Source organism: Lissotriton vulgaris, chromosome 5 (assembly GCF_964263255.1).
Source record: "Lissotriton vulgaris chromosome 5, aLisVul1.2, whole genome shotgun sequence".
In the NCBI taxonomy this organism is placed as follows: Eukaryota; Metazoa; Chordata; class Amphibia; order Caudata; family Salamandridae; genus Lissotriton; species Lissotriton vulgaris.
Window position 1 is genome coordinate 1,414,174,918 of NC_141693.1, and position 1,153,433 is coordinate 1,415,328,350.

General features: G+C 43.4%; 1 protein-coding gene and 1 pseudogene across 1 annotated transcript; both read left to right on the forward strand.

Moving 5' to 3' along the window:
• Positions 1–15,880: 15,880 nt before the first annotated feature.
• Positions 15,881–966,337, forward strand: KCND3 (potassium voltage-gated channel subfamily D member 3). The gene is made up of 8 exons (XM_086920365.1): positions 15,881–16,167; positions 18,100–19,278; positions 690,782–690,944; positions 862,461–862,562; positions 902,803–902,895; positions 918,251–918,307; positions 924,275–924,522; positions 962,910–966,337. The coding sequence occupies exons 2-8, from the start codon at positions 18,173–18,175 to the stop codon at positions 963,106–963,108; spliced, it is 1,968 nt and encodes a 655-aa protein (XP_086776491.1). The 5' UTR covers positions 15,881–16,167; positions 18,100–18,172; the 3' UTR covers positions 963,109–966,337.
• LOC147712670 (large ribosomal subunit protein eL31 pseudogene) lies at positions 215,524–215,893 on the forward strand (annotated as a pseudogene).
• Positions 966,338–1,153,433: the final 187,096 nt, after the last annotated feature.

Consider the following 1,153,433-nt stretch of genomic DNA (forward strand, 5'->3'; position numbering starts at 1 on the left):
TAGACCCAACATTCAGTACTGTTCATTACCAGTTGATGGTGATGCAATAACTGAATAAATGAATTATTTAAGTATTCGGTCCTCCTAATTTGTTCATGTTCTAGGAGTGTATGAAACTGATGTGGGGAGGCAGTAGTAGGAAAAGACAAGGAAATAGAAGTTGGAACAGGTGCATAGTGTAACCAACCCAACTTACACAAGCCAATAAAATACATGAACATATTAAAATACACAAGGTTATGCCACACGAACTAACCAATAATCTCTTATATTTACTTTTCATTTCTACATTCTTATCATTGCTTTCCACTTTAATATCCATTCTCTTAAGTGTTGCTCATGGCAATCTTCCTAGATCACTTAGCTGTGATTGTTAGCCGTCCTATGACACTGCAAGTCCTGCAGACCTACTGTCACTACTCAGGTCACAGCTTAAGACTCCTACCGTGACCCTGCAACTTGATGGATAGTGGAAAAAAGAAATGTCTCTCAAAAAGTGTAATCAGAAAAAGGAAAAAGAAAGATCAATTGTTTTTTGTTAATCTGGATCTTAAATTGTACCAAGTCTTATTAGGGATCATTTGCTCTTGAAACAAAGTCTCTGGATTTATTGTGTTCAATCGCAGATGTGATGCTACAGATTCTTGCAACACGTCATCGTCTTCTTTCTCAGAGTTCGTTCGATCCAGGCGTGCACTACTGAATGGTACAAATCGAGGGACCCTTTTGCCTTCACTATCACTCATATCCTTACGAACCCACTGATCAAAAGGTAGAGGCAAAGGTACCCCCTTACAATGCACGCCATGGACCCAGTTCTTCTCCCCGGATGACCTTTACTGCTGTACGTGTTGCTAACAAGGCTTGCCGAGGCGGGCCCCAACGAGGTTCCAGATTCTTTTTCCGCTGGAAATTCTTCAAACAGACCCAGGCACCGGGTTGGATGGAAATGTCCTGGATCTGCAGAGGCCTCCGGCAAAGCGTTTTGAACCTGTTGATGAAGAACACGTAATTTAGTGGTGAGGTCATGTAAGTAGTCAATCAACAGTGGGTATGGGATGTCAGAATACTTTTTAGGTCGAGGGACTCCCCCAGACGTTGGCTGGGCGCCCAAAAACGACCTCATATGGGCTGAGTCCTAAACGAGAATGTACAGTAGTTCTCGTGGATAAAAGTGCCAAAGGCAAAGTGTCAGGCCAAGCAAGACCCATGCTGGCCTGAATCTTTGCCAATTTAAGCTTCAGAGTGCCATTATAGCACTCTACCAAACCTGCTGACTGAGGGTGGTTTGCCGCATGGAATTTCTGCCTAATACCAAGACCCGCACACACTTTCTGCATAATTTGGCCTACAAATTCACTCCCATTGTCACTCCAGACAATGCACGGCAAACCAAACCTCGAGAAAAACTCCTTCAAAAGGACTTTGGCAGTAGACAAAGCAATATTGTCCTTTAGGGGGTAGGCCTGTATACATTTGGAAAAGGCGCACACCACCACCAGAACATACTTTAAATTGTTACAGCGGTCCATATGAATGTAATCGATTTGTATTACCTCAAAAGGGTACGTAGGGGGAGCAAAATGACCTGCTGGAGTTGGAGTTCCCTTTCCTGGATTATGCATTAAACAAACGATGCAATGCTTCACCACATTGCATTGCACATTGTACATTGCACAATGCTACTCATTTCCGATTGGATGGCTCATAGCCAACTCAAGTTGAATCCGTCCAAAACGGAACTTGTTCTGGTGGGCGGCCCTACCAACCCTTGGGACGACAACTTTTGTCCCCCTTCCCTTGGCTCCCCCCCTCGCCCGGTCAGCACTGTGAAAAGCCTAGGAGTGATCATCTCTGAGGATCTATCTATGAAACCTCAGATCTCAGAAGTAACATCATCCTGCTTTTTCCAGCTGCGCAGGATCCGCAAGATCTGTAGATTTCTAACCAGAGAGGCACTCATTCTAGCTATATTGGCTCTGGTCATCTCCAGGGTTGACTTCGCTAACATTTTGTATGCGGGGATCCCTGCCTATCAACTTCAAAAACTCCAGCTAATTCAGAACCAGGCGGCCCGCCTGGTGTTTCACCAACCCAAACACCAGCATGTTTCCCCCCTCCTGAGGAGCCTTCATTGGCTCCCGGTGGCCAAACGGTGCTCCTTCAAACTCGGATGCACCTTATTCAAATCCCTTCACAATCTCGCCCCCGAGTTTATCTCCTCTAAACTCAAGCGATACCTCCCACCTCGCAATCTTCGATCCTCTGCTGACAATCTCTTATGCATTCCTTTGAACCGCCGCAAAAAACACGGCGGCCTTTGTTTTTCTTTTTTAGGCCCCACCTTCTGGAATTCTCTCCCTTCTTCATTTCGCCACTGTCCCACCTACGAGCTATTCCGAAAAACCTTGAAAACCTACCTCTTTAAGTCGGCCTTTGAGTAACACGTCCTGCCCCGGTTTGTCATGTCTGTTATGAGCGCCAAGAAACCGTCTCGGTGTACATGCGCGGTACAAATTTTTTAACATAACATTAACATAACATTCTCCGCACATTTAGGAATTCCTTCATTCTGCCATACTGGAGTCAGAAGTTTACATATCCCTTTTTCACTAATGTGGGCTGGACCATGCGCCATAGTAACTACAGGTAGTATGTAGGCGTCTGATAACAGCCAACGCTGATGTTCTGACAATTCCATCCAACACCCTGTCGCGTCCAACATTCCCATACTTTCTTTCCACTTACTCAATTCCTTCTCAGTAGCCTCTTCTTGAATCGTTCTCACACTTTCTATTGTGTCCTCACACATTCCTCCCTCTCTGACCCATCTTGCAGGGCCCGCAACACACATGCGACTCGTAGCACCTCTCGCCGTTTCTTTCGCTACCTCATCTGCAAAAGCATTCCCGCGACCTACATCATCAGTGATTCTCTTATGTGCACTACACTTGACTATTGCTATTTGCATAGACAAAGCAAGTGACTAGAGAAGATCAGTTACCAACTGACCATGCTGTATCTTAGTCCCATGTGAAGTAAAGAATCCTCTTTCCTTTCACAAACGACCAAAGCTATGAGCCACGCCAAAGGCGTGTTGGCTATCAGTGTAAACATTCACTCTCTTTCCCTTAGCCAACACACACGCTCTCGTCAGGGCAATTAATTCAGCTGCTTGGGCTGAATTCTGTGGAATGAGTGCTGTCTCCACTACCGTATACAAGGTGGTAACAGCATAGGCTGCAGTCGTCTTGCCATTTGGAAGTTTGAAACAAGACCCATCCACCCATAGGATCCCATCCGGGTCCACAAGTGGTGTGTCTTTTAAGTCAATTCTGCCTTTCGTTTCCTCCTCTGTTTGGAGAAAACAATCATGCTGTTCTTGAGTGTCTTTCTCTTTTGGAATGGGCAACAATGTTGCTGGATTCAAAGTATTACACCACTTGATGTGTATATGGCTAGCCAAGAGTGTCAGCTCATATCCAGACAAGCGAGCACTCGTAAGGTGTTGTGTTTTCGTTCTGTTCAAAAGAGCATTCACTGCATGTGGTACCATAACAACAAGAGTGTTATCTAGTACCAATCCAGCAGATTGGCGAATAGAGAACACTGCTGCTGCTGTAGCTCTGCGACAACTAGGCAATGCCTTGGCTACTGGATCCAACGTAGCCGAAAAATAGGCACATGGAAGTTGTTTGTCTCCAAATTGTTGTGTTAAAACTGACAATGCACAACCTTCCCTTTCGTGAACGTAAAGTGTGAAAGGCTTACTGTAATCTGGAGTACCTAACACAGGAGCAGAACACAAGGCAGTACGTAAGTCAGAAAAACTCTTCTGACATTCATCAGTCCAGGGAAGAGGTTGGGGTGTATCTTTCAGCGTAAGTGCCAGCAGAGGTTTAGCTAACAAAGAAAAATTCAGAATCATCTGACTACAATAGGAGGTAATGCCCAGGAAGCCACGCACCTCTCTTTGTGTGGATGGTAGAGATATTTGCGCGATTGCTTGAATTCTTTCTGGGGTCAATCGTCTTCCCTCCTTTGACAAAAGATGACCTAAATAGGTAACCTCTTAGCGACAATATTGCAACTTAGAGGGTGACACCTTGTGATGCAGGTCAGACAAATGACGCAATAATGAAACAGTCACATTCTTACGAACATCCTCTGAATAAGCAGCATCCAACAAATCGTCCACATACTGAATAAGAGTGGTACCTGGGTGCAAAGTGAAAGCATTGAGCTGAGATTTCAAAGCCTGACTGTAAATGGAGGGACTCTCACAATAACCTTGAGGTGCACGTTTGAATCGGAAACTTCGGCCTCCGAGAGAGAAGCCAAAAATATCCCAACTTTCCTCAGCAATAGGAATACTAAAGAAAGCATTTTTGAGATCAATAACCGAGAACCATGCCGCCGAAGCGGGTATCATAGTAAGCAAGGCAGTGATATCTGGGACAACAGGAAACTGGGGGACAACAATCTTGTTGACCTCCCGAAGATCAATCACAAAACGATATACAGGAGGCTGAGAAGGATCAGTGCGTGTAAGGACAGGTAGAACAGGACTGTTACAAACATTGCCTCTCGTTTCTTCAACCACAGCCTTCTGAACCAGATCATATATAATAGCCAACAAAGCACGTTCACCATCATTGGAAATCTTATACTGAGGAATGCGTGGTAATTTAACATTAGGCTTAATAGTAACCACGTAAGGCGGAATCTGGAGCAGACCAACATCATTTGGACCTTGTAGCCCAAAGCGTAGCAGGGAGAGACTGCAATTCAGGTGGAAGTTTGTCTTTCGATAAATACATAGGAGAAACCAGTTTCTCACCTAGGGTAAGATGCACACCAGAGGGGGAACAAATAATACAACGTTGCATGAAGACGCTTCAACAAGTCCAAAGCCAACAAGTTCTCTCCGCAACCAGTTGTTAAAATAAGAGGAGCTTCCAGATCGTAAGGACCAATCGAAAGAGGCAAAGGACAAGAAACCGGGTTAGTAACTGGGGCGCCAGAAAATCCTACAGAAACGTTAGTTAAGCCAGACAAAGGTGCCTCAGGGAGTTTGGAGTGAATGATAGAACCTCTCATTGCACCAGTATCCAAATGAAATGGCTCTGCAACACCCAATGCAACAACTTCAACATAAGGCCCATTCTGATCCACTGGAACTGATATGACTGCCTTACTTGGTCCATGGCTGTCCTAACTAGAATGAAAATCCTGAACCTGACCCTCAACACAATAATCGTCATTGTAATATTGCTCAGACTGAGTATTCTGCTGATCAAAATAATTCAAAGAATTCTGAGGGGGAAAGGAACGCTGTCCTTGAGGCAATGCACCTCGCCCTCTACCTCTAGGTGCTGATTGAAAACCACCACGGCCTCGCGGCCCTGGGAATCCACCATTCCGCTGCAATAAAACCGGACAACTATTCTTAAAATGACCTTCCTCTTTACAATAGGCACATTGATTAAGACCAAGCAAAGGTCGCGAAACAAAAGGTTCACGTTTCTGTAACAACCTCTTAAGCTGGGGAGGCTGTTGAAACTGGCACTGGGCAGAACGAGGGGGATAAGCCTGTTGCAAAAGAACTTTTGTTTTTAATTCCTTAGTCTTCTTCCCGATCTTATCTTTCTCTTCTTTTTCCCTATTCTCATAATACTGAGCAGTAGCTAATATCTGTGCAGAAGAAGAAACAGCCCACGAGCTTTCTGAGTCTTTGAACTTATGCGATAATTCTGGAAGTAAATTAAATACACATTTATCCACAAATAGTCGCTGTCCACCTTCAGTACTCATGTCTTGACCACTGTGGTCGATAAACGTCTCCTCAAAACGAGTAGAGAAATCAGAAACACTCTCATCTTTCTTCTGCTTACACGCAGCCAACCTATCCCAGTTAACACGTAAGGCAGGCATCATCGTCTTCATTAAAGCAATGATTCTACCAGGCAGTTGCATAATCAAATCATCTGGTTTAGCACCACCCACTTATGCTGCATCTGCTGCACTTATGGCGGCCCAATTACCACCTAAAGCTTGGTCGTGGTCTTCCCTACAAATCCTAGCCCACAACGCTTGTGGAACCACATTCCCCATCAGCATATCAATATCGGCCAGATTCATGATACACGCATCAACAGTCTGGGACAGCTCTTTATAATACCCAGCAGGATTTTTACGAGGGTCCGGTAGAGACTGTTCGAGCGCCAAAACTTCAGATCGTTTCCAGGGGACATGTACCCATATAAGCTGGAAATGAGCAGGGACACCCGGAACAGCGCCTGCTTGTGGAACCGCCTTCCTCCATACTGGAGGAACTTCCCTCATAGGATAATGTTTCATTTTCTGTCTAACTGCAGGATCAGGTTCAAGAATAGTCTGAAAAGAATATAAAGACCTGAAAGTGTCAAGTGTCCTTACAGCGTCCTCAACTTCGGAACCCACAATAAGTCCTTTGTCAAACTTATCCTGTATATCTAACAGACCCTGAGGAGTCTAATCCAACTCCATATCCTCCCATCCTTTGACAAGAGTGTCACACATGACATTAAAAACATATTTTTGCGTGGGCGCATTCCAATGGAGGAAGGTCCTCAGAATATCAGGTACACTATACTGTGGACCACTCATGATCCATTTGTGAGCAAGAGAGTCCAATGCAACTCGTTCGTCAGAATCTGGGATTTGACTACGGGATTGCCTTCGAGAAAAAGCAGGAGTCCTATTAAAAGGCCCAAAGAGGGGAGAGAAAAGACCAGAAACAGTATCAACCAACCGATTGCGAGTTGGGGAAGAAGCAGACGATAAAACTGGAGACACTGTATTAAGCAAAGGAAGAGAAGGACTACCCGTGACAAGAGGAACCAAAGATGAAGGAGACTGAGGTACAGAAGTTCGTGGCAAAGGAGGTGCAGGTTGCAATGCAGGAAGGGGCAATTGTGGAAGAGCTGGCTGAACAACAGGTTGCTGGTCAGGTGGCAACAATAAGGGTGCATTAGCACCTGGTACATAAGGCGGAGGTAATCTCAACAAATGGGACATTAAGGGATCTTCGTCAAGATCCTTACTCTGTGGGGAAGTAGGCAACACAGGGTAGCATCTATCTATTGCCATACGATGTTGTCTGTTTGAGACCTCAATCGCTCGATAAGTCTTATTGTCCTTGAACTCCTGGGCAGCCTGTATGATTGTCATATCTTTCGCTTTTCTATCTCTTTTTGCCAGCTTAATTTCTCTCTGTTTGGCTTCCTTACGTCAAAGGCGGAAAGAGTCAAACATTGCCGGCCGGGCTTTTCTTTTGAAAAAAATTGCTTCCAAATTGTCTAATATATCGGGCTCAAAGCTAGCATTTTGTGCCCACTGCAAAACGCCATCTTTCTTCGTGTATCGGATCCATGCCTCATTAAAGGCAATGGGGCCAACACCATGTTTAGAATAGAGCTCATAAGTGGGAGTTCCAACCGGAGGAATCGGACATGAGTCCTCGAGCTGGGAATTCCTAATACAACCAAAACAACAAAACTTCCTAAATTTGCTAAGACCTGGCATCCTTAAATCACTGGTCCGTTTGCCAACTTCAAGGGGGTTAAAGCAAAGAACACAGCACAAATGTACTCACCCCTTGGCTTTGGCTATTGCAATGGTCGAATAACAAAACCAAAAACAAAACAAAGAAGTGGGCGCTACCCACGAATACTTAACTAAGTGGTCTTCTCATGCCAACAGAGGTCTGTCTAACGTTTCGCGATACCAGTCATCACCAGAGGGTCCAAGGCAGGGCAGCAGTCAGGGCAGCAGTCATCAGCAGCTGTCGGAAAGGAGTAGCCGTGCTAAAAAAGACCTTCGGTCCACTTCGACATACAGGGGTCACTTGACGTGGCTCGCGAATCCTCCAGAATTTTCTTGCGAGAATTCTCACGACCCTCGGGCTGAACCGCTACCTCTGAAGCAACCCCACATTGGGCGCCAGTTGGAGAACCGGGCCTTATGGGCCTGGTGGCGCAGGGCATGCCTTAAATCCCTGAGTTCACCTGCCTTGTCGAACAGAGACACAAGACACTCTGTTGGGCGTAGAAAACCAGGTTTATTAGCTGCAGCTAAGCACAGTTGTCCTAGAAGTATACATACAAAGTGTAGATTTTAAGGAGACTGCCACTTCAGTCCGTGGCGCACAATCTCTTATAGTACACATATTTACGACATATACTCCCAACACATACAAAGCAAGCCAATAGGAAAAGTTGGAAAACAAGCTATCAGGTGTCCCAAATACACCCCTTTCTCAACCCCCTGTGTGTTACCCCTCCCAACAAATTAATCAGTGCTAGTACCAACAATCTAATTTGCAGGTGGCAGGACGTATTTGTGTGCCTCAAAGGATAGTTGTATAACAAGAGAATACAAGGAGAGAATAGCGAAGGCCAGTCAGATAAGATAATGTAAGGAAAGAATAGGAGAAGCCAAATAGTCAGTCGAGACAGGGATCAATCAACCCAGAGATCAATCAACCCAGACATGGATTAACGAACTCAGCCAGACCCTGACATCGGTTTCGTAAACAAAGGCAGGGAGTTACTCTTTAACAGAAGGGACACGTACCAGCTGAGAAAAGCAAAAACACTCCGTTCGCCATGCTGCCTGAGTGAGGGCAACACAAAATGGCGACGAGACACAAAATAGCGGCTAAATACGGGACGATGTCAGAAACCAACGAACCTCACCTCCTCATCTCATGTTTGTAATATATCTGACACTCTTGTTGAGAATAGCCCCGGGATGTTCTTATACCCCTGGGGCAAATGACAAAAATTCGGCTGAGTGCCTAGGGCAGAATATGCAGTCAAATATCTGCTGTCTTGAGCTATATTTTGGCAGAAGAATCCATTCTAGATACCTAATGTCCTTTTGTATTTCTTCCGCACAATGGTATTCATTAATGCAGCACTATGTGCATTTTGAACTGCAGATGTTCGTGTGCATGTGTTTAAATGTCGGTAATCTAAAACTAGACGATATGCATTGTCAAGTTTCAATACAGGAAACAAAGGATTGTTCATCGGGGAGGAGCAAGTCTCAATTACACCTTGGTATTCAAGTTGGTCAAAGATTTCTTTGACCTGTCTTTCTGCATCATTTTTAGTAGGATACTGTCTCTGTGGATTTGGAGTACATTTTAATGGGATTTCATGGTTGGTGGACTCCACTTCCCACCCTACATGGTTGCGGTATAATGCCGAAGCTAGCGCTAGAGCCCACTCCAGCACGTATGAATGTTTGTAAAGATTCTGGAATGAGGTCGGAGAAAGCAGGCAAAATTACGCTTTCCACTTTTGGCCAATCAATCACTGCGACGATGTTCAGCGGGATGAACATCGCCGCAGTGACTTATCATCCCAGGTTACCTCGCTTCAGTCGTATCCGACTGCTTCGCATGACTCTACTTCGTATCCATACCTTTGTTGACTACCATACCCTCCTTATAACTGTACCATCACCGGTATTCCGATTACGCACTGCGCCACTTACGGCCCTGATGAGTCACAGGCACTGCCCTGTTGATGAAACATGTGTCGGCTGGCGTTTGTAAAAACCAAAAAAAAGACTTACATAAAGCACAATACACTGGCTTTACCTCATTACCGGTGTCAATAGTATTTGTCTCGAACAACTGTACTACCATAATTGTTTAATTATACGTGTGCCCAGTACCTGTTGTACATTTTTATGGTGTCAAGGCATCCCATGCCCATCCACCATTTAGAGGCTTTAGGGTTTTCCTCTACACAGGCAGCACCGTCCAACGCATTTTTAAATTTGTCCATCACCACATACTATAAACGCACTGTGTGAGCTCCCCTATCCTGTATACCCAAAACCCATAGCTGACCGCACATGTCAAATTTTTAAGCCAGCTACTTTCTTCTTTTTGAGTTGAGGTTTAGATTTAGGTTATTCTTCCTGTGTGATAATAGAATTTGAAGTACTATGTGTTTCCCTTTTTGTCTTTGGTCGATCTTCAGTCTTTAGTTCTTATCACCCTTCCCTTGCTAAGTTTTTTGATGAACCCTGAAAGGAACGAAAAGAACGTGTATCAGTGTCCTGATACCGGTCAGATTTCCTAATGTTATCACGATTCCTAAGGTTATACCTCCTTTCAGAGGACTCCCATTCGGGAGACCCACCCCTTGATCTTCAATTCTTTTCTGTATTGTTCTTTTTAAAGTTTATGTTCTCCCATTTCTTTTTAGAAGAAGCCGGTGCATGCTTAGAGTTGCCCTTGTCTGGACTATCTGCCATTTGTGGCTTTCCTAGTTTGGCTCACAAACTAAGTCTACCTAATACGGCATAGGTTTCTTTGATAATTTTTTGGTAATTGTCACTCTTTATTTATAGGAGCTACTTACCCTTGTATGTGGTGTCTAGCCACTGCTGCTGCCTCCCCGTTTATGTTGCTCAGCATGATTGCAGAGACTTGGGCAACATTATCTATCAGTTTCCTCCCCAAGTCCAGGGCAGGTCCTGCCCTGTACTCATTCTCTATCTGTTTCAATACCTCTGGAATGACCGCTATGGAAGGGGTACTGTGTAGTCTGATGTAAACTGCAGCAAAGATTGTTCCCCATGTGGTACAATCTTCAATTGAAGAAACCATCCCCATTGGCAAACAAATGGTTAGCATTCTATGTGTTTCCTGTGGACCCGTATGGGGAAATACTGCTTCTGTCTGTGCAATTTTTTGTGCTATCCAGAATGGAATTTGCTCCCATTTTGAAGGTATTGTCCCTATTTCTGATATCAGTGTCTGTTGGTTAACTGTCGGTGTGATCTGATGTAGACCGACTGGAGCATTTCTCACAGGTTGGACTGTTATTGTTCGCATGACAAACTGAACAATGTGTCTGAATGGTCTGACTATGTCTTTGTATATTGTACAGACTTCATCTATTGGTAATGTATCTATTTCGGGATATGGAGTGTATGTGGCTAAGACCGGCCAGATCACTCCTTCTATGCTGAGTGGACAGAGTCTCACGACAAATGTTGTGTATGGAAGGGTACCTTTAAACTAGTTTCTGTGTTGCGGATAAGTTAAGGGGACTTCAATGTCTTTGTATGGAATGCATTCATCTGGTGGTTCAACCGCAATGTATGTGTGGAACAATTTAATCTGTGGATCTGCAGGTGGGAACTGAACCTAAGAATAGAATACCTCTGATCCGAACAGCTTGTGTGCCTCAATCATGAAAGTAACAGTAGCAGCCCCCACCTCCTCCCCCCAAGCCTTGAGACCCTCACGGGTATGTAGTGCACTTAACAAATGACTGATTGACTGACCTATTGTGAGTATACTGTGTTCTATCAATTGAATAGTTACTGCATTTCTACAGTTCTCTGTAATGTTGAGGGTGTTAGCAAGCTCTTCTTTTCCATTCCCTGCACCACTGCTCATGGCCTCAGTCATTTTCAAATGGAGAAGAACAAATGTTTTTAGAAATGTTAGAGTTTCTGCACAATGTGGGAACTTTCTACTCTTTCAAGCTTGTTAAACCTTCAGCCAATACACAGAGTATATCTGCTAGGTTGAGGCAGGTTTCCCTTCCCACCTCAGACATCTCTGAAAAAGTATGAGTAGGGTTTTCTGAGAAAGCATGACTAAAGTACTCAGATTTTCACCGTTAATATAAGAACCAAACCAATACTGGACGCCATGTCAAGTAGTTCCTAGGAATCCCCAGGACCAGTGCGCTTTGGATGACCTAAACTGAGGGCTTGGTGTCCCAACCTCTTCCGGACACCCTCAGAGGATATGTCAGTCATTAGACCAGCTAACTCTACAGTGCCACTACCACCCCCTGTATCTTACAGTGGTGTAGATAGTTTTTGGCAACCACTGAACAAGACAACCCTGATTCCTCAGGGATCGTGGAAAACAGTAAGGTACTTTTCGCTCAGTCATTCATGCTTGCTTAATTTCAGAAATTGCACAGGATGACGATTAGGATGTTTCAATAAGTATGTATTGGTCCAGCATCAGTCTTGTGTAAAACATATTTGCTGCGACAATCAGGAGACATAAGCATACAAAAGAGATTGCAAGTACCAATATAGTAAATAGTAGACACATTTTTACCATAGTGCTAATAAGATTAACATAAGCAGTTCAGATAAAAACAGTAGCACTTGCATATTCCTAAAATGTATGCTCTAAGTAATTTGCCTAAATGTACCTAGCCTAGATCTGTATGCGTAGCATGTATATGCGTATATGTATGTATAAGAAAAGGTAGCAACCCCACTGGTCAAGAGACAGGGTACCACAAATAATTGTAAAAAGAAGGCACTCTTGGACCTACAATACTAGTCAACCATGAATCAAACAGACACCACTATATAAATCAAACACACATATGCATACACATCCGGAAATAATGGTAATAAAAATACCTTAAAGGTGAACATCAGAAAGACAGCTGTATATTACAAAAAGATTTTTTTTAAACTATAAAATAAAAACACATATTGGGTTTATTACAGTGTACTCAAAATGACATTGAAACATTAAAAACAATCAAATACATGTATTCAAATATAAAAGCTACCAGGAGAGACACGACAAATGTGAAAAAATAAATTCATCTTAGTTGGTTCTTTCCAACAGGAATCAAATCATAGACACCATCAGTATTTTAGAACATGATCTTTGATAGACATGAGGTAGTTTCTGGAAGTAACCAGGAAGGAAATTGGCGTTGATGCGTTTCGTTGGTAATAAATTGTTAAGATGCCACCTTCTTCAAGACATAAATACTTGTCTCTCTCCAAATCGATTTAAAATTTGATAAACCACTGATCGTGTATGAAGGAGAATATAGTCACTCCTTCCAATACTTTAAAATAAAACGAGGTCCATCAGATCCACTGTTATTTTACAATGCTGATCAATATGAATCCTCTAGTGATTCATTGATGGGATTATCAAGAGGGACTAAGGACTAATATATAGTGTCCGTTCTATATTTTCAGGAATAGTACACAGGGTTGCCCACCTGCAACAAAGTTAAAGTCCGTAATGGCGGGTCACGTCACGTCGTCTGTTCGCGTCTCCTCCACCTGTTGGAAAGAGCCGATTTAGATTAATTTATTTTTTCACGATTGTCATGTCTCTCCTGGTAGCTTTATATGTGAATACATGTAATGGATTGTTTTTAATGTTTCAATGTCATGTATACTATATAAGAAAACCAATTTGTATTTTTAATGTATAGTTTTTTTTAAATCTTTTTGTAATATTCTGCTGTCTTTCTGGGGTTCACCTTTAAGATATTTTTGTTACCATTATTTCTGGATGTGTATGCATATGTGTGTTTGAATTATATAGTTGTGTCTGTTTGATTCATGGTTGACTAGTATTGTAGGTCCAAGAGAGCCTTCTTTATACACTTATGCGTATATGTAGTCTGGCAAACTCCTAAGGAAAAACGATCCCCCTCACCTGATGGTTGAAAATGAAGGACCCCATCTCTGCTTCGAGGATGCCACCCCGCAAGAGATGTCAGACTGCTGTGTGGCGAAGATTTAGCATGCAGTACCATGTCAGCATGGAAGGAATTATCCTCTAATTTGCAAGCGGAAAATAAGGGTCTTATATTCTAGAGTGGTCACTCCAGGGTTTCTTATAGAATCTATATGTCTTGAAAACAATCATAAATGTTTTCCAATCATATATGTTTTCCAAACAAATGCCATCATGCTCAACGGGCTGTTGGCAAAGGATGAAAAAAGTGGTAACCCTTATACAGAATAATTATGCCGTGCCTGAGGACATGTTTATGTACGTCAGGTACAGGTAATATGATAGGATACTATGTGCCTGGTGTCGAAGAGAGAGGAAGCTACTAGGTAAAAGGACACCTGTTCAGATTTGTTATTGTTGTATGGATGGGACAATGCATGTAAAATGGGGTATGCATGACAAGACTATCCTAAAGGACATGACAATAGCTCCCCTCCCAAAGCTCCCTTTGTGTCTATATCTGTACCTGTCCTCCTCCATCTGCCCATATGCTACACCTCATTGTGCTTCTCCTATCACACTGCCCGCTGCACTTTTTCTGTTTATCTCTGTCCTTCTCATTTTTCTGCCCGTCTTCTGCCTTACATTGTGACTATTAATTCTCAATGATCCACAGGCCTTTCTGTATCTCTTTCTCTCTCCTCCAAATGCTCATCTTCTGCCTATTGATACCTCATCTTGGTGCCACATCCACAGATCACATTCGCATATAAACCAATCCCTCTCCTGTTCTACCTGCCCTTTGCTACGTGTCCTCCCCAATACCCCCTCCCAGCCCACCATCACCTCTCCCCTGCTTTCTCTGCCCTTCTTCCAACTCGCTGCTCCCATCACACCCTAATGTGCCCTCATATCCCACCCCCTCGCCTCTACCTGCTCAGTTCACGTTAGCTCCCGTGGAGCAGAGAGTACCTGCTGCGCCTCCGCTGATCTCGATCGGGCTTCACACCAGAGACACGGCACAAAGGCAGGGGCTAAAAATAGCCTGGCCGTGCGTCCTCGAGGTCAGCGGAGGCTGAAGGGAGTCGGCGTTGCTCCCGGTCTCCGCGCAGCCCTGTCACGTGCCCCGCTGAACCCGAGTCTAAACTAAGGCTTGATCCCGTGTGCCCCCACCTGCTGCGCTGGAGGGTCGAGAAGCGGGAGGTGCGCTGTTTGGGGGAGGGCGCCACCTGTCTTCGCTCCGGGATCAATGCTCTTGCTGAAATGAAAGGGAACCCTGTCGATGGCAGGTGCGGGAGGGGCCGATGTTAGCCGAGTCCCATTCCCTCCCCCCCCCCCTCTTTTCCAGGGGTTGCCCAAACTCCCCTGTCGCCCCTCGACACCCACCCAGAGTCGTCTGTGATCTAAAAATAGGACGCCTTTAAAGCTCCCTGGACGCATGGATGCTGTAATTGCAGAGGGTGGTGACAGAGATAGCTATCTCCATATCGGTATCCTAGGGCGGATATGGCGGGCACGTGACCAAATCAACAGGTTGGTACCTGTGTATTAAAAAGAGCTCAATGGTGGGTGAGATGAGACGCGCGCGGCCAAACAAGAAGTGATGATGCGTGTAGCATCCGTGAGTGACAGCCTGGTGGCAGCAGGTGCGGGGCTGACCGCCAGCTCTCGTTTCCCGCTCCCCGACCCTCCCCGCTCCTCGCCCACCCGAGTCCCCAAACACGAACCGAACAAGATGGTGCTTATTTGAAACATGCCCTTTATGTCGCTGTGTTTGGCGCAGCGCAGCCCCGACGTAAGGCTCTGTGTCCGCTTTATGTGTGCGCCCCCTCCCAAGAATTTTTTTTAAAAAAAATACAGCGTGAGAACCGTGCGTTTAGGATAAAAGGTGCGGTGGAGGGTAATGACTGCGAAAGATGAGGAAGAAAATGTTAGCGCTGTGAGGTGCTTGGAACAGAATGGCACATTTTCTAAAACAAAGATGAAAATGTGAGAGGCTGGTAGTCCTGCGTGCCCCCCTCATCACACCACCAAACTTTGAAGTTCTCGCACCCCGTGTCAAGTGATGGGCTCCCATTAGCATGCAGTGTCAGCCTTGCTATGTATTTAACGACTGCATTTGCCGGAGTCTCCGCGAGCCGCACGCTGTCTCTCTCGCGCGCGCTCTCTCCCCCCTCTCCCTGGACTCCCTCTCTCTCTCTCTCCCCTTGCTCCTGTTTTACAGCATGCCTCGCTGGGACTGGAACTGAGGCGCGCAGGAAAGATCCTCCCTGCCCAGCCCTTCCCTGCAAGCACCACCAGGAGAGACGCGCCAGCAGCACCCCTCCTCCCGCACCCATCCCTCCGAACCACAACCCCACAGCAACTGGGTACCAATGTTCAGCAGAAGAACAGACATCCAGCCTCTGGATTCTATGAGACAACCCCACCAGCCATAGACACCCACCCACTCCATCACCCAGCAAGAGGAGAACCAGCGGAAAACGGCGCAGCCATCCATCTTTTGCCTTTCCTGTGTTTTTTTTTGTGTGTGGGTTTTCTGGTTACTTGAACCATAAAGAGAGGCACGCGCTGAGTGTCGTCGTTGTCCCCGGGCCCCATTTTGGTGTTCTGCTCCATGTGTTTCACTTTTAGAGGTAAGGGGCTGCTGCTGGTGGGCTCGGGAATGATCGGATGTGGATGTGTGCGAGAGTGTCTGCGAAGTTTCTACGTGTTTATGAGGAGCCTGTTGCTGGAATTTATTCCCTTTGCGTGAGACCTTTTCCGACCTTCTCGGCGTTTAGTTTAGGGAGCGACGGCACTTCAATTAAGCGAATATCAAGCAGGTAAACCGCCCTCCCCTCTTGCATGTTTGGTGGTGAGCGGAGTGGGGGGGTTGGGGGGCGAGGGAGGGTGGGTGGTGCCTTTTGATAGAATACATTCTAAAAGGATCGCACCCAGACAATTACAACTCGATTTTCTGAGTCGATCCTTAGATGGACCTCCATTATTAACCCTGAACACACAGACCCTGTTGTAAAATAAATCACTTTCCTTTCACCGTTTCAGTTTGAGCGATTTATGCTCCGAGGTTGAATAAGCTATAAAGAAGGAGGGAGGCGTGTGTGACTGTGTGCGCGGCAACAACACCGACATCGGCTGCAAAAGTTGCTGCCTTAGGCGTGCGCTTGGACCACAACCTGTTCTTTAAAGAGACAACACAGCTGGATTCTCACATTGCTCATAATATAGCGCGTTTCTACTGAAACACGCCAAAGGATTTTATTTCATCGACATGTCAAAATAAAAGCGTTGGATGTGTCATTTAACATGCAGACATACAATGAGCGTTTGTGAGCGAGCTTGCGCGCGTGTGTGTGCTTATGGATTACAAGGGGACTCCATCTGCAGGTGACCTCTTTCTGCCTCGGTCAGTGTGTGTCTGTTTACCTAGATATGAGTCGCTAGTTCTACCACTCTATCCATACATATAACCACCCAGCAACTTACTCATCAGTCTCCATCCATACATCCACCCTTCCATCAAAGAACACCCCTTGCCCAGCATATCTCTCTCTCTCTCTCTCTCTCTCTCTCTCTCTCGCTCGCTCGCTCTCTGTCTCTGTTTCTATCTACCTCTCTGTCGATCTATTCACTGGTTATATGTCAAACCCTAGGGTGTGTTTTTCGCCACTACATGATGAGATTTCATCTTCGACGTTCAGTATGTGTACTGAGTAGAAGCAAAATGTTAATTGCCACTTGTTAAAACTTGCTTTACAAGCCACCACTCTGTAGAAGAGTTTGGGGAAAATACTCCGAACCACTTCACATCTCTTACTCGCACTGCACGTAAACTTAAAGGCTGTCTTACAACAGCTTGTGGTCCTCGAATATTAGTACTTTGGGAAAACGCCTGTGGATTGATGCCTGCTGCTGAAGTTTTAGACAATTAAAGGATTTACATTTCATTAGCACATCTCAGTGTTTTGACAACTGCCCACGGTGTCATCATTATCTGTTGATAACAATATCAACGTTCACCAACACCACAGCTGGTGTGCGAGTGTGTTTTTTTTTAACAAAAAGTTAATTTCGCTTGCATTTATTTCAAGAGGGTGTATCCTATTTTTCCCCATTCTCCACCGAATTACGCCAGGTTACGTTTTGAAGGAGGTGGAAGTGATAATACACGTTCTCCCAGTGATGTCCTAACCTTATTGTACATCATTTATCCCTTCATGTCTACAAATAAAAGAGAAGACAATTACTACACTTGTTGACTTATTGACCCATCAGTAAATTATATTCCTGCCTGTATTAGACGATATGTATTTTAAGTAGCATTAAATAATTTGCATTATGCATTCTTTGCAAAACCCTATGACCTTCGAGGCGATTTATGCCATGCTTTGTGATTCCTGTGATTGCCTGTGATGATTGATTGTTTGCAGGTATTTGTTGGGACATAAAGCATACGGTTTAACATTAGCTGAATTGCTCTTGAAATTGCATTTGTCAAACTGATAGGTGAAGCACATTGTAATTATACTTGTCCTCATTGAAGTTTTCATTATTTCTTTAAATAGATGAACCTGATCTGAAGTCAAACTGGTTTTAAAGGAAGCAGAGCTTTTTCCTGGACCGACACCTAGAGCCAGCATGGCAGCAGGTGTAGCAGCATGGCTGCCCTTTGCCAGGGCAGCTGCTATTGGGTGGATGCCCGTGGCCAACTGCCCTATGCCTCTGGCACCAGGTGAAAAAAATAAAAGACAGGACGAGCTAATTGTCCTTAACGTCAGTGGAAGACGCTTCCAGACGTGGAGGACTACCCTGGAGCGGTACCCCGACACGCTCTTGGGAAGTACAGAGAAGGACTTCTTCTTCAATGAGGAAACCCAGGAATACTTTTTCGACAGAGACCCAGAAGTATTTAGGAGCATCTTAAATTTCTACCGAAGTGGCAAGTTGCACTACCCGAGATACGAGTGCATCTCTGCTTATGACGATGAGCTGGCCTTCTATGGGATCCTACCAGAAATCATTGGTGATTGCTGCTATGAAGAGTACAAGGACAGGAAGCGAGAAAATGCAGAGAGACTGCAGGATGATGAGGAGAATGAGAAGAACAAAGAAGCCATGCCCTCACTCAATATCCGCCAGACAATGTGGAGAGCCTTTGAAAACCCCCATACAAGCACTTTGGCCTTAGTCTTCTACTATGTGACTGGTTTCTTTATTGCAGTGTCTGTCATTACTAACGTTGTGGAAACTGTTCCCTGTGGCTTAGTGCCTGGAAACAAGGAGCTGCCATGTGGTGAGCGGTATTCAGTAGCCTTCTTCTGCCTGGACACCGCCTGTGTGATGATATTCACAGTTGAATATCTACTAAGATTCTTTGCGGCCCCAAGTCGCTATAGGTTCATGCGAAGCGTGATGAGCATCATCGATGTGGTGGCCATCATGCCCTACTACATAGGCTTGGTGATGACCAACAATGAGGACGTGAGTGGGGCTTTTGTGACTCTACGGGTCTTCAGGGTCTTCAGGATTTTCAAGTTTTCACGTCACTCCCAAGGTTTGCGGATCCTTGGCTACACCCTCAAAAGCTGCGCTTCTGAACTTGGCTTTCTTCTCTTCTCACTCACAATGGCAATCATTATCTTTGCTACGGTGATGTTTTATGCAGAGAAAGGGTCATCCGCCAGCAAGTTCACTAGCATTCCAGCCTCCTTTTGGTATACCATAGTTACTATGACAACTCTTGGGTAAGTGTGGCCTTTCTTTTTTCCCTACTGAGTGCCGGCATGGTATATTTTTATGGATGTTGGAATATTTCTATAAATCTTTTGATCATGTGTTTCTCAGTTGAAAAGCAGCCGCTCATATCTGGAGACTTACAGTGATTAGGCCAAATTACATTATTACATCTCCACACTGCAGAGCTGCACTGAGACATTCATGTTCATATGAAAGCATACCTTACCTGAGGCGGCAACTTGAAAAAGAAAGACAGAAATTCAGCTGTGGTGTGCTATTGGCTCAGTGTTTTTTTACAAGGGTAGTGGGAAAGCTGGCAGGCAGTGAGTGGTAGGAATAAGGTGGTGAATTGGCCTTTTGAGGCAAAGGAGAAGCAGGAATAAGAAGTTGAAGTGGAAGACAATCAATACTTCCCATCCAACTGCAATAGTTATAAGGCAAGAGTTATAACGTATGCCGTCTAAAGGTGCAACACTCTGTTGTGTCAACCATATGCAAGGGAGTATCCTGTAGGAACATTTCTCCTGATCACTCCAGCCAGAAGTGACAAGGATGTTAAGAGCTTTGTCTCAAATTAAGGCGCAATAATTCAAAACACAGTCTAGCAGCATTAATCATTATTATTAATATTTCAGAAAAGCAGAGCACAGCATCTACCTTCATATTAGTAGAAGAGAGCAATCCACTAACAAAAATAAGTGTTAATAGCATAATGATTTTTACTCCAAGCAGTAAGGAGATTATCAGACAGTTGTTATTGGAAGTAACTTGAATTTGCAAAAAAATAGCGAATATCACTCAGCATGTATGAATATTTACAACATCTACCATTCATTGTTGAGGACAAACTAAATGTTGGGATTGTAAAGTACCACTAATTTAAGATCAAAGCAGTGTCCAGCAATTCATTAGCTGATTTATTTTCTCACAGTGAGAAGCAAGTCTCACATGCAACCGTGTAACTGATCAAAGTGAATCCTGCTAAAGAAGGCTTATCATAGTGCACCCCTGATTGGCTATTGGATATCTCATGGCCAGTAATGATGAATGTATTTATTTATGTTACTGTATTATATTGTGGCTTCATGTAGTTTGGATCCAGCCCGATACATCACCTGAGCCCTCTGCAGGAAATTGGGTGGACGACGGAAATACGAGGACTGCAGAAAATCAGTTACTAGGGGCAATATCAATAGTTTGAATTCAGTTTGGGTTATATATTTACAAACCATATAATGATGTTAGCAAACCCTGATATCAGGTGTACTCCAGTGCACCTACCTTAAACAAGGACACCCTGAGGGTACAACTGCTGAACTTACAGAATGGGTATCTTCCAATAGCAATCGCACACACAATACCATTTCATCCTCTCATTAACCACTTTCAATCATGGCGGCCAAGATGGGGCTTTCCATGCTTAAAGTTGGGTCAGTGATTTTTTTAAAAAATATTTCAGGGAAATATGAAGATACAAAGAAGTTGTTTTAATCAGGGGCAATATGAGTGAGTAACTACAGAGATCAGTTTACTGAGGAGAAATTATTTTTGTGTAAAATGTGGAGACTCAAGCACATGAAAACAGTAGCAAATAAAGTGTCCCTAGGTGTCTTCGGTCTGCCTATAGTGTCGTCGTGCAGTGCCTCCTTCTCGCTGTTGTTTCACTACTCCCTGAACTGAAAGTACTTTCTGTACGGTTCTGCCATCTTTGAATTCAATTACTTTTTGTCCCCTTTCTCTTCTACTAGGATGCCACCTGCTGAGTTTTATGTTGACCGTTCATGCTCAGCAAAATGTAACTTTTTACGCATATTAGCAAATCACAAAGCAACCTCAGCTCATAGCTTTAGTCAATGTGGAGTTATTGTCAAGCAGTAACTGTTAGATGTCTACATAAAACACATGCTCTACATTTTTTCTGAATTGTAAATATGCAGTGGGCTATGATCCTACAATATAATCACAGGGTGCTCGGTGCATAATAACAAAAGGTGAGACCGGGGGTAAGTTGTTTGTAAATGTAACCAGAACGAAGAGGCGGTGTCAGGCTGTACTGAATTTACCAGTGGTTATGAATCTTCCCAGCGTACATTCTCCACACAGGCGGTGCTGCATCTTTGGTTTGGAGTGAGTGGTCCTCAGGATCCAAACCAATATGGTGGGCACCTGGAAAATGAGTTCACTCTGAGTTTTTAACTTCTTTCCAAGTGAAAACACCGTCCCAAGATGTCAGCTTTCTGTTAAAAGACACACTGATATGATTTGTTCCTCGTATTTATACTATTTGCTACTTTACATCTGCTTAAAACAACCGGAGTTCTGGGTCTGGTAAAACAGGAAGAAAGGTTGTTTTTCCCCACTTTGAATGATCAAAGTGTCTCTGGGTTTGGCTTCGTTTGCGTTTGATCCCCTCTATTATGTTGCCTGCCATTGGCCACTTCATGCCCCTCCCCAATTTGCATGGGCGAATTGAATGATTTGATTTAACGATTTCACTGTTTGTCTTCTCCTACAACTACCTTGGTGTGGTCAGTTCAATTATACACTTGCACAAGTCACACTTGTATGTCGGCAAAGCTATGCAATCCTCTGATATAGCTTTCACCCTATTTTGCGCATGCACATCAGCAAATTGTTTTGGGTCCATCATTGGTAGACCTCAGCGACACATTGTTCATCATCTTTACATAGTTACCCTTGCCTTTGACTTGAGGCACAGGGCTTTGCAAAGTGAATACGACCGGACTCACACTGTGGTTGTGGCTTGCCCTAACAAAAAGGCCTGCCGTTCAAGGGGAGTGTAGTAGTGATTGAGTATTGAGGTGAGTTTCTTATAGGGTCATGCATGCATTGTGACACATTAATCAGGGTCGGGTCTGTAGGATAATAGCTGCTTATATTTCATATTAACAATCTGAGACGCCACTTTACTTGTGTGGATTGTGTGTGCCAGGGTGGATGCTTTATTATAACTACCTGTAAAGCTAATTACCTGTATCTGTACCAGTTCATATTGTAAACCGTAACACCATGATTCTACACTCAGCTGATCAATGTATTTTGTACGTTAAGCTTGGAAAAGCTTTTTTTGTGAGATTGGGTTTTTCGAGTGAAAACAGTGGATCTCTGGAACTCACTACCTTCATCCTTGCAGCAGCTTGAACTCTACCCCCTCTTCTGGATTAAGTGTAAACCCCACTCTTCTCATCATGTCTGAATCAGGGAGAGGGTATAGGAGGATGCATCCATCGTGGTACTTACATGTGGTATGTAGACCACTGGCATTTGTTTGGACACCTAGGCCTGTATTACTGAAAGGGCACACTTTGCCTGTTTGCCACACAGTGCACCTTTAAGCAAGTGCGCCGGGTGGAGACAGGGAAAGCGAAACCTATTATGAAGAATGTACTGCCCTCAGGGCAGCCACGAGCTTGTGCTGCCCTGGGAGCAACACATTCAAAAGAAATACGAAATAGCTGTTTAAAAGCTCTATGTGTTTCTTTGTGCAGGGGGCAACCCACCTGCACTTTCAAAAAGGGATTAAAGATCCTCTTTCAGGCGGGCGCAGTGAGTGACTGCACCCGCCTGGAGGGAGATACATGGGTGGTCTTTGGAACACCCTTCTATCCCTCAAGATGGCTGTCCTCAGGGAGCAACCTGACAGTGTGCCACCTTTTTGTAGTGCACTTTCAGTGCACCTCCTAAGGGCATGTTTTCCTCTGCGCATCGTCGATAATACAGCACGGTGCAGAGGTAAAGTGATTCCCTCATTTGCATGTGCCCCACCACATTCAAATGAGGGAACACCCTCTCTCGATAGTGCTAGTGCTGCATGTAAACCTGTGCTATTTGTACTACAGAAGGGGCCACAAAAGCATCTGCGACCCCTTCTGTAATACCAAAGTGCCCCGGGGGCATGCAAAATGGGCACAAATGCATGTTGCGTAATACAGCCCCTAGTATGCCCCAGTGCTTGTTGGCTGTGGTTAGGGTCTAGTGAGAAGAAAAGGAGACTGTGACTCTGGGTATGTGTGTGATGCACAGGTCTTTTCTCTTGTATCCAGTGCACATTCCTGTTTATGGAGAATGGATGGAGTATTATTGACAAAGGAGGGGCAGTGGTCTCTCTTTTGGTGATCATGGGAGTGTGTGGAAGGAATTTCTAGAGTCAGCAATGGAAAGATTGCAGCATATGTTTATTTTGCTATCTGAGTAACAAGGAACGTTTCTGCATCATCAAGGAAGTTCCCAACTCCATAGCCACTGAACACCCTCATCCCCTTGCAGGAGCTCTGCAACATCCTTGCAGACTTCTTCCACACAAATATCGCCACCATCTACGAGTACTTCGGCCCGCAACTCTCAATGACCAAACCCAGCAAACTGTTCAACAACCACGACCCTCACGAAAGCTCACTAAACACATGGGAGCCTCTATCTGTTAACGCAACTGCGTCCATCATTGGTTCCATCCACTCAGGAGCCTCCAGACATCCCTTTCTCCACCACATGTTCAATCTAGTAAAAACACCATCAGCAAGTAGCTCACCACTATCATCAATGCATTCTTCTCATCCTCATCTGCCTCCATCCCTGAAGGTTGAAAGCATGTAAAAATCAAACCACTCATCAAAAAACCCACTGCAGACCCCAGAGATCTCAAAAACTATTAGTCAATCTCCCTACTACCTTTCAAAACCAAGGTACTGGGGAAAGCAATAATCCTTCAACGAACTGCCCACCTTCAGAAGAACAACCTACTAGACTTTTCCCAATCCGGGTTCCGCTCAAACCGCAGCACTGGGAGCTCCCTGATCGCAACCACAGATGACATCAGGACCCTCCTAGACAGGGGAGAGATCACCGCCCTGATCCTCCTTGAGCTCTCTGCAGCATTTAACACTATGTCCCCCACACTCTCCTGCACAGGCTTCACCAAATGGGCATTCAAGGGAAATCACTCAAATGGGCCTCTTCCTTCCTCTGTGGTTGAACCTAAAGTATCTGCCTCCGACTCTTCACCTCTGGACCTAAAACATCTTCTGCAGCATCCCACAAGGACCCTCTCTAAGCCCTACCCTCTTCAACACCTCCATGGCACCTCTGGCTACCCTAGTCAGATCCCATGTCATGAACATAATCTCCTAGGTGGATGACACTTAGTCATCATCTCATTTTCCTCAGACCCAACTAACACCAAATCCAACATCCACTGGTGCAAGACCAGCGTTGCAAGCTGGATGCACAGTAGGTGCCTCAAACTCAACTCCGACAAAACTGAAATACTCATCATCTGAAGAAATAATTCCCTGTGGGATGACTCCTGGTGGCCTACGGAGCTCGGCCCAGCACCTGCTCCCACAGAGCACACAAGAAAGCTCAGAATAATACTCAACAGCAAACTCTCAATGAGGAAGCAGAGAATCGCTGTCTCATCATCCTGCTTTCTCACCCTAAGCCTGCTCCGAAATATCTTCAAATGGCTCCCCTTCAACATCAGATGCATCACCACCCAGGCCCTCATCACCAGCCACCTGGACTATGGTAACTCCCTCTACATGGGAATCACCAGTCAAATTCTTAACAGACTTTAAACCAGAACGCAGCAGCCAGGCTCACCCTCGACCTCCCGCGGAGGACCCACATCTCCCCACACCTCAAAGCCCTACACTGGCTCCCCATCACCAAATGCTGCCAGTTCAATCTGTTCATCCACGCCTACAAAGCTCTTCATAACAAGGGTCCAGCCTACCTTAACCAAAGAGTAAACTTCCAACATCCCACCTGGAAACTGTGATCCCTGTCCCACATCCCCCTTATCCACAGAAGCAGGAGCGGTGGCCGTGCCTTCTCACAACTGGCAGTCAAGTCCTGGAACAACCTCACCCTGCATCTCCTCAAATCACCCACCCTGCAAGAGTTTAAAAAAGACCTGAAAACCTTGCTTTTTGACTAATTCAGCACAGCAGCAGCACTCCCCCTCCTACATGTTGATACACTCAGGGGTGATAAGCAGCTCTTTAAAAATCCTATTTGATTGATATGAGTGTAACATGGGGCTCAGTCCCACTAATACTTGCATGTACAAGCTCACGTAGATTCACAAAACAGGAAAGGAAAAATAAGTGTTGAAGACTGGAAGCTGTTCATAAAAGGGATTTTTAAAGGTACATATCATTAGAGATAACATATAAGGGTGAGTGGGAGAAATGGAATATCCACGAAACAAAGGGTGAGCGAGCAGGAAGATGAGTAATTACTAATAATGTACATTATAAAGGAATTTCCAATTCTTGCCTTTGAGAACCTGGTGGCTCTTATCTGTTCTCCAGACCTTACAGTGATCCATAGGGGCCCTGAACAATGGGGTCCAGGAGTCTCTTCTGCCAATGCATTTCTTTCCTCTCAAAGGGAGTACAATCAGGTGGTGCTCCTTTCTGGTGGGGAGATAACTTTTATTAAAGTAAGTGGCTTAGCCTCTCTCCTTTGTGTAATATACTGTTCTCTCACAGCGTAGCAACACTAAACATCAGCAGGCCCAGAACCCTTTCCATCTTCTATACGAAAAGTCCATGGTTCCTGGTTCCCCGAGTTTCCTGAAAGTAACTCCTTTGGGTGTTCTGCCATGCTACTTAAAATTGATACTAGACCGTTACATCCCCTGCAAGTTCTTTCCTTCCTGGAAAGGAATGGTAATTTGGTGGGTTTGGTTGAACTCTCCTTGTCACCACCAAGTATAGAAAAACTATTTCAGGTCTGGTGTACATTTCAGAAAGCATGGTTTTGGTCAAAGTCAGGCTGTTCCCATAAATCCCAACCACTTCGACAAAGTTCAAAGAAAGATGAGTATTCAGTGGCACATTTGAGACAGTTCCAACAACCTCAGATCCACTATCGAGTGCCAACATATCTGGTTCCTAAGAACCTTTTGTGGCTTCCTCTGTAAATCTGAATTAATACGTTCAGCCTAGGGTAGCCTCTTTTTCCTTGGCCAATCAATCATTCAGGTGCTTCCTCTGGGCACTATTTTTCTCTTCAGATATTTCTTGGCTAAGCTACAGGAGACATTCCCATGAGGCAGTTGCACATTCTGGTAACCTCACACATTGTTATCTGAAGAACATTCCTGGCCATGCTGCTGTAAGCTTTCCATCCATCTTTGTGTGAGAGGCTGTTGATGTTGCTCCTTCTGAATGTCCTTTCTACCACACTTTTATCTGCAGAAATATCTAGCAGCTCTAGATCAGTGATCTGTGAGTCAGATAAATCCTTCTGCAGCTTCAAATGTTTCTTCACCCCAAGAGGTCTAATACACCTTCTTGTACATCAACCTTTTCTTCTTCACACCATCCAGTTCGGAGAGTTCTTATATTTGAATGATTTACATCCTTAGATTCAACGCACCTATAGCATAGGTATTGGTTAAATAACACAAATACAAGAAAAATATATCATCCATATCGCAATAGGATCACGGAGTTATTAAAATTAATGCATAATCTTTAATACTCCGGACAGCTAACACGTGTTTTCCCTCTTCTGGCGTGCAGGCCTAAGGCTTCTTCAAGGCTCTTGAATCAATGGGCCAGGTAACTCATTGTGAGTTCAGTCAGTATCTGTAATCATCTGTAGATCTCTTTGTTGTGAGGTCCTGGTAACGGATCTGATATTTAAGAAGATTAAATAAAAAATGCTATGTGGGGGATACACCCCACCATATGTTAGCGAGAAGGGGACGCCTGTGTCCTTGCTCATGAGGTCTTAATTTATTGCCTTGTTGCCGGTGGGGGTTGTTATTTCCCCCCTGTCTAGCCAGAATGAGCATTCAGAGAAACCAGACAAGATATACTAAGTGATAAATTGTAATGCTTCGGGGTGTGGGCATTCCCTGAAGTCAATGTACGGACATTCTTAAGTCTGGTCTGTTCGGAGAGTTCTGACTGCCACAGCCACTCATCCTGCTTCTTGGCACTAACCTCTTGCCTGGCAGCTCAGGCCTGCTTACCTAGTCAACACATCTTCTAGCAACAACTTCAGAAAAGTATTCCTCTATGAGTGCAATATTAGTCATATTTTTACTGGCTCCTGTTATATAAGCAGGTGAAGCCTGTTAAAATAATGAATAACACAATCCACGATCTGGTCATTTTCTGGGGCCCCCGCCAGTTTTATAGTGCTTGCAAGGGAGGACGCTATAGTCCACATATTGTCAGAGTTCACATCACAACCGTAGCCTATGTTTCAGAGATTCTGCGTTCTCCGCAGTCTCCAGCAAACTTTGAGTCCCAGTTCTTGCCTGTCTGGTCTGCAGTGTTTTGCAATGATAAACGATGCTATTTAGGATTATAAAATGTATTCGCTGTTACATTCGTCTTCCCTTAATTCTAGTTTCCAAGCAGCTGAGCGAAAACAGTAGCGCTGGTGGTTTGAATACGGGCTGCCGAGGATCGCTCGAAAATGTTTTCAAAACCATTAATCCCTCGCATACACTTTTACAAGAATAGTAATTTTTGGTAAGCAAATAAACCCCCCCCGCCCCCTCCAAAAAAACCCATAAAAACCCAATAAAAAAACTCTTGGCCCATCTAGCTTCCCAGAATCACTGAAATGGCAGGTCGATGAGACTTAGCCCAGACTGCTGAGGATCTGGCAAAAGGATTTTTAGAAAAACTCAACCCTATCACCCAAAGTTAACTCGTATTCCCATCCTTCAACAATTGCAATTTTGTGGTTGACAATAGACACCAATCCTACAGTTAAAGAGCAAATGTGCATTTTAACTTGTAAAGCAACCTACACGTACAACGACGCTAGTTTAGTGTAATATTCCCTAAGAGTAAACCTGCTCCTGAGATGTATTCCTCAGAAGAGGTGGAGTAAATATAACCAAGGTGGATTATGATGGTATCAGACCCAATATTAGCGAGCATTTAGGGAGATGGATATTCCCAATACGAACAATTATATTCTACATAAGAAAAAAGAAAATATTTACCAATGCATTTGCACTTGGTCGTGAATGTTTTCGAGACCAGATTGAAATTTCAGCTGTTTCTAATTAAAGAACACAGAAGGCATTGGGCCACATGCTCACAGTAATCAAACCAATGCTGACTTTGCTGTTAACATCAGTAGAAAATACTTAATCTATGATAGTGCTGCCCTGAAGCCATAGAAGAGAGGCGGGAGCTCTTAAAAACAATTTTCTTAATAAAAGGAATCATGACGTGCAAAGAGGACTGAGCTATTGTTTGAATTTTGAACATGTTTCAGAGATATCTTCATACCTGCCAACTTGAAGAACAACTCAATGTGGTGAGGGGGCGTGGTCTCCTGGTGAGAAGCACCTAAGAGGTACTTTTGAACCCCACCCCGCCCAAGCCCCCCCTCGCTCCCCCTCAAAAAAACGTACAGAGGCAGGTGCCGATGTCCTGGGGTTTTTTCTTCCTCCCTAATGGGTGTCAGCAGTTAAAAGACTCGGAAAATGAGCTGGAAAACCTCAATTCACAGTTGTTTCAGGTCGTTTTCCCTGCCACAGTTAGATATCGACTCCTCACTGGGTGGTCGTGTGATGGGAGCCAATATCGTGTGTCCCACTTTGGCACCGTGTGAGTTGACAGGCATGTATCTTGCTTTGTAACATTTTTCAATTTATAAAATTGATGGTGATTGATTGATCTTAGAAATTTTTAACCAATTTGTACAATGTTTTCTTTTACAGTGCCCTCTCTGAAGCTTTTACAAGGGGTTATGTTTTGTAACAATTGAAAAATATTATTTTTCAGCAGTTGAAAAAAATATTGTAATACCTCTTCTAACCATGGTGTTGATCCTTTAACCTTCGCTCGCTGGAGAAGGGGAGTTACTTCAGCCTGTTGCAAGAGTAAAACACCAACCCTCTCCACTGCTGAAAAAGGTTTGGGTTGAGATTGTGAATTTCCACAAAAATCTATGTGGGAATTCACAAACTACAAATCTACAAGTCATAGTGCCCCTTAATCCACCCACACCCGACCTTTTCCATGGGGTTTACTACTGTGTAATTCTAGGCACTTTAATCAGATAATTATACAGTAGTAAAATCATTTACTTTTGTCGGGAATCGTTCTTATGAATTACTGACAATCAGAGAATTATGATCATGCACTTACTATTTTTCTTCTTAATGGAATAATTAATATGATGAAGTATATTTTACAGAGAATCTACTGTAAAATTAATCACTAATGATATAACTGTTAAAAGCAGACATACTATGAAAAATGGAGTTGTGTACCTCTGGTTAGCTGGCTTGTTCCTGGAAGGTATTGGCATGCTGTACATTACCTTACCGTCCAACTTACTGAGCATTCTGAATGGTACTTATCGTTTAAGTTCGTATTTACTTCAATTCAGCATATTATATCAGAATACTAAATCAAATGATAGTTTGGTGAGTATATTGGAAACTAAGGGCCAGATGAACGACCATTTGATTTTGGCCACCCAATTTGCGACAAATCACGAGGTGCAAAATCAAATGTACAACAGTGTATTTAACACTGTTTGCGATTCCCAATGGGGTCGCAAATTGCAAGGCTTGTTAATATTAATGAGCCTCTACCAATTTGCGAGTCTATTGGGAATGACAGGCCCTCCCAGGGATGGTGGCCTGCTGGGCTCTGCAGACAACCATGTCTGGGACTGCTTTTAAGTAAAGCAGTATTTTTTTTTTTTAAATGCAGCATGTATTCCTTAAAAGAAAATGGGATGCATTTTTTTTTTAAATGAAACATTTTCGTTTTATTTTTCAAGGGCAGGCAGTGGTCCCTGGGACCACTACCTGCCCTTAAAAATAATTTTGCATGCATTTGCAAAGGGGAAGGGTTCTCCTGGGGACCCTTTCCCATTTGCGAATGCACTACCACCTACTTCAAATAGGTGGTAATTGCGATTTTTTTGCGACTGCAGTCGCAAAACATTGGTACATGGGTTTGAGACTCGCTATTTGAAAGGGAATTCCCCTTCCAAATAGCAAGTCGCAAAACCTATTTAGCGAGTCGCAAATAAATTGTGACTCGGTAAATAGGCTTTGTACATGGCCCATGTTGTTTTTGCATGCGCAAACAGCTTTGCAAACCTGTTTGCGCATGCAAAAACGGGTCGTACATCTGGCCCAAGGAGATTTCTACCACCTCTTTTGTTTTTTGGAGAAGTGGCATTTAAATTTCTCCTTCGATTCTCATAAGATTTTATTTCATATGACTTTGTTTAAAATAGTTTTCTGGTGCTCAAGTAACGTGTTGGGTGCCAGTGGACCTCCTCTTTCAGAGGCAATCACCAGAAACAATTGTGTTACTGCTTTAAGAGATAGAGCCAAACATCATGCAACAAAACACCAATAATTATCATGTTTATATAAAACTCAAGAAATCAATATCACGTAAGGTGGTAGGGAAAAATAGCAATGCTTCCCTCAACATAGATTATAGAATACCAAAATTAATATTTTTCTAAAGAATTGTCTTTTTCAGACGTTGCTGCACAAATGTAAACATTTAAATGTTCAGTTTTATCATGAGTTCAATGTGCATCAATTTCAGTGAAATGTAAATTGACATAATATTTTGTGTGTATAAGGTTTCTGTTCACGTTTTTGGGGGGACCTGGATTTCCTTTTTAAGCCACCTGTGATCTTCCAATCTCAAGAACAAATTAAGGAAACAGTTAGTTTTTTTTCAATGTAATGCAACAAGCAAAGTTGCTGCACTGTGATGCGCAGGGGAGGGGTGGAGCCATACTACTAAATTATGGAACTGTTACTGTCTTCCATAACTTTGGCACAAAAACAGACTTCCTGCATGTTTGCAGCACACATGCAATTTGTGAAATGTTAGGAGAAATAAACACATATGTCCTTGTCAGCACCTGCCTCAATGAAGCATTATTTTTTGGCACAAAGCCCTGCCTGCCTTTTTTAGTAGATACGTCTTTGTGTTAAACAACATGGGTGGAAGCAAGGAAACCTCCACATACCACCCATAGGATGCCCCATTGATGCAAAGTAAAACAAAGTACCGCAAAGCACTACTTGCATTACTCTTACGGATACTTTCAAGCACAAAGAAGGTTCGTGCTGGGAAGTTACAACTTTATCTACTCTTTGTGCAAGTTTGTATCACTTTCTGTGACTTTGCACCAGCGCAAAATGTTGATACATCTGCACCTAAGTGCCACAAAATTACTGTGGTACTTAACTGCAGCCATGAGGCATTAAGAATGAAAGTGTCAGAATAGCTATCATAGTGCAGATGGGGAATTGGCACTGGGGCACGAAGGTTTAAGGGGCCCACTGCACCCCAACGAATGCTGCATTTTACTACCCAACCAGGCAAAGAGGGAGGACTATTTTTCCTTCTGTGTTTTAGGGCCCAGGGCACCATGAATGCACCACTGGGAAGCGTTGCTAGGGAGCTCAGCTTTTATTGAGTTTCAACCTTTATGGCATACTGGCTTACTTCAATAATTTACATAGCTGTTTGCTGCAGGCAGCAGCGATAAAAGAGTAGCATGCACAGCGTTAACTTCAGTGCCTTGCCATAAAACTACAATCGAACACTCACTGGCATCCTATTCATCTGTGCGTAAGGTTCCCTGTCCCCTGCTTTTGGTGTGACCTTAATTTTCAGCCAAAGCCTGCTGAACTGTTTTCATTTCTAAACACTTCCCCGTGCATAATATGCATGACTAAGCTGACAACAGTGCTGTTAAATTATTTAAAAGTATAATTCGGGCACTGTCAGACAGTCATACAGTTTAAATAAGTGTCACTTGTAATTTATGGATTTCTTGTGAGGGAGAGGAAAGCATGCTTGCTGATGGAATTCGTTCACGGGTGGAAATAATGGAATTACGCTCCTTTTTGAGGTGCATTCCATCCTTGTAGCTTCAGTTCTTTTCAAGGGATGTGCCGGTGGAATCCTGAGTGATCATTATCATATGTCCTGACTCCTTGGTCTTCAGTTTCCTTGAAACGTCTGTGGTGAATTCATTAATGTATATCTCCTAATGATTAAAATCAAAACATTCTGGATGCCATCACAATCTCTTCTGAAATTCTCTTTCTTTTACTACGGCTGAAAGAATCATCTATACCTAACTGCACATCTCTATTCACTTAAACGTTGCAAGAAAAATATATTGTTTTCATTCAATAATTACTTTCCTTAAACCCTTTCATTCGCATGTACTACAAGGAAAATTGATAATTTCAAAAGAAAGTCTGTGATTCCGGAGTCTTCCAGTTTGACCTATTGAAAGAAAGTTGGACTATTCAAAATATATGCAAATGCCTCGACACTCAGAGGTATGGAGAACAATAAGCAGTGGCCAGATAGCAGCAAAACAGTAGTTAGATACTTAAATCCACTATACTATATGATACAATTTATATAGCATATTGTTGACCTACAGTGAGTGCTGTGTGGAACCTGTTGGGCTAGTGTCCCTTATGCCTGTGAGGCATGATTGGGAGTGTGTACGTTTCTAGCATGACCAATAAGGGTAATGGTGCGTAGTTTGAGTTAGGATAATTAGTGCTCTAACCATGGCGCTGTGAACTTTGTGCTGCACCTAGGGGTGTCAGTGAAGCAGGCAAATGTACGTTTAAAAAGACACACATGTTGAAACCCGTCCTAGTTTGCTTGATCGAAAGAGTACTTTTTTTATAGCATGTCCTGTTTTGGAAGTGTAATGTATAGCGTGTGAGTACCAGAGAAGTGCCCAAGTAAAGCCATTGCACTTGGCACCACACTTAAAAGTCTTCACTTGTTTTTACCTTGCCTACTATGCTTTGCTGGTAGTGTAAATGCGTTTTTTAAATGTAAATGTAATGATAAAATATTTGTGTAAACAATATTTAGTACATGACATTCATGGAAGATGACATTTCTGTAGACACTATTCTGACATACATCCCTCAATAGGAGGAAAAGCTATTGTCCTGCCTCAGAGCTTCAGATTTCATAGAAGAGCTGTAGAACAGAAAAGGGTATGAGGGGGAGTAAGGAGTGTATGGATTTGTAAAGAGGTAAAGACATGCTGGGTGATATAGCATCAGGTGCGAACCAGTAGCGGTCGGTGGTGGGAGTGCTTCTGGGCGGTAACGTGGGGAGGGGGAAGGGCAGGGTGGGGCTAGTAAACTACAGGACATGGACAAATACAGGTACGTAAACATAAAAATAAATAAAACGAATTTTGTTGCGCACATTGCATCGCCAAATGCAATGCAATGCTCGCAACGAAATTCGTTTTATTTATTTTAATGTTTACTTACCTGTATTTATCCATATTCTGTAGTTTACTACCCCCCACCCTGCCCCTCCCCCTCCCCACGTCAATGCCCGACAGCACTCCCACCACCGACCGCTACTGGTGTAAAGATAGTTGAAATAAAGTTACGTGTATATAGTAAATCTACTCTGGACGTCATAAATATCAAAGTAGCAGTAAGTTTTAGTTCTTGTGCTTGAGACACTGCCAACAATGTTGGGATATCTTATGTACTACTAAAGTTCCTTTTGCAGGCATACGTGGTTGCCAGAGGAATGCACTAGTCATGCTGTCGTGGGACCTAAGCATACCAGTGGTACAGTGGAATGCAATGTGTGTAGTTTTATGATTGTTATAAATTAAAATTAATTTTTATCTGAGTTCTTGTGAGGTAATTTGGATTTTGGCTTAATGGTAGTGCCTGTATTGTAGGGAAATTGTGGTGAGATGTGAGGTCGTAAGTAAATAGGGCACAAATAGGTATTTCCATCTCTTGAAAACACCAGGTGGGTAGGAAGGTGCCTAATTCTTGCTGGATGAGAGCTTGGTGCCTGCATCTGAAAGGAGACCCCAATAGTGCAGGATTTTCTGAATGTGAGTATGATCAGGATAAGGGCTAGAGTAGACCCAGGGAGTTTTTTGGGTGGTGGTGCTCACCGATCAGCTAGTCATCATCAGTGACTCAATGTGCAACGCAGAGTAACTTGATGTAGATACCCTGGACAATTGGGAGCTATAGAAGAGCTTGAAGCAGCACTAGCATTATGAATATGCTGTACACTGCATAGCACAAATAATGAGGGACCTTATATATATTCTAGATGAATAACGTAGACATTGTAAACTATGTCCGAAGGACTCTACAGTTTGAGGATTATCTGTGTGTCATTAACATAGTTGAAGCATGATCAAGGATTCAGTGATGGCTGGGAGAGGGTGGAAGTAGATATTGAAGGGAAGAGTCTGATGGTGGAACCCTGACAGACACTTGTAAAGGGGCAAGGTAAGGACAGGAATGAAGGAAGGGAGATAATTTGAAATTCATTAATAATTTATGATAAGTTCTGGTCAAGTGCAGTGCTTTCTAGTCTGAGGTTCAGGCTCTGAAGTTAAATCGGATGTTTTATTGTATCAAAGCCTAAAGAAATGTCTAGGAGGACCGGAACCACGTCTGTCTGTTGACAGATGGTTTAAGTTTGCTTAGAGGATAACTAAAAAAACGATTTGCGGCCATTGTGCAATCTGTTGTTTTCTCAACACAAATCACTCCTTTTTGGCCCATCTTCCTTTACCCGCCAATGGGTTCTTCAATTACTCTTTGGATTTACATGCTAACTTATTCCCAAGTTGATTTTCGTAGATCAGGATGACAACGTGCTGAAACTGCTGATTTTGTTGGCGCGGTGCAAGTCACATATGAAGCCCAACAAGGCCAAAGCCAGTCTGGCGTTGCTTGTGTTGCTGTTCAGAGGGAAACTGAGCCAGCAATCCAGTATGGGTCACAGCTGATTTCCATATGGTTGCTCAATGTGTCGAAGCTCACAGACACTCTAAAAACAATGGGTTGTGACATAGACTAGAGTAATTGCTGCAGGTCGAAATGAATACAAACTATCATCCATCCTATTTTGAGTGTCCCGGTGCAAATCAAATTAGTAAACTACTATACCTGCCTTTGATACCCAAATATAGAGTGATATGTTTGTCAAATATGTAGGTTCTGGGAAATTGCTTAGTATTTATATTTGAGGTTCCTATTTTTTTTATTACTTCCAAAGTGTAGCTGTGAGCCTGGGTAAAAGACATGCCTTTGAAAGTCTGTCTGCTCCTAATTCATTAACTCATTGAGTCACTTTGCAAGCTTCAGTACACCAGTGTGTGTACTATGCTTTTAAAACTCTTCAGTTTGTACCTGTGCCCCATGGTCTGCGTTTTTCAGTGGATCTATGCCTGATATAGCATATTTTTTTCACAAGACCTTTTAACCCCCCTCTCAGTACATTGAGCTGCACAGTACAGATTATCTTGGAGTCTCCTAATGCCCGTGACAACTACCGTATGAAAGAAGGTTCTTGCACAGTGTCACAATCTTAGCTAAAGTTAAATTGAGGCGCACAAAGACCACAGTAACTTAACAGAGGATACAGAGGGATTTAGCAAACCTCACTCCGCATGGCTCGGCTAGCAGAGTTCTTCCATCCATCTCATCTCCCATTCCGTGTTTTGAAATATAACCAATAGTGTAACTCGTGCACAACTGCTTGAGACTACATTTGATATTACTTAAATCCCACGAGAACTGCCCAACGTAATGTTTGCTTTTTCCAACCTGTGCCAGAATTTACTGTGCAACAAATTTGCATTCATTTTCTAGGATCTTAGCTAGATTGGAATGAGTATAACTGTTCGCCCTTTCTTTCCATCCTAGTGACGTTAATGACAGAGTATCTATCAGGAAACTCTTGCAAGCCATACAATGGAAAATAATCATTTTGAACGTTTCTCTTGAATATCTCTCAAAGTTTGATAAACCCAGATGTTTGCAGAAAACCTGTGAAGAAAAAACTGCAGCTTGTGCTTCACAATATCATGGAAACTAGTTCTATTGTAGTAAAACATCTGTGCACACTGAATGGAAATGAACAAAGTTTCCACGAACCGATAATGTATCCACTAAACTACATAGCAAGTTCCTTAAGTCTTAATAGAACAATTAATCTTGGCCCTCTAATGATTGGTTTTCAACCTCATGAAACGCTAAGTAAAGACCATTCTTTAAATTTGCCTGAATAAAACATAAGGCTACAACATCTTTTCAGAGTTGATTTTGGTTTGGGCCCAAAATAGAAAGGTAATGCCCAAACAACAAAGGAGTGCCTGCTATTGGCAGTGTTAGAACGCTTAATCAATAATTGGAATTCTCTTTGTCAATAGTGTAGGCTTTGCCTATTCATCAATTTGCAGGTCACATTCAGTAACAGGAACCTTACCTCGCACGGTTTGTATTTGTATTCACAAGCTAAAGAGCAGGATAGTTCATCTTACAACAGTGAGTTTAAAGAACATTATTTAGGGATGATTCGAAGTCCATAAGATTCACCCATTCACATAGGAAATTCCAACGAAATAAACCCTGGATACTTAGCAGAATCATGATTTCTGGAAGCAGATGCACTTAATCAAATGGTAAGCGTTAAAAATAGTAGGCAACACATGCTTTGAGGGTTGTTTTTTATACAAAGTAAGCACTCATACATGTTGGATTACCGAAAAAGAGCCCCTTGCCAAAACAAATGTGGGTAAAATCATTGCAATGCAATCTACCGGCACAGCGCCACTGTGCCTCTCTTAAAGAGAAAGGCGCACGATTGGAAAAGAAAAGAAATGTTGCACCTTTCCAGGCCTCTGTTCTGCATTCAAAATCTGACTTCTAATGCAAGCACAAACCTAAAGCTAGTTTCCATTGGTTTTGTGACTCCAACTCATGAGGGATAAAGTACTATATATTGAGCATATATATATATACTATATATTGAGTAGGACTTTGTAAAACCTTGCCATTGACCTTCAGTTTGGTTAAATATCCCCTTGGGCATTTCTAGCCCACAAATGTTCACTTAACCTGTGTTTTTTCATTTCTGAAAACTACAACACACAAAAACATCTCTCGTACTGTTCCTGACATGGGTTCTGTTTGTAATGTTGTCATTTGCTTTCTAAATGCGGGAGCTCCACATTGGAATATCAGCTGTATTCTAGATGTACACAAGCCTGTTATGCATTTGACCAAGGACTCGGCTTTTCAGTGAAGTGTCCTCCATTTGTAAACAAAACGTGATTAGAAGTAAGTCAACATTTTAGGTTCTGCTGATTGTTGGAAGATTGCCCGATGCAGCAAGGCAACTACATGCCATACAGCTGTCTACAAGTGCAGTGAAACAGCTGTTACTGTCTTTTAGGAACTTTTATCTAGTGGTGTACACTCAAGACTGAATGCCAGACAATGTCACTGACCATGTAATGAATGATGTAATATGTGACATCATCAGCAGTGGATTGCGGGTGCGCGATATATAGTTAGTGCAACTAACTATATATGGAATGTCAATGGTTTTGTGTGAGTAAAATAAGGTTTTGTAAATGCTAATTCCTAACTATATATGGTCTATAACCCATGGTTTTTTCAGTGAATATATATATATATATATATATATATATATATATATATATATATATATATATATATATATATATATATATATATACACATACATATAAATATTTTATGTATATATATGTGTATGTATGTATATATATATTATATTATATATATATATATATATATATATTTTTTTTTAATATATATATTATTTTTATATATATCACAGCTCAAGTTGCCCCTATCGCAGAGACTCACTCAAGCACTGACCACCATGGTGAAAACGCTCCATCGGGTAGACAGCTGATGCAACCTGACGCGTTTCGAAGCCGAGTGCTTCTTTTTCAAAGGTTCCCCTTCGTGTGATGCTTGAGACACACCCTCTTTTCAGTTAATATATGCCCTCTGATGGGCAGTGATTTCTGGATCATGTAGCGTGCCTCCGTCGTTCAGCCCTGAATAGGTACATTGCGAAGTGTTCATTTCAATGCCCTGATTAGACTTCTGTCCTCCGGTGCGCTTAATATCCAAAGTCAGTGCCCCACGTGAGGTGAAGTGGATCCAAACTTCGTGGCGCCGACTTTAGGGGGCTGGTGCAGTCTCTCGCGGCAAGGGCGGCCGCGTGTTAAATCAAAGCTCAAGTTGCCCCTAGGGCAGAGACTCACTCGAGCACTGACCACCATGGTGAAAACGTTCCATCGGGCAGACAGCTGATGCAACCTGACCCGTTTCGAAGCTTTGATATATATATATATATATATATATATATATATATATATATATATATATATATATATATATATATATATATATATATATATATATATATATATATAATAGTAAATCTACTATGTCGGTCAACCCTTGGACGTCATAAATGTCAAAGTAGCAGTAAGTTATAGTTCTTGAGCTTGAGACACTGCCAACAATGTTGGGATATCTTATGTGCTACTAAAGTTCCCTTTGCAGGCACACGTGGTTGCCAGAGGAATGCACCAGTCATTCTGTCGTGGGACCTAAACATACCATGTCGAAGCAGGTCAACGCCGTCTCCTCCCCCTGCTACAACACCCTCCCATGCTCTGCAGGATCTACCAGTGGATCCCCACCGAAACAAGAAGAACGGTGACACAGGCCGTCATCAGCAGCAGGTTGGATTACGGCTACGCACTCTACACAGGAATCTCGGCCAAACACCTGCGACGACTGCAAGGCATCCAAAACGCCTCCGCCCAACTGATCCTCAACGTCCCTCACCGCAGCCACATCATCCCCCACCTGAGAGACCTACACTGGCTCCCCGTCGACAAGAGGATCACTTTCAAGATACTCACCCACACACACAAAGCACTCTACAACACCGTACCAGCCTACCTCAACAGTAGACTCAGCTTCTACACCCCCACCCGCCCGCTCCGCCCGCCTCTCCCTCGCCGCTACCCCCCGCTTCCAATGAACGACCTACAATTATTGATTGATTGATTTATTGATGCAAGTGGTACAGTGGAATGCAACGTGTGTAGCTTTATGAGTAATAAAACATCACAAGGAGTTGGAGCTGCCACAAGTATTCTTCCCAATGTGCCCACACTTCCGGCAAGTGATACCAAAACGGTATTGACAGTTCTAAATCTTTTGTCGGTTGCTGCACCAGTGAATGATCTTGCATCTACACAGGATGAGATAAGAGCAGCATCCATTTCCCAAATAGGAGCTAACATCAGCCCCTTTAAACCGGCGTCAAAATTCAATCCTACCATGCCCAGAGACTCTATAGATGTCTTCCAGGACGTGGTAGTGGAAGACTTGAAGCATCTGCATCATCGGATCAAACATAAAAAGCGGTACAAAAGCAAACAGGAAACTGATTATCATTCGTTGGTTAAAAGACTGGGGAATGATCACAAAATCATTGTAACCACTGCTGACAAGGGGGGCAATGTGGTTATTTGGCCCCAGGATGCCTACATCGAGGAAGCCAAAAGACAGCTAAGTGACAATGCATGCTACTCCATTACTAATATGAGACACTTTGAAGCCTCTAAGGATGTACTAAAGAAACTGTTATTCAAGTACAAAAGGGAGGGCATGATTTCCTTGCAGGAATTTGAATTCCTCCATGTTTAAATTCCTGTTTTGCCTAAACTTTATTTACTCCCAAAGATCCACAAGTTGACAAGACCGGTACCTGGCCGACCGATTATTTCGGCAATTGCGGGTGTGGCAGAGCATGTCACAGAATACATAGACTATTTCCTGCAAGACCTAGTCCAGGACCTACCTACATATGTGAGAGACACAGGTGATTTTCTTGCCAAGATACAAAATACCACGTGGAATAATGGAATGCTCATGATTACTTTGGACATTGAATCGCTCTACACGAGCATAGAGCACAGGTCTGGCTTGAAGGCATTGGACTTCTTTCTTGGCAAAAGGCCCATGAACTGTTACCAACACAACAAAGAATTAATTGAGCTAACGTCTTGGTGTCTTAATAACAATTTCTTTTTATTTGGGAGTGATTTGTATTTGCAGAAGCGTGGAGTTGCCATGGGGGCCTGTTTCTCTCCCAGCTACGCGTGTTTACACGTGGGCTGGTGGGAGGAGCAGGTCCTCAGGCAGCAACACGCTAAAGTTTTTTCTGATCATGTTTTGCTTTGGCTTCGTTATATTGATGACGTTTTTTTGTTATGGCAGGGGGATCATGACAGTGCAGAAATGTTTATTAATTCCATCAATGTCAACAATGAAAATCTAAAATTCACGAGCTCTATCAGTGACTGTGAGGCTGACTTTTTAGATGTGAGAGTCTTTATTCACAATGGCCAGCTAGCCACTAAACTACACCGGAAAAGCACTGCTGGCAACAGCATCCTTCATGCCAGCAGTGCGCATCCACGGCATGTGGTTGACAATATCCCTTTGGGCGAGCTCCTAAGAATTAAGAGAATCTGCAGCACAGAGTCTGATCTTAAAATCTGTACTGATGAAGCACTGGACAGGTTTCGGGAAAGAGGTTATCGCGAATCAGTGTTAAAAACAGCAGTGGAAAAAACCAAATGTAGATCCTGTGCCTCTTTAATGGAGACAAAAAACACTGGTGAGCTATCGAAAACAATGGATGACAACACCACGTCTCCTAGGTTCATAACCTCTTACAGTAGACAGGCCAGACAAATAAAATCCATCGTAACCAAGAGATGGCCAGTCCTTAAAACTGATCCAGTACTTAAACCCCAACTTGCAGAAGTGCCTGTTGTTACCTTTAGGAAGGGCCCCTCACTCAGGTCACACATCTGCCATGACTTTCCAGAACTCAGGAAGACACAGGAATGGATGAAATCCAGATCAGGTTTTAAACGCTGCACCTCCTGCAGGGCCTGTAAATTTGGTAAAAGTACACGGCAGTATTATACGCCGTTCAGTCCTGACCCAATTCAGATCATGGGTCAATACAATTGCAAAACTGAATTCGCTATCTATGTTCTAACTTGCACATGCGCATTGAGATATGTCGGAAGTACACGACAGCCGGTGCATGTTAGAATTCTTCAGCACTTACGAGCCATCGTAAATAATGACCCAGCTTACCCGGTGGCCAGGCACTTCAAGGCTGTTCACAATAATAATTTGGAGTGCCTGTCCTATTACGTTATCTCTGCAATAGAAAAACCAAGAAGGGGCGGAGATAGAGTTAAGATGCTCAGAAGAATGGAATCGCATTTTATTCTTGAGCTGGATAGCAGATCCCCCAATGGACTTAATAATACGGAGGATCTACATGTGTTTTTGTAATTAAGTCTTGTACTGGCCCGTCCACAAAATTGCTTTGGCAACAGAGTCTCGGTGGGCTGCCGCCCATCCCCATATGATTAATTTTAAAATCTCCTTGTTGGGTTTATGCACTTAATAATGATTCACGGTGGTTTAAAATTATATTATGTTTGTTTATTATTTTTTTGGGGTAACACTAGTTCTTTGAGGACATAGACAATAGGCATTTTTTGTTTTTCCTTAAGATACATTACTAAATCGGATATGCGACATCAGTAGTTCGTGGTTATCTATACTACATAGTCCTTGCCCTATAAATATGCTGCTATGAGTCATATGTTTACAAACAGCGTTGATTTGCACATAATATGAATAGATGCATTATGAGATGTTTACAATACTGCGTACTTTGCACAAACAACTGTTATTCATTTTTATTGCGTCTATATAGATATGGATTTTAAATTATGCACTATGCACTTTATTGCGCATTTTTGCACTGCAATATCAATTTATATGCTGGGGCATTGACTGTCAATATTTGGTATAATGCAATATAGGCATTTTATGCATTGATTTCTTTTTCACTACCTTTCATGAACTACACTTTTTAACAATGTCGCACTATTTTTGGATTTTAACCATGAATTGTACCCCATTTCCGATATTTAATCTTGTAAATGTTTGGAAAACAGACAACAATATGAAGTATTGGTAGTTTGTCCTCTCTTTCAATAATCATGTGGTACTAAGCAAAAAAACGAGAGAAAAAAATGCATTTTCACTGTGAAGCACAGGGTATTTAAATGTGGCCATTTCCAACACTGACTGTCTGTGAGCAAGGGCGGATGCCCGAAACGCATCAGATTGTTTGGTTCAGCTCTTAAATAAACTTGTGCCTGCAACAAGCTGCATTGGATCTGCGTGATTTCCTGGGTCGCTGCGGTTGGAGCCTGGGAGGTTGCATTTGTTGAATATATATATATATATATATATATATATATATATATATATATATATATATATATATATATATATATATATATATATATATATAAGTGTTTTGTCCGCTGCATGCCAACGATAGCTCCACAGTACGGACACGGACCCAAGTAGGTGCTTTCAGAGTTTCTTTATTTTCCCCTTGCCATTATGCGTTTCGGCTAGTCTGAGCCTTGATCACATGACATGGTTAGGTGAGTTTGTGCAGTATTTAAAGTGCCAAGTACATGCAATCAATGTGTCACGTGATAACTTCCAAATAGATATAAAAGACATGTAATGTTTGTAAGTATCAATTTAAAAATGACATGTGCAATTTTTCACAGTGTATTTGTAAACATTTCATAATAAAATTGATATATATATGTTAAATACTAGAACTCAGTTTTTGCTTTCGTTTTCACTATTGACAATTTATGGTTTAATCCGAGATAACAAATATTCTGCACAGTCAACTGCTATGATTTTGCCTCCATGATTGCTATAGTGCTAGAGGTTGAAAAAAGTGCTTAAAGTAAAAGTGCAACGTGCAAAAAGATTAATAACTACGTGTTGTCCCTAACTGATTCCGTTCTGTTTTTTTAAAGACATGTTGTATAGATAAGCTACTTGATCAGGACTCCTCTGTATTTGGGATTGCTTTATAGGCATGTTCATGACTTTATCCACTGGGAATCCCCTAAGGCAGTGGTTCCCAAACTGTGCGCCGCTGCACCCCGGTGCGCCGTAATGAGGTGCCAGGGGCGCCGCGCACAGTCTAGGGTGACCAACAGTCCGTAAATTACACGGACTGTCCGTACACCTTCTATCTGTAATTTTGGCCATCACAGGGAGCAGCACTGCTCCCCTGTGAGAGGCCTCACCCCCGCTGATGAAGTCGCCTCCCACTCCTCCTAGAGCACAAGAGCAGCCCCTCCTGCCCATTGTCATTCAGTATGGCACTGATTGCCACATACAGAATGACAATGGGGCAGTCTGTGGTGTTAAAGCATGTGGCGGCCTCCTCCTGCCTCAGTGTACAGAAGGGCATTCTGTTACATAAAAAGTAAAACGCCCAAGCTGCAACGTAAGAGAAGACTTCATTTAAAGAAGCCTGTAAAACAAGTTAAAAAGAACGGGTTATCGTTCTTTCTCTGGCTCGTCATTTTAGAACTGAAGTATTTTCAATATTATATTCAACAAAGCCATGGTTGCTGCTTTTTTATTTTAAGGAACTAGAAACCATTGACAAAGCCAATAGTCGTGTATTGTTGTTGGTGTAATGATACTTGCTGTATTATATATCTGGATGCAATGACAGAAATAACGTAATACCAGTTGGGCGCAACACTATGCTAAGAACAGATTTTTAGCCTAGGTGTTTTAAACTACGCTCTTAATTACATCCAACAGCCCCTTTGAAGAGACCCCCCAGTTTTTTTACACCACTTAAAGCCCTGGAAACAAACCCATGTAACAGTAACCTCACATCCTGGCACATGTGTGACTCATGACTTCTATGTTTTCAGTCTGCCTATGTGCAGGGGTATAGTGAACCCTCCACCACCCCACCCCTTGCTGTAGTTCGTCCTAGATAGGCGTCTCTTGCCTGCAACTCTGCAGACAAAGGCTCAGCTCATAATGTCAAAAGGTGGGTGAGTAAATAAGTGAAGGAATGTCTGAATGGCTGGATGGATTACTGAAATGATGAATAGATGAATGAAAGGGGGGAATGAATAGATAATGAAAGAAAGGATGGATGGATGAGTGAATGAGTGGAAGTATGAATGAGAGAAAAGGTAAATAGATGGATGTATGGGTGGAAGGGTGGATGGATGGGTAAAAGGGTGGATGGGTGTGTGAAAGGATGGATGGATGAGTGAAAGGGCATCTGATGGGCGAGTAAATTGGTGGATGGGTGTGAAAGGATGGATGGATGGATGGATGAATGAAAGGGTAGATGATGGGTAAGTGAATGGGTGGGTGAATGAGTTGATAAGTGAAATGGTGAATGGATGGGTGAGTGAAAGGTTGGATGTAAGGATTGATGAGTGAGTGAAAGGAGGTAGATGGACAAAAGGATGGATAAGTGAGTGAAGTGAAAGATGAGATTAATAATTCAAGCTTTCCAACCATTATAATACCTTCATTGTGTCCCAATTACTTTAAAGAAGACAACAGGAAGTACATACCCCCCACCCACCCACTGGTAAAAAAATGGTGGGGAGCCACAGCCGACTGCCGATTAGGTCAAGGGAGCCACAGGTCAAAAAAGTTTGGGAACCAGTGCCCTAAGGTGAGAGGTTGGTTCTGGGTTTTGATTTTACCATAAATGGAGTAATGGATAATTTGGTTTGAAAGTCTATAATTTGTAAATGTTTTTGAGATACAGCATTTTTTTGGGTTTGTGAACACAAAGTGTCCACGGTTACCATTTATTTCAATGAATGGCTAGCCCACTTGGGCAGAATTGTTGGTTTTACGAGACAGTCCGTTCTGAACAGAGATATAGAGAGGTTGTTCCACTCGCGGTCTTGTTTAATTTTGCCATTCAGGAGAAAAAATAATAATGAAACTGACATTTTTATTGATTTTGAATTATTGACAAGAATGCAACTTTCATGTTTCTTCTATGTTCATTATCACGTGCACGTCTGTAACAATGTGATGTTCCTTTAAAAAAAGAATGGCTACAATGTTACCTCACCCGTGAAAAAGAAGTGAGGAAACTTTGAAATGCATTGGGTGTTTCTTGTGCCAAATAAATCACGCTGAGCACTAAATTGTGGCCATGGCTCTGGTTTTGCTTTCCCAGACAAGAAGAAGTGTTTACCAGGAGTGGAGTGTATATGTCTATGTATAAGAATTTTTTTTAATATATATATATATATATATATATATATATATATATATATATATATATATATATACATATTACCTACTGGCGGTCGCCAGTAGGTAGTTATAGTAAGGACCTAGTTTCCATTGGAAATCCGCAACATTCTATTGGGAATAACTTTGGCGCCGGTTGATGAATCTCCGCAAATTTCTCAAAGAAGATGGCCCGCTAGGCTCCGCTCCTTCCCTGAAAGTCTCGGGAAGATTCGTCAAGAGGGGGCCGAGAAAAAAGGGGATCCCAAAACATGTTTTCCCCATGTTAATTTCCATAGGACGTTTAGACACGGCTACAGCCCGAACCGCTGAACGGAATTACACCAAATTTGGGAAAATGGTAGGGTCTGGTACGCAGATCACGCTTTTGTTTTAAATGGTGTAAATCCCTCCAGTAGTTGCTGAGAAAATTAAAGTTGAAATCAATTATATATCTATAAGCGCGCACCATGCGCACACAGTGCGCGCACCTTGCCGTGTACGAGCTTCATGCTGATTGGCTGCCACTGTCTGTCAACACTCTAAAACAGAAATTGTTGGCAGCCATCTTGTGCCTCGGTAGACTGAGGCACAGGAAAGCAGAAAAACAAACGTATAGAACTCAAAAAGGGGGCAGGGTAGAAGCACCCTGACCCCGTAGGCCTGCTCAGGGGGTCCCACAGGGACCCCAAGGCAAAAAAAAAATTGTTTTGCCTTGGGGGTCACTTACCTCCCTTTTATCATCCTCAAATCCCCTTCCCTCACCATCTTTCCATTTCTTTTACCTTCACTCCCCTTACCCTACTCTATGCATCTCTCTTTGTCCCTTACTCTCCTTACATATGTCCATCCTCACTCCCCTTCTGTCACTCCTCCTCCTTTACTTTCTTTTCCATACTGCTGTTCCCATAATTTTTAATTTCCCTTAACTCACTACCCTACCTTTAGACACCTTGGGGCAGATTTACAAGCCCCTTACACCTGTTTTGCGCCGCCGTTGCGTCACTTTTGTGACGCAGCGGCGGTGCAAAAGATGCGCCATGGTGTGGGCTATTTACAACGTGACCCATTTGGTTCCGTCATGGCCCAGCCCGTTCTTCAGAATGTCAGCGCAGGCGCAAAATCAGCGCCGCGCAGGCGTGCCGGGCGGGCCATTACGGAACTGCTTCGTCACCAGCGCAGCCCACCCAAGGGCTATGACGGAGCGGTTCCGTCATAAGCGTGGGAGGGGTTAAAGGATTGTTGAACATCAAACAGCCGACGTCCATCGTATATCAAGATAGATGAAACCATGCACACATTCGACCACAATTGTACAACACACGGTAAAGTTAGGAATTAGCATTTAAAAAACCTTTGAAATGCACTGAAAAAAACATAGGTTCAACACATGTTATAGTTAGGAATTAGCATTTAAAAATCCTTGCAAATTCACTGAAAAAACCGTAGGTTTTACACACGTTATAGTTAGGAAGTAGCATTTACAAAACCTTTGAAATTCACTGAAAAAACCGTAGGCTTCACACATGTTATAGTTAGTTGGACATTTCACTCATATAAAACCATTGAAATTCCCCCGTTATAGTTAGTTCAGCTAACTATAACTCGCGCGCTCGTAATGCACTGCTGATGACGTCACATATTACATCACTCATGACATGGTCAGTGACATCACTCATGACATCACTGATGACATCTCAAGAGACATCACTCATGACATCACTGATGACATCATCCTTGTGGAAGAGTGGCAGACCTTCTCTCACCCTAATATAACCTTTATTACACACATTCAAAAATAAAAAAATTAAAATTTCAATACAATAGACATACCAATGCCACTTACAACACACCTATTTAGTAATTCCAAGATCTATACACAAATCCACTCATTTATCAACAGACATATACAGTCACTCATACATGTACTCACTCATCATATGTACTCATACACTGATACATCGTGATCATCCTGTTACACACCGACACTCATCCATAGAGTTACTCACACATAACTCATATGTACTAGTTTAAAACATATGTACTTACTCACAAATACACTATTAAGACAGTCATTCATTCACTAACACACCCATATATACACTCATCCACCCATACAGAAAAAAAACTAATAATAACCTATGTAGCTGCTCACCACACACACTCATCCACCCGTACAGTCCTGCACATATGCTGCCTTCAACACATACAAGCAGAAACTCACTCATTCATGCATCTATGCACTACGTAAGACCTCCCAACGAAGCATACAGACACTCAGACACTCCTACTGATAATCAAACAAACAATAACCTATACAGACACTCATGTATCACTCATATAGCTACTCACCAACACATGCAGCCACTTATACAGAAAGTGAGAGACTGATACAGAAATGCATATATTTAAACAGTACTCACTAACCCATTTATTCATTAAGATACACTTAACCAGTCAGTTATACAATCTATTTTTCACCAAAAAAGCAGCCATTTAGACACGTATATACCCATTTCTTCTTCCATCAACCTTCAGATATACATATATAAAACATATTTAATTTTCAGAAAAACACCCATTCACTGGATGATTTCATCAGTGATGTCATCAGTGATGTCATTTGAGATGTCATCTGTGATGTCATGAGTGATGTCACTGACCATGTCATGATTGATGTAATATGTGACGTCATCAGCAGTGCATTGCGGGCGCGCGAGTTATAGTTAGCTGAAATAACTATAACGGGGGAATTTCAATGGTTTTATATGAGTGAAATGTCCAGCTAACTATAACATGTGTGAAGCCTACAGTTTTTTCAGTGAATTTCAAAGGTTTTGTAAATTCTACTTCCTAACTATAACGTGTGTAAAACCTACGGTTTTTTCAGTGAATATTGCGGGATTGGGGGCCCCCGGTAAAGTGAAGTTTGTTTGGTGTCATTAAACGGAGGGGGCTTGATCCACTCAAAAAAAGCGCCAGCATGAAGTCAAGTTATTTGGCTGCTTTATGTTTGAGAAAGGGAGAGGAGAGTGATTTATCATCATTTTTCTACAACATCGCATGGCGAATAATTATTTTAAGAGGTGCGGATGTACCGGCAGTGTGCCATTACAGAATATTTTACCAGCAAGCATTCAAAAATATGTTGGACATTGGCTGTGGAAATGCTATTTGGCAGAATTGCGTAATGTGCCATGTATTGCAGTGCATTTGAAGTACTGATGCATGCTAGTGTTTGTGGTTCAAGGAGCAAACCACATGACCACTTGGACTACACAATACAATTGCACTGACCTGTGAGCAAGGCTAGAAGTAGAAACACGTTAAGAATTAAAGAGTACATTTCTCTCTGCATTTCATGACGAATAAAGTCAACTTGTCAGCAAGTCGATGTTGGGCTCTTTCCTTTTTGGTAGCAGAATTGCAATTTCCAGGATCTCCATTCCTGGCCCAAGAGCCCGCCCTGCAGGATTGCGGCCCCCGGTAAAGTGGAGTTTGTTTGGTGTCATATACATATTTGGTGTCACATAAATATAATTTGGAAGGAATGTCTCTACCAATCTAAAAGAGACTCTCTGTTTTTGAAAGTGGACAGTGCATTCAAACGAGCAAAGGCATCAGAGGAAATCACGGAGTGCCAAAATGCATAATGCCGTTCGTTTTACTGAAATAAAAGAAGGTTGGAATCCAGCCTACCTGTGTGGGCTCCCGTTTTTCCTGCAGGGGAAGATCGTTGGTCTGGTGTTGTGTGCGCTGCCACTCGCACTCGAGCACCCATCCTCAAGAGTTCGGCGGACTGTGGTAAATGGTGGTGTGTCTCAAGGTGCTTGAGAAACGCCAAACCACCGCACCTTGCAGTGAAATGCCAGGCCAGTAAGTACTGGGTAATGACTGCATCGCAATGCCTTTGTTTACTTAAGCGGGGGTATTCCGGTACGCTGCAAGCATTGTTGTTTGGATGAAGGTCAGGAAATCCAGCTCTCCTTCACTACAAGATCCATAATCCCAAGGGAAGCTGCCGTCACCGTCCACTGGGGCAAGGACTTCCAGGTGTGATACTGTCTCGAGTGGACTCTGGGCAGCGAGTCCAGAAAACCCTCCCTTTAAATTTGGAAGGAATGTCTCTACCAATCTAAGATAGATGCTCAGTTTTTGAAAGTGGACAGTGCATTCAAACGAGCAAAGGCATCAGAGGAAGCACGCTGTGCCGAAATACATAATGCCGTTCGTTTTACTGAAATAAAAGAAGGTTGGAATCCAGTTTACCCCTGTGGGCTCCTGTTTTTCCTGCAGGGGAAGATCGTTATGAAGAAAAAAATCCAACTCCCACAGAAACTCCATGGAAGAATGGCATGGACTCGAGGTGTTTTAAGATCCAGCATTATTTTATTCTGCCAGGTCGCCCTCAATCCCAAAGGTAAGAAGAGACGCGTTTCGGCTTTCAGGAAGCCTTTGTCAATCTGGTTTGGCGCCACAATACATGCAAAATAAATAGCCCTTCCCTTAAAACCATTGAGTAAACATAGTAAGCATACTCTCCTGTATGCGAACTGCGAATGACCCAGAATGCTACAAAACATCGTTTTCTACAGCTAAAACCTGCCTGTTAGGTAAAATATAAACAGATTAAATGCATTGCATAATACAAATATAAGTTTAGCTGGAAATATCGTGTAGCAAACATTTTAGGTAACAAAATATACATGCAAATTATATAAGCATCCGTCACATTGAGAAACTGGCTTTTAACATTTGCACTACCAAACTCTTCATCCTGTGTTGCCAATTTTACAAAATTATATCAAATGTATTTTTAAAATTAATGCGTCCAGCTGTCACTGGTTAGAGTGAACTTGGAGATTGTCAAAGTCCCTGTTTTAGCTCACCCGAGCTGATGACACATCCGCCACAGTGTGACCTTTTGCAAAATATATCATATTCCTGCCATGCTACTGATAACAAATATATATATATATATATCACAAACAGATTATTTCTATTGTTGACCAAAAACCATGTTTATTAACTTTTCACAAATTTGTTCAATGGCACAAACTAAGTCAGCTTGTGGAAAGGATGCTCAATATTTACGTATAGATGTCAAATATATTTGTAAAGGCAAACACATAAATCCTAAAATGAAAGTCAGTAGTAGCCTTCAGACTTTGTTCTGAATACTTTGGAAATTTATTAAGATTAGTTTACAATTTGAAAGCAAAGTTTTAGAGAGCACCTTGGGTACAATTTGGACTACCAAGTGGAAGAATATTGGTTCTACCAGTACCATAAGGTTGCCCACTTTCTTTTGCTTTATTAGTGTTTTGAAGTAGCAAGCCTGCAGTAAAGGTATCATGCACATTTATTTAAAAATCCCTAACTTTTAAAAACTCATCTTTTTAAGAACAACCTTCTTCAAATTTTGTATAATATTATTAAGTATAAAGCTTCGTGAACATTTTTAGGTTTAATGTTATCCTCATATAATAGCTGGGTAGAAGTCCTAAAAATGTGGTCCTAGCAATTCTTTACAAAATGGTGATGACCCAGTACAAAATGTGTAATAGAGACAGCACATTTACTGCTCCCAAAATACCACTATTCTTACATCTGAAGTCATGATTCCTGATTTGAGACTGTAGGTCCTTAAAAATATTTCCATTGTTTATCCTGGGTACATTTTGTGAAATGTATTTTGTTCATAACTATTGAAATGTCAATAACGCTTTATTTACTTTTTACATATCAGTAACATTATGAAAACATAAGATCCTATATTCAATAAACGTGAACTTCCAGCATTAGCTGGTGATTTAGACACCTAAGTTGGTATCTTCTTCGAGAACTGGATTTTTTTCCACCTATGCACTGCTTCCTGTAAAGTAATTTCCTTTTCATGTCTATCTCCTTGAAGATATAACTAAGGGACAGACAAACAAATATTTCGTGGAAAAATGGTTGTCTAAAATTGCAACAAGTATTGCAAAAGATTTTTAAGAATCATACTATCTGAAATGTAGTGGTTCTCAATCTGACCTATATATTAGGGAGGGAGGTCACAATTTGCGACTAATGCCTGTACTATGGCTTGCACAACCAGAAGACCACCACATAAGTGATTTCTTTAAAATAAAGCAAATATTTTCAGATTGCATCCTGTTTTACTTAAATGAAGTATGGCATCGTTAATAAAAGTTTTTTAAAGAATTTGTTTAGGAGGAAGCAGTGCCTCCTTTTAACCTCTTCAGCACGGCACGAATTTTCACGCTGTGTTGAACGTTCTAAGAAACGAACGTGGCCGTGACGGAACGGTTCCGTCATAAGCACAGCCCAACCGGCGCTCATGACGGCACCGCTCCATCATGAGCACCAAAGAGGTTAAACAAACATATGTTTACATTTAGAAATGGGAATAGGTTACCACTTCCTTTGAGGTTTCTGGAAAATATAATTGCTTTGTGATCTGATTTTGGTTGCAAGCACTTATACATTAGATTCTGTATTTGAAAGAGATACCTACAAAAAAGCTTCCAGCTAATCAGTATGGATTCTGAATCCCATGTTAGGAGTGGTAAAAGCTTTTCCGACTCCTTAAAGAGGATTAGTAGATAAGAAAAGGCATGTTAATGGTTGCAAATTCCAATTTGGAGCATTTGCAACTGTTAAAATGCTTAGTACATCTGGTCCTAAATCACTTCTCTATAGTTAGAGCCTAATGCTATGCATGCCACTTTAAAACAGATCCATAGACTCTAACCAAATGAGTAGGAGGAGTGAAACACCACAGTTTAAAACAAATATCTTACTCCGTTCTGTTGTGATAGTGTACAAAATCATTTACATATTGCTAAAGATATATAAATATGCAACCAGTGATAGAAAATTTATTTGAGTGTTCACAAATAAGCCTCACCGTATACAGACATACAGATGTTGGGCATTTGAGCTCCCTTGAAGTAAATGACAGTTTCTCCCAGTAGAACATTACTTGAGCATTGGTGATTATTTATTCATTAATTGGAATTGTGTTACCAGACAGGAGTTATATTTACTAAGATTTTGTGTGTGGGTGTGTGTGTCACAAAAGTGACACAAATCAATGCAAAATCTTATTTCGCAAATTTGTAAAGTGGCATTCCATGGGTGGGGCATGGGTGTTCCTAAGCCCCTACTAAAAAAGTAGACAGGGTTTTGCATCAAAAATAATGCTCATTTCAAATAGGCGCTATCAAGGAGAAAGGCATTATTTCTCCTTTCTTTTCCGACTTTGTATGTGTGCAGTAGATAGCAGCACACATCCAAAGTGGGAAAAGTTTTAAAGGTAATCTAAGCATTGTATTTTGTACTTGAAGAGTACCCTCTACAGTGCAAATGCGTGTGCATGGGAGAGTACCATATCTGTGTAAATATTAACACTATGCAAAGAAGAGTGATAGGGGTTACGGCAAGAGTATTATCAATGTGACTTTCACTGATTTTTGTTTCCAAAGGGAGAAATAATTATAGGGGTTTTTGACCTTTTCAAATTACATGAGTAAGTATAAGAATAGACGATGTAACTTAGACATTCCATTTACCCAATGAAAATAAGTAATGAGAAAATGTTCAGGCCATATGACCACATATTGATGCAGGCAGTGGGAAAGCCAATATGTCGGGTTTTGTCAAGGTAATGCAATGATATTTTATTTTTATTTGGAATCCAATGCCACAAAAATACAATTTCAAAAGATATCTGCCACCACTTAAATAGAAAAAGTAGAAAATGCATCAAAATCCTTTTTAGTTTCAAGGCATATGAAAATATTACTCATATTGGTGCAAAGAAAAGATACTATTGGATTTGAAATAATATAAACTGAAGACATTTGGCCTTATTTATAGATGGCGAATATGAGACATCAGCCAAAAAGGGGTTGATGGTCCTATTTGCTTCATCACTCAAAGAAGAAACTTTCAGCTTTTTTCTGCTTCAAGGTGCTCCATATCCAAAACAGCCTTGTGATACGTTCACTCCCAAGCAGTAAATAACGTATACGTTTTTTGGAAGTTGTCAATGAACAATATGTGCATGAGTTCCCTGTGCATTATAGAAATACCCTGATTAGGTCTGGATATTTATTTTTGTTGACTTGTTTTTTTAGCAAAAGGGTATATTTATGCCTTCCTTCCTTCTACTAATGCAATTTATGTTAGCCTATTTGCAAAGGTCTCTGATAGTAGGTTCCCCATACAAATTGGATATTGCATATATTAAGGATTTAATATTCTTATCCTCATACTGTGTACCTTTACAATATGTGACGTCATCAAGATACACAGATGGTAAGAGCGGCAGTCACCACTGAGCAGTTATTTTAGGAGCTAGTTACCATAGGAAGAGCATTTTTGGTTTGCTAATAACTTCACGAAGAAGCGTCACACAATCTTCCACCTCAGCTCCTTCCTGGTAAGTTTCAGGGTGATCTGTTAAGCTGTGGTCCAGAAAAAATACAGGGTGAGTGGATTCCCCAAAAAAATTTCCCCATGCAGTTTTCAATAGGGAAATTGAACAGCGATATAGTCAAAATGGTTTTATGGAATTATACCAAATTTAGCAGAAGTGATTTGGTGTAAATGCTTCCAGTAATATGTGAGAAATTAAGGTTCAAAGACTTTGTATACCTGGCCAGTTGGGTTTGAGGGAGACTTGTGAGAGTCCTGTGAACATGCAGCATCAAATAAAAGAGGGATCTGATTAGCTGAGAGGGCTTTTTATCCCTGTTGGCCACCTCGTTCCCTCTAAGCAAAAGGCCCTCTTGCACTTTTGCGGGAGCTCATGCTCTGATTGGCTTGGCACCACATGAAGAGAAATGTTATGCCCACCATTTCAGGAACAGGGACTCTGTCCCTGTCATAAAAACATTTTTAAAGACATTTTAAGGGGGCATGGTAGGGGTAGCCTGTCCCCCTGGTCCTTATGGTGACTCTGAGATTAAATTTTTTAATGCAACATTTTAAACATAAAAAAACACTAAAATTCAACACATTTATTTCAAGTAACTATAACTTGCGCCCTCGCAACACACTCCTTATGACCTTACATATTACAGCACTCTTGACAGGTCCTGTAACACCATTGATATTATTATTGATGACAACTAAAGTGATATCACTTTCGACAACAAGGTGCATGGCAAGAATGTGAGTTATAGTTACTTGAAAAAACTATAACTGTTGAATTTAAGTGTTTTTTTGTTGAAATCATTACATTTGATCTCATATTTTCAGTTTAACCTTTGTTTTTTAAGTGAATTTCAGTGGTTTTTGTTAATGCAAAGTAAGAAATCCTTACCATACATAACTATAACGTCACTTTATCCTTTAATTATTTTCAGTGAATATTTACATTGTGTGTGTGTGTTTTTTAATTTATATATATACACTTACCTTCATTATATTCTGGTAGTTGATATTCTGGGTACAATTATTATGTAGTATGATATTTGAAACTCAATTCTTTGGCAGTATACCACACTCTTCATGAGGAACACTTTCTGATTTTCCAGCAGCATGTGAATCTCCTTCAAAATCAAAACTATCTTGGGAAGCATGAAACCAGCATGTGGCACAACCTAGTTGTGGCTGTTGTTCCTCATTTCATTGGGACTATATCACAAAAAGCAGGAATCGTCTTCTTTTGTGATATATAAATAAATTTTCAACACCAAACAGCCCCACTGACCCCAGGTCTAATTCTTCTGCTCACTTTCACACACCTGGAGCACCTACATTTAAATAAGCCTCAGCCTGCTAAGATTTAACCTCAGGTATTGTGCTCTGCCCCGGAGTCTTTTTTCATGAAGAAAGAAAAATTAGAGATAGCAGAAGAGAGTTACCAAAATAGTGTGTGGTCTGTGCCTGGAATTCTCTGATGGGAGGCGCAACCACTAGTGTTAATAAAATAAGATGCTTGAAACACGTCGATGCCTCTAACGTATACACACTAGATCACTAAGGGTATCTGCAAGGGTCTAAAAATGTATAGAGTGTTGTACCTTCACAGATAATTCAACAGTTACTGGTGATTAAAACATCTTTGGATATCTATTGTCTACTCCTTGTACGTAATAAATTCTTTATTATAAAAGGTTTGTGTTTGTGACGTTTATGCTCTAATGATACAGTATGATTATGTGAAGTGTGTTTGTTTGGTTCATTCTATTTTCACCAAAGAGGATATTTTCTGGTGACTTTGGTTCATTTTGTTTGTGTACAAAAGAGGAAGGAATTAGGCGGAGGAGACATATCCACGTGGACACAGAAAGGAGAGGGAGCAATTCGGAGTACTCATTTATTTCACCTCTATGACTCTGTTTCTCTTTTGATTTTCACTGACCTTCTCTTTGATTACTTCTCATGTAACTGAAATAGAGGGCAATAACTCATTCTGTTGTTTACAGGAATTGTTAGTACACGTCTATTCTCTGTAATAATTTATGATATATTCAGAGACTGCTAGGCCATAGTCTATTCTCTGGAAAAAATGATTATTTGGTCAGAGACTGCTAGACTTGTATCTATCTTTTATCTTCTATAACATATCTAATTTTAATGTATCATCGGCTAGAAATTTTATGATATATCTTCTTTTTTTTAAAAAAAAATTGTTCATCTATGATCACTATTTTGGCACTTTTTCATATCAATCCTGCTTTTGATAATTCTCTTCCTATGTATTGTGTTTTTTATTAACTGTGTGCTTAAGTCTAATATGACGCTGTAAATTTAATTGTTTTTTATTATATGTATGTTTGTCTGCTTTTATGAGTAATACTCGAAATAAAGCACTTTGAAATGAAATGAAATGTAACTGAAATACAGAATAACAAATCGCCTTTTAATATATTTCTGCAACATCTCACTCTAATATTTCTCTTTGCTGTCTTTTGCCCTCAGACTTTTTCTCATAGCAGAATAACGTGTTTAAAATCAGCAGTGCCTCTTCGCATCTGTTACTGTATTCCTATTTCTGTATCTCTTTCACTCTTGTGCTTTCATTTTAGTCTCCTTTTTTCCCACTGCCTGTTTTTCTCCTCTGCAACACGTTTCCATTGATGAGCTCTCTCTCTCTTGCGCTTCTCTCTCTCTCTTTTTCCTCTCAATCGCTTGCCATTGTACTCACTTGCACACTCCAACCCCCCACCTTCCCACCATATCCCCATCTCAGCCTTTCGTCCTGTGCACGATCTGCTGCTCGTCTTTTGTCTTTCACAAGCTCTCTCTTTCTAGCTCACCCTATCTTTTCTTCCTTTCTCTCTTAACTTCTCACTTCCCGTCACGTTCTTTCTATTCTCTGCTCGTTTGATTTCTTCCCGTTTTCTCAGTTGCACATCATCTTTCTCTCTCCCTCTTATTTTATATTGCTCTCTGCCTTGCTCTTTCTGTATCACTTCTTCTCCCTCCCTTTTGCTCAAGACACAGCTCCAATTAAACACAGAAAAGTCCCAAATGCTAATGTCGTGTAGTCTGTTTCAGCAGATTCCAAATGTACAAACGAAGCAGGATCAGAGTTGGGGAGTATAATGGAATATTAAATAACTGATGATGCCAACATGTTGACAGATGGACTGGCATACACTTAACTTGGACTGAACGCATTTCTCAATTGCGATGCAAAGCACAAACGGAGCCCTGTCAGATGTTATTTCCAAGATGAATGGGAATAGGCGATCATCTCTTATTGTGACTTGTATTTCAGCACTTGATGGAAAGGGAGAGCAGCTGCAGATGCAGCAATCGTATTAGGGGCCAAGTTGCAAGAGTAGCTATTCGCAAATCCTTGTCTTGGAGATAGATTTGCAGATCTTTGTAAAGAGCACGGCGAAGTTCTTGCATAAGCAAACGAGAACGCCTAAATGAGGCAAAGGGTGCAAACAATGAGATACAGTGGACATGAGATCAGAGGCAGATAAAGACTGTGGAGGGAGTAGAAAGCAAAATCTCGGCAGGTGAGTATAATTCCAAAGCAAAATATCCAGCTAGTGTCAATAACAGTGCATCATCATCAACATCTTGATTTGTAGTGCAGCATAAATCACACTAAAGAGAGATTTTCAAACATTTTTCGCTGGGTTAGTATTAGAAATGGGGGTCTCAAGTTGGCAGTGGCCTGTACCTTGTACAAGTAGGGACCCTTCTGTTTCATCAGGATAAGGGGATTACACAGCTAAAGTAACCCCTGCTCATCCCCTCTTTAGCTTGGAACGAGCAGTCAGGCCTATCCCAGAGACAATGTGTAAAGTAGATACACATACATAAACACACAGTAACTGCAAATGGACACCACAATAGTTTAGAAAAATAACCAATCTTTATCTAAACTAAACAAGACCAAAAATGCCCAAAATTCAACATACACAAGCAAGATATCCCTTTAAAAAGGTTTAAAATAGTTCATATAAAACTATGGATGCGTCACTTTTAGCACAAAGTACCTGGGATGCATCAAAATCACAAGACAAAAACAGGAGATCGGGAGGTGTGGTGAGGCACCGGAAAGCTAAGGGATGTGTACACACCGGGAAGGTGGTGTGTCAGTTCTTTGCTTCCAGGGGAGTTGATGCACTGGTTCCTTACTGCTGTGCAGTGGAGGTGATGCGTCGGTTCCTTACTGTGAGAGGAGATGATTGGCCAGTTTCTTACTGCGTGGGAAGGTGATACATTGTTTTCCTGGACACGCCGCCTCGATTCCTTATTGAAGCCCAACATCGATGTAGACTTGGTGCACAGGTGTGAATTGTGGAAAATGTGGACGTGCTGGAAGTGATGCAGCGATGGCGAAACAGGTGCTGCATCGATTGCTCCAACTGCGAGCAGGTGATGGGTCCATTTCTACAGCTGCACAGAAGGGTCTGCAATGGAGTCAGAGCGGGTGGCTCGCATGTCAGAGACATGGTGCTTGGAACATGCGCTGCAGCTGTTCTTCCAGGTACGAACTGGTGCTGTGACGATCTATTCAGCCACAGCAATGTATTGGTTTTTCAACCGCACATCAAGCCTGCAGCAGGAAAAATGGCACTGAAGGTGCGATGCATGGATTTTCAGTTCTTGAACCAGCAAAACCACCTCCAAGGGCCCAGAACTGGAATTGGCGCCACTTGGAAGGTCAGAACTCCCAACAGAGGAGTTCTGGGGCTGCAGATGAAGTCTGTGATGGCCCTGATACTTCTTAACAGGAGGCAAGGACACACATGCCCTTGGTGAATCTTCTCAAGCAGGATACCAAAGCAAAGGTCCAATCGTTAGTCTCTCTTGGCCTTTTAAGTTGGCATTCTTCTAAGAATTGTCTTTGTAGGGCACAAGTTCTTGTCCTGCATGGTCTTGGCTTCAGACTCTCCAGAGGGTGGAGGCAGCATTGTAAGAGGCCAGGCACAACATGATTCAGGTGTAGGTGACAACTTCTCCTACCACTCTAGCTAAGGAAGGCCCAACAGGCTGGTGATGGGCCATCAGGATATGCAGGGCATACCTCAACTCCCTTTGTGCAACTGTCTTGAGTGAAGGCACAAACAGGCTCCTGTCAGTCTAAACCAGATGTTGATTCCACAGGCAGACAGAGGCACAGGATGGTTAAACTTGAAAAGTCCCACTTTCTAAAAGTGGCATATTCAAACACACAATTTAAAAACCTCTAAAAGATGTTGTTTTCAAATTCTGAGCTCAGATAGCTCAAACTCCAAATCTCTAGCTTTTGCCAATTGAAAGTTACACTTGTTAAATGTTACAAGGCACTTCCAATGATAGCCTTTAGAGAGCTAGTCCTTGTAATACTGAGAAATGAAATAGGCAGTATTTCACTAACAAGACATGTAAAACACACTGGTACATGTCCTATCTTTCACATACACTGCACCTTACTCATGGGGGTACCGTAAGCCTACAGTAGGGGTGCCTTACATGTAGTAAAAGATAAGGTTAGGGCCTGGCAAGTGGGTGCACTTGCCAGGTCAACATGGCAGCTTAAAACCGCACAGACACTACAGTGACAGGTCTGAGACCAGTTTATGTACTCATGGGGGTGGCACAACCAGTGCTGCAGGCCCACTAGTAGCATTTGATTTACAGGCCTTGGGCACACCAGGTACACTTTACTGTAGGCGTACCAGTAAATAAAATATGCCAATCAAGAATAACCGATAAAAATGATAATTTGCACAGAGAGCATATGCACTTCAGTACTGATCAGCAGTGGTAAAATGTTCAGAGTCCTAAAGCCAACAAAAACCGATCAGATAAATAGTAAGCAAAAAGCAAATGTTTGAGGATAAACCTGCAAAAATCAGCCAGGTGCAACTAATAAGCACAAAATGTTTTTTTTATCAATTTACTTTCCAACGCAAAACTTCTTTTTCATTGGAAAGTACTCTACAAGTAAATCAAAGCAGTGTGAAGCATTACATTGTGTTACTTAGAGCCAATGGGGCATTACATGAGGGATACATGGGCATTCCTATGCAACCACCCATGCCTTTTGACGCAAAATCCTATCTACAAACAATTGTAGAAAGGGTTTAGCACCACAAGTTAACACCATCTGGAAGGAGGCATTAAGAGAAGAAATTATTTCATTTCGCCTTTCTTTTCCTACTTTGTATGCGCACTGCACTTTGCAGCACACATACAAAGTGGAACAAGTGTTTGAACTTGTCTAAGCAAAGTATTTTGTACAGAAAGAGTTTCCTTCCTGTACAAAACCTATGCTAGACTCAGGAACAGCAGCTGAAATAAATCCTGGGACCAGAGAGAGGGGAGGAGAGAGCCATATCACTTTAGAAATGGCACTCTCCTGATCCCTCCCAGTCACGCAACGCAGCATTTTTGCCTGCTGTAATACGTTGCATGGCTTCTTTGAAAATCTGCCCCATAAAGTGCACTTCAGGAGCTCTTTTTAAACATAAGTTGCACTTGGGGGTGAGAAATGTAATCTGTTGGAGGAAATCTACGATCCTGATTTATAACATTACAATCTGCACTCATTCATGCTGCTGATGGAATTTGTGCTTCAGAAAGTCTTTAACTGTAGAGGGATTTCTGCAGCACGAAATTTAACAGCAGGGCAAGGTCATGGGGTTTTCAGAAGTGGAGCATTTGTCATCCTCCACAATACAATGCTTTTGAGTCCCTTTCTCTGCACCCCAAGATAGCATAAGCAAACTCTTTTAATTGTTGGAAGGATTGAGTAAGAAAGATGTTCTCAACAGAGAAAAATATTTTCACTCACTCTTTTTTAGATGTGGTTTGTCAGTGTTAACTCTGCCATGAAGCTTCAGTGAAATATATTTATTATCCCCTCTACCACTAGTGAATTTCTGTTTCTTTTTCCAAGAAATAGCCAATTGGTCTTTGTTTAGAAGTATCCAGGGCCAGCTTTAGCGCAGGTGGTCGTGCCTTGTTCAACATCATTTTTGGGCGCCCTCCGACCTCCTCCTCAGATTCTCTCACTACTACCCAGCAAAAGTGCCCTCAATCGGAAGAACGGCCGGGGGGGAAAAGGTTTAATATGGTGGCGGTGTCTATTAGACACCGCCAGCCATATTATGATGAGCCAAAACAGCTCATCATAATATGGCTGGCGGTGTCTAATAGACACCGCCACCATATTAAACCTTTTTGCTGAGAGCACAGCCCACCACAATGCTAAAAATACAGTATGCGCGCGCCACAGTGGCGGGTGCATCCTAATACCCCCCACGGGACACATGACCGATAGGATGGCGGGCGGACTAAGTCTGCCCGTCATCCTAATGACCCCCTTTGTGTGGGTGCAACACACACACACGATATCCTAACTATTGCAAAAAGAGTCTCAAACAAAGGCCATTATGCACCCCATTTTCCAAATGTTGCATTAGTACTGCAGCCGCTTAGGCTACTGTAATTTCAAATATGCCTACTCATCTTCATCTTACGTTGTATGTACTTGCGTTTTTTGCAGATATATTCCATTAAGATGGTAGATATCTTTCTTGACCATTAAGTAGTGTCTCTAGGTGATAAAAAGTGTCTCTATCAGACAAATAAATTATCTACATTTCATCAACTTTGTCTAATTTAATTGTTGAGTACACCCACCAGGATGCAACCCTGAAAACCTTTAATCTAAATAAAATCTTTGCAGCATTTGCATTAATCCCCCCTCTTACCCGTTTTTGGTGGACTGGTTCTGATTTTTGACTACAAGCAATGCTTTAAATTTCATATGAGTTTTATAATACCAATGGTTCCTGAACTAAATACGTTGTAACCTTTAAGCAAATGACCAAGCATGATCATTTTTGTTCAAAGATTCTATCTTTAAATAAAATTGCATGTTTGATATAATTTTCAGCAGAAACGGAGGAAAACAAAATAATTGGAAAACAGGATGGGTAATTGCAAATCATCCATTTTAAAGATTGCATTTAAGCTGCATAATCATATCCTCTACTGACTTGGATTTCGTCTGCTTAACCTGCACCAAAAACATATTTTCTCATTAAGATCTGTGCCACCTTGAAAACATATGCTTGTCAATGAAAGGTGTGAGAAATGCCAGCAAGGGGTGGGCATGAGTTTTGTCATACGCTTATTCTGAGCTGAGTCACCTTGTCTGTGATTGGATTTTCATCATGCGCACAGGATAGTTAATTTATGATGTGTATCAGTGACAGTAGATTCTGATTTCTTCGATGAATGATTTGCATCTGTACTTTCATATGGCCAAAAGTGAGTAACATCATGGGTGTTGAAATCAACAGGATTACATATATATGTGGTGCACAGGACAATCCTTAAAACCAAATGTAAGGAATGCCACTAGAATCTTAAGGTAGGAAAAACGAAATGAGGTATGGAAAACAGTTTTATGGCAAACCATAGATAGCAACCACAATTCGGGGACTTTGCTTACCTGAGCCAATAAGGATGTTTAAATACCATGAATCTTAGTCTACAAATAGGTTATTTTGGTAGAGAAGGGACAGAGACAGTTCTAGAGATGAACACATTTCTATGAGATTGCAAGGTCGTCAGTGTTCAGTGGATGGAAGAAGTAAAGATGTGTGGCAGGAAATGGCTCTTGAAACTAATTGATAAATCTCTAACTATTTGATGTTCATCAAAAAACGCACTCAGGTTAATTTTGTTATTTCTCATGGGAATAGATTATAGTTCAGTGAGACTCCATGTATTGTTGTAATTAGCTTTTCCATGCTAACTTGATTTTATATTTTGTTTTATTACCTGTTTGATTAATCTACCCCTTTTAAAAATAAAAAATAAACCATTAAAATGCACCTTGCTCATTACATCGATGTACCATAAACAGTATGAAATACTTAATGAATATATTAAAGTTAATCAGGTCACACACACACTGTCCAAAATATTTCTTCCAGTGCCTTTAAATAAGTTTATAAATTCAAAATGCTGTAATTAACTTCAAAGCAGTCTTGTATAGTATATATGTTCTCGGATAAGTTTAAAAATGCAGTGCTAGCACCCTTTATCAGGATCAAAACTACAATGTGGAAATATGGTGGCTGATCCATTGATCTGCACTTGTAGCATTTCAGAGTTATACACTTTCTTCAAATGCGTAAGTGTTTAAACACTAGTATTTTCAGCCATCTTCTTCATTCACCTTAAAGCGAGTAAGGTGAGGCTATCATTGAGAAAATAATCTTGATAATCTCAGACTTTTGGTGTTTAGCAGAGCCACGGTCATAAACAAATTGTGTATTGCTTTTGGCAAATGTTGTTATTTAATATGAAATTTGCTGATGTAGAATATTTAATATGAAATTTGCTGATGTAGAAGTTATTTTTCACATACTCTAATCTGCCGGTTATCCTATGATATTACGTCCAGTAGGATCAAATCATTTGCAAAAACAAGCACAGAAATGTGATTGAGCCCTGATTTGCGAAAAAAAAGTCTTCTAGTACTAATATAATTTGCCATGTCGCTTATATAGAATGCCAAACACCTGGGTGCGCAGATACGACAACCATATATTATATCACAGCTACTGTGCTTTGTTTCTGTTATGTCCTCCCTGTTTAACATGTGTTTGCAAGTCCACATATTCAAATGCATTTGTTACAGTAGAAATATAAGAGAATCAGATAGATCTACACACTCCATATTTTAAGTCAAAAGTGGTGTAAAATTCAACAAAAACCCAATGTTGTGGCATCATCCCTAAGCTACGGACTCGCTTTGCATTCATTTTGCTACACTGAGTTACACTTACTTTGCTACTGAAAATACTATCAGTAGTCTACACATGGCTTTGAGTAACTCAATCTATTTAGGAAAATTATCATTTACACATCTTCCAACTTTTGATGCTGGGCACACAATGGCCAGTAAGGTGTAATTTGTGGGCTAGCACAATGAGCAGAGTATGCCAAAGTGACATGATTTTGACTGTCCTTGGCGCTGGAAATTAATGCCCTGTGACTGTCCCACATATTTTAATAGTGTTATTTGACCAGATAGAGAACTTTGGCATTCATCTGCTAGTTTTATCAATGAGGCTATGATTTCTGGTAAGGGAAGTGCTCTGTACTGTCACTTGCCTTAAGCATTGTTCTTTGCTGAGTCCATATGGATTCTCTAGATGTTTAGTCAATACTCTACATCTATAATTATTGAAGATGGACTACATATGTGGCCTTCAACCCCCATCTAGAAGAGTGCATTAGTCTTATGTATAATAATTGCGACTCATCAACCTCTAATACCCCATTTTATGTTTACTTTTTCTTAGATTCAATTAGGTTTATTTGACTAATTTAGGTTTACCAGCATATTCCAAGTGCAGAGACGCTTAAATGAGCAACTCTCATCTCCAAGAACACAGGAAGCTCATCATTAAGCATGAGTGAGTCTAGTTTAAATGTCCTTTTCAGGCAGTTGTATATCAGACCACTATTAGCGTTAGAGAAACCCAAAATTGAAAAAATCTCAACCACTCAGATAGTGCAGGATATCCTACTTGAAGGTGGACCAGGTATTGCTGGATATGGCAGTCTCATTCTGCTCTCAGCGTACATTATCGCTGGACACAGAAGGCTCATCCTGCTGTCAGCCCACTTTTTAGGGCCTGGTAATCTACCTACCCTCAAAAGTAAATCTTGTTTTCTGTGACCAGCATCCATTGTTCATCTTACATTCAGTATTTATATAGCAATAAGTTCATCTTTGGGAACCTTAATGATAACTGTAGGGGAGTTTGCTTTTTCAATGCTTACCCCTGCTAAGGACTGCAAACACTGTCATTCATTAAATACAAAGACCTTTTTGTAACCTTTGGACTTAGTTTGCACAGGAGGCGGTAAGTGTATCCACCAAAAGCTGATACTGAAATCTAAGGCAGTGAGAAGACTCTGGGCAGCCGCTCATAGCCAAGCAGTTCGAACCAGGCTACATCCTTTTGTTTTATGGGATCAATGTATATTCCAATGCTCAGCAAAGCACTAAAGATTTAGATTTCCAGTTTGTGCAGACCCTTAGGTTGGTGTCCCCTGAGAACATCCCAAAGTAAACCAATGTGCAGGAGCGGCTCGTACTGGGGAAAAAGGGGGAGGATGCCAGGGAGCGGTGGAAATGGGGGACAACAGAGATAAAAAACATTTTTTACAAAAGAGACGAGGAGGGGGAAAACATGGGACAACGAAGACAAAAAAATAAAAAATAAAACTTACATGCTGCCCTCTAGCATTGCATCGTGTTCTTCCGCTCCTCTCCGCCGCCGCAGGCAGGCACAGGCTCCCAGCCTGCGACTAATCCTGAAGGTGCTCTCACAAGAGAGCAGCTTCAGGATTGGCCTGAACACCGAAGATGTGCGCACCAACAGAGACTGGGAGTCTGTGCCTGCTCTCTTGAGTACCAGCAATGCAAATGCAGTTTGGGTTGGAGAGGGGTCACTGCGCATGTGGTTTTTGGCTGGCCTGAGACCGTTGGCCAAAAACCACATGCGCTGTGTGGGTAGCACTCACTACCCCCATCCATCTATCCGGCCCTGCCCCAAGCCCCAAGCCCCGGCACAAGCTAAATAAAACAAACATAAAGCAGGTTTTTAACCCGTTTTATTTTCGTTTTATTTTTCCATTTTGCAAAGAGCTGGCAGTGGCCGACGCTCCACCTTAGCAGAAGAGCCGCCGTTGCCAGTGTGAACTTCGGGGACAATGGAAGAAATTTTTGAATGGGACAGTTTATATTAATTCCTAGCTGTTAACATGCGTTCTTACATTGTACATTTGAGTGCATTTGTTCTGTGCTCTGTTATTACGTCTTGCACAGCCTCAAGAGGGTCTTATCTCTCTGGCATGTGGAATTCGTACAAAGAATGAAATTGATTGTTTCCTACTTGAAGGCCTTCTAGAACTTTATTAATAAGGAAAAGACTATTTAATAACTTTCTATGACTCACGTAAATTGCAAGAACAAGTAAAACATTTCTTATACAGCAATATTTAGAAAAGTACTTACATCCTCAAATACCAGTTGAACAGTTACCATTTTCGATTGGATTCAGTTGTTGACATCTTCTGTGTGAAATGTAGCTCGATTTCACTTGTCTCTCACAGTATCTGTCTGTTGGCTGTGACTGGATTTTTTTATATAACCAGCAAAATTGACATAGCTTATTCGGCTGGACAAATGCAATGGCATGTACTACCACGATAATCAGCAATTAGATCAAGTCAAAATCATTCTTAAATGGTCACTTCAAACATCCAATGAGAAACCCTGCTTTTGTGAACTTCATTAAATGCAACAACCTGGGCTCTAAGATTTATGTCAATGCCCTCTCATCCTCTTCTCCATTCCATGAGCTCTCCATTTCCAGTCAATGTAGTCACCGCTCACCAGTACCATTTTCCCTAGTAATTCTGAAGTCCGTCCACTGTTTCATTTGTTTTAATGCTACATCTGCTTTAAGGAATATTATATCTGGTGGTGTCCAGCAAGCCAATGCAAACACTTGTTTTTAAGCTCAAACTGTGATTCCCTCTGACCCTCTTTCGCTTCAGGTACTCCTGCAAGTACAACAACGTATGGAGTTGATGCTGGGATAAGGTTTATTGTTGGCAGGTCGGCCCCTACCCCACCCCCCTGATCCTGATGCCCAGCTTTGGTCATAAGGTTAGTCAAAGTACCCATGGTTGATAGTACCCGCTCCACTTGCTTAGATCCAATGTCTGGGCTATTGGTTGCCAAAGCCAAAGTAGCAGGGACCTCCTCACAGGATACTTTAAGCCTGTCCATGGTCTCTGCGATGCCTGGAAATATTAGGCCTGTGGGTTATTTCCGCTCACTGTATCTGGTCCAGCGATTACAAGGGATTTCCCTTCCATGTTGGCACACAGGTGGACCAGTTTGTCAAGTCGAGCTAATACAGGGGCAAGCTCATGTCTCACAATGTTTCTGATCTGCCCTCGCAGAGGCTCCATGAAGGAGGCCACCCATGGTGGGAGGGAACTGTCCTCTTGCGAACTTTGAACAATGTCCAAATCCTGGTGGGTTGTGGCCCCCGTATTAACAGATGTTCGGTCATTGGATTTTTTTCCCTTTTACTCCCGCCCTAGTAGACTGTTTTTATTGTTCTTAACTGTGCCCTTGGATGTAGTCCCTATTTCGATATCTGGTGCTTGTATAGAAGGCACAGGAGTTATTTCCAGATCGCTAATAGCTGTGGGTGTGGCTGGATCTGTCATGGCACACTAGAGGTCAGGGGTCATTAACAGCTGTCGTTCTGTTAAATCTATCTCCATGGCCACTGCCCCTATGGCCCTCTGGAGCATCCTGTCAATGGAGGTTTGCCGCAGAGGTGGGGGTATGAGCTGGGGCGGCGTTTGATGGTTTACGTTAGTGGTATGCTTCCCCATTGTTTTGGGAATTAATGTGCAAATTCCGTAGGCACCCCGGTTCTCGATTTTACCTCGACAACCATACAGTGGTAAAATGCACTGGATTGTGGGAGGAGTTTTCAGAAGGGGGAATAGGTACTGTTATAACTATCAATTGGTTAAAAGCTGTCCAGAATACAGAAAAATGTCACTTATGGGTCGTCTTGACGTCGTCCTCTCAGTGATTGTTGGTAGCCTGGCCCCAAAGCACTAGGTTGTTGCTAGGTGGTATGTGGAAGCTGTGTGAATGGCGCTGTGCAAGGGAGGAGTACGTCCCGGATAACAAGGCCAAGAGGGGGGCCTAGCCCAGTCTCCTCCGGTCTATGAAGGGTGCAGATGGGTGCACCTCCTGGCTCTTTGAGGTAACGTTGGTGGGGTGGTGGCCACTTTGCGGGCTGGGACTTGTGGTCCTGGTTCCCCCGTAACAGTTGGGCACAAGTGGCGGCAACAAGAAACAGCTCCCACACTGTTGGAGCCCTGGGTGCTTCTAAAACGCCTCCTGGCACTTCGCGGAAATGTTGGCAGCATGGCAGCCGCTTTGCGGGAATGGACTTGTGGTCTTGGTCCCCCCGCAACAGTTAGGGCACAAGTGGTGGCAACAAGAAATGGCTTCCCTTTTCATTATTTGCATTCAAAGTAACAATTAAAGTATTTTCCATCTATCTACTCCAAATATCTTTGGAGAAGACCATTTAACTTAAACAAGTCAAAACAATTCGCCTTGTTAGTGCTCGTTTCCAATTTGTGAATTAACAGTTGGCTTCCACCTTGTAAGCAGACTGAAGAAGGTATTTATTTATTTATTAACTGGTAATGAATAATGCGTAGCTGTACCAGCATTGCAACTTCATGCAACTGTGAGTCAATGTGAATGTGAGTTTTATATCTTACCATGCCCCTTCCCCCACTGTGCTCTTGCTAGTTAAATGGTCTAAGGGGCTTGTTTAATCTACATAAAACAAGCAGAACCATAAATAAGCCAGAGAGAGTAAACATAGAAAATAAAAAGTATACAAAAAGGGACGCTGGTTAAAGAAAAAAGTGCCTTTGAATCTAATTTTCTGATCAAATGTTTGAAATCGGAAAATGTCCCGCGTAACACATTTGTGTACTTCGAATATTAAAAAGTGAATAACTGCTGGTTTCATAGGCTAGGCTGGTGAAGCAAAAACGCTTCCACTGATTTCCAGTAAATAGTACTTCCTTGCTACTTTGCGTGAGCACAGCTCATTGGCTTCGTGATGCTAGCCAGAGGCGATGCCAGCGCACACAGGCGCAGCCACGCACGCGCTCGCATTAGCAGCTTGCCTGCCCTGTCTTGCTGTGCTGAGACGCGCGAGGCCCTAGAGTTGATTCCGCGTGACTGGGTCACCAGCTCCCTTTTTGCAGCAACCCGTCGTCTTCAGAAAATGTGTTTAAATTCTCCGTGCGTTTCCTTAATTCAATTCCCGGGTTTTGCTGCACATGAACAACATAGTTTGTCCAGCCGGGCGGACGTCAGCGCTGTAACTAACTTTTGCAGATTTGGATTTCACTTTCATCAGGTGCGAGGCGGGCTGTGGCTGAAGCTGATCTGTGGTTCAATCTTGCCACCGCAGGCAGACCACCATTAAGGAAGCCGGCCTCCAAGGCCCTGCGGTCAATAGCCGCTCTGAAATTTTCCATCGACTGTTAGGACGTCAGATTGTTGTGGTCCTTCTGCATTTTACAGGGTAGGATGGTGACTGAGAAAAAGCATATATATTTTATATTACAGCCAATACGTTGGCTCTCTAGGCAATGTCCGAGATTATTGCTTGTAGTGTATGAAACATGATACAAGAGAAGCATATTACAATGTTGCAACATCTGTGAACACAGCTAGGATCGAAACTAAACTTTCAATAGCACTGACCTTAGATGAGCTCTCTAAAATGTGCAAATGAAGACACTTCGCCCAAAATGTCTACTATCACTCTTAGTGCGTATATTGCTGTCCATTATGCAATGCTGAACGAGAGAGAGTCCAGGGCTCAAGACCAGGGCGCTAACATTCTGAGGGGCGCGAGGTTATGCCAACAACAGTGCCCTTCCCATCTTGTTCCACCCTTGTTCCTGTCCCTGCCTGTTCGGTTCTGCCTGAATTGCCAGTTTAAAGTGGTTTTAGCCCTTAATTATCATACGGGGGCGATGTTTTTAACACCCTTTTAGGAAGGGGGTTTGACCTTCCTTCACCCTGAGCCCTGCTGCACACATTAACGAAACCATCATCTGTGTGAGGCAGCCAGCCTATCGTGACTTAGTTGAGCTCGGGGAAGTCTGGGATATTTGTGCTGCTCATTCAGGTACTGACCAGTGACACAAAAGGGACCCTCTCCTGCCTCATTTAGTTCACTACCATCAGCAAGGGCGCCACATTTCGATCTGCCCACACCACTATCTCAGCAAAGGCCAGTTCTGTGAGAGGCCAAGGATATTCAAACCTGGGGGCTGTTTTCGGATTTCCAAGCAGGGCCTGTATTACATAAAGTGCCACAAGGGCGCAACAGGCGTGTGAGCCCACTTCCTGCACCCCAGGTTCACAGATAGCCCCTGCACACTGCAGCATCTGCTCAATTCTAAGAGGGTGATCCCTCTCAAGCAAGGGGTCAGGGCCCAGAATTACTCAGGGAAACACTTTGCTGCTGAGTCTCAGGCACATAATGGACGCACCAGAAAGATGTGGTGTGCAGTCACTGCATCCCCTAGGGTGAACCCTGCAAGGGGAGAAGAGGATTCCATGGACCCCACTGGCATCCCTTTGCTGGTGGATCCTTTCATTCACTGCACCCACCTGCAGGGGAGTTTTTTTCTCCCTTTGAAGTGCAGGCAGGATTTCACCTAACAGTCATTCCATCTTTCACTGATGCAACGCCCCCAGGGCAGCTGCGAGTTCGTATCTGCCCTAGGGGCAGTGCATTGATAGTAATGTGGCGGACTGTCCTGTTCTAAACCTAGGAAAGGTGTGGTGCTGCACAGACCGAGGCAGTGCACCCATTCCTTAATGGAGCCCCAGGGGTTCTCTATCCAGGTGGAGACAAATATGCATCCAAAGGCACCTTTATATTAAGGAGTATGAGAGTCATAAATTATCTACGACGAGGTTTACATTCGGGTTGTACAAAACGGACATTACACAAACATAGCCTTGTACACATTCCTATTATCAGGAGTCACAATTTAGTTTGTTGTGCTTATGCTGGGACTTGGTTTGAGCAGATAATATGTTGCAGGGAGATTGAAACTGAATGTGTGCGGTGGTCTGATGCGCTGGTCTGCGATCTTTCACCCTGTTATTTTAGAAAATGTGTGGAGAACATTTTGAGCTGGTATCTCACGTGCCTTATGAATTCAAGGCCATAGTAGTGTTGTGAAAAACTGTGCAATCATCTGTATCTGTCTAAAATTTCACAGAAATTTTGCAAAAGTGGAAGTTTCACAAATACTCTGGCACATGGCTTGATGGTTTGTCGTATGAAATATTCTCATGCATGCACACGTCTCACAAAACAGCCATAAGAGAGATGGGCAGGAAATGTCTCCCATCAAGAACCAATCTCTAGCAAATGCGGAATATAAACAATGTAAAACCGCTCTGATTTCAGATTACAAACACAGGGGCATATTACCAACAACTAGCGATAATTATCGCTATGTTGGTTTAGAGGCGATATTTTTATCGCCGAGCTGCGGCGATTTTTATCGCTTAGGAACCTTGCTATTATCAAGATTTATCTCCTAAGCGATAAAAATCGGCCGAAATGCATGACTATCGCTGAAAAGTCAGCGATATTCAAGCATTAGCGAGCGAATGCTCTTAGCCATGTTATCCACCTACCATTGGATAACATGGCTAAGAACTGCTCAGGGGCAGGTGTTAGCTTTTGGAGATATTCGCGCTTAGCGCGAATATCTCCAAAAGTTGGTAATAGGAGATAGCGATGTTAGCGACTGTTTCCAGTCGCTAACTTCTTGGCACGCCCACTTTGCATATCATTAGTGATAAATATCACTGACATGCAAAGCAGGGCCCAGGATGGTCGCTATCTCCTACTAGCTGTCGCTAACTGGTGTTAGCGACAGCTAGGTAATAGGGAGATAATTTTATCTCTGCTTTCTTGGCTTTTAAAGCCAAGAAAGCACAGATAACCCCCCTTGATAATATGCCCCACAGTGACATTTTGCACATGCTTAGAGAAACCTCATTTAATTTTCACACTGTTGCCACCAAATGAAATATTTACAATATCCATAATTCTGGTGAGAATCACTCACTACTATATAGGATCTTTGAGCAGAAGGGGGAAAGAAGGCCTGGAGCCCATGATGTGACATGAGTTGAATAGGAGTGTTTTCACAGACTCCACCTTTAATGTAACTCCTCCAAGTCTGCCAATCACAGACTGGCGGGATCCTCAGTTTCAATGGTCACTCAGGCAAGAGCACAGTATTCAGGGTTGCTCCAGCATGTTTCTCCTGTGGCCTTTAAAGGGCCACCTCCTGTTCCCATCCGTTCTCTACTAAACCATGACCAGCGGCGGGTCTCGGAGGGTGTGGTGCGCACTCCGCGGTGCATCAAACCCCCCTCCCCCCAGCCGTCACCTGCCTTGCACCCAATGCGACAGATCAACCAGTAGCAGGGCATTTTCTCTCTTTCTGAAACGAGGACTAGTGTCCACAAAAATAATGGGTTCTCCGGGCGTCAATGCTGCAACAAAGCATCCGAGCGCGGTTTAAATTGAAATGGACTCCTAGACTTACACACTCTTTCTGGCAGCTTCTCCGTGAAGAAATAAACGCCTGACCGCAGCCTTCTTGCCGTCATAAAATGTCTTATTTAAGATTGCGTAAGGCGCGGTTTAAGTAAATGGAGGCTTGAAGCTTCCCAGAGGTGCTTTTATCTCAGTGGAGTGCTCGGAGGCTTCAGAGGCAGAGGGCATGCACTCTGCAGCTGCAGACGGGGCCTTGGAATGAACCGCTAATGTGTGGGCTCTCAGACACAGCCGGCTCTGGGCAGCGCCTTCTTCAGCATGGATAAACAGAAAGGTTATTTGGAAAAAAAAGGCCACATTTTATTGTTAGAGCAAAAATACCTCAGCATTGACATAAACAGTGGTATGCTATTCAAGGAGTGCAATGCTCTTGCTGACAAAATGGTGTGCATTTGAAGTAAAATCAAATAAGATCCATTTAATTAGACTCTGTGTCTACATTTTAGTAAGCATGCCCAATTTTGGCACAAAAAGTAATGAGGTAGCACGCGATTTTACCAAGGTCACACTGCTTGGTCTACAAAGGCAGCCAGGATCACAACCAGTGCTTAATTTATAAATAAATAGGTTTCAAGGTCCTCGTCAGGATGCCACCGCACCTTGCACTACCCATTGCTCCTACCAGCACTGCCAAGGTCAACACTAACACAAGCACTACCCATCATACACATAAGTGTGACATTTTAGACTATTTCAGACCCCAAAGCTATAAGAACGACTTGGTAGGCAGGTATTCGTAATTTTTCCATGTAGATTGAATTAATAAACAAACGTTGTGCTGACCTCTAAATTAGACACCATGCGGCAGACTGTTATAAGTGCCGGTGTTGACTATTAAATGACGGTGTTGAGTACCAGAAACCACCGGCTCAAGTTAAGCACTGATCACAACCATATTTTCGTAGTGCCAAAGCCAGATATAATATCACTACACCACTTCTTCTACTGTTTTAGAGATAGGAACTAGTTTAGTACCCTCTGTTTTACAAATTACGGGGCATATTAGCAAGGCATGCATTTGAAATTATCGCCGCTTTTGCAACCGTTTTCCGCCGAAAAGCGGTGATAATTTCATCGCCCTATCAGCATAGACACGCTATCGCGCGTTCTGCTGATTTTGCGCCCTTGTCAACAACGCCCAGCTTTGCATCTCTAATGAGATGCAAAGTGGGCGTTCCAGGGCAAAATAATAGGAGAAATGTCGCTTAGCGACATTTCTCCTATTATCAAGCTGCTCGCTAATAAGCAGAGCGTTAGGAAAAGTAGTGCTAACCACAGTTAACGCTACTTTCCTAACGCCTGCTTGTGACCTGTACTTAGCCATGTAATCCAATCGGAGGTGGATTACATGGCTAAGATTGTCCTGCCCTATCAGCAAGGTTATCGCCATTTACAATGGAATATCGCTGGAAAACCCGCGATATTGCATTGAAAACAGCGATAATTCCCACTATCGCTGGGATTTTTATCTCCATGGCGTTCTGCGTTGTTAATACAACGCTAACATGGAGATTATCGCCAGCGATAGCGGGCAATAGAATTCCTCACGCTAGCAGCGGTCAGCGATAATTATCGCTGCCGCTTGCTAATATGCCCCATCATTCCTTTTACAAGGCAGAGAGCAGAACTACCTTAGAAAATATCAACAAATATGCTTGTGCTTAGGAGCTTATAACAATATTCATTTAAAACCCAATTACATTGAATACTGCTTCTTCATCTTCTGGTTATTATTGTTGTTTTTATTAATCTTATTATTGTTAGTTATCTTTGCATAACCTGTTTTAAATGGGACTACAAACCACACTACTGCACTGTAAATAACAGATGGTACCGTTAGCTTAGAAAACTGTACTCAAGTAAAACCGCTATAGGTTGCTGACTCATGCCCACTTGTTGCTGGTAATTATAATATCTATATTTTCACTACTTTGCAGTTATTTTCAGACAATAAAATGTGCTATTATTATTTATTGTTGCCTATTACTTCTAGTAATATGTGTAACAAGTTTGAATGGAAGGCTGATTTTGATTCGTCAGCAACCAGAATAAAAGCTCGGCCTAGAACAAAAAACAAAACAATGCAAACGTTGATTTCACTCTATTAAGAAGATGATAAAAATAGTCTTTTTAAGTTCAAATTCAATTTACAACAGAAACCGATATTGTTTTGAGAGTCTCTATTGTCAGGCGTCATTGAAAAAAGAGCGCAGATTGAAAGATTTGCTCTTTTCCTGGTTAATCTTCAAATAGAGACTGTCTTCCAGACTTAATAAATATTCTGCCAATATAGGAGACATCTGTGCGAGAGGCTGAGGAGTAATCAGCAGTTTTACTTGCTCACGTTGGCAACTTTGTCAGGATTCTGAATACTTTGGAGGTTATAAAGTTAGAGGGATGGCATTACCTCCGCGTCCCTCCCACGCTTCCATTACTTACAATATGAGGCATCCCTGCCTCACCAGACACCCATACCACATGATCTATCACGCAGGGCTATAAGTAGCCCCCCCCCCTCAAACCTACTGTTATTTCTTATCTCACATGTTGAGATGCAAGTAACACGCGCTGGCTGTTTGCGGTTCTGCGGTCTTCTTTGGATTTCTTCATGGATTCTTCGTGGAAGGTCCTCTCCCTTGTTGTTTTCTGCCTGCGTGGCTTGGCGGGGCCAGCCTGGGCGGCGATGTGCCTTCCCTCGCCGTGTCTGGAGTAGCGGTGCGCTCTTGGTGGTGGAGGGGGTGGGTCCTGCTGACGGATTCATCTGCCCTGTGTGGCTGGGGTGTCTTTCCGGGTTGGAGGCCAGAAAGGGAAGCAAAAGCAGTGCGGTCGACTGGAATCCTCGCCTGGCTGTTTCTGCTCCTCATTACAGTGAGGGCCTCCTGTGAGGCCGTTTTTTCTTCTTTCATGTGTGTTTGTTGATTTGATTGTGTTTTTCATCCACTTTACCTCATTTCTGATTCGGTTTCTGGGGTTCCCTCCCTGTTTTTTGTACCTGTTGGTTGGTCCCTGGTGTTCAGCTGTTCCCTATTTTAAACATCCCTCAGCTGTGCTTTTGGGTGTTGCTTCATTATGACGACGCGTGCTTCCAAACGCAAACATGTATTGTCCTCCTCCTCTGAAGATGATGAACCAATTCCAGCTCGCCGGACTAGGTCCAAGGGTCCAAGGGATTCTGCTGCCCTGCTGTCAGCTTCTGAGGTCCTGGACATGATTGAGGCTGCTGTGGCTCGCGCTCTAGAGGCCAGGGTCCTTGCTAAGCACAAGTCTTCTCGTTCGGCGGTGGATCCAGTGGACTCTCCCTCTGAGGACTCTTCTTCTTCGGGAGCTGCCAAGCCTTCTACCTCTTCCGGGAAGTTTGTTCGTGGGGAGGAGGTTCCTGCGATTCTCGAGTATATTAGGGAAAATGTGGGGTTTTCGCCTTTTTCGGCTCCTGAGGGGTTGGATGACATATTTCCGCAGAATGTTAAGCCCCCGTTCTCGCTATGCCCTTTCATGGACGTATGAAGGACTTGATTTTGGGGTCGGTTCCTCGTTTCTTGCAGAAGCTGTACTCCTTGGAGGAGAGGAAGGTCTCTCTTCCTCACTGTCAAAGTGGATTCCATGTTGGCCACCCTGATTGGTCGTACGGCGATTACTCCAGAGGATTGTTTTCCAGTTAATGCTACTGATAAAAAGGTGGATGGGGCGCTGAAGAAGGCATTCTCAGCTGGTAACTTATCAATGAGTGCTGGCCTTTATTCTGCTTATGCGGCACAGTCGTTGTTGTATGACTTTGGGAAGCTTGCCACGGCTATTCAAGATGAGTTGGACTGCTCCTGCTTGCTTATCCACATGGAGCAGCAGGCCAAGCTCTTGGCTGACGTCTCATCGGATGTGCTTCGTTCTTCTCCCGTGGCTTCTGGTTCCTTGGTCCTGGCTCGGAGGAACCTGTGGATGCATGACTGGAAGGCGGATTCTTCTGCGAAGGCCTCTCTCCTTAAGAACCCCTTTGACAGCAAGATGCTTTTTGGTGAGCAGCTGGATAGTATGATCATGAATGCATTCAAAGACTGTAAGCACGCTCTGCCTTACAAAGGCAAGTCATCAGCTTCTCACTCACGCCGCTTCTGGAATCCGGCTCCTTCCTCAGTGTCTTCTTTCCAGTCTTCCTGGCAGTCCTCAAGGGCCTTTTCGGACTGTTGGCATAAGTTCCAACACAAGAAGGCGGCTGCCGTGGCTGGTCCCAAGGGTTCGTCGGATGCCTTCAAGTGGAAGTCCTGACAACGACGGCGTGGCGACCTCGAGACCTGTGGGTGAGAGGCTGTTGTTTTTTCTGGAGGCTTGGAGACTGAATGTGAAGGATCGCTGGCCGTTGAGTGTTCTCACGAGAGGTTATCCTATCGATTTTGTGGCTATTCCACCCAGCTGGGGCACCATCCGTACTCCTGTCCCTAGGTCCCCGGCGAGGCGGAAGGCTCTTCTGGAGGGGGTTCAGGATCTACTGGCGAGGATGGCAATCATATCGGTCCCCCTGGCACAACAGGGTCATGGTTGTTATTACATTTTGTTTCTGGCCCAGAAGGTGTCAGGGGGGTTCCAGCTGGTTCTGGACCTCAAGAGGGTGAATAGTTGGGTTCGGACCACCATTCACTTCAAAATGGTGACTTTGCAGTCCATCATTCCATTGGTGGTGGTCCAGGACTTCATGACTTCTATCGATCTGCTGGATGCCTATCTTCATGTTCCAGTGGCATGGGAGCATCAGAAGTTTTTACGTTTTGCGATTGGTGATTCCCACTTCCAGTTTGCGGTTTTGCCATTCAGGCTGAAGTCCGCTCCTCGGGTCTTCACCAAGCTTGTGTCTCCATTGGTGGCCTTGGTCCACGCCCAGGGGATATTTCTCCATCCTTACCTTGACGATTGGTTGTTTCATGCTCCCTCGTTCCAGTTGACTCTCAGTCACACAGAGGTGGTTCTGGCCATTTTGAGGGGGCACAGCTTTCTTATCAATATGGGGAAGTCATTCCTTGTTCCGTCCCAAGATCGTCTCTTCATTGGGGCTCGGTTTCAGATGGATTTAGGGGTGGTCCCTCTGCCCGAGGCTCGGGTGGACAAGATTCCGTCTCACATCCTGTCTCTTCTGTCCGGTCTGGTTCAGGTGGTGGCTTGTTGGCTCAAGGTGCAGGGGGACATGGCAGCCACAGTCTTTCTGGTTCCGTGGGCCCGGTTTCATTTGCACACTCTGATGGCTCATGTTCTGGCACATTGGTCTCCCCATTGCCCCACCCTCTCTTCTCCGATTCCGGTGTCCCCTCAGATCAGGAAGGCTCTGGGGGTTCAGGGTTGTTCCACCAGGTCCATGGCAGCGTCTTGTGCGGAGGTCCAAAGGGCTTCCATATCTGAGATTTGCTGGGCTGCCACCTGGGCTCCACCATTGATCTTTGCCTCTCATTACAGAATTAGCCGTGAGGTTGCCCGTTCTGATGTTTTTGGGTACAAGGTTATTTCCTCTATGGTTACTGAATAGTGGGATTTCCTTGTTGTCTGTGTTTTATTAATGAACCTGTTTTGTGCATACCTTCTTTAGTTGCCCTGATTGGCTTTGTACATCTCATATTGTAAAAAATGGAAGCAAGGGAGGGACGAGGAGGTAATGCCTTAATTACTTACTGGTAATTGCATTACTCTGAGTCCTACTCCCTCGCTTCCATTACTTACATCCCTCCCTGGTAGTCCAGGCCAACCTTTTGGTATGGTTTCAGTCTATGTGGTATTACTGGAGGTTTGAGGGGGGTAGGGGTTACTTATAGCCCCGCGTGATAAATCACGTGGTATGGGTGTCTGGTGAGGCAGGGATGCCTCATATTGAAAGTAATGGAATGCGAGGCAGTAGGACTCAGAGTAATGCAATTAGTGGTAAGTAATTGAGGCATTACGCTCATTGCAATTAGAAAGGTTTTGAACATTGGCACATTCATTAAATACACACAGAGAAATGGGGTCCAAATCATGAAAAAGTAGACATATTCTCCTGTACACTTACTATATTTGCAGGTCCCGAACAGCTGCAACTATTGCGGCTTTCCAGGAGTGCTCATGTGCTTAAGTGTTTATATATAAACATAACAGATGCGAGAGATGCCTGTTTCTTCCCTCATTTGTTTCATCCCTCCTCCTTCCGTCATTCCTCCCTTTCGTCTTTACTTCACACATACTCTTTTCTTTTTCCATTCATTCTGTCCTTCTTGCTTCCTTCCTCTTTCTTTCTTTAATACTTTCTCTTTTTGATTTTTTTTCTTTCAGCCTTCTCTCGCAATTTCCTCTTCTTTTTAAACCAGTATGTTTTTTGAGATTCGTATTCCATGTTGAGGACCTTTCTGGCTAACACACAAATGACCCTTGCTTTCTTAGTATTCCCCCTCAATCACTCTTTTCTTTCCCCTCCTCTGTTTTTTTGTTCCTGTTTCTAGACATTGATCTATAACAGGCCCATGGCTGAATGTGTTATTAGGCGATACACTCTACTTCATTTCTCTAAGGCATTATAGTGTTTAATATATGATTGGTCAAGCAATGATTGTCCTTCACTCGCACCCTTGTTTCTAAAGTATTTTCTTATTCATTCAGAGGAATGAAAAAAAGTTCTTGCGAGGTGACAAATAGATTCCGTACAGGAATGTTACTCACATTCCTGTGAGAGTACATGTATGTGTATGATATTCTATAAAGTAATGAATATCAAATTTAGAGATCCGCACAGTTCTGGGACCAGTCATCCATCCATATACTTCTCCGTTTCATTTTGATTCACTATGTTACGCTGTTTTATGTTATACTATGCTTTGTTATAATATGCTGCACATAGCGTTAGGAGAACCAGTCTGGGGAAACCGGTCAATAAAGATCCCCTGCTGTGAGCCTGCTCACCCTTTACCTCCACGGAATACCAGTCTGATCAACTCTTACACTTCTTATGTATTATGATGCTTTTTCCTGGCATGGCCATATGATGTTTTGAGGACAATGGTGTCAAAGATTCTTCCCGGGCCCCTCCCAGCTGTACCTAGGGGTGAGCAGGTTATTCAGTCACCATTAGACTATCAGTGAGCTCAGGTGCGGCTCTCATTTCTTGGGGCTGTATGTATAGGTGTGTTACCGTGTTGTGCTCTGTGAAGTTTGGTGCCTAAAGGCAGTTTAGAAAGGTCAATAGCTAGTGAGAATAGGGGTTGACAGCCAGGTGAATGAGTTTTAAATGTCGTGCTGCAAAATATCATAGCGAGAATAGAAAAACGATGGGGCATATTATCAAGGGGGTTTATCTCCACTTTTTTGGCTTTCAAAGCCAAGAAAGCGGAGATAAAATTATCTCCCTATTACCTAGCTGTCGCTAACACCAGTTAGCGACAGCTAGTAGGAGATAGCGACCATCTTGGGCCCCGCTTTGCATGTCAGTGATATTTATCACTAATGACTTGCAAAGTGGGACGTGCCAAGATGTTAGCGACTGGAAACAGCCGCTAACATCGCTATCTCCTATTACCAACTTTTGGAGATATTCGCGCTAAGCTAATATCTCCAAAAGCTAACACCTGCCCTGAGCAGTTCTTAGCCATGTTATCCAATGGGAGGTGGATAACATGGCTAAGAGCATTAGCTCGCTAATGCATGAATATCGCTGACTTTTCAGCGATATTCATGCATTTCCGCCGATTTTTATCGCTTAGGAGATAAACCTTGATAATAGCAAGGCTCCTAAGCGATAAAAATCGCCGCAGCTCAGCGATAAAAATATCGCCGCTAAACCAACATAGCAATAATTATCGCTAGTTGTTGGTAATATGCCCCGATATTTCTTTACTATAGACTAGTAGTCAGTATTCTGGTTATGATATTGTTGTAGCACAAGATTTTTGCACTCAGTTTTCTGACATACAACGTGAATGTGTGTGCAGGCATTCAGTCCCTGCTATGAATTTCATGAAGGCATTAAGCATGCATTAGGCTTGTAAAATCTCATGATTCAAAAGTATTAAAAGCTAAACTAGGTAACTCATCTCTGATTATATATTTGAGCTTCGAGGCTGAAGTATGATTGGACTGTAATTTTCATGATTGTCATATTGACCACCCTTAGATGAAATTCAAAATCTCTTTATCTGATTGAGGTTTGGTTGTGCATCGCAGGCTCGGCGCTGTTTGACCCTTAGGCCACAAAACAAGGCGCCTACTGCACTTATATCTGTTTTGCAAATAGCTTCAGGAGCTACCTCATTACTAAGCATTGATGGGCACTCATCCTGGTCATCAAGGTCCAGGACACCCTACACTTGAGCCTCACTTTGGTGGAATAATCACACAAATACAGCAATTTACAGACCCAGCTCTTGGGAAATCCTAGTCTTACATGCATACTTGCTCAGAAAGCCTGTCATTTGTGTGTCACTCTGTTGGAATAATAAAACAAATAAAACTAATACCTCCATTACAACTCACTCTAAAGTCCATGTGACACTCTCTCGCTCTCTCACACACACACACACACACACACACACACACACATACACACCCCCACACGCAAAGGCGCATTCCTTATTACCCATCAATTGTAATAAAAAAATAAAAATAAAAAACATCAACTGATCGTGCCTTTTGCTGTTGCCAATGCAGACCAATTGGCTTTGGCAGTGCATTTTGCCGATAATGTTCAGCATCAGAAAAAAAGAAAAAAGTGCAATGAAGCATATGCGTGCATGCACCATCACGAAAGTGCAAACATGCCTCATGACACTACAGGAGCCCCAGTGTCACTATTAATGCACATGCATGTATATTGAAGTTGGCAATTTTGTATTCTTCTTTGGTTTAATATACCATTCAAGATGGCAGATAGACACCTTGGAGCATTAAGTGAAAACAAATGTACAAATGTGGCAGAGCATTAGAAATGAGCCGCTCAGCAGCAAATTGCAGGGAACGGCCCTTCAATCACAAAAAAACAAAAAAATAATAGAGTGAGATATGGAAACATGAAGGGGAGAGCAATGGTGGAGTGAGCCAGGGATTCTGAGGAGTGATGTAAAAGTTCTTTAGCGCCAAAAGCAGTGAGAGTGAGCAACATAGAAGTTAGGTGGGCATTGCAAAAATAAAAAAAGATAAAAGCGAGTGAGATTGAGAGGATGGGAGGGTGAGGAACAAATGAGCCATGGAGTGAGACCAACACAGGAGCATGGTGAGGATTTAAGTGGGGAAGCTGCGCAACATGGGAAGAGCAAGAAAACACATATAGATGCATGGAGTGCAACCTGAAAAGGAAATTAGTAGTTCCCTGAACGTAAGTGATGGAAGAACACACTCTATTCTGTCACAAAGATAACAAAAAAGCTATGGTTCAGGGAAATGACAAACAAAAGAGGTAAATGAAAGCCATCCAACAAGAAACAAGGAAAGGGACAAGAAAGACAGCCAAAAGTAAGAAAAGGCTTGAACCATCGCCCACCGTATACTGTCCATAATAGGTCTTTGGAAATAGGTAGATATGAGCTATCAGTAGGATAGTGGAGTGGTGTGGCTCACTAGTTAGAGGCGGCAGACCCGTAAGCAAAGAACGGCCCGGGACCAGGGTTCAATTCCTGAAGCGGCAGGGTCGTGGACCAGGGTCAAACGGACTCGATAATTCTCACCTCGGTGCCTACTCTAACCAGGGAACACACTCAGCAACTCTGGGCATTAAGCTTGCCTCATCTCTACAACCGCCCCCCCACAGATGCCGGGGATGCCTGGTTTCACCTTGGAGATACCCAGAAAGGGACCATCTCACAGGGAAAACCAGGACGGGTTCCCCAGCGGTCTTCAGCGCCAGGATACTCCTTGGAGTCACAGTGTGCTTTACAAGTACACCCACATTTACATTTACATTTAGGTGAGATCTAAAATGCTAACTTCAAACTTTTTCCTTATGATTGTGTTGCATTTGTTTCAATAATCTTGAATACATCTTTCACGAGAGCTTCTTCCCAAAATAAATATTTCAAAGAGTTACTTTTATAGAGATATCTGCTTTGCAAACTCCTAAACTCATGGTCATTGACTTACTCTGGATCAGTTCCTTCCCAATCGTGCCTCCTTCCTAAAAATTCCCGAAACATTAATTTTAGCTCTACGTGAAATCACAAACATTATACGAATGGTTGGGAAACTTATGCACAGTTGCATGGAAATAACTTGACATGCACTTTGGGGTACCTCAAGTGAAAATGTAATGAAGATCAAGCCTCGTGTTGGAAAGGCAATTGAGATGCCAGCAAGGCCACTGGTTCAACGAGAAGCTCCCTTTTGCCAAACATATTTGCTTGCACCTTTCACCACAAAAACACAGCAGCAGAAAAATGTGAGGAGATTTTCGCAGGAGTATTTTCTGCCATATTGTGTTATTTGCATAACAAAATGGCATCAATACACAAATCATAAACGCTTATTGGGTAAATTCATTTTCACCAGCATAGGTACTACAAACAAGCAAGCTCTGAAATGATATATGCTTGTTAACATAGTAAGGTTTTGTATTCAATTAACTCAGTGGGGCCGAATCTCAAAGGCAAGCAAGGGTACTTACACAAAGGAATTCTATAGTACTCTTTTACATACTCTTATATGCCTTTTTGAATTGCCCCAACATTTCTAAAATTTAATTATTCGTGTCATATTTATGTACATTTAAAACAAATGGAAATAATGATGCTCTACTTGCAGATTTATGAATAGGGACGTAAGGTCTAATTTGCAAAATATGTTTGAGTACTTAAAAGAGTTCTTCTGGAGTAATACTTCCAGTACTCATAAATGCTTTTGTCAAACAGCCCCTATGCATCCAAATGAATCCGATGCCACTTCATAAGCACAATAAATGACCTGGCAGTAAGTGGCAGTAAGTAAGCAGAGGCCATGATTTCTCTATCTGGCATGAGACACCAAATCATGCATCAAGTCACAAGAAGGAATCATGTGATAAGCATGACCTGGTAAAAAGGAATTAAGTAGTAATCAAGTACGATGTGCCAAGCGGTTTGGTGTGGCAAACAAGTGCAATGTAACAAATGTGGGTGATCCTACTAGAAAGAACTGTACAATGAATGAGCATGACACAACAAGCAAGCATGATTTAGCAAATCTGCATGGCGTAACAAGTAAGCATGGAATAACTAACATGCATGATGAAACAACCAAGCAAGAACTCAAAAATGGTTATGACGCGACCGGCAAGCATCATCTAGGAAAATCGCATGGTTACTAACTAGCAAAACAAGCAAGCATGCAATTACTAATGGGCATGATGTTAAGAGAAATTAGACATGATGTAAAGTATGTTTTTGCAAATAGTGTCAATAAACCAGTAAGAATGATGTACCACTTAACATGAAATATGAAGTAATTCAAGTCAATAATCAATATTTCGCTTTGAACCTCATCATTCCGTTTTGTCTCCTTACTACGAATATTGTATCATACATCCGAGGGGTACTGCAACCAATGCCCATAAACAGCACAGATAAGCTTGTCCTCTGAAGGAATGCTCACTAAAAGTGACGTTTACCATAATTTATGTCAGTTGAACTGTATAACATGTCCATCTTAAACACATGTTGCAATACCTGTAAAATGGTTCGTAAGCATAAGGTTGCTTATTAATTGTCAATGTATCACCTTGAGAAGCCAGGTATGGATCCCGAGGAACTTAATTATTACTTTCCTAATGCACGTCTGCCATTTCAGGAAAAAACATCAACAACACTCATGGCTTCAAGTTCCTGCGATGTCAAACACTCTGACATCTCCCAACAGTACCAGGCTAACTTCATGGAATATGGGAGTAGAGAATTAATGACTATCGAATTGTTTAAGATCATTTATCCTTTCATGGGTAACTGTAACTCCTTCCTTACAATCCTATCTGACTTCCTCAGAGCTTTATGGATATCATCAGCCGTCAAGTCTTAATCGACACCCGCATACTCTGCATGGGCTTCCCTTGCAATGCCCTGTTCTGGTTTGAGTTCTCAATCACGCAAAAGGTATCAGAGAAACGCATGCACATAGTATAACCACTTAAAATTATTCAGGGTAGCATTTCAATCCATCGTCTTTTGTCCACTGTCCCTCTCTAGACAAAGGTCCTCCTTACGCAATCAGTACTGTCCCTGCTCCCCATGGGAACAGTCCATCCCAAGCTGCCAGACAGGGTTTCCTCCAGAGGGGAACACAAGCAACCCCAGACAAGTTTTGGCCTTGTTGAGCTTCATCAGAAAGGTATAGCTTGGATCCTATTTCACAGATTGCAAGAGACCCCCTTCTGGGCATACCCTTGGCCACTCTGGGTATTACATCAATCACACAAAACAGAATCATGCAACAGGTTTGAGTGATTGCCATTAGTTGGATTTGTTGCAAGCATTCCTCCCATCACCTTTGGTATGTTTGATTTAATGCCCTAGGTAGCCAAGGGTATGCCCAACCATGGGCCTTTTACTCACTGTGCTACTGGAACCAAGCTACACCCGAACTAAAAGCCCATATCAGGGCAGAACTGTTCTTGGTTTGGTTGTGTTCCAGTTCATGGAGTGCCTGGTCTGACAGTTCAGGCTGGACTGTTCCTATTGGAGCAGGGTCAACACTGATTTGCATATGGCTGGGTCCAAACTGAAGCGGCATGTTGGACAAAAGAACAAAGGGTTGGAATGATATCCTGAGGAATTTCCAGTAGCATTATTGCAAGAATTCGTTCCATCACCTTTTGCGTGTTTGATGTAACACCATAGGTGGCCAAGGTTATTCTCAGACATGGATCTCCTGCTCATGGTGCCCTAAGGTTCTGCAGAATGAAGAACCCCAATTAGGGTGAATGAAACTGGTCTTGGGTTGCTGGCGTTCTGGTTCCGGGAGGATCTGCCCTGGCAGTTTGGGCTGCACTTTCCTATTGAAGCAGGGACAAGACTGGTTTGCACGTGACTAGGCGGCATAATGGGCAAAAGTATAGTGGGTTATAATTCTACCTGAGCAATTGCCATTGGTTGGCATTATTGCATGTATTCCTCCCTTTACATTTTATGTATCTGATTTGAGTTGCACCTGAATAGCCAGATGGTTCTGCTGGGATCCTTCAGGTTTGAGACCTTCCTCATGACATACATTATTACCCAGGAGTCTGCCCTCTTGCCATTCACACTGCCCAATACGAACATCAATATTCACCGGTATACTAATGATTCACAGCTCTAAATGAATATTCCATCTGAATAAAACATTGACTGGCTGAATAAATGACTTGAAAATGTTCACTCATGGATGCCAAAGGCTCATCTCAAACTGAATTTACCAATATGGTGTTCGTCTTTATGGAAAAGACCTATAAGAAATATCAGGATTAGGAATGGTTTGCTAAAATAGATCTGGACAATGTCAAATCCATGGACTTCTACAATGATTTCAAAATCTAAGTTTCAGAATGCATGTTGCACACAAGACAGCCTTCCATCAACAATCCTTAATCCCAACAGTGAATTCATTTCTACCACAGTCACACAGGCATTGTCAGCTGTCCGTTGCATGTGTCAGTGGGTTCAATCTAATCAAACCTAAAGAGCATTCTTCATGTGGGTCCCTGCCTCATCAAATTGATAGACAGGATAACTCCAACTATCAGAGAATGTCACTGGCTCTATCTGCCCACTTGTATTACATTTAAGACCTTTATCCTCACTGAGTACGTTAATGATGTACACCAATGTATCTGATCACCCAAATGAAACGGTCCAAAAGGCTTCATGAGACTACCAACATCTGCATCACTAAACTGGAATCCAGTAAGGAAAAGAGAGCAGGCAATATCTTCACAGGCATGATCCAGTGGTGCAACTATCCATCTCAGTCAAAATCCACCGTACACTACCACTTCTCCAAGTCAGAGGAAAGCTTAGTACCATACTCTGCAAGCAAACCATTAGTGAACTGTAACCCTCCTATTCTGGGACGCATCCTATGAGACCCTTTGCTCCCTAGACCCTCTGAATCCGTGTACCCTTCCCAGTGGCAATCTAGCCTAACATCATTTACTCTCTTTTGAAATCCTACCCACATCTGGTGCACCTGTGTATCCCTTGCACCTTTTGCTTTTCCCACGTTCATTTGATAATTATATTCCCCCAAAGTATACATTGTTCCAGTACATACTAGCTAGATGTGTGGTATACATATCCACACACACAAACATGATAAGCAACTGCAACTGTAGAATGCACATTGGAAAGGCCTTTATAGGTGAGACCACTAATTCATCTACTAGCCTGATTGCCATTACTATTATGAACCCTAAAGTGGATGTTGACTATGAAGAATATGATTGGTCTATTAGTTCAATCTACACAACTCAGAGAGAAACACTGATGGCTGGTAAACAGAAAACTAACTGTGAGATCCCAATCAAGAACTAGAACTTAATTTTTCAATATCTAATTATATCACAAGTGAGAAAAGTTTACTGATGATTGATTTCAACCAGAATTAGTTACAGATTTACTTTCAATGATGTGAATTATTTGCATTTTGAGAATCTCTTTTATTTTTAAGAAAGCAATGCCAAAGACTAGTGAAAAAGTGCCATTGTCGTTACAGTGTGAAGCCGCTTTGCTCTTCAAAAATGTATATTGGTCTCAAGGAAGGACTTGAAACAATAAAGGGAAGGGTGTTCATAAGCCTGCAGAGCAGTCAGTATGTGCTAAGTGAAGGTAAAACACTCCAAGCCGTATCCCGAACACAGTGTGTGCTAATTCAAGGGCTATGTTGGTTCCTGCCACAGTGTTGAGTTGACTGCTGTATTAAAAAGTTGAAATGCTTGACAAGTGCTCTTTTACCACCTTAGATAGTGGTAAATGGCTGATTGTCATATTTGAAATAAATGACAACACATATCACAATCACGCATAAAGCAATATAACATCATAATTAAAACCTAGCCGGGCACAACATAGCAAAACAGTAAAAAACAGACTGTAACATAACAACCATAGAACAACACAACAACATCACATTGGTACAAAAAGTTATTCAGCATCACTTCAAAAAAAAACAACGAAAATTCTCAAACATTATTGCCTCCAGATACTTGCTTTTGTAATAAATGGTAAAAGTTGTTTTACCAACCACTGTCTTAACTTACCACTGAGTGCATTAAATAACGCCAGTCAAACATGTTTTGTAATATAGCCCCCTCAATATAAAAGTTGTTTTGGGAAAATAAGATGCTGTCTTCCCACCATATGCCTCTATAGAAACATATTGCCATATGTGAAACTTCAATTATGCTGGTGTAATTGGGCAAAATTCCCATTGAGAGAATTTCCCAAAGTTACGCCTTTCCACCTGTCACACAGCTACATCATCACTCAATGTAGAAATATAGTGCAAGAGTGGGGGAACAATGCGAACAACGAGAACATAAGCCGCTGAAGTTTGAGGCTATTTTTTTAGAGCAAAAAGCGTGTTTTGCCCCCCCTCATTCACCCCCCCCCCCAAAAAAAATATAGTTATTTGTTTAGTCATGGAGTGCAAACTCATATCTCATAGTTGTCATTATGAATCGTTAACTGTAATTCCAGGTTATTTCATTTTTTCGGGAAATAATCATTTTAAAAAAGAAAGCTGATATTAATTTGACAGCACTGTTCCTTTTTTTCAAGATATGACCTTTTTTAAATACATCTTTTTCAAATACATCTTTTTTTCAAATACATTTTTTTCATTTCAGGTTTATAATTACAGTTCTCTGTATTTTTTGATAACCTTTATAGGAAAGTGTTGCAACAGAAATTGCAAATGAGCAATTAGTAAACGTTTGCAAATTGTTTCGTGAATCTGTGAATCTATTTCTACCCTATGAAGTGCATGTATTGTTAGGATTTCAAACAAACCACGGCGCCTGTGCGAGTGTGAGCAGCACGCCCACACTATGGTGTGAGGCACGAGGCGATGATGGCGGTAGCTGCAGCTGTTAAGAATCAGTAATGGGAGGGGAGGATTGGTCCTGGAGGGTGAAGGAAGGAATAAAGAGGAGACGCTGCCTCTCTGCTGCCGTTGGGACTGGGAGTACTTGTCCCAGAGGTGCGAGATAATTGTTACACTTTACGTCATTATGATGCGCCACCAAGCTCCCTGAGATGTAGAGTATATACTGTAAGGCAGGGGTCTTCAAAGTGTGGGGCGCGACCCACAGGGGGGCCACGGAGTGATTGAAAGGGGGTCGCGCATTCCCGATCACACTTCTTCCCCAGGCCCATCTGACTACAGGGATTCAGCCCCCCCACCTCCCCCATAGTGTGTCTCAGCTCCAGCTGCTGTGAGCTGCGCTGGGCTGTGTCTGCAGTCTTATCTCCAGCACAGACCGGCATCCCTGAGTTTTTCACAGGTCGTTAACGGTCATTTGCATATTTACATAGCTTTTGAAAACTGGTCCCTGAGGCTTAGTTTTTTTTTTATAGTTCCAGTACCCCCTGGGCCCCAACTCAGCCTTTCCCTTACATTTGTATTTTACATTTACTGCAATAGTGTGAGAATGTATTTCATGAAAAGAAATAATAAAAAGTAGAGTTGCCAGAAGAAAAAAATACCAGCCATTTCTCTTGTAACACACTGTTTGCTACCTCTCACATTTTGTTTGCTTTATATACTTGCACAAGTGCCACCATTGCCTACGTAACGTTTGTTCTTGTGTTTGAGTGTGCCATTTATTGCAGTATTATACCTCTACTTTTACTTTGTACGCTTTTGTAACCTGCACACATATCACTTTTTTCTCCTGTAATGTACCGTTTGCTACCTCTTGAATTTTGGTTGCTCGCTATTGTCACTTTTGCCTCATGTAACTTAACCTCATGCGCGATAGCGGAATTCCGCTCGCACGCTGAGATTTTCTAAAACGCATGTTACGTGACGAGCTGGGCTCGTCATCAGCGTGCGAGGAGGCTACGCCATGACGAGCCCAGCTCGTCATCAGCGTGGAAGGGGTTAACGTTTGCTTTTGTACTTTGTTCACTTGTAATTTTCTCCGCATGTAACATTACTGTTCCTATTGTGAAGCACTCTGACACCTTCGGGTAAAGTCCGCGCTATATAAAAACGCATAAATAAATACATTCGTAATGTGACTTTTCGGTCTCTGTTCCCTTTATCAGTCATGGATCATTGAGGCAGCCCTAGAACACAATTAAAAGTGCTTTCTATTTATATTTGCTGTTCCAAGTATGCACAGATGAGTGCTGAAATATACAGCTTTACGTGACTGCTTATTTTTGTACCGTCTGGGACATCAAAATATTGAGCAGGCAACCCTAAGCATAGGACTGGAAGTAGGTTGCAAGATCAGAATATTTATTTCCTCCACCCTCGATCCCTGATTAATGTCATAATAGCAATAGTTTAACCTATATCTTAAACCCTACGCCGCGGTCAATAATATGTTGAGTTACTTCAAGTGTCTGGAAATGCACCCTGCATTCAGAGAACTCACTCCTCATTCTAGCACTTCACTTTCATGCTCACCCTGCATTCACAGTGATCACAATGCACTCACACTGATCACCATGCACTCACATCATTCACCCTCTCACCCTGCACTCACAGTGATCACTCTGCAATCACAATGCACTTGCAATGTTCTCCCTGTACCTCAACCTACAGTCACGCTACTCATCTGCACTCATCCTGCACTCATGTGACACCTCATTCACCTGCCCCCTCACTGCTCAATTTGCAACTCGCTCAAACAAGCCCATCATTAACCATGCATTCTTTCATCCCACTCTGCAGTTATATCCACACTCAAATTCATATGGCCACCTCACTCACCCTGCAGTCACTCCTCTTTCCCTACTCTCATACTGTTGCATCGCTCACCGTGCACTCACATGGGCACTCTTCTCATCCACGGAGGGCTGGGTTTAAGGGACCCCTGCTGCTCCCGGACAGGGCCAGGTGAGCTTCTAATGTAGCAGCACGTATTCCTGCGGAGTGGAAGGCCCATCACAAAGGTTGACTAGACATCTTTCTGATGTTAATTGCTGTATTTTGGTTGTAAACTGGTACTGTTTTATAGTGAGCAAAAAAATGTCAAAATAATGAAGCAATTCTATCCCAAAATAACGTGGCATCACATAACATTTACATTTTCCTCTCACACAATTAGGTCAAGCCTTCCGTGTAATTTGGTCCTCACCTGCCTCGTAATTCCAGAAGCCCTGCCTACAGGTTTAGAAATGTTTGTCAGGAGTGGGTCCTTATTACTGAAAATGTTGACAGGGGGGTCTCGGCACCCAAAAGTTTGAAGCCCTCTGCTCTAAGGTGACCATAACTAGGCTCATGTCCTGATCATTAGTGACAGCCTTTTGCTGCCGGAACTGGTGTGTGAAAGCACCCCAGGTTTTACACGCGCCTTAATCTAAGTGCAGAGGCCGCCAGCTGTGTTATACGGCTTTGCCTTTCCCTCCATATATCCAGACTATCCTTATAAATGCCCCCATGTTTATATTTTACCTATGGAGCGAAAAATTTGACGTAGGGGGATTTCCACCTGGAAAAAGAGAGTTTTAAAGCATTCAGGCAACTGAGTTAGCTTGTATGTACAAATGAGGGCAGCTACTTTTTAGAACCAGGGGATTATTAAGCACAATCAATCTATTAATGTCTTCTTGGGTTGACAATTACCCTATGGATGTCAATGACAACTAGGATGCTGGAATCGAAAGCTGCACAATGGCTGTGTATGGGTGTGTAAAGGCACAGTACACTGGCAGTGGTGTTGCACCTGTTCTGGTGTAGGTTGTTTTAATGTTAACATGTGCTGTGACATTCACGACAATACATCACTTCTGCAAGTGGCCACGCGGTTATAGTTCAATGGATTTAATAAGTGGCTTGCATTGTGAATTTGAGTAAATACATGCCCAGAACACCGGGTTTAGACCGAGGAGGCAGCAATGTATCTGTATCAGTTTAGCCATATCCCTCAGGACAAAAGCTGCAAGCAAAATAAATAGGCTGTGCATAAGCTGGGACTACTGTGTCACCGAACTGTACTCTGATGAGGCAAGGTTTGCAGCAGTGGATTGAACAGACACCTTGTTAAATCCAAGGAGTGCCGGCACGAAGACGCGCTGCAGGTTCCAGAAATGTCAACGGATCTGACAAAGAGAGTTGACACACATTCTCGAAATCAGAGCTGGCCAAGCGAGCATGTTAAAATTAGATCCCAAAAAATAAGCAAGTAACTTTTTTTCTTTCTGTTTTTTTTAACGTGAGCACAGCTGCTGCCATGCGGTATTTTTCTCTCTGCATCTTTATTTCTATTTGTGTTAGTTTTATTGCATCTTCATTAATATTTTAGGCCGCATAGCATGGTCGTCCCTGTTGGACATGAGTGTGAGGTATGGCAGCGTAAAGGAGTCCCAATCCTCAGTGCCAGCTCAGTGACTGTCAATGAGATTCCACCTGAACTTTAAGAAAGCCAGGGGCTTATTTACAAGTCATTTACGCCGCTGCCACGTCACTTTTTCCCATGGCGAAAGTGACTCACAAGCGCTGGAAGGGGCTTGTAAATAAGTCCCAAGGTGTGCTATTCCACCCATGATGCAGACGCTAAGTCAGTTCTATCTGGTATGTGAGATGTAAGGGGTAGTGGAAATTGCAATTTGTTTGCTAACATAATGCGCATTATTTTCATGAAAATTATACATATAACCATTTGTCTGGTCATCTTCTTCAAACCCGAAGGCAGAGGGGTACCTCGGACACTTGCATTAGCATTAAATGCCTCCTAGCTGCGGGACCCATTGGGTTCGCAATTCTTGCAAAACATTTTCTGCTTCGCCCAATCTCTTGCGGATAAAAATTACACAATGGCATTCCCCTGGAAGAAAAAAAAATAATTTAAATACATGAAACTCAACAATGGGGAAATAAGAACAATTTTGCTTACCCAAAAGAAACATAATCCTGTCCTATTGCGATTTGAGCGGACCCACTGTGGCACAACTCCCATCCTAATTGAAACACCGGGCATGGCATGTGGTTACTAATTCTTGCTAATGTAGGGCAATTTATGGTATGAAAGTGTCAACCATGGCAAAACTCTGTCCCTTGCACATTGATGGTTATTCTTGGAAAATTCAGATCTTTCATGGTATGATGAAGATCACTCTTGGTATACTGCAGGCCCGGCCACAAGAGTGATAATTCTTGCCATACTGGAAATTTCCATAGCATATAATGGTTATACGTTTGCATGTAAGGTAAATTCTATCCCTGTTTAGCAGAGGATACGCTTGAATACTGTATGAAAATGATAAATTTATATTCGGACACTACATATGTATCACTAAAAGTGAAAAAAGTGGTATTTCAGAACTTTTTTTAATGAAAATGGTAATCTTTGTTTCTAAGAGAAATAAATGATGCATTTTACTATTTCCAAAATGAAAAGTGTGTGTTAATCAATCCTTTCAATTTTATTTGAAATACCATAGAGTAAAAAGCATTGTTAAAAAGAATAATACAATACTTAAAACAATGTGCTAACACTGTCTCTCAATAAAGACATACAACCATTTTCTTAATAAGGGCCTGCCAACCAAGTTCCTAAATTACTTTTTTAATATATTGAAATGTCTACTTATGTTTCAGGAAACTAGCAGACGAGATTAGGTGAACACTACCGGATTTATATAGAATACATTTTGAAAAACTCTAAGGTGTGCTTCACCCTCAGTATGCACTTGATGATCAGCATGCAGTTTAACCACTTAATCATGGGAGTTGCATAGGCTGGGAAAAAACGCAAAAAATGAGTTTCATCCTGAACATATATAACAATATTTTGATGCTGGTGACCAATTGCGTGCCAGATTATTGAAGGCGTAATCCTGAAAGTCACTTTATGGTACAGAACTTTATCCAGTGTACATTCAATTTCATTTAGTAAATATTCATACTTTGGGCCTGGGTTTCTAGTCCTAAATTCCCTTGCTAGTCTCCCATTTGAAGAGTTTACACCTTTGTTAACAAGGGAAGATGTAGTGGTATCCACAGGAATGCCTCAACGTACCCTGGCATCCTTTCCCCCATGAAGAATCTTCTGCATATAACATAAGTATTTGTAAAGCACACGTTCACATCTGGGGGCTGAGTAACAGATTTTTATTGTTACCCAACGGTACTCATTTTATCGACCTCAGAAGGATGAAAGGCTGAGTGGACCCGCTGGGATCTGAACCTGTGACCATGAGGTCAAACATCAGCCCCTGCAGTGGACACATTAGTCAACTGAGCCACCAGACCAGGCAGACAAAATGTAGGAGAAAATGATCTGTTATATCAAAATGGACCATAAGAGATTTCTGGGTATATAATCAAAGGTGCATTAGAGATCGACAAATAATAAATACAATGGCTGTTTCCTTATTAAACATATTTAGATAATGAAAGAAACAATCTAAAAGCTTGATATGTTGTGCTATATTTTACTAAAACCAGCCTGACAATGGGAGAGAATCTTTCAGCCCCTACCCAAATTTCAAATTTTGAAAGCAGGGAACAACAAATATCTTTCGAATGCTGGCTAGACGGGTAATAGGGTGATATTTTGTTGTTTATATTTGTCACCCTTCTTGCACAACTGAACTATTTTGGCTGCCAACCATGATACAAGAAGAGGTGCACAATTAAAGATCGCATTGCTCATGCAATGATATAACAGCCCAACAATATGGGATCATATTTGTACAGATCAACCTGGACGTATTACAGGGCTAGGAGACAAATTCTGGAAGGAGTACGGTGTAGAAAAAATGATAAACCAGATAGACTCTGTAATATGGCATTCAGGACTCATGCTGCTATGAGGTTTGTCTTCCATAATAACATGCCAGGATGACCTTTGGTCCCTGGCTCTTGCTACTGTAATCAACTCCTGTCATCTAGCTTTGACCTACTTTATCATTTTTGGGGGATACTATAGATTTATAACAAAATCATGATGCTTTAATTTATTTCAGCAGATGAGACCTTTTTAATGGCTAAAACCAAATCAGATGTTGCAATTCTGCATTTTTGATTAAACCAGTGACCAGTTGGGTGGCAAGGTCATCTCTTAGCTAATTCTAAGCACTCAACTATGGCATTACGCATATGTGAGATTTGGTTGGTCTGTAGCCCATTAAAGTCTCCGAACCTAACAATTTATGAAAATGATTGTTTATCATTGGGATAATGCAGCTCGATACTTCCTCCTCCCACTTCAATCTCCTAGGGTTGTTTGTTACCAGATGATAAATATATATGCTGACCTATTGCTTGATTCCCCACAGTTACAAAGGTCTTCTAAAGGTAGTATTATCTCCTTCGACGCTCATGACGAGCTCAACTCGTCATGGTGTACACCTCCATACACTCATGATGAGCTGAGCTCGTCATGAACAATGGGAATCCAGAATAGTCAGCACAGGAGGAAAATAACACTAGCATCGATGGTGTTAAGGAACTATGATCGCTTTTATGGTGAGGCTCAACCTTCATGCTTAATATTTTGCCCCATGCATGATATCCATACATATGAAATTACACGTATTTGAAACCCATTCTAAAACATAGAGTGCCTTGGTCAGATATGAATTGTTTTTTGTTTATTCCTAATATAGTTCTTAGAAACGTAAAGTCTAATATCAATGACATCAAACAGGATGAGGGTTCTTCCTTCCGTTGCACTCTATCATAAACATTTAATAACATAATCTGGATGCCAGATCAAAACGTTAGCAGTAGTAGCTGAATATCAGAGTTGTTTGGATCAATTATCTTGCAGGTCAAGGAAATGTGTATCGATGTAGAACATCACCTAAAAATCTACCTTTTGCTGGTTTCATTGCTGGAGTGTTAATAGAAGTAAAATATGTTCTATGAAGAGAGGTCATAACCCATGATTCTCAAAATATACAGATTCATTGGCCTTCAATGAATTTCCACCATCTAGGGTCCTCTAGTTTCTGAACTAAACCAGCAACATTAAAAGACAATAACTTCAAAGGAACTGTTCCACGCATTTTATGTTTACGTAACATGGGGCAGGCTTTTCAGAGTCAGAATACAGGCTGTTACCTGAGCTATTGCTTAGAACAATTCGGAGTGTTTCAAAGGAGGGATTGCAGCAAACATTGACTTTCTAGTTGGCATCTGCTGTACTTGGAGAGAAGGCAGGCAGGGATCCCTTTATGTTCAGTGGACCCCCTGCTGTTGAGGCTCCATTGAAAGCAGTAGAGTGTTGATGAGCAGGTGCCATTTTGATGCACCCTCTCAGCAAAGAATGTTTGTTTTTCAAGAGTGAACTGTCAAAGTGGGAGTTTATTCTTGGAAAACCAAAAAAAAAAAAAAAACAATAACCCAGATGCACAGGGAAATGTCTCCCTGTGTAAATAGCTAATAGGAGATTTGCTTGTCCTGGACCACCAAGTATTGCATGGAAGTCCTGGGAAGGGAAATTTAGTGATGGTCATTCTGCCCTAACTTGGAGTGTGTGACTGTCACTTTGAACTGTTGACCACGTGGTAGACGGGTCATCAGCTCAGAGCTTTCCATCATCCGACCCAGAAGTCTTCACTGTTGAAAAATCAGTGCTTCTTCTGACTCTAAATTTGTCCAGCGTTACATTTAAATTTTGCCCTTGTAATCGACATAATTTTGGGAATTTCACATTACATTTGTTATATGAAACTCCCAAAATTACTCCACAGAGCGTTATTACACATTGTTTAAGGCAGAATGTTACCACAAGAGCTTAGGAATAACGGGAAAGGCCAGAATGCAAGCAGCTGATGGTTGAACCACTTGATTTTCTTGCTATTCTTTTTACAGTAAAATGCGCCCTTGCTTCAAAAATTGACGCAAGGATGTATTTTGCGCTAACATATAGCGCTAAATGATGGATTTTAATTACATGTTATTTTGTGTAATTTTCACATAATTGCACAAAAGCAAATTATGTACATTTCACTCATCCCTACTCTAAATCCTGCGTGGTAACTGAGAGTTTTGTTGTGTGGGAGTGTCAGTGATTTGCAGCAGTCCTCGTTCTACGTCAAACTTTAAATAATCACCTTTGTATCTAGTAGGAATAGCTGGAAACAGGTGTTTGCATGCAGGTCACATAGGTAAGAGAAGATTCCAATAGATGCACACTGGTGTTAATAGTCAGGCACAGACAAATACAGAGTAGTGCTGACAAACAGGTACATGTATTACAGATAGATACAACTAAGTAAAGGTAGGTGTTAGTATGCTGGTGTAAGTAAAGATGTATTGGAAAGTACAATTGGTATAGTACTAGAATATCAAGTCTTAAATGTGGTGCTGCAAAATACCATTATCAGCAGAGTATTGACGACAAAATAGCATGAAGGTGGATATATATAAGTAACTAAGAATTTTCATGAAGTTTCATTGACGTGGAGTCACGAAGTAAATCTGTACTTACCTACATGTAATTATCTTCACAATATATTTGTAGTTGATTTTCTAGCTTCAGTATTTCTTTAAGCACAGTAAAATGTGGTAGTTATTCTGACATGCAGTCGGTAGTTGCAAATAAAGAAAGGAAGCAGTGTGTGCATAGGTACATCTCCAGAGCCTACCTATGCAACTGCTTTTGAGAAATGGGATTCTTGTTTGCTTTACCACACACCTTAAATGTTGACTTGGGGTCGGCTGTCCGACCCATGCATAAGATTTTAGGTGAACATGCTTTCCTGAGGATCACAGAGCATCAGATATGTTCTTTTGCAGTGGCACATGTGTTCACCACCGGTGAATCTAGTTTTTGCTTCAATGCCCACAGTCTTTTATAGACATATATCTCGAAAAGAACACAAGGCACTTATGTTATACTGTCACTCCATGGCTGCTCTCTTACTAAGTAGACAGCTGTCTTCATCACAATTCTTTTGCCTTTATGTTCCGCACAGTATCTCCCTGGTGTCACGAGCAGCACGCTCTGTCAACAGTAGTGCAGGCTCCCTCTTGCAGCTTTCCCTGAAGAAGGCCGCCACTCTGGCGACTCTTCAGTAAGCACTCCCCGCTGACGCGCACAGTGACACCTGGAGCATCCATCATCGGTAAAGGCTGTCACCATGCAGACACAATCACTCCTGGAACCTTGCCACTGCGAGTTGGCTGTAGTCAGACAATTTCATGTAAAATGAGGCTTTAATAGCATCCTTGGCAGCTTCCCATCAGTGGGACTTTACACTAAATTCATTGGTGACACCTGGCACATGATGAGGCTATCATTTTAAAGACACCTATTCTTGGAATTCTCTTTTTTGCACTCAAGTAGAGTAAAACAATCTTTCCCATTTCTACGTGGGGATATATTTCAGGGTGGCCATTAGAGACACTGTGCTTGTGGCTTACTGTCTTACTGTGCCAAAGCAATTTTTCAGTCTTTCCCTCCACTCACAAATTTAGGCGAGAAGGGCCCACTCACACTCATTCTCCTGGTTTCTACTCTCAGATCAAACGTAGTCCTAAGTAACTGTAATAACAGAACACTGTCACATACTGTTGTGTATTTTGCAACATTTTAAGGTTTGTGTGGGATATTTTTTCAAGTAAGTCAAGTCAAGTCAAGTCAAGTCATAAATTTGTATAGTGCGCTACTCACCCAGAGGGTCTCAAGGCGCTTAAGGGAAGAGGGGTTCGCTACTGATCGAACAGCCAGGTCTTGAGTTGTTTTCTGAAGGAGAGGTGGTTCTGGGTAAGACGGAGGTGGGTGGGGAGGGAGTTCCAGGTCTTGGCCGCCAAGTAGGAGAAGGATCTTCCTCCCATGGTGGCTCTTCGGATGCGTGGAATCGTGGTGAGGGCTTGGTTGGACGATCGTAGTTGGCGGGTGGGGGTGCAAAAGGTCAGGCGAGTGTTGAGGTATCTGGGTCCTAGGTCGTGAAGGGCCTTGTGTGCGTGGGTGAGGAGACGGAACGTGATTCTCTTGTTGACAGGGAGCCAGTGCAGGTCTCTCAGGTGACCAGATATGTGGTTGTGGCGAGGTATGTCTAGGAGGAGTCTGGCGGAAGCGTTCTGAATGCGTTGAAGTCTATTCTGTAATTTGGCTGTGGTTCCGGCGTAGAGGGTGTTTCCGTAGTCCAGACGGCTTGTGACAAGTGCTTGGGTGACCGTCTTCCTTTTTCGGTGGGGATCCAATGGAAGATCTTTCAGAGCATGCGTAGGATGTTGAAACATGATGATGAGACGGCATTGACTTGTCTGTGTTTATGTGGCTAAAACAAAGTGGAAAGTGAACTTTTTCACAGAAGTGGAAATGAATGGTTACTGATCTAGGGTTACCTGCTAATTACATGACACTAACTCACAATAAATTCTATCCCTTGTCTTGATATTTGATTATTATTGTTTACGATTATATTAGGCTACTTGGGTAATTTGATTGAATAAAGACATCAAGCCCCAACAAGGGATATTTTGTTCAATGAAACCCACAACTATGTGATGGTGACCCGGTGATATGGAGCTAGTTGATATCATATACTAACTCTTCTAGAGTTATTACTTCCCAAAGGCTTTCCTAAAGAGCCTTGGTTGTACCTCTCTTCCAAAAGGGAGCATGTCATAAGAAATAATAATATGCTTTTTTACATAGCGCTTCATGTCGCACTGCTACCATTTCTAAGACCTGTGAGTAATAGGTGTGACTACTGTTGCAGCAGAAGCCAATATACTTATGAACCTAACCTTTACACTCCTACTGGACACATATGGGTAGGAATTTTACTCAGCTTCAATACTTCACCTCAGAGGCAATGGTCCTTCAATGGACCTTTCTCTGTCGTAGGGACGGGTGAGAAATCAGGATATCCAACTGTCAACTACCCAATGAGGGCCATTAATTGGTAGCCAACTCACAAATTGGTGAACAGGTTCAAGTATATTATTCTCAAAACCATACTGTCAAGATAAAGTATTGAAATTGGTAGACCCAGCCTCCTAAAGATGTTTAGTCTAACAAGAATCATGCAAACTAAGAGCTCTGATATCGCTACACAGAACAAGAGCAAAAGACCCTGATGTTCTGAAAATAACCTATCACAATCTCTGTTATTCATTTAAAATCAGCACAGTTTTTTCAAAAAGATCATCAGACTTAATTAGAGTCAGACAAATTAAGATAATTTGGGCATTGTATTAAAGATCCAAAATCAATGCATATAAGTAACATTTTAAGAAGATAAGTCATAAATCTAACAGTTCGAAATATAATGCCACACATCTAATTAAAATAATCTATCCCTAAATAAAAGAATCCATAATAAGGATGAATTTTGGAAACAAAATATTTTCAACCACCAACAAAGCAAGAGGCTGGTTCTCAAAGGTAATCTTAGCATGGGTAAGGGTATCAAGTTAAAGTCCACTAGGGGAAAAGTCCATGGGAATGGGCAAGGGGAATGGAGCATAAATCATGAAAGCCCAAGTCTGGTTTCTCACCAAACTGCTCCAAATCATCAAACAGGCAAGTTCATCAGCAAGGGCAAAAAGCAAGTGGCATAAAAGTAAGTCCGGCAGGCAGGTTGGAGGCAAAGAAAATGAAAGGGTGGTCGTCTGAGCATAGGCATAAGCTCTTCCCTCCTCCTCCTGAAAAACGCAGTTTTATACTTCATATTTGTCATTATGACATCAATGGTCGGTCCAAAATGGGCTCATAGTCATGTCATCCTCCTTCCGTCTTTCAGGTACAAATTGATACTTCAGAATATTTTTCTAGGCTCTTCATGAGAAACAACTGTCTATTCCATTCTCACAGATTAGTCGACAATGAGCTTATTTACTTTGCTGCTCTCCATGAATATAGTAGAAGGTTTACTTTCCCACCACTCATACACAAAGGGGTATAATAAAGATCTCTGTTGTCTAAAAGAATGTCACATGTACATGAACAAATAAAGCAAAATGCAAGTAATGTATTAAAGACCAACGTACAAGTCTATGAACTAATGCAGCCTAAAGAGAAAATCAATTTATATGCACTGTTGAGTTAGCATCTATTATTTAGGGAAATAAACTCCTAATTAAGTTTAACCATAATGAATAAATCACACATATCATATACAAGCATTTTGAAATGTCAGTGATGGTTACATAGAAATGGCATCTCTAATTGTGTCCTACTACCACAAAAATATTTCTAAAGATCCTTAAAATAAAATCACCTTTGTATGCAAATGTTCCTTGTAGTGTTAACCACTTATACTGAAAGTCTCAGACATTAATACATTTCGTTTAGGAATTGCAACAATTTCGAGTTTGAAGCTGGAATGAAAGTGGGGACATTGAGGTTTTAAGCTAATTCCTGATTTCAGTGCTTTAAAAAACATATTCTGTGAATTTAAATAGAGTGCATTTTTGGGCCATTTGCATGACTTGCACTAGAACTAAGTTACGGGAGGACGGAGCAGCTAAAATCTCTGTTTACACTATTAGTCGCATTCTGGCCATTTTTACTAGTTCAGGACAGCTAGAGAAACTGTTTTGGTTTACTGCGCACTTTAGCTTGCTGGTGGCAATATGCACTTAAAGCAGCACATGGTGCACACGTGCATCGAGGGGCGCCAACGTGTCAAAGGCAAGCCCGTTTACGCCCATCAGCGTCCCTGAAGCATCCAGCACCAGCCACTATGCTCAGGACGCCCAAGATGATAAACCTCAGTTGAGTTATAGTCCTGAACAACTGGTCAGTTTAGCCCCCACACTTAATTGTTCAACCATGGTCCTAGATCCCACTGTTCTGACTATTCTTGTGCACAGTGTGGTTTAATGTTAATCTCACAGACTGGTGTAAAAACATATGTTGTCTCCCAAGATTGAGACTAGTAGGTTCTCAGGATTCTCTGCTGCCTTAATTAATGCTTGGTCACTGCCAAAACATGCCGATAACATCTGTGATTTAATATGTGATTCTGTGCCGGAAGTTCTGTTTGTGACTGAAACATGGTTATCTGAATTTTCATGCCCTGATATTACCTCGGCAATTCTTAGGGACTATATGCTACTTAAACAGATCATCTGAGTGGGAGAAGAGGGAGGGATCGCCATGAATTCTTCAGACAATTTTCAGTGTGTCCCAATACGATAGTGGATCTGGAAGGGACTGAAGCACTTGGCTTTTGCCTCACCCTTTAACCATATCAACCCTTGGCTGGAACCCTTGTTTAAAGATCATCCAGGGCCAGCAAGTCCTTTCCTTACTTCCTTGTGTAATGCTCTGATACATCTGGCCTGGTGGTATTCTCATTTCATCCATTTTGTGGACTTTAACCTCCATATGGATAATATTGAAGAGAAGGAGGTGGTCTCCTTATATGAGAGCATCTCCACTTTGGCATTGTTTCAATATGTGTTAAATCCCATGCACCAAGCTTTTCATGTCGGATTTTTTGTAATAAAACATTGGAAGTGAAAGCTTCCCTTTGTTAGTTTGGGCTGAGAACCATTTGATTAAATTTAGGTGGTCATCAGAAGGAAAGACGCAATTTCAGGTAGGATCTACATCTCTTATGTCGTGGGATTTTCAGAAAATTCTGTCACTGGCCTTTATCATTGCATTGGAGGAGAGAATGCTTTCTCTCTTTGGTGATGTGGTTAAAGATTCCAACCTTTTTGTCTGTTGGATTGGCTCCACTACCTATGAGTTGGCACCTGAACTGCTGCGGTTCTCATGCCGACTTAAGCCTTCATGTCCCTGGTACACTGCCCTTAAAGAAGTCAAGAGGGGATTTAAACATCTTTAAAGACAGTGGAAATGATCTTATAATCCGACAGCTAAAGGCAGCTATAAGGATGCATTACAAACATATTACAAAGAGATCCAAACTGCAATAAAGCCTACTTGGAAGGAAGAATTGCAAGGACTGGTAACAAGTCACAGGAAATTTTCCAAATTTGTAAAAACCTTTATGTTCCGGATGCTAATTTTGGGCACCAGGAACCCTCTGGGGCTTGGTGTGAACAACTGGTTCATTACATTCAGACTAAGGGCCTCATTAGGATCGCGGACGGACGCAGGAGGGAACCTCCGCATGGCATGCGGAGTTCCCTCCTGTGCAATTAGGATGTGACCACCACCCTGGCGGTCACATCCTCTATTTTTAACATTGCTGCGGGTGCGGCTTCAAGCTGCACCCGCGGCAATGTTAAAAATGCAGGTGTTGCATTTGTATGCAGAAAGAGGCAGGCACCACGCGGTGCCTGCCGCTTTCCGCATACAAATGCAGGGGGGTACCATAGGTACCCCCATGTGCACCCCCACCCCCCCTTCACCTAGGGGGCCCGCAACAGGCCCCCGCAGTGAAGTTACACATGCTTTTCCACGGCGGAAAAGCCGCCGCGGAAAAGCATGTTTCACATCCCATCCTAATCTGCCTGACGGTGTCTGAGAAACACCGTCACCAGATTAGAGCTTTTCCGCCGCGGTTGTAAGCCAACCGCGGCGGAAAAGCTGCGGACGGAAACCAGGACCCACCAGCCATCCTAATGTGGCGGTGGGTCTTTGGTGGGTCCGCAGTGGATTTTCCGCATCCTCCGGGCTGGCGGTGGCTTCCGCCGGCCCAGAGGATGCGGAAAATCTGCAATCCTAATGACCCCCTAAGATTGTGGATATCCAGGCCAGTCTCCTTCCTGCTATGCAGATGGATGACTCTATGGGAGGGCAATATGCAGCCTTATCCAATGCAGAATTCTTCTATAATGCTTGATTGGTTTGATCCCATCACCTTGGAAGGATCTCTTTCAGTGATCTGCAGACTAAAGTCTGGATCTCGGTCCGACCTTTGCCCAAGGGTCTGCTGGCTTTAGGGGCAGACATCTTTAATCCGGTGACCAATAAACATTTGAATGCTTTTCTGTCATCAGCAATAGTGCCTCCCACTTGGAAGAATGCAAAAATCCTGCCACTGCTGAAAAACCCCAGAATTACCCTGGCGAACCATCCAATTGCAGAACTTTTTCTTTGCTTCTAGCCCTCTTGAAAGCCCTACAGAAGCATGTTAACTAACAGCTCTCCCAGTTCTCCGAAAGGAACAAGTTATTACATCCAAGCCAATCTGAATTTCGCCCCAGTTTCAGTGCAGAACCTGCGCGAGTGGAAGTGGTAGGTTATACCATTGGTCCTTTAGATGTCGACAGTAGGGCACTGCTGATTATGTCAGATCTCTCTGCAGGCTTTGACACGGTACCCAATATCACACTCTTGGCCCATCTTCATGATATTGGAATTATGGGGTCTGCATGGGACTGGTTGCCCTCGTTCCTTGACAGAAGAAGTCAAGCGGTCTGGTGTCCTCCTTATTTGTCTGGGTTGCGTGATTTGCAAGTGGGAGTGCCTCAGGGCTCGGCTTTGAGTCCTACACTATTTAAAATTTATCTTGCTTCACTTGCTCGTTTGGCAGAGGCCCTGGGAGCAAAAATAATTTCTTACGCTGATGACACCCAGCTACTATTTTCTTGAGGCAGGGATGAAGTATTCCCTAGCAAAATAATTAGAACCTGTCTTAAAGCAGTTTTCCAGTGGCTGACACTTCACCAGCTCAAATGTAATGCCAACAAGATACTCCTTTTTGATGTAATGGCACATGAGCCTTTGCAGTCATTTTGGATTGTGGACACTGCACCTCCTCTATGCTAGACCAGCTGGGCTATGAATCTAGGCATTAAGTTTGATGGTGGGGTTTTATTTTTGCCTCAGGTTAATACAGTGGTCGGGAACTGTTTTGGCCTGTTGCGTATTTTAAGAAAGTTTTAGTATTTTCTCTCTTTCTTGGCTCGGGAACAGGTAGTACAGGCCTTAGATACAGTGAGGTTTGATTACGATAATGCTCTGTATCTATGCCTGACTTACTATTTAACTAGCAAACAGCAGGCAGTTCAAAACGCATCAGGTCATACTCCTCTAGGCCTACCACTGAGAACACATGTATCCTCACATCTAAGGGAGTTGCACTGGCTCCCTATTTGGAAAAGGACCATTTTGAAGACCTGGCTATTGGTATTTCGGGCCCTTCATCAGGCTGGTGGGGGTACCTCAGAGCTAGGATCTGTTTCTATGCTCCATCCAAGTGCATTCGCTCAGAACATGTTTATCTGGGTGGAACAAACTCCCTTTGGAGTTAGAGAAAATTTTAGCCACCTCCCAGTTTTGGAAGAAATTGAAGACATGGCTTTTTAATCAGGCTTAATGGTTGGGTCTCTCATCTGTCAACACATGAGGTGCAAGTTGCCAGGACACGCCTGGGAGTAACAGAGCTCTTTACAAATGCTGTTTACATTCTGTTACATTACATTACGACATTCTGCAATAAAATCAATAGTTTTTCATAACATTTGTTAACAATATAAGATAATCAGTTACTCAAACATCATTCACTATTTGTTTAATCCTACTGTTTCTACCAAGTCAAGTGCACTTTTATGGTGCATGTACATCAACTTTTCTCCATTTCTCTGTCATTTTTCTAGATATGTGCAAAATGCACATTTATGTTTTCATTGTCAAGGCAGGTTTTATGTGTCATCCAAGGCAAGGTCAGCTTTTGCGCTGCATCTCTACTATCCTTACTTAGTCATACTCAGATTAACCACTTTTGCAGAATGGAAAGCTGAATAGGCCTACTTGACCTTGAGATTTGCTGAGCAGAAGATGTCTTAGCAGGGCACCTTCAACTCACAAAGGCACCTGAAGAATGCCGTTCCATTCTCTCAGGCCACTCTCTGAAACAGATTGCATTTCTTGTTTTTGCCTTTGCAGGGGGTTCTTGAATTTCCCCTCTTTTGGAATAGCTCATTGTACTTTTTTGGGACAAATATATTGATTATATTTCCAGTCATGGGTGTGCTTTCACAAACATAATCATATGAATCAAATCAAAGGATCCACACCAGCAACATAGTTACTTCCACAAGGGTGCCATATCTTGTAGTTAGTGATTAATTTGAGCCTGTGGTTTCCGATGCTCAGCACCGGCACTTATTTTTCAGGGCCGGGTCTACAGGTTTTTTTCTCGAGTTGGTGGTGGTCCCGTGCTGAAAATAAAATGGCAATTATAACTGGCTGGATGAATCACTTGCTATATTATGGCAGTATTTTACTACCTAAAAAGGAGGGGGAAGGACTACTTTCCATGACTGAATAAGGTAGATATAGAGCGTTTCATCTAAAGTGTGGGATAGCTCAGAGAGTTAAGGTTTGGCAGCACACCTTCTAGCAAGTCTGAATCGACTAAACGTAGACAATAACAAGTGCAGTTTCTGGTTATATCATTTGAGACACCGTATAGTGCAAAAATCACTGGGGCACTGCTAGTAAGTATACATCGACCAGCACAGAAAAAAACAGGAATTCAGAAGCGGCGGGCTTCTGAAGAAAATATGGGCCCGGCACATATTCTTTTACAAATTAGGCACTAGTTGTACTCATTCTTTTGGAAGTACTAACGTGCAGCATTATTTTGGAGAACCTGTAGCTTATTTAGTGGCTGTACTAGAAACACTTGATAGATTGCACGCACAGCATCACAGTACTCCAAAGCCCTGTGAATAAAGTCCACCTGCCATGGTTTCCATGAATCACGAGGCTTGCCTGTCTACGAGCGATTCCTTCTCCCATCGCAGTACATCGCTGGGGTATGTCTGGATTCTACAACATCTCAACTTCCTGTGTAGAACATGATATTACGAACTCGAGTATTTTCTGCCACGGGAGGGATCTATATGTAGTAAAAGTGGCCTCAGTGGTCTTGTCTTAACATACAATGGAAGAAGAGTGAGGTGGTCCGTTTCTGAAGCCCTTCCATTTTAGTAACAGCAGAATTTTGAAAGGTGCAGAACTGGTGAAACCTCACAGCCGGAGCTCAGCCTGCTGCTGTGCTGAATGACCTTCCAGCAATGAATACACTGACCATGATGTGGGTACCACTGACTCCCACCGCAGTGGAATAGACAGTTCGCTATTAAGGAAAGATAGGCAGCTGCCTCGAAGAGAGGTGCCAGATTGCCTTTAACATCATTAAATGTCACCACATAACCAGCGACGAGTAGTCTCAAAGTGGCACGCTGCCTTGGGAAGCACAGACCTGCACCTAGGTTTGTGTCACCACTTCGCCTGCTCTCAGACAACACTTGTCCTTGACAGGGACAGACTGGGAACCAAAAGCAGCCCTGGCAAAAATGCAACTCTGCCACACTTCATTGCTCACTCCCTCTCATCTCTTCATAAATTCTCTGTCCTCTCCTTCTTTCCCTCTTCTCCCTGGTGTCTCTCTCCTCCCTGAAGTCCTCACCGTGCCTGCTGTAGTTAATAATAAGGAGCAGTAAAAAACCGGCCTAGCACCAGGACCTGCATGTGCCTTAAAACACCGCCCTCCCGCTCCAGTGGAAATGCCCAGGGAATAAATGGACAGTCTGGCCATGGGTCATTGTAGAGCTCTCTAATATGAATACTTCCTATAGAAAAGAAAGTGAAAACCAAAATGCAAATACATTTCAAATAAACTCCACCTAAAAATGCAGATTGATAAGTAGCAGGAGTAGCTATGAGGAAATTAAAATGCAAAACATGAGTTATTTCTGATTGCAATATCTACTCTAAGCAAAAATAGACATGCGTTTTCCACACTTTATTGCTATGTTACAATTGTAGCCTCAGGTATAACATGATTTAACTGTTTTTAACCTATATTCTCAATTGCCTCACATATTAAAAAATAATTTAATTCATAACATTTACATTTAAAGCAGTCCTTGTGTATATTATGTTTTAATATGAAGCAATGTTGTTCTCATGTTGTCTATGAATGCTTGAAAAATAATTGTTTAGGTCAATGTTTGATTCCCCCCCTCAGCTAGATATTCAGCGTAGATGGATGTGATTACTCTGAAGCTGACTTTTTAGATTTAATTTTACTTGAATAAATATGTTTACTTGTACATTTGGGATACAGGTATCTTGAAATGATAATTTTCACTACAAAGAGTATCAACTTTACAAGCAATACAATATATGAGAGCGATTACAATAAAGTTAAGTAACTAATGTCTTATTAAACAATGAATTATGTAGAACGAATGAGAAAAAGTAATATGAAAAAGCAAACGAGGTGGATAGGCAGGCCACGGTATTTTATTTGCGATTTTTTTTTTTATTATTGAAACGCAAAATGAGTATGTCTAACAATGTCTGCTACTATTGTAATCATGTTTTTTTTCAGTTTCCAGTAGTAATAAACTCGTTAAATGTACGCTATAGCAATAAAGCCTCAAAAATACGACTTTTATTCCCTTAATGCTTATTAGGTGCTTTGCTGTCCATTACACATTTATGGGTCTTCTGGTAAATCATGCCTAGAGAGCATACCCCAAAGTTAGGGAACATTTTATAAAGGGTGTGCAACATGCACATATTCTCAATGCCACTTCCAGCAATGGCTCTGGTGTAATGCCTCGAGGATTGCAGAGCCTTATGAGTAAGGAACAGTATGATCCAGAATAAGAACGGCTACATGCAGCTAAACCGTACTTGGGATGAGAAGGTCCTAAAAAACCTGGCAATCATGGTAGGGAGTGGTACCAAACTCCTATCACTGTAGCATCCTCTGTTAGCATTGCAGTACTCCATTCAATGGTATTTAGACAGTGTTAGAAATGGGGTCTCTAGTTGGCAGTGGTTTGCACCCTGTCTAAGTAGGAACCCTTACTCTAGTCACGGTAGGTGAATCACACAGCTAAGACACAGCTAAGACAACCTCAGCTCACCCCCTTGGTAGCTTGGCACGAGCAGTCAGGCTTCAGAGGCAATGTTTAAAGCTTGTGTACATGCACACACAGTAACTCAGGGAGAACACCACAAAATAAGTCCACACCATGTTAGAAAAATAGCCAAGATATGTCTCAGTCAAACAAGACCAAAATGACACAAATCCAACATACATAAGTAAATATATCACTGTTTCAATGGTTAAATGAGGTTAGTCCATAGAAATCTATGAATGTGTCACTTTTTGCACCAAGTACATTGGATGTGTCAAAATACAAAGACAAAACAGGTGCAGAGGAGGTGAGGCACCAGAAAAGCAAAGCGATGCTTTGGCTCCTTACTCCCAGGAGAGGTCTATTGGTTCCTTACTGCCAGGAGAGGTGGTGATGCTTCAGTTCTTTACTGTCAGGGGAGGTGATGCATTGGTTCCTTACTCAAAGAGGATTTGATGCGCTAAACTCCAGACTCACAGCCTTGGCTCGATGATGAAATCAGCGACTATGTGTCTAAAATCCAGATGTGCTGTGTTGATTACACAGTGATGAAACAGGAGCTGCCTTGGAGTTGGAGCCATACATCACGGGCTTTGGTGATGCGGTGCTTGAAACTCATGCTGTGGTGGTTCTTCTGATGAGCTGTGATGGTAGCTGGGGCCTGTGGTGAAAGCTGTGGTTGATATGTTGATTGGGATACCAAACTCCAGTGTTGGCAGCAGCAATTTATCGAAGCTTGTAGCGATGTATCAATAAAAATAAAATGCTGGGAGTCAATACGTGGATCTCCACTTCTAATGGCCCAATGGCTGGATTTGGCACATTTGCAAGTCAGGACTCCCAGCAGAAGAGCCCACGCACTGATAGGTGAATTCTTTGATGGCCATGAAACTTCTTAACAGGAGGGAAGCACACACAAGTCCTTAGAGACCCTTCAAAGCAGGATACAGAAAGCAAAGTCCAGTCCTTTCCCTCCTAGGACAGAAGCAGCATGCCAGCACAACAAAGCAACAGGCAGAGTAGCAGTCCCCTCTGCCATATTCAGATCTTCTTCCTGGCAGAATGTCCTTTAGTCCAGAAGTGTTCTAATCTGAGAGTATCAGAAGTCCAATACGTACACTTCTTTCTGCTTTTGAAGTGGAAGAAATTCAAAGGAAAGTCTTTGTAGTGCACAAGACACTGCTTTTTCCTCACTTGGCATAAGATTCACTACAGTTTTGCTTGAGAACAGGCGCAACACTATCCAGGTATCAGTGACAACTCCTTCCACCACTCTTGCAAGGCACTCCCCAGCTCCCTTTATGTGACTATCTAGAGTGAATTCACAGGAGTTCAACTGTCATCCTAACCCAAATGCGGATTCTACAAACAGGTGGAGGCAAAGAATGGTTGAGCAAGAGAATGCTCACTTTGCTTGTTTCCTTCCCAGTGAAAGAATTGGCTTGGTAGTTTGGTCTGCCCTGTTCCCATGATGCACTGGGCCAGGGACAGACTAATTTGCATATAGCCAGGTTCTGAGCTGGGATGGTGCAGTGAGCTAAAAAACGGTGTTGGATCAAGCCCTGATCTCTTGACTGGGTGAGAGTATTCTGCTAAATTCAAACTCTGTCCATCACCACCCCCTGTTGTTTAATTATTTTGTCCACCATAAGCGTGGAAGGGTATACTCAGACTAGAGTCCCTTGCTCATTGCACCATCAGGATTCAAGCAAGCCGGGCCGAAGACGGCTGTATTGCCAGAAACCGGTCCCCGGAAGCTTGTTTCCTTCCCAGTGAAAGAATTGGCTTGGTAGTTTGGTCTGCCCTGTTCCCATGATGCACTGGGCCAGGGGCAGACTAATTTGCATATAGCCAGGTTCTGAGCTGGGATGGTGCAGTGAGCTAAAAAACGGTGTTGGATCAAGCCTTGATCTCTTGACTGGGTGAGAGTATTCTGCTTAATTCGGAAACTCTGTCCATCACCACCCTCTGTTGTTTAATTATTTTGTCCACCATAAGCGTGGAAGGGTATACACAGACGTGAGTCCCTTGCTCATTGCACCATCAGGATTCAAGCAACCCGGGCCGGAGACGGCTGTAATGCCAGAAACCGGTCCCCGGAAGCTTGTTTCCTTCCCAGTGAAAGAATTGGCTTGGTAGTTTGGTCTGCCCTGTTCCCATGATGCACTGGGCCAGGGACAGACTAATTTGCATATAGCCAGGTTCTGAGCTGGGATGGTGCAGTGAGCTAAAAAACGGTGTTGGATCAAGCCCTGATCTCTTGACTGGGTGAGAGTATTCTGCTTAATTCAGAAACTCTGTCCATCACCACCCCCTGTTGTTTAATCACTTTCTAAAAGTGGTATTTTCAAACACACAATTTAAAAACCAACTTCACCAAAAGATGTATTATTAAATTGTGAGTTCAGAGACTTCAAATCTCTATCTACACTCAATGGGAAATCACACTTAGAAGATATTTCAAGGCAATCCTATGTTACCCTATGGGAGAGATGGTCCTTGCAATAGTGAAAAACATAATTAGCAGTAGTTCTCTATTAGAACATGTAAAACACAACAGTAAATGTTCTACCTTTTAACTACACTGCACCCTGCTCATGGAGCTGCCGTGAGTCTACCTTAGGGGTGCCTTCCATGTAATAAAGGGGGAGGCTTGGGCCTGAGAAGTGGGTGCCCATGCCAGGTCGAAATAGCAGTTCAAAAATGCACACACAGACACTGCAATGGCAGGTTTGAGACATATTGTCAGGGCTGCACAAGTGGGTAGCACAATCAGTGCTGCAGGCCCACTAGTATCATTTGATTTACATGCCCTGGGCATACATGGTTAACTTTACTAGGGACTTACTAGTAAATAAAATGTGCCAACCATGGATAAACCAGTCATCAATATAATGTACACAGGGGGCACTTGCACGTTAGCACTGGTCAGTAGTGGAAAAGTACACAAAGTCCTAAAACCAGAAAAAACTAAATACAGCACACAGTTAAAAACAGGAGGTCGGAAGCAAAAAGACAGGAAATGGCGCCAATAGATGCCAGGTCTAACAGACAGAATGTCTAAAAAACAGAAATATCGTGGACCAAAATATTATGTCAAGAATATCGAGTTCACAAATATCTGACACTATTCCATGCAGTTTCTTCTGTGTCTCATAGATCTAGCTGTCTCTTATGGAGTCTTCCTTATGCAGTTACACCTGTTTTTGTGATGTTACCCAGTGGCTTTTCATTAGGTTTGGTTTTGTCACTCCCTTACATCTATCATACTCCATTCGCCCCATGTGATTTCTCGCTTTGTCATCCCTAGTTTCTTCCCCATTGGTTTACTTTGTGGCTCACATATGTATCTCCGTAGATCTTCGTCCGGGAAGGTTATTTCCTTAGGAGTCAATATATAGGAGTTTGATTCTCCTATACTTTAAATACCTGTTGGTCAACTTTGTCCTAGCCCTCCCAATTATCCTGGTCATCATTGCCTGTTCCTATAATTTTTTCTTGTCTTGGCTCTCCTTCTCACTCTGGTCCTAGTCCTCCTGGCCCTAGACAGAGTGGTTCTGGCTTTCACTCTCCTAGTGGTGGGTAGTGATTGTCCTCTCCCTCCTTGCCTCCTCCTCTTCTTCATCCACAGCATCCTTTGATAAATGAGGTGGTCTTCTCTGCTGCATTGGAAGCTACACAAAGCTCCCAGCATCAGCTTGTATAAAAACGAAACTGTCTAACTCATATTCTGAATCTGTCTATCTCTAGCTTTGCTTTGAGAATTGAAACCACACTTCCAAAGTAAGATTTCCATACACTGGCAGTAAATGAAACAACAGTTTGATTGCAATACCATATGGCTGTCCCACAAAATCTTACAAATGCTACCCAGTTCTACTTGTGACTCGAACAGACATGATTTAGCTCTTAAAATCAGCAGGCAATTCACAGATGAAGAACCTGCTTTTTATGCCATTCATTACCAAGACTAACTTTACAACTAACTAAGGGGTCTATTAGGAGGGCGGGAAGATCGCCACTGCCCTACTGGCGGTGGCGATTCGCCCGCCAAAACACCCCGCCGAACGACCTTTTATCGCCGCCACATTAGCATGGCGGGGGTAGCACGGCGGACGGAAAGACCGTCTGCCACTTTTCCACCGGTAGGCAATCACATGGTGGCGGTGCCGTGCAGGCACCGCAATCCATAATATGATGTGGCATTTTCAATGCCTTTCCATGGCGGAGACTCAGCCGTGGAAAAGCATGCAGAGTTTTCTTTGGGAGCCCGTTGTGGACCCCCATCGGGGTGGGGGGCAGCACTTAGGGGTACCCTTGGTACTCCACAACATTGGCATACACAAGGTGGCAGGCACCGCGCGGTGCCTGTCACGTTGTGCATGCCAATGCACAATATGTATATATTGCATTGTGGCGGGTGCTGCTTACAACACCGCCCTCCACAATGTAATATATGCTGGATGCCACCACCATCGTGGTGGTGGCATCCCAATTGGTGGTGAGGGACCGCCGCACCACTGGCGGCCGGTCCCAGCACCGCTACGGTAGCAGGCGGACTCCATCCTAATAGACCACTTAGTGCCTCAACCCGAGCATGCAGCCTTCAAGTGTGTACTGCAGACTGTGCCATTCAGCTCTGCATATCAATCACAGACTAATGCATGTGTTTTTATTAATTCCCTTTACCTCCTTTTCTTTAGCTCTCTGACTCTAACTCCCTCTTCAGTTTTCCTCTCAGCATTGACAATGGTAGTGCCCTGAAGATGCCCTCTGAAATCTTGTATAGGAAGGAATGAAATAAGGTACGAGTAATCCCTGTTGGATAGCATCCACAATACTTATTTTAAATTATGCTCAACAATAGCTTAGTACCCAGCAACTATACACTAGTCTGTGGCGTTTACAATGTGCCTTTGTACTACAGACCTGCAAAGACTCGAACTTATCTTAAAATTGTTTAAGGCATTGTTGATTGAGCAGTTCTGTCAACCCCTTTTAAGTACAAACAAGAGAGGAGAAAAGCTCCCTGCCCATTCTTTGCAGAAATGAGACATGACTAAGGGTAATTAAGTGTTATTTGGAAGTCCTTGCTGAAAGAAATGATAGCCTTTATGCAGATCAGCATATTTTTAGAGCTGCTAATGAGAGGATTTGTGTAAGTGCCTGTGAGTCACTGAAGAAAATGAGAGGTCTATAGAGTTCTATTGATAAGCGGGAATACATGGTGTATGCAAAACTTGGCTCAACATTATCCCCACTCCTAGAGAGGCCGTATTTCTTACGATTTCAACAACCTTTTATATGTCGCTAATGAGTCCAACAAAGCACTATGCCTAGTATAATTACTTGCGGTGAACATTTAGCAAATCATTAGTGTGGACAAAGGAATCCTTGCTTTTGCCTCTTATGATTGATATTAAGTGAGAGAATGAATGAAGGATGGCCATTTATTTCACAAATACGCACAGCTTTTGGCTTAGCTGTGGCGCATAGCAAAAGTGTCATGCTGTATCACCAACAGTGCTAGTGCTGTTCTGCAGCCTTCTATCTGTAGCTGTATTCAGATCACTGACACAATATCATGGTAAACAATATGGTTGACAAAAATATTGTGTCAAAAATGAAATTTACCACAATTTCGCTCTCATATACTTATAAATGTAAGTATAAAATATCATTAAAAAATATCATTGACACTTATACCAATCAAAAAGAGACAAAAAGATTGTTTTTTAATATAAAGTTTAAGTTGTAACTTTTAAATATTTTAAAATATAAATTTAAGATAACGTAAATTAAATATACTTCACTAATCTTTAATACTATATAGAAACATATACTCATATAAACATACAAACACATGTAAATGTATATATATATGTATAAATAAATATATATATATATATAGTAACAATAATAAACACATTGTTTTACATTATATACTTTGTAAATATTTGTAATGTATTATTAATATGAAAATACATATAGTAATAAAAGTAAAATATTAATAACATTATTATAATGCTAAATAGTTTTTTTTAATTAATTATGCTACACTGTATGTATATGTTTGTGTATATATGTGTGTGTGTATATATGTATGTATATATATATATAACGAGGAAACTACTATATATATATATATATATATATATATATATATATATATATATATATATATATATGTGTATGTATATACAAAAAAGAAGGAGAGAACTCTGGGTAGTTCCCAAGTTTAGGTGGAAGGTAGCTCCTGTATAGAGCACCCTCAACACCTGCAACACTCTAAATTTGCTCACCTCAAATGTCTGCTTTTCTATCAAAGTTTTTAAGCATAGGATTAGCACAGTGCTATCCACGCCGAGATAGAAATGGACAAAGTCTTTTACCATTTGTACAACAAAGTCTTTAAGCATAGGATTAGCACAGTGCTATCCACGCCGAACTGTAAAATGACAAAAGCCATTTACCACTCCAGGCACAATATTACAGCTTTGGATTGGTAAAATACCATCCAAGCCAACCTGAAATGAATAAAAGCAACCCCTGACATGTATTTCGCTGTCAAACCATGGAAAAATAAACAATTGAATGAGAACAAATATAGTAATTAATGTAAACAATAAAATAGTTAAAACTGAAAATTACAGAAGACAAATTTACCACAAATATTATACACATTAGAATATATTTAAAAGTAAAATAGAAAAAAATAAAATAAATAATGCAAGAAAATCTATTTAACCAATAGAATTAAAATGTTTGGAGTCTACTAATATTGTAGATACTATTCACACTCTTGTTTATTCAACAACAGCAAGAGTGTTGAACTTCAGAGGGTTTAGATTTACTATTCCTACACCAGTCACAGCACTTATATTATTGATACTATTCCCACTCTTTTTTATTCAACAATAGGGAATGTGTTGAACTTCAGAGGTGTTATATACACTATTCCTACTCCAGTCAGTGCAACAGGAGAGAAATCGCTGGACTTCAGGTGGGTGAAATTTACTATTCCCACTCCAATCTGTGGAACAGTAGGGAAAGTGTTAGGGCAACATTAGGATGGCGGGCGGACTTTGTCCTCCCACCATCCTCATGGTAAAAGGGACCGCCCGCCATAAGGGCGGGGGTCCCGTGGGGACAATCAGGATGCGCCTGCTACAGTGCCGGGCGCATCCCGTATTTTTAACATTGCGATGGGCGGTGCCCGCCGCAATGCTAAAAACATATGTTGGCTTTTCAAAGCACAATGTGACAGGCACCGCGCAGTGCCTGCCACGTTGTTCTTTGAAAGGCAGGGGGGTACCCACCATGTGCACCCTCCATCCCCCCCCCGGAGTCCATGGGGGCCCGCAACAGGGCCACCAAGCAGACTCAGCATGCCTTTCCGTGGCGGCAATGCCGCCATGGAAAGGCATTCACAAAGGCACTTTCTAATATGGCTAGCAGTGTCTGAAAGACACCACCACCATATTGAACCCTTTTCCGCCCGACATGTCAACCGGGCGGAAAAGCGGCGGACGGTCTTTCCGTCCGCCGCGGACCCCCCAGCCAAAATAATATGGCGGGGGTCTTTTCTACAGGGATGGGGGGCAGATTGCCCGCGCCGGGCCGGCTCGGGCAATCCGCCTACCATCCTAATGGGGCCTTTAGACTTCGGAGGGATGATGTTTACTATTCCCACTCCAAAAAACAGAACTGTAGAGAAAGTGTTGATCCTCAGTGGGGTTAAATTTGCCATTCTCACTACAAACAGGGCAACAGTAGTGAAAGCATTGGTTTTCGGATGGGGCAAAATATATTACTCCCACTCCAGTCTATGGAACAGTAGGGAGAGCATTGGATTTTACAGCAATGAAATGTACCCTTCCCACTCCAGTCAGTGCAACAGTAGGGAAAGTGTTGGACTTTGGAGGGGTACAATTTACTATTCCAACTCCAGTCAGTGCAACAGTAGTGAAAGTGTTATACTGTGGAGGAGTAAGATTTACTATTCTCACTCCAGTCTCTGCAACAATAAGGAAAGCATTGGATTTTGGAGGGGCGAAATTTAATTTTCCCATTCGAAAGAGTGCAACAGAAGAGAAATTGTTGAACTGCAAAGAGGTTAATTTTACTATTCCTACTGCAGTCTAAGTAAAAGTAGGGAGAATAATTCACATCAAACACATTACATAGGTTGGGAACAACATAAATGTAGAAAAATTATTAAACTCTTAAAAGAAAGATATTAATTACCATAAACATATATGTATGTATGTATTAAAATGGTAAAAACAATAAATTTACATAATTCGTATTCAATAAAAAAATTATCAATCAATGAATACGTCTTATTTCATCATTAATTAATTAACTTTCCACCCTGTAAACTAGAAAACTGGCAGCCCACATCTCAAATATAAATAATAAAATAACTATTCCATAATTTATATATTTACAATAAATAAATAATGAATTACCAAATAATAATTAATAGTTAATACATTATTTCTTCATTAACTTTCATCATATAGCCCTACAAACGTAGCATCCCGCAACTAAAATACAAGTAAAATAAATCAGTATTCCATATTATACATAATAAAAAAATCAATTAAATAATAAATTAGCAATTGTTAAATGATTATTACTGAATTTACCTCCCACCCTACACCTATCCAAACCTAGATACCTGCAACTAAGATAAAAGCAAAATGAACACGTTTTGATAACTTACATAATTAAAAAATGTTTAAATAACTAATTAACAATACATTTGCAATTAATTTATACTTAATTAACTTCTCACCCTATACCGCTACTAACCAAACAGCCTACAAATAATATATAATGGAATAGGTGATTATTACATAAATTCCATAACAAATATTATTCGTATTTAATTAAAAGTTATTAAATAATTTCTTATTGATTATTACCTGATTAACTTCCCGACCTACCCGCCTACAAACTCAGCAACCTGCTACTGCACTATAAATAACTTAAAAAAATTAATACAAAATTCAAAATCAATTAAAATTGCCAACTATATTTTAAACACAAAAACATTTTTATGAACAATAGTAACTTTTAAAATTAATATATTAACTAAAACATATTAAAATAATTCAAACGATTTTCATAATGACTATGTTAGTGAAAACGAAATAAAAAAGCAATATTATTTACAACTATTTTACTTACCTCAAAAAACGATATTCTTATCAATTATATTTGTCAAGTCAAGTCAAGTCAGAGAATTTATATAGCGCGCTACATACCCAGAGGGTCTCAAGGCGCTTGAGGAGGGGTGGGGAATTACTTGTCGAATATCCATGTTTTAAGTTGCTTTCTGAATGCTAGGTGGTTCTGGGTAATGCAAAGGTAAGTGGGAAGTGAGTTCCAGGTTTTAGCTGCCAGGTAGGAGAAGGATCTACCTCCCATGGTGGTTTTGTTGATGCGAGGTACAGTGGCAGGGGCTTGGTTGGATGATCGTAGCTGGCGGGAGGGGGTGTAGAAGGACAGTCGTGTGTTGAGGCATTCTGGTCCGATTTCGTAGAGTGCTTTGTGTGCGTGGGTTAGGAGCCGGAAAGTGATCCTCTTAGAGTGGTTGTAGAGCATCGTTTGATATGAGTGTTGTTGGGCCTTATGTATGGGTGATATCCAATTGTAAAGGCACAGAGAAGTTATATTATTATAGAAAATTGTGCTTTTAATAATTTTCTGTGGTTTGGCAACAATTCTTTTATTTATTTAGAGCTATAAGCATACTGAGGAGATTTTCAAACCTTGGGCGCACATATGAACAGATCTGGAGGGCTTCAGAAGTAGTATCGATATATCGACCAATGTTTATGCAGCCACCTTAGCTTTGTGGTGTCACACAGTGATTTGGGTGGTGATGCAAAATTTTGTGGGATAATAACATCTGAATTTCTAATCCCATTCCTCTGCATATTTAAATTTCAAGATGTTTTCATCAGCTGTGTTTTTAGTAAGATGAAATAGTCCAAGACTTGGAGGTTGGCATGATATTGGTTTAGAACGATGGGTCTTGAGAGTAGAATGTGATTGTGCTCAGATCTTCTTTATCATTTTATTTCAAGGAAACCATGTTAACACAAACATCTGGAAATGAAAGTCACACCACATCTGTAAACACAATACCCAATGTTAAATTACTGCAAAATTGATAGGGGTTAACTTGAACTTCAAATTTAATACTTCAGAAGTATAATCCAGATCTGTGAATCTATAGAAAAAGATGTATTCTTGGTATTTCCAATTAAAAGAAAATGTTGTTAACAAGCAGAAATCTCTCAGATTTTCCAGAGGCCTACTCACATGAGCATCAGTGCCTCAAGTACAAAACAATCTCAATAATTTATCAAAAATGCCTCCCTATATGTATGGGCTGGTGGACAGACTCTGTTTACTGTGCCGAAGAGGAGCACATGTAGCAAAAGTCATGCCAATTTAACATGAAGGGAATTATATTAAGACTAAAATTAAGCCACACTGTCCATTTAATGGATTTACGTTAGCACATTTTCTGAATGATTCAGTTGGCCTGGAGTTTAAAAGATTCAGTAAAGTGTTACATTTCTAGTATTTTATAGATGTTTATTCTAGAAGCAGATGTTTGTAAATATAGTAGTATTTGTATAGCGCACCGAATCGACCCCCGAAGGGGTATCTCAGGCGCTTGTACGCATACCACTGTGGAACCCTTCCTGGCTTTTCCCTGTGAAGTGCCCACTCCTGGGCACCCCCAAGGTGAAGCCAGGCATCCTAGCGTTTTTGGGGCCATTGTGGAGATTAAGCAAGCTATTGCCCAGAGTTGCAGAGTGGGACCCATGATTAGAATAGGCACCGAGGCGAGAATGATCAGGTCCGCGGAAATTAAGCCCAAGACCCGCCAAGGCAGGAATTGAACCCTGGTCACGGGCTAGACCTCTGCATCAGGGTCTGCCGCTCTAACCTTTGAGCCACACTTACCCAGTTCAGCCAATAGCCTACTTAATTCTAAATTACGTACTAGTATATTAACTAGCCTTTTATAACATACGGAAATGGTTTTGGTTTTCCACATTTTAGAGGCCTCTGTAGTTGCCATCTCATACTAGGCTACCCAAAAAATACTGTTTTTATTCATCACAAAATCTGGCCTAGAAGCAGAGAAATGAAATCAAGCATCTTAATCATTCTTGATGATATGTTCCACCCTTGTACACCTATCAGAAATACTACCATGAGTGAATGATGACAGTCATAGTAAAACAGCTCTTTCTTTACCAAGAACTTCCTTTAATGCTACTTATATTCAGCATTTCTTGCGGACATTTTGTTGAAAAAAGAGGGGCATAGTAACAGGGGATTTATCTCCACTTTTTTGGCTTTAAAAGCCAAAGAAGCGGAGATAAAAATATCGCCCTATCAACAACAGGGTCCTAACATGCAAAATCGCATGTTAGAACCCTTTTTCACTATGCTTCCTTTTGCATCTCTAATGAGATGCAAAGTGGGCGTTCCAGTGCAAAATAATAGGAGAAATTTAGCTAAGCGACATTTCTCCTATTATCAAGCTTCACTCTAACCCTGTTGGAGACAAAAACAGCAGCGCTAACCACGGTTAACGCTGCTTTTTTACGTCTGCTAATTTTCAGACTTAGTCATGTAATCCAATAGGAGGTGGATTACATAGCTAAGTCCACCATGGGCTATCAACAAGGATATCCTTATCCTTGTAGTTTTATCGCTGCATTACTAGCGATAACCTCCCAAAATGCCGCTATCGCTGGATTTTTTATCGCCCAGGCGGTTAGCGTTGCTAATAACTCGATAACCAGGCGATATTATTCAGCGATAGTGGGCGTTAAAAAATTTACGCTATGCGCCCTTAGCGTTAATTTTCCGTCCCTTGTTAATATGCCCAAGAGTTCGTAATATTACGCCCTACAAAGCATGAATATGTACACAAACGTTATTCTTTTTTCCGAGTAGAGATTCCCTTTTTTGGGTGAAATTACTTCACATAGAAATGCTGGCTTCGTATCACCCATCTTCCTCCAGCAGTTAAATGGACACTTGTTAAAATCCCTTTGTGCAGAATTTGCCGCTGAAAGTGAATGCTTCACAGGTGATCTGCGCTACGTTTCTGTAAAAAACAGAGGGGCATATTATCAAGAAATGGTGTTAACATTATCGCCGCTTTGGTGGCAGAAAATTGTCGCTAAAGCGGCGATAATGGGCTTTGTAATACGCCCTTGTGAATTCCCATAAAAGCCCATGTTCTGGTGTGAACATGGGCTTCTAGGGAATTCTCTACGGCATATTATCAAGCCCATTATCGCAGCTTTACAAGCAAACCGAAAAGGTGGTAAAGGAGGAATAAATATCTAAATACTTCAATATTAGGGGACTAATAATTCTCCTATACTGGTGGCACTTGTCCACTAGTCAGCTATTTTCAAAGTACAAATACCATCACGACTATGTGAAGACGTGATTACATATTTTATTTGTTCTAATCACACTGGATCATTCTCCAATTTTCTATAGGTAGCAAATTTACATTATACACAAATATACATACATCTGTACACAAATATATACAACAAAGAAAAACAAAATACACCAAATTTATACAAAAAAGCACGTAATCAAAAACAATTCCTTCTTCACCCAACAAGAAATTATTAAAGCAACAGCTAAGTGTCCTCCTATTGGTTCTAGGAGGTACACTCCGGTTAGAAAAATGAATATACAGAACCCAAATATAAAGAATGTGTCAATGCAGGTAATACCCATAAGATTTCAAAGTTAGATCAGACTCCTCTTTATGGAAAGTGTTGGCACGGTCGCGTTTCGACCTTCACACAAATCTGGCCTCCTCAGGACAGGGTGATAAAGAACCTAAAAAGATACATACAACAAAATGTATACCTTCTTGAAACAATCTGTCATATTCTCTGTGCCCCCAATCTACCAGAATCCATCTCCGTCACCAACCAAGAACAAGCAAGGTGAATCAGACATAAAAATGTAAAATGACCATGTGCATAAAAGAAATAAAGTAATAACAGACTGATAGAAAAATCACAAGCCCACCACCTCATCATTGTTACAGACTTAGGGGGGGCAAGAATTCACCCCTCTTAGATCTGTATTATCGCTGCTTTAGTGGCAGTTTTCTACCGCTAAAGCGACAATAGTGTTAACGCCGTGCTTGATAATATCCCAGAGAGTACACTTTGGTTCATTCTGGACTTCTTTTGTGATTTGTCGCTCTGCAAATAAACTGTGCTGAAGGAGCCTTCCTACGAGAGGTGCTGGATAGCTGAATTCACTTTTTTTGTGAATTAAGTACTCATTGGCGAAATAGCTTTCACTTTCACTTTACACAGATTCAAATATAAGAGGGTCTGTTTCAACCTTTTATTCTTCCCAGATAGATAAAGTGCCTATCAAATTTCTCAGTAATACTGGAACCTGTTTCTCACTCACAAAGTTGTGTTATGAAGAGCCATACAACGAACACATTTGAAATGTTAAGGTGTAGCAAACATTTTGATCTTCCAAGTAGAAGGAATAGGAAAGAGTGTTTTTGGATAATTCAGTGCTTTGAAACTGAAATTGCATCTCGTGAGGGCACATCTGAATTCTAGATAAAGAAATAGAAGACCAGCAGCCGCACAAAGTGGTTCAATTCTTTTTTCAAGTAAGTACACGCATTAATGAACTAAGCAGATTACTTTATATCAATTCTCATTGTTTCATTGGTCTATCTTTAGGAAGACTTACATTGGGCATGAAAGTAGAATGTCTGCTTTGTCAGCATTGCCAAAATGATTAACTCATTCCGCCTTCTGGCGACGTTCTGGCAAATCAATTAAGACATTTTGTATGGCTCAACACATATCTTTCAGCGGTTGTGATTCAATTGAAGTAGATTTTCCATTACTAAGGACACCATATGACGTTTAAAACCACATTAAAGAGACATTGAAGTAGAGTTAGCTATTGAATTACTCATTTAAACCCATTCCTTTGTATAGAATAAGGAGTGTTTCATTTGTGCCTGTGCTTTCCGGTGCTCAGTACCGGCTCATAATTGCCAGCACCAGTGCTTATGACTGTCTGCCACTTGGTAGTGGTGTCTGCCAATTTAGGTAAGAACACAACAACTTCTGTTTATTATTTCACTTTAATTTTCCAAATATTAGTATTTGCTTCTTAAGCCTTTCTTACAGTTTTAGGGGCCTGTAATAGTATGAATTGTCACACTTTTAAGCGTGTGATCATTAGTAGTGTGTTGGTGCTGTCATTTGCAGTCCTGCAAGGGGCGACGGATGGTGCAAGCTCAAGTGTCCTCCTGTCAAGTGCCCTTGCACTAGGTTTTTGACAAACTAAGCACTGAATAAGGTGTATATATAAGATGGGACATGCTAATGGTCCCTGGAGCACTTGATACAGTAGACCATGTCCTTCTCTGGGCTTTCTGGCAGAAGTGGCAAATGGCCGGCTGGCACCTAGTTTTGTAATGTTCTACTGTTATTTTCCCTCTGCCTATATATTTGCCTCTCTTCCAATATGCAGACCTCACTGTGTGGTGTGCACCAAGGCTTTGCATTAGCCAAGTCCTCTTCAATTTTCAATAAGACAGAACACTCACCAAACTCTGGTGTCCTGTTCTGTCAGGTTGAATTCTTTAGGTCTTCTCATAGCTATTCACTAGCTAATGTTAGGACGGCAGACTTGTGTAAGGAAGCACCTCTCATCTCCTGTTTCCGTTTGTGCTATTCCTTAAAAGATTTCAGCTGGCAGTTTGTCAGGCGGGCCATTATCTCATGTTTTTCTCTCCAGTCCAGGGGGAATGCCTCCTTAATTTGCCCTTATTTACCCTTTTTGGACACACTCCTAATTTCAATTATCTCACAACCAGTAGGATGTCAACAAAGAACTAAATTCTAATTGGTTTATTTAGGCCAAATTTCCCGCAGGATTAAATGTTTTAGAAAGATCACTGACACCGTTTTTGAAATCCGAATTAGGAGTAAATATGTATTTATTATAGTGAAACAGGGTGGTTACCGTCGTCTTACTTGCAATTGGAGCTGCTTTCTGAGCTATATGGCATTCTTTCTAGCTGTGAGACTAGATTGTCTATTTCTTAGTTCTAAAATGGGTACATCAGAGTATTTCTGTGTTGTGAAACAGTGTGTTAAAGGTCAACATATGGACCTTTCATTCCTCCAGCCTCTGATCCTGAAGTCAATTCAGGCCAGCCCCACAGTAGTAGGGAGTGCGTTTGAAATACAAATTCACACCATTTTAACTGGCCTCAGTGTGGTGTCACCTGTTTAGCAGGCCTTAGTCCACAGCACAGTCCAAAATCAATATTCCAAAATGAATCAACAGGGGGAAGTGGGAACACCAAGCTGGAGGATTTGCTCTTCACAATGTGCAATATATTTGACTAAGCACTATTTTATTGGAATGCTTTGAAAGTTTATGGTAAATTTATCAACCATTGGCAAGGCCAGTAGGTCTTGCATATGCAAAAGCTATTGGCTTTGCCAATGTGTTATAACCATGTTGTATAGCAACATGGCTGCTGTTTAGTATGCTAGTGTTGTAGAGTGGAGTGGCATAGAGTGGAGTGACATAGAGTAGGGTGGTGTAGAGTGGAGTTGTGAAGAGTGGGTTACAGTTGCGAAGAGCGGATTGTCGTGGAGTGCTGTGGAATAGCGTGTGGTGGAGTAGAGTGGAGGGGCGTTGAGTGGGACTAAGTGTCATAAAGTACAGTGTCATAGAGTGGAGTGTTGTGGAGTAGTATAGATTGGAGTACAGTTTTGGCATAGAGTTGAGTGGTATAGTGAGGAGCAGAGCCATAGAGTGGAGTTATGTGACCTAGAGTGAAGTGGTGTATAGTGGCATAGAGTGGAGTAGAGAGTCATAGATTGGAGTGGAGGAGATTGTTGTAGAGTGTCAGAATGGAGTGGAGTAGAGTGCTGCGGCGTAGGGTGGAATAGAGTGGAGTAAAGTAGTATCATAGAGTGTAGGGGCATAGAGTGGAGTAAAGGGTCGTAGAGGGGAATGTCGTGGAGTGGCGTATAGTGGAGTAAAGTGACACGGAGTGTCATAGAGTGGAGTAGCATTGAGTTTTGTAGAGTGGAGTTTAGTGGCCTTGTGTGAAGTGGCATATAGCGTCATAGAGTGGAGTGTGGTGGAGTGGAGTGTTGTGTCATGGAGTAGCATGTCATAGAGTGCAGTGGCTTAGAGTGGAGGGCACAGAGTGGAGTAGAGTATTGTAGAGTGGAGTGGTGTAGAGTGGTTTGGTGTATTGTGGAGTATGCATGGTGTGGTAGCACTACACTTTTACAGAAAACACGTTGAAATTGTTGAAATGATAATTACATTTGCATATACAGTTTTACTGATAAAACTAACAGGGCACAAACTATAGTGTGTGGAATTGGCATCGCCTAGATACCAAGTGGTTTTGATTGTATTCAAATTTTTGTTTCCACCACATTTCCAAATTACAAAAAAAGTGCTTCATTGTGCTTAGAGAATTCTGATACATTCAGAAATATTTACAAAGTTAATTTACAGACATTTAAATTTTGTTGTGTGCTGGAAAAAACCTTTTCTTTTCCAGTACCGTACAAGTTTGTCAGATAAATCCTGTCACTTTGAAGTTAGAGAAAGAAAAGAAAACAACAAGCTCCCTCAGAAGACAGAGCCTGACATTTGACCTCTGTGTTTGATCGCACAGCAAATGTGACAAGATAAGAACACAATTTAAAAGCCTGTTTACAGAAAGCAAGGATTCAGAAGAATACAAGGAGCAATTGTGAACAAGATTTGCTCCACAGGAGTAACAAATACATGCTGGACAGCCTAAAACAAATATAGGCAGCAAATACAAAGCCAGAAAGTGTGAGTTATAAACTGCAAAGTCAATGGTAAACTATAGGTGGAGTGCATTACCAGAAAAGCCTTCAGAAGGCCCACAAGACATTTTTTCACAACCATACAGCTGCCGTGTCTGGTAGGCTTTGACCTAAAAGAGCACCTTCATGCTTTAATATCAAAACCTTAATATAGATTCTTCTAGAATTTAAGGAGGAACAATCTCAAAGTGGGTATTTTTTTTCTCCAATTCAGACAGTTGAAATGGCTTCACGTACAGCGCGACTGGTAAAAACCCTGGCAGTCATAGCTGTGGCAGATGGTGCAGAGAGGCCCATATGTAACTGATGAGTGAGATGCCTGTTATTAAGGCATCCTAGAGTGGATGGGCTCTGACACAGCAATAGGTTCATAATTAAAAGAAGCAAAGCCATGCACAACTGACGTCAAATAAAAAACAACATGTACACAATTTATAAAATGGAATCACTCTCTCTCTGATTGAGTTCTGTGGTTGGATGTGTTCCAACCCAAAACAGGATTATCAGCATTTAGCCAGAGAGATCGATGTTCCTTGTGCATCTGTCACATCTGACTGCAGGACAACAGCCATATTTGAAAGACAGCTTTGATTGTAAAAATTAAGGTATTAATGAACTCCTTTTTCAATGTGCATTTGGTATTATGCCTTGCAAAAGACTTGTTTGCAAAATCTATAAAATGTTTGGGGTTGGGCGTTTTATATGGTGCAAACTAGACTCAAGGGTGTCAGAGCGCTTTACATGTGTACCAGTTGTGTTACAGACAGGCACATTCATTTTTGTTAGGCACGGAGAGATTACGTGATTTGTCCAGAATCACAGGATATTGAGCATCCCTGTCGAGACTCGAACCCGGTTCCCCAGCTTCAAAGTTCACCGCCCTAGTCATCATGCCACATTCTCTACCCAACATTGACTGTTTAGGTAATGTAATTTTTGGTTTAAGGAACAGTGTTCAAATAAAGTTGTCATTTCTCCAAGAAAGTATCACAAAGTCTGACATGAGAGTTGTCTTTTTTATTTACTCAAGGAAGAGGTATATGTTTGGGGGTATCCAAAACATAATCTTAGCTGAGATGTTTTTGAAGTGGCCTAGTAAAGCATTTTGTAGTTTAGTTGTACAAATGGCAAAATTACTTCTGATGTGGGTTTTACAAGTGATTTATCAAAAGATAGGGAGAGAGAAGACCACCACTTCCTTTCAATGTGTCTTTTATTTGAAAACAGGACCCTGTTAATCAAAGGATTATGTGTACGTCATACACTCCCAGTTTTTATATAACTTGTGTCCTTGTCTGGGTGACCCGCAGGCGTCACAGGCTGATCAGCCATGGTCGGTAGTGGGAGTATCTGCCGGGCGGTGACGTGGGGAGGGGGAGGGGCAGGGTGGGTGGTAATAAACTATGGATTGCAGAGGTTTACAGGTAAGCAAACATATAAATAAATAAAACGAATTTCATTGTGTGCCCTACATCCCCAAATGCGATGCAGTGCACACAACTAAATTTGTGTTATTTATTTATATGTTTACTTACCTGTAAACCTCCGTAATCCATACTTTACTACCCCCCACCCTGCCCCCCCCTCCCTACGTCACCGCTCGGCATGTACTCCCACTACCGACCGCGGCTGAGGCTGATCAGCCCAGTGTTGTTTGGGTGTCCCGGTGGTGCCCTGATATCCGCAAGACCAATGGCAAATGTCTCCTGAAACCTCTGTGAGACCTTTAAACCAAAACAAATGAACACCACATTCTTGAATCTCATACATTAACATATATTTTTAACTATTTGTGGGATTAATTCATGACAGCCCATACTTTTCAAAAATTATAGAAAGCACTCTAAACCCTAAACCCACAATTTCTTCAAAAAATGAACAATAGTTAATACTCCTGTCTCCGCTGACCACCATGTTAAGGTCAGGCAACTGAGGCATGAGGCTTTCAGGGCAAAAGTTTGAAGGTTAGAAGTCATTCAATGTAATGATGGCCCCCACAAACCACCACTCCTGCCTGCCTTCCAGGTCGTGACATTTGTGGCATTCTATGGATGACGGCACCTCCGAGCAGATGGGCCCCCATGGAAGGCTTGCATGGGGTCAGAGCTGCTACGACTGACATATTAGGGGTTTCCAGGCCCCCCCTGCGCCTCTCCTCACAGTGGAGCAATGCCTGGGGCTGCAGCATTGTCAGGTGTGTGCCCCATCGGTGTGTAATAGGGCCTCCCTTCGATCAGGATGGGGGGCCCACCCCTCAATCATTACACTGCCATGTTGTCTTTTGGGCCAGTTCTCAATCAGTTGCCATTCAGCCCCATTACTCAACCCCAGTGTGCTGCCAACATTACCAGCACTACCTGATTCCTTTTCAGGTTCAGATAAGGCCATTAGCTATGTTAATGCCTTCACTTTTAGTCATCTAGCAGCAGAGCCATCATGGATTACGACCACTTGGCCATTTTGGCTGGCCACGCTCCCCTATGCCCTAGTATTAAACACCAGCCTCATAGACAGTAAGGACTACTTTGGGGTGAGGTATCAATATTTAAATAGAAGGATTAGACTGTCAAAAAGGTTTATTTTGACACATCGAATTTCAGTTTTTGAACTTCCACATTCAGACTACCATGGTAGGCATATAGCCATATTTAAACTGTTGCTGTATTGGATTGAACAGTAGATGCTGCAGTTCACTAGTAACAGTTAACGTACAGGCCCTGGGTACAACTTTGTACCATATACTAGGGACTTATAACTATGTTAACTGTACCAGTCAGAAGTATTACCAAATTTGACTTGTTTTAGGGGTTGGAGCATATGTACTGGGGCCTGGTTAGCTGAGTCCCATTGCACAGAGGAAAAATCTGTAGTATCAAAAAAAATGGGAAAAGAGGCATTTTCCTACATAACTCATTCAGAAAGTAGGATATTCAAAGGTTGAAACATCCCTACTTGAAAACATAAAGCGAAATTTCCCTGCTATGTTTCCCTACCTTCATCCACATACTTAGAGCCTGAAGTACCATTAGCACAGGGAATTGATTCCTCTATTCCTCCTTGCTCAATAAAGGAATCCTATCAACTTCAATTACATTTGCTCTGAAATTGAGAGATGTACAATACAAAAGACGGCTTGGTTTCTCCTCGAAAAGTCCTAGCAACGTTACTATCGTCATGAAACGGCATCATTTAATTTCTTTGTATTACCTCGTTTTCAGGATCAGCACATTCTAACTGTCCTCTAGCCATACTTTCATGGAAGTATAGTTGCATGTTTTCGCCATAGGTTAAACATGAAAATCACTTAAAAACTTGAAAGATGAGTGAGGGCAAACATCTTTCTTTAAAAATGTGAAGCAAAATGTCCCCGTTTGATGATAAATTAAGTTTTCCTTCTCTCCGAATTATTTGAAAGATAGAAAAAGAACTATTGCTCACCAATATAGATCATTTTAAAATGCCACGATTGGCTAATCTCACAGTAACAGCTGCCTGGGAGAACGTAACATATTTAATCACTTGCACTAATTGAAATGAAATGCAAATAACTCTTTGAGATTGGAAGAATGTCTCTCTCCTCCGATTCAGATAGAGCACACGAACATGCCACACCAGTTTCTCACAATGGGTCTGCAGCATCTGCAAGAATTTCATAAATCCTCAGTTTTAGCAGTTCTGCTCAGCTCCTGAGATTGTAGAAAGGCTGCAGCCTACAGCACTAACAAGCTCCCATAGTGCATTGTCACTCCGAAGACTCTTCAGTTAGCCATCAGGGTGAAATATCCACAAATGCCACCAGCACCCTCTCTCGGCATGTGCGCTAATAATCCTACCCCCACTGCCTGTCTTTTGTCCTGTAGCCCTAGGGTCTGAACGGTGTGGACATGGGGACAAGGAAACAGCCACTGGTCTCATTCACAGCATTAGAAACCAGACAACTGAACATCAGGACCATCCTCATTCACCATGATGCTGGCCAATAGTCAAGAGTCTTGAGAAGGTCTTACAGACATAGAAGCTCACTCCTACCATCATATCATAGCCCATATCTTAGCCCCTCCTGTACTGCAATCAATATCTTGCCTTACTACACTCTCTTCCTTCCTGCTTCATTGCATTTTTTGCATTATTGCATTATCTGCATCAAATAGTTCAAACACATTCTACAAGGAGTCACAGGCTACATACTATACCTGTAGTTTTTCTACAGGTACAATCCAGTGTTATTCGTCACTCTACTGTGGGCTTCTCATCATTCATACCCTCTGCACTTTTCCATAAGCCTTCACCCTCTGGGTAAAAAACTCTACATTTCAGGGCTCAAAATTTTATATCACTTTTTTTGCCCTTTATTTTTGTGTCTACCAAAACCCTCTGTCTCAGCTTACAATAGACAAAGCACCTTCTCTCTACGTTTTACAAATGCTAATAAAAGTTTTTGAATTTAAAAAGGCAAAAAGGCATAGAAGCCTTGCGTGGGAGTGCCTGATGGCATGAAGGTGCTTGAGTGTGCTGCTCTATCTTTGTTTCTTCTGACTTTATTCTGGAGTTACAGTAAAGACTTTCCGGTAGCTGAGGTTCCACTAACTGTCAATCTTGCATTATGCATGCAGTGAAGCCCGGGGCCATGGGGTTGGCACAAGAAAACTGTGAAAGTCGATGGTAAAAAGATAAATTCTTGTAACTCCTTAAACATTGCTGGAGATTGCCATACTCAATCCACTGACAGTCCTGAGTCCTGAGTTCTGCGAATGACTCTTAGAATGTTCAGCAGCAGAATGTTTATTAGAACACAGGTCAGAACCACAGGAAATGGGATACATGCCATGGGTGACAAGGCTAGCCGCAGGCTATAACAGATCTCATTGTCAATCCAACCACTTCAATAACACTTACCAATATGTTTACTGTCCTCTTGTTGGGTGAAAGTGAGAGAGGCGATCCTCCGAAGTGCTTGACCAAAATGAAAATATAGATGAACATGAGAAAACCTGGCCTAGAAAACCTCTATCGTCCCTCTGGGATATCACCACACAAACTTATGTCTAAAACTTCCAAGTTCTAATAAGCTTGTGAAATCTATTTAACACGGTTCCACAAAACTGGATTAAAAATTCAGATCAGAATTAAAGGCATTTCAGGCTCGACACAATCGTGGCATTCCCATGTTATCGAAGTTCTTGTTATGCAGTATCTATATTAAGATAAATCCTGACCTGCTTTACCTCTTTGGCTGACTCCAGTGAAATTCGTTCACTACTTGCTGCCTAGAAGCCATATCTATAGTAGAGAGCACTCATTGATATTTTGTGGCATTCTGAGTATGTTCTGGCATTCTGAATTTGTTCCCTATCTTTGACCATAGAAATGCTTTCATCGCCCCTTTGGGTTCCCAGTTGTTTCTACAGGGACACTTTTCTTAGTGCACCTTAATCAGACTACATTTTCAGAGGCAAGGGAAACCCAAAGGTTCTAAGGGACTAGGGGGCACATGCATCATTGAAAATTGCATTCGCAAAGGGTGCAAATCGCAAAATTCGCCCGTTTGCAAATGCAATTCCATCATTTGGGATCCATCATATTTTTTGTACTTTTCGCAATTTAAGAAATGGCAAAATTGCGATTACTTAACCCCTTCAGTGCTAATGACAAGGGTAACTCGTCATGGAGTTTCCATTGATTTCAATGGAAATTACATTGATATGCAGGCACCACCCTTAGCATCCAAGTGGTTAAATTGCAATTGCAGTTAAGGAATCTCAAAATTAGATTCCTTAAATGCAATCCATCAAACTAAAAAAATAGCGATTTCGCTATTAGGGGGAGCAAATTACCATGAAGTTTACCTTCATGGTAATTTGCAAAAACTTTGAAAAATGCGCTAAAGTGCATTTTTCAAAGTTCCATTTTACACACACACATGCCCTTGAGGCATGTGTGTGTGCAAGATGTACTTATAGGCAGATTTCAGGGGTGCAACAGGGTGTCCTTTTGACACCCTGGCACCCTTGAAATTGCATTCTCAATTTGCGATTCTCTGATTGAGAATCGCAAATTGAGAATGTCTTCCCATTCATTCCTATGGGCCTCTAGGCCCATAGGAATGAATGGGGAGGTATTCCTTAATTACGATTCGCAATTTGCGAGTCGCAAATAAGGAATTTTAAGAAATCGCTATTTTTTTAGCGATTTCTTCATGCATAGCCTTTTGCAATTCTTTATTAACGAATCCTTATTTTTCGCTAATAAGGAATCGCAAATGGCATTGTTGATGGATGTGGGCATAAGGGTGTAAACATTTCTAAAGGAACAAGGTCCCTTACTTGCGAAGTAACAAAAGCATTGATACATAGAGATACAATGAGGTCTATGTTACGTGTCCAACTGGAAAATCAAACACATTTATTAAATTAAAATACCAAACCATTGGAGTGGGAAACCAAACAAGAGAGGAGTTAAAAACGTCTAACCTCAGACATTTTTCATGCGACTACAATGAAAACATAATGGCCATGTCACATATAATGGTAATGAAAATGGAAAAATGCAGCCGACATGGGAAGAAAAGAAGGCTGAGAGGAAATAAAATTAAATTTAATTTTATTTCCTCTCTCCCTTGTTGCATTTCTATGTCCCCCGCCTTTTTTCATTTTTTCTTTCTCTTCCCTAGCAAGCATTTTGTTTCAGGCATATTTGCTTGTGTCCTGATGATAATCCCTGCAACTAATTAAGAGAACGAAACGTCATCAACCACAGTACCATGACTCAAATTGTTGCAATTATTTAATTGTTCATGTGAGCATAGGTACTTGCCAATGTATGTGAGATGACCGTTATGTTTTCTTTGCAGTCATATAGAAATTGTCTGAGCTTAGAAGTGTTTTACTTCTCTCTTGTTTGTTTTCCTACTCCACTAGTTTGTTATTTTAATTTAATAAATGTATATGTTTTTCCATTTGGACATCTAACATAAACCTCATTGTATCTCTATGTGTTAATGTTTTTGTTACTTCACAAGTTAGGGACCTGTGTTCCTTTAGAAACCTTTCATTTAATTTTTATTTTATTTTTATCGATAAACTTTATTTATCGTTTTGCAATAAAATCAAAACAACAGTACACCATACAGTGCGTTATCTTCCTTGTTCTGACTTGGGTTACAGCCGTTCCTTTAGAAACCTTAACCAGATAACAGTATTTTTCCAGATCAGAGTACAAATGTCAACCTACTCTTCTCACCTAGAACTGGCAGGGCAAGAAGAATGAGGACTGTCAAACCAATCAAACAAACATAAAGGACATCTATAACTTCTCCAAGGTGACTGAACCAAGCCCCGCAGCAGGGTCTCGCTGGCCTGCCACAAAGGCACAGTTAACATCACATCCAGCACTTTTATTTGACACATTCTGCCTCCCTTGCAATGCATACCACGTTGTAAAGGATGACGAGTGGATCAAGATGTTATTATTCCATCTCGTCCAGCTTAGCAAACTGCCAGCTGCGGTTCGACGGATGCACAACGAGCTGCTGGTGATGCGCATAAGTACTCCTCATCCTTAAAAAGGACAATCGGCAATGATGGGGAATGGTTTGGAGACCACAGACCGTAGCCAAATAAATACCTATTGTGAGGACCAGCTCAAGGATTGCAGATGCAAATGAGAAACTTGTTGCGGTGTCTGGCCCGAGGCAATCAAACGCTTTTCATTCTGGAGCAAGCTCGGGAAACAAAGATTGCACATTTCGTAATGAAACAGACCCGAGGCAGCGCCTTGTTCCAATGTCACTTTCTGATGGTGTGTATTGTTCCTTAACAATGCGATTCCTGGAAATCGTGGCGCGGCGTGATATGAAATTATGGTCTGCGCGTGGACGTGAATGTGTACATTAACTGACGGCCGCTCTGTTTTCATTGTGTCTGCTTGGTGTGCTGCGACTTGACACATAGTGCCTTAAAGCGAGGACAGAGCGGAAGACAAGGAGCGGTCTGCTAGGACAGAGCGGCAAGCAAGGGCAGCGCGGCAGCCAGGGCGGAAGGCAGTCGATCGGCTAAATGGCTTGAGGTTTAACACTCTTGCTTAGTCAATACAGCACTTGGGCCGGGTCTACGGCTGGGCATTTTAGTAGCTGACAGTCCCAGCAAGACAGCATTCATAGGCTGCGTGGGCCGCGAGACGTGTAAACTGCACTGTCACCGCACGCTGCGTGAGATAAACTGCTCTGTGAAGTGAGCTTTTAGCCTGGTGCTGTTTGCCGGTTGCAGACATCTGACGGTTTTCTGTGAGACAAGTTGTCACCATGGTCCTTTGCGTCTTTAGAAGCGTGCCAGAGCTTTCGTCCCCCACTCTCTTTCTTCCTCCCTTGCCCCCTAGAAGGACGCCATTGCAGCATCTGCTTCTTATGTGGCCCGCACATCTGTACTTTAACCGGTCCTGCGTTTGCAGCACAGTAAAACAAAATAATTCAATGTCATGCCCCTTGTCTGCCATGTCAGGCTGTCTATAAAAAGGGCACGACAAGAGCGCTTTAATCGGAAAATCTCCTTTTATGGCATATTTGAGTCAGAGGTGTATGCTCCCTGTGAGCTCTAAGGGGCAGATTTATGAGGCCCTTGCGCCACGTTTACGCCGCTGTTGCGTCACGCAAGGCGGCGTAAACGTGGCGCATCCCTACGAACGATTTACAACGTGACGCATCTAGGCAGATGCGTCACGTTGTAAAGCCCTGCGCCGCTTGTGGGCGTTCCGGCGCAGGGTGGGCGTTCCGGGGCAGGTGCGCCTCACAAAAGTGGCTGAGTGAAATCTATGAGATTTCACTCAGTCACTTTTAAGCCAATGCTGCGTCAAAAGCCTGCGCCTGCTTGAAGCAGGCGTAGGTCTTGACGCAGCATTGTTAAAATGGGGCACCCCCGAGCCTTGCTGGAGCTGCGTCGCGCTTGCGACGCAACTCCAGCAATGCGCCACATTTCCGGCACAGATGCGTCACGCATCTGTGCCGTTTTTGCACCATGGTGCGCCGCATTATAAATGCGGCGCACCATGGCTGGCGGAGCTGTGGCGCACTGTGGCGCATGTTAACTGGCGCATCCCTGGGGATGCGCCAGTTAACATAAATCTGCCCCTAAATGTTTCCAATGTCGTACTCTGGAATGAATTCGTGTTGTATACCTCCCTCTTTTAGACCTGACATCATCTCCTGATCTGAAAATGTGTTAGAGTGGCACTTATCTCTTGTTGAACTCAGAAATGAGACATCCTGGCAGGAGTTTGGAAATGTCTAGGTTTAAGAGCATCAAGTCGTGAACTGGATGAAGCAAATGCTTTCCACTGATATTCAGAACCATGTTTGTGGGGTTGCTACAGCCACCTTCGGCTATCTATTGCAGAGAGGGTTGTACGCAATACTATATAGCGTGGGATTTGGGTCAGCCCCTTCCTCATGATAAATGTCCTTCTAGGCAATCTCAGCTCGCTGCTCTTTATTGGATGCCTGTCCTCCTTATTCTTATATTCGCTCCCCTGGAGCATTTATTGTTTACCCTTGCTTTTGATTTGTTGAGTTGTTTCCTTCTACTCTGGACATCATGAAACTATGTTTTGCCCCTTTGGTACCCCATAGGAGTGCATGTCCTGTTCCTTCCTCTGACTCTTTCCTTCCAGCCTCTACTGCCTCTCTCCCATCCCCAAAGGTCTCTCCATACATAAGGCTGAAGATATGTGTCAGGCCTCCTTGGCATTCCAGGAGCCGAATTGTGGCTTTGGTAATGCCCTCAATGTTGACACATAGTACTGTCCTGTGCATCTTGGTGATTTCCTTCCTTGAGCTTTCTCCTCATGCCACAACCCCTCCTTCCACCTCTCCCCTTCTCCAATGCTTTCCACCCTATTAGCTTTGCCAATGCTTTCCAAAAGTGCTAGCATTGGTAATGCCAAAAGTGATGACCTCATATCTTGGCTTCAAATTACAGAAAACAGTATTTTCATACTTTCAAGAAGACTGAGGTTATGTGGCACAACATGATGATGCAACTCAGTGGCCATCTTGAAAGAATGAAAACAATATATTCTCGGCTTTCAAGATAGACAGTATATTGCTGGAGACAGTGTGACAACACTACTATTGGTACCCATACTACACGTCCTACTACTAGCAGTAGTACACCAGTACTATTTCTTACACTACTACTACTTGTAATATGCTGAGAACTATTAGTATGGCTACTATAAATATTATTGCTATATTTTTAACACAGGTCTTACTACTAGCAAATTATTTGGTATTATTACTACTTCTAATGTCACAAGTAGTGTTGAAGCGGTTACCAGTACAACCACAGCATGTACTGCAAATAGCACTGTCTTGTGGTAGTGGCAACTTATGGAATTACAAACACTACTACGCCACTAAGATGCCTAGTTCCAGTACTACATATGTTACTATTTTCATTACTGCGTTTTATTACCATTAATTACATATCCTCTTTCAGATAACTTTGTTACACTATATTTATGAGAATGTGACTTTTTGAGTAAATAACAAGAAGCATATGGTACTTTTTAAAATTAACTTGATGTAAAGTTAATTAGTTTGAACTCAATGATTTGACCAAATATCAATCAAGTATGAGTTTTCTTTACTAGAATTGTCTCAGATACTGATCAAAATGTACAGTCAAAGGTATTGTGATCAAGTATTACTAAATTCTTTTCAAAAGTTAAATTCTGTAAATTGTTGCACGTTCACTTTGATATTTTTCCTTGATACTTTAAAACTACTGCCACTTGCTTTATTCAAACATCAACCTGTTTAATGCCACCAAGAGGCTGCTGTGCAATGGGAATTTACGAGGGGTACAAGCCTCATTCTTCGCTACCCATGCCAAATGATCTAATTATATTAACTCATACATTTTTAATGTGACAGCACCTCATGACCATTATGCATATTTATATTGATGATGTATGTGAAATTGTATATAAAATAGTAAATTATTATTGTAATTTTAGCAAAATAGTTGTTTATGAGGCATGAATGTATGCCATGTAAAGCGCTCATTTCTCCAAAGCCAGCTCTTACATAGATAAGCCTATCTGGTTTCAGAGACAGCCCACAATAAGGAGTTTTCCTGCTCAGAAACAGACCAACGTTCATATTTTCCACTAAAAGAAGAGGGAGAGAGAGAAATAGAGAGAAAGAGAGACAGAGAGAGAATGGGAGAAAGAGAGAGAGAACTTGACTTCTGACGATATGAATCTAAAAGAAGAGTTCATAGTGTCTAGAAGAATCTCGCCCAGGCATCAGTCAACAAGAATACACTAGTATATTGTGACATACCCACTTGACTGCTATGAGTAGTTAGGCGTTGACAACAAATACATTTTGTTAAAGTCCCAGTAATCAATATTCAAGCTTCAATCATAATTATTTTTTTAAAACACTAGCTAGAGCCTTATGAACTTCTAATAAAGTGATCCAATATTATTGGGCATTTTTTGGTTCCACTGTCAAAGCAACCACTGAGAGATGTGATTAAGGTCCATAAATGCCCTAATGGGAGAATGGACCTAGTCAAGCCTTTAGGTGCTTACACTAGACTGGTGAATTTCATCTGGTTCTTCATAGCCTTTAGGTAGCCCTAAGTATTTGGGATTTGGGCTGCATTGATATTGGTGATCTGAAAGGAACATCCAACAGTTCCTACTGACTTGCCTGTTATGGCTAATCTCTGAATGTGAGCAATGTATGACTTTGGTGACATTGTTTAGGTGACCATACCACTCTGTCAGAGCTGTTTAGAGCCAGACCTTTAGAGACTTCCTGAATTAGAAAAGGGATTTATGGAACAGAAATACTGGCGAAGGTTGTTTGAAAGTCAGGCAGCTTAAACAGGGAAAGCTCTGTTTCCGGGTCGCACTCTTCTAAATTGTGGTTAGCAGAGTGAATTGGTGTCAGCCGTGCACAGCAGGCGTCTGGGAATGTATCTCTGAAATGTGTACTCAAGGTACAGAGGTGTGGTACCATGAATGACTTTATGAACCAGACAGAGAGATTTGAATGAAATTATTTTTGACACCGGGAGCCAGAGTAAGGAGTCAAGAGCCTTAGAAAGAGAGGCATGATGAAACAGAGACAGTACAAGTCTAGCGGCAGCCAATTGAATATGGTAAAGCCTTTTGGCTATGAAGTCTAATCCTCCCACAACAAATCTATTTCCATAGTCCAGCCTGCTCAAAATGGAGGCCTGGACAACTACACAATGCATGTGAGTTGGAAGGAGAAGGAGGATTCTTCTGTATTCTCTTCAAAATACAGATCTTTGACAGTTGTGTCACCTAACTGGAAAGAGTGAGCGCCTGCTCGAAAAGGAACCATAGGTTCCTGATTGAAGGGGCTGGTATGGACATGGCTTTTTTACTACCATTAGTTCCTGCCCTTACACCTACAGGAAGTTGACAGTAAATAATGCCTGTAGAGTAGCGGAGCCAGGTGGCTATAGCATTCATGCAGGTCTGAAAAGCTTCAATTGGGACGAGTGCAGATTGATCCATTCAATCAATCATTCAGTGAATTGTAAAGTGCGCTACTCACCAATGAGGGTCTCAAGGCGCTGAGGGGGGGTCAGCTGCTCCGTTCAGTTGAAGAGCCAGGTCTTGAGGGTCTTCCATTTAGTTGATCCATTTAGATGATCAACTGTGTGCCATCTGCATAATTCATCAGGTTGATCCCATGATCAGGGATCATTTGAGCCAGTGGTTTAAAATACTCATTTAAAAGTGTAGGGTACAATGAAATCCCCTAAGAAACTCCCTGATGGATTGATGTGAACTTAAGAGCAAAAAGAAGGAAGATGAATTGCTACTACAATGCAAGTAGGACATCCACGACCTGAGCACAGTACTTCTGATGCCGACCTCTGCCAATCTGTTGATAAGTATTCTGTGTGCGACCATACTGATGGAGGCAGAAGATCCAATAACACAAGGGCCACAAAGTGGCCTTTGTCTGTCGCTATATGAATGTTACTCAGAACTAAGACAGGTGCAGATTCGGTGCTATGGCCAGGGCATTCACCTGAATGAATGCCATCCAATTCAGGATTTTGCACCAAGAAATCAGAGAGGCCCCTGTTCACAAACTTTTCCATCATTTTTATCGCAAATGACAAAAACAAGATAGTTTGAAAATTGATGAGGTTTGAGGGATCAACTGTGAGTTGGTTTTTTTTGTAATAAAGGGACCACCGTTGCTTTTTTTGGCCATACTAGGTAGTGTACCTGTGAATAATGAGCAATTGCAGATGGCTTGCATTGGCTTTACCAGTGAGGATGCCATTTATTTCCAGACCATCTTCTGTAAAGGATCAAGGGGAGATTAAGAGGAAAAGAACTTGACTAACTTTAACAAACTATCTGAGTCCATCTGTTCGAAATCAGTTAGTTGAGGAAAGTCACTACATCCTCCAGTGAGTTCGCCGGGAGTTATATCTTCTCCCTCAAAAGATGTGTCAGGTGCCAGAGTAGACAAGGAATGAGGCACTATGTTTTATCTAGGTGGGCTTAGACTACTTATGATACTTATTATTTTATTATCAAAGATGGAGCCAATGTTGTTGCACAAAGATGGAGTGTATTGAAGTGTATGTGGGACACAGATGGTATTTGCTAAGGAGCTTGCAATAGAGTCAACAGTCTTATCTGGAAATGGGGCATGTGAAATGTCCTTGCCATGGTAATCTAACTTTGAAGTACTAATACTTTTTAAATATATTTTCTGTGCTAATTGAAGTTTGAGCTTGAGATCAGATGAGTAGTTTAAGCACCCATTTTGCCACGCCTTTTGCAATCGAGCTTTGCAGCTCTCAGAGATTTTTTGTACCAAAGGAGTGGATGGCTAAAGAAGTGGACGAAGTGTCCTTTCAGGTAAGACAGTGTCTAAGACTGACTTTACCCACTTGTTGTAGGTGCTGTAATTAGTTAGTAAGGACTGACTATGTAAACGCTGTTGGTCACTTGCCAGCATGTTGTAAAAATTCATATGGTTTAGTTTAGACCAGGAGAGCACAAATCAAATTGAAAAAGTATAGACTCCAGTCAGAGATAAATGTACCAAGGTAAATGTAAGAAAAGGATCAGAAAATGCTTTGACCAAGCCTGTTACTTACATTCACCAACACTTCAGAGTCCACGACGTGTGAAAATGAAGTCTATTGTGACCATCTATATGTTTGCGTTGTGACACCAATTGCCTAAGACCGATTGCGGTCTTAGAGCTAAGCATGATTGCGGCTGAGACATTAGCCAATGTTTGGCCGAAACATTGAAGTCACCTTAAAGGATGAACATTCTTAAGGTGCATTAGAAACGAATTTGTCTAACCAGAATTCAAATAACACGCTGCCCTGGTGTCGTTCTTTTATAGAGCCAGCACTGTGTAATCAATCGTGAAAGTACAATCATTTTCTAAAAAAAGTACAATATTTTATTTCAAAGATTTTGAAAGTTCTCTACATTTTTTGCTGTGGGTCTAACGTTTTCAGTTATCAAACAGTAATCATCAGTATGAAAGCCACCTGAAAAAATAACATGTATTAGATCCATGTTGCTTCTTAATGGCACTCGGATTCCCTTAGATGAAACCTAGGTACAAAAACCAAGTGTTGCATAAACTTGAAGTAGCTCAAAGTTTTCTTTTGGTAACCCCATTCAATATTGTTGTGACATACCTGTGTTAGAAACATTTCTGAATTGGTTGGTATATTTCTGATAGCTCTGACCTCACCAGGTGCCCCTTCACCGTGTTCTGCTTACCCCACTGCGGTCAAAAAAACACTAATCAGAAACTGTGCATACAAGCCTTATCTCTAGCATAGACATGTTCTTCCTTTGGGCTCCTTCCTTTAACCCCTCCCCTGCTGATGACGGAACCGCTCCGTCATCAGCCGCGGTGGCGCTGTGCTGATGGCGGAACTGTTCCGTCATGGCCCGCCCGACGCGCATGCGCAGCACGAATTCCGCGCCTGCGCTGGGCGTTCTATTGAGCGGGCGGGGCCATGACGGAACCGCTCCGTCATAAACACAGCGCAACCTACGCTGGTGACGGAGCGGTTCCGTCAGCAGCATGCGCCCGCCGCTCTTCCGCCCGCCCCCTTAGCACTGCAGCGGAATAGCCGTCGCATTGAAGGGGTTAATTGAGAAAGAATATTGGAAGTACTAAAATATGCAAACACTAGTGCATTCAGAAATACAACAGGTCTGCATTTCCATATGGGAAATTGTAATTTATGAGTGCATTTTCTACCATCTTTTTTCCTTCATGGAGAAAAGTATTTCCCCATAATAAACCTTTCTTCTTGTGTATAATCTTTTTCTGTTCGCTCCCTCCCCTTTACTGTACTTAAATTGGATGCACTTCTGTTATTAAGAGGAGTAACTGTTTTCCCATTCTCAGAGTGAAATGCTACCCTCTAAAGCGTGTGTGGATACCCACAAGGTTGTAGATGTTTACCGACCTCGGCTGGTGTCCCAACTCTGAAACACAATCCTCTGTGCTGAAGAGCTTTAATCACATTTAAAACTGCACCGCAGTGGTATGTTTTAAAATGTGAGAAAATCAAGTTACATGTGCCAATCTATAGCATGTCAATAACACAGTAGAAGTTGTACTCTTCAGCACTATCAAATGTGCAAATAGTTTCTGAATTGGGCCTATTGCTTTGAAGTGCTCCTGGTCTTCCATTGTTCATATCACCTATTTCTGCAACCGTATTTCACCCATGTGTTTAGCAGTGATTTATTATATGTATGTGTGCTCATTTGTATACAATAATCTTTTTTTTTTTTTTTTTTTTAATATTTATTAAATTTTCAAAGACATTTTTCCAAGTATTCCAACGTATGTTTACAGCACATTCCATTTCCTCTGGTGGTTCTATATACATTTATATATACATTCCATTACTTTAAAACATAAAAGAAAAACAGAGTAAATATTCATCCAACACTCAGATGTAAACTCCATGCTACCCAACCCCAAACTATATTCAGAACAACTAAAAAGGGAAGGGAAACAGACAGCTGCAATGATTAATTATATACCACACTTTCTTATACTATACAAGGTTTATCCTGCTATTTTTCCACCTCGTGATAGGTTGCCATATTGTATCGCCTAATGCTTTAGCCCTTCTGCCTTTCCTGGCGTATATTGCTTTTTCTAGATTGTATATAGTGAGAAGGCTGGCTATCCAATCTGAAAATAGTGGGGGAGCCTTATTCAGCCAATTCCTTGCTATGCAGATACGAAAAACTGCAATTGAAACAAAAATAAACTCTACTGGCATAGCTTCTGCCGTGTCGACCACCCCTAAAATAATTAGTTTATCTCCGAGTTTAATCTTAATCCTCAGTGTTTTATCAAAAAATTCTTCAATGGCCATTTTCAAAGTAAACAATTGTGGACATTGCGAAAACATGTGTACAATATCTGCCCCATTCGCGTTACATCGAGGGCATGTTATTCCCGTCGTCCCACCCCACTGGGCGATCCTAGCCGGGGTATGATAAAGTGAGAACACTGTTTTGAAATGCTGTGATTGAAGGGTTGCCGAGCATAACACTGTTCTACCCAAATCCAATGACTCCTGAAAAGTTTCTGAGCCTGACCCCAATTTTTCCATCCATTTCTGCGAATATTTCGCCCTTTCATCTGATTTGTTTTCTTCCAATTCAGCATATAATTGTCTTATCGTACATTTATTAGTTGTTCCTATATATTCCATAAATTTGCATTGTCCCATCCCTGCTGTGCCACCTTGCTTTTGTGTTAAAAAGCTCCTGGTTTGAAGATATTTAAAAAAACTATTTTGCTCTAAACCAAATTTCGTTTTGAGCAACCCAAACTGTATCATATTACCCTGACTATCCAGTAGGTTCCCTATCTTCACTATGCCTTTATTGTACCAATCATACATAGTGGCATCCTTAAAGATCTCCCTCGGCAAAGAACAGTTTGTATATAATCTTGTATAGTTGTTAAATCTACCTAAACCAAATTTTTTGGCCACTCCTTTCCACACCCTATATGCCGCTTCCAAGGTCTTAAATCTCGTGTGTTTAAAATACGTGAAGTCAGTTGTATTTAAGAACCCATTCTCCGCCTCCTCACCCAAAAGTGTCGTATAAACATTGGCTAATCCTACGTCAGTTCCCGCTAAATGTTCTGAGCCTCCCCCACCTAATAACACCCTGCTATACTGTAATACTGCTGCCCAATAATAGAGCCTGAAATCCGGTGCTCCCCAACCCCCTTTTTCCCTATCTACAGTTAAGTGCCTATAGGCTCTCCTTGTTTTCCCTTTAATCCAGATAAATTTATTCAGAATCGCTTCCAACTTGTTAAACCATATAGTATCAAAAAACAAAGGTATGGATCTAAATAAATACAAAACTTTGGGGAATGTTACCATTTTGATAACGTTAATTCGGCCCATTAATGTCAGGTGTAGATTATTCATTCTTTCTGTATTTGTTTTAATTTTTTCCAATAGCGGGCTCATATTGATTTCTACTAACCTATCTAAATCAGCTGTGATCTTCACCCCTAAGTATGTAACTTCGGGTGCTGTTCTTATATCCTGATAGTTTACCCAATTGTTATGTATTATTTGAGTTTTACCTTTGTTTAGTGAATAACCTGCAAACATACCGAAGTGTGCGGCCTCTTGTTCAATTTCTATAATAGCCGACCCTGGATCTGGTGTAACAACTGCCACGTCATCTGCGTATGCAAGCGTCTTATACTCATGTCCATAAAATCCAATCGGGAGAATGTTTAGGTTTCCCTCTAATCTTCTCAGAAGGGGGTCTAGATATAAGGTGAATAGTAATGGTGAGGCCGGGCAGCCCTGTCTTGTACCTCGCTTTATGCGTATGCCCTCCGTGTACCCTCTGTTTATCCTCACCTTAGCTGTTGGGTTTAAATATAACGCTTTTATGGCCTTTATATAGCCTGTACCTATCCCAAACCATTCCAGAACTTTCCACAGATAGCTCCAGGAGACCCTGTCAAAGGCCTTCTCTGCGTCCAAAAAAATAGCCGAGGCAGGATCTCCTGCAGCACCCGCAGCGTCCAAAATGGTAACCATCCTCCTTGTGTGTTCCGTGGTCCCTTTACCCGGAATGAAGCCGTGCTGCGTTGTATATACCAGCCCCTCAATTACCCTGCTAAGCCTATGTGAAAGGGCCTTAGAGTATATTTTTGCATCCGCATTCATGAGCGTAATTGGCCTATATGAGCCAGGATCCAGGTGCGATTTATTCTTTTTCAGAATAACTATAATACTTGCTCCGGCCCATGATTGTGGTATATTTTCCCCCATCTGTGCATGCCTTAGAATTTCTAACATATCAATCCCCAAAGTGTCCCAGAAAACCCTATAAAATTCTGCCGGAATTTGGTCGGGCCCTGCGGCCTTCCCTGAGGGGAGTTTCATTACGGCATTATGTATTTCACCCAGTGTTAATGGTAGCTCCATAGCCTCTTTATCCTCCAAGATCAATTCTTTGTGAGGGATTCCTGCCAAGTAGTCCTCTATCACCTCATCCCCAATTCTCAGGTCTTGATCATATAGTTCTGAGTAGAATTCCCTAAACACCTCCCTCACATCTTCCACCTTAGTTACCACATTCCCCCCTTTATTCTTAATTTCTCTGATTTCCCGGGCTGCCAGGTCTTGTCTAGTACGGACTGCTAGCAAATGTCCAACCCTCTCATTAAATTCATAACATTTTTCCTTTTTTGCTAAATAATTGCTCGCTGCTTTGTTAGCCAATCTTTCACCAGTCTCTGCCTTTTTCAGCTCTGTTTCTAATAAGATCTGCTCGAGGGGTTCTTGACTCCTGACCGCCTGAATAAGTTGTTGTTCTAACTTCATTAAGTCTTGTAGCCTACTAGTCAAATCCAGTTTCTCTTTCTTACTCCTATGTAGAGTATAAGCCAGTGTTTCCCCCCTTACCCCTGCCTTAAATGCGTCCCAAACCATACCTGTAACTGCCGTACCTCTATTTACCTCCCAGAATTGTCTAATCCATACCTTCATTCTGCTGACATAATCAGGTTCCTTAAGTAGCCTCCTTTCGAATGTCCAGTTATATTCTTTGTGACATGCGTTACAATTCTGGGAGATAGACAGCACCAATGGATTATGGTCTGAGAAGACCCGAGGTAACATTTCTATTTTCACTTCTGGTAATAAGGGACTAGAAACTAAGAAATAATCCAGTCTTGCTATACTTTTGTTGGGAGCAGAGTAGAAAGTGCTACCTGTCCCCGCAGGATTATATGCCGACCAAACATCTACCAGTGCGTTGTTATTCATTAAATTAGCAATAGCCCTTCTTGTTCTTTTCTTACGGTATCCCAACATCCCCCCTCCCGTCATACCCAACCCTGACAAACCATTAATATTAAAATCTCCACAAAAGATTACTGGTTCTGGCCATAATGCCAATTCAATGTCTAAGAGATCAAATAAGTCAGGTTCGTCTTCATTAGAGCCATAAACAGTAACAATTGTATATCTGCCTCCAGTTGTTATTTCTCCCTCTACCATTACCCATCTACCTTCAGCGTCTTCCTTCTTTCTCTTTACTAGCACAAATCCTTTTTTTGCAAAAATAGCGACTCCCTTTGACTTAACATCTTGCTGTGTATGTGCTAAAACTTCATACCCTAACTGATCCATAAGATATTTATCTTTTCCTCTCACGTGTGTCTCCTGAAGACAGATAACATCCAGTTTTAATAATCTGCACATGGCCGCTACCTTCTGCCTTTTCCCGCCATCATTCAAACCACAAATATTAATGGTAGCAAGTCTTATTGCCATCTGATTTTAAAATAACGCCCACAATCACTTTCCTCTAAATTTTTTATTGCCACCTGTTTGTGCCTGCGTATCTTCTTACTTTGTGCTGTATATACCCTTAGTTCCTCACCACCACCTTCCCAACCCCCCCTCCCTCAACCCCCCCTTTCCCCCACTCCCCTTGCTAACCCCCCCCCCCTGTTACAGGCAAATAGGTCAATCTTGACCTATGTGTGGCTGCTCTCTACTGTAGTGTCGCCTCCTTCTCCCACCCAAGTTACTCGTATTAACATAGTCCATACTCTTAGTATCTTCATATGCACCCTATGCTGGTTCCGATTCCTTACTCTTCCTGCCTTTCTGATTCTCTGTAATCTCTGCGAGGTATTCGCCTGCCTTTACTTCCGAAAAGAACATTCTGGTGCGTCCCCCTGTGATAACTTTTAGCTTAGATGGATACATCAGATATGCTTCAGAACCCTGGCGTTGGAACGGAGTGATAAGCTGCCTGAGTTTCCACCTCCTTTCCACCGTCGTATGACAAAAGTCAGGCCTAGTAAAAAAGGTAATTCCTTCAACTGACTTTTTCCTATCTGGTCTTGCAGACTCCATAATTTCCTGCCTGGCCAAGAAATTACCAAAAAAAAACAACATTGCCCTAGGTAGACCATTCTGATTAGTGCCTCTTCCTCCCTTCTGCATTAGTGGGAATCTATGCGCTCTCTGTACTTCAAGTTCCCACTGCCACTGCGCCTCTGGGTATGCGTCTTTTAGTAATTTAATGATAAACCCCCTTGGGTCCTTCCCTTCCAGTCCTTCCTCTAGGCCCAGAAAGCGTAGGTTGTTCCGTCTTTGGCGATTTTCGAAATCTTCCAGCTTCCACTGTAAGTCCTCGATCACTTTTCCTTGCTCTGTTCTTACATTCTGCCAGTCCGTGACTTCATCCTCCAGTCTTCCAGTTCTCTCTTCAACTTGTTCCACCCTGCCTTCCACCTCCACATATTTCCTATTCATTTTCCTGATGCTCGCTTGTATTTTCTTGGTGTCTTGTCTCGCTCTTCTACTTTCTAAGCGAGCCTCTAGGTGCATTTGTTTGAGCATGGAAAACATTCCATCCAAAGTCGCTTGAGGTGGAATATCAGATACGTCTTGAGAAGCATTTAAGGGGTAATTCTCAGGTGCGTCCCCCAAGTCTTGTTCCTGATACATTTTGGCGGTGCTACCATAATCCCATAGCAGCTTCCTATTTGTACTTGACGCTGCTCTGTCTAAATCTCTTTCTCGCCTTATCATAGTTCTTCTTCTTTTCTTTTGTGTTTCCTTACTTCTATGCTCACTAGAAAGAGATTCTTCTGACTCAGTTCCTGATGAGAGATCTGTGGTAATGCCCTCCTCCTCTGACCCCAACAGAGAAGAGTCTGAGCCCTCAGTCACTGAGTAGAATTTTTCCACCTCCGGGGAACGTATTCTCCTTCCTTTAGCCCCCTTTGTTGTGCGGCTCTCTAGGCTTTTCATACTTCCCCAATTAGACTGTGCCATGTTATTTTTATCCGCAGGTGTGAGTGCCACATTTACTTCCATTAGTGCTTCAAGCATTAGGGCATTATTATTATTCACCGGAACAGCCAACTCCTCCAGCTGCCCCTTGCTAGGCTTACCGATACTGCTCGTTGTCGTTGTCTCCGTATCAGCATCCCCGCCTCTGTTCATGTCCTCGCCAGCCTTCGCAGCAGTCTCCTCGCTCTGCGCGGCTCCCGCTTGAGGCGTACACGTCTGCAGCCCCGGTTGCCTAGCAACCGCCGTACTTGCGTCCTCGCGGTCGGCGAGAACGGCTTCCGCGTTTACCTTCGTGGTCGGCTCTGAGATGCATCCAGTAACCACGATTGTAGGCTGGCTTCTCCCCGCAAATGCCTCCGTAATGGTGGACTGCCGCAGATCTCTACTGGAGACAGGTACAGTGTTCGTATGTTTTGGCGCTCCGCCGTCCGATTGCGAGCGCCTCTGTTGTTGTGTCTGTCCTTTGGCTCCAGGAGCTCCGGCTTGTGTTTCTTGTAATGTCGCTTTGGAGTCGGCCTTAGAATCGACCTTTTCCTTTTCTTTGATAGATTTCTCTCCTTTCTTAACTTGCATCTTTTGAGCAGTATTGCTTGGAACAGTAGCTGCTGTGGCTCGCTTGTTCAACGTGGCTTTTGGGATCGCGCCAGTACGTTGCGACATCCTCAAACCTGTAGTGATACCATAAACCAGCACTTTCCTTAAAAGTTCACCGTAATAGAGTCTCAGGGTTGTAATCACCTTCCGCAATATCTTGATACCAGTAGATTCTTTAGTGCCTTCTTTACTGCAGGAAACTCCTCGGAAATTCAGCATATTTTGCTCTTACATCCAGCCTCGTAGTCCATGGGTCCAGGAGAAGGAGTAGGTGCGACTGCTCTCTACAGCAGCATAGCGGCCATCTTGCCACCCCTGTCACGTTCTATTGAGCGGGCGGGGCCATGACGGAACCGCTCCGTCATAAACACAGCGCAACCTACGCTGGTGACGGAGCGGTTCCGTCAGCAGCATGCGCCCGCCGCTCTTCCGCCTGCCCCCTTAGCACTGCAGCGGAATAGCCGTCGCAGTGAAGGGGTTAATTAAGAAAGAATATTGGAAGTACTAAAATATGCAAACACTAGTGCATTCAGAAATACAACAGGTCTGCATTTCCATATGGGAAATTGTAATTTATGAGTGCATTTTCTACCATCTTTTTTCCTTCATGGAGAAAAGTATTTCCCCATAATAAACCTTTCTTCTTGTGTATAATCTTTTTCTGTTCGCTCCCTCCCCTTTACTGTACTTAAATTGGATGCACTTCTGTTATTAAGAGGAGTAACTGTTTTCCCATTCTCAGAGTGAAATGCTACCCTCTAAAGCGTGTGTGGATACCCACAAGGTTGTAGATGTTTACCGACCTCGGCTGGTGTCCCAACTCTGAAACACAATCCTCTGTGCTGAAGAGCTTTAATCACATTTAAAACTGCACCGCAGTGGTATGTTTTAAAATGTGAGAAAATCAAGTTACATGTGCCAATCTATAGCATGTCAATAACACAGTAGAAGTTGTACTCTTCAGCACTATCAAATGTGCAAATAGTTTCTGAATTGGGCCTATTGCTTTGAAGTGCTCCTGGTCTTCCATTGTTCATATCACCTATTTCTGCAACCGTATTTCACCCATGTGTTTAGCAGTGATTTATTATATGTATGTGTGCTCATTTGTATACAATAATCTTTAAACGGGCAATTTAGTTATTGGTGTCAAAATAGATTCTACAATCCGACCAGAACCAGCAAAGGAACCGATTCTTACGCTATTACAGATGTCTTATGATACTTTTTCACTCGTTCATCCCCCTCTGTGTCATTCAAGAAAACCAGAGAAAGCACGCCCTGAAACATCAAAGAAGGCATCAGACTTACTCTCCCATGACAGGACAAGAGCAGCACCAGCATCCTTTCTTTTGATTGGTTCGCTGTAAAATGCATGAGCACGGCCGGAAAATCGGATTCTGTGGCCCCTGGTCCATGGCTCAGAGCACGGAAATACAATTATTTTGCTTAAGATGTTTCTAAAACCACCGACTGAAATGCGCCATGAATTAATTCAAGAGGTGTCGATGTTCAATTGGAAAGTGTTTTTAAATCTGCCTGTTATTATTTCGCCTGGCGACTTTTCAAGGGTGTCTCGCGCCTATTTAGTATTCTGGGGAGGGAGCGGCGCAAGGAACGAAAGATCTATTTACGCCGTGGACAGAGTCCAGCCCGGCGTTTTGAAGCCATCACTCCGCCTAATCATCGTTCAATGTATTTCTTTTTTTTCTGCGGACCTGTCACTGGGTGATAAAATAAAGGATGATGACGGCCATTCTAAAGCAATTACAGGCGCGATGCGTAATGGCAGAGCCGGTGAACACAAACACAAGGCCCCGAGGCGCTTTCTGAGGAAAGGGGAGCGCGGGTTCTACTGAAGAATAAACAGCCTGAAAAATGGGAAGTCGCACGCGGCAGCCCCAATCCATAAACTCGAGTCAAAGCAGCATAAATCGCCAGGCGCTGCCGCCGGAAAAAATGTAATGTATAACAAATACACTAACACTTACCATATACAGCGGGGGGAGGTGGGCAGGGCGGAACTGACAGGGCTACTGAGGGGCGCGTTTGGTTTTCAACCTATTTCGTGTTCAATTCCCGGGTGTTTCTTTTGGGTAGCGTGATGAGAACCAGCAAAAGAAAGGAAACGTGAAGAAAGACAAAGGACTTAAAAACCTATGCAGTGCTGCAAACGTTCTTATAGTTTGCACAAAAGCGACGAACATAAGGACAGCGAACCGGGTGGTCTGCGTGTTTCTTTACATGGATAACGATGTATATGGTGATGCTCTGGGGCTATTACAGTTGGAGTCCACCTTTACTGATTATAATAATATCCTGATGGCCCGACGCCCTGGGTCAAGGTTAGTTGTAACTTGATTTTTTTCTGTCGTTCAGTTCAGTTGCGTACCTTGGGTACCAAAATAAAAGAAAGAAACACCGTTCATGGACTTGGCTCGTTTGTCGATTATTTTGCGAAATATCATAGTTCAAAAATGTTGATTTTCTTAATGTGTTCACAATTGTTTGTCCCTTATGCAATTCGCAACGTGAATACATTGGAAGTTTGGACAAATTTTTATACTTTTATTCCTGAAAAATCTGGACCTTCATGAGGCATTCTTAAAATGGTGCCGAGATAAGTGATATACGGAGTCATTTGACACAAGTTTCCAACAAGGTTTTTCTCTCTGAGAAAAAAGTTGAATTCGCTCATTATCACTGTCTCTAGACAAAGACCAAATTTGTGGACAAAAACATTAAAGTAGTAGATAAAAATGCTACAGTATCTAAACTTTGCCGAGAAAACAACCTCAAGGCAACAGATGTGAAAGCAGAATGGGCTTCCAATAGTGACCTAATAGGGACCACTTGGTTCATAAAAGCGGCAAGACAAACTCTCAGTAATCTCCTTATTTAAAAGATGAGAAATAAAAATGAAGATAAGGGCACTATCATGGTTACAATTTCATTAAATGTGATTTATTGAAACAAAGAGTGCAAACAAAGAAAAATGCATGAGAACACATGAACACTGCACACAGGCAGCCTCTGAAATGGGGTGGTGGGCAGGAGAAGGGTGGCAGATGAAAAAAAAAACCTTACCTTATCTGCTGCCCCAGCTGCCGCCGCACACCTCTCCTAACGCTGCACCCTCTCCTCCGTCCACTGGCAGCACAAGAAGCACCCAGGCTACCGGCATCTCCTAGCCAATCACAACGCTGCCGGGCAGCGTTGTGATTGGACTGAGCTGCCTGTTTGGCCGCTCAGGCAGTGCCTGGGGAGGCTGGGCATGTTTTCCATTTGGCTGTGCAATGTAACCCAATGGAGTACATGCCAAGTGCTCATGATGGTTTGGCTGACCTTAGAGGGCCGGTCAAGCCATTGTGAGCATGTAGGGAAAGAGTGCAAACCACTCATGCTTCCTGTGCGGCAAGTCAGTCCCACCCTGCCCTACCTGGCTGGAGCAAAGAAAAATAAAATGCTAACGTGCCACGGTGGATAAACTATCTAGAGATGGGCATGCTACAGGGCCACCAGATAGCCACCACTTGATTCTAACAAGGGGTAATGATGCTCACAGTACTAGCATTCCTAAGGCACTTACGGGTAACCAAGGGCAAGGCAATAGCTTGAGTACTTTATCCTGGAACTTGGCGGAACTTAAAAATAAATTACTTTGCCCAGACTGGGAGCTCTTTATGGATAGGCAGGATATATGTATGTTCCAGGAAACCTGGGCCATGGAAGACTTCCAGAGGTTGGGCTTTGCAACTTTCAATATCTTAGCCACTTCAAGAGGTAGGAGCAGACCCTCAGGGGGCCTGTCTATCTGGGTGAGATCACATTTGGGCTGCAGAGCCTTATCAACTTCCAACCTCCTCGAGTGACATCTAGTGTGTCTTGCTTACCTTCCCTGCAAAGATAACAATTGACCTTATTAATGTCTACTCCCAACCTGTTCCTACCTGTCAAGAATCTGTCACCATAGACCAACTGGGTCTTTTTATGCCTACTATTAAACCTGCTACATGGTTGATCATGGGGGTGATTTCAATTGCTAATTTGAATCCCTAACTGACTCAATAAACACCTTCCCTAGTGAGGAAGATCTACAATGGCTAATCCCAGACCCAAAAATCCAACCTATTAAAGCTTGGTCCCCGCTGGCATTACAGCTCAAGTACACTCACTAAGGGCATGCAATGGCAGAACAAAATCAGATATGCCAGGGCAGTTAACGTTTAATAGAGAAGGCCAAGCTTCTTTGCTGGACTATATTCTGGTGGAAACCAGACTATGGCAAATAGTTAGTGATTTCTATGTCATCATAAGGCAGGATAGTGATCATAATGCCCTGATTTTGGTTCGGAAGTCACTGAATTTGGGTTCCACCAACTCCCAATTTACTTCTATACCTGTGAATAGTGAGTTAAGGTTAACAAACAATAAAAGGAAAGTTAGGTGGGAGAAATTCCAATAGTCACCCCACAAACTGGCAACAGTTTACCAACTAGCAATTCCATTTATGGTAAAAATGTGGGAGGTAACATCTGTAGAGGGTTCAACACTGGATGCTGGGAAAGTTGCCATAATTCATCAAGAGTTATCATCCAAATTGGCAGACATATTCTTCCCAATAGTACGCTCCAAGCCAAATATTCAGCTCAAATGTGCTTGGTTCAACTCTAAATGCAGTAAAGCCAAGCAGGCCTTATTGGACGCTGTGAAGGCAAAGGATAAGCCACGTATAAAACTAACCCGGGTGTTGTACAAAGAGAACACTCAGCAGGAGAGGAAAAATTGGGAATTGGATAGATGGGACAATCTTAAACTCACACTATCAATCAAGGGCATGAAGTCCTTCTGGGCCATTGTGAGCTCGGGAGACATCCAAGGGAAACCAGCAATTAAGCAAAAGATTTCCTTACTCTTTACAACAGTCATGAAAATGTAACTGAAACTCCTGTACCATGAAAAGTAACCACCGAGTCTTCTCAGGGGGTGGTGGAGGAGATCACTCTTTTTGAAGTGGCGAATGCAATAAATAAGCTCCATAGTAACAAAGCTCAAGGCTTAGATAAATTACTAGGGGACTTATTTCGGGAGGAACCAACAATCTGGGGACCATATCTGTGGACCCTATTTAACGCCATCTTAAATGGCATGGATCCCCCGATACGTGGCGTTGGGCAGAAATTGTCCCAACCTACATAAAAGGTTGCCCCCTTCTTCCCACTAACTATAGGCCGATCAGTTTGATCGATATTTCCCAAAAACTCTTTGCACGGGTTCTTCTTGATCGCCTCCAGGTATGGATGGAAGAAGAAGAGATACTGAGCCCTTACCAAGCCAGCTTCAGGAAAAACACCTCAACCATCGACCACTTAGACTCCAACTTCTTTTCCGGAAAATGGTGGCAATAGAGGGTGGGAGCCTCTATTTAATATTCATGGACCTAAAGTCGGCCTTTGATCTTGTACCCAGAGAGAAACTCTGGGATATACTAAGAGATTTGGGGATTCCATCTTACCTCCTTAACATTCCAGTGAGGCTCCATGCAGAAAACTTTGCACAAGTGAAATTTGGAAAGCACAGCAAACTTACCCCCGCTTTCCTGTCAACAAGGGGATAAGTCATGGTTGCGTGTTAGCGCCAACCCTATTCTGCCTTTGTGTTAATGGTCTCATTGAGCAACTTACAAAAGTCAAGGACAATGATGCCCCTAGGCTAGCATCGGGCAAGGTCCCAGCGCTGATGTTTGCTGATGACACCCTCCTCCTTTTAAAAACACCTATGGGAATTCAGCGCAGATGGCTAAGGCCAGCCTTAAGCTAGCACAAACAGTGTGAGGGCTTATGAAACAATACATATCTTCATCATTCAAACCAGTGGGGCCAATAGTGGAAATCTATAAAACTCAAGTGCAGGGGGCTACACTGTATGGGGCAGAACTGTGGGGGCATCGCCCCAGTACTAGTCTGAACAAAGTGGAGAATAACTTCATGAGGCAGCTATTAGGTCTTCCCCTTAGCACACCTCTCACTCCTCTGCACTTGGATTTGGGTATTAGGCCAATTATTGAAGAGATAGCCCTTAGACCTTTGACTTTTTGGCGCTGCCTCTGGGCGTCTGGCCACCTACCGATTTGAGCTCAAAGAGCTCTTGAGCATCCCAGGTATCATTAAAATACTCTGGTTTAACTACATTAGAGATCTTGGTATACAACTGGGGAAAGTGGACCTATTGAGATCACCTGAGGAGTCATAGCCCCTAATCCCACGGTTGAAATTGTTAAGGTCCTATAAAACTCATAGGCTCTCTGTCATTCAAGAAAATCCCCTTCGTGGTCGATTAACAGCAGAGTTTTTATTGATAAAAGATGAATACAAACTGGAACTTTTCCTGGACGACATCCAACCAACCTTGGCTAGGAAATTGTACATGCAGCTTAGATTAGGGACTTTGCCTCTCCATGCCAATACGAGCAAATGGTCCAAAACTCAAATTGGTGGATGCCCCACCTGCAATTATAAGGAAGAAACTGAGCTGCACGTCCTTTTCTTTTGTCCTGCATATGCGTTAACTTGCTGGCATTGTCTCATTCAACTCAGCAAGAATTTGGGCTTTGTGCAATGCATTGAGGCATATAGAGACTTAAAATACGAGTCCAGCGCACCAATTGTCTTCGCCGTTTCCCGTTTCTTAAACTCTATATTGCACGTGCGGAGGACTTTTCTAACCTACCGACTTTTTAGTAATGTTTTAGTCTATTCTTTCCACTTCTTTTTCCATTCATTTAATTGCTTTTAAGTATTTATCATAACCTTTCATAAAATGACTGTAAAGCATTGCAAATTAGCATAAGGACTTGGCCCTTAGATAATCTAATCTTGTATTTTACCACGGGCATTGGGGTCTTCTGAAAGGAAGCTGGTCAGATTACATTCTCTTGGTTGTGTACTATTTATGAAGAAATTGTGCATAACTTACTGTGCTTTTTGATATGCGCTTTCATGGTCTTTGTGACCGAAATAAAGTTGATTGAATTGGAAAATGATGATAACTTCTTGTTATTATAATTGTATTCTGCCTTTGCACTGCTTAAGGAGCATTGGGGCAACGCTTCTTCGCTTTAGCAGAGGATCCGCCACTGAGTCTGCACACGTGGAACATGTATGCTCATAAGCGAATGAAAAATAAGTCAAAATAAGTCAAAATCTCAGGTGCTGATGCAGTGCACTTACAAATGCATTAGCAAACAGCGAGAACAATGGTCCTAGACTTCAAACACTAGGTGAATCGGTGAGGACTATAATAAGCATGATCGTCAGAAGTCTGCATAAGGTTAATTTTCAACCATGTTCATATTTAAAATGAAACAAACTCCTCTTCTTTCATAATCCTTGGCACTTAAAAAAAATGGCTACACGTTTACAGATGTGGCTTCTGCAGTAGTAAATTGAATGTCTGCTTCACAGGCCCATTTATTGTTATTTTATGTTATTTAAACACATTAACTGCTCCTCTAGGTCATATAGACCCATGGCAGGGAGTTGTCAGAACAATGAGAGAAGCACTGCATAATTTCAGTCTGCTGCATTATGAAGCTCCTGTCAAGATGAGCATGACTGCAAGATATTAGTGTCCCTACGCTCATCAGTGCTGCACTGATGCACTAGAACGCAACCATTGTCACAAACCAGACCAAGCAGGTATGCTGCCTGTGTGACCACGCAGAGACTTTTACAGTTCATGGATTGTGAAGAACACTAAGTGAAACCAACTGCCACCCCCGTCTTTGGGTCTTGGTAGTGGCACACACAAGAATATTTGCCAGCCAGGGACTGCAATACCAGTAGTTAACTGGTGTCACTAACTTCATCACTCGTTGGGGCAATGACTGTCATTCGTGTGGAAGTACTGTTTTGGATGGACCTTTTGTTCATACTAAGGTACATGCTGAAATACGCATCCCCTGTGCCGCCCTGCTGTCAGGTATGTTCTTCAGAAGAATATAAATTCACAAAATAATTAAACTTTGCATATATTTTGACCACAAATGCCCCTTTTGCTGTGGTGGTGTCCCTATAGACGGACACTGGATCAGGGTCTTCTGATACCCAAACCCATGTGCTATGCGCTTATCGGCTCCGCATAAAGTTACTCTGGTGTGTAACGGTTGAGATGTTATGATAATGATTCATAATTGTACTTAGCTTATGACTTGTGGACTGGTCCTCTGGCTGGTGTCTTCAAGTGGATTTTATCATGTTAAGATTCATTTAGTTGCGACTTTACTCTCCAAAGTGGTGCTTTTTACTTGAACTGAAGAACTGTGGGGTAAACAACCTTTACAACGCGGTCAAAACACCGCAGTGCCATCATAACGCAGATTTTAAAACGCAAGTCGTTACCGGGACTTGCACTGGAGGGCGCTCTAGACTAAGGAATAGTAGATTTACTATTCCAACACCTTCCCTACTGTACATAGGCTGGATTTGGAATAGTAAATTATACTATTCCTAAGTCCAGCACCCTACAGCGCAAGTCGTGGTAACGACTTGCATTGTAAAAGCTGCGTTGTGATGCGTTGTGAAGCTGCGTTGTTTGATCGCGTGGTACCATCATACATCCCACCCTGGTGATCAACCAGATCCTATCTCTGTCACAACAAAAACATTCATGAAAACAAAAGGGCTTGATAAGAGTTACCAACTTAGATGTACACCACTGACCCTAGGGAGGGTTCTCCCCTGCCTCGCTGGGAGGTGCCCCACACACACCTTTCTCAAGCAGGTTCTGGAAGAGATTAGTGATATTGTTATTCAGGCATTGGGTTCAAACGGATGTTCCAATGATGATGGATGAGCTTGCACCAATGTTCTGACTGAAGATTAGGCAAAGACATATTGTTGCTGTAGAATGCAGCTCATGGACAGGTATTTTTCAATAATTAATGACAATCATCAATGAAATAAATATTGTTGTTGATAACCGCTGGTCATCGCATAGGCGTGCCTCATATTACCATTGATTTTCCTTAAGTTGTTATTTCTCCTGGTCAGCATTTACCGAGGTGTCAAAAAGGGGAGGGTGGTTATGAAATACAACCATATTTCAAGGTGTAGAGGTTACTGGATGTTTCTAGCAGGGTAGATGATCTCCAAGTAGAGAAAAAGTGAAATATGGTAATGGCCATTTGGACATCTTCCTAATGTAGGTATATGACATTCATGTCAATAATAGTGAATCAGTCCCTTTGACTTTATCATGGATCTGTGCAGGCCATTTAACAGTGCCATGTTAAACTATTCTCTTTAATTTTCACCAATATGTTGAGTAACTTTTTTGATCAGCTCTTTTGCTTTTTCTTGTTCTGTGTTTCTTCTGATGTTCATCAATTGTGTATCGACAAAGATGATTATGTGCCATTGACGAAATATTTTCTATGTATATTTTTGGAAAGCACTGAAATAATTTCATTTGCTCCTTCTAATAATGACTGTAAAATAGTCAGCACGATTTGGGTATGATAACCGAGATAATTTTGCTCCTTTTTTTTTTACAGTAAAAGTATTTTGAATTCTTTATATTTTTAAAAACGTACATTTCCTTTCAAGAGTGAGTTGTCATTCTGGGCAAAACTGAGATATTTTCTGTGATGTGCCAAATGTACTGGGTGGTGCTGGATTGGGGCCAATATAGAAGAACTTACTATTGATGACATTGGGGCCTATTCACATATAATTGGTACAAGTAAAAATGGACGGTGCTCTCTCGCAGCTTTACGGACAGGGAGTTGGATCTTTTGGGGCCAATTCACAAAGGCATGTAAGAATACGTAAAATTGTACTCTTGTAGTTCTGTTTTCTGTACTCTAAATCCTTTGTGAATATTGAAGATACTATCACACATTCTGACTTACTGTCATTGATCTACTGTCATTAATAAATTATTGTGTTGACTGGGGTAGTATGTTGCTGTTGAAAATGAATTGCTCCTGGTAGTTGCTCCAATATTGTCACTGATTTGTGATCTTAATTAATGGTATATGGGCATTGATTTCTGATCATCATGAAATATTGTCATCAACAAATGTGTTACACCCCTGCTACATCCCTAGAGAACATTTCCGACCCCCCACCTTTATGATATCTAATACTAATGGCTTGGTAGGGAGCAACGTAATGAATTGTGATGAAAGGAAGATTGGGAGCTGTAGGGGACAATATGCATGTAATGTCATACGTATGCAATGGTTACACTCCAGATATTTTAATGATGTCGAAGGTGACATTGTCAGCCAGTGATATCATTGGTCAAAATGCTCTTATGAAGATTTGCATATAAACATAGTCTACTTGTGTTAGTTGTGTTACGGTCATGGCCTAAAGAGACATCTTAGGGTGCAGGGGAGGCAGAGCTACAGGGCATATCTTGAGCGCATGGGGATTTCAGATTTGATGATCAGACAGTTAAGAGTTCTAATGATAAACCTATACGGGAATATCTTCAGGGTTATTTATGTGCTATATGGATTCATCATGTTTTGTTTTCGTCACTATTAGGTCACGAATTGTATTTTCTTCTTTAACAAATGTCTAAAGTTTAGATTGATGTTTTGTTGTACATATAACAAATTGCATACTTTGGGGCTCTTGAGAGGCCCAGGAATTTGTGTGTAAGACAGAATATTAATTAACAAGAATTGGTCATAGAAATGTATATATCTGTTCTATGGGAGGATACAATTAGAAAGTATGATCATTTACCCGTTAAGGTAGATTTAGCAGTTAAAAATTCTACAATTTATAAGGGTAAAAACCAAATCATTGTAGTAAACTGTGTATTTTGTATTGATTTGCACGTGGTGAACATGAAAACACCTCCTGCTCAAGTCATTAATTCCTCAGTATGGGTTCACATGTGTACATTGATACCGAGCATACTTAAAGCAGTGTGGCTGGAGGATTATAGGTGGTAATAGACCCACCGGTGCCTGGATTTCCATAGTTCATCCTCACCTTACATATTACATCAAGAATAGTCCTCAATGAGAACTCTAGAGGATACAGGAGCTGACCCTCACATAGGATATGGGTCTTTGGGCCATCATTCCAAATTCAGCTATATTGAATTGCGCCCGGTGAGTGGGGAGGCAGAGCTTGCTTCAGTTCACCCTCAGTTCTCGAGGATCGCTTTCACATTTGCACAATGCATAGAAGTGCAGTGAGAGCTGTCTTTGCCTCCGCAGTGAACATGTCCGGCATGCTTCAGGCCGACCGCGCAGTGTTAGCGATGCTCCGCAACCACCATTGAAGGGATACAGCACACATGCAGTAGTTAGAGCAATCCTACCTTTCCAACGAGCATTTGTTAGGGCGTTGCAATGTGCCCAGTGCAATTAGATGGCAGAGCTTTGCTTCCATATGTGTGTGCTCTTCTGCAATCGGCTGCTATATTGGGTTGATCCCTAAATATACATCTGTTTGGATTTTTTAAATGTATATCAATCTGAATTCTTCAGCACGCCCAGTAGTGCATGGAGATACAAAATTGCATTCTCATTTCTAGCGAGAGAAGAATGTCTTGGCAGGACAGAGTGGAAGCTAGCTGGTTTTTTCCCCATGTTGGATACAGCACGAAGACTCGGTGTGCTGAAAGCCTGTAATCCGTTCGTCTTGCCTTCTGCAGGCATTGTTGTCTGTTCCTTTGTTATCTTGTATGCTGCCTGTTTGCTGCCGGAGCGTTACTTCGCTGCTTTCAGTTTCTAATTTCTTCTAATTACGATCAGCTCTGCCTAACTTGACAGTTTCCAATGACATGATCTCGAGTTTAGCACCCCCTTGCCCCTCCTCGTCCTTGCCTTGGGAATGGCGCAATGATTTTACAAAGCTATTATTTAAACGACCCTGCAGGGGGGAAGCGGTATGTGGGGTGGGGAGAGGGCACACTGAAGGCTGCACAGTGAATGTACAAGAGAGTATGCTTCTTATTAACAAGCACGCAAATCGAATCAATAGGGCAGAGCTATTTATAGTGCCACGCTAAGAGGAACTTAATTATAATTAGAAGGAGATGTGTACTACCTCCCTTGGGGGTCAGGTGGCCTCTCAATTGTTGAGATGGCTTGAAGGTATAGTAATTATAGAAAAACATCAATATGCATTGTGCATATATTTATGTTACTAATCTTCTGTGTACTAGAAGTTTAGCTTAAAGACCCTATATATATCATGCTTACATTATCTTTAATAAATAGTCTATATAAAATTAAAATAGGAATCTCTTTCCGGGCCATACTTTCTAAGTCAACCTCTGTCTATATGGAAGCACAAGGGCCCAAATTAAGACTGCCTTTGGCTTAAAGGCCGTGCCAGGGTAAGACTCCACACCTTTTTCAGGTGCAACCCCAGTGCCCAAACCAGAAACAGTGTTAGTGATAGGCTGAGAGAAGATGAGCCTTGCAAACTTGAGTCTGCATGTTCACGAGGGTCGGTGATATGCTGCAGATATCTGCCAATATTTGTGACCACAGTTACAAATATGGGAAGGGGTGGTACTTGCTCTTAGCAGGCACTTAGCATTCGGAAGAGGAAGCAGTGCAAACACTTACCGGCAAACGTCAGCTTCTGGGGAGGAGATTGCAACCTCCCAGGACCACTGACCAATCCCTTAAAACGGACCTTAAAAGGTCCAACTTAAAGTGAAGGCACAGGAAACTACCTCTATGCTGGTCTATCCTACACTAGTGTCACCTTTTTCTGAATAAGGCGACCAAACGTGAATCACTGTGCCCACCTCTTTACCCATAATGATGGCGCGCCTGATTGATCCGCATGCTAGCGTGGCATGCTGCAAAGTAAGTTTCTGTCTTGCTCTGTGTCTAGTGCGCTTTGCACACGTTGACCCTGTGCAGCACTCAGATGGCCTTTCAGCAAGGTTTGCGCTATACAAATGCCACATACATTATAGGCATACATGCAGCCACGGCCCGAGGAGGGAGTTTTGTCGGGGCGGAGAGGCGGGGCGGGGGAGGGGTAGGGTCGGGGGGGTGCTAAAAACTGGAGTATGGATAATTAAAGGTAAGTAAACAATTTAGTTAATAAAACGAATTTCGTAGCGCGCCCTGCCCTTCCCCCGCCCCTCCGCTCCGCCCCACCGAAACTCCCTTCACGGGCCGTGGCTGCATACATGTGGTCAAAGAACTTCTACATAAAGAGGCCAATTACAACATAGCGAAACATGATTTATGTAGTGTACAATGTACGCTTGCACATGCTACACGATTTTCCAGGTTGCCACAGTTACGTGAGATTATTACAAAAAGAATCCATGACATGATATAGAAATGATTATGTATGGTTTTCGAGCACAATGATGATTTCCACCCTTTTTGCAAACCATACATATGCCTAATAAATAAACTCAATGTTTTGTTTATGTTAAAACAAATTAATTCGCCCTCATTAAATAACCTAAATAGAGAACTGTATTATGTTCTTTTTATGCAAACATGCACGTTATTAGTTTCATTAGATGGCTGCTCTCGGATAAACTGTAAAAAATGTTTTCGCTTTTTGGAAAGTATGAGTCTTGATCTGTGAACAAGAAGGAAATATAATGCAGATAGATATATGGCACCCCCTATTTATGAGATGTTTTATGAATATACGTTTTTGGCCTTATTTTGTGGCGCATTTTGTCTTTTTACTCTAAATGGTAAAAAGGTCATGCTTCTGATTCAGATCAGATTACTCATGCAAGCAGTATTCATCTTCAGTCTTTCCAAACGAAAAAGTGCTTTGAAATTGATATTATACATTGACAAATTAGTCAGAAAATTAAAAATAGTCCTATATCCTTTCCATAATGTAATTTATTAATGCTACGGTATACATGGTCATTGGTATTTGGAAAAAAGAATATCAGATACTCCTTCAAATTATATTTAAGATTAAAAAATTAATGACTTATTATTATCAGTACGTATTGGGCAATTTAATACAACTAATTAATAATATGTCTTCCTTAAGGTGAGTTCCACAGATTCACGAGATTCAGCTAGATACTTTATTTATTTATTTATTTGTAGAGTTTTCTATAGCGCGAACTTGAACCGATTAGGGTATCAGAGCGCTTTACATAGCACCAGTTCCGTTACATGTTATCACAGCAGTTTACATAGAATCAGTTACGTTACACATTTCAGGAACTTGAACCGATTAGGTTATCAAAGCGCTTTACATAGCACCAGTTCCGTTACATGTTATCAAAGCACTTTACATAGAATCAATTACGTTACACATTTCAGGAGCACGTTTCTTTTTGTTCTAGTGAGTAGAGTTATCTCTTCACACGGGGGAAGGGATACACCTGGCTATATTCCAACAGTCACACAGGCGACTAGTCGTTACAGCTATAACTCTAAACACAGGGAGGGGATACACATGGATACAATCTAAGAATCACATAGGATACTAGTCATTAGAGTTATCTTCTATCTACACAGGAGGGATATGACTGGAAACACTCTAAGGGTCACATAGGGGTGGTAGAGAGTACAAAGGTCCACTGCAAACACTAGTGATAAGAGTCAACTACATACACATAGGAAGGGATATGACTGGTTAAACTCTAGGAGACGCATAGGGGTGGTATATGGTGTAAGGACTTCAGCGCATACTAAAGCTTAGCATTATTGCAATCGGTCAAAGGGCTACTGCATACACTAGTGATTAGAGTTATCTCTATATACATAGGGAGGGGATATGACTGGATAAGCTCTAAGAGTCACATAGGAATGGTATATGGTGCGAGGTCTAAAGCAAATACCATTAATTAGAGTTATTACAATAAGTCAAAGAGCAGAGCTCCATAAGTGTGGATGCAGTCACAGCACAAAGGGAGGGTGGGAACTGTCCGAAAACAGCAGCAGAGTGTAGGTCAGGACAGAACAAAAGTCCAGAAGTCCAGGAGAGAAGGTGGGAGCCCAGGTGGGAGATGAAGCAAAGGGAAGAAACATTTGAGGATCATCCACGGGGAAAAGGGTTAAGGATGAGGGAGTGGGAGGAGGGCTAGAGTCCAGAGAAACTGTCCGACAACAGCAGCAGGGTGTCAGTCAGGACAGAACAGAAGACAAGAAGTCCAGGAGAGAAGGTGGAAGCCCAGGTGGGAGATGAAGTTGGAGGCCAGCCGCAGGTGCGTCGCCATCTTGGAGAGCCTGCGGTCATCCGGCTCGGTGGGCGTGAGAGTGCGCAAGGTGGTGGAGGTGTTGGTGCGGTCCCGCGATTGGCCATGGGGCGCTGCCCAGGCATGTTAAGAGCAGGCCCCGCGTGGCGGCTATCTTCACTCTGCGGTCACTGGCGGCCGCCATCTTAGGTCCAGGCGAGTTGCAAGGAGGGTGGTGCGAGGGGGAGCCGCCGCAGCACTAGGGGCCAGTTGTGCACCCCCTGCCCAGATATGTTAGCGGGAGGCTCCGCTGGGAATCAGCGAGCAGCCAGCGACCCTCCCTCCCGGGTTGTTGTCGTCGGGTGGGCACCTCACCATAAGGCACTGCAAATGTCCGGTAGATCGTAGAGGTAGATGCAGGCGAGGGTCACTGCCAGGGATCCTTGAAGAGGGCTCACCCCCGCAGGTATGAGACACAGAGAGAGTTTGCGGGGTCGCCTATGGGAGAGGCAGTAAGCGCTGGGGCCAGATGGTCAAGCAGAGGCGCCGACCGATAGTTGCAAGTCACACCCGGCCGCCATTTTAAGGTCAGGCAGGCGTGGGAAGGCAGATTGTAACCGGGGCCGCCCCCGGTGTCTTGCCGCTACAGAAGCCCCCGGAGACTATCCTCAACTAGAGGCAGCCCCTGCGTCCCTCAGATTTCGCCCGTCAAGCGTACCTCCCACAGAGAGTTGAGGTCATCGGCGCTCTCATCAGGGCTCCGGCCGCCATTTTGCCCGCGGCTGTCTTCTCCTCACGTCTCCTCACAGATCCAGCCGCTACAGCGGCACCAGGGGCGATCGGAGCAGCCCCGCCGGTGCCCTGCACCTTCCGCTTCCTATGGATGCCGAAAACAGCCCCCGGGCCACTGGGGAACCGCCAAACCAAGCTCCCGAGCAGCGCCGGAGCTGGGAGCCGAGATGGATCACGACCGCCCGGCTCGGCTTCGCCTACATCTGGCCTGATTGATCTTTTGATAACTAAGTCTTGCCTGATAAATGTTAGTTATCCTTCTAATGTGTACATGATCTCCATTCGTACAGCGTTTGCCTGAGGGTCTTCTGGCCATTTTGGGATTCAGCCCCACCTGGAGGAGGCACTCTGACCTCTGCAATGATGTCATGGTGCAGGATCAGAAAACATGGCCCAGCTGTACTCCCTGATGCTTCCAGATAGTCTTGCCCCTTTCCTGGCATTGCACTCCTGAGGCGAGAAGGCAATGCCCTATCTCTATCCCCTTTAAGTGCTTCTTGATAGCAGGAAGGCCCTATTTCCTGAGCCAGAAGAATGTTTGTCACCCTGTTCATGTCGAGCAATAAGAATATCAGGTGCTTCAACACCTTGGCAGAGGCTTTAAGCACTATATAAATGTAATACAATATGTGCTGGGGCACTAGGGTTTTTCTGACTTTCATGGGAAGAAATGTATGCAGCAGAGGAACCTCTTCTGGTAACTCAAACTGCAGGCTACATGCGTGCATTATTAAAAGTAGAGCATCAAACCTCTCTTGGTATGTTCCTGAGCAGAGATGGTGCAGAGCACACTCACTCAAACTTAATGACCTTTAGAAAAAGTGCATTAAGTACATATTTTTCCAAATTCTAAATCAGTGGGTGCACAGTTGTTGGAAGGTGGATTACAAGTAGGGGTAAGTTAGCACCTTCCACTAATAATAAGGCCACCAAACCAATATGAGGTCCAAACAAGGTTTCAATAAGTTTTTCCCTTGCTCAACCCTTGATAGCTAGCAATCAACAGGCAGGCATAGGAGACAGGTGTGTAAATCATTTAAAAACACCAATACATTCAATAAGTATGAAACAATACACAATACAAATCCAACACCAAATTATAAAAAAAGGAAATATTGGTATGTTTAAAATGACACCAAAATGACAATATTCCAATGTAGGGAACCGAGAATATGAATGTTTCAAGAATCAACACTTTCCAGTACTCAAAAAACAAAATGCTGAATTGGGACATCTAGTTGTACTTGTCCAGACAAAGTCAAAGTTTGAGGCTGGCTATGATGGAGCCCTGGTCGGATACACTAAGTGAGAGTCCTCGTCAAAATCTTACCTTCACACTTTTCTGGAAGGTTTTTTTCCGGCTGGGTTTGCTGTGGGTTTGGTGGCTTGGTTCAGTGGGATCTCCCAGTCAACTCCTGGAAGTCTTGAGGTTTCAGCGGGATGAGCCTGAAATCCAGGCCGGGTCGTGGTTGGATGTAGATGACTTCACTTTCGAAGTTGGGTCGGTCACATAATGGAGCTATTTCCAAAAGTTGCTCCAAACGACTGGAACGTCTTCCTGAAGTTCCTCTTGCCGGTTCAAAATATCCAAAACACAAATGCAAGGTTCCAGAGTCTCTCAGTTGCTCATCCGAAGTTGGGACTTCAGTTCCCGCAATGCACCTGGCCAAATCCTTCAAAGTCGAGCTGAAGACAGTCAGCTGGATTCTTCTTGCTAGAGATGTTGCAGGTTGAGCTCTTTTAACCTGTTGCTTTCAGGTAGTCCACTCTTTCTCTATTTGGAACAAGGCACAGTCCTTAGGGCTTTAATTCATTAGTGTGCAGCAGGCAATGCCATTCTGATTGGAGTCCTCTTGGTGCAGACCAGGGTTCCAGCAGGGCAGTCCTTCTTGTAGATTAATGCAGAAGATCAAAGTTGCTTTGCAGCTCTCACGTATTTATCCAATATGCTGGGGTGATAAGTAAGGGGGCACTCATATCCAATGGGGTGCAGGGTGCCACCCAAAAGCATGACAACTTCCTCCAAAGTGCTGCATATTCTTGTTCCACAAAGCGCTGTGCTTTAAAACTCAAACCAGAGAATCATTTTCCATGGAGTAAAGACCTGGCTAAGCCAACCAACTAGTGTGGCTTATTTCCCTTACTAGTCCTTCCAGACCATTTGCAAAATTCATCACTAGGGGTCCCATATGGCCGGGGATATGCATTCTTACTGTCCTGCTCTCTTTGAAGCTCGGTTTGATTACCCAACCCCCTTCTTGACTGGTTCTCTGCAGCTGCAGATCTTCCCCCACCAAATAACCTTTGTCCCTATGCAGGCCACTTATCACCTCATCAAAGCAGTTTGGCTGTGCCTGGCAAGTAAGCCAATCAGGAGAGGCTGCTAAAAGGCTGGATTTTGGCTCACAGTAAAAAGAAAACTTCATAACTTCTTTTCTGTACTAGTCAGGACAAATTCCACAGTGGCAAGCTATTCGATTTATCATGAAAAATCTTTTAAGTCCCTGAAATATTTGTTTAGCTCACTCCTATCAAAAGTTATGCTTTATTAAAGTAGTCCCATGTTAGCCTATGAGCTAAAAGGCTTCAATGGGGACAATGAAATTGGTTGTTTTTCCCTCACCAGGGTATATAAAACATCTTCTAAAATGTACCTGCTTATTTTTGATGGGCACCCTATTCTGGGGGCACCTAGGATATACCTTAGGGGTGATATATATGTAATAATAAGGTAGTTTAATACTTTGGAAGTACCTTTAAATCAAAAATCGATTTTGCATGCAAATTCAATTTAAAAACAGCTTTCAAAGCAGAAATGACTTTTAAAATGACATGAGGCAACACATCAGTGCATACTTAAGTGCATGAACCTGCTGCACCTCTAAGCCTACATGCCCTACGATATACTAGGGCCTTACAGGTAGGTTATCATTGCCAATTGTAATTACACCTAATTTCCATATCCCTTTTTAATCAGAGCACTGTCCAGGACCTTGGTAGCATAGCTCAGGGCACAGTCGGAGTCAGTTACCACCTGTATCAATCATAAAATGGGGGGTGATCAGGGCAAAAAGGATGACTTTCTCACAACAGTGCATACATTAGTAGTGTTTGTTTGCTGCAAAGGGAATCTGGATTAAACAAAATCTCCTTATATAACAATATAAAACGTAGATTACAGAATATGCCCCTTTTAATAAGGATGGACTTTGCACCTTCTTCTGCATTTCTCCTCCTCTGCCCAGAGGTCTAGTTTCCTCATTAGATCTCATTTTGTCAAGTTCATTATTTTAGAAAGACACAATACAGCAAACAGAACATTTCCAGATGAAAAATGTATTTGCATTTTTACTCTACAAGTATAATTGTTTGGGTGACCAGAAGAAATAAGAAAAATGTATGCATTAATAAATGTAACTCATTGAGATATTGTAGGATTTCAGGTCCCTCACCAGCGCCCTGTATGAAAGATTTACAACCTGGAATCCCGGCACAATTAAAAGGCTAGTCACATATAGTGGCATAACAATAGCCCCAAAAGCCTCCACGATGTGAGGGGAACTCCATGCACTTTTCAACGGTCCCCCTGCAAGTTTTGTTACACCACTGAGCACATAAATGAGCTTGCACCCACACCTTTGCTATTCATATGAAATTATCTAGGTTTTCAGGATAGGTTTTAGTGAATGGAAGAGGTTTTTGAAAATATAAAATGACTCTGCTTGTCAAAGTTTGCGACAGGAAGGTTGCTCGCAGCTTCAGCAGTTGCATTAACCGACTGAGCTATTAAGCCAGCTTTAGCTGATATGGAGGCATGTTGACTGTGATTGTGCAGCTGCCCTGAGCACTAAATCTCTAGCATTGTAGCACTTCCAGTTCTGTGGCATCAGTGTTCTGTTCTCTTTGCTCGGTGCTATACAGCAGAAATATGCATTGTGCGATTACAGCTTGGATCAGCCTGAACAGAAAGAGAAATCAAGTTAACACCTCCGAGGATTACTGCCTCTTCCCAGAAGTCTTACTTTGTAGTTCAATGCATCTCATATTAACAGCATGTGATGGACGGATGGTAGCTCATCGAGCTTAGTCTTTCACGGAGTCTGTAAGCACAGTGTGGCAGAGCAGCACCAGCATGCACACTGGTTGTCTAGGGGGAAGCTATGCTGGCAAAGGTTGGTTAGATGTAACCACTTATAGAGAAGATGTAGATCACGGATCCATACCTGCGTTTGTCCCTATACTTCAATTACAACTGTGCGTCTCACTAGTAGGGTTCCTATCAGTCAGTTTATTTATTTATTTATTTATATAGCGCCTGAATCAACCCCCTTAAGGGTATCTCTGCGCTTCGGACAGGCAACAAGAAAAGCTAAGAGCTAGAACATAATCAGAAACAGAAAAGGATGGCCTTATGGTGCTTTCTTAATTGAAGATAGTTGGGGCATTGTCTCAAGTGTATGGGGAGCTGCTTCCAGTAAAGAGGGCCAAGGTGGGAGAGTGCCTTCCCACCCAGCCTGGCTTTCCTAACTCGGGGGACCACAAGAAGAGCTATAGAGCCAGAGCAGAGGGACATATGTGTGGGGTAAATTTCTCGGCAAGATAGGTGGGCCTAGATTGTATTTAGCTTTGTGAACAGGACAGCAAACTTTAAACTTAGCCTGCTCACGTACTGGAAGCCAGTGAAGCTGACAAAGAAGAGGGCGGGAAGCAGTCCAAAGGGGGGCATTAAGGACAAGTCGCACCACGGTGTTCTGGACCACCTGCAATCTACAGAATGGGGACTCATTGGCTGAGACCAAGAGGCCATTGCAGTAGTCCAGACGGCTCAGTATGAGTGCCTGCGTCAGAATCTTCAGAGTTGAGTCAGGAAGCAAGGGAAAGACTTGTCGCACTAAGCCCAGTATATGAAAGCAGGAGCCAGCTGTCTGAGCAGCATGCTCCTTAAAAGTGAGAGCCTGGTCCAGGTAAATGCCGAGGTTCTTAACAAGGGTCTTAGGGGCAGGGGGACCACTGAGTTCCACCGGCCACCATTCGGGAGTCCACAATAGAGGAGCATCTCCAAAGAGCAAAGTCTCGGTCTTCCCAACACCCTGAACTGAACGTAGTTTTGAGGAGTGCAGCTATCAAACTCAAATTCTTAAAAATACAGAAAAGAAAACAGAGTCTAACCTCCTGTGAAGTTTCAAGTGTATCCGGAAGCCTGGCATTCTGCCCAGAGATGAGTTCATTGATTTAGTGGTGCTGTAGCGCACACTGTGAATTAAAAACAGACCCGCCAGGATGCCCAGTGGTGGTGCCACTCAATGAATCTGGGACGGTGTGGAGTAGTACAGGTGGCACCACTGGAAGTGAGCCAAACGTTTTGCTGGTCTGGATGTGGATGGTAGCACTGTCACTCTAATGAACTGCTGCCAAGATGGACTTATCAGGGCATCAGTTCAGTAGAGTGACAGCTCTTCAGCAGCACAGCAGTCCTTATTCCTGGTAGAGTATCCCCACCCTGTGTGATTTAACATGTGCTTGTAAATATCGTCCCTGTCCACACAACACTTTGTGTGTTAGGGGCGTGACATGGGTATTGATATGGATGATCCCATGCAACAACCATGTCCACTGAAGCATTTCCAGATTTACGAGAAATCGAAAAAATGGAAATGTGTCAGAATGCTACCTCACCCTAGTGGTGGCGTAGTGAGGTTCAACAAGGAGCAATGATTTAATTTCTCGTAGTTTTTTCCTCTTTCACTGCGTGCTGCATTCTACAGCAAACATTGGAAGAGGAAATCACCCTAATTGATTGTTTTTGTGCAGGCAGGTGCCCCTTCCTCCACAAAAGCAATCTCCCCATGATACAGGCATCTTTGCACCATGGTGCAAGGGTGCCTGCGCCGGCGCATGGCTGCAGTTTGTGTGCTAGCGCTGGGGGAAGCACAGTGTTGTGACATACTGTTGTAAATATGTTGCATCCCTCTGCTTCGCAACTTATGCAGTACAGCAAAATGACTTGCTGCATCGAGCTGGGTTAGATTCTTACAGATCTGCCCCCGATTTGGTATTTGGAAGAGACGCCTACAACACGCCCCTTCCAGATACCGAATCAGAATCGCATTTTAGGAGTTGGAAAAACATTACTGACTAGTAAAATAGGTTCAGTAGATAAGAAAAAACATTTTAGAGGTCGCAAACACCGAATTAGAGTTTTTTTTGTTAAACATCTGGTCTGCTATTGTGTTATTGTCCTGACTTTAAAAGTTTAGTACTTTTTAACCCAAAGCACCTCTTGGAAGTGCCTGCTTTCTGTGCCATAGCTATCAGGGGTTGTTCAAACTGTGTTTTGAACAACTCAGATTGTATTTTTAAGATGGGAGGGGTCACTGCAGCACCGTGGGCCTCTTTTTATCAGGAGAATACTGTAGCATGATACAGTATTATAGTTTACTTTGCTTTTTGTTTGTGCAGTTACATTCCCACCCTCACAATTTGAAATCAGAATAGAGTCACAATAATTGATCTTATTTGTGACGGAATTCTTAACTGAGCAAGACAATTTAAAAACTCTGAAGTGATAACTCTTCCCACTACATCCTTCTGGTAACCCTCTTCTGTGCATAGTATCTAGCACTTAAGTGTTAGGGCTTAAAATGCAATCCCCCTTTAAACACATTCAAACAGAGATGTTCAGAGTAAGATCAAATCCTCTTTCCATGGAAAGAAATGACATGCTTAATTAGGCAGCAGCCGGGCCTTCTAAATGAACAGCAAAATGAGATCTCACAGTGCCTGAAGAGGATGACGAGAATCACCGACAGGATTTATAAACAAAGAATTGACTGAAGAAAACGCAGTTATGGGCCGTGCATGTTACAGCTAAAAAGAGGTCTATTGTACTCTACTTCAAGGATGTAAGGAAAGTCAACACATTTATGAATATCAAAAAACTCCAAGGCATGCTTGAACGAAACCGTTAGAAACGATTCTTTTAGAAATTTTTAAAGCTCTGCATGAAGTTTGCCAAAGCAGCAAAAGTCAACTCTTTTTGATTTTAATCAGAGTTTTGGGAATAGGTGCCACTCTCCTAAATTCATGTCTTCACACTTCTCCCATTTCGCTACCCTGTATCTATTTAACAATTGCCATTATGCCTGGCTCAGGTGTACAATGACGCATAGTGAATTTTTAAAATTATGCAGTTTTCCAGCAATAACTAAAAGTTTGGTACACCATATCAGTGGCCGCCATTTTCTTTTATGATAATATAATAATGTGAATAATTTATATAGTGTGTACAATAAACTGAATGCGGTCCAGTCAGTCAATAATCTTTATTCGGTTTTTGTTTGCAAAGCTATAAAAGTTACACAAATGCGATACATAAAGACAGAAAATTATTAACATAATAACTGAATGCGGTCTTGGCACTCAAAATAAGTAGTCAGGAGCAGATTAGTCTTAATTGAGCTAAGGACAATGGAAAGTCGAGAAGGCTCCGCCAAAAATCTAACCCCGAACTGAATATCAAAGTAGACATAGCCCTTTGAAGCAGAGCCCAAACCCCGAGCTATGTCACTGTATGTGTGCATCTAGCCGTATTTGTATATCGCATGCTAGGCCAGGATCAATAGAGTGCCGAACAAAGCGTGAAGCCAAAGGAAACGGTCAAAGGTTACTTACATAGAGGCAGGTACCAAGAGTGTCCCTGGTGTGAGAGGAGATCATGTTTCTGAAAGAGGAAAACGTCAAACAACCGACTCTTCACTTTCTTTCTGAACTGGTTTGGCCAGGGCTTAATTTGAGCCGGAGCTTGCCGGTGCTTAGCACCGGCACATAATTATGAGGGCCGGGTCTAAAATCACGCACGCTGCATTATTAAGTGCACCTGCTGTCCTGCCGCCAGTAATGGATTTATGAGTCATGCATTGCGTGGCACTGGCACACACAGAGAGCGTGTGCTGTGCAACTGCTGTGGTGCTGTATGTGCTGTGCTGCTGCCTGTCACTTAGTTTAAGTTACCCACGTGTTGTACTGGACTGTTGTTGATCACTCGATGCATGCAGTAAATTGTAAACACTTACTGCGTAGGTGGCGTGAGTGACGTGCTGACACTGACTCTGATTGGATTCTCAATTCCCTCCTCCTCACTCTCTTCAAGACTTCCGGCCACGGATCAGGCCCAGTGGGCGGGACACTGCACACTGTGTAGTAGTTGTTGTTGGTCTACATCTGCGGGGGTTGGGGCTGTGCGCGGCAGAGGCAGCGACGCGTGCGCAGATAAGGCTATTGAATGCACGCACATTTTCGCTGCCTGCCCCAGCATACCCGCACCTCTCCTCACCAGCCACCGAGTAACCAACGCACGCCGCCTTTCAAAGTAGCAGGTGTCGGGAGCTGGACGACAGTGACTGAGGTTGGCTTTGGCTACTGCTGCAGTGCATAGCTCTGGACTGCTCAGCAGGTGAGGGCGAGCGAGGCAGGGCCTGGCAGGTCGCAGGCGCCGTGGTGATTACTGGTCAGGTTTTTTAAAATTATTATCTTGATTGGTCTACCACTCTACCGGCGTCTGGTTATAATGGCCTCCTGGGGTAGGAGGCCGGCACATGCGGCCGTATAATCATAATTGAATTGAAATAAATCAAGCTGCGCAGGTGAGGCAGGGCAGGGCAGGGCAGGCCGCAGGCGCAGGATTACTGTTTTTAAAAAAAATCATAATTGTTGATTGGGGACTAGTTTGATCATGATGGCCTGGGATAGGCGGCGTAGGCCGGCGGCCAAATCATGAATTAAGAAATAAAGCAGCGCTGGTGAGGCTTACTAGTTTACTTTTTTATGTTGATGTATGATCCATCCACAGTTCAACCCTTCAATCAGAGGGCGCCGGCCTAGGGACAACAACGTAGAAGTTACACACTGCAAGACTGCATCCCAGGAGTGAGGTCCTCTGACTACTCATACTCCTGTAATGTCCCATGTAAGCGGAATCCTTTTCCACCTCGTCCTGAGTGCGTGCGGGTTGTGTGCCTTGCATGTCAAGTGTGAAGCTGGGCTGCGTGATCAACACAATGATGGGTGTGTGCCTGAGAAACACAAAACAACCACATCAAGCACCATGTTTTTAGCCGTCTTTTCTTACTCGGCAAGCTCCTAGCCTTAAAAAGTCCCCATTGGTTGTGGCTTCCAAGCCTAAATGTGGTAGGCGTACTCAGTGTTTGAGGAGCCTAGAGGGGGCGAAGCCCAGGCGCTGAGGGACAGACTGATTCTCCTGTCAACTGATCTGCACATGCAGAAAAAGAATGGCTATTGTAATCTGTACAAGCCTTGCAAGACGCCCTGGAACTGAATGAAACAGGGGCACGAGGCATGTAAAATATCATATGTTTGGGACCACACTGCATGTTCAACTTCGGTTCCTCAGTGTGTGCAAACCAGTCTGAATTCAGCTTTCATGGAAAGTTTATTGGGTAAAATGCAGTTTCTAAGCTAAACAAAGCTTCTGTTTGTTTTTTCTTTCCTAACGATCATTATAAAGTGAAAGGGCCAGTAGAAGGGGTCTTGTTCCACAAGAAGGGTCGCCAACTTTCTCTGAAAGATTCTGTGGTTTTTTTCATGTTTTGTGATCCCCGTGGGCCCGGAGCTAGTACCCCACATTCCTCCGGCTTTCCCTCCATATTTAACAGTGATCTCTTCTCTTCCAAATCAAAGCCTTAAAAACGCCGCTTTTACAGATCCCCCTCAGTTTTGTTTATTGGCCTCAACTTAAAGCCCCTGGTCCAATTGCTAAACTACTGGAACTGTTTGGGAATGAGACAGCCTAAGAGGAGGAGAAGATGGACTGCATGTCACGTGGGCTAACATATTCCAAACGAACAACTGCACAAACAGATATTTGATTTTGGTAAATCTTTATTGAAACAAGTTTTAATGCTTTCACAAATTACTATTGGGGAGCGGCTATGATCAAAGGACACAGAGAGCCCATAGATATAAGAAGACACTGTTATCTAGAAGCGAAGGCTAATTACACTCCAATCTTGCACTCTCAATCTTTGATTGCCACTGGAGGAAGTGGGCGACGCCGGGGAAGTGGGTGTGGCCTCTTAACAAAATGTGAGCACCTGCACTTCATATTTTACAAATTAAGCACTGGGTTTGGCCACCGGGTTAGTTTTTGGTGAATGTATTTATTTATTTATTCTATTTATTCAAAGGAGTTTTATATAGTACTTTACATGAGGTTAACGTTACAAAAATAAAAAACAGAGTTACATAATGACATCAGTTACTAGAGCATAGCATAACACATAAACAAGCCCATGGAGCATAAAAGGTAATGGGGGAGAATCAGGAGGCTGGAAAGTAGATCAGGTCTGGCAGACCGGCAATGGCAGATAGTACTTAAGAGACAATAAACCTGTTGGCGTCAAGTAAACACAAACATCCAGTACAGGACTCCATCACTGCGTTGGATCACCTAGGATATGGAGCGGGTCCGAGGGTGGTGGCAAAAGGTTGTTTGCAGTGACTATGCATGATGAGAGGGGAGAAGGCCTCCCAAGGGGGATTGACTTGAGGCAAAGGTCAGTCAGGCAACGCAGGGATCAGACCAGCGGCACGCATCAATCAGAGAGTCGGTCAAGGCAGCCAACATGGAGGACCCAGGTCACGGACAGCGATAACATCATTATAAGATGGCGGGATTGCAGATAAACAAAAATCCAATCCAAAAGCCACAAGGAAACCAACTCCATGGAGCAGGACTGGATGTGGGAGGCAGCCACATGATCAATGAGGGAGGAAGGCTGGAGATCGCCGATCTCAATCGGGTCATCACAAAAAAGCACTGGGGGCTACAGGGGCACAGTGTCTTCATTTAGCATGCTGTAATATCAGGGAAAGTCAGCTTGGGCGCCCAGGCTGCAGCCCGGGAAGAGGGAGGCAGCAGCGGGGTCAGGAGGGCATGCTCCCTCAGACTCAACAAGTGAAACAAGCTCGGGGGCACAGGGCAACAGAGTTACGGCTTTGTCTTTGCTGCATTTTTTGGGGAAACAACTTATGCATCCCAGCCGCCATACCGGAAGGTGAAGTTGGAGGTCAAGCAACCGTGGTCAAGCCCAGAAGGCAGGTAACAGCCGGAGGGGTGATCCCCAGCCCATCTCCTCTATAGCTTCCTAGGCAGATCCACAGGGCATCGGCCGAGTTGAATTGGCTCCGCTATCGGCAGATTTTCAGTGTTCGTCAGAAGGCGAGGGAGGAAGGAGACGTAGCGGAGAGACAAGAAACTATGAGCATGTCCGGAGGGTAGGTGACGGCTGAGGGAATAATCCACAGCCAATCTCCTCTGCAGCTACCTAGGCAGCTTAACCGGGTATCGGCCATGTTGCTAAGGCTCCGCTGACGTTAGAATTTTGAGATTCCTCAAAAGTTGCTGAAGCAGGCTACGAATTTGATCGCTGGAATTGGAGAATCAAAGGACCGCAGTCCATAGATCCCCAGGGATGTAGAAGGTCCAAGGAGGGGGTAGATTCCAGGGGATTAGAGCCAAAAAAGGCAATCCCTAGCCAGAGAGCTCCCTGTTGGAGCTCCTCACCTGTTGGCCATCTTTGAAGGAGGCATTGAATGCACAGGTGAATCCAAATGCTTCTTTATGGCTAACAAAATGGAGCGCTGGGACTTCATCATAGGCCTGTTTCATGATGTGGTGCCCAGGGAGGGGACACCTTGCCTCTTTAAATGGTAAAAACTCGGCAATATCTGCCTGAATGGACCAGGGTTGTATATTCCAATGCATACTGATATTAGAATGTATTAGTTCACCCTGGATCAGGCTGTATACCTTCATTAGGAGAGTAGCAAAAACTAGTGAAAGCAATGGAATGGAATGTGGTCCAGTGTATTTGGAATGGTATACATGAATTCAAATATTTTCATTCATCACATTTTCCTTTTTCTATGTCCATTGTTCCATGCAATATGTGATTCAATATCAAATCAAGAAAATTTCTTTAGGAGGTATCAGTTGAAGGCAATTGTGAGAAAGCCTTTAAACTGTTCACAGTTTAAAGGCTAGGTGACTAGGCAGTGATGGCAGACTCAAAGCCATGTTTTCACATTGTCACTATAGTGGTGGCATAACGAGTGCTGCATTGCACTAGTGACATTTATGACATTTACATTACTAGCCATGGATACACTCTGTACCTTCTACTGGGGATTTATAGGTTAGCACAAAATGCCAAGTTAATCATTGTTGCTTTATTGCTAACAAAAAAATAACATTTTTGAAAGATTACCCAATGACTTTGATGCATGAAACCGGAAAAGTGCAATGCACAACAACCAGAAATGAAACGTTTGTTTCAAACACTGAGGAAAGCGGCAAGGCCTACCCACGACAAAGTTAAATTGCACATAGATTAACTAATGTTAATCAACATATATGATTAATTCAGTTTACTATATCTAAATAAGTATAAAACATGTAGAATAATCTACGAAATAATGTGTAAACAATGAATAAACTATATATTAATCATGTGCTAGGTTAATGCAGGTTACAGATTAACACGTCATTACGCACAAATAAACGATGTTGACTCTGCATCACCATACCTGCAGTATGATAACATTGCCTACATTGCAAACATTGCAGAATGATAAACACTACTGCTGATCTCATGATTGAACATAAATATTGAAATATTTTAAACTAGCCAGTCAGTCAATCAAAAAGCTTTATTGTGGGTTAAAAGCCATAAAAGCAGAGAATACATAAATAAAAAAAATTACAGTTTGGCCAACAGTACGCAACATAGAAAAGTGCATGAATAAACAGAAAAGCTAAAACAATATATAAAAGCATTAAAAAGTTAAAACTAGTGGTTGAATATAAAACAGGCCATAGCTGGGTTAAGTTACATTTCTCAAGTAAATTCATGGAGGTATAAAATCAATTAAGGCGAGTTGGGTTTTAATTTTAGCTCCTCTAGTACACCACATCGACAACAGGTATCTGGAGGTCGCAAACACAGTCAGAGCAGAAGAGTCATATTTCAACAATCTAAACACCTCTCTGAAATCCCTGAAGCCCCTGGACTTACATATCTGTAGGTTCCATTTGGCTCTAGCCTTGGAGTACAAAGGGCAGAAGAGCAGAACGTGCAGATCAGTCTCTTCAGCCTGTTCGCACCCCGGGCATAAGCTTGGTACAAGCCATTTTAAACTAGCATTATCACATACTAACAGCTCCTTGTTCTTCTGATCCTCTATGCTGTACTAAGCTGTCAGTCATTTTATTTCGTGGTGATCATCATAAAGAGTTTCCTGGAAGAAGTGGAGATGATCTGAGAGAACTTGCTCCTAAATCAGATCTATAATGCTTTACATTTTCAAATCAAATTGAATCGATTTATTGGTCTACTTTTCTTTAAATCACATCTTGTGCTGTGATCACTTGAAAAGATACTACGTGGGGCGGGCTGTGGACTGTTACAGAATACTAAACACTACCATAATCATAGAAGAAAAGGACAATAGCATTTCTGTCTGCGTCCCTGGCAAGAATCGACTGGGATTCACGCATGAGGCAAAATAGAAACAAAATGTATATGGAAGGAAGTAGGAGAGGAGAGAAAGGCAGTTTTCATGTTTACGGTTTCCTTTCAGAATGTATCAGAACACTCAAGTCAATAGAGAACATTCCAGAATTAGAATGCGGCCTCTGTTTCATGGGGACCATGGTTTGCTTTTTTCATTTTACTTGAAATTAGTTTCAAATATTGTCCATGAGCCGCGAGGGAGCGAAAAGTACATACTGTGTAATAGGATAAAACCATTTTAGAGTAAATTCCCAAAGGTGGGCACTTAAGTGAATAGCTCTTAAAGGGGCAGAGTACATAAAAGGCACCAAAGAAATGCAGCGAATCTCTGTGGACGTGGTTGACTGCTGCCTCATTTATGCATTTATTTTATGAAAGAAGCATTGTAAAAACATCACTGCTGTCTGAGTTTGTTCCAATTTCTTTAGCTTAAAAGAAAAGCAAATTACTGGCGCAGATTGTGGCTGAGATGAGTTATCGCACACTGTGTGAGTCCTGGAAGCGCACCTTTCAAGGTAACATGGATGGAAAGTAATAGTGTAAAGTAGGAATATTAAAAGTATAGACTGTGTTTACTATAAGGGATGCCTTGAATAAACAACCACAAGCAGTCAGGGTACTGTGAAAAAGAAAGCTCTTAACTGATGCATGTTGTTTTATTAGAGGTACGTCACAATTATATATTGTAGGCTCCAGAAAAAGGCAGCACCAATAAAGTTGACTTGACCTGACTTGACTTACCTGATGTAGGTTAGCAGAATGGGTGGGTAGAATGAGTCGGGGGATTTTAATCTAGAAAGGAGAATGTGAGTCGATACTCTAGGAAGTGTTGAGCTTGCTGGGAGAGTTTGCAAGATGGTCGTTCCCAAACAGATGAGTATCATGGACTGGAAATCACTTTAGTCACGGATACTGCCTACTGCACCCAAAATAGACACATACCAAGAAGTTGTATACCACACCCCTATACTGTTCACTTCAATCTAAAAGATTTAGGGGACTCTACAAAAAAGTTTGATGTATATTGTTACTCATCTGTGGAGGAGCATTTGCACTAAACAAAAACATTCTGATTAGATACCCTTGTTTGCATCTCTTGGTGATCCTAAGACACCCACAATGCATCTTGGAAGCAGCATTCACACTATCTAATTGGTGCAGCACAGTTCACAGTTTAAAGTAACAGCAAGCCTGATGGGGATAAGTGGGTCCATATGTTTGCACGCATGGTTGCCATTGAGTGCACAAATAAGGGGATGAAAAATGAACTTTGTGGCACGCGGGCCCAAGAACATAAAGACAAAAGCTCATATGATCAAAGGGGTTAAGAGTGTGCAAGAACCCAACTTCACATACCTGGGGTCAACTTTGGTGTCATTTGAAATTGGCAGCATCTTCTGAAGGTAAGAAGATGACAGTTTGAGAAGTGTAACCACATAGTTTTTCTGTTCTCTTCTAAGTTAGGATCCAGCCCATTAGACCCCATGATGAGTATTTATAAAGAAATGTGTATTTCAGTAGAAACTCATGGTGCAGGTATTTGGGGGAATTACTGATGTTACCTCTTTACAGACAGAGAAATAATTATTTCCAAAAAGGTTACTTGCAGTTCCCACTGCCTACTCATCATTTATTTGCCATTTGAACTTGGCGTATCTCACTTAGAGGATTTTGTAAAGCTACATCCACTGTTGATTTTTATTTATATTGTCATGAGACCAGTTTAACCATTTTGAAAGCCCTCATTGTCTGATCCACGACGAGGCGCCAAGGGGTCTCTATATGTTACAGAGGAACTCATCAAACTAGGCAACCCAGAACTCTTCATTAACCCCAATTGGATTATTTCATCTACAAAATAATTTACCAAGAATCTCTTTCTCACCCTTAATAATACTTAAAGAGAACACTCCAAATTCATGAAGAAGTCCGTCAGAGACTATCATTCACTACATGGAGCCCTACTTGAGTTAAATCCCCGCTGCTCAGCCTAGGTTTTATCTCACACTGGTTTGTTTAAACACACAGCACACTAACTGGTAGATTATCCCAAAGATACTTACGGACGCGAGATCTTACACCTTGCCAATTTGATTAAATGTCTACTCAGTCTATGCTGCGTATTTCTTTAAACTATTTGACAGAGAGAGGATCCGTCTGAATCTGTCTGCTTTGTAGTATACATTTATCCAGGCTGCAGAAAAATTGAAAAACTGATGTGACATAAAATGTATATTGGCTTCTTGCTCATGTTTTAAGTGTGTATGTATTGTATGTTGATGTATGTATGTTAATATTTTATGGCTCTCAGCCGATTAAAGAATTATTTGACCTGACCTGAACTTTGCAGATTCTTGCATATCCTGTCTTGTATTTATTTTCTGAAGGCAGATTTTACACGAAAATATGAATAATCCCTACCAAAAAGCCTCTATCCCAAATAATAAATGCAATGGGATTCACCCTTAGTACATGCAAATCAGTCAATCAAATTTATCAATTTCCAGAGATCAAAGACTGGCTCAGCCTTGCTGCAAGTAATAATTCTGAGCTGCATGTTTTTGGCATGCCATCACACATGAGCTTGACATTCATACCCTAATCACAGACAAAACACTTTACATCATCCTGATCACAGAAAATGTTGAACCCTCACTCCTGTCACTTGCACATTCAGTTCCCTCAAAATATGACATTCTCCTACACTAACAGTCAATCGGCGAGGAGGAGGAGGAGGAGGAATATCCATTGCCCAGGAACAACTGTTGTATCACCAAACTGACTTCCCCATTAACAACGCCTATGAATCCCTGGGCATACCCTTCCAAAGTCCAGCAAAACATGCATTAAAGATACGAATGCACAGTATCTCCCATAGCCCTGCTCAAACCTTCGCTGAAGATTTATAAACTTTCTCAACTGGACCCATCCTCACACTTAACTTCCATCTGGTCTCTTGCAACATTAACTTCTGCTTTTGAGAAAAATCAATGTCTTCAACAAACTATTTCATAGACATCAGTGAGTACCTTATACTTTAATATGAAAAATCTCTACAAAAACACACATCAAAGGCCACTGCTTGGGCATAGTGGTATAACACACTCTAAATGTGTCAGTCCTTATTATTTCCCATGTCATTTTCTCTTACAACCACACCATTTCCTTCAAGAACTTTCTCCCCAGTGCCATGTGTAACATTAGGTAAAAACAGTATACTGGTCCATCTTCCTGTCAACAATAAAACATAAATAATACACCTTTTCAAATAGGACGGGGTTGGGCGCACACTGCCTCACACTCCAGCACCCAGTTTGCCCCGATGCATCATGATAAATGCAGTGCTTGATAACACATTCTTTGTGTCAGACTTTAGTTTTTCACCCTTGTTGGTGCAGCCAGTGCTGTGTATCTCTAGACACGTATTTCAGGATAATTGTCCTTCTTCAGTAGAGAGCAACACTTTTTGGGGGGTGCTGGAGATGCTGCCCAAAGTCTTCTCAGGTCCAGTACCACTCGCTGGGCGCAGGTGCATCAACCAGAGCTCGTCAGCTCGTTACCTCAAGGGAGCCTTTTCAAATAGGAGGGGGGTGGGCGCACACTGCCTCACACTCCAGCACTCAGTTTGCCCCGATGCAGCATGATAAATGCAGTGCATGATAACACGTTCTTCGGTGTCAGGCTTTAGTTTTTCACCCTTGTTGGTGCAGCCAGTGCAGTGTATCTCTAGACACGTGTTTCAGGATAATTGTCCTTCTACAGTAGAGAGCAACACTTTTTTTGGGGGGTGCTGGAGATGCTGCCCAAAGTCTTCTCAGGTCTCAGTACCACTCGCTGGGCGCAGGTGCATCAACCAGAACTCGTCAGTTTGTTAGCTCCAGGGAGCCTTTTCAAATAGGAGGGGGGTGGACGCACAATGCCTCACACTCCAGCACTCAGTTTGCACCGATGCATCATGATAAAGGCAATGCATGATAACACAATCTTTGGTGTCAGGCTTCAGTTTTTCACCCTTGTTGGTGCAGCTAGCGCTCTGTATCTCGATACATGTGTTTCAGGATAATTGTCCTTCTTCAGTAGAGAGCAACACTTTTTTTGGGGGGTGCTGGAGATGCTGCACAAAGTCTTCTCAGGTCTCAGTACCACTCGCTGGGCGCAGGTGCATCAACCAGAGCTCGTCAGCTCATTAGCTCAAGGGAGCCTTTTCAAATAGGAGGGGGGTGGGCGCACACTGCCTCACACTCCAGCACTCAGTTTGCCCCGATGCATCATGATAAATGCAGTGCATGATAACACATTCTTCGGTGTCAGGCTTTAGTTTTTCACCCTTGTAGGTGCAGCCAGTGCTGTGTATCTCTAGACACATGTTGCATTTACCAGGATGCAAAGGGGCGAACTGTGCTGGGACTATGAGGCAGTGTGCTCCCAACCCCCATTCTGTATAAACAATAAAACTTCTGGTCCCAGCTAGCTGAAAAACACATTTTGGAATACATTAAAACCCCCTAATTACCCTCTAGAATCTCTGCACATAGCAATTGTTAGTTTTGTGGACCTTACCAAGAAAACACACAATCTCTGGTTCACAGACTCTCTGGAACAACTTGAAAACGTTTGCCCTTTTGTAAATCCTCCTAACTAATCCTAAAATGTGATAGGTCTACCTTCCACAAGGTTATTTCTCATTGAAAGACCACTTCATAGAACTGTTATGAAGAAATTAACTGTCCATATGAAGTCTTCAGAGTGGTCTAAATATTACCAAACCCTCTACATAACAACACTGAAAATCCCAATTTAAATTTTACTTAACTCCTCCCTGAGCCTTTTATTTTTTTTTGAAAAACGCAAAATGATCAAATGCAACACAAGTCTACACTTACCCATGCCACTGATCTTGATGCCACAAAGTTCATAGAAATGCTACCTGAGACTATTAGTTTTAACGAAGTGCTGGAAATGAACATTTCCAAACCTCTTCAATGTCTCATTCAAAGCAAGGACTCATGAGAACCCTACCCAGCCAATATCACCAAGAAACACATTGAAACAACCCAAAATTTGAATTATTTATACAAAAATGCTTGGAATCCGAAGAAGTCCCACCTCTTCCAAAACACCCCATGGTCACTTACCTCAAAAAAGGCAGTCTCTAACCACTACCACACGATTACAGGGACCCGTTGTATTTCTGGATTTCTGGCTAACAATTATTACCTCTTAGCTCTAAGCCCACTAAGAAACCAACAATATGTTTGACTCCAACCAAACAGGCTTCCTCCCCAAAAGGTGACATATTACGCGGCATATTATCAAGCAAGGCGTTAAAATTACCGCAGTTTTAGCGGCAGAAAACTGCTGCTAAAGTGGCGATAGTGGGCTTTATAATATGCCCTGGAGAATTCCAATAGAACCCCATGTTCACACCAGAACATGGATTTCTATTGGAATTCACAAGGTCATATCATCAAGCCCATTATCGCCACTTTAGCAGCAGTTTTCTGAGAGGATATCCCAGAGAATGTGAAATAGGGATCACTTTGACTTGTGAGCAGAATTGACTGGCTTTAATCTTTTACAAGTCACTAAAATGGTCAAATCCCTTGGACAAGCTCAATAACAAAAATTCAAGTCATATTCGGAGAAAGTCCATATCATCCTTGCTAAGTGAGCTGCAGGATCCTTCAAGCATTCCCGGTTACTTTTGCAATTCAAAATATTCGAAAGACCTCTCATGGCCTCCTAAATTGTGCAACCAACTATGATACACCCAAGTGGGCATTGCAAAAATTGCCTTGTGATTCATGGGAGACGAAGCTCAATTCACAATGCAGTACAATCCGTTGAATTGGGGTGAAACTAAATGTGCCCCTTCGAACTTTCTTAAGAGATACTTCCAAATTAAATCTATTTCAGTAAAAACTTGGAGATAGGTGCAGTGGTCAAGTCCACTTTTCACCAACTAAAACTGCTCAAAAATCTTTACATTTCACCCTTTTCTGAGCACCTCCCTTCTGCAGTATTAGACCTAGTAAATTCACATTTAAATTATACCCCTGCCTTCTACCATGAGTTACCACCTTATCTAACTAAGACCAGGGGCATAGCTTGGTCGGTAGGATTGGAGGAGTGTGAAGCTCAGATTTCCCAACAGTCAAGCAGGGCATGAGGGGGTGTAAGAGGTAGTGCATATTTTTAGACACAATATTTTTCAAAATAGCCAACAGTCTTTAAGACCTTCAAAACAGACGAGAAAGCTAGTGTGTGTTTTTTTGTCTATGAGTGTATCAAAAACCCAGGTGAAATATGGCAGGCATCACACCTCACCCGACTGAAAGTATTTGTACCCAACTATTTACAGCAAAATACATTTTTGTGGATGGGTGTAACACCCCGAACACCCCCTAACACCCACTCCCACCCAAAGCCAAGCCACTGATTAACATACAAAATGCTTCAGCATGCTTTATTTTATGGGTGGGTAAAGCCCAAAACTCTACCCCTTCCAGGGAACCATCCAATGCCTTCAAAAATACTCTTTCTTATCTTTAAATCTAGACGGCTCAGTACCAACATGCCCAAAGAATAAAATCAATCAACCATCCTAAACGTCCTCATAGTACCTTAAACAACTTTCAAGACACAAAGATGTAGGCCTTTCTCAGTAGCTGCCTCTCAGCTATAGAAAAACGTACTATAGCACATACACAACCCTGATAACCACTGTGCGTGTGGAAATAACAGATGAGAACCTACCTATTCTAAATCAGAGACTCCCTGTTTGTACCCACATAATTCTCTTCTGTAGATGCTCTCTTGCAAGTGCCTAGAAGCAATTTAGCCATGCAGTGCATATTATAAATTAAATGTATAAAAATAAATACCCCTACGTGAGCTGATCAAGCTAATCAGCTATGTCCAGGATGATATTCAGGAAAGTGGAGGGGGGTATAATGAAGACAATGAAGTCAAAGACTGTTCTACAATTTCCATGTAACATCAATAATACAAGGTTGTTAGAAATACCAAAATGGGAATCAAACCATACACAAAAACACACCTCACAATGGCTGACCTAAGGTTAAGCCCAACAATCCCAATCTGCAAAGATTAAGAGTCCTGTGCATCCACTTCCGGGGCCCGACGCTGTTGAGCTTCACTGGAAACCAGAAAAAAGCCATTTCGTAGAAGATGGAAAGTGCACCATGAATGTAGTCAAAAACCATATGAATGAGTCCATCAAACTTCTTTATTGGTTATAGCAGTAAAAAATGGGCATCACCCAACGTGTTTCGTTCCTATGTAGGAACTTCATCAGAGCTGAAACAATCACACAAGACATAACATAATTAATAACACACAATACTCGGAAATACATGACATACATGCACTAAATAAATTATATAACCCAAAATACTCAAACAAATTACAAAATACACACATAGAGAATGACGCACATTACCCAATTATAATAACACATAATGACATCATACAACAGCCCACATATATATTAAAAATAACACACAAATGTAATACATATGTATACATATAAAATCTAAATACAAAAACCCAGATGTGTAAACCTGGTATATAAACATTAGTATTAGCTTACATCTCATAGTGTATTCTCAGTTGAATCAATGAATGGGAAGGCATATTCTAAATGATTACATAAACATCCAATGCTTATCCATATATATGGCTCATCTGATACCCAGAGAATTCAATAAGAAAAGGGGGTAAGGAGAAACGAAAAAGAAGAAAAACAAGGATGAGAAGAAAAGGGGAAAAACAGAAACGAGGAGAATAGAACACAAAAAAAGTTCAGAATACTAATCGCAAAACTGTCCCTCACATCTCACCTTCAAATATCAAGTGGATTGTCCAACACTTTATTTTATATAGGAGAGATCAAGTAGCGACTCTGGAAAGTGCCCCCACATTAAGGGTAAAAAATAAATCAGATCCAGCCTTATAGTCTGCAAAGATAACCATCCATTAGCCAATGTGAAAAGGCAAGTGAAAAGTCAGAAGTAGAATGCTGCCATATCCTGTATATCCTATCACAGCACCTCATATAAATTGCTATTGGCAACCGAGTCCATGTACAGTTTTGCGATTAGTATTCTGAACTTTTTTGTGTGCTATTCTCCTCATTTCTGTTTTTCCCATTTTCCTCTCTTCCTTGTTTCTCTCCTTTTTCGTTTCTCCTTATCCCCATTTCTTATTGAATTCTTTGGGTATAAGATGAGCCATACATATGGAGAAGCATTGGGTGTTTCTATAAACATTTAGAATATGCCTTCCCATTTGTTGATTCAACTGAGAATACGCTAAGAGATGCTAGTACTAATGTTTATATACCAGGTTTACACATCTGGGTTTTTGTATTTAGATTTTATATGTATACATATGTATAATATTTGTGTGTTATTTTTTAAATATATGTGGGCCGTCTTATGATGTTATTAGGGGTTATTATAATTGGGTAATGCGCGTCATTCTCTATGTGTGTATTTTGTAATTTGAGTATTGTGGGTTATATAATTTGTTTAATACATATATGCTATTTTTTTCGAGTATTGTGTGTAATTACTTATGTTATGTCTTGTGTGATTGTTTCATCCCTGATGAAGTTCCTTAATAGGAACAAAACATGTTGGCTGATGCCCATTTTTTACTGCTATCACCAATAAAGAAATTTGATGGACTCATTCATGTGGTTTTTTACTCCATTCCTGGTGCACCTTCCATCTTCTACGAATTGGGACTCAAACCATGTTTGGTAGCAAGGCTTAGCAACTGTTGTCCTAATGTTGCTGCTTGCCACCAAAATGTTAGAGCCTAGCTAACTATTCATCTTTTTAAAGTATGCCTTTAGCTAGTGTTAGTTTTGAAGCTCCATGATTCTGACTGTTAGCAATCACAGTTCATGGACATACTGTGGCATAAAATGATCACACACTATTTTTCAAACTAAACATAATGGAACATCTTTGAAGTGAAATGTTAGGTGATGTCCTTTCTATCCAAAAACACGAGTTAAAGGCACGCATTGTCACTTCAAAGTCTAGACCAATTTAATGAAATGGTTCTAGTATTATTTGTAAATCTAGTTATGTTTTCTCGACAGCACATACGTGTGTACATTTTTTTGTTTTGTTTTAATAAAGGTGTCAAAACGAATGACATTCAAATAGTAGTTTTACTATTTATCGTGGTTATACATTTTAATCTTTCTTAAGTTGTGATAACCCAATGTAATGATTAAAATGGAACAAAACACTTTTATTTAATGTTCCGCTTTTTTTCTGATTATAACAGCAATAAATATACTCCTCGGTGATTTGGTCAAATAATGCCATCCTCTGGTTTTATTACAGATTTGCGCTAATATGACTATTCCCTGAGGCTTCCAGCAGGAATTAGTTTTTACTGCTTCAGTATTAAAGCAGTCAGAGTCATGGTAAAGAAACTCCGTGCGGAAGCAGAACAATGTGTCCCTGTGTTTGAACGCAGTGTACCAGTGTGGTACTGCTCCTCTATGGCAAAAGTTCTGGTCCAGGGTACCAGAAGTAAATATATTGAACTTATTTAGAGACTCTTAGTAACTTGACCAAAGAAAGTCAAACTTTGCTCTAGGTTCGTTTTATTTACCTTTTCCTGCCGTATTTGGAATCATATTTTATTTTTGACACACTTTTAATTCTTCAAACGTAAGTCAGACATTTACACCTGTGGGTTTTCACCTTTTTTGGAATTCATAGAGGATTCTATGAATGCTACTGAGAAGCCGTGGCAGTCCGAGTTTCATAGAAGTAGTTTGCTAGTTATTCTGTGAATGCCAAGCCCCTTCTTTGTTCAGGGTTTTCCAATGTATAAATCTAGCAGGCATATGCTATGGCATTTTAAAGCATACCTTTCACTCAAAGGAAAATATTGTCACCATGAATAAGGCATTTCTCCTAAATTCAACCTATTTTGGGGGTGTTTCCAACCCATTCCTACCTTTGATACACATTTACTTCTTGCCTTGAGAGGATAATCTCCGACTACACCCATGGAAGGAATTTACCTGGCAAAGGTTTGTGAATAACTACAGGTGTGTCTTTGAGGCCATTCACCCACTTTCCCTGGTCTTCAACTTCTGTAACTTCATCGCTGTACGCCTGTTAGCAGATTTCTTCTCACTTACTATAGCAGCATGGTGGTGTAAAAACATTTTTTAATAAACCACTTTGTTAGTCGTAAAGTCACGTTTCGTAAACAGAAAACAAGAATTTACATACATAAAAGTATGCATTCCTGTTTTGGGTATAGAAAATGGACATTTCTATCTCATGCAGTAGGTATACATTAATGCTTTGGGAATAAAAAACTGAAATTCACTCTCATACAGTAAGTCTAAATTCGTGCTTTCTCAATAGAAAATGGGAATTTACCCTCATGAAATAATCCAATTTGGGAGCCTCTGTGAATAGGCACAATAGACACTAAAGTAACAACAACTATAATATAGCCCTATAGCCTGCTGTAGTGGGCTGTACTGGCTAAAAAAGGCCTACTCCTGTGTTAAAGGCCCGAGCCGAAGGCGAGGGACTTTAACAAGAGACGGGACTTTAATAGCCGTTATAGCCCTGCTACAAAGGGCTATAAGGCTATTAGAACATTCTGCCACTAGCGGGCAGAATGTTCTAACAAATTAAATAAAGGCTTCTCGAAGCTCGAGGGGATTTAAATCCCCTCGAACTCCGAGAGGCCCCTCGAACTCCGAGAGGCCTTTGTAAAACATTGGAATGTTGAAGAAGGGGGCACTCCATTGACTTCAGTGGATCTCCCAACATTCCAATGTTCTAATTAAATATGATAAAATGTCTTCTAATCTGATTCAAATACTGACTTTGATTGAAAATGATCATTTATTTACTCAGGCGATTGAGAAAGTCTAAGAAGCAGATTAAATATGATTCAGAGCATGTGCACAAATAACTACTGTGTAGGCTTGATGTTCTCAGAGTTATCCTGTGCAAACTTTCTTTTTCTGATACTTATTTTTATTCCACTAGAAAAATTGCATACAGTGCTTAAAAAAAGTTTTTCAGTAACCCACGTTAGGTAATATTAAACCATGTGACCTTTTTTGGTATTATATAGGTTCTGGCTAAGGCTGGAAATAAATGTTTACTTTGAATGCATATTTAAGGTTAATAAAATATGATAATTGCACAATATTCCTAATACTTAGTAGTCACGCACAAGGTTACAAAAAAGGATAGGAATATAAACTCTGCATCAATACCTTGAGTATGCATATGTATATTACACCATGTGAAATTTACTACTGGGGAGTATACACAGAATGTCTAAAATAGTAAGCTACGCCCAAGCATAGAAGTAACTTGAGATAATTGCTTGGGCAGCATAACATGGGTACGGAATGTTATCTCTTGATAATGTTCTCCAGAACATTCATTGATGCTCTATTGGGGTGTATTGTAACTTAGCAAACAAGATCTAATTCAATGCATTTCTCACCATTAAGTCCAGGAACTAAACATTTTGCTTAGTTGGCAACCAGCCAACGTATTGCTAATGGACGAGGAACATTCAAACCAAAGAATTCAAGCTATTAATCTTAAAGTGATCGCAGATCTCCTTTATGATTATTGATCTCTCTCACTTGTGCATATATGTATGTATATATAAAGACATTAATGGGTAAGAAATTGTCTCTAGATGCCACTGAGCTGACCAGCAAGACTCATACTCAAAGGGTAGTACAAAAACTTGAGATTGTTAACAGGGATAGTCTAATATGTGTCAAATATAATTGACAGCGAAAATAGATATTGTAAAAAAGGAACGTAATCTTTACTGTACAAATGGATGCATTGCATCAGGTTGCTCTACGTCTTAGTGAAAGAAATTGGAGTATTAGATGAGGGGTTGAGAGCCCTTCTGAAATAATAATCACAATATTTCTCACTAAATTAACCTGTGCCTAACCCGCTGATAGCTGGTGATGTGTAAAGTATTTCTACAGTATTCAAACAGTAATAAAGTGAAAATACAACACCAGAAAAATCATCCAAAAACAACTAAGAGTAAATGTAAATTAAAAAAATAACACCAAAATAACTAAAATCCAATAAGTAGACCTGGAGATATGAATTTGAAAAGCTTAAATAAAAAATAGCACCATAAAGCAAAAAGCTCACACTACAATTATCTGGTCGCGCCAGATCGGGTCAATGTCAAAAGGTATGGCTGACTGCGATGGGTTGCCGAGTGAATATAGTGACTAGGTTTGTTCCAGTGGAAAGTTTGACTTCTGACTTAGAAACCTTTATGGAGAAAAAGCAGTCATTGGTGGGGCAAGCTGCAAGTTTGGTCTCAAGTGGGGCTTGACGATGGTGGGTAGCTGAAGAGCAGTGTCCCAATACTGTCTTCGATGAACGTGGGAAAGCTCTGAAATGGTAAAGTTTGAAGTTCTTGTCCAGGAAGGCCTTGACATTGGGTGGATGCTGCTTGGCCTTGCTTCTAATGAAGCCTTCTACGTAGGGACTTAGAACCTTTTCTGAAAGTCAGATCCCCTTCATTTGTCCAGGCAGAAAGTTGGCAAAACAAAAAACACAGAAGGAGTACACTGTAACACCGGTCGGGGCATGGTGCACCATTCTAGGGTTAGGACCTACTCCAACGAGGACTGTCAGCAGGTCCAAGGCATGTTCAGCTGGTACTGTTCAGCTGGAAAGTTGCAGGAAAAGGGCCTCAGGAAACTTATGATGCCTCTGTAACTCAAATACAAGGTCAGCCAACTGACCTTTGGAGACAGGTTCTTCATACACCAGGGAATTCCTTCCAATTTTTCACAAGTCTAAGAGTGTTCTGAGGAGGATACTGGCAATGCTACATGTGTGCCCAATGTCAGCCTGTGAGTGGGGGATCCTCCAGGCCACAATGGTGTGAAAGGTCCCATGGGTGACCCTACCCACTTTTTCAGCACTTCCTATGTGATTTACTGTTATATATCCCACAGTACCCCTTACCAAAATCCAACATGGCAGAACCTTTCAAGCTTTGGTTAGGGCTTCCTGTGCTCACTCCAAGGAGTGGCTATGAAAATGGATAAGCATTCATTGTGGTCACTCTAAAGCAGTTATGGGATAATATCCCCCTCCAATGGGTTTGAGCAAAGCTGATTAGCGAGTGAAAAGGGAGGCAGGCCTATGTGTGAGCCACTTCTGCCATTGACATGGTAGGCATCCTTCTAAACTCAGGGGAGGGCTGGGCTTGGCCCCCAGGCCATCCTGCTCAATAAAGAAAAGCCCCTCTACACACCCAAGCCATTTGTCTAGCACTGTCTAGGATCATTGCACATCTCACCGCAGCGGTGCATCAGGTGTCAGGTGACCTTGGACACTGCCAGAAAGGCCCATTTTGGCTCACGCAGGAAAATGACAATTTTCCAACAAAAAACATTTTCGAAATAGTAATTTAAAATCTGACGAACATTAAGTTTGATTTTAAATTAGTATTAAAATGAGCCTTAAATCATTTTTCTAGATACTTCCAATTTGAAGTTAAGCTTAATATATTTTTACAAAATAAACCAGTGATTTCCTATGGGAGAGTGAGCCTTGCCAGAGTGAAAAACTGGAGTTTTTCAATGCCAGGGCACGTAAATTTATAATTATACAGGCCCTACTTTTTAAAAACCATGCACCCTGCCCAATGGCATTCAGGGCCTACCTTAAGGGTCATGTTTAGCCCTGGCAAAAGGTTTATTTTGCCTGGTGGAATGGCAGTTTAAAACTGCTCTCTCAGGCTGCATATACATGCATGGAGACAAGTTTTAGAGTGCTACTTTAGTTGGTGGCACACTGACTGCTGCAGCCAACTGATGGCGCCATATATCAGAAACCTATAAGTAAATTAAATGTGCCAGTCAGTTATGTGCCAAATTTACCCGATTTAAGAGGGAGAGCACGATCACGTTACCACTGGTTAGCAGGAGCCAAGTGTGCAGAGTCCTATAGCAAAAAATAGGTTCAGGTAAAAAATTCACAAATCTCGGGGCATACCAGGCAAACAATGGTCAGTTCCAACACATAGCTTCTCAACTCCTCTTTTGATGAGTAACATATTTTGACATCAGAATCTGCATGATCAGAGGATACAAGCGACATGTAACTTGGACACTTCTAATATCTTTTTAGCTGCTCAGGTAATGACCATCTATAGACCTGCCGGAGGGACCAATTACAAAATCATTTATGAGCATAGACAGTAGGATTACAGGACTACTCTTTTACATACTTTTACATGCAATAGTGAATCAGCCCCAAAACGTTCAACTCCCTATAAGTAAAGAGCAAAGAGGGAGCAGTTTTTCTATTTGTACTAACTGCATATCAATATTGCCTAATGTATTCCCATTTTAGATGTTAAGAGACGCAAAAAGCACATAATGCTATGTAAAAGTGATAAGAGTGTTACTTTATATACTCCAAGATACCTTCGTGAGTAGCCCCTAATATGTTTTCTCAGTTTAATTTTTATTGTAAATAACTCATGCTTTGCTCTGGTACTGATTTCAACTTTTAATGTAAAAAATGCGGGGGCCCAAATTTTAGGCTGCTTAATTCTAGTGCTACTAAATACTAAGACTATCTTTTCGTGATTCCATCTCATACCTCTCTTTTCAACTACCACACACCCACTGTCTCCTTATCTCACTCTTGGAGGTTCATTTTCATCCCTGTTTTCACCTGTGTCACTGTTTTCCTATTGGTTGCTGCCTCTGCCTGTTTTGCTTTCTTTCTTTTCCCTCTCTTGCTCAGGGTCAAAGTCTGATGATTAAAAATAATCCTGGGCCCAAAAAGGAGTGCTGATGCCACTGCCTGCAACTACTGCCATAAATTAAGCACTGCCCTTGACAACAGAAGTTCAACAAGACTCTTGCGTATTTTCATGAGGACTATAGTGTTTGAAATTTTCTTTTTGTTTTATACAGAGTTTTATATAGCGCAAACTTGACCCGAATCAGGTATCAGAGCGCCCTTCATAGCACCAGTTGGATTACATGTGGACACATTCATTTTTTGTTAGGCACAGGAAGATTAAGTGATTTGCCCAGAATCACAGGGTGTTCAGTGTCATTGCCAAGACTTGAACCCAGTTCCCCAGGTTTGAGGTGAACCGTCCTAGCCATTAGGCTAACTCCTCTCCCCAACTCCTCTCCCCTAAGTGATTAAATGATAGTTATTGCCCTTGTCATCAGTAATGTAAAAAGAAGTGAGTTTTTCTGTTAGGTGTGTATGTTCAAAGCATTCTTTAAGAGTGAAGTATGTGTCTCTTTGTGTAATAAAGTGATGAGTAGGGATCGAGTAGATGTGACGAACTACAGACTACGCATGCTATAGAGGATTTGGTGTGAGATCTCTGCAGTAGAAAGCCAGCACAATAAATGTTGATTCCCTTTGTACATTTAAAATCATGAACTCGGAGAGTTTATCCAGATGAAAAAGATGTTGGCTTCCATCCAGAGGGCATTGATGTTGCCTCACTTGTCTTTTCCATTGTTTACTGAATCTAGTTACCAAGATCATTGGTGCAGGCTTTTCCGGTTATGATCCTTAAGAGGTGAAAAGAAGTCCTGATTTCAGAATATCAAACCAGGACATCCTGGGATCAATTTGTCTACAATGATTTTAAATGCATGCATATTCTTCTCATGAGTATTTGATTGTTGTCTTTTGGCCCTGATGCTGTAGTACTGGACACCCTTATACTGTGCATGCATTGATCCATTGGCGACACGCAGTGACTGCTCCACGCTGTTCCCCAAGAGAAGAGTTTGTTTGCGAGCCTGAAGCATAAGTGCGTTCCCTGGCCGTACCTATTTTAAGGGACAGAAAAAGATTGATTTTAGCCATAGTGGTATGTGAATGCACCTATTGTAAAACAGAAGGTTTTGGGTGTTTACTCAAAGAATATCTTGAACAACTATTGATTGATCTGTCAACCAGTTGAACTGTTAAATGAAGCTACTCTGAAAGTCCATGGCTCCAGATTCCATGTCTTAGTAGTTTCCCTGATCCAGAGAAAAGTTGTACTAATTCAACAACATCTTAATTTATTTGCCACAAACACTGATGTAATTTCAAGTTACAAATCACTGCTATTGCTAGACAATACCAGCATTCCATGACTTGTCAGGAACTATAATCTTGCAAAGTATAATTCTTGCCCCAAATGACAAAAATGCAAGATAGAAATATCTCTCAATTGAGTTTCATTTAAAAAAAATGTATTTTGTTTAACAAAACCAGAGAATTAAATACTTCTGATGAACACTAAAACACATATGTTACAGATGGCAGCTGCGCTCTTTCTTCAGAATGTTATTTACATTTATTCCAGTTTTCTAAAAGAGCTGCTTTTGCAGTGCTGAATGGATGTGAGCATTACATCAGACTAAATACCGAGCTAGCAGGGCTGTTGTACATAACACGGCGAACAAACAATCTCTGAGCCTTCCTCAATTATACCAAGGGTTGTGGTGTTTATGAAAGGTGCTAGCCCCATGAACCCGACATGATGGCTGGCAAATGTCAGAGGGAAGCGCTTACTTCACCCTGGTTGTGGGATCAGTATGGTGTGCAAGGAACATAACACTGCAAATTGTACCTTAAAGTTCCACCAATATATTTCTGTATACCCGCACTGCAAATGCATCATGCCATTCAAGCAAATTACATTAACCCCTGCACAATCTAAGTTAGTCCTCTGAAACAGCATGGATTTTTCCCTTGACTTAGCTTTTGTCTTTACATTTACGTGTGTATCTCTTGTTGGTTAATGCACGAACTGCTGAAGCAGCAAACGAATTAGTAAAATCAAACATATGTAAGAGACAGGACCTACCAAGGAACCTTCTAGAACGTTGTTAAGTAGCAACTTTATAGGTCTGGCAAAATTATTTTCTTGAGTAGAACAGAAACAGAGCTACCTTTTGGCTATTGACATTTGATGGACACCGAAGAGATGAATTATTTGTACACTTAATGCCACTGGGATGAATCTTTCTAGAGCACCCCTATAATACTCTTCGTGTTTCTTTTGTTTTTCAGATTATTTAACCCCTTCCAGGCTCATGACGAGCTGGGCTCGTCATGGTGTAGCCTCCTCAAACACTGATGACGAGCCCAGCTCGTCATGAACAATGGACTTTTGAAAATTACAGCACAGCAGCAAAATATCGCTAGCAGCGATGGTGTTAACCGATATTGAGCCCTCCTAGCTGATAATTGATCATGACGTCTGTGTACCGACATGCGGTCTGAATGGTTAATTTTCACAGGGTCGAGCTTATTAGATTACATTTTCTACTACAAACTTTCAAGCCACCTCTTCACTTGGCTTTGTTTGTGCCTAACATTAATTTGTTTCCACAATGGCTTGCCAGGACTTTGCTGTGTCCACTTACCTTTCGCGACAGTTTCTAGTTTTCCAGAACACAATTGTTAATTTTGAAACACCATACAGCTACTGGAATGCAGGAGTCATTTAGTTGTGTAGTATTTCCCCATTGATATGTTTGTGACAGGCTGCCAATGACTTATGGCTAAAGGATTACCAGCCACATGCAATATGAGTATCACAAGTCACCAGAGAGTGTCAGTACCAAACATGAAAAGGAGATTGTGAGGTCACTGAACTGAACTGTACTAGCATTGTTTTTTTTAAATAGAAAGGTAGGGTTTGCATGCCAACGTCAAAATAGAGCTGTACATTTAGGGCTTATATACAAGCCCCTTGCACTGCCGATGCGTCACTTTTTCCCATGTTAAAAGTGACGCACGGGGCTTGTAAATAAGGCCCTTGGTTATTAATTACTGAATTGACTATTGGTGGTCTACTGAGGAAGGTAATTTTCACAATATTTTCTGGCATTATGGTGCAAAAAAGGTGCACATAATATTTTTTACAGTGGAATAGTGATGTCATTGTTACATTACGTGTGAGTAGCGAGGTCGTAACTAAACTACAATAAGGAAATTAGATGTAGGCCTTTATACATTCAATGCAGGGTTCCTGAGTGTGATCATGTAATGTGTTATAGTGTGATCCTTAATGATTGGTGACCGTTGGATAGCATGTTACAGAGGACCCGCCACATTATATCACTCATAGAAACGTCTTGCGCACTTAAAAAGGGAAATCAATGGTAATGCAACAAGCTCTCCTGTTTGACTCCACAGATTTATTACAATGTAATTTGTGCACTTTATATTAACAGGTTGCATTGGTTGTGTTTCCTTTGTGTTTTGAACACTGGTGCCCATCACTACCACTGTAGTAAGCCAACCATTGCCAATCTGTTTTCCTCAGTTATCTAGCTGCTTAACCCCTTCGCCCCAGGGGTAATTCCCCTGCTGTGCTGGGGGAAAGGGGGGCGCGCGCAGCACCCCGGTGCTCATGACGAACTCGGCTCGTCATTTAGCACAGTGGCGCTGTGCTCATGACGAGCTGAGCTCGTCATGACCACACCCGTTTTTGTGGAACGTTAAGCACAGTAGGGGAATTATCCCCGCGTGTGAGCGCCACGGCGGTCATGACGAGCTCAGTTCGTCATGAGCTTGGGAGGGGTTATGACATTTTTTACATACCCGATTGTACATTACACATTCCATAGTTTTGGCTGTATTCCAGGACCATTGGTAGTTTATGTATATTGTCTGTGTTTGCAACAACCTGTAGTGACTGGCAGTTGTTGCCCGTGCAGAAAACCCCCAGGAATCCCGCTTGACCTACATACAACGTCGAGAAGCTACTTACTTTGCATTGACCGGCGTTCTCTGGAGATGTACCTCAGGAGGGACTGGTGATAATGCGTTTCATTATGTACAATATGGTTAACCAACAGGTTTATGATTCACATAAAGGCACAAAATACAAGGGCAGGGAACAATGCATATTTTCTGCGCCCAGCAAGAGGTACTCTGCGGCATATATATTTTTTCTTTTTTACGAGTCGCCCTGAAGGCTCAATTTCTCATTCACTGTGTTTGTCATAATTAACTGAGGACCTGGGGAGAACTAAAAAATCATCAGTGCATCCGGCCATTCCCGAAACGGTTTGTCATCTAGATGGATCAGTATGAATCTATTGGCATAATCTCACTCTGAGCTAATAAATGATGCATATGAGAATGAAATGGTTTCCTCCGAGCTTGTGGGTTCTAATGGCATTTTCCCTCACAATCTATTTTTGATAAGCTGGAGGGTAAAGAAAACGGACAGCTATATTTCTTCTTTGTTTCGTAAGCAGCTTTTCTTGTTTTGTTCGTGCACGTTTAAGTTCCTTCAGTGAATTTTTATTATCACTCGAAGCAAGCCGGCGGGATCGGTGAAACATAGCGCACCCTCTGGTACTTTTCCCTACCGTTCGCTCGGCTTTTTAATTAAAGGGACATTTTGTAACAGAAACATTCTGATATGAAATGAATGGTGCTGTGGCGCGGCTTCCAGCTGATTCCTGTAAGCCCATTACTTCTGTGAGACTTCGCAATGAATACTGCTCCGCTTCTGAGAGTCATTTTGTAATGCGCCATTTATTAAGCTCGGTGGCGGCTGCGTAGAAGGGCGCTCGTGCAGTCCAGTCACACCCCGGCAATGATGACAGTGGTGCGCGCGGGAACAGCTGCAGCGCAGGCACCGGCGGAACCAGCTGTGAGCCGCATAGGCAAAGGGCAAACAGGCATGGCACCTCTCTTATCACGCACAGCGCTTCTTCCTGACTCCTCTGGATGATACATTTGCATAAGTATGAATACATGAAGGAAATCTTGGTTTTTAAAATATTCGTTTTAACGTCCTTTAGACCAACATGATAACTGTACATTATTAATTGTAATTTGTAATTTGTAACTGAGTTTTGTATCACGCCAACTCACCGACAGGTCTCAAAGCGCTTCTGACAAAGTACAGCGACAAGAGGACGAAGTGAAGATAAAGATGTTGACTTAACTACGGAGATGTAAATGCATCCTTGAAGAGTAAAGTTTTCAGGGTTTTCCTAAACCGGAGAAGGTTGGCCTCTCTACGGAACACCTCCGGTAGCTTGTTCCAGATGGTGGGTGCCTAAACTGAAAAAGCTCTGCCTCCTTTTGTTGCCAGTTTGAAACGTGGGCAGGATTAATGACACTTAAAATTAGGATTATTTTACATGGCGAAGAGGAACATGTTTTTGTGTGGAAATTAAGATAGGGCTGAAAAAGAACTATGCCAAAGTGAATCTATTCCGACCACACTACACACTCTTCGCAGCCAGGCTTCTTCACCGGGGCACGTGGTTAGACTGGTCATTTTCCCGAGATGGTCCACCTGGGCCCCCTAGAGGCTGGCCGCAGCTCCCGTAGACAGCGTCCATTCCACCAGGGTCACAAAAACGGAAAGTTACAAGTAGTTCAGCTCTTCGCAGTCTTTAGAAGAATCACCTCTGCCTGTCCTCCTAGTGTTTTGTTTCTCTTTGCTGTAGCTGCTTTTACCTGCACAAGTGTAAAAGCAACTACGATTTTGAAGATTTAGATGTTTTTAAGGGCCAGCAAAGAGAAGGCAGAGGCAGGAACTAAGGAAAGCATGGCAGCCATGCAAGACAGGCCATCCCCTTATTTTAAAAAATACATTATTTGGAGAGGGAGTTGAGGCAAGGCCAGGTCTTTGGGAGACACCCTGCACCTCGTGTTCATAGTTCTTGACTTTGGGACAGGACTTCTTTTCTGCATAAATGTTAATGAGGGCAGGAGTGACAGCATTTGCCAGGGCTTCTTCCTGTTTCCAGTCCAGCCCTTTCGGAGCACATGAATTCACTTCGTACTCAAATGTAGGAATCTTGGAGAATCTCAAAAATATAAAGCTTCACCTTTCCTCGAATACTAGCAATTCTGACAAGTTGTGAAATTAGAAGCGTAGAATCTAGGTCATGAATAATGGTTCAGTCAGAAAGCAAACACAAAACTAGACTGATAAGAGAATGGGCAACAGTTGTCTATTGCAGGCTTTTCCTGTATTATGGCATAGTGCTTGATGAGTGCTGATCCTTCAATATTTTATCCAAGTGGATACCCTGCATTTTACCACTCCAAGGCATTTCATTGCAATGCGAAAATGTGCGTGGTATAGGCAAAATCTTACCACACACGACCAGAAGAGATGGGCAGCTCTCTTTCAGATTTCACTTTCACTCCCTAAAATATTTGGTTAGCTCATCCCATTTATGTGCCACACACAGCTCTGGAATAAGTGTTTTTTTCAACAATTCAACCTGCATTGATTCATAGTCAACTTAAGTTGCACATTATTTGCCACCATGTAGTGTAGAGGGTTTATTTATTTATTTGTTTACTGTTTTTATATAGTGCAACACTAATCCCCCGAGGGATATTGCGGCACTTAGAAAGCTCCCTATCTTTTCAACTGTGAAGACTGACAGGAATTTAAGAATGAACTCTTAAGAATAACCCAACCTTTGAAAATACATTTTTTTTGTTTTTTCCTAACCCATTGCTGGTTCTGGGTCAGGCAAAGGTAGAAGAGTATTCCAATGGGCCGCTGGCAGATCAGAAAAATAACAGCCAGATGTTTTAACTATTTTTATCCATTTTGCCTTGGCGTGCACCAGGTTACGTGATCTCAGTTTGCAGGCCAAAATTTCAATTTCCACTTCGCTTTGAAAATGTTTAGGCCCCGTATTATATAGTGACCTGTGTGTATGGCAAAGGAGCTTGAAGCTGGCTCTTTTCCTTACTGGCAGCCATTGTAGGGTTGCCAGACAGGCTGAAGTGAGCTATATCTGGGCATATTACAGATCAGCTTGGCAGCCATGTTCTGGATTACCACTGAATAATCCGAGCACTCAAATAATATAAAATATTCATCAATGTCCAAACAAGGTAGATGAGTAGTAAATCCACTTTAATCCATGAATGAGTGAATGGGTAGACAATCCCAGGAGATCTTCACATCAGGTGTCGATTTGCATACAAACAACAGAATTGCTTCCAACAATAATACAATTGTATATCCATCATGGGAAAATCAGCCAACATGTGTTTTGTCATTAGACAAGTAGTACAATGACTTTATCAGGGCTAAAAATTCAATAAATGAAAATAATCAATCCCACCTACACAAAAAAACAAATTGTACTAAAGAAAATTGGATAGAAGCCATCACACCCCCAAAGTGTCATAGATCCGAAAAAGTAAGTGATCAGTCTAAAGATATATATATATGTCGATATATATATATGTGTATTCCTGTAAGAAATTCATGCGTTGACAGAATACCCACCCAAGGGAAAAAGTGCACTACATAACAGTGATGAGCAACAAAACAGAAAAGTGAAAATGAGAGAAGAGCACATGAAATGAAAGCGTGCCACATTCCGTTGTATAAAAAGGGGTGGCACCACCGGTGCCAGATCCAAAAACAATGTGTTACAGCAAACAAATGATGGACGGAATGCTGACAATGCAAACATTCTCCCACAGTCAAAAGATCTGGGTTACATCCATCGTTCTTTTGCCCACTACGCCACCCCAGTTCCGACCCAGCCATATGCAAATCAGTCTTGACCCTGTGCTTCATGGGTACAGTCCAGACTAAACTGCTAGGCCAGGTCCTCCTTGGACAGGAAACAAGCATCCTGGGACTGGTTTCAGGGTATGTCACCCTTCTTCAGCCAGGCTAGCTTGAATCCAGTGGCACAGTGAGAAAGGACCCACGTCTGGGCATACCTATCCCACTTAGGGCAAAAAGTGTTACAGCAAACAAATGACGGGCGGAAAGCTGACAATGCAAATATTCTCCCCCAGTCAAGAGATCTGAGTTGAATCCATTGCATTTTTGCCCACTACGCCACCCCAGTTTGGACCCAGCCATATGCAAATCAGTCTTGACCCTGTGCCTCATGGGAACAGTCCAGACTGAACTCCCAGGCCAGGTCCTCCTTGGACTGAAAACAAGCATCCTGGGACCGGTGGTGAGCAAAAGAATGATGTATTTAACCCAGATCCTTGTGACTGGAGGGGAATGCTTGCATTGTCCAACATTCTGTCCATCAATAGTTTCTTTTGCATATATCGCCTTAAGTAGGAAGGGTATACCCAGAGGTGGGTCCCCTGTTCACTACACCACTGGATTCAAGCTAGCCTGGCTGATGAAGTGTGATGCCCTGAAACCGGTCCCAGGATGCTTGTTTCCAGTCCATGGAGGACCTGGCTTGGCAGTTCGGGCTGGACTGTTCCACAAATAACAGGGTCAAGACTGATTTGCATATCGCTGGATCCAAACCGGGGTGGTGTGGTGAGCAAACAAATGATGGATTTAACCCAGATCTATCTGACTGGAGGTGAATGCTTGCATTGTCCAGCATTCCGTCCATCAATTGTTTCTTTTGCATATGATCCAAAAACAAGGCAGTGCGTATACTTGCAAATATCTGTACTGAATAGCGACAAGCATCAAATAGATGAGAATTATTAATCCGGCTGGTTTCTGATCAACCAACTATGTGAGACAGTGTCAAAAGCCATTGACAGTTCAAATAGGATCAGAGCCGTGGCTTTGCTCTGATCAACCACTGACCTGAAAAAAGCCAAAAGGGTAGTCTCCGTGTTATTTCGTGCTCAAAAGCTCTTTTGAGAGGAATCAAGCAGATTGTTACTTTCTAAAAAGTTAGTTAGCTCTCCATTCACTAATTTTTCCAGTATCGTGGACGTGAATGGAGGCAAAGATATAAGACAGCAGTTGGCAAGCAGGGAAACATCCATTCCTGGCTTCTTGGCCAAATATAATAAAAACAGACCCTCTTCCGTCCATCTCTAGATGTCCTTTAGTTAAGATGTAAAGAAACATTCTTCCCCTGATTGTATCATAAAAAACACATTTGAGGGGGAAGTGGTGAAAATCCTTCTTCCAGCCGCAGGTGCAATTGGCTGATGAGACCTGGTTTCGTTTCTTTGAGAGACTCCTAATGGGAAAGCACTGTTTCTTGCCAAGGAAAATGACCCTCTGGGATTTGGTCAAAACATAAGGTATGACTGTACATATTGCGATGCATCAAAACTGTGAGACGGGCCCTCTGGTTTGAAGTTGTCTAGGCTGGAACATCTTTCCATGAGTTGATGTTTGATGAAATGATTCTTTGTAGTCGTGTTAATGCTTCTTGAGGGTGTGTAACTCAGACTTGGATTGCTGAGATCTAGAATGAGACTGAGTAGTAGGCCTTCTCTATCCCATGAGAGAGAACTTCTGGTTTAGTATGAAACGAGAAGTGTTCCTTTCAGGCTTTGCGAGCAAGATAATAATTTACAGTTGACTTACAATGTTTTAGCTCATTCTTCACGGAAGGCATTTGGTATCTGTCCAGGATGGGGCAGTATCTGATGTAGGATTCCAGGTCCACAAATGAGAAGCCAATAGGATACATTAACATGGACTTCCAAAATGTCCCTTTGTGGGGCGTCTTGGCTGTGCTACAAAAAAGGAGGGAGTGACCCCAATTCCCAAGAGAGGGGGTACCACAGGTAAATCAAACACAAAACTCTCTTGGATGGAAAGTTTGGTATTCCCTACAATAATCCTTATTTATCTATAGAATACTACCACAATCATGCACACTCACTTATAGACCCCCAGACCCCGCTAGTCAAGCACAACATATACGAAATGTGGCAAAGAAATACATAAAAAGGTTCTTTATTATAAATTCAATGTCTGTATAAAATTCATGAAATAAAACACTTCCAATACAGTAGCGATTAAATTAAAAACAAAACACTATAATCATAAAGGCTACGAGAGACCAGAACTTTCCAGTGTAAACGATTAATCACATCAATAATAGGTTGTTTCCTATGGAATTCATATTACTATTTGCGAGGGTGTCCACAGCCCACTATATTATATTGGACCCCCACACATTCCTTGGATACAACCAATTTATGTAGACAAAGGCGTGGATGCGTTTCAGTGATGTTATTCTTATTAAAACCACCTTCTTCAAGACAACATGTACTTTACAGTCTCTCGTGTACAGTTTCCTATAGACACAAAGATATAAATAACAGAGTAAACAACAGCATATTAAAAGTGCTACTAATCTATACAATATATGACCTCATCACACTGAAAAGAACAACTTCCCACCCATGTATTTCAATGGTGACAATCCATAGTACCACAGTTCATATCACAACAGGTTCCTTTAACATATATATCCCCCCCTGAGTAATACGCAATCAGTTCCCACAATGATATGTACAATCATAGATCTATTCCCTGACTACAGTGTCACCACACTATGTTGTTTTTGTAATTGGCCACCAGGGTCTAGAAACTTGCGTACATCCACTCCAGATCCATATATACCGAGCTAACAACTAGCCTACACACCTACAATCACATTGTTATTCGAGGTGTCTTATAACCCATCTAGAATGCTCACAGGATGGACTGACGTAGTAGTGTCCTCCACTCAGTATGGGCGGGGCTCCCTTGGGCTCCAAACGCCAATTTTATGCGTTCCCACTTCAAAAGTACAGCAAGGTTACATCGCACTCTAAGGTCCATTTTCTGTTTATTAAAAAAACATTTCAGCCCCATTTGTTGTAAATAACCTACATGTGCAATAATTCAGCACTCCTGTTTTAAGCTATTTCAATTTTCTCCACCGTTTTGTTCCTATGTTGCAGTCCTATAGGGTTAAACACGAATCTGCCTCCCACTCACAGACAGTGACGATAAACACACCAATGAACTCACCGTAGTGTGTATCAGAGTGTGCACTTTGTGTGAGAATTTGTGCTAATTTTGTTGGACCGGTTAAAATCGATGTGGTCCCAAGGCGTCCCCACAGGAAGTCGCACCTATGGGTAGGCAACATAATGATTAATGTATTCGCTCCCCATGTCGCTAGATTAAAGGTGCCCATCCCTTTATGGGCACTCTAACTACTCCTAGGATTTTGGTCCAAATAGATGACGGCAACGTTGGTTCTGCATTCAATAAAATGCACAAACCCACAATACATTCAGGCTCCACCCCTCTAGATAGTCACCCAATCCTTCGGTGTTTATGGCGTCTTAAAACTCTCCCTCCATCGCAGAACCGAATGGTCGATAAAGAAACAAGCTTAGGTTGTGCCATGGGGTCGTGCCCCTTATCCGGATATTGGGGGTCTTTTAAACACTCATGGGCATATGATAAAAGGACACGCTAATTAAGTGGCGTCCGACGATCTTACTGAGTGGAGCTTTCCCTAATGTGACAGACGGCTCCCACCCTCTCTACAACCCTCTATCTCGACGGGCCCCAGGTCTCGCACTGCTGACATCAACCATATTGTTTACCTGGCGCTGGGGTTGTAAATGTTGTGCTTGACTAGCGGGGTCTGGGGGTCCATAAGTGAGTGTGCATGATTGTGGTAGTGTGCTACTATCATTGCCACACAGTTCCACACTGTAGGCTAATTAGCTACCAGCCTTTGCTTGTACAATTCCATCAATGTAGCATGAAAACGGATTTTATATGAGCAAGCAAATCTAAGTAGAGAGTTTAGTGAGGTTTCAGATTACTGCTTACTTATTTTGGTGTGTGTATCCCGTATTACGTTGTCTGGTTGGGTCAAGTAAGAGACCTTTATGATAACATTTGATCTCTATCCTGTAATCTAGTTCATGACACAGACTGGATCATGGTTGATCCCAAGGTTCTCCTTTCATCCCAGTGTTTATCTTTTGTTGAGCTTAAGTCTAAGAGCGCTGCATTTCCGTGCTCATTCTCCTTTAAATGATCACATTAACAATTATCTCGCCACCACTAGCGTGGAAACAGGAGTCACTGTTTCTTAATCTTGTTCAGTCACAAATCTGTCTACACTAGAAAATTGTCAATGTGTATTTGCCTCCTGCTTAATTTTAGTGACTTTCTCCTCCAGCTTCTGTAGTTAAGCCTTCTGGCAGCACTTCTTCCTGTTTGCATTACACATCCCTTTCACTTAAGATTCTGTTTAGACAGAACAAGTGATTACTGCATACGAATCGAGTAAGGATTTCACCCTCACCAGGAAAGGGGACATAGTATGACTCAAAGCAAACAGAAAAATTGCATCCCTTGCCCCTTGATAATAGTACCCCAAAATATCATGTCTTGCACAATATCAACAATGATGAAATTCCAGGTTCCACCTGGAAATCAATAGTAAACTACTACAGCTGAGGGCCCCTTCATTAAGAAACTCTTCTAGTATGTGTGTTCACAGCTTGAAACCTTTCCATAAATGTGTGTGAAGTAATTAACAGGTTTGTTCCTACATTGACTAAATGAACCCAAGCCGGGCCACATCTCCCAGTACTATAATGTTTTCTAGCACCCGTACTCCTTGCATGATACAGCATAGGTACTGTTCCGAGAGTTGCATTAATTACATAGCAGTACTGTCACTACACCCCATACCGTGAACCTGCCTCTGTCCGATAACTCTTAACATCCTTGGCTAAACCTTACTGAACACCCCCTCCTAGTTCTCAATGATCCTGCATGAGCAATCATGTCCCAAATACGTGTATTCCAAATAAACATCTAACAACACCACACTCATTTCAAAATAACAGTATACCAGGGCAACGTACTATAACAGGACACACATATTAGACTGCATGCTCCCTGTTTACCCCCAAATCGCAAAGACACCTTCAAGAATGTGAAATTATTCACAACTGAAACAGCTACATCAATACATTTAACAATTTACTCTCTCTAGACTATATCATAAAAGTAATCTTCCTTCCAATTATAATAGGTTGGATTAATACATAAATAACCCAAATATTTATGATTAGCACTAGAAACTAACACTGGCCCCACATAGTAGTGTGCTATAGCAAGGTGCTTCAACCTCTCGCATAGGGTAGTAAGTGCTATGTATACCCACAATACAATAACATACAATAGATGCATCATTAGCTTAATGCATCTCAACATTAGAGCTTGTCCTGTAGGTACTTGACTAGAAATTAATGGGATAGGCGAGTGGCTTTCACTTTTGAATATGAAACAAAGAGGAGGAAGAAAAATACAGTACAATTGATATATTTATTTTTGTACAAACATCAATCAAAAGTGATTTTCCTCTGATACATGAAACATTTTTACTTATATAATAAACTAACTTGCTTATATAGTGTTTTATTCCATACATTTGAAGTGTCTGAACTTTACACATAACAAGTATGACCCTCACTGATTGTAATACTACTGATGAAAGACTGAGTTGGCCTCACCGACATTCTAACCTGGAGATCCCTGAACATTTCAGAGGTGATTGTTCGACTCACTGAACCCTCATTCATATGTTTATGAGGTCAATACTACAACCCACCTTAAAACCGATTTTTTTGCATACCAATTGGAAAGAGTTTAAGCTTCTGTCAGGTAAAGTGACCCTGCCTCGTACAAGAGAATGTGATGAGAGACCCCAGATTCGCCACTATCTCTCAATTATTAACTGACCCGGAGATTAAATGGGCCCCTTAAAAGTGTTGGGGGGTCCTGAAGGGTTTCGGGGCTGAAGATACTTCTGTTACAACTCTGTGCGTGTGCTGTAAGAATGGAAAGTCCTTACCCATGTTTCTCTCCCCCCCAAAAATCTAGCTTTCGGGAAGATGCTGAAAACACACAAGGATGTCCCTGGGGAGAAGTTGAAAACGCTGCCAGACTTCCTGGGGATTGGGTCTGTTAGCTTGAAGGACGTGCTGCGTGAGGAACCTTCTTTCCCAGCAAGCTCACTGAAGCCGGAGAAGCTGCACATGGCGCTGTGCGCTTGAGAAGGACTTGGGTTGTGTTTCCCCTCTGAGAGTCATCGCATTGACACCGAGACCGAGCGCCTGCTCACTTGACTAAGTACTTTTGACACTGGATGAGTAGCCATTGATTCCAACAGATTCCACTGTATCTATTCGGCACCCTGTTTAATTACAATGTGCATGGTGGCCATAATCGAGTGCTTCTTTGTAGTTAGAAAGAAGCCAGGATCCAGAGATAGGAAGGTGCTTCTATTACTAAATTTCGTCCCTTGCTCGATTGCGTGGACTAGGCTTCACGGAGGCCTGTGGTTCATCGAGGTGACCCCTGCATTGGCTTGATGTGGAGGTGCTTGCCATGGTGCCCTCCTGACTCCAAGCCGGGCCGGCGCATTTTAATTGCAGCAGGAGTACCTCAAACATGAGATGCGGAGACAACAGTTATCCATGTGTGCCGCGTGCCTGAGAGCAGATCCTGAAACCAGGCTGTGATGCTGTGACTAGAAAAGTGTGAAAAGTCACACTGCACATTTTATTCTTGCACAGCCGCAGCTCGAGGCGCAGGAGCTGAAGTGATTTGCCGGAGTGGCAGGGCTAAGAGAGGTTTCCAGAACCCAGGTTCAGCCGCCAGGCTACGTCACCCCTTCCCTCTACATGAGGGACGTTTTAAACAGACACTGGGCCCTTTTAATTGTATAAAGCCCCCACACGCTCTGTGCCTAGCAAAAACGACACAGAAAGATGGCGGGACTCGCATGAGTGAATAAAAAAAAACACATCCAACTTGAATGTATTTAGCTAGAATTCTTTTAGTTTGTGATGTGCTGCGTCAAAAGCGGCATTCTCTTAGGCCGCATCCAGATGTCTGCTTCCGTGTAATAAGAAAAAAATGGGCTCTTATTTTTTCCCAATATGCCTGCGCTGATTACACGTTAAAGGCATATGGTGAGTTTTTTTCTTCAATGTTACCGGAGGCGTAGAAAAACAGTGCTATAAATATCTCTGTTACAGAATGATTTCTGATTAGTAACTCCGAGGGGTGGCTCTGCGCCGTACCTGAGTTATTCTATGATCTACATTAACATAACAGGTGCTGGATTTATAACAGCAACATACATGAGATAACATAAGAGCAACCGGTTTGGGCTTCCTGTCAATCTGATTAACCTTATAACGCAGTGACATATCAGCTCTTCTGGAAAATGAACGTTCACAGCAGATAACGGCTTCAAGAGATGATATTCCCCATGGCTTGAAACGCAAACGTGGCCGTTTAAAGGCAGCGCGCTTCGCCTGGTGTGCACATGGCACAATGCGCCATTAACACCCGCCCCCGCGCTTTGCATTATTCGATCCTTCGGGCCAGAACCATTTTTTTAGTTGCAGTTTTATAGCGATTGGACTGGAGCCACGTGGGCGGCAGAAAGCTCTCTATAAGAACAGTTAAATGAGTAAGCTCTTCAGGTTCATGACTTTGGATTTATTGATGATAGGCTTCTTTTGTTGGCAGTTTACAATTAATCTCGATAAACTGCAGTGTTCTGATCTCTTAAGTAAACGTAGCCTCGAAACAATGGGATGACAGCGTCCAGACAGACCTGCCCAGCATCACCCCCTGCACGAGCTGTCGAAAGCAGGGCAATCCAGGACAACTCCACATGTGTGGCGACCCAGGCTGTTCACATACATTCTATGCACAGTGAACACGTATAGCCGCCTTTAATGGCCCCAGGTAAGAAAAGTATGGAAGCAGGACCTGGTGGTGTGTGTCCCTCAACATCAGCTTCAGTGTGAGCCCCCAAATTTCCAACGCACAGGAGATGGGAATCTTGTGGAGCCACTAACGTCCCTAAGAGCAGCCTAGGATTTTGTAAAGTATAAAGAATAAGTTTGCTTTTAAATATCAGAAAGTGGCTTCCTGCATTATATTGAAATCTATGAGAAGGATCTTGGTGTTTGAAGGATCACTACATCAAGCCAAACTTTGAATAACACTTACTTGGCTTCCTAAGCAATTTTTATGCATTGGCTGGACCTGTAAGAAGAAGTTGCATGGTTGGAATCAGAATTTGGACTGACATTGTATTGAGTTAATTTAAATGTAGATTTTTTTTGACTTCCTAAGAACTCTCTTTTTACATATATTTGTTCATTTGAATTGATGTTTTTTGAGCAGTAGAACCATTAGAAGGTTGAGTGCGATTGTGTTTATGCTACAGAAATTATGCCTGTGCGGCTGAGTAGAGCCATTACTGCTCTTGTTGGATGCATGTGGGCCAGGATAGTCCAGCCACTTATGATGGGCATTTGCCCTATTGATGTACGAGGCACTGTTCTATGTATGGGAGTCTAAGGCCCTCACACTAGATGCTCAGGTGACCATGTTTGGAATCTGGCTCCCAGTAATTACTGACACTGTGTGGTACAGTAATTGCTGAGTATGGGATGCCCTCCCACTTCGGGAGGTTGACTCTCGAAGTAAAGGCTAGTTGTCGTAGCCATGGTCCATCACACAAAACTACACAGACTCCATTACTTTGGGATAACTCTCAATCTCCTATTATGCACCTGCTCTCTCAACTTTAACAGCTCACACAGCTGTAATACAGTCACAGGTATTGTGTCAAAGAGAGTGCATGTCGGTATATTTCTACCATTCCATCAAAGGGTGCGTGTCACTGATTGGATCCTAAATTACAAGAGACGGTATGACTTACGCTCTTCCCCACTGCCGTTTATTTAGCTGATGAAGAGATGTGTACAGGTATTTTTCCAGATGTTATTTGGATGAAGATTTCCACTGTATTAAATGAATTGCCGCGGGGGTGGTTTCAGTCTTTTAACTAAAATAAGGGATACATAGAAAATGTATTCTCCCATCAAGAGTAGCAAGTGTTTTTTTCTATGTACACGGTCATGTCATATGGATGGATGTACATGGAAAGTTAATAGTAGGGTTCTTCTGGGCGTGCACACATGACACTTTAATCAAGTGTTTTGAGGTGTGTGTTTTGTGTTAATTTGTATAGAGCTGATTTGGCCAAAAGGCATGGTTCATGGGAGCGCTGTGGATATTGCAATTACAGAATATAATAATTATTGGTAAGGGGAGTCAACACACTAATGGGTTTGTCTACAGACCCCGTAAAGGTGAGAGGGTCAGGACACCGTATCTAGTATGAAAAGCATGACATCGGTCCATTGAGAATAAAGTGAGTAAGCTGTCAATTAGTGAATTCACAGCAGGGGTTACGGAGTACCACGTGACTAGAAAGGCAAAAACACATGTGCAAGCTGTAAATGCCCTTCTTCAGAATTGAAGCTTGCATACGCCGCACCGTGCTAGGAAGCATTACCGAAGGCAGCTTACACCAGTAGGCTTTATGACTTATTCTTCTATTCTCTTTTTTTAATGTGAAACATTCTGCTCATACACAAAATTAAATATCTATAATGTGTATCAGAACCTTTAGGATCATATTCTATTTTAAAGGATAAATGCCAACAGAAATCATTTCTGCAAAGACTATACGAAAACTGAAACAATGACATCCAATCTACTTTCAATTTTGCATGATTTCCAGTGGTGTGAGTGTATAGTGGATGCCGAATTTATAGTATGCAGGAATACTTTTGTAAGTGAAAGATTTATCTAATGTTCCTTTTCGTCTGTTTACATTGGTTTTCAATATATTTGACTGCTGATGTGTTTCTGCTCCGCAATGATTATTTGAACAGTTACTGATGCGGAATACCATACAGCAAACATATGCCTTCTGTGTCAATAACATCTCTGAAAACAAAGGACAAAGATCAATTTCAACCATCTTTTCACATGGCCCTACTCTCACTTTGACATTTCTTCAAGTAAGAGAAGCATGGCAAGAACCACCCATTAATTACCGTTTTCTTGGGATTTTGGTTTGCAACATCTGTTGGGTTACAATTGTTTCCCTTGTTGTTTCATGGTTATTTGAAATGTAAGTAGACCTATGAGAACCTCTTCACCATAGGACGGTGGTTCTATGTCCTCCCTGCACGTCATAGCATGATTACTGAAAAGCTGTCCCTCAGTATAGACAGATGAAGTTTAGTGGGCTAATGCAGGGTGTGTAGCTGTTGCCTTAGATACAGTGGCATACTTTAACTGGCATTGTGGCACTTATGTACTTCATACACTTTTCCTATAACTTGACTAAAGCTTAAGAGCAGACATTTTCTGGGGGTGCATGGTTAAGTTTGCACTGCATACGCCCCATACATATTGAAACATAGACAACCATCAATTGTGTAGCACATCCTGGTGGTACTGCTTAATTCATGCCGTTGGTTGCAAGTGCCAGGCACTGGCACTCATTTTTCTGGACCGGAATTAGCCATTATCATTGGACTTTGACCCAGAGCAAAAGGCAAAAAGAGACAAAGGAAAAGAAGAGAAAGAAAGGAAAACAGTGACAAAAGGGTAAAGCAAAGATGAAAAAGAACCCAAAAGTGTGTGATAAATAGGAAGGAAGTGTAGGCCGGTGTAAGAAAGAGGCATGAGATGAATTCAAGATGAAGCCATCTTGGTATTTGGCAGCCCTGGCTTTTAGCAGTTCATCAGTGTTGGCAGAGAGTGTCTATAAAAACTTTGGGCCCCTGTATGTTTTTTTTTAAAAATTAAACACTGACTGGTGCTGTAGAGCTACCACAAGTTTGAGGTCCTGCACTTCGCTGTTCATTGACTGGCCTACCTATTATTAACCATTCCAATTACTTTTCAATCTAGGCAAAACTATAGTGGCTTTCTCTCTTCTTCTTTCTTATAAAGAATATGGGCCCGATGTAGGTCGCCAATTACCGGTCCGTAACGGCCGATTTCGGCCGTTACCGACCGGTATTTGGGATTTGACATGTAGGTAGGCTTAATTTACAAAATCAGTATATTTACTGATTCGGTAAATTTACCGATTCTGTAAAATACTGAATCGGTAAATTTACCGAATCGGTAAATACAGATGTAGATGGCACTGAAAACAGTGCCACTGGCCATTACCGATTCGTTATTTACCAAGTAATACTATTACATGGTAAATAACGAATTCCAGTGTACATGCAATCTGTGCATGTACACCTGTGCCATGTGGCACACAGACATGCCCTAAGGGCATGTCTGTGTGTCACATGGCACACAAGGCAAAATCAGGGGTGCAACAGGGTGTCAAAGTGACACCCTGTCACCCTTGCAAAATCGGTAATTTTACCGAATCGGTATTTACCGATTCGGTAATTGACATTGATTCCTCTGGGCTGTGCGATTACCCAATCGGTAAATACCGATTCGGTAATTACCGAATCATACAGATTCAGTAAAAATTACCGAATTTTTACCTACATCTGATTTACCGAATCTAGAATACCGAATCGGTAAAATTCGGTATTCTAGAGTCGGTAAATCAGATTTACCTACGGATCTATGACAGAATATCGACTACAAAAATATCGACCTACAAGAATATCGAGTCAACAATATCGAGGGCAAAAATATCGACATCCTATCTACAACATGGTAAGTACAAAAATATCGAAAAAATAATATCGTTGTAAAAAATATCGATGTTAAAAATATCGATTTTTTTTAAAATATATATAAATGTAAAAGTAAGTATATAACACTAATAAATAAAATAAACATATTTAAAAGTATCTAATAATGTTTAAAATTAATAAATAAAAATATATACAGTAAAGATATAATATATATGTACTAAACAATAAGTATTAATAATTAATTTACTAAAAATACCCCTTTACCCAAAAACTGAAAACTGACCCTGAACCCTAAAAATACCCCTTTACCCAAGAACTGAAAACTGACCCTGAACCCTAAAAATACCCCTTTACCCAAGAACTGAAAACTGACCCTGAACCCTAAAAATACCCCTTTACCCAAAAACTGAAAACTGACCCTGAACCCTAAAAATACCCCTTTACCCATGAACTGAAAACTGACCCTGAACCCTAAAAATACCCCTTTCCCCATGAACTGAAAACTGACCCTGAACCCTAAAAATACCCCTTTACCCATGAACTGAAAACTGACCCTGAACCCTAAAAATACCCCTTTACCCAAAAACTGAAAACTGACCCTGAACCCTAAAAATACCCCTTTACCCATGAACTGAAAACTGACCCTGAACGCTAAAAATACCCCTTTACCCATGAACTGAAAACTGACCCTGAACACTAAAAATACCCATTTACCCATGAACTGAAAACTGACCCTGAACCCTAAAAATACCCCTTTACCCAAAAACAGAAAACTGACCCTGAACCCTAAAAATACCCCTTTACCCATGAACTGAAAACTGACCCTGAACACTAAAAATACCCCTTTACCCATGAACTGAAAACTGACCCTGAACCCTAAAAATACCCCTTTACCCAAAAACTGAAAACTGACCCTGAACCCTAAAAATACCCCTTTACCCATGAACTGAAAACTGACCCTGAACACTAAAAATACCCCTTTACCCATGAACTGAAAACTGACCCTGAACCCTAAAAATACCCCTTTACCCAAAAACTGAAAACTGACCCTGAACCCTAAAAACACCCCTTTACCCAAAAACTGAAAACTGCCCCTAAACACTCAAAATACCCCTTTACCCAAAAACCCAAAAATGACCCTGAACCCTAAAAATACTCCTTAACCCAAAATTACATAATATTATTTAATTAGCAATTAATAATTAATTAACAATAACAATAAAGTAAATATATTAGCACATAAGCTGTAATTAATATAATTTAATAATTATTATCATTTTTCCCCAATTAATTAATTAACAGTAACTAAAAATTATATATAAATAAATTACTCTAATAATGTAATTAACTAACTAATATTATTTAATTACCAATTAATTACTAATTTAAAATATGTACCAAATTATATTAATTAATTAACTAATTAATATTAATTATTTGCCAATTAATTAGTTATAAATATTTAAAAACATATATTAATTAATTAATTATTATTAAATTACTCCCCACCCTATTCCCCTATAAACCCACATCCCGCTACAGAAAATATATATCAATTAATCAATTAATTATTTCCCAATTAATCAATATTAATTAGCAAATAATTATAATTAATTAATTAATCCTACTAATTATTAATCAACTTACCATAATTAAATTACTTCCCACCCTATTCCCCTATAAACCCACAACCCGCTCCGGTACTAAAACATCAAATTTACTTATAAATTTCTATATTATTATAGAAAATGTATACACATATAATAGTAATTATTTTAAATACTTAAATTAAACATATAACACATACATAATAAAAAACTATAAAATAATACAAATATCGATATTAGTGTCATCGAAATTATTAACATCGATATATATGCTATCGATATTACTAACTTCGATATTACTTACATCGATATTAAGTATTTCGATATTACTTACCTTGGGTCGATATTCTGTCCTACGATATTCTTGCCTTCGATATTATGCTCCTTCGATATTACAGACTCGATATTATGGTAAGTCGATATTTACAACTCGATATTTTGACTGTCTACCTTTACCTACATCTGGGCCTATATGCCTTGCCTTTGTAATAGGAGTGTGCCAGATTCAATGCATCCTTGCATCCATTTTAGACATTATGATGCATTGCATGCAAAAAATATAGCATAAAAAAGCCAGCCACTTGCGTTTTGGTCGTTTACATTTTTCTAGTGTGCTTGGGCTAAATTTTTGCCACAAACTGCGTGTAATTGCACAATGTGACACTATAGCATCATTTTGTCATATTTGTATAACATGCATAACGTCAAAATAGTAAAATTACAAAAGATTTCGCCGGCGTTACAGAAATTTCGCCTGTGCCTAGTTTTAGGACTAGCAGTGTCCACATTTAACAGCATACTTTGAAAACTTGTTGAAAGTTGCAAATGAAATGACACTTGTACGTAACAAAGAAGCCCGGGGTGAATGAAACAACCCAGCAAGGCTTCCCGGGTCATTTCATTAACTCTTGAGAGGTATTAATGTGAAAGGGATGCGTCGTATTTCTCACAGCCTCGCTGCCGTTTGTGCTTTTGAACTTGGAACCAGAGCCCTTCGCATTCAACATAAAATAAACATATTGTGGAAAATATGCAAATGAAGTGAGAGAAAACTGCTCAGTTAAAAAATAAACAAGCTGCTCGAGATGAAATGAGCAGGAAAGGTTGTGCCACTGTTTTACTTCCGACTAAATGTGTATTCAGCTTTTCGAACATTCTGCCGGCTACGGAATGTAATGATACCTATGTAATTATATTTTTATGATTGCTCTTAAACCTATATGCTTTTCTCTGTGATAATGGACTCTGCGAAGCAGAATTTTAATGTCTGTGAACCTGGAGAATGATTTGCTTGGGGCTAATTGTCTCTCTGCCAGCCTGTTCGCGGCCAGATTTCTCACAGGTCTCTGCTTCAGGGATGTAATGCAGCGTCCTGCGGGGCAGGGGCCCCCCAACCATTCAAGGGGTTGTTATTCAGCCTAAAGCCAATTAATATCTATGAGATATAGAAGACTGGAGGGGCCCTCGTCGCATTCTGCAGGTCTAGCCTTATGCCACTGCTTTGGGGTGCGAAGCAAGGTACCGAATTTGTGAGTACAAAATATGTCGCTACAATTCTGGAAGGTGGCATTTGAAAGAGGGGGAATAAAATGTGGCCAAACATTCATAGCGCACCCACTCAAAGTAGGGGAGTTTTTTTTTTCACAAAATGAAAGAGGTCTGCTCTCTACTACTCCTCCTGTGAGTAAGAGCACCATCCACAGCGAATAAGGCAGTTGCCCCTCCGGGCGGCTCTCTGGCTCCCCACGCAACCTTTGTTTCGCGATATGTAGACAATTGTCCTCCTAGTGGTGTTCCAAGCCTTTTTATTTGTTCATTTCTTCTTTCTGTTAGTGTACATAATCAGTCTTGTGCAAGTTTCATATTTCCTCGCGAGTGCAAGTTGACACTTAAATTAATGTTCCATTTTCTCCTGTGTTCATTGTCAAATCGTTTGCCTTGTAACTTTGAAATTAGGTGAATGTCGACAATCTTTTGTTTCTCGGACTAACGTACAAGGGGTAGTACCGATTTTAGCTTGAAAACCACAAAGGGGAAAGCTTAATGAAGTTGGGATTTCATTGTATTATTTGTGGCATTTAGTGGCGGTTAGCTCATGAAAACTGCAGCAGTTTCTCGCTTATCCCCTTCTATCATTGAGTTGTACAAGGGCCAAATGTTATAGTGCCTAAAGTGGGTTTGTGAGCTCCTTTGCCCTGATCCAACCAGGAGCAGAGTTGGACGCCTCAATCAGCCTGGGCTGGACGTCTAATGAAGGATGCTTGTGGACAATGCTTAATTTGAGCTGGTGGCTTCTTGTGGTCGGCACAGCACTTCATTGTTGGCACTGGCACTTAATTGTTGACACCAGCACTTAATTGTTGACACCGGCACCTATGACAACTGCCACATGGTGGCGCTTTTTGTATAATTTAGAGATCAACAGAACAGAAATTGTTTATTAATTCAGTATGCATTAAAAACAATTTATACCTGCTGCTCCAGCTATTTTACAGCTTTGGGAACCTGGAATAGTCTGAATTATCACACTCGTAGCAGTGTGCTGGTTAGTAGCTGTGTAGATACTGTCATTGGCAAAGCTGGCAGTGACAATGGGTGTTGAAAGCTGCTGAGGCCTCTTGAACTGAGCCCCGGCACTTATTTTTTTACAAATTATGCACTGCTTGTGGAAATCCCTTGGCGGCCTTGCACACTACGAGCATTAGCAGTGCGTTGGTGTAACAAGAGGTCAGTATGAGGAATGGGTGAAAAATTCTGCTCCGTCGGAGGAGTTCCTGGAGTTTTGGCCACTCCACATTCCACATTACGCTTTTATCTCTGAGTTCCGGCAAACCTCTGCCAGGTGGCCGAGTTTTTTCTCATGCACGGCTCACCAACAGTAAGCTGGCAAGTGAGAATTAGAATATTGGTGTCCCCTAGCATGATCTTTGGGTGCAAGGAGGGCACCTGGCAAGATTTTCTCAACACGGACGGGCGCGAGCGCTCGGTCCCATTCGCAGTGAGGATGCTGCTGCTTAAGTAGAAACTCCATCATTGACTCTGCTTCGATATGGTTCCTGCTAAGAAAGGGGGTGGGAAGAAGAAAGGCAGCTCTGCCATCAAAGAGGTGGCTACCAGGGAATACACCACAAACGAATCCATGAAGTTGGCTTCAAATGGCGTGCGCCTCGTGCTCTGAAAGCAATTCGTAAATTTGCAGTTAAGGAAATGTGAACTTCAGATGTGCGGTGCATAGACACCAGGCTAAACAAAGCAGTTTGGGCTAAAGGAATCAGGAATGTTCCATGCCGCATACGTGTGCGCCTATCAGGAAACGCAGTGAGGATGAAGATTCACCCAATAAGCAATGCACATTTGACATTTATGTACCGGTCACCACATTTAAAGGTCCTCAGACAGTCAACGTTGATGAAAACTAAAGTTATCCTGTGTTGAAATAAAATATCAGAGTAGAAACTCTACTCAAGAGGCAGCAAAGAAGGAGCACCCTCTGGCACACTGCGTGGTGCAGTTCGCGATGACTTTGTGGTGTGGAACAAGCTCCTGCCAGTAAAAAATCAGCATGAGCAGTGCAACATGCTGATTTCCACCCATTCGTGAAACTACGTGTATTCTCGCAGCATTTTCATGTAACTCAGCAAAATTCCATGGAGTGCATCTTTGCGAGTCCCACCCACCCCTAGTCAGTGTGTGTTTAATAAGTAAACAGGAGCGGCAGCGCCAAAAGTGATGTGAGTACGTTTTTTTTTATCTTTAATGATGCTAGTGAGACAGTATGTGAACAACCCTAATGAGGAGGTCCCAAAACAGCAGGAAAGTGGCCCAAAGCCTTTATTGCAGCCAGAGACACAGAGGTAAAAGCAAGTCAACCCCCTGCATGCAGCACAATGCAAAGCACTGACAATGCTCAATAGAGCACAGACACAGCGCTGTCTTAAGGGGGAACCTAAATTCATGCCTCCCCACAAGCAGATTGTGGAGGGAGCACTAGGTTTCCCATACCTCTAGAAATACATAGGGGCAGATTTATGTTAACTGGCGCATCCCGAGGGATGCGCCAGTTAACATGCGCCACAGTGCGCTACAGCTGCGCCACCCATGGTGCGCCGCATTTATAATGCGGCGCACCATGGTGCAAAAACGGCACAGATGCGTGACGCATCTGTGCCGGAAATGTGTCGCATTGCTGCAGCTCCAGCAAGGCTCGGGGGTGCCCCATTTTAACAATGCTGCATCAAGACCTACGCCTGCTTCAAGCAGGCGCAGGCTTTTGACGCAGCATTGGCTTAAAAGTGACTGAGTGAAATCTCATAGATTTCACTCAGCCACTTTTACAAGGCGCACCTGCCCCGGAACGCCCACCCTGCGCCGGAAAGCCCACAAGCAGCGCAGGGCTTTACAACGTGACGCATCTGCCTAGATGCGTCACGTTGTAAATCGTTCGTAGGGATGCGCCACTTTTACGCCGCCTTGCGTGACGCAACAGCGGCGTAAACGTGGCGCAAGGGCCTCATAAATCTGCCCCATAGAGCTTAGGCCCAAAGGGAGCTTGCCCTACGCCCCTGGCCTAGACACAGGATGCACATAAACATCTGCTCTCCAGTTTCAGTGCCTTCCAAGTACTTATTTGGCTATTTCTCATATCAACCTAATTGATGAGAACATGTAGATATTGCTGTTGGCATAACATTTCAGAGAGGGAAAATAATTCAAATGCACTCGTTGTTTTCCTGTTTACCTCAAGGCAAACACAGAGAAAAATGCATCTGTCTTGCCAAAGTAGTGTAAACCAGCTGTAATGGCTGCATAATCCAGCATTTCCGTTTGATAACATGAGTAGGTTGTGTGTTTGTGTAGCGATAGTGGAAATAAACGGTACAGTTTCGCCTTGGTGCGCATGTCTACTTTCTGGGGGCGTTGCAGACATGAAAGCATTTTACTCAAGGAAAATAACAACACTGATGGAAACTAATAAGCATGCACACCAGGCCCTTCGGGAAATGCGTTCGATAAACGTGTTTAATGTTTGTCAGAGCTTATTTGTGTCCAGACTGAAGGTCACAGGGGCGAATTGAGACAGGGCCTACTCCTCCTTTTATCCTTCTGAGCTAAATAAACTAGGCACCATCTACTGAAGTAAGAATAATACCTGTTACAATGCTGTTTTGCATGCGCTTTTCAAATAAAAAAGCAAATACTTTGTGTGCAGTGAAGGTGTAACTCAATATTAATGTGAAAATTATCCTACAAAAAATCAATAACTATTGTAGCACTTATTTATTATTTTGTTTATATATTTCATTGATTTATAAAGTGTATGCAGTGGCGTAGCTGGGGGGAATGGTGGGGGTGGACTGCCCCATGCGGCACACATTTTGGCGACTCTAACCTGCAGCAGACGCGGCCGCAAGAATCGGCAGCACCCCTCAAACCCCGCCCCCCACTATTCCCTGCTACCATCGTGGCAGCATAATCGCCAGTCCCCCGCTCTTCGATCAGGCTGCCACGGGCAGCAAACGCAGGGGCTGCCACGAGCGGGTTAAGGCCTAGCTATGCCACTGAGTGTATGGCTAAATATCAAGACCTTCTGCTCTATATTCAGATCCCTATTTAATTCGGAAAGTTTGAAAGAGGCACAGAGTGCCCTAGCTCTGAACCAATGAAATGATGAAGAGAGTAGTCAACTGTTCCCTATCCAATATGGAGACAAATAGCCCAAGAAGATGGAGGCATGCTTTTATACACTGATGATTTGGTAGAACAAATATGAAACAGTGGATTGGCTGAAAGGAATATCTTACATTGTCTGCTTAGGAGCGAAAGACTGTGGCCCACCCACGTAAGATAACACAACCCTAGCCAAAGACTGTGCACTTTAGAAAGGTACATGCATCTCATCTGCAGCTATTCAAAGTTGTTTACTCCTCACTGCAATCCAGTCCATGCTGCTAGGATCATGTCACAGGTGGATGCCTTTTCACAAGCTTATTGCAACGAAGGAGCAAACATTGAAATCCCCCTGTGTTGGCCTTCACGTCTTCCATAGCACAAGGCCAAAGGGTGTCTTGGGGACAGTTCCTCACCACAAGTAAAGCTGAGCCTGGACCCTCCATAAGAACCCTATGCCCTTTAATCTAAGAAAAAACACACAATGTACTATAGAAGAACAGAACCTACAATAACAACATCTCTACCATTAAATGTGTTTTTCCTGAAGGTGTGGTACATCCAGATGCAGCTTCTCGCCAGAACAGGTTACATTCTTATGCAATTAAAATTGCCTTCTATAGTCAAGTATTAATACTTTATAGGATGGCGCACGGCAATGCAAACAACTTACTGGCAATTCTTATTTTGGACATTTGTACGACATTAAGATAAGGGTTCAAAATTGGGTCATTCATTAAAAAAAAAAAAAAAACAGAATTAGAGCAACAAAAGTTTGCCCATATTCTGGGTCTCACTTGATGTTACACCTGATTTAAAAGAAGAACCCGTTTCCATTGGGTAGCCGTGTATGTGGACACTTGTGGTGTAACTCCCTAGCTGTAAAATATGGCTGGTTGAGCACATGAGGTGTACGCCCCTTTCCACTATGATGATAGAAATACCCTTGTATTTAAGACACTACCTCAGTAAAATGCCATTGTCTCTTGCCAATAGTTCTGGAGTCTGCATAACCAGTACCCACATCTCTCAGATACGATTATAGAACCTGAAGAAATCGCCCATCAACTCTGACGGCCTCTCCGCTTAGGCGGAGGAGCATCACCCGATTGCCTTGAACCAGTGTAAGAAAGGAAAAATATAATGCCGTAATGTTATGATCATTTTATTTTGTTCCTCTGCAGCAGCTTTATGTGAAGGGGCGGGTCTGCTCAGCTCGCAGGGCAGGAGAGGAGTGGTAGCACCCTTCTAAGTGCGCAGTGACTGTTTGGCCAGCCCACGCGGGCCAACCAAATAGTCATTGCACACTTTGCATGTTCCCCATGCAGGGTGCATTACAGCTTGTATGAAGAACATGCCCAGGCCCCCAGTCTCTGGCTGAACGCTGAACCACAGTGCTTAGATCAATCACAACGCTGCATTGCAGCGTTGTGATTGGTCAGGGGAGCTTGGGTGCTTAGTGATGTGATTGGTCAGGGGAGCCTGGCTGCCTGCTTCCTGTTCTGAGGAAAGACGACAGAGAGACGCGCCGGTTAGGTACATTTTTAAAAAAACATGTATTATCCGAATACCCCCTCCCCCCCCTCCCACACTTACCGGGGGTGCCGGCCGCCAGCGACGGCTCGTGGAGGGAGTTACGGTGGGGCAGGAGGGCGGGGAGGGGAAGGGGCAGGGCGGAGGTTGCTAAAAACCGGCATATGGATAATTGCAGGTAAGTAAACAATTTAATTAATAAAACGAATTTCGTAGCTCGCACTGCATTGCATTTTGCGATGCAAGGCGCACTACGAAATTCGTTTTATTAATTACATTGTTTACTTACCTGCAATTATCCATATGCCGGTTTTTAGCAACCTCCGCCCTGCCCCTCCCCCTCCCCGCCCTCCTGCCCCACCGTAACTCCCTCCACGAGCCGTCGCTGCCGGCCGCTACTGGAAGTTCAGATTGTACCATTAAGTTAGGGTGATAGATTAAGGTTTCAGGGCTTATGTCAAATGAACTGCAAAATGTTGATTACAAAAGGGCACCAGTATGGCGTTTACTTAAATGTAAAAAAAATGGTCGGTTTCAAATTTTTGAATTCTGCTCACTTCATGTCTGATTTATGCCGCTCTAGGACCAGAGACAGTTGTGCTGCGTAAGGTCTATTTTCACCACATCAGTACAAACCCGAGCTTTGCAAGTTCACGTCAGTGCAATGTTGACAAAACCGTTTATCTTTCTGACATAGATAAAATTAATGTGAATTGAAAACTGGAAATGCAATGTGTACTTGGCTTGTAAAGTGAATTTGCATGGTATTATATAAAACAACGTGCGTCGGCCATAGCCAATCGAAATAAAATGCTACTAGGGGTTTTATGCTATAACTATCTGGCTGAGAGCTCTGTGGATGTATGGAAACACAAAATGTTTTATTTTTTTAAACCAAATGTTCACTGTGAAAAGAAAAAGCGTGCTCCTAAATTTTACGAGTCGCACAAAACAATATCACTTTAGCCTTCAGCCATCAGCAGCCGCTTCCTTTGATGGGTGGAATACCGTAACATGAGATAAACATTAGAATCCCTTAAATTAAATCTTGCTGAAAGAAACTGTTCCGTTTCATATGACTTTCTTTCCTACATCTATTTGTGAGACATCTTTCCATTTTCAAGAAGAAATGAGAAAATTGAAACGGCTGCAATAACGTAGACGTCAAATCTTGAACTCATGATCTCGAGATAGGTTAACAGAAATGTGTGGTGCAGTTTGAACAGATGTTTCCCAACCACTCAGTGCTTTCTCCTCCAACCAATCAATCCTTTTATTGAAATATTGGTAGGATCGTTGAAGAAAGTCTAAGCAGGGGCTGTAAAATTCTGACGCAAACTACAATCCCAGTGCTACTCCGAAATTAAAACAATTGCAGCACTTTCATTGTGTACTCAGGAGCATATGTAAATTCATACAATATTCGAGCTATGCAGGCGTTTACTTTACTCATTAAAGATTTACTCTGGTGCAAAGTCATGCAAAGTATCACAAGGGTATTTACTTTCTAGCGCCTACAAATATTTTGTGCTGGAAAGGTTCCCTTTTCTCAGGGTAGCTAGTACTTTGGGCTGTTTTGCGTTACGTTGTATCACTTTGTGTCAAAAAGTAATGCGCTAACTTGGAAGGATTAAGGAAAACGCACCTAGTTATTGAGGCTACACCCAATCTACTAGGATAGCAAGACTGGGCTTTCCATACAAATAACACCTTTTTAAACAGGTGGTAAATTTGAATGTGGCAAATTTGTAAAATTTACTTTGCATAATTATGCAAAATTTCAGAATAACGGTGTAAAACTATGCATAATTATGTAAAATTATAATCCATCATTTTGCACTACAGTTTGGTACACAATCTGTGCTATTTTTTCATGTGAGGGCGCATTTCACACTAAATATTAGTGCAAAAAAACCAACTGCTGTGGACAACAGCTGCTCACATTCTTGTTGTTCGCATTGTTCCCATGCTATAATTTGCCGTGAATGGATGGCATATTTACTCTACACGGCATAATGGTGTAATTATGGAGAATTTTACACAACAAGCGTAACACAAAACCCCCTAAATTACACCAGCGTATACATGTATGCATGCATTGGTATGTGTATAGTACAAACCTAGCTATAAAGCAAAGGAGAGCTGTATATTGCATAACAGGTTAGAGGATCATCTATGAAATCATGTACATCAAGCGGGAATTATAAATATACTTTTTTGCACATGTTTTTTTAGACACATTAATTGGTTTGCCCAGAAACACAGGGTGCTGAGACAAGTGAGTAGGCCGGGATTCCAATCTGGGTCCCCAGGTTCCTAAGGAGACAACTATGATTGCTAGGCCACATCTTCTCCCTTAAAGTTTTGGCCTTGTCTAATGCAGGCAAGTCGCACATTGTATGTGTTCTACTGAGAACAGCACGCATCTAACGTGTGGCAAGCATCAAAGCATGCCTATGCATAGGAATTTATACTGGAAGGATATGCTTCCAGTACAAATCTTATGCTAGGCAGGCACATTCACTTCTGCATCTTCGTGCAGGCAGCTATTTTTTAATGCGTGAAGGTAATGGTTAGTAGCAGCACATCATTTTAATAAATGTGACTCTACACTGCTTTCTCCCCCTTACGCAACGCAGAGCAGCAACTTTGGTTTCTGTGCCTCGTTGCACCAAGAGAATTATACATATGTGCCTATGTATTGCTATAACAATGGAATGGCCGCCTCATGTAATATTAGTCTATCTCTTCAGATGCAAGCAGTCCTACAGAATACAGAGGCTGATTCAAAGTAGGTTTAGCTGCAAATGAGAGGCATTTTCAAGTGGGGTTAACCTATTTTCCACTATGCATACAGTGAGATAAGTACCTTTCGTGGATAGTTGCTGGGTGGCCCTGTTCTCAGTGAGGCACCTAAATCAATAAGACCACATCAAAAGTGTTTGAATATGTAAGATATGACTTGCAGCCAGATAGTTTAAAGGCTGACTGACCATAAGATCTCTCTCAATATAATAATGCATACCTCAATTGTACTTTTATTTTAGCAAATTCTGAAAAATGAAAGTCTGCATCATGCATGCTTCAAATGTTGCTTAGTCTGGTCATGACCAACTCAGGCTTGTCATCTCGTCTCACATGCACCAACGTCAACTGAACTTGATTTATCAAATTTATCAAATTCAGAAGAATGAAAACATGGTTTATCCTGCCCTGCAGATTTCACACAAAGATCTGTCAGCTTCCATATCTTACTGAGATGTCCTACTGCACGGAGGAAACCCCTATATAAAAATGCATTTGCATAAACAAAGCGGCAGGCACCGCCCGGTGCTTGCCGCTTTGTTTATGCAAATGAAGGGGGGTACCACAGGTTCCCCCCCCGTGTGCAACCCCCACCCCTCCTTCACACTGGGGGCCCACAGGGGGCCCCCAGAGTGAAGACCGTATGCCTTTCCGTGACGGCATTGCTGCCACGGAAAGGCATTAGAAAAAGGCATCCTAATATGGCAGGCGGTGTCTGACAGACACCACCATCATAGAAACCCTTTTCCACTCTGGTCGCCTTGCGACCGGGGCGGAAAAGTGGCGGACGGTCTTTCCGTCCGCCGCGGTCCCCCCGCCATTCTAATATGGCGGGGGGGAATTCTGGAGAGGATGTCGGGCGTATTGCCCCCACCAGGCTGGCGGTGGCTCCTAATGGGCCCCTGAGTTTTTCCATCACCCCACCTTTTTCCTCCCGCAGCTTTGTTCTCACTTTTAAGGTATCTTTTGAGTGTTCTTTTACTAATTCACTTATCGTTACAACATGCATCAGCGGCAATCCACACATCGATCAATGCATATTTATTGAAAAGCTCACTTACTTGGGAATCCAGGGGCATGCATTAGATCAGAGCTGGTTTATCTGAAAAGACCGAACAGCAGAGGTAATATTGCAGAGGTGATATAAGACCATCCTTCAGAAGGATTGATAATTGGTATTGCTGTACTGCCATCTTCCTACTTCCTTTGATAAGGTTATTCACAGTTTTGTCTTCAAATGTCTTAACCTTACAGACCACACACAACACATTCACATTATTTTCAGATATGAATAAAAAGAGATTATTGCCATGTTTTCAGGTGATAGTCATGAGCGAGTGGTGTAAATGGGAGACGTTACTTTGTACTAAAGCAGGTATTAAGATGGTGGAAGCTTCAGTGCAACGTAACCTGAAAACCATCTGGTCCTCTAATGAATAGAGTGTGGCCTTGCTGTCATTTGCAAAAGTAAGGAATCAGGGAGTAAATCAGTCCATGCTACATGGATTTCAAATGTGGTGCAGCTAATTCCACCTCGGTGTCCTCCAGAAATTTTTGAATTTCTGTTTCTTGCTCAGAGAGTAAAGGAATAGATAAAAATTGAGTGTCCATCTTGAGCTTAAACAAACCTTTACACGCCTGTAATTTTCAGACAGCGGGCTGTCTTTGGCATAATGTGTGTTCCATCTGCTTTAGGAGAAATTGTTGAAGTGAGTGCACTGCGGTGCTGTAGAATGTCTTTAACAAAAAAAGAGTCTCTACTCTGAAATCTGAACCTCCCCACACCTTCCCATACTTTGCCTTGAGAATATTGATATACTATGGACATTGCCGCTGATTAACCTCTGTATGGCTTAGGTTTGCCAGAGCTAGAGGCCTGTTAGTTGAGTCATACAGTTTATCTTAAAACGGAGGCTGGCTGCCACTGGGAGCAAATTAAGTGACTAATGACAACATGAGGCAGGATCACATCTAAGTAGACCAAGGACCGCACTAACGTCTGCACTCCGACCTCATTGTAGCTGGCGTATCAGCAATAACGAAGTCCAGCCTATAGGTAATTACAGTAGTCCACATGACAATTTGTAATGGGTCCTACCAATAACGTTCTATTATAAAAGAGAGACAGATAGAGCAGATGTTATTCAGTGGCAGAAAAAGACTACTATGGACGGACTTGTTTTGTGAAGCCAAGGATGTATTTGATCTTCTAAAATAAAGTGCAAGAGCTGTAATGGAGTCAGATTAATGTATGGCAAGGAACTATCTGCATTAGATGTTGCATGTACCCTGGACTCTTGAGAATGCTCACTGACAGGACATGAATGAATATTAGACAATACTAGAGACATCAGTGACCATTGAGGCCCTCCACTCTTCAAGTTACTCATGTTAGAAAAAAGGCCCTAGTCTAGCTTGTTAAGTGCAGCAGATGGCCATTAGGGGGCCTTTGAGATGAAGCTTCATGCTCTTAAGACAGTGCTATAATCCACCATGTCAAAGCTGCGACAGATACAACAAAACCAGGATTGTGTGCCTTTGACCATTAACAAAATAATAGTTTGCTGCAGTCAATAAAACGGTTGCTCTTCTTAATATCTCATAATACGAGATCAGTAGTCTTATGAAAAACACAGCAGAGGTGGTGCCATCACTTCCTCCTTCTGCATAGCGACATACCATAAAGTCCTTTCTCTCCACTGAATGTGCAGCACCGCAGAGGTCACTGTGTGGCTCTGTGTTTCACAGCTAAGAGAGACATGACGACTGTCAGGCTCCAGTACAATACGCAAAGCGTGCAAAGAGAATGGTCATTTGAATGCAAGTGCAGGGCCTATGGTCTCATCCCTGAACCTCTGCACCCTTTTCCCCCTGACTCAATTATCTTTTCTCTTTTCATCTCTACTCTTGTACTGCCCTTTGAAAAAAAATGAGCCCGCAAACCGCCCTCCCCGAGTGTCAATTCAGCGTTCTGCTGCCTACTAAAAAAATACAAACTCTTCTGCCCTTTTCTAACATTCTTTACAGACAAATCCCTTCAAAGAGTTCTAGTCTCTGGTGAACAACCTCCTGTCCTTCGAGATCTCAATTTTGCCAAGAGCACCCTGTCTCAGTCTTCTATTTTCTCTCAGCATGTGGCTTCACTTCTAGACACCAGGCAAGTCGGTTCTCCACAAGATCCCAAATGCAAACGCCTTACGTTTGGGGGCTCTCTGTTCCAAACAGCCAAAGGGTCTAATTTAGACTATTTAAATGGGTTACTCTGTTGCTAAAGTCTTTTTACAAGTGCCATTGGACATAATGCACTTGTGATAAGGCAGCCCAGATATCCGCCATATTTAGGACAGAGTAACTCCTCAACCAATCTAAATCAGGCCCTGAAATATTTGCTCTCCCAGCTGCACGCTTATAACCCATCCTTTTTCTTAACCTCACTGCGCCCAATTAATAGCTTCCCACCTGGAGGTTCCGAGGGTTTGTCTTTCTCTCACTCCATTTCCTATTTCTAAAACACCGTCCCCAACCTGGTGCTCCCTCAAGAAAAGTAACCCGCCTTCCTCGCGGCCTCTCAAAGCAGCTCTTCGGCACACTCCCCACTTCGCTACCCTTGTATGTGAGCAAACAGGGGGGCGCACCTTCTGCTGTTGTACATCATTGATACCTCACCCAGCCTCTTCCTCGCCTGCCAGTTTCTTTTACCACCATCAGCCAATTCCTTAGATGGCCCCTGTTTCACCATGAACAGAGATTCCACGCCCTGCATCTCGTGCCGGAATATTTCACATGTGCGCGTGTTCTTGTGGACTCTGCTCTCGCGCCATTAGCTCCTTCCTGGGAGCTTCTCACCTGCAGCCATGATGCCAGCCCGGTCTCATCTTTGAAACTTGTGAAGTTCGCCCTTCTCCAATGATTACCAGTAATCTCTCTGAGCAGTTCGATCGATTTGACAGTCGCAATCTTTAGAGCTAGGCTTGCAGCGTGCCTGGCGATGACCCACCTCCAACGCCCCAGGGGAAATTACCAAGGTCAGATTAAAATTCCCTCCCCGAGTTGGGAGGCGCGGCGTTTCTCCGGCCCGCTGCCGGGTACTAGAGGCTATCCGGCGATTGTTCCACTCGAGTCAATCTTCGACGTGTGCTGGGGAGATAATGGAGCCGGGTTGGCCTGAGCTGCCACTCTTGTTTGATGATGTCCATTCAATGTACTTATCTCCCCTCATCACCAGCAGACGTGGACGGATGGTTCATCGCCCAGTGTTCCCTGCGCCTAGAGTTTATTTTACAAATACAACATTCAAGTTCATAAAGGTGTTCATTATATTTATATATGTGTATCCTTGTAGGTATTATGGTTTATACCATATCCAATAAAGCCTCACAAGACTGCTTTTAAGATGTAAAAAAACCAATCAGGAAAGTAGCACAAATTAAAGCAAGATCTGAGGTGAAATTGATTCAGAATTTTGATACTTCCATAGCTTTCGGGATCACGTTGGACTCTGGGATATGTAAAGCGCCAGCATGGACGTCCTTTAGGGCTCGCTAGGGGTCGATGCTGTGAATCCTGCCATTCCCCTTGTGACCCCTGGCACTGCCTTTGCGACCCCTAGCAGGAGCAGTGTTAAAATCAGTGGCAGTAACAGAAGCAGACGGTCCATATGGACGTTGGTGGGGACTTCACTCACCTCGTTTTTTGTAAAAATGTTATTATACTAATACCGAGTAATATGACATAATTCCCAAACAGCTCCTACCCCCACGTATTCACTCTAAATCTAGACCACTTACTCTCTTTACCACGCATGTGCCTTTATCACTTTTACAACGGAAATTGTTGTAAAGGCATGCGTGATAAAGGAATATGCAGCCATGGTCCATGTAGGTAACAGCGGTGGGGCCGAGTTAGGGGGGATTTCGAGGGACGATGCAGAGGGAAAATTAATTATTTATTTAATTTTCCCTCTGCATTGTCCCTCGAAATCTCCCCTTACTGCAACCCACCCCTATTACCTGCACGGACCGCGGCTGGGAATATGCGTGATAAAGTCGCATACGTGGTAAAGGCAAGCGTGGTAACGCTTGCATTCTAACAGCCCCCATGTTTGGACTGCGTTGTTAATGACAATTACCAAATCACATATAGGTGGAATGGATGCAACCACTGTGAAACAAAATGCATTAGGAACTTTACCCATTGTACATAGGATATTGAAAGTTGAAGGTAGAAAGAAATACCCAATTTTTATTAATACAAACATTAATGTCAACTGATATATTGACTTTCATTTCCTTTTGTGCTTGTGCTCATCTAAGCTCTGAACATTCAGGTAGAATGTAATCCATAACATGTCCTCTGATCTGCATAACGAATGTGACAGGGGACATAAGATTTCTGGGAACAGGTCTGTGTTTCTTCTGCCCTATGACTTCATTCCAAGCGATTTCATTATGGATTAGGAACTGCACTTTGAAGTGGGACTCACAAAGTCAATACTGAAAAGACTTTTGAACCAAGAACGCTTGCAGTTGTACAATGTGAACACATTTGTTTTTCAAAAGAAATGTTACTCTGAAATAAACATGTAAATATTATTAGGTGCAAAACATGTGTGTGTTTGTGCATACGTTTATTTACATATATATGAATACGAGTGGAAATAATTGTTATTTCAGCAGCTACAGGATATATTGCTCGTGCCTACAGCCCAAGTCACTGAATTGATTTGCATCAAACTTGGCATGAAAGTGTACTTTTCAAGGTTAGGTATACATCCGTGCACTAGTTTTTATGATATAACCATTTTAAAAAGTTGCCAAGTAGGTTTTAGTGGCTTGGTTCTTCTGTATATCTACACTGTTCAAAATCGCAAATCCTGTCAGTCGCATTTTGTGATTAGCTGGAGCATGGCTATAGGAATTTTTTCAGCCATCTTGAAAATTGTGAATTGACTTCCATTCATGGCTTTTGCACTGAAGAAAAAAAATCCACAGCCCCGGGGAGCCACTTTCAGATATGTTGGCCCCAGCAGAGTTCGAAGGTGTACCCAGAAGTGTAGAAAACTCAAGTCTCGCATCAGGAAAAAAAACATAGAAACTGGCACACCAGTCAAAGATCAAAAAGCAATTGCGATCCAGCAAGTCACCATTTTAGGTGATGGATTCAACAGCCATTTTGTCAATGATTTACAAATCAATTGCTGCGACTTTCGCTTGATGGAAAAACATTTCCACAGATATGAGGAGACACTATAAAGTGTTTAAGATTTAGGCACGGAGGGATGCGGAAAACAAAATACATTCAGCAGCAGGTTAAGGGAAGGCACTTTCATGCCCACTTTTATTTGCGAGTCAATATTGCGGGCTTAATCCATTTTACAAGTCAGAATTGTTTTTGACTTTTGCATTGGGGTTACTAGATACCAAAAATCCCTTTTCAGGTCGCAAACCCAATCATTTTGTGAATTACAGAGTTTGTGACCGCAAAATGGCTTAGTATATCTGGCCTAAAATGATGTTCTCCTATATGACTGCATTTACAAGGTAAAATTGTTAGTAATGACTGTGCCTGCTAAGTTTAACTTGAATGGGAAACTTAGTTTCCCACTGAGCTCTTGGATATCCCTAGACGTGTCTTTTACTTGGAAGGGCCATGACTTGTCCTTCACAAAAGTCAAACCGTTCCCATCCTAGATGAATGATGCACATTCATGGGAATCTAATTCAGTGCCACAGGAAAGTAAAATATCTTCCTGGGCCTTGCATTTAGAAATATGTTAAAGGACTCCCAGGTCACAAGTCAGCATCAAAAACACCTGGAGAATATCATTGTATTGGGATAAAACTATTTTGCCAAACTATAATAGTTGTTCAAGTAGTAGCCCTTCCTACCAGAAAGCACTTTAGATATAAGTTAAGGTCATGGTAAGAACTTATGATTTGCATTGCTGTGCACTTAGAACTGTACACACTACAAACTAGATGACAAGGAGTTAGATATGAGTGGGCTAGACTATTGTTTCCCCAATTGCTCTGCATTAACAATTGTACACCGCTATGTATATATCGCTAAAAAAAATCAGTCATTGTAATGAGTTACTTTTGTAAATTAGCTATCCTTATTAGAGAATTGAACCTCTATCTCCTGCACTGTAGACATGAATTCTGACCATGACACTAACCTCAATCAGCATCTCCACCACAGTTCAACCATTCCTACTTGCAGCCCCACTGGCGTTTAGTTTGGCCCATCTGCATGAACACCACTCCCTGTGGAATGAGTGACTCTAGGAAGGAGTTTATCTCATATGTCTCCTTCCTGTAGGACTAACAGGCAATGGCCAATCTATGCCCCTGACAATTATTTGTTATCATTTAATGCTTTTGAAGACCAAAGCAAATACATAGCAAATCCTTGCCACCTGGTAAGAAAGGCATGTGCTTAATATGCCCCCCACCCCTTTAGAAACGTGTCTTCTCCAATAACTGTTTTATTTATCTTCAGATTTAGCAATTCTAAGATTTATTCTTCCTAAACCCAATGCTGTACTCAGGAGGTTAACAGATTCCGTCAGCGTTTTGCAAAGTTATGGATTTAGCAAATGCAAAGAGAGCCTATAAGTGCACATCTTAACATGTTATTTAATTATGTGCAAAATAATAGTGCAAAATTAAACCTAGTTTATTAGTGTATAGATACACATTTCTTTTAATATCATTATCTGACCCTGTGACTGTACATGTGCCTTCCACATACATCAGAGTTGAAGAGCTGCCCTCTTTACTGTTCTAAGTAGAGGGTTTGGACAACTGCAGGAGGTTGAATGCAGGTCACCCACAGGGGACTGGGTGAAGGGCCTGGCTATAGGACGGGTAATGCAGCCACACTACCAGTGCGCATGTCAAAAGGTAGTGCACAGTACGGGGAGGTTGTGGCCACATGAGGGTTGGGCACAGATTGCCATTGGAATTGGCTATATGGTTAACTTCAAATATGATTTTTTTAAAAACAGAAATCCATTAAAAACAATGGTTATGGTGAAGTTATTGTTAGATGTGGTAATAAGATCTTAACATATATATTTAAAAAAAGAAATTCACTACAAAAAGTAAGGGTTATGTGATGTTGTAGATATGTGTTGAAATTAGATAAAAACTATCATTTAAAAAAAGAAAACACACTGACTTTTGCCAGTTATAGTTTAGTGAACTAACTATAACTTGCACCCCTGTCATGACAAGGTAAATTAAATCAGTAACCAGAATTTATTTTGAAAGTTTTTGATTTTGCCTTCGCTGCATCACACCTGCAAGGCCAGTAAGGTGTAATTGGTATACCTTTGCTTTTAAAAATGTACCTTTTCAAACCAGAGCAAAATTTTGACCAGCCACAGTACAGTTTCAGAATAGAACTGTCACAAGGGTATTTTTACCACTTGACCATATTGGTTTGTTATCAAAGTAATAAGGGCATACAGATTAGCAGACGTGTTTGTATGTCATTGCATCCTATACATCATTTGTTGCAGATCATTGGCGCACATGTTAGTTGTGTATCTCCCGTCTACAAAACCTTGTCCTCACGACAGTCCATTGAAGGGTGTTTCAAATAAATGTCAAGTTGCATAAATGTGTGCATCAGCCGCCTGACCTTCCACCATCTCCCTGAGCATTGACACGTCTGTCAGCAACCAGCAAGAAACAGCCAAGAAGCTATTTCAGAGCATGCCAGCAGCGAAGAGTAGATCTACGCATCCTCAAAGACTGACCTTGGCATCTGGCTGTTGCAGCCTGGTGGCACATTGCTCAATCTAGCTCAAGGCACGGGTTCCTCCAGTGATGCTCATGACAGAGAAGCAAGAAAGAGAAAATAGGAAGCACTGCCTGTGATATGAGGGGCCTCTTGGGGTCAAGTGGCATTATATATGTAGGAACACTACTGTAATGACTGTAAAACATTTTCATTTGGCTTATTCTATCACAATTTCAGTCTTCTGTTATGCATTTTATCTCACTGACATACAACTGGAGGTTTGATCCAACAAAAATGTGGCACAAGTGTATACAGAAACAAAGTACATAAGAGTACAATTATAGGAGTATATAAAAGTACAATACCTAACATTCCTTTGTGAAAATATACAGTCGACTTTATGGTTAATAAAACGATCTATGCCTTCTCAAAAGACAGTTAGGTAGGTGCTTAGATTTCACATCATTATTGTTGCACTTGGCCCTTTTTGCAGGGTCATCCCTAAACTTTTTTCCTTTCTCCTAGCATTTTTTTTGACATGGTGTTGGTGGTTTTAGGACTCTAGGCACTTTGGCACTGCTGTCCAGTGTAAAGTGAGCGTGAGCGTGCTCACTGTGTTAAAAATGGTAAAGATTGGTCTACACCTGTTTGGCCAATTTAATTTACCTGTCAGTCACTTATAAAGTGGTATCTCATACCTAGGGCTGGTAAATTAAATGCTACTGGTGGGATTGCAGTGCTGATTGTGCCACCCTACAAAGTAGCCTTTCAAACCTATCTCAGGCCTCTGGCATTGCATGGCCTGTGCTCACAGTGTTACTACCGCTATGACGTGAAACCTAAAGTGTGTGCCATGTCTATGACCCCCCTTTTACTACATGTCAGTCACACCTAAGGTAGGCCCTAGCTAGCCCTATGGGCTGGGTGCATTGTAGGTAAAAGATTGGGCATGTACCATAAGTGTGTGGCATGTACAGGTAGTAACAAACAGCCATCTTTGGTTTCTCACTACTGAGGAGGTGCCCTCCCATAGGAATGCATTGAGTATTCCCTGATAAGTGTTTCAGTGGTAATTCCTGATATGAGAGGAGCAGCATGGTCAAGTTTGGTATGTTTGGAATAGTGATAATAAATGCTACGCAAGGGTGTGCGCAGATTTACTATAACTACATTAGAAATGCCACTTTTAGAAGTTGGCATTTCTGTATGCTATGTGTCTGCCAGCCTGATGTGAATTGCATGTATGGCTTTTGAGTGACAGGGGCTGGTGAGGTGTATGTAGCTCCAGGAGGGGCAGGGTGAGTCAGCACTAGGCTGAATGGGAAATCTGCATTTGGAGTAGTGGGAGGAGTAGTCCCTGGGCCCTGAAAAGGTCTGTGCCTAGCCTCTACAATGCTGGCTCCGCCCCACCCGTGTGTCTGATGACGAGCCCCCACCTGACAAAGGGGAAGAGGAGCCTTGTAAACAAAGTGCTCTAATTCCCCCTGAATCAGTTGCATCTGGTTCCCCCAAAGCCCTGTGCTGCAGACAAAGAGAAAATATGTATGAATATTGGGGCTGTGAACCCATGGAAATGTTGTGCTGTTACTGTACTTGCTGGAGGCTTGCTGCTGTTGGGGCCCAGGTGGATCGCCATGAGGGCTTGCCTCTCTGCTGGAGGGCCCTGTGTGCTAGTCTACCTGGGCCCAGCTATGCCCCTTAAACCCTGATGGACTTTGTGCCCTGTGAGCGCTATATTTTAATTTTCCAAGAGAGAGGAGCGCTGGATTTTTTAAACTAAGAGGAAAATAACTTTAAATATTTTTCAAGCAATTCCTAACCAAAGATATAAAACTAGAATGATATATCCACATAGGCCTGTTAATGGAAAATGTAACCTTACCTTCACAGTGAAAATAGCTTTTATGTGATTTCACTGTAAGGGCCTACTATTCTCAATATGTAGTATGCCACATTTTTTATATTAACTGCCTAACCTTGTGTGCGCACAAGACACACTTTAAGTATGACCTACCTACGGTATAAAAATAGGCCTTTTTGTGTGGCAAAGTTACTTTTCCCACCAAGTGTCACTGCACTGCTATTCAGGTTTAATCCAGCAAGAGCACAATGGTGTGCCTAGAACCTATTATTTTTAGTCATATGTGTGTTGTGTAAATACACGCTGCCACTTAATTTGCATGCCTTTTAAGCATTTCTTGCGCCTTTCTTAAAAGAAAGTTAAATAATCCAATTACATAAATCTAATTGACTGTATGTGTTTTAGGGGGGAAAGTCATAGTCTAGTAACACCAAACAGGATAAAGAGGGGATCCAAGACAAAAAGCATGTCATTTCATATAAAATCGACTTAGTGGATATCAATTGAATTGTTCATGTTATGGCATTGTTTAAAAAAAATTTAAGTTGTCAAAGCAGTGAATATTGAATAAAACATACCAAGAAGGTGAATTTCTTTGTCCAATCATTTTTATTTGTTAACTGTATTATTCAGGTCCTGAATAAAATTCTGGCACTTTATAGCATCCATTTTTAATATCAATTCCTAATGTGTAAGGAGTGAAATAGCACTTGTGTTAATATCTGTAAGATCAAAGTAGACTGATAATTTCCTATCTCTGATGCCCAGTAGTGGTACAACTTGGCCCAGGGCAGTGTGCAATCATACTCCGGAAGTCATTAAGGGTGAAGATAAAGTATGCAACAAAGTTTGCTGAAAACAACAGATGTTGGAGGAAAATAACCCCTTTTATTCAATAAGCTAATGCCAGAAATGAATGGAACCGAGCTCTCAGGCAGGTACTCATGCAAATGCTGATCCGCCACCATCCTTGGTCATCCAGAGACCTGAGAGAGAGTGGAATTGCAATTTATGGTCCTCCATCTTCCATCTCTCTCACAGGTCTCTGCAGAATCTGAGAGATCTGTGAGATGCCTACTAACATCTCATGTGTCAGCATTGAACTATGTAGGCCCTCACTGATAGAAATCTCTTAGTCGTGCTGAGAAGCTCTCTATTAGAGTGGCAGCAGCTCTCTTCTCTGCAATGGAGAGCAGAGAGTATGATGATAGCAGCAATGTGCAGAGGATGGCGGGTAAGGGCAGTGGAATGCCAGATATTTTTGGAGTATTTTAAAGGGGAGATATTACAAATGAGGTGGTTGTTAAATGGTGGTAGGGTGCCAGATGTATTTTGTGTATAAGGGGGACTGCAGGGCATTATCAATTAACAAGGCACTGGGAGAGTGGGGCAAGGCACCGGAATAATATTCATTTTAAAGTAGAGTAATGTGGCGGGAAGGCCATTTTGTGTGTGGATTTTCCATGGCAACTCCTACCCTGCAAAGCTGATCCCATGCACAGTTGATCCAAATGATGAGCTGTGCAGGTGAAGGAACAATACATAACAAAAAACGTTTGGTGGGTAGCTGTCAATAACATGAAGTTGTCCATCCCGAGTTTCCAAATGACATCATAGACAACTTAAGTTCTGAAGTTTGAGGTCACTTGAAACCTCTACATGGGGAAGAGCCCCGTTATTGAAAGTTACATAGCTGTAATTGTATATGTGAGGGGAGCAAAGACAGGCTGTATATATTATTCGCATTTAACACATCGACATATCATGCTCATATCACACATACACGCACAACCCCTTTAAGCCACCAGTAGGTGGAGGTGAAAACACTGAAGATAGAATACCATCTTAAAGAAGCACCACAACCCGTTCTAAATTTAAAAGAGGCACACACTTTTACTTAAGGGACAGCCTCAGTGTATAGTGCACCTTTTAACCCCAACCTCCACACTGATGGTCATGGAAATATTAGCACTCTATTGAGACCACTAGTGTCCTTCCACACGTATTTTAGCATGATCAAAAAGATGTGTTACTATGACTACAAGTTATATGTGAGCTGAGCCTAGCAAGAGTCCAGAGTAATGAGTTAAAATATATCAAGCTGCAAAAGCATTGCAGCAAGGCACTTGACAACAAAAATATTGAGAAGGTTAGAAAATACACATAACTCAAGGCTTACTACAGTTAGCTTTACAGATGTGTGCCATTGATGATGTATATCTATGTATCTTCTAAGTCTGTAGATGTGAATTTAAGAATAGTCATATATATTAATATATACATATTTGCCTCCATTATTTTTGGTTACTCAGTATTCTGGCTACTATCTTTTTGGTGGGCAATATTTTTGTCCTGGATCGATGTACTGAAACACAACAAAAAGCATTAGCAGCATTACCTGTGAGACTGAGAATGAGCAAACTCCAAAGGTCTTCAAAGTCCCACTTTCAGCTTCCTAAAAGGGTGAAAATGAAGACCACAGTGCATAACCCTGAGGGTTCATGTGTGGCACGAAAATGGTATTAGAGCTTTAATTCAATGAATGACTGGTGACTCCGTTTTACTGAGGTCCCATGTGTGGTGTAAAACTATCTGATGCGCAGTGCGATCTTTTTCCATCAAGATCAAATGGCTATGAGGAAGAGCACAATCCAATGGGCAAAGGGTGATTATGAGTGAAGGGAAATACTAGCCATGACTATGGTAATGAGAAGGGATAGAACCCGCAACCCAGAACTCAGCTGATTTCTCACTGTGCTATGCATTTAAGGAGGAACAATTAACATCACTAATTCAAGTTTGCGACCCTAATAATTTCCTCTAGGCTCCTGCACTATCCATGCTGTCATGCAGCCATTCAAGGGAGCCATTCCTGTGTTGACCAAATAATGCAAAACATAATATTTACAACAATGTTAGCAGGAACCTCTTAAAAGTAATTTGCATTTACTGTCATTTTCCCATTAAAGAGTCAGGACTTAAAGCATGGATTTAAATAATCTTGTAGGCACCAAGGATAACTTCAATCACAATACAAACCAAAATACCATACCAAAATGAATAGTCACAGCAGTCATAACACCTTTACTTCAACAGCCTAACATTCAGTTCCCTTGGGCATAATGAGAAAGAGTGAAAGAAGTGTCAAGAAAAATTAAAAATTAAGAATAGAACAGATATAGGCCACCGGATGAGGCACTGACAGGAACATATTCATCTTCAACTGAAGAGTGCTTTTCACTAACTCGAGTGGAAGTTCCCATTTGTGTTGTTCTTGTTCCTGCCACACCTTATCTCCCTATGTTCGCCTGTCATTCCTGAATCACTTTAGAGAGGTCTTGGACAGGTGTTTCCTGAGAAGAACACGTTGGCTGATCAATTCAGGGCCAGAAAGAGCCTTATGTGGGGTCAGGCAGCACTACTGACAAGGAAGGTTGGGCTTTGGGGTAAATGATGTCTTAACTGGCAGTAATGTCAGGAGACACCGGAAGTACTGGGGAGCCCATCCTGACTCTGTTTACCCCTTCCCTATCAATCGCAAATATGTATGTGTATGTATGTGTGTGTTCTTATATAGCGCTCAACTTACCCTTGGGCATCTCGGCGCTTGCATTGGGAACCCGTCCTGGCTTTTCCCTGTGAGATAACCCATACTGGGCATCCCCAAGGTGAAAGCCAGGCATCCCGCCACGGGGGGCCATAGTGGAGATTAAGCAAGATATTGCCCAGAGTTGCAGAGTGTGAACCCACGATTCGAGTAGGCACCGAAGTGAGAATTATCGAGTCTGTGGACACTTGGGCTCAGACCCTGCCGCGTCGGGAATTGAACCCTGGTCCCGGGTCTGACCTCTGCTTCAGGGTCTGCCTCCTCTAACCAGTGAGCCACACTTCTCCAATACTTCATCTTTACTTCCATGTCCAACCCCTTCCCTTCCCACCCCCACAATTTTTCAGTAGTGCAGCAAATGTGCCATGGGCTCTTACGCATGCAAGGAAAATGGGTCCCTTAGCCACTGCTTTGGTGGTAAAACACATGTGTTTGGAGTCCAGTGGGTGTCCCACAATCCTGGGCCCGGTGACACTGCACCTGCTACTTTATTGATAAGTACGGCCCTTCCTTTATTGAATGACATAGACTTCCTAAAGAGCACTTTCTAACAGGAGAAACTTTTACAGTCAGTTTATAACAAACGCAGAATTTGTGTCGATTGAGTAGACACTGAAGCGCTAAACTCTATAACCCTTCATGACTCAGGAGGGTATTGTGAGCTGGCTCATGCTATGACTTGGACAAATGGAGTAATCCTACCTTAAATTCCTCCTCTTCGGTTTTCGGACTTTCTTTTTTTAAGAAATTATTTTCTTCTGCTTGCAAACCTCTATGGAAAGAAAATAAGCAAAGGTCAGCCGTCAGGTTTCACTGGCCTTGTCTGAAGGGCGCTTAGAGAATAAACATCTGGCGGCAGGAAACGCTGAGCTCACGTCAGACCCTGAAACAGAGGCACCGAGATATGGAAACCCTGCAGTGCTCACGTGCTTCCACCGAGGCCTTTGTCGCGAGGCCTGCTGCCACAAAGGCCTCTCTTGCAAGCACCGCAGGCCCTGCTATTGGGGAACCAGCAGCATATCGACGATCTAATATAATTTATTTGCTGGTTGGGAAGGATCAGGGTGAGCGCAGTACAAGCTCTGATGTCTATTGAGATTACGTTAACCATATGAATGAATGTGCAAGTAATGGGGCCTGCTATGAAACCTGGCAGCAAGCTCAGAAGTGCTGGCGCTGCGACAACGGGCGCTGAAAGCTCACAGGTGCAGCCAGGCGTGTGTCCAATTGTGTCAGGTGCACCATCTCGAGCCTTTTGGGATTCGGAATCCTACAAGATTCTGCAAACAAGGCCCGCAGCTGACATTTGGTACAGTGGGCCTGCCTCCCAGAGCAGGCCCTCTGACTGCAGCAAAGAGCGGCTGGGTAGAGCGTTGTGTTTCTTAAGGAAAATTCAAAGTTTTTGTTAGAAGGCTTCTCCCTTATGAAATACAGGCAGAGACAGCCATTTACTGGAGCTGTTTATATGAAGGAATGAATGAATGAATTCATTATTTATTTGTGTGGTTACTGAAAACCATTAGAAAAATACAGTTTATATAATGACAGTATAAAATCTAAAAATGTAAAAGAGCAAGTGCATATATGACACAATGTTAAAATTCTCTTTTGCTTTGTAAGGTAAAAACAATCAAGTGGTGATCAGTCTTTTATATTAATTCAGTCTGTTTTGAGAAAGGGGCAGAACGCAGCCCCAGCAGTGCCTGCCTGGCAGCCTAGGGCGAGGTGCCCATCAGTTTTATGCGAGTGAAGTGAGCAAATTTGCCAAAGTTGGCCATGCGCTTCACTGTGTCCAACGCGTAGAGGCGAAGGATTGCCTCCTGTGCCGTGCAAGTGCCCATTTGGAGAAGGATTGGTCTGAGGTAGATTCTGCGGACTAGACGCAGGGCCGGGCAGCAGAGTAAAATATGGCCCAAAGACTCATGTTTGTAATTGCAAAGGCCGCACTCCGTAATGGCTGACCTTACTTTCCCGGGTGGATATAGATCTTTAAGAGGGAGGGGATGTGGTCTTGCAGCTAGAATTCTATTTAGGGCTTGTCTCCCCACAGCCTACGTAAGATGAAGTTTGAGGCTGGGCAGTGTGTGGGGGAGATCTTGGTTCTCTTGCTACCAAGGATTCCATATCCAAAGTGCGAGACCATTGTCGTACTTGGATTTTAATTGTTTTTTTAATAGGGGAATATTTGATTATGCTTGGGTCCCAATTCTCTGTTGCAAGTTGCAGAAGATCTTTAGCAGAGGTGATACAAGCGGACCAAGGATTGCCAGGTTGTTGAAAGATGCACTTTATGACGGCTTTCATTGAGTTCTCCGGTGCCGCCATTGTTTGATAGAAGTATTTACTCAGAGTTGCCATCTCTTCCAGTTTTTGTTGGGTGAGGTTAAACTCTAGACGAATTAAGTTGTTCCTGGTTCAGGCTGGTAGGCAAAATAGCTTTTTATAAGCTCTACAGTGTATTTTCTCTAGATCATTCCCAAATTTCCCTGGAAAGGACTGTTGGGCATAATTGATGGATGGTAGTAGTTTCGCCCTCAGTACTCTTTGAATGGCCGTTGTTGTTGGGCTATCTAGGGTGGCGTATAATTTGCAGAGAGCGGAGATGACCCTTTCCCTTTCTCCTGCAGGTTGTGAAGGTGGACCCGCGGGCGGCCCGTTTCGCTAAGCCATGCCCCTAGATAGTTATAATGTTGTACGCAGTCCAGAGTCAGTAGGCCCAGCCTCTGCTTAGCCCCTTTTTTTGGGGTACTGGCCAAAAACCACAATTTAAAATTTGGTTGGGTTGGCAACCAACTTATTTTTAGCATTGTAGACTGCGAGGACGGTGAGTGCTTTTTGTAGTCCAATTTTGGTATGATCCAGAAGAACCAGGTCGTCAGCGAATTGCATCAGTTGGATCTTTGTGTGCCCGATCCTGGGTGTAGCTAAAGTGGCTCCATGCAGGGCTTGACCCATGTTGGCTGTATATAAATTGAAAGGCATCGGGCTAGGACGCAGCCCGATTTTAGCCCCCGATCCGTGGCGATTTTCTCTGTGGCAAACTCGCTTGAGAGTTTGACTCTTACCCAGGTTTGTGAATACAGTGATCTGAATGCTTGTAGTAAAGACGGACTGATGTTCCAGCGTGCCAATTTCTGCCAGAGGATGGTACGATCTACCCCGTTGAAGGCTGCTGAATAGTCAATAAAGCAGGCAAAAAGTGGCAGGGTTCGATGGGCCACAGCTTGTTGGGATAGATGTGACAGGGCAATGATGTTGTCCACAGTGGAGCCCCCTGGTCTGAACCCGGTCTGAAAGAAGGGCAAGAGGCATTCGTTGTCAACTCCGTCTGCTAGTTCCGCTAGGAGTGATTGCTTGTAGAAGCCTTGCCCTCAATATCCAACAGGGCAATCATGCGATAGTTCTTCTGGTAGGTGTTAGGCCCTTTTTTAAATATTGGGTGCAGCAGTGATCCCCTCCTGGAGCTGTTTATATGCCCCCTACAAGCGTAGCATAAGAAGGGAACCATGGACGCTAGTGCAAGTGAGGGAATGCGCCTTCTTATTCCTAGTGTGGGGGTAAAATACAACCATTACTTGGCGACACTCACATCCTTTGGCCCTGGTGCCAGAGCCCCAGGTGCAATATTGATAGCTATTAATGTAAATCCTTCCATATTAATGCCCCTCCCCCATCACCAACACTTCCTGTAGGTCTCTGACAGGCAAAACGAAAAATCCATGATGGAGGCTCTTGGATCCTGTTAAAGGTCAGTGATATATAAGAAAGTCGCAAGTAATAAACCTTTTCTCCGGCGTAATATTTTGTATGTCAGAAAAAAGTCACATTGCAGCCATTGTATTAATTGTAGACGATTCACCATAGAAAGTAAAAATGAACTGTATGCATGTAAATATGTGCTATATTTGTGGGTAATGGACAATAAGACAAAAGATGAACTCTCAGCAATATGTTGGGAGTGTGACAGCCTTCACCAAGGACAAGAAACTAATGTTTGTCCTACATTCACATTATTAATCTTCGTAAAATTCGCACAGGTTTGGGAATGCCCTTCCTACGTGTACTTTTCTATATGGCGGCATTCCCTGTGTGGTTGAGCTGAGGAATGGAATACTGAAAGTGATTGATGCAATGGAAGGTTGGTGTGAGTTGAGAGGAAACCAGGAAATAGAGTCAGTTGGAGGGAGGACGGAGCCCTGAGAGGACCCACCTGCTACTGCTGTAACCTAATGACCCAATATGATAGAAAGAACTTACCTGAGTGGCTCCAGACTCTTAGGTGAAAACCCTGCCTTCCAGCCCCAACACTACGCTTATCTGATCACCTAACTTAAATTTGAGTAGACACGGATTAAGTTGTGCAGATAATTCGGTAGCTCACGTCAAAATATTGGCAAATACAAATTATACTTTCAGAGATTAATGGTAAAGTCAAATTAGTTTGAACGTTGATTATTTCTTCTATCTTTATGCATAATAAATGTGTGACTATTATACAGGACACAATTATAGTTTTAGCAAAATGTGTGTAAGAAACTACAATTGACTAACTTACTTAGATATGCGTGCATAATATTCATGTATAATGCATGACTCACAGGGCTATACACATGACAACTCATTGACATGACCCGTTCCAGTGGTTCTCACGTTCCACATTACCTGAAGAAAGGTGGTCTAAAGTCCCAGGGAGCATCAGGAAGAGGGCTTCAGAGCTCTGTGGTGCGTGTGTAACCCACGGAGCTATCTCGGCCGTTTTTGAGAAGAAATGACATAAAGTGAAACATGATGTAAGGGACCTGGCAGCGCATGCCCCATCCCGATCGTTCTGATGGGTTTTCGGCATCAGCTGCCGTATCACTCAGCCCCTTTCAGTCGATCTCTTTACAGTCTGCATCGATCACTGCTTCTTCGCTGCTCCCACCTGCGTGATTGATGGCACAATGGATAACTTTGCTGCGAGCTGAATTTAGCTACAATTGGCTTGCGCGAATTGGGTGATTGCCTGCGCTAATCTAATCAGCATGCAAAATGAAATGGCAGAGGGGCCTCCGGGTTTTACTGGCTACGAACAAAGAACTAACATTTGATCCTATCTACCTGGAAAGCCATTAACTTTATTTCCACGGTCTGTGAGATATCCCAGACGCTTTTGTCCATCTCTGGCGCTCCCTTTCTGGTTTGTTCGATCGCTGAGATGCTCGCCTGAGTTCTGAAAGATGTGCTCAATAGCTTCTGTGGACCCCCCTACAGAGAGCACACACTGTCTACAGAAGGACGAACAATCAATATGGAACCTGCCGTAAAGGAGTTCTGAGGCGGGGATACCTGTGGTGTGTTACTGGCAAAATAAAGCAAAGTGCGAAGAGAACAATTTTCCTTCAAGACCGCTGTACATAGAGGGGGTCACCTTCACGGCCCCTGCTCTTGAAAACATTGTGCAGAAGTGAGATAAAGGTGCTTTCAGATGCGACCGTGCTCTAACCAGACCCACTGAAAATGTACGTTTATCAAATACAACTCTAATTTCACTCGAGAGACTATTCCCTTAGCACGCACTCTTTATGCACTGCCACATTCGATTCTCCCTCTCTTAATCATTCCCACCAGCTGTACTCCAAACCTCTCATACATTCTTCTCCAGTGTCCCTCATCTTCAGTTCTCCTGCTCTCCATTCTAGATCTCAAACTCTGCATATTTTACTGCTACTGTCTCCCTTACACCCCACAGGCCCACCAAGAGTTCTCAAGTGCTCCTGTCTCCTCCCTTCTCTCTCTAAAATGACAACGATGCCCTCCCTAGTTTTCTTCTTATGTGTTTGACATTTTCACTTTTACCTTCACCCCCTTCTACATCACATTCTCTCTTCCTCTCTCTTATGCTTTAGAGTGCTTAGAAGCATGGTACAGATGGCATAGTGCATTATGTGAAACACAAGAAAAATAAATAGTGTGAGGACTTTGACCCCAAATTAGAGTTTTGCAGACAATGTTCTCCATTGCAATAGTGATGGAGTGCCTCCCTGCCAAACCCTTGGCCTGCACATCTCATTTAGAGATGGGCAAAGCTTAGGCTTTCCATTGACAGGGCCCCTTAGGGCTGCCTCAATGGAAAGCTTCCTTTGCCAGCCCGAGTGGGGGTCGTCAGAGGAAGAACATTGCACTATCTGCCCTGTCTATGGTGGACAGTGTAATGTATTTTTCTTCCTGTCCTCGCTACCAGGAAAATGCTGGTAGTGAGCGGCAGATACAAAAATAATGACCCCTACATCATGGGATACCAATGACAGGGTGTAGGGGCATTCGCTTTCTTTTGGTGTTTCTTACTGAAAAAAAAAATCTTAAATGTTTGGTGGATTGCGATTAAATCCGATGGCAGCCGTCCACTAAACTTTTTGTACACTGAAAAGATCCGCCATGATGGTGGTTCCTTTATGTGTACAGAGATGACCTTTGAGCTGTGGTCATCTCTAAATCTGACTGGTGGTAGTCCGTCAGGATGGCAGAGAGTGTGTTCTCTGCCACCTGAATGGATAGGGCACTGTTGGACTTGGTCCTTTTTGCAGGGTCACCCCTGAACGTTTTGCCTTCCTCCTAGCCTTTTTTCTGATATGGTGTTGGTGGTTCTAGGATTCTGGGAACTTTAGTACTGCTGTCCAGTGTAAAGAGTGTGTGCTCTCTGTAGTAAACATGGTAAGATTGGTCTACACCTGTTTGGCATATTTAATTTACCTGTCAGTCCCTTGTAAAGTGGTATCTCAGATGCCCATGGCCAGTAAATTAAATGCTACTGGTGGGCTTGCAGCGCTGATTGCACAACCCACCAAAGTAGCCTTTCAAACCTGTCTCAGGCCTCTGCCATTGCAGGGCCTGTGCGCGCAGTGTTACTGCCGCTGTGACGTGGCACCTAAAGTGTGTGCCACGCCTGTGACCCCCTTTTGCTGCATGTCAGTCACCCCTAAGGTAGGCCCAGCTAGCCCTATGGGCAGGGTGCATTGTAGGTAAAAGGTAGGACATGTACCTTAAGTGTGTGACATGTCCGGGTAGTGACAATCAGCCATTTTTGGTTTCTCACTGCAGTGAGGCTGCCCTCTCATAGGAATGCATTGCGGATTCCCAGATAAGTGTTTTAGTGGTGATTCCTGATATGAGAGGAGCAGGGTGGTCAAGTTTGGTATGTTTGGAATAGTAATAATACATGCTGCGCAATGGTGTGCGCAGATTTATTATCACTATTTTAATAATGCCACTTTTAGAAGTAGGCATTTCTGTGAGCTATGTGTCTGCCTACCTGATGTATATTGCATGTCTGGCTCTGGAGTGACAGGGGCTGGTGGGGTGTATGTGGCTCCAGGGAAGGCAGGGTGAGTCAGCGCTAGCCTTAATAGGGGGTCTGCATTTGGAGTAGTGGGAGTAGTCCCTGACCCTGAATAGGTCTGTGCCTGCCTGGGTGAATGCTGACTCCGCCCCCTGTGGTGGTCCGATGACCGAGCCCCCACCTGATGAAGAGGAAGAGGAGCCCTGTAAACAGAGTGCTCCAATAATCCCCAGAACCAGTTGAGACTGGCTCCCCCAAACCCGGTGCCAGGGCAGACTAAGAAAAATGTGGTGTAGATATACTGGGGCTGTGACACCATGTTTCGGTGCTTCTTGTGCTTAGGGAATACTTGCTGCTGCTGGGCCCCAGGAGGAACCACCACGAGGGGCTACCTCCCTGCTGGAGGGCCTTGTGACCTGACCTGCCTGTGCCCTGCCTTTGTGCTTTAGGACTTTGAAGGCAAGAGGAGAGGACTGCTCCTGTGTTTTGGTAAACCTTTGGTGCCCAACTTGCCTTTTAAGCCTCTTGGCTCCTAGCGCCTCGTGAGCGCTTCAAGGATCTGGCTGAAGGCACAGAGGAGGATGAGAGGGGCGTTAAACCGGCAGTGATGGGCTGCAAAGTACCAGGAGGGAATCCCGGCATGGGGATTCTCCCCTGCTGCGGGAAGGAGGCGGGAGCCCACCCTGCATTTGGGTCCTCTTACAGCGGGAGCCCACCCCGCATTTTTGGTGCTCCTGTCAGCGGGTTCCCACCCGGCAATTACGTGTATTTACAGACGGGAGCCTACCCCGCTTTTTTGGGCCAGAGAGGAGGCGCACGGCTGACAAGGAAGACAGGCAAAGATTGCCTGGTTGTGGGCAGGGCTTAGAAGCCCAAAAGTGGAAGGAGACTTCACTCCATGATCAATAAGGCTGTTAAGCAAGGAGGAAGCAGCCAGACTGGAGGCAGGGCTCCCGTAGCCACGAGGAGAGCCCCGCGGTTCGGCATTTGGAGAGGGAATTTCGTGGGCTCCCTAAGGGAGTGCATCCATTCTCAGGCCCGGCCCGTGCAGGGCATTATACCGGGGCGGTGACGTCAGGCGGGGTGGGGGGTTTTAAAATGCGGGATATGGACCATTACAGGTAAGTAACGAAAAAAAAAAAAAAACGAATTTCGTTGCCTACGCTGCAACACATTTGGCGATGCAGCGCGGGCAACGAAATTCGTTTTTTTCATTTTTTTTTCGTTACTTACCTGTAATGGTCCATATCCCGCATTTTAAAACCCCCCACCCTGCCCCTCCCCGTCTGACGTCACCGCCCCGGTATAACGCCCTGCACGGGCTAGGCCTGTCCATTCTGCCTGCTCGCACCAGCCACGGGAGGGCTGTACATCATGGGAAGGAGACGACTGCCAGCTGGTTCAGGTACGAGCCAGCGGCTGTGGTGCCCCAAGGAACACAAGTGTACCAGACCGGGTTAGGCAGGCTGGTCCGACTGGGGGGAACCATCTCTTTTGGCAGCAGTCTATCCCAACGTGGACTTGAGGAGAACGCTGCTTCTTGGTTTAGCAGCAGCACCGCACAATCGCGGACAGTTGCCTGTTCAGGCATTCTGGGCGAAGGTTAGACCAGGCTGAGACCTCAATGGAGGCCCCCGACGGTTGGACCTACCACTTCCAAACTCCTATGTGGGACACGTAGACTCTGTTATTGTCTGCTGATGATGACCCCTGGATATTTAAGTGTTTACCGTGGTGCACTATTGCTAATACCTTTGCTTAAAATTGTCTTGGCCTGATGAGTTTATGCCAAGGGTGGTACGTGCCAGTAAGTACTGGTTGGTCTTGCAGATTGTGAGTCCTGGGAGTGGCAGGTTGCACATGTGTTGTGCACTGATGGAACTAGGCTGTGGATAAGGGTTACATACTGTGTGCCCCTTTTAATGGTTTCTGTGGTGCGCTGGTGCTAATGCAATGATTTATACCTAATGATTTTTCCTTAGACTTGCCCGCTCAGAGTGGGTGTGGTTGGGGAACTGTTGCTAATGATTTACAATTTGGTTATCCTGGATGTGATGCCTAATGTATCGATGCCTAATGTGATAATGCGCAGTGATGGTGCATAGGTATCCAGATGTAAGGGCATAAGATGTTACATGGTGCCAAGTTGTGTTGTTGATGCCTAAATGTGGTTTTATAATATGGTACACACCTAATGTGATGGATGCATAATGTGTTTATGCTAGTTGTGCCTTCACCAGTAGTTACTGGTTGTTTTATCCCTTACTACTGATCCTAATGGTTCTGACAGTGGCCCGATTGGGCCTGTTATGTATATAATCCCCTTTTAATATTGCCTAGTGCCAGTTGGCACAGTGCATATGTGTGATTATTATTCTAATGTTTTTTGGATAATAAAAAGGCTTTTTTATATAATCTTGTGTGGAGTTTCTTTTGTGGTCGCCTAGTGTGTTGCTGCTGTGTGTGTTGCCCAAAAGATTTACATATTGCCTCTGAGATAAGCCTGACTGCTCGTGCCAAGCTACCAAGGGGGTGAGCAGGGGTTATCTTCGGTGTGTAACTCCCTTGCCATGAATATAGTGGTGGTTTCTGCCTCGCTTAGGTGCTTGCCCTAGCCAACCAGAAATCCCATTTCTAACAGACACCATCTGTCAAAATCTAAATCAGTTTCTTTGTTTCCATGCCTTTATAGAATATAGGAATATAAATAAAAATAACAGAGTGTTTACATGGTAATGAAACTCTCAGGTCACTCATCTTTGCTATACCAGATTATATTATTACTGAACTCGATGAAAATCTTTTGATTCATCTCATAGGGAAGAAAGCAAGATTTAGCCCACAAGGTTTTGGATGTGTGACTGACAGAACACCCACTGGTTCCTGGAATGGATGTAGTGAACCCACCGAGCTATCGTTCCAACCTAACAAAATCACCTCATTTTTCAAATACAATTCAAACATTTTCATCTTTTGAATTTTGGGTAATGTATTTCATATGAAAACGCATTTTCTTTGAAGTGTACTAATGTTACTAATTGTCCAGATGTAGTTGCATTGTGGAATTAATCCCAGCTGGATCAGCCCCTTAGTGACTAATCAGTTCACTCTGTTTTGCATTTGTTTGTCTTCCTGTTTCATCGCCTTGCACTCAATGACCAGGTCAGTGCTCGCATGGCAATGTACAATTAACCTAATATGCACAGAAATCACAGGCCCTGCTCTCAGTGACTCATGCTGAACAGATGGCACAACGAATCGAAAGACAGGTTTATCTCATCATGGCTACCGTTGAAAGTCTAAGGCAGGATTTCTTTAACCAGGAGAGAAATTTAGAAGCAGCTCATGCACCTATGCCTCTGCTGCAAACACCACATGTCTCATTTAACAAGACTCACAGCTGATGTTTTAAAAGGGTTACGCTTTTGCTAAGTTTAGGGTTGAATGTTTCAGCCCAGAGCTTTCAATATTGCCAAAAGCAACAGACAATGGTTTACCAGCTCAGTTTGAATGAAGTGCGATATATTGGCTGTGGCGTTGTGTAAAACGGTGCCCCCCTGCAGAATGTGAAGAGGAGCCCTTGAGTCTCCCTCATCACATAAATATTAATTTGCCTTGGGTGGAATCGGGCCCCTTGGAAGGTCTTTGGGGCCCCTGATTGGTTAGGGCCGCCTTGTGCCACAGGGGCTGCAGGGGCCTGTGTTATGCCCTTGTAAATGGCTTAAAATTAAAAACTCTGGAACTTATTTACAGGCCCTTGCTCCACTTTTGTGTCATTTTTAACATGGGAAAAGTGATGTACGGGCGGCGCAAGGAGCTGGTAAATCTGCCCCTCTGTAAGTACCTGCAGTCTAGAAACAACCCGCTACTTGACCTAGAACTCCTGAAGGAACTAGTTAACATTCACGTTTCAGTAACCCTGTTTGCCTCGTACCTAGTTGAGTTGTAGGCTCCTGGCTAGGTGATGCCTTTTTCCAGACTGCATGAATATTTTCTGTGTATTTGGGGTCTTTAGCTTGGTTATACATATCTGTTTCCGACTCCATCTATGGGCTGGGGCATTGTTTTTGAGATTGCAATAGTTAGGTCAGATCACCTGATTTGATGTCATTAGGACTAAAGGGAATCTTTTATAACTCTTGAAAAAATGACACCATGGGCACCCATGGACATTTGTATGCAGCGCCCACGTCACAGGTCTCATTCCGGGGGGACAGGGGGAGTGGGGTGTGAAGCGGCGGCGCAGAAGGAAATTCCAGCTTCAGATATTTCAACTGTGCTCTATTGTGCCAGAAGGGTTTTTCCACTTTGTCTTACATATGAGAATGCACCAGCAATTCGAATTGTTAAATACGCAACAAACAATTGGCCACTGAAGCCAAAATTAAGCAACACAAAGCAAACAGAATCAACAGAAACCAAGAATCGAAATCGATTGGAGCTTCCTGCAGGACGATTCAACCTGTTCTGAGGCTGATTATTAATTCATGTATATATTAATTTTACATAATTACATTACCTAGAATTAAAGTGTTGTGTTACATCATCATAATTACTGCTATTATTTTAATTAGTACTAGTAGTAGTACGAATTTTAGCATACTTAATTATTGATAATATAATCATAAACATTACTTTGGTGATTGTTAATCTGCTACTATTATCAGCAGCCATTTTGTTATTGGTTTTACATGTATTAATAGCAGTAGGAATAATAATATTAATTATAATAATAGTAATGCAATTAACTTTATCCCTCCCACATTCTCCTTCTCGCCTTCTTCCCTTCATGGACACATTTTGCTACATGTCTCATCTCTAATTCCACCGGTAGTTCGATTCAGTATATCCATATCGCTTTTGGGCATTTACTCTTTGTGTATTGCTCAGTCAGTCACTCACAAAACTGACTGACTATTGCTCATTACAATATATATGTTAATGCTTCCTCTCTCCTTCCATTGTTAGGCTCCACCTTGTACAGTTACATTCATCCCAGTTAGCGGTCCATCATTCCGTCACTGTCCCTGGTAACACAGTGATGATTACGCATCATAGCGCATGCACACCTTGTGGCTCCATGGAGGGGAGGCCCTACTTAATCACGGGGTCGTTGGCCCACACGTTATTCCCAAAATACAGATGAGTAATTTTACTGCAGTGTGACCATTCTATCATGCATCCACCCGGCTGCTCTCTAAGGTAGGCTAAAATACAAATTGCAATATCTCAATTCATTTGGTACTATGTGACTGACATCTGGCAACCTCAATGCTTAATTTGAGCCTGTTGTTTCTGGTGCTCCTTACCAGCACTTAATTGTCAACACTGGCACTTGACAGTCTGCCACAAGGTGGCACTGTCTGGCTAATTTAGAAATGACCACAACAACAGTTAATTAATAATTAACAAACATGACTATTATGTGCCACACAAGCCATTCTTACAGCTTTGAGAACCTGAAATAGTCTGCATTGTCACGCTTGTAGGAGTGAGATGATAAGTAGTTGTGATGTTACTGTCATTGGCAGCGCTAAGAGGGAAAATGCGAGGTGCAAGCTGCAGCGGCCTCCTGACGAGAGCCCTAGCATTTATTCCTTTTTTCAAATTAAGCACTGGATAACCTATTATACTATTCCAGCTCAGGTGCCCAACCCCATCACAGTGAGATTGACGAGCCGCGGGCTCCAGAGCTGCATCCGCGGCTCTCCCCTGCCGGCAATGAACTTGGTCCAACAGTGAGGTTCCTTACCGCAATCCTGGTGGCGGAATTCCTGGTGCCCAGGCTGGGCTGCTAGCGGGGTCTTTTTGTCCCGCTGCAGAGGTGAAAAAGCAGATAATTCCCTGCCTGCGCCGAGTGCGGAGCCTCCAAGATGCCGGCTAGGTTCTGAGACGGCGCCCTACGCCGAGATCGGAGGTGGCAGGCTTGAGCTGAGTGTGCGAGCTGCCAGGAGGGAGTGAGGCGTACATACCTGTGGTGGAATGCAGTAGGAGCGGCAGTTCTGGGGACGAGGTTAACGGGCGCGATCTCCTAGACATTGTGCGCCGTGTTGCACCAAGAAAATGGCGCATGTGGGCCGTGGTGACGGACCCTGATGGCAGCAGAGGTGCCCGACAGACCAGGGAAGTGTGGTGACTGGACACCAGACGATCGGGAACCCGGTATGTGTGGACCATGTGAGGAGCACTGGAGAGTGCACTCCATAGCCTGAATTACAGCGCTGAGAGTTGAGAAAGCACTGGGCCAACCCCACAGCGTAGGAAATTCTGAGCAGCAACTCTGCGGGGTGAAAAGTGGCTGCCAGACTGGGAGTGCGTGCCTGCTAAAATACACCGAGCGCTGGATAGGAGGACCACGGCAGATGAGGAGCACGGCGCAGACACAGGGCTGTACTGGGGCACCTGTGACTGGCTAGTAGGGACATATCATTACACCCCTGAGCCCCACTGTTGCAGGAAAGCGTGGGTGGGAACACAGAGATCATTCATTAAGCAGAGGGCTGGTCCAGAGAGCGTGGAAAAGTGGAGGCAATCCCGCTGCCTGTGCCGCGGCCCTGAATCATCCCCTGGGTGTGTAAAGCAAGCACAGGGAGGCTGATGAGACGACAGGCAGAGCGACTATCAACCCTACAGTAAGTCTTAGTTTCCCAGTAACTCCAGGATGGGTGCTGCCAATTGATCTGTGACGATGCCCCCGGAATGAAACCATGAACATTATGCATAGCATGGAGCCGGATCAACATGGCCCATGCCCGGTGGAACTTTGATGGCACTTTCAATGGACCTTAACGAAGCCCCCTGGGTGAATACCAAAACTGTTTGCACTTACTTCGGTGCACGAGCAACCTTGGCCGATTCCCGGTGGAGCTGGCATATGCAGCTGTAGAGGAGTCTGGCCCTGGTTTCACACCCTCGGCCGTCACCTACCCAGCCGGTCATCTGACATTGTTTTCCTCGTTTCCCCTTGGTGTTTCCCTCCCTTCCCCTCCCTCCGTGATTCTTTGATTTAATTGATGGAACTATGTAACCTGTAACTCTGGGCGGATACCAAAACTGTTTGTTCTTACCTCGGTGTACGAGCAACCTTGGCGAATGCCCGGTGGAGCTGTCATATGCAGCTATAGAGGAGTCTGTCCTCGGTTTCACCCCCTCGGACGTCACCTACCCAGCTAGTAATCTGACACTGTTTTCCTCGTTTCCCCTTGGTGTTTCCCTCCCTCCCTCCATGATTCTTTGATTTGATGATGCAACTATGTAACCTGTAACTCTGGGTGGATACCAAAACTATTTGTACTTACCTCAGGGCACGAGCAACCTTGGCCGATGCCCGGTGGAGCTGTCATATGCAGCTATAGAGGAGTCTGTCCTAGGTCTCACCCCTTCGGCAGTCACCTACCCAGCCGGTCATCTGACACTGTTTTCCTCGTTTCCCCATTGTGTTTTCTTCCCTCCCCCTCACCTCCCTCTGTGATTTTTTGATTTAATTGATGTAACTATGTAACCTGTAACTCACTGATCCTCATGTAAAGCGCTCTGATACCTCTGGGTCTAGCCAGCACTATCTAAAACTTTTTCACAAAAAAAAATTCAATTACGAGGTTTTGTACCATATCTATTCACCTGCATGGGCCGTAGTTACCTTCAAGTAAGGACACTGTAGGTATAACGTAGGAGTATTACCTGCATGACTCAACTACTATTCAGATCATCTCATTAATCACTATTGTTTCTTCCAGATGTCCCATAAATCTTCTTGTCCTGATGAGACCCATGAACCACATTGAGAGTGGAAACATCGTCAACATATAAACAAACAAATAAAGAAATTGGATATTGGCCAAATAGTTTATTATCAAACTTGTTGTTGTTTTTATAAAAACACACATGTAAGCACATTTTACTTTCACTTGATTTGTTACACAGTGGTTTGTGGTTTTCTTTGTCCCTGGGACACACTGCACATTTTGATGTAAAGAGTTTGTCAGTGTGATACAATAAGATGATGTCTTGAATATAAGCCGTTGATAATGTATGGTGTTCTAGATACTTATTTACATGTTGTGCATTAATTGCGTACAGTCAAGAGTGACTGAATAATGACGAATGAACTGAATGATACCAATGAGAACCATTGTGACTAAGTAATTGTCAATAGCCCAGGTTCCCATATGGTTACGGGCTGCTCTTGTTTCTCAGTGCTAGTATAATGAACGTGGGCACAAAGGTAACTAACCAGTCAGTGCAACTCCTGAAGGCAGTCTCTGGAGAGGAGAAAGGGGGTCCTATGGACCCCTCCAGACATCCCCTTGAAGGAGGTTGCAGTCACTCCCTGCACCCAGCTGCCAGGGGCCCTCTCCCTTTCTTTGAAGTGCAGGCAGCATGTCACCTGCACTGTGAAACATGGAGCAGCTTTGAAGCAGTGTCCTGAGGGCAGCGTGAATTTGCGGCTGCCCTGGGGGCAGCGCATTCTTTCGAATAGGGCGCACTGTCCCTGTTTGCACCCGGAACACCTTTTGAAAGGTGCGCCATGGCTCAAACAGGGAAAGTGTGCCATGTATATAATACAGCTCCAGGCAGACAAGCGGTACATATACCATATTAATAACTGGCATATTGCGAGCTAAAATATCTGGACTACCAAGACCAGTTACGAAAATTTCAATTTTTTATGTGTGGACAAGGGCATTTTTTTTCCCCTTAAAACTGTTTTCCGTGGTCAGTACAGACTTAAGCACATAGCTCACAAATTTGTCTGGCATTTAAAATTAGCCTGGAAGCATCTGTTGATACCACCAATTCATTATTTATATAGTTGTTCCCAAAAATCTCAAATTTAAAGATAGGCTGTGATTGTCTATTTTACATTTCAACATATGAGGACTAGCGAACTCTGTCAAATAGTTCAAATACAAGAAAATTGAAATGGATAGCAGGTATAGATGCCTCCCCAGCTATCAGTACCTTTATAGCCCTGCTTTCATCCACTTGTGTTCAGCTAGACGAGACCACCAAACTATGAGGCTCTTCTAGTGTGAAAACTTTGCTACTGGCGTGATGCCAGGCTTTGAAGTGGATTTAGCTTAAGTGGCTGGCAACGAGTTGGTTAGGTAAAAGAGCTCTTACCCTTGGAGGAATCCTTCAGCGATGCTTGACTATTCGTACAATAGCCTTGGAGTTCTTTTTATTAGTGCTACAATTAGCTCTCCCAGAGTCCAGTGGAAATGATGAACACACATTCTCTTACTTGCAGAATCCTCTAACTAAGCTTTAAAAGTAAGGCACCAGCGAGCAATGGGTGGCGTTGAGTGAAGTATTCCTGCGTCCAAGGAAAAGTACTTTAAATAATTAAGCCCTTATGCAAACAGGAGGCAATTGGTTTCAGCTGTTTAAGTACAGTAAGGAGGACTTTTGAAGTTAAGACAGTAGAAATCAACTGATCCACCAAATGCCAATATATATTTTAAAAATAACAAAAGTTTAATAATGCAAGCTTTGACTAATTTCCAGCAAAATAGAAATTTATTTAACTGCTTTCATGGTAAAAATGTTTTTCGCATTTAGTTTCCTCTGCATTGGCCCTGATCACGAAGTTGCCATTAATCTCCCTTTTGGAGCAAACACAAGTCTTTGGAAAAATAGTTACAACAATTTTTTAAGCCTGGTCATGATCATCAAGAATGACCACAAAAGTGAAACTAAAAATATCTACCTATAACACCAACTAAAGAGACAAATTTGATGTGCCCCCTAATTTATTGTCATGAATGGTCTATGAACCTTCCTGATTCTACTATAGAATATCAAGTAGTAGTATCAGATTATCGTAGACAATATACCCACAGACAAACTATAGAGAGGCAAGTGCATATAGAGGAAGTATAGATTTACTATTCTTAACGCCACAGCTATGCATCTTAAAAGTATGCATATTGTCTTGGTACACATTAATAGAGTTAGGTATAGAAAATCTCTATTTACTACCTTTCCGTATTTCGGCCTTGATATTCTGATGACGATATTGGATGGCATTCAGGTTGCTATCTCGATATTCCGGGGACACACGCCTTATCTTACCGCTTCATAATTATTTAAGAGTCAATAAGGGTGTACTCGTCATCTAAAAAGTGAACTCAGCTTATTAAATATTGGCTAAATTAAGTCGACTGCACTGCCGTGACTAATTCCCTTCTAAATTAAATCAAAGGGCTAGATAGTAGAAATGCTAGACTAAGTACATACAAATATTATTAATACTAAAAAGGAAGCAACGTTTTGAGATATAGTATCGCAGTGTGAAGTGTGCTGAATTCTTCCCTGGGCTGCTACTACTGCGAGTAAGCTTTTTCAAAAATGTTTTTCACTATTACTGCTTGGATCATTTCAATAAAATTGAAACATTGACATCTGAGATATTTCATAAAGGCTGGAAGATGAAGATGGAGTAGTTCAAGTACTATCATAACATGCCATCCTGCTTCAGTTCACTGAAAAATATTTATTTTTCATCAAATTTGTTTTCTCTCACATTCTTCTTACGCTGTTATCATACCAAACAATTGCACTATATCTACGTTTGAATGTATACATTCAGGAACTGTGACACGGATTTGAAAACTTTACAACATTGCTCGTTAGATAGCTGGTCTTGAAAAATGTGCCCAATCTCTTTAGTCTGCTCACAGATATGTCAAGGAGAGGAGACAAGCACAGTAAGTATTGATGTGTTGGGGAATACGACGCTGTTTGTAGACCTGTCTTGTTCACTTGGCTTCTAATTATATGACAAACCAGACCGTCCTACATAAAGTAATTGACACATGCTGGAAATGGATCACCGGGGACCCACCGTACGCCACTTTGGAGCAATCATTATTTACCGCGCACTGAACACGAAAAATGACAAGCGCCTGGGCTGCCGCGCATCTGAATTACAGCCACACTACAGGTTTTTCTTATCATTTCCACCCACTTTCTAAAAGGCGACTGCTAAAGAAGAGTGCTTGAGGTTCCCCAGTAACGAAGAGGAAATTCAACATTCCCACTTATTAATTAAGCTGTAGGATCCACGTAATAGTATCGGCCATTGGTAGAGTGGAATCTGAAAATGTAAGCTGTGTGTGCCAGATGCTACAGACTGCTGAGATCTGTACCACCCCATAGAGGCCAGAAGATCAAACTGAGGAAAACCCATTTTTTCATCCCTCTGAAGTTGAAAGTGAGTATTGTTAGAAATGAGGTTTCTGGTTGGCTAGGGTGTGCACTTAAGCCAGGCAGAACCCACCACTATAGTAAGGGCAAAGGAGTTGCACACCCAAGATAACCCCTGCTCACCCCCTTGATAGCTTGGCAGAGCAGTGAGGCTTCTCCCAGAGGCAATATGTAAAGCGTTTGCGCAACACACACACACACACCAGTGACACTCTAGGCACACCACAACAGAGACTCCACATAAAACATTCTTTGTATTGTTCATAAAACACATTAGACCACAATCCCATAAATTACTGCGCAACTAGGCACTTGTCATTACGTCACATAGTTCGTAAATCATTTTTGCTTATAGGGTAATTGTCATCGAAGTGTAGGTAGTGTACATAATTAAATATTTGTGAATTTCACACGTTCTCACAAATCATGCAAACTTTATGCCTCAAACCATCACTGTACATAAGTAAAGTACCTCCGGCCCCAATCCCTTTGTTCTCCTTTTCTTGGTTCCCAGAGTAATACAGTGTGAAAACCTCAAAGAACAAACTCCCAGGGAAGTTGACTTTCCTAACGGGGGTTCCCTGCACTCTCCAGGCAGCCCGGGCTGCTAGGAAACGCTTCACTGGTTTCCATGGAGCAGGCAAGGGGCACACATCCCCAGGGGCAGGGCGGTTTAGACGCTGGGGAAGAACGCTTCATGAATCCCCACCTCCTGATTTCCAGCTCGGTGGGACTCAGCCTGGAGCACACTGTGAAGGCGCCCGGTCACTGCCAGGAGTGATTGGGGTGCCTCCTGGGCCTTCTAGAAAGGAAAAGAGAAGGTGCTGCCGGCCCATACCTGCGTCAGCCTTACTACGGGGCTGGAAGCAAGGCGGAAGGAGTGGGACTCCTCATGTAACACCACACCCTTGACTGGCTGGGCACAGAGCGAAGTCACCATTGACTCCACTTCAGTTCGGGGACTCTTCTGGGCATCGGCGATGATGCGGCATCCTCGCTGGCTTCTGGAGGTGTGGCTGAGCAATGCTGGGAACTCCAGTCAGCCATGCTGGTTGCCCAGCAATGCTGCAGACTCCATCTTGCTGGTCTCACTGACGAGCGGCCATGCGGAGATGGACAGTTGCTTCCCGATCTTGGGCTCTGCACACCACAGGGTGGTGGGCTCAAGTCAGAATTCCTCAGCAAGGTTACCGCTCCATTGATGTTTCAAGGAGCATGCTGCACCAAGGCTCTTGTAAAATAGAGCACCCATGCCAGAGCTTTCCCAAAGCAAAGGGAAGGCACACCGAAGGAATACAGCACACACCCAACCGTACATTTTATAAGTACTGCAAGGCAGGATACTAAGCCCTGGGAGATCACTGGGGCACACAGGCAGGTAGCAGGCAACTGGCCAGCAAACAAGGTCCATGCAGGGGAACAAGAGGCAGATCTCCCAGCAGGTCAGCGCAGCCAGGCAAAGTTCCAGTGGCAGTTTCTCCTGGCAGCATAAAGCTTCTCCTCTGGCGCGATGCAGTCTCTAGAGCCAGCAGTGTCTGGTTACCGGTCCAAACAGTGTCTTAGCTTTGTGGGTCACAGCCGCTGTACTTATAGTTAGAATGTCTTTGTTCTTGGGGCACTTCAAACACTGTGCACAACACCCTCATTCACATCCCAGACCCTGGCTCCAGACACATCACAAGGGGGTGAAGACAGCATTGTAGAAGGCAGGCACAGCCCTATTCAGGTGCAGGTGCAACTCCTCCCACCAATCCAAATGCTGACGAGGCCTATTCAGGTGCAAGGGAAACTACTCCTGCTACTCTAAATTCAGCCAAGGTCTATTCAGCCTAGCGCTGAGTCACCCAGGAAAGGTAGGACACACCTCAACCCCCTTGTGACTGTCTAGAGTGAATGCACATCCCCTCTCTCCTGTTAGTCAAAACCAGATGGGGAATACACATCCAGGCAAGGCACAGAGACACATAAGCACACAGAAATGGCCACTTCTAAAAGTGTCATTTCTAAAATAATTATGACAAATCGGCTTTCACCAATAAGCAGGATTTCTCACTACTATTCCAAACATACCGAACATGGCCATGCTACCCCTCTCATAGCAGAAATTACGACTGAAGCACATATCAGGGAATCCTCAATGCAAACCTATGAGAGGGCAGCCTCACAGAAGTGAGAAATCAAATAGGCTGCTTGTTACTACCAGGTCATGACACACAGTTAAGGCACATATCCTACCTTTTACTTACACAGCACTCTGCCCATAGGGCTAGCTAGGGCCTACCTTAGGGGTGAATTATGTACTAAAAGGGGAGTTTCAGATGTGGCAACCACTTTACATGCGACGTCACTGCGAAAGTAAACTACGTGCGCAGGCCCTCAAGCAGCAGAGGCCTAAAACAGGTTTGAAAAGCTACTTCGGTAAGCAGTGCTGAAGGCCCATTAGTAGCATTTAATTTATATGGCCTGGGTATATGGGATACCACTGTACAAGGGACTTACAGGTATTAAAATATGCCAAACAGGTGTAGACCAATCTTACCAAGTTTACAAGAGAGAGCACATGCACTTTAGCACTAATCGTCAGTGGTAAAGTGCCCAGAGTATTAAAACCAACAAAAGCATGTCAGAAAGAATACAAAAGTAAGGCATAAAGTTCTGGGATTACCCTGCAAAAAGGGCCAACTTCAACAGTACCCTTCTTTTGCATAATAGTGACACCAGGGTGTGTTACAGGAGTTCTCTGTTTGAGCAACAGGCATTTGGGCACCCTCCCACCCCAGGGCCCTTTGGCATTAAAGAACAGCTAGCCGGTGCCCGTGTGAACCATTTTGTAATAATAATCAGGAGAAATTCCTCTTTTGCTTCGGAGTTTGGACCCATGCAAATGTTTGAACTCTTTTGACAATGTGCCTGTGCTGCATTACCAAAGTAGGGACAACTGGAACTCATGAGGTTCTTTAAGTTTGAAACATAAAAACTGGAACTCCGGCACTGCACGCCCCAAGAATTAATTTGTGTTGAGATACAGAGGTCTCAATATTTTCACAAGCTATCCAAACTTGACATAGATTCTGGGAACCAGCATTTTACCCTGTATCCGCTTACAAGACACTTGTTAGTGCCTAAGGCTCACCTATTGCCATTTGCTCACCTAATGCCAATATAGGTGTGCAAAAACATGATTTATAAGTGTTAATGCATGTTCAGTTAATTAAAACTCCCAAATGGACTTAATTTCATGTGATTTGGCACCAGTATGGAGTTATATTATAAAGGAGTAAACGTTTGCCTGTGTGGAGAAAAGTGTCCTAGGGTAAAAATAGCATGCAAAGGTGATGAACACCTGCAAAGATGGGAGTTTATGGGTAATCACAGACGTTTTCACCCACGTCTCCCACGGGGTACGATCAAAGGTTTTCTCCTTTAAAGGCAGAAGAAAATCCTCTCCAATTTAGGAATGGGAGAAACTTTTCCTCGAAATTAATTAGGTTATTTTGCATTGGTTATCTCTGCACGTTAAGATAGGTTTTCGAATGAAGGAAAAAAGATAGCATTACATCTGTATAAAAGTAAACCATGTGCATCAAGCCTTTGTAAATTTGCCTGCATGCAAATACTCCTACATTGCTGAGACTGGTGCAGCTTCCCAGTATTACTTCTGAAATTCTTATGGAATTCCTCAAAATAAACATAAAGCGTGGAGGAAGCCATCAGCAGGAGTTGTACATTTTTTTAGTGAATTGGTGCCTTGGTGAGCATAGTCACAGGCGCATTTACTTTCACTCACCAGCAGCAGCAGGTATATGGCTGACACCTGAAACTAGTTAGACACATCAAGGAGCTAAAAGCTTGCAGCTGTCATCTTTGTGAAAACTGCGGGTCACAGGTTAGAATCCCAGAAGAGCACACACCTCCTCTTAAGGTAACAAAATAACTAATATTGATTTGCCTAACAGGAACCACTTTATTTTTTCTACTCCATTAAATGACAAAAGTGTAAGTGCAAGCGCTAAGTTAAAAAATAGCTAATACTAGGGGGAAATAAGTTTTAGTCAATGGCAAATGCATAATATCACATAGACTTCTGATTAACGTCATAGGGATGGTAAGATTTCACATGTATGCACCTTTCAGCTTTCAGGGTGTGGGAAATGTGTATTTTCTTTCTGAAATTAAGCAAAATATCAGGACAATTACATGAAAGTATGCAGAACATATGTGAAATGCACTTTGGGGTATCTATGGAAAAATGATTACAATGCCACATCTTCTATGGGGATATTTTTTCTGATCCTGTAAGACATATTCTACTGGAACTGATTCAACACAGTCCAAGGAAGTAAAAAAAAACGTGAAAAATTACTCCCTGAGACAATTTTTTACATTTTGCATAATTTGTGTTACATTAAATTGAACTATACAAGCATAACTGAAAAATTCACATGGGTTTACTTTCACCAAGAGCTGTAAATTTTTAAGAAATGTAAACTATTTTTGGAATTCAGCAACAGATTCAGCACATGTGGTGGCCATGCATGGCTCCTCCTGCAGAAGCAAGAGTCGATTTCAAATTGTCCACACACTGTAATTAGCTGCTGTTCCGTCATCAACAGGCTGCTCACGACAAGCCTTCCAAACGAGAGCACGTGGTTCTCAGTAATCAAAAAAACAATAATCATTTTCTGACCAGTCTAAGTCGTCACATCCGTTATGTTTGCTGCATCCTAGTTGATAGAACATGTGTCTGGGGGTAACCGATGACAAGCAGCCCAGGTTCCCTTTTCTTGAGTCGTCATGGAAACTGCACCTTTTTTCCCTCGGGTGGGGTCTAGGCCAACTACCGAGTACACGGGTAGTATTTTTACAGTGCAACCGACTCTGGTAATTATGTTTTTTTCCTGCTTGTTGTTTTAAGGATTATTTATGTAGTTTGATTCACCGGAATGGGAGCATTGGGATCAATAAAGCAAATGCGCAATCCGCAGCAGGTGGAAGGAAACTACACATGAAAGGAGCTAGTTATGTTCGCGTGGTTAAAAATAGCCCCAGGTCACTTGTGGGTACTTTTCAAAGGCCCACTTAATACTAGTACTCTTGTTTTCAACTTTGGACTAAAGAAGGTATTGTGGTAGCTGGTCTGATTTATTAACATTAAGAGCTCACGCTGTTCCCATAAAGGTAGCTTTCAGTGCAGTGTGCCTTTCTATTGTATGCATGCTTCCGACTGCCTTCCCGAGGAAAGCAGTTCTCCCTCTCAAAAGTCCAATACAAATTTGTCCGTTTCTTATCTTTTTCTTTTTAATACTGCATTTGTGTTTCAGTTTAGGCTACTCCTGACTAGATGCTTTTCTTCACCCTTCAAATCACCCAGAATGTAAACATGATTAAAAAGAGCTTGGATATTGATGCAATGTATGCTAGCTAAAGCACTTGTTGAATTGGTGTACTAAAGACACACATGGATCAAAAATGGTTTCCAAACTCCATTTTTCTTATCAATATGAAAAAAGGAGGCGTTATTCTTCACAAAGTCCCCCTGGCCTTCATACGGTACAGAAACATTGAAGCATACAAAGTTCCAGTCTATCATTCTGTCCTTTATATCAGCCCAGTTGTCAACATCCTCACTGCCTCGCTAATGTCAAATTCCTAAACTCAGACCGCTCCACTTTTGAAGACACCACCTTGTACTCGAACAGTTTACATAATTACAAGGCCAGTTTTGCAACTGATCGGGTCAAAGTGCTGGAATGAGCAGTTTTCGACCAGTTTTCTCAATTAGAGATTCTCACCCCCTGTCCAATGTGTAAGGTACCTCGGTGTCAGGTTTGATGCAGGCCTAACTCTCCAAAAACAGATTTACTGCATTGTCTGCTCATGTATGGACCATTTACTCACACTAAACCTCACATTTTTACTTGTTTACCTTTTCACATAAAGTCCAAAGTTTAAACTCATTTATTGCAGCTAGTTTGAACTATTTGCAGTCTTATTTATTTCAAATCCCATGACAAGGTTTTTAAAAAGTTGCAGTTGGTTCAAAACGCAACAGCAAGATTGGCCTGAACCTGAGAAGAACCGATTCAATTTCTCCAGTGTTTATACTCCTCCACTAGCTTCTGATCAAACATAGAATTTAGTTTAAATCTGCTTGTTTTGTCCATAAGGCCGTATTTAGCCTGCAACAAAGTCTTATACATCGGAAATGGGTGCGCTATATACCCAGGAGGGACCTTAGATTCTCGAAGGAATCTCTTGTGATGGTACCAAAGTTTCAATGTTCCTCTCACTGTGGCAGCTGGAACGCCATGCCATAAACGGTTTACTCCCAGGATTCTCTGATACCATTACATCTACTCTGTACTCCTTACTAGAATACTGAATCTTATCTTGTTACAAAGTAACAGCAACTCTATGTTGTTTTGACCGGTCTTGACTACTGTTTGTGGTAAATAAATAGTTAAAGGCTAATTCCGGTGTCACTTTGACTGGAATGAATCTGTACGCTGGCAATCATATTGTTTCTGCATGCTCTACTGACAATGAAAACAGAGTAGATACTACATGTCTTAATTATTCATACTTGCTTAATCCCCTTATGAATAGTAACAGCAAAATATTAACTCATCACATTTAGTATTTAATTGGGGAATTGTGATCTGGTAGCCCACTTGCTAAGTTTGGAATTAAGAAGCCCGAGTTCTAAACACAGCTCCCTCTCTTGAACAAACCTGGGCGAATCTTGGCAAATCAAGTCATTTCCAAATGTCAGTCTCCCTCACTGCCAAATTAGGAAGGGGTAAAAAACCTATACAGAAGTGACATTTGTATTATGAAAATATAATTCTGTTCTGCCCAGAGTGTAGTCTCCTTTTTTATTCTCTCAATGTAACGTGTTCTCTAAATCTATAAATAAAGGGGTATTAATATATGAGGAATATTAATCCATTTATAATGTGATATTATTCGACAAACAACCACGTTTAGTCCAGATTCTAAATTCACACCACTGATTATGCCAAAACGTCTGGATTTTATTCATTGCAATTTGAGAAAAATGAAACCAAATGAAATAAATCCATAAAATCTCCTTTTTCTATCCAATCATCCTTTACTAAACACTTTAATGAAGATTTAAATGAGAAACACTTCAGTTGTTAGTGGTTCAATTCATTGGGGATTTGAAGCACAGGGATAAGTCAAAGCCTGCTCCACTAACGAGATAAATTAATGGAAGTGCGTATTATGCTAGAAAAAAGGATTAAAGGAAAGTGTTTTTCAAAGTCTTTGTATTGTGTGCCAAACTTTTATTGGACAAGCAACATCATTTTACCAAGCCAGTTATTTGAGTGGCTTTTGACTCAGCATTGCCATCTGCCACTACTGGTCTCGTCATGGTCTCCTGGCCTGCGGTACATCTCATAACAATCACCATTGCTTATAAGGTTATTCTCAAGTAGCTTTAGACTGGGCACTGCCTGTTAGCATTCTGATGGTAGATGTAGATTCAAAGCCAACTAGTAATTTCTGGGGAAATTAATGTGCTTCAAAAAAAAGATTTAAAGTGACATAACTCAAAATAAATTCATCAAACAAGATGCTGACAAAGAAAAACACATACACAACACACAAATAAACTCACCCTCATTGCTCCAGGCCCTTCCTCATCCACCTCTCCCGCAACACCATGCTGCTGCAGTAAAGTAGCTATGCAGTTTGAATCTGTAGGGTCGGGCTTGCATGTAGGGCAATGTAGTAGAGTCCAGGGGACCAGTCTGAAAGGTCAGTATGTAGACTGGTTGTTTGGCTCCTTGTGGGCCTGTTTTATGGTCTGGAGGGCTGATTTGTTCTGGTATTACCACAAATGTTTATATAATCAAAAGAGAGTAGACCAAACTGGATACTATGCCAAAGTCTCTCGGGGGTTGTCCCAGAAACCCTGAAACACTAGTTGCTTCCAGCGGAATGTATCACCTTCGCTCCTGCAGTTCTTTCAGGTGGCATCATTATCGGGTTCCACACCAAAGTATTCGCTTCCCCAGGTGAGTGATGCCTAAAACTGAAAATGGCTTTCCTCTCCTTCTGTGTTTATTTCCCTAGGTGCAGTTCATTAAACCTGCAATTGCGATTTATTCTGAAAAACGAAGGGATGTAAGTGAATTTACTTACCTGAATTCCCAAAAAACAGGGATCTGACCACCTAAGGTCCTGGTGAAGGCTACCAACTTCCAGAGGCGATTCTTGTCCGAACCCTGTTGACCACCCAACTTGACACCAACAATAAGTGGAGAAGTGTGGCTCAATGGTTAGAGAAGGTAGACCATGAAGCTGAGTCAGACCTGGGACCAGGGTTCAATTCCCGACGCGGCAGGGTCTCGAAGCCCAAAATATCCACGGACTCGATAATTCTCGCTTCGGTGCCTGCTCGAATCACAGGTTCACACACTGCAACTCTGGGCAATAGCTTGCTTAATCCCCACTATGGCCCCGCGCAGCGGGATCCCAGGCTTTCACCTTGGGGGTGCCCAATACGGGTTATCTCACAGGGAAAAACCAGGACAGGTTCCCAAAGCAAGCGCTTAGAGACCGTTGGTGATAATGCGCTATATAAATTACAATAAGTAATTCGTCCCACACACTGCTTTTAACCTTACCTCTATTCCTTTGTATCTGTATTAAAACTGTCTTATTTGAGAATAGGAGATAATTTTATGTAATTTCACATATTCTACCAGAATTTCTAACCAGACACTCTCCATCAAGTTGGATGCATCACTGACCTGGTGAAGTGAGTACCTATGTGTAGAGCTAGATGAAGATGCCTACAAAAGAAATGCACCAGTAGAGATGATACATTCCGCTGGAGGCAAATAGGGGTTTTGGGTTGCTGGAACAACTCCCCCGAGAGACTCTGGCATAGTATCCAATTTGGTACACTCTCTTTTGATTATATAAGTACTCTCTGAGAGCGGAGTGGACCCTCTCTTGCTACTATCTCCGCATTTTGATTAATGAAGGAATTTCCCCAAATATACCCTGCAACAAGCACAAATGCACGTGGTCACCCATATCTTGCAAAGCACATTTGCAGTGTGTCTTTGCATGTTCAGAACTGCCCTGGTTTGAAAATGTAGACTATTTTTTTAGATATCTGATTTGCTAACAGGAGCCAATTTTATTTTGGTACCAAGCCAATTTTCTGTCGTAGTCTGATCCTGTGGATTTCATATCACACTCTAGTTTCTAGAAGGCAGAATATAGTGGCAGGCATGGAGAGGTGGAGTGGATGAGGCAGTAATAGAGCAGCATTGAATTGTCTCTCTTCTTCCTCTCTAGTCATTGGAGGTAAGAGAAATCATGGACACCCACAGGGACAAGTACCGGCAGCTAATAGATGTAGAGAAAATCTTACACCAAAGGAGCAAGTCTGTGCACTGTCCCTCATACTGTCAATTGCCAGCTTGTGATTATTGCAAATCTGAGGAGGAAGAAGGTCACAAAAAACTGCCCATCATATCTGTCAAAACTGACCTATCTGGCAATGACCAACTTGCTGTGTTCCTTGTAACTAGAAGAGTTTTTGCTGAAAAGTTGCTCAATCCCAGTTATGGAGCTAAAGACAAAAATAACTTTTGTTTATGTACAGGGGAATAGCACATATTTTGCATCTATTGGTGCTGCAAGTAATAGGTGTTGCCTTTATTCAACTCACATCACTGCCTAAAAAATACAAATAAAACGACCCATGCAAAACAGATTTTTAACCAAAAGGACAATTAATAGCAATATAATATTGCTCTATGCACTATAAAATCAATGATTTACTCACCCACATTGGCCGTAAATTCACATTTTGAGGACCACATTGACTTTTCCTGTTATGGTTTGTGTGAGGGATGCTTGAATTTGAAATTCTAGAAATGGAATTGACAAAATTGACAGAATTGACACAAGGAACGTTTGCAAGCGAGGGTCTGTGGTTTCATTTTGTCAACAGAAGTTTTATGAGAAACCACACCTCAATATTTGAATTCTGGATCTTATCTGTATGCAGCAAAGGCTTCACAGCGCAGGGCAGAGAGATGACGCAAAAGACAGCCTGCAACCTTTTTGTCACAAGAATTTAATTTTCCGGATAAAAAATATGCCTAAAGACAGACACTGTTTGTATAACACTCCAATTTACCTGGCAAAAAAACTCGAGCTATCAGTTATGAATCGGTCCATAAGAAGTTCTAACTCTCTACTGATGCAACCACAGCAGTCCAAAAAGAAGAGAGCTTATAACCAGTCCTCCTCTGGTCTTGTCCCGAGAGTATGGAACGCACTTCCTCCTGAAATCAGATCAAACACTTCGACCTCCTCACATTCACAATGAACACCTGTACTTTAGCTTCTCTGTACAGGGCTCTGATACCCTGACAGGTCAGAGTTTGTGCTATATAAAATTTCTCAAAAAAATGATCGGTGACTCCTCCCCCTTTCCTCTTGTGCTTTTAACACCATTAATGTCGAAGCTGATGACAATGTTTTCAGATAGGAATGAAACTTGCACCCTACCCTTCTTGACTGCACAGCCTTGTAATCCAGTTCTTGCTTTTTGCTAGTTCGTAGACCTATCACCTGCTCTGTTGATAATTTGATTTTGTTTATCCAATACCTTTTAGATTGTCAAAATTCATATGCAGTGCGCACATTTATTGTTGACAGCTGTAAGTTCCCCATATCTAGTAATCTTTGACCTTCACTTTTAAAAAGCCCTTGAAGGCTTGGTCCTACAGGCATTGAATAGTGCAATATATGTAGCCTCTTTAATCAGCAGTGCAAAAGACTAGACTGTACACTGACAGTCCAACCAGCAAACACAGGCTGTCAGAATTAGGTTTATTAATTCTGCAGGGGAGTAACCTAACACCTCAATAAACCCAATCTGGCGAGGTCAAACACAACTCTGTGAGAATCTATGCTCATTCCCTGATAGCTAGTGCACAAGCAGCAGCAGTGATCGAAGTGGGGGAAAAAAAGTAGGGGAACTGTGGGCGGAGAATCAGAGGGTGGGAATAACCTGTGGATTTGATCAGTGGGCGGAGTCAGAGGTGTGGCAGAAAGAGCAAAATATTCCGATTTTTAGTATTTTTTTTCCCATTTCACATTTACAGCTTATTGTGTTATTTAATTTAACCAATGGATACACATGTTTATTTAAAGTGGAATATGAGGTATTGACATTAAATACATTCACAAAGTGGGATTAGTTTCCAATTATAGAATGTCCCAAATATCCTTAAAAGTGGAATTGCAAGCCATTTGTCTCCCAGCCATGGAGTTTCTGTCATCAGCACTACTCCTAGCTTTTTCCACATGAACAGTTCAAACATGAATGGCAAAATATCCTAGTTTTCAAATGTTTTCCACATAATTATGGCTCTGACATATTTGCCACATAATAAATCTGCTGCATAATCTGACGATTTTAAATAATGAATTGTTTATAGCTCAAACGGATCAAAAGTTACAAAAAAAATGTGACTTGTGCTGCTGTGAAGTGGAGAGCCCTTTGCAAAGGTTGACTGGTCACCTTTCCCACTGCTGCAGTTGTATGTTCCTCTAGTACTAATAAGGAAACATCTTTGCAGAGACTGTTAGCATGTCTAAAAATGTCGAAATAAAAAAGTATCAGAAAATTTACAGCACCACTAATACCAGTTTAGGGTGTCAGAGCACTTCACATCACACATATTATACAGAGACAATCAATCATACGTGTGTAAATCAATGTATAGGAAATGTTACATGAGGAAAAGGACTACAAGGTGTAGGTGTTCACATGACAAGCATACTAGTAGGCAGCATAGTTCAATAGAGATTGGTCTGGAGAAACACAAACTCAGAATTTAAAACGTAATACCATGGTTGGGGTTTCTCATTAAAAATCAGAATTGAATTCTATCCAAATGAACCCTGTTTGCAACATTAGGATAACCAAAGACTGGGGAAAAACCATAACACTCTAATTTATACCTTGCAGTTTGCATGCTGCTGTTACATGACAGTTAATAGCTCACTGTTCTAGGTTAGGATTATAATGTATTAACTGCAAGTAACAATAGGGTCTCTCTGACAAAATCAGTAACCCACTGACCTATTTACATGATGTGCAATTTGTGATCTGCATGGTACACGTTCTTAGCAGAAGGCACATTAACCCTCTGCTCTTCCTTTCCATGAGTCAAAACTTCCACTAGACAAAACTCCATCTCTCTCTACTAATAACATTAATCACTGGAGTTATCATGACATTGTTATTGTTGCAAAAAATTGTTGGAGGCCAGGAAGGAGGCAGCAAGTGCATTTAAAAACATATTATACTTGCAAACACGATGCCCCCACCTGAAGTCAGCAGCTGGTGCAGTCAAACTGCCCTAGAGCCACCCTGCTCAAGGGTCCTGTGACCTCAGTGACAGAGTCACTGTCACTGTTGGCGTGCTGCTTCATAGGCCTGTCCGCAAGACTGGAGGTGAACTTCAGAATGAATTGTGGCGAACAGACTTCCAAGGTTAACCCACATTTGCCACCGATAGGGTCCACCTACTGGTGCGAAGACACCAGGACTTTTAGGATCTTGGGAGGACTTCTAAGGTCTAGTATGGGAATGTGCTTCCTCAGGGGAAGTGGTCTGGTGGACTGGTCATGAAGGCTGAACCAGGTTCCCCAGTTCCAAATTCAGCAAGTCTGACCGTGGTGCAACATCCTCTCCCCCACTGAACACCATACTGACCCTCTGAGAGAAACTTGCACTGCACTGACCCGCTATAAACACCTGGATGTGACCCAATTCAAATTATGCACTAGACAAGAGCAATATGCTGCCTAAAAAAAATAACAACATCCTAGAAAAAGCAAACACTCATTGGGAATGCAAGATTAAGTAAAGCATGTGAAATGTACGCAGGAACAACATGGTTACCTTTTTCCTTTTACACTCATTATTCAGAAATTAGTGAGTGCCTGAAAAGTTAAGGCCATGACTACAGGGCCAGAAGGGACCAGTTTCAATGCCCCTTACTTATATCCTTACAAAACGTAGGCAATATGGTTTAAAAAGACCACATTCATAAATGCACAGCCGCTGTACACATTTTGTTTTCCAATTCACCCATCAAGCGGGTATTTCAGTACTTCCAGGATTAGTGCACTTACCCACCCAGGGAAAAAAATGCTGTTGTAAGAGACGAGAAAACAAAAGTAGCGCTTAACTGGCAAACACTGTAAAGGGGCGCTAATGTGTTTAGGTGTGAATAAATTAATCTTGCCACCTTGCAACCACTGTTTTGCTTTAGTTAGTTAGTTATTTTTCCTATTTTCAATGTTTTATTTCTCTCCACCCCGTGGCTGCAGTTAGAAATTGAAAAATTTCAGAAAAATACATCATTTCCAGTTAAGGAGATTTTCTTTTTTGGATCCATTTCACAGGGGAGCAAATAAATGCAAGAGAGGAGAGAGCCTTTTCTTCAAGTCTCGGTTTTCACTAAATGAGGAGCGAGACCAGCCCCCCTCTGCCCCCCCCCACTCCTCCTTCTCCCCCCACCTGTGTGTATCAGCCTGAGCTGAGACAGCTTCCCGGGCTGCGTCTGTCTTATTGCATCCGCCCCCGAGTACTTCACAGGTCTTTAAAAGACCATTCAAGTTTTAATGTGGCTTTGTTGTGTTTTCGCCCCTTCTTGAGCCCCTGCATCTTCACACAGCCAATTGGTGGAAGAATTAACCGCCCCCTCCCCCCTGAAATGTTCATTAGCCTTCCAAAATCTGGCTCTAGTTGCGCCTCTGAGCGAGACAGAAAGAGAGGGTAGAGGGGGAACAAAGAGGGTGGGGGCAACTGCCAGCTGCGGGAGAACTGGACAATTTCTTGTCTTCTACGGGCATGAAGGAAAAGACAGAGTCCTTTTCCTTCTCTGCCCCTGCCGCCCCTCACCGAAAGCCAAGCATTAACTATCGGCCTTGGCATTTATGCAGTCCGGGACTCATGTTGAAAAGCAGGAAGTATGGGAACGGAATCTATAAAATTCAAGAAGTAGGGGCACGCCGTGCCCTGCCGATCCCGCCCACTTCGACCACTGAGCAGCAGGCAATTCCGAAAGAAGTGCATACTATGTCCAAGCAGTAGCGATAATTTTAAGGTAAAGCACACAACACAATGAGCTTCCCGAACCAATTTAGAATAAAAAATAAAGTTCTAATGAGCAAAAAGAGACCAAGGTCTGCAAAATATGTTAAGGGTAACTGGAGATGTGATTTTTTTTTAAATGTCAGGGAAAAAAACACCAAGAAAAAGTAAAATGCCAATCAGAAGTCACTGTTCACAGTTGACTGGGACTTAGGTGCAATTTCAGGTTGACCGTGATGGAGCTGAGTTCAGATACACCATGCTCGTTGTCCACATCAAGGTTTTTACCTTCTGACTTAGCCTCTAGAATGGAAGTCTACATTTTCCATATAGGAAAGGTCCACTGGTGCAGCCAGTAAGGGTCCCTCAAAGGCAAAAGAATAATTTGCTGAGCTACCATCGGAGCAGCTTGTTTTGGTGCCAAAAGCTCAGAGTAGGACAAACCTCTTCTTTGTGGCTACTGCAGGTGCTTTGTTGGTGGTATAGATTTGCCATCTCACACTGGTTCAAGATTTTACCTTTTTTATCTAAAAAGTCTTATTTAGAGATTACTGGCCGGGATACCTCATCAAAAATTTGATTTCACCATTGAATCAGATTGTAAAACTCAAGCAGGAAATACTTTTGAAGCTTTTTTCTAGCCTTTTTTATGCAGAGTTAGGGAATTATGATTTTTATCCCTTCTAATCTTATTTAGGGAAAACGTAAGCAAGGCTTATACACTGCAACAGATTATCTCCTTTATTGCACTGGGAGAGTGCCTAAGCCCCAATATGTGAGTGCCCTGTTTTTGTATACTAGCACACTGCCCCCTAGGCTTAAAAAAAACACTTTAGGGTTGATCTATGAAAATATAAAAATAGGTTTTTCCTAGATGGCAGAAGCATGTTTGCATGTGATGTATCATACCAATGTATTAAAACTGCTGCCCACCTTAGCACTGAGCTTCTCGAGACAGACATGTTTTTTTCACTTCAGCATACACATGATATTTAAATTACTATATCTTGGGGCGCTTTAGGTACCATTTGCCACAGAGAAATATGGAAGTTAAAGTGACAAAATAGAGGGTTATACACGTTTTAGAGGAGAGGCATGGACAGCTTTCTACTGTTTAATAGGGATAAAACCTACAAAGGCCTAAAGCCAGCTTAACAAATGGTCCAGAAAAAGGTTCAACATCTGGAGGGTCTGTGCAGAAAAGGTGGATTTTCTACACACACTCATATTACATGTCTGCCAATATATAGTTAGAGTGATGCCATGCTTACCCTCAAGCATTACCCCATAACACACAGCATAAAGCTATGTATCATAAATAATCAAGACATCCTCTAACCATCCGCAGACCTGTGAATAAAGTGTCCTTCATGCTTGGTTGAACATGGCATCATTTTATGATGTCTTCAAACACACAATATAGCTCGTTCCTGAATACTGTAATCACTACTGGAGGATTGCTGATAAAAGAACTCAGTTTATTATAAGTACACGGAGGGGGTTATTCTGGTTAGATATAGAAAACGTATGGACAAGTCCATAACCCGACATCATATATACTCCAAGATTTAGATGCCGTTCCAGGAAGATTCAGCATTACCACAAGCCAAATAATGTCCAGTGCACAAGTATAACTCAAAACCTCAAAATCTCTCCGAAACTTTCAATAACAGTTCAAATTCCATTCCCCACCCTCAGTACTTCCCTCCTCATTAAAAAAAAAAACGCAATCAAGCTACCAGGCTCCTTCGCACCTTGCTGCCTTGTCCAACACATTGTCCCCACTGCAGATGTGGCCTTAGCTCCATCCAGCTTTCATCCACATCAGTAAACATGTTCTTCTCATCATCAATATGGTTTCCATCACCCAACTCAAGCTCCCTTTTGTTATAAGAGGTTGTTTCTTTTGGGGACAATACCTCATGCTATAGACTCCCTGTTGATTGGCACAGGCTTCCTTCTGGCTAGCGGACGTTTCCTAATGGTGGTCTCGGTGTACCAATCGTGGTGTGTGCAAGCATCCACCAGTTAGTCTTTCTTACAAGTGTAAAGAAGTAACCTCCATCTCACCCTACAAGTGATATGTCTTTGAAGCTGTTACAGACTATTGCAAAAGATGCATGCCCGGCTCGCCTGGTGCTGGTGCCCTCACACCAAAGCCTCTGACTGCAGAGCATCCAGGCATCCAGCATCTTTAAAGCACCACAGTGCAGCAGCATCGCACACTCTAACAGGGCATGAGATTACGCTTGTATATTTGAGAGTGAAATCGAGGATGACAATGGTATGAAAAGATCTTGTTGCTCTTTGATAATCTAAACATCATTATAGCAATTCAATTCAATTCAGTATTTAGGACGTCATCGCTTTTATTGCTGCTCTAGGTTGAAATAAAGGTCATTTGTTCGAAGTACATGCATTTCTGGCCTTGTCCTTATGCGCATACGCCTGCACCGCTGGATGCCGTTGATGCTGTTTGCTGCAGGTAGTCATGGTGATGTGCTTTTTAGCATGATGTGAGGACGCGTCTGAGCCAATGAGCGGCGGATGCAAATAAGTCTTTTCGAGCAGATGTCTGTCAAGCAAGTATGTCAGCGGTGAGAGTGATTGTGTCCCCTCGCCGTGGCTGCCCAGGGGAGGACCCTGTCAGGTCTATATTTAGCCATTGGAGTGCAGTGCGTTTGGGCTGTTAATGGGATCTGCTTGTCATTTCTTCCTCTGTAGAGATCAGATAGGGAAAGATGGAAAAATGACACTTGATGTGACATGGGCTTGCTTCTAATCGAGTATATAAGCCTCTATGCAAATAGTCTTATAGTAGAAGCAGGTAAGACACCGAGATGGAGACATTTAAATAAGACAGAAAAAAACGAGAGAATGACAGAGAGAGCTCATGTGTGTAAAAGAATGAAAAGCAATTCTAACATGCCGATTAACCACATGTGTAAAATATAAACACAAGACGGAAGAAAAATAAAGAGTAAAGATGTTAACCTGTTTGAGGTCAAATATAAAAATGGTTAAAATCCAAACTATTTTGCATGTCAAAAAGCATACTTTGCCATAGTTGTTCCAGGCATTCAAAAGCACTACTTTGTGTGTGGATGCCCACCGTCTCAAAGGGCAGATTGCTGTCACTCACAGTGAAATTAACCAATAGCTGAAGTGGACTGACCGAATGCCCCTAAATGAATGCCGTAGTTGGCGGATGAATAATACCAATGTCACTATAACAGGCCACCAATGGATGTAGAGGCCAGGCTGAAAGCTCATATAAGTATATTATAGATAGAATTTTAGTAAAATGAAAAGGTCATGGCTAACACCAGTCCTAAAAATATTCTGACGCACTGCGGTGCTCACCTTTATTGGTCCAGTAATGTGAAATTTCCTCTGTGGGTCTACCATGTGCACTAGAGAGGGAAAAAAGTGGCTCAGTGAAATAGACTACACGTACCCACAATAAGAACCAAGAAAATAAAGATTAGCCTATGATACATTGAAATCATATGCATATGGCTCCTCTTGTGTTTACGCAGGAAAGTTGAACGTCTGTGTATGCTAAGCATCCTTCTCTATCCCTTAGTGGTTCAGCAAACTATAATGGAAGTTGAAGACAGTTCACTCACCCACTGGTAAAAGGCAAGCAGAGTGCCATTTCCTAATCCAGGAATAGTGTTGATGTGTGAAAAAAGTTCTGGAATATATTGTTTTGATGAACCAGTACCTGCCAGTATTTCTGACTGTTGGATATGGCTTGTGGGGCCAGGCACAGCTATGCAAAACCTCTTTTTCAAAATCTTACAGCAATGGTTATTTACCAAAATCATGAGCACCACAAGTGTAGTTTGGGAAAATTTAGCAGGAAGAGCAGAAATTGCTTCTGGTACAATATTAGACCTATGATATGCTTATATTTATGACCAATGGGGACATTTTCCCACGGCGGGCACATAATTTTAATTATTTGTTTAAGTTACTGAACGTTCATTAATGCAAAATAAAGAAAATAAAGGACTTTACGTTAATAATGGTGAAGTACGCCATACTGTAATGCCTTGCAATATCCTCCGCTAAACACCACAGTGGCTCTCTTAGGCTGCAGTTGATGCAGGTGGCATGAGGAAGGGAGATCGGAGGAGCTGAGGACCTGAAGAAAGAACTGGCCATGGATTTATCTCAGCGTGACGGCCCACGACGGATTCTCGTGAGAATCTGTTGTGGGCCGTCACGCTGAGATAAATCCTTGAAACACGTGTGTATTAGCAGCTTATCAAGGACTGCACATACGTCGCTTCACGTCTAGAATACCTTGGATACTAATATTTACCCTACAGGATAATCTGTTATGCGATTTGTGTGAACAACCTGACGATCCTCGACGTTCTTGATACTTATTCCCACCTTGGAATATCTGCACTAGTATATGTACCATTACATTGGCCAGTTCTTTCTTCAACTTGACTGCACAACGGTAAGAAAAATCATCTAGTATAATTGCCCTGACGAAGCTCCCATGACAAAAAACTCTGGTCCTGTTGATTTACTTCGAGCTTGGTGCTGCCTCCACTCTTCTTTAAATCTTCTGTCTGGAATTCCAGTGGGACCGAACCACAGCAGGTCCTGGAGGTCAACAGCACAATAAGACTGAACATTCTAAGGGACTTTGGAAATTTGAGGTGCTTGCTGGTTGATACGCTGTGGAACATTTTCTTGGAGCTGAGGACCTGCAGGCAGAGGAGGGAAGGGTAATGGTGAGATACGCAGGAAGCGTTGGGTGTCCTAGAGGAGGGTGACTTGCAAGGAGGGATAAGTGTGCCAGGTAGGGTGATTGCAACTGTAGGCAGTATGGGTGAGAGTGAGTTTGTCAGTGATTATGGTCCCGAACTGTGCCCTCCAGATGCCAGGTTACCTAGCACCTTCTTCTGAGGCAGCTGTATCTATAGTGCAGGTGTCGCTGTTGTGCTACTGATAGCGGACTTCAGCATTTTCGCCCCTGTAGTATTCTCATTAGTTTGTGATTACTGCATTTTATTGTAGAATGTTATGCACATGCTTAGAATGTTATTGTTCTATCTGGGGCGAACATTCCATGTGTGGGGAGTTGGGAGTAAGAGGATGTTCTTTGTGGATGTACAAGCTGTCTGTTCCCATTAAACCATATCTTCTTCATGAACCTGGTTTACTAAATTACTTCAGCCCTGTTTCAAAATATAAAGGAAAACTCAAAAGATGCTAAAGCAACTTGGGATCTACATATGCAAATGAAGGGCCCAGCATCTCCTCTTGGGCAACGTCCAACACCGTAGAGTGCTTTCACCAAGGTACGATTGTAGCTCATCATAATTATTTGATTCCCTTAACAAAAAGATATATCACAGAAGAAATGTTGAAAATAATGGGTTCTATAATGAGCTTCAGCCCATGAAAAGAACAAGAGGCCCTGATTGGCATTGAAAGAGGTCATACCTACCTGCCATCAGAACGTTCAACCATGACCATGGAGGCATGACCATCCACGGATTTAAAAAAAACATATTTTCAGTAATACAACTATGAACCATTTAATCCAACAAACTAGCTTCGTGGCCTAACAAAGGAACTTACAACACCACATGATATACTACAGCAAGACAGTGACAACGTTTATGCACCAACTTGATGGTCTTTTCTTCAGTAAAAATGTGCTTCATTCTGGGTCACTCTCACTCAGGCAGCCCTTCACCTTCCCTTCAGTTCTTCAGCTGCCAATCTGCATAGCCTGAATGGGCTTGCATAAGAGAACAACAGCACCAAGATGACAAACACCCTGCAAATCACTCTGCAATTCATCAGCCCCACACTTGGGTGTTATAAATGCAGGTCAAGATCATGCCTACCACAATGAGTCAGTGTATCCTTAACATCAGAATCTATTTCCCAGAAACAAAGCATGCCATGGAATCCGAGCTTCTGAACAAATCACTACTAATTGAGAAGTCCAGACAAAATATAGACAATCTCTTTCCTTCCTTGAATAGCAATTGTTCTTGAAAATGTGGTTATCTTACAATACTCCGTCTATTCGGAAACAATCGCTTCAAATGGATTACTTCTCAATCTAATGATAGGGGAGAAATGCTCAACCTATAGGGTAGGTGGTGGGAATGTGCCTTAATCTTTCTTGATTATCAACAGCCATTTACATGATGAACTAATGGTGTTCTTTTTTAATGACTGAGAACCTCTTGCAGAATCAAGGTCGTGGTTTTCTAATTGTTCTGGTCACTCTTACTAGAACACAGACCAAAGGCAAAACAGTTATTTTCTTCTCAGAAGCCTCTAAAGTAAGCTTTTGCACGCCCAGTGGGTCTTTTTGCAAAACCATTGTGCACATGATACAACTCTTCTGTAATACCAAATTGTTGCAGAGACACAAAAAGTAGGTGCCAACCGTTGTCCCAAAGTGTGATTTTGTGTAATCCAGACCCAGGTTACACCCTTTGACTCTGAGCTGTAATTATTCCTGCAATGAAATAACCAGGTGTTGAAGAATCCTACCAGGTCATATTAATCTCTAACAAATTCCTTTTGTCCTCGAACTGCTGCTTTCATGACCCAACTACTGCAGAGGAGTCGATGAATCGTCATGCCAATACATTGAGCAAGCTCCAAAAAGCACAAAAAGTTGCTACCCACCTCCTCCTTGGCTTAAGAAGATCTTAAAATATCTTACATTTATATATTCCTTTCTATGAATGACTGGTCAAGCAGAGGGTTAGATTAATATTCTGATGCCTTAAATTGAAGGACAGATCAGGAATCCATCCTATTACATTTCCAAATTGCTTCATCCACGTCACCAAATGAGGTAATCTTCTCATTACCGTCAAAGGCTCATGGCTTTGACATGTAGGCATTCTCTTGGAACAATATAGGCACTGCCTTTGATTTACCCTATGTATATAATCATATCCTTCTTCACATTGAATTCAACATCAGACCACCTCTGTAATGCTTGAAAATCTGCCTCTACTGCCAGGTAAATGAAGCAGAACATGGTTTTACTTCTTTGTCTCCCTCCACTCATTCTTTCACTGCTTTGAAGCAACTGAACAATTAAAAAAAAATGAAATGACTCACAATAATATGACAACCTAGACCTTCTGTTTTTTTGTTTAATCAGTAAGAAGTGGAAGAGTTGGTGAACCAGAAAATACATCACGCTTTTTGGTTTTAACTAGAAATCACCACGTCTTTCAATTGTTGGTTGTGATGGCAATCAACGTTGCGCATATGGACGCATTGCTGCAGTCCTTACCCCCTTTTTCTCCCAAATCGGTCTGCTATTGTTGCAAGGACACATTGGCAGGGAATGGTAGGAGATGTCTCAGCTTACACTTTCAAGTATGTTTGCATGTGGGTAGACTACTGGAACAAACTAAACTGTCAAAGTCACTATCCACCCCTCCAACAGGTAAGCCTTACCCCATGACAAGCAGCAGCAGGGGGAGGGGGGAGCAGGCGAAAGGGCTTCAGACCCCTACTGGTAATTTGCTTTGGCAAGCAGAAACATTCAGGGTGGCAAGAATCAGGAGCCACTGCCACACTTGGCAGTCTGTGTTGACTACCCCCAGTCCCACTCCTCAAAAACAACACATGAGGAGGGGGAATTAGGACTGTTTCCTAATGTATGGGTAGTTGCCAAAATAATTTCTGCTCGGTAGAACTGAAGCTGAAGGTTTAAAACATAACTTCGACTTGCAGAATAAAAGTGGCACACAATATATGACTTAAAGCTTAAACATATAGTCATGAATTTTCAAGTGTAGCAATTTTTAGGTTTTACATAATCTACTGCTCATGGAAATAGCGAGCACACCGTTAATGAAATGGTGTTCTTGTTTCAATTGAAAAAAAAATCATCAAATACTGGTGAAAAGCATATTGAAAAGTGGCGTCGAATTTGTGTAACTTTTTCTCAAAAAGCCTGTGAATTTCCTATCACACTCAAATAACTTTCATATTAATATGTGTTAAAATGTCCAAATGCCTTAATGATGTAAGGCCATTTAACGTGTGATGTAAATTTCCTTCAAACATACTATATGTCACATCATCTGTGCCTAATCGCAATATATACCAAACCATTGTATTTTCCTTTCCTTATAATTTGCTCTTCCCTCATTCACAATGTATCCCTTTGTAACATACTGTTGCTCTCTATTGCCGCACAGTTGCAGTGGCCATGGCTATAAATCGTAAGGTCCACCCGAATCATTGCATCACACATAATGAAGTCCTCTCTATGATAATATTAGATATTTTCACTGATATGTTTTCTTTTGGAGAAAGGATTCTGATGATGGCCCTTATGTTTTTTTAATTGTATCAGGATGAATGACGCTGTAAAGCATATTTGAACTGAAAAATGTGTTAAATGGACTTTCACCCTATTAGATGTGTGGCCCATCTGCTGTTCCTGCTCTGGGTTCGGTCCGCCTCCTCCTCCCCTGCAGGATGACTCACTCGGTGGACAGGCAAGTTCTCATGCATTATTCTCCTGATGATCAATGGCAGCGGGGACTTTACAGCCTCCAATGCCCTCTCACAGTGCCTCGTCTAACGGATGGCCTGTTTTAGCGCCTAAACGCTGCTACAGGTGAAGCATGTGCGCGCGCGTTGCCACGAGACCAATCATGCCGTAATGCGCGGAGATGCATCATTAACCGGCGGTGCGGACTGGGGGGTCTACATCTTCATTTGTGTTCCATGGACATCCCGGAGTTTGCCCTTCTGTAAGGGCATTTGGCCGTTGTCAGAGGCCGGCAAGTGTGACAAAGCTCTGCGGCAGTGCGGGACCGTGGGCCTCGGCCCCTGCGCGCGTCGTGGTACCGTGAGTAATGGCCCTCCCATGGTGTGTGGCGTCCCAGCTTTCCCGCGCATGGAAAGGGAAGAAAGATCGCTTTATGATGCAGGCAGCGTTATGGATGAAGTCTTCTGCGAGATGCGGGGCTGCCATTAATAAATCTCTGGCTCGTGGCATTTAGAACCGCTCGGAATGGTCATTAAAGTCAAGCGCAGCCCACATGTTATCATTAGACGCGTTTCTAGCTCCCACTCTCGCCTCCCACTCCCACGCGCCTTGATGGCATCAGAACCACGGACTTGTGCATTAAATGAGAGATTCGGTATAAGAGCCCCGAGCGCGGCTTGCTTAACCCTTTAGCAAAGGGTAAAAAAAAAAAAAAACATAATCACGCAGCACTTTAAGTGAATGTCAGAGTCTCGAAGAGGCTGTAGGTCGGATCCTCTCACGGCTGTTGACATTTCATCACTGGGCCTGACACCTCCCAAACTATCACCGAAGGGCTCTGTGCTGCACACGGCCACACTAGGCCCCTCTGCTGCGCATTCAGGCACCTGACCCCACGCGTGGGCCACAGTGCAAATGGGTGAATGAATGCTTGCTTGTCTGTTTGCCTGCCCCATATTACACAGCAGGTGCTCAGGCTAAACGGACGCGAACGGGATGTGTTATATGTGCCACACTGGAAAGGTTGCTCCCTGACACACAGAGCATAAAGTACGTCAATGAGGGTTTCAGGTGCATTGGCAGAAAGCCAAATGGATCAAAGGCTCTTCCAGGACGCCCCACACCACGCATGGGATCATGTATTGTTCCCTCCACGTTCTGCCTCATAGGGGTCGTTTGTGCCAATCAAAAGGAAGGGCATGGCCCTCCTCTGCACGCGCTGACAGAGTTACACTCTATCCAATATTAGCACTTCAGGCCTCTATGCTCCAGACTGCGTCACTGCATCCAGCTGCCACTGGACCAGAAAACTACTAGGTTTGCTCTGCATTTGCTCCTGCAGTTAACATCGTTGTCAAAAAGGTCATTAAAGATGGATGTCACCTTCTCCTGGAAGCTGAACTTCCAAGAAAATAACTGTTGGTGTGTGCTGCATATTCAGTGACTGGTCACTATATCGACACCACAATATCAATGCTGAGCACTGCTGAACATTCAGTTCCTGAGCGACATGGGGATTTGATATATACTGTGTCCACTAAATATCACCTATCATGAGTTCAAGCTCAGAAACGGGGCATAACATGTGGGGTTCAGTGTCTTCCACAGCAAGTTCCTCTCGGTCCCATAATTACTGGGAATTTTCCTCCAGTTAATTGACCTGGGAAAGCTAGTGGGGTGCATTGTTTTTCACGCCTTATCAGAAGCTGTAAGCTCTGAATTACTTCGAATTCCCAAATGTGTGCAAACAGGGGTCCAAGCAGGGCTTGGAATTTTATGGCTCATTTTTGAACTGGGTCATACTGTAAATATTATATGCTAAACACGTTGTTCCATACATTATTTTAAAAGTTGTGTTATTGAAATGTGAAAAGTAAATGTCTTTTCAAAAGTAGTTCCTAAATCTATGAGTACTTATTCTTGATCCTGATCAGGACTGATCATAATCCACCATATTTTTGTGATAAATTCCATTGTGTGTTTAAAATGTAATTGGCGCATGAATGAGTAGTGAATCTTACACAGCACAGCATTGTGAAATGAACTACCTGAAGGAAATGGAGCTGATGCAGTAAGAACTGGTGACATTTGAATATAGTGTGGCGTAATAGTTTGGTATGAGTGGGTGGTGGCGAGCGAGCATAGTCAGCGTGCCCAACCGGCATAATGAGAGTCCGAGGGAGGGGGCTCTCCCCCAAGAAGACTTTGAAAAAGAGAGGGCAAATGGTACATTTTCAAGCATATTTGAGCAAAGCAAGGAGGTTAATAAAGCAATTGTGAAAATGAAATCTGTCATGGACAAGTCATCAAACACCTACCATATACTATTATAATCTGGGAAGTATTACAAGATCTTAAATATATTTCCGTTCTAGTGAGTGTGAGAGGGGATGTAGGAGCTGGATTACCCTGCACTTCCATAGCGGGGACTGCCAGTTCAGACAGACTTTGGTAGTTAATGACATTTCAGCGATGGACAACTTTTAAATGGTTGTGGTAGACATAGTGACTGTGGGTGAAAAACACTCGTATAAATCAACTAACACTATGAAGCAGTGTTACAGAAACTACAAAGGTTCAAAAAGAGAAAAAACAGGGCAACTCAATTTGCACAAATCTTGATGATTGTGCAAACAGAATATAAATGAAATTGGCTCCTACTTACAACACAGAAAAACATTGTTCACGCAAAAACATAGAGGAAACTGATTCTGAAACACAATTGCCACACCCTTCTCTAGTAATAAATTGAGTGAGTAACAGAGATGTTAGCAAAGAAACTGTAACCCACAATAACTCTTTTTATCAACAACATTTTGCACTCTTTTCAACTGCTCATTCAAGAAAAAGAAAAATAATTGTCTTTTTTTCCTTTTTAAAAGTGAACAATATTTTACCTCTGTTCCTTATTTTATAAGCACAGAAAACCTAGAGTTGAATCAGTTTGTGGCATGCTTTCCAGGGTGCAAGTATATATTGCAATATTCTGTGTGACAATGATCCAAAAATCAAACACACTACAGACATACATAATAACAAAAGCTGTGCATATGAAATGGACCAGGTCAGATTGGTAAGGTGGGCCCTTTGGCAGTGGGCGATGGGCTGGTATCTGAGTTGCTGTTGTCAGGTGCTTTTTGGGCAGAATGGTGGCCGATGTGGGCTGTGTCTGTGCTGTTCAGATGCCACCAGAGAGTTTAAGTGCCATGATACTATGACAGTTATGTGTCATATGAATGCAAGATAACATAATATGGTGTAATTTTAATACATTCAATAATTTAGGTTAATATTTCCTAGCTTACTGCTAGTCTGTTGACTTCGTAAAGATGAAAGGGGGAGTCACCACTTAAATGCTTCAAGTTTGTGATTTTAAAGGGACACGCTAAATGCTCGACCAATTTACCCAATGGGATAAAAATGCAAAATGCAGTCCAAGGACACTGAAAAGCAACACAGTAAACCGAAGAAATTAGTTTAGAACATGCTTGTATAAGCTGTTCCGCTGCTGCAGGACACAACTCAGTACCACTTTATATATTCTGGTGATGCACAATAGAAAATATGGATACAATGTGCACAATGCTGTGTTCATTTGATCTGTTTTGAGAAGATAAACGTCTGGGACAGCTCTACCAGATTTAGAGCTCATTTTCTACACATCTCACTGCAGCAGGAGACTTAACCCCGTGAGCTGCAGAAAGGATCATTATATCGGGTACTACAGTTGTCTGTATCCACTGCATGCCTGCAGCTGCTTATAGGTCACCTGGGAGGACCCTAAAGAGTGTTCAGCATGGATGTCTGTAATCCAGGGAAACAAATGAGTTGCTCCCCCATCTCTCTAAGGTGGATTTGATGGAGAACATATCCTTGCTACCTTTAATGAGTGCACTCCTTTGGTCCAGCGTAGAATGCAGGTCTATCTCTAACTCCACTTCACGGAGCACATAGGGCGAAAAGAAAGGACTTCTATGGTAAATCACACACAGCACTTAATCTATTCCCGCATAGACCGTATTGTAATTCAACACCCTTTCAGCTGAGTCCTCACCATGGGGTAGCCATGGGGTCAATGCTCTTCAGTATAAAGCACTTTACAATATCATGCACCTTCTTTCTGTCAAGGTCCACAGGAAGAGTTCTTGGGGTGCTTTATATCTCGGGATATGACACTGGGCAACAACAACACACGTGGAAGCTGCATATACCAGCTGCTGAATGCAAAGTTAAGTTGGTTTACCTTCAGAACTGACTGAAAGTGTCTGAAACGACTGGGGAAGAGGAGGCAGCGTTGACATTGATCTGAGATAAATTTAAGCCATGTTATCCAAGGCAGAGGGCATTCCCAACTTTGGGACCAACCTGGCAGAGTCATTTCTGGTTCTTGGACTCACAGGAGAATGGCTACATTAACACAGTTATATCCTATGTAACACAAGTGCCCCTTTCAAATACATATTTCAGAATTGAGGAGAATTCTAGTGCTCCACAGAACCTCTTTGCATTCATTGTGCTCATAATAAAGGCCCCTTATTCTGTTGGATGCCTAGTTGTGAGAGGTATTCTCAATAATCTTTTGAAGATCTGAGATCAGCGTCACAAGGCACATGCCTCCTTCTTTGTGTAGCTGTAAATATGTGAAACAGACATTCTTTTCCACGAATCCCAAGTAGTTATTGATGAGGCTATTGTCAGAAGGCCTGAGATTGATTCAAAGGCCATACTTCCCCCCAGATGACACAAAGTTATAACACTCCCCATCCATTCCCTAGTCTCAGTACTGTCCTACTCCGAAACCTCATGACTTTGCCTTCAGGCATGCTCAGAGCACAGAAGTTGTAACCTCACTCCAGCCCCGGTCCCACCCCTGCGACCCTTAAGCCAAACTAGACACTGATCCCTTGCTGTTTATGTTAGGAAACAACAAGAGTGCAGAGCAAGGATTGGCTCAGCCAGGCGCTGCCAGCACTCCTCAGGAGCATTGGGGGCTGTGGCAGCTATCCCCCAGGCTCCTACATTGCAGAGGTAAGCAAGGGTTTAAGTGAGCATGACGGGCTGGACAGATCAAGGCACCTGTCCAACCAACATGCACACTTCACCCAAAGGAGGCCCGGCAGCTATACAAGCAGACTGGCAGGCTTCACTCCCCCACGCGCTCAGTCACTCCCAACTTTTCCCGGGCCATGCCATGCACTTCAGCTAACAGAAAATGGCATCTAAAGAGAGTAACAAAGTAAACATGATTTATGGGGCTTGTCGCCTGGGAACCACAAAACAAACGGGGGCAATGCCCACATGACCCTATAAAGAAACCACCACAGCGCTGATGCGCTCGGTTTTTTCCCTGATGGACCCTCATTCAATACTCTTATTAGCAGTTTGACAGCAAACCAAGTGGTCGAATGGGCATGGAGGTATTAACTACCCCCTCATTAGTAAGGGCATGTACTATGCACAATGGTGGGTAGTGTAGGCACCTGCCCCATTTTGAGACAATCCTTCATGTTTTAGAATTATTCTCCCATGCCAAGAGACCATCCAAAAACATTCCTACAGCACGGGTTTGCTTAAGTCTAAAAGGACCAGATGCTTCCTACATTTAAAGGATTACCACTGCCTGCATAAAATATTTCAATTCAGAGTCATTATATGTAATTTTATCCTATCTATATGTACTAAAACCTTGCATGAATCTGGTGCCCCAGGACTAGATTAGATACTCCTGCTCTAGACGAAATGCAATTTGGACCACCAAAAAACACCTGCTCACAAAAACCTATCAAATTGTCAATTAATATAAATTAGAGGATTAAAAATTACGTTTAAGGATTATCGTGTTTTTACACTACATATCGAGATATATTTCCTAAGGAGGCCTGAACCTCAAATATGAGTTGCACTTGCAAAAATCAAAAAAGCACCACAGAGCACTCGAATCCCTCAAATATATTCACCTGGAGGTGTGTTGCTAATAAAATGAGCTCTGGTAGAACCTGTCTGGCTTAACAATAGCGCATCCCATGTCCACCAAGGGATGTCTTTCTTCCATGGCTCGATGCTGCAGATCAAATTACAACAGCTACTGACTTCTACAGGTGAACAGAGTATAGAGACTTTGGGGCATATTTACTATAAAATGTCAGAGCATAGCGCTGCGACAAATTTGGCAGTGCTGCGCGCCGGCATTTTCAAAATGCATGGATGTGTCACATTTACTACAATACGGCTCACCCTTGTCTTTTTCTCTAGCACTGGTGCTAAAACGAGCTGCATTGCACCAATGCAGACACCCTTCCACCTTAGTCCAAGAGTGCCTGTGTTGCAGGGGATGTTTGTATATGTGCAGGTCTTTTCCTGCACATGAACAATCCATAATGGCTATTTGTTTCATCTATGTGTGCTGCATTCTGCACACATAGATGTTTATGCACACATAGATGTTTCCTGCACATAACAATCATCGATGGCGTTTTGCTCTTTCTATAGAAAGCGCAGGAACAAGGAGAGATAAAAGCAATTCCCCTCGTGCACCATTCTAACACCTGCTATTGCATGGTGTTAGATTTTGGTGCTGCACAAATTTACACCTCCTTGTAAATCTGGGACAGCGTCAAAAAGCATTGAGTGTTATGGTGGTATTCCCTTACAATGTAAAACACCCCGCCATTTTTGAAGGTGAAACTGACAGAATTATTTAAACTTTTGCTGCTGCGCACATTTCCTCCCTTAAATGTTGCACTGCCGTAAGTTTTCTGGAATGATTGCCTAAAACCTTTTGAATTGTTGCTCTATGGCTAGTAACTCGCCCGTATCAAACAGATGCGTGTCTATGCCTTTCACATGCAACTCTGAAGAATATTGTACGGAGTCCTGCCTTTCCTAGATTCAGTAGCAAAGACCAGAGAAAAGTGTCTGCCGAAACCTTATACATTTATTAAACTTTTAAGCTTCAAATCAAGTTTCTGGTAGTCAGTGGTTCCCAAAAATATTTTTTTCATAATTAGTTTCCCCATCTTGGTGTTCGATTATTTCAGAGCATCGACCTGCAGGCACAGATAAGTGATACCTGGACACAATCTCTCCAACGATAAAACCAGCTAAGTAGAAAATCATGTTAGTTTCAACAAGGTCTCTATATCGACCACTATTCTCACCATAAAATAAACGAGGTTTCTGCTTTCCCGTGCATCAGCACTAAGAATCTAATCCCATAAACACTTTCAACTGACAGGATGGTCCCAAATTCAAGGATTGCTATGTACTTTAACTTTATTGAGCTCAGAGCTGGTCAGCATTGCTCGTCATTTCCCTTCACCTGATTTATAAGCAAGAGGGCACAAGTAGACATAAGTAAGCACCTAATGTTGTTATCCTGCCCAATGGAAAAAAATGTATATATTACTTACCAGTGATCTTCATTACCCCGCCAAAAAAGACTCTGAGTGTGTAGCATGTTCTTTGAACAAGTCAGTGTGCCTCATTGAGTATGGACTATGACGGCAGGAAAGGGTTTAGGGGTAACGCTGCTAGAATATCCCTTTGCCAGCATTATCTTCCTTTAGTCCCTCTTCCATTCTCTTGTCTATTATATGACTGAGGGCCTTTACTAGTACTTACAAACTGCATTGTGAGCAGCCTGATTTGCTATGCAATTGTTACCATTCCAATGTAAATGTTTTTGTACTTGTATAGCGCACAGCTACCCAACAAGGGTCTCCCGGCGCTTGTACTCATACCGCTGAGGAACCCTTCCTGGCTTTCCTTGTGAAGTGTCCACTCCTGGACACCCCCATGGTGAAACCAGGCATCCCCAGCACTGTTGGGGGCCGTTGTGGAGATTAAGCAAGCTATTGCCCAGAGTTGCAGCGTGGGGCCCATGATTAGAATAGGCACTGAGGCGAGAATATCAGGTCAGAGGAATTTATGAGCCCGCGACCCGTCGAGGCAGGAATCGAACCCTGGTCCCGGGCCTGAGCTCTGCATCAAGGTCTGCCGCTCTAACCATTTGAGCCACACTTCTCCACATTCCAATGATAGTACTAAAAAAGATTTCAAAACAGTGAAATGGTGTGAGCTCCACTGAAGGTTGTGGAGCGTTAGGTGTTCAAAGATGACTGGTTTATATGCCCTTTGCCACACCTCTGAGGGAATATTGAGATTGTCTAAACCAATGATAGTTTATAACCTCGCCCCTATTTCACTGCTTTCTGGGTACGGTGTCAAGGTCATGAAGGAGCAATGAGACATGCACATTTACATGTACTGGGTGATATGGAAAGCAAGCTGATAATAGTCTAATGGTCCACTTTCTATTGGAAGTGAACAGTTGTTAAAGTGCCTCTAATCATTATGTGCTCCTACGATCAGCTTTGGCCCGTTATTACACAGGGTGAGCAATTACGAGGAGGTAAGCTACTCTTCAAAGGCTGTTAACATGTGTTAACTCAACAGCAGTATAAACCTTTCTTTAAGACCATATAGTTATTGTATATCCTCACACTACTTAACAGCCTGCACATATGGCTCAGGCTAACATTTCAGAGGCTTGAATTCTAACATTTATATGGCAGATATTACTCCGACCCTTAACAAACTGCTGTATAATAATACCTACTGTCAGAGATAATGTCTTTGAGAATGAATAAGTGTCTAACATGACCCTCTTCCCCGTCCTTACCTCGGTTTATGTATTTAAGCTTTCCATTTAAATAGGATTACTCGCTACTGATTTGTCGGTCTTCCGAACAGGTCTACTCTGGAACAGGCTATGATGCTATGTTAATGCAAACTTTAAATAGAATACTAATTTGTTTAAAAAATGCTAACAGTATTTAATTAATATGTCAAATAGTTATTCTAGCTACAACAATGGCTATGGATTAATCTGCTAAACTTGAAAAGCGAAATAAATAACTTACCCTTTTTGGGTTGTAAAACACATACATTTAATGGTTTTTCCAAAATTGATTTTCTTAGACAAAACATTTAGGATAGCCTGCTCTAGGTATTGTTTTTGTTTACACTTGTATCTTATCTTTCAGAGACATTTCTTCCTTTTCACGGGTGTATTTTTCCCGGTGTTTCTTTCGGCTACCTAAACTATTATTGCAAGTTGACGGTGAAGGTTAAATGATTATATTCAGCTCTATGCTCAGACACAATAGTTGTGGAAAATGTTTCTGTAAGAACTGAAAATCACAAACAGCAGAGTGCGGATTCCTCAGTGAGTGGAAAGAGGGTAACAAACGCATGTTTGAGAGAACCAATTCAACAACATTCTTTCAGAGGTAACCTTCTTGTCGGGGAGTTTGAAGTTTTAATTGGAATGGAAGCGTGGCATTGTTTGTATAAGTGTTCTCTCGAAGAGAACTGTGGGGCATATTATCAAGGGGGTTTATCTCCGCTTTTTTTGGCTATAAAAGCCAAGAAAGCGGAGATAAAATTATCTCCCTATTACCTAGCTGTCGCTAACACCAGTTAGCGACAGCTAGTAGGAGATAGCGACCATCTTGGGCCTCACTTTGCATGTCAGTGATATTTATCACTAATGACATGCAAAGTGGGCGTGCCAAGGTGTTAGCGAATATCTCCAAAAGCTAACACCTGTCCTGAGCAGTTCTTAGCCATGTTATCCAATGGGAGGTGGATAACATGGCTAAGAGCATTAGCTCGGTAATGCATGAATATCGCTGACTTTTCAGCGATATTCATGCATTGCGGCCGATTTTTATCGCATTTGCGATAAACCTTGGTAATACCAAGGTTTATCTGCGATAAAAATCGCCGCAGCTCAGCGTTAAATTTTTGTCTCTAACCAAGCAATAGCGATAATTATCGCTATTGCTTGGTAATATGCCCCTAGATGCGTGATGACCTTAGAGGGCACAAAAACGGCTCACCGATTGAATTTGATGTAGAATGTAAGCTGTTCAGAGGACTAACATTATGTGGCTAGTCAATTTCCCTAGGGTTTATCTATGTCTCTTGCTCTTCTCAGATCCGAGAAACCATACATTTATTCCTAGCAGTCATGGACTCAATTTACTCGCTCCTAGCCGATGTATATGTTTTTAGGTAAAGCAGTGTTACTGTCATTGTGTTCTGACTTCACTGGCCATATGGAAGTGAGGAGACATTCACTGCAACGTAGGGATTTATTAATCCACTGCATTTAATTAATTGTTGTACACAAATTTCATTGACCCATTGTTGTTTGGCCATTTCATGTGTCTTACACACACAACAACATGTTCTACTTCATTAATGCTTACAGTGTTACTGGTACAAATGGTACAAGGCAGACCTGATGAAACTGAAGAGAAAGTACAGAAAATTACATGCCCAGTCATAGCGATCAACTGAAGAGGTCAACCTAGACCGAAGTAAAATTCATAGCCACTTCGAAGTAAATCGCAGATTAGGACTTGCAAGGAGGCTACGGAGCATTTGCAGTTTTTTTTACAATCTGATGTCTGTCAAACCATTGTGGAATTTCTAATCACAACAATTAAACAAAGGAAGAGGGTGGGGAATTGAATTGTTTTTATTTACGTATGGTTAATTTTTATTCATTTATTGCATCAAGGTATATGTACCCTACGAAAGAACAAACTTCAATGATTACCTATGCATGAACTAGGCCAATTGATTTTATATTGATTCTTAACCAATTTTTTATATGAAATGTTTTAATGATTTTATTCCTGGCTGTGCCTATGTTTTATGCACCTATTGTCTCTTAAGGTGTAATACAAAACCGAATAGAGATTCTTTGAACTCATAGCACGGAAAATTACCTAGATTGGGTTAAGTCAATTTATGATGAACCACGGGCCGTGATCAGCTATGGAGGTTTAGATTCTGATAATTTCAAGATTGCAAGAGGTACAAGACAGGGATGCCCCCTCTCCCCATTATTATTTGCTTTATCTTTAGAACCTTTTTTAAATGCTTTAAATGACCTAATCAGTATAATACCAGCTCAACATGGGGATATAACTCTCAAATTAACCGCCTTCGCGGATGATATCGCAATATATACATCGGATGTTTGTAAAGCTATGCCCGCAATTATAGAAGAAGCACATAATTATGGGAAAATCTCTGGGTATAAATTAAATGTTAACAAAACCCAAATTATACTCAATTACACTCCGGCTACACGTACTTACAAAACCTGCAAAGAAGCCGTATACCTAGGTATCAAGCTTACTGCTAAAGTGGGGAAAATTGTGGAAATAAACTATGGGTCATTCCTTAAAGAAACAGCTGCGAGTTTTAAAAAATGGCATAAAATACCTCTGAGTTTACTAGGGAGATTAAATCTGATTAAGATGAAAATTTTACCCAAGTTGCTTTACTTGTGTAGAGCTATACCGTTACAGCCAAATAAGCTTTTTTTTAGAAAGTTGGATGGCATCTGTAGTAGCTTTATCTGGGGGTATAAAAAGGCACGAAGGGCGATAAAATTTTTGACATTACCAATCTCTAAAGGGGGACTTACCTTTCCGGATTTTAATCTTTACTTTTTAGCTACTTTTCTTTTACGCATTAGGAGCTTATTAAAAAATACTCCCTCTTTATTTTTTCATCAATACATGCTGGGGGCTGATGCCAATCAATTCCTGTTACGGGTCCATGATCCAAACTACTTTAAAAGAGTAAAATTCAAGACTGCTAAACATGCTATAAGAATCTGGGACAAAATTCTGCACATTAGTAATAGTTCATTTTACAACGCTGAACTTAGATTATGGTACAATCCTGGCCTTCCGGGTATATTTTCGGACGGTTTGGGTAATCGGTGGATAAGACAGGAGATAAACACACTAGGAGACCTTTATGGTACTAATGGTTTGATGGATTTCGAGAATTTAAAAATTACAAACGGGCTTAAGGATGATATGCACTTTAAATATAGACAACTGAGAGATTTTTTCTGTAATAAATTGAAAATAACGGAAGTCAAACAATCTGATATTCTTGAGGGTATTTACTCCGAAAAAACTAAATCATTAATCAAATTGGGATATCAATGGCTCATCAAGGATAAGGGAGAAAATACAACTCCAATCGCAGCCAAATGGTCCCGTAGATTGAATCAAAACATAAATTCAGTACAGATCGGAAGTGCTCTAACCCATCTAAGTGATATAGTTCATTCTTCTAATCTGAAAATGCAACTATATAGGACAATCACGGAATTGTATTATACGCCACAAAGAATTTCCAGCTGGGCACAAGGTAACTCTTTGTCAGATAAATCTAGGTGTGTTAAATGCAATACTGCTGCGGCTGGAATTGAACATATGTTATTCTCTTGTCCTGCACTTTCCAATTTCTGGAATCACATATCTTACTATCTTCAATTTAATCAAATAAATTCACCGGATCTTACAGTACAAATGGTTTTACTAGATATCCAAGATAGGAACTGTCCCAATAAGGATCTTTTAACGATTTTGCTAGCATGTGCTAGATTAATAATAGCTAGGGTCTGGATATCTAAAGAACCCCCTAAGGTTGCGGGTTGGCTATCATTGGTTTACGAAATTAGAATTATGGAGTTTTCTTTAGCTAAACTTAGAGGTCCAAAAGCTCTTCTGAGAAAAGAAAAGATATGGAAGCACTTCTTTGAAGGCCAAGAAATGTGATTAGGCCTAGTCTGGTCTTTCTGTTTTAGTAGTTTATTACTTTAACAGTAGAGCTAATATGAAGTTTGGTTTACAGCTTATTTTATATTGTTTCCATTCCTCAATTTTATTTGTTGGTTATATCAATTGTATTTGTATGTTAAGTATGGAATTGAACTGTAATGAATTTTGTCACTTCTTGCAAACAATAAAAATGTTTAAAAAAAAAAAAAAAAGAACTCATAGCACGGAAAACTACAAAGTCATCAATTAGGTGGAAAATCACGCTATTCAAAAAACACCAATGAGGCCTCCAGCGACCTGTGTGAAACTTTAACATATTCTTCGAAATGTCTAGGCATGTAGGCCCTCAGCAAACCCCTGACATGATACAGAAGCTTTAAAGCAAGCTACATGTTTAACAAAATAGGCAAAACCATTACAAAAAAACACAAAATGTCACCCTATCCTCCTTACCACCACCCATGCTGCAGATAACACCCACGTCATTCCAGCCAGTATATAATTCAGAAGTTGCCAAACTATTTCTCACAATCAAAGCCTCTGTTATATAGCTCAGATAGTGCCCAGCTTTTTTAATCAAGGAGGCGCACTTGGCCTGGGATAACATTTGAATTATGCTGGTGTGACTTGCATAATTTTGAAAATTTCATGTTATGTTTATTGCACAAAACTCCCAAAATTCTGCAACATCACAAATATTGCTGCGTTTGTGAAGAGCATAGCACAGGAATGTAAATGACCACAATGTGAGCAACTGTAGTTCATGATACTTGTGTTTTCAGTCTATTTCGTTTTGCAAAAGCAAATCATGTGAATTTTGCACCAATTCTAAGGGCAACAAAACTAGTAAATGCTTTTATGTGTCTTCATGCACAAAGAAGGCGTTCATTGAAATATATCATCCTCAGCCGCATCCTTAAGAATGAAATGAAATGAAATTTGATTTGTAGAGCGCATGGCTGCCCGAAAGCGTCCCAGCGCTTGCTTAGGGAACCCGTCCTGGTATACCCCTGCGAGATAACCCATTACTGGGCATCCCCAAGGTGAAAGCCAGGCATCCCACTGCGAGGGGCCGTTGTGGAGATTAAGCAAGCTATTGCCCAGAGTTACAGAGTGGGACTCCATGATTGGAATAGGCACCGAGGCGAGAATTGTCAGGTCCGGGGAAATTTGAGCCCAAGACCTGCCGAGGCGGGGAATTGAACCCTGGTCCGGGCCAGACCTCTGCATCAGGGTCTGCCGCTCCAACCACTTGAGCCACACTTCTCCACAGAAGTACTAGCCAGTTGCACACCTATCTCAAACCTCTTGCCCCTCTTGGACAGTGATACTCAAAGAATGGCCTCCTGACCTATACATGCGGCCCCCAGGGAAGCAGCAGCACTGGGCTGTTGCTTCCTTCACTAACATGATTTTTTGTTTTAATATACAGCAAACACTTATTTAAAGGTTAATTGCATTTAGGGGAAGGAAGTAACTAGGCCCTTAACTTTAGGAACACCTTCATTTTTAACAACAGCAAACGTGAAAAAATACGATAGTCTCTTCAAAATTCAAAAACTGTAATTCATTCACCTGTAGAACCATTTGACTTTAGTAAATCGAATGATAGCTGTGCATTCAGAAGATTGATGTTTTTCAAACATGAATTTAGAAACGTTCATGTTCCCCACTCCCATCCTGGCAACAATGCAATTAGTGATTACATCCAAGTACAGGAGATGGTTTTGAACAGCATGCATCCTGAGGTTGTGTATTTTGAGTTCCTCTTATGTTTGTTAGTGAAAAAAGGAGGTAACTTGAAATAAAAGAATTGCCCAGGGCCACACAATTTTGTCAAGTGGTGAAGCCGGGATCTATCCCAGGCTTTCTGGTTTCACATTGAGGAATTGAGTTCAGCTACTAAATATACATGCTTTGCTTGCCCTACACTGACTTTACCCCCCCCCCCCCCCCCACTGGCACCAGTGCGGCCCTCGGTCACACCAAAGACCAAACTTGGCAGCCCCCGGGAAAATGTTTGTGAGTACCCATGCTCTAGGATTATACTGAAAGATGATGGGACAATGTCTAAATTATGTGGAATTACATCACTAGAATGATTAAAGCTAAAGCTGTTTTGGGGATTTCTCTTGTGGCACTAGATATATTAGGACATTCTCCTTGCCTATTATCAACAAACATAGAACTATCTGAATGTCAGTCATATGTGGTACTCGACAAGGCAAACACCTTGAGCTACAACTGTTCAAATCCTATATGTGCCAGTTAGAGTAAGTATTCATGAGTATGAAACATAAAACGTCTGATGGACTTTGAAAATACACAGGTTTATTTCTGTCTGGAAAAAGAATTAATTAATTGAGCCAGATCAGAGTTCTTGTCAACAGGTACCAGGAATTGAGAGCTTCCTTTTAAATTGCTAAAAATATTAGGACATGTTTTAAGCTCAGAACAGAAACTCACAATCTGGCTTCATGAATAGAAACCTACCTAACTATTTAATAATGATGGTGTCAAGAGAAAACACCAAATTATAGCTGTAATAAACTTCTACTCACAGCAAACCATTGCATAGAACTAACCAGAGTACTGTTTATGTTGTGTTTGGATTATTACAACACATTGCAGAGTCTCCCACAAAAATCCTAAACAGGCCACAATGCGTTCAAAAGCAGATTGCCATATAATATACCTGCATATCTAAATCCAAAACCTCATTAACCAATCTACAAATATCCTCTTTTGGCTTCCAGTGAAAACAAGGACCAACTTCAAAATCCTGTGGACCATGCAGAAAGCCTCCTGGAAGAAAAGTCCATGATACCTCCCTCCAATATCCGGTGTCTTACTGAGATTGTAGGTTCTACCCTAAACAATTAAATAAATGGACAAGGCATAAGGACAGATCTCTAAGAATGCATGATGTGAAACTCCAGAAAAGTTTCACTTCATGACCAAGAGCAGAATACCTCTGTCTCTGAAGTGAAGAAACAATTTGAAAAGTCAATTTAATATACTGGAAGCAGCTTAACTCAATGCCCCAGATGACAAAACAGTCCCTCCACCCATCTAGGAATAATGTTATATAGGGTCAACACGGATTCAAATAACTGCAAGCATGCATACTAGTAGGCTAAACACAAAAAGGGTAAGCAAAATAATCATTTTGATAGGCAGGGTAATATAGTATCTGTAACCAGAACACAGGATCACATGTATTCTACACTGAGCAGCATTCAACAAACACAAGAGCAAACAGGGCAATCTGATTATCTCCTAGTCCTTCAATATGTAGTCTAACTATAAGCATAGGTACATTTAATTTTTTTTACATATACTCCAGCATCAACTAGCACATAATTGTGAATATTAGGATCTGGTCAGCCAATCAGGATATTTCCTTATCAGGCATTAATTATCCATATAGGCCCAGGCAGCATGTATTCCAGGATTACAGATTTCTTTTTCTCAGGCTGGTCAGCTTCTGGACCCCCATCTTCTCCAAGTGCACTGATTTATCTCCTCCCAGCCCCTCTCCCAATTTTCTAACAATATTATTGATTTAGGGTCAGACCATTGGCAATTGCGACTCGCAAATTGCGCCACATTGCGAATTGCAATTTGTGAGTCGCCATTGCCAATGTACAACAGTGTCTGAGACACTGTTTGCGATTCCCAATGCGGTTGCAAATTGCATGCCTCATGTATATTGATGAGGCTGTTGCAATTTGCGACCCCATTGGGAATGGCTGGCAATCCCAGTGATGGTGGCCTGCTGGGGTCAGCAGACTTCCATGTCTGAGGCTGCATTTAAATAAAGCAGTTTTTTTTACATGCAGCCCGTTTCCATAAAGGAAAACTGGATGCATTTAAAAAAACAATTTTTTTACGCTTTTGTTTCATTTTTAAAGGGCAGGTAGTGGTCCCTAGGACGGTACCATGTTTAAATATTGATTTCAAAAATATAGATGAAAAAAATATTGATGTAAAAATATCAATTACAAAAATATCGACTCCCTATATTTAAACAGGTAAGTACAATAATAGCGACTCAAAAATATTGATGTAAAAATATTGACTTTAAAAAATAACATAAATTAAATGTATTAAATAATATTAATATTATTAATAAAATTAATTCAATGTAATATATATTTTAACTAATTATAACAAATAATCTTAATTTAATAAATGTAAACACAAAAAATGTACATATATTTACTTAAATATATTTTATTACCTATTTAATTTATCAACGTTTTTAATGATATAAAAATAAAATAAACACATATATAAATAATTTAAAACAAAATAAAATATTCTATATTTAATTAACACATTAAACTATTTAAAAAAAATATACATACATTTAATAAGAAAATGAAAACATTAGTAGTTAAAACGTTGGATAGCGAGGGGGTAAAAATTACTATTACCACTCCAGTGAGTGCAACAGTAGGGAAAGTACTGGGTAGCGTAGGGGTATAAATTACTATTCCCACTCCAATGAGTGCAACAGTTGGGAAAGCGCTGGATAGCGGAGGGGTAAAATTGACTATTCCCACTCCAGTGATTGCAACAGTTAGGAAAGCGCTGGATAGCGTAGGGGTAGAAATTACTATTCCCACTCCAATGAGTGCAACAGTAGGGAAAGCGCTGGAGAGCGGAGGGGTAACATGTACTATTCCCACTCACGTGAGTGCAACAGTAGGGAAAGCGCTGGAGAGCGTAGGGGTCAAAATTACTATTCCCACTCCAAATGAGTACAACAGTAGGGGAAGCTCTGGATAGCGGAGGGGTAAAATGTACTATTCCCACTCCAGTGAGTGCAACAGTAGGGAAAGCGCTGGATAGCAGAGGGATAACATTTACTAATACAACTCCATTGAGTGCAACAATAGGGAAAGCGTTGGATAGCTTAGAGGTAAAAATTACTATTCCCACTCCCGTGAGTGCAATAATAGGGAAAGCGCTGGATAGCGGAGGGGTAGATATTACTATTCCCACTCCAGTGAGTGCAACAGTAGGGAAAGCGCAGGATAGAGGAGTGATACAAATTACTAGTCCCACTCCAGTGATTGCAACAGTAGGGAAAGCGCTGGATCACAAAACAATAAAAAACAAAACCATCAACATTTTGATTAAATTTAATTTCCAATATTAACATAATTAATATATACATTTGAATATATTATTATTAACAAAGATAATAAAAAATTAATAATTACAAATTATTTAACACTATAATATCCACAAAACACACCTAAAATTAATTACACAATTAAATGTAATAATCACTAATTAATTAATATAAATTAATGTATTATTATTTATTAATTAAACAATAAAAAAATTATTACTTACCACCTTTCACAACATTTACACTTATAAACACCACAACACACACCTAAAATGAATTACACAATTGCAATTAATGACTAATTAATTGATGGTAATTCGTTTAAAAATATTTAATAATTAATCAATTGAAATTTAATTACTTACCTCCCTTCACACCATTTACACATATAAGCACCACAACATACACCTAAAATTAATTAAACAATTACATTTAATAATCACTAATTAATTAATAATTGACTAATTGAAATTCATTACCAATTAATTATTATACTATTATTAATTAATCACTTAACACAATAATTATTCAATACATTTTATATAATTAAATTACTTCCCACCCTATTCCCCTATAAACCCACAACCCGCTACGGAACTAAAACGCAGAATTAAACTTAAAATAAATTAATAACTAGTAAAACTCTGAAACCTATAATAAAATGACAAACAATTCTCATTAAAAACACAAAAATACACATTATTAATAAATCGATATTTTTGGAAACTATATTTTTGGAAACGATATTTATTACAAAGACATTTTTGTAATCTATATTACTTATCTGTCAGTCAATATTCTTGTCAACTATATTTTTGTGTCTATATCTCTTCCCCACAATATTTTTGCGGCGATATTTAGGTCCCAGGATATTTCTCCATCGATATTCCTGCTCTGCACCCCCTGGGACCACTGCCTGCTCTGAAAAAATGTTTGTGCACCCATTCACAAAGTGGGTTAATGCTTGGGCCACAGGTGTTTTGCATGTGTAAACGGGTCTAAAACCCATTCTTGCATGCAAAAATCCATCGTACATCTGGCCCTTATTCTTTTATAGGTGTAGTTGCTTTTATTGTTTCCCCTCACTGTGAGGTGGACCAGTTTCTTCAGTGATCTATATGCATAAAGTCACTGGCCATACTGAGGGTAGTCATGACTTTAGCATGGGACCAGCAAGGTTTTCTTTTGGAGCCCGCAGCATTTTCCACACTTTTACTCCTTTATAAGTAAAGAAGTCACTGTCTTCGGTGAACGTCAAAATTGACAATCACATGCAAATCATGGAGAAAGCAGTTGCGGCTGGCATGGCTTGCGGGTGGGGGCGGGGGTGTCATGTGGGGAGGCGGGGGTCATGCGGGGAGGTTTAATTTATTAATAAATCTTTTTTTTTTAAACATACCTTTCCTCCGGCAAAGGTCCCACGTTTTCTTTGCTCCTGCTTCTGCTCTCCTGCCTCTAGCAGGAACAGGAAGCAGGCAGTCGTCCTCCCCTCTCCTAAGCCAATTACAATGCTGCAATGGTGATTTCTGGGGCCGCTGCCCACCCAGGCGCTTACGGGGAGGTCATGTTCTCCATGCAGACTGCATTGCAGGCTGCATGGAGAAAAAGGGCAGAGTGCGCATGACTGGTTTGGGTGGCCACAGAGGGCCGACCAAACAGTCATTGCGCCCTCAGGAGTGGGCACACCACTCCTACCCTGCTCGCATAGCAGCCCGCCCACCCACCCATAACTAAACATAAAGTGGTAATAACAAGAAGTTATTACCATTTTATATTTCTGCTTATCGCACTGTGAGAAAGCAGTGGGGTGAAGCTCCTGCGCCCTAGTGGAGGAGCCGGTCCTGGGAAAAAGACTTTGAGCAGACTCTTCTTTCTTCACGAAAAAAAGGCTGGGTATTAGTTGGTATCTGCTCAAGAGGAGAGTAGTCTCTGATAGTAATATACTACCAACATAGTAGTGACCCTAAAGTGGCTGAAGTAACACTGCCAATATATTTAAAACACCTGCAATACATAAATTTCATTGGGTGGAGCATTTAAGGAACTATACAGACACTATTCCTCAAGCACTTAGATTCAATTCACTCTGAATCTGTTAAATTAAATGTGCCTAATCTGATCTAAACAGTTTTATAATAAGTTAGGAACTTGACTAGCTTGTTTCTAACGATTGCATGACATTAAATGCTTCCAAACACATGAATTTACATTCAACACAGACATTTTCAAGTTTAAACCAGATGAAACCCCTCTTATCTTGCATGGGTCTACATGTAACATACAAGCCAAGGTAAAACAAAACACTATGATGCCACCACAATAGAATCTCGTCAACCAAGTAATAAGGCAGCTTCGTTCAATCAGTGGTTCTGGAAATTATTCAGATAATTCAACCAATCCGAACATAAAAACCTTGGTCGCCAACCTTTGACAACCGTTGAACTCGACTTCCATGCAGGGCCGGACTAGGAACAGAAACCGGCCCTGGCAAACTGCTCAGCTGACCCCCCCCCTGGGGTGAGGGGGAGTGCAGCTGAGCAGTTTGCGAGCACCGGTTTTGGACGATTTTGTTACAGGGGGCCCATATTGCCGACCCCCAGTAACAAAATTGGCTCCCCAGGGGCCCAAAACCAGCCCCTGCCCTAGCGGCCTACCAGGGAAACACCTGCTGCGCGCTATGACCAGTCCGGCCCTGCTTCCATGGTTTGGTTCCAAAAAACTATCTACCACCAATATATTTACATGGTAAGTATGTATAGGTAAGTATAAGTTAGGTATACCTAACTCCACATACAGGGACTTTGAAAATATATATATATAATTTCAAGGTACATAGATATGGAGTTAAGAATAGTAAACTATGCCTATCAATATATACTTACCTTCATGATATTTTGGCTTTCAATATTTTTGGTAAGACTTTCTTGTAGGAGGTTTTTCTTCTTGTCAGAATTATGACAAAAAACCACTTCCACACCAGTCCTTACATAAAAGTGTCAGAATATATAGGACACATCTCCTAAACATCAAAAAGTCATTTTAATAATGCCCTCTTCATTCCCCAACTAAGATCACCAAGGCAGTATGTTTTTAAGATCTTCACCATTAGGAGCAAAATACACATGGCAGCACCTCCAACTATTACGTTTCAGAAACCCTCAAATAACAAGAGACTGCAAAATTCCTACAATAAAGAAAAAAACGGTGAAAGAGCCTCACATTCTCAGTATAACACAGTAGATCATCATACCTAAAACCAACGAGAAGTAAAGAATGTGCAAACCATAAAAAAAAGATTTTTCAAATACCTGCATCACCAAATGCCGTGTAGTGTTACTTACCCCCCGAGTTGAGAAATCTCGCCGGTATGTTGATTTTCCGCGCTCACACTCGCCAACTTGATGTTGGCGATTGCGAACAAGGAAAAATCTCGCCGAGAGGTTGATCTTCCTCGCTTGCGGTCGCCAACTTGACGTTGAAGAACGATAGTGAGGAAAGAAACTCCGCTCTGCAACGCGAAGCACAGTTTTTCAGAACTCCGCAATCTCCGCGTAACACGGTGTGCAGAAAACTCTGCAAACTCCGCGAGCAGAACGGACTTCACCGCCCAGGGTTACTCAGAAGGCTATTGATTGGTGAGTGACCGAATGCACAAGGATTATAGAAGAATTAAAATGTTCTACATAATGCCAAAGAATTAAAAATAAATACATTTGACAAAGAGAATGCTTTGCACAAGGCTGAGTCAGAAAACATGTATTAACACATACAAGGGGCTATTTAGACACTGTCACAGATTGCTGGTGATCCCAACGAGGAACATCTAGTGATGGTCACCACAACCTAAATAGGGCAGAACAAGTGCTTTATATCCTGAAGGTCTTTGCAGGACAGGCTGTCAGGTCCAACATTTCAAATAACAGAGAGAGCTGAGGCTCTGCCACAGGAAATGCTACAGTGCCCCCGCCCACCTCGTATGGGGCGGACAGCCATGTTTTGTAAGGTGGGAGCGTGGCTGATTTACAGCGATTCTTTTATTCCATCAATCTTCAAATGAATCCTTTAGTGATTTGCACCAGCTCTGGTCTTAAACCAATACCTGATTGCTCAGTGAGAATGTTGTGGCATGAAAGGTTATGCACTGTTGCACACAGCCGGGGCTGGACAGGCCTTTAATTCCACCTGGCATATCCCCGGTGGGCAGGAGCTCTTGGAAGCTGGCTTTGAAAGCCCAGGGAGAGAGAGAAGAGAAGTAACAAGGGAGAGGGGGAGACAGAGAGAAAGCAATCACATTGGGAAAAGAGAGAAAGAAGAGAATAAGAGAGAGAATGGATGGATGGAAGGAAAGAAAGAGAATGCTCAAGGCGTTTGAGCATTTTTACCTGGACTTCTTTTGGGTCCTCGGTCAGGCCCTACGCACAGCACAGATCAAAATTATACCCTTCTTTCAGAGCCCTCAAACAATGACAAAAGTGTGTGCACTACTCTCCACAGCCCATTGTCTCTCACTAGCTCAATTCATTTTTATCAACATCTATGATCCCAGAGGAATAATTGGATCTGTTAAAGTAAAAGTGCAGAATGTTGTAATCGGACAGGTTGTCATAAGTTCTAATATAGTGCTGAATAAAACCCTGGATGTAATATGGAAATATTTCACAGAGATCTGAACATTGTGTCAGAAAACGCTCAGAAGGAAGGCTTTAGTATATTGCATTTCTGCAGCCTGGCCCCTGGGATGTGGTAATAAGCGGCAATGTACAGAGTGAGCTTCAGAGACGATTTGTGATGCCATATGTCATGCGGCTGCAGGTAATAGGCTTACACCCGCCTCTCAAAATGAAATACGAAAGTACCTGATCATATTGTCGAGGGTGGAGGGAGTTCATGGGAGACAGAGATGAAATCTGGTTCTCCTCTCTCGATGAGGCAGCCTATGGTTAGACTGCATTCTATATGGTGGTGCAAGAAAAAATGATGTCTGTTACTGTGCTCTAGATTATCTCTTGACACAATATGCAGACCCATACAAAATGAATGTATGGGGAACTATAAATCTAATAGAATAAAGGCATTTTACTTTTCTAAAGGAGAGGTTGCCAGACGTTTCAGTCTGGCTGCTGTCACACTCTTCTGTCCTATTGGTCATGGTACTTTTCTACAGGGGCCTCGACTGCTGCCCTGGCTTGTCAAGCCTCATCTGGAGCCTAGCCCAATCTGGAAAGGGGATTGCCTATTTTGGATTGGGTTAGCATCAGGGGATTTGACTTTCTGCCAAAATAATCGGAGATACAAGCACTGGCAAAGCCAGTTCTTTTTTTCCCTTTAAAGATTTTCACTAGCATTTAGGGTTTCAAATGTTTATTTCTGATGCTAGACAGAATCAACCGAAAAATGGCTGGCCCCAGAGTAATGGTGTATTAGTGGCTCCTTCCAAAGCTTTGTTTGGGGGGTGAGTACTTGGCACAGAGACCTGCATGCCTGTCAACTTGAAGAACAATCTCACAGTGTGATGAAGGGGTTGGGACTTGAAGGGGGTAGAGACTTGTGCCGAGAAGTACGTAGGAGGCACTTTTGAACCCCACCCGCCCCAACCCCCCTCCTCCCAAAGAACAACCGAAAATAAGGCTTGATGATGCTGGTGCCGATGTCCGGGGGTGTTTTCTCATCCCTTAATGGACGTTGGCTCTTCAAAGCCTCTGTACAGCTTGAAAGACACTATTTACAGTGGTTTCCAGGCCTTTTTCCCTGCTACCGTGTTATATTGGCTCCTCACCAGAGACGTGTGATGGGAGCTAATAATGTGCGACGTCACGCGGTGGCACCATGTGAGTGGGCAGGCATGGACCTGCCCCAATGGCCCCACCATCTCATAAAAGTAACGAACTCAAGGTGCCGCCCTTTCCACAGACCTGGTCCTTTGTGCATCAGTTCCTCTTAACCTCTTGCGTGCTTATGACGTAACCACGCCGTCATGAGTCACGAGCAGCGTGGGCTCATGACGGCGTGGTTCCGTCATGCGGCTGCCGTTCCGCCCAGGCAGCCTTAATTCCCCGCCTGAGCGGGCGAATTAATGAGTGGGTGTTGTGTTGCTTACTTCTGTACTGCTCCTTTAACCACACACATTCCTTCCTATGTCATGCTGAATGTAGAACCTTGCATATGTCATTTTGATTTATTCAACAGGTGGGGGAGAAATTATTACCATCAGATATCCACCCTGAAGGTTATTTAGGAGACCCTATTTCCATTTTGGGTTTTCGTTGGTTTGTTTTCAGGTTCAAAGACAGGGAATGTAGAGGGAAATTGTACATTTCAAAGAAAGGACCACCTGTTTTAGGGTGGTTCGACCAAAAACAACTCCACATTATATTGGATCCTAATAGTAAAGAACAAGTCTTAGTAGTTGATGACTGTTCTATTGTTACAGATAGCATTTTAAAGAAATTTCCAAAGGTTTTTAGTAAAACTTTGGGGAATTTAGTTGGTTTTGAACATAAAATCATACTAAAGGATGACGCTTGTCCAAAAGTGCACAAGTGTAGAAATGTGCCCATCTTAGTGAGAGATGAAGTCAGTAAAGAACTGGATAAACTTGTGTCTACTGACATCATAGAACCTATTGAGGCGAGTGAATGGGTTTCGCCAATTGTCGTCGCAAGACGGAGCAACGGCAAAATCAGGTTGTGTGTAGACCTAAGGTATTTAAACAACAACATTGTGGTTGATAAATTCCCACTTCCCAAAATCAATGAGATGGTCTCTAGTGTTGGTAATGCCCAGTGGTTCTCCACCATAGATCTGTCATCTGCATACCACCAGATCTCTCTGTGCCCCGATTCAATGAAGTTTACGTCTTTTGTGACGCCCTTCGGGTGCTTTCGTTACAAACGCATGCCGTTTGGCTTAGCCTCAGCGGCTGCTGTTTTTCAACGGCTTATGTACCAATTATTCAAGGGAGAAAAAGGTGTCAGATATTTCCAAGACGATATTCTGGTCTTTGGAGACGATGAGAATGAGCATTTATCGAGACTACATAAAGTTTTGAATATTCTTGAGAGCAAGGGTCTTACAGTTGAACATTCCAAATGTAAATTTGCTCAGAAAAGTGTAACTTATTTGGGACATATCATTGACGCTGAAGGGGTTAAACCCAAACCCTCTTTGGTTTCTGCAATCTCTGAGGCTCCTATTCCTGCAAGTAAAGATGACATCAAATCGTTCTTAGGAATGGCTGAGTTTTGCTCAAAATATGTTCCTAATTTTGCGAGTGTCTCATACAACATTCGGCAACTTTTAAAAAAGGGTGTGAAGTTCGAATGGTCAAAGTCCTGTGATGAAGATTTCTTGAATATTAAGAATGCTATTGCCCAGACCACTGCCTTGCACAGTTTTGATCCATCTTTTGAGAATGTAATTACCACAGATGCAAGTAACAAGGGTTTGGGAGCGGTTTTGGTGCAGATTGATGAGAAAGGGAAGGAAAATATAATAGCCTATGCCTCTAGATCCCTTTCTCCTTGTGAAGAGAAGTACCCTATAATAGAAAGGGAGGCCTTAGCTTGTGCCTGGGCACTTGATCATTTCAAGTCTTTTGTATGGGGCAAAATGTGTTTGTTACGAAGTGACCACAAACCATTAGTAAAGATTTTGACTACCGAAGGAGTTATCAACGCTTCTGCTCGCCTGGCTAGGATTTCTATGAGGTTACAGAATTTCATATACAAAATTATTTACGTACCAGGTAAAAGCAACGTTCTTGCCGATTTTCTGTCAAGAATGCCCGTAATGTTAGAGGAAGTTGATAATAATGAGTGGAATGAATTACAAATAGCATATGTTCATGATGAAGGACTTTCAGCCTTTAGCAAGGAAGAGTGGAACAAGGACTATCTCGCTGATGAATGCTTACAGAAAGTTATCTCTTTCACCATTGAGGGTTGGCCAGATAAAAAAGATGTTCTTGATGATAATTTAAAGCCCTTTTGGGAGATTAGGTCCGAACTCTCTGTTTCTCATGACACCTTATTAAGGGGTGAAAGAATCATTCCTCCTGGTGGGTTACGGGAAGGAATCATTGAACTTTGCCATGAAGGTCACCCTGGAATTGTTAGATCCAAATCCTTAGTAAAGAATTTATTCTGGTGGCCGGGTTGTGATTCTCATATAGAAAAAATTGTTAGAGACTGTACCATTTGTGCTTCTGCTGACAAAACCTTGCGTACCTGCCGTCCTCCTATGTTGGAGTGTTCTCCTCCAGAATCTACTTGGGAATCGGTTTCCGTAGACATCATGGGTCCTGTTCAGGATCAGGATGGTTCTCAGAGGTATTTAATTGTGATCATTGATTTGTTTTCTAAATGGCCTGTGGTCAAAGTTGTAGAAAGAGCAGATACTGATTCCGTTTTAGGTTTTCTGGATGAAACCTTTGTCACTGAAGGTATTCCTTCTTGCAATTTAAGTAGAGTTGCCAGATGCAATCCTGGTTCTTCTTTTAAGGTTGATGTTCCCAGTCGAGTGTGGAAAGCTGAAGATTTGGAGGTTGATGACTCTAGTGGTGATTTGGATTCTTCCCATGGTTCTGGAGTTGTGAGTTGCCCAAATTCGTCTGAAGTCCCAGATCATAGTTTGGTTGTCACTGGAAGCAATAACTCAGATTCTCCTAGCGGTTTTTCTGAGGAGTCAGTTGTCACTCCTAGGGAGGATTGTTTGATTTCTGGTGAGGATTCTTCTCTCCGCCATTCCTCAAGGAAGAGGGTGGTTCCTTCGTGGCTTAAAGATTATATCACTAGTAACAGTTAAAGATCATATCAAACAGTTAAAGATCATATCACACACCTTGTTAGTGTTTTCTGTAGTCGTTTTTATTCATTATATGTTTCCTTTCTTTTCTTTTCTTTTTTGTTCTTTTTATTATAGATAGGGGGATGTGTTGTGTTGCTTACTTCTGTACTGCTCCTTTAACCACACACATTCCTTCCTATGTCATGCTGAATGTAGAACCTTGCATATGTCATTTTGATGTGCATTCTTTGTAAGAGTCAGTTATCCATTGATGCTGATCTATGCTGGATTAATTGTACTGTGCTCTTCGAATAAACAAGCTTCTACCTTAACCATCCTTGGATTCACCTTCATTTCAGTGGGCGAGGCTGTGACGTAACCAAGCCGTCATGAGCACACGTCGCTCGTGACTCATAACGGCGTGGTTCCATCATGAGCACCTTCGCGCCACGCTTAGCCAGTCCCCCCCCCCCCCAACCCCCGCGCCGTGGCAAAATTCGCGCCACGGCGAAGGCGTTAAACAATAAGATTAATTTCCGAATTGGCAGGTCTGTCGTTTACTCGGAGAAACTCCAGGTTAACTGAAAGCGCTTTAGGAAGTTCAGTTCCATAGAAGCAGGCCAGGCACAAAGCCGTGCCGCGCCATAGCTCACATCTACATGATACGACCCCAGGGGTACCTGGAGCAAGTGAGCTAAGCAACGGCACAACAGTGGCATACCGAGTTTAATTTGTGCGCCTTTCAGCCAAGTTTCACAGTTATTCGCACACCTAGGACTACCGCAACAGGCCGCTGAACGCCATGCATGCCCAGGCCCTTTCCCCAGCATCTGTCATCGCGCTATCACGAAAAGCCGCATCCAACAGAGAATATTCCTGACAATACACCAGCAGGGTTCGCAAAAAATGAGACGATCTAATGAAACGGACCTGCAGGTACGTGTTCGCCTCCTGCGCAGGCCTCAGACGTGTCATTCAATTACCCGGCATCTCTTTGGCAGAGGCCTCACAGAGCTCCTCGTGCTCGGCAGCTGGAGGCCGCGAGGCAGGAAGTCAACACCGCTACTCCCAGGGAAAGATAAAAGGCTTTGTTTTGTTCGTCCTAGCACCAGGCGCGCGCCCTGAGCGGCAAGGGCAGGAACACCTGGTATTTACTCGCGCGCCCGTGCCTCCATCGAATAATCTTTTATTTTAGCATCCTGCCCTTCCTCCGGGTGAGCTTTAGATTACATTCACACATTTATGCTACATCCACCGGGGCGTCATTATGCGTTCTAGGTTAGCGCCACGAGACAAGATCGGTAAATGTGCCTTGTCTGCGCTTCAGCACCTTCTAGAACTTTAATGATGCCTGCAGCAGCGCCTGTCTTCCCGCCGTAATTGTGCCTTCTTATTCAACCCCTCTAGTCTGGTGCAAGTATGTCAACGTCGACATAAGATCTCATTGCGTTTGTTGGAAGATAATCAAGAGAACGGCTATTTATATCTCGGTTCACACCCGCTCAGTCGTGCTGAATTCTTTTATATCCTGGCAGAGAGCTGCTTCAGTCAGAATGCCTGGAACAGAGCTTATAATGAACACACAAACACGAAGAAGGACTATTACACTCGTTGTGCATAAGGAGGAACGGTGCGGCCAGTGGTTTTAAATAGCTGGGATAGATTGTGTAAATGGCAACCGTGCAAATACATTGTGCACTGATGCCGGGCTATTTGCACGGATGGACCAGTGTAAAAACAAGTGTTGCATCTGTTGGTCAGGGCAAAAAAAATGCATTTTAAGCAAGTAAGTTTGTGCAAATGCAGAACCAATTTGTCTGCTGCAGATGCAGTTTAAGTGCTCAGGTACGGAGGGCCCAATTCACAAAGGTAAAGTTAAGCCAACAGTCTAACTTAGACCAAAAGTCTAATTTTACTGGTTTCAGTATTCACAAAGGTAAGTTACTACTAGTAACTTTACTGTTAGTAGTAGCTTAACAACTAGTAAGTGTACCTGTAGTAAACTTACTAGTAGTAATTTACCTTTGTGAATACCAAAAAGTAGTCAAGTTAGACTTCTGGTCTAAGTTAAACTTTTGTTCTAACTTTACTTTTGTGAATCGGGCCTTGAGTCATCACATGTTTTGCAAATTCTCCTGCAAAGGTGTTAATTCATACCCACTTTGCCCTTTATGTACTTTCATTTTCATCAATTATTTTTGTTCTTTCTATTTTTGCCCGTATTTCCTTTTTCTGTCACCATATTCATTCTCCATTTAATCTGCACCCAATGAAAACAGGAAAAGGAATAAAGGAAGACAGAAAATTGACTAAAGATACGAGAAATAATGAATGCCTCAAGGGATATTCATATGCGAAACAATAATAAATACAGTTTAGAATGTGCACAACAATACCACTTCAGCCTTTGCTAATGGTTGAGTGAAGGCGGTGTGCGCTCATCATGCTTCACTACTAGAGTTCGGTCTATCCACATAATTGTTCAAATTGCATCTGATGTGTGCATTAACCTGTTGCTGGTAGACTCCATTGTCAGGGGTTACCATGGCATCACCATACTAAGTGACAGAACGGCAGCATGAATCAAATCAACTTTCACTCTCAACAGAGATCTTGTGAAAAAAGTTGCCCCAACCATAGCGCTAAAACGCATAGTGCAAAATCCTCCATAATGCGTTAAAGAGTGGTTGTTTCGGATGAGAAGAACACATTCTCTCATTGGCATCAATGCTAACCCAAACCTATTAAAATGACTCAGAGAAGCGCAGATTAATTGTCCCACAAATAATATTAATAATTGTGCAGACTGAAAACACTATTTAAATAACGTAAAATGCACTAGAGATCACCACTCACCAGAAAACCCACAATGGAGGTTGTGATGCACTGGTAAAGACAGCAAGTACCACACATGGCCAGGAAAGACAGTAGGAAAAGGCTGTTGTTTGAGAACTCTCAGCAGGGAATAAACTAAAAGTACAGGCTAAGCCAGTACATTATCCTGAGGCTCTTAGATTGATGTGCACCTTCCTTTGAAGCAACTACAGGTAGGTCACATGAGTAAACCTTTTGAGCACCCTTATCTTGTCATGCAGTGCTCAGAGAGTCTCCTACACTTCACTGGACAGAACCTCAGTGGCATCTTTCAAAGCAGTCAAGCCTCAGGCATGTTGGACAGTTTTTCCTGTGTGGCCTTCTGAGAGCTACTGTCCTGAAGGGGCTTGCTTTTGTTCCTCAGCATATCAACCATACATGTATGGCATAAGTTCAGAGTTGCATTTACATGCTCTGCTTTGGCATTTGAGGGTTCGGGTCAAGGTTCACAGATATATCCTGGAGGTCTGTGTACGGTTGCTAGAGCATCTTTCAATAAAAAACCTCCATGATTGTAACAATTTATTATTTTTCATCAAACCTCTGGATCTCATTCGCCTTATCTTGTGTGACCATAACACACTGGAACTTTGAAGCAGGACCTCTGGATATTGCAGTCATGCCAGTATGTTTGGAAATGGTCATGGACAGAAGGTCACATTTATGCATGTGGTAATGAAGGCTCCTACTTGCAGTGCTTCTCTGTATTTGGCTTTTCTTCAAGGTCTGTGGTGTCCTGGCCCTGCAGTCCACACACCATCTCTGAGGCAATCATACTAGCCATCTGCTCTTTTCTGGCCGTGAGCTGTTCCCAACCCTCCTGTCCACTTCCTTTTGCCAGGGCTGCCTGTCGGTTGTGCACCTGCTTTGCTTTAGTGCATCACTTCATGTTGGGTCATGTCATGCAAGTGCTGCTTCAGTTCTTCCACAGCTCTCCTTGCCTCCTCAAGCATTTCAATACTTTACCCTCCTTAGAAAGTTTTTGTTCAGGGTAGCTTTTTTGCAGCAATAAGTCTTGAGGACACAACATATTTTTCCTGATGTTTTTCTTTCTTACTGATGAGAACCTCTACCCCCTGTCATGAATTACACCTTTTCTCTCATCAGTATTCTGAAGTTGCTGGCATGCTCCTGTATTGGTCTCCAACTCCTGCCTGTTTGAATCAGACATTTTTAGAGATTCCTAGCCAATTTCCACTTTCCAATACCTTTCAAGTGCATTTCAATAAATTTCCATATTTTTCTGGCAGATAGCGTGGCTGCAGAGTGCTACGTACCAATTACATGACACCAACTGCTGCACAATTTTCTTAGCTTCTGCGCAGCTATCATTACCACATGACTCAAATTAAATTTGGCACATACAGAAAATTCGCTTCACATAATGTAATATGAGTGGTCTTGCACCAAGCAATGTGTTGCAGAAACTTCCATATCTTTGGGCCCAGGTTTTCCTATACTGTTGATGTAACCATTCTTCTCAAGTGTCCAACACAAGCTGAAGAACACAAACCTATTAAAATGGGAGTTTGCGCTGTATATGCTGATATGTTCCAGCCTCCTTGGCATACACATTTTCTATGGAAATTACTCACACGATTTTTCTTTTTTTTAAAGGTGTTGCTCGATATCAATTTACTTTGAAAAAACAAAAGACAAGGTTTTTGGCAAAACAGGAACAGTTGTGTTAATTAAACACTTCAGCTGGGAGCACAGTTACAGAGACAGGGCTGAGGACTGTCTCAAAGCACAGCCAATCTGAGCGACGTTTTATACAGGTTTTGGGTATCGTAAAAATACTTCCTGAGAACCTTGTTAGTTGAAAGAATGTGGGCCTTGTCTGTGGAGTCGTAAATAAGGCCCCTGATAACAAAATCAGGTGGGCCTCGATCTTGCATGGACACAATGTGGGCCAGTGGGTAACATGTCCAAATGTCTGGCATGAAGGGCATGTGATCACTGCGTGTACGGTGTGTGCTGTGTCCTGATTGGCTATTTGTTCCAACCTTCATGTGGCATCTGTCTTTATGATGTTTTGGGAATGCGTACACCCCTCCACTCATTTGCGCTTTATTGGGGCCAATCTCTCTGGATCAGTGCGATATCACTGCGCTTATCAGGGGAACGATCTGATTTTCCTGTTTTCACGTTTGTCTGCCAACTACATGCCACCCCACCTGTGATGTGTTTTTGGTTGTTAGAGGGTTTATATAGCGCGAACAAGACCATTTCAGGTATCAGAGCGCATTACAATGAAGAAAGATGAACAAAAGAACACTGTATGATATCATTGTGTTCTGCTATACAAACATCCGTTATGAGGGCTAGATACATTGTTCATGTGAATTTACTCATGAGTAGAGACTTTACTTCTTTCTTGAAAGAGACAGTAGAAGGATTCAGTCTGGTTTCTGGGGGCAGTGCATGCCAGATCCTTGGATCGATTCCAGAGACAGCCCGGGTGTAGGTTTTCTATCTGGCAAACCATTGTGGTTTCAGAAGAAGAGTGCTGGAACATTCTGAGGATCTGTTACCACATAAGTGCACCAGTTTCTGGACCAGGCAACTTGGGGTATTGTGATGAAGGGCTTTGTGAGTCATGCATGCGATTTTTAGTTGAATTCTTGCTTCGAATGGTAGCCAATTAAGGGTTTTAAGGTCGGGGGAAATGTTGCAGTTTCTTTTAGAATCCATAATGAGTCTGGCCGCTGAATTGAGTGAAGTTCTTAGAGGGGCCGTTGTAGATCTAGGAGGTCTGCAGAAAGTTGGTCTCCTGTAGACTGGTCTGGGGATTACTAGTGCTTGTAATGCCAATTTGAAGTAATTTACGGGAAGGAAGGATTTTAATTTTCTCAAAATGTTCCTCTGTATGTTTGCTCCTTCAGTTGCACTGACATGTTTCTGCATGTTTAGATTCCTGTCAAGTGTTAAACCCAGCAATTTTGCTGAGTCAATAATATGAGGTTGGCTGTTAAATGTTGAATCCATTCTACTATGATGGCTGTTTGGTTGGGTGGAGCGATTATGAGGAATTCAGTCTTGAGGGTGTTAGTTTCAAGTGGTTTTCCGCCAGCCAAATCTATGTTTTCAGACCTATGTCGCAGAGCCTGCCCGACCCTGTAGTTCAGAGTCAGGGTTGACGGCGACTTAATAATGGGCATATTTGTTAACAGTGATGCAATTTCGCTTGTGTATACGAGTGTATCGTTATAAACATTGGCATCGATTTTATCAATATTAACATTTCCCCTCTACTTGAATTTTCAACGACATTATCTAAACCATACTTCATGACAGTCACAATTATTAGGGACATGTTGTTCTTCGATTTTTACTATTAATAATTTCCTAGTTACTTGTATTCTACCTAGTTTGAGGACTGTGTTTTATAGCAGGAAGACCCCAATCGTAGGACAGATCTTCTCCAGGAATGACCATGGTCGGGGTGTGTATGGTGATAAGGGAGCAGAGTCCATGCCATCAGGGGATCAGCTGAGAGTAGGCAAACTCTCCACACTGCCATTAGGTATCCATCGGCGTTGAGGTGCCCATTGCATGTCTGTAATGTGTAGTACTGTCAGGGCTGGACTGGGAACCAAAACTGGCCCTGGCAAAGTGCTCGGCCGCCGGGGTTGGGGGTGCCGCCGAGCTCTTTGCCAGGGCCGATTTTGTTACTGAGTGAGCAATGAAAAACGGAAAAATATCATTATATTAATTTAACGTTATTATAATTTTATTTAAATGTACTGGCTCTCTTGTTTGGGGGGTGGGCGAGCTGTTTAGAGGCTGGGGAGGAGTGGTGGCCTTCTTCTAAGTGTGCATGAATGTTTGGCCGGCTCTCTGGTGCCGGCCAAATATTCATGCACACTTTGCAAGTTCCACACTAGGGTTCATTACAGCCTGGGTGGAGAACATTCTGTCTCTGAGCATTGAACCATGGTGCTTGGACCAATCACAACCCTGAATTCCATTGTTGTGATTGACTCGGAAAGCCTGGGTTCTTGCTGCTTCCACAGAAGCCAGGAAGAGGATGAGAGGATGGAGGAAAGGTGGCGACCGGGCGCATCCAGGTAAGTGGTTGTAAAAAAAATGTTTTAATTCTCTCCCTTCATATGCTCTCTCCCTCTCCCCCAATCCCACGCCCGTTCGGTAGCAGCTGCTACTAGATGAAAGGCAGAGAAGCTCTACAATTTCTTCTGAGTCGCCCATCTTCACTATCTTTCTGGCCAGATTTCTGCCTGTATGTGGATGTGGTATGTCATACACCAAAACAGTTATCTCCAATTTGAGCATTTTATTGGTCCATTTATAAAAGATTTTGGTGGATCCAGTGGCAGTGTTTTTAAACCGAGGATTATGTACATTCAGCTAAAGAGTGTAGGGGGTCCTAAGAGTTGAAAAGCAGACCCTAAAACCCCTCGTCGAGGGTTGAGGACCACACCAGCTATGAGATCCAATTAGCAGTGAGAGTGTTTTTGTTTTCTCAAGTGATTAACGAAAAGCTTAGAAACCATTTGTAACTGGTCAACTGTGTTGTTTCACAGGATTTTCAGAGCATGCACAGTGTTTCTTGTAAGAGGTTGACATGTCCTGGAAAGGGCCACTAGTAAGGGTGAATATTTGGATATATTGTTGAGAGGTGGTGTTGAGTCAGGTGTTGCATGTACAATGTTTTGTTTAGAAAATGATCAACAGAATGCAAGGAAGGCCCATTCAATGTCGGAATTTGTACGGCGCTGTTCGGCAATAAAACAACATGTGCTTCTTTAGGCTGCATGGATTCCCAAGAGCGATATTCCACTCTGTTATCCTTTTGATGGGATTCATAAAGAGTGAATAAGGGAGGGACATAATGCATTATTAATTACTTTACCGAGAACTACCCACAGTAATTTACACAAAAGCAGCCTGAGGGGCTTAAATGCCAGGTTGTGAATAATCAGCACGAACAGTGCAGAAATACATCCAACCCTATCTCAAAACCCAAAGAAGAATTTTGTAAACACTTCTGACTCCAAAGCAGAAACATGAATCAGTAATGTCATCGTGATGAATCAGTAGTGTCATTGCGATTTGCACACAGGGGGCGTACAAATCCTCATCGCTGAAGGAGACATTTTATAGCAACACCAGAGTAAATATAAGTTGGAGAAACACATGGCTTCCAAATGTGATAGGCACAGGCTGCATGACATATAGGACTGCTGATTCTTCTGCACAGAAACCCTGGTTCACAGTAAATTTAGCCGCCGTTGAATAAGATTTTGAATGTTTTATAATAGAATTGTGATAACCTTAAGAATATATACGTGCTCTGATCATCTACATATCTTTATTTATTTCTCTATTCATTATGTGTTTATTGATTTTGTTGCTTTAAAAGGTGCCAATGTTCTTCTTCTAATAACTTTGGAGGATTGTGATTACAGATGGCTAAGGGAAAAATGCATTTACAGTACATTAGATATAATAACAAGTCATTATATAATTCAATGCGGTGTGCGTGGGCATCATGCACAACATTCTTTAATCGCTATCCAAGTACTCGGTTTAAGGAGTTTCTTCAACTGGAGGTAGTTAACTTCAGCTCTAAGCTGGTGGGCTACCCAAATCAGAGATGTGTGTTCAGCACACCCAAAAATCGTCCTCTGTGCCGCATCGAACATGGGCGAGGCAGCCCAACAGAGGTTAAATAGTCCTACAAGGCTGTCATACAATGGTGATGCAGTCAAGCCTAGGCGATACAACATAAATGGGTGATACAGTCTAATAAAGGTGGAACAGTGCAGCAGCCCAACATGGGTGATGCTCTGCAGCATTGGACATGCAGTTCAAGAGGAGTCAAGGAATCTAATTCAGTCTTTTCTTTCTCCTGCATAGCAAAGTGTTTCATATTGCTTGGAGAGTTGCATTCTGACTAGAAACAATAAGCATTATTTTATGCTTTATTTTATTAATTGTTTTATTTAGGAGTGTGAAAACGGTGTAATTTTGTTTGAGACGTTTCGAGAAATTCCTTGATACCTTGCCAGTATCTGATGTGACATTTCTATAGGAACATGCACATTGAGTAAAAGTCATTGGATATAACAGCTTAGCCAGTCTTTCATAGGTAAAAGCTATGGATATTTTCACTAATTTCACCTAAGATGCAGTTCTGGTATTTTGCCAATTTCACCCTCTTAATTAAAATGAAATTGAGGGCCTAGTTTTCTTATTGAAAGGATTGTGCCTGCAGGCTGTTTCAAAAAAGTTGGTCATGTGGAATCCTCACATGATCTACCATTGATAAATTCTTGTGAACTTTCTGATGTTTAGGGAATATCATTTCAGATGCAGTCCAAAGGACCGTCAGGAAAAATGCATTTGCCAGGCTTCCATGATTTTCAGGAGGGCTGTTGTCGAGATGAATGAAGAGAAGAAGCACGTTTCAGAATAAAGAGCATTGAATGCATCGTTTTCTGCCCGCAAGATGATCACATCTTATAGGGTGAATGTAGAGTCTGCTTTGGGTCGTTAACCAGTGGGGTCGAGTTGGTTTGCATGGTGTCATCATGTTCTGTAGGTATAAATGTGCCTGACCACAGAAGGTTTGGTGCAGTATACATGTTGTCTTGATTTTAGTCTACTCCTAGGTCAGCTGCTAGTTGAGTGACATCTGTGAGGGGGGATATGGCCAGGGCACTTTAGGATAAGATTGCAATAGACAGGATCGTTTTGAACACTTTGTAGCTCATTGTCAACTTGTCCATTAGAGTATGATAACCTAGTTTGTAGTCTCCAGTCCTATAGATGACCTCTGTATGAATGAGGACAGTGAGGAACAGATGTAACAGGTTTATGGGCAGGAAGACATTTTTGGTGAAGTTCTTCAAGACTGAGACCAGTAAAACCTTTGCTTCTGTGATACACAAGTTTTGAAAAGGAGATAGAGAAGAGCTCACTAACAGTCACCAATCAAATTGAGATGGTTTGATATCCCAAATGTCTGAATGGATCTAGATCATGGAGAGCATTAGGACTAGCCAAGTCTGATGTGTAAAGTTTTGATGCAAATAGTGCACTTTTCCTTTTCCAAGGCAAAGTGCACTAATTTGTAGGGGTGCTCTATACATATATGACCTAGTGACAAACAAGAGGTCATTCATGGTTCCTGTTGTCTCTGTAGTGTATGCAGCCAAGCTTTTACCTATGTACTATTTTTTGTTGTTGTTGCTAATTCAGTCATTGTTTTCCAGATGGCTTCACAGAGTTATTGTAGCTGTGCCTTTAGACTACATCCGATTCCTTTTAGGTTCTCAAGAGCGAGACATATACCCATGTCTGACTCTTTATGTCACTATCTAAATCAAGAAATGCAGGGCTCTTGGCCAAGCCTCTCTCTAATCCTATCCCTATTTTTGGATTTTCAAATTAATCAAAATTGAAAATTTCAAGAAATGTATGGTAAAAATGTATTGCAAAAACAACAGTTGAGGGACAGAATGCAGAACAATAAAATGTATTATTATATAGAAATTTAAGTCAAACATAGTTATTTTCCTCTATACATTGTAAAAGGTATTTGAAAACGATAACGCAGAGTCAAAACACAAAAGTCCCATTAATAAGTGACCGATGCATAATAGTTTTTTGCCCCTCTATTGATCTTGGATGCAAAAATGTGTGGAAAAATAGTGGAACCCACTTTATAGTATCTGGAATATTTAGACAGCAAAGACCGCAGATGGAATCTATAACTAGTGGATGTTCTGCAGTAGCAGGCTTAGAGTTGGGAACATGTTCCTGGCCAAGCCAGAAAATAGCAAATTGATATCTGGTAAATACCCACAAAATCAGAACTTTGTGGATAATCACTGACTTTCCCAGTGATTTTTGATACCTACTCTATGCCCTTAACGTCAGGGCCATAAATGGCTGGCAAAGTGTTAAAAGTGAGTGTGAATAGAACACAATACCCTTCTTTTTTATGATTGGTGTAGAGGAATATATTTCTCCACCTGCTAAATATTTTACAAGTGAGGAAAAAAGACAGAGAATGTTCAGTTTTTTAACTCTTGATTCAAAATCTTGAATTTTCTGCCCATAAAAAATCTGCCATTTCAGGTTCAGGAATTTGCATGCGGAACTACTTTAGCAGGAGAGACAACATGCCTACAATGGAAGTGCATTTGGACGTGCTGTAATATGGAAACAATGTTAATGTTCTCTGTGAGATTCTGGCTAAATTGTAGCCCAAAGAAATTGAGTGTAATTATGAAGCAAAAAGTATAGGTGTTGCATGGTTTAATTTACCCAACAGTCCTGCTCAACGACATTTGTTGTGTTATTTGCTGATATCAACATGTTAATGAACACAGGTTGGTTTGTTACCTTCGGTAATTTTCAGTGTGGACAGTGCTTGCATCTGTTTTTAAGGTATTTCAAGGGTGCATTGTACGTTTTTAGTTGTTGCTTAGGAACTTTTGCCGGGTTTAACACTTGGGCTTCCATCACCAAATATAAAATGCGACATTGTATCAATTTCATGCAATAATTCCAATTTTGCTAAATTTAGGAATTGCCCCATAATCTAAATGAGACCTCGAGTTTGAAACCAATGGGATTTCATCCTGTAACAGTCATATTCTCCTGTTGAGACGCAGTGTGCCCCTCATTTTTAGATTGCAAATGTGCTCACATTAAAGTAACTCCCAAAAAAGTCATAGCTAATTTCCAAATGGAGATTTATGTAATAATGAAAAACATTGTGACGTTTCTGAAATTCAGACAAGCAGGACCCCAGGTCTAGCACCCCACCAATGTCCTTTTGTCATTGGGAATGTTGTCATTGCTAATGTTAGCTCTAGCTTCCTGTCGCTCTAAAAGTGCAGATTCTCGGGGTAAAGCGGCGTGGCACAAGCAGCAACCAAGAGTCCCAATCAACATCTAATTGCAGGCAAAAAAAAACTGACATAAAAGATTTGATTTCCCCGTTATTTCACATTTTCACTGTGTTGAACGCATCCCCCTGTGGTATTTAAGTCAACTTTGATATATCTTGCCATGCTTTTTACTGCTTTCTGGAGCATGTCACAGCCGGTCTCCTACCAAGTGTCTGCAGAGCTGCCTAATAAAACTCTATAATGAATGCGCTGAGAGGAGAGAAGCTTTCCCAGGATCCTGATGGAGGACACCTTTCACCTCTCATCCACGTAGAAAGCGATGCTCTCCAACTCTCCCTGATTGAGATCTGTTAATATTGCCTTGGAACACTGCACCCAACTCCTTGCGGACGTGACCGCCATTTTAATAGGCGCATGCACGAGGGAAGTGGGAACAGCACCACACTCTTCCCAGATTTATTTTTCTATTAGCGTCTTTGCATCTCTGAAACATTCACAGCATCTCATCCCTTAGAGCTCTCTGAATGTCTAATATAATCCCGGATTTTTGCTTTAATTATCACCCCTTACAGTTACCTCTGCTTCTTTCTAATCACATTTAATTATAGCAATTAAAACAACAAAACACTTTTTGAAAATGAGCTCAGACTTCATTAGACTTGAGCCTTACAGTTATATGATGAGACAAACAATGTCATGAAACATGGCACATCAATTCTGGATGGAGCAAGCGTGTCTGGTAACTACAGGGCGCGACCACGAGATATATATAGCCTCCCCTTCTGGGAATATCATTTACCATTGGGCAATTTACTTATCTGTGTTACATTTCGGGTGGGAATCTGAGTATATTAATTTTCTATCTGTGAAAAAGGGAGATTGCACATCTCCCTTGTGACCTAATTGTACATTTTAATTCTAATGTTCACTCTGTCCTGATGTTCAACCTAGATTCAGCCGAATCCTTGCTTCAATCTTATCGGAACCACTTACTATGCAAATGAGCTGCTTTGGCGTTCAGTATATCTAAATTTATTTTATGCTGGTAACCTGCAAATCCAGTTTGAATCTGGTTATCCTGGACCTGCATTGGACACTCATGTCTTATTATGTGCACAATATGTATTGAATTGTTTCAGATACTGATAGCATGTGTTATTATTACCAAGTTCATCACATTTATTACTTCGACCTTGATAGGATGAGATTCCTATTAATGCAATGTAGGTGGCACTTGAAACAGTGCACATCAGCCATAATGAATCGCTATTTACCACAAACTCCAAGTTGGTGGTAAATAGCAATTTCCTTTCAAAAACACTGTGTTGCTTTTTGAAGTGTGTCATGTTGCACACATCCATTCCCTTAGGGCATGCATGTATGCCACATGTGAACACATGTGCATTTCAAGGGTGCAACAGGGTGTCCTTTGGACACCCTGGCACCATTGAAATACCTGCCGGTATTACAGATATTACCTGTATTATCCGGTATTCCAAGCCCATAGGAATGAATGGGTAGTTATGCGTTATTACAGAATCTCAATTACCGATTCAGTAATAACAAATATTAAGAATTCGGTATTTTTTACCGAATTCTTACCTACATCTGAAATACAGATTCCTAAATACCGAATCGGTAAAATTAGGTATTTAGGAATCGGTATTTCCCAGTTACCTACATCGAGCCCTTAATCCCTGAAACTATCTTACCAGCCATAGGCTTCAAACTCGTACGAAGCAATGGTTGTTGACCACCAGCTCTATTCTGACATTCTGAGGCACAGTGGCAGACCATAGCTGTTAAAAATCAGAAATAAGGAGAGAGCAGTCTTCTTTCACTGTACATAGGGGATTGCACACTACTTAATTCAGCAATCGCCCACTCACTGTTATGCTCTATATCCGCTATATTAGCATCATCTTCTGTTAAACGCATCGCTGCTACGGTTATTTATGCGCTGTGCGGCTGTTTTCGATTAACCGCGTTACATGACGAGCTCAGCTTGTCATCCGCACACGTCACCCGTGGCTGATGACGAGCTGAACTCGTCATCAGCATCGAAGGGGTTAAGGATAACTCTGTCTATTGCCTCTATGGAAACAACCCCAATCATATTGCTACTCCCATTTAAGAGGAACATTTGGACTGAATACCTGTTATGTAATTTTTGAACCAATGTGTGACCTGTAGTCAAGGCAGAGAAGTAGAAGGAGGGCACGGACATCAAGCCACAAAAATGTCGGGGGTAGCAGTGGTGAGATTATGTATGCTTTCAATACCGAAGAGACCACAATTGCTCCCCATGAGTCATCCTTAGTCTCTCTTCTGCCTTTACTGTAGGACTAGGGTACGGGCATCACATAGAAATAAAGAACGTAAACAAGGTGCTTTGTCCATCCTGCTGCTTGTATGACCCATACGTTTTTCTGGTGTATTAGGGGAAGTGCTAAAGGTACCAAAGTTAAGGCGGGGTACCACTACTCACGTAGAACCAACTGAAGGTAATGAGGGACCCAACTAAATTCGATCGAAGGGCTCTCTTCCAGATGCCTGTAATAACATTTCAAATTCATATGTACATGATGTATATTATACCAAAACCTTAATATAATACGACATTAAACACATTAAATATATATCAGAAAACATGAAAAACAACACCTGAATTAGCACCATTGGGGGAAGACAAAGCATTCTTTGATTGCTGGCTACTTGTCTGTCTATATCTGAAGGTGAACACCTGTTGAAAAGTAAGCAGACTAATCAGAACTGCAGTAGATGTGAATCTGGTATTGAACCGGATAGATCCTAGGAAAATAAATAACCAAAGGGAGTTAGTGTCAGTACTACCTAGAACCTCCTGACTTACTGAAAAAATGTGGAGCCTTGATGCATCGTACATAGGCAGCTACAGGCACAGTTCACAAATGTTAGGGCACAAGAATCCGTAAACCTATCAGTTTGACCTCAGTAGTCGAGAAACAAATGGATTCACGTTCCGATGAAAGGTGTGCTATATGACATCTAAAACTAGGTGGGTTAGAATGATTGAAATTACGTCAAGATGAAAGTCTAAACATACATCAGGAGGATGAATAAAAATAAGATATGGTGTGTATGCCCATGACCAAATTCAAAGTAATGAATGCCTTATTAAATTCCACTTTTTAGGTCTTGTCTAAGCCATTGCGTGAGCAATACCTGGCAAGATATTAAGTAGGGGCTTTAAAAAATGCTCCCATAGGTTTTTTCCAGGCGGATTGCCTACAGTGCATGTGTGCGGGCGCGTGCACATCGCACACCATTTGTCAGCCTGTGAGCCTCTCTCCGCACTCATGCTGGTTTACACATCAAAGGAATCCACTACCCCGCCCCCCTCCATGCAATGCCAGAGTTTGTTGTTTATAGACAACACTCCAGCTGCTTTTGACCCGAGGCAACGCCGAGAGTTGAACCCAGTTCCAGGGTGAGCAGCTCTACCGTAGGCATGCATTCATTGTGTTAACCCACTAGCCCCTGACCTGCTTGCCGCCATGTTTTTTTTAACCCACCACGTCCTTTTCTGTGCTCTGTTTTACTTCAGCCATGTCCAACGAACTCACTCGTGTACCTGAAGGTACTGGAGTGTTTTACATGAGCACCATGTACATTATACTGACACTTAGACACACTGCGCACTCACACATTGTGCACTCACACACTGTGCACTCACACACTGTGCCCTCACACTACTTTAGGCCACACACACTGCACACTCACACACTGTGCCCTCACACTACTTTAGGCCACACACACTGCGCACTCACACACTGCACACTCACACACTGTGCACTCACACTACTTTAGGCCAGACACACTGAGCTCACACACTACTTTAGGCCACACACACTGTGCCCTCACACTACTTTAGGTCACACACACTGTGCCCTCACACTACTTTAGGCCACACACACTGTGCCTTCACACTACTTTAGGCCACAAACACTGCGCCATCACACTACTGTAGGCCACACACACTGCACACTCACACACTGTGCCCTCACACTACTTTAGGCCACACACACTGCGCCCTCACACTACTTTAGGCCACACACACACTGCGCTCTCACACTACTTTAGGCCAGACACACTGAACCCACAAACTACTTTAGGCCACACACACTGCGCCCTCACACTACTTTAGTCCACATACACTGCGCCCTCAAACTACTTTAGGCCACACACACTGCGCCCTCACACTACTTTTGGCCACACACACTGCGACCCACACTACTTTAGGCCACACACTGCACCCTCACACTACTTTAGGCCAGACACACTGCACCCTCACACACTGTGCCCTCACACACGGCACCCTCACACACTCTGCACTCTCACACACTCTGAGCCCTCACGCACTCTGCACCCTCACACACTCTGCACCCTCACACACGCTGTACCCTCACACACAATTACACTCCACACAATACCAGTCAGTGCCACATAATTATATGCTACATAATTAAACTGCGCTCAACGCAACATACAATCCAAATACCACTCAATGCCTCATAATTACACACCACATAATAACACTCTACTGAATGCAACACACACGTCACACAATACCACTCAGTGCCACATAATTATATGCTACATAATTACAATGCAACATACACTCCAAACAATACCACTCAGTGCCACATAATTACACACCACACAATTACACTCTACTGAATACAACATACACTCCTCATAATACCACCCAGTGCCACATAATTACACGCCACATAATTACACTGCGCTCAATGCAACATACACTCCAAATACCACTCAGTGCCACATAATTATACACCACATATTTACACTGCATACAATGCAACATATACTCCATATACCACTAAGTGCCATATAGTTACATGCCACATAATTGCACTGCACTTCATGCAACATACACTCCAAATACCACTCAGTGCCACAGTTACACGCCACATAATTACACTGCACTCAATGCAACATACACTCCATATACCACTCAGTGCCATACAGTTACATGCCACATAATTGCACTGCACTTCATACAACATACACTCCAAATACCACTCAGTGCCACAGTTACACGCCACATAATTACACTGCACTCAATGCAACATACACTCCAAATACCAATCAGTGCCACATAATTACACGCCACATAATTACACTGCACTCAATGCAACATTCACTCCAAATACCACTCAGCGCCACATAGTTACACGCCCGAGAATAACATTGCACTCAATGCAACATACACTCCAAATACCACTCAATGCCACATAATTACACACCACATAATTACACTGCACTCAATGCAACATACACTCCAAATACCACTCAGTGCCACATAATTACAAGCTACACAATTACACTCTACTGAATATAACATACACTCCACACAATTCCACTCAGTGCCACATAATTATTTGCTACATAATTACACAGCACTCAATGCAACATACAATCCAAATACCACTCAGTGTCACATAATTACACACCACATAATTACACTGCGCTCGATGCAACATACACTACAAATACCACTCAGTGCCACATAATTACACGCCACATAATTACACTGCACTCAATGCAACATACACTCCAAATACCACTCAGTGCCACATAGTTATATGCAACATAATTACACTGCACTCAATGCAACATACACTCCAAATACCACTCAGTGCCACATAATTACACGCCACATAATTACACTCTACTGAATGCAACACACTCTCCACACATTATCACTCAGTGCCACATAATTGTATGCTACATAATTACACTGCACTCAATGCAACATACACTCCAAACAATACCACTCAGTGCCACATAATTACACGCCAAACAATTCCTCTCTACTGAATAGAACATACACTCCTCATAATACCACTCAGTGCCACATAATTACACGCATCATAATTACACTCTACTCAATGCAACACACTCTCCACACATTATCACTCAGTGCCACATAATTGTATACTACATATTTACACTGCGCTCAACGCAACATACACTCCAAATACCACTCAGTGCCACATAATTACACACCACATAATTACACTCTACTGGATGCAACACACACTTCACACAATACCACTCAGTGCCACATTATTATATGCTACATAATTACAATGCAACATACACTCCAAACAATACCATTTAGTGCCACATAATTACACGCCACACAATTAAACTCTACTGAATACAACATACACTCCTCAAAATACCACTCAGTGCCACATAATTATATGCTACATAATTACACTGCGCTCAACGCAACATACACTCCAAATACCACTGAGTGCCACATAATTATATGCTACATATTTACACTGCCTCAGCGCAACATACACTCCAAATACCATTCAGTGCCACATAATTACACGCCATATAATTATCTATCTATCTATCTAACTATCTATCTATCTATCTATCTACCTATCTATCTATCTATCACCCTCACTCTATCTATCTAACGCCCTCACTCTATCTATCTATCTATCTATCGCCCTCCCTCTATCTATCTATCTATCACCCTCACTCTATCTATCTATCAATCGCACTCACTCTATCTATCTATTGCATCACCACATCATCACTCAGCACCACCACAGCATCACTCAGGGGCACCACAACATCACTATGCGCTACCACAGCATCACTGAATACCACAGCATCACTCTTCGCCACCACAACATCACTCAGCGACACCATAGCATCAATCTGTGCAACCATTCAACAACAACTGGTTCAAATATGTTCTCTCAATGTTTCAAGCTTTATTACAAATGTCACAAAAAGATGTTAATATTTCACTTCTGTTCTTGGATTTTCGTCACAATAAAATACACTGAACATAATCTTCACAAAAGTTGTTTACAAAAGTTTAAGCTATTGCCATTATAAATTACAATAACTTTTATTTAAGTATTAATTATTTTTAAAAATTAAAAGCCATTGTTATTTGTAATATCAATACATCTAAGTCACGTAAATACAACACTTTATTATTCTAATATATCTCTGCAGCTCTGGTATCCAACTTTTTCCCCTTCAGGTTTTCGCCTAGTTTAGCGCTTTTGTTAAATATTCAGTTCAGTTCAGTTCAAAAACTTTATTGCGGCTAGGTATAGCCATGAAAGCACAATCATATTCAACAAATATCGATACAGATCGAGTTTGAGATAAACAATTCATGATATACAAAGGCATTTGGGCATGATAAAAAATGACAGTCAATAAAATCGTCATTATGGGACTAAATGGTTGTAAAATACAGTTATAAAAATATAAACTACAATTCAGTTAATTAAGAATTTAGAAACAATAAAAACTTTAAAAGGAAGTATAATGGCTGTCTATTTCACTTAAGTCCCAGAGCTTCCAGCTCGGTATCCCTCCTCAGCCCCTCCATGTAGGGACTCCAACTATATATCCAATTAATCAGTTTAGAAGGACTTGGAGCGCTTTTTAATAGCTTTGCTGTTCCATTTATAACACATTTCTACGAATTAACCACATAGAAAACAGGAACTTAGATACAGAGACCACACATACCGGGTCGGTATTCGATTTTAAGATCCTAAAAAAGTCAAGGTAGTTCCTGACGCCCAAGTTCCTACATAACTGAATAATCCATTTACGCCTGGGATATTTGTATGCATCACAGAGAAGCGTAACATGGATTAAAGTTTCTTCCTCAGTCTGACACCCAGGGTTGTTAAATATTACAAATAGGAGTTGTCTGCAGTGCATCCACATAGATTCAATGCCTTCAGACAGTGGCTTCCAATCATATTTACCGTCTTATTGAAGCTGTAATTAAACATCATGGAGAAGCATCGGCGGCACCACAAGGCAGGAGGTAACGGCAAAACGTTTCCTGATAAAGGTAAAAAAAACAGACAAAAAAAACAACCGTCTAGATATGTTTGTCATTCAGACGCGACTCCAGAACATCAGTTACGACATGTAAGGGCAGTGATCTGAATAAGTATGAGATATTCTGAGATGCACATGCAGCGGATTATGTCTGAGAGTTTCTTTCCAAAGCCCTGACCTCTGCACTCCAGGCTGGAGTCCATTTTTCTCTTCTTTGCCTGGGCAAGGACGCTCGTCAGCCATAATTCAAGGATTCCGTGTGTCTGGCTGGTTGGCAGCATTACAAGCACATTTCATGAAAAGCCTGTTAGTGGACAGGAAGAGGCAATGATAGGATGCAAGGTCACCGGACCCAATCAACACTCAGAAAACGTTTAATACCAATGAGCTATGTGTCAGCTGCGGTAAACAATGAAAATCAGCCTTTGCAGGGCCTGCTTCAAGGATGTCCCGTTGCTGTTTCCCTTCGCAAACTTGTGCTGAGCAAAGCGTAGAGGAAACCAGCATTTTCAGATGAAACTATTTATTATTTAATTATAAACTGCTTCTCTGGTGTTCCTCCTGTGAGTGATGCTTAACCTATCCTCAGCAAAAGCGTCCCCCCTGCACGCATAAAAAAACCCTCTCTCTGACAGCGTAGAGTGTGATAGAAAGGGCACTCTGTGATACTACACTACTGTAAGGCCACATCCAACTGCAGATAGCTCGGATACATGAGAGGCAAAGGATAGATATGAACACTGGGTTGCTTCAGTGGGCACCATGGAGTGGCAGTGGGGCATAGTGCTTGCTCTATGGCACCACAGCCTCAGCTCTTGGGGAAACAGAGTGTACAACTATACACTACAATTAACAGGTAGAAGTGAACCAAGGAACCATAACAGCTACAAAAGGGGGCAAATCTGGCAGATGCAAGTGCGAAAAAAAAACTTAAAATACAAAACAATGGCCAAGCAGAAGACCAACTGAAGCACCCAAAACTATCAGCAAACAGAGAGACTACAATAAAAGTGATACAAGAATGAGACTGAAAGGAACATGGGACAACTCAGGGGTGTGAGTGGGAAAATAGGAGACATGTATGAATTGAAAGGTGCTAACTAAAAGCTAGTTACAGTGCCACTGAAATTATGTTGCAATGGAGTGCTAGGAGTGATAGGGTTCACTAAATTATGTGGCAAGGATGGCGAAATTATGCAGCAATTATGCAAAATCCCTTTTTGTTAAAAGGAATCTCTGCTGAGCTGTATGATGCATTTCATATTTATTATGTATATGTCCCACAAAGAGGAACTTTGACATTCAAAACATAAGGCCTGGGTTAGAGTTTGGTGGATGGGTGTCTGCCGAATTACAAGTGCCATCATATATAATGGAAATGTGATATGATCCACAGGTTTATCGTCATGTTTGTGACGAGTAACCCATCCGGCAAACTCTAAATCAGGCACTTAGCAACTAAAAAAAAGTCTGAATGCCCAGTTAACTATAACTGATGAATTTCAGTGTTCTTTTAGAGTTTAATATATTACGTTTTTAATTATATTTTCACCTAACTATAACATCATTTTAACCTTTGTTTATTGTGTTTCCAGGGAATATACACATAGACACACACATATATATATATATATATATATATATATATATATATATATATATATATATATATATATATATATATATATATATATATATATATATATATATATATATATATATATATATATATATATATATATATATATATATATATATATATATATATATATATATATATATATATTACCTACTGGCGGTCGCCAGTAGGTATATATAGTTAGGATTTTTTCTCTATGGGATTTTTGAAAATTCTATGTCTAATAACTTTGGCGTTTGTGGACGGAATTGGCTGAAATTTTCAGGAAAATGGAACATTTTGTTTCCAAGCAGCCCCTGACAATTTGGGGGGGTTTCATCAAGGGGGGGCCGAGAAAAAAGGGGGGTCCCAAAATGCGTTTTTCCCATGTTAATTTCCATAGGGCGGTTGGCCTCACTTTTAGCTCGAACGGCTGAATGGATTTGCACGAAACTTGGCAAAATTGTAGGGACTGTTAGCCTGATGTGCCTTTGCTAGGTCTCAATATATGTGCTCCAGTGGATTTTGAGTAATTTAGGTTCAAAAAAAGATATATATCTGGGCGGAGCCTAACCACACATCTGATCTGATTGGCTGTCAGCACTTCATCCAAGAAGTGTTGGCAGCCATCTTGGGACCAATATACATGATAGCACCTCATTAAAAAGCAGTGTAGTTAATAGAGGGTTTTAAGACTTTAGTTACATTATAAATCATTTGTTGATGGTACCATACTCGTTTTAGGAATTGTGGTGGGTTCTAAGGTGATTTTACCATGTGAAAAAACCTTCTGCTGTGATATCATGAATATTGTTTGAAAGAAAACTAATATCTCATGATTTTCCCACAGTGGTTTGGAAGGGGATCTATAAGCTAAACTGAAAGCATATTTTCTGTAAATTCACATTATCTTTCTCAGTCATGTGAAAATGAAGTCTGACATTCTCAGTAAAACATGTACATCCAACAAGGACAGAGACTGTCAGTTGATTCCTTTGTGTTCTACTGCAGGCTCCTAGAGTGTTCTAAAGAACAACTAGAGCGCTAACAGTCCTACTTATTACAAAGGTATGGCACACCTGAAGCCATCTTGATTGGAATAAAGTGGTAACTCTTAAAACATTTAATTTAAAAAGAAACAACATGAGGGGGTATATTTTGCCATAGAAAGTATGATTAGTGCTGCAGAATGAAAAATTAGGGCACATTTTGAGTGACTTCTCAAATCCTTTTCTATTTCATTAAAACATTCTGACATGCAGTCTCCCAAAATGGCCACCAGAGACAAAAGAGCCCAAATGTAGCCCAAATATCACCCAGATGTAGCCCAAGTATAGCCCAATGACAGAATGTCCCAGAGTGTTCTAAAGAACAACTAGAGCGCTAACAGTCCTACTTATTACAAAGGTATGGCACACCTGAAGCCATCTTGATAGGAATAAAGTGGTAACTCTTAAAACATTTAATTTAAAAAGAAACAACATGAGGGGGTATATTTTGCCATAGAAAGTATGATTAGTGCTGCAGAATGAAAAATTCGGGCACATTTTGAGTGACTTCTCAAATCCTTTTCTATTTCATTAAAACATTCTGACATGCAGTCTCCCAAAATGGCCACCAGAGACAAAAGAGCCCAAATGTAGCCCAAATATCACCCAGATGTAGCCCAAGTATAGCCCAATGACAGAATGTCCCAGAGTGTTCTAAAGAACAACTAGAGCGCTAACAGTCCTACTTATTACAAAGGTATAGCACACCTGGAGCCATCGTGATGGGAATAAAGTGGTAACTCTTAAAACATTTAATTTAAAAAGGAACAAAATGAGGGGGTATATTATGCAATAGAAGGTATTATTAGTGCTGCAGAAAGAAAAATTAGGGCACATTTTGAGTGACTTTTCAAATCCTCTTCTATTTCATTAAAAAATTCTGACATGCAGTCTCCCAAAATGGCCACCAGAGACAAAAGAGCCCAAATGTAGCCCAAATATCACCCAGATGTAGCCCAAGTATAGCCCAATGACAGAATGTCCCAGAGTGTTCTAAAGAACAACTAGAGCGCTAACAGTCCTACTTATTACAAAGGTATGGCACACCTGAAGCCATCTTGATTGGAATAAAGTGGTAACTCTTAAAACATTTAATTTAAAAAGGAACAAAATGAGGGGGTATATTTTGCCATATGAATTATGATTAGTGCTGCAGAAAGAAAAATTAGGGCACATTTTGAGTGACTTCTCAAACCCTCTTCAATTTCATTAAAAAATTCTGACATACAGTCTCCCAAGATGGCCACCAGAGACAAAAGAGCCTAAATGTAGCCCAAATATCACCCAGATGTACCCCAAGTATAGCCCAATGACAGAATGTCCCAGAGTGTTCTAAAGAACAACTAGAGCGCTAACAGTCTTACTTATGACAAAAGTATGGCACACCTGAAGCCATCTTGATTGGAATGAAGTGGTAAGTCTGAAAACACTCAATTTAAAAAGGAACAACATGAGGGGGTTAATTTTGACATAGAAAGTATGATTAGTGCTTCAGAAAGAAAAATTAGGGATCATTTTGAGTGACTTCTCAAATCCTCTTCTATTTCATTAAAAAAATTCTGACATGCAGACTGAAACATGCACTTTGAATACCAGCAGCAGACGTCCCTGGTGAGCAGTAGCTTTACTACAGTGATCTAATGTGCAACTAGAGTGCTAACATTCAGAATTCATGGCAAATGTGTGACACATCTGAATGCCTTCTTGATGGAACCAAAGTAAACAAGCATTGAAAATGCAATAGATCTCGCCCTCGTTTAAGTTAAAGCCATTCTGTTTGTAATGAGGTGGCTTTTTAGCTTTGCTTTTATTAGTGTTTTTTCAACTTTCATGTAAATAACATGTTTCTGTATGCATATAAGTATATGTATGCATGCATTTATGTTTGTATTTATATAGATATACAGATGATATATGTTTATATATGTATGTATATATATATACTGAAAAACAAAACAGATGTGTGGAGGGTCAAGGGGAATGTTTTAAGACCTGTCTGCTCACTCCCCTACATCAAATTACTAAACATACAAAGGAGCAGACCAGGTCTAAGGGGGTGTGTACTAGCAGCAGTGACCGTGTGGCACTATAGTGAATGCGTGAAAACATGTTGTTTAAAAACCAAAGACCTTGTGTGTCAGAAAGCTAATACAATTCCCATCAGACCACCCATGTGGTGGAGTTCACGTCATGTGGGAATTGCTAGTCTTCCCTTCCTATGTCCGACCATATAGTGCCGGTACGGGAATGGATATCAAGAGTATATTCATAATGTGCACCCTCAGGGGATGTGGATGAAAAAGTGCAGTGCTCAAATAATAAAAATGGATAAAAATGAACTACCCCGACTTCAGAGGACATTTTAAATAGAAGTCCGGGTGTCAAGATTAAAACCACGCCAAATAGTAAGACTCACTTATGGCGCTGTGCAGTATGGTCTGTAATGTGGTCAACATGTTTCAGCCTTATGGGCATTTAACCCGGCTTTCTTCAGGACCTATTGATAAAAGTTTAGCTACTGCAACATACTACTGAGTATTTGTGTGAAGAAAATCACGATCTCAAAAATGTGCTACAAAGGTTACATTTATGCCAGGAACTCATATACTTAAGTGTCCACTGGAGGGAGAAAGACATAACTTCTTCCTGTCAAGAAATGAAAATCAAAAGGACATTGTGTCAAAAAACAAAACAAATTACACACACACGCACCGACGTGCACACACAGACACAGTGCTACCACACTTGCAAGAATAGTTTGTATTCTGCATTATAAAAAGCATACTAGCTTGATCACACAGAGGCATTTCCTCACAGTGATACTCACCCAGCTTTGTGTGGGTGATGACCTCACCTCACCCGGCGACCGCTCGGGAGTATGAGGCCCCGCTCTATAGTGTAGAAAATAAGAGGTACAGTAAGCACACTACTTTACCGTCCCTAAGCCAATTGCTCTACACTTGAACCCAACAGACGTATGATAGTAGCCCAACTGTCATACCAAACACCGACAACCACAAGGAATCCCCAGTGACACATAGGGATAGCACATCTATCGATATTAATCTTATATCAGGGCACTGTCCTAACGCTACTAAGTGTCACCAGGTACATATTTACAAGACAATTTTAAGAAAAGACTGTCCTTAATATGCATAAATTATGAACAAATAGGGGTCGGCTAGGGACCTATTTAAGGCCACAGCCCTTTGAGATTGGTAGGGGATATTATAATGCATCCCTGAGCAGCTACTTAGGCCACTCATGATCATTTACATCTTGACTAAAAGGCAATCTCTAAAGCCAAACTTTCCATCCCAACCCATATTTTGTAGGGGAAAGGGGCCATATTAACCCCATATGGTCTAGCTGAATAAGTGGAAAACGGCTTAGCCAGGCTATCAAGCAGAACCTAACTGCGAAGTGGTAAATGTACTACGCTGCTCACCTGTCCGTCGGTGCCTCGGGAATGAAACGAGCGGAAGTGGAGGCAAGTTGTACTACCGCCCTCCCTCCTTAAATAGACCACCTTCATTGGATAATGAGTCGCCCTTAATGTGAAGACTAGCCTCTAAGCAGAAACGTAACCCACACACGGGAGAAACTGCTAGTCGGAAGCGCATGCGTAGAGATTGGCAGACACAATTCTCTGGCGCATGCGCATACAACCTCTTATCGGAAAACCCGGAAATAACTCTCGCCGAACATGTCACGCAGAGAGAGAAATACCATAGTAAATCCTGCCGGTTTAAATAGAGTATGGATAGAACGGAAACAATGCTGGGCAGAATCGCCACTACACGTACGAGTACAAACCCTTTAGGGAGACATTGCTCCTCTGAACTCGAACCCGGCGGAAATTACCATACCGGGCTCGACAGTTTTGAGCATCGCCACTTGAAAGGAGATTAATCATGAGCTTAGGAGGTCTGATTGTGAACACATATTCCCTCGACAGTGTACAATGTAGGAGGTAATAATCCTCCATTATAAACATGTGATAAGGGGGATAGTGCGGTCCTGTCTCATATTTACTCATACTACTTGCATGAATGTGGCGTCAGGTTAAGTCTCAAGGGATTTTTTATACAGTGGGACCATCGTTAGAGAGTACTACATCGGCTCGCTATTTAAACAGAGGGAAGGGACAAGGGTGGAGCCTGGAGCAGAAAGAGGTATATATACCATTGTAGGTCACTGTATGGTGATAAAGTGACAAGACCCCATGCCAAATAATTGCACCATGATGGAAATGGTTTTTGTCATCCTAGGGTGTCAGTGGAGGCAGACAGAAGGACAACAGACACATTTAAGTTGGGTGAGCTAAGGTGCAAACTGAGCTGCGTTTGCAACCTAATCGAGTAGACCCGCAACCAGAAGTTGCACTAAATACTGAAAAACAAAACAGATGTGTGGAGGGTCAAGGGGAATGTTTTAAGACCTGTCTGCTCACTCCCCTACATCAAATTACTAAACATACAAAGGAGCAGACCAGGTCTAAGGGGGTGTGTACTAGCAGCAGTGACCGTGTGGCACTATAGTGAATGCGTGAAAACATGTTGTTTAAAAACCAAAGACCTTGTGTGTCAGAAAGCTAATACAATTCCCATCAGACCACCCATGTATATATATTCACTGAAAAAACCATAGGCTATAGACCATATATAGTTAGGAATTAGCATTTACAAAACCTTGAAAATTCACTGAAAAAACCATAGGTTATAGACCATATATAGTTAGGAATTAGCATTTACAAAACCTTGAAAATTCACTGAAAAAACCATAGGTTATAGACCATATATAGTTAGGAATTCGCATTTACAAAACCTTATTTTACTCACACAAAACCATTGAAATTCCATATATAGTTAGTTGCACTAACTATTTATCGCGCACCCGCAATCCACTGCTGATGATGTCACATATTACATCATTCATGACATGGTCAGTGACATCACTGATGACATCACTGATGACATCTCAAATGACATCACTGATGACATCACTGATGACAACATCCAGTGACTGTATGTTTCTGTAAAGTTAAAATATGTCTTACATATTGAAGAATGAGTGGATGTATAAGTGTCTGGATGAAGGATTTAGTAGGTGCATGACTGACTGTATGAGTGAGTGATTAAATGTGTCTCACTGAGTGCATGGGTTAGTGACTAAACTGTCTTAATTTGTGCATCATTATGTCTGTTGTTCTGTAAACTGTTGCATGTGTTGATAAGTAGCTATATGAGTAACTATATGGGTTATTGATTGGTTGCCCAAGTATTTGTATGGGAGACTGAGTGTGTGTGTGGGTGGCTGGGAGGTGTATGACTCTGTGCATAGATGTGTGAGCAGTTGATTCACTAGATGTATAGTTTCAAAAGTGCATGTGGAAACAGCTGTATGGGCGGTTGACTGTGTGCATGAGTGTATTGGTGAGTGAATGGATATCTCAGTGCTACATGTCAAAGTAAGTACATATGTAAAACACAGTACATGTGAGAGTTGACATACATAAATAACTGTGCATAAGAGCCAGTGAATGTGTGAGTGGCTGTATGGATCATTGTGAACTTGTATCAGGGATTGTATAAGAGAGTAAATATGTGTTAGTATATGTTTGAATAATTAAAGTTTGTATAACTGTATAGTTGAGGAAATGGAGGTGTGATTGATTCTTTGCATGACTGACTAGGTGTGTGAGTAACTCCATGGATGAGTGACAGTCTCTGAGTGTCTGTTTACACTGATTGTATCTAAGGTTATATTAGAGTCTGAAGAGGTTCATCGTATTATCACATGAATGATATCATCAGTGATGTGATCAGTAATGTCAAATGAGATGTCATCAGTGATGTCATCAGTGATGTCATTTGAGATGTCATCAGTGATGTCATTTGAGATGTCATCAGTGATGTCATCAGTGATGTCACTGACCATGTCATGAATGATGTAATATGTGACATCATCAGCAGTGGATTGCGGGTGCGCGATATATAGTTAGTGCAACTAACTATATATGGAATTTCAATGGTTTTGTGTGAGTAAAATAAGGTTTTGTAAATGCGAATTCCTAACTATATATGGTCTATAACCTATGGTTTTTTCAGTGAATATATATATATATAGATACAGCTCTGAATTCTTCAAACAGAAGAGACAACACTCACGAGGGAGGAAAATAACCCGGTTTTAATTACACAAGTAACATTGAATGAATCTATTCATGATGCACTCCATCAAGCAATGAGATAAGCTCATTCTGAGTTTTATATGCACTGTATTTTGGATGATATTGTTAATGCTTTGTGAGAACGTGTGGAAAATGGGCTAATTCAGAGCCAGATATTAAATGAGTGCAGTTATGGAAATGAAATGTTTAGAAATGGCTTATACAAAGCACAAATATGAAATGTGGTTATTTTATATCACAAACTTGAAATAACATTTATCCCTAATGAAACACGCATATCAATGAATCTTTACGTGCGATGCACCACGTGATCTAATTACCATGAATAGATCCATCCAATGTTACAGAATATGGGGAAGTTATCTGTTCCAAGATGGCGCTGCAATTATGTAATATATATGTGTGTGTATGTACATTACACACTGGCAGTCGTTACTGGGCAGTTATAGTTAGGAGGTGTTCCCATAGGAAATGCATTTTTTTGTATTGCTAATAACTTTAGGCCCGTTTGACGAATCTCCCCAAACCTTTCCAAAAAAGTGCTACTTTTTGACAAGTTTACGCATGGAAAGCTTTGAGGTGATCCATGAAGTGGAGGGCAAGAAAAAATGGGGGTTTCCAAAATGCTTTTTCCCCATTCATTTTTCCATAGGATTTTGAAAAACTCCTACAGCCCAAACTGCTGAATGGATTTACACCAAATTTGACAGAAACCTGGCTGTCCACACCTCAACCTGGAAGTGGTGGAAGCCATCTTCGCACTTGGAACTTAGTCTCAAGTCCTAAGAAAAATGAAGAAACAAGCATTGGCATAGCCAACAGGTCTCGCCTTTGGGACCTTATAATTGTTTAGTTATGCAGGACAAATTTAAACAAGCCTAGACTTTTGGCTTTGTTAATGGTTGATAGTGGCATAAGACAAATAAGTAACAAGAATGACTTTGTTGTATATAATATTGAAAATGCTTCAGGTCTAAAATGATGAGACTGTGAAATAACTGTAACAAGTCTCTTTGAAGTTGCATCAAAGGCAGTGAAGGGTGGTAGTGCTACAAATTACGATTTTTTCACTTTGAGAGAAATGGCAAAAATTGAGAGATCGATAGGAACCCGTCTCAGCACCTGCATTTTAGAATTGCCGGTGGACCCAGCCCACTTAAAGCTCTGACCTTCCCTAATCCAAATTAAGAGAAGCTCCTTGTTAGAAATACGGACATTGGCATCATATAAGACTAATCTCTCCTATCAAGACGAAACCTATCAAACACATTCTTGCATTTTAAAATGTGATTATCAATAAGACCAAATATGCATATACATGATAGTATGCTATAGTATTCCAGTTTATTGTAAATGTTAATTGACTCCACAGAGTAATTTTCACTTGGTGAGGAATAATGTTTCTCATAGTCCACACTCTACTAATATTGTATTCTACATTTTTTTTATTTGAAGGGCGTTTGATACAAATTATGTTCACACGGACCTTGCACACTACCTGTTAAAGTGATTGCATACCGTTTGTCACATGCTTGTAACCACAATAGCTTCCACCCAGCAGTGGCTGGAGAATCTGTGGGCTGGGCGAATATATGACACTAGGTTTGTTCATGAATCTGAGTGAGAACATTGCAGTGCAAAAACAGATGCCTGTGCTTTAAAATGAGAATGGGGCACTTGAAATTAAAGATAAATGCTAATTACAGTAAAGTCGCTTTAATCGAAATCCTAGCCGCTGAGTCTGTGTTCAGCAGAGGGAGCTCGTTATCCACGCAGGGAGCGAAAGATACGACTCTCTTAATAATTGTTGGGGCCAGTTCAGGTTTTTAGAAAAAATAAAAACAAGGGGAGCAGGAGGTGAGCTCGGGAGTGGTGCGTACCTGTGAGCGCATTCTGCTCATTTTCAAGCACTGCACTCATGCTTGTGGAGCACCCCTGTTCGCTCCCGCAAGGTGGATGCCGCCACAAGCACGAGTGTGTGCTTGAAAATGAGCAGAGCGACGGCTAAAGGCCCTTCTATGCAGCGCATTCGCGCTGAGTAGGCGAGACCTAAAAAAGACATAAGAGGCCAGGATGCAAATACCCAGACACCCTAGGCCTTGTGGTTGGGTCCCAGGGGGGCCACTCCTGGGGCAAACATTTTTTTGCAGTGAAATCGCAGCAACATAAAATAAAAAGCATGGTCACCTGTGCTTCTTTTTTAAACCCCCTCCCTAGGGTGAGCCAGGCTCCTTTCTGGTGAATTTCAGTGGTTTAATGGTTTAAAATCTTATGTTGCTAATTAACATATCACCTAAATATAATGTTACTTTAACCTTTGGTTACATATATAGGTTGTCAGAGCTGACGTTGTGCCCCAAATGCTTTGCCTTCACCCATTCTGTTTTGCTGAATGTGTTTCTGTTGGCTTAAGGTCTCTCTACAATTTACCACTGCTAACCAGTGCTAAAGTGATTATGCGCTCTCCTCCAAACATGGTCAAATTGGGCAACACCTAATGGGCACATTTAATTTACTTGTAATTACTTAGTAAATTGCACTACCTATACCCAGGGCCTGTAAATGAAATACTACCAGTAGGCCTAGGACAGGTATTTCCCCGCACAAAGGTTGGCACCAGGTATACAAAATGGACCTCCAGAGCCACACATTAGAACACTCCTTGACCTGTGAAAGTTGCAGAAGAATTGCCCTGCTTCCTGTCCACTGCCCTTCTGCTTAAAGAACTGCCTTGTTGTCTGAGAAGGAAGACTGTGTCTGCTTGCCTTCATTCCAGGCTACCATGAGTGAATCCAAAGGTCAGTTGACTTAACTCCTGTGTGTGCTACAGAGGCCTCCCTACATCTCCCCGTCTGATCAGCTGCAATTGGACCAGCATGGATCTGCAACTGGATCTGTTTGAACCCTGCTGGTCTCTGCTTGAGTGATGCCTCCCTAGGTCCTGTATACTTAGCTGGCATCAAAGTGTACTTCTCTGCAAGAAAAGGTGAAAATCCTGAAGTTGAGTTTCCTATTGCCTACCAATTGGACACTCCATGAGATCGTGTGCAGCTGTACTTTTAAAAAAAAGTGTTTTTGGCCAGTTAACTCCCCCAAAATATCACCAGAACCCATTGCTGACAGTACTGGACCATATGGCTCATACATAGATATATATTTGTGGCTTATGACTGGCCCCCTTATTTTTGATGACAAGCAGAAGCCGCTGTGCTGTGTTGTGTTGTCAACTCCCGCTCCGAAACCTACAAGGGTCTGCGAGACAGGAGACTGGGAGGCACAGGACCAGCGAAACTGAGAGCAAGTGACATCGGGGGTGACAGGCTAGTGCTGTCTATCCTCACTCATGCTGCAGATGGCCAGAGTTAGGCTGGCATAGCTTGTGCAGCGGAGAGGTACGCTTCACCTCCCTTACTCTCTGACACTCCATACTGCTGTACCACTGTACAGCACTGCATTGAGTTTTGAGCCTGGTAACTGAAACAAATGAGCCTACCAGCGGTGTGGTGATTTGCACTGGAGCCCAAGCCACACAATCAGCATAGCCATCATAACCAGCATAATCAGCAAGCAGCACTCAGCCAGATAGCCCCAATTACCCTCCACATGTATGTTTTATGTGTGTTGTTCATGGAGCCGCATCAGCCGCTGACCTCCCGCTGAGCTGTGCTGCTGCCATCCACATTCTTGAAGCCCAGAATAGCTCCACAAGCTGCCAATGAGACAGGCGGTGCGTGAAATTAGGACTCCGGGCTCTTTAGCAGGTGACAGGCTAGTGCTGCGGTTCCTCTCACATGGGCGGAGGTTGTTGGCATTAGGCCAGGTGGCTTGCATTGCAGAGAAGTCTGGTTCAAACCCCACACACCCACGTCCTGCACCGCACCACCCTGGGTCTTAAGCCCTAGAGCTGTGGCAGAATGAGGCAACCAAGCCAGCAGAGTGGTGCTCCAACAGGGGGTCTAGCTATTTAGAAAGTACTACAATCGGCATAATCGGCAGCCTAGAGTTCAGATAACCTGCGTTGAGGTCTGTTGAATGCAGAGAGATGAAGACGGAGAGGCGCAGTGGAGTGTGATACACAAGGGGAGGAGCTGCGTTGAGCCGGGCAAGATGGAATGGAGAATGGTGAGTGTGTAGAGGACCGAATAACACTGCCTGTGGACTGTAGGACCATAAAACCATAGCTACACACCACCTTTTCCACAGTGCCCCGCATTCCCCCGCAGTACCATGGCCATTGCTGTTATTAGCATATTTGCCGCCACCACCAAAAAGTCACTGGGGGTATCGAGGGCTGGTTGGTGCTGTGGCATTTTTTATTGCAATTCCTGACCCAAAAGTAATTTAGCTGGTGATTTCCTCCAGGTGCCTGCGTTTGGGCCTTCAGGATCATCAGCAGGATCGCCAGGGTCCACATTAGAGCCAGCTAGTCGAACCTCTGATCACACTAGTCCCCTCAAATTACTAAAAACCATAATGCAAAGGAAACCCGGGTGTCATCTGTACACCTGAAATCCTATACCACTGTGAAGTTGGTGTTCTGAAAGGGCGTGAGGGGCACAGTGGTGAAGGATAAGGGCCCGGGAGTGGTTTCCAGTGTAGTTTGTGAGGATGAGGTGGGTGCTTGCCCTGTTCTTTCTGAGCTGACTATTCCACATTTCCCTATGTTTATTTACCAGAATATTTGGGGAGTAACTTCATTAACTTCATTAACACATGCCACTAATGAGTGCGTTTTACCATTAGTGGCTGAAGATACGGAGATGGAAATAGACATGCCTATGGAAAATGTCGTGGTTCAAACTTCAATAAATATTGCTGAAAAGTTCTTGTCTCTATCCCCGGGGCCGGTACCTCGGTCGACAAATCTTGCCCTTTAAGCAATGCAGATCCATCTCCTGGTCATCTTTCCCTTAAAATGACCCCTCATATCCCCTATAGGCCACAGATTGCAGACTGCAGCCTTGAACCTGGGGATTTGAAGGATTATACTATGCTGGACATTGCCATACTGATGGGAAAAAACAAGGTATTGGATGCCAACTTGAAAATGCCAGTTGCCAGGGAGTCTACACTGAGACTGTCATTGGATCTTCATGATATTCACACCAGTTGCCCCTGTATGCCAACTCTGGACAGTAGCACCCCCTCTAGTGTGTCCCGTGTGCATTTATTAGATTTGTGAAACCTGGAGGAGTCAGAGGCGTCGCTAAATAAAGGGGTACATGGTTTTTTGCAAATATTAAATGTAGTGGATAACAGACTGGGGAAATCTTGAGATACTTTACGTTTTAGAGCTGATTCTCTCGTCAGTTTCATCTTTGTTGGAGAAAACCACTATCAATTCTGATCATATACTGGATGTCCTTTCACCAATTTTAATCGAAGTTCAGAAACTCAATTACGTCAGTCCACGTATAAGTAGGATAGAAAATGGCATTGAAGTGAAATCTCTGGCATGCCAGACGTGCATAGGGGTGTCTGAGTTGGGGATCCAGGCTGAGGTTCCGGAAGACAGGGTAGTCTCTTTCATTCCATCGCTTAGAGGTAGTCCTACGGTATGCTCCGCCCAAAAAAAACAATGGACAGGGGATATTTTGTACGTCAATCCTGGGGGTAGCACAAATGTAACTGCACCTATGAATCCAATACAAGTGTACCCTGTTTTTAAAAAAGGAAACACTAACATGTCAGGCACCACTGAATTATCAACTGACCCACTCCTCGTTAAATGGCCCATGGATAGTTTAGATGCTGTTCCCCCTGGGGAGGGTGCCCCTCCCACAGAAAGTAATGGATTAAACGGTTAGAGGGAAAAGAAGAATAGGATTCGGTAATACCAAGTCTAAAGCCCAAAACATTGAGGTTTCCTAAGGTGTTTGAGGAGCAAGACACTTCAAACTTGCTACAAAGTAGGAATGATCCTAGGCCTCCCGTCTCTGACAACAGCTGAAATTTGGTGCGTTCAGATATAAATCCCCGCTCCGACTACTATGGTAGTTGACCCTTCATGGTAGGGATTAGGGGAGTTGGAAGGGCAGGAAGATAGAGGGATACCTAAGTTTAATGAGGAGGGAGCAGGAAATACATGGGAGAATTTTATAGTATATATCGACCAGGATGTAACGCACCGAGGAATTAGGGAAGACCATGATTCAGTGAGCTTTACTGCACAAACTCATGTTGCTGTGCCAGATTTAGGTTAGGCTGCAGAAAACGTCCCCCCCATCCTTCCTGGCTGGGGTACTCTCTCAGCAGAGATTGATCCCGTCCAAGGGAAGATCCCGGAAGACCGTCCTGACCTTGCTTCTCGTACAAGGTAGATGTCAGTGTTGGTGTCTGATCTAAGGTTAAGAGATAATATATGTGCAGGACATAGTTTTGGGCAAGCATATAAAATTCTGGTCTTTGCTTCCCTGTTTGAAACAGAATCAGCTCTATTCAACAGAAGTTCTCTGCTGCAGTTGCTATCAGAAAAAGAGGACTTGAGATTAGTAACAAGCAAAGATGATGAGCTGGTTTACTTCGATTTTAGTAGTGGTCCTCCAAACACTAGAGTTACATTTAGTTCAGGGACAATCGCAATGCTAGTTCTGGCTTATGCTGATTATTTTAGGAAAAGAGTGATCAATGTCTTTCCATATATGGACCCTTTTGTGGCACGCTCAAATCTCATAGGAAAGACTGCCAGGAGCTAGGTAGAACGTTTTCCAATATAAGGGGTGTCATTAATCCAAAAGATATTAAAATATTGATGGGTAGCTCCTCAGGAAAAAGAGAGATTAACATTATAGGACCTGCGGTTCAAAGGGCCATCAAACATAGAGGGGTTGAAGAGATGGCCCAGGGGAGTTGGGTAGCTGGCTCGCTGAATGGCTTAAATGAAAACACAAAACTCCCCATGCTGCGGAGGTAGCCCACTGGGAGAGTGAATTTTAATATTGATGGTGGGTGATTTTAATGCTAAAATTGTGAACTGCTCCTCTATGGCCTTTTCTAACCTTGAGTTGGAAGACGTATGGTCCTTTCCGGAATCTTCATTGCCTGGCCATATTAGATCAGATATGTGGATCTTATCTTTTTTGCATAATGTGATAATGTGTGATTTTGTGATATTGAATGGCAGATTCCCAGACAATTCTCCTGCCTATTTTACCTTTCATGGTCCACACAGGCACTCACTGATTGATTATATGGTGGTATCCCATCACCTTTTTGGTGCATTTACACAATTTAAGGTTCTTCCAACAAACATGAGTGGTCACAGAGTTCAGTCAGTGGATGTCAACATAGAACTTGAACTGCTGGAACCTTGGAATCGAAGGGATAATGGCATTTTATATCAGAGAATTAATGGGCGACTTTTTAGTCTAATAAAAATCTTCCATGTCTCAGGAGGATTGTTGAAAATGCGAGCCTTAGCCCTAGTCAGGAAAATCCCATATCCAGGTTCGAGAACATACTGGCCCTAACTAGATCTTGTGGAAGGAAAAAGCAAGTTGGCAGCACTATTCCCTTAGAGGCCGAATCATGGGAGGTAAAAAAAAATTCTTAATAAAGGAACAATTTAAGCAGTCTTCAATGTCCAGACAAAGGGAAATTAATAGATTAAATCAGGCAAGAAAAAAAAACTGGCAATGGAGCACAGAGGGGTGGAAGATGTGAACTGAATAAAATTAAGAGGGGTTGCACAGTCCGGCAACACACGTAAATATTGGGCTTTAATAGCCACATTTTGTGATGGCAGAACTAAGGCAAAAGCCATTTTAATATCTGATGTAGAATGGACCATATACATTTCTCAGTTATATGCATTAAATCCCTCAGCTGGGTCGAATCCAGATGTTGCCTTTGATTCCTCGGCGGGAGCGATCATGGCCCCCCTCATGTAATGAAATAGAGGTTTTCATTAAAGGGGCAAGGTTTTCAGGTGCAATGAGCCCTGATGACTTAGAAATTTCTATACTCAAACAGGACGGCGCAGCATGGGCACAATTACTGTGTCCGGTATTTTCTTATGCTATGCACATGGGACTATTCCGTTATCCTGGAAGGGAAGCGTTGTTGTCCCATTATACAACAAGCATTGGCATAGCCAATAGGTCTCGCCTTTGGAACCTTATGTGTTTAGCCATGCAACAGTTGATGTTGCACTGAGGATATTGTGCTGCGTAATTAAATACTTATAAGGTCCCAAAGGCGAGACCTATTGGCAATGCTTGTTTGTGTATCTTTCTGCAAGAGTATATGCATGCACATATTTCTTTGTAGAAATTAGAACTTAATAATCCTTCAACATATTGTCACAATAGTGACGTGAATCAATAGAAAACACAACGTAATGGAAAACACTGTACCTTTGGCAGACTAAAGCTTTCGAACAGGATGTATTTTTTTTTTAATCCATAAATCAGCAATTAAAACCACATTTGTCACCAAAGTAAATACATCAATGTCAAACAAAGACACACTGATCTCAATTATAAGCTACATGTTGCACCTTCAGTCCACCCAAAGGACTAATCAATGCCCCATCACCAAAACGTAATGGAAATACAAATGGTATAATGTAACCATGCTCAAAATGCCATGGCCTTCATGCACAGGCCACCCAAGCAGTGGCAGATTTTTAAAAACACTTGATAAACGCTGATCAGGAATGACCCAAAACCTACTCTCATGTTACACTTTTGATTGTAATTTTTGGAGAAAAGACAACGAGGCCAAAGCTAACACTGTCTACCTTAAAAAACGTGGCTGTCCTGGATAGAGAAGAGTTTTCTGGTCAAGGTGCGGAAAGTTTGCTGAGATATTAAGCACGATCAATGCACTAGCTTAAGCCTGGTCTCTGACTGTAAATGTCTCTTTTGTAATATTCCTGAGTATGTTTACAGTCCATCAAGGAAGGAGGAAACCAGATTGAGTCAGTCAGGGGTGTTTCATTCAAGGTGTGGACATTCACTAGATAAACCTGCAGGAGATGGTCGGACTCAAGATGGACCAGGGAGGAAACCTGGATTCCAAAGCAAAGGCGGATTCATTAATGCACACCTCAGCACTGCTTTTACAACTTTTATGGACAAAGCGCGAATGTGTTTGTTGTTTATTTATTTATCTGTGTTTGTACTTATTTATTTAATATAGCGCCCTTAAGGCCCTAGACGTGAGCATCGGAGAGCTTTACCTGCTCTAGTTAAGAGTTTTTTACCTACCTACTAGGGGTGGAATTCCGGGTGGGTGAGTGCTCTGTATGTTAGCCCCCCACCCTTCCCGCTTGCTCCGTAGCATGTACCACTCTGTGACCCCACAGGGTCTCTGATCGCTTCTATGGTGCAGGGGACAAAAGCGCAAGTGTGCACCTCGAGGCACAAAGATGAGTATGCACTTTATTGCGCTATCAAAACCCCAGGTGTCTGAGTTGTTCCGGCATGTTTAGACTGCCCCGGGCTACGCAAACATGTTTAGAACAGCAACGTGTGCTGTCTGCAGTTGTAAATGTTGAAATTACAGAGGTCTCTCTTTAGGACAGGTTTTGGTGCCAAAAGTATTTGGGTAAAAACCATGGGGCATATTATCAAGGGGGTTTATCTCAGCTTTTTTGGCTTTAAAAGCCAAGAAAGCGGAGATAAAATTATCCCCCTATTACCTAGCTGTCGCTAACACCAGTTAGCGACAGCTAGTAGGAGATAGCGACCATCTTGGGCCCCACTTTGCATGTCAGTGATATTTATCACAAATGACATGCAAAGTGGGCGTGCCAAGATGTTAGCGACTGGAAACAGTTGCTAACATCGCTATCTCCTATTACCAACTTTTGGAGATATTCGCCCTAAGCGCGAATATCTCCAAAAGCTAACACCTGCCTCTGAGCAGTTCTTAGCCATGTTATCCAATGGGAGGTGGATAATATGGCTAAGAGCATTTGCTCGGGAATGCATGAATATCGCTGACTTTACAGCGATATTCATGCATTTCGGCCGATTTTTATCGCTTAGGAGATAAACCTTGATAATAGCAAGGCTCCTAAGCGATAAAAATCGCCGCAGCTCGGCGATAAAAATATCGCCGCTAAACCAACATAGCGATAATTATCGCTAGTTGTTGGTAATATGCCCCCATGTTTGATGCACTATACGTAGCGTTTCATATTTACAAGCTAAATGTAAAGTACCAAAATTACTGCGGCGTAGTGTGAATTTTTAACTCACTGTGTTGACTTAACTATGCCTCACGCGTGCTAATTACGTGTCTTCTGGTATGTTTTAAATTCATATGACATGCGCTCGATGCAAAATTAGTATGACCGCTCTTCAAAACTTCCCGAAGTTGCCAGTACTTCTGTCACGTGCCAGTCTTGTTTTTATTTGTTACTTTTACTATCCACGCATGCTCGAATTATGCTTCTCGTGGAGTAGAAGTGTCGCACCTAGACACACTTTAAACTCTCACATTTTCAATTTAAAATATATTTACATTTCAAAGCGGGTAGTGAGGCAGATCCACAGAACGTTTCTTGGGGGAAACATTGCCAATATTCGGTTAATAACGTGCCACTTTTTTAATTCAGTGAGAAACTATTTATCACTTTGTATTTTATGAGTAAAATCCTAATATAGTGTGCCCCGTTTCCACGAATAAGTGCATTCATAGTCAAATCTAAAATTTCACGAAAGTTCTATGTCCAGACCCAAAGACTGAAATGTGCTCCGAAATGATTCCTTTAAATACTATACGGAGACTCTTTAAGTTGTTAAAATGTCCTCGACGGTTGTTTTTTTAGGTCTCAGCCTTCAAGCAGAGTGTACAGATGACACTAGTTGAATGTGAAAAAGATCTCACATACTTTGTCCCGTGTGTTTGAATACTTAGCAAACTCTAGCGTTGTTTAGTGCGACTAGAAGCATTGGCGTAGCCATTGTCTCATGGGCCCATGTGCATGGAAGGAAATGCCCTCCTGTCTGAACTGTGAAATGCACTAATGATCATGGTACAGCTGCCCCTCGGGCTTCTAATCCCGGTGCCACCGAACCTACTGCACCAAATGGAAGCTAAGCCACTGAATTGAATGCCATCGATTATGTTCAGTGGGCAAAGTATGCATACCGTGATAATAGCAATCGAATCAAGATGTAGGTGTTCACAAGTACAAAAAGACCACAATATCTGTTTCGATGTGGCCACAATGTGTGAGTATTCACTAGTACAACGAGACCACAGGGTGTGATTGTTCAATTGTACAGCAAGCCTACACGTGCCAGTGTTTACTAGTGTAAGAAGGCCATGAAGTGTATTCACAAGTACTACAAGGCCACAAAGTGTGTTCACGAGTACAAGGCCATTAGGAGGATTGACCCTCACGTGTGAGTGTTTACGAGTACAACTAGGCCACACTGGTCAGGAGGAGCAAAGTGTGCGAGGTCACTAACACGAGGAGGCTTCACAGAGTCTGTTCATAAGAAGTGTTCATGGTTGGAGAGTTTACTTGCACCACGCCTGAGGTTGTCAGTGCTCACAAGCACAGCAAGACACACAAAGTTGCATGGAGATGGGTGTACTGGTGTTGAGTCGACCTTGCAGGCATGACCTAATGCCCGGCCGCTTGTGCCCACAGGACATCTGCCGCCCAGTGGCACCCCAACGATAAAGTCAGTCAGTTCGTGACCTGGTATTGACGCAGCACAAAATCACAATTCACATTCATCCCAGGGAGGAATGCAAAGCCACCCTTAAAAAGTACACGAGATATCCGCCTTTGAATGTAGAAAGAGGCTTTTAGGCCCGTGTCCAGGGCGTCTTGTCTCCTACCACGTCTTAAGCAGCCAGGGGCTTATAGAGATGTGCTCTAGTTTGGGGTCCTATTTTAGTAGAGATGAAAGCAATGTGGGAGAAGAAGCGGTTTCCTGGTCTAAGCCATCACATAATAAAATGGCGTGCCTATAGGGACGCATGTGTTTGTAGCCCGCCCCTGCTGCTCAGTCCCTACACATATTGTACCCGTAGTTGTTTCCGGGGGCGCTGACACATTCCGGTGTGCTGTGTGGTCTCGGGGCAGTCATCAATCACCCTCAACCGAGCTGTCAGCGGAGGGAGGCGGCTCCTAGGGGGCCGAGCCCCGCAGCTGGGGCGGGAGAGGGGGGTCATCTTCATTAATTAGAGAATGCCCCCGGGGGCTGCACGTGCGCGCGCACCTCCCCTAAGGCGCCCAGAGCCGAGGCTCTGGTGTGCAGTGTCCAGGGTCCTCCTTCACCCCCCCCCCAAAAAGAAATATTTAAAGTCACACAACGCACTTAAGAAGCTTCTTGGCGCTCATAATAATTGTGTTTTTGTGCCAGTAAAGCGTATATGCATATAGCACACGTCACCGTCTGAATGGGTTTTTGCTGCATTGGTTACAAGTTTTAGTACGACAAAACGGGTCACGTTTTGTTCACTTCGGAAGGGCAGCGATAATAGAGTACAGCAGATTACAAATGGGCGGTAACTGCAGCGCTTTCGAGTTGTTGTGTGGCCTCGAGGCACTGAACACAGCAGGTGTTATTGTCATCTATTTCAAAACTGCTCTTGTGTTCTGCTTCCCAACAAATAAATGCTCTCTTGGCTCTTTGGGATTTGTCCTGTAACTGTCCATTGGACATGAATATTGGGCAGCCAGTGCGCAACCCACTGAGGTGCCTTCCGAGCTAAGAGGCTTCAGAAAAGTAGCCAGTGCAAATGGTACGGGGTGGGGGGTGCGTGTGTGTGTAAATACAATTTATTTATATAGTACTGTACATATTCTGCTTCCAGTGACTTTTAGCAAAGGTGCCTGTTGCTGCCTAGTTTCCACAGTTGCGAATGCACAGCATGCAAATAAAGCATTACATTATATTTTGTTGACTTTTAGCGGAAACTGCAATCCCAGAAAATTCAATTGAACGGAAAACATTATTAAAAGGAAGCGACCCGCAGGTGATTTATGAGGGAAAGACTGGTTGTTCTCTGTCTATATTTCGCCTTTCCCGGCGCACGGTGTCTAATGTACTATAATCTCAGGGTAAAGTGTAGAAAGGTGATGTTTGTTCATCGTTTGTGTTTTCTTCCCCGAAAGCCCCTCTGTGTGTGGTTGTTAGAGGTGTTTGTTTATCATTTAAGCCGTACGTCCACGCCGAGCTTCCCGGTGTGGAAAATGCAACCATATTCCCATCGATGCCCAGGCTGCTGGCGCAAACCGCCTCTTAGTTCCCATGTTGAGTAATTACCAAAATAAAGAGACGGGCGCTGGAGGCAGGAATCACGAACAGAGTTTATTACTCATGAGGAGAGCCAGTCATTTCGGACACGAAACACAGTGTCTTTCGGGAGGTGCTCTGACAAGTGAGCTTGAGACTCGTGCTTTTATACCTTTACAAAACAGTTGGTGATACAATCAGAACGGTATGACGCACAAGAAGGTCATCCCTATAATCCTCGTGGTGATCCTACTCCACATATGCTCACAATGGGGACCTTTAGACCTGCTGATAAGTGGGGAGGGCAATCACGCAGCTGAGTGCTTTGGTAGGATGTACGCCTGATCATGGCCCAGGGGGGTGGGGTGGCTAGGCATACAATAAGGGCAGTAAATGGTATCTCCTGGCATAGGCGATGGCCTCGGACATGTGTGGTCAGCCGGGCTTGGGGGAAGGGGGTTATCAAAGGAGGGGTATTCATGTCTGCGTGGACAATCGAGCGCGGAGGGAAGGCTTGTCAACAGAGGGACATTCATGGAAGGGAAGGAGGTGCTGGTCAGGCGCGGCCGTGACCCTCAAGGACAGGGCTTTGCGTAAGAAGAGGGTTTATGACTTGTTCATGCGAGGAGAAGGGGGGGGACAGGGTGCGTGCAGGACCAGAGCCGCGCAGAGAGGGAGAGAGAGAGAGAGAGATCTCATGACCTGTACATGGGAGAACAGGGGCAGCCAGATACAACTGGGGGGGGGGGGGGCTATGTCAGCTGAGGCGAAGGATGCTTCTTCGAGAGGGAAATGGAGAAGGCCTGGGTCAAGCAGGAGGGTTACCTTTCACATCAGGGTCGCGCAAAGGGAAAGGGTGTCGAGGTCTATACATGGGAGAGGGGGTGCAAGATACGCGCAGGAGGGAGGCTAGGGATTCCAAAGGGTAAAAAGGCCATGGTGCCTAGAATGGCTGTACATATGTATAGGGGTACGGGTTTTTACTGGCAGGGTGATATAGTCAATAATTTACAGTATCCATGGTGCTCACAAGGAGGGGAGTGGGAGAAGAAGGGAAATGACTGCTGTCTATGTACATCGATTTTTGTCAGATTTCACAGTCGCCCCTTTTTACATAGCAGCAATCATTTTTACAGTTTATGACATTCTATGCAGGCAAGCATCGGTGACGAATTAGCACTTTGTCGATACTAACATGTGGCGTATAATCATAGACAGCTAAGGTGAAGGGAAGAATGCAGTACATACGGAATTACATTTTCGGTGTGTTCCTGACAGTTAAACGCATTACATAGCACAAATCTTTCTGACTTGAAAATGTGACCAATGAACAGTTTGACCAGATAGTTGAGAGCGGAATTCAGCTCACTACACAAGATCTCTTCGTCCCAGTGTCTTTTTATCAGCGAGCCATCACTGGTAGGCTCTAATCCGAGTATTTTCGTTGGCGCTGTTGAGCACCGGCGGTGGAGCTATAGGTCCAGCTCAGTTCCATCCTTACGCGTCGCAGGGTGCGGTCAGTCCTCTGCTGTTAGACCACAGTCCTGTTCCCTAAACAGTCCGTTTGGCGGCGCCTTATGCTCGGCACCTATAGTTCTGTTGCAACACCCTCTTCCCACATAATTGCAGCTCTTTCCTTTGGCAAAAAGTCACGTGGGAAGGTGGGTGGCTGTCGTTCAAACAGTCAATGGGAGCGAAGTTGGGTCAGAGTTCCTGGGACACACAAAAGGGACCAAGAGACCAAGGGAGCAAAGGATAACAGGCAGGCAGGCCCATCAATCGGGCCCAGAGTAGGGGGACGGAGACTCCAGGCACACGTGGGTTAGCAGACGGAGGGCTCCAGGGTGGCCCGTCATTTTTCATTTTCCACGTTGAAAGTGCTGTCTCGTCCGTATCTTGTTGCTCTGCAGCTCCACCTTTGGTCGAGGTCACACGTGTCCCAGGATCTGTAGTCAGGCTGTACGTCACATCCGACCCATCTCCTTCGGTGATCGTGCATCTTTGAATGAGTACAAGACAGTGTTTTAGAGAAATGGCAGAAGAAGATATCTACGCATGTGAATTCCTCCCTCAATTTTTTTTTTTTTTTCATTTGAGTTCTTATGGTCATCGGTCACAGTCAGAGGTCTATTACCAAGCAGTGCATGTGTCAGCATTCCTACTGAGTTTATGGCAGGTATATTCATCAGCTCATTTATGATTCGAGCAAGGACAAGATAATATTTCCATCAACTGTGCATTACATCATTTTCAACATCAGCGCAGCATTTCCCTTCGGAACTGGCTAGCATTTTCAGACAGGGTGGGGGGGGGGTGCTATCGTCGAGTGTCGGACAAAACAAGATTTCCTCAAGGGTCAGCGGCTACCCATGGTCATTATGTTAATACCGGGGACAACAGGAGTGGTTCTATCAAAGAAAAATGGGGCGGGGATGCTTCGGGCGCTTGCGCTTGGGTGCAAAGGGGGCGGGGCAATCTTGGTATTGGGTGTCAATCTAGGCGTTTTTGGCGTTTGTGTCTGAAAAACAGACATAGGGTGCCATTGACATACAGTTCCCCTAGAAACGGCCTGATTTGGGGAACTTTAGTCGTCTTACCTGTCCTTTCCTTCTTAGCCAATTCAAGTACATTCATTTTGCAGAAAGGAGAGGCAGTAACATGGCAAGATACAGTCATTTTAGTTGCGGTCAATTTCGCTGAACACTTTCGCGTTCAAAATACGTATCAAATCGGACTGGTGCCGGTGGAGCACAATTTTACCAGAAAGACAGAGAGAAAATAGGGAGACTTTCAAAGAGAGTGAGAGTCGTCCGCAATCTAAACGAGCCATTCGGTACACGTATGACATGTAAGGAGGGAGAGAGAGGGAGAGAGAGAGAGAGAGAGATAGAAAAAGGGGGTGGAGAGAGAGAGAGACGTGTACAAAAATAGGTCATTTAGCGTGCTCACATCACAGAACGGCAAAAGGTCAGGTGACCTATAGATACAGACAGGGCGGGGGGGGGGACATAAATACGTACGTTACATACATACAAACCCAGACAGGGAAGACGGCACATATATCACACATATACAAGACATTCACAACAAGACATAAAACAATTGTTAGTCTACAAGATCTGTTTATACATATATATATATATTTTTATATCCTACGTACCTCTACTATCCTATTTGTCTACGTACTTAGCTCTTCCTGCCCTTCCCCCTTTTTCCCTTTTTCCTTCTCGCTTGCTGTACCTGCGAGCGTCCCTAATTACCAATACTCACACCTCGGTTGGTCGACCAGAAATTAACCTGGTTGTGCTAGTTACCCGTGGTCGGATCTTAAACCATTTTTCAGTTCCTTCCTTTGGTGGAAAGTTCTCCAGGCTGAGGCAACGGCAAATATTGATCGGGAGAGCAGTCGGACAGCTTGGCTATATCTACAAGAGTGTGAGAAAGGGGGTAGTGCATTTGGAACATCAGTAATATTTCTAACTTTCTAGACGGGTGGTGCCGTGGCAACCCTTACCCGTACAATTTTCTTTGTCCTTTCCCTACCTAGTCGAAACGTCTAGTTATATTATTTAATACGTCATTTCCAGTCATTTTTCGTCAATCAGTACCTGTCCAGTTTCTGCGTCAGTCTATCCTCTCAGTCGCTATGTCCTAAGGAGGAACAGTCATGTAAAGTCTACGTCTTTTCTTTTAAAAACCTATCATTATAACGACCACACACATATTCCCTCTTTTCCTGTTTTCGTCGGTGATCCGACCATCGCTCTTCCACACCTCAGCCGACGTTCTGACGTGACCTGCAGAAGGGTGGGGAAAAGAAGGGGTGGGGGTGGCAGCATTCAAAGTACATCAGCATGTAGTAGTCCGAAAATATTTTTACTCACCACATACTCGACCCATCTTCACGTACTGCCTTTCTTTACCATCTCGGCGTTTAAGCCCAGATTGACCAGTAATGTCAGGTAGATAATCATTGACGATCTGCCTACCTACCTGAGTTACTCGATCGTAACCCTCTTTATCGGGTGCAAGGGTGACGGTCAGGTGGCATTTCCGCGGAGTCTTTTTAAGGGTGTCTAAAACACTTTTCTGGGCTGCCTGCAATACATAATGTAGCTACTAAATATCTGATCCCTTCTGATCTACATCCTTCATCATACTTATTCTTCTCTGCAATAGTAAGGCATCCAAAACTCATTAATGCAACTGCTACAGCCATGCGTTCTTTTTCAAAATATTTTTTTTTTAATAAACGAAATTGGTGACAGTTCATTGCATAAAGTGCAGCAGTGCAAATAAAACCGTATTAAAAGTTCCTTACAGAGCAAGCATGATGCATGTCAAGAATTCATCTTCAATTAATTCAGTTACACCAGTTCATTTTCCAACTCATAATCAGTACCCACCCTAAGTCAATTCATTGTCTAATCACATGCTCAATATCCTTCATATCTACTTTCATTTATCCAAAAATATATATATATCTCGAGGTAAAAGAACTGCGTGGTCATGGTGCAATAAAGTTCATTATATATAAAAAAAACGTCTCATTTGGTGTCGGCGCCATTTTGGGTGGGGTCAGGCAAATTCCAGCATAGTCAGAGTGTCTCTAGTCCTGCATAGTTGGCGCAGGGCCTTCCATTGGGAATTCAAAAAGTTTGTGCTATAAGGTTAACAGTCTAACAATATGGACCATGAGTCAAAGAGTGGGAAGGGCGGCAACAATTTTCCTACCGGGTCATCCTGGTGTTCCTCCGGAACTGAACAAGTCTGTGCCGTGGCTGCATTTTAGCCATTTCCAATCCGAGGCTGGTGCCGGCAGGAGGTGCACCGATGTCGTGGCTCCCAGTGAAGGGGGGGGCGGGGGCACCCATGCAGGGGGTCGGGGGCCCCCCGGCTCTTATAGAATCTTCAAGGTCGAGGAGAGGCGATATGGAACGTGTGCCCGTCCTGGGCAGAGGACCGCTTTATGATGTTGACCCTCTTTAAGTAAGAGCATTGGGGTGTCGCTGGAAGCCTCCACCTGGAGGGAGGTGGGGGAGGGTCGTTCGCGCCGCCTCCCCCTTCCAGCGACCCCGCGCCGTTCCTCGGCTCCGTCGTCTTCAATACCGGCCATGCCAGCCATTGATGATGGGGGGGGGGGGTCGGTGGCTGCGGCAAGACATCCCCCCCCTTTTCTCGTCGACATGTGGCGGGACTACCTGGAACTGTCCAGGAATTTGACATATGGCGGGACTACTTGCAAGCGCCGCCATTCTCGCTTTTGGCCTCGGCCTTCTTCGTGGGTCGGACCAGGCGAGAGACAGAAGGGGGGGGGTGGTCGGTGGCTGAGGCAAGACAGCCCCCCCCCCGTGGCCTGCAGGGCAGCGGAAGAGGAGAGAAGGAGAGGACTTTGCCATTCTTTTGGACCGCCTGCCCAACATTGTCTCCTCCCGATCGTGGTCAGGCGAGCCCCTCGTGCCTCGAGGCCTCGCCTTCCGGATGGGCGTAACCGCGGACCTGTTGCACTTCGGGAGCTTCCGGAATGGGGGTAGGTACCTATTGGTTACATTATTTCTACTTCATGTGACCGTTATTTGGGCGGGGCAGGCAAAAGAGAGAACAGGCAGTGAAGCCTAGCTACCTCGTGGCTCCTTTTGCTGCAAAAATTTTTCGCCATTTTATATTTCTTATTACGAACTATTTCTAATGTTTCTTATTTTTAGTGAAATCAAAAAGCTCATCAGGGGGTTACTGACTTAGCCTGGTTCCTTTTTCTATTTTTCTTTCTCTTCCTTAGCGTGTTTCGAGCTAAAGCTTTCTGTTAGTAGGGAGCGGTGATCACTTCATATTTTTATGTGTCCTTTTCATTAGGGGGTACCTCTGGACGGACCAGACGAGTTCCCTCCAATAAATGGTCCGGGGTGGAACGAGATTATCGATCAAAAAGGGGAACATATATTCCTTCATTAGGGTATCATCCTGGACAGACCGAGCGATGTACTTCCATTTACTAGGGTAGCCTCCTGGACGGACCAGTCGGTCTATTTCTACTAAATGGCCCATGAGTAGAGAGCATATGTCCTCCATAAGAGTAGTCTCCTGGGCGGACCATGCGAGCTACCCCACAATCACCAACCAGTGGGGAGTGGGTAGGACTGACGAATTCACAAAGGGGCATAACCTACCCTTTTCTACTTGCAAAGACTAAACAGAATATTTCCATTTCATGTTGTTTGCAAACAGAAAATACCTCAAACGAAGCAATGCCTGGAACAACAATGTCCAGGTTTTCAATCAATCAGTGGGGAGAAAAACAGGCATGACGGATTACAACGGGGACAAAGGTCTGCATTACCTGCCCTTCGCTATCCACAAAGGGAACAGAATATTCCTATTCGTCTCTGTTTGTGGACAGGGAAGATCTCAAAGAACAACCATCGACCATCAACCGACTTCAAACAATTCTCAAAGAACAACATCGATTATTAATCGACTTCAACAATTCTTTAAAGAACAACAATCGGTTATCAATCGACTTCAAACAATTCAGTGGGGAGAAAGGTAGGTATGACGAGTTACAATGGGGACAAAAAGTCCGCATTACCTACCCTTCTCTATCTGCAAAGAGGGACGACGTTCCTATTCGCCGCTGTTTGCAAACAGAGAATGTCTCGTTCTCAAAAGAGAACCAATATGTCAAGTAGCCTTCAAAGCTAAATGAACCAATACCAACAATGCCAGTATACAAATACTGGTTTTCAATACAAACAATCAATCAATCAGGTGGATAGAGCCACCCTACCAATCAGATGTAAAAACACCCTACTTAATCCTACCCGGACCGGACCATACGGACAGTTCTTCGACTCCCTCCTCCAGCGCCCGATCGTTCTCTTATTCCATGTAGCATTCCTGTGGGATTCCAGTCAGGACAATAGGTCACTTGAAGAGAGGTCCGTTCAGAATTGGTGAAGTTCTGTCGATCGGCAGCCGGGCTAGGGCCCTCTCAAGGCAGGCATACCCCGATCATTTAGAAGTTCACTTCTTCGCCTGGATCTCTCTTACCGAACCCTATGTCACTGATGGACCCCGCGTTGGGGCGCCAATTGTGGAAAATGCAACCATATTCCCATCGATGCCCAGGCTGCTGGCGCAAACCGCCTCTTAGTTCCCATGTTGAGTAATTACCAAAATAAAGAGACGGGCGCTGGAGGCAGGAATCACGAACAGAGTTTATTACTCATGAGGAGAGCCAGTCATTTCGGACACGAAACACAGTGTCTTTCGGGAGGTGCTCTGACAAGTGAGCTTGAGACTCGTGCTTTTATACCTTTACAAAACAGTTGGTGATACAATCAGAACGGTATGACGCACAAGAAGGTCATCCCTATAATCCTCGTGGTGATCCTACTCCACATATGCTCACAATGGGGACCTTTAGACCTGCTGATAAGTGGGGAGGGCAATCACGCAGCTGAGTGCTTTGGTAGGATGTACGCCTGATCATGGCCCAGGGGGGTGGGGTGGCTAGGCATACAATAAGGGCAGTAAATGGTATCTCCTGGCATAGGCGATGGCCTCGGACATGTGTGGTCAGCCGGGCTTGGGGGAAGGGGGTTATCAAAGGAGGGGTATTCATGTCTGCGTGGACAATCGAGCGCGGAGGGAAGGCTTGTCAACAGAGGGACATTCATGGAAGGGAAGGAGGTGCTGGTCAGGCGCGGCCGTGACCCTCAAGGACAGGGCTTTGCGTAAGAAGAGGGTTTATGACTTGTTCATGCGAGGAGAAGGGGGGGGACAGGGTGCGTGCAGGACCAGAGCCGCGCAGAGAGGGAGAGAGAGAGAGAGAGATCTCATGACCTGTACATGGGAGAACAGGGGCAGCCAGATACAACTGGGGGGGGGGGGGCTATGTCAGCTGAGGCGAAGGATGCTTCTTCGAGAGGGAAATGGAGAAGGCCTGGGTCAAGCAGGAGGGTTACCTTTCACATCAGGGTCGCGCAAAGGGAAAGGGTGTCGAGGTCTATACATGGGAGAGGGGGTGCAAGATACGCGCAGGAGGGAGGCTAGGGATTCCAAAGGGTAAAAAGGCCATGGTGCCTAGAATGGCTGTACATATGTATAGGGGTACGGGTTTTTACTGGCAGGGTGATATAGTCAATAATTTACAGTATCCATGGTGCTCACAAGGAGGGGAGTGGGAGAAGAAGGGAAATGACTGCTGTCTATGTACATCGATTTTTGTCAGATTTCACACCGGGACTCTCCATTCACACCTGACCTCCTGCATATTTTTTTTATATATATATATATCATGAAATCCTCTGTTTATAATTGTGTGCTGACAGGAGAAGCGCTCCCTCTGCCCGGCACCGAGAACACTAAATATTTATAGCTTCTCTCTGGAATCCATTCACTAATAGTAAAGAAAACAAGAAAAGTGCTAGCCTGGCAGCAGGGGGATGGATTCACTCGCGGTAGCGATAATTGTGACCAGATAGGCCGTGCGCTCCCGCGAGTGGATCTCCTGACGTGCACGGGTTGCCATTGAAGGCAATGGCAACCCGTGCACGTGCTTGGCTGAAAAGCCTAAGTGCTCGGAAAAGGTTGTTTTTCTTTGCAGCGCATGCGCTGCGAAGGCTCGACCTAAAAAGGGACCAAAAGAGTTCCCTGCTTGCTTTAGGCAAATCGCACTATTGGATGCAAACAGAAAACTGTTTGCCAAGAGCATACTCCTCCAACTTCAAGACTGGGCTTTCGAAAACGGTTTTGTCCCTGCAGAGCAAGCCGGGTTCCGCAAACATAGTGGGACCCTAGACAATATTACTGCTCTACAAAGTTTAATTGAAAAATATCCAATGAGCAAGGGTATGTCGTTATATGCAGCCTTTATAGATTTATATGGCCGCTATGGGGATTCCTGTACACCTGCTCAGATTAATAATCATATTGCACTCCTCCACTTGGACTTAGATCCTGATGGGAGGAACCCGGGGCCTGTCAAGTAAAATAGAGACCCACAACGGGCTAAAGCAAAGGTGCCTTCTGGCTCCTCTCCTCTTTTCTCTTTACATTAATGATTTGCCTAGTAGGGTATGGCTTTACAAAGGGGACCCCCAAAAACTAGGAACAATAAAGCTGAGCTGCCTGCTTTATGCGGAAGATGCCATCCTGTTAGACCTAACCCCAATTGGACAACAAAGGCGACTTACCGAGTTAGCATTTTATTCAGATGATTACTTCTTAAAAATAAATGTTTCAAAAAGTAATATTATGGTTCTTAGATATTGGGGATGTCAAGTCAGGAAAAATATGCACTGGTTCTTGGGGAAAGACAAACTTGCTGTGGTGAAGTTATAACCATATTTAGGGTAAATTTCCACAAGCAAGTGCTCCAGTAGCAATCACATTGACCAATGCAGAGGTAAGGCAGTCTCTCAGGCTTCTGCAATTGGTAGACTCTATAAACATTGTGGGAAAAAAACACTCTGCACATGTTCTATCAGTTTATAAAATTAAAATCCCTCCTGCGTTGAGTTACGCTGGTAGTAGTAGATGAACAGAAGTGGGATCATTTTGAGAAAGTAGAGGGACGTATTTGGCGCCAAATGTATAATCTGAAACACGCAGCCCCCATAGCGACAATTTGGCTCAAATTCAGGCTACTTTCCACTTATGTGTTCCCTATGGCTGCGTGCTTACAGTGGAGCAATGCACTACTGTACAGTGTTGAGAACCCGTTATGGGTAGCAATGCCAGAGGAAATGTTTTACACTCTGAAGGGAAAAAGTGTTCTCTTTAGGCATTATGAGAAAGCTGTAAATTTGTTTGATTTTGATAATAGCAGTACAGGCGTTCTTCCTAAACAAGTTTTGAAAACTAGAATAAAAAAAAAACGATTCATGACGTCTCTCGTAAAAGACATAGGGCCTTATTTATGAAGGCCTTGCGCCACCGGTGCGTCACTTTTTCCCATGTTAAAAGTGACGCACCGGCAGCGCAAGGCCTTCATAAATAAGGCCCATACTGCATTGTGTGCAGCGCATACCAATAATGACATCATAGCGGGGAGTAGTATTCACAAACAGCCCCAATCCTTTGTTATATACAATTGCTCACATGGAGTAAGCAGAAAAATCTTGTTACTGAATTCGGTTCCCTTGCGAATATTGACAGGAGCTTGGGAGGGTCTGCCTAGGCAGGAAAGACTATCACTTATGTGGTACCTGTGTACAGGACCTAAATCAAGTTATTTTTGTCTGTCCTCTACTACAACCTTCACAACGTCGATATCTAAAAGCCTTTTTTTCCTAAAGTTTAACATTGCCACAGCTGAGGAGGCCCGAAACTGTCAACGGCCCCCGCCCCTCCCCCGTAACTAGTTTGCTACAAAAAATGTTGCTTTTTCAAACAATTTTCAGATAGATTTTATCGAAGGATTATGTTTGCCCATTTAGTTGCAGTAGGCCCTCTGAGCAAAATCAAATGACTTTTATAAGTATTAGGTTGCTTTTATCAGAAGGTTGTAATTGTTCGAGAGTTAATGGTATGATATGTTTTATACTGACTACGTCACGGTTGCACTTTAAAGGGTTTTTTTAATTGGTGCTACAGTTGCGCGCATACACTTTCATCTCTTTGTATGCAGCCAGCTACGAATACCGTCATGTACAATTGAATATCTATTAGCCAGGAAAATTGTATCCAACAGGCCTTGTGCATGTAAACACAATAATAATCAGAAATTATTTTACGGATTTTGATATTTGTTACCATGCTTGAGCATTTGCACTTTTTTGTTATCCTTTATACTGCTAGTTACTGTGTACTGTGTACCAAAATACAGAATTTTTTAACCCCTTTGTATTTTAATCCGTAATCCTTGTTGAATACAATGTATTATTATAAATATATTTTCAACATCGTAGTAAATGCAGAGTCGAAGTTGTCTAAGAAACTAATGATATAAACTCTCTTTGCCCTGCCCATGTTAGCTTTGTATTCGAAAGGTCTCTGAAATTGATTATGCGCTCATATCGCACCTCTTTGCAATTAACATGCAACTATGAATTTTGTATTATTTTATGAAATCTGAATCCCTGATGTGTTGTAATTTTATTAGCTTGTTTTAAGTGTTGATTGATCTGGTACATTGGAGTTGTCTGTTTATGTTTTTATGTGGAACTCTTTGGAGCTCCAAATCATAATGAATACAAAATTTAATCGAATTGATGACAAGTGTCTTCACCCTACTGCCACAAACCTTTGTCTTTAAGATGGAAGTGAGGGTCCTCCTGAGATTTTAAATTTGTATGAAAAGAGGGTTGGTCATGCCGATGGAGTTGGATCCTGATATTTAACGGCGGCAGGTGTTTGGCATCTTGTCACTCTGGAGATGTCGGGTTTGATGCCGGCACGGATATGGAATGCTGCTTGTTTCTGCAGCCCTCAGTTTTGATGACAGTGGAGATTTTTCATTCTGACAGTGTTTGGTTCCCTCACTTTTAATGACAGCGGGATCCGGAATCCGGCTAGCACCTGCAAGCCTCGCTTTCAAACCCAGGTGGGAATTGGCATCCTTTCAATGTCTGCAGCCCTCAGGTTGGATGACAGCGCAGGCCTGACCTGCTGCCAGGTACTGGCACCTGAAGATTTGATGGAAGCCGTAGTCTTACCAGCTGCCAAAGTCTGCAGCGATTCTTTTTTTAATATGAGAGGAGGTCTGTCTGGCCGACCAGTCTGGGTCCCTGGATTTTAATAAAGATGCTGCTGTGCCCTGAAGTCCTGTGTTTTATTGTCAGTGGGCTATCCTGCTGCCAACATCAGGAGCCCTTGGGAGGCGCTAGTGAATGGTGCCTTCCTGGCAAGGAGGCCCTCTCTGCTTTCCCTACTCCACCGTGTCTGCAAAGGTGTTTTACCCCGCTGCTGGCTCGCGTGCCTTCGATGACGGAGCAGCAGGTGCGCCCCCTAAAGATACGTCAAGCGCGTGCAGCGTTGAAGCTGCTTACTAGATAGTGCCACAGGGGGGGTGGCATTTACCGCGACATGCTAACAAGTAATGAGTGCCCCCTCCCTCCATGACTGTTTATGTTTCCAGTCACATTCATCCCAGTTATAAATAGCTCTTTTATTATTTATGCGGCCTGTGTTACATAATCGCCTTGATGGGGGAGACGGTGGGAGATAGAGGACTGATGGGCTGAAAGCACAGCAGTCTGCCGAAAACTGGCTACATTTGCGGCAGTGGAGCTGAGTTCTTCTTAATTAAATCCCCCCTGACTCTGCTTCCGCACGTGCTGCTGCTGCGGAATGAGACACGAACACAGGGTAATTGTAGCTGTGGCTTGGTTTGTGCAGCTACTATTTGAGGTTTTCTGAAACAGGCTGTCTCTGCGCTTTGAGCAGGATGCTGGTAGTCATTGTTATTCCAGGCCTGTGATGTGCAGGCTCACATCAGTGAGGAGAGGAGGCCTGGCGTCCAGAGCTGCTGTGACTTCGGAACTGGAAAAGCAGGTTCGAGTCCCGCCCTCGCCTCACTTTCCTATGTTTCAAGGCAAAATAAAAGATACCCTTGTGTAATGTAACCTGGCGTCCTCGTGTAAAGCGTTGTAATGACGTTGGCCTGAGTTCGCCTCATTTAAAACTACAAATCTCCATTGAAGTGTGAATAGCTTCTTTTCCCGCCGCTTCCTTTCCGGTCACTTTTGTTGGCCACTTTTTTTTGTGAGATCTCAGACAAAAATAGATGTTGTGTTCATTAAAGTAAAAAAAAATCCTACAAATCGCTGGTCATTAATTTACCCTTGGACAGGGTCTAGCTCTGGATTATGCTGTAATCGAATGTCCCTTACTTATCCATGCCCTGAAAGAACTTCAATAGAGATTAATGGAAGGAGGGAGGGCAGAGTCTGTCTTCAGAAGAGAGAGAATGGGGCGTCTCTGATTCTATAAATTCTTATAAAAACTGTGGTCTGGGCGGGCCTCTCTCTCTCAGGCCAGAAGAGAGGATTGGGTGGTTGGTGGGAGCAAGGTGGTGAAACTAATTCTTACTTTGAGAAGACTTTCAAAAATGCTTCCATAAACTTCTGCCTCCACTCACTCCTACCATGACTGGTTTTTGACTCCAGGCGCAGCTCAGTCTGGACTCCACTGCAGTTACATCAGGACGCGGATTCCACTCACCAGCCTCCACTGCTTCCGGACATGACTCTGCGCAGTACTCTGATTCTTGCTCCTAGAATCTCGTACAGTGGTGGCCTAACTCCATGGACTCCACAATCCTATCTTTGCTCTTCCTCCTTCAATTACTAAGGACACAACTCATGTTAGGGTCGTAACTCCAGTCATGCGACTACTCCCTGCTTATCTATTGTTGACTCAATGTCTCTAGATTCCTACCTATGTTTACACCTGCCTGATGGCTGCAGTGACCCCCACTCCATTTACTTCTCACTTTCCTGAATCAACTGGCTCATGATCCATCAGTTGATATCCACATTACGACTGACTGTTTCTAAGGCACCATCCTCAAAAAACACATCTTGTGTAAATTGTGGTCCATCTGTCCTTGTTCCTCACATGTCTACTTCACTTGTAGGCACACCCTATGTCAAGCCTTCCTAAGGTGCCTTCCCTCCCTACACTTCTTTGAATTCACACTTCAAAATGTGTACAGCCGCGGCCGGCAGTGGGAGTTCCTGCAGGGAGGGGACGTGGGGAGGGGGAGGGGCAGGGTGGGCTGTAGTAATGTATGGATTCGAAGCTTCTCAGGTAAGTAAACATTTAAATAAATAAAACGAATTTCGTTGTGCGCACTGCATCCCCAAATGCAATGCAGTGCGCGCAACGAAATCCATTTATTTATTTAAATGTTTACTTACCTGTAAAACTCTGTAATCCATACATTACAACCCCCCACCCTGCCCCTCCCCACGTCACCGCCCTGCAGGTACTCCCACTGCCGGCCGTGGCTGAATGTGTATGGCAAGTAATTAAGCTGATTGCTGGTCCCTTACTCAAGATGTGTGGGCTCTGCGTGGTCAAGACGTTTTATCGTGTTTATTTCCACGTGGCTTAATGCAGTCCATTCGCCTCATGATCATCCATTATTCACAATCACGCCCTGCTATTGGTTCATAGACTTTTTCTAGTATCTGAAAGATAGGTTTAGCAGAACTATTCTGAGCCCTCTTATTGAAGTTGATTTTGCATCCAAGCACCTTCCTCACAAAGTATGACTCCTGAGGAAAGACATAAGGATGAAGCATTTGAGTGGAAAGATCTGAATCTTCTCTGTTAAGGAGGAGGTATTCCTGCTTAAATGAGCTAAAACACCTGAGAGCAGATCTACTAATTTTCCGTCCAGCAAAGCAATCAACTTTACTGTGCTGCAGTACCCTAGAGGGAAAATGCAGTGCAATCAGGTCCATAAAGAGCGGCCTGTTGCTGTTGGCATCTCCTGTGCTGGCACTATAACAGGCTGCTTTGCATGAAACACAGCCTTGCACATGGTATTGTGCCCAGTCGAGCACAGGATGTGTACTCGAATCATACCCTTACAATGAAAATTTCTATTTCTAGACAATGTTAAAAGAATCCTGTGCACTGGGTGAATGCTGCGCGCTTTGCCACACATGTTGCACGCGCGTTTTTTTGAGAAATAAAACCATTTTGTGAAATTGGAAGGTTAGGTCAGTGATGAGGAGAGAGGACAGCTGGTAGAGCCTCTTAATAGGAAGAGCAGCACATTACCTACAGGCCAAAATTCTTAATTTCTCTGGAAACTGCAGCAGCTACTTACAAAAATCTAAACTGACTTACAGGTTTAGGCTTTCAGTTATCTGAGTGGGTATACAATAGGGTGTCAGGGATTTTGAAAATGTGCAAGAGAGGTCATAACGTAACATAGTGTGGATCTGTGCCATTGCCTTTTTCCTGGATGCCACACTCAGTAGTCACGTTCACGGATTTCCTGTCTAGAGCAGGGTTCTCCAAAGTCAGTCCTGGAGGGCCGGATCCATGCCTGATTTTTCAGATAATTACATGTATCTAAATGGGGCTATGCTAAAAATCTGTCATGGATCCAACCCTCCCGGACCGACTTTGGAGAGCCCTGCTCTAGACAGGAAAGCATGCCAGACCCCTATGGAAGCCATTTTGGTATGCGAGACTAACAGTGCTAAATCCCCATTAGACACATATGTCCAGATAGCAGCAGCAACAACAGTTTTCAATTCTGTATCAAAATAAATGATGGGACTGTAGTACATTTCAAGCATGAGACCCACAAATAACGGAGGGAGATTTTCTTACAACTCTCTGTCCGTCTTATGACCCTTTTCTTCATAGAAGAGTAAGTAATATGTACATATATAAAATGGTGGTTAGCCAAAAAATATAGTGTCTAAAACTCTTCGAATCACTCAGGTCAGAACTATTAGGGGGTTTCCAAGCTAGAGACAATGTAGGAGCCACGGCAGGTAGGGGCAGCTGAACAAAGAAACATTTCACAAATTGTGCACCAACTATTGCAACCTGTCTCTAAATTTGCAAGGAGACCTATGTCTACTAATAGTTTACTTTAAAGGATCACCAGTTGGTAGTGCTCACATGGACCTACCTAATGAATATTAATTAGGCAGGTTGCTATTTGCTATCACCTTCAATAGGCTAACGATACAGGGATGGTGGCCTGCAAGGAACATCAAACAACCATAAAGTGTTTGCCTTCCCAAACAGGAAACATGTTGCAAATCTCCTTTTCACCTCCTTTGAGGACTCAGGGCAAAACACAGACGCATCTCAGTGCTTTTCACAATTAGGAGGGGGCATCCTTTTTATGTCCCCCTTATTTGAGACCCAGAATGAGTAGCAAAAGCCAGAGAGTAGCAAGAAGAGGCGGGGCAGTCCGCCCCTGGCAGCACAAGTTCTGGGGGCGGCAGCCTCCCCCCTGCTCTTACCTACGGCCGTGAGGGGCTGCAGTCGCTGGAATCACCAGCATCCCCCGCTCTCAAATGGGGCGGTTGGGTGGCACACTAAGGGACTGCCACAGGCAGCAGAACAGCTAGCTATGCCACAGGCAAAACCCCTTTTGAACATCAGAAAGAATTTTCCAAATTACAGAAGGTGTTTGATAAACACTAATATCTCATATCGCTTTTGCAACCGCTATGATTTTGTAAGTGTGTACATCGCCAGTTTTGCAACTGCACAATACTTTAATACATCTGTCCATAGAGGAGACCTGCGGGTATTGTGCAGTTCCAATGTGCAAATACGTATGATAAATAGTGAGCTACTAACTTGAAGTTTAGAACTTTGTGTACACCTGAACAGCAGGTCACCCATTCAAATCTGAACAGGGCTAATTGTTTCTTTTTTAGATTTATAAAAAGTTCACTGTTGTGTATACTTACCATAGTAAACCATGGTTATTACAGTGTATCTGAACCAGGCACAACATAAAAATGTCAATTATAGAAACCTATAACGTTAGCCCTACTCTCTCTGACCTGCTTACACTTCTGGTTAACAATCAGGGGTAGCTTTTGGGCAGTGCTACTGCTGCAGCTGCACCTGGCGCTGGGGTCGCTCAGGGAGGCCACTGTATATAGAAATATCTTATGGGTTTTAAAGCAACTGTTGCAGAGTTTCTTGCATTCCCAGCCATTTTCAGGCAACAATAAAAATGTCAAGATAACTTTAATGAATAATTTTCCTGGTGGAGAGAGATCGGCTGCTGCAAAGAATGTGTACCATGCCGATCACAGAACTGTATTTTATATGGGTAGCTCAGTGGGTTACTGCTTTTGTCACAGCAATCCTTTTGTTTGTATATTATAACCCTAATATAGCACACTGACCTACAAACTCTCATCAAAGAGCTGCATGGAAATTGCATGGTAGAGGTTTAGAACTATGGGTCTGATTCACAAAGGTAAAGTGAGACAAAAGTCTAACTTTATGACGTTCGGTATTCACAAAGGGCATTTACTACTCGTAAATGCCCTTTGTGAATACCTAAAGTTGTAAAGTTAGACTTTCGGTATTCACAAAAGGCACTTACGAGTAGTAAATGTCCTTTGTGAATACCGAAAGTCATAAAGTTAGACTTTCGTCTAACTTTACCTTTGTGAATCGGGCCCTGTGTTTTTTCTCCAATGTTTCAATATCCTAATGTTGCTAAAAAGGATTCATTTGTGAGAGAGGGTGATGAAGAGACGAGCTGTGCTGTTGGAGTGTAGAGGGAATATGTGGAGAAGAAGGTCATTGTGGGCAGGGGCACCAAAGGTTTATCCCACTGGGCGCCACCAGCACTAAAGCAGACCCCTTCAACAATTCAAACTCAGGGACATATTTACAAGAACTGACACATCGGCATCAATGTGTCAGATTTCTTGCGCCTGCAACAAATACCTTAACGACGCCATGGATGCGCTATATTTACAATGCAGTGCTCCATGGTAAAGGATTCACAGATGCATCAGAAATTCGTACGCTTCTTTTAGGCTAAAGTGACGCATTGCTGGAGTTGGTCATAAGACTGACGCAACTCCAGCAATGCGTCAGAACACAGAGGCGAGTCCCATGTTAAAAGCCCTTCGTTAATCCTTGCCCCTGGTATGAGAAGGCGTAGGGATTTTGATTCAGTCAAGTCGTAGGGTGATGCAGTGAAAAGTTGTAAATTTCACTGCATAAGTTCCACGTGTCTCTTAACGTGGGAACGCCTACCCTGCGTCCATTATACTTGGTGCAGGTAAAATGTAACGCAGTTATCTCCAAACTGACGGAACACTGATTGCGCTGCCGCTGCGTTAAAAAAAAGGACTCTGCGGCGGCGTTAGCTCCTTGTAAATATGCCCTCAGGTTGCTGTTATCGTCTGTGTTTTCAGTGCTCAGAAGCAGCTGGAAGGCATTGTGTTAACGTCGCACTACAAAGACACTCTGCTACGACAATAATACTAGTACTTATAATAACACTAACAATGCTAATAATAACTCCTTTTCCATAAAGCACTTCATACAGTGTGCCACGTCTAAGCACGGTAAGCGACAGGTGTTCTTTGTAATAATAGATGATGATGATGTTTTATTATGAGTACTCTGGTGAATAGCATTCTTATTAGGGTTATTATGATTAGTCCCTAATGATACCAGAACAAGGAATCATGTCTGCTATTCTTTTCTGTGACCTTGCAATGTTCTATTGACTCTAGAGTTCGATTGGAAAGGCACCATGTTTTTTCATTCTTTGGGGCAGATTTATGTTAACTGGCGCATCCCCAGGGATGCGCCAGTTAACATGCGCCACAGTGCGCCACAGCTCCGCCAGCCATGGTGCGCCGCATTTATAATGCGGCGCACCATGGTGCTAAAACGGCACAGATGCGTGACGCATCTGTGCCAGGAATGTGGCGCATTGCTGGAGTTGCGTCGCAAGTGCGACGCAACTCCAGCAAGGCTCGGGGGTGCCCCATTTTAACAATGCTGCGTCAAGACCTACGCCTGCTTCAAGCAGGCGCAGGCTTTTGACGCAGCATTGGCTTAAAAGTGACTGAGTGAAATCTCATAGATTTCACTCAGCCACTTTTGCGAGGCGCACCTGCCCCGGAACGCCCACCCTGCGCCGGAACGCCCACAAGCGGCGCAGGGCTTTACAACGTGACGCATCTGCCTAGATGCGTCACGTTGTAAATCGTTCGTAGGGATGCGCCACGTTTACGCCGCCTTGCGTGACGCAACGGCGGCGTAAACGTGGCGCAAGGGCCTCATAAATCTACCCCATGGTGTCTACAGAATCTCCAGCTAACGAGGCTTTTTTTATACAGGTTGTTAATATCTATTAAGGATTATTAGCATTCGTGTGTATGCCGCTGCACGTGCGTGTGCGCATGCCTCCGATGGTTCCAAGCCCCTCTGTGCCTGGTGCCAGCGCCTCTGAACCGTGATCAGAAAATCCATCAGAGCAGGGCCACAAATGCAAAGAGACTCCCAGAAGAGTACCCTCGCCCTTCAGAGCTCGATGAGAAATGATTTCCAGGTCAGCAAACAAAAGGTGGTGTCCAAAAGCGCCTTATTTATCCTTCGCCTCCAAGAAATATATGTAAGCCCAGCTTTTATCCCAGAACTCTGTTCTGCGGCTAAACCCATTATTCTTCATAAGTAAAGTGATTTTTCTTGCCTCGGGGGGAATCGGAAATAAGAGCACATAGTCCGCGAGCGAGATGGGATTTAGAGCATGGCGACAGGTCGCCAACATGACTCCCGGTGACCTGCTTGCACGGTAATCTTTCCTCTTCGGATTTGATGGGAGATTATCTGTCATATGTCATAAAATGCCCTTCTGTCGCTTTATGCTAATGCGCCCTGTGCACAGATCACACAGATAAGTTTCCATGACAATCTTTCATTTGTGATCTCTGCTATTTAACAGCTCGTGGGCCCTGAAATGCTGAAATGTGCTAAAATGGAGGCAACGCGCACGAGCTCTGCGCTCTCGTTGTCATTCCGAAGATGTCTCTGGGAGCGCGCGCCGCCCCCCATGTCTTCCCGCATGCTGTTTACCTTAAAGAAAGAGTGCGGATCAATGCTCTAATTATAAAAGGTGGAAGCCTATTGCCAAGGGAGAGCCCCCCCCTTTCGACTCACTGCTAAGTGTACACTGCTCGCGCAAGAAAGCATTGTCCACACCTTCTTTTAGGAGCAAGAAAGGCCACTTTTATTTTAGGACAGGTGCATCATAAAACATCATAAACACATTCATTATTTATTTATTATTTGCATATTTCAACTCTACAGTGAGCCTACTAAACCTAAATCCCAAAACCCCGAACAAACTCCTGCCTACTACCCCTAGCCTACCCAACGCTACCCTTCAGGATGGCCAACCCGCTCCAGGCTGCCCACCCCCACTAACAAAACCCGCCTACAAAAGAACAAAAGCACCCATCCTAACAGTGGCAGAACCTACCTAAACTAAACAGTGCCTAGAGCACCGCAAAATAAAGAACCCAGAAATAAATAAGGAAAGAAAGAAAAAGAGGGAGGGTGGGTGGGGCAAAAACAACCTCCCTTCGCCTCCCGCCACGCAGTTAGTAAAACCCGCCCGACTTCCCCTTTTAAACCCTCTGCTAATCAGCCACTCCACCTGGTCATGCTCCTCGCGCGAACCTGCCCAGGGAGAGACCGGCTCGTGCCTGGCTCTCCCTGGGTCCCCCCTCGCGCAAGAAAGCATTGTCCACACCTTCTTTTAGGAGCAAGAAAGGCCACTTTTATTTTAGGACAGGTGCATCATAAAACATCATAAACACATTCATTATTTATTTATTATTTGCATATTTCAACTCTACAGTGAGCCTACTAAACCTAAATCCCAAAACCCCGAACAAACTCCTGCCTACTACCCCTAGCCTACCCAACGCTACCCTTCAGGATGGCCAACCCGCTCCAGGCTGCCCACCCCCACTAACAAAACCCGCCACCCAGGAAAACCTTTAGCGTTTTCCTGCCCCACCTAAAGGAAAGGAAGGAGCACACCACAATTGTACCTGAAGAACCTTGCTAATCAAGTCCCTGAGTTCAAGGAGGTAAAAAGAGAGGCCCAAAGCTGAGAGATGCACACCGTCCTCACAAAATAAATGATGTTCAGATACTGTCAAATGATAATGGTCCAAACTGTAGATACCCCAATGTTGACAAAATGGGCGCATTGTCCTGTTCACTTTCCTTCTAGCCTTTTCCAGGGCAGAATGATTCCGCGCCCCACGCCATTGCAAACGAGGCACAAACTCAGTCCATATAAGCATGGTGCTCACCCATGTGGTCCTGATGATTTCCAGATCCTGCTTCATCAATTTTAACAAGGTCAACCCCGAGAGGGAAACCAAGTCATTCTCTCCCAAATGTAGCACCAGGAGATCCGGAGGGCCCCCCAAACACTGTGAGACCAAAGCAGCCAAGGCGGGGAAAAGCCCGCCCCAGCGCATTCCCCCTGTTCCATGCCAGGAGACTTCGTGTGTCATACTGTTCAGACCAAGTGATCTCCCACAGAGCTGTCTGGCAGCGGCTAAAGCTGCCCGTTTAACAAAAGAGTGCCCCAGTATCCACACCCTTCTTTTGCATCCGGCGGCTGATGGCCAAGGACCTAGGAGAGAAAGAAATGTTAGACAAGCCAAAATGCACTATTTCCTCACATACTTCTCACAGCACTTGGAACGCCAACGACCAATGCGCCGGATCTGGGACCAGTCCCACCCCAACCTAGCGGCCTCTGTTGCCGCGCCAATTCGGAAAGAATGAGTACCAAATTGAACAGGATCCTTCCCCAAACGCAACAAAACCTTGCGTAGCACAGCCAACAATTGAGATGGCACTATGGGACTACCATCCGTATGACAAAATATGGACCCCTGGAGAAAATGCGGAGAGGACACAAACACCTCCCATTCCCCAACCGGGCAACATGCAGAGACCCCACTCCTACCAAGGAACACCCACTTACCCCTCCCCATCTGGTCGGTTTTAGATGCCCGCAGCCACAGCCGCACTCTGTCGCTTTCCAACACTACCTCATCGCTGGTCATACCTACCCTGCCCCGCAGCCCTAACAACTCTGATGCCCTAAATGCCCCAAAGAACAACCAAACAAAACACAAACGAAATTTGGCACTTTCTAGGGCATCATAACAACACACCTCCAATTCCGGCAACAGCAACTGGAGCAACTCAAAAGTCACAGGCTGCCGGAGCCGCTGACCACCAGTCCGGAGCCTGGCCAAACCTTTCAGCACTTTACGAACCAACACCCCCCCAACCGGATCCCTCCCCCAGCAAAGCTGCCCATAGAAAGAAACCCCAGCCAATTTGCCAGAAATGGTAGTGGGCGATAGGCCTTTGTCCGACAAATGTAAAACAAACTGCAATATGCATTGTTCATCAGACCAACCAGCCCTGGACGGCCCCATCGAATCCGTACCAAACTGCAGAAACTCATTCCAGGCTTTCACATAACCCCGCCGGGTGGATTCAGCCACTGAATTTTCAACCAAGTGGTGAACCCTTAATCCCCCAGGTCCCATACGTACTGTGGGATCGGTGTTGGTTCCAGGTCCGCCCCAGGAGCTAACTTGCGAAACTCGGACCACTGAAAGCGAGACAAAGAGTCAGCGATGCAATTAGAAATACCAGGAACATGCCGTGCTTTAAAGACAATATTTAATTGCAGACACCTTAGCATGAAGGCGCGCAGGAGCCGCAAAACCCTCAAATCGCGAGCCTTTTGGTGATTGACAAGGTGTACTACTGCCAAATTGTCCACATGAAACAGGACTGAGCGATTCTGAAACTCAACCCCCCATAAGTGCAAAGCAACCAGCAGCGGGAAGAGCTCCAGAAACGCTATGCTGCGACCTTGATCCTTCCAGTGCGCCGGCCAGCCGGCCGCGCACCAACGACCCTCCCAGAAAATTCCGAAGCCGTGAGCCCCCGACGCATCAGTGAACAACTGTACTTGCCACACCATGTCCTCATCCGCAAAAAACAAGGACACGCCGTTAAACTCCTGTAGAAAACGAAGCCAGACAGTCAAATCGGCACGCACAGCGGTGGTAATGCGCACCCTGTGATGGGGAAGGCTTGCTCCGGACATGGACAGACCCAGACGTCTGCAGAACGTCCTGCCCGCCCGAACAACCCGGCAAGCGAAATTGAGGTAACCCAACAACTTCTGAACCATTTTCAAAGCCACTTTCCGCTCCCCCAACACCAGATGTATGAAAGCAGACATTTCCTTCACTTTGGCCACAGGCAATCTCGCCACCATAGACAGCGTATCAATTTCAATCCCCAAGAAAGTCAGGGACGTACAGGGACCCTCCGTCTTATCCTGCGCCAATGGAACACCCAATTCCTCCGCTAGAGCCTGAAAGATGTTCAAAGCCGACTGACACTGCCCAGAGCGACCTTCCCCAATGAAAAGAAAATCATCAAGGTAATGACAGACCAATACGTGGCCACTAACAAAAGTGAATCGCCACTGCAAGAAGGTACTGAAAGTTTCAAAAAGGGAGCATGATACTGAACAGCCCATGGGCAACACCCGATCCACGTAGAAGCTACCATCAAAATGCATTCCCAACAGACTGAAATCCCAAGGATGAATGGGCAATAGCCTGAAAGCCGACTGAATGTCGCTCTTTGCCAGCAAAGCCCCAACACCTGCCGTGCGCACGAGCCGTAAGGCATCGTCCACAGAAGCATAAGTGACAGTTGAGTCAGCTGGATCAATAAAGTCATTAATTGATGAACCCTCGGGCCAGGACAGGTGATGTATAAGACGAAACTCCCCTTCCGCCTTCTTGGGCACCACGCCCAGGGGTGATACAATCAAGTTAGGCAGAGGACAATTCACAAAAGGACCAGCAATCCTACCAGACGCCAGCTCAGCATCCAGTTTCTTCCGCACAACATGGGGACTCTCCTTCGCAGACTTCAAATTGTCCGACCACCTGCCCACCCTGGGTCCCTGATACCCAATCCGAAACCCAATTTTGAAACCCCAAGACAAAATCTTAGCGGCCTCAAAATCTGGATAATCCACCAGCCAGAGATCAAGGACCTCTTGCCTAATAGGAGTAGGAGCCCTTGTAAGCAGACTGTTGGTGCTGTCCCCTACCCCCTGAACCTCTTCCCTGATCACCCAATCGCTGGCCGGGAAAACACTGGGTGAGGGCATGCTTCCCTCCACACTGCGAACACTCGTGTTTGTACCTGCAAGCAGGTCTGTTACAGGAACCCCTGTTAAAATGCCAGCATGTGCCAGAGACGGCTGATTGACCTCTGCCCCAAACCCCCGCTCCAGACTGAGCGGGGCGAGCCGAAAAGGGGCGATAATACACGGGCTGCCCGCTAGCTGTGTGGGCCGTAGCAGGCGGGTTTGCCGATGCCATCCATTGTAACCATAATTCGGAATCAACCTCACCCCACGAACGCTCAGGGAAAGCGCTCATGCGCGCCCTGAATTCGTCATCGTAGGACAACCAAGCAAAGCCGCCAAAAGAACTGTGAGCCTTGCGGATGACATCTGCATATTTAAACATGTCTATTGCTTTTTCAGGATGACGTTGACAATAAACGCTGGCATAAATAAGAAAGGCCGATGTCCAGTTCTCTATGGACCTCGGAACACGAGGCCTCCGAGCCAATTCTAATTCCTCCTCCTTCGACCCTTCTTTTGCCTGGACATCCCTATGTAGCAGTCGAAAAACATCCACAAATTCCCCAGACCATATCCGATTCTTTGTTTTTTCAGACAAATGGGACCCCAGGGGCATCCCAACCCCTGAATAAGGCAACTTTTTTGGACGGATACTATCCTCCGTGACCCTTGTGGCAACCACCCCACCATCCCCCGCTGTAGAAACTTCTTTTGCAACTTGCACATTAGAAACATTCGAAAATACAGGCCGCTCAAGCCCCCGTGCCAGAGCGACTCGCTCAACCACAACCCCACCATCCCCTGTCTTAGAAAACTCTTGTGCAACTTGCACATTAGAAACATTCGAAAATACAGGCCGCTCAAGCCTCGGTGCCAGAGCGACTCGCTCAACCACAACCCCATCACCCGTGCCAATAGATCTTGTACTTTTATCCGGGAGACTCTCCCTGGGTTGCCACACAGACCACCACCCATCCTTACCTTGCGGCAGTTGCTCCGCCTGCGGTTGAACAGCCACTCTATCCCTTGGATGAGATCCAGACCGCACTGCCCCTCGTACTGCTGCATAGTCCGCACTAGACGCCTGCAAAACACGAGAAACAGTGTGTTGCCCAAACCCACCCCCCTGGGCCCGTGCTGCCAAAAGCCCAACCTCTTTGTCTCTCAATTCCCCCTCTTCCAACTCATCATCATGAAAACTCCCACCGAAAGCTTCATCAGAAAATTCCACTTGAGCACTACCACTGGGCATAGCCCCATCACCAATACCCCCATCATAACATTGCCAGTCGAAGTTTTGAAAGCTATGTGCACTTAAAGCTGTAGAAGAGCCGTCCGCTCCAGACAGCCCCCCTGTAAGCCCACCACTGGAAACAGCCGTGTGGACAGTTCCCGGGCCCGTAGAAACAGCCAAGAGCCGCCCAGCCGATGGCGCAGATCGAAAACTGCGGCCGCTCGAGCCAGACAAAGAAACAGCCCCTAAAACATTGCCCCCCACCTCTAAAACGCAATCACCCCCCGACGCCAGGGCAGTGCCACCCACCGACCCATCCTCAGGTCCACCCAGAAAACCACCCGGACGACCCCTGGGGGCCGGGCACAGTGACTGGCCAAGGACTGGGGGCGCTCCCTTGCGTAGCAAACCTTTGCCACCCGTGGGCAGGGAGGCGTGGGAGGGGGGCTGGGAGCCAAGAGCACCAGTTGGGGCCACCGTGGCCGGAGGGGGCAGCAATGCATGCGCAGTCCCCAGCATAACCCCAGCAGGTGACGGGGGCAGGGCCTCCGGGTGATGGGGCGACGGAAGCGGGGCGCTAGTGCGCTGGGCGACTGCGTCAACCAGGGGGGGGGGGCCAACATCAGGGGGGGGGGGGACAGGAACAGGCCTGGGCAATGCCGGGGAGAGCAGATAACACTGCCCGTTGAGCCATAGGCATGGGGGAACCCCATCTGCCAAAGGCGATACCAGGATGGGAGAGTAAGGGGGCACCGCAGCGGGTAGAGGGGCGTGCAGGCGTCCTTGCATCTCCAGGCTGCGCCCACGCTTGGGCTTGGGGCCCCCTTTCGACCTCCCCGACTTCCCCAGTGACAATCCGCCTGTGCCCGGGGCCAGCCGGCCCACGGAACGCCCCCGCCTCCCCCCGGGCGCCCCTCGTGCACCAGCATCTGAAAACGGTAAAGCACATACCTGCTGGAGGGCGCCCGGGTCGCACGGCGGGGGTTCTGCAGTAACGGCGGGCAAAAGCAGCCCAGGCCCGTCTCCCGGCATGGCAGCCTCGCCGTCCTCCTCGTCCTCCGGGCCCGTCGATAGGCACGCCTCCACGGCCCTGGCGACGCCCACCGAGGCCTTGCGAGGGGGGCGGGCCATGCCGACCCAAGCTTCCGCCGGGACACCCGGCATCAACAGGTCCTCGCGCCCTGCCGCACAAAGGATTTGTACGGCCCTCCTAACATCTGCAGCTTCCTCCATGGCCCAAGACAAAAGAGGGATCACGAGCGCAAAAACAACCTCCCTTCGCCTCCCGCCACGCAGTTAGTAAAACCCGCCCGACTTCCCCTTTTAAACCCTCTGCTAATCAGCCACTCCACCTGGTCATGCTCCTCGCGCGAACCTGCCCAGGGAGAGACCGGCTCGTGCCTGGCTCTCCCTGGGTCCCCCCTTGTCCCCCTTCAGCCTCGGTGCAGTGTGCGTATCCTACACCAGGGTCATTTACAGAAGTGCAGCCTCGAGATTCAAAGCAAAGCCTGAGAGTTTTGTGCACGGAGAAAAACATGGTGTTCTCAAGACAGTATTAAAATATTATATTCTGTACTCAGCTCTTTTTAGCCAGCAAAAACGCAAATGTTAATTTTGCCTCGGTGGTGTATTTTCACCAGGGAGGTGGTGTGGGCTAAATGTCTGTTTGAATTTAAGATCAAAAAGTTCAGGTCACAGCAGACCCTCCCATACTTAATTTGTAAAAAAAACAAGCATTAGAAATGCAATAGGTCTCGCAGCATTAGAGTTAGTGCTTTTAGAATTGTTTATGGGTTTTTTTGTAAATCTTTAGCATGAGGTTGAGGGTGAGTGAGGGTGAGGGGTTGAGGGTGAGTGAGGGTGAGGCTGAGGGTGAGTGAGGGTGAGTGTGAGTGAGGGTGGGTGAGTGTGGGTGAGGGTGAGGGATTGAGGGTGAGGGGTTGAGGGTGAGTGAGGGTGAGGGGTTGAGGGTGAGGGAGGGTGAGGGGTTGAGGGTGAGGGGTTGAGGGTGAGTGGGGATGAGTGAGGGTGAGGGGTTGAGGGTGAGTGAGGGTGAAGGTGAGTGAGGGTGAGGGTGAGTGAGGGTGGGTGAGTGAGGGTGAGTGTGGTTGAGTGTGGGTGAGTGAGGGTGAGGGATTGAGGGTGAGGGGTTGAGGGTGGGTGAGGGGTTGAGGGTGAGTGAGGGGTTGAGGGTGAGGGTGAGGGGTTGAGGGTGAGTGGGGGTGAGTGAGGGTGAGGGGTTGAGGGTGAGTGAGGGTGAGGGGTTGAGGGTGAGTGAGGGTGAGGGGTTGAGGGTGAGTGAGGATGAGGGGTTGAGGGTGAGTGAGGGTGAGGGGTTGAGGGTGAATGAGGGTGAGGGAGGGTGAGGGGTTGAGGGTGAGTGGGGGTGAGTGAGGGTGAGGGGTTGAAGGTGAGTAAGGGTGAAGGTGAGTGAGGGTGAAGGTGAGTGTGGGTGGGTGTGGGTGAGTGTGGGTGAGTGTGGGTGGGTGTGGGTGGGTGTGGGTGTGGGTGAGTGTGGGTGGGTGTGGGTGAGTGAGGGTGAGGGATTGAGGGTGAGGGATTGAGGGTGAGGGATTGAGGGTGAGGGATTGAGGGTGAGGGTTTGAGGGTGAGGGATTAAGGGTAAGGGATTGAGGGTGAGGGATTGAGGGTGGGTGAGGGGTTGAGGGTGAGTGAGGGTGAGTGAGGGTGAGGGGTTGAGGGTGAGGGGGTAGGTATTTTGGGATGCGAGGTGACACCGCCACGAGACCTTGTCATAAATGCATAAAAACATATCCCTATAAAAAGAAAACAAAACACGAGATAAACAACATCCCTTAAGGAAAGTTACGTGCTGTGAGCCGCGGGGAGGGCTGTCGGAAACACCTACGGAACTGACATTTTAGAAACGCGTGGGCTGCAGGAAGGTCCCCCGGCACCTTGCAGAACAGAGCCTGCTTGTGATTGTGAACAGTGTGTGGTCGAATCTGCCCTCCAGCGGAAGGAACGCATCACATTGTAAATGCACGCAGCAGGGGGCGTCATGATTACCAGAGTGGGCACAAGTTGGTTGTGGGGGTCGAGTGCGGGGGGATGGCGGTTGGGCGGTACGGATAGAGGACTGGCATTTCTCATAGGGCTGCAGTGGGTCGGAAGGAAATGGAGGGGGGGGGTGCTGGCCCAGTGGTTAGTGGAGTTGGGAGTGTGCCGTGGGACGGTGGGGGCTTGCAGTGGGTGTTTGGCGCCCCCTGGGTGGGGGAAGGATGGGTTTGGACCGGCAAAGCGGGCCCTAGTGTGCTAATTGCTGCGGTGTTGACGGTGCAAGTAATACCTGGAAAGACAGCCCCTGCTGCTCCCCTCCGGTGCGAGAAAGGCTGAGCAGACGGTCTGTATCCCAACTTGAAAGAAAGCGAGCCCCAGTCTGCGTTCCCGCCCAAAGTCATTGAACACGAGGAGAGTGGGAGGGTGTAAAGGACTTTACAGGAGACGCCGGAAAGTTGCCTGGAGGCTGCGGCTGCCCTTGATTCTAAGTCACTCACATGCGCTTGCACCACCCTGTTGTCCTTATGCTCTCCGCATGCCAGTCAGCCCAAATGCCACCAGTCATGCGCTCCACCATTTCTTCATCATGCTGGCTGGAGAGGAACGTTAGAGCTGTAGGTTGACTTGTGCCCGATCGGCTGGCAAATTTCGGACCACGGGAGATTTTGACGGCGCCTGCCTTTTGTCAAGGGCAGTTGAGTTTGGGGGGGGGGGTTATTGGTGTCCTTTGGGTTAATCTAGTTGCGGGGGCAGGAGACCAGTCTCCCGCCAGCGATACTTTGTAGGCCGGGTTCAAAACTGGTGTGGCAGAGGGGCGTGTCTTGGGGATTTCTCGGCAGGCGGTGTGCAGAGCATGAAGCATCGCAAGTTATGCCAGGATCGGAGCCCGCGGGGTGCCAGGTGGCTGTGCTCTGGGGTGGGGGGGGGGGGGGGGGATACGGGCTTCGTTCCCGACCGTGCAGGCATGGCATGTATGAGGCCCGTCCCCCACACCCGAGCAGGGCTTCGTCATAAACAAACGTGCAACTTTAGCCCACGCAGCTTGTTTGTTTTACGTTCACACAAATGCAAAGCATGACTTTGTCCTAAAAATTAATAAGAGATATAATCGCAAACCAAATTTCTAGCCAATTGCATAATGTCTTGTGATTTTGAACAATATTCACAAAATTTTATGAGAAAATCCTGTGATTCGACTGCTGGGAGGCAAGTTCTATTTCGACTATCCATTCCATAAAGTGTGACAGTCCATCTGGGCCATTTAATGCCATATTTCTCCCAAGCGAACGTACCTGAATCGAGATGAAGATTGTCACCACTTCTGCCACCAACATGAAGTCAGACTCCCCAAGAAACAGGAAGAAGAAAGTAGTCGCAAACGTGATTCTGATGATCCATTAGAAAAGGCTTGTAGTAGGAGCAATGAGGGGGAGGAGAAATGCGCTGGGGTCAGGCGGGGGAGGGCGGGTTTGGAATGACGAGCTCGCGAGGCGGTGTTGGCGGGGAGGGGGCGGAGCGGGGGAGAGGGTGTGGATACTTTGTAGGCCGGGTTCAAAACTGGTGTGGCAGAGGGGCGTGTCTTGGGGATTTCTCGGCAGGCGGTGTGCAGAGCATGAAGCATCGCAAGTTATGCCAGGATCGGAGCCCGCGGGGTGCCAGGTGGCTGTGCTCTGGGGTGGGGTGGGGTGGGGGGGGGGGGATACGGGCTTCGTTCCCGACCGTGCAGGCATGGCATGTATGAGGCCCGTCCCCCACACCCGAGCAGGGCTTCGTCATAAACAAACGTGCAACTTTAGCCCACGCAGCTTGTTTGTTTTACGTTCACACAAATGCAAAGCATGACTTTGTCCTAAAAATTAATAAGAGATATAATCGCAAACCAAATTTCTAGCCAATTGCATAATGTCTTGTGATTTTGAACAATATTCACAAAATTTTATGAGAAAATTCTGTGATTCGACTGCTGGGAGGCAAGTTCTATTTCGACTATCCATTCCATAAAGTGTGACAGTCCATCTGGGCCATTTAATGCCATATTTCTCCCAAGCGAACGTACCTGAATCGAGATGAAGATTGTCACCACTTCTGCCACCAACATGAAGTCAGACTCCCCAAGAAACAGGAAGAAGAAAGTAGTCGCAAACGTGATTCTGATGATCCATTAGAAAAGGCTTGTAGTAGGAGCAATGAGGGGGAGGAGAAATGCGCTGGGGTCAGGCGGGGGAGGGCGGGTTTGGAATGACGAGCTCGCGAGGCGGTGTTGGCGGGGAGGGGGCGGAGCGGGAGAGAGGGTGTGTGTGAAACGAGACGGAGGGGAGAGAGGGGAGGGGGAGGAGAAATGCGGCAGGCAGGCAGGGGAGGAGAGGAGGGGGGAGGAGAAATGCGACACGGCGGGAAGGGGAGGGGGCGGAACGGGGGCGGAGAGGGGAGAGAGAGAGTAGGCAAGGGTAAACAAACACGGACGTGCACGCGCCCGTGACTTTTAAGGTCAATGCGCATGCGCATAAGCTTAATGCGCATGCGCATTGACCTTAAAAGTCACGGGCACTGCAAGGAATCGCCACGATTCCTTGCAGTTAGATAAAGAGTGGATGAGCCCCTATAGTCTCGCTTGCTCGATGCGCATGCGCATCGACAGGCGAGACCTAAAAAGTGAGTGTCAGGGCCCTTCTCAGCAGCCACTGCACCTAGCACCAACCTGCCCCTGCCAGATCTGCCAATGACAGTATTACAACCACTACTAACCATCGCATGCCTACAAATGTGACATTTCAGAATATTCCAGGCCACCCAAAGCTATAAGGATGGCGTGGCCAACAGGTATTATTCCGTTTTAATGAACATTGAGGTATTAAAAACAGTTATTGTGCTCATCTCAAAATTAGACAGACAGTGCCACCATGTGGTTGACTATCATTAGTACTATTGTTGGGAAGTAAGTGCCGTTGCAAACACTGGACACCACTGGTTCAAATTAGGTAAGCACTGCTTGGTGCACAGCTTCTTCTGCTTGAGTGAGTGAGTGCTCTCACTTACAAAACACACTTTTTTGCAAATAACCTCTTGTTTTTTGTTTGTAGGCTGTATTTTGGAATAACCAAGTGGTGCATTCTTGGGATTTTTGCTGTTTCTAAATGCCACACACACACAGAGAGAGAGAGACAGAGAGAGAGCGAGAGAGAGAGAGACGTCAGAGTATATACATCACATAAATGTAAATACATTTGAGTGAAAGAGTTATGACAAGGCAACAGATTTATTATAATATTTTCTTCTGCTTCAGTTTGATACAAAAGCTGATCACAGCTAGCACTGTGTGCATCGTATTACTATATAATTACTAAATCATCCATAATCTGTTACCCCTCGCAGCCCAACACTGTTCAACATCTACAAGGCACCGCTCGGAAACATCGGCAGACTGCATGACCTCAACATCATCTCCTACGCCGACGGCGCCCAGCTGATTCTCGGCCTCACCAAGGACCACCACATTGCCAAAACCAACCTCCACGTAGGAATGAAAGCCCTCGCCGAGTGAATGAAGAACAGCCGACTGAAGCTAAACTCGGACAAGATGGAAGTCCTCATCCTCGGATCCACCTCCTTGGCCTGGGACAAATCCTGGTAGCCAACCACACTGGGAACAGCTCCAAAACCCACCGACCACGCATGCACCCTAGGGTTCATCCTCGACTCCACCCTCTCCATGACTAAGTAGGTCAACGCAGTCTCATCCGCCTGCTTCAACACCCTTCGCATTCTCCGCAAGCTCTACATGTGGATCCCCACCGAAACTAGACGAACAGTCACCCAGGCCCTCATCAGCAGCAGGCTGGATTACGGAAACGCCCTCTAAGCAGGAGCTTCGGCCAAACTCTTGAAACGACTACAATGCATCCAGAACGCCTCTGCATGGCTGATCCTCGACATCCCTCGCCACAGCCATATCACACCCCACCTATGAGACCTGCACTGGCTCCGCGTCAACAAGAGGATCACCTTCAAGCTCCTCACTCATGCACACAAGGCACTCCACAACACCGGACTAGCGTATCTCAACAGACGATTCAGCTTCTACACCTCCCAACCACCAGCTCCGCCGACTTCGCACTCGCCACAGTCCCCCACATCCAAAGAGCAACCCCCTTTGGCAGATCGTTCTGCCACTTCGCTGCCAAGACCAGGAACACCCTCCCCCTCCCCTCCCCCTATGGCAAATCCAGGACCTGCTGACCTTCAGAAGACTCCTCAGACCTGGCTATTCGAGCAGTGGCATTCCCCCCCCCCCAACGCCTTGGGTAAGTAGCGCGCTTTACAAACGTGTTGATTGATTGATTTATTGAGAGGTTTCCCTTTGGATTTTTGACTCATACCAGTCTTTCGGCCTTGGTGGAAGGAGGCATCAGTTGCTGAGATTTGATGATTGCCATTCTGTGATGATGACATCTCAGTCCCCATCGCATCACCCGTCCACAAACCTCTGGAACCACCACTTGACTTGTAAGTAGAATAAGAGTTGGCCTGCTGTGATCTGACATTCATAGAAGGAGAGTAAAGCACTCACACACTATGACTGAGGCAGATCCACTAGATGCCCCATCGTTGCAGCACTCTGAAAGAGTTAATTAGGACCACTCCCTCAGAGTTGATTAGGTTCTGGGATTCCCTCCTCCTGGGGCAAGCAATGGTAGGGAGGTTGTCCCCGCCAACATTTAGGTGGCAGCTAACTCTGCAGCCCTCCACCTTACCATGCTTGTGCGAATGAGAGTTACTGCTAAGGTGAAATGAGTAAGACTAGTGGGTTTTGTTCAGTTCACCACTCTTTTACATGTTAATACAAAGAATCCTTCTTCACTTAACAAGGATCTTCCACTAATAAAGCTCAGTAGACTGAGTTTCAGTTTACATCTCACAATTCATAGACATAAACCATTGCATTACAGCCTCTGCTGTTCATCCATCTAAGAATGAGGACTGAGAGAATCAAAATCGTGCTTCATTTGTCAACTATGGTCCCTGTGCAGCTGCCTTTCTCCCTTTGCCACGTTGGTTGATCCCTTGTTAATTAATTGCCTCACTTCTCAGTTCTGCTGCTTGTCACCAATGCAAGTGCTTTGAAATGGACTGTTTTAAAGTTCTTATTAGAAACAGTGCTTGAGGTAAATATTAAGCATTTGAATTACATAAATTAATAGAGACTGTATGGAATAGCATGATATTTTAGCATCACAAACTAAAGATCTCTGTTGAGTGTTCTAAAAATGGCAGTGTTATTCTTAAGTCCAGTCTACCACATAGCTTTCTGGTTGCGAAAGACATATCGCAAGCTTACAAAGAACAAGCAGGGGCTTGGAGCCTACCCATTGATTACCATTGGTCACCTTTCCTGTCATTTTCATTTGTCTGCTTCTTATTTGAGTTCCTGCTTGACAATCTTGTGTTTGTAACTCCCATGAAACATAGCTCTTTTGCCACCTCTTTTGTTTGGCTGGCTTCCACTGCTTATTTTGTCACTGCTTATTTTTTCAACACTACCTTGAAAAATTTTTTGGTTAGGCATTTGGTATGCACAAGAGTGTATTTGTTTCCCAGCATTATCCCTCATGTACTTCTTTCCACCAGTACTCTGTGTTGCTCTGTGTCACCTGTATGCTTCTCTACCAGTAATGCTGCACAGTATGGCTAAAAAGCAATGACAAAGCCAAAATATCTCAAAGGTGACTACTGTTGGTTTTGCCATGGCTTGTTGTATTGTAGTGTTTATAGAGCGCACTGTGACCAGATTGGCATCCTGGTGCTAAGATTGCTGAAGTCATGGTAAGAAGCAGGAGAAAGAGGATAAGGAAGGGGGACGGGTGCTGTCATCTTGTTCAATGCTATTTTGGGAAAAGCCAGGTTTTAAAGACTTTCCTAAACTTAAACCACTCCTTCTGAGATCTTAGTTGAGGCGGTAACTTGTTGCATACCTGAGCAGCCTTGATAGAGAAAGCTCGCCTTCTTGACGCACCCTACTGAATCTATTTTCTTGAAAAAGATTAGCTGTAGCTGAACGTAGCGACCTTCCTGGAGAGTATTTCCTCAGTCTGGTCTGCAGAAGCTTCGGGCCTTATTCTGGAGTTCTTTGAATACAATGCAAAGTGATTTAAAGAGGATCCTCAGTTCAAAGGGTAATCAGTGAAGATCCCTAGGACCACTGGAAGCAGAAGAATTCTGCGGTTCATTTAGCGTCAGTTTGGCTGTTTCAACCTGCACTCTTCCAATTTCTTAATCAGATGATTAGGAGCACCCAAAAGAAGGGAATTACAGTAGTCCAGCTTGTTCTAGGCAGTATTATCATGATCAGTAGAATTCCTCACATTAAAAGATGAAGTATGCAGGATCACAACTCCTACCAAACTACCTGCCTATGTTCAGTAGGACGGTATTTGTTGAGTTTTCCACATTGCAATGGACTCTTATTTCCCTGCACTTTCAACTGGATGGCATCATTATGCTGATCCACTGCCCAAGATTCATCATTTTGTCCTTCCCCTGTAACACTTGCATTTGCATCTGGCTCTTAAACTGTGGCCCAAGATATTATTTTTAGCATGATTGATTGTTTTAAATAACAACATGGTGAATATTTGTCAGGATTAGAAATATGGAGATGTGTTTATTAGCTATTGAACTTACATATGCTGGACATACACACAACGATTCAGAAAAGGGGGTGGTGATGGACAGAGTATCTGAATTAAACAGAACACTCATACCCAGTCAACAGATCAGGGCTTGATCCATCACCGTTTTTTAGCTCACTGCACCATCCCAGCTCAGAACCTGGCTACATGCAAATTAGTCTGTCCCTGGCCCAGTGCATCATGGGAACAGGGCAGACCAGACTACTAAGCCAATTCTTATACTGGTAAGGAAACAAGCTTCCGGGGACCGGTTTCTGGCATTTCAGCCGTCTTCGGCCCGGCTTGCTTGAATCCTGATGGTGCAATGAGCAAGGGACTCACATGTGAGTATACCCTTCCACGCTTATGGTGGACAAAACGATTCAGAAAAGGGGGTGGTGATGGACAGAGTATCTGAATTAAACAGAACACTCATACCCAGTCAACAGATCAGGTCTTGATCCATCACCGTTTTTTAGCTCACTGCACCATCCCAGCTCAGAACCTGGCTACATGCAAATTAGTCTGTCGCTGGCCCAGTGCATCATGGGAACAGGGCAGACCAGACTACCAAGCCAATTCTTATACTGGGAAGGAAACAAGCTTCCGGGGACCGGTTTCTGGCATTTCAGCCGTCTTTGGCCCGGCTTGCTTGAATCCTGATGGTGCAATGAGCAAGGGACTCACATCTGAGTATACCCTTCCACGCTTATGGTGGACAAAACGATTCAGAAAAGGGGGTGGTGATGGACAGAGTATCTGAATTAAACAGAACACTCATACCCAGTCAACAGATCAGGGCTTGATCCATCACCGTTTTTTAGCTCACTGCACCATCCCAGCTCAGAACCTGGCTACATGCAAATTAGTCTGTTCATCACCACCCCCTTTTCTGAATCGTTTTTGGCCACTATAGGTGTGGCAGGGTATACTCAGACATGAGTCCCTTGCTCACTGCACCATCAGGATTCAAGAAAGCCGGGCCGACGACGGCTGAAATGCCAGAAACCGGTCCCCGGTAGCTTGTCTCCTTTCCGGTGAAGAATTGGCTTGGTAGTTTAGTCTGCCCTGTTCCCATGATGCACTGGGCCAGGGACAGACTGATTTGCATATAGCCAGGTTCTGAGCTGGGATGGTGCAGTGAGCTAAATAACGGTGATGGATCAAGCCCTGATCTTTGGACTGGGTAAGAGTGGTCTGTTTAATTCAGACACTCTGTTCATCACCACCCCCTTTTCTGAATCGGACATACACACAAGCACAAACAGAAAATTCCTCACATGCACACACATATTCTCTCTCTCTCTCTTTTCTCTCTCTCTCTCTCTCTCTCTCTCTCTCTCTCTCTCTCTCTCTCTCCCTCTCCCTCTCCCTCTCCCTCTCCCTCTGCCTCTCCCTCTTCCTCTCCCTCCCCCCCTCCTTCCCCCCCCCCCCTCCCACTGCTGCTCCCCCACTGCTCCTTCAATTAAGGTTACCCATATTCCATAATAGATTCTATTTGCTGTACTTGCACTGCTCCCGCAAATCAAGATAATGATACTTACTTATTGTTAGCTTCCAATTGCAAATTTCTTCACATATGCAGAATGTTAAAAAATGTCTATTTATACTTTACTGATCAGCTAATAATATTTAATTTAATGACGAGTCGGGGATCACCTAAATAGGCATTGTGGACTTAGGAGTCAGTGGACCACATGTTAAGAACCACTGTATTATACTTTTTGTTTAAGCTTATTCTGTGGGTTACATGTCTCCCAGCATGTGCTCAGAACCCACTATTGGTGTTCGAGTGTTCTATAACATTAATACAACTCAACACAGCACATAACACAAATTTGAGCTCTTAAATAACAACATGGTGAATATTTGTCAGGATTAGAAATATGGAGATGTGTTTATTAGCTATTGAACTTACATATGCTGGACATACACACAATGATTCAGAAAAGGGGGTGGTGATGGACAGAGTATCTGAATTAAACAGAACACTCATACCCAGTCAACAGATCAGGGCTTGATCCATCACCGTTTTTTAGCTCACTGCACCATCCCAGCTCAGAACCTGGCTACATGCAAATTAGTCTGTCCCTGGCCCAGTGCATCATGGGAACAGGGCAGACCAGACTACTAAGCCAATTCTTATACTGGTAAGGAAACAAGCTTCCGGGGACCGGTTTCTGGCATTTCAGCCGTCTTCGGCCCGGCTTGCTTGAATCCTGATGGTGCAATGAGCAAGGGACTCACATCTGAGTATACCCTTCCACGCTTATGGTGGACAAAACGATTCAGAAAAGGGGGTGGTGATGGACAGAGTATCTGAATTAAACAGAACACTCATACCCAGTCAACAGATCAGGTCTTGATCCATCACCGTTTTTTAGCTCACTGCACCATCCCAGCTCAGAACCTGGCTACATGCAAATTAGTCTGTCGCTGGCCCAGTGCATCATGGGAACAGGGCAGACCAGACTACCAAGCCAATTCTTATACTGGGAAGGAAACAAGCTTCCGGGGACCGGTTTCTGGCATTTCAGCCGTCTTTGGCCCGGCTTGCTTGAATCCTGATGGTGCAATGAGCAAGGGACTCACATCTGAGTATACCCTTCCACGCTTATGGTGGACAAAACGATTCAGAAAAGGGGGTGGTGATGGACAGAGTATCTGAATTAAACAGAACACTCATACCCAGTCAACAGATCAGGGCTTGATCCATCACCGTTTTTTAGCTCACTGCACCATCCCAGTTCAGAACCTGGCTACATGCAAATTAGTCTGTTCATCACCACCCCCTTTTCTGAATCGTTTTTGGCCACTATAGGTGTGGCAGGGTATACTCAGACATGAGTCCCTTGCTCACTGCACCATCAGGATTCAAGCAAGCCGGGCCGACGACGGCTGAAATGCCAGAAACCGGTCCCCGGTAGCTTGTCTCCTTTCTGGTGAAGAATTGGCTTGGTAGTTTAGTCTGCCCTGTTCCCATGATGCACTGGGCCAGGGACAGACTGATTTGCATATAGCCAGGTTCTGAGCTGGGATGGTGCAGTGAGCTAAATAACGGTGATGGATCAAGCCCTGATCTTTGGACTGGGTAAGAGTGGTATGTTTAATTCAGACACTCTGTTCATCACCACCCCCTTTTCTGAATCGTTTTTGGCCACTATAAGTGTGGCAGGGTATACTCAGACATGAGTCCCTTGCTCACTGCACCATCAGGATTCAAGCAAGCCGGGCCGACGACGGCTGAAATGCCAGAAACCGGTCCCCGGTAGCTTGTCTCCTTTCTGGTGAAGAATTGGCTTGGTAGTTTAGTCTGCCCTGTTCCCATGATGCACTGGGCCAGGGACAGACTGATTTGCATATAGCCAGGTTCTGAGCTGGGATGGTGCAGTGAGCTAAATAACGGTGATGGATCAAGCCCTGATCTTTGGACTGGGTAAGAGTGGTCTGTTTAATTCAGACACTCTGTTCATCACCACCCCCTTTTCTGAATCGGACATACACACAAGCACAAACAGAAAATTCCTCACATGCACACACATATTCTCTCTCTCTCTCTTTTTCTCTCTCTCTCTCTCTCTCTCTCTCTCTCTCCCTCTCCCTCTCCCTCTCCCTCTCCCTCTGCCTCTCCCTCTTCCTCTCCCTCCCTCCCTCCTTCCCTCCCCCCCCTCCCACTGCTGCTCCCCCACTGCTCCTTCAATTAAGGTTACCCATATTCCATAATAGATTCTATTTGCTGTACTTGCACTGCTCCCGCAAATCAAGATAATGATACTTACTTATTGTTAGCTTCCAATTGCAAATTTCTTCACATATACAGAATGTTAAAAAATGTCTATTTATACTTTACTGATCAGCTAATAATATTTAATTTAATGACGAGTCGGGGACCACCTAAATAGGCATTGTGGACTTAGGAGTCAGTGGACCACATGTTAAGAACCACTGTATTATACTTTTTGTTTAAGCTTATTCTGTGGGTTACATGTCTCCCAGCATGTGCTCAGAACCCACTATTGGTGTTCGAGTGTTCTATAACATTAATACAACTCAACACAGCACATAACACAAATTTGAGCTCTCAAAAAACGCCTCAAACCTACTTCAGAAAGTGATGTTAATTTTTGGAATCCTACTGACGGCTAATATTGATGCGGCATACTAAGATAAAAAGCATTTGATTGTTTTTGTTTTCGGTGGATAATCCCTTTGATTATGACCAGTCATTAATTTATGGTGTGATATTGGGTAAAGTTCTTATTTGAGCCAAACCCTGGGTGGCATAAGACGTTTTACAAGTAATGGAGCTTTAAAGTAAGTTTGCCAAGGTTTCCGGCACTATGCACAATAGCAGCTCATTGTTGTGTCATGTTTCTTTAAAGTAGAATTGTTTCCTCGTGCTGCGCGCGAGATGTATATATTTGTCATATGTTTTCTATCAATTGAGCATTCTCAGCTTCAGTTGTTCTCCCTGGACAAACTGTATAATTCTATACAGCTGTTCGGAGAGAAGGACTGAAGAGTGGCAGCTCCGTCGTGTTTCTTGAATCCAGAATAAATACCTTGAATTCATATCATTTCCTGGATTCATTCTTAACAAATTGGCGACGATGTCTTCGACGGAGTGAACCCATGATTTTTTTATGGATTTGGATTATTTATTTTTTCACAAATTCGAAAATTATCGGATTCTATTTCCTTGGCACTCAAACTTTACCTCGTAAAGCAGTGATGGACTTCTGGTGAGACAAAATGATTATTCATTCAGAAGTATAAGAGAAAGGATTTATTTTACCTTTGGCATCTTTTAAGGCGTGTTGCGAACCTTAAGCCTCGAGCGGACTGCTTGCTGATGCGTATGTGTTCCTGCGCACTAGCTGCCCGTCACGGCTGACGTGTGTTGGAGGTCACGTACGCTAGCGAGGTCACGCATGGGTTCATTTTACGTGCCGCCAATTTTGAGGAAGTGTTTTCTACTTTGGATGTCAATTAACGAGTGTCATTATTTTGAATTTACCGATCAGCCTAATTTCGTTTTATTTACGAAAAGACTTGACAGTAAGCCTTTCTTCAGCCTCATTTAATTTCATTTAAGGTATACCTTACCGATCAGTTTAATTTCGTTTTATCTATGAAAAGATCTTGCAGTAAGCCTTTCTTCAACCTCGTTTCATTTCATTTAAGGTACAGTTTAAGTCTATTTACAATCATTTTTATCTGTTTGTGACTTTATACCTTTCTTGACTTTCATTTTATTTTGCATACAACATGGCTTCTCAACAAAACTTTACAATATTACCTACACAGCCTTTCTGGTCTTCAGGTTCAGAACCATCTACTAAATGGTTAGAATGGAAAAATTATTTTTAAAATGTTATAAAAGCTATTGACTTAGATAAGAAGATGCCTGCAGAAAGGAAGAAAACTCTTTTATTATATTCTCTTGGTCCTGCTGGTTTAAAAGCTCATGAACACATGCAAAAGAGCACCACTAGTGGAGATGTTGATGAATTTCTTGCCGTGTTAAAAGATTTTGACAATCATTTTGCCCCTAAAGTGTGCATCGGAATCACACTATATAAATGTTTTCATAGAAAGCAAGAGGCAAATGAAACTGTAGATGAGTATGTTTCCACTTTGAGACTTATTGCAGAGGATTGCAAATTTGATCACTTAGAGGATCAATTCATAAGAGACCAAGTTGTTATGCATGCCAGTGATTCATCTATTCAAGACCGTTTATTGATTAATGGTGATTCTGAATTGAAAGATATTTTAGCGCTTGTAAGGAAGGAGGAACTCTCTAGTCGCAGTGCGAAAGCATTAAAGAAAGATGGTAAAGTTGATGAAAGGAACAAAGCCACTGTTAGTAAGATAAAACAAAAATCTGTGGAAAAGAACAAAAAGACTTATACTAAATCTTCTAAATTTGATTCATCAAAGAAAAATGAGAATTTGAAGTGTTTTCGTTGTGGAAGTAGTACACATCTAGCAACTAACAAACTTTGTCCTGCTTTAAAGCAAAAATGTTCGAATTGTAATTTGATTGGACATTTTTCTAAAGTATGTTATAGGAAAAAATCTTTAAAAGTGAAATGTGTGGATGATGAGAATGAAACAGGCTCTGAAGATGATGATAATGCTGTTAAAACAAATTCTTTTCACACTGTTCTAGATGATGGAACCTCTAATATTAATAACAAGGAAACATTTATTTTACTTAATATTGTTGACAAAAGGAATAACAAAAAGAAACCCTTATGTTTGTTATCTCTAGGTGGTGTCAATATTCAAATCTATGCGGATTCAAGGTCCTCATACAGTATTGTGAATGAAGAAGTTTGGAATGATAAGTTTGTTGAAAAATTAGGGAATGAGTTATTACCTCCTGATATCCGACCAGAAGGTTTTTCAGGAGAAAAGATCGATATGGTAAGTTTTAGGTCTCTCCTATTTAGGTTTAAGGGAAGAGAAGCATTTGGGAAGTTATATGTTTCAAGGAAAGGTCCATCAGTTTTAGGATAGATGGATCAGGGCAACCTTAGAATAATTCTGAATCCCAATAGTGAAGATCCTGTGATGCTTGTTGATGATAACACTGATTTTTGCAAATACATTTTAAACTCATACCCCAAAGTCTTCAGTAAGGAAATTGGAAAGTTAAATGATTGTAAACATCTAATAGTGTTAAAACCAGATGCCTGTCCAAAAATCCATAAAGTAAGGAATATTCCTATTGTGTTGAGGAAAGAAGTAGATTGTGAACTAGAGAAACTTGTGAATGCTGATATTATTGAACCAATTGAGTCGTCACAATGAATTTCTCCCATTGCCGTTGCACGCTGTAGCAATGGCAAATTAAGGTTATGTATTGACTTAAAACATCTTGATAATAACATTGTGGTTGATAAATTTCCTTTACCGAAAATCACAGAAATGTTAAGTTTGATTAAGGACGCTAATTGTTTTTCAACTATAGATTTGTCAGCCGCATACCATCAGATTCCACTCACTGATGAGAGCAAACCTTTAACAGCTTTCATTACACCGTCAGGTTGTTTTTAGTATAAGCGTTTACCGTTTGGACTTGCATCTGCGGCTGCGATTTTTCAAAGACTGATGCATCAACTTTTTAAGAAGTTTGATAATGTAAGATGCTTTCAATATGACATCCTTATTTTTGGAAAAGATAAACAAATACATGATGCAATTTTAAAAGAAGTCTTAGAAATCCTAGAACAGAAGGGTTTAACAGTCGAACACACTAAATGTAAGTTTTCTGTAAGTTCTATTACTTATCTGGGACACTTCATCAGTGGCGAAGGAATTTCAACTAAACCTTCCCTTGTTGATTCTGTATTAAATGCACCACATCCAAAAAACAAAGATGAAGTAAGATCATTCGTTGGTCTAGTTGAATTCTACTCGAAGTTTGTTAAAAAAATTTCGAGTAAAATTTTTAACATTCGCCAGTTACTAAAGAACAAATCTAAATTTTTATGGTCTGCAGAATGCGTTAGTGAGTTTGAGAATATCAAATGTGAAATTGCTAAAGCACCAGCTTTGAGTGCAAGTGCGTTTGATCCTGACCTTGACAATGTGATAACGGTTGATGCCAGCAACAAGGGGTTAGGAGGTGTATTTTCACAAGTAGATCATGATGGTAGATAATCTATTGTAGCTTATGCTTCACGTTCTTTGTCATCTACAGAGGAAAAGTTCTGTGTGATTGAGAAAGAGTCTTTAGCTTGCGTTTGGTCTCTTGAGCATTTTAGAGCTTATGTTTGGGGAAAACCATGCCCCTAGAACTGATCATAAACCCTTGGTAAGGTTGTTAACTACAGAAGGTATTTTCAATGCTTCCCCAAGGATTGCGAGGATGTCTTTGAGGCTACAGGATTATATATACAAGGAGGTCTATGTTCCTGGAAAGGAAAATGTTGTAGCTGATTTTCTGTCACGTATGCCGGTTACTTTGTCTGAATGGGAAAACATTCAGGTAGCTTTAGTGCATGATCAGGGTCTATCCAGCATTGGGAAGAGTGAGTGGGCGTTGTCATGCAAAAAGGATAAGGTTCTTATAGAATTGTCTTCTTTCATCAGTAAAGGTTGGCCTCTTAAGTGTAATTTGTCAGATGATTTTAAGCATTTGTGGGAAGTGCGAAATGAACTCTCTACGTTAAATGGTAATGTCATGCGTAATGATAAGGTCATTCCCCCCACCAATCTTCGAGAAGTTATTGTTAAAATGTGTCATGAAGGTCACGGTGGAATAGGTAAAACTAAACAGAGAGTGAAACAATGGTATTGGTGGCCTGGTATGGATTTATTTATTGAAAGAATCATCAGAAATTGTGTTTGGTGTGCAAATTCTGACAAGAGCCTGGTGACTCTGAGACCTCCTATGGCTGAACCAATTGCTCCAAAATCTCCTTGGCACACAGTTGCTATTGATATAATGGGACCAATTGGTTCTCAAAATAAGTATGTTTTGGCTGTGATTGATCTTTTTTCCCGGTGGGCCATTTTAAAAATTGTGGAGAAGGTGAGTTCTGAAGTTGTCATTAAGTTTTTGGACTGCATGTTTTCAAGCGAAGCATTACCGGCTTTACTAATCAGTGATAATGGTGTACAGTTTATGTCAAGAGTTGCGACGGATTATTTTGACAAGGTTGGTTTAAGACACTGTACCACATCTCTTTACAACCCAAGTGGCAATGGCATGATTGAGCGTTTTAATAGAGTTTTGAAAAATGCCATACAATCTGCTGTTGCAAATAATTGTGATTGGGAATTGCAATTGTTTAAAACAGTTTGGACGTATAGGACTTCACCTCATGATGTGTTAGGTACCTCTCCGTTTGAAGTTATGAGAAGAAGAGCTGTTCAAACTAAATGCAATCCTGATGGATGGCAAACAATGTAAAGCCCATCACCCCGTTGGAAGAGTTGATAGATAGGATTAAGGATAAACATTTAAAAAATAAAGATGTGTATGATTTGAAACATAATGTCAAATTTTGTGATGTTAGTGTGGGGTCCTGGGTTAAGGTTAAAAAACCTTGGAAAGTCAAAAAAGGAGAAAGCCAGTTCTCTGAGCCTTTGAAAATTGAAATTTCTTTCAGGAATGCGGTATTGTTGAGTGATGGAAAGGTGTGGAATTTAAAGCGCATTGCAGTTCTTAAAAGTGATATTCAGTTGTATAATAAGAATGGAAATTCAGGTTTGTCAAGGAAAATGTCTCACCAATTCATCATTGATGATGATCTTATCAAAAATGATAACACAAGTGTATCTTCTCCTGGATGTTCAAGTTTTCATGATGAGAGCAACATGGGTAATACTGGAACATCTGGAACATCTGGTGTATCCAATAGTGCATCCAATAGTGCAGATTTAGAAATGAATTTAGAAGTGTCTGATACTAGGTTATCGAACACTAATGTTGATCCTGATTCTGTTGTTAATTCTGATGTCACTTTGGATACCAACTTTCCACAAAGTTATGATACTCCTTTGAATCGTTCTGTGCGCACTCGCACTAAACCTTTTTGGTTAAAAGATTTTGTTTGTGATGAAATGTCTAATTAATATTTGTTTATACTGCATTAAGAGGAAGATGTGTTGTGTCATGTTCCTTTAAAATAGAATTGTTTCCTTGTGCTGCGAACGAGATATATATATTTGTCATATGTTTTCTTTCAATTGATCATTCTCAGCTTCAGTTGTTCTCCCTGGACAAACTGTATAATTCTATACAGCTGTTCGGAGAGAAGGACTGAAGAGAGACAGCTCCGTCGTGTTTCTTGAATCCTGAATAAAATACCTTGAATTCATCTCATTTTCTGGATTCATTCTTAACACTCATCATTTCACATAGCAATTAATGGAAAAGTCACCGAAATCTGCATTGAGGTCTTATGCTTGCCTTCCAGACCTGCACTGATTTTACGGCAAATACAATCTTCGCACTATTAGATATTCTTATTCCTTTATTTGTTTATTTATTTATGTATGTATGTATGTCTGTATTTTGGATTTGGTATAACACTGACACTTTGCCCAGGTCGCTTCATAGACCTATATAGAAGATGCTACATTGCGCAGGAACAAAATGTATGCACATATTCTTTACGCCAGCTTTGAGTTGTATTTTGCTTGCAAGCCAGGTGTCCAAGGCATGCCCAGACTGACGTCAACAATGAAGTAGATTGCGGTGAAGTGAAAGGGTGAAGCGCAGTGAACAGGTGGAGAGTCTCAAAAAGGGGTGGGCATGGAATGGGCCAGAAAGCACCAGAGGCGCTTGCGCTGGCAAGCAGCAGAATCAATACAGCTGGGCAAATATTGTGTTTCTGCAGCTCGCCGCCTGCTGCAGTCTTAATATCAGAGCGTTGAGTTTCCACTAGAGAGTGCAAGCGTGATGTGGGAGCAATTACCTATGCCTTTTTATTTAACTTTTTATAATTATGTTTATTAAATTTTGCCTGCACAACATAAGTGGGGCTCGAGGGAGACACAAACATTTATGTATACATTGTTAAAAAAAGGCACTTTAAATTAAGAAAACATGGATTCGCTGGTGCGATTCGCCAGTCGTAATGTAAAAATTGAAGGTACTGTGCATGATAAGAGTGTCTCTCTCTTATCTTAAGTTAACTCTTTGTCTTCTCTCCCAAGTGCACATTTTTGTGCCTGACGTTCAAATGCAATACTTTCATTATTTCAGGAGAATAAAAAGTACAAAAAATGTAGACTTGGTTTATGTAAGGATAGCAAGAACTGTTTTCTGGGTGGGTTATATTCTTTATAAAGCATATTCAAAAGTATCAGACTTGTTGGATATTAAATTGAATAAACCCATCAGACTAGAGAAAAAGCAGTTCTTTATTCTGTCCTGTTTTGCTAAAAATCGCTAGTGTTATGCATGCTAGAGCCAGCCTTATTTTAATGTCACCTTGGATTTGGAATTGTCTTATGACAACATTCACCGGATGGACAATTTAAAGCTAACGAAAAGAGCAAACATTGTGCAATCCTTTTTAGTCTTTCAACATGGTGTGAGATTATTGCAGCTATATTCGATCTGAATTGAAAACAATTTAGCAAGAAATCAGATACAATACCATATTTGTGAGAAAACCAGCCAATGCTTGATTGCCATTTATTTTTTGCAAAATCAAACTTTTTCTCGCTCAGTCTTCTAAAGTTCATTGGTATCACCATTGTTTTATGCTGCACGTCATTTGTCCCAAAAGCTCCCTTCTATGATTTAAATAATACCTTCTACCACAATATATAGAAGGTACATACATTTATAGTGCTAGTAGTAGATAGTTCATTAATCCCCGTTGGGTGAAAGGCTGAGGGAACCTTGAAAAGATCTCAGCCTGTAGGTTTTCTCTACATAGCTGCTAAGAGCATTGGAAAGAGTGAATACTTTGAACTCTTGGTACAGGAATTGCCCTAGTGGCTGCCCTGGATGACCTCACTTTGTGCTGTATATTGGAGGTGACACAGTTCTGATATTATTAAATCCTACCACAGCTATTGATATGGTTTGAGTATCCAGTACTGACCTAAAAGCTCCACCGCATTGGCGTTCATGACAGAGGCTTCGGTGGCGTGTTCCCTTTCAGTCAGAATGTACACAAGGAGCGGCATTGCCACCTTACTTTTGTGACTTAAGAAAGTTTATTGTGGAATTCCTCCACTGTTATTTAATATCAATAATTCTCCTTTCGTATCTCTCATAAAAAGCTTTGTGCAAACAGTACACTAATACACAGAATATATTATTGTGTTCCCTCCTCCGATAGCTTTCAGAAATTGTATTAACAGCGGCTAATTGGACGGACACTAACACCCTGAAGTTAAACTGCGACAGACACTAACACCCTGAAGTTAAACAGCGACAAAACAAAGGTTTTTGCATTAGATGGTGCTCCTTCAGAATGGAACTTTGCCTAGTTTTATGGTGCTCTTCTTCTGGTTGTTTTTGTGCTTAATTTAGGCATGATTTTTGATAGAGACCTAATCTGTGTTCACCCACATAAATACAATCGCCTGTTTCCTTCTTAACAAGATGTTGAGAAAAGTCTTCCTCTTTTCAGACTTTGCTGGCAAAAGACTTGTGAAACAAGCTGTTTCTTAAACCAGGATTATGGCAATATCATACATTATGATTTGCTAAAGTATCTTGTAAATAGAATGCACATCACCTACAGCTCAGCAGCCTCCCTTTGGCTAGGCCTATGCAAAATTAGCACCTATCTCAACAACTGCTAAAAATGCATTGGCTTCCTGTGGCTAAAAGATCTTTGCTCACAACACTTCGAATAGTTCACTAAGCAGTATATTTTTTGTACCACTCTATCTTCATGAAAGATTTAAAAATACTCCCCTTATGTTGTGCTCATTCACTCAAGACTTGTTAGTTATCTCCAGAACCGAGAAAGCATTTTTAGGTGAAAGGGTGTTGGAAATTTGGTTAATGGTTTAGTGGGGTGAAACCCTATTCAAGCAGCAACCACAATCTCTGTCAGGGTGAAACACAAGCAAACCCCAAATTAACCTGTGCTTAACACTCTGGTAGCACAAAGCAGCTAGTCTTAACTTAGAGGAAGTGTGATCAGTATGTGTGCAGTACTTCAAACTGTAATAAAAAGAAAACACAACACAAGAAAAATCCCATAGCAATTTAGAAAGAAAGATTAAAACTTAACAACCAGTAGCACTGGAGAAATACAATTTTAAAATTGTAAGTACTAATAGTGGCTAGAAGCACAAAGCGTCAACTGTGGTTATCTGGTCGCGCCAGACCAGGATAAAGTCACTAGTTCAGGCTGATCATGATGCAGATTTGGTCAGATACAGGGAACATGTTAGGCCCGCTGAACAATGTACCTTAAATCCTGGTTCCAAAGCATTGCGAGATCCTGTCATTGAGGATGCAGTTGACGGGAGGCTTATGATGCGAAGTCCTGCATTGAAGATGCGTTGTGCAGCAGTGGTTCTGCAGCGTAGCTGCAATGAGTTATGCTGCATAATTTCTGCCCACAGGACTACAGCTGAACTGTCAGAGCGCCTTTAATCCCACTTGCAAATGTCCAGGACTGGGGTAGCACCACTCGGGGGGGAGGAGACTCACAGCAGACTGAGTCCAGGTGTAGGATTCAAGATGGTTTTAGCTTTTTCTGTCTCTGGGGCTCTGATTAGGTGGCCAGCTGAAATGAAGATTATTCAAAGGAATTAAAGAAGATCCTTTATTCACTCGAAGAGCACAGTACATGTAATCCAGCAAGATCAACATCAAGGAGTAACTGATCCTTACAAAGGATGCACATCAACATGACATGTATAACATTCTACATTCAGTAATGACATAACTTAGAATGAGTATGATTAAAGGAACAGTGCAATAAGTAAGAACACAACACATCCCCCTTTCTAATAATAAAATAAAAATGAAAGAAAAAGAAAACTACATACATTAAGTGGATCGAAACTTTTCCAATAAAATACAAAATAAAAGAAAAAACTACTACCTATAGTTTGTGATAAAACCCTTAACTATTGTTAGTGATATAATCTTTAAGCCACACAGGAACCACCCTCTTCCTTGAGCAATGGCGGAGAGTAGGATCCTCACCAGTAACCAAACAATCTTCCATAGGAGTGACAACCGAATCCTCCGAGATGTTGCTTGCGTGGGTTCGTATCCCATCCTCGTCGCCAGTGAAATGAAGATGATTCAAAGGAATTAAAGAATATCCTTTATTCACTCGAAGAACACAGTACATGTAATCCAGCAAGATCAACATCAAGGAGTAACTGATCCTTACAAAGGATGCACATCAACATGACATGTATACCATTCTACATTCAGTAATGACATAACTTAGAATGAGTATGATTAAAGGAACAGTGCAATAAGTAAGAACACAACACCAGCCAACTAGTCCTTGGAGTCACTCTTGTGGTCCCGGGTTAAACATGCAGGTCCAGTCCTTTCACACAGGCAGAAGGGAAGCAGGGCAAAAGAGTAGCAGGGCAGAAGAGTAGCAGTCCTTCCTGCAGCAGAGCATAGTAGTCCTTCAGAGTCTCCATAGGGCCGAGGTACACTGAAGAGGTGGAGTTGTTGGTCCTTTATTTATACCTGGTGCCCATTTTTAAGTAGAACATGGTTGTGGAAGTTCCCCCCCAATAGGTGTTTGGAATTGCCTGCCTCCCTTCCTCGGCCCCAGCTTGTCTGGTGTCACAATAGACTAGAATCAAAGCCTTTGTGAGAGTGCTGAGGCATATTCTTTGTGATGTATAAGTGTGGTAGGTGACAACTCCGCCCACTCATCAATTCAAAGATGGCCCATATTGCCAACACCTAAGCTTCTTTGTCTCACTGTCTGGGAGCATACAACTAACTGCCAGCTACAACTAGTCATGTGACCCAGGAAACAGGGTTTATGCACCAAATGATTGGGACAAGAAAATGCCAACTTACTACAGGTAGCATCTTCAGAATAGTAACTTGAAATCCGACTTTACCATTAAAGAAGGGTTTACATTATAATTCTTTAGACACCAAAACTCAACATTCCTACCTGCTCCCAATTGAAAGTTATCACTTATTAAATGTAACCCAATGTTTTCCTATTGGAGAGGTAGGCCTTGCAGTGGTGGAGAACAAATGTAGGAGGTTTTCACTACTAGGACATGTAAAAGGTATACATACATATCTATACTTTTAAATACACTTCATCCTGCCATATGGGCTGTTTATGGCCTACACTAGGGGTGATTTATATGTATTAAAAAGAAAGGTTTTAGCCCTGGTAAAGGGTTTATTTTCAGGTTGAAATGGCAGTTAAAAAAGCTGCATACACAGGTTGCAATGGCAAGCTTGACATATGTTTAAAAAACAATTTAATTGGATGGCACAATCAGTGCTGAAGGCCCACTAGTAGCATTCAATTTACAGGCCCAGTGTACATGTTTACTTTTCTAGGGACGTACAAGTGAATTAAGTGTGTTAATTGGGCATAGGCCAATTTCACTTTTAAAGGAGAGAGCACATGCACTTTAGCACTGATTAGCAAGGGTAAATTGCACAGAGTCCCAAGGCCAACAAAAATTAGATCAGTAAATAATGGAGGAGAAAGGCAAAAGGTTCTGGGGGAAGACCACCTAACACTGACAGGTCTAACAAAGGGCTTTCTACATCCTTGAAAGATGCAAACTATTCAACCCCACCTGTTTATCTTCTATTTTTTGTTCTACTTGGTGCATCGTTTGATTTCCTGCACCAGGAAACAGTTGAATACACTGCTTCAGAATTGTAACAATCAAAAAAGCTCTTTGCTCACTGAGCTATCTTGCCTAGATTTTAGGAATTATGCAGAAGTCACATATGCTGGATAGAAAAACCACCCAATGAATGAGTGGACCAGGTTCTGCTGACCCAGTTTTAAAATATGAGGAGACCATCTGTTTGACTACAAACCATTTTTCATTTCATACCTGCTTGGATCTATTGGCTATAGTTTCCAGGTGTAAAACTAGGATTTGGTAAGAAATGCTGAAGGCATCGCCAAGCACCTGGATTGAACTGAACACATCATATAGAGGTGAATATCATTTTGTGGGGAAACAGTGTAATCTTGGGGACCAAATCTATGTATGTATATATTTATCTATGTATATAGGCATGTTTTGATACTTGCATAGCTCATACCTAGCCAAAAAGCAGCAGAGTTCTATGCATGATCATAGGCAAAATATACAGTCAACAAGTGAGTAGACGGGTAGTTGGGTTTTGTGAGTGGACGGGAACAATTACTAAATTGTAGTGTCATGATACAGCTACCACATTTCAGAAACATCTCATTACATAGAGAGTGCCTGCACATAGAGCGTGTAAACAGGGCATGCCAGGTGTGCAGTGCCCAGAAGATATGGCCGTAGATCACACCCCGTGTTCCTTATGCCCTTTTATTCTTTGTTACTGTGAATGGAAGACAAAGAGTGAGGCCAAGGATAATACTTTCTGCATACTGGAGGGCATGTCTACAGCCTAAAGCCTATCTGCCCAGTGCCCTGGCATAGCAGTCTCAAGGGATTGCTGCTTGTAATGGACAATAAATGAGGGTAGTCCATTCTTTGGAAATTCAATGTTGTATTTATTTAAGTAGTATCCAGATGAGAGCCCCACCAGGAGCAGTCTGTGCTCTGCTCAGCCCATTCAGTAACTGATTCAATCATACCAACATTCTAACATTCTACATTCTAAACTTCACACGTCCTGGCTGAGCAGCATACTACACTGGTCTATACACTTCTGCTGCCCACCTGACATTAATGCTGGCCATGCTGTCTACTCTTTAGACCTTGTTTGCTCTGCACACTAGTAAAGAACTGCGCCATGATGCTACATAGAGTATTTCAGAGCATGTTGTCTATGTTCGGCGGCTATGACCTGCTGGTAGTGTACAAAAGGACATAGGAGACTGGATATGGCCTTAGGCCTTAAAATGTATCTGTTACGTTCGGATGGCAAGACTGGATCCTCGTGTTCCTTTAATTCATTTGCTATGAATCAATCGAGCAAATAATTAAAATTCTGTTCTGTTGAGTCTCACTCAGCATGTAATTGACTAAGGATGTCTCTTGGCGGTATCTACCTCCCCACACCTGTTTTGCAGCTATAAAGTAACCCCTTATGGCGGTAAAAATTACAGTCCAGGAGGGAGTTAATTGCCCGCTGCAGAGCCTTTTCGCTCGATTCTCAGGGATGCCTGGAAGTGGGTAAGCTATACTTTTCAGGAATTCTATTCATGCTGACCTGGTAACGGCGTTTCTGAAAAGCTCTCAAAATGACCCAAATCCTGAAATAAACCTAGACTAGTCTATTTATATTTCATGAAGTGTGTATGCCTAACCTACTTACTCGTCTTTTTAATTATTTGTGGCTGTCTCAGAATAATATTAATCTCACCAAATACCAAAGGTTCCTTCATAAAAGAAGACAAGTGTGATAGCTGTGACATATCTTTTATTAACCGAGAATTATTAGTTACTGGTTATAAAATACTGCATTTAGCTCGAAGTCCTTGGCATTTACTTATGCCATACATGTGGCAGAGGCGCACTGAATAATAACGCCCCATTTATCATTAGATTAGAGTCAGTAATTATATATATAGATAAATATACATGTGTGTATATATATATATATATATATATATATATATATATATATATATATATATATATATATATACATATATATATATATATATATATATATATATATATATATATATATTATATATATATATATATATATATATATATATATATATATATATATATATATATTACCTACTGGCGGTCGCCAGTAGGTATATATAGTTAGGATTTTTTCTCTATGGGATTTTTGAAAATTCTATGTCTAATAACTTTGGCGTTTGTGGACGGAATTGGCTGAAATATATATATAGCTGCAATAGCTACATTACACCTACTACTCAAAAAAGGTATGTAACCTGTATGCACCCTGACATGCCCGACCAAGCAGTCTAAAAGGTGCCAGTAAATATCATGAGGCCACTGGGTGTTCTTGTACCCCTGTGACAGGGAGGCGAAACTAGCCATGTGGTGCCTAGAGGTGCAGAACTAGCTTTTCACTGACCACCACTGAACCTTAGGTTCTAATTAATGAGTGATATAAGTAAACAGTTCAATAAATGGCCTTTTTATCGAAAATGGTGCTCTTTTGGGGGCAACGTGTCCGATCCAGATGAAGACCCTGATGACTTGTACACTGCTAGTGATTTTCAGACAAGGCTATTGATCAAAGAAATCCATATGACCTTATTTTTTGACTACTTGCCATAGCCAATGATTGCTCCTTTAGGGGCACTACATCAGGGCTCCTCCCACCACCTGAAATGCACCCAATGGAATGCCGTCATCCTGGTAGTGGTATGCCATCCTCAATGCCACCATGGTCAATTTGCTTGGGTTAGGACTATTTTATCTTTCCACTTTGGAAATTCTTTGACATGCTCGACAGCTTTATAGACTTCATTGAATAGTCCATCTGTGAGCTCCATAGTTAGACTTGAGCTTCAAAGTGTCAAAATGTGGATATTTTTGTGAGCTTCACAACAGATTATGAATTAAGGTTGCCGGATTTGGCTAGCCCATTGATAAACACCTCTCTATTGCAGTACAAACGAGGTCAGTGGACAAAAAGACTGTGCAGACCTCAAAAAGCACTAAAGCACCATTTATTGGCACGTGCCAAGAGGAGACAGGTTTTCACGGACCGAAATTCACCCTAACCAGGCATCTATTTGGTAGATTGCTTGAAATAGCTTGCATTATGCCAGTCTAGTTGTTGGGATGTGGATGACTGACCAACACACAAGAACATTTCAATGTGGACCGAAAGAGCACTTGCTTCCAAAGCGTGAAAATGTACGCTCTTTTATCATTCCTTCTATTGTGATATTAATTCCTTCGTGTCATCTAGTTATAGAAAACTAGCAGCTAAAGGCTTAATCTCCATGTAGACGTGCTACCCTTCCAGAAACATTCAGCATCTGGAGAAACGGTTGATCATGACTCGCACCTTTTCTACAAAGCAAATGCCAGTGGTTAAAGAAATTGCAAGCATTTCTCCCATCACCTTTTGTGCATTTTATATACCAGCACAAGTGATAAAGGGATTCCCAGATGGTTGTCCCGTGCTCACTGTGCCACTGGAACTACGCTATACATGGCTGAGGACCCCTTATCAGGGTAAAACCAGTCCTAGGTTGCTTGTTTTCTGGTTCATGGAGGACCTGGCCAGGCAGTTCAGGATGGACTATTCCCATGAGGAGCAGGGTCTAGGCTGATTTGCATATAACGGTGTCCAAACTGAGGAGGCATGGTGACTAGAAGAACAATGGGATGGGATGCTACCCAGAGCGAATGCCAGTGGTTAGACAAATTGCCAGCATTCCTCTCATCACCTTCTATGTGATTTATGTACCTTTTCTACATTTACATTTACAAAGTCCATGAGAAAACGAGTGCCTCATGTTGGTTGCCGGTTGCCACCAGCAACACCTTCTAGAAACTTGCTTTTTTTCATTCCTTCTCCACATGAAACCTTTTCTCTACACAGTTAAAGTAAGCAAATATGACTCAGAAGGAGCCGTGCCAGAAAAGACTGTTGGTGGTCTCACCTATCAATGAAGAACTTCAAAAACAAATTTCTCCTGCATTGGGCATTAAAGCTCCACAAATATCTCTACCTTAATTTTGAGAAGCTATAAGGACTAGTTATGAATTAGGAGCCAACATGCGCATTTTCTCCTAAGACAAGGTGCAATTATTACCTAGTTTGGTTTTACTCATCTTATATATCACTCAGAAAGCAGATAGCCGGTGGTGTTGAGTGGTGTGACCTGCAAGTCCCTGGGCTTGCCATGATTGGTATGTTATGGGCCAGTAATTCCTTTCCCTACAGACAGAAATCTAAGTCTCAGCTCTTCAACATGTGGGCCATGCAGAAGGTTGTGTATTGGGTCCTACTGAAAATAGGTGAACAGTGCCAAGAAGTGGGTTGGTCCACCACACATGTTGTTTAAGTGCCTACACTCTGCATGAATCTGGAGGTCAATTGCACAATGGTTATGGACACAATCCTGTCATTATATGATGTTCTTTCCATCACGTTCTGGCCATGCAAATGGTCCATCTGCCAGTAGGCGAACAGCACCAAGTAATAGGTCCTTCCACCGCATGTGCCTACACTCCGCATGACTCTGAGGCCCAAGTGCATAGCAGTTACAGACACAAACTCTTCCTTTGCATGAAGGCTGCTGTATGTCACATTGATGTATGTTTTCTGTCACTTACATCGCTTTGAAGTGGCAGAAGTGTGGTTCGAAGTGCTATATAAACAATTAGCTATTATTCATTTATGCACACAAGAATTCTCTATGCTAATGACCTCTTTCCACAATTCTCCTGCGCACAAATGTCCTTGACAAAGAAAATAAAAATCATGCAGAAATGCTCAATAAAGATCTTCTTCACGAGGATGCAAAGCTGAACCATGGGACATGGAACCTTTATTTTCTACTTTAACGTAAATCAAATTCCTGTGGCATACGCTGCTACTGCGAGGAGAAAGACCTGTCTGCTTCGCGGCTGCTTTTGCAAAAGCCTAAACGTCTGCCGTATTTTATTTTCCTATTACATTTGAAGAGGCCTGCATGCAATTAAAAAAAGACAAACCACGCTCGCCACTAGGTTTGTATGCACAAAGCACGCCAAAAGGTAGGCAGACCGAGACAGATCACTTGGCAGTTCCACTTCCGCAACCTTAAATGTATCTTGGCACCAAAATAGCATCAAAGACCTACAGTAAATAGAACCTAGTACCAAAAATAGCTCTCTAATCACATAAAAAGTCAGTAGATATATATCTCAGCCAAATAATATGATTAATGTGCCGGCTCCTTGAAGAGGGGAGGCTGGAGAATTCAAGGCTAGAGAGGCAGATTTCTCAAGGTGACATGATTCTGCAAGAAAAGCTCTGACACCTTGTAAACGCTAACTGGCAGTGTCAGCTTGTGAGAATTGGCTGCAAGGTGATTTTATTCCCTCCATTTTTAAAGACACCTTGGATGCTTGTGCTGAGTTTGCGGAATCTATTTCCTGGATGTCTAAATAGAATTATATGTTTCGTGCTCCCCTCGGCTAGTTGTTTTACTTGTAGGGAAAACCGAATAGTTCAATATTCCAATACCCGTTTGGTTTGTAATCGAAAAAAAAATCCTCAATTTTTTGTCTGTATAACCATTGGGATTTATTAGAGGGCCAGTGGTGGCTGGTGTTTGCTAAAAGTGGCGAGGCCAAAAGTAACAACCCAAGTGGAACATGCGAACGAGCACACAGAGAGAGCAGGAAATTAAAGAAGAGGGTGAGGTGGGGTGTGCAGAGTGGGTAATGGTGTTCACAGCATACATATCTATAAAACTCCATAGGAAGTTAAACAACACGTGCATTTTACAGCCAAAACATTGCTTAGACCTAACCCCCAATTTGTCTTTGTCCAACATGCCCTACTAACCCCAAGTCAAGCCCAGAGCTACACAAACAAGCACACAGTGTATTTCCTACATGTAAAGCCTACCCTGCACGTTCAAATAAGGTGATCAGATCTCCATTCAAAGAGAAGATGCTGTAAGGAAGATTATCTGTAAGTAATAGATTAATTTACAGCTGTAATGTAAATGTATAAATGCAAACACCTTTCTGCATTAGGCATAAGATGTAAACTGTCACCCTCAGCATCTCCACATTTACCTGAGAAAACTTTTTCTCCAAAAGAGTGATGCCGCCCCTCAAGGAAGCTTCATTCTCTCACTGTGCTAACTTCTTTCAGACAAGCGAGCACACGGGACCTGCCCACAAGTAACAACTCCTGGGGCAACAAATGATCGATGCAATGCTGAATGAACAAAATATTCAACCCCAATGAAGAGATCTGGGTTTAATCCATCACTCTTTTGCTCACTACGCCACTACAGTTTGGACCCAGCCGTATGCAAATCAGTCTTGACCCTGCTCCTCATGGGAACAGACCAGCTCAAACTGCCAAGCTAGGTCCTTCCTGGACCAGAAACAAGAATCATGGAACGGCTTTGGGGGTAACACTCCTCATCAGTCAGGCTAGCTTGAATCCAGTGGCACAGCGAGCAAGGGGTAGTGCTGCAATATCGGTCCCCTGTACCAAAAGCAGCAGCAGTGTTTCCCACCACCACGCTTCTCCCCTCCCCACCCCCCCCCCCCCAAAGGCTGGTCAGAATTAATTGCCAGGGCCGGTTTGCATTCCCAGTCCATCCCTGTCAGACACACTAGTGGGAAAAGCATGATGGAAGTGTGGGATAAATGCAATGAAAGGAAAGAAAGACTGAAGAGAGGTATGGATGGTGGATGAGAGGTGCCTGGTTTGGAGGAACCATGGAGAGAAGTATGGGATGACGGGAGGACAGATGGAAAGAAGTATGAATGGTGCTCATCACACTTTGCATTTGCATAGTTGCACAAAAGTACTGGTTGTGCTGAAATTTCTATCCCTTCAATTTAAATCTTTATTCACCTATACGTTATCCCCATGGTTTACCAATCTGTATTACATCCCCTTAACACGAACATAGATGTAAGACATGAAATTCACCTTAAAAACACAATACTAAGAAATACCAAAGTTCAACCCGGCATCAAACCAGCAAACAAAAACATTAATAATGAATACTAGATGAATATCGTATCTGCCTTTTGTCTGTTGTTGTATTTCTGCATATTGGCCGTAACACATTTCTTAGATCACAACCTCTCTTTTGAAACTATTTCCCTACAATTTAATATCTAATCTCGTCTACACTGTCTGTTCTCCATCAAACATTGGCATGAACTCATATACCCTTCACTAGTGATCACACCATAATCCTCTTGATTTAACCTACTACATCATTCATCCATGCATTCACTCATCAGCCAGTCTGTCATCAACCCCTTCTTCCAGCTGAGCATCCATACATCTCTGCACACTCCAGACATCTGATTTCATCCCAAAAACAGAGCGTTGGTCCTCAGGACCCGTGTATCTGTTTGATGCTTCTGTTTACAGGAGCCTAGAAAACATGGCTTTATAGCACTTTAGATCAGTGTACTCCTATTACTGAACATTTAAATTTCAATTTTATACCAGAACTGGCGCATTGGACCTCAGCCCTGTAAGTATGGTTAATGCTTGTGCTTACAAGAACCCAGACATGTATGTTTTTCATAACATCCTATATATTTTTGTATGGGTATATTACTGAATATTTAATTTTTACCTGCAAAATCAGAGATCAGGACCTCTATGCCAGTGTGTATGTCTCAGAATTTATTTTTTTGTAGCACCTCATGGGGGTTGAAGTGCTGCTGCTTCCTCAATATCTTCAATATCTCCTCCGTGTTATACCGGATGTGGTGCCGTTCTTCCTCCATGCCTGGACGTAGCTCCATTTTATTCATTTTTAAAGTGAACTGAATGTTTGATTCTTCAAAAGAGTTCATTATTCCCCCTCATGTACTGCCTTTGAATGTGAGGCCACGAGGTGAGTTAAAAAGGAAGCTCGTGATCACAACCAATGCTTGCCTTACTACTAAGCTGTTTATAAAGGTAAACTGCATGAGAGCCACTCTAGGATTGGTTGGAGCTGGGGCATCCAGCGCCCCAATGGAGACTAGGTGGGAGCGCTACCTTCCCCTAGGCTTCCTAACACAACGCAGGTTCAAGGGGCTGAAATGTGTGCATGTCAGGCAGAACACAGTAAGAGATCAGTCCAACCCAACATGGGCACCTGCCTTTTTCCCAAGCCAGCAGCCTGCCAATCAGATAGACTATCCCTTGCCCAAACAGAACCACTGTAGATTAGGTAGTTTACAAAATAAATAAATAAAAAAGGGACATAAACAGTACAGCATGTGGCAGCTCAGAAGAGGCAGTTAGGAGACGCTCTTACACTCCTTAGGAGCAACCGCCCCTGTAGAAGGTATTCAATTAAAAAAGGCTAATGCAATAAAATATGTAAAAATAAATAGCGTACCAAGTACTATGAATAACAAAGAAAAAATAGTCCCCCTTGGGAATCTATAACATAAAAGCAGTTTCCAGGGCTAATAGTGTGACACTGTGACATTATCTGGTTCCCTGGTGCATTTTAAAAGTGTATTATAGAATTTGCATGCTCAGTACACTTTAGTAAGAGAGTGAGAGAGACAGAGAGAGAGAGAGAGAGAGAGAGAGAGAGAGAGAGAGACAGACAGACAGACAGACAGACAGACAGAAAGAGACGTGAACAGAGAGGAAGTGTCTGTGTGTGCGTGCATTCACATATAAAAGTCTTCCGAAGACCAACAAACCAAAAGGAACACTGAAATTTACCAGTTATACATAACTGAACCATGTATAATTTGCAGTGCTATGATGTACTGTATATGACATCACATATTAGCTCTCCGAAGATATCTGAAATCTGTAGCTGTGCAAGTTATACTTAGGTCAGTTACATTTAACTGGTGAATTTCAGTGTTTTTTTTAAGTTATGTTTTTTTTACTATTAGGAGACCTATGCATAACTTCTCTTTAACCTTTGTGTTTTTTTCAGTGAATTTCTAAGGTTTTGTTTTAAATATAAATTAAAATCATAATACCATACTTATGTATAACAGAAAGCTGTATGCTGTCCTTGTGTAGTTGACTTACTGTACCATATTAAAAATAATTTGTCAGCACCAATCTCATTCAAGTGGATGTGTAATATAAGTCACAAGAGACTGGATGTAATTTCGATTCTACAACCATGTTTGAGAAAAAGTAGGAATAAAAGAAACTATTACCAAAATTTAGCTCCAGTGTGCAATATCAACTCTCAAAATAATGCCCAAGTGGACAGTATCTTCATACAGTAAATCTCATCCAGATAAACTATTTTCTCTAATCACTGTATTTGCACATGTGAAGTAGCACATGAAAAGTCAGTATGACACAGGAAAATAAAAAAGCCAACTGATCAAAAAATCTAACAAATCAAAAGAAATTGAACAATCAATCAATATGTTTTGCCCAAGAGAGCCAACTCTATCTTTTTTAAATAAATGACTATTCCTCGTAGGCACATCATACACTTGTGATTTAAGGTGATGTGTAAATATAACATCTTTAAAACTCATCTACGCAATAAGACTCTTCGTATAGATCATGATATGGAATAAAGGTGCATAAGAGTTACATTTTTTTAAATATAATAGGGTATCAATGAAGTCACCAGATATAAATCAGCACAGCAGAGACACATTATGCAAAAAAGATGATTTTAGATTTTGGATGTGAGACACACACAATATCCCGTCAACTGCCAAATTGCTAAATATCACATAATTTGATCTAAAAATGTATTCCCATTTCATCATGGTCATTTAGGTGTCCAATTTAATAACATACCAAGGTTAAACTCTGTGTAATCTAATTTCTCTAACTCCACCCAGCAGGTGAAAATGTACTTTAAATATACCAAAGAATTTCAGCTGTTCTCGATTTCCAATGTGTTTTCCATTGAAATGCCTCATCACAGGGTAACTTTGAGTGTTTTTGTAATGGCTGTTCAATGTTTTAAAATGTGTTTTTTGACTGGGAAGATGGTACAAACCACATATTTCAAATGATAGGCTCATTCAAGCATGTATACCACAAAGGGGCACATTTAATTTACATATAAGTCCCTTGTAAGGTGAGACTATATATATAAGTTAAATGCTACTAGTGGACCTGAAGCACTTAGCGTGCCACTTACTTAAGCTGCCTTTTAAAACATGTCTCAGGCCTGCAATTGCAGCCTCTTTGTGTGCAGTTTTAAACTGCCACTTCAACCTAACTTAATAAACCCTTTCTCAGGTCTAATCCTTCTTTCTAATACATATAAGTCACTCCTACGGTAGGCCCTAAACATCCCACTGGGCAGACTGGCATACATTTGAAAAGTTGTACATGTACTTTTAACTTTTACATGTCCGGGTAGTGAAAACTCAAATTAATGTTTCACTACTGCAAGGTTTGTCTCTCCCATTGGATCACATTGGGTTACCTTATTACATTTAATAAGTGATAACTTTCAATTGAAGGCAGGTAGTATTGTTAAGTTTGATCTCTAAAGAATAGCAATTTGAATAACTCTTTAACATTAACACCTTGGCTGCTAAGGGGTTTTCCCGTTCTGTGCTGATATTCCTTGAATACTATAGAATCATGACAAGGTCAACTCGTCATAAGCACAGGGCAGGTAAAACCCATGACGAGTTGACCTTGTCATGAGCACTGAAGGGGTTAAAGTTGTATTTTAAAACAACATTTGTAAAATGCCACTTTTTGAGAGTTGGCATTTTCTTGTCCAATCATTTGGTGCATACAGCCTGTATCCTGGGTCACATGACTAGGTGTAGCTGGAAGTTGGTCTTTGTGTATTACATTGAGACAAATGGAAATAGGTGTTGGCAGATTTGGCCATCTATAACTTGATGAGGGGGGAGCTTACACCTACCACAACTGCACATCACAAAGGTTTTGCCAGAGCACACTCACAAAGAGTTTCAACACTAGTCTTTTGTGCTCCAGACAAGCTAGGGCCAGACAGGGAGGAAGGAAGGAAATTCCAAAATCTCTCGGGCTAGAACCTTCTAGATACTTCTCCTACTTCAAATCTGGCACCAAGGATAAATAGTGGACCCTCAGACCCATCTCTTCAGTACAAATCTTCCCCTGAGGAAGATTCAGAAGGACAGCTGTGCTGCTCTGCAGCAAGAAGGACTGCTAATCTGCTGCCCCATTCCCCTGCTACCCTGATGCCTGATTGAAAAGGACTAAACCTGCATCTTACATACATACACTTACATCTTGCTCCCAGGACCACCAAGGGTTAGTTGACTGGCCTGATCAGAGTCTCAGAGACAGAAAAGGCTCCAACCACAATGAACCTTGCACCTAGACTCTGATGTGATTCTTGTCCCCCAAGTGCTGCAACCCCAGTCCTGGACACTTGGACTTGGACTAGAAGGTGGCCTGCCAGCCCAGCTGTGGTATTTTATTCAGAACAGATGCAGCGTGATGCCTCTTCTTGCTGCTACACATTGGAACCGCCACTTAACGACGAATCCCGAATGCAGGACCCTGCAGCTCTTCAGAACTGCTGCTGCATGATGCCTCCTTGATGTATGACCTCACATCACAGTCCAGCAACTCCCCAGAATCTCTGCTACAGGACGCATTCTTTGTTGCAGGATTGAGCATTGCAGCTCGCAGGTAAAATGAAAAGCCACAGACTGAATCAACCTCAATGTGGGATCTTGCAGCGTACCGCAACCAGGATTTAAGGTACTTTGTACAGCAGGCCTAACTTGGCCTCTGTATGTGGCCTGTGTTCCTTGGTCCTCTGCAATATGCCTGAACATATGACTTTGTCCCTGTCCAGCGTGGCCAGATGTCCACAGTTGGCACTTTGTGCTTTTAAGCACTATTTTTATTTAAATCTTTAAAACTGCATATCTTCTTGTCTACTAAATGGTTATTAGTCAATTTGGTGCCAAATAATGTATTGCATTTTTATGCTATTATTCTAAATTGGGGTGGGATTTTTCTTGTGTAGTGTTTTCACTATATTACTGTTTTTGTCCTGCTTACATACTTTTCACATTGCCTCGAAGCTAAGCCTGACTGCTTTTGTGGCAAGCAAATGGAGGGTTAACAACAGGTTAATGTGTGTTTTTTTTGTGTTTCACTCTAATAGGATGTGTGGTTGCTGGTTGAGTGGGATTTCAGCCTCCTCAACCAGTAACCCAATTCCCTACAAGGTTCACTAAGTAGAAACATACACTGTGTAACAATTTGACTCTCACGTATTTACAGATAGGCCTAGGGAACGAGTGCTGGGAGTTCAAATAACGTGTCTATTTCTATACCAGAGAACATGTGTGACTATTGACAAAAAGTGTGGCATTGAAATGGAGTTATCTTACTCACCCCTTAAAATGTGACATTTATGATGTCTTTTTTAATATTAAAGTTCAATTGCAGCATAATGTGGTGCATAGCCCTTACAAAATAAGTAGTGCGTACAAGCGCAACTGGTGTTTTCTTGTTGCAACGTTTTCTGGATATTTGATAATTCTTCTATTGTGCTCAGCAGAATAGCAGGCAATCTTTTTGCTTATTAATGAACTCAAAGAAAACAGTCACATTTGGAAGCAAAGAGATGCCTTGTTAGGGCTAATAAGGTAAAAAGTTATTATTTGTGATGAATGCAGTACTGTTGCCTGCTGAATATTTGTATTGTAACATAGCTCGAGAACAAAGTGTAAGCAAATGTTTACAAAACCTAATTCTTGAATTTTCCTCAATACATTGATTATTCAAATAATTGCAAGCAAAACTGTGTATGATGATCAGGGCTCATATTGCTGCGTGATTGTGGGAGTGCAATGCTCCTGCAAGCCATCCAGAGGATGTCACGGCTAATGTTCCCAGACAAAGGGATGGATATCATTACTTTTGTGAGTAACATGAGATGTGGCCGATGAGTGCACGGGTTAAGTCTGGTGTGAGTAACAGGGCGTGCAGGTGATTGATTGGTTTTGTGCCTCAAGGAAAGAACCATAGTAAGATAGATGTGAAAATATTTTTGAATGAAAAGTACATGGTTTGAGGATCTGCTGACCCTGTCAGAACTGTGGGACAGAGTTCGCACTATACCGTACGGGGGCCGATAGCAAGATATGAATAGCCCTCGACATTTTCAATCTAGGAGGGGTGCCCCTGGAAATGTGCCATGACTCTCTGGGGGCCAAGGTAAGACAGGACAGCACTGGGCTATCATGGGCGACCATGGGTCTACTTTCTGTGGTCCTCTCACTCCAAGAATTAACCTTCTCCTGTCAGGTTTTCTATCTCCTGCCTGCAATGGTTGTACAAAACTAATTGCCCTACAAAAACATCTTAGCCCGAATGCCAAACACCACAATATCATGAATGTATGTATATATAGGTAAATATAGATGTAATGTTGCAACTCTACCTCTGTGTGCCTTGAAGCTAAATGTATTTGTAAGGGACACGTGTGGAGTTAACAACAGTAAATCAATAAATTCATATGTATGATATGTATACACATATATATGTATATATATAAATGTATATACAGATATATATATATATACAGGTATATATTTAACTTCACAGCATTGTGGTAGTCAATATTCTTTCTACAATATTTTTTTAGGATGATATTTATAATACAATATTCTGGTTGGATACACACTTGATAGGGTCTAGCATTGTGCTGCCAAGTTGTTTTTTGCTCATCGAATCTATCTTCTGTTTTTCAAGATTTGGGGATAGATGTAGGTAATTTCTATTTACCGATTCCTAAATACCGAATTTTACCGAATCCGTATTTAAGAATCGCTAAATAGAATGTAGGTTAAAAAATCGGTATATTTTACCGATTCGGTAATATTTATTCTTAGCGATTCAGTATTTACCGAATCGGTAATAAGGAATACCTTCCCTATTTATTCATATGGGCCTGGAGGCCCATAGGAATGAATGGGAAGCCATTCGCTATTACCGATTCGGTAAATACCGAATCGGTAATAGGTGGAGCATATTCAAGGGTGGCAATGTGTCACATTGACACCCCGTTGAACCCCTAAATTGTGCATGTATGCACATGTGTTGCACATACATGCCCTAAGGGCATGTATGTTTGCCACATGGCACTTTTAAAAAAGCACAAAATTGCTTTTTTAAAGGTATTCGTTATTTACCACCAACTTGTAGTTAGTGGTAAATAACGAATCCTTAAACCAAAAATGCACTCACTTGAGTGCTCCCTACATAGGATTTAAGGATTCGGTAATTTACCAATTCCTTAAATTAAGGAATCAGTAAATTACCGAATCCTTAAATCCAGCCTCCTACATCGCAAAGGGCTAAATACCGGTCGGTAACAGGAAATTTACCGATTTTCAGCCGTTACCGACCGGTATTTGCCCACCTACATCTAGCCATTAGTGTCAGCGCCTTTAAATACCAATCAGTTTCTTAGCAGCACTGCCTTCTTGTAGGTCGTACATCATCTGACATTCCTGAAAGGGCGCTAAACTTCGATGTTCATTCGTTCGGTGTCTCTTGTACCAAGCTTGAATCCTGTAAACAGGCACGGGCCGTGCCGGGCGTTACACTGGGGCGGTGACGTCAGGCAGGGGAGGGTCAGGGTGGGGGGATGTAAAATATGGGATAAGGACCATTAGAGGTAAGTATCGAAAAAAAAAAAACGAATTTCGTTGCCCACTCTGCATCGCCAAATGTGATGCAGAGTGGGCAACGAAACTCGTTTTTTTTTCTTCGATACTTACCTCTAATGGTCCTTATCCCGTATTTTACATCCCCCCACCCTGACCCTCCCCTGCCTGACGTCACCGCCCCAGTGTAACGCCCGGCACGGCCCGTGCCTGCCTGTAAAATGTATCTCTCTTCTGCAGTCCCCAGAGATGCTTACAGGTTAAATGAGCTGTATACACATACATATATTCCATATATATCCTTTCAACAAAACATACCATTACAAATGCAAAAGAGAAACATTGACCTGTCCCCACCATTGTTTTCAGTCTTAGTGTGATGGCTGTACTACTCGAAGAGTATGCTAAATGAATATAGTCACTCACTTCATTCCCTCATCTGACTGTATTCTTGTGCAGAATGCTTATTGCTTTGCAATGAGCATGTGCCCTGCTGCTTCGGTTGAGGTGATACTTTCTGTGTAAGGAACATTTTTTCCTGACATTGATCATCACCGCCTCTAGGCTACCAAAGAGTTGAGGACTTAAATGCAGCTTTAAAAAAGACGTGTGATTTCCGCATGGCTGCTTGCAAATAAATTAAATGCTGTTTATTTTGTATTTTTAGGTTGCCGCTGTAGCACTATTCGCATTGTCATTATCTATGGTTACCTGGCAACCCAGAGGAGAACTGGGAAAATAAGGGAGACTGTTTTAAATATAATGATATCTCCAAACTATTTGAATGCAATTTACTCAGATGTGATGATGCTGCTGGTTTCTAATAAACGTTTAAGAATCTGAAATAAGCCAGGTTGGAAGTTTGTGTATCATTGTTCAACACGAGAACATTACACCGAGCTCAGGTGATTAGCAGGGGCTTCAATTGCCAAGCAAGAGGCTCCTTTCCCAGAACAGGTCTCCGCCAAGTATCTGTCATACTGATGAAGTGGGGCGAAGCAACTTAAAGCCACATGGTTTTAAGGTGTCCAGCCTCAAGCATGTTCTATTTCTATGAACAAATAGGCAACAAAAATCCTCAACTGTATCAAACGGTCGCTCATTAAAAACACCATATCTTTTTGCAAAACGTACTCTTTTGCTTGTTTTCGTTTTATCCTTGCAGCCTTGTAAGTAACACCTGTGCAAGATGGCTGACATTGAAACAGAAGAGCCGCCATCTTCTCTTTAATTGGTAGCATGGGCCATTTGCAGGGAAATGCCATGAAATAATCCTCATCCAATGGGCTAGTCTGCCTGACTACCTGTCACTATAATTGTTGTGCTGGGAGACCCCCTTCACAGAGCATGATCTGGCCGAAGTATTCGTATGAATATTTTTAGGTCTAAACTCTGCAATACAGTTATTTCTAGTGCAGCTCACAAGGCAGACATGGTGCGATTAACCATCAATAACCTGGACATTCCTTTACCTAGTGCTATGCCCGCAGCCCCACACCAACACTGAACACCATACGACTGACCCTGTTCATCCTCGCAATCATCTACATCATCACCACATGAATGATGACAAGCTCATCATCGCTCTAGGACAGCAGCTGGCCATCTATGGCTGTGAAAGCAAAACCAGAAGCCTTAGACATGAGAATGAAATCTTCAGAAATCTAAAACACCTTGCGAGCCAGCCTTCACAACCCGTGCCCCTTCACACCTTCATTCCTCCATATATCGGACTATAAGATCTCTCTGGAATTCAGAAGTTAGCTCAAATGATCAAACCCCACTTCTTCCACGAACTTTTCTTGTTTCCCTTCAACCCACATCCTTCCTTTCCTTGCCCTGAAGCTCACTCTACAAAGTTAATTGTGCTTCTATCTTTTTGATATAATAACTTCATGCCCGATGCCGTTTCTCTGTATCTAATCACTCAGTCAGTACCCTACACCCTTCTGCCGTTGACCTGTCCTGCTTATTCTTCACTCCACTACATTCATAGCTAGGCTTCTTGTGTAAAAACTAAAATCAGATTCACAAGTGCCAGGGTTCAAGCCATAGACTTGATGTGTAGAAGTAGGGTTGGGGCAATGACTTAAAATCTGTATTCTTGCCACTGGTATATGCTACAACGTTCTATGTCACTCCATTCTTTCCCCTCGCAAATCTTGACCTGCTGATGTTATGCTAATTATGCTGGATTTATTTGTGGCCCTCATTTGATGGACATTTTGGGACACAACCCATTAGTACATAGGTCACATTGCAAAATGACAGTAAGGTCATGAAAAGTTAGTACACAATTTGCATCCACTATTGATGACCTGCCTGAACACACAACCTAAGATTCCCCGTGGTACTAGACCTTATGTAAGAGAAGTCTGTGCTACTTGGGCATATCTTCTAGTACACGTTTTACACAGGACCATGTCAATGGCCATGGTTCAGGTGTAAGGTATAAGCACACATTTATAGAGTGATGTGTACATGAATTTTCTCTCTATAAATTGTTCTGTACATGCCTAATGCAAGTACTACACATACATGTGTGAAATAGAGAGTCCAGGAACGGTTGACATTACTTCTCCAGACGCGGCCGGTTCAGGTAAGAGTAGTGGGGCGGGGCTGGGCGGCGGTGCGAGGGGGGAGGAAGGAGTCGACAGACAACGAAATCGGGAAAATAAAATAAAAAAATAATAAAACCACCTACCTTGCGTTTGGCGAGTCGGTGATCGCAAGGCAAGTGGTTTTATTTATTTTTTATTTTTTATTTTCCCTATTCCATCATATGTCAACTTCCCCTCATGCCACACCCCTACCCGCCTCCCTGTTCTTACTTGAACCGGCCTCGCCTGGCTTCTACTGAGTTCACACGCATCTATGTGTCGAACTCTCGTGCAATGCATGTGGCGCTAGCAGACAGCTGTTTCATTTGTTTACATATCTTGTGAGGGGGCGGGAGGGATCTCTCTACACCTGCTTCAGTACTTCAAGGCACAACAGTGCAGCTGCTGCTCACAAAGTACGCTCCAAAAACAGCTGCTTCCATGTGATAAATTTAGCAGAAGAAGGTGTTCGAGGCACTAAAAGCAGACGCACTTTATAGCGACTCATTTTGAAAGCACTGACAGTGTTTTCGGTGAGGCAATGTTCGTGTATTCATAATTTATGGTTGCCTGGTTGCAAGGCTACCTGCAGGGCACACATTAAGAGAATTAAAACAAAACACAGGAATTGAGTTAAAGAAGGCTTTGTGGAAAGATATACGTTGTGAAGCAGCAGCAGGTGACGATGTAAATAATAAACGCAATAATAACGGTAATAATAATAATAATAGTAGCAATAATAACAGTAATGTTACATTTATCATGTGCGTAGTTGTACATTATACAGATGTTCAGTAAATATGCTGAAGTTTCCAGTGGGTGAAGTCAATCACTACTGTAGCATTTTGCACAAACTGCGTGTTCAGTTTCAAAATGAGCACCACGAAGACTAGCTTAGCAAAGAACTTTATTCGAGGGGGGCTGAATGATGTAGATATAATGCCGTGCATGCCCTGGGGTGCGGCGAGCAGGCCCTGGTGATAGAGCGCGCAGGTCACCCGACTATATTTTTACCATACTCACCTGTACCCATATACAATAAACATATAATTTAATCAGGTAACTTTTGCTTTACTACCAGATATTTTTCCCTACTAGGTCCTGTACCATTAACTTACCAACCCTTGTTGCTGGTACCTGTAAACCTATTGGACCAGGGAGTTAGTTTGAAAATAGGCAGCGAAAATGAACATTGCACTCATATAATAACCACAGACTCGGGAACTTTTTAACTCTTTATCTAAGTTTCTTAAATGGTCATGATCCAAAGATTAAACACCAAAAGTCTTTCAATGATGAAGATCAGAATCAAAATGTAACTATGCAAAAGATGTATTAGACTAATTTCAATCATTTAGCAATAGGGTGGGTAAAGAAAATGAACATGAAATACGATCAAAATGTTTAGGCATTTAACAAAAGGGAGGGTACAAAGGGAACATATCAAACTTTAATAGTAGGAAGGGTAAGGAGAAGGAGCATGATATGCAAACATGCAGCAATTAAAACATGTAGCGATTAGGAAAGGGTAAGAGAGGGAACAAATCAATGACGAAACCACACATAGATTTTATATTTACCTAGAATGGTATGAAGAACTAACCCTGGCCACGGGTCAGTTTAAAGGATAGAACCCCAAAAGTTGCAGTCACCAGTAGGCTAGCAGGTGCAGATCAGAATCTAGACAGGTAAAGCCAAATTGGATCAGGACAGGACCACCAAAGGTTAAGACCGGCACCCGCAGTTAAGTTGCAATGCCTGCGCTACTCCCTCTCTGCAGCTAACAGCCAGACCCCCGATTGGGCTATCGATTTCCCCGACAAAGTGCTTCGCCAGCACTTCAGCTTGCAAACCCCGATCTGGGTTTCGAACCTTCTGACAGAGGGCTCCGCCAGCACCTCTGCTCACAATCACCTATTGAGTGCGTTGGGTCAGTGACCGGTCAGCTATTCAGTCACGTCAGACAAATTAACTAGCTAAGCCTACCCTAGTTATACTATTTTCCAGGTCAGTGTACCACCCCCCAATGGTGCAAGCGTAAGGGTCCCAAATTTTGATTGGACAAGGAATGAGGAGAGGTCATCACACCATACCAGAATGACACTTTTCTTTTGAATATTCTATTAACGTTCCCGCCCATCAATTTTTATTTTCCCATGTATATTTTATTCCACCCGACAATGAATGTTCGAATATTTGTTACATTTTAGTTCATATTAGAATTCTCTTTCCTTCGTAAACTTCAGGAGGTGAGGTTGCCAGGTGCATCTTGGTCAAGACTGTCCATGGCACTCATTCAATGGCATAACTCCATTGATTTTAGACTCTGGTGCGCAGGCTCAAAGGTTTCAATATGGAGTTTAGCGACAGGCATCAGGCCCATATTGGTTCACATGTAAGAATAGAAAAAGGAACAGTTTGAGAACACAGAATAGAAGAATGCACTGTATACCACTTATCTCTACTCTATTGCCATTAATTTATATTTACATATTGCGTTAATGTTAAGCAGAACAAACAGCTTAGCAAAAGCAGCAGTGCAAGCTTCATGCATGCTGTAACACAGATCAGACATTTTAATTCTAGTGCGCAAAAGTGAAAGTTTCCCTCCAAAGCAAAGAGTACGTCATGTCACGTGAGTGTGATATTTTATATCATCACTGGGTCAATGCTCCTGTGCTTGCTACACACTATCTGACATTACAATATCACAAAATAGACCTCCCACTGCGGGACACATGCCTGCACCTTCCATTGGTGGGTCCCCAAAATTGTGGAGGACACTGAAAGATTGCTACTCTCGTGTCCTGCTCTCTTATGCTGTGCCCGTGATCCACTAAGGGCTTGAGGGGGGTGGAGAGTTATGATTCTCCACTAGCATCATCAGAGCCCAAATGGCTGGGTGACTGGGTGCCCTAGAACAGATCCTTATTACAAGGCTTCTGGCTTTAATGGTGCCCTCTTCCCATTACAAGGCCGAGGTAACCATCTACGCCATGCCCTGCATTCATCAGAGCTGTAAGGCTACAGGAATGGCGGGATCGTGAAAAGCCCTGATGAGTTACACCTCCTTCACGGTGTGACGAAACACGTGTCGGCTGGCTACTATTTTACTGTACTGTCCACTACATGACTTATAAAAAACTTTATTCACACGAATCTTGACATTCTACGTTCTTTTTTGAAGCAATCACTCTCTATGAGTAGAAACCTCAGTCCACATACTCGGACTATTTACCACACGTGCGTGTGCACAGGATCTGTTCTCCTTCCAGTTGGTCCAGGCCTCCCTAGACCTATCCAGGGGTAATTTTCCTGAAGGGTTTGTGTTCCCCTGTCCTGCTTTGCAATGCATGCCTACTGCACACCGTTCTCAGCCACATTATCATACTGCTCAGAGCGCCACTACTTCCTACTCTCCCAACACAAACCCATTCTCCAACCAAAACGCATTTAATATTGGACCATCCAGGGTAGCATCTGCTGAGCATCCTAGTTACAACTGCTTAGTAATGTCTCAGTTGTATACCCATAGATATTTAGTCCTTCCATCTTATGCCATCCATCGACATATGTGTGATATATCCATCGACGTTTAATGGCATGTTCCTGGTGAGCATTCTTAAAGTCATGTAGCTCCAAGCCTAGTGTCCATGTCCCATCACCCCACACCCTCCGGGACCAAGCCACTTGCTAGTTGTAAATTAGTGCCCTGTCTTTTAGATTCCACATATGGCCGATATGGGCCCCAAATGTCCTCGGGGCGCGACAAATTCGGCATGATGCTGGCATAAACCTCGCAATTTATGTTACAGTATGCCAAGCTATGTAGTAATCCCTGCAGAGTAGGAACCTTCCTGGTGCCTCACACTAATGCTATTTCTCTTTTGGCCAATAATAGACACAGGGACGCAAACCTTCTGACTTTCTTGTGAAAATTCAGAGTATATCCTAACAACACCACTTATGGCATGGGGATTAGGGTAGATTAATCATGTTACCCAGTACAAAGAGTGTTTGTTCCCAATAGGTCTGCAATCTAGGACAGCACCATGTTAGGTGCGCAAAATCTGCATGAGGGGCGCTGCATTTCTGGCAGGTATGAGGTCTGGAGGGGTCTAACCGGTGTGTTTTGGCCAGAGTGCAATAAACGCTGTGCAAAAAACTTGAAATGTAGCAGCCTGTGTCTGCTGTTGAGTGAGACTTCCCATGTTACCACGCCGCATTTGGCCCATTGCTCATCGGTAATGTCTCGACCCCGGTCCTCTTCCCATTCCTTGCGTACCTTATCATCGCTTACCTGACGGAGCCTGAGCACTCTTTGTATAGTTTCGAGATAAGGTGTGCACCTGTCTCTCCCTCAATCATCGATGTTAGTGGAGCGAAAGAGTTGGGCTCAATAGGGTAGGAGGGTAGAGTGGCTCTCAGAACTAAACGAATTCGCCCCAATATGAAATTGTTCATGAAAGGGACGATCTGGAATCAGGCGTCTTTTGTCACTGAGAAGACATGTCCATCCGGATAAAGGTCTCCCACCTTAGCGATGTCGAACTTGGCTAAGGTTAGTTGTACTAACATTTCTCCTGTAATTGTCAAGCAGGGGGGATTAGGGAGGGGCAGGGCAGGTGAATAAAATGTAGAGGCACCAGAAAGCAGCAACAGCTTATTCCACGCCCAACTAGTAGTTGATACTGTCTGTACATCCTTTGGTTCTCTGGGGACCCCCTTCGGCAGCAACAAGGCCAGCTTCTCGTGCAGTAAAAAGTCTGCCTCGGGCACAGATACGGAATCCGGGCATTGGGATGGAAAATTCCATAGAAACTTTTTATAGTCTGGCTCAACTAAGCAACTGTCACCAGACAACTATTTGAGCATCACTAGAGATGGGCTGTGGCTCTGCCCACATATTGGGAGCCAGGAGAACGTTTTGATTGGGCAGAAGTTATGTGCTTCCGCACATAAAGTGCCCACTCGCCACGTAGCTGTGATTATTTGAAAATTTGTAAAGCTGCTCGAGCTAGAACTGTCAGGGGCACACCCAACACTGGAATGCTATTGAAACTTCTTAGAAAACAAGATAAATTATGTTGGTTTTCTGTGGCAGCAGCACAGGTGGGAGGAAAGTAGTCCTTAACCTACTGGCTGCCAGTGTACCTTTCACCAGACTTTTTAACCTTCTCCTCCAGTTCTCTGCTTACACACAAATGCATATCTATTCCCAACCTATTTTCTTGTAATGCTTCTCATTATCATACAACATACCTTTAAAGCCAGACTTTTTGTCATTGCCAATGACTGTCTGTTGTGGAATCAAAACCTTGTCACTAGCTTTTTCACCACAAGTAGCCCTACAATAAAATGTGCATTCTCCTATCACGGAGCTTCCAAAAGATTGTATACATTTGGTATACATTATTATAGATTCTTTTCCAAAATAAAAGGCCCATGTGCACATGTGTAAACTGTATTTCTTGTCTTCCATGGCCATTACCAATATGCACAAACAGGCACACGTTATTTGCTTACAAAATTGTACTCTAGTTGGTAGAGGTATGCTTCCTTTTCAAGCAGGAACCACAATCTTGGTCAGAGTAAGACACCAAACACCCTAATGGTCCTGTGCACACCCTCTAGTAGCTTGGCACAGAGCAGTCAGGCTTAACTTAAGTTGTGCAGCACTTCAAACAGTAACACAGAAAAAAACACCGCAAATAGACTCCACCAGCTTAGAAAAAAGAACTTAGTTTTGTAAATGTTTTAACTAAAACAAGTATATGAATATGCTGTATGAAGTGGGATGGCGGCACGCCTTCTGTAAACGTTCAACAAGGTCAACTTAAATACGATTATCTTAGGGTGCCAAGGAAAGAGTCCCTCCCAGCCAGTGGGGGCTCCGAATTTCAACAAAAGAACTGGGGGAGTGCAGGAGCCACCTGCACTGCTTCCTATGGCACTCCGCGTAGAGAAAGAAACTTCTTCAGTGGAAATTCAATGCTTGTAAGCAAAGTCGAAAAAAGGAAGATACACTGTTCACTGATGATCCATTTCAGGTGTATTTATTTTGAGGGTCACATATTAAATCATAGTGACTGCATCGAAGAAATGTATACACAATTCAAAGTTCAAAAGAATCTAATTGCATTGGTGATGTCATTTCGGGACGTGGCCCTTCATCAGGGGAAAATTTGCAATCTGAAAGTAAGAGTATAGCGTATCAGGGAGGGAAGCCGCCTCCAAAATCTAAGTACATCAGCAAGGGTGAAGCCAATCTAGAAATGTGCTGGGGTAGATATCAAAACCAGTGAATCAAGATTAAAACAAATACAGGTATGGAAAACAGCATGCAGAGAGGTGCATGTCAACCATAGAGTTGCTGAAAGACCATCGGAAAAAGTAAAAATCGTGATGAACGACGGAGTTTAAATGCGGTTAGAAATCCCAATGGTGGAGTGAACACGGAGTACATGCATGTTGAATCAGAGAAGAGAAAAATCATAATAAGAGAAGCGATAGAATAAAGCTGAAGGTCCCAGGAAGTTTAGCGGTGAACGAGACAGAGTGTATACCGGTCGAAAATGTTTACTTAACTGGCAGGTTACGAAGACAAAACAACGAGCGTATATCACCCGTGTTACAAAAGGTAAAAGAAACAGAGTGTTCAGAGCTTACCGGATGATGTGCGGGCAAGGCTCGTAACGTATCAGTCAAGTGAATGAAAGTTCCGTGAGTGAACACGGAAGTGGATAGAAATTGACTACAATTGTAGAAATAAACAATGGACACAAGAAAAAGAACGATTAACGGGAACGGAAAACTTAAATAAAGGTGACAGTGGGGTGAAGCTGTAATCAGGAAAACATACATTAAAGACAGACGCATGCAGGAGGGCATCTTAGGTGAATAAATCACTAGGTTGTGTTAAACAAGCTAGGTGAAATCGAACTATAAACAAAAATCGTGAGCGTAAGAAAGATGGGAAATGAAGACTTAAAGAAAAGGTCATGTGATGGTCCAAAATAGTAAATGAAAAAAATGCAAAACGAATGCGCGAAAAATGGTCATTAGAGGTAAAACATAGATAGATCAAGAGATGAAAAAGTGTGGGTAGAGAGGAAATGAAGGGAAACAAGATCATAGGGCACAAGGTGACACGATGTACAATGAAGTAAGGTATCAAGGATGAAAAGATAAGAAAGTGACGTGCAAGAATGTAAAGCATCTAGGATGATAAAATAAAAAGTGAAGTACAAGGGCAAAAGACTGTAGGTGAAACAGGAGTGTGTGGAATGTAAAAGGGATAGAGAGTGCAAAGTAAACAATAGAACAAAGGTTCATGAAGGTCAAAGGTAATTGTCAGCAAGTAAGACAGCAGCTGGATTAAAGAAAACAACTATATTCAATCCTGTCATTGAGGCCTTTAGGCTGGCAGGCATCAAGTCTCTTTATCCAGACCGTTTCTCTTTGTAGGAGTCTTTTTTTGTTATCCGTGCCTGGTCTCAACGGTATAATCTCCAAAACAAGGAACCGCAGTTGACTCACATTGTGGTGGTGTGCGGTAAAGTGAGCCGCTCCCTGATACGCTATACTCTTACTTTCAAATTGCGAATTGACCCCTGATGAAGGGCCACGTCCCGAAATGTATAGGGACATCACCAATGCAATTGGATTCTTTTGAACTTTGAATTGTGTATACATTTCTTCGATGCAGTCACTATGATTTAATAAGTGACCCTCAAAATAAATACACCTGAAATGGATCATCAATGAACAGTGTATCTTCCTTTTTTTGACTTTGCTTACAAGCATTGAATTTCCACTGAAGAAGTTTCTTTCTCTACTCGGAGTGCCATAGGAAGCAGTGCAGGTGGCTCCTGCACTCCCCCAGTTCTTTTAACTAAAACAAGACCATTACCAAACTAAGTAGAACTTTAGATCTAAATTATTAAAGAATAACTCTTAAAATAGCACTTGCAAGCAATACGAGCCAATTTGGGATATCTTGTTGTACCGGATCGGGGCAAGTCAAAAGTTCAGGCTGACCGCAATGGAGCGTGGACCGGATACAGGGACCCAGCCAAGCAATGTGTCATTATTCCCAAAGGCAGTGGTTCCCAAACTTTTGACTCCTGAGGACTCCCATTGAGTCACCACTGGAAGCCAGGGACCCCCAAGACATCTGTATGATTTAAATTTCAAACATTAAAACAGTAATTTAAAAGAAATAAACGCAGGTGTGCACACAAAACAAAGGATTTTAGTATTTTATATTGAAAGAATCAGCAAAAAAAGAAAAACTTTATTGGGAAGCTTGGTGCGGCATCTCCATGTCTAACTTTTAAATGGTTGGTTTTATTTCGCAGTATGAGGCTCCAGTTCCTGCTAGAATGGAAACCCAAAGCAGTCCTGGCAAACATTTTCAGACAGTCCCCATACGGTGTGCACCAAGGACCTCATTTATGAAAAGTGTTGCATCGCTGCTTGAAAACAGTGATGCATCGCTTTTCATTACGCCCTCCTTACTACACCAATGATGCTTCATATTTACAGCCTGAAGCATCAAGTCGCAAAAAATTACAGATACATCAGTATTGCTGACGTATCTATATGCGCAAATATGACGCTTTGCTGGAGTGTCTCACAAAAGTGATGCAACTCCATCAATGTGTCATTTCACATGGGCAAGTCCCATTTCAAATGTGCCTGTGTCAGTCTTACGCATGCTGTGAGGCAGGCGTAAGATATTGATTCATTTACATCTTAGAAGTGAAGCAGTGAAATCTCAAAGATTTCCGTGCGTCACTTCTACGAGGCTTACTTGTGTCAGAACACCCACCCTGCATACATTATACCTGACGCAGGTATAATATGGCGCAGGGGTTTACAAAGTGATGCATCTACCTAGATGCATCACTTTCTAAATAGGACGCAACATGGCGCAACATGCGTCACAAAAAGTGACGCATCGGCGGCAGAAAAGTGACGCAAGGGATCATAAATAAGCCCCCAAATGCAGTGAATGAGCCTAACCACTACAAAGGGGGCTTTGGGAGGCTCTCCCCCCCAAGATAATGTAGGAAACAATAGTGCATTCTACAACACATTTATCATTATATATTGACTTGTATTAGCTTTAAAAGAATAGTATATGATGACCTTACTATCCACCAGGATACAACAATCTTTGTTGGGTTTCCTCAATGATTCCTTTATTATCAACCTCCACAGTGCCTCTCATCTCTGTCCAATGTATTTCATTTGTTTCATTTATAGCATCTCTCACACCATTATAGGATGTCAGAGCACTTTACAATACACACATATACGTGTAGATTTACAAGCCACTTGCGCAACCAGTGCGTCACAAAAAGTGGCGCTCTGGCGGTGCATTTTAGTGCCCATTATTTACAAGGACAGGAAAAGCCACTGTGCATGACTTTTCCTGTTCTTGTAAATACAGCCCCTTTGCATGCAGCACTTTGCGTGAAAGTTGCGAAACCATACACATTTCCAGATTTACGAGAAATCGCAAATCTGGAAATGCGTCTGAATGCTAAGCCTCTCCAGGGGAGGCATAGGGAGGCGCAATGAGGAGAAGTGTATTCATTTCTCCTCATTTTTTTCCTCATTCTATGTATGCATGCATAGAAAGATGAAATCCCCTCTGGTGATTGTTTATGTGCAGAAAGGGAAACCTTTACTGCACATAAACAATCTCCCCACAACGCAGGCATCCTTGCACTATGGTGCAAGGGTGCCTGTGCCAGTGCATGGTAGCAGTTTGTCCACCAGCGCAGGGGGAGCACAGAGATGCAACATGCTGTAAATAGGTTGCATGCCTGTGCTTTGAAAGTGACTAAGCGGTCGATTATGATGGCAGACGGACCTGCGTCTGTCCGCAGGGGCAGCGGCGTTCCCTCCATTGCAATTAGGATGTGACCGCGATATTCAAACACAAAAAGATGGTGGATGGAATGCTTAACATTCTCATTCGGTATGCAATGGTTACCACGCATTTTTTACAACGCGGTACCGTTAGCACGCTACTTTTACCACGCAGGTCACTACAACGAAATGCGCTGGGGGGCGCTCCAGCATAGTAAATACTTTAATTTACTATCCAACTCCTTTCCCTAGAGTCCACGGGGACTGGAGTTGGAATAGTAAATTAAATAATTTACTATCCAGTGCCCCTCCACGCAAGTCGTTGTAACGACTTGCGTGGTAAAAGTAGCATGGTAACGGTACGCGTTGTAAAAGTACGCGTGGTACCGTCATACATCCTTCTCATTCACTCCCAGTCAAAGATCTGGCTGGAGTATTCCAAGGGTCAAGACTGATGTACATATGGCTGGGTCCAAACTGGGGTGCCATGGCGAGCAAAAAACAATGGATTTAACCCTGGTCCGTGACTGGGGGTGAATGTTTGACAATGTTCAGCATTCCGCCTACATGTCCCTGCCCTGTGGGATATACAAGACCTACCTTGGGGGGACATATGTACAAAAAGGGAAGGTTTGAGCTGGGCAAAAGATTTGTTTTGACAAGTTGACATGGCAGTTTAAACTGAAACCACAGGGTCTGCAGTGGCAGATCTGAGACATGGTTAAAGGGCTATTAAAGTGGCTGTCACAATCAGTGCGGCAAACCCACTAGTAGGGTTTAACATGCAGGCCCTCGATATAAAGGGCACCACTTTACTAGGGACTTAGAAGTTCCTAATATGCCATTTGGGGATGAAGCAATACTACCATGTTTAGCGGAGAAAGCACAAGGTCTTTAGCACTGGTTCACAGTGGTAAAGTGCATGGAGTCGTAAAGCCTGCAAAAGCGAGGTCAGAAAAGAGGAGTAGGGAGGCAAAAGGTTGGAGGAAAGCTATCAGCTCTAACACATGCTGCAAAGAAAAATAGAAATTAGATATAAAAGCAAAATATAGCGGCATAGTAAAAATAAATTTGGAGCACTTAGGGCACAAATTTACATAAACGATGTGTCACCTATTGTATTTTATTTTTTGATAATTTACACAATAGATTTGAAGAAGGCCAAATGTCTATTAATTTAACTGAAATTATACTGTAACATTGACTGCAATTTATTTGCCGGTATCTACAACAAATGGAAATTAAAATATTTGTAAAATCTTCCCCAGTTTTAATTCCATTATGAAACGAATTTCACTTATTTTAAACAGCCCAGATATTAGGAAAACCCATCCACAATATTAACTGTTTCCAATTCTGACAGAGGCACTTCCTACAGATCATTTATTCTTGCTAGAGGAGGACACCCACATATAGCCCAGTGGAAAGGGCAACTGCTCATACTGTAAAAAAAATGCTCATATAACAGTGGCTCATTGGACGAAGGTACTACACGCGGGGCGGTAGCCAGAGTGAGGATGGGACCCCTTGTCTCGCACCAATACCCGGTGGAGAGAGGTACTCGACAGGGCTGCTCCCTGTCGCCCCTTTTATTTGCCCAGGCTATTGAGCCTTTAGCGGCAGCAGCCCGCACAGGCGAGTACTTTCAGGGAATAGATAGCAGAAGGGGGCACCAATTCATCTCCCTATATGCGGATGACCTGTTGCTATTCTTGGAAGACGGAGCAGAGGCCCTGAAAGGGGCGGAACACTTACTGGAACGATTCGGGGCACTTTCGGGACTGAAGGTTAACTGGCTGAAAACCTGCTTGTTCCCCCTGCGGCGGACCTCAGTACAGCCGGACCTTCATCTGGGGCTTCGATGGGAACCAAGCTGTTTGCATTACTTAGGAGTATATATTTACCACAGACCATCGGACGTGCTGGGGGGCAATATAGGCAGATGCATGCGCGCGTTGAAAGGGTGCATGACCTTCTGGGCCACGCTGCCATTGGCAGTCACGGGACGTATCTCGCTGCTGAAAATGGTGGCCCTGCCGCGCCTACTCTATTTCTTTCGCACCCTACCGGTTTGGATACCTAGAGCCCTGTTCACGCAACTGAAGTCCCTGATGACCTCCTTCATATGGGGGGCGAGCAGACGTAGGATCGCCCTAGCGACCCTCTCCCGTCCGAAGGACGAGGGTGGGTTAGCGGCACCCAACTTTGAACTCTACTACTTAGCAGCGCAACTACAGATCTTTACGCAGGAGGTAGCGAGAGTATATCGCGGGCCGGAAGATGAGAGGAATAGGGGCACCCCGCGCCACCTTTTAGCTTATATAGCTCTACAGCAGAGGATAGCACGAGGAGATATGACGCCTGAGGAATGAACGTTTAAGCTTTGTTGGGAACACTCTCGGCGCCGAGCGGGAGTGTCCCACCCGTACGCCCCGGAGATTCCCCTGGGCATGTTGACAGCCCTGCCTCACGGAGGGGATTGGTCCCAGCTACAGGACTGGGAGGAAGCAGGAATGCAAGTGGTGGGAGACCTCTAGAGGACGGGGCACTGGTACCGTTTCAGGACTTACAAGCAGAGTATGAGCTACCCAGGGGAGGCTACTTACTACACGCCGCGGTGACTACAGCCATCCAGGCTCACTGAAGGGAGGGGCTTATAGAGCCAACGACAACTATGGCCTGTCAATACACCATGATGGCAGCCAGAACCTATAAGGCGGTGACCTGCTTGTACTCGAGGATGCTCCGGGAGAACTTGCCTCCGCTGGCGCAGCTGAAGGCTAAGTGGGAAGCAGACCTGGATAGAGAGATACCGGACACGGTTTGGGCAGGGTTGGTGCGGAGGGCCAGGAATAGCACAAGGAATGCGCGTTTTCAACAAATTCATTTTTATGTGTTGCACAGAGCATATTTGACTCCGGGGAAAATCAAGAAATACTTCGGGCGGATACTGCAGCATCTCCGAGATGTACTTCTGAGGGAGCGGAACTGGCACACATGCTATGGTCTTGTCCTGCTCTCCAGGAATACTGGCGGGAGGTGGGAGATACTTTGACGGAGGTGACCGAGAGAATGATCCAATATGACATGGCAGTTTGCTTGCTACACTGGTTCCCCCACACGCCTAACAATAAAACAACGAGCAAATTCATTTACATGGGCTTACTGGTGGCTAAGCGGGAAATTACGAGAAACTGGAAGGCGAGAGTGGGTCCCACACACAAGAGATGGACCGCAGAATTCTTGAAACGGGCCGTGTGTGATAGTACGCACAGATACCAGATGGCTCGCCGTACACCAACGGAAAAGGCACTGGACACGGCGACAGCCTGGGAGGTGATGGTTCAAGCCTTGAGAGATAGCGGGCAGCAGGAGGAGGAGGCGGGCCTGGACGACACAGAGGTAGACCCTAGCGCAGACCCAGGGACATCGCAACACTAGACCACTCCTGAACACGGCTACTATTAGCACCCATAGGTGGGAAGAAGTACATAATCCGAGGTGGGAGGTGGATCCGGAGGGAGAGGGGAGGAGAGGGAGTTGGCGGGACTTTGGGAGGGGGGTGTTGATGGGGTAGTTCTTCAGAAAAGCAGACAGGATCATACTTCAGGAGAGAGGGTCACACAGACCACACAGGAGTAAACAAAGGACATTCTCCTATGTATCGCCGCCCGACCTCCGGGTTGTGGGCCGAAAAGCTGTGTACAGAAACTGAAGAGAAACGAACGAAAAGAGCAATGATCGAAGTGACCCAATGTAACTCATGTGTCAATGTAAATCTGCAATAAAAATTATGTTTAAAAAAAAAAAACAGTGGCTCATTGTGCTTGCTTACAACCTTAAAATGATCGCTTGAGCTCTTTGAATTGTTTGATACTGTAGAGTTTTATTGGCAAATCCTGATAAAAATTATTTTATTCATTTAAATATGGTCTTCAATCAGTTCATTTCTATAAGGAAGATGTTATGTTATGTTATGTTATGTTATATTTGTATTTGTATAGCGCACGGCTACTCAAAAAGAGTGTCCCGGCGCTTTAAATAAGGAGACCTACAGTAAAATAACACAACACAGTAATAAAAAACAAGGTGAAATGCAGAAAGAAAACAGAGAGAACAGCAGAACAGCCTAAAGGGTAAACAGCCAGGTTTTGAGGCCTTTCCTAAATGCAAGTAGGCTGGTGGCTCCCCGGAGTGTTAGCGGCAAGATGTTTCACAACTGTGGCGCCAGCAGTCCGAAGGAGCGGCCTCCAATACGGCTCTCTTCACTCGCGGCACAGACGCCAGGAACAGAGAAAGATGAGTTGAAAAGCCAAATCACTCCTCATACATTAGTCATTGATTGCTGCCATTACTTTTACTGTCTATCTTTAAACATATTTCAGTTAATGAATTTCTTTGCAATCCCAACGCACTTACAGGCACCCACCAGTTTTAGAAACTGGTGTCTACTTAGCTCCTTGCCAAGTGACCCTGGGTAGCATTCTACAAACGGAGTAGTTGGTTAGTCAAATGTGGTGCTCTAAATTAAAATTCCATTTTTAGATGTGCTCTAGCATGGGCATTGTTCACAAGTATTAAGGCAAACTTTTGTGCCCCCTTTAATGTGAGATGAGGGATGATTCTTAGCCATTATCAAAGAAATGGACCTTGCCTCTCCTAAAATCAATCTCCGGATGGGATCCCTGTGGAAACTGCCAACAATATGGCATTACACATTCTGGGACTGAGTCTCAAAAGGAGTGATGAGTCGCAAAATCAGTAATCTACTCCCATAGGCTTATATCTAGATTTCTTAATATATTGGGAATCCAGAATTCCGGGACTACGGCTAGCAATCTAATACAGTAGTAAATTTCGAGGTCTAGCTCCGTCTCACACAATTTGTTCATACCAAAGTTAAACCTGGTGGACAGACTTAAGTCCGTCCGCCATCGTAATGAGCTCCTAAGTTCTCCCTTTCTTGCAGGCCTCTTTTGGCAAATAATCTTATACATACTAATCTAATGTTTGTTGCAAAAATCTGTCAACTCTAAAAGCATCATTTTGATCCTGGTACCCACACCATGTATTTCGCTGCACTGGCTTAGGATTGTCCACCCTATTTACAGATCGCCACTTCTCCAAGGATATCTGTGCTGTGAGGGGAGCCACTGCCACAGCAGCTAACTTCACAGCACTAAAGGGTGGCTGAGCCAGTACCAACTTTAGAGCAAATGCTCACTAACAAAAACTCCAAAAGTATGAGTTTGTTTTCCGTAAACAGAGAACAAATGGCACTAATTCTCAGGGGGTTTCTCCCTATGTGTTGTGGTCATTCTTACATTTCTGTGCCCATGCATCGCATGACAGACACAGAGAATCAGTGACAATCAAACTGCCTTCAAGAGGATGACCTGGCACCCTTTTACGGTTAAACTTTAAAGTCATAGGTTTACTGTGGCAAAGCCAAAGGAGGTTTCTGTGGTGTAAATCTTGCACTTCTTCCAACTAGAAATTGAGCAAAGGAACCATGAGTTTAACAGGGTGAAAGCTCTACCAAACTTAGGCAGGACTCCCATTCCACTAAACTTCAAGTAATTAAGACTCTACATCATTAGACATTTATTCATTCTTAAATAACTATGGGCCAGATGTTCATGCAACTGGTCTCAAAATACTGGTCGCAATTTGTAACCAGTATTTTTCTGACCAGTGTGGTAATTTGTGAACTGACCTATGTAGCTATAGGTAGGTTTGCAAATCAGTAGTTCGCAGTGGGTCATAATTCAACCTACCTTATGAATATTGAGGAGGTAGGTCTCAAATTACAACCCACTATGAATCACAGCCATCACAGTGATGGTGGCCTGCTTGAGTCAGTTGACCACCATGTCTGTGATTGCTTTTTAATGCAACTTTAAAGAACACAGGACAATATTTTGAAGAAAAAGTCCCTTAGTTTTTTTGTTTGTTTAAGTAGACCTGTGAACCACTGCTTTGACTATTTTTTCCACATTCACAAAGGGAAGAGGCTCCCCTTTACCATTTGCAAATGGGTTATCAGTACATCATTGTAGTTTGTAAAGTATTAATGTTTTGCGAGTTGCAAAACATTAATACATACTATTTTGATATGGTATTTGGAAGGAATGCCCTAAATATGCCCCTTCAAAATACCAAATCAGTATTTGGTTGCAAACCCAAATTGCAATTCAGTAACGTGCTGCGGAATCTCAGTTTGGGTTTTATACATACCAAAATACTTTTTTGCAGTCGCAAACAGGTCGATTCCATGAAGTAGCCTGTTTGCAAACACAAAATCAATAAAAAGCTTAGACCAGCTGACCATGTGTACTTCTACTAGAAAACTTGGAGTGGACAAATCGCTTATTTTTTTCATGCGTAAGAACTATAGATATTACGATTACTATGTGAGAAGGGATGGATTTTAAGATTCCCATTTTCCACATCTTGCATACATTCACCTTATTACGCTCCATTGTTGTTAAACATTTCTGCTCAAGCCAACGGCCCCTTAAGATAAAGCAAAGTGATCCCTGTAAGCATACGGAGAACTAGAATTATGCAATCTACTCTCAGTTCCAAAATTGGACTTAAATTATGAAAATTATTCTTGGGCCTTCTCCTGCCTTATCTCAAAGATTTATATCAGAAATGCCCAGAGTCAAAAGCAATAAGGCCCAGCCTTGGAGAAGGATACAGTTTATAGGTTTTAGAGGGAACAAGTAAGTTATAAATTATATTTACAATGTCCCAGACAATGCAGATTCAACAGAGATTGCATCTAAGGCATATTGCCTTTATGTGTGTATTTTAAAATTTAAATATCCAGTTCCTGTTTGCCAGGAGATAGACTAGGGAAAGATTTAGATAAAATTGTATATTAAATATTTATGAAGAGAGTAACACATCTTTCAGCACTTTCCGTGCTCATTTAACAATGTTCATTTATTTTTCTCTTTCACTTTTTTCTTCAACTAAAATAGAAAGCAAAATGAAGATTTCCCAGAAATGATTTCACAAAGCTCAAACTGCCACATTTCCCTCACCTGTTTCTCCTTTAATTCGACAGTTTCACTCCTATTTAATCGAAAGGGGAATGTTTGCATTCCATTTTCTAGTTTATTGCATACAAAATACTTTCATGTACACATTTCAGGGTACGTATCAGTAGATTGAGGAGGCAAGTGAGTGGTGCAAGTGGTCCTTAGAATGGCTCAGCTAAAGGGAGGATAACACAAAATCTGCATGTCATGGAACAGAGCTATTGGCCACCTTGGTGACTCACTATTTCAAAAGATTACAACGTCAAACATACAGGACTATTAACTTGTAAGAAAGCTCCACTAAATTTGTAATTTAGTGTCTTCATAAATAAAATAAATAAAACAGGCATCTACAAAGAACCCTAAACTCACTCCTGTTATTTTATGACTTAAGCAACAAGCCTACCTCGGAGAAAATATGTGAATTAGGAAACAGCATCAAGCAACATTACAGTAAAAAAATCGCAAAGCAACTCCAAGAATGTTGGTATCAGGTAAACAGATAAAACTATATGAATGTGTGAACTTTAAAAGTCAAAAAGTGCAACGAAACAACAAATCTCAAATGTATTGCATAGGTACAGGAGACCTGGCCTTAGCATTTCCTGTCTGACCATGATGGCCTATGGGATTGGTAAACAGCGGAGTTTCAAGTATTAACAAAGATACCTTCTCATTTAGTCACATTCATGGAAGTCATAATCCACCAGTGATGATAGTTGACATCCTAAATTCACAGTGTACAATATGCCAAAAGGAAAAATGATGTGCATAAAAAGGTTCTGCAGTAATAATTGCAATTGTATTTATATAGCGCTTATGACCCCTGACGAGGCTTCATAGCAATTTATAGAGAGTAGCACCCATCTCCGGAATCCAAAAAGTATTAGTTGGAGATAAGTATAGGGAAATGTGAGTTAATTTAAGCAGTGGACATACACATCTGTTAGTTGGATTGAATAGGCTAAGGGAAGGATAGAAGTGGGAAGAGTCTAGAAAGTTTTTGGGGGAAATTATAGCAGTAAAAGGAGGGTTTGAATGTGTAAAAGGAGAGACGGAGGAGGAATGAGTCTCTAGACAGAGATTAGTAAAATGAGATTTAGGATAAGTCAAAGGAAGCATACATTAGGGAAGAATTTAGAAAGGATTGTTTGGGAGATCATATTAGTAAAATTAGGCTTTTGGTGAGCCAAGGAGGAATATAGAAGAGAAGAGTCTATAAAGGGTTAACTTGAACATCATAGTAGTAGAATGGGGTTTGGGATGAGTCAAATAGTGGAGGTAGGGGATATATTGAGAGGTCCAGGGTGAGTCATAGAGTAGTGCATTAGCATAGTAAAGTAATAAATATATGGATACATAACTACTTAGAAAGAGAATATATGTATAAGGAAGATGATATATATCCAGATTTAAATTTATATTCTAAAAATTCAGACTTTCAAATTATGCTGTACTTGAATCTAATCAATTTGTGTCCTCTTATTTATATTTGTTATTCATTTATATTATTTTAATGATACATTTTCCTCAATATTTCAATAATGAAGCACATCTTACATATTGTGATAGATAAAAACAGAGATCCATAAGCATCAAATCAAATAACTTATTTGAAAACTATACAATAACCTATATACATGTTAAGCATAGAACAATATATAAATGTTTAACCATAAGTAAAATATATATTTTTTAAGCAGAACTAAAGAATATCTCTATATTTTAAAACTGTAGTTATTATACATATTTGTACAAAGAACTACAAACATCTAGATTCAAACATATAATCAAATTATAATATAAATGTTTAAATACACAGGGATATGCAGTACATTAGAGTTTGAGTATGGTGGTTATGTAGAAAAGAGGTAATTCTTTAGTAGTCTTCTGAAGATAAGAGAGTTATCCATGGACATTTTGTTTGGGGTAAAGAATTCCATAGTTTGGCTGCCTGAACAGCAAAAGATGTACAAAGTATGTTTTTTTCATGTATGGATGGATTTTGAGGTGAGGTGCCAATCTGGAGTGGAGTTTGCTTTGTTGAATGTATTTGGCAATTTTATGCCTAATGAAAGGTGGTCATGTTCTATGTGCTGCTTTGTGGGTTATACAAAGCAGCTTGAAGGTGGGTCTTCTGGAAAACCGGTAACCAAAGTTGAGCACTCAAGGCAGGGGAGATGTGGGCTTGTGGCTTTACATGTAGGAGTAGTCTGGCAACAGTGTTCTGAATTTGTTCTAGTCTTTTCATAGTTGATAAAGATGATCTGTGGTAGAGGCCATTGGAGTAATCGAGTTCAGACAGTACTTGTGGGGAAAGATGTGTTGCAGAGTTTTCATAGTAATGAAGCTTGATCTTGCTAATTTTTCCACTTGAACATTCATTGATAACTTGTAGTCCATAGTAATAGCAAAGTTTCTTATTTTCTCAGATACTTCTGTAGGTGGTCTTAGATTTTCAGGCCAGGCGAAGAGTGGGTCATAATTTTTCCAATTGCCACATGTAAGCATTTAAGTTTTGGAAGTATTTGACTTGAGATGCCTCCATGTCATCCACTGATCAACATCCCTTCGGATGTTTGAGTTTCCAATGTAATTGGGACCTTTTTCAGTTTAAGGAGGATTTTTGTGTCATCTGCATAGTTATAGCATGTGGGAAGAAATTCATTCATCATAATAAAGGATATGCTTAAAGAATAGAGCAATCAATTGAATGTCTAACCAAAATACAAAAACTGTTTTAAATTACAAGAACAAACTAAGAAATCTAGCACTAAAAATCAGAAGAATCACAGATCTGTAATACTTGAGACAAACATAAACTGTAAACCCTACAAAAAACTGGGCCCTGTTGATTAACAACTCTTCCTTACACCAACGGTCAATGGGTTGTTAAAAATACCTAACCAAATATGTGTGCAGATGATCAAAGGCCAATGGTAACACGGACCAATAAATTTCCTCTCAGGACCTCTAACTTTCCACACATGCTGCATTTACGCAGAATTCACACAAAGAATCAACAGAAAATACATTAAAAGGCCAAAAAGAGGAAAGAATACATAATAAGACAGTTGTTAGACTGAATAAGTGCCCATTTAATTTACCTAATATATTTTGCCTACAATGCTCCATATGCAAGAAGTGCAAGCCATGCACCAAAAATGGCATAGAAGAGCATTGCTGAAATATACACAAACTAAGACCAGGCAAACCACGGTCAGAATTTTAATCCAAATTTCATGAACATGATCGCACTTTTCATTTCTTCGTAATCAACCATGTAAAACATATTAATAAACTCTCAATGTGTGGTAGTCAAAAAACATTGTTCTGGAAAAATGAAAAAAATGGATCATGCTTTTTGTAAAATGTGAAACATAGCCTGAACCCACATGCTGTAATGCTGTATTGGCTAATCTGAAGTTACTTGAACACAACAGTAAAATGCTAGACTTGGGAGACATTTTCATAATGCTGTTGTAATATAAAAAAATCTGATCGCCATCTCTGAAGCAGGGGTGACCTGGCAACTGCCATTGCAATATATAATAGTTTAACCACCTTCAGAGACGGCGATCAGATCTTATACCAACAAAAGGCGAGTTGGTTCGGAAATGAAGCAGGTTAAAAAATGTGAGCGACTGTATTTACTGCGAATTGGGCAGATCAAGAAGTTTGAGAATATCTGTGTGGCCTATTTTGATTACATTTTCAAACAAGAGCTTATATTTAGGAGGTACTCCCATTATGCTGGAATCTCATTCACTGTTGCATCTCTTGATATAATTCCACACCTTCTTTGACTTGATTGCACTATAGACACCTATTTTGTAGCACTTTATTGCACTATAAACACTTTAGTTTCTATTCATAAGTCCTTGAAGTTGCTTTTATAGGATGGAATATTATCTACGGCACACATGTTGATATCTCTGCATATTTTAATATACCTAATGCATAATCGATATTTTAGCTTGTTTCTAAATAGGTAATCAACGTTGTATTGGATCTTAAAATACTATTCGTAGTATTACTTAAGGTTACATTTATAAGATTCACTTGCATGTATATTTTAATGAATTATGGGAACGTTTGCTATCATCTTCTTAATGACGATATGACACTGTATCTGGTCTCTAATGATCTTTTTTAGTCCTAGGTCATCTTGACTTAGGTCCTGCATTAGACTTTGTATATGGTGTTGGACAACTTTATTATTTCACAATTTGAATGAATCTTATGGATGAATTTATAAAACTTTCTCGCTGGATTTCAATTAAAAAAAATGTTGATGTAATATAGCAAGGTTTCTGAATATTTGCATTACTTTTCTTACATGAAATTCCCAACATTACATTATTATGCTACATTGTGTTTTTACGTGCGATTTACTGTAAATCATTTGTGATAAAAATGTATCACAAAAACCTATGAACAACAGGACACCAGCGGCTAAACCTAATTTTTACACTAAGTTTTGAATGCAAAATGCATCACTGTGTCCAAAATTGGGAGGAGTATGCATTTCACCCTAAAATACAGTGTCAAATTGCAGTTTTTCAATTCTTATAATTACAAGTAATTTTTCAAAATGTTGCAGAATTATGCAAAGGCTAATTATACACATTTTACACACCCCTACAAAACACCTTACTACTAATTCCCCTGAAAACTAGCCTCTTTCAAAGAAAATCAATAGAAAGTGACACCTAGGGCCAGATGTAGGAGCCCAAATACCGGTCGGTAACGGCCGATTTCGGCCGTTACCGACCAGTATTTGGGTTTTGTAATGTAGGGGTAAATTTACTGATTCGGTAAAATACCGAATCGGTAAATATACCGATTCTGTAATTCAATATGTAGGTGGCACAGTTTACAGTGCCACAGGCCCTTAGAAATTCGTTATTTACCACCCAATACTATTGGGTGGTATACCATCAAACTGAAAGCATGCAGTTACTAGAAACACTGTGCAAAAATCTCCTGTACACGTGCAAACTTTATTAATGTACTAAAGAATCTATTCTGTCTCAGGCCACATACATTTTATTAAAAATAATCTGCAATACCTTTTGGACACTACACCTAAAACACCCTATTAGTAAACATTGTGGAAAAGAACTTCTGCAAACATGCATACTATACAATTGTACTAAGGAATTCAGTGTGTTTTAGGCCACTGCCCAAACTTGCTGAGAAACTAACTGGCAGCAGGTTTTGACAGTTTGTACGGGCAAAAGATAAACATCTAAATTGTGCACAGTGAGGGTCCTTATTTGTATAAGGAAGACAGCTATCTCATGTAATTTTGAAAACACTGTAATCTAATAACTATGCAAGATAACACAGTTAATAATAGGAACAATGTAGAAATTGCATCCTGACATTAATTGTAGTGCTGTTATAGAAATCTTAAAATAAGAATCTATTATACATACTATCTTACAAAATGGGTTTTCCTTAAGCTTTTTCTTTAAAAAATAATCTACCTGTTCACAAGCCGTGCTGACATTATGTATGTAGGGCCAGGTAAAGAATGGTTGTCTAATTTTAGAACAGCTGTGATTGAGTAAAAAATGTGTTGCACATTTAAAGGACAAGTACACTCAAAGTACATCCATCAAGTTCCCTTCCCTTCCATTTACCTCGCTAGTATGGCACTGTGATCCCACATTTCACGGCACGGGTACACTCCGAATAGAGTAACCAGGTGCTCTGCAAATTCCTTTATTAGTATAATGAAGATTTGAATGTGTTTGATGAATGTTACCCTATCAAATTTATGAGGACTTTCCCCTACTCTTAAATGGAGAACTTGACTCTTCTTGCCACAGACCAGTCTTTGGCATAACTATGTCATCAGGAATCCTATGCTCGAAAGAACTTTGACATATGTTATTACACTATAGGAATGAAGACTCCACCCACCTTCCAATATGGTGACCTTGATTCTTCTTGCTACAGATGATATTTTGATGGACATAGATCATTATTAATTATATGTCTGAACCATGACCATCACCTTTTACACCTATTGCCTCCTGTAAAGCATCTGATGCGAGTCAATGCCAGGATGCAGCCACCTGAACGGTCAATCTGCTTATCATCACACAATTTTGGGTAATAACCCACCCATGTTTTCCTCTGAAAAAATATCCAATCTTTTTAATTTTGCCTACATTTCTATGTATGTGATCCTTCAGGGCAACATAACTATTAGGACGAACACAGGCAGCATTATCATTTAGCTCACACAAATTGAATTAGTTATTGCTTTATCACTCAACATTTTCTGTTTATGTCTTCCAGCTGCTTTTGATATTAAATTAAACCTGGCTCACTATTTCTTTGTCTAACAGCCTCACTTTTGGTAGCATCCCCATAAGGTAACATAATTCCCCGTTTGCTTTAATTTCATTAAGGACAGAATATAAAGATACTGATACTGTAGCAATGCAACATTTGCCATGTTCAAGCTGGGGCAGGGGCCAGGGGGTCTGAAGGTGGGGGTCTCTCTGAAGTTGGATTTGGCATCTAGCTTAATCTGGATGTTGAGGTGTTCCATTATCGGTGTTGTGTCATCATCCGAGGCAGTGCTTTAGAGGGAGTCCTTGTGGATGACGGTGATGCCTAAGTCGGGTTTGTGGGTGTGGTCACAGTGCATCATCTTGTATCGGGGCGGAGTACCGGTGGCAGTGTATGGTGCCGATGAGGGGGTGAGCCAATTTTCTGTGATGAAAATCACATCAGGAGCGAGAGTGGTTATTGTGTCCCAGAGTTCCATGGTGTTCTTGCAGAGGTATCAGGTGTTAAGCAACATGCAGTGGAATTGTGGTCTCCGGTCGGGTGTCGCCACAGGTAAAGCGAAAGTGGTGGCAGGAGAAGGGTCCTTCTGTGGAGCGAGGCAGGCGATGCTGCAGTTGGCTATCCGGGTTCTAGAGTCGAGGGTATGGATCTCTTCTTGATCCAGACATGTGTGTTGAGTAGTGTTCAACCAAACAGATAACACTATGAGCGAACCAAGTAATATTAGTACTTGAAGACTATGTTCTATATGCAGTTCATTGCTCCAGCAGAGAGGCTCATATGTAAATACTCCTGCTGAGACCAAGATGGAGAGAAGTGATAACTCAAAGTTGACATCAACTTTCAATATTCTTATCTTGAGATAATGTAGTGGATAACACGCAATCCCTGTAAGTGGGGCGCGGTAGTACAGTCACTGTTCCAGTTAAATGTCATAGAATATACTAAGCAGGGTTTGTTTGGAGAGACTTCAAATCAATTCAAGCAGCTCAACAGTTTCCAATTCTAGCTCTTTGGAGTTAGTGAATGGTATATTTAGCTGCTTAAATTTGAAACTTGCTTTAACAACGGAAATTAACAACAACAAAAAAAAAAGAATGGATGGATGGATGGAAACAGGTACGAACACCAAGCCAACCTCAATCAACTGGTGAGGGGCATTGCAAGTTCCAGCTGTAGAATTTAAAACGGTATGTGCATGTGTCCCCATGAAAGTGTAGCTATAGGCAGATGCTATTTTTGTGATTACCCCTGTTTTTTCTGGACTGACCCTGCTGTTTTGTTTTTTACTCTGGCACTGGAACATTGCTGATAAGTTCACAGTGCATGTGTTCAGACCTGTAAAAATAGGCTAAACCCTAACTGGCATATTTAACTTAGGCATGAACAGTAAAATGTCATCTGTGGACTGGGCACTTATTGTTCCATCTACTAGTGTGACAAAAGAAACATGGCTTCAGGCCTACCATTATAATCTGACTGCTGCAGTGCAAAGCCTGCAGTGCATTATATCAAAATAACCCTTTTTTACAGGTTAAAACCTCCGTTTTAAATGTTACTAATTCATCCCTGTGTAGGGTTCATAGCATACAACTTCGGTGTATGGTATTTAAAAGTGGGACATGCAGAAACCTAATGCTACAATGTCCCTACAATGATGAAACTATAAAAGCTACTTTCACTGTGGCAGGCTTAGCTGTCCTATATGGAAAACAGAGTACACTAATAAAATGGGACCAGCTAAAAAAAGAACTAAGCCACTATCTTACAAGTTCTTTAAAAAAATCATTGGTGAATCATTGGTGAATTCAAATTTATAATACTTATTAAATAGAAGTAACCTTTTGAAATGTACATTTCCTCTGCCTGAGATAGTCTGAATGAGGTGTGAATATCTTACCAGGAGCTACACAATAGATTCACCTGAATGGGTACAGATGATTTCTCTGTGCTTAGCAAATATGCTAGGTGGGGGGCTGTGGAAATCCTTTTGACACCACAGTGTCAACTCGTGCCTGAAGGTCTCCTTTGGGCTACATGTAACAATTTGGTGCACCTGAAAGGGAGAGAAATGGATGCCATGACTACCCTAGCTCTCCCACTTGATTTTGAATACCCTTGTGTATCCCCTGTCTGTGTGCTGTAAGACCTTTCCTTTGTCCTACTAGACTTCTGTCTTTTAGTTTTTTGTGGGTACAGGGCCAGCTTCAAAATGAACTTTAGTGTTAGATGTGGGAGGACTGTGGGGATTACAATTGGGCATTACTCTACACACCAACAGCCCTCCTATTCCATATTTAGAATGGCGGAAGACTTTTTTGAACGTTGGAAATGCCCTTACACAGGCGGGTTGGGCTTGCTTGTAGTGAGGCAAACAGGAACTGCTGAAGAAGAGGTAAGAATTATCTTGAGAACTTTTATCCTATTGGTTAGGGAGTGTCCAAGAGTTATCCCCACCCACTTGCTAGTGCCAGGCATAAATGTGGCACCCCAAAGCGCCCCATCAGAATGATTTCTGGCCTGTAGAAGAGCAGCAGAGGCCAGCACCTGATGTTTGTGGAAAATAAGGAGCCCTGAAAGACATGACCTGCTTTCTCTTGGACCCAGGGAAGCAAAGTGGACTCCAAGGGTGGCTGACCTTCTTTGTGGCTACAAGGACACACAAATCTGCAAGAGGCTTTTTCCCTAAAATTCTGAGATGACCAGTGTCAACTGGAATTAGCTGGTGGCCCATGCATTGCATCCTGAGAGTCTCTGCATGCCTTGCTGAGGTCCTGCAGGACTCTGAAGAACACTTCTACAGTTGCACGGTCATCAAGAAAGAGTTTGGAAACTTTTGAAAACATTTTTTCTAGAGCTAAATGGATTCGCTCAGCGGTTCCACAGTAAATAAAAATGTAAATCCAGTATTTGTAAAGCGCACAGCTACCCGGAAGCATCCCGGCGCCAGGGAACGCCACCTCACTGCTTTCTGAGCAGTGCAAAAGGGAAAAATAAAATGATAATAACACTATGTCATTATCATTTTATGTTTCAGTCCTGAGTCTGAGCCAGTGTAGGGCGGGGCAGGGCTGGGCTGTCGTGAGGAGCAGGGAGGAGGAGTGCTGGGCACCATGAGTGTGCATGACGATTTGGCCAGCTGTCTTATGACGGCCAAACCATCATGCGCACTTAGCATTGTACAACACAGCCAAGTGGAAGAACAGTCTCCCAGACACTGTCTGAGCAGCAAAACAGGCCACTCAGACCAATCACTATGCTGCTGTCATGTTGGTAATACTATGACCCAGAAAAGGGGGTGTTGATGAACAGAGTGTCTGAATTAAGCAGACCACTCTTACCCAGTCCAAAGATCAGGGCTTGATCCATCACCGTCTTTTAGCTCACTGCACCATCCCAGTTCAGAACCTGGCTACATGCAAATTAGTCTGATCCTGTCCCAGTGCATGATGGGAACAGGGCAAACCAAACTACCAAGCCAATTCTTATACTGGGAAGGAAACAAGCTTCCGGGGACCGGTTTCTGGCATTTCAGCCGTCGTCGGCCCGGCTTGCTTGAATCCTGATGGTGCAATGAGCAAGGGACTCACATCTGAGTATACCCTTCCACGCTTATGGCGGACAAAATGATTCAGAAAAGGGTGTGGTGATGAACAGAGTGTCTGAATTAAGCAGACCACTCTTACCCAGTCCAAAGATCAGGGCTTGATCCATCACCGTTTTTTAGCTCACTGCACCATCCCAGTTCAGAACCTGGTAATACTATGGCCAGCATGACAGCAGAGTTGTGATTGATTTAGGGGAGTCTGGGAGCCTGTGTGCTGCCAGGAGTCAAAAGAGGATGGAGAAGAGGCGGCAGGCGGCACACAAGTCATATTTCCTTATTTTTCAAGGTTGCCCACCCTGCCCCCGCTGCCCTACCACTTCTGTATTGGAGCAGCCGCCACTGCGATTGAGTCCTATTGGCACTGTGCACTTTTTTGGATTGATATTTTTCCATAATGTAGCTTTAAAAATGAATATCTGCAGTTGCTCTAATTGGAGCCTTGTCATTTAGGTGTCATTTTGTTAATTAAATGTACCTCTATTTTTGTAAACTGGAGTAGGATTTTTATTGAGTTTTGTTTTTGAAGTTTTAACTGTTTTGTTTTTCTTAATGATTTGCATGGTTTTTTTTAAGTTGAACCTGTCTGCTCTCTGTCATAGCTGCTAAAGTTTAAGGTTAGGTTTAAATTAATTAAATCTTTTTGATTGGACCTAACAAGATAGAGACTTTATTAATTGTGGTGGATGCAAATCCAGCCCAACTTATGAACCATTTTCTCACAGTGGATTTTTGAATAAAACACAATCATTTTGCCATTTACAATTTCCATTTCTATTGCTTCTCCTTTCCAAAGTGACTGCCTTCACATGTATAATTATAATATTGGCATGCGTTAGTCATCTTTAAACCCCTTCCCCGATTCAACCCCAAAACCGAATTGGACAGATAGCATCACGAAATTGTATTCTTAGTAATTCGCCTTCATTCACTTGTCCCAAAGTAAATATTTGGTTAAAAAAGAAATCAAATAAGGGCATTGAGTCATAATATACTTTCAATCGATGTATAACAGATACATGTTGATTTATGAAAAACAAGACATTTTCAAACCCACCTACAAAATGATATATATTCTTGAGAATCCATTGAATTGTAATATTTTCAACCAGACTGTCAATCTAGAAATAAATGATAGAATTACACTTTTAACAAGCATTTGCAATGCAATAAGTCTCGCAAGTACACGATTTTGAGCTATTGCAAATAGCAATGCCTTTTATTTATATTTTGGTTTTTAAAAACATAAATAAAAAGCACTGCTATTTACAATACCAATAGCTGAAATTTACATAAATGCGAGACCTATTGCATTGCAAATGCTTGTTTTCTTAGACAACACTTTGGTACAACAAGGCTTTATCGCGCTGTACCACGGATTTAACCCCTTTTGCTCAGGATCTGCTAAATTATGCCCAATGAGCAAGCCAAACTGGGAGGGCACGCTCTGCAAGGCATGAGAGTGAGGGCTAACAGGTTGGTTGATTAACTGGACCCTGCGTTGTGGGACTCATGTTATTTACTGCTGAAATAAGCAATGGTTGCTTTAAATTTAAACATTCCTTGGAACTTACTATGTTAGAATATGAGGTAATATCTACTTGGCGAGAAAAAAGAGGTTGCAAAAATGGCTCAGGTAAGGGAGGTAACCGTTGTTAGTGCAACTGGTTCAGTGGCACCTGGGCCCAAATGTTTGACTCCCAATCAGCAAGGTTTCTTTTTATCCAACTGGGAGGGGGGAGGCGGGGCGGGGGGGGTTGCAAGCGTGCATTTTCTTTGCTGCAAATAGGGCCATTGACACTTATTCTAAGCTTACGGCGCTAATAACATTTAGACAAAAATACAATGAGTGACGGTGAATGAAAGAACATATTTGTCGGTGATTAGCGTGTTTGACTAACTCTAATCCATGGCATTAGCACAGGTGCACACAGGCCCTAGGCCCAGCTAATAATAGTGCACCACCAAAGCAGAAATGTTGGCAGGCTGTACCCGAGCATGCCTTTGGCCCCGGGAAGCCTCTGGTACACATGCCAGAGCTGCTGAGCTGGCTTCTACTTTTAACAAGAGTTGAGCCCGGTATCAGTAGCAGATAAGTCAGGCTGTGGGTGAGGCCACTTACACGCTGGGCCTATGCCACTTTACTGGTAAACTTAAACACGCCGCAAATGTGCTGCGTTTCCTTAAATGCCAGGGACCCAGAGCCTTCCAATCTGTTTTGTTACCAGCGGGGCGGGGACCACGGGGCCGTTGTTAAACACCTCATCACTCCTACTTGTAGGGAATGGCTTTTAGTTGAGATCACTGACCTTGCTTTTATGAGATAAATCTCCATGAGCACTAATCATCACATAACCTGACAAAATATAAAATAAGAGAACAGGTATTTGTAAAGCACATGTTTAACCAAAGTTTAGCTCTAAATACCCAGCACTATATAAATCCTCCAAATAAATATATATCAAATGGTATTTCTACCCAACCCAATGGGGTCATGTTATCAACCTCGGAAGGATGAAAGGTGAGTGGGTCTTCCAGGATTCAAACCTGTGGGCATGGGGCCAAACATGAGTCCCTGCAGTGGATACATAAGTCCACAATGGCACAAACCAGACTGGGGGGGGGGGGTGTTGTGAGTGTTGTGAGTGAGGGAGGGTGTAGGGCAGACCAGGGAATAGAAATGCTCAGTTTATGCTCAGAGGGTGGGGGAGGGGCTCACAATGCAAAGCAGGAGTGGGAAAGCAAAAACAGCTTCAAGGAAATGCAGCGCCTTGCAACAGAAAGGCGGCATGGCTTCAAAAAGTTTGTTTACCCACGCTTCTGGTGTGCACCCTTGTTAGAAATAAAGACCTGAATGCGTTTTGGGTAAAATAAAATGTTTTTTTTTAAAAAGCAGGCGAGATGTTACAGATAAAACATGTGTGTATTCGGTAAAAACAAATAAAATGTTTCAGCTATGCGATGACCCCTCGCGTCATGCCGCTCCTTTTGCTGTATAACATAACGCATGCCTGCCGGTTTAAAAAAACAAGCAAACATTGCTCGGCGTACTGGATGGTAGGTTTCACTTACCAACAACAGGGGCTTGCATGGCCGTTACTTCTCCGTAGTGGCAGCCTTCCAACTGAACGGCTCTATGCAGGTGTATGAATAAGTGGAAATAGTGTTTAGCGGGAGGCCCAGCCGAGGAAGCCTGCAGTGACATAGACAGTACGCTCCCCTCCCAGCACGGACTCCCCACCAGGAACGGACGGGGTGTGTTGTGAAAAGCAGCTTTTATAGTATGCTGAGAGCAGGAGCACCTCATTTACCCATTCCTTTTTTCAGCTAAAGGCTAAAACATATGCTTGTGTCATGTGTGAAAAGCTACGCACTGTCCAAGATAGCTGGAAAACAAAGCGCTGTATAAAGGTTGACAATCTCCATTAGACACGCCGTGAGCGTGCACAATGGCTGTCTGGGGAAGTGCACATCAGAACACGCCGTGAGCGTGCGCATCTGATGTCCGGGCGCACATCGGCTGGCGGGCAAGTGCACACCAACTGTCCCCTTTCCGACGCAAAACCCAGAAAAATAGGTCTTGCCAAGGCGTGCAGCGCATGAACTGCATAGCTAGGCGAGACCAAAAAATGACCGTTTATAAAGCTAACATTAGGAAAGAATTGCCTCTAGGTATTGAAAAGATAAGTAACAATATTACATAGCTTAAATTAAAGGCTCTTGATTTTATATCGACCGTAGAATGTTGACAGACTGATTGGCTTATGCAAAGATAAAATCCTTTTACTTGCAGGGCCTTGCTTAGACTTTTGCTTCATTACACTTTCTTCATTTCTGTCTCATAAGACCCCTGCGATGCCAGGTTTCCGTTTTCACATCAATATTCTGCATCCATAAAGGTATTTTAGGTACATGGAAATATCACAAAATGTAAAGTTGAGTGCTAATACATTTAAATTTAAAGTGTCACATTATACATGGAGATATATGCTTTAGGTGCGTAGAAATGTTCAAGTGTAAAGGTGCGCGCTACTAAATTTAAATTTAGAGTGCTGTACTGTTTCCATTTTTCATGTCACAATTTGTCTAATCGATGTTGACACGTCTTCAGGCACGAGCACAGCTACATCTGTTAACGATGCTGTTCAGATGTACACCTGTCTCACTCGTATTTACGTGTTAAATGCATCCTCTGCGCCATGCTCCGTCAGAAATGAGTGCCTCTCTTCTGGATAAGTGAGACCTCGTTCTTATCTCCCTGCAGAGGCCTCTGTGTCTTATTTTCTGCGTCTGTGCAGTGCAGCACGTCTCATAATCGGACTCCCTTTTGCCGCATTGGAAGCAGAGATTCTTCAATGTCGAGTTGAATCCTTACACAGCACAACGAGAGCCTCTGTGGGTGAAATTGTTTCATTCTACAGGGAATGCGCTATGACAGGAACATGTTTTCCCTGTAGGATTACATAAGCCTCTTTTCTTTAACTTTCATGAATAAAAAAAGCTTGTCAGAAGTGGCAAATCTCATCAGTGTAAGTGTACATTTACCGAAATTGAATTCCATGTGTTCTTCGATTCTTTCTAAAAGTAATAGTTGAAAAGAAGTTCCTATTTGCAAATGCATTCCTCTTTTCAGAGTTCGGCAAAGCTGGCTTCAAGAGATGGAATGCTCAATTCGCAGGCACCTGCTCTGGGAGCCCTGCAGGACTGGGAACCAAAACTAGCCCTGGCACAAGAGCTCAAAACCGGCCCCTCGCCTTCATTCTTCGCGCTCTATTTTCTCTCCATCCATCCATCCATCCATCCATCCATCCATCCATCCATCCATTCTCTGTTCTATGTCCATCCTTCTCTCGTTCCCCTCTCAGATCACTCGCTCACTCTCCATCCCTCTCTCTGTCCTGAAGCTCCCTGGGCCTGCTGCAGTTAATCCTGGGAGCTGAAGAAAGAGACAATAGGAAGAGCCCTGGACTTTCCTGACCGGCCCCCACTGGCTCCAGCCCACCAGAGAAATGGCTGATTGAGCAAAAGAACAGCCCAGCCCTGTCTAGGAGATGGGGATGACCTCTTATTGGAAGAATTGCGGCCACTAGAAAGAATGATGGCCTTATTGGAAGAGGAGTGTTCGGATGACAATAGATTTGCACTGATAGGAGAGTAACTGCTTCACTCAGAACATAACTGACGTGCACATTAATCGCTGGTCGCTTGGCACAGGTAATATACTAGTACCAGCCTCATTCATCCTTAGCACAGGTGAGACTGTAAATGCTTTACCTGTAGGCAATCCAGGAGATGGGTCAAGACAGAAGGACAGAGTCAATTCCAGAAGATGGAGCCCTAGCATGAAAAGGCATTCCTCCCTTTTAGAAGAGGTTGATCCAAGGCCGGTAAACCAGGTGGAGAGAAGTGCTTCTTGGATTTGTCATAGACGCAAGAACCTGGATACGGTGCAAGAGAAAACCATTAAAAGGCACACAGCATTCTAACACAGTCCTCCGCCACCCTCAACACAACTCTCTCCTCCTTGGCCAATCCTAAAGATAAATACCTGGGACCCTGCCAGCCTTCCCATGGCAATACCTTTTCCCAATGACGGCTCCTCCGCTAAGGCAGAGGAGCGTCGCCTTACTGCTTTGAAGCAGTGCAGCAGAAAAAATGAAATGACAATAACATAAGTTATTATAATTGTATTTTTAATATTCCAGTTGCTGCCAGGTTAGGGCGGGGTGGGGCTGGGCTTGCTGCATCACAGGAATGAGTAGCTCATGTGGCACCTAATTTGCACATTACTGTTTGACTGGCCGTCTCAGGCCGGCCAAACTGTCATGCACTCTTTTCATGTTCTCCATCTAGGCTGTATTACAGTCTGGGTGGATAACATGCCCAGGCTCCCACTCCCTCTCTGAGCACTGAACCACAGCACTCCGACTAATCACGATGCTGCTATCGGTAGCGTTGTGATTGGCTGGGGGAGTCTGGAACCCTGGGAGCTTCCTGGTCCTGCGAGGATAGGAGACCTCTGGCGACCAGAATGCACGTTTTCTTTTTTATTTATTTTCTAATGACCTCACCTTCCCCCGCCCTCGTCCCCTACCAGCCGCCACTAACTTTTCCTCCCCAAAGACAAAGAAACACTTTGTCTTGAACATCCCCCCAATCTGTCCTCAGCAATACTCTCCCAAAATCCTCCTTTGCAATAAAAAAAATTTATCAGGCATCATGGCACCCTACCTAACCACCCCCTGTACCCTCCTGTCTAAGTCCCACTTCAATCTAAGAGTGAGAGAGAGATGTTACCATGCTGATGGTTGCTCTTTGAGAGCTCAGCCAGTGCATCAGTTTTTACCCTGCTGACAGCTGGTTGTTGATGACACAAGAGTGCCGCCTTCTAGTCTTGGCCTCCATTGGGTTTGGGAAGACCAGTGCATCAGATGGGAACCCTATGTTACACTAGTCTAATGTCAAAGCAGTAAAAAAATACCACTAATTTTTTCACTGCTTTGACATCAGGGTACTGAAGAACTGGACTTTGAAGCCAGTGTTCAAGGTAACCATCTATTATTTGGGTGAATTTATGTCCCAAAATGGAATCTAACTTATTGTAAAAAAAATAGAAAATTTGAAAATCAACATACTTATTGCATTAGCAATAGTATGGCGCTATACAAGTACTCTTCAATTCAATTCAATTCAATTCAATTCAATTAGCGAGTTTGGAAATTTTTTATCACTCTTTGAAGTGTACTGAATCAAATAAAGCAAAGAAGAGATCAATCTTGACAAGTTGTCTCCCTGTGCTTCATCCCTCTGTAAAATTAATAATAATAATGATAATGGTATGTATGCATGTATGTATATGGTATTTCTAAAGCGTGAACCAAGCCAAAAGGTCAAAGACAAGCCAAAAGTTAATGAGTCTTTGAAGAGGAAGCTGGGCTGTGGACAGGTAATGCATTGTGATGTAGAGTTTTTAAATAGATTACTTGGCATTTGGTGAGAACTGACAGATGGTTACCATTAATGTGACCTTTGCATTGAAGATAGACTGCTTTTTCTATGCTCTTGGCAATGAATGGTAGGTGAGTGATGAGCCGGTAGTTGGTGAGGTCAACAGGGTTCTTGGAAGTTTATTTAGGAGTTCTAGGATCTGGTTTGTCTTGAGAATTTATTGGGATGATGCCTTGAGTGAGGAAGGAATTACCAACTTAAGCAACAATATTAATAATAATATGAGGGGTTGCAGAATATGACCTGCTATTAATTAGCCTTCTAGCACCTGTACCCATGCCACAGCTGTCAACTGTGCCTCGGCAACCTTTCATTGACACTCACATTCCACCAGTGAGCCAGGGATGCGTATGGTAACTAGTCACAGTCAGGAGGCAGGTCACGTATTCATGTTCGAAGTCATGAGAAATAGGACCTGGGCATCTGGAATCAGCTGCAGACAAACTCACATTTACGACTCTCAGCCTGGCACCGAACAGCGGTGGAAATTGGACGAACTGCGCCCCGCTCTCTGACACCATTTTAGCAGCTTACCCAACTATGACAATAGATAGAATCCCTTTTGTAATGAATCTCAAGGCGCCAGAGCTACCTTTTACGCACTGCTTCGGCTCTCTCGCCTCCTGACTTTACATTCTGAAAGACTTTTTTCCTCCTAGAGGCTTTGTTTGTAGCAGAACGGAGATTAGAGGGCTTGCATTATTAAATGGAGCTCCAGTGGCGTCCTAAGCTGCTGTGAGGTTGTGATAATGGCTCATGCGTGAAGCTATCTCATCATTAGCGGCGCAGAAGGCCTGCTTTGCACCGCTTAGGCACTTCAGCACCTAGCGCTTTTGGTACCGTAACACAGACATTGGCCAATTATTTGCAGTGAAAAAGCGCTCTGGGCACAGGTGCAAAAATCTACAATAATTGGAACCCCGAGAGGTTGCTAGGATATATCGTTCTTGTGACGGCAGCGAAAATATTAAAGCAGCCATCGTGTCTATAGGAACTTTTAAAGGACTTGCCCTGCTTGTTCAATAGATTCTTACTACCTTTTGGGTCAAGTTATTGTTCCTCTTGGCACTAGCCTGTAAACTTGCCCTATCCTCTAAATGAATAATAAATTTCTATTGATATCAAATGTGTGCCACTCTTATTTCCGCCACTCGAACAAAATTGTATAGTGTTATTTCCTCAAGTACTGTATGTGTATTTTACCATGTGTTTGTGGAAGCTAGTTCAATGGTTTAGAGCACCCAAGGCACACATCTATGTGCAAAGTCCTTACAATAAGTCTGAATCCAAGGTAAATTATATGAGCATGCTTGTGTTTGACAAGAATGTCACCTGTTTTCAAGAATCTGTGAATAGTCCTGCCTCGCGCATGCTGGCTGGTGAGGGTCTAGGCACTCGCAGTGCACGTTTATAATTGTTTTTCTGCTGTCCTCCTCTTAATAAGTGTTGGGTTTCCACTGATCCCCTCCCCCCATTTCCTCCTCTCTATTTTTGTACCATTACATGTAGCACTGCTCGCCAAGTATGGTCTTCCTATGCCTACCTGGTTGTATACTGGTACTTGTGTGTTGTACGTTGATAAACTTTCAATAAATAAAAGTTAGAAAAAACAAAAGAATCCATAAATGCACCACCTTCATTCTGGTACTTCAATCTTCAAGGGCAGGGTTCTCCAAAGTCGGTCCTGGAGGGCCGGATCCATGCAAGAGTTTTAGCATATCTCCATTTAGATAAATGTAGTTATCTTAAAATCTGGCATGGATCTGGCCCTAAAGGACCGACACTGGAGAACCGTGTTCAAAAGGATAGAGGTCAATAAACATTTATGGGAGGGGCTTAGAAGACAGGGCTTCGATAACTACGAGATGAGCATTCACCCCTTAATAAAGAGCAGAACATTATGTCCATTGCACAGGGTCTGGTGGCAACACCATCTTCATGGGTCTTGCAGGTAGTAATGTATTATGAGGGCAATTGTGAGTGTGACAATCTTCCACAGACATATGCTGCTGTGAGACGTCATTTAAGGACCACAATCACTTTTACGTGAGAGTATATGGGAGAGGGCCCCCGTCTTGCTATCTGTTGGGTTGGTGAAAGGTGTGTGCAGAGCTGCCATGGTGACACAAGTGAAGTGGCCGAATGAGGACTCCAATGATGCTCATGTCACGTAATTGATATATCTGTTGCTAGCGGACCCTAAACCTTTCTCACAGCTGTCCACAGAAGAATAGGGGGCTGACCAGGTGGAGGCGTGGAGCTGGCGCACATTAAGTCCCCCCCCTCCCGTAAATGTGCTTTGGAAACCCAAGGGTTTTAAAGCCCACTGCAAACGATGCTCCGAGTCTGTGTACATTCTGGTGGGCAGCGTCCACAAGGACATTTATGTTCAGCATTAAGTGATCTGTATGTGATCAATGCAATGAGGCTGCTTAAAAGCACCGTTATTACTAGAGTGAGGGAAATCATATTATGTTAAGTAATGCTGGTTCTGAAGGCTGCTTCCAGCTGTGGGTGTCTTGGCGCTACAGTTATTAAAAACAGAATTATTGCTCAGCAGTGATTTGATTTGTCACAGGTACAGCTGATGCTTCCGGTCTTTTCAGGAACCCGTATCAGAAAAGATGTTTCTGATTTTCGAGACACGCGAGTTCCAAAGAGTCTGAGCTGAGACCGAGAAGCCTCGACCACCATCTCAGACCTTACTAAATCTCGGAACTCATTAATAATATGTGAGGAAAAATGAAGGGCTTTTGAAGGCGCATGTTACTAACTGGGTAGCAATACATCTGAGAGCTGAGCCGGAGGAATAGTGAACGAGACAGAGTGTCTTGAAGATTGAACAAGCCCAAACAGGAAGCCGATGTAAGACTTTAAGTATTAGAAGAGTGTGACAGTAATGAGGGGGGAGGGGCGGCTACCATTGCTCGTGCAGGTTAATTTCTTTTTGCAATGGCGTGTCATGCTAAACAACAGTATGCCATGTTGTAGCATGCTAACAAGCATCCTCTGTCTTCAGGGCACATTTGATTAATTTGACAAGACTCTGAGGATGGGGCTACACCCCGTGCTGTATCTTTACATATAACTGGGATTATAGCAAGGCGCCCGTCATCAGACGTACAACCTCCTTGTAGTGATCTGCTGATCACTGTTCTAGTTGTTGCCAGCACCAGCCACTCCCTGAGGGCTGGGTAACACTCACCCCACACCCATCCAGCACAGGAGTCACTGGTCAGGTGACCCTGGCAATAAAAGGGGCCCGACACACGTGCCCTGGAACAGTTCTACCATCTCACTAACTGTGTCCGTGTCCAGTCATTGCAGCGTGCATGAGGGGCTAGGGCCCTGCACTAAACATTACATTGGCGACAAGTGGGACTTGCCCGCGTGTGCAGCTGCTGTTTTGAAGGTGGTTGAAGGGGAATCTGTGCTGCCTGAGTCGAGGGCACTCCCTGCAGCTGGTGACAAACTCATCGGAAGACCTGTGGGGGTTGTGAAGAACTCCGGGGTGAAGAAGGTGATCGGTAGCCCGCGGCTCAGGCCCGGACTGGCCATAGCGGGCACCGGGCAATCCCCCGGTGCGCCACGTGGGTGGGGGCCGGTTTTGGGCCCTTGGGGGCTGATTTTGTTACAGGGCCGTTTTTGTAGCATAGTTGTACTAGGGGTAGAACAAGACCAGGGAGGCATGTGTGGAGTGCACGCCACAGAGAGGCCTGGGTAGTGAAGACAAGCAAGAAGAGGGGACCAGACTGCGTCGAGAAGGAAAGAAAGAGAAGAAGGAAATTGTGTGGCATGGTGCCACGGTGATGAAGAAAGCTCAAGCAGAAGAGTAGAGAGGAGTGTGTGACATGAAAACTAGCACACCAAAAGGCAAAAGTGACACGTGCCAGCCTCAGGGACGCCAGTGGCAACGTGTCCCAAAAAGAGAGATGGATCCACAGACGCTCTTCTGCAGGTCCCAGGAGGACGAAGATCTCAGATGAAATGACAGGAGCCAACAACTACCCTTCGGGTGGAGCTAAGGACACAAAGGTGGGACTATTAGCGCTTCCTCCACACATCCCGGTGGTTGTGTTGGAGAGACAAGTCGAAAAAGCACCTGTCCCGTGGAAACCTGGCAAGGAGGGCCTCCGGAACACCCAGTGAGAGGGAAATACCTGTGAGAGGGGCATATTAGTGAGAGGGATGGCTTACAACTACTCCACAATTTAAAAAGAGAAGCAATGCTGCTGGTAGGGAGAAACACGACAACCAGGACTGCTTGGTGGGAAGGAGCATCCATCTGATCCGCCTTCACTCTACCTATTTTATTCACCACAAGAGCAATAGCAAGGAAGACTGTAAGAACCACTTTCATGCAAAGAGTCGAGTAGAGACTGGACCCGCCGAGAACCCTGAACTGTGCCAAAGTGAACTGGTGGTCCTAGCAGCTGTTATATCATTGTCTTTTTGTTGCAAGCAGCTGAAGAGACTCATTGGAAGTTCCTGTTATTGTATTTTATGTTGTTTATTCTCTCCCACAGGTGCAGACTGGATTGATTGCTGTTTGAATAAAGTTTGGGAGGGATGTAGTGATCTGCTGATCACTGTTCTAGTTGCTGGCAGCACCAGCCACTCCCTGAGGGCTGGCTTGCACTCACCTCACACCCATCCAGCACAGGCATTACTGGTCAGGTGTCCCTGGCAATAAAAGGGGCCGGGCGCACATGCCCTGGGCCAGTTCTACCATCTAACTAACTGTGTCCTGCACTAAACATTACACTCCTAAGAGGCAGACATTGTGACAGGAAAAGGACTCGCACTCACTTAGAAAGGTCTGCACACCGTGTGCATTGGTGGGAGCCGACTCCTGAGCTGCACACTATGCAGTTGCCAGTATGGCATTCCCCGTGGATCTGTTTTGTCTCCCTCATGTTTCAAAGCACCTCCCAGCATCTCCCGGCCCATATTGTGTGGCTATGGCCATTTCACAGTGTCTTTCCCATTTCACAGGAAGAATGTGATGACACAGTCTGCGGCCATGCATTCCGCGCAGCGGAAGGATGTCAGCTGGCTTACAAAAGGCAAGGTTGAGCCCTTCCTGAGAAATCATGTGAAATGCATTTTAGGCACCCCGGTGTGTTACTTTCACAACAGAATGATCAAATGCGAGCATATATAAAACTTTAGACAGCGCCAAGAAAATAAAGTGAGTGGTTCCAGCTGACAGCTCAGTTCAAGTAACTCCAGCTGTTAAGGTATAAAGGTTTAGAAACACTGCAGTAATTAAATGCCACATGCTCGATTACAAAATGGCGGCTACATCTAGACCCCTGCATGCACTTCAGTAATGTCAAGATGCAGGCAACTGGTACTTAGGATGATGGTAGCTGTACCTCCGAATGTGGTTAACCCACTAACTGCTCTTTTGGATGCAGTTAGGGTCCTTAAATTACACCTTACCAGGCCTTAGAATGCAGTAAACTTGGTCGCGCGATTTAGGAAACTGTTCATGTGAATAATGGCACACGACCTATCAATGCAGGTAAGTGATAAATCAAGTGCAGGTACTGATATGAAGGTGTGAATCGCTGCTTCATTAGTTATAAGTGTAGTTTCTTCTCTTCCGTATACAGGTTATTGATTCTCAGTATGCAGATAACTGTTTCTTAGAATACCGGGAAAGGGGCCTCAGAACGTAATGAACTGCCCACAGAATTCAGGTTAGTTTTCCTGAAGATGAAGTAGAGAAAGTACTAGGTCGCTAGGATGAAAGTGTGCGTCCTACAAATTACCGGTGGGATGAAGGGCTGGATGAAAGACAGACAGATGTATTAATGAATGTATGGATGAGAAGATGTATGGTTGAATAGGTGGTCCATTTACCAACAAGCCAGTGTATCACACTATTCATCCATTCTGCTGCTTATGTATCTTCACACCCATTTAACATGAATAATTTAATCCATCAATCTCTTTGTCTATCTGCCTATCTTGCTTTCCTTTGGCCATACACCTTTCCTTTCATACACTCATTAATATACCTAGCGCCTTGAGACCCTCTGGGTGAGTAGTGCGCTATATAAATGCTTTGATTGATTGATTGATTGATACCTGTCTTTCTGCCATCCAACTATCCAATGTAATCTGAAGGACAATTACATTCACCCTAGCGACCTAAGCTGAGGCAGTGACCTTAAATCTGAGTGCAAGGTACCAACATCCTGCCTTTCAATCCAAGGTTGGCTTTTACAAAATGCTACTTCAAAGTCTACCATGAGATAACAGTTTAAATGTTGTCATTTTGGAAGCATATTTACAACAAGGGGTGGTGAGGGACAGAGTCTCTGAATTAAGCAGAAAGCTCTCACCCAGTCAAGAGATCAGGGCTAGATCCAACACCGTTTTTTAGCTCACTGCACCATCCCAGTTTCAGAACCTGGCTGTATGAAAATTAGTCTGTTCCTGTCCCAGTGCATGATGGGAACAGGGCAAACCAAACTACAAAAGCCAATTCTTACACTGGGAAGGAAACAAGCTCCCGGGGACCGGTTTCTGGCATTACAGCCGTCTTCGGCCCGGTTTGCTTGAATCCTGATGGTGCAATGAGCAAGGGTCTCACATCTGAGAATACCCTTCCACGCTTAGGGTGGACAAAAATATTTACAACAAGGGGTGGTGAGGGACAGAGTCTCTGAATTAAGCAGAAAGCTCTCACCCAGTCAAGAGATCAGGGCTAGATCCAACACCGTTTTTTAGCTCACTGCACCATCCCAGTTTCAGAACCTGGCTGTATGCAAATTAGTCTGTTCCTGTCCCAGTGCATGATGGGAACAGGGCAAACCAAACTACAAAAGCCAATTCTTACACTGGGAAGGAAACAAGCTCCCGGGGACCGGTTTCTGGCATTACAGCCGTCTTCGGCCCGGTTTGCTTGAATCCTGATGGTGCAATGAGCAAGGGTCTCACATCTGAGAATACCCTTCCACGCTTAGGGTGGACAAAAATATTTACAACAAGGGGTGGTGAGGGTAGCTTGTCTCCTTTCTGGTGAAGAATTGGCTTGGTAGTTTAGTCTGCCCTGTTCCCATGATGCACTGGGCCAGGGACAGACTGATTTGCATATAGCCAGGTTCTGAGCTGGGATGGGGCAGTGAGATAAATAACGGTGATGGATCAAGCCCTGATCTTTGGACTGGGTAAGAGTGGTCTGCTCAATTCAGACACTCTGTTCATCACCACCCCCTTTTGTAAATCGATTTTGGAAGCATAGTAAGTCTATATTTACCATGCCTCGCTTTTACAAATAAGGCACCCTGGCCTTATGCACTGAAAGGAACTACTTGCAGGGACTAAGTTAACCCTACGTTTCAGCATGCCAAAAGTAGTTTCCCTTGAAAAATGGAAAGTGCTGGCTGCAGCTTTTGGGGCTGCAGTGGTTGAGACCTCAATAGTTAGGTGTCTTTTAGCCTTGCTATTATACACATAATTGTGGTATAAGGGCACATTGCATCCCAAAATTGGAATCGATTTTTCCCCCGCTGGTTCTTTTGCACTATATTGCTGTTTGTTACTAAAGAGTATAATATGCCAATTGTTATTGAATTGATATCTACTAGCATGTTTAATGAATGGAACACATGAGCTCTGCAGCATTTAGCATCCTGTCATGCAGAGAATCAAAAAGATCTGCACATCGAGGTAGAAAAATAATGGGTTGATCACGCAAAAAGATACACATTCCTATGGGCGCCAATTAACAAGAGATGGAGAATTTGTGAAGTAGGAATCCTTACCAGCTTAATCTTAACACATCACAGTGCAACTCTGCTTAACACCTGGTAGCTATAGAACAAGTCGCAGGCAATTTCCCAGAGAAATGCACATTAAGATCAAGCAGTATCAAACAATGAAACAAAAGAAAAAAAACAGCGCAATACAATTCCTAATCCAATTTAGAAAAATAGAGAAACATTCCATGAAGAAAACAAAACCATCTAAAGGATACCAGGGATATGATTTTTCATAGGTTTAAGGCAAAACGCCATTAAAACAAATACCAGTTTGTGGTTGTCCAGGTCCTAGTCATGATTTCAGGTTGACTGTGATGGAGCAGAGGTCGAATACATCAAATGGGTCATCCAATTCAAAATGTTATCTCTGATTTAGTCTGCTTTTTCGAATTCTAAATCCATTCTTCTTTTAGATCTTTGCTCATCTTCTTTTGCAGAAGCGCACATTTGCTTTTCTGCATACATTTTCAGAAAAAAGTAGAAACAAAGCACATTTTCTAAAGACAATATTTGTTTCAATAACCCTTGAGTCAAAATTAAGAAACAGCCTTTTCCATTTTTATTTGCGGGTTTCTAACACGCTAGAATCAACTCCTGGAGGAGTATCTCTGCGCCATAGACCACTGGGGAACCCATCTTGGCTTTCCCTGTGAGATGGTCCCTACTGGGTATCTCCACAGTGAAACCAGGCATCCCCAGCATATGTGGGGGGCCGTTGTGGAGATGAGGCAAGCTAATGCCCAGAGTTGCAGAGTGTGATTCCTGGTTAGAGAAGGCACCGAGGTGAGAATTATGGAATCCGCTGACCCTGGTCCACACCCCTGCCGCGTAGGGAATTGAACCCTGGTCCCGGGCCGTCCTTTGCTCCCGGGTCTGCCGCCTCTAACCAGTGAGCCACACCACTCCACATTCAAGTAGTTGAACTAATAAATGACTACTATGCCGCATGGTAAAAGTTTCCTTCAAAGGTGTTTAAAGAATATTTCCTCTTTTTTTCCTTCAGTTAAGTCCTGAATATTGAAGCAATGTTGTGCAAGACCTTTTAAATAAATATCCTCCCATGCCAATAGATCAAACATATAGCCAATGTTAAAATAAGAACAGCACCCGAAACTCCCCTTGAACAGTTCTATAATATATCTAAGGTTGTATGCAGTTCACCATACAGTTCTTTAATCCCACATTTTTCTTCCATTTCAGAGGTTGTGGTAGGAGCCAACAAAAGGTATAACAGAGAGAAATTAACCATCTTCTTAAAAAAAAAGACTGCTACATTATCTACATATAGAGATTCACATGAACAACTACTGTAGGGTATTGATCCCAGTATGGCGGTACCTGGTTTTGTCCATTCTTTTTACAGATATATCAAGATCGGGGCATAAAACAGAAGCTTCAGTCCTCAGTATTAATTGGACAAAGGCTAATGGAAAGTAAAATGTTGTAGGATAGATGGCACCCTTACACAGACCCTGCCAAAATGGGTAAAACAAAAGTTCCATGTTATGAATTTAATTTTTCATAAAATGTTTGCAATTTGGCAAATGAGGTGACCAGTTGATACTGCAAAAAACAAATTGCTGTATGCCCATTTTCTGGTGCATTGAAATGAATTATGTGAGTTTCTGTGCGTGACTGCATGTGACTATTTATTTTATTATGCATTTGATCTACATTTAGCTAATGCTGGCTGAGCCTTAAAATATCAAAATAAGTACAATATGCAACTGGTGTTAAAATGCTCCCGGCAAGCAATTTAATTGCAAACAATTTAATTGCAGAAAAAAGTAATCAAATATCAAGATATACGCAGAGATCTTTGTTTCCAAACAAAGCAGTCTTCAGTAGAGCATGCTGACGACTTATGGTAATATTTGCATTGAAAGATGATTGCCATCTTTAGAGTAGTGCACGCCTTAATTGCCTGCTTTTGCAAAGTTCGCTGGGTCAAGAACGTGCTGCATGGGATTGGATTTGAGCATGAAGGGATACATCCTAATCACTTTGTGCTTTCAAGACAACATCCTACAGCTTTTTAATGTGATCTGCACCTTGAATTCAAATTATCCGCATGATTGCGAAAAGCAATCCGGACCAAAAGAGATCCTATTGAAAACACCAAATTGGTTACAAACAGGCTATGCAAATATCTCAGCTTTTATTTTTACAAATGTTTGCATTTTTCCTGCATGTTCTTTGAATAATGCCACCATCTCTTCAGATTGTTTGTTGCATCCCCTAGTCCATCTCTTTCAAAACTGCATTGTGATCAGGGTTGGATGGGGACAGAAAAAGGCCCGGCACCAAAATAAAAAGTATACCCAATTAGTGAATTAGATAGCTTCAAAAGTGTCCTATTTTTTAGATTGGGGCAGTTTTCAACTTGTAAAGATACACTGAATACATGTTTTGTGAGGTATGGGAGGCTGCATGTATTTGTGCTTTCCACAGGCAATGTTTTATTTTAATATCATGGAACTCAACAGTAAAAACCGGCCCAGCAGAGAGTAAAACAGGCCCATAAATAGCAAAAAACAGCCCATATACTGATCTGTCAGACCAGCCCATCGATCAATATCTGATTGTCCTATAGGCCAGTACGAACCTGGCTGTGACAAAAACTTAATGACAAGTGTCAATAAGGTTTGTAAGTTTGCGAGAGACAAAAACTCCTACAACAAAAGAGAAAGTAAACTCGAAATGTTTATTTAGCCACAGAGCTGAGGCACAATGTATTCCTTCACCCTCCTCATTCCCTCTGTTGTGAAAGTTGAGTGTACTGAGTGTAGGTAGCAAGTAGGAGTGACTCTAGGTTGGTTTGGAGACTTTATGAGATATGGTCCTGCTAACTGGTAACATACCCACTCCCTTTGAATTATGCATATTTTGAATCCATAGAACATATATTATCTGTCTTCTAGGGAAAAGCCACAACTTGTATGGGGAACATGCCAGAAAGTCAAGGGAAACTAGTGGTGCATCATGCAGAATCTGGGTTCTGCCCATCTTCTGCAGCATATTCATTTTCAACTGACTCTTTTGAGCACTTTGACAACCAAATAGCAAACTACAGTTTAATTTGAGGTCACTCACAATGCTGTGAGAGGATGGAGGCAAGTGAATGAATGGAGCAAACCAAAGTCAAATAAGAGTAGCAGCCTGTATCATTCTTTGGATTGAGTACACAGATGGACCTTGAAAGATTGTAGAAAACCTGAAGGCTACATTGCGAAAGGAGAAAAATATATAGCTATGTAAGGAAAAACATATTGGCGGTATTGTAACTGCTCATTAGGATCAGAGCAGTGAGGAGAGTACATTCCTAACTTTCTTTATTTCATATTTCTTTCATTCTGAATCAGCACTCGTTTTTGTTAAAGTTATGTCACATAACTATTTAGTTTAGATGAGTATGCATTATTTATACTTTCCCCATCAAGACAACCACATTATCTATAGTTCAAACAACTAAAAAGCAGCCAGGATGTCCTAACTTTTCCAAAAGCAAAGGTAAGACTCCACCTGCCCATGGCAGGTCTACTTGGTGACTGGCTGTTGACATGATTTCCAGCTATGGCCATCTACCAGCTTTCCACAATACAAAGTTGTCAACGTTTTAAAAAACATGCACAATTGTGAGACAAACTGCTTAGCTACTTTGCACTCTCTTAATCAATAAACAAATAATCAATGTTTTCTTTAAATCATGTAACTTTTGATTTCCTAATATATAATTTACTTCTAACAATTTAGGGATGAATCACAAATTTTTCAGTCACACAGTTTGAGGTGCAATTACCGTTATAAATGTGTAAATGTAATATTGAGGCAAAACCGTGCACATCTGAGGAGTGCACCTTGTAGTTGGGACAGCAGTGCACGGTGTAGTTGGGACATGAATCCAGAATCTAATCCATAGGGTCTAATCATGACATAATTTATTAGGTGGAAGACTACTTCATTTACTCAGATAAGACTTTTTGAATTATCCCCCAGATGTTTTCTAAGTTTTTGTCACCTGCCTCCATTGTAAAAGCCTCTGCTTTCATATGCCAATCGCCAATTCTTCAGATTGCACCTTTGAGACCCCCTGACTTTATCCTGCCAAAGGGTGTCTTTAAGTGTGTCCTACTCTTCTGCCATTAGTCCTTTAGGAAAGCATGCAGTTCAAACAGAGGGATGCTCAGCTAGAAGCCACCATCTTGAATCACAGCAGAAGAAATTGCTACTGACCTAACAAAAACACTATTGCAGTACTTGAGACCATATGTAAAAAGAAATTGTCAATGCTATTCTCCTCAAACTATTTGACACCAGGGACACATGCATAATAATTACTGATGCTAGTCAATATGGATTAGGTGCTGTGTTACTACAGAAAAGAAATGGAAGAGGGGAGGTAGTAGCATTTGCCCGCCGTGGTCTCAAAGGTGCTGAGTCATCATACTCTGTGATGGAGCGTGAAGCATGAAGCATTGGCATGTTGGTGGGGAGTCAATCATTTTCGCCGATATGTGTGGGGTACAGAGTTTGTAATCAGAGTTGATCACAATTCTTTAATCAACATGTTCACCACAAAAGGTGCTGGTAGAGCTATACTCAGAATTGCTTCAGATAGCAAGAATACTGTTACACAATGGAGTATTTTCAGGGCATCAGAAATGTGATGGCGGACTACTTATCTGTGAAATCCCATGAAGTAAATCTGAGAATTTTCGATGAGGATGTTGTTGTAATAAGTAAGGTGTCCAGTGCCACTCAAAGTGCCATATCTGAAGCTGATTAGAAGCATTAAGTCATGACAGCACTTTAACCACAGTCATGAGATATATGTATGAAGACTGACCTAATGGTAAAAGACAAGATGAACAAGTGGATGCATTTAGGAAGATTGAATCTTGCCTGTGATGGGTAGTGTGTTGAGAAGAACTGATGTACTAGTTGTGCAGGGTGCTCTTAGACCTAGGATTTTGGATTAGGGCACTTAGGCATGAGGGCTATGAAGAGGAGTGTAAGAGATTCATATAGGTGACCTGGTATGGCTAGACAGATTAAGCAACATGTGAGAGCTTGCAAGCCCTGCTTCGCCAGTGATAAGACACAAGTGACTGTACCTTCTTATCTTGTTGCTGTGCCGGTGCCTGAGGTTGCATGGTCGAAGCTGGCTATGGACATAATAGGTCCAGTTAGTGTGGACCATGGTCATGTTAAATATGGTATTGTAGCTGTAGATTATTTTTCTAGATGGATTGAGGTTGCATTCATGAATAGCATTACTTCTGCTGTGGTGTAAGAGGTCTTGAAGAAATTATTTCAATGAGAAGGTGTTCCGGATGAATTGATTACAGATAATGTTCCCCAATTTGTGTCATGTGAGTGAGACTTTCCTTCCAGATTTTGGTGTTAAGCATATTACCACTTCATATTACCCCTAAGGAGTAAGGGTTTGATTGAGCACTGCAACAGAATGATTAAGGAGAATATACAATTGTCTGTGGCTAGTGGTTTGGATTGAGAAAAAAACTTTGTTTGGGCATATCGCACTACACCCAATTCAGATACTAAGGTTTCAGGATATTGTTGAGGGCTTACACGGAAAATATCTACACACAAATCAATCCAATCAAGCTGTTTTTAGTTTCTTTTAATGGAGACAACATAGCATGCATGACGCGTTTCGCCTTCCATTAGACTTATTCATATGCAGCATTTACAAGGGATGGGTTTGTTTGCTTCTAATATAACATCTCTCTAAACATTGAAGAGGGACTAGTGCCCAACAGTTCAAATTTAAGGTGACAGCAAGGTTTTCATAGTTCTTTCTTCAAGGCGCAGTGTCAGTGAGTACTCAATGTTTACTTTTAGAATAGTTAACTTTTAGGATAGTTCCATTGGAATTAGTAGTATTCCATCATACCTGTGTCCCGACACTGTTCAGATTTTCTACTGTGTCAATCGAACCACAGTGCCCAGAATGCACCCTTGCTGCTTCTCTTCGTGAGTACTGGCCTCCAATGTTGTTCTTGGCCGAATTATTTCCTTGAATCAACCCGCAGCCTTATACCAAATGCCTTTATAAGGAAAAGTTCCATGTGTGGCTATTATTCCCCGGCAGCGGCATATTGCAAAGATAATCCCGCTACCATCCGTATTTCGTTTGCTTTACAATTCGTCTTCCAAGAGAACACACTCCTCAGCATGACGAGCTCGGAGATAATCTCCTTCGCCAATTCTGGCTGCGTCCGTTTCGCCTTCCATCAGGCTTATTCATATGCAGCATTTACAAGGGATGGGTTCGTTTGCTTCTAATATAACGTATCTCTAAACATTGAAGAGGGACTAGTGCCCAACAGTTCAAATTTAAGGTGACAGCAAGGTTTTCATAGTTCTTTCTTCAAGGCGCAGTGTCAGTGAGTACTCAATGTTTACTTTTAGAATAGATCACTTTTAGGATAGTTCCATTGGAATTAGTAGTATTCCATCATTTTTTTTTTTTTTTTAACATCGTTTTTATTGCAGTACCAAATCATTGTGTATACATTACAGCGATAGATATTTTGTCAATGCAGTGTTGTGATATAAATTTGTCTGAGTGACACCTTTACACAGCCTGTATGTCCACATCCAGAAGGCCGGGTGGCGACGGTGATATATCCATCTTCTGCATTTTCTTCCAATTCACGTTGGCTGGGACATTAGGATAACGTGGTCCGCTTTTAAATTTTCACCCTGCCCCCTCCCCCTAACAACAACCCCCCTGAACTCCCAAGAACACCCCTCCCCGTGGCTGCGCTATAGTGGAGTACTAGAGAATGTAAGTTCCGGTGGGTGCGAGGAGGAATGTAACATTCGCTAAGAGTGTGTTCCCGGTGTGCTAGTGGGTTCATCCATGTCAGTGTCTGTGCTTTCGCCCTCCTCCTCTCCAGTGCCATCTCGGAGTGCCTGCACTAGTGTCTCCCACGCTGTCGCCCTTTCTAATGCCTTCTCGTCTGCAGCCCGTCTAGCTAGTTGATATCGCAAGATGCTTTCGCTCGCCGCCCACTTTAGACATTCATTGTACCATCGCTTGTATGTGGGCCCCCTCTTGTATTTCCAATTCCTAGTGATTTCCCTCTTTGCTAATATCAACCTCATATCTATAAACTTACTTGTCGTCTTATTTTTGGGCGTGTGAGGAAACCAGTGCAGCACTCCCACCGCTTTGGTATATTGCAACTCCCTGTCTGTAGCGTTGTTCAGTGCCTCTCCGATCTCTCGCCAATAATCCCTCAGTTGGGGCAATCCCATAACATGTGACCCAGATCCGCCTCCATCGTATTGCATCTAGGGCAGGTCGCCTGTTCTCCTCCAAAGTATTGCTTCAATTTCCCCGGTGTAAGGTACGCCCTATGAAGAATGTAAAAGTGTATAAGTTGGAATCTGGCGTTTCTCGTGCTCTTCCTCGCCCTCCGCAGCAGCTGACCCCAAGTGGTGTCGGGGATCTCCATTTGGAGGTCCAGTTCCCATTTAGCTTTCAGGGCAGTGAGTGGCTGCAGGGTTTCTCGCAGCATTCGGGAATATAGGCAGGTCACCGCCTTAAAAGTTCCTGCCGCCATCATCGTATATTGGCAGGCCATAGAAGTGGTAGGTTCCTGCAGCCCCTCGCCCCAATGCTCCTGCATGGCTCCGATCACTGCCGCGTGCAACAGATAATCCCCCCTGGGTAAGTCGAACCGGTCTTGCAGAGTCTGGAACGGAAGCAATACCCCGTCCTCATAGAGGTCACCTAACATCTGTAGGCCTGCATCCTCCCAACCCTGCAGTCTCGACCAATCCCCGCCATGAGGTAGGGCCGTGATCATTCCCAGCGGAATCTACATTCGCCGAATTCCCACTCTTCGACGCGCACGGTTCCAGCAAAATCTAAATGTCTGCTCCTCTACAGACAAGTCTCTGACGAGAAGCCTTTGGTGAAGGGTAATGTACGCGAGCACATGGCGTGGGGTACCCTCGTCTCTACCTTGCTCTGGGCCTCGGTAGACCCTCGCAATCTCCTGGGTAAAGGATTGCAGCTGTGCCGCCAAATAATAGCACTCAAAATCTAGTAGTATTCCATCATACCTGTGTCCCGACACTGTTCAGATTTTCTACTGTGTCAATCGAACCACAGTGCCCAGAATGCACCCTTGCTGCTTCTCTTCGTGAGTACTGGCCTCCAATGTTGTTCTTGGCCGAATTATTTCCTTGAATCAGCCCGCAGCCTTATACCAAATGCCTTTATAAGGAAAAGTTCCATGTGTGGCTAGTATTCCCCGGCAGCGGCATATTTCAAAGATAATCCCGCTACCATCAGTATTTCGTTTGTTTTACAATTCGTCTTCCAAGAGAACACACTCCTCAGCATGACGGGCTCGGAGATAATCTCCTTCGCCAACACACACACACAAAACACTATAATCTTGCAGCTTGCAAGATTGGATTAGTGAGAACAACATCCTCTCCCACCTGCAAGCAGGGTTACGTGCCAAAACATCCACCATCGACCAATTACTACGGCTCCAGGTACTATACTGGAAGCATGTGGTCTTGGAAGGGGGTAGTCTCTACCTGACATTTGTGGACCTCAAATCCGCATTTGACATGGTGGACAGGAACCAACTGTGGAGTATATTAACAACAATGGGGATTCCACCCTACCTATGTCATCAATTTAAAAGACTCCACGAAGGAACCTATGCAAAGGTACGTTATGGCAAATATGGCCAGCTGACGAGAGCTTTTCCTATTGAGAAGGGAGTTAGGCAGGGATGCGTACTTGCCCCTACTCTATTTTCCCTTTTTTTAAATGGCCTTGTCGACGACCTAAATAGTGTACATAACATTGACGCCCCTAACCTAGCTGGTGGCAAATTCCCTGCACTTATGTTTGCGGATGACACTCTGCTGCTCTCAAAAACACCTATGGGGATGCAGCGGGTGTTAGACCAATTCACCAAATTCTGTAGGAACAGGAATTTGGTGATTAACATAGACAAAACAAAGTATATGGTGTTCAATGCCAATGCAACAAATTGTCCACGCCCGTTAATGGATGGACGACCCTTGGAAAGGGTAAATAATTTCACTTACTTAGGTCTGACCTTAAATGATAAAATGAGTTGGGTAACCCAAATGACTAAGGCTAATTTAACCCTTTCTCAGTCTACGGGTGGGATTCTCAAGGTGCAGAAGTCTTGTGTCCATAAAGTAGTCAGTGTTCCACTGGAAATATATAAAGTCCAAACCAGATCATCCACCCTTTACGGGGCTGAACTCTGGGGCCATTGTCCAGCAAGTGAGATTAGTATAACAGAGAATAATTTTATTAGACATCTGCTCTCCTTACCAAAAAACACTCCTCTAGTTCCTTTAAGGTTGGATTTAAATTTGAGGCCCATTGCAGAAGCTATTGCCTCTCGCCCGCTCCTTTATTGGCGCAGATTGTGGAGCGTCCCGGAGCTCGAATGCTATAGAGAAGAATTGAAGATTGTGATGGCACGCCCGAGTGTAGGGAGGATAAAGTGGTTATCCTTTATAAGGGGGCAGGCGTCTAGGATTGGCATGGAGAACCTCTGGTCCAACCCGGAGGACACATGCAAATCTATCTCAAAGAAAACCCTGGCAGAGTCTATAAAATATTACAACCTAGAAGAGGTCCTTCGATCAGCCAGGTCTTCTAGTCTCACTGACAGCTTTTTGGATTTCAAAAATGTCTACAGCTTTGAGAAGGAATTAGACATTATAGAACCTGTCTTAGCAAAAAAACTGTATCTACAGTTTAGATATGGCACACTACCCCTCCACTCTTATACTGATAAATGGAAAGTGGGTCCAGTTCGTCCTTGCCCAGGTTGCAATGATCCAAATGAATCCCTAATCCACGTGATCTTGTTTTGTCCTGCTTATTCTGTTAGCAGGAAAAAATGGATTATACAGCTATGTGTGAACTTAGGAGTCAGGAACCACGTAGAGTTTTTTAGAATTTTAAAAACTGATACTAATGCACTAATAGTTACTGCCATTGCTAAATTCTTGTTTTCAATGTGGTTAATTAGACGGAGATTGATTCGGTAGTACCAAGCTACTCTAATTCAGTAATACTAGGCTTTCACTGTGTTCTGAATATTTAATCAATGTATTTTCTTGCCTTAGTGTTTCTTTTCATCACTCTACAACCCACATGCTAACTGTTTTTATTGCAAAAATTCAAAATGAGTTGTAACTGTGTACTATTTTAAACATTGTAAATGTATTTTTCTACTTTGATGTACTTTTATGGTTCTTAAACAAGCCGAAATAAAGTTAAATTGATGATGATGATATATATATATATATATATATATATATATATATATATATATATATATATAGTGTTTTGTGTGTGTGTGTATATATATATATATATACACACACAAAACACTCCCAAGTAATACGTACATTAAAAATGAAAAAAATGTGTTTGTGCCGCATGCCTCCAAATAGACATCTCAGTGGAAACACAGCCTCTGGTGCTGATGCTTTGCAGAGTTGAACAGCCAACCACAGTTTGTTAAACTGTAAAGGGGAATAGCATGTAGCATTGCAAAACACACCTGAGGCTCGGAAAGTAATTATGGGCTGCTAAGTCAGAGAAGGAATAAGTGAGATCTAGCTAACAGCCCTCTTTAATAGGTGATAGCTTTCTCCATTGGAGCTAATACTACTGAAGTTATTTATATTAGCATGTTCTGTGAAATATGTGCAAATATTAAGCTTACCTCTTGAGTCTCCACAGCTTAGTTCTTGTAAAAACGAAACAATCTAAAATATATCTTCTTTATTCTGAATGCCCCAGAGCAATGTACTTCAGTCACTGAATTCCAAGAATTCTACCTCGATTTCACTGACTTATGGGAATAAACCTGCAAATTCATGCGGATATTCAGAATATGAAGAACAACCAACCACTGAAGATCCAGAACCAATAAAAATGTGTGAGAGTAAATTGAGCATGTAAATTACGCACATGTGTAAGTTACGTTTGTGAATCGCCAAGAAGTTTGTTGTTATGGGTGTTAATGCCTATCGTTCCCCTATGCACACATCACAAATCAGATTGCATCCATGCACCAAAATCTGGCGTGATCACACAAATGGAAAACAAATGTTCAACAATAGACAAAACTAGTATTAAAAAAAAAACATTAGCAAAAACTGTATAGAATTATAAATAGTGAAATAAAGGATATAGAGACAAAGGTCTAAGCAGCGTTAGTAAGAACAGAGCCACATTAACTGACAGAGTCTCAGTCACCTGGTATCAACAAAGACATAGATTGGCTAAACTACCACCAATGTAGAAAGACAATGTGTATTACAGCAAAAAAAGCCAATAAAGACTATATATACAAAAAATGAGCCTGCTTGCCAATAAAGACTGTATACACAGAAAAAAATGAGGCAGCTTTTAACTGTTCTGAAAGTATATTAGGCCTTAATTCTTAGATAAATCCATTGCACCTTTGCACCATTAGGACAAAAGAAAAAAAAACTAAAAGCAGTGCTTAATGTGAGCCTGTGGTTTCCGGTGCTCGGCACCAGCATTTAATTTTCAGCAATGACTAATGACAGTCCTCCACATGCAGGGTCTGTCTGACTGTTTGAGATGAGCACAACAACAATATTAATATTTCAATATGCATGCAAAATTAATAGCACTTGCTGCCCACACCCTTCCTATAGCTTTGAGAGGCCTGGAATAGTCTGAATGGATACACTTGTAAGAGTGAGATGGTTAGCAGCTGTGCTGGTATTGTCATTGCCAGCGCTGGCATGCGCGGTAGGTGGTGTAATGTGCAGTGGCCTTCCTTTTTTTTTTTTTTTTTTTTACAAATTAAGTACAAATTAAGGAGAGGATGTGGTGTACAGTCAGAGCTTACGACTTCTGAACTAGGGCACCAGGTTTAAGTCTCGGCGCTGGCTTAACATCCTGTGAATCTGGGCAAATCACTTAATCTCCTGGAATATGATCTGGTGTAATGTAACTGCCGCTCGAGTAGGGTGCTCCACTGCCTTTAGAATGAGACTGTACTATATCAAACTGTAAAAAGGATGAAAAATGAAAAGACTACTCCAGTGCTTAATTCATGTACTTTACAAAGTATATGCCTTTATTCTAAGCTACTGTCCAATAAATCTAGCTAAGGAGAGGGCAACACTTCTTACTGTGTGAATATGGAAAGCCACATGACATATCAGGTGGGAAACCGGGTCTAAATAAGGAATGGGAATGACGTGAACAGCGGCATCCCAAAACCATAAGGGGTCAACCTCGGTACATTAAGAGCAGCATCAGAAGGCGGAAGCTCTTGACAACGGCAAGAGGCAGTTCCCAGCTCCAGCAGCTCCCCATTGGCTGATTGGTGAATCTCTGTAGCCTCACTTCCTATTGGGAGAAATGTAATTACCTGCCAATTATTTCTAGCTACAACTCTTTAGCAGTGGATTAGCTGCGTTTAATGTTTTAAATGGAATCTAATTGGCTGTACAAAATCGGCTTCCGGTATTACATGCGATTATCCTAATTTTTTCGTTGTATCATGGAGTCCCTCTGGCAGCTGTTACAGTACAACGCTCTCTTAAACAACTAGTTTACTTCTGCCAGGGAAATTGCTTGAAAATGTGTTGGCTTTCCTATACTCCCTTTAAGCTCTCGCTTTACGTTCGTGAATTGTTTCTACGCAAGTACAAGGTGAGTCACATCCAAGATGTACCTGTTCAAGTTAATCTGGGGGTACACTGCCGTATGTTTGGTGCGTACATAACTAAGGTAGTGCAGCTGTACTTCTACCAGTCAAATGTAAAAATTTGACTTATATTACACGTCTAGGCTGGAGTCCCAGAATTCATGTTTAGTACAATAATTATACCGCAAACCGGAGGTCTGACAGGCATTCAGGATTGCATTATGCCAGGTTTGGAATCGGCCTGAAAGTGCCAATCAAAGCAAGGTTGTTGAACATGACGACTTTTAGAGCAACACCTTACCCAACACAGTGGCGGCCCCGCTGTTAAGGAAGGGTGCTTTACTTCTGCTTGCTGCTAATTTAAAACAAAAAAATAATGTAACCTCCCACCGACTGTACATGATTCTCATAAGAAATATAACCTTAATAAAGGCGCCAGAGAGGAGGCTTTTGATTAGACTGTGCAGTTGTGTCTATAGTGACAAATACCACGACTTCAGTGGTTAATATAACGCCGCAAAGCACACACTCAAAATTGAACTGTCTTCAGGAGCTGTCACCTGCGGCTCCTTTTCACCATCTCAAAGGCAGTCATGGTATCAATCTCGCGAGAATGAGAGGACCATAGACGCATTAGTATTGCACCCTCCACCCTCTCATCATGCGCAGATCTCAGCAGTGGATGCATTGAGCGACCATGGCAACTAGCCCTTGAACTGGACATTATCGCAACTGTGGTGTTGTATTCAGGGAGGACCAGCCACCATTGCAGTGATACATTCTAACTCATTCGTAGCCTCTGCGGCCTCTCCTGGTTGGTGTGAATGAACGATTTGTAGCACGCGAGGTCCGATCTGAAAGGTTGCATGTAAAAAAGAAGATGTAGGCAGGTCCAGTTCCACATTCCTTTATTCCCTATTTTTTGAGAAAGTAGTACAAGCACAGCGGCACCGAACACGCCTCCACCTCCAACCCTCCTCCTTCAGCAACTGCCTTCCCAAGAACATCAACCTTCTAGTATCCCATGCATTCCACATCCTACACACGTGCACACACAACACGTGCTACCATACACTCTCATACCACGAGACTTGCACACCTCCACCTCTCACAGAAGAGGAGACCAGTAGAAGCTCAGCTCCATCTTCTAGTTAATTTTTTTCTTCATAAAGGGGCATAGTAGTGGCCTCATTCAGAGACCATCAGGCAGCACACCCGCTTGCCAGGCTGGTAGAGGGTCTAGTCTCCAGCGAGGGCATAAGCCTGCCTGTCACATAAGTGATTGACCCACCCCCACCAAGCTAGGATGACTTTAGCATAAGTGCATCTGCTGGGGCATCAGATGCACTTTCAGCAAAGCGGAAAGCCGGGATATCTGCCATGTTGCTGTGGCCAATGCATCATTCTCTTCCAAAAACCTACTAAAACATATGGTCCCTTATACTCAGGGAGTTTCCTCTCTGCATATTGGAGTTCTGGACTTTTTGGTTCCGTCCAGAGGTGTCAGGGAACAACACCCGAAGACCCCGGAGTTCCACCTGTCTTGGTGCACAAATAAACAGAAACACGGGCTTCTCGATGGTGGCGTCAAAGACCAAAGGTTTATTACTGCAGGGACACAGAAGTCACAGAAACTACGCATGGGCAGTGTCTAGGAGCCTGTTCGATTTGTACAAAGAGGGTTGCTCCTTATATACTGTTAATTGGGCTTCGGGCAAATTCTTCACATGTTACTACACTCCCAAACCTTTGTGTCCTAAACAATAAATATTTGGTATTGTACAGGAATCGTCGGCAATATCTGATGATACAACATTACGAATAAGAGGTTCCCACCTTTCCATCATAATCTCATGTCAACTTTTCATTCAGGACCCGGACCGCCTCATCGTAAATTTCGTTACCTCCCCCTAATAAAGGCCCAGGAGCAAAGGAGCAGAGCCAGGTGCAGAAGATAGAAAAGCAGGATAAGAGATGTTTGTGGGTTGTAAATGGGCAAGGCTACCAGCTTCGGCCGCCTAATCGTGATCAAGCCAACGGACACGAGAACCAGTATAGCAGGACTGGCCTCGGGCAGAGGAGGCAGCCTTTGTCGAGTCATGCAGCTACAGCGTGATCTGGTCTAAGGTGCACGTGTCATTAGAGAGGTGAATCTCCGGCTAAGGCTACGTGTCCTTAATCGAAATGAAGTGATCAGAGGTTATTGCGTATGTGAGGGCAAGAAACACAAAATGGCTGCCATGATCTAAGATGGATGCCATGGGTAGATCAGAAATGTGTTTGTTACAGGAGTACTCTTGCTCGTAGCGTAGTGAAAACACCAGGATATGCTAAATGGATCATTTGCGGTTCGCTGATACCAATATTATGTATTTCCGACAATATTGAAAACACGGGTTCAAATCGTCACGGAACCTCAGACCCTCCTTTTGCCCTTACATAGGCAATTACTCAGTCTATGTCAGAGTCTAATTCTATGCTCATCAGGTCAGTGACATGTTGTTGTATCATCATCCTTTCTCGCGCCTTTTCTCCAAACGCCGGTGGTTTCCTAAAACAAGTTGCAGCACAGAGACTACACAGAGCTGGACCACACTGGATAATCAGGCAACATGAGAATAGGAATACTAAGATGACACCAATGACCATCAGAACCTTCCATCCCCACACTGAGATCAGAGTCCAAAACCACTCCATGAAGGACCAATTTCCCTTGTCTACGTGTATAGAGTCGGAAATCTTGTGTAGCTTAGAGATCGCCTCATAGACTGTTGGAGCATTATTGGGAATAAAGACACAGCAGCTCGATTGGATCATTCTGCATACCCCACCTCGATCTGCAAGTATTACGTCTAGAACCATACGGTTCTGCAACGTCATGAGTCTATCCCCCTGAAGCTCAGCTGTCAAGTTGCTAAGGGCACCAGCAGTTTCGGTAATAGTAGATTCAACTACCCGTGTTAGCTGACGTATGTTTCTACTATTGGCCATAGGCCCCCAGAACGGAAGGAAGCCTTTGAAGAAGTCTCCAGCTTCCTGACCAGCAGTATCTTCCTTGCTGAAGACACCTCTTGCTACTCTGGTCTTGTGATAATCAGATGAAGCAGTGTACGTTGGAGGCAACAATCGAGCAATATAACATGAACCTGAAAAGTCAGCAGGCAACCATGTATACGCTCTATCTTGACAGATGAAGTAGGTACCCCTAGCAGTAAGGAAAGCAGGGGAAGAGTTAGACGGAAACACGTAAGTCTCTACGCACTCACTCCTCCCTAGCTGAGCTCTCGGATTTCTCCCATTACCTTGCAAACAGACCTGACCTCGGTGAGGTACGACCCAGACTGGAGTTGAGCTTTTACGCTTGCTTTCTCCCAAACTAAGGCGATACTCTGAAGAATTCCAACTCAAATATACTCGCAATTCGTCTCTAGGGTAAGATGGAGTATTATTGACGTCTTTGATCATGTCAATAATTCCCTGGACTAAAGCTTTGTTGGCAGAGTTATATTTAGTGGAGCGTGGTGGACGTGGAGGATAGGTTTCAAGGGCATAAGCAAAGATGGTTTGAAGGGCCTGAAATGATCCATTATAGCTAAAAGGCAAAACCAGGTAGGGGATGCCTTTATCCATAGTGTGGGGTATCAAGCCACACACCCAGCAGTCTGTAGTGTTAACTACCAGTTGGTGTTGGTGCAAGAGCTGTACAAAAGTGTTATTGATAAATTCTGAGCGTCGAGCTTGCTCATGTTCAGGAAATGAGTGAAAAGAGTGTATAGAAGAGACAGTAGAAGTTGCAGGATCAAGGGGAGGTACTGTAGTTACTGGCATAAAAATCAAACTCATACCAAAGACGATTCCACCCACCAACGTTATCAAAACAATCAAAAATGTAATGGCACATTGTATCAAAAAGCATTTGCTGTGAAGAATTCTGTAAAGTCTGTTTCTGCGAACATAAATCATATTTTCTCGTTGCAGCGCAGGAAGCTCCATCTTCTACAATCCGCTCGCGACCACTGATGATGTGTACGTAGATGAAAATGCCTCTATCAGCCCTGGGAGTTCCCAGAACCAACAGAAAGATCGACCTTGTGTCAGACCCCCGCAGATTCAACTAGGTACACAGCCACGACCCTACGGCTACCCAGACGGCAAGGCAATTTTTAAAAACAATAAAGCAATAGCAAACTTCCTGGCTGAAGGCAAAAGTTCAAAATTTCAAAATATCCCAATAGGCAGTTTCCTGCTTTATTTGTCCATATTACGAGGTCGTAAGTTGTATCTGAGTTTTGCCGGAACTGTTTGATCGGCAAATAACGTATCACTAGTAGCTGTTGAAATGTTCAGGTTCGCAGATGACAGAGTTTTTTCTGATGCAGAGGACAAATGTTCAGAGTTCAAAGGAGTCTTTTCAGGAGGAGAGTCAGAGTTCGAAGTGTCAGTTACCAATTCGGCATCGCTGAAAGGGATAAACTTGGGCGTTTGCTCGCATTCAGAGGCACCAATTCCCTTCTTCACCCAGTCGTCGTAAGGAAGTGGCAAAGGTACACGTTTGACATGAGTTGCGTGTATCCAGTGCTTACGTCCAGCCACACGAACGGCAGTTCTTGTTGCAAGCAGCACTTGGAAAGGTCTGACAAACTTGGGCTGAAGGTTCTTTGTCCTCGCGAAATTTCGGACCACAACGTGGTCACCGGGTTTCAGCTGATGCCCTGGACTCTCCGGAGGCTTTGGTAAAGCATCGAAAACCTGTTGGTGAATAAGACTCAATTTAGCAGTCAAGTCGTAAAGGTAATCGATCAACATGGGATATTCTAGAGAACAAAACTCCTTTGGCCTAGGCACTCCCCAAACATTTGCCGGACGGCCAAAAACAATTTCATAAGGACTAAGCCCTACTCTAGAATGCACAGTTGCTCTTGTTGATAACAAAGCCAAGGGTAGTGCGTCTGGCCAGGATAAACCTGTGGATGCCTGTATTTTAGCTATTTTTAGTTTGAGGGTGCCATTGTAACCCTCAACTAAACCAGCAGACTGAGGATGGTTTGCACTGTGAAATTTCTGTTTAATGCCCAAACCGGCACACACACTCTGCATAACTTTCCCTATAAACTCACTTCCATTATCTGACCATACAATCCGTGGCATTCCATACCTAGGGAAATATTCTTTGAGAAGAATTTTGGCAGTTGATAGGGCAGTATTGTCCTTTAGTGGATATGCTCCGATCCATCTGGAAAAAGCACAAACTACCACCAGGACGTATTTTAGATTATTACAGCGATCCATGTGTATGAAATCTAGCTGAATCACTTCAAAGGGGCAGGAAGGAGGAGCGAAGTGACCAGCAGGAGTTGGGGTTCCCTTGCCAGGATTATGCATCAGGCATACCATACAATTTTTCACCACTCTCTCTGCACATTTACTGATCCCATCATTCTTCCAGACCGGAGCCAACATCTTACAGATTCCTTTAGAACTTATATGCGCTACTCCATGCGCCATTGTCACCACTGCAAGCACATACGCATCAGGCAACATCCACCGCTGTTGTTCTGACAAATCAATCCAACACCCACTCGAATCCAACTTACCCGTACTTTCTTTCCATGCACGTTTTTCCTCCTCAGTTGCCTCTTTCTGAATCTCTTTCACACTTTCCACTGTATCCTCACACATCCCAGACTCAGAAATCCATCTTGCAGACGTAGCAACATACATTCTACTCATCATATCTCTAGCTGTCTGTTTAGCGGTTTCATCAGCAAAAGCATTCCCACGACCAACATCATCCGTGATTGCTTTATGAGCACTGCACTTTACAATCGCAACTTCAGTCGGCAAGGTTAGAGATTCCAACAAGTCGTTAACTAGCTGACCATGTTGAATCTTAGTCCCATGGGACGTAATGAAACCTCTTTCTTTCCACAAACGGCCAAAACTATGGGCCACGCCAAATGCGTACTGACTATCTGTAAACACATTCACTCTCTTTCCCTTAGCTAAAACACACGCTCCTGTTAGAGCTATTAATTCTGCAGCTTGGGCAGAATTCTGACTCACTCTTGCAGTCTCCACAATCGTACTCAAAGTCGTTACTGCATAGGCAGCAGTCACATCACCATTCTCCAATTTAAAACATGACCCATCAACATACAACGTGCCATCTGGATCTGACAATGGGGTGTCTTTTAAATCAATACGTCCTTTTGTCTCTTCCTCAGTTCTAAAACAGCAATCATGGGGCTCGGAATCACTCGACTCTTGATTAGCCGGCAACAATGTTGCTGGATTCAATACATTGCATCTTTTAATCTGAATATGACTTGCTAGCAGTGTCAGCTCGTAGCCAGATAATCTCGCACTGGTAAGGTGTTGCGTCTTGGTTCGATTCATGAGTGTATCCACAGCATGAGGAACCATGACCACTAGCATATTGTTCTTCACCAAACCAGCAGATTGTCGAATGGAAGCCGCAGCTGCCGCTGTAGCTCTCAAACAACTAGGTAACGCTCTAGCTACCGGATCTAATGTTGATGAAAAATACGCACAAGGGCGTTGTTTATCACCAAATTTCTGTGTCAGAACACTCAACGCGCAACCTTCTCTCTCGTGAACATAGAGCGTGAATGGCTTGCTGTAATCAGGTGTGCCCAATACAGGAGCTGAACACAATGCTTTTCGTAACTCAGAAAAACTCTCCTGACATTCATCAGACCATGGCACTGGACTCGGAACATTTTTCCCAGTCAAAGCTACCAACGGTTTTGCTAAAAGAGAAAAATTTGGGATCCACTGCCTACAGTAAGAGGTAATACCTAAAAAGGCACGCACTTCTCTCTGCGTGCGGGGAACACTCATTTGCGTAATTGCTTTTATTCTCTCTGGGGTCAACTTCCTTCCCTCCTTTGACAAGAGATGACCTAGGTAGGTCACTTCTTGGCAGCAGTATTGCATTTTCGAAGGTGACACCTTGTGATTCAATTTGGACAAATGATGCAATAACGAAATCGTAGCTGCTTTGCAAGTTTCCTTGTCATCGGCAGCCACTAGAAGATCATCTACATACTGTACTAGAGCAGAACCTTGAGGAAGTACAAAAGAATCTAATTGACTTTTTAATGCCTGACTGTAAATGGATGGGCTCTCACAATAGCCTTGTGGAGCGCGTTTAAATCTGAAGCTTCGGCCTCCTAGACAGAAGCCGAAAATATCTCTGCTTTCCTTGGCTATCGGAATGCTGAAAAAGGCATTTTTCAAGTCGATGACTGAAAACCATGTGGCTGTAGCAGGAATTAATGTTAACAAGGCAGTAATATCTGGAACTACAGGAAACTGCGGAACCACAATCTTATTAACTTCTCTGAGATCAATAACAAACCTATATACTGGAGGTTTTGTCGGGTCAGTACTAAGCATGAGCGAATTTTGCGGATCTCGCGTTCGCGAATTTTGCGGATTTGCGGATTCGCAATCCGCAAAATCCGCGAATTCCCGCGAATTTGCGGATTTTTTTTTTTTTTGTGTTCGCCCGTGTTTCTGCCAGTTCGCGAGGGTTTTGTACACTTTCGCAAATTGCGAACTTACCTGTCGGGTCGCAAGTTTCGCGAACTTGTTGTTTCTACGTGTCCAGCCTTTTTGGGACACTCTTCTTCATCACTGCCACTCTCTGTCACCACTGCCACTCTCTGACTACTCATGCCACCCTCTGGCCCACCCATGCCACCCTCTGTTTCATCACCACACCCTCTGGTTGTCCAGTGTACATTATTTTCGGCAAAGCAAAGCACACCTTCCCTGCCTCAAGTGACCTGAATTAATTTGGGGCTGATTCATGTGTCACAGAATATTTTTTTAGCTGGCACCTGCTTCCTTAGTGCGCCCTGATTAGTGATCTTTTGCACTTGCTAAGTGCTTTCATTGTTGCAAAATTAGTTACAACACCTGCCCTGCCCCAACTGACAATAATGAATTAGGGGCTGATTAATGGATTTTAACTTCCAGCCTGGCTCCTGCTTGTCTCCCTTAGCTGTAATTCAGGACCTTTGTGGCATATGTGTAACTATTCTGAGGTTCAGAGCAGGGTCACATACTAGTTTCAACTGGCAACTGAACTCTGGAGGGGCCCCTCAGGAAGCACTCCAGGAAATGGCTACTAATGATGAGCCTGAACTTTTGAACCTGGTAAGTAGTTACTTTCAGTTTTGCTAAGATCGTATTTCTGCAATTTTGCACTTATTCGCGGGGCGCGAACTCACGCGAACAGTGCGAGCAGTGCGAGCAAAATCCGCTGCTCGCGGATTTGCGGATTTTGCGGGAAATTCGCAAATCTCGCGGATTGCGGATTTCCCGAAAATCCGCAAAATCCGCGAGCGGAACGGATTTTCCGCCCACGCCTAGTCAGTACGTTTCAAAATCGGTAATACAGGACTGTTACAGACATTTCCTTGAGTTTCTTCAACCACACCTTTCTTAATCAAATCTTGTACAATCAGTAAAAGTGCACGTTCACCTTCATTAGATATTTTGTATTGAGGAATTCGTGGAAATTTGACATTTGCTTTCAAAGTGACTACATATGGTGGTATTTCTAAAAGGCCTACATCGTTAGGACCAGTCGCCCAAAGAGTATCAGGGAGTGAACGCAGCTCTGGCGGGAGTGCATCCATTGACAAATACATCGGAGAGGTGATTCTTTTACCCAATGTAAGCTGTACTCCTTCCGGAGAACAGTACAATGTCGCATATAGTCGTTTTAATAAGTCTAAACCAAGTAGATTCTCATTACAACCTGTCGTCAAAATCAGGGGTGCTTTCATTTGACATGGTCCAACAGAAATAGACAAAGGACTAGATATGGGGTTGTAAACAGGGGCGCCTGAAAAACCTACAGAAACATTTGTTGAGCCGGACAAAGGTGCGCCAGGGAGTTTCGCATGAATGATAGAACTTTTTGCTGCACCAGTATCCAACAGAAACGGTTCGACTACACCTGATGTTGCTACTGCGACATAAGGCCCACTCTGATCCACTGGAACTGATACTACTCCCTCTCTCTGTCCATGGCTGTCCTAGTACCCATTTTGCTGAAATCCCTCATCATTTTCACAATAGTCTTCAACATGATACTGTTGAGATCTATTTTGCTGAGCAGACTGTCCATTTTGTTGATCAAAGTGATTAGAAGGGCGATCATTTGTCTGTGGAGGCATAGCACCTCGTCCTCGACCTCTAGAATTCTGCACAAAACCACCACGACCCCTCTGAGCTGCTGCTGCATTATTTTGCGCTAGGACTGGACATTCATTTTTATAGTGACCCTCTTTCTTACAGTACGCACACTGGTTCCACTGATATTGAGGTCTCGGTGAAGTATAATCTGTCCTTTGATATGACCCTTGTTGCGTATTAGTCTGATTCATGCGAGGCGGATACGCCTGTTGCAAAAGAACTTTAGTCTTTAAGTCTTTCGTTTTCTTATCTGATTTCTCTTTCTCTTCTTTATCCCTATTTTCATAATACTGTGCAGTTGCAAGTATTTGCGCAGTTGTAGAAACAGCCCACGCACTCTCGGAATCTTTTAATTTATTGCATAGCTCAGGTAACAAATTATGTACGAATTTATCGACAAATAATCTCTGTCCTCCTTCTGTGCTCATATCTTGACCACTATGATCTACAAAAGTCTCTTCGAACCTCGTGAAAAAGTCGGAGACACTTTCGTCTTTCTTTTGCCTGCATGCGGACAACTTGTCCCAGTTAACGCGCAATGCTGGCATCAGAGTCTTCATTAAGTCTATTATCCTACCTGGAAGATTAGCAATTAGAGGTTCAGGTTTGGAACCACCTACTTGCTGACCATCCGCTGCAATGATAGCTGCCCAATCACCACCTAGGGCAACTGGATGATTCTCTTTACGTATCTTAGCCCAAATTGGTTGCGGAACCACATTGCCAAATAACATGTCAATGTCCGCTAGATTCATCACACAAGCCTCAACTGTTTGTGCTAACTCCTTATAGTATCCAGCAGGATTCTTTCGCGGGTCTGGCAAGGCCTGCTTTACTGCTAACACTTCGGCTCGCTTCCACGGAATGTGTATCCACACTCTCTGGAACTGCGCTGGAGCGGCTACAATACCATTGACAGCATCAGCTTGTACAGCGTCGCGCCAAATTGGAGGAACCTCCCTCATTGGATATTGGCGAGTCTGCTTCGTACTACCTTTCTCTAAATCCCTCGGTGAACGAAGTGATGGATCATTTCTATAACTTAAAATCAGTTCCATCGCTTCTTTTATATTTTGACCTACTATCATTCCTGCAGCAAACTCTTTCTGAACCTTAATTAAGTCTTCTAAATTCGATTCAGAGTCATCTTCTTCTAATTCCTCACGTAAAAGGGAACACATCTCGTCAAAAACATATCGTTGCGTTGGTTCATTCCATTGCATAAATGTATCTAGTACATCTCTCGTGCTATATCTTCTACTCTTCGAAATCCATCTGAGAGCCGTGGAATCTAATATTCCCCGTTCCTCAGTACTTGGAAGCTGACTACGTCTTTGTACAGAGTCAGAAGTAGGAGTATTAATTAAAGTTTTATAGAGGGGAGACAGAATGCTAGAGACAGAATCAGTGATTCTTCGATGAACAGAGAGCGGAGTCAACATACTGGCAGATGCAGAGAACACAGTAGCAGTTGGAATAGATAGCGGGACGGTAGGAGTATCGAGGAAGATAGCTTGTGGAACAGTAGGTGTAAGAGACACAGGTATAGGTAAAGAAGTCGGCAACCCAGGAAGAGGAGGTGCCGTAGGAACATTCACATTGACCACAGGAGGTACAGGAGCTTGATTCTGAGGGGCAGGAGCAGGGATACCAGGTTGTCCAGCAACCGGTAATTGAACATTCGGTACAGGTGGAGCCGTAGCACCTTGTGCATACGGTGGAGGTGACCGTAACAAATAAGACAACAGAGGATCGTTTTCGGGGTCCTCTAGTATCTTAGTTGTTTTCGATGGCAAGGCAGGATAGCACTTGTCAATCGCTAAATTATGCTCTCTAATGGCCACCTCTATGGCCTTCTCAGACTCGTTAACTTGCAGCTGTTTAGCCGCTTGTTCTAAAGTCAACTCTTCTTGCTCTTTCTGTTCTTTCTTCAACCTTTTAATCTCTCTCTGTTTAGATTCTTTTCGCCAGTAACGGAAAGAATCAAACATTGCCGGCCGGGCTTTCTTCCTAAACAATTTCGCTTCTAAATTATCAAGGATTTCGGGTTCAAAACTAACATGCAGTGGCCAACTAAGGACACCGTCCTTTTCCGTGTAGCGGACCCACACCTCATTATAAGATATAGGGCCCACACCATGCTTACAATAAAGATCATACAAGGGAGTCCCAATCGGAGGAACCAGACATGAGTCCTCCAATCGTGAATCACTGTTGCAACCAAAACAAGACAACATACAATTTCTCCGACTTACCATTTTGCAATCCGGAACACAGAACGAACAAACAAGAAACAAATATGTGCACCTGAACCAAGAACTTAGGCCTACCAAAAGGGAACTGATGTATCGATACCCAAACTAAACCAAATAGATTATCGTAACCAGAACAACCAGTGATAATCTTACGAAACCAAACCAAACCAAGAACCAAAAAGGATTTTAACAACCCTTACGAAGTAACTAGCTAGCAACCACTAAATACTTAACTGAGGCACTGAAGACGTCACCAAAGAGAAACCCGTCACGTTTCGCCGTACTAAGGACTGCACCTCGGGTCCAAGACAGGGCGACGGTCAAGGCAACGGCCCACTGCAGCCGTCTTGAACGGGAACCCTCGTGGAAGAGAACGTCGGGCCACTTTTGCGATATGCCGGGATCGATGAAGTGGGGCGCCTCCCTCAGGAATCTTCACACGAAGCTTCTCGAACTCTTCAGGCTTTTGGACCGGTACCGAATGACGTCGCCCCACGTTGGGCGCCAATTGGAGTTCTGGACTTTTTGGTTCCGTCCAGAGGTGTCAGGGAACAACACCCGAAGACCCCGGAGTTCCACCTGTCTTGGTGCACAAATAAACAGAAACACGGGCTTCTCGATGGTGGCGTCAAAGACCAAAGGTTTATTACTGCAGGGACACAGAAGTCACAGAAACTACGCATGGGCAGTGTCTAGGAGCCTGTTCGATTTGTACAAAGAGGGTTGCTCCTTATATACTGTTAATTGGGCTTCGGGCAAATTCTTCACATGTTACTACACTCCCAAACCTTTGTGTCCTAAACAATAAATATTTGGTATTGTACAGGAATCGTCGGCAATATCTGATGATACAACATTACGAATAAGAGGTTCCCACCTTTCCATCATAATCTCATGTCAACTTTTCATTCAGGACCCGGACCGCCTCATCGTAAATTTCGTTACCTCCCCCTAATAAAGGCCCAGGAGCAAAGGAGCAGAGCCAGGTGCAGAAGATAGAAAAGCAGGATAAGAGATGTTTGTGGGTTGTAAATGGGCAAGGCTACCAGCTTCGGCCGCCTAATCGTGATCAAGCCAACGGACACGAGAACCAGTATAGCAGGACTGGCCTCGGGCAGAGGAGGCAGCCTTTGTCGAGTCATGCAGCTACAGCGTGATCTGGTCTAAGGTGCACGTGTCATTAGAGAGGTGAATCTCCGGCTAAGGCTACGTGTCCTTAATCGAAATGAAGTGATCAGAGGTTATTGCGTATGTGAGGGCAAGAAACACAAAATGGCTGCCATGATATAAGATGGATGCCATGGGTAGATCAGAAATGTGTTTGTTACAGGAGTACTCTTGCTCGTAGCGTAGTGAAAACACCAGGATATGCTAAATGGATCATTTGCGGTTCGCTGATACCAATATTATGTATTTCCGACAATATTGAAAACACGGGTTCAAATCGTCACGGAACCTCAATGTCAAAAGACCTACTGCACTTATCCTACTGGGACTGACATGCTTTGCTAGTGCCACTGGGCTGTTCGTAGCCTGGTGCTTCCCACACTTGTACATGAGGTCGCAGAACATGGGCTGGGTGGGTGGCAGCCCTGCTAATTTATAATGTTGCTCCTGCTTTGCCGTGCCATAAATACGCAACAATCAGTTGAAATGCTTAGGGGAAAACTAAAACACAAATTCGAAGTAAAATACGCCCTTCCTGAGCCTTCCTGAGAAGTGGGAAGGTCTAGGAATCTCTTGCTGATCTCCCCCAGCTTCCGTCCATCTGACCTTCACCCTCCCCAACCTTCTTTGATTCTAAGCTGAACGGATTTTCTTATATAAGACTTTTTGATGTATTCCAAGTAATGAGGGGTTCTTGAGGCACAACGAAGAAGCCAGAGGCCAAATAAATGAATTAATGAAAGGTCTTAATCTGCTCACTGTGGGGTGAAGCACTCAAGTCTCCAGCAGGCCACATTACCTCTACTCTGTTCTACATGTAGCTCGAAAAATATATGGGGGCTGAGATGCGCCATTATCAATTTGCTTTTATTGCCCTCTCTTCTTACAGACTCTGGTCTTCTCAACCTTATTCACGTGAATAATCATACTGCAGTCTTCACAATTTGATTATGCACCTGTCATTTCAGTCTGGTGCCATTTTGTACTGTTACTGTCATTGTAACTAGGTCATTTGCATTAGTCTGTTTAAGCTTCAGTGGCATGGCAGCTCATTGTGGCACTAAAGAAAATATACTATTTCTAAAACGATTACATTTTAAAATGAAATAAGTACAAACGCCCTGTGCTGTGTTGGACCGTCATATGGTATGTACAGTATGGCTCATATTTCCAATGCTTGCGTGCTGGCACTGCCTTGTGATTCTGATCCATACAGCCACTAATTGAATGTATGCAGTTCTATAAGCTAAACTAGCCTCTTCACAGTACTTGCGAAATACCAGTCTTGAAGACGGAAAGTGCGTTAGGGTGTTGGAGTTGAGCTAGCAGGAGACAAGGAAAGATGGGCACTAGGTCACAGAAGTGGGAGAACAATGTAGTCCTGTTAACTGTTAACACACATGCATTTCTTACACAGAGATTTGCCAGGTTTTTTTTCAGTTGCAGAGAGTTTGGGGAAGTCTGTGAAACGCGTGCTGCAACAATTTGCTTCCAGAAAAATGAAGGACTTCCTCCCTGTCTAAGGGGTTTGGGGTCTGAAGTCTTAATTTGAGCAATAGTAGCTGCTGAGTTGGCAGTAGTTGACTGTGTGATGGAAGTACAAAGGGTCATGTTTCAAGGCGCTTTAATGCATTAACCATATAACGTTGTAGTCATTGGGCCCTGAGGAAGGTGCACACTGGGGTGAACTGTTTTCTTTTTCTTGCACCAAAGATGATTACTGCAGCAAGGTTTTTTTAGTAACTTCAATGTACTTATTAACCTTTTGTGCGTTTCTGAGTGAAGCACATTACAATCGTCCATTACAGCGGCAGTGATTGCGCTAGTAGAATGCTTTGGGAGAGTCTGAGATGAGCAGAGATGTATGTTCCCTGGTGTGGAACAATTCCTTGTGTTATGATATTGGCTCCTTGAGGTGCAAAGGAAAGGCTGGTATAAAATATGTCTACTAAATTCCTGCTTTTGTGAACTGTCAGTGCTGGAGATCAGAGGGATTTCAGCAAGTAGGATTGTTGATGTTGACCTTCTTTACCACCATCTTGAAGAATGTTAGTCTTTGCAATGTTAAATGTAAAACTGTTTGCCTTCATCCGTGCTCAAATGTGTTTTAGGCATGCTGCGGTCAGTGGTGCATGGAGAACTTTCTTTGAGCTTGACCATTCTGTGAGCAAAGTCGTTTTGTTGTAGCTCTGTTCTTTTGGCCATATACAGACAGCGTTAAAATCTGTAGTTCAACGATTGAAACTTCCTTCATCAATATCTTTTTAAAATGTATTAGGGGATGTAGTCCATGCTAGGGAAGTATATTACCTAATTAAATATGTGACTGTAATTAGCTTGACTGTGACAGCCCACTACAACCACTACTATGTTTTTATACTTCACTTTGCTTCTGAAGTGTGCTTAGCTAAAACACTCAATATATAAGCTCATTTGGAAATTTTAATTGTCACTGATGTACACGATGAAATCCAAAGAATTGATAGGTATGCACTACTGGGTGGGTACTAATTAGAGAAACTGTTTTCATTGGAACTATATTGCTGAATAATCAATAAATAGTAAAGAAAATAAGCAGAAGGGTTTAAATAGGTGGACAGAGAGGAAATTTTAAGGCAAGAAGGTGGCTGTGGTTTTAGATATGCCCTGCTCCGAGGGATTTCTCTTCTACCTCCCATCCATTAATTCTTTGATGCACCTTTTTTGTCCTTACAAGAGAAAGAAAAAGGCGGGGGTCGGAGTAACCACCAGTAAGCCACTATGAGTCTAAGGCAAACAGAACAGTCCATCTTGAATTTCTAGGTCATGTCTTTTCTACTTGGAACAGAAGCTATCCCACCTGCCTATCTTTCTTTTAGGGGATCATCTGTCTGAATGTAAAATCACTTGGTTTTTATCCCTATAAAAAGTTACTGCAGACATCTGCACCTTTTAACGTGTATACAAACACAATTGCTTCATTTCAAAAGCTTTAATACTCAGAGGAACATACGAGGAACAAAAAGATATTTCATCCTCCTTCCTGTAAGTTTGGGGCTCTGCTTATGTGATATGAATGAGAAAAGACTGGGGTACCAGGCCTCCATTCCAGTCAATTGCTGCCCATGAATGCCAACCATTAACCCATCTGTAAATATAACTGTGGGTCCTGAACACTAGTTGGTTGTCTATTTTCTCCTTCTGTATGAAGATCACCATTATCTACGTCTCTGACAGGCTGACCACTACACAGAAGCTGTTCTTTAACACCCTAAACCACCAAGACAGAAATATGCATTAGTGGCCGTGTTATATACTAGGATCTGTGATAATCTAGTGAAACTGAGCCTTGCCAAACTTGCCACATGACGATGAGGGGAATGATGTACCATTTTTGGGCACATGGACCCAATATTCTGTTGCTATACAGAAGGACTCAACAAGATATAATACTTACATCGCTTGAATGAGTTATGAACAAAATATACTCAATATAAAAACTGGAGCCCTGCAGAAATCAGAGAAAGGACGAAACGCGATGGCGATGACATTGCTTACTCAAAAGCGTTTCTTTTAAAGGTGAAAACAATGAATAAAGAACATTGGAATTGAAATATTGCTGCTCGATGTAATGATTTATTGTCGGGTATTATTCACGTTTGATATGCTTATAGTGCAAATCTTTGTTGAATCTATTTCGGGCTCCCAGTAATTTGGATATACTGTTTACAATTTTGTGTGTGCTGGACCACTAGTGGCTTATATAAACTTCAAAATATGTCCAGAGGCTTGAGCAGACCCTGGATCCACAATCAAATTAGATTAGAAACATTGAAACTTTGAACAAAATAGACTCTTGGCAGTTCCTTCTCTGATTCCACAGTATCAATATAGAATGTCCTCCCTTCTAACTCACATACTCAACTTACTCTGTTATTCCCCTTGAAGAACCCTAAGACCTTCCATCTGCATCTCCTCATCTAAGGATAAACTCGTTTGCTGTGCTCTATAATGGGCAGTGCATATGTTCAGTTTCGGCCCCCTCAATTTCCTCTTCTCTGTTGTCACACCTTCTGTTCATCTATATTCCTTCTCCACCCATTCATCACCCTCTATCCCTACTGCATGATACTGTTAATTTGAATTAATTGATAAAGACAGAATATTCACCTTCATCAGGGATACTCTGCGTAAAGCAGTGCGTGTTACCTTTTGTGGAGGCACTACAGAAAAGCAATAGATAAATAAACGAAAATATGCATGAAGAGCATTCTGAAGGTCTGGGCTTTGAGACTCGTCTCTGGGGCTACCAAACAAAAAATAAATAAATATGCACAACATTCTAGAGAGAAAGATGTCTAAAGAGCAATGCCTTGGAGGCCCAAGCACATGGGGTTATGTCAGAGTTACCTCATGAGTAAAGGGCAGGGTACCCCAAAATCCACTTTTAATCGTAGAGAATTAAATGGTAACATTTTATCTTTCATTGTGTTGTTCATGAAAGCTCCAATGCTGTATTTTTATTCACTTATTGAGCGGTGTTACGAGTAGTATTTTATTTAGTGCAGCGACCAGAATCACTAAACAACGGGCTATTCAAATTATTGGCCCTGGATTAGGGAATAAAATGCAGACTCATGAATTATGAGTCTTTTTCCTCATGTCTTTCCCTATTCCGGGCCAAATAACTGGGCCTTGATTGCGACCATTAACCACCTTCTTTGAATAGGTGGTAAATGGCAGTAAGTGCAATGCTATGGGTGGGAGGCGTGGGCAGGGTGATGGCAGCATGCAGAGCCAGGCAGGGCACTGTCCAGGGGATCTACGGGGCATATTACCAAGCAGGGCGATAGGCAATTATCGACGGTTTAGCAGCCGTTTTCGGACGCTAAGCGGCGATAATTCTATTGCTCTATTAGCAAGCTGTCGCTCACAGCAGTTAGCGACAGCTTTAGGCGATAGCGAGCGGTTTGGGGCCCGCTTTGCATGTCAGCGATATTTATCGCTAATGACATGCAAAGTGGGCATACCCAATCTGTTAGCGACTGAAAGCAGTCGCTAACGTCGCTATCGCCTATTAGCAAGGCAGGCGTAGCAATGGGAATATTCCTGCTATCGCCATAAACCAACGCCTGCTCAGACCAGTTCTTAGCCATGTTATCAAATGGGAGGTGGATAACATGGCTAAGAGCATTTTGTCGCTAATTCGTGAATATTGCTGTATTCTCAGCGATATTCACGCATTTTGCCTGATTTTTATTGCTTTTGAGATAAACCTTGCTAATAGCAAGTTATCTCCGCAATAATTTCCGGCGAAGCTTAGCGATAAAAAATTCGTTGCTAAACCTAGTTAGTGACAAATATAGCTAATTGATGGTAATATGCCCCTACCTTCTTCCACTGTAGTGGAGGAGTAGGGTGCAGGCAGGGCTCTTTGAGCCCCTGCTACAGCCTCTGCCAGAATTCATTATGTCACATGTTTTCAAGTGCAGAATTATCAGGTGTAAAAACACCAGGCCACTTGTAGTTGCACAGAACAGCATACGCCCAGGGATCACAAGGCTCTTCATATGTTGCTGCACTAAGGTTAGGCTGTGGTTTACAATTCTTGACATTACAGAAATCAGGATGCAGGAAACCTTAAAAAACTCTTTTAAGCCCTGGTGGATTGGCTGGTATAGGTCACACTTTAATATGCAAAAATATTGTTTGACATAGTTATGTTGTCCTAAATGTCGTTAGCAGACATCATTCCATTCCTGTAGATGTTCTAACTCCGCTAGGTTGATATTTTTGTAGATGATATATGCAGCGTGATACTTTTTGCAAACTAAGGGGCGTATTATCAAGAACATCGATAAAATTATCGCCGCTTTAGCGGCAGGAAACTGCCTCTAAAACAGCGATAATGGGCTTGATAACAGGCCCGGCCCGTGCAGGGCGTTATACCGGGGCAGTGACGTCAGGCGGGGAGGGGCAGGGTGGGGGGTTTGAAAATGTGGGATATGGACCATTACAGGTAAGTAACGGAAAAAATAAATAAAACGAATTTCGGTGCCTACGCTGCATCACATTTGGCGATGCAGAGCAGGCAACGAAATTCGTTTTATTCATTTTTTTCGTTACTTACCTGTAATGGTCCACATCCCGCATTTTCAAACCCCCCACCCTGCCCCTCCCCCGCCTGACATCACCGCCCCGGTATAATGCCCTGCACGGGCCGGGCCTGCTTGATAATATGCCCTTGTGAATTCCAATAGTAACCCAGGTTCTAGAGTTAACCTGGGCTGCTATGGGAACTCACAAGGGCATATTATCAAGCCCATTTTCGCCGCTTTAGCAGCAGTTTCCTGCTGCTAAAGCGGCGATCATTTTATCGCAGTTCTTGATAATATGCCCCTATATTCTGACAATAATGTTCTGGTTCCACACAGGACCATATCAAGGTCAAATTTAATTGACACTTTCTCCTTTAACCTTTTGTGAACCTGTAATGGTCCACATCCCGCATTTTCAAACCCCTCACCCTGCCCCTCCCCCGCCTGACGTCACCGCCCCGGTATAATGCCCTGCACGGGCCAGGCCTGCTTGATAATATGCCCTTGTGAATTCCAATAGCAACCCAGGTTCTAGAGTTAACCTGGGCTGCTATGGGAACTCACAAGGGCATATTATCAAGCCCATTATCGCCGCTTTAGCAGCAGTTTCCTGCCGCTAAAGCGGCGATCATTTTATTGCAGTTCTTGATAATATGCCCCTATATTCTGACAATAATGTTCTGGTTCCACACAGGACCATATCAAGGTCAAATTTAATTGACAATTTCTCCTTTGGCCTTTCGTGAAACAGAATTTGAGATAAAGCTTAAAATAAAAAATTTCCAAAAGTAAACAAATATAAATATACAGGCTCATTGAAATTCATGGTGGTGTTAATGGCAACAAACTGTTAGTTAACTGTAAAGAGCTACCTGGCGGAAATCAGGCACATATAGGTTAGGTTAAAGAATAGTGGAAAGTTATGGTGAATTTGAAGATAACAAGTAGCTGGCATACTATAAAAGGTGAGGACAGCAAAAAAAAGCTAGACTAGAGTGACTGAGCTGCATAATCATACCTTGCTATTAGTGTTTACAGGCTAGTTAGACCTAACTTGATTTAATAGAGTTAAACAGCTTGCAGTAATTTGGTTTATCTGGCTAAAGGACACATGCAGTGCTGAGGTTTCAAGTATTTTTCAAAGTTTTGATGCCTTCAGGATAAAAAAGAAAAATAGAGAGTGTGTAATAGTTAAATCAGGCCTATTAGAGCTGGCCTAATAATCGTTCACTGGTTCAAATATCATACAAATTGGTAGCTACAATCTCAATTTGTTCCAGCCAAATACAGGGCATTAGATAGAGAATAAATGGATAAAGTTTTGTCAAAGTTTTGCTACCACTGATTCACCATACTTTGTTCAAGAAGCATTCTTGCATAAGATAACTTCCACTGATTTCTCAGACATGAGCTAGATCATTGCTAGTTTGGTATTTTGGAGCTCTCTGCAGGTCAATCTGTGTTCATGCTAACATGGTGGAATCATTTGTATACAAGAGCATTGGGATACTTCTGTTGTTTATTCTTTAAACATTTGAGGCGGCTGCAAATAGTTAGTTGTACATGTAATTTGTGTAAGGATTAAACATGGTAGGAACCAAAATGCTCTATAATGGGCAGTGCATATGTTCAGTTTCGGCCTTCTCAATTTTCTCTTCTCTGTTGTCACAACTTCTGTTCATCTATGTTCCTCCTCCACCCATTCATCACCCTCTATCCCTCCTGCATGTGACTGTTATTTTGAATTAATTGGTAAAAACAGTGCTTGTTACCTTTTGAGGAGGCACTACGGAAAACCAGTAGATAAATAAACGAAAGTATGCATGAAGAGCATTCTGAAGGTCCGGGCTTTGAGACTCGTCTATGGGGCTACCAAACAAAAAATACATCGATATGCACAACATTCTAGAGAGAAACATATCTAAAGAGCAATGCCTTGGAGGCCCAAACATATGGGGTTATGTCAGAGTTACCTCATGAGTTAGCTTGAATCCTCTACTTGTGGTGAACCTCTCATTCTTGTAGCCCTTAGGTCCATCCTGGCTTGCACTTTTGGATGTCCTTAGAGACCTGCTAATGTTCCTAAGAAGCACAATAGAAGACCACTATTTACCAGGCCAAATGTTTGGGTGAAATTTAGAAAGTGGCAAATCGGGGCATCTGTCTTTTGATGGAAAATTCATGAATTATATGTTAGAGTTTAAAGATCTTGTCTGTGATCGAAAGACCACCCTGTATGTGGTTTGAGGTGATATTTTTTCAACCATATTATTAATATGTTCTAGGATAATTTTTTGAAAATATTCTAATAAGGCTGACTAGTATTTGAGAAATTGGTTCAGATGTTTTATCTTTTTATAGCATGATAAAATCTGGTTTGTTTTCCACAACTCCAAAAACCATACCTTAGTGGCAAAGTATGTAGAAGCCTTGGATAAGAGAGACGACCACCACTCACTAAAGTTTATAAAACAGACAGGTGGAATCATGTTTGTTAGGAGCTTTGATTGCTTTTAGCCCTCGTTATTTCTCCAGTTATTTTTTCATGTGTAAACAAATCAATTAGACTGTCAATATTCGGTTCCAAAGGCCTTGGGTGTTCGATTTCTAGACTGTTATTATAAACGATTCTATGGAAATGCACTCACTTAACTCTGCTGGTCCTTAGTATATTGTGAGTACTGGTATTTTGGAAGTTGTATGTTTCATTTACCACTAGGACCCAAAAAGACTTATCGTTCTTGGCCTCTGCTGCCATGATGAGAAGGTACAACTGCTGCCTTTCAAGTTAATTTTCCTTAGTTCTTTCATACCTCTGTCTTACATTTTTGACATTTGAAGCTTCATTTTGCCTAAAGGGCAGATGGAGTTTCGATTTCTCATGTTTTAACTCCTCATGGACTTAGGAGTACTTGATTTTCTGCTGTTTAGGTCAAAGCCTACAAGACAGCACAGCTGTCTGGTTTGATAAAGACATCTTGGGGACATTCAGAAAGCTTTCCTGGGAATGCATTCTGCCCGCTGCTTATCTTTGGCTTTGTGGTTTCTAACTCACATTTTATAGCTTTCTATTTGCTGGCTTTATTTATTTTAGGCTGTCCGGGGTGAGTTTTTTTCGCTCCCAATGAGCAAAGCCTTTTCACACCAACTCCCCTTGTATTCTTCTAGGAATGCTCCTTTCTGCAAACAGCTAGATTGCTCACAGGTGTGAGACTTTCCTCTTTAAAAACGGCACGAGCGTGAGTGTAAAACATCAAGAATTCTTGCCATGAGGAAGTGAAGTGAGGTTATGCTGCTGGTTGCGGCGCAGAGAAGGTACATTTGTAAGAAGGGTGGCTTGTAGCTCAGTGGGAATCGTATAGCTGGGAGGGAGTTGAGATATGCTGTACATATTGAGCAAAATGCCGATTGACACTTCGGGATAGGGGAGGGTTTGAGCACCGAGAGAGAGTTATGGGTAGTGCAAATATTTGATGATTTTAGTTTAGTATGGTTGAGGGTAGAGTCAAAGTTATCAGTTCGTGTTATGAATAATGGTCGAGCAGCTAGCTTAATTGTTTCTTTATTTTATTTTCAGTTAAACCCCATGCGAAGAATTTTTATAATTCGAAATGCATCGGGAGCACGTTGATGTCATTCAAAACACTGTTGAAACATGTTTGTCCTCACAAGCCTCCGTAAAAGCTTAGAATGCCAACGTTTGGTATTTGAAAATGATGAATAAATAATTCAAAGTACAAACATGCTGTCTCCGCAGTGATGTAATCAACGAAGATGCATGAGTTAAGATTTTGGATTAATATGGATAACCAGGCAACAATGATGTGACTATGGAGGAAGAGTTTTACAAAGGAATGATTTCCCCAATTGCAATGCGACAGTCGGGTGCAGGAGAGATGTGCCCTATCAGATTCCTTTCTGCAAACAGACATGTAAATGTTGTTCTTATCTTGTCACATTTGTTGTGCATTCAATGACCGTGGTCAAATGTCAGGCTCTGTCTTCTGAGAGAGCTTGGTTTCTTTCTCTGACTTCAAAGTGAGAGCATTTATGTAACAATCTTTCTGGATACTGGGGGTAGCAATGGGTTTTTTCCAGCACACAACAACATTTAAGTGAACTGTGCAAGTATTTCAGAATGATCAAAACTAGCAACACAAATGAAGTACATTTTTTTTTATTTTCTGCGGTGAGTTGGAAACAAATAATTTAATGTGATCAAAACAAATCATTACACTAGGTGATACCATTTCAACATAATATAGTTTGTGCACTGTATAGTTTTATTAGTAAAATGTATGTCTGTGCAAATGTAATGGTCCATTTTAATTGAAAATGTGCTGTCTGTAATAGCAGTGTGCTACCTCACCATGCATACTCCAGTCTATGCCATTTCACTCTACTCTGCCCCACTCCACTTTACACCACTCCATGCCACAGCAGTATGTGCTACTGCACTCTACTCCACTCTTCAACAGTCCACTCTACACCACTTCACTCTAAGCCGCTCTATACTACTACTGTGTACCACTCTACTCTTCGTCGATGCACTCTACACCACTCTACTCTACACCTCTGCACTCATCACTACCGCACACTATACCACTCTTTCTGGGCCACTCCAATCTACTCTCCACATCTTCACTCTATGCCACTCTACTCTACACCACTCTACAACACTGCATTCTATGCCACTGCACTCTATGTCAATATACTCTATGCCAATGCACTTTACTCTGTAACACTTAACTGAACACCCCTGAACTCTATGTCAATCTACTCTATGCCCCACTAATCTACTGTGCACCACTGCACTTTATGTTACTGCCCTCGGAACCACTTCACTCTACGTAATTACACTCTATTTTACATCACAGCACTCTTCCCTGCACCATTCCACTCTACGCCACTTCACTCTACTCTGAAACAATCTACTCATACATCACCCCACTCCACTCTGGATCACTCTACTCTATGCCACTGCACTCTACGCGTCTGCTCTAAACCACTGCACTCTACGAAAATGCACTCTACATCGCTGTACTCTATGTGACTTCACTCTATGCCACTACACTTTACTCTGCACCACTGTACTCTACACCACTGCTCTCTATGCCACTCTACACCACTGCACTCTCTGACCATCTACTGTGCACTACTATCATAGAGATGCAAATGCACTCAATGCCACTGTTCTCTGCATAACTGCACTCTATGCCACTAAACTCAACATCACTCCATTGTACACCACTGCACTCTCTGCCACTCTTCTCTATACCACTTTACTTTACGCCACTGCACTCTATGCCTCTTCACTCTATGCCACTCTACTCCGCACCACTCTACTCTGCACCACTGCACTCTATTATGCACCACTCTACACCACTGCCATATGTACCACTCTACTCTACTCTGGACCACTCCACTTTACACAAGGACAGACTAGGAACCTAAAGCAGCCTTGGCAATTTTGCCGGGCCAGCTCCCTGGTGGGTGGCGGGAATGTGAGTCACTGCTACTTTTGTTACTGGGCACTGGTATTGCAGCACCACTGCAAAACCAGCCCCCCACCCTTCCAAAACAGGCCCCCACCCTTCCAGCCCCCCGGGGAAACTCCTGTTGCTCTCTATGGCCAGTCCAGCCCCGACTCTGCACCACTGCACTCTATGTCACTGTGCTCTACTATACAACACTCTAATAAATGGCACTGCATTCTAAGATGCTGGATTGTACACAGCTGAATTATATACCACTGAACTCTACGCCACTGCACTCTGTGCCACTATACTCTGCAAAACCATATGCCAATGCACTTTACACCAAGGCACAATACTCTATGCCACTTCACTGTACTCCACTTTGTATGACTCCACTCTATGCAAATAGCGCTGGCATAGGCAAGACCTATCACTATGCCAACGCTCATTTTATATAAATTGTTTGCAAAAGATTTTCGCATGATAGCTACGCTGGTTGCCAAGCACTGATATGATGAAGCAAATTAAAGTTTTCTGCTTCCACTTGTAAGTTGGGTGGGGAAACCAACAGGTTTAGACTTGGCCCCAGCATTTTAAGAAGAGTCCTGAGTGAATGCTCAGGTTTTAGCAGCTCTAGAAAAGCTGGGACAGTTAAAGATATGTTATCATTCAAAAGACATGAATCTACAGAATGTAGCTGGATGCTAACACAAGCTTTTGCAATGAGTTGTACTTCTCTAATATAAGTGCAATTTCCCTCTTTCTTACCTAGTAACAGAGCCCCATGTGATCTTTGAAAAACAAATTGGCTTCTCCATAGTGTCACACCTGAGGCAAAAACTAAGCTTGCTATCATGGCAAATCTTAGGATGAAATCTTGGCTGAGTCAGTCTTTCCAACAGGACAAGGTGAGATCCGAGGATTTGAGAGTAAATGTTACTGGTTGTAAAACAGCTCTTCTGCTTTAAAACAGCAATGAGAATCATCACCTAAGGTCTCATCCTCTTTTAGTAACCTAAGTGAAGGTTGAAACACAGAATAAGGCCTTCGAGATGCAAATATCCAGACTTATGGAGGACACAAACACTGACTTGTCCAAAGTTTAGATCATTTCTTGGCTTAAACCAAGTTTCTGTAAACCATACAGTGAAAAGGCTGCTGTACTGCTTAAACTCTTAGTAGAGGAAGACAGTGAAGAATTTAACCCTGTCCACAATGCCAAAGAAAGGACAAGAACTGACTCTAATTATGTTTCTCTTATAAGTAATGAAAAAGGCCAAACTGTACAAAGTAAATCAAGATCTTTAAAGCAAAGGAGTAATGAGTGAGTCTTCACATAGCAGAGGAATCACTTCTAGGGAATATAAAGTGCACTGTGAAAAATTAATAGACTTTGGTTACCAGAAACTGAAATCATTCGGTTATCCTTAGACTAGCCATGATGTTGGTAAGGCAAAGTTTCACCACTAGAGTCAACCATCCTGGACCAGTTCTACTGTGAAAGGATGCAGATGGTTGACAGTATATTTAAAATCTTCCTGCAGCCGCAAACTTGCTTCACCCAACAGCTCCCATATATCACATGTTCAATAGATATTGTAGTGTGGAGTATATAGATGGGTAACAAGGGTTTAAGGATATCTCCCTACTTCATCACCTAAGACTTTAGAGATCAATTTCATATATGAATCCACCCTGCTCTACAGTATGTACGAGAACGTCATAACCAAAATATGCCGGACTAAAATATCATGCATTAAATATCCTTTACAAAATGTCACCCCTTTGGCATTAATATTAAACAATCTACACCCAATGGGACAATATTTTTGTAAGCAAAATTTAGAACATGGTATTTCAGCTAGAAGATATTTTTTGTTATTTTGACATGCTGCTCTGCCGACCTCAAGGCAGAAGTATTGCTAATGACAACTCAGAAAGAATTTGACTGTTAACAGCGGCAGCTCCTATCGCGGAGGAATGTTCCCCCCCCAAACAGCACTTGCTAAAAATTAAACTATAATAAATCTGTTTTAAAACCTTTTTTATTATCGGTTTATTTTTCTTGTGCCAAGTCTTGGGGGTGGGGCTAGGGTGGCGACATGCTGGAGGGAGAGTGGTGGGCACTGCCTTCTCTGCGCATGTGGGTTTGGCTTGCCTTCTGAGCTGCATTGCAAGGTTTGGCGAGAGCAGGCACTGACTCCCAGTCTTTACTGGAGTGAAAATCATTGGCGCTGAAGCCAATCCTGAAGCTTCTCTCAAGCTCCTGTCATTCATCAGAGCAGCTTCAGGATTGGCCCCGCAGCAGGCTGGAAACTTGTGCCAGGCGCGCAACACCCATAGGGCTTCACCCCCCCCCGTCATGTGTCTCAGCCCGAGCTGCTGTGGGCTCGGCTGAGCAGTGTCTGGAGTCTTATCTCCAGTATGCCCTCGTTTTTCACAGGTCTTTTAAGGCCATTTGCATATATACATACCTTTGTAAACTGGTAAACGAGGCTTGTTATGTTATGTTATCAAAAGCTTATAAAGCGCACGGTCACCGAAGGTTTCATGGCGCTGGTCCTGTGTAATTGTGTTGCGTCCTGGCTGTTAATAGGCTTGCTCAAACAACCAAGTTTTCAAGGCCCTTCTAAAGCCCAGAAGGTTATTACAGCTTCTGATTGTCAGTGGAGAGAGAGTTTGGGGGCAAGGTAGGAGAACCTGCAGCCTCCCTGCCTCTTGAGTTTGACGGCTGGGGTGGACAGTAGGTGTAAATGGGCAGAATGTAGGTTACGCCTAGGGACATGCTTTGTGACCATGCATTGATGAACTTAGGGCTCTTACAATGCAGCGCTTTGAAGGCAAGACAGCCCAATTTAAATGCTGCCCATTGCGCCACAGGCAGCCAGTGGAGTTTTTGCAGACAAGGCCTGGCCGATTGCCATCTCGGCTGTTTGTAGATTAGTCTAGCCGCCTGATTCTGGACTATTTTAAGGCTGTTAAGCAGAAACTGTGGCAGGCCAGTGTAGAGCGCGTTTGAGTCAAGGCGTGAAAGAACCAATGCTAACACCGCCTGTACAAGGGCTGGGTTATGTTATGTTATATGTTAAATAGGTATTTATTACGCGAGCAACTACTCTTGAGTATCCTGGCGCGGAGCAAAACCACATAGAAATCGAGAGAAGCAGCATTTTAGTAAGCTTGATTGAATAAGTGGGTTTTAAGGAGCTTTTTGAAGCAGCTAAGGTCTCTGGTATCCCTGAGTGTGAATGGAAGGGAATTCCAAAGGGTAGCCGCTTTAACCGAGAACGATTGACCGCCCAACCTAGTTCGCCGGAAGCGGGTAATTACCAGCCGACGTTGGGAAGCCGACCTGAGGTATCGACTGGGGACATGAAAAGCCACTCTCCTCTTGAGATAAGCGGGGCCAATATCATGTAAGGCTCTATGAGTGAGAACCAGAGCCTTAAATTGAACTCTTTGGGCCACCGGCAGCCAGTGGAGTGTGGCCGTTTGCGATCTTATGCTGATGCATCTGGGAATGCCCAGCCGAAGTCTTGCGGCCGCATTCTGGATGAGTTGCAACTTGTTTAACAGAAAGGAGGGGGAGCCCAAATAAAGAGCGTTAGCATAGTCCAGGCGGGACAATATGAGGGCTCTGGCGACCGTCTCTTTGGCCGGCTGGGGCAATAAAGGGAAGAATCTGCCCAGAGATTTAAGGGTCTCAAAGCAAACACCGGTCAGTCTTTTAATGTGCTCTGAGAACCTTAAATCCTCATTGAACCAGATGCCCAGATTCTTGGCTGGGCCACCTTCAGAGAGGGGACGGAGGAAATCAGGAGGCCACACTAATTCAGTAAATTGGTTTAGAAATTGTCCATATAGTATGATCTCCGATTTTCCCTCATTACATTTAAGTTTGGCATGGGCCAGCCAGGTAAATACGGCCGCCAGGCACTTTTGTGCCGCAACCGTTTCCACTTTCGAGTTACCCCAGGTAAACAGGAGCTGGGTGTCGTCGACGTAGGCCATAATTTTTGCACCCAGCTCCTCGGCCAGGTAGATCAGCGGGGTCATATAAATGTTGAAAAGAAGTGGGCTCAATGTTGAGCTCTGTGGGACCCCTGTCTGAACTGACCTGGCCGAGGAGGAGTACGGGGGCATCCAGACTTGCTGGGAACGGGAGTCCAGAAAAGACTCCAGCCATGACCACACAGCCCCAGTGAGGCCGATAGAGGTGAGGCGGGCCAGGAGGAGTTGATGAGGGACCGTATCAAAGGCGGCAGAGAGGTCCAATAAAATTAGCGCCGCTCTGCCACCCTTGTCCATACACTCCCTACTGGCTTCCACCACCTCCACCAAGGCTGTCTCCGTGCTAAAGGAGGCCCTAAAACCAGACTGGGCTGGGTGAAGGGCCCCGGACTCTTCCACAAAGGCGTTCAACTGCCGAAAAACAACCTTTTCGCAGACTTTAGCCAGTGCCGGAAGCAGGGAGATGGGGCGGTAGTTGGCTGCAATAAGGGGGTCCGCTGACGGCTTCTTCAGGAGAGGCAGAAGTTTAGCTTGCTTCCACTGCCTAGGCACCACTGCTGATTGCAGTGACCAATTGACCATAGCTGTAACTTTAGACCCGACACAATCTGCTACTCCTGCCAAAACTCTTGCCGGGCAGGGGTCTGAAGGGGAGCCGGATTTGAGAGATTTCAGCAGAGCAAGGTGGGTCAGCAGGTGGGCGATCTTCCTGATTTTTCGCAATTGGAAGAGACTAGCAGACCCCACTGACCGCACTTGTCTTCTAAGTGATAGATCTGCATTTATAATGACCCCTAAACTTTTCACTGAGAGGGAAGGGGTAGGGGGGGCCAAATTCACTTGGCCAGAAGTGCGGGCCCCAGCAGACATTGCTTTTCCCGGGCAACACAAGTTCCATCTTGCCCGGGTTAAGCTTCAGATGATTAAGGTCCATCCATTGCTGGATATGGAGCATAGTGGTTTTAAATTCTGCTACGGAATTAGGGGAGTCTAGAGAAAAAAAACAGCTGGAGGTTGTCGGCATAGTTAAAGATGGTCACCTTTCTGTCCTTCAATGAATGATCAGTGGCCTGAGGTAGAGATTGAACAACAAAGGGGAGAGGTAGGAACCCTGTGGAACCCCGCAAGGCAGTAAAAGTACCAAGGTGTACTGCTTGGGTTCTACCTGTGAGAAAGGACTTGATCCAGTTGTAAGCAGGACCTTGTATGCCTGCTTGTTCGACACGGTTCAGTAGGGGGTTTTGGTCGACCATGTCGAACACGGCCGACAGGTCCAGGAGCACCAGCGCCTGGGAAGCCCCCATGTCAACCTTAGCTCTCAGCGTATCCATTACCGCAAGAATTACAGATTCCATTGAGTGCGCAGGCTGGAAGCCAGCTTGATTCGGCTCCAGGTATTCTGATTGTTCTATAAAGTTGAAAGGCACCTGGCCACATGGGTCTCCATAATCTTAGCCAAAAAAGGGAGAAGGAAAATAGGGCGATAATTCGGGGGGTTCGCAGGGTCGGCTCCAGGTTTTTTAGCAGTGGGACAACTGTAGCATTTATGAAGGTGCTAGGTACCTTCCCTTTACTGAGAGGCTCATTCAGGAAAGGGAGAATACTATGAGGCAGTGCAGAAAAAATGTCCCTGAGGACCGGAGGTGGACAGCAGTCACTGGGAGACCCGGATTTGACACGGGTCAAGAGGTCTAGTAACCTATTGGGAGATATAGCTGACAGATGATTCAGGGAAAATGGGTTTCTGGAGATGTCATCCAAAGGTTCACTGTTGACATTAGGTGGAATACACCACCTTGATGACGGCGATTTTGTCCAGAAAAAAGTTGTTTAGAGAATTACACCTTTCTAGGGTGGCGGCTAACTGGATAGGTAATATTCTCTCCTAGCTGCTCAGGTCGTTCACAATTTGAAAGATTTCCTTAGATTTATTATGAGCATTCAGTATTCTTGTAGAAAAATAGGCTGCTTTGGCTGTCAATACAGTTTTGTTTATAATCATTGCGAGCAAGCAGGTACTTCTGTCTATCTACACTTGAGTAGTGAAGCCTCCATTTCCTTTCAGATTGACGGAGCTTAAGTTTTAGGTCCTTTAGTTCACTGGTGAACCATTTGTGGGCGTCGGAGTATCTGGCACGGGAAAATTTGGTAAGAGGGACGTATGTGTCACTGGCCGACAGCAACCAGTCTGCAATGTCCTTTTCCATGACATTAATATTTGAGTTAAATATAGGTGTAAAGCTGGCTAAGGTGTTAATAAAACCAGTTTTATCAAGGGTTCGCCAATTTCTTGTCGTGCCTCCCACCTCTCTGGGGATCTTAGTCCTGCTGCTAAAAATAACCGTGAATTCAATCAGGTGGTGGTCAGACCATATGCAGAGAGAGATAGAAGGTACTGACAGAGTAAGGTTATGGGACCAAATTTGGTCCAGGGTATGTCCTTTCATATGAGTGGGAGAGGATAAGTGCTGGGACGAGTTTAGATTGGAGAGTACTTCGGAGAGTTCGGACGCCTGTGGGCCTCCAAGGGCGTCATTAAACTAGTAGTTCAAGTCACTGATAAGTAAAATCCTAGCATGGTTCATGACGAGGTTGGCCATTTGTTCGCTTAGGGTGAGTGGAAAGGAGGGCATGGGCTGGGGAGGACGGTAAATAAGCACCAGTGCGAAAGACCCAGTCAGTGCCTAGTGTGATGACCAGATTCTCAGCCTCTTGCAGTTTGAGGGAGGTCAGAGTGGCAAACTTATGGTTTTTGTGTATAATGGCCACAACCCCACTGCCCATCTTCCCTGAGGATCGATTGACAGTCAGGATATAGTAATCCGAGGGGAGAGCCGCTAGAATATCTGGCGTAGCATCCTGTGTAAGCCAGGTTTCGGTAATCAGCAGAACATCAGGTTTTTCTGAAGTTAACAACAAGAAGATGTCCAGCTGATGCTTGACCAGGGAGCGAGTGTTAAGGTAGAGAACGCAGAGTGGTCGCATTGTTTGAGGTGGGGCCAATGATGGAAGGAAGGGGGGATGGAGAAGGTAGAGTAGAGTAGCCCCCCTGCTCTTGCAAGATTCCATTGGCCAAGATGCAGTTATAGGTGATAGGATCCAAAGGAACTTGCTGTTGTGCTAGCGCTCTTAGTGCCTTAGGGGAATAGAAGGTAAATTGGCCATAGTTCGTGGCCCCTAGGCCCGATCGGGTATGGACAGGCGCAAACGGGAGCGCCGGCGGCGCCCGCTGCGCGCGTCCGCTGAGCTTCCGCCTAGTGATGGACATTCATGCCTGGCCCCGCCTTCAAGCTCCACCTCCTGCCGGCCGATTGGGTGAGGCCTAAGGTGGGGAGCTGGACGATTGACAGTGGTGCGGCAGAGGGAGCGAGAATTCAATTTTTTAAAAAGTCAACGTGATTCGGGTAAGTGCAAACAGATAATTTTTACAGCATTACAATTTTTAAAACGAAATCGCTAATAGGCCAGGTCCGCACAGCAATAGTACAGCAATTGCCCGCTTCCCGCGCTGAGGCTGCTATTGAGTGCCTGCCCCACCTCCAAGCTCCGCCTCCTGTCAGCCGATTGGGTGAGGCCTAAGGTGTGGAGCTGGACGATTGACTGGGGTGCGGCAGAGGGAGCGAGAATTCAATTTTAAAAGTCAATGCAATTCGGGTGAGTGCAAACAGATCATTTTCACAGCATTACAATTTTTAAAACAAAAGCGCTAACAGGCCAGGTCCGCGCGGCAGTAGTACAGCAATTGACCGCTTCCCGTGCTGAGGCTGCTTTTGAGTGCCTGGCCCCGCCTCCAAGCTCTGCCTCCTGCCGGCCGATTGGGTGAGGCCTAAGGTGGGGAGCTGGACGATTGACAGGGGTGCGGCAGAGGGAGCGAGAATTCAATTTTAAAAGTCAACTCGTTTCGGGTGAGTGCAAACAGATAATTTTCACAGCATTACAATTTTTAAAACAAAAGCGCTAACCGGCCAGGTCCGCGCGGCAATAGTACAGCATTTGCCCGCTTCTCGCGCTGAGACTGCTTTTGAGTGCCTGGCCTCACCTCCAAGCTCCGCCTCGTGCTGGTCGATTGGGTGAGGCCTAAGGTGGGGAGCTGCACGATTGACAGGGGTACGGCAGAGGGAGAGAGAATTCAATTTTTAAAAGTCAACGCGATTCGGGTGAGTGCAAACAGATAATTTTCACAGCATTACAATTTTTAAAACAAAAGCTCTAACAGGCCAGGTCCGCGGGGCAATAGTACAGCAATTGCCCGCTTCCCGCGCTGAGGCTGCTTTTGAGTACCTGGCCCCGCCTCCAAGCTTCACCTCCTGCCGGCCGATTGGGTGAGGCCTAAGTTGGGGAGCTGGACGATTGACAGGGGTGCGACAGAGGGAGCGAGAATTACATTTTTAAAAGTCAACTCAATTCGGGTGAGTGCAAACAGATAATTTTCACAGCATTACAATTTTTAAAACAAAAGCACTAACAGGCCAGGTCCGCGCGGCAATAGTAATAGGCTTCGTTTTTTTCTGGTTCCAGTACCCACCCCCTGGGCCCCCACTCTGCCTATTCCTTACGATGTATTTGACATTTACTGCTGTAGTTTGAGAATGCATTTCATGAAAAGGAATGTAAAGTAGGGTAAAGTAAGAAAAATACCAACCATGTGTTGTTTAAAGAGCCTGCAAAGACCTCGTCTTAACACTTAATAGGGTTATAAATATGTATTCATTTGTAGTGATTTTTCTGTCTTTGTTCCCTTTATTTATCAGTCATGGATCATTCAGGCAGCTCTACAACACAATTTAAATGCTTTCAATTTATATTTTTTGTTCGGAGTATGCACAGAAAAGTGCTGAAAATACAGCTTTAGGTGCCTGCTTATGTTTGTACTGTCTGGGACATCAAATGAATGGGCTGACAACCCCAATCATAAAACTGAAAGTTTTTTGCAGGATCAACACATTATTTATTTCCTCCACCCTGAATCTCTGATTAATGCCATAATAGCAATAGTGTAACTTATATGTGACACCCTACACCGCCATCAATAACAAGCTGAGTTACTTCAAGTGTCTGGGAATGCACCCTGCATTCGGTCAAAACACTCCTCATTCTCGCCCTTCACTTTAACACTCACGCTGCACTCACAGCAATCACAATGCACTCACACTGATCACCATGCACTCACACCATTCCCCCGCTCACCCTGCACTCACAGTGATCACCCTGCTATCACAATGGACTGCAATGTTCACCCTGTACCTCACCCAGCAGTCAAACGAGCACACTACTCACCCTGTGCTCAAGTGATACTTCACTCACCTGACCACCTCACTGCTCAATCAGCAATCTCACTCAAACAAGCCCATCACTAACCATGCATTAATTTGTCCCACTCTGCACTTACATCCCCACCCAAATTCATATGGTCACCTCACTCACCCTGCAGTCACCCCTCTTACCCTGCTCTCACACTGTCACATCTCTCACTGTGCACTCACATGGGCACTCCTGCCACCCACACAGCGTAGAGGGTTAATGTGCCTGCTACAAAGAACACGTACCATGCAGATCACAGAACTGAGTGTGAGTAAACTACGAGTAGCGCTATAAAAAATTAAATGTTTGTCAGAAAGGGGCTATGGAGAGATGAGGTGCATTGTTGGCGAGTGTTACTGAGAGAATTCATGGAGAAGGGAGAAAATGGGGAGGAGTACCAAGAAAACTGTTCCACCGTGTGCGACCAGCGCTAGGGCCAGCTCAGGCTGGGTGTGTTAGCCACCCCACCCAACTCCCCGCCCCCGAAGTTTTGGTCTAGTTCTGCGCCTGCCATGTGCCTACCTGCAGCAGAGAGGAGAGGAGTAGAAATGCGCGATGCGAGGCTGGAGGGTGTCAGGTACGTTTTTTATTATTTGTTTCTGTTTGTCTCTGTTGTCCCTATTGCAGGTCTAGTTGTCAACCATTCCACAACATTCCCCTAGTCCCCCACCTCCCCGATCCACTCCCCACCCCACCTCTTTTCAAGCAGCTCTTGGCTGTTATCACCTTGTAAAATAGAGGTCTCTGTAGGATCGGGCACTGGTCAAATAATACAAATGTAAAAAAAAATGAAACGAGCAATCATGAGAAGCATTGAAATCTAAACCATGCCTCTCTATGATATCTATCGGTTAAGCGGCAGTGCGCTGCGACGGTGCGCGTGCCTATCATTTCAAACTCGAGGCCTGCGGAGGAGGCGAGCGCGCGCAGCCGCCGTCTCCACGTGAAGGGCCCACAGCAGCGAACTGACAAAAGAACATCAAGGCATTAACCGGCTCTTTTTGTGCTCATCGTCGCTCACTGGCGATGCCTTGTGCGGGTTCTGCACGATTAGACAATGCACTTAGCCTATGCTGATCGCACTTCAGATAGAGGCTGCTTGCCGCCTTTTTCACGTAAATGATGATGTGCTGGAAACCGTGGAAAACGGCAAGTTGTGGTGGCTTCTGTAATGTTATAGCCGGTCCCCAACTGTGAGAGGCCTGACATGTCTAGACAGCACTGGAGCGGGATCAATAAAGCCCAGACCCCTTCGGTGGCCTACCTGTGCTCGGAATAAACAAACAGACGGCGTGCCCTGACATTTCAGATGTACTGGCTGGCTCCCCGGACCGGCCAGGGACCCCGCACAAAAAGGAGCGGAGCACGCTGGATTGGAATTGACAGGGCAATCTCCGACTCACTTGTTTGGATGTGATCCGGTTTACAGAAGCGGGCTCGGTGGAATGCTGATCTCGAATTTGGAGGATGAATGAGCTAAAAAAACAGAACAGAAATGCATGGAGTTCATTTCCTTCACATGACTCCCGTTTGTGTATTATGCATTTCTTGTTGTTATACATTGATTTGTGATCTGATCTCTTTTGCTGACACTGTTTACCCATATCACTAGTCCTGTGGTTCCTATACGATTGGCAAGAGACTCAGTGGAGGGTGTGATGGGGTCCAAGGCGTTAAGCCCGTTCTAACCAAGGGCTTGTTTTTTGTTTCAAGAATCTCCAGGTGTGCCCCTTGTCTGGTCTGCAGGTAACAAGACAAAATGAATTGCCTAAATGTAAAATTAAAACTCGTAAGGTATTTATTTGCAAATGTGGGTCTAGTCTGAAGGCTAGTGACTTACATTTTGCAAATGAATTGCTTGCTTTTAAGACAGGTGCTTTGCAGTTAATCGTGTTCATTGTTTATTAGTCCGTGCTGGGCCCAGGGATGGTCATGATCTGGCGGGGGGAGAAGAGAGTGCCTCGTAGGCCACACTGCTGTAACACCGCGAGGAGAGAACCTCAGGAGCGGAGTCAGCCAAATATGCTCTCGTTTAAGTTATAACAATCCATCAGGATGGTCTGTGCTGCATTGTGCCTGGGTCCGGCTGGACTGGGGCAAGCTATTTCACTTTGGTTTTTCTAGTGGTGTGGAGGTATATTGTAGCTTGAGTAGGGCCAGGAAGTTGGGGTGCAATTGTAGTGGCTGAGGTGGGCCAAGGGTGTGGCTGTCATGTGGGTGGTGGTAGGTGCGACTCAGCAGGGCTATGGGGTCTAGAAGGTTTTGTCTTAGGTGGAGGCGGGATGTGAGTGTTGGTAGGTAGTTAGTGAGTTGGGGCAGAGTTGTAGGGGAGCCAGGTAGTGAATTAAGTGGGTACAGAGGTGAAGCGGGCAGGTGGCTAGTGGAGGGTTAGGTAGCCATATGTGTTGGCAGAGGGGGGTAGTGACTGAGAAAGGGCCAAGTGGATTTTTACTGAGTTGAGGCAGGGTGTGGTGGGCAGGATGGTGGGTGAAGGTGAGAAGCGGTTAAGGTGAGAGCAGGCATAGGAGTCAGCTGAGTAGTGAAAAGGATGCAGAAGAGATGTGGATGGGTGGATAAACACTGGGTTGGGACCAGTGGAGTGGGGGCAGGTGGGTAGTTGTTGACATTCCACTCCCTGTCACTTTCTAAGCCCCTGCCTCTTTACTAGTCCCTGTCACAATCCTAATCCCCCAAAACTCCCAAACCCATCGCAATCACATCCTTGTTACTTTCCCAGTCCCTGTCACCCTTGCGCTCTTGCCACCCTCCGTATTCCTGTTACACTCTCCATTCCCATCACCCTCCCTGTGGCTTGCTCCCAATAGGCTGTCAGCGTCCCCATCCCTGTCACTCACTCCAGATCTGTCACCTTCCCCTTCCATGTCACCCTCCCTGTCACTGGCACACTTCCCTCCCTGACACCCTCCTCATCCCTGTCACCCTGAAGCTACAGTCCTTCCGATCACTGTGACCCTCTCGATCTCCCTCACCCTTCCTGTCCCTGTTAACCTCCCCATCCATATCACCATCCCATTTTACACTGACAATCGTTGTGGCTTTACCAGTCCCTCTCACTCATACTTGAAAAGATATACAGCGATAACTGACCATGGTGCCCCTCAAAGCACATTTTACCACATCTGGACAAAAACCTTCCTCCGTTATGCAACTAATTTTTAGGTCGAGTCTGGGCAGAGCATGCTCTGTGAGGCATGCTGTATTCGGTATATGGTCTACCGGGGACTTTGGACACACCCACCATTTTTGGTTGGTTAGTTGGGCTGCTTTTTAACATTCCTTTTCCCTGGTTGGTTAATATTGCACATCTGTCCCGCATTTCGGTGCTTGGCTAACATCACCAAGTGAATCTTTTGGTTGTCCAACTCTGGCCATCTCTTGACTCCTCCTCGCACACCTTCCCACCCCTCCGTCTCGCACAAAGGCAGTGTCCTTCCATTTTGTTATCGGGAGGGGGAACATTTAGGCCCTTTTCTACAGGCCACAGGTCTGCTGAAGAACTCCATCAAATCCTGGAGGTAAGATCAAGATTAAACAAGCATTTGCAATGCAATAGGTTTTGCATTACTGAAAGTTTGACCTATTGGCGTTGCAACTAATAATGCAACACCAGTAGCTCAAACTTTCAGTAATGCAAGGCCTATTGCATTGCACATGCTAATTCCTCTTGAATTCTTCAGGCTCCAAGTTAACAGACCATTAAGCAGCTTCAAGAAGTGATGAAGGACAGACTACATTTCTAGTGTAAGAATTCATGCCACAAGTCAACAGCTCATATTTCAAACATTAAAAGAGGTAAAATTTTGATCATAACTTATTTAACATTACTACTTACAGAATGCATTAAATGATAAAACTATGAACTCCACTGACAAATAAACATTGGACGGCTAGCATGGTAGAAATTATATTACAGAGTTGGAGTAAAAAATTACAGATGTAAAAAAGATGCTTCCCAGGTGTAGGTATTGTAGGAATTGATGTCTCTTTATGTTTTGAGTGCCTCTCTCATGGGGAAAGTCATTCGTTGTTATCATTTATGTCCTTGTGACCAGCCAATTACTGTCATGTAATGCTTTACTCAGTGAGGAGTGACAGTTGGGCTCTTGTGGTTTGATGTCACATTTTGTCTGACTAAAGATGCATAAGAACCAAGATGAAATCTGCAGGGTGATTATTACAGGTAGCAATACTTCATTGCAAACAAAGTAATGCCACTTCCTTGTTCACTAGCGTCCTGACAATCAGACTTGTCTTGTTCCAGCCACATGCAGTAAGTATTTCTCATCCTTTCATGGGGATAGGGGCAGTCTCCTTGCTCCGGCAGTGCTCCAACAGCATCTCCTCGGTCCTCAGGCCTCCTTGGATACAAAGCCTGCCTCCTCTTGGTTGTAGCAGCAGTTTTGGGTCACAAGCAATGAGCCAGACTTCTGGCCGCAGCACTTCGAGCGGCACTTCCTGACAAATAGGGTCACTCCAACGATTCTCACTGTCCGCTCATGCTGGTCTCAGGTTGCCTCATCCATGGCCCCTCCTAGCACATGGGGTTGCAGCAGCTTCCCACACAAGGGCAATGGCATGATCGACGCAACACAGTTTCTTCGCCCACGGCTGCCCTGCCTAGGATGCGAGATTAACAATTTACACAATGCTGCACACGAGCAGTGGGCCCATTGATGTGTCGTTGTTCTTGGTGTACAGCAGCCCCTCCTGGTATACAGGATCCTCAATCTTCACAACACGGGACAAAGGCAACAGCCAAATCAATGCAGCACTGTCCTTGGTGCATGGCGGCCTCTCCTGGCGTACCAGGCCATCAAACTTCACAACCCGGCACACAGGCAATGGCCCAATCAGAAAGGCGTAGCTCCTCACACCTCGCCCAGGAGCCCCACTAGTCTGAACTCCTCTATAAGAATGAAACTTCCAGCATCAAGAACGTCTTGAAAACTGTAGCGAAGTAGTATTAGTAGTAGTGATGTATGTAATAAAGTACTTTTCCCCTTTTTAATACGAAAAAGCACTAACTGAAAAATAATTGGTTAAAAATTGTATGTTGTGTTACTGAGTGGTTAGTCTCTAGCCAATAGCGTCCTCTTTGCCCTCCATCCCGAGGAATCTTTGGACTACTTTGCTACCTAGAGTCATGTTTTATGTAAGAGCATTTAATTCCCAGTTTGGGGCTCCACAGTATGGGGCCCGAGACACCAATGACAAAAGTTCCCAGCTATTACAAATGAGACCCTGTATCCCTGTCTGCTCATGGGACCCTCCAACCTGGATCCTAAAAATAATGCTTTATCAGCATATATAATCCCAACAATGTATCATTCCCGCAATAAATCAAAGAGAAGCTTAAGAGCACACAAGTGAAGATTAATCAATGGTCTTGCCACAGAAGCCCAGGAAGCAGCAAACCATGGAAACTTGAAAGAACTCTACAACATAACAAGAAAACTCTCTGGTAGATAGAGCAAGCCAGAAGGGCCAGTTAAAGAAAAAGCTGGGAAGAAAATCATGGGTAACAAAGGCCAACAATGAAGATGGGTGTAGCACTATGGAGAACTAATGAACCAACCCATGCTGCAGTCTCCACCACACATGCTGCCAGCTGACAAGGACTTGTCATTCAACTGCAGCAGACCCACCAAGTAGTCGGACATTGAAATGTCAGTAGACAGGCTCTATCCCATGTTTGGAAAGATCTGGGAAGAGGAAAAGTTGCAGTCAGACTGAAAGGAGGGATATTTCATCAAAATCCCCAATAAAGGTGACCTGAGTAACCGCGCAAAACCACAGAGGAATAACTTTTATATCATTCCCAGGCAAAGTATTCAACAGAGTCATCCTGAACAGAATGAAGAAACAAGTTGATGCTAGGTTACGAGATCAGCAAGATGGCTTCCACAAAGATAGATCCAGTGCAGACCAGACTGCAACAATGAGCATCATCATTAAGCAGTCAATGGAATTTAACTCTGCCACAATCTCAACTTCGTCAACTATGAGAAGGCATTCAACAGCATGGACAGACAGAGACCCTTTGGAAACTCCTCCACCACTATGGCGTGCCAGATAAACTCATAAGAATCATCAGAAACTCATATGAAGGAATGACCTGCAAAATAGCCCATGGAGGACAACTTATGGAAGTCTTGCAAATGAGAACCAGAGAGCGCCAGAGATTTTTGCTCTCGCTTTTTCTCTTCCTGCTGGCCATAGATTGGATGAAGATATAAACAGCAAGGAGAAGAAACAGGATCCAGTGAACACCTTGGACTGAGCTCGATGACCTGGGCTTTGCAGACAACCTAGCCCTACTCTCCCATAGCCATCTGAAGATGCAAGAGAAGACCGGCAAGGTGGCACCCACATCAGCACAACTTGGCCTCAACATTCACAGGGGAAAAACCAAGAACCTGAAGGCTAACATGGGCAGCACAACTGTAGTCACTCTTACAGATGATGCATTGGAAGAGGCTGAGGCCTTCACCTACCTCAACAGTGCCATAGGCAAGCAGGATGGCACAGGCCCCAAGTCAAGGCAAGAATCGGCAAAGCAAGTGCTGCCTTTATTCAGCTAAAGAAGATCTGAAGTTCAACGGACCCAACACTTCAAACCTAGATCAGATGTTTTAACACCAAAGTAAAATCGGTCCTTCTGTATGGAGCAGACACTTGGAGGACTACAGTGACCACAACCAACAAAATACAGACCTTCATCAATACCCGACTGAGAAAAATCCTCCAAATCTGCTGGCCAAGCACCACCAGCAACAACCCTACCCTATGGCAGCAGACTTTACAACTTCCAGCTCATGAAGAAATCCTGAAAAGACGCTGGGGCTCGATAAGACCTCATCAAACTTCACCAGGCAACTCTCAAGTGAAAAGGAAAGCAAAAGAGGAAGGCTAAGAAACACCTGGTGCCGAGGCTGACTGCAAAGAGATGGGTTACACCTGGAGTCAGATTGAAAGAAAAGTCCAGGACAGAGGTGGCTGGAAAGTCCTTGTTGATGCCCTATTTCCCAGGAGGGATAGTAGGCGAAATAAGTAAGTAAGCATGTTTCATGTTAAAAACATTTTGTAATATGCATGACACTACTTTTCCACCCACGCCTACAACCTTTCAACTATAGTACTCCTCTTTAAGCTTACATTAGAGGGATCTAACATGAGGTCATTCAAGTGGCGTATGTGCAATGAGTTTGTCATTTCTACTACAAGGAATCTCTGTCAGACGTGGGCTTGTTGCATAAACTTGCGAACGTTTAAGGGCCAGTGGCTTGCAATGTTTGAACTATGACTGGATATTGAAAGCTCATCGCTTAACAAGTACTATTACATGCAATCAAATTCTGACCTCTGGAACAGGCCTGGATACAACTCTTCATCACTCTAGGTAACTATTCACTGTTACAGGATATGCTGGACCAGATGCATGGCAATATGGAGGATTTATTTTTCCTAGGTTGTAAATCTGAACATTTTACAATGATTAAATCGACATAAACGCTGGTGTGCTGCTCAAGAAGAAGGATACAATTGATTATAAAAATTGGAATACAGTCCAATTCGCCTAACAAATTATAAACCACCAATCACAGACAAATCCATGGAAACCAGATGCAGCAGAGCTCCGCATGCGGTTCTTCATAAAAGCATACCATACTCAGCTGCGGGGATGGTACAATGCATATCTGAAGTTGTTGCTAATCCTTTTGAAAATAGTTCAATGCTGACAGAAATAGGTGGGCTAGTGCACACACGCTGGGTAATTGGTCGAGCTCCTTTGCACGTTGATCCTTACAGACACCATTTTTTCACGAATATCTACAGGCATGAAATTTTGCTAGAATGTATTCCTGCTCACGTTCAAGCATCTCAAGCAAACTGACACGAGGAAGAAAAAAAATTGGCAATAAAGCTATGTTTGTTTTTTTTGCTTTTTTATGAAGTCCCAGTTCAACACCTGTGTGCTCTCTGCTGTCTGCTGATATGCATGCATTCAATTCCCCAAGCAGAGACTGTGCATTTCCAGTTCTAAGTGCCAGCCGGTAGGCAAAGTCACCGTAGTTGACGAGGAAGGCGGTTGCCACCCAGGGGACTGTGGAAACTAAGTGCGGGAACATTTATTAAATCTTCATCCCTCTGCACTTCTTCCTTGTCTATTGCCACCAACCAGGGTGCCTTGGAGAGCTGTAAGCCTCTGGGAACATCCCTCGTTGCACCAAAGCAATTATTGCTGGATACACTGTGCAGCCCACTAGACCGAATGTCACCCAGGCACCGTTTATTATGGCTAAATTGCCTCGTAAATAACAGCAATCAAGTGTGTTTCACTGAAGCAATAGAAACACCTCTCCAGGTAAAAGGAATGCAGTCATACCAACGTCTCAGGGGGCTTAATTTGCTTATTACATTTTATGACAAATGCAAATCATAGGTGGGAGGAATATTTCAGCTCAAATAGTCTATCTGAGAATTGTTTAGGATTCCTGATTAAAAATATATGCATGCATTATTGCCTGGGAATCCAGAAGGGGTAATTGATTGCTCTGCAAGGACATCATCAAGAAGGTACACTTTAAACCGTTGCATTAAGTAAAAACAATATATATATTAATACATGCAACTAATGTTTGGGTATAATAAAATCAAGTGGAATACAAGGAAGATTTCAGTGGTGCAGGATTGAGCTTTTGACCAGTCCATCGTCTTGGAACCACAAAATACCCACAACTGATAATGGGGTTTTGTCAAAAGGCGGCAACACAGGAAGACTTTAGTACCTTCATTGGGGGAACCTCCCCTTAGAGGAATACTATTTCCTCTAAACACTGTTTGTTCATGGGCTTAAACCAATCTGAAACACCTACATTTGTCCGTATTTACTTACTCTAATGCTCTGCATCCTCCTTTTGTCTTCCTTTTTTATAGTTCTGCTCCCTGTCCTTGGATAGTTGGGTGAAGCAAAGAGGAGCCTTTTTCTTACCTGCTCCGTGCACCTTAAGACTGGTCGGGTTTATTGCCCCTTCATTCTGAGGCAGAGGGTACAGACATATGAGGAACATATGGGTGTGAGTGTAAAATGTTTAAGGAGGTCTCCAGACCATGCATGAATTTGAACATCGACATCCTTGAGTAAAGGTGTCTGCTGGTAAGGATGTGAGATGCGCATGAGCTGGCGACCAGTTTCAGTGGATGACTCAGTGAGAGCAAATCTGGTCTTAGAGAGACTCCATGAACATAAGAAACACTTTTACTAAGAGTTACAGGCACAGACACCCTTAAGTCCAAGAAGAGAGTCCAGAAGATAAGTGATGTCATACATCATTCCGAATTGTGTATCGAAAAGTCCCAGAATTGAAAGAAGATACTTTGAGGTGCTAATTCAGAGCAACTGGAAATTCAGAGGCAGCGGTAGCATGAAAAAAAAAAACTTACAGTGACTTATCAGCCACCACCATCACTTACCTAAAGATCCATTAATTGTCCAAAACTTTGCTTTTCTACAGGGGTAGTTCAGAGATTCGGGCAAGGACAATTTATTAATGGAACTTCACAGCCCGGACAATCAAACTTATCAATACGAATTGATCTTCAAAATATAATTTTAGCAGGCCAGTATATGGATGTAAAACAAGGATTTTAGAAAAATCATTCAGCAAATTAATCTAAGAATAATAATTATCCCAGGTAAAAGCACCTATTATACAGTACCCATGTGCAGGATTTATGAGTGCAGAATCTAACGAAATATCCAGATACTGAGGTAAATGAAGTACACCTGAGACAGAAGAGGCATGCTTCTAAGCTTTGTAATATATTCTTAATTAGTGTACCGATTGGCCATCCCGTAGAAAGGTAAGATAGCGGTGTATACTGACATTGGTTCCTGTAATGAAAGCCAGACCTTGAGCAAAATGACCTATGATTATTGGGCTTGCAATGCGTGGCTGTAAGGAGTAAAGACCGCACAATAGTGTGTGTGTGTGTGTGTGTATGTATGTATACATGTATGTATGTTATATGTATGTATCTATGTACTTTAAAACTAAAAGAAAACTTAACAGAGCCAACTTGGAAATTGCAATGCTAGGCGATGGAGTAATGCAATTGTAATCTTTGTGGAGTATTATGGTTCGGAAAACAAACCTGCCCCATCAGAGAGTTCTTTCTGAGTCAAGGTATTCTGTACTGAGGCGTATTATTCCTTGACACCCTACTTGGAGTAGCAAACAATATGTCCGATAACTCTGGACGACATTGTTCAATGTCACAGCACTCTCGGGTGCATTATTCCCTTCTACTGTATTCTGAGTAGCTTTATTAAATGCAGCAGTTCTCTGAAATGCATTATTCTATGTCATCTACTGTGCAATGCCCTGGCATCCTGAATGACGTTGTTAAGTGTAACATTGTTCTTGGGTAGACACAGCATTCCAAGGTGCACTGTTGTATGCTGAGTGGCATTGTTAACACGACAGATAAGTCTAAGCAGCATTGTTCAGTGACACAGCATTCTGAGGTGTATATCCTAAGCCACAGTATCCAGAGTGGGACTGTTCAGTGCCCCGTCATTCACAGTGACCTTGTTTAATGCCATAGTGCTCTGAGGTGCCTTGATCAATGTCACGGTATTCTTAGAGACAATTGTTAAATGTCACTTTATTCTGAGTGGCAATGCTAAAAAAAGCAGTCTCTTCTTCCCTCATTTCCAAATGATAAATTATTAGATATTGTATTGCCAATTGCATTTCAGAACATTACTCTTAACTGGAAATCCTCGGCTAAATTATGATATAAGATTTGGTGGGACTCTGTTTGTTCACATCATAAATTGGGCACTATGCATATGTGGTCTTTCTCTCATAATGCCCAAAGGTTATGGCTGCCTCTCGTGTTTCTTAGACAGGTTGGTACTAGTGTCTTACATAATGCTCCTACATTGTCTGAAATTTTTAATCTAAGTAATTATATTATTCTCTGTCCTTTTTGATTTGTAAGGAATGTTATAGTATTTCGATATATGCTGTAGTTATATTTGCTTATATTGGATATAGTCGAAAACATACATTTTCTTGTCATTATATTTATACTCGGGAACTCTCTTTGTTCTTCCCTCCCTTCCCCCTTCTTCTCTCCCTCCCTTCTTCTTCCCTTCCCAAAATCTACAAAGACTTTAGTATCTTATATGAGATATACTGTTGGTACCTGTGTGCTATTTTACCATTCACATTCATGTACTACTATATATTACTATACTAAATAAAGTATTCTGAACACAAAGACACAGTAAGCAAAAGTGCATTGCTCATTATTGCGGTATTCTTAGGCCTTCGTTACGAGTGGTCTCTTAATTCTAATAGGGGAGTTAGGAGGAGTTACAGGCCTCATCAGAATTATGAAAGCAGTGGTTCAGCAGATCTATTTATTTTTAAATGGAAAGTTCATATGCTGAAAGCAGCCAAATTCCATGTATACATATTTGGGGAGGGGTTATTACCAGGGGAATAATACCCCCAATTACTGATTCCTCTGTGTTTCCTCATTTCTAAGGGGACCCTCAGAGTCCAAATTGTAATAGATCGAATTTTCCATACCCCTGGAGTTAATATTATCCCTTGTGCTGGTAACTGCAGAGAAGCCATTGCTCGATCGCAATGTATTTTTAGAAGCATCTCTAAGAGTCTCTTCAGTCAAAGTGTTGCTGTTCAGTACTACAGTATTCTGGGCTACGTTTTTCTATTCTGAATATCACAGTTTTCGAAATTGCATTATTTGCTGTCTGTAGTCTGAAGAGCAGCATCCTATAGTCTTCCAAACGGGGGATTACTTAATGTCACCTTATTCTGAGTGGCTTAATTCAATGGTTTCTTGAAAAGAGAGTAATGATTCCATGACATGGAATTCTGGGGTATTATTCCATAGCACAGAATTTGAGTAACATATTTGTTATGCTGTGATATTTTATTTATTTATTTATTTATTGAAGTTTTGTATAGCGCTAGCTGGACCCGAGGGTATCAGAGCGCTTCACAGCAAATAGAGAGATGCAACCAGGACAATAAGCATGGAAAACAAGAATCAGAAACGATAGGAGGGAAATATAGCCTGTACACCAACAGAACAACAACAATAATAACGCAGTAAGAGACGGAGTTCGGGGGCGAATCAGTTAGTTCTGAATTCCGCAAAGGCTATCAGATTTCTGCTGTTGGGAGATGGGCTTCTCGCTAAGCACCGGAGCGTTCAAGGAAGAGGGCTTTGAGTAGCGTTTTGAATTGTGGGAAGGAGGCGGTCGTTCTGATATGTGGGGGGATGGAGTTCCAAATCCTGGGAGCGTTCCCCGCAAAAGATTTGTTTGAGGTCTTGCGTTTCTGTGATTTCAGCGGGATGAGCAGGAGTGTGTTGGAGCTTCTGAGGTTCCTGGATTGACCAGCCCTTTTGAGTTTAGAGGCCAGGTATTCTGGTTTGCCTGTATGCAAGGCTTTATGTGTGAGGCAAGCTGTGCGGAAGTTGGCTCGTTGGTCAATCGGGAGCCATTTCAGTTCTTTGAGTGCCGGTGAGATGTGGTCAAATTTCTTTGTTCCTGTGATCATTCTTGCGGCAGCGTTGAGGGTGGAGTTGAGGGGTCCCAGGTGTGACTTGGCTGTTCCAGTCAGTACAGCAATGCCATAGTCAATTCTTGAGAGCACAAGTGCCTGGGTGGCATGTTTCAGATCTTTGGGTGGGAGGAAGGGTTTAATTTTGTAGAGAAGTTTCAAGTTCAAGAACGCGCTTTTGGCGGTATTGGAGATGTGCTTCTTCATGTCCAGTTTGGGGTCGAGAGTGATTCCTAGTGATTTTGCTGAGTCTGTTGGAGTAAGAGAGACATTGAGGGCATTTAAGGCTTTGAGCCATTCCACTATTTGTGGGTTTTCATCTTTGTTCGAAATTAGGAGGACTTCCGTTTTCTCTTCGTTCAGTTTGAGGTGGTTGGCTGAGAGCCAGTGTTGAACCTCCATGAGTGTAGCATTAAGTCTGTGAATGTCAGCGATCGAAGTGGTTTCCAAGTAGAGTTGAGTGTCATCCGCGTACAGGTGGAAGGGGATGTTAGAGTTCCTTAGGAGAGAGGTGAGGGGTTCCATGTAGATGTTGAAAAGTTGTGGGGAGAGTACTGATCCTTGGGGAACACCTCTGTTGATGGGGAGGGGGTCTGACTCGAAACTATTGATCTTTATTCTTTGAGAGCGGTTGTTAAGAAAGGAGGCGAACCATTTTAGGACTGTGTTTTCGATGCCCGCTCTTTCTCGGAGGACATTAAGTAGGAGGGAGTGATCAACTGTGTCAAACGCAGCCGAGAGGTCAAGGAGAATGAGGAGGCTACATTGGTTGGAGTCAAGTGACATGTGCAAGTCATCAAGGACATTTAGGATAGCGGTTTCCGTACTGCAGCCCTTTCTGAACCCGGATTGGAGAGGATCCAGTAGGTTAGAATTCTCTAAGTGTTGGTTTAACTGTGAAAGCACACATCTTTCCAGAATTTTGGCTAGGAATGGAAGATTCGAGACCGGTCTGAAGTTGTTCATGTCTGTGAGATCAAGGCCGGGTTTTTTGAGCAGAGGAGTGACTTGTCCTAGTTTAAGGCAGTCAGGGATGAGGCCCTCGCTTAAGGAGCTATTGATGATCTTGCCCCAGATTGGGGCTAGGGTGAGCTTCAAGTCCTTGGTCAGTCTTGAGGGAAGTAGATCGAGAGAGTGAGAGGAGGGTTTCGCTGCGTCGATAAGATTGCTTATCATTTCCACCTCGACCGGCTGGAAAGAAGACCAGCGGGAAGGTGAGGTTACTGGGGGGTTGTGGATGATTGCAGTGCTCTGGATGAAGGAGCGATCGATTTTGGCGATTTTTTCATTGAAGAAGCTTGCGAAGTTGTCGCATTGGGTTTTGGAGGCAGCTAAGTTGGCTGCCTTGGGAATGGAGGTTTGGTTTCTAATGATGTCGAAGAGTTCCTTGGGGCGGTTTCTCGCATTGTCTAATGCAGAACTGAAGAAGGAAGCCTTCTTACTTTTGATGTGAGTATGGTAGATTTTGCGGGCTGCCTTGAGTTGGTCCCGATGCATGGCGGAGGGGTTGTTTGTCCAAGTTCTTTCCACGGATCTAAGGTGTCTTCTTTCCTCATTAATGTCAGTAGAGAACCATGCTCTGGAGGGGATGCTTCTGGATTTTTTTAGTTTCAGAGGTGCCAGCTGATCTAGGACGAGCTCTAGATTGGAATGGTAGAGCGAGGTGAGTTCCGAGGTAGAGAGGGGCTCCGACGTGTTCGGGAGGAGAGTGCTGAGTCCTTCCTCCAGCTTGTCTCGGGGAACTCTGGAGGTGTTCCTGACCCATTTGGGGGGGGCTTGAGTGGGTGGGAGTGACACAGCCGGCTGGGTGATATGAAGTAAAATTATGTGGTGGTCTGACCAGTCCACCGGGATGATGTGGTCAATCGTGACTGCAGTTTTGTTCGCAATGATGGCATCCAGGGTCGCTCCTCTGTAGTGTGTTTCTTCTGAACAATGTTGGACCAAGTCGTTGTCTTGTAGAAGGGTGTTGAGAGATTGAATCAGCGGGTTTTTGTGGTTGTTCCATCTAAGGTTGAGGTCGCCCATAATTAGATTGTCGTCGCCATTAAGTGCGGATTGGGTGATCAGATCCGATAACTGGGCTTTAAATTTGTTGGAATTGCCTGGGGGGTGGTAGAGGAGGTGGCACTGACGAGAGCTATGACCGTGAGATTTGATGTTAACCGACAGGCATTCGAAGGAGCTGTGCAGGTAGGAGGGAGCTTCAGAGACTGCGAGGTTGCTTTTGTAGATGATCGCTATGCCGCCACCTTTGTGAATGGGCCTGTCTTTGCGGATAATTGAGAAGCCGGGAGGCACCAGCATATCCAGAATGGGGTGGGATAGGGAGTTTAGCCACGTTTCAGTTATGAAGGCTACATCCAGGTCATGGGAGAGGATGGATTCAGCTATTTCCGTTGCATGTTTGACTGCGGACCGGCTATTGATAAGCATGCAATTCAAGTGGGGGGGGTCTTCTTTAGCTTTCAAATTGTCAGGGTTGGCTCTGGGAATGGGGGACAGATAGAGTGGGGGTCTGACGGTTCTACGGGTGGGCAGGTCCCTACCTACTCCGGTGATGACTTGGATCGAGGAGGAGAGGGTCGAATTCACGGGTGGGGCCAGGGCAGGCTGGTTCGGGGGGAGTTCGTATGAAGTGACGAGTGCGCTCACTTCAAGAGTGGAGAGAGAGGTTAAGTTTCTGCTGGGAATGACTGCTCGCGGCTTCGTCTGGACTTTCGTGAGAGGAGGCAGGGCACAAGGGAGAGTATGAGCCTGGACGGTACGGGGATAGTCATTCCTGGGGGGAGGCGGGGGGATGTGGAGTGGGGCGGAGGGGGAGGGGGGTAGCTGGAGATTCCCGAGGGCAGAAAGGGTTTCCTTCAGTCCTAGTATCAGGGTCGAGATCTGTGCTTCAACAAGGTCGAGGCGGTGCGATATCTCGAGTGCGGGGGGGAGAGGAGGATCAGTGGAACTGGGTCCTGGGTGTGAGGGGCTTATGGGCGAGTTTCCACTGGGAAGAATAAAAGGACGGGAGGTGGCAGGATCTGGATTAGGGTTAGGTTGTGAGAGGGCTGTTAAGGGTGTGGTGTTGCGGTCCCTTCGAGGGAGGGAGATATCTTCAGTGGAGGGGGAAGTGAGAGCTAGAGGAGAGAGGGATGGCGGGTTAGGTGGTTGAGTGATGGGGTTGTCAGGTCTATAAATCAATTGTGGGAGGGTTAAAGGGTGGGGTGGATTGCTGGCCAAAAGGGGGTGCGTGTTCACTTCGTTAGAGGGTACAATGTGAACACGAGGGGTGGGGATTGGCGGGGGTGGATTGAGCGCTGGTGTTAATGAGGGGTCTGGGATCACTGAGGGGTGGAGGCAGAGAGCGGGCGGTGCTTCTGGAGCTAGGGAATGGTCTAGGATCACGAGGGGGGGGAGGCTGGGAGTTAGTGGAACTTTGTGGGCTAGGGAGTAGGGGGGTTGGGGTCCTTTGGGGATGAGATTGGGCGCAATGGGGGGGGGCGGGGCTAGGGAGAAAGGGGGAGCTGGGTCTGGTGAGGACGAGAGATTGACAGGTTGGAGGGATAGGGACGGGAGGGGACGCTGGGGCGGGTCAATGAGGGCGTAGGACTGAGAGTAGGGGGAGTTACGGGGGCTAGGGAGGGGTGAGTTGGGGGTCCCTAGGGGGAGCGAGGGGGGCTGAGTGGGGGGAGGTTGGGTGAGGCGGGCGGGGGGCGGGAGTTGTGAGTTATGGGGGGCTAGGGCTGTCGGTATCAGCTGGGTGGTGGAGGGAGTAGGTAGTGTAGTGGAAGGACGCTGGGGAGGCGAGTTCTGGAGAATGAGAGTTTGAGCGGAGCCGGAAGGTTGGGTGGGGGGAGTTTTGAGTGGGTAATGGGTGGTAGCCATCCTAAGAGTGGGGAAGAGAGAGTCAAAGAACTCTAGGTTCTCCTCTTTCGCCTGGATTAGAATGGTGCCGTTCTTATAAATGGTGATGGAGATGTCTCCTGACAGGGATAGATGATTCAGGGGGGCGATTGTTAGTTTGCGGTTGTGATCAGTGAAGGTGGTTTTGGAGACGGGGAGGGATGAATTAAAGATGGTGGCCCATACGTCAGGTCTGTTGGTGTGGAAAATGAAGTCCATTTTCTTCTGACCTCTAGTTGTGCAGTGGTAAATGTCCACAATTAGCGTTTCGGGGTGTTGCCTTATTATGTTCTGTTTGAAGCGTTTTTTAGATTTGAAAGAGAGGGTTTGTGGGAACGATATAGCGAAGGTGTTCGGTCCTTGGGGGGAAAGGAGGTTAGAGGAGGGGCCGAGATGAGTGACCGAGTGTGTGGCTGGGGGCATCTTGGCTGGGCGGGGGGGAGAGGCTCAGCGGGAGTGAGGTGGAGGACAGAGGGGTGGAGGGTTAATTGGGGTGGTGCAGAGAGTGTAACGTGCTATGAGCTGGGGGGAGGTGTATCAGGGGGACACGAGGGTGGTGGTGGGGGGGGGGGGGAGTATCGGCGAGATAGGTAGAATGCGCCGAGGATCAAGGGTGGACATAGGGTCAGCAGAAGGTAGCTTTGGGAGAGCGGAGGACAGGAGGACGCAGGGCGGGCTGAGGCTAGAGAGAAATGGATGTGGCGAGGAGTAACTGTCGGGGACAGGGAGACTAAGGGCAGGGGAGGTTCCGAGGCCCTGTTCGGGTATTATGGACGAGTTCGGAGTAGGCTTAGACCGGCAGATAAGGCCGAGTTTAGAGCTTGGGGAAGCTCTGTGTGAGCTCTTAGCTCACCAGGGCTAAAGTTAATAAATCGGGAGAGCAGGAAGACTCAAAGTCCATAAGGGCAAGAAAGGGCAAGGCAGGTTCACATACCAGGGTCCAGATAGGCATGAAACGGGCAGATCAGCCCCGATTTCGCAGTTGGTCGATGACCTGAGTGGCGGCCAAATTAGGGACAGGCAGCCAGGGCTAAAGTAGAGAAGTCTGCAGTGCAGGGAGAGTAAGAGTCCATGAGGGCCAGAAGGGGAGGGCAGGTTCACATGTTCTGGTCAGATTTTCTGGCGAATCCCAAGTAGGGAGAGAAAGAGCAGGTCCGGTCCAGATTAAAGCTGGAAGATGTCCTGTGTGGTGGCCATATTAGGGACAGTGCAGATCAGGACCGATTTCCTTGCTGGTCGATGTCTTGAGTGGCGGCCATATTGGGGATAGGCAGCCAAGGCTGATGTCGAGAAATCTGCAGACCTGTTCAAATGATTCAGGCGAGTCCCAAATAGGCAGAGAAGGAGCAGATCCGGTCCAATTTCAAACTGGAAGGTGACCTGTGTGGCAGGGCCGATCAGGATCTATTTCATAGCTGGTCGATGTCCTGAGTGGCGGCCATATTGGGGACAGGCAGCCAAGGCTAATGTCGAGAAATCTGCAGTGTCGAGAAATCTGCAGTGTCAATAGGCATGGAGACTAAGAGTCCGTGAGGGCAGGTTCACATGTCCTAATCCAGTGTTACTGGAGGGTTCCGAATAGGGATGGAACGAGCATAACCGGTCCGGTTTTTAAACTGGGAAGATGTCCTGCGTGGCGGCCATCTTAGGGACAGGGAGCCCTTCGTGATATTAAGCGGCAGGTATAAGTGTGGAGGGGTGCCCCCGTGGGAAGGCACCAGTGAGCCCTGTTTGCGGCGGTAGTCTGGTGGAGCGGTGGCCCTTATTTCCAAAATGTTTTGGGCTCACCTGTGACATTGTTGGTTAGGGCTTGTAGGCGGTCGGCCATCTTGGGGACAGGCAGCCCTGTCGGTCGAGAGCGTCGGTACCGGAGTGAGGTCCTCCACCCGGAGCGGGGCCTTCCGCTTCACACTGAGGTCGATCTGCATATGAAGAGATGAGGAGAGGGCGGCCCTTGTCTGCGGGCCGATCCGTGCATGGAATGGAATGGCACTGCTCTCGGTGGTCCTGGTTCGCCGACCCGCCTACCGATGGAGCGGTCAGTAGAGAGTCTCACCCTCAGACCCGGTGAGTGAGGGGAGGGGGCACTCCCTGCAGCGGGAGTATTACAGCGGGTGAGTGAGCGGGCGTAGCGCCGGAGCTGGCTGCGGTGGTCACAGGCGTGGAGGGGTCCTTCTTCTCGACGGTCCTTTTCGGTGGTCCAGCTTCCCTTTCTGACGGCTTTTTGAGAACCCGGTGGGGGCCGGCTTCCGTGAGAAGGGGGGGGTTACTGTGGGGTCGCTCCGGTCGGGGATTTACACAGAAGTGATCCCTTGACCCGGAGCTCGTCCCATTCACTCCTCCTTGCGTACATCCAGTACGTTAGGTTATCTTCTGCATCGGTTCCTATTCAGCTATTTGAACAACACAGCCGCATGTCTGCTTAACTTTATACCTATTGCCAAAGAATGACTTCATGCACAATGATTTCCCAATAAATTATAAGCTAGGCGCTATTTCTACCAAGACTTCGGATGGCATCAAACAGTGTTGGAAATCTAGTGGTTCTACCGCAAACAACATGTTACAGAGTAGAATATATTTCTTGATGAAGAATGGACATATTTACTGCTGAAGAGGAATACAAAATAAGGAATAGTGAGACATTTTGACCTCTTGATGAGGTTTTTTTTAATGTTGCGTAAAAAATAACTTCAATTGAATATCTGCCAGCACACAAGTATAGAACACCAATGTTACGCTAGTTGTTTGCATAAACAATAATAATTTACAAAAAAACCTGCGCTTTGCTCTTTACAAATTGTAGTATCACCTGCAAAATCCTATATAAATTTAAAGGAGTCTTGAAGTATTGCTACATGAAATTATTAGCTTCTCTTTATAACTTGTACAAGGCGTTTCAATTAATTTGATACACAATACTTTGAAAACGTACTTCACAGTGTGTGTTGTGGTATTTGTTAGGACGTTCACACTAGACAAAGCATGCACTATTTGAGGCAAGATATATTGTTAGCTTACAGTGGGCTTAGAGTCTGTCCATTGCTTACAATTGGTTGACTTCAACGTCACTCTCATTTGCTTGTTTCTTCTTTGTAAGCTTGTGTGGGCTTTCCTTCCTCTTCTTGTTTTGTGCCTCCCCCAAGAGCATGTACGCATTACTTGCGTCCTTCGACTGCTGATTTTTCTGGAGCTCCTATTTACTTCTTGTTTGAGCACTCTATGAGTATCTTTGTTTTCCAGATGTCTCCTTAGTTTGCTTCTCTTCCTCCTTCTGCACACCCTGTTGTGCTACCTCTTTTGCCAATGTGCTTCTCCTTCACCCACTCCCATTGTTCTCTTGTGCATTTGTTTCCCTCTCACCATCCTCCTTTGCTTGTTTCCTCCCCACTCCCTCCCTGCATCCACTGTGATGATTCCCATCACTGCGCCCCACTTGTTCCTTCACTCCCACCATTCTTCCGCTTCCCTCACCCCCATCCTTGATGATCCCACTGCTGCCCTCCATTTTGATTCTGCCCCCCACCAGCGGCCTCCATTTTGCTTCTGCCCCCCAACCCTGCGCTCCATGCTGCTGCCACTCGTTCTCATTTCTCCCTTGATACTTGGCTCCCAGAGAATGACCTGTATGAAGTTTAGATCACTGTCCAATAATAATAATAATAGGATAATCATGTAGCTCTACTTCTAGAGGCGTGCAGTAGCTTCAAGAGCCTAGGAAAAATAATCAGAGTGTGGGGTGACACAATGGTTGAGGTCAGGCCCTCGGTTTTCTTTCGCTGAAGTGTACAACTCCTACCTCTAAAGGGTATCACTATCTGTGCTTCTGCCATCTCAGAGATGCTGCACAGTCTGTCTCACGGAGGAGCAAATTGTTTGCTTCATGTCTCTTTGCTGCAAGTTTTAAATTTGACTCCAAGGACCTTACAGTTTTTAACTTTCCGTAGGCAAAAGCCTATTGTGAACCTCATTGGCATAAGTGGGATGAAAAGGTAAGGGCAGCATCTGAAACGAGTGTGGTCTAACCAATGAAGCGTGTAGCTTAAAACATGATAACTGCACTCTTGTGCTTTAGCATCATCTCTGAACAGCATTGAGGTGCCTCTTTGTGAATTTACTACTATTGCATTCAAACAAATCGCATAACAAACATTAGCCTAAAACACGCCAGAACTATTGGCCTTATGAGTGCTTGTTAGCAGTTTGATATAAATGAGTAACAACAATGATTTTGTTGCAAATAATTTGAATTGGTAATTACAAATGGCACATATGTGACCATCATTCAGGCCAAGAATTGGAAGAACATGTAAACACAGTCATGGCCCACTGACTCATTCTACCTAGAGCTTCAGCTCCAGAGCTCTCTATTGTACCCTTTTATGAACACCCACCAACAACCAGAACTCACCTGGATGCCTCAATGCTACTCAGACCACATTTACCACACAAGAACTGGAAAGTCTTATAAGTCAGCCTTTTAGAGCTGAGATCTCTTGGTTTTGACAATGCTTTTTAAAGTCAATTACTATTGCAACACAAATTGCACTAGAGCAACACGTTTACAAATCTTAACACTTTCAAAGTATTTACTTACATAAAATATGCAATGTACATACACAAATATATTGCTAAAATCATTGGAAAAAGCCCCAGTGGTGAGACCTATTGAGTTGACAATGTGTGTGCTTACATGTGCCTCCACCCATGCAAGGGCTTGACCAATTTTGATTTCATGGGCACTCATTTAATATGAAATTCATTACTAGGCTTATGATTCTCTAAACTACCGCAACATTGTTATATAGTCTTGAAAATGGCAAATTTCTCAATGTATTTGAATGTGTTTCCCAAATGTAAATTATTGCACTGAACATTTGTGTGGGAGGAACACAGCAGCTACGTGTATATGAACTATGATAAGCCAGTGAACCATATTGCTTAAAACGTGCCTGGGTTTTTGGAATACAGTCATTTTAGTTTCTCTTTCAAAAATATTCATAAAGCATAAAACTATCCCAGAGGAAGAAGGAGACATCGCAGCTGCATCAAATCCAAACACAGTATGAATAAGTTAAAGAGCAAGGGAGTGAAAGTGAAATCTAAAAATAAACACGTATTTGGAAGAGGAAAAACAAGGACAGAAAATGCCACTAAAAAGGCATCATAAAAAGAAACATTAACATGCACACTAAGAAGCCAATTGCAAAGGGAATTCTTGGCAAAAGAAATTGATATTCAAGGGCTTCTTCAGGGTAAGTGCATAAATGTATGTTCAACAAAATGGAGTTCTATTGCTATGAAACAGCTGTGAAGAGCTAACAATCAGAAAATGTGGTTGTTTTCAATCTTGGAATGACCTGGCCTTTTATAATAGCAGTCTATGTAACCTGTAACCATTGACTATCCTTCAGTTTGACTACTAGCCATTAAGGCTTCCTACTAAAGGATAGGTGGCTTTAAAGTTCCAAAGTAAAACTTGAATTGAATCTGAAATTAAGGACCCGCCATTGCAACTGTAACAAACGGGTGGCAATATGATCAGATCAAATCATAAGAATATCCTCGAACAAAGACTACGCATCAGAGGCTAAATCTGAAGCGACAGTTTGGAAATCATGCCTAACTATAACCAGAAGTTAATCAGGTGAATGGTATCAAGAAAAGTTTTACATTACATAGGGTGGACATTTTAAATGTATATGTCCTTTCAATAATGTGTGAGGAAAGTGCAGAGAGGAATCTAAAATGAAACCTAATCAAACAATATCTAGAAATATACAGAATGTTGATAATATAGGGAAAGCGTGAACAACTATGCTTGAGGAGAAACTACAAATGGTGAGAAAAGATAAACTGTTGTGATAATATTAATATAGATTTAGTACCAGACTTTCAGTGTCACGGACACCGATCATCGGGTGCTGGACGCGATGACACCTGAAGGTACAAATGAGAGTGGTCTGTGTACTCCTAGATAGAGATGTCCTAACCCTGCATACGAATCGTCAGTAGACTGAGTTGTAGTAAAAACATGTAAACCAGATTCAGCTCCAGAGGCACTCTAATGTGTAAACCAGGTAAATTGTGAGCACCCAGTGAGAAAAGAAAAAAAGTCACTACATCACGGTGGTGATCACCACACGTGCGCTCTGCCTTGGAGTGCCTTCTAGTCGCCTGCATCAAACATCTCCCACAGATCCAGAGGATGGAGCATGGAGACTCCTCCATCCAGGTGACATATCAATAAGAAAATAACAATCTTATTCTCAATGTTTTGGAACATCTTTGTTAGATTTGAGGTAAACATAGATATGTGTTACTTTTTATGTAACTCAATGTTTGGATTATGCCCAGTTACCTCACATAGGGGGGGATTAGGATGGGGGTGGATCGAATCCACCCGCCATCCCAACTCGATTTACCCCGCCATATTATACTGGTGGGGGATATTGTGGTGGACACAAAGTGCTTCCGCCCCTTTTCCGCCGGACGGCCATCATTCCGATGGTCAGCCGGGCGGACTAGGGCCTTAATATGGTGGCGGTGCCTAGCAGGCACCGCCATCCATATTAGGATATGTGTTTTCAAAGGCCTTTCCATGGCGGCCATACTACCATGGACAGGCTAGCGAGGAATAGCTTTGGGGGCCTGTTGGAAGCCCCCCGGGCGGTGGGGTTGTGGGGGGCTGCACTTAGGGGGGTACCTGCCACGGTGTGCATGGCAATGCACAACTTGCCATTTTGGCATTGCGGAGGGTGCTGCTTCCGCTGCACCCGCCGCAATGTCAAGGTTGCGGAATGCAACCGCCAGGGTGGAGGTTGCATACTAATCAGTGGTGTGGGACTGCAGCATGTCTGGCGGCCAGTCCCAGTTAAGGTTTAGTCAGATTGGCTTTCGATTGGCATTGCTTCAGTTGTCTTTTAGTAAATGTTGACAATGTTGTGCTATGATTTGCTATGGTATCCAGCTGTATTTTATTTTATACTATTTGGATAGCAATCAGACTGGGTCCTACTAAGCAGTTGTTAACCAGTTAAAAAAATACCTTGCCTCAGATCAAGATTCACTAAGCCATTTGCAGGCTAAAATGTACATGTATATTCTGCTAACTATGGCTGGTTTACATCTACTCAATTTCCAGCAAATTAAACATAGCAGGCATATTAGCATTTACTCTGGTGAATGATGGATATACATCACAACTGGGCACATATATGCAGGAATAAATCACCTAGAAAGGTTGAGAAGTCAGCCGAACCAGGCATGAGTGGTCTCTTGAATGTGAACGCACACAAATGTATGAGCTTGTGAGAATTTACAGAATCCCGCCAACCCACCTGTTCCTGATTGTGTGTCATTACAACACATACACATCAGGAAACACTACTACACATTTATATAATTATTTAGCACCTTTGTTTGACTGAATACTTTGTTTGACTGAATACTTACAAATACTTAACTGCAAACTAATGACTCCTGAAGTACAGCCTTGGATGTAATGTGGTACATCACCATTACCAACCTGCAAACCATCAGATATTTCTTTTAGAGGTGGAAGGGAAGGTCTTTCTTAATCAGAGGAAAATAATGTGCAATTCAAACTTGTAGTATGTATACTGATATATATTTTGAAAAAATATCAATGTCCAGAAATGTGTAGTTTCAGAATATCGAGGAGGAAATAACAAGGTCACAGAATTTCGTGACCAGACTATTGAGGCCCAAACTATTGATAGGTAAGTATTTAAACACTTTTTATGCCTAACGCCACATATACATGCTATGATATTGAATATATATATATGTGTTAATCCACTGAAAATAAACAAAGGTTACTGGGATGGTATAATTAAGTTCACACTTTACACACACAAAACCATACAAATTGAGTGGTTATAGTTACACATATATTAAGAAACTGTAACTCGTACCCTAAAGTTACTTTACACCATGAGTTATAGTTTCTTCCGATAATTATAACGTAAAGCATAACTATAACTGTTGAATTTGTATGGTTTTGTGATCGTAAAATGTGAACCTAACTATAATGTTCCAAAGCCTTGATTTTATCAGTGAATTGTTATGGTTTTGGAACGTAAAGTAATACATAATTACTGTACACTAATCCAGCCATCGCCTCCCAGTGCTTGTGGCTAAACACTGTGGGGGGGTGGCATCAGAGACATCCTTGCGGCCAATCCCTCCCCGTATGCAGCCAACCCCATGCTGTGCATGGCCTTTAGCAGTACATGACAGCTGTTTGGTATGTGAGTGGGTGTTCTTTTTTCACTGTGTTTCAAATCCACTGATTCCCTGTGAAGTTACACTGGGTGCAGGGCTGAGCACTGTGTTGGATCCATAGATCCTCTCATAGGCCCAAAAAAGCATTTTGGGCAATTTTTTTCTGTACTATGGGCCCTGGATACCTCTATCCTGGCCCCTTCTGTTATTTTTCATTTTTCTTCCCCAGCCACCCCCAGGCCGACCAAGAAACTACATGGGGCCCACAACGTTGCAAGCAGGGCCTTGCTTTTCACTCCAGATCCACGGATCCCCCACAAGACTATCCGCAAAGGAAAGTGGGACGACATTGGAAGTAAGCCACAATCTCCTGGCCCATATGTAAAACCAACACCCAAAATATTCAAATGCCCTGCGCTTCCCATTAGGATGGGATGCTTTAGTCCGTAGGGAGGCAGAAAGTCTGTTGAAGTTTTAGGGGTGAGGGTGGGGCCTGATGTTAGGATGGGAAAGACCCACCACACTATTTTATTTTAAATATATATTGCTGCTATACAGTGGGAGTTCTTCCCCCTGAGGGCAGATTAGGGGCAATTATCCCCATCGGCCCCCCTGGTGGGGGGGAGGGGGGGCAGAAAGGCTGTTGCTCCATTTACTTGGAGTGGAGGCATGGTCATATTACTTTTGGACAGCCCCCACAGCTATATATTTTTCTTTAAATCCCTGGCATCTAGTGGGCTCTCTTCTACATCAGAGGGGCATATCGGGAGAAATTACCTCATCCGCCTTCCCAGGGGGAGCACACAGCCTATCTCTCTTATTGGGTTGGGTGAAGGCTATGCCCATGGGGGGCAGCTTCCACCTCTATTTTAAAAATAATAATAATACATTCCCTGGTCTCTAGTGGCCTGGGGCAGATTGGGAGTAATCATCCCCATCTGCCCTCCAAGGGAGGCAAAAAGACTGTCATAATAGTTTTTAGAGGTGGTGACATGGCCATGCCCATCTATAATGGTCAGCCCCCACCCCTATAGTTATTTACAAATAAAACCTGATGTTTAGTGGGCTTCCTGCCCCGCAGGGGGCAGAAAGGCAGATCTGCGCTTTGGGTTGGGGAGCACAAGCCCTTGCCCAAGGATCCCTGGTGGTAGTGGTTGGATTTGGGAATTGCTCTCCTATGGCGATCCTCAATCGGGGATCCACTGTGTAGAGAAATATTAGCATGGGAACGTTCTCCTCTTTTTAGCAACACCTCTCCAACCCCAATTAGTGCTCAGGGACTCATATATGCATCCAGAACACTGATGTAGTGTAGTGTAGTGCTCTTTTTTCTTTCACTTTAGTGTAATGATGTCAGCGTGGCTTGCATGCTAATCATCATTACTGAAAAGAGAAAAGAAAAAAAAGACTCTGACTGCTTGGGAAGCTCTTCCAGAGCAACCAGAGTATAAAAAAATGTAAAGGACTCCCACCAGAGGGGCCTTTGGGTGCCTCCCCAGTGTCGGCCAATGGACGACAAATGCACTAGGGATGCACGGCAGGTGTCGGTCATTGGCCGACACCCGCACTTAACAGGATGAAAGGGTCTTTGTTTGTTTTTGAAAACAGACGTTTCTAAATATGTTGGAGAAGCCAAGTTTGGAGGTATGAAAGGAAAAGTTGGTTTGCATAGTTTGTTAAATGGACAACAATTGGCAATACAGTGCTTTATTGGAATATTTGATATCGAATGAAAAGATGAAAGACAATCCATGACCTCTAAGGAATTGCCTTGTTGACTTGTCTCCAAGTCTTTTCAAACATAGCAGCATATAAACTACACCATTTCCACTTTTCTCTCTGATACATGTTTATAGAAGACAAAATGTGTGTTTGGAAATATACACATTAAAGAGGAAAATGTCTCCTTCATGTCAATTTCTAGTCTTTCTCCAGTTATGTAGCCTGGGTCATTGCCACCACGGTGTATAATAGTATAGTGAGAATGGTCATATGCACTAACAGAGGAAAGAAGAGGGAGAAGCTGATTCCATCTGAAACCTCATTCCCCAATTCATGTAATGTCTTCTCCTTTCAAACTTAAATTTGCTTTCTTGTCATGCTCTCGGGTCCAAAAAATAGACCTGTGCCCGACAAACCAAACAAGAACCGTCTTACACCAGCTTTGGTGAGCAGCCATTTCTGGTCAGATGGGAATAAATCAATACACAAATAGATAAGAAATATGATACAGAACCAACTTTAACAAGAAAAACCTTTGAATTTTCAAAGTTATAGTTATAACTTAGTTTAATATCTTCTGCCCTGCACAATAATGACTATAACTAGGCACTCTACCGTGCATAATTGATGTCATATGAAAGGTTATAAGCAGTGCATGGAGAAGGCATTAGTTATAGTTAATGATGTGTGGCTACTGATTTGATAACACTGTGCTCGGAGCTGTGCGATTTATAGTATTTAAGGAAGGGGCAGAGGATATAAATCTAAGTTATAACTACATCTTTGAAATCTCAAGGTTTTGTGGCCTCCCTGTGTGCACTTACCTCCTTGATACTTTGGTCCTCAATATTCTGGTCATGATATTGTGTGACCTCCATATTGCCTCCTTGATGCACATCTTTCCTGGTGTACTACTGGGCATATTTCTGCATTGCCAAAAGTAATTCATCTGGATCCACTTAAAGGCTTACTATGGTGAGTGCAGGTATCCCACTTTTCTTGTGAATCTGGCCCAATATATTTTTAGAAGATGGTTCAGTAGGTTTTTAACTCCTTCAGCGCGGCGCAAATTCTCACGCTGTGCTGAAAGTTCTAATGAGCCAACGGGCTCATGACGGAACGGTTCCGTCATGAGCATCGAAGGGGTTAAAGATCACTCAAATATGGCAGTCCTTTCCCATTTTTCTTTAGGCACATGTAAAAGTTGTGCATCTGAAAACTGAAATACCTAATTCCATCATTTTACTGGCTTAAAAATTCACAACGCAAAAAGTATAAACTTGCCTTGTAAATTCTCTCTGAGGGTTCTGTGGAAATACCACAGTAAGGAAGCATGTCTGAGGGCTTTCTCTCCTCATGCAATATTTCTGTGAAGAAGTGCTAGCAAAGGAATTAAAGAGAGACAAGCAATACTTAAATATTAATCATACAGCCATTAGGGAACGAATCAAAGGCATTTTGCTGTGTTTAGAAATCGCTTTATGTCTATGTAGATTGGACTGAGGAATCAGACAACACGACCACTTCAGATAGTGTTTAGTTTTTTTCAAGGCAGTCTGTAATACTAATAATAGCTTTCAATGTTTCCTACATCATCCTTCGGTAAAATTACATGTTACATTTCCACTTGTGTATGGTATTCCACGTATCACTCTGGGAGTGATGATGAGCAGAGCTGCCCTGCAAGAGTTCATATCTGCAAACTTATGGTTGTGGCTTCTCTTAGTCCTGAAATAGGGGCCATAAGAAAGACAGAAAAAAGGATGAAATTATGGAATGCTCATCTACTCTAAACATTGCCTGCATTAGACAAGAAAGAATATAAAATGAACGCATGATTAGACCTTCCTTCCACCAGGTTGAAGGACCTCTAAATATGGAAAACGTAATTTGCCTTACATCCTATTTATTCCAAAAAATCGATTTCAAAATATACACAATCCAAATACAAAATAAAAAAGTAAGCAAACTATGTTTCAAACCTAAACTTTGTTTGTGACTAAAGGCTTTATTTAGGTCTTGGAGGATGGGTTACTTTGTCACAACGGTGCTGGATATCCTGTCCGCTGAAATATAAATTCCATTATATCCTAAGGGATTTATTATTTCCGCGGACGGGATATCCGTCATCTTTGTGACGGACTAACCCGTCTGCCAAGATCTAAATCAGGTCCTAAGTTCCTACCATCTTCTTGACATGAATGTGATCTTCAGCAAACCTCTCGTGTCTCCTGGTTAACTGTCGGAAGGTTATAGATAAGAAGCGAGGTCTGCACTCAGAAAATGTATTATACATGTAACTCACCCCCCAAACCACTCCCTGAGCCTGTGCAACCCAACTTCTATTGCTAACTTACCAGACCGGCCAGTACCCTGCGATGCAAGAACTAGTCTGTCGGTAAATATCTATACTGCATGTGCATGCTGGTGGTCCAGTGGGAGAATCACAAACATGTTTCCATGGAAACAATAAACCATGTCTGGGGTGCAATGGAGTTGCACATCGGTCGCTTTATTCTTATTGCCAGTGTAAGTCGCTGTTTCTGTAGCTCATGTGCAAACCCCTTTATGTTTCCCCTTTCATTTTGCCGTGAGTCTCTCTTGAAAAGGCCTACAGTGTTTACTCAATGCCTTTAGAAATGGCTGCAGCGATCTCATTGGTTGGCCTTGAAATGTCCTGATGAACTGCTCCCCAGTGGAATAGTTGTTCCTCGACATTCCCGCGTCCATACTGACCTACTTTCAGTTTTTAACCCGCGTGGCGAGAGCCCGGGAAAATGCAGGCATATAAACAAACACATAATACTTGTCTGGAGCCAACTTTCTCGATTAGCACGAGTCAGAAAGAAGTAATGCAATGTTGTTGTGATTAACAGTTATATCTAAGCGATTTACATCAGTTTCAACGATGTCTCCCTGTCAACAGCTTTAATCCCAATGAAAATATGTCGACGTGATCATCGTGAATCCAAGTTTTAATGTCCCTGTGTCATCAGCTCTAATCCGAGTATCAATTTCTGTGTCCGCAGATGTAATCCCGGTGAGAACGCCTCTGTGTAATCAGTTTTCATCGAAGCGACGATTCCCCTCTTTGATCAGCGTTAAGCCCAAGGACAGCATCTCTGTGTTGCCAGCAATAATCTAACATGTAATGTGTGTGTGTGACCAGCATTAAACCCACTCACAATTTCCTCGAATAATATCTTGTGTGACCAGCCAAGTGAATTAAGACTATTTTGAAGAAATACCTTTATAAATCCATGATGTGGCCAAGCTGTCTTTGGACCAGGATGATCCTCAGTAAGATTGCTCTGTGAGGTCAGCATTCATCCAGCCTCACTTACCTCCAATGGCCAGCATTCTCCCTGAGGGCAATCCTCAGCATCAACAGTATGAATGCAAGGCACAATTGTCCTGTGTGATCAGTGTCTTCCCTATATTGATGGAGCTAGTTCCCAAAACATGTACAAGCCCATGTAGTAGTACTACCGGGGTGCTCTTCGCATACTCCTACATGCTTTTGAGACTTCCCCCTGAAGCATCCAGATGCCCATTAGTAAAAGCACGAAGAGTGCACTTTTTCTATTTACACTAATCATGTATGAAAATTCCTTGATTATTACCATTCTATTCCCAATATAGAGGTTTTGCGGACCAATCCACAAGGGCATATCAAACTAAGATTACTACAGGAGTACTTTATAATGTGCTCAAAATTGCCTTTGTGACTATGAAAAATTGTCGTCAAGTACTTTCTTTACAATCAGCATTAAGGCCAGCACACATGCCTCTGTGTAATCAGCAGTCCCCCGCTGAATTCGCCGTTAGGATCAACATTACCACATCAATAAATTCCCACTAAAATTATCATTAGTTCTATTGAAAAGTTCTCTGCATGTTCACCATGAATCCCAAAGTCTAAAATCTTCGTCGTTCTGCTTTGGATCCGGATGATGTGATGGATACCAACTGGATAGCAAGCACTGGCAAAGCCAATAGGTCTTGCCTTGTTGACCTATTTCTTTGGCAATGTCATTCTGCAGGCACATGCAGGAATATTGATGTATGCCTGCAGGCATCACTAGGTTTGCACAAGCCTCAGGCGTCATTTTCTTTTTTTTATTTACCGATCCAAGATGGTGGATCTACTTAGATTGTTAAATGAAGTAAAATTATATTTTATTTGCACATCGTGATTTCTGGGTAGCAAAGCTGCACAGCAGCAAATAACAGCTGTCAGACCATCCCCAAAAATGTGAATTAAAAAAATTATTTCATTGATTGCGAGGGAAGGAGAAGCAATGGAGAGGTGGATGAGGGGGCGTTGGGGGTGAAGCAACTGCTAGTAGTTGAGCATGGAGATAACTGAGGCAAGTGAAAGCAGCTATTGGAATGCAGAGCAGTCTGGTGGCAAATGACAGCTGCCCGGTCATCCAAAAAGAAAAATGAAAACATGAGTTTCAAGTACTGTGGTGGGTTGGTGAGCAGCGGTAGAGCAGGTTAGGAGCGGTGGGCATGGGTGGAGGGGAAGCAAAGGGTTGGTATTTGGGAGGAGGGAGCAGCGCATGAGAGCCAGCAAGAAAACGCATGCACTGTCATGTAATGCTTAACGAGAAATAAAAAAGTGGCTCACTAAGTATGAGCAGTGGCAGAATTCTTGCCATACCGTTGGACTACAGGTCTCAAGCAGCATCAGGGCAGGAGGAGGAGCCCTGCAACGTCGACATAAAAGATTATTCACAGACAGTCAGGTGTCTGGAGGATACTGTGCTTTTACTTATGCAAAAGGATCATTGGCAAAACCACAGATGAGAGTGGAACACTGAGGGAGGGCTCTTCCCAGGAAATGTGAGCGCGCAAACAAAGGCAAACCAGCCATCAGGATTCTACCATTCCAACTGGATCTCTACATGGTAGATATCTTCAAGCATACACCTGGGAACACAAGCAAAGACCCCCACTAGGCCCTGATTATGAGTGTAAGTGTATAGGTGATGCTTTGCACTTGGCCAAATGCCATTAAATCCTTTATGTTAGTGCCCAGTGTTGCATTGTGCACAGAATCAGCACACACACACACTCATACACATGCGTGCAATTGGCCCAGGATACCACAATATGGTGAAGTAAGGAAGGCAGGATTAGAGTAGAGATTTCTATCCTAAATTTGTAGAAAGCCACAGTATTGGCTTGGCAACATTAATGGATATTTCTTTTGGAGGCGGACATCTGGCAGGAAAACGACCTGCCGGAGAAGCCAATTATAGTGCCCTGGAATTCAGGATTTGGCTTATTAAGTAAATGCTCCAGATTCATAGACATTGCGCTTTAACTTTGTCTCAGATGAATATCCTCAAAATCTATTGTCTTTAGACAGACATGTTCATTTCGTGGCATGCTTTCGAGGTATCTGGAGGGAGACTATATATAGCACTTGCAGGGTGATCGTTTTAAATGGTGAGATTGGTATGTTGATTGTGCAGCTGGGATGAAATAGTAGAAACGTATGAAGTGCAAATGTTCTTTGATTCATAAAAAGCACAAATTCTAAATAACACACATCCTCTATTACGAGAGCAATGGTTGTATCCATCCTTCACATTTTCCTTCAATGTGCCATCAAAGATTACTGCCTCAAGCATGAAATCTTATTCAATGTGAGAGGCATGACTTCACCTGTAGCTTGCATATGAAATATCAATCCATACATTATAAATCATTCTCATAAGGTGAGCTGAAAAAAATCCTTTGGCAGTGCATGCTTTGAAATGAATCAACCTCTGCGTGGGGTGAGCTTTGCCTGGTTTTGGTTATCTTAGAGTTAGCTCAATTAAAGCTAATATCAGCAGAGAATCTTTTTGTACGACTATTATAAAGCTCTTTGTATGTTTAAATGTTTCATTTCAATATTAACAAAAGGTGGATTGTTTATTAGTCATGAAGTGCTCTGAAGCGAGGGGAAGGTTTCATTTTTTCCTAAATTCTAAAGAGGCCTGTCACGGGAGAATGTCAGGCAAAACCGAGCAGTACTGGTTTAATATTAGCCTCAGAATACAGAAGATACGGATTTATTTCACAGCAAGCGTAGAATATTACACACAATGTTTATGTTGCAATCTGACATTTATAATACGCAACCGAATGATTTCATAGTGAGTATAGCTACTAGAGTTTATACAACACTATTAAAATATTTGTGAGAAATATTAATTTATTGTTAATTTGAAAGGTGCTGGATGCGCCTGTAGTAGCCGAGTTAGAGTGCCACAGTTTCCGAGGAAACAAATATATCTTAAGGGTGAAAGTGACCAGCAGACAGGAAAGGTCTTGAGTCAGCAGGAAAGAAAGTTTATCTAAATTGTAACAATGTCTCTTGAGGAAGCTGGGTTCAATCAGCAGGCCTGCCTTTCATTATGGTGTGATAACATAATGACATTTAAAAAAATGATTCCACAGTATGCTACTCTTCTTCTCTTTACCCTCTTCCTTAGATTCTTTCTGTCTATTACCACTACCCTTAAGGCTCTTTTCCAAAAGCATACATATTTGTATCTGTTGAAAGCGGTGTCGTCATCATTACAGTTGAGTCAGTTGAACAACAGCACACCTTTACAGTGGTGTTAAAGACTGCACTGAGCAGAGCCAATTAGTCCCAGGACAGCACAATCATGCCACAATAGCATCTGGAGGATTTGAACTCAGCCTTGGAATTGCCGGTATGATATGCATTAAATATCATAAAACTCATGAAGGATTTGCCACCCACAAAAAATATGAAATACATCCCTGCGAGCCATCAATTACCTCACTTGGACAATTGTGAGCAGTGTGTGCATGTGCGTGCGTGCACATGTGTGTGTGCTCCAGTGAAGAAAAGTATAAGTAGGAAATGGAAGATATTGGGAGATATGAAGGTCAAACTGTCATAGAGGAAAAGACTACTTTATTTATGTGTGTGTGACCACAAGCTTGCTATTGTTTTGCAAAAGTTATTATAATGATGGGTGTCATTAAGTGTTTATTACAAATATGAGAAATGAACGGCAGAGAACATCAGTTTAGTAAAGCAAAAATATAAAATGGTATAAGGCAGATGTTAATGACAGTATTCAAGAGGGAACAACGTCAATAAACAGATGCTGGCAATGTAATGCCTTTGATTCATCTATTGACGTTGGTCAACATTTTGACCCTTGGTAATTTCATTCTGTGGGGTCTTCATCAGGGCAAAAAGAAAACAATTCAGTGGATTATAACCAATGAGTAATCACGGATTATTGAAAATTACACTTCCAGACAAAGTGAAGGGCTGGGGTAACCATTATTATTATTTATTTTTTTTAAGTTTGAAAAGCTTTATTGAGTTGAAGAAAACAATGTAAAACATCAGTACAATAGCACAAATAAAGAGCAATAGGAATTAAAATAATTGTGGAGAATAATGTGCCAATAAACAAGAAAGGCCCCAAAAGGGGAAAACGCTATACAAAGAAAAAATGCTTTTATAACTTTTCATTTTTGGGGTAACCATTATTGATTTTGTCAAGAAACAGTTCAAGTTAAATCATGCAACCAATTGATTTGCACAATTTAGCAGGAAACGAGGATTCAGAATGCATAAGCCGCATGCCAGAGTTTGACACAAAATCCTTAGCCACTGGAAAATGGAGCTGAATTTGACAGTCATAACGTTTACATGAACACAAGACACTGAATAGTGACAACTGAGAGTCTGTGGGAAGTTATAGAACATAAATGAACCATGGCATCCCTCTTGCATGTTCCAGTAATATTAAGTAATAAAGCTCCAACTTCATCTACATTTCTCAAGATATTGAATCACCCTGAGCTGTCCCCTCATGAGGAAAGCGCAAATTGCTTACCGGTAATTGCATTACGGCAAGTCCTACTGCCTCACTTTAATTTATCACCACTGAGTGAGGCCCTGTTGCCTCCCCAGACACCAATACCAAGAAACCTCTTTGAAATAAAAGCCCACCCCCTGCGTCTCCTCCTATTAGATCAAAAGCTCAGACCCAAAACAGCTCAGTTGCTTCGATCCACGAGAGCCTGTGATTTAAAGCAAGGGAACAGGGCTTGCAGTAATTCAATTATCGGTAAGTAATTGGCGATTACCCTTACACCCTTCCCTCGCTTGAAATCATTACTAGTGAGAGCTAGAAAGCAATGAACACAGGATAACTGAAGATGAATGCTCAAACACAGGAGGGCTCTTATTGAAATAAAATTGTACATAAAGTCTATTACTTCATAAAGTACTGTGTATCCCAGTACAGCACAAAGTGTGTTTAATCGAAAATTCTATAGTGCCTGATGAAGGTCGAGGGGCAAAGACCCTGTAGTTGCCCTACAAATTTCAGTGATTGTGGTCTCCTGTAACTTTGCCATAGTAGAAAACATACTTCATGTAGATCTTTCCTATGTCACAAAGGTGGAATCTGATCAGGTACTCCATAGGTCAATGAAATTAGGGGCCTGATCTGTCGACTTAAAGGGGAAATTGCTGGTTTTTCTCCCTTTGTGTCTGGCCCGAAGTTGACAAATGTGACTCAGCTTTCCTAAAAAAGTGGCACTCTCTGTAAATAGTCTAGCAGAGTTCTAATCACAGAATGTATCTTTCGCTCCTTATCCAAGGAGGGCTATGGACAGAACTCTAGAAGAATTATTTATTGTTCCCTATGAAATGAGGAGTTCATCTTTTGGAACAAAGGAAGGGACTCTCGAGAGACTCTGCAAAAAGTGCATTAAAACAATAATGCTCCTAACACACTAACATTCTTGCAGAAGTAATCAATATGATGAAAAAAGTTTTAAGAGGGAGTATCTTTAAATCCACCTTCTCTAAAGGCTCAAAGAGATGATTAATTCTTGTTTCAAAAACGAAAATCAAATCCCATGAGGGAAAATATCTGGGCGGGGACAGACAGATATTTTCTAGACTCTTAAGTAACCTATGGAACAATTCATAACCATCTAGCAGGTTCTTCCAAGAACTTTGAAATGTTATAATTGCTGCCCATTGGTACCTACTCTCAGCCTCATCTAACACCCATTCTGTGAAAACGACATGATTTGAATTCAGCTCACAATAAGAGATTTTTCTTAGCACACCAATGACTATGTCTATTATAAGACCTAAGGCTGGAGTGCCTTCTGTAAGCCTGAAGGATGACAACTAGATCATCTGCAAGACCATGCTCCCCCAGCCCCCTCCTCTCAACCTCTAGGATTTCTGTTTGATAGTCCCCAAAAATTCCTGTCTTGACACAGGGAAGAGTAAGGGGGAAGGGACTGTTGGTAGTCTCCTCTTTTCCCAAACCTTCCGAGTTGTCAACAAGGGGAACCATTTGATACAAAGCCATACTGGTGCTATCATGGTCACCTGAACCTACTCCTTCCTCATTCATTCTCACTAGAAACGCTTGGATTACTGGAAAATTGGCATATACGAAGTACTTGCGTGTCAGAACATCTATTTCTCAGGCCTGTTGTTCCCTCGCCCTTGAAAAATGCCATAACCTTGGCAATCATTGAGAAAGCAAATAGGCAAACGACTGGTCGACCCCACCGATGTACCAGGAGTTTGGAGAAGTCCAGAGATGAGGGAATCTATTTGCTTACGTTTTCCACCATCACATCGCAAACTCCCTGTATAGGAATTGCTGAAAGTGAGATTAGCGATTGTTGAGCCCAATGAAATTTTTGTGTGTGCAATTTTGGCAAGTGGAGGGGATTCTCGTTCCCCACTGCTTATTGATATATGCTGTGGCTGTTATGTTGTCTGTCCAGACAAGGAGGATATGCCTCTGATCTGAAGATCAAATGACAGCAGGGCCTATCTCATAGCCTGGAGTTCTCTCCAGTTTAAGGATCTTTGAGCATCTTTCAGAGACCAAAACTGCTGTATCTGTTGGTCCTCCAGCAAAGGCCTCCCAACTTCACAGACTGGCATCCTTTGTGATTATCATCAATGAGAGGAGAGACAGATATACAGCCCTCAGAAGGTAAGAAGGATTCATCCACCAACCCAAGTCCTTCCTCGCCTGTTGAGTTAGGTTTTCCTCATTGACATGTCTTGTGAACTTGGAGACCAATTTGGTCGAATCCATGTGATTATGTTGTGCAGCTGGAACCTCACCCATGGATCAAGAAAAATTGGTGCTACTGAATCTCATTAAACCCTTAGCCTGGATGACACTAATGGTGTCTTTTCTGATAGCAGGTCGCTGAAATGAACCTCAATCTGATGAACTTACTTTTCTGGCAAAGTAAAATTCACAGTCAGTGTGGAATCTTGCCCCTTTAAAGGAAAGATCTTAAGAAGCAACTAGATTGTTTTTCTCTCAAATTAGAAGGAACTAGTGCTCCTGGAGCCCAGAGAGAAATCTATGGGGCATAGTCTCAAGGAGCTATCACCGAGTTAACAGCACTTTATTGCAGCCAAAGTTGTGATAAATTCATCACCCCATTCACAAGCTGGTGCTAACAGCCCATAACACCAGTTTACCTGCGATTGCAGCTGAAAAAAACATTCTTGGCTATACTCAAGACCAATCAATCAGTCACAACCATTTCTCAAACCTGAAGATACTTCGAAATCTTTTCCACAACTGTTCTGACTCAGATACTCCCTAGTTGTCAAGACTTCTCCTTTGCTGAGCCTATCTCCTATTTTGGAGAGTATCTTTGTGGCTAATGCTTCTTTCTCTGGAATGATGGGGATTTTGATTCCTTTAGAAAAGATTTTTAGGAAAAGACCTAAAAATTTCTGTGAACCTGGATTTCCTTTGTACTGCAAAGGCATACTTGCCATCTTTATACGCTTTAGCTATCATCGCATGCAACTGCTTTCCAAATAGCATGTAACTCTCAAACAAGACCTTTAATTGGGACATATTCTCCATTCCCTCATCGTAAGGCTCCTTTTTGGCAAAATCGGTGCACCAGGTGCAATAGTTGTTGATCTAATAATATCAGATGGAATGCCCAAGATGCCCTGCAGTTGTATCATAGCTAGCAATTCAGAACATTCATGGCCCTCCTGAATGGTTATTGTCAATTTACTAAAGTATTTTACCTTTGATTTGTCCGTATATGTAAAAAAAGTACCAGCCTTTAAAGCAAAATTTCCTGCAGAAAATGTTTTTTTTTTAAGTCCTCATTTTACCATTGGCTAGTGCAAATAAATACTTACAACCCCATTCCGTCCTGGACGCCCAGGGCGGAGGTTCTTGCTTTCGCCTGGAGCCGACCCGGCCTGCCCCTTTGTTCCGAGGCATGGTGTAATCATAGGGCCTTTTTTGGGGGGGGGGGCTTTAGACCATCCTCATTTCTCTTCCCCATTCTATCAGAGGTTCCCTAACCGTGCTATTTACAGTATGTGTAATATCAGATTCTAAACATGCAATTCTCAGTGCTCCTCAAAGCCAGTTTTCATATAAAGGAGGACTAGCATCCTTCCATAACTTACAGATCTCTATACGGGCAATGAGAATAAGGCTAAAGAATGAAGCCACTTGTGTCCCCCTTAACCCGCTAATATGATCAGTGTCCAATTACCGCCGATGTTCTCCTTCTCAGCGGAAAACCAGGAACAAAGTTGGATATATTTAAACCTGGCGAAGGAGTCCCCAATCTTTGATCTCAGAACCTCCCAAGGGAGAACCCCCTCTGGTGTTACTAGATCTGACCATATTGTTATCCCTGCTCTCCTAATGGGAAGGGGCAAACTATCCGTAAGGCATAATGGCAGGCCTGAAGACTCCCAAATTGGAGCAAAGTCGGAGTAGTATTTTATGCCCCAACTTCCTTTGGCTCTGTTCCATATTGAAAGAGCGAGTTTTAATACCTTGAGGTGTACCTTTTTGTAGTACTTTGGTGCGCTGAATTTATACAGGAAGCCAGGCCCGCCCCCTTCTTGATCAACCATTATGTTCAAGATCTGCCCCCAGTTGGAATCATCGGGGCTAGTGAGGAGGCTTCGGATATTTTTTAGCTGAAAGGAGAATGCGTACCAAAGAACATCCGGAAACGCAAATCCCCCCTTTAATAGTTTCCTCTTTAGCTTTTCAGGATAACCTGGAATTGTATTTGCCCAGATAAAGTTGCCTATTTTCCCCTGAATTTTTCACCGGAATTTTATCAGGAAAAGACAGAGGTATCATATTAAACAAGTATGTTAATTTAGGCAAAATTACCATCTTGACCAAGTTGACACGGCCATATATTGTCAGAGGGAGGTTCTGCCATCTCGAAAACAGATGATCAATATCCTTAGCTACCTTCTTAATGTTAGTCTGCGCTATAGTATTGAGATCTGATGTGATGATAATGCCCAAATACCTAAACTGGCTGCTTCGGACTCCTTCCCAGTTATCCACCACCAGCACATTATTTCGGTTTTTGAGTTATTGATCAAATAACCAGAATACAGGCCGAAATCGGTCATTACCTCCTCTACTCTAGGGAACACTTCGGCCGGATTGCTGGTATAAACCAGCAAATCATCAGCGTATAGAGCCAACTTACAGCTGTAGTTCTTGACTCTAAAGGGTGTAATAGTGGAGAAGTGTGGCTCAGGGGTTAGAGGCGGCAGACCCGGAAGCTGAGATCGGCCCTGGACCATGGTTCAATTCCCCGCCTCGGCGGGTCTTGGGCTAAATAATTCCACGGACTCGATAATTCTCGCTCTGGTGCCTTCTCAACTCACGGGTTCACACTCTGCGACTCTGGCCAATAGCTTGCTTAATCTCCACAACGGCCCCTCGCGGCGGGATGCATGGCTTTCACCTTGTGGATACCCTGCTGGGGTTATCTCACAGGGGAATACCAGGACGGGTTCCCTAAGCCAGCGCCGGGAAACCCACTGCGGGTAGCTGTGCGCTATATAAGCTCAAAAAATTTACATTTTAATCAAGTCATTAATCCGCAAGGCCTGAGCCAGAGGCTCGATATAGTGGTCGAGTAGGAGGGGCGAAATGGGGCACCCCTGCCTAGTTCCCCTCTTTATGGGAATGTTTTAAAAAAAACTAGATTTCACCTTCTTATTGGAAGGATCTTAAGGAGAACAATCCTCTGTGATAATTGAGGTTCACCCAATCAGTGGGTCCAAGATCTCATTCAACGTTCTTCCCCTTCAACATGGTAAGCTTCTGTAGGAATATTGGAACTGCTCACTTATTCAATTGTATCCATTACTCCATGAGGTATAGCCATGGGAGATGGTTTGACATACTGTGGGAATAAGTTATGCTCCCATCACCAGACCTGAAAGGAGGGAACCCCAAAGTGTATCTGACGTGAGTGAGGATTCCCCGCATATTGGCCCCCAACATATTTGCCAGTTGATGTTGCTGGTATTTTTGCATCTCCCAAAGAATGGTCCTGGTCATAAACTGCATCCATAGACCCTTTCATCTTATTTGCCTTATCCTTAGCTTCTCTGCCAGAGCCTTTACCACTGCTGCCTCAATCATCACCTAGAACTCAATAGAAGTCATGAGAGGTGGCAAGCTGCTTGGGGGTGACACTCTGTCCTTCAACCTGGAAAATCAAGCAGGAAAAGGACCTTCCTCATCTGAGGAAGACAAGAGGACACGCTCTCTCTTAGGCATTCTCTTACCCTCAATCTTACCCTCCATTGCGACTATAACCAAGAGAAGCCACATCTCTCTCTTAAATTTGTAAGAGGAGACTGCACACACCACCAGTGATAAGGCAGTGACAATCATTTACCCCATAAACTCAGCAAAAATGCTCAGCAATGTAGATTAGGCATCCAAATCTTATAAATATAAGTAGCACCACCCAGCCACTTGAAAATAGGGAGCCCTGTTCTTTCATTATTGCTGTAGTACGATGGCTGTTGCCCTCTCACCTAGGAAGCACAGCTCCATCCACTCAAGAGCTGACCAGACTCTACCCCAGACCCCACTGCTCTGTCGTTGGCTACTCGCCACCAACAGATACCTGCACAGCCCTAAAACTACCTGACAATTATGCTCTCCATCATGCCAGGGAAGGTGCATCCACGCATTGATGTTAAATACCAAATATTCAAATGATAATACCTCTTGCACCAATGAGGCTCCACCACCACCGTCCATTGGTAAGTCCTTAGAGACAATTTTATTTTTGAAAAAACAGAAGAGTCGCGCCTGGCCGGGGTCTTTGATTTCAAAGACATTTCATGTTATTGGTGCCTGTGGAGCCAATAGGGACTGGTAATGAATTTAGACATAAGAAGGATGAATGGGTAATAAGATCACAAACAACTGAAATATTTCTAATCTAAACCATTGAACCAGTATCATACTTCCATGAGTTCTCAAGCACGTAATGTATCATGCCATACAAAAGCTAAGAATCAGTCCCAGGATTAGTCAATGAAGTTATCACTAACTGAGTGGATAAATTATAAACTGTGAAATCGTGCATAATTGAACCTTGGCATTGCTCACCTGCAGAACAGTTTTCAATAAATGGAAAGCTATTAATTAAATGCAAAGCTAAGCTCCATTTGGCATACTGAAGTACCAGATGTGCTCTCCTGTTTTAGAGAGTTTAAACAAGTATTTATTGACATTGATCTTCAGTGCATTTTAAAACTCAGGCTCTAACAAAGAAATTCAGGACTAACCCTGCAAAGCTGGTAGATTTTATAGAATGGATATAAAAACTCATTTATTCCTGATGAAGGCATAGTTAAAGTGATTATTGTTTATATATCATTCAACCATACACCTGTAACAATTCCAATTCAAAAGTAAAAAAAGATTTTTATTATTAAGATTTGTAATGCGCAGCGAATCATCCCCGAGGGGATCTCTCTGTGCCTTTGGCTGCACAGTGCGGGAGCTTATGACATCTTGCAATTAGAACAACCAGGTTTTCAGCTGCTTTTTGTGGGGAAACAACACTTACAACGCAACTTTTACAACGCACTACCTTTACAACGAAACTTTTACACCGCAACATCCATTACAACGCATGCCATTACAACGCAACCATTACATCGCATGTCACTACAACGCATACCACTACAACGCATACCTTTACAATGCAGTCATTACAACGCATACCATTACAACGCATACCACACTATCCAACACTTACCCTACTGTTGCACCCCCTGGAGTTAGAATAGTGGTGTTTTGTACCCCTACACTATCCAATACTTACCCTACTGTTGCACCCCCTGGAGTTAGAATAGTAATTTTAACCCCTACACTATCCAACACTTACCCTACTGTTGCACCCCCTGGAGTTAGAATAGTAATTTTTACCCCCACACTATCCAATACTTACCATACATGCAATGTAATGGTATGCATTGTAAATGTAGTATGCGTTGTAGTGGAATGCGTTGTAAAGGTAGTTTTAAAGTTTCTTTGTAATGGCATGCGTTGTAATGGATTGCATTGTAATGGATGTTGCAGTGTAAAAAATGCGTTGTAAAGGTATGCGTTGTAAATGTATGCGTTGTAACGACATACATCCCTTTTTGTGTAATGACTGCATTACATGATGCATGACATTGATTGTAACAAGTCTTACTATTGGATTGTCCATGAACTTACCTTATCTAATCAACACATGAGACACAAATTGCCCTGTCTGCTTTTACCATTAAACTGGAGGTGGTTACACCACTGTTCTTGGGTATGAATATGGTTAGGACTCATCTTAAGGAGGTGGTGAGGACAGTCATGAAATTAGCTTCTCTTCCTATCTTTCATAGGAGACTTCATTACCTTTAATTGGCACTCATCACATTATCCATTAGAGGGGTGAAAGTGCAACCTCAGATTCCTTTGGAAGTGTGAGGGTTTTTAACGCAGTTTTCAATATATTAATCAGTAGAGACAGTGAGGCATTGACCTCATGTTGAATGAGCAGAATCGACTGGAGCATTATGGGGGTTCAGGAATCACAGAGGCCACGATATGGAAGGCCATCAGATGGTGCATAAAAGTGGTGGAGAAGAAGCATTTCCCACATGCTAGATAATGTCTAACACAGTGACAAGAGGCAACGTGAAGATATTGAGTTACTAGATAAACGGGGAAGGGTAAAACCCTTCACAAGCAGCAGTCACAATCCTTTGCAGAATGAAGTCACAAGCAAACCCCAAATTAACCTAACCTCAATCCTCTGGTAGCTTGGCACTGAACAGTCAACCTAAACTTACAGGCAATGTGTAAAGTATATATGAGGCACTGCAAAAGGCAATAAAGTGAAAACACCACACAAAAAGGATTCCACAGCAGATTCGAAAAATTAAGTAGATATTAAAAAATAAAACAAGACCAAATGACAAAAATATAATCAGTGGAACTGGAGATATGCAGGTTTCAATATTTCAGTGAAAATAGTGCCAAAAAGCACAAAGCGTCAATGTGGAGAAAGTCACAAGTTCAGGCCGAATCTGATGAAGCGCAGATCTGCTTCGGGATCAAGTTAGGCTTGAATAAAGTACCTTAAACCCAAGTTGTGAAGCATTGCAAGATCCTGCGTTGTGGATACATCAATCAGCGGAGGTGTTGCGTTGGTTCTGAAGAGTTGGGGAGCCAAGATTAGCGGTCCTCCATTGTGGTCACCAAGGACCCCATAGATGAGGGCTTACAATGCAAAGTCCAGCATTATGGATGTGGTGTGCAGTTGAGGTGATGCGTCGGTTCCAAAGACCTGGCTGTGATACAAGAACCTGCGTCATCAGCGAGGCTGCAGTTGATGAGACATTTGCGATGCCAGGGCCTGTGTCAGTGAAGCTTATCACAGCAGAGGTTCTGATGCGGGCTTCACTGTTGATGAGGAGTCCTTGCGCTGGGAGAATCCTCCAAGTGGCAATGCATTCGTTCTGCTCAATGTAGCTCTACACTGCAGAGGAGATGTGTTGGTTCTGATGGATCCACAGATGGGGCAGCACAGCACCTTCAGGCCCACTTCCAAGGGTCCCGGACTGGGGTGGTATCACTTGGTAGGGTAGAACTCACAGTTGCAGAGTCTAGGTGCTGGTCTATATGAGAGAAGTTATTGGAGTTACTCTGGTGGTCCTGGGTTCAGGTTGCAAGTCCAGTCCTTCTAACCCAGCAAGAGGGCAGCAGGTAAGCACAGCAGGAAGCCATCCTTCAGGGAAACAGTCCAGCAGAGTGTCAGTCCTTTCAGCAGCACAGCAGTCCTTCTTCCTGGCAGATGCTTTCACAGGTTCAGAAGTGTACTGAAGAAATGGTGTCTGAGGTCCAATGCTTACACTCAGGTCTGTCTTTGAAATAGGAGAAGCTTCTAGAGGTTTCCTTTTAAGTGCACATGTGTTTTGCATTCCAGGTCCTGGGTTCATACTAACTAAATGGGGTGTGCAGCCCTTTGTGTGGTGGCAGGGCTAAAGTAATTCAAGTGTATGTAGGGCTGTGCCCAGGTCTCCCTACCATCCTACCAGTAATGGCCAATCCAGGCACACCTGAGCTCTCTATTGAGTTTAGTTGTCTAGGAGGAATACAGAGAACATAAACAAAAATTATCGACTACACCCAGTCATGTAACCCAGAGACAGGCTGCACGCACCAAATTACTGAGGCAGTAAAATGCCAACTTTCTAAAAGTTTGTTACCCCAAGTGAGAAGGGTATGTTCAGACATAGGTCTTGTGCTTTCCATGCCACTGGAGTCAAGCTATCCTTGCTGATGAGGGGTGAAACCCTGAAACCGGTCCCAGGATGCTTGTTTCTGGTCAAGGGATGGCCTGGACTGTTCCCATGGGGAGCAGGGTCAAGACTGATTTGCATATGGCTAAGTTTAAACTGGAATGGCATGGGGAGCAAAAAAACTATGGATTTCAGCCCAGATCTCGGTACTAGAGTGAATGTTTGACATTGTTCTACGTTCTGTCCATCAATTGTTCTTTTTGCATTGTGCATTCAACTTTCTAAAAGTGGCATTTCTAAAATTGTGATTTAAAATCTATCTGCACCATAAGAGAGGATGTTTCATTGCAATTCCAATGACATCAAACATTAACTTTTTACCTGTTCCCATTTGGAAGTTACAGCTTATTATATGTAATAAGGTTACTCTAATGATATCCTGTGGGAAAGGTTGGCCTTGCAGTAGTGAAAAATCAAAACCTATAACTGCATATTCAACTTTTTAAATACATTGCACACTGCCTCCTGTGCTCTCCAGGGCATACCCTAGGGGTGACTTTCATGTATTAAAAAGGAAGGTTTGGGATTGGCGAAAATGTTTCTTTTGCAAGTTCGAAATGACAGTTTAAAACTACAAGCACAGGCCCTGGGTACATGTAGTACTGATTTATAAGTAAATTAAAGTCAATGTTATAATGTTTTGAGAAATGAGCACATGCACTTTATCACTCGCATCCTAAGGCTAGGAAAAAGCGAGATCAACAAAAATGGAGGAGGGAGGCAAAACGTATGGGGGAAGACCACCCTAAGTCTGTCAGGTCTAACACAAAGCATTACACAAGTGATCAGTGTTTATTTTGTGCAGAGTATTTATCGTTTACATGGCCGACATATCATATTATGCAGTGGGATCATCGTTTACATGGACTACATATCATATTATGCTGTGTATGCATCATTTACACGACCTACATATCATATTATTAGTCAGGGCATTTCATGCTAATTGTAGTGGCTGCCCATAAATGCTCACATAAGTGTAATTTGATGAGGAAATGTGAATATGTTGATGAGGCAATGAGTTAATTTACTGTTACTCTTGAAAACACTCACCTTTTGAAAAGGATGTCCTGTGTGGCGAATGTAAGATTTATGAGCCATTACATCCTACAACTTAAGTTCTCTGCCTTCTGGCACTTTTTGCAGTAGGCGATGGCAGCCATTGCCCTCAAATAGTTTCCTGAAAACATTAAGCTATTTCATATGTCAGAGCAAGAAATGGACTTGCACAATTGAGAAAATAAATTCCAATTCTCCCGGACAGCCCAGGATGTGTCCTTGGCACTAGTTACTAAAAGTAGCTGCACGCTCTGACGTAGGCCTCCGCTCCTCTCTATTTATGCGGAGCAGCACCTGGAGCTATGATTGATAATGCTACATGTTGAAGGTGACTGCTCCACACAGCAATTCTGAATGTCGTAGCGGACAGAACAATCTGATGCCTTATATTCATTCTCCCTACCGCTGGACCTGTCTGTGACAACACTACTGAGGCAGGCTAGATTCACTTCCGTAAAGCTACATCAGAATTATTGTACTTAGCCTCTTGGCACAGTGCTCTGCTGCCTTTTGACTAGGTTTGTGCAATAGAAATGCCATCCACAGACATGCATAGTTAGCAGCCTACTAGTGAACAGCGCCTTGAGACCATTACGGCTGAGTATTCGTGCTTTAGAAGCCACCTATTTGATTGATTGACTCTGGTGGCGAATCATGTTAGAGTGATCCAGTAGAAAAAATGGATCTACATTTTTATTGCATTATTGATGAGCGAAAAAACATTGACCTACTCAGTTCACTACAAGTTGCAAGAAATGTATTTTATCATTGATGATAGGAAGGTGCAGTGAGATCCCAATTCGGCTTCGATTTATTCTGCCCCACCCTTATTGCATCAAGAGGGCTTGCACTGCTTGCAAAATATGAGAACATGAGTCACTGAATGAGGACTTCACAGAGGGAGCTGCAGGCCCTTCAGACTGGGCAGCCAGCAAGGAGAGGCTTAGATTTGATAACAGCAAATTTGTATTACATTTGTTGTTCGAAACCCAATGTCTACAAAAAGAAAATATTCGCGAATTATGACTAATTTATGAAAATAAATATATGTTTAGATTTGCTGCTTTGATAAAAATGCTTTTGACGCTGGGTCTAGTAAGAGTCATTGGGGTCGGTTGGGCACACACTCAGAGTGAAAGCCTCTCTCCTGTGCCAGACCCTAATAGGACTGCTTAATACTTGGGGGGAAAAGTGCTGAATGTGATTTTATAATCAAGTTTAGAATATTAAGGTATGCCGTGTAGTAGTTACCTATCGCAAGAAAGGAATGATGAATGTTGATGAAAATGCATCTGGACAAAGTGCAACGGGCATTCCTGCGGTTCTGGTAAACAGGAGAACCAAGCTGCTGAGGTGAGCAGGGAAAAAAAGCATCAGGGACCTTCATTGCGCATATCGGTTACAAAGTGCCTGCAAGTGCCACGACCATCTGTGCAGGTGGACCATTGTTCGCCTACCTTTTTGTGTTAGTTGCAGTTCTTGATGGATGTATGATGGTACCACGCGTGCTATTACCACGCGTACCGTTACAACGCATGTTTTACAACGCAAGTCGTTACCACGACTTGCGCTGTAGGGTGCGGACTTAGGAATAGTTTAATTTACTATTCCAACACCAGTCCCCGTGGATAGTAGTGAAGGTGTTGGAATAGTAAATTAACTATTCCTTGTCCTTGAGCGCCCTCCAGCGCAAGTTGTGGTAACGACTTGCGTTGCAAGAGACGCGCCGTAATAGTAGCGTGGGGTAACATCCGCGTTGTAAAGGATGATCCCCGTTCTTGACGCTCCTGATCATGTGAGCCAACTGGCATTGTTCCTCGGGAGCACCCTTTAGTGTGTCTTAAAGCAGGGATGTCCCTCATGGGCCTCTTACCTCTCACACTCAAAGGGGCATCTCTCATTGAACCACTCTGCACTGGCTGGTGGTAGTGCTCCTAAGTTTAGGATAAACAGTACCTGCAGTCACAGTATGATGCCTACACATACAAAGTATGTCTAATGGCCCCTTTGTGTTTTTGTGTGCCATAAGAATTCCACACAGTGAACTGTGTGCACGTGGTAGGGAGTTTGCAACCAGTAGTGATGCAGCTGGCTGAAAGGCTCATCACAAGCACATCTTTACTTGTGTAAGTGGTGTTTCTAAGGTGGGGTCAGTCCCATCCCAACTACTTCTTCTGTTTTGTAGCTGCAGGGACTCTCTTTGGATGGAACACACAAGGTGTAAGGTCTCGTCAGAGTCCCTTACAAAGTGGGACACTCTACTCCAACCATGATTGGTTGTATTTTTTCCTCTTAGAGGAGAAGAAGTTGGAAAGCACTGCTTACACTCTAATGGCCAGCTCTGCTGCTACTGCTGGCTAAGCCTGTAAAAAAGCCCCAGGCAGTCCATGAGGTCTAAAAACACTGATCCGTGGCCAGAACCCTCTCTACCCCATACTACAGATTAGTGGAAGGTAGGCTCCAGAATGTAATACATAAGCGTAGGTGAGCTGAGTGGTGACTCTATCTGGTGAGCATATTGCCTCTCTGCACCAACGTTATTGGTTTGTTTTTCATTGAAAAGTTCCTGATCTGTTACCAAAATCCCTTTAAGATGAGCCAAAACTCCCACCAGACAAAAACTTTCTTGCAGGAACACTAATTACCAAAGTTAATATCTTGACATTTTTATTGTTGTCTGAAGACTGCTGGACACACAAGGAGCTCCGAAGTGCATGCTTTTAATCCACATTCTTTTTAAATACAGCAACCCAGGACTCAACCCACCTCCCATAAGCCACCTCCCCACCCTCACCGAGGTGAGCGCCAGGTGTGGTTGCGGCAGTCACACTGCCCTAAAGCCGGGCATGTGTGTAGTTAATAGTGAATGAATTGCACGTTTTGACCATAACCATGGGTCGCGCCCCTCTCTGTCACCCGTTGAGCATGAACATTTGTCCTTCGGGGAGTGTTGAGCTGGTGGCCCATTGATTCCCTCTTGATCACTCAGGTCAGTGGATGCCCCAAAGGGAATGATTCGACTGCATCCTATGGCAGGGGTCACACTTATCTTCCTGGACCGTCACTCCATTTGCCAACCTAGAAGACACCTCTCCTTCCAAGTGACCCTTTATCTCTCTTTCTTCCAGCGTGCTTTCTGCTTGCAACAGCAGGGTCGTGAACAGTAAGCCTTACGGACCTGAAAGAAAGTGACTCAGCTCCGGCAGGAGCATTGCAATCCATTTTGCAGGGCTTTGCTTCTGATCGGGTATCAATTGTCAAAAACACACGTTTGTGAGGATTTATTGAATCCAGTGCTGAAAAACCGAATCATGTAACATTCCTAGCCCCGCCTCTGTGGAATGTGATGAGGTGCCTCCGATTCTCCCGTATCTCGCAATTATTAATTGCCCCAAGGCTTAAAATGCCCCCATGAAGTGAGGGTTGGGGCTCCCCTGCGCCAGGAGGCTGCAGGCACATGTGTAACACCCTGATTAAATCATTCCATTGTCACAATAATTGCATCACAATTATGTTGTGTTCCTGGTATGCCTTAATTTCAGGAGGGCTCCAGGGTTTGTGATCATGTGATATTTTTTTTTATCTCAAATGCTGTATAGTTAAGGTGTCTGGTATATCACTTCACTGTGCTACATTAACGCTTTGTGTTCTATATATTGTGTTTTGTTTGCTTTGTGCAACCTATCCATATTTCTATTGTAAATACATAGGGGCAGCTTTATGAAGGACTTGTGCCGCCGGTGCGTCACTTTTTCCCATGTTAAAAAAGACGCACCGGTGGCGCAAGGCCTTCATAAATCTGCCCCATAAATTTTGGAATCCATTCAAGAATTGTGTATTTATAAAACCTAAGTACCCTAGCTGGACATTCCCATTGTTGTTCCAACTGTACTTGGGAGGACAGCTTTGTCTCACAGACCGAGTACCCAGTGTACCAATTAGTAGGAAACATCGGCGTTTTCACGTTTGTAGTGCAAGTATTGGGTGATAAGCTTGGTTTTACATAAAGAAAAGCAATTACGTTTCTAACTATGCGGCCACACCATTTAGAGTCATTTCGAAGAGTAAAGAAAATGTTTTTGAAAGAATTTCTCATATGGAACACTACTGGAACAATGAACGAAAAGAAGAAAACTTATTAAGCGCAGTGTTCACCCTAGGGCATTCTAGCGCTCAATAAACAAACTGAGTACAGGTCATAGACAACAACCATCCAGCAACATCCTTTGTTGGTAGTAACATACAAGGAAGGTCTTCAGAACCTTCCGAAAGCCTTGCATATGGCTTTGATCTAAAGGGAACGTTTTTTCTTCCCCGGTGTCCTAGATATGAAGGTGCTGTACCACCCACCTTTCTTAAGTCAGGATACAGCAGACAGCTTTGAGTAGGATCTCTGTGGGATACATAGTGGTTGGTTCTGATTGCTGGAGGAGTTGTTTTGCTTTCCCAGAATACCCTAAACATCAGACAACAGTTGTAAACAGAATTCTTTGTCAAATAGCAAACCAATGCAGTGCTGTTCTTGCTTGAGAAAAAAGGCTTGAATTTCCGTAGTTCTAACCACCACATTTTTAATCCGCTGCAAACCTCTCTAGCGTGAAATTGTAATGAAAACCTTTTATATTTTATGTTTGCACAGAATCCCTTTTCGAAGGCATTTCTCAAAATGTATGAGATACATGATGACTTTCATTCCAAAGGTTGTGCTTCTGTTAATATTTAATTCAAGTTTGCAGTTATTTTAACAATTCTAACTTCTGCAGATACTGGTAAACTCTCTGAATGTACATGTATCTGTTTCCCTTTAAATTATAGGCGGTTACCAGCCTCAGAAGGTGGCCTAGACTCAAGGTCTCAATACGTTATTATGCTTGCACTCCTCGCACTCATAAATCCTTTCATCCACCTAGTAACACGTTCTTGCATTCACTCATCTACCCATTTACAATTAAACATGCATGCAAACTCAATAAGCATGAGCAAGATAAAGAAGAAAAGTAGAAACAAGAAAACATGCATTGCGTAACACGGCCGGTATGACTGACAATGTAAAATAGTACTATACATAGTGTATTAATATTTTGAAATTCCATCATGGCCACCACATTTAGAAGCAATTTTGGACTGCAGGACAGGGACAAAGTCACAAGGTCAGGCCAACCACAATGGAGCGGGTAGAGTACATTCAGGCCCACTTCCAAGGGTCCAGGAATGGAGTGGCTCCACTTGGCAGGATAGGACTCAAATATGGGAGAATTCAGGTGCTTGGTTCAAGGTTGTTGGAGCCGTCTGTCCCTGAGGCTCTATTTAGGAGGTCGGCCAACTAGCACTTGAAGTCACTTTGGGTTCCTGGGTTCCATGGTTGCAGGTCCAGTCCTTCTGATTCAGGCAAGAAGGCAGCAGTCAACAGGGCAGCAGTTCCTTCACAGTGGCAGTCCATTCAGTAGCACAGCAGTCCATCTTCCTGTCAGAGTATCTACAGGTCCAGAAGTGTTCTGAAGAGCTGGTGTCTGGAATCCAATATTTATACCTGGGCCTTCCTTTGAAGTGGGAGTAGCTTGTAGAGGTTTCCATTTGAAGTCCATAGGCATCTTCCCTTCCCTTTCTCTGTCTCCAGACTAACAACAGGGGTTATGAAGCTCTTTGTGTGGAGGCAGGACACAGCCTTTTCAAGTATAAGTAGGGTTGAACTCAGCTCAGTCCTCCCATCCTGCTAGTGATGGTCCATCTAGTCACACCTAAGCTCTCGTTTGTGTGAGGCTGTCTGAGAGGAACACACAAAGTACAACTGTCAGCTACACCTAGTCATGTGACTCAGAGATGGGCTGCAGGCTGCAGGTACTAATGGCTATGGCAGGTTAATGCTAACCTTCTAAAAGCGGCATTTTCAAAAATGTTATTTTAAAAATCTGACTTCATCATGAGGGAGTATTTTTTATTGCAGCTTTAAAGACACCAAAGATGAACTGGTTACCTGCCCCTATTTGGAAATTATCACTTATTAAATGCAATAAGGTAACTCCATTGCTATCCTATGGGGGAGGTAAGCTTTGCAGTAGTGAAGAATGAATTTAAGAGATTTTCACTACGAGGGACATGTAAAACTAAAAAGTACATGGCCCATGTTTTAAATACACTGCACTCTGCCCTTTGGCGTGTCCAGGGCCTACTCTAGGGGTGACTTAGATGTATTGAAAAGGATGATTTTGGCCTAGAAAAAAGATTTACTTTGCCAGGTTGAAATGGCAGTTTAAAACTGCACACACACAAGCTTCAATGGCAGGCCTGAGACATGTGTAAAGGGCTACTCCAGTAGGCGGCACAAGCAGTGCTGCATGCCCACTAGTAGTATTTCATTGACAGGACCTGAGCACAAGTAGTACCACTTTACTAAGCACTTACAAATTAAATATGCTAATTGGATAGAAGCCAATTCTTCCATGTTTTAAGGAGAAAGCACAAGCATGTTAGCAATGGTTAGCAGTTGTAAAAGTGTGCAGAGTCCTAAGGACAACAAAATTAATTCAGACAAAAATAGGAGGAGGAAGGCAAAAAGTCTGAGGATGATTCTGCGGACTAGCCCATGTCCAACATCTGATCATCCAGGTTAATGGTGGGGCAGGCCTAAACCCATGTTTGGCATTGTCACTTTAGGAGAGGCACAATTAGTGCTGCAGTCCACTGGTGACATTTAACTTACAGGCCCTGGTGACACTTTGCACCATATAGTAGTGACTTTTAGGTAAGTTTGATATGCCAATTAGGTGTATAGCAATTCGACATTCTTTTAAAGGTCAGAGCACATACACTGGGCACTAGACAGCAGTATCCCATAGTCCAAAGAGCCCAAAAACCAGAAGAAAAATATAGCAACCAAATGGGGGTGACACTGCTCAATCAAATGATTGTATTGTATTGTAATTGCATTTATATAGCTCTTACTACCCCTGAGGAGGCATCAAAGTGATTTTTGGCGAATAGCATGTAACTCCGGAACCCATAAAGGATTAGTGGTGAATCAGTATAGTGAAATATGAAAGTAAATTGAGTGGTGGATATGTTGGTCAGTTATTTGGATCGAGAAGGATAGCGGAGGGATAGAAGAGGGAACAAGTTTGTATTTATATAGCGCTTGCTACCCCTGATGAGGTATTGAAGTGCTTTTTCGGTGAGTAGCACACTACTCCGGAACCCAGAAAGGATTTGTGGTAAATTAGTATAGTGAAATATGAAATTAATTTGCGTGGTGGACCTGTTAGTCTGTTATTTGGATTTTAAATGATAGTGGAGGTAAATTATGGAGCTCATAGCAGTAGGGGGAGGATTGTGATGAGTAAAAGGGAAGTGGAAGGGGAAAAGTCAGAGGGAAGGGATTAGAAAGGGTTATTTTGGAGATCATAGTATGTACACTTGTTTTTAAATATGTGGGCATCTTTCTCAAAAGTGCTTCTGAAAGTTCTTTTTTTGTTGATCACATAAGGTCTGTTGAATTTGGCTTGGGACCATGGTTTAGTGTGATTTAGCAAGTCAAATTTAAATATAATACCATGAATGACCCAATTACCATTGGTTTTCATACTGGATGTTTGTGATCACAAATATTCCGATATAGGTTGAATCTATGTGTTCACCTGTACTAGAATTCATTTAATCAGCTTCTATGGCCATTTGCCCCAAAGTTCTAGTACAAAGTATTTTTGTTACCTGTTTTATTAGTACCTTACACCCAAGTGGTAACTCCTTGTGTCCAATGGAAAAAGTGCATGTTAACACATGCAAATTAGATGCAAAATGCATGCTCATGTTGCTATTTTTTTTTAACTGTATTTATTATTCGAGGGCATGTAAATCAGGGGCCATATTATCAAGAACAGCGATAACATTATCGCCGCTTTAATGGCAGGAAACTGCCGCTAAAGTGGCGATAAGGGGCTTGATAATATGCCCTTGTGAATTTCCATAGAAGGCCAGCGTTCCAGTAGAACCTGGGCTTCTTTGGGAATTCATAAGGGCATATTATCAAGCCCCTTATCGCCGCTTTAGCGGCACAGTGATAATGTTATCGCCGTTCAAAATAGTATGGCCCCAGATACTTTCAGCAAACGCTCGTTGCTTGTTGTTTCCGCTTGCCATAAACATCTGTGTCCATATGATCCAGTATGCATTTCTTAAATGATCCAATAGTCCTATCACCAGAACTCTAGTCAAGTCCATATGCAGCACGTGTAACAGTACAATGTTCATTTTATTGTTCATATCACTACTTTACTGCAATTGGTGAGGCAGCTGAGTGGATTTTGGGCCATATTATCAAGGACGGGCAATACATTATCGCCGCTTTTATCGGCAGGAAACTGCCGATAAAGCGGTGATAATGGGCTTGATAATATGCTCTATGGAATTCCAATCGAAGCCCATGTTAGATGTGAAGACATCTAACATGAGCTTCGATTGGAATTCAGTAGAGCATATTATCAAGCCCATTATTTCCGATTTATCTGCAGTTTCCTGCCGATAAAAGCGGCGATAATGTATCGCCCATCCTTCATAATATGCCCCTGGGTCCTTTCTCTTCCCTAGCGCAAAGAAGCTGTTTAGTTAAGGAACACTATTTAGGAGCTTAAAACATAAATCGTAACATAAACAGTTGAGATTGTCCCTTATTTCCGATGCACTTGAAGTGTGTATCATCACAACCAAAGCCGCAATTCCTAACACAGCGCTGCTTTCTGTCTTCATGACGCTGCATCACAGGATGCTCAGATGTGTGCGCGAAGCGACATCGAATAGTCCTTTCTGCAGAGAGGACGGATGCGGTGAAAGGCAGAGGGGCCAATTTCCTCAAAGTGCCTGACCCTCCTCCCAGTGGAGAGCGTGTGGACCCGCTGCTGGTTCGACAAGAGAGGGGGAATCCATTTCAGGATCTGCCGCCTCCTTTGAGGGTCATCACCAATTCATTTGTTTCCATCCAAGCATCTGTATTACATTACACGGCGGTGGGCACCGCAGCCGCACAGGAGGCTCTGGCATTACAGGGACACAGGGCTCTTAGATGTGCACAGTTCCCTCTTCATTTGCTGGGAAAAAGTGGAATTCCTGTGGTGACCTGTATTTGTTGACATCCAGAGAAACTGAAAATGCTGCCTTGTGATAGTTTTGCTGTACAAGAAAAGCTGAACTGTATTTACATGCACGTGAGGTTTTCTGCAAGAGTAAGGCGCTGTAAAGTGTGAATAAAGACTGATTCTGACAGTAAGAGCTGTCTCTTGTTCAGTCTATCCCTTTAATCTGAGGGAGCATGACCTATGTTGATGTAATTCTGACTCCCAGTAACAGCAGTAAAATGACATTCAGTGATAGATCACAGTCACCTTTAAACAATGGTTATAAAGTGATGCTGCAGAATATTAATATTGTGAGAAAGAAGGGGTTTGGCCCAAAAAGGGGGAGGGCAGGTAGGGCCTACTAACAAGAAAACTGAATATTTACCTGAACCTCCAATTATTCGGTTATAGTGGCAGTTGGATCCTTGTACACTTAGAGTATTGTAAATATTTACCCTCTCAGTTTAGGAGTTTTTTTGTGTTGCTTAATATATTCAAATGTGAATTGAATCTATATATTGCAACTGTTTCTTGACTGATTAATTGACTGATTAATTGTCACCATATTTTTGTATCTTTCATTTATGTAAATGTATTTTTGACACATTCATGTGGAGTTTCAATGTATTGTTGTATTTTTTAGTAATAGTGAGATTGTCTGTTAAGTAGATTATGTGTCCTTTTTTGTGACTAAATTTGACCATGAAAAATAATTAAAAGTAAACATGCAAAATTGATTGCCAAGATAAACGCATTAAATTTCGTTTATTGTTCTGTATTAGTAACATAACCGAATAATTGGAGGTTCAGGTAAATATTCAGTTTTCTTGCAGAATATTAATAGACACAAAAAGCAGGTACTAAAATCATACAATGTTAAAATGTTGGTGAATCCACGGGGTGTTGCAAACAAAGCCTCTGGGTGTTAAAAGCAGCAGCATAAGGCGGCAACTACTGCCCTTCTTCACCTTTTAGTGCTGCCATAAAATAACTAAACGTATGTTATACTTTTGGCCCAGTAATGATCCATGAATTGCTTGCAAAGATGTATTTTCACATAAATTCTCATGATCGATTGGTGATTGGCCAGCTCAACATTTAGTCAATTACTGATATGCCTTAAAAATCAGCAGGGTTCCAACTTGAGAAAGTTAACAGGGGAAGCAGCAGGACAGGACACAGCCACGGATTCCGCCCCCAGGGCTATGCAGATTAGCTTTCTCTTACTGATTGATTTACTGTTACTGACGGGTGACTAATAAAGCTTAGCAGCCTGCACATTTACACTTTAGCACAATCTAGCTTAAATAATGCACGCATCCAGTCTGCAATGCATGGTTAACGTGTACGCTCGTATTCGTTATGACAAATATTGATTGCTTTCACAGTTTAGAGAGGATCAATAATTCACACACTTAGGGAAGAAGCAGTGGATGATATTAAAGTACATCTGCTGAAATATTGCATTTGCCCACCCAGTAGAAGTGGTTTTTAATTTCTGTACAGCTCTTTAGAGCGCTGATGCCAGTACTAAGTTAAGAGTGCCTCTATTTTCAGAAATTCTTTTTAGGGAGAGGGAGGGACAGGGGACCAAGTGAGTTGGATATATTTTTTTTTAAGCCAATGAAGCAGAAAGGCAGTGCACCACTATTTTTCATCTATTATAAACCCTATTAGAAGTTGGGTTTCTCATAGGCAGAGGTATGCACCCTGTCCAAGTACAAACCACAATCCTAGTCAGGGCAAGAAGAATGCACAACATAATGGGTAAAGTATTTGAGCAACAGTTCAAAAGTAACACAGTGAAATCACCACAAAAAGACTCCACACTAGTTTAGAAAAAGAGATTAGGATTTTATGAAAAAAACAAGACCAAAATGACAAAATCCTAATAAGTAGAGTCAAGATATACATTTTTAATGATTAAAAGTGAAAAATAACGCTTAGAAGCAATAATCGCCTAATGGAATTATCTGGTCATGCTGGACTGGGGCAAAGTCAAGAGTTCAGGCCGACCGCGATGGAGTGCGGGCCAGATACAGCAGCCACACAAGGCCAACTGACAAAAGTACCCTGATCCTGGTCGCAGCAGCGAGATGCTGGGTGCACCTGAGTGATGGGTCAGTGTTGATCCCGCAGTCGAGGTGATGCAGCAATTTTCTCCATGCAACAATGACGATGCACTGGCTCAGACGATGAAGCCCCATTTCTGAGATGCCTTGGTTCCGAAGCTGATTCACCGGGTTTCTCCATGAAGTCGAGGAGATGCCTTAGTCGTCTCTCTGCAGTAGCGGTAATGCAGTTGTGTCGATGCATCGATTCCGATGGTGATGTACTGGTTCCAAGTGCGATTTATCTGTTCTGTTCCCACAACAGCAGTGATGCGACAATTCTGCTCATGCAGCAGAGGATGCCTCGATTTGGCTGGAGCAAGCACCTGGATCCACTTACAATGGACCAGGCACAGGAGCCGGGTTAAGACTATGATATCCCTGAGTTTTAAACAGGAGGCAAGTCAGCATGTCCTGGGAGAGCACTCTAGGTTCAGATCAAAGAGTTCAGTTCTTCCTCAGCAGGGCGGAGAGTAGCATGCAGCAGGGAAGCACAACAGAAAAGAAAGCAGTTCTTCCAGCGCAGCAGTCGAACAGAGTGGCAGTCTTTGTAGCAAGACATCATTCCTTCCTCCTGGCAGAGTCCATTAGTGGTTCAAAGGACCAGCAGTGTCGGATTTGGTGGGGCCAGAGACACAGTACTTATACCCAGTAGCTCTTTTGAAGTGGTGGTGATTTCAAAGAGGGCCTTTGAAAAGTGTAGAAGTCCTACCTCCCAGCTCTGGCTTGAGACTCACTGCAGGGGGTATGAAGCCCCCTGTGTGTGTGGACAGGACACAGCCTATTCAAGTGTATGTGTCAGATCCTCGCTCCCATCCTGCCCAGGATGGCCCATCTGGATGTGGCTGGCCACTCAGTTGCACCTAACCTTCCTTTGTGTGTGGCTGTCTAGAGGGAAAGCACAGAGGGCCATATGTATCAAAATGTCATTTTGCGATTCTCAAATAGCGATTTTTTGTGAATCGCTATTTGAGAATCGCAAAATGCTATGTATGTAGGATTTGCAATAAATTTTGCGAATCCTACATATTCCTTAATTGCGAATCTCATATTGCGATTCGCACTTAAGGAATACCTCCCCATTCATTCCTATGGGCCAAGAGGTCCATAGGAATGAAAGGGAAGACATTCTCAATTTGCGAATAGCAATTTGCGAATCGCAAATTGAGAATGCTATTTCAAGGGTGCCGGGGTGTCCAAAGGACACCCTGTTGCACCCCTGAAATAAGCATGTGTGCACATGTGGCGCACATACATGCCCTACAGGCATGTTTGTGCTTCACATAGCACTTTGAAAAACACAAAAAAGTGATTTTTTTTTTAAAAATCGCAAATTACCACTAACTTGAAGTTGGTGATAATTTGCGATTCCTTAAGGCGAAATTGCACTTTTTTGGTGCTTTTTACATTGCATTTAAGGAGTCGCAAAATTTGCAATTCCTTAAATGCAATTGCAAAATAAGGAATCGCAAATTTTGCCATTCCTTATTTTGCACGCAGATTTGCTACATACATACCATTTAGCAAAAATGCGTTTGCAAACATTTCGGCGTTTGCGAACGCATTTGTGCTTGATACATATGGCCCTAAGTCCAACTGTCACCCACCCCAATCATGTATTGGTAACAGGCTGCTGGCACACAGAGCTAAGAGCAGAGAAATTCCATTCTTCTAAAAGTGGCATTTCTAAAATAGTGATGATAAATTTAGCTTTGCTAGCAAAGTGGATTTATCATTACCATTCCAATGATATGAACCATGACAGAGCTGCTCCTACATAATCAGAAATTACAGCTTACAAGTGTAATAAGGAAGTGCCAATGTTAATCTATGAGAGTCTCACAGTTGTGAAAAACGAATGTGGGTGTTGTAAACTTCCAGGACATGTCAAACTTAACTGTACATGTCCTACCTTTAAATTTCACAGCAACTGCCGTATAGGCTACCTAGAGCCTACCTTAGGGGTGACTTATATGCAATAAAAGGGGGGTTTAATTCTTGGCAAGAAGTTTTAAATGTTAAATGCTGAGTCGACACAGCAGTAAAACTGCACACATAGACTCTGCAGTGGCAGGCCTGAGACATGTTTAAAACACTATGGCTGCTAAGGCAATTCCCCTCCTGTGCTGGAAATTGCTATTTGGCTTTATTCATGACGAGCTCAGCTCGTCATGAGCATGGAAGGGGTTAAAATTGTTACTTATGTGGGTGGCGCAATCAGTGCTGCTGGCCCACTAGTAGAATTTAACTACAAGCCCAGGGCACATGTAGTGTACTTTACCAAGGACTTATAGATAAATCAAATATGCCAGTAGTGGATAAGTCAATCCAATCACGTTTTGGGGGAGAAGCACATGCCCTTTAGCACAGGTTGGCAATGGTAAAGTGCTCATAGTCTTAAGGCTTTTAAAAAGACATCGGCAAAAAGGTGAAGTAAGCAGGCAAAATGTTTGGGAAATACAACCCTAAGGCTGCCAGGTCTAACAAGCCTCATAATCTCAGTTTGCAATAAGGTCAGGCGAGGACAAATTGAATGATGCTAATTCAGGGGAGATTCGAATTTGTTTTAATCAGAACTATATTTGGGTAATTGAGCTCCATTTTCTGAGGGAAGATAGAGATGAAGATATTTTGCAACTTTTTAAATCCATGGTGAGGAGAACAGCCTTTCGCATAAAACAGTGCTGCTTTTTTATTAAATAAATATTGAAATCTATGTGTTGATGGTTAGGCCCCCACCGGCGGGCAGCGTGTTGTTTCTTGTAACCCTTCTGATTGGGACGTGTGCTCTGAACAGCATAGAGAGAAGCACACACATGGCAGTAGATACATTTTCACCTTCGAGTGCCCTCTTGTGCCACCAGTCTTACATCCCCGCTGGTATCTTACCACCATATCCTGCAGTGCAAACCAAATACTACTCCCGCGACAAATCGCTGACTACCAGCTATCTGATATATGAAATAATATCTTTGTATCATAAAGCCAGAGCTTAAGAGGAGATGTAACTCCAAGCGGATGACAGGTTATGGACAAAAAGGTTATGGATTCAGAGCACCTGTCCTCAGATAAGACCAGGCCCGTCCAATCTGCTTCCACATCTGACCTTAAAATTTCCATTTCCATCAGCCTGGCTAATTCTACTTTCCAAATACTTGAAAACAAAACCATTTTTTTCTGCAGCTTTCACCCCCCAGTCACTGTACCTGACGACACAAACAACCTATTCACACCACTGCCACCCCACAGTCTTCGTCGTACAGAGAATGCTTCTTTTACTCATTTCAACTCTACTACTAATATACAACTCACTCTAAGATTATTTTGTCCCGTTTTAATAGGTGTTGCAGCTGGTCTTAAAACAGTTTAATACCTTTATCTGAAATTCTACCTTTCTTGGAAAATTTTTTTTTTTTTATTCTGGAGGTTTTACATAGTGAGTACAACTCACGTTACAGTTGTATGTAAAATGAGATAGGTTTTCCTTCACACATTTTTTATGATTTTATTATGAAACAACCGTGCACTTTACTAGGTGTGCAAGTAGTTTTAGAAAACTAATGGGGCTGCTGGATAAAACTTTGCAAAAAGATTTTCCCTTGTAAGGTACCTCACAAGAAGCTTTTCTAAAAAAAAGTAAACATCTCCTGCAAATAAGGTTGAGTACATTCGACTACAGAAAATATGCCAAAGTCGCAAAACACAAAGTCAGCAGAGTAAAACCTCACCCACCCCCAGGTTATTTAGGTAGGGCAGTTAAGCACAACCGGGGCTCGAGTCGGGGTACCACACGGGTGGACAGAGTCCCTCCACTTATTTTACCGGGGGGACACCGTCCCCCCTGCCAAACAGCTGGACTTCACTCTTTGGCCTCTCTGGAAAGAGGAGATTGGCACCTTTCGTCGCGTCACTTCCTGTCGTGACATCACTTCCGGTGATAGCGTCCCCCCACTTATTTTTTTATGACTTGTGCCCTGAGCACAACACTCCTTGTATGCTGGGGATCCCAGAGCACGTGAACACTTCTTGAGGATGAGGAAACTTTACATTTCCATAATTCTCTTGCTTAACTATTCACATTGTACAGCTCCCTTAATATTGGCACTCAGTATCACTTCTGAAAGGATGCCTTGTGCTTTCTCTGCTACAAAAGTGTCAAATATTGGATACTTCACAAATTCATCGTTCTTTTCCTCTGATTGACTATAACATTATGGTTAGAGTAGGAGTTTTATTTCGAGTCCCATCCATATTTCAATGTGTCCCCCATCTGTCTGAACATTATGAATCATAACGTGGCAGATAAGATGCATCGGTAAGGTTGATCAATCAAGGCAGCAGAGCTATATGTGAATTACAGCCTGCGATAGCGACTCTGATGTGTGATTATTGCTTTGGGTTTAACTGGCGAAGTTTCAGCAGCTCAAGTTTCATGCAGTCATTCAGAGGGAGGGAAAAAAGAAAGAAGGGTAAAACAGAGCATTTCCCATTTTGGCAATCGGCTCTCTGCTTCAGCAAAAACCTCTAAACTAAATTATACCGAATTTGGTATGAAAATAGAACTTTTTTTAGAACAGTGCATTGGCTTGATTTGGAGAAAATAAGTTCAATAGGTTAAATTAAAGAAATATCATGTAGTTAGCCTGAGTATAATTTGAGAATCTGGATGGGATTTTTTTCTTCTCCCTTTGCAATTTCAGTTTGGAAGACTCAAAAATGCTGTGGCCATCTTTACAGGACGTGGGGCATGGTAACTGTGTTCCGAAATGGTTTGCAGCTGCAAATCAGCTCACAACCTATCCAGCCTTTGTTCTGTGAATTGCAGATTCCCTTTCATCACCCCTCCTACTTGTAATTCGTAGAAGGTCGCCACACTCCTTTTAGGGTGTCAGACAGACTTTTCTGGCTCGTAAAAAGCCTGTTGTAAACAGTAGAGAATTGTTTTTAGTGGTCACAAACCACGTGACTTTCCTAGCTGCAGGCTTTTGACCACAAAGTACCTCTGGCCATCAGGCACCAGATGCCTTGAAATCTAGGCTAACCTTTTTCTCCATCATTCTCTGCGAATCTTACTGAAACTCCATACTGATGTCGACAGTTGTGCATCTCTAAGAATTTCCTTTATATTAGAAACATTTAATTTGAGAGAAGATACCAAACAATAAAGACGTTTGGGAAGGTTAGTTGTCAGAAACTCAGAGAATCTATTTTATTTTGGCATTATCAAGCTACCGTATCTCCAGAACTAAAATACACCTGCATTCACCACGTTTTACTTGTACTTATAAGTGGAGGTCCTTGCTGCTGCAGATAATTTTTCTAATAATGTGTATTGTCAAAGACTTCTATTTCCATTCATTTGTTGGCACAATCCTGATCATAAAGATCTTTTTAACCATTCAAATCTTTCATTTGGTGGATTTTTTTTATTTCTATCTCCTATTATGTGTGCATATAATGTATATAACTATGTAGAATATACATTACTTTGTGCATTCTATTCACTGTACTCTGTCATGTTCCTACAAACCCCAGCTCCAAACAATGGGACAGATTCACAAAAGCACCTCTGAATACTGGGATTCCACAGGAGTACTCTTTTACGTCCTCTTACATGCTTTTTTGAACCTGCTGAAAACATCCAACACTCTATTAGTGCAAGAAGGGCATACATAGACTTCTCAATGTTTATAATTTTATATGACTATGACTCGGATATTTCTATTTTATTCCCGTTTTAGATATCTTGAAGCTGATTCATAAAGGCATGTGAGGATACAAGAGTACTCTTTTAAATACTATGACGTGCCTTTGTATATCGACCTGACTATGAGCAAGTCTTGGACCCCACGCACAGTGCCACAGATGCACCTTGTCGTGGCCATCTTACAATGCCGGCCTTTGCACAGATATAAATAATAGCTGATTTTGGTCATTTGCAGAGTACCAGCTGTCATCCTCGCCACACCACTCTGTCATCATTACACGTTCCTATTGGACAACACGGAGTAGGCGGCCCTTCTGGTAGAGTACATGAGTAATGACTGTTAGCAGTAGGTGTTTGTAGCAGTGGAATGGAGGTGATTGGGTGGATGGTCTAGTAGCACTTCAACAGCCATTGTAGACATAGCTACTCTTTGAGTCTCCCATAGTACAACCATCTCGTAATCCCGCACAGGGAAATACATATGCTACCAGGTTGGGGTTTTCCTTGGCACACTTTTCTGTTCGGAATGAGGCAGAACGTGGATTTCAGGGTGTCCCGTGATGTCACTTTTGCGAGCAATTTCCCTATTCACAAATTTGTCAGTTTTCTTCCTGGTAAAGTATGAAGATTATCTATTGTTCTTGCTGTGTCCTGAGGCGGAAAGCCGGGGCTGTTGTGCTATATTTTAAAATGTGAAACTCGCGTTTACTTCATTTTTGTGCTTTTAAAATCACTCGCACTCTCCCCTGGGCACTGTAGAGCGGCACTTGGCACGGGCAGCAGACCCCAGCGCTACCACGCTGCCTCGACCCCCTCCTATGCCCCCAACGATCTCGGCACCGCGTGGACGGTGACCACGCCCACTTTAGGCCACGCCCCCTTCAAGCACCAGCTATAAACGCTGAATATAAGCGACTGGCACTTAGTTCTTGCTGTGTCCTGAGGCGGAAAGCCGGGACTGTTGTGCTATATTTTAAAATTTGAAACTCGCGTTTATTTGATTTTTGTGCTTTTAAAATCACTCGCACTCTCACCTGGGCACTGTAGAGCGGCACTTGGCACGGGCAGCAGACCCCAGCGCTACCACGCTGCCTCGACCCCCTCCTACGCCCCCAACGATCTCGGCACCGCGTGGACGGTGACCACGCCCACTTTAGGCCACGCCCCCTTTTGGGCTTCACCCACTTTAGGCCACGCCACTTGGGCTACGCCCACCCCAGCAAAACGCCATTAAAATGTGTCTGGCCAGGAAGCGCAGCGGACGAGCGCAGCGGGAGCGCCGTTTGCGCGCCGAAGGCGCGCCTAAGGCAAGCCCGTCTGCGCCCGTCCGCGCTCGCACAGGCTCAGGGCCAGAACTTATGCCGGGGTCAGCTTCCAATAGGGTGAGTTACTCCCGCAGGGCCCTCCTAAGTCTCAGACCCACCACCAACACAATGTGTAATTATGTTCATGACTTAGACGGATCTTTCACTAGTTGTGCACTCTGTCACCCAGTCCATCTTCAACTTACCGACCCTCCTATTTCACACCCTGGCCTAAAACTAGCTGAACTGAATTGCAGGTCGCTCCCCATGCATGCTCTGCTCATCAATCACCTGCTTGTGGACCACGACCTAGACATCTTGTTCCTTACGGAAACGTGGCTCACCACTCACTCGGACTCGGATGTGGTTTTAGCCCTACCCCCGGGCTTCCTCATACAGTCCCAATTACGCCCCTCTGGCAGAGGAGGCGGATTAGCCATCCTTCACCGGGATCATTTCTCTTGCAGAATTAGCGATGCCGACATCTCAGACTCTGAAAGTTGCCACTTTACCATCCAGCTGGCCCCGACAACATCGCTGGCTGGCCTTCTAGTTTATCGGCCCCCGGCCATTTTGGTCCCTTCGCTAGCGCCCTTCTAGTATCAATATCATCACTGGCCCATTCAACGTCTAATTTCACTGTACTAGGAGACCTTAATATCCATTTCGATGACCCCCTGGACACAGGGGCCGCCGACTTGATCCTCGACTTGGCTGCCTATGGTCTCCAACTGACCAACTCTGGAGCCACCCATATCAAGGGTCACCTACTAGACCCAGTCTTTACTAACGTCCACACCCTCCAGGCCAAAACGTCCCTCCCCCTCCCTTGGACGGACCATTTCCTGGTCCCTCTCTTTTTGCCAGGAGAATGTAGGAAGCCACACAAGCCCGTCACCTACATCCAGGACAGGGCATGGTCCAGGCTCTCTACAGAGGACTGGGCCAGAGCCTTGGACTCTACGACCCCGTCCCCCTCTGAGGACCCTGTCACTGCGGACAGAAATTTCAGGGAGTGGATCTCCACTTCCCTCGACTCTATCCTCCCCATAAAAACTTGTGAGGATAAAAACGGAAAGACAGGATCAGCCCCATGGTTTTGCCCGGAACTCAGAACCCTCCGCAAGGAATGCAAAAAAGCAGAGCGACTGTGGAGAAAGGACTGGCTCCACTCCAGTAAGGACGCCTAACGTAGGACGGTGAGAAACTATAAATCCACCCTGAAACTCGCTAAAGCCTCATACTACGATGCAAGAATAAAAAATGCCACCAATTCGGCGAGAGAGTCTTACCTCATCGCTAAAGAGCTTCTGAAAATACCGCTACCCCCCTCCCCCAACAGGTCCCCCCCGGGCAGGAGTGATGAACTTGCAACTTACTTCGACTCCAAAATCTCCCGCATCTTAGCCTCACTCCCACCCCCCAGTCTGCCAAACCACAGGAACAATTAATCTGTATGTGAGACCCCTCGCTTTTTTGGCAGAACAAGCTGGTCTCACAATTTACTCTTATGCTGATGACACTCATGTCATCTACTCACTTTCTACCAATAAAAATCTTCCTACTTCCTCCCTACAGTCCGGACTGAAACAGATATCTGACTGGATGCTCAGGCACAAATTAAAATTAAACGGGGACAAAACCGAACTGCTCTTGTTTGGTCCAGACACCTCACTCTGGGGCCCACAACATTGGCCTCCGGAGATGGGTCCTCTACCTACCCCACTGTGACAGCCCGCAATCTTGGGGTCCTCCTTGATAATCAACTATCTTTCAAGCAACACGTTGTGAAAGTCTCCGCCACCTGTACCCCCATCATCAGGTGGCTGAGGAAAATCACGTGGATGCTACCTGCTGACACCCTAAGGACTGTAGTCCAGGCTCTTGTCACCTCACGCCTGGACTATGGGAACATTCTACTCCTGGGTGCATGTAAGGAGGTTACCAGGAAGTATCAGGTGGTACAGAATATGGCAGTTCGCCTTATATGTAACCTGCCTGTCAGAGCCTCGGCCGCTTCTCATATGCGCAAACTGCATTGGTTGCAAATTGAGAGCGGAGTCAAATTCAAAGCACTCTGTTTAATGCACCGGATCAAGACTAGTAAAGCCCCGAACTATCTATCCTCTTTGGTGCAGCAATATGTTCCCCCCCTCACACTTAGGTCTTCCACTCAGAACAGGTTTAGGATACCGAGTGTTAACAGAGCTAAAATGGGAGGGCGCTCGTTCTCCCTGTTAGCACCTTCCTTATGGAATTCCTTACCCCAATTCTTGCGTTCTGAAATGTGTTACTTGACATTCCGTAAAGGAATTAAGACCTGGCTTTTTAATACTTAATCTCTGTTTCGATGTTCCTTTCACCCTGCTTACCTTTTTGTTTGCGTTAGCGCCGGGAAACCTCCGGGTAGCTGCGCGCTTAACAAATGTAATTATAATATAATAATATTAATGATGCGCCTCCCACCCGCACAGGAAACACCCCACACCCACAGCTGACTGCGTTTAGGGCGGTTTCCCTGGACGAAGAGGGAAAGACTCTGGCCAAGATGAAAAGCGGCTCCCCTTGTGACCCCGCTCCCATGAGATTCCTTAAAACAGTTGCTCCTGCTATCGTGCCCCCTATCACGGAGATGATTAACATCTCGCTGTCCCAAGGCTCTGTCCCTCCGAGCTGGAAGGGGGCAGTAGTTAAAGCTCTTCTTAAAAAACCCCAACTGGACCCCGCCGACCTGGCAAACTACAGGCCGATCTCGCTCCTCCCGGGTATTAGCAAAATGGCCGAAAAACTGGTCAACGTCCAACTGTCCCAGTTTCTCGAATCCAACAACCTACTGCGTCGGTCCCAAACTGGGTTCCGTCCTGGCCACGGCACAGACACTGCCCTCCTCGCAGTCATCGAGGAGGCAAGGTGCATTTTGGATTCAGGGGGGTCAGTGGCAGTGATCCTCCTGGACCTTAGTGCAGCCTTTGACAGGGTGAACCACCGTGTCCTGCTCCACCGGCTGGCCAGGGCAGGACTAGGGGGCACGATGCTGGCCTGGATAGAATCTTTTCTGTCGGGCCGCACGTTCCAAGTCTGGGACGGCAACTCCCGCTCAGCATCACTCCCTCTGTCTAGCGGGGTCCCCCAGGGGTCTTTGCTAAGTCCCACCTTGTTTAACGCTTACATGGCCCCTCTGGAGGACGTAGTTGCCCCATTCGGTATCAAGATTGTGAGCTACGCGGACGACACGCAACTGGTCGTCTCGCTCTCACACCTTGACCACTGCCCAGACAATCTGTTGAACTGCCTCCAGGAAATCCACCTCTGGATGTGTGAGTCATCCCTTAAGCTCAACGGATCTAAAACCGAAGTCATGCTGATCGGCAAGAAATGGTCAGCAATTCCCCCATCGGTCTGGCCCTATGTTTTTGGCGAGGTGCCCGCCCCGAAGGAAGTCAAGACTTTGGGGGTCTGGCTCGAACCCGATCTGTCCATGAAGACCCAGGCAGCCAAAACAGCAGGAACCTGCTTCGGTCTCATGCGATCTATCCGCAAGATCCTTCCGCTGCTCCCTCCCCTATCTAGGAAACTCCTGGTTCAAGGCCTGATCCTTACGCGACTGGACTATAGTAACGCCGTCTATCTAGGAGCCCCCGAAACCACTCTGGCAAAACTTCAGCGCACCCAAAATGCGGCTGCCCGGATGCTGATGAGTCTTCCCCCTAGAACCTCTGCCAGACCAGCGCTCAAGGCCTTACACTGGCTTCCAGTGCGACAGAGGATAGAGTTTAAGGCTATGTGCACCGCCCATAAACTCCTCAAAGGTCTAGGCCCCCCGATCCTGAGAGACATGGTCACCCCGTATAAGGCACCGAGACTCCTGCGCTCGGACAATGAGCGGCTGGCCAATGTCCCAAGATTCAGGAGGGCTCGCACTGGTGGTCGACGCTTCTCAGTAAAAGCGTCCTCAGGCTGGAACTCGCTCCCTCGCTGCTTGCGGCTGGAACCCTGCCACCTACGCTTCTGCAAACAGCTGAAAACTCTCCTCTTCCCTAAATAGAACCTCCCTTCCACTTTTGGTCATCGCAAGTTCTTACAGCGCGGGGATGCCTCCGGGTCACCAGGCGCTCTACAAATCGTTAAATAAATAAATTATTTTTTCACAAATTGACATCCCGACTTTAAGTGAGATTACAAGGGATCGGAGTTACAAGACATCGTAAAATAGGCCTGCTAGTTGCTGTGTTGCACATTCCACTCCATGAATGTGCTATATTATGCCAGGCTACCGGAGAATGGAGCTTTTCTAACCCCAGTTCGCAGTGTTTTTTTTTTTTAAAACAATGCCAAGTACTGCCTAGCAATCATTGTAACAGTCAATGTCCTTTCTCTGAGATTTAATGACTTGAATCACTGTTTTCTGTGATTTTCTCAGCAGCATGCATTTTAATTGCATGCTGAATAAACTGACTTAATCGTGATATATTGGAGGAGATGGCAATTTCACACTTTTTATGTCTGGGTCACTTTGAAACTAAAACGTGTCTTTCTGAGCTTTAGAACATGGTGGGGAAAGGAAGACTAAAGCACAAACATGCACTTGCGCGTGGGCGCACACGTTCACAGGCACCCTATCAGATTGTACGAAATACTACAATTACCTCCTCTGTTTTTTCCAAGGGCTTAATGCAAATCTTACCCTTGATTTCACAATATGGAATAACGCTGTCACCTAACAATTCATGCAGAGAGAAGGCATTAACCACTACCCAGAGCCTCATGTATGCAGCTCTGCTTTACAACGCGACGCGGGTGCGACTGGTGCTGTACTCCCACTGTCTGGCTGCCTTTGTGATGTTCATGTCAGGAGGAGTGCGGATTGGTTTGGGATCCGCGAGGTTCTATTAAAGGGATTTCCTTCAAAGTTCGCGCCTTTCTTCTCTAGAGATTATTGTAAGAAAATTAACTTGTTTTGTATGCAGAGCTTCAGACTGCACGCAGATTGTTCTTAGGTCCAGCGAATGATGAGTGTTAGTATTAGACAAGTTACTGGTTCTCATTTATGAAGCTTAATGGTTCTCATTTATGGCGCTTGGAAGGATGAAAGTCAGCCTTGCTGGGTGTGAACACCTTAATGGTAGATAAGCATGGGCGGAAAATCTGTTACGCTCGCGGATTTTGCGGATTTTCGGTAAATTCGCGATCCGCGAACGCTCGCGAATTTACCGAAAATCCGCAAATTCGCACGCAGCAGATTTTTTTTTCTTGGTGATACAATTTTGCGGCGTGCGGTGTAAGTTCGCAATTGCGAACTTGTAGGTGCGGCGGGCAGCAACAATCTCGCACTCGCGAAATTACAAAATTTGCAATTCTGCACAAGAAATCCACTAGCAAGCAGCATAGACCTTCTGAAAATGATGATTTTTATCAGAATAACTCCTCAGGTTGACATTTGCCTGCCCTTTTTTGGATTTGAGGCCTTTTGACTTTCTTTGGATCACTTTTGGATTAGAAATAAACTTTCACAAGTAAGTTTTTTTGGGGGAATTACATTTGCTGTTCTGCAGAAAAACGAGTTTTGCTAAACTGAAAGCACTCAGCAGCAGGTGCAAAAGTTCAAATTCATCATTAGTAACCATTCCCTGTAGTGCTTCCTGACTGGGGCCCCTCCAGAGTTCAGTTGCTAGTTGCAACAATTGTATGACCCTGCTCTGACCCTCCCAGCTGGATCATAGAATAGCTACAAGGAGGCCACAAAGGTCCTGGAAAAAAAATTGCACTGCAACAGAAAGCAAATTACAGATAAGGAAGCAGGTGCCAGACTGGAATTTTAAAACAGTGACACATTAATAAATCAACCCCAAATTAATTCATGTCAGTTGAAGCAGGGCAGGTGTGCTTGCTTTTCCCCCCCATAATCTACAGTGATGATGATGAACCAGAGGGTGGCATTGATGTACCAAAGGGTGGCATGGGTGAAACAGAGGGTGGCAGTGTTGAAACAGAGGGTGCTGTGAATCTGTGATGATGAACCAGACGTAGAAACAACATAGTCGCGACCGTTGCGTGCCGACAAGTAAGTTCGCAATCGCGAACTGGTACAAAATCCTCGCGAACTGGCAGAAATCCTTGCGAACACTATAAAAACAAAAAAATCCGCAAATTTGCGAGAATTCGCGGATTGCGAGTTCGCAAATACGCAAATTCGCGAATGCCAGATTTGCAAAATTCGCCCATGCTTAATGGCAGACGTTCAGGTCAAAAAGTCATCATGCTAGCTAATATAGCCATACAAATTATCAGGATTCTTCCCGCTCCTGTCCTTGGAGACTGGAAATTGATTTGAATTTTGTTTAGGTTTAATAGCTTGTAAATAGCAAGGGGGGCTGGCGCTGTGGGAGAAACAGATCAAAATGTTAATTTAGCTGATAAAGATGTAGGCTTTCAAGTGCTAGAAAGTATGAAGGTAACTGGTGAATCCTAGATGGGGTGAACAGAATTCAAAGCTCCTATACAAGATTTGCTGTACCTAGAGATGGAAGTGTGACTGGCACAACTGGAGGGAGGAGGTCTAGACGGCATGTTGTAATTGACGAGAAGGATCATGTAGGGGTAAAGTTTAGGGCATTAATGATGCATTTTTAGAAATGTGATCCACACCGTTAGCTAAAGCCAGCGTTCAGGCGAACAGCTGCAGGTTGAATGCAATACAGGCTTTCCAAAGTGCAGGCTGCAGGATTGGATTGACATAGAGAGCATTGAATAGTGAGAGCATGAGAATCTAAACTGAATATATTTGAGACTTTGCAGAAAGTGTCAGCAAGATCTTTTTGATAATCTTCGTCAAAGAGAAGCAAGGTAATACGACAGCCTGTTAATAGGAAAAGGGAAGGAGATTAAGGGTTGAAAATGCCTCCTAGATTACAAGCCAATTCAGCAGTGATACGGATCATAAATCATCCCGGTACCAAGCTTAAGTCCTGCCAGTGGGGATCTCACGGATCAGCACCTCCATCTGATTACAATTGAAGCACAGTGTATTTGCATTTATCCCGTTAGCAACTGCCCACATGTAGACCATAAAGAGGGTTTGCCAGAGGTTAGTGTTTCCTCTAAGCAATGAATAGGGGTCTGATCTTAACTTTCACTCATGGTATCTCGTCCATCAGAGTGGCAGAGAAAATTACCCCTGCAGCCTGATGGACTAAAGTCTGTCAAATGTAGAGATGAGCACTGGACACCTGCCTTCTCGCTACCTTGAAAGAAATTGGAAGTCTACCAAACTTGTAACTTTTTTTGTTTTTCAAAAACAAACTCCCAAAGCTGTAGCTTCTTTATAAAAACAACAAAAAAACAAACGACTCCCGCACCCTGGAATTTTCCTCCAAGGGTGTGGGGGTCATTATTTCTTCTTTCCATCACCACCAAGGTTTTCTGGCAGTGTGGGACACAAAAAATGGACATCACATCATCCACCGCCAATGGCGTAGGTGGTCTAATCGCCTTCCACCGACAGCCCAATGATACATTGGGCTGTCGGAGGAAGATTTCTGTCATTAGAGTTAATGGGGTATCCATCAACAGAAAGGTTAAGGTCCACCTGTCTCCAATTGAGGCAGGCAGTTTGAGAATTTGGTGGACAGTGTACTCTGTCGCGTTTGCAAGGGAGTACTATGCCAGTCACACTCAGGCTCTATGCTGTTTGTCATTTGCGTAAGCGTAAAGCGTAAAAACAAAGGTTGAACAACTGAATGAGGGTGGCAAGAAGGGAGACTTAAAAAACTGTACTGGGTGGGACTGAGGGATGAGCTCCGTGGAACTCTACGTACTAATAATTTGATGGGCAAGGTGACTGGCAGTGATCTGTTAAAAAGGAGTAAAACCATTGAAGGAGACAGTCCTTATTAACAAGTTGGGCAAGGTAGTGTATTATCATAGTGTGAGGCAGCGTAGTGAAATTTGCAGAGTCAAATAAGTTTGGCATCAGTCTCGGACTGGCCATAGTGGGCACCGGGCAATACCTCGGTGCGCCGCACGGGTGGAGGCTGTTTTTGGGACCCTGGGGGCCGTTTTTGTTACAGGGCCGTTTTTGCAAAATCGGCCCTGTACCAAAATCGGACGAAAACCGGCCCTGGCAAAGAGCTCGGTGGCACCTCCAACCGCCCCCCACCCCTCCCCAGTGGGGAAGGGGGGCCGACCGAGCACTTTGCTAGGGCCGGTTGTGGTTCCCAGTCCGGCCCTGTGTGGCATCACCAACCTTATCAAGAATGTGGGAAATTGAGATAATTTATAGACCAGAAGGATATGCTAAAAATACAAGAAGATTTGGGGACAATTGTGGAGTCATTTTCAAAACATACTACGACATGTCACATTACAAAGTGTGAAATGATTGTAATCAAACGCAATATACAAACTCTATTAACTGGAGGCACTGTTTTATCAATGTAAGCAGCTGTTGAGTTGTACTTAAATTTAATGACATAAATGTAAGTAAGGTCTACAAAATGTCCTTTGACAAAGTGGTGGAACCTTAGAGACTTGTTTGATACAGGAATGAGTGGTAAGTAGAGTGCATGAGAGATGCATTGAGTCAGTGGTGTAAAGAAACTTGAGGGGGTCCCCATGCAAGGTACATGGAGGGGTCTCCATTTCAGATTCAATCAGGAGTTCTTGGGCCTGGGAACTGTGCTGAGTGGACCCCTTCTGCTCGGAAGCCCTCTGCCCCACAGGGGCTGATGGGGCCTGTGTTACGCCACTGCATTAATTAGGATTAAGAATGAGAGGGGAGCTAGGGCAGTTGGAGGCATGGGGGAGTTGCAGGGTGATAACGCAGGGTTAGAAATAAAGGAGTAGGCAAATAGAAATTGGAGAGAAGGTTAATGGGTCGGTGATATGAGGAAATCTCTACTGAACTGAGAGATAGCAAGGGTAAAACAGGCTGGCTCCCGTGCCCTCAGCTTGGCTGGAGCGTGGACAGACAATGAGGGGTCAGTCTTAGACTTTTCTTTGACATGTCAGTTGTGCAACAACTGTGTGTCAGCACCAACATGACCCTGCAATAGGCCGAGAACAATATGACAATAATGGGCCTATTTGGTGATCAGAACTGATCTCTTGGGCAGTACAGCATGAAAGAAAGTGGCCAGTAGCTGAAACGCTGCAGCTAGCTAAATGAAGATAGAAAGGGATCCCAACGTACTCCTTCCTGCCATGCAACTACTGGGAAATCAAATGAAAGGCAAATCAAATTATAGAATTAAAAACAGAAAATTACAAAATAATATAATAAAGGATCAACGAAATGGTTTGTGACGCTAGAATAATCAATTAAAATAAGAAACAATGACTGTTGAATTTCTGGGCTTCCCAAAAGTAAAAGGAAATGAAAAGATGGTGTTAGAAATGAGGGTCTCTAGTTGGCAATGTTTTCCAACTTTGTCCAAATAGGAACCCTTTCTTCTTGTCAAGGTAATGGAGTTATGCCTTTAGACAATCCCTGCTCACCTGCTTGGTAGTCTGGCACCAGCAGGCAGGCTTGTCTCAGAGGCAGTGTGTGAAGCATTTGTGTACAATTACAGTAACACAGTGAAAATACTACAAATGGACACCACACCAGTTTAGAAAAATAGGAAATGTTTATCTAAACAAAACAAGACCAAAACGGCCTAAATCCACCATACATATATCAAGATATCATCAAAAAATGGTTATTCTCAAAAATAAGGCTTTTAGCAACAAAAAGCTCCACCTGGGGCTATTATGAAGTTGTTAGAGATGAAAAATTATAAAGTAAAGCGCCAACTGCAAAGTGTGCAGTGTCGGGCCTGGAGTCAATCAGACCCGAAAGAACAGTATCTTGGCAAATGATTAAAACAAATATGATGGATGGCGTCGGTAAGGTGATGCTTCATTGGCACCCAGCGGCGTCGGTTCCTTACGACCCCAGGGATGGTGAAGCATTGGTTCCTTACTGCAAAGTGGGGGAGGTGAGGCGTTGGTTCCTTACTGTTGTCGGGGAGGTAACATTGTGGCAGCAGCGAGGAGTCAGTTCCTTGTGCAGTGTCGATGGATTCGGGAAGTCACCCATGTCAGGTATCAGCTCCGCGATGATGAGCAACGCATTGGTGTGGTCAGGGCTGCGGTGCGAGCTGGGGTAGTGCATCATGAGCGTTACGGGCCGTGCACTTGACTCTGGTACAGGCAGCAGCCTCGGTGATGGCGTCAGAGGTGATAGGGTGCAGTGTCAGCAGGCGTCAGGGCTGCAGTACAAGTTGGGATGGTTCGTCTTGTGCTTCATGAGTGGTGCCTACAGCTTTGTTGCAGGTTGCGGCATCGCTCAACGGCATTGGTGTCACTTTTTTCCTCTGTGGCAGCTGCAACAGCAGTTTCAGGTGCTGGAGAACAGAGGACAGAGGAAGTGAAGTATTTGTGTCCCTGAGACCTAAGAGCAGGAGGCAAGCTCTATACCAACCCCTTGGAGATCTTCAAGTAGGATACACAGCACACTTCCGTCTTTGTCCTCTCCTTGGATGAAGCAGCTACTGTAGGCCAGCCAGCAAAGCATTCACACAGCAAGGGGGGTAATACTCTTCCTTACAGCTTCTCCCGCTCTTCTCTTTAGCAGAGGTTCCTCTTGAGTCCAGAAGTATTCTAAAGTTCTGAGGTCTGGGCCCAAATACTTGTACCACATTTTCCTCTGTTCTCTTGTGGCAAAAAGTCTCTCAGCTCAGTCCAAACTAGTTCTGTCCTCTCTGGTGGTGCTTCTTGGCAGGAGATAGAGACAGCATTGTGCATAGGAGAAAGGGTCTATTCAGGTGCAAGGGAAATTCCTCCCACTACTCTAAGTGCAGCCCAGGTCTATTAAGCTCAGCTCTGAGTCATCCAGGGAAGGAAGGACACACCTCAACCCCCCAGTGGCTGTCTACAGTGAATGTACATCCCCAGCCCCTGTCATTCCAAAGCCAGACAGTCAATGCAAAAACCCAGTGCAGACACATTTCTAAAAGTGGTATTTTCAAACACCCAATTCAAAAACTAGCTTCACTAAAAGATGTGTTATTAAATTCTGAGTTTAGAGAGCCTAAACTCCATGCCTTTATCTTTTCCCAATGGAAAATTATACTTGTAGGATGTTAAAAATTTACTCCCATGTTACTCAACGGGATGGATCCCTTTCAATAGTGAAAAACTACATACACAGCGTTTCACTATCAGGACATGTCACACATCTAGTTTTTTTTGTAAAAGTAAATACCCAGGCAGGCTAGAAGTACAAGAGCTGGCTGAATATGGAAACAATATTCAAATACATAAAAAGTAATAAAAATGATTACTGCAATGGACTGAAATGATATCAAAAAAGATACTCTTTAATATAGATATAAAAGATAAATGTATACATAAAATTAATAAATTACACAATAGACATATTATATCATGAAGTTCATGTGACTGTTCTCAGAATATATAAAAGACTTCACAAAGTATAAAAAAGATTCTTTTTCTTCAATAATATTCTCTGATTGTAGAGAATGTGGCTGTGTGTCGTGTGTCAACGCGTTTCGACAAAGTCATTTGTCTTCATCATGACAAAAATGGATGTTCAGCCAATTTTTCTAGACAGAAAAATACAATGATGACATTTAAATAAATTTAAGATCACAGTGCATTGCTCTCATAAACTGTAAAATTAGTCTTAAATCAATCAAGTTTCTCAGCCAGGCTAATGTAGTGATACAAAACACATTTAAGAAAAGTAGTTGGAAAAAACATACATATTTCATCTTTCACAATTATTACAGACAGGACTCTATCCTTAGCATTTAAATTACAGACATGTGTCATAACTTCATAGAAGTTGGTGTATCATTCATAAAATCTAATATTCTAAGACGGTCACCCTAACTATTACTAAGAGCTTTTTAGACCCAGACCTATTTCATTATTCCCTATGTATTTTATCTAGCATTTCATTTGATTTAATCTGAACATAAAGGGAGGTCTATATTGAATTATGTTCAGTTTATGTTACTCAATCAAGTTACATAATGACAGGTTCAGGATATAGATGGTAAGGGGCAGGCTGTTGGTGGGGGAGACGCATCTATTTATCCAGGGAATTAAAAGGGATGCAAATCAATATTTCAAAGTTCCTGTAACGTTAATAACTCACTGAGTTCATAAAGATCAAAAACTGATATTTGATAGGAAAACAGACAAAAGCATGCTTTTTGCACTTTATAAGGCTATTCCCTTTTTAATAACTCTTCTTACCTAAAATGATTAATAACCAGAAGGATACAAAGTAGTTGTAGGGAGTAAGGCACCTTTCCTTTTTCAAGGCCGGAATCGGTATGTGATAACTATACAAAAGGAAGCAACATATTGGTATTTAAGTTCCTATTGCAATTCACCTAGGGTGCACATGATTCTTTCTCTTTTAGTTTATTGATTATGTCAGATACCAGTCTCACCTGTTTAATCAGTGTTCACTGCCCCCATCTTACTACCACCTATCACTACTCTTCGTCATCTCTTTTGGAGCAGGGGAGGGAAATCTCAAGCGTTCAGGTCCATTTCCGTCGTCATATAACGATTGGTAAACAAAGGTGTTTATGGCTAAAATAAAATCATGATCGTAAGTTAGTGTGGTCTGGAGATGACACTCTACTGGTCTACAGATCTCGGTTAAATTATTAGTGTTTACGCTTGTCTCTTACATTTGTCGTTTATCCAAACAGGCGTGATCATGAACAGCTGCTGATGGTTGTTTAGGCGAGACGCGGCAATGGAAGCCGTTGCGTGTTTTAAAATTGCTCGTATTCCTCGGGGGCTGTTGTTGTGCAACTCTGATGTTTGTTTGGTTCAGAGTACGGCCCCTAAAAACAAAGAGGGATACCAAAAGGGGAACCAGAATTAGCGGGTCTCAGACGGACTTAAAAGATAACTAAAAACAGCTAAAAGTTAACGGGTTACAAACGGGTTTAATAGAAAACGGAGGAGAGCTCAATAGAAAACTCCATACTATGGAATGCAGAATGCGGAGTTACGTTTAAACTAATAAGGAGTTTTCGCTTAGTCTGCGGAGTTCTTACCTTAGCTACGGTTCTGCGGCGCCTCGACCTCCCTCGACTGCTCGTTTCGGCAAGAATGATTAACTATAGTGCAACTGGCGGCACTCTTTTATTTTCTTAATAGGTTCCGCCCCTCTCATATTTTCTAAGTTTGTACCACCCATTTTTAAAGCGATACTTTGTCTATGAATGACATGACTCTGGACCCTAGGGAAGGATTGCTGTATACGTAACAACGAGTGGGACATCAAGCTCACTGATTAGGGGTTTGGACGGCAGAAGACACAGAGATAGCCTTCTACCATAGAGCCACTCGTAAATGGCATTTTAGCATAAAGCTATTAGTTCATCCACCAAAATCCTGCTTATTATTGTTGAAGTTATGATGGTATTATATTATCGCATTCTCCCACGGTAATTCATGATTCAATCCATGATTGAAGGTCCCGAGGGTAAAGATCCAAAAGACCTCTCTCTTTTTACGAATTTTATCTCCACCTTGATTCTTTTGCAACTGTATTCTTTCTAAAATACGCCATTTCAGTTCTTCCGGTTTGTGATTGTATTCTAGAAAGTGGTTTACCAAAGGTGCAGTGGTTTTCCTAGTTTTGATGGCTGATCTATGCTCCGTTAATCTGGTTTTTATCGTACGGGAAGTCTCGCCCACGTATCCAAGATTACAAGGGCAAACAAGTAAATACACAACGTTCACACATCTAGTACATATCCTACCTTTCACATATACAGCATCCTGCCCATGGGATCCATTGGGCCTACCCTAGGGGTGACTCACATGTACGAAAAGGGAAGTTTAGGGCCTGGCAAGTGGGTGCACTTGCCAGGCCCACATGCCCTCGCCTCATCAGACTACATCCTCCTAGGGAACCTGAACTTTCACCTGGAGAACAACAATGACAACAACACCACCACCCTGCTCACCAACCTCGCCAACCTCGGACTCAAGCAACTGGTGAACACCCCCATACACTACGCCGGCCACACGCTCGATCCCATCTTCTCTGCCAACAGCCACGTTGCCTTCAGCCACTCCACAGGACTAAACTGGACCGACCACAGCTGCATCCACTTCACCTTTAAGAAGACCACATCCCACCACCGCCCGCAACAGATCCCTCGTAGATGCTGGAGCAAAGTCACCGCAGACCAGCTAACCACATCACTGAGCCAGAACCCACCTATCACCACCACTGACACCAACGACGCAGCCCGCAACCTCTCACAGTGGATCATCAACTGCGCTGACATCCTTGCACCACTGAAAAACCCTCCAGGCAAGCTATGCAACAGGAAAACAACGTGGTTCACTGACGACCTCAAAGAATCAAAGAAATCCTGCTGAACCCTTGAGAAAACATGGCGCCGCGAACAAACGACAGAAACCATGACAGCCCTCAAGAACGCCACCCACAAACACCACCAGCTGATACGCACCACCAAAAAAGACAACGTTCAAAGAACGGCTGGGCAACAACACACACAACAGCAATGAATCTTCAGCATTGTAAAAGAGCTCTCCAATCCCAACGCCAACAGCAACGACATCACACCATCGCAAGACCTCTGCAACTCCCTTGCCACTTTCTTTCACCGCAAGAACGCCGATATCCACAACAGCTTTGATGCCCAGACTCCGCCCCCAGCCACCTAACCAACGCCCCCTACAACCACCCTCAGCGCATGGACTCCCATCAGCACCGAAGACACCGCCCATGCTATGAACACCATCCACTCCGGCTCTCCTTCCGACCCATGCCCTCACCACATCTTCAACAAAACAAACACTATCATCGCTCCCCACCTACGGAACGTCATAAACAACTCCCTCGCATCCGCCACCTTCCCAGAGACCTGGAAGCACGCAGACATCATTGCCCTACTGAAGAAACCCACAGCGGACCCTAAAGACCTCAAAAACTTCCTCCCCATCTCTCTTCTTCCCTTCCCGGCGAAAGTGATCGAGGAGATCGTCAATAAACAGCTGACCGAATTCCTTGAGGCCAATGGATCCCTCGACCCATCCCAGTCCAGATTTTGAGCCAACCACAGCACCGAGACCGCAATCATCGCAGCCACCGACGATATCAGGACCCTACTCGACAATGGGGAAACCACCGCCCTCATCCTCCTAGACCTCTCAGCCGCCTTTGATACAGTCTGCCATCGTACCCTAATAACCCGCCTCCACAACGTCGAGATCCAAGGTAAAGCCCTGGACTGGATAACCTTGTTCCTTTCCAACAGAACCCAGAGAGTCCGCCTCCCTCCTTCCACTTCACGGCCACGAGATCATCTGCGGCATACCCCAAGGCTCATCGCTCAGCCCAACCCTCTTCAATATCTACATGAGCCCCCTCGCCACCATTGCACGCAAACACAACCTCAACATCATCTCATACGCCGACGACACCCAGCTGATACTCTCCTTCACCAAAGACCCTGCCACCGCCAAACTCAACCTCCAGGAAGGAATGAAAACCGTCGCTGAATGGATGAAACTCAGCTGTCTGAAACTGAACTCAGACAAGAAGCAGGTCCTCATCCTCGGACCATCCCCATCCACCTGGGACAACTCCTGGTGGCCCACAGAACTGGGCACGATGACCAAGCAAGTCAACGCCATCTCATCTTCATGCTTCAACACCCTGCGCACGCTCCGTAAGATCTTCCGAGCGGTCCCTACCGGAACTAGAAAGACAGTCACCCCGGCCCTCGTCACCAGCCAAATAGAATACGGGAACGCCCTATACGCAGGAACCACAGGCAAACTTCAGAAAAGACTCCAACGCATACAGAACGCATCCGAACGACTTATCCTGGACATACCCCTCCACAGCCACATATCAGCCACCTGAGAGACTTGCACTGGCTCCCAGTCAACAAAAGGATCATGTTCAGGCTCCTCACCCACGCACACAAAGCGATCCACGACATAGGCCCTGAATACCTCAACAACCGCCTCACGTTCTACACACCAACACGCAAACTCTGCTCCACCAGCCTCGCCCTCGTCACCTTCCACAGATCCGCAGAACCACAGCCGGAGGAAGATCATTCTCCTACCTGGCAGCCAAAACGTGGAACTCCCTCCCTACCCACCTACGACTGACCCAGGACCACCTCACATTCAGGAAACACCTCAAGACCTGGCTCTTCGAGCAGTAGCAGCACTCTCCCCCCCCACCCCCCCGTGCCTTGAGACCTCCACGGGTGAGTAGCGCGCTCTACAAGTGTATTGATTGATTGGTTGGTAGACATGGCAGTAAAAACTGCATGCAGACACTCTAGTGGCAGGCTGCCTGTGTTGGTGGCACAATCAGTGCTGCAGGCCCTCTGGCAACATTTGATTTGCAGGCACTGGGCACACGCAGCACACTGTATTAGGGTCAGAGCAATAAATCAAATAAGCCAATCATGGAAACCCCAATCCATAAACACAATTTACATGAAGAGCATATGTACTTTAGCAGTGGATAGCAGTGCCCTAAAATCAATGGAAACAAAGTCAACAACAGAAGGCCACAAAGCTAGAAGTCTGGGGGTGAAAATGCGGAAAAAGTCAGGTCTAACAGATGATGATATAAAGATTTAGGAATAGATTTACACACCTGTCACACAGTTCAGTGCAGCAAATCAACTTGCTGAGCTGGACTGCATGACTGGTAAAGGGCACAAATGTGCTGTATTTAAGGCAGTAGGGTGCATTCCTGACTTTTCCAATGTGCTGGCCCTCTATATTTTAAAATATTGATAAACATAGGTTTGGCAAAAAGCTGTGTTGTCGAAGCAGACCTAAAACCATGTGGCCTCATTTATGAGGCTGTGCGTCACTTTTACGCCGCCGGTGCATCACTTTTTGTGACTCACCAGTGGCGTCAAAAATTAGCCTTGTTGCGCCATATTTACAAAGTGACGCATCCAGGTAGATGCGTCACTTTATAAACCCCGGCGCCACATTATACCTGCGCCAGGTATAATGTATGCAAGGGGGTGCGTATTGATGCAAGGAAGGGTTGTAGAAGTGACGCAGTGAAATGTATGAGATTTCACTGCGTCACTTTTAATGCACCATTGCGTCAAAATCTTGCGCCTGCCTCACAGCAGGCATAAGACTGACACAGGCCCTTTCACATGGGGCTTGCCCCATGTGAAAGGACGCATTGCTGGAGTTGCGTCACTTTTGTGACACACTCCAGCAATGCGTCACTTTTGCGCTTACAGATACAGCAGAAATACTGACGTATCTGTAACTCCTTGCGACATGATGCGTCATACATTAAATATGACGCATCAGAAATGTCGCAAGGAGTGCGCACTGAGAAGTCACGCATCGCTGCTTTCATGCAGCGATGCGTCATTTCTCATAAATGAGACCCATGGTCTAGATGTTAATCACGGGGCAGAAGCGGGAGACCTGGCGACCTAAAGTCAGAGAACTGATTGATTTAAATACAGAATGTATGAGGAGGTTTAGGGCCAGCCAATGAATGTATGGTACTTATACAATTCATAACCGCACATGGGATTCTAAAGTCGCAGTATTTTGTTGAAGGAATGTCTCTTGGCCGAATTAAAAGTATTTTTGTCATGGCTGTGCTTGGGCCTTGCATCCTGCTGTTGTGATTAGTTGTGATTTAAGAGTAACTGACTGGTACACAAGTGGAGCTCTTCAGATTTTGGTTGGCACATAGCCCAGGTGCCTGTGCTTGACAGGAACAGCAGGATCAGGCTTTAACTAATAACATCAAGACAGAGTGATCAATCATGAGACGGTAGTTCTATTTTTTCGAATGAAGCAAAATTCTTTCTTGCAAAGGTAAATAGTTCTTCTCATCTTGACATTTTTCAGTTTTGACTTTTGCATTTTTTTCTTGGAAAGACATTTGAAGATAGTAATTTAAGCATGCTTCTTTTCCTCTCATGTCTGGAATCAGAAAGTTTATCAACATGGATATATTGCTTCATGGTCAGGATCTGATATTCTTTTCTTCCAATATTATTTTCTTGCTTAAGATGTTTATAAGGCTTAATTGTGCTATGCGAGGTTGTGATCACATCGCGTACATTTTTTTAATTCACTATCATCACTACAGGCACATCAACCACATATTTCGCTGCAGTAAGCTGCTTCTTCAGGCTAAAGAGAAGATACAAGTAATTATTATCCAAGAGATTTCACAGGCCTCCCTTGGATATCCCAACTGCTTCACGCACAACCAATATATTTCTCACTGTTACCCTTTAGCGGATGCAGGTTTCCCGTTTAAATCACTCAAACCGTCCTCACAATTCGTAATGGAAAGATATCCTCAGGTGTCCATAATACCAGGAATCAATCATAATCTTGGTGAGGTAATTGTTCCAATCCTCAGTCCATCCAAGCCTCTTTTTTCTTTTATTGATAAAATGTCACATCTCTCTACAGCACAGAGCGCCTCTACAGGGATACTGGTCCTCTCCTCACACGCCATGATTACTGCTACTTTTCTCTCCAAGAATGGGCCTGTCTCCTGTCCATTAAAATAACACAGCCTGGGGCGCATCAACTGCAACGGTCTCTGTGTAGACTGCAAGCCGCAAGTTCGAATCTCTGCAGGGCCAGTTTAGACTTTTAATCTTGGTGAAGTCAATACAAAATGCACTATTGAGTTATATAACAGTAAGACCTACCAACCAAATACAGAGAGCTAGTAACTGTGTCAGGTATATACATAGATAGTAGTTCTTGTTTAATAAATCATTTAACTAGAACTCGTTGCATCTGTTTTCTTCGTCTAGACACAATTACGCCTGCAGGTATTGTACGCATGAGTACTGAGTGGACATCATATCTGTGGTGATTCACTTTCTCCAGTTTGACTCTTAGACACACTTACAAGTTTCACCTTTCCAGCCTTATATGGGCTCTCTGATGCTCAAGGGGGCTGGAGAGAAATGTCCAGTTTGAGGCCCACCACATTGTCAGCAGGGATTTTCTGGGCTAATCTTGAAGCACTGCAACACTGTGACTGTTCCTCAACTCCTACACGGGTGAGGTCTGCTTTACATTGAAGGCTGTAGGTGGGGAACTGGGATTTGGAAATAGGACGAATCTACAGTTTCCCTGGAAGTAACAAGTGTGGTACTGTCAGGGGCCAAAGGTGCGTTGACTTTGACACAGAACACAACATCAAAGAGAACACAATTATCAATACTCACAAGGGCCCATTTGGGAAAATCAGTGCTGATCTGCAAAATGTTTTCTAAGCAAAATGGGCTAATGGGCCTCGTTGTAAGTGCTGTGAAATCCCTATTTGAGAGCAAGCGGGACTTTTTCCACATACAGCAGGTTTCTCTTCAAAGTTTGCAATGAATAACCCAATAAAACCATTGTGGGTAAAAAAAAACGTAACAATCCGAGTTCTGCACCTCCAAATGGGGTAAACGTGTAATATTGCGGCATTATCCCGCATCCAAAGGAGTGGAGCTCAGCATGGTGGAGAAATAATTGTCACCAAGTTAATGGTATTCATCAGATGTTTTTTCACCACCCCCAAATTCTAAGGCCATTGGAATGAAGATCAATGAATCTAATATAAACCCAATGCCAACAACATTATTAAGATTTCCTACAAAGAATAACCAACACATAAGTAGAAATATTTTAATTTCGTAAGGATTAGAGAAATAATGCGAAGATACAGTGAAACAATGTAGGAGACATAATAATATAAAACAATAAATAGTGAGAGACAAAGGCTACTCAAAACTCTAATGATATCAAGAATAATATATCTCAAACAGCTGTGAAAAATAGAAATATTATGCATTTAACAGCATCAAAAATATTGGAGAAGGAAGGGTGGGAAAAAAAGGAAAACTAGCTAGGAGAGGGAAAAAGTTCATCAGCCATGCAGTCTTATATAAATAATATATAATAAACTGTAGACATACTATAAAACAGTAAAGTAATACTTAATGTAATAATAAGCATTACAAATAAAGTCAGAGGGGACAAGTAATAATAATTTAGGGCAGTTTTCGTAATTCAGACGATGTTAGAACTTGATTGCCAACAAGTGAACTAGAATTTGATTTTTAAAAAAAAATTATTAACTGGAATCCACAATATATCCCTCTTAATACCACACCTCCAGGAGTGTGATGAAACAGCATGTGCAATGTTCCAGTTGGATGTTATGTTGTGAAAGTCGACAGCCAATAGTAAATCAATCTGTTGTTTAGGTTTTACATGCAACATGGTGGTGCACAAGACAAGAACATTACCTGTTTTCTGTGAAACATTTCTCACTAAAACAATTTGACAGTGTTAAAAAACGGTTATGTGTGCCATACATTTTCTCAAAGGACACGATTCTCCCACAGTTATGGCAAAACGGAAACCTCGGGGTAACAAAGTTTTCTAGAGAAATGTTCACATCTCTAATAACTGCACAGTGATAGCACAAGGCCCTGTTTTATCAGGTATGCCCTCCCAGGCCTGTTAATCCCGAAAATAAGTGTTCGTATCTGCCAGTGGAGCTTTAATACACAGGCAAAGCTGACAGTTGCATTGGGCTCACACCTTTCAGGGCTCCCCTATTAAATTAAGACGAGATTAGGAGAGGGAAGCGAATTATGGCTAAAATGATGAAATTATAATCAGTGTTTATGCTTTAAAACTATGCCCACCTCAAGCACTATCTGGTCCCACTTTAGCTGAAGCCTGAAATCAGAGTTCAGCAGCAAGATGTGTGACTAACAGCTGTTCCTATTTTTACAGCATCTAAAACACAGGTTCACCATGATTCACCCATAACTAACATTTTGCTCTGTGCACCTATGAAAACTGAATTCTCAAACTTTGCTAACTTGTGATATTGTCTTGTGGTGTCTGTTGTTTGCACTTATGTTTTCTGCTCTGAAACAGACACCCAGTGACTAGTGTTCTGATGCTACCAGACCATCCTTTACAATACAAGGGTTTGACCTCTCTTCCTAAGCATGACCTCAGCACAAAAGATTGAAATGTCAGTGCACCTGTATATTATGTAAAAAGAGATGCACAGATGTTATCATGGAGACCTTTAGAGGGTAAATGTTATGTAAATGAGCAGGAAACGGCGTGGGTCAAAGCAAGAACATAAGGAAAAATAAGAAGGTCTTTTGATGGTGTTTATATTGAGCCAGTGGTTGCACGTGGGACGACAGGCCACTCATTTTTGGGGACCACCACTTATTTTCCGTCAACAACTTGATCCAGCGCAAAAGAGCAAAGAACACAAAAAGAAGAAAGAAATAGAAGGAAAATACAGAAATACAAAGAGGTAGTGAGAAAGCAGGAATGAAAAAGAAAATGAAGAATGAGATAAAGAGGCTGGGGGCTAGATGGTGGTGGATTAAAGAGTCATGAATTGGAATCAAAACTACACGGCCTTGATGTTTAGCAAAACAACCTTCAATACTACTGGCTGCAAAGTTCTAAACAAACATTTTGGCCTAGCCACCTATTTTTTTGCAAATTAAGCACTGCCTTTTGATGGAGATAATAAAAATAATGCTATCTGATTGAACTGTCTGTCTGAGTCATATCATAAGGGGAAAGGGTGCCAAAAATGGAAATGCAAACAATCACTGTAACCAAAATGCTGCGACCAAAATAAATTAGGCCACAAGTATAATTTCTATATGTTTATGAAGAAGTTCCAGAAAATGAAAGCAATCGCAAATAACAAAAATAGCACCACTGGCAGATGAGAATACTTTGGTTGGTCCTCAGATCAAGGACAACCCATTAACTACTCTCAAACTAAAAGCCAACCTCCAGCAAAGAATGAACGTACACCATAATTAGGGAGGTGACAAGAACTATGCTTGCATCAAATCCCTTGCCCCTCACAAGATATTCCTTTCCAATCTCCCATGTCACTCAGCCCCCTAACATTCATCACTAATATTTCCTTAAATTGAATTGTATCTTTCACATTTTTGGCACATCCCACCCCCTGTCTTTATTAGTTACTTTTCATTTCAAATTGTCTTGCTTTTAGCTTCTTTACAGGGAAAGAGAAAATAAACTTGACTCCCTTACATGCAATTCGTATTGTTGTTTGAAAAAAAAGAGCTTAATTCACAAACCTTTTACACCTGAAAGTTTGGTTAATACCCCCCAAAAAAGAAAAATGACGAATGCCAAATTACTGTTGCTATTCTAGAAGTACTTTTTACGCTTGTATTAGAATTTAAAGATGCAAAGGTTTCTGTGTGAAAAAATTTCCTTCTGTCAGAGATGCCCTAGAAGATTGTGAACATCCACAAACATACATATTTTTAGATATTCACAAACTCCTAACCAAGCAATCTCTGGTCTGGCATACTGTCAAACATTTACTCCTGACAATCAATCAATCAGAGTACTTGTAAAGCGCGCTACTTACCCGTGAGGGTCTCAAGGCGCTGAGGGGAGGGGGTGCCGCTACTGCTCGAAGAGCCAGGTCTTGAGGAGTCTTCTGAAGGCGAGTAGGTCTTGGGTCTGCCGTAGGTGGGTAGGGAGGGTGTTCCAGGTCTTGGCGGCGAGGTCGGAGAAGGATCTGCCGCCGGAGGTTGTTCGTTGGATGTGGGGGACAGTGGCGAGGGCGATGCTGGCGGAGCGGAGATGGTGGGTTGGGGTGTAGAAGCTGAGTCTGCTGTTTAGGTCAGACAATGACAAGAGCTGAGTCTGCTGTTCAGGTCAGACAATGACAAGAGTAAATCCTATTTCAGGGATGGAATAGAAAGGGACAATCTGCAATGTTGTTGCTTTTTTTCCCCTGCAAAAAATACATGTGTCATAAGAGGAACATTTTTCCAGGCTTGAGTCTAGAATTTTTTGTGAATTTTTGAATTTTATAAATCTGCACCCGTTTGAGGTTCCAAAGTGATCCAAGCAGATTTCCAACTTGTTCTAGTTTGGTAAATTGGTCTGTTGAGTGGTTATCAATTGGACTAAAACTAAGTGTTTATATATTTGGTATCCATGTTAGAAATGGGTGACAACCCTGCTCACAATCACAAGCAGGCAGGCTTATCTCAGAGGCAATGTGTAAAGCATTTGGGTTCACATATAGTAACACATTAAAAACACCACAAATGGACACCAAACCAGTTTAGAAATATAGATAATCTTTATCTAAACACAAACAAGACCAAACAACATAAATCCGACATACAATAATGAAAATATGCACTTTGCAAGAATAACTTTAAAAAGGCAGTTCCTTGAAGTCAGTAGCTCCCGCCAGAGCTACTGCAGTGCTGAAAACAACCAAATGCAACAGTTTCAGTTGACTGCATCAGTGTGGACAGGTGCCGGTGTCAGAAGAATCGAAAAAGTACCTTTGGTTCAAGTTCCAGCCAACCGTGTCAGTGCGGGCTGGTTGTGGCAACCGTAGTGGTAGCGGTGTGAAGTGGAGTGGTGCAGTGCCCTCAGGTGGCTTTGCAGGCATCGGCTCTGTGACAGACATCCAGCGGCATCAGTGAGTCCGGGGTGGTGGTGCAAATTGAGGCTGTGCTTATTACGGTGCTAACAGGTCACAGTGCAGGCGGCGGTGCCAGTCGATGGGAGCTGGTGTTGTTGTGCCCAGACTGCGGTGTGGACCAGGGCAGTGCGTCGTGTGACTTACGAGCGGTGCCTCCAAACCATGGTGCAGGCAGTGTCAGCAATGTCAGCTTGCAACTGTATCATCAGTGAGACCAGGGTGGTGGAGTGAACCGAGGCGTCACGGAGTGCAGTGCCCACAGGTCGCGGTAAAAGCAGCAGCTCAGTGGTGATGGTTGTTGGCGAGACCAGGGTAGCAGTGCGAGGGATACAAGATCTGCAGACCTTTAGGAAAGCAATAAAAACACACCTCTTCTGTTAAACTAACTTCCTCCCTTCCTACCTCCCTGACCATATCATCTGTCCTCTCTTCATACAGCAAGCGCCGGGACGCCCCTTGGCTGGAGCAGCCGTGCGCTATACAAGCACATATAACATTAACATTAACATTAAGTGCAGCGGAGCCCTTTGCGGTGTCTTCAGATCATTAAGCCGGCAGCAGTGTCGGTGATGGCGTCAGGATGCAGTTTTCCTCTGTGGCAACTGGAACCCAGGTCCCAGAGGTGGTACCACGAGGAAGGTGAACTCTTTGCTGTTCCTGAGACTTCATGAACAAGGGGCAAGCTCTACTTCAAATCCTTGGAGATACTCAGTAGAAACGTTACACAGAGTTCAGTCCAGTCCTTTCTCAGCCCGCTGTAGAAGCAGCTACTGCAGGCCAACATAGTAAAGCGCACAGCAAAGTGGTAGTCACTCCTTACAGCTTCCCCGGCTCCTCTTCTCGGCAGGTTCCTTGATAAAAGCAAGTTCTAATGTTCTGGGGTCTGGGTCCCAATATTTATACCACAGTTTTCCTTTTTTCTTTTGTGGCAAAGTCTCTCAGCTTAGTCTAAACCAGTTCTGCCTCTCTGTTCCAGCTATCTGGCAGGCAGTGGAGACAGCATTGTGCACAGCAGAACAGGGCCTATGCAGGCACTAGGAAAACTCCTCACATTACTCTAAATGCAACCCAGGTCTATTCAGCCTAGCTCTGAGTCATCCGGGAAAGGCAGGACACACCTCAACCCCCCTCCCCCAATGGCTGTCTATAGTGAATGCACATCCTCAGGTCCTGTCACTCCAAAATCAGACAGTCAATACACAACACAGCAGAGGCACACCGGATGGCTAAGCAAGAAAATGCCCACCTTCTAAAAGTGGAATTTTCAAACACATAATTTAAAAGCCATCTTTACTAAAAGGTGTGTCATTCAATTCTGAGTTCAGAGTACTTAAACTCCATCTTTCTATCTTGTCCCAATGGAATGTTATAAAGTTACTCCCTTGTTTAGCCTGTGGAACAGATAGCCTTTCATTAGTGAAAAACTAAATTGGCAGTATTTCACTATCAGGACATGTCACGCACACCATTACATGTCCTACCTTCCACATACACTTCACCTTGCCCATGGGGGGCCCTTGGGCCTACCTGGGGGTGCCTTACATGTAAGGAAAGGAAAGGTTAGGGCCTGTCAAGTGGGAGCACTTGCCACTAAGACACGATAGTTTAAAACTGCACACAGACATTGCAGTGGCAAGTCTGAGTCACCTTTAAAATGATACTTGGTTTATTGGCACAACCAGTGCTGCAGGCCCAGTAGTAGCATTTGATTTACCAGCCCTGGGCACATGTAGTGCACTGTTCTTGGGACTCAGTAGTAAATCAAATAGGCAATTATGTAAACACCAATCCATAAACACTATTTACATGGAGAGCATATGCACTTTAGCACTGAGTGAGTAGCAGTGGTAAACCAACAAAAATCTGGTTGAAAACAAGAGGCCAAAAAAGTAAAAAGTCTGGGTGTGAACCCGCTAAAAAAGCCAAGTCTAACAATCTGCAAATATGAACTTGTCTTAGCTACTTAAATTTGTATTACTTTTAGAAAGGAAAGGGCTGTCACCCTGCTTTCGCTTAAAAACGGAGCATTGTGTACATCTAAAAATATGAGTCAAACAGCAAGAACGTGGATTTTCATGGCTAGGCTGTATTTCAGATTCTATCTACAATCCCCGCTGTTTCATTAATCGTCAACGTTTCTAACGAGTTGGCTAAAGCAGTTATTAGGACTCTGCCATATGGATATTTTAGAATATGTTTCTTAGGCACATACGTCCTTTGAATATACAATTTAATGCTGGAAGCAAAGGCAGTCTGTGTCCAATCATTTGCTGAAATATGATGGAATGTGTGTCTCTCACTGCATTAGCCTCAAACTTGAAATGTTCCAGGGCTCTGGCAAGCTCTGATTGACAGATCGGATAAAAAAGACGCCAGTGCCCCGGAAACAAGTAGTTCCTCGTTTCCTTTTGGAGTTGTTGCCCGCTGACTAAGTTGGCACGTGGAATGCAAATTAACTTTAAATGATTTTCTCTGTGAGAGCAAAGGCATTTGCATAGGAAGTGCCATGTGTTCTGTTTATCAATTGGCTGATTTTTGTCGACAATTCAGCCCAGAGCAGTGGCGCATACACTGTGCTCTGTCTGGATTGATTCATTGACCAGGCACCCACAGGTGCGACAGCCTGCTTCCTCATTTCATGAAAAAGGTCCGTAAACAAGCTGTTCCGGGTCACTGGTTGAGGGAATGCCCGAAATAGACTTCTCAAGCAGTCACATGAATTCATTTACAGGGACGTTCTCCCATTCATGTCCCATCAAGCCACTTCATGTAAAAGACTTGAGTCGTGCTCCTGATCTATCGTTTTTTTTTACAGTATGACCACACCCCATTATGTGTTTCATGGCTTTTAATTATTATAGTAAATCTATCATTCACTTTACAGCCATCACATTTTAGTATTGCCTGTCACGCTTCATGGTTACTTGCTTTATTTTTGCTTTATTCTTTATATTTATTATTAAGAACAGAGAAAAACTATTTTTTGTTGTTGCAGAAGTATCTCAAACGTATTACACTGTCCATATAAATGGATTTCAGTTGAAACCAGATTACAGAAGCCAGCACATGATGGGGCATGTGGTAGGAACAGGACTAGACAACACACTGTAAGTTTGCATTTGTATATGTACGTGTCATGGAGAAGTTTTCCCCAATAACAAGGATTTACATAGCATTGCAAATATTTTGCTCCTACATTAACTATCCCTTCCCCAGCTAAGCTCCCTGAGATAATAGTGGTCCTGCCGCACCCTCCAACATTCCAGGCCCATCTCTGCTCAGCTGTCATGAGATGTGCTTTACTTTCTTACCATCAGTCTTTTCTGTCCTCCCCTTCCCAGCCAGCTGTGCTCCACTGTTTCACTCTGAATCTCTTCCAGTGGTCTACCTTAGGAGCCAGTCACGTCTCCTCTGGTCTTCAATGATTATGTCTAATTACTTACTAATATTATTCAGGCCTGTGGGATGACTTCTTATAACTACATATATGACACTCAATGCATTCTGAGAATTGAAGGTCAATAGCAATCTCTTCTCACTTCTCCCACTGCCTGATGGACAATGCGTAACGGATGGAAGAGAATTACATTACACTATATGTATCTTCTTCAATGCGAGAGCGGCATCATACTGCTTTCATTGTGATAGTCTTCGCTTCCACTACCTGGCGTATATTTTTATTATTAATATCAAGGCACAAGGTGTATTTATACTTCCTGTTAGCTATGATTATCTTTCTTTTCCCTGTACACCCATACTGCGCCTACCGTCTTTGTGGGCTTCCTCTGCGGATCTGCTCTTGGCTCTCGTCATGATAGCTATAGAAAAGGTACTACGACCTAGTTCACATTTTGACAATTAGGCATTTCAACAGGACATCTACTCATAACTTGTTTTCATTACACATGCTTTTGATGGGCAAGGAATGTATTAATCAGGAACATGATGATCCAGTGAATGAGTAGGTCAATGAATGAGAACACGGAAAGCATGCATGTAGATATCAAAGAATCAAAGACAATTTGTGCACACAGTTTAATCCTCTGACATTGTAACATGTAAAAGAAGATGTATAATGAATGTTTGGCAGGATACACGTGCAACACAATTTTCTTGTTTGTAAATTACCATTGCTGCATACTTCCTGATGATGTTGCCTACTTTTTTGGGTGTGTCTTGACCAATTTGCTGACGTGCACAAACATATGTTGTTGTGCTCTTCAAACTTCTGTGATATTTCCTGCAAATGATGCAACAGAGATTTACCTTTCATATTTTACTTCAGAGAAGTTTCCGGTCATCACAATATTGCAAAAGTGTGTTTGCCAATTTTTATGCATGCAGGATACAGAGTGGTTTTGCCTTTGCTTCTCAAATGTCACGTTGTTGGCATATTCTGGCCTGCCTTGAATTCTTGGCTTGGTCCAATGTATGTCTTCTAAATCACCTGAGTATCATTTGTGGGCTCCTCTAGACTGTTTATATTTGTAGTGCTTGTCTGCTTGTTGAACTGTTTGGTCTTCTTCATCTTTGGATTTTATGACCCAACCTTACGGTTTATTGGAAATCTGCAGACTAGTGGTCCCAAAAGTCACTGAAATTGAACTGAATGCACATTTTCTCAGAAGAGAAGATGTATCCATATTCCTTATCCCGTTGTGTCAAATACATTTAGGGAAACATAAAACTAAATGCTAAGTTAGTCCTTTATTCATAAGAAAATTACATCATTGGAAACCGGTTCAATGCTTCTATACATTCAGGTTACCTATTGAGCATATTACCTAATGGCAATGCCTTTCATACACCATTGGCCCTGGAGGCCAGAGCTTGAGCCATTAATCAACCCTTAGAATATTGACGGAAAATAAATAATTACCTTACCACTGCTAATGTTGCTGTCTAAATAGTGTGTAAATAAGAACACCAACATCAAGACAACAATTAGGGAATATTTATTGTGACTTTGAGTTGTTCTCTTGCTTTAGGACTTCTAACCAGCAGTGTTATCCAACAGTGGTCTTTGCAGCACTGGTTCTCTGGCGGGTCTTCATAATTTCTCTTTCTTCTAAAATGGTGCATGGTGTGGTGTTGCTCTGAAGGGATTGTAGGCAATGCACATGGAACAATATCCACGTTCTATGCACACAAGACCATATTCATTCATATTCTCTCTGCATAGTAGGCAGCTCCTGGATGCACATTTAAAGATCTACCCTTACTCCCAGAAATCTTTATTGCTTTACTAAGAATGATAGAAATCTTTCCTTCCATGTCTCTGATTAATCAAAAGTACAGCCACAAGGATGGCAATATCCTGACTGAGGCTTCAGGCGGTACAGTTCATCACAAGGTTATGCCTTTGTATACATTTGGGTTGTGGGGGGACCCGGTGAGGCTGTCTGGATGGAGTTGTATTCTGCTCCAGCGTCTTATGTTTTAATAAGAGTCCATGATAGACATTTCCCGCTCATTAGATGCCATCTTCTTGTCATCTTGGTTCTGGGGAGGAAGAGGGTGGAGATCCTAAGGTCAATAATATTTCACCTCAGATTACAATTAACAACACACATGTGGTGCTGGTACAGTTCTATATCATAAACCAATTTAGTTGTAGGTGTTGGAGCCTTTTCATTAAACAGGATCACCTGCTGGGAAAAACTGTCTAAAGATAACTTTTAATTGGGATGACAGGCATGTCTTTGAGAAGACACTGCACCCAAGTTCAGGAGATGCAGGACTATAAGTAGAAGGAATTGAAGGGAGCTCATTACAGCAAGATAAAGAACTAACCACTGCCCACTGAGTTCAGGGGTCATCCTGATCAAAGCACGTGGACACAACCTGCCCCATTGTAGCTGCAAATGCCAACAAATGACCTTAACTTCAGCTGCCAGAGCTATAACCTAAATTGCAATAGAGGATTTATAGGCTGTCATTTCGTAGTGGAGAGTGGTTGTTTTTAGTCCTGGGTTGATGTTTTGGCCTTTCAAGGAAGATGTTTACCATTATCTAGAACATAAAGAGCAAATTCTGAAGGTAATTGCTTTAGCTGGTTGATTAAAGGAAAAAATGGATATGTGCACTGAACAAACATTACTCAATGATGACCTTTTCGTCAACCTAGCTTCAATGGTTGTATGAGGGTGATTCTAAATCATCGAATACCCATGTACCCACCTGTTATCTGTTGTCTGGATTAATACACCAATTGTTATATTTGTGAACATTTCCAGAGTGCAAGTAAACCTAGGCCTTCCTTCTGCTATGCATCAAGTGTTGAGTAGGGAGCAACAGGAGGCCCCAACTGTTCTTCCTCATCCAGATCCTTAGTCCTACTTGGGGGCAAGAAATGCTTGGCTGTACTTTTTATTTAGTTGTGTTTCTTTTCTGTGGCTCAAATAGCACCAAAGAAAACTCCTTCTGCCACTTTAGTGTGACTGTATGGAATACATCTGCCCCCAAAGTTTATTGTGAGGTAACATCAAACGTGCATGTGGGACGCAGACACCTTGAAAGGAGTGATAATATGGGAGTCTGGCAGGGAGGTGGGGTTAGTCTTCAGATCTGATGTGCCTAATGGCAGAGCATATTTTTTTTAACTTTTGACTGTCCTTTGATGACTTATCTGAAGAAAGCTGATTTGTAAAAAACTGGTATTTTATAAGCTCTCTTAGCGAATGGTCCAGTACATCCCAACATAGGACGACATGCACCCTTTAGGAACTGCTTCAATTTTTGAGCCACTTGAACTTTGACAAATTGCACATATTTTTATATGATGTGAATTTCTCTGTGGGTTCATCCTGAGGTTCTCCCTCTATGAGTAGCCTCTAACCTTGCCTAAGACATTCTTAGAGTTTTTATATTTTTCATTCAGTGAAACTGAAAATTGGGGTAGTATTTTTTGTATTCTTTATGTTTGGCCACTTGGTTTTCCACTCTGCTTAATTTGTTATTGAGTTTTGGAAGAGGCTTGTTTGGGTTATATGGTAGTCATCTGCCACGTCTTGGGCTTGCATTCAGACCCATTCATTACTCTGCCACACTGAATGGTATTACTTTGTGTCAAAATATGTGATGCTTTAAGGAAGTGTAGCTTGCTCGCCTGCTCGGAACTGAACAGGGGCAGCCTATACAAGGCGGATCCCTAAGCAAATGGCTAGACCGTTAAGTCTCTGTGTAACCTCATCCCTGTGCAAAGTTGATCATCTGACAATGACGTACAAGGCTCTCTTATCCATGGCAATGAAGGAAATTGTTTGTACTCTATTACAGAAACATTGAATCCTTCAGACCTATTACTAGTATTGTGTGCTATGCTCATCCACATCACCGCATTCCCAGTGAGAAGATTAGATGGTACAAGGTGGGTTATGTGGAGTTGTGTCTTAATGGCAAGTCAAGACGGTGAATCCACAATCTCTCTGAGGCTGGTAAAAAAGGGTGTCAGAGAGCGAGATATAGGATAACCTAAAAGTTAAGCATTAAGATACATTCTCCTTTGTCATGTGCTTTTGAGATAGCCAATGCTGTTGTTGCTTGTAGAGGCCTTTGTTGCTATGTGCTTTTTACAGACTAGCACATTTTGAAATATTGTGCGACTTGGAATGCACTGCCAGAACAGTATGTGAGAATACCTCGCGTCGTATTCTATAGGTTTTACTTTTTTTTGTTTAAAGAAACATGTGAGTAGACAGTGGAATTATATCTATAGTGACCCAACTAAGATGTGCTATCCATTGCTCCGGAAGACAACATAATTGTGAAATCATGTGAAAAATCTCAAGGGCCTTGAAAAACGAATGACTTCCGGGTGAGGATTATCTAATCCGCACGAGATAAGCATGACCAGGGTAGTTGCGGATAGTCCTAGTTCTTGCTTGATGTCCATAGTGTGTAAAGCATCTAAAAAAGCCCAGGCTCAACCTCAAGTCTATATTCTGCCCACCTGCAGTCAAGAAGGCTGTGAACATTAACATTATATTGCTGTTCTAGTAAGTCTTTCTCTACACATCGAGAGACACCAAGATCGTCCTTCTGCCTGATTATATGCAGGGACACTGAACTTATGTGGCGATAGCAGTTCCAAACTTGAGCCTCTGTCGGCTGGTGATTGGCATCTGCCCTCATTTTCCACCTTTAGACTTATGTGTTTCTTGAAAATAAGATCTGGCTTTAGCCATTGCAAACACTGGCTAAATTAACTACTCATTCTCTTCACTCTAATTACTCTAATAATTAATAAAAGACACAGATGGAGCTTAAAAAATGCCCAATTTTATTTCAGTTATTAGTAGTGCCTGTTTGCCATTGGCATGTCAATTATTGTTTGCAACAATAGTCTGACGAAGCACCTATGGTGCATCTATTTAATGAACTTTGGATCTTCTTGAGTGAGAAACATTTATTCGTTAAAATTGGCAAATTATGTAGGACTTATTACACTATGTGGAAACGGGAAACGTTACATTTTTGCATAAAAGTTTACGGTCAAGAATCAACATTTTTTAATGGCTCCTCCTAACAAGATTATGCTCAGCTCTTTACATCCAGATTACTCCTCCCAGTCCTCATAACTCTATTAACCGATGAAGTAGTGCCAGTGTCCTATCGACTGTTAAACTCAGCACAAAGACATAGCCCAGGAGGCAAGTAGCTGCATTCTACAGCACAAGTAAAACTTTAAGAAATACAGAATACTCTGTTCACATTTTCAGAAAACAAAGACGGGAAATTAATCATATGTCGCACATAAAATTAAGATGATACATTCGGAAAATTAGCACTGGACGTCAAACACCCCAGCACCCACTGATGTCTGGCATTATAATAATCATTTGGAGCAAGATATTAATGGATAGGTGTTGAAATGGAACTTCGGAGAGAGATCTGAAAGCACCTTTTGGAGTTGGGGTGGCTGTTGTTGTGACTTGGGACAGGAGAAATACCTCAAACACACAAAAGGTGATGGGAGAAATGTTTGTAATTGATCTAACCACTGGCCATCACTCAGGGTAGCATTCCAACCCATTGTTCTTTACCAACTGTGCCACCTTTGTTTGACTCTGCAATTCAGTCCTGGCCCTGCTCCAACAGGAACAGTCCAGCCTGAACTGCCAGACCTATTCCTCACTGAACTGGAACACAGGCAGCCCAAGACTGGGTTCACCCTGATTGGGGCTCTTCAGGTGGGTGTACGGTGGTCACAGTGGCACAGTGAGCATGGGATTCATGTGTGGGCACAACCATGCCATGCTTGAGCAGTACATCAGACACTCAAAATGTGATGGAAGGAATGCTTGTAATTTGTCTAACGACTGGCAATGGCCTAGGGTAGCGCTCCAACCACACATTCTTTTGCTCACCAGTAAAGTGTTGTATTTTCTTTTGATTTGCATATGGCTGCATCAAAAGAAAATGCAACACTTTACTGTAAGTTTTCTGCAAAGACGTCACATGTATTTGGGAAACAAACTTCAAAACATTTGTGCAGGCATCACTGAACTACAAAATATTATGTTAAGCACAGGAATCTATTTGTTCAAAAGAGAGCAGACAATTTCTTCCCCTACACTGTCCTTTGAGGGTGTTGTAAAATCTCTGTGATGTATCCAACATAAAAATTGATATTTTGCAAATATGCATTTTGTCATTTTTAGGTTGAGTCTTATAGGCGGCGCATCTGCTGTCTGTTGCAAGACGTAATCTGGCTTGGAGTCCGCCCTTTGATTACTATTCATTGACTTTCCTGTTCCACTCATTTGCATGCTTCTTATTCATGTCCCTGGTTGTTAATCTTGTTTTTGTCCCTCCCATGGATCACAGCCTTTTTATCATCTTTTGTCTTTGGCTGCCATCTCTGTTTAATCGCTACTTTACCCTTTTGTGTTAGGCACTCCATGATAGTACGTTTGTTTCCAACTGTCTGTCTGATGTGCTTTTCTCCCCCTGCAACTCAACTTTGTTCTTCTGATCATCCCCTCCATGTTGTGCTCACCCGTGGAATTCTCCCCATTGCTTCCCTTATGCCTTCTGTGTTACTTCCCCCCACCCAGCACTCTGTGTTGCTTTCTTCCCACCTAAACTTTTCTTCTGCCCCACCCACCCTGTGTTGCTCTCTGCCAAACCCTGTGTAGCTTCTGCTTTCCCACCCAAACTCCACAATGTTGCCTCCATGTCCTGTGTTGCTTCGACATCCCTCTACTCTCTCCTATGCTGCTTCCGAATTCTGTGTTGCTTCAGTCCCTTCGTTGCTTCTGCCCCCATTGCTTCTGCTCCAGCCACCCAGATAAAAAAAACAAAAAGTACTTTTGGATGTTATATTTTCTTGTTATTTACCAATTAAACTCGGATTGGAAACTAAAATGTAAAAATTCACCAACGGCGTTTTAAGGTGTGTGTATGCTTGTCTTGCGTGCCTACAAAATAATGTGGTCCGCTGAGTTAATAAAAAGTTTTGTGTTAAAAAATGTTTTTAACCATGCGACACAGCATCAGGGATCCAATGCAATGTGGTTCTACACCACTGGAAAAGCCAATAGTTCCCAAATCAAGACATTGGTTTTGTCAGTGCTTGTTGGAGCTTGTGGTTGTTAATGTCTCAGGCTCCAGTTTTCAGTACACCACGTTTAAAAATAAAACATTCAGTGGTCCATCATTTCGGGCGAAATGTAGTGGTGAAAGCATGTGTGATGTCACTTCCGTTTGTAGGATATTGTTCAAATTACCCCACTGATGCAGATAATAAAATATCTTAGGTTTTGTAGTCTCCTGGCCTTCTACTTCCGATTGCTATCACGCATTTACATCTATTTTTGATAAACGTAAACGGCTCTTGGCTCTTTTATTACTTTTGCTTTCTGACGAAGCTCCAGGTAGTGGTAAACTGTTGATATTGAGATCTGTCTTCATTTTCCCACCTAGCATCACTCACGTCGCACCTCCGGCCGTTGTTAAGACTGCAATCCACAGCTGTAATGTCTGCAATCCAAGGGGCAGATTCGCAGACGGTTCCCCTTGGGGCTTCATAAGACAGATCTGTTAATGATGAGCACTGTTTAAATGCTAGCCCTGACAATTATTCATCAGTGGCTAAAGAAAGGAAAACTTGCTTCAAATCATCTTCTGCATATTTAAACATCAGCACTTTCCATATCAATCGTGCACTGCTGTTGAATAATCATTTTTACATGATTAATTATTAATCAATCTGGATCCATCTTATTCCATCCTCTGAGAAACGTGTCGGTGTTTTTAATTAAAGATTAGCCATGGACCTCGAAATATGTGAGCTAATCATGACATTAAATCACGTAAAACCTTCTTTATGTTACTCCGGGATTTACAAGGTGTTGTGAGAACTGATGTTTAACATTACTGAGGGAGAGCTCGGTGTATGGTCTTCTATTATGGATGATAATCCGGCTCCTAAGGCACAGGAAGCCTGGCCTTCATCAGGTCTTCGATTAGCCAATGATGAACGCCTGCGCGGTTTAATTTTCGGTGTAACTTCGAATATCAATAAGCCCAAAACTAAAGATAAGAGTCTCGTTCTGGATCGCAAGCAAAACGGAAAATGAAGTTCGAACTTTCTGCGGGCCCAGCTTTATGCTACTTTGCTGAATATGGAGTAAGTGCAAATAACGCTCACTCCTGCATTTTGTGCACGCAACTCACTTTAGTGCATAGAAAATGCACACATAAGGGTATGCTGAAACCTTTTCAGCATTGCTCCCCATCGCATTCAAAATCACCCCTAATAATGTTATTCTAGCAGCTTGATTTCACTCCTGTTACAACCCATGCGCGTAAACTGGGGGTTTAACACGCGGGAAAGTTTGGGCCATTTTACAGTAACTTTAGATGGAGCAGAACAACAGGGCTATTCGATTTGCACGATCCTGCACGTGTGTGATAATCAGTGGAGCTAAAGTATGTGCACGGGATAAAAAAGGCACTAATCATTTCAAGCTGTTTCTTTTCTCTTTACATATTATGAAGTTGGAAAACTGAATTTCCTGCACTTTTCAACGTGAAAGGTTCGGTTATGTTAGAGGCAAGAGCGGTCTGTTCAATGTATTATCCAAAAAGCAAAAATATTGCGAAGTTGGTGGTTCTCAGTGCACCCACAGCCAGACACTGTCAGACTGCCAGACTGCAGGCTAAGAAGTGTAATAAGCAATAAACAAGACAACAGACCTTTTCATGTATGCACCCAGGATCTCAGAGCCGGATTGGGAATGCACACCAGCCCTGGTAATTCCATCGGCCCAGCTGTGATGGGTAGGGGGCAAGCTGGTGGGAAACACTGCTGCTGCTTTTGGTCAGGGGACCTAAATTGAAGCGCTGCTGCAAAACTGACCCCGTGTACCAAAAATGGCCCTCACCGGGCCAAAACCAGCCCCCACCCTTCCGACCGACCAGGAAAATGCCCATTGCCGGGTACCACCAATAAATGTAAATGTAAATTGATACTTGTATAGCGCACTACTCACCCACAAGGGTCTCAAGGCGCTTGTACGAATACCGCTGTGGAACCCATCCTGGCTTTCCCTGTGAGGCGTCCACTCCTGGGCACCCCCAAGGTGGAGGCCAGGCATCCTTAGCGTTGTGTGGGCCGTTGCGGAGATTAAGCGAGCTATTGCCCAGAGTTGGACTCCATGATTGGAATAGGCACAGAGGTGAGAATTATCAGGTCCGTGGAATTTTGAGCCCAAGACCCGCCGAGGTGGGGAATTGAACCCTGGTCCCTGGCTAGACCTCTGCATCAGGGTCTGCCGCTCTAATCATTGAGCCACACTTCTCCAATCTGGCCTTGTAGGGTCTGGAAAAACAATGCAGCATCAATCAGGACTGCCCCAATGCTGCTTCAGTGTAGGAAACAGTTGAAGACTAATTTCTTAAAAGAACACCACATCACAGAGCATTACCCATTCACAAGTCAGATTCCGCTGCCATTTCTTGCCTTTGACCATGATCCATTCTCTGCTACGTTTTTGATAGGTTTGTGCTATAAAAATACTATAAACATACATACATACTACTCTGATTTTATGCAAAAAAAGGCTTATCCATAGACTATAAATTCTCATACCAATGAACTTTATTCAGAAACAATACATGTGCAACATATTTAACTAAGCATTGCTATTAAGCTCTCTCTCCACCAAGGGAATCAGTGTCCTGTACATAGAACAAAGTGCAGTTATGTCCTTCAAGAATGAATTGAACAAGAATGCAATGTATGTTTTCAATATCTGCTTCTGCCCCACTCTGAAATATGCATGAAACAAAGACTGCTTGGTGCATATGGATTTTCTGTGTTTTTTTGCTCAAGTAGAAACTAATTTGAAAATAGCCCTCCTGTTGATAGGTGGTGTTTAAGAGAAGTGGCCTGGAATTTCGTCCAGGCTGGTTCCAAATGTATAAAATAATGGCCTATAAGAATGTAAACATGTATACTTTGTACGAAGAGAGGCATAAGAGTGTATAAGCACTAAACTAGAGGTGAGTATTTTTCAGAGACAGGTTACTTGCAGAACTGCACGGGACAGGACTGAAATGTAAAGAGGGTTGTGGTCGAGAGAAGAAAGTGTCAATTCACCGATTGATTGTGTGACCAGTGGGGGTGACACAAGAGAATCCTTGCGGTGGCAGATATATTCCATAAGAATCTCATTTTTTATGCTGCATAACATACTGGTCAACACTCCCAACATGTATCTATCATGATTATTACTTGAAGAAAAACTGAATCACAATTTGCATTACTTCCTTGTGCCCAAGGGGATCACACTTGGAGGAGTTCTCTGACCAAGATCAGCAGTGGGAAGGGTACTTTGTGAACTCTGTACAGCACAGGATAAACATCGATACACACACTGGTTTATTGAGACTATAGAGTATGGGTCAGAGATCTGGATTGGTTGGACGTTGATTGGTTTTGCCAAAAGAGATATGGTCCCTTCTTCTAGTAGTGGGGCTTCATGTAAGGCCATGACTTTCGCATGCAAGGGAATGTGCATGGAATGATATGCCTCAGATCTAGAGTATGGTGTTCGTGTCTGCAAGGAGGGTCATTAACCACTCGTGCTTCATCACTGCATGCGTCGAGGAAGCGAAGGAACTATCAGCATGATGTACTGTTCCCAATCGCAAACCAGGAATGTACAATTTAAACACAGATTGGTTTGAAATGAGAAAACAATCTGCCATGCGACCTATGTAACTAGTGGGTTGCATCAAACATTGTACATTCGCATTGGGTTGCAAAATAAACGGACATATGAATATTAATTAGCAAGTCACGACATGCAAACCCATATGATAGGCTGTGAATACAATAAAGTAGGCATGTAAAGCACAACAGAACGCCATCTTTGCAACCTCTTCCTAAATGTGTTTTTTCAAAATAGTAAAAATAGCCCTGGTTTATCAGCGGGAAAGAGGCTGTTTTGAAAAACAAATGCCTCTGGTATGGGAAGACACTGGGGTGGGCAGTTATCTTTTAGAATTTAGGACAGGGGAGGGCCTCCTTCACAGAGGTGGCAGCGGGATCAAGGCTCCAAGCAATGCTGGCCGGGTTCAGAGATCCATTTGTTAGATCCAGGTTCATCTGTGATGTCATAAGCATACATCAGAATTGAGGCTGGAGCCTGCTTCTGGAGGTACACTTAGATGTATAACACCACTTCTACACATACAAACAAAATTTTACAATTATTTAAAATTGCATGTTGATAAACAATACACCACCATCTTACATTGTTGCATGTTTCCTTCGCACAATAACCATTAATATGATCATTAAATGCTGAAAAATACGATAGAAAACAAGAGAGAGATATGTTGCTGCATGGAATAATATCCACCGTAAATTTAAGGAGTTGAATGACAAGATTTTCAAATGCATATGACAATCCGGTCTGCATTCTACTTCACAGACCCCACAAACTAGTGACACGTTGGAGCAACGTTAAAATCTTTTTCGACATGTGCCTTACAGGGCTTGCAAATGCATTTGACCTTGGCAGGATCAAACCTGAGGCATTCGCTTGACAATAACAAAGCTGCTGGTACTTCAGATAACCGAGTCACCACTTGGGACCGGGCAAATGTGTCACATTATGAGTCTCAATATTTGTGTGCGGTTTTGCATGGCTTCCTTGACACTTGAAGTATGCATGTGCCAGATGTTGCTTAGATTTTAAGTGGTGATTGTGTCTTGCCCAGAGACAGATAAACACAAATAATAATGCAATTAAGAAGTCCTCTGTACAGGGAATATCCACATCTAATTGTTATCTCATTACGGATGTACCTGGCTTGATGACCTAGAAATTCTAAATGGCTGCATGGGCTGCAGCGGGATTTCAATGCAGGGTTGTCAGGTGCGCACACGTCTTGCTGTTGCTGCCTTGAGGACAGTGACTGAAATACTAATTAATCTTTCAGTATTTTTTGTCATTCATTTATTTGCCTTAGAGTATTCGTTTTCCTCATGCTTGCTTATCATAAGGGTGAGGACAGGGAATAAAGAGGGCTCTCTTATGGGTGCGCGAGGTCCTACCCTGTCCGTGAGACAAAAAACAAAATGGAGGTCAGACTATGGGACTGGTTCCAGATGCAGTTGTTTACACTTGTGACCTATGCCATGTGTAAGGTGCACCTACACGCATGACTGGGTGTTCTGTTTCATTGCCTACCGACTATTGTGTAATGTATGCATGGTGCATTGCAAACACTTAAATTGACGGTATGTATGTGCATCAGAGGCAAATGCCTTTTTTCTTAACCCAATGCTACAATGGTCATGCATATAGTTTGGAAAATATACAACGGTCTCCTCATTTATAAAAAAAAAACATTTTTATTGTTTTATCACATAACAACATATTATCGGTTGCTATCAACATTCCGAGCAGCCACGTTAGAGATATCAGATACCACCCCCTTTTGTCTCCCTCCCCTCCTCCCTTCCCCCACGCCCCCCCCACCTAATGATTAATGTTATTGTCTTCATGTTGACACAGAGGTCCATTAGGTTCCATTTTGTTTATCAGCGTCATAAACTGGGGCCAAGTACCCTTCCCAGGAAATTGAGATCACCTGGCCTGCCCGTGCCTTTCCCTCAGATATTGTTTTGTTACCCCTCCATTGCTTGCCCTTTCTATGACACTATCCCCATATACCATTTTTTGCTCTGATTCTGAGATTTTCCTTCTTGTTACCCAATTTTATAGGCACAGGCAAAGAGTGCTCCCCAAGTTCTGGGAAATTTCTCTCTTCACTATTATGTATCTCAAGTTAATCAGTAATTTTTATAAGTTGTCGCTTCCTATTACGTCCATATCCTCAGCTGTGCATGGTGGGGCATTCAGAGCAATAGGTACTCCTGTGGCATCTTTTAGGCTGCATGTCACTCTGTTCCAAAAATGGGCGGAGCTTTGGCTACTCCCACAATGTATGGAGGAACGTACCCCGCTGTCCACAGCATTGGAGGCGTGGATCATCTTGTGTTCTACCGATTTTATATAGGAGTGTTTGGCGTTAGTAAATTATATGTAGGAGTTTTTGCTTTATTAGTGTAAAACTTCCTTTCAGTGCCACTTCCAGAGGGAACTGCAGACCCTCCCTCCAGTCGTCATCCTCTATTTCTCCCATGTGTCTTTGTCAACTGGGGTAAGTCTCCCTGTGTGCTCCTCATTAGTATGGCATTGGTGAGAGATATGGCTTTTGACGTCATGTGTCCATCTAGGAGCCGGCTTTCCAGGGAGAATCTTCCTTCATTTCCTCCCCTCTTGGGATTCTAGAGTGTAAAGCATGTAGTAATTGTAAGCATTTGAATATCTGTGTTACATTAATGGTATAATCCATTGTTTAGTGTGCAAATGGTACCAAGCCACTTGCATCCCACATATCATCTAGCATGGAGAGACCAATCATATTCCATTGTTTAAAACCTGGTAGTTCCGTCACAAGGAAAAGTCTTGAGCCTAGCTATGAAGGAATTCTAGGAATTACTCTCTTCTCCCAACCTATTTCTCTATTTAATTCATGCCATATGGATGCAACTGTTACAGTGGATGATGGGACATCAGCTGTCTGCTTCCCTCCACATAATACATGTATGTAACCCTTTGGCCCCATTTTCTCTTAATCCATATGTAGTGCTGTGTCTTCTAGTCCGCATATACCCACTAGTTCACTACCTGGACATGTGCTGCCTCATAGTATTTGTGCATATGCGGTAGTGCTATAGAGCCTTTTTTATATGGATCCTGGAGAGTAGATAGAGAGATCAATGATGTTCTATTTAGCCATACTAGGGTCCATTTGTAGTCTGAAAAACGTGTTGGAAATTGTGTAGCGGTTGTTTTATAGATGGTAGGTGAATCTAGGGAGGTGCTATCACTTTAAAGATTGCCACCCTGCCAAGGATAGAAAGCAGTAGGATTATTAAGTGTTTTTTTTCCTTCTCCAGTCTCTGAAGGAGTAGGGCCTAATTATCCTCATAAGTTGTTCATTCATCCTTAGATACCCATAGTACCAGGTATTTTAAGTGGTGCGTAACCACTTTCAGAGGGAAAGATAAAGGTCTCCTCGCTGTCCAGTTCCCTCTCAGGAAGATTATGGATTTCTTTCAGTTTATTCCCAAGCCTGAGAAGTTAACATAGATTGTAAAAATGTCTCTAAGTTTCACTAGGGATGCATCTGATTCTGAAATATGCGGTAGAATATCATTACATACAATGATATACGGTCTTCCCAGGAGTCACCCCAATACCAACCCCACAGATATCCTCATCCACTCAGCTAGGACCTCTCTTGCCAGGCAAAGAGCATTGGTGATGGGGGCACCCTTGAATTATGCCTTGCTGTATGGGATTCTATTCACTTAAAGCAGAGTTCTGGAGTGCGTATAAAGAAACCAGGTCCATTTTAGAAATTTGGATCCTAATCCAATGTTCTCCTTAATGGTAAACAGGAAGGGCCATTCTATCAAGTTGAGTGCTTTATTCACGTCCAGGGATGTGATGACCTGGGGTAGCCTGCGTTTGGACACTGTTGTAATGTTATTGCAGCGGCATCACAAGTTCAGTTTGGTAGAATGCGGAGTATGAATCCATTCTTGTCCGGGTGCACTGGTTCAGGGATCATGTCCTGTAATCTATTTGATAATACTGTAGCTAAAACTTTAGTGTCCGCATTAAGTAGGAAAATTGGTCTGTAGGAATCCCACCTGTCTGGGGTATTACCCACTTTACGGATAAGTGTAATTGTCATAGCGCATAGATCTCTGGGGAGTTCTGCCTCCTTTAATGCCTTCATATACAGTTTGTATAATAGGGTTGCAACCTTATTCCCCATTCTCTTGAAAAATTCAACTGATAGCCCAATCAGGCCTGGTGTTTACCCAAACTGGAGCTATGTGAGGGTTTTGTTAGGGCTCCTTCTACATCTAGGGCTCTGGAATTTTCCAGTCGTCTGCGAAAATAGTGCAGTAGGTCCTGCTCTGGTGTTATCATGTGGGGTTCCTAAAAGTCCTACATATATTTAATCATTACATTTGCTATTCCCTCACTGCCTGTGACATTTGAGCCATCTGGTGCCATGATGTTAATAAGATAGTGCCCGTCTCTGTTTCTGTTACTAAGCCAAGCCAGGAGTTTCCTGACCTTGTTTCCAACTTCGTACAATCATTTCTCTATGACTACATGAGCCAATCTTTCTTCATCTGTCTCCAGGATTTGGTATTCCTCTGTCTTGAGTTGCAATCATAGCCATGCAGTGTCTGATGGCTATTGAATGTTATCTGTCACAAGTTCAATAAGTTCCTTTTCTAATTCTAGGCAGTGGTGGGATCTCTCTCTTTTTTCACCCGCTTCACCTGCTATTATCATCTCCATATGGTGGCCTGAGAGAGCTTACGCTGAATTCTCTGTAAAATAGTGCTCCGTCATTTTGCTTAGATGTTAAATGTCTTTTTCATTCATTTCTCCCCATGCTGCCATTCTCTATTACAGTTTCACAGTGGCTTCACTGTTTCTATGGGGGCTCTTAGTAGTGAGAGGTCAGAAATGCTAGCACAGGCGCAGTGTGCAAATCAGTCCCCACTCCCTTTGTTGTGTGTCTCTCCAGGTCCCCTCCGAGAGCTGCCAATGGTCCTCTGGGGACCGGGTAATCCAACTCCCCATGGGGTCAAGAAGGGCAGTTCAGCCCCATTGTCCAGGACTCTCTCTCCACAGTACTCTGGGCACGAGCACCCCCATTGTCTTCGCATTCCTTTGTTGTACTCTGAGTGCGGGGAGGTGGATCCCACACTCCCAATATTGTAGGTGGCCCAGTATGCATCTTTCTATGGTGCCCAGGCCCCCTTAGTGGTCTTTATTGTCTGTGGTGAAGCTGTGTTGTTCAGGTATGGAGTAGCCCCCCATCTAGTCTTAGGACAGGGAAGACAAGCAGGGTCTCGGAGTGCTGTTAAGATATGTTGGCATGGTGGGGGTGTTCTGCTGATGTTCGCTTCTCTTCGGGGAGCGCCAGCCTTTTCCATGTGTTCCAAGTGCCGCATAGAGCCCCAGGCCTTCCCATGTCCTCCCTGCCTTAGGCCTCAGGTCACACACCATAGTGAGGTCTGTGCCTGTCCTCACTCTCTGGCGCTGTTCCTGCTTTCCCATTTGGGGTAGGCCCTACTTTGACAACCTTTCCTCCTTCCTGGCCTTTCGACCCACCGGAGTCCTCATCACCCCTCCAGTTCTGCAGGTAGTGGGTCGGTTGCTCATACAGCCACCTCATGCCCCTATTGATGCATCCAGATGGCAGGAGTGTCTCTATGGCCCGCGCAAACCCAAACCCCACAACTTTCTTCCCCCGGTGGTCACTCCTACGGGCAACAGACCTTCCGTATGCTGGGTCAGATCCTCAATGATGGGGGTGCGGGGGTGATTTTGTTCTTGTGGGCCGCAGCATCAGCCCCTGTTTCCTCATTTCTTGCACTACCTATTTTAATAACTTTAAATGTTTCTACTGTTCATGGACAGTGAGACTTGTGCAGATTGGTAGACTTCCCTAAAACGACTGCACCACCTATGAGGCCAGGTGCCCAAGTAAGTACTATAAAAAGTTACCTCTTTGTGGATGTCCACTCAATTTGCAGTGGATGCCTGTGGAAACACCCTAGCAATGCCTACTTTTGTGCAGCTCTGTGGATTTTACATGGAAGTAGTGTATGGATTAGCGTCATGGTGTACACACAACCAAAATACACAGTGTAATCATACATTATCTATGTCAAAAGTCCATTTTCAGATATGTCATACCATAAACAATGTTCTGTGAGTCGACTACTATATTGTTTTACCTGAAGCTCGTAATACTGCGATTCAAAACAACACAGATAATTTTGGGAAAATCTGGGGTCCTCCTCCATTTGGATTCCGTGAATCATAATTCCAAAGTTGTATGTTACCCTACACGAGCATTCGCTCCTGCTCATTGGTCAGTAAAAGGCCTAAACAGCTATTGGCACTACTCCAGACTAAACACGTGACGTTAGTTCCTAAACGTCACTCTAGCATGTGGATGTTCCACAGCAATAGTTTCTCTTTCCATGTAGCCCATAGGGAGTGCAAATAGATGAAAACCAGAACGACTTAATGAAAAAAAACCTTGCAGCATAATTCAGATTTTCAGTTCTGAGGTGAAAGTTTGATTTGCTTCAGTGGGCTACCAGAAGCAGTTTAATCAATCAATCAATCAATCACGTCATTTGTATAGCGCACTACTCACTCAGGAGGGTCTCAAGGTGCTGGGGGAGGGGAAAGTTACTGCTCGAACAGCCAGGTCTTGAGCTGCTTCCTGAAGGCGAGATGGTCTTTGGTTCGCCGAAGGGTGTGTCTATTGTTAAAAAGTAGGCACCCATTTTATAGACCTAAAATTAAAAAGTTTAAAAAGTCAACGCTTAGAAAGGTGAGTGTTTGGATGTAGTCACATAAAAAAATGGAAATTGTGCATGTAGAGAACGCACATGTGAAATTAATACAAGCTAACTCAGAAAGATAGAGAAGGATGCTGTACTTCTGCAGTATATAATGCAGCATTCGCTCCTTATATGCCGGCAGTAAATGAGATGCACAACATTAAACATATCCCCAAGATCACACTACCATATGAATGAGGAAAGATATTAACCAATCGCATACTGACATTCAATCTAGTGGCAACAACAGCACTTCCTGCAATGCTTATGTACAGGTGTGTTAGACTGTTGACTTGCACTGTAGGCCAACTTTTTATGCCATAAGATTAGAAGTTAAGACCTAAAGTTCTTTACTTTGGCATTTGCATGGTCTTTCAGGTAGGTAGGCCATAGAGGATTAAGCATTGGATGCATAGAGAAAAAATATATGCAATTCCTTCTTCCTTCCAGTAAGCGCCTTTGTTTCCTTTTTTGGCATAATCTTTTTTTAACTTCACAGATTTATAAGGTGTGTTTATATCTTTCTCAGTCTTCACATTTGTTATGATTAACACTCCTTGCATGTACAAATCTCACTGGTAACAGGATTGAAGCATCGCACATATCAGGCCTACTGATATGAAATGAAGACATAGAATGCAGTACAGATATACTTATGTGTTTGATAGAAAAAGATCCTCAGTCAAAAGTAAATTTGCTCATCAAGTAACCCAGCTCAAAGGTGGGTACTTGTGTGGGATCCTTTTCGCCAAAGTTCTACTAAAAGATAGTGCTGTTTTATCCATTTTCCATAGATTTACATTGGTTTTCATTGCACCCGATTTTAATGGTTGCTCGCAATAAAATTGATTGGCATGGCTAAACTCAATTTTCCCAACCTTCACTTTATCATAGTTCAGCAACTATTTAGAGGTTAAAAGGTAATACATTTTCATGGTTCATTTGGAAGAAATGGTATTCTCCTAAATAATTTGTGTGTGCTATCTACTTTGCCACGAAGCATCTCATTAGGTTTCCCTGTTAATGGTTCACTAAGTAGATGTACTACATTCTCATTCCCAGGAAGAAAAAAATATAATTTAAAGTCTTGGATATACTTTCTTTCTTACTTAATAACGTTAATATCAGCAGATGAGAAGATCTCTTATGTTGCTGCACCCGGTTACTTTGCATTGTTCGACAGGATTACCAGCCACACGACCAATCCAAACTGTAAATTATGTCAATATAAGCAAGAATCAATCGCCTACATATTCTGCACACGTCCAGCTTTGTTAGAGCAAATAAGAACATTACTCAGGCCACCACTTTTGCAACTGCAAATCCAGGCCTGCAGACAAGCAGTCGATGCCTGGCTGAGTAGAGCCTCAATATCTCCAGCTTGCCGGAGTACGAAATTCTTAAATCAGGTGAAGAAGTCACCAGGCGAGTTACACCCAAAGGACTCATACATAATGTTCCCGCAGCAGAATCAATGAATCAGCCAAACAACAGAGACTATGATTCAGTGAAACCAGTCTATTGTCAGGCACTCTATTGCAGTTGTGATTTTACGTTTTGTTCGTTACTTGTTTTATTTCATACAACGGTAATTTAAGCAATTCGATTTCTCTACCGATCTGTAATATTTTTAAATGAACCCTACCAGTAACAGTGAATACTGGGTGGAGTGTGACCACTCCACAATTTTTGTAATGGTTTTTATTAACTATACAATACTCTTAACTAACTAACTAACTAACAAGCCTCACTGCAATGTGATATCAAATATTATCCAAAGCATGTTTGCTTGTTGATAATTGTCACTTATTCTCCAGAACATTTAATCTCTAAACTTTATCAGCACTCTGATGTCATTCTTCTGCACAATAAAAGCCTCTCTATGCACCTCCAACTTTCCTACCTAAAAAACCTGGCCTGTTAGTTGACGCCGGGTCGGAAATATCACCGGCTATACTGACCGTTACCCCATTTGTACTTACAGCTCTGAAGAGTCACGGGCTCCTTGCCCGCTTGACGAAACACGTGTCGGCTGGTCATTTGCTTTTGAAGTTACCTTTCAACAAAGGAAGGTCAAATACCATACTTTGAAGAACAAAACCACTTTCTATTGTGTCCCCTTTGTTTCATTTACTACCTATTGTGTTCTGTTGATTAAGCATGATACATGTATACACCTCGCTTAACGTGTGCACAGGATTCTTGTCATAGCGTATTTATAATGTCAGCTTATAGACATGAGCCACACATTATGAGAATAATAGGATCCACATTCTAATACATTAATACAATAACAGTGAATATGAGCAGTAAATAAGTTACACACACACAAGTATAAAAACAAAATACAGACAAGCAATTGTCAGAACTATAAAAAACCTATCCGGAATGCATGTCATAAGAGCGTATCAGTGTTTGAAATTATAGGACTACGATAACATAAACAAATTCAAGGGTGATTCCCTGCTCTTCAGCAAAAAGGCCCTTATTTACATTCCTCGCTCAGCAGGATTACAAGTTTCAAAATAGAAAACTCTGTAGCCAAGGACATTCAGCGGGACATCAATGGCTTCAACTAAAGCGCTTTGTTAAAAAAAAATTCGGACTGGTTAAAATTCATCTTCTATTTGTAGGTCAACAGAACTAAAAAGTAGCAAAACGACATTAAAATAATAATAAACATACATACAACACTTCTGGGGCTCGGGCATTCTGCTATCTAAATGTAAGAGGCTACTGGTTTAAACATAGAATTAATATTAGTTCTTAGACAAAACTTCAGGACGGCAACACATTGTCAAATATCATACTTTTAAAAAAAGGAGGCACAGAAATTCCCTCCTTGCAGGGAAGAAAAGTAGCAGAGTAACATAAAATGAATGAGGGTCTCATCTCCATCCTGTGAGCAGGAGCAAGAGCAGTTGCTCTAGACTTTGACCAATTCTCTTTGAAGGTCTTTATGGAAAGACACCCCAGCCTAAATTTTATAGAAAGGGCTTGTTTTACTGGTGGAAATAATTGGTCCATATCGTCCTCAAAACGAAAAATGGATTTAATTTCCCTCAGTTCAAGTAGTAAGTTACCATGGGACTTTTTCTGTTGACCATATCCAATAATTTTCTTTTATCATATCTGAAATTGATGGCCCCATAGACTCAGGGTTAATCCAATTCCTGGCAGCCAATGCTGGAAAGGGTTTTGGCAATGTGTTTGAACAATGGTAGCTTATGAGAATCCTACTTTCACAAAGTTCACGAATTGGCATGAGGTAAGATAGTAAGTTCGGTTTGGACCATAAGAAGTGGAATACGGATAGATGGTGATTCTGCAGCCCGATTGTGATAGACCTAATTCAATTAGCTCTAGTGCAATCCAGAGTACGTGCATGTGCTCCAGGGTTCGTGCATGTCCTCCAGGGGACGTGCATGTGCTCTAGGGTTAGTGTATGTGCTTCAGGGTTCATTCTTGTGCTCCAGGGTTCATGCATGTCCTACAGGGTTCGTTCATTGGCTCCAGGGTCCGTGCATGTGCTTCAGGGTTCGTGCTTGTCCTCCTGGGTTCGTGCTAGTCCTCCAGGGTACGTGCATGTGCTCTAGGGTTTGTGTATGTGCTTTAGGGTTCATTCTTGTGCTCCAGGGTTCATGCATGTCCTACAGGGTTCGTTCATTGGCTCCAGGGTCCGTGCATGTGCTTCAGGGTTCGTGCTTGTCCTCCGGGGTTCGTGCTTGTCCTCCGGGGTTTGTGCATGTGCTCTAGGGTTTGTGTATGTGCTCTAGGGTTCATTCTTGTGCTCCAGGGTTCATGCATGTCCTCCAGGGTTTATTCATTAGCTCCAGGGTTTGTGCATGTGCCAGGGTTCGTGCTTGTCCTCCCGTGCTTGTCCTCCAGAGCTCGTGCATGTGCTCATGGGTTCGTGCATGTGCTTCAGGGTTTCATGCTTGTCCTCCGGGGTAAGTGCATGTCCTCCGGGGTTCATGCATGTCCTCCGGGGTTCGTGCATGTGCTCTAGGATTTGTGTATGTGCTCTAGAGTTCATTCTTGTGCTCCAGGGTTCATCCATGTCCTACAGGGTTCGTTCATTGGCTCCAGGGTTCGTGCATGTGCTTCAGGGTTCGTACTTGTCCTCCTGGGTTCGTGCTAGTCCTTCAGGGCTCATGCATGTGCTCATGGGTTCGTGGATGTGCTTCAGGGTTCGTGCTTGTCCTGCGGGGTTCGTGTTTGTCCTTCAGGGTTTGTGCATGTCCTCCAGGGTTCGTGCATGTGCTCTAGGGTTTGTGAATTTGCTCTACGGTTCATTCTTGTGCTCCAGGGTTCCTGCATGTCCTACAGGGTTCGTTCATTGGCTCCAGGGTTCGTGCATGTGTTTCAGGGTTCGTACTTGTCCTCCTGGGTTCGTGCTAGTCCTTCAGGGCTCGTGCATGTGCTCATGGGTTCGTGGATGTGCTTCAGGGTTCGTGCTTGTCCTGCGGGGTTCGTGTTTGTCCTTCAGGGTTTGTGCATGTCCTCCACGGTTCGTGCATGTGCTCTAGGGTTTGTGTATTTGCGCTACGGTTCATTCTTGTGCTCCAGGGTTCATGCATGTCCTACAGGGTTTGTTCATTGGCTCCAGGGTTCGTGCATGTGCTTCAGGGTTCGTACTTGTCCTCCTGGGTTCGTGCTAGTCCTTCAGGGCTCGTGCATGTGCTCATGGGTTCGTGGATGTGCTCCAGGGTTCGTGCTTGTCCTGCGGGGTTCGTGTTTGTCCTTCATGGTTTGTGCATGTCCTCCAGGGTTCGTGCATGTGCTCTAGGGTTTGTGTATTTGCTCTAAGGTTCATTCTTGTGCTCCAGGGTTCATGCATGTCCTACAGGGTTCGTTCATTGGCTCCAGGGTTCGTGCATGTGCTTCAGGGTTCGTACTTGTCCTCCTGGGTTCGTGCATGTGCTCTAGGGTTCGTGCATGTGCTCAGGCATTTGTGCATGTGCTCTAAGGTTTATGCATGTTCTCCAGGGTTCATGCATGTGCTCCAATGTTCGTGCATGTGCTTCAGGGTTCGTGCTAGTCCTCCAAGGTTCGTGCATGTGCTCTAGGGTTCATGCATGTGCTCTAGGGTTCATGCATGTGCTCAGGCATTCGTGCATGTGCTCCAGGGTTCAGCAACAAACATTGTGTATGTATTAAGTGTTAAGGTTTTACGTCATTTCAGTTTCTTCTGACTTGCAGCATTAATGGCTTATGTGAGCTAACACAGCCTGTATTGAGGCCATTGGAGACCAAATACTCGATTGATTCCAAGACCTTAAGTTGCAGGAGGCAGGGCAAGATGATTCTACACAGCTGTAAATCTCCCTACAATTATAGCAACCATACAATCTGTAAAAGTGTCGCTTTCCTTGTGCATACAACATAAAGGAGTGAATACAATGTGCACACTTAGGCGTCGGCATTGTCATCATTAATTCAATATGTAACATTTATCTCTACAAAATGCTGTACTTATGAGATGCTAAATTCCTTGGGTATATGGGTGCTGGCAGTGGTCAGAATATATTAGACTTCTGCCTTACGCTATAGATCTGACAGCCTTCAGCTTGACTTCAGTGGCGGCCAGCACAGGTAAGCAAAGTGAGGCGGGCACGGTGCAACAGGGGAGGCAGCTGACAGACAACGATATAGGTGTTGTTTATGTATTTAATTATACCGATTCTGTTGCCTGTTGACTTCCCTCTGCTCCCACCCCACCTCGCCTTCGCCAAGCCCCACCACCCCACTGTGTTTACCTGTGTCACCGCCGCTGATAGACTTACTCGTCTTGTCCTGCTGGAGCATGGTGTCCTTTGTTGGTTTATTCATGACTGAAAGCAAGACCGCCTTAAGAACTTGTGTACAGGTTGCATTTAGCCATAGCATAGTGCACTGTAAGGTACTCCTTATTAGGAGCTCTAGAGAGGACTGGAGCAACTGCCCTCATTGTACAAAGTCTGTCTGGCCTACAGAGCAATGGGGAAATGTTGGTGCATCGATTAGGCTGCAGGGAGTCACTAAAGAGTACATTTTCAATATATGGTTATTCTACATATTGTGCTGCTGAATGGTTGTTAAGTACTCATACCTGGGTGTGTGGGGATACATTCCTGACTTGACATAAAATCTTATTTTAACAATACGCCTGCCAGTCCCAGTGCTTATTCTGTAAACAAAAAAGTACCAGTTCCCAAAGCTCTACTCAGAATCTTGTGGCTGGTTCAATTAAATGCCAGTGCTCCGAATACCAAGGCTTTGTAGTTTTCAATTCACCCCACGCCTCTTCAATCCACTCCCAAAACCCGCCCCCTTTTATCTTACTGTCCAGGTTTCTGCTTCCTTCCTTTGTGATGTTTGTTCCCACATTTTCTTCCACTGTCTTTCCACTTTGCGTGATTTTCCTTTCTTGCTATAGGAAAATGTCTGAAGCGGTGCTGCTCCCCAAAAATAAGTGCTGTTGCCCCGACCAGCAACTGCAGGTTCAAATCAAGCACTACAATAGGGCTACCACAACCGGTATGGGTCGGTCACATGATCGCTCATAGTTCCTGACTCTTATACAACCCCATTCTTCTACTTGTATGTTGAGTCCACTGGCGTAGCAATGGCACCCACAGCCCCCGCAATGCTTGGGGGCCCCCAAGCTCCATGCAGGGCCGGACTGACTACCGGGTGTTTTGGAATGCTGCCGAGCTGGGGGCTGATTTCACTGCGGTGGGGGCTGATTTCTTTGATGGAGACCTGCGTTTCCTTTGAAATAAACAAAGCAAAACGAATTTCGTTCAGCACACGCAGGTCCCCATCAACGAAATCAGCCCCCAGCTCAGCAGCATTCCAAAAGGCTCCATGGGGCCCACCCGGCACTATCATGGACGGCAGGCTCCTGGTCTGAAAGCTAATTACTGGTTCTAGGGGCAGGGCCCCCTCTATGCACTTTGCAGGGGGGGCCTCAAGATTTGTTACGTCACTGATTGAGTCCGCATACGAGATGAACCCGCTGCACAGTCAGGCCTATCTAATGTGCCGATACCTACTGTGAAACCACGCAGCCACTTCCTGTCCTCTGCCCAATTTGTAAGGCTCTTAAGATGCAAATCAGCATGACGAAGCCACGCAGTTAACAGGGAAATGTAATTTGTGATCCAAAGCAAGTAATCAAAGCAGCTTCCAGGTGCAGTGCCCGAGCATCTGCAGTCTCGAATATTAGACACCCTTTCATCAGCATTTTTGTCTCCTGTTAGTGCGCTCCTTTCCAAAGTCAAATTAAATGCTCGTCGCCAAATAATAATCTGATGAATAGAACCACAGACACAGAACCTTTGGAAATGCTAATTTCTTCAGCTCCTCCGCCCCATCTTTTTTTGCAGAAAAGCGGAGTCCTGGAAACCATTCAAGTGCAGGATATTCCCAAAATATTTTCTAATACGAAGTACTGCTTTTTAAAAAAAAAAAAGAGCCTGTGTGCTTTCTGGCAGAATTCTGTAGACACAGAACAAGTTTCATGGACCATGTTTACTAAGGTCACTCAGGATCCTCCGTCAGGAAAATCTGAATTTCTGTAATGGTGCTGGAGATGCATCTGATGGAACAACAGAAGGTTCAGCATAGTGATCAAGCGAGGGAACGGGCAATGCAGATCACCCCTGTTGAACAGCCTGAAAGATCAATCTGCGAATACAAAAGGGGCTTCAATCAATCAGGGGGTTAAACTGCTCTACTCACCTGTGAGGGTCTCAAGGCGCTGGGGGGAGAGGGGTGCAGCTCCTTTTAAAGCCAAAGAGCCAGATCTTGAGGATCTTACTGAAGGTGTGCATCTGATGTTGAGTGGGAGCTCGTTCCTTTTTGCTGCGATGTAGGAGAAGGCTCTTCCACCCTCTCTGGTTCTGCGGATACGCAGGATTTCTGCTAGGGTGAGGTCGGCGGAGCAGAGGTTTCTTTTGGGTATGTGGAAGGAGACTTTTTGTTGAGGTATTTGGGTCTGCTGTTGTGGAGGGATTTGTAGTCATGGGTGAGTAGCTTGAAGGCTACTCTCTTCTCGATGGGGAGCCAGTGGAGGTCTTGCAGGTGTAGGTGTAGGGGTGATGTGCTCATGTCGTGGGATGCCGAGGATGAGTCTGGCCATGGTGTTCTGGTTGGTATGGAGTTTTCGTAGCAGGAATTTGTTGATTCCAGTGTAGAGGTCTTTTCTGTAGTCCAGTCTGCTTGTTATGAGTGTGTGGGTGATGGTCTTTCTGGATTTGGGGGGATCCTCTCAAATGTCTTGCGGAGGATGCGGAGGGTGTGGAGGCAGGTGGAGGCAACTGCATAGATCTGTCAGGTCATGGTGAGGGAGGAGTTGAGTAGGATGCTGAGGTTTTGGGTGTGGTCAATGGGGTGGGTGGGTTGCAGAGGGCAGAGGGCCACCAGGCGTTGTCCAAAGCTGAGGGGGTGGGTCCATGGACTAGGAATTCAGTCTTCTCCGGGTTGAGTTTCTGACAGCTGCTGCTCATCCGCCCTGCAATGTCTTTCATTCCTTCTTAGAAGCTGAGTCTGGTGGTTTCAGGGTCTTTCATGAGGAAGAGGATGAGCTGGGTGTTGTTGGCGTAGGATACAATGCTGAGTCCATGCTGTCTGACAATGGCGGCAAGGGGGCCATGTAGATGTTGAAGAGTGTGGGACTGAGCGATGATCCTTGGGGCTACTCCTCAGTTGATCTCTGTGGGTTCGGAGAGGAAGGGTGAGAGTCTGATTCTTTGGGTTCCGCCGGGGAAGAAGGAGCAGAGCCATTCAAGGGCAGTTCCCTGCATTCCGGCATCGTGGAGTCTGGCTGCGAGAGTGCGGTGGGAGACGGTGTCAAAGGCTGCAGATAGTTCGAGTAGGATGAGGACTGCGGTGTGGCCTTGATCGAGAAACATGCAGATGTCGTCTGTGGTGGCGAGGAGGGCAGTCTCGGTGCTGTAGTTGCTGCAGAATCCAGATTGGGAGGGGTCGAGGATGGGCTTCTCTTCGATGAAGTTTGTCAGCTGGGCGTTGACGATCTTATTGGTGACTTAGGCTGCGAAGGGAAGGAGAGAGATGGGTCGGTAGTTTGTTAGGTCTGCCTGGTCTGCAGAGGGTTCCTTGAGGAGGGGCTTGACTTCTACGCATTTCCAGTCATCAGGGAAAGTGCCCGATTCGAAGGAGGCGTTGATGGTGCATCATAGCTTGGGTGCTTTAGCGGAGGGCAGAGGTCCGTGGGAGCTCCTGAGTGCTAACTCTTCATGGTAATGGTGGTATCTTTGGTGGTGACTGGGGCCCAGGAGATGATGGTGGGCCGGCTGTCGTTGCTGGAGGGAAGGGTGGTTGCTGGGATCAGCTTGCTGAAGTTGTCTTGATTTTCAGGTGGAAGTAGGAGTGGAGCTTGTTGCAGAGGTCCTGGGAGGGAGTGTTGTCGGTGGCTTCTCTGGGGGGTTTGGTGAAATGCTGGATGATGTTAAAGAGTTCCTTTTAGTTGCTGGAGTTGATGAGGATTTTATTCCTGATGAAGGTCTTCTTTATGGATCTCATGCGTTGTTGGTATTCTGTCATGGCGTTCTTGTAGGTCTTCCATGGTTTCGCTGTTTCTCCATAATTTTTTGAGACATCTGCAGAGGCGTATGGCTTCTTGGAGGTCAGTGTTGAACCAGGTGGCCTTCAGGGGGCATTCTCTGTCGGTGGTGCGGAGGGGTGCGAGCTTGTCTGCGCAGATGGTGAATCAGCGTGTATTTCCTTGGCTCCAGAGTTGGTGTTGGTCGAGGCGGGGGGTCGTGGATGAGGGTGAAGTTGAGGTGCTCCTCTGTGACCTTGCTCCAGTTCCTTCGCGGAGGGCAAGAAGTGGATTTTAGAGCGGTGGCTGTGTTGAAAAAGAAGTGTATGCAGTGGTGGTCTGTCCTTGGGGGCTGCATGGTGTGACTTTAGCAGATGTTGTTACCACCAGTGAAGATCGGGTCGAGGGTGTGTCCTGTCTTGTGGGTAGGGGTGGTGACAAGCTGCTTCAGTCTGATGTTGGTGAGGTTATCCAGGAGGGCTGTTGAGTTGGGGTCTCTGAGGTTGTCGAGGTGGAAGTTCAGGTCTCTGATGAGTATGTAGTCCATGGAGGTGATGGTGTGAGGTGCGATGAGGTCAGCAATGGTAGTGGTGAATGAAGCGCAGGGTCCGGGGGTCTGTAGGCAATGATGCCGCAAAGTGTGGTTCTAGGCATGGTCTGGATCTGGAAGTGAAGGTGTTCGGTGGTGGTGGATAAGTCGCTCATGGAGGAGGTGGAGAGTCCGAGGGGGCTCTTTTGTACGATGGCCACTCCTCCTCCTGGGCGATTGGGGTGGTCCTTCCTCTGGATCTTGTAGCCGTCGGGAATGGCGATTGCGATGTCGGGGGCAGAATAGGCGTTAGTCCAGGTTTCCATGAAGAAGGCGACGTCAGGTGAGAGGGTATCGAGGAGGTCCGAGACCTCTACGGCATGTCTGAGCAGGGAGCACACGTTGAGGAGGATGCACTTCAGGGCTTCGGTGGTGTTGGCGTCCAGCATGGAGGTGGCAGCTGTGGTGGTGTGGAGGGTTGTGAAGGTTTGGCAGCAGTGAGGGCAGGAGAACTGGCCTTGGGTTGTGTTTTGCATCGACAGCTGGCAGTTGTTGTTCCTTCCAGGGTTGAGTGTGAGTCATAGCCGTGGGGAGCTGGAGAACCAAGGTCCCTGGCACTGGTTGCGGTCAGGTTGCAGACGGGCACAGATGGGCTTGCCTTTGGCATGACTTTTGCGCGCCAGCGGCACAGCCTCCATTAAACAGGGGAAGGGGAAAGGGGGAAGGAAGTGCAGCCGGGAGTAGGAAACTAGCACGGGGGAGGGGCTGCGGTGCAGCACCGGCAAAAGCAGGCTTGAGCAGGAACTCAAAACAGAGAGACAGATGCAGAAAGTAAATGAGGGGGCAGAATAAACTTTAAATAAAAAACTGAGAATAGAGCACAAGGACTGAAAAGATAGACACAGAGCAACGTGAGCTGTGCAGAGAGGTGAAGGGGCAGCGGCTGTGGCACTACCAGCAGAGCTGCAAGGGCGGAGAGCTATGTCTCTGGCCAGGAGGTCAAAGGTCTTGCTCAGACGTCCACGCAGCAGTCGCCATTTAATAGGGGAAGGGGGAGGGAAGTGCAGTTGGAAGGCAGGAGCAGGAAACACGCAGGGGGGAGGGGATGCAGAGGCAGCAGAGGCAAACATTGGCATGGAGGGCACGAATAGGAAAAGGACAGAGAAACAGAGGCTTAAAGTAAATAAGGGGGCAAAGTAAAATTTAAAAGACTGAGAATAGAGCACAAGGACACAAAAGACAGAAACGGAGCAGCTTGAGGGGTGCAGAGAGGTGAAGGGGCAGGGGCAGTGGCACTACCAGCGGAGCTGCAAGGGCAGAGAGCTAGGTCTTTGACCAGGAGGTCAGAGGTCTTTTAGTTCTGACCATGAGAGCTTAGAGCACAATCAGGTCTTTTATCATGTGTATTCATGTGATAAAGTGACATACAATTCATCTACAGAGATCTGCATAGTCAGTGGTTATCCTGAAAATCCTGAATGCCTTATTTGACATTAGGTGAGGTAATCATCATGGAATGGAGGAACAGTATAAGCTTGAGACATGAATGGTAGGCAGGGTTAGTAGATGGGAGCGGAACTTTGACCGAGCTCAAGCTAAAGAATTAACTCATCTAATCATCTTGAGGAATAGATTTAAAGGAAGCACAACACATATGAGTTATGTGCAGGCCTATTGAGGTGTTCTTTTGAAAAAGTTAATTTAGCCAGTTACTGCATAAGTTCAATGAGACTTAGCCCCAGGGGAGACCTAAGCCTTTATGTTTAAGGTCTGCTAGCAACCTACATACTAGCAGTCGTAAGAGCAAATTAGCATATTGAGAGCTCTACAAAATGTGGCATTCTTTTGTAATCAAGTAGGCGTTGCCATACGCCAGGCAAATGTGCTTTATTATATTCATGGAGCACAAAAATGAGTAGGCTGATGACTCAGATATATGGGACTTCTTTAGGACTCAGGCATGAAGCGCAGAGTTGGATATGGCTGAGAATGCTCTGCAATTACCCGGAAGCATTAATCTGAAGGATAAACACAGAACTTTCATATACTATCTGAATGGAGTAATGGCATGTAGATATAATGTATAATTAGCAAGCAAGAAACATTCAAGATACGGCCAATAAAATTCAGTTTGATCAGTTCATATATCATTGTCAAAGAGCAAAATGCACAGGTCAGAAATGCAGGGAGATGTTTTGTACGCCTGTCCCAGAAATGTCATGTAATAAATACTATACTCAGCAGAAAATGCTAGTGGTGTTAATATTCTATATTATTATATTTGACATTAAAACCATGCAAATGGGTAAACAAGCACAGCAGATTAATGAAAAGAGAGGGTTCTCATTTATGTACTCTGAAAATACTATGGGTTATTGCAGATTTTGGGGGACAAGATGCATATGCCCATTATGCAAGCCAGGGGCGACCTGGCGCTAGCAACTAACGAGTCAAAGTTAATTACTGTACCAAACCAATCAATCAAGCAACCTACTGATGCAGAATACTCCTCAGAATATCTGCCTATACTACACACCATTGACAAGTGCGATGCCATCAACCACTTCTTCAATGAAAAAAACCCAGAAGATACAACAATACATCAACAGCCCAACCCTGGTTCTGCTAAAACAGCCAGTCCTCTGCACTCAATCCCATAATGGTCACCCAATCCCCTGTAAGACCTTGCTGACATTCTCAACTCTATCAAAGCCAGCGCCTACGAAGATAATGTCGTACTCTCAGCCTTCATCAAAGCCGTCTCTGGAAAAACAGATACCTCTTTTTGCAGCACTCAAAGCAGGACTGGCAATCACCAATAGCCTTCAGCTGTGGGCTACAAGTGAAACACGTCGCAGTTGCTCTCCCAGTGCATTTTGGTCAATTTGGTTCATCTTTTGCTGGTGATTGGTGAGTCCTGTTTTGAGGGCTGCCAACGAAGGTTTTTTCAACCTGGAGACACTCTCTCACTCTGTTGATTATTAATCCTGCTTTAAAACATGCTCTATCATTGAGAATGTTGCTTTGTAAATCATAGATGACACCCTCCCGACCAAAGAAAAAGATGAACTCAGCCTCCTGATAGTCTTGAATCTCACAGCTGCCTTCTACACCTTTGACCACGTAAGCTCATCCGCACACCAAATTCTTGAACATGATTCCTTGAACACTCCTTCACACCCTGAAGCCTTGAATGAGATTCAATGGAAATGGCATTCATTGTTCCCCTCCTACCTTTCCGATTAACACTAGCACCATCGGGTCCCAGAAGACCCTGATCACCTGTGGAATTCCCCCATGTTCCATCTGGTCCCCCTTTATCTTCGCCCTCTATATGAGGACTGGCACATCAGCCTACCTGGCCAACACATCCATAATTTATTGTGGTGTTCGGTACATCTATGATCAAGATATCAATGGACAGGAGATGAAGAAATGCAAAAAAGGCAAAAGGACTTCTTAAATCTATGCACCAAGGGTCTACTACTATAATCATTGTATCCATCAGGAATGCTCCTGTCTTGCTCCAGTTTAGGAAAAAGATGAAGACTCACCTCTTGAACGAACATTACCTCAAGATATGACAAACCAGCTACCCCTCCTGTCACACACTGACTATGTCTTTGCTTTGATACTTAAGAGTGTTCACTGCCTTATGGCTAGGTTGATGCTATATAAATACCACATACATATAAACAGTAAATAACAGATTATAATTGCTAATGTAAGGGTCTCCATTTATTCACATTGAAAGGATATATAAGGCCATGTCAGTATCATGCAGATATCAAGAGTGAATGTTTAGCTTGCTAATTGTTCTTACTATATGGCCTTGTTTGATGTCCTGACAATTGACAGTTTTGTCATGAGATACCGCTTTGTCTGTTAGCTAAAATAATGTAGTGATGTATTTGTCTTAATAGAGTGATGCTGTCCTTTACTCTGCAAAACTACCCTACAGCACTAGCTCTAGGATCTCTTCGCTATGCCTGCTGGTTGGATACAAAATCTACTTAAAGAGCATGCCGTGTTAGAGTCTGTTGAGTCGCAATGCATTTCTCTGCAACATGACAGGTCCTAATGTAATAATGTGAAATGTCAAGCAATAAAAGATCTGCCATCAGCGGGTCTTAATGCATTCTGATTTCAGGGAACTGAGAGTTGAGTTGGATTGGAGGACAGAATATCCATTTGGAGATTTTTTACTATTTGTTTGCGGCGGCCTACCTCATTCAAAGCACTCTGATGCTGTCTTACAGCTACATGAGTGTAACAAGTCGAAATGTTCTGAGACAAGAGAAAGCAAGGTTTTTGATTGTTCTACAGTGTAAGCAGGTATTGTCCTAAAAGTACCTTTTCTAGTCATGGTCTATCTCACAGACTCTGCAGGGAGCTGTAAACATGGGGTTTACTTCCCCCCTGCCTTCCTGTATTCTCATTTTGCCAATGCTTTTGCGTAGCTGCTGATCCATAGTGTCATACGGAACATACGGATAAGGATATCCCCTCATTGCCCTAATGCCCAGGCAGTCCAACACAAATGTGCCCTGCACTCAAATTCATAGCTGTGACCTTGAAGACATGGGCAACGAATGGTACTACCAAAGTGGTTACTACCCCCTTACTTTTCCAGGAAAAGAGTGTCTTCCCTATCTCCCTCAACTCCCCCGTGGCTAATGATATACAGAGGGAAAGAGCTTGCCACAGAACCAGTTGATCAATTCAAATTTCCTCCTCACTATGAACACAATTAATTGGCACTTGATAATCGTTGCAGGTAATTACGATGGTCTCCTGCAGCCTCACATTAAATATTTATCATTTTTTTAAATATGGAAATGTGTAGATTGTTTTGCCTCTTTGTTAATGCATAAGTATGTTTTCATTGCGCACTTAATACTTGATGCTGTTACCCTGTTCACAAAAGTTTCCATTTATTTTGCAAATAAGGGAAAAAGCAATATAGCAAGACAGTAATTCGACCAGCTTGACACAGTTTTCCCAAGTGAAAAAGTAAGTATCATAAACAAGGATTCTTGATTCAAGTGACAAAAAACTAGCACCTAGATAACACCCCATCCTCCCTTCTTTGAGATGCATATTTTTTATACTGCTTGCACTTTGAACTGAATGAAATTTTAGTGTTCTCATTTTTGGCGAATGAAGGAACGTGGAAATTGAGTAATTTGCCCAATGTGACTGAATTTGGTCAAGTAGAGAATTACAAATTAGAACTCTAGTCTGATATGTCTACGGTCAACATTGTAACCTCTGCTTTGACTTGTCATGAATGGTTTCTGGGAAGTAAATCCATCTACCATCGAAGAGGTGTGGCGCAGCGGCCAGGGCGACTGACGCTGGGGATCACGGTTCAATCCCCGGCTCCGGTGGCAGGGGTCTGCACAGCACCATGTGACTCTGGGCAATAGCGCGCTTAATCTTCCTGACGGCCCCCAGTGCCTTGACACCTTCGGGTAATTGTTTGCGCTTTACAAATACTGGACACTTACATTTACCATGTGTGATTCCCTTGTAATATCTTTCATGGGACAGCTGGTGCTTTGCCCTTTCAAGTAGCAGCAGCTGGCTAAATAGCTGTATGCTGTTTAAAGGGAAAGAGATTTGTATTCCCAAATTGCCAAAACTGACACTCTGGAAAGGGAGGAAGCCCACTACAGTACAGTCGTCACATCACACATAAAACGTATTTTCATTGTTTGTGATTAGTGCACCTTTAAAAAGGTGCGCCCAGCATAAACAATGAAAATGCAGCTTAATTTGAAGGAATGTGCAGCGCAAGAGCAGCTGTGAATTCACGCTCCCCCCCAAAAAGCGCATCCTCAGCAGATCTTCTCATGCAACAGGGCAAAATAAAAAGAGCAAGATAGGGAGGAAGATCTTTCATGCAACTGGTTCCCAAAATCTGGAATTCACTGCCCAGAGATGTACGCATGTTAACCAACAAACTAGCTTTCAGGAAGAGACTTAAAACATTGCTTTTTCCCTAAACCCCAACTTGGCGCTCTTGCTAAATTTACCGCTGTCATGTTTCTCTTAGCGCTGGGTAGCCTACTGGCAGCTACACGCTCTATAAATCCATAAACATAAACATAAACATTCTGGTGAAAAATGGATAGGCTGCTCTTTTGAAGGGGATTAGAGATCATCGTGCGGACTGGTGCAGTCAGTAATTGCACCCGCCAGCAAGGGGTTGTCTGGGGGTTCATGGGACCCCCTTCCCATCTGCCAAAGGGCTGCCATCAGGGGGGCACTGTCAGCGCTCCTCCAGAGGGCTTCTTTTCCTCTTTGCCCACGTCTGAAATACGGCATAGGCACAGAGGCAAAGTGAGTAACTCATTTGCATGGGTCATGCCCCCCATTCAAATGAGGGAATACCCCTTAGAAAATAGAACTGGCACTTCATGTGCACCAGTGCTATTGGTATTACAGAAAGCGTCTGCAGCTCCATCTGTAATACCAAAGTATCCAGAGAGCACACAAATGAGCACATATTCCCGTTGCGCCCTCGGGGCAATTGATGTAATACAGCCCTCAATCTGCAAAGTAAGAGTAAAGGGTATTTTTTCCATATACTTCAAATTATTTATTAACTAGCAGCCCGTCCCAGCGTTGCCTGGGGGCAATGAGGCTTCAGGGCCAACCGCCCACCCAGGCCCCCGCCCGCCCTGACATTGTCCGTGCATGCCCATGCACGGACACGGACCAGGCCCCCCTCCCGCCCGACTCACTCCTGCTCCGACATTCGCCTCCCCCTGCACACGGGCCAGGACCCCCTCTCGCCCCGACTCCCTCCCGCCCGACTCACTCCCGCTCCGACATTCGCCTCCCCCTGCATCACACAGTCTCGCACTGAGAGGTTAACTTTCACTTTCCTTACCTGTGCCGCCGCTCCTCACTGCACAGCCGCTCGTCACTGCCCCGCCGCTCCTCCTTCGTCGTTATCACGCACGTCGCATCACGGTCATCACGCACGTCGCGTCGCGGCCAGTGCTAGGTCCCGGCCGGCGCTACTTTCAGGGCACTACTTTGTTTTCAAACTTAATTTGTTTAATTTACTTTTTTTTTAAATTTATATAGTCTATGTCCATCTACACACCCTGACATTTTCATAGATGTATCGGGTGTGTAGATTGGCGCTGTGGTTCCCGAGTTTACCTGGCCAAAAGGTGCAAGTTCTCTCTTTATAATAGTAGTATAGATAAAAGCTTAAGTCTGTAACTTTTGATGCAAAAGTGGTATCAAAACCAAACTTGCAACATATAGCTAATCTTGGGTTTAAAGACGAGTGTGCGCATTAAAGGTTTGCCTTTAAGGTAGTTATGAAATATGTACTACAGAAACCTATCCCCGGGTCTGAACAAATACACAAACTAAAGAGAATCTGAAAGAACAAAATCTACCTCACTATCACAGAGAAACTTATTAATGTCCTGAGAGCGTTTGGAAGTCCTAATCACAAGGACGGATTCCCATCAGTCACCAATGGTGCTCTGCTTTGTCATCATCTGGGTCTCCGTCTGGTGTCACTGTAGTGACCCTGAGGGCTACACCCCTCTGAAGGAAAGGTGACTTGTGGAAATTAAAATTAAGACCTGTTGATTATGTCCCTATTACGAGTAACTAATTGACCTGCAGACGTGAACAACTGCTAAGTGTGATAGGAAAAAGTGCAGTGCGGAAAAAAATTCAAAAAAGTGAGTTAAAATTGGGCAATGAGAGAAAAGACCATTTATTGGCATCTCTCAGTGCTCAAATCTAAAAACAGTGCAAAAAGACAGCTTTCAACAAATAACTGTCATGATGATTAACCAGGTCGACATGTTTCAGCAAATGATGAAAAAATGTGTCCTCTGCCTTCTTTAGGACCTCAACAATATTGCTACTGCAATGTGAAAAAGTATGATAATGCAATAAAGTGGAATATACAGGTTGGAATCAATACAACCATACCACCTGAAATCCTAGGTATACACCAAATCCTCTGCAAATGACATGATGCAAATGGCCACCGTCAAGCATGGGGATCAAACCTCACCTCACCTGGCTGCGGCTCAGGGAGAGGAAGCACTGCTCTGTCCGTTGGTACTCCAGTCGGTCATCTGAACCGACTAGAAGGGTGATACGGTTGTATTGAGCATTAGACAGCTGAGAAAGAGATTTAGATTTTTTAAATTTCGAGTACGTGGAGACTTTGGTATTTTTTGTGCCAGAAAGTATATTCTCAAGAAAAGGAGAAAATCACCTTGCTGAACAGCTGGGAATGGCAAGACGAGAAACTTTATTAGGATTAGTAGGGCTGATAGTGTACTGGTATACTCCTTAACCTCTTCCATGCTCATGACAGCCCCCGACTGTCATGAGTCACGGTGGGCGGGTTCGCATGACTGCCGGGGGCAGTCCGAGCCATGCCCAGAATTGGAATGTCCCAGCACAACTGCGAAATTCGCACCGCAACGAAGCAGTTAAAAGCCTTGTCTTGACCCACATCAAGGGGATTTCTCTGGATCTCATTGAGATATACTTCCTTGCCTAATAGGTATGAGTATTTGGGGGGCATGCTTTCAGCTATTTTTTGAACTTCTTTTTCTAGCATTTTGCTCCAATGATGGTGGTGCCAGTCGCCAGATCACAAACAAGGTTAAAGTGTGGAGAGTGGGTCAAGGCTGTGCAAATAAACTTTACTTTTCCCTTTGGAAGTTCTCTCGTGAGGCTGAAGATGCAGAAAGTCCTGAACCAAAGGAAGGTCTAGTGGACCAGCTTTTTTTGACAGTTCTCTTGCATGCCTCTGTGAACTTCTGTCCTGTAGCTGGAGAGCACAGACAATACTGAGACAAAGGAAACTATTGCCTCTCTGATAAAAGTTAGGTGGACCATCTGGAGCTGGACATTTCTTATGGATATGAAGCAGTGCTTAATTTGTTGAAGAATAAGTGCTGGTGCCCAAATCTCTGCCCAGAAGCCAGCATCCGGTCCTGTTGCACAGAATATCAAGGCTGCATAGTCTGGAATCAACCTTATGCCTCTCTGGCTGACTTCCAGGCACCCCCTGCCCCTTTATCTCACTCTTACAGGTTCTTGCTTTCTCTTTGTAACAGGTTTTCCATCTTCCAACTTCTCCGTCAGGAGATGTTGGATGAGGAAAAAATAAGTCCAAAATGAGTTTTTGTGGCCCCTACCAGCAAACACTGACTCAATTTAATCACTGCTGAAGGCAGAGGCAAGGGAACCTCCTATAAATGACCACATTGAACAGGAGACTGAGGAGACAGTTGAGATATTTTGGTGATTTCTTCGTGTTAGCAATACTACAGGTTGTCTACACATAGTTTGTTCTCTATTCAAATTCTGGGCTGATTTGCCAAAACTGCATTAATAAGAGATATTAATGTCAACCTAAGGTACGAAGTTTTCCAAACTTGATTCTTTTTGGAAGAAACATTGGGCTATTGTGGAACTGCTTACTCGACGTCATCTCAAGCTGTGGAATCCTTTGTAGCTACAGTCTTCAGACTTGCCCCTCTTAAGATTTGTAACCTCTGGAAAGGTTTGTAAGTCTGAAGGCAAACGTTTTCAGGAGGACCAATCACTACCTTCTATCCAACAGCATTCATCTGTAAGTTGACCACACATGATGCCTAGACTCAGGTTAACAGCCTGGAGGACATTTTATCATTTTTCACATGTCCAATAGGATAGCATTCAGCCTTTTATTTCAAAGCCTATCCGTCATTGTCTAACATGATTTGGACCATTATGTTTCTTGTTTGTAAACTCAATTGTTGCTTGGCTTGCTGCTGTATATCTACCACGTACATTTATTCTTAACTATTAAAATGAGCCAAATTGATAAAAGAATATTTTTATGGAGTCGATGGCCTTATGGAAATACAGTTACAGCTCACATCATGACTCTGAGGGGCATATTACCAAGCAATAGCGATAATTATCGATATTGCTTGGTTAGAGACAAAAATTTACCGCTGAGCTGCGGCGATTTTTACCGCAAATAAACCTTGGTATTACCAAGGCTTATCGCAAATGCGATAAAAATCGTCGCAATGCATGAATATCGCTGAAAAGTCAGCGATGTTCATGCAATACCGAGCTAATGCTCTTAGCCATGTTATCCACCTCCCATTGGATAACATGGCTAAGATCTGCTCAGGGCAGGTGTTAGCTTTTGGAGATATTCGCGCTTAGCGTGAATATCTCCAAAAGTTGGTAATAGGAGATAGCGATGTTAGCGACTGTTTTCAGTCGCTAACATCTTGGCATGCCCACTTTGCATGTCATTAGTGATAAATATCACTGACATGCAAAGTGGGGCCCAAGATGGTCGCTATCTCCTACTAGCTGTCGCTAACTGGTGTTAGCGACAGCTAGGCTTTCTTGGCTTTTAAACCCCCTTGCTAATATGCCCCTGAATTTTCTTTCCCATAGCGTTACATTAAGATTCTCCACATAATGCATCAACGGGAACTCATTCACTGTTTAGCCATGGAACACTTTACTTAACAGCTAGCCAGTATACCTTATGCAGCACATTAGTGACTTCAGATGCCAATAAGTATTACAACTTTGTCTGATGTGCGTCCACGCATTGTCAAGCAATTTAAATTCCCAGAAGCAATTGAGTTCCAAATCCACTTCATAAGGCAGTGTATTATGATTCAAAACCGTTGGCAATGAGGTGTTTATGTATTCATCGCATTAAATCAGATTGCTTTCATGAAGACATCCCAGGTATGTAAATTTCTGCTCAGATTTTTTATGAAGAGATTTCTTTGGTGTGTTCATCATTTACAATTACTTTGGGTTTCATCTCATTTGCATGATATTTTGCAAAGATTAGCCAAGGAAGATAAATTATATCTTTTGTATCTCTAGCATCTGCATCCTTAATTACTAGTCAAATAAATTCGGCCCACTCAATTTCCCATTCTATATTATGTCACAGTCCAGCAGTTCGCATAAATTTGGTTAAAGTCGTAGCAGAAAGTAGGGATAGTTCCTAGCTTGCTTCTCGTCATTCATTTCTAGACTCCATATGATTTTATAGCCATTGAACCAGGTTGAATAAAAGCATTACAATTAAAGTAAATTAATTTGAGAAATATCTGATGAAACTAATGATGCATTGTTGTGGTAGGATGGGACAGCTCTCAGAGGTAGCACTCTAAATGCCAGATAAACTAATACATTGGCCTCAAACGTTAGTCACAATTTGCAACCAATATTCTTTCAACCAGTATGGAATTTTACAAACCGACCTACATACTTTTAGGTCAATTTATAAAACTCTGCGGGCGATCAGATCTAGCTATGTCAATGACTTAATCAAAAAGAATTTCCTAGCTGAGTTCAGGGAAGAATACATTTTGTTGGCATACAAAAACACTCCCGGTGTTAGGTTTTCAGAGCAGCATGATAATCTAGTTTACTGGTGTCAGTCGTAGCTTTACGTCTGATGCGCTCAAATTGTTTGCACCGTTTTTTTAGGGAAAGGAGCTCAGTGTGGAATCATTCCGCCAAAGATTTGACTCTGCTTTTTCTACAGTCTTTTAGCGGGCCACCCTTTCCAGAGTACGGATGATCCTAATTTTCCAGTAGCAGGTTGGTAGATTTGCTGTCCTTCCCCAATGTAAGGTTGTCGGTCCATAAGGCTTTAGTTAAAGCCTCCATAGAGACCTTGGCCTATTTCCTATTCTTATAGGTACCACAGGTCTTAAGAATAGTAGAAGGGCTCGCCAGATCTACTTGGAAGGGGATCAAATAAGGATCAGATCATTGGATGGGGTTAGGTATTCCCACGGACAGAGCTTGTGAGTTGGCAAACACTTGGTCTACCAGGTGGCCAAAAATATACGTCGGTTAGTCAAAGGGGAAATCCCTGGAGTCAACTAGTCTACTAATCACTATAGGCCTTTCTTGTTGTAAAAGGAAAGGTCACAGTATGCCATGGGTATTCGGACAAACATAAAAATAGGTTTCCACAAAGAAATAGTCTTGTTTACAATCTAGATTTATTAAAATTACATTTAAATAAACAATAAAAATAAGATAAATTCATACAATTCTTCCGAAACGATCGAGTGAAGGAACGAGGCAGAAGCCAACAAACAGCGCTAACCCGAACACATCCAGTTCAGGAGTAGACCAACGACTATATATGCCCGTTCTAAGTACGTTTTAAAAACATTTGAGATATACGACAAGTGGGCAATCGCCTGATAAACAAAAAACCAAGGAACCCCATCAAAAGGAGCTCCCTTTACAGGAGAGAGTTTTTTTTAATTAACAGAAGGCTCCAAGAACTACATCTGTAGTACCAATAAGTGATACTTCAAATAGACCCCATCTAGGAACGTTTCCTACACGGTCCCGAGGATACGGTGTATCCATCCGTTCCCCGAAACCCCAGAAATAAGAAGTCCTGAGGAAGGTGCCACGATATTAAGTGTTAAGCACCGAAACGCGTCGACGCACTGTTTGGTCTAAGAATCCAGTTAGGGCCGGGTAAAACTTTAGATGGGTATCAAATCTTTCCACTAAAGCTTTAGAGTAACCAAATTGTCCACGGCCATTGGATCTAGTGAAATACAGTGGCAGAGATATCAAGTGGGCCACTTATACATGAGGGGTTTGTTGTGATTACGTTTAGTCTGTTGTTTATTGTGAACATATTTTGATTGTTTTTCCATCTATCGTGTACCGTAATATTGTGTTTGTGTAATACTGTTGAATAATCATTTTTATCCCTCCAAGATACTTAATCTTGGATTTTAATTGTTTCGGAAGAATTGTATGAATTTATCTTATTTTTATTGTTTATTTAAATGTAATTTTAATAAATCTAGATTGTAAACAAGACTATTTCTTTGTGGAAACCTATTTTTATGTTTGTCCGAATACCCATGGCATACTGTGACCTTTCCTTTTACAACAAGAAAGGCCTATAGTGATTAGTAGACTAGTTGACTCCAGGGATTTCCCCTTTGACTAACTGTCTTCCTACCCTGTTCCCTGGTGAAAGTGGGGTACCCTCTCTTTTTTGAAACCAAAAATATACGTCGGCCTGTTGACCCTCTGTGATAATTGGCAGATGTCCAGGTCATTAATAGTAGAAGTTGCCAAACAACAATTGGCATCCTCGAAGTGATTGTTAAGATCAACTAGGGCCACAAAGTTGTTGTACCGTAGTGCATAGGAGGGAAGACAATCCACGGATGTGGACGCAAAAATAGACATAGGACTTGGAGTTCAATAAATAAGAAAAACAGTCATAGAGGTAGTACCAGAAAACGTTTGAGTAAAGAGGGAGGCTTCACACTCCTTTAGCTGTGTATCTGAAAGCATACCTCTAATGTACTGTTTGAAAATGATCTCAATCTCTCCACCCTTAAGGGGGGTAGCAATCCTTCCTTACTATTGCATAGCCATCCGGGATGGCACTGAGGATGTTCAGGCTCACGCTATCTGAGAGCCAGGTTTGTTGTAGCATTATGGTTGTAGTGACATGATCGGGTCAATAGTTTGTCCCAGGGAGTGGTGAAGATTTGCGCTTTGTCTTTCATTACTAAGGAACAAAATGCAGACCATCACACTCATTTCTTCTTGATAAAATATAAGAGAGGATTGGGAGAATGACCACCCACAACCACCACCCACAACCACAACCGCCATAGGAACCTACTGTACAAAGTTATTTATGGCCCCAGGGGATATACACAGAGAACAAATTTGGTAACGCGTTGTCCTTTACCATCTTTCTGATATAGGTTGCATCACACAAGAAGCACCCCGAAAAATAGAATGAGGGTCAACGGTTTCTAGTTTGTAATTAGGTCCACATGGTAAATAAGGTGATACAGGTATGTGTCTCCTGATAACGCTGTGTACTACACATAAGTTATACTAGATTTAAAAAAAACATATGTGAAGTACAGTTTTCTAAAGAAGTTGCAATAAGTGATACAAGAAAAAAGAAAAGTGTTCAAAATATAGCTTACGAAATATTCCTGAGGAAGTGACATTTTAGCTGTGAAACATGTATTGACTGTACCCTGTGAGAATCAGCTATACCCAGGAACGGATTGGTGTCAGTACAACGCGGTTTTTTACAACGCATTCCGTTACATCGGAATTTTTACAACGCAGGATCCATTACATCGGATGCCATTACAACGCATGGCATTACATAGCAGATGCTATTACAACGCATGGCATTACATCGTAAGTATAGGTAAGTATACCTTTTAAAAAAAAATGTAATTAAGTTAATTTAATTAATTTAATTTAATTAATTTAATTAAAATACATTTCAAAATAGTAATTAATTTAATTTAATAAAATAAAATCTATTTATTTAATGTAATTTTAATAAAAATTGTAATTAATTTCATTTAATTAATATAATGAAATTAATGTAATGTAAATATTTTTAAAATTGTAATTAAATTAAATTAATTAAAATAATGTATTTAATTTAATTAATTTAATTAAAACATGTAATTAATGTAATATAATTAACTTAATTTAATAAATATATTTTAATTAATTTATAAATGGTAAATATAATTTAATTAGCCCTAAACACAAACCTACCCCTGAACCCTAAAACACCCCTGTACCCCAAAACCCAAACCCTGCCCAAAAACCTAAAAACACCCCTGTACCCCAAAACCCAAACCCTGCCCTAAAACCTAAAAACACCCCTGTACCCCAAAACCCAAACCCTGCCCTAAAACCTAAAAATACCCTTGTACCCCAAAACCCAAACCCTGCCCAAAAACCTAAAAACACCCCTGTACCCCAAAACCCAAACCCTGCCCTAAAACCTAAAAACACCCCTGTACCCCAAAACCCAAACCCTGCCCTAAAACCTAAAAACACCCCTGTACCCCAAAACCCAAACCCTGCCCAAAAACCTAAAAACACCCCTGTACCCCAAAACCCAAACCCTGCCCTAAAACCTAAAACACCCCTGTACCCCAAAACCCAAACCCTGCCCTAAAACCTAAAAACACCCCTGTACCCCAAAACCCAAACCCTGCCCTAAAACCTAAAAACACCCCTGTACCCCAAAACCCAAACCCTGCCCTAAAACCTAAAAACACCCCTGTACCCCAAAACCCAAACCCTGCCCTAAAACCTAAAAACACCCCTGTACCCCAAAACCCAAACCCTGCCCTAAAACCTAAAAATACCCCTGTACCCCAAAACCCAAACCCTGCCCTAAAACCTAAAAATACCCCTGTACCCCAAAACCCAAACCCTGCCCTAAAACCTAAAAACACCCCTGTACCCCAAAACCCAAACCCTGCCCTAAAACCTAAAAACACCCCTGTACTCCAAAACCCAAACCCTGCCCTAAAACCTAAAAACACCCCTGTACCCCACAACCCAAACCCTGCCCTAAAACCTAAAAACACCCCTGTACCCCAAAACCCAAACCCTGCCCTAAAACCTAAAAACACCCCTGTACCCCAAAACCCAAACCCTACCCTAAAACCTAAAAATATCCAAACACCCCAAAACATATACCTCAGTACCCCAAAACATATACTCCTATACTCATACTTATTAAAAAAATTACTTACATTAATATATTTAATTTATAATATTAAAAAACATAAATAAATATATGTATTTATAATTAATAATAATTAAATTAATTATATAATATTAAATAAAATAAAAAAATGATATACTTACCAATACTTACGATGTAATGGTATGCGTTGTAATAGCATCTGCTATGTAATATCCTGCGTTGTAATGGCATCCGATGTAATGGAACCAGCGTTGTAAAAGCTGCGTTGTAACAGCATTCCGATGTAAAAGTTGCGTTGCAACAGTAACATACCCCAGGAACATTTATCAGTAACATCTATCAAGTAATTTGGAGAGTGATTGATATGTAGGAGTCACCATTTTGATGAATGATCTTTAAGAGAATCGTTTTTACTTGTGTCTTATAAAAGAGGTATTTTTGATTAAAAATGAATGAATATTAGATTTTATGGTTTCAGAATGTTTATGTAATGGCCCTAGTTTCCTGCTAAAACCCATTACATGTTGTTAAGAGTATGCCAGAAGAGTTACTGGCTTAGTTGGTTGAGCAGCAGAGAGCCTTTACTTTCAGTTAATCCTCTTTTGTGTCTGTGTGAGATGTATTGATATATTTTGTGGCACTGATGATGACCCAAACACTGGATTGTGTGAAGACGATCAAGTTAGGAGTTGACATCTTGAGTTGTTTTTATTTTTCATGTGGGGGTTGTTAGCCTAAACCTGTCATATTTACATTGGAAAAGTGTTAGAAATGGGGTTTCTGGTTGGGTAGGGTATGCACCTAAGCCAGACAGAACCCACCACTCTAGTCAGGGCAAGGGAGTTACACACTGAAGATAACCTCTGCTCGCCCCCTTGGTAGCTTGGCAAAGCAGTCAGGCTTATCGCAGAGGCCTTGTGTAAAACGTTTGTGCAACACACACACACACACATACACACAGCAGTGAAACACTAGGCATGCCACAAAAGAGATTCTACAAAAGGTTACATAACAATATCCTGTGTATTATTAAAAAAACACATTAGATTACAATCACAAGTATTACTGTGCCACTAGGCAGTTCTCATGACTTCACATGGATTACATTACATAAATCACTCGGACATTCGGACCACTGTCATAGACATCACAGGGGTTTGATAAACCACTTGACCAATTGGGTCACTGTCACAATGATCACAATTAATGCGACAAGTAACTACTGGTAGGATTACACTTAGCGTAAAGCATTATGCATAACTTCATCAACAGTGCACCATAGTAAACACTTGTAGCGTGCACATATTAGAAAAAGAACATCCCTCACTGTACAGGGGGTGCAAAATCCTGTCAATGTAACTTCCAAAACATAATCACACCTATGAATTGCCAGATGACCACAAACCATATGTTAAGACAACAGTAAGAGCGACATCCCCTCGTAGGCTTCTGGGCTACATGCCCGCCTATTGCAGTAATGTGCTCCAGACCAAGGCTTCCAACAACCCCCTTGAACCCAGTTGAGGAGCGGGGGCCTCCATCGAGGTTTCCCCATGGCTACTAAAAACATACCAACCAATGCCCCCAGGTAGGTGTATCAGAAAGGGGTGAGTGGCAGACCACCTCCCTCTGTGGGGTGACTTCACAGGGTCCCTCGAGTGTGGCCAGTGTCACCCTATTTGACAAGGCAGCTACCCTTTACCACACTTGGCAGCTGTCCTACTTGGCAAGTTGAGTTATGCCAGCTCTGCTTCTCACCTCGCCTCTTACTAGTCCTGCTGCCATAAACAGACTGCCCCACCCTCCGGGTGAGTCAGACTCTTCCTGGACACCTGTGGGGTCAACCAGCCCAGCCACTGCGATTTTCGCGGCTGAGCTCCTCCGGCTGCCGGGACGGTTCTGGACCTGGAGCTCTCAGTGGGCTCTTGCCATTGCCATGATACAGGTGGATTCTGGCCCAGCCAACCTCGAGCCTGAGCTCCGCTACTTCCTACTCCGATGCAGGGCGTCCCTTGCAGGGGAGGCAGGGCTGGCTTCTCCTACGGCTCCCCTGTTGCTACGGCAACAAGCTGGAGGGGGGGAACGTGTTCACAGGTACTCAGCATGCGTTTTTCCCTCCACCACAGAGAAAAGTAAAACTGTGCCCTTCCAGTGCATCTTGGCATTCAGCCACCAGCATTGCACGTCAGTACAGAGCTCTCTGCATGATCATGGCTCGCATGAGGCGCAACAAGGCGCTTCGTGACTGAATGCCCTCAGGCAATCAACGCCCCATGCTCCAACTATGCTACGTTCATACCCCCCAGACGCTGGACAGCACTTCACTATGCGCTCTGCAACAACAGATTGGGCAAAACATCTCGCTCACCACACACTGTGTCAAAATCACAAAGGGCAAGCCACAAAGCCCTGGGACGTCACTGGGGCAGAGAACAGGGCACAGGCAGGCCAGCACGCAGGCCCCTTAGCAGAGGGCAGTAACTTAGTCCAAAACGGCAGTTCCTCCTGGCGTTCATCAGTCCTCTGGCAGTACAAACCTATGAGATGGCAGCCTCACAGAAGTGAGAAACCAAATAGGCTGTTTGTCACTACCAGGACATGCCACCAAGTTAAGGCACATGTTGTATCTTTTACCTACACCGCACCCTGTCCAAAGGGCTAGCTAGGGCCTACCTTAGGGTGACTGATATGTAGTAAAAGGGGAGTTGCAGATGTGGCAACCACTTTATATGTTATATCACAGTGGCAGAAAACTGTGCACGCAGGCCCTGCAGTGGCAGAGTCCTGAGGCAGTTTGAAAGGCTACATAGGTGGGTGTCGCAAGCAGCGCTGCATGCTTTACAGGCAATGGGTACATGGGATACCACTATACAAGGGACATATACGTAAATTAAATATGCCAAACAGGTGTAGACCAATCTTACCAAGTTTACAAGAAAGAGCATGTGCACTTTAGCACTGATCAGCAGTGATAAAGTGTCCAGAGTCATAAAACCACCAACAAAAGGTCATAAAAAATTCAGGAGGAAGGCAACATTTCTGGGATGACCCTGCTAAAAGGGCCAAGTCCAAAAACAAGTAAACCGCATATTGATCGTGGAAGCATTTTCCATGATTATTGACCAATTATCAGGCCACTCTTACGACATTTAAGGTGACTTACCGCGAAGTCTTTGCATGCCATAAAGGAGGTCTGTGGGGTCTTATGGTTGTACAAATAGCTCATTGCGTGTAGTAAAAGAAAATTGGGTAGTCTTAATGTACAACTAATGCACTGCTCCCACTCGACTATAAGAATCTTATTCTTAACAATACTTCAGTAACTGAGAATGCCTTATATAGGGGACTAGCTGTGCAATACATACTCTGCAACCAACAAGAATAGTCAAGAAGGTTCGATACTTGACATCCCTCTGTAGATTGGTGTTTGATATCCTGACAGTGATCCACACTTCCCAAAGCAGAGTGTTTCCATTGCAAAATAGCTCAAAACACACACACTATTTGTTTTATTAAAGGGGAAATTAGTTTATAAGCCAATAAACCTTCTTCCTTTCCCAAACCTCACATTCTTCCCCTGGTTCACAAATGTTGATGCAATGTAGAAGTGGTGCTTGTTTCTGATCTGGAATGTTGATGCCATATTGTAGTATTGTTTGTTTCTTATCTTGAGTGTAAATGCCACGTAGAGATGACGCTTATATCTTATTTGGAATAGTGATGTCATATTCATGAGTGTTTGTTTTAGATTTGCATTGCTGATGCCATGAAGCAGTAGTATTTATTTCTTTTTTGAAATGGTGATGTTACATAGTGGTGGCAGTTATCTCTTATTTTGAATGCCAATGGCATATTACAAGTGTGTTTGCTTCTGATTTGGAATGCTGATGCAGTATAGTGGGAGTGCTTGTTTCTGGTTTGGAATGTTCATGCTGTATATTGGGTGCGTTTGTTTCTGGTTTGAAATGTTGATGCCGTATAGAAGGAGTGTTTGTTTCTGATATGGAATGTTGATGCTGTATGGTGAGAGTATTAGTTTCTGATTTGGAATAGCGATGCCGAATAGTGAGAGTGTTTATTTCTGATTTGGAATGGCAATGGCAAATTGCGGTAGTGCTTGTTTGTTATTTGGAATGCTGATGCTGTATACCCCGAGTGTTTGTTTCAGATTTGAAATGGCAATATCAAATGATGGCATTGTTTGTTTCTTACTTGAAATGTTGATCCCATAAAGCAGTAGTGTTTATTTCTTAGTTGGAATGGTTGATGTTACGTAGAATTGGCAGTTGTATCTTATTGTGAATATCTATGACATATTGCAGTAGTGTTTGTTTTGAATGTTGATGCAATATATCGCTAGTGTTTGTTCTAATTTTGGAATGTTGATGCCGTATAGCGAGAGTGTTTCTTTCTGATATGGAATGTTGATGCGTATAGTAGGAGCGTGTGTTTCTTATATGGAATGTTTATGCTGTATAGTGAATGTTTGCTTCTCATTTGGAATATCGATGCAGTATATGGGGAGTGTTTGTTTCTGATTTAGAACGGCAGTGTCATATTGCGGTAGTGGTTGCTTCTTATTTGTAATGTCGATGCTGTATAGCCGGAGTGTTTCGGATTTGGAACGGTGATACCATATTGCGGTAGTATTTGTTTCTCATTTGGAAGAGCCCACCTCGATGAGCTCTGCTGCCTGTGTCTTGGGACTGTGAATAGAGGTACAGTTGTCTGGCATGTCATTTTTGCTCCCCCGGGAGGAACACGTCCCACCTCGAGGTTGAAAGACGATGAGCTGTCTGAACAGATCTATCTCCGGCACTCTCGGGCGTGTAAAAGTGCACTCTGAAACGTGCCGCGGTGCTTCCCGTGCCTTTGCTCTGCCCTTTGGCGGGCTCCAGGTACACACTTCTGCTTTTTGTGCCAGTCGAAGAGCGGAGATTCAGAAGGTCAAAGACGACAAGAGTCAATTTCTTTGAAGACGCTGGGGTTTTTATCACCAAAGAACGACGGCTTCCTGACCTAATTTCCTTGACTCGCGGCTCCTCTTTCCAGTGCATCCCATGGACTGATTAGTCACCCAAAGTCAGGCCATCTGTCTTAAGTCCCACAGGCTGGGGCTCGAATCCAGCCAGGGGAGCCTCGAAGGAACCCGTGCCTCCGCGAGACGCAACCTACTTCCTCCACCTATTTCTGAATATTTGTTAAGCAAGCCTGGAGTAAAGGTGGGAGGGGGTCGCCTGTTGAAACTGCTGGCGACAGAGCTGAGAAAAACACTGCGTGCCGCAAGAATGCATTCAGATGGCAGCTTTCTGTAACAGGTTTTACATAAGCTATTTCTAGAAATGATAACTGCAGAGCTATTTCTTTCCCATTGCTGTTATCACTCCCGCAAAGATGAAATCTGGGTTGTTGATGATGCTGACAGCGGGCTCTAATTAAAGCACAAGCCTCACCTGCTGTAACTGAATTGTTGGTATGACATATGTACAACACGTTACCATAGTAAATATAATGGAAACTGTTTTAATTTCTAGGCTACCAATTATCTGAGAACCGTGATGTAACACGTCGGAGGCCTGCTTTTTGATTTCACTGTGGTAGGGGAAGGTTGATCCACTACTGTGTGGCTGAATAACACTAGAATGAACTGGGGCCACATCATCAGCCTGTCCACACTTGGCTCAAGCACCTCTGTTTGCACACACTTAGCAGAGTTCAGTGATTATCAGTTTGTACACATGATTTCTGCTGTAACCAGTCCAGCCACCAAGTTTGCCCCACTTTGATGGAACCACCTGGGGCTGTATTCTACTTATTGCACATTTTCCCTGTTTGCACCACGACGCACCTTTTAAAAGGTGTGCTGGGTGAGAAACTGTTTGCACCACGAAGCACCTTTCAAAGGGCACGCTGGATGAGAACAAGAAAAGTGTGCCATATTATGCAGAATGTGCTGCCCCCAAGGCAGCTGTGAACACACCCCCAGGGTAGCGCATTCAAGTGAAATACAGAGCGACAGTTGAGAAGCTTCTCCATCTTTCACAGTGCAGGCGCATGCTGCCTGCACTTTCAAGATTGGAGAGACATCCCCATGCAGGCAGGTGCACTGAGTGACTTCACCCACCTGCAGGGGGTGTCTGAGGGGGTCCAGAGGGCCCAACAGACATCCCCTTACAGGTGGGTGAAGGCGGGTGGGGGCCTTTAAAAGTCACGATGTATACTACAGCCGCTGATCTCCAAGATGCATGCAAACTGATGAAGTAGATACTGACCTACATCATTAACTATGCAGGGTCAAGCTGTGTTTCTATCACTGAACGTTCATATAGCATCATTGGGTAGCAAATCGGATTAGCATTGACCAATACCGAATCAGCGTGTGCAGACCTCATCTCACCCGAGCACCAAGGTCGAAAGAAACATTCATACATCTGATCAAACACTTACATCACTGGTTAGTCTTGTAGTAATTTAAAAGTATCACTTAGCTTAGATTAAAGGCAACAATCATTTTTAGGATTACAACCTTGCTTATTTTGAAGCCCAAGTCGAGTTCTTGGAGGAAACCTTCAAGGATGTATTAAACTTGGATTACATTTAAATTGGTGATTTGTTGCGAGGTAGAAGAAGAGCATCCCACACAGACAGATTTGAGCTTCACTAGGCCACATATGGTCTGTCACTTTCCCCCTGCTGTAAAAAGTGGTTGGTCTTAGCCAACAGGCAAAATACTGCCTTGTCGTCCTTTTAATGCTCCTCCCTATTAATAAGTGGCAAATTTGGCTACAACGGAGCCTTAAAGGGTGCTGTTTGACCCTAAAAAGCAGGCCGCCAGCATCCATTGCAAATATAATACTGTTGCACTGGCGCCCTGCACATCCTGAAACCACAGCAATGGTGTAACCTTGGTGAAGTCCCATAGGAGATGCAAAAGAAGGATACAAAGAGCAGACACATTTAAATAACGAGGTTGGTGGGAGCATTGTTTATTTTAACTATGGTACACGTGTAGGTATTTGTTTTCTTGCTCATTCCTTTGATTTATTGTGCAGGATCTACAATCTAGTATACAATAGCTAAAAAAAATACATTCATACATACATGCATGCATGTATACATACATACATGCATGTATACATACATACATACATGTATACATGCATACATGCATGTGACATACATACGGTTGGACTTGGCACTTTTTGCAGGGTCATCCCTGAACTTTTTGCCTTCCTCCTAGCCTTTTTTCTGACATGGTGTTGGTGGTTTTAGGACTCTGGGCACTGCTCTTAAGTGTAAAGTGTGTATGCTCTCTGTGATAAATATGGTAATATTGGTCTACACCTGTTTGGCATATTTAATTTACCTGCCAGTTCCTTGTAAAGTGGTATCTTAGATACCCAGGGCCTGTAAATTAAATGCTACTGGTGGGCTTGCAGTGCTGAGTGCACCACCCACCAAAGTAGCCTTTCAAACCTGTCTCAGGCCCTTGCCATTGCAGGGCTTGTCCTCGCAGTGTTACAGTCGCTGTGACGTGGCACCTAAAGTGTGTGCCATGTCTATGACCCCTCTTTTACTGCATGTCTGTCACCCCTAAGGTAGGTTCTAGCTAGCCCCATGGGCAGGGTGCATTGTAGGTAAAAGGTAGGACATGCACCTTAAATTTGTGACTTGTTCTGGTAGTGACAAACAGCCATTTTGGTTTCTCACTGCTGTGAGGCTGCCCTCCCATAGAACTGCATTGGGGATTTCATGATAAATGTTTCAGTGGTAATTCCTGATATGAGAGGAGCAGCTTGGTCAACTTTAGTACATTTGGAATAGTGATAATAAATGCTACGCAATGGTGTGCGCAGATTTACTATAACTATTTTAGAAATGCCTTTTCTAGAAGTTGGCATTTCTGTGTGCTATGTGTCTGCCTGCCTGATGTGGATTGCATGTCTGGCTTTGGAGTGACAGGGGCTGGTGAGGTGTGTGTGTGGCTCCAAGGAGGGCAGGGTGAGTCAGCGCTAGGCTGAATAGGGCGTCAGCATTTGGAGTAGTGGGAGGAGTAGTCCCCTGACCCTGAATAGGTCTGTGCCTGCCTATGTGAATGCTGGCTCCACCCCCCTGTGGTGTGTCTGATGAACAGGCTCCACCTGACAAAGGGGAAGAGGAGCCTTGTCAACAAAGTGCTCCAAAATCCCCCAGAACAAGTTCAGGCTGGTTCCCCCAAGCCCTATGCCAGGGCAGACAAAGCAAATGCTGGTATGAATATTGGGGCTGTAACCCCGTGGTTGTTCTGCTTTTCTTGTGCTTATTTGGGTACTTGCTGTTGCTGGGCCCCAGGAGGAACCGCCATGAGGGACTGCCTACCTGCTGGAGGGCCCAGTGTTCTGGCCTGCCTGGGTCCAGCTGTGTCCCATGAACCTTGAGGACTCTACCGCCTTGAGAGTGCTTTACTCTTTATTGCCTGAAGAAGAGGAGCACCTGGCCTCTGAAGCACTGGGCTGTAGAGGCCTCCAAAGGGAACCATGGCGTGGGGATTCCCCTGCACAACTCAGGGATGGAGCTGGAGCCCACCAAGCACTTTGGGCTCTTTATTGAAGGTTGGAGCCAACCCCGCACTTGGGTTGCGTAAGCGGGAGCCCAACCAGCATTTGTGCAGAGAAGCAGGAGCCTATCCCGCATTGGATACTTGTAAAACCAGAGCAGGAGCCTACCCCTCCAGTTCGGGTCCACTGATGTGTGCCTCTAAATGGGCTCGCGTGGATTCACTGCCTCAACTCAGGCCGGAAGACAGGCTACTTGCCTAGTTGGGGGTGGAGCTCAGCCCCGCGTGCTGTCCAGGACATCTGCAGCTGACAGGAAGTCAGCGCAGGCCAGAGCGGGGCTCCTGTGAGCTGGAGGGAACCCTGCAGATGTGGTGAAGAGTCGTGGTGGCGGGGAAAGCCGGCGTGCAGCCTGGGATGTCCGGAGCCTCGCGGGCTCCATGTCAAAGTCCCGAGCCCTAGGATAGGGCCCAGGTGAAGTCAGGAGGATCGCTGGAGACCGGAGGAGTCCCCGAGCCGCCCCGGTAAGTGGGGCTTCCCTTTTGCACACTGCTTTGGTGCCGATCGAGGGAACAGGAAGGAGCCCAGTGAACGGGGCTCTAGAGGTCCCTGAGTGCCAGTGTATCTTCTCAGCTGCACAGCCATCGCGGGCAGCTGCAACAGTTGGGCAAAGTAATTTTAGCAGTCCCGGAGTGAGGCTTCCACGGCATGGTGGTGCCAGTGCCATTTTCCTATGGGGGCCATTTTTTTAGTTGAGGAAGGGGTGAGTTCCAAACCACACCCCAGCGCATCTGGGCACTGTGTTTTCACTGCCAAGTCAGCCAGGGGGCCATTCGAGAGCCTCATTATGAGCCCTGACATTCTGGAAAGAGGGTATTTTGAGTCCCATTAAAAGGCCAATTGGTCTAGGGATCATTTTTATGGTGATAACTAATATGTATGTGGCATACTGTGTTTTATGCTAATGTGACATAAGGCTGAGATTATTATTGCGCCAGTAGATACTGATGGTGGTGTACAAATGCTACTAGTGCAGTTTTTGCATAATGTGTTAAGGCCTAATGTGATGCAGCCATAATATGTTTATGTTGCAGCTGATAATGTTAAATACAGTATTTTCCAGTAGTCACTGGTTGTGTTTATATGTGCTACTAGTGCTTTCTAAAGGTTCTGACAGTGGTCTAATTGCCCTGGCTTGTGTATATAAACCTCTGTAAATATTGCCTAATGCCAGTTGGCACAGTGTATATCGTGTGATAATGATTCTAATGTGTTTCGGATAATACAAAAGCTATTTTTATATAACCTTGTGTGGATTTCTTTTGTGGTGTGCCTAGTGTGTTGCTGCTGTATGTGTGTGTTTTGCGCAAACGCTTTACACATTGCCTCTGGGATAAGCCTGACTGCTGGTGTCAAGCTACCAATGGGGTGAGCACAGGTTATCTTCAGTATCTAACTCCCTTGCCCTGACTAGAGTGGTGTTTTCTGCCTGGCTTTGGCGCATGCCCCAGCCAACCAGAAATCCTATTGCTAATACATACATACATACATACATACATACATGCATGCATACATGCATACATATATAGCAGGCACCAGTGCCAATCCGAGTCCCTCCCTAGGTGATTTGGGGCTTTGCAGAAACAGCAATGATATGTTACTGATTTCAGTAAACTGTGGCATTCATTCACTTGCATTTTCCTCTGATCCGTCCCTAGTAGAGTGTGGGTTGTAGCTAAAATTTGTTTTTGGTTTGCTTACTTACCTCTTTATTTACTCCTTGGCGTGTATGCCTTGTTATACATCCCGCGAGTGGTGGCATCACAGGGGAATTGCTCATGATTGCAGAAGCCATAACAGCAGCGCCAGGCACATCCAAGGATCGGATGCCCATCAACGTTCCTTTTCACTGAAAAGAGCGTTGTCTGGAAAGGCCGATACGCCCTTGTGAAGTCATTCAATCCAAAATAGTAAAATATGCCCTTTTTACCAAAATGACAGCCTTCTAGCAGTTGGGAAGGCGTGCTGCAGCTGAGGTCAATCAGCCTCCTGCAGAGATTAATTAACAGACAGGGCATGAAGGAAGGAACTGTGCAGCCTGACTAATGGCAGTACGTGCTCACTGGCAGTGCTCGAAGAATGTGCAGTGTGGATGAGTGGGGGTCGGATGCGGGCAGGAAACTAGAACTGTTTGTAGCAATAGCTGCATTATAAAGGAAGGGCCAGATTCACAAAGTTATGTGCTCATCCAAGAAACGTTATGATGTATAAATACTACAAGTTTTTATTTCAAATTCACACTCATACATAACTGGATTTATTCGCATTACAATTCAAACTGTGTGATTTAATTTCAGTGTGAGGAAACCTCCTCAAAACCAGGGACAGGAACAACTACAAAAGATGTAGGGTTGTGGATTTTTCCAATTGTTGTTGGGTTGTTCCACTCCAAGAAACCCAGAGACCAGCCATCAATGTAGTTCTGTCAGGGATTTGAGCCTATATATTTTTCAGGGTGGGAACCTGCAAGAAGGTCGAGAATTTAGTCTAATATAGGGTCGGTCTTGTAGGTGTCGAATTCAGATGTTCTCTGCACATCATACCTACGGTCTTTTGACTCCCCTGTGATTCCCCTACAGGTTACAACTAAAGTGCTAGAAGATATGTGACAGCGAAAGAAATTTAATTACAATCAGAATACATTTTTGCTAGTGCCAAAATACAAGAGAGTAGACCTTCAAGTCTTTAACCAGTTAAATACCCTGTTTCAAAAATAAAAAGTACCTTTTCATCAGCAATGGAAAAAGCTTGCTATGAGTAATGCTCTGGCCCTATCTTATCTATTGAAATAACCTGTTCTATTCTTGTCAACGCCAGTGCTTAATTCACAACAAGTAGGATCCGTGGCAGATGCATCGTGAAGAATTGGTCATACCTTCAGTGTTGGTTGCCTTAGGAGTTGGAAGTTTGTGCAATGCATGGCTCATTGAAACCCGGCCTGTCCTTCCTTTCCGAACATGCCCAGCTTGTCAGGGGCACTACGGCTTCACATGAGGTTGATGTCAGTGTCATAGTTCTTCAATTGTGCATTGGACATTATTTCATTAGACAAATGCATGCTGCATAGTTTCCCGTGGTAATCTTCCTGGAGTTACACATATGCAAAGGGTGGATATTGTTACCAGTCTAACAAATTCAATTCCCCATTATTCGGCAACCATTCCACTGGCGATCGGTCACCAGAAGCATCTGATTTAGATGCTCAACATGGCACTCGAAGAATTGCTAGGATCTAGGATTAACACCAATGGTCCTCCAGCAAAAGGTCAGAACAGAAAGCCCACATGAATCTGTCAATCGGACTCCCAGCTCTGGCTGGAGATCCGTTGTTTCCTCAAATCTCAACTTGGAGGTTCGTCCACTTCAGTAATGTAGAAACTCCTGACTCACATCCAGCTCAATTCCATGCACACTGAGGTATCACTGTCCATACAGTGGCACTACCAACACAAGGACAACTCATGGGTTTATGTATGGAAAGAGTTCTCTATTTGACAGTAACGTCTTTGCAAAAGTGGCTTCTGTGATTCCACTGCAGTATGGCCGGGCCGCTCTGAGTTACACCCAAATTCTCCACATTGGAACACTCCACCCATCTAGAGAGACCATCTCCCTCCAGGTCCTTACAGACAGTATTTCCAGTCCTGGACTTTTGTGTGATCAACAAATACTTTTTGGGTGTTGCTGTCTTCCTTTTCTTCCATTGTCCTAACTAGAAAACTGCGGTTTGTATGTGAACCTTTCAGCACTAGAGGTGGTGACCTTGAGTGACGTGGTCAGCCTCACTCATGTACCTCTGTAACTAAGTCTACAAGTCCACTGCGACAGAACGGAGCACAACCAAACTTAAGATGCACCACATTCAACTTTTTCCAGTCATGACGCCATCAGCCCATATACCACGCATGTGCGCAGGCTGCAGCCTGCGCCTTCTCTCCAACACGGCATTAGCACTGCGGTGCCACACAGGTGAAAGCTGCGTGCGATACCCATACGAGAAACATAACACTAGAGATTGCCCCTCCCAGCTTATTTATGGTAGGAAAGAAATCCAGTGCTTGTAAAAAGCGCCGCCATTGCAATAAAGAGAGGACGTAACTGTTTGCGCGGTTCCCTACTACTCATTCTTTCCATTTGAGTGTCTGCAATTTTAAAGCTCAGATCGCATTTTGTTTACCCTATGTTTTTTTGTATAAAATATGACCTTCCTGCCGGCTGCTATATGTTCTGGTGTGGAATCCCTCACCCTCACCCTCACATTGAGAAGAGAGAAACAAAGACAGGAACAAGCAAATGATGGCTGTAGACGTTGAATGCCTGGTCTGAGGTCACACAGCTCAGACAAGTGGGAAAACAAATATGTTTTCACGCAAGAGAATCCCGGCATGAAATGGGCTCTGTCCTTTAATGACATGGTTGATTTGGTGCCCAAGTTTTTCATCTGACGGGCGCGCGCTGACAGCTCTGTCTGTCATGCGATGTGGCCTCGCGCACATCAAGGTCTTCAAAAAACGAATCTTCTCTCTTTTTTCACAAATCACCGCCGCGGTTTTTGTGACCTTTAATGTGCATCAGCCGAGATGTCGAAAATACTGAAAATATCCCGAGATAGGTGGGTGTGCTAGCCTCACCCCTCATTGGTGGGTACCAGAAATATTTTATATTCTTTCTTCTATCCAAAATCACTGTCTTGCGTCTGTTCATTCATCTTTTTTTCCGTGTTGATGCTTAGTTTACCATTTCCATTTTTTCCTAAATATATGAAAAGCTATGACAAATGGAGTCACCTCTTCTTTTCTCCTCGATTGTGTATGACATGTTTTGAGAAATTTCTGCTGTGTTCATACCCTGACTATGTTGGTTTGAATTCATTTTGTAAAAAAACAGCATCACGGTGGTCTGCAGGCCACACAATTACACAATTTGGTAAAGTGGGGTAGCCAGGATTAGTCCCAGGTACTCTGGTTTCACACTGTGCATTTAGCAAATGGATGTATATGCTTCACTTCCTCTACACCCACCTTACCGGCTCCGTCCCCCAGCATCCCCGTCTTCGACCGCCACCCTGCTGGCATTAATGCGGCCCTCTGTTACATCACAGACAAATTCCAATGACCTATTTTGAGGAGCATAAACATGTGAAAAGGGGGGGCTCATGGCCCCCCGCCCGCATGGCGGCGCGGCGCGGCGACCGCCTCCTCCTTCGTGCCTCTAGGCGGTGGGGTGTGCCTTCGGGCACGCCCCACCACCGATTGGTCGGCGCCCTCCCGGACCCGGATGTCATAGTAGGACTTCTGGGTCAGGGGGGCGGGCCGCAAGAGGGGCTGGGCGGGGGGCGTAGCCACCCCCCCCGCCGGGCCCCTTGGGGATAAAGAAGCAGGGAGCGCCCGGGAGACCCTCTTGTTCCCTGGACGCTCCCCCACAGCGTGTCGTGCCCCGCGCTCGGGGCTTCTTGTTTTCCCACCCACCATCCCTGGAACTAAAAGGTTGATGCTTGACTAGTCTGATTTAGGTGTAATTTGCTATGTTATTGTTACCGTGTTTTCCATGCGTAAGTGAACTTTATTTGGATTGTATGTTTTGCTGATGATGCTTTCTTTAGGAATTTTTCCCCCCTTTTAGTGAACTGTGCTGAAGTATGTTTTGATGTCCAATTGTGTTTAGGCCTTTTCTCCCTTTGTAGCGATACGTTGATGAGTGACATAATTTAGCCAGTGTAGTTGTCCATTAGAATTTTTTCCCATAGGTCGTCGTATTTATTAGGTATGGGGCATGCGGTAAGGTCATGACCGGTGAGCAGCTATTTTTAAGGTCTGAGGGGGCGGGCATCATCCCATGGAGGTTCCCGCCCAGGGGGAGGGGCCATTGGCCCCTCCTAGAACTTCAGGGGCAAGGTAACTGGTGCTTCAAAGGGGCGCGGGTTGGAGTAGTCACGCTTTCCTTAGGCTGGTAGCCACCCCGCGCGCGTATACTCATGATGTCACAAGATGGCGCAGAGTAAGGGCCCTCCTTTAGTGGGTAAATGGAGTTCACGGCGTGGACCGGGTAATTACCAGGCCCGGCTGCGCATGCGCACATCTCTAGGTAAGGCGCAGCTAGTAGGACCTGACACCGGTTAGCGACCTTGCCATATGGCCAGAAATGTAGTATACAAAAATCTAGATGAGGATGTTAGATTCGGTTAGGAAACAATCTGTATTAGAGTTTCTGTTAAGGTTAGTCTCTCAAACTTGTTGACAATATCTTATCTAATGTCCTGCTGATTTTTGTATCACTTGTTTACCATGCAATTAAAAATTTGTTATTTTTATATCTTAATAAATACGGCCGGCGGGTCTTGCGACCCCCCGCCTTCCAAAGATAACCATGTTTCATGTTCATGTGTCTGGGGGTTGGTGTGGGCAGTTGGAGAGGGGGCGGCAGCCAGTCGCTGACCATGTTATTCTCACCACAAACCATGTATGGTGCCACTGGCATAACGAAACTTGATGGGGCCCCCCTGCAAGGTACATGGAACGTCCCCTTATGGACTCACTAAGGAACTTTCCAGGCAGAGTACTGGGCTGAGGGGACCCCCTAGAACTTGGGGCTCCCGCACCACGGGTGCTGCAGGGGCCTGTGTTATGCCACTGCCTGGTGCTACCTGCTCTGGTTCTGTTCCTGCTGCTATACTGCAGGTCCTTCCTCTTGAGTCTCCAAAGCTTCACTTGACCAAGTAAACATCTGTGTAACATTCAACAGCCTGGATGATTCCAGGCATGTTACATTTCCATCATACCAGTCTGATCCTACTACTTTGCATCATGTTAGAAGCATGTTGTGTGTTCACTATAACAGGACTCCTCTAGGAAGCTTCCATCCTCGACACTCTTGGTGCCTCATGGGTTGACTCTCTGTACTCCCAGGGTTCCCATACTGTGCAGAGCTGTGAATCCATCTGTTCAAGAGACTTCAAACCATAGGACAATCCTATTCATGCAGTGCCCAGAACATATAGTGCTTTCTCTCACCGGGGCAGAATAGTGTCCACACTCTATGTTTCACGTCAGATAGACTTTAAAAAAAAACCTCTTTGAGACGAATTGTGCAGAGGGTTTGGGTATAACACCCAACTGGTGCTCTCAACCCTCCTAAGAGTGTCAGTGATATGTACTCACTTAATCTTCTTTATCCTAAATTCATCCTATTGCAGCCACTTTTCATTAGCCCTTTAAACCCTTTCTTGCCACTAAGTGTCACCTCTCCTGTCTTCATACCCAAGCCTTTTCTGACCTGGTAATGGGGTTAATTTATTCACCAGTTTCTACTTGCTGCTTGTGACGCGCGTACAACGGACAGTCACCTTGGGGTCCGAGCAGAGGATAAAGGTAAAACAAACTGGTACCTGAGGCCTATTTTGACATGAAAGTTCCTATCCCATTAACTCCCCACCTCTACCCACAATGCCTTGTTTTCTTGCAGAACTTGTGAGTAACGGCGAGCACATAGATGTGTCATAACTTCTTTGTCTTGGTATTTCATGTCTCAATATAACTTTACACGTCAGTTAATCTAGGTGGTACAGCAAACAGGGATGGCAGCTTTTTCTTATCTTTCGCACTCTTTTCTACTTGCTGATAGGGCTTATATCTGTCATTTCTGTGGTTATGGTCTGTATCCGGCCCAGGAAGTCTTTGTCTTATATCAAAAGACCACTCCTTATCTACCAACTACTCCTACAGGTGTATATTTCCACCCCTGTATCTCATCTCCCTTACTTTTTAACGAGGGTGCCACCGACGTGGATCACTCAAATTGACTATACACTACGTCTGCTTTGTTAGAGATGGAAGCAAAGAGTTAATTCACCTTTTTCGTTATACCACAGCTTGTCCGTTCATGAGGCTGCTAACTAGCACAGAAAGTGACAATAAGGATTATTTTTCTATTTTATTGCAATGTATTAAACCTAATTAAAAAATGCTTATTCTAGACACTTTTTTCAACTTTACAGATAAAATAAATGAATAAATATTGCAGCATCCTCCAATGAAGCTCTGCTGCCTCTATGGGAGGGAATGATCATCACACTGAAAAGAGCCCCTGTATAGGGTCTGTGGTCATGCTGTGGCACATTGGGCCTTCATGTGGCTCGCACGGTCAATAAAGACATCAATTCTCTAAAATGTGAGACCAGATGAAGTGACAACGGACGCTCTGAACGCTCCTGCACCCAGGAATCTGCAGGGTATGACATCAATGTGACACTAAAATCACTGGAAATGACGTCATATGACCAGTGACACTGATGTTATCTTTTGGAGTGATTTTGAAAGGCAAAGAAGTGTTTTTGCAATTTTTCATTGCAGTGGTTTAGATCCTTCAGACAGAAAGGATGATATGTGTACATAGAGCCCTATTTACGAACGTGGGTACGCAGTCTGTGGAAAGGTTAGATAATTCAGGGACATCGCCTCTCAGGGAAAATAAATGATAATAACAATATTATTATCATTTGACTTTTCATTATTGGCTCTGTAAAGGTGGTGACAGCAGCGTTGTGATTGGTTAGGGCAATCTGGGAGCCTGGGTGCTTCCCGCTTCCTCGACCGAAGAGGACGTAGGAGAGGCGGCCGCCAGGAAGGTAAGTGTAACTTTCTTTCTTTTTTCCCTCTTTTTTTTCTTCTGTTTTTTTACCTCCCTTCCTGCCCCACCACTACTGCCCGGCCGCTACTGGGAGTACCATGTATTTCTTAAAGTGCTCTCTGTAGTGTTTTACATTGTCGTTAACCTCACTCAGTGAGACTGTGTTGTACTCACTGTGACAGGCTGAGAACATTTGGTCCATTGACTAGGAAGTGTAAACAAAGCTACAGTAGCAGGACTGAGGGCAACAGGTTTCTGAGCACCACTGACCACCGATGACCCTTGACCCATGAGGATACATTGTCCAAATAAACTTGTATCATTAAAATGAAAAGGCCTTACTGTGTTAGCACTTTAAACCTATTGGAGGTTGCATCTGATGGCGCAATGTACTGAAATGTTGTGTATTTTGTGCTGCTCATGATTTCACATGTTCCACATCGCCTATATAAGACTGAGTACTTTCACAGGAATAGCTCTTGCTGTACATTGTGTTTCTCATGTGTGATCTCTCGTTCATGCTGCGTTTACTTCAGTTATTAAAAATGATGAAGCCATCACTGCTCAGCATGGCTACCTTTGCAGATTGCAGTCTGCACAAGGAAATAACTTGGGTAGTGCAGGAGTACCTGAGGCTCCGGCACACCAGTGGCAAATAGCTGCTCCTCTCCACAGACACTGGCGGGAAGCCAGGCCTCACCATTGTGCAAGCGGTAAAGCAAGTGCCAACAGACAGTCTAGTTTCCCATCAAATATTCACGTGTCATCTGCACACTAGGCAAAGTTCTACAAGCAGGTGCTCATCTCACCGAGAAGAGGCCCCTGCTGAAAATGAAGGGGTGCATGCTGCGCGCTTAGGCTCAGTCACTGTGGTTGCTTTCCAACACTCCATGAAATCGTGAATAGTTCCAGGCAGAAACTGTTGAGAAATGCTAGCCTGCTGTTTATCGAAACCTCAGCGTGCTGAGCGTCAGAATCCAAACATCCCAAAAGTTCATTGAGTTTAGTGAGCTCCAAAAATGCACGAAAATGCGGGCAGTTAAGGGTTAAGCCAACTAGCTGCCCGTGCTTGTATATGCTAACCCTTTCCAGAAGTCAGTTAGGATAGTCTGTTTTTTGTCCTCTCCCCGTGTACATCTATGCCACTAAACAGTAAATTATGCGCACAACGCCATAAAAGACTGACTCAGACATTTCAGTGCTGGAAAATGAGCACTGTTAGTGCTTCAGGACTTCTAGACGAGACTGGCCGCATCACAGAGCTGAAATTGTTTCAACAGATTAGTGTCATTTGAGGACAAAATATAGCTTAAATGTTGAGGGCCCCGATTTATCAGGAGCTCCCGTGCTCTCTCCGGGGAGCATGCTGCTCAGCAGTACATAAGGGGGCTTGATAGATACCCAGCAGTAGAGTTATCGTGTGAACCACACATGTATTGAGCAATACATAGCTGAGCCAATTCTTGCCATCAATGGCAAAATGTATATACATACAGCAGAGATGAATTATAAAAGTTCACTGCGCATGTCTCCTCTCTCCATTCTGAGGGTGCAGGCAGCATATTATGGCTAGATTATTGAGGGGGTGATTGTCAGAAAGTGGGTAGTTAATTTTGCTGGGGAGGGCCCCTACTAGCTAAATAAACACAATCTAGTTAGACTAAAACGCAATTCTTAAAGGAACTCTACATAACCTCTGGAAGGAATGGAATAAGAAGCACACAATTCCCAATGGAAACGCTTGTTAATTGCACTAGCCATGATTTCAGGTTCACTGCAACGGACTGCAGAGTCGAATACTCAAAGCGGGCTGTCCCGGTCAAAGTGGCCACCCTGGGTCTTGGACCACTGTTGGGAGGTTTAAGTCTTCCATTGGGCCAAAGTGTTAGGTTTTCGATCTTGAAATGCACCAGGAGCACAAGGGTGGTCGCTGTATTCAGGCAAGGCTGCAGAAGACTGGCTACATTTACTTGGAAGGCAACAGAACTAGATTTCATGCTGCAAAAAGCTCAGAGCAAGGCAAAACTAGTTTTCTTGTCTGTCAAGGGTTGCCCTGCATGGGGAGGTCTTAGCACTTTGTCAAGATCCCCCAGAGGTGAAAAAAATAACAAAGTTCCACTTTTCTTTAACTGTTGACAAAGTTCTCTTGGGTTACTCCTGCAACCCACAGGTTCTCAGTGCAGGATACTAGGCACAATGTCTATCTCCCACCAGGGCTCCTGTAGGGTCTGGGCATCTGTCAACTGGTCGCTCTTGGAGTCGGGCTCCCTTCATTTTTTGTTTCCCTGAAGCAGGCTAACAGGAAGTCCACTAGTTGACCCTTGGAGACCATTCTAATACCTTAGTGCTTGCAGAAATCAGGAGACCTTTAGTCTTTTTCGTCCAACAGGGACCTTTTTCTACTGAGGTTTTTTCCAAGATACAGGAGTGCTTTGAGGAGGTGGTGGTGAGTTGCCAGTCTTATCCTGTGAACTTAACAGTAGTTTTCATTCACTCAATCCTGACTACTTCCTGGTATTAGCCAGCTTCATTACCTCATCGTCCCTCCCTCGCTTCCCTTCCTTACACAATGAGGCATCCCTGCCTCACCAGACACCCATACCCACATGAGTTATCACGTGAGGACTATAAATAGTCCTCAGCCCCCACACACCTCCTGTTTTTTTCTTGTCTCACCATTATGAGACGCGCGTCCCACGCGCTGGCCGTTTTGCGGGGCTGCGGTCATTCTTTGCTTTCTGCCTGCTGGGTCTGGCGGTGCCGGCCTGGAGTACGCGAGTCTTCCTCACTGCGTTGCAGGTGTAGCGGTGCACTCTTCGGCTGCTGGGCGGACAGGGTCCGGGTGACGGAGTCACCGGCCCTGAGTGGCTGGGGCTGTAGTTCCAGTTCAGGAGGCCGGAATGGGAGACGGCGGCTGTCGGGTGTGCAGGTGATCCTCAGCTGGCTGTTTCTGATGCTCCATTACAGTAGGGGCCTCGTAAGGGGTCGTTTTTATTTCTTTTTTGTTATTTGCTGATTGGTTTTTCGTTTTCTTGCTCTTTCATTGGTTACCTCCTGGTCTTCTATATCTAATGGTCGGTTTCTGGGCTACTCCTTATTTAAGGCTTGTTGCTGCTGTGCTTCTCTGACCATTTTCATTATGGCTAAGCGAACTTCCAAGCGCTTACGTGTTTTGTCCTCCTCTTCTGAGGATGAGATGCCTACCCCGGCTCGTCGGACCAGATCCCATGATCCGCAGGAATCCTCAGCCCTCCTGTCTGCTTCTGAGGTGCAGGCCATGATTGAGGCTGCTGTGGCTCGTGCTCTGGAAAGCAGGGTTCGTGCGACGCGCAGGTCTTCTCGTGCTGAGGTGGGTCCGGTGGACTCTCCCTCTGAGGACTCTTCCTCTTCGGACACTGCCAAGCCTTCTACCTCTTCGGGGAAGTTTGTACATAGGGATGAGGTGCCTGCAATTCGCCAACACATTAGGGAGAACTTGGAGTTTTCTCCTTTTTCTGCTCCCGTGAGGTCAGATGACATCTTTCCACAATATGTTAAGCCTCCGGTGCTCGCCATGCCCTTTCATGGACGCATCAAGGACTTGATTTTGGGGGAGTGGCGGGACCTGGAGCGCTCCTCAGTTCCTCGCTTTTTGCAGAAACTTTATTCCCTGGAGGAGGGGGAGGTCTCTCTTCCTCACTCTGTCAAGGTGGATGCCATGTTGGCGACTCTGATTGTTCGTACGTCTATCAATCCAGAAGATTGTTCTCCGACTGATGCCACAGATAAGAAGGTGGATGGTGCGCTGAAGAAGGCCTTTTCCGCGGGGAATTTGTCTTTGCGATCAGGCGTTTACTCTGCGTATGCGGCGCAATCCTTGGTGTCTGACTTTGGGAAGCGGGCCACGGCTATTTAGGAGGAGACGGACTGCTCTGGCTTGCTTGTCCACATGGAGCAGCAGGCTAAACTCTTAGCTGACGTCTCTTCGGATGTGCTTCGGTCTTCGGCCTTGGCCTCTGGCTCCTTGGTTTTGGCTCATAGGAATTTGTGGATGCGTGACTGGAAAGCTGATTCTTCAGAGAAGTCCCCACTCATTAAGATCCCCTTTGATGGCAAGATGCTTTTTGGTGACCAGCTGGATAGTAGTATGATCACTAAGTCTTTCAAGGGTCGTAAGCATGCACTGCCTTACAAGAGCAAGGCGTCTGCCTCTGGTTCTCGCCGTTTCTGGAATCCGGTTCCATCCTCCTCTTCGTCATTTCAGTCTACCCGGCAGTCCTCTAAAAACTTTTCTGCTCGTCAGCGCCAGTTCCAGCCCAAGAAGTCTTCTACCTTGGCTGGTCCCAAGACTCCGGCGGATGCCTTCAAGAGGAAGTCCTGACGTCGTCTGTGTTTCAGCCGCAAGTCCTGTGGGCGGGAGGCTGTTGTCTTTCCTGGATGCTTGGCGGCTGGATGTAAGGGATCTCTGGGCATTATCAGGAGAGGTTATCTTATCGACTTTGTCACCATTCCACCCAGCTGGGGCACCATCCTTACTCCTATCACCAGGTCTCCGGCCAGGAGGGAGGCTCTTCTGGAGGGTGTTCAGGATCTTCTGTAAAAGAAGACGATCGTTCCGGTCCCTCTGGCACAGCGGGGGCAGGGATGTTATTCCATTTTGTTTCTGGTCCAGAAGGTGACAGGGGGATTCCGGCCGGTTCTGGACCTAAAAAGGGTGAATGATTGGGTTTGGACCGTTTACTTCAAAATGGTGACCTTGCAGTCCATCACCCGTTGGTGGGGTCCGGGACTTCATGACATCTATCGATTTACAGGATGCCCACCTTCACGTTCCAGTGGCTCAGACTCATCAGCAGTTTCTTCGTTTTGCGGTTGGCAACTTTCACTTCCAGTTAGCGGTTTTGCCATTCGGGCTGAAGTCCGCTCCTCGGGTCTTCACCAAGCTTTTGGCTCCATTGATGGCCCTGGTCCACTGTCGAGGGATATTTCTTCATCTTTTTCTGGACGATTGGTTAATTCATGCTCCCTCTTTCCAGTTGGCTCTCAATCACACAGAGGTGGATCTGGCCGTTTTGAGGGAGCACAGCTTTCTTGTCAATCTGGGAAAGTCGTTCCTTGTTCTGTCCCAAGATCGTCTCTTCATTGGGGCTCGGTTTCGGACAGATTTAGGGCTGGTCACTCTGCCCGAGGCTCGGGTGGCCAAGATTCATTCTCACAACCTGTATCTTCTGTCCGAACCGGTGCAGGTGGCAGCTCGTTGGCTCCATGTTCAGGGGGATATGGCGGCCACGTTTTTTCTGGTTCCATGGGCCAGATTTCACTTACACACACTGATGGCTCATGTTCTGGTGCGTTGGCCTCCCCATTGCCTTCCCCTCTCTTCTCCGATCCCGGTTTCCCCTCAGATCGCGACGGCTCTGGGTTGGTGGCTGGTTCGGGGTCATCAGGTAGGCCTAAGTAGAGTCCATTCCCATAGTCCAAACTTCCTATGATCAGGGCTTGGATCACTTGTTCTCTAGCCATAAAGGACAGAAGATACAAAAACATTTGCAACATATTTAGTATGTCAAAGCAAGTGCCCACCATTGAAATGACTTGGGTGCAAAACAACAGTTGTCCATCAAATCTAATGCTTAAGATTTTCACCAAAGAGTAAGCAGGGGAGACATCAGTTGGCCAGAAAGACAGCCAAGATATCTATGCTTCCTGACCAAAGAAGAGGAGCTTGGTCTTCCCACCATTGCATTTGAGTTAATTTAAAGAGAGACACTGAAATAATGAACAGAGGCAATTTCGGATTTTCTCACCAGGAAAGGCCTCATTGTTCTTCCAGGAGAACAGCAGTTGGGTGTCATTAGCACATGACACGATTTTAGACCCTAGTGATTCTGCTAGGATTTCCAAGGGGGTAGGATGCACATTGAATAGTGTAGAGCTCAAAGCCGAGCTCTATGGCACTCCACACCCTCAATTTACGAGAGTCGTCAGAGAAAGGAGAAAGGATGCTAGCCAATTCCAGGCCTTCCCTCTAATTCCCACCGAACTGAGATGGGCCAGTTGGATGTGGTGAGAACATCAAAAACGGCCAATAAATCTAGCATAACCATCAGTGCCACATCACCTACATCAAAACTAAGTCTGATGAAATCGACTACCTCCAGCAATGCTGTCTCATTACTGCAGTTGGGATGAAACCCAGATTGCCTAGTATGTAGCAGGTTGTTGGTTTCTAAGTAAGAAGATAGCTGTTGATTTACATGTTTTTCCAGAACTTTCAAGAGAGCTGGAAGTAGAGATTGTTCTGTAATTGGTAGGATCAGTGGGGTCGGCCTGTAATTTCTTTTAGAAGTGGTACCATTTTCACCTGCTTCCATTTTTTGTGCAAAGTGGCTGATAAGAGAGAGGTGTGGAACAGCTGATTTACAAGTGGGTCGATAGCGGCTGCACCCAGGGGATAGTGTAAAGGATCTGAGGGAGAGCCTGATTTAAGGCACCTCAATGCTGAAAGTGAGTCTTCTATGGAAATTGGAGAAAGGGACTTTAGAAACATAAAAACAACAGAAGCCCCTGCTCTAGGATAAAAGTAATCAGCACACAATGGTTTCTGTTTGGTGTATCAGTAGTGACTAAAGCACATAAACCATGTTATAGAGTCAATACGATGTGCCCAGAAAGAAATTTCAAATGAAGTAGAATTCTTCTTAGTGCAAACACTTTATTGTTCCTCTTGTTGTGGCCAACACGTGTTTCATCGCAGGGAAACAGACTGCGAATCTTCAGGGCCTTTTGCAAAAAAAGACGGGATTCAAGTGTTGTGGCCAAACGCCCAGAAGGGCGAGAGTATGGAGATAGCGCTTTGGGCGCGTGGTTTAGTTTATACCTTATTAGGTTCATAAGGGGGCCATAACCGGGAGGAGAATTGGATTAAAGCTGTTACGCTAAGACACGGCGCCGGGAACTACAAGAGGGAGAACGAGCTCAACCAGGTGCACCCGCCTGATTTTCGTGTCTTAGCGTAACAGCTTTAATCCAATTCTCCTCCCGGTTATGGCCCCCTTATGAACCTAATAAGGTATAAACTAAACCACGCGCCCAAAGCGCTATCTCCATACTCTCGCCCTTCTGGGCGTTTGGCCACAACACTTGAATCCCGTCTTTTTTTGCAAAAGGCCCTGAAGATTCGCAGTCTGTTTCCCTGCGATGAAACACGTGTTGGCCACAACAAGAGGAACAATAAAGTGTTTGCACTAAGAAGAATTCTACTTCATTTGAAATTTCTTTCTGGGCACATCGTATTGACTCTATAACATGGTTTATGTGCTTTAGTCACTACTGATACACCAAACAGAAACCATTGTGTGCTGATTACTTTTATCCTAGAGCAGGGGCTTCTGTTGTTTTTGTGCATTTTGTGTGGATTTCTGATCCACCTTTGAGCGGTTACGAGGGATTACCGCCCGCCCCATTGCCTGGAAAATAATACCCTACTTCACCACAATACCATACGGTTACTCGGCTGTGCGCCTTCTTTAATCTGGAATACCTTAAACCCTCTTAGCAGATCTACGACTTTAGAAACATGGCTTCATCTTTAGTGAGGGGGGGCTAATTGAGCTAGCTCTGTACTGTTCACTCCCAATTTCTCCCTTGGATCTACCATGTCCATGCCATAACCCAAGGCAGCCTTTATCTCCAGGTGGGGGTAGGCTGGCCTGTATAGCACCTATTTTCTCATGAAAGAAAAGGGCAAATTGTTCACACCATTCCTGGAAGGGTAGTTTATGGCTTATGCAGGCTTTGGGGAAGGTGAACGATGTAACAATTTAAAAAAATTCCTTGGAATGATTTCCAGCATTTAAAATTTTGCCTCATAGTAGAATGTTTTGCTAATTTAATTTTTATAGGATATTTTCTTAATGCTGCCTTGTACTCCGCTTTTGATGTAGGGCAGTAAGTCAGCCTCCATTGTCTCTCCCTATGTTTACATTCCAGTTTGATTGTTTTGAGAGAGTGATTATACCATGGGTAGGAAGGCTTAGTCTGCCACCGCTGTTTCCATCTTTCTGGGGCTGGAGCTGGAAAGGATGACTCAATCCAACTATCAATAAGATTAACATCCTGGTCGACTTTGCCGGAGAGAGAGCGATTTCCTACTTCCAGCCTACTGCAGAGGGCTTCAGATTGGACTTTACGGAAGGCTCTTACCATATACGATTTTGGACTTTATTGGAAGGTGAACTTTTTAGCCTAGCCTATCTGAATCTGAGCATGTAGTGATCTGACCAGATCAAAAGGATAGCAGTGTCAACTTCTAGAGTAAAAGAGGTAAAGATTTGGTCTAAAGTGTGACCAGTAAGATGAGTGGGAGCAAAGATCGACAGGGACAGGCCCATAATGGCCAGATTCTCTTGAAACACTGAACTTTCTCTCACATTCCCACACTCCATGTGCATATTAAAGTCTCCCAACAGGATGCAATGAGCATATCTAAGAGGTAGGGGGCAAGAGAATCACATACTGAAGATATGAACCCTCCTGTGGGTCCTGGGGGCCTATCAAGTAGTGCCCCGATACAGATTTATTAGGGGGGAGTGAGAGACTGAAACCTGTAACTTCTGCTCCCTCCTTATCAATTGAGGGTAAGGGGACAAGGGTGTAACAATCCTTGTGAATAATCGCAAGCCCTTCCCCTCTACACTTGTCTCGGTCCTTCCTAAAATTTTAAAAACCTTTGGGGTCTGCCGTCCAGATGTCAGGGCCAGAGGAATCTGTGAGCCAAGTGTCTGTAATAACTACAGCATCAAGGTCTTCCTCTTAAAGTAAGTTGTGGACATTATCTGCATGTTTTGAGAGGTACCATGAATTGATCAGAGCTGCTACAATGGTAGAGAGCAGCCCTGGTTGTTTTGCATTATACTGGTCCCTGCAATTGGTGTGGAAACCACATGAGGTACATTTAATCTCTGTTGGATCTAGGGAATTAGGCCTAAGGGTATACAAGTGTCAGTTGGGGTCAAATACCAAAGTTGAGAGGGTCTGTAAGAGGGAAGTGGAATACCATTAAAGATGGCAGCTGCATAGTGGCTAGGGCTGGACGCTGACGGGACATTGACGGGACATTGACGGGTGCAGACTTGCCTTTGGTGTGCCTTTAGCGCACCTCTGGAAAACCCACAGCAAGCATCCACACTGCATCCCTGTTTAAGTACATCAGGGAAATTATGGAAGCTAGAGCACGCACTCACTCAAAATGGCCGCTCTAGCTGTGCCTCCAAGAGTAAAAATGGCTGCTGTGCATGGGCACCCTAAAACATACAGCGCTGCAAGATTTTAGCTGCTCTCTCTTCCATCTGTGCCAGAGATTGGAGACAATCCACTAACATAGGTCAGATTCAAAAGCAGTTTGTGATATAACACATTATATATCTCAGAAACAATTAAAATTCATGTTAAAAACAAGCCATGCATGAATCACATAGCCCTCAGTTTATCTTAGCTGCAGTCACGTCCGCGCTGCGTCTCTGTTTTTATACGTCAGGGAAATGAGAAAACTACAGCGCAAACTCACCCAAAATCCCCACTCTAGATGTCCCTCTAAGAGTAAAAATGGCCACAGTGCATGGGTACACCAAAAACATACAGCACTGCAAGATTTTAGCTGCTCCCTCCTCCCGCTGTGCCAGAGATTGGAGAAAATTGACTAACACAGGTCAGATTCAGATTCAAAAGCAGTTTTTGATACAACACATTATATATCCCAGTGAATAATTAAAATCCAAGTTAATAGAAAGCAGTACATGAATCACATAGCCCTCAGTTTATCCTTGCTATCCTTAGATTGACACCACTGGGACAAAATGCATTAAAATTTAGAAGGGGGCCATGTAGCCCTCGTCCTTTAGTCTAAAAAGGCCCCGGGGCCCCAACCCCTGGGGCCACAGCATAAATTAAAGGGAGGAGGACCATGCAGCTCCACCCCCTGTTCCTTTGTAAGCCACGGGAAACCCATCCCTTAGGGCTGAAATTAACTTTAAAGGGAGGGGGAACCAAAGTCCCCTCCCTGAGCCTCTTAAGGCCCAGGGGACCCCATCCCCCGGACCGGCTCAGTTCATGTGTCTGGGGAGCCGACTCCTGGGGCACAGTAGTTTCCCAGCCCACACTGATGCTGGCAGGGAAGCATGTGTTTGGTCCAGTCTGGCTGGAGTGTTTTCAAATCTCCCACCAAATGGGAGTAAACATGCCTTCCCTGCCTGCAGCAGCACGTAAAGGGTAGGCAAGTCTGCTCCCAGCCAGCAGGAGATTTAAAAAGGCTCCAACCGGCTGGGATCAAACTTTTGTTCTGTTTCCTTGCCTACACTCCTGTAGGCAGGGAAACAGAACACATATTTCTTCTGCCCGTAGATAGCTGCTCCATCCGGTCAGTACCCATGCCAGCTCTCGCACCAAGCGGGGAGCTGGCTAGGATTGTGGGGGCCCTGGGACGCCCTATGCCGCCCCCAACATTTTGCTTGGTGGGTGCCTCGGGTGGGCACTGAGATATCCACTTATAATAAAGAGAGGACCCAAGGGTTAGGGTCCCCGGGGATGCAATACGCCTGGGGTGGGAGGCCGCATGGGAACCCTCCCTTTAAGCTAAATTTCAGCCCTAAATAATGGTGTCCCAGGGGTCTCAATAGGCTCAGAGAGAGGGGTGACATGCCCTCTAACCAAAATATATATATGTTTTGGGTTGGCAGTCAGCTGGGGGGTTGGTCAAACAGCATTTGTCAGCTCACAGAGAAATTGAGCCAATTTGCCTTCCTACAAAGCTTGAATGAAGGGAGTGGGCATGAATAAAGACTGTATACAAGATAAAAAAGCATTAGTCGGATTATGTAGCCTAAGCAGTATAAGCAGTGGTCTGTATATAAGGAATGATTTATTTTTATACTTGTATATTTTATTTACCAAGCACCTGCTTTCCAATAGGCTTCAGGGCCCTGTGACACAAGCATTCCTCACTTTAAAGTAAGAAACTCTTCATAGTATTTCAGGACAGTTCTTAAACGAGGAGTTGGTGCTCCCTGTTACAGTGTGGATGGATAACTATGCCCGTAAATATCAAAGGCTTTCATCTTATTTTCTGCTATATTTCTCTTCTGGGCTGGCAATGCCAGGCTTCCAGGGAATTTATTGAACCCAGCTGTTAAAAAGGTTTGCCTGCCAGGAGGAGGGCAGCATTGTTTATTATTGCTTTGTATATGATGTTGAAAACATTGTAAATGATGGATGGGAGTCAGTGAAGGTCTTTCAGATTAGGTTAAATGCTGCCAACATGTTCACCATTATAAGTATTGGCTTGTAAATACCAGCATGCTGTGCAAAATCCTGAGACTGGCTGAAGCTATCACAAATGACATGGGGCCTTGGCAGCTATGCTGAGTGTAGGAAAGTGGAGTATTATGTGTGGGGGTTAGACTTCACCATGTAATGCTATCACAATACCCCAAATATGATCCTTGGATTCACACTAATAAATCCATAGCTCAGTACTGGTAGTGTGGTAAAGTGCAGTTAGGCTTTATTAGAGAAACATGTCTAAAGCATTTCAGAGTAACAACATGGATAATAAGTAATTGACACGACTTGAGAGAAATTCAACACCAATTTATAAAAGTGGAGTGTATTTTTATCTTACTTTAGACACCAAAATTAATGGAATAACATACATATAACCAGAGTTACAGATTTGTGAAGCAATATTAAATCAGTGCAAAATAATAAGAGAGAGAAAGCAACATTAGATCAATAAGAAAAACCACTAGTGGTCGAGTTACATGGAACCCTTACAGGGTGAAGGTCATGTGGGCCCTTGGACCAGAACACTACAATCAGATCTTTTAACCCAGTCTGTGGAGTCTGGGTGCAGTGTTGTCCTGGCTGTCCGTGGTACTGAACAGGAGCTGTGGGGATGCTGGTTTTACTGCTTACACTGTGCTGCAAGAAACATAATGCAAAAACACATTAGATACACAGCTGCTGATGTTGGATGGAGGTTGCATGGTGTTCCCTGTCGATGCAGCCTTGACTCGGGGGTTAATTGCTGGATTAGTGACCAACAATCCTTGGCAGCAGTAAGCACAGCAAAAAGTACTGGCACTTCAATGGACCTTGGGGAGTGAGATAGTGGCCTTAAAACTTTGTGGTAAGCAAGATTACATGCCCTCAATGCATTAAGCTACCTGGATTTGGGGAATCCCACCGTGAGAGCCCAATGGCCAGTGATTCCTCAGGTCCAGAGAGTGTGTTTACCTGCAGTTTGCAGGGGATTAGTGCCACTAGCCCAGGGGGATCTGAGGGTGCATCTGGCTTCCATAAGGATCCTGCTTTCAAGGAGTGACGAGTTTTAGCCAAGGATGAGGCTCATTCACTCAGTTCCAAATCTGTTGCCACAGGGACAAAATATCCCTCTTTTGCTTGGTGCTGTGGGCAAAGTCCTATGTTCGGCAACACACCTGTCTTTGTGGTATTTCCTTGATGTGAGAACTACAGATTAGGGGTTCTGGTGTCGAGAAGTCCCTTTCATCATAAATGTAGGGGTGCTAGGGGTGTGGGAGCTAGTAGGCAATGGGCAGCTAGTACCTGCAGCTAGTCCACCCCTGAGGTGACACATCTGGGGGTGTAGGTCACCTGTATTACCCAGAACCCTTTATTCTGCCATTCCTAAAGATGGCAGAAATTAAACTATGGTGTAGAGCAGGTTGCTCTCCCTGGAGGAGTGGTGTGGCTAGCCTTCTGGGGATGTACATCTCCCTGCAAAGATAATTTCCCATCTCACCAGGTGCAAATGTGCCTGAGGCAGGTAGAGGGTGGTTTCCTCCCCTGACAGTCAGCCCTGATGAAGCTCACCACCTTGATTTGTCACTCGACTAGACTGCTTGGGAGGGGGAAGGTGGCCCAAGCCTTTGTTCATGGCCCCTGGGAGGGATCACACTGCCTGGCAGCAGGTCAGAATTCTGTCATGGTAGCAGCAGGTGTGAGAAATGTGGGCTTGCCAGCCAGAGCACAGAGAAGCTGGGGCAACCAGTTGGGCAAACTCTAAGGTAACCACCTGGGTGCAGGCCACATCACTCAGGGCACTTGATTCATGTCAGAGGTAAAAAGTCACATTGTTTTATACCAAACATGACATATTTTGGTGGTAAGATAATGGAGCTGCCAACCTCGAGAGTTCTCAGGCAGCAACCCATGTAATCCTCCGGCCCGCTCAGACTTATTGTAGTTTCCCCTGGGGAATGCAACTTTAGGGCTGCACTTGAATGTCCTCACCTTTAATATACTAAACCCTGCCTCTTGGGCTGAGGAGGCATACCTTCGGAGTTCCTGACATATATTAAAGACAGAATTGAAAAAGAGAGCCTAGGCGAGGCGATAAACAATACAAGTGTGGGCAGGAAAACCTTGTACATAAATAATATAGTGAATACCAAATGGAGAAACATGCAATGATACTGATATTGTCAAAGTAATTTATTAAATATATTTTTTTCTTTCTTTAAGACACATTCATTTTCAATAAATATGAACAGTTTTGTGAAAAATATTACATTTGTCAAAGAAATATCCACAAATATACACCAAATATTGTTCCTGTTGTCACAGAATTTCAGTGAATACAAATGTTATACATCAATCCTAGATTTCTTCTAGTGGTTTTTTGTTATCCGTAATGATTAAACAATCATTTCCGATGTAATATACATATATATCTCATAAGTGCAAACAAAATCAACAAGTATTGCATTTAACCAATCATTACCTGATGGTAATAATATCATCTTAGCTTTTCAGTTTTCTGTAGATTCTGTTTGAGTAACTTTAGATATATATCCATCCGCTCCTCTGGGCGTATGATACACTTCCATTTATATATCTCTATAGGATAAGGTTTCTTAGGGCCATATGTAGGTGGCCCAATACCGGTCAGTAACTGTGAAATTCATTAAATTTCACCGTTACCGACCGGTATTTAGGCATTTGAGATGTAGGGAGGATTGGGTATTAAGGAATCGGTAAATACCGATTCCTTATGGCCTTGCATTTAAGGAATCGGTGATACCGATTCCTTAAATGCAATGTAGGCAGCACTTAAAACAGTGCACCTCAGCCTTAACGAACCGCTATTTACCACCAACTCCAAGTTGGTGGTAAATAGCGATTTCCTTTCAAAAAGCACTTTTTTGCATTTTCAAATGTGCAATGTCGCACATATCCATGCCCTTAGGGCATGCATGTGTGCCACATGTGCACACATGCAAATTTCAGGGGTGCAACAGGGTGTCATTTGAACACCCTGGCACCCTTGAAATACCTCCTGGTATTACTGATTCGGTAATACCGAATCGGTAATACAAAATGTCTTCACATTCATTCCTATGGGCCTCCAAGCTCATAGGAATGAATGGGTAGGTATTCATTATTACCGAATCTCAATTACCGATTTGGTAATAACGAATATTAAGAATTTGGTATTTTTTACTGAATTCTTACCTACATCTGGAATACCGATTCCTAAATACCGAATCAGTGAAATTTGGTATTTAGGAATCGGTATTTCCAAGTTACCTACATCTAGCCCTCAGTGTGATGACATCCCTAGTATTACAACAAGAGTCTGCTATTTCAGAGGAACCATCATTAGATTGGTATTTTATCTTTAATTCTATGCTCTTCAGCATGTCACTTCCATCTCAGATTTATTGTCTTTAGAGCTTTTTTAACGTGCACAATCTTCACCTGCACTTGGGTGTATATTACTCTCCTATATCGTGCAGGTAGTCTGTTCTTTATCACATGCAAGTTTGTGTGGCCCACAACACATGGATTACTGTTGTATTAATGGGTTTTATCGAACTATATATAGAATATCAATCATGTTTAGGTAGTGGGCATCAAAATCTAGGTCTTTTGGTGCTTTTTATTTTTTCAATGTATACTGTGACGGAACCCTGACGAAGTCTTTGTCGAAGCACGCATAGTGCCAACATACCGCCAGTTGTTATATTGTATCATGTCATTTTGAATGTATATTATATCGGAAACGGTGTCTAATCTTTGTGTATAACAACAAACCACTAGAAGAAATCTAGGATTGATGTATAACATTTGTATTCACTGAAATTCTGTGACAATAGGAACAATATTTGGTGTATATTTCTGGATTTTTTTTGATACATGTAATGTTTTTCAGAAAACTTTATATTTATTAAAATTTAATGTGTCTTGAAGAAATAAAGAAATATATTTAATAAATAAATTTCACAATATCAGTATCATTGCATGTTTCTCCATTTGGTATTCACTATATTACTTATGTACCAGGGCCTAGATGTATCAAGCCTTTTGCGATTCGTTAAGGCCGAAATTCGCAGAATTTCGGCCTTAAAGAATCGCAAACGGACATTTAGCATCTTTTGGGATGTATCAGAAATTAGCAAAATAAGGAATCGCAAAAAATTGCGATTCCTTATTTTGCTTATGCATTTAAGGAATCGCAATTTTGCGATTCCTTAAATTGCATGTATGAAACTTTTTAAAATTGCGAAATCGGGTTAAGGAATCGCAAATTAACACCAATTTGAGGTTCGTGTTAATTTGCGAAATCCTTTTAAAAAACAAAATATGACTATTTTGAAGGTGGCATGTGACACACATACATGCCCATAGGGCATGTATGTGTGCCATATGCACACACATGTAAGTTTCAGGGGTGCAGCAGGGTGTCCATGAGACACCCCTGCACCCTTGAAATAATTCTCAAATTGCGATTAGCAAATTGTGAATTCGCAATTTGAGAATTACTGCACAATCATTCCTATGGGCCTCCTGGCCCATAGGAATGCATGGGGAATTATTCCTTATTTGCGAATTTGCAAAATGCGAATTCGCAAATAAAGATAAATAAGGAATCGCAAAAAAAATGCAATTTTTTACATACATTCCATTTTGCGAATTCTAAATAGCGATTCGCAAAAAAACGCTATTTAAGATTCGCAAAATGGAATCTTGATACATCTAGGCCCAGATTTTCCTGCCCACACTTGTATTGTTTATCGCTTCGCCTAGGCTCTCTTTTTGAATTGTGATTTTCCTTGTTATTGGTTATTGGTTATTGTATTTTGTTTACAGGGGCCTGTTGTTTTCCAAAGTCATATATTAAAGACAGTGCATTTGACTGTGTTACAAATGATGAGGACACGGTCAAGTTCGAGCAGTGTGCACTGCTCCTGCAGTCTGCAATGACAGGCCAGCTGTTAGTAGTTTATGTGGGTCACCTAGGGGGACACAAACCAAAATGCAGTCTTGGGGACCCCTTTACCTCCTATGCCCTGGGTATCCCTGGTACCATCAATTAATCAATTATTCAGGGGGTTTAAAGCATTCTACTCACCCGTGAGGGTCACCATAATCCAAAGACTTACAAGGGGGTCAGTCTTTGCCAATTTGGGATTACCAAGTCAAATATAACAGTTTTGGGAGAGAGCACAGGCACTGGGGTCCGGGTATCAGACTCCAGCGCACTATCAGAGTCATAACCACCAGCATTTGGAGCAGAAAGTGGGGGAGTTGACCATACAAAGGGGCACTTTCCTATACTGAGGACTCTGTTATATGTATTTCTGTATGTTCTGTACATTTAACTCTGTGTATTATTTTCATGAACAAAGGTGAAAGATACATTTGTTACAGCAACAAAGGTGAAAGATACATTTGTTACAGCATTTTTAGATTTCAGTCACATAATCAGATTGTGCATATACAATATATGCTATCGTTGCACATAATACCATTGGTGTCTGTTTAAATAAGGTTGTTGTAACCATGGAATCTACCCACAAGTAATTCATAACCCCCAACCAAATTACTCAAGTGCATTTGAAAGAATGGCTGAAAATGACACATTTATCTATAGCCTCTATTGTACCTCCCATCTGTTTTGTGCATCTTACTGTGCCCCATACTAGACACAGAAATATGCCCAATTAATGCTTAAAGCTCAGTGCTTCGCTGATCCTCCTCACAAAGTGCACACCAGTGGCCGTATGACATGAGTGGCCCAGGTGCTGATTGGGTGTATGAGCCCATTTTCTGCGCTCTTGGGGTGTTTGTAGTAACAGAAGGAGCCACGTGTGCGTACAGGACCTTTTCAGTAAAAATCATTCATGCAAGAGTACATATACCACAGCTCACATGATCCTAAAGGGCGTAGCCTTACTAGCATGGGGAAACAGTCCCAGGTAACCCATAAACCCTAAAGAGACCAGGGCAATAAACTGTATCAAACAATAATGTCTCAAGGGTATCCTTTCAATTGGCAATTATGCATATATGTGTAATGACACAATTATTTAAATACGATTTAATCTCAACACGGAGAAGAAACCAGGGAAACAATTTTTATAAGTGCCGACTGTATTTCATATAGAAGACATGTTGGACATATTGACTTCATATGTTCAAGCACATGGGTCAGTAGGGCTGCGTTACATTCAATGGCATGTAACCAACAGAATACTGTGCACAAGTGCTCATGAAGTGTAGTGACGGCGCAAGTAACACATGCCGTGGTATAAACAGTGAGAGAGATGGGCCTGACTTCTGCCAGCACTTCTCGATTTGTTCAAGACAGTTTGACAGACCCAGAGACTGCCCGCTGTCTTTACTTTCAAATGCCCTTCAAGTTGAAGCTCTTCAGTAATCTTCAGCGTCCCAAGTTCTGCGTGGACTGTACATTTGCCTGGATTATTCACGGCTACCATTAAACTGCCATTGAACTAATGTAACCTGGTCCTGATGATGGCCTAAGACTTTTTGCAGGCCGAAACCCCGTTGACTCCCACAGTGGAACTCTAGGCGCCCATACCCACGGATACCCTATATATATAATTCAATTGCTCTTGTTAATTATTGTTACAGTATCCTGAACATGTAAATCGTGGTTTTATCTCACTTGCTGTGATGTCCATCTCTCACACTATTTATACCACGTCATGTGTCAGTTGCGCAGTCACTACACTTCACGAGCACTTGTGCACAGTATTTTGTTGGTTACATGCCATTGAATGTAACACAGTGCTACTGATCCATGTCCTTGAACATATGAAGTTAATATGTTTAACATGTCTACTATATGAAATCCAGTCTGCATTTATAAAAATCGTTTCTCTGGTTTCTTCTCCGAGTTGTGAATAAATCGTGTTTAAATAATTGTGTCATTACACATATATGCATAATTGCCGCTTGAAATGATACCCTTGAGACACTGTTGTTTGCTAAATTATTAAGCAAAGAGGCAGTAAGGAGGCATTCTGAAGGTGCACCACATAGAGGTGACGCACAGTCGGTGTGGCCCTCTGAAAGGAATAAAAAGTGTCCCATTGGTCTCGCCAAAATCATGCTGCAGTTGCAGTCACTCGCTGCACCAGCTTACAGTGGTATCTCTAACCCCTTTACTGCATACTGCCTGTACTTTGAAAGACAGAGCATTGCCCTCAAGGCAGCCATAACTTCACAGCTGCCCTGGGTCCAGCGCATGATCTGTAAAAGATGCACTATCCCTGTTCGCACACAGTGCACCTAGTTCATGGTTCGCAACGTCGCTAAGAGGGAGAATGCGCCCTTTGCATACTGTGCTCCACTGATGCAGACCTGCATTAGTGTCTCATCACCCCATGTTTCCCTGAGGCTCATTGTCCTGGGCTGTCCTGCTGTTCACCAAGGATGCACATAAACATAAGCTCTACTGTATTGGAATCATGCTCTACTTAAGAACTTCACCATGTGAATTCTGCTGCATAGATTTTATTTATGGCTGTGTGTGCGTAGTGATGCCTGTTTGGTTGTTGGTCATCATATATTGGTGGCTATATGCCTTTTATAGTTTGTACTAATGATTTTCTATAGGTGCTGTCACGCATGCATGCTTTATGTGTGTGCCTGTGTGTGTGTGTGCTTACAGGTTGTGATCTTCATCTGTGTACATGCACTATGCCATTGCTATGTCACTGCATGTTTCAATATTAAGTATGATAACTGGAAGATAAAGTGTAATTGTGTGCTGAATTTTAAGTCAATTTCAATGAGTGTTTGTGTTTAAGAGCTATGACACACACACATCTTCAGACTGTACCCCAACTCAAAAGAGATGATGTTTTTGAGTGTATCCGTTAATCTATCTCCACTTACACCTTTGACCCTATGAGCTGCTCGATGCCTCGAACTATTTGGATTTGGATTACTATTCCCACCCTCTGCCTGTATTCAACTCTCCCGTCCCTCCACTCTCTACCTCCTTCCTCCCTATTCTCCTTTCCCTTCCCTTTTCACCACCCTCTCCTCTCATTCTCCTGAGTTCTCCCCCAGTAACGTCCCGAGGTGGGAGTGCTCCAGGCGGTGATGTGGGGCGGGGGAGGGGCAGGTGGGGGGTAGTAAAGTACAGAATACGGCTGAATAGAGGTAAGTAAACATATAAATAAATAAAACGATTTTTTTTTGTCTGTGCTGCATCGCCAAATGCGATGCAGCGCTCGCAACTACATTTGTTTTATTTATTTATATGTTTGGCCGTATTCCGTACTGTACTACCCCCCACCCTGAGGGGGTTAGTAAAGTCAGAGGTCATAGAGAGAAGACAGACACTTTCCAGGGTACCCCCTCTCTGCCTTTGAAGATTGCACAAGACGCCCACTCCAACCTACTAAGCCATTTCCACATGACTTTGCCATTCTTAGGCCCCGCAAAAGAATATGCGACTTAGCCCGTTTTCCCACCCACCCCACAGGAGATTAGATTTACATTTAGGTGGCAATAATACGTAATGAGGATGTGGTATAACAGCTAGACCTGCCGACTTTGGAGCTGGGGAACCAGGTTTGAGTCTCAGTTGTGGCTCAACATCCTCTGTTTCTGGGTAAATCACTTAGGACCTGATTATGACTTTGGTAGGGCGGCGCCGGGTCTGCACCACCAAAGCCGTGGTCAGACTGCCTGGCAGATTAGGAGTTTCCCTATTTATTTGCATTAAATCACCAAGTTGAACGAAAGCCATATGTTTACTACCTGGTTGCTGACATAATAGTAAGCACTAGAAACGCCGTATGTGCATTTCATCTCAAGACCTGATCAGCAACAGGCCCGGACTGGCCGTTGCGGGCACCGGGCAATCCCCCAGTGCGATGCAAGGGTGGGGCCGGTTTTGTGCCCCTGGGGGCCGTTTTTGTTACAGGGCCATTTTTGCAGCGTTTCTGCAAAAACGGCCCTGTAACAAAATCGGCTGAAAACCGGCCCTGGCAATGAGCGCGGTCGCACCCCCAACCCCCCCCCCCCCCCCCCCCCCAGGGGCAGGGGGGCCGGCCGAGCACTTTGCCAGGGCCGGTTTTGGTTCTCATTACAGCAAAGATTAATTTATTCTACTTTTCTGAAAATGTAAGCAATTCGATTGCATACATTTATTCTGCTTAGCTTGTTTTATTACGGATTTTAAAATCCACTCAGAAGAAAATAGATTTTTTGGTAACTGGGCATTAACTAACATTTCAATATGTAATGCACTATACTTGCAGACACCCCAAAAATGTGCTTAATCAAGAAATCTTATAAAATGGTGGCTTCTTTTTGGGGATCCAGTAAAATAACGTTTCTGACTACTAAATGTAATGTTTTCCTCCACTTTATGAATTCGTGATTTCGCAGCTTCGGTCCTTAATTGCTTGGCTCAGCTCTGCCTGAGGTTCAAAGGGGGAAATGCAATTTTACTTCTTATCTTTGCTGCACCTGGAATGACGCGGAGAGGCAATTAATTGTGCTTTAAAGATAGACTCGAGACCTAAAATTAAGATAAAAAGTGTAATTATTTCTGAACCATAATGCAAATTAATTAGTCGCCATTATTAAAGTGTAAATTCAGAGCCTGCGGTCGAAGCCGCAGGACATCGTTTTAGATCACCAGCAGGAATAATCAAGTTAGGAAGCAAACATAGCTATGATTTGTAGAGCAGGCAAATCTATTCCTTCCTTGGTGCTGCTCTGGAAAATGCGAAAACTACAGGGTTTGTAATGACATTAATTTCTCTCTATATTAACGAGCACTATTAGCCTGGAAAGTGATTCATCCATTGCAGAGCTCTATTTTTGGCGTTGTTATTTAAGAGTGGAGACCGAGTCTTAAGAGGATTATGAATCAAGTCTGGAGGTCACCAGACTCGCTAATGTCCATTGTCTTCACTGGCAAAATGTCCCTAAGATCATGGATGAGGTGGAATTGAAAGTGATGCCATAAACCCTTTGCCTATCTGATGATATCAAAGGAAGTGACAGAAAATATCCTTTGCCCTCCTCCTCTGCACGATACGCCCTTGCATGAGTTATTTTTGACTAATATTGAAATGAGACTACAGCTAGCTAAAAAAACAGTGCTCATGGTACAAACCACTAGATACTATAACAGGCAAAGGTATTCTTACTTAAGGTCTGTCATACAGAGCTCACACGTTCACTTTTGCAATGCATATAACTCGCCCAGTCTCATTCTTATCAGAGACTATGACTTGTAGTCCTGTTTATAGATGGAATAAACCACCCCTGTTGTATATTATAAGGTTATTGCAAGTCACGGAGGAGCTGGTCTTGGAGATCATGGAACTCTGAGATGATTAATAGCATGTTTATAATATACAACTGGAGGTACTTTATTGCTTATAATACATGGTCACACAACACTCTTCCTACTAATATCTTAAATTGTTTGGGTCTTGCTACTTCATATGAAAGAGATAGTATGGTTGCAGAAATGAAGAATAAAATGGTCTCAGTGATGTTAAATTAAGCACATGAAGAAACAGTTAGTAATTTATTGTAAAAATGCATTAGAGTCAGTGTAATATAATTTAATCAGATTAATAAGGCTGTAGTTCAGTATGAGGAGCAACATTCAGAGACAATCCTTCATTCCTGTAATAAAATATGTGCAAAACAAATGCAACATGTTTCCATAAATCACCCCTTTCTGTTGATCACTGTTCTTTTCAGATAACAGATCAAAAATCGAAAACTAACACAAAGCACGCAAAAGAATAAACTATCCATAGGAGAACAAGAGAATAATCTGGGCGGTGCAAGTCCCATCCATCATTTTTGTCAAAAAACTAAAAAGCCAGTTCCTCTTTTGGTAACTTAATCTACAGCTTCAATGATGATCCATAAATTGCCTTTCACCTTGGCAACTGGCTTTGACAGCAAGCATTATGACTTCACAACTCAACTGTAACAAGTTATTTTGGATGAGCAACAGCATTATTCTACTAGTACAAGTGACCAGAAATATCATAACTTGACTTGAATTTAGGGGCATAATATTTATTTATCAAGCACAGGCGATAAAATTATCGCCACTTTATCGGCAGGAAACTGCTGCTAAATCGGCAATAATGGGCTTGATAATATTTCCTTTAAAATTCCATAGCAGCCCAGGTTCTGGTGTTAACCTGGGCTGCATATCTCATGCCTCGTCTCTTTCTCTTCATCACCCTCTTATCACTCTCACCTGCACATACTTCCCTGCATCTCCTTCACTTCACCACCAGGACACACTGCATTTTCTCTAACCTTCACCCTGACAATATTTTGACAACTGTTTACCTCCTTCAAACGCTGCCACATATAATCATGATCCCCAGACAATTGCCCTGTGTGCTCTGCAGAGAGTCCAGGGATTGGATGAGCACGTGTTCCATATCACTTTATTTCCTCCTGATAGGCACCGTGAGAAATTTGTCCTGGTTTGAGAACTGAACAGCTCTCCTCCGTGGCCCACTCACAAACTGAACTCTCACAGCTAGATAGGAGCATAACACGCACTATACATGAGTAAAATGTTACATGAAAACACTGCAGAAACACATCCTCTTGGAAAAAGCAAATACTTAAGTTTAACTAAAACGTCAAATGTAAAAGGAATAACACGGCTGCTCTCAAGCTGAGAGTGGTGTCTGTCTTTACTGGCTGCAGCTTTCTCTAGTGGTGGGGTGCAGGGAAGTGGTGCAAGGGGTCACCCTGATCATTTACAGGTGGGACACCGACAAAAATCCCATTCATTAACGACCCCCCCCTCATCCCACACCACCACCACAAACCTACCCAGGGACGCCTCTACCAACCAATGCAGAAATTAAATGATTCTGCCCTTTTGCACATTCTGAACAAAAATGTGCCCATCTTGATGAAGTCAGCTAAGGGATCCCTGGTAAGATATGTGTGCAAATAAAGTATGGATACTCTGCTGGTCCACTTTCCGATGTATTTAAAAAGAGCTACTTTTGAAAACATTAAACCTGTTGAATTGTTGAAGTGTTTCAAAGTCAGGCCTTTGGCAAAACAGGATAAAGAAAGATTTATTATTGTATTAATAGCAGTTTTACTTGCATGCTACATTGGCTAAGCCTTTCAGAAAGCCTAGATTATGGACACTATCTTTTTAATACATTCATTCTAATTTTAGTAGAAGTACGAAGCTTGGAGAAGGACGCAGATGGGGACATTTACAATGCATGCGTGTGAGTGGGCGAGAGGTTGGAGGCTGGTTCCGACGACTCAGCGCCCGAATACTGCCGGGCAGGAATAGCTTTTAATTGTCCTTTACCCTAGTTCTGTGCCTTTTTTTTTTCAACCAGTGGACATTTAACAGCTGTTAACTCTTCCAAAGAGGGCATTACCACCTAATTAACCGCTTCAAAATAGGTCACATTACAAAGCATGTGTTGTGCTGTTATTTAGAACAAAAACATTAAATGCGTGTATGGTTGCTCTTTCATTCTTCTAACCCACCCGAAGGGCAAGGTCTGCTTGTCAACAGTGCGCGCAAAGGCCTTCGGGGTGTGCCCTGCACTCCAAGAGCGTCACTGTCCAACGCAAATAGATTGTGACAGTCGAGACGCTCAACTTTGGTCTTTTTTTAGCATTAGCAGGACAGCCAAGGGAGAACTCTGGAAAATACTGGTAAAGACCGAAGATGCAAACCCCTTGGGGAAGGATGCTGAGGAAAATTATAGAGCTTTATCTCACTTTTAAGGAAAAAGTGATTGTAAATGATTTAACCCTTAGCTGCAGCCCTTATGAAATATGAACACATGTTACCTCACAAATCAAAGACAACACTCTTTGAAGACAACAGATAAAGATGAGCCCTGCTTCTTGATCTTACTGTACCTCCTCCTGATCTTACTGTACCTCCTCCTGATCTTACTGTACCTCCTCCTGATCTTACTGTACCTCCTCCTGATATTACTGTACCGCTCAGCTGGCAACAACTCTACCCTCATCCACACCCTGCAGTATCGAATGGAATTCACTCTAAACCCTCTCTACAGTTTCTCATCCTATTTATCCAGACACCAGTTCATGCAAATGGGGACCTCCAGGTCCCAGAAGACCCCAACTCATATGCAGAATTCCACAGGGTTCAATTTGGTACCCTGTTATCTTTAACGACTAAATGAAGACCATTCACCAATACCAACATAAAAATCCCCAATCTGAAAAAGGCACAGGACTATATTGGGATTCTCCTCTGTTCCCAACATCTAGTGCTTCAAACACTGCTTGAACCTCATCCCCTACCTGAAGCTTAACCATGTTAGACCTGAATGTGTGAAATTTGTCAAGAACAATAAGCAACAACTAAATAAAACCTATATTAAAGTGAAGCAATGCCACCCAGAAAGTGACTACTGAGCATCTGTTTAGCCCTTCATACGCTCACATTTGGATGATGGTAATGACCTTATTCATGGCCTCTTATTCAACACTGGGCCCTCTTAAGGAGACCCTACATGCCACAGTACACCACATTAGGGACATGAGGAAATAAGACCACATTAACACCACCCACATAGAATTCTATTGTTTCTCCTTGCTGGTCTGACTATCATAAACCACCTCCATCAGTCATGATAGACACTGTCAAGAATCCAGACATTTTTGCTTACCAATTATAGATTTCAGGTTATTCTGATTTGCTCACCGAAAGCAAAACTAGCTTAAAAACCTCAGAAAGCATTATACTAACACACAAAAGTCCAGGACTGAGAACAGTGTCCGTAATGACCTGGATTGAGGTGGCAACCCTGGTAAAATGTCTGCAGCAAGCCAATTCGAGAACAACTACAATTAAAAAAATAAAGAACTAAAATGTCAGAATTTTTTTTAAGTAGAAACTGAAAAATGTAATAAAAACTAAATAAAACTAAAAACAACCAGGTTAGGGATTCACAGGGTAAGCAGAAAGGAAGTTAGTGTGATAGACTGGCACCTTGCATTAAGTCTGACACATGTGCCACATGTTGAAGGTGTATTTATGGTCCACCTTCATTAACGTAGGTATAACATATGTGATTTTTGTTTTCTTTTTACAAATATTTAGGTATGAAATGCTCCAGGCCCCATGCATTGTCTCTGTTATATAATAGGATCATTCATTCCTCTAGGTGCTCTCCATATTTGAGTCAGTGATAAAAGAGAGCTTTAGCCAAAATAAATAAAAAATGTGTAGCTCAGTAAATCCTAGAACACCATTGTTGTGCAAATATTGTTTATAACCCATGTTCCATTTCTGGAGGAGAGGGCAGCCCTATCTTTATATGTTATAGAAAGAGAGCATAATATTATCAAATCTTGGCAGAGTTTAAGGACTAAGTCACTCGCTGACCACCATCAACTATGGCATTGGCTATGAGACTAGAGAGGTGACCCAAGGCAAAACAATGACGAGCAGGATGCCGTCAGGGCCAGTTCACATGTTTTGAATGTCTCTAGGGGTGTGAACATCGGTCCTCGATGAAGTACCCACATTGTAGAAGGGCTCCAATTCCAATTCTCACAGATAAACTGGTTTAAGGCCTATCAACATTACCATGGAGGCTTACCTGCAGGTGTGGTGGTGGTGGTGGTAGTAGCAATAGGTGTCACACTAGAACCTAGTGACATGGCATAAACGAGTGGGATAGTGTGATGAGGCTGGGAGGATGGAGAGCATCTTAAAATATTCAGGCAGAGCATGCATTGTAAAAAGAAAATTAGCATGTCATTGACAAGAGAGCGTAAAACAGTCTACAGGAATTTCCCACACGCCACACTCCTATTTTTACTACTGTGTGATGAAGTTTCTGTTCTGTGGGTGAGGCTAGTGTAACTAAAAGTGTCCCTACACTATAAGCAAGAACTGCTTAGTAGCAAATGAGTTCCTTTTTGCCATCCAACTCTACCCACCTCCAACCATTTTAGTCCATTCCACTTCAAAAGCAATAGAGTCTAGTATCCTTTCTAGTATCCTTTCTCACACCATCTTTGATTGTCCCACAAACCAACAGAGGCACGTGACAGCAGGGATTTCACTGACAAGTATCCTAGGATGCATCTTCCCTCATTTCCTTTGGATCCCTTTTGAATTTGAATTGGACAGGTCGCTGGGTTAGATAGATTAGCTAAGTGATGTAAAGAAGTGAGAAGGCATGGGATCATTCCTGTCACAAGAATGAATGGCTCATTAATTCACTTAAATTAGCTGAGATTCAATATTCCATAAATCTTAAGTACAAAAAAAGCAAAATGGACATCAGCCAGCAGGTTTATTCTTTTCAGACCAGAATACATTCTTGAGTTGATTGTGATACTAGCGGTTGGCACAGTTTCTGAGTTCCAATTTAAGAAATGTATGTTTCTCCCGAGACATTGGTCCGGCAGCATGGAAGACAGGTGCATCTTCAAACTGCATTCAAGTCACTTTACATAGTGGGTATTGATATCCTGATCCATAATTTTGCAAGTGGTTTTGCAATGAGCGGGTTACCTTGCACTCTAGTTATTATTATTTTTTTCCAGATTCTGCCTGAGGCTGAATCATAAACCCTTGCCATGATACACTAAAATTCCGGAAAGTGTTCAATAGATAGCTTCTGTAAACTCGTCCATAACCCTTTAATCGAGTCTCTTAAGTTCTGAATAAACTTTTTACGTGCATAGAAACTGACATTGAATCAACAGATCCACTCCATGTGCAACCAGGAACCCGCCTATGAATGAAAAATAACACTCTCTTCCTTAGACCGAATCTGGCGACACACTCTTAGACCCCTCTGCTGTATGCCCATAAAATAGCAGGAGAGATCTCAGGGTGATTTTTCTGGAACCAGGAGCATTACAGCCACTCTGCATTTTCATATAGACAATAATAGCAGGAATTAGCATGAAGTATCACACTGCCAGTCGACGGTCCGACGGGCCTATAGGGCAATCTGGCAGTGCCCAATGGGCCGGTCTCCCTGATCAAGGTATGGAGTGGTTTTTGGGCTGTTTGTAAGCCTGTTTCATGGGCAAGTGGGCTGGTTTTAACTGTTGATTTCTATCATATTATGGCAAATATTGCCTGCAGCAAGCACAAATGCATGCAGTCTCCCATACCTTGAACACCCCTTCGCTGCTGATGACGAGCTGAGCTCGTCATCAGCCACGGTGGTCGTGTGCTGATGACGAGCTGAGCTCGTCATGTAACGCAGATTTTTGTAAATTGCCGCACAGCGGAAAAATTACCGCCGCAGCAATGTGGTTAAACAGCGTTATATGTTTACAACTGCCATGTTTAGCAAATGTGCACAACATTTTTAGCTATCTGATTCTATAATAGGGGTCACTACCCTTAGCGCCACCTACCCCTTGAGACCCTTATGGGTGAGTAGTCACGCTCAACAAACGCCTGATTGGGCCACCTGTGGCCTGGCCTATTTTCTGTCCAACCCCAATCTACAGTACCGCTCAGCTACCACTGTATTTGCTTGTAAATTCCACCATGTGCAGCTGTGCCACGCCCTTAATATGTCAAGACCTCTTCAAGATTATCAATGTATCAAACCTAATCCAGGGTTTAAAATTAAAGGCTCCTATGTCACAGCATCTGTGTGCCAATACCTTGTAGATAATGCTCCAATGCTCTTTTGTCCTGAGAGATTCTGTATTTGTGCAACAGGGGGCTCAACCTCTTCTCAGTCACCTGCAAACATGTACTTCATTCTTCAGCATTGACTTTCTGACAGAATTCCAGGAGGCTATGTGCGCTGGTACCTAATTTATCTATTTTTAGGTTTCCAATGTGAACATCGCCACATTTCGCAGAGATCTGACCTACAGAATGAAATAGCAGTTTATTGAGAGGGGAGCAGGCAACACCTTACAAGGGATCAGTGGGTGGACCTTTAATGACCTGTACAGGGTTTTAAACAGATTGTTCCAAAAGGCTTATGTCAAAGACAGTTTGCCAATTTACAGTTGTCAAAAATATAGGGGAGCTCAGAACCCATAAATCCCTGATCTAGCTCTCACAGTATATTGGGAGAACGTGACAAGCGCCTCTTTCCAGTCATTTTTTTGTCAAACCGTAGGGCACTTCAATAATGGAAAAAAGGGTGTGCGAAATGTACATTTCACCTGCAAAGGGTTGTGAAATTCTTACAAAAACTTTTTTGCAGAAGAACTTTTCTGCAATTTTTTAGAGAATTCACCAACAAAAAATGGGGTATAGACCACTTTCTTCTGCAAAGCTTATGTTTGCTATATTGTTCTCCTTTTTGAACAAGCTTGGAAAGTTTTATTTTAAAAATGCAAACTTTGCAGATGAAAAGTCTTGCAACTTTATAAACACAAACATTAATGAACAATTGTGTAATTGAACTGCCCCACCACCTACTTCTGCCCCCATGTTGTGTCGTATCACCACTCTAAATCCCTCTGTCCTCACAATTCTTGATATTTATGACCTTCTCCAGTACCTCTAAATCTTCACCATTTGTCCCCAACTCTTCTTCAAGTTCAAACTTTTATCTGTGAATGCTAGAATTTGGCAGTAGATACAGATGAAAATGAATAAAGGAAATTAATGAGGGGGCGGGGAGTTGAGAACAGTGACTGCATAGTGGCAACATTAAATGCAGACCAGCAGCTGTATTGTTCATCTGCTGCTTTAGAAGGCAGATTTATGCTCATGTCAAGTCCCAGCTATTGATGGCTGAAGAGTTTCTTGATTGGCAGTGATTTTTACTTGAAACTGGTACTTTGGGGAAATGATGAGGCCATTTCTTCATTTTGTGGTGGGTGAGAGTCTCAAGGTAATTGATTTTTGCATCTGGAGAGTCATCTGCCCGCTAATTTGCGAAGTAAATGTGTTTCAGACTTGTAGCTTGTAGAGAAGCTTTTAGCCGTTTTTGTAGGTAGTGCTGTTATTAGACTAATTTTGGAATTCATTTGATGTTGAAGTGTAAAGTGATCACAAAATAAAAGAACAGTGGTTGTACTGCTGCCTAGGAAACCTGCAAATATTTTATTGCACAGATATGGTGCAGTACTTACTTTGCAAAACTAAACCTTACTAATATACAGGCAGCTCAGTTTCTTTGCAATAAAAATGGTAGCCAGACAGCCTGCCTGTGAAGTTTGGCCTGGTTGCAGTGTTTGCCTTATACTGAAATGTGATTGTGTGCCCACTAGGTTGCTTTTATTTGTGCTGGTATGAGGTTTGTAAGTAAAAATGTGCAGCTTACAGAGGTCAAACAAGCTCCTGTGCACTTTTGTCATACTGCAGTGCTACTGTCACAAGTAGAAATCCACAAAGCGTATCAGTCCTTGCCTAATTATGGGAATAAATGCACAAAGTGTGGGCCCTTCTCACCCGGCCTATTGATTACAGCATCATTCCTGAAGTGACGGAGGCCCGCTGCCTTCACCTCAGAAGTCGTCCAATTCACTACTGCCGGCTGCCTTCACCTCAGAGCCCACCCTTATTTATTATTGCCCGCTGTCTTCACCTCATAAGTCCCTCCATTGGCTACCACCCTCTGTCTTCACCTCAGAAGTCCCCCCTATTTTCTTCTGCCCGCTTCCTTCACCTCAGAAGTCCCTCGTATTCACTACTGCCCGCTGCCCTTGCCTCAGAAGTCCCCCTATTTAATACTGTCCGCTACATTCACCTCAGAAGTCCCCCCTATGTACTACTGCCATTGCTTTGCCCTCAGAAGTCCCTCGTATTCACTACTCCCCTCTGCCTTCTCCTCAGAAGCCCCCCTATTTACTACTAGCATACAGAAGGTACGTTCCAGTCTAACTGCACCACTATGGTGATAATATCCATTGTGGTGAAGCACAAATGGCAGCGACCCCCTTCAAAGTCTTTATTTCGTCTACAGCAGTTCGAGGTCCTTGCTATGCCAATGATCCTGGGGCAGGGTGCAGGTGTGCGGCTAGTTCTCAATTTGTCTTATGGAGAAAACAGACGAAAATACACATTTAGAGGCTGGTGAAATCCTTCGTCCTTGAGGTAAGCAAGTACGATGTCTAGCATGATGAATTGGGGTACTTACTTCCTATTATCATCAAGAGGATGAAAGATAATTGATCCTTGAAAGTCCACCAATCTCCCAAAAAATGATTTATGGATTTGTCAAGTTTTGACCGAACAGGGAAAGAGTAATGGCGTCATTCAGCGCCCCCTTTCAAGGATGTATCTTAGAGTCCTGCATCTAAACTCTACCTACTCAGATCTAAGAATACACTCACTCCGGATTCAGAGTTAATGAAATGCTCCGTGATCTGCAAACATGGCTTTTATGGAACGGAAGGATCACACATTCCAGATTTAGAAGCAAGTAGTTAGCTGTGCATCCGAAATTTACTAACAGCAACACTTATTTAGCAGTCAACAGAAACCCACCAGGTCCAATCACTAACTGACCAGCTGCAGGCGGGTGCAATGACGCAGTGGGTGCTGGAGGGTGAAGACATTGCTCATGACTTAAGAGCACAATGTCAGGCATCACCTTATAAGCTGCTGGCACCACACAAGGGCATGGTTACAGCGAAGGTCCAGAGAGGCCACAGATTCTGCCACATGTTTCTTTCAGTGTCACCTCATTCCGTCCTCTCACGCCTAACACCAGAAAAGGCAGCTTATGCTGCTTAGATAATAGTTAAGGATGACAAAAAACACAGAATATCATAATATGTTAAGATTAATTCCATTAATACATGCTAAATGGAGGAAGATGACATTGGAGGAGAGGGGAACCGTGATGGTCATGAGGGAATAGCATGACCAGTCTTGTGTGTCAGGGCAGTGACCTGCCTGTTGTTTTCAGGCTCACCCTGGCATATACATGGTCTGGTGTACAGCAGTCATCACTCTGCTACTGCTAGAGACTGGAGACGGGAGCAGGACTCAGACCCTTGTTCAAAACTGGCAATATGCAAAGTGTTATCTGCAGGGCCGGGCTGGCTACAGGGCGTTTCAAGGGGTGGCGGAGTGAGGGCCAGTTTCACTGCCATGGCAGCCGGGTTTGTTGCTAGAGTCGCTGGACACGTTCCCCACTTGTAAAATGTAATGTAAATGTAAATTGATACTTGTATAGTGCACTACTCACCCACAAGGGTCTCAAGGGGCTTGTACGAATATTGCTGTGGAACCCATCCTGGCTTTCCCTGTGAGGCGTCCACTCCTGGGCACCCCCAAGGTGGAGGCCAGGCATCCTTAGTGTTGTGGGGACCGTTGTGGAGATTAAGTGCCAGATGTAGGAGCCCTAATACCGGTCGGTAACGGCCGAATTCGGCCGTTACCGACCGGTATTAGGGTTTCCAGATGTAGGGGGCCTATATTTTACCGATTCTGTAAAGTTACCAAATCGGTAAATTTACAGAATCGGTAAAATACCGAATCGGTATATTTACCACTTTGGAAAAACCACATGTAGGTGTCACTCCTAAGAGTGCCACAGGCCCTTAAAAATCGTATTTTACCACCCAATCCTATTGGGTGGTAAAATACCGAAATCAGGTGTGCATGCACATCTGTGCATGCACACCTGTGCAATGTGACACACAGACATGCCCTTAGGGCACACAAGTCCGGAATTGGGGTGCTAGAGGGTGTCAAAGTGACACCCCCTGCACCCTTGCAGGATTCGGTATTTACCGATTCTGTAAATATCGAATCTGTATTTCCCATTGATTCCTATGGGCTTCAAGGCCCATAGGAATCAATGGGAAATACAGATTCGGTATTTACAGAATCGGTAAATACCGACACTTACAGAATCGGTAATTTTTTACCTACATCTGCCTCCTTCCAATTTACTGACTCTTAAATACCAAATCGGTATGAGTCGGTATATCGGATTTACCTACATCTGGCCCTAAGCAAGCTATTGCCCAGAGTTGCACTCCATGATTGGAATAGGCACCGAGGAGAGAATGATCAGGTCGGTGGAATTTTTGAGCCCAAGATCCACTGAGGCAGGGAATTGAACCCTGGTCCCAGGCAAGACCTCTGCATCAGGGTCTGCCGCTCTAACCATTGTGCCACACTTCTCCACTGCAGCACTGAGATTTAACAATGCATAAATAAATGGTTTTAAAGTGTATTTAAAGCATATTTTAAAACCCTTTGTTTGTGCATGGTTTATTTAGAAGCGCTGCAAGCAGAAACATGGTCGTCAGGACCCGAACCCAGCACTCACGCAAAACCCGGACACCTGTTTTAACGGTGGACCACGTGGGCAACAACACGGCATGGAGGCTCTGCGCAAAGGGGCAAATACACACCCAGACTACTCGCACTGTGTTAGATTGCCGCCCCCCTGTCAAAATCCCCAGAAGGGGCAGGATATGCATGGCAGCTTACTACAACAACACAATGGCAACAGGGCAGCGGGAAAAGAGAGCGCCCAGTGGGCGGGAGAGGTATATGTACCTCGCCACCGCTCACTCCTGTTTGAAGTGGCGTGGGCATGCGGACCCTTAGGCAGTCGCAAACACTCGGTGGCTGCCTTGTGTGCCATCATGTGCCCCCCTCTTAGGAGGGTCCCCTTCGTAGACCCGGGGCAGACCGCAGAGTGTTATCTGAAGGGCCGGGATGGCTACAGGGCGTTTCAGGGGGTGGTGGAGCTGGGGCCAGTTTCACTGCCATGGCAGCAGGGTTTGTTGCTGGAGCCACTGGACACGTTTCCCACTTGCAGCGCTGTGAATAAACAATGCATAAATAATTTGTTTTAAAGCATATTTTAAAAAGCTTTGTTTGTGCACGGTTTATTTAGAAGCGCTGCAAGCAGAAACATGGTCAGCAGGACCGAGCAACAAAAACTGCAGGTGAAACCACCCCTTCCTGTCCGCCCACCGAAACACCTGGTACCCAGTAGGCTGGATATCCATATTAATGTGTGTTAAAGGTTGTATATTTTACTCCCTTGTTAATTCCTATATTAGTGGACCATCCGTCAATACTCTCATCTGCTGAAGTTGTTTGCACTGCTTTGCACTTGTGGCAATGTGCCCAAAAAATTACTGTCAACAAAAAAAGGAATAATGACATGCAAAACTATACACAGGCATAGTACATAAATGAAAATGTGCAAATGTAATATATATTTAATATTACAATGATATTGAGCAGTACTATCAGAACAAGCAACATACTTAGAAATTAAATTGTTACTATTTAGAGTTAATGTCTTGATTACTTACCAGTAATCTTAATTACTTTGATTAACCTTCCTTCTCCCGGAACTTATTTTAATGATGTAGTCGGGATATGACATTTCAATCCTACCTCCTCCCACACCTTACTTTGAAGAGTGTGTACTAAAGCTAAAGAGGTTGCAACCTAACATATAATTGCTACCCTAATTAATGCCTTCATATATGTATTTAATTAGAAAGAAATCACAGAAGAATAAATGATGTTTTAAAGTTTCAATTAGAACTTAAATATCAAAGCTCAAACATTTTTGAATCATTAATTTGTAATGGAAGTGTTTCAGAAAAGTTGAAGTGACCGCCCAGGACGCCGCATGACAAATGAATAGAGGGTCCTCCTGCTTCCTCCTAAGAAACTGGCATTCTGTGAGTTGAGCATTCTTGAATAGTTTCTGGCAAAGAAGCTCCTTGGGATTGATAAGCCTGAGAGATAAAAGCTTGGATCCACCAGCTTAGGAAGGAAGTAGACGCAGTTTAAAAGGAACAGGGATGACCAAAAAATCACAAACCCTGAATTCAGCTGACTGAGAGAGAAAGAGTTTCACTGCCCTGGTGACATCCAGAAGATGTATTTTTTTTACTTAGCTTAGAAAGGAGTGGGAACAGTAGAAAGAGAAATCTCGTGGTCTGTATAAAAAGAGAAGATCATCTTTGTTGAAAATCTACTCTCAAATGAAGAACCACACTGTCTGAGAAGAAATGCAGATGGAGAGATTTTAAAAAGAATGATCCCAAATCCCGCAATGTGTGTGCTATAAGAATGGCCACTAGACACACATTTTAAGATTCAAAATTTTAGACAACCTGAAGTTTTTCAAAGGGTGGATGCTGTAAATCCTTGAGGACCAAAAATAAATCCCAAGAATGTACAACTGATAAAAGCAGGGGGCACAGAACTGAAAAATCTACTAAAGGTCAATTCTCCAATTGTTCCATAATACAGAAACCCATGTCCAGAGGTATGAAATTGAAGAACCCACCTAGGTTCACAAGTATAGGGATCCAGATATTTGCCTTAACATCAGGAGTAAAAAGACTTCAATATAGGCCATATTATCGTCTATTAGAATGACAAAATATTTCTGGAATGTTGCTGCAAGAACATTAAGAGCCCCTTTCCAGCTTCTAGATAGATAGATGGAGATTTTGATGCAGGAGAGGACTCTGAAGTAGACATTGGTCATAGGGAATAGGAGAAACAAGTTCTTTCAGGCCCATAATGAACCACTAAGATTCAGAAATCCAGAGATATTGGAGGGATGGCATACATGTGAAGGGAAGCCCAAGGAAAGGTCAATGCATTCACTCTCCAGGCATCCAACTCTGGAAACAGGGAGAGATAACAGGGAATTTCAGTGATGCTGTGGCTTGTAAAGAGATCCACCTCTGGAGTAACAAACCTTCTGCAAATTGTTTGAAAAATTGGACAAGATAAGTTGAAATTGTAAGACAGAGGTGATATGTAAGTTAGTGATCCTCTTCACATTGGGACTTCCCTGAATATTGGAGGGAGTCAGGGCTAAATATTGTTCCTTCTAAGGGGTGATTTGGATAGCTCAATGAGCTAGAAAAGCCACACATGTTAATGGCTCTTTATGTAAAACTTGGCCACTGAGAGGACTGTCTGAATCAGAATTGCCTTTTCTAATGTCAGCAGAGAAAATCAGAGAAGCATGTTCCGAACTGCTACTAGCTCTCCAATTGAAGACGTGTCCTGGGTCTAAGCAAGGCCACTTCCCAAGAGTTGAAAAGGACCAACCCCAAGGTTGTACCCACCCTACCTTGGTGAATCTGTTGCAATTTCTACAGGTTAAGAAAGGAACAGAGGAACTTCTCTTTTGAGATTTGCAAGACTTAGTTTAACTACAGTTGAAAACTCTGGGCCTCATTTAATGTTTGTTGAACAGCTGATCCTCCACTAGGGCAACAGAGGAAATCATTGTCCATCAAATTTAGAAATGTCCGCTTGCCCAGTGGATATTTCCATTACAGAATAATGAGGTAACCCAATCATCGTCACCAGACCTGGGTACAATGAGGAAATGGAAAAAATGGTCCTTGACTGCTTAAAGGAGTATTGAATAACAATCTATCTAGTGTGTGTTGCAATCACAGGCAACACTAGTAATTAATATAATTAATACCATATAAAAAGACAAATACGTAGCACCAGGATTAGATTGCCCTAGTCCGTCCTGAAGAAGACTTGCAGCAGAGGTTTAAGACACCCTTTATGCACCAGTCAAGTTGAAACGTTGATGTTCTCCACCCACACGAGGCCTGTACCGCATTCCTCCCCATCTTCTGAAGTTGCATTGATGCATTAAAAACTGTATAGTATGATATAAACATATTCGCAAGGACATGTTTCTCTATCATGGTCTTTCTTACCAGTTTGTTTTTGTAATTATTGAAATAGTGTGTATTCTTCAAACAGTGACTTCTACTTATACCTATCCCTATCCATCACGAGCACACCCATCCCTCAATTTCCCCTTCATGCAACCTTGTATCTTTTCAAATGCATATATTGTTGTTTATTTCAAGTATATGAAATAAATATACTATTACTGAATTACGTTTGGCGCAATTCTTTGTTTTACATTCACTGTATGCTCTAAAAACTCTTATCTTGCCTCTTTGGAACGTAGTTGTCTTTCTAAATGCTACTAATTACTGGTGTTGATTGTGATTGCACAACACACTAGATAGATTGTTATTCAATTCTCCTTTAAGCAGTCAGGTACTATTTTTTTCAGTGGATATTACCAGCATTGCAGGAACCACCATCATGGTAGTTCCTGCCAATGTGCTGTAAGTTTGCACTATGGCTTTATCAAAATGACAGAGCCCTATGTCAAATTTAGAAGTTTCTTATTTTCAAAATGAGAATCCCAAAGTGGGCTTTCCTTTTTGCGGATAAAAAAACCACAATGGCAACCTTACCATGGGATTTTGCTACCATGGTGAGGGATCATTGAGTACTTTTCAGTGCTCAATGCCAACATTGCCATGGGATTTTGCTGCCATGGCGAGGTGGTCATTGAGTGCTTTTCAGTGCTCCTAACCACTAGGTTTCTTCTAGCAATGAGCAATGACGGGCACTGAGAAATGGCTGTATGTCCATCCATCTAAATCAGGTGGGTGAACATACAGCTAATTCTCTGAAGGTACTTATTCCCTCAGTCCATCAGAGAACTTTGACCATGGCGGAGACAGAGTGGTTAGCACAAATCTAAATTGGCTGGCAAACCATAATGTTAGCAAGGATGGAGCTCTGTCACTGCTGCCATGGAGTTCCCTCTCTGCCAACATATAAGTCGGACCCTCGTAGTGATTAAAGGAGATACTGGAATAGCAACGTCGAGGAGAAGGAAGACAATACAGGACCAAATATCTGACCAAATTAGCTCTGATGCTGTTGTGCCCAGGGAACCATTAATAAGCAGGATGCCTACAAGAAGGAAGAAACAAAATAGAAACTAAGGATCTGACCCATGTATGGAAAGACTATAAATTAGAACCTGTCAATTGTGGTGCTTACCATATCTCCCAGTAGTAAAAGCCAATCCCTGGCTGGAGCACTGCACTAGGCTAAAAGACTGGATAGCCAAAGTCCCCACTTTGTCATTCTCATCCGTGAAAGATGAACACATCTCTCTGATGACTACACCCTATTTAGGATGAAATTCAGATCTTTCAGATCGACTGAAATGAGACTTCCTTGTGTTGATTAGAAATCTGTCATACTAGGAGCAGACAAATCCTGGTTTGTGTCTTAAGAGGCTCTACTGTAGGAGATGCAGAATGAATTAGTCACTCGTCGAGTGTATCATTTCCCCAGAATTAGAGAGCACTCCTTGCTCATTTTTGCAACTTTAGACGCATATACAGCCTAGTTTTGGAAAATTGAAAAGTAAAGGAAACTAGTTGGACAAGGGACCATTTTATTCCTTGGATCCAGAGATGTCAGCAGTGAGCTGTAACCTATGATGTTGTTTGACATGTTGTCGCTAATGTAATGTGTGAGGTTATGAGCTGTCCATTGCAGTGTATAGCTTGTCCTTCGTAGAGCTTACAATAACTTTACAAATGTCAGGGTTTTTTTAGATTTTGTGTCGCAACCTCACTTCAAGTTTGTTTTATGATTAGATATGTTTGTAAAGAGTCCATCCATACTTTGCATGTAATTATTACTCCACACATCTCATTACGACTGCCCTCATGTGGCGTGTTAATTCTGTGTCGCCGCAATTAAAATCATAGGAACCCTCAGCTGAGTGATGAGGAATTATCAAATTTGCTTGGTAATTGCTGGATCAGTGCTGCACCCGTGTTGGTGCATGCAACTCTTACACCTCATATTAGGGATTCTTTGCAAAGTAAATGTTATCTTAACTTTAGTTTAGCTTAGCAGCTGTATATGCAGGTTGCAAACCGCTATGTAATACATATGGCAGCCTCAGGTTTCAATAAAGATTAAAAAAATAATAATACAGTGGCCTTCGTTGTTTTTAAAGGATGTGCGATATCCCTTCCTGCGATGTTATGAGTATCACAGGGCATGTGATGTCTCTTTTGCAATCCATAATGTTTAGGTGGAATAATTCCAGTGGGTTGTATTTGTCAAGACATTGATAACAGATAGTTTTGAATTGAGTAGTTGTTAACTTCCAAGTAATGTGAATTGTGAGTCTTCAGTCATAAAGTATCAGAAAACAGAGATAATACATTGTTGGGAAGACATTGTAGGAGAGAAAATGATGTGATTTGGAAAGCAGAGTTACAAAGAAAAACTGTTAAAAGGAGGAGGAAAGTTTTACATACAAATAAAGAAGAGGCAATTACAAAAGGGGAATCACATTACATATGATCACCACTAATGTTTACGTTTAAAGGATCATTTTGCCATAAAAAGAAAAGCATGGCGGCTTTCTGTCTTATTAAACCAGCTTTAGCAATTTGTAGTTTGTGGGTCTTTTAAATGTGTAACAAGACAATTGATGATTAAAATATCTGTTTAGTACATATCTGCCGCAGAATAACACACTTCATATTCTTCTGCTATTAGATATGGTGACATGGTGCCGAAGACAATCGCAGGGAAAATATTTGGTTCCATTTGTTCGCTAAGTGGAGTGTTGGTCATCGCCCTGCCTGTGCCAGTTATTGTCTCCAACTTCAGCCGAATTTATCATCAAAATCAAAGGGCCGATAAACGAAGAGCACAAAAGGTAAAATTCTTAGTTTCAGTGTCCAAAATATTTTTTTCATTGTTTAAAATAATGTATTCCTGTTGGATTTTTACATAATGTGAACATAGAAACACAGTGACCCATCTCGTCGCAACATGCCAACAAGTGTTCTCTCAATGTATTCTGGTCTCGATAATTAATTATAGGCTGTCTTTTTCTTCGTCATATTTCCAGATAAGAATATTAGTTTTTCTAAAGAGATCACATGTGATGTTGATGTGATGAACTCTACACCAATTTTAAATGTGCACATCTGAAGAAAGCTCATAATGAACAACGTATCAAAATAGAAAATTAGAAATATGAAAATAGTCATTATTTTACGCGGACACACTTTACATTTCCAACAAGAACACTTATATTGGGAGCTCGCAGTGAACTCGTTTGTTTGAAAAAGTAAAAACCATATTTTGTAATGTTTCTTCCATTCTCTCAATTCTTGCAAGACACTTGTGAGACATGTTTGACACAGATAATTGTAAGATTTTACTTGACTATCCATTAATATGTTCCAGTCCCCTCGTCAGAACGCACCAATATTTAAAGCTTCATATTGATATAAAAAGCCCACCTACCACAGCAGGTATTGCTTTTCTTGGACTGTTGGTCATATGCTTATATACTACTTATTTAAGGGATTTATTTTGGACTCACACACAGATTGTTTGATCTTCCACTGGTCATTCATGACTATTTGGAAATTTCCAATCCTCTTAATCTTTCAATTGTTGCCCCAACAGGTACCTTGTTAGGATATAAAATCAGGTGTATATCATCTAGTCACAAACTCGCATTTGAAACTAAGCTTGCAAGATAGCTTATCTCTCAGTTTTCTAGCTGCGCAATATTTTGATTCCAAGCCAAGGCTAATCCTAAAGTATATGAAACTATTTACTGTGATTTGTATTTGTCACTCATACTCAACCTGCTTTTCAAAGCAGAAAAGAGCACCTTGTTAAGTGATTAAATGGGAAATAATAATAAATCTATGTGATGCACTTTATAGAGCCTGCCAGCCCATTGAGAAAGGCCTGATAAACAAAACTGATAGATGCCTCGCAGGTAAAAAGGAAGATGAGAATAATTCAATGCTCCCATTTGCCTGACTACATTTGACAGAGACCTTGCAAAGTCACCGGTAGTATCATAGCCTACAATATTGCACTATCTCTGTGCCTTCTCCATCTTTTTAGGTCTCTCCTGGACAGCATATGTGCGGTCGCTTGCAAGACATTTTGTAAGCTTAAAGCAGCTTAGAGCTTGCCCAATGCTTACCATTGGTTGGCTTCATCATCACTCTCATTTCCTTGCCTCCTTCCTCGCATGCCGGTTTCACTTCCTCTTTGTGTGTTTCTCCAACCCCTGGAGCATGGTTCAAGTACTGCTTCCTTTCAGAATCCAGGGTCCTTCCACTGTTCATGCGCTTTCTGAGGTACATTTTTTTTAGTTGTACCACTCCAGTAGACTGCATGTGTTTGCAGGCCATCTCTTCCGATCCTCTTCCTTCTGCATTTTTGGATGCACCTTAACATCTGTCCTCCTCTTGTGTTGCTTGTACCACCCCTATATTTTTACTTGCACTACACCCCTACATTCTTTCTTGCCCTGCTCCCTCCCACCAGGAAAAACAGCATTGCAAACTCAGAACGACACACATATGTGAGATCTTTTGGATTTGACAATGTGTATTTTTAGCCACGTTGTTCAACAGAGCAGCAGCTGTTCAGCATGGCTAAAAATAAAGCAAAGAACCAGATGTACAATCATTAGAAATACCAATTTCCTATTTGGGATTATCTCTGAATTGTAAATAGGAAATCAGACAGTAATCCTAATGTATGAATGTTTGTATTCCCCAATAGCGATTCCTAGTAGGTCGCAAAATGACCTCCCTAGTGAATATTTATGAGGAAGGTCACAATTTGCGAGCCATTAGGAATCGCCTCCATCACAGGGATTGGGACGTACTGGGGTCAGCAGACCACCATGTCTGTGATTGCTTTTTAATAAAGCAACCATTTGTAGTTTTTTAAATGTAGCCATTTTCCTTAAAGGAAAATGGGATATGTTTAAAAAAAGAATGTGAAACAATAAAACTTCATTTTGTAAGGGCAGGCAGTGATCCTTTGGACCCCTGCCTGCTCATAAAAAATATTTTCTAACATTCTCAAAGGGAAAAAAAGTCCTGATGGCACTCCTTCGCATTTGCGAATGGGTTACCACCAATTCTAACTGGCGGTAAAATATTACTGTTTTGTGACTGGAATTTTGTACCCAAACAGTAATACATACCATACCAATTTGGTATTAGGAAGGGACACCCTAAACATGCCCCTTCCAAATACAGAAGTGCAAATGCAAATAGCAATTTGCTAACAAGTTCCGAATTTCATTTAGCCTTTTGTGCATTTGAAAAAACATTTCACCCAGCATTGATTGAGTGCGTCAGAGCACTTTTTCTTTTTTTTTTTACTTTCAGTCATGCAGTACTGCAGCTGGCTTGCTGTACAACATGGTTAAAAAAATATTGACAGAGTTAATAGATCTCGCATAAGCGAGACCTATTGGCTTTGCCAATCCATGTTTAAAAGTATTCCTGTCTCTTCAGGAATGATTTTCAAATAGTGCTCCGGTGCCTCCCCCTTTAAAATTACCAGGTGCATCTCTAGGGTTAGAGATTGGATTTCCAGCCACAATTCATTTGAGAAATTTGAGGCACGATGGTTGAGTAGGTGCTTTGCATACAGAAATTAGTAACATAACTGAATGTGTTATTGCAACATACTGATTTCTATAGACATTAAGTGGTAATAAGCATTACTACATAGAGTATAATCTGTGTCACTACGGATTCAATATGTAACACGTGTCCATTTACATTTTTGGGAATTGTTTCAGGAACATATATTAAAAAAATATGTTTTAGTCTAAAGCTAAGTGTTCTGGTCATTATGCATAATTTCTGTTCAATATTCTTTATAATGACAATGTCAGAAATTATCTGATGATCTGTTTCAATTTACGAATTATAAAACTGTGTCTCTTTGTTTCTTTATTTCTGAAAAATGCAAAACCGTCTTAAAACAGGAATGGCCAGCTCTGTTCAGAAATCTTGCAATGTAGTCCTCAAAGCTCAGTAGTCCGGGAAATCCAAGGCTAAGTGTAGAGCTGGGGGATATTTTTAGATATGGTGATATTTTCTACCTTACAATTTTCCTTGGATCAATGACCTGGTGACAGAACAGCTATTAACCACTGGGTCATGTTCGGATAGACTCTGTTGCCTGTAATTTTTAGTGTGGCATGGACCATGTAATTATTAGGAGAAGAAATGCTGTACAGTGCATCCCCAAGTATCCAAGTTTCACAAGAGGATTATTTCTTTTTAAAGCGAAGCCACTGTCGAGATATTTGATCGTTCATGACTTTACTCACACACACACACTTACACACCATACACTGACACACACAATGACATAGATGAAAAAGGTTCAACATGATATTCATTGCCATTATTGAGGAAGGGGATGTGGCTTACAATGGTCGCAGCCTTGAGTGAGTTAATATGCCCTCCATTCCCTCAACATTGGTAATTCATAGCATATAACACTCTGTGGATCGGTATGTACGGTTTTCACCATGCTATCTGGTTCTTGTGCAATATAGTAAACAAATTGGTCCTGGACATAATTCATTTAACAACGAAAAATCGTTTTTAAATATGAATATAAGATTGTGAAATAAATTGCAAATTTATATTGCTTAGAAAATTCTGTATTGAAATTTATTTTGGGTATTACCAATAAGACTGAATACGCATTTGGCTCTTTTTGTTTTTTCTCTTCTTTTGTAGTTTTTCAGGATTAAGTCCCATGAAATAACTCAGATTTAAAATGAGTATTACAATGAAATGTTTTAAATGAATTATGTCCAGGACCACTTTGTTTACTAGATTATCGAATACCCAGGTCCTTTGACTTTTTCTGGGTTATACCCCATTTTCTTAATGGATCTGGTTCTTCTGCAGCAGTTATAATCAAAGATATGTGACTTTATCCAGAGCTAATGACGTTAAGTATGTGCATATATATCTTCACAATAGCCAAGGTTTTGTGTGCATGGTCCCAATTGTTTTCTTCTGTCATTTGATTTTAGAACATTATCTGCGAAACGTCATAAGTGTTGTAATTAGTAAGCTCATAAGCAAGTTATACTTAGCGCAACAAACTATAACTAACACGTTTCTATGTATTTTGTTTTGTTTTTTTAAACATTGGATTTTACTTTATTTCAACAACTAAATATAAGGTCATTTTAATCCTTTTTTTCTTTCAGTGAATGTCTGTGCTTTTTTTAATGTAAGGAAAATTCTTATTACCATACCTATCTATAATGTCACTTTAACCATTTCTTTTTTCCATTGGAATTTTGGGGGGATTGATCATATTTTTTACCAACTTCCACACTCCACATGGTCATGGTCTTATGCAACAGGAAGTTGGCCGCAGGGCATGGCCACTCGCCAGGCCCTTTATGCAAATCTGGCATGGGCAGCCACCCTTCTCCCTCTCCACTTGGCTTTTGGGAAATCAATGTATTGGGAGCCCTCCTTTTTCTTAGCCCTCGCTTGATGGATCAGCTCAAAACTTTAAGGAAGGAGCTGAGGTGGGGGAACATTTTTTAGCAAAAGCCTCATGTAGATTCCTCAAATGGCCCTAAAGTTAGTAGCAAAACAACAAGACACTGATCTAACTATAGCTACACAGTGCAACCACCTATGTGTAACATCTGTTTGTTAGAAAGTGGATTATTGCCGACCTCAAATAACACTATCCCATCTGGATGAATCCCAAAAGCTACTAAGTCAACCTGAGCTCAGCCCCCCTAATAGTGTTGGCACCGAGCAAGCAGGTTTAACTTTGTACAATGTTTAAAGCATTTATACAGTTTCAAAGTAGTAATAAAGACGGTTAGAAATTGGGTTTCTGGTTGGCAGAGGTATACATTGTCCAAGCTGGAAACACAGTTCTAGTCAGGGTGAGTCACAACATACCCTAAATTATCCTGTGCTCCCCCTCTGGTAGCTTTGCACAGAGCAGCTAGGCTTGACTTAAGAGGCAATGTGTAAAGTATGTGTGCACCATCAAACAATAACACTGTGAAAACACCTCAAAAAGACTCCATACCAGGTTAAAAAAATAGATTATAATATTATAAATAAAAGAAGACCAAAATGACAAAATATTCATCACGTAGAATTAAAGAATTTTTGAAGAATAAATGCAAAATAGTGCTTGGAAGCAATCAGTGCTTAAATAGGATATCTGGTTGAACTGGAACGGGGCAAAATCAAAAATTCAGGCCAACTGGGGTGGAGCACAGTTCATATACAGGGACCCACTTTAGCCAGCTGAACCAAAGTGCATTGATTCGGGCTTGCTTCGCTGTCGAAGGAGAGACGAGGTGCAGCCGATGCGATGTGTCGGTGTCAAAGCCACACAGTAAGCGAGAAGTGTTGAGATTCCCCACGCAATGGTGGCGATGTGTGAGGTGCTGGTTCCAAAAGTGATGCACGGCTACTGCTCTCACAGCAGGCATTGCGTCAATTTCAAAGCCAAGGAGCTGGTTCAGAGTGTGATGCGCTGACTCCATTTCCCTGCTTCGACAATGATGCTCCAGAGCCAATCCAACCAAAGGTGAAGATGAGCCAGTTTTGATGAGGCCACATGGGTTCTGGTTAAGCCACACTTCCAAAGGTCCACAACTCAGTGGCACCACATGGTAGGGCAGACTCACAGCTTGTAGAGTCCAGATGCAGGTAGAAGTCTTTGATGTCACTGAGACTTAGAACAGGAGACAATCCAGCAAGCCCTTGGAGTCACTCAGGGTTCATGTGAAGTCATGGTGTCAGAGGATGAGTACTTATACCCAGTTGTTTCTTTGAAGTGGGGAGACTTCAAATAAAGCTTTGAGGAGCACAGAGGTCCTCCCTTCCTGCCCTGGCTCCAGACTCACAACAAGGAGGTATGCAGCACTTTGTTCGGGATCAGGGCGCAGCCTTTTCAGGTGTAAGTGTCAGCCCCTCCCTCCCATCCTGCCCAGCATGGCCCATCAGGATGTAGATGGCTCATCAGTCACACCTAAACTCCCTTTGTGTGTAGCTGTCAAAAGGGAATGCACAGAGCCCAGCTGTCACCCACCCCAGATGTGCATTCAGAGACAGGCAGCTGGTACAGAATAGCTAAAGTAAGTACATGACAACTTTCTAAAAGCGGCATTTACTAAACTATAACTTAAAATACAGCTTCACCATCAGTTGTGATTTAAAATAATGAGTTCAGTGACACCAAACTTGAAAAGTCTATTTCTTCACAATTATTAATTACACTTAAAAGATATATCAAGGTAATCCCAATGTTATCCTATGGGAGAAATAGGCCTTGCAGTAGTGAAAAACAAAATTGTGAATTTTTCACTACCAAGACATGTAAAACCTAAACATGAATATCCTGACTTTTAAATACAGTGCACCCTGCCCTGTGGGACATACATGGCCTACCTTAGGGGTGGCTTATATGTACAAAAAGGGAAGATATAGGTTGGCAAGAGGTTTATCCTGTCAGGCTGAAGTGGCAGTGATAAACTGCACATTCAGGCTCTACAATGACAGGCCAAGCCATAGTTAGAGGGCTAGTTAAGTAGGTGGCACAAGGAGTGCTGCAGGCACACTAGTAGTATTTAATGTATAGTCCTTGGGCACATGTACTGCACTTTACAATGGACATATAGGTAAATTAAATATGCAAATTGGGGTTTAGCTAATATTCCCATGTTTAGCTGAGAGCACACACATTTTAGCACTGGTCAGCAGTGGTAAAGTGCCCAGAGTCCTAAAACCAGCAAAAATAAGGTGAGAAAATTGAGGGAGGCATGTGAAACGTTGGGGGAAGACCACCCTAAGGCTGTCAAGTCTAAAAAAGACAAAATTCCAAACAACAACAAAAAAACTGAATTAGAAAGACAGAATAACATTTGATAAACCAACTGACACCAAAGTGACAAAAACATTCAATAAGGGGAGTTGGTGATTGGAATATTTTAATATTTTAAGTAAAAAATAGCATCAAGAACTACTATGTGCCAATGATAGTCTATGGAAGTGGTTGACCTGTGTGCGATTTCAGGCTGGCCACTTGACTACACTAAGGGAGTTTGTCCCAGTCAAAGATTTTACCTTGAAATCGGACACCTTTGCCCCAATGTCCCCCAACTCCCCTCTCTTCTGGATTTCTAGAGAGGTCTAGGTAACTTATAATGATCCCAGGACCACAGGAACAGCATTAAAGGGCCAGGAGGTATTTCAGCAGAGGCCACCAGCAAAGTCCAGTCCAGATCCAGTTGTTACTGGTCACTTGAGGAGCAATACCTTTTGCAGCTTGTTGTGTCCCAGTAACCACACAGGATGTCAGCAAGCTGACCTTACTGCTGACCCTAAGAGTCTACTTATTTGTCCTTTGTGAGAAAGGGAATGGGTCCGTCCTTTAGGGCTCCTATTAGGTCACAGACAGCAGGCCCATTTCTTTTCTGATCTTCTGCAGGGCCATAATGTGTTCTGCGAAAGGTTCCTTGGAGTACCACATTGATGTTCGGCATGGGTATAATGTTCCCGGGGGCAACCCTTCCCAATTTTCCAGCAATTCTGGTTGGCCCTACTTCAAACAATCCAACATTGCCCCTCACACCACTACAGTGTAAATAGACATTTTGTGAATACAAAGCATGGACGTATATTAATAACACAGGATAATTGAGTGCCATCCAATAGCTTAGGTACGTAGATAGCTTTGTGAATCAGCCTCATTATTAGCTTTGATTTGTATTTGTTTTATATCCGATAAAATGACTCTTAAGCACTTTTACTGTCTCTGTTTTTCTGTTTCTGAGCATGCTTCTGCCTTCCCTCTACATTTCCCTAGTAACAACTGTTAGAAAATAGTTTAATAATTTGGGAGGACATAGCCCCTACCAACTCAATAAACACTTCCTAATTAGGTCAAAGCACAGTTCTAAAAGAATCTCAACTCAGGCCCATCGTAGCTATGGCAAAAGCAGTAGGCATTCTCCATAAAAGTCTGTGTTACTTTCAAGCAGCACCTACAATTTAGTAGATAATGTAAAGAACACCTTCTGTATACTTCAGTATGATGCCCTAAGTGTGATGGGTATGTCTCGATGTGGAGCCCATGATCACTTTGCCACTGGAGCTAATTTACACCCAAATTATGGACCCCAACCAGGGAAAACCTGGGCCTGAGTTGTTTGTGTTCCCCTTCAGAGAGGACCGAGCATGGCAGTTCAGGCTGAACTATTTCTGTTGGAATAGGATCAAGGCTGATTTGCATATGGCTGGGTATAATCTGAGGTGCCATTGTGGGTGACAAAATGATGGACTGGGAGGCAGTCCTAAGTAATTATCAGTGACTGATGTTAATTAAAGCATGTTACGTATGACTTTTTTTTCGGATACTTCAGTGTGATGCCCTAGGTGTAACAGTTATGCCCAGATGTAGGTCTGGTGCTCACTTTGCCACTGAAACCGAGCTGCACTCGACCCAGGTCTTGGATTGCTTGTGTTCTGGTTAAGCGAAGACCTGGCTTGGGAATTTGGGCTGAACTGTTTCTATTGGCGCAAGATCAATGCTGATTTACATATATATGAGTCGAATCTAAGGTGTCATTGTGGGCAAAAATAACAATGACCGGGATGTGGCACGAGCAATTACCAGTAGCTATGATTAATTCAAGCATCCTGCCATCACATTTTTGTATACTAAAGTAAAGAACACAGCACAATAAAATGCTCTAACCAATTAAGATAAATAGAGAACCGTAATGAGGAAAATGACATCAAAATACTAAAAACATGTTAAAAGGAACCCTAATTATGATTTTTGAAAGTTCTAAGGCAAAGAGCGTCTAGAAAAAGTAAAGCCCCTGGAAAATTTCAGTTGACTGAGACCTAGGTGTAATTTCAGGTGGACCACATTAAAGTGGAGGCCTGATACACCAAGTGGGTCATACTGGTCATAAATATTTTCTCTGAAATCAAGATCTTCCAGTGTGGTATGGTCCAAGGCCATGGCCAACAAACATACCTCAAAGTCTGATATGTCATCACTGAGCTTATGCTCAAGCTGCTGGTTTTTAGCTCTGAAATCTCCAAATTGGTCAAAGCTGGATTTCCTGGACAACCAGGGTGCTTCATTGGTCAGATAGATTTGCCCCTTCACCCTGGTGCAAGGTTTTACCTTTGGACACTGTCCCTTTTTCAGAAGTCAAAATTCTCAAGAGAGAAAACACTAAAAGCTGTAGCTGGATGGTTCTCCACTAGGCTGGATACCCCTACCATATGGCCACATTTAACCTGTTTTCAGTGCAGCAAAATGCTCCAAGCAGGATCAACCAGGTGTTCCTGCCTGCCAAGGGTTTGCCTTTCTTGGGCAAGCCTCAACACCTTCACCTAGACCTCTAAGGGTGGAAACATGACTAACTCCCACTTTCTCCAACTGTTGAAAAGTTCCTTCTGGTCAGTCCAGCAGCCTAGCTCCCAGATGATGCTTCTAAGCAATAGATTGCTCTCCATCCAGTTCTCTTGTAGGGTCCATTCCTCTGTGGTTTGCAGGACCCTCTTCAAAACAGAAGTCAGAAGTCCTGCATTTTGTCCCTGAGTCAACAGCTTGACTCTTGGAGAGCAGTGTTAGTACTTTGGTGAGACGTTTTCCTCCAAGTATTGACATCTATTGAATGTGTGTAGCCTTAAAGTAAAAAGAGACACCATTTTATGGTTGATTTAATATTAGACAGTATATCGGTCTTTCTTACCCATACTTATTTTTCTAATCCAAATATTAAGCTTGAGTAATTGTCTTAAAATAAGATGTTTAAAAAAACGTCTCAAATTTGATAAGGGGGCAGCCAATAGAGTGAATGTAATCACAAGGTCGGGTCAATGTGTCAATGTGTTTAATATTAAGATATTTGTGACAGCATGGTGCACTCAATGTGAAGAACATGCACCATTCCAACCGCTGGTTTGACATGCTGAAGATACATTGAAGATCCACTGGACCCTTCTCTTACCTCACAAACCTCTTCAAGCCTCCTCTGAGTAGAGTTGTATATGGCAGCCTTAGAGTTTTAGTAATTGAGGTCCCTTTTGGAGGTGTATGACTGCCAACACAGGGATTGAAAGCTTCAGTCTGATATGTTCCTATAGATTTGCCTGAATCTGCATTTACTGAAAATGAGCACTCAACACCAAGATTTTGGAGAATTTTGCATTTTATAAAAGATCCTTGTGACGAATATGTTAATAATACCTTTTTTAAGTATCACTTCATACCGATTCTCATATCATTTCTAAGCACTCTAAAACAGACTACTTTCTGTCACCAATTTAATGGTACTCAATCAGCCCTGAAATGATTGACAAGTGCCATGGCCTTCTCAGGGTATAAACTCCCAGCCTGCAGAAGAAAGATGGCATCACGGAGCATTATCTCACTGGGTCTTCTTTGATAAACCTACTAGAGATAAATTGCCTGTAAGCCACCAACATGTGACAAAATACCATTTATTCACTCAAATACGTGTGAGTGCGTGCTTGCTTGCGTGCATGCGTGTGTAAATAAAATACTCTGTACTCATAGTGTTGGTGAACACTGATTGAGCCAAGCATACGCTATCTGTGTGAGGACCGTGGTACTACAGTGACCGAGCCCCATACTATGTTCAAGTATTTTAGAGTGAGTGTTTATATAAAGCAAAAAGAGAAACAAATACGTTACGCCTCTGTACAGCATAACCCAGTAGCGTGGGACATGTGGATGTAGAGCAGTTAATATTCACTTCATTTCATTAAAGAGACGATCCTTGGATGTTTACGTGTGTTAGGTTGTGTGTATTCAAGGAGAGATGTAGAGAGACTCAGCTCGCTGCCATTAACTTGTCTGCCACATCTTGGCTGTCCTCTCTTGAGCCATTCCTCTTCATTTCGATACATTTGTAGGAGTTGATAAGGTGTACCACTCTCCCGGTAAGTAGCCCTCCCATTCCAGCTCACATGTCATTTCAAATTCATATTTATTTATTCACCGAAATGAGCCTCTGCGGATCAACTGAAAGGACTGTGCTGCAGTTTCTTAACTGAAAATCTTATGGGGGTGAAATACTTACTAGAACAGTCACAATTACCTGGAGTGGACAGCGGCTAGGCAAAGCCTACTTAGTAATGTGTAAAGAGAAATGATGTAACAGGGAAGCAAATCATCCCAAGAAGGACATCAAAGAGTTATATTCTTCTACGGACTAAGAGCAGCAGAACGGAACAACACAAATTGAAACACTCATCCAGTCGACAGCAGCCGGCAGAGGGCATCTCATGAAGGCAACTGACTGTCCTGGAAACTTTCATCCAGGAGTTTGAAGGAACCAAGTAACAAAAGAGGCATGGGATGTACAGCTTTTAACCAAAGTAAACAACTACATAATGCTAGCTTGGCGCTATGGCTTAACCCCTTAAGTGCTGCGTCGGTGCATTGGCCGACGGCAGCACTACCTCCCCAGTGCTGCGCACGACCATTGGACGTCCATTCAGCACTAGTTCCAATGGACAGCGCAGCACTGGGGAGGGATGTTTACTAGCATCTAAACACCAGACTAACACTAGACCTGTCTTGACATTTTTAGGTAAAAAAAAATACGGTGCATTTTGTTTGCGCTTTTCTAAAAATTCGAGAGCCATAAAGCGTTTTTTCTCAATGTACCGGGAGCAGTGCTAATAGCCTAAAAAAATCTGGTGATCCACAGTGGAGCCTGGTCACCAAATGTATGCATTCAGAGTTTCAGCTAAACTTGAAGCACATTAGGCTCCACAAATAGGGTAGAGAGTATTTTAGTATCAAAGCAATCAAAGCATGAAAGTTAGTTAAAGGTTAATGGTTTACAGAAAGAAAATGCAGATTGGTATCAATTAATGATCAAAATGTATATGCTACAATTAAAATGTAAATTAGTTGAATCAAATCTTATGAAACGTAGGACTAACCAATTTGTGGTCACCTCAAAAGAGAAAAGAAAAATCTGTCCTTTCACTCTAAAAAACAACTAGTCTGCCCTGCTTTAATCTGCTCTGCCATGCTCTCAAATCTGAACCGAAGACACAGAAAGGCTAACTTTTTACACACCTATAAGCAGTTTTCGTATGACTGTTCAATCAGATTAGAGCAAAATGACACAATTACATACTCATTAAGGGGCATATTTATCAAAAAATCATGCAGTGCAGCAAACCACCTTCCTGCATTGCCTGATAGGGAAAGGGCAGGACTGAGCCGTTACTAGTATACAGTGCAGTCCTGTCTTTTCACAAAGTTCTGCCTAGCTCCAATGCCGGCACCCTTGCACCATGGTGCAAGGGTGCCGGCATTGCCACAACTAGCCCAAGCACTCTAGGAAGGATATAACTCTCTCAGCAGAGTTCAGGGAAGCTGGAGGTGAAGTCCTTTTGTTCCTGTGACTTCTTAACAGGGAGCCAGGTCTTCTTCAGGCCCTTGGAGATTCCTTCAAGCAAGGGGACACAGCAAAAAGCAAAGTCCTTCCCCTCTCCTTGGCAGCAAAGCAACTGCAGGTCAGTACAGTAAATCAACAGGAAAGTCATCCTTCTTCAGTCTTCCAGCTTTCTCCTTGGCAGAGGTTCCTTCTTGATTCCAGGATGACCTACTTTTCTGTAGTCAGGAGTCCTTTGTTCCGTTTGTGCAGGAGGGCTGGTCTGAACCAGTTCTGGGTGTTCCTTGAGCACTTTGTTTTCCAGGCTTCTCCTTTCCTTTCAGAGAGAGGAGCAGGGTCGTCAGCCACCCAGAAGGTGGAGGAGCCAGCATTGTGGAAGGAAGGCACAGCCCTATTCAGGCCCAGGTGCTATTCCCTCCACCACTCAAGATGCAGATGCAGTCATTCAGCCTAGGGCTGACTCAGCCAGCCTCATGGGGGCTCCCCAGCCCCTGTCACTCTCAAACCAGACAGTCAATTCACAAACAGGCCAAGGCACACAGAAAGGTCAGACAAGAGAACAGCAACTTTCTAAAAGTGCTGTTCTCAAACACAGGATTTAAAAAACACCTTTCCTAAAAGATGTGTTATTAAATTCTGAGTTCAGGGATACCAGACTTTTATGTCCTACCTTGCTCCTATGGGAAGCTATGCTGGTACCCGCTGTAGCCAGTATTCCTCATGATAGCCTATGGGCAAGGTAGCCTTACAATAGTGAAAAACAAAAAATGTCTGCCATTCACTACCAGAACATGTCACCTGTACTAGTACATGTTCTACATTTCACATTCACTGCACCCTGCCCATGGGGTACCTTGGGCCTTCGGGTAGCGCAATCAGTGCTTCAGGCCCACTAGTAGCAGTTGTATCACCATCCCTGGCACACTCAGTGCACTTTACTAGGGACTTCTTGGTAATACAAATATGCCAATCATAGATAACCAATTACAATAACAATTTACACAGGGAGCACTTGCACTTTGACACTGATCAGCAGTGGCAAAGTGCCCAAAGCATCTAAACCATCAAAAAACGAAATCCAGTACAGAGTCAAAAATACAGGAGGCAGAGGCAAAAAGACAGGGGAAACCACACCAAAGATGCCAGGTCTAACAAGAGCACTCTGACCTAGGGAGTTTTTTTCCCTTGGGTCTACTCACTCCCTCAGGAGTCAGACTCCTGTAAGAACAAGGTCTCTGATTAGCTGCCAGTAACATGAGAAAAATGTTGCTGGCAACCATTATCAAACTCTGAGACTTAGTCCCCTGTCCTGAAGTTATAAAAAAAAGGGAAACCCTGCCTCACCCAAGGCCCAATTGGGCGAACCAGAGACCTGGGGCTAAAATTTATTAAAAAACTGCAATTTTTTCCATGATCTTGTGGGCCTTTGCAGTACTGGAAAAAAATAGCAGCCCAGGGCTCCCACCCTGTCATTGCAAACTGCTTTGCTATTTGGAAGAGAGAGCAGGGAAACCAGCTCTCTCTTCCAAATAGCAAAGCAGATTGCCTTTCAACAGGGGGACCAGCATGTTAGCTGCTCCCCATGCAGAAAAACAATGCCAGCCCCCCCACTGCCCCCATCGGAGAGGGCCAGCCCTGAGTGATGGGGTCCCTGGGGCTATTAGTGGCCCGGGAGGGAGGGTGGCCCACCTCTACAAAAAAAAAAGATGCCCGGGGGATGGGGTCCCAGGGCCATAAGTGGCCACAGGAGGGGGCAATGCAGCCCCCCTCCGAAAAAATAATTATTTTAAAAAAAGGGCCATGCCCCAGGGAATGGGGTACCTGGGGCAAATTATGGCCTCTGGAGGGGGGCCACACAGCCCCACCCCGATTTCTACAGTTAAAAAAAAAATTGGGGCCAGGCCCTGGGGATGGAATCCCCAGGGCCAATAAATTAGAAAAAGAAGTGGGGCTATACAGCCCCCCTACTTAATTTTTTTTTTTAGATGGGATCACGCTGGATTCCACACCCCCTCCTTGCACCACTCTGCAAACGCAACCCCTGGCACATTTGCAGATGGGGAACGAATTCCCCTTGAATACTGGGGTCCCTGGGGGCCAACTAGCCCACCAGGAACCTCCAATATGCGCCAGGGGGCTGCGTTGCTGAGAGGTGTTCTGAGGCCACGTGCTTTTTACACCTCTCTGCAACACGGCTCTGTGGTGCTTACTGGAGGTACCTGGTGGGCTAGTTGGCCCCTAAGGGACCTCAGGATTCAAGGGGACTTAATCCCCCAGCTTAAAACGCGCCACGGGGCGTGCTTGCACAGTGGTAAAGATAGGGGGCGGGCCTGAGGTGATATCTCCACCCTGTGGCACGTTTTAAGTTGGGGAATTAATTCCTCTTCAATCCTGAGGTCCCCTGGCAGCCAACTAGCCCACCAGGTACCTCCAGTAAGCGCCACGGAGCTGTGTTGCAGAGTGTTGTAAAAAGGGGCGCAGCCTCTGAACACCTCTCTTCCTCTTCAATCATGAGGGTCCCTGGGGGCCAACTAGCCCACCAGGCACTTCCAGTATGCGCCAGGGAGAAGCATTGCAGAGAGGTGTTCAGAGGCCATGCCCCTTTTTACACCTATCTGCAGTGTAGCTCTGTGGCGCTTACTGGAGGTACCTAGGTGGCTAGTTGGAACCTAGGGACCCTCAGGATTCAAGGGGACTTAAGCTACCAACTTAAAATGGACACAGGGCGCGTTTACAAAGGGGCGAAGGGAGGGAACAGGGCCTGAGGTAACGTGTGCAAACACTCCCTGTGGCATGTTTAAGTTGGGGACATAATTCCCTTCAATCATGAGGGCCCCTGGGGGCTAACTAGCCCACCAAGTGCTTCCAGTAAGCGCCACTGCGCTGCATTGCAGAGAGGTGGCCCAGGCCGTGCCTCTTTTTACACCTCTCTGCAACACAGATCTGTGGCGCTTATTGAGGTACTCAGTGGGCTAGTTTGACACTAAGGACCTTCCGGATTCAAGGGGACTTAGGGGCATATGACCAAGGAATATCGATATTTATCGCAAAATGCGCTTAGCTGGATATGTTAGCGGAGAAAACATGCTATTAGCAACGTTTTTCTTCATTGTGCTAAAATATCCAGCGATAGCTGCAAAATGCGTGAATATCGCTGAGAATACAGCGATATTCACGCATTAGCGACGAAATGCTCTTAACCATGTTATCCACCTCCCATTGGATAACATGGCTAAGAACTGGTCTGGGCAGGTGTTAGTATTTGGAGATATTCGCGCTTAGTGTGGATTTTAGGAACTTTAAAATATTCCTCTAAAATCAGCCGAACTGCGAATTCCGATTTACTCGCCTGTTATCAGGAGAGAAACCTGTGCTGCATCTTTTAGCCCATCACTGACCCTGAAAAGTAATTGTAACCGTACTTACAAGTAACTTGTATTTCCTTCCATAGAAATCCATTGTCTGGTTTCACCAGAAAAGTTTCTCTCTATTTTCACAAACCACAAATATTCCTTAAAAATTGCCTGTATGACTTATACGCATTCTTTCATCTGTTTACAGGAGATGCAACAGTGTTGGATCCAGGATCCACCACTGATTAAGAAAAAGTAACGATAACACTTCTTACCTGCTAAGTGAATTTCCTCCCGTAGGATAACATTGGTGATTCTATGTGAAAAAGTTTCCAAGTGTCAACTTTTAAAATACAATAATATTCCTTAAAAATCACTACTGTAACCAAAACGCTTTTACTCAACTGTTTACAGGAGATGTCCCAGGAGTGAATCCTGGATCCAGTCCTGTGGTTAGAAAAGTAATTCATAAAGTAACTAATTGCATTTAACTAGAAATTCACATTGAGCTCAATGTTGCATAGTGTTTGAAATTGTGTTGCCCATTGCAACAACTGTAACTACTGTACTTAAAAGTCTATTGCCTCTTTGCAAAGCAATTTAACTAAAGTAATTCATTCTGAGAAAGTATATTTTGTAATGTAATGTATAATGCAATTATAATGTTATTTAAAAAATGAAATATCTCAAATTAAATAGTTTATAAAAATGTAGTAAATCAGTATAAAAAATAAATATAACAATTAATACATTTAAAAATTGTCATTTACAAGACCTTTGAAATTCACTGAAAAACCATAGGTTTCAGACATGTAATAGTTAGGAAATAGCATTTAAAAAACCTTTGAAATTCACTGAAAAAAACATAGGTTTCAGACATGTTATAGTTAGAATTTAGCATTTAAAAAACCTTAGAAATTCACTGAAAAAAACATAGGTTTTAGGGGTGTTATAGTTAGCTGGACATTTCACTCGTACAAAACCATTGAAATTCCTCCGTTATAGTTAGTTGTACTTACTATAACTCGTGCGCCCGCAATCCACTGCTGATGATGTCACATATTACATCATTCATGGCATGGTTAGTGACATCACTGATGACATCACTAATGACATCTCAAATGATATCACTGATGACATCACTGACTTGGCCATTTGGCAAGTATGCCATCAGTAAATGTTGGGTGTGATTTGGGAGTAGCCAGTTATTTACCATGCCATTGGCAGTTTCTGTTCTGTGGCATTCCCAATAAGACACAAGTCTTTATTCCAGACCACTCTCTTAGATTGAAGACCCAAATTAGGGAAATGTCCAGTGTGATCTTACCTAACCTAAGAGTACTTGAATTGAATTTCTAGAATTCATTCTGTCTAAGATTCATGATGAAATCAATTTAAAGAATATAGGTGGTAGGAATACCTGGTTGTTCCTCACCAGTGTCTGGAAGAGACATCCTCATAGCTATGAGCGTAGGAGAAGCATTCATTGGTTGAAGGTGTACAGCACAATGATTCTAAATACCTGCCTATTGTATAGATGCATCACTTGAACAGCTCCCTAATAGCTACTTCTTATTGAGAAGGAAGTTTCTGCCTTTAGCATTGGGGTTTCCAGGGTATTACAATTTGCAAAATCACCTAGCGGAGGACCTCGAGCATTTGAGGAAGAGGTGTGGTGCAATGGCCAGGGCCACTGACTCCAGGACACGGGGACTCACGGTTCGATCACCGACGGCAGGTTAGTCCAGCACCATGTGACTCTGGGCAATAGCTTGCTTATTCTTCCCGATGGCCCCCAGTGCCAGGACACCCTGCCCCAGGTAGCTGTGCGCATTACAAATGCTGCTATTATGGCATTATTTGGCCGTATGAGAGTACTATAGTTTTAAATAGTTTACAAAAACGTAGAAGTGCAGGGCTTTACTTGTCACCGATTGACTTCGCCAAAATAGGAATCCGTGATGAAGCTGGACCAACGAGTGTTCTCTGAGCCGAGCAGCATTCCGATGCACTTATCTTATACAGATCATTAGAGGTGTACCACAGCCTATAAAGTGAATTTGACATTAATATGCACATTGCCAATCAGCCTTTTGTGTCCAATTTTTATACTCATGAATAAGCATCAGTTCAAGACTGATATGTATTAAGGGTGATGTACCCCCTCTGACTCCAAGGGAAGGATGCATCCCTTTCCTCTTGATGAGGTACAGCTTTTTCCTTCATAGTCGGTTCCTGACCACTCATTTCATGCAATGAACCATCCTAAAATCCATCAAGCTATGACTGTCGGCCTACGGATTGCACTTTACCTATATAATTTGTATTACTCTCACGGTGGATAACGTGTCTCATCAGTGTGCTCAAAGAAGTATTCATTCTTGGGTCCATGGTTAATCGAAACACCGGACCATGCATGAGCCTAATGAAATATGGTGTCCATGCAGCATCCGTGACATAGCGGCTGTATAATGCTGCACATTTCAAATGTTAATGCATTGGAGCGATTGACCTGTGAGCTTGATGTATTGCTTAATTATCCCTGCTTGCAAAGCATCCCTTGCAATACAGCTATAAGTGCCAAGACACATCTGTGTGCTACATTAACCCTGACTAGGATTATTACATTATAATATGTAGACAATTTTCTCATACCTAGTTCTCATTATATTCTAAGTTAGCTAATTTCTCCTTAATCATGAGTTAGCATTATACTCTACAGCAGATATGCTGTGCCCTCTCCATGCGTTTAACAAGCAGGGAACTGTATGTGGCGCCCAGCAGTCGAAAACCTGCATGACCCATGCCACTGTCAGTAGGATTTACATTGGCGCATATAATTGACTTTTATTTGGAGGTCTATGCTTTCCGAGAAGTTATTCTAAACCACTTATATTTACAACAAAACATTTAAAAAGTTGCAAATCCTTGAAGAGCTGCATCTAAGTAGTTGACCTTGTCTTTTGGACAAAGGCTGCTCTACTACAGTAAAATGAACATAACTTGGGTGCCGGCTTTGGGAGTACCTCAGTCTAATGCCACTTCATGCCTAGCCTAACCCTGTTTATGATCCCACTTCTCCCAAGAAGCTACTCCCCTCCTTTCACTTGCTCTCATGTCTATAGTACAACATATTTCTGAGAAGTGCTGTTGCAGTAGAAAGCAGTGTCCCATCAATGAGGGTAGGTGACCCCCTGCACATGCTCCTGAAAGCCAGACTGCCCCAATCACATTGAGATTCTTTACAAAAATGTCGAAGAGGGCTTGACTCAATGCTTTCCTCCTGTGAAATATGTATTGATAACGTAGGCCTGAATACCAGGACCATATACACATTCTCTGCAGTAAGCGTTGGTCTAAATGACTTCGTTTTTTTCTCTCTGCAAAAAAGGTGAAGTTTTAAACTTTATGTTTGCTGTAACCAGGTATGTCTCAGTTGTGGGGTCGGTAATGATGTTTTGGTGCATTTTAATCTGCCCTAGTGAACTGTTTTACCCGTGGCTGAAAGTTGCAGCATCAGGGAGGTGCAGAGAAAGGGAATTATGGTAGGCAGCGTTATTACCATCGCCATGGTGAAATACTTTACTCCTGTCATGGCAAGAGTACTCCGCCCACCGTATTTCGAGATGTCCACTGCCCCTGTGGACATCTCTTCCATTTTCAGGGATCACAGTCATGGCGGCTCCTGGAAAAGCAATGTAAATTTGAAAGGCGGTCACATCCACATGACAGAGCCGTCCATCACACATACAGCTTTATTTTTATTACGAAAAACCCAAAGTGGTATTTTCTTTTTTTCACTTAAAAAAATGTCCCGTCCCCCCCCACCACCATATGAGGTCTCTCCTTAGGCGAGGGGGCATTGAGCACTTTTCAATGCCCTTTACCTCCAGGTTTTTCCAGGAGGTGACAGGCATTGAAAATCAGGTGCAAGTCCACCCAACTAGAGTCGAAGGGCAAACACATAGCCAAACCTCTGATGGCCCTTACTTTTTCAAGACATCATTTGGGTTTGACCACAGCAGAGACGGAGTAGACTTCAGTGTCGCCAAATTTATAGTCCACCCGAAGTTGACTGGGAGGGAAGTCCATCGCTGTTAAAATGGAGTTCCCTCTTTTCCAATGTATAGATTAGACATGAAAAGTTTAATAGATCATCTGACTGCAAAAGCCAATGACTCGACTGCATATATGAAGCTTATAGAAAGACCGCGGTCGGATAGAGGACATGGGGCTGATTTCAGAACAATGGTCTCTTCAGATCCTTCATCTGCTCAAGCAGCAGACGCGTTCCCTATGGAAGAATATGTGATTTGCTTCGACAGAGAAATAATGCTTCTATGGAGTATGCAAGCCCCTGAAGTACTGAAATAGTTCATGCGCTTCTCTTCACCACTCTCAATAAATTTGCTAAATTGTGTCATTTAATGAATTATTTGGCTCATGGATTAGCACCCCTACGCACACACCTCTGTGAACAAGTATTCCCACACCTGATTTACAGTTGACAGTGACAAAAGGTGGAAGCATTATTCCCCTTCCATGGTTCAATTATTTGTTAAATACTTGGCACGGGGGATGGATCTATAGCCGCGCCTGATATTAAGAGAAGTGGCTCCGTTTGGTCAAGACAAAGTGCACGCTCCCTTTTGGATCCAGGTAATTGATTACTGCTCTTTCTAAGCTTGTCATGATGATGCACTGCATGTCATTTTTCCCAATTTGCATTTCTTATTTGCCACAAATTGGTTAAGTATCAGCATTAGTGCCGTTGAGGAAGGTGGGAATTTGACTAATCGCTTTGGACGCATGCTTGGAATATTAAGAATAGGGGGAGCAGGAAACAGGTAAATAAAGACATCTCACAACTCTCCTCAGCTCTCCTAGTAGGATCCGTTCTGCTTAGATCGCTTACCCCAGCTCTCTGTCACTGTCAGCTCCAGATGATAAGCGTTAGGGGCATAAATTAGAGAAGCATTAATAGGGAATCACTCAGTGATAATAAAGTCTCCCCTGGGCCATGCCAGGATCGGATTCTGAAATGAGGTATTTTTGTGCTTAGAAATCCTAAGCCGAGTTCTCAGCTCTCAACATTTTTATTCATCATGCATTCTTGGAAAATCCTTTTTGGTTCAGATAATAAATGAAGGACATGCATTGAAAAAACTAGTTTGCTATGAATGCTTATTAAAAATTGCTTCTTTCACCATGTCAGTCCAGACAGCATCTAGTGATTTTGGGCCAATTGTGTTGTACGAGGTCTCATTGTCACATTCAGCTCAAAGCTGAACCATGGGTATGGTGGCCTATCCATTGACCTTACATCCTTGGGATATCACAACACGACTTTAGTGTATTTAGAAAAGAATCAAAGATGATCAGAGTGGAGTAGAAAAATGGATCACATGAGCTCTTAAGAATGCAATGAATGAATGGAATGGGCCCTTTGTGCGTGTGCCAAAATTAAAATAGAAATCTACAATGTGAAGTTAATGAATGGTATAGCAAATGTAATTTTTTATATTGCTTTGTTGAAGCTTTTAAACCACCACGTGCCTCTTTAAATGTAATTTAGAGTGCTAATGATGCTTCTGCAGACCTTTGGTTGATTGAGGGTACACTTTCAGTATTCTTTGGTAACTGTCCACAGAAGTGTGCAATTAATCGAAAGTGTTCTTAAATAGTTATTTTTAGGCATTCTTGAAAAGGTAGCAGGTTGGCAGGCTTGGGTTCCATAAAATCCACAACCTTGTTTCCTGGATGCCTCTTTGTTAAGTCTATCTGAAGACTCACTGAGAGATAAGGATTAGAGTTGCTCATCTCAGGATTCTTTTGGGCAAATATTGGTTATCGAGTGCCCACAGATCTTCTAGGCCTCTGTCCCCATAACGATAGTGAATGGCGCAAAGTAATTTAAACTTTATCCAGCATCAAAGAGGGGCCGGCTCAGTGCTTTTAAAGTTGGTGTAGTGTTGCTGTGCTGCCGCAGGTTTAGAGAAATTCTGGGCGCTTGATTCTGGAGTCTTTGGAACATGTCAATAAGTTTCTTAGGAAGCTCATTAAAAACCTGTTACAAAGATCTAAGCAGGTAATCATATGGATTCCCCTAGATCCACTGAGTGGTCAGCTGGAATGAAAGAATTATGCCGAGCAGAGAGATATTCAGATTCATGCCCAGCATTTGGCATGAGCGAGCTGGGCCTATGCCTAGGGCGCCAATCTTCGGGGCACAGGGCTGTTACTGTCATGCAAACATCCAGTGGCTCCAGTGATTTTGGTTTAAGTGCTTTGAATTGCTTTTCAATATGGTTTTTAACACCCCATCAGACCTTTCTCTTGTACTGCTCTCCCACCCCCTGCTGCCACACACTAACTCCACCCCCAAAAAACAACTTTGCCTCACTGGGGCAGACCTGAGCTGAGCGTGATTCAGGTGAGTTGGGGGTGGTGCGGAGTTGTTTGTGTCCAGAGACCAGTCACTGCATTGATGTTATCAGTTGAGAGCTGACCTCTGAATACTAAAGGACTTCCTGCAGTCTCCTCTTATTCAACAACAGTGGCGAAAGTGCCAAATTTGTTTCTGCCTGGGGCGCTATGTTATGAAAGGCTGGTACTGTCCCAAGTGATGCTCTTATCCAACTCATTAACTTGAGAAATAAAGCAAAGTTCCAGTACTTGTGATTGGTCAGAATCTCTAGTAATCAACAATTTACAACTAAACTGTATCTGATATTTCAGGCAACACAGACTGGCCTATGATATACATTTCTTTTACTGCTTTAACTCTCGTCAGTTTCTGAAACTTTTACCATTTTATTACCATAATTTTCCCATATTAAATAGCTTGTGGCTACAGAGAATATGGCCACAAACGGATCATGTGTTATCAGGTTTTATATGAAACACTATATCGACTTATTATTGAAGAGGTGACTAAGTAATACAGCCGTACAAGTAGATTGTTGAAATACCTGGCTCTTGTAACATTCCTGGTTGAATATACATACTTTTGGTTTAAATTGACGAAGACATTTGCCATATGGAACTACCATCCACCTTACACAAATGTCACAACAAGCGTAACAATAAATAAATATATGCGATGCAGACATAAGGTTTAAAGAAAACAAACAGATTAATATTAAGACCAAAGCACATGAAATGTGTATCTCGTACAACTTTTCATTACAAAAGTCTACACAAGTACCTCCAGCGTGAAAGTTACACTTAAAATTAGTTGTGAGGTACAGTTTTCCAAAATGGCTACTTGCACTGCCATATCTCACAAAATGTTTCCAGCAACAAGGCCTAGGTCAGAATCAGTTTTAGTAGCAACTGAATACTAGGTATATTTTTAAATGGAGAAAATCACAGTCAGATGTTTATAATGCAAGCTCATCTTCATCAACATTATGTTTATCACTGTATATACCCAGAGGAGTATTTTTCCCCACTATTCTGTGCCTTTATGTGACACGTTTAAATTTATCACACATTAAGCATTGGAAAATATATAATAATGCGTTAGAAATGCAATAAGGTAAGCATTAGGTAACGCTTTCAGTTATTAATTAAGCCATAGAACCTTGGTTGGAATGACAGTCTGATAATTTTTTGTTAGAGCAGGCTTCAAAGTAACTTTTTTGTGTAATTGCAAGATTTGCATTACACTGCGGCGAGAGGAGCAGCCCACTGTGCACAGTTCAAATCGTCTGGTTAATTGCGTTTTCGAATATCTCTGTGTTCCAATAGTGAAGAAAAAAGTAGTGTGTGGAAATATAATGGGTCAAAAATCAAGGCAAAGAGAAATGCATTTCTTATTTAGAAAGGATTTTACTCTGAACATAAATTGATATAAGCTCTTCCACAATAAACCACAGAAGCTAGCTTGAGGATCAATTATGAGAATTGTAATCCGTGCCAGAGGATTCTGTCTGTGCAAAAATGCACAAGCTGCACAACTGCAGATATAAAGCCTTCTTCAAATACTCAGTTATGATTGAAGTGCTGTTAGTGGATTTTCTAAGTAACCACTCTTATTGGCCAGCAAGAGTATAAAACACATGCTAGTTCCCTCACATTTGAAAATGGGGCAGTCCACACCATCTTCGCAGATTTGCTTGCGGTCAGCACCCTGTCGTTGCTTTTTCACCTCCTTTTAGTGCTGGTAATTTGGTGACCTTGTGGTGGCAATCAGCTTGTACTAACAAGATCCAGCACCATGCTGATGTTGAGTTCCAAAGGGTACCACTGATGGGATATGTTGGAAATGGCCCTGTTTGCAAGGTTATCGCCAAACCTTTTGCTTCTTCCTCCCTTGTTTTTCCTGACCGGTGGTTTTTGGAAATAGGTCTCTGAGCACTTTACCACTGCTGATCAGTGCTAAAGTGCATATGATCTCTGTGTAAATTGTTATTGTAATTGGTTATCCATGATTGGCATATTTTTCTCACCAAGAAGTCCCTAGTAAAGTGCACTGAGTGTGCCAGGGCTGGTGATACAAATGCTACTAGTGGGCCTGCAGCACTGATTGTGCCACCCACATGAGTAGCCCTAAAATTGTGTCTCAGGCCTGCCACCGCAGTGCCTGAGTGCAGTCTGTGAACTGCCTTGTCCACCTGGTCAGTGTCCCCACTGACCAGGCCTAACCCTTCCCTTTCTGTATACATTGGACACCCCTATGGAAGGCCCAATGTACTCCCCTGGGCATGGTGCAGTGTATGTGAAAGGTAGAGCATGTACTAGTGTGGGTGTATGCTCTGGTGGTGAATTACAGACATTTTTGTTTTCTACTATTGTAAGGCTATCTTGCCCATAGGCTATAATGGGGAATGCTATGTACAGTGGTTACCTGCATTTCTTCCCATAGGAGCAAGATAGGACATAGAAGTCTGGTATCCCTGAACTCAGAATGTAATAACACATCTTTTAGGAAAGGTGGTTTTTAAATCATGTGTTTGACCTTTCTGTGTGCCTTGGCCTGTTTGGGTATTGACTGTCTGGTTTGACCGGTGCGATCCTGCCCCGCAGCAGACCTGTGATTACTGAATTATTAGGTTCATACATTGCCTCTAACGAGCAGCTCCTGGTTTAATCGATTACGGGACTCCTCCGCCAGGTTTTGCAGATATGACCACTGTGTCGGATCCTACCCTTGTTCCCGATCTTGGGCTAATTCTCGCCCACTGGTAGTAACGCAATCTGCATAATCTGCTGGACACCACGCTGTTCCGGCCATCTCCCGGATCTCTGTATTGTGCCTTCACTCCGGGCATAGAACCACCACTTGGGAGAAACGCCTGACATCAGACGCCTTGGACCCACTTCATGCCACCTGTGCATATGTGCAGGCTTACAATTCAGGCAATACATTGTCAGTCCGGATGATGATCCTTCATTTTTAATGGGATCGAAACGCTGTCGACAGTTGATGTAGTTATACACTAGTTCTCCATTGTGTGACTCAATTGAGTTGTACTACATGAGCACAGCTAGATTGATTTTGCTACCTCATTAGCGTCTCACTAGTTTTCTAAATTTGCCTGAGAAATACCTTATCCCTGTAAATATTGTTTTGTCATTTTTTGCTGTTGTGTGCACTGGATGCAGGATTGCGTCCCACTGTAAATTTGTGTGCTATGAAATCCCTTTTTATATTGTATATTGATTAATAAACAGGGTCTGGCTGGACACCTTTATCATTATAGCGCAGATTGTGGCCTATAATCATTCTAAGTCCTCACTTCTTTTGCGCATGTTCTTAATGGATGCTGTAGCCGTTGTGTAGAAGTATATCTAGGATGTGCAAGGATATCAGGGTGAGTAGGTCAGCAAAGTTTTGATAGTTGATGTGGCACCTGTGATGTCTGGAACATGGAGGAGTCCTGAGTGTGCCTTATACAGCATGAGATCGAGTGTATGTTTGGTAGTTTGAGGGTATGTAGTGGTTAATGGGATGTGTATACGGTTTGATTGATGTGTTGTGATGATGCTATGTGGGTGTCTGCGTGCTCTAAAGCTGGGTTTTACTGTCAAATTTGGCAGAATTGCTTATTAGGTGAGCCACAAAATCAGCTTTTTCCATGTAGAATGCAGTGGAGCAGAAATTCTGGTTGAAGGCCCTGTTTGGTCTAACAATTCCAAACAGTACATGCATTTGTCTGTGTTTCTTCAATTAGTTGGAAAAGCCCAGGTGCAATAAAGCTCAGAGGCATAGATTGAAGTAGGCAAAAGGCAGGGAGGGCTGTTACTTCCTGTACCTATGGATGCTGGAACTGTGATAATGTCACTTCCTGTGGTGATGAATGCTGGGACGCTCATCTGTATAGCTTCTTCGTTTTATATTCTGATATTAAAATTAAGTCTTAAAAAAAAGGATGAATCTATATTTGCGAGCAACACAAACAGCACAATTGATCTTCAAATAGAGCAATAAAAAAATGGTAACAGTAATTTGTCATCTGATAGTAGGATATCGACTATGTTTCAATATGATGGTTTCTGAAACAGTGAAAAGCGGCTTTAGGAATTTTTCACTGTCAGGACATGTAAAACTTAAGTACAGATGTCCTAATTTTTAAATGCCATGTAGCCTGCCCTATAGTGAAAAGGAAGTGTTCGATCTGGCGAAAGCTTTATTTCGCTAGGTCAAAATGGTAGTTTTGAACAGCAGTACAGGCTACATGTGTTGCAGTGCTACTTTAGTGAGTGGTACAATTGGTGCTGAAGCCCAGTAGAAGCATTTAATTTACAGGCCCTTGGTATACTTAGTACTGTATATAGGGACTTATAAGTACATTAAATGTACTAAGTGCAGGTAGGCCAATCTTGTGATGTTTAAGAGAGAGATCACTTTACTACTGGTTTAATATGGATAAAGTGCACAGGGTCCTACCAGCCAAAAGAAACAGGTTCAGCAAAGGAAGGCAAAAATGTGGAGTGGCCCACCAGAGATGCCCAGGTCTAACACACATAATATTATTTATTTTATAAATGCTTCATTGAGTAATTGTCAGTGAGCATGTGTATTTTGGGTATTTTTCACAATGTTTGGAGTTATAGAGCCAATGTACTAATATTAATAATGAAGGTGCAGGTTTACTCAATAAGTGAGACACTGAGATCTTGGTATGTAGTAGAAAGATGGCCCTCCAAGCCTTTCTGACTCTCTGGGTGGATCAAAAGATGTGCTTAGAATTGTGAACCGAAAAATAGTATAACACAATTAATGAAACTGAAATACGTATTTTAGTAATACCTTCAATACATGAATGTATGAACAATAAAAGTGGTTAGCAAGTACATTAAATAAAGTAAAAAAATAACATGATGAAAATACAGTTGCAACATTGAGCATCCAGGTTATACATAATATATACTGATTTCAGTCACTAACTGACTAAAAATCGTGCGGTCATAAATTAAGGCTTATATAGAGGATGTAAATTCTCACACAAATGTTCTCTGAAATCATGATAGTGTACCCTATGTAAGTAAAAACATAATCTTACAACAGCACACTTAAGTGTGTCAGTTTAGAGAATTCAGACTTTACAGACCAGGAAAATGTGAGTATCTCTGAAATTCAGGAATATAACCTGTTAGATCCTTGTAAAACAGATTTATCTTGGGCTGTTGTTCACCGTGAATCTGGAGCTACATTGTTACAGAGGGAACAGAAGGTGTCCTGGTACATGTGGCCAATCATGTTTGAGGCCACAGGGACAGTCATACACACAAGGAGTATGCTTTCTTTATGCTATGTAGATTCAAACACTTCACAAACCAACTACATTTTTGACCTCTGCACAGCAAGGATCAGAGGATCTGCAAGTGTGGGCCAGGGACAATTCTTCTGGCCCCATGTTCATACCATGCAGGGTAAAGAGGGTGATAGCATGAAAGATAGGGTTGGTATTTGCACTGCAAAAACTTCAATCGCAGCTATGTCCACTGGGATGGACCTTTACCATGAACTAAGGCTAAAATTATAAATATAGCAATATATAAATGACAGTAAAGCAGAGTTTGTCCCACAAGAATGCCAACGAAGATTAATTTTGAAAACCATTAGGGTTATTAACTAATTAGTTAAGTTATCATTTCAAATTCAATCAGTTAATCATAGATCAGTAGTCACCTGAATAGAGCATGTATAAATATAACCCAGGCAATTCATTTCGGCAAATGCAAGTACATGTTATTGAAAAAAACATATGGAAAGTGAGATGAAATTCAGTTTTCATGAAGGGGAACTCCCTAAAGCTAAGCTAAGGTTATGGGTATATTTGAAACTCTTGAAGTGGCTGTTACCAGAAAATGGAGCACTGAAAGTAGAATCAAATGAAGGTTGCAACCAAGAAAAGGAGAAAACTACTTACACTAGAAAGTCTATGAGCATAACTATAAGAATCTTTGGGAAGAAAGAGAGAGAAAGGGAACATTAGCCTGCAATTCTGAAAAACTAAACTCATTTTCACACAGTTAAAACATGAAATTAAGTCTAAGAGATATATTCCATAGGTTCTCATCAAGTAAACACCAGTCAAAAATCATTGTTCCTGCTGTACTTGGCACTGAGTTCCTTCTCACGGATAATACATTGCCAGATTCTTCCATCATCTCAGCCTTTACAATATTTCGCAAAGGAGTATCCACTTCTTCTGTCTCTTGTGCAGGTGATGAGAATCCTTTTCAACCATTTCATTGCAACAAACATGACCTTCCCACAACAAACAGAAATGAGTTTTTAATGAAAACACAGTGACTCTAGTATGTGAAACAGAAATAAAGTTATGTTCACTAAACAAAAATACAATGTTGACCTTAAAATGGAGTTGGACACCTGGGCCCACTCATTTTAGTTTTAAGATGTATACATCCCAACTATAGCTAAATCAAAACATATACATCACTTGATTCACTAAAAGTGTAAAATAACGTGTGCACACATATAAGTAATAGTTGAGTATGTTACACTTTATCATATTATTAAACACAAATAATGACTTGCATCGCCAAGGGGAAGTCCACAAAGATGACCTTATAGCAAATGCAAATGTTAATGCTGGGCAGGGGTGTGCTTAGTAAACAGACTTTCCTGTGTTCACCTGCATTTTTAGAGGTGCTTTATTTGTGTATAACCCTTCTCACAGCACCAATGAAGACAAGTGATGTATTATTGGCATTTTATATATGTATATTTTGAATTCCTGAGCGGAGGTAACTCAGCAGAAGTAACAGAGTAACCAAGAAGCATGGAATCGATTAGCATCGTATAGCATTGCATCAAGCCTCTGCCTAGCCTTTAAGACACTTGCAGTATGATGCACCAAATATGTCCACCCAGGACTCTTTCAGGGGAGATCTATCCGGAGAATGCATTGCAGGTATGCTTATACTCAAAGTTCTTAGCTGAAGGGTAGCAGGTGACTGCCAAGCAGTGTTGATGTATTTTTAAATTTTCACATTTCAAACAACAGTTTGGAGGCTGAGTTTGACTCTTCAAATGAATCTTCTGAGAAAAGCATCCCTTTATAGCTTGCATGCAAGAATAGGCTTGTATTCAAGCATCTCAATTTCAAAAACCTGAAATCATTTCATAGGTCTCCACTTGCAAGCCTGCAGTATCTTCAAAACCAGCTGCATCATTTACAAAGCAATCATGACCAGCACCACATCCTATGTTACAGAGAAATTTACCATTTGTGGTCACACCCGCAGCAAGGACACCATCAGACTTCAGACTAACAAGTGTAAAAAATGAAAAAAAAACAAGTCAACAGGCCTTTTCTATCTGTGCACTCAGGATCTGAAAAAACATCCCCTTATGCATCAGGAAAGCCACAACGCTGCTGCGATATAGAGAACAGCTGAAGACTCACCTTGTTTAAGAACATTACATTGAAATGCATTTATCATCCACAACCGAGTTTCCTCTCCTATTGCTCATTGACTTTAACCTTGTCTTTGACCATGCACAGCTCTCCGCTCCCTTTTGGGTGGGTTTTTGCTATAGTCATACTCTATACATGCATATAAAGGGGCATAGCATAGAGATGCTGACCCTGTACGCAGAAGGAAGCATATTATTCCACTCTGTCATTTGAAAGGGACAATTTTCACATATACGTGTAGCAGCTGAAGTAATATGATTGCAACTGCAATACATGGACCAAGGACAACAGGACTGTCCTCTGCCATAATTTTCGAATCTCTAAGGAATTTCCTGCCTATTTAAGTACATCCCGCCACATTAGTAGCAAAGAATAAGTTAAGAATAAACATAGTACCATGGAAGCTCACAGGCAGACATTGTAATCCTTAAGGAAGGGCATGAGATGCCATTCTATTAGAATCGATCAAAGGAAATTAACTTTACAAACGTGCCCCTATAAACAGTGACAGGACAGACTACAGAGCAGCCGCCGTCGGTAGTAGGAGTTCCTGCAGGGCGGTGACGTGGGGAGGGGGAGGGGCAGGGTGGGGGGTAATAATATATGGATTACGGAGTTTAACAGGTAAGTAAACATATAAATAAATAAAACAAATTTTGTTGCGTGCACTGCATCACCAAATGCGAAGCAGTGTGCGCAACAAAATTAGTTTTATATATCTTTTGTTTACTTACCTGTTAAACTCCGTAATCCATACATTACTACCCCCCACCCTGCCCCTCCCCCTCCCCACGTCACTGCCCTGCAGGAACTCCTACTACTGACCGCAGCTGCTACAGAGTCACTAAACTTATTCACAATGCGAAATAATAAGTTACATTTGTGATTGATTCATTTGTAAAGGTAATTCTGTCCCACTGACATCCCGCTAAACAGGCGTGTGGGAGTGCTGTTTTTAACACTTTATTTATCTTCTGTAAAAAGCTGCATGCATTTTTTTTAAATGTACTTTTTAGGTTTATTCACTTATGTGTATATGCACCTACATACCAGCTGGACCAGCACATCACTCCAAACTATCAAGAACATAACATAAAACACCTATTATATCTGACATTTCTCTGTTGTCAGTAGCTTCATTGTGTCTACTGAAAATCAAGTGTCATTTAATGGAGATGGATAGTGGAGTACATCCAAACTATAATAACAATAAAACGCTTATTCGTGTCTGTGTATCTTTACCCCACGAGTGACGCTACCCATAGGATGCTCCAATAGTACCCCACATCCTCTACGGACATCCAGGTCCCTCAACTCCACATTACCATTGACCCATTTTCTTGACTCATTTATTTAGAAATGCTCTTGCTTGGAACTTTATGTGAAGATTTGGGAAGAAAACAGCACCACATATACATAACCACAGTAGTAGTCAATGGTCGCAGTCGACTAGGATTTAGGCACGATTTGAGTCTGACAGAGATGGGGCCAGGGTCGGATACACCCAGTAGAGTGGTCCCACTGAAGACTGGAAGTAGATATGTTCAAAAAGATTTTAAGTCCCAATCCAAAAAGGGACCTTTCTCCTGATGGTACACTGCTGAAATTGCAGCTTCCCCCATGGAAAAGAGAGTCAGATGTGTGACGCTGGTTGGTCCTGCTAAAGCTCTGGAACTTTTGAGATTTTGTCTGGCACTCTACTTCTTTGGACTTGAAGATGCCAAATAGAGCTGACAATCTCTGCTTCCATTCATTATTAGGGTTATCCTTGATTTTCTGGCTTCAGGATAAGAAGGTGGAAACCAATTTGTGACCATGACAGAGAGAAGAGACCTCATAAAAATATGGAAGCATTTTAGAGAGAGCAAGAGCACTTTATGGTTTAAGAATGTGTTAGCCATTTTGAAATTAGTGTTTTTGATTGTTTTTACAATAATGCAAAGAGACAGTGCAGCAAAATAAGGTAGGCATAGGGGAGAAAGGAGGTTGAGTAAATTCTACAATCACTGGTTAGCGCACAGTATAAAATGAGCAACTCACCACCACTTCTTTAGAACAGGACCTAGGAAGACTACATTCAAAGAAGGCAGGCGAGAAGAAAGAGAACGTATTCAATGTTTAATGTGCTTCTGGTGTCTTTCTTTTCATCTGGCTTTTGTTTGTTGAAGCATTTGATTTTTCAAGGGATTTTTTTGCGATAAGAAATGCAATTTATTACCTCCATTTCTTCTTTTCTTCCTTTTCCTCGTCTTGTCCAGTTTTCCCCTCCCCATTTTCTGATTCTCTGTCTGCCAGTCTTCCTATTTTTTTATTTGTCTTTAATTGTGTCTTTTTTATGTTTCCTTTCTTTCTTTGTTCCCTTTTCTCGTTCTTCACCTCTTTCTTTCGTTTTCCTTACTTCTTTATTTCTCTCTCTAGCCATTTTATGTGTCCTTTCAGCATATAAACCAGCTGTATGTACCCATAGACTTTGGTATATTGAATATACAACTGATATTATAGGCACTGAACTCATACTCTTACATAGTACCTTTCCATCTCCTTATAAAAGCAAGAAATTTCAGACCAGTAGTTACTGCCTTTACAAGAGTGACATATTAGTAGTAAGCATAGCTGGTTCCAGTACTAAAAAACAGCAATTTGTTTATTGAAACATATAATAAAATACTAGAAGTTTTAGGCAGTGTTGTCACTAGGGTGGTGCGGGGGATGCGGACCGCACGGGGTGACACATCACTTGGGGTGACACCAATCACGCACCGGGTGATTGGGCTCACACCAGGTGATCGTGGTCAGTGGGGCAACGCGTCTGTGGCTCACTGACGCTGCAAGCCCGGGCAAAGCTAAGGGGATGGGTGGGTGTCCCTGCGGCACAGTCCAGAGTTGACTGACAGCTTGCTGGCAGGCAGGCCCAGGGAAGCGCAGCAGCGAATAGTGCGCATGTTCCGTTTTCTGGGCTGAGACAGAGGGTTGCTTCATGCAGCAACCCCTGGTCTCCTGTGGGCAGGTAGCAGTATCCCTGCTCTAGCCAATCACAACGCTGCCATTGCAGCGTTGTGATTGGTGCAGGGGAGGGAGGGAGGCTGCTTGAAGCCTGCTTCACAAAAACGCAGCAGCCCAGGACCGCTCAAGAGGGTTTAGGCAGCGCGGAGCGGTACCAGGCGGTAAGTGAAGTTTTTTTTTATTACAACAAGTGAGGGGGTGACACCTTTACCCGCACTGGGTGACACCAACCCTAGTGACGCCACTGGTTTTAGGCCTTGTTTAAATTCCATCTATGTACATTAAGAGAGGTGTTTTAATGGAAAAATCACCTGTAGTAACAGAGTAGCCATAGTACGGCAGACCGGTAATTATTTATTGTATTCCCATAGCTAAATTTCAAAATGAGGAAAAATTTACAAAAATAACTTTACTAATATCCCACACATAGTTGTCTCCTAGTTCATGGGCACCTTTTACGAGTTTTGATATTCAGGAATTCCATAATTTACAATGCAGTCCCGGGTAGAAAATCAAAAGTGACTAGTTAGCACAACTTTTATTGTGGATATCTAATGACTAAGGCTTGGTCTATCTAACTTCAGTGGTCTTTTCCATCATGAAAGTGTTTAAGATTGAAAGAAAATTGAATATAAAACTCAGTTTACCGAATTCAGCCAATGTCAGATGAGTACTATAAGATGGGAACCTGGATCGTAGTTTTCTAGCGCTATTCATATGTGCATGGTCTCTAATAAGGAGCAACAAATCAGTAGTTAGCATATTATTGTTACTCTTTCAAGTCGAAACCGGCTTGCTTCGTTAGTATTTGTGTTGGGTTTTCAACTGTTTCCAGGAGTAGCAGAAGTTGCCAAACAACAGCCCTCTTAATGGAAGGCAGTTGGTGGGTAGCCCTAACCTACCCCTAGCCCTTGCAAGTGGTAAAAAGATAACGTAACGCACAGAGTTCAGTCCAGCTGGAATATTATACATGAAAAAGGTTTTATTTAAATTACATTTTGTTAAAAGTCGAATCCCCGAATACATTACAAATTTACAATGGGTCTTCAACCTCAATTTACCACTCCTTCAAAGACTGCATATTTTTTTATAGAATGTGTTTTAGTGCAGTTTGTCTTTAAGTATATAAAGTTTCATTTGAAAATAAAATTCACAATTAATGCATTTCTCCTTAACCCTGAGGTATGCAGGTTACTTTCCTTTGGAGGGGCACAACCTATTGTGCCTTAGCTCCTGTAGACAAGCCTGTAATACAGCTATATCCCTCATATCTCTTTTAAATGTGTGGAAAACAAGGCCTATGGCATAGAGCCACCATGTTTTGCAATGGACCAGAAGCAACTATTGAAGTTATATTTCAAAATAAATATGGTAACTTAGCATATGATTGTGATTGGAACCATGGGAAAATGTTTTTATCAGTAAAATTGTTTAGACCACATTCTCATTCATACCCTAAATTTTACAAGTTAGTCATTCATGTTCATGTTTCTCCTTGCTTTTCCCTCATTTGACTGCTTTTTCTTGATTTAATACCCTGTTTGTTTAGTGTGTCTCCTTGCTTTTCCCCTGTTTTACTACTTTCTATAGCTTTTTCACTTGTTTTTCGAGTGCCTTCTCCTTCCTTTCCACTCATTTTCATTGCTTGTTCCATGTTTTTCCCACTTTTTTGAGTACCTTCCTTGCTTTTTCCTCATTTATATTGGTTTCTCCCTGTTTCCCTCATTGACTGCTCCTGCCTGCTGCCTTTTTGCCTCTCTGTAGTCTGCAGCTCGACCCCATTGAGAAAGCCCCAGGTCAGCTCTCTCTGTGCTACTGCATCGCTCTTGCTCCTGTCTTGTTCTTGCTTTTCCCAATGTTTTTGGGTGCCTTCTCCTTGCTTACCCCTCATTTTCACTGCCTTCTCCTTGCCTTTTCCCCAATTTTTGATGTGCCATCTCCATGCTTTCCTTTCATTTACATTACTTTCTGAGTGTTTCCCCCCGTTTTTTAAGTGTCTTTTCTTTGCTTTCAAAATATATCATTTAGCAACTCCAGGGCTGTGAGACCCTTAAGGATGATATGGAATGCCTTATAAATCCTTGATTGATTGATTGGTTGATTGATTGATTGATTGAAAGGATTACCTGGACAGAGCACAGACAGGGTGAAATGACAGCCTGCCACAGGGAAGCAATAGACGCATCCTAGTTGGATGACCGATCAAACTGATACAAAAGGTGATGGGGCTAACTGTGGCGAGACTTGAGCTTTGGCACTTGAAAGCACTTCAAGAGTAGAGCGTTAACAGTACCTTTAAAACTCCTTCATTAAAATGTCTAAAGCCGCCAAGTACAACAACATCCCTCTCCTTTTTCGGAGTATGTTACAGTGTATGCAGGCAGTAGGATTCTGTGCCATGAAGGAAATCCTGCAGTCAGGCACTAAACTTGTACTTCTGTGTCAGCCAAGATGACTGTCCCCCAGGCCATGTGTCTGGTGACCACACTGATGCACTGGTAAATTCCACATGAAAGCACATAGAAGCCATGATAAGGGCAAGGAAGCGTTCTCTCACAGTGGAAATCCTGGTCCTAGACCTCACTGTTTCTATCATACATCCAATTATCAATGCAGATTGTCCCACTCCCACTTCACCTGGATTGCTGTACGTGGTCAGAGAGAGATGCCCTATTTGCAAAGTGCACATTCGACCATGGATTCAGTACTGGTTGTCACATGGGGCTTAATCTGTTACTCAAGGATGAGTTCCAGGTACGCCCTAACAGACAGCATAGTTATTGGAGCTATATTGTTCCCATTGGTGCAGGGCCAGGATTGTGGGTACATCTGTGTTGGAATCTATTGTCATACTGTTTACCTCGTTCTGCTTACAACTACTGTTGCAGCCTATTGTTTCTACTATGATGATGGCTGTGGTTTGAGCTTTTGTGTCTACTTATCGGCTCCTTAATTGTTGCTTTCGTTTCAGCTGTGGTAAAAGCTAATGCTGTTGGTGCTGCTGAATTTTCAGCTGTGAACACTACTGTGTTCTCTGTGGTGGTTTCATCTGTGGTTGTCCATCCCATAATGGTAGTTGATGGTGCTGATGTCCATCTGTAGCCACTACCATGGTACCTACTGAGGTTGTGGCTGCGTTCACTGCCCTGATATCTGTTGCAGTTGCAGCTGTGGTCGCGGTTGTCATTACAGCTGTGGTTGCTGCTGTGAACGCAACTATTGGTTCAGCCAAAGGTGTTTTTAGCAAGATCTAAAAAAGAGTGCCTCTCTCCCAAGGCAACCTTAAACACAAAATGATCAGTTCCCAAAATAAGGCGATCAACATGGCCCCTTTGGATTTTTTGTCAATCTTGTTTGGTATGACTTGGGCTCTGTCAGACAGTTCCCTGTCTGTATCAATATCTAACAGAGTGCACCTCTCCCCATGCATAGTTGTCTGACTGCATAAATAAACCTGGATATGCTTGTGCACTAGAAAAACGCCACATCTTATGGTCGACATTCGTAATCAACCAATGACTATGGACCGACCAATATCTGAATGATATTTACAACATTCAGTGACTCAAGTGGGCTGACATGTCGCCCCATGAGATCATATAGGCTTTAGCTGGTTATCTGCATTCAAGCCTAAGATATATTAGATCACTATCCGTTTTACTTAAGTGGGCATGCACACTGGTCCTTGTATTGAGGATCATTTTCATGCCGCTTTCAGTCATCTTTACAGAGCTCCAAGAATTCACCCTCTATCAAGCATGTAGACTAACTCTGAAGCGATGAGTGGAGCCTTAATTGCTGAACATGGGCTGCTGTATTTACACCTCAAATAACATCTGGCTGCGGGATTTAGAGAGTCCTGGAAGAGTAATGATATTTCCAATTTTAATTAAAATACCAGGATAGCTTTAAAATCAATCAGTGCATATTTAGTTTACATAGAAATAGTTGCTCGCATATGTTGTTTACCAAATTGTAATCCACCAGTGATCAACACTGCTTAACTATCATCTCAGAAAAACCATAATGCTTGGAATATTATTATTCTAAGAAATGTTCTGATTACATATTTCATGTAAGATTAACAATAACGCACCTAGTCATTATTTTATTTCAGATTTGCATAATTGCAATATTTTGTCCCAGGTATTAGTTGATGCTAAGCGGCCCACTTGTGGTGAAGGATGTTAAAGTCAAAACAAATATTATTTGTGAGCAGCTCTCGAAATCCATTCCTAATTCCCAGAACTAATTCTAACATTGGTTAAAGGGACAAAACCAACAATCCACACAATAGCAGAGAATTGCTGAAACTGAAGCACGTCTAGTTCCTGCATGATTTTGAACATAAAATGTGACCTATCTGGAGCAAACCTATGATGTTACAACGCATACATTTACAACCCATGCACTTACAGCGCAGTTTTTACATCGCAACATCCACTTTAACGCATTTCATTACATCGCATGACACTACATCGCATTTTAAAAAACTACCTTTACAACGCATTCCATTACATTGCCTACTACCTTTACAACGCACACTATTACAACGCATACCTTTATATTACATTTAAGGTATGTATTGGATAGTATAGGGATAAAAATTACTATTTTAACTCCAGGGGGTGCAACAGTGGGGTAAGTGTTGGCTACCATTGGGGTTAAAAATTTGTATTCTAACTCTAATGGTATACGTTGTAATGGTACGCGTTGTAATGCCTGCGTTGTAGTGACATGCGATGTAGTGTCAAGCATTGTAATGGTATGCGTTGTAATGCCTGCGTTGTAGTGTCATGCATTGTAAAGGATGTTGCGATGTAATGCCTGGGTTGTAAGTGTAGTGCGATGTAATTGTTGCGTTGTAAAGGTTGTTTCCCATCTGGAGCAGGGTGAAATAAGGCATGACATTTCCGCTAGATATAAGGGGAGGGGTCAGCTGTGCTAGGAAGTTCTGCAGGTAATGAATCTCTCCAAGAAACAAAGTGTAACTGTTTGAAGACTGGAGAAGAAAGCAACATATATGGAGAAAGCATGCAGTGCCTGGAATGGAAATCTAGAAGTGCAGGTACTCCTTGTCCTTGACCACCTGTTTGCTGCTGAGAAATGCTGATATTCTCCCATTAAAAGAATTGGAGCAGTGCTGAGAAATGCTGGCTCCTCCGCTAAGGCAGAGGAGTGTTTCCACACTGCTCTGTGAGCAGTAGTTAAAGGAAATATAAAATTATAATACCCAGTGTTATTATCATTTTCGTTTTCCGTTTCCTGGTGCGGGCAGGCTGGACTGCCAGAGCAGCGGCCAGGAGTAGGAGTAGTTGCTCTACTCTAAAGTGTGTATAACTTATGGCCTGCCAAACCATCATTGCATGTTCTGCACCCAGGCTGCAGGCCAAGTTTAGCATGTAAACCATTATGTTTATAAAATATTATATTTGATTTAAATTAAAGAAGCCATGCCCAGGTAATAGTTAAAGTAGTTTCTCTAAAATGTTTTATTACAGCATGGTTCCATTTCGCATGTTTTCCACACAGTACTGCAATTTGTACTGTAAATAATTGACCTCACCTTTAAGTGTTCCCTCAAAATAGGTTGAAGACATTTAGATTGAATCTCCCACAGGCTCTCAGTTACAATATGAAAATGTGATGCATCTCCCAGCGATTGGTTACTGCGTGTATAATACCATGATAAACGTTCTTGATAAATGGTCTTTCCCTGTCTTTCAAACAACTAACGCCCAAAGGTAAAATATTTGCTATAACTCATAAAGCCTCTCCCTAACCTGCTATATTTCAGATCTGTCAGTTATCTTTTCGGATATATGTCCTCTTTCCTTATTAGAGGCATTGCATATGAGAACACTGTCTATATGTCAATATCAATGCTAGTTTTCCTTCAAATATCACAAACCTATAGTCTGTGGTTCTTTCTAATGACCTACAGTTAGATATAGAAGATACCTTGATATCTGGAAGAGGTGTGGGCACATGGGATATGCTGAAATTTTAACACTCCAACATTTTACCTCAAACAGAGTGCCCACATTCACTGGATCAGAGATGATGTTGAACCACAGTTTCATGATTCAATGTGTCCCCGCATTAAGACTCCTCCCAAAATAAAAAAAACAGGTACATACATTAAAATTAGGTGATAGTGAGTCAATTCGATAAAGGCTTTCAATGAAAGTTATATAGGGAATGCAAAAATCTGAAATTAACATACAGCATTCCTAGTAGAACAAGAAAGTTTTCTGGCTAACCCTATAATCAAGGGGTTGTATATATTCTTTTTGCACATGAAATTACCCAATCTGCAGACTCACTGAAGTGTGAGCAAATCTAGCATTTCATGAGCATATCAGAGCACATGAAAAATAAACATATTTGTCTGAACACTCGAGCGCTATATGACTACATGAATTATTATTTTGCACCCTCACCGTTAATGTCACCCAGAAATTTTAGAACAAGACTAGGTACATAAACAATGTGTTAAATGAATGAATAGACAGAGTGAATCAGTGGGAATTCTTCCAATCGGCAACTACAGTACCTTCAATAATTCATTGTTTTTTAAATAATTCTATTAAGAGAACTAAATAAACGTTTAAGGGGTCTATTTTAATTGACCCCAGTCTCTATAAAATTTATGCTACAACTCAATTACTGCATCACATTATTTATTGTTTAAGTGCTAAAATTAGTTTAACTGTTATCTATGGCTCTGGGAGAAACATACTAGTGTGATAATCTACATTAGAATCCAGCAACTAACTGCTATGACATACCAACAGTTGTTAACAATAGCTGCTACCCATTGTTGCTACATCATAAAGGAATGCCAGGCTGCTGTGGCTGGGCTCCCTGAGAGCCTTGCAGATCATCTCTGAAAAGCAGAGAGCATGGCCTCTGTAGGAAAGGCAAGGGAAGGCACAGAGAATATGAAGTTAGGTGTCAGGAGATCATATATTTTCTTTTTACATTTGGGACATGGAGGATAGGCTATGTTATGTATGACTCCTCATTAGTCCCCTAAATCTGCAAAACAGTTGAAAGTAGCAGCAGATCATTTTGTGGCCATATGTAACATAAAACTATTGGTGAATACATGTGAGTGACCGGGATGCTTTTGACCTCTATTTTGGGGGCCGTACATAACATAAAATTATAGATGGCTCTTATTGTCTGTTTAATTTCAACCAGAACTTCTTGGTAAAAAAAACAACCGCATAATTCATCTGTTGCCCGTCTACAATTCTCTATTATTTTAAAAAAATCCAAATCTGGTATTCACTGCTATGACATAGCACCAGTTGATAACACTCGTTGACCACTGTTACTATGTTGTAAAGTTCTTTTTTACAAGCTGACAGTGCTCTCTAAGAGCCTGTCAGCGCAGTGCTGCTTGTCTGCTTTGACTGAAAACAAAAAGCACAGCTGCAGGAGAGGAAAAGAAGGCAAGGAAATAGGTGGGGGTTGGTTAAGAATGACTGGTAAGGTATTGTTTTCACATTTGTAACAGGGAAGAGAGGCCATATTATGCATGGATTCCCTATTACTCCTTTGCCTCAGCGTAGCAGTTATACACAGTGGCAGATAATTTTGAGGGCTATACATAACATAAAATTATAGATGAGATCCGTGATTTACAGGGATGCTTTTCACCTTGGATCTGGGTGGCATCATAGAGAACTCGAGCTATTTGATGTTACTCAGTTCCCCATCGCAAAAAAACATCCCAATAACTCAGAGTTACTCATCAATATTTATATATGTACTATAGCTGATTCTAATGGTAGGACTTTTCAATTTGGGAAATATTTTGGAGAACTTCTTTATGTCTTACTCCTTAAAACAACTGACTCCAGCTTGCTTTGAAGCACTCCTCCACATAAAAGTAGCTCGCCTAGATAGCAAATGAATGCATAGTTGGATAATTGGGGACTCTAGTTTGGATCTTGTCAGAAATGGGGGTCTCTTGTTGGCAAAGGTAGGTACCTTAGTCCAAATATGGACCCTTGCTTCTAGTCAGGGTAAGGGGGATACACTTCTAAAAAAACACTGCTCGCCCCCTTGGAAGCTTGGTACAAGCATACAGGCTTATCTCAGAGGCAGTGTATAAAGCATTTGTGAACACATACAGTAATACATTGAAACACTACAAATGGACAGCACACCAGTTTAGAAAAATAAGTAATCTTTATCTAAACCAAGCAAGACCAAAACATAAAAAGAATCCACAATACAGTAATAAAAATATGACTTTCAAATGGTGGAAATAATTCAGTTCAAAGCAAATTGCATATGCAACACTTTTCACACCTAGGGGCCGATTAGGATTGCGGTGAATCCACATCCTCCGGGCCGGCGGAAGCCACCGACGGACCGGAGAATGCCCCGCCAGATTAGGATGGCAGGGGGGTCGGGAAGATCGTCCGCAGCTTTTCCGCCGAGGTCCCTTGGCGGAAAAGCTCTAATATGGTGGCGGTGTCTGTCAGACACCGCCAGCCATATTAGGATTAGCCTTGGGACATGCCTTTCCGCTGCGGCAATGCCGCCATGAAAAGGAATACGGTCTTTTCTTTGGGGACCCGTTGCGGGCCCCCCGGGGGAAGAGGGGGGTGTGGGTGCACATGGGGGGTACCTATGGTACCCCCCTGCATTTGCTTGCACATAGAGGCGGGCTCCGCGCGGTGCCTGCCGCTTTGTGCATGCAAATACACTGCACGCAGTTTTAACATTGCGGCGGGTGCTGCTTTAAGCAGCACCCACCGCAATGTTAAAAATACAGGATGTGACCGCCAGGGTGGCGGTCACATCCTAATTCGCACGGAGGGACCACCGCTTCCCCTGCGGACGGTCCCTCCAACTCTGGGGTGGCGGACAGACGCAGGTCCGTCCGCCATCATAATGACCCCCAAAGTACCTTGGATGCGTCGCGCACACAAACAAAAAGGGCAGCAGGGAAGGTGATGCATCGGTTCCTTACACTCAGGGATGGTGATGTGTTGGTTCCTTGCTCCGGGGTAGGTGATGCATCGGTTACTTACTGCTGTGCACGGAGGTGGTGCTTCAGTTCCTTATGGGAGATGAGGTGATGAGTCGGTTTCTTACTGCGTGGGGAGGTGATGCGTCGGTTTCTTACTGCGTCCCCCAATGATGTGACAGACTTTGCTCATCGATGCGATGTGACGATCCGGGACGATGTGTTGGTTCTTTCAGCGGCACAGCAGGGCTTACGTCGGAATCGGTGCAGTGATCTCGGACTTCGGAGATCGATGCACTCGATGCAGCGCTGCAACAATTTCTTCAGTGATGCTTCAGAAACAGGTGCAGATGCGTCATGATTCTCATTGTTGCATTGCTTTTCCAGCTCCCACGAGCCAGAACAACCTCCAGAGGCCCAGAACAGCTACAGGCACCTATTGGCAGGTCAGAACTCCCATCGAGGAAGTTTAGGGGAGCTGGGGGTGAAGTATTTTTGTCCCTGAGACTTCAGAACAGGAGGCAACCTCAGTTTCAAGCCTTTGGAGATCTTCCCGTAGCAAGGGACACAGCAAACAGCAAAGTCCTTTTCCCTTTCCTTGGCAGAAAATAGCCACTGCAGGCCAACCCCGGACAGCAAACAGAACAGGGTCAGTATTCCTCCTCAGTTTCTCCAGCTCTTCTCCTTAGTAAAGGTTCCTCTTGAATTCCCAGAAGTGATCTAAAAGGCTGGGGTATGGGCCCCTCTTTTTATACAGTACATCTCTTTGTTCTTTCCTCGCTCAGGGCTCTGAACCGAGTCCAAACCAGTTCTGGGGGGCACTTTGCAAGTACACAACAACCTACATTGTCAGTGTGAGCCATGGCACCAAACACACCAGAGGGGGGTGGATCATCATTGTGGAAGGCAGGCACGGCCCTATTAAGGTGGAGGTGCTACTCCTGCCACCACTTCAAATGCAGACCAGGCCTATTCAGCCTAGCGCTGACTCATCCAGACTCTCTGGTGCCACTGCACATCCCCTGCCCCTGTAACTCCACATCCTAGCAGAAGCACACTGGATGGCTAAGCAAGAAAATACCTACTTTCTACAAGTGGTATTTTCAAACACATAATGTAATAACCACACCCACTAAAAGATGAATTTTAACATTCTTAGTTCAGGCATACTAAACGTTATTTTCCTATCTGGTTCCTAGGGGGAGTTATGCTTATAAGATGTTATAAGGAAACTCCCCATTCTATCCTCAGGGAACAGATAGTCTTACAATAGTGAAAAACTAAATTGGCTGTATTTCACTATCAGGACATGCCACACACATCAGGGCATGTCCTACCTTTCACATACACTGCACCCTGCCCACAGGAGTAGCTTGGGTCTACCTTAGGAATGACTAACATGTAAGAAAAGGGAAGGTTATGGCCTTGGCAAGTGTGTGCACTTGCCAAGTTGACATTTCAGTACCAGACTGCACATAGGCTCTGCAATTGCAGGCCTGAGTTACATTTAAATGCTGCTTATGTGGATGGCAAAATCAGTGCTACAAGCCCACTAGCAGCATTTGATTTACAGGCCCTGGGCACACACAGTGCACTCTACTAGGGACTGACTACTAGTAAATCAAATCAGACAATTTACAGGGAAAGCATATGCACTTTAGCATTGATCAGCAGTGGTAAAGTGATAAAGTGCCCAGAGTCATAAAACCAACAAAAACAGATCAGAAATAGAAGGCCACAAAGCAAAGCATCTTGGGAAAACCCGCTGTAAAAGCCAGGTCTAACAGACCTCTACTTGAAAAGAGGTAATAGCCGAGCTATTCAATTATAAATGGCAGATCCCCAGCCAGGTCAGCTCTCCCACTCATAGCCTGGAGATTGTGCAATGTTCTTCAAGGCTCTGATGGTGGCATATATGGTCAGCCAGGTGTTTTAGCAGGTGTGAATGAGTTTGCACCCTAGCCCAGAAGAAGGAACTGTAGCATTATTTTACCCATATTGCTTGGAACACGTTTACCGATACCTCCTATCATAAATACTTAAATGGTTATTCAAAATTCTGATTTCATCTTTTCAATAATTTTCATAATGGTCACTAACATAAAAACTGCTGATAATGATTTATGTGAGTAGTTGTAGAATTATAAATGTGGAATATTCTGCTGCAGGGCTCTTGGCTGGTAATGCAGCATCTATGCTACTTTAGAAATGTTTACAATGGTGAATTTAGCCGTATTGTTAACAGACCGAAAAACTGCACTTATGTTACTAACTAGGGTGGGGCTGTATATTACTGATAGTTTGCAATACGCTGACAATCTAATACATAATTAGGCAAGACTAACAGTAGTGGGGCTTCATTGGATTTAACTTATCCTAGCACATGTAGCTGAAACTTGTTTAGAATGTTTAACACCACAGTACACTTCCAAAATCCACATGTCCAATATGAAACAAGTATTGGCAAAGCCAATTGGTCTCACCTTTGCTATCCAGCATCAATCTATTGGCATTGACATTTTTTGGTATTCCACAGATGGCCATCAGCATATGCACATGTGCAGCAGCTATCTGTGGAAAACGGAAAAAGGAATTTGGCACAGCCAATATGTCAATAACAGTTAGCAAAGGAAAGACCTATTGGCTTTGCCAATGCTTGTTTAATTTACTGATCTAAAATGGCCATTGGGTATGTTGTAAGGGTAAAGAGAAATTGCCTCTGGAGCATCATGGTGTAGTCAAAAGCACAAGCACGCACACTGCAGTCATCTTGGAACAGCAAAAAAGGATTTGTTCACAATCCCAAAATGATTGCCACATGCATGCACATGCCTATATCATGAACTCCGGGATGCATTTCACTATTTTTGTATTTATCATTACAGCACAGGGACAAAAATTTTAGAAGGGCAAATAAAAATATCTACATGAGCACTTACAAAAATAAGCAAGTGGCTCTGTTGTGGCCTCAGCATCAACAAATTCTAACATTGAATGGAGAAAATAGCAAAAGCTACAGGGAAGTCCAGCCCACTGGTGTTGCACCCATTGAGGATAGGCAGGCATGTTGGTATGGGTCCCTAGATGGTTCTCCAGGCAAAATGATTGTAGAAAGTTTCTAAGCACCCACTTTTAGAGATATGGTTACGAGGAGTACACTTTCATGCCGCCAAGGGCTCCAGGACCTCAGGAACAGGACTGGGGGTCAAGGTTCACTCCAGGGAAGTCACCAGCAGAGTCCAGGTAAAATGGTCATCTGGGCTTTGTAGGAAAGTGGGCTTCTTGCAGGTTTTTTGTCCTCTGTTAAGGCAGTAAGCCAACTAACCCTTGGAGTCCTCCTCTTTGTCCTGGGTACAAATGGGAGCAGGTTCAGCCCTTATGATTCTTCTCACAGGTCTCAACAGTAGCTGGATTTCTTTTTCAGTCTTCCACAAATCCAGCAGTGTTCTGAAGAGGGTGACCAGAGGTGCCAGTTTTATACCTGGTTTTAGCATGTGTGTGTCTGACCCCTCCCTAACTAAAAGGAAAAAAGTTCCCAGAAGTAACTCTACCCACCTTTGCAGCAGGTCATGTGTGCCCTACTGCAAACAATACCACTGTGTCCCTCTCTACCTAACTCCAACATGGCAGAACCTTGTGCAGAGTGTCTGTGTCCACCTTAGAGGTGTCACCAGAGAAATGAGCAAATCCAACCCCGTGTTCACTAACAACTGGTTCTGGGGACATCTCCTCTCCCACTGGGGTTGGTACCTGGCTGGCTAGAAAGGCGAAGGGAGGCAGGCCCAGGTATGAGCTACATCTGCCAGTGACAGGATAGGCATCCTTTGAAGATATACTGGGAGCTGCGCACAGCCACCGGGCCATCCTGTCAAGAGAAGGTCAACTTCTCCTCCACACTCAAGACCTTTTTCTCAACTCTGGGTGCCTATTCACACCTCGTCAAGAAGCTATTCAGCTCCTGGATGACAGTTGGAAGCTCAGGCAAAAGGGCTTATAGAGGCTTTAGGCAGGTTAAAGATGACTTTTTAAAAGTGCATGTTGTAAAATATTTTTTTGAAATCTGACTGTATTGGATTTGGAATACATCTTTGTGTTTGTTTCTTTAGTGGTGCTTCCATCCCCCTCAACCAATAACCCAATTTCTTACAATCAGTATCAGGGAGAACCATCAAAGTCACAATATTAACTTGTGCCTAACACTCTGTTAGCCTGGCAAAAAAAAAGTCAGGCTTAACTTAGATGCAATGTGTAAAGGATTTTTGCAGCCTACAAACCATAATAAAGTGAAAACACAACACAAGAAAAATCCCAAACCAATTTAGAAAACTAGAGTAAAATTAAATACATTATTTGATACTAAAACAACCTAAACCCAACCACTAGAACCGGAGATATGCAAATTAAAACAATTAAGGTAAGTATAGCACCAAAAAATACAAAGTACCACTCACAGTCATCTGGTGGCACTAAAATGGGGGAAAAGCCACAGGTGCAGGCCAGCTGGGATGGAGTGCGGTTCGGATATAGGGACGATGCTAGTCAGGGACCAGGTTAGTCTGGGTGAGAAGTTACCTTCAAAGTATGTTTGCATTTAAAAAGTCTGCAAGGAGAAGACTGAGCGTTTCACACGGGTGTTGCTGTATCGCAAACAGCTGGCCCGTCATCGCGGATGGTCGTTGAAGTATCTTTGGATTGGTGGCTGTCACTAGTGTTGTTGCTGTAGTGCAAACTGTAGATTTTGCTTGGCTGGTCATCGGTGGAGGTCACTATCAGTGTGAAGGGAAGGTCTTACCAGAAGTTTGCATTACCTGGTCATCATAGAAGGCAGAGTCATGAACGGATCCATTCGCAGTCATGAGGAGCCCAAACATCAGGATTTCACCTTTTCTTTAAGAGGAGTACACTCTGATACCAGCCAAGGGTCTAAGGAGGCATTTCCTGTGAATTAGGATTCACTCCAGCAGAGGCCCGCAGGGCTCAGGCAGGTCCAGTTGCAGGTCCAGGTAGGTTCAAGCGCAGCGGGTCAGCTGGACAGTTGCCAGAAGGCCGTTGAAGCTTATTGTGTCCCTGTAGCTCACACTGGATGCCAGAAACTGACGCTTGGGTTCACTCTGGTTAGCCTGGGATAAAGGCAAACAGGTCCAGGCTTCCTTATCAGACAGCAAGGCACTCCTTCAAACATCAGGGCAGGCCTCTGAAAGTAGTGCAATCTTTCTTCTGTAACTTCGACAGGTCCAGGGTTGGTCTGAAGAGTGACTCTGGAGGTCCAATAATACCTGGTGCCAGCTCTGGAAAGGTCTTCCCCTGTGAGGGCTCCAAACAGCAGAGTAGGTATGGTGACAGATTCCTTTGTGTGTGCATAAGGCAAACCCCTATGAAATGTGTGAGTGGGGATAGGTATAGCCTCTCCCAGTCTTCCTGTCAAGATGGCCCATCCTCTCCACATCCTCTTTGTGTTACTGTCTGAAAGCAATGCACAGACTCCAGCAGACCATTTACAGTCGTGTGACCCAGGACAATGGCAGAAGTCACTAATGGTTGGGACAAGAAAATAACAACTTTCTAAAAGTGGCATTTGCAGAATTGTGACTTACAATCTGACTTTACCATTAAAGAGAATTTTAAATTACTATTCATTTGAGCGTAAACAACATATCTCTTCTGCTCTCAATCCAAAGTTATCACTTATTAAATGTAATAAGGTAACCCATTATAAGTCAACAGGAGATGTAGGCCTTACAACAGTGAAATACTACTTTAGGAATTTTTCACTGCTAAGATATGTGAAACATAAAAACACGTCTGAATTTTTAAATACAATGCACCATGCCCGGTGAGCCGTTAGGGCCTACCTTAAAGGTTACTTATAAGTATTAAAAAATAAGGTTCAACTCTGGCAAGAGGTTTTTTTTTGCTAGGTTGAAAAGACAGTTTGCAGCAGGCTTGCGGGTAGCATTTAATCTAGAGGCCCTGGGTGCATGTAGTGCCATTTACTAGGGATTTACAAGTAAATTAAATGTGCCATTTGATGTGGTCCAATTTTACTATGTTTGAAGGGGGAGAAAGAAAAGGCCCTTTAGCACTGGTTAGAGGTGGTGAAGTGCACAGATTACTAATGCCTTGTAAAACAAAGTCAGCAAAACAGGAAGAGTGAAGGGAAATTATCTGAGGGAATACCACTCCAAGGATGTCAGTTTTAACAATATGTTAAAAAGTCCAAGATAGACATTTTTATCTAGTTCCTAAGGCAGAGATAACTTTATTTAATGTAAATATTAACTCCCAGTGCTTTCCTATGGAACAGCTAATTGTGCTACAATGCAAATAGATTTTAAGGCATTGTCACCACAAAAACATATTTAACATTTAGCTTTATGTGTTCTGCTTACATATCAAGCACCCTGCCTTATGACCACCCAAAGATTGCCTAGGGGTGACGTATTAATATTTAAAATGAGGGTGTACGCCGGTCAAATGTGGTTATTTTGACATGTCGAATTCAAACCTGCACAGCCAAGTTACCGGTGGCAGGTCTGCAGTCATTTTTTGCCGCCCGCCCGCAGAGGAAAATGAAAAATAAAATGATAATAAACCCCGAGTCTTTGGGGGCGGGACCATCATGATGAGTGCTGCAAGGAGGACAAGGCGGAAGAGTGGTAGGCATTGCCGTCAGTGTGCATGTTGGTTTGGCCGCCCGTTATAGGGTGATCTAACTGGCATCTCTCCAAGCAAGCTGCATTACTGGTTGGAGAACAACAGCAGGCACATGCTCCCAGCTCCCGATGGAGTGAAAAACCAGCCCATTCTGCCCAATCCTGATATGTTGCTCTCATGGGTATTACTTCTATAAGGACAGCACCTGGATTGGCCGTAGGGGAGCATCAGCCTCTGACCAGAGGGGAAGAAGAGCGGCGAGCAGCAGGTACATTCTTTTGGTTTATTTGTTTTGCTACTACCCCTCCCCCCCACACCTCCACACTGACCCACTACTTGTTCCCAACACAAGTTGCTACTGGGAGTATAGCCATATTTTACGGGTCAGAACACGTGCACGGGGGCCTGGTTAGCACAGTCCCCGTGCATATTGCACCAGTCAAGCATCAGTCCAAAAACAATGGAGGGGATCATGTAAAAGAAGCATTTTCTTACACCATATATATTTCGAGTTAATGCAGAGCAACACAGTAATCAAACAAGTCTACATGTGTGCACGGCTACTATCTTGGTTAGCTCTATCACGGTAGGGAAATGGAAAAAAGAGCTTCATGGAACACTATTGAGTGCTGAGCATTAAGTTTAGTGACACTTAAAGAAGAGACCAATAATGGTGCCCTGAACACACTGTCTTGTGGCAAATTCTCACTTTACCGTGACCTTGATAATCAGTAGTGAATACAGAAACACCTAATGCACATGTGCTTAGCAAATTTTCTTGCCTGCCTCACCTCTGCTAGAGGAAGTAGTCTGCAGTGCAGAAATGATAAGTGGGGACACATATATATTAATTCTGGCTTGATGGCTCAGTGAGTTCAATACATACCAGCGACATCTGCTGTGACATCATAAGGTCATAAGTTTGAATCCAGGCAAGACCAACTTAGGCTTCCATCTTTCCGAGGTCTGGGCATTTAGTGCCTTTAAATTAGTCATAGTAACCCCTGTTGTTTACAGGAGTCAAAGATGGCTCCCCTGCTCTTTAAAGAACGTTCACTGTACCAATACAGTAGGTAAAGAACCTGCAGATGTGTCCATATGTTGCTTTTTATCACACAAAATCGTTCAATCAAAGCAAGGATAGTGTAGTAATGAGAAATATTGACTTTCTTGTAACTTTAATGAATGCAGGACGTGTCATATGAACTCGCTGTACTCTTATGTCTTTGCTTGAAACTTCCCAGACAGTGGGGATAGTTAAGTAAGTAAATAACGATCATCACTGAACTTGCGTTGTCTCAGTCGTCTATTTGATCATGGGTACTTGGAAGCCAACAAAGACAACCACGAGGCAGTGACAGGCCCTGCCTAATTGCACCATTTACCATATGCGGTTCCCTTCATTGTATATTAATTTCCGGATAATGAATCATTAAGTCCTCTTAATAGTCGCGTGATGGCCCTTTGAGGATGGCGCTGCATCTGCCTCGCAATAAAAGATGTAGTTACTTCATCGTCCCTAAGTGGACTTGGATGGGACCACTCTACCAACACCACTGGGACTTCTCAGCTACGCGGCACCTCGAGCACTGCACCTTTTTCTAATACATTGGAGTGAAGAGAAGCAACAAACTAGCAAAGACTCTTTGTAACCCAAGTTATGAATTTAAAAGTTTATAATATTCATATATGGTGCTAAGAAAAGAATTAATGAGCACATTTCAGAGAAAAGGCAAATTCTTGTGTCCACAAAAAAAAACCTTTTAATATAGTGAATGGGCGAATGAAATACTTTCTGACGTGCAAATTAAATGTGTTCATCTTCAAGGAGAAAAGCCTCGGAACTAATTCATTCTGTATTCACAGATGTGTAGGTCTTCCCAGAGTATAAGGTAGAGACACGCACTGGAGAGAGAAGGTCTGTAAAGTACAAATGTAACGTTCCTGGCATAAAACATGTCCACTGCTCATCAGAACAGTCCAGTGAACTAAAGGGAGACGTTTATGTGAAAAGATTGTGGAGAGTTGACCATCATAGTTGGTCTGTACAGGGTCTTAGTCCTTCCTTCCAGGCTACCAGAGATGTGCTTCACAGTCTACTGTCACACTCGGGGATATTCTTCAGCTCCTGCGTAGCCTTGGTTTTTGCATGACAATTTCTACAAAGTTAATCACCTTGCCCAATTCTCACTGTCTAATAAGGAAATTAGATTTAGGGACTAATGTGGCCATTGTGCCCCAAACGCACCAATCAGGAACTTGCCTTTATTTCTGGTCAGTGGGATGGGTAGGTAGCAAAGGCCAGGAAATATCTTTAGGGGGTTATTTAGAGTTTGAAGATGCAGGATTTACATTATAAATAGATTGGACGGGACAACCCGCAGGTATCAGCGAAACCTTAAATAACTCACTAAATTTATCCAAAATCTCATATCCCATCCATTCCATCCTGATTTAGGAAATTGTGAAGTGACTTAGCTGAACTACAATTAAACTGAATTCTCTCAACCTGTATTTCAGTTGCAGCTCACAACTATGGTAAAGAGGGTATGAAAGGAGAGATAAGTTGGGTCGGCTCAGCAGGCATCTATTCCCATAACATTCACACAATATCTACACAAAAGTTCAACAACCTAAACTATTCCTTCAAGGAGGTATTAAAATATTAACATTTTGCGACTGGAATTCAGTTGCAAAACATTACCACATGCAACTGCGATTCTATATGTGGAAGGGACACCCTAAACATGCCACAAATACGGAAATGTAAAACTCAATTGTGATTTATTAACAAGTTACTGAATAGTAGTTTGCCTACTGTTCATTACAACACAAATTTTTGCAGTTCAAAATGCTAGATTCTGAGAATTTGGTTGTTTGCAACTTCCTAAAAAGTTATGTACATGTGGCCCGTATAACCTTGTGCCTAAAAAAATGAATGTGACCGTGCGTAATATAGCTGATGCTTTAAGCAAAGCACTCCAAAACCCCTTAGAGTCTAGTTCACGTTATATAAAAATGTTTAAATAAATATTCCATCACTAATCCCGGAATGTACAGTAAGAACTCGCGGAGTTACATGAAAACTCTGGGCGATTCCGCGGAGTTCAGCGAACGGACGCACAGAGGCATGTTGTCCTGCTTCTGCTGTATTTTAGCACAGGAGCTCCTTCCATGCTGAATAATCAGTGCAAAAGGCACCATGCAATGTGCCAGAAGGCTCTGCTTCTCAAGTTGATTTTGCTGCCACTGGAGTGGATTTTCTACTTGAGTGGTAGCTTTCAGATCATGAGCGGACACAACCGCCCACGTTGCAAAAATCTCACTGGGTGCCCAAAAATCGCAGTAGGGGAGACAAATATTGCTCATTCTCGTCAACTTATCATTGGTGAGCTGTACTCCTAAAAATATCTGTCACGCGGTGGATGGCGGAATTTGGGCAGAACTCCATGGGGCATATTACCAAGGGACTTATCGCCGCTTTAGCTGGAATTTTTCCCGCTAAAGCGGCGATAATTTTATCGCCCTGTTACCTAGCTGTCGCTAACACCAGTTAGCGACAGCTAGTAGGAGATAGCGATCATCTTGGGGCCCACTTTGCATGAAAGCGATATTTATCGCTAATGACATGCAAAGTGGGCGTGCCAAGATGTTAGCGACTGGAAACAGTCGCTAACATCGCTATCTCCTATTACCTACTTTTGGAAATATTTGCGCTAAGCGCGATTATCTCCAAAAGCTAACGCCTGCCCAGAGCATTTCTTAGCCATGTTATCCAATGGTAGGTGAATAACATGGCTAAGAACATTAGCTCGATAATGCATGAATATCGGTGACTTTTCAGCGATATTCATGCATTTCGGCCGATTTTTATCGCTTTTGTGATAAACCTTGATAATAGCAAGGTTTATCGGCGATAAAAATTGGCGGAGCTCGACGATAATAATATTGCCGCTAAGCCAACATAGCGATAATTATCGCTGGTTGTTGGTAATATGCCCCCATGTTTCGCCAACTCCGCCGGCAAAGCACTTTTTGACGGGCGATGTGTTCACTGGTGAAAGGAAGTCATCCGAATGCAAAGTTTCCTCGCTTTTGTTTTATTGTGAGCTTCTGCAAGCTGTCGGAGACCAGGCATAGTGTTAGTTTGCTTGAGTCAAAAACTTCAGTAGCCACAGGGCTTAGTGTGAATTTTCAAACTTAGCAGCTCTTTTGGTTATGATAAGAATCCTGCCTCTTTTTGATTTCGTATCTTGTTAGATGCTGGTTTAAACTCATTTCATATCGTGTTTTGTGTCAAATGAGCCATGACATTTTATAATTGTTTTTGCTGAGTCTGATCTTGAAGGACTCTCAAAAGACGCATGGTGACTGTCAAGATACAGAGCAAAGAGACGAGATCTGCGGTATTTCTTAAGAAGCCGCAGAAACAGTCCAGTGCCACTTACATGATCGATTCATTCATACCCCATTGCACAGGATCAGTGCTGAGCCATATAGGTAACAGTATAGAGGAATTTCGACAATAGGCACTGTTTACCAGGACCTGTAGGCTGCACTTTCATCTATTTCTTACATTGGATACGGTTACTGGCATATATAATAAATTAAGTGTTTACTCTCTAGCCTACCTAACTTGGCCTTTCCCAATGTAGCTGACCAGCAGGATTAAAATAATTTTCTGTCATGTTTACTTCATAATAATTTTACACACAATTTAGTGTAAGAGGTTCCCAGGGAATGTAGATAGTGTATGCTGTGTATACATAAAATGTAAGGGTGAAGAAATGGACCCTGACAGCACACTATTTTATCATAATAAGTAAGTCCAGTGGACTTTTTAATATTTGGTCTTAAAGAAATGCGGCGAGCCATTTCGAGTCCTGATGATGTGTACGAGTCCCTACCGGGTCACTCTTCCTATGTTACAGAGTAGCCTATTAGGATGAGGACCAGAGAAGCTCTTACCTGCTCGACGCTGCCACGCCGCCACCGCCAGGAGTCATTTCTGGGGCAAAACAGACACCAGGAACAGAGCCGCCACCGCCGAGAGTCAGCAAACACCAAGACTACACGCGCCCGATTCCCGGCAGGCAACGCGGCGGCGCGCTCACCAACGACGCGAGGGCGCCAGGAGGCGCACAAAAGCGACTCTGATACCCGCTGCGCGGGACGCCCGGGGCGAAGCCCGGGCAAAGGGCGGGCCCTCTACGGCCCTCATCGGCAGGAGGAGGCAGCGGCAGGGCCCCACCCCCTGGACCATCAGAGACGCGTCTATAAGTAAGACTTTGTTGCTGTATTGTTTGCGAACTGTGTGATATTGAAATGGCGACAAAAAAGAAACCTGCTGCGCTGCCCGCAAATACTATGGATAATTATGTTGTGCAAACAGTAAAGAAAATAAATGAACAAAGGAGGGAATCACTTGGGCTAAGCCAGTCACCAGATTTACGCAGGTTAAGCCCTACTATACCCCTGTCAGCTGAGGACAGCCCCTTCGTGCTGGTGGAAAACAGGGTCTCACCAAATGTATCACCTAGGATTGAGACTGATAGCCAGCCACTGATTACGTTAGCATCTCCCGTCACTCTGGATGTAGACTCTGATAACGTTACTGATTCAGACCCAGAAACTGTATCTGGTCCTGTGGAGGATGATCTACCACTAACTGAGCTTACACCACGGCCGGTGCGCGCCTGCGTGAAGAACCAACGGAAACAGGGCGGCCAAAGGCCAAGAGTGAAAAGGAAAAGAACATTATCCCCAGGCCCCTCTAGAGCTCCACAAAAGGCTGTAGGGGAAGGGATTATAAGAAACAAAGGAGATGATGAAATGTTTACTAAACTGCTTGAGGTTGTAGAGGGTAAACTTTTTGAAATTGTAAAACCTCTGATCTCCAAAATAGATAAATTACAGGCAGAAGTAAAACGACTTGGAGGTGTGCAAACAAAGTTGACGGAGGAAATAGGTAGTCTTAATACTCTACTAACAATAAGAGATACTACCGCAAGGGTTAATCAAGCCGGGGAAGGGCCATCTGGTGTGCCGACTAATGTAGTGCATATGCCGGCCCCGAAAGTTAATCACAATATTGCAACTACAGTAGAGTGTCCATTGATAGAAAACTTACCCCAAGCACAAGTCCACGGAACAGACCCCCTGCAGTTTATTGAGGAAGCCTCACCTGTCGTTCTGGTGTTAGCTAATGTACCCCTGCTGGATGACGGTATTACCGAGTCATCCAGCTCTTTGTGTAGTAAGGCCCTACACTGGCTCTCTGGTAATATGAGGTTAGCGCCTGGCGGGACACAGCAACTGGCGCATGATATCAAATCAGCTAAACGTGTTCCCTGGATAGGGAATCGCCCCAAAAGATTTAAAGGGGACTGTGTGGTGGTAACGTTTGCCCACCCCGACGTACTTCCTAATGTCCTAACACATATTCTCCCACCTCAGCGTAGAAGAGGTACGGTGGTACCCCTAACATTAAAATTCTTCTATGGGGAACAGCAAAATGTAACTCTACCGAAAACACCAGCACTAGGTTGGGATAACCACTTGAATATGCATAATCGCTGGGCATCCCCCCTAGTACCAAGCACGCTATTACACAATAGATATGATGCCTTGTCTGGTCTTAATAATTGCGATTGACAAGAGGTCAGACATGAGCTTGCTGAAGTGGGTGCAGGATTTGATTTACATCAGTCCCCAAGTACTACTGGTAGTATACAGCCTAAGTATATGGGTCCATCTTGCAATACCTTAGAGGGGGCATCAACATCTCGCCTTATTGCCAGTTGGAATATCGCAGGACTAGCCTCTAAACTAGAAGTATTGGGGTGGTTAGAACTTATTAGAACATTTGATATCATATGTTTACAAGAGACCTGGTGTCTAAATTTTAAGGGCCTTGATGGTTTTGTAGCATACGAGTTACCAGCAACGGCTACTACCTCAGGGAGGGCTAAAGGTGGTTTGCTAATTCTGACCTCTGTGAAAATGCGAATAAGGGTGAAGGAGCATATCACTGTGGGCAATAATTCCCAACTGCTGTGGCTAGCTGATGAGGCAGACAAAAACATTCTGTTGATTAATATGTATAATAATGTTTTTGATGCCAGCAGATACACGGTCATTTTAGAATTAGACATCGCAATCAAACAATTGATGAAAGCTTCCAATACAGTTTTTGAGTTCATATATGTTGGAGATTTTAACATTTCTGTTTGTCCTCTCTCTAACCATAAGTTGTGTGGTACTTTGAACCGTGTTGGAGAGCCAGCTACGCATTTCCAACACAATACATATGGAGAAACTTTGAACTCCTTCCTATTAGACTATGATTTGGAGATCCTAGAGATTGAGCAGGACGGGAAGGGTGATAGTTTGCCAACTTTTGTGGGGAGAGGGGCAAACACTGTAATTGATTTTATTTGCATGTCTTCCGAATTAGCTCATTTTAGCTCTGATGTCAAGGTTGTTGATTACTTGGTTAGTGACCATAATTGTCTTGTTATCGAAACTAGGTTTTGGAAAGTTTGTACAATCCCAGATAGTAGCCCTATTATAAACATTGAGGTACATAGGCCGAATGGATTTAGGATAAGGTGGGCAGGGGATAGAGCAGAAGCAACTTCTAATTGCATTATCTCATGCTGCCTACCTGATATTACATCAATTATTGATGAGAAACCAAACCTGGAGGCCTGTATCCTTCACTTTATGAAAATCAATGTTTTTATTAGTGGTAAGTTTACTAGGTTGGCTGGAAATTTTAATAACAAAGCAAGGGGATGGTTTAATAATGCCTGTACTGTGGCATTGAAGTCACTGAAAAACGCACTATCCATTAAACCTAGAGACAAAACAGTTGTAGCTAAGCTTAGATCCGACTATAATTTGGCTCTTAAGCAAAGGAAAGTTGAATTACGTGAGGAAGCTTGGGAGCGACTGGATCTAGCGGCTGCATCGAACAATTGTACTCTTTTTTGGGCAGTAGTAAATAGCCCCCTTTTAAAAGATGATAAACTTCCCGTGTTAACCTCAAACGTGGGTAAGGAATCATGGGTACAGCACTTTTCTGGTATTTTTAACTCTAATATGGTAACGTTGCCGATAAGTTGCTCTTGGCCAGTACTTAATCTAGATATCACCTTGCAGGAGGTCCTAAGTAGTATCAGGGCTAGTAAGGGTGGTAAGGCCCAGGGACCCGATGGTGTCCCAGTCGATATGTACAAATTTGCACCTGAGACTTGGGGACCAGTACTAGTCAAAGTTTTTAATGCTGCTGTTCGCTATACCTTTCCGTGCACCTGGTCTGAATCCATAATAGTTCCGATTCATAAGAAAGGGGACCGAGGAAATGTTAAAAACTACCGGCCAATCTCATTGCTGGATTCGTCCGTCAAGATTATGAGCCGTGTACTCCTCGTCCGATTAGAAGAGTGGGCAGAGTCTAATCAGATAATGACAGACTGTCAATATGGGTTCAGGAAAGGTAGAGGCTGCATTGAACAATGCTTAAACCTGGAACTCCTGATAGGGAAATACACCCGAGCTAAAAATGGTTCGCTCTACCTCTGTTTCGCTGACCTGAGCAGCGCTTTTGACCTGGTGGATCACGCAATATTATGGACTACCTTGCTAGAAATGGGAGCACCTAGGGAAATTATATACTTTCTGGCCCGTTTATACGAGAGGCTTAGCTCGAGCGTCCGTTATGGGCCTTCGGGCGAATGCACAGACAAATTTAGGGTCAGGAGAGGTATTAGACAAGGGTGTGTTTTGGCACCCTTGCTTTTCACTCTGTTTATTAATGAAATAGACTCGATCTTAAAGAAGGCACCAGCGGACGCCCCTAGAGTAAACACAAGTACCATCCCCGTGTTACTCTATGCGGACGACGCTGTGTTGTTCTCTAGGACCCCTCGGGGCCTACAGCTTTTGATGGATAAATTTTTGGCCTTTACTGAAAAGAGAAAGCTGGTCATTAATAAGAGTAAGACCTAAGTGATGGAGTGTGGAGCTAGTAAAGTCAAAACTAAAAAGCCCTATAGGTATCTCATCGATGGCCAAGAGGTGCTGTGCGTGGAAAATTTTTGCTACCTGGGGGTGAACTTTTCCAAAAATGGCCGCTGGGACATCGAGCACAAGGTGGTGCGCGACAAAATGACCAGGAGTGCCAATGGAATATTTGCTTTTGCAAGTAAATTAGGTAGTAGAAGACCTAAAGCAATGCTTAAGATTTTTGAAGCTAGGTGTCTCTCTGCTGCCCTCTACGGAGCAGGGGTATGGGGGGTTTCCAGGGCAGAATCTTTACAGGTAGAAGAGAATACATTTCTGAAAAAATTATTGTGTCTCCCGACTTCTACTGCTAATAGTTTGGTCCATAAAGAATTAGGACTATGTCATCTAAATGATCTATTATTATTGAGACCTTTGATGTTGTGGCGCTCGGTCTGGATGAAAGACGAAACCTCATTTAATAGGGTCATCATTGAGGATTGTCTTCGTCTTGACTATTTTCTCAGAATCCCATGGATTAAATATATAATTGAATCCTTCTCTAATGTGTTCGGGTTTGACGTTACATCAGATCACTGTTCTGCTTCGGATCTCTCTAAAGAGAGTCTGAAATCAATTTTCCTAAATCATTGTGCAGAAAGACGGGCCACGGATGATCTCAAACTTTCCACCTGTGTACGTTACAACCATTTGAATGAAATCGTGGGCCTACATCCTTACCTTATTCAGGTAACTAAAGGGCAACACCGGTTTGTTCTCACCAGGTTGAGGATGGGTACGGTCCACCTATTGGTTGCATTCCCCGAGATTAAAACCCGCCCCACAGGTCCTTGTCGGTGCGACAACATTTCAGAACAAAGCACAGAGCACTTTCTACTTACTTGTAACTTGTATAGCGAATGTCGTAAATTCTTTTTAAAACCTTTATTTATTAAATTTGGAGCTAGAACTGTTAAAGCGGCAATGAAATTACTTTTTAACTTGCATCATCCTGACATCTGTTTTTATACGGCCAGTTTTCTACTTAGGGCCATCAGCTATAGGAAAAGCATGATTTTTTAAAAAATATATATAAACCTTTTATAGAACATCTTTTTATTCAAAATCTTTTAAAGTGCGTTACCTGATTTATTATATGTACCATACTGTATTTTCTTTCTTAGTGGATTGCGATTGTCTCGTATATTTTAACATGTTTTCTTGTATGTATGTACTTTTATGGACATGATTTACATGTTTCCGAATAAAGTTTATTGAATTGAAATTGGATGAGTCTCATCTTTGTCAATGATGAATGTTGTTGCAACTTGAGTGGTAGCTGCTTCAGAACCGCAATCTGGTCTGAAGCCTGATTGGTAAGTACCTAGCAGGTTATTAGTGCTGATATAATTATTGGGTGCTGATACATTTCCCAGTCATTTTGCTCAAAATGCAAGGTCAAAGGTGCGAAAATATAGCCAAAAGTCTGAGGGACAAGCTTTCGATTGTTAGTATGTTTTAGAAGTATGTATGACAAAAAACAAAAACACCTTCTGTACACTCTGGTTTGGAAAGTTAACAAAGAAAATATATTCAGACAAGACAAAGCATAAACTAGCAGAACACTAAGGAACTCCCTAGAAGTTCCCCAGTTATCCTGAGTCGGGCACAAATCACAGTTTGTGTCCAGATTATCAATACAAGTAATAGTACCTGGAGAAATGTGACTGGAGAAAAAACTGGAAGGTTCCAAACTCTGCATTGTTATTCTCCACTACAACTTGCTGATCTGAGAAATGTATAAAGGTATAAATGCAGGAAGCTTACCCAAAACTAAAATGTCAGCACAGGATATTGCACTAGGAAAGTATCTGTCTAGTGAAAATCTTTTCTGCCTGAATCGCAGAATTGAGACTGATCGGCCGGCAAGGCAAACGTTTAAGATTGGTTTGCAATTCTGCCCAATTGACTACATCTTTATGTATGCCTCGAATTTTAAAAACATTAAGTGATTTTTAATAATAGAAGGCAATGAAAGTGCCCATGATCTTTTAAAAATTTGAATTATTTAAGGGGGAAAGGGCCTTACGAGAAATGATCATTCCTCTACAAGTGATTTATCTAAAGCGCCTCTCTAAAAGAATGACAGATGAATTTATGGAAAAACTGGCTGAGCTGCAGCAGAACTTAATAGTGGAAAGTGTAACGGTCATGAATAAGAGTATAATTAATCAAGTGGTACAGTGCCTAAGGATCAACGTAAAAAGAACTTTGACCAACTTTAAAACAAATGTGGACAACCATAAAAAAGAAAGGAATAGTTCAGTGAGGAGTGTCTGAATTTAAAGAGGTCAATAAGGAAAGGGGAGGAAAACCTCAAAGCAAAGTATGACTATGTAAGTTATTGTAACCTGTTAACATTATGAAAAATGTATACAGCTCTTATCCGAAATCCAAAAAGGAAATTTAAGGATAAATGCTGGAGTAATTTGCTAGAGGCTATAGAAACAAAGATTGTAAGAAAGTTTTGAAAGCAAATCCAGAAAGATTCAGGTAAAACCCGGTGTGCAATGAAATATGTGGTGGAGGAAGCTGCTTGGGAAGAATACTTGAGAAAAATGAATGGCGAAAGGAAAGAGCCATTCGACAGAACTAAAACCCACTGGGCAGACGTAGAGGATGATATCCGTGCACGCTTCACAGTAGAGAATATAAGAAGAACTATAGGCACCCTGAACATTAGCCTTCTAGTGGGCCCAGACAACCTCCCAGCTATATTATTAAAGACGCAACTAGGATGGTGGGCAAAACTTTTATCACGATTATTCTCTTTCATACTTGACACAGGACAAATCACGGAAAGTTGTAGAGGGGCAATAATAAGACCTATTCATAATGGAGGCGATATAAGGTTCCCCAAACACTATAGGTTGATTAACCTTCTGGATGTGGGTGAACAAGTCTTTGCAAAACTTATTCTTGAAATACTGAAGGATTGGGTCGAACTCAAAGCAATAGTCCCCCCAGAACAAGGTGACTTTAAAGAGGGTCACTCTACAATTGACCATTGCTTTGCTCTTTGGTCCATTTCAAGGAAGTCGGTCAAGCAGAGAGGAAGATTGTTCTGCTGTTTCATAGACTTCCGTGCTGCCTTTGATTTGGTGGACCGGGATCGCTTATGGGAAACAATGATAAATTATGATATCCCAAAGGAAATCCTGGGCATAATACAGGAGTTAAACAAACATAATTGGGCCCAAGTTATTATTGATACAGAGGGGTCACTGATGCAAAAAATAGAAATGAATAATGAATTAGGTAGGGGTGTGTGTTAGCCCCATTGCTATTCTCTATATTTGTCTCTGACCTCCCAAAGACACTGGTGGGGGCAAAAGACGCTAGCCCTAGAATGGATGGTAAACAGATATCATGCCTTTTGTATGCAGATGACCTTGTAATTTGAGACCAGACGGAGATGGGTTTACAGAGGAAGTTGGATATATTCAGGGATTATTGTAGCTATAAAAAGCTAACTGTAAATATAGAAAAAACGAAAGTGGTGTACTTTGGTAAAAAGCTAATAAATTCAGTTGGCATCTGGGAACCACTAAATTAGAAACAGCTACTGGGTATAAATACTTATGAATTTGGTTTGAAAGGTCCCTGAACTGGCATACCCATCTGGAGGCCCTAAAAGCGAAGGCATTCCCTTCAGCAAGTGGCCTAAAACAATTTAACCAGGTCTATGGGGAGACGTCACATAGACCAGTTCTGAAAACTTTTGTGGTCATGATACTGCCGCAACTGCAACATGGAGCTGAACTACTCTGCATCAGTGGAAAAAATGGGTGGTGAATGTATTAAGACCTTAATATCTCTGCCAGGCTCCTCCATGGTGCAGGCCATCAGGCTTGAGGTGAGTCTGACCTCATGGACTATACCGGCACAGATGGCTCTCATACGATTTTGGAAAAAACTGGGTATGGGAGGGGAACAGGAAATCTCCCATTGGTGTAAAAATGATATCCAGTATAGTGAACTAAAATGGGCCGAAGGAGTCAAAGTTTATCTGACATCTGTTTGTAGGGACATGAAAGTGAGCCTGTGTCATGAGCCCTGCAAATTGAAGTCTTTAAGGGGGAGTTGAGATCTATAAGACGAGAACTATCCTGGGAAAGGGATTGTAAGTATCTGGGATGGAAAAAAATCAGTTAAACGCATGCTAAATTCATGGCAGAAGAGAGCCTGGTTCCGTTGCCTTGATATCTTACCAAATCGCTTGCTACAGTGTGAAGTAATAGGAGCTGGAATTGGCGTTATTCCTTACTATGCAAATGGGAAACTAAAAACAGAAATGGTCTAATCTGCTGGAATTGCATAAGTGAGTTACACACAAAATGTGATATACAGCTCATATTAGTGGATTGCTTAAAGGTGTTGCCTTTGTGGAAAATGATTTTACGTCCACTATTTTTTAAATATGGAATAGTAAGCCGAACACAGGCTGTAGAGTTTCTTACTGATATGTACCATTTGGACACTCCAATTGCTGATGGGAGGTTTCTGACTGCAGTTAAAAAGCTATGCACAGATGAATTAAACAGATAAGGTGTTCTGATGAAAAGTTTTTTAGCATTTACAGTATGATATGAAATGTAATATATATATTTGGAAGTTTAACTGTCATTGGTAGTACTTTGGTGTCAAATGAGAAATTCTAGAGGTGCCAACCTTATACAATAAAGTGAAATAGCATTTAGTATACAATGTGATTGGTTAGGAAGTTAAGAATGATTAGACTAGAGTACTGCACTTTTAAAATTAGAATCTGTAGAGATTTTATAATTATTGAAGTATGAAGAGGTATCTAATATTATGGGGTTTTACATATTTTAACTGAATGGCTGGTGTAAGAATTTTGGTGCTGGAATTTTAAATATTGTAATAATTATTATTTAATGTTTAGGTAGGGTTACTCTATGTGTTTTAAGTTGCTTAAAGACCATCGGTCTAAATAAACATACTTTTTGACTTTGAACTGAGAATAGGAAAGTAATATCCCACCTAGGACAACACCGTAGCTATATTATTAGCAGCACTCATAGTGGGGGCCTTAAAGGGTTAAAGCTAGATTTAACTATGTCTCGGTGCCAATGAGAGTAAGCTTCGGCATCATTTAAAGTTCTCTAGAAAGTTCAACTACTGCACTTCTTGCAGTCCCTGAGGAATACTGAAATCTATCATTAAACCCGTCTGATCTCTCAACTTCTCTCATTTACTGTTTAATGACAAGCTGATGCCTCATGATACAATAAGTCGAATAGGAGCTTATCACGATTCGGCGTCTAAGGTCATGTGATCTCACTTCCTGCTTTGTCATCACTTATATAATGTGGTATATATTTATTTTACTACACTTGTGATATTGATGAAATTAACCGAAGTACATAGTTTCAAAGTGTTATGGCTATGTGACTGAGATGCCAACCATGTCCTCCTAGGTTAACTTAGTTCAAGTTTCTTTTTTGTGATCTAGTGGTTGGTGTGCTTGTGTAGGCATTGCAAATATACCTCTTTGCTGCTTCTTTCATCCACTCTGTATTCCTTTGAAACCTAAGCGATGCCTTTGATGGTTTTATTACCTGTTTGTTCTTTGTTATCACCCGCTGCAGCGTAATGCTTTAATAAAAATGCATGAAAATAAGCCTGCAATGAACGGCCATTTGGGTTAAAGGTCATATGTTGAGATGTCCTTACAGATCAGTACGGGTTACAGGATGTGTGATGTCATTTCTCGTGTCTTCTTTTATCCTTTTCGTGGCAAGGCACTTGTATTTGCGTGTCACTTTTGTAGGAAAAACTTTAGTTTAGATGTGTAATGTACGTTTTGAAAATGTTTAAAGGGAAGGGCGCATACACAAATCGCACTGTTACCTACTGATCAAAACTAGATTTTGCCTCTCTGATAATCTCATATTTTCGTTGTCCTCTCTGTGTGTGCTGTGTGCTGTGTGCTGTGTGCTGTGTGCTGGCTGGATCTGAGCTCACTCAAAGTTCTACTCTAAACCCACGGGTTTGAAACTCTTCTCCTTCTTGTAAAATCTTTTCGGGCTTTGATATCTGAAAATAGTTGGAAGCAGTGCTCCCAATCAAACGTTAATTAATTCTTGCATAGTTTACTTCCATGGCAGGCATGCCACCGCTCCGCATGGGTGAAAGGTGGGTGCAGATGGCTCATTATGCATCACAGTGGTAAGATCAGGGATGGCGGTGTTTGCCAGGCGTTCTTAGAAGATTGAAAGACAGAACAAAGACAGAAACAACTTCATCAAAGGGCGGCAAAGTCCAGGCAACACGGCGGATATTTGTGAAAAGGGAACTCACGCTGCGTCAATTCAAAAACCCACCCTCGTGTCTACCAATTAATGTCTCATGTTTGTCTGGGCTCTCAATAAAACAAAAAAAGCCCCCCCATTAATAGCAGCTCCAGCTGTTTCTGTCTCTCGCATGCCCAGTGACTATCAATCAGAAGAATGAAGATAATGATGGAGGGCGTGGTCTTCCATTTTGTTCTCTGTGTCCTGCCACGCGCATAGTGTGGCTAAACCTCGTTCTGAACCCGTGGAAAATGTCAGTCATTCCTTGCGTTGTAGAGCTGCACGCGGCTTCCGCAATTAGGAGTTCTGTTAATGGTGTGATGAACCCTTACGCAGTATCATTTGTCCTACCCAGACACTGCAACAAAACCCTTTGATGGAGATGATGAAGATCCGAGCCCCCCACTGCTTGATGGGTCAATAAAATAAGTAGTGGGTGCCCAAAAATTCATAGTTGCGTGCCCTAGTGCAGCCAAAGTCAGGGTTACCCGATACCAAGACTGTCTCGTTTTGATTCCGCCTCATCCTACTTTTCTCAGCGACCCTACACTTTGCATGTTCTTTTTCATCTCAAATCTTCTCTTTGCCACTGTTTTCCTACCATTGCCTTTCGCCATGTTCTGTCGTTTACTCTTTTGTTTTAGGCCAACTCTGATGAGGAATAAAGTCTTGATCCCAAAAATGAGTGCAGATGCTCATACCTACGGCCTCTGGCACAAAATAAGCGCTAAATGGAACCCTAGGGAAAACATGTTTGCCCAATGCCTAAAGACCGGTAGGTCCAAGGAAAAAATAAGTAGAACTAGTATCTTTAGCCAGGTTCTATTAGATGCACCCCAGGGCTTCATTTGTAAAATAAATAAGTGAGGTGGGTCCATACTTTTTCCGAGGAGGCCACCGCCTGTGCTACTTAATATCAAGGTTGCCTAATATCATAATGTCTCTTGCTTCCACCACTCCACACTTTATATCTCTTTTACTTACTCTAGCACATTCTTACACATCTCTACTTTCTCCTTTTTGTCACTTTTCTCCTTCTTTCTCCACGTTCTGCCTCTCTATCTCTCTCTCTCTCACTCGCACTGGATCATAGTTGAATGATGAAAAAAAGTATTGGTCCCAAAAATGAGTGAATGAGAGTTGGTGCCCCACACCACAAAAACACATGCCCCAATTAAGCACTGGTCCACCACACGCTAGAGAGCAGTACTATTCTCATGTTTGGCTTTGAACCCAACTACAGAGCGGAGGATCCAACGTATTGACCCCTTCATTGTTCACTTTGGCAACATTAATCCACTACGTTTGTTGTTACCCCTAGTCCACACAGAGATCTACCACCCTTTTAAACAAGTGAACCTTGTCACTGAAAGAAATATACTGTCTACGGACACACACTTACAACAGAACAGATGCACCCAATTAGAAAAATGTGTTTTACTTGGCTTACTAATGGTGCAAGCAACATTATTTACTCTGGAGTCCTGTAGACAGTAAGCAGTAGGTAATCCTCTTTAGCAACTTATGGCTATTGTGGACATCTTTGCAATATCTATAATTTTTTTTTTTATTGCAACATCAGATAGTGAAGTCAAAGGTTAGGTGATATTGTACATATTGATAGTGTTAGAAATTGGGTCTCTAGTTGGCAGAGATATGCACCCTGTCCAAGTAAGGACCACCACTCCAGTCAGGGTAAATCAGACACACCCTAAATTAAGCAGTGCTCACCAACTTGTAGATTGGCACAGAGCAGTCATGCTTAACTTAAGAGGCAATGCGTAAAGTAAAGTATTTGTGCCACACTTAAAACAGTAAAACAGTAAAAACACCACCAGGTTAGACGAATATAACTTAATTTAATGAATAAAACAAGACCCGAATTACAAAATCCCAATAAGTAGAACAGGAGTTATGAATTTAAGAATAATATCTTGAATTAAAGTGCTTAGAGTCATAAAGCACCAGTCATAAAGAGTCATAAAGCACCAACTGGGGCTATATCATTGCGCCGGACTGCGTCAAGTATGAAAAGTGCAATGGAGCACAGGTCAGATACAGAAGCCATGTGTGCACGCTGAAAATGGTATCTTTCTTGAGGATGCATTAATGTCGAGGAGGAGTAGCAGCGTCAGATCAAAGGCATGAAGTTGGGTCCCACTTCATCGTCAAACCCCTTGCATTGAAGACACTGCATCGTCATTGAGCCTCACAATCGGGTCCTGTGTTGTCGAACCCCCTACGATGAAGGTGTTCCATCGTTATCGAGCTGCGCTATTGACGCTGAGCTGCACAAAGCAGATAATGCATGGATTTCTTCAGAAAACAGCTGCAAAACCACTGTTGAAGGCCTCGGACTTGATTGACACCTCTTGGAAGAGCAGGACTCACAGTTGGCAGAGACCAGCAGCTGAAGCAGAGTTGAAAGAAGTCTTTGATGTCCCTGAGACTTTAGAAAAGTCAAGCCTGCAAGCCCTTGGATTCACTTAGATATTCAAGGCCATTACTTCTCACTGCCAGGTACGAGAGTAGCAGGTAGCAGGGCGGACACAGCAGAGCAAGAGCCAAGCAAATCCAGCAGTCCAGCAGAGTGTTAGTCCTTTCAGTGGCACAGCAGTCATTCTTCCCGACAGGTTGTCCTCAGGTCCAGAGTGTACCGAGTTAGTGGTGTCAGGGGTCCAGTACGTTTACCCAGTTGTGCCTTTGAAGTGAGAGGAGACTTCAAGGAGAGGCCTTTGAACTCGAAAAGGTCCCCGCCCTTCCTGTTCTGCATCCAGACTTAACAAAGCTGGTAAGCAGCTCTTTGTGGGGACAGGCCCAGCCCTATTAAGATGCAAGTGCAAGCTCTTTTCCTCAGCTACCTCAGGAAGGCCCACAGGTCTGATAATGGACCATCAGGAGGTGAATGTAACACCTCAACTCCCTTTGTGTGTGAATTTCTAGAGGGAATGCAAAAAGTCCAGCTGTCAACCACATGTATTCAGAGACAAGCAGAGGCACTGAATGGTTAAAGTAAGAAAATGCCAACTTTCTAAAAGTGTATTGTATGTTCAGACTTACAATTTAAAATCTGACATCACAATAAGTTGTGATTTTAAATTGTGAGTCCAGAGACACCAAATTCAAAATTTAAATCTTGCCCAAATTGCAAATTACACTTATAAAATTGAATAGAGTAATCCCAATATTAACCTATGGGCAAGATAGGCCTTGCAGTAGCGGAAAACGAATTTAAAAGTTTTGGAGTTGTGAAAAACAAATTTGAGTTTTTCACTCCCTGGACATGTGAAAATCAAAAGTGCATGTCTATATTTTTTATACACTGCACCCTGCTCTTGGAGCTGTCTAGGGCCTACCTTATGGGTGAATTATTTGTATTAAAAAGGAAGGTTTGGGCCTGGCAAGTGGTTTATCTTGACAGGTTTACATGGCAGTTTAAAACTGCACCCGCAGGTTGTGCAATGGCAGGCCTGAGACATGTTTACAGGGCTACTGAAGTCGGTGGCACAACCAGTGTTCCAGGCCCACTTGTAGAAATACATTTTCAGGCCCTAGGCACATGTAGTGCACTGTACTAGGGACTTATAAGTAAATTAAATGTGCCAGTTATGGATAAACCACTCTTACCATGTTCTAGGGACAGAGCAGCTGCCCTTTAGTACTGGTCAGCAGTGGTTAAGAGTCCAGAATCATAAAGCGAGCAAAAATGAGATCAGCAAAACAGGAGGCCAGAAAACAATAAAGTCAAGGGAAACCACGCCAAGGATGTCAGGTATAACAGTTGGCAGTAAGGTTCAAAGGTCAAGTGCCTCCCCTTGAATTATCTCAAGAGATATATGTTATATATATAGATTCTCTGTTCTTATTAAGTGCATAGTAACCATTAGAAAAATATCAGGGTTATCATCCACCTCCCTTGTATAAAAAGTTTAAAATTCAAAACAAAAAGCCATAATAGCAGCATATATTTAAGTGATTGTTCAAACAAAAGTAAACTTTTCTGTGTTTGTCCACAATTAAGAGGATTAATTATCATATATCACCTTCCATCCTGGATTTAACCCCTACTTCAGCAATTTCATTAAACATTACAAATGTATTTTCTGGCCACAGACACAACTGACCGGAACCCATATTAGTGCATTATTGAATTGATTGTGGTACATTTTTAATTTGTATAGTGAATAATGATATATTTTTTGATTTATTAAGAACTACGTTGAATAACAAAGGATCCAGTTCCGTCTTGGAGTATTGGATAGCTTTCTATAGTGGTGAAGACTGTCCAAAGATTTCTTAGTGCTGAAACACTGTTAAGTCTACAGACCACTACACTCTATTTTGTGAAAATGTATATGCATGTTCTCTGTTTACTTCCTTCACAAAATTATTTTCTGCTTTTCGGCCTGCCTTCCTGGGATAACACTCGCCTTTCTCTCACGGTTGCCACATCTTAAGATAGTGTTTTTGCTCATCTGTTTTACTACATTAAACTCAGACATTTAATGAACTTTAAAATGGAAACTAATTTAGATACTTAGGGCTAGATGTAGGTAAATTGGATTTACCAATTCATAAATGCCGAATTTTACCGATTCGGTATTTATGAATCGGTAAATCCAATGAAGGTAAAAATTCGGTAAAAAATACTGAATCGGTAGGATTCGGTATATACTGAATCGGTATTTACCGAATCGGTTTTTGCCATCGATTCCTATGGGCCTGTAGGCCCATAAGAATGAATGTCAATTACCAAATCGGTAATTACCGATTCGGTAAATACCGAAAAATTCAAGGGTGGCAGGGTGTCACTTTGACACCCTGTTGCATCCCTGATTAGGGCTTGTGAGCCATTTGGCACTAAGGGCATGTATGTGTGCCACATGGCACAGGTGTACATGCACAGATTTGCATATACACAGGTATTCGTTATTTACCACCAACTAATAGTTGGTGGTAAATAACGAATCCTTAAAGCCCTGTGGCACTGTTTACAGTGCCACCTACATATGAAAATGCAGATTCTGTAATTTTACCGAATCAGTAATTTACCGATTCAGTAAAATTACTGAATCTGCATTTTAATATGCCCCTACATCTCCGTATCCAAATACTGGTCGGTAACAGCCAAAAATCGGTATTTTCAGCCGTTACCGACCGGTATTTGGATACCTACATCTGGCCCCTAGTGTATGGAACCCACTGTTAATTCAAGCCCTTTCTTTCCTGTCTGAAATTCTTAAGCATGGTTTTCTAAACAGTAGGAGGGTATTCACAAGAAAGTTGGGGAGACAGGAGTTAGCCTTCTTGGCTTAACAACCCTCTCCGCCAATTCAGAAACGCAAGGCTGCACAAGGATATGGTGCAGCCTTGCGTTTCCCCCTGCATTGGCGCTAAGGTTAACAACTTAGTTCCAATGCAGCCACCCTTGCACCATAGTGCAAAGGCGTCTGTGTGCAGGGGAGGTTTGTTTATGTGTAGTAGGGTGTCCCTTCCTGCACATAAACAATCCTAAATGTAATTCTCTCACTTTCATGTGTGCTGCCTTATGCAGTACACATGAAAGTGACAGAATGGCATTTAAGAAAATGTTTGTTTATGTACAGGAAGGGACACCTTCCTGTAAATAGACAAACCATGGCAATTTGCATTTTCCATGTGCGCTGCACAAAGCAGCACACAAACAAAAATGAGGAGAAATAAAGCATTTCTCCTCGTTGCACCTGTTTAAAAGCAGGATTTTCATGGTCTTAATTTTGGCGCTGGCTCCTATTTATGCTGCCCTTGTGAATAGGGGCAAGCATCAAAATCAACCGATGTTGCAGTGGAACGCCCACCGCAACACCCATTACCCTCCCCTTTCACGCTACATACAGCATGAAAGGGTACTTATTCCTGTTAAGTGACTTAACACTGCCTTGTGAATAAGGCGAGGCCCGTATCGCCATCACAACGTCACTGAAAGTGGCGTTGTGGTTGCGATAGGGGCTTGTGAAAATCCCTCTAGGATTGTTAACCATTAATGAAATAAGATTCAACGGAGTCGCCAATAGTTATAACAGTGGGCGTACAGATTAAACACTTTAGCAACTCTCTCCTTTCGGGAACATCTTCTGTGTATACTTAGCTAGCACCTTGTGATAATACCTTGAAGCAACACTTGTAGAAAGTCTGTGATCCCGAGTTGAGCTAGCTAATATGTGATTCTCAGTTTACCATAGACCAAATTCTGCTCCCACAAGCAACATACATTTGTACTGTGAATTCTGTTTGAATACTGGGGAATTGTAGTTGGTCAAGAAGATTTTATATTTAAAAAAATAGGTGGTTATTGAGTCGCTGAAGGCATTTCTCTAGCCTCTGGATCTAGGCAGTGGATAGACAAATCAACTAACAAGTGTGTTTGTATGTAGTCTCTGTGGTAATTACATTTATTTAGTGTACATTGTAATGCAGTTGTCTCAACAATCCTATTATGAGCTAGAAAACACTTAAGGAAAGTCAACACTGTTCAACGTGGTGAGCCGGATTGCAACAAATTGAAAGAATAATCGCAAAAAATGTAGTTTTTACCTATTGACATTTTTTCATAGCAGTGCTAAGACATATGCATGTGACAGCACAGCTTGGCACATTCAAAGGTATTATAAAGTGTAGTGTCTCATCATAGCCAGAAGGAAAGCTCAGTAGGTTGACAGTATGAGGCGAGGACAGATATATGGGAGGTCCGTACTTATTCTTTGCCTTAGGTTTTGGCATTGAAGGTGGTGCAGTATTGCCATTATTTGCATCAAACCTTTCACCTTTTCTGGTGGGGAGGTGCTGGCAGCAAATTGTTGGGCAGCTTACTTTTCTTCATCCACAGTGCGTGCTTTGTGGATGTGTTTTTAACCTACAGGTCCTAGGTTAGAGTCCCTGCTTGCACTTTTTCCAGTAATTAGTAAATACAAGGAATAGCATTGAGTTGAGTAATAATAACACTCAGAAGCATCCTCTGTGGAATGTTGAGATTGTACTATCCAATTGGAAGGATGAACAAGTCAGGCATTGGCTACTTCTAAATATCTGCATTGTTGCGTCAATGAACAAGTGGAGCAGGGGTTGGAATCAAAAGTGGAGATTTTAAGATTGTGTTTGCATGCCGTGGCTGGCTAAGACTGCAATGATGGTTAGTATTGGTGTTATTGCTCACCTCCTGACAGGAAATAACAGCTGTTAATTGCCCTTTCTACTCAGTATGCGGCCTTGCCTTGAGCTGTAGCCCAAAATAGCATGGTGGTAAATTGATATAGCCTTAGAGCCAGCCGTAGCGGGCTCTACCAGTAAATGAAAGCCCGCTCCAGCGTTAAAGGGCCGAGCTGAAGGCGAGGGCCTTTAACAAGTGAGCTGGCCTTTAATGGCCTGTTCCACCCACTTTGGAGAACACGAAGGCTAATAGAACATTCCGCCCCTAAAGGGCATAATGTTCTGATTTCTGAAACAAAGGCCTCATAGAGCCTGAGGGGGTTGAAATCCCCTCAGGCTTCACTGGGCCTTTGTTAAACATTGGAATGTTGATGTTTCGGGTTTCCACCAGCCATTAGAAGCCCAGAACACTCTATAGTTTTCAATGGAGCGCTCAACATTGCAATGTTCTAATATATGTTAAGACCTTCTGCATTGCCAGTACTAATCAGTGCACAGGTCTTTGGACTGAAAAGAGGGGGTATTTAATAATGCTGCTCAGAAATCAGTCTATCAGGTGATAATCTTTTCAACAGAAATGTTATACTTTTTAAACTGCAGAAGCAGGTCTGGCTAGCTTGTCCGCTCACTGAACTTTGTAATCAAGGAAGCCTTTCAGAATGATCAATAAATATACAAATAATCACCATAAAGTTCCAATATATCTTAAATCATATTCATAACATATTCAGTGTGGGTATCAAGAAAATCTGTCTAATTTGTAATACTTTTTGGTGGGTGACCAAGTACAGCCACGGAGGAGACAAGTGGTGACAGTGATGGCACATTCCTGTGCTCATTATTGAAATTATAATTGGTCAGAAATCCTAGTTATTGCCCTTTACAATGTGGTGAATTGTATAAAAAAATATATGAACTGTCACCTTAAGGTCCATGATAAGGCGCTTTGGGTCGGGTCAGTCAGTGTGGAGCTGAACATTTATGACTATTTCATTGGCATTTCTTCTAAACGTTAATCAATAAGTTACTGCATCTAAAATATTTGCCACAAGATAAACATGTTTTTGATTGATTTCTAAAGTACAGATTGATACCTTTTGAAAAGCATCCGCTGAATGTAAGAAGTTTTCAATTTCTATTTACTGGTCATGTTGTCCCACACAGTGTGGGAGGGAGCTACCTTACTATAACTGGAACGACGTACATATACATTACATACAGATATTTGCATTATGCTATTAAACCACTATGATTGCAATCTGTTGTTATAAATAAACCTCTTCAGTAAATGCATTAACCCACTGAGATTTATCCATTGAAATGCTATCTCTTATCAGGATACACTACACACAGACCTCAGCCCTAGGTGCCTTTACCAAATGAGTTTCCTGACTTTAAGTTGAATATGTTAGACTCTTTAACATGGTTCTCGTGCGTCAGTTTTTGAACCAATGAACTACCTCAGATGGACTGCTGTCACTGAACTGACTAAACTGCAGATTACAGAGCTTCCTCCAGGCTGCGCTGCCGCCTGAATATTGCTGCATGTAATCAGTAGAGCAGCCAGCAGTAGAAAGATTTTCCGCCATTGTTAAACTTCGAGAGGCTGTGGGCATTGGTACCCCCTATCATCTCACCTGTCTGCAACATATGGGCTCATTCACGTGCCCAGGCAACCAAGGAAGCCTGTAGGCTTTTTAAATGCATAGACAAGCCTAGTAGTGCAGTTTCAGAAATTCCCCATCACTGCATAAGGCATCACTGACTCTGCACCCATCCGTGTCTGACATGGAGTGCACTAAGTTAAGGGCACGTCAGATACAACAATATAGCGCCTCTGGTGATTTGACGATAATCACAGTGTTTAATATGTTCACGCCTCATTGGCGCAGGAGGTGTGATGGAGGGCGACGCGTGAACTGATTCCATTGCTTTATCTGTTCGTCCTCCAGGCTCGCAGTGCTGGACAGCCCCCCTGCCCTTATGCCTCAGGTAGGAGGACAATGCCTGGGTAAACCTGGGTTGTTTCCCCTCAAAACCTGTGGGAATTGCTTCTACAAATAAAAACGTCCTGGCAACACCAATACAATAGTACTGCTCACTTTGACCTCTGCCAATACATGCTTCATCATAATATGCCAAAAGCCCATTGAGGGCAAATAACGTACATTGTTAATACCAAGGCTTGAGTTGGGGTACCATGCGGGTGGACAGCATCCCCCCACTTATTTTACCAGGAGCTCGATTATTGGAGCAAATGGAGCCACACATTCACTCTTTGGCCTCTCTGGGGCGAGATCGGAGCTCATTCAGAACGCTGCTCACGCGCTGGCTTCTCTGATGCAATCGCATCTAAGGGGTGAGCGAGGCAAGGCAATGAGTGTGATTGCACGCCACCTTTCGTGGCGTGACTTCCTGTCGCAACGTCAACGTTCCCCCACTGTGTGGCAGATTTATGATGCCCTTGTGCCTCTTTGCACCGCAATTGCGTCACTTTATTTGACGCAACGGCGGCGCAAACAATGCGCCCTATTTACAACGTGACACATCTAGGAGATGTGTCACGTTGTAAAGCCCTGCGCCATAAGGAGGCGTTCCTGCGCAGGGGGGGGCGTTCCTGCACAGGAACGCCTCCTGAAAGTGGCTGAGTGAAATCTATGAGATTTCACTCAGTCACTTTCAGGCCAATGCTGCGTCAAAACCCTGCGCCTGCTTGAAGCAGGCGTAGGTCTTGACGCAGCATTGTGAAGATGGGGCACCCCCGAGCCTTGCTGGAGCTGCGACCCGCTTGCGACGGAACTCCAGCAAGGCGCCACCTTTCCGGCACAGATGCGTCACGCATCTATGCCGTTTTTGTACCATGGTGCGCCGCATTGTTCATGCGGCGCACCATGGGTGGCGGAGCTGTGGCGCACTGTGGCGCACGCTAACTGGCGCATCCCTGGGGATGCGCCACTTAACATAAATCTGCCCCTTTGTTTGTTAGGACTTGTGCCCTGGTTAATACCCAACTCTGTGGCCAATAATCCTGTCCCATTTTGAAATGATGCAGACTGTGGCGTGAACGGCACTGTGTGTCTTTATTACTATTGACGCGGAATTACCTCGTGTGACACCCAACAGGTGCGCAGTGCATACGACGTCACTTGAATGTGGCGCACTTTGATCTAGGAGCGTAACGTCGCTTATTTGTGACGATATATCGAAAGGCTCGCGACAAAGCTGATCCAAAAGGCACAGACTAAAAATAGGTTGGCTCATGCTCCCTGGCAGAGCAGAGCGCGCGTTTGCGGAGTTGGGTGTCAGTTTTACCGCTGCATGGATATAATTAAGGAGGTCTCCAGTGGTCTGCGTAAAACATCATGGAGCGAAAATGAAGACATAATTCTACACAATGCAGACAGAAAACAGGTTATTGCTATTTTGCTTTAGTGCCGAAGCTCAGAATTAATTCGGTACAAGTCACAGCTATTCCACACGGTGTATGTAACAATGTCGAGATCCTTAGACAAAAAGGGAGCGAAATTAGTAACCATGACAACCCTGGAGCTTTCTGCTGACAAATTATACAGTTGCAGACACCGAGGGGAATGCCAGTTTTATACATGGATTTTGGCAATTGCAATGAATTATTGTGATTTACTTTCGTGCTTTTTAACGGAGAGCTTCATGGTGGGTGTATATTTCTCATTATTAGCAGCGTTACTGGTTATACCCTGGAGAATTGTATTTTTGCAACAATTGACAGTGTGCTGAATCAAAGATTAGTCACATTCCATTGCAACTCTTACACAATCGGGTTTGGGTTAGCTACGTCATCCCACCTCTAATGGCCATTTCTTGTGCACATATGGCAGTGCCCCAGGGGTGGCATTTATGGTCTTGAGCACAAGGGCAGAGTTGCCTCCTTTAACTGACTGGTACAGGTTTTGAAGTAGCCTGAGGGTAGCATAAAAATTATACAGATCCCAATGATACAGCATAATTTAGCATAATGAGCAAATTGGCTTTCTTTTACAATGTACTTATTTTTTATTAAGGATTTTAAGCCAAGAGAGAAATGTTCACATGCATTCCACGTAGCCATGCTTAGAGTGGTCAGCGAATGCTAAAATATCTGATTGTTGTTTGTAATGACATCCATATTGATCCTCTGTTCTCTTCATTTCGTTTTCTCTGGGGGTCTTGTGCTGTGACCTATCCATTGCCTGTGATCTGCTAAACACACTCAACCATGTGTGCTCTCGTTAAAAGGAAATACATATTTCTTTAATAAATCCTATACCTGTCTCTCTGGTAAGGCATCTGTCTGTCAAGAGATTGGGAGTAGGGTTGAATTATTTATGTTTCCCATCTACTCCATATATATAGCATGGGGTTTTAGAATAAATAATCCCCTTACCACTCCTCTGCACGAAATAGTCCTACAGTCCTAAATGGCATTGACTCTTAAAATGCAACTTTTCATGAAAAAGTCATGCCTAAAACAAATTTGGAGCATATAGGTCTGAAAACAACAGTGGCGTCAAGAATCCTCATGGAATAACCTGTGTAGTACAGGGAGGAGATTGGAACCTGGTCCCATCCCAATACTATACAAATGTGACCATCCAGACACACACAATAACGACAGGGGCGGTATTGCATGAACTGATGGGAACTTATATCAAATTGGATATTTGGCAACCACTGTACCCGACAGAGTGAAAATACACCTTTCTTTCCTGCCTCCGCAGCACATCCTCAGCATTGACTACTTCATGATTCAGGGTCACCAACTATCGGGCACAGCATTCTGCATAAGGTGGACACTGGGTTAATTGACCACTCGCCAGTATAATTCGACCTCGGCCTAGGTTATGTCCCACCCATACCTGCACAATGGCAAATGCGTGCATATGCTGCATATAGACACTCCCTTGATAAAGTGACCCTTTGGTCCCACATTAAAATATATGAAGAGTACAATGAGCTTCACCTGCTGTGGATGGCATGCAAGGCCACTAGGAGAGGGCTTATAATGAGGGACTGTGCATTAGCAAAAGAAAATTCTCAATTCGACAAAAGAAACTAAAGCAACCTGTCAGGGACATGACTGCACAGTATGACTTTGATCCTACTCCTGAATTGCTTGGCATGCTTGTGGCATATTGTTGGAATATTGATAGGTGGTACACAGAGCCTTGGCCTATCTTTTCGAATAAAAGCATTTTCCTCCCAGGACAAGCTGATCATTGACAGGCATCCCATATCTTTATGAAGCGGACCACAGTTTAGACAAACCTGAGAGCTGGAAATACTGGTAATTAATACACTGTCTCATAGTGGCTTAAGAATGCTGCCCACTGCGTTACAAGAGTCTCATTTGGTACTTTACCTCAATGTCTGATGCCTCCAATGTGGGGTAGTATCTGGGTTGTATGAAGCCCTCATCACCAACCTGTTCTCCAAATCCACTCTTTGTGTGCCTAGGTTACATTGAAAGATAATGTTAAAAAATGATTTCCTCTTGGAAGAATGGGCTTATCTCCCGATGGACCATGATAATTAGTTAGTGAATCCAAACATAAATTCCTCTACGTTTTAAATGATTGCTACTTTTCTCCTCAGAGACTGCATAGGAAGGTTTCTTGACCATCCAAATGTTTGGACATATATTCAAGAGAACTTTGACCAATCACATATCCCATGGGACTGTACCACCATGCAACCATACTGGAGAGCGGTGTGGGCCAAACTATCTGATGTTAGTGCCATCACCATCCCCCAGTCTGTGCAATTGGCCATCTTGCATACTGTGTCTGACCTAATCGGTCTAACCAGCCATATCTACAGGGGAGTAGCAGCGGCCCTAACGGCGGCCAAGAATTACATACTTTTGCATTGGTGCCACCACCCAGTAACCACTTGACGAACAGCTAACTGAGCTCAACTTTGGGCCCTTACAAAAATACCAAGACCTTGACAGATGCCAATACTTTGTTCATTTGATCGAGGTAGAAGATTGCCCCACCACATGGAGACATTGTCATGTGGATGGATACACAGTTAAATACAGCACATTCCTTCCTTTGCTCTGCATATGACACATGCTCTGTATGTACTGGGCAGAAACACCCTATTGGCAACCTAGGCTTGTCCCTGGACTTCTAAACAAACAGGGGCAGATTTACAAGCCCCTTGAGTCACTTTTGTGCCGTCGTTGCATCACTTTTTTGACGTATCGTCGGCGTAAACATTGCGGCCCAGTGACAACGTGACGCATCTAGGGAGATGCGTCACGTTGTAAAGTCCTACGTGACATTATACCTGTGTCAGTTATAATGTATGCAGGGTAAGAGTTCCCATGCAGGAAAGCCTTGTAAAAGTGATGCAGTGAAATCTACAAGATTTCACTGCGTGACTTTTAGGACACCACTGCGTCAAAACTTTATGCCTGCTGGAAGCAGGCGTAAGAAGTGACACAGTGTATGGGGAATAGGCCACAACACGAATTGCTGGAGTTGCGTCATGCTTTCGACACGACTCCAGCACTGCGTGACTTTTCCGTCAACAGATGCGTCCAAAATTCAGACGCATCTGTCAATCTTTGTGCCGTGGTATTGTAAATACGGCACATCCATGGGGATGCAAGGGTTTTGCATGGTGGCGCGGGGAAAGTGAAGCGTCACTTTCTTGTAAATCAGGCCCCATAGTTGGGGAAGAGAGGTTGGGCATCCGCATGGTTGAAGTATAATACTGCGGTGAGCACTAAGATACAATGTTCATTTTGTTTCTGTATGTTACATGGGACCACCCATCTCACCATCTGGCGAATGACACATTTTGTAATCCACTATTGGCCAAATAGTGGCGCTCTTGCAATTTATGATAAATGTTCAACATGGTGGTTGATAATATATTGTACTCTGGCTGTTCCCATCCATTTTTTGATCACTATGAGCTCATCAAATACTCGTTCCTCACCCCAACATCAGTTTACCAGGTGTACTCTTTCCTTTCCAGTGCCCTGAAGTGAGTTGTGGGCCGACCAGTTGTTCTTCCCATTCTTTTTTACTACCCGAGAGGATACTGCATTAAATTGTGTCCTCCAATTGAAGGCTTCTTTTGGGTATTTTATCAGCGGATCTGTACTGTTTATTGGTTGACCATGATAATTCTTCCTTGAAATGACTCAGGCATTATTTTTACAGTTTTGGAATATGAAAGTCATGTGCCTAAGCTCACATTAAAATCACTCCAAACGGTAGACACAGTTCTTCCATGCATTCCCATCTGTAACTTTTGGAGGTGGGCCTGCCAAATTTTGCTTCAAAGGACAGGTCTGGCAATGTCAAGGGGTGGGAGGAACATTTGCAACGAGATTTCCCCTAAGGCGAAAAGTGCCATTGTTAGGGTTGAGACCAAAAACCGAGGGGTGCACGCCAAGAAGTGCTTTCTCGCCAATTAAATGTAGTAACTACCATTGTAAGGAACCCTTGAACCCACACTTTCTGTGTTGCCGGTTTCTGATACATGAATAGAGGTGTATGGGGATCTACAGAGATAAGGTGGGGTTCATAGGTTGCGTGTGGTAAACTAGTATCTCTTGCTGTGGGCGGCCTCGCTCTTTGCTGCACAAAGCTATCCCTTAGGGGACCTTCATTTGAGTTCATAGGTGGCACTGCAGGGTACACTTTAACACAGTGTTGGAGCTGAAACATAGAAGGAATCTTTAAGGAACCCTGGCACATTTGTTTGGACACATAGGTGTTTTTGTGGGGAAGCCTTTAACTCTCACTTGGATGGTCTAGTTCTGTAAAGATAGAAGGTGCCTTTTTGATCCCAGTGATACCAATTAGTACAGGAAGTGCCATGCACAATTAAATGAACTGCCTGGCTTCACCTTTGCAATCACTTCAGTCTCTGAAAATAGGTGCCAAAAGTTCAATGAATATGCTCCCATGGTGTCTGGTCTGCAACATGTCTGTCCTAAGAAAATGTGATGTAACAGACGGGGATTATACATTCCTGGGGGGGGCAATTGTCTCAAATACAGATAGATCCCCAACAACTGAGATCATATATTGAAAGGGACAGAATTTACCAACATTGTTTTTTTTTCTTCATTCCAGGGTGTGGTTCTACCAAGGCTTAGTTATATAGTGGCTGAGCCACTCAAACAACGCAGGGATTCAAAATGGCCGATGCTCAGAACCCGGGGGCATGTTACCAAGCAATAGCGATAATTATCGCTATTGCTTGGTTAGAGACAAAAATTTATCGCCGACCTGTGGCGATTTTTATCGCAGATAAACCTTGGTATTACCAAGGTTTATCGCAAATGCGATAAAAATCGGCCGCAATGCATGAATATCGCTGAAAAGTCAGAGATATTCATGCATTACTGAGCTAATGCTCTTAGCCATGTTATCCACCTCCCATTGGATAACATGGCTAAGAACTGCTCAGGGCAGGTGTTAGCTTTTGGAGATATTCGCGCTTAGCGTGAATATCTCCAAAAGTTGGTAATAGGAGATAGCGATGTTAGCGACTATTTCCAGTCGCTAACATCTTGGCACGCCCACTTTGCATGTCATTAGTGATACATTTCTCTGACATGCAAAGTGGGGCCCAAGATGGTCGCTCTCTCCTACTAGCTGTCCCTAACTGGTGTTAGCGACAGCTAGGTAACAGGGAGATAATTTTATCTCTGCTTTCTTGGCTTTTAAAGCCAAAAAAGCGGAGATAAACCCCCTTGATAATATGCCCCCGATTCTTAAAAACACTTTTTATGCCACATGAACAGACGCATTCAGGTAGAAGCTTTCTGACACTGCGACTGGATGCGAGGCTCCTACTCTACACACGTCCAGTCTGGAAAATAATTATATAAAAAGTGAATCCATATAGATTGAGTAGCCAGAACCACTCAGCGTCACTTTCTAGCTCTCGCGTCCAAACTGCCCAGAATGCCCTTGTTATACAATAAAAGTCATCTCTCACAGCACCCATTAACTCGCAGGATATAAGCTGCCAGAAGTGATTCGGCTCCCCTATTTGAGATGAAGCTTTAAGGAAACAGGGCCATTTTCTCTGCCACGGCGCTCAGGATTTACAGGCGCTGCCCCTGCGGAACTCTTACCTCTCCTCTGCCAGGCGAGCCTCCAACTTCTAAACTTCCCCCATTTGACTTTGCATTCTGCACGTTCCACTGTAAACACCATTTTATTCAGAGCCGAGAGTGATTAACTGGCACAGTGTATGTGATATGACTATCTGTCCCTTTAATAGAGCTAAAGGACAGATTGAATTAAAGGAAGGACACCTAGGAAAAAAATGAAATCTTTCATCTCCGGAAAGTAATGAAGAAAGAGACCCTCGATTAGATACAAATGTCACTAGAGCTGTGTCTAGTGCATTTTATATGAAACGATGAGATCCACGCATTTTATTTTAGACACACAGAACAAACTCGCCTCTCAAACAACGACCCAATGGGGTCCTGGGGGGGGGGGGGGGGGGGGCGACCGAAGGGAGGCCTTCCCCACCCGGGGAAATTTGGGGCCGGGGAAAGGGGGGGGGAAGGGGGTGGAGATGACGCCGCCCGGGGACAGGGTTAGGTTTGGTAGCTTTTGGGCTGGGGGGCGGGGCTTGGATGGGCTTCCTTTGGGCTGGGCTGTGGTTTCCGCCCGGCCTCGCAGCAGAGACACCATTTTAAGTGAGGTGTCTCGGCCGCCGGGCGGGGGGTGGGGTTGGACAATTTTTTCGAGGACAAGGTGTTACTTAAACAGGTTTAAGGAGAAGACAGATTAACGTCCTGCCAAGTTTCAACAAAGAAGGCTCGAGCAACCGAAGGGAGGCCTTCCCCACCCGGGGGAATTTGGGGCCGGGGAAAGGGGGGGGAAGGGGGTGGAGATGACGCCGCCCGGGGACAGGGTTAGGTTTGGTAGCTTTTGGGCTGGGGGGCGGGGCTTGGATGGGCTTCCTTTGGGCTGGGCTGTGGTTTCCGCCCGGCCTCGCGGCAGAGACACCATTTTAAGTGAGGTGTCTCGGCCGCCGGGCGGGGGGTGGGGTTGGACAATTTTTTCGAGGACAAGGTGTTACTTAAACAGGTTTAAGGAGAAGACAGATTAACGTCCTGCCAAGTTTCAACAAAGAAGGCTCGAGCAGTGTTATTTCTGGAATGGTCTTCGCGATGGGTGTGTACGATGGGACATTGCAGGCTTTGCGAAAGGGACATTCCAGGCCTGAGGGAGAATTTCACGGCGCGGGACACGTCGCGGCCTGCACGATTGTGTGTGTGAGATGGGACATTGCAGGCCTTGAGATGGGACATTGCAGGCCTCACATGGGACAGTTCAAGTTTGAAACGAGGATTTCCCGGCGCCGGACACGTCGCTGGACGTAGGGAGAGCTCGGGAGAGCAGCATGCGGCGCCACGCGACCGAGCGGATGGGCCTGTTCTGGTTAGTGCGGGCGGTCAGGCTCCCACGTGGGACTAGGTGAGTCCCTTCTGCCCCTACCCGAAGGGTCCTTACGGCCGCCGGGGTGCTACTTTGGGGCAGGGGGGGAATAAAGAACCTTCCGTGTGATTGTTTGCGGTTTGCAAATGTGGATTATGGTTATTTAGATATTGTTGCGGTTCAAAACTGTGGTTTATTGTCTTCAGATACTTGTGATGATGTTCTTATTGGGGGGTGTACATGTTTGGGAGTGTACGCTGGGGGTATGGACTTTTTAGTGGTGTTAGGGGGAGGAATGGGCGTTACGGTGCCGGTGGCGTTCGCAGTGCGATGTGTTGCCGGTTGGAGGGGCCTGCCTGCTCCTCACAATTGGGGAGCGGTGGTTCGTTGCCTCAGCGGCTCCCGGAGCGGGAACATGGATCGGCGGGGGCGCGGGGGAGGCTTCCATCCCTGACAGTGGGTGGGGGAGGGTTGCGGGCAGGTGCGTTACTACGACGCGGGTGCGTATTAGGGCTGCGCATGGGGAGCACGTGGGTTGCAGGGCATGCAGGGCAGTGCCGCCGGGCTGTCAGCCCGCCCTGTGGGTGCAGGGGTTTGACGGCCATTTGCAGAGGCGGAAGAGCGGCGCTACGCTGACACGGGCGCAGTTCGCGCCTTTCCTCACGGGCACGGCCTGGCGTGCGCCACGGTCCGTCAGGAGTGCCCGCGATCATGGCGGTGCAGCGCCTGTGAGGCGGTTGAGGCGTAGGTTACATGTCTTCTCCGCATATTGATGCCTAAATTAGATTGCTAGAGCATTCTGTTACTGATGAGAGTTAGAAACACTGATATTGTTTCCCTGCTTGACATTTGTGAGGTGCGTTACCACCAAAACCCTTTATCAACTTAAAGGAAACATCTAACAACTGTGTGGTACTACAGCAAGAGAGCAAGTGTCACAACATACGTATCACAGCGATCTCACGAATTTGAGCAAATAAAGGACCAAGTCGATGCCTCGCCTCAGAATTAAAGGAAATGTGCACATAGCTGATTCTGAATAGGCAAAATAATTTCTGACGGCTTCTTACATGCTTTGTTCGCGTGGCTAGAACACGTGAGTCTTTACTATTATTGTCGCACAAATCGACGATAACTTTGAGACGACTGGGATTTTAACACATTTTAACAAATCTACAGAGTGTTAGCGAGTACCAAACTAGGAGGTAGGGATAGGTCAGGGAGTCTGCGTATTACGTGGAGTGGTCTAAAGTAGTGTTTTCAGGGCAGTTGTCACCTGTTGAAGGCAGCTTTGAAATTGTTGGAAGGCTTGCACCGTCTTGGCATTGATTAAAAGAAAGCAGTGAGGAAGCCCATGCAATGTGTCACGGACAGATAGAGTGACCGGCAGCTGAATTGTGTACACGGTCTGTGGTTATCGGCCCTGCATCCCTTTGTAGTTGTCGTCGGTTGCAGTTTGCGTGAGTTCCACACACTGGTGGATTTTGCTCAGCTCCCAGGGTTGAATTGAGAGCGTTCCATAGTTTATATACCGACGGTACTGCTGCCTGCTCTTTGCCCCTTTTGTCCTGGCTGTCTGAGTCGTTACGTGCTGCCACCCAGAACATCCGGGGGAGTACTTAGCAATAGGGAGAAACAGTTTCTCAGATACCTCGGACCCCTACTTCATACAGCCATGCATATGATGCAATGGCCCTCTGTTTAATACAGTACTCCACCGGAAGCTAATGCTCTGCTTTTACTGTGGGTTTCGGTACGTCCGTCTTCAGGGCTTAGTTAGTGATAGGAACAGGACATGTATCGGAAATTCTGTTTTGCATTCCTTTGAATAGGGAATATCAGGTAATCGCAGTCTTCGTGCTTTCCTACAATTGCAAACACAAAGCCTTTCGTACATGTTGGAAGGCTAATTTTAATTTGCAAATAGGCGCAATTACTGGTCACAGCATTTGGGAATGCCAAGTTGTTTGATACATGTGGAGCAAGGTGACGGTGCCCGCACATTTGCTCAGATGCCAGCGACTGCCACTATCAGTGTCAGGGGGTCGAATAGCAAGGCTGCATAGTTCTGATTTCACTTCATCCCTCTGTCATACACTACCGGACACGCCTTGCACCTTTAACTTTACTCCTCCAGGTTCTTTTCATACCTGCATTACTTCCTGGGCACTGTTTTACAGTTTTTCTCCTCCTCCCTGTCCCCCTTTTGTGTTTTGAGTTCGGCTTAGTGCAGCGCACAAGCGCCGCATGGAAAAGGACCTTGTGGAATTGGTCTGTACTTTTTCAAAAACTTGTGTGAAATATGAAGGTACTTTGAGTGGTGGATAGGTTGGGGAGTTATTTGGATTGGGGGGGACAGCGGTAGATAGTAGCGGGACGAAAGGTTTGCATTTACGTAGCGCAAGTGCAGTCGGTTAGCACGGGTGCCATCAAAGAGCTCATTGAAAGGCAACTCTTGGTAAAGTTGGTGCTACACGGTTTTCTAGAGAGCTAGGCGGAGTTGCGCTTTGAGCCTCCGTGTCAGTCAAATGTATTAAATCTGGGCCCAGGTTCTTGGTCTGGCATTTTGTGTTCGAATCCCAAGCTCTAAATACAGTATACATACTTTTCTTTCAAGTTACATAATGCTACTCTTTTCTATGCAAAGGGGCATTGCGGAGTACCACGCTGATATCTTCTGTAGGACCATTTTATTAGTAGGAACGATGGAGGCAAGTGCATAAAATTTGTGAAGTGACAATTTTCACAGTTGAAGTCCTAGAGTGAACAACCTTACGAAAGATCTGCACATGCACTTGGGAATACGGCACACAACATTAACGTTTCAATGGGCTGCGGGCATTTCAAGTCACGCGTGGGTAGGAGGTACGGACTTCCAATTTATTGGTAGGAGACAAGGAGGCAAGCTCTTAAAATTTATGAAAGTGACAATTTTCGCAGTTGAAGTCATGGTGTGCAACACCTTACAAGATATCTGCAATTGCACTTGTGAATACGGCAAACAAACATAACGTTTCGAGGGGCCGCGGGCGTTTCAAGTCGCGCGGGGGTGAGAGGTACGTTCTTTGCAGTGGGCTTTTTCCTGGCGGACAGGCTCTGGGGGTGACGCTCTGTGTGGAGGACTTCTTTCTGGGCGCCAGAGAGGAAGCACGGTCCCATGTCGGTGTGAGCATTCTCCGTAGTGAGCTCGACTCCATGGTCAGGGAACATGCCCGCCGGAGGACAGGGGCGCAACGCGCGGCGGGGTCTGACGCCGAACGGTGCCGCTGCCATGTCGGGGGCTGCGGGGTATGGTAGGTGACGGGGGGGGGGGTTGGGGGCACTGCGGCAGGGGTTTCTTCCTGGCGGACGGGCGCCGGTTTGGGACACGCATCCGGAGGGCTTCTCTCTGGTGGGACGGCCGGCTTCGGCGGACTGCCTGCAGGCGCTGGGCGGCTTTTCAGGCCTGGTGTTGACAGGGGGGGCCCTGGGTGCCAGAGAGGGGGCACGGCCCCGTTTTAGTGCGGCACACCTGTTGGGAGCTCGGTTCCGCGGCCAGGAAGCACGCCCCAGTGAGGTGACATCGACTGAGGGCATGGCCCTATACAGTTAGTGACGGAGGGCATGGCCCTATGCATGGGTGACGGAGGGCATGGCCCTATGCGTTGGCGACGGAGGGCATGGCCCTATACATTGGTGACGGAGGGCATGGCCCTATACATTGGTGACGGAGGGCATGGCCCTATACATTGGTGTCGGAGGGCATGGCCCTATACCTTGGTGACGGAGGGTATGGCCCTGTACGTCGGTGACGGAGGGCATGGCACTATACGTTGGTGACGGAGGGCATGGCCCTATACCTGGTGACGGAGGGCATGGCCCTATACGTTGGGGACGGAGGGCATGGCCCTATACATTGGTGACGGAGGGCATGGCCCTATACCTGGTGTCGGAGGGCATGGCCCTATACCTTGGTGACGGAGGGCATGGCCCTATACATTGGTGACGGAGGGCATGGCCCTATACCTGGTGGCGGAGGGCATGGCCCTATACGTGGGGACGGAGAGCATGACACTATACTTTGGGAGGGAGGGCATGGCCCTGTGGTTAAGAGGGGGGAAGGGAGGGGGAGTCCTGGGGGGGGGTCGAGGACCGTTAGCACGTCCCTCGAGTGGCGGTTCTTCCTAATATATGGGGGAAGAGCAGGAGAACTGTTTGGATTATCGGGGGGTAGGTCAAGCACAATAAAGTATTTAGCCAGGTGGAGAGGCAAATTGACGTTATGCTAATTGTTACCGTTTGTGGATTGTGGGAATCAGTTAGGGGAGGGGGTGGGGGTGAGGCAGGAAATTACATATTCATGAGGTTTAGATTGTGCGGCGCAGGCCAAGGATGTTATTGTGTAGAATGCACCTGCTTCCAATAAAGCGGCCTTTATCACACTTACATTGAGTCCCGGGTCGGTGCTTTCTTCCCCCCCCCCTTTCGCCAATGGGCCCCAATGGGGTCCTGGGGGGGGGGGGCCGACCGAAGGGAGGCCTTCCCCGCCCGGGGGAATTTGGGGCCGGGAAAAGGGGGGGGAAGGGGGTGGAGATGGCACCGCCCGGGGACAGGGTTAGGTTTGGTAGCTTTTGGGCTGGGGGGCGGGGCTTGGATGGGCTTCCTTTGGGCTGGGCTGTGGTTTCCGCCTGGCCTCGCGGCGGAGACACCATTTTAAGTGAGGTGTCTCGGCCGCCGGGCGGGGGGTGGGGTTGGACAATTTTTTCCCTCCCACCCTCCCTGGGTCATGATTCGGGGGGGGGGCCCAAGGGCAGGCATCGCTACTTACGGGGGAGCTCCATTTGCGGGGATTTTGGGGGTGACGGGGAGTTGGGCAGGTTTTGTTGGAGGCTGGTGCAAACGGGGAGTTTTTGGATTGGGTGGGGGGGGTTTTCACATGTCGCTGGAGCAGGTGTGGGGGGCATTCTGTATGTAGGGGAGGTTCTTCCTAATATATGGGGGAGGAGCAGGAGAACTGTTTGGATTATCGGGGGGTAGGTCAAGCACAATAAAGTATTTAGCCAGGTGGAGAGGCAAATTGACGTTATGCTAATTGTTACCGTTTGTGGATTGTGGGAATCAGTTAGGGGAGGGGGTGGGGGTGAGGCAGGAAATTACATATTCATGAGGTTTAGATTGTGCGGCGCAGGCCAAGGATGTTATTGTGTAGAATGCACCTGCTTCCAATAAAGCGGCCTTTATCACACTTACATTGAGTCCCGGGTTGGTGCTTTCTTCCCCCCCCCCCCTTTCGCCAATGGGCCCCAAATAATGTTATTTTTTTGTAGTATAAACATCAACCACTGAGTTTTTTAAAGTTTTTAATTGGAAATACCACGTTTAAATGTATTTGTTAATTCAAGTGCTATGTTTATTGTTTGAGAAGGATTCCAGCACATTGGTACAGCAGTTGACTATTTAATAGACGTTAGATGTGGCAACTTGAAGAGAATCTCATATTCTGAAAGAGCGGATTGCATGTTAATGTTCATATAGCAAAACACATGTCACAATTAGGGGTTTACGAAATTTGCGTAATTATGCAGAATTTTGGGGGAAATGTGCAAAATTGCACAGTTACATAAAATGCAAAGGATGCATTTTGTGCTGCATTCCAGCATGAAATGCATCCTCCCATCCATTTTGGATGGGAGGATGTATTTTGCTCTTAACAAAAGTGCACTCCTAATAACTTTATAGCTTCATGCATGTTTGTGGTACATTTTTACTGCGATTGACACACAATTATGCAGTGCGGAATTATATCAGCATTTTGGGCAGGGTCGGACCTGGAACAAATATGCCCACGCACCAAAATAAAAGTGGCCACCATTAGCAGAGCTGATAGCTTAAAAAGTGGTAATAATAAGGGAAATCAACAGTAAAGTCAGCCCACCTGGCCATAAAATCGGCCCACAACTGCTAAAACAATTGGCCCTAAGAGCTGTCCACCGGGCACTGCCTGATTTCCCTATTGGCCAGTCTGACCCTGATTTTGAGAATCTAATGTAACTAGAGACACAAAACTCCCACAATTACTCTAATTACAGTGGCATTGCACAAATTTCATGCATGCTTAGTCACGACACAGCCACTATAATCTATTTGTAACATCTATTTACCTACATCTATTGAATACATCTCTGTAAGTTCTATGGTTTCATTTGAAGGACTTAATATGCTAAAATGAAATATAGTTTCTCTATCTTTGGCTATTGGACTACTTATTGGCTGGTTTAATTTTAGGTAAAGTTGTTAGTAATGCCCTGGAATCTTATTAGCAATCTTTATTACTCCGAGTCCTGCTCTACCCTGACACAGTACTTACATCAGGGATAGATCTCCAACAGCAGAACATATTTCCTAATTGGCAAAAAAAATCCCCTAAGATGCCCACCAATTGCCCAACCATCCCTTAAAGGGAAAACAGTGGCATCACCTCCTGTCAAAATTCCAAGCAAAGTAAAAACACAACAGAAAGCATAAACATAATATAATCAATTCCTCCTCTGGGAGGAAGGATGGGAAGCAGGACTGTGTCAGAGAGGACTAGGACTAATAAAGATTACTGGTAAGTAACTGGGTAATAACCTTTTCGTAAATCCCTGACCCAGTCCTTACACCTGAGATCATGCCAACGCATCAAGTTTGATTATGTAACTCAACAATACAAGGGGCACACACTGTAGTGATGCAAGCAAATAAACATTTAATACAGGCATGTAAAATGGGAAAATAAAGATATTAAGTCTGCAAAACAGAAGTCAAAACATGTTCACAAAAAGAAACATCCCCCCAACTGAATCTGGTAATGATCAAGAAAAGTATGGGGAGAACTCCAGGTAGCCGCCATACAAACATCCTCCAAAGATGACCCAAAACAGAGACCCATGAAACAGACACATCATGAGTAAACCACCTCCGAAACGGGAGGAACCTGAAGCTGAGCAATCTCATAATCTTTCACAATCACAGACTTAATCCACCTAGAAATGGAAGAGTTGGAAGGACAAGGGGGCATATTATCAAGGGATTTATTTCTGCTTTTTTGGCTTTAAAAGCCAAGAAAGCGGAGATAAAATTATCTCCCTATCAGCAACAGGGTGCTAACACGCAAATTTGCATGTTAGCACCCTTTTTCTCTACACTTCCCCTTGAGATGCAAGGGGGGCGTTCCAGAGAAAAATAAAAGGAGAAATGTTGTTAAGCGACATTTCTCCTATTAACAAGGATATCGGTAACCCTGTTAGTGGTAAAAAAGCAGCGCTAACCGCGGTCAGCGCTGCTTTTTCTACACCTGGTATTTAACTGACTTAGCCATGATATCCTATGGAAGGTGGATATCATGGCTAAGTTTGTGAGCCTCTATCATCAAGCTAACGCCAAACTTCGAGAGATTATCGTTGGTTTTCCAGTGATAATCTCTCATTTGGCAGTTAGTGTGAGGATTTTTTTCACTTCTGAGATAAACGTTGCTAATAGCAAGTTATCTCAGCGATAATTTCCGGCGATGCTTAGCGATAACAAAATCGTTGCAAAGCCTCATTAGCGATAAATATCGCTACTCGTTAGTAATATGCCCCAAGAACCCTTATTGGGCAACCCAAAACGAAAAAACAAGATATCCACTTTACAAAAAGAAGACGTCCGTTCCAAGTAAATTGACAAAGCACTATTCAGATCCAAAGTGTGCAATTCCACCCCTTGAGCCGAGGAAGGGGATGGAAACAGCACAGGAAGGACCACATCCAAGTTATTGTGGAATTTAGATACAATCTTAGGCAATAAAGCTGAACTAGGTAGTAGAATCACATTATCCTCCAGAAACCTAATAAATGGAGCTACTGCCAATAATGCTCCAATCTCACAAACCCTTCTACTGAACAAATGGTCACAAGAAATCAAGAACCCTTAAGGGACCACCCTGAAGACCATCTAAATCTTGTGCCGCACACCACCTCTTGAAATTTCCCCAATGCCGGGAATAAGATTTCCTTGTAGCAGGATGATGAGCCAAGTAAATTGCATCTGACACTTCCCTTGAACATCCCTGCTGAAGGAGAGCTAACCTTTCAGCAACCATGCTGCATGGTTGATCTCGGCTCTTTTGATCATTGAAAGGAACAATGGAGAGGGCTGAAGACGAAACACCCAGCCAGGAGTGACTGCCAGAAATAATATCTCAGAGTACCAAGGTCTCCTCATCCATCTCGGAACCACCCGACTGGTCCGTCCTTATTTTCCGCAGGACTGCTGGGAGGAGAAGTATTGGTGGAAAACAATATAGGAGACCAGCCGGCCGCCTGCGCAACAGAGCATCCTAAAGATAAACAGCCTTCATGGATCGCTGATTAAACCCTGACTATAAACAAATTACCTGTACCAGATGAAATAGTGCAGTAACCATTCCCCATGTCGATTCAGGTATGCTCTCATCACCTGATTGTCTGTCTGGACACAGGCAGCCTGACCCTAGAGGAAAGGAAGGAAAAACAGCAAAGCCCTCTGAACAGTTGCCAAGTGGGAGGATCGGCGGAACCCCTCTCGGTCCCATCTCTCCTGAGCTGAAGCATCACCCAAAACTTCCACCTAGCCTAACTTGCTGGCAGCTCTGGATAACACCACTAGGACCTAAGGTTCCAAGACAATCCCCTAGATCAGAGACTCTGGTTGCAGCCACCATTGGAAAGCCAATTGGATCTGTGCCATCACTGGATTTAATGTCTCACACATTTGACATTGAGGGAGCCAATGAGTCAGGAGATGGTGCACCAGAGGACACAAATGCACCCTGCTCCAAGGCACAATTTACAGGATGGATGCCATCTCTTCCTAGCCCTTTAATACTATGCAAAAAAGTCCTCCTCCTCCGGTACAGTTGGAGCAGGATTAGGAAGTACACCTTGTGGTGACAGCATTGCATAATGCCAGCAAATTATGAATGCAAATATTGTCAGAGAGGTCTGCGGTGCCATGCAGGCCTTCGCCCCATTATTCTCAATTTTCTACAATGAGCCACAAGCCAGTCCCTCCCTCTCAATAGCAGAGCATTAGTGCTGAGAGCGCCTGGATCATCGTTTGCATAACAAAGGGGTAGGTTTGTCACATGCCAATGCAAACTATGACTTTTTTTTAAAGTTAATCAACAGTTTGACTCTTTTTCACTGTTGTGTGCGCTCACTTTTCACGAATACAAAATGTTTGCACATATCAATAATAATTTGCAAACTTTTCAGCATAAACAATTTTTAACTTTGTTCTGTAGCTCCTTTTTACAATTTCTGGTCCAATTTGCACTACTTTGTCTTTTGTGAATTAGCAATTTGCATTAGAAAAATCAGTGGTGCCTATTATTACAAACGCTATAATCAATTCAATTATATTTTCAATCCTCTGCTTTCTTATCATAATATGAGCACTTAGTTATAGACAACATGACCGCGTTGGGCACTTCATAAAACAAGCAGTGGTAAAGCCAATAGATTTAGCTTCACAATTGTGCATACACACAGAGGCACAAGTCATTCATGGACACAAGTCCCACATGTATAAAAGTATTTATGCACTCAGACAACTGACATATGAGCCTCCAAGCACAAAACAAGACAAATAGGCACTCATAGCCCACATGTATGCATACATATATATCTGCATACCTAACAAATGTCAGATTTGAGAATTTCAGTTTACAATGAAAATGTAGTAAAAATCATTTTACGGGCTGAGATTTTTAAAGCTATAATTATAATAGTAAGACTAAAAGTCCAGAATTGAAAGTTGTGTTAATTCAAAAAACAGAACTGCTCACGATATTACATAGGATAGGAATTACCTGGAACTCATACATGGGGGAATAGAAGGACAATAACAATATACATTTGGCTTCATTATGTTGTTATTTGTAATATGTTTACTATGCCAAAAATTAGTTATGGAACTCAATAAAACATTCCTTTTCTTTAATTGTACTCTACATATTAAACATTCAGAACATAAAATGCACTGTAACAACACTAACATGTTGAAAATAAGGACACCATCTTTGTAATGAGAAAATAGCAAAACGGGGTCTGTTCTGGCAGATTTGTTTTCTTAAGCATTCCTTTAGCTGTTTTCTTGTGAAATGTCCTCGGGGATGTCAGTCTTCTTGAAACCATTTGTAACTGGGCAGTTAACAAACTTTAACAACCTAGGTATACTAATCGTACCCGCAACAGTACTATCTCAGAATTAGAGACTGTTTGACACATACATTCCCCAGTTTCAAATTGAAACCACAAGTGTAACAACAAAGAAACTCTGCTGCTGTTCGGAAAATTCCGCAAAGAATCCCCTCATTAATGTACGCGATTTCCATAAGAAGAACAAAGAAGGACTTTAGCAACCAACCAGTCACAAGAACAACGTACAGAAACGACAAAAAGCAAATCCTAGAATCCTGGAGGTGGTGTGATGCCTAGAGGCACTTAATATTTCTTCTTGTCCAGGAAAAGCTTTACCCTCAGTGAAGCTGTACCCAGGAAATATCATCATGGGAAGAAGAACCAAGCATGAGCTCTCAAACAGAAAAAGTCCACACGACGATAATGCACAGGCTCACATAATGTTCTGTTCATTGATGGTTTGGGCTCAATGCTCATGTATGGCCTTGATTAATCTGCTCCTAGGCCAGCCAGTAGTTACCATCACTGACACTGATGGAGGGCTGGTGTCTACACACGTGTGTATAAAGTGTGCCTGAAAGTACTGAGTGTTCAGATGCAGCCCCAATCTCGATCAATCATCAATCAAAGAAGTGGCGGAGTGAGGCGCTAGCCGTCATGGCTTAATGCCTCACGCCGTCACTTCTGAAACTCAAGTATGCACCATATTTACAAGGATATGGCACAGCCTTGCGTTCCCCCCTGCGCTGGCGCTACACAACGCCGGCATCCTTGCACCATAGTACAAGGGTGTCTGCGTGCAGAGGAGGATTGTTTATGTATAGGAAGGTGTCCCTTCCTGCATATAAACAATTCTGAAATGACATTTTGTCACTTCTATGTGTGCTGCTTAATGGAGCACACATGGAAGCCAGAGTATGTCGACACATTCCCAGTGTTGTTTCTTATACGAGTGATACATTATCCTGAGACTGACTGTGTCGGCCTGGGATCAGGGCCGGACTAACTACCGGGCAGTTTGGAATGCTGCCGAGCTGCTGGCTGATTTTACTGCAATGGGGGCTGATTTCGTTCATGGAGACCTGCATGTGCTTCGATAGAATGAAAGCAAAACAAATTTCGTTTAGTACACGCAGGTCCCCATCAACGAAATCAGCTCCCAGCTCAGCAGCATTCCAAACTGCCCGGTAGCCAGTCCGGCCCTGCCTGAGATTGCAGTTGAAACGGACAAAAAGCATTAGCAAATGTGTTAGGCAGTTGATTCATCATCATTTACAAACATAAATTATATTTTCTAATATGCATCAGTGACTACGTTTATTTGAAGCATGAACAGTAACAATATAAAAGAATACCGGGAGCCATAGGTGCCACAGATTTTACAGTTTGGATTGTAACCAGCCAACACATCTTTCACTCCCAATTTCTGCATGCGTGTGGCTTTGGGGCTTTCTCAAGGCTCGGGGGCCAGGAGAGAATGGCCTCCACCAAGGAACTTGGGTTCATGATGAAAGATGTCCCAAATCCATTGGGGACAAAGCTTCTGGGTGCAGTCTGGATAATGGAAATTGTACTTTCAACCAATACCGAACAAGGAACTCTAAAACTGGATATGACAGATGGACTACTTTATTTAAAACAAGCTTTGGCAATGCCAATAGGTTTCATCTATGCAAGTGCTATTGGCTTTGCCGGAAACTCTTCGCAAGGAAGGAAACCTGTTTCGCTTTAGGAAAGCCCTAAAGACAACCCTATTTAGAACAGCGTTGAGCTCAGTATAGACCTAGCTCGCCTCCTGTTGCTGCCCGAGCTGTGATGTCACTGCGGTCAAAAGCGCCCTGAGACCTGTCGGTGACTTGGCGCTATATAAACTGACATAAACATAAACATAAACATAAACATATATGGCAGAGTAAGGTAGAGTGGCGTAGAGTGCAGTGGGATAGTGTGCAATGGCATAGAGTAGCTCAGCATTAATTGCAGTGGCATAGAGTGGAGTGGCACAGAGTGGAGTAGAGTGGCGTAGAGTGTGGTGGCAAAGAGTAGATTGTTTCAGAGCAGGGTGAAGTGGTGTAGAGTGGAGTAGTGCAGGGTAGAGTTGAGTAGTCCAGGGAAGAGTCCAGTGGTATAGAGCAGTGGTGTAGAGTGCATTGGCATAGAGTGCAGTGTTGCAGAGTGAAGTAGCACAGAGTGGATTAGAGTGGCGTAAAGTGCAGTGTCATGGACTGCAGGGTTTTAGAGCAGGGTGGCTTAGAGTGGAGTGGTGTGGAGTGGTGTAGAGGGAAGTGGCAAAAAGCACAAAGGTGCATAGTAGAGCAGTGTCGAGTATGGTGCATTAGCATAGACTACAGTTCAGTGGTGTGGAGTGGAGTGTCTCAGATAAGAGTGCAGTAACCCAATGTTGAGTCGAGTGGTGTAGTGTGGAGTGGTTCGGAGTAGAGTGCAGTAGCATACAGTGGTACAGAGTAGAGTGAAGTGGGGTAATATGAAGTATGCATGGTATGGTAGCGTACTTGTATTACAGACAACACCTATCTAATTAAAATGACCATTACATTTGCACTCACATACAGTTTTAGTGATTAAGGTATACAGCTTACAAATGATAATATCAACACAGAATGAATTGATTTGATCGTCAGCACAGTTAATTTACAGACATTAAACTTTTGCTGTGTGCTAGGAAACAAAATAACTTTGCACAGCCTTCCTCGAGCAGACCCACGTAGCTAACATGATTGTCACATAAATCTTCTCACATTGAAGTCAGAGAAAGAAAAAAACACCAAGCTCCCTGGAAGACACAGCCTGACATTTGACCTCCATCTTTGAATGTACAGCACATGTGATAAAGTAAGAACAAGATTTAAAGGACTGTTTACAGAAACCGAGCTCATGGATGAATACAATAAACAAGGTTTGCACAACAGGCAGGATGAACTCCAGGTGTGCAGCCTAAAGCAAATAAAGACAGGAAATAGAAAATCAGAAAATGTGAGTTACAAACCACAAAGCCAATTGTAAGCAACAGGCAGAATACATTTCTAAGTCAACTATCTAAATGTCCCCAACTTTTGCAAAAAAACACAGCTGCATTGACTGGTAGACTGCAACCTACAAATATACAACAAAAGACAGCAAAACCTATGTAACAATTAATGGACAGCAACTGAACCCTGTTACTCCTTCTGCCAGAAGGTGCCGTTATAATTAAATGGCTACAATTTCTATTATTTCTTATACATGAATGGGTGTTTGATTCTATTTTTTGATGTTCTTACTGTTCAAGCTTCAACTACATTGATTCAATGGTATATATCAGAAAATAGGATTTCTCATTTTAAAGATGTAAATCAAATGTCTGATACTTTCGCTTCGAATTTTGATAAATAAGTATGTAGTAAATATTGTTTAACATATTCATCAAGGAATGAAGCAAATGCTCTTACAATATGAAGACGGTGCTATGGGTATTCTTTGAATGCTTAATGTATACTTTCCAATGCAGTTACCATCTGAGTACGTATTATGACACCTTTATTACACATGTCATGTACAGAGCACCATACACCAACTCTAAATTACGTCTGAATTGCATTACAAGTCACATGGCGTTTTGCAACTTTCTGAAAGTTATGTCAGATAGCTGTTTTTCGTCACAGCAAAGTTTCCTATCACAGGTACCACATGTTTCTGAAGACTACATGTTCAGAACGTAGATCGTTAAAAAGTTTCACGTCAATTAAGTATATATTATTATATACGTCTTTTACATCTATAACTGTACAATAAATACACAGTATTTCAACTATGTTATCAGTGGAGTAAAAGTTAAAGTAGAGTACAATTGGGGCACTGTGTTTTAAAGTGACACCAGATTTTAGCACTTTAGTGTTGTCATTAAGTATCCCTGGATAATATGTGTAATCGTTCAACATTGCAGTTACTAAGCAATACATCCCAGAGGTACTTATCCTCAAATGGTAACACACACTACAGCACCCAGAAAAAGAGTTTGCTGGTTCATAGACAAGGAATGCTGCCACCTTTATCATAGGTGGATGGAAGCCTCCTGCAGGGCGGGATTTGGGGCAGTGAGACCAATGCCACCACCCTGGCTGTCAAGCTCGGGATGTGCTGTGTTTTAGAATATCTTACAGGGATAAAATCACCTTCTGCAGAGCTCTGTGTGTGCCCAGCAATGTTTTCGCAGTAATAATAGTGTCAAGGTATCTATGATGATTAATGTACCTTGTAGAGAGAGAAATAAGTTTTGTAGTTGCAGTTTTAGCTGTCATAAAGTAGAACAGAGGGTTAATGTGCCTGCTACAATGCATGTGTAGCATGCACTCACTGAATTGTATTTTGTGGAGATAACACAATGGGTTGCTGCTTTTGTTGCAAAGATCCTTTTTATGGTCTGGCTGGACAGTGTAACTGTTGCTGGACAAATATGTGATCATCAGGGAGTGCATGTTTTAATTTGGCAGACTTTGTGTGCTTCCACAAAATAGTGCTTGCTCTTCACACAGATGTGATCATTTTGTCTATTTATGCAACTGCCTAAGTTTGAACTTTCAGGGGCAAACCAATGACATTGGAATGCTATTGAGTTCTTAGATAACTATATAGTTAATGATGTTTTTCTCTGACAGCAGCACAGATGGGAAGATGACAGTCATTAACCTACATGGGTTTTTATGTCTGGCTTGACAGTACAACCTTGACAGTTATAACCTGCACAAATATTATTCTACAGTTCTTTGCTTCAACACAAATACATATGTATTCCCATACTATTTACTTTTATTGCTTCACATTAACATAGCACATCCCTTTAAAGCCGTACATATTGGCATTGCCAATGCTTGTGTTACTTTCAGTTAATAAGTTATAATTCTAATATGGAACAGTGAGCTATGAACTGGTATAAAATAGCTGCATGTAAACTGTAGGACATAGATTAGAACCGTATGATTTTCCCCAGTCCCTCATTCTCCAAATATTGCTAAAAAGGGTTCACTTGGTAGAAATACTTTCTTACTAGTAAAGCCTACCCCAATCACTGTGATAGGCTTTAAATCCAGAGGTTTTGTTTCTTCAGACCAAATACTCTTAAAATATACTGTCTACAAGGGTGGATGAGATGTGGCTCCAAAACCTTGCACTCTTCATTGTCTTATGTAACATTTCTTACTCAGCGATTCAGTCTCTGTACAATTTGTGTGTAATGTAAAGTGCTCTGACACTGGTAATGAGAAGTACTAAAAAAAGAAATGAACTAAATGGGTGAGAGGGGCTATTAAGAAATGAGGGGCATCATTGGATGGTGGTAATGAAGGAATACATGGAGAAGGAGGTCAATAGGGGGTGCTGAGAAAGATTGTAGCACCGGGCGCCACCAGCACTAAAGCCGGCCCTAGCTCCAGGGATAGGAAGGGCCCAAGTCGCCCTATGTGGCACTCCCAGAATGGAAGAGAGGGCAGACGGTCTCACACTGGTGGTAATAGATTGATTATTAAGGCAAATTTAGGCTTGCTGTCATACAAAAGAGTTCAGGGGTTTACAAGCTGTGAAGTATTCCTATCCTCAAATTGTCTTCCAACAATGAATTTCAGACTTCTAACAGATACCCCATTAATAATTTTTACAGAAAATGTGAATCATCTGTCACTTTCCCAAACAGTTATTATCTGCAAGTGCTTCTCCTGCAGACCTGGGTGATGAATAATGTGTCCCGCCAATTGGTCGGCCAGAAGCACACTTCTGTGGTCGTGGTAGCGGAAATGAGAAGTTTGGATGAGTGCCGCCTGGCCCATGGTGCGCCAATATAAATTCATAATGTCAATTTAAAAGCTTATAGCGTTTCTGGATTTTTGTTTTACTTTTTATATGTGTTTTTAATTCTTTTAGTGTTTAGTTGAAGTACCAGGCAACCACAATGAATTAGCAAAAACGGGAAGGTGCAAGTTGCAGAAGTGACCACATCCATAAATGGCCCCATTAAGCATGCATTGCTCCAGACAGACCACGCACAGGGGTGCACAAGTAAAACATGTAAATGCCCAGCTGGCAATTAATTTGTCTGCTGCACCTGCCTATATTGGCACTACCAAGATTCTAATCTGTTTTGCAGTTAATTTTACTTCTGAATGTAAAGGTGAGAGGATGTGACCTAATGACTAGAACGGTTGACCTTTGAGCTGGGGATCCGGGTTCGAGTTTTGGCAGAGATGCTCAACCTCCTGTGATTCTGGGCAAACAACTTAATCTACTTGTGCCTCACAAAAATGAATGTGTCTGTCTGTAACTTAACTTGTGTGGGCATGTAAAGCGTTCTGATACTTTCGGGTCTAGTTTGCGCTATATAAAGCAAAAATAAACAAAAAAGGGACACTGCTACATCAAACGACAGTTTGGTGCTCTATACGTTACTTCTAAGGAGTTCCAACCTCCTTATCCTTCACATAGTTTAAGCCTCGACACCCAGTGTGAGCCCATTTCTGTGAAGTCCTTTTCAAGACATTGGGCCATATGTAGGTAGCCCAATACCGGTCGGTAATGGCCGAAATTACCGAATTTCAGCCGTTACTGACTAGTATTAGGCATTTGAGATGTAGGTGTCAAATTTAAGGATTCAGTAATTTACCGAATCGATAATTTAAGGAATCCGTAAATTACAGAATCCTTAAAATACAGATTCAGTAAATTACCAAATCCGTAATGTAGGGAGCACTCAAGTGAGTGCATTTCTGAGTTAAGGATTCAGTATTTACCACCAACTAAAAGTTGGTGGTAAATGTCAAAAACCTTTGAAAAAGCAAATTTGTGCTTTTCCAAAAGTGTCATGTGGCAGATATACATGCCCTTAGGGCATGCATGTGTGCCACATGTGCACACATGCACGATGCAGGGGTGTAACAGGGTATCAATGTGACACCCTGCCACCCTTGAATATGCACCCCTATTACCGATTCGGTATTTACCAAATTGGTAATAGTGAATGGCATCACATTCATTCCTATGGGCCTCCAGGCCCATATGAATGAATGGGAATTACCGAATCGGTAAATACCAAATCGGTATTTACTAAATTTTACAGATTCAGTAAAATTTACTGAATCAATGCCTACATACCATTTACAGATTCTGAAATACCGAATCGGAAAAAATTCGGAATTTTTAAATCGGTAAATGTGAATTACCTACATATGGCCCAAAATGTCATGAAGCAGGATAACCAATCAGCTGCATGAAACTAGGTAGCCAAATGATGGCAACCCTAAAGGATAACTCAGCCTTTCAACCCTTTAAGATCGGCAAACTACTTACCCTACAGCTGGGTAATAATAACATCTGCTATCTAAAGGACAGTTAAGGCACACAAACAGTCTTCAGACGTAATGTAAGCCCAGGGCCGGCTCTGGGTGATGCGATCGGTGCCACCGCACCGGGCGCTGATTTCCGGTGGGGGGGTCATTTTTGCAAGCATATTGTCCTTTAAGCACCTGCTGCTGCGTTCCTGGCTCCAGCAATTATCAGGCATTCATGGAAATGTCAAGATAACTCCAGTGATTAATTCTCTTCCTGGAAAGAGACAGAGGTTTGTCTAGTGGAAAATTTGACTCCTCCAAAGGTAGCTCAGTGGGTTAAAATGACTGCCGCTAAGAATGTGTACCATGCAGAAAACAAAGTGCATCTAATGTAAATAGGTCAGTGAGTTGCTGCTTCTGTAAGAAAGCTCCTTTTGTTACTTGTCGTTTGTAAGTCAAAATCCTAATATAGAACATTGAGCTATTAACTGTCATCAAACAGCTGGGTGTAAACTGCAAGTATTATGTTAGAGCTATATGTTATTTTGCCCAGTCTTTCATTATCATAATCTTGCCCAAAGGGTTCAATTAGGTAGAAAACAATTCTTGTTATTAAAGAGAACCCGAAACAATGGTGTTATGTTTTAAATTCTGAATTTGTGCTTTTCCAGAATAAGGACTCAAACTATATTGGCTACTAGTACGGAAGACATGTTACTCCTACACTACACCTTGTAGTCCTGTCTGATGTAACATTTTCCATATACTGATTTACACACCTATGATTGGCTCTGTATAATGAGTGTGTGGTGTAAAGTGCTCTGACACCTTACACTGGTATGAGTGGTGCTTTAAAAGAAAATGAATCTGAGAGACAGTGGCTAGGGAGATTTGAGGGGCACTGTTAAAGGGCAGTGGTGAGGGAATCCGTGGCAGAGGTGTTCATGGGGGAGTACCACAGGGCACCACCAGTGTTAAAGCCAGCCCTGTGTGAGCCAATAAGCTAGCCCCCTCAATGTTACATGGCAATCAGTGCTGCTACTGTGTCCTTTAAACAGGAAACAGCTTTACAAACAAAATAAATAGCATGCAATTCCTTCACAATGCATTTTTACCATGTAAAATTGGTAAAGACATGCATGCTAATTGAGAGCGTTGTAATATCGTACAACCCTCTGAACAAGGGTTACTTTAATTATCAATATTTAATGTAAAAAAACTAGTCCTTTTGTTTACCACTACTGAAAATTTTTCGCCACTTTTTTATTTGGATTTAATAATATACAAGTTATTTTTGTAGCCAACAATTCTTCACCTGTGAACTATGGAGACCTGTTGCTCCATGATACCCACGCAGGTGGCCAGTGACTGTTAAAAAAATGCAATAACATTCGCAGGTCAATAAATGATATCCACGTAAAAAAGTAAAATTTAAAAGGAACATTTTAAAATGCTCTAAAAATGTGAAGGAATTTAGAAGGCTAAACATTTTAGCTTGTATCCCTTTCTTGATTTGTGGGAGCAGCACATGTAAAGCAAACAGTAGAATGGGCCTTTGGGGACCTCAATAGGTGCACTAGTATGCACCAACAAAAAGAAAAAATGCATGCTGGAGTCTAGCATATCACTTTGTCTTTTGGAAATAAAACCACACTTTGAAAAGCTCCAACCTTCTCATTAAAATGTAGATTTAAAAAATGATTTTGTTTGTGAATTAAAACAATTTCATAATTTTTGTATTTGATGTAAACTTCTTTCTGTAGTTTTGGTTTGGTTTTAGGGTAGTGTCCTGCGGGTAATGGATGTAACCTCTGGACACTGCCTTCTTTTGTATTTGTGGATCTGGGTCGTGTATGCACTAAATGATTCTTCAAGTTCATGCCACGTTTGTGGCTGAACATAGGTGTAGGTATGTTCAGACCTCCACTATTTAGTGTGTGCCACTGACAATTCCTTGAAATAACATTTCTGTTGCCATACATTATCATTCTAACTTATTTTTGTTTATTTGGGGTGCTCATCACGGCACATGAGGCTTAAGGACCTATATTTATCTCTACCAATTTGTTCATATGAATTCTTTAACACAAAGATACCGAGGGACCCACCCGCGTATCCTACAAACATGGCCACCAACCTTTTGCCATCATCAGCGGCCATTTTAGCATCTCTTGCGGTCTAGTCTTCACAGACCAACATGTGGGAAACACAGAAGTCTTATAATCAGCACCCCGCCGGAGACACACTAAGATTATTTTACCTCCATTATCTGAATACACTAACCTCTCCCACCGTCTCATTCTGGCAGGATTGTTTTATAGGGAGACACCGCCCCCGAGTCCATGAAGCGCAAACTCGCATAAAACAAAGTAAAGATTCAAAATACGCCCAAAAACATTTTTACCTGTTTGTGTGGAGTGATTGTTGTTTGTGTGACACCACTTGAGTTGAGTTTTACAGTGCTTATACATATATATATATATTCACGTTATTCACGCTGCATGTCGGACAGGCATGTTTTATACATTTTAGACACAACCACGCTCATCCTGCCTGCACGCACCATTATGGAGCAAACCACCCATATGGAGTAAAGCAGCATAGAAGAAAATAATGTGTACCCCCGCTCGATTGAGGGGAGTTTTGCTCTCTATCGATTTCTCTCCATTTTTACCATTACAGATATACAACGTGACATGGGGATCGTATGTATAAATTACGCATGCTTTATTAGTAGCAGCTTTTTCTCTATTTTCTTTATTGTTTCACTATCCGTATTTTCCTATTTAGGTTTATTAGGAGTGGCAAACATAGGGCTGGTACCTGTGTGGTCCTGATTAAGAGCTAGGGGTAGGCTTGAAACATGTTGATCATACACTGAATTCCTACACATCACAGTTAGGTTTCCCAGTGTAACACCCCCCTTAAGACATGCCAACCTAGGAGCAAGAATAAAGTTGTTTAAGCCCACTAGCAAGGTATTTTTAATCACTTTCTAACCACTCCACCACACACTGCACCACATATAGTCTTCGACTTAAGGTGCTCCTACGTAATGCTTCAAGTCGTAGTACACCCCAGTTCGTAGAGAACTGGGATGGCCCCAATGATGAAGCATGTCACTGTGGGAAAACCCTGGTGAGTGAGGGGACTCAAGAAAGAAATGTTTCTTTCTTTCAGGTTCTTCCTGATCACACTGATTAGGAGCCACACCCTTGGACTAGGTTTCAAAACCCAATACCTTGGGTTTTCTTTGTTTGTATACGTAAAGAGGCCAACCTAGTTTTTCACCCTCTACCTCCCCCTACCTTGTGTACTGTTCTAAAATATACACATTCTTGGGCAATGAGTGACTTAGTTGCTTTGTGTCTGAGTTTATCGTGTCAGGTTCTCAAACAGTAAAACTTAAACCCATATGTATTTCAGTATCGCTATAAATTAAATACAACTTATTCTTAGGAAAAATTATATTCTCATCTTTGTCTTTTCTTCCTTAGAAGTGGGTTCTCCAAGGGTTTCACTATGTAAAATAGAATAGTTGATTTATTATGTAGGACTTTTCAAGTTTCGAAACAAAATGTTTGACTCTGGTGAAACGTCTGTGATGTAATCCAGAGGAAAAGAAAATAGCACTTCAGTTTAAAAAAATGCCATTTTCTTTACAATATGTTCAAATGAATCTCTGCCCCAGAGGACTGCACTCTGTTATCATATGTTTAGGAATATGCCAGGTTGTGATACTGTTTCTTTTGCAAGTAAGAAAAGTCAATTTTGTGTATGCCTTTTCATCTTTTTAACATTTGAAGTTCCAAGTTACTGATTGAAATGGGGATTTATAATATGTCCTTCATTTTAATCTAACATGCAAGGCCACACTGCCCGTACTGTGCAACGGACATTTCCCCTGGAGGCTGGAAGGGTGGGGAGCTGGTTTAGTTATTAGGAGCCAGTTTTGTAGCACTGCAGCAGCTACAAAAGCACTGCAACGTTCCTTGTATATTCAGCAGTTTTTGGGCAACAATAAAAGTGTCAAGTTAACTCTGGTGATTAATGTTCCTGCTAGAGGGAGATGGGAGTTTTGTCTCATCTAAGGTATCTGTTAGAAATTGGGTCTCTGGCTGGCAGAGGTATGCACCCTGTCCAAGTAGTTTGGGTAAGCTAGATACACGCTCAAAGATAACCTACACTCACCCTCTGGTAGCTTGGCACAGAACAGGCATTTGTGCAACACACACACACACACACACACACATAGTGACACAATTAAAACACCACTAAAAGACTCCACACAGGTTTAGAAAACTAGAAAATATTTATCTAAGTAAATCAAAATCAAAATGGCAAAAATGCAATCAGTAGAAGTCAATACATTCATTTTTAAAGAATAAATGCAAAAACTGAACGTAGAAGTCAATAGCACTGAAAGGTTACTTGAGGTTGCAAGGTTCCATGGTGTATCCAAAGTTAAAACACCTGTGATGGAAGGCAGGCCAGCTACGAGACACTCACAGGTCCCGCTGAAAAAGTACCTTGGATGGAGCAAACCGTTCATGCTGTTGCGCGATGCGTCAATCTTTTCCATGCAGTCAGGTGCTGTGATGTTGTCGAGCTCCATTGGGATGCAGGTAATGAGTTATCAACGAGCCATGCAGATCATTGTCATCGGGATGTGCAGGTTGTAAAACCGTTGCCGTCGAACAGGCTCTGTGCTGGCGTCGAAGGGCAATGCGCCGGTTATGATTGGCACAACGGTGATGAAGCATCAGTTTTGTAGCAAAACAGCTGTATAGCCTACTTCTCAGGCCCAGGACTCAAGGGGGCACATCAGGCAAGGGTAGGAGTCACAACTGCATCAGTAGAATTGTAGGAAGTCTTTTTTTGTCCCTGAGAGTCCAGAAAAACAGAAGGCAAGCCAGCAAGCTCTTGAAGTCACTCTGAGTTGAAGTGAGATGGGTCCAGTCCTTGTCCCCAGCATGGGAGAGATCAGCAGGCAGCAGGGCAGATTAGCAAAGCAGAGAAGCAGTTCCTCATAATACTAGGACAAGGCAAGGTGGTAATCCTTACAGCACAGCAGCGTTTACTGTAGCAGAGCTCTTCCTAGGTCCAGTAGTGTACTGATTTGGTAGAATAAGAGCACCAGTACTTATACCCAAATGTGCTTTTGAAGTGGGGGTGACTTTAAAGCAGCTCCTTTAAGTAAACAGGTCCCCTTTCTTCCCAGCCATGTCTGCCAGCCTATTTGTGGGAGGTGATCAGTCCTTTGCGTAGGGGCAAGACACAGACCTTTCAGATGTAAGTGTCAGCTCCCACTCTCTATTCCTGCCCAGGAAGTCTATCAGAATGTAGATGAGATATCTGTCCCACCCACACTTCCTGTATTTGTGGTTGTCCAGAGGGGATGCACAGAGCATAACTGTCACTCAGCCCAGACATGTTTTGGAGACAGGGTGCAGGCACACAGAGCAAAGTTAAGAGCAAAGAAATATCCACTTTCTAAAAGTGGCATTTCTGAAATAGTAATGTTAAATCCAACTTTATCACTAAAGAGGATTTATCATTGCCATTCAAAAGATATGGAACATGAAGCAGCTACTCATTTCTAATCAGGAATTACAGCTTTAAAGTGTTTTAAGGAATTCCAGAATGCTAGTCTTTGAGAGGAGTAGGCCTCACAGTAACGAAAAACTAATTTAGCTGTTTGTTACTACCTGGACATGTAAAGATGAAAAGTACTTGCCCTGCCTTTTACTTACACAGCACCCTATCCTTAGGGCTACCTAAGGTCTATTTTAGGAGTGACTTCTGTGTAAGAACATGGAGTTTTAAGGCTTGGCAAGTGTTTTTAAATGCCAAGTGGAAGTGGCAGTAGAATGCACACACAAGTCTTGCAACTGCAGGCGTGAAACAGGTGTGAAAGGCTACTTCTATGGGTGACACAACCAGTGCTGAAGGGCCACGAGTGGTACAAAAGGGGGTGGTGATGGACGGAGCATCTGAATCAATCAAAAGGGCCATGAGTAGCATTTAATTTACAGACCCTTGGTGTATGGTATACCACTTTACAAGGTACCTACAAGTAAACCAAATATGCCAAACTAATGTAAACTAAATATAACATGTTTTGAGGAGAGAGCACATGCACTTTAGCATTGATTAGCAGTGGTAAAGTGCTCAGTGTCCTGAAGCCAACAAAAATGAGGTTAGAAAATTGGAGAAGGAAGGCAAAACGTTTGGGGTGACCCTTCAAAGAGGGACAATTTCCAAAAGTGGAGCATAGGGTTTATATGCCTGCTGCAAAGAACAAATATCATGCACATCAAAGAACAATGTTTTGATTGCATAGCTCAGTGGGTTACTGCTGTTGTCACAGAGATTATTTTGCTACTGAGCAGTTCATAAGTTACAATTGTAATTTAACACAATGAGCTATGAACAAAGAGCTGCATGGTACAGTTGTGTTTTTCCCAGCCTTTCGTTGTCATGATGTACCTAAAAAAATGGCTTGTTCAGGTAAATCAATTCTTATTATTAAAGTCAATCCTAACCACTGCATTATGCTCTGTTCTGAATCCTGAAATTGAGCATCCCCAGAATAAGCACTTCTAAAAAGTGCCTGCCAGTATGGACAGCATGTGAATTCTACACCTTGTTGTCCCCTTTTACTTATGCAACGTTTTCTATTCAGAGATTTACACATGTATGATTCATTGTCTCTTTATGTGTGTGTGATGTAAAGTGCTCTGACACCCTATACTGGTATGAGAGGTACTACAAAAAAATAAAAGAAATGTGTGTGAAGGGCTATGAAAAGAGTATAGGCTTTGTTGGAGCGTGATAGTGAAGGAATCATTGAGCCCCAAAAAGATTGTTGTATCCTGGTGCACAGTCATTTAATCGTTTACTATGCTTTAAAAGCTAATACAGTTGAATATATAATACAAATGTGTTGTTGAATGCACCATTTCCCCCAAATTTATTTTGGGGTGAGGATCCCTCCAAACCTCATTTTGTAGTGGTCAAACTTGCTTGCTGCACTCGCTATTCACCGTACGGGGACTGATCTGACAAAATTAGCTAGGTCTGCTTTGGGTTTCCAGTCTGACCCTGCCAACATTCCCCTCATGTGTAGTAGAAATACTCAAGTAACCGAAAAAACGTCACAAAATCTATGGAAAGTCTTACATCCTTCAGGGTGCTGTGGGACATTGTCAAGCCAGCTTGGCTTCAAAGGAACCACCTCTTCACTCTTCATAGGGCCTACTATTCACCTCAGAGACTATCAAAATGTTCTAAGGATTCTCCTGTGGCATGTGCTAGATGTGGTTTAATGGCTGCCTCAGACCTACACATGTTCTTTGACTGTCCCCTTTTGTCTCCCTTTTGGGACTCTATAAGTGCTTCACTCACGACCTCTTTGGGTTTCCAAGTCTCTATAAATCCTCCTCTTCCAATATTTGGGGTCAAGGATGAGGTTAGAGGCCCAGCTAAAGATCTCCTTTTTTATTCCATCTTGTTGGCAAGGAGGGAAATTTGTAAAAAAATTGAAGGATTTGACACCACCCTCTCTTCTCGACTGGCGGGCATCTGTATTGCAGGTGTCAAAGTTGGATTTGGTGAGATTTGGTAATCAAGATAAAAGAGCCTTTTGGCACCTCTTGAAGTGGAACCAACAATGAACTCAATGGTGGGTTTTTTGTTTTTTTCCCCCCTAAGCTCCAATGATTATGCTGCTTTGGTTTTTTCTCCCTTTTCTGGTGCACCTATGTATACCGGTCCGGTCCTAGATTTTGGTATACGATTGCAGCAATTTTGCTCCTTAATTGGTTTCTTGCTCCAGGGTCCTGGAGGTAGTGACAATACTGATTGGTGAGGTTGATCTAATTGGTAGGCCATGCCATCCAGTTTTACTGTGGCAGTATGTCGCTCTCTATTGAATTCATCGGGAAAAACCATGGTGGAAAATGAGGACCAAAAAAAAAATCTATGTGTTTTGTTTTTTCTTTTTAGCTAACATCAGGGTTTATCTGTTAGACATGGTCAAACATTTGCAAGGACAATTTTATGATGGATTGCACACACCTGACCATTCCTTTCCCATTGCTTGGTCTGGCCAGATGTAGGGAGACACATGGCAATGTGAAACACAACAGGTGTCACATTAGGACCCTGCTTGCCAATCACTGCTTGGCTATGATTAAGCAGAGCAATGCCTTTTTCCTACAGTGTCAGCTGATGTTGAAAAGGATAAAAAGGAAAAATATATTTCAGAGATCAGGTCCTGTATTGTCCCCTCTCTTGTGCTCACTGATTTTACACATGTGAAAGAAATCTCAGAAAGCAAGTTATTCATTTGGGAAGGGGAAACCTTAAATCTTAATCAACACAGTACAATAAAAGTCTCAAACTAATTTAGAAAAAAAAGAAAAAGTCTATGAAAAGAAAAGCACACAAATTTTAAAAGTCGGATCAGTGGAAAAGGAGATATAATGATTTTTATTAACTTTTAAGACACAATACAGCTAGAAATGGTAAAGCTCCTTTGAAAAATCTCAGTTGACAGTTGACTGGAACCAAGGCACGATTTTAAGACAACCGTGATGGAGCAGAGGATATTTGGAGTTATTACTTTTTTCTGGAGGTCGAAGTATTCCTGTAGGGCAAGGCCAAGGTGAAAGCCATCTAAGGTCTCTCCAATGAAAGGATGTTTGAGTCAAGCTCCTGCCGAAGTCATTGGTTTTGTGAAAAAAAACATTTGGGCTTCTTCTGAGTTGGAACATGATAGATTGAGATGTTGATGCAGGTCCCAAAGGCATCAAAGATGCTGTGATCTCATTTTGTCCCAGGTGTAAATAGCTCATTTGACCTTTTTGTTTTTATCCTATGTCCTTTGGTCAAGAAGGCCACCTTTTCACATATTACCTCTAAAACGCGCATGTGTTAAACCATGGCAGATATGTGTCTTCTGCCCTTTCACTGCTATTTGCATTTTGAAACAAACCACACCCACCCATCAGAGTTTGGTGAAGTTCAAACACTTAGCAAATGTTGGAAAACAAACTGTGTCAAATTCAGTAACTTAAATACCACTTTGTCTGAGAGCATAATTCTGCAGCATCAAGTTTAATCAGTGCTAACGCTGATGCATTAAATAATAGAAAATCTGTGCAAGGCAAATGGTAGGAAAAGCAGTAAGCAGCAGAGTTCATTGGATTTGAAAGGGCATTCTTCTGCGTCCTTGATTGGGAATAGAACACACGATTCATTATTCAGCACCACCAAGCTCCGGAGACACTAATAAACCTTAATCCTTTACTCTGGAGGCAAGTGCACATCGCCTTTGGTCAACATTCAGCATAGTTCATTGAACATTGAGTACATGCGGGATACCTAGTGTCTGCATACTTGACATGGACCTGTTACAAGTAGGGCTGGTCTAGTAAAATCATCCAGGCCCAATTTTTTGGTAATATGGGGGCATATTACCAACAACTAGCGATAATTATCGCTATGTTGGTTTAGCGGCGATATTTTTATCGCCGAGCTGCGGCGATTTTTATCGCTTAGGAGCATTGCAATTATCAAGGTATATCTCCTAAGCGATAAAAATTGGCCGAAATGCATGAATATCGCTGAAAAGCCAGCGATGTTCAGGCATTACCGAGCTAATGCTCTTAGCCATGTTATCCACCTACCATTGGATAACATGGCTAAGAACTGCTCAGGGGCAGGTGTTAGCTTTTGGAGATATTCGTGCTTAGCGCGAATATCTCTAAAGTTGGTAATAGGAGATAGCGATGTTAGCGACTGTTTCCAGTCACTAACATCTTGGCACGCCCACTTTGCATGTCATTAGTGATAAATATCACTGACATGCAAAGAGGGGCCCAAGATGGTCGCTATCTCCTACTAGCAGTCGCTAACTGGTGTTAGCGACAGCTAGGTAATATGGAGATAATTTTATCTCCGCTTTCTTGGCTTTTAAAGCCAAAAAAAAGTGGAGATAAACCCCCTTGATAATATGCCCCCTAGCTCGGCAGACTGAGCTCTTGCAGCTGAAGATATCTCCAGAAGGTCATAAGAAAGTCCAAGTCACCTCTTCAAACTTCGGGAGCTGATAAAATACGTGCCATTGATTTGAGTAGCTGGAGCAATTGCTAGTGAAGTTTTTAGAACCTGTGTGTATTATGTGTAATGCTTTTCTACGTGTACAGAGTCCACTGGGGAAATGAGTATTCAACTTAAGAACTACTGTAAAATGTTTCTGCGAATCTGTCCACTTATCTTCCCCAACTATGAATTTGAAAATGTGTAAAATCACACATTATTGCAAGATTTCTTATGTATGAGGTTTAAAGCACATGCGAAACAGGAATGTGAGTTTGCCCTCCAGCATGTATGTTGAACTTAGGTATGAAATGTTTTTAAGAATCAATCCCAAAGTTCTCTTCAGTTACAGTCCAGATTTCCAAAGTGCAAACTCATCATCTGGGGAATGTTAAATATTTGTGCCCCACAACAACTTGCAGGTCCAACCGTCTGTCCTATCTATCTATCAAGTTGTTTGCTCTTGTAATGTGGTTTTAAAACAGAGTAATTGCTGTCTCGTCAATTTAGCAAACATATGGAATTTGACATGTGCAGCAAAGTAATAAATGGGGAATCCGAGTGTATGCGATTATTTATTCGAAATAATGTTATTGGGTCTCACTTATGTTCAATATATATATACATCATAGAGGTTATGATAACGCCTGTGTATGATTATGTCAGAGTTTACAATTATGTGTGGACCTTTATTGAATGGTGTTCAGTGTATGTGGGTTTACGGGCATTTGGAAATTCAAACATTTCAAAAAACTAATTGGATAAGAGAGCTTTTCGCTCAGTTTTCAATTTCCGTTTTGTGAGCCCACAGTTGGGCCACAGAACCGAGGCCCTCTTATTGCCTGGATGGAACATCAGGAAAAAAGATGAAGTTGCCATAGAGGGACCTTGGGATTGGTCCTGGTGTCCAGAAAAAACTTAAAGGGCGCATACGAGGGCAAGGTGAGGTCCGCATGACTCTCAGGCCCATGTAATGGGTCCAGTGAGTAAGAAATTGTTGTATTCTCTTCAGTCTAGAAACACAAGAGCACCAGGTTGCATCATGACATCAGCAAAGTTAGAATGTTCCATTTAAAGAGAAATGCAAGCTACAACAAGATAAGAGAATACAACAGAAATCTAAAAAAATGCCATGGGTTTCATGGATCACTGGCCTGAGTTCATGTCTCCCAGCATGGCCGCAAGATCCACAAATGAAGGCTGGAGAATGCAAACCTGGTACAAGCCTCAAAGATAGGGGACAGTGAACCCATAGCAAGCTTCACTGATTCATACTGACACATTTTAATGTTTTGCAAATTCTAAAACTAGTTTACAGACCTCGGGGAAAGTCCATTATGGGTCCATGAGCCAGTGATGGATTACAAATCCTATGGCAGGATCAGCAAATTATTTTTGGGGAAAAAAATAGCGACCGCAGAGTGTTGGCAGCAGTGGCATTTGATACTACAAATGTTTGAGGTACCAACCCGCACTCATATATGTGCGATGAGTAAACTGATGTGCTCAAAATGATTCTAGGGAAGCTGCTGTGTGCTAAAGGTCCAGCCTAAATAGACCTGTGATACTGTAATCTCAAAAAGAAGGTATGGAGAAGTGGAGTTTGGGCATCTGTCTGGGTTGATGGCACGCCCTGACCTTAAGTCAAGTCCTACAACCAATGCCCACTGCACATGGCCTAGTACCATGAAGAGCCAGGAAGCATAGGATATTAACAACAATAAACAGTTGATTGTGGTATGTGCTGAACAAACCTCAGAAATGTATTGGAACACATCACAGATCAAAGTGAAGTTATGGTAAACTTTGCTTGTACGACCTTTACATTCATTAAAATAACCCTCTGAAATTCACAAAAAGCAAAGTTACAATGCAGCAATGGTTATTAATTTAAACTGAAGAATACTTAAATTCACATATTATGTTAAGACGACAATAATCACATGCATAACAGCCATGCAGTCTTTAACGTACAAACCAAGTGTAAAGCTTATAATCTCACAATATTTATATCAATAAATCCTATCCAAAACACAATGCAATTAAATAACAACACTCACTTATGCCACTAATTAATATTACTTTCCTGCTCGTCGCTTTCATTATATTAAGGGGAATGTGGCATTTAATCTCCTTTTTAAGATTATTTATAATATTTGTAATTACATGCGGCACATCATGGGTGAGGACCTGAGAACTGAATCCAATGTGCATATATGTCATTCCATCTATTCATCCATTCATCCATAGGAATTCAATGCACTAAAACACGATGGAACAACTTTGATAGTTGTAGCAGGGGTATTGTATGTAATGCTGCTTGTATCTGTAGTTGCCACAGATTTGTCGAATTGTAGTTTGCTCAACAACACGTTTTAGCAGAACCTTTGTTATTTCCTTGATGTGAAGTGAGAACCCTTTACACAAACGCTTTTGTCTTGTTAAGCTTCGATGCGGCTCTGAGGTGTCTTTTCACACATAGGTGTGAAATTCGTACCAGGTGCATTTACAGCTGTTAGTCTGTTTCCAGCCGTGAGATGTAACCATGTGTCACACACTTCCTTCACAATAACTCAAAATAGAATTTAGATGCTGTGAGTTTCTAAGTGATGGGTGAGTGTGAGTCTGCCATTTAAAGCTCTTTTACAAGCGCTTTATGTTGGTCCCATTAAAGGTACCCAACAACAGCATCATCACTCAAGTGTACTTAGAGGGTGAGCTACGTGCTCTGATTCCGAACTCTTGTCACTTCAATTATAATTCTTGTTTGTGACATTCCTTTGCTTTTTGTGCTTTGCATTTATGAGTGTGACGTAGAAGTCATGCAGGGATCACATGGCTGTTGGAGCGTTGCCCTGAAGGCCGGTCAGATGGTTTTGTAACAACATTTCTAAACGGTATGTAAGGGGCTTGGCTATTCCATCTAAACCAGGACCACATAACTTGTGGCGTTCTTCCATGCACGCAAACTGTTGATCAACAGGATTTGGCGGATATACCAAAAGTGGTCAAACACACAAAGATGGACACCCACACGAACACAGAAAGATGGACACCCACACAAACACACGAAGATGGACACCCACACACACACATGAAGATGGGCACCCACACAAATACATGAAGATGGGCACCCACACAAACACATGAAGATGGACACCCACATGAACACACAAAGATGGACACCCTCACACACACATGAAGATGGACACCCACACAAGCACACAAAGATTAACACCCACACACACATGAAGATGGACACCCACACAAACACACAAAGATTGACACTTACACAAACATATGAAGATGGACTCTCACAATTACACACGAAGATGGACACCCACACACACACACTTGAAGATGGGCACCCACACAAATACATGAAGATAGACACCCAGACAAACACATGCAGATGGGCACTGTCGGACTTGGCCCTTTTGGCAGGTCCACCCCAAAACTTTTTGAATTTTCCTAGCCTGTTTCTGTAACCTGGTGTTGGTGATTTTAGGCATCTGCGCACTTTTTCAATGTCCAGTGTAAAGTGCGTGCGCTCTCTGTGTATGTGTGGTGAGAGTGGCCTGCCCTCCCATAGGAATGCATGGGGATATGTGTGTCCACCGGGATCCACATAAATTGTTTACGGGTATAACTTGTCACTTAAATGAGGGTACTATGTTTTTCCTCTCACCTAGGTGGTGATTTTATTAGTAGAATTTAACCTTTTCACAAACAATTGGAGTACTATTATTGTTGGTATATTTCACTATTTCCTTATATTAGTTTATATCTTTTATCATTTTGGCTTGCAGCCCTGAGGAAGTTGGTTGGCATGAGATAAATGCCCAACGAAACACGTGTTGGCTGCAGTGAATGTTCTTTTGAAACTTGTGAAGTTTGGAATTTGACTTTGAGAATCTGAAATGAACTTTGAAATCTGGATTAAAATACGGTTTGATTGAACAAAGAACTTGAGAATCTGGATTGAACTTTGAAATTTGGAATTAAAATACGGATCATCGTACTTCAAGATTCGGGTGTCTGAATGCCTATTGGATGAGAATTTGGACTCTTGTTCTTACACTTGTCATTTAAATTTTGATAAATATCACATCTGATGTTTCTGAATATAATAATTTGATATTAGATTGCTCGGCAGGAATACAGATTTAGTTTTACATCTTGGACTTGTCCAGGTTAATTAAGGAAGTTGGGTAACCTTCCTTTTCAGCCTAGTAGCAATCGTTTGGAATAAGTTGGAACCTTAACATTAGCCATACTCACAGCTGTGCGCCCTTTATCCATGTTACCATTCTTGTTTGTTTATCACTTCTAGAAGTTGGTATGTCTGTGCAGTGGATGTGAATTGACTGTCTGGCTTGTGATTGGCTGGAGCTGGCTGGTGTGCCTGGCTCCAGGAGTCAGGGCGGGTCTGCCCGGTGGTGAATGGGGTGATCTTCATGTTGACAGGAGGGAGGAGTGCACCTGGGACCTGAATAGGGCTGGGCCTTCCCTTCACAATGCTGGCTCCACCCCCTGTGGTGTGTCTGATGTCCCTGACCCATCCTGTGAATAGGCAGAGGGGCTGAGCAAAACAGAGTGCTCAAGAACCAGTTGCATCTGGTTCGCCCCTTGCCTGCACCTTTGGAAACAAAGGAAATGGTGTATAAAAGAGGGGCTGTGACCCCATGAAAATGTTCTTGTTGGCAACTTGAATCTACCAGGGGTGTGCTGCTGCTGGGGCCCAGGGGAAGGCTTGCCTCCCTGGGCCCTGCCCTGCCCCTGGATGCCTGGAGGGTTTTGCTGGGAGCTGCTTGACTCCACCTTGCCGCCAGGACCTTTTCTTTGGACCCTGTGCTGTTGCTTTGGACCTTGGGAGGACTCTCCTCTCAGTGCCTTCGGAGTGCTTGTATTTTTCTTTCCCTGGAAGAGGAACTGGGACTATGGAGTATCGCACTGCTGAAAAGATAACAAGGGAATCCCCAGATTAGGGATTCCCTCATGATGCCTGCAGCGCGGGTGCCCACCCTGCTTATTTGTGGCTGGCATTGCACAGGTGCCCACCCTGCGTCACCGCTCTGATTTTTAATTATTTAATTACAGGTGCCCACCCCGTGTATCGGACCCAAGCGGGTGCCCACCCCGCTTCTACCTTTATTTTGATTTTGAGGGTGCCTACCCCTCAGTTTTGTGCTGCCGAAATTGCCCCGACAGTCCCGCCGCAGCCGCCCCGGAAGTCAGGCAAGGTTGCCTGTGACGGGGGTCGGGCGGGTCCACGGCAGGACCGGAAAAAGGAAGCCGGCCGAGTGAGGGCCTCCGGCAGCCCGGGGCTCCTGTAAGCTGAGGAGAGCCCCAGGGCCGCCAGGGGAAAGCCGCCTGAAATGTTGCAGGGCTCCCATGACCAGGAGGGAGCCCCAGAAGAAGATTGCTGCCCAGAGCCGTGAGGGCTCCACAACCTGAATCCCGGTCCAAGATGGGGGACCAGGTGAAGACTGGCGTCAGGAGGCAGCGGGGCTCTCGTCAGCAGAGAGAGCGCCGCCATCTATTTCCAGCGGAGGGGGGGGCACGAGGCACACTGCTGGTGCGGGCCCCCCTGCCACACCCAGAAGAGAAGCCGTGCAGGATGAAGAGGAGCCCCCACCAGGAAAAAGCAGCCCTTGAGTAGCGCGGCTGAGGGGGGGCATCCATGTGCGCAATAGGTGGTGCCAGTGAGGGCACCGAGTCTGAGTGGCCCCGTGTGCCCAGAGTGCCGCTCCAACATGGGGGACATTTGTGTTAGGGCCCCAGGTGGGCCCAGAGCCTGTGCATGCCCTCCCTGGGGGCATATTCTGTTTAAAGCCCTGTGTGGCTTCCATGCTTTCGGCCTGTTCCTTGCCTGAGCCTAGATGGCTCCACCACTGGCCTAATTGTTTTAAGAGCCTAGGCAGCTCTAACATTTGGTTGCATTGGCTTATCCGGGCCCGAGGGGCCCATGCTTTATGGTCTGGGGTGAGTTCTCTTCCCTGCGTGGCCTTATTACGTGAGGAGCCAGTGTGCTCCAGGGGACATGGTTGTCTTAGAGCCCGAGGGCTCCAACGTTTGGGCGCAGTTTTATTCCAAAGGGTCCCTGAGGACCCATGCCGCAGTTTATTTCCAAGCTGCCCAGCAAGTAGTGGGCAGCTGCACCGTTTAGGCATTTATTTCAGTGGGCATGTCTTTGCGAATCTGGGAGTGAGACGCACTCCTGCGCCCTACATTGGCCTTCCACAGCTGCACAGCACTTAGTGCCAGCTGCCACGTTTAGGCCTCCCAGTGATTGTTCCCAGCTGCCCAGCAAGTAGTGGGCAGCTGCAACTTTTAGATTTGCGCAGATGGCGCACCCCTGACCGGTGCTGCATTGGCAGCGCGCCCTGACATTCTGGACACAGGGTATTTGATCCCCTTCTTGGATGGTCAGTTGGCCAGGGGGGCTGGTATATGGATAGGTCGCAAGGCCCTAATGTGACTGATGTGCTCTAAATATGGTGCTAGGAAAAGTAATGCGTTTAGTCTGTTTTACGCACCCTTTTGTTATCTCTAGGTACGGTTTAGGCTTATGAGGTTGTTTTACCTATTTAGGTTTGTATTAGTGAGATTGTACTTCACTGTGATTTACGCCCCTAATGTGAGTCATACTTAGGAGGCAGGGTCTAATGTGTTTAGACTAGTGAGGAGATGGCATATGTGTTTATGCAGGTGAGGTTGGGGCAGGATGTAATTCGCGCCTGATGTGACTGTGCATACTGTAAAGTTATGTTACAGGTTGATGTGGAGTACAGTGATTACCAGTGGCTACTGGTTGTAGGTTTATGATCTATTTTTACTTGTACCAATTTCTGCTAAGTGTTGATCCTGACAGTGGCCCACGTGGCCCTGTCCTGTGTAAATAATCCCTTGTGAATATTGCCCGTGCCAGGTGGCACAATGTCTATTGTGTGATTATGATCTGATGTGTTATGAGAATACAAACGCTATTTTTATATAACCTTGTGTGGAGTTCCTTTTGTAGTTTGCCTGGGATGTTGTTGCTGTGTGCGTGCGCAAATGCTTTACACATTGCGCCCGAGATAAGCCTGACTGCTCATGCCAAGCTACCAAGGGGGTAAGCAAGGGTGATCTTTGGCGTGTAACTCTCTTGCCCTGACTAGTGTGGTGGTTTCTGCCTGGCTTTGGCGCAAGCCTTAGCCAACCAGAAATCCCAGTTCTAACAGGCACCCACACAAATACACGAAGATGGACTCCCTTGCAAACACATGAAGATGGACACCCACGCAAACACATGAAGATGGAAACCTACACAAACACACGAAGATGGAATTCCACACAAACACATGAAGACGGACTCCTGCACAAACACGTGACAATGTACTACCACACAAACACATGAAAATGAACACCCACACACAAGCACTCTCAGCAAAAAACAGGAATAATTCATTAGTTGGGTGAAGACATGTAGTTGTTTGCTAGCATGAAGAGTTGAGGTAAAAAGTCTCACACGCAACTCTAGTGGTGTAGAGGTGCACAACGGAGGAGAAGCTTTGACTCCAGTTGGGGGTTTGGGGTTACATTTTATTATTGTTGGTTAGTGTTGAGGGTCCTAATATAATGCCTAACAAATTTCCTTTAGGTATCATGCTCTCTCAAACAACTTTGATCCTTACGTTCTCAAAATATTTAGAAAGATATTTGATAACTAATCTCCACTATAATGCAGATTTATCCATACCATTCCAATTCCAATAGAAGCCCAAGTTCACACCAGAACATTGCTTCTAGGGGAATTCACAAGGGCATATTAGCAAGCCCATTATCGCCGCTTTAGCAGCAGTGTCCTGCCGCTAAAGCAGCGATAATTTTAACGCTGTTTTGTGATAATATGCCCCTATATTTTTGCTCCAGGACCGTGTTGGATCAAATCCATTTGTAGAATAGGGAACAGAATAACACACCCCAGTGTTGCAGAGTGTAAGGGAAGAAGTTTTCACAGGGAAAAATATTTCGTCCATTGAGAAGGTAATAACATTCCTTCACCATGGAGAATATTGCAGAGCTGGAAAGATTAGAAACTCACATGACTTCCCATATGGACAGTGCCTGTAGCAGCTTTCCATGTGGATTCCTGGAATTTTTCGCTGATTCCAGAAAGTAGCAAATCTACACTAATGTAGATTTACTGCTTTCTTTGGGAATCAGGCCCACAGTCTGGTTATGGACCAGTAAGGAAATAAAAACCTTATTTTGGAGAAGGATATAAAAAAGTGTGTAATAATGTGGTGTTGCTAGTAGACTGTGTGAAAATCATGACCAACAAATAAGCACAGGTTACCTCAGAACTGAAAAATGCAGCTAGAATTATATCTGCTAATAATATCCCTTCCAAAGTAGGAGACGTGAATTTGTAGGTTTAGGATATGAAAGAAGCAAATTAGTTAATCTGAGAACGTGTGGTGAGAAATACCTTAGGTACATGACTGGGCAGAGCACCGAGACTGACCCAAAAGAAATGTTAGTGATTAACAACACAGCAGTTATAAGAACAGTCGAAAAATGAAGACTACCCCTTGCATACACCTTTAGTAAAGCCTACATGTATTCGTAAGCTCCTAACCACCTCTAAAACGCCGAGCAAAAGAAATAAAGAACATTTGGAGTAAAAAGGGTCTGTAATGTATTGAAAACTATCAGCCTGCTCGGCAAAAAACACAAGAAATAGGCAATCCGACACATTAATTCTCTATCCACATCCTAACCACGTGTACATTTAAAAAAGATATTATCTGAGCACCTAAAATGATCTTAAAAAAAGAAATAGCCACTAGATGTCATCAGCGCACTAAAATAGCCACAAGAAGCTTCAAAACGCTGCCCTACCTCCAAGAACTGCTCTGTTCCATTAGCATTAAAAGAAAAACACATGTTTAAATTTGTTGATATAGAGGCCCTCAATTCGAATTGTATGTTAATGGAGGGACGATATAATAGTATACAATGTTACGGTTACTGTGCTGTAAATTAGCCCCAGTACTGTGCAATTGCATTTTAAACTTTATACAATGGGGCATTGCCATGTGGGACAGATTATTCTGGTCCTAAAGCAACATATAATTCATTATTTCATGGAATTCAACATATACATTTAACACCTACTCTGAGCAGGTTGCAAATGTACACGGGACCTCTGGGTTGAGTTGAGTGTGAGGGAGGGTGTGAGAGGAGTAGAAAGGAGGAGTATTGTGTGATCTCCCTAGTATAGGATGAACAGATTTTGAGAAGTAAAAACCACTGGGAAAAGCCACACATAAAATGTATCCTCTTTAAGTAGATATACACTATCCTTAAGTAATTTATCTGTGTTAGAAATTGATATGCAGGTTGACTGGGGTATAAACCCTAGCCAAGAAGCAACCACAATCCTATTAAGGGTAAGAAGCAGGCAAACCCTAAATTAACTTGCGCTTACCCACTGGTAGTTTGGCACAGAGCAGTCAGGCTTACCTTAGAGGCAATCTGGAAAGCATTTGTGCAACACTTCAAGTAGTAAAACAGTGAAAACACTACACAAAAGATTCCATACGAAGGTCGAAAAATAGAGCTAATACATCCAATAGGTAAAACTGGAGTTATGTGTTTTTAAGGAATAAACTGTAAAATAACATTTAGAAGAATAGAGCACAAACTGTGAATAAATGGTATAACTGGAATGGGTCAAATCCAAAGTTTTAGGCCGACCACGATAGAGCGCCTGTCACATACAGTCCCAGGTTAGTCTAGCTGAAGTTTTGCCTTCTCAAGTTTTGTGCCAGGAGTCCCGTTTATGGGGAAGAAGTTCACCGGGAGCAAGGAGAGCGTCGCTGGCGATGGTCGGTGTGGTGCAAAGAGCAGGCCAGGCATCACAGACAGGTAGGCTGGAGCCTTGTGGTGATGATCCACACTTGCAGACAATGCTTGCTTTCCAACAATCCTCAATTGTGGATGCTCACACTGATTCTCTGTGTGAGCGGAGCGGCTCTAGAGAGAACAGGCCTGTTTGCAAATAGCACAAAAGCTTGCTTTTATGAGCTTAAAAAACACTTCCAAGGGTCCGGGACCTGAGAGGCACCTCTTGGGTGTTGGTAGATTGTTGAAGATGGGTTCAGGAGCTGTGTGGAGCATGTTATATCCCCAAGGTTCAGATCCGAAGGCAAGCAGACTATCCCTTTGAGTCCCTCTGTGGCCCTGGGTTCAAGATGTGTTCCAGGCCCACTTTCTCCTTTCCAGGCAAGAGGGCAACAGGTAACAGGCCAGGACAGTAAGGCAGCAGCTCCTTCAGAATATCAGTTAAACAGAGTCACAGTCCTTTCAGCAGCACAGTAGTCCTTCTTCCTGGCAGAATATCCAAGGGTCGAGAGGTGTGCTGAAGTGGTGGTGTCAGAGGTCCAGTTCGAATAGTGATGATGGATTCAACCCACATCTGTGACTGGGGGTGAGTGTCTGAAAAGTTTCAGCGCTCCGTCCATCATCTCCTTCTGTTTGCTTTGTTCATCCTAAGTTGGCAGAGTATGCCCAGACGTGGGTCCCTTGCTCACTTTGCCACTGGATTTAAGCTAACCTGGCTAATGAGAGGTGTTACCCCAAAACTGGTCCAGGATGCTTTTTTCCGGTCCAGGGAAGACCAAGCTTGGCAGATTGGGCTGGACTGTGCCCATGAGAAACAGGGTCAAGACTGATTTGAATATGGCTGGGTCTGAACTGGGGTGGCGAAGTGAGCTAAAGAATGATGATGGATTCAGCCCAGATCTAATAGTGAATGGGGTGAGTGTCTGAAAAGTTTTGGCGCTCCATCCATTATCTCCTTGTGTTTACTTTCTAAAAGTGTCATTTTCAGAATTACAATTTAAAATTTCACTCCACCATACAGTTGGATTTAAAATTGTGTTTCCAGATATACTAGACTTGAAGGGTTTATCTCTTCCCAATTGGAAATTACACTTGTAAAATATAATAAGGTAATCCCAATGTTGTGCTATGGGAGAGATAGGCCTTATGGTAGTGAAAATTGAATTTTAGACTTTCTTACTACCACGACATGTACAACTTAAAAATATATGACCTGCCTTTCATTTACATTGCACCCTGCCCTTTGGGTTGTTTAGGACCCATTTCGGGGTGACTTATATGTACAACAATGGGAAAGATTGGGCCTGGCAAAATGTTTATTTTGCAAGTTGTAATGCCAGTTTAAATTGCACTCACAGGCTTTGAAATGGCAGGCCTGAGCCATGGTTAGAGGACTACTTAGAGGATGGCACAATAAGCGCAGCATGCCCACTAGTAGCATTTAATCTACAGGCCCTGGGCACATGTAGTGCACTTACTATGGACTGATAAGTACACTAACTTTGTCAATTGGGGATGGGCCAATATTGCCATGTTTTTGGGAGAGAATACAAGCATTTTAGCACTGGTTTGCAGTGGTAAAGTGCCCAGAGTCTTAAAGCCAGCAAAAAAGAGATCAGAAAAAGTTAGATGAGGAAGGCAAAAGTTTGGGGGGAAGACCACCATACGGCTGTCAGGTCTAACACTCTGTTTCTTTCAGGCAGTGCAGGGGGAAGTCGTATGCAGCTCCCAGCAGAGGGTGAGAAAAAGTGGGGAGGAGGGCATGGTTCTCAGGATAGAGGTCCTGTCATAGCTAATGTTAGGTAAATCACTGCCCTCCTCCCCACTTTGTCTTCCCTCTGCTGTAAACATGCAGCTGGATTCCCCTGCGCTGCCTGAAAGAAACAGAGAATTGCTTAATGTAGCCTACCTTTCAATTGTCCTTTGCAGGCTGACTCAACCTTTGACACAAAAAACGGGTCATGCATTTGAAATTAAGGAACGCGTTAGGACACTGGCACAGTCTTCTGAAAACTGGGGCTGTCCAGAGAATCTTGGACGTCCAGTTACCCTTCACTAGTCATTAAAAAAAGAGGTGAGGATTTCTGCTGTGGCAGCCAAAACAAAACTTCATGTGATTTGACTGTGTGAAATTACTGCACTGTAAAACTTGGCCTCATTCTCCAACACCTGGACAAACTGGGTGTGGAAATACTGACCCACTTGGAGCCAGGCGGAGAGGTATTCCGTGCGTCAATCAACTCCACCTGTTCCTAACGAGGGAGTTAGAGGAATGATAGTGGATGTGTTTGCGCTGCACATATATGGGTATGGACGCTCATTTTTGCATATTATTCTCGTGTCTTGTTGGCTTTTCGGCACAAATAGAATTCTGGTCCCATCTGTGACAATTCAACAAAAAAAGCTGTATCCAGAAGAGCTCACCACTGTGCCAGCTGCCTCTGGATTGGCCACTGTATGTGGGTTGAATCCATTCAGCTTCATGTAAAGCGAATGAATCCGTGGCTTGGCTTTTGAGTCCTGCAGCTGGGTCTACACATCTGTTGGCAGGCGAACATAATTTACACACATGCTGTTTAATATGTGGCATGAGCTTCCATGTCATTCCCAACAACGCATCAGGTATGAGCTACACGTCTTCGAAAATCTAAGGGTCCCCAAGTGCCAATGATAACTAAATCAGACATTCCATGCATTTAAATAAACGAGTGAACCAAGAACCCTACGCTTTTTTATAACTACATTATTGTTTAATAATGGGGTGTTAAATCTGCAATTTATCACCAAATGCAATCACAAGATGTGCCATTCACCAGCAGGCCATATTTGATTACAGCATTGTCTGTTCATCATTGTCACAACTGAGGCAGATTGATGGCTCAATCACCATTGTTATAGCGTTGCCTCTCATTTAAATAGGATATCACTGAATATATTATTGATCTTTTTAGGTCATTTTTATTACGCTGTCTGTCTCCTAATCATAATGCAGAATAACGTTTCTCGAATGGCTCTTCGGAGACCATTTAATATTTGTGATACTTTTAAAATGGCAAAATGATGAGACGTTATTTGTATTGGATCTGCTTCCGTGACTTTAAAGATGAAAAATGTATCCCCCAACTTTACTTAAGTGGCTTTTCATCCGTTCCTACCGTTCCTAATAATCAGGAGCAGATTTACATGAAAGCGCCACAGCGCGACAACGCAAGCCCTTTTGCTGCACCACGCTGGTGCACTTTCAAAGCACAGGGATGTGACATATTTACAATAATATGTTGCATTCCTGCACCCTCCCCTGCTCAGGTGCACAAACAGCTTCCATGCGCCGGCGCAGGTCACCTTGCACCATGGTGCAAGGATGCCTGTCATGGGGAGGTTGTTTTTGTGCAGGAAGAGGCACGTTCCTGCACAAAAACAATCCCCTCAGGCATTTTCGTCTTTCAAAGCGTGCTGTAAAATGCAGCATGCATTGAAAGAGGAAAAAAAATAGGAGAAATGAAAACATTTCTCCTTGTTGCGCCTCCCTACACCAGGGTGGCTTAGCATTCTGACTCATTTCCAGGTTTATGAATCCTCGTCAATCAAGAAATGTGTTTAGTTCCATGGGTGTTGCGTGGGAACACCCACAGCAACACCCATGGAACACCTCTTTCACGCAAAGTGTTGCGTGTCAAGGGGTCGTATTTACAAGGACAGGAAAAGTCACGCAGGGTGGCTTTTCCTGTCCTTGTAAATATGGGGCAGTGAAATGCGCCACTGGTGTATCACAAAAAATGACGCACTGGTGACAAGGGGCTTGTAGTTCTGATCCAGTCACGTGGCGGGGGTATCGTGCGGCTGCTCGGAGGGGTCCAGAGCCTGCCACGGGGGTGAAAACTGGATGGCAAAGGTCTCAGTTTTTCCCAAAAGGACACTGTCAGGGAAATATCGGTGCACCCGTTTTCCATAGAGCTTTGGAATGTAGCAATACACAGTTTCTGCGGGAGGTAGAGAGAACAATTCAATTTAGTTCTTAATATAAGCTAAGATGCCCAAGGAAGGGTGCCAGCTGCAAGCGTGGTCACAGTTTAGTGCACAGCTGCCCACCAATAAAAGGTCTGAAAACACCAAAAAACCACCAGCCACCGCAGGACAGAAATACACTGTAGGTAAGAAAGGGATTGGACACCTTTGATCCCTCTATCAACGCAGTGCAAGGTAAGGAGACCTCCACTGATTTTTTTCCAAAGACCAAATCAGTTTTACCTGCGTGTGCAGGCTTGGCGCATCTGCCTGCAGGGCTATGGGACTCAATCCTGGCAGAAGGCAGGGTTGGCCCTAAAATCTTAAACAATGTTAAGGAGAAAAGCCGTAGGCTGAGAGTGCATTTGTCCCATGCCTTTGGTCCTATAATTCTCCTATATTTTACTTTTTCATTTGGGTTAGAGGGGCCTTAAATCCAAAGGGCTGACAACGCCTCTATTGCTCCCTTGTGAACATAGGACAAAGCAGATCACAACGTTGTCTCCCCTCCATTAAGTTTCAAGCGGGTGATCTACTCCTACTCCTCTCCGAGTACCTGCAACAGGGGAGATGCCTAATTGCCTCCCAATGTAAACTCCTTGTAAACATACGCCTTTGTCTTCATTTTTTTTATAGAAGCGTATAATCACAAACAAAGAGCCCTATTAGGATGGCGGACGGACCTGCGTCCGTCCGCCACAATCGAGGTGGAGGGACCGTCCGCAGGGGCAGCGGCGTTCCCTCCCTCGGAATTAGGATGTGACCGCCACCCTGGCAGTCACATCCTGTATAGTTAACATTGCGGCGGGTGCTGCTTGAAGCAGCACCCTCCGCAATGTTAAATATGCATACTTTCCCTTTGCATGCACAAAGCGGCAGGCACCGCTCGGTGCCTGCCGTTTTGTGCATGCAAAGGTGAGGGGACCCCCCACGTGCACCCCCCCCCACCCACCAACACCCCTGTGGGCCCGCAACGGGCCCCCAAACACTAAAGACCACATGCTTTTCCACAGCGGAAAAGCTGCAGTGGACAAGCATGTTTTCTGCCCCATCCTAATATGGCTGGCGGTGTCTGATAGACACCTCCACCATATTAGAGCTTTTCCGCCACGATCGGAAGGCGACCGCGGCGGAAAAGCAGCGGACAGTCTTCCCGTCCGCCGATGACCCCCCAGCCATCCTAATCTGGCGGGGGGTCTTTGAAGGCACCGCAGCGGTGAATCCGCATCCTCTGGGCCGGCGGTGGCTTCCGCCGGCCCGAAGGATGCGGATTCACCGCAATCCTAATCGGCCCTATAATTCGGACTGCATGTACAATAATCATTGTGAACAGCTAAACAAGCGCAGGCATAGGACATATCACATTCTTCTCAGTTGCAACATTTGTCAAACTTGTCAAACTTACCCTTGGATTATCACAAACATCTTTTTTAATTACCAATTACTATAATAATACGGAACTCCACTGTCCATCAAGAAACAACTGGAACAACCAACCCCCTCCTTCCTCCACCCCGTACTATTTTGACCCTATGGCCTGTTCTGAAGGAATATGCAAGGTTCTCCACCAGAAATGACACTTGGAAAAAGTAACTACCAGATACCGGCAGAGCCCTCGCAATGAATTGTAGGAGAAAGACCTGCTGTATGCAGTCTCTTTAAGGAAATCCGTCCCAAACAGTGTGGATTTTTTTTAAATCTAGTAATGCACTTGAACTCTTTGGCAGTGAGATGCTTCCCTCCTGCCGAGGCCTGAGAATAAGATCTCGAACCACCCTTCACAAATGGAAGAACTTCATTGACAAAGACCATAATGCACCCTGGCAGGGGCGCAACTAGACTCAACCTTTGAGGGGGCTAACACTTCTAGCAAGTGGTGTCGGTCAAGAATTTCAAGCATAGCAGGCAGAGGTATATTTATAGCTATATGAGGGAAAGAAGTGACAAACTTTGCAGTTTAAACACATTGGACAAACCCAATCTGATTATGATTTAAAAAACTGGAGTCCATGGTTAGCCCTGTATTCCTCACTAGAGTTGAGTTGTTTTGTGGGGGCCTGGTTGCTAAGGAAGTGTTGTTCATGGGTGGTGCCTGATCCTTTTGCTGCAAATGAATATTTTGTTTGTGAAATTTATATTGCTGCAGCTCAAGATCATCCTTTATGTGACATCTTGAGGCAATGCCCATTTAAGTATGAGTCAAAGTCAGGTGGGTTTTCATATTTAAATCTAATTTGTGTATTATCTGCATAACAGTAATAGTTGAGGTTAAAGAAGGAGATTAGGTCCGGTGGAGAGCCAAGGCAAGTGTTACAGGGGAGGTAAAACTGTTAGGTGCATTAGTTGTGAATTGAAGCAAGCAACATGAAGGGACAAAGTGATATGATGTTCTGTCTGATAGAAAAGATAGAGGGCCAGAAATACGACGCTTTTTAGCATGTGCAAACAGGTCTTAGACCCATGTGTGCACGCTAAAAAGCATAGGCCCATGTACAAACAGTATTTTGCAAGTCGCAAATAAATTGAGACTCGCATAATACTGTTTTGTGACTTGCTATTAGGAAGAGGGGTTCCCTTCCTAATAGCGACCGCAAAGCTATGTACCAATGATTTGCAACCACTTTATTAAAAAAAAGCTGCTTTATTGAAATGCAGTCCTAGACATGGTGGTCTGCTGGGCCCAACATGCCATCATCCCTGGGAGGGCCTGTCATTCCCAATGGGCTCGCAAATTGCAAGAGGCTCATTAATATTAATGAGCCTTACAATTTGCAACCCCATTGACAAATAGCGCCTCGCAAATTACGAGTTGCAAATGCGGCTCATTTTGCAAGGTGCTTTTTGGCATTCTGGCCCGCAATCCGCTACAGTTCGCTCCCTGCTATCTGATTTTTTCCAGGTCTCTATAGAAGCTTGGCGTGAGGAACAGTTTCAAAGGCAGGGAAGACTTCAAATAACAAGCAATTTGTTACTCCAATGCAGATATTTGTCTTAAAGCATATCTTTCCATCTTTTTGACTAAAGCGGTCTATTATTGGCCATAAGTAAGAAGGATCTCTTGTTTCAAGGCATGTTTGTTTTATGTTGGGGTTATGAAAGACATTAGGAGATCCTTTGGGAGCATACCTGTTTTCAAAGAGTCATTGACTGTTCTGGCTGGATTTGCTACAGAGCTATTCAAGAAGACATTGGTCTGCTGGTGATTCTGCTGCTACAAGAGTTTTCAGCATTGATGAAGTCTTCTGTGGACAGAAAGGTTAAAGGTGATTGAGTGTAGTTGCTTTCATGTTTTGTTATCTTGTGAACTGAGCTGGCTGCTAGAATTGTGTTTGAGCATTAGGAAGGCAAGGAGGGAGACTGACACTCTTTCCGGTGCTGCGGGCTCTTGACTGCTGTCAGCTCGACAAGCTACAGCCCTGTTCTCCACTACATAAGGCAGGTCTCCATGAAGCAAGGCACACATCAGGTATCGGTTCATCCAGGTTTCTTTGCTAGCTCCCCCAGAAGAAAAGAAAATGAAACATCCACATTGCTCACCATTTACACACTGCAGAGGTATGTTATGGTATATTAACTTGGATTTGTAGAGCCCATAATCACCAGCAGGTCTCTTAGCGCTTTGAGAGAGTGGCCAAAACCCACCAGCAGTCACACATACAGCACTTGGAGGGGCTTTATGCTGAGCAGCTGTTACCGCATGTGTGTATGGAAATAATGTATATTTAGACCAATGCCTATACACTGCGACACACGTATTCACTTGCTTAGGGAATATAAATCAACAGATTTACAGGAGTCAACTATACATGTACAGAGTGAAAAGACCAGAAGATAAGCCATATTCATTTAGGAAAATATAACGCTGTCTGAACATGCTGTTGGAACTGGAATGTTCCCTGTGAGGTATACAGTCATGTTGCTGTGTCCTGAATACACGACTGTGAGTACCTGATATCCCAGAGATTGATTTTGCCCTAGCCCTGTGCTAATCTAGTACATAGAGGCCTGTGTTGTCCCTTGAAATGACTGAGACCTGTCCAGTGACCTGGAGGACATGCCAAGCATTCCCTCATTTTCCTGACATTGGACTACCAGCCTGCCACAGGTTTAGCATGTAGATCAGTGGTTCCCAAAAATGTTCAACCCGTGGCTCCATTGACCTATTGGACAACACCTTGTGTCCTCGAAGCTGAAGCTGCACAGCTCGGCCTATGGCAGACAATGGGGGGCTTAAGTCCTTTCGGCCCAATGGTGTGGCATGCCTGAACCCTGGTGTGGTGCTTCCAAGTCAGGGACCTCTGTGTTGCCTTTATCCTCAGGGCTCAAGCAAGGTGTCTTCTAAAGCACGGCTGCATGTGGACCTTGCGTCTCTTGAAGTCTCAAAGCCAGCCAAAAGCAGCCTAGAGACAGGGCAAAAAGCCCTCCCATTCCCAAAAGTAGTCCATACCGCATCTATCTTCGTATTCTGTGCACTTACCTCCTGGTATCACAGACAGTGAGTGTGCTTCTGCACTTCTGACCTCCCTGGGGAATGCATCTGGCTCCATCTGGGGCGGTGCAGTCCATGGTGGTAGGGGGGTGGGTTGGGGTCACTGGTTCCCACCATGCTCCTTGCAGTGGGTGCCCTGCACTGGATGCCCTCCACATTCTAGAAGTAATAGGGACATCCATGGGCAAGGCGTTTGCTTCATTTGCACAGGGGTGGCTTCATTGCAAATGTGAGGATGAGACCACCTTGCCACAAAGTGCTCACTTTCGGCGCATTTTGCCCATGGATGACTAGATGTTTTACCTGCTCTATGCGTTACATTCACTGAGTAGCACTTACTCCGTGCAACAGCTCTTTTGTTAGCATTTTAGGTGTATTGCGTTTAGCTACTTTGAGAAGGAACCATTGTGAAACACTTGGTAGAGAAGTGGTCTGCACCTCACTCATTTCTGAGCTCGAGTGTTGCTTTATCTGCTTGGCAGTCAAGGATGCGCTGATGGTTTAAACCTCTACCTTGTGTTTGCGTTTAGCTCTCGGCTGCTTGTCCATTTCGGACTGTCCTGCTTTATCTACAACCTTGGGCCAGGTCGGCGCTGCGTCCTTTCCAGGCACTCGATAAAAGCACATCGTGTTTCATTTCCTTGAAACGCGGAGGGATAATGCAACCAGTTTAATTCCGGAGAAACGGGCAGGAGGGTTGGCACTGTGCTTTTGTTCGGGATTTGTTTTCTCCGAGCAGGCATTAAGAGGCCAAATCTGTATGGCTTGGGCACGACTGTAGGATTTAAAGCGGTGTGGTGGGTGCTTTCAGTTTCTATTTCTCAAGACAAGACTCTCCTCACAGCCCACCGCGCCTCAAGCTAAGAGTGCATTCACCAAGTTTACAAATCAGTCAATGAATTAATGAAAGCTGTTTTTCACAGTCTATCAATAGCTTTGAGAGAGGGAAAGAGAGTGAGCGAGAGAGGAAGCAAGATGTGGTAGGAGCGAAAGACGGAGTAAGGGAAATTGATGATAAATGTACCAGTCTCCACGGCTTAAGTATGTTTGTAGGACCACACCAGGACAATAACTATAACTAGTAAAAACCTACAGTGACTCGATTTATGGTTGTAGCATTTGAGGACGATAAATACCAAAACAAGGTCAGAGAAGTGTGAATATAACCTTTCACTTCATAGAAGCTTCCACTAGCTCATATTACCTGGGTTAAAGAATGTATAAACTCAATTGGAAGGCCATTGTGCTGTGCGTGTTCCCATGCTGATGCTAGACATGATGGCTGTGGCTAAGAGAAGGTGGCAATATAGTGGTATGTTGGTATGTGTGTTGGCTAGGGAAGCATGGTGGCTCTTACAGTATGGAGACCTGACAGGAAGTGAGGAGCTGAGGCTGCCACTAGAGCTTAGCCTGTAATACAGAATGTTGTAATTCCTACTTTTAGGACTTTTGGAACATCTCTGTGAAGGCCCTCCTTCCAAGTTCAACAACGCCCTGACTTTTTCATTTAGGGATTTTGTACCTAGTTAGATAATCTTAGTGCCCCTCAATCAATGACCTAATTTGCTTTCCTCTGCAATCACAGCTACGGCACGCCCTAAGTAGCTGCACTAAATAATCACCTGAAAAGGTAGCGGCATAGTGCCACTTTCCAAGGCGTGTACCATGGACTGAGAAGATGTTCTGACGGTTATGTGATGGATTAGTGTCAGAGCAATGCCTGCGATGGTGAGAGCCTGTCTTTGAGGATTGCATGGTATTAATGCGGCAGCATTTACGAAATATTATCTTCAGAGACAGTTTCATTGCAGGCACTGCGATCCATCAAGCCTGAGACAGGATGCCACACTCGAGTCAATTAACGTGTGACTATGATGAAAGGACCCGGGGAACCAAGGCGGTCCACTGTACTAACGGCGCGTCTTATGCCGGTGGTTCCATCCAGTGTGAACGATTACAGAAATGTCACATCTGTCAGAATGTACCTGTGGCTTGAGGTATTGATCTGGCTCTGGAGTTCTGTGTCTGGAAGACATATCAAGAGAGCACGGGGGATCTTCACAAATTCTTGAAGGGCCTGAAAAGATGACTTGAACGTGAGGAGTCAGAGGTCATGTCTCAGTATTGAAATGGATTTAGAGCACTACACCTGCTAGCATTTGTGCAACACATGAGGAAACAAAGGGGCATATTTACAAGAGGATATCGCCACCAGAACGTCACTTTTAGCGCCGTTCTGGTCGCAATATGCCTTTTTTCATATTTACAAAGCGGCTTTAAGCTTTTTGTGCTTAAAGCTGCCTTGTAAATAACATGTATCACTTAGGGTGAAAGGGGCATGCAATGGTTGTTGCAGTGGGCGTTCCACCGCAACACCCCTTGCTTTAACCCCTGCCCCAGATTTAAAAGGAGGTGTAAATCTGAGGCAGCGCCAAAAACTAACATCATGCATGAGCGGACCTTAGAATGCCGAAACAAGGAGAAATACTTTTATTTCTCCTCGTTTTTGCTTTTTCTATATGTGCTACATAGAAAGAGCAAAATGCCATTAAAGACTGTTTATGTGCAGTAAGGTGTCCCTTCCTCCACATAAACAATCATTAAATAATGACGATTTGTTACTACTATGTGTGCTGCATTCTGAAGCACACATAAAAACAACAAATCACCAGTAGTGATTGTTTATATGCAGAAAGAGACACCTTCCTGCACATAAACAATCATTCCCTGCAACGCAGGCACCCTTGCACCATGGTGAAAGGGTGCCTGTGTTGGCACTAGGCAGTTACATTTTGTGCCAGCGCTAGAGGAAGCACAGGATAGCACAGCATTCTTGTGAATACGGCTCGTCCCTGCGACCTGAAAATGTGGCAGCGCGGTGCTGCTGGATTTGGTACAACTCCTCGCTCTGACATTTTATCATACATATACCCCTAACTGTCTTGATTTTTATGATAAGAAAATGATACAAATGTATGGTTCCAACAAAAAGTGTGTCACTGTTCCACTTATCATAATTCCAATTGCAATAAGAAGATAAAAATATATGCCACTTGTATGGACAGGTGTTTTCGTGCAAAGATCCTTACAACTGAAAAGGGTACATTCATTTTGTCTACAAACCTTACAATTAAGTATAAAAGCTCAAACTTTAAGGTACTTGCCTAAAACAATTTAGAAAATGTGGTGTCTCTCAACCGCTGTGGTATAATTGAGTTGTTTGTGCTTCAGTGCTCCTCGGGCCATAAGCACTTACAGTGTGCCATCCCACAAAAACATCAAATATCTCTCCAAAGAGGTGATGATCATAACGAATATCAAGCACTTCACACCCCTCTCGTATGCTTTACAAAAGATACTGAAACGGTCAAGCAATTTTTGTAGACCCTTGGGGGTTTTGGACATCAGGAGGGTATCGTCCGCAAAGAGAAGTGTGGGGGTTTTCTCTCCAGCTAGGACAGGGGCATCCGCGGGTTCCTCCCGTAAGTGGTCCACCACCCCATTTATGAAAATGGAGAACAATGTCGGCGCCATCACACAACCCTGCGGCACCCCTCTATTGACTGGTACCCTCTCTGTCAATTGGCCTTGGCTCCCCCACCGAATCCTAGCGTAGTTGTCTTCATGGAGCTTGATGATATATTGCAACAAATAAACAGGGAAGCCCATACCCAATAAAACCTCCCAAAGTTTGGCACGGGGGATGACATCAAATGCTGTTTTCAAGTCTATGAAAGCCAGATACAAGCTTCCCTTGTTGATGGACACTGTTTTCGAATAGACTGCACAGAACCGGAATACCTGGTCCATAGCACCAACATTATGTCTGAACCCCGCCTGAAAGTGGGTCAGAATGCCATCGTCTATTAGCCACGTCTCAATTCGATTTATGATGACCCTGCCAACGACCTTTTGAATGGTGCCAATTAAACTTATTGGTCTATAGTTGGCAGGGTCATCTCTATCACCTTTCTTTTATATGGTGATGACCTCCGCACCCTTCATGGATTCGGGGACAGGATGGCCATACTGGATTAAGTTCATTAGACAGGCTATAAAATCTGCCCATATTTTGGGGTCATGCCGTAGTAAATCCCCCGGGAGGCCATCTGGGTCGGCTGCCTTCCCTGGTATTATTTTCAGGATTGCGTCATAAACCTCCCGTGAAGAGAAGGACTCTTTCTTACATCCTATCTCCAAACCAGGTGTGCTTAGTGTTTCCTTTACTGAGGGTATTGTATGATCTTGCTGACTATCCTCGCAGTATAGTTTTAAAAAATGAGAGTGCCATTGGTGTTCATTTATATGATTTGGAATCGGATCAGCCCCCCTTCTATCAAGGACATTGATCAGCTTCCAGAACTCAATAGCGTTTTCCCCCAAGCTGCATCCTTAAGCTGCTGCCAGTGTTCCTCCTCCCAATCCTTTTTAGCTAAGTTAATGCTTTTATGATACTCTTTTCTTGCTAGTCTCACTGCTACAGGGTCCTTGTTTCTTATGGCTTGCGTTATGGCCCTCCTCTTGGCCCTGCAGCTTGTCGTGTACCAGGGATTACCCGTGGAGGGTTTTTGTTTCGGTTTGGAATTCCCCTGAGGTTTCTTCATGAAGAACTCTCCTATTTTATCTGTTAGCTTCTTGTACGATGCTTGTACGTCCGTAGCAAGAGCATGAGGCGCTGCCGGAGCAACGGCTACAAGGCTATGGGTTTCCGCTAAAACTAACTCTTTAATACTATTGAGTTTCCCCTCTTCACACTTGACCGTGTTCCATTTTAGCTTCCGATTACAATTCGAGGGCAAGTCCTCTTTTGTAATCATCACGGGGCCACCACTCTTACCAATCCTATTTGCCCAATAGATTTCCATACATAAAGGATTATGATCACTATCAGAGGACTATCTAACCTCCATATCTACTAAATCCGTCCTGGATTGAGTGTCCAGGAGGATGTAATCAATACTAGAGGGGCAACCTATCCTATTATAGGTCATTGCCCCGTCCCGGTCTGAGATGGTTCGCCCATTTAAGGCCCGTAGATTGTGTTCGAGAGCTAAAGCATTCAACTGGATAGCTCTGGCTGTCCATTTCTTAATAGGGGAGGGTTAAGGCAGGTATAATCTGCCTCCAGTCCTCTAGGCTGAAACCTAGTTTCTCTTCGTCATCTAGGGGTTGGAATGTGCAATTAAAATCCCCACCCACCAGTATTTTGGATGTAGTAAGAAGGTCAGACAGTCTTTCATCCAACAACTCTATTGTGGACGAGATTAAGCTGCCATGTATGCCTCTTGCGTAGACACAAAAGAGTTCGAAAATTGTGCCCCCAGATGGACTTTTTAAGGAAATGTGCAAGAAGTTGTTAGAAAGGACTTTATGTGAGGTAACTACGCAGTTCAAATTCACCTTAACCCAAATATGCAGGCCACCTGAAGGGCGGCCTTTCCCTTCCGTGACTGCTGGCGTAAAATAAGTAGAGTACCCATTTTTGAATAGTGGGGTCAGTGACCAGGTTTCCTGGAACATACATATGTGGAAATTATTAATAAAATCGTTCCAGTCTGGGTTAGCAAGATTTTTTTTTAGCCCAGCTATGTTCCAAGATAGAATCTTGATAGAAGAGGGGGTTTCAGGTAATTCCTTAATTATGACTGGGATACTAGGTTCTATCACTCCCAGACTAGATCTAGTGGTCCCCAGGCTGGTTATGTTCTCTCTACTGCTTTTAGGTTCATCCCAAGGGACAGATCTCACCACACTCTTTTCCATTTGTCCAGCAGACTGGGTTAGGAGTCAGTCGACTGCTTCCAATCCACTGAAACGATTATAGCAAGGGATTAGAGGGTAGTTAAGCTGTGGGCTGTGCCAATCCCCATTAAACTGAGTTTCACCTGGGACAAATCTCCCTGCTCTTCTCCCTACTGTGTTCCAACCTCCATCGTCACCCCCTGCCCAATTAGTCGCGTTACAGGCTCGATGGCTCACCCCTCTTCCCCCTCCTCGTGAGGTTAGGAACTCTCAACCAACTCCACCTATTATCTTGATGTTCCGTACGTGTGTAAAAATATGACAAGGGTTTAACCCTAATCGTAGAGAAGTTGTTACTTGGGGGCCCAAAACCGATATGGTCCACCAAGCGTGGGTCCTCAAATGTGACAACAACACAGTCACCATGTGGACTTTTCTTATTCTCGCCCACCCAGGGTGCTCTCTCTACCATTAGAATTTTACTATTAATGTTAGGAGGGAGTGGAGAATTGCTATTTAGCCAATGGCAAACTTTGTTTTTGAGAGCCCAGAACGATTCATGTGTTGCAGGGGCAAGCTCAGGAACACCAGTTAGAACTATCACATAGGGACAGGCGTCGGGTAGTAGGTTAATGTTCCTACGTGACTTTGGTTCCTCAGGGTGGGAAGGGATGGGGTTGGGAATGGAGGTGGTTGGGCCAGCTACAATCTGGGGTGTATTGATCACGTTGGTTGCTGGCTTGGTAGTACTGGCTTTGTTCCCCTTAGGGATAGGATTTCTCCCTACAGGTTGATTCTTAGTAATGGGAGGAGGATTACGAGCAGGGATCGATGCATTGGGTGCACTTTGGATATGGTTCCTATTCCGAGATTTTAGTTCGTGGTGAAGAGACTTAAGCTGTTGCTCTATGCCTTGCAGTCTACTCTCCAGTGGCGAGAGGAGAGACTTCATAAGATCAGATAGAGTACTTATGAGCGGGCCATACTAGTCCTCCCGATCTTCTGAGGTTTCTTCTAGACTACTGTCACCAGGTACACTACCCAAACTGCTATTCAAAATTGTGTCATCTGGAGTACCTAGTGATTGAAGGCCGTGTGCTGCTGTCCCTCTTCTCTCCTTGTGCTAGGTCCCATGTTATCCCTCCCCTCCTCAATGCTACCACTGTCACTAGCCTTATCACTCAATCGTCCTGGCATAACTTGATTATCTGTATTGATGGTAACACTTTTCGATTTAGGAATTGCTCCCTCAAGTATACCTCTTTGGGTACAGATGTTCTCAGGAGGACCAACAACAAGTGGAAACAATGAGTTGTTATCCTGAGGGGTCAGTATATCAGAGGACTGGACAGGGGATATCTAGGGTGACAGTGTTGATATGGGGGATAGACTGGGTCATATAATCGGCCTCCGTAGAGTGAATTTCAGGGATAATTAGGACTTTGACAGGGGTACGCGCAGAGGCTATGTTGCCTAATGACGACCTTTTAGCATGTGCTAAGTCCTGAGAGACTCTTCTTTCCATAAGTACTATTCCTTGATCTATTAGGGAATTAGTACGAAGAATGAAGTTATCCAATATGCCGGTCAGTTTTTTGGCTCCCGCCGCAGCCTTGCTGCGAGTCTCACGAGTAGACATCGGCAGAGCCAAAGTAGTGACAGACTAACAATAGGGTGAGGGCACAAGATGCTAGCGGGAGGAATACAAATTGAACTGAGTACTTAACGTTTCAAGGCCCCTCAATAAGTGCAAAAAAGCATGAATACAGACAGGAAGAGAAGAAAGGGATCAATAACAACACAATAATAACCACAGCAATGGCGGTATACTTGCTGTGTAGGTGACTTTGGAGAGATAAGTCAAAGGGCCTGGCCCAGTCCAGGCTCTGCAGGCCTCGGAGGGCCACAGAGGGCCCGCCCTTTGCCCGGGCTAAGCCCTGTGCTCCGACCCGCGCACGTCCTGCGTGCGCGGGTATGAGCTCTCCTATATGCAGAGCGGGAGGGGGCGGGAAGAGTCGCAGGTGCGCCTGGTGACTTCCGCCCTCTGCCTGCTGGGACTCGCAGTCCCGCTCCCGCTGGTCAGTCTTGGTCTCTCCTGTGAGTATTCCCGGCAAATGTAGCAATCCCTGCTGTCTCTCAAAGAACAGTTCACCTCCTCGGTATTGGCTCTGTGGAACACCTCGGACGGCTGCGAGCAGCACCCGGAAAGCGGGGGGCCTGAGCCGTTATCAGCTGCAGGGGGGTAGGGGGCGGGAAGAGTCGCAGGTGCGCCTGGTGACTTTGGCGCTCGGCCTGCTGGGACTCGCAGTCCCGCGCCCGCTGGTCAGTCTTGGTCTCTCCTGTGAGTATTCCCGGCAAATGTATCAATCCCTGCTGTCTCTCAAAGAACAGTTCACCTCCTCAGTATTGGCTCTGTGGAACACCTCGGACGGCTGTGAGGATTTTAAGTGCACATTCGAACCCCTAGATGACGAAGAGAAACTAGGTTTCAGCCCAGAGGACTGGAGGGAGATTATACCTGCCTTAACCCTCCCCCCCATTAAGAAATGGACAGCCAGAGCTATCCAGTTGAATGCTTTAGCTCTCGAACACAATCTACGGGCCTTAAACGATCGAACCATCTCAGACCGGGACGGGGCAATGACCTATAATAGGATAGATTGCCCCTCTAGAATTGATTACATCCTCCTGGACACTCAATCCTGGACTGATTTAGTAGATATGGAGGTTAGACAGTCCTCTGATAGTGATCATAATCCTTTCTGTATGGAAATCTATTGGGCAAATAGGATTGGTAAGAGTGGTGGCCCCGTGATGATTACATCATTCCAAAAGAAAAAACAATGGTATATATTCTCCTGGACAAGCCTACAAGATGGGCAAATGTCAGACGGGCCCTGTTTGCAACCCCAAGTGACAGTGTAGCTGTAAATGGGTAGGGAGCCATATCTGAACTTTAGGTACAGCTACCTTGGTTGGAGACCCACTTTATTTGTCAAAAGAGTTCTCAAAGGCGGGCTTCCTTTGTAGTCAAGTAATATGTCCATCAGGCTACCCGCCTTGCATCGCTTGAACCCTTCGCCTCAGAAGGGATCTCTGAATATGTCCTTTATCAACTGTTTTGGGGTATCAACAGCTTCTTCTGGGTTGTCTCAGAGTGAATGAAGATTTAAACTATAAGATAGATTCTTTATGTAACCCAGCCAAGCAATCCTTAGACAGCCCTTGTGCTTAAAAGCTTTTAAAGTAGATATCAGTAGATACCTAGTTTTTTAATTACATCTGCAGTCATTAAGGCTGAAACGCACAAACATACCTGGCCTGGTTTTCTCGTTGTAGGGAGTGTATCAGCAGAGACCACCAGAACCCCTAGTATATCTTGAGTGACAGGTGGAGAAACGCTTTATACACGGGTATGTAGCGCGCTTTATAAGTGTCACTGATTGATTGATTGATTGAGCTTAGTCTGCCTGTGTCATCTCAGATGCAGAACATAGAATTCCTGTGTTATCTCAGATGCAGAACATAGACTTCCTGTGTCATCTCTGATGCTGTACGTAGACTTCCTGTGTCATCTCTGATGCTGTACGTAGACTTCCAGTGTCATCTCTGATGCTGTACATAGACTTCCAGTGTCATCTCAGATGGCGTACAACATCTGCACAAAGTATTAGTATATACTCTGCACAGAGGGACAAAATGCCTGCCTAAGTACAATATTTCATTCTTACTCCAAGGCCCTCTTCATGACTGGGCTGATAATTTTCTTATACATGCTTTAACTCCTATTACTGCACATTTTGGAATTATGTGCTTTATAGTTTTTATCGCACGCGGTATGGAAAACCTCATTCGCTATTACATTTCAGTAGGTATAACCTGAAGGAATTTAAAGGGAGAAAAATTCCTGGTAATTACCTTAGGCATGAGGATTTGGATGCTATGCCTCATATCATTGGCAACACTCATAATAGGCAATAATTATAACACCCAAAAAAATTCTGATCACCTTGACGTCGGATTTTACTGAATAAATAATTATCGCATTAAAAAAACGGTCCAATCATAATGAGGGCCCAGACTTGGTCCAACTAGACTAGGGTTCTCCAAACTTGGTCCAGGAGGGCCGCTCCATGCCAAATTTTTAGCACATCCCCATTTGGATAAATTTAGTCCCGCCCTCCACGACCGACTTTGGAGAACCCTGCGCTAGACAATACTATCCTGGATATACTGTTGTGTCTACATGGAGTGAGTACCATCAAGGAGACCAACGCTATATATAGTATGAGCGAGGCAAGGAAAAAATGCCTGTTGACAAAAAATGGATATGTCGGAATGGTACAGTTTCCCCACGCAGGGCCAGACCAGGCATTTCCCCGGTGGACCGCCAGGGTGGGGGCCAGTTTTGAACGGGGTGCGTTTTTTGGACTCTGGAATGTTTTTGACCCCCTACAACACACGCAGCAGCGTTGAGACAGCAGTGGTGCTTCCAACTAGCACCCCCTTCTTACCCCCTCTTGCCAGGGCCGCGTTCCCAGTCCGCCCGTGTCCCCACGTGTCACAAAGGTACAAACATTTGCCCTGGCGTTCACGCTGGGATCAATGCAAAGAAGTCACAGGCGAAGATGAAAAGATAAAGCCTAGAGATCGGCTGTGCAGTTGGTTGACCTTTTCTCCTGCAACTACTTTAATCTTGTTTTTTCTGGTAAAACACCAGTCACCGTGGTCTGTGTGTGCGAGCCTTCCAGGGTCCTCATTGGTGAAACGACGACCTATCAATCTCTCGGAAACGATCAGCATTTTGCCTGCCTTTTTTCCAATCTAATTATGCAATTCAAATGTAAGAAAAAATGTAATTACGAAATGAAAAATACATTGCAAAACTGTAATTATTTGCTGAAAATATCGTAAGCCGGGAGAGGGAGAGTAATAATTATCTGCGCGAGGACGAGATGGCTCCAATGAGCTGTATTTCGTGAGCTGTATTTCAGTGTCAGTATAATCCGAGAATTTCACGGCCATGTTGCCTGTTCATAGAGAGCGTGCAGCGGTTATGGACAAAACAAAGTTTACCAAATCCGTTTCGGCTAATTTGAGCCTCAAAAATAAATTCAGCCGTTGCAATTCAAGAGATAAATGTTTATAAATGTTCGTCCAGATAGAAGTAAATGACATGGTAATACACAGAAGACAAATACCGAACAGCTGTTGAGTCCTCCTGTTATACTGGCGCAATTTGTATTACCGAGGTAAATGAGGCTTTCTTCTAATCAAGGCAGCGTAAATTCACGATTAGGAGAGAAAAAGAACAGCTCCCAATCAGGAAGTGCACTTTAAGAGACTTAAAAAAAAAAATAATGAATGAATACAAGTTGGAACATATGAAGGAATGATGGAGCGCCGGAAAGGAGGAAGGCACGAGGATATGGTTGAAGTGCACACATCGAACGAAGCGAAGAAGGGATGACGGACAGTAAATAAAATGTAAGGAAGGAACAGAAGGGCAGTGTGGACCAAAACACTACTATAAAACACACTCTGAATTTCATCATCGAAAGTGTGACCGGGCAGTAAGAGTGAACAAGGAGACACTTCTAAAAGTAGAGTTTGATATTTTCTTGGACACCTTGGGACTTAGGCCCAGATGCATCAAGCTAAAAACCGCTCGCAAATGGGGCAGATTCTCAGAATCTGCCCCTTTGCGACCGGTATTTTTGCATTTGGGATGCATCATCCCAATTGCAAAAAACGCAATTTAAGAAATCGCAAAATTGCGATTACTTAAATTTCTATTTCATTTAGGGAATCTCAAATTGAGATTCCTTAAATGCAATGCATTAAAGTTAAAAAAAATAGCGATTTTGCTAATATAGGGAGCAAATTAACGTGAAGTTGAACTTCATGGTAATTTACAAAAACTTTGAAAAATGCACTAAAGTGCATTTTTCAAAGTTCCATTTTCCACACAAACATGCAGGGAATGTGTGTGTGCAAGATGTACCCATATGCAGATTTCAGGGGTGCAACATGGTGTCTTTTTGACACCCTGGCACCCTTGAAATTGCAATCTCAATTTGCGATTCTCTAATTGAGAATCGCAAATTGAGATTGTCTTCCCATTCAATCCTATGGGCCTCTAGGCCCATAGGAATGAATAGGGAGGTATTCCTTAATTGCGAGTCGCAATTTGCGAGTCGCAATTAAGGAATTTTAAGAAAGCCCAGAGTAAACACTGACAGTAGCATAGGCGCAGCTCATACATGGTTTAGGCCATTACATTTAATAATGCTTATTTATTTTGAAAATATGTGTTTAACCAAAAGCATACCTGGGGTTAGACTTGTGCAGCATGGTGAAACTACCTTAAGGGGATCTGGAGTATCAACGCGTACATAATTGCACTTTTTTAATATATATTTTGAATTATTATCTTCATTGTTTCAGTTCGTTGCTACATCATTTCTGGGTTTTGTGCAAGGGTGGGAACTCTGGAGTGTCTTGCGAGGCCGTCACAAACTTCTTTGGGACATAAAAACTCACCTTGTGAAGAAAGCCATTCCTATCTTGTTGCACTCACAATAAAACTACATAAAAAATACATTTAACATTCAGGACCATCTCGCCTGCTTGCACAGTCATGATCGACGGGCTCGGGTATTTTTTTGGCTATTGGCTTATTTATGCCACAAGATGTTAAAAAAAACGACGTTAAAATAACAGTGAACAGCAGTTCAGTTGTATAAAGTGCATCAGAAAAAGGCTACTAATGCATCTGTACAAGTTTTAATTGAAAATTGTTTACGCATTCAGATGAGCCCCTTTGTGCTTAAATGCTTGGTTTTGGTACAAAGTTGCATAATGTGCATTATGAACTCCTTACCGCCCACTGTCCAATCGCAGAATTCCGAGATGGTGCCGCCTTTAGAAAATTTAGCAATGTATGTTTAAATGGGTAGGATACCAAGACAACATTTTAGATACAAGGTGTGGCATGCGTTGGTGCTAATGTCGTTCAGCCACTGTTCCATACCCAAGGTATGCTTTCTGTGCAAATTGGTCCATGATAAAATGGAGGAGCTCGCGTTCCCAAAGCATATCTGAGTTTGGTGTGCAGAACTGCTTCCTTGACTCTGAAGCAGTGGTGCTGTTGATGTTGACTGGCTCAGACCATAGATGCTCGAGACCAAGGTTTTGGAGACAGCTTTTTATGTAACTTGCCCATGGGATGTCATGGATTTTCCCTGCGTGGGACACTCCAAGCACTGATCTCAAGAAAGACACTCCATGCCAGTTGTGGTTTAGGCGTAGAGAATACACTTTGTAATTCATTCTAACAGGCCATCTAGAAGGCACAAAACGTTTTTTTTTCTTGCCAAGTTCGCTCTTGTATGATCATAAATGTGAGAATGTGTGTTTATTATAACAGTTCTGTAAGTGGAATGTGTTATTCTGCCATTTTAGAGCTCACAGAAATCTTTTATTCAGCAATTCTGCACCGTAGTCAGATTCATTTTGCAACTGTTGCATGAGTACCCCACTGGGAAAAATAAAGAACAATAAGGCATAAAAAACAAGGTTGGGCATATCATGACCTGCAAAATAAAACCAAAAAACACTGACCTTTGCAAGTCATGGTTAGCAATTTGCAACTTGCTAACAGCCTAGAAAACCATAACTCTCATGCTAAAAGCACTGCTTATACTCTCACAATATCTACATCTATTAGTAACTTCACCCAAAAGCACTGTATTACAAATAACAACACATACTCAAAGCAATGAATAATACCATACTAATACTTATCTCATTGATAGCATTATCTGAAATGATATATGTAATCTGACCTGAAAGATCATTTATGGTATTTATAATTGTATCTGATACATCAAGTGTGGGATCATTAGCAATGGAATTGATGTTTGAGTTATGATTTGTAGCTGTTTTGCAATTTATGGATAGCGGCGGTCACCATAACTTGCATAGCTATTGACCCGGTGCACCCCTCTAGATGCAAAGCTCCCCTGTCTGATACAGATATTCTCTCTCTCCTACATTCATATGTTCCAGCTCCCCCACCCTCCATAGCAAACTTGCAACAAATTGAATCCATCACCACGGATTCCTTCAAGAAACCTCGGCCTAACACCAGAACCCAAAATGAGAACAACCTCATGCGAGTCACCGCCACGCTTCCCGCTCCAACAGCCGCCATCACTAGTCTCAAATCCGTGCTCCCAAATTGTAGATCTGCAGCAAAACATGCTTCGGATATTGCAGATCTCACCCTGGTGCAGGATCTTGACCTTGTAATGCTGAAGGAAACCTGGCTTAATGACTCTGCTACCCCCTTCCTGGACCTCTTAATACCTCCCAACTATGCCATCATTAGGCTGGACAGATCCTCAGGGAAAGGTGGAGCCATTGCATGCTCACATCTGGGCAATCTTACAGTGAAGGTACCTTAGATTGACCTCCTGCAGTCTAGTGAATACCTATGCATGAAGTGATTGGGGCAACACTCACAATCACTTCTGTAAACTGCACACATTTTACCACCCCTCTCGTGACAACCTTCCCTTCACAGAACAGATCATGGACATTATCTCAGCTAACGTAGACTCCCACGGCTCCCAAATGTTACTGGGAGATTTCAACTTCCATTGGAATGATGTAGATGATGGGGTGGTTAATATTTATTTATTTACTGAGTTTGTAAAGCGCGACAGCTACCCAAAAGGGTTTCTCGGCGCTAATTGACCAAAACAACCTGACCCAAGACAAGAAAACGACTGATCAAAGAGCCAGGTCTTCACTGCCCTACGAAAGCAAGCATGGCTATCCTCCATACGAATAGCCAAAGGGAGGGAGTTCCAAAGTTTGGGTCCTAGAGTAAAAAAGGCACTACCACCCATTCTGGACAGCCTGAACTTGGGCACACAGAATAGGTGTTGAGAAAAGGAGCGAAGGGAGCGAGAAGGAATGTAGGGCTTAACAAGAGACTGAAGGTAAAGGGGAGCTACACCCGCCTTAATCTTGTGCATGTAGCTGAGAGCTTTAAACTTTACACAACTTTCTATGCGGAGCCAATGGAGTTCCCTCAAACGCTCCGTGATATGGTCCGTTTTTCGACAACCACAAAGGAGCCAAGCAGCGGCATTCTGGACCAGTTGGAGGTGGCGAGAAACCGCCTTGGTAGACCCCAGATAGAGCACGTTGCCATAGTCCAATCTGGAGGTCACCAAGGCGTCCACCACCGATCTCCGGGTGTCCGAGGGGAGTAGCCAGAAGATTTTTCTGAGCCACCGCAAGATGGTAAAGCAGGTGGCTGCAACCTTTTTGGCTTGGTCTTTCATGGATAACCCCTTATCGATGGTCACTCCAAGGTTACGCACATGTTCAGACGGAACCAGCAGGGCACCCATGGCAGAGGGCCTATGCCTCGGACTCCAAAGATCTGGTTTGTTACCCAATACCAGGACCTCAGTTTTCCGGCCATTTAATTTCAGCAGGTTGCTGTTCATCCAGCAGGCTATGTCGCTGAGTCCTGTTTGCTGCTGGGATGGCGAAGTAGGGTCAGCGTGGGATAGGGAAAAAACAATTTGAGAATCGTCGGCATAAGTAAATAAATTCAGACCAGACCTTTGAGCAATATAAGCCAGAGGGGTAACATAAAGATTAAACAAAAGAGGACTCAGGATGGAACCCTGGGGTACACCATGTGAGGAAGAATATGTTTTAGAAATGGATGAGTGAGAAAAAATTTGAAAAATCCGATCCTTCAAAAAGGACGAGAGCTAATCCAAGGCTATACCCCAATACTAATGTTCGCAAGAGCTCTGATGAGGATGTTGTGGGATACGGTATCAAATGCCGCACTGAGATCGAGCAATATCAGTGCGGCTGTTTCCCCTCGATCCAGAAGCAAGCGTAGATTTTCAGTCACGCCCAAGAGAGTAGTCTCGGTGGAAAATCCCGGGCGAAAACCGGACTGAGAGGGGTGTAATAAGTTGTTGAGCGCAACGTACTGAGACAGGTGTACGTGAATATGCCTCTCTAGGACTTTAGAAAAAATAGGCAATAAAGAAATGGGACGATAATTGGAAGAGACATTGGGATCGGCAGTGGATTGTTTCAAAAGTGAGGTGACCATAGCATGCTTCCAGCAACTGGAGACAGTAGCCAAATTTAAGGAGTGATTAAGCAACGTGCAGATGGTAGAAAGCTGGGGGGGTCCAAAGAACGTAGTATGGAGACAGGTACCGGATCCAAAGGCGAGCCAGACCTAACCTTGCTCAGGGTCTCCAAGAGGGTTGAAGGAAGAAGAATAGGCCAAGACAGGAGTGGAACCGATGATTGTATTGGGGAGACAGCGGCCCCACCAACGACATAAAGCCGGTTGATTGAACTATTACTAATATTACTAGCACTATGAGCGGCAATGTCCTGATGTATGTTTTCTATCTTTGAGATAAAGTACTGTGCGAGCTTGTCGCATTTATTATTAGATAGGGAGGGAGGGGTGGCTGTAGTCCTGGAGCCAACGTAGTCCTGGAGCCAACAAGTTCCTTGACCACGCTAAACAAAGTTTTAGATTTATTAACCGCTTCATTTTATTCACATAGCTTGCCCTAGTCTAGGCACAGGCTTTGTGATAATGCTTCAGCTCAGTTTTATAAGCGAGGCAAGCGGAAGCAGAATAATCCCTTCTCCAGGCTCGTTCTAATTTTTTGCATCGGGATTTAACAATTTGAAGAGACTCATTATACCAGGGGGCGGGAGTTTTGTGAGTTGAACTTTTCTTCAAAACTTAATAGCCTCAAATCCTTCCTTCTTGACCTTAACCTTATTCAAATCTGTGACAGCCCCACACATATCAAAGGAGCTACCTTAGATCTCATCATTGGTAAGCCCAACTCCCCCCTCCTCGATTCTATCCTCCCGTGTGATTGGACCGATCACTATTGCCTCACTTTCCGTATCTTGGATTTGGTAAGAACAAATAAAGCCCAACCCAAGAAACCTAAACAGCTGATAAGATGCCTACGGAATGTCAACCCGCTTGATCTGACTGCTCGCTGTGATAACAGCCTGCTCTCTCCACCAAACATGTCGGATGTCCACGAACTTACGGCCCATTATAACCACGCAATGCTGAATGTCCTAGATTCAGTCGCCCCACTACAGCTCAAAAGAATCCCCTCCAAACGCTCCAAACGATGGTTTACCGATTGTCTTAATTCAGAAAGGAGAAACCTAAAACTTGCTGAAATGTTGTGTCAGTCCAATCCATCCCTTGAGCATCTGCACCACCTAAGATCACTGAGAAGATCCTATAATAAACGCATCAGGTGCTCTAAGACCACCTTTTTTAGAACTCAGTTAGACCAAGCAAAAAAACATCCCAAAAAATTGTTCGAACTCATCAAGTCCCAAGCCAACAGTCATCCGAACTCTGAATCGCTGGGTCTAGGGACATTGCCCAATTGCGAAGAATTTGCAAATTTCTTCATAGATAAGACCAATAAGATTGAAAAAGAACTACGATCGGCCTGTAAACACATGTCAATCAGCCCACCTACTACCCTCTGCCCACCTAGTAGCGAGTGCATGGTCCCGGCGTTACCACACCTCCCCAAAAATAACGCCTCCTGGAATCTCTTCCAAACCTTGGATGAAGGCACTATACGCAAAACGCTGGCGACTCTGGAACCTTCCAACCACTACAATGACCCGTTGCCATCGATCCTTTTCCCGGATGTTAGATCCTCCCTATTAACATTGTGGACTACGATAGTCAAAGCTTCACTGCGGCAAGGTGTTATTCCAGATTGCCTAAAAATGGGTAAAGTCACTCCGATTTTAAAGAAACCTACTGTGGATCCCTCAGACCTTCAAAACTTCCGCCAAATCTCCAACATGCCCACCTTAGCAAAGCTCTTGGAGAAATGTGTGCTTGCCCAACTCTGCAAACACATCAACCATTTCCAACTCCTGGACCAATGCCAATCTGATTTCCGCTCGGGCAATAGCACAGAGTCGGCCCTAAAGCGCATCGACGATGACGCGTTAAGAATGTTGGACCACAATGAGTCATGCCTACTGATCCTTCTTGACCTTTCATCAGCATTTGACATTGACAAACATGATACTCTAATTGACCTCCTGGAACACAGGATGGGGCTGTCTGGGCCTGTGCTTAATTGATTTTCCTCATTCCTCCTGAATAGATCCCAACGCTTCAAGGTGAACCAATCCCTGTCCCATCCTGCACCGGTTTCACTGGGGGTTCCCCAAGGTTCAGCACTCTCTCCCATGCTCTTTAATCTGTTCATGGAGCCTCTAACAAAAATGCTCAAATCATCCAGCATTCACAATCACATGTATGCGGATGATACTCAACTATACCTGAAGATTGCCTCCCCTGAGGACATTCAGTCCCTTAACTCAGTCTTACTGGAAACGCAAAGCTGGCTGACACGTAATCACCTGAAACTAAATGCTCTAAAAACAGAATTCCTCCTTATCTCACCCCATAAGCAATCACCAGACATTGAACAATGGCTGAATCAGCTTTCGGCTCTTAATTGCAGACCTCACCTCTTTGACTCGGCATCCTCGCTTGGTATCATACTAGACAAGAGTCTGAACATGCAAAAAATACATCAGTTCCCTCACCAAAGGAGCGAACTTTCAACTCAGCATCCTTAGGAAGCGCATACCTTATCTCCCAGATCATAACCTAAAGGTTGTAGTGCAAACATTGGTGATCACAAAGCTGGATTATGGCAGTGCTACGCTGTATGGCCTGCCCGGAGTGAGAACGGCCCCCCTTAGGGTGACCCTCAATGTGGCAGCCAGGCTCATTACGGGCACAAAAAAAATCAACCACATCTCTCCTGACTTGCTATCTCTGAAATAGCTCCCCTATGAAGCTCGGATACAGCTGAAAATTGTATGCATTACTCACAAAGCTTTGGGGACCCCATCTCTAGAGGCAAAAGGTATTTCTAATTGGGAAATGCCCCCCACCTCACCAAGCCATTCCATGACCATAGGGACCCCAGCCACCTAGGGTCTAATGGCAGCAGTGCCCTGGGGACTCCATCCCCTAGGACACTGCTGTTCCCTGCCCGGGAGAGTGTGGGAATTAAATGCCAATTTAATTCCCTGTTCTTACCTGAGCAGGGAAAACAGCTTTGCTCCTGCAGGTGAATCAAACAAAAAAGCTGCTCCCTTGGGATGGGAGCAAAGGAACAGTGCCGGCTGGTTGGGAAAGTAGTAGGGGTAGCGGGTGTTTGGAGCACCCCCAACTTTAAAATAAGGTGTGAATGTCATGGGTGGGCACCAGGACCCCCACAGTAAAAGAAAAATGGATGCTGGCTTGGGAGCAAAAAGGGCTGACAGGGTGTTGGTGTTCCCCCTGAGGTCTTTACCATTATAAAAATTCTGGGTGGCCGGTTGGGCACCAGGGCACCCAGAATAAAATTAAAAGGGCTGACTCCTGCAGACTCCAACAATGGGGGCTGGCTGAGGAGTCGGTAGAGGCAGCAGGGGCCTGCACTCCCTCCCCCCCCTTGGAACCCCAAAATATGCATAAAATGTGGGTGCCAAAAAACAAAAAAAGAATAAATGAGAGGCAGGAGTCGCTCCTTTATTATAGACTACTCCAGGAATGGGCCACTACATAATGTCCTGCGAGGGCAGTTACATTATATTCTTTGATCCTGGTGATGCCCACTAGAAGGGCTAGGGACAATGCCAAGACTTTTTAAAATGTTCTAGATGGGGCAGGGAGCAGAGAAACCCTCCAGTAACATTTTAAAAAACTGAGTACGTCTCCTATTCTAGTTATTGGTGACTTTTTGACAAAGACAATAGGTCTGCTTTATATATGTTGACGTGCTGACCCTTTGATAAAGCCAATAGGCCTGCTTTTGTATTTTGGTGTTCTGACCCCTTGACAAAGTCAGTAGGTCTGTCTTACTTAAAAGACACCCTTTATATTGTTACATGATTGTGCTGCGGTGGCATGGGATTGTGGGTAGGGCCAGGCATGTTCAGCGGGGTTTGGAGCCACATGAGGTTGCACAGTGATAAAATGGGATGGGCATCTGACTTTAAGATAAAAAAATAGAAATTCACTGACCGAAAGCAACGGTTGAAATGGCAGTATAGTTAAACATTGTAATAATGTCTTACTTTACATTTAAAAAACTTAGAGATTCGCTGAAAAATATAAAGGTTAACAGAGCATTATAGTTAGGTGAAGCTGTCAGTTAAAACTTAAGGTGGTAACCTAACAAAACCACTGACGTTCACCAGTCAGTTCTATCTCAAGTAACATGCTCTCAAGTAACTATAACTTACTCCGTACCATAGACGGCTACTTATTTCACATATTACACCACTCATGAAATGTTCTATTATGTTCATTAATAGCCACACTGTGCATGGCAGGGGCATGAGTTATAGCTACTTTAGGGCACTTGTTTTATATATATCTAGTTAAGTGTGCATATAATTGTGCGTTGATGTCAGAATCCACCAGAGGTAATAATTGTGGAGTGATAGAACTACGAGTCCCAGAACACTGTGTTGAATTTGAGCCGAATTTTACCCACCAGAGGGCAATAAAAGCAATTAATTGAGAGACTCACACTGTCACTTCAAACTTTCACTTCTTTCTGCAGAGACGCACGAACGGTACCCGTGAACAAGAAGCAGTGGCTTTGAAACGCATTGGGCTTTTAATTGATTTGGACATTGCAATGCCGGTTTGCTGGAAATAAAGAATGCTACCACAAATGACAGGATTCATCTGTCCTTGAGTGCGTCCTCGCAGGGGGGCATCTTGTTTGACTCTATATATATATATATATACACACACATATATATATATATGTTGCTCTTTAACACATTATGTACGGCGACTGTACTAATAAATCTGTATTCACACACTTATTACTGGAGTTCAAAAGTCAAGTTTATTAGTACAGTTCAGCAGAATCCACATAACAAAACATGTTTCATCGCCTCACAGATTGCATGTAACAATTACTTTACAAAGGGAAACAACACTCCTAAGAGCCATAAGATGTTGGCTATGTGATTTTATTTTTCAGCACAAATTTAAACCCTGGCACTCTGCATTTGGCTGAATACGTTTTATTAAAACACGTGCAGTGGAAGGATATCTGTGCTGTCATTCAAGGAGAAGCCCGGAATGCCTGGTTTAATGGATACTAGTGTGCAAACCAGACAGCAAATCCTCTGTTAATGCAAGAAGCCCTTTCCTTGTTTCTAGTCATGCTGAGTCTGTAGTCTTAATATAGAGACAGAGGCATTGGTACATTAAAAAAATTGAGTTCACTATAATTTAGCTTGTTTCCAATGGTCTGTAGTCTCCGTAAAGAGACTGTGGTCTATGGTTCAAGATCACAGGGGGCTATTATCTGTCAGGGTTCACAAAACCCTGTCCGAGGTTTAGTACCATGCATTTAAAACTATATTTTTTATGTTTGCTAATTAGGAAGGATCCTCTCACTAAGGCCTGGGTGAGGGTGGGTAGTTATATATCTTCCCCCTAAATATGACCTTTAAAAGTTTGTTAAGATCCTGGTCCCAAAACAATTGTTTTTTGCAACACTTTTATTGAATGTAATCACAAGTACAACTCACAATGCCACAGGCTGTATTTGTCAGCATACGTCCCACCAACCCAAAAGAAAATCTTCAGTTGGCCAATGAAAGCCTTCACACCCTTGCTCTATGTTTTGAGCCCAGGGAGACAAAGGTCCCTTGATTCTTTGTTGCAAATGCACAAATAACAAGCATTTGCAATGCAATAGGTCTCGCATTAATTACGTTTGAGCTATTGGCATTGCTTAATATTGCAACACCAATTGCAACAAAAGTCTATAAATTTTAGGCCAAAAAAATGTGCATTTATTTTTGTAGCAATGGTGGCATGCTGCGCTTTAGATGAATATATTTAAAAGTAAAAGTGCGCCATACTGCAATTGCTGCAATAGTTAGTTGTGGGTGCGTTAACAATTGATGTGTGCACTGATGGCTGATGGTGTGTGTCCCTGTAGAAATTGTGCACTGCCGGCTGGTGGTGTGTGTGTCTGGTGGAAGCGTGCACTGACGGCTGGTGGTGTGTGTGTGTGTGTGTGTATGCCTGGTGAAAGCGTGCACTGACAGCTGGTGGTGTGTGTGTGTGTGTGTGTGTGTGTGCCTGGTGAAAGCATGCACTGACGGCTGGTGGTGTGTGTGTGCCTGGTGAAAGTGTGCACTGACGGCTGGTGGTGTGTGTGTGCCTGGTGAAAGTGTGCACTGACGGCTGGTGGTGTGTGTGTGCCTGGTGAAAGCGTGCACTGACAGCTGGTGGTGTGTGTGTGTGCCTGGTGAAAGCATGCACTGACGGCTTGTGGTGTGTGTGTTCCTGGTGAAAGTGTGCACTGATGTCTAGTGGTGTGTGCCTGGTGGTAGCGTGCACTGACGGCTGCTGGTGTTTGTGCCCGGTGAAAGCGTGCACTGACGGCTGGTGGTGTTTGTGCCCGGTGAAAGCGTGCACTGACGGCTGGTGGTGTTTGTGCCCTGTGAAAGCGTGCACTGACGGCTGGTGGTGTTTGTGCCCGGTGAAAGCGTGCACTGACGGCTGGTGGTGTTTGTGCCCGGTGAAAGCGTGCACTGACTGTGTGGTTGTGTGTCGTTGTATGTGTGTGTGTGTTTGTATGTGTGTGTGTGTTTGTATGTGTGTGTGTGTTTGTATGTGTGTGTGTGTGGTTGTATGTGTGTGTGTGGTTGTATGTATGGTTGTATGTGTGTGGTTGTATGTGTGTGTGTGTGTGTGTGTGGTTGGGTGTGTGGTTATGTGTTTGGTTGTGTGTGTGTGGTTGTGTGTGTGGTTGTGTGTGTGGTGGTTGTGTGTGTGTGTGGTTGTATGTGTGTGTGGTTGTATGTGTGTGTGTGTGGTTGTGTGTGTGTGTGTGGTTGTGTGTGTGTGTGGCAGTGTGTGTGGCAAAGTACAAAGGCTTCAGAAAAACTGCGCGGACAAGTGCCAGCTGGGTTTTAGGGCTCATTAATGTCCTCCCTTCAGGGACCCATATGTCACTTCCCATTAGGGGTCGAGAAATGCAAATGTCCAGATGACTTTTTTATCTGCATCCACTGCAATCTCCTGTAATGGGCAATGTGCTGATCAAGTAAAAAAAATAAAAACAAGAAAGGATTCACTATCTCGCTATTTACTCACTGGAGTATTTTTTTTATTTTTTTATCGAAGTAGCAATCTGGATTTGCTGTTGTAGGCTCATAAATTATAAGTACAGTTTTAGAAAGTATCAAACAGGTAGAATTAAGCAACAAAACGTAATAAACAAATGCCATCTTCCTATTTGTCTTAATAGCCCCTACCATCGAGCTACTTACTGTTCATATCCCATTTAGATACACAAACATATTTAATGTTTGTGAATACCACAATACGAATATTTTTCGGTGCCATGGTTTATTGTTATTGAGTAGTGGAAGCGGGGTGTACTATTATCCTAGTTTGTAAGCAGTGTGTTCCGTAAAAATGTAATACAGACCTACAGAAAGCAAGACCTTAGAAACGAGCTGGGATACGATTTACGGAATGGGGAAGCTAAACTATTTCAAGGTTGCCTCGAGCACTCACAGACAACACGATTAAGTCGGAAACGCGCAAATATTTAGAGTGCACTAAAGCACTGCGTCCTCTGTGGCAAGCAGAACCATACCAATCACCACAAATGGGGTTACATTTATCAATCGCAAAAGTGTCACTTTATAAGGAAAAGTCTCCCGTAAAAAGAGTGCTAATTAGTTGTTATGCAAAGACAAATATACGACCACGTTAAAGACAATAGGTTTCTCTAATACCACGATGGGCAACCTATTTGTCATATTATTAAGCAAAAAAAATAAATGTCATTTGAGTCAGAAATTAGGGCAGCGAGCATTTTAAACAAGCATAAGACTTGCAGAAGAGTAGGTGGATGATGTGAGGATAGCAGGGCTGGGGTGTTTGTTCTGGGGCTGGCTTGGTGGTGGTTTGAAGTTTGCAATTTGTGGGTATTATGTGGGGCTCCGATGGCATCAGGACTGCAGGGGGGATCTGTGTGGGGAGGTGCGCATCCTGGGGTTGGGGTTTGCAGGACGGGAGTTGTGGTGCTTACTGCAGGCTTGGCACAGGGTTTAGCATACTAAAGGATCAGTCTGGGCATGGTGGGGTTGATTACAGAATCATATACAAATTACGATTAGTCCGGTGTAGATCTTTCTCTAATGAAGTTAGGCACAACTAGTAGGATTAAACCTCAACAGGAGAACTAGCAGGAAAGATAATTCATTTTGGTGTAGATGAGTTAGCAAACAGCATGTATTAAAAGTGCAGACACTTTACCTGTAGTGCAAAGTGTGTGCAGCGAAGACACGGAGGCCCACAGAGTAATGTTCTCATGGTACAGACTGTAGACAGATGCACACTTCCCTCAACTTACTTCTCAGTAGGAGAGATTTCCTCAGTGTCACGCATTTTTAAGATTTGGTTGCAGATGCAGAGCTGGCTTCGTTATCGAACTTGAAGGACTGGGGAGGGCAGCGAGGAGGTGAGAGCTCCCGAGGACAGGGATGGCGGAACGGCTGGATTTGGCTCAGCAGTCAGTCCCATGGGACCTTGGGCTGAGTCAGAGCATACCTCAGGCCTGGCCAGGCTCGCCCCATAGTCTGCGTGCTTCATGGTCAAAGCTTAAGCAGGCTGAATCCTCCTGGTTTTCAAGACCGCAGTGGGGGTTATTCATCCCGGTGGTCTGGGGGCAACTGTTCCGATCGTTGCTGAACCTTTCGCCTTTACCATAGTTTCTCGCGTCACAGGAATGTGGTCATTGCGAAAACAAGCGTTTTGGGGGAGACGGCGCGTTCTTGTAATCTCCTTATCAGCACGTTTAATTAGCGGCAAATGGCAGAGCGTAAAGTTACGTTCTTAAACAGGCAAGGTCTTGTGCACGTTACTCCGCAGCTGCTCAATGCGTTAAGAGGAGATTACTTTCGAAAGGGAGGAAATAAAGGAATAGGGAGAGAGAACTAAGTTGACAATGTGCCTCTAGTATACCACGGTCCTGCAAGGAAATGGGGGACGAAGGAAAACACCTTGACTCAAGAGTGCATCCGTTTTACCGCATCGTAAACGGAGCACTGGGGAAGTGAATATTTAAATATCCAGTCATTACAGCGCGCACTCACTGGCCGCTTCATGAAGTCCCTAGATGCTGCCTGGTGATTAATGAGACAAAACCTTCAGTGAACAAGACGTGCGCAAAAACGAAACCTGCCGTGGGGCGGGACTTCCGTCTTCGGAAGCCCGCGCCCACGGAGTGCCTGGAAAGCAGTGCTGGTGACGCGGGGCTCCCATGCCCGAGGAGGGGAGCCCTGCGGAGGCTGCAGAGTCCGGCGATGCGGTGAGTGGGATTAGTTGGGGGGGGGGGGGGAGGGGCATCTCTGTATGTGCGCGTGTCTGTAGGTGCGCGCGTGTGTGGGCGTCTCTGTAGGTGCGCGCGTGTGGGGGGGGAGGGGGATTGTCTGTGTGTGTGCGCTCGTGTGGGTGGGGGCGCTGGCGGGGCAGGGGGGGGTCTGGGGAGGTGTGGTGTGTGTGTATGTATGTATGTATGTGTGCACTCGTGTGTGTGTGCATGATCCATGGTGACCGAAGAGCCTGCCGGAATCGGAGCGCGTGACCTGATCCGATTCCGGCAGGCTGCGTGCGTGCGCGTGCCAGTCTGTTGTCCCAAACCTCGTTAGTCCTTGAAAGCCAGAATGATCACAATAGGACTCCACTGCGACAATCGCTTTCGCGATTGCGTCGCAGTGCGAGCCCTAAAAAGTAAGGTACCAATCAAAAAACAACAGATCATGGTTGGCCGGGACTTAGGAACGATTTCAAGTCAAGTGCAGTTAAGTGGAGGTTGGATAAACCTATAGGGTCATCCTGTTTTTCCAAGGGATTTAGGGCCAGAAGTAGGTGTCCAAATACCGGTCGGAAATGGCCGAAAATACAGATTTTCGGCCGTTTCCGACCGGTATTTGGACATTGGTATGTAGGGGATAGAAAAACTTACAGATTCAGTAATTTTACCGAATCTGTAATTTTACCGAATCGGTAAAATTACAGAATCGGTAAATTTACAGATTCTGTAAATTTTACTGATTCAGTAAAATTACCGATCGGTAAAAATACCGAATCTGTAATTTGCTATGTAGGTAGCACTGTTGACAGTGCTACAGGCCTTCAGAATTCGGTATTTTACCACCCAATACAATTGGGTGGTAAAATACCGAATTCAGGTGTACATGCACGTCTGTGCATGTACACCTGTGCCATGTGACACACAGACATGCCCTTAGGGCATGTATGTGTGCCACATGGCACACAAGCCTGTACTTGGGGTGCTAGAGGGTGTTAAAGTGACACCCCCTGCACCCTTACAGGATTCGGTATTCACCGATTCGATAAATACCGAATCGGTATTGCCCATTGATTCCTAGGGGCTTCAAGGCCCATAGGAATCAATGGGCAATACCGATTTGGTAAATACCGAATCGGTAAATAACGAATCCTACCGATTCGGTAAAAATTACCGAATTTTTACCTACATCTTATTTACCGATTCATAAATACCGAATCGGTAAAATTCGGTATTTATGAATCGGTAAATAAGATTTTCCTACATCTGGCCCCTAATCTCTAAAATGGAAGTCAAAATCTTCCAAAGCTATGGCATCAAGGGTCCCTCGAAGATAAATATGTCATTGTCAAGCTCCCATTAAAGCTATTGAGTGTCTGGATTTTGTATCAACTGGGGTAGCTTTACTGGTCAGATAAAATTGCTGCCTTGCACCAGTTGAAGGGTTAACCTCCAGACTAGATAACGGTTTTGGAAGTCAAAATACTCATCTGACAAGGATTGAAGCCATAGCTGAGCAGGCCCTCCACAAGGTCAGATAACTTTGCCGCAAGGTCCCACTGAAACACATTTCAGTGCAGCACAAATTTTGAGTGTAATTAACCTGGTTTCCTTGTCCACCTTTGGTACTACCCCCTCTTGGCAAGCCTCAGAACCTAGTCCCAGAGTTCCAGAGCTGGAAAACATGACGAAACCCACTTTTTCAAATTGTTGAAAAAGTTCCTTCTAGTCCCTGCTTTAGCCTCTAGCTCCCCAGGGCAGATTTCTCGGCACCAGGTCTCTTTCCAGCCAAGTTCTTTTCAGGGTCAGGTCCTCTGAGGTCCACTGGGCCTCTTTGATTCATGAGTCATTTTGCGTTTTGTGTCAGCCACTTGATCCTTGGGGAGCAGCTCCAGTCCGCAGGATGCAGAAGTTAGGAGTCTTCAAATCCATGAGCGAATCCTCTACTGGCATCTGGAGTTTTCTTCCAGCATGTCCTTCTTTTCCATTTGGAGTCTTCCCAGGTCCAGCAATGTTTTGAGGAGGTGTTGGTTACTGTCAGGATGCAGCCATGTTGAGCATGTTCTTCTCTCCACATTTAGTCGCAGAGGCAGCATGGACCCATCAAACCCCTGAGAACATCTGACAGCCAGCAGAATTGCAAGGCATCGATGCCCGTCCGATGATTGCAAGGGAACAAGCCTTGCGAACAAACAATAAACTAACAAAATAAACTAAAACAAATAAAGACAGCCAGGTGCGCATTCGTGCCTGTGGAGAAAACAAACAGTGAGGTCACTAGTCTTGCCGTTGAATCTTTTGCCTACTAAAATTACAGTAAACTTCAACCTTCAAGTGTTTGTTCTCACTTTCTAGTATTTACGAGCACATAAAGACCATGTTATATCAGGTCCTGCCTGTTCATGAAAAGAATAGCAAGTTATATCTTTTATCGAAGAAAAACCACCACCCTGGTTTTCAGTACCTCGTCCAAAGGTGTTGTGGGGGGAGTCAGGGACTTTTTCTCGTCAAATGCTTTTGTTACTTCACAAGAACAAGAAAAATCACATAGAAGGCATCAACCAATGCTAATTTCACGCATACACAAATAAACAGTACAATAGTAGTAGTAGAGTAGTCCTCAAAGAGTTAACACAGTAACTGAGAGCATGTGCTTGTACACATGCAAATGACAGGAAAATAGTGTCTTGAGGAAATCACTGCAACATACGTAGTTCTACATGCAAACAAAACAAAAATGAGATGTAGTTCCAAGTCGCATAATATCTCAAATAAGTTATTGCCAAATAGGCCAATAGGCCAATAGGCCAAGGTATTCTTCTACAATGCAGAATAAGCTGCAAAAGTGTCACATTCGTACACTAAGCCAGGAAGTAGAAAATCTCCATTTCTCTCATTTCACTTGCTCTGAAAAGATTAATCTACCAATCTAAAGTCTGGCTGACAGCACTCACACTAGGTTCAGAGACAAGGTTTGCCACTTAGCTTAGGTAGGTGTTGACGTCCACCACATCCGATGCTTCAAATGAGTGCTCTGATACCTCGAGTTTGAAACTGGTGCGGACAGGAACTCCGCCCATGAGGAAAACTCAATGGAAAGCCCAGCATGGTTTCCGATATTGAGGTGCCATTGAGAGGCCTTGAAGATACCCCAGCCATACTGCCTGGAACCTTGGCTATTGCCATCCCAGCAGCAAATAACCACCCAAATCCCAAAAGTATCAAAACAGCTGCAAAGGACCATCAAGAAAGTTGTGAAACGTTGTTCCATAGGAGGCCCCTCCTTATGATGTTTGAGACTGTAGATCCTTGGACGCCAGAGCCTGGAGAATCCATGAAGTAAGGAAAACAGGTAAGTAGGGCTTGTAACTTATAATTTTTCGTGCACCCTGTCTAGAGCCTTAATGCTCCAGATCCCTATGTAGCTGTCCTTCCTAGGTGTGGTCTCCAAAGAGTAGCCCAGGACTGGTGAGGACCAACGAAACAGAGAGATGAGGGGGCCTAGGGCTCTAACGGTGATAAAGGGAGTAATGGGAAGACTGAGGGTCAGAGTTGGGGTCCCACAGAGCATGGGTGCAGGGACAGACTCACTAGGATGACGATAGCGAAATAAGCAAAAGAGTCTAGGGGCAAGAACATGTGTGGCCGGCTCTCAAGTTCCTCATAGGGAGCATACCCTTTCGAATCAATTAAATAGTACTGTTTCCTACAAACCCATTGTGAGTCTATAATAGAGCATACATCATGTTCTAGATGATCTTGGATGGAGATAGGAGGCAGAGGATTTTTGGCACATAGGTTGAGATGGACGTGTTTGAGCAAGGGGACATAGAACATGGGCTGGATCTTCATAGTGTTGGGTAAGTGCAATAATACAGCAGTTTAACCATAGATTTTAGTGATGAAAACAGGCCAATATAGCAAGGTAAGAATTTACAGGGTCCTGTAAGCCACAAGTGCCTTGGTGGAAAGTCATACCACCTGCCCTACAGTAAACTCAAGGGCAGGGCATCTTTCTTTTCTGCAAATGTTTTGTAAGCAACTTGAGCTCAGGACAAGTGTTCTTTTACTTTGGTCAATATACCCTCTAACAGTGCATGTTATTCTTTTGCCAATATGTTCTTAGAGGTAGATATGTTTGCAAGCAGAAGAGATTTGGGATGAAAACCATATAGAACATAAAATAGAAAGAATCAAGTAGACAAGATGATGGTGTTGTTGTGAGATGACTCAGCCAACAAAACAGTCCCAGCCATGGTTCTTGTTCTGTGACAAAACATCATTTCTGTGGAGTGCTGGGCATATCCGAATATGTGAAGGAATGTCCTCACACACCACCAGGTGTCATGCTTCATCATTGGCAGTCCTCGCTCTCTAGAAACTGAGTTCGGGAGAGAGCTGGCCTTCACCTGAAGACAGAGAGGTACTTCTAAGATGTGTTCACCATGTAGGATGACCTTCGTCAATCTCTACTGAATTAACTTGAAACCTGTAAAATAAAGGTTAACTAAGTGTCAAGAAGGTTTATTGAAGTGAAAGGAAAGAATCAGGCTGGTACTGTGCAAATCAACATTGTAATGCATGTGGATGTGAAAACACGTGTCACCGCAAATGTGGCGCACATGAATATTCAAGAAATCAAATACTGTGAGTCACTTACACCATTAACAAGCATGAATCAGTGTTTTAGGACCCATGTGATAACCTTGGATGAGCTCTCTACCGAATGCGGTTTCCAGAGAGTGAGGACTGCTAATGATGAAGCATGACACCTGGTGGTGTGTGAGGACATTCCTTCACATTTTCTGATATGCCCAGTGAGGGTTTAAAAATGAATGCAAATGGCAGATTCGGAACGTTTTCGATATCTGCAGGTCCGACATGCACTGCAAACAGTGCTACCCCATGGTTCCTCCCCACCAGATAGCTCCCTGCTGGAAGACAGGCTACTGGATGGACATATGCCTGACAAAGCTATCTCGCTAACATACCGAAAGCGTATCAATAATATTGAAGACCCCCTGTTGTCACTAAAAGAAAAATGGACTGGGGATGGCATCTAATTAGATGATGAAAGCTGGCAAATGGTAGTCTCCTCCTTCAAAACAGTAGCTATCCCGGTGCGTCTCCGCCTGGTGCAACTAAAGATCCTGCATAGAATTTACATAACAGGTCCCCAACTGACACACATGGGCGGACCGGCGGATGGGTCTTGTAGGAGGGGATGCACCCAACCAGGCACGTTCATGCACATAATATGGCATTGTGACCTACTCCAGGAATACTGGTGCAAAATACACGATATAATAGGGGAAACGTTAGAGGTCGAAATTCAACCAGAGGCCCTTAGATGCCTCCTTAATATTTGGGAACCCACTGATCTCAACACTCACACCACACAATGGGCCACACTCGGCTACATGGTCGCCAAAAGAATTATAGCCCGGCTCCGGGGGGCTTCACATGCACCTACGATCACCGACTGGAAAAAAGACCTAGATTGGTGTATGCTGAGGGAGAAGACTATATACATGACCTGAGGATGCCCCCGAAACTGGTCCAAGATTTGGACCCCCTGGAACGAATACCGTGGTAATATATGCACTCCCCCCTGTATTATTGATTGTGATGATTCCCCCTCCCCGTGATTTCCAATACACTATCCAACTGTATCTGTACACATATTTGATTTCATTGTATTCCCCACTATTGACTTTTGTGATACTGTACCTTTGTTTTTTCGAGTCTGTTTAATAAAAAGAATTTAAAAAAATGAATGCAAAAGCCAAGTCTAATATGTTACAAAAGGGACGATGGAAAAATTAAAATGTTGTCAACGTACACGACTACAAATACATTGATGTATTCTCTAAGGAGGCAGTTCACAAAGTGAAGGAAGGTGGCTGAGGGACGTTGCACAATCAGAAGGGCATAGCCTGGTATTCATAGAGTCCAAATGTAGTCATAAAGGCCAGCTTCCACTCAACGTCTTTCTGAACCTACAGCAAGTGGTAGGCCCCATGATGATCAGGTTTTATGAATATCGTGGCTCAGTGAATTTGATCCAACACAGTCGGAATAAGCTTTAATGAGTAACATTTTTTAATGGTTATGTGGATCAGGGCCCTGCAATTAATGCAAGTTCATAATTTATTGATGTTTTTGCGGATGAAGAACAGCGTGATGACGGTGGGGTCTTAAAGAGTCTGCTGAAGCTGTAGGCTAGTTTTTTAGGCAGATAGTCCTTCTAGTGATTATTTTCTTTTTCATTGAGTGCATATATACTGCTGCAATTAATTTTCCTATGAGGAGGTAGTGTTTCGGCCTTTTGTTCACTGAATACCTTTCGATAATGTTGATAACACTGAGGGAGGTGAGACAAGGTTAAAGTAGCTACTCAGATTCTGGGCATTTTTGGCGGTACCGTGACTGGAGAATTTTCTGTGGGGACCTTTAGTGAGGTACAAAATGTTTTACAATAAGCAGACAAAAAGGTAAGTGTTCTACAGTGCCAATCTATAGTTGGGTTGTGTTCTGTTAACCATGGAATGCCCCAAATTACTCTGTAATCTATAAGATCTAATTGACAAACTTCAGAACAATTGTCAGGTCCTATCATAGCTAATTTGATAGTTTAATGGGTTATTTGCCCAGACGAAAGTTGGGAGCGGTCCACAGGACAAGCCCGTTTTATACATGCCTTGCAAACTATAGGGTATGGTGCGGCCGGGAAAACACCCAGTCACAAAATTTACCAGTGGACTCAGCCAGCATTACTGAAATGTTACTGAGATTGAAAGACGGACTCCTAAATGATAAGTTTATGGTTACATGCACTGCAACCAATTGTGAACTATTGGTAGCTATTCCTTTGGTTGGTACTAAGGTCTTGGAATTCCTTTGGGGTTTCCTGGTGCAGTTTCATACGAAGTGGCCCTCCTGGCTACAATATAGACAGAGGTTGTTGAAGGGTCCTTTCTATTTCTCTGCTTTAGAGAGAAGACAAAGGATTGTCCCTATCTGCATAGGTTCCGGGAAATCTGTATCTGTTTTTTACTTCCGGCCACATTATGAGTCTGGGCTCTGTCAGAGGGACCTTTCACTCTTCTTCCTTCCCCTTTACACCAACGGTTCAACTGTAGAACCAGCAAGATTAAAGCATCACAGTTAATGGGGCGATCAAGCACTTGAGCCAACATGTCCTTGAGCTTGTTGCGAACACCTCCAGCCAGTCTATCTCTACCACTAGGCAATTGAATTGAGCGAGATAAGTTAGAGGATCCTGATTAGCTTCCCAGAAGTTTTAGAAGCGCCTGTCAATAGTTTGGGTCGTAGTGTGATGATTAAATATGCACCAGAGATCAACCTCAAAGTGATCAAAGGAATAGAGGAATGCATTTCATCAGAGACTAAGGATTTCACTTCTGCGTGATGGCGCTGTTTTTAACACTGACGATTCAAGTCCCGCCTCAGTGGGCGTGGCCAACAGGCATCTTGGTCCTTGTAGTGCTGATTGCTTCCCTAGTGGGTCAATCGTCAGTGTTAAAAACAGCGCCGGACCAAAAAGGATAATTAGCAGGCATTTTTCATCACTCGTACACGGCAGCCTCCAATATAGAATTGAAGCATATCTACCTACTGTGGGCCCTTCCTTAGCGGGCAGCTTTTTGATGTATATATATATATATATATATATATATATATATATATATATATATATATATATATATATATATATATATATATATATATATATATATATATACCACCCCACCCCTTCTGGTGAGGTATCCTCACTGAGACACCCCTCTTGTTTTTGTTGTATAGCGGCTGGTCCAGCCGCAAGGATGTCCCGCTGTTTCATTCATGCGGATCCCTGGTGCACGCAACAGCCGCACCCTTTGGACAAAATGGGGCCTCGCTGTCCAGGACATAATACAGGAGCACAGCAGTTTCCTTTTTTACCTCCACCCACCTTGGAACATTATTGACTTTACTTTTTCCACTTGGTTTGATCGTTTTGCAATATGTTGCACCCACTGGGGTTTGTTATTTGATCCATAGTCCTAGGCAATCATTTTATGGACTATCAAGACCAAGATGCCTTGCGCTTATTGGGGAGGGACTTTCTGAATAAATAAGATGGATATTAAAAATGGCTGCATTTGTAATTCACGTTTGCCACTGATGAAGAGCGCATTAATGCTCGAAACGCGTTTGGCTGTGATGGAGGCATGACGGTATCCTGCCAGTCCTGCTGCTGGCGGTGGTGTGCTTAACCCCTTCTGGTGAGATATCCTCACCGAGGCGACCATATTATGCACCTTAAGTCTACACATTTCAGATCAAGAAGTAATTTATATATTTTTCAAAATAATTAACGTTTTTATTTGGTAAGAACAAATACCACACAATAACTAATAAGCAACTAAAAGGAGTAAGACTGTGAAGCTTTTTCAATAAAAAAGCATATGAAAACTCAGAAGATAAAATTTTCAACTGAACATTCCACATCAAGATATATTCCCCTGTGTAACTATTTTGAAGCTTTTTTCAGCAACACATATTGATTTTTTTCTAGCTAAAGCCAATGCTCTTCAAGAAAAAAAATGAAGTTGCTGTTAGTTTGTTTTCTACAATATGTCTTTTTTTTTGGTGTCTTGGCTATGGGATCTAATAGCATCGAGCAGAGCCCAGAAGCGATAAACTGATGAGCAAAATCTGACTCCATCGTTCAGAGAACCATATGTTATAGAATGACAGGATTTTCTCACCAGCTAAGTTTAAAACAAAATAAAGTTTGAGAGCAGCAAGTTCACATCATTGCACAATAAGTGTACTTGAAAATTTAAGGCCTATAAGTTTTTCAAAGTTGATGTGAACTTGAGGAGCCTGAAAGAAAGTCTATTTTCAATGTCATTTTAAAACTTTCTTTAATAGAAACTCAAATGTAGAAGTTTGCACATTGCTCTTTATTCTGTGATACCCGAGGAAACATTGTCATAAAAATGTCCTTCATTGATAAAGAAAACCTATGTTACATATTATGATTGAGCAAATGAAGTAAAGTTATTGTAAATGTTTTTAGATTTTCTTTTACGGCAACCATGACAGAAGCAGATTTACTTTCTTTGTCAAGGCTGCACACTGTGTTAAGCTTCAAAAACTGGCATTCCACCTCAGATCATTTAGTTCCAAAACAACATTGCATGCTCGTAGCTAATGAGTCTATTTATTCCCAGATTCAGATTTCCTAAATGGTGAAGGCTATCCCTTCAGGGCCTTAATGTATAATTTATATGGATAATAGACAATTGTGATTTAGAGTGATCTGTTATTTCCATTATTACTTATGGTTTTGAATTTTTCAAGTAACAATATTTGTATATTAATTAAAAATAATTCCCAATTAACTTTCATTAGCATAGATTTCTTAAAATTAACCTTTTACTCACTCGTCATCTATCAGGATTTGGAATTTACTTTTAAGGTGTTATATTAGGTGTATGAGAGGTATTGCATCTTTGTGGTGATCTCTGATCCTCTCTTTTTCCCTCAGCCTGTCTCTGTGTTTCATGCCAGCAATCATCCGATGAATTGAAGTTAAAACACTTCTAGCCCCAGATTCTGTGGCATGAAACCACTGAAAGGACTAATTAACAGACAAAAACGTATCTCCGAATGTGATGGTATTTCTTGAGATCACAGCCAATCGTAATAAAAATAGCATTAAATATAATATTATTTAGCAAAATATGTCTGCCAGTTAAGACAGATCATGCCATTGAGTGCAGTGCTTCCAAAAGAATGCTAATTAGTAGGCGTTCACTTTAACTTACTGTTTCTACCCTTGAAGCCCAGAGAGACCACATTTGACACACCAAAGATCTCACTTTTCCTTGTAAATGACACGGATTTAGAAACTGATTTAAATATCGGCGGACAGGTTACTCTGTCACAATGGGAATGGATATCCATCCGCCGAAATCTAAATCCCATATTATCCTATTGGATTTAGATTTCGGCTGATGGGATATCCATCCCTGTTGTGATGGAGTAACCTGTGCGGCAATGTCTAAATTAGGCCCAAATTGACTCAGCTGCCAGTGTGACTATGGAGTCCACATAAGTCAGACCCCCCAGGATATAGCGGCATGGATTCGCAAATTTAGCGGCACAAATATGGAAATTTAGCGGCACAAATATGGAAATTTAGCGGCATTTTAGCGGCACTTTATTTTACTCATAAACATTCATTTTCAGCCTTAAATCAATGGAAACTGTTTTAGCTGAGTATTCCACTTTGATTAGGCAATCTGGAATATGGAATAGAGGAAGCAGCCCACAGGTTATGGCTGTTATCCCTTGGAAATGCAATTCTTCATCTGCCAGTTTGGCTAAACAGAAGTGTGAGGTCTAAAATTTTGTGTCACATTTTGTGATGTCAATTCCTGTGAGGTCATGGGTCTTGATGCCACTTCCTGTGATGCGACGTGCCATGTCGCGCTCAATGATGTCACTCAATGTGATGTCACGCGCTATGCTGCCTAACTTGGTTAGACCCCCCACTTCTGTTTTTTAGGACCTGCTAAATTATAAATTTTCCTTCCTTCCAGAAACTGATGAGGAACTTCTGATTTCTCTAGGATCCCTGTCACTGATGAATATGTGAGGTAGTGTTCCAGTAGTACTGATTCTCGAGCACCACTAAGTGATCTTCTGTGTTCTTACCAGAGTGCAAGAAGCTTGCTTGAGAGTCCAGATTTACTGTTACTTCTATTGTCCAGTTACCCATATGATTTATTATCCATTTAATAAATACAGACGTTTACGAAAGGAGGAAAAGGGATCTGCAGCATTGTGGTTTCCCTCACTGATTGTTAGGATAACTGAATCGACCTTCCAAGACTTTGTTACATATTTGTCCTTGCCAGCTACAGCTTAATGAAATGCCATAAAACAACAGTAAAACCATAACAGACTACCCAAGTGACTCTCCTGTCTGTGTGGGATCCAATGGTTCTCTTATATTTCCCAATCCCCCCTTAATAGAGTCCAAAGCAGTTACTATTATTCCCACTCAATGTCATCATGATTGCTCTGAACATTGGGCTAGGGTAATTGATGAATTAGGAGAAAAACAGCGTTTTATGGATACCAAAGGCAAACGTTTTTTTTTTTTAAAACATTCCATTGGTTTTCTACACAAAATCGAACATTTTGTTCCACTACTGAAAAAGCATACTCATTCCGGTTAAATGCCAAGAAGGCCTTTTTAACAGGCTTAAGCCCTCATTGAGAGTTTGTCAGAACAGAGTTGGTTATTTACCACGTGATAAATAACATTACACCATGGTCATATATTTATCACATTTGGTAAATACTTACTATTCCGAGTTAATAAAAGGAAAATTACACAACAAGCTTGATTGTTTCTTAACACACCAAATTCTAATGTTTTGCACCCCTCCTCCACTCCGCAACCTTTTCACCTGATAAATTTCAGCAGGTTTGACCTTACAGAATTTAACATGGGTAAACTGCGATTTTGTGTTAATTATCACACAAATTACAATTCAGCTTAATAAATGAAATATCTGGCAATTTAAGTATCATAGGTATACAATTGGTGCATGGACAGATGCAGATATAAAAACCTACACATAAATGAAAGTGCATCAATCAATGAACAGACACCATACCACCTGTCAGGAAGTCCAGTCTAGGTTGAATTTACTGAGTTATCCTTACATTCAACTGAATGTGGCTCGAGCCATGATTTTTACATAAAATGTAACACTCCTGTCACCTATGTTGAGCAAGACCACCCATGGAAACAATACGTAATCACCTTAGAATTAACCTCCTTAATAAGTGATAAGAATGATTTGTGTTAAAATATGTGAGCTAGTCCACAAAGCATTTGACAGGACTCCAGTATTAGAAGTTGAAGAAAACACCACCTTCTTTTAAGAAGTATGGAGAGGAAACTGACCTACAAGAAGTCATTAATTGTTTTTTTTTTAAGTTAACTGCCAGCATTTCAAGGGAGTCCTAAGAGCACACAACTGCTTCAAGGTAGCCACTTGTCTTTGTCAGGGTCATTAAACCCCTCATGTATTGTAAAAGAGAGAATTTTACATGATTATGTGTAATGGTGTATATTTCTTTCAAATGTACAATCTTACGTTGCAATACAAATTATTCCCAATCCTTAGCCCGATTGATTCTCTGCCAATTTAGTGAAAGGCAAACAATAGTTTAAGAAGTCATCTTTAGGTTTTGAGTCACACTGCTGTGGTCGCTGCCTGTGGATTTAAAAGAACGTCTGTAAACTGAACTAGAAACATATGTGAAACATGGGGTCCAGGTCATGGAATCCATCACCCCATCTTTTCTGCTGCTTTTGCTATCGTAGTTGTTCAGCAATAGTGAAATATCTTCATTCAAAAACAGTGGTGCCATCGAGAAAATGTCGAGAAGGCGAGGAAGCGTTCAGGACAGGCATTTTACACATGCAGTATTCAGGTATTTCAACTGTGCTGCGATGCACTGTGCAGCCCACAACGAGGCGCTTCACAGGTCGTAACCCCCCCCCCCCCCCCTCCAGCCATAAAAGCCTCATTAACAAGTGAAAGGTCATTTAATGACCTGTGAAGTACTCGCGGCTAGCAGCTCAAAAATGGACTGTCTGTGTGTGTCCCGGGAAGCTGCTGACACACACGAGTGGGGGGGAGGCGGCGCACAGCCAATAAAAGGCATAATATCGCGGCCAATATGCTTATTATCGCGGGCATCGCGGTAATCTGCCGATTTCGCAATTTTTTCGTGAATCGCGAAATCGCGATAAACTGGAGGGTCTAATAAGTGCAACTCGTGACAGTGTAGCACGTTACTCGATATATCCTGTGGACCTAATACACCTTTCATCTTGCCCCCCCCCCCACAATGGCCATTTCTAGTTGCATCTTAAACTGTGCAGTCTGTAATGTGTTTCTCATCTCCGATAGCTATTCAGATACTGCACTAATCTTAATTGGGCCTGGAAGTAAACATGCAAATGTTGAGGATTCTTTTTCTCAATCTTGCATCATTTACAATTAGCAACAATATAATTCCAGAATCTAAATTTATTTGATGATGTTTGATGGGTTTTGGGACTCTTTGTGACCTTTGCGATGGTTCACAACTGCTTTCCACTATTTTCACATATCCAGGAAAGGGTAGTAAGAATGGAGCTGAAGAATGGTCCTGGGACTCCTGAAAGTAGCAATGTATCCTTTTCTACATGATAACTCCTGATTCATGGAGTGTTTTCTTTATTTCCAGTAGCCACCACAACACAGAATTGATATTCTTTGGTCAAATGTGAAGGGCTCAGTGTAGATCATATGCATTCAAAACCTTTTAGAGGAACAACCACTATTGAAGTGGAAGTGTACTGACTAAATCAGATGATGACCAAATGGGAGCGAAGGATATTTGACTTCCAGAACCTATTCTCTTCAAGCAGTGTACAGTCAAGTGTTGTGATTCTGTCAGAAAACTGTTCCCTTTGTTTGTCACTAACGCCCTTCCTGGGTATTAATATTAACTATTGAGAGTGTACATCAGAAGCCTTTCATGCACACATGAAGGGAAGAGGGACCCACTCCCACCTGTGCCGGAGTGTACCTGCACGGTAAGGGAGTTGAGGAGATCTACAGGGAAGGCCAATCTTGTTGAGGTCTATGTCGCAAATCCAATATTAACATTGTCATCGATATTGTTCGAGTCGACATTGATTCTGCTGCCTGCATTGAGGGAGACGCACAACGTTATGGATCGCCTCATTCTCTCATTCACTCGCTGCTCTTCGTTAGCAAGTATCAACTCATGCAGCCCACTCTCTGCTTTCCCTCGTAATCGTTCTCATTCAGAAAGCTTCGCCTCTCTAATTTACCTAATGAAAAGATTTCCGCTATCTAGCTGCAATGGCTTTGCGCTACATCCCTTTCCCCCAGCTTTCGAGGACATAATCATAATAGACACATGAAATGGATTCCTGAATTACAATGTTTAGAAGTATTATTTTAAAATATTATCTTGTAAATAACCTGCTGAGCCTGCTGGCTATTACTCTAATTAGTAGCAGTTAATTGCTCGAAATTGTAGTGTGGAAAGCAAATAACTCGTAAATATGGTCTGTAGCTGTCTGCTGCAGCTCCATAACATTTCCATTTCATGGTATTTCATGAGTATCATTTAAAATGTTAATTTATTGCCTGTGTTAGGGCTTCCCCTTGGCAGGCTGCTGAATCTTTGAATAGCTTGGGCCATCAACCAGCTGAAGATGAGAGCCAATGCCTAGAGCAGGAGCTCTATATTCAAACATGATTTACCTTTAACTCCTCACCATCACAAACCGCGTATTCCGCTGAGAGGCCCCACACTACATTAGGGACCTCATCAATGTCCATAGCTCACAACATAGGAGTAGGTCAGAGATCCACCTTTAGGTATTTTGTCGGATCTAATTTAACTGATGCGAGCTGTTTGACTTCCAGAGCAGCCTCTCAACCCAATAAAAAAGAACTCGATGTTTTTCCATTCTCCCTCCTACCTAAATGAGAAACAACTTCCAAGAGAACTAATTGCATATACCAATGAGACTTTACCATTATATCAAAGGACATGTGATGTAATGTGACGTAACATACCACAAAGAAAGAACACATATACCTTGAAATGCCATTCAAATCACATACTAACATACCACATACTAGTAAGTGCAGTGGCGGCTGCCACCAAGTAGCATGGGTGAGGCGGAATGGGGCCATGGTTCAGTGCTCAGACCGGCATTGGGGGCCTGTGCATGTTCCTCACCAGGCTGTGTAATGCAGCCTGATGGGGACATGCAAAGTGTGCATGACTGTTTGGCTGGGCCAAGACGGCCAGCCAAGCAGTCATGCCCACTTATGTGCCCGCCACTGTTCCCCTTGCTGGCTGTGACACAACCAAGTCCCACCCCGCTCGCCCCATAAACCGTAAAAATAAAATGCTCATAACATAGTGTTATCATTTTTTTTCACTGCTGAAAACGCAGTGGGGCAACACTCCTCTGCCTTAGCAGAGGAGCCGCCACTGAGTAAGTTCCATATTATAACATTGACCTAACGCATATCACGTTATGACCAAAGAGAACAAAGTGCGTTCCGTACCATTCCACATAAAGACTTGATAAAATATAACATGGCATAGCCAAATGCATACTATGACATAAAATAACTCAACCACCACCAGCATATAATACAACATAATATGACATGACAAATCATTCCTTATTTTTGCATATATCTGGTATTTTTTCCATCAGATAACTATTGCAGTTATATTAGTGCTCCTGAACCTCATCTCCTCATAATTCTCTAGTGACAGTGCAGATGTTGGACTTGAATTGTTTGAATTAATTAATCCCTATCACAAGACTGGTGTCTGACTGACATGATGTGCCACAGTTGAGTATGTCTGGATGTAGGAATGTGTCCAGCGAACCCACACACCCATGTGCAGAGTGATGCTCAATCAATTGATGTAATTGGTATACTGAACGGATCTATTTTTACTGCTCTCTAAATTTCCATCGTATATTTTCACCTTCTTAGCCCACAAGGGCTATTAATTTTTCTATTAATCGGATTTACTCATATGTTTTTATGTTATCACTCCGATCTCTATTTTCATGGTGGAAACATGTTTATGTGTTTTTATAATGAAGTCAACAATATCAGTTTGCAAAAATATGTTATCCATTAGATCACAGGGCAAGTACTATTTATAATTTTTAACTCCGTATCTACTAACCTAGCCTGACTATGTTATTCAGTATGTGATATTTTTGCCATGCGATATAACGATGCAATATAGTGGGATATGCTGGAAATATAACATTGCCATTTCGTAATTCCAATGCCGATTAACACATGTTTATATAATATGCTAGGTAAATGGACACTGTAAGTAAATACTTCTGTTCATTATGGAAAAAAAGTTTAATGGAAAGTAACAAATCTTCTAATGTGCATTCATCGTTGGTCATTAAAATATTCTGATAGGATCCAGAAACATCAAACAAACAAAAGCAATACTTGTTTCAATAGCTTGTTGCTTCTGTTATTAGACTACTTCAACCTTGAGTTTTCAATAATGTTTACAAACTAACATTAAGTAGTCTAACACCTGAGCCAAACATTGTGCAATGTAAACTCCATTTATGTCATTGAGATAAATGGACGTTTCAAATATTAGAAGGTGGCCACAAAAATCCTAAACTTCAGCCAGAGTAGGGGGCTAGAAGCTCATTAGGATAAAAGAGAAACAATAGAAACTTGAGCAGCAAAGGAGCATATCAAAAACAAGTAGAAGCTAGATATGAGAGAGTTGTGGTTTATCACGAGTGATGGCACATCAAGCTCATTTAGAAATATATAGGAAGGGATAAAAACAGTTGAAAAACAATGGTAGATCCCAGTCAGTGTCCAATATATGTTTTCCTTCTTATTCAAAGGATCTGACTTTGTGCAGTTCGATACATTTAGAATGATAGAGGGAAACCCCTGCAGTGTTAAAAAATAGGAAAGCCCTCATTGAGAAATCTATTAATGGTTTGCACTGTTTTTGCAAAACGTTGGGATCGAAGCCAATTATCCTGCCTCATTTTGTGGCATCCCATCTGGCAAGAGAGGAGATCGTACTCAACAAGTTAGTTATAGAAGATTGCCTTAGACTTCAATATGCTCTAGATACCCCGTGGTTTGCTTATGTGAAAATAACCTGCGAGGAGATTTTATTTTATTTAATGCGATTTTATATAACACGAACATTACCCGAAGGTGTCAGAGCGCTTTACAAAAGAACCAGTTGTGATACATAAGGATTTAGGATTACACGAGTTACATAAAAGATACAAACAGAAAAAAGTTGCAAGTGTACAAGTTGTAAAGTCACACAAGGAACGGGTTGCTGAAACAACTTGGTGCACACATATGATGGCCTTCAACAGTATCTGTACTTTAGCTTAAACAGACAACAGCGACTTGTGCTTGCTAGGTTCCGTTTTAACCTTCTACCTCTGTTGGTGGGATTCCCTGTTAAATGCTGCACTTCATCTCCTCTGAGTCCTTGTCCCTGTGATGGGCAGTCTGTTCGGCCGACCTTCCATATCATGTTTTTGGTCCTTTTAACAAACGCCTAGAAGAAAGTTTTTATTGCCAATTATTAAAGATTTTTTAACGTTTGCCAATGTAGACCTGCTTCAGTTTTTTTCACAACAACTGAACTGCACAGACCTTTGATCAGTTGTATGGCTGCATCTTTTATCTGGCATATACCAAAACTAAGGAATTTTTAATTTATTCTGTAGGTACTGTATTTTATCTTTTTTTAATCTTGTATCCTACCGAAGTGCAGCAAATCAAGCTATTCTTGACTTGACTTAAAGGGGAAACCGTGCAGTGGACCATGCTTAGGACAGGGGACATGCACACTGGCACTCTGGGTGCACTGAGGCAAGGCAGTGTGTTAGAGTGGTGTGGCCTAAAACCACAGCCCAGTGCCCTGCATCACAGCGCTGTCCATCTTTGCTTGAAGACCAGCATCAGGCCGGAGTCCCACTAACTGGGTGTGAGGTTGAGCAGGCTGAGACTGTGGTACAGCCTATACCTCTACAGCTCATGGTATAGGGTGATGGATGGCGGCCTGTCAGTCACATTTGTAAGGGTCGTGAAGTACCTAATATGTGGTGGAAAAAGGGAGTGGGACCCAAGTAGAGGACTGTGAAGGAAAGGAAAATAACTGGGGCCCCTCCTGTCAAGAAAACAGCATCAGGCTCCGTGCAATAGAATACAATATAATGAAAAATTAGGAATATTGCTGCAGAGCGTTTAAAAGAAAAAACTAAATTCAGAGGGTGAGGCTTGGCACGGAGAGCAGATAGAGTAAAGGTAACCAACCGGAGCAGGGCCAAACCTCCAGGACTGTGAAGGCCAATTAAACATTCGTTTGTTCAGCAGAGGTCTGAGGAGGTGCAACAAAAAGCCAGAAATGAAAAAGCCCATGGGAGAGAAGGAGGAAAGGAGAGAAACGCCGACAAACAGAGGGTCAACATACCAAGGGAGGCTTGCTGATGTGCGCTCAGCGGTGACCTTCACATGGTGGAAAGTCCTAGAAGGTGATTCACATTCTCTTTGGGTCTCTGTCATGTGATTTCCTATATTTCCTCTGCTGTTTCCACCACCAGAAAGGTGGAAGAGGAATCATTTTTGATTGGTGTAGGGTAGAATGCTTCTTCTTTTTCCCATAGGTGGCAGCACAGTTAGAGCTCTTAGCAATCTGCCCAGTTCAGCAGATTATGTCCTTTTTCTGTGACATCTGTGTTGGGGCTGCTTCTGAAGGGGATTTTCACTAAATTGCCCTCCACTGAATAAGAAAGTGAACGTAGGTCAACAAAAAGAAGGGCTGGGTGAAAATGCCCTCCCCAAACAAAGGTCAGATACTGGTTAATGATGGTCTACCTTCCACATAGTGAAATGATTCAATTCACCAAAAATATAATTTGGGAATGAAACATAATGAAGCTTTGTTTTACGAGTATATGTTGCATTTATGTTGCTAATTTCGTTCTTAAATGGTGTATGAATATAGTGCAGGTGCATAAATCTGTTTTACAACAAAGGTTTGCGCATCTATTATGTTTCCTGAGACAACCTCAAAATGGCTTGTGTGTTCTGCGGATCTAAAGATGCTGTGTTTTTTTTTTTCTCCAGAAAGCCCGGCTGGCCCGGATCAGGGTGGCTAAAACTGGCAGTTCCACGGCTTACCTGCACAGCAAGCGGAACGGACTCTTGAACGAAGCACTAGAGTTAACGGTAAGCTGGGAGTCACTCTTACCTGGACTCAGGGTTTTAAGTGGGATGAAAAAACTGTGGTGCCTCTCAAAGGAGCGTAGCCAATGTAGTTAAGGGCGTGGCTTAAAAAACACATAAGCTAAAAATCTGTCCTTAGCATAGTGTGCCGCCCAACTTGTATTTTACTGTTTCTGTAATTGCATCCAGATCTAATACAACAAGTAACATCATACCTAAAAGTCATGACTATTGGCTTTATCAATGGTTGTTAGTTGCATAAGATAAATAAGCAGTAACTATGGCTTGTATATAATATTGAAAAAGCTTCCACTTAAAGCCCTGGTGACACCATGACAATGTTGCTGCTCCTGAGTTTCAAAAAGAGAAGGATAAAGCCAGAGAGAAAATGAAACTCTTTAAAGGATCTCCCTTCCCCTACAAGGCTAAGTTAATCACTAGTGAGAAGTGAGCAGTGTGAGCACGCTCACATCGATCGATGTGCCTTCTGTCACTGCAGTCCAGAAAAAATAAACTGCTTGTGCCAGGGCACAAAGCAGAGCCCGATAGAGACCTATTTCGAGGCCCCCTTTAAAAAACTGCCAGTGCTCAGACCCGGTGAGACCCGGCCCACTTAAAGCCCTGCCTGGACTACATTCATTTATGTGATTCATCAGGTGCTAATTTAAAAATGTTCATGAAGCATGCATACACAATTACATCATCTACATTTTTTAATTATTTCTGTGAGAGGTATTGATTCTGTTGTTTGTCTTAGATAAAAATGAAGTTTTCTGCAGGTCTCCATTTTTAAGTCTGCTGTTTCATTAACATGCATGAATGATATTCATTATATGCGGTAGGTGGAAGGGGAGAAGGGTTGAGTAAAACAGAATTCGTCACCCTTAAGTTCTTTAAATATTCTATGTCCCTGACAGGATATGTATTTATCTTTCAGATGTATTTACCTGTTCTCAGTAATTACTGAAAAAAGCACTCTCAATTTTCATGCAGTTGGTACAAATGAAATATCAATCAAAGTGCTGCAAAAGGTCAAGAGCATTCTCTCAACACTTAAGAATATTTCTGCAAACTTCAAGAAAAGAATAGGGTTGCATCAAGTACCTACCAACGTATCTACTAGTTGGCACCGTTTGTTCTCAAGGTTATATCATTTTTATTCTCATAAGAAACGAGTTGTTTCCTATTGAGGCCAGTTGCCGTGCAATCAGTTGAACGAGATGCGGACTAAAGCCATACGAAAGAGCACATTGCCAATTACTTGCCATATCTACAAAAATGGAATTTTTTGTTAGAAAAGCAAAGTTATGTCGATTATGCCGCTTTGAAGATGAGCAGTGTCTACAGAATATTTCCGGGGTAGGTATGCTTCTGTAGTTCACTCATGGAGTACTTGAAATGTATGCAATCCAAATGTGGTCCACATAGGCATCTATCACTGCTGTGTACAACAGTGCAAAACATTGACGCCAACACTGCGCTGCACTACCAACTGTAGCGAGGCCGGCGCCCTTGAACAGGAAAAATCTAAATACTACAATATAATATAATTTTGGGAAACCGCCAAGGTAAACTGCTGGTCCTTCAGGGACAATCCTCTATCATTTGCCACGTTTTGGTCACATCTGGGTCCGTATTAAGCACTGTGGAGAAGTGTGGCTCAATGGTTAGAGCGGCAGACCCTGATGCAGAGGTCTAACCCGGGACCAGGGTTCCATTCCCCACCTTGGCGGGTCTTGGGCTCAAAATTCCACGGACCTGATAATTCTCGCCTCGGTGCCTATTCCAATCATGGAGTCCCACTCTGCAACTCTGGGTAATAGCTTGCTTAATCTCCACAACGGCCCCCACAACCCTAAGGATGCCTGGCCTTCACCCTGGGGGTGCCCAGGAGTGGATGCCTCACAGGGAAAGCCAGGGTTCCACAGGGGTATTTGTACAATCGCCTTGAGACCCTTGCGGGTGAGTAGTGCGCTATACAAGTATCAATTTACATTTACTGTCATTGTTTGCAGCAGGCGCACATTTTAAAAGGTGCGCCCGGCTCAGACACTGCCGATGCGCCCTTTCACAATATATGATATGCCCCCAGAGCAGCCTCAAAGTCGCGCTGCCGTGAGGGCAGTGCATTCATGTGAAATCACGGAGCTGCTGCTGGCAGCTGTACTGTTCTTTCACAGTGCAGGCAACAACCCGTCTGCACTTTAAAATGGGATTAGAGATCCCCTTGTACGCGAGTGCAATCAGTAACTGACCCACCTGCAACAGGATGTCTGGGGCAGTCCATAGGAGCCCCTTTCTTCCCTCCAGAGGGCTGCTCTCAGGAGGTGAACTGTGAGTATGCCCCCAGATATCTTCTTTGCCTCTGTAATATGGCATGGGCGCAGAGGCAAATGAATTTCCTCATTTGCATAAGGCATACCCCTATGCAATTGAGGGAATGCCACCTGAAGATAGCGCCAGCACTTTAAGAGCGCCAGCGCTATCGGTCTTACTGAAGGGGACGCACAGGCGTCTGCTCCTCCTTCTGTAATACCAAAGTGCCCCAGGGGCGCGTAAACAGGCACAAACTCTATTTTAACACTTATTTAAGGTGATTTAAAATGTTTAGGTAGGGTGTCAGTTGTGAGCATGGTTTACAGTGATATGTTACACGTTACTGCATATATATTTGCACCGTAAAAGGGGTGTAGCTTGGCCAGTAAGCTTAGGTGTACGTTTTAGATTTTCCAACAATGGCAGTGGCACATAATGTTAAAATAATGTTTATAAGACAAGCAGAGTGCATTAACCCCTTCGCTGCGGCGGCTATTCCGCCGTAGCGCTAAGGGGTGGGGCGGCCGCGCGGCGGTTCCGTGCTTGTGACCGAACCACTCCATCACGGCTCGTGGGTGAGCTGTGCTTGTGACGGAACAGTTCCATCACGACCCTGCCCGCCCATTAATTCGTCAGCGCAGGCGCGGAATTTGCGCCGCGCAGGCGCGAGCGGGCCGTGACGGAACCGTTCCGTCACAAGCACAGCTCACCCGAGGCTTGTGATGGAACGGTTCCGTCACAAGCATGCAAGGGGTTAAAGGGCTAAAGGGGCAATAGAAACGGAGACAAATGCGGATTGGTAGGGGTACTTAGTGAGAGAAAATGCTCTTTTTTGCATAATAACCAACATTGTTAAAAACCTTCAAGACAGAGGGAATAGTGTGTGTGCATTTTTTTCTGTGTGTAAGTACAAATTCCTGTTGAAATCCGTCAGACCCCCTCACCATACTCGATCGAAAAGTACATGTACCAAACCATTGAGCTGAAAATACATTTATTAGGGGGGTGCAACACCCCAAAAGCTCCCCCCCCCCAGAAGTTATGCTCCTGCATGTGGTATTATACACTTTCTTCTAGCTTCTAACTCAAGGAACGCTAACTTTAATATTAAAAGACAGAACATCTAGATGGAGGCTTAGAAACACTGTCTCCGCTTTGTAGCTTTCTCGCCTGAAGGGTTTCTCCACCGAAGGATAACTATCTAACAAATGGTAGAGAGGAAGCTTGATGGAGAAGATTTCTCAACACATAATGCTTGGCAGTTCCCTTTAACCTCCTTCACCTACATTATGTTACCTCATTATCTTACCTCAATTAGATGTTTTCTAGAGCTATGATGCCATTTTGTGGTGTGGTGTAACAGTACTCAAAATGAGCATCGCAGGTAAAAGTCCATAACTGTAACTTCCCTTGTGAAGATCCACAACTCTTAGAATGTTAATACCAAATATTATCAGATAAAATATAGGTGTACACTAGAAAAAAGGTTTGAGATATTTTCTCTTATGTGCACCATCAGGTCACTACTTCAGAGCTTCTGGAACTCAAGGCAGGGGTGGCCTTAGGCATGTGCAAGCTGTGCACCTGCACAGGGCCGCCAAACCCCAGGAGCCGCCACACCAATATATATCCTTAATATAATAATCCTCTGAGGATGGATACATATTTGGGTGGCGGCCCCTGCAGGGATTTGGCGGCCTCTGGCTCTGTTCCACCTTCCTGAGCTCCGGGGGGGCTCGGCCCCACCCGTACCCCCTCTTCCGGGGCCCCCTACCTACGCTCCCTGCCCAGGGCCGCCATGAGCCTAGAGCCACCCCTGCGTCAAGGGCAACTAAACCATGGTTCTGACATGTATTTCAGATGTTACTGGAACCAAAGAAACAGGATACTGATGCAGATACTAACTTTCCAAGTACCTCCCACGGAGGCATTTGACTTACAGCGGTTAATGCAGTGGCGTGTGGTAAATATTTGATTTACCGTCCTAATTTCTATGCAGGTAAGTACTTAAACAAAAATAACTCAATCGGAAAGAAAGACGCAGAGTCCGTGGTGTTAGAGTTCTTAGGGGTTTTATTCCTTAAAAAGGAATGGTTCTTGAACCGGATATCGGGTTCCTGACACCACTGGGGTTCAGGAAGGGATAGAGCAATGTTTTATTGACAATACATAGCTTTTATACTTAAATCAAATACTGGAAACCAATACAGTAGGCGTAACAGCTGAGAGAAACAAGATAAGAGCACACACGTGTTAGCAATACGTAATCAGAAGGCGTAAACTAGGCGTGAACTAGAAACGTCACATGTAAGTGTCACAAGTAGGTGGGTACATAGCAGAATCTTGTAATGTCAGCAGAAATCTGAGGTCTGGATGCGCGCGCAGCTGCATGACGTGTGATTGACGTGAAACTGGAGGGTGCAGGGGACTTGACATTTACACTAGAGGAAAGAGACAGGAGTCTGGCATGTCAGATCAACTCGTTCCTCTATCATATCTGATATCTGATGTTTGGGAACCATGTTATCTAGGAGGAAAGGTCTCTTGGGCAGAGGCTATTCTATACTGACTGTGAGTGCGTGTATAAGCGTCTACGTGTCTGCATGAGATGCGAGGGGGCATGGGCCTACCATGGTAACAGGAGCTATGAATTACTTGCACGGAGACAGTAAGGCCGGGCCCTTTGCTCTGCAGCTGAAAGGATGTTTACTTGAACTAGTAGGCAGGAATGTATTTTTGAGGAGCGGAGCAGATAATTCGAAGGTTGAATACAGTCTTGGCAGGCAACAGGCTGAGCTAAGCGCCGTGAGCCGCGCAGGGAGTAAGGTAAAGGTCACGGATACAGAGGCAGCCCCAGGCTGAGGCATTCAGAGTCAGAAGGCAGGAAAAGGCTCGATGGCAGAATTCAGGGCCTACTTCGCCTGGGCTGGAAAACGTGTAAAGTATACCACAAAAAGACGTTGGCAAGGCATACTTAGGAACGGAATATTCAACCTGTTCATGGCGGATCTGAAAGAGGACATGTTAACGTTGGACGCAAATGTATTTGCGTCTTCATAGCTGGTACAGGAGGGAAGTTACATGCACTTTAAGCTGGTACATGGAGACGGTGGGGTACACGTTAGGGAACATTTCTTGACCATAAAATTTATATTTCCTCATTCCCTCCTTGTTCCCTACGGACCCTTCATGATATATCGACTCTCATGAATCGATCAGTCTGTTCACGTAACATTATTTGCTCTTCTTTCTTCTTTTCGCGTTTTGAGTGGAAACTTGAATGCGGAATACATGATGTGGCGCACAGACCACAAATCGCCGGCCCACATTGTAGGCACAGGCAGCAACTGAATACTATGAGAAGGGCAATGCCTAGGAAGGATAGGATCTTCCATCCCCAAGCGGTCAACGTTGTCCAGAACCAACCGGACCAAGTCCAGGTGCCTGGATTCTGATGTATCAGACTTGCAATTTTATGAAGGCGTGTGATAGCTTTATACACTGTTGGCGCGTTTTCTGGAATGAAAACACAGCAACTTGACCCGATGACCTTACAGGCTCCGCCCCTATCTGCTAGGATGACGTCAATAACAAGACGATTCTGAAGAACAACAACCCGCATGGCAGATTGTTCCTCTGTTAAGTTACCTAGAGCGGAAGTAGTTTTATTCACTACTGCTTCGAGGGTTCTAGTTAATTTTCGTATCAGTTTACTATTAAAGACAGTACCTAAGTAGGGGAAGAAACCTTTATTGAAATCTGTATATTGTTCCCATGCCGTTTCAGTATAGTCGACAATCGGGAGATCTCTTCGGAGTCTATTGTTTACTAGATTTGTATTTCTATGATAATCTGGAGGGGCCAGGAAAACAGGTGGCAGAAGGAATGCAATGTAACAGGTACCATCCCAATCTGGAGGTAAGCGTATGTATGCGGTATGGCCACAAACAAAGTAGGAATGACGAGTAGCTCTAAATGTAGACCTGCCTTGATCACTGAATTCCACTACAGTAGTGCATTTACTATGACCTAAGTGTACTGAACCATTCTTTCTGACACATAAGTCACCCGTGACTGGTAATACTGACATAGCAGGGAGAACGGGTGCAGCTTCGGATTCAACAGTAAGAATCATGAGGTTAATTGTATAATTACCTAATCCATATACTTAATTTTCTAGATCAGTTCCTGTCCTAGTGGGAAGTCCCTTCTTGTCAGGGTAACAGGCTTGAAGCAAAACTAAGTTCAGGTTTCCCCAAACCCAATTTCCTTCGAAAACAGCAATATCGGAATCTAAAGAATTAATTAATCTAAACCATGCACCACAGGAGCCATTGTGAGTGAACGGGTATGGAAAGAGAGGCAGAACTCCCTTATATTTCTGATAGGGAGGGAGTCGGCCACATATCCAACAGTTTGTAGCATTATTAGTCTGATGGGAGTGATGTATCATACTAATGAAAGTCTGTAAGATAACTCGTGAGGGGGTAATTCACTAAAAGAATGTTCGGCAGTGACATTGTAAGCAGATTGTGTATGCTTGAAGATAGGGTAATATATAGGCAACAATATACTAGCAGCAATAATCAGAAGGCTTAGAAAAAACATAACCAATAATGTCACTATACAGTGACTACGAAGTGATTTACAATATGCACGTTTCTTGAGTTGTCTCTCTCTCTCTCTATCTCGATCTAGGGGATACATGTCAGAAACTAATTTAACCGATTCACCTAGGGGAGGACTTAAACAATTAAACTGTCTGACTTGCTAGACCGTAATTTGGTTTTATACTCCTCTTGCGGAGTTTTCTCTCTCTTGGGAACTTTAAAGTCACTAGAATCGGGGCAGTCCTTTGAGGGGGTGGAAGAGTCAGTTTCTGGCAACAGTTCATTACACTTTTTAATATGACTCGTATGAATCCACCCCTTTCTGCCCTCAACCTTGATTGCAGTCCTCGTTGTCAGAAGGACGAGCTTCGGCTCCTGCCAACGGGGCTCCAGCGGACTCCTCCTATCGAAATTTCGGATCAGTACAGTATCTCCAGGACGGACATCGTGTTGCTTCACATCAGTGTTGTCGGGAAAGGCTGCGGCAACCTGTGAACGACATGATTGGAGTGCAGACATCAAGGAGGCAAGGTAATCTGTCAGCATATTACAATCAACATCAGTTATTTTCTTAGGCATGGTCGTCCCCCACATATTTGGTGGTCGGCCAAAGACCACTTCATATGGGGATAGTCCTGATCTCGAATGTGGGACCATTCTCATGTAGAATAGTGCAACTGGCAGGGCGACTATCCAGTCGACCCCTTTCTCTTTACATATTTTGGCAAGACGTGTTTTCAGTGTCTGATTATGCCTTTCTACAAGGCCAGCTGCCTCGGGATGTCTGACGCAATGGAATTTCCACTGGTATCCTAGCAGGAGCGAAACCTGCTTCATGAGTTCGGACGAGAATGGCTGTCCGTTATCTGAGTACACAATACGAGGCAAGCCGTACCGTGGGAAGAATTCTCGAACCAGCTGCCTGGCAGTGGTCGGAGCAGTGTAATCTGGGACTGGATATGCTTCGGTCCAACGGGAAAGTGCACAAACAACTACGAGGACATACTTGAATCCTCGACATCTGTCCATCTGGATATAATCCATCTGGAGGACTTCAAAAGGGTGATCGGGAGGATGAAATCCACCTTGCTCTACAGGGACGCTTTTACCTGGATTGAACTGACAACAGATCATGCAAGTACGCACTTTCTGTTTTGCTGCTGCTCGTAAATGTTTGTTGTACCAGAGATTCTGTAAACTGTCTAACATAGCTTTTTCTCCTGGGTGTGCTGGACTATGTGCAGTATTTATTATGACTTGAACCATAGAGTCGGGGAGAAACCATGTAGATTTTCCCTTCGTCATCCATCCCTGATCTGTCTGGATCCCTCCTAGTTCAGTCCATTTCTTGATTTCATCTGAAGTGGCATGTGTCTGAATATCGATTACATCTAGTGTGGGATCTTTAACTGTCATACAATGTGTCGGCACTATGATCTTTGTTACATCAGTTGTCTGGGTGTGAGTCAATGCTGTATGTTTTGCTGTTTGGTCTGCCAGGTCGTTACCCTGGGAAATAGAGTCTGTAACTTTAGTATGTGCTTTACACTTCATGATAGATATGCCTGAAGGCAGATGTATTGCTTCTAACAGTGCTTGAATAAGGGGACCGTGTTGAATCTTGGCACCATGAGAGGTCAAGAAACCTCGTTCCTGCCATAACACTCCGAAGTCGTGTACGACTCCGAAAGCATAACGTGAATCAGTGTATATGTTAACATTTCTGTTCTTGGCTAGTATACAGGCTCGGGTCAGAGCGATGAGCTCCGCTGCTTGAGCAGACAGTGTGTCAATACGATGTGTTTCTTTGACTTCGGTTTCAGTGGTCACTGCATACGCGGCTACTAACTCTCCTTTGTTTGTTCTCATACATGAACCATCCACGTAAAGTGTCAGGTCTGGATTTGTCAGTGGGACATCTGTTAAGTCTCGTCGGGGCTTTGTTACTGCATTAATGATCTCTATACAATCATGCGGGGCTGAATCTGTCCTAATCGAGGGTAACAATGTTGCAGGATTTAGAATGTTACAGCGTCTGATTTCTATGTGTGGCTGGAATAGCGTTAATTCATAACCTGTCAGTCGTGCTATAGTCAGGTGTTGAGTCTGCGTTCGGTTTAGAAGGACCTCTACAGAATGTGGAACTTGTACTGTCAATGGATGTCCTAATACTATTGAATTGCTCTGTCTGATTGCTAGAGCTGTCGCTGCCACTGATTTTAAGCACGCAGGCAGGGCTTGGGCCACTGAATCCAATGTACTTGAAAAATAAGCACAAGGCTTATGTGAACCTGCTTGATCTTGTGTGAGGACAGACAACGCTGTACCATCACGTTCTGTAACAAAAAGTGTAAAAGGTTTGCTGTAACATGGTGTCGCTAAAACTGGTGCTTGACATAAAGCTTTCTTTAATTCCTCAAAAGCCTGTGTATGTTCCTGAGTCCAAGGGAGGGCAGTCGAAGTCGCTGCCTCCTGTGTTGTCAACTGAATGAGTGGTTTGGCTAGAAATGCATACTGAGGAATCCATTGTCTGCAGTACGAGGTGAGGCCTATAAAGGCCCGCACTTCCTTTTGTGTCTGGGGTTGTGACATGTTTACAATTAACTGGATGCGATCAGGAGTGAGCTGTCTCCCCACTTTGGACAGCAAGTGACCCAGGTACACAACTTGCTGAACACAGAATTGTAGCTTCGAAGGAGACACCTTGTGTCCCTTGTCGGCCAGAAAATGTAAAACTGTCAGTGATGCTTGTTCACATTCGGGTTCACTTCGTGCGGTGATCAGCAGATCATCGACGTACTGTAGTAAGGCAGTGTTAACTGGCATTTGGATACTGTCAAGTTGTCTTTTCAGTGCTTGGCTATAGATGCTGGGGCTTTCTGTGAATCCTTGAGGTGCGCGTGAAAATTTGAAACTTCGGCCATTTAAACTGAATCCGAAGAGATATTGGCTCTCTGGATCAATGGGTACACTGAAGAAGGCGTTCTTGAGGTCAATTACAGTGAAGAACGTCGCTTCTGAATCAATAGCAGTCAATAAGGATGAGATGTCGGGAGCCACAGGATACTGTGGAACAATGCATTTATTCAGTTCTCGTAAATCAATCACCAGCCGATATACTGGCGGTGCATTGGGATCAGTACGTTTAAGAATCAGAATGATAGGGGAATTACAGACATTGGAGTCGGTTTCTACGACCACTCCTTGGGCAATCAGCTCTTCAATGATTTCCAGTAAAGCCACTACAGCATCGGGTGGTAACTTGTATTGTCTGATTCGTGGTAAAACAACTCCTGGTTTGAGTGTAACACGGTATGGTGTGATGTGCATGCAACCTACATCGGTTGGGCCTTGTGCCCACAGGTGTTTCGGTACATTTTTCAATCTGACATCAAACTCTCGTAATACATAGTGACCCTTAAAGTCACGCAGAAAAAGTCTAACACCTTCCGGAGAACAACATATCACTGCTCCTAGAGCCTTCAATGTTTTGATACCTAGCAAGTTTTCTGGACATGATTTCGTGAGTAACAAGTCTGTAACACGTGATAATGGACCTACTGCTAGGGGGACAGGTTTCGATACTTCGTTTACAATAGGCTGTCCTGAAAAACCAAGGGAAACATTCTGTGAGCCTGAGAGGGGTGCCCCTGGGACTTCATCATGACTGATCGTTGTGCGGCTTGCCCCTGTGTCAATTAAAAACTTTCTGTCTTTTCCCAATACTTGACTGTGTACATAAGGACCCTCTTGATCTACAGGAATCTCAATAAGAGGCAAGCCAACCTCCCTCTCTAGGCTGTTTCATGTGTATCGCTGATAATCGGGGTAATCAGATTGGGCATACTGGCACATCTGCTGTGAAACTTGCTGCGTCGCGGCAATGGGCTGTGGCTGTGATACCGCTGTGGTTTGTACTGTATGTGGTGGAGCATGCATAGGCTGTGTATTCTGTGAAGTCTGTTGCTGAACCTGGTCTTGTCTAGGCTGACGCGGTCTTTCTTTAGTTTTACCTGTTGCTATATTGTGTTTCAGGACTGAACATTCATGCACATAGTGACCTGGCTGTTTGCAATAGTTGCATGTCCCTTTAACGGGAGCTGCTGAATTACCTGTCTGGGTCGCTCCCTTTCTTTGACCGTCGGCTGGAACCGACTGGGCCACTAACAATTTCATTTTTTTGTGTCTTTCATACGTCTCTGTTCGTGATCCTGTTCTTCTCTAATTCTGTTCTGGTGATATTGTAACATTTGTAACATCTGGGATGGCGTATTTGCTTGCCATGTACTTTCAACTTTATATACACGGTTCTTAACTTGTGTCAGGGAATTCTCTACTAATTTTGTTACAAAAAGATGTGGGTATGACTCGCTACCTGGTTTCAGGCCACTATTAATAATGAAACATTTCTCAAATCTTGAATAGAAGTCACTAGTATCTTCATCGTGTTTCTGTTTACAGGCTGAGATTGCGTCCCAGTCTTCCTTTTTAGTTGTCAATAATCTTGGCAAAACCTGTACTATTAAACCTGGTAATGCTTTAGCTTTGTCCCCAAGGCCTAGCCCTGGAGTACGACCTTTTTCCTCGTCTTCTATTTCAGTCCAAATAATCTTTTTATCTCCCACCTCCCATTCTTTCTCCTTGAGTTTCTCGTAAATGCCGGTGGGCAGTAGTACTTTTAACAATTTCATAATATCCGTATACGTGTAATCTCCCATGAGTAACATGTCTTTAAGTTCTCGGTGAAAACCTGCAGGGTCTTTATCATGACAGGGTACTAGTTTCTTCATTTCTAACAATTCCAACTTCGTTAAAGGTGTGTACACAAACACACGTTCCAAGGTATTATTGGCATTCATAACTGGGTGTACTTCTCGTAAAGGATTCTGCCTGTCAAAATGAAACATTTTTCTTTCTGGGGGCGGAGCTGAAACATATTTTGGGCCTAAGAAAGCGTTATATCTGTGCCGTTGTTCTATAATTATTTGGATTAACTTGGTACTTAGGCCTCTCCATCTATTCATAAGCAGTGCTTCTAATGTATCAGGCAAGGGACCTGGATCAGAATGTTGTTGTCTGTATAACGTGATGAGATGCTGAATCATGTATATACCAGCTAATTTCTGCTCGTCTGGGGAAAGGTTCAGAAATGTCTGTGCTACTGTATCATCGTTGTATGTGCTAGGGTTGTCAGCCCATAGGACTGCTGACCGGGCTAGTTCTTGTTCATCCATAGAATTGAGTACATGGTACCCCATTTGTTCTTGAAGAATTTTATCGGTACCCTGAAACAGATATTCAGGAGAACTCGGTTTTGTTATGCCAGAGAGAAAAACTCTCTTGCTTTCTGGGCGAATGCCTTTCCTAAGGTAATTTCCCTTACCCACATACGCTATCATTTCTTTAGCTGTGTCAGGTTCTTCAGGTTCGTCCTCCTCGGAGGAGTCACTCCTGCCGGTCTCTTTTTCTTGTTCTTTTTCATGTATTTCTATTACTGCTTTTCAGATTTTCTTGTACATACTTGCTATACTATTTAGTTTATCATGGTTTCCGTCGGCTATATTTTGACCCCACCTGTTTAGTGCTTCCATCTCTTCCTGGTCTACTCCAGGCCTGTCTCGTTCTCTTATTAAGCAATTTATGAAGAAACGTAATATACAACCTTGAGTGTCAGCTTTCTGGTGAGCCAGGGCCTCTTTAATACTTTCAGGATTTTCCCCAGTCTGGACAAAATGATATATTCTATCTAGGTGTTCAGTCATTCCTGGAAATAACACTAGGTAATCTGCAACTTTTCGTAAGCGTAGTGATGCTAACAACATTCTATCGTCTTTACCGGGTACTTCATCATATCTGCAAAATGGAAGGGGTTCTTTAAGCATGTCGAGACGTGGTGATTGGGGTGTACGTTGTTTCAACATGTCCCTAAAGTTTAATCTGTGTGTTGCTGGCGGGGTCTGGAGACCTCCTGTCGCACCTCCTGAAACGGAGGCTTGAGCATTGTGTGTCTGTGGAGTCGGTATCTGTACCTGAACTTGTCTCTTACTAGGATCAGGCGCAAACAGATTTGGTATATTAATCTTAGATGTGGGAAGTTGTGGAGGTGGAGGAGCAGGTGGAGCAGGCTGTCGAACGGGTGAACTTTGTTGCGGTAATGGCGGGACATTGTCTTGGAGCGGATTGCCACCTCCGTCACCGTCAGCAGGCGGTGCGTGGGCACGTGGATTAGTGTAAGCGGGAGTTACATCGTCTAGATAGGAAGCAAGGAATATGTCTTTGGTGGTCCTGTGACTTACTTTAGTTGGAACCAATGGTGGCGGCAGATCTTTCGGTATTTCTGGAGTGGCTTTAGGCAAGCCCTCGGCCACAAAGTACATGCCATTTGCAAGAGTGTTTCGCATGCGGTCGACTTGTTCTGCTTTTACTCGGATCCCTTCATTAACTAACTCGTTTTCTCGGACTTCATCCGACTCTTCTCTATGTTTATCTTCTTTTCGAAGTGCTTTCTCGGCACGTTTATGTGATTCTTTACGCCACAGTTCTATGGCATCTTTCTGGGATTGTCTGGCTTTCTTTTTCCATAGCGCTTCCTCTACTCTCAAGATGCACTCGGCATCCCATGTTCCTGTAACGGGCCACCTGTGTCTCTCCTCTAGGTGCTTGGTATAATCGGCCCATAAATCTAGGTACAGTATGGCATCTAAGCCATGCTTATGATACATAAAATTTCCAGGAGTGTCCCTTGGGGGGACAGGTACTGCTTCTTCTAGAATCCCCTTCCTAGTTCCTATCTGTCTTAATTTATTGAAAAACGGCATCTTGTTACTTAGTACTGGATACTCGATACTTGTTACCTACTCTGAACACAGCTAGTTACACAAAAATACAGTAATGCACATTAAACAATCACTCATACCACGACATTAATCACATGGAAACATTTTGAACACATAACTACCCTTGATACTAGATGTACTGCTAAACAGTACAGATACACTGTCTAAAACAGTGCAGACCGTGTTTGTGTACCCAAACCCGTCTTTACCGGATACATAAATGCACCCGTCTAGATGCGTCCCCAGCAATGGTACTCACCGGGAAGCACGGAACAGAAGGCCTCGGAAAATTCGACTGGACTGGACCGGACTGGGCTCGACTCGACTCGATACGTGAATACTTCGGAACTGGTGGGCCTCTTGACACCTCGGACCTTGCTTCTTTCGGCTAGGCTCTGGTCGGGATCCTCTGCACTCCTCACCGCCTCGTCTGGGTGCTGATCGCAGTCTCCGTCACCTCCGCAGGCCTGAGGGAGATACAGGAAATCCTGCGGGTACGCGTAATTGTCCGTCTTGACCTGTGGTAGGGGGCAAAGGCTGCAACGCACCAACCGGCGCGTGGGGTGGGGGAGGGGTCCCTATTCGGGCGCCATAATAATGTGGTAAATATTTGATTTACCGTCCTAATTTCTATTCAGTTCCGTCACAAGCATGCAAGGGGTTAAAGGGCTAAAGGGGCAATAGAAACGGAGACAAATGCGGATTGGTAGGGGTACTTAGTGAGAGAAAATGCTCTTTTTTGCATAATAACCAACATTGTTAAAAACCTTCAAGACAGAGGGAATAGTGTGTGTGCATTTTTTTCTGTGTGTAAGTACAAATTCCTGTTGAAATCCGTCAGACCCCCTCACCATACTCGATCGAAAAGTACATGTACCAAACCATTGAGCTGAAAATACATTTATTAGGGGGGTGCAACACCCCAAAAGCTCCCCCCCCCCAGAAGTTATGCTCCTGCATGTGGTATTATACACTTTCTTCTAGCTTCTAACTCAAGGAACGCTAACTTTAATATTAAAAGACAGAACATCTAGATGGAGGCTTAGAAACACTGTCTCCGCTTTGTAGCTTTCTCGCCTGAAGGGTTTCTCCACCGAAGGATAACTATCTAACAAATGGTAGAGAGGAAGCTTGATGGAGAAGATTTCTCAACACATAATGCTTGGCAGTTCCCTTTAACCTCCTTCACCTACATTATGTTACCTCATTATCTTACCTCAATTAGATGTTTTCTAGAGCTATGATGCCATTTTGTGGTGTGGTGTAACAGTACTCAAAATGAGCATCGCAGGTAAAAGTCCATAACTGTAACTTCCCTTGTGAAGATCCACAACTCTTAGAATGTTAATACCAAATATTATCAGATAAAATATAGGTGTACACTAGAAAAAAGGTTTGAGATATTTTCTCTTATGTGCACCATCAGGTCACTACTTCAGAGCTTCTGGAACTCAAGGCAGGGGTGGCCTTAGGCATGTGCAAGCTGTGCACCTGCACAGGGCCGCCAAACCCCAGGAGCCGCCACACCAATATATATCCTTAATATAATAATCCTCTGAGGATGGATACATATTTGGGTGGCGGCCCCTGCAGGGATTTGGCGGCCTCTGGCTCTGTTCCACCTTCCTGAGCTCCGGGGGGGCTCGGCCCCACCCGTACCCCCTCTTCCGGGGCCCCCTACCTACGCTCCCTGCCGAGGGCCGCCATGAGCCTAGAGCCACCCCTGCGTCAAGGGCAACTAAACCATGGTTCTGACATGTATTTCAGATGTTACTGGAACCAAAGAAACAGGATACTGATGCAGATACTAACTTTCCAAGTACCTCCCACGGAGGCATTTGACTTACAGCGGTTAATGCAGTGGCGTGTGGTAAATATTTGATTTACCGTCCTAATTTCTATGCAGGTAAGTACTTAAACAAAAATAACTCAATCGGAAAGAAAGACGCAGAGTCCGTGGTGTTAGAGTTCTTAGGGGTTTTATTCCTTAAAAAGGAATGGTTCTTGAACCGGATATCGGGTTCCTGACACCACTGGGGTTCAGGAAGGGATAGAGCAATGTTTTATTGACAATACATAGCTTTTATACTTAAATCATATACTGGAAACCAATACAGTAGGCGTAACAGCTGAGAGAAACAAGATAAGAGCACACACGTGTTAGCAATACGTAATCAGAAGGCGTGAACTAGGCGTGAACTAGAAACGTCACATGTAAGTGTCACAAGTAGGTGGGTACATAGCAGAATCTTGTAATGTCAGCAGAAATCTGAGGTCTGGATGCGCGCGCAGCTGCATGACGTGTGATTGACGTGAAACTGGAGGGTGCAGGGGACTTGACATTTACACTAGAGGAAAGAGACAGGAGTCTGGCATGTCAGATCAACTCGTTCCTCTATCATATCTGATATCTGATGTTTGGGAACCATGTTATCTAGGAGGAAAGGTCTCTTGGGCAGAGGCTATTCTATACTGACTGTGAGTGCGTGTATAAGCGTCTACGTGTCTGCATGAGATGCGAGGGGGCATGGGCCTACCATGGTAACAGGAGCTATGAATTACTTGCACGGAGACAGTAAGGCCGGGCCCTTTGCTCTGCAGCTGAAAGGAAGTTTACTTGAACTAGTAGGCAGGAATGTATTTTTGAGGAGCGGAGCAGATAATTCGAAGGTTGAATACAGTCTTGGCAGGCAACAGGCTGAGCTAAGCGCCGTGAGCCGCGCAGGGAGTAAGGTAAAGGTCACGGATACAGAGGCAGCCCCAGGCTGAGGCATTCAGAGTCAGAAGGCAGGAAAAGGCTCGATGGCAGAATTCAGGGCTTACTTCGCCTGGGCTGGAAAACGTGTAAAGTATACCACAAAAAGACGTTGGCAAGGCATACTTAGGAACGGAATATTCAACCCGTTCATGGCGGATCTGAAAGAGGACATGTTAACGTTGGTCGCAAATGTATTTGCGTCTTCATAGCTGGTACAGGAGGGAAGTTACATGCACTTTAAGCTGGTACATGGAGACGGTGGGGTACACGTTAGGGAACATTTCTTGACCATAAAATTTATATTTCCTCAGGCGGCTGGTGATATTTTAAAGTGCTGAGGTGTAAAAGTTTGGGGTGAGTGCCTTGTGGCGAGTGAGCCTAGGGTACAAGCCTAACCGCCATAAGAGGGTCCTCATCATCGTTTTTGCAATCCCTCCGACAACCCCGAGAACTCAGCTAACCCCGGCCTATCAGTATTCAGATGCTGATGCAGCCGCCCTGTAATATCTGAAAAAACTCCAGGTGGCAATGGTGAGCACTGCACAGACATGGTACCCTGACCCCCGAAGCACACTCAGAAACGGACAGGCGCACAATGCATGCACATGCCTGGTAATTAGCCAGGGCGGGTAACAGCAACATAAACGGGGATGATTGACAGCCTGAAAGCAATTAACTATATGCAGGGAAGAAGGCACAAGACATGCTCTATGACCCAAGAATACCACCCACCATGGATGCAATGATAAAAGAGTATGCATGCAAAATGAATGGCATATGAATAGAGGAGTGCCTGAATAAACAAAAAACGTAATAAACACATTCATGAAGTAAATAAATGCTAATTTAAAGTGCGAGACTCCATACCATCCCCGCTCCTGTCAGAACATTTCAATACAAGTGACATCACGCAGCTGGACCCATACCAATGCTACACATCCCGCCCTAACCAATGCTATACATCCCACCCTTACAGTACAATACTCTGCATAAACCTGAAACTTTCAGGCAAAACAATCTGTGTGACAACACAATGTTAATCTTTAAATAATTCTCTCTTTGGTATTTTAGAGCAAGCCCTTGCACACACGGTTGTGTAACTGTGGAGTGCGGTTTACATTTCACTTGCTGAAAAAATTGAGGTTCTCATGCGCTTAACTTTCTCACACCTGTGGCATGCATACCGTTCAGATAGCAGCTGGCATATGTCCACTTTTCTATTCCTAATCCTGTCAGAATCACGTTCTTTCCATGGTCTGCTGTTTACTTTTCCCCAGTTTGCGCTTGTCTGGAAACCGCTGAACATGTCTGATTTTCTGACTCGCTTATAATTAGAGTCACATACTAGTACTAGCATGCCAGAATTCACCTTTGCCATTTTTAACACTCTCTTACTTCAGCTTGGTCACACTTAAGATGCTCATCCTTCAAATGCATAAACCTCCATCTCTAGATACATAGAAACAAGAAATAAGAGCAATACTCACATATGCTGCTCCTCAGAGAAAGTCTACAGAGGCTAGATAACAAGAAGCAAGAAATGTAAGCATGTATACCTGGATAAGACTAGAGTGGATTACCGCAGCACTACGCCTTGCAAACTCGGGCACAAAATGCCGTGCTGGACGTGGCTCCATTAAAACCGAGAGGGAGTCGCATGTGTCATTTTAAGAATAGTAGCCCAGGCCGGCCTGGCTCCGGACAACCACTGTGGTCTCATGGGTCATCCATCACCTGTGTCCATCTGTTTATGGGAGACCTGAGCGAGCCAGCCTTGGTCTCTGGTGTTGTCAGGCTTGCTCCTGTTGCACTGGAAACCATGCAAGGTCAGAGTCAGCAAATCCATCCCACCCTAAAATAGCCAGCCACCATTCTCGGACCGATTGGCCTAGAGGTGGTTCTACCTCGCTCGGAGGTTGCAGGCACTGGTTGAGGCAGTTACCGGCATGACTCACGTGTGGGGGTGGGGTTCTAATTTTAATTAACCAATATATGCATCGTCCTGGCAGGAAGTAACCACAGGCAGCCTCTCTCCCCTACCCTACGCCAATCAAAAACGCTGCAATGGCAGCGTTGTGATTGGCTGGGTCACTGACCGCACAGGCATCTATGAGGAGGTTGTTTCCTCCATACAGGCTGCATGCAGCCTACATTGAGAAACGGGAGAGTGTGCATGACTGGTTTGGTCGGCCCTGGGTCCGACTAAACAGTCAGCGCCCACAACATTGGTCTAGCCACTCCCCCCGACCCGCCATCAACCAAACCCTTCTTCTGCATTCTCGCAGTGCGAGAAGCAGAAACATAAAATGGTATTATACCATTTTATATTTCTGCTTCTCGCTCTGTGAGAAAGCAGTGGGGTGATGCTCCCTTGCCCATATAGAGGAGCCGCCCCTGGGCTGATGAGATTCAACTTTCGAGGCTTAATCCATTCTGTAGGTTGTGGGGTAGAACAAATAGTTCAACTAGCACATAAATCAGTCAGTAATTCAATGTCCAGGCTATGTCATCTTTGTTAAGAAAAATGCAAAATATATCTTTCTATTAATATATTAGGCTTAGTAATATATATTCACAGCCCAGTTAATAACAAGTTCTGGAAAAAGGCCCATTGATATCTTATATTGCATTGTTTCCTGTTGTAGCACATGTAGTCCAAGCCTGTCTCAAGCTGCATTACAGTTACAAAAGGAACCTAAGTGCAGTGTCTGGTTTACAGCAGCACTTTGGCAGTGTTCTGTGTGGCACATGGGCACTGTTCAGCAGTTATTAGAGGACAGGTCTGCAATCAGACGTGAAGAGCCACTTCAGCTATGTGCTTCAGTTTCTTCAGCTCAGGCAACAGGCAGCCATCTTCATTCTGAGAGACTGAACAGAGTGTGGTTCTCCTGGCACACAGCCTTTAAGATGGCGCTTGCACTCCGTGGTGATCATGATCTATAAGAGGTAGAGCAGGTGGGCATCAGGGAAGCACAGGCAACCTCTGGGAGAACTGAATTCTGGTAAAACTCTCAGGTTTGGGTAGCTGACTCCTTGGCAGTGCAGGCTATAGAGAGAGATTTCTGGTAGGACTCACTGCATTCACAGTCAACCGATGCCTTTTTGTCACACCTATTCTCTACGTTCATGGCACTGCTAGAATAATCTTGATTGGGCTGAATAGTGGCCACACTATTCCTATATGACCAATCCCTGTCACACTCTGCGCCTCATAGCAGTGCACTGGATAGGTGCACTCAGGTTAATGTTCTTTACAAGTTAGTTAGCTCTTTCTTCTCTTGCTTAGGTTACAATTGCTTCTTAAAGACTGAAAAACAGACCTCTGAACATATTTACAATCCCTCTGCACCACCTGACCATCACTTTATGTGTTGCTCCTGTGGCGCAGAGCTATTTTCCTTATTTACAATATGGTGCTAAGCCACCTTGTAAACATGACCCTTTCGGCCGCAGTCCTCTGCGGCAAGAAACGTGCTATGGGTGTTGCTGTGGGCGTTCCTCTGCAACACCCATTGCTTTTTGATGCTTCCCCAGATTTACAAGGAGGAGGCACCACCAAAAAGGAATGTCATGGAATACCAGGCACTAGAATGGTGCAACAAGGAGAAATTATTACTTTCTCCTCGCTTTTTGCTCTTTCCATGTGTGCCGCATTCTGAAGCACACATAGTAGGTGCAAATCACCATTATTAATTCTTTGTGCGATTGAAGGTGTACTTTCCTGCACATAAACACTTGCCGCTGCAGCACAGGCACCCTTGCAACATGCCAGCAGGGTGCCTGTGCTGGCGCTAGACAGCTTTTTTTGTGCCAGCACTAGGGGAAACAGAGGGGGCACTGTATTCTTGTGAATACAGCACAGGCCTGCGCTCCAACATTTTCTTTTGAATATGCCCCCAATTTCTTAAATAGCCCGTATTACATTTAGAAACATTTTGCAGTTGCCCCCAGCCCCAGCCAGGTTGTGTACAAACATCTGGAGAGAATGAATCATTCAGATTTGAATGTTCTTCCTGTGTGATACAGACCCACTGTAACCAGCAAAAAAATAAAATAAACTTACCTTCCCAGGTCCTGCATTGTTTTTGCTGCTGACCTGCTCTCCTGCAGGAACAGGAAGCAGGCAGCCTCCTTCCTCTCCCCCAAGCCAATCACAACGCTGCAATGGCAGCGTTGTGATTGGTCAGGACGCTGACCAGCCAGGTGCCTATGGAGAGGCCATTTTCACCATGTAGGCTGCATTACAGCCTACATGGAGAAAGGGCAGAGTGCGCATGACTGGTTTGGTTGGCCCCAAAGGGCCGACCAAACATTCAGCTCCCTCAGCAGTGGGCAAGCCACTCCTCCCCTGCCCTAGAGCAGATCCACCGACCGTCCGCCCCGAACCAAACACTTCTGCTTTCTCGCAGTGCGAGAAGCAGAAACATAAGATGGTATTTTTACCATTTTATGTTTCTGCTTTTCACACTGCGAGGTAGCAGTGGGGCAACGCTCCTCCGCCCTAGTAGAGGAGCCGTCCCTGCAGATGACCTCTATCCAGTGAGGGATCGTCACTGCCTGCTGACTTCTGGCTTCTGGTTGTGTAGGTGTGCAGCTTAGGCCATGACTTTGGTCCCAATCTTTTGATCAGATGTTTCACTTATTAGACAAGAGGCTGACCTCCTGACAGTAGTTTTGCCCACGGAGGGTAAACTCAAAGGAAGCTTTCTTCTCCATTTAGGTCTGTGTGAGTTAAACCTGGATATGTAATCTTGGCTTTGGAGCTGTTTCTACTGAAGGGGATAGAGAAGAGCACCACATGGTTGCAGGCACGTGGAAGGGAGACCGCAGCTAGGACTATCACCAAATCATTGAACAAACCAACACCGATTGGAGTGACATGCTTAAAAGTGGAACTCCAAGCTATGTGAACCACCTTCTCACAATACTCACATGCTCCTCATAAAAACACGGGGAACCATCGTCATTGCAGACTACCCAGATTTACAAGTGTCCGCACTCCCCACTCTCATGCACCTAAAAGACAAGTGCCCTATGAATATTAATTAGCTGCCACAAACTCTTTATATATCATGATCTCATAATGGGTATGCTAGAAACCTATGATAAACTGAATTTCACTTTGGTAAAAAAAATCCCACCCACCATCAGTGGTATGCAGTTGATGAGCAACATCTAAAATCCATAGAACACGCTCCTTAATCTGTAACATTGTGTTTTCCCTTCAACTAATATTAGATGTTAGGCATGATGTAGCTCCCAGACAGTTAAAAAAATGTAGTATAGGTTAACAGTTAACCTTATAGGAATTGTCAGGGTGAACCCCCAAAAAATAACCTATGCTTATCTCTCTGGTAGATTGGCACAAAAGCAATCATGCTTCACTTAGAAGCGATGTATAAAGTATATATGCAGCACACAAACAGCAACAAAGTGAAAACACAATATAAGAAAACTCGCACAGCATTTTGGAAAACATGTAATAAGATTTAATAAAATGACACCAATTCAACATAAATCAAATCAGTAGAATGGGAGATATATACAATTTTAAAGATTTAGATAATAATAGCACCAAGAGGCACAAAACGCAAACTGAGAGTATCTGATTCCGATGGACTGGGACAAAGTCACAAGTTCAGGATGACTGTGATGGAGCATAGGCTAGTCCCAAGAACAAGGTTGGAACACTGGAAATTGTACCCAATGTCCAAGGCGAGAACCTACAAGATATTGCTTTAGAGGCTTGCATCATTCTGCATTGGTTTAGTTGAAGCTGTGTAGTGAGGCTGTGCAGGGCTTTGTGTACCTCTGTGTTGTTTCCAAGGAGCTGTGTGGTGAGGCTTGCCAGGCTTTGCGCCGTTTGGTTTCGGTTCAGATGAGGCTGGCAGCTGTGCAGCGAGGCTTTGCAGGGCTTTGTGTCACTCAGCATGAATTCTGAAGAGGATGGCAGCTGTGCTGCAAAATTATGTGTGGCTTTGCATTGCCCGCTTTCTGTTTCAATAAAGCTTCACACTGGATTTGGTGGAACCCTCTTTTAGGTCAGGTGGCTCTCCAATGTCAGTCAAGGGCCCAGGACTTGCTTATGCGCCACTTGAAGAGCAGGAACTCCCTCCAGCAGAGACCAGCAGAGCCCAGGCAGGTCCAGTTGCAGGTCCAGGTAGATCTACTGCAGCAGGGCAGCTGAGCAGTTGCAGGGAGGTCTCTAGTGCGTGTTGTTTCCCTGTAGTTCAGAACAGAAGGTAGTCAGCTGACCCTTGTATTCACTCAGACTGGGATGAAGAAAGAAGGTCGAGTCTTCCTTCTCAGATAGCAAGGCAGGCCTCAGACAGCAGGGTAGTCCTGACAGCATGGCATTCCCTCTCCTGTAGTATTCACAGGTCCAGGAGTATGCTGAAAAGTTGGTCTGAGGTTCTACTATTTATACCTGGGGCTAGCTTTGATGTGGAAAAAGCTTCTAGACTTCCCCCACATTTAATTATGGAATGTCTTTCTTTCCCCTGCTCTGCCTCCAAAGGGTATGGGGTGACAATAGACTAGTGTGAAGTTATTTGTGAGTGGGCTGTGGCAGAGAATTTGAAGTGCAAGTGTGTAAAGCGGCAGCTCCCCCTTCTAATGAGGAAGACTCATCCTGCCAATTCCCAGTCCCCCCTCTGTGATGCTGTCTGGGAGGAATATAGAAGGACCAACTGCCAAATGCACCTAGTCATGTGACCCCGTATACAGGCCGCAGGTATGAGATGGTTAGGACAAGAAAATGCCAACTTTCTAAAAGTGGCAAGACTCCAATTGTGACTTGAAATTGGAGGTTAAGGTTAAAGAGGATATTACATTACAATTCTTTAAATACCAAACTCAACATTCCTGCCTACTCCCAATCAGATGTCATCACTTATCAAATGTAATGAGGTAACCCAATGTTATGCTATGGGAGAGGTAGGTCTCACAGTAGTGAAAAACTAATTTGTAAGTTTTTCACTACTAGAACACGTAAAACTTTAAAATCGATGTCCACCTTTTTTAATTCAATGCACCCAGTGCTATGCACTGTTTGGGGCCTGCCCTAGGGGTGACGTATGTGTTAAAAAGTAAGTTCTAGGCACTTTAAAATTGCTCACAGGCTGCAATGACAGGACTGGGACAAGTCTAAAAAGGTTACTTGAGTGAATCGCACAATGAGTGCTGCAGACACACTAGTAGCATTTGATTTACAGGCCCTGGATACATGTAGTACCACTTTACAAGTGACTTATAAGTAAATTTGATGTGCCGATTGGGTGTGCGCCAATTTTACAATGTTTTAGTGAGTGAGCACAAGCACTTTAGCACTGATTAGCAGTGGTAATGTCCACTGAGTCCTAAAGCCAGCAAAAACAATTCAGCAAAACAGGAGGGTTGAAGGCAAGCTGTCCCTGAGAAATAAGGTAAAATGCCATCAGTTATACACAATTTGTGTTTTGCTCACAATCTCTGAGTATAATACAGGAACGCCAATGTGAACAATATATTTTTGGGGGACATTTTTCATTTAGGCACATGCAAACAAAAAATCTAAAGAATAAAAAATGAAGCAGGAAAGCAGAATGTACAATGCTAACCTGTGTATATTTATGTACATAATATATAAGGAACTTAAAATAATGACCCTCCAGCGCATGGTAGGTCATGAAGGAATTCATTGAATGCTTCCCTGCCTTGTCTGCGGTTGGGAGGGTTTTCTTTCTTGCATCTGTGATCTTGCTTAAGTGCTAGATAAGTGTTCATTTGGCACACAACCTGCCTTGCCCAAGTCAGGAGGGACATTTTTAACATTTGTGTTATAACCCCTCTCCAACAATGCATTAATGCAGGGAGGGACTCTTGGCCCCCTCCCATCATTGCCAAAGTATGGGGAGCAGAATGCTTTGCAGCCCCATACCATGTTCAAAGATGGAAGTGCCAGTCCCCTTCCTCCAATTTGCCTAAGAGGTGAACATACTAGGCATTGTCAATGTGTGTGTTGCCTATTTCTCCAACTTGCCTTGTCCAAAGAAAAGGAGGGTAGATTAAAAAACAAAAAGGGGATGGAACACCAGAAAGCCGACACTGAATCCTGCTCACAACAGGGAAGAGGTTGTAGATGCAGTTGGTAGGAAAACCACTTTAGTGGCTCATAGCCTGTTGCAAGCCATAGAGAAGTTGGTATCTACAACTGTACCAAGGCTCCCGTGCCCACCACAGAAGGCTGCCAACCACAGAGAAGGGGAGCTGCTCACTGCTATTATAATACTCTTTTCTCAATTCGAAACAGAAGCAGGCATAGAGCAGGTGGCAGGTGGCAGCTGGCAGCAGTTTCCAAACCTCTTTTACCAAAATGCCACGATGTCCGTTGTCACTGCAGGGCCATGGGAGACTCACACCATGCTTGCTTTCAGTTTAAATGCTAAAAGTGCCCAAACAGTACTGCTTCCATGATTTCATTCCCTTGGTTCATGGGTTGGAGATATCTAAGACTGAATTTATGAGTGTAAAGTTTCTACTAGCAACTTGCCACTTGTACATGGAGATCTCTTCTTCCATGGTGGAGCAGTGGCATAGCTTGGGAGGACCACAGGGGTGGTTGTCCTGGAGCAAAGTTGTTCGAGGGTGCAACATTTTAACAGAAAAAGAATTGATACTGCTAATTTTTCTTCTTTTCGTATTTTGTGCCAAGAAGTGCTAACCGTCCACGGGTTAGGGGGCACAATACTTGCCTTGCCCTGGGTGCTGGCAACCCATGCTACGCTACTGTGGTGGAGATCGCCCTATGAGAAAGTATAAGGAAACTTTTGAAAGGTTATTGTTAATGAGAATTAGTAATATTTTAATACAAACCACAAATATAATATAATTTAAAATATTTACTATTACTATTACCATAGAACTAATAAAATGTTACAGCACATTAACTCATTATGTTCAATGTGCATTAAATAATGAATTCCTTTAAATTTAAATACATTTATTTAATTTACAAATAATAGTTCTTAAAGAATAATTAAAGGAATCCCATCCACAGTAGTATTTCTATTTCTATTTAATATGTAATAAATTGTGTTAAAATGTATGCATCTAATTAATTTCAATTATTTTCATATTTTTTTCAAATGTTTAACAATTTAAATGTATTTAATTTTTAAAAACTGAACAAAACTTATCCTCAGCTCACTCAATCAAACCCATTCCCTCTGTCCTGACCTGCGGAACAAATCACTCTCCCAAAACTGTAATGTCTCTCCTCTAACTTCTAAATCCCATTGTAATCTATAGCAGACACATTCTGCTTAGACTACTAATGGAAGGATGAGGGACTCGGGGACTTAGGAAGGTTTGGCCCAAAGACCTTTTTTGGCTGCCCTACGTTGTTCCAATTATATTAAAAACATTAAGATTGTTGGGACTCTAGGAACCGACAAACAGAAAAATATGAAACAGAATATGTGTACCTCCTCGTGCATAGTTCATAAACATATTTTTAATAATCCTAGAACTGCTCAATTTTAATGCGGCACTACCTCTCAGCTCTGACATCTAAATGGAATATAATACAGTAGCACCAGCTGATCATCAGCAATAGAACCTCTGGGCACCTCCTCTGCGAACTCACCTTTAAAAAAGTGTTCCTCCTCCCAAGAATTCAGGTCTTTTAAAAGGTAAAGGTCATCTTTCATAGAGTACAAGAAATAAAACTAAAGGTCTAGAAAATTGTTAGCCCAGAGCCTACAACTGAATGAAAAAATGCATTTGCTGCAACTCCCCACTGAAAATGTTCACACTCAAGGCTTTTAGCTGAACCTATATCAAAATATAATGTGGTCAGAAATTTGGCCAAGTATCAGAGTCATAAACTGTGGAGCCAGGGAATCTGTCACCTGATCCCATGTGTCAGTACAGTATGATCTTGAGCTAACCACTTTACATCCCTGTGCCTCACTTTTGTTAATCTAGCAAGAGTTGTTCTTATGAATAAAACTAATTTCAGATATTTAGTGAAATATAAAACCAGAAACTAGGCTTTGTCAATTTTGCAGCTTTCTTCAGTACATTATTTAGTTTTTTTAGAATAGCATCTACTAAGTATTGGAAAATGGGAATCTTAATATGCTGAACCAAAATAAAGGCTCTCTCAGTACTATAGACTAATAGGCTGCTTAAAGATCTTAAAGTGAGGTTAGATTCAAACGTGCTCAGTGTCAAGATTCCACTCCCCTCTCCAACACCCCTTGATTGATAGCGGCTTTACAAATTGACATACCATAAGATGACATGAAATAACGCACATAAAACCACATACAGAACATTACAAGTTGATGCAAGATAAATTATGGTCCCCATCACCACAAAAGGATTCAAGGGCATAGTTAATAGGAAACTGTTGGAGCGCTACCTTAAGCCAAGAAGGCTACTGCTGCGCTCCAACAATTTCTGAACACAGGGATGCACCGTATTCAGAAGAAGAGAGCACATCCCTGCCTTTCCCTTAGCGTTGACGCTAAATGTAGATGCCTAGCCCAGACACAGGCACTCTTCCACCATTGTGCAAGCGTGCCTGTGATGCAGGGAAAGATGGTTTATGTGCAGGAAGGTGTTCCTTCCAGCATACAGTCAGTAATGCCGACAAAGCCCTACTGGGCATTCCTCGCATTCGCCTGACCCACAGCGGAGGAAAGGCCTTCTCTTACCTCTCTCCTTTCTTCTGGAACAAGCTTCTGCATCTGTGCAAATCACAGCAAATTCAGAAAGCTACTTAAAGATCATCTCATCTAATCTTTTCCCCTTCCTTCTGTACTTGTTTCCACCACAGCGCCGAGATGCCCCAGGGTGATTTGTGCTCTATATCAAGTATCTATAACATAACATCAATGACATATTGGCGACTTATAACTTCAATGTGTGCTGCAGAAGGGGGTGGGCAATGGGTGCTGCAGTAGGCGATCCACCTCGACACCCATTGGTTTTTGATGCTACTCCATATTTACAAGGGTAGCGTAGCGTAAATATGGGGCAGTGCCAAAATTAAGACCAGAGAAAACCTAGGGGCAGATTTACAATTACTGGCGCATCCCTGCATATCAGCAGGAATGCGCCAGTAATTGTGCGCCGCATGATCTGCCACCCTGGATGCGCTGCATTTACAATGCGGCGCACCATGGGGCAAAACAGCACAGATGCGTCACTCATCTGTGCCGTAAAAGTGGCGCATTGCTGGAGTTGCGTCGCAAGTGCAACGCAGCTCCAGCAATGCTCTGGGGGGGCCCTATCTTGTGAATGCTGCGTCAAACCTTATGCCTGCTTCAAGCAGGCGCAGGGTTTTGACGCAGCATGGGGCCCAAAGTGACTGAGTGAAATTTTGTAGATTTCACTCAGTCACTTTTAGGAGGCGTTCCTCCTAGAAGTTTCAACTTCTATATGTGCTGCGAAACGCAGCACATATAGAAGTTGAAACTTGTCATTTTTTTTTTAAATCATTGTTTATTTTCAGAAAAGGACACCTTCCTGCACATTAACAATCATTCATGGCGTTTTGCTGTTTCTATGTGTGCTGCACACATAGAAACAGCAAAAACTAGGGGAAATAAAGCATTTCTCCTAGTTTTACCATGTTAAGACTAGGGGCAGATTTACAAGCCCCTTGCACCTGTTTTACGCCGCTGTTGCGTCACTTTTGTGATGCAGCGGCGACGCAAAAGATGCGCCATGGTGCGGTGTATTTACAACGTGACACATCTGGGAGATGTGTCACGTTGTAAAGCCCTGCGCCAGAAGGAGGCATTACTGTGCGGGGGGGGGGCGTTCCAGCGCAGGAACGCCTCCTAAAAGTGGTGGAATGCCTACTGCAGCACCCATTGCACAGCCCTTTCATAATAAGTATTAATAATAAAATACTTTGAAATAAAAAAAAAACATTCCTGGTAATTATGAATAAAATTAATTTGAGTATTAGTTGAGGGGGCAGAACCCATCTCAAATAATAATCACAAGCTATGTCAGGGTGAACCACTAAAGTCACTAAATAAACCTGTTTATCCCTTGAGTAGCATGGAAAAAAAGCATAACTTAAAGGCAATGTGTAAAGTGTTTATGCAGCATTCAAAGAATAATAAAGTGAAAACATAACACAAGAGAAATCCCATTTGAATTTTGAAAAATAGAGAATATTTTAATAAGTATAATGACCCCAGAAATATCGAAAATCCAATAAGCAGAACCGGGATATTAATTTTTTATGTTTGAATTAATTATATTGCATCAGGTCAAATGTTAAGGCCCACCATGATGGATAATGGGTTGGATAGAGGGACCAAGTATTTTCTGGTGGAAAATGTACCTTCTAACTTAAAAACTTTTTGGGAGAAAAAGTAGTCGTTGAGTTGTTGGGGGGGCAAGCTGCAACAACGGCTTTCAGTGCTTCTTTGACAAAGGTGCGAGAGCTCCATGTGTTAGAAATCCAAATTCTTTGCCCATTAAGGCCTCTAAATTGACGGGTCGCTGCTTGGTGTCAGTCCAATTAAAGTCCTCTAAGTTTGGACTTAGAAAGTTTTCTGGAAGCCAGATCTCCTTCAGCTTGGAAACGTAGCAACCTGAGTCCAACTGGCGATTTGACTTTGGTGGCTGTGGCTTCGATAGAGGTTACAGTCTCCTATGATTCACCAGGTAGAAAGTTGGCAAAAGTTTCAAAGTCCCAGATCTTGTAGTTTGAGGACAGAAGATGTATACTTATTCACCAGCTAAAAGTCCAAGACCGTGGGGCATTACTTAAGGGTTAGCACTCACTCAAACAGAGGCCAGCAGTCGGGTCCAGTGCAGGTCCAGTTGGTACTGGTTAGCTGGGTAGTTGAAGAGAAAGGTCTCTGGAAGCTTGTTGTGTCCCTGTAGCTCAAAGAGGAGGTCAGTCAACCGAAGGCAAGTAGTTATAGTCTTCCTTCAGATTTCAAGCAGCAGAACAGTCCTTCTCCAAAGGTTCACAGGTTTTCTGAGGAGGGTACTTGGGATGCCATATTTATGCCCAGTGCCAGCCTGTGGGTCGGGAAACCTCCTTGACAATCCCTAGCCAATGGGGTAAAAGTTTCCATGGGTGACCCTACTCACTTTCACAGCTCTTCTTGTGTGTTTGCTGTAAATATCCTACAATACCCCTCTCTACCAAAATCCTACATGGCAGGACATTTCTTCCCCTTGGTCAGAGCTCAACGTGACCACCCATAGGTGTGACAATGGGCAAGCCCTCCCTGGTGATCACTCCAAATGGGGCAGCTCCCACTGGATTTAATGTCAAGCTGACTAGCAAGACAAAGGGGAGATAGGCCCAGGTGTGAACGGCATCTGCCAGAGACAGGGTTGGTTTTCTTTGAAACTCAGGAAGGGTCTGAGCACAGCCCCCAAGGCCATCTCGCTCAAGAAAAAAAAACACCTCTCCACACGTAAGCCCCTTGTCCACTGTCTGTTAGCAATCCGCATATCACCACAGGGGAGCCACCAGCAATCAGTCAGGGGACACTGGACAGTGGCAGAAAAGCTTCTTTTGGCTTAGGCAAGAAATGACAACTTTCTAAAAGTATAATTTTCAAGATAGTAATATAAACTCCAACTTGACTATTAAGTTGTATTTTAAATTATTATTACAAGGAATCATTGAACCAATTTTCTAGCTGCTCCCAAACTGAAACTAAGCACTATAAGTTGTTATCGTGTAACCCAGTATGTAAATATGGTAGAGTCATCCTTGCTACAGTGAAAAATGACTTGGGAGACATTAAATGTACATGGTCTACATTTTAAATGCCAAGCACGCTACCCTAAGGGCATTAAGGGCCTATCTATCTTAGGGGGGACTTATAACCATGCAAAAGAAAGGTTTAGGTCTGTCACAAGGCTTATTTTGTGAGGGCGAATTCACAGTTTTAAAACTGCATGTCAAGGCGCCAGGGGCAGGCCTGGAGACATGTTTTACTGTGCTGCTTTCGTTGGTGGACCAATAATTGCTGCAGCCCACTAGTAATATATAATTTACCGGACTTGAGTACAGGTTATACCATATAGTAGGGAATATTAAGAAAATTAAACGTGCCAATTAGGTATATGACAATTGTGACAGTTTAAAAAGGGAAAGCACACACACTTTAGCACTGGTTAGCAGGAGTAAAGTGCACAGAGTCCCACAGTCAACAAGAACAGGTTCAACAATGAAGGCAAAAATCCGGGGGAATGCCCCACAAAAGATGGTCATTTCCAACACTAAAAATACATAGATTTTGGTCCAGTAAGCACCAAAATCCACAAGTTATGCCCCATTATATGGGGAAATCTTGTCATTGCAATTATTAATTGTTTCTGATAAATATCGACCCCCAGGGTATTGTTATTTTTTCGGTGGCATGAATAGCAATGTGATTTCATTATCGAGGCCACAGTGGGAGCGGACTTTGCCCACGTTTCTGGTTGCAAAATCGAGACTCGGCAGCACATACCCAGGAAGGAACGGAGAGAAGGCCCGTGTTAGCTAATTACTCACTTGTTGTTGACCTCCGTAACCCACTGCCAAGCTAGCAAGATTACACTTGTCGACCGAGGTATGATCATTTAAGTAGTCTGACGATACTCTGCTGGGGGCAATTGAACACATAATAAACACCCTCTTTGCCCCTGACACAAGGCAATCTCTAAATACACTTTAACTAAAGGTTTGCCCATGTATTGGCGCATAGTTGCTTTTATTAGAGTAAATCATGTTTTACTTCTACGACTGAAAATTCACGAGTAGTGTTTAAATTCTACTTAAATTATCTGCACACATAGCTCATTAATCTATACTAGAGCAGGCAAGAGGTTATTTTTCCTCATACTCGTTTATTGGTGTAAGGCCAGTTTATTGACGGGCAGCTATAGGGCGCGATTGTTCGTGGATACCAGCGTGGCTGAAGCCGATGGATGTATGCGGTCTCTCAGCTTCCTTCCGTGCACGGCGCCGTTCCGTCCCGGGGTGCATTTCCTCTGCTCCGTCACTTAGCAATGCATGAGGCGGAGTGGCCTGCAGCACTGCGGCTCTGTGAAAGTCTAGGGAAAAGCGAGCGCCGGAGCCCTGGGCTCCCCGGCTTCAATCCCTCGGCCTCCTCCCGCAGACTATAAACAAGATGGCTGGCGGGGGGCCGGGATCAAGGCTTTGAAAGGGGAACATTCCACCTAGTTTGCCAGAGAGCAGCAGACGGCCTTTCTTCTGTACTTCTTTAGCCTCAGTGAGGATGGACCGAGCCGAAGAGCCGGAGCTGAGAAAAGCAATTCTCTGACCCTTTATACTACCATCGATTCAGGGAGCCGTCCAAGCTAGAGTCTTTTATTAGAATCAGCATACTGTCGAAGATGCTAAACGGATACACGTCTTTGTTCTTTTTGATATTTTAGGTTCACATTGATCGTTTTGAAAATTGGAGTGATGTTCTAAAGCGCTCAGGGGCACAGTGTATCAAACCTTCATTTCCTTCACAATCCTCTGTTTTGAAAAGTCACAAACCTTGCATTGAGACAAATAATATAGTAAAGTGGATTGGAATTCTAATGTGAACATTGTGGTTTCTTGAGAAAGGCAAGAAAGAAGTGTTGATAAAGGTGGTGCCCCCGCATCCATGAGCTCAAACATACTAAAATAGTGGAAGGATACAGACCCCTAACCAGGGGTGACCCACTCACACAGGGAAAGCGGTATATGGCTGGCAGATTCCACTGTCCGAATGATGACCATTGACATCAGGGAGAAGACTTAGGGGCCACATGTATGAAGCTGAAATGGGTTCGCAAACGCCGAAATTCGGCGTTTGCGAACTCATTTGAGCCAAATGGTATGTATGTAGCAAATTTCAGTGCAAAATAAGGAATCGCAAATTTGCGATTCCTTATTTTGCGATTGCATATAAGGAATCTCAAAATTTGCGATTCCTTAAATGCAATGTATGAAGCAAAAAAAATTTGCTACTTGTCAATGAATCGCAAATTTCCACCAACTTCAAGTTGGTGGTATGTGCGAATTTCTTGAAAAATGCCAATTTTTGCATTTTTCAAAGTGCCATGTGATGCACATACATGCCCTTAGGTCATGTATGTGCACCACATGTGAACCCATGCTTATTTCAGGGGTGCAACAGGGTGTCCTTTCGACACCCCTGCACCCTTGAAATTATTCTCAATTTGCGATTAGAAAATTGCGAATCACAAATTGAGTATAATTTCACATTCATTCCTATGGGCCTCCTGGCCCATAGAAATGAATGGGAAATTATTCCTTAATTTGCTAATTGCAATTAAGGAATTTTAAGAAATCGGTAAAAAATAGCGAATTTCTACAAACATACCATTTTGCAATTCTCAAATAGCGATTCCTTAAAAATCGCTATTTGAGAATCGCAAAAGTGTATCTTGATACATCTGGCCCTAAGGTCCCTTGGCCCAAGGTGATGTCTTTTTCGCTATCTGGCACTTTTATTTGGCTTTGTACCAGAATTGCAACAACCTGGGACAGGTGTTTGCAGTCCCTTCATTTTGAGAATGCCTATTTAGATATGAAAGTTTACCTTCTCTGGAATCACAGCTAAATTTGTGGGAGGAATCATGCCTCATTAATATTGATAATATCTGTAAATCTTTATGAATAGTCTTGTTTCGCTGTGCCACATTGCTATATCTGTCACTGAATTGACCAGGTTGCAGGTTGTTTATTTATGACATGCACACCATGAACTGCATTTTATCTAGGACTAAAAGAGACTCCTAGCTAGAATAGCAAGATATAAGGATTGGCCGGAGAGCAGTGGTGGCTTGCAAGGATTAGGGGAGTGGGGTAGCAGTGCGGGTAAGGGTGTTTAAAAAAGAAACACAAAAAACGTACCTGATAGCTGCGTCTCTCCTCTATCTCTCCGCCACCATCTCCCCCTGGGGCGGAACAGGAAGCACCCAGGCTCCCCATGAGCCAATCACCATGCTGCAATGCAGCGTTGTGATTGGTCTGAGTGCCAAAGTGAATGGGAGCCTGGGCATGTTCTCCAGGCAGGCTGGAAAGCAGCCTGCGTGGAGAACATACAGAGTGTGCATGACAGTTTGGCTGGCCCAAGAGAGCCAGCCAAACATTCATGCGCACTTGGAGTGGGCAAACCCCGCCTCCCCCTGCTTCTCTGTCATCGCAGCAGCCCTGCCATGCCCACAGACCTGCTCAGCAGGAAAACATAAAATGATAATAGCCTCATGTTTTTATCATTTTATGTTTCCTTTATTTCACTGCTGCACAGCAGTGGGGAGATGCTCCTCTGCCTTAGCGGAGGAGCCGCTGCTGCCGACGAGCCAACCTTTTAATTTTTTCCAGAAAGCAGTCAAGAATTTAATTAAGTGGGGGATAGATCTGGAGTCTGCATATGAAGACAGAGAATCTTAAACCTCCTTGTGACTTGAATTTGGATTTTAGATCAATCAAAAGAAAGAGGTCACCGCAGCCTAAAGTCCCTAGCATATGGTAGGACATGTAGGTTTAGAGGCCCAGTAGATTTAGAGCACTCACATGTGCACTGCAGTGGTGCCTGCTGTCATTTCAAAAGCCAGTCCTGCCTACCAGGCATCTTTTAAAATAAAAGATTGTCCAAATTTGACATTGGAATTAAAGGTACTTTCTAAGTCTTAAACAACTTGATTTTTACATCTATGTCTAAGATCTAACTTAGGTGCCCCATGGGTAGGTCGACATGTTGTGATACACAGGGGCATTATAAAAGATGGTTTATAAGCACTGGTGAGGGAAAAACTACCAATTTAGTTTTTCCCCATTGTAGTGCATTAACTCCAAATGCAGCCTCTTATGATTGTCCAGCCTTTGACAGGCTGAGCCAAGCACTCTTGATATGGTGTGAAGTGGCCTGGGCTGAGACAAATGAGACATTTGAATGGGGGGAGATTTGCTGCTGCTGCTGTCGAGCAAAAGGCAGGAAGGGGGCTGGGAAGTCAAACTGGTCTTCAAAGGGAGAAAGACAGTGAGGACAGGAACCAAGTCCACTCCCACTCCCTGCATGTCAAGCCAGATGGGAGACCAGCTAATTGAATTAGCAGAGGCGCTAGAAGGGGAGCATTAGGGAAAGTTAGCCATACATGTAAGTTGGGTTAGCCAGACCTTAAGCTATAGGAGAGATTTTCTCAATTTTTGATTTTATGGAACAGTGCTTTATGAGACAAGAATTTGCAACACTTCAGGTGAAGTGGTCATCATTGAGGGTTGTGCTCTGCACCCCATTGGTCAGGGGTGCTCCTGTGCATGCCAGCCTAGAAGCCTGGAGAAGCATGGGAGAGCTGCTCAGCAACTCAAATACCTGCCTGGAGAAAATAAGAAGAAGGACTGTCCTGCTGAACTAATGGCATGCACTAAGAGCACTGCACTCTGAAAGACTGAACCTGCTGCACACTCAGCGCTTCAGAAAAAGAAGGACTTTGCCTGACTCCAAACGTTTGTGGAGTAGACTCCCTGAAAGCAATAGGATAAAAGCGCTCCACCTTCATGTTCTCCACCAAGAAAAATTGTTAGACTTGGCATCCTTAGGGTGGTCTTCTCCCAAACAATCAGCTTTTTACCTCCAACTTTTGTTTGCTGTATCTTTTGATTGGCCTTAGGACTCTGAGAACTGTACCACTGCTAATCAGTGCTAAAGTGCATGTGCTTCCTCCCTAAACATGTGTGTAATTAGTGTATACAAATCGCAATGGACCGCGCACGGCTAGCCCCTCCTCCGGATCCCCCCTAGGGACACTGGCACATGAAGTTCTTGAGTGGTTCACCCTAGTGGGTGCAAGTAGGTACTTGTTGGACTGATGATCTCTAGACCCGATACATGTCCCGGGTTTTTGGATATCGCCCGAGACATGGCTCGGGTTTCGTGATAACTTCCCTCAAAAGTAGAGAAAATAGTCTGGGGTGGAAGAGAAGACCGCCAAGCAACCGTCAAATGCCTTGATGCCTGAACCGGTACGCAGGTGCGTCATCCAGGAGCTCGTCAGCTCAAAGCTCAAGGGAGCCAATTAATAGAAACAATCGCAATGGACCGCACACCGCTAGCCCCTCCTCCGGATCGCCCCTAGGGACTCTGGCACATGAAGTTCTTGAGTGGTTCACCCCAGTGGGTGCAAGTAGGTACTTGTTGGACTGATGATCTCTAGACCCGATACATGTCCCGGGTTTTTGGATATCGCCCGAGACATGGCTCGGGTTTCGGGATAACTTCCCTCATCAGTAGAGAAAATAGTTTGGGGTGGAAGAGAAGGCCACCAAGCAACCATCAAAGGCCTCGATTCCCGAACCGGCACGCAGGTGCGTCATCCAGGAGCTCGTCAGCTCAAAGCTCAAGGGAGCCAATTTGTAGAAACAATCGCAATGGACCGCACACCACTAGCCCCTCCTCCGGATCGCCCCTAGGGACTCTGGCACATGAAGTTCTTGAGTGGTTCACCCCAGTGGGTGCAAGTAGGTACTTGTTGGACTGATGATCTCTAGACCCGATACATGTCCCGTTTTTTGGACATCGCCCGAGACATGGCTCGGGTTTCGGGATAACTTCCCTCATCAGTAGAGAAAATAGTTTGGGGTGGAAGAGAAGGCCGCCAAGCAACCGACAAAGGCCTCGATGCCCGAACCGGCACGCAGGTGCGTCATCCAGGAGCTCGTCAGCTCAACGCTCCAGGGAGGAGGGGCTAGCGGTGTGCGGTCCAATGCGATTGTTTCTACTAATTAGTGTATACCTGTCTGACAGATTTAATTTACTTGTAAATCCCTTGTAAAGTGGTATACCATATGCCTGTGGACTATAAATGTAGGGAAACAGCCTTTACATGAAGGTTTTTACCACGTTGTACTTTTACAATGCTTTTTGTACCATGCATGCTTTTAGAACACATAAGCTGTTACAACATATGCCTTTACCACGCATTTAAGGTAAGTTCACGGTGTGGGGGGTCTCCCCCGACAAATACATTGTTTATATATATGAAAATATATATAAACAATGTGTGGTAAAGGCATATGCTGTAAAAGCATATGCGTGCTAAAAAAATGTGGGATAAAAAATGCATGGTAAAAGCATGTAGTGTATTTCCCTGCGTTGTTCAGTCATACAACTGTAAAGTAAATGCTACTATTGGGCTGCAGCACTGATTGTGCCACCCACAGAATTAGCCTTTCAAACCTGTCTCCACTGCAGTGCCTGGGTGTGCAGTTTACTGCCACTTCAACTTGGCATTCAAAACTACTTGCTGGGCCTTAAACTCCCTTTTGATTACATTCAGTCAACCCTAAGGTATGCCCTAGTAACCCTAAGGGCATGGTGTTATGTAAGTAAAAGGTAGGATATTTACTGTTGTGGTTTGCATATTCTGGTAGTGGCAAACAGCCTATTTTGTGTTTCACTACTGTGAGGCCTACCCCTCTCATGGGTTAGCATTGGGAGTTCCCTTATACTTTTCTAAGTGGTAATTCCTCATCAGAGAGGAGTAGCATTTTGATGTTTTATATGTTTGGAATGGTATTCATAAATCCTACCTACTGGTGAGGTTCAATTTAACTTTACTATTTTTGAAATGCCACTTTTAGAAAGAGGACCTTTCTCTGTGCATACTGCTCTGTGTACCTGACAGCCTGTCTCCAATACATGCCTGAGCTTTGCTGGGTGACAGCTAAATGTACACATTCCCTGTAGACAGTCACAGGCCAGGTCACTCAACTGCATCTGCATTCATCTGAATACTGATGGGTCATCCTGGGCAGGAAGGAGGCAAGGATGTAACTCTTCACTTGAATAGGTAGTATCCTATCGCTACACAAAGGGCTGCTATGCCCATAACAGCTAGGCTGGCAGATAAGACAGGGCTGAAAGGAGACCTGTGCACTTCAGAGAGTTCTTTTGAAGTCACCCCCTACATCAAAGGCACTTTTGGCTATAAGTACTGGGCCTCTGATCCCATCTAATCAGACACTTTGACATGTAACCACTGGCTCCATACCTGCACATTACCAGAAGGACTGATGTGCTGCCAGGAGGGACTGCCACTTTGCTAACTTATCTGCTGTGGTGGCTTGGCCTGTTGCTTGTTGAGCTGCAGGAGGGACTGTCACTTTTGCAGTCTGACATGCTGTGCTGGCCTACTGCCTGCTACAGTTGCCTTGTGACTAACTTCCAGTGTTCTCCTAGGGCTTGTTGGCTTGCTCCCTGTTTATCAAAGTCTGAGGGTCATCAAAGACTTCAGTGCCACTGTGAATCTGGAGGCTGAGCTGTGAGAAGAAGCAGAGTGTGTTGAGTTGTTCGCTTGCTCTATTCATTGACTAGCACCTGCTTGGCTGAAGAAGAGCCCACTATTATCTTGCCCTGAATAACCGCTCCAGTCAGTCATTCTCATTCTGCAACTTCCAGCAGCTGTGCATGTTAATTCTAACCCCGCCATGGCAGCAGCACCTTCCAGTACAGTTTCATTGTGACACTTTGCCCTTATGAGCATGGGCGTGGCAGGAAGATCAAGGATCTGTGACCCTCTATGCAGTCGGTGCTTCCTACTTTGGCTGCCACTGTTGTGAATTGAGAGAGCAACCACTACTGCTGCCTCAAACAAGCAAGGACAGTTCGTCACGGCCTGCCTGTCTTCCATGACTCTGGCTGGAAAGGTACTGTAGTGGGGAGTCGGGACCCTGAGATCCCAGGCACCAACCAGTGCCCCCATGGGCAGCCCAGCTTTGATGGACTCCCCCAGTCCCGAGGGACCCATTCAAAACCATATCCTGAGTGAAGCATTGAGCAATCTTTTTCATGCCACAGCGAGGAAATAGTGCACATCAGTCCCCACTTGACCGTAAGTGCTGCAAGCACAGTAGTGACCTGACTGATTCGGAATCTTGCATTTAATGGGATACTTTTAACCAGTATAACTTGAAAAGAACTTATCAGGTTTTTATAATTTTGACCTTGATTTACTGATAATGCAAAAGCTATTTTTCATACACCTGTGGTCTTATTGTGGTGTGTTCATTGTTCTACTGTGGGTGTGTGTTGCACAAATACTTTACACATTACCTCTTTAGATAAGCCTGTCTCCTCTTCACCAAGCTACCAGAGGGTGAGCACAGGTTATCTCATTTGAGTATGTAGCTTACCCTGACTAGAATGGTGGCTTCTGCTTGGCTTGGGTGTATTACTTAGCCAACCAGAAACCCAATTTCTAACAAGAACCCAGCTGGATGGCGTTCAGGGGACTTTTAAGGATTGCCATGTGCATTGTGGGTCTGGCGATCCCAACTTCCCAAGAAGCAACTCAGAGATTCTGAAACCTTTGATTGGTGTTATGGATCCTTCAAGAGCCCAAAAGGACCTTCTGGAAGAACATCCTGAAGTTTGGAATCATTTGGAGAATTTTGGTGAAAAAGCTCCGTAAGTTGACCAACTTGCCCACGTCGATCTGCGACCCGGCCTAAAATTCCGGTCCATCCAGCTGAAAGCTCTAGAGTGCCAAGACCTCCTTGATTTCACTGAGACCTTGCACTGAAAAAACAAAGTGATTAAGTCTAAAGTTAAAACCTTGACTAGGCCCCACCGCTCACTGTATCCTACCCGTTCTCCATCTCAGTGGGTCTGAAACTTTTACAGCCGGGCTTTTGTCTTTTAGGCACTAGAAGGTATTTATTCTTTAAAAATGTAAGATCTCTGGTTCCCCACATTGGATTTTTTACATTTTTATGTCATTTTTATCATAAAAATATTTCCTATGTTCATGAATTGGTGTTGGATTTTTATTGTGTGTTGTTTCTTACTTATTTAATGTATTGGTGTTTTTAAATGCTTTACCAACCTGTGTCCTAAATTAAGCCTGTATGCTCACAGCCAAGCTACCAAGGGTTGAGCAAGGATTACTTTTTTGAGAACTTGACTGGATCTTATTTGTGATTGTGGTGTTATTACTAGTGGTGGGAACCTACCTGCACCTACTAGTAAACCACTTTCCAACAGTAATGTATTTGTTTGTTAACCCCTTCCATGCTGATGACGAACCCCAGCCGTCATGCACTACGGTGCTCGTGTGCTGATGACGGCTGGGGTTCTTCACGGCCCGCCCCTGTTCGTGTTGTTTACAGCACACCAGGGGAATTGCGGCCGCATGGAAAGGGTTAATATCACTTTTACATGCAGTGTGCATTACATGTTTGTTGTGTTGCTTCCTAGCAATGTATTTTATTCTTTTTTTTATGGATAGAGGTATATTAGGGTGTTACTTTGGTGCTCTTCCTTGACTTACACACAAACCAAATCCCCCCACCCCTTTCCATCTGGGCCTGAAAATGCATCTTCCTAACCAGCATAAACATCTCCAGATTAACCAGACGCCGACTGGCATTAAGGAAGTGTGGGAGAGTTCTGCATAGACATTTGACTATGACAGACAGGTAAGGCTGGGGTAGGGATAGTCGGATACCACCTTGGCTGCCTGACTTGTGACCAGTACAGCCAAACAGCTCATGCCAGCCTTTTGCGTTTTTTTAGTGATGCAATAAAAGGCCAATATCCGTTCAAAATTGCTGGCACTACTGGCCGAAAACCACCCTAGGCCCCTGTTCAGAGCGTCTCTAGAACCACCAAATTAGCGCGAAATGGATGCCTTCTGGTGATTAAACTGACTTCATGCCTGCTTTTCTTTGTGTGTCTTTTCAGGGATCTACGGAAGAAGAGAAGCAGATCAACAAGTCGTCCTCGTTAATAGAGAGTCAACACCACCACCTGCTGAACTGCCTGGAAAAAACAACTGTAAGTAGCCCAGCACCGTGCCTGCCCCGGCCGACAGCGGCTCGGACGCTGCGGAGAGGCTAGCCCGGTAGCACCGGGGCTGGGTCTGAGCACAGCTCCTTCGCAGCCTACAGCATGTCGAGATACAACGGCTGCATGGCTCTGCAGCACAGCAGCGTGTGTTAGCGCCTAGTTCAGTGTGAAGCCCTGCAGTGCAGGCAGCGCTCCAAGCTGTAACCACTCTCCGCTGCCTGACCTCGACATTTACCAATACCCCTTGGCTAAACACGAATTTGAGAACTGAATGTACAGCCTCAGAAAAACGGGCAACATTAGAACCCAATCAAACCCTGTCAGCCACTGAAACACTCAAACTGTCAGCCCCGTTTAAGGAAAGGAGCGAAGGCAGAGGGTGAGCGCATTCAGACTTAAAACACCAACCTCTATTCCAGGCTCGCCAAGAGCTAAACAACGCTTCTCACACCCCGAGTGCTCCTCTTCACAAAAAGCAAACAAATCACATTACTGTTCGAATAAAGAAAACAGAAATCACATTACTGTTCGAATAAAGAAAACAAAAACAGGCAGAGGGCGCACATTTCCTGATGCCTCTGGAAGACAGGCTACCTTTGTGGTTTAAAGCTACATACATATATGCATGACGTAGACGGTTTCCGCCTTTTGACGGGGTGGTTCATCTAAGTGCGAAGAATAAAAACCTTTTCATTATCTAAGCCAAAGAGGGCAACGCATCTCCCCCGTACTCCATGTTATTTCAGCCAATGGAAACATGCGTGGAGTTGTGCCATTTTGACTAGAGATCCACATACATGCATCAAACAGATGTGTGCACGAAGGGACACCTTCCTGAGGCACATACGTAATACCACATTGGCTAGGGCTGGAGTCAGAAGAGTAAACAGCTTAAGTAATGCCCCAGTTACTTACTGGTAATCTCCATTATTGTCTTCCTCGCCACATGCTAAACAAAGAGCTCCAGCTCCACACCAGAACCCTCCAAAGCAAAATGTCAGCCTCTCATGCCTCCCATCTCTTCCCAACATGGCCGGCGCTTATCACCCCTGACCTCTATAAGAGTAGAGTCAGCCCACCCTATAGCCTGAAGAACTACCAAGCCCCGAGAACAAATGAAGCTGATAGCACCCCAAGGAGGGAGGGCTGGGAACTCATGTGGCGAGGAAGACAATACTCGGAGTAATGAAGATTACCGGTAAGTAACCGGGGCATTACCTCCTCGCAAGTCTTCCTCGCCACATGCTAAACAAAGTAATCATATACCCAAGCCAAGAGGCTTCAGAGTAAACAAAGAAACCAACTACAAGGAGTAGATGCAACAGAAATAGGATTAAATCCAGAGCAGCAAAACAAATGGATCCAACCACATAGGCCCCATGACAAAATACAACAATCCCGAGCTGGAGGAACCAGCCCCGAGACAGCCTCAGCAAAACCCTCAGCAGGATTATCACCCAAAACCACACGGGGTGGCCAATACCCATAAGCCGGTAAATTACACCGCAAGATCAGCACGGCAATAACACGGTGTAATCAGCACACAGTAGGCCGCAGACGACATGAACTGCCGTCCATATTGTAGCCCGATTGCATATGCGGCATGCCCCCAATTGACCCTTGGCTCGCTATTGCCGAGCCTAACCAAAACCTGCCACGAAAGGGAAACAGGCAAAGAAAAGGGGAAGACCGCCACAAACTCAGATCCGCTAGGGCAGGGCCTCCACCCAGGGATCCATGACCCTGCTAGTGCAGGATACTGAACTTACCTCACAGCGCACTTGGAGAGTCAGCGCAGAACTAAAAAAACAGGCTGTGGGATGGGCCGACTCTCCTCTTTCAGAGGTCAAGGGTGATAAGTGTCGACCATGTTGGGAAGGGATGGGAGGCTGACTTTTTGCTTTGGAAGGTTCTGGCGTAGAGCTGAAGCTCACCTTGTTTCGCATGTGGCGAGGAATACTTACAAGGAGGTAATTGCACCGTTCAGACATCAGCAAAGGCTGATGTGAGGGCGAGATCAATGAAAAGGTCAGTCACTGTAAGAGGGGTAGGGGTCAGGGCCAGGGCTTACATTCAGTTCCATGTCCCCACAAGCCTCACAGAGGTACAAGTTGAGATGTAGAATGTATTTTTTTATTTTCTAATGTAGACCCCCTTCAATTCTGTTATATGTCGTTCATTGAGGCGGGATAAAGGTACCACAACAGCACACGGCGGAACTCTTTTGAGGTTTTCTACAACTGTGAACTAAGAAAGGGCCTCGTTTTTAAAAAGAGGCACCCTACCATCAATTACAACTGTCATAGAAAGTGAATTTTAACACAGTAACATTATGTTTTGTAAACAAATCCTACCTCTAAGCAAGAAGTGTGTCAGAGGAGCACTAGCTACTCAAAAATCACCTTTGATAAGTAAAAAAGAGGGGGGCGCTTTGTTCGGAGCGCCGCCGTCCCGAAGCCCTGCCGCTGCGCATAATCACTTTAGTTTTCACCATTCATTTTCTGCGGTATAAAACATTCAACTAAGCAACCTCCGGACGCGACTAATAAGGCAGTAAAATGCCATCAGGGGACTTTGGTGGCATTATAAAACTAGGAGAAATCAGGTTGAATGATGCGGATTATATCCAGAGCCCCCAGGTGGCATTTTATGGCCCTAATTACGTATGGCTGCGGAGAATCAGTTTGAATCACCTGAACAGGACACACAGTTTATTAATACCCCTGAGGCACTCTCTGTCTGTCACTCAGCATCAGCCCAGGAGCCCAGTCCATTCTGACCAATAGGAAATGGCAGTATGTTATTCCCAATTCACTCCCTAGCTGGTTTATGTTCCTTCTTAGAGTCAAGGTGACATGGCGCTGCAATTCTACCACACATTTTCTGGTTTCCTGCAGTCAGTTATGAGAAGTTCCATTCTATCGCTGCATGTGCGATTGGAACCCTGTTCGAGTATGGCAAACAGTGAAGACAGACTCCTCCCAGGCATGCCAAATCACCCCTTCTCCCTGGCCTTGTCAGGCTGCATCCAGGGAACAACTCAGCTCTCTCCCCGCCAAGGTTGCCCCCTATGGTTGACATCTGTCGAAAGGAAAATATTGTACTTTAAAGTAACATGTTCCTCAACATGCACAATCAGGACACCCCCCAGTTGGAGGATAAGTTAAGTAGTACACAATTTTTTGGCACAGGGTTTTGCAGACCCTCGACCACACACAAAATCTGACATGTGGTCCCATTCTTTTATAAATAGGCACTTCCATTCCTATATTGCTGTTCCCTTTTTTTGCGTTGTAAGTCTTAATATCTGAGAGCTGAGGTTATCGTCTCTCGCCGCCATCCTTCTGTCTCACTCCCTCTCATCCCTCCATCCTCATTCCTAATCATCCTCCTGAAAGTTCTTCTTCCCATCATTCTAGGTCATTATTAAATACTTTGCACTGATGGCTGTGAGGCACTATCCATAAGACTTGGCTTGATTAATTTGCTAATACCTTTGGCACCATTTTCCGAATATGCTAGCAATTTGGCCTTCTTCCGACATATGTCAGCTCAATTGTCCCTAGGTACATTTTCTGCCGATTGATTAAGGTGGGGATAAACATATTTGGGGTATCTATGACTAGCATTTCCCAAATTAATGTTTATTCTACATTATAGCAAAAAGGTATGAACAGAGTTACACCAAACATGGCATTGTGGGGCATTTTTACAAGGATGCCGTTAAATAAACACAAAGCGCGCTTAGAGCTTTTCTATTTATCGCCGTCTATTGCTGTATTATATCGCCCTGTTAGTGCGTTATTTACAACGCATTTCCCCAGGGCGATATAATTACCAGTGATTACGGGGAAATCCCAGTTTTGCAGGGAACATCACTGGTTTTCCAGCGATGTTCCCTGCAAAACGGCTATAACCTTGCTGATATGACCCACAGGGTAGTATCAGCACAATGCACCCCCATATTAGGTATGCCTAACCCTGCATTTTAACAGACGTTAGTTTTTGGCGAACACAGCGGCTTTTGGCCAAAACTAACGTCTGCTTAAAAACGTTGGCAGCCTTATAAATATTGCGATGTGCACATCAGCGATATTTACAAGGTTGTACTGCTAAGTGACGCTCCCTTTGCATCTCATTAGAGATGTAAAGGGAGGCTTCGGAAAAAAAGGGTGCTAACATGTGCTAATGCATATTAGCACCCTCTTGTTAATAGGGCGATAGTTTTATCTCCGCTTTTTTGGCTTTAAATGCCAAAAAAGTGGAGATAAAGCACTTGTAAATATGCCCCATGCGCTTGGATTTCACTCTGAATAGGCTCTTTTTCTGGTTTGTCGTCAATCGAGCCAATAGCTCTAGGGAAGTGTGTGGTACAAAAATGTGTGTGATCTTTGAATGGTTAGTATTTTGTATATTTCGAGCAATGGTTTGAGAATTGCTAGTTGAAAGCATTTTTAAGTGTAGCTGATTTTCCTATCCACAAATGATCAAGACATGAGCCGGTAAAAGTCCGTTGGAGACAAGGGGAACGCATCAACCATATGGTGGATGAACGAACATCTCAGAAGGACAACATGCCCATATTTGCAAATGCATTTTAAATGGGCACACAAGGCATGAAAAAACAATATAAAGTTCTCTAACTGCAAAAAAAAACATTTTTTTCTTAGAAAAAGAGATAAGGTTATTATTAAAGAAACACCACACAATAGGTTTTCGGGTCACTGTGACAAGGTTGCCAGAAGCACATCTAAGGTGGTTGTATGGCATTACAACGCGGGCTTTTACCCCGCATGTCATTACAAAGCAGGGATTACATCGAAAGTTGTTACAACGACTTTCGCTGGAGGGCGCTGGATAGTGGAATAGTTTAATTTTCTATTCCAACTCCAGCCCACGTTGACAGTAGGGAAGGTGCTGGATAGAAAATTAAACTATTCCCTATCCATCAGTGCCCTCCAGCAAAAGTCGTTGTAACGACTTTCGTTGTAATCCGTGCGTTGTAATGGCATTGCGGGGTAATCCCCGCTTTGTCATGGCTGTTCCCCTCTAAGGGCCATAGCCCATGGTACATGCCTGAAGGTCTTATGCCACAAGCTTGATGAAAATGGGGTGTGGTCACAGACTGTCCCCTTGGATTTGGTTGCAGGCAATGCCCTGTACACAGCGGGACAACTTGCACTGTGGGCTTTAAGGGTCGTGTGCAAATCCCTCTAGCTTTGGTAATGGTTTACGCCTTATGCCCACAGTCCACCCAGCTAGGCCAAAGACGTTGCCCAACGGGCAATCCGTGTGCCAATACTACTGCGCACATTTAAAGGGCAATTACAATGGTTTCTTGCTTTGGTCACTGGACACAATATATATTGTTAAAAAAACTGTAATTCACAAAATATTGTGAGTAAAGCAGCAATAACTAATTAATTTCAATTGGGCCTATTCACAAAGATAAATATGGTTTTAAATACGTGTTTACAACCCAATTTATCTCACATATGATTGCCACAAATTCACTAAGTAATTTTTGGTAGGTATAAGCCTTTTTACAGATATGGCTTTATGGGTGAGAAATTCTTCTCAGCCATAAATCCCACTCCAGGGTAGGAAGTGGTAGTTTCAAAGCCTGGTTAGCCTTGGAAGTTTGTGAACATCTAGAATATGATTGTTTCGTGGAGCTTGTCTTTAGCCAAGTGATGGTGTAACTCTTTCCCAGGAATACACATGGAGCACTGCCTGGTGCAGCTTTCCTGGCCTATTCCTGGAAATGTTTGTGAATTCCTGAAAGTCACAAATCTACACTTGCATGTAGGTGTATATCTGTAAGAGCACCGATCTCCTTTTCCCAGTTTCTTTCTACATTGATCTCTGTAAAATACTTTTCAGACTTTCAAATGTGGATACAAAATGTGCATTCCTTCACCACTGTCTTCTGAGCTTACCACATATCCCACTCCTCACCATCTCTCTTATCTATCCCTGCATATCAGCCATTACTTTTCTTTCTTCAATTTCCAAATTGAAAGAAATCAATTATAAATTGATGAGAAACAGTAAATTTACAATCTGATCTCTATCGAGCACCACCAGCTAACTACACTTTTTTCTGCAAATACTACAGAAAAAACTAAAAAAGTGCTTATTGAGGGCAAAACACAAATGTAAATATAAGCATTAACCAAATTCCTGCATATATTTGACAGTTTATGCATATATATTGCATTAGCAGTTAAATCACTGTATTTTGCGATAGACCGCGATAGGGTAAAACTTTGCCTGCAAAAGAAACACAATTGACGGATTTAACCCAGATCTGTGACTGGAGTCTGAATGTTTGATTTGTTCAGCATTCCGTCCTTCATCTGTTCTGTTTGAGCGAAAAAATTCACCAGAGCATGAAAAGATGTGCGACGTTACCAGCATCAAAATCCTAAAGAGTAGAAGAAATATAAGCAACTTTACTTAAGACATAACCATGAGTCTTACAATTGAGTAAGTTATCTTTGAACATGAAAATGTCCCAATGGATGTAGAGAATCCCTTCTTGTTGAATGACCTGATAGCTTTGTCTGCCATCAACAAAGCCAGTTTTGAGAAGGAGTTGAGTTTCACACCAGATGATCAGAGTGATCAGAATATGGAAATCACCGCTGGAAGTCACAGCTGTGATTGATCACAATGTTGATGGAGCTGATGGAGGGAGGCTTTGAATAAACCTGAGCTCATGGCAACTTAAACTCAGTCAAGGCTGTGTCATCCTGGACATACAGCTACTGCTGTGCCGGGTATGATACTTTAAATTAAAGAACTGGTGTGTGGACAAAGCTTCATTGCTTACCAAAGAGGAATTCAGATTATCACAAATGGAGTCGCATTTTACAGCAACAAGAATTATTTGCTAACTGGGTACCAGGAATTAACTACTGCATGATCAGAAGCCACTCATGAAATTTGAGTGCCCTGAGGACAATCATGATTCACAGTAGCCGCCATGGACCAGTGAGCATTCAATATAAGATGTAGGATAGTGATTATGGTGTGCACAGTACCCATAAGGGGAGCTACGATGTTGATGAAGATGTTTGGGCGCCTTTCATCTTGACAAGAACTTTTGATATACTGGCTTGTAAGCATGACTGGTACATGAAATAAGTATCTCCCTGATCTCTTAAATGGTTCTGACAACATCTGAAAACTGCCTTGGCAAGATTAGGATTAAAACTACTGACACTTTCTAGGTGGTCAGAGGAAATTGCATCTTTAATGAAAAGCATCAGCACACCAACCTCCAGGGCAGGTGCCTTTGTAGGATACTTTGGCCAAGGTATTATCAACACACCAAAGTCCAGGGAAAGTAGTGACAGTTCAATACTGTAACCATCCTAGACCTAGATGATTGAGACATCTCCACGCGCAGTCTGGAAAAACCAAATCCTGCAACATGTCCACTCAATCCTAGGCGGAGGGGAGCTATAGCAACAAAGCCTAGGATGAAATAGTGTTGTTCTCTGGTTAATGAGGAAAGGATCGGTCTGTACCCTTACTGTAAATAATGGTAAAATAATAACCACCCCAAAGCTAAAGCTAAGACTATAGGAGGAACAACAGAGAGTGGGTGCCTGTAGGAAAATGAATGGAGAGGTGGTAGTTGGTGACATGCCTTCACAATTGCTAGCAGAAATCTGAGGATGGAAAGGCTGTGAAGGTTCGGCATCCTTGTCTACCAGTTTAGCTTGTTTACCTACATGAAAGCTACAGAAACAAAAGTTATAAAAAATGCAACTCTTACAAGCATCCCCATCTACTAGAGTACTCTGCCAAACCAGCAGCAACAGCAATAGCCTACTTTGCATCCACGTAAACACAACATTGAGAAGTTTCTCAGTGATGTCGTTCAGAGTCACGCTATCTGAAAACCTCTTAATAAAATCCATAATTCCACGTTCATTCTTCAATAGGCTATTTAGGAAGTGTGCATTTCTATACAGAAAAAGGAAAATGGGTCAATAAGCTGATCCAGCATTTCAGGAACTTACAAATGTATCACCCAAATTCAATACCCTACAGTCTCTTTCACTCTGGGTGAGTTTAAACCAAACTTACCAACTGCTTCTTCTTTGTTCATCCTTTATTTGGCGATTAAATCTTTATAAGTTAATCAGGGTTTGGCAAAATAATAATGGAATCTCAAAAAATATCACAGTTGGGTAATCAACTCATATAATTAATTAATGAATCAAATAAAGACAACTCATCTGTAAGTTTATAATGCTTTATCTAAAATAATGTGATTGCTCATCAAGTACAATACAGGTTGAATCATAGATCATTACATAAGAGAAAGTCATTAGCAAATATAATAGCAATTATTCATCTCAAACGTTGGTGCAAATGAGTGAATGGATAGCCGTCAAGACAAAAGAATAAATAATAAATCATTTGCAAATAAGTTAAGCAAATTCAGAATAACATACTGACCGATCTTACAAAGTTAAAAAAAAATCAGAAAAGCTACCTTCTGGCCATGAGAGTAAGATAGGCCCATCAGAAAGAGTTGAGGAGCAAAGTCAAAGAGTCAGGATCAGCAGAACATCAGTCAGCCCATAGAATATAGGAAACAGTTACACAGCCCTCTCCTCTCGCAAAGTAGGAAAACGCGCTTACCCCTCCTTACTATCTAGTAGTAATTATACCCTAAACTCACGAAAGTCCAACCCCTATTCTATCCTCCCCTCACAAAGAAAATATTTTATTGGCTAAAACATGGGGTGTCTGAATCACACCACTTTTGACTTGTCTTCATTCTCAAAAACAACAGTTGATGGACAGAATGTAGAACAATGTCATACATTCACTCCAGTACAGAGTTCTGGAACTAAATCCATCGGTTTTTTGCTGACCATGCCATTCCAGTTTGAACCCAGCCATATGCAAATCCGTCTTGACCCTGTCCCCCATGGGAACAGTCCAGCCCGAACTGCCAAGCCAGGTCCTCCCTGGACTGGAACAAGCATCCAAGGACCGGTTTCAGGCTTTCAGCCCTCGTCAGCCTGGATAGCTTGATTCTAGTGGCATGGAGAGCACGGGACTCACGTCTCAGCATACCCGTCCCACTCGGGGTGACAAATGCAAAAACAACAGTTCTTTGTTTGAAACTATACACCTTTCGATGCACTCTATCACGTGCCAGAAGTCATTTCTGAAAGACATTAAAAAAAATCATTCAACTGCCAAAGGAAGAGGTCACTCGTGTCCTGATGGAGTGCCTGGACTGGTGAGTGCACCTTCACTTAATGGCCGAACATCCCATCTGTGGCATCCCCACCTGGTAACGGTAAAGGGGAGGAACTCCATGAAGCCCACGGTTCTCTCTCAGGTGTCTTTCAATCAGTACATCCGGCTGAAAAATGAGTCTTCTTCTCCCACAGCGGAGGGACCATCCTCACTACAAATAGAGAAGGCTCTGCTGCTGATGAGCCACTGGTTTCTAAGCAAGAGAAAACCACACAGCAGCACCTAGAGGGTGAGCCCAAGTGTGACCTTATTAAAGGGGAGCAACTAAACCTGGTATAGTCCAACTGGAGCAACATAGCGTCAGTCACGCCACCCTTATAGCACTGAGACAAGGAAGAGTGAACAACTGTTAATGTTTCCTTTTCACTGCTCTCCAGAGTAATTGATTCTTCCCCTGTTCATTTACTCGACTCAATATTGAAATTTGCATGGAATTAATGAGCTCAACAAAAAAAGCAGCATCCATTTTGAAGACTATTCACTCATCCTTTAAATCTTAACAATTCTCACTGGAAACATCCCAGCAGGGTGGAATGCTCCCATGATCTATACTGAAAAACATGTCAGATTTTGAACCAGCAATTGTACAATGTCTCATGCTTAGAACATTCTTGAATTGTTGTGCTTGTTCAGGTAATTTTTTTAAAAAAATTCTAAAATGCCGAACTGATTCCCATTTGAAAAATGAATGCAAAGCACAACATCGCTCATGTAACCCTACACAATAGCAGACCGAACAAAGGCAGGTAAATGTACTTTCGAAAATGTACTACTGTGTACTATCTAGCAGAAGATTTCTGTGGTTATGCAATCCTTTCTCATGCACTATTAATTGTCAAGTCTTTTTTTCTCTCATTAATATGCACTTCTCCATGTTTATAATGATTTTCTTAGGTTGCATTACTAAACGAAAAATTGAAAAATTAACTCTTGTGTTCAGACTTCTGTGCTTTTCAAATATACCTGTGACATCGTTATTGGAATGAAAATAACGGCTCGTTAAACTGATTTGCAGAATATTTTCAGGTTACATTAGAAATACAGATTTGAGAATCATGTGAAAATGTGCACGCATCTCGATTACGCTTAAAGCAGCAGGATACATAAAAGTGTAGAGCTGCAGTAAGGAAGAACTTTGTGAAAGATTAGGATCGCCTCGTTGTTATTCTGTCTTGTCTTGAGAAACTACCCTTAAAAGAGTCTCCAGAGGTACCTTTGCTTCCTCTATGTTTTGCAATGCTGATGGATTTGTCAGCAGGAAAAAAGTATGTGACAAAACGAGAACATTTGTAACAAGCATTTACAATGCAATGGTCTCGGCATTGTTAAAGTTCGAGCCATTGGCTTTGCTCATGACATTATTTTTATTTATGTTTTAGTTTTGAAAACATAAATAAATGACATTGTCATTTACAATGCCAATAGCTTAATAGCTCGCAAATGCGACACCTATTGCATTTGCACTCACACAGAGCCACCCACACAAAGCCACCCACACACACATACAGAGCCGCCCACAGAGCCATTCACATACAGCCACACACACACACACAGAGCCACCCACACAGAGCCACCTACACAGACAGAGCCGCCCATGCACACAGACAGAGCCACCCACGCACACACAGACAGACAGAGCCACCCACGCGCACACAGACAGAGCCACCCACGCGCACACAGACAGACAGAGCCACCCACGCGCACACAGACAGAGCCACGCACAGACAGAGCCACACACACACACACGCACACAGACAGACAGAGCCACACACACACACACTCACACAGACAGACAGAGCCACACACACACATACGCACACAGACAGACAGAGCCACACACACGCCTGCCCAAGTTATGTGATCAGTTGTTACTATTACTGCATCCAGATATCAGAGTACTTGTTTGTGATTGAATATCAGTATCATCATGAGATACTAAACACAGTTTTGAGTCGGAAATGGAAAGTAGCACCAAAAGATGCCTTCTGCGACAGCCAAGAGGACAGTCACTCTGCTGTGAGAAGGTCTGAAGCCAAACTGAGCATAGTCCAGCAACTATTTTTCTCCTAAATACATAGTCAACTGGGAGTGAGCAAGTATTTTGATAAGGTTGGTTAAAAAGATCATTAATGAAATAGGTTTGTGGTTGAAGAGAACAGTAGTACCGGCAGAGGACTTTTTTTGCATGGCACAATATGTGCTTGCTTCAGCTAGCTGGAAGTTCAGCAGTGATCAAAGATTTATTACATACGTCAACAAGTTTAGGAGCAATTAGATCTGTGGCTGGAGTTAAGATCTGAAGTGGGCAAGGATCATAGAGTGTGCCTGATTTAATTGTCTTCATTAAGGAGCTCAGTGAATTTATGGTCAGGGGCTGGATCTCTGTGTATCCACCTCAACCGTCCCATGTAAACATAGACCTTGAACAGTTGGAAATCCTTTCCAAAATTATATTTAATTTGATAATGAGCTAGATTTGCTTGTCTTAATCTAATGCTTCGGAGAAAACACGATCAAAGTAAAGCCTGTTTTGGACAACATATTTAAAGTTGCCTTTCCGATCTATTGGAAATAGGAAACGTCATCAAATTGAAAGGCAGGGATTGAATTGCAATATGAAATTTTATTAGGTGAATTTCCATGTTTACTCTAGCCTATTTTAAAACATGAACATAAAACGAGTAGTTTGGTCAAGAGTAGAGTTTCGATTTAATAAACTTGAAGAATCTTTGCAGTGTAAATATGAAAATGGCTTTTTATATATTGTGATTGACCGCAGTGGCCAGCTCCAGATATGGAAAGCGAAATGCTCAAATGGGAAATGTAGATTTTTGCAGTATGAAAATGGGGAAAGTAGTTCACATGGACTGGGACGATTTTTGGAACATTTACTTTGCTGTGCCAGTTTTGCTATCTTTCTCCTCCATTAAACAGATGAAGGCGAATGAGCATTTTCCTGATAACCCTCCAATGCAGCAGCTCTGATCCTGTCAATTAATACCAGTGAACCAAGCAATGGGCAAAAGCTTTTAATCTCACAGGAAGTTCTGCGGAATTTCAATGCAGAGGTTTTGATTGAGCCCCAATGTGGGTCACAGTTGGGTCACGGGTCTCGTGGCATCTGCATCATCAATGATGTTTAGAAAACATCTTTACCTGCCATTAGTAATTGTCATTGATTGCTACACTAATCAAATAACTATCATTCAAAAGTTTAATTAACACAAAATATTCAGTTATGGTACGAGAATATTATGGATTAGATATCATCTGATGAATATATTGTACTCTAATTAGGGTTCCGAAACCATTGCAGTTGATAGAAAATCTCCACCCAGTAGGACGATATTTTTGTAAAAGATATTTAAGGTACAATGATTCTGTGAGGCGAAAGAACAAGCCTGACACCCATTGTTCTTGTGAATGAGTGGGCGAGTGAGTGAGTGAGCAGCTACTTGTAATAGGTAATAAAGTCAGTGCGTAAGTGAAAGTACCAGTAATGGGAAAGTGAGTGCATGAGTGAGTGAATTAAAACACTAAATATCACACACTTAAAAGGAACAAGTATATATGATTTTCCAACATGGTCCCAAATTTTCAGCCAGTTATGGTTGCGATACACTAACTCCAGTTCCAGCAATTAGTTGTTACCTTTCAAAAAATAAACACAAAAGATTCTGGAAAAACACAAATGCCCTCCTGAGACTAAAACAAATCAACTTAAAATTTCTTGCTCCGCATCTTTTGCAAACCTCTTCATTCCTACAAATTTGGCAAATTGTGTTGATTTAAAAATAAACAACAACTTAGGTGAAAAAGCACAGAACGTCTTGACCTTGTGAGAGTTAATTTGAAATGTTATAAATGGAATGTAATTACTTATAAGCAATGTTTACAGAGAGTTATTTGAGGGCAACTGAACCTTTATTCATTGGAGGATTTCATTCTACTCCTTTCACATTTAATTACTTTGGAATTCAAATCTACTATGAGCTTTGAAATGTATGTTCACAGCCAAGCACAATAGAACATTGCTAAATTACTTAGAGAAACACATTCCCCAGCTTTGTAGCGTGAGTTCACGCAGGAGCAAGTCAGACTTGAGTGAAGTTATTATTGAACAGTGTATTAGTACTCTGATGTGAATAAATTGATAACCTCAATCCACTACTGAAGGCTAACGGACCCTGTTCATTTATTGCTATTGCAGCCTCCGAGCAGAGCACAGAAAGTGACTGAACATGAAACCTAGGGTCCTTCCAAAATTCGTTGTGCTTGTTAAACCTGGGTAGTGTTGGAAGCTGTCCACAATGTATTCCCTCAAGAATCCTCCCATTGCTTGTACTAGAGTTTGCCTGTGGATTCAAACTGAGTTTACATTTTCCATTTTGACGAAAAACAACATTTTTAACATTCTTAGAGAGGTCATCCTTGCCCACAGTATTCATACGGGTTTTTTGGTGTTTACATTTATTTTTAGCTCTTATCTTGGATCACTGTACTTCTTCCTTTTATCGAGACATACTCTAGTAGTTTAGCTACTCTGGTATGCATTGGTCAATAGTGAGTGTGCTGCATCATCCTCAGTGATGATGATACAAACACAGTTTTGTATTCCATGCTTAGGTACCCTTTCAATGCATATGAACTTACATTATTAGACAACCTCCCATCTCGCTGATGCTGATGAACTACAGGTCGCTGTCCTCTAGAGACAAGGTTAACCACCTCAGAGATGTCTAGCTCCACCAATTATTCATTACACACACCTGACAAATTTCACATCCTTCAATATGCTTGGGAAATACACTTGGGCCTGCCTAAAGACGCAAACTGTCATGACCCCTTCAGGGGTCTTATAGAGATTGCCAGTCAGCGTCAGATTCATGCAAGGGTTTACTTTACCATACAACGACTGTAGCAGATGAACAGGGACACCTCTCCCAGTTGTCTTAGATGCAGGGTTGAGGTGGGGGACATCATTTACCACTCAATTTGCTTTTGTCTATTTTTAACAACTTCCGGGAGGAGGTCAGAGACACCTTGATGGAGATAACGGACAGGTACATTACACTTTACCCACACATAGCACTACCACACAACATAGAATAATTGGAGTTTTTTAGATATTACAAGGCATTGTTGGAATAGGACTTTTCCTGCACGAAAACGAGTTTTGCACAGACATGGAGACATCAGGACACCACAAGCATTAACAAATGCAAAACAGCCATGGATTACTGTTCGGTATTAGCGTTGCCAATTTACACAGCGAGGATATGTCCCCAGCAACATAAAATAATAAGAGGTAGGGGTGGCTTGGCATAATATTGAGGATTTGATTAAAGGAAAGACCTGACAGTGGAAGTTCACCGTTCAAAGACGAAGTTATCGTCTGTTAATACTGAAGTATTTGCAAATGATATGGAAGTGCATTGTTGCTGCACAATTTTCAAGTGTTCTATGCCACCTGTTATATGCTATTAAAATAAAGAAAAGCTCATAAGAATAATTATAGGTCACTCATGCTGTACCATCCTAATTGCCTATACAAACAATGTCACCACACTAGTCATGGCGATCAGAAGAACCAAAACCATTTGGACTTCTGATAACCAGGTATTGAGAGAGCAGGCTCAATACACAAGCTTTAAGATGCTTCGGTCAGAATTTTAAGGAAACAAAACATTCAATCTGTGAAAGTGTATGTCACCCTATGTAACGTACTGTACGAATTCTGAAGGAAAAAGAGAAATATGTATAAAGGTAAAGCACAAAAATGAATATTCAAGACTTTGTTCTATTGTGTTGGCTATGAACTTCTTGATTTGCAAATATGGTCCATATTTTAAACTTTATGGCAGCTAATATTCATTATCAAAGTCTAGAAATGCTACTACAAAATGTGCCATTGTAATTGCACATTGTATGCAGTGGTTAAATTGCCCTTAAAAACTTGCATGTGAAAAATGGAATGCTAGGATTGAGATTTGGAATGCCGGAATGTACAATGAACCATCTTCTTATCTTTTGTTGGCATGTTGTCCCGTAGGGATTGTCCTATCTTGGGGATGATCCCCTGTTATCTGTACGAACCTCCACCATCAAGGTATATATTTTTATTCAACATGTTTCTATCTGTTCTTTGTCACCTGTCTCAGTGGTTTCCAGTCTGATTTCTTGTCTCAAGTTGGTGCTTTATTAAGAAATTTGTGCATGAAAATCTTTGTTTTTGAGAAGTACTTTTGTGTCTTGCTTGTTTTAGTGCTAACCACTAATGGTGCTGCCTTTTCCACTGCATTTTTAACCTGGTCTGGCCAAGAGGAGGTGTGCAGGGGCTGGTACCTGGACTCTCCTCTTCATCAGACCAAGATAAATTGAGCTTTAATAAGTCACACCTAGCCTATCCTGTTTTCTATTGTTACTTTCTGAATTTTGCTTTGACAATTGATGATATTCACTGTACTTTTTGTGGCTTTTGAGCATTAAATCGCAATTTGTGCAGTACTCGAAAAGGGCCCTCTTCCAACCTTCATTTTTAGAGCAGGTAGTGTTTTTTGCATGCCAGTTATGTGTGCCAGTTTGTACACAAGCAGCCAGGAGGCTCTCCAACATTATTGTCCAAACAAATCAGGATAGGAAAACTTCTGAGTGCATTGTTGACTCTTTTTCAAACAGAAAAAAGCATGCTTATGTGTTTATTCAGGTAAGAAACCGTATTGTTATAGTCTTGTTAACATTGATTTGTGGGGCACTTTTCACATGACACTATCACACCAACCTCTAGCACTATGTTGACTCTGCGTACGTGCAGTGCATACTTAATTCTGGGCAATATGCTCTAAAATGTTATTCGTCATAAGTCCTGTAGTATTGCAGATAATTCCCAGTGTAGTCGCGGGCATAGGACAAGTAGGACCATAGTTACATCCTAATACACCATCAATATCTTTACTATATCCGTTTCCTAATATTGTGGTACTGTTTGCAAGTGATAACAAATAAGATTATACCTACAGTTAAATACTTGTGTCAAAAAGATAAAAATATACCCCGATCCGATTGCACAAGAAAAAGTTGAGTAAGCCAAGTCCTGATACAAGACTTCCAACAGTAAATACATGTTTTAGACTTTGATAACAGCATATTGACTCTCACAGCAAAACACCTCTTAATATGGTAAAATAAAGTGTTGATGTATAGATGACCACCTTAAACAAATGCCCTCATTATGTAATAAATATTGTGCATCCGGTTGAAAAGTATTTATTATCACCCAACTGCAACGAGCTGGGTGAGTAGGATTCTGTGTGGTGCCCCACCAATACACACAGACACCTATTGAGATCTGCTAGTTGCCCCAAGTGTGCCACCCAGGAAAAATCATCTCTAGTTCTGGCAAGTTTTCATGCTTCTCCTGCTGTCACCATAATACCCTTTTTTGTCTTCGGAGTTGGTGGTCAACGAGCTCAAGTTTCTTTAATCTGGTGCACCATCTACAGAACAAGAAATGGCTGTCTGGCCGTTCCACCGGCAATGGCTGCCAGTGGTGTCAGATGGGTGTTCCTCAAATATCCAAAGACAGTGATCCCAAATAGCAAAAAATGGTATGGAATTCATAAAATCATCATTAATGATTTAATATTCACATATATTTGCAATTCTTCACTCCAGAAATAAATCACAATGTACAGGGAGGTGCAAAGGTTTATGTTCTCAGTGCTTAGAGAAGCGACAAAATCATGTGGTACAGAAATATGTATGTATTACAAAACATTGTCAATAGGCGACCCTGAAAGCAAACTTTGATACTAATTGAAAAAGGTGATTCTCATTAGTCAATGGAGTTTTGATCCCTGTTAATGAAGGCATCATCGTCAAGAGTCCATGCTTTTATGAGCCCGAGAGTTAGTTATGGAAAAGGAGAAAGGTAAGAACAAGTGTACAAGAGATGCCAGAAAACATTGTAGGAGGTCTATATTTATTATTATGTGAATTCCATTACATTTTTTGCTATTAGGGACCACTCTCTTTTCTTAGTTGATAGATCCCAGGTCCCTAGTGATCACAGGATTCCCCTTGTATTTCAGAAGTCTATGTGTGTTTTTCTGGCATGGCATTCTGTCAATACTAGCCCATGGATAATGCACGTTAGTGTCCCAGTGGGTGATTTTTAAGTTTATTGCCCACATGGATCCTAATAACTGTTACTTAATGAGGGCCCAAAATGTATTAATAGCAATGCACGTGACAATGCACTCTTGAGGTACTCATTTCATGTATCACTAGTAAATTCCTGTAAAGATCCTGAAAGACTCCAGATAAGAGCTTTAGGTTGCAGTGGGCCTTACCCTTCTTTCACTATTTTGTCTTACATGAACCATGGTATCTTCATGTAACCCGTACAATATTTTAGATTTCCGGGACCTCGTGTACAATGATTCCAAATTAGAAATTGTTAATTTCAACGAATAGCGATTTGCAATTTGACTTTTTTTTAATTTGGAATGTACCAATATGTATTTGGTAAAAGTGGTCGCAGTCTGCGCACTGACTTCTATTAAATGCATTAGTATTTTGTGAACTGACCTGCGCACTGATAGGTCGATTCACAAACTACAGGGTCGTAGTTGGTTGCTATTTGATCTACCTCATCAGTATTTATGAGGCAGCATTTCACTCGCAAAACATTTATACATACCATTTGGAATTGGTATTTGAATGGAAACGCCCCTTCCAAATAGCAAAAGCTAATGCTTTTCTAAACCTATTTAATGATTCAGAAAACCTTTTTTGAAATCGTTAAATATGTTTAGTACATTTGAAAAAGGGTTCTAGCGTTTGCAAATCCTTCGATTTACTGAATTAGAGGATTTGCAAACACGAAAACCCTTTGCACATGAGGCTCCCTATATCTTACATTTTCTTTTCTGTGCTCCCATGTGATACAAGTATCCGCAACGGGGTACCCGAGTAAGGCAAACATTGCAGCATTGTACCCTTCATCACCATCACAACCGGATGATTGAAAGTCTCTACTATTTGATGATGTTTGAGCTGACAAACTCAGTCTGAAGTCTTCCAGTTAAGCTTATCATCAGCTGTCCATGAATCCTGTTGATCTGTCTGCCTCGGTCCCAAGCCAAGAGACAATAGAATGATCATGAGTACTAGATACTCAACCATTGTATCCAAGTAGAGGTTGAACCTGGGTGTTATACCTGTGGCATACGCTGAGGGCAGTTAAATGCCATATTGTTGCTACATATAGTAGCTCTGGAGTCTCTCTTTTTTTCCTGTCCCAATTCATAAATTAACAGCATCTTCATATTGAAGTGTTTAGAAGAAGATACTTGCACTCTTTCAGCAGTATAGTATCTTCTGGCATATTCGTCAGTGGAGATGGGGTTCAGCATATATAGGCGCTTCTGAGAGAACAAGAGGATAAGAAAGTCTTCTTTGACACATCCGAGCCTGCTTCACACACTGGATGTAATCTCACTTGTGAAACTGAACACCCCGTGCCATCCACACTACCACAGAACTGGGCATTTTTAAATGCAAGTTAGAAAATATGTGAGACCCTGTCCCCCGGGAGCATAGGAAAAGACACCAATATTTAGGGTGCAACAGCCTCACCTGCCTGAGCCCCAGTAGCACTTCACCTGCTGCCCTAATGACAGCTTCACCCCTGTAGGTGTACATAAGACATAGAGGGCAGCTTTACTGACCAGTAATGCAAACGCAGTGCAACAAGGCAACTTTCTGCGCTGTGTTGCGTGAAAGGTAGAGAGCAGAAATGCACCATATCTGCTATGATATGGAACACTTATGCTCTCTCATAGCGCTGGCGCACTTCAGGCAACCTAGTGCCAACACAGGCACTCTTACACCACGGTGCAAAGGTGCCTGTCTTTCAAGGAGAATTGATTTTGTGCCGGAATGGATACCTTTCTGCACAAAACCATTCTCTCAAGGCATTTTCCTCTTTCTATGTGGGCTGCATTCTGCAGCAGATATGGAAAGAGGAATGAGGAGAAACATTGACTTTTCTCCTCCTTATGCCATTTTCTGGCAGGTGGAGTCATTTCTAGGCCTGGGTGGTAAATTCCGCTTGCGGAATTTGGGTCATTTCATGCAATCCCACGTTTACAAACCTTTGTAGATGTGGGATTGCGTGAAATCAATGGGTAGATGCACAGGAATGCTCCACCCATGGAACGTATCCCAGAAAGAAATGTAACACAATGCAACACAAGTCACTGCATTGCAATAAATATACGTACAAACCAAGGAAGGCGGCAAAAATCACCCCTGGCGTGGCTTTGTAAATATCTACTAGCATAGCATTTTGGATGGTGGCTGCACCACAAAAGTGGCCCAACCACGATGCAACCTGTTAGTAAATATGGCCCTGGGTGTACAGAAATATCTGCGCAGCTGACCTGGCCACAAGCCATTGCTATTGCACGCAGACGTTTCTGCTCTGAGAAGGTGCTAGTGATCTACACTCACAACATTTCGCCCAGTAGTCGGCTCCTTTAGGAGTGGGCTGACTCTCCTCTCTCTGTGACACACCGAGGGGGGAGAAGGATGGTGTCCTTCCAGCGACTAAGAATTATACAAATATGTTGCAGCACGCATATCAAGTGTTTTCTGCTGGTGGTCTGCAGGACAAGCACATGTACGGCTATATGTAAATCTGCATTCTTATTCGTCATGTGCGTGCTTACCCCATGCATAATTCAGTGCCACAGTCGAACAAAAACATGGCTGTGCTTTCAAAAGCTAATCTTCTGTAACCTATTTGCATATTTCCTACCATGGACAAACGACAGTTTTGCAGCCTCCATGTTTAAGGGATGCACGGAATTGTAGATGAGCTGTCCAGCATCGATAAAAAGACACATTGAACCATTGCACTGAAAACACGTGCTGAGGACATAGTGCTGTGAGACCAGGCTGGAGAGATTCTCTAGCTGAGACCCTCTTGCTTAGAGTCACTGACACACAAAGCAAGGCTTGCTCAGAGAATCATGAAAAGGTCTGCCTTCCCAGCATGGAGTCCCTATGTACTGCAATTAAGTATTCCTGCGAGGTGCTGCCTCGCACAATATTCGTGTTGACAGATCAAGGTTAGGCAGTCATGACTCACTTGATAAATTATACATTATAAACATGAGACTCTGGAAGACCATTTTGTTTGCCACTGCAAATGAAAGAAGCCTGACATTCAGTGGCCCTGTACCCTGACAGCCCAAAGGGCAACAGCCTAACACATCAATGTTAAAAGGTTTCGCATCCTTCCTTCCAGAATTGTAATGTGGTTTGTCCGGTTTTTTTCAGCCAATGACTCTTGATGGAAAGTATAGTGCATACAAGAATGGAATGACAAATGTATAGAATGGCCAGAGTCTGACTTAAAGGGGAGACACGTGTCACGGTATATGCTAGCATCGATTGTCAGTATGTGCCACTCCTCCTGTTGAAAACAGTGTCGTTGGCTTAGCTCCTGAACTGCCAAGGGTGGCCAACATTACATTCATAAATTCACTCGCCAGTAAGGACTAGCACCATCAAAGCCTGGTTCCAGCGCCAAAAAACAAAAAGATGCACACTAAAATGGAAATTTAACCCATGGAGAGCACCTATCCTGAAATGCAGCTTGCGAGCACAGCGCAAGCAACATGTAATCTGTTTTAAGTTAAATATGTGTGATCACACCTTACACCCACCCGTCTATCTCTTCACTGCAACCCACCCTCCCATTAGACAGTGATCCGTAGTACGTAATAAGAAAGCTGGTGGAGGGATGCGTGCTTGAACTATTCATTTTATTTCAATTTTTCGATTTTTATAAATTTTTTATTTTAAGTGAACGCACACAAAAAACTTTCAATCTGATTATTCTTTGCCTGTTTTTCCACGATTCCATGGTCTACAGCAGATCCATCAGGTAGCTGTAGGCGGTGGATATCTACATATAGGTCTATCGCGCACCTGAGCAAAGGAGCTGAGGGCAGGAGAAACACAATCCTTAGATAGTTACTGATAAACCACTTCCATTTCTCAACAGAACCACGAGTTTATGGATGAACAAATGTTTGAGCAGAACTGTGTAGAAAGTTCAATGCAGCATTATCCGTCCTCACGAAGTCCGTCGCTCTCAAGTCATCAGGGGGGGACCACTTCTTGTTGCTCTCGCCGCAACAAGAAGACCACTCACCTGCCCAACTCTAACGTACCAGCCACACGCCTGCGAAGTATGCAGGAGCTGAGCGCCATCCACATCCAGTGCACTGAGCAGCAATCCCTTACTGGCAGGTAAGCAAAACACGGCTTATGTACAGTGCTGTAAAGTTTCCATGTTCCACAGTGACCAGCTCCGCTGGGACCACACCAGAGAAGGTGCTCTCAGTAGACGTTTGACATTCATGATTCTTCTTAACCTTGATTTGTTGGGATCTGACTGCTGAGAGATGGAAACAATGTTGTGCTTCATTTTGAAGGCGGACATGCCATGGTCATAAAATACATGCAAGTAATTTGGCATCATTGCCGCTCTCCCATGGATGCATCGATATGTTTAGTGTCATCAATGAATATGACTAATTTGTTTCATTTGTCCTCATGCCATTTTTTAACCTGGACACATTATTCCATATCATAGCTGTATTGTTTCCATTTTAAAGACCCAATCTCACAGTCTGATATCGTCAAGGTTTTTTGGTCAGCTATGTATTGTGATGGCACATTGCCTTGCAGAAGTGCTGGGTTTCAAAGTCCTCTGTAAAGTCAGAGAGAGTTTACTGCAACAAGCGTCTTGTGCCTTTGGACACACACACACAAACACACACACACACACACACACAAACACACGCACACACACAAACACACGCACACCCCTGCTAAGATGTTATTGAAGCATTCGGAATGGAAACTGATTTCAGCCTTCTGTTGGAGTGGAGTCCCTCCCAGATGCACCTCTATACACTCGAGGAGCAAACACAAACACTTTGAGAAAAACAAGAACACACCAGCAGGAAATGAACTGACTCAAGTGCACGCCACAACAGAGAACTTTATGTACCTCTAGCTACTATCAGGAAATATCACGGGTTATGAAACTTTCTTATTTGTGGCTTATTACTTGGACTAATTCTTACTGAAATACTTTAGACTAAGTGCTGGTGTGTGGATTGAAAGAGAGAACATGCTTTAGTAAGCAAACACGAGTTTGCCAGCGCTTGATACAATTTTAACATAATTTACCTTGTGACCCAGAATTTAGGAGTACTTGCTTTCCAGGCCCTACTCATGGGTATTTCTGTTCATGTGCAGCCAGTACAGGTAAGAGTGGTCGACATACAACGGGTTAGGGAAAATAAATAAATAAAACTACTTACCTTGCTCAAACAGCATCGCCAACTTGGCGATGCGGCGAGCACAAGGTAAGTGGTTTTATTTATTTATTTATTTTCCCTATCCCATTGTATGTCAACTAACCTCATGCCCCCACCCTGCCCCACCGCTCTTACCTGTACCAGCCGCACATGTTTCTGTTGCGAACTCGCCAGTTCTTAAATATCTATGTCCTGTTCGTCTTGCTATGAATTCATGATTGATAACTCCCTGCACTGCAGAGAAATACCAGCTACTGATGCGAACTTGCGATTTGTCGACGCAAAGTTCTGCACCATAGTTTGGGTAGATGCAAGATTTGGTGGTTTGCATAAAAACTTACCATCTCTGTATCCCAGTTTGATAGTCTCCTGTATTTATATGTCTGTATTGACAACCTATTGACTGCCCCTTCAGTTCCCATGTAATGTATACCGCCTGGAAGCAACGAATGAAGGAAAGATCGTTATAACCCTGACCTCAACACTAACAAGTGGATCAGGGCTGGTCATTACTAATGCAACTGGCTTTCAAAATATCTCTGTGGCATTCAAGAGAATGTTTTAATCAAAGAGTCCACCCAAGAAAGGTGGTGGCATTCGTTGGTTGAAATAAATTATACATTTAAGGATAAGGAATAATCCAGCATTTGGGCATAGACACTGTGTTGTAGAGTCTTCCTATATTTGCCTGGATAAGCATTTGCTCACTTGGTATAAACATCGAAGATGGAGACTTTAACCCCTTAAGTGCGGGGAACGTTCAGCGGTCGTCGCGTGCACTACCTCGCTAGTGCTGCGCACGTCCGCTGAACGTTCCAATCTCATTCGCTCAATGGAACATTCCGCACTAGCGCGGAATATTTTCAGCGCTGGCAACGGCTTAACCTTATGTCCTGGTTCTAGTCCTCATTTTACCAAGCTATCACCGGATTGTTTAGGAGAAGTTTTATCATCTTTCACCCAGTCACTGCTACTTGTGTCAAGTATGAGTAAACAAAAGGTTGCTGCTGTGGTCAAATCAGGTTTTCTGCAATTGAGATGATCATTGCCCTGTTTTTTGCCCTCAGTGATGCACCCAAGGATTTGTTACCTACTTAGAAGTCGTAGCAAGATTACATTAGTGCGGCAGCTTTTACAAAACATTGCAGGTTGAATGTAAGTGGTAAATAATGTCTGAGTAGGGTGGGGTCTTGGAACTAGGGCGATGGCCCGTAACTTCCATTTTTCTGAGGTGACATCATCCTGCAGTAATTTTGTGATGAGGTATTTGATGTAACAAATCGCAAATTTTGACTCTCATGACAGATGAAATCTGACTTTGTGTCACCAAGATCCGTCCTATCCACACTTTACAACTACTTTGGTCGTTTACAGTACAGAAGCCAAGGCATTTCCTAAGTATTCTTCACTCTCTCTAACCCCACAATTTGACCTTGGGTAGGTTTGGCCCAGTGGTAATATAGATAGTTTGCATGTTTTCTGCACCAAAGATGAAATGTGAACTTCATTCCATTCCTTGAACCGCATTACATATATCAAGGAGGAAGAAGGCATCTTTCCTAAATTGATATGCTTTTGTCATTCACCTTTAGCTTCAATTGTATGCCTTAATATTATTAAACCCTAAAGCAAAATGTAATAAGTTCGTGCATTTGGCGGCTGTAATTTGCCTAAGCCAAAGTCTGAGCTTTATTAAATTATGTAGAAAGAGTACCATTAGATAATGAGTGAGATCATGAACGAAGGTTCATTAATAAAAGTGAAATCCAAACAATCTATTTTGAAAACTTTGGCTCAGTCTCAATGACCTAAAGTTACAATAATCGCTAGATGGGAAGGAGACTGATCCTGGAGCTTTCCTCTTCCTTGGTTCCCAAGAACCACACCGTGGAAGTGCAACAAGAGGCTTGTGTCTTACCTCTGGTCGAGGGTAATCATGGAGAACAGCTGAGACGTTGTCCTGTGAATGGAGTGGAGACAGATGTTTTTTCTCATGACCAGCGTCCAATGCCTCTCTGTCCTGAGAGCATCAGGGAAGCTCTCAAGCAGCCTCAGGAAAGCCCTCAACTGGTGAGTAATGCCTTCCCCTACTCAGTGAGACCTGCATCACTGGTTAAGAGCAGGAGTTTTAGGGACCACTCCTGTCTGACATCCAAGCATCTTTTTACCATACATCTTGCAACAGGGATGCAACTGGTTGGAGGTGTCTAGTTGTACATCGCTGGAGGACAGCATGTGATCTGTGACCCTTAAAATGGAAGGGATCAAACCAGCCTGTGGGTATTTTGTAAATCAGGAACAGGCACATCGTGGAGAATATCTAAAGTTAGTGATCCTGTGGTGGAGGAATACTGTCATAATACCCAGAGAGGGGACAAGCACAAGGAAAAATGCAAAATGCCTGTGATGAGCATAATGTGAGGAATGTGAGGGGATTTTGCAGACTTTATCCCTCGAAAGATCTCCTTTCTAACAAATCCCTATCTGCCCTAGCACTTATGAAAAGGTACCTTGACATCCATGTGGGAAAGTAGTATATGCTTCTTATGGTTACCCCCACCTTTTGCTGATGCCACACTGTTTTTGGCCTAGTCTGACTGGGATCCTGCTATCCAGGACCCCAGTCTATCTCCCTTTAATTACAATGCATGTGCTTTAGGTATACTCCAGATTGGATACTGGGGTACCCTTATTAGTCCCTAGTATATGGTACACCATGTACCCAGGGCATAGGTACCCCAGAGGCCTCCCATGGGCTGCAACATGTATTATGCCACCTCTGAGAGGCCATCCAAATTGACACGAAAGACCGGCAACTGCAGACTGTTGAAGATGGTGCTTGCACCACTTACTGAGATATAGGATCACTATATCTCTCTAAATCACTACACTTAAATACATATCAGTCACCCCAATGGCAGGCCATATCAATCCTGAAGGCAGGGTGCTGGGTTTTACGTGAGAGGGTGCTCCTGAATGAGCAGAGCCTCTCTGAGGCTCCGGAGACCATTCTCCGGGGGTTGTTTGTGATGCAGCCAGACATATATGTTTAAGTGCACTATAACCTCGCCGTAAATGCTAACTTTAAAACGGCTGCTTAGAAACATGTTGTGTTTGATGTCAAACACCTTGGAATCCCACCTCCCACACCAGTAACTGGTGTGGGAGGTATGATTCCACCCTTCTAGAACCACTACTGTGGGTCACCGGTCTAACCGGTACCAGCTTTCTCGACCTGGGCAGCATAAAATGGATGCTGTCAGCCACAGACAGGGGTCTGTCCTCCTGCTGCTGAGCCAAGATCACGCAGAGAAAGGCATGACAATAGGCATCCTGTCACAGGGAGGTGTAACCACCTCCCAGATAGGATTTAGTGTATTGGGGCTGGGTGGGTGCACTCTCTGAGTGCCAGAAAGTCTACACTGGGGCCACATTTGGTGCCCCTGTGCATAGTCCAGCTCAAACCAGTTGTGGGAGCCATTGGCTCCTGCTCTGGCATGAAACTGGACAAAGGACATGGGTGTAGCCACCCCTCTGTCCTGCCCCTCCCCTAGGAGGGTCCACAGAAACTTTCCAACCCCTTCCCATGGGTATACAGTGGGTTACCTGACCACAGGACTTTAAATGTTACCTGGCCCAGATTCCGCTAAGAAGAAACCAAGTACTTCGACTGCCTGCATAATGCTGGACGCTTGAAGAATCTTCCTTGGAGTAAAGGAGTTACTCCCCTGCAAAAGCAGGCCCCTCAATGCATCTACCCGGTTTGCTTCTCCTGAGCTACTGAGGACTCCAAAGATTTCAGTTACACAGGATGTGGGTTCCCGAGGGTGCCTGAGGTCCATCTGCCCTCTCAGTGATTTTGAGACAAGTATCGCTCGAGGGGACCGTGCAACCCGAACCCCTGGTCACCGCGTACATTTGCAGTTGCATATGCTTAGTGACAATTCCTGAGCCTGTGCTTTGGACTCCGTGTAGTCCCTACCCCAAGCAGTATTTGCACTGTTTCTGGCCTCCACTCTCCCAGTGTCCTGTGGGCTGGTGCTTTGCAGACTTGCTTGAGGTCTCCTCGTGATCCCTGGTCCATTGGCCTCTTTGGTCCTGGTTAGGGTTACCTTGTTAATTATTGGGCTCACCTGATTGCTCCAGATGTGCCCTGACTCCCCATTGCTTGGAGAGTCCCCTGGACCTTGCTGGTCCACACAGTAACCTATTTCCTCTGACCGTGTGGGTTGCAGTTGCTAAGGCTTGTTGGTGCTCCAGCCGGACATCGACCCCTCAGCTCTCGACATCCCTTGTGGTACAGCTCACCTCAGTATTCTGGTTGTCCTAGATGTCTCCTGGTCCCCGTGGCTGCAGAATCAAGCAAATCTTCTCACCTGAAGCACCCAACATCAGTGGGCATTCGACTACTGAGCCCCCAGTCACCTGAAGTGACACAGACTCTATCCCCTCTTCTTTAAGGTTCCTTTCACCTTGAATCCAGGTTTGGATTCCTCTGGACACTCTTTGCCTTCCCGGCAGCAGTACTTCTTTGCATCTCTCCATTGAAAATGCCGAAGGTTTCCGACACCACTTGACACCTATGCACCCAGCTCCTCTGGGATAGGTAACACGGTACCTTAGTACTCACTGGTGGGCTGGCCTTAGAACCTCCTAAGTTCCAAAGGGTTTTCTCGAAGTCCTCTTCGAAGTGTCCTTAACTTGTAATTTTACACCGCAACTTTCCCATAAAGTTGTACGGAGCACGCATCTGTGTTCCCTCACTGCACCTCCTCCGTGGGCTCCCTGTATCACTCCTCTGGAAGGTTCCTTTGGGTTTCCAGCGATTCTAGGTGCTCTAGGCACTATGTCTAGTCAAGTCGTTGTTGTTATACCATTTTTTAGTATATGATGCGGTCTCTCCCTGGATCCCGCTGTGTATTGTGCTATTGATTCATTATTGTGTGTTTTATGCCATAGTCTCCCATAGAGACTAGTAGAGAGTGTTATATTAATAAATACATATTTTTATGTAAACACTGTGTGGTTCTCCTTTCATTTAGTCGTTTAGGAGGTGATATTCTGGTAAAACAAGCTGCTTCACATTCCTTTAAGTTTAAGCCTTAAGGCTGCTCTCCATAGCTACCACTAGGATAGCTTTCAATAAAGGTTATCTTTTACCTTATACATCATAAGGGTCATGTGGACTGGTACAAGGTGCCTACTTTAATTAGTGGACAGCATATACCAACCCATCTTCTCACAAACCACACTACACAAACTAACCCACAGCCACTATGAACAACTTCCACAGCGGAATGAAGGCAGTCGCCACCTGGATGAAGCTACCTCAAGCTTAACTCAGACAAGACCGAAGCCCTAATCCTGGGCTCCTTTCCCTCTGCCTGGGACTACTCTTGGTGGCAAGCAGCACTCAGAACGCCCCCCCAAACCCACGGACCATGCACGTAAGTTCAGCATCATTTTGGTCTCCTTGCTCTCAATGAACACCAAATCAACACTGTTTCGTCCTCCTGCTTCCAAACACTCGGCCTGCTTCATAAAATCTTCAAGTGAATCTCCACCGTGTACAGGAAAGCGGTCACCCATGCACTGGTCAGCAGCAAATTCGACTACAGCAACGCACCCTATGCTGGCACCACACAGAAACTCCCCAAAAAACTGCAAAACATCTAGAACGCCCCTGCCAGAATCATCCTGAAAATCCCATGCCACACCAAAATCCGACCAAGCTTCTCTTCCAATTATTTACATGCCTCAGCTGATAAAACATGTGGCGAGATGTCTCTAAGGAAGTCCTGGGCCAATTCTAAGCTAATATGATCTTTTGTGGTATATAACGCGCTGTAATAATCTGCAAAGCTTTGGGCGACTTCTGTCAACCCTGAAATTAAGCCTCCCTGTCGAACCCGCACCACCGGTACCAGCAAGACATTTCTCGCTGCCTGGCACAGACTGTGCAACATGCGGCCGGACTTATCTCCCCATTGATAGATGGAGTGTTGTGTGGCGAGCCAGGCTGTCTTCGCTTCATCGAGTAGATGCTGTTTGAATAGTTGTTGGGTTAGACTCAGCTGTAGCCATGCTGCCGTATTGTCAGACTTTCTACAATCACCCTCTAGCTTCTCAATTTGGGTTTCTAGATCTATTTGTTCCTGGGCCCTACGCCGGCAGTTTCAGACCTGCCTATCCACATAGTTTGAAGGCACTAGGATCTACCGGAGCCGCAGCAAACCAATACCAGGGTATCCGACCCCCAATATTTTTTTGTGGGGTATTTGTAGAGCGCGACGTTCGCTCCGGAGGGAGCATCTTGGCGCTGGAGAACTTAGGAAAGCTGGTCCAGGAGGAATTAGATGGAAGCCTTAGAGTAGTCATCCGGGAGTTTAAAAATCCATGTTTTCAAGAGCTTTCTGAAGGGTTTTTCCTGGGTTTGTTGTCTGAGGTTTTTAGGCAATCTGTTCCAGGCTTTGGTCGCGAGGAAGCTGAGGGTTTTCGCGCCCTTCGTTTTCAGGTTGTATTTCGGAAGAGTGATAAGATTGTCATCGCTTGAACGAAGGTGACGGCTGGGTAAGTAGTGGGGAAAACGTCTAGTGAGGTATTTAGGGCCTGTCTTATTGTAGGCACGAAATGCCATAATCAGGATTTTAAAAAGAATCCTTTTGTGGAGGGGGAGCCAATGAAGCGAACGAAGCGCTGCAGAAATAGAGGACCTGCGGGGGAGACCTAGGACTAGACGGGCGGCTGTGTGAAGTACGCTCTGCAGTTTAAGGATGGTGCTCTTCTTGACTCCTGCGAGCAAGCCGTTGCAGTAATCCAGTCGCGAGATTATGAGTGCGACTGTCACCGTCTTTCTAGCATCGATGGGGAGAAAGTCGAAGAACTTTCTCAAGGATCTAATGGTTCCAAAGCATTTGCCAGCGACGGTTCTGGCATGCTGATCGAAGGAGAGTTCGGAGTCAAAGATTACACCAAGATTCCTAGCTGACGACACTGTCTGGGGGGGGGCAGCAGAGTTGTCTGGCCACCAAAGTGCTGGACAAAAGGTATTATTGGTGCCAATCGGGAGGATCTCCGTTTTACTTGAATTACATTTCAAGTGGTTATTTTCCATCCATAAAAATACTTCGGTCAAACAGAGTTTCAGGTTGAGTTCAGCTTTGGTCGATAGTTTGTCCAGGGGTACAATGAGTTGTGTATCATCGGCATACGAGGTGACAGGTATGCCGAATGAATCTATCAGATTAAGGAGAGGAATGAGGTAGATATTAAAAAGGAGGGGGCTCAGGATGGATCCCTGCGGGACACCTGAGGAGACAAGTTTGTCTTTGGAGTGGAATGGGCCCAGAGTAATGGATTGGGAACGGTCGGACAGAAAAGACGTAATCCAGGAAAGGGCGGAGTCGGAGATACCAATGTCCCTGAGTCTACTGATGAGGATGGTGTGGGAGACAGTGTCAAACGCCGCTGTTAGGTCGAGCAGGATTAGGATGGAGTTTTTTCTCTGGTCTTGTAGAGTTTTTATGGTATCAGAGAGTTCGATGAGGGCAGTTTCCGTCGAGTGCTTGGGGCGAAAACCAGATTGTTGAGGGTGAAGAAGGTTGTAATCATCCAGATAGCGTTTCAGCTCGCAGTGTACTAGATGTTCCGTGATTTTTCCCAGAGCCGGGAGCAACGAAATAGGGCGGAGATTGGTAAGATCCGTCGGGGGTTTGTTTGCCTTCTTCATGAGGGGCTTGACAATACCTTTTTTCCAACGGCTGGGTACTGTACCCAACCTAAGCGAGGAATTGATCAAGTGGTTAATGGTAGGGTTAACCTCATCGATTAATTGGTGAAGGATCTTGGGGGGGCAAGGGTCGGAAGGGGCGCCAGATTTGCAGGCCAGGATGGCTTTTTTCGACTGCTCAAGAGTGACAGAGGAAAAGCAACTGAGCGTGCAGTCTAGGGGGGCCAATGAGGGGGGCGCTGGGGAAGTAGCAGGGGGAGGGAAAGTACTTTGGATCGAGGCAATTTTTTCTTCGAAGTAATCGGAGATTTGATCACAAAGTTTCTGGGAAGGGGGGATTTCAGGCTGAAGTGCTTTTGGATGTGTAAATGATTTAACAATCGTGAACAGGGCCTTCTGTTTTTGGCCTGCATTTTTTATAGCATTGACGTAGTAGTTTTTTTTAGCCAGTTTGATTTTTGAAAGGTAGTCTTTCCTTGTCGCGATATAGGAGGTGCGATTAGTGACTTCATATGTTTTCCGCCATTTTCTTTCTGCCTTTTTACATAGCAGATGCGCATTTGGAAGATCTGGTGTGAACCAGGGGGCATTGGCTTTGGTTTTGCCTCGGGAAGTGCAGGGACGTGAGGGCGGAATTCTGGATTTGATTTCTTGAGTAATCCAATTGTGAAAAAGATCGGCGTCGGTCTCGACGTTGCCGGAAAAGATGGGGGCTTGAGTTTGCATTGTAGGATTAAGAGTGATGTTATCCTGAATCTTTTTCCAATTTATATGAGTGTCGAGGTTAGAAACAGCTTTGTTTTGCCTGGATAGAATTTCGCTAGGAATGTGAAATGGGATCAGGGAGTGGTCAGACCAGATCTGAGGTAAGGGGGATAGAGTGATCAGGAGGGGGGAATTTGTGCAGACTCCATCAAGGGTATGACCAAGGGAGTGGGTGGGTGAGGAAACGAGTTGCCTAAAGTTGAACATCTCGAGGGTTTGTGTGAAGTTAATGGTATGAGTGTCTGTTTTCGATTCTAAATGAAGGTTAAAGTCGCCGAGGAGGGTGAAGAATGGGTATCTAAGTGAGAGTTGGCCTAAAGAATCATACAGTGAGTCGAGAAACTCAGATGCGTTACCAGGTGGGCGGTAAATAAGTCCGCCTGAGAATGAGGTGTGCTCACTCAATTTAATAGAGAAGCCTAGTCCTTCGGTCTTTTTTTAGAGGCTCAAGGCTGAAAGTGTGACAAGGGAAGGAGTCTTTAAGGATGATTGCCACACCTCCGCCTCGGCCCTTGGCTCTGTCTGCCCTGAAAAGGGAGTAGCCCGGGGGAAGAGCAACAGCAATATCAGGGTTACTATCTGTTGTTAGCCATGTCTCAGTTATCATGAGGCAGTCGAAGTCGGACTCCAAGATCAGATCGTGTATATCTTGGTTGTGCTTGCACATGGAGCGTGCGTTGATCAGGCCACCTTTAAAGAGAGGTAGAGGGGCCAGTGAAGTGTTGGCCGCAGGGGCAGCAGAGTGGAATTCAGTGGACCAGTGGCAAAGTTTGCAACTGACTGGGCCTGAGATAACGGTTGGATCGAGTGTGCATGGACAGTGCTTGGCGACTTGCAGCTGGCGGAGGTCGTTGGAATGATAGGAAATGCGGGGGGTAAGTTGGGCAGAGTATCCTGCGCCTGTCGCGGTCTTGTCGCGGACAGGCGCAGACGGGCTTGCCTTAGGCGCGCCTTCGGCGCGCAAACGGCGCTCCCGCTGCGCTCGTCCGCTGCGCTTCCGGTGACAACACATGAAGTGGCTGAGGAAGGGGGCGTGGCCTGCGGTGTGGGCGTGGCCCAAGGTCTCGCCGGAATGGCGTCTATGTGGTCGTCGTAGCAGCCGGCGCTTAGGAGCGTTCTCAAGCATGGCAATCAACGAGAAGAAGAGTCTACTCCGGACTCCCAAAGCACCAGAAGCATGCACCCATTGAAGGACATCACGACACCCAAGGCTCACCACCTGGGTGGCCCACTTGTCTCGATATCGCCTCTCCAAGTGTCCTGCTCCTGACCTCGAGGACCTCAAGACGCACATACCCCAGATGACCTGTTCGCTCTGCACCCGGCCCCACCATCATCTAACCATACATACTCCTGTGGTCCCCAAGCTCTTGCGACCTCCTCTCTCTGAGGAGAACCACCGTACTTATTATTATTATTATTATTAACTACATTTGTAAGGCGCAACAGCTACCCAAAAAGGGTTTCCCAGCACCGGTCAGACTAAGGAATAGGTAGCAGCTTAATGATTATTGGTTGAAAAGCCAGGTTTTTAAGGATTTGCGGAATTGGACAAACACTGTTTCATTCTGAATTGAGGTGGGAAGTGAGTTCCATAAGGAAGAACCGAGGTATGCAAACGATCATCCACCCATCCAAGATAGTTTGACTCCAGGCACAGTAAATGTCCCTTGAGTAGACGAGTGAAGGCAGCTAAAAGGCACATAGGGGCAGACCAGAGACTGCAGATACTGAGGGGCCACACCTGTTTTGATTTTAAACATGTAGCTCAGGGCTTTGAACTTGATACGGTTCTCCACCCTGAGCCAATGCCGATCAAACAGGAAACAGATATAGCTCTAGGAACCCGAAAAGTAGTCCTGCAGCCAAGTTCTGAACCATCTGTAGACTGTGAGTCACCGCCTTATTGGCTCTCAGGTAAAGAATGTTACTGTAGTCCAGTCTAGAGGTGACAAGCGCCTGGACTACAGTTCTCTGGGCAGGCTCCGGCAACATCCAAATTATTTTTTTAGCCATTTCACGATGGTGAAGCAAGTGGCGGCTACTTTTACAGCTTGATGTTGCATAGTTAGTGAGCCATCAATGATGACACGGACTTGGCGGAGGGCTGAGGAAGTGCTTCCATCTCACTAGGCCAATGTTTGATGCCCCAGAGATCCTTGTTTTTTCCTAAGACCAAAACCTCAGTCTTCTCTATGTTGAGCTTAAGGTAGTTGGCCTGCATCCATGAGGCAATTTTCCCCGAGCCCAACTGGAGGAGGGAAGTCTCAGCTGCGCTCTCCATTGAGAGAGGGAAGATAATCTGGGAGTTGTCCACGTAAGAGAATAGGGACAAACCAGCATCTTCAGCAACATCAGCCAAAGGTCTGATATACAGATTGAATAGTAGAGTGCTAAGTATGGAGCCCTGAGGTATCCCGTAAGGGGAGAAAGGGTATTAGAGCTAGCAATGGGAGAAAAAACTTGGAAGGTCCAATTGGCAAGAAAAGAGATGAGTCAATCGAGGGCTGAGCCACAGAGGCCCAAAGATCTAAAGGTTTCCACTAACAGGATGTGAGACACCGTGTCAAATGCTGCGCTTAAATGAAACAGTATAAGGGTCATTGTGTCTTCAACATCCAGATGATGACAAAGTCTTTCCGTGACCGCAAGAAGCGTAGTTTCTGTTGAAAAACCAGCTCTGAAGCCCGATTGGGATGAGTGAAGGATTTTGTGATTCTGCAAACGTAGAAAGCTGTGCGTAAATGTGCTTTTCTAAAATCTTAGAGAAACCAGGTAACAGAGAAATAGGCCGGTAATTAGATGGCAGATCAGGAGTCGCGTTGGCATTCTTCAAGAGGGGGAGCACCATAGCATCCTTCCACTCTGGTGGATCTGTAGCTTCCTGTAAGGAGGCATTCAGAAGGTCCATAATTACTAACAAAGATGACGGCTCAAGCTGTTTGAGCACTGACACAGGAAGGGGATTCCTGGGCGACCCTGATTTGACGCTATTTAAGAGGGATTTGAAAGAGTCTATGTTTAACAGGAGCCATATAGCAAGTTTGTGTTTAGGTGTACAGGGCACCCTAATAGATATTGACTGTGGGGAATTTGTGTTTTACAATGGAGGGGAACTATTGCGCTGAAGGCTCACTATTTCTGAGTATATTTTCTCTACTTTCTGTAGAAAGAAATTAGCCAGACCTTGGCATTGCTGATTATTTAGTGATGGAGGCCTGGATTGAGTTCTGGAGCATGAAAGCGCCTTGACCACACTAAAGAGTTTCTTGGAGCAGTTCAGGGCGCCAAAAATAGTTGTCGATACATGCTCGACGCGAGCAGATCTGCAAAAATTGTGATATTCCTTTTTAGGCCTTTTATAATCAGTTTTGAAGTCCAATGCATAGATTCTCCTCCAGCACCTTTCCAGCGCCTTGCATTTAGCCTTTTCTTTTTTGAGTTTATTGGTAAACCAAGGCGCTGGAGGACGATGATTATTAGCCCTATTTAGGGAAAGAGGAAGACAGGTATCAATTGCGTTAAGGAACCACTTTTGTACGGTATCCAAGAGAGTGCCTAGCATTTGTTTAGAGACAGGCGTGTTTGAGGATAAAATCTTATTTAGAGCTGTCACGTCAAGTTTTTTCCAGTTTCTTCTTGGTTTCCTGAAAATAGGTTTAGCATTCACAGAGTTAGCAGGGGATTCCAGACAAAAGCCAGTGGCAAAGTGGTCAGACCAGCATAAAGGAAGTGCTGGAATGCAATGAATGCTAGATAAACTAGAAAAGACAGGATCTAATAGGTGGCCTGCCACTTGCATGGGGCCAGAATTATGTAGGTCAATGTTCATGGCTACTAGATCAGAAACAAGCGTAGCACTGATATTACATGTTGGATCCTCCAGGTACAAATTAGGATGACCCAGAATGGAGAAATTAGCAGTGTTCATGAGCAAAGGTGTTATTAGACCAGAGAACATGGAGGCCCAAGGGGAAGATGGGCCAGGAGGGCGGTACACAAGTGTCCCGGAAAAGGTGAACTTTGGTGTTAGGGTCAACTTAAATAGTGCTGTCTCACAATTCTTAAGAGGTAAATCTTCGAATTAACATTGATAATCTTTTTTAAAGATAATAGCTGTGCCTCTGCCTATTTTGGAACTCCTGTCTTTCCTAACTATGGCATATCTGGATGACAAAGAAGCCGCAACATCCAGGTGGCGGTCTCATGCAGCCATGTCTCCGTAAGAAACATGGCATCTGGTTGTTCGTTGGCCAGAAGATTGAAAATGTCAGCTTTGTGTTTGGGAAGAGAGAGGCAGTTAATACTAAGAAAGAGGAATTCCTTATTATCTGGAGCAACATTGTTACTGGGAGATGTTTTGTTTTTGGCAGCCACTGAAGTAAATTTATTGCCTAGGGTTGTATTAAAGGCAAAACAGCAGCATAACATTTTTTGCCCCCGTCCTCAAGATGTGGTAGAGTACAATCCGGGGATGGTAGAGTGCGCTAAGCCATTAGTTGGCTGATAGAGTAGCAATGTCTGAGTGCCCCGTTCAGGCATGGAGTGGCGAAGACAGACTTTTCCTGCTGGAACTTTAGACCTGGTCCTGATATCGAGCTAAAACAAGAAGGTGAACTTCGTGAAAGCATTGCTTGATTTAATATGCATTTTCAACTTCTTTCCTATTACCTTCAATGGTGGGTAATTGCACACAAAAGTGATACATTTTCTGAACTTTGAAAAATCATAACTCTGAAAGTACTTAGAACTGTGTTCATGGTCTTAAACATTACATACAAATCCACTTTAGTGTATGTTTCATTTATTGCCTCTGTGAGTACAACAAACGCTTAGCATTACTCTATGATAAGCCTACCTGCTCGCCCACACTACCACAAAAACATAGAGACACCACCTTTAAAGCCATAACAATGAAAAGGTGCTGGGATAAGATCAACAAGGTACAATGGGAAGATATTTTAATAAACTCCACGGGTTAAAAATCAGAGAAGTTGGAGACGGTGGAAAAATGCTACTCACAATAGGAATCCTAGATTACGCAATCCCTAGATGTAGTGGCTCCTAAGGATGCTCATGAGCCCAAAACTAAAATGCGGTCAGAAGGATGGTTTAACCCTGAACTATTGGTGTTAAAGAAAAATTGTAAAATAACTGAAAGGGAATGAAGAACAAACTATGATCCCCAACTCAAATTGAAGTATAAACTAGCTATTAAAAATTATCATAATAACATTAAATTGAGTCAAGCAACATTTTATGACGAAAAGATTAATGGTGCACAGAATTCAGCAAGGGAACTATTTGCAGTTATTAAAACTCTGACTAAGTCACCCATTAATAGTGGTCCCTCCGAAACCCCAGAGGAGAGGTACAATAAGTTGGCCTCATGTTTCCTCTCAAAAGTCACAGATATCTATAGCTGTTTGAAAGCAGACGGAGAATATGCAATAGAATGGGGAAATGACCTTGAACCAGCCCCCTTGTAACAGGTAGCCTCTAACTTGCCAGGTATGGAACAGAAGGATCTAGAAACACTATTAGAAGTGGTGAAGTCTGGATCGCCTTTGGATCAGGCACCTCCGCATATTCTTAAAAATAGTAGCACCCATTATTGCACCTACTTTAATGGAGGTCATGAATCTGACACTTGAAACAGGCATAGTCCCTATAGCCTGGAAACATGCAGAGATAAAACCTCTATTGAAAAAAAGTAAATGCGGAGCAGTCACAACCTGGGAACTTTTGCCCCATTTCCCTCTTACCATATGTAGGCAAGCTATTAGAGAAGCACGTTATTAGACACCTATCAGGCTTTCTAGAGATTAATCAATGCTTGCACCACTCACACATGGGATTCAGGGCACAACATAGTAGAGAAACTGCCCTGTTAGTTGTGGTAGAGGAGTTATGACAAGCTTTAAATCAGGGGAAACCAGACGCATTGCTCTTATTAGATCTGAGCGCGGTTTTCGATACGGTGGATCATCGTATATTATGCAGAAGGCTCGCAGACATTGGGATTAGGGGTATTGCAGTAAAGTGGGTGACATAATTTCTCAGTGACCGAACATTTCAAGTACAGGAAAATGCTACTTTTTCCAAAACCTTGTCCCGGAAGTGTGGCGCAAGTCTCGTCACTAAGCCCAACACTTTTTAATGTTCATATGGAGCCACTTGCTAAAATCGGATTGGAATTTGATATATCCATGACTTCATACGCTGATGATATGCAGCTGATCATCTCCCTTGACCCAAATCATTGCAAGGATGGGGAGAGACTATCCGCTTGCCTGGTAAAAGTTAAGGATTGGATGACAGCAAGCTGCTTAAAGTGAAATGGTGATAAAATCGAGCTATTGATCCTTGGGAATAAGGCAATACCCAGACCAATCATATACTGACCTGCATGCCTAGGCAAACCACTGACCCCGGCAGAAACAGTAAAGCACCGAACCTAGGATTCTGGCTAGAAACATATCTTTCTATGGCGACACAGGCCAAGAAGTTCACAGCAACGTGTTTCGGACTTCTTAAAAATCTTCGCAAAGTCCTAGATAGAATTCCCACACAATTAAGAAAAATAGTGGTGTACTCTCTCCTCACCTCGCGATTATACTATGGGAACTCATTGTTCTTGGGAGCACCCAAATATGTCTTTAAGAAACTACACTGGCTCCTGGTAGAATCCAGAATAAAATTCAAAACACTGGTCATTACTCATAGAGCACAGCATAATAAAGGCCCAAAGAAAATCAAGAACCTAGTCTTGCCCTATATCCCCAAGAGGCAGCTGGGGTCTAGCACGGAAGAGCGCTTAAATCAGACAAAGGTTAGGAGGGAAAAATGGGGAGGACAATCTTTTTCCCACCTAGCTCCAAAATTGTGGAACGTGCTACCATTGGAATACAGACGGATATACAGGGAACTTCAGTTCCGTAAAGAGATTAAGACCTGGCTATTCAAGGAATATATGTACACAACAAACAATGAGAGTAGGGTCTAAGGGCGAGTTTACCGACCGACCAGGTGCATGCCCCAAAATACAGTATTATCACAACAAAATACACCTGGGGGTCACAAAAAAGGGTGGATCACAAAACCAATGCAACACAAAAGACACCAGTGAGTAAGCTCCGATAGTGAAATGCAGGCCAGACTGAGGCTCAAGAGCATATGGAGAAATAGTTCCCATCAGAAGCCACACTGTACCGCCCTCTTTCTCATCATTTGGGTTCTCCTTACCCAGGAGACTGAACGGCCGGTCAGATGTTACCGTAACCGATATGTGTGAGATAAGGGGTGGTGTATAAAGTACAAAAAATTAACGTGGCTACTGTAAAGGCAGTGTTGTAGTGGTAAGAGTGTTAAGTGAGGGAAAAATATAAAATTAGGTGATCGGGTGGACGAACAACATTTATTAGTGTCTCCCAATCCCTAAGGTTTAAAAAGCAAGTGTGAGTGCGGGTTTCAAATAATCACCGTACTACATGGTGGTCGACAGCTGTACTTGCCCCCCCAAGCAGTACAGCTGACTGCCAGGAGACACCGACGGACAGAGCGGTGCTCCTCATACCTGCGCTGTGGCCAGGTGGGGTGAAGCCTCTCAACCATCAAATTTGGTATTCGGTTGAGTATGTACCTGAAGATCAGGTGATATTGTTCTTAATTTCTCTAATCTAAGTAGCAGTGTTTTTATATTTTCGGTCCTGAAGAATGCATTTGAAACTATGTTCAACACAATGCAGAAACATGTCGACCACCATGTAGTACGGTGATTATTTGAAACCCGCACTCACACTTGCTTTTTAAACCTTAGGGATTGGGAGACACTAATAAATGTTGTTCGTCCACCCGATCACCTAATTTTATATTTTTCCCTCACTTAACACTCTTACCACTACAACACTGCCTTTACAGTAGCCACGTTAATTTTTATAGTGGTCAGAAGTTCACTGATTTATACTTCTGGTCCTCTGTTTCTGTGACATAAATCTGCAATAAATCTACCTACTGTATGCCCAGTAGAGTGCTAATTTCTTTAAGGGCAGTTAGTACAACCATTACCTGAGTGAAATTTAGTAGATAAAATATTACTAATAAGAAAAACCTCTCTTTCACTAAACCTCTGAGACTCCCTGGTGGACTTCATCCACAAAAAGATCTACAGTAACTTTGAACACCAACTCATCAACTTCACCAGCCAGTTCAACCCCACAAACGATGAACAGAACCACCTGCTAACCACCTGGAGCCAGCTCACCATGCAAGACACCACTACCATCATGAGCTCCATTCACTTAGGAGGACCTATGAACCTATAACCTCACCACATCTTCAACCTTGGGAGCAAGACGATCAGCAGGGCGCCAACTACCATCCTCAACTCATCAATCACCATGGCCACTTTCCCTGAAGAACTGAAGCATGTAGAACTCAAGCTCCTACTCAAGAAACCATCTGCGCCCCAAAAAACTCAACAACTACCACCCCATCTCTCTGCTCTCATTTCCCGCAGAGGTCCTCAAGAAGGCCATCAACCACCAACTCATGGACACCTGGAGAACCACAATCTTATAGATACCTCCTGATCAGGATCTGCACCAATCACAGCACCGAAACCACCTTGCTGGCTGCCATGGACAATATCAGATCACTCCTAGACCAAGGAAAAATGGTGGCCCTAATTTTACTCGACCTTTCAGCCGCATTTGAAACAGTATCACACAACATCATGATCAAAAGACTTCACAAAATACACAACATCAGAATAAGAGGAAGCGCCCTCAAGTGGATCTCCTCCTTCCTCAACGGGAGAACCCAGAGAATATGCCTCCCGCCCTTCACTTCAGAACCCAACAACATCTGCAACGTCCCTCAAGGTTCACCCCTGATGACATATATTTTGAGATCTTAATTCAGGCTCTCAGGGGTCTCATTAGACATGATGTGGCCACTTGTGTGACATATATGTCATGTGCACCACTACTGATAACCTTCACAATTCCCACCACATTGCTGGGATTAGTGAAGAGGTGTATAGAAATGTCTACTGTTATTCACTCTCAAAATTCAGATTTTTAGAAAGTTAACTTTCAAATCACTGTACAATGTGCACCAAACATATTCATTATGAAACATTACTGAGAGAAAATGCATGTTTTTGACCCACACTAGACAGCAGACCTAACAAGCTGCCAAGCTATAAGGAAGATACCACACGGAGGGCAAAGGATCATAACGAGTGCTGTTGTCTGAGGGTCAATTATTCTATTTGCTTGAAAGGAACATCACGTCACACTTGTCTTCCTTACCCTGTGTTTGACTCTCAGGTTCCAGGAGATATTCCTCTACCAATGTCCAGACATGAAAGTAAGATTTGTTCTGAAACTAACCATGGAAATATGCAGACCTCATTCTTTGGAATACCATAGGTGTTCCTACTCTCAACACTCCAGTAAATTTGCTGCTGTTAATAATAAAAAGCTGGACAGTTCCACATCTTCCTAGAGCATTTTCATAAAATAAAAATATTAAAAATGATAGTTCATCCTCATTGCAGTTCTTCCAGAATGTTTATCAGTCGATTTTACTTTGATGAAAGGCACAGTTATAAGTTGCACGCACACAAATTTTCAATCCGGATCACAAACACTGTAGCTCCAAGGATTGAAAGCAAGTGTTCAGAATAATGTCTTTAAAAAACAATTTAAAAAAAGAATCACCTTGGATAAAAACATGACCCCCAAAAATGTGTGATGTAGATATGAAAGAAAAATGCAGGACTTGGGTCCTTTCCAAGAAAGTGTCCTCAACATCAATGCAGATGGTGGATACTGAGATCTAATTAGCGAGACAAGTAACGCTGAGTTTGCTTCAAAAATCAATAATGATTCACTGCAGTCCCATAGTGCCTGCCAGTCAAAGGCTTACAGACATTTTGAAGAGAAAATATTGAAGCTGCCTGGACTACAAGATGTATAGAGAAGAAGTTTCCTTTTGCAAGAGGGTCTATGTATCCAGGATCTTTACACACACATACCCACACAATCCTGCTCACACACATGCGCACACACACACCTCAGTCAAAAATATGTTTCATTTAACTTTTTTATAGGTTTTGCACAAACAGCACATAGATTGTAGATAGATCGTAGAAAATAGTGTGTAGCTGTGTGTTTGATCTGTAGTTATAGTTGAAGAATGCACTCACACTAAATAGCAATAACCAATTAATAAGGTAATAATCACCAAGTATGAATAAATAATTTATTATAATTAGATCATTGGCAGGGGTACATAGTGTGTCGTTTTGAGAACAAGAAATGTATCCTTATTATTTATGCCTCCGTTCATCTAAATAAATAAGGAGCAACAGATTAAAGTTTATCGAAAGCACCTTCATTATAGTATGTTTTACATTGATATAGTAACTTGATTTCTTCCTCAAACTTAACAAATAAAACACCTTCACATGACTCGCTTGCGGGAAGAGCCTTTTTTATTATCAGATTGATTCAGATATTTTTATCTCAAATCACGCTTTATAAACTGAGATGTCCCCTGTTACTTGCATTTCAGAATTTAGCTCTGTGAAAAGAAGACATATTTCCTTTTCTTCGGGTAGTTACACTGTGCTTTTGCTTTTGAAATGCCCACTGACTCTCCAAAAGGCTGCCACTGGCAGAAAAGGGGATTTCGAGGCCCCTATGATTTGTACATGCCCCAATATCACAAGAAGTGACTTCACTGCACCATTGATCAAAGCATCACTGATGCGATTTTACAAGTAGATACATCTCTGATAGGTATGCAGCAAACTGTTGAAAACGTAGTTTAAAAAACCTTAGTAAAATAAATATCTATGTTTTAAATATCTATTAGGAAGATATACGTTACGGTCGCCTATCTGGGTGGAAAAACCAACCCCAATCTCCTCACCCAAACCTCGGGCCTCATTTATGAAAAGTGACGCATCGCTGCGTGAAAACAGCGATGCATCACTTTTCACTGCGCACTCCTTACGACATTCCTGATGCGTCATATTTAATGTATGACGCATCATGTCGCAAGGAGTTACTGATACGTCAGTGTTTCTGACGTATCTGTAAGCGCAAAAGTGACGCATTGCTGGAGTGTGTCACAAAAGTGACACAACTCCAGCAATGCGTCCTTTCACATGGGGAAAGCCCCATGTGAAAGGGCTTGCGTCAGTCTTACGCCTGCTGTGAGGCAGGCGCAAGATTTTGACGCAACAGCGTCCTAAAAGTGACACAGTGAAATCTCACAGATTTCACTGCGTCAATATTATGAGGCTTTTTGCGGGGGGACGCCCACTCTGCATACATTATACCTGACGCAGGTATATTGTGGAGCAGGGGTTTAAAAAGTGACGCACCTACCTAGTGGTGTCACTTTTTAAATATGGCGCAACGAGGCACATTTTTTACACCGCTGGTGCGTCACAAAATGTGACGCACCAGCGGCGCAAAACTGACGTAAGGCCTTCATAAATAAGGCCCCTGGTATCTTTACTCCAGTGTTCATGAAATCTTTCTATTTTGTGTATAATTATAGTCCCATATAGCTGGATCATATATATTTTGCTCAACAGCCCCTCCCACCCCTCCCTCAATTAACTCCACTTGCACCATTAACAAGTAGCCCTCAATCCAAATAATAGCCAAACGTTGCATATGCCATTTCCGGTACTAGCTAACTCCTCAATCAGTCTCCCTGAATGCCTTCTTCAGCAACTCCTCAATCAATCTCATTGAATGCCAACTTCAGTCAACAAAACGGTGTCGACTGGCATCAGGACACTGCGGATCAAATCTGCCCTCTGAGAGAGGGGACTTTGCATTCCTTTCCTTGTTCATTTAATTACTGCAGCCTTGGAACACATTAGGGGCTGTTAGAGAAAATCAGTCTGCACACCACTACTGGATGGAAGTTGGCTTGGTCCTGGAATGGCCTACGTCATTCTGGGAGACTTTGGGGCATATCAGCAAGGACCTGTGCAAATAATCGCATATCGCGCTTAGTGCAATTTGCATTATCGCCGCCTATCGCTGGAGTACATCGCCGTTTCAGCAGCGTATTATCAACGCTTTGCACAATGGCGATGTACATTCCAGCGATAGACGGCGATATCCGGCATTTGTGCAGAAAAAGCTGTGATAATGGCAGTGCACTACAGTTATCCTAGCTGATAGGGGAGTGTGGATGTAACATGTCAATCCTCCTCCCATTGTTAGCATAGCTAAGTCAGGTATGGAGCAGGTGTTAATTTCCGGCGATAATCGCGGACAGCGCACCTTCTGTTGTCTCTTGACCCGCGTTGTTAATAGGGCGATGTTGTGGTGGCGAGGGATTTAATTCAGGATTAGGTGAGGTACGCCCACTTTGCATGTCATTAGCGATGATTATCGTTGACATGCAAAGCGGGAAGGACACAGGCGCTAATGCCAGTAAACTGTTGCTAACTGCTGTTAGCGACAGCTTGTTAATTGGGCAATAATAATAACGCTGCTTCAGCGGCGGAAAGTGCCACTAAAGCGGAGATATTTCCCTTGCTAATATGAAAGTGACTGTGGATCTACACTCTGGATGCATGTTTACCCTAAGATTGGTATCTCACTGGACCCTATATGCTTAAGTGGGTCAAAACGATACTTCAGTGCAGGTTTCACCTATAATGTATTATTCAGTAGAGCAACAACAACAAAACGGTAGGGTAGGACCCGGGGGAATGTTTAAAGACCAAACTCTGGGAACAGCCCCCACAGATATAGAACAACAAAAGAGTACCAGAGGGTCTGAGAGAGAGTGGGTGTGTAGTGTGCGAAAATCAAACAGACAACAAAGGACCCCTAAACTAACCTATAAAAAGTGGTATTCAATGACATCCTGATAGATGGTCAGAGATACCCATCAGTCACCACTTGGAACCGCCCTTCATCATCTGGGAATCTTCCAAAACCATCCACACAGATGTTTTTTTCGAGCAGAAGGAGACCAAGATGTTTAATAGATCTCTTCTACTGAAAAAACAATAGTATGGTATACCACTTCTCGAGACCAGTAAGTGGTAGAGTGCGGTGTGACTGGGGGAGTGCAGTGCAAGAAAACTAGTGTGTGAAAAAATAATAAGATAGAAACATCTGTTTAAAATTGGATGAGGGAGTATAGAACAACATTTATTCGGGTGATACTCACTCCGCCAATATTAAAAACTTGTTTAGACAGTTTGAGAAATGCGCTGTCCAGAGGTGGAACCAGGTCGACATGTTTCAGCAATTCGTGGACAAAGGTGTCCTTGCTTTCTTCAGGACCTTACAACAAATGAATGCTACTGCAAATATAAAAGAAATAATAAGTGACAACTAAGAAACAAAATTCACAGACAAGTACTGAGGTCACCTGCAGTCTCTAGGTGAAGAGTCTTGTCTTGTTCCTTACAGCTATGTCGTTCACATAGCTTGTAAGAAGTGAAGACCTCACCCCACCTGGCAGCGGCTCAGGAGAAGAGTGAAGCACCGCTCTATCGGTTCAGATGCCGGCTTCGAAATACCGCACTCTACCACCTCTAGACAGCGCATTTCTCAAACTGTCTAAACAAATTTTTAATATTGGCGGAGTGAGTATCACCCGAATAAATTTTGTTCTATACTCCCTCATCCAATTTTAAACACATTTTTCTATCTTATTATTTTTTCACACACTAGTTTTCTTGCACTGCACTCCCCCAGTCACACCGCACTCTACCACTCACTGGTCTCGAGAAGTGGTATACCATACTATTGTTTCTTCAGTAGAAGAGATCTATTAAACATCTTGGTCTCCTTCTGCTCGAAAAAAACACATCTGTGTGGATGGTTTTGGAAGATTCCCAGATGATGAAGGGCGGTTCTGAGTGGTGACTGATGGGTATCTCTGACCATCTATTAGGATGTCATTGAATACCACTTTTTATGGGTTAGTTTAGGGGTCCTTTGTTGTCTGTTTGATTTTCGACACACTACAAACTCACTCTCTCTCAGACCCTCTGGTACTCTTTTGTTGTTCCTATTCAGTAGAGCACCACAGACCTTCTGTAAGCATCACAGACCCACATTATGAATGCCCATTCACTTTAAATGATCTACCCCAGGCCAGCAGCAATCCCTGAATCGTCTCATCTGTGACAGGCTATCAGGGTGCAGCTACCGAGCTATGCAAGACGTTAGTTTCACATATACAACCCACACACAAGCACACATATGTGCTGACTTGTTCACATGTAATCTGCCCCCAGCATCTTATGCTAGCTGCAGAGTTGCAGATCTTTTGTTAAAAGGTTGTACTGGTGGTTAGCACTCTCAGTCTATTTCCACATAATTTAACAAGAGACTGTTGGTGAGACTCAATCTTAGTTAAAGGTTTAAAGCCAGGTAGTCACATAGTGAAAACTCCAGGGGACTTAATAGGGTTAATCCACTTTCTAACGCCAATGTAATGATGTTGCTGACTGTAGTCGTGATCTCAACCAGTGTAAGGCTGCGAGCAGCAACCCACAGAGCCCATTCCTAGCCAGACAAAGTACTGCTCTCCTTCAGCCTACTGTCGTATTGGTAAACACAAGCTTTCATATCTTATTAGGGAGGCTAAAACAATCCTCACAGAATCAATACATGAAAAAACTAAGCACACATTTTTTAGTTCCTCAAATATGATGAAAATATGTTTTGTTTTAGACATAACTGTTTATATAAGTATATATAAACACATAGTTCCACCTACAAAGTAATGAGTGCAGTGGTGCAGTGCTCATGAAAATTGAAGAACATTATTCAAAACATACATTAGCTGTAGCTCAGTGAAACTTTGAAGTGCTCCAAAGTGCAGGTGTACTCGGGAAAGAACAGAATGTTGTTTAAACACCTCATTGGACCTTCTTTAGCATGATCATGGAGCCACCATTTCGATGGTGTGCAAGCTGGGTGGCCCTTTTCCTTACATTGGATGAAGGAGACTGCTTGTACCATTTGGTGGCATTTAGACACTACCTGGAGATTGCACCCATGTTCTTGGTCCTGATGAAAACATGGTTGTCTTAAAGCAGATAGCAACTGCTCAAAATGTCAACTCTCTTCTTGCATATTTGCTTGGATGATGATAATTAGATTACAGCAATCTACTCATTTTAGTATTTTTATTTCATTGATAATACTTCCATACTATCCATACTTTTTTATGACCTGTTTTTGTTGGTTTTATGACTCTGGGCATTTTACCACTGCTGATCAGTGCTAAAGTGCATGTGCTGTCTTTGGTACACTTGGTAGGATTGGTCTACACCTGCTTGGCACATTTAATTTACCTGTAAGTCCCTTGTACAGTGATATCCCATATTCCCGGGGCATGTAAATTAAATGCTACTAGTGACTTGCAGCACTGCTTGCACCACCCACCGAAGTAACCTTTCAAATCTGCCTCAGGCCTCTGCCGGTGCAGGGCCTGCATGAGCAGTGTTTCTGCAGCAGTGACGTGGCATGTAAAGTAGTTGGCATGTCTGAAACTCCCCTTTTACTACATATAAGTCGACCCAAGGTAGGCCTTAGATAGCCCTATGGGCAGGGTGCTGTGTAGATAAAAGGTCAGACATGTGCCTTAACTTTGTGTCATGTCCTGGTAGTGACAAATAGCCTATTTGGGTTCCCACTGCTGTGAGGCTGCCCTCTCTTAGGTTTATCATTGGAAATTCCCTGATATGTGTATCAGTGGAAATTTCGGATATGAAAGGGGTAGCATGACCATGTTTGGTATGTCTGGAATAATAGTGATACATCCTGCTTATTGGTGAAAGCAGATTTGTCAGTACTATTTAAGAAATGCCACTTTTAGAAGTGTAGCAAACACGGATGTGTGGCTCTAAGCAGTAAGGCTGAGCACCATAACATGAACAACCAAAACCGAATGACAATACTGCTATCTATTTGTGACTAAGTCCTGTAAGAAAAATGAGTGGGTATACTGTCAAACCATTTTCGAGCTTATTAATTGATTTTTATTTTTATTAATTTCAAGGAGACATTTTTTTTCAATTCCATTAGAACAAATGACTAATACAAATTTGTATCTCTATACAACATACATATATACAATTTAAATGGGACACACTAAACATCTACGCCATACACCATCTGAATCTACAATTTTACAAAAAAGAGAGAAAATTAAGAAAAACCTTACATTCACACACAATCATACCAAACCCAATTGCACTCAATGAAACATATAATTACATTCTATATACATTTCTTTTCTTATTTATCCTATTAACACATTTGATTGTTTTCAATAACATCAGTTTAGCTCTTTCAGAACCAATTGTCTACGCGTTTCGAACCTTATAATTCCAGGTTCTCTTCAGGACCAACCTGACTTTTTATGTGAGTGTGCCTTGCATCAACTGTATTCTTTAAATGACCTGTTCAATTGTGCAATTTACGATGTGTGTGGCATATTAAGCTTGTGGTCTTCTTTGATTGATGCCAACCCATGTAATATTTCTTTTGGTGTCCTCCCACTGTGTTGGTTCAATTCGCGTCGGGGTCAGACTTAGCGTGTTTTCTGTACGCCGTAAGCCTTTCGTCAGAGTCCTGGAGTCTGAATCACTTTCCTCTTTGCTCCGGAAAACCTCGTCAAAAGTTTTAGAAGTGAGCATTTGTTTGTGCTTATGACTCTTTGTGCCCTGTCTGGATGTGCATTCACCATCTGGTTTAGACTGGCAGGAGGGAGGGTATTTGCAGGAGGAATTTCCCATGCACCTGAATAGGCCTGGTCAGCATTTATATTAACCTTGCTATATCACGTACTTGGACCATATCTTTGATAGAAATCTCCTACCATAGTTTTATCATCATACAGTCCTGGGCCCTGTCGGGTCGGAAGTATCACCGACGGAGCGACTCTCCCTACGACACTTCATTTTTCGTTAGCCCTGAGGAGTTACGGGAAGAGTGTCCCACATGCGATGAAGCACGTGTCGGCTGGTTCTCATGAACATTCAAGACATACTTTCTAATGGCTAATTCCAAGAAATCCTTTGATTTGTTTACAAATGAAACGCTTTGTCTCCATTGTCTCTAGTGTCTACTATGACACCATTGCTTATTTATTAGAGTGTGCATAGGTTACTGTTTTTTATGTATGTGATTGTGGTCTAATGTGCTTTGTGAATAATACAAAGGATATTTTTATATAGCCTTGTATGGAGTCTCTTTTTGTGGTGTGCCTAGTGTGTCACTGTTGGGTGAGTGTGTTACCAAAAGCTTTACATATTGCATCTGGGATAAGCCTGCCTGCTCTGCTAAGCCACCATGGGGTGAGCAGGGGTTGTCTAATGGCGTTACTCACTTACCCTTACTAGAGTGGTGGGTTCTGCCTGGCTTAGGTGCATATTCTAGCCAACCAGAAACCCCATTCATACCACTGGCTCATACTCCTCTGAACTGCTTCTTCTGAGTCAATGCCTCCTCCCCTTCAACAAACAGCAACCAATCATTGGTTGGCCTGTCGTACACCCCGTCCCTGTTAACTTGTGTGGCTCCATCTTCACTTGCTATGAGGGAGTATTGCAACATTGCAGATGGGCTTTTGGACACTGCACTTTGCTTACTGTTTTCTTGTGCATTGGTAAGTATCGACGCTGACTCGTTTTAGGGCCTCATTCTGTGTCCCCTTAAGTCACACAAGTTACCAGCCTTATCTGGATTACATGTTTCATGAGAACAACATGGTTTTTGAGGTTTTCAATGGGACATTTTGCCAAGCAGGTGAAAAGATCGGGCACACAAAGTAAAGAACATGTTGAAATCAGTCCAGAAAAACCCGATTTCATTTTATTCCTCAGAAATATGTATTCAGGAGCATTCCTGGATCCTAGATACCACTGATTTACCAATGTGGTATTGTTAGGTTTGTGCGAAATTTGCATATTTTACTCTCGTATAATTATTTGACATTTTGGGGAATATTCGAAATTAAAATCCGTAATTTCACGCTAAAACACAAAAATCTCTGCAAGCAACAGCTGTTTGCACTCTGTTGCAACGTTTTCACTCTCCCATGCTATAATTTTGTTGCAAACAGCAGCATAAGTGCAAGAAGGTGCCATGGCATAAGTGAGGGAATTTTCCATAAAAAGCGGTAAAGTGACATCATTTAAATTATTTCCCAGGCCTAACTAGTAACTCCAGTGGAAATATATGGCTGCTTTTCGGCCGGCTTGAAATAGGCCCCTTATTAGACTGCGTCTGTTGTGATTGCTAAAGCACAGCCGGATCGTCATGCTTAAAACCGCTTATCAATTAAAAGAAATGTCATTTTTCCACCCCTGAACAAACAAGAACAGGAAAGACGAATTTCCATATTTTATTTCTTGCAGGAGTTAATGTCACAGACAAACCCGGCTCCAGATGTCACATTCACTGTCGTCTTGAAATTAAACAACAATGTTTGTTTTTCAGTTAATTAAAAACTAATATTAACATCCCATTCAGTGTCCAGCAGCAGCGGGAAAGATGAAGTCTATTGACAATTGTATGTAAGTCACTTAGCAGGTTTCAAACAGACGCCCTCGAAGATGAGCCGCGGTCCTCGTGAGCGAGGGTTGAGTCTCATTGGCTCAGCCGTGTGCTGAACTTTGCTCCCTGCCTGACCGTCTGGAAACTGACACAAGGGTTGAGTCTCATTGGCTCAGCGGTGTGCTGAACTTTGCTCCCTGCCTGACCGTCTGGAAACTGACACAAGGGTTGACTCTCATTGGCTCAGCGGTGTGCTGAACTTTGCTCCCTGCCTGACCGTAAGGAAACTGACACAAGGGTTGAGTCTCATTGGCTCAGCGGTGTGCTGAACTCTGCTCCCTGCCTGACCGTCTGGAAACTGACACAAGGGTTGAATCTCATTGCCTCAGCAGTGTGCTGAACTCTGCTCCCTGCCTGACCGTCTGGAAACTGACACAAGGGTTGAGTCTCATTGGCTCAGCGGTGTGCTGAACTCTGCTCCCTGCCTGACCGTCTGGAAACTGACACAAGGGTTGAGTCTCATTGGCTCAGCGGTGTGCTGAACTTTGCTCCCTGCCTGACCGTCTGGAAACTGACACAAGGGTTGACTCTCATTGGCTCAGCGGTGTGCTGAACTTTGCTCCCTGCCTGACCGTCTGGAAACTGACACAAGGGTTGAGTCTCATTGGCTCAGCGGTGTGCTGAACTCTGCTCCCTGCCTGACCGTCTGGAAACTGACACAAGGGTTGAATCTCATTGCCTCAGCGGTGTGCTGAACTCTGCTCCCTGCCTGACCGTCTGGAAACTGACACAAGGGTTGAGTCTCATTGGCTCAGCGGTGTGCTGAACTCTGCTCCCTGCCTGACCGTCTGGAAACTGACACAAGGGTTGAGTCTCATTGGCTCAGCGGTGTGCTGAACTCTGCTCCCTGCCTGACCGTCTGGAAACTGACACAAGGGTTGAATCTCATTGGCCTCAGCAGTGTGCGGAACTTTGCTCCCTGCCTGACCGTCTGGAAACTGACACAAGGGTTGAGTCTCATTGGCTCAGCGGTGTGCTGAACTCTGCTCCCTGCCTGACCGTCTGGAAACTGACACAAGGGTTGAGTCTCATTGGCTCAGCGGTGTGCTGAACTCTGCTCCCTGCCTGACCGTCTGGAAACTGACACAAGGGTTGAGTCTCATTGGCTCAGCGGTGTGCTGAACTCTGCTCCCTGCCTGACCGTCTGGAAACTGACACAAGGGTTGAATCTCATTGGCCTCAGCAGTGTGCGGAACTCTGCTCCCTGCCTGACCGTCTGGAAACGGACATGAAATGGGAACTGAACTATGATTTTTATGTGCTGATAAAAGCATAAGTTGTTTTCTCAGTTCAGCTTAACGTGTTGTGTTTTTGGAAATCATTTTGAAGAATCTATGGGAGTGATTAAACTACAACGGAAAACCATTCGAACATTTAGCTCACAAACTGAAATCCTGGCAAAATGAAGACGGATTTAGATAACAGCAGCTTAGCTCTGAAAGGTTTCATTGATATTGCAAGTTGTACGTGCATTTACTTGGCAGTAATCGGAAACACCCTGCTTTGCATTATTAATTATGCATAAGACAATCCGGGCCCAGGATCTATGTCAAAAGATAGAAGTTGACAGTAGTCACCATTAAGTGCATTCAAGGATGCCACATGGCTATGGGAAATCCTCATCCGTAAACCATCTTGGAAGAGCGTCATGGCTTTCAAATACAATTGCCTGGGAGCCTCTCCAAAAACGCTGCGTCTTCATTGGCAAACATAAGCTTGCAATATACCAAAGTAACTTTGTTTCTGAAACTAGCTTCTGCAGCAGGCCAACCTGCCGCCAACCGTCTCCGGTTCAGGGCCACAGCCTTTCTTACCCCACTCTTTAGGACTTTTACCACCGCCACTGACCTTAACAGTGTGTGATGCTAAACTTTGCCGAGACATTTATCTAGCAACTTATTCTATCTCTGCATCCTGGCTGTTATCTCCTCAGCAGTTATTCAAATTGCTCTAAACTGTACAAACCAGAAGCAGAGATAACGCACCGCCATACTACTAGTTGCCTGGTGTTTCTGGACCGCAAATTGACACATTTTTGGGCAGGATTTGTCCCGGAAGAAGGAGAAAAAGCAGATTCGAACCCAGTATTCATGTTTCTGAATGTTATTCCTGGATTTAGGTGCAAGGGGAACTGCTGGAAATTGTAATTCTAGCCTCATTTGATCCCAGTACCGAAATGCTGCTGACTCGTAATTGGGCCGAGTTGTGGCTGATGTGCTAAGTAAGGCTTTGTACCCTCTGTCTCAATTACCCTGCCAGAAATAGATTTTGACCTCAGAATATTATGCAGCACTCTCTGGGTAGGTAAGGCAGGTTTTGCACTCCTGCCAAGGAAAATCTATCTGGCAATTTAAGATTAATCAACTGGTTAGTGGGAATGGTCGGAATATTTTAATACAGTTCCGACTTGAAAAATAGGCTGTAAACATTTGAGATAACTGACAAAATAAAGCTCTTACAATTCAGTTTAAAAGCATCATTCCAATTCAGACTGCAATCTGCATTTTCAGTAGAAACATACATCCAGTGTATGCCTTGAATGAAACTATGCATCCCTGAATTGAAATAGTAGAGCTACATTTATGATATGTTCTCCCAATCTTACGCAGTCTTACGCGACACATGGGGAGCTTGCCAAACTTTTTCCAAGAACACGAGGATGTTATGTTTATATGGAATGAAGGGGAGATAAACTCCCACCCTTCCTGATCTGAGCGGAAAATACCATTGTGATTTCAATCTGAGGGCCAACCACTTCCTGCTTACGTCTTTGAAACAATTTACGTTCATGGATCTGAACCCACTATGCCTAAATGTGCGGTCCTAGAACCATGAAGGTTTGCATGGATAATAGCACTTCCTGTCTTTGCTGGGAGAAGTAGGGTCAAGGAGAGAGTTCTGCTATTCTGCTGAAGAAACCTACCAGCCAGTTTTAGAACGGTTCTTTTTGAGCCACCTGTGCCCAGAAAGATTGCTCCATCTTTGCAAGGGCACTGATGGGCGCAGAAGATGAGCAAGATAGGACGAGTTGGCCTAGGAAAGTTTCTGTCTGACTGTGCTCTGCGAGAATTGGTGTTTGCATGGGGCTTGTTCCATAGTCGTGTCCAAGCACTACATATTTGTAAAGCGCAGACGTAGCTAGAGGCAAGGTATCGCTGTTCATGTCAGAATATAGTTGTAGACGATTTGGACCATGTGCAAATGTAGTAATCATCAGTCTTGAGTATGTTTCTGAATTATAAGAGAGTTGGGGCCATTTTGATGGTGACATTGATGTTATTCCAGATGTTTGAATTGTAGACAGACATAGCTGATATATAAATATTTGTGTCTACTCACTGTCTTACTCAGACAATGCGGGTGCGCTTTCTTGACATAGGCACAGGCTCATAGTATGTCATTTTTGTACGCGTTGTATTATCAGGAGTGTGCTTTGGATGCTCTGGTACTGACAGAGAGGCGGTAGAGTAGCTTCAGCGCTAGGGGAACAGGCTGCCTGGTATTGTTTTTTGCAGGCACCCTTTCATTGGGGACAAGAGATGGAGTGTGTTGGCATATCGAAGCAAGGCATTATTCAAGCAATCAACCCCCTCAAACAGCACCATGCCGAATGGGTCTGACACTTGCCACTAGTATTATGCACAATTTTGAACCACACTGTTGGAGCTTAAGGAAGAAGTCACCTCACCTGCAGGACGCAGTAAGCAAGGGGTGAAATGGTTACTTCTTAAATCAGTGTCCACACAACATTTCAATGTATACTGTCAGCATGTAGTCAGTTTCCATTGAAATGTACTCGTGGTCTGACCTAGTGTATTACGACCCAGGGTACCACAGGGCAGTCACAGTTTCTGTCTCACTAAACGTGTTGGTACCCTCCCTCCAGTTTCTTAAGTTGTATTAACATGTGTCCTTTGCGCCAAGCCTGAGTGCCTAACAGGCAGTATTTATCAAGCACTAGAAAAAATGTGAAACGAAAAATTTCCATTGCTTTGTTTGTTAATGTATGCACAAGAAATACATTCAAGCGTAGACGGTCATAAAAGCGCAACGCTTTCCTATTAGGAGCCCAAGCAGCTGAGGGGCACCTGCTCCATGACCTTGGGCTGATACAACTAACCATATTAGCAAGGTCACCAAAAAGCCACCAGATGGAAATCTCCTTTATTCAATATAGGTCTTTGCCAGATCTGCAGCAGGCACTACAAGCTAACACGCTGACTAACCTTGTTTCGCAGCAATAAGATATCCAGTCTCCATCCAAGATAGTTTTTTTTTATAGAAAAGCTTTTATGGGAAACTAACAGATTCAAATAACATGCCTTGCTCTGTTTCTGTGCTGAATCCTCTGGTGACGTCGCCGACTACGGGTTCCAATCAAGGGCGAATGCTACAAAAGGACTGATTGGCTTAGTGTTGCAAAAAGACAGCTACAGCAGCTATGCAGATGCGGAATGAAGAAGCCCTATCATTTACTGAGTGCAATTAATTATAGTTTGCAAGCGATGCAGATCTAATAGAGATGTTCACAGCTGCCAAGTGCCTGGGACCTGTGGGGAAACAGATAAGGCAGTTAAGAGATAAAGGTTTTGGAACACAGGGATACAATTATAATGAAATAGATGCTATCTTGTTTTTAGAGATTCTATGTGAAAAAAAAATGTTGAAAAGAATAATAATGTATTCTATCCCAAGTGCTTTGTAAGGAATGAATAATTGGGAGAAGAAGAGCTGAAACCCCAAGCCAAGGTGCTGGGCTCTGATGGTGTCCCTCAGTAGGGACAGTGGGTGTTATGTTGCAATGTTTGAGTTGTGCATCTCGTGTATTGGCATGTTTTGATAAGTCCTCACACCCCATGTCATAGAGCCAATATCGGCAACACTCCTCAGTTTTCATACAGCAACATACATAAATAAACCACAAGACACCTTGTTAGTGGAGAATATTGCTGCAGGTTTATTTGCATAACAAATATACAAACATGGTGGGCTATCTTACAGGCGATCCAAGGGCAGGGCAGTCCCTATGCTGCCTGCTCCCCTGATAAGCCAAATTACACCGTGGCCGTCGCCAATCGGTGTTTACCAATTTTGGGAGGGGCCACCCCTCCCATCAGTGGACCGCCAGTCCACGCACTTACTCACGCCCCCCAAAAGAGGGGCGGAGCGTTCCAGGCAGCCCCCGGTTGCTCAGGCCCACAACGGCCTGTAGGACAAACTGGGCGCCGTGGTACTTCCAGAGGACACGCAAAGACATCCCTGGTTATCCTTGGCTTAGCACCCTTAATGTGCTGCTGCATGTAGTACTCTTCTGTACCTTGCAGACCCTGGATCGCCCTGTAACTCCTCCACAGCTCTGGGGGCGGCCACCATCACAACCAGGGCCCCCCCCCCCCCCCGGCCGACCGTCCCCCCTGGTCCCTAGTGTGCTGACTAGTGTGCCTTCCTGTGGCACTAAGGCGGCCGCCCTGTTGGAGGGTCCACCACGTGGCCCCCCGGGCAGCCTTTGCATGATATGTTGCGTATTTTAGTCTATATTGTGTAATATGTTGCATTGTTAGCTTTGGCGTAGGTCGAGTTGTGTATTTTCTTTTGGGTTGGGTTTGACTGGGTTATGTTATCTTGTAGGAATTCTGCCACAGTTGTGCACCAATACAAAAAAGTATGAATGTGTTTAAATAGAGTCTGGGAGACTTACCTTCTATACAGTATACGCCGTGCTATATTGCTCAAGGCTGTGAAACAATCTTACCTACTATCTAACTATTCACGTCATTGCTTGTTTAAACAAAAAAGACTTCTTAAAATGATTTGCTTGGACTTGATTTTTGAAATCGTGTATGAATAATTTGGTTTTATCCTTTTATTAATGTTGTGTTTGTGTTCAAACTAGTCTATCCTTTTCTGATAGCTCCTACAGTTTGTCAGGTTTGGATAAAAGGGTTTTATAAATTCAGATAAAAATGATAAATACAAGTAACATGTAACTTATCATTACATAACATATTTATCTGACAGCAAGGGGATTCCTGCTAGTAAGTCATGGGGGTAAAACTTCGATGTCTAATCGGATAGTAGGAATGGAACAGCTTAATGAGTTACTTCAGCACCTTTATGTGTAGGGGTTCTTGAAGCAAGACCGTTGCCTGGTGGTAAACCCGTAGAAGGCAGTCAGGGCAGGCGTGATTAAGCCAGATCAAAAGAGAGTGAGGATTATTGATTGGAAAGTTCTGGGCACTTTGAAGTTACCCTGTTGTGTTGACATGTACAAATGAGTGAACACAATTCTTTAAGTGCAGAGATGTTTTACCTATTGCAAGGGCAAAGGTAATTATATGGGCAGAGTAAGCAATGGGACGGCATCAATAAGTAATTGAAGTGGTGGAAACACTTCTGGTCACTGAGTTGTTTTAAGGTGTGAGACTCAACTTGAAGTCGATCAATACCTTGAGGATTCTCACTTTCCATCTGGCCTGAGATGAGCTACCCAACTCAAAGAATTAGATCTCTGTTAGGATGCAATGAGATTGTGAAACAGGCATCCACCTAGTTACTAATGCTTTGCTTGCTCACTATGGTGCAACCATTTGTAGCTGAGTGCCTTTGGAGTAAAAACGACAGCAAGCACAAGAGGACGGCGATGATGATGATGAAAATGGCCAATCAGAAGCCAGTACTCAGTAGGGGATATGGGATGGTTGCAGTAACCCCTGCCAAGCCTACCGAATTGCTCTAGTATTTAAGTAAGGACATAAGCCTGGTGTGGGCATTGCCAGCTACACTTGTGATAGCAGCAAAAAGGCCAAGTGCTAGAAGAGCACATACAAAATCTTGGATCCTGGCCAATGGCAATTCCCTGCTTAAATTCAATAGGTTATTTTCTGTTCTCCCTCAGTGGTAAAACCCAGACTTACAGTTGCTAAACAAGCACTGTAATGGTCTGCTTTGTGATGTTGTTCTCAACCAAATTTAAATAGTGTTTAATTTGTAAAATAATAAGTGCCAGGGCACTGACCAGGACGCCACTGCAGCTTTTACCACCCGTTGCCCCTTTATCGCTGCCAATGACGGTACCAAAGTAACTACTAACCAGCCTGCAAGCCTGACAGTTCAGATTATTCAAGCTCCCCAGGGCTAAAGGAATGGCTTGGGAGGCAGGTATTAGCATTTTGTTTTATTTATAGTGTATTCATAAACAACTATTGCTCTGCTCATCTGTAAATTAGATGAGCAGTGACACCATGTGGCGTAGTGTCATAAATGTGGTGATGGCAATTAAGTGCAGGTGCGAGCAGCCGAAACCAATTAAGTGCCAGTGCCAAGCACCGGAAACCACCGGCTCAAATTAATCACAGTATTTAATGCATATGGAAGGATAGAAATCACCCTAGATGTGATCAAGTCATAGGAGTCAGAGTTGCTTGTTATAAGTTTTTTTCTTCCAACTGCATAATGACTTGTTTTAGCTTCCTGGGATAGTTACTGTTGGTTGCAGTGTTGAAGAGCAAAGTTTGTATTATAACAGAAATGTCCAAGGCGACAATCTTGACGTGAGAGTTCTCCATGGTTTGGGATGTTTATTTCCACATCATAAGAAATTTGGGGATTTTGTGTTCTTTGGAAAACGCCTAAGCTTTCTATGAACAATTTGATTGTCATATTAAGTCCACAAACATGCTGCTCTTGGCTAAATGACATAGAAACGGTCAATGCCATTTTCTAAACTTTACATGGGCGACTATGAAATCATTGTAAGAATGTAAATGGCACTACATTTTAAGGAGGTTGAAAGATTATGGAGTTAGGGATTCAGAACACACAAAAGTTACCTTGTTAGATTGTGCATTGTTTAGCTTTCAATTTTTAAAATCCAAATGATGGACAATAGTGTTAAGAATAGTTGAGAACATATTTTAAAGAATTTGAAGCCAACCACGGTTTCATTTTGCTAGTATGTAGTAGATGATGTGCTTTTTTAAAATTTGTTTTTAAGTGTTTAAACCTTACACTTTGAATAGTATTTGCCACTCCCTTTATCATGGCATATCTTTGTATAATATTACAACAAAACGTAAAAGAATCCCCGTACTCAGTGGTAATAATCTTTTAGTTCAGTATCCAACAGAAAAACTGTTGATTGTGGTCACTCTGTTGTAAGAAGTTCTCTAAAAGGACTACTTAAGTGTAAGAATCTTTGACCTCCCAGATGTGACTTTCAAATACAAATGCAATGCAAAAAACAATGCAAGTAAGTGCCCCTGCAACCGACCCACCACCTGGTTTAACGGTTTGGAGGCTCCTTTTTTTCCTTCTATCCTTCGGACATTCATCATCCAGCTAATAGCTATTACCCTGGCACTGCAGGTTTTAATATATTTTCAGAACTTGAGAACTGGAATAAGTAACATCAATTTCACAAGAAGGATAAAGCACCTAACCCAGATCAGGACAGTGCATTTTTACACAGTAAGTAAGACATCCTTTCATAAAAACATGAGCTGAATCTAATAATGAAAGATATACTGTAAACATTAAAAGGTAAGAAAAATGCAGTGGAAACCCAGCATAAGTTCGGGCACAAAAGATCCTAGTAAATTGAACTAATGATGCTGTGTATATTGCTGTTTTTATCTAGCTATACCATAATATGTTTTTTAATTATGATAGTTTTTAAATGTATTTAATTCTATTGAATCTACGTTTCCATGACAGAGAATCTGCTACTGCTCTTAAGAATGGTTTAATTGACGTTTTAGAGGTCTGTTGTGTGTCGATGTTTTTTATTATTAAGAATGATCCAAATTATTGTTATTGTTGATGGGGAATGTAAGTGTCTTTTGATTTTGACTTAGGCATATCAGGACACACAAATGGAATGTAGCATATGTGGAAAATTAAATATGTATTCAATATCACTAGATCAGGTCCACATTTAAGAAAATCCCTCACTTTAATGTCACTGAGACGCTTCTTGGTAGCTAATCTTCACAATACCTCTAAAGGGGTTTGAATATGTTCAGTGAAAGTACAATCTCATTACTCAAATGTCATATTTCTCCCTTTTCATCCTCCTTTCAAACTATATGTGGCCTTTTAGGTATTATCACAGAAAATTCTCTTTCTTGCTTTCTCTACCGCTCATGCTCTCTACCCCTATCTCTCTCGCTATCTTCCTAGCTCTCTCTCTCTCTCTCTCTCTCTCTCTCTCTCTCTCTCTTTCTCTCTATCTCACAGGTCCAGCCCCTTCAGTTAGTCCATCCTTTCTATCTCACACACTCGCTCTTTGGTTTCTCACTTCTTTCTTTTCTCTCCATGTCTCTCAGTCACCATCTCTCACACTCCTCTTTCTATGTCTTCAATCGCCCTCCATCCCTCTCTCTCGTCTCCTCTCTTTCTCTCACACTTTCTTCCTCATTCTCTCTCATTCTTCCTGCCATGGTCTCTTCTTGCCACTCTCACTCAAATCCAGTACTCCTTTTTTCTCTCTCTGTTTACCTCTTTCCCTCTACCTGATACTTTCTTAGTTACTTCTCCTTCGTGCACACATTGTATTCTTTTATGTTTCGTCTGTGCTTTTTCATGCTTTCACTCACCCCTCCATTATTTCATAGTTACTGTCTCACTCACGAACTTTCTCGGACTTTCTTAACTCTCCTCTCTCCCTTGGTTTCTTTTTCACTCCCTTTCTCTAGCTTACTCTTCATCTCCCTCTGTCCTTGCCACTCTCTTTTTCTCCCTTTGTCTCTCTCTCGCTCTTTCTCAGACACTCGCTTTCTTTTTCTCCTCCTAGCGATACTAATATGTCAATGTTGTAGAAAAGCAGTTTTCTTCATTCGTCTTTCTTCATAGTTATCTTGGTCTGTTTTCCTTGTCTGATCCCAGGTTAGCGCCTTTAGCTTTCCTCTCCCCCTTTCTCTCTCACTTTGCGTTGTCTCTCTAGCACAGAGATGCTTTGGTTCCTCTGGAATCCTAAAGGGTTTCCAAAGAGCAGTGCCTATCAGAGAAGGGTGAAGGGGGGGGGGGGTGACAGGGGGGCACTAGTGTGTGTGTGTGGGGGGGGGGGGAATAGGAATAACTGGAGATGTGACTAACAGGACGAAGGGTACACCCTACAAATAAAAGCTTTGGTATGATTTTGTCCCCTTGTTTCGCCTAATTATTGAATAAATTTGCTCTGTCTCCTAGTCGATCCAGCCTAAACGTGAAATCCGACGATGGTCTACGATTGAATTGCAAAGCCTCCCAGATGACTACAGCGATAATTAGCATTCCCACCCCACCCCTCGTGACCCCAGAGGGGGAGGGCAGGTCTGCCAGCACCTCTGACCACCTAACAAACATTACCGCCACTAGTTGCAACATTGTCAAAGTTTCTGCCCTGTAGGATGCTGCCGTTGGAAGCGCTTAGTCAACGGATTCTCCTTGTTCCTTATTTTGCTGCATACGTGCCTGAAAAGACAGACCGTCATGGAATCTGCAATGGAGGAGGGGGCAAAGAACGGGCAGCGCCAACCACCAACACACTGCTCATGACCTGGCTCGAACTTGCAAAGGATTTGGAGCTTGTTGAGAAATAACATTCCTGATTTTTCACATTGTGTTTCTGGATGCTAGGAAATATCCGAGGGCATGGCACGGAGGAAGAATTTGATTCAAGCTAATTGATAACACTGTGTCTACGCACCTTTTTTTAAGGTTTCCATTGGATAATATTTATTCATGAAGAGATGACTGACAAACAAACAAAAAGAGGTGACAAACTGTGGCTTTTGTGAAATTTTCTTCGTGGAAGAGAATCTTTATCAACCAAAATTAGGCATTTTAGTTTTTCTTTTATAGAGAATGGTTAGGAAATGGAAAGAAGTCACTGTCACAAAATTATATTTTCCTTCCTTCGTGTGAGTTTAACACAGAGAGAAGACACTAAACTGAGTGTAAATGACAAACATTCTTAGCACATTACTGACTTGGCACACCGTAGCAACTGATCAGAAAGCGGATCCTTCATTATATGGTGTTCCTCTCGTCAGTTAGACGATTTTGTAACGGCCTTTGAGTCAAACCAGTGCAAACAGTGTATTTGTCTGCTAATTATTGTCTGTGGAAATACTTGTGAAAAAGGACAGGCTTTGGTAGTGTTTAGTCCCACACTAATTTATGCTTTATATTTTTACTATCACTTGTAAGCGGTGTGACTAGACTATCAGTTCTGTATTTTTACAAATCGTAAATGTTGGGAAAATGATGTTTGTTTTTTTTTTCTTGTACACACAAATGGCAAAGAATGTGAAAGCACTAACTCAACATCATCCGAAACTCATACTTGTGTTTGAATGTAGTACTGTGTATCAATGCCCATGCTGCTCAAATGTTCTCTTTGGGCATGCATTCCATCCCAGCCTGTTGTAAATACTGTAGTGGCCAGTTCGTACTTGGTTGTGTGCTTGGATGCAGTTTCCTCTTGAGCCAACCATCTCAAAAAGGCCAGAATTTCGTTTTGGCAGGTGCAACAGTACTTTATGGTTTTACTCCTGTCTGTCTGGCTCAATGCTTTTGGGATATGAGGGTATAAGGATATAACAATTTAAAATGTAAATGTTATAACTGGCACAACCATCCTAGTAAATGCCAGCAACAGAATCTATCAAACATAGGTCACCAGGCTGTTGGTGTACATGACATATTTGCTTTTCTAAGTATGATCGAGTCGTAGTCGTCTTTGAATCTACCAATTTGGCAATACAATCTTGGTCTTGAGAGGTCAGAGTTTGTAAAATTACCAGTCTGCAGTTGTCATTTTTTTTGCAGTACCTGCCGTTTATCACCTGCTGTAAAAATGCACCACATGGTCCACACTTTTTGTCTAGAAACTGGTTACAAGCATTGATGATTAGACATATTTGGGATGAAAGCATGATTTCGCACAGGGTTCGATATGCCAGAAGTTGAATGATAAAACATTTCCTTTATGGCGGTTCCTCATGGAGTCTAAAGGGCCAGCAATCAAGATCAGAGCACTGGGCCATGAGTTAAGTGGCGCTGCGTTATTTCAACTCTGGGAAAGCATGTGTGCTTTCCAGACGATGCCCCCGCTCAGCATTCCAGGTTCTGGCATTTCTACCTGCTTTGTGAACACCCGTTATGTTTCATGCATTTGCTTTGCTCTTATTATGGTCTGAAGTTCTGAATAGTTAAAATATATATTATATCAGTGCTAGAAAATGTGGTTGGAATCGGACTCTGCAAATTACATGGCTGAAGTAGAAATGCCAGTGCAGAGATGCCACTCTTTGGAAGCAAATTGGGACTCCAATTCACCACAATTAAAAATGCTGGACTACATAGTTAAAACATAGCAGCCACTATAAATTAAGGTCAGTATATTGGCAAGTTAAGAAATCTGGCATTTCATCTGAAGTGGTGCTGCTGCCGAGAACTGAATAAAATACTTATTTCCACAGTCTTTCTCTTGTCGACCTGTGAGAATCCTCATGCAATATGTCAGGTATGCAGCTCTCTTAGAGAGTGACTATGCATAGTGGTGTCTGTCAAGGCAGTAGCTTGGATCCATCCAAGGCCATAGTTAAAAGAAAGTCTCAGTGCATGCTGATTCCACAGGTTGAGCTGATGGATAGTCAAGATATAATATTTATCCATCTGCCCAAGTGCCTTTGCAATGCCTTGGATGATTTCTTCAAAAAATACAATTCTAACTCCAGACATGACGAATCGACAGCCAATCATAAAGTCATTACTGTGAATGAAGGCTTCAGTATGAGATGAGGCGAGCTCTATCCATACCATTCAGTTGGACAATTGTATACGAAGCCCAGCAGTTAACAATTGAATTCTTCAGTAAGTTTGAGTGAGTCCTTCAGATACAAAGTATTATTTGCTCCCTATGTGCCTCTAATATGGGTTGGTGCTCTGACTCCCCTTGCTTCTTACCCTATCTCAACCTTCCCTAAGATACCTGTACAAAGGCCTGTAGTTATATATAGATCTAGACAAGCGCATCAAAGCGCTGGTGATTTTGTGCTTTAAAAATATATGAATAAATAAATTAATTAGACTGATCTACACTGTGAATTATGAGATAATCATTTGTACCACAATAGAAGTGGTGTGCTACATACATATAGGTTTAACAACATTTGGTCTTATAATGAGTGCAAAGTATGCCCTCAGAAGTTAAACTAGGAAGGGTGATAGTCTTGTGTTGTTAGGATAGTTTTATACTATACTACAGTCGATGAAATGTTTTTGAAAGTCAAGTAGGTCTCAATCCTTCCGTTCATCAGTAATGTCAGAGTAGGACCTGCAGGTCTGCCATAATGGTGGATTACTGCTGCTCACTAACCTGTTTTTTCCACAGTGAGATATTAGTAACAGCCAAGCAACTTGATGTGCTTTTGGGGAATCTTTGCATTCTATAAACGAGTGCACTTGTTCATTCTAATGGGTTGTGTAGACGTCTTAGCTAGATAGTCTTTTAGAGGCAAAAATAAGATGTGAAGGAATTGTACAACTTGTATTCCTAGAAGTTATTCAAACACACCGGTATGTTAAGACTGTAGTTGGCGTAAATTTCAAAATACAGTTGCAGAAATATCAATGTGAAACCATGTCAACGAGGGCAGAAGTTTTTCCTTCGATTCTTGGAACAAATTTTTATGTAGTGATTAGACACGTCTTCATTAAATGCCTGTGTGTATTATTCCGGAAGGTGACCAGTGAGTTCAAAGGACATGGATTTAAAAATCTCTGTTCAATACATCTGCCCATGAGAATGTCTTCACAACTCCAGAACATCCTGTTCCCAGTAGTATATTGGTATTACTGTCAATAGCGTAGTCCATACGCTAGGTAGTAGTTTCTCTAATGTGCAAATACTATCATCAACACGGCATGCAAGCACCCCCTCTGAATGAAAAATATGGAGATAAGCTGTGAGTGTATTTGAGGAAATAGACATTTGAACAGCCAATCATTCTTCATAGTTACAAAAGCTGACTCCTGATTCCTCATGACTACCTTAAGCAATGCTAGCTACACTGCCGGAAGCAGAGATGTACTGGGAGCCCTTCAGTGGTACGCCCAGGTACTAAAAGATCACAAATGGCCATACAGGGGACCATGTGTCTTGGTGGTGACCACATACAATTGCATCCTCTTTCCGGTCTGGATTAAGATCGCTGGTAATGCCAACTGGTCATTTTGCATAGCAATGCTGTGCTGAGAACAAATTATCTTTCAAAAAAAATTTCAAAAGACCTCTCAGAAAAATAATGTACACATTCGAAAAAGGTAATGCCTTTGTCTCTTTTTCCAAAGTATGCTTCTGAAATGTGAATTTGACCAATAAGAGAGGGAGAGAGATGGGAGATTTTTGTCATTAGCAATGTTGAGTCATAACTTGAAGTATATTGCCGATATAAAAGGTTTCTTCATGTAGGAGAGGCATGAACTTTTAAGAAGATTGCTTTTCACACATGTTGGAACTTGAAGTTGATCACCATATCCTGGTTATTTAAAGGATTAGATGTATCTTAACTCTTACATGGTGCGCTGCCTGTTCCCCTTATGCTCAAAGCATTCCTGGAGTCCGGATACACCATTTCAAACAGACCATAGCTGCAAATTTGCACTATTCTCATCAATGGAGGTTTCGAAATTGATTCCATTTCTCTTATTTTTCTAAATTATTCCGAAACAAATATCATAAGTCCTATCGCCACAGAGCAGTCCAAACTGGTAGGTGTGGACTTTGTGAGCAGATGCAATGGATTCACTGCAACAAATGAGATCTTAAATGTAATGTAATAAAATCTTCCAGCATAGTGTAAAAGTCACAGTCTTTATTGATGGAAATGTCTTGCGGTGGATTTCCATTGGTCAAATAGTTCAGAGAAGCATATCTTGTTTCCTATGAGCATCAAGCACAGAATGCTGAGTTTGGCACAGCCAGCCAGAAGCTTTAAAATACTGCCACTAGCTAATGATGTTTGCCTTAATTTATTTTATCTTCAGTGGCATGATGCAGCCAGAGATCCCTTGTTTGTTTTGACTGTGTTAGATGAGATTAAGGAAACAGGAACCGATAACTTTGTTCCCCACCTTCTGTTAATCTCTGGTAATAGATATTAGAAGAGGGCAGCAAGGCTTACTTACTGGATTTCAGAATGAGTAAGATATACTATGAATTTCACACACTCTATTATATCATAGAGCTATTTTATTCCAGTCATATTGCATTATTTTACCACCTCCATTTATTTGAGCCTCTGATGGTTGATTGAAAGATGAGACCATAACATCCCCAGTGAAAGGATATTTTCCCGGTCATGTTCAACTTACCACTCGACTACCCTGACACTTCCTTCCTTTTGTGGAAATGTACCATTTTCTATGATAACCAGACTTATTCAGTCAACTTCCTCAGGATAGGTTCCCTGAGTGTAAACGTTGTAGAATTGTAAAATTGATGTCCATCGCTCTGGAACATCTTTTTGCAAAAGGGTCAAAATGTCCTCAAAAGAATGCATCTGTGCATTGGCCATCCTCATTTACATGTTCCTTAGCAGCTTGGAAATAAATACATGTCTTACCTCAGCATACTGCACATCTAGAAATGCACCAGACTTTAGGAATTCAATTTCAAGAGAGTTTTAAAATATTGTGAAGCATTGCAGAGTAATGTTCAGGATAACTAAATAGCCATTAGACATTGCAGGTGCCCACCAGTCTGGACTCCAGGTCAGAAACTGCACGGCTCTATGGACTCTATGATCCTCCAGTAAACGCAGACAGGGGCTATACTGCAGCCTCTTGGAGATATGCGGAGGCTGCTGTTAAAAGTGGGTTTGCTGGCACACACACAGTCTCACTGTGGAGGGGTGTGGCATCCCTGAGGTATGCCTCTATTGGCACCCTCTGACTGCATCTCTAAGGATGTGGGTTGGTTCTGCCCTGCCAGGTGTAAGGAGGGAGCTTGCTGGTCCGCCTATATTGTGCGATTTTATGCACACTGCACACATAATAGCAACATAACTCTACCGGAGAATTTGCTTGGGCGGTAGCACACTTGCATACCTAGGACATGCCTTTTTGTACCGCCCATTTCCTGTATATTTCTCTTCCTGTGGGTACAATTGCCTTTTGATGCTGTGGCTGACGATCACATCAAATGCACTGTCCCTCTTGCCATATTTGTATGTATATGTGTTTCAATTCTCTTCGGTTCTTTTGGCATGCCCCCTGCTGCTGCTCCAGCGTCAATATCAAGATGGTTCCTTTATTATTCTCTTTCAGTGGAATCTTTCTTTCTCTTGATTACGTTCTCTATCGCTCTGCTGTAAAATAAGATGCATCGAAACATAGATTACATCAACAAATCCCTTGCTTTTATGTTTCCCAAAACTCAGAGGGACGCTTACTCGAGCTAAATAAAGCAACCGAAAACATCAGTCTTTGCTGTTGACATGGCTTATCTTTTACGTGTCACCTTGCAAGTGAATTGAATTGGGAGTTGCTGTTGTGTTACAGCGTGGCAGCAGTAACATTATCTCTGTCCCTAACATTGCATGTCAGGGATATGAGATGCCTGAAACCAGTCCCATAGAGAAACGCTTTGGACTTAGCCTGGCCAGTCGGATACTAATCGGCATAGCTAAATCATGGACATGCTGTGTCTTCTATAGTGGAATATCAGGCAAAGTAATATTGTTCTACAACAATATCACAACCAGAATATAACCTTCCCAAAATAAGGTGAGTATATACAGGTAAGTATAGATTTACTACTATTCACTCTACATCTTTGAACCTTGAAAATTAGATATTCAATGTGCATGTATGTGGAGTTATGAATAGTAAACCTATACTTACCTACATATATGTATCACCAAAATATTGTTGTAGTTTTTATTCAATTATTTATCCGAGAAGTTTTATATAGTGCACACATGACCTGTCAGGGTATCAGCGGTGTACAAAGAAGCGGACATGTTAAACAAGTATAGATGCAAATAGTAAATATTGTACATATAAAAACAGATTAAGGACACAAAATGAGAAAAATAACAAGAAATATAGTAGAGATAAAGTAACAAAATAGGAATCCAGGGCTGTATACACGAAATAACAATCAGTTTGAGGGGCTTCAGGTCTACTGTTGAAGGTATTTAGTCAGGAAAAAACGTTCAGACCTGGTTTCAGGAGGAAGGGTGTTCCACATTCTTGGGGCAAGACTGGAAAAGGAGCGGCTACAATTTCTGTGATTTCCACAGTAGAGAGTTAGAACTTCATAGGGACCGGCTCATACCAGATAGTTTGAGTTTTTTTGCCTGGTAAACGGGAGTGTCATAATAAAAAGCTTTGTGTTTCAAGCAGGCTATTTTGAACTGAATCCTTGCTGTGAGGGAGAGCGAATTGAGTTGTATTAGATCTGGTGTGATGTGGTCATGTTTTCTTGACCCTGTGATGAGTGTTGCAGCTGAGCTCAATGTAGCCCCTAAGGGAGCCAGCCAAGCTTTGAGTAGCCTACCAGGGTCACATTCCCGTAATCTAAACATGAGATAATTAGAATTGGACTGCTAGCTGCAAGTCATCTGGCAGCAGGAACGGTTTGATTTTCCTTAGTGTGTGAGTTGGTGATTGGCTCCTCTGCTGGTTGAACTGATGTGGTCTTGCATATTCACTTACTTGTTTTGAGTTATGTGTAATGATCTAATGGTGTCAACAACATGTGGAGTGCAGCTAAATTCTATTTAGTGTTTGAGTCATTTGTGTTTGAGGGCAGAGTGGCAGTGGGGGAAAATCAGGAGACATTCCACCTTGAGTCTGCTTAGCATAAGATGATTACGTGTTAACCATTGTTGAGTTTTCAGCAGGGCACAGTTATGAGTTTTGATATCTTCAGTGAGGAAATTTTCATGTACAATTGAGTATCATCAGCGTACATCTGATAATGTATGTTTGAGTGATTCAGAATTTTGGTGAGAGGTTCTATGAACACGTTCAAAAGAGTGGGTGAGAGTGCAAATCCTTGAGCCACTCCAATTGAAACTGATGTTCTGTTAGAGGCTGTTGGTTGACTTTGATTCTTTGCATTCCTTTATGAAGAAACGTGGCAACCCAGATTAAAACTGGTCCAGATAACCCATGCTTTCCTCAAGATCAATCATACTGTTGATATTTCTTGATATTCGGGCTACTTTTTAGATGCATGATAGTTGAAACTGATTTTTTTTATATTGTACAATTCTAGGATGTATCATCTCTATTTTTATTGTTATGGTGTTGCTGGTACGGATCACAACAGCTAGGACTATCAGGAAGAGGACACATCATTGGAACTATTGGTGTAGTACCCCAGGCTTAACACCACAGCTATAAAGCACAATCATTTGATCTAATATTACCATTTCGTGGTGTTCCCCCATAGGTTGTCTGCTTGGATTAAACACATGTGCTTTTTGTCTGGTATAAAGAGCGGCTTTGTCTACTGATGTCAAGCATCATGGTTTGGTTTACAGGACCACCATTAGAACGTCAAAAAGGGTAAAACATCATTTGTTGGTACGATTGCATGCCTCACAACTGCTTCCTCTTAAAATATGCAGCACTTAGTGCTGCACCAATAAAGCACATACACTTGTTCTAAATGTGTATGGCACTACATGTGTATATGGAATATTTGAAAAAACCATAAACAGATCATAAGAGATAGTTTACTCGGAAAATAGTAATTGCTATAACATCTCAAAGAAAAGAGGAAGTCTCTCACTGGGGTTGGCGCATATATGGTGCAAATCTAGCTAACGAATAATGAAGTAGAGTGCATCTTGCTGAGGAAAACAGCAATTTAAAATGGTATACACAGTGGAAGTAGAGAGATCTTATATATGTCATGTGTACCTTTTGTGTAGAGTACAGACAGCCAAGTGTTCTTGGGGCTTCCCACTTGACAGAGGAGAAAACAAAGGACTCACTTGATGTGCCTAGCTATTGGAGATCATCCCTTCCATGAGTTAAATCCTGAAGTTCATACAATGTAATGTTATATGGTTCCCAGACATTGAGAGTTAACCACCACCACCACCACCACCACCGTCCCCATACTGCCTCCTGAATTCATGCATTCTCAATGGACTAATGTTCCCACAAAATAAAAGCAAGCTCTGAAACAGAGTGGATGCATGTTCCTCCCAACCTGCAAAGACTTGTTGTAAATATTTCAATGAAATTTTAACATACTTTAAAAAAAACTATTCTGATCAAATCTAATGATGGAGGTAGGATTTTAGAAAGATGTTTCTTCATTTAAAAATAATGAGACATCTTTGTGCCCGGTGAGTGGTCAGTATGCATCTTGAAGTAAAGCCAAACCGTTGCCTAAAAGCTGCCACCAAAGATCCTCAGGGTTACATTTGATTAGCTTAAGACATTCTAATTTCATACTCATAGTTCTCTTTTTTAACAATTTACGAATATAACAAGTAGAATTCCAACTAGTCGGAACTCGAGCTGGTTGTTTAAATTTAATTATAAAAAACTGAAGCTAGGGGTTCAAAACAGATAATAGCGAAGCATGGTGAGGTAACATCAATAATTTCATAGCAACGCTTTAAGCCAGGCACTGAGGCTTTGAAGTTTGAGGTACCATAGGCTTTGTCAAAACATGGTTGGTAAGGCACATTTTGAAACATTTCACCAGAGGGGTACCTGCTTTAAAACTGATGCAATTCGGAATTATGGCATGGTTCATGATATCAAAAGCAAAAGGTAGGTCCAAAAGGAGAAGGACCCTCTTGCCACAGACATCAGAGGCCAGCCGTAGATCACTGGGGGTGTCAGTAGCAGTCGGTAGGGCATCCAGCATTTCCTCTGAATTCATCTGTCTAAGAAATTATTAGCTTCTTGCTAATTCTGAAACGAGTGCCATCAGGATGTTAGTAGTTGTGCATAAAAGAAGGATGTGCAATAAGTTTGAAGTACTATCTTGGTTTCTGGATTACATTTCTAAAAAATGAGTAATGATAGCATGATGAAAGCAGTGGGAAGTGACCACATTAAAAAGCTGTTATCCGGGTACCACCATGGGCAATAGCCATTGCAAAAAACAACCAACACTGATGTCAATTTGTTGACTTCAACTGAAGAATCACCATGGATGCCCACCACTGGCCCTCTTTCTGAGGTGAAAGCTTACAGAAGAGGTGTTTACACCGCACATGTCTAGAAATGAGAAGAGGGTAAATCAGCAGTTTAAAGAAGTAGATTCCTGATGCCAGCAGAGCTAATAAGTTGTTTGTTGGTGTTTGTTAACGCTTTTACAGATTGAGACCCTGAGTCTGATGAGAACATAAAATAACCATATCTCTGAGGCAAATTCTAGCTGTGGAGTAGAATGTGCAAGCTGAATTTCTTCTAACATGAGGATTTTATTGTAGAGGGAATTCAGCCAGGGGAGCTTTGCATCATATTCAGAGTTTCCTCCAGAACTTGGAGGATTTTCAGTTTCTTCAGATTGAGGGCCTCCTATGGAGTCTGATGAGAACATAACATCACCCAAGCTCTGAGGCAAACTCTAGCTGTGGAGTAGAATGTACAAGCTGAATGTCTTCCAACATTGGGATAGTATTGTAGAGGGAATTCAGCCAGGGGGCTTTTCATCATATTCAGAGTTTCTGCCAGAACTTGGAGGAATTTCAGTTTCCTCGACACTCTAACCGCCCGATTCATGAACCTAAATTGCGCTCGCAAGGGGCCGGATTCTGAGAATCCGGCCCTTTGCGAGAGCGATTTTTGCATTTGGGATTCAGCATCCCAAATGCAAAAATCGCTAATTGCGATGTCGCAAATGTGCGAGGAATTACATTCAAGGAATCTCTAGATTCCTTAAATGCAATTCTACATCCAATTTAAATTTGCGAATTCGCAATTTCTTGCCGCAATTTACCGCGAGGTCAGACCTCGCGGTAAATTGCGAAAACTCAGAAAAATGCATTTAAATGCATTTTTCTGAGTTGCATGTTACACACACACATGTCCTTTGGACATGTGTGTGTGCAACACCTGTGTGAAATTTAATTTGAGGGGTGCTACAGGGTGTCCTGTGGACACCCCTGGCACCCTTCAAATCGCAATCTTATTTGCGATTAGCTAATTGCTAATCGCAAATAAGGAATACTCCCCATTCATTCCTATGGGCCTTTTGGCCCATAGGAATGAATGGCGAGTTATTCCTTATTTGCGATTAGCAATTTGCTAATCGCAAATAAGGAATCAGTAGGAATCGCATTTTATTATGCGATTCCTACATGATTATCGTTTTGCGAGTCCTTAATAGCGAATCGCTATGATTCGCTATTAGGGGCTCGCAAAACGGCCCGTTGATGAATCAGGCTGTAAGATCCTTAGCTCTCATTTGTCAAATCTGTAAGAGAACATATTTCGAATTACGTACAATAATGCTGCATCAGCCAAACCATTTTCCTGAAACCTTCTCAATTAAAATAATTATTAACATGATGGACTCTTATCCTATTATGTGAAGGAACTAGTGACATGAGCTAAATGAACAAATGAACAGTCAGGAGTCATGCTTTGGAAATAAATAATATCTGCAAGGTAGATATAGTTCCTTTGTTGAGAATAAATGTATTTTAAGGTCATAGATGCACATTTCACCTAGGATTTATTATGTTTTCGGGATTTTACAGTATGTAGGAAACCCTCAGGTTCTCTTCTTGCAAAAGAGATATGATGAGTCATACAAGGAGGATTAAACAGACCAACTAAGGGGAAAAAAAGACGTGCTGTTTCTTAAAGCATTGCTCACAGAGGATGTACCAAAAATAGGGTGGCAGGATATTCAACAAACAAGGCAGAGTGTAGCAGTGGAGCACATCTGTCCATGTACTTTTGTGTCTTGGGAATCTCACGAAAGAAGATGAAGAGGAAGATCAGAAACTTCTAAGAAAAAGTTTGAAGAGTCAAACAAAAAATCTTACAATTCTTGTATTGGACCACTAGCAGCCTGAGCAATGCTCTGGTAACAAAGATATATGCTTTCTCAGTGGAGGAGTACCATACAACAATAGTCTCACAATTTTTGGAAGGCAGTTATAGCAGTTAACACACACTAGAAAGGGCACCAGTTGCATTTAATGCTTTCGGTAGAGGGCAATTACATCCAATTGGCATGAAAAGAATCCACATTTATTCACAAAATGTACTAAATGTAAAGCTTTAAAAAATGAGGTACTCTTTATAAACATGCCATGCATAGTTGCCCAACATTTAACAGGCAAAGTAAGGTGATATTTTCAAATCATACAATATCTCTCTAACCATGGATACACTATGATATAATGTTCATTCTATCCTGTTTTATAAGATTTTAATGTTCCCTTTTCAAATGTGTTGTTGGCATGAGGTCATCAAAGAATGCAGAAGCTCTGAGTTTAATAAAATAGAGTTAAAACTTGTGCACAACATTATCTTCAAAATATTTCCTCAAAAGGATAAGACGATGGGGAGGAACCTTATGGAGTTTAAAGTTATGACTTGGAGGTTAGATTTTGAATAGTAGTGGGTCGCAATACGAACTACCTCATAAACATTCATGAGGTAGGTCTCAAATTGCAACTCACAATGATTTTATGCCATCAAAAAGATGGTGGCATGCAAGGCTTAGCAAAACACCATGTCTGTGATCACATTTAAATAAAGTAAATTAAAAAAAACAATGCAGCCCATTTTTATTAAAAGAAATGGGGCTGCATTTAAAAAGAACAGTGTATTTTTTATAAAGTTTGTTTAAGAGTTGGTAGTGGTCCCCTGGACCACTATGTACTCCCCAACACATTCTTTTTTTACATTCACAAAGGTGTTAGCTCCCCAAATGTTCAAATGTGTTACCATCACAACTCAGGAATTGGTAATGTTTCAATATTTTGATACTGGATTTTAGTCATGATACATTAATACACCCCATAGCGAATGTCAATTGAGAAGTGAGATATTAAACACACCCCTTCCAAATTGTGATTCGTTATGCCTTACTACACAAATTGTATAATGCAGTGCCCTTTTACTGAATAAAATAATGGGTTTAGTAGATACTGTAATGCCATTTGGAAGTCGCAAACCCTGTGATTTAGCGAATCGCAGGCTTTGCAACTGCTCAATGGGTTCCTACATCTGCCCCTAAGTTTTTCAAACATATTCATATTCTTTCCTTTCATTCATCTACATCATAACAAATAGTACACTGCTTCAGTTACTACTGATCAAGAAAGAAAATCCTCATGAAAACAAATAAATGTGACATGTTTTGAGAATAAAAACCTATAACATCATATTGGATTTCTGTTGATCTTAAGAAATCCCTGCATGTAGGTTATAGTAGTTGAGGATGCCTTCAGCACACCACTAAATAGTCTTTTACTTTTTTGTCTGTTGTATATTTTTTCACTCTGCTCAATTATTTATTATTGCTTGCCTCCAGACTAGTGAATACGTCGCAGTCAATTAGTTCTCGTAGCCTAGCTGTCCTCCTCCTCCTCCCAGGCCAATCAGTTCCCTCATTACCCCATTCAACAAATACGTTTGAATAATTACTAACCCTTCATTTGTTTTCACTCACTCTATTCACAAATTTTACATAAAGTAAATAATTTTGTCCGGGAATGTTGAACTAAGTAAAAATAGTATTTACCTCAAAAAGAAACAAATTGCTAATTTATTAGACTAACAAAATCATTTTGTTACAAATATTTGTGACCAAAGAGATTCTTTAATTCCCAACGAAATATCTGAAAACATAGTCTGTAAGCAAGAAATGTAGTAGGGCTTTGTCCTCGTTCTCTCAGATGTATCCCTTGAGCCTAATAGAGTGACATGTCCGTTTGGTAGCCAGACAAGAAGCCACATAATTGTCAGGAGGTTGTGATAAGCAGCCACAGAAGGGGATTTGACTCCCAGCTCCCACTTCGCGTTTCTGGCTTCTCTGATCAGGTGGTGGTAGTGGTGGTGGTGGTTGTGAACCAGAGAAAAGATGGGGACCCTTTGCTCAGTTTTTGAGTACCCAGAGGGGGTCCATGAGTACTGAGGGAAATTAAAGAGGAGATCCATTGGAAAATTAGAAAAGTGTATGAGGCGTCTGAAGCCACAAAATAAGGTTTGGGTCAAATGGGTTGCAGAGAAGAGGTGCATATTGAGGTCAAAGAGAATTTACCTTGTTTACTACCTCCAAGCTGTTGCCAATGCATTGTCCAAAAGTACGGCCCTAACTGTTATATAATCACCACAAGTCACACATCCTTTTAACCCACAGTAGAAGGGAGCACCATTCCAACAGTAACCAGGGGATGGCTGAGTTGCAGCACCATGCCATTTGAAGAGTACAGCGGCACAAGAGGGGTGAATCACAAGCTCTGGCCCCTGTTACCTAATGGGGTGGGGCGGCTCATCAGAGAATGGCCTCCAGACCACCTTCTCCACCATTTACCACAACTAAGGTGAAGATTCTTATTTGAAACACGAACTTTGCTAAGCCATGGTCAGTTTCCATCGATAGGTACAGTCCAATGGAATCTGACGTAATATGACCCATTTTGAGAAACTGTGATCAACCCCACATACTTCATAGGGTGAAAAGACTATCCAGAGAAGATGGAGGCGGTTTAGACATTGTAGTCTGGTTCATGGTAGTGGTCCTCTACAAGCATAGAATCAGCATAATCCTTGTGCCTTTGGCACCAAGAGACACACTTCTCAGAAAGCTATAGAATGCCTTTCCAAATGCACTGATAATCCATTTTGTGAGATGATGTTGAGCTACCTTGGACTTGAGGATTTATGCCTCTTCACTGAAATGACAAGTGAAACCCAAATAACCTATGTGCAAGACCTTCAGGTACAACCTTTCCCTATACTCTCTCCCTGCGTAGTGATGAGTGTACCATAGCATAGTTGTGTTTTGTACCATCTTGCATAAAGCGACATCCAGAATAAAGTAGGTATCCATAGATTGGCAGTGAAGGCAGAGAGAGCTAAAATGATCTGTAGGGTCGTGGTTTACACCACTTGAGGCTGCCATGGTGACAAGGAGTCTTGTATATTATTTCCAAGCCATGATCTTGGTTTCCTTTCGGCCCTACAACATTCTGAAGAGCTTAACATTTCCAAACCCTGAAGGTCTAGCTAAATCCCTGTCTCCTAAAAACATTTATACCATATCCTACTCAATATATTGTCAGGCTGCATGTTGTTAGCATCAAGTGTATTCTTTTGCAAAAGCCAGATGCTGAAAGTAAATAAAATCAGATCTTGATTCTGTATCTGTTAGGATAACCATACTTGAAAAAAAATCTGTCCTAGCATAAATAATATGTTGATTCACTACTTTCCAGGAATAATAGCTATTTATATATTTGTTCAGACACATTTGTGGATGTTTGCTATTAATTGTGCTGCCCACGGGTGGTGCTAAAATAGGTTCTTTGGGCGTTTTATTTATACCTCCCATGACTCTGAAACTGCTTCTTTTGGGGGTTCTGTAGCTGTTGAGCATGGTGCAGAAATACAGTCCATACGTGAGCAATTAGATTTGTGTATCTATGTTTGTATGCATCTTATTTACAATCCCACGAACAGCAACAAAATGCAAATTAAATGTCTTTAAAATCTCTATCCTGTCTTCCAAAGTGCGGCGGAAACTCTGCATGACAGCGTGGTTAATCAACAAACACAACATTCTTTGTTAACATAATTTCACTGTCTCAAAATCCCAAAAAAGGACTCTACGCTGATGGGTAAAAGTGAAAGTAGGTGTTTTAAAACAGTTTAAATTGAACCATCCTTTGCTGTGTCAGTAGATTGTAAGCTCCTTGGAGCAGGAGGAATGATGTCTCGTTGCTGCTTCTCCCCTCTTCATGTCTTGGAGATTATGGAGTACAGGTTATGTCTCATCTGCCTCAAAATGATTCATTCGACATCAACCGGATGTAAAGTACAACAGGTACAAGTGAGGACTCCCCCTCCCACGTCACGTCGCCTCAGTGTTGTGCAGCCTCTGTTCTTTTCTTCATGTTGGTTGTGTCCTGATGTTGCAAGTCAGTGTAAAGTTGGCAACGTAGCTCTGTGTGTGTACGTCTCGTAAAACAATGTCTGACGTTATTTTTCCTGTCCCGTGTGCAAGTGATGACTCTGTAGCTGGCGCCTTCAACCAACCACAGACCGTTTTGCAGGGCGTGTCTACAAGCAGTTTCTGTCTCTTTTTCCTTTGCCTTCTGGCCACGAGACGGCAGTATTCAAGTCTGGTTTCACTGTGAAATACACACCTGCACATCTCAAAACTCGTTTTTTCTAAAAATTGTAATGGGTGGTGCCAACGCTGAGCATTCTATTGAACATTCCACAAAGTATTACAAAAAACAGCAGGTGTGGACACATTGGAGAACGGAAAAAAACCTTTGGCAGAGTATGTTTCATGTTGTCTTAATTTTAAATGGTAGTGCATATGTTGGACTTTGTATATCATTTGCAGTATCCCGTCTTGTGCCACTGCTGTACCTGATGTATCCAATCTTGGATTAAACTGAGTATGTGCCACAAACGTCAAGACATGCTGTATGTTTCTTTGGCCAGTTTCTTCTCTTTGTCGCCCTGCTCAGTCTCTGTGCGTCTACCTTCCCCTCCTCTGTCACCCGCTTCTCTGTTGTAGCATTCTAACCTCTTACTTCCCCGCTGCTTGGAAGATGGCCTTGGCTGTGAAGATAGTTCTTGCAAATTTATGTTTGTTCATCAAACCAACTCTTCTTATAAGAATTCACCTCCACGGAATATGGATTTTGCAACACCGAGAAGACCTGCTGACAAAGAAGGAGACGCTGTTGCTGTGTCTTGCACAATGCCCTGCATAGCCTACAACAAGTCCCCAAATCAGACGCCAGGCGTATGCAGAGGAGCATTTGTTGCTGAACCTGCTGCATCTGCCAATCCAGGGTCGCAATGAATATTGTAGTTATGTAGAAAAGCCTATATCTGCTTATGGTATCAAAATAATAAGGAAAAATACAATTGTGTATACTTTGTCCATCATCATCCTGAGAAAATGTGCCTCACATACCTTGAGAAGACATCCAATTGACCCATGATGTTCCTTAGGCAGGTCACTACAGAGTACTTTTTCCTTATTCACATTAACTATAGACGGATAGTGGTAAGTCAATTTATTTTTGCCTAAAAGCCTGGAATGCTCTGGAACAGATTTATAGATTTTTTTGTTTTAAGCACTGCCTGATGGCCAATCTGAGGCACCAAAAGAAGGGAATGTTGCAGGTTTCGGTAACAAAATGGCGCTTCCTTGAAATAAGATTGACCAAAACTGTAGAGTATTGAGTGAAGGAGACTAGAAGATCATGACCCTACATGGGAAGTTGTGAAATTGCATACGCAGGAATTCTGCCCTTCAGTGAGGGGTAAAGCTGATGGCTTCATGTATGGTTGGGTAGGATTCTTTGAAGAGGCTTGTTTTAATTTTTTTATGTTTTAAGTTGGCAAGTTTGGTTGACTTTTCAGGTTTGTACCCGGAGTGTTGCAGAGCTGTACTTGCATCACAGTGCTGGGCGTGTTCGGGATGAATCTGGCCTGAACATACAGATTTGTAGTGTTGCATCTCGGATGTCACTTTGGAGTACAGTTTATGAACAGCGCTTGGAGATATGTATGGAAGGTTCCCACCTGAGCTTTGCAATCAATGCACAGGATTATAAACTTTATTAAGCATTCCTCCCAGTGTCAATAAAGTTCTTAAGGGGGCATTGTGTTATGAAAAGATTTCTTTCAATTGAAATGTAGTCTTGTCAGATTTTAACCACATTTGGAGATTTTTACTGCGTTGGCAGCAATCAGCATGACACCTAGTTCAACCATCAAGTTAAAAAAAGGCTTTTATTGGGAAGATCTCCAAGTCTGATTATGTAATTTTTTTTCTGTTCAGGCAGATGCACCTCTGTTTCATCCATTGATATACATCAGCTAAGCGGCTGGTGAAGATCGTTCGTAGTTGTTTGTGGCTTCTCATTTTTATAAGTAGTTGGATATCATCATGGTACATTTGAAACTAAAGTTTATAGTGCAAGGTTAATTGGGTGAGCACCCTCAGATTTATGTTGAACAAGAGCGGAAATAGTAGGCACACTTATGGAACACTGCATGTTTCACTGTTGATGAAGCAGAACCACTCTTGATTTGTTGGCTATGATGTGACAAGAACTGACCATTAAAGGACTGTTCCAGTGATACTGAACCATTTCTCAGGGTTTTCCAGAAGTGTTTTGCGGTTAGTGGTAACAAGTCATTAATGATTTCAATTTCAGTGAGAAACACATCCAGTATGAAGTGCAATCTTCTCTATCTGCAATTGTAGTTTGCAACGTTCTCATTTTGGAAGTTGGTTGTAGGAATTTGCTCCACTCGAGGGTTTGTTTTTCCAAGAGAAACACCCACCAACTCCCAGTTGCTACTGCTTACTTGGGTCTAGTGCAAAACCAACAGTTGATGGACAGAATGCAGAACAATGTCATACATTCACCCCAGTACAGAGATCTGGGCCTAAATCCATTGTTATTTTGCACTCCACACCACCCCAGTTCAGACACGGCCATATGCAAATCAGCCTTGACCCGGTGCCTCATGGGAACAGTCCAGCCCGAACTGCCAAGCCAGGTCTTCCCTGGACCGGAATCAAGCATCCTAGGACCGGTTTGCACAGTGATGAAACATATTCTTGTAAATATGTTGTATCCCTGTGCTTCGGAAGTGCAGCAGTGTGGCGCAGCCAAACAGCTTGCGGTGCAGCCCTGTGCTGACGCAGGCACCCTTGCACCAAGGTGCAAGGATGCCTGCATCGTGGGTGATTGTTTTTGTGCAGGAAGGGGCACCTTCCTGCACAAAAACAATCGCTACAGGCATTTTCCTCTTTCAATGTGTGCTGTAGAATGCAGCACGCATTGAAAGAGGAAAAAACGAGGAGAAATTAAAACATTTCTCCTCGTTGCGCTTCGCTGCGCCACCAGTGTTCCAGTGGAAATCCCATGATAATCTCGCTTTGGAAAATCTAGGAAATGTGGCACCATTACCTCTGATTACCGTTACCCTGATTACCACTAAAGGTCAATGGATCTTTGCCACCATTTATGACCAGAGGGCTTCTACATAAACATGAGCAATTCATAAAATGCAAATAAACATTTAAGCTAATAATGAGAGTTGTGAATAGTTTTAAAGGGATTTATTTTCAAATCAAAACTTAAGAATCTCTGTCTCTTCATTCAGTAGTCAGGTAACAATCAGGTTACAGAATTGATAACAGAAAAATTAAGTAAGCACAAAGCATCATAATTTGCAAACAGCTTGTTCTATAAAGGAAAAAAATCCAATTTTAAGACAATGGAGCTCAAAATGATGTCAGTCAGAACTCTTGAAAAATTCAAGAATCAAGAGTGAGTTTGCATTAAGTCATATCAATAATGAATAATTGCAGAATCTCCAATAAAGAGTAATCCAGCATAGAGCAAATAAACCTTGGCAAAGCCAATTTTCAAAGCACAAATCAGAAAAGAACTAAACCTACATCTAATCCCCCTAGGCCTGCCTACATTCTGCTCTCCATCAAAGGTCTGCCCTCTCCTTCACTGCATCTGCAAATCACTTCTGCCCTCCTCCCTTCATTTCTGCGTCGGAGTCTGAAACTCCTCTGCAGCTTTGCGTCTCTAAATCTCTGTCTGTCTGTCTGTCTCTCTCAAAGGGCTCTGAAAGTCTTCCTGCCTGTGTTCTGGAAAGTGTCCTGTCTCTTCTTCTCTCTCCTCACCCCGAAACTCCTAACTAGGAACGCGTTTATCAAATCATAATGATACAAAGCATGTAATGTGATTTTTCTTCCTCCAACTGGAATCCAGCATTCTCCAAAAGGATGACCCCTCCCATCTGCAGATTTCATACGTCATCTCTTAGACAGGCAAAGATCCTTCCCACGGTACAATCTGCATCTTGTTTAATACAATTTCATCTCCTAACCTTCCTTTTAAAAGAGACGTTTTATTTCTAACTACACACATAATATGAGCTGCACAAGAACCTTGTTTATAATAATAATATTCCACATTTGTAAAGCGCACAATCACCCATAAGGGTCTCTAGGTGCTGGGAGCCGTCAGAAGGATTAAGCAAGCTATTGCCCAGAGTCACATGGTGCTGGGCTAATCTGCCACCAGTGCCAGGGATCGAACTGTGATCCCCAGATTCCGGAGTCAGTTGCCCTAGCCTCGGCGCCACACCTCTTCTCTTTAATTAAGCAAGAAACATTAAACTTGGTAATGCACTTTTTAAAATATGAGTTTCCTGTTCTCACTAAAGCTAACCCTGGGCGTAATTTGCATAGTAGTGCTATGCTTAGCTATGTGAAGTGCACTTCACACTACGCTAACTACGCATAGCTACGCAAATTGCATAGTGAACCGTGCAAAAGGCTGTTGGCACTGATTGCACAGTTCTGGATGCTTACCCACATTGTGCAACCAGTGCAAACCAAATCTTGCACAGTGCAAGCGGTTGTTTTCTGCCGCTGGAGTAGATTTCTACTCATGTGGCAGCTTGCTCAACGCGGACTGGCAGTTTCTCATCGCGAGCGGTCGCAAGCATTCTCGACCACTCACAATGAGAAACCGGACCTCCCCGCATTGAGAATCTCGCCGGGAGGTTTATTTTCCACGCTCGCGATCAGCAACTTGATGTTGCTGATCGCAAACCAGGAAAAAATCTCGCCAGGATGTTACTTTGCTCGTTCGTGGTCGCCAACTTGACGTTGAGGACCGCAAGCAAGCAAAAAATGACTGCTACGCGTGTTTGACTGTGCTACGTGCAATTTGCGTAGTGCAAAGTAGTGCAAACTTTGCAAACTACGCGAGCATAGCGTAGTACTTTGCCCAGGGTTAACTAAAGCAAAGATTAAATGAGGCTTTGTTCAACATTTCCAGCAACTACAGAGATAAAGCTCAGACCGAGGTCACCGGTGTGAATTATGTCACTGTTCTCTTCACACAGAGAGAAAAAGATTCCTTTCCTTATCTTGAAGGGCCACAGAAACTCTGAGAGCAACTGCTGAATTACGAGCTGGTTCTGTTTTCTACATTATAAAATGTTGTGCTGTTTCAAATACAAGTTATTTCTACTAATGCACATTTTAACACTTTCACAAGTAGGAATCACATTTTCATAGGGAGAACAACATCTAACTAAACACATTTAAATCAACCTATGAAAGACTTGCACATGGGCTACATAAATTACTAAATGAAAGTGTCTAGCTAAAGTCAATTTCAAGAGCTCATGTTTTCATTCTGTGGAACAAAGATCTGTGTGTCACGTTTCATATGAAGTTTTTCATTTTTGAAGCAAAAGCAGGTTTTCCATGAGTAAAGAAAGCACAGGTTTGGGCTCTTTCAGTCCTCCCTCTGATGATTTAAATCATCACATCTCTGAGGAGATGTAATCATCACACCAATTTCATTTCACACGTGAGATCAATCAGATCATATATAGCCAAACTCAAAAGTTCAGTGCAGAGTTCTGTAAGTAGCTTCTTAGAATGGTTAGGGGCTTATTTACAAGCCCCTTGTGCCACTTGTGCGTCACTTTTAACATGGGAAAAGTGACGCAAAAAAGTCACACAAGTGGCTTGTAAATCTGCTCCTTAGTTTTTAGCAGTTCCAATTTCTAAACAGACAATCCATAAACCTACTCCGTGTCCTTCTAAGAATGTTATCCCTCACTTTTCTTGTACCTTTTTCTGGGACCTAGGTCAGTCTTCTGTAAAATAATTGACAAAAATAATAAAGTCTTACAGAACATTTCTTCTTTTCGTTTTTTTCATCAATAATTGTTTTCTTTTCAGCTCTTGACAGTTCTCAGTCATTGTTTCAGCTTTGCATAGTTTTTTTTGTCTCAAGCTGGAAATCAGGGTGGCTTATACAGTTCAAATCAGCATCACATAGTTCATCCATTGTGATGTTCAGTCCTTTGTCCATGCAACATGACCATTCAGGTGCTGGATATCTTCGACGGAGCACCATCGATCTTTTGAACTTTCTCAATGTAAGCCTTTCACCTTCGCCTTCACTTTGTTCTGATTCAGACATTTCAGCAGATGTTTTTTCAGGGGACAGCTGCAGACTTTTCATGCACCCCTTTAGCCAGCTTTCTTCCACTCCCACTTGTGGGTCCACAGCACTAGTTCTTTCATCAGAGGCTGGACCTAGCTCTTTCACCACTTCGATATCAGTTTCATCCGAGCCAATTTCCACTTCTTACTTTACTAGTCCCACCACGGTTTGCCTTAGTGCTGCTTCAGACTCAGTGTGTTCCCCTACAGCTTAGCTGACCCTCTCCCATGGCCTTTCAACGACTGCTGGAACCTCTTCTGAAAGAGGAGCTGTTCCATCAAGTGGACACAGGACCCTACAAGCATGGAAGACATGCACCCAGTTTGGAAGGGCATCACTCTTCATGGCAATCGTTGTGACCACTATCACTTGGAACAGTCTTTTCCATTTTGGTTTCAACCAAGTCTTATGAATGTCATTCTCGCATCTCAGATCGAGATCGTCGCACTGTTCACTCTCTAGATCTTGTGTAGCAGCTGCAACTTGGTGAGAAACTGTATGCGCCACATCAGCCAATCCTTCCCAACAATGGCTCATTTTCTCATCTGCATTTGTCACAAGTGCTTTTACAGGTACATCATTAAGCCACTCCAGTGATGGTGAGACACAGTCTTTTGCAAAGCAAAACTCTATGATGTCTTTGTGTTGCTCGATTATGCTTGAAACTTCAGGTCGATAGCTGCAGTGCAAAACTTGTTCAGTCTGTAGTTCTGCACATATCATTTTCTGTACATCACTGATAGAGTGGTTCTTTTGATCAGATTTCAGAGAAACTGCTAAGCTATACCTGGAGATCGATTTTTGCAATAACACATTTGCTACCATTTGGTTGTCATCTCTTCTGGTTGAGTAGGAATCAGGCATTTTGATGACAGTGTCCTTTTGCATTCTTTTGAAGGGACCTTCTGATCTCCCTATATGACTCAATGTAGTGTGTGTTCTTTTCCTTGCATTCATTGGTTGACATGTCACATCTCAATGACACTCTTCTTCTGCGAGCTTCCTAAATATTTGCTGGAATCTATATTTTCTAAAGAGACGTTTCATTGAATCCTTCTCTAAGTGTGTACGCTCATGCATGTATTGTGTCATTGGCAACAACAGCCTCCCGTCAACATTGATCTCCCATCAGCTGATACTTGGATGTCATTTGCGTTTTTCTCAAAATCTGTTCTGAGCCATCCTTGTTGTTCTTCCTCTGAAACAGTTTTTTGGTCACCCTTCAACTCTTGACAAGTGTATGATATTGACATCAACAATGGAAAGACAGTGTGCTTTTCAGATTCCCATGTGAAATTTACCTTAAATGTGTAAGCTAGCAGGACAGTATGTTGGGCAACCAAATTACCATCTATCTTTCCCATGACAATAGTGAAACCCATTTGAGCAGTTAGACTGCATTCTATGGTAAGGGCATTCAATTTTGTAATTTGTGCTGAGGTAACTTCTTGTAAACATTGGCCATCTGCAAAATAGACATGATCAGGCTCAATCAGGGGTTCATCATTAGTACCTAACCTTGGCTTTGTGCATTGATCCCTGACACCTAGGCATTCAGGCTCAGCTTCATTACAAACAATATCCTTTACTAGCAGTAGACTCAATACATTTGAATTTTGACATGTTTCAATCTCAAGATTCTTTCAGTAACAATTCAACAAAACAAGAACCCATTTCAGTTACTGGACATTCCATCATTATTTCCTCACTCTTCTTGTGACTGACATCAACCAAAGCTACTAAGTTAATGCCGGCGGGCATTTCTGTGATGAATGGGTCAAAGGTAATTAGGAAACACGTCACAGACTTTTGAACATCTTCATGTTTTTGAACAGGCACTGAGAGAGCGCAGCCCTCCCTCTCACTGCAATTTGGTGTACATTCTTTTGAATAAACTTGCATCCCTAGTGCCGGGGACAACACATTTTCTCTTTCAACTATAGGCATGCTTTTGTGAAATCATTGTCAAATGGAAGTGGATCAGACACATCCTTGTGTGACAGCCTCAGTAAAGGTGTAGCCACTAGGGAAAGGTTTGGTGTTGACTGTCTACAGTAGCCAGCCATTCCCAAGAGCATCCTGACTTTTCTCTGAGTTCGAGGTAGACTCATCTGGTGAATTTCTTCCACTCTCTCTGGTGACACCATTCTAGCTCCTTTTTGTATTATGTGTCCTAGATATTGATCTCATTTTTGTCAGTACTCCTGACTATTCTCACGTAATTGCACTATGATATAAACCTGACAAAAATCAATAATGGTAAGCTATTCTTCAGTACATGCAATTTGAAAAGGTATGTTGGCTGGATTTGGTTCCACAGGACAACACTGAACAACTATACTGCTAATCTTCTGCACTATTCTGTTCTTCGCATTGGGTTTCTGTAAACCTGTGATCAGATAGTTACATGAACTTCCAATCGATTCCTCCAAAAGTCCCTAGCTCAGTTTATCTTCAATTACATGTGAAATTCCCGCAACTGTCTCGCGTGTCAAATTATATGATGGTGCTGCTGAATACATGGCGTCTGATTCCAGTTTGACTAAGACTGATTCTGCACTTTTTATTAATTTGACATCTTTCGTTGTGAACTCCCATACTACTGTTTCTTCCAAATCAGAGGGTAATTTTCAACTGTCATTTCTGAAACCAATCTTAAAGCTCTCTCTTGTTGGGCCATTCTAAACCATAAATCCTCATCAGGAGTCTGATATTCAATATCTTCGGGAGTACAGTAAATTGTGCAGTTTAACCTGTACCTCAAATCTTTTCCTAGCAGGCCTACAGTGCTTGAGTCATAAAGAACAATTTGGTAACTTTCCTCAAATTAACCTAATTTTGCTATAACCTGTTCTCTACTGAGTTTGCAATCTGTCTGTTTAGAACTCCTACAACTTGGGCCTTTTCCCTAAGTAAGGTAGATCTGGAACTTCGACTGTCCTCACAATGGATCTAATGATCTCAGAAATGTTGGGGCCAAAACTGTCACTTTTAAATACAGCCATCTATTTAAACGTGTTCTGATTTTGGTTCTCAAAATAATTCAAATTTGCTTTGGACAACTGATTTAAGTTAATTTGAGGGCTTACCATATTTTGTAGCACCATCTGGGCTTGGAGAACTTGCGTCGTTGGTACCTGTTTCTGAATTAACATTTGCTTTTGCTGAGCTGGCCTCTGCATTTCTCCCTGTAATTGTGCATTTCCATTTACTGCACCAGGTTTAAGTCTACAATTCCTCTTCCAATCCTCAAACCTGTAACAAAGATGGCAAAAGGTCAAAGTCTTCAGCATTGCAACATCCATACTCAAATTTAGACCAACTAGAACTCCACTATCCCTGTCCTGTAAAACACCAAATACTCCTTCAGCACTTTGTACTCCTGCTTGTGGAACCACACCTTGGATCTCATATTCATCCTTCGCAATCCCATCTATCAACTTTCTTTGCCAACCAACCACACTTTGCTGAATGTACACACCGATCTGACCAAATCATTAATACAATAACAAATTGATACACAAAGAATCAATGGCGCTAACATCAGTACATTCTCTCTTTCTGTGCTGTTGAAAATCCTGACACACTCTTTCACAAAATTCATGAACCAATTCTTTTAATTCTTGTGAGGTTCTTTTGATCTTTACCCAATTAAGATCTTTTGGTGGCAACAGACAACGGTGCATTAGTGCACAACTCTCTCATTGTCTCCTCACTTGGCCCTTGCACATCAACCTTACATTCAGACCACAATTCAATTGACTCTGCAGTGTCAAAGAACATTTTGAAATCTATCCACAACACATTTGCTATTTCAATGAATCCATCAACTTGTGTGGCATGCACTTTGGAAATGCATTCACAAATGCTGCAAGGTTACCTTTGTCCCGTGATACATGAACATGCACCTCTTCCACTATTTCTCTCAATGGTTAAGCTGAAGCACCCTGTTCATTGTTTTCCTCAACTAGGTCTGGTAGTTTCTTTTTCTTCTCCCATTTCCTTGCTAGGTCAGGTGGTTTCTTTTTCTTTTCATGTTTCCTTGTCTACTTGTCTCCTAATTTCTCAAAACCCTTCCATTCACAAATGTATTTCACCCATTTTTTAATGTGTAATAGCATTCGTGAAGAACACGTTGTCTCAATTGCTTCATCATCCATCTGTACCATGAAGCTTTTCTGAAATTGAAAACTTCCTGAAACATCAATTTCATCTTTTTGGGCCAAATCAGTCAGTCTGTCACGTATAGTTTCTGCACATTTTTTAATTTCCTTACTCAGGTAAATTAAGTCTTTTTCCTGAAACTGGTTCAAATTCCCAAGATCAAAACCTTCCCTGACAAGTTCAATTTTTAAATTTGAAACATTAAGCGGTCTCTCTTTTTCAGGTTCTGGGTCACATTGACCTTTTAATCCCTGCTGCTTCCACAAACCATGGTTGAAAAATCCCATCTTCAATTAACTTTGTTTCTCCCTTTGATATTGGTGTTGTAAAGAAAATTTTTCTATATCTTTCAATGCTTGTACTGTCTGGGGCAGTTTTTGTTCTATAAACTCTGAATTCTGAGATGTCAAAATAAACGCTGATGTAATTACTCTTCCTACAGTTCTTTGAGCTTCTTGAGTTGAGACCATATTAATTTGGACAGTCAAAATTTGTCTACGTATTGTTTGTGCAGCTACAGTTTGTAATATTTGTACCAAATCAGTCACAATTGGAGTAGTAACACCTGGAGGTATCACTGTTGGTATCGAGTCAATGGATGGTGGGGCAATCTGAAATGTCTGTAAAGTTCCCTCAATATGAATTTCCCTTGGTTCAACAGAAGCAGTAGCCACTGTTGTACTTGCTGGTACACTATTATCAGAATTTGTACTGGGGACCACACAAGCTGGACACTCAGTTAACAATGCATCCAATGTTTCATCACCTAATTCACTATCAGTTTGTGGCTTTTTGTCATCTATAATTTCCTTCTCCTTTTTTCTGATTCTTTACCTTTTCGTCCTCTCTTTCCTTGTCTCTTGCTGTCTTTTCCCACAAGCTTAAGGCTGTAAATTGTGCAGCTCTAGACTGTGAATTTATTTCAGATAACGTTTCTTTTAATCTGTCAATAATTTGCAGTTCAAAAGTACCATATTTTGGAAAACTCATAGGACCCTCTTTCTCAGTAACCTTGCACCATTGGCGAATTCACAAACATGAAAACAATCCCAAATTCGTTAACATAAAATGTGCAGGCGTTCCATCAGGTGGGGTCTCGTCACCAACCAAAATCAAATTTGTCGATTGACCTCTCAAAAGTGTCTTAAAACCTTTAAACAATTTAATTTCTGCAATAATTCAATCCAATGTTTTGATTCAATTCAATAAACGTAAAATATTCCCTCCAATCCTGTTACAGTTTAAATTTTTGAAGACTTTCGACCAATCTCAATACGGTAATCACACAACGGACCTAACACAGCGTGGCACACTCTGATGTCACTTTGCCCATTCACAGCGGTGCACCCTCCTTCACAATCTCTTCCCCATCCATTTGTGCACTTCACTCAGAATCAAGCAACTGTCTGTCCATCAACTGACCGGACAGTCACATCTCTGACTGTCTGTCCACGAAACGACCGGAGAGACTCACAAATAATTGTCTACCTCAATCTGGCAACTGTCTGTCCGCGAATAGCCATACGGTTACATAAATAGTCGATAGGATCCAATTGCTCAAAATCATTCTCACGCAGTGACCCACAATCTGCGTTGGCCACTTGAATCGCTGTGGTCCGCCCTTGTGCACTAGCTTCCCACACAACTCTATCAAGCTCTCTCACACACGTATCCCTATCACCTGTAGGTTTGTCAATAGTGCTTCACGACTCCCACAATCAATGGACGACAATTACGGCTCTGGGTGTCTTCTACACCACAATCTATCTATCCTGGGATCTTAGGCTACTCATCGAGTATGATATCCAAAATCACATAGACAGTCCGAAACCACAATCACTCAACTCTCATTCCAACTATGCAAGACATCACACAATCAAATTATCACCACAATTTAACACATTACATGCAATTATAGCAACCGCCGTTACCGCAACAGGAATTACTACAACTGGAATTACCGCATATCACAATCTAATGCAATGCAATTACCGCATATGCCATTACCGGGTACCATGATCTAATCCAACGCAATTCCCGCAAATGCAATTACCGCAAATAGAAATTACCGCAAATGCAACGCTCCCTATTAATACTCACACCTTCTTCAGTAACCGCCTTCTTGGACCGCCTTCTAATACCGCTTTGCCAACCTTCAAGTTCTGGGCATTGGAATCAGGAATCAGGACTTTTTGGGGCTTGGGCCGTTTTCTAACTTGGGCAATTTTTTTGTAGCTCCTTCCAGGGCATTAACCTAAACTCTGCTCCTTCTGGTCAAGGTGTTTAACCTTACATCTGCTACCATCCAGTTCCAGCGGAAATCCCACCGTAATCTCGCTTCAAAAATCTACCAAATGTGGCACCATTACCTCTGATTACGTTACCCTGATTTCCGCTAAAGGTCAATGGATCTTTGCCACCGTTTATGACCAGGAAGCGTCTACATAAACACGGGCAATTAATAAAATGCAAATAAACATTTTAGCTAATAATGAGAGTTGTGAGCAGCTTTAAAGGGATTTATTTTCCAATCAAAATTTAAGAATCTCTGACTCTTCATTCAGTAGTCAGGTATGAATTAGGGTACAGAATTGATAACAGAAAAATTAAGTTAGCACAAAGCATCATAATTTGCAAACAGCGCGTTCCCTAAAGGAAAGAATTCCTATTCTAAGACAATTGGGCTCAAAATGATGTCAGTCAGAACTCCTGAAAAGTTCCAGAAGCAAGAGTTAGTTTGCATAAAGCCATATCAATAATTAATAATTGCCAGAATCTCCCATAAAGAGAAATCCAGCATAGAGCAAATAAGCCTTGACAAAGACAATTAGTCAAAGCACAAATCAGAATGGAACTAAACCTACATCTAATCTGCCTACATCTGCCTACATTCTGCTCTCCATCAAAGGTCTGCCCTCTCCTTCACTGCATCTGCAAACCACTTCTGCCCTCCTGCCTTCATTTCTGAGTCAGAATCAGAAACTTCTCTGCAGCTTTGTGTCTCTAAATCTCTGTCTGTCTCTCTCTCTCTCTCTCTCAAAGGGCTCTGAAAGTCTTCCTGCCTGTGTTCTGGAAAGAGTCCTCTCTCCTCTTCAACTCTCTCCTCACCCTAAAGCTCCTAATTAGGAACGCGTTTATCAAATCATAATGTTACAAAGCATGAAACGTGACTTTTCTTCCTCCAACTGCAATCCAGCATTCTCCAAAATGCCTCCACTCATCTGCAGATTTCATATGTCATCTCTCAGACAGGCAAAGATCCTTCCCACGCTACATTCTGTATCTTATTTAATACAATTTCATCTCCTAACCTTCCTTTTAAGAGACATTTTATTTCTAACAACACACATAACATAAGCTGCAAAAGAACCTCGTTTAATTAAGCAAGAAACATTAAACTTGGTAATTTACTTTTAAAATATGTGTTTTTCTGTTCTCACTAATGCAAAGAATTAAATGAGGCTTTGTTCAAGATTTCCAGCAACTACAAAGATAAAGCTCAGATGAGGTCACAGCTGTCAATTATGCCACTGTTCTCTTAAAACTGAGAGAAAAAGATTCCTTTCCTATGACAGAAACTCTGAGAGCAAATGCTGAATGAGGAGCAACAGATGAATTAGGAGCTTGTTCTGTTTTCTACATTATAAAATGTTGTGCTAATTCAAATACAAGTTATTTCTACTAATGCACATTTTAACACTTTCACATGTTAGAATCACATTTTCATAGTGAGAACAACTTCTAACTAAACACATTTAAATCAATCTATGAATTACTTGAACATGGGTTACATAAATTGCTGAATGAAGTCTGTGAATTTCACGAGATCATGTTTTCACTCTGTGGCATAGAAATCTGCGTGTCACCTTTCAAATGAAGTTTTTTGTTTTTGAAGCAAAGGCAGTTTTCTTTACAGGTTTACCATTAGTAGAAAGCACAGGTTTGGGCTTTTTCAGTGACGTAGCATTCAGTCGCAGATTTACGATATCTTGTAAATCTAGAGATGTGTCTTGTTCCATGGGTGTTACGTGGGAACAGCCACAGCAGCACCCATGAAAGGCCCCTTCAATGCAAAGTGCTGCGTGTGAAGGGGCTGTATTTACATGGGGAGGAAAAGTCACGCAGGGTGGCTTTTCCTGTCCTTGTAAAACATTTAGGAGCCCCCTCCGCCACCAGTACGGCACGAAAGGTGACGAACTGGTGGTGCAGGGGGCATGTAAATCTGCCCCTTAGTGTCCGAATAGAAGCTTCAAATTCTTGTGCTTAGTGAAGGGGGTGAAACTAGATTTACGAGTGTAAGTTAATACTGTCAAAAAGGAAACATTCATAAGTCCAGCACCACACAGGCCAATCATGAATATTTTCTCACTGAAAATAATGGAGACCAGGACTTAAAATATAACAAAAAATATAAATAAATATAATCTAAATTTTACAACTTATTTACAATTAATATATTTATAATTTAATTATAAAATATTTTAACAATATAAAGAAATAACTTTATTTACTTCTATAAAACACATTTAGGGGTTGATTCCGATTCGGAAAATGAATCCGTACGACGATTCGTATTCGAAGCCGTTTTCGTACGATTCGTACAAATCCGTCTGAATCGCGTAGTATGATCCGTAGGATAGAAATCTGTTAGAATCCGTGCAAAACGTACAAAATACAAGGCGAAGTCCATACGAATTAGACTCTCACAGTGAACAATATGATTCGCAAACATGCCGTACGACCCGCCAAGTACGATCTGGACTGGGTAATGAATGCATGATACGTACGGAACACGTCTTGTATAGGCAATTCGTACAGAGAGCCACACATTCACATACGCACCATACCCCTAAGCGCACGGGGTGTATGTACCGTACACCTACGGCTTTGGGGGTTACGAACTATACCCCTATGCGCCGTACGCCAATATTCATGGGGTGTACGCACGGGGGACATATGCACCGTACACCCTGAAATCCAGGGGTGTACGTACCTTACCCTGACGCACCGTACCCCTGATATCATGGGGTGTACGCACCATACCCGGAGGGGTCAGTTTCATATGCATTTCGAGGCAAAATATGCTTTTACGGATGTTTTAAGCGCCCGTAGAAAAAGAGTCGTACGGAGTGTTGTCGATACGATTGGTACTTGCTGGGTAGGAAAATACAGCTTCGATCCGTAAGGACGTCAAGTACTGCGCCTTCCGAGTGCGATTTGTACGGATCAGTGTGTTGTACGGTCTTCGGTACAATTCGTACGGAGAACTGCTTTGGGTACACATCGTACTAGGTCGTACGTACGGGTACAGTTCTCCATACAAATCGTACGGGAAAAAAGCTATGTACGGCTATTCGGAGGGCATTTTCCCAAATAGAAATCGGCCCCGTAATAATTATTACTGCATAATAAAAAATGTGCTTATAAAGCATAGGCAAAAATTAAGTTAGTAGTGCTGTAATATTGCTTTGTATTTTGTACCACATTGAAAATAGATATACAAATCTAACTTACATTAATATTTAACATACTAATATTTTTATTAATCTTTGTAAAGATTTATTAACTTTTACATTTTCCTTTCTGCATTACCAAAGGAGAACTCCACCTCGACTGCAAAGCTTCACTGTGGTAAAATTTAGGGAAAAGTTAAAAAAAAGTTAATTTAAAGGAGCACTGTTTTTAAGCTCTGCTTCGTGTACTTTTGAAACGCTTTTACTTTATTTTACTAAACTGAAACTGAGCATTTTATGTTTTAAGTATTGCACTGAATGGAGATAATTGTTGTTTGTTTTAAAACTGTTTTGAATTTGGTTTTAGCTTTCTTAAAAACTGGGAATTTCGGTCCAGGGTAGTAGGGGGCATAGAGAGAGAATGTTTGCCTCACTAACCATAGAGTCCTAGCTGAAGGAGGTTGGCAGTCTAGTTGCAGACTCAACCTCTTCCTTAATTGCACACCACGGACCGGGCCAGCAGCGGGCGCGTTCCTTTGGCAGGACCTGTCTGCGCCGGTCCACGCCCAAATGGGCCCAGGGGACAGGGATGCTGGTCTGCGAAACCTAGACTCACTTATTTATTCTAAACAACAGTTGATATTACTAAAACCGCAGGTGCACCCGGCCTGCGCCTCACAATCAGAAGCTGATAGCACTAACACTATATGCGCCCAGTGTGGCTATGAGATACACTTTTACTCAATTAGGCAAACTAGGATGCAATTAAGTTTCTTAAGTTATGGAACTCCAATGAGGTCCACTTAAAAGAATACATACAATTAATACATAAAATACAATAAAACCACGTGAAAATACAGAATGACAATGCAGTCCGAATACAAATTTTGTCAACATATAGCAGTTTCAAGGGATTAAGTTTAAAATTTAGCAGCAAACAATGAGGAAACAGGGTATATCCTGAGTTATGCAAGTAACAATTAGAAAGCAGCTGGGACAACATAGAGATCAAAGTTTGGAATTAGCAACCGGCAATAGGAGAACAGGGCATATCCTGAATTGTGCAAACAACAAGTAGAGGGCAACCGGATCTTGTGCAAATTTTCAATTTAAGGTTAAAATTTAGAGAAGCAAAAAACCTTTCGAATGGAAGACAAAACAATGCGGAATACATTCCTATTTAAGAGGGGAAAAACGACTACAAAGAGGGTCAAAGATTCAAAAATGATATCCCACTCGGAAAATATATAGTTAAAATATGTACATAAATTCCTTAAAAGGTTGAACAATTTTACGCACACTGCTTCATTTTTGGCATTAAAAAGAAAGTTGCGAGCTGAGGCTACATCCTTAACACCATTTAGTAAAAACATCGGCCTAAGCCAGAGACTACGATGAAAGGCCAGTGCCGGACAAACAAACAAAACATGATCCAAGTTCTGGATGCTCAGTTCACAAAAATTAATATTTTTAAAATTTTTCGAATTCTGAAACCAGTGTGCCGTTAAATTATTTAGAGGTAGGAGATTTAATCTAAATAAGGAGAACCTAAGTTCCAAGTTAAATATTTCTGGGGAAGTTTCGGGGAAGTGGTCCTGGCTATTATCTCTCTTTAGTATTACAGAACTCAATATCTCTATTAAATCTGATCTTACCACTTAAGTTTTTTACGATGGATTTTAACTAGAACGAATGGTGCTCATGGGTCCAAATGGTATGCAGGCCTAATCAATGCCCATTCAGTCCCAAGGAATACCCCTGATATAAGAGCCTTTGTAGATAAAGACCCTTTAGACATGCTGTTTGTGACTGAAACGTGGTTCAACTACAGCTCAGGCCCAGACATCCATCTTGCCCTTCCTTTGGGTTACCAGATACATAGATTGGACCGGACAGAGAGAGTAGGTGGTGGTATTTCTATTATTCTGAAATATGAATTCAAATGTACTATAACTCAGCTTTATCTCCCATAATGTGAAAGTCTACAGTTTCACATAGCACTATCCCCTACCCGCACCTTATCTGGGATACTTATTTATAGACCCCCAGGAACAAACTGCAGGTTCATGGAGGCACTACCTGACTCCTTAATTAGTGTTGCAATAGAGAAATCCCATATGACTATTTTGGGTGATTTTAATTTTTACTCTGATGAACCATATACCCCTTACATCAAATGGCTACAAGGTGATTTAGAAGCTTTACAACTAACGCAACTTGTGATCTCACCCACGCAGGGAAGAGGGCATATATTTGATCTTATTTTTTCTAATGACCCCGAAATCACTGTACTAAAAACTATCCTAGTCCCTAGTCAGATCACTTTTAATTTAGATTTGGCCTACCCAAACCTGCACAGTAGGAGAAATCTCAAGCCCAAATGATTGTACGGCGTAGTTGGGCTAGATTGGCCCCAGAAACCTGGCAGACGGTCCAAAATTTGCTGGTAATATAGAAGAGAAATATCAGTAATGGGAAGACTGGATTACCCAGTCGGCTGACATGTGTGCCCCTATGAGAACTATTATCGATAAAACATGCCCTAGAAGAGCACCATGGTACAATGAACAGCTTTTGGAATTAAAAAAACAATGTAAGAAACTGGAGAGACTATGAAGAAAGAATCATGATCCAGCTTTAAAAACCAGATACAAGCTGCTAATTAGGGCCAATCATAATGATATGGCGAATGCTCAAGTGAAATTTTATGAAGAAAAAATCTCTCAATCAGCTAATTTCTCGAGGGAATTTTTTAGAGTTGTTAAAACGCTAACTAACCCCATGAAAATACGAAAACCCTCCTGGTCTTAGTCGAAAGGTGTAATGACATAGCTAGCTATTTCTATAAAAAGGTAATAGAAATATATGACCTATTCTCAAAGGATAGGGACGTGAACTTGGAGATAGGTACAGAGGTGGTTGGACCCTTATCCTTCCCAAAATTAGCTTATTTCCCCAGACTTGTGGTAGAAGAAATTCATAATCTAATAAAAGGTACTAAATCTGGATCACCTATTGATCCAGCCCACCCCTGATTTTATTTAAAGCACTGGAGACCATTTTACCCTCCATAATGGAAATGTTCAACCTATCACTAGAAACTGCTTTGGTCCCTAAAGCTTGGAAGCATGCAACCATTAGGCCTTTACAAGAAAAAGCCAATATGGACCCTACTGTCTTTAGCAATCTACGCCCTATATCACTTTTGCCATTTATCAGCAAACTTTCAGAAAAGCATGTAAATAATACATTGATTAACTTCCTGGAAACTAATGAAATACTGCATCCCACTCAGATGGGTTTTCGTACCTCCCATAGTACAGAATCAGTACTGTTGGTGGTCACGGAGGAGTTAAAGGCACTATTGGATGAGGATGGTTCTGCCACCATCCTTTTGTTAGACCTCAGTGCAGCATTTGACACCGTAGATCATACCACTTTAATGGGGAGACTAAGAGAAATAGGAGTCCATGGCCTTGCCATGGACTGGTTGGCTTCTTTTTTGGAAGACAGGTCCTTCCAAGTGATGGAGGGGGACTGTTTCTCAGACCACCTCCCAATTACATGTGGCGTCTCACAGGGATCTTCCCTTAGTCTTACCCCATTTACTGTTTATGAACGACCGCCGGCTAATATAGCACAGGAAGATGGTGTCTCAGTGGTGGCATATGCTGACGACACTCAGCTGATGCAGACGGGCTTGCCTTTGTTCTGCCAAAGGCGCGCCAAAGGCAAGCCTGTCTGCACCCCTCTGCACCCATCCGCGCCCGGACCGGGCCCAGGGTCACAACCCCTACACAAACTAAGACAGTTCATGAGAGGGTAAGTTACTCTATTAAGGAGTTACTCCTACTGAGACCAAAGCCCTGCCGCCCCACACTATCACCACTGTTAGAAATCAAACACTGCCCAAACTGTCAGCACACCTTTGAGTTTTCACACTGCTGCAGTTTATCTACACCCTCGACCCTCTCTGCCAGACCGGATAACAAAACTTACAAGGCAGGACTAATCAACGCACGTTCTTTAGTGAAACATAATTCCGAAATGGCAGAACTCATAGAATCATAAAACCTAGATTTTATCTTTATCACGAGACCTGGGCTGATGAAGTTTCAGACACAGATCTAATACTAGCCATTCCTGAGGTATATACAATTATCAGAGTAGATAGAAAAGGGAAACGGGATGGTGGCTTGGCTATTATTGCCAGAAATGAACTAAAGATGAAAGGCTCAGACCAAGGCAGCAATCCGGACTGCGAAACTCTATCCTTCCAAATTAACATTATGCACAACTATACATTTAATGGACTTTTGATCTACAGGCCACCAAAAGCCAAAACTCCTCTGACACAACTACTAAGCCCGTTCCTGGAATCCAGTGTAAGAAGCCCAGACTTCACCATTCTGGGTGATTTTAACCTACACCTTGAGAAGAGTGCAGACTCAGGCACAGCCACACTGATAGATGCATTCACTAACTTAGCCTTCGAACAGATAGTGAAGAAGGACACTCATAAAGCAGGGCACACTCTCGACAGAATTTTTACTTCCAACAAGAACATTGAGATAATTGAAATTCTTCCAGTTCCATGGTCAGATCATAAAGCTATAACTTTCTCCTTAAAAGTGAAAAGGAATGTAGGGGCAACCTCCCCCCCTACCTCCCACACCTACATCATATTTAGATTGGTCGAGGCTAGACACCCTTAAACTAAAAGAACAACTCTCTTCTACCACTCCTCAACTAATACCAGAAAGTAACGGCGCCACTTCTCAAATCTCCAACCGGATAACGGCTGCCATTAGAAAAGCAGTACCATTAAAAAAAGCTACATTAGGGGAAAACAAGTTATCCAAACCATGGTTCTCCGAGTCTCTCAAGGCTCAAAAACGAAAATGCAGAAAATTGGAAAGGATATGGAGAGTCAATTACGACCAGGAGAGGAAAACTGAATATAAAACCTTCACTGAGCATATATTAAAAAAATGATCTTTACAGAAAAAAGCATCTACTTTATTCTGAAAATAGAGGAGGCTAAAAACTCCTGTAGAGAACTTTTCACTACTGTCAAAAAACTGTCAAAAATAATAACCGACAATCAGGCGCCTATCAGCGCAAACTTTTGTAACATGCTAGGTCAATTTTTTATTGATAAAGTGACCTCAGTATATGAGTCATTTAAATCTGCTGACATGCAGCCCCTACATCCGAAAAACCTGAACCCAGCGAAGAATGTTCCCTAACAAAACCGAAACCACTGTTTCAGTTTTCACCGCCCTCTTTAGAACAAGTATATCAGGCAGTTATGATCACTAAATCAAGGGGACTTGAGGACCCATGTCCACCAAAAGTGCTTCACCTTTTTCCTGAGCTCCTAAGTGAACAACTGGTTCGGCTTATGGGCCATATAGTGAACTCTGGTCACTTCCCTGATCTTTGGAAATCCACATCAGTACTACCACTTCTCAAGAAACCTAACTTAGATCCACAAGAACCAGGGAACTGCAGACCTATAGCCAGAATACCTTTTGGTGCTAAGGTTCTGGAGAGATTGCTGAACAAACAACTTGCCCAATTTCTCGCACACGCAAACATCCTTGACCACTCTCAGTACGGTTTCCGAGAGGGACACAGTACTGAAACAGCCCTGTTGATGGCAGTTGAAGAACTCAGGAGTGTACTGGATACCGGATGGGAAGCCGCCTTGATCCTGTTTGATCTTTCTGCGGCCTTCGATATGGTCAGCCATGATACACTCCTGGGTCGGCTTGCAAAGGCCGATGTACATAACCAACAGTAGCTAACCTTTTCCCTCCTGAGGCGGAAGCTGGGAGGTCTCTCTCTGTCACTTGAATATTTTAAGCTTCTACCCGGTATTTTTAAACTTTGTGTGATTGCAGTGATTGCAGCGCTTGAATAATAAGCGCCTGTGACTTCGAAACTGTAGAGACTTTGTTAGCGCTTCTCAGGGCTCTGTGTGCCTTCCCCCCTCTCCTGCCTCCGGACCGCCCTCGGCCGAATATTGACGCCGAGGGCTGGGACTTCGGTTTGTGGTGGCCATATTGGGTGTGGGCCAGGCAGGTGACGCGCTCTAGCAGCGCCTTAAAAAGAACGGTCACGACTCCGCGCAGCGGAAGCGTACAGCGAACGCGCCGGACCTGCGCCGGAGTCGTGCCAGAGTCCTGCCCGTCTGCGCCCGTCCGCGACTGGACGGGACCAGGGGCCATGGACCCGACACCTATGTTCATCAGGTATTCGCCCCAAACCCTATTACATCTTAGACCTAACCCTCACCCTAAATTTTCTAGAGATTCCTGGCCGTGTCCTGAGGGCCCTTTCTCCTGTATACACTGTAAATATCAAGCCACCTCCATAAAACCTACTACTGAGACGTTAAACATAAAGGAACAAACTCCAACCAAAGGGCAAAAGGAGACAAAATGCCTCCTCTTAAATGTTCGCTTCCTTCCCAGACACCAACTTGAGGTTTGGGACCTAATACACACTACAAAGCCCAACCTCTGTTTCCTAACCTGGTTGAAACCCCACACGATCCCTGCAATCGCTGTAGGGGTCCCCCTTGGATACAAGTTTACTCATTTTGACCGTCCAGAGAAAACAGGTCGTGGCTTAGCCATCATGTATAAAGAACATCTGAAAGTCATTATATTAGAATAGAAATATAGCCCTCTCTTTGAAATCATAATTTTTAAAATGCAATAAGCCACTAATATATTTTGGAAAGGAGCCTTAGTTTATCGCCCTCCGGGGCCCGCTACAGGCTTCTCCCTTGCAATATTGGAACTTCTGGCCCCTCACTTTAAAGCCAAAGATGATTTCCTTCTTCTTGGCGATTTCAACGTCCATGCTGATAACCCCTCACTTCCTGAAACAAAGTCCCTGGTCTCAGAATTATCTTCCCTCGGTCTGACCCTACAAAATCACGAACCCACCCACAAAGGTGGACACACTCTGGATCTGGTCTTCACTAATTTTCCTAGGGTGTATTGTCCCTCCCCAACCCAAATAATTTGGTCTGACCACCATGTTGTGGACTTCTCTATATCCAAGGTGGCCAAGCCTTCCAACAGAAATCCCCTTCCCCCTGTTTGGCGTCGGCAATGGTATAAAGTCACCGCAGAGGAACTGCAAAAGGTATGGAAGCAGCCCACTCTTTCAGGGACAGATAGCACAGAGACAGTCTTAACCAAACTCAACACGTCCCTTAGAGAAGCAATTGATCCAATAGCTCCTCAAAAATTACACAAACAATACCCTGCTACCAAACAGGAAACATGGTACACTGAGGAGCTTCGAACAGAAAAACAAAATTGCAGGAGGTTGGAAAAAAAGTGGAGAAAGACTCATTCCGAAGAAAATAAGATAGAACATCAGAAGTCGCCAGCCAGATATTACAAAATATCAGACTTGCTCGGAGGAATAGTCTTTCCCAACGTCTCGCAGAAGCGGGAAATCATTCTCAGGAATTATTTAAAATCCTTAAGGACTTTGTAAAACCTACAGCATGCAAAAGCCCTGATGATTTCTCCCTACAACTGTGCGACAAAATCTCCCTGTTCTTCGAAAATAAAATCAACTTGATCTACGACAAAATTCTATCGGCCCCCAACCTAAATAGTAATAACTCACTCTTTCCTTGCACTCTGCCCACATGGAGTAAAGCAACACTTACGGCATTCCCAGCAGTCAATGAATCAGATCTTACCTCCCTAATGAATCATATAAAATCTGGATCTCCAGATGATCTCTTATCAGCCAAAACCACTGTTTCTCTGCAAAATTTGCTTAAACCTCATTATTTAACATTGATCAACCATTCTCTCAGGGAAGGAACTGTGCCTAAAGAATGGAAAAAGCAGTGGTGAACCCAATCCGAAAGAATGCAGCAACTCCATGGACTGACCTCTCCAACCTTCAACCCATTTCCCTGACCGAGAGACATGTCAACACCCATCTATCCAAATACATCGAGGCAGCGGAGGGCCTAGACCTCTCGCAATCTGGATTTAGGCCCAACCACAGCACAGAATCTGCCCTCCTTTCAGTGACCGATAACATCAAGATGTCACTGGATGGAGGAAACTCAGTGATTCTAGTGCTGTTGGACTTGTCCGCTACCTTCGACACTGTATCCCATGAGATACTTCTCGGTCGTCTGAAGGAGAGGGGAGTGGAAGGGGTGGCTCTCGCTTGGCTGGAGAGCTTTCTCTCGGATCGCTAACAAGAGGTGAGATTGGGCTCCCACCATTGTATCCCACCATCTCAAGGTGCTCACCAAGGGAGTACCACAGGGCTCATGCTTAAGCCCCACACTTTTCAACGGGTATGTGGCTCACTTGGCGGACATTGTAAGATCTTACGGGTTCACCCCTGTGTCGTACGCTGATGACACCCAGCTTTTGTTCCCTTTTAAAACCTTAACGCCCGCAATAAAAAAATCATTTGCGGAAGGAATGAGGGCAATTTTTCATTGGATGGCCAGCAATCGCCTCCAGCATAGGCAAGACTGAGGTAATGCTGTTTGGGGAGGCCACATTTCTGTGGTCCCCGGACTGGTGGCCTCTGGATCTAGGACCAACTCCAAGCCCCAAACAGACCGTCAAAAATCTTGGCATACGCTTAGATAGAGCATTGCTCTTCAAAGAACATATAAATCAAGTAGCAGGCTCCTGCTTCCAGGTCATAGGTCTGCTACGACGTGTCTTCCCATTCTTATCTGACTCTTACAGGAAGGCTCTCGTCCAGGCCCTAGTTATAAGCAGGATGGACTACTGCAATGGCCTGTTGATCTCTGCAAATGAGGAACAACTGCAGAGATTGCAGGTGATTCAGAACATTGCTGCGAGATTAATCCTCAACGCCCAACCAAGGTCTACCCCACTCCCCTTGTTGTCAAAACTCCACTGGCTGCCAATCAGACAGCGTGTCAAATTTAAAATATGCTGCACAATTCATAGATGTCTATTTGGCAATGGACCTAAATATCTGAAAAAAATATTCAAACCCTACACTCCCAGTCGCACTCTGCGATCTATTGGCCAGCAATTACTCCAGGTCCCTAGGATAAAAAAAAGCCAGGCAGGGAAGACGTGCCCTGTCCTATAAAGGCCCAATCCTCTGGAACTTGTTGCCTTGTGCTCTCAAAAGCACAACCAATTTCCAATCTTTTAAGAAGTCCCTGAAAACATTCTTATTTGTCACCTGCTAATTATGCTTTACCATACTTCTCAGTCCTACTACTAGTTTTGGCTCTTTTGGTAATATTCAAGCGCGGAGATATCCTTTCGAGGATTGACTTCCAGCGCTATACAAGAATACAAATAAATACATCCGGACGCAAGAAAACTGTTGGCATCATATCTGCACAATTGGACCTTCACAGTTGAGCTGGGGGAAGCAAAATCCAAACCTTTCAGCTCCCCCTGAGGGGTTCCACAGGGATCATCGCTAAGCCCAACTCTTTTTAATTTGTATGTAGGGCCTTTGGCAGGAATTATTAGGACTTGCGGTTTCCTTCCGGTATCGTACGCAGACGACACCCAAATCGTTGTTTCAACTACAAATGACACCTCAGATACAGCAGATAAATTCAAAAACTGTATGCTGCAGGTTAGCCAATGGATGCAGAGAAACTGCCTGAAACTAAATGGTGACAAAAGTGAAGTCATGATACTAGGAGCAAGTAATGAAGTCTGGTCTCCAGAATGGTGGCCTGCTAATCTCAGCAATTGCCCATCCCCTGTCAACAAAGTGAAAAATCTGGGTATGGCGCTAGACAACAGACTAACGATTGATGCCCAAACTAACAAACTATTATCCACCATGTGGTACATCCTGAAAATGATCATGAAACTACTGCCTTACATCCCCATCGACTCCCGCAAAACTGTGGTCACGATGCTGGCCCTGTCGAGGCTGGATTATGGGAATGTCTTATATGCCGGAATGCAAGCCCAGGACCAAGCCAAACTACAGCCCCTGAAAAATTCAGCAGCAAGGCTGGTACTGGACATCCCCAGGTCTGAACACATTTCGCATCACCTGGATACTTTACATTGGCTTCCCATGGTAAAACGAATTAAATTCAAATATGTATGTCTAGCCTACAAAGTCCTTCATGGCTCTGGATCGCTGTTCCTGAGAACACGTCTCAAATTATACGAGCCACCAAGGGAACTGCGCTCCAGTCAGGCGAAACTGATCCAGATCCCCCGCTTCAAACAGGCTAGGTGGGGAGGAAGAAGCTTCCTGCTACATGCAGCCAAAGACTGGAACTGGCTCCCAATTGCAATCAAAAACAGCACCTCCCTGCTTTCTTTTAGGAAATTGGTAAAAACATGGCTGTTCAGTTCCGGTTAGCCAGTCTTCTCAATGTTGCACCAGTCTTCTGTCTCTCCAGCGCCAAGACGCCCACTGGCATGCGCGTGCTTTACAAAACCATAAATGAAATCAAATCAAATCAGATAGTCTCCCTAACAGATAATGCAACTCAGCAGTTGAGTCACTGTCTGGAGAGATGGTAAATTACATGGCAAATATCCATCTGAAATTAAATGGCGAAAAAAAAAGAGATTATGCTATTGGGAAAATCCACTATCCAGGCACCCCTGACACAGTTGCCCCCTTGTATGGAAAACCCACCTATACCCAAATCAGTTATAAAAAACTTGAAGGGCTGGATAGAGAACTCACTCACAATGGATTGCCCTTCCAGGAAACTGTCAGGAATATGTTTCTCTCTGCTTAAAATACTAAGGAAGATTATGGAGGTGATCCCGGAATATCTGAAAAAAACGGTCATCCAGTCTCTTATAATCTTGCACTTGGACTATGGAAACTCACTTTACGTGGGCGCGCCTAAATATGTGACGAAGAGACTACAGGTAGTAGAAAATGCGGCAGCAAGACTCCTTCTAAAAATCCGCAAACGCATTTCGACTAAAGCATTCAAACAGTTACACTGGCTCCCTATTGAAACAAGAATAACGTTTAAGTCCCTATTCCTGGCATATAGGCCTGTTAACAAAAAAGGTTCAATAAAACTGAGACAAATGATGTCCAGGTATATCCTGACCAAGCATCTAAGATCAGCCCAGCAACAGCTTCGTAGGACAACAAAAGCAAAAAGAGCCAGGTGAGGGGGGGGGTTTGCCCACCTGGTACCAAAGATGTGGAATGCCCTCTCATATAAAATAAGAATTCTACCTAACGAAACCGTTTTCAGGAAACATCGCAAACCTTTGCTGTTTCCCTTGTAGACGCTCTATGGATAAAAGCTTTTAAACAGTACTCTTTAGTGCTGGGAAGCCCTCGGCAGCCACGCACTCTACAAATTCTTTAACATAAACATAAACATAAAAAGAAAGAGTAAAAACGTTTATGGTAAATCTTGTGTGGGGGCTAGTTCATTTCCCATTAAATAATAAGTACAAATCAAGAAGAACTGGCTTACTCCCTTGAAGCTTGTTGTTTATGTGGGGGGAAACAAATAGTTTTTTATGAAAACCCTCACCCACCAACCTAGTCGGTGGCATGCTTCATCATCGGGTCCCACCCTAGGTGCTGAGAGCACCACCAAATGACCTGAAATATGACCAAATATGGCACCAGATGTGTTACAACAGGACTACTATTTGTTCTCATTTTGAAGCAACCATTTCTCCATGTTTATGTCGGTTTGTGTTTTGTCTGTCTTATTCCTTTTCAGGTTTTACAGCAGCATCAGAAGTATATAATCTCCTGCCTTTTCCGCACCTTAGCCTGTGCAGCACTTTTCACAATTTATGGCCAAGTAAATAACACCTGACCACCACATCCTTTATCATACACTACCACAAAGGTCTTGAAGAAAGCCATCACACTTTGGAGTATGGCTGAAACATGTAGACCTATTTCCAGAATATCAGAGGCTTAACGGCAAACTCTACACATATCCACCGTTTCTAGTTTTTAACCTTGTCATAGGGCCCATCATTAAAAATTAACTTATAAGGGACCCTATTGACAGCTTTTAACATCACCTTCGTCACATCACTTTGCACACACAAATTCCTGCTCTGATATAATTCAGGTGTCGCAGCACACCGGAGGTGCACTCAGCACCTTGGGCGGGACCAGATGATGAAGCATGCCACCAACTAGGGTGGTGGGTGAGGGTTTTCATAAAAAACTATTGGTTCCCCCCCATAAACAAGCTTCAAGAGTGTAAGTGGGTTCTTCTTGATTAAAAACACTTAAGCACTATCAACTTGATTTTGAGTTGATAATTAAATATATCAAATTAAATTGAAATTATTTCTGAGAAGTTTAAATAAAAAACTAAATCCCCACCTAACATATCATTTTTAATTTTTTATTATGACTGATAATTTTTATTAAACGTGATGTACAGAATACATTAAAATTTATTTAATTATATGTTAATAAATAAGTATTAGTACATTTGAATATGTAATCATATTTAAATAATAAAAGACTTCTCTTTTTCGAATTTTTCAACATCAAAATATATTTATTTATATTTTTATCCATTTTAAATAATTAATTTTAATTTAAAATTATTTCCTATCAGATTTTATTTTAAGTCCGTCCTGCAATTTTTCAGTAACAGTGGGTGGCTATGTATGGTGCCCGACTGACTCAAACTCTGAGCTAGAGTATTTCACAACAGTTTTGGGTCCTTCTTTGGTTGTAGTTACTTTAGTACTGCAATTTGTGAATAGCAATAAGCTTATCCATAAACACCTTCTGTTAGAAATGGGAGTCTCTAGTTGGAAGAGGTAGGTACCTTTGTCCAAATAGGGACCCTTGCTTCTAGTCAGGGTAAGGGAAATACTCCATGCTCACCCCCTTGGTAGCTTGGCATGATGAGACATGCTTATTTCAGAGGCAGTGTGCAAAGCATTTGCGAACACAAGCAGAAATACAGTGAAAACACTACAAATGGACACCACACCAGTTTAGAAAAATAAGTAATCTTTACCTCAACCAAAACAAGACCAAACAACAGAAATCCACAATACAGTTTTAAAAATGAGGCTTTCAAATGGTAGAAATAGGTCATTCAATGCAAGTTGTAAATGCAACAATTTTCCCACAAAGTACCTTTGAGAAGTCACGCAAAACAAACAAAATGGCCACAGAGATTGTGATGCGTTGGCTCCTTGCTTTGGGGGAGTTGATAAATCGGTTCCTACCTGCAGCTCAGGGGATGTGATGCGTCTGTTCCTTACCGGAGAGGATGGATAAGTCTGTTTCTTACTGTGGCCCCCAACGATGTGACAAACTTGGCGCCTCGATGTGATGCGATGATCCTGTATGAAGTGTGGTCTCGTGCAACCACACGGCAGGTCTGCATAAGAATCGGGCGGCGATCTCGGACTACGGAGATAGTTACACCCGATGTGTCGTGCAGCGGTTTCTCAAGCCACGGCAGGCGCTGCAACAGTTTCTTCAGCGATGCGTCGGAAACTGGTATAGAAGCAACAAGATTCTTCAATGTTGCGTCAATTTTCCAGCTACCAGCGGCAAACAGTCTCCAGAGGTCCTGAACAGTAGCAGGCACCTCTTTGCAGGTTGGAATTCCCAGCCAGGAAATTCAGGGGAGCTGGTGGTGAAGTCTTTGTGTCCCTGGGACTTCAAAACAGGAGGCAAGCTCAGTTTCAAGCCCTTGGAGATCTTCCTCAAAATGACAAAGCAAACCGCAAAGTCCTTTTCCATCTTGTTCCCAGGGTCAGTTATGTTTACAAGATGTTATAAAAAAACTCCCCATTCTGTCCTATGGGAACAGATAGCTGTGCAATAGCGAAAAACAAACTTGGCAGTATTTCAATATCATGACATGCCACACACATCAGGCCATGTCCTACCTTTCACATACAATTCACCCTGTCCACAGAAGTACCTTGAGTCTACCTTAGGGTGACTAATTTGTAGAAAAGGGAAGGTTTAGGACTAGCAAGTGTGAGCACTTTCCAAGTTGACATGACAGTCCCAGACTGCACAGAGGCTCTGCAATGTAAGCCAGAGTTACATTTTACAGGCTGCTTCTGTGGGTGGCACAATCAGTGTTGCAGCCCACTAGCAACATTTGATTTACAGACGATGGGCACACACAGTGCACTATACTAGGGTCTGACAAGTAAATCAAATATGCCAACCATGGAATCGCTAATCCAAAACAACAATTTACACAGAGAGCATATGCACTTTAGCACTGATCAGCAGTGGTAAAGTGCCCAGAGTCGTAAAACCAACAAAAACAGGCCAGAAACAATACAGGAGGAAGGCAAAAAATTCTGGGATGACCCTGCAAAAAAGGTAAAGTCCAACATGACCCCCTTCCACCCTAAAGCTAGGGTAGACTAATCGATACCTTCATAGGCTTCCCTGCTTGGGGCTATTGAACATGGACCCTGACCCGCAACTGCAGGGACATACTCCAGTTCTCTGCCATTCTGAACCGATTTGGAACCCTCTGTCCATACTCTCAAGGCCCACTAAGCTCACCCATGGGGAACCCTTCTCCTCACCTGTGGAAATCATCTGTGCAGCACCTAACCTTAGCTTGCTCAGGTGTTTCCCAACAGACAGATAGTACCCACATGACCAACACAGTAGTGTGGCCCAGTCTACCCCCGGGGTGTGACTCTTGTCCCCCCAGGGGCCAGTCTGTCAAGCAGGACAGCAAGCCAACCATTGGCCACTTACTGTGGTCAGTGATGAGACCCGGGCGCTATGTCTCTCAGGGCTCTCAAACTCTGTGGCGTCAGAGAAAGAGGGGCAGTCGGTCCAGGTGCTTAGCACCCTTGGTCCACTCTCACTCCTGTCATGTCAGGTATGACATCCTGACACTGACTCACCAGCCTGGGCCTGTACCCAGAGGCTGGACAGGAGACTGGGGTGGGCTATCCCACACTCGGTCCTCCTCCTCAGTGCTCTGCACCCTCGCACCTGAAGTGATACCCCCCTCTAGAATTGTCAGGGCACATTTCTCCCACCAGTTCAGGAGTTCTATCCTGCAACTGGGATCCTGGCCTAGGGTCTATACCCTTAGACTGGGCAGGGGTCAGGGGTGAGGCTTCCCTTGCCTCGCATCCTTTACTGGGGTCCTGCACCCTCCCACCTGCAGAGGTGTCTCAGAAGACAAACCAGTAGGGGCACTGTAAGCAGTCGCCCCAATCTCCAGGTCAGGGGGGACACCCTGAACCTGGCCCTCCAACCCAGGGTCTGTACCCTTAGGCTGGACCTACGCCTGGCAACCCAGGACTTCTGGGGGAGTACACCACCCCCCCGCCCCAAGGGAAACACACTCCTCTGGAGCTGTGTCAGAGTCTGCCTGGCGGAGGTCTCCAGCCTCGTATCCACCTGACAGAGCATGAAGACCTCCCAGGCCAGAAGTGGCTTCACTAGGTTCAGTCCTGCGGCGCTCTGACCTCAGAGCTAGCAACCCCTGACCCACTGGTCCTTTCACTAGAGACTGTGTCCCCCTCTCACCCCTCTCTGTGGACTCATGCACCCTCCCCACTGTAGCTGTGCAGCCAGACACCAGAGCTGGCGGATTACTGGTTACAGCAGTCTCCCCCAGCTCAACTGACACCTTGGGATTCCCTCAAGGCGATAGCCTCCCAGTAAAGACTAGGCCCCCCTCCTAGTGTTCACTCATTGAATCAACCAGGCCTTGGGACTGGGTTTCGGGCACCTCTGGACACCGTCCACTACCACTCCTTCTCCTTTGAGACAAGACTGGGACCCTACAACCCTCCCACTACTCTGGGACCTATCTGGGCTGCCACAACCCTCCCCTACCTCACTTGGTTGGGGATAACCTGAGCCACCACCTTTAGGGTCACCCCCAGATGCCTCTTCAGACCCTTTGGAGTCCACCAAAAGGTCTGCCTCCAGTGTGAGCTCCCTGGGGTCAGAGAACCCCCACTCCACCAGGCATTGGCGTAGCTCTGGAAAACAGGGTCCTAAAATATTCTCTCCACAATTTGAATCATACAACCCCACACAGTTGTTAACCAATCTAGTCTTTGCCTTACCATCCAGTGACTCACATACGTACCACACCACTCTCTTGAGATTGCCAAGACAGTGTCTGAATGTCTCTGTCACTCAACCCACACTCTTCTGGGCAGTCTCCACACTCACACACCAGGACTTCTACCATGGTGGAACCCCTCTCCCTCCACCTCTCATCTAGAGTTAGTAGAGTGTCCCACCCACCACTAGGACAATGAACCCCTGTGCTAGTTCCCCAATCCACCCACGGGACACTGCGCACCACTGGAGCTACCTCATATCCTTGAACCCCCTGGTGTATGTTAACCCCCTCCTTCAAGTAAGGCACCACATGTCTGGGTGTGGGTACTGCTCCCTCAGCACCAGATAACTCAATTTTGCTGCCACCATCTGAGCTTGACTCCACCGCCAACCCAGCCAAGCTCAATTCCTTAGCTACACACATTTATTTTTCCTGGGCTAAGGACTTCGTGGTCTCAGGTCTAAGCATGGGTGGATTTTGCGGATCCACGAGCCGCGGATTTTGCGGATTTGCGGATCGTGGATCCGCAAAATCCGCTGATTTTGCGGATTTGCGGATCCGCGGATTTGGGGCGGGGCTTCCATGCGAGTGCACATGCCTCTTGTGTGCATAAAAGGTCAGAGAAAGATCAGTTCAGCAGATGAAGAGAAAGACGCCCCTGGTCACAAGAACAGCACGGGTATTGTGCTGATTTTCCACGGTAGAGTTGGGAAAAAAGGCACACCTGTCCAGCCTCGACGACGCTCACGATTGTTTTTGGGCTAATAAATGAGTCAATGAATTTGAGCATCAACTAGTTCGAGCGACCATGTGTGTGTTACTATGCAATCGCCCCGAAGGGCGCAGGGGTCCCTTGAGTGAGCTGTCCATCATAGTGGGTGAATGGCTGGAAGACGGTGCAAACCGCGAGTCTGTGGGCGGGGCCAAACGTGCGGGGCTTCCATGCGAGTTCACATGCCTCTTGTGTGCACAAAAGGTCAGAGAAAGATCAGTTCAGCAGATGAAGAGAAAAAGCTCCTGGTCACAGGAACAGCACTGGTATTGCGCTTGTGAAAGTCAAGGATGCAAAAGCCTCTATCCAGCATCACAGCTGATTTTCCACTGTACATTTGGGGAAAAAAGCACACCAGCCTGGCCTGTTGTAACTATTTTACGATGGCGCCAGGAAAGCTGCCAGCGCCATTCTAAAATAGTTACTAAATTAGCTTCAACAGGAAGCTCTAATACTTAAAATCGAGCACCTGCTTTATTTTATCTATTAGAGCTTCCTGTTGAAGCTAACTTAGTAACTATTTTAGGATGGCGCTGGCAGCTTGCCGGCGCCATCGTAAAATAGTTACAACAGGCCAGGCTTCAACTTTTGTCCCCGGATCGGCCGCTCGCGGATTTGCGAATTCTCGGTAAATTCGCGGGAGTTCGCGGATCGCGAATTTACCGAAAATTCGCAAAATCCGCGAGCGGAACGGATTTTAAGCTCATGCTTACTCAGGTCTTCTCGAGCTCCTCATCAAGCTCTCTCCGCCTCTGCTCACAAGACTGAAGCCAGCCATCTTTTTATGTCATTCAGGGAAGTCCTCCTCCTCAGTCTCCACTGGTAGAGTTGGCCCCCAGCGGGGTTACTCATAATGAGGATGCCTCTATATCCTCCCTGGACCTTCTCTTCACAGGCAACCCTCTTTACTTGCAGAACGCACATAGCTCCTTCATTGTGTAGATGAACATGTGCCAGAAGTTAAGTTCTATTTTGCAACAACTAACCAGAGTTCTAGTATCAACAAGACTTCCAGGAGGACACCAGAAAACAGTAAAAACAGTATTTGGTTGTGTAATGGCAACACTTTTCTCACAAAGTACCTGCCATGCGTCAAGAAAAACAAACAAAATGGCCACAGGGAAAAAGATGCGTTGGTTATTTGCTTCAGGGGAGGTGATGCGTCAGTTCCTTACTGCAGCGCAGGGGAGGTGATCCGTCTATTCCTTACCGGAGAGGAGGGGATGCGTCTGTTTCTTACTGCGGCCCCCAGCAATGTGACAAACTTGGCACCTCAATGTGATGTGGAGATCCGGTACCATGCGTGGTTTCGTGCAAAAGCACAGCAGGCTTCCTTCAGAATCGGAGTGGCGATCTTGGACTTCGGAGATAGTTACACCCGATGTGATGTGCAGCAGTTTCTCGAGCTGTGGCAGGCGCTGCAATGGTTTCTCCAGCAATGCATTGGAAACAGGTACGGATGCGACATGCTACTTCGATGTTGCGTCGATTTTACAGCTCCCACTGACAAACAGTCTCCGGAGTTAATAAACAGGAGCAGGCACCTTTTTGCAGGTTGGAATTCCCAGCAAGGAAATTCAGGGGTGCTCACAGTGAAATCTTTGTGTCCCTGATACTTCAGAACAGGAGGCAAACTCAGTTTCAAGCCCTTGGAGATCTTTCTCAAGATGACAAAGCAAACAGCAAAGTCCTTTTCTCCTTTTCTTTGGCGCAATAAGCCACTGCAGGCCAACCCCATCAGCAACACAGGTACATCACTATATACACATAACTGTTGTATGGCTTGTTCCTCCCTCAGTAAGACTGTGCGTTTGTCAGACAACATAACTGTCAGGTTTGTGCCCGATTGATTCCATGCACGCCATCAGGATATGTTGGCCTATGTCCTTGCTAAAGTTCACACAAATAACATACTCTACCTCTATATTTCAATATGTACAATGTATCATATATTCAAATTATGACACTCTGACTAGACCAAAGAACCAATTATCTAAAACATGATAGAGAATACATTCATCTTTTGATTGATTATTTTATTGTTCATGTTTTTGTTAGACAAGCAGAACAGTTCCAAAAAGACGTTTTGTAAAAATTTATAGATAATAATAAATTAAAATAACTAACAAATCACTGCAAATGTGATCAAATACAGCAAGGCAAGATCCCAATTACCAACCGTTCATTCACAGCATTCACTCAGACTCAAACCAAATTCATACACCACACAGATACATATGTCACAATTGTACCAGAAACAAGCTAAGTATACATTTGGGCCCCACACACCGTACATTCCAAAAATAATTTTGTAAATACTCAAATTAATACATAATTTTAATTATTATGTTATAATTTCAAAGGCGTAGCATATAGCATATAAACAATGTAATAAGAGGGGGGGGGGATTGTTCGAGGCGCTGGCACGCGTTTCGGTGAACAACCCCTACACTAGGGTACCACCTTCTTCAGGACGCAAAAAAGAGTATCAAAGGAGCTAATGATGTGTACAAATAGCTAGGAACTGTTCAAGGCAAAGGCTCGCTGGGCCAGGAGGTGAAAAAAGCAAGGATACAGTCCTCACCACCGCCAAAATATCCGAAGTATGAAAGCTTGATTTCAGGCCGTAAGCAGTGACAGTATATTTGCAAAGAGTTCCAATTACATTTCAGAATTCAAGGAAAGCGGCCAAAATATTTAGCGTGATTCTAAGACTGATTTAAGTGCCCAAGGATACAAGGAACGAGGGCAAAACTCAACAGAGGCCCGTTAGCACGCGCCGAATAAGTCCCAGAATGCTGATTTAAGTGCCCAAGAATATAGGGAACCAAGGAAAAACTCAATGGAGGCCCATTAGCATGCGCCAAAAACATCCCGAAATGCTGACAGCGCACGAATCATTGTCTAGAGAGGATGCAAGGCTGTTGACGGAAATCAAATGGTCAGCCAATGATAAAAAGGCCTTTAGAATGCTCGTAGGAGTAAAGAAGGCGCCACGTCCGATTCTGTTCGACAGACATACAGCGTCCGGATGATAGGTCCACCGAAAACGATCCTCGCTAGCCACAGTGCACCATCTGGACCCCCAAGCATACGGGGCACCAAATGTGTGCGCAGCCTAAGAACATGATAACTCAGATCCCCCATGGAAATCGTGGTAACAGATCTAGAACCTTTTAGTTTGGACTCTCATATAAAATATATACACAAAAAATACTTAGCGAGGCTTTTCAATATTTATTGAAGCATGGTGAGTCTTGTATAAAATACGTGTGCTGCTATAAATAATAGAATGAAACACATTACCGTAATTGACTATATGCAGGAATATAAGTAATGTTTATTGTAGTTCTACCTAGCGCTCCCTACCCTACTTTTGCCTAGGTTGGGTGATCTACCAAATCCCTGCTAGGGTGGACTAACTCCCTGTTATCTATGGGTATATTACATCAGGCTGCCCGTCTAAGTGTAGAGCTAGAGATCCCTCGTGTTGGTACGCAGGAATCAGCTTAGCTCTAATTCTGACATGTGCTACTCTGCCTAAACAAAGAAGTGGTTCTGTATATAGAACAATAAAACCCATGTAGCTTCTGTCAAGACGACATTTTTTATACTAGTTGGATAGTGTTGCCGCCTTATGGACAATAACATAAATAACATTTGCTCAGTGAACTTTATTCCTTGTATTGAATGTTCAAGGTATCGTGATAGCGTGCCTATGAAGTGAAAATGTAAGCAATACAGATTCAGATAATGTTATCCTGCATGCTCACACACGTAAATGTATGTCAAAACTCACTGTGTCTAATTAAGAAGGCAACTTAACGTTTCTAACTGTGCCTATCCTAACCATGTGACATTACTCATCTGTACTAAAAACAGAAAGAGGTATGCAGCCACCACCATACTCCTATCTAGGGATAGAGGAATGTTTAATTTCACCTGCAGGATTGATGTAATTTGGCGACTCCAGTTCTAATCAATTTATGCCAATTGCACATAGCGGAATATTTTCCTGCAAGCGTTTAGAAATGCGAGCGAGATTTGCCATCCCCTGGTGCAGTTTTATAATGTGGGTTGTCGTGGGCAGTAACAAGCATTTACATCATCAGAGTGCTTTTTCTTGAGGTGATTTGCTGCAATTCAATAACATTTTCCACTCAGGCAGCAGCAAAATCAACTCAAATGGCCATTTGCTCTTGCTCACCGCATGGTGCCGTTCGCAATGATTTTTCAGTACTGCTCGTGGCACAAAATTTCAATGTGAGCTGCGCAATATGCATATTTCGATCCGTTTGCAGAACTCTGCAGAATCTGGCAGAGACTATATGTGACTCTGCAGAATTCTGCAGATTGAAAGTCCGCAAGCTCTGGCCACCCCAACTCATATCACTTAACTATTGGAAAGGGTAGTAGCCCTCTATCACTATTAGGGTAGTGGTTGGTGTGCCCCTCCCACTCTAACAAGACTACCATAAGACATGCCTAAGTCATGGTGCGCACGATCTATGTGGGCTCATGAACATAAATCAGTACTAATGGTCCAGTTATGCATGTAGCTGGAGAATGCATGGCAGGGATGCACGTCCGTCACCAAGCAGGGGACATTTGTGTTCCAGCAGACGACCCCAAACCAATTATTTACCCAGAGAGATTGAGTTGTTAGATTGACAAACGAATGGGGAAAGTATATCTGCATTTCTGTGGCTCAGTCCAACTCTGTGCTCACGGAAAAACCCAACCCTTGTTGCGAAATAGACCATCTCAGTAACAAGAGATTCTCTTCCTTCATAGCCATCAAGACTTCAATGACTTATGCTCAATTTGCACTAGAGATCTAGTGCCAATCAAGTAAGGGTGGAACTTCCCCAAGGTCCACACTATCGCAAAACACTTTTACTTTATGGTCACCCAGTTCCTTTCTCTGAGTAGTAACCTCCTACTAACAAAGACCGAAAACATTCTCTTCCTTTGTTATCCGCCTCCCACAGTACTGTAACTTGGTATCCAATAGGAAGATCATCCTGTTACATGCGACAGGTAGACAACATAGGACTGCCGGACCTGATACCTGGTTGCCTTGATGGTCAGTTTCACCTCCTGGATCCTAGCTAACATCTGTCCTAGGTGCCTCAGATGGTTTTGCCATGAATTGCCAAATACCACAATATCATCCAGGTAGTCCAATCAGACCTTTGCAGCCCTCCAAGAACTAAGGGCCATATGTATCAAGATACCAATTAGCGATTCTATAATAGCGATTTGTAAGAAATCGCTATTTCAGAATCGCTAATTGGTATGTATCAAGAAAATCGCAATTTTTTAATGATTTCTTGATATTCCTTCATTGCAAAATCGCAAATTGCGAATTCGCAATTAAGTAAAACTTTCCCATTCATTTCTATGGGCCTCCTGGCCCATAGGAAGAAATGTGATTTTTTCTCAATTTGCGATTCGCAATTTGCGAATCGCAAATTGAGAATCATTTTAAGGGTGCAGGTGTGTCCAAAGGACACCCTGTTGCACCCCTGAAATAAGTATGGGTGCACATGTGGTGCACATACATGCCCTAAGGGCATGTATGTGCGTCACATGGCACTTTGAAAAATGCTGAAATGTGCATTTTTCAAGGAAATCGCAATTTACCACCAACTAGAAGTTTGTGGTTATTTGCGATTCCTTAAGGGCATTTTGGATTTTTTTTTTTGCTTAATACATTGCATTTAAGGAATCGCAAAATTTGCGATTCCTTAATTACAATCGCAAAATAAGGAATCGCAAATTTTGCGATTCCTTATTTTGCACCAAAATTCCTTCATACATACCATTTTGCGAAAATGAGATTGCAAACGCCGAAATTCTGTGAATTTCGGCGTTTGCGAACCCATTTCGCCTTGATACATATGGCGCATAGTTCACCAGGCACTACAATGAGACAGGAGCATATAACCCATCTAGCATAGAAAATGGAGTCTTCTCCATGGCACTTATTGCTAAAGTGGTCTGCCAGTATCTTCTAGTCAAATCAAAGGTGCTCAAGTACTTTGCAACACCTAACCAATCCAGAAGCTCATTATTCTCTCAGGATTAGATAGACATCGGTCTTAGTTACCTCACTGAGCACTTGATAATCCATACTGAGCGGCAAGTCTGTTGAACCTTGCTTTGGTACCAGCACCACGTGACTAGACCAAGGAATATGAGATCTCTCAATGACCATAATTGTGTGTTTCCAAAAAGAAATTTTTGGTCACAAAACCCAACAGGGGCACTCCTTGTCAGTGATCACAATAAAGGCTTCTTGTTTTTACTTGTTGAATTTTATTCATTCAAAAGAAAAAAGTTCATTTGCTTCAATTAATTCTTATTTCATTCCAGATATCTCGAAATTATATGAGTTCTGAACATATTCCAATCTCCAATGCATTTCGAGCGGGTAGTCCGCTCTTCATCAGGGAGTGCATTCTAAAATAGATACAATGCAACCAATGAATTCAGGTTCAACACAAAATTATACATATTAGAAGTACATTAATGCAATAATCATCACTCCATAGTAAACAACACATATGTGATGCGATGTGACTAGTATGCTGAATTGACCTTATAACCCAAGTGGCAAAACGTGCTATGTGAAAATGTTATAGCTGGTCAAACTACTCACGTAATCAGATTTGTAGAGTTTAGGGTAAATCTGAAAAAAGTAATCGAAAGTGCGTGTCAGACGAGTAAAAGGGCTGACATTTAAAACAAGAGCTCGACTCGCGCTTCGAGAAATGACCAAAGCGCTTCAGAAAAAGGCAGCGTAACGCATTCAGGACTTCTTACCTGAATGAAGATGAAAAACGCGCGTTCAGTGAGTCGTCCGGTACACCGTGAGCGGTGATGTTAGTAGCGATCGAGTTGCCAATTTAAACGCGGGTGTTTGAGTAAATAGTTGACATAGTAAGACGGGCTGGGGTTAGTCAGTCACGTGATCAAGAGCCAAATGGTGGCGGCCATCTTAAGGTGGTAAATTACCAGCGTGTGTGGTTATAATAATGAAATTACAGATCTGTCAAAGTATAAAATAACAAATAATGAAAACCAATTTGAGGCATCACACGTTCAGAAGGTAAAGAGCAATATAAACAATATTCAGAGAATATTACAAATAGCAAACAAATTCAGTCCGTTCATTTAAACCATTAGGTTTTAGAGCCTGTAAGTGATAAATCCAGTAATTCTCTCTGCGCAATAGTTCTTTGTTGTTATCTTTTCCCTCAGTTTTTTCAACAATTTCCAGTATAAGGAACCTTAGTTGCGCAATGTTGTGTTTGAATTCAAGAAAGTGGGTAGCCACTGTGGATTTAGCATTCTTTGTCCTAATGTTGGATTTATGTTCATTGATGCGCAAACGAATTTTGCGTTCAGTTTTCCCTACATAGATTTTCCCGCAGGGACATTTCAGAAGGTAAATTACGTTGTTGGTTTCACAAGTGGCAGATACTCTTAGTTTGATTTCCTGACCCCGCATGGGGTGATGAATAACATTTCCACGAATGATGTTATGGCAGTTTTGACAGTTCAAGCAAGGCATCGTGCCTGTGTACGTCTTTTTTCTTGGTTCTTTTCTCTTGATGATTTCTCCTAGGTTTCTGTTCCTAGTGTAAGCAAATAGTGGAAGTTCAGTAAATGAGTTTTTAAAGTCAGGTTCCATGATTAGCATTGGCCAGTATTTGTTGATGATTTTCTTAAAAGTCTGACTGGACGTAGTGAACTTCGTGACTACCACCATCCTGGTGGTTTCTTTTTCTTTGCTTTTAGTTAGAGTTTCATTCCGTGTGATTTGTTGACATTTTAGAGACGATTTAGAGATGATGGTTGTTGGATATCCTCTTTTACTGAATCTGTCAGACATTTCTTTAATTCTTTGTTCAACTTTGTGTTCATCAGATACAATTCTTTTTATCCTCAACATTTGAGATGTGGGTAAGTTATTCTTTAAGGAGTGTTGGTGATGACTTGAGTAGTGGAGAATACTGTTTTTGTCAGTTGATTTTCTAAATATGTCTGTTTCCAAGTAATCACTTTTTTTTGATATGAGTACATCAAGAAAAGTAATCTGAGTATCAGAAATTGTGTGAGTGAATTGAAGGTGTTCATTAAATGAGTTCCACGTTTCAATGGCCAGTCTTGCACTTTCCTCATTACCTTTCCACAACATAAATATGTCGTCAATGTAGCGTTGATACATTAGGATGTGAGGCATCCACTCCAAGTTTGATAAGATGTGATCTTCCTCGAATCTTTCCATTACCAGATTCGCATACGAAGGGGCCATACAATTCCCCATGGAAGTACCGCTTAACTGGAGGAACCACTCCTCCTTCCATTTGAAGTAACTATGGTACAACGAAAAATTCACCAGTTCCATGATGAATACTTGCATAGAGCGTTCCAGGTTGCTATTTAACAAAGTATGTTCAATGGCTTCCAAACCTAATTGGTGGGGGATAGAAGTATAAAGTGATGACACATCGGCTGTACATAGGATGATTTCCTCTCCTTCTAACCATTTAATTTTTTGTAGTTTTAGGATGAAGTCAGTCGTGTCTTTAGTGAAAGATTTCATTTTTTTTACACTTGGTTGTAGGTATTTGTCAATGAATTGACCAGTATGTTCGTGAATACTCCCACAAGTAGAGACAATTGGTCTAAACGGGGGGTCTGTGAGGTTTTTATGAACTTTGGGTAACATGTATATGTTCGGGCTTTTGGGATTAGTGACGAGTAGAAACGATTTTGTTTTTTCTTTTATAGTGCCCATCTCTACAGCTTTTTCAACAATTTTTTTCAATATCAAATTGAATTCTTTGGTGGGGTTGTTTTCAAGTTTCAGATACGTGTTAGGATCCATTATGTGTTCCAGTACTTTTGTCTCATAATGTGAAGTATTGATAATAACCAGTCCTCCTCCTTTATCAGCTTTTTGAAACGTAATTTCAGGGTTATTGGATAGTCTTTTTAAGGTATCCCAATCTCTTCTTGTGAGGTTTTTTTTGTTGGTTGGTTTAAATTTTAAGGAATTCAGTTCTTTCTTCACCATGTTTTCGAATAGGTCAAGAGTTTTGTGGCTTATGGGAGCCATGTATGTGCTACGATTTTTTAAGCCCATGAGTTCATCCTCTTCCTCTGTTTCATCAGATGTTTGAGTTTGTATCACATTGTCAAAAAAATTCCTTAAACGAAGTTTCCTCATCAGTTTAAATAGATCAATTTCCGATTTCAATAAGTTACTGTCAGATGTAGGTACATATGAGATACCCTTTTGTAGAATGGCTAATTCATGAGGAGCAGGTTCGTAGTTAGATATGTTTATAACTAGGTTTCCTTCACTGTTTTCTTCTTGTCCTTCTTTGGAACATTCGTACTTCTGGTGTTTGGGTGTTCCTTTTCCTTCTCCTTTTCCTTTTCTCTTATGTTTTCCCCGCCTGGGTCTTCTATTGCATCTTGGCCTACCTCTAAAAAAGTATTCCCAGAGGTGGTGGGTACATTTTTTTCAGACATCGTAGGTGTGGATCCATTAGTAGGTTTAGCAATGGTATGGCTGATCGTCGTTCTTGTTTGTTGGGTTCTTCGAGATTGATATTCACTATTGTCACTAGCAGAAGATGATGTATCTGTGGTTTGATTATGTGGACGGTTTCTGCGTCGCTGGGCATAAACATCGGCCCAAGTATACACTTCTCCCAATTTATAGTCTAACGTGTCTCTTTTAAATTTACGTATCTTACGTTCATTGACCTCTTGGGAGTGTTTGGAGAGTTGGTTATTAATATCTTCCAATACCTTTGACCAGTCATCTGTTGTCATCATTTTACTTAACTCATCCTTAGTTTCAAGAATTTCCTTTGATAATTCTTCCAAGATGTTGGATAACTCCTCAACAATTAGCAGTATCAAGTCCAGAGAGCACTTATTCAGAATAGCGTACCAACGCTCTTGAAATGATTTGGCATTTTTGCACAATGAAGGTTTCAAGGCGATACGTAATCCCCTGGGAATCCTTAAGGCCCGATGGTACTTAATCAGTGTGCTCGCATGTAACCGTTGGTTTACTTCACGTTTGGACAAATAAAGGAGATGTTTAATACTTTGCTCTTTGGTTCTGTGTGTGGATGCCCCAGAGGTATCCTCTTGAATCAAAGCATAAATTCTGGTTGCTGCATCTTCTTTAAAGGCGAATGTTTCTGCCCTTAGATCAGTGGTATTTGTTATTTCCTCAAAAGTTGACATGGTGTGCTACTTGTAGGGAGGGCGGAAAGAGAATAAACTAGCAAGTAGGACAAGTGCACAACCTCCAGTTTTAGAAAAAAGTTTTTCTGGTTTAATAATTTATTTAAGATGAGTTTAAGGTTGCTCCCTTGGGTACGTTTTCCGTCCAGTGAAACGTAAACATTAAATCATAATTGTGTGTTTCCAAAAAGAAATTTTTGGTCACAAAACCCAACAGGGGCACTCCTTGTCAGTGATCACAATAAAGGCTTCTTGTTTTTACTTGTTGAATGTTATTCATTCAAAAGAAAAAAGTTCATTTGCTTCAATTAATTCTTATTTCATTCCAGATATCTCGAAATTATATGAGTTCTGAACATATTCCAATCTCCAATGCATTTCGAGCGGGTAGTCCGCTCTTCATCAGGGAGTGCATTCTAAAATAGATACAATGCAACCAATGAATTCAGGTTCAACACAAAATTATACATATTAGAAGTACATTAATGCAATAATCATCACTCCATAGTAAACAACACATCTGGCAGCTTGCCGGCGCCATCGTAAAATAGTTACAACAGGCCAGGCTTCAACTTTTGCCCCCGGATCCGCCGCTCGCGGATTTGCGAATTCTCAGTAAATTCGCGGGAGTTCGCGGATCGCGAATTTACCGAAAATTCGCAAAATCCGCGAGCGGAACGGATTTTAAGCTCATGCTTACTCAGGTCTTCTCGAGCTCCTCATCAAGCTCTCTCCGCCTCTGCTCACAAGACTGAAGCCAGCCATCTTTTTCTGTCATTCAGGGAAGTCCTCCTCCTCAGTCTCCACTGGTAGAGTTGGCCCCCAGCGGGGTTACTCATAATGAGGATGCCTCTATATCCTCCCTGGACCTTCTCTTCACAGGCAACCCTCTTTACTTGCAGAACGCACATAGCTCCTTCATTGTGTAGATGAACATGTGCCAGAAGTTAAGTTCTATTTTGCAACAACTAACCAGAGTTCTAGTATCAACAAGACTTCCAGGAGGACACCAGAAAACAGTAAAAACAGTATTTGGTTGTGTAATGGCAACACTTTTCTCACAAAGTACCTGCCATGCGTCAAGAAAAACAAACAAAATGGCCACAGGGAAGGAGATGCGTTGGTTATTTGCTTCGGGGGAGGTGGTGCGTCAGTTCCTTACTGCAGCGCAGGGGAGGTGATCCGTCTATTCCTTACCGGAGAGGAGGGGATGCGTCTGTTTCTTACTGCGGCCCCCAGCAATGTGACAAACTTGGCACCTCAATGTGATGTGGAGATCCGGTACCATGCGTGGTTTCGTGCAAAAGCACAGCAGGCTTCCTTCAGAATCGGAGTGGTGATCTTGGACTTCGGAGATAGTTACACCCGATGTGATGTGCAGCAGTTTCTCGAGCTGTGGCAGGCGCTGCAATGGTTTCTCCAGCAATGCATTGGAAACAGGTACGGATGCGACATGCTACTTCGATGTTGCGTCGATTTTACAGCTCCCACTGACAAACAGTCTCCGGAGTTCCTAAACAGGAGCAGGCACCTTTTTGCAGGTTGGAATTCCCAGCAAGGAAATTCAGGGGTGCTCACAGTGAAATCTTTGTGTCCCTGATACTTCAGAACAGGAGGCAAACTCAGTTTCAAGCCCTTGGAGATCTTTCTCAAGATGACAAAGCAAACAGCAAAGTCCTTTTCTCCTTTTCTTTGGCGCAATAAGCCACTGCAGGCCAACCCCATCAGCAACACAGGTACATCACTATATACACATAACTGTTGTATGGCTTGTTCCTCCCTCAGTAAGACTGTGCGTTTGTCAGACAACATAACTGTCAGGTTTGTGCCCGATTGATTCCATGCACGCCATCAGGATATGTTGGCCTATATCCTTGCTAAAGTTCACACAAATAACATACTCTACCTCTATATTTCAATATGTACAATGTATCATATATTCAAATTATGACACTCTGACTAGACCAAAGAACCAATTATCTAAAACATGATAGACAATACATTCATCTTTTGATTGATTATTTTATTGTTCATGTTTTTGTTAGAGAAGCAGAACAGTTCCAAAAAGACGTTTTGTAAAAATTTATAGATAATAATAAATTAAAATAACTAACAAATCACTGCAAATGTGATCAAATACAGCAAGGCAAGATCCCAATTACCAACCGTTCATTCACAGCATTCCCTCAGACTCAAACCAAATTCATACACCACACAGATACATATGTCACAATTGTACCAGAAACAAGCTAAGTATACATTTGGGCCCCACACACCATACATTCCAAAAAAATAATTTTGTAAATACTCAAATTAATACATAATTTTAATTATTATGTTATAATTTCAAAGGCGTAGCATATAGCATATAAACAATGTAATAAGAGGGGGGGGGGATTGTTCGAGGCGCTGGCACGCGTTTCGGTGAACAACCCCTACACTAGGGTACCACCTTCTTCAGGACGCAAAAAAGAGTATCAAAGGAGCTAATGATGTGTACAAATAGCTAGGAACTGTTCAAGGCAAAGGCTCGCTGGGCCAGGAGGTGAAAAAAGCAAGGATACAGTCCTCACCACCGCCAAAATATCCGAAGTATGAAAGCTTGATTTCAGGCCGTAAGCAGTGACAGTATATTTGCAAAGAGTTCCAATTACATTTCAGAATTCAAGGAAAGCGGCCAAAATATTTAGCGTGATTCTAAGACTGATTTAAGTGCCCAAGGCTACAAGGAACGAGGGCAAAACTCAACAGAGGCCCGTTAGCACGCGCCGAATAAGTCCCAGAATGCTGATTTAAGTGCCCAAGAATATAGGGAACCAAGGAAAAACTCAATGGAGGCCCATTAGCATGCGCCAAAAACATCCCGAAATGCTGACAGCGCACGAATCATTGTCTAGAGAGGATGCAAGGCTGTTGACGGAAATCAAATGGTCAGCCAATGATAAAAAGAATGCTCGTAGGAGTAAAGAAGGCGCCACGTCCGATTCGGTTGGACAGACATACAGCGTCCGGATGATAGGTCCACCGAAAACGATCCTCGCTAGCCACAGTGCACCATCTGGACCCCCAAGCATACGGGGCACCAAATGTGTGCGCAGCCTAAGAACATGATAACTCAGATCCCCCATGGAAATCGTGGTAACAGATCTAGAACCTTTTAGTTTGGACTCTCATATAAAATATATACACAAAAAATACTTAGCGAGGCTTTTCAATATTTATTGAAGCATGGTGAGTCTTGTATAAAATACGTGTGCTGCTATAAATAATAGAATGAAACACATTACCGTAATTGACTATATGCAGGAATATAAGTAATGTTCATTGTAGTTCTACCTAGCGCTCCCTACCCTACTTTTGCCTAGGTTGGGTGATCTACCAAATCCCTGCTAGGGTGGACTAACTCCCTGTTATCTATGGGTAAATTACATCAGGCTGCCCGTCTAAGTGTAGAGCTAGAGATCCCTCGTGTTGGTACGCAGGAATCAGCTTAGCTCTAATTCTGACATGTGCTACTCTGCCTAAACAAAGAAGTGGTTCTGTATATAGAACAATAAAACCCATGTAGCTATGTTGCAGCTTCTGTCAAGACGACATTTTTTATTCTAGTTGGATAGTGTTGCCGCCTTATGGACAGTAACATAAATAACATTTGCTCAGTGAACTTTATTCCTTGTATTGAATGTTCAAGGTATTGTGATAGCGTGCCTATGAAGTGAAAATGTAAGCAATACAGATTCAGATAATGTTATCCTACATGCTCACACACGTAAATGTATGTCAAAACTCACTGTGTCTAATTAAGAAGGCAACTTAACGTTTCTAACTTTGCCTATCCTAACCATGTGACATTACTCATCTGTACTAAAAACAGAAAGAGGTATGCAGCCACCACCATACTCCTATCTAGGGATAGAGGAATGTTTAATTTCACCTGCAGGATTGATGTAATTTGGCGACTCCAGTTCTAATCAATTTATGCCAATTGCACATAGCGGAATATTTTCCTGCAAGCGTTTAGAAATGCGAGCGAGATTTGCCATCCCCTGGTGCAGTTTTATAATGTGGGTTGTCGTGGGCAGTAACAAGCATTTAAATCATCAGAGTGCTTTTTCTTGAGGTGATTTGCTGCAATTCAATAACATTTTCCACTCAGGCAGCAGCAAAATCAACTCGAATGGCCATTTGCTCTTGCTCACCGCATGGTGCCGTTCGCAATGATTTTTCAGTGCTGCTCGTGGCACAAAATTTCAATGTGAGCTGCGCAATATGCATATATTGATCCGTTTGCAGAACTCTGCAGAATCTCGCAGAGACTATATGTGACTCTGCAGAATTCTGCAGATTGAAAGTCCGCAAGCTCTGGCCACCCCAACTCATATCACTTAACTATTGAAAAGGGTAGTAGCCCTCTATCACTATTAGGGTAGTGGTTGGTGTGCCCCTCCCACTCTAACAAGACTACCATAAGACATGCCTAAGTCATGGTGCACACGATCTATGTGGGCTCATGAACATAAATCAGTACTAATGGTCCAGTTATGCATGTAGCTGGAGAATGCATGGCAGGGATGCACGTCCGTCACCAAGCAGGGGACATTTGTGTTCCAGCAGACGACCCCAAACCAATTATTTACCCAGAGAGATTGAGTTGTTAGATTGACAAACCAATAGGGAAAGTATATCTGCATTTCTGTGGCTCAGTCCAACTCTGTGCTCACGGAAAAACCCAACCCTTGTTGCGAAATAGACCATCTCAGTAACAAGAGATTCTCTTCCTTCATAGCCATCAAGACTTCAATGACTTATGCTCAATTTGCACTAGAGATCTAGTGCCAATCAAGTAAGGGTGGAACTTCCCCAAGGTCCACACTATCGCAAAACACTTTTACTTTATGGTCACCCAGTTCCTTTCTCTGAGTAGTAACCTCCTACTAATAAAGACCGAAAACATTCTCTTCCTTTGTTATCCGCCTCCCACAGTACTGTAACTTGGTATCCAATAGGAAGATCATCCTGTTACATGCGACAGGTAGACAACATAGGACTGCCGGACCTGATACCTGGTTGCCTTGATGGTCAGTTTCACCTCCTGGATCCTAGCTAACATCTGTCCTAGGTGCCTCAGATGGTTTTGCCATGAATTGCCAAATACCACAATATCATCCAGGTAGTCCAATCAGACCTTTGCAGCCCTCCAAGAACTAAGGGCCATATGTATCAAGATACCAATTAGCGATTCTATAATAGCGATTTGTAAGAAATCGCTATTTCAGAATCGCTAATTGGTATGTATCAAGAAAATCGCAATTTTTTAATGATTTCTTGATATTCCTTAATTGCAAAATCGCAAATTGCGAATTCGCAATTAAGTAAAACTTTCCCATTCATTTCTATGGGCCTCCTGGCCCATAGGAAGAAATGTGAATTTTTTCTCAATTTGCGATTCGCAATTTGCGAATCGCAAATTGAGAATCATTTTAAGGGTGCAGGTGTGTCCAAAGGACACCCTGTTGCACCCCTGAAATAAGTATGGGTGCACATGTGGTGCACATACATGCCCTAAGGGCATGTATGTGCGTCACATGGCACTTTGAAAAATGCTGAAATGTGCATTTTTCAAGGAAATCGCAATTTACCACCAACTAGAAGTTGGTGGTTATTTCCGATTCCTTAAGGGCATTTTGGATTTTTTTTTTTGCTTAATACATTGCATTTAAGGAATCGCAAAATTTGCGATTCCTTAAATGCAATCGCAAAATAAGGAATCGCAAATTTTGCGATTCCTTATTTTGCACCAAAATTCCTTCATACATACCATTTTGCGAAAATGAGATTGCAAACGCCGAAATTCTGTGAATTTCGGCGTTTGCGAACCCATTTCGCCTTGATACATATGGCGCATAGTTCACCAGGCACTACAATGAGACAGGAGCATATAACCCATCTAGCATAGAAAATGGAGTCTTCTCCATGGCACTTATTGCTAAAGTGGTCTGCTAGTATCTTCTAGTCAAATCAAAGGTGCTCAAGTACTTTGCAACACCTAACCAATCCAGAAGCTCATTATTCTCTCAGGATTAGATAGACATCGGTCTTAGTTACCTCACTGAGCACTTGATAATCCATACTGAGCTGCAAGTCTGTTGAACCTTGCTTTGGTACCAGCACCACGTGACTAGACCAAGGAATATGAGATCTCTCAATGACCCCCAGTTCCAACATCTTGGCAAAATCCAACTTAATATATCTTCCCAGTTGTGTATGTCATGGACATAGATGGGTATCAGCCCTGGCACCAGCAAGAAGAGGCTGGAAAACTGTACCAACACCTGTCTATACTTTCTGCTGCGTAAGCATTAATCAAGCACGAAGTGAACCCTTCCACAGTGCCATCCTTCATGTCAGCGTGCAGTAGGTTAGTAAAAGGTTCACTGTATTCCTTACCCTTTGCTGCTATAGCCATGACAGTCATTTTGTAATCTATCTGGAAGTAAGGCTTCAGTTGGTTCACATTGAACACTTTGCTTGACTTTTTATGGCTCACACCATTTGTCTTCCAAATCCCTGGGACAAAGAAGCTTCAGGAACAACACCTCCTGACCTTCATGATAGCCAGCCTGAGTACCTTTCTGGTCATACCCGTTCCTCATGAGTGCTTGCTTGCCCGAAGGTTTTTGTAATAAAATGTCTCTTTTTGCAAGAGCAACCCCACTTGTTTGGACTGTTGCAGTTCGTTTGTGGACTCTGTACATTGAGATCCTGCTATAGAGGCCACAGTGCATGTGTTCTCTGACACCTAAAAACTTGGTGAATTTGGTTAAACTCCTGATTGGCACATTTAAATTACATTTTCGCCCCAATATATGGTACCCCATGTACATCAAGCCTGCAAGTTAATTGTCACTAGTAGACTGGAGAACTCATTGTGCCACAACTAGACTGAGCTTGTAAAACACGATTCTAGACCTGCCACAACAGCCTAGCTGGGCAGATTTAAAACTGCCATTTCAACCAGTTAAAATGACCCTTTATTAGGTGTAAACCTTCCTTTTAAATAGTAGTAAGTCACCTATAGCATAGACCTTACCAGCCCTAGGACAGGATGCATACTATTTAAAAAAAATGCATATGTATTTAATGTTTTTAAATGTACTGAAAGTGAAAACATGCCCAAACCTGTTTTTCATTGCAGCAAGGCTAGCTGTGCCATTGAAAACAGTGGGTAACTTTATTACACCTCAGAAAGCTAACTTCAGATTGTCACTATCTGAGAAAATACTTACGTAATGCCAACGTCTAATTGTGCCTAACTATTTCCAAATTAGTGATTTAGGGGCGTATTAGCAAGAACCTTGTTAAAATTATCGCCGTTTTAGCGGCAGGAAACTGCCGCTAAAACGGCGATAATGGGCTTGCTAATATGCGTTATAGAATTCCAATAGGTACTCAGGTTAGATGTCCTGCACATCTAACCTGGGCTTTTATTAAATTCTATAACACACATTCGCAAGCCCATTATCGCTGTTTTAGCGTCAGTTTCCTGCCGCTAAAACAGCAATAATTTTAACGAGGTTCTTGCTAATAGTGACTATTTTTAGGAAGTCACTATTTTTATCCATAAAGCTTCTGGTAGCCTTTTCAGTAGTAATCACTAGCTGTCACCCCTGCAGGGATGTGTGAATGCCTCCCAAGAAATAAAACATAGGGGCCTTGGTAGGGAGGAGGTGTAACCTCCTCCTGACAGGATAGCCTGGGGAATGTGCCAACAAACAGCACAAGCTTCAAAGGGGCATCCACTATCACAGGCAAATGTAACTCCCACCTAGACGTGCCCTTTCCATTGTCCAGATAGTCAGGATGGTACAAATCCCAGTCGAAGGAAAACCTGCGTCAGAACTGGTTTGCGGGAGTGGAGTCTTATTATCCTAGGAAGGCTTCAGGGATAAGCGCAGAGCTCTACCAAGATGGAAGCAAGGTTTAGCCATTTTGGATTTTGAGAGCAGGGTACTGAGAGATTCTATGGACCTGGATCTATCAGCAGGATAAGCCTCAAATGTTTTGCCTTACCATCTACTTTTTTGCTAAATTCGTTTTTGCTGACCACTGGTAACCAGTCCTAAAGTGCTATGCTTTCTACTCTAAACATGGTAGTATTGGCTTACAATCTACCTGTAAGTTCTATGTGAGCCTGAGCCCAGTGTCTGTAAATTAGTTGCAACAAGTGGGCCCACAGCACCAATTGTGCCACCCACTTAAGTAGCCTGTTAAACATGTCTTAGGACTGCTATTACAGCATGAATGAGAAGTTATTAAACTGCCATTGACCTGGCAAAGAAACCTTTGAAAGGCCCAAACCTTGCTTTTTAATACGTATATGTCACCCCTAGGTTAGGCCCTGAACAGCCAAGAGGACTGGGTGCAGTGTAGTAAAGCATTAGGATATGTACTTTTAAGTTTTACATGTCCTGGTAGTGAAACACACTTAACTTTGTTTTTCACTACTGCAAGGCTTGCCTCTCCCACAGAATAACATTAGAGTTACCGTATTAATAAGTGGAAAATTTCAACTGAGAACAGGTAAACAGCTCATACTTGGTATATTTGGAATTGTAATAAAATATTCTCTCTTATGATAATGTAACATTTCTGATTACAATTTTGAATATATTCCACTTTTATTGGTATTTTTCTGCCTTTGTCATTTAGTGTCTGCTGCCTGTTTCTGGGACACATGACTGATTGTAGTTGGCAGTTGGACTTGGTGTATTCCTTCTAGACAGAGATAGACAATAGAGAGCTAAGGTGTCTTGAATGGGCCATCACTGGCAAGAGGGAGGACATAGTTAGGCACAGTCCCGCTCATGCCTGAATAGGCTGTGCCTGACTTTGCCTTTACACAAAGGTTGGCATACCTTCTCTAGTATTTCTGGAACAAAGGAGACAGGAAACTTGTGCACATCAATGGAAAACCTTTAGAAGCTTCTCCCATTTCAAAGCAGGCACCAAGTATAAATATTGGACCTTAAGCACCAACTCTTCAGTACTGTTCTGGATTTATCGAAGACTCTGCCAGGAAGAAGGACTATTGTGCTGCTGTAAGGACTGACACTCTGCTGGACTGCTGCCCTGAAGGATTGCCTGTCCTACTGCACTGACATGCTGCCCTGCTGCTCTCCTGCGTGGGTGAGAAGGACTGGACCTGCAACTTGTACCCAGGACCACCAGAGTGACTATAAGGAGCAAGGGGCTTATTTACAAACCCTGTGTGCCGTTGGGATGTCATTTTGTGTGATGTTCTGGTGGTGCACAGTGCTAAGTCATATCTATAAGGCCAGCTAAAGCCACCCTGCCTGGCTTTTTATGGCCTTGTAGATATGGAGTTAGGCAACGCAGTGCAAGTCGCTGCAATGCCTCGCACTGCATTGGAGAGAAGTGCCATGGGGCTTGCAGTGGTTATTCCCATGCAACGCCCATACGTTTTGACACATGGTTTACAGCATTGCATAAATCTGGGAATGCATTAAAACCATGCACCTCCCCAGGGGCAGCGTAATGGGAGACATGTTTTTATCTCTCCTCCTTCTTTCCTATTCCCATGTTTACTGCATTTTGCAGCACACACAGAAAGAGGAAAAGTATAGTTTTTGTGAGGGAAGGTATCACTGGTGCAAGGGTACCTGCGTTGGTGCATGGCTGCTAATTGCGCGCGGCACCAGCGCTGGCTGAAAGGTCCAGAATACACTGTATCTTGTAAATATAGTGCATTCCTGTACTTTAGAACTGGCATAGGGCAATGCCAATTCCTTATAAATTAGCCCCCAATTCTCTTGTAACTAGCACCTGGACTCTACCCTGCCACCTGGACCCTTCGAAGTGGGCCTGAAGGTGCTCTGCCAACCTATCTGGGATCCAGCAGAGCTGATGAATCTCATCTGCTGCATGGCACAACTTGAGCAGAACAGATGAATTGCCTCCGGTGAATATATTTTTTGGGTGCCAAGATTCCGCATTATAGCCTCAGAGCTCCTCAGAACAGGGGCATCTCGTCTGCTGTGTGATGCATCCTTGATGCCAATCTTTGCATCACAAGCCCTCATCAACCAGATCCTCAATGACAAAGCAGGAACTTGCTTCGCAGCCCCTCAGTTCCCTGGAACAAAAATATTGCTTCCGCTGTGTGGATCCTCCTCGACACTGGACGCTGCATCGCAGGCCCTGGTCGGCAGATTTCTCGACAATGATGCAGTAACTCGCATTGCAGCCTCTCATCTCACTGGAACTAATGCATCACCTCAGCTACATGATGCATCCTCAGTGTACGACCTCTCAACCCTCCGCAACGAGAATCTCAGGTGCTCTTGTTCAGTGGGCTTGCCTGGGTCCCTGTAGCAGATCCAACCTCCATCACGGTTGACCTGTATTTGTGACTTCGTCCTGGTGCAATCAGATATCCACAGTTGACGCTTTGTTCTTTTTGGCAATATTTTCACTAAAATCTTTGAAATTGCATATCTCCCAATCTACTGATTGGGTAGTGTCTTTTGGTCTTGTTTTATCAGATCACTTTGTAATGTGGTTTCACTGTGGTTCTGTTTGATGTGTTGCACAAATACTTTACACATCGCCAATTTTTATTAGATGGTTGAGCACAGGTTAATTTGGAGTATTGTTTGTGAATTCACCCTGTCAGGTATTGTGGTTCCTGACTGGGAAGGTTTCACCGCCTCAACCAGTAACCCAAATTCTTACAGATTGGCTGCGAACAAACCACAGGAAGTGATGGTAACGTGAGTATGATGTCCCCTAGAAAATATTTCACTATTAGTGAGGGAGTTTTCCCCACCCACAAGCTAGTGTCTGGCATAAATGTGGAATTCCTGTATACCTTCTTCAGATCACATCTGGGCCTGTGGAAGACAGAAGAAGGACTGCATCTATAGTTGAACCTGTGGAAAGAGATACAAGGGTTGGACCTGCTCCCACTTGTACCCAGGACAGAGAAGTTGACTCTAAGGGTTAGATATCTGACCCAGTAAGCTACAGGTTCTCAATAGATGCAAGACACGTACTGTTTCTAATAACCCAGTTGACCAGTTCCAACTGGATTTACCCTGGATTCTGGGACCTGGTGACAAAGGATCAGACCTAAACCAAGGCAGAAGGAGGTAGAGCTCGGGAGGTTCTGGACCCGAGCCAACCGACAACACCTTACACTGCGGATTGGCATATGGGACTCTCCCCCGGGATGCAGAAAATAGAGTTTACACTTGCGAAAGGGGGATGCCCCATGGAACGGGCGGGGAAGATGAGGACACAGAGGTTTCGGTCAGTGCTCCCTCGAATAACTCTGAATAGGAGCACCCGTATTGCCCTCAATTGTGAACCTAAAACACTCTCCCCACACACATCTGGGACAAGATATGAGAGCACAAGGTGGAGAGGAAGAAATGTGATGATGCCGGGGTGCAGGCGTAGTCTGGCGGCCACATGTGAGTCAGTGAGCCTTCACCAGCAAGGCCCGGTGCTTGTGAGAGACTACCACCCCATATTCACGTTATAGTTTAAATATTTGCTCATTTATTCATGCAATTGCTTCACATTCCTCCCTATTGTTGACTGTACACTCCCTATTGTTAACTGTACACTAGGCTAACTGGCATAAAAATGAAGGGATAATAGAACAGAAATTCGGGAAGGGCAGGCGACAGACCTCTCCAACCCACCCATGACACAGTTGTCATGTTGACATACAGGGTAAGGTGCGTGGGGGCAGGGGGAGTGTTGGGGGAGCAGGTGGGGTGGCAGTTGGGGCATACGGGACACACAAAAAGAACAGTCATACTTGTGGACAGCAGCACAGACATGGGGTCCATACCCCAGATAGAGCGAGAAAGATCCACCAAGAAAATATTACTCAATACCTTGATGAGCAGAGGAGGGTCACATGAACACAGTAAATACTCCATCCTGTCATGGAACATTAAGGTACTGGGAAACAAGGTAAAACGGGGCCTGGTGCCTGCTTATCTCAAATGGCTGTATCCCAAGGTGATTTTCCTCCAAGAGACACACTTGAGAAGTACACAATGTGGGTTCCTAGGCAGAGGGGCATACAAAACATTGGCACACGTGGGCTTCTCCACTGGTGCACGAGGAGTGACAATCCTGATCAGGAAATTCCCCCAAGTTCATGGTAGAATGCACTTGGATCGAAATGGGACCTACGTGGTGGTTAAACAGGCATGGGACAGACACGATGTAATGCGGATCAGTGTCTATACAGCCCACGCCTACAAACATATACGCTAACTAAATTCACAGAAAGAGGTGGGCTCCTGCACTGTCTTAGTGGGGGGAGATTTTAATTATGAGGTAGATCCCCGGCCGGATAGTACCACCCACACAACTCCCACACATAGGGACACACAGTTTAAACATTTCCACACTACAATGGGCCTACTCACACCTCTCGGGAGCACACAGAGTCTTCTCAAGGATAGACTACATCCTAGTCCCAGCGGGCGAAATGGAAGAAATAGACAAAGCAGAGTATTTAACCAGACCACTTCTTTTATGGCTCACCCTAGGATGGAGAAGTCGTGCTGCTGGTAACTTAGAGACAACAGGTTAGCCCAGGAGATTAGAATAGATACGGAGCTATACTTTAAAGAAAAATGTAGGCTCTGTATTGTCAGCAGCTACACTCTGGGAGGCATACAGGACAGTCCTCCTCGACATGGCGCAGAACATAATAGCTTATAAAAAAGACAGGAAAGGAGAGAAATGGAGGAAATAGAAGCACATCTCCTCCATATCGAAAGCCAGAGAAAGACATCCAAGGACCCCTCACAATTACGAGCCATCACGAAGCACAGGCTGCAATCCAGGCCACACACCGGCGACTTTAGCACGCTGAAGATAAGGCAGGAAGGTTTATCATGCTGGAGTTATGGCCGGAAGGTTGTTAGCATGGTTGAGCAAAAATGAAGCAGAGGTACGTTGGGTAACACCTATAGAATCGGGGGAGCGTCATATTCGCGTTACAGCTACAGACATAGCAAACAAATTTGCCTGTTACTTCAAGACCTTATATAAAGCACCCCCATTGGCAAGCACCCCACAAATAAGCTTTTCATACCTACCTTGAATGCGACTGGTGTCCAGCTACTGGAGGAAGAGATTACATTGGCCGAAAGAAGAACAGCCTAGGTAACCTGAAACCTGGGAAAGCCCCAGGCCCCAATGGCATACTAGTGGAATTCAATAAACAGAAAACGGATCTGTTGAGCCCCTACCTGTTATGTCTATTCCAGGAAGCAAATAAAACAGCTACCCTCCCACATGATCTTAGAAACACCATGATTGTGGTAATCCACATAACGGGCAAGCCACCCACGACCTGCGATTCCTATCGCCCAATTTCTCTATTAAATACTGAAACCAACATTCTGGCTCTAATTTTGGCCAATAGACTGACAAACGTAATATCCCCCCTTATCTACCATGACCAGTCTGCTTTATACCCAAAAGTTCTACCAGAATAAATCTGCTTTGCCTGCGTAATTGGCTGGAAGCTACAAAATCTAGAGAAGACTCCAGCTAATACTATCATTAGACACTGAAAAAGCATTCAACACAGTACACTGAAACTAATCCTCCAGAAGTCCGGGTTCTGACCCAAATTCCAATCGCGGATAGTCTTACTATATAAAAGCCCAGTCGCTCGAGTGTCCCCAGCGTGTATAATCTGCACACATCCCAAGGCTTCCGAGAAGAGATACAGGGGGCGGAAGATGTCCGAATATCTCTATATCCAATGATGTCCTCCTGTATGTAACTAACCCTCAACCAACTCTCACATGCATATTTAATGTATTTGAGACATATAGAGCATAGGCGAGCTAAAACATAAATTGGGAACATTTTAGTCTATACTTGGTAAACTAAAACTTTGACTCAAGCAATACTCCAGTTACCTCAGATCAGGTTACCATTAATGAGATGTTGATGGGAATTCAAGGAGCAAAGTATTTCATCGATCTTGATCTGTCCTCGGCCTACCACCAGGTTGTCCTTCACCCAGATTCAAAGCACCTCACATCATTCATAACCCCTTTTGGTGCATATCAGTTCTCAAGGTTGCCTTTTGGACTTGCTTCAGCGGCTGCTGTGTTCCAGCGCATAATGTAAAATATTCTGCAAGGCTTGGAAAAAGTTATCTGCTTCCAGGATGATATTTTGCTCTACGGAGCATCGGAAAATGAGCACAACAAAGTTTTGGAGGTGGTACTATCTAAACTCAGCAAAGCGGGAGTCACGACCCAGAAAGAAAAATGTAAGGTGGGGGTGCAGTCGGTGGTGTATCTGGGGCACACCATTTCGAGCGAAGGCATCAAACCCAAGGCCAGTTTGGTGGACGCAGTCAAATTTGCTCCTGCTCTGGAAAATAAAGAAGAATTGAAGTCTTTCCTGGGCCTGGTAGAATATATGTCAAAGTTTGTGAAGAACTTTGCTGACCAAGTACAACCTCTACGTGAACTGCTTAAACTAGGAACCAAATTTGAATGGGGCACTGCACACCAACAAGCATTCCAACACGTCAAAGAAGCCATTGTGAACGCCCCCATTTTACACACATTTGATCCCAATGCTAAGTCCACACTCTCAACTGATGCCAGCAATAAAGGGTTGGGAGCTTCTTTAACCCAAATGGTAAATGGCGAAGAAAGAGTGATAGCCTTCGCTTCAAGGACCTTGAAAACAGCGGAAACTAATTATTCCACCATTGAGAAAGAGGCACTTGCATGTTACTGGGCAATTCACCATTTTAAGTACTTCTTGTGGGGAATTCCGTTCTGCTTGAGGACGGACCACAAACCACTGATCCCGCTTTTTGCTACCAAACTACTGGAAAATACTACACCACGCATCTCCAAGTGGGTTCTAGGACTGCAAGGGTTCAACTATTCCATAGTACATGTCCCCGGCTCAAAAAATTCCTTGGCGGATTGTCTATCACGAATGCCAGTTTTGGAAAATGAACCTGTGGAGGCCCAAGTAGAAGAAACCATCCTTGCAGTGGATATCCCAGCCATAAAAAAAAGAGGAGTGGGAGAAGTCACTTCAGGAAGATGAGGTGATGCAGGGATTGAAAGAAATGATTTCAAAGGGCTGGCCAGAGACAAAAGAGGAGGTGCCAGGAAATCTCCAAGAGTTCTGGTGCGTGAAGGATGAATTATCCATTGTGGAAGACAAGGTCTGGAGGAGTAACAAGTTAGTCCCTCCGACTGGTATGAGAGATCACATCATACGGTTAGGGCATGAAGGTCATCCTGGTCGGAGTCTGACGAAAAGTAAAATTCGTCAAAGCTATTGGTTCCCGAGAATGGACACACAAATTGAAGAACTGGTAAAAAATTGCATTGAGTGTGGTACCAGTGACAAATCCAAGAATGTCCGTAAAGCTCCTTTGGTTCCTGTCACCGTGCCTACAAAACCTTGGGACAAGCTATGGATGGACATTATTGGCCCGTTGAATATGTTAAACATTTCCCAAAAGTTCATGTTCGTTCTGATCGACTATCATTCCCATTGGATAACCACCAAGTTTGTCCCTTCCATCTCCACTGCTTACCTCATTGAGTTTCTTAAAGAGACCTTTTCTAAGGAGGGCATCCCCAGTGAAGTAGTGATGGACAATGGGGTGCAATTCACTTCAGATGAGATGAAGGAATTCTTGAACGACTTATCCATTGTTCATATCAAATCCCCATTGTACTCTCCAAAATCCAATGGGTTAGTAGAAAGGGCAAATAGAATGCTGAAGGAGGCCATTCAACTAGCTGTGGTTGCAAAAGATTCCGTGGTAGACTGTTTAAGAAAAATGTTGTGGTCTTATCACATCACACCTAATTCAGTGTCCGGAATATCCCCATTTACCTCTCTTAAAGGCAGGAACCCAGGTTCTAAGCTCAGCCCCAATTGGTTAAATGGAGGCTCCCCGGTGTGGGTTGACAGGAACAATGTTGCAGAAAAGGTGAAAGAAAATCAAGCTAAGTACAAAGACAAATATGATGCTAAATGGGGTACTAAGGACAGAGAATGGATGGTAGGGGATTGGGTGGTGGTCAAGAAACCCACTCTAGTGAAGTCTAAACCTTCAGTTTTCTCCAAAGCCCTTAGAATAAGGAAAGTAAACAATAATTCTGTTCTGTTAGAAGATGGGAATCTGTGGAGCATGAATAGATTAGCTCGTTGCACTAATGTTCATGTCTCCGAATCCTCTAGCAATGATGACGCTGGTGAAGCGGTAGGTGATTCGAGTAGAGGAAGAGTTGCACGGCAATGTAGGGGTCCAGCATGGCAAGCTGACTACAGCATGTAAAGTATACCTTGCTGTGCTCTCCGTGTTCCTCATACTTGTGGTTCTGTACCTAAGGTTTTATATGCAATTTCAATGTACTGTATTATATTGCATGAAATTGGATCTTTCCCCTATTATGTTTCTTTTAGTTTAGCTAGGTTGTTGCACATTTTACTGCCTCCTTGTTTTTACCCTTATGTTGTGTTACAGAGGGAGGTGTGTTATAACATGGTATGCCCCACTCCCCCTGCTTTCCCTCTCCACCACTTGGTCCCTCCCACCTGTAGAATGTTGGAGGAAGCTCGCCTTGGAATGTTGGGGAGCTTACTCGAGTAGTTGGCACTGAAGAATCTGGTTTGAATAAACTCCTCTTCTTCATCATGCTTTGTGTGGAGTTTATTTCTTAACAAAGTATTTCATTTGAACTTTCGTTTTTCTGGAGCTGTTCACTTGGGCTAGTCACTGTAGGAACATGTTATACTGTTAAATATTAGGCACCATGCATTATGGGCTACAAAATTGGGATGATAATGCACATGTTGCTACAGCTACCTTCTGAGAACAGATGCTTAGACCTTTGCATAAAGCATTTTGCATAAATTGGCAAACTTTCCATCTCTGCAGTGCCACATTGGTAACATGAGGGAGGCACAGGACAACTCTTCTCATAAGTACCTGTAATGTACTAAAGCTGTAGGTATGCACCTGACAATTCATTTACAATTTATATTACATTTAATGTGAGAAAAATGTTTTCCTTTGCAAAGGAGTGTGCAAACTGGATATTAGTCCTATAGAGAAATATTAATGTGCATCAATTTGTCTGAATCTGCTGTGTTGGTTGTACCATGTCATGGCATACACAGGCTAACAGACAATGTATCAGATGACAGCTTATAGTGTGTTGTTCCAAAAGGTGTAAAGGTTTTACATCGCAACTCCTGAATTTAAATTCATATTATTAGGATGTTCTTTTTTCTGTTCAGCTGTTACTTTAACTCAGTCACACAGGCAGGTTATATTCTATTGGCATGTATAGTCCTTCTGAATTCTCAGAGACTTCCCTGTGTCTGCAAATATGTTGGTTTATGTCCCACAGCCCAGTACAAAGGTCAAATCGACTTCCAAAAGATTCCTTTGCTCATCTTTAGAAGCTACCTGATCACTGAAAGGTGTTTTCAGAAGAAAATGTACGAGCTGTTATGTGCAACGATGCAACCAAACAACAACACAATTAGGAGAATGAGTAATGAAATGGCCTCCGCAAGAGATTAAAAAAGTTTAACATAGAAATGTGTAAAATGTCAAATCCCCAGTCTGAAAGACCAGCTCAAAATGTCACATCAAGATTTGAAGCTATGGAGGTGGCTGGCTTGAAAAGGCACAAATATAATGAAATCTGTTCAGGCAAAAAGTGCAGGCAAGGTATTTGTTAGATTTGGGGGTCTCTAGTTGGCACAGGTAGGTACTGGTGACAAATCGGGACCTTTGCCTCTAGTCAGGGTAAGGGAGATACACTCCTAAAATGACCCCTGCTCACCCCCTTGGTAGCTTAGCACGAGCAGACAAGCTTATCTCAGAGGCAGTGTGTGAAGCATTTGTGAACACATACAGTAATCAAGTGACAACACTACAGATGGACACCAGACAGGTTTTATATCAAAAATAGATATTTTTTATATAGACCACGCTTCCTGTGATGCGGTGGCGTCTGCTGCAATGTCGATCCTCTTCTCCGGCGATGCGAGATGCTTTACACGATGCGAGCCGCAACAGGCCCTGCGACACGCTTCCCAGTGATGTGGCAGCGCCTGCTGCAACGTCGATCCTCTCCCCTGGCGATGCGAGTTGCTTCCCCAACGATGCGAGCTGCAACAGGCCCTGCAACACTCTTCCCGGTAATGCAGCGGTGTCTGCTGCAAAGTCGATCCTCTTCTCCGGCGATGGGCTGCGACAGGCCCTGCGACAGTCTACCCGGTGATGTGGTGGCGTCTGCTGCAACATCGATCCTCTTCTCCGGCGTTGAGCCCCGACAGGCCCTGCGACAGACTTCACGGAGATGCGGCGGCATCTGATGCGAAGTCAAACCTCTTCTTCTGCAACACGCTTCCCGGTGATGCGGCGGTGTCTGCTGCGACATTGATCCTCTTTTCCGGTGATACGAGGCGCTTCGTGTTGTGAAGTTGCAGAGGCAGTTTGGCGACACGCTCTTGATCTTGAGTCGCGCTTCCAGCTCCTTGCGACACGCAAGTCCTCAAAAAGTCCAACACAACTGCAGGCACTTCAGGAGAACTGGGGAGCTGGTGGGTGGAGTCTGTTGTCCCTAAGACTTCAAAAGAAGGCAAGCTCTGTTCTCAAGCCCTTGGAGATCCTTACACAAGTTGATGAAAGTACACACAAAGTTCTTCTCTCCTTTCTTTGGCAGTCAGGCAACCACTGCAGGTCAATCACCAAGCAGCACTTCAGCTCCCCTCAGTCTCTCCGGTTGCACTCCTCATCAAAGGTTTCTTCTCTTTGTCACAAAAGTGATCTAATTAACTGGGATTTAGGACCCCTCTTTAATACACATTTTCTCTTTGTTCTCTGAAGGCAGAGAGGCCTTTTCCTAGCCCAAACCAAGTTCTGGTCAGTCCTTAAGCACTCTGTTTACATGACTCCTTCTTTCCTTTCACAGTGCAGGGCAGAGACATCAGACGCACCACAGAAGGTGGAGTCAGCATTGTGGAGGGAAGACACAGCCCTATTCAGGTCCAAGGTGCAGCTCCTCCCTCCCATCTAGATGCAGATCTCTTTATTGACCACTGGTCTGACTTACCCTGTCTCCTGGAATCCCCCTGCCCCTGTCACTCAAACTCCAGACAAGGAATACAAAACCTAGCAGAGGCAGGCTTGGATGGTTAGACAAGAAAATACCTACTTTCTGAGAGTGGTATTTTCAAACAGAGAATGTTAAAACCAACTTCACTAAAATATCTATTTTATCATTCTGAGTTCAGGCATACTAAACTCGAATTTCTACCATGTTCCCTGAGTCAGTTAGGATTATAAGATGTAATAATCAAACTGCTCATGCTGGCCTATGGGGCGGTTGCCTTGCAATAGTGAAAACACAAAAATGGCTGTAATTCACTATTAGGACATGCCACAGACATCAGGGGTTGTCCTACCTTATACATACACTGCACCCTGCTAGTTGGCTTACCATAGGGGTGTCTGAGATGAAGAAAATGGAAGGTTTAGGGACTGGCAAGTGGGTGCACGTGCTCAGTCAACATGGCAGTACCAGACTGCATACAGGCTCTGCAATGGCAGGCCTTAGATGCGCTTTTACATGCTGCTTCTGTGGGTGGCACAACCAGTGCTGCAAGCCCACCAGCAGCATTTGGATTACCAGCCCTGGGCACTCCTGGTGCATTGTACTAGGGTCTGACAGGTAAATCAAAGCAGCCAATCGTGGAATCGTGGAATCACTAAACCATCCATCAATTTACAATAGGGAACACTTGCACTGTGGCACTGGACAGCAGTGGCACAGTGCCCAAAGTATCTAACACCAGCAAAAACACATGAGGCAACAGCAAAAAGGAAGGGAGACCCATGCCAAGGTGCCAGGTCTAACAGTACTCTACATTTTTGTGATCAATCAATCAATCAATCAATCAATCATATCATTTATAAAGCGCACTACTTACCCGTGTGGGTCTAAAGGCGCTGGGGGGGGGGGGGGGGGAGGGGGGGGGGGGGCAAGCCACTACTGCTTGAGAATCCATGTCTTGAGGTGTCTTCTAAAGGTCTGCAGGTCTTGGGTCTGCCGTAGGTGGGTGAGGAGGGTGTTCCAGGTCTTGGCAGGGAGGTGGGAGAATGATCTGCCAACTGAGGTCGCTCTCCGCATGTGGGGGACTGTGGCGAGGTCAGCGGAGTGGAGCTGGCGGGTGGGGGTGTGGGAGCTGAGTCGTCTGTTGAGGTACGCTGCTCTTGTGTTGTGTAGTGCCTTGTGTGTGTGGGTGAGGAGCTTGAAGGGTATCCTCATGCTGACAGGGAGCTAGTGCAAGTCTCAGGCATGCAGAGGCGTTCTGGAAGCATTGAAGCAGTTTCAGGAGTTTGGCGAGGTTCCTGCGTAGAGGGCATTTCCTTAGTCCAACCTGCTGCTGTCGAGGGCCTGGGTGACCGTTCTTCTTGTTTCGGTGGGGATCCACTTGTAGATCTTGCGGAGCTTGCAGAGGGTTTTGAAGCAGGAGGAAGAGACAGCATTGACCTATTTCGTCATGGAGAGGGTGGAGTCGAGGATGACTCCTAGGTTGCGTGCGTGCGTGGTCGGTGGGTGTTGGAGCTGTTCCCAGTGCGGTCGGCCACCAGGAGTCATCCCAGGCAGAGGGGATGGATCCAAGGATGAGGACCTCCATCTTGTCTGAGTTCAGCTTTAGCCAGCTGTTCCTCATCCATTCGGCGACAGCCTTCATTCCTTCATGGAGGTTGGTTTTGGCGATGTGGGGGTCCTTGGTGAGAGAGAGGATCAGCTGGGTGTCATCGGCTTAAGAGATGATGTTGAGGTCATACAGTTGGGTGACGCGGGTGAGCGGTGCCATGTAGATGTTGAACAGCGTTGGGCTGAGGGATAAGCCCTGGGATATGCCGCAGATGATCTCGGTGGCTTCAGTGCGGAAGGGGGTTAGGCGGACACTCTGTGTTCTGCCGGAGAGGAAGGAGGTGGTCCAGTCCAGCTCTTTCTCTTGGATCCCAGGGTTGTGGAGGTGTGTGCGTAGTGTGTGGTAACAGACAGTGTCCATGGTGGCTGACAGATCCAGGAGGATGAGGGCCGCGGTTTCTCCGTTGTCTAGCAGGGTCCTGATGTCATCAGTGGTGGCGATGTGGGCAGTTTTGGTGCTGTGTTAGCTGTGGAACCCGGAATGGGATGGGTCCAGGATGCTGTTTTCCTCGAGGTAGAGGGTTAGTTGTTTCTTGATGGCCTTCTCAATGACCTTCGCCGGGAACGGGAGCAGGGAGATGAGCCAGAAATTCTTGAGATCTTTGGGGTTCGCCTTGGGTTTCTTGAGTAGGGCGTTGATCTCGGCGTGCTTCCAGCTCTCCGGTAAGGTAACTGTCCCGAAGCAGATGTTGATGGCCTTCCGGAGATGTGTGCGATGGCGGTGCTGGCTTTGTTGAAGATGTGGTGCTGGTAAGAGTCTGACGGAGAACCGGAGTGGATGGAGTTTAAGATCTGGATGGTGTCATCGTCGTTTAGGTGGGTCCAGGAGAGCAGGCGGTTGGTGCGGATGGTGGTTGTGGGGGCAGAGGTCTCAGTGGTTGTCGGTCGGTCATGGCATTGAAGCTGTTGTGGATGTCTGTGATCTTGCGATGGAAAAAGGAGGCCAGCGAGTTGCACAGATCTTGCGAAGGTGGGGTGTCGCTGGTGTTGGAGCTGGCGTTGGAGAGTTCTTTCACGATGTTGAAGAGCTCTTTGCTGTTGTGAATGTTGTTGTCTAAGCTGTCTTTGCAGGAGGCCCTTTTGGCAGATCTGATGAGGTGATGGTGTCTGCGGGTGGTGTCCTTGTGGGCTGCGTAGCTGTGTGGTGTTCGTTCACGGTGCCAGTTCTTTTCTAGCTTTCTCCAAGTTTGCTTGGATACCTGGAGGTCTTCAGTGAACCAGCTGGCTTTCTTTCTGGTGTGGCTGTTGGAGGGTTTCTTGAGTGGGGCGAGGGTGTTGGCGCAGTCGTCGATCCACTGTCTGAGGTTGTGGGCGGGGGAGTCTGGGTCGGTGGGGTCGGCAGGTGGGCTCTGGGCGAAGGTGGTGGTTAGCTGGTCTTCGGTGACTTTGCTCTAGCAGCGGCAAGGCATCTGTTGGGTGCGGTGGTGCGTGGTGGGTTTCCGAAAGGGGATTTGGATGCAGAGATTGTCGGTCCAGTGGAGTTCGGTGGTGTGGTTGAAGGCCACGTGGGTGCTTGCGGAGAAGTGAGGTTCGGTAAGAATCGGAACGACGTTTTGGGCTTTTTCGTAGATGGATGAGTTTGGTATCTACGAACCGTAAATGACGAGATTAGTAGATGTACGTGTTTTCGCTACACTACTTGGAAGGGTTCGTCTTATTTACGGGTTTTTCATCTGAACCTTCGGGTTCCATTTTAGATATGGCATCCATTTTGTTTCTTGCCCTCACTTAGCCGGCGAACGGACGATGTCCGCTTGATGACCCTGGGATTCCCAAGCTCTTGCGGAAGATGCATATTCCTTTGAGTGTGCCTTTATGACTAGGGGAATGACACGGCAGAAGCAGATGGCTCTGCTCGAGGCTCATCTTGCCGTGCCGGTCTATTGTTTCAGCCTTGCATACGTTAGGCTCGAATCCTTTGATCCTGTGACCACGCTTCCGATATTGCCCCCACACTCTTTTCAATCTGTTGTCTGTCTTTGTTTTTCCTGCACCTGTTTCTGTCCCTTCTCTTAGGTCGTTTACAACTAGAATGGAATGTGCCCAATGGTGGGATAGCGTACTTTTACAGTTGGGAACCGACATGTTACTGTAATTATGTTCCGGGCTTCTGAAAACATGAATGCGATCCTTTTGAAGTTTACTGTGGGAACTGAGTTGTAACCTTTTGTTCGTTATGTTGTGCAATGGTGAAAATGTGTATAAAAGGAGCGATCCACTTTTGCAATTCGAAGCAGACTCTCTGAACCTACACTATGTTGTACTTCTAGCGATTTCTGTGTCCCTGCAGTAAATAAACGCTGATCTTTGACGCCGAAGGAAGTGTCCCGTGTCTCTGTAATTTGTACGCCGGAACAGGTATCCCACGAAGGTTTCAGGTGTTGTCCCCTGGCACCGCTGGGCCTTAAATTAGCCCAGTCTTTCAGTTGGCGCCCACGTGGGGCAACATCATGCGGTACCGGTCCAAAGCCTGACGATCGTGAGGAACTTCGTGTGAAATCTCTGAGGGAAGGTGCACCCCGCTTCATCGATCCGGTTGTCGAAATAAGTGGTCCGAAGATTTTTCCCGCGAAGATTCCCGCTTCCAGACGGCTGCGACAGACTGATGCCCTGACTGTCGACCTGTTTTGGCGCCTGGCGTAGTCCTTTGTACGGCGAGACGATAGACGGGCCTTCCTGGTGACGCCATTGTTCTTTCAGTTAAGTATTTGTGGGTCGCTCCCAGTTAGCTCTTTGGTTCCTTTTTAGGAACATTTGTTTCAAATTTGAAAACTTCGCATTTGCTTGACATTTGCTTCGTACTTTGAAACTTGGTTGTTGTTGTTGAAACTTGGTTGATTGCATGGTTCCATTGCATTATTTGATTCTTAGTTGTTGGGTTTTTCTTTGACAATTGCAATTGCCAAAAACCGAGGGTCTCGTATTTTTGCGAGGATATCGTAATCCGATAACCCTTGAAGTTTGAAACTCGGTTAGTGTGCATGATGCCTGGCCGTAGTATTTTGTTTGGTTTCCTTAGATGTTGCAGCACGGATTCCCGGTTGGAGGACTCGTGTCCGATACCTCCAGTTGGAACTCCGATTTATGAGCTCTATATTCGACATGGAGTGGGCCCCATTGTATATAATGAATTTTGGATCCGTTATACGAGAAAAGATGGTGTCCTTAGTTGGCCACCCCATGGTAGTTTTGAAACTGAGATTTTAGATAATCTCGAAGCAAAAGTGTTTAAAAAGAAAGCTAGGCCAGCAATGTTTGATTCCTTTCGGTTATGGCGCAAAGAGGCCAGACAGAAAGAAATCAAGCTGACTAAGAAAAATAAGAGAGAGGGTATCATTTCGATAATGCAAGGTGCAGAACAGCATCAGCGAGACAAGGCAGAGAAGGAAAAGGGAGTTTCTATCAGACAGCATAGCATGGCGGTGGATAAATGTTATCCGGTTTTACCGTCGAGTTCTGAAAAGAAGGGAGAAGAATCGAAAGAGGATCCTTTGTTATCTTATTTACTAAAGTCACCACCCCCTTATGTACAGGGTGCTATAGCCCCTATAGTTCCTCCTGTTCTTCCGCCTGTGGTTCCGGCGACTGCTGGTCAGCCTGTAGTTGGTCCTGTTCCTCCAAATCCCCTTGTTCCTCAAGTGGGCCCTGCTCCTTTGCCACCTCTTCTTCCTACTGCTCCTTTGCCCGTAACTTCTCAGTCTCTTGTTACTACTACTCCTGTTATCTTGGCTACTCCCACTGCTCCTACGTTTAGTCCTAATATTGTTGCTCCTGTTCTTCTTTCCTCTTCTCCTTCTGTTCGTAAACGTATACCTAATTCTGTTGCTACTCTCTTTTCTCCACTTTTCGGATCGTTATTTGAATCTGATGTCTCTGAAATCTCTCAGAGACGAAGTCAAATGCCTGGTGTAAGGGAGAGTGAGACGTTAGTAACTATGGGGCGTAGGTGGATTAGACACCCTGCTAAGTACACTTCACGCATAGTTTTCGATATGTTCTCTCAGTTTAATGAGCCCACACAGAGATTCGTGTTCGAAGAGATGTGCAAATCATTGAGAGAAGAGTGGGATAATGATGAGCTAGATATCGTACCGCCCGATATGACTGAACTTCAGAGTCAGTTTTCGAACGGTATGATTGTAGGTGGTGATGTACGGCGTGCATTAGAGCGATTGTTAGCTTTTAGGTCTACAGTTCCTTCACGAGTGTCGTTTGACGACGACTCCGATGATCCGAAAACGAAATCCGGTCAGTATCCCATGCGAGAGGTTCCCCCAGTGTGGATGCCAGGTGATGCTACTGTCAATCCTCCAATTTTGCCACACTTCCAGAGAGTTTGGATACACCTCCCATGGAAGCGATCAGAAGTCTTGCAGGTGAAACAATCCTTGCCTGACCCACGGAAGAATCCGTTATTACAAGGAGTTATCCCAATTAGTGGATGCTTCTATTATGAACCTTGCTGATATCGACATGTTGTTTGGTAATGTCGTACCGCAACCAATCTGGGTGAAGATTCGTCACGAGAATCATGCAGCTGAGTTAGGTGGTGATTGGGCTGCAATTGTAGCGGCCGATGGACAGCAAGTTGGTGGGGCCAAGCCTGAACAGTTCATTACGGATCTGCCCCAAAGAATCATTACGCTCATGAAAAAGCTCATGCCAGCGATGAGGGTGAACTGGGATAAATTGTCTGCTTGCAAACAAAAGAAAGACGAGAGTGTCTCCGATTTCTTTACTAGGTTTGAGGAGGCATTTATCGATCATAGTGGTCAGGACATGAGCACTGAGGGAGGTCAGCGATTGTTTGTCGATAAGTTTGTGTTCAATCTGTTGCCTGAACTATGCAATAAATTGAAAAATTCTGAAAGTGCTTGGGCTGTTTCAACAACAGCTCAAATATTAGCAATGGCTCAATATTATGAGAATAGGGAAAAAGAGGAGAATGATCGTGCAGAAAAGAAAACGAAGGAGCTAAAAACTAAGGTCTTGTTGCAGCAAGCGTATCCTCCGCGCTCAAATCAGAATGATTCGCAACAGCAGCATGTGCAGTATCGACCACAGGCACAGTCTTCTAGGATGCAGTCGCGCTCTGAATACTCTTCATCCAGATCTATAATTGGGAATAATCAGTGTGCATATTGTAAGGGTGAGGGCCATTATAAATTTCATTACCCTGTTTTACGTGACCGAAAGAATGGTGTCTCGGTTCGAGGAGGTCGTGGTAGTCATCAGCAAGCCTCTCGGGGTAGAGGTCATGGCACCTCTCAAAATCAAAATGAGCGTTCTGCTCCTCCATCGGACACGAACAATTGTTTTGATCAGCGAAATACATCGTCTGGTAGATCTGCACAGTATCATGCACAGTATCATGTGGATGACTATTATGTTGAGCATGAGATTGGTGCAGACAATGATTATTAGGACAGCCATAGACAAAGAGAGGGAGTAGTATCAGTTCCAGTTGATCAGAGAGGGCCTTACGTCGCAGTTGCCACATCGGGCGTAGTTGAGCCTTTTCTGTTGGACACTGGTGCAGCAAAAAGTTCCATCATGCATTCGAAACTCCCTGGCGCACCTTTGTCTGGCTTAACGAACGTTTCTGTTGGATTCTCTGGCGCCCCGGATAGCAATCCAGTTTCTAGCCCTTTGTCCCTTACGATCGGGACACGTGAGCTAGAGGCTCCTTTGATTTTAACTACTGGTTGTGGTGAGAATCTCTTGGGTCTGGATTTGTTGAAGCGGTTATATGCGACTCTGTATTGCTCTCCTACGGGAGTGGAGCTTACATTAAGTCAGAGAGTGATCTCTCCTATGTACTTGTCAACTGATAAGCTCCCACCGGAATTGAGTTCCCTTCCTGAGTCTTTATGGGCAACAGGTCCCAATGATGTGGGCCTACTGGACATACCACCTTATGTAGTCCAATTGAAATCACATGTGAGATTACCGCGTATCCCCCAGTATCGTATCTCTCTTGATAGCGAGCGAGCGCTATTAGCGATCATTTATGACTTGATCGAAAGGATGTTATTGAAGAAACTCGGGGAAATGTGTGTAATAGTCCGGTGTTACCTATTTTGAAACGAACTGACCCATCCAAGCCTCCTGTGTACCGTTTTGTGATTGATTTGAGAGAAGTGAATAAAATCGTGATTCCACAGTTTCCAGTGGTTCCTGACATTACAGCTTTGCTGACCCTGATTCCAGCCTCTGCCTCCTGGTTTTCGGTGATAGATCTAAAGAATGCTTTCTTTAGTATTCCGATTGCTGAGGAAAGCAGAGATCTATTCGGCTTCTCATTAGGTGGTCGCAGTTTTAGGTTTAAACGTGCACCACAGGGCTACTGTGAGAGTCCATCGATCTACAGTCAGGCCCTTAAGAGTCAACTTGATGCATTTGTGTTACCTGCTGGTGCGGCCTTGATTCAGTATGTTGATGATCTGTTAGTGGCTGCCGACACTGAGCAAATTTGTAAAACTGCTACGGTATCGTTGTTAAAGCATTTATGTGACTTACATCACAAGGTGTCACCTTCTAAGCTACAGTATTGCTGTCAAGAAGTAACCTATGTTATGTTATGTTATGTTATTTGGATTTTTTAAGCGCACAGCTGCCCCAGCTAAGGGGCGTCCCGGCGCTATAACTGGAGAAGGTAACATAACTAATAACACAGAAAAAGTAGGGAGTGATTAGTAAGGCAGAGGAAAGAAATGAGTTTTAACAGCTTTCCTAAAAGCAAAAAGGTCATCCAGAGTGCGGATGTAGGCAGGAAGTGCGTTCCATAATTTAGAGGCCAAGACCGTAAACGATCAGCCACCCAGTCTACATCTCTGAAATCGGGGGACAAGTGCCAGATTTTGGCCAGCAGAACGAAGACTGCGCGAAGGGGTGTACAAAGACAAAAGGTGCTGAAGGATGATAGGGGTGTCAGATTTAAGAATTTTGAAGACCTATTTAGGTCACTTATTGTCAAAGGATTTTGAAGACCTATTCAGGTCACTTATTGTCAAAGGAGGGAAGAAGGTTGACCCCAGAAAGAATTGCAGCGATCGCTCGAATGACTGTGCCAACAACTCAAAGAGACGTACATGCCTTTCTAGGTATCACGTCATACTGCAGGCAATGGATTCCAAACTTTTCATTGTTAGCAAAGCCATTGTTAGCTTTCACGTGCAAGGATGTTTCAACTCCTTTGCCATGGACTGAAGATTGTCAGAAAAGTTTTTCTGAATTGCGTGATGCGTTGTGTTCGGCTCCTGTGGTAGGTACTCCTGATTACAGTAAGCCGTTTACACTATACGTTCACGAGAGAGACGGTTGTGCGTTAAGTGTTTTGACGCAACAATTTGGCGGCAAACAGCATCCATGTGCTTATTTTTCTTCGACTTTAGACCCCGTAGCTAGAGCATTGCCGAGTTGTCTAAGGGCGACAGCGGCAGCTGCGGTGTCCATTCGACAGTCCGCAGGTCTGGTCATGGATAATATGCTTACAGTGATGGTTCCGCATGCAGTTGACACTCTCTTGAATCGAACGAAGACTCAACACTTGACGAGTGCAAGGTTGTCCGGCTATGAGTTGACACTTTTGGCAAGACATATACAGATAAAACGTTGTAATGTGTTGAATCCAGCGACATTGTTGCCGATTCATATGGAATCAGGTGATGTAGCACCACATGACTGTTACTTAAGAACTGAAGAAGAGACAAAGGGTCGTATTGACCTGAAAAACACTCAATTGGTAGATCCCGATGGTACTTTGTATGTTGATGGTTCATGCTTCAAGTTGCCGAATGGTGATGTGACGACTGCGTATGCTGTAGTGACGTTGAGTACGGTTGTGGAAACTGCGAGATTGAGTCAGAATTCGGCGCAAGCGGCAGAGTTGATTGCTTTAACGAGAGCGTGTGTTTTGTCTAAAGGAAAGCGAGTGAATGTGTTTACTGACAGTCAGTATGCATTTGGCGTAGTGCATAGTTTTGGACAATTGTGGAGAGAGAGAGGATTCATGACATCTCATGGCACGAAGATTCAACACGGACAGCTCGTGAACGATCTTCTAGATGCACTTACATTGCCTAAGCAAGTGGCAATCATTAAATGCAGCGCACATCGAAAGGTTACAGATGATGTTGGTCGGGGTAACGCGTTTGCAGATGAGATTGCTAAGGAAACGGCCAAGAATCTGACAAATCGAATGTATGTTACGAGTTCAGTGAGATGGCTGGCGGAAACTGGTATGTGTGAGGACACAGTTGAGAGTGTGAAAGCGATTCAGAATGAAGCCACCGAAACTGAAAAGGCTAAGTGGAAAGAAAGCACGGGGAAGTTAGACCAGGGCGACTGTGCACTCTCGAGTAGGGCTTAGCCCATATGAGATTGTGTTCGGCCCTCCTGCGAACATTTGGGGAGTTCCAAGGCCTAAGGAATTTAGCAGAATTGAATACCCAATGTTGATTGACTATCTTTACGATCTGACTGCTAAATTGAGTTTGATTCATCAACAGGTTTTTGAAGCTCTACCGGCACAAACAGAAGGACCTGGACATCGGCTCCAACCTGGAGAGTGGGTGCTAGTCCGCAATTTTGGGAGAAAACGAAATCTTGAGCCAAGGTCCGTGGGACCCTACCAAGTCTTGTTGGCAACGAGGACTGCAGTTCGGTTGGGCGGCAGGAAGCATTGGGTGCACGCCACCCACACGAAGAGAGTACCACTTCCATTGCCAGCAAATAATTGGATAAGGAAAGGGTTTGCCCCGACTGAAACCAATGTCATCCCAAAGTATGTGCCATTTAGTGATGCTCAACCTGTAGAGATCGATCCAGCTCAGCCAGATACGTCTGTTGAATCATCTGGAACTGTACCTTTGTCTTCAGCATTGGAGAATTCAAGTTCTGAACAGTCACCTGAACAATCGAACTCTGTCTTGCCACCTGAATCATTGTTTGAAGAACAAACTCGACCTGGAAAATGTCGATATTTCCTTCGATCGCGTGATTAAGGACAAATAAAAAATTCCCTTTTATTTTTGAACTTACATTACCCCCTTTCTGTTGCTATGAACATTGTAAATATTTGCATTTTTCCTGATCTTGAGTTCTTTCATTTTGTTTGACATATCAAGTGTGTTCCTTTTCTGTGCAGCTAGGAGACTTATATGAAATTGAATGCTTCATTGATTAAACCTACCATCTGGGTTGGCCGTAGGGCCGTACGGGTACCTACTTCTGTTTGGCAGGTTTCTGACACTAGGTCAGTTACTTTTGTCGGTTTCTGGGAACTCCTGGGAATTGACAATTGCTACTCAGAATCAGGTGCGTCAAGAACGTTACGGACGGTCTTTAGAGGATGGAGTTCTCTAAGCTGTCAGAAAGAGAGATGATGTCGGCGCAAAGATCTAAGTTGCGTAAGATTTTTCAAACAAAGTGTTTTCTATTTCAGATTTTCATGTTGTTCCTAACTGTGTCTATGTTATTGGTGGGTGGAGTGTATTTTGGGATTCAGTCACTGTTGCCTTCCACTTCATCTACTCCTCCTTCTCATGATCTGAATTCTGTTCTTGTTCCCACTGTCTCTCCACATTCTTTTCATCCTCTGCCCCAACATGAACAGGTCAGACGTGCGGAATTCATGAACAATTCCTTTGTCCAACTTTTGCATCGGCATCAGTTGGTGATGAACACTACCAACTGTTGGGTGTGTGGGTTAATGCCACATACCATGGATAAGGGTATTCCGTATTTAGTTCTTCCCTACAGCTCCCAGGGGTCAGCTCGGGCGTTCCAAACCATGTTCCGTAGTGCACTAGATTCCTACCCCCGTCGAGAGCCACGTTCCACAGACCCTGGTTCTGGCCCGTACCACAAGTCTTTGGCGATAGCGATTGCTGATCTGGATAGAGATATTTTTGATGCATCGCTTATTCCAGAGGAAGAGGTGCGAGCTTACAAGGATCTGAGTGAGGCTGAGTACAGTATTTCAGTAGGTGATAGACAGCTTAAGAGCTCGTCTCCAATCTGGATTGTACCCCACCTAGGTCATTTTTGTCTGCAAGGTCTTGGTCGAAATCCGAGAGCTCAGCTTGGGAAGAGTGCTTGTACTGAGACATACGTTTTACCGATGCTCTCTTCCCCTGTATTTCTGACTGCCAAGGGTACCTATTTTGTGTGCTATGATCGTGCTTATACGTGGTTGCCCCGTGACTTCTCGGGCACCTGTTATATCACGAATCTCTTGCCACCGACTTTCACAGTTGCCTCAGACTATCACAAGACAAGAGTTGTGAGAGGCGTTATTAGCAAAGAGGACACTGCCGGTCTAGAAGCAGGAGACTTCTTTAAGGGTTTCCTACCGTTTTGGGGACCTATGGTCAATAGTAGGAACCTGAGACAGTTGACTCGTGTGGTAGAATCAACTGCTAATATAACTGCAAGTGCTCTTGGTAACCTGACAGCAGAGCTTCAAGCGGATAGACTGATGACGTTACAGAACCGTATGGTTCTAGATGTTGTACTCGCAGATAGAGGTGGTGTGTGCAAGGTGATCCATTCGAGCTGCTGTATTTTCATACCTGATAATGCTCCAACTGTTTATCAAGCCATCTCGAAGTTGCATAAAATCTCCGAGTCCATACAAGTGGACGAAGGTAATCGGACGCTTCTAGGATGGTTTTGGGGTCTGATGTCGACTTGGGGTTGGAAGATTCTGATTATTGTAGGGGTTGTTGTGACGTTTCTGTTCACGTATTGTCTTTGTGCACAGTGTGGTCCTACCTTATGTATCCTTTGTGCTACAACGTGTATAAGAAGGCCATCTGTTACCAGAGAGACATTGATGGATAGAATAATGTTCCAGCAACATCTAAACGATCTGATGAATATCGATATTGATTCTGATATTGACTAGTGCTTGCCTACATGAGGGCAAAAGGAGCGTCTGAGGTTCGGTAAGAATCGGAACGACGTTTTGGGCTTGTTCGTAGATGGATGAGTTTGGTATCTACGAACCGTAAATGACGAGATTAGTAGATGTACGTGTTTTCGCTACACTACTTGGAAGGGTTCGTCTTATTTACGGGTTTTTCATCTGAACCTTCGGGTTCCATTTTAGATATGGCATCCATTTTGTTTCTTGCCCTCACGTAGCCGGCGAACGGACGATGTCCGCTTGATGACCCTGGGATTCCCAAGCTCTTGTGGAAGATGCATATTCCTTTGAGTGTGCCTTTATGACTAGGGGAATGACACGGCAGAAGCAGATGGCTCCGCTCGAGGCTCATCTTGCCGTGCCGGCCTATTGTTTCAGCCTTGCATACGTTAGGCCCGAATCTTTTGATCCTGTGATCATGCTTCCGATATTGCCCCCACACTCTTTTCAATCTGTTGTCTGTCTTTGTTTTTCCTGCACCTGTTTCTGTCCCTTCTCTTAGGTCGTTTACAACTAGAATGGAATGTGCCTAATGGTGGGATAGCGTACTTTTACAGTTGGGAAGCGACATGTTACTGTAATTATGTTCCGGGCTTCTGAAAACATGAATGCGATCCTTTTGAAGTTTACTGTGGGAACTGAGTTGTAACCTTTTGTTCGTTATGTTGTGCAATGGGGAAAATGTGTATAAAAGGAGCGATCTACTTTTGCAATTCGAAGCAGACTCTCTGAACCTACACTATGTTGTACTTCTAGCGATTTCTGTGTCCCTGCAGTAAATAAACGCTGATCTTTGACGCCGAAGGAAGTGTCCCGTGTCTCTGTAATTGGTACGCCGGAACAGGTATCCCACGAAGGTTTCAGGTGTTGTCCCCTGGCACCGCTGGGCCTTAAATTAGCCCAGTCCTTCAGAAGATGGGGTCAAGCGTGTGGCCGGCGGAGTGGGTCGGTATTATGATGAGTTGTCTGAGTCCGAGGTTGGCGATCAAGGAGGTGGAGTTGATGTCGTTGTTGTTCTCGAGGTGGAAGTTCAGGTCCCTGAGGAGGATGTAGTCAGTGGAGGCGAGAGCTTAAGTCGCTGAACTGTGGTCAGGGTCTGGGAGGGTCTGTAGACGAGCGTTCCTCTGAGGGGGGTGTTGGGGTCAGTGTGGATCTGAAAGTGCAGGTGTTCGGCGGTCCTGAGGTTGTCGTCGGTGTTGGTCGAGACTCTGAGAGTGTTCCTGTGAACGATGGCGATTCCTCACCTACTCCGTTGGTGCAGTCCCTGTGGGTGATCTTGTAGCCTTCCGGGATGGCTATGGGGATGTAGGGTGCTAAGGAGGGGTTCAGCCAGGTCTCATTCAGGAAGCCGAGGTCTGGGGAGGTTGAGTTGAGTAGGTCCCAGAGTTCAATGGAGTGTTTGCAGGTGAAGTGGGTAATGAGAAGAATGTATCTGAGGTAGTTGGCTTGTTTCCTGGTCGGTGGGTTGGTGAGTCGGATGCTGGTGAAGCTGTGGTTGCGGCAGGAGAAGGGTCCATGGGTGTGCTTCAGGGTGGCCAGGAAGCAGCCGTGTGGGCATCCAGTGTTAAGTGCATGGAGGGTGCTGGAATCATAGCAGAGAGGGTCATCGTGGCATCCGCCTGGGCCAGGGGTACTAGCGCTGGGCGCAGACCAGGGCAGACAGGCACAGACAGGCTTGCCTTAGGCATATATGGGGAGGTGGGAGGGAAGAGTAGCTGGGAGGCAGGGCGGCAAATGGGCAAGCGGGAGGGTGGGGCCACAGGGAAGGTAAACAGGGTGCAGGATCACAGGGGAAGAAAGGAAAAATGTAGGTGGCAAGACAGTGCAGACCAAGTGCAGCGAGTGAGCCTCGAACTTACGATCGGCAGTAGTAGCGAGCTGGGGGGATGCTCACACCAGGAGGAGCTATTGTGGAGGTGATGGGAGCAACCTGCCTGCGAACAGGGTCAAAGATCGCTCCTTTCACCATGCAGCGGCCGGCATATATGGGGAAGTGGGAGGGAGGAGCAGCTGGGAAGCAGGGCGGTGAATGGGCGAGCAGGGGGGCGGGAACGCAGGGACGCAGCGACAGGAAAAATGTGTGAGGAGCGGCGGGGGAAGCAGAGGGCAGAGGGGCACAGAATCACAGGGGGCAAAAGACAATACAGGCAAAGCAAAAAACAGGGCGCAAAAAACGGTAAACAGGGCACAGGATCACAGGGGAAGAAAGGTAAAATACAGGTGGCAAGACACAAGACAGTACAGACCAAGTGCAGCGAGCGAACCTCGAACTTTCGAACAGCATTAGTAGCGAGCTGGGGGGAGATGCTCACACCAGGAGGAGCTGTTGCGGAGCTGTTGCAGAGGTGAGGGGAGCGACCTGCCTGCGAGCAGGGTCAAGAGATCATTGTGTGTGTTTCCGTGTGACACCTGGGAATTACATTTTTTTAGAAAGCCATTGATGGTTGCTTAAGAAACTTGTCCTTCCAGCAAGACGTATGAGTGAAAAAGCCTCAGCTAAAAGTATGCATCTCAATAGGTCATTGAAGTTGGGTTACGCACATAATCTTCCATTTTTTTAAGTCAAACAGCTAAAATAAGCAGCTAAGATGTGATGATAGATCTGAATGCTTCAGTTCAATTTCCATTGGGAATAGAATGGTGATGTTTTGCTTTTCTCCAAGGTGAAATCTAATTGAAAATGAGTCTGAAGCAAATGTGTTTAGATTATAAAACAGAATAAAAACTATATGATTTATCCTGCAGTACAATTTTAAAAACAACCTCCCCTTAACAGTTAGACAAATTGCTTTTTGCCAATATCACTCATTTATAAAATACAAGGTATAATTATTTTAAAGGCATGGCATTCTCTGAAAGCATTAAGCTACGCCCGCGATAAATGGAACTGTTCTGCGAGGAAAAAGCCTTTCTGTTTTTTATAGAGCAAATAGCGCTTGAAAACGTTTATGTCTTATAGCAAAGAATCAACAGCTACAAATGCAATAAAAAGCTGCTACTTAGTAGGCCATCAGACAATGTTCTTTTAGTTGGCCAACTCTGACCCCAGTTTAGTGTCGAAATTGTGATAGATTAAGCATCACTGAAAGGGTTGGTATGTTTATTTTGGTCCATTCCAGTCTTGAGACTTGCACTAATACGGTTACGGTGTTGCCTTGCAAATATTCAAAAACCAGGTACCAGTTTTGAATCATGATGAAATGTCTGCAATGTGGTCTGTGAAAAACATAATTATATTGATCACTGGCTCACATAGTGGCCCTTTCACACTATCATAGATACATTTTACCTTCTGTATAGCAAAGATTACTCATCAGGGATAAGCAGGTGATACTAATTAAAATGGTGATTATCACAGACAAATCAATTGCCTTCCACGATGAACAAGGGGTTCATTCCTAAAAGTTGTTAAATTGGCAGTTTCTAATCAGGGCTTGCATGGCACAGCCCTACCTCCTGTGACATTCTGTCTCTTACTTCTCCCGACACTACCCATTATTTACTTTAGCAGTGTTCATTAAATCATAATTGTTGGGTTTTCCTGAAGACTGCCAGTGTGCAGGTCAACTCTTTAAGCCTATACTCTGGGCTCTTGATGATAAGCGATGTGGGGGGGAAACAACACTTACAACGCAACTTTTACAACGCACTACCTTTACAATAAAACTTTTACACCGCAACATCCATTACAACGCATGCCATTACAACGCAGCCATTACAACGCATGTCACTACAACGCATACCACTACAACACATACCTTTACAACACAGTCATTACAACGCATACCATTACAACACATACCTACACTATTCAACACTTACCCTACTGTTGCACCCCCTGGAGTTAGAATAGTAATTTGTACCCCTACACTATCCAATACTTACCCTCCTGTTGCACCCCATGGAGTTAGAATAGTAATTTTAACCCCTACACTATCCAACACTTACCCTACTGTTGCACCCCCTGGAGTTAGAATAGTAAATGTTACCCCTACACTATCCAATACTTACCATATATGCAATGTATTGGTATGCGCTGTAATGGTATGCGTTGTAAATGTAGTATGTGTTGTAGTGGAATGCGTTGTAAAGGTAGTTTCAAAGATTTCGTTGTACTGGCATGCGTTATAATGGAATGCGTTGTAATGGATGTTGCGGTGTGAAAAATGCGTTGTAAAGGTATGCGTTGTAAAAGTATGCATTGTAACGACATACATCTGATGGGGGGTGTAGGGGAGGGGAGTGGAGCTGACCAATTAACAGCAGGGGACTGTCGGGCTTTTTTGTGGAGGTCCATCATACAAGCCCAGGATATTAGAAAAAACGGGTATGCAGTTCCTCTGGGTGGTCAAAGGAGGGGGAAGGAGATATGCCATTTGGTGCAGGGGGTAAGGGGCCTTGGCCGGGGTAGATGTAGTGAGAAGTGATTAAAACATTTTGGGTAGTTCAAAAACAGTTTTTTTTTCAAATTGGTTCTCCACCTGATTAAAAAAGGGGGGAAGAGTGGCGACAGTCTGAAGTAATGATTCAGGGTAACTACGCTTTACTCTTTTTGGGTCAACATGTTTCATGCCAAATGGTCAGGGGGATCAGTGGCAATTCATCAGGACCTAGTGGATGAACTATCTACACACATGGTGGTCGGGAAACCTACCTACCACGCATCAGCGCTGCGAGTAAGATACCCACATCATCAAGGGATGACCTAGGAGAAAAATCAAGAATAAACACCACAGCATATTAAAATGATAGCATAGTCATGGTGACAACATATCTCTCTCTCCAAATCAGTTTACAAAAATGACCCATAAATAGTGTACACAAAAGTGGCAGACACCGTCACGTAACAAGTGGTAGGTGACAAAAGCAATCGTCAAGAAGGAGGGAGGGAGATCAATTGATCAATCGGACACCATTTACCACTCAGGAGGGTGGAAGGTCCAGTATCAGCTTGTGCCCGTGTCAAGTACAGGTAAAGCAAAAGGGGGGGTGCTGAACTGTTCCTTTGGAAAAAGAGGAATTAGGTGTAACTGGCGTGACCAGAGGTGTAGATGTAACACCTTTGGGCATCCATTTTGTTGGATGTATTTGCCTCACACACCCATACGGGTGTCATGCTTCATCATAGGCGTTGCTCCTCGTCGGGGAGGCGGTGCAATCCCCGACGGGCTCACCTCTGAGAGGGGCTCTTTGGCAGAGATCTTTTGTCTCCAACTGCCTTATGGTGAAGTGCGGGTGTGTGGGTGGGGTAGCAAGTTGCCTAGAGGAGTGATTTAAAATGTAGCAGGGGGTGCCGGAAACCACTTTATTCTGGGGGTCCCCCTACTGCAATTAAAAACGTGAATCTAGCTCGCTAGGTGTCAACAAGTTAGGTATAGTGACCCTAAATGAGACTAGAAGAAAGATTGGTCGACATGTTTCTCGCGTGTGGCTGTTCGCCCGCGATTCATCAGGACCTATTAATGGTGAAAACTACATATAATCAACAACATGCTCGTGTCATGTGTGTAGTGTGGGTGTAGTTTACCTCTGTGGTTCAATCCTATGCCTAAATGGGGAAGAAAAGGAATACAGAATTAATAGCATTAAATTTCTCCAGAAAGCATACATGGTCAGAGCCAGGGCATGAACACAGTGTACCATGCTAGTGGTGGTGAATTACAACTAGCATCACTAGAACATGCCTGTGTCGTTGCAGCGTGCAGTGTAAACATCACACACACACTGTGTACGTGAAAGAGGTGGTTACTGCTAAAATTAAAAACAGTGATTTAAAAACAGCAGCAGTCTCGCAGGAGACACCATGCATATCAATGTGTGAGGCCAAACAATTGTGTTATTATTGACATTCTAGACTAACTCCTGACTCACCTACTGGTCAGGGATTAAATGCCACATGAACGTTCGGCGGGTCGGTACATCTGGGTTGGACCTTTGGATATGGCTAGAGGGCAAGACGTATATATTGACACCAAGGAAGCTACAAAAGTAATCAAAGCCCTCAAGGAGGGTCAGGGTTGGTTATAGCTGGACGTAGATGTCTGAGACATCTAGTATTGTGTTGGAGGGATGCACCTTACCTCAAACTTCCCGTGTCCACGCGGATTCACCTACCCATCACCGCCGAGCTCGAATAGGTGAAGGAGCTCGGTGGCGTTCACTATTTATAGTTAGGAGCGTCATGGAATTGCGCCCGTATCCGCCCCTTGCAATAGGTCACGTGATATGCTTGGTTAATGTATCTGCCATTATGGAATGGGTAACATAGGCCTCAAGTATTGTCAAAATAGATGTTTGGTATACGATTCTGACCTGTGATAATTAGTAGGCCAGTGGAAGGTACATGAATTGTACAAATGTGGAGCTTACAGAATTTAGGCAAGAGTTGGAAAAAACAGAGAGCAAGATTAGTAAATGATCTAGAGTTCCATTATCAGAGTAGTGGGTGGCTGGTCTATAGAGAGTGCCAAGGGATGTCCTCATTGAGGCCTCGGCTATCGGAAGAAAGGCGGTGGACCCACCTTTGTTCTTTCCGGAACAAGGCATTTTTGGGGCAGTTTGGACTGGATTCTAGCACTACCCATTTCAATGAGTCTGCATTGTGATTGGATTCCACATAGTGTTTACACATTTTGGTATGAGTTTTTTTACAGCGGATATTGCTGCAATGTTCGATAATGCGAGTTTTAATTGGGCGGGTTGTCATCCCAATATATTGCAAACCGCACGGGCATGTCAGCATGTAAATACAGTGGGAGGTGTTGCAGTTAGTGTGGCCCCTGAGTTCGCAGTTGAACGTCTCAGAGAGTTGTATGGTTTTTTGTATCATTGTGTATCTGCAAACCCCACAGGAGCCACATGGATAATGGCCCATGACGGGCGGCAGATGCCATAAAGTTTGTTGAGTACCTTTCTTTGTTGTTTTTGGTCTGGTACTGATCAGAATATCTTTTACATTCTGCGATCTTTTAAACGCAAACCTGGGTTGTTCTAGACTCATGTTTCCTGTATTGAGAATGCCCCAGTGGCGTTTGATTGTACTTTTGATTTTGTTGGACAAGGGGGTGAAAGTGGTAACACAGGTGATCGGCTGGTTCTCGACCGGTGTTCCCTCCCGTCGTTCTAGTAGAGCTTCTCGGTGGTTATTCCTGGCCCGTTTTTTTGCTTTTGAGACCTCACTCTTCGGGTAACCCCTATCTAGTAGATTCCTGGATAGGATTGCTGATTCTTTCTTGTAGTCGGCCAGGTTGCTGCAATTTTTCCGGATGCGGAGAAATTGTCCGAATGGTAGGTTGGAACGTAGGGCCCTTGGGTGGTGGCTCCTGTAATGGAGTAGGCTGTTGCGGTCTGTAGCTTTCCGATACATGGTAGTGCTGAGTGACCCCTCTTGTAGTTTTATTGTTAGGTCAAGGAAGGCAATCTCTGTAGCTAAAGAAGACATAGTGAAGTGTAAATAAGGGTTGAGTGTATTTACCCATTCAAAAAAAGCCTCATGTGAGGTCGGTGGGCCTGTCCACAGGATCAGAATGTCGTCTATAAATCGCCTCCACATTTTGATGTTATCTAGGAAGGGGTTGGACTGATGGTGTATATGTCTGTCTTCGAATTCTGCCATGTATAGACATGCCACTGAAGGGGCAAAAGTACTGCCCATCGAAGTCCCTTGGGTCTGGTGATAGTAGTGTCCCTTGAACTCGAAGTATTTCTCCGTGAGTGCTAAGGTGGCACATTCCATGATAAATGCTGGTGGAGTGTTCGAGTTCCAAACTTCCAGTCCGAGCCTATCCTCTATTACTTCTAGTGTGGCCCTCTGAGAAATGTTGGTTTGGAGGGCCTCCACATCAAGAGTAATCAAGAGGTCAATCTGTCCTATGTCCTGGATAGAGTTCAGTAAGCGTAAGACATCTGTTGTGTCTTGGATGTATGAAGGGATAAGTTTCACAAGAGGTTGCAGAAAATGGTCACAAAATTGTGAGAGTGGTTCCAAGACGGAGTCGATCCCTGAGACGATCGGTCTCCCTGGTACCGGTCTGGTTCCTTTGTGGATCTTTGGTAGTATGCAGAAATATGGCACGCTAGGGTCTTTTTTCGTGAGGAATTCAGCCTCTTTTTTAGTGATCCATTGTTTGCATTCTGCACTCACCACCAAGCCTGTAATTATGGTCTGTAAGCGGAGTGTTGGGTCACTAGGGATGGGTGTGTAGTATCGTCTATCATTTAGTTGCCTCGTACATTCCAGATCGTAGTCCACAGTGTTCATAAGGACTGTGGCACCACCCTTGTCCGCCTGTTTGATGGTAATCAGGGGATCTTCCGCCAGTGATTTCAGAACATTCATCTCATTCCGAGAGATGTTAGAGTGTTTTGGCAGCCGGTCCAGTGTTTTGATTTCTTTGAGTACAGCTTGTTCGTAGGTCAGGACTTCATTTGGAATCATCCCATTATGGGGTGTGAAGCTTGAAGGGTTGTGTAGGCCAGAGTCTTCTATTTGATCACAAGGCTTGCCCTCAAAGAAGGCCTTCAATCTGATTTTCCTGAAGAATGATTGAATTTCCCTGGTTTGTTGGAAAAAGTCAATTCTAGGGGTAGGTACAAAGCCCAGTCCTTTTTGAAGAACTTGTTCCTCTCTCTCTGTCAGAAGACGGTCTGACAGGTTAACCACTAGGCTTATTTTGGTCCTGATCGGTTCGTGCTCCTTGTGTCCATTCCCTGGGGGCATGTGTCCTCCCATTGTACTTTCTTCTCTGGAGTGTTGCCTCGCTTTCGCCCTCGCTCTCTGCCCCAGCCTCTGCCTAAAAAAGGGGGGCGAGAAGAGCCTTGGGGGGCGTAAAAAGGTGGATGTTGAGGGGCAAAGGGTGGTTGAAAATGGGGGAATTGTGGGTATTGCCAGATAGGGGGGCCCATAGGGTGCCCTTGGTGTGGGAAATTCTGGAAGTTCTGTTGTCCACGTCCCCTGCCTCTTTTAGCCCTTGGTGCCATCCGGGGAAGACCATTTTCTCCGCTGCTATCAGATCCACTGCTTGATCCCCTTCTGGAGGAGGTGGCACTTGAGTCCGAGTTGTAGTTTGTTCCCGGGGGAACGTAGTCATCCTTTAAGTAAGGGTAGACTTTTTCTTTTGAAAACCTTTTGATATCCTTTTGCAGTTTTGCTACTTTTTGGTTCATCAGGTATTCTTTATGTTCTGCCATTTCCTTATTTAATTCTGCCAGTTTAGTTTTAAAGCCTGGGTTTGGAGCCGCTGTCTTCAAAGCAGCCTCGGCTGCTTGGATGCGGACTAGGAGTGCATCTGCTAGACGTTTCGCAGTGTTAACGATGAGAATGAGGAGGTCATGGGTGCACTTCCATGAGACCTGTGACCATTCAATCTTAAATTGTCCATCTTCCCAGAAGATTCTAGGAAAGTTCTTAACAATCAAGCCATTGGGAGCAATTTTAGCTTTGAAGTATTCAGCCATCATAGTCCCATGTATGGTGATTCTGATCCACTCTCGTTTAAGATCTGACAAGGATTGCCATTCTGTTGTATTGCTGCCTGTAGCCGGTTCTATGTCTATGCCAAAGAGCGATGGTGATCTCATGATTGTTGCTGCATCTTCTTCACCGAAACTTAATCCCTGACCTTCCATATTGGTTAGGTCAAAGGGGTCGTATTCCTGGTGGAAGGGGGTCCTCCAAAGGAGGGCAAGAAAGGAGGGGTGAAAGAGAAAGTTCCAATACCCAGTGTGGGGTATGGATCGTGACCAACCCCACTATACCTAACTTGTTGACACCTAGCGAGCTAGATTCACGTTTTTAATTGCAGTAGGAGGACCCCCAGAATAAAGTGGTTTCCAGCACCCCCTGCTACATTTTAAATCACTCCTCTAGGCAACTTGCTACCCCACCCACACACCCGCACTTCACCATAAGGCAGTTGGATACAAAAGATCTCCGCCAAAGAGCCCCTCTCAAAGGTGAGCCCGTCGGGGATTGCACCGCCTCCCCGACGAGGAGCAACGCCTATGATGAAGCATGACACCCTTATGGGTGTGTGAGGCAAATACATCCTACAAAATGGATGCCCAAAGGTGTTACATCTACACCTCCGTTCACGCCAGTTACACCTAATTCCTCTTTTTCCAAAGGAACAGTTCAGCACCCCCCCTTTTGCTTCACCTGTACTTGACACGGGCACAAGCTGATACTGGACCTTCCACCCTCCTGAGTGGTAAATAGTGTCCGATTGATCAATTGATCTCCCTCCCTCCTTCTTGACGATTACTTTTGCACGGTGCAAACCGTGGGAGTACCCTTTTGGCGGGTTAGATTAGTCATATCCCCCACTCCGTGACCCTCATACCACATCGGTTGGTCACGATCCATACCCCACACTGGGTATTGGAACTTTCTCTTTCACCCCTCCTTTCTTGCCCTCCTTTGGAGGACCCCCTTCCACCAGGAACACGACCCCTTTGACCTAACCAATATGGAAGGTCAGGGATTAAGTTTCGGTGAAGAAGATGCAGCAGCAATCATGAGAACACCATCACTCTTTGGCATAGACATAGAACCGGCTACAGGGAGCAATACAACAGAATGGCAATCCTTGTCAGATCTTAAACGAGAGTGGATCAGAATCACCATACATGGGACTATGATGGCTGAATAATTCAAAGCTAAAATTGCTCCCAATGGCTTGATTGTTAAGTACTTTCCTAGAATCTTCTGGGAAGATGGACAATTTAAGATTGAATGGTCACAGGTCTCATGGAAGTGCACCCATTACCTCCTCATTCTCATCGTTAACACTGCGAAACGTCTAGCAGATGCACTCCTAGTCCGCATCCAAGCAGCCGAGGCTGCTTTGAAGACAGCGGCTCCAAACCCAGGCTTTAAAACTAAACTGGCAGAATTAAATAAGGAAATGGCAGAACATAAAGAATACCTGATGAACCAAAAAGTAGCAAAACTGCAAAAGGATATCAAAAGGTTTTCAAAAGAAAAAGTCTACCCTTACTTAAAGGATGACTACGTTCCCCCGGGAACAAACTACAACTCGGACTCATGTGCCACTTCCTCCAGAAGGGGATCAAGCAGTGGATCTGATAGCAGCGGGGAAAATGGTCTTCCCCAGATGCCACCAAGGGCTAAAAGAGGCAGGGGACGTGGACAACAGAACTTCCAGAATTTCCCACACCAAGGGCACCCTATGGGCCCCCCTATCTGGCAATACCCACAATTCCCCCATTTTCAACCACCCTTTGCCCCTCAACATCCACCTTTTTACGCCCCCAAGGCTCTTCACGCCCCCCTTTTTTAGGCAGAGGCTGGGGCAGAGTGCGAGGGCGAAAGCGAGGCAACGCTCCAGAGAAGAAAGTACAATGGGAGGACACACGCCCCCAGGGAATGGACACGAGGAGCACGAACCGATCAGGACCAAAATAAGCCTAGTGGTTAACCTGTCAGACCGTCTTCTGACAGAGAGAGAGGAACAAGCTCTTCAAAAAGGACTGGGCTTTGTACCTACCCCTAGAATTGACTTTTTCCAACAAACCAGGGAAATTCAATCATTCTTCAGGAAAATCAGATTGAAGGCCTTCTTTGAGGGCAAGCCTTGTGATCAAATAGAAGACTCTGGCCTACACAACCCTTCAACCTTCACACCCCATAATGGGATGATTCCAAATGAAGTCCTGACCTACGAACAAGTTGTACACAAAGAAATCAAAACACCGGACCGGCAGACAAAACACTCTAACATCTCTCGGAATGAGATGAATGTTCTGAAATCACTGGCAGAAGATCCCCTGATTACCATCAAACAGGCTGACAAGGGTGGTGCCACAGTCCTTATGAACACTGTGGACTATGATCTGGAATGTACGAGGCAACTAAATGATAGACGATACTACACACCCATCCCTAGTGACCCAACACTCCGCTTACAGACCATAATTACAGGCTTGGTGGTGAGTGCAGAATGCGAACAATGGATCACTAAAAAAGAGGCTGAATTCCTCACGAAAAAAGACCCTAGTGTGCCATATTTCTACATACTTCCAAAGATCCACAAAGGAACCAGACCGGTACCAGGGAGACCGATCGTCTCATGGATCGACTCCGTCTTGGAACCACTCTCACAATTTTGTGACCATTTTCTGCAACCTCTTGTGAAACGCATCCCTTCATACATCCAAGACACAACAGATGTCTTACGCTTACTGAACTCTATCCAGGACATAGGACAGATTGACCTCTTGATTACTCCTGATGTGGAGGCCTGCTATACCAACATTCCTCAGAGGGCCACACTAGAAGTAATAGAGGATAGGCTCGGACTGGAAGTTTGGAACTCGAACACTCCACCAGCATTTATCATGGAATGTGCCACCTTAGCACTCACGGAGAAATACTTTGAGTTCAAGGGACACTACTATCACCAGACCCAAGGGACTTCCAAGGGCAGTACTTTTGCCCCTTCAGTGGCATGTCTATACATGGCAGAATTTGAAGACAGACATATACACCATCAGTCCAACCCCTTCCTAGATAACATCAAAATGTGGAGGCGATTTATAGACGACATTCTGATCCTGTGGACAGGCCCACCGACCTCACATGAGGCTTTTTTTGAATGGGTAAATACACTCAACCCTTATTTACACTTCACTATGTCTTCTTCAGCTACGGAGATTGCCTTCCTTGACCTAACAATAAAACTACAAGAGGGGTCACTCAGCACTACCATGTATAGGAAACCTACAGACCGCAACAGCCTACTCCATTACAAGAGTCACCACCCAAGGGCCCTACGTTCCAACCTACCATTCGGACAATTTCTCCGCATCCGGCGAAATTGCAGCAACCTGGCCGACTACAAGAAAGAATCAGCAATCCTATCCAGGAATCTACTAGATAGGGGTTACCCGAAGAGTGAGGTCTCAAAAGCAAAAAAACGGGCCAGGAATAACCACCGAGAAGCTCTACTAGAACGACGGGAGGGAACACCGGCCGATCACCTGTGTTACCACTTTCACCCCCTTGTCCAACAAAATCAAAAGTACAATCAAACGCCACTGGGGCATTCTCAATACAGGAATCATGAGTCTAGAACAACCCAGGTTTGCGTTTAAAAGATGGCAGAATGTAAAAGATATTCTGATCAGTACTAGACCAAAAACAACAAAGAAAGGTACTCAACAAACTTTATGGCATCTGCTGCCCGTCATGGGCCATTATCCATGTGGCTCCTGTGGGGTTTGCAGATACACAATGATACAAAAAACCATACAACTCTCTGAGACGTTCAACTGGGTACTCAGGGGCCACACTAACTGCAACACCTCCCACTGTATTTACATGCTGACATGCCCGTGCTGTTTGCAATATATTGGGATGACAACCCGCCCAATTAAAACCTGCATTATCGAACATCGCAGCAATTTCCGCTGTAAAAAAACTCATACCAAAATGTGTAAACACTATGTGGAATCCAATCACAATGCAGACTCATTGAAATGGGTAGTGCTAGAATCCAGTCCAAACTGCCCCAAAAATGCCTTGTTCCGGAAAGAACAAAGGTGGGTCCACCGCCTTTCTTCCGATAGCCGAAGGCTCAATGAGGACATCCCTTGGCACTCTCTATAGACCAGCCACCCACTACTCTGATAATGGAACTCTAGATCATTTACTAATCTTGCTCTCTGTTTTTTCCAACTCTTGCCTAAATTCTGTAAGCTCCACATTTTTACAATTCATGTACCTTCCACTGGCCTACTAATTATCACAGGTCAGAATCGTATATCAAACATCTATTTTGACAATACTTGAGGCCTATGTTACCCATTCCATAATGGCCGATACATTAACCAAGCATATCACGTGACCTATTGCAAGGGGCGGATACGGGCGCCATTCCATGACGCTCCTAACTATAAATAGTGAACGCCACCGAGCTCCTTCACCTATTCGAGCTCGGCGGTGATGGGTAGGTGAATCTGCGTGGACATGGGAAGTTTGAGGTAAGGTGCATCCCTCCAACACAATACTAGATGTCTCAGACATCTACGTCCAGCTATAACCAACCTTGACCCTCCTTGAGGGCTTGATTACTGTTGTAGCTTCCTTGGTGTCAATATATACGTCTTGCCCTCTAGCCATATCCAAAGGTCCAACCCCGATGTACCGACCCGCCGAACGTTCATGTGGCATTTAATCCCTGACCATTAGGTGAGTCGGGAGTTAGTCTAGAATGTCAAAAATAACACAATTGTTTGGCCTCACACATTGATATGCATGGTGTCTCCTGCGAGACTGCTGCTGTTTTTAAATCACTTTTTTTAATTTTAACAGTAACCACCTCTTTCACGTACACAGTGTGTGTGTGATGTTTACACTGCACGCTGCAACGACACAGGCATGTTCTAGTGATGCTAGTTGTAATTCACCACCACTAGCATGGTACACTGTGTTAATGCCCTGGCTCTGACCATGTATGCTTTCTGGAGAAATGTAAAGCTATTAATTCTGTATTCCTTTTCTTCCCCATTTAGGCATAGGATTGAACCACAGAGGTAAACTACACCCACATTACACAAATGACACCAGCATGTTGTTGATTATATGTACTTTTCACCATTAATAGGTCCTGATGAATCGCGGGCGAACAGCCACACGCGAGAAACATGTCGACCAATCTTTCTTCTAGTCTCATCTAGGGTCACTATACCTAACTTGTTGACACCTAGTGAGCTAGATTCACGTTTTTAATTGCAGTAGGGGGACCCCCAGAATAAAGTGGTTTCCGGCACCCCCTGCTACATTTTAAATCACTCCTCTAGGCAACTTGCTACCCCACCCACACACCCGCACTTCACCATAAGGCAGTTGGATACAAAAGATCTCCGCCAAAGAGCCCCTCTCAGAGGTGAGCCCGTCGGGGATTGCACCGCCTCCCCGACGAGGAGCAACGCCTATGATGAAGCATGACACCCTTATGGGTATTTGAGGCAAATACATCCAACAAAATGGATGCCCAAAGGTGTTACATCTACACCTCCGGTCACCCCAGTTACACCTAATTCCTCTTTTCCCAAAGGAACAGTTCAGCACCCCCCCCTTTTGCTTTAGGTGACAAAAGCAGGCATATGGTGAAAGAACCTACTTTATGTGAAGGTCACTTATTCATAGACTATTAAAACTCAGAAGACGGAACAATGAAGAGTACGTATTGAAAAACAGCAATTGTTGCAAAGGTGGCTGATGTCGGCGTCTCAACTCCCCTAAAGGTAATCAAAGTGTCGCCTCAACAGTTTCAGGCAGGATAAACAGACACATAAAGTATTGTGTCCTGAGAAAACAATAAAATGGATATCTGGTCAGGTAACTAAACAAGGAGACTCATGTGTCCCCAATACCCATCACAGGACTGTGGGTAGGTGATAGGGAGAGCAGCGTTTCTGGCACAGTGCACGCCTTCTCTCGCAGAGTAGAAGAGGGGTTGTCGGGGGCCAGCCATAGGTCCGAGCTTCTGTAGGGTCAAGCAACCCAACCTGTGTTGGGACTGTACCCAAGAATGTACAGGTAATCCTCTGCGGGCAGGCTGAGACCTGATCAAGCTGCAGAGTCTTGTTTATAAACACAGCATTCTGTAGGTGGATGTCTGGATTGCACATTTGAGGGGCGTCGTTTAACTGCCATCCCCTCATACAGACACAATCCACTTTATTTAGCAGACATTCTACTCATGTCTCAGGCATCACAAATTATCTGCTAAAATGTGGCTGTGAGGGAGCACCTCAGTGCATCTCCGAGGCCGATGACAAGCCACAAAGGGCAGCAGGAGGATCATGCCGAGCACTGTCCCAGCTACCTAAAGGGCCGTCTTTCCTGCACTATCAAGAAGCGGGAAGTGGGATTGAGGTGTGTCTTCCAAAGTTCAAACCTCGCCTTGCTGCTCTGTCTGGCTCCTCATTGGGAATCATGCCTTGTTGGTTCCAATGTCCAGCACCAGACTCTGTGTGCCATGGAGCCTCTCAGCTGACGGCAACGGAAGCAGGGAAAGTTTAAAAAGCATGGTTCTCTGTGCATCTTTTTATGTGAGTGTTTGTAAGAGATTTAGAGTTAGTGAGATTGAGTGAGTGTGAGTGAGTACCAGAAAATGTATGAGTAACAGTGAGTGATTATGAGTGAGTCCGACTAAATGAGAGAGTGTGAGTTAGAGTGAGGGGGAAGAGAGTGAATGTGAGAGGGAGTGAGCATGAGTGAAAGTGAGAGAGTGTCCCTGAGTATGTGTTAGACCTGACAACCTTAGGGTGGGTTCCACCCCAACTTGTTGATTTTCATATGGCCATATCTGAACTGGGGTGGTGTGGATTGCAAAAACACGATGGATTTAGGCCCAGATCTCTGTACTGGGGTGAATGTATGACATTGTTCTGCATTCTGTCCATCAACTGTGGTTTTTGCATTGTCACCCCGAGTGGGATGGATATGCTCAGATGTGAGTCCCATTCTCTCCACACCACTGGAGTCAAGTTATCCTGGCTGAAGACAGCTGATAGCCAGAAACCGGTCCTAGGATGCTTGATTCCGGTCCAGGAAAGACATGGCTTGGCAGTTCGGGCTGGATTGTTCCTATGAGGCACAGGGTCAAGGCAGATTTGCATATGGCCATGTCTGAACTGGGGTGGTGTGGATTGGATAAAAACGATGGATTTAGGCCCAGATCTCTATACTGGGGTGAATGTATGACATTGTTCTGCATTCTGTCCATCAACTGTGGTTTTTCCATGCATCACCCCGAGTGGGATGGGTATGCTCAGACATGAGTCCCATGCTATCCACACCACTGGAGTCAAGCTATCCTGGCTGAAGACGGCTGATAGCCAGAATCCTGTCCCAGGATGCTTGATTCCGGTCCAGGAAAGACATGGCTTGGCAGTTCGGGCTGGACTGTTCTCATGAGGCACAGGGTCAAGGCTGATTTGCATATGGCCATGTCTGAACTGGGGTGGTGTGGATTGCATAAAAACAATGGATTTAGGCCCAGATCTCTGTACTAGGGTGAATGTATGACATTGTTCTGCATTCTGTCCATCAACTGTTGTTTTTGCATTTGTCACCCTAAGTGGGATGGGTATGCTCAGACGTGAGTCCCATGCTCTCCACACCACTGGAGTCAAGCTATCGTGGCTGAAGACGGCTGATAGCCAGAAACCGGTCCTAGGATGCTTGATTCCGGTCCAGGAAAGACATGGCTTGGCAGTTCGGGCTGGACTGTTCACATGAGGCACAGGGTCAAGGCTGATTTGCATATGGCCATGTCTGAACTGGGGTGGTGTGGATTGCAAAAAAACAATGGATTTACGCCCAGATCTCCGTACTGGGGTGAATGTATGACATTGTTCTGCATTCTGTCCATCAACTGTGTTTTTTGCATGCATCACCTTTCTGTGGCACACCAATAGTTTTAGATCTAACACTAATAGAAGGAACAAATTTATTACCCCTCATTGCAAGATCTCCTTCCAGAGACAATTCCTCTTTCATTTTCCAGACAACTTGCAATTCACTAGTGAGTGAATCTTTCCAAGGCCATTTACTGATAATCTGATACTTGACATGCAAAAGAAAGGTCTCATTAATCATGGCTTTCACCACCCTGTCTCAGAAATTTGAATATTTTCAGATTCAGGAATGTCATTAACATTTGCTACAATACATTGTTCTATGGAATCTTCCATTCCTTCATTGAATTTCCAGGTTAACCTAGAAAGGCAATCTGCTCTAACATTATCCTTACCAGAAATAAACGGAACATCAAAACTGAAGCCATATTGCAACGGCAAGGGGCAAGATGGCGGCCGCAGCAGTGGCTGTGTGAGTGACCGGTGCATTGCTTACCCGTGGCTTCTCACCTGTACCGACGTGTATGGCCTGAAAACGGGTTCTGGACTTGGTGATGATTTCTCTCTGGTTTGAGGGGTGCATATTTCGGCGCCCTCTTGAAGGGAATCCTGTGCTGTTCGTGTCTGGGACTGGCGTGGACTCGGCGTCCCTGGTTACTCTTCGGGGCTGCTTCTGCGAGGCGGGGACGTAGCATAGCCGAATCGGCGTTAGGAGCGGAGCAACGCGGATTGTAGCAGCTACAGCTGCTAAGGTTGTTTGTGAGGCTGAATAGTGGTTATGGCTCCGAAAGGGAGAGGCGCCCGAACACGCGGCTCTGGCGCTGGTGCAGCCGCTGCAAGCTCAACTGGGGCAGCAACAACGGTCGGTGGAGCCGCGGCGGCACTCGTTTCAAATATGGATCCCTCCAAAGGCAGAGGCAGTGTAAATGGTGCTGTAAATGGCGCTGCTAGACACCTGCAAATAGAGCAGCCTCGTGACTTCTTGGTTCCAGGTGAGCAAGTGTATATTGGGAACGTATCTAATTCCTCAATGCCTGAGAGCATACATAAGCAGCAAGATACGCAGCAAGACATGTCTGTTAAAAATCGTATTGTACTTGCAATTTTTAATAAAAGACCTGGACTAAAAGCTAAAGTATCTGTAGATCCGGGAGTGACTACTCAAAATTCCCCTCTTTTAAATCCTGTCTCCGTGGACAATACAGTATCAGATGCTGTGACAGATAAGTGTAATGCGGTAAATCCCGGGACAGGTGTGCTAGATAATAGTTTGGTGGCATTGAGTAGCGCTCCATCAACTGTGGACTCAGCCACATCTGCTAGTCTAAACATGGAAGGGATTGACTCTGCTGCGGATAAAGGATACGATAAAGCAAATGATGTTGAATCCGCTGGATCAGAGGGTAAATTTTACTCTATGTCTGATTTATCAATAGTGTATGAAAATGACAACGCCAGTACTGTTGGTGACTGGGGGGATGAAGGTGAAATACTGGAGGATGATGATGATTTAGTGCAATCTTTGAATCAAGATACTGTGAGAAAAGTACAAGAGTTTGATGAAAATTCCCCCCATGCGTTAATGACGCCTTTTGACCAGCCTAGATGGGACGTTACATCACCTGAGATGATTGGCCAGGCGGCAACATTCTGCTTAAATAATCCTGATGACGATGATGCGGTTACTCGGAGCATAATTTACAAGAGTATCATGGCCCATCGGGCTGAAACAAAGGCATAAAGCATTTGAAAGCAAGGAGCAGTGCGAAAACTGCAGAATACTGTACGCTGGATGGCAAAATCCTATGCAGAAATAACCACTAGGGTAGTGGAGGCAGAAGAGCGCATCTCCGGCGCAGAGGACTCTCTGGCTAAACAACAATCGGCTATCGAAACTTTACAAAAGACCAAGGCAGATGTCGAGTGGAAGTTCACGGATTTGGAAAATCGTGCGAGACGCAATAATTCATGTGTCCTGGGTATACCCAAGTCTAAAGAAGGAGAGGATGTGAGAAAGTTCATTATTGAAGTATTTAAGGAGGCCTTCCCTGACTTAAAAGACTGGAACTGGGAAACGGAGGTTATTAGGGAGCATAGGTTTCCATTTGTACAATGCAGGAGAAAGGGGGACTCTAGGGAAGAGGGAAATGTACAGCCTAGAGCAATTTTAATTTGTCTCAATAATGATTTACAGCGCAAGACAATTTACGATCTGGCCGCCCAGACAGACGTCGCACTGGCAAAGGGTGTGAATTTTTTGTACGTCCTGATTTCAGTCCATCCACTGTGCAACAAAGGTGGCAATTGAGGCAGCTAATTTCACCCTTTCAAGCCAAAGGTGGTCAGGCATTCCTCCTAAATCCAGCCAAATTAGAAGTGATATACAAAGAACAAGTACGGTACTTTACATCAGAAATTCTGGCGCAAGACTTTCTGAAGACACTTGGCGGTCAATAATATATTGTATCTGCTCTCTCACTTTGTAACATTCATTTTTCAGGTTTTTTTTTCTTATCTTCCTGGTCTCTTCTTTGTTCATTTTTTTTTCTCCCTCTTCTGGAATGGTATTTGCTTAGTTACGAGCATAATATGAATATATTATTTGGTTGCAAGGGTAATGACCCAATCACTTCTGAAGGCATATGAGTATAAATGTAATGCTTTGATCTTATACTTGACTGTATATATTATGTTTGCTTATTTAATTCCAGAGGAGGATTATGTCATATTTGAAGAGACTTGTGGTGATGGTTGAAGGGCGGCAGTCTCGTTGACGGCCTCGGGGTGGGGGGGCAGTGCACAATCACTTCCATCACTGAGGACATGGTCCATACGGCCTGGTGTGGGTGGTGGGGGGGAAAGGGGCAGGATGGTACTGTGTTATGCCTGTAGGGGGTGGTAGGGGGCAGGGGATAAAAATAAAATTAATACATGAGTACATTGTTTGTTTTAAAAATAGTTTGGCATGCTAGGCGTAGGTCTTTTTGCTATGGTGCTATGGCAGAGACGGATGGCGGTTAAGGGTATCACATTGGGACACTGAATGTCAGGGGATTGAATCTTCTTAACAAAAGGCAGCGGGTTGCATTGGAGCTTCAGATGCTTCGCTGTGATGTCATTTGTCTCCAGGAGACGCATATAGTATGGGCTAAACTGAAACTGCTAACAGAGTTGGGATATAATGTAGTGGCATGTACTAAGCAAGCTTGTACATCTCGCGGTGTTGCAATTCTGGCAAAAAATCATATTGGTAATACAGGCAGGATATTGATGGATGAAGTAGGGAGATGGGCAATAGCTGAATGTGTCAAAGGGGCATTAAAATTTACGTTATGCTCCATATACGGTTCTAACTTAGATGAGGCTGCAATCCTAGAATTTCTCAATGTTGAGCTAGCGGTATGGCCAACTCCGGTAATTGTATGCGGTGACCTAAATATAAATTTGCCACCGAACTCATTGGGCAATGACAGCTATAAGTACACTGGTAGGAAACCAAAAGTGTTCAAGGCACTTCAGTCACTTACCTCCGTACATGGGTTGGCAGACTCGTGGGCCTAACTCAGGGGTATAGATCCAGGATACACCTTTTTTTCCTCCCCTCAGCAGAAGCTGGTGAGGCTGGATTATTTTTTTGTTCCGCAACAGTTATTGAATGGTGCTTATATCCAGGTCTATCCAAGGGTCACATCGGACCACAGTCCGGTCGTTTTAACTATATCTGGTATAGGGATAGCTATTAAGCCTAGGGGCTTTTCTTTAGATCGTAAACTGCTTCTGGACCAAAAATTTCATGCACATATGCAGGATTGGATCATTGATTTTTTTCGTAACAACAGGGGGAGTATTGAGACGGGACGCTTTTAAGGTCGCTTTTAGAGGGGAGGTTTTTAGTTTTGGGCTGTATACTCAAAAACAGCTGGGGTTAAAACTACAGGAATTATATCAGGGCCTTGTATTGGCTAAAGAGAAGCTAGTGCAGAGTATACATGCAGGCATTGATATTGGAGATCTAACAACAGAAGTGGCCCGCAGCAAGGCAATTTTAAATCTACAATGGAGCTAAGAGGCTGCCAAAAAATTTGTTATCAAGCGGCAGCTGAATTATGAGAATGGGGAGGCAAGTGGCAGGTGCCTGGCCCAAAAACTAAGATCTAAGGAAGCCGCCAAAGAATTAATTCTATTATCGACTCTAACATTAAAGAATTCAACGAAACACTATATGCTGGAGAACACTATGATAGTCAAAAAGGAGTAATACTTTTACAGCAATACTGTGAGCAGGATCTTGGGGAGGAGAATGCAGAGAGGTTGGAGGCCCCTATCACGATGTCTGAATTGGAGCAGTTTATAAATGGGTTAGCGATTGGAAAGGCACCAGGGCCTGATAAACTTCCGCTGGAGATTTATAAAATTTTTGGGCCGTTTTAAAGGAGGATATGTTGGCAGTATTCAGGTGAGCACAGATGGGCGTCTATCCTAAGTCATGGGATGAGGCCAGTATTGTGGTGTTAAAAAAAATAGATAAACCTGCCGATTGTGCGGCATTATACCGCCCTATATCTCTGCTGAACACGGATGGTAAAATGTATTAAAAAATTATGGCGACTAGGTTGGCGGCAGTGATTACTCCTCTGGTGTCAATACGACAACATGGATTTATTCCTAATCTTGGAACAACAAACCACGTTAACAGGGTAATAACCTTGCTCGATCATGCTAATGGTACTGGCGAAGCATTCAGCCTTATTTTATTAGATGCCGAGAAGGCTTTTGATAGAGTTTCATGGGGCTTTTTATGGGCTGTGATGAGACGTCCTGGGTTTGGGCCACAGTTCATAATTGCTCTGCAGACTCTATATCGCCAACCAGTAGCCAGGATATGTACCATGGTGCTTGAATCTATATTAGTGCCTATCAGGCGGGGAACTAGACAGGGGTGCCCCTGCTCCCCATTATTATTTTCACTATATATTGACCCATTAATAAAGATGATTGAAAATAGTCCTCGGATTCAATAAATAATTATACAGCAACAACAATACCGTGTCTTCGCACATGCTGATGATGTGGCCGTGGTATCCCCTAAACCAGCAGCAGCAATGCAGAAGATAGAACAGTTGGCAGCAGAGTATGGGGCATTATCGGGCTATAAATTAAATACGGCCAAAACACACATTTTATGTGTTAATGTTGGCTCATATACAGATCACAGGGTCTCACAAGAGGTAACTTAATTGGGGGTGCGGATACGGGCTTCTGCGTCTGCACCGGTTGAGTCTAATTGGTGGAGGTTGATGATGGGGATCTGCAATCAACTGGATAAATGTTAATGTTTACACTTTTCGCTGGTTGGTTGATGTAACGTCTTAAAAATGATGATTTTACCAAAAATTTTGTATTTGTTTAGATGTGTACCCTTGGAGATACCTCGACCTAATTTAGCACAACTACAGTCCTTGTGTATGCGATTGATATGGGCACATGGAAAAGCGCGTAGAGCAATGCGCTATATGGTTCTACCTAGGGCTGTAGGTGGGTGGGCTGTCCCCGATTTTACCTTGTACTACTACGCCTGTATGTTACAACATATGAATATACTGCTTACTGGGGTGGGGACGATAGACATAGCCGAATCACCCTCTATATACTATATGTTGTTAGGCACTGAAGTAAAAAGTTGTCTGTTTTTTAATATGGAGTGGAGCTACTATAAGCGTACAAGATTTAAGGTTCTTACAGCTGCATATAAGGTGTGGAAAGCAATTAAGAAGACATACGTGGTAGAAAAAGTCACTTGGTATACCCCATTAACAGCCTCGATCTTCTTTCCTAGTGTATTTTGGGACCGGGTTGTGTATAACTGACGGGCTAAAGGAATCACTGTGGTCAGTGACGTATTCATGGAAGAAGGGCTAAAATCGTTTGATCAGCTTAGGGAGCAATATCAGCTCTCTCGGTCAGATTTTTTTAAATATTTGCAAATCAGGGATTATCTGTTGAAAGCCCGCTTGAATATACAACCTAACCGTCTTATTGAAGCAATCAGGAAGGCGCCACAAATTGGTACACTATATACTCTCATGCTTGATACAATGCCTAATGATTTGGGAGTTCATACTCATAAATGGAAGAATAGATTAGGATCTTACTGGAGATTTCAATTGAGCTAGCTGGACGACTATTTATGTCTGCGAATATAGCTGCCCAACATTACAAGACTATTTTTTATCTGTATCTGACACCAGATAAAATTGCAAAATGGGGTGAGGATCAGGAGGGAAAATGCTTTCACTGTGGGGCTCCAGCTGCTGATGTGGTTCATATTTTTTAGTCATGTGGGCAGTTAAGGAGCTTCTTTGATCAGGTGGACACGTTTTTAACTGCAATTGTGGGTACACCTATACAGTTATCCCTCATGCAGATTTTGCTGGGGGTAGAGATGGGTGTACTGGCGGATACAATTCCCAGTAATGCTGTCTATTTGATTTTTGGAGCCACAGCTGTGGTTAGGCTTTGTATAGCCTCTTGTTGGCTGCAAAACGATGTGCCATCATTTGATGCCTGGCGGGCAAGGTTCTTTGCTATGTTCAATATTGAGTATAGCCTATATGCTCTGAAAGGCATTCGGAAAAGGAAACTGGGGCAGCAAATCTGGTAGCAGTTATGTCTTATTTGGATATGGACTTGTAAGCCCCTCTGATCTTTCTGGCACTAATATGATTTGTCCTATGTTTTGTCACCTTGATTGCTCATTCCATTTTTCTTTTCTTCTTTTCTCCCTTGTACATAAATGTTGCTAAGTATTAACTGTATAGTCGACTATGGATTTTGGTTAGATGTCATTGCTAATTTTTTTTATTGCATATGATTCTAAACCTCGCCTTTCTTCTGTTTGTTACTCATGCATTTGCAATAAAAATATTTTTTTAAACAAAAAACTGAAGTCATATAACTTCACTAAAATGGATATCAACCTTCAAGTGGCCAAACTTATCCCATTAATTGACAGTAATGAAATCAGTGGTTATCATCTGTTCTAATAATGTAATGTTTACCCTAAAATTGTAGTTTAAAGTATTCACCAAACTACATGCATCCCAAATCTTCTATTTCAATGGTGGAGTAACATTTTACAGCCTCAGACAAAGATCTTGATGCATAGGTGATTATAGGCTCCCAAACTTTCTTGTACTTGGATTTTTTTAGAATGAACAGCACCTAACCTGATCCCACTGGCATCTACAGGAACAATGCAAATTGCATCTTCTGAAAAACTAGTGAGTGCTAGTGTAGTTAAAGTTAAATCCTTGACTTCATAAAAATATTGTATCAATTCCTTGGCCAGAATAAACATATATATGTTTTAATCTTGTCTGTGTGGACACAGAAAGTGAAAAGAAATCAGACAAAAGTGTGAATAGTACTTGTAAAGCTCTAAATATGATGACAATTGCTCCTTTGACTTGGGTTTGATGGCATTGATACTAGAATTAGAATGTCTAAGGTACTCAAATTCACTTTGAATATCAAAATGCCCGAATGGTGTTACAAATGTAGTGAGGTGTTTGCAATAATCAGCTAGTCCAATCTAATGGTGGTATGCTGCCCTGAGCTCTTAAGCAGTAAAGACTTTGGCTTCTCTCACTTTGAAAAAATTTCCTGCAGTTTTTGCATTGGATGACAGTCGACTAGAATCTGCTTATTGAGGGAACTTAATTCAGCACATAACCCTAAACCTCCTGTTTTTTAAACTAGAACTATAGGAGATACCCACTGTGATGATTCAATTGTTTGAATGATTCCTTCCCTACACATATTGTCTAACAAAGAAGTGAGGGGCATATTATCAAGAAAGCTCGATACATTATCGCCGCTTGGAATTCCATAGAGCATATTATCAATCCCATTATCGCCGTATTATCGGCTGTTTCCTGCCGATAAAAGCGGCGATAATGTATCGATCTTTCTTGATAATATGCCCCCGAGTCCCTTACCAAGAGGCATGGGTACATTCCTCATTTTCTTTTTGACCAGTATGGCATTTTTAACCAATATATTTTCATGGGAAAAAACGTTCTCTTTCCCTAATTTGTTGTCAGTAAATTGATTAAATATGACTTGAACATAATGAGATGTCGTCAAACACAAAATGGGTGTATCAGTGCCAGGTTTTGGAGTCATGCCGAAGTGTTCCTGATGAGTTCATCCTAGCATTTGTTATTTTTGATGGGAAACATACATTTTTACTATGACACAAATTTTGTTTAAACCGAATGTCAGCAACAAAAAATCGTATCAAATCCATTTTGTTCCCAGAGAATGAAAAAGCATCTGGTTCAAATAAAGATGCATTAACTCAGTTTTTGGCAACATAGAAAACCACATAGAAATGACAGCATATGGGGAACCAGATTCAGCTAAAACTGTAATTGGCACTTTGTCAATAGAAATGCCACACTGAGTGGAATGTAAGGCCGCAAATCAATATTTTTTAACTAAAGCCAGCTGCTTTCAAAATAACAGACATATTTTTTGAAGTATAGTGGTTTGGAAGAGTCTCTTTATCTTCTTTATCAACCTCTCGAATGTATGAATTTGTTTAAAACCAATGTTACAAACAGATGCCAAATGGCCAATCTTCTTGCACTTCATGCATTTATGGGCCAGATGTACGACCATTTGGAATTGCAACTCGCAAATTATGAAAAATTGTGAGTCGAAATTTGTGAGTCGCAATTCAAAATATACAACAGTGTCAGAGACACTGTTGGTGATTCCCAATCGGGACGCAAAATGCGAGGCTCATCAATATTCATAAGGCACTTGCATTTTGCGACCCCATTAAGATTGGCTGGACCTCCCAGGGATGGGGGCCTGCTAGGCTCAGCAGACCACCATGTCTGGGACTCCTTTTAAATAAAGCAGCTTTTTAAAATTAATTGCAGCCCATTTTCCTTAAAGGAAAACAGGATGCATTTAAAAAAAACATAATGCATTTGCAAAGAGGAAGGGGATTTCTGGGGACCCATCCCCATTCGCGACTGCATTAGCACCTACTTGAAGTAGGTGGTAAATTGCGACTGTTTTGCGACTGCAATTGCGGTCGCAAAACAGTCATACATAGGGCTCAGAGTCACAACTAGGAAGGGACGCCCTTGAAACTCGCCTTCCTAATTGCGTGTCACAAACTCTATAAATTGCGACTCACTAAATACCATTTGTACATGGCCCTCTAGGGATTTTCCATGCGCAAACGGGTCGCAGACCATGCAAAAACTGGTCGTTCATTTGGCCCTATGTTTTTTCATTACAATATGTGCTTCTTCCTTGAATTGAATTTCAACCTATCAATTGCTTCTAAATATTCATTGTAAACAGCAGAAGATGGCACAGGAAGAATCTGACACAGAGGTAAATGCTCAAATATGTTTAGCTTCTTCCCAAGTAAGTTCAATTTGAATGCCTTTTTCTTAACCACACAAAATGTTTTGCCATCCAGTGTAACTAAGTAAGCATCAACTGGTGCATGCTCCCCTGTGACTAGATCTCCCCCCTTAACGGTGTGAGTAGCCAGAGGGGGAAAGAAATACCTTGGATGTTTACTATTCAAAATAAACAGGTGCAGTCAGTCTCTCTAAAAGGGGTGGTATTACCTCTTTTATCTCCCATTCCGACTTACTTGGCCCCCGATTCACCTATACAAGCTTCAATTGAGGATCAGTTAATAGATAGCAATCAGTTGCTGTTTTATGTGAACCTCTAAGTGATCAAGATGCTGTTAATAAATGCGGGCAAATACCTAGTTTATCGAAAGTTCCTCCATCTCCCCTAAGTGACCATGCTCATTATACCTTCTTAATTGCTAAACCAGGGGCTTTAAAATCACTGGTTTGCCCACTGATTGAGTCATTAAAACATGCAAAAGTAGTCACAATAGAAACTGGAGGTCTGGAAACCAGCCCACTACCTTTCATTAATTCTCATATATCCGTTCCTTCTTCTAGTTAGGTGGTGTCTCTCTCCTCGGTGGTTGTTCTACTTCCTTTTCTACCTCTTCATCTGTTCCTGACCAAGCCCATTGTTGGACTTGGCCCTTTCGGCAGGTTAACCCCTAAACTTTTAGCTTTTAAAGGTGACCTGGTGTTAGTTGTTTTTGGCTTCTGCGCACTTTAACCCTGTGTCCCAGTGTAAAGTGTGTGCGCAATCTGAGTGTGTGTGGTGAGATTGGCCTGCCCTCCCATAGGAATGCATTGGGAATGTGTGTGTCCATGGTAGTTCCTGATGTGTGGGGAGTGCAGGGACAAGTTTGGTATGTGCGAACTCGTGAGATTAAATGGTGTGTGATGGTGTGCGCAGATTTAATGTGTCTAGTGTGGAGGTGCCACTTCAAGAAGATGGCATGTCTGTGCAGTAAATGTGAATTGACTGTCTGGCTTGTGATTGGCTGGAGCTGGCTGGTGTGCCTAGCTCCAGGAGTCAGGATGGGTATGCCCCGGTGGTGAATGGAGAGATCTGCATGTTGATGGGAGGGAGGAGTGCACCTGGGACCTGAATAGGGCTGGGTCTTCCCTCCACAATACTGGCTCAGCCCCCTGTGGTGCTTCTGATGTCCCTAGCCTGTCCTGTGAATGGGGAGAGGGGCTGAGCAAAACAAAGTGCTCATGAACCAGTTGTAACTGGTTCTCCCCTTGCCCTCCAGCTTAGACAAAGGAAAAATGTGTATAAAAGTGGGCTGTGACCTCATGTATCTTTTCCTCACTGATCCTATCTTGAGGGGGGCCTGCTGCTGCTGAGCGCCAGGTGGTACCGCCACTGGGGACTGACTCCCTGCCTGGAGAGCCCTGTGAGCTGGCGCCTGGGCCCAGCCTTTGCCCCCCTGCCTTCCTTCCAAGACTTTCCTGAGACGTTTGTTCTCCAGGAGCCTGGGAAGCACTGGATCTTCATTTCCAAGGAGAGCTTTGCCTTCTCCTGGCAGCGCTGGACTGCGCGCTTCTGTTGAGAGGGAATCCCCCAGCCTAGGGATTCCTCCTCCCTCTTGGTTTTGGCGGGTGCCCACCCCGCTTGTTCTGATTGCCTCAGGCAGGTGCCTACCCTGCAATTGTGCCCGCATTCGTAGTTGCCGCATGGGTGCCCAACCCGCTTATAGGCTGCTTGCTGAACTTTTGAAATCTCTAGCGGGTGCCCACCCCGCCAAGGACGTTGCACTAAAGGGGGAACCTACCCCGCACTGCCCCGTCTGGTGCCGCTCACCTACCGCTTTTTTAAGCTGACTCTCGGGTGCCCAGCCTGCTGTTGTGGCCTTCGAGGGAACCCCCCTGGCGTGGGGATCCCCCTGTGTGGCGAGAGGAATGCAGGAGCCCACCCTGCATTTGCGTCACGTTGCAGAGAGAGGCCGCTGCGCTGCCCGCGGTGACCCGGAAGTCAAGCGGTGCCTTTCCTGACGTGGGGCGGGACTTCCGCTGTCCGGGATGAAACCCCGCGCCCACAAGAGCCCGAGAGAAGAAGCCGAAAGCTGTTCGGAGCCTGCCCCGTGCTCCGGTGCTCAGGAGAAAAGTTTGTTGTGGAGAAGGACGGGAGCCCACCCCGCCTCCACAGGACACTGGCAGGAGCCTCGCCGGCTCCCCATTGAAGTCCCGCTCCCAGAAGAGGGACCGGACGAAGAGGAGTCCCCGCGGAGAAGAGCAGGTAAATGGAGCCGGATGGGGACATACAAGTAAGGCACCACGCCGGTACCAGAGCAGCCCCACTGGACAGAAGGCTGATCCAATGGGAGAGAGAGGTGCCTGAGCAGCCCCGCTATTGCGGGCCGCTCCAACGGGGGCATATTTGTTTAAAGGACCCCAGTGGGGGCCCAGAGGGTGCCGGGTCCATATTTCTGTCTCCAGCTGCCCCGATGGTTAGAGGGCAGCTGCCACCTGGGCCATAATTATTTATAGGGCCAGAGGACCCCGTGTCCTAGAGGCAGCTGGGAGGGCGGGATTTTTGATCTCTATCTTATCACTCTAGATCTAAACCCCGTTCTGGTCGATTGAATCTTTATTGCCTGTCATTGAGGAAAGAAAGTGCATCCAATACCAGGTTAGTGTGATCAATAATGGGCTCGACTCTGAAAAACCACATACTACTTCTAAGTTTTAAAGGTTTATTACAGAGTCATTGATAACTGCAAGTACAGACATCTCAAAATGAGATTCAAAAGATATAGAGGCACTAATACAAACATATGTTCTCTAAAATTTCTTAGGCGAGCAAAGAACACTACCAGAACTAGTTCCAGAATCAGCAGGGATGCAAGCATAGACACGAATTGTGATCTGTCCGTCATTTACAAAGGAAGGAAGGAATCAGGTTAGGCTGTCCCTACCCTGTACTAGATGGTATCCCTACTTAACCAGATCCCAACCTGTCAAAGGTGTCAGCTGTGAATGTCCTCCTAAGAAGATCACTCACTCTTAGTCTTAGGTGAAAACCTATGATCTCCAGTCATGACCCCTCTCTGCCTACCCGTCCGCTCTCTGAAGGGTCCTCAGGCATCTGCTCTAACTCCACCCAGGGGTGCTGTCCCTAATACGAAAACACAATTACAGTCGAAACGCCCCTCACGAGACGCCCCTCACGTGGTGTCGGTTCTGGCTTTTTCCATGATGATCTTCCTCTGGGCCTCGTGTTTAGCGCTGACCTTGCTTCTCAGGCTCTTCTCCGGCCCGCTGATACCCCCTAAACATTCCTGAATCCTCCTCCATGTCTGTACCAGTCTACTCGAACAGAGCTCTATTCATCAAACTTTTGATTGGAACCCCCCTCGCACCTGCAGACAGACATCCGCATCTTGAATCCCAACTCTCATAGACTTCTAACAGAAGTTTGCAACTTATTTCTCAACACAACTCGACATGTATCAGCACGTGCAAATTAGAAAAACGCTTTCCTCTCTTCAGGCCTACAACCCATCTCGCAGAAGTTTTATTCTCTTCAAATCCATTCGTGAATTAAAATAACATGTTAACACTTTACTCTTTGATTATGAGAAACACTTCTATGGAATATAAATCTAACGAATAAACAGAATCACTATAACATTAGTGCAATCCATGTTTATGTATAAGCGTACATTTCTAAACCCTTCTGCTCTGGCCATGAGGCCTGTTCCCTTCTATGCTTTGCAGCATGACATTCCTCCATTAGCAGCTACATAACATGGATCATGATTAATCACGTCTAATAAGAATACATTTTCCACACATTTCTGCATCAGTCCCACTTCTATATGAATTCTCTATGTTAACTACACACGTCTAAGTATAGGTGAATGTATCTTCAACACTTACAAGCACTTCTATTATATTTGTGCGACTAACTTATACTTATGGTGCACTCATGCATTTTGTTCAGTTTGCGCTCTCTCAGTTCCCCCCTTTGATGACCTCTCGTGGTCATCACCAAAATTCAAACTGAACTAGTTGCCATCCCCCCTCGTTTCAGCATTTCGAGAGCCCTCAGACTCTTGTACTGATTGTCTTGCATGGCAGCTAATCTCCGTTCCTGTTCTCTCCTGGATCTCTCCAACCTATTTGATCTGTACCATTGGTACGACCTCACCAATCCCCACAACATGATCACGCAGATCAGTATTATGATGATGGGCTTCAGTATGTACCATACAAAGCTCTTCCCTATGTTGGCGAACCAAACTCCAACTTCACCCATTCCATGACCCACCTTTTCCCAAACATTTACTTTAGTCAGATCTTCGATCTCTTTGTGAATGTTAGTTATGTTCATGATAACTTTCTCCAGAGGCTTTGAATTGTCTGGAATGTAAGTGCAACATTCCTGGACCTTCAAAGCCTTACAACATAGATGCAACACAGAAACACCGCAATCTAACACGCATGACCCTTTATACTCACTTTCGACCGTTACTGCTGCTTTTCTTTCTCGCGCCGTCAGCACCCTCTTCGGCGGGCGGTTCTTCCGATCATCGATCACTAGGGGCCTTGGGGTAATCTAACCTGGCCTAGATCACCTTCCTCAAGAAGGCAACCATCCTCTATAGCTACCAACTGGGAGGGCGGGATTTTTGATCTCTATCTTATCACTCTAGATCTAAACCCCGTTCTGGTCGATTGAATCTTTATTGCCTGTCATTGAGGAAAGAAAGTGCATCCAATACCAGGTTAGTGTGATCAATAATGGGCTCGACTCTGAAAAACCACATACTACTTCTAAGTTTTAAAGGTTTATTACAGAGTCATTGATAACTGCAAGTACAGACATCTCAAAATGAGATTCAAAAGATATAGAGGCACTAATACAAACATATGTTCTCTAAAATTTCTTAGGCGAGCAAAGAACACAACCAGAACTAGTTCCAGAATCAGCAGGGATGCAAGCATAGACACGAATTGTGATCTGTCCGTCATTTACAAAGGAAGGAAGGAATCAGGTTAGGCTGTCCCTACCCTGTACTAGATGGTATCCCTACTTAACCAGATCCCAACCTGTCAAAGGTGTCAGCTGTGAATGTCCTCCTAAGAAGATCACTCACTCTTAGTCTTAGGTGAAAACCTATGATCTCCAGTCATGACCCCTCTCTGCCTACCCATCCGCTCTCTGAAGGGTCCTCAGGCATCTGCTCTAACTCCACCCAGGGGTGCTGTCCCTAATACGAAAACACAATTACAGTCGAAACGCCCCTCACGAGACGCCCCTCACGTGGTGTCGGTTCTGGCTTTTTCCATGATGATCTTCCTCTGGGCCTCGTGTTTAGCGTTGACCTTGCTTCTCAGGCTCTTCTCCGGCCCGCTGATACCCCCTAAACATTCCTGAATCCTCCTCCATGTCTGTACCAGTCTACTCGAACAGAGCTCTATTCATCAAACTTTTGATTGGAACCCCCCTCGCACCTGCAGACAGACATCCGCATCTTGAATCCCAACTCTCATAGACTTCTAACAGAAGTTTGCAACTTATTTCTCAACACAACTCGACATGTATCAGCACGTGCAAATTAGAAAAACGCTTTCCTCTCTTCAGGCCAACAACCCTTCTCGCAGAAGTTTTATTCTCTTCAAATCCATTCGTGAATTAAAATAACATGTTAACACTTTACTCTTTGATTATGAGAAACACTTCTATGGAATATAAATCTAACGAATAAACAGAATCACTATAACATTAGTGCAATCCATGTTTATGTATAAGCGTACATTTCTAAACCCTTCTGCTCTGGTCATGAGGCCTGTTCCCTTCTATGCTTTGCAGCATGACATTCCTCCATTAGCAGCTACATAACATGGATCATGATTAATCACGTCTAATAAGAATACATTTTCCACACATTTCTGCATCAGTCCCACTTCTATATGAATTCTCTATGTTAACTACACACGTCTAAGTATAGGTGAATGTATCTTCAACACTTACAAGCACTTCTATTATATTTGTGCGACTAACTTATACTTATGGTGCACTCATGCATTTTGTTCAGTTTGCGCTCTCTCACAGCCATTTCCTAAAGGGGGCACGGGATTGTTTTTAGAGCCTAGGTGGCTCCAACATTTTGCTCACTGGTCTCAGAGCCCTTGGCTCCAACAAAGGGGGAATACATTGTTTGAAGGGCCCTGGGAGTCCAGGCCCCATTTAACTATTCACAGCTGCCCAGCAAGTAGTGGGCAGCTGCACCGTGTAGGCGCACAGTTCTTTTGGGGGCACAGTTGAAGTTAGGAGTGAGACGCACTCCTTCGCTCCATTCATTTCAAGCTGCCCAGCAAGTAGTGGGCAGCTGCCACGTTTAGGCTTCTCCTCTTGCGCACTCTTCTTTTGGCTGCCTGCGCAGCCTGGCATGACACTGTTGGACAAAGGGCGTTTTAACCCCATGGAAGGACAGTTGGCCTGGGGTCAGTATGTATTGTGATTCTGCGCAAGGTGATGGTATACTGCGGTTATGTTGGTAATTACTTGATACCTAATGTGATTTATGCGTAATGTGCAATGCTTTTATGCCTGTGGTACCTCTAACTGTGTTTACATGATTAGGAGGCTGTTTTGCATAGTATAGTTTATACTAGTGAGCTGATGTGCCCCTGCGTGATCTATGCCTAAGGTGATTATTATTGCGTAGTGTGTACCTACCTTCTTACCAGTGGTTTCTGGTTGTTTTCTACAATTGTTTTTTTTGTGCAACAAGTATTCTATGTTCTAGAAGTGCTAGTTCTACTAAGTGCTGATTCTGACAGTGGCCACGTGGCCCTATCATGTGTATATAATCCCCTGTAAATACAGTCCAGTGCCAGTTGGTACAGTGTAATTGTGTGATTATGATCTAATGTGTTCATGGTAATACAAAGGATATTTTTATATATAACATTGTGTGGAGTTCCTTTTTGTGGTGTACCTAGTGTCTTGCTGATGTGTGTGTGTGTTTTGCAAACGCTTTACACATTAAGCCTGACTGCTTGTGCCAGGCTACCAATGGGGTGAGCAGGGGTTATCTTGGCGTGTAACTCCCTTGCCCTGACTAGAGTGGTGGTTTCTTCCTGGCTTTGGCGCAAGCCTCAGCCAACCAGAAATCCCAGTTCTAACACCCATGTTTTATCTAGTCCCAATCTCAATTTAGAGATTCCTTAAATTGCGATTTTTGGATGATGCATCCCAAATGCAAAAATACCTGTCGCAAAGGGGCAGATTCTGAGAATCTGCCCGCTTGCGACCGGTTTTTAGCTTGATGCATGTGGCTGTAAGAGTTAGAGATATGGGAGAAATTTGCCTGGCCAGGAAGAGATACAAAAGGGCTCAGTGTATGGCCAAGAAGGCTTGGACTAAAGCTAGATGGCAGGACATTAAACTGGCATGTTCTTATAACAATTCCTCAAGGTTTTGGACCCTCATTAAACAATGGAGGGATGTATCTGTGGATCCCATACATATCAACATAGCCCCACATTCATGGATCTTTCCTGTCTCTATTCAGGCACCATAACACCAATGGAAAGGATTTTTCTAAGGAGGATAGAGGCAATTCATGACACCATTGAAATAAAGGACCCGTTTTTTATCATGTGAAGTATCTGGCTCTTTACTGGCCAGAGTTTCCTAGTTCCATCCTAGTTCCATCTTTGGTTCTGCTGTTTTGTCCTTTTACTGTTATGTTGTATCTGTTTCCTTTTTTTCTAGGTCTGGAGCACAAAGCGCCAGGACACTCCTTTGGAGTAGCCGTGCGCTATAGAAGACCTATAATAACATATAACATATATAACATAAGATGTCAGCCCTTAGTGTTATAACTAGAGGTTGAGGTCCTGGTTTGGATGGCATACCTGTTGACATTTTTTTGTATGAACTATATATATAGGCGCAATACATCCTTCTGTTTGCAAATGCAATCTCACGTGGTGCCCTGATTCCAGAATCATGGAAGGGCGCAGAGATCATCCCAATATTTAAAAAGGGGGATAGATCATTCCCTTGGAATTACTGTTCGACTGTATACAGAAGATTTTTGCCCAGTGTATCTTAAGCCAAATTGAAACATTGATTGACTAATAGGCCATTACCTCTCCTTTTCAGGTGGGTTTCTAAATGAAGGTGTCTGCAATTGATCAATTTTCCATTTTCTTTTACTTTATTGGACAGTTATGACGGTCGGCGGAGGAACACTATATGTTGTCTTCGTCGAACTTAAGTCCGCCTTCATTCTGTTCCCATATTGACCGGTTATGGCAAGTCTTGAACAGTCTGGGTTTACTGGACAAACTGTTGTTACTCCTGATTTATTTCCACATGGGGAATTTTGTGGAAGTCCGTTGGGGTTCTCAAGGACAGGTGACAGACTTATTCTCCCTCACAAAGGGTGTCCATCAAGGGGGTGTGCAGGCACCTACCTTGTTTTCACTTTATCTCAAAGCCTTTGTTTATTACCTGCCCTCTATATACACTGATACTCCATCTCTGGTGGGTATCAAGACACCGATCCTTCTCTTCACGGACAACACCTTATTGATTTCTAAATTCTCGAACAGTTTGCAACATGCTTTAGATCACTTTTTCGAATTTGACTCGCTTTGAGGTTTGGAAATCAATTGCGAAAAGACCACGATAATGTTCTTTAATAAGCACAGATCTTTTAGAGGGCAAATCTTAAGTTAGGGGGCGAGCCACTCAATAGTGTCAAGTCATTCAGTTATTTGAGAGTGACTATCTTACCAAATCTTTCATGGAACCCTCATCTAGATTTAATAACTTTTAAGCACAGACAAAAACAAGGAGCTATAATCAGGGATAGGGTGACCAACCGTTCGTAAATTTCATGGACCGTCCGTAATTAGGACCTCATATCCGTTGTCCGTGAGGCTCCCTTTTACGGACACCTTTTGCCTGTAATTTTGGCCATTGCAGGGAATAGCCCTGTTCCCTGCCAGAGGCCTCAGCTCCTTGATGGGGCGCCTCGCACTCCTCCTTGGAGCAGAAGAGCAGCCCCACCCGCCCATTGTCATTCTGTATGCTGCTGATTGCCACATACAGAAGGAGAATGGGAAAGTCTGGGCTGCAGAGCATATGGTGAACTGCCTCCTACAACTTACTTCCAGGGCAGGGCATTCTGTCAGACAGAAGACTGCCTGAGGGGTGTGTGTGTGTGTGGGGGGTGGGGGGGGTTGAAGTTGTTTCTTGGCATTTCCATAAGAATGTTGTTTTCACTCAGGCGGCTTGTCAGGCTGCCAGCTAGTTTATAAAGATTAGAGTGGTAAATCGGAGAGTTAGTTTGGATTGTGTTGTAGGCAGGAGCTCGCAATTTCAATTTTTATCCTAGGCTAAAGACAATGTAACTATATGAGTCTTGCAGTGATATTACTGTATTTAACTGAAAATGGGATATGTGGAGTGTAAAGCAGTTTTGAGTGGGGGGAATTCGGATTGGGTGATGCCCAATAGAGTGCCCCCTTAATTATCTAAATGCACACATTGCTGAATAAACTTGTAATCATTATTGGCATCTTGGCTTAAATCCTCTGCAGTGAACGCATCTAATCCAGCGGTTCCTGCACTTGTTCTCACCTCTAGAAAAACGACAGACGCTGATGTGACTCAAAGAGTGATGATTTTTTAATCGTTCAAATGTCTAGAAACTGCCATGTGATATGTGTTTTTGGCCCTTCAACAATAGATTTTACCATGATAAAGTTTCTGTAAGGAACAAAATGTGTTAGCAAGGCTGATTCCTGTTTTTTTTTTTATTAATACATTGAGTCTATCGAATAAAGCATTCAAATATTGAATGAAGATTGGTTTAGAATCACAGTATCTGCTGTGTTAGTAAAGCTTTCTTTGTCCAGTCTCTTTGTGTAATCATTTTTTTATATTGGTTATTGTGAAAAATAAAAGGTAAGACGGGGGCTTTATGGTGCATTGTGTGCATGGTTACATGTGCCAAAGGATACGTTTATTTCAATTCACTGGGGTCAAAGGCTTCCCACTTAAAACCCTGGAAACAAAAACATGTCACAGTCACCTCATGACCTGGCACTGTGCATCATGCATGACTCATGACTCAGATTGCCTATGTGCAAGGGCATATTGAACCCTTCCCCGTCTCACCCCGTGCTTTAGGAACCGGAGCAAGGGTGACATTCTTGATGGGACTCTTCTGTCTCCAACTCTGCAGACAAAGGCTCAGTTCATAATTAAAATGAAAAGGTGGGTGAATGAGTAAGTGAAGGGATGGGTGGATGGCTGGATAGATTAGTGAAAGGGTGAATGGATGAATGAGAGGGTGAATAGATGGATATTGAGAGAAAGAATGGATGAATGAGTGCGTGGAAGGATGTATAAGACAAAAGGTAAAAAGATAGATGTTATGGGTGGAAGGATAGATGAATGAGTAAAAGGGTGGATGGATGAATGAAAGGATGGAGGGATGAGTGAAAGGGTGGATGATGGGCAAGTGAATGGGTGGATGGATGAGTGAAATGATGGATGGATTGATAAATTGATAAGTGAAAGGGTGAATGGATGGACGGATGAGTGAAAGAGAGGATGTAAAGATGGATGAGTGAGTAAAAGGGAGGGTAGATGGCAAAAGGATAGATAGATGAGTGAAGGAGTGCGAGGGTGGATGGATGATTGATAGGGTCAATGGATGGATTCATGAGTGGATTAGTAGATGGATGGGTGGAAGGAAGGATGGCTATGTGAAAGTGTCAATGAAGAGAGAATGGGAGGATGGATGGATGACTGAATGGGTGAATGGGTGGAAGAATGAGTGACTGGGTGAATGGATGAGTCATTGAAAGGATGGCTGGATGGGTGAAAGGCCAAACGCCTGGATGGATGAGTGAATGGATGGATGAGTGAAAAGGTGGATGGAGGGCTGGATGAGTGAAATGATGGATGGAAGGATACATGGTGGATAGGTTTGCAAATGGTTGAATATGTTTGGATATGGATGGGCTTAATTATATACTATTGCGCGACCTCCTCTGATGCGTCTGTAAAACTTACCTTTTGTCCTGAAGTTTTGTCCTGAATTTTGACCCTTGGTCCTGAATTTTTACACTCACCATCCTGAATTTGGACCCATGCCAGTTGGTCACCCTAATCAGGGAGCATAATAGCTCCTTAAAGAAACCCATTGCCGCGAACTTACAAATGTATGATGCTAAAGCAATTGGTGCCTGTTTTTATGGCTCAGAGCTCTGACATTTCTTTGACCTTTCCTCGCTGAGTAAATCAGAAAATCATTTTTTGAGGAATTTGGTCAATTAATCGCAAAGTGCCCCTTTTAAACCTTTGATGTTGGACATGGGTGAACAGCCATTGGGAGATCGAGCCACATTGCGGCCTTTGTTATTCTGGAGGAGGTTATGGTTTCAGCCTGAGCTGGCATATTATGGTGACGCATTAAGGGATGTGATGACTGTAGATAGGTTTTGTAAAATACCATGGCGGAGACAGGTCCACAAGTTGCTCATAGCCATTGGTCTTGGGGATTACTGGCTCAATCTGCTCCTAAGTCCGCTTTTAACACCAGGTCTGCTTAAACCTCATTATTGGCAGTGGGTAGACGATAATTAAGTTAGATTGAGCATTGGTCACTCGCTGATTGGAGGTTTATGATTTTAAATCCATATTTTATCTGGAACCATATTGGGATCTAATTACTGTACATCTGGCAAGAAAATAATACTTTCAATTTAGAATAGGTACACTGCCCCTTAAAACTCTTACTGCAAGTTGGATCCCTGATAAAAATGACATTTGTCCAATGTGTATTGCTGCCCCAGAATCCGTGGGTCATGTGTTTTTTGACCTGCTCTGGATATGACGACATTCGCCGTTCACGGATCCAATCTATATGCAAGCTGAAGGGGACTCGCAGTAGCCAAACTGTCCTCAGGATACCTAGATCGACCTTAATCAGGCATTTGTGTGTGCTGTTACCAAGCTTCTGGGTTAAATGTGGGTCATTCGTTCAAAGGCAATAATAAGGGCTGTTTGATCACACTGACATCTTTTGATCCGTTCAAGCAGTTATTACATCAGCTGCCCACGTTTATTTATTGTGAATACATACATGGTGATCACCCTCATACCTTCACATATGCACTTTGCAATGCAAAATAATTTGTTTCTACTGACTTGTACCTGTCTTGTTTTCTGTATGTAAAAAGAGGGCTCGGATCTTAAAAAATTTTTAACAAACTTTTATTTATTTTTTAAATGATATTTTGTAATGCATGGGTTTTATTCTATTTTATATTTTTTTATTATGCTCCACTGAAGGTTGCATTTGTATTAGTAGCCCTGAATTTGATATATGCTTTAATGACTTGTGCTTTCGAATATAGCACTAATTGATTGATTGATTGATTGATTGATTGATTGATTTATTGATTGAATTAAGTAATTTACGGATGGTTTTATCCAAGAGGCCCATCTCATAGAAGGTTCACTAGGAATATCCAAAAACGCAGGAGGAGGATTACATTACATGTTACGTGGGAGAAGATGAAGGCTCATAACAGAAGGAAAGCACATGATAAAACAGTATATTATTGCAGAATTTTCAAAGCTAGTTGCAAAAATGTGTAGGTTAACAATAAGAAGTCCCTGTCCTGTTGTGTTGTTCAGGTGGTGGGATATGCGGAGTAAAATGATGCAAGATTAAAATCCTTTCTCTGTTATATTATTTTTCCACTAGATGGCAGTACACACAAAGTTAATGATAAGATGTGAACAATTGCAGTTTCTTTTTTAGGTTTCATGTACAGAACTCTTGCCATTGCGCTGGCGAGATGTCTTGTAAAAAAAAAACAAATAAAAAGCTTTAAAAAGGCTTACAGTCCCTCCATTACTTACCATTGGTTGGCTACTACTTAACTCTTGTTTCTTAGCTTCTCATTAGCCACATCCTCCTTCTCACATCACCAGGAGCTTCGCTGTGTGCCCCTGTCGTGTAGCTAGGGCCAAGCACAATTTCCTGTCTCCTGTGAAGTATCCTTCCACTGGACACAGTCTCCTACAGGTACTATTTTTTAAAGATTTTTTAACATGCACTCTGTCTCTGAAGTCTGTTTCCCTCTTTCCGTCCTCTCCCCGCTATCTGTCATTTTTAATCTTGCACAGCCATCCTCCCAGTATCCCTCATTTGTTTTGCAATTGGCAGAACTATAGTTTGCAAATGGAGATGATACATCAGGCACTACATTTTGAAAGGGTGCGGGGAACGTATCCAATCTGTACTTAAAATAAGAAGTTTTAGTCTGAAGACTAGCACCTTCAGAGCCCACAGCCTTTCAAGACTTATGTGGCACTTTGTACTTTTTTCATTCCCTAACTGACTTGCTGATCTTGCCATCAGGCGAAGAGCCTGCTCACCATTCCTTGACAGGCTCAATCACAGTAGATTAAGCCAATCCAACCTATACCAATTCAACACAAAGGTACACCTCCTGTCCTTGTCTCCAGCTTCCTTCCACCCACCAATAGTAAAAAGTGCCTCAAGCTGGTGAACATAGCAAGAGAATATGTGAGGGAACTTATCAAATAATCCGTATTCGGATAAGAATATCCATAAAAGTACAATTTGTCACTACCAAAACAGATACAATAAATGTTAAAACATATAAATATACATTAACATCCAATACAAATACACAATACAGAGATAAAAAAAAACATGATAAAAAGGGTTGGATGGGCCTAAGGACTAGCAGCTTAAATGTCATTGTGCAAAATATAAATCGGAACAATTTGTGTAAATCAACCAAAGGTTACAAGTAAAGTGCGATAATGTGCAATCGGGCTTGGCAATGCAAACTATTTTAGACAAATCTGTGCAAAATCAGCAATAATTTACATGAAAATACATTAATATTCAATGAAACGACGATAACTTCCAAGTAAATCCCGAAATTATTATACACTGGGGCAACCTACAACAAAGTTAAAATAATGATTAAAAAACAAGGTAATGGGTGCATACAACATTAAAATTCATACATTAAAGCACGAGAACGTACTGCAGCTTGGAGGAATGTGCTTACTCGAAAAATCAGATCATCGCTTCCTAGTTTTAGAATTTCAAGATATGGAAATTCAAAGTCCATAATAGCCCGAGCTTTGAAATATGGGCCGAGGTACCGCTTAGTATATCTTACATAAAATTTACAAAAAAGGAAAAAAATGTAACAGAGTTTGTTTGCTACCAGTGCCACAGGGGCAGTTCAGTTGCTCTAAAATGATATTAAAGCCTATTGGAAAGCAAAGTGAATATTTATTGCTTCCATCCCGGAGGCGATAGAGTAGACTCCTTTTCCATCTCCCCATATTCTTCCTAAGATATTGTTGTGGCATGTGATGTTGGATACTTGGTGTCTCCAAAAGGGGCATGTATCTAGCAATCGATGGTGTAGGATGCTCAATATCTTGTCTTTCTTTACGATACAGGTCCTAAAGTACCCCCTTGACTGATCTTATGTTTATACCTTCCGCTGATGACGGACGTGAAAAAATATGCCCCATGTTCACGCTGGCTAAACTATTTTTTACTGCGGCGAGCCAGGGTATGCAGCCACCTGTGTCGCACTTGAGGCAATATATGATTATTTCTCTTGTTAAAATTGCCGCTGGATTCTGCCATATTTTCAACCAGAATATCTCTGGGCATGACCTATTAAAATCCTCCACATATTGTAGATTCAATTCCTCGTGGCATATATAATTGGGAGATGATATTAGTGCACCAAGGATTTTCCTACAGAATCTGTTCTCTTCAATTTGAATCCCACTATAAATTCGCATGCCCCCAAACTTCGGCATCATAAGTCGCGGTTGGTACACATTGCGATTTGTATATCTGAATCAATGGTACCACTGCCTTAGATTGTCTTGGTTGCCGAAGACTGATAATAGAATTTACCGCTTTAGCAAGTTTACTTCTTCCGTGGACCGTGTGGGCTTTCCATGAACCAGATTCTGAAAAAACTAAGCCCAAATAGGGAATAGTGCTAGTGCTTGTCAACAGTTCGCTGCCCGCTGAAATTGATTTAATACAGTGTTTTTTCAGCCCACAGCTCATTATGTAAGACTTTTTAAAATTTGTACAAAGATCAAGATGTGCCATAAAGGCCACAAATACCATGACTAAAGTGTGAAGTGCGTTGGGCGTGCGACCCATAAGAACTGCATCATCTGCGTATTAAAGCACGGGCAGTAGTTTGCCATTAATTTTGGGTACATCACTAGACATTTTTGACAGGGAGTTATGTAATTCATTTATATAAAGGATAAAAAGCAGAGGGGCCAGAACACAACCTTGTCCGACGCCTCGGCCAATGGTGATGCCCCCAGAAACTTCCCGTCATTACTTATCCTCACCCGTGCCTTCAGATCCCTGTGCAAATACGACAAAAAACAAACCAATGCCTCATCCAACCCATAATTTTAAAGAATTTCCCATAAACGTGATCTGTTAACAAAATCAAATGCTGAGGATTAATCCATAAAACCCAAGTAAAGTGGAGCTTTTCGTGCAACCGAATATATTTCCCCAAGATAAGATTCAAGTTTAGGCACTGTTCCACAGTTCCAACATTGCTTCTTCTAAAGCCCAGCTGGCAACAATTTAAAATATGGTTGTCTTCCGCCCAATTCCTAATTCTGTTAAAGAGAACCCTGCCCAGGATCTTCAAGGTGTTATCTATCAAAGAGATAGGGTGGTAACAGCTGGGGTTGGATCGATCTCCTTTTGTTAAAAATGAGCACGATAATACTAGTCGACCAAGTGCTCGGAATGGTTGCATTAGTCAAATTGTTAAAAACAGTACACAAAAGGGGAGCCCAAAAGTCCCGTTCATGTTTTATAAGATCTATGGATAGCCTGTCTGGGCCTTGTGCTTTATTCCCTAGACTTTGTTGTATAACCTCTTCAACTTCAGATATTGTTATAGTGACCTTTAGGACTTGGGTACAAATATTATTGCTGGTAGTTAAGGTAGCGGTATAAATTCCAGCAAAGTGCTCCTCCCGTAGCTCACTAGATATGTTACAGCTTATGGGGGTGATATTTGTATCCATGGACTTCATGCTTTTAACTACCTTCCAGAATCCATTTGAATCCTTTAAGGAGGCAGCTTTGGCTAGATTATCCCAGCATACTTTCAGTAACTCATCTGAGCGTCTCTTAGTAGCTTTCTTGTAGCAGGCTCTTAATGATCTAACTAGAGTTATATCCCTGGGTGAAGCCGCTAATGCTCCACGCAGCTCTCTATTGGCCCGCGAACAAGAGCTATCAAACCACCTGGGATTCTTGGTTATATTAGAAATAGGTTTAGAGATTATAAATTTAATGCCAGTGCATAAACCACTGAAAGCCTCAATAATCTCCCCGCATGTGGAGCTGCTTGACAAACATATATCTACAAGTACGGGATACGTTCTTATCATACGTACAAGGAGGGCTTTATTGTCTATCCCCTTCCATATCAGCCTAAGCTTATCGGTAGATACAACCAGGTTTTTAGCCCCTATTTCCCTTTGTGCAATGAATTTAGAGCAAAGTCTGATAGTTGTTAAAATGGGGTTAGGGTCGCCTTGGCTAGTACGTAATACCTCAGCCTTTACCAAAAATAATTCCAATAAGGATGATATAAAAACATAATCTATGATAGATGAACGGCCACGTCCTCTATAGGTAGGCAATGGCCCCTCAGTTGGGTTTACACCAGCCTTTTCCATTACATGAATCAAATTACGAGGGGATAGAAAATTACAAAGTTCCTCCCCTCTTCTGCATGAGGTCGCACTAACTAGGGTAATGATGATATTATCAATAGCACTAAGCAATCGAGCATTAAAATCCACAAGAGTATTCCATCTATTTTACCATACCTCTGTTCAACATTTAATTCATCAATAAATTCAAACAATTTGATAAAATGTCTATTTGGTAGTGACATAAAATCATTGTTATAAAAATTAATTAAACATATCGACGCCCGGGGGGAAATAATGGCTTGAAAATTTATATTGTTTGTCATTACAGGTTTCATACTGCAATCAGCTGATATTTTTAACCATATTGATAACCCCCTCACATGGTCGACCTATTTTTGGTCTATCTACAATACTATTATGACACACGAACCCTTCTAAAAACAATTCATTTGTGCACCACGTCTCCTGGAACATCAAGATGTCGTAAGTACTAACCAAGTCAACCCACCATGTGGAATTCAGCTTAGATCTTAACCCTGCTATATTCCAGCTTAGAACATTTAAATTCAGATCTGAAATTGTGGGTTCACTAGCACCTTTACATGTTATTAACAGATCTGCTGTCTCCGATATGATAGAGGATTGGTGATTCTGTCGTCAGTCCTTGCTCTCCAAACTGGACAGCGCAGCAAACCGATTCTGTAAGTTCCATGTTGGCATAAAGGGATTGCGTGGGCCCTCTGAGCAAGCCAAAACAATAAACCAATTCTGTGTGTTCCATGTTGGTATAGGGGGTTACATGGGCCTAATGGGGGTTTATTAAAAAAGCCCAATGGTAAAGATTGTATATGGGTTGGGACAGTATAATAGTTAACTTGTGCTTGCAATAGCCATTTCACCAAAGGGGGGCATCTAAAATGTATAATTATACAATCACCTTATATTTAAGATATTCTTTTTTGAAAACTCCACCCAACCTACACGTCGCACCATTACAATCTCATTGGCGTACTCCATCCCTATGCCTTTGTATTTTATTAACCAATCTGTACTCTTATTTTTAAGTTGTTCCTAAGATTCCGATTGGTCTTTCTTCAAGGGAGGGACGCCAGCTAGAATTACAACTTATGGGCAGGCTTCTGGGGGTAAATTAAGAACATCTTTAGCCAAAATATGAATATCTTTCGGAGCAGTTGCTCCACCTATGGGCACGGAGACCGATAATGCAGGAGAAGCTGACACTGGGATCCGTGGCTGACTATTACTAATAGTCCAATTGACAACTGCTACTGCATTTGGTAAGGGCATCAGAATGGGAGTAGATTTAGGAGAGTGACTATCCTTAGAATTGCCACGCTTGTCACAAGCAGCGTTAGCAATTGGGGGTGTACAGGTACCACTTGCCCTTAACATGCCCTGGTCAGTTACTCCCATTTGTTTATTGCCCCCCACAATTTTATCGGCAATGGTGACATTATTTTTCTTTGTGTCAGGTTTTTTAACCAAATTTTCCAGTCTGTCCAACCGTTTGAACAAAGCATTCAATTGTTTATCTATTAATGTTTTTAATCAATCGTAAACCGAATTCATTATGGTATCAATTGAAAAGTCCCCCGGTCTTCCCTGCATGCTATATGTAATCATATGGTCAGTTTGTGTGTGGGCCGAATTGATACCATCTGCAACAGTGGTCAAGTCCACGGTATTATTCGGTGTTTGCTCCGTTGGGCCCGTTGTGACAGCAGTCGGTCCTCGCTTCCACATACTGTGTGGGGTGGGTTGAGTTTTTGAGTGAGCCGGCTGTTTCCTTTTGCTAATAGTAGGTTTGGTTTCTCCTCTCTTCCTCTTTTCCCCCGCTATTTTGGTAGCCGTGGACAAGTCCCCACTGCTGACATTTGCGACCCCGATTGGGATACTATGTTGTCTGTATCAGCATCAGTGGTTTCAAACCCAGTCTCAAGGCCCTTGGATAACATATCACACTGGCTAGTGGTGGTAATCAGGACTTCTGGGGACAGTGGGAAAGGGATAGATAAATTACCCTGTTCTGCTCCGCCCAATGAGTGCCGATGGGGTGCTGTTAGGCTCATAGAGAGTCTTCTTTAAGTTAACTCGATCTCAGCCGAGACCATGTCAACGGCCTCTACAAACATGCTGTCAATGGTGGTCACAGTCGAGGGTTTAGAACCAGATATTGCTGTGCGTTTCCCCATGGTGTAACAATGTCACTCATCATCTTCTGATGGTGCTTAGGGGTATGGCCCAGCCCGGCCTCGTCCAGCCCCTGACGGCCACAGATGGCCCGCCCTTTGCCCGGGCTTAGCCCGGCACCCGCCCACACGCGTCCCGCGGGACGGCGGTGATGTATTGCTTATGAGCGCTATGGGTGAAAATGGCGGGCTGTGGGCGTTGCTGGCTGCCCCCAATGGCTCCTGGGATGGTAGTCCTTGCTGCTTGCCTCCTCACGCCCCAAACGCTCAGCGCTGCGTCTCCCGTGGAGCGGGAGGCGCGAGGTGTTTTTGTGGGTAAGTGTGGGCAGAAATGGAGGGCTGTGGGCGTCGCTGGCTGCCCCTAATGGCTCCTGGGGCTGGTAGTCCTTGCTGCTTGCCCCCTCACACCCCAAATACTCAGCGCTGCGTCTCCCACTGAGTGGGAGGCGCAAGGTCTTTTTGTGGGTAAGTGCGGGCAGAAATGGAGGGCTGTTGAGTTGAGTTGAGAGAGAATTTATAGAGCGCAACTTTGCCCAAGGGCGTCAAGGCGCTAGAGATGGAATAAAGAGCTGTGTGATGGAAGACGGGAGGAAGGATCAGTTGTAGGCCTGCCTGAAAAGCCAGGTCTTCAGAGCATTTCGGAAAAGGGGGTGGGAGGTAAGTTCTTTGATCTCAGCCGGAAGAGTATTCCAAATTTTAGGAGCACAAGAGCTGAAGGCTCTGTCGCCCCATCTGGCATTGTTGGTTTTAGGGACAAGCAAAAGGTGTTTATTGGCTGACCGAAGTGCCCTGCCGGGGGCATACGGAGTTACCAGGGGTTTAATGTCTTCAGAGCCAAGCCCGTGCAAGGCACAATGGGTGAGACATAAGACCTTGAACTCTATTCTGGCCTGGACAGGAAGCCAGTGAAGGTCCTTCCTAATAACAGTGGCTGAGGCAAGTTTCGGGGCATCAGTAACAAAACGGGCTGCTGCGTTTTGAACTGTTTGCAAACGCTGTATTTGGGATTTGTTAATTCCCAGGTACAGTGAGTTACAATAGTCTAGCCTCGAGGAGATTAAGGCTGTCGTAACCAGTTTATGGAATGGAATCTGACATCAAAAAACTTAAATATGATATATCCCAAAAAATGGAGGGAGAGGATTGGCAAAACGTGTTGGAGGACATAAATATCCGTCTGGATAAACATGCAAAGGAGGTCCATGAAAGGAACACACGAAAATTCAGAAGAGACACTATTGACTATAAATTGGATGAAGTGTACTCTTGGGCCGAAAATTATGCTCAAAAACGTTTCTTCAAAAAACTTAGTACCAACCCTAATTCATCAGAAGAGAGTTTAGTACCGGATCAGGATCTCACACTACAGCGTCCAAAACCGACTCAGGCTCAATCACAAAAAGAGTCAACTCCTGAAACTTCGGCTCTAGCATCCACATCGCAACCTTTTTTAGCAGAGGGCCCAATGCCCAAGGTACCACCAGACAAGAGTCCGGCTGTACCAGAAGTCGCATCCGAAGGGGAAAAACAAATCCAAATAAAACCCGAAGGCAGACCAGCGAGAAACGTGAAGAAATAGGATCACTAGTGATGAACATCTCAAAAAGAACATTAACCACACAAAAAATCAAAGTACTAGATAAAGGAACTTCCTTTGTGCCTACCTACTCGTCGAACAACCTAGAAACTGAAGTATCTTTATTTAAATTCACACGCAAACTTCAACTCAAATGGTTTTTTTCCACACTTCCTGAGGGTGAAATCACAGATAAAGAACCACAACAGTTTCGCCCGAAAAGTCGATTCATGTCTCCGATAACACACAAATCTCTCGACATGTTTGAACACTTAGTAAAGAAAGATTTACAACGCATCAAATATCACGTCAAGACCAATTCGAATCTGACTCGAAAAGAATTACAAGTCTTAAACTCACTATGACAAGATGACACCATCATTTTCCAACCAGCAGACAAAGGGGGAGCCCTTGTGGTTATGGAGAAAGACTTTTACGAAGCAAATGTAGATCAACATGTCAACGACCTAGACACTTATATCCAACTGAATAAAGAGCTTACCAGTGAGCTACTTGAAGTACTAAGGCAAATCATCAATAGGGCAGTGGATAATGAAATCATTGATGTGAAAACAGCTAAATTTCTGGTGAATGAAACACCCAAGATTCCACGGATCTATATGATCCCCAAAATGCACAAGAACAGTCAATGCCCACCATTTAGACCCATTGTAGCTGGGTGCAATTCAATTCATGAATCAGTGGGGTATTACTTGGACCACTATCTACAACCTCTTGTGCAATCTTGGACAACCTATATCAAAGACACCACAGGCTGTCTACACAAACTGGAGAACATCAAACAGGTTTTTAATGAAGACATCTTATTGTGTACTATTGATGTCACTGCGTTGTACACATCCATAGCCCATGCGGAAGGACTGAAGGCGGTTGAATGGAGACTTTTAAGTTATGAAATGAGCATTGAACACTCAACCGTTTTACTGGAACTTCTTGACTTCGCACTATTTCACAGTTTTTTTGAATGGAAGGATCATTTTTATTTACAGCGCACCGGCACTTCCATGGGCTTTCCAGGAGCCCCATCATATGCTAACATTTCATGGCTTATTTTGAACATCACCATATTTTGACCAACTCAACTTGGCAAACACATGCAATAGCTTTTTTTCGATACATCGATGACATTCTCGTAATTTGGAAAGGAAATCAAGCACAGTTGGAGGAAAGTATTGAACAGCTCAATTCACGGAACCCAAGAATACAATTTACTCACAATATACAGAAACAGAGCATTCACTTTCTAGACATAGAAATCAAAAAAACTGAATCAGGATTGGTTTTTCGAAAACCTACAGATTTCAATAATGCTCTACATTTTCCAGCGCACATCCCATGTCGTTGAAACAACACCTGCCATTATCCCAACTAATGAGAATCAAGAGAATCACATCGGAAAGCAGTAAGTGTGATCAGGAGATACAAGCACAATGCTTAAGATTCCTAGATAGAGGATACCCTCAAGTCATTTTGGATAGAGCAGTATCTCTTATTCAAGAGAAATCAAGAGAAGAACTGTTAAAACCTCGACCTAGATCCACACAGAAACGTGAAGTGTTTGTATTAAAACACTCTGTAGAAGCCACTAAAATCAAAAATATCACAAGAAACAGATGGGACATCATTGAAAATGAACCGGATTTTAAGGATTTGTTTCAAGGTCCTCCACTTTTTGCTTATACTAGACCCAGGAATCTAAGGGAATTGCTGAAAACCACTTCTTCCAAACCTGTCACACACAAAGGCATGAGGAAATGTTATAATTGCGGACAATGCAGCAATGTAATTCAGGGCAATACTTTTGCACACCCTCATACAGGCAAGATAATTAAATTACGTCACACATTTGATTGCAATACCAAACAGGTTATTTATGCCATTAAATGCCCGTGTGGCTTGGTATATGTTGGAAGAACCAGCCGAAAAATTAAAACCAGAATCATAGAGCATAAGAGCCGGATACGCAATCACAATACTGCCTCACCACTGGCAGTGCATTGGATGCAAGCATGTCACACTATACCACAGCTAAGATTCACAGTGCTAGAACATATAGACACACACACTCCTCTAGCACGCAGAGAAACATTCTGGATCAAACAGCTGGGAACGGTGGCGCCAGCAGGTTTAAATGACCATTATGAAATGTTATGCTTTTTGTGAAATAATTTTCAGCTTCAACAGAAATTGACATCATTGTACAGAATTTGCACTCATGGTTTTACTTCATCCTTATGTATTCTTTTCATATGAGTGTACTTCTCCATTGTCAGTTTTTGGTATTGTTTTTGCTTTCCATTTGTGCTTGTTTCATTGTAATTTTGTGCCCGTGTTAACGTTTTCCTTCCTGTTTGCCCGCCTACCTCGCCGCCCTCCGCTCTCCCTCCCCGCTTCCCGCCACCACCGATTACCCCGCCCCTTTTTCTCTTCTGTACCCTCCCCGCTCCCGCCTCCCAGCTGCTCCGCCCACCCGCGCACTTGGCCTTATATGGAGACCGTGCGACGCAGGTGAGTGTGACCCACTTGTGGGACACCCCCGCGCCGCACGGCCACCAGCTGCTGCGTGTGCCCCATTGCCCTGCCTAAACTGCCTCGCTGCCGCTGACCACGCCCCCTCCTCCGAGCGGCGTGGTCCGTGCTCGCCTGCCGGCTGCCTTTGCTTTTGTCAGTTTTTGGTATTGTTTTTGCTTTCCATTTGTGCTTGTTTCATTGTAATTTTGTGCCCGTGTTAACGTTTTCCTTCCTGTTTGCCCGCCTACCTCGCCGCCCTCCGCTCTCCCTCCCCGCTTCCCGCCATCGCCGATTACCCCGCCCCTTTTTCTCTTCTGTACCCTCCCCGCTCCCGCCTCCCAGCTGCTCCACCCACCCGCGCACTTGGCCTTATATGGAGACCGTGCGACGCAGGTGAGTGTGACCCACTTGTGGGACACCCCCGCGCCGCACGGCCACCAGCTGCTGCGTGTGCCCCATTGCCCTGCCTAAACTGCCTCGCTGCCGCTGACCACGCCCCCTCCTCCGAGCGGCGTGGTCCGTGCTCGCCTGCCGGCTGCCTTTGCTTTTGTCAGTTTTTGGTATTGTTTTTGCTTTCCATTTGTGCTTGTTTCATTGTAATTTTGTGCCCGTGTTAACGTTTTCCTTCCTGTTTGCCCGCCTACCTCGCCGCCCTCCGCTCTCCCTCCCCGCTTCCCGCCACCGCCGATTACCCCGCACCTTTTTCTCTTCTGTACCCTCCCCGCTCCCGCCTCCCAGCTGCTCCGCCCACCCGCGCACTTCGCCTTATATGGAGACCGTGCGAACGCGCAGCGGTCATGCGCAGCGGGTGCGCCGAAGGCGCGCCAAAGGTAAGCCCGTCTGCGCCCGTCCGCGACCGGATCGCGACCAGCGCCAGGACCCCTGGCCCACGAAGACCCCGACCGACCCGCCTGACGTACTCCGCCGCCACCCTCATCGCACTCAACACCGGCCGACTCCCAGAATGCCACCAAGCCACACCACGACGCACCCACGGACCCTTCAGCTGCCACGCCTGCAAATTCACCTGCATCCGGACCTGCCTCGCACCAGCACCCGCCAAGTCGAACACCAGCAGCACCCACCTCAAGTGCATCCTGCTCAACACCCGCTCCGTCCACAGACACGCCATCGAACTCTGGAACCTCCTAGACGCCACAGCCCCTGACGTTGCCTTCCTCACAGAGACCTGGATGAACGCCTCTTCAGCTCCCGACATCGCCATCGCTATCCCAGAGGGCTACAAGATCGTCCGGAGGGACCGCACCGGCAACCAGATGGGAGGAGGCATCGCCATCATCCACAGGAACACCATCTGTCTCACGACCAGCACCGACAACACCCTGACCACCGCCGAACACCTGCATTTCCAGATCCACACCGACCCGAACACCACCCTCAGAGGCACCCTGATCTACCGACCCCCGGGACCACGCACACAATTCAGCGAGGACATCGCCGACTTCGTCAGCACGCATGCCCTCCCATCCGCTGACTACATCCTCCTGGGGGACCTCAACTTCCACCTGGAGAACAACAACGACCGCAACACCAGCACCCTGCTCGACAACCTCGCCAATCTTGGACTCAAGCAGCTGGTGTCCACCCCCACCCACCTCGCCGGACACACACTCGACGCAGTCTTCTCTTCCAGCACAGACATCGACTTCAGCCATGCCACAGAGCTTCAATGGACGGACCACAGCTGCGTCCACTTCACCTTCAAGAGAACGACGACCCACCACCACCAGCAACAGGCCGCCCGCAGAAGCTGGAACAAGATCACAGCAGACCAGCTCACCACCTCCCTGAGCCAGCACCCTCCTGCCAGCTCAGCGAACCCCAGCCAGGCTGCCGACAACCTCACGAAGTGGATCAGCATCTGCGCAGACGAGCTCGCCCCGCTGAGGACCCCGCCCAGCAGACCCGGCAGCAAGAAAGCCCCGTGGTTCACCGACGAACTCAAGAGCTCCAAGAAGAACTGCCGAGCCCTCGAGAAAGTCTGGAGAAGGGAACCTACCCCGGACAACAGGACCACCTTCAAGCTGGCCACCCGGAAGCACCACCAGCTGATCCGCGCCGCCAAGAAAACTGCATTAAAGGACCGGCTGGACAACAACGCACACAACTGCAAGGAACTCTTCAACATCGTGAAAGAGCTATCCAACCCCAGCGCAGGAAACAACGACATCACCCCATCACAAGACCTCTGCAACTCCCTCGCTTCATACTTCCACAACAAGATCGCGGACATACACAACAGCTTCAACAACCAACCAACGCACACCAAGACCGAACAACCACCCCCCACCACCACCCTCCACGCCTGGACCCCGATCAGCACCGAAGACACCATCCGCACGATGAACTCCATCCACTCCGGATCACCGACCGGCCCCTGCCCTCACCACGTCTTCAACAAGGCCGACTCTGTCATCGCACCCCACCTGTGAGACATCATCAACACATCCTTCGACACCGCCACCTTCCCTGAGAGCTGGAAGCACGCCGAACTCAGCGCTCTACTCAAGAAACCCACAGCGGACCCCACCGAACTCAAGAATTACCGCCCCATCTCGCTCCTCCCGTTTCCAGCCAAAGTCATCGAGAAGACCGTCAACAAGCAGATGGCCGCCTTCCTCGAGACAAATGGATCCCTCGACCCCTCACAGTCCGGCTTCCGAGCCAATCACAGCACCGAGACCGCCCTCATCGCCGCCACCGATGACATCCGAGCCCTGATGGACAACGGAGAAACAGCGGCCCTCATCCTCCTAGACCTCTCCGCGGCATTCAACACTGTCTGCCACCGCACCCTAGTACAGCGCCTCAGCAACGTCGGAATCCAGGACAAGGTGCTGGAATGGATCATCTCCTTCCTCGACGGAAGAACACAGAGAGTCCGCCTACCACCGTACAAGTCAGAGGCCACTGAAGTCATCTGCGGCGTCCCTCAAGGATCCTCACTGAGCCCCACCCTCTTCAACGTCTACATGAGCCCCCTCGCGGCCATCGCACGCCAACACAACCTCAGCATAATCTCCTACGCCGACGACACCCAGCTGATCCTCTCCCTGACCAACGACCCCGCCGCCGCCAGAGCCAACCTGCACGAAGGGATGAAAGAGGTAGCCGAGTGGATGACGACCAGCCGCCTGAAACTGAACTCGGACAAGACGGAGGTCCGCATCCTGGGCTCTTCACCCTCCGCCTGGGACGACTCCTGGTGGCCTCCCGCCCTGGGCACTGCACCCAAACCGACAGACCATGCACGCAACCTGGGCTTCATCCTGGACTCCTCCCTCTCCATGACCAGGCAAGTCAACAACGTCTCCTCGGCGTGCTTCAACATCCTACGCATGCTACGGAAGATCTTCTGGTGGATCCCCACCGAGACCATGAAGACCGTCACCCAGGCCCTCGTCACTAGCCGACTGGACTACGGCAACGCCCTCTACGCCGGTACCACCGCCAAGCTCCAGAAGAGACTCCAGCGGATCCAGAACGCCTCAGCCAGACTCATCCTCGACATCCCACGAACCAGCCACATCTCCGGACATCTGAGAGACCTTCACTGGCTCCCCGTCAAAAAAAGAATCACCTTCCGCCTCCTCACCCACGCACACAAAGCCCTACACGACCAAGGCCCGAGCTACCTCAACAGCCGAATCAACTTCTACGCTCCCAAACGCCACCTCCGTTCAGCCAACCACGCCCTCGCCGCCGTCCCCCGCATCCGAAGAGCGACTACAGGAGGAAGGTCCTTCTCCTACCTGGCCGCCAAGACCTGGAACTCCCTCCCGACCGACCTGCGCCTGACCCAAGACCACCTCTCCTTCAGGAAGAAGCTGAAGACCTGGCTGTTCGAGCAGTAGCGGCACCCCCCACCCCCAGCGCCTTGAGACCCTACGGGTATGTAGTGCGCTCTACAAATGTCATTGATTGATTGATTGATTGATTCCTTTCACAATAACTCAAATAGGCCATCGCTCTATCTGTGGGCTTTGCAATTCTTCTTTTTTTCAAATCTCGACTTATTCACATTTTAGGGGACATTTGATCCACAACATTGTTCCACGCGGAATACTCTCACTGAAATTAGGATACCAGAGCTTTTTATTTACATCGCGAAATAATTTGATTTTAATTTTTTTACTTTTTGGATAATTATTTCATTCACTGGGGTAACGCAGCGAGTCCAAGTTTTTGAAACTGCGGGACTCGAACTCTGCTTACAGCTCCGATTATTGATGAGCATATCCCTTTAAAACCGCAAAGGACCTTGGGATAGCTTCTTTTGTACGCGGAAGCGCGGGCAGAGCATTTGAGCCCGGACCCGATATTACAGGTAACAGTCTGTTATTGCCTGGCATACACATAGCGGTAAACTCTTTCTTCAAAAACTATTTACATTAGATTCCCTTTTTTTCCCGCTACAGAACCGAAGGCATAGTTCCATGATAGGATATCACATGAAAGATACGAAGACAGTATTCTTCATTTTGACATAGAAAACGGGTAAGCGACTTTATTCAGTAACGTTACGCATACCTCAGCACTCACATAATAGCCACATAAGTACCATTATTATCATTGGTTATCTTCTAGATAGAACTAACACACGTCTTCACCGACGTGTATCAGAACTAAACAGAGCTACACTCTGTCACATTGCCTTCAAACTAAGGTAAGAACACAGTTCATTTCACCCGGTTCGAGGTCAAGGAACATTGCTCACTTTCACCTCACTCGTGGTTTAGAGCATGGACACACACTTCATTGTGTTTTTATCATTTTGCACTGAATACCACTCATGAGTAACATTATAAACGATCCACATGCAGTGGGGATCCCACATTTTTTTCAAAGTCCTTTTCACATATCTTTCCTTCATCTCTCTTTCTCTACTCTATTTCATTTTTTAGCATGTTTTATTTATTACATGAGTGCAAATTCTATGTCATCACTTTGTAACAGGTGAAGTTTGTTTTGGGTATGACTATGCATACCATTTAGAAGTGACAGTAGTCAACGTTTGTGTTGTAGGCGTCCTGCGGATGAGGATAACGATTGGAGGATTTTGCTGACTTTCATATACATGTTTTGTTTATTTGTTTTCCCCTGACGAAGGGTTCACATGTAGGAACCCGAAATGCATTGGGACTTGGTTTTTTCATTTTCTTAATCAGCATTTACCTCATTGTACAGTTGATGATTGATGTTTAAAAGACTGTATATAGTACACTGAATATTTACTTTGCTGAAATTGTTCATTACCTCCATTTTTTTGTAACAATTCAATTACGTTGTTTCAATCATGATACATATAATGAACTAAGCTTTGAATGATTATTGAGTCCATTTGGTTTATTGTTTAATACCATATTGTAAAATAAGGAAGACAACAGTTGGTTGTCCTTTAAGCGGTGCTCCGTGTTCAGACTCTGGTAATCCAGAGCCTTCTTTATATTGTAACCAGTTTACGGGCATCGGTGGAAAGATATTGAACAAATCTCCTCAAGGTTCTAAGAACACCACAGCAGGTGGAAGTCGTTCTACTGACTTGTTTTTGGAAGGAGAGTTTGGTATCAAAAATTACACCTAGGTTCCGGGCAGATTGAGAGGGCAGTGGACAGGTTCCTAAAGAAGAAGGCCACCAATCCATTGACCAGATCTCCTCCTTGCCTCCGAAAATCAACACCTCCGTTGATTCCCCATTCAATTTAAGGGAGTTCCTCACCATCCAGTTTGCAACCTATTCCATGCAATTCCCGAAGTTTCGAGATGTAGTTTCAACCGTTTGTGAAAGGGAGACCAGGATCTGAGTGTCGTCAACATAGGAGAGAACTTCCAGCCCAAATGATCTTACAAGCCTGGCAAGAGGTGTAACATAAATGTTAAAGAGCGTGGGGCTCAGGGACAAACCCTGAGGCACCCCGCACTGCACAGGCTTGGCTGGGGAAAGAAAGTCACCCAGCTCAACCCTCTGTGCACGGGCATCCAGGAAAGATTTTAAGAGAATGAGTGCAGGTCCGTCCACTCCTATCACCTTGAGCCGTTGGACTAAGATGGAGGGGGATAGGGTGTCGAAAGCGGCAGTAAGGTCGAGCAGGACCAGAAGTGTAGCCTGGCCACTGTCGACCTTGGCACGGATGTTATTGTTGACTACAGTCAGGGCGGACTCAGTGCTATGGGACCTGCGAAAGACGTGCTGAGAGGGATCGAGGAAGCTGTAGTTCTCCAGGAAGGCACTCAGATGGTGGTTTCAGTGGGCCTCTAGCATTTTTGCAGGTGCTGGAAGAAGAGAGATAGGCCAAAAGTTTTTAAGGATCCGAGGATCAAGAGAGGCCATTTTAAGGAGGGGCTTAACTATGGCCGTTTTCCAGAGGGTCGGGAAAACACCTTGATGGATGGCTAGATTGGTGACTTCCAAGAACACAGGGAGTAGAACATCTCTACACTCTTTGAAGACCTTTAGAGGGCATGGATCAAGAGGGGGGCTTGATTTAAGCCTGTCCAAGTATCCGTTGAGTTGCTCTAATGTGATCGGGGGAAAGGTAAGAGAGCTACCCTGTGGTGACTCTGTCGGGTCTTCGGTAAGAGGATAGGGAAGAGGGGTAAGGGAGGATCCTAATGCTTGGTTGCAGGCTTCTAAGCTAGAGTGAATATCATCTATCTTTGAATAAAAGAAGGCTGATATCTGATCACATAACTCCTGAGATTCTGTTACCGGACAGGGGCTTGCAGAACTGACAGGGAGTCAACAATTTTGAATAGTTCCCTGGAGAAGGTAAGGGAAGCAGTCAGTTTAGAGAAATGTGATTTCTTTTCTGCGAGCACCGCAATTTTATAGTCTTTAAGTAGGAGTTTGTGTTTGATCCTTTCCTCCGGGTCTAGATTGTCTCTCCAGAGCCTCTCTTGTATTCTACAACCCTGCCTCAGAGATCTGAGAGAATCGGAGTACCAAGGGGCCGAGGGGCGTTTCCTAGCGGAGTAGGTCTGTTTGATGGGAGCAAGTTTATCCACCGCTTTTGAGATAGCGTTATGCAGATCAGAAGCCGCAGAGTCAATGTCATTTGTAAGAGATTGAGGTTGGGTGGGCAAAAAGGGGGCTAATAGGTGAATATTTATTGCTCTGAAGTTTCTTTTAAGTTCCCACTTGCACGGACCTGCTAGGGGTAAGGGGAGGTTGGGATGTAAAGAGTCCAGGGGAATGGCCATATGGTCTGACCAGGACAGAGGAAGGGGGCTCTATCCTGGGGTCATTCGTGAAGACCCCGTCCAGTGTGCGGCCAGCTGAGTGTGTGGGGCCTTTTAAGATCTGGTTAAGACCGAGGGATGACAGAGAATCTATCAAGGACGCAATATCAGTGGAGTCCTCTATATCTAAGTGAAAGTTAAAATCTCCAAGAATGGTGAAATTAGGTCTGTCTATGTAGGGTTCAAGCAGCTTGAGAAGCTTCAGAATGAAAGGAGGCAGAGGGCCAGTAGGACTATAAATCAAAATCCCCACAAAAGAGATTGATGGGGAAGGATTGAGTACAAAATAAAGAGCCTGAAAGGGATCGGATGGCAGGGAAAGGGGCTCGGTTCTGCATCTTATAGATGTGGGAGTCGCTAGCTGCCCCCAATGGCTCCTGGAGCTGGTAGTCCTTGCTGCTTGCCCCCTCACGCCCCAAACACTCAGCGCTGCATCTCCCGCGGAGCGGTGAGGTGCGAGGTCTTTTTGTGGGTAAGTGCGGGCAGAAATGGAGGGCTGTGGGCGTAACTGTCTGCCCCAATGGCTCATGGGACTGGAAGTCCTTGCTGCTTGTCCCCTCACACCCCAAACACTCAGCGCTGCGTCTCCCTTATTGTTGCCCTTTACCCTCCCAGTCATCTGGCTCAGCTTGATCTTTAGGTGGACCTTGAAGGGGCTAGGGAATCCCTTGCAAACCCACCCAATAAGTGTGATGCCCCTAGTCTTGTCACACGCGTATTGATGAGGTGACCTAGAAGTGGTTGCTGGTGCCCAGAAAGGACTGGTCAACAGCAAACTCCTCAACCCCTATGCCCAGGCACTGCAGTAGGATTTTCCCATCGGAGGGATAAAAAATGATTTGAAAGATGTCAGCAGGGCATGAAGTGGACCTCTTCCGTATAGACATTTATATCTCATGAGAGCATTCTGTGGACATGCTGTCACAACCTATATATGCATCAATGGGGCAGTAAAAGGGTTAACACATCTTTATTAAACTACATCAGAGCAAACCCCCAAATCTGGCTACGTCCTTTCCCTCATTGAGGAGCATTGCTTCATGTTAGTGATGCATTGGCATTGGACCTCTTCAGGATATACCCTATCCATTCAGGCCCGACTGAATTCATAAGTCCGGTACACTCCTAATGACAACAGCAAACCCTCTGGTGAGGCATCTGAAACATATGTAGCGCTTTCTGGATGTAGCTGTTTTAACCCTTAAAGACCACATCAGCTGACCCATCTGCCAATGGTTATCATTCTTTACATCTGATCATTCTAAAAACAATGTTTATTTAATGGGGATGGAGAAGGCTTAGAGCCTTGGAGCAATACTTCTCTTATATACAGTGTATGACAAATTGGAGTAATAGTTGTGGGGGTGAGAATTCACCTCAAATGACACTTACAATCCTTGTCAATTTGAACCACAAAAGTCACGAAATAAATCTGGTAGCTTGGTACAACAAGCATTTACAATGCAATGGTTTTGCCTTTGTTAAAGTTAGAGCTATTGGCATTGCTCTTGACAATATTTTTATTTATGTTTTTTTTAACATAAATAAATGGCATTGTCATTTACAATTCCAATAGCTTAATCTCTCGCAACTGCCACACACAAACACCCACACAGAGCCCCCCCACACACACACAGAGCCCCCCCACACACACACCCACACAGAGCCCCCCACACACACACCCACACAGAGCCCCCCACACACACAGCCACACAGAGCCCCCCCACACACACAGCCACACAGAGCCCCCCACACACTGCGAGCCCCCCCCCCACACACACACTGCGAGCCCCCACACACACTGCGAGCCCCCACACATTGCAGGCAACAGAGGCACGTAAACAGCTCTTAGGCGTAAGGCATTCTGAATCATAATTTGAGTAAGCTGAGGTGGGGTTGCTTTTGGAGAATTGTATGCTAGGAATGTCATTCTATTGTAGAAGACCAAGGCAAAAAAAAGTAGAAGTAATATTTCAACAACAATAGAAAATGTAAGGGAAATATATTTGGAGTTTCAAGATCATAGTTCTGACCTATAGAGAGAATATTTCAACTAGGAAGTTAAGCTACTTTGTTTAAGGATATCCAATTCCCTAAATTAACACTTTAGAAAATACTGGAATAAATAAAGGAAAATCTGCAGAGCCAGTTGGTTTTCCGGAAAAGATATACTAGTTATTAGAGGAATAATGAGTTACTGTAGTTCAAGAAGTTATAAACCAAAAATGGGAACATAAGGACGGGGACAACCATAAATGGTCAGAAGCTTCCATCCCCTTAATAACAGCAACTTAGAAATCCCATGAACTATATGGCACGTAGACCAATCCGAACACAAGTCAAAGACCAAGATATTAGAACATGTGTTAAACATTTTTTTTACCTTGCACTGTTCTAGATAAATAAAAAAGTGTGTCATTCCAAACAGATACCAAAGCCATGCCAGGATTGCTGCCACCAACCCCACTTTTACAGCTTGGTTACATCAGGTGGTCGATATCATCAAAGTCACCAAAGGTTACAACAGGGTCAAAAGGACTGACTTAAGGTAGCTGCAAAGAAGTTCTGTGAAATATGCAGACTGTATCAACAATAAGTCTGACTTACCTCCTCATTTCCAGACTTCGAAAGAAATAGTTCTTAAAATTGGTAATCTCTCAGGCCACTTCAACAAGCATGAGAAGTCAGGGCGTATGATCTGGGTTCAAGTTGCATCCTGATGAGACAGGGCCCAGAGTTGTTATCGTCTTTATTCTCATCAGACCAAATGATATATGTTAACTATGGTAGAATAAATTGCCATCATCTGTACGGCCCAAATGAAAGGCAAAAGTATATTCAATAAAATAATAATCTGTCCCAAGCTCAATTCCTTTTTCAAGAATAACCTTCTGGATGAAGATAACTAATATTCAAAGAAAGCACAATTCAGAAAGTTAATTTTGGCCTCAAAAGGGGTTAGGATGCCAAAGGAAGAAACTAATCAGAACTATATAACAAGCATTTGCAATTGAACAGGTCCGGCAATTGCAAGATCTAGAGCCATTGGCATTGACTCGCGCGGGGTGAGGGGGAGGGGACGGGACTTGGGGTGGGGGGGGACGGAACGGGACTTGGGGGTGCGGGCGGGGGGGGGACTCGCGCAGGGGGTTAAAAAGTAAATTTTTTAAAAATGAGAAACTCTCTTACCTCGTGAAACATCCCTGGCTTGTGTGCACAAGTAATCACACGCTGGGTAAGGACACCCTGCCAACCCTCGCCGCACAAACACGCCCAAAAGACACATGTGCAACTGCACAGCCCCCGCCAGAGTTTCCACCCGGGCCTGTAGAAGTTGCACACAAACACTCGACAGGAACTCGCACTTGTATGAGGAATACCCGCTCTTCCCCTCCCCCCAGAAGTTCTCTCAAGCGATAACAGGCTGTGTTAAATAAGTGTGAAAGAGGGAGGAAGGTGAACACTGACCTTTGAGCATTTCGATAAAACGCATGTTTTTCTAGAGCACCCACTAACCCCTCCTCACCTTGATAATGGATCTCCTGGCTCCGGCAGCCGCAGACGGCGCACGTTTTCCTCCAAGTCTGATTCTCAATCTGCATGTTTGATCCTCTGCAGCCCCCCACCCCTGCACGTGCTTCATGTTTGATCCTCTGCAGCCCCCCACCCACACCCCTGCACGTGCTTCCCGTATCCGCTGTAAGCACATATTCTTTTTCACCCTGTCCATTTAAACAGCTTGCTCCTCCCTCACAATTGAGGCACACGAGTGCATCTGTGCACGCAGCAGAGAGGCCAAGGACTGGTTGTGCAGGTAGGGGGGCGGGAACGGGGCCGGGGAGACACGGAGAGCGAGGCAGCGGTAGGGGGGCGGGAACTGGGAGCTGAGGCAGCGGTAGAGGGGCGGGAATGGGGCCGGGGAGACTCGGAAGCAGAAAGGCGCGGAAACCTACCCCTGGCCATGGCCATCTCAGGTAAACTGCCTCTGGAGCCGCACACGTTTCCCAAAGTCCTAAAGCCATTACCCAAATAACCGTATTTGCACAATGAGAGCCATGAACTTTCAAGGAGAGCACAGCGGCGAGATGTGTGTTTACAAAGCCTCATGTAGAGCTGCCTATTGTCTGCTCGTTTATTGCACAGTAACGGTAGCTGTTAACTGCCCTTACTCCTCACATCCTTGAAGTTCAGCGATATCCTGTACTTGCCAAGTTGTTTGGACTGTTTCTTTGCATTTTACAGGCATGTGTGGTTGTTAGTAATTTACACCTGTGTCAATTAGTCATTCGTCTTTTTTCACATTATAAGTATTTTCTATTCGTTATATGTAATGTAATGTAATGTATAGGCATTTATATAGCGCACTACATACCCGTAGGGTCCCAAGGCGCTTCGACCGCTGCGAAACCCTTCCTGGCTTCCCTGAGAGATGGTCCCTTAATGGGTATCTCCAGGGTGAGACCAGGCATCCCCGGCGGTCTGGTGGGGCCGTTAGTGAAGATGAGGCAAGCTAATGCCCAGAGTTGCCGAGTGTGATCGCTGATCAGAGTGGGCACCGAGGCGAGAGAATTATCGAGTCCGCTGACCCTGGTCCAGAAACCTGCCGCGCCGGGAATCGAACCCTGGTCCCGGGCCGTCCTCTGCTCTCGGGTCTGCCGCCTCTAACCAGTGAGCCACACTACTATAAGGGTATTCGGTCTATCACTATAAGGGTGCATTAATCTTTTTTGCGTAGTCTATCGCCTGTTTAGATCGCCACATTTTGGGGTATTTACACCTGACCTTGCAAGTCAATGTCCTTCTTTATTGTGGTGTGTTTTCCTGCGAAGCAAAAACATCTAAATAGACAATGTACTCTGAAATAGGTGCCTCCATGGCGCAAGTAAAATCTTGAAATCTTTGTGCAGGGAGGCCCGCAGTCCTCTGGGTTTCTGTGGTGTCCGCATTCACAGACAAGCATGTTATTCGAACAGGTACATGCCTTCTCACAAACATGTCTGAAAACAATTCATAGTTTGTACTGCTTTCAGAGTTCTGTTTGCTTTTCCAAGTGTGTAAACGTGTGCACTACACGGACAGGCACGTTCTGAATTGTATACAACAGCACAGGTGGCAAGTGTTTTAATAAGTCAGAATCAGTGTCAACAAGTGTGGGGGGGGGGCGCGGGGGTCGACATATTTCTCTTCCTAATTCGGAGTCTTTAGGCAAGTTTACCTGGACGCTCTGCAGTCACCTGTAGAAGAAAAGATTCAGCTCAAGTGATCGCTGGTAATATTCTCCAATTTACAACTGATCGCCATGATGCATCACAGCAAAGACTTTAGCATATAATTTGTTTTTTTATTGTTGTTGCACTCCATAAGAGTGCATGTGCTAGCGTGCTGTCTCCCCTTCTCCCCAGTCCTTAGTTGCACCGGCCTTCCTCACCACTCCCACGTCAAGGCTGTTTCCACCCGCCCGCTGCCCCCGTCAGAGCCCTTCAAATGCTTGCATTTTCCAAAGGTGCGAAATAAATATTTGATTGAAACTACCTCACAGGGGTGAGACAAGAGACACAGGTGTGTGCGTGTGCATGCATGTGTGTCTCAGTGTGCACATATAGGCAGCGGTAGGGGGGCGGGAACAGGGCCAGGGAGACGCAGAGAGCGAGGCAGCGCGAGGGGGGCGGGAACTGGGAGCCGGGGCAGCGGTAGGGGGGCGGGAACGGGGCCAGGGGGGGGGGGCGGGAACGGGAGCCGAGGCAGCGGTAGGGGGGGGAATGGGGCCGGGGAGACACAGAGAGCGAGGCAGCGGTAGGGGGGTGGGAACGGGAGCCGAGGCAGCGGTAGGGGGCGGGAACGAAGCCGGGGAGACACGGAGAGCGAGGCAGCGGTAGGGGGCGGGAACGGGAGCTGAGGCAGCGGTAGGGGGGCGGGAATGGGGCCGGGGAGACACAGAGAGCGAGGCAGCGGTAGGGGGGCGGGAACTGGGAGCCAAGGCAGCGGTAGGGGGGCGGGAACGGGGCCGGGGAGACACAGAGAGCGAGGCAGCGGTAGGGGGGTGGGAACTGGGAGCCGAGGCAGCGGTAGGGGGGCGGGAACGGGGCACAGGAAGGCGGGTGCCGGCTCAATGCCGGACCAGATTCGGGGGCGTTCCTGAGGGCTTTTGGCTGACGTAGCGTGACGTAGCCAAAAGCCAAAAAATCTCGGGAACGCCCCCGAATCTGGTCCGGCATTGACGGACAGGCCCGTCTTCCAATGGCTAGCCTCCATTTATGGAGCTAGCCAATGAAAGACGGGAGCCGTTCCTGTCTCCCGTACTATTCTCATTAGGTTTTCACCTGCGCGAAAAAGAGGCGCAGAGCGCATCTTTTCGCCAGGCAAAACCTAAAAAGCAGCGGGCTAAACTTAGGGGCAATGAGTGAAGTTTTTACGAGGTACTCAAACAGTAATAAAATGAATGAACAATACTAGATAAATCCCAAACCAATTTAGAAAAATTAAGAATATTTTAATAAACAAAATGACAACAAAACAACAAAACTCCAAACAGTAAGACAGTAAAACCGAGTTTGGAAGTAACCTTAATCTGTGGCCCAGCAGTGACGCACCTTAGGTGGATCACCTTAGCAGGTTGGTCCTGGTCCCTCAACAGTTAACAGAACAAAAGTTGGCAACAAAATATTAAGTCCCAGGTTTCAGGAAACTTTAGGAGGAGTATAATTTGACAGTACCAGACAGGCTCCAGAACTTTGGGACAGCACTTGGGGGTCAAGACTCACTTCAGCAGAGGCCTGCTGCAGTGTCCTGTTCATGTCTAGAGTAATTTGTCAGTTAGGAATGCCGGAAAGCACATCTTGGTGCTTGCTGTGCCCCTGTAGCCCAATCCGGAGGTCAGCCAACTGACAGTTGGAGTCAATTCTGGGGTCCTGGGTTCAAGGCAAGCAGATCCAGACTCTCTTCTTGCGGTGGTAACTTCAAACTAGTTCTGAGGCAGCTCTCCCTTCCACTGGCTTTGGAGTGAAGCTGACTAGGAAGACAAATGGAGGCAATCCTAGAAGTAAGTTGCATCTCCCAGTGGCAGGGTAGGCCCCATTTGAAGCTCAGGAAGAGGACTGGGCACAGCCCTAAGGCCATCCTGCCTAATGAACAAAACGCCATCATTCACACCCAAGCCTATTCCACTGTCTGGGAGAAATTCGCACCTTCCCACAGGGGAGCCATTGAGCAGTCAGGTGACAATGAACACTGACAGGAAGGCTCTTTTGGCCTGGGCAGAAAAATGGCATCTTTAAAAAAAAGTGTAATTTCTAAAATCGCAATTTTTAAAATAGCAATATAAAATGTAACTTGACCATTGAATTGGATTTTTAAATTACTATTAAAATAATACATTTTTCTAGCTGGTCCAAAACTGAAATTAGGCACTATAAGTTATAATGTAACCCAGTGTTTTTCTACCCGGACGTGTAAAACATTAAAAATACATGTCCTATTTTTTTAAATGTCATGCACCCTGCTCTATGGGCATTTGGACCTACTTTAGGGGTAAAGTATAAGTATTAAAAGGAAGGTTTAGGCCAGGCAAAAGCTTATTTTGGACAGGTGGAAATGGCAATGCCCATTTAAAAGTGTCTACCCAGGCTGCATGGGCATTCTTGGAGACATATTTTATAGTGCTACTTTAGTGGGTAAAACAATAAGTAGTATTCTTTAGTAGTATACATATTATACTTATAGTAGTATTAAGTAGTGTGTATTATAGAAGTAGTAGTATAAATTAGTATATCGTAGTATAAAGCAGTATACTTTAGCGGATGAAACACTAGTAGCATATAATTTACAGGTCCTCTGTACCTGTAAAACTATATACTTAGGACTTATAAGTAAATTAAATATGCAAATTAGGAATATGTACATTTGTTCATGTTTAAAGAAAAAACACAAGCACTTTACCACTGGTTAGCAGGTATAAAGTGTGCAGAGTCCCATGGTCAACAAAAAACGGGTTCAGTGAAAGAATCTGGGGAATCCAATCAAAAGATGGTAATTTGCAATGCCTTCTGACTTGCACATGTTTCTGGAGAAAATGTGGTTGTCGACAAGTCGTCGGTGGGTTAAACTGCAAGTTAAATCTGAAGTAGGGATGGATGACAATGGGTAGCTGAATAGCTGGGTCCTGGTGCAGTTGCCAATGAAGTGAGGAAAGATCTGAGTGGGTGAAATCCAAAGTATTTGCCAAGGAAGTCCTTGACATCGATGGGTCACTGTTCGGCATCTGTCCTGATGAAGCCTTCTACATAAGACTTAGAAACTTTTCTGGAAGTCAGATCTCCTTCAGTAGGGCAAAGCAGCAAGTTGATTCTGATTGGTCATTCAACAAAGACAGCTATGGCTAGAACTCAGTACCTGTGCCCGCTAGTTCTCTGAAGAAAACATTTGCAAAAGGTGCCCAAACCCACCTTTTTCAGTTTGGTCAGGAAGAATACACTCTAATACCAGCCCCAGGAGGCACCACTTGGGGGTTAGGACTCACTCCAACATAAGCTAGCAGCGGGGTCTGGGGATGGCTCAGTTTGAACTGGTCGGCTGGGCAGTTGCAGAGATAGCTGTCTCAGGGAGCCTGTTTTGTCACTGTAGCTCAAACAGTAGGACAGCCAACTGACCCTTGGAGTCACATCTGGGGTTCTGGATTCAAGGTAAGGAGATCCAAACTCCCTTCAGGTTCTTCAGATAGCAAGGCAGTCCTTCATTTGAGTTTCCACAGGTCCAGGAGTGTTTAGATAAAGGATCTGGGTTTGCCATGTAAATGCGCTGTGCCAGTCTGTGGGTTGGAGAAACTTCTGGTAACTCCCTAATCAATGGGTTGAAGGTTCCCAGGGGTGACCCTACCCACATTTGCAGCACTTCATGTGTATGTTTTTGCAAACAATCCCACAGTGCCCTTTTCTACCGAAATCCAACATGGCAGAACCCATCTTCCCCTGGTCACATCTCCCTGTGGCTATGGAAATGGACAGACCATCCCTTGTGGTCACTCCAAACCAGTTCTAGGGGCAGCTCTTCCCTTCTGCTAGGGTTTGAGCCAAATTGACCAGGAGGTCCAAGGGAGGCAGGCCTTGGGTGATCTACATCTACATGTGACAGGGTGGGCCGCCTTTGCTGCTCATTAAGGGGCTCATCAAGTCCCCATGCCTTCCTGTTCAAGAACTTTGTCTACTGTCTAGGAACAATCCACATCTCACCACATGGGAGTCAGTAGCAGTCAGGTGTCTGTAATGGCTGGATTTTCTGTTTAGATGGGATCAGCCCCCAGGGGCCCCTGTGACCCAGCCAAAACGTACTCACCTTCCGTCCTCAGGACTCCTCTATATCCAGGCACCTGGTACCTACCTGAGGATAGGGAACTCGCAATATACAAGCTCATATTATTAAGAACACCACTAAATCTATAGGGATACTAAGAATACTCACTGATTACTAGGGATATCCATACCCTACACCACACTTATTTACATCAGTTGGTCTCGCGGCCACTCTGACCCAGACCGTTCTACCCTAGGGCAGATCTGACACACAATCTGGTGCGTCTACACACGGGCCTGCAGAACCCAATGCTCCCTTTTCCAAAGCGTTCGCGATCCTGCGAAACCTAAACGTCAGTATCCCTCCTGACGCTCTCATTTAGTCTTATGCCACAATCTGGTGGATTTACACGGCGGGGTCCCTCCCGTCGCTCTCATTAACGCCGCATATCAACGACGACCACATTCCTATGAACACCTATACATATATATATATATATTGGGATATTATCTCAGCTGTCTACTCGGGATGAAACTACAATAATAACTTTGAGTGTGGGTCCAGATTATTATGTATTACCTGCTCTTGGCATCAAAGGTCCACTCACTCCCTATTTATGTGATCACCACTTACCTGATTGGGATTACTCATCCATTCATGCATCTAGCAAACACCTAGAAGTGCCATTTACCTTTAGTGAACAAGAATAGGGATTACACACCAGTTAGTTATAAACTGGGGGTTATTTTATTACAGTAATATAAACATTTATGCAAATCTAACAAAGACTATAGGTAGAACACACCGCTTGAAAGAGAAAAGATTACACATAACAGGAACGCTCCGCTGAAAGGGAAAAGATTAAGTGTAGCTAATGTGATGAAAACAATATCACCTGATTAGTGTGAAGTCTTGTTCTAGCTGTCATCTGGGTTCCTCTCTCGTCTGTGCCTTGGCTCATCTCATGCTCTCTCTCCTCTCCTGCACTCTTGGGTACACCTCTGCGCTGATCGCTCTGTCTCTGGACTCCTCTCCCCCACACGAACTGTCTCTCCACCTTGCGTCTTCACTCTTAATAGTTCCTGCCGCTCTGATCACCGTTCATTCTGTCTCTCTTATTCGCTCTATCTCTGCGCCAATGTCCAATTCCATCTGCTCCCATAGGTTAATCCACGAGCTCTCCTCTATCTCTTCTAAAAGGCATTACTTCAGACTCCAGCTATTCACACCTCCTCCTGATAAGCAACTGCTTCTGACTGCTTCCTTCAGTTCCAGCTCACTATTCAACTCAGCTCTTCTCCAGATTGAACCCTCTCTCTCTCTCTGCCAACTCCACTCCACTGCTCTCCTCTCTGCTGGACTCTCCTCTGCTCGACTGCCCTCTGACTGACTCTCTCCTCGACTCCTCTTCGACTGACTGACTCCGCCTCTGCACTTCACAAATATAGAATGCTGTTTCCTCATGGAAAGTTCCAGCCAGCAGCTTCTTCCCACCAATCCCATGCACCAGGCTCCTTGCGCTAGACGCTCCCACAGTGGCACAGTCTGCTTGTTTCGTCTAGAGCCTGAGCCCGGGAACAATTCCTGATTAGATTCAGCTCTGGCCGGTTCTCTCCGGTCCGCTTAGGGCGAACAACAGTTATAACTATAAACATTGCTTTTGCCCTAAAAAGCCTCTCTGCTTCCATCAAGATGGAGTCTCTCTAGCTTTAGGCCTGAAAGGGGTGAAATGCTCCTTAGCTCTGTCAGAATACCTACATAAACCATACCAATATGTCTAATATGTCAAAGCCAATAGGCAATAGACAGGTTAAAGTCAAGAATAAAGGCATATTAAGCAGCTATCCTCTTCTAGGTCTGGAAAAAGGGCTTAAAAGGGCCAACACAGGCTAAGAATGCCTATACTAGATGCGAGCAAGAATAATGATCTATTATCACTGCTAAATAAAGCCAAAAACCCTGCCATTACACTGCACCCTAGATCCTTATCTTGCGAGCATCTAATAAACAACAACAACCATCTAAACAAACATCAACATAATCTATCCAACATAAGCTAGAAATACCTATCCTAGATGTGAGCAAGATTAAGATCTATATCACTGCTAAATATCTCTGCCATCCACCCTTAGATCCTTATCTTGCGAACATCTGACAAACAATAACATCTAAATAAACAAACATCAACAAAATCTATCAACAAGTCAAAACCTAAAAAAACTCCCCAAAAACAATGACAACTCAAGGAAATTCTACCTGAAACTCAATTGTAGGGAATAGAAACCTAAAAACAAATCAAAGCACCCTTGACTCGAATGCTGAAACATATCTGAGATTGGATCTGATAACAACAGAAACTAACCAAAGCATCCTCAAACTAAATGTGCCTCAACTTGTAATGATAACTGGTGAAATCTAGTGATGTAGGGACTTATGTGTTGAATGAAAACAGCAAGGGGCCTAAATGGGCCTACTTCGGACAACTTAAGGCTAAATAAGGCCTACCTACAGTTGTGAACTTAAAAACTAAATGTGTTTCAACTTCTAATGAGAGAACAAGAAAGGGCCTAAATGAGCCTTACGTACTATAGGCAACTTAAGCTAATGATGACACATGAAACTATTGGTGTAGGTGCTAATATGTGAGATGAAAATAACAATAGGCCTAACTGAGGCCTACCAGCTGACATTTGTCAATTTAAAGTGAAATCTGAGAAATACAGTTGCAAGGTCTGGGCAAACATTAATACATAATCATACTAAAAGACACTCTACCCAGAACAATCCAAATTTTAAGGTAACCACCCTTTGATCAATCAAGGTGAAAATGTAAGACCAGTAACAAACCCCATGTTTATAAGAAAGCTAATGAAACATCAAGCTTAAAACAACAAAAAACATTTTAAATCGCACGGTGAAACACATGTGCGCACCATCATTGAAAAAAGTCCTTCATTTGGAAAAACTATAATAGGTGACATATTTTTTTTTTTTAAAGTGGGGCCTGCTTGTAGTGATGTCAAAATTGCAGGCCAGGGAATTAAATAACTTAGTCATAATAGGTGACACGTTTTTTTGCATTAAAAGTGGGGCCAGATTGTCCAAGGGATTATTTAATGTCCAAATTCTTCAGTGTAGGCCACCACCCTGCATCCTCGGTACTTCCTCCAATGTGGCCATCCATCACCCGGTCTGGTCTGGTCTGGTCTGGTTCCATCATCCAAAACAATAAACTAAAATAATAACATGAAAATAAAAAGCTAAAACAAATAAAGGGAGTGGGCAGACGCACGCACGCACCCCAACTGCAGCAATCCTAGAAACAAGAGAAGAAGTATCATTATTCTTGTAAAATAAAATTTTCCATTTAAAAAGCACCCCGGGTGCCTTTCATTATTGAAAAGGAAATATCCTAATTAATTAAAAACATTCAAAATTTAACTTTTAATAACATTGAGTGGGGCCTAACATACCCTAATCCTAACTAAGCCAGTCCCACCCTTCTGGGCAAGAGCCATGCTACAGTGTGAAAAAAAAATTTGTAACACTGCCAAATGATGACAGCATCAGCAGGGCACTGCAAGCCTCCCATTTTCCCTGGTCAGAGTCCGCCCAGGCCCATCAAACTAACTAACTCCAAGGGAAGAGCAGGCCACCCCACCCTTAAATAAACAAGCCGTGCGCGGAAGAAAATTGGATTGTAGCCCATCATAACACACTGGGACGTGATCGAAACTTGCAGAATGAAAAAAAACTCGTCTGCGCAGACCAGCTTGTCTGCCAAGGTCAAAAAACAAATTTCTCCTGCCTTATTTTGTAACTAACAGAAGCTCGAATTTAACAAAAACAATTCTGTTACAGTGCATTGCCAATTAAAAAAAACTCCAGTTTTTTTTGTAAAAAGCCAACTAACTCAACTAAAGGCAAGACATTTCACTTATTTAAGGTCCATTTGTCAAAGAGAAATGATTTGTAAAACAGCATAAAAATGCAGATACATTTCAACATTGTATTTGAGTTCACATTTATAAAAACATACATTTTCATTTTAACATTTTTCATTTCAAAGGCAAATAGTTGCCAGTCACTAATTAAAAGCACATGTTACCATGCACCGTCGGGCAAGATTTATTATTAATAAACTAACAGATTCCTGTCTAGATGGAAACCCCTCACAGAAATAATTAATGAAAACAGCTCGTAGCGTGCACTCTAACGGGCTATCTTTTTAACATTTCACTCATTTTAAAAGAACACAGCTTTCTCCGTAACGTTGATTTATAACCACATCAGTTCCAAGGCGAACCCACACAAATTCGTAGACGCATTTCAAAAGGAATGTGAAATGAACAGAACTCTTCTCAAAACACAAGATGTTACCTTTCCGTCAAGAAACTGACAAAGCACGTAGGCTGACCAAGGAACCAAAAAAAAAAGTCAAAATCAAACCATCAAATAATCCACTGACTTTTATAGTCAGGTCAGATAACCATGCATGTTGACAGCATGTAAAAAATAAAGGCTGCCATCTCAACTCAAGATATTAACCCTTTGGCAGCTCAAATAGAAACATTTCCCAACGTCCATTTTTACATGGGAAAATCATTAGCACATTTCTTCACGTTTACAAATGACACGTACATATTTTCAAAAACGTTATCCCCAAGCACCCGAGAAAGATCCAGCTCTCTCCTGCCAAACGTAATGATAACATGCCCTGTCCAAGCCATGACTACATGGCGCTATTCACAAGTCATATTTACAAGACAAGCTTTTCACAAACAATGTATCCAAGGCGCAATGCACAAGGAACACAGCAGATCAACATGAGAACATGCACCTCACAAATCACAAAAATATGGCGCTATTCACAAGTCATATTTACAAGGAGCTATATTCAAAGAACTCCACAGATCATAAAACAATGAACACATTTCACATTGCACAGCATAAGCAGATGCAGCAAGCAATTGAATGGGCAATTTAAAAGCATTTTTTACACACATTTATACAATTGGACCATCACAAAGATGTAACTGGCTTTCTCATGTAATGCCATCCTTCAACTCTGACAGTTTAAACACCAAGATGAAAACCATTCCTTCCACCCTGAATAAACCAAATGTCATGATGAAATACAATCTCCTCACGCTGCAACTGTTCAAGCCAATAGGTCTAACAGGCTACATGAACTGCAACATTACGCCAGATGGAACTAGCGTTCAGGGCATTCCCTCAGAACACATGGCCAGGCACACAGGCTTCGTAAACTGTCCGACTACGCCAAAATGTAATGGCTGGATTTTCTGTTTAGATGGGATCAGCCCCCAGGGGCCCCTGTGACCCAGCCAAAACGTACTCACCTTCCGTCCTCAGGACTCCTCTATATCCAGGCACCTGGTACCTACCTGAGGATAGGGAACTCGCAATATACAAGCTCATATTATTAAGAACACCACTAAATCTATAGGGATACTAAGAATACTCACTGATTACTAGGGATATCCATACCCTACACCACACTTATTTACATCAGTTGGTCTCGCGGCCACTCTGACCCAGACCGTTCTACCCTAGGGCAGATCTGACACACAATCTGGTGCGTCTACACACGGGCCTGCAGAACCCAATGCTCCCTTTTCCAAAGCGTTCGCGATCCTGCGAAACCTAAACGTCAGTATCCCTCCTGACGCTCTCATTTAGTCTTATGCCACAATCTGGTGGATTTACACGGCGGGGTCCCTCCCGTCGCTCTCATTAACGCCGCATATCAACGACGACCACATTCCTATGAACACCTATACATATATATATATATATTGGGATATTATCTCAGCTGTCTACTCGGGATGAAACTACAATAATAACTTTGAGTGTGGGTCCAGATTATTATGTATTACCTGCTCTTGGCATCAAAGGTCCACTCACTCCCTATTTATGTGATCACCACTTACCTGATTGGGATTACTCATCCATTCATGCATCTAGCAAACACCTAGAAGTGCCATTTACCTTTAGTGAACAAGAATAGGGATTACACACCAGTTAGTTATAAACTGGGGGTTATTTTATTACAGTAATATAAACATTTATGCAAATCTAACAAAGACTATAGGTAGAACACACCGCTTGAAAGAGAAAAGATTACACATAACAGGAACACTCCGCTGAAAGGGAAAAGATTAAGTGTAGCTAATGTGATGAAAACAATATCACCTGATTAGTGTGAAGTCTTGTTCTAGCTGTCATCTGGGTTCCTCTCTCGTCTGTGCCTTGGCTCATCTCATGCTCTCTCTCCTCTCCTGCACTCTTGGGTACACCTCTGCGCTGATCGCTCTGTCTCTGGACTCCTCTCCCCCACACGAACTGTCTCTCCACCTTGCGTCTTCACTCTTAATAGTTCCTGCCGCTCTGATCACCGTTCATTCTGTCTCTCTTATTCGCTCTATCTCTGCGCCAATGTCCAATTCCATCTGCTCCCATAGGTTAATCCACGAGCTCTCCTCTATCTCTTCTAAAAGGCATTACTTCAGACTCCAGCTATTCACACCTCCTCCTGATAAGCAACTGCTTCTGACTGCTTCCTTCAGTTCCAGCTCACTATTCAACTCAGCTCTTCTCCAGATTGAACCCTCTCTCTCTCTCTGCCAACTCCACTCCACTGCTCTCCTCTCTGCTGGACTCTCCTCTGCTCGACTGCCCTCTGACTGACTCTCTCCTCGACTCCTCTTCGACTGACTGACTCCGCCTCTGCACTTCACAAATATAGAATGCTGTTTCCTCATGGAAAGTTCCAGCCAGCAGCTTCTTCCCACCAATCCCATGCACCAGGCTCCTTGCGCTAGACGCTCCCACAGTGGCACAGTCTGCTTGTTTCGTCTAGAGCCTGAGCCCGGGAACAATTCCTGATTAGATTCAGCTCTGGCCGGTTCTCTCCGGTCCGCTTAGGGCGAACAACAGTTATAACTATAAACATTGCTTTTGCCCTAAAAAGCCTCTCTGCTTCCATCAAGATGGAGTCTCTCTAGCTTTAGGCCTGAAAGGGGTGAAATGCTCCTTAGCTCTGTCAGAATACCTACATAAACCATACCAATATGTCTAATATGTCAAAGCCAATAGGCAATAGACAGGTTAAAGTCAAGAATAAAGGCATATTAAGCAGCTATCCTCTTCTAGGTCTGGAAAAAGGGCTTAAAAGGGCCAACACAGGCTAAGAATGCCTATACTAGATGCGAGCAAGAATAATGATCTATTATCACTGCTAAATAAAGCCAAAAACCCTGCCATTACAGTGTCACTGGACACTGGCAGGAAAGCCTTTTGGTTTTAGGTAGGGAAGCAACATCTTTCTAATTGTCATTTTCAAAATAGTAATATAAAATCTGGCTTTACTTTTGTGTTGGATTTTAAATTGCTATTAAAAACCATTGAACCACTTTTCCTGCTGCTCCTATACTGTAGTTGTGCATTATAATTTGTTGTTAGACCCGGCATCAATGGTGTGGGTTTCCCCTGTATTTTTTCTTTTGCCTCCTATTATTTTGCTGTGTGTTGGACTTTGGTTTGCTGGTCTATATGCTTTGAGCACTTTGCCACTGCTGTTCAGTGCCAAAGTGCAAGTGCTCCCTTGTTATGGATTAGTGATTCTATGATTGTCATATTTGGTTTTCTAGTCAGTGCGTAGTACAGTGCACTGTGTGTATCCAGGGTCTGTAAATCAAATGCTGCTAGTGGGCCTGCAGCACTAATTGTGCCACCTGCATAAGCAGCCTGTAAATGTAACTCAGGCCTCCCATTGCAGATCCTGTGTGCAGTGGGGGCACTGCCATGTCGACTTGACAAGTGCACCCACTTGCCAGGCCCTAACCTTCTCTTTTCTTACATCATAGTCACCCCTAAGGTAGGCCCAAAGTGCCTCTGTTGGCAGGGTGCAGTGTATGTGAATGGTAGAACATGCCCTGGTGTGTGTGGCATGTCCTGATAGTGAAATACTGCCAATTTCATTTTTCACTTTTGCTAGGCTATGTTTTCCCACTGGACAGAATGGGGAGTTTGCTTATAACATCTTATAAACATAATTTCTCCTAGGAACAAGGTAGGAAAATAAAGTTTAGGAGGCCTGAACACAGAATGTTTAAAATGCATCTATTAATGATGGTGATTTTTACATTCTGTGTTTGAAAATACCACTTTTAGAAAATAGGTATTTTCTTGCTTAGCCATCCAGTGTGCCTCTGCCAGGATGTGTATTGACTGTCTGGCTTTGTAGTGACAGGGGCTGGGGATGTGCAGTGACTCCAGGGAGTCTGGATGAGTCGGCTGGGCTGAATAGACCATGGTTGCATTTAAAGTAGGGGTAGGAGATTTCATTTTGCCTTAATGGCCTGGTCTACCTTCCACAATGCTGTCTCCACCTCCTGCCAGGAAGCTGCACCAGAGAGGACAGAGCTGGTTTTGGCTGGGCAAAAAGCTTCTCTGCCAGAGAGAACAAAGGATTTTGCTGTATAAATATTGATGCCCATACATCAGAACTTTAGATCACTTTTGGACTTCAAGAGGTACCTCTGCCAAGGAGAAGAGCTGGTGAAACTGGAGGAGGAGCACTGCCCCTTTGCTGTGTGTTGTCTGGGGTTGGCCTGCAGTGGCTATTTCTTCCAAGGAGAGGAACTGCGTGTGCATCCTGCTTGATAAAGTATCTCCAAGGGCTTGAGGTGGAGATTGCCTCCTGTTCAAGAGGTCTCAGGTACAGAAAAGAACTCACCATCATTCTGGGCACCGTCTCTGGTTCTGCTGGTTCCAGTCACCACAGAAGAAGAGGACAACCAACTCTGTCACCTAGTCCATCACAGGATTCTGTGTCCTGAGGGCACCGACAAGAGTACCACCTCACTTTGCAATGCAACATTGGTCTCACCGACTCCGTCAACGAGCTGCTGCTTGTACCGTGTCCTATGGGCATCGCACTCCGCACCGCTTTGCTACATGCTGCACAGACATCACCGACTCCGTCACTGCCCGTCTCGAACATCAACCAGCTCTGTTGCCATGACATGTGCTGCCAGCACCACAACGAGCTCCGAATCAACCTGCAATGCAAACCTTGGTCTCACCGACTCCGTCAACGAGCCGCTGCCTGCACCGAGCCGTGAGGACTCCGCACGCTTCCAGGTACTGTCTCTGAGTCTGTCGATGCTTTAGCTAACCTGTACCAACGCGGTTGGCTGGAATTGTTAGACTCTGTAGTGTTCAGTATCGTGGTAGCCCCCAAAGGTGTTTTCACATAATTCCAGCAAATTAATGGTTATTTTGCACAGTAACTATATTTTTTTCAGTATTGTCGTTTCTGATCTTGTTGGTTTCGATGAAGTTTTACTCTTTTTTTAACTTGTGTGGTGTCCATTTGTAGTGTTTTCACTGTGTTACTGTATACCTGCACACATGCTTAACACACTGCCTCTGAGATAAGCCTGTCTGCTCATGCCAAGCTACTAAGGGGGTGAGCAGGGTTTATTTTAGAAGTGTATCCCCTTTACCCTGACTAGGAAGAAGGGTGCCTACTTGGACAATGGTGTGAACCGCTGCCAACTAGAGACCCCTTTTTCTAACACTGGTGTTCAGCAATGAGGATCTGGACTTGCATTTGTGCCTTACATACAGTGATTGGTATGCCCTACGACAGTGTTTCCCAAACTGTGGTCCGCGGATCCCCAGGGGTCCGTGACACATTCCCAGGGGGTCCGCAGCCAGCAGCTTTAAAAGCACTTGAAAGTATCTTGTATGATTAGCAGTTTCCAAACAACAATAAATGTTTCAAGATAACACCAGTGATTAATGTACCTGCTGGAGAAAGATGAGAGTTTTTTTCCAGTGGCAGCTTTGAATTATCTAAAGTAGCACAAAGGGTTAACATGCTTACTGCAAAGAACATGTATAATGCATTTTAAAAAAGAGATTATTTGGTACTGGGCAGTTCATAGGTGACAATCGTAATCTATCACAGTAAGCTATAAACTGTCATCAAAGAGCTGCTTGCAAACTGCAAGGTACAAGTTAGTGACATGTTTTTCCCATTCTTTCATTATCCTGATACTGTTAAAAAGGTTTATTTGGGTGAAAATGCATTTATTTTATTGTCAAAATCCATGCTAACCACTGTGTTATGTTCTGAATCCTGAATTTGTGCTTTTCCAGGCCAAGCACTGTATACAAATGCCTACCAGTATGAATGATGTGAATTCTACACCTTGTAGTCCCCTTTGCCTTATGTGACATTTTCTATACACTGATTTACATGTTGGATTCACTGTCTCATATGTGTGTGATGTAAAGTGCTCTCTCTCATACAATGGTATGAGAGATGCTATAAAAAATGTAATACATGTGACAGAGGGGCTATGGAGAGATGAGAGGTACTGTTGGAGGGTGATAGTGGGGGAATTATTGAAGAACCCCCAAAAAGATTGTCGTATTCTGGTGCATAGTAAGGACTTAATTTACTGTTCTTTAAAAGTTAATACAATTCAATATCTAATGATAACTGTGTTGTAGACTGCACCATTGTTTCCAAAATGTTTTTTGGGGGGCGCATCCCAAAAAAAACCTTTGTACTGGTCAGGCTCACTCACTACACTTGGTGTACACCCTATAGGGCCTGGTCTGAAAATATTTGCCAGGGCTGCTTTGGGTTTCCAGTCTGGCCCTGGCAGGAATAGGAGCCTCTTACTGCGAAATAAAACCAACCATTTAAAAGTTAGACACGGAGATGCCACACCAACCTTCCCATCAATTATCTTCATTTTTTCCAAAGTATTTCAATATAAAATACTACAGTAGTGGCAGAGATAATCGTTAGCCTATTTGGCTTAACGACATGCTCCGCCACTTCAGAAACGCAGGGCTTCACCTATATTTACAAGAATATGATGCAGCCCTGTGTTTCCCCTACGCTCACGCTTTGTGGTGCCAACGCATTCCCCCTTGCACCGTAGTGCAAGGGTGTCTGCATGCAGGGGAAGATTGTTTATATACAGTAAGGTCCCCCTTCCTGCACATAAACAATTTTGAAATGCTGTTTTGTCAATTTATATGTGCTGCTTAGTGCAGCACACATGGAAGTTACAAAATCTCATTTTTTTAAAGATTGTTTATGTGCAGGAAGGGTCATCTTCCTGAACATAAACAATCAAAGGGGTTTGGCAAAAACTAGGAGACTAAAAGCATTTCTCCTTGTTTCGCCAAGTTGAGACCAAGTTTTTCCTGGTCTTAATTTTGTCGCTGCCTCCGATTTACGCTGCCCTTGTTAATAGGGGCAGTGTCAAAATCAATGGGTGTTGCCGTGGAACACCCACCGCAACACCCACTGGCTAACCCTTTCACGCTAAGCATTGGGTGAAAGGGGTGTTATTTACAAGTCAGCGTTAAGCCTGGTTAAGTGGCTTAACGCTGCCTTAAGTGGCTTAACGCTGCCTTGTAAATAAAGCGAAGCCCCTGCCGCCATGGGAACGTCTCAAAAAGTGACATTCTCATGGTGATAAGGGCTTGTAAATATTCCCCTAAAATACTTACTAATCTGAGTATTTGTTTTGTGTGCACACATGTGTTTATTTTTTTTGAATTACTGTTTTATTGTTTGAATTTTAAATCCGACAAATTGGGTGGGGGTCCCGGCTTCCAGTGGTGACTCAATGGGGGTCCGCAGGAGTCAAAAGTTTGGGAACCACTGCACTACGAGCAAAGTACAGACCATTACACAACCACATACTATTACTGGGCTTTTAATTTGGGATTTTCTGCAGCTTAAGAACTGCCAATTTTTTCATCATGACCAAGTCAGCATCTATTGGTATGGAATTTGGAGACAATAGAGTGGAAACCTACACTAATATCTGCAAGAAGTTTAAATTCTATTTGAAGGGCCTCACCAGAAAGGATGAATACCAAAAGGCACCGAGGGCCTGGTTGGAATCCAGAAATGTCAATGGGCAGGATGAGGAGCCTCTGGTGGAGGCATAGAATTTGGATGGACAGCAGGAGGGGCCGTTGAATCTTCCAGGGGAAAGGGTACCTTCCAGGTATGACAGCAGTGTTACTTCAAAAGGTCTGTCTCCAGAGGAGTTGGAGGACATAGAAAGAAATAGGGTGCCTGAGAGGGTGCTTGTTAAGCTCAGTCTGGAGAAGGAGATTGACATGGAGAGTAAGAAACTGGAGTTAGAATCACACAGATTGGCCATGGAGGAAAAGAAGATGCTTTTAGAGCATGAAAGATGTTTTAGTGAATTGGATCTGAAACCAAAAAAGTATAGAGTCCAATCCCTATGGTGGCAGCATGCCAGCAATGCCTGGAGAAGGGAAGGTATACATCCTCAAGGAAATTATTACGGATTTTGTAAAGAGTGAGATCTTTGTTCAGTGGGAGCAAGTAGCCAAACTGGGGACCTGCCTGAGCTGACCCATTGGCAGCGGGAAGGGGGCCCCTCCAGGGAGGAATTCTGCCAGGAGCAGCAGAAATGTCCTTCTCTTTTAAGTTTGCGGCAGCAGGCTGCAAACCAGGCAGCAGGTGATCAGTCTGGATCACATTGGATTTACTGGGAGAATGGTCTCTTGTATAGTGAGCCTCAGGTTGCTGAGCCTGGGTTAGCTTGTGTGCTAGTGGTACCCCAGTGCTTCAGAGTCTTCCTACTGTGTCTGGCTCATGATGTGCCTTTGGCAGTGCATTTAGGGCAAGACAAGACCTTTGAAAGGCATATCTCCCAGTTTTACTGGCCCAAATGTGCAAGCACTCTGACACACATTGTAGGTCTTGCCAGACTTGCCAGGCAAGTGGCAAGAGTGGGAGGAAGTATAATGCTCCTTTCCAATGTTTCCCTGTCGTCAGCACCCCCTTTGAGAGGGTGGGTATTGACATTGTGGGGCCTTTGTATCCCAAGATAGCCATGGGCAACAGGTTTATCCTGATCTTTGTGGAACATGCCACCCGGTATCTGGAAGCCATCCCTATCCAGACTGTGATGGCCCCCATGGTGGGCCGTGCCTTGATGAAGATTTTCCCTCATGTGAGGTTCCCCAGAGAGGTGTTGTCAGACCCGGGTAACAACTTCATATCCAAGTATATGAAGTCCCTGTGGCAGAAGTGCGGTGTTACCTACAAGTTCACCACTCCTTACCACCCCCAAGGTAATGGGCTGGTTGAGAGATTTAAGCAATCAATCAATCAATCAATCAATCAATCAATCAGAACACTTGTATAGCGTGCTACTCACCCGGAAGGGTCTCGAGGCGCTTGGGGGAGGCGGGCCGCTACGGCTCGAAAAGCCAGGTCTTGAGTTGTCTCCTGAAGGCGAGGTGGTCCTGGGTCAGCCGAAGGTGGATGGAGAGGGAGTTCCATGTCTTGGCCGCCAGGTAGGAGAAGGATCTGCCTCCGGCGGTGGCTCTTCAAATGTGTGGTACGGCGGCGAGGGCGAGGCTAGCGGATCGTAGCTGGCGTGTGGGCGTGTGGAAGGTCAGGCGGTCGTTGAGGTACTTTGGGCCCAGGTCGTGGAGAGACTTGTGTGCGTGGGTGAGGAGTCTGAACGTGATCCTCTTGTTGACGGGGAGCCAGTGCAGGTTCCTCAGGTGGCTGGAGATGTGGCTGCATCGAGGAATGTCCAGGATGAGTCGGGCGGAGGCGTTCTGGATTCGTTGCAGTCTTTTCTGTAACTTGGCTGTGGTTCCGGCGTAGAGGGTGTTTCCGTAGTCCAGCCGGCTGGTGACGGTCTTCCTGGTTTCGATCGGGATCCATCGGAAGATCTTGCGGAGCATGCGGAGGGTGTGAAAGCATGAAGAGGAGACGGCGTTGACTTGTCTGGTCATCGAGAGGGAGGAGTCCAGGATGAAGCCCAGGTTGCGTTCGTGGTCTGTCGGCTTGGGGGCGATGCCCAGGGCTGGGGGCCACCAGGAGTGGTCCCAGGCGGAGGGTGATGGTCCAAGGATGAGGACTTCCGTCTTGTCTGAGTTCAGTTTCAAGCGGCTGTTCTTCATCCACTCGGCGACATCTTTCATCCCTTCGTGGAGGCTGGTTCTGGCGGTGTCGGGGTCTCTGGTGAGGGAGAAGATCAGCTGGGTGTCGTCGGCGTAGGAGATAATATTGAGGTTGTGTTGGCGTGCGATGGCTGCGAGAGGTCTCATGTAGATGTTGAAGAGGGTGGGGCTGAGTGATGATCCTTGCGGGACGCCGCAGATGACTTCGGAACGAAACGGGGGGAGGCGGACTCTCTGTGTTCTTCCAGCGAGGAACGAGATGATCCACTTCAATGCCTTCTCTTGGATGCCGGTGTTGCTGAGGCGTTTGGACTAGGGTGCGGTGGCAGACAGTGTCGAACGCAGCGGAGAGGTCCAGGAGGATGAGTGCCTCTGTTTCCCCGTTGTCAAGAAGGGCTCGGATGTCGTCGGTGGCTGCGATGAGGGTGGTCTCGGTGCTGTGGTTGGCTCTGAAACAGGACTGCGAGGGGTCGAGGGATCCATTCCTCTCGAGGAAGGCGGCGAGCTGTCTGTTGGCGATCTTCTGGATGACTTTGGCAGGAAAAGGGAGGAGCGAGATGGGGCGGACGTTTTTGAGGTCTGTGGGGTCCGCTGTTGGTTTCTTTAGTAGGGCACTGAGTTTGGCATGCTTCCAGCTCTCCGGGAAGGTGGCGGTGTCAAAGGAGGTGTTGATGACGTCTCGGAGTTGGGGTGCGATGGTGGAGTCGGCCTTGTTGTAGACGTGGTGGGGGCATGGGTCAGTCGGACAACCGGAGTGGATGGTGTTCATCATGCGGGCTGTGTCTTCGGTGGTCACTGTGGTCCAGGTGCGGAGGGGCGTGGTGGGGTGCGTTGGTTCAACGGTTGGGTGCGAGGATGGTATGCCGAAGCAGACCCTGAACGGCATGATTATGTGTCTTGGTAAACCCATGAGGCATAGGTGGGACATATTCTTGCCATGCCTTTTGTTTGCTTACAGAGAGGTACCACAGGAGTCCTTAGGGTTCAGTCCCTTTGAACTCCTGTATGGGCATCCTGTAAGATGACCCCTGAGTCTGGGAGAAAGCTCCCAGTAAACTTGCCCAGGATGTACATAGCTACATGCTGGCCTTCGGGAACCAGACTAAGCGCTTCAGGCAACTCGCCCAGGCGAATCTCAAAGCCAACCAGGAAGAGATGAAATGGTGGTATAATAAGAATGTGTGGGTCATGGCCCCAGTGGAGCCTTGTGTGCTCCATTGTAAATGGACTGGGTCATTTGAAGTGATGGCGCGAAAAAGTAAAGTCACCCATCTGGTGGACTTGCAGTGTCCAAGGAACCCTTTGGAGGGTATTGCACTTGAACAACCTTAAACCCCTCTTGGAGAGGTCCGAAGTGGGCATGCTCCTGGTGACAGATGCTGGAATAGAAGAGGATACTGAGCATCTTCTTGACCTCCTGTCTGCTAAGTAACATGATGGGTGGTGGAGAGTGTAACCCTCTCCCCGTCCTGACTCCTGAACTACAGAGTGACTGCCGCCAACTGTTGGGACAGTTTGCTGTTCTGTTCTTCCTGACCCCTGGTGTCACTCAGTGGAGTGTCTATGATGTTGGCACTGGGGACAATCCTCCTGTGAAGCACAACATTTACAGAGTGACTGACAGAGTCAAAGCCCACATCAAGGAGGAGGTCTCCAAGATATTAGCACAAGGGGTGATTGAGCCCTCAAACAGCCCTTCGGACAGCCCAGTGCTCTTGGTCTCAAAAGCGCTGCACAAGAACTCCAGTTCCTTGTTAGCTACTGAGGGCTCAATTTAGTCACTAGGACTGATGCACACCTATTCCCAGATCTGATGAACTCATAGATCAGTTGGGAGCTGCCAAGTACCTCAGTACATTTGACTTAATGTCTGAGTACGGGCAGATTGCCTTGACTGATGGGGCCAAGGATATGTCACCATTTTCAACCCCAGAGGGGCACTACCTGTTCCGGGTGATGCCCTTTGGGTTGAAGAATGTCCCTGTCACCTTTCAGAGGTTGATCAACCAGGTGTTGGATGGACTGGAGGATTTCATTGCTGCCTACCTGGATGACATCACAGTGTTCAGTGCCACTTGGGGAGAACATCTGCACCACCTCTGGGAAGTGTTGAAGGCTCTGCAGAGAGCAGGCCTCATGATCAAGGCAAGCAAGTGCCAGATCAGGCAGGGTTCAGTGGTGTACTTGGGATACCAGGTAGGGAGCAGCCAGGTGGCACCCCAATAGCCCACAATTGATACCATTCTGGCTTGGGAACCCCACAAGAGCCAGACAGAGGTGAGAGCCGTCTTAGGACTCACTGGATATTACAATAGATTCGTCAAGGGTTATGGCTGACTTCCAGCAAGCAGCACAGGAAGGTGAACTGGACTGACACCTGCCAAAAAAGCATTTGCTGCCCTGAAACCTGCCATGTGCACGGCACCCATGCTCAAGGCACCAAAATTCTCACAGGAATTTGTGGTGCAGAGCATGGTGTGGGGGCTGTTCTCTTACAGCTAAATGAGGAGGGCCTAGACCAACCTGTAGCCTTCATTAGTAGGAGGTTACTTCCAATGGAACAGATGAGGAATCTAATTGAGCATGAGGTTTTTGCTATGTTCTGGGCGCTGAAGAAGCTGAGGTCCTACTTGCTTGGGACTCACTTCCGACCGACCACAGGCCCTGGAGATGGTTGAGGTGGATGAGGGGTGAGAACCCAAAGTTGTTGATGTGGTCCATTTCCCTACACGGGATGGACTTCATGGTGAAACAACGCCCTGGCACAGAACACGCCAATGCAGATGGTCTGTCCAGATTTTTCTGCATTAGTGAAGAGATCGTCCAAGAGGGTGGGTAGTTGTCCCATTATTTCAGTTGGAGTGGACACATGTTAGATCTGGCATCATTGGCCTGGGTTTCTCCTGTATTTTTACCTTTGCCTCCTGTTATGTTTTGTGTGTTGGACTTCATTTTGCTGGCCTAGATTCTTTGGGCACTTTGCCACTGCTGTTCAGTGCCAAAGTGCAAGTACTCCCTTTGTCAATTTTTGTTACGGATTAGTAATTCCTTGATTTGCATATTTGATTTACTAGTCAGTCCCTAGTACAGTGCACTGTGTGTACCCAGGACCCTTAAATCAAATGCTGCTATTTTCCGTAGACAGGCACTTCCGGATTGTCTGAGAAAAGCTTTAGACAGTTCTTTCACATCCAGTCTGCTAAGTTGGTTCTAGTAGTGGTTGTCATGTCCATCAGGGAGAGAATGAGTTGGGTGTCAGTGGTGTAGGAGATGATGGTACAGCCTTGGCATTGGATGATACTGGTTAGTGAGCGGTGCCATGTAGATGTTGAACAAGGTGGGGGGGTGAGACAGTTCTTGTGGGACTCCACAGATCATATTCCTGATCTCTTATGTCAATGGTGTCATTCTAACTCTTTGGGTTCTTCCTGTAAGGAAGTAGCAGATCCAGTGGAGTGCATGTCCTTCGATGCCTATGTTGTGGAGTCTTCTGATCAGAGTGTTGTGGGAGACAATGTCGAAGCTTTTTGAGGAAGGCCTTGACTTTTGCCTGTTTACAGTCATCCAGGAAAGTGGTGGACATGATGGAGGTGTTGATGATGTGGAAGAGAACAGTGCTGATTGGTAACATTCCAATGTTGTAGATGTGGTGGAGGCATGGATTCTGCATGACTGTCAGTGGGTCATATCTGATTAGGGATGTCCATTCAGTCAAGTGGTTCTCTCAGTTGGTGGTAGGTAGTTTTGCAATGATGTAACCAGGGTTCGGGTGGTGTGGGAAGTTGCTGGCTGTGGATGTTAATGATTTTGCTGTGGAAGACATTTGATAGTTCGTGGCAGAGTTTTAGGGAGAGGGAAATTTTATTGACTGTTACAAAAGGTGTGGTGAAGAGACCTTGCTGCTGTTGGAGCTTCCTTCAATGCATTTTGCTAGTGCATGTTTCTTGGTTTTTCGCAGTTGCTGAAGAAGTGTCTGAGAGCAGCCTTGTAGGTGGAGCTGTTGGAGGTTTTCTGGATAGATCATCCTTTCCTTTTTAGCTGTTTACAGTGTTATTTTGATTCTCTAAGGTCCTCAGTGTGCCAGCTGGCTTGCTTGTTGGATTTTCGTTGCTTGTTGGGTTTGATCGCTGTGAGGTAGACTGAGCAGTTCCTGATCCAGTTGTTGAAGTTTGTGATATCCTTGTTGAGGTGGTTCGTGGGATTAGGTTGACCTGTGATGAGGGCACAGAGCCCGTCTGTTTCAGAGGTTTGCCCCAACTGTGGCTTGGTAAGCTGGTGTTGGTGGGTACATTGACCTGTGGTGTGTTGTTCTAGAAGTGGATGATGGAGTGCTTGATCCATATGAGCGGCGTGCTGGTGTTGTATTTGATGCTGTTGGTGGTGAAGATGGGGTACAGTGCATGTTCTGAGGTTTGTGAGTGTCCACAGGCGGAGCAGGGTGAGACCGATGTCGCCCAGGCTTTCGCGGAGTGCTGTGGAGCAGTGGTCGGTTCTGTCTTCCAGGTGGAAATTATGGTCACTGTGCAGCATGTAGGCTCTAGATTTGATTGTGAGTGCAGTGGCAAAGTCAGTGATGAGATTTGTGAAGGTTGGTCATGGTTCAGGTGGTCGGTTGGCAAAGGTCCCACTCAGGGTGAAGTTATTGGAGATTTGTAGTTTGAAGTGCAGATGTTGCATGAATTGGGTGGCATTTTATGCCAATGTACAGCATTTGATGGATTCCTTAAACATGATTGTAAGTCCTCCTCCAGGCTTTTGGTTGTGATCCCAACATGCAACCTTGTAGCCTGTTGGGATTGCCATGGTGATGTGGGGTGCTGATGTGGAGTTGAGCCAGGTTTCAGTGATGAAGAAGAAGTCTGCTGCGTTGCTGCTCAGTGGGTCCCAGATTTCAGTCGAGGGTTTTCTGAGTGATATGGGTTGAGTAGCATGCATGTCATGAGAGTGTGCTGTGGCATGTGTTGTTCGGTAGGGCGGTAGGTGAAGTGATTGGCTTATGCTTGGCATGTCCATGTGGGAAGTGGGTGCAGGTGAAAACTTCTATCATGTTGTGTTGTGCAGTTTGGCAGCTACCAGGCAAGCGTTATCTCAGGTCAAGCGACCAGAGGAAGACTGTGGAGTTTCACTAGTGTGTGGCCCGACCAGGAATCCTATCTCTGGATGTGGTCAAGAAACAGATGAGCGCAGACAGGCATGCATTTGGCACTCCAGTGTGCCAGTGGCGCCGTCGCACAGCTGCTGCTATTAAGTAGGCCTCTCTCCCTGCTTTGCACCCCTGTTAAAATGTTGGAGAAGCTAATTAATTTCCAACCCATACAATATTTAGAAAACACAAGTTCCTTCACCCTTCCAAGCCGGTTTTAGACCACAGAACTCCACAGAAGCTGCTGTTTTGGAAGTGTTGGAATCCAGTACGTTTATGTTGGATAATAGCAGGATGGTTATCCTAATTCTCCTTGGTTTGTCAGCAGCATTCAGTACCATATCTCATGACAACTTATTACAGCCTTGCCAATTTTGAAATACTTGGAAAGTCTCTAGGGTGGTTCCAATCGTTCCTAAAAAGCTGGAAACGAGTAGTAACAATGGCTTATTTTAGATCAAGAATAAAAGATCCAAAAAGTCAGTATTTCCCAGGGCTCTTCTCTGAGCCCCACCTTGTGTGATGGTTGTATATCTCCCAGATCAATCAGATCAATTAATTTGGCATTTCCGCCATCAGATGCTGATGACGCTTCATTACCTTGTCACTCAACAAGAACTCTTTGGAGGATATTCACAAGGACTCCACTCCGATTTATCCCCATCTTAATGCATCAAAAGTGGAGATCGATTTCACACCTCATTCACAAGCTGGTGCAAACTGCAGACATTGCCTGTATTCCCGAGAAACTGACCCAAAATGTAACTCCATGGTGGACACCACCAACTAACCATAATGAGATGCAAAGTAGACGTTCCCGTGCAAAAACACACGAAAATACCACAACCCCGCTTTCACAACAAACTGCCAGATCTGCGATGTGAAACAAAAACAGGCGATAAGCCTCTGTAGCAGCAGGGAATTAACACCTGCCTATTGCTGGTGTTAAGCAGGACGACTACCTGCAGCATAAAAGGGAGCCCAGGCAAGAGCCACACCTGAAGACCCACAGATGCCATGAAGACAATGACCATGCACCCCGGATACCCATGGGGGCCTCAACAACCGCAGCCACCCCAGGCCAACCACCACCACCACCCCCATGACCCATACCCTCCGGGAACACCACAGAGGCAGCGGACACAAAGACATCAGATTCACCTGAAACGCACCTGCCGTCAACAGTCATGCAACTCGCAACACTGCGAATGGGCACCGGCACAACAACATCCAACATGACACACAACATGCCAACCAACCAGACACAACAACTGTACTCCATTTGGAATCTGGCCTTGCCATGCCCACAACCCAGCCAGTTTCAATAACAAAAGAGGGTCTTGACTCAAAACTCAGCAAGGCTGAGCCAACAATAAACTGAGAAAACAATAAACCTGCCTATGCTGAGCAGCTATTTTCTAGAAGAACAATTGTTGAAATGTACATGAAAAAATAACATGAACACTTGCTTTAAGAATTGCAACGTTTACTTTAATTCTTTTAAGACTATTATGATTTTTAGTCTTTCTTTGTTTTTTAGTGCATGAGAATACAAAAGACATAAAGAAAATATTATACATTTATATACCAACAAAACACAAACTTTGGTATGTACATGATTCAGACAAACTCACACTCAACACATTCTTGGCCATCCACTCATACCAAAAACACATTCATACTGGTCCCAGTGTCTTAAAGCAGTTGTGTAAAAATAAAAACGATATCATTTGCTGATTTTTACACGTTAATCAAACTTTTTTCAACAATTTTTGGAAAACGAAGGAAATGATCTTTCAATTAATTGGCACATTCCATATAGAAAAGAATGACACGGGACCAGGTCGGGTCGACGCGTTTCGAACCCTATAGTTCTGAGGGTTCTCTTCAGGACCACAGTTCAACTATAAAGAAGAAAGGAGGTATGCTCACAACCAACTAGCCTAGGCACAGCTAGATGTGAGATATACTGTGAGATTGAGCATACCTCCTTTCTCTTACAGCACCTTTCGCTCCCTCTCCGCTGGGAATACATCTGTCTCCCTTCGCTTTCTGTGGAGCCCTGACCCACTTGTTGAGGTAGGCTGAGGGCAACAGTGCATTGGTTGAGACGTTGATCTCGCAGGTTTCGGTTAGTGATGATTGTTTTCCTCTTTCTTTATAGTTGAACTGTGGTCCTGAAGAGAACCCTCAGAACTATAGGGTTCGAAACGCGTCGACCCGACCTGGTCCCGTGTCATTCTTTTCTATATGGAATGTGCCAATTAATTGAAAGATCATTTCCTTCGTTTTCCAAAAATTGTTGAAAAAAGTTTGATTAACGTGTAAAAATCAGCAAATGATATCGTTTTTATTTTTACACAACTGCTTTAAGACACTGGGACCAGTATGAATGTGTTTTTGGTATGAGTGGATGGCCAAGAATGTGTTGAGTGTGAGTTTGTCTGAATCATGTAGATACCAAAGTTTGTGTTTTGTTGGTATATAAATGTATAATATTTTCTTTATGTCTTTTGTATTCTCATGCACTAAAAAACAAAGAAAGACTAAAAATCATAATAGTCTTAAAAGAATTAAAGTAAACGTTGCAATTCTTAAAGCAAGTGTTCATGTTATTTTTTCATGTACATTTCAACAATTGTTCTTCTAGAAAATAGCTGCTCAGCATAGGCAGGTTTATTGTTTTCTCAGTTCACAACCCAGCCAGGGCATGGCACCACAGACACACAATAGCAGAATGTGAGGAGAGGCATGGAGCAGGCATGTGCAAGAGCGGCAAGTGACTAAGGAATGTGAACCTGCCAGGTGTGGCGTGGAGGTGCCAGCCAGACCACAGAGTGCAAACCACCAAAAAGGCCATGTGGAGAGCAACTGCTGGTGCATGGAATGTAGTGGCCAGTGGACGCTACCATGTCCCCACAGGCTCTGGGGCAGAAATCGGAAATGTTGCACTTTATGTCCAACCCTGCATGCACATTGGGAGTAGATTGGACCTGCATACGCCAGGCTTGGGTAGGGCTGTGAACAAAAAGCCTGTCGCACTGGTCTTGGTTCTCATTTGGAATGGACCACTCATGAGCCAGGGCGGCTCCTCTCAGCCCGCCACAAGCCCTGCACCGAATGCGCAGGGCCTGCATCCCTGAGCGCCTGCTGCACCCCGGGCGGCTGGTCCCCAGACCTGTCAGGCCTGCCCCAGTGCACCAACAGGCTCCGCTCACCTGCCTACACTGGTATGTGTCAAAGAAGGCCTTCCACATATCGGTACAAGCTCCAAGCACCAGTCCCGCAACCTCTGCTCCAGCCCAGTAGGTCCCATATGTGGAACTGTGTCCCGAGTCCTGAATGGCAGTGACCCCAAGTCCATGGCAGCAGCCACAGCACCAGACTCCCTTTGATCAGTGAGACATAAGTCCATATGGCTGGCCTGCGACACGTGGTGCCACTAACCCTGTTCAACGCCAGCCGGCCACACGAGGAGCCACTAACCCTGTTCAAAGCTAGCCAGCCACACATGGTGCCACTAACCCTGTTCTACGCCAAACAGCCACACGTTGATGAGGTCCAGTAGGTCACACATGTAGAACTGTGTCTTGGGTAAGATGTGGAGAAGTCTACACCATTGGACACACCTCATCGAAGGCAGCATCCCCTAACACTACTGCTGCCACTAACTCTGTGCACAATGAGTCATGGGCACTATCTGGTTGGACCTTGGTGGCATCTGAGTTCAAGGCCTGGTGGTTTCCTGCATCTTCATCTGGTTGGACCGGACTTGGTGTCCGACATGTGTCTGTTCCATTCATCTCCACCATAGTTTCAGCGTGGTCCAGCCCTCTGCATCATGCCCTGGGGGTACACCTTCCACTGTCCACCGAGACACTCTGCGACACGCTCCTTTTACATCTACGTAAAACTGCTCTTAACTTGTGACCCTGCCCAAGTGCCCCGCAAGTCAGCATCCTGTAGCGCTAGGCCCATGCAGGCTGCTGTGCATCCGGGGTCACAAACGCTGGGCAGCACAAGTCATGAGGCTTTTATGGTTGAATGGTTGTGTCCTGTGCAGTGTGCTCTGTTGTCGATTTCAGACTGCACCAGGCAGCCGTTGCCGGCTGGTGTGCACACAGCCCCACACACATCTAACACAGGTGTCACTCAATATGTGCGCCTTCTAATAAATGTGGCACTGCGCATGTGCCCGTAGCCATTCACACCATCTGAGTAAGTGTGTCCGTGTGGTCATTGTGTCAGCATGAAGGGCACGGACCCTGCAACATCACAGTGTGCTGCCTTTAGCAGACGTTACCATGTCACCTCAGCGTTGGCAGTGACCCTGGACATGTAGCTTCACACGCACCCCTCTGCATGCACAAGATGTATGTGCTGGTCCGGCGTATGTCAGGTCAGCAGAGGGGTGTGCTGATTCAGCAGGGGAGCAGGGCGTGGCTCGGACCTGGCCTTGGGCAGGAAGTGCGGTAAGTGTGTCTTTGTGTTGGGTGTAGTCAACATCAGGGCCAGGGTAGTCGTTGTTGCAATGTAGTATGCACCAGGAGGGTGGGCCCGCACGTACAGGGACATGTAGGAGCGCAAAACCACCTGGGGTCTTGGCATATGCATGCCAAGTGTTCTGTGTATCAGCCCTGCAGATGCATGAGTCAGTTGCTTGGCCTCATTAGCAGCGCGATCCCAGCCAGCCAAGGGCTGTACACCTGCGTCCGCCCTGTCCGGTCCATTGTCCTACACTCACGTGGCCGCACACCTTTAAAGGCCAGTGTCACAGTGTTCCCAGGGTCGCAGACATCCCACCACACCCACGCCAGGCCCTGTGCATCTCCTGTATGCATGCAGATGATGAAGTTACTGTAGGGATGAAAGGTCCTTTCTGTGAACTATCAAGCAGTAGCACATCTGCAGCTCAGAGGAGGTGAATCTGTAATTATGTGCATTGTGGCGTCTTGAGTGCGTTTAGCCTCATGTTCAGTCTATATAAAGATAAGGCATTTGAGCCCCTGTGAGAAGGCCAGTTGGCCAGGGGGACTGTTAGGTTTGTAGGGTGCCTGGCCCTAATGTGATTTATGTGGTGCTAGGAAATGTGATGCATGTATCATGATTTACGCACCCTGATTTATGACTGTAATGTGGTTTTATGGTTATGAGGCGTTGAATAATGTGTTCATGTTTGAGTTATTTCCTACTGTGAATTATACCCCTATTGTGAGTCATGCTGGTGAGGTTGGCGCAGAATGTATTTCATGCCTAAATGTGATACTGTGCATAATATGGTTTGTGTTACAAGGATGATGCTGAGTACAGTGTTTGCCAATAATTACTGGTTGTGTTCTACGTCTATTATATGTTCTACATTTACTATCTTTACTAAGTGATGGTTCAGACAGTGGCCCAAGTAGCCACTGTCTATAATCCCCTGTAAATATTGCCCAGTGTCAGGTGGTACAGTGTATATTGTGTGATTACTATTCTAATGTGTTTTATGATTATACAAAGGCTATTTTTGATATAACCTTGTCTGGAGTCCCTTTTGGGTGTGCGCAGTAGGCTGTTGTTGTGTGTGTGTGTTGCGCAAACGCTGTACACATTGCCTCCGGGATAAGCCTGACTGCTCATGCCAAGCTGGTAAACATCCTTTACCACGAAGTTTTTACCACGCGGTACCTTTACCACGCGGCCGTTACAACGCAAGTCGTTACCACGACTTGCTCTGGAGGGCGCTGTGGGATAAGGAATTTTATACGGGGACTGGTGTTGGAATATAAAATTATAAAAATCCTAAATCCGCGCCCTCCAACGCAAGTCATGGTAACGACTAGCGTTGTAGCAGCCGCGCGGTAAAGGTATGGGTTGTTACAACCTGCGTTGTAACAACGTACATCCGCCAAGCTACCAAGGGGGTGAGCAGGGGTTATCTTTGGCGTGTAACTCCCTTGCCCTGACTAGAGTGGTGGTTTCTGCCTAGCTTTGGCGCAAGCCTTAGCCAACCAGAAATCCCATTTCTAACAGTTTGACTGCAGTTGTGCTGTGCTTTATTGTGCATGTGTGCCATTGTGCCCATCTCCCTCCATCGTCCCGGTTCCTGCAGGTTCCTCTCCCTGTTGCTGTTGTGTCTGTTGTTTTGGGCAGTTTCTGGTCCCCGAGTCCTGTCACTGTCTCCAGACTGATGAGGTGGACACCATTTCCACCATGTCATCCAGCTCCTGGTGTGACGCTGGCCTCCCACCTCCGGTGTGCATTGCTGCCTTCTTGTAGTTGGTGTGTTTCTTATTGTTAGTGCGTTTTGCATCATTATGGATGTTCTGGTTTTCTTCCATAGTCCACCTCCGCTCTCAGGCTGCATTCACCTTGTCCAAGATGACCTGACATGTACAATGTTTTGTTGCCCATGGGGCTTGTGAGGTTGTATCTTGGCTCAGGTTGCCTCCATTGTGCTTGGTTGTTGTTTTCAATTTGGATTGTCTCTTTTTTTCAGGCTTTTGTTGTGCTTATTCCCGCGTGCCGTGTGTGTCACGGGCCTGGCGGTTCTTATCTCTGCTTTCCTCATCGCGAATGGGCTCTTTGCACGTTTTTTTGTGTTGTGGTTTGTGTTTTAATCTCCGTCGAGGTGGTTGTATAGTGCACATTGGCTGCGGTTTAGGCAGACTATCGCATGCTACCGCTTGTTGTGAATGCCACCTTAACACAGGGTTATTTCCCACAATCAGCTGCGATGTGTAAAGGTGTGTTGGCATTTTTTGGTGATGTTTAGCACACGTTCTTGTGAATATACCCCTTTGTGTTTTGAAATAAACTTTAAAAACTGTCTTTGTCAAGTCATTAAATTGATGATTTGGAACCATTTGAAATGTAATAGGGAGAAGACCAATAAACTCTGATTTGGAAAGATTATTCAATTCTCTGAATTTGACTGGTGGCCTGAAGGTTTCACTAAGCCTACTCCCTTCATGGATGTGGTCAGAAATCAGGATATTAACTTTGATTCTTATCTAACTTTTCACCACCAACTTGTCGCTTTTGTAGGAAACTGTTTCTTAATGATCAAAGCAATAAGAAAATGTTTTGAATTTCTCCCTCTAGGAGGTATGGAAGCAGTTGCCAATGCTTTGGTCACTTTCAGCCTATAATCTTTACCTAGGTGCAGCGAATTATCTGATCAAGAAGCTGCATTACGACTGGTACTAAAACTCCCTCGCAGGACTTGGATCATTAAATGGCGAAGGGGACTTCAATGGCTTCCAGATTTTGTTTACCTCCTCTTTTTAAACTGTCCACCAGTCTGGGGCAAATTTTCTCTCAGAGCGATTCACACTGTATGTCCCCCCTGAACTTTGAGATCGGCAATTGCCAAGCTTTCGGCTATTCCAGGTTCAGGTTGAAGACTAGAGGAGGCAGCTCTGTCTCTAAGCTTGGTGCACAGGCCTGGAATCAGCTTCCTCTTTTCTTGATGCAAGCTGAAAATGTTACCCTTTTTAGAAAGCTCCTCAAGGAGTGGCTTTTTTCCAAGGCATAATTTGTTCCTTTTTTGGGTGTGTGTTTTGACTTGTAATCAGGGCCAGTTTTAAACCTGTGCGACAATCATTTTTCCACCTCCCATGACCATCTACTCGGATTCCCTCACAACCACCAGGCAAAAGTGCCCCTCATCTCTCCATGGCCCCTCTATCATATGTATTTCATTTGTTTTAAAGCACTTGTAAAGGCTGACTTTACTATTAAGAATGTATATCTACCAAAACAAACACTGTTCAGCAACATTTGGAATAGATCATTAAAGACTGGGAAAAAAAACAGAACATCCTAACCAATTATATGCCATTTGCATGCAGCTGTCATAAAACACAGTTATTTTACAGTCACTATTATATATTCGAGTTGTATCTTATGAACTGTGGTAACAAAAGGATCTATATTACAAAATCAGTAATCCACAAAAAATTGTGACCAATGTGTCTGTGCGTTGCTAGTGAACTGGCCAAAAAAGGCATGAAAGAGTGGAAAAATTGGAGCATAAATTAAAATCTTTTCCGAACAAGGCTCCTAAAATATGTTTGACCCAGGGTCCCCAAAATCCTTAAAACGCCACTGATCAGTACGCAGTTTATTATAATGTTTCCGAGAGGCTATTTTAAAAGCAGATATCTTGAAGCACAAGTAATTCGAATTCAGGAAAATAAGTGCATATCAGCAGATGAAAAATTCTATAAACCTTTTCGGCAAAGTGGGATATGTTATATGTGAGAGAATAATTACTAGAAATGTATTTAATGCAGATAAGCGCATTTCTATGCACATTGCGCGATTGTGGAAAGACAAATTCTGAAAGACATTCTAATTCTAGTCCTGCAGTGCCATCTTGTGGAAAATACATAAACTGCGAGAATGAGTCAGTGCTGCACAACCAGGAATTTTAGAATACACACACACGACTATAACCACTCTATTGACGTTAGCAACCCAAAATAACATGATTATTTAGGCCAGTACATTTCTAGCACATGTACGTTGTGCTCTTTATAAATTCAGTCTATTTTATATCACATATCATAATTCACATATGTCTTGACATACACAATATTTTTTTAAGGAAATGGATATAATAGTTATCCCTTCACTCACCAGCCTGGAATTACATTCAAACTCTCACCAAGTTCATTCTGAAAAAGATCAGGCTGATGGCTGAGTAAGTTAAGCGCTGGGATGCTCCTATTCTCTTCATACTTCTGAAGGCAGGCCGCCAGGTGCCAATACATTGGTTAATAGCACCTGCCTTCCAGAGCGCCTACAAAAAAGGAAAGAACCATTTGAACACAGTTTATAGACAGTCATGGCTAACTAAGATATTGCATCAATTTCAAAAGCCATGGAATCAATTTGTAACAAAGATGTAGTGCCTATCTGTACCTGGTTTGGGAAAAGAAGGCGCACTTGAGGCCCCACTTGCATAGCTTTCCAAGCTCAAGAGAAAGCTCCAGGAAACAAGGAAGTGCACAAGGAGTGGAGAAGTGTGGCTCAGGGGTTAGAGGCGGCAGACCTGGAAGCTGAGATCGGCCCTGGACCAGGGTTCAATTCCCCGCCTCGGCGGGTCTTGGGCTAAAAAATTCCACGGACCTGATAATTCTCGCTCCGGTGCCTTCTCTACTCACGGGTTCACACTCTGCGACTCTGGGCAATAGATTGCTTAATCTCCACAACGGCCCCTCGCAGCGGGATGCCTGGCTTTCACCTTGTGGATACCCTGCTGGGGTTATCTCACAGGGGAATACCAGGCGGGTTGCCTAAGCAAGCGCTTGATTTGCGCTATATAAATACATGTACATTTATATGTCAATGCTGAAGTAGCAAGAAGGTCTAAATGATTTCCCGATGACATATTATGTGAAGAGTCCCTGTTTGTGCCACAATGTGGCCTAACAAGTGTACCGGACAGAGACAGTGCCCCCTATTAAGATGAATGTGCTGCCCACAGGGCTACCGCATACTTGTGCTGCCCTGGAGGAAGCGCATTCAGCGAAATACAGAGCAGCTGCTTTACAGCAACTTCCAGTTTCGCAGGCGCAGGTCGGTGCAGTGAGTGACTGCACCCACCTGCAGGAGAATGTCTAGGCAGTCCGTAGGACGCTCTGAGCCCCTCCCTCCCCCGGGATGCCTTCAGGAAGCGCAGCGACAGTGTGGCATCTTTTTGTGGCGCACTGTGAATGAGATGCACAGGACTCGAGTCGGGGTACTACGTGGGTGGATGGCGTCCCCCTACTTATTTTACCCGGGGCACACCATCCCCCCTGCTAAACAGCTGGACTTCACTGTTTGGCCTCTCTGGGACGAGATCAGAGCTCACAGCACGCTGTGAGCTCCGATCTCGTCCCAGAGAGGACGCAGCGGTAAGGCGGGCACATTCCAGAGCAGATGGGCATTTGAAGGGAGGTGGGGCGGTGCACCTCTTGGGAGCAGTGGCGGTTCGTCCATTGGGGGCGTTGGGGCGTTGCCCCCCTAGCCATGGACGACCGTCACTGACTGTGTCACTGTCTGGCACTGCGCATACCCATTACCGACACTGCAGACAGTCATAATAATGCAAATGCATTTGAGGTCGGTCGGGACGTCATCGCGATAGCAGAAGGACTGGTGGGGGGCGGGCCTGCGGCAGTTGTTAGTGGCAGGCTGGCAGGTAGCAGCAGCGTCAGCGTGGCAGGGAGGGCAGCAGTGTGTGCGCATTTAGGACAAGTCATTTTTATGACTTGCCCTCGCATGCGCACACACGTAGCAGCCCCTTCCCTCCTCCTCATCCCCTAGCACTTAAACAGGCAGAGACCCGGGGAGCCGGGTCTCATTATGGGCAGTATTAGCCCTGCTCTGCAGCCAATCCTGGCACAGTGGCGATGTTAATGCTGTGCCAGGATTGGCTGATTTACCGCGCACGAGGATGGTGTTCTCAGGAGAGTTAGGTGAGCGCGCAGACCTCGTCAGGTCAGACCTCGTGACGTGACTCGTCGTGCCTGTGTAGAGTCATTGCCTCCTTCTTGGTGACAAAGTGTGAGAGTGTGTCGTCAGACAGTTATGATGAAAGGCAGCATGTAAGTACTTAAAGTTGTGATTTCAAACTAGTTTTAAGTTAGCCCCAACTCTGCAAGTGCCTGAGAACAGGCAGGGCGTGTAACACTTTGCTGCTGCCTTCAGGAAGCTTCCTTTACAGAAGCATGGAGGGCCCCTCCCCCGCTTCGTGAGACGGAATAATAAGGGGTTCAGAGCATGTGCTTAAGAGTCTCTGCTGGTTTGGGTACAGCCAGGGGCAGGGCTCTAAAGAGAACCAGCTTATATCAAGGGAGCATGTGCTGGACTGCCATATGCTGCGCACCCTTCCTGGACTTCACCGTCTGGTAGGTTTCCTTAAAGCACACCGCTGAGGAGAGGGCACAGCACAGCCCAGCCCATGCTGCTTCACCAAATATTATCTATTATTTCGGTACGTTCTATCCCAGTGAAAATCCAGTTAAGAGTCTGTCCAGCGAGCTCCCACGCATTCCGTGTGCTCGTTACACCGCCGTGCAGCCGAGAGGAGGCTGATGGGCGCTGACTGCTGCTCGCATGGCAATATCATTTTTATTCCTTCCTTAGCATCTAAAAGGGAGCATCGTGTTCAGGTGAGGGCGGGGCGGAAGGGGGGGAGGTGAGAATCAAAGGCAGAACCTTATGTACTTGAACCAGGAGTGAGTCCGAACCATTACATGCTTGCAAAGCTGAGCTCAAAGCTCCTTGGCCTCGTTGCCTTGAGGGTGGAATGCACTTTGGGCGGTAATTCCGAGTACCACCAGGCGATATGTAACTTTCAACTTTCGCTCATATAACTGTCAGTGACACAATTTTATGTGCGACACATCAGCTGCTTCTACATTTCTTGCCAAAAGCACTGTGCACTCTGGGACTTGCAGTCTTCTTTAACGGGGTGAGCCTAGGATGTACCAATTAGCACGGGACTTTTCATCTTGTGTAGTGAAGTTGGAGTTCGTGATGGCTTCGCAGACAATTTAGCAGAGTAAAGGCAGCTTTTCCATAGTGTAACTATTGTAGAAAACTTCTGTGTCGTTCAAAACCCCACATATATGTCAGTATTTCTCATTAAGCTCAGGTTTTGCAATTGCACAAGGTAGCATGTTATGATTTATTGAGCTTTCAACGCCAGTGTTGCCTCATTTTGAGAATACACCCTTTGCATATGTCTCCGAATTTCACAGCAATGTTTTTTTTTATTTTCTTGCTGCTTTGGATTGCCTGCTTGAAACTTGCACTGCGGGGTTCTGCAGTATCACTGGTCCGCTCTATGTTGCATGAAATGGTCAGATAAAAATACAAATTGTTCCTTGCCTGGAGGGAATATTGCACCATGGAAGGACACCCACAGGGCTGCGGACAGCCATTCCTTTCCTATGCCTAATCAGGTAATGGTTTGCATCAAGTCCACCCCCTCAAAAAGTCCTGGTGTTTGCAAAGGCATGACTTGGCAGTGGATCTGTCGTAATATATGCTGCTGACAGCTATACTGTTGTAGATCCTACAGTATACCATGGCTTCTATTTATTTCAGAATAACCCATGCTCATATAACAGTTTCATTAACTCGGAGCAAAATTCTGAATTGCTATTTGCGTTCAGAAAGTTCTCACGACAATTTACGCCCCGCCACTTGCAAATGTCACCGTCCGCCACTGCTTGGGAGCTGTCTCTATCTTGTTTGGAAACGCACGGGGAGGCAATGAGCTCGATTTTGCAAGCCACCTTTCGTGATGTCACTTCCTGTCGTGACGTCACTTCCGGTGACAGCGTCCCCCACTTCTTTTTTAGGACTTGTGCCCTGGAGATGCATATGGCCCTATTTGCATCTGCACTTGCGTGTAGAAAATAGGACAAGTGCAGGGGTAATAGAGATTCCCTAATTTGCTTGGGGCCACACCCCCATGAATATGAGGGAATGCTCTCTCACGATAAAATGGTGGCACTACGTGTTCGCCAGTGCTATCAGTAATACAGGGGGACGCACAAGTGTCTGCGGCCCCCTTCTGTATTGTCATTGTGCCCTGGGGGCATAAAGAAGGCATACTCACCCTTTGCATCCCTGCAGCACAATTTATAATATGGGCCATGGTGTTCAGACTACCTGGTGAAGCGAAACATCATCTGGTATAAGGGTGCAAGTCACAAAAATGCTGTCTTAGGAGACGGTGTTAACCAGGACCCATAACATCTCAAAGTTGGAAAGAATCATAGTTCCATGAGGGGGGGGAATAGTTTGTTCACCATCAGTCGATTCTATTACCCGTTGACGTGTCACGAGAGACAAAGGACGATAGGGAGCAGTGTGGAGTAATGGGTATGATTTCTAGATCACATTTTCTCTTAGGGTGCATAACCTACACAAACATGACCAGTATGAATGCCACAGGTTGGTAAATACTTTGAGTGAAACTGCATGAGTACCACAGAGCAGAGTTGTAAGGGCTGAGATGAAATTTGTTTGATTAATCTTTTCAATTAAATACCCCCATTCCTGAACAATAAGGATGTCTGCAATAAGTAAGCACTAGAAGAAATCTTTTTTGAACAATTTCAGATTAGTAGATAAAAATAGCTTCATATATAGAGTAAATGAGTTCCTATTGAAAAAAATGGGGAAAGAGTCCATAATGGCTTACCACTTCAAAAGTGAAGGCTCCATCACAAGTTCACCATTATCCTCCCAAGCAGGTACCAGGGCTGGAATTAGCAATACCTTCGATGGGGAAAACATACGGACTGTGGAACACTGGGCCCTATTCTGCCTGTTTTTCCCACTTTGGAGAAAATAAATAATGGCCCCAAATCAGCAAACATGTATCACCTACTTGGAGCAGAGATGGTCAATGTACCAGGGATAATTCTTTTTCCCATGAGGGTTGAGGGAGCGGCTGAAGGGGCTGGCTGCAGGACATGGTCCACTTTACTGCAGCTCTGGGGGGCTTCCTCTGCTTCACCTAGTGGAAGAGGCTGGTAGGTGGAGCCCGGAGCAAAGCAGCTTCCCGCAGCCCCTGCAGCTCTGCAGGGAAGCGTAGGCCTATGTCTCAGGGCCCGGAATGATTACTTGATATTAAAAGTTACAAACATCATTTTAACTGTAGGCTAAACAAAATGTCTAGGATGGCCAATATATTGTGTCAAAACAGCTACCAAATGATGTCATAAAGAGCTCACATTACTAGTGCTAAACTGACAAGTTATTCAGGTTAGTAACAAATGCATAAACTCTGGCCTCAACTCAGCAATAATCTGAAAGAATGATGTTAAACTGTTGGCTTGAAAGGAGTATGGGGGTAGATGGAACCCACCTGGAACCTAGCGGGGATTGGCAACACAATAAAAGATCATGATGTCAGAAAATTCTTCCAAGTTACAGATATTCTCATTTTCCAACAAACTCATGCCAAAATAAAGCATTCTTAATATGTTAAAAGGTCTACTTTATGCATTAACTAAATCGCCTACAAGGAAGTGGCGAAGGCCTGAATGCACAATACATAAAAGTGAGATATACTAAAAATGGAATTAGCATGCCGCTACATTGATAGGCCTATCATAGCTATCACACTCTCTTAGCTACATAAGTCTTTTCCAATTATAAAGGCCTGTTCAGGATAAAAGCCATATTTTTCAAAATCTGGTATTGTGAAAAGCTACAAAAACATCCTTGTACTGTTCTGATGTTAACCATGAAGTTAACTCAATAGTGAACATTGATTTTTGGTAAATGCTTCTACTTAAAGCGCGGAGAGTTCCCTGGCTGTTTTCTGTTTGTTCCCTCCCCTGCAGTGACAATAATTAGATTCTCGAGCTCACCGAGTTAGTGAAAAGCACATT

What these genes read in the sequence shown, in the direction of transcription:
- KCND3 (XM_086920365.1), top strand. Translation starts at nt 18,173, where the DNA reads ATGGCAGCAGGTGTAGCAGCATGGCTGCCCTTTGCCAGGGCAGCTGCT. An exon ending in ACGAAGCACTAGAGTTAACG is followed by an intron (nt 862,563 to 902,802) that starts GTAAGCTGGGAG and finishes GTGTCTTTTCAG; the next exon opens with GGATCTACGGAAGAAGAGAA. An exon ending in TACGAACCTCCACCATCAAG is followed by an intron (nt 918,308 to 924,274) that starts GTATATATTTTT and finishes ATTTCTCAACAG; the next exon opens with AACCACGAGTTTATGGATGA.